This window comes from Carettochelys insculpta, chromosome 7 (genome assembly GCF_033958435.1).
Source record: "Carettochelys insculpta isolate YL-2023 chromosome 7, ASM3395843v1, whole genome shotgun sequence".
NCBI classification, from domain to species: Eukaryota; Metazoa; Chordata; order Testudines; family Carettochelyidae; genus Carettochelys; species Carettochelys insculpta.
Genome location: NC_134143.1, coordinates 51,170,174 through 52,323,606, shown reverse-complemented (window position 1 = coordinate 52,323,606; position 1,153,433 = coordinate 51,170,174). Strand labels below are relative to the sequence as shown.

Genomic DNA, 1,153,433 nt, shown 5'->3' with positions numbered 1-1,153,433 from the left:
TAACTTGGTTTTGAAGAAATTCAGCTACCTGCTGTAAATCATCCCTTCAAAAAAATGTAAGTGGCATCTCTGACTGGATTTTTAAATTAAAAAAGTGGATTCAATGAGCACTGGAACGTTACACTTTGAAACATTGCTCATTGATCAGATTTTTTTTTTTTAAATCCAGTCAGAGATGCCACTTATATTTTTTGAAGGGATGAGTTTTATAGCACGTAGCCAAATTAAAGGATGAGTTGATCCTGTGGAAAATCAAACAGCTGTCGCTAGGGTCCTTGGATATTTCAAAGATCCTGCCAGTTGTTCCATGTGCACAAATAGCTGTCTAGTCATGTTTTGAATTTTTATTTTAACTTGAAACTTTTAATTTTAGAAATTGCATCCCTTTAAATATTTCAGTGTATTTTTTTCTTCTGTGGGTGCGTCTACACTAGCCAGCTACTTCGAAGTAGCCAGCACAACGTCAAAATAGCACTAATTGCGTCTACACATGCCGTGTGCTATTTCGACATTGAAATCGATGCTAGGCGGTAAGACATCGAAATCGCTATTCCCATCCGAAGAACATCGAAGTAGGACATGTGTAGACGATCCGCGTCCCGCTACTTCAAAATAGGGGGGTCTTTCATGGTGGCCATCAGCTGAGGGGTTGAGAGGCGCTCTGTCCAGCCCCTGCTTTGTCAGGGCTTCTGGCTGCTGCTGCTGCTGCTGCTGCAGCTGGGGGTCCATGCTGCGTGCACAGGGTCTGCAACCGGTTGTTGGCTCTGTGGATCTCGTGCTGTGCAGGGCAAGTGTGTCTGGGAGGGGCCCTTTAAGGGAGCAGCTTGGGGATTTGCTGGCCCCTTATTTCGACGGGGAGAGCTTGTGTGTGTGGACGCTCCACATTTCCTTCCAGGACAGCTTGTTTTGATGTTCCCCATCGCTACTTCGATGTGGAACGTCGACGGCACCAGCCCTGGAGGACGTGCAGACGATACGCGATGTCCTTACTTCGAAATAGGCTATTTCGACATAGTGTGCTGGTGTAGACATAGCCTTTGTGATCCTTTATCAATCATGTCTTCACTCACCCAGATTTGACTCTCATCCATCCCCTACCCCTTGCAGTTTTGGCCCACATTACTTCCCACCTTCCCTTACTTGAGAGCTTCCAAAATTTTTCCTGTTTGGGACCGATGTCCTCTTCGGTGCACAGCATGTGACATTCTGTGACAGTAGCAGTTCTTCAGGAAACTGCTGCTCTTTGGCAACAGTTGGGCCTTTGCTTCTCTTGTACTGGGAGATGGAGGAGAGGAGAAGAGGCAACAGAAGGTACATGTCTGGTCTGCATGGAGTGTGGTACCATGGCTAACTTCAATTAACACAATCACTAACCCAGAACTGAATTGACAATTAAGTTTCATTTGGCACTATAGCTCAGGGAGGTTGCCCTGTCTCACTGGTATATCGGCGTGCATGGATGGAATCTCCTAGACTAGTCTGACATTCCGACCCACCTGAGCAGCACTGTGATTCAAATTTTTTAAAAAAAAACAGTGAAGAGTTAAGGGTCAAACACTACTGAGAGCTAATCATGGCTCTGCTTTAGGCAAGTCATCGCACCTTGTGACATCATTATCCACAGTACTGTATCCACAGTATCTCCACAGTCTGTAAATTGAGCAGAACACTTTTGCCATAGGATTTTGAGACAATTCATTCATTAACAGTTGTACAGTACTTCAAAAAATCCCAGTCCTGTGTAAGTGTCATTGCTTGTTGCCATTCGTTCACTGTGGCCCAGGATGAGTGCTTTGTCCCCCAGCTTCCCAACCACTTCTTACAGTATTGCATGGAAGTGACAAGTACAAGTTGAACCTCACTCGGCTGGCACCCTTGAGACCTGACTGATGCTGGATGAGAGAATTTGCCAGACCACGGGAGATCAATATTGTCTAGTACATTACCAACGCTTTCACTGCTTACTTGGCTCTTAGAAGCCATTTAGAGGTAAATTAGAACTAAATAACAGCACAGAACACTGAAAGCCAGAACTGGTGGCTGTAAACAAACTTTATGGAACCATGGGAAACTTGGCCACACCTATGGTAAGTGGTTGTCTGGCTAACCAAAATCATGCTGGATTACGGAGTTTGCTGGTGGAGAGAGTTCCAGATTACAGAAATTCAACCTGTATGATATCAAATGAAAATTGATAGAGATTTAGCATCCTCTGCTTTGGGTTAGCTTTGTTTAAGAAAAAAAGTTTCACTAAATTTGTATCTCTGAGTGCAATGTTAAACCTGGGAAAAAAAAGACTTCTTTGTAGCACTATTCCCTGTTGTTTGGCCCAGTCCTAGTTATTTATTCTTTTTCAGTTAAAAAAAAACAAAAACAAAGAAAAGAGAACTTAGAGGTACTGAATGAAAGCTTTGTCCAAGGAAGGTATGCAGCAGCCGCCCTTTGTGATTCTAAATAATACCAATTGTTGAAAATAAGGCACAGTGGAAGAATAAACAGCACATCAGCTGTAAGAGCAGGACCCTGTGAGGTTAAGAGATGCTTGTAACAGCAGTGAGTATTATAGCCAAAGCACAAGAACACTACAGTTTCATTCACAGGTGTACACAGTCCATCTGTACTTGACAGGTATGTCCAAGGGACACTTGGTCTGACAATTTTCATGTCAGCATAGGTCAGCTTTGATTACTGTAATTCAAATAAACTAAAATGCTTTGTTATGTGAAAGTTTGCATAAGTTTTTTAATAATAAATGCAACAGATTTGCATGGTTTGCAGCAAAAAGGTAGATTTGAGAATAGGCATGGTGCTAAATGTGGGGGCAGAAGTCACCCAAAGACAATCTTGGCCGAAGGAAAAGAGAGCACAAGGACAGATGCCTGAGAGACTAGAGAGGAGGAAATCAGAAAAAGAGCCATGAGCAGAAGATTACACTAACCACAGGACAAACTACTACAAGACATATGAAGGGATTATATTGAGGAGGAATCAGTGGTTGATAGCATCAAAGACAGGAGGGAAATTGTGGGCAACAAATATGGAGAAGAAGCCCTAAACTTGGTTAGAAGCGTATATAAAAGTGTTTAGTGCTGAGATACCCTTAGAGGGCAGGCACTAATATATGATTAGATTAAGCCTCACAACATCTGTGCCACAGGCAAGTGTTATGGCCATTCTACAGATGAGGAGAAAAAGGAAGAGTGATTAAAATGACTTTCCCAGAATTGCACAGAAGAACTGTTGCAGACAGTATCCAGAAATTAAAAAGAAATCTTGCAAGCTGTCACTCTCACCACAGGTTTCCCTGCGCCACTGCCAGTGCTAAATCACACCCTTCTCAACTATTCCCACCATGCCACTGCTGACATTTCTCTGGTAGGCAACAGAGAGGAACTAGTAATTTGGGGATGCTGTTTGCTTCCTTTGTAAATTGCTTTGAGATCTGCTGAGGAAAAGCACTATGTCAGAACTAGCTGTTATTATTCATTGAATCCTAGTACTTGATATCCCAACAGAATTCTATATGTTCACCCAAGGAATCCGTTCATCTCATCACAGACATATGGCAATATTTAGCACACATGTTGAGGTAGTGTCAACCATTCCTTTGAGGCTGCACCCAGAGGCTACGTCTACACGTGCACCCAACTTCGAAATAGCTTATTTCGATGGTGCGACATCGAAATAGTCTATTTCGATGAATAACGTCTACACGTCCTCCAGGGCTGGCAACGTCGATGTTCAACTTCGACGTTGCTCAGCCCAACATCGAAATAGGCACAGCGAGGGAACGTCTACACGCCAAAGTAGCACACATCGAAATAAGGGAGCCAGGCACAGCTGCAGACAGGGTCACGGGGCGGACTCAACAGCAAGTCGCTCCCTTAAAGGGCCCCTCCCAGACACACTTTCATTAAACAGTGCAAGATACACAGAGCCAACAACTAGTTGCAGACCCTGTATATGCAGCACGGACCCCCAGCTGCAGCAGCAGCAGCCAGAAGCCCTGGGCTAAGGGCTGCTGCCCACGGTGACCACAGAGCCCCGCAAGGGCTGGAGAGAGAGTATCTCTCAACCCCCCAGCTGATGGCCGCCATGGAGGACCCCGCTATTTCGATGTTGCGGGACGCGGATCGTCTACACGTCCCTACTTCGATGTTGAACGTCGAAGTAGGGCGCTATTCCCATCCGCTCATGGGGTTAGTGACTTCGACGTCTCGCCGCCTAACGTCGATTTCAACTTCGAAATAGCGCCCAACACGTGTAGACGTGACGGGTGCTATTTCGAAGTTACTGCCGCTACTTCGAAGTAGCGTGCACGTGTAGACGCAGCCAGAGAGTCATAATGGCACTAGCTCCTCATTCAGCCTCCAGAGCTCTCACCTGTGGAATCCCAGAGGAATGTATCACCCTCTCCCACATTCTGCTTCACATCTGTGCAAAGACATTAAGGGACACTATGAAACAGTCCTACAAGACATACATAGGTGGTACCCAGCCCTACATCTCCCTTAACATCAGGTGGCATTGGAACAATATTCCAGCTGTTTGAATGCCTGGCTGAGATCAGCAACTGGAAGGGCAGCTGGCCCATCTGATTCCCGGAAAGACAAGGGAGTCTAGTGGGGAGACCATAATAATGTTTAAATCTTTTATACCACTTTTCTTTCATAGATTTAAAATCATTTCACAAATGGTAGCCAGTATCCCTTATCCCCAGTTTACAGATGGGGAACAAGGACATAGGGCATAAAGGTGATTAGCCCAAGATCATACATTATCTTCCACAATGAATGCCCTCAGATCAGTAAGGATCATCCATGGACTCTGTTCTCCTGGATCCTCAGCTTCTTCTAGGTACTCATAACAGACCAAAAACATACTCCTGTCCATCCATCGCAAGAAGTCCACATCCACTCTTATATTTGACTTTCCACAGAGATTGTGTATTCATAGCCTTCGGGATTGACTACTGAGATTTTTCTATATTTTGGAATGAAATACCAATCCCTTATACACAGCTTGACTAATTTCAGAACGCACCAGTCCTTCACCCCCCGCCCCACAACAAATACAAGCAAATGAGAGATCACTTCTCCTATTCTTCACTGCTTCCTCATGGAATCAGAGTCTGTTACATTGTAGAATGTGACACTTGCAACGTAAAACATATGAGTTTGTAGTGTCTGAAGGAGAGTACTGAAAGATAGGGCATGCCCTTGTACATAAGTAGACTTGCTAAATCCTATATACCTTCTCACACAATGTTTATACATAAATTCAAAGAACTTATGTTTCCCTAAATAATGCTGACATATCTGCAAAATAGGATTTTAACCTTATGACAGATTTCAGTAGGAAACTCTCTGGGCTCACTTTTCAAAGACGTTTGGATTTTCACTAGTATAACACAAGTAGAATTGCATTTTCCAAACCTTTATTGAACCTCCATTCCAGTGCTTCATACACTTACCCCATGTTGATTGTAGCATTTCTCAGTCCTATTATAAAAGGATATCGAACTGAAAATCTTATGTCTGTATAAAAATTTTGAACTTCCTATGTTTACAATAAACAGCTGTGACTACTAGAAGTGGAGGAAGTAAATATTGTCATTGTTTACTGACTACATGTGGTATAATTTTTACTCATTCCCTTGACAGTCAGGCGTAGGTCATGCCACATTCTCTGCAGAAGCAGCCTCCTGTGCCCACTTTGATGCTCTTTAGGTTCAACAGGGTTTCATGAACACCTGCATGAAGTTCATTGAACAGAGTTGCATGAGCACCTGCGTGAAGTTCATTGAACAATTGTGGCATTATTTCTTCAATGGTGCAAACATTTATTATTAAGGTAACAACATTAACATTTTTTCAGGAATTTAAGAAAATTAGGACATTGTTTAAAGGTGTTCAATTAAAAGTTTTTTGTAGTTAAGGAATTCCAAAGCCTTGATGCTGATAAAGAATAAGCAGTCCTGTGGCACCTTAGAGACTAACATATGCATTAGGTCATGAGCTTCCGTGGGTTAAATCCACTTCCATCTGAAAGAGTAAACTCTTTTATATCTGGCAACCCTGGGATCAGAAAGTTGTTGGATGTTCAAATATGCTGGTTAATAGAGAGCAGCTGGGGGTGGCTCAGGTGGAGGACAGGGGAGAGACAGCTGGGGAGAAACAAAGCCAAGGGAACCTAGTGGAGAGGCAGGGACCCTGACAGCACCAGGGCTGGGAGCTGGCTAGGGTCGAGGCAGCTCTATCCCTGGGAATGGGGACAGGGGAACACGCACAGCTCCAGCAGCCCCAGGGAGCCAGCCTGGGTTGGGGGAACTCCAGCAGGGGCACAGAGTTCGGCTTGCAGCCTCAGGGACTAGCAGGAAAGTAGAGCCCTGCTAGCAGCTCAAGCCCTGAGACCCTACAGTTTTGGGGGAACCCAGCAGTCCCAGAGCTGGGATCCAGCAAGGGTACGGAGCCCTGCTAGTAGGGGCCTGTGCAACCTGGCAGCCCTAGGGCTGGAAGCCCCCTGGCAGCCCAGAGGGAAGCAGAGCAGCACTGAGCAGGCTGGCCCACAAGGGGTCACACACTCAGTTCTGCTGCCAGAAGGGAAAGCAGCTTGTTTGTGCCGGCTATTTGAGAGTTCCAGCTGAGCAAATGCCAGATAAAAGGGTTTACTGTACATTTGTTAGTCTCTAATTTGCCACAGGAGGACTGCTTGTTATTTGTGGAGCTTCTGAGACTTGAAGCTGTTAGCTGAAGGGACACTGACCAGAGCATTTCACTCCACTGGAAATTATGTTTCCTTTTCAGACATGTATAGGAGGAGTTTGAATTAAGTCACAAATGGAAGTCTTTTTAAGAGATATGCTGTAGGTCTAACAGGAATTAATAGTCGGGGCTCCTAAAACCAGTGTTACCCCTTGAGTCACACTGGAGTGTCTCAGTGATCCCTTCTTGTCTTATGAGCTATGAATTATGCATGTGCTTGTAGTTGATATTTTCTTCTAGTCTCTAATGAATTTATTATGTGTGACAAAGTCCCTTGTCAGCCTCTGTGGGTCCCTGCGCTTCCTGGTGGATCTGTGCTGCCTCAGAGACTCACGGAGGCCCCCCCTTTTGCGCAGGCCGTTCCAAAGGCAGGGGTCTCCGCTTAGCGAGCCATCCTCATCATAGGCAGGAGCAGTATGGGGAGAATAATACCAGTCCCCTTGCAGGCCTGCGCCTGCTCCAGTAAAGTGATCTCTCAGGGGAAGTGTGAGGGGAGTCCAGACCCACCCTCTACCCTGGACTCCGGCCCAGAGTCCCTATGAGAACAAGAGGCAACCGGCAGGACCTTTACCCTGCCCCAAAGTAGTAACCTCACCCTGGGCCACTTCGCCCACCACTTCCCCCATGGTACCTTTTCACTGTGCTCCCACTCCTGCTCCTCTGGTGCACATCCCAAAACCTTCCCCCTTGCTACCAGATGGGGAGCCTTTTATAGGGAGCACAGGGAGTATCTGGCCAATGAAGGTCTGGGCCTAGACAGGGAACAGAAACACTCTGTCCTCTAGGCTGCAGGGCTGCCGCGGGGATCCCATTTGGGGAGCCCTGTGGTTGGGAGGTGAGGTGCTGGGGGGTGGGCAGCCTTTGGCTGCTTCAGGCCCCCCGGGGCTGTCTTTTGGCCCCGCTTTCTGGGCCAGGTTCTCTTCCCTGCCCTAGGCAGCCTGCTTTCTTCTCCCGCCCCCCACCCCACCCCACCCCTCCCAGCTCGTTTTTTTCTGGAACTGCTGGGTGGGTGGTGTGTGGGGGGACTCCTGCTGCCCTGCCTTTTGGTGGGGAGGGGGTACCCCCCTTTGCATTCTTCTGGGAGGGAGTCTGCTGGCCCCTTACTGGGGCCTACTTTACCATCTACTGGCTGCTGCATCCCCGCTGCTTCAGAGGAGGTAAGGAGCTTTCTTGGGCGGCAGCTGGGCTTCCCTCCACAGCTTGCTGTGGAGTGCTTTGGGGAAGGGTGAATTTGGGGGGGCTCCTCTCTGCCGGGGCTCCAGAGGGGTGGCTGCATAGTTGGGGGTGGGGTGTTAGGGTGTGGTCCCTGCCCCACCCCTGCAGCCACCACCTCCTTTAACCCCCCTCCCCAACACCCAGCTGCCGCCAGGGCCCTCTCCAACTGAGCCCCACCCTAACCATCTGCCCCTTCCTGCATCTGCGGGGGTCTGCAGCAGCAGCTGCTGTGGGCCCTCCTTCAGGCACCTGTGGGCACACCTTTCCCCTAACACCCCCTCCCCTTCCTGGTTGGCTCTGCCACCCCTCCTTCTTACCCCTTCCTTTGTGCCCACGCCCCCCCCTTTTTGTGTTTGTTAGGTGCCTGAGTCCCTCCCCTTCTCTCACACTCACCTCCCCACGCATACATATATTGAAACCCCCCCCGCCCCCACATCCCAGTGCAGTAGTAGGAGCCGTTTACTGTCTTGTGCTGGGAGTTGTGGCCTTCTTGCACTCCCTTTCCTCCCTCTCGCCTCCTGCCCCACCCCCACCTGACCAGGTCCTCAGCCTGGCCAGTGGGGGAAGGGTAGCCACTTCCTCTCTCCCGTCCTCCTCCCCTCCCCCACTCCTTCTTAAAGTGCCCTACCTCTATAAAACTCTTTGCCCTGCGCCCCTCATCATGACCTCCACGACATCTGGTGATGCCCCCCTCCCTCATCCCTCCACTACTACCCCTTCCACTCTTGAAATGGTGGCCCACTTGTCCAGGGCTGCCGGGGATCTTGCCATTGCGTTGGTTGAGGGCACGGGCGTGGGCTCCGGGGCTCCTGCTGCCTCCGCCGTGGCACCCTCCTCCAGCAACCCCACCCTGAATCCACCCCCCCTGAAAGGGCAGGAAGGGCCAGGGGACCAAAAAGGGCAAGAGCCCTGCCCGGAAGGCCAAATCTCCCGCGGCCGGGCCCTCCACCCCAGCTGCCAAAGCACCTGCTGCAGCTTCCCCTCCTTCCCGCCCCTCTGTTCCCTCCACCGATCCTGGGAGCTCTGATCCCCCGGCCCCCAGATCATATGCCCAGGCGGTGGCGGCCGCCATGCATCCTGCTCCTTCTGCTTCCGCTCGAAGTACCATCCTCGACAGTCGTGGCCCCTTCCCCGCCCTCACCAGGAGGCACAGAGTCCACTGCCTCGTAATGTCGGCCTGGCCCCACGTTGAGACCTACGTGCGGGTGTTGGCGCGGGTGGTGGGGCCCGCGGCCGTGGTGGCAGCCTCTCGAATGTTCGGGAAGATCATCTTCTTCCTGGCGTCGGAGGCCACCATGCAGGAGGCGGTGGAGAGGGGCTTGGTGGTCGGGGCGTCCACGTGCCCCTGGAGCCGCTCGAGGACCTGGGTGTACGGGTGGTTTTCTCCTCCATCCCTCCCTTCCTCCCCAGTTCCACCCTTCTGCCTTTCCTCACCTCCCTGGGCTGGCCCTTGTAGGTCCCGAGTCCCCTTCCTCTAGGCTGCAAAGACCCCGCCCTACGGCACGTGCTCTCCTTCCGCCGGCAGGCGCGAATCCAACTGCCGCCGGCGGCAGCACAGGGCGGGGTGGCCCAGGAGGGGAGTATACTGGTGCCTCATCAAGGGGCCCAGTACCAGGTCTATTACACCTTGGGGGAGGCCCAGTGCTTTGTGTGTCGGGCGGCGGGGCATATCCAGAGGGATTGCCCCCTGGCTCGGCACAAAAGAGGGGAGCCCAGGACCTCCTCCGACCCAGGGGATGCCAGCCACATGACCGGTGATGCCCCGACCGTGGGAGGCCCTGGGACAGCCCCTCCTCCTCCCTCCCTGGAAGTAACCATTGCCACTTGGGCGTCGGAGAACACCCAGGTGCATGGCGAGTGGCAAGGAGAAGCAGGTGCCAGCGCCCGAGCGGGCATTCAAGCCGGGTCTGTGGAAGAGAGGGAGGCAGGGCCGGCGGCAGGACCCAGACAGGGCCCACCCCCAGGGCGGGCCGTCCCTTTCCCTCGCTGTCCCGTCCTCCTTCTCCTTCCCTCCCTCCTCGTTACCTCCATCCTCTGGTCCTTGCTCCTCTACCACTGAGCCCGCCTCTTTGGATGACTGGCTACTAGTAAGGGGGAAGCACCAAAAAAAGAAACGCACGTGCCCGGCACTCCACCCTGGCAGAGGATGGGGTGGATGTGCCGCGCAAGGTGTTAAAGAGAGCCGCCAGCCCTGATCCACCTGCTGAACCACCGGCTACTGACCATCTGCCGGGGGTGACTGAGGCCGCCGTGGCGGCAATGGAGGATACCACCTCTTCTGTCCCAGAGCCCGAGCCCAAAGGGGCAGAGGAGGCCTGTCCTGAGCCCATGCCTTCCTCCGACACCCCTCCGGCTGCTGCCCAGACCGCCGTCACGGAGCGCCCGGAGGAGGTGAGCCCTGGCCTCGCCCTCCTCTCGCAGGAGGTTGAGGTCCTAGGCCTAACCCCGGCTGCTCTGGACATAGGGGGCCTGCTACTAGAAGCCTGTGGGCCAACTGCCTACACTCAGCCATCCCCCTCGCTTTCCCCACCTGCCGGCTATCCCCCAACCACTACCCCTCCTTGTTCAGGGACGTTGCGGGGTGCGACCGCCCCCCTGGCTGGGGACACCCTACCAACTGCAATTCCCCAGCCCCTGGATGCTCTGGGAGGATCTGTGTTCCGCTCTTGCTCTCCCTTCCATCCTGGAGTTAAAAACCCCAATGCTGACCCTCCCACCTCATCGGTGCCTGCTGCTGAATGCACTGGTACTTTGTCCTTTACACCCTCTCCCTTCTCGCCACCCAAAAAAGCTCCCCCTCCCGAAACCCCTCTTGTTTGCGCTCCCGCCCCTGCCCCCACCCCCACCCCACCCCCTCTTCCAATCAATGCCTTGCCCCAGAACCTGTGCCCTTACCCCCTCCAGACCCTACCCCTCCCCATCTCCCCTCACTGCCTCTCCCTCCCTCCTCCTCCTCCTCCTCCTCCTCCCCCTTTTCCTCATGACCCCTCCCCCTTCCCTAAAACCTTTACCCCTCCTGCCCCCATCCCTTTTCTTCCTGCCCCCCCACCCCCCCGGACTCTGTCTGTTCATAACCACTCCCAAGGCTGCAACCCCTCGGGAGGCCCCCTTTGCTTCGCCCTCTCCCAGCACTTTCGGGGCTGCTCTCCCTCCACCACCCCTACTCCTCCCAAAACCAAGCCCCATCGCTGTTAGCTGGTGGCCGGGTAATGTGTGGTAAGGTACTCCCCTGGGTCCTAAGCAACCCAGTTTTTTTACTGTTAGAGCAGGGAGCTGCTAGCACTCCTACGGCCAGGCTGTAGTAACCAAACGGTTAAAGTTCTTTTTGTTGTGCTGGCTGTGTTGCAGTGACAAAAGTGTTAACAGCAGTCAGGCTCAGAGCTTAACTAGTTACAAGTTTATTAAGCTACAGTTATAAGCATGTGGTTACAAAAGGCTATTGTCTACTTCTTATATGCTAGCGAAGTACAGGTGTCAACAAGTTACATTACAATCCAATACAAAGATATCTGTTACCATCTAACACAATGATATCTTGATACAACGACATCCAGTTACAGAGCTCTAATTCTTTAGCTGTGCACAAAAAAGTCGGAGACCTACCATGGGTGTATCTTACCCTCTCTGCGTCTCTCGATACCAGTGTAGCCAAGCTGGATCGGTCACTCAATTCCGCAGAAAGACGAATACGAGGTTGGGCGTCCCCAGTTGTGGACCTCGGGAGGCAATCACCTGACCCGACCAGCAGGTATTTGGTGGAATGCACTCAAAGTTAGAGTTCTGCTGGACCCATCTTTTATACCCCTTTTTGGGTTACGTATTCTCTTTCTTATCTAAGGTGCCAGATCATACTGGTCTGTCTTTTGTGACGCCAGTTTGTTACAAGGGCATTTCTTACTTAATTTGCACTTGTAAGACAGGAGATAAGTAATTTGAGAGTACAGGACATTCTTTTTGCGGGGGCGGAGATTTCCCCTTCTGGAGTGGTTGTGTGTGTGCATCATATCCATCAATGCCAGCTGGGGTGATTTCCTGAGGGTCCCCCACACCTCTTGTTGACAGTTTGGCCTGTTAGCCTTCTGTCTGTACTTTCTGCTTCTCAGGGTCACGATACGCTAGCACATCTGGGCCTCAATGAGGGCATCAAAGACTGTGCTGTCAGCAGCTGTTTCCGTGCCCTGTGTGCTCCTCAGTGGGGGGGGGGGGCAGTGAGCAAGCTGGCTTGTAAGGGGGAGACTTTGTCTGGCTACAATCCCCCATCCCGACATTTTGATGGCCATCGGGCCCAAAAAGATATGAGGCCGAGGGGTACTCGGGACCCCGAGGCCTCGGCACCCCACATGCTGGCGGACGAGATGCGCGAGATGTGCCCGCCCACTCCATGGATCCCCCAATAGGACCCAGGATACTGTCCTTCTAGAAGGCTCCGGAAGTTTCCAGGTAAGGGTCTACCACCGGGTTTACCACATATGCCAAATTCACATTTACTACTAGACATTATAAGTCCTCAACATTAGAATGACTAGACTGTTAAATATTAAAAACCTGAGATTGGAATTTTTTTTTTTTTTGGAAGCAAGAACAGCATTCTCAGCTTTAGAAGGGAGCTATGCTAGGCCATAGTGTCTTATTAAAATGAAAAAGCACTGTACAATTATGGTCACATATAAATAAGAGAGACCCATCCTGAAGTTGTGTATGCATTTATAACAAAATGAGATGCAGCAATTTTAATCTTCTAGCAGCAGCCTGTCTCAAAACTAAGGCTTTATCTGAAAGAATAAACACATTTAATAAAATTGCATTTCTAAGTTCTTGCCAAGCATAATTTCAGATCAGAAAAAAACTAGGATGTGAAGTATAGTTCCTCTAAATACCTAATCCCCCGCTCCCTTAAAGAAAGAAAGAAAGAAGTTGCAGAGTTGTATAGTTCCTGACTCACCTCTGGGGTATCAGTTCAGAAAATAACTCACCTTTATTTCTGTGGCAATACAGTAAGCTTCATTTCTTAAAGCAGTTCTGATGAAGTTCTTCATATTACCTAATAAGGAGGCTATGTTAGGATTGTTGTGACACAGTGAAACAGGAACAGATTCTGAGAAGTGAAAGAAAATAGTTGCAGGAAACTACATTGTGACAAATGGAAACACACAAATACACCTCACTGGGACTTCAAAGCTATTTAAAACCAATCCCCACTCTCATCTCTTACATAATTAAAGCATAAATCCAAACTTCACGAAGTCTCTAACTGCATCCTTTTTGTGTCACATAAACTCTCACTCATGAAACCACAAACATTAATAAACTAGCACTTTAAACTGTAAAATTGCCTACCATAACTCCAAGATAGCAACTTCTTTCTCCTCTCTACTGTAGCAGAGTGTCTACACTGCAAGTTTTGGCAACAAACAATGTAAACAAGAAAAAGTGACTGAAAAGAAAGTTTCCAAATTATGTCCAGACTTTCACCCTCTGTTGACATATCATGGACATGTTTTTTGCTCCATGTCGACAGAAGAGCAAAGCCATATGGTGAGGCATATCACAGTGCCGGGCTTCAGCTTCAGTAGCTAGGCACTGTCGGAACATGGAATGTAGTGCTAGATAGGAATAGGGAAAACATCCCATCAGCCACCTTTTTGCTTCACAGCCTTCCCAGGGCTTCCGTCTTACTTTTGTGTCATTTGAAACTGCCAGTGCTTGCTGCGCAGTACAGTGTCTGCTGTGAGAAATCATGGACCGTAGGCTGTGTTCCATCTGCTGAGGACATCACACATTGCAGCAGAGCTGCTATTGCACTTAGGCTACGTCTACACTAGCGCACTACGTCAAAGTAGCCTATTTCGACGTAAGAACCTCAAAATAGGCTACTTCGACACATATCGTCTACACGTCCTCCAGGGCTGGTGCTGTCGACGTTCCACGTCGAAGTAGCAATGGAGAACATTGAAAGGAGCCTCCCTGGAAGGAAATGTGGAGCGTCCACACACACAAGTGCTCTCTGTCGAAATAAGGGGCCAGCAAAGCCCCAAGCCGCTCCCTTAAAGGGCCCCTCCCAGAGACACTCGGCCTGCACAGCACGAGATCCACAGAGCTGACAATTGGTTGCAGACCCTGTGCACACAGCATGGACCCCCAGCTGCAGCAGCAGCAGCAGCAGCCAGACGCCCTGGGCTAAGGGCTGCTGCGCGCAGTGACCATAGAGCCCCACAGGGGCTGGACAGAGCATCTCTCAACCCCCTCAGCTGATGGCCTCCATGGAGGACCCCACTATTTCGAAGTAGCAGGACGCAGATCGTCTACACGTGCCCTACTTCGACATTCAACTTCAAAGTAGGACACTATTCCCATCTTCGGATAGGAATAGCGATTTCAATGTCTAGCCACCTAACGTCAATTTCAACATCGAAATGGCACACAGCACGTGTAGACGCAACGCGTGCTATTTCGACGTTGTGCCAGCTACTTCAGCGTATCCGGCTAGTATAGACGCACCCTTAATGTCTGAGAAAGAAGACTCAGATGCAGACACCATTGACATGGAGAGCAACAACCTGTCATTGTGTTTGGCTGTTACAAAGCACCTGTGCAGTTTTAAGATTGTGGCTTTTGGGCTACAAAAACCAGCACTGAGTGGTGGGATTGCGTTGTCCTGTAGGTCTGGAATGAAGACCAGTGGCTACAGAACCTCAGGCTCCATAAAGGAGCCTTTCTGGCGCTGTGTGCTGAGCTGGCCCCTGACCTGCAGCACAAAGACACCAAAATGAGAGCTATTCTCTCAGTTGAGAAGCATACAGTGACTGCTTTGCGGAACTAGGCAACTCCCAATTGCTACTGTTCAGTTGCACCCAGTTTGTCATGGGAAAGTCTACCCTTGGAACAGCACTTATGCACATGTGCAAGGCAATAAATCACGCTTTGTGGCATAGGACTGTGACACTGGGAAATGTGGGTGACATAGCAGCTAGCTTTGCAGAAATGGGCTTTCCAAACTAAGATGCAGGAATCGATGGTACACATATCCAATTGTGGCACCACCTCACCTTGCCACAGAGTATGTCAGTCGCAAGGGGTACTTCGCGATCATGCTTCAGACAGCCGGGGAGCACTATGGCGTGCCACGGACATAAATATGATGTGGTCTGGAAAGGTGTATGACACATGCATTTTCAGGATCAATGACCCGTACAGAAAGCTGCAGGCGGGAACTTTCTCTCCAGACCACAAAATTATGGTGGAGGAGGTGGAAATACTCATAGTCATCCTTGGTGACTTGGCTCGCCCCTGACAGCCCTGACTCCTGAACCCTGGTACCAGACACCTGGAAAGCAGTAAAAAGCAGTTCAACGACAGGCGAAGTCGAAGTCGCATGGTGGTTGAATGCACCTTTGGCAGATTGAAGGAGAGATGGAGATGTCTGTGGGGAAGCTGCACCTTATGGTGGATCATGTCCTCATGGTTGTTACCACATACCGTTGCTTGCACAATTTGTATGAAGTGTTTGCGTTTGAGTGGAGCACTGAGGCAGAGCGCTTTGGTGCACAGTTTGAACAGCCAGACACTCAGGCTATCATAGGAGCCCACAGGGCAGCCATCAGTCTCAGGGGGGCTTTCAAGACCCACTTTGATAATGAAGGTTGCTGACATTGTTTGGGGGTTGTTTCCCTGCCTCATCCCACTACTCATCCTGAGTGAGGCTTTCCCATGAAATCAAGGGATGCTACAAATTTCTCCTTGGGCCAGAGCAATTGGTGTGGGTTGTATAACACAAAATAAAGTAATTGAATCCTGCATGGTTTTTTTTCCTTTATTCATTAGTGAAAATCACAGTCACACACCCAACCTAGCTCACAGAAACACAGCCATGAGTCACAACTTCTTCTGAGTTTCTTCACTTGCTTCATGCTCCACATGCAGCTGATGTTGAGACTCCACATTGGCCGCAGGACTTGTGAACAGTTCCTGGCTTCGTGGAACATTGGGTGACTCCACTGTGAACTCACCTCCTTATCCTGCTCACCTTCTTCATCAAGAACTTCCTGTGAGTTAAGTTCTGTTTCTGCTGAGTCTGAGCCTTCTGAAGTATCCACAGGGCTCTTGGCTTTGGACATGGGTCTCTGCTCAGGATTGGATCTGGTGCTTTATAAGAATGGCTTGTCTTGGGCTCAGCACTAGACTGCTGGCTTGACTCCCTCATCTTATAGAATGCTTGCCAGGGTTCCTTTATGTTGGTGCTGCATTGAAGGGTGTCTCACTAATACCCCTTCTCACATAAGGATCCAGAAATGTGACCATGTGTGTCCCAGGTCTCACAGTTGTTATGGCATCAATTCTTCACGCCCACATCAATAAGATCTAAAAGCTCCGCTCCATACAGGAGAGCATTTGGAGTGATACCGGCCCTTGAATCCTTGAGAAGATGCGAGGAAGAGCACTCTAGACTGGGACAGCAAGCTGGAAATGGATTTTAAAAGTTCTTGGGGCTTGCAGAGAAGAGGGGCACATTTCTATTTACCTGACTGCAGAGCAACAGAGTTTGAAACTGTAGCCAGAGTGGCTACTTGGACATTGTGGGAAACAACCTGGAGTTCAATAAACTTGAAGGGGGAGAAAAAAAGGCCTCCTGTGGTACACACTACATGATAGCTGACAGTAAAGGGAGAGGGAGTGACAAAAGCCCCTTGTGGAGATGGAAGTGTTTTTGTTCCTGAAACCGTGGGTTTTTTGCAACTTTTGTTGGTTTGCAATATGAATGTTCTCTGGAAAACTCAGAAGTTTTTGGAGACAAAACTTGCCAGTGTAGACATGGTGCTAGGCAATTCTGAGACTAATTAGGGTACTTCTATACTACGCAGCTTTTAGCAACCAGGCTGCCTTGACACAGACCAGTCTCTAAAAGTCAGCCTGCCTGAATGCTCTTTGCCTGCACCTTTGTTGACAAAATACTTCCAACCCCAAAGAGGGGATTTTGCTTTGTTGGCAGCAAAGTGCCCCTGCCCACAGAGAAGCATTCACACTTTCAATTGCTCCAGCAAAACTTCCTTGTTCATGGGACTGGTTTTCTAAGCACTCATGGGTGACAAATGTTTTATTGATAGAGTGCAAGTATAGACACAGTCATTTCAGCTGCACCTAATGACTTCCCTGCCAAGATTTTCTCCCTGAGGCCCCAAGTCTACACTGACACTTCAGAAAGCTATAACTTTCTGGCTCAAGGGTGAGAAGAAACATCCCTCCCCCAAGCACAGCAAATTACAGCATTATAAAGTGCTGATGTGAACCAGGATACGGTGCTAGAAGCTGTGTTAGCTGCTCCCCTCCCAGAGGTGGTTTATAGCCAATGCTGAATGCTTTCAGTTTAAAGTAGTGCTGCTGCAACTGCACTTTGTAAGTGTAGACAAAGTCTCAGAGGACTGAAAAGCCATTTGGGGAGTTGACTTCCTTCTTCCCCTGCCATGTAAAATACCACTGTTTAGTAGCAGGTCTTCCTTGGGACACTCTTGGGTGAGGGTGTATTGTAACTACCATCTTTTAGCAGAGGTATCCAGATTTGTACTCCCCATTACAAAGTCACTTTTCCCCAAGGTGTCCGGTATTTCACTGTTCTTGCAAGCTTCCTGCAGAGTAAGCCTGGAAGCTTGGAGGCATTTCTCCATCTAGTTTCTCACACTGGCTATGTCTACACTTGGAAAAGGAAGTCATCCACAGATATGCAATTGTAGCTATGACAATTGTATAGCTAAAATGGACCTATCTGTGCTCAGCTAACTTGGCTGTCTACACTGAGGAAGGTTGGTGGGAGAGTTTCTCCAATCATAGAATCCTAGGGCTTGAAGGGACCTTAGGAGATCAGCTAGTCCAGCCCCCTGCCTGTAGCCATTGATGATTAGGCTACCTTACTTCTCACGAGGCATACGGGGGTTCACTGTGACCCGAGAGCTCAATTTCACGTGCCCATACTAGACGTACATACTAGACATAGCTGCTGTCTATGTTGCCTTGTTCCTCTTGGGCATAAGAACATAAGAACAGCCATACTGGGTCAGGCCGAAGGTCCATCCAGCCCAGTAGCCTGTCTGCCGACAGTGGCCAGTGCCAGATGCCCCAGAGGAGGTGAAACGAAGACAATGATCAAGCGATTTGTCTGCTGCCATCTGTCTCCAGCCTTTGACTAAAGGCTAGGGGCATCATACTTTACTCTTGGATAATAGCCATTTATGGACCTAACCTCCAAAAATTTGTCAAGCTCTATTTTAAACTCTGTTAGAGTGCTGGCCTTCACAGCCTCCTCCAGCAAGGAGTTCCCCAGGTTGACTGAGCGCTGTGCGAAGAAAAATTTTCTTTTATTAGTTTTGAACCTACTACCCATTAATTTAATTTGGTGTCCTCTAGTTCTTATATTATGGGAACAAGTAAATAACTTTTCTGTATGCACTTTCTCCACACCATTCATGATTTTATATACCTCTATCATATTGCCCCTCAATCTCCTCTTTTCTAGACTGAAAAGTCCCAGTCTCACTAGCCTCTCCTCATATGGGACCCTTTCCAAACCCTTAATCATTTTAGTTGCCCTTTTCTGAAGTTTTTCTAATGCCAGTGTATCTTTTTTGAGGTGAGGAGACCACATCTGCACGCAGTACTCAAGGTGCGGGCATACCATAGTTTTATATAGGGGAAGTATGATATTCTTAGTCTTATTTTCTATCCCTTTTTTAATAGTTCCTAACATTCTATTTGCTTTACTGACTGCCACTGCACACTGCGTGGATGTTTTCAGAGAACTATCCACTATAATTCCAAGATCCCTTTCCTGATCTGTTGTAGCTAAATTTGCCCCCATCACACTGTGGCCGTGTGTACACGTGCCCCAAACTTCGAAATGGCCATGCAAATGGCCATTTTGAAGTTTACTAATGAAGCGCTGAAATGCATATTCAGCGCTTCATTAGCATGCGGGTGGCAGCGGCGCTTCGAAATTGATGCGCCTTGCCGCCGCGCGGCGCGTCCAGACGGGGCTCCTTTTCGAAAGGATGCCACCTTCTTCGAAGTCCCCTTATTCCCATGAGCTCATGGGAATAAGGGGACTTCGAAGTAGGCGGGGCCCTTTCGAAAAGGAGCCCCGTCTGGACGCGCCGCGCAGCTGCAAGGCGCATCAATTTCGGAGCGCCGCTGCTGCCCGCATGCTAATGAAGCGCTGAATATGCATGTCAGCGCTTCTTTAGTAAACTTCGAAATGGCCATTTGCATGGCCATTTCGAAGTTTGGGGCACGTGGAGACGTAGCCTGTGTGTGTAACTGGGGTTATTTTTCCCAATGTGCATTACCTTACACTTCGCCATATTAAATTTCATTTGCCATTTTTCTGCCCAGTCGCTCAGTTTGCTGAGATCTTTTTGAAGTTCTTCACAATCTGTTTTGGTTTTGACTGTCCTGAACAGCTTGGTATCATCTGCAAACTTTGCCACCTCACTGCTTACCCCTTTCTCTAGATCATTGATGAACAAGTTGAACAGGATTGGTCCCAGGACTGACCCTTGGGGAATACCACTAGTTACCCCCCTCCATTCTGAAAATTTACCATTTATTCCAACCCTTTGTTTCCTGTCTTTTAACCAGTTTCAAATCCATGAAAGGATCTTTCCTCCTATCCCATGACCACCTAATTTACATAAGTGCCTTTGGTGAGGGACCTTGTCAAAAGCTTTCTGGAAATCTAAGTATATTATGTACACTCGATCCCCCCGTCTGCATGTTTGTTAACCCCTTCAAAGAACTCTAATAGATTAGTAAGACATGACTTCCCTCTACAGAAACCATGCTGACTTTTGTCCAACAAAGCATCTCCAACTACTGGCCTTTAAAGCCCTAAAACACTGCTGATCTTTCAGGTATACCTGCCAGTTTCATTATTCACAGCATTAAAATCTTCTCTTCCTCTTCCAGTCTCCTGTGAAAAAGCAACAGATTGGTTTTGTTTCAAAACATTTATACTATCTTCTGTGTTAATATCTTGCTACACAGCTGTATATTTATTTCCATAAATCTTTTGTCTCTCAAAGCCTATAAACTGCTTCAATAAAATACTTGTTTGCTCCTCTAAATTCTGATTATTTTTTCTTGTATTGATATTTTCTTAATCAAATCAGTTATAATAATTGACGGACTCTTTTTTCAGCACAGCAGCCATGACGTGCTGCAGGATGCTAGCAAATTCTGTCTCATCACATTTGCCACAGTATTCTGGAAAATTGTGTTTTACTTCATATTACTGTACACTCTCTGGCCATTTCTACGCATGCCACTTTCTCCAAAAGTGGCATGCTAATAAACGCCCTGAAATATGCTAATGAGGTGTGGCTGTACATTCCCCATGTCTCATTAGCATAAGATCACATGATTTGGAGTCCGGAAGAAGCTCTTCCAGACTCTGAAATGGCGTGTAGGAGCACAGCTCTGGGGGGGGGTGTCTTCCTCTGAAAGCTGTCCTGTTCTTTTGTTGAAGGAACACTGGTTTGCAAAAGGCAAACGTTTTGGCTATGGCTACACTAGCATTCCTCTTTCAAAAGAGGCATGCAAATGAGTGAAACTGAAAATGCAAACGAAGTGCTGATTTACATATCTGACACCTCATTTGTATATTCTTTCAAAAGCGCCTCTTTCAAAAGAAGCAACGCATTGTTGATGCAGGTCTTTCGAAAGTAAACCCCATCTTCGAAAGAGCCCTGCTTCCTATTTGCTTTTTTTTGGAAGAAGGGTTCTTTTGACAATGGGGTTTACTTTTGCAAGAGCCATGTCTACGCTGCTTTTCTTCCTTCAAAATAATATGCAAATGAGGTGCCAGCTTTGTAAATTGGTACCCATTTGCATTTTTGATTTCCCTCATTTGCATGCCTCTTTTGAAAGAGGAATGCTGGTGTAGATGTAGCCTTTGTGAATGTTTTGTCCATCAACTTTATACAACACTTAAGACTAGAAATAATTCAAAGGCTATATGTTGGCCAGGAGAATCTTGGGTTTTGACCCACTTCTTGCTCCAGCTCCTTACTTTCCAAATATAAACATATCACACCCATCTGAGGAGTTGCTAGTTGTCTTCATGCAGAGAAAGGGGAGCCAGAGAATAGTTGGAGGAGATGAAACTCAGACTTGTTAGAACAAGACATTAAGGAGGATGCATTATAGAAATCACCTCATTTCTAGAGTGGCATGAATTGCAGAAGATGAGGTTATGCAGTAGTCCATCTCCTGCTGCCTTGGTCACAATCTTCAGACATGCAAGGAATCTGGCTCCTCTGTCCTGTACCAAACTCATATGGCTAAAGTGAGGAGAGACTCCCCCATATCAAGTTTCTGTGAGGCAAGAGGCTAAACCCAGCATGGATCAGGCATGTCAGCGCATATTCTGTTTTTGACTGTTTTCACACCAGGACACTAGTGTGGATATTAAAATGTGCAAGAATTGTTTCCAATTCAGATGATTAGTCCCAAACTAGGATTCCAACTTTGTTTCCTCCACCTACCCCCAAGGCTCTCTCCTTCTTCATTGCCTCCTGGCTTCCCCACCTCTCCTGCAGTGCTTTTGTCCTGGGATGGAGAAGCCCGTGAAACCTGCTTACGCTGGTCAGGAATAGACTGTACTAAGCACATAGTGTTGCTCTGAGGCAGTGGTGTCTACAGTGGATAAGCACTGGACTGTTACTCAGGAGTCCTAGATTATACTTCTGCCTCTGTCATTGAATTGCTGGGAAATCTCAGGCAAGTAACATCATTGCCTTGTTCCTCAGTTTTCCCATCTCTAAAAAGGGCATTATAAGGCTGAGCTCCTTGGTTAAAGTACTTTGAAATCTAGGGATGAAAAGGTTATAGGAACTAATTATCTACTTTTATTAGACACTGGCAGGATAACACACGTGCATTTTGAGCATACTGGAGTGTTGGGGAGAAGCACTTTACATTTTCCTATCTACTTAATGGGAGTCATTTTGCACCAGGAGCCCCCTGTTCAGACATTTCAGTTGCAAATATATATTTTGGGACCAGCAGGCAAGTCTCTTTTGACAGCATTGTAAAATGTTTTTGGATTTTCCTTTGTTTAATAAGACTTTCAAAAATTAACATTTTTAGTCCTTGTTATTTCCACTCATTTTAATATTACTGTGTCGTGGGGGATGTAAATAAAATAATTTTTAAAAAAGATTTCCAAGGATGAGAGACAATAGTATTAAACCAGGGTAAAAATATATTTAAATCAGATTTTTTTTGTACTGTGCCCATCTAACCCTTTGCAATGCACAGTCGCAAAACAATATAATAATGCATAATAGCACCAAAAACTGGGACAATGAACATTTTTTCCCCTAAAATTATTAAATCCCCTAGAGAAATTAGTCATTCTGATGAAAAAAGGACATAAAAAGCATTAGCGCATACATAATGTGAGTGTTAAGAAAATGCCTATATCTCCTGTCAGGATGAAATGAAGAGTAAGGCATTATTGTTTTTATTGTTGCTAGTATTAGTGGTTTCTTGATTATTATAATTACAATCAAAGCTTTCTCTCAGTTCTTTTAGGCAAGAGATAAAATAAGAGACAAAGCTAAGCTAAAAGTTGGTTTTTTTGGGACATCACCTGATAATATCTGATAGAACGTTTAACCCACAATTATATGTCTTCCATGCCATTTACCATATGTCATTATATAATTGAATTGAGATCAGCTAGCCCTCCAAATTATATTTTCATATGGTAACAAATACAAACATTGTTATTTGTGCGCTCAGTAGCATTACAAGTTAAGTATTTGGCAACACTTCACACTAAGTGGGTATTCATTACTAATTCCCTTGGTATGCATTACAATAACATTAGTCATGAGGAACTAATGTGGATATAATATTTAAGTACTGGTTTATTTCTTTGTAAATTGTCAGCAGAGAACACATTGGTAATTCCCTTTTGCGGACATCTTCTGAAGGCTGTAAAACCTCCCGGACATCAACTGGAGTGTGGTAAGAATACCCTGTATTGTTAATGTGCGTGGAAGGGTAATACCTTTTCAGGGGTATCAGGCACAATATATTTTTTAATTATCCAGTGCACTAAAAACTGTAAAAGGTAAGAAGAGCAAAGCCAGATTTGAAACAAAGCTATCAAATTGCAGTTTTCTTCCCGTTCTTGGCTCGTGTTTTTTTTTTCTTAAGCTTAAACATGGACTTCAGAACAAATCTTCAGAGCTTTTCGTTTAAAATGCATTATATATCATTACAACATTAGCCAGCGTAGGAAAGAATATAAGGCTAAAATTAATTCAACAGACACATTGCCATTTTGTATTAGAGCTCTCTAAAGTGCATTGTATAGCCTTGTATTAAACCCAGGTTCACTTGTTAGCTTCTCTGTAATATTCGATTGCATAGGAATTATCCTGTAATTTCACATTGATGTCCAGCTGTAAAATGCTGACCATAAGAGAATTGTAAAATATATAAAATATGCCAATTTTTTCATATATAGATTTGTCTTTTAATTGATAAACTGAAAAAGGTTTGATTTTTCTTGTTCTATCAACAAAATAGGAATATCAACAAGTAATTTATTCTGCTTCCCTACTTACCTTAGAACAATTCTGTTTAGTGTTTTATATGATGAGCACATCTGTGTATTTCCTTCTTTTCTTGTCATTCCTCATAGGATAAGCTGAGGATACACATTATCTGATTTTGTAGGACATCTAAAATGGATAATGACAATTCTACCTCCTACAGCGTTGGTAAAGAGCCAAAGAGAACTAGTGAAAAAGAAATTAAAGTGTCTTGAGCAATAGGGTTTGTTTTAACTCCAATGTGGAAACAACATAGAACAAGTGATAGTTCCAATTGGTGTACTTCTTTGAAGAGCTTTGTCATAGCCAAGCAAATGTGAGCTGAAAGCTGGAGTCATGACCTCCTAAAACATGGAACACTTCCCACAAAGTGGTGAATAAAGGATTTTCACTTAAAAGTGGAATCTAGTATTCCATTGTCAACTAGTGGTGCAGCCATGCCAGACAACCACAATTACTTTTGTTTGCAGTTGTGTAACTACTTACACATTTGCCACCCAGGAGAGATTGAAATGCTTCCTAGCTGATTAGCAGAGTGCCTACAACAGGCAACCAGCAGCAACATGTGTTTCTACTGGTGGTGCACAGCTGCCTCAGTGCATATAACAGAATTTATTCTGCAGATAGATGGGAAAAAATTAGAGGAATATTACTGTCTAGCTCAGTTTACTTAACAGAATGTCACACAACAGTTGCCAAAAGTTTTGTTGAAGGCCAAGTATATTATGCCTACTGCATTCCCCTGTGCACTAAAACAGTTATCCCATCAAATTAGGAATTCAGACTGGTTTGTCATGATTTGTTCTTAATGCAAATTTGAATTTGTTCAAATTTGTCACAAAATCTCTGACATGATTTTTACGTATCCCAATCTTCATCTCTTCCTCTTTATTGTCTAAGGTAACTTTGCAAGTCATCCTTTATATTTTTTTTTCTGAGACAACTGAAGTGAATGAGCAATTCTGCCTTTCTATCATCTTCCATTACTGGCTGTCTTTCTCCACTGACCCAGACATCTTCAGTCTTTCTTTTTGTCTGACATATGTGAAGAGCCCCTTCATTTTGTCTGTAATACTCTTTGCTGGCTGTAACTCATTCTTTGCTGTGGCTTCTTTGATCATGTCAGAAGAGACAGCCAAGGTGAGAGAAGTAATATTCTTTAATGGACCAAGAATGTCTCTCTTATGTAGACTCATAAGGGATAAGGGAGATGACATGTTGTACATTGAGATACATGTGTAACTGTTGTTGATACCTGTTGTATCAATGAACAAGTGGGTGGGCAACCATTTGAATACAGGATGATCTACCCTATCAGAACAAGTGGAAGTCAAACATCTTTATGTAAGGGGTAAGCTTGCTGATCTTCAACCTAAGAGTTTCTGTGACTGCTGATGATGAAGCATCGAATGGCTTCCTATGAACAGAGTCATCAGAAAGATTCTCCCCTTTTACCATTTAATTTTCCTTGTAAATTGGTTCCACAGCACAATGCATTAGACTAATGTAACCAAATCTCAAATATTCAGGCAAGCAACAACAGTAATAACAAGTCCTTTTATGCAGAGTCTATTGGTATATCAGACCAGCTAAGTAAGTAACAACTGTCTTGCACAGACCTATACAAGAAATTATTAATTTGAAACAGTGGTATTCAAACTGTGGGTCAGGTTGCAACACCATTTTAATAGGGTCACCAGGACTGGCTTTTACTTGCTGGGGTCCAGTCCAAAGCTGAATCCTGAGCTGCCATTGCCAAAACCTGAGGGTTTCTGCCATGGGTGATGGGGCTCAGCGTATAGGCCCTCTGGCTAAGCTGAAACCCTTGGGCTTCAGTTCCACTCTGCCTCTGCATGGGGCAGTGAGATGCAGGCTTCAGTCCCCCTACCCTGGTCCACTGGGTTCTAGCTCATGCTGTCGCCCACTCTGGAGTCATGTCATAATTTTCATTATCAGAAAGGAGCCATGATGCAATGAAATTTGAGAACCTTAGTTTAAAATTCACGCCCAGGATACCATAACCCTTGGTACCCTATGTTGTAAAGATTCTGGCCCTTTCACATAGAAGTGCTGTGTCAGCACCATACAGAGCCTTTATATCCTGGTGTAATGGAGTTGAACTTGCCTCACAAGAACCCCATGGCTGAGTGCAGGTGCCAGCACTCTCTATGTTTTTAGAGGCTCTTCAATGACTTAGACTTCTGGCCAAGTCTCGCACAGTCAATGTGCAAAATAAAACAAACCCCTTCTGTAAAGTCTCTCAGGCTGCATCCACACAATGAGCTAAAATTGATTTTATTAAAATTGATTTATTTATGCTGGGTTTTATCAATTTGATTTTGAGCATTCTCACATTCCTGAATGCTTCCCACAAAATTGACTTACTGCTGCCACTTACAAGTAGCTTAAATTGATTGCTGCAGCAGTGTATTGTGGGAACCTATCCCACAGTTCCCTGAATCTCATAGCATTCTGGTGCAGCATGGGAAAAAAATGCCCCGCAAGTGGATGTGGCTATCTGATGACACCTTCCCACATTTCATTTCCTGCATTTCACTTCTCTCATTCCCTTGCAGTGTTAAACAAATGTCCCTTTTTCAGTCAGAATCTGGCTTGCCCATATAAAAAATGTGCTTTGTATAATCAAGTGGAGAGGAGTAGTAGTAAACCCTTAGGAATGGTTAGGAAAAAAATTTTCAGTTTCCCAACCATCAGGTTTTCAAAAAGGGATGCAAAAGCACTGGATCTTTGCAGGCTTGGATCTGGATTTAGACCTCCTGGCAAAGATTCTCAGATAAATAATTTTGTCTCAAAGGCCCAAGAGTCCCTCCTGGACTGGGCAAAAGGTGCAGACCCTCCTGGACTTGTAGGGTGTAGAGGATCTACTCCAAGACCCCAAGGTGAAGTGCCATAATGCCCAAGCCTATGCCGGATGGCCACCATGCTGGTGGAACGAGGCCACCCCTTCACTACTGCATCGAGGAAGTCCAGCTGAAGGTGAAGAAGTTCCAGCAGTGCTACATCCATGCCCAGGATACTGCCTGACACTTGAGGGTAAGACCCACCAACTGCATCTGGATTTAGACCTCCTGGCAAAGAAGACACTCAGAACAAGAATTTAAGTGGACACAGGTGCTACTCTGAAACTGCAATGAAGCAAAGAAACTGTTTCAGCTTGGGGTGGCTAAAAGAAACCCAGCTACAGCTAGTCCCGAAAATCATGACCACCCAGGGAGACCCACCATCTGCTCCTATTAACACGTGCCTAGGGTTAGATCTAGGTTTGGCCTTGTCAAAGACGTAGACCCTCTGGAAAAGAAGACCCTTAGAAGAAGAATTTGTTTAAGCAGACACAGGTGCTACACTGAGACTGCAATGAATCATTGAAATAGTTATGGCTTGGGGTGGCTAAAAGACCCCAGACTATAGACAAACCCAAAAATCCTGTCCACCATGGGAGACTTCCCTAGGTGGCTAAGAGACCCCAGACTACAGCCAGGTTTGGACTTGCCAAAGAAGACCCTCAGAACAAGAATATTCCTCGCTGTAAGCCTCACTTCAGGAATTGTGGTGATTGTATAATTGTACAGCTACTACATTGCCTTCACTGAAACAGTTATGGCTGGTGGGGTGGGCGGGGGTAGAGGATCCCCAGCTACAGCCACCACCTGAAAATCATGGCAACCGAGCCAGACTTCCCCCGGGTGGCAGAAATATCCCTGACTATAACCAGCCCGTTGGCCTTTGGATAAACCCCATACAAAAATTTCATCTGAGAGGACAGCCACGCTAGTGACAATTTTTTTTCTTTTGTTGCCCAAAAATCGTGACCGCTGAGGGAGCCTTTCCCCAGGCAGCTGAAAGACCCTTTGCTACAGCCAGCACCCCAAAATCGTGTCCACCAAGGGCGACTTCCCTTGGGTGGCTAAAAGACCCCTAAATATAGCCAGCCCCTTGAACTTTGGATAAAGCCCATACAAAAATTTCCTCTGAGAGGACAGCCACGCTAGTGAGAAAGTATTTTCTTCTGTTGCCGAAAAATTGTGATTGACCAAGGAGACTTCCCCTAGCTCGCTACAGGACCCTCACTGCTTGCAAGCTGCCTGGCACTTGTGCAGCACATGTGTTTATTGGTTCGGGGTCAAGCCACATGATGCATCTGGGCATGGGAAACTTCCAGACTGTTTGGTGCCTCCGGTGGGAGGGGAGGGAAGGGAGGGACTGTGGCGGTCAGGACAAAATGTAAGTGATAGAAAGAAGTTTCTCGTTCTATCAGACAAGCACAACCCTCACCCACAGACAAGCTCTCACATGATGCAGGCAAGGGAAAGTTCCAGAATTTGTGGCACCTCTTGCGAGGGAAGAGTGGGGTTGTGGGGGAGGGCAGGACAACATGTAAATGGCTGAAAATAAGTTTCTTGTCCTATCAGACAAGCATGACCCTCACCCACAGCTTAGCTGACTCATGGTGCAGGGGGCAGCAGCTGGCGCCAGGCAGCACAGAAAAGAAAAAAAAAAGGCAGCTAGCAGGGGTATACACAGAACCACAGACCCCACAGCTGCGCTACTAGCAAAGAAAAAGAAACATTTTTCAGATGCTCATGACCCTACAGTCACAAGCGTCCAGATGCCAAATTGAAACAGTCTTTCTGTTGCCTAATTCCTCCACACCTGAGAGCAGTGGTGATGGAAGAGGGCAGAGCGGAAAACTGTGGGTCATTGTGGGGCACATACGAGACATGTCTGGAGGCTAATGAATTTGCTTTCAAGACGTGACACTTCCTCACTGTTCTTCATTTGCGATTTTAAATTTGAACTGAGTGCTACACCTGTCTGGTTACTATGATATCAATATCATGTCAATTTTAGTGCTCCATAAATCAAGCTAATGGAATTTAGAGTGAAGACAGATACTTGGAAAAATCAGGCTAAATGACTTAAAATCAATAATATCTCATAGTGTAGACATAGCTGCTGTTTGTTTCTACGCTGGAGTAGAATAGTGTTCCCAGGGCTTTCTTCCTTCAGGCAACATTTTTGCCCTCTCAGAGCCCTTCTGGTTCAATCCCTTTGGCTGGATCACTATAGTCTAATTTCCTACTCTGGGATGCCTCGGTGTACAGGCCACTTCTCCCACTTGCTAAGGAGAGGTTGGGGAGGAACCTGGTCCTGCACTCTACTCCAGGCCCCAGCCCAGGGACTCTGTAGATGCCAGCTTCGGAATGAACATAGACAGCTACACAGTCACCCTGGCTTCATTCCTTCAGTTCCACATACCAACTAACTGCTGCTCTGTTCTGGACCCTGATTAGCTCTTCCTCTGCAGCCCCTCTAGCCACTCCAGCCTGCTTGGAGGACCGCTTTCTGGCACTGGGTGTGGTAGGACCACAAGGCTTCCCGCAGGGGTTCTCATGGCCCAGTCCATCCTGTCACATCTATAAACCTAAAACACTGTGCATCCTTAATTTGGGGCCCTTTCTGAATAATGTGAAAATGAATAACCAGCGGGAAAGATGGTGGTTAGGACTGTGAACTGAGTTCTATAACCCGGCCAATACTTGACAAATTTCTGAAATGTGGCTCCTGCATTGACTAACCCAAAAGATAACTCCAAAAGTCTTGAATTAGTAATGAAGGATGATTTTTTTTTGGCTGTCAAAGGGGATTTCCACTGAGACTTTCATTAAATTCAGGGTTCTTAGGAACTTTGCCCTGCCTAAGGCATCCAGCATGTAGCTGATTCTGGACATGAGGTATGCATCAGGAACTGTGCCAGTGTTAGGGGGACCATAGCTACTGAAGAAACACAAAAACTGTTTTGATTCTGTAATTCTTTCCATGTCCAGCATTTTATCAGTTGTTTGGTATGCTTTGCTAGGTGCAAAGATTGTGCTCTGCAATGTTATTGGCCATTTTGGATCATTTTGTGAGCCTGGCATACTGGAAAATACCTTAGTGAGACTTTTCAAAGTAGTCCTAATCTCTCTCTCCAGCTAAGTTTAATATTTCATATAAGTCAATCCTCTGTAGTGGGGTATCAATGTAACACTCATCAAGTCAATAGAAGGGGCTGTCTTACAGTCCTCCTCTGCACAGCACATCATGCTTACAATGGCTCTCAGTGCATGTGATTCATCTTTAACCTGTTTATATGCACAATTTTAGATGCAAACGTCCAGGGGGTGGATGGGTTGCATATTGTAGGTAGCATTCTCTATCCTTTCTCCCACTTCAAAAAGCCCTTCCCATTTTATAACTTTTTGTATGCCTTGGTACCAAATCCCCTTTGCACAGTGATCAGATGCCAGCATTGGGATCATGTCATTCTGTCCAAGTTGCCTGGCTTTTAGCGAAGGTTTGTTGTTCCTATTGCAGAATTCAAAACCCTGATTCTTTGCATGTAATCAACCACTGGTTCTTCCTCCACTTCAGTGCTACCCTCCCAGGAGTCCTTAAGTGATCCAAGAGACCTCTAGCCTTTCTCCCACTTATGACATCAAATGAGGCAAAACCTATAGACTCTTTGGGCACTTTCCAGTGAGCAAATAGATAGGGAAACAATACATCCCAGCCACTTCCCTTCTTACTTGCATACATTCTTAGTAGAAATGTTAAGGTGTAATTGAACCACTCAATTAATCCATTTATTTCTGGGTAATAAGGGGCACATGTCCTCACATCCTCTATAATTTACTAAATAGCTGAGATGTGAAATTTGACCTGTGATCTGATGAGATCTCATTTAGAAAATGTAACTTGCTGAACAAAGAAAACAGTGCCTTATATATGTTCCCGTTTCCACATTTGACAGAGCAGCTACTTCTGGATACCTGTTGGCAAAATCTACTATCCCAAATATAAATCTTTTCCCTCTCTGGCTATGTCTACAATAGAGTTTTGTCGACAAAAATGGCAGTTTATCGACAAAACTCAGAGTGTCCATGTCACAAATGCATTCTGTTGACAGTAAATCGACAGGATGTGGCACTTTTGTCAACAGCCGGCTGCGTCTCCCCCATGAGTTAAAATGGTGACTAAGGGTCTTCTTTTCCAGAAGATCTACATCTTTGACAGGGCCAAACCTAGATCCAAGCTTAGGCACACTGTTAATAGGAGCAGGTGGTGGGGTTCCCTGGGCTGTCACAAGTTTTGGGACTAGCAGTAGCTGGGGTCTTTTAGCTGCCCCAAGCCAAAACAGTTTCAATGATTCATTGCAGTTTCAGTGTAGCACCCATGTCTACTTAAATTCTTGTTCTGAGTGTCTTCTTTGCCAGGACACTGCCCGACACTCCAGGGCAAGACCCACCAACTGCATCTGTATTTAGACCTCCTTTATTGCTGCTGCCTCAGTGCGACTACTGGTGGATAGTTGTGTAGGCAGCTGCGAGTAAGCCCTGCCTCTGGCCTCCCCTTCAGAATTCCAGATGGACAGGAAAGTCTCCTGCCTGTATTCACATATGTTGTGCAAAATAGCGCACGCTGTAATCACAGTGGGGACATTAGTTTCAGAAAGGTCCAAACATGTCAATAAACACCTGAACCTTGCTTTTAAATGGCCAAAAGCGCATCCCATCACCATTCTGCACCTGCTAAGTCTATGATTGAAGTTTTCCTTGGTGTGGTCCAGGGCTCCTGTGTAGGGCTTCATAAGGCAAAGGAGCAAAGGGTAAGCAGGGTCACCCAATATAACAATAGGCATTTCCACATTGCCAATCATGATTTTCTGATCAGGGAAAAAAGTTTGATCCAGGAGCTTTCTGGACAATCCAGACTTTTGGAAGAAGTGCACATCATGAACCCTCCCTGACCAGCCAATGTTGATGTCAGTGCAATGATCTTTGTGATCTACCAACTCCTGCAACAACTTTGAGAAGTACCCCTTTCAGTTTATCTACTCAGAGGCCAGGAGGTCCAGGGCCATGATGGGGATGTGCTTGCCATCTATTGTCCCACTGCAGTTAGGAAACCCCTAGGCAGCAAAGCTATCCACTGTACCTGTACATCTCCCAGGGTCACAGTCTTCCTGAGGAGATGCTGACAGAGTGCACGGGCCACCTCCATCACCATGGACCCAATTGTAGATCTGCCCACCCCAAACTCTTTTGCCACTGACCAGTAACTGTTGGGTGTTGCAAACTTCCACAGTGCATTTGCCTCTTGCTTCTGAACCGTTAAAGCTGGCCTCATTCTTGTATTGCTGTGCTTCAGCATGGGTGCCAGCATATCATGAAGTTCCATAAAAGTGGACTTGTGCATGCAAAAGTTCTGCCCCCACTGCTGGTCATCCCAGGACTCCAAATTGATGTGGTCCCACTAGTGTGTGCTGGCCTCAATAGTCTAAAACCGCTGCTCCACTGTCACCAATGCATCCAGGGCAGCCAGAAGCTGTGAATTCTTGGACCACGGTTGGGAGATTTTGCTCTTTCAAACCATTGTTATCATCACCAGGGCCATTATGATACTGAACCATCACTGAGCTTTGTAATTGAAGGAAAAAATGCGTGACAGCCAGTGTGGTTGCTGAAACGATGTGTGCTATGAGTTGAAGCATTTGGGGATCCATGCTTGCTCTGGAATGCCGCAGCAGGAAATGGCATGATATCCAGTTCATTTTTGTGTGTTTACTGGTGCTCTGAATTCTGGAACAGTGCTTGGAACTCTGGGATTCCAACATGAAACACCCACAAGCAACCGGTTCTAAGGCACTGTGGGATAGGTACCCACAATGCACTGCTCATGCTGTTGAACTTGCATGGGGCAGTGAGACATGAAGACTTGACATGGAAAAAAGCTGGGTCAAATTTCAAGAAGCTTTGTAGACACAATTCAAATTTATTAAAAGTTGAATTTATCTCATAGTCTAAACATAGCCTTTCTTGGGGCTGCTGTTTGGTAAATAGACTTACCAGTGAGGGGATTGGTGTTGGGGTGTTCGGCTCTTATTTCCCTCCCCTTCCTTGTTTTTCCCCCAAGAGCAGTTCAGGAAGCCCTTCTTCTGCCAAGCTTTTTCTCTTCCCTTTGGACCTGGATGCTATGAATGGTCTCACAGGTCAGTGGTATCAAGTGCCTCTTCCACAGTTGTAAGAACTTTTCCTACAATGTTGCTCTCACCTCATCAGAGCCGATATCAAAAACTGCTCCTGGAGTAGACAGACATACCAACTTGTCATAGGTTTCTGATTCTTTATATTTTTTATCCATTTTCTCAAATAATCCCCTATTTATAAATGTATTTCCTGTGACTAATCAACATTTTTTGAGGTTTCTAAACTTTAAGTGAGATGCCTCTGAAGTAATTTGAAACCTTTTAACACAGATCCCTTAAGCAGATCACATAGCATAGCACAATTTATATTGAGGTCACTAAACCCTTGTAAAGCTTTACCAGTCAGTTTGGAAGTAAGACAGACATTCTCTGGTCACCAGGGATTTTGTATATCCTGCATGGCCTTTTGAATCTGGTCAGATATGCATTGATCCAGTCCATCTCCTTTTCTTGGGCTTCTGATACCTGTTTCACTTCTGATTCCACCTTCCCTCCCACCTGCCTCAGGCTTTGCACTTTCAGTCTTCCAGCTCTAATAATCATTGGTGTGTGTTCCCTTGCACTGCTTGCTTTGCTACCCACTTTTTACTTCTCTGTTAGCATCTCCCTCTCCTGGGCTTTCTCTTTTGCTTCCTATTTTCTGACTCTCACCACCATTTCCAGATTTTGGAGCTGTACCCTGGCCAACTCTAACTGCATGGCTGCAGCACTGGGATCTACACAAGGGTAGTTTCCTGAGCTTGCATCCTGTTCAGCCTCAGATACTTTCAGTGGATTAAACAAACACTTTTCCTGCTGCTCTCATCATAGTCCATGATTAAAGTTCTGATCCTCTTTCCCATTTTCCCATAGTTTCCAAGCCAAAATCTACACAATTTTTCCAAATACAAGTTGGTATATTTAGTGCATTTCTCCAGCTTACTCATCCTGTCGTTTCCTTGTTCTATTTCTCTTACCCAGCATAAAAAGAGAATAAGAAATCCATCTTTTTCTTGACCTATTTCCAGTCTTCTCACTTTTGAATCTCCCTGTATTGATCTTATTGGGTATGTAAGTGCCTGCAGAGTGACCACTGGTTCAGATGCTACTATAATGATACTTCCTGATTATACCCATTCTTGCGAGGCACCATGTCACTACCACTTGCCCTTAGTGTGAGGCGGCAGCATCCTGTAGAGGTCTGCTGAAGGTCAACTCCCCGCTAGCTCTCGGCAACAAAAATTAGACAGGTGCTACTTCTCTCTGCAAGTTACCAAGAGACACACCAGCTCCTACACCGTCTGAGGGTCTCCCTGGTATGTCCAGTCCCTGATCAACTGGGCACTCACTGTAGTGACAGAATCACTGTTTCCAGCGAAAAGGTACACTATAGCTTACCAGTTCCACCTCAGCTCACCACTCTTCTTAACACATTGCAGTTAGATATGTTTATAATGAAATGAAATCTAGGGTTATTTAACAAAGTAGAGAGATTCAAGTAATAGAAAGTAGAAGTAATAGAAAGAGTTACACATAAAAATATAACAAACATTCTAGAGTCTAGACAATTAACAAGGTAACTCAAATCTAATCAAATAGTGCTCACCAGTGCTTTACAGCCAGGTTGGCTGTTGCCTTCTCTCATGAGATAAACATGCTGTCAGCATGCTTCCTTTGTGAAAGATAAAATCTTGTATTCCTTCTTTTTTTGTTTAAAAAGCAGTTGCATATTATTGTCTCTTGCCTCAGGAGGCTCCTTCAAAAACTTGTGGCTCCTTTATCTCTCTAACTCCTCTGGGCCACACCTGGCTCAGGCACTTCTTGGCGGTCACTAGATAATGAGTAGGACATCTTTATGTCACCCTCCTATTTGTGAGTCCCTTGATGGCTGACCAGGCCAACTCTGGAGCCGTAGGTCTTATCACAGAAGGAGCAAGTTATGTCAGCTGTTGAAAAGCCACAGGTCAATCTTTTCCACTCTTTTCTCCTTCTCCATCTCAGACAGTAAAAAATAGCCTGTCTCCAACGATGTCCATTGTTCTGAGTGCTCATTCAGCTGGTCCCAAGGCTTACGTCAATTTAGGTGGCAATCTTTATGTCAACAGTTTTGGAACCCAATATTTTACATATCTCCAACTACTTCTTGTACAAACATCTGGCAATAAGTATGATGACAGAGGAGCACTGCCTTATGACAGAAACATCACATGCCACCCTTTTGTGAACTATTATGTAGATATCAGACCCAGGGGATCCCTATAAAACCCTCTATACCACCAAGGACCCATGTACTTCTAGGTGCCAACTGGCAAAGGGCACAAAATTGTTCTGCTGAAGCTCACGTATTAGAACTAAAAAAGATGGATTAATGTATACATAAAAATCGGTCTGACCCATCCAAAACTGAGAAATTAATAGTAATATTCTTATACTCAGCAACAAAATGTGAATTTACTTAAGTTATAAGGCTTTGGGCATACAGATTTAAGCACAGGTGTAACTGAATTAATTCTGTTCAGCTGAGTGAAATAGACATGTAATTACTGACATAATCAGGCCTATGAATTTTCCATGCTGAAGAATATCAAATGAGAAAATTTCTCTTTTATGTTAAGTGTGCACAAGTTTAAAATGGAATTGTGCAAACTTTGGCTTTAATATTAAACGTTATTATTTGATTGCAAAGAATCTAAACCTGTAAGGCTTGTAGAGATGGTTTTAAACTTTATCAAGAAGTAGTCTTTCTGCCTGAAGGCCTATGACTTATTACAATAACTTGGCTACAAAACTGAAATGGGTGTCAGAACTCTGGATATAATGTAAGGCATTCTGTTATTACAAGATTAGAATGAGAAATTAGGTCTGCCAGAGAGATTATTTTTGTTGTCTTAAAGAACAGCTTCATTTTATATCAAATGTTACCAGCCAGTGACTTGCCTTAGGCATCTTATTCATTAACTGTGCTCCAGATCTCATTTCTCTGATAGAATGTTCATTGCAAACTGCTATGTATTTATCCTTTAAATTAGGAAATATCTTTCACAGAAAATAAAAACATTTGGGCATCTGGACTTTCAAAAAGTAAAAAACTGAGTGAACTTTAATTGACATTTTTAAAAATCCACTGAATTTAAGCAAGATTCATCAGACTTTCAAAATTGGCAAATATAGTTCCATTATGTGGGAAGGTAAAAAGTCAGACCAAGAAACCACAGATCAGTGTGTTTAAGACCTTCTGATCACAAAACTGAAAAATCTAGTGTGAAATTCTCATCCCATTGAGTTCATGGAAATTATGCCGTTGACTTGTGCATAGCTAGAATTTTGCCAATCGAAACTCCCTGAATGGAATAGGTCTGAAAGAACCAGGAAGGCACAGTTTGAAAGGTATTTTATGTAGAAGATCAAGCATATGGTGCATTAAAGCCAGACTTCTTTACCTGACTTGACTCACAATGATCAGCAGTTTATTTCAGTTAGTTCCATAGATTTCAATGAGATTGCTTGTGAAGTTAGGTCTGGCCTACTTTAGGAGGCAATGTCGGCATGAGGTACGCTACTCCAGCTACTTGAATAGCATAGGTGGAACTGACATAACTTAGGTAGAATTGCTGCAGTATTCCCACTACAGTAGGTTGATGGGAGAAACTCTCCTGTCAACTCTCCTTACTCTTCTCACTCCAGTGCAGTACTGGAGTCAACAGGAGCACAATCAGCAGTCAATTTAGTAGGCCTTTATTATAGGGAATATTTATTATTTATTAGACCTGCTAAGTTGACCCCTGGGAGGTCATTTACCGCATCATCGATCTCTTGGTAAGTGTAGACAAGGCCTAAGTTGCTACTGCTCCACATGAGCAAGGTGGGAAGATACCTAAATGATCTATGCAAATAAATGCTGTTGCAAAAAGGAAGGATGCTTTTAAAAAGTATATGGTTCTAAATCTCAATTTAAATGAGGAGTTTACAAGCTAGGGATGAAATTTCTGTTCTCATGAATACAAGTCAGCCGTTTACTCCACTGAGGTTAATGGCATTACTTCTGATTTATGCTGCTGTTCTTAAGATGAGAATTTTGTGTAATACATTTATAATAATCCTACTAAGTAGCATGTTTTCACAGTGGATTTACGGCAAAATGAAAATCTCTTTATTAATACTAAGCCATGAATTTGTAAATGCTTGAAATAAATTCTTCGTATTTTACCATTTAAAATTATAGCATTTGGATTATCAGATCTGTTCATTCCATTAAATATGAAAACTTGTTTACTATATTTCCAAAATGTACAAATAAAAATTAAATATTGTTGGAGAAAACATTACCGATGTTTCTAAGTAAGTAATTGTACACGCATGTATTTCTTGGTAAAAAACACTGCATTGAGTCTGCACCACTTCTTAATATGTCATTTCTATAAATACATAATGCTCACAGAAGCAAGTAGGAATATGTGCTATGGTAAATAATATGTACAAAGTATTATTATTGAGAGTCTAAATGCTGCTTTCTCCCCAGGTAACCCTGCTATTTGGGTTCACTACATAGATCAGATTGGACTTATTCAGAGCACTAAAATATTGGTCTCTTTTGGTATGCTAACCATTACTGTAAATCTGCTCCTCATCTGATTATGTAGTAATGCCATTTCAGCTAGTTTCTAAACATAATAAATAATGATATTCATTTTTCTAGTATTTTACTCTCAGGAAATCAATGAGTAGAATACTTTGGAAAAATAAGTTTCCTAGGTCTTGTAAACCTAGTTCTATTGTTAAAAAGATACATTTTTTTTAAAAAGCTGAAAATAAATACCATTGTAATCCAAATTTTGCATAAAATCACTTAAAATTATTTTCTGTGGGTAAACCAAATGCAGGATGGTAGTCCTCAAGCAGTTTGCCCATTTAGAGGATCTCTTGGTTATTTGGAAGTTTCTTTCTTATTCCTATTGTACAAATTATTTTCCTTTACATAGAAAGTTGAGAATGAGAAAAATGCCTCCTAGTAATTAAGATAATGCTAAATTTTATTTCTTATCTAATAGTCAAAAGACATTCCAGATCCAATGGTCTCCTTTGTCACTCAGTATTTCTTTGAAGAAGCTGGTCCAGTAGTTGCTAGAGGGTAAAAATAAAAACAGGTTAGGACATATAGTAGAAGTCCCAATGAAAGATGCATTAACAGCTTCCGTTCTAACCAACTGATTTCAGTCACTCAAAGATGTCTGCAATTTTCACCTTCAGCCACACGCATTCCATGCTCTGAGTCTCCTCAACAAGCATATTGTCTGTACTTGTAAAATTGTTGACATTTGAGTATGACAAAACAATACCTTCCTGTTATAAAAAATTCTTGACTCCTCGTGTTTGAAATGTTCTAGTGTAAAAATAGCTGGGCTAGAGAATAAAGATACAAAGGTGCACTTCTTCAGCAATCGCCTTCCTGGCTCAGGTTCTCCCATTTCACCATGTCCACAGCCAACAACATACAAAAACATATTAGGGCTTTTTCGTTGTTGCATCTATCCCACAATTCCTTGCACAGCTCCCAGTTTGGGATGTCTATGGCATATAACCTCTATTTGCGCCTGCTCTTTTCATTTATTCCCTTGCCCTATTGGTCTCTGTGCAGGAAAGAACCACCAACTCGAACCAAGAAGTTGAATCTTTGCTGTTTGCAAATGCATGGCAGAGTGTCACCAGTTTTCCCATAAATGGCTACAAAAGCCATTCTGGACCAGGAGGCTGGGAGTAGCGAAATCTGCCATTTTTGACTAGTGGCTTGTGAGTAAGTAAGGAGTTGTGTTTTATTATTCCACAAATGTACTTATTTTTATCATTTCTCATGTATATTGCATTGTCTTAATTTGGTTTTCTTCCTCTTTTCATTTAGCTTTGCAACTGCAGTTTTGTATTTTTTTTTCTCTTTCTTGCCTTTCCATCAGTTAGCCAGAAATTGGAACCAGATGCTCTGAACCTGGATTACCTGAGTCAATACTCCAGGGAGAAAAGGTTGTGAACAGTGGTATTGGAATACAATTAGTAAAATAGAAGGGTCCAGTGACCCAGGTTTGGTTCCATGTGTGACCTGGGGTAAGTCACTTAAACCCAGGTCTTCAGAATGGATGTAGGGTCCTAACTCCCACTGATTTCTCCTTTAAAGATTGGGCCTTAGTTTCTCGGGGTATGTCTACATTGCAATAAAACACCCATAGGTGTGCCAGGTCAGCTAACTGGGGCTTGGGCTACAGGCTTATAAAACTGCAGTGTAGGTGTTTAGGCTGAGGCTGGAGCTTGGACTCTGGGGCTCACTCATCAAAGGGTCCCTGAGCCTGAACCTTTGTGCTGCCATTTTATAAGCCTGTGGCTTGAGCCACACAAGCCCGAGACACATACTTGGGCCAGTCACGTGTGTTTTATTGCAGAGTAGACACACCAGCTGCGCTTCAGTTCCCAACCTGTGGAATGGAGATAACAGCACTTCTCTACCTCACAAAGGTGTTGGGAGGATAAATACATTAAATATTGTGAGGTGCTGACACTGTGATAATGGAGGCTATGAAAATGAACGAAATAGATAAATAAGTGGATTTATGGCATTAGAGGCATGATCTAATGCAGTTGGACACAGTTATTGCTATTCACAGTGGAATCGTTACCTTTTTGAAGACCTCAGCTCGCAGTCTGTTGCTCTGTACGATTAGCCGCTTCTGTTTTTCTTCTTGTTTCTTTTTCACTTCAGGCAAGTTATTATAAATCCTGGCATAAATTCAGAGTACGAAATTTTACATATCATTTTACAGTGTCACCACTAACTTAATTTTTCAAAGTGGAAAAACTCTTCTAGGTGCTCCTCGCTGCTTTCATTATGAATTTGTAAATATCTGAATTAGATTTTATACATAACATTGGTCTCGCAATGGAAGATTTTGAACTCAGAAACTTGAGACGTGGATTCGATTGTGAAATTATTAAATGAAAGTTGAGGGCCAAGCTATCTCAGTTACATCAATTTACTGAGCTTCGTGGAGATAATCTAGGTTTGTTGTATTGTAACTGATGCAAGAATCTGGTCCATAGGCTTCTTGCAGATCTATCACAATAGTAATTCCAAACACTAATCTTCAAAGACTGGTCAAAAATGTATAAGAACAAAATGATAATTACATTAACTGGTAAGATTTTCTGCCATGGTGACCCTTTCACCAGAAAACGAATGTGTCAGTTCTTAATGCGACTGCAGTTCTTGGTTACAATCATAAAAGTTGGGATCTGATTCTTTTCCCTCTTCAGTCAATAGCAAAATTCCCAATGACTCAAGTGAGAGCAAGATTCGGCTCTATGTAACAAATATCTTTTTATTCAACAATTCTGGTCTTTGTGTCTGTTCCGATTTAAATCCCAAGTATTCAGACTTAATTCATTTAGTGTCTTGTAAAACTTTACTTTTCCTATTTTGCTCTACAGAACCTATATAGCAACCCATTTTATTTTTAAGGACAGTGGGACATATTGACCCCTGTGACATTAGGATAAATTTAGAAAAAACTCCTTGACATCACTTTGCAATTTTTGTTGTAAATAACTGTATAAGGTACAAGGCAATGGCGGTTCAGAGTCCTAAGTATCTAATACACTGCACACTTTACTAGGATATGTGTGGTGGTCAAGATTTAAAAAAAAGCTAAGTTATTCTGCCTTCAATTTTTGGTGCGCAATTTCATATGCCTTAAGGAGGCCTGATTTTCAGAGGATGAATAAGTGAGTACTTGGTAAATATCTGGCACCTTTTAAAGTGCATCAAGTTGTATGTCCAAAATAACTAGTCCCTATTAAAAATCTTTACCTATGCTCCTCTGCAGAGAGACAATTCTTGCTACTGGAGAGAAGATTCCTTATTCATCTTGAATGCTTACTTAAAAAACTAACTCCTGCTTAACAGGAAACTGCACTGGCTAGCTTATGGTTGACGAAATAACAAGTATGGCAGAAGATGGGGAAAACAGACTGCAGAATAAGAATCCCAAAGGATTATTCAGCAGGATGTGGTACACACTTCATTGTGCTTTTGGACTTTCCACACAGGTGGGATTGTAAGAAGTGAAATGCTGTATTACAGCACTGAAATGACTAGTATATTTTGAGGGCCACAATGTATGCACCACACTACACACAAATCTCTAAAATGTGAATAAACCAAGTTGAAGAAATAACATTTATTCAATTATTAAAGACCACCTAATAAATTAGCAACAGTGGCGCATTATGGGCCCACAAAATAAAGACAGACGCCTTCCAAAATTATCCCCCTCCACAGAGACCAGCCATAATTGCACCCCCTATGCTCCCTGAGAGCAGGACCACTCACTGCAATTACCCTGAAGGCACTAGATACCCCCAAAAGAGGTGGGAGGCAGCAGAACCAAGACCTGCAGACACTGGGCCAGGTCTGCTGATGGAGAGGGACAAAACAGGCAACTGCTCAGGGGCCTGGTGATTCAAAAGGGCCTGGGGCTCTTGGCTGCCGTCACTGCTGCTACTGTGATGGCAGCCACAGCCGTGGGCACTTTAAATTGCAGCTGGAGCACTGTGCTGCACACTCTGGATTGGCCTGCGGACTGGCTAGGGAGAAAGACTGTGGCATGCCACACTCCGGGCAGCACTGAGGACTGGCTGCCTAGTCCTAACCCTCTGCCTGAGGCCCTGCTTCTTCCAGAGCCAGGAGCCACCCCCGAACCTTGTCCAGGGGCCTGGCCAGTCTGTTGACCCCCGCTACATAGGGCAGAAGAACTTGATTTCCTCCAAGGCAGTGTAAGCTGCTCTCCATAAAGGGCAGTAGTAGATGGTGTATTCTCTCCTCCTTCATGCTCAGTGCGCATGAGAGCCTCCAGAGGCAGTTACTGCCTGTACTAGGAGGCTTTCTGTTGCTTCTGCTAGGACAGTGTAACTTCACATTGTCCAATAAATAGGACTACAGCACCTATCTCCAGCAGGGCTCTAGCCGTTTTAGAGGGAAGACATGTCCACATTTGTGCATAGTGCATGTCATGATATACTACAAGTCCAAGATTATTATGCTAATGAGGCGGTGCTGAGTCTTGGCATGGGATCCCTGGGAATCACAGTATATTCAAAACTATTTTGTACCTTTTAGATCTCATGTGCATCTCCTTCTCCGAAATGATCCTTTCCTTTGGTTTGAACAAGTTATCTAATAAAGCAAAAATGTAATTAAAGGCTGAAGAATCCTTATTTAGTATGTTCAAATGAAACAATAACTGCACTGCTTTCCATAAAATTCATTCACATTGTGTTATTTCTTATTAAAGCTATCTTGCATTAAAGTCTAAGAAGAGATTCCTGATGACTTTATTTGGAATTGAATCAACCCCTTGAGATGCCCTTTAGAGGGGGAAGGATGGCTAAGACCTATTGCTGTGAGCCTCATTACATGGTTCATTTATTTTAAATGCATATAACTTTGTCCGTGTCCCAAGGAGCAGTGCAACCCTCCAATTCAAGCCATGAACTAGCTGATGATTTGTCTGGCATGCAATGACCTATTGTTTTGTCATTCTTTCCTGTCTTTGAAGAGCACAAGTGACTGAGTCTCCACTGCTTGGCATCTTCTTTGCAAAGTGGGACAGATCCTCTGCTGGAGTGAACTAATTTACATCTGCATAAACTTGGACACTGGGTACAGTTATGATCTGACAGAGATTTATACCCTTTTTGCATTGGAAAACCTGGTGAACTATTGACCAATCAGCCTCACTTCAGTCCTTGTAAAAATCATAGAGCAGGTCCTCCAGGAATCCACTTAGAAACATTTGGAGGAGAGGAAGGTGATCAAGAACAGTCACCTTGGAATCACTGAGGGCAAGTCATGCCTGACCAACTTGATTGCTATGATGAGATTTGGATATGGGGAAAGCTGTGGATGTGATATACCTTGACTGTAGCAAACCTTTTGATATGGTCTCCCACAGTATTCTTGCCAGCAAGTTAAAGTAGTATGACTTGGTTGAATGGACTTTAAGGTGGGTAGAAAAATGGCTAGACTGTCAGGCTCAATGAATAGTGATCAATGGCTCAATGTCTAGTTGGCAACCAGCATTAAGTGGAGTGAGCCAGGAGTTTGTGTTTGCTAAGGGTCTGCCAGAAGTCTGTCTGGGGCCATTTTTTCCGCAACATCTTCATTAATAATCTAGATGATGGGATGGATTGCAACCCTAGCAAGTTCATGGATGACACTAAGCTGGTGGGGAGAAGTGGATATGTTGGAAGGTAGGGATATTGCCCAGAGTGATCTGGACAGGTTGGATGATTGGGACAAAAGAAATCTGGTAAGATTTAATAAGGACAAATGCAGAATCCTGCACTTAGGACAGAAGAATACCATGAACTGCTATAGGCTGGGAACAGACTGGGTAAGCAGCAGTTATGCAGAAAGGGGCCTGGGTATTGCAGTAGATAAGCTGGACAGGAGTCAACAGTGTGCCCTTGTTGCCAAAAAGGCTAATGGCATAGTGGGATGCATTAGAAGAAGCACTGCCAGGTGTCTAAGGCCAGGCTTGACAAAGCCCTGGCTAGAAGGATTTAGTTGGGGTTGGTCCCGCTTTGGGCAGGAGAGTGGACTAGATGATCTCCTGAGGTCTCTTCCAACCCTAATCTCCTGTGATTCTAGGTGTAAATAACTGCATCAGGCGATCACAGGATATTTACTAGAAAGCTCAGAGTGATTTCAACAGTGCAAGTTTTCTGGGTCAGTTAAAGGGTCACTAGGATACTTGAGCCGTGTCTACACGTGCATGCTACTTCGAAGTAGCGGCAGTAACTTCGAAATAGCGCCTGTCATGGCTACGCGTGTTGGGCGCTATTTCGATGTTAACATCGACGTTAGGCGGCGATACGTCGAAGCCGCTAACCCCATGAGGGGATGGGAATAGCGCCCTACTTCGAAGTTGAACGTTGAAGTAGGGCACGTGTAGACGATCCGCATCCCGCAACATCGAAATAGCAGGGTCCGTCATGGTGGCCATCAGCTGAGGGGTTGAGAGACGCTCTCTCCAGCCCCTGCGGGGCTCTATGGTCACCGTGTGCAGCAGCCCTTAGCCCAGGGCTTCTGGCTGCTGCTGCTGCAGCTGGGGATCCATGCTGCATGCACAGGGTCTGCAACCAGTTGTCGGCTCTGTGGATCTTATGTTGTTTAGTGTAACTGTGTCTGGGAGGGGCCCTTTAAGGGAGCGGCTTGCTGTTGAGTCCTCCCTGTGACTCTGTCTGCAGCTGTGCCTGGCACCCTTATTTCGATGTGTGCTACTTTGGCATGTAGACGTTCCCTTGCAGCGCCTATTTCGATGTGGTGCTGCGCAACGTCGATGTTGAACATCGACGTTGCCAGCCCTGGAGGACGTATAGACGTTATTAATCGAAATAGCCTATTTCGATGTCGCTACATCGAAATAAGCTACTTCGATGTAGGCTTCACGTGTAGACGTAGCTTTAGAGTGACAGGGATCCAGGAGATATATCTTCTCAGTGATTTGTCATCAGATTTATTTATTTATTTATGATAAACAAATGTACATGATATTCATATCCTTGTATATGAAAGGAATTTAGAAGTTTTAATGTATTTCATAGTAAACAATAAATGTGCCTCTCCTGTGTCTCACTACAAATGAGAGAATATAATACTCAAGCTAAAGAAATAAAGTTTCAAAACTACTCAACACACGTCAGCTCAGAAGTGATCCTGCATCCACTGCTCTGAGTACAGACCTTCACCCTTCACATTCTATTCCTAGCTTTTTAAGACACCACATAAGTTTCACTGATATTTATGGAAGTTGCCCTGGCAACCAAAGAGCCTAGATCCACTTAACGGGGCCACACCCAGCATCTCAGCTATATTCAGTTTACCCAGGAAAAAAGCAACTTGTCTTTAAGGGCACTGTCATCACATATCTGAATTAAACCGGAAGGTACCATTCAGCAATTTCTTTCCTGAGCTGACACAATTTTCGGAATGAAAGTTATGCTCCTCTGTGCTCGAGGATTAGCCTTTTCCCCATATGCTTTGTAACTGGCATAAAAACCTATAAATCAGCCAAATAAATTTTAAGTAATTTTACTAATCATGTATGAAAAACTTTCAACAAGCAATATTCCGCTAAATATATGAGGACACATTCTCTGGTATGGCCAAGTAAAGCCTGGCAAAGAATGAGGCTGCAAAGTTAAGTGGAGGCAATTTTGGCTCCCCATGTACCTTAGAGCTGTCTCTTTGATGCTCTAAAATGCAGCCAGCTGCGCAAGGTCATGAGAAACCAGGGATCCCTGAAGCAGCCTCTCCTCCTTGCCATAAACCACATCCTCTAACCTGAAGAAGGTTACATATTAATCTTCTGGGGTCTTGTTAAGCCAGGTTTATGGCCCCTTTTCAGCAGAAGAGTGCAAAGGAACATAGTGGAACATGGCTGGTTATTTAAAAATAAAGGACAAACTCCTTCAGTCTGTGGTTGCACAGAACGAAGATGAAATGGACCCAGGACAGAGGATTCATACCCCTGCCCAGCATAGAGTCCACTTCCAGAAGTGTTCCCTCCAAATTTCTGTGCACAGCAGGAGACGGATAGGGTAGGAATGAGGGTGAGCCAGTAGCCCCAGTAGTGGCCTTGATTGTCTTATGCGGAAGCTTCCTGACCTAAATCAAACAGCTCAGGGCATGTAGTGGATTTGGCCCAATTAGAGGAATAATGTCATTTGGGGCCTACAGCATTTGCTCACATGACTTCCTGGATGTTAAGCTTAGTATTTGTGAAAACTTTATCTGGAGAGCCAGGATTTTCTTACAGCTGGGGCTGCTGGGCTAAAATGAAACTCTTAAAAAGTTTTTTTTTTTAAATCAAAAGTTATGTTAGGGATGTCTCCAGACAACAGCTTTGGGCTCCCCAGCATGGAATGCAATGAAGACATGAGCAGCAGCCTTCATCTCATCAGAAAGTAGTTAATCTCCAGGTGGGTTTCACCTAAGGAATGGCTAATTTCCCAGGTGTGGCTGGTCAGTAGCTATAAGAAGAGGAAGGAGAATTTCCTGCAGCTGGGAGAGGAGATAAGGCTGGGACCCATGTTTATGTGTCTAATCCAGCCCCATGTCTCCTGCAGCCTCCATGAGCTCTCTCTCCAATGGCTATTTACATACCATTCCCTCTGGTTATGTAATAGCAGAAGAGCTCCTGCTTGAAGATCAGGCCAGCACCAATGTGCTTCTTTGCAGGGAAGCATGGCCACCAGCAGGGAAGAGAGAGATGTGGACAGGGGTCTGTAACCTGCATCTCTTTAAGGACATCTTTTGGATCCTGACTCTATAACTACAAAGTTAAAAAAACCCCTCCTGATTATTTTCAATACATGGTGAATGTCCTGAAGTAAACATGTACAGTATTGCATTACAAATCATTGTGTGCGCTGTTCTTAAAAGAGGTGTTACAAAAATATGGTTTGACATTCTTTATTAAGAACTGTCTCATATTCATGTGCATGTGGCTCTTGAATTATTTTCCTTTTTACTGAATTAAAAAAATAGTGGCTCTTCTTGCCATTTTGATTGCTGACCCCTGGAGATGGAACATACAGCTGACTGCCCCAGCTGCTCAAAGAGTAGAGGATAAGAATTCTTCAGAGACTATTGAGGAAAGGAGCTCTTTTTGCAGAGGGGGAGGAGCAGAAGGATGGTTGAGATGCCCAGGATGAACAAACTGTTCCTCAGTGCCTCAGCATGTAAGGCTGGGAAAAGGGGGAAGGTGGCCAGGCATCCATTTTTCAACAAGAACTCTTAGTTAAAAAAGGAACCTGGTGGCTCCAGTCAGCACTGCTGACAGGGCTGTTAGAAGTCTGTGCAATGGGTTAAGGCAGGCTCCCTTCCTGGTCTGGCTCTGCACAGCTCCCGGAAGCAGTTGGCATATACCTGCAGTCACATCAGTGGAAGGCACATCCATGTGCCAATAGACAAAAACAAGCCCACAGTACATTTTGTACCTCTTTATTTCAGTAGCTCAATGATTTATTTGTACATGGGAAGCCAAGGAAACTATTCCTGCTCTTCTCATTCCTAAGCTATCTGTCCTCTGTCTAAACATTTTTAGTAGCTTCCCAGCCAGCCAATGTATTTTTCTTCTTATCCATCTTCTTGGGCTTGTTCCTGCACTACAAAACCCCATCTTGGAGCTCTCTCCTGCAACCCTAATCCTCCAACATCCCTAGCCCCACTCCTGAGCTCACCCACCTCCCACACCCCACCTCATCCCTGAGCCTGGAGAAAGTGAGTGAGGGTTGGAGAAATTGAGTGATAATGAAAGAGCGTTGGAGTGAGCGGGGCAGGGGTAGCCTTAGCGAAGGAGCAGGCAGGGGCAGGCCCTTGGAGAATGGCAGGGCAGAGGTGTTCAGTTTTGTGCAATCAGCAAGTGGGCAGCCCTAAGCGAGCACAGGGTGAAAGAGGATGTGCTCTGTATCGCAGGCTCATGACTTTTCTGTGACTTCTTAGTAATAGACTGAGCCTATTCTGTTATTTTACCGCAAGTCAAAATGGCCTCCATGTTTGAAATAGAGAACTACCACAGAGACAGCAAGAGCGTAGGACTGCAACTGTGGTGAATGCCTGCTACTGCTCTAGAGCATTAATTCACAGCTGACCTAGGAGCTATCTTGAAAGGGTACTAACACAAGCCATAGCCAGCACACTTTGGCAGGAAAGAGAGGTTGTTATGGTAGAGGTTTTTAGAGGAAGAATATATGGGGGAAATCCTGAAGACGTTTCTCTGGAAGACTAAAAAAACCCTATCTTTCTGCATAAGAGAACAGTCATAAGGTTTACAATGCAACGTCAAAGGCAAACAATGGAATACTCAGTTACAGAGCAGCTCTCAGCTAAGGCTCAGGGCAATACTTCGGAGAAAAAAAAATCACTTAAAGTATTGCTTTAGAAAAAGGTTAAACCTTGGGGGATTGCATCAGGAGAAAATCTTAAAATAATTTTAAAAGGAAATGAAAAGCCAATGCAAATTATAGAGTAAAATAATATGTGCATCGTACTTAATTATTGTTAACATCCAAGCCACAAAACGCAGTTCCAAGTGGAAGCCTGCCATGCTGGTTCTTCAAAAGGGCCGCCATGCTAAGAATTATAATAGCTGACCAAATGCATAATAAAGACTGAAATTAACATCCCTATTGAGTGAATATCAAAGTAAGGCATAAGACAGACAGTACACCAAGATGATACTAGCTGACCTTCTGAATTACATTTGTTAGATTATTACAATTCAGCATCAAACTCATAGCTTTGATTTTTAAGGTGAAAAATATTCTAAGCAAGGAAAAGTTCTAAAACTGACAGCTACTCACGGTTTTTGCTGAGAAATTTCCACTGAGAAATTGCTGAGAAAAATGTTACTACGAGATGCTTCATTTACATTTTATTCAAATCCTTTAAGACTACTGAGATTTTGGTATTTATAACAATGCCATGCCCAGCAGTGATTTATTTGTGACATTCTGCTAATGGGGCAAGGAAGCCACACCAAGGTCTTGACGTTGATAACCAAAATAAATAGCTTATCATCATCAATATATTTTAAACAAATGCTAATGCTAACCCCAGAGATGGATTAGAAGAAAAAATACGTGTCCTGGCTGGGAAGCTATTACTGTTTAGACAGAGGACAGATAACTTAGGAATGAGAAGAGTCTGAATAGGTTCCGTTGGTTTCCATGTACAAATAAATCACTGAGCCACTGAAAGGAGAGAGAAAATGTACTGTGGGCTATTTTCTGCTATTGGTACATGGATGTGCCTTCCACTCATACAAGAGAAAGCCCTAAAAATGTGTGCACAGGTAGCATGTGATCCTGGACTGTATGTTGCCAGACACCGAAAAGTGAAGGCCTGGGGTAGCACTTGCAGGTGGGATTCTCTCCCATTCAGGTAAAACAGGAATCCAGCAAAGTGCATTGATCCTCCTTGATCGACAACTTAGGCTGTTATTTGCACCAGTTCATTGGTTTGCCATTGTTTGAAACTTCAGTTGCAAACTTGTATTGCTCAATATTTCTTTTAATGTCTGGCACTGCATTATGCAGTGTGGTGCAGAGATGCCTTTGAGTACATACAGACTTCATGGTTGCTACATTTTAAAATCACTAGTCTGTGTGTCCATTTTTCAAAAGACAATTAACCTTGAACCTAAACTGAATACATGGGCTGAATTTGTCTAGTGACGCCCATGCCACCTTGCTAATCAAGGGAAAAATTTTCCACTGTGATGTTTCCAAAGAAGCCAAATTGAGATGTGCTGTATATGCCAGTCAGCTTGTGCAAAGGAGTCAAAGGGTTTAGCTTGACCAGTATTTAAAGGTGTGTTGTAAGAACATGGTAGCTGACACATGCTAACACACAAATTGTAAAGGTCCTGTGTGGACAAGACCTTGGATATATTAACATGAGCTCCTATGGAATTTCAACTCAACAAATTAACTCACACATAAATCCAAACTGTCTAGTCTATGCTACACCCTTCAAACAGTTTCTACCAACACACTTTTTATGCTAGTAAAGAGGAACTCTAAAGAAGGAGAAGAGTGTCTCAGGGCCTGTTTATTCTCTGCTTTATAGCCTGTGTAGTCATTTACCTCAGTGCAGAATGGATAGACTATGAGTAACATGCTACCATTTTGATCTGGTGACACATTATGTCTAAAAGTATATATGACTGCCCAAGGTGAGATGCACTGGAGAATCAGTCCTAAATTGGTGTAACTTATATGCTGAAAACAATGAGAAGTTCTGTTGCACCTTATAGACTAACATATTTATTGGAGCCTAAGCTTTCATGGGCAAAGACTCACTTCACCAGATGCATTCCCCCCTGCCCCATATACAAATTTGATCTCTGCCATGGATGTCAGTCAACTCTGGCCTTTCTTAACATGATAGGTTCAACAACTGGAGTCTTTGCCAGTTATTTTACAAAATGTGTCAAGTTTGTTTATGAAATCCAGATAGCGTCAATGTCATGCGAAAAATTTCTGGACTAAATTCATCCCTAGTGTAACTACAGTGAAGTCATAACAGGGATGAATTCAGTCCTTTGTCCAAATTGTCTTTTCTGTTATACAAGATCTCCTGGTGGGTTTAGTCCATAGGACAGAAGACTTTAGAGTAACAATGGTTATGTACAGCCCTATGGGGCAGTAGGACCCAAGTGTGTTACCTTGAGGAGGGAGAAACTACAGAGAGGAATGTGCCAGTGGAAACAGCTGCTGAAACTGCTGAAGCAGGAATCTTTGGACTCAGATTTTTTCTACAGTTTTGATTAGACTTTCCTGACCTGTGCTAATTGGCTACCTGCTTCAACCCTCTCCTTTCACAGCCTCTTCACCTTAGCTTCACTGAACATCTACCTCTCATACCTTCTTCTCCTCTGCCCCCTCATCACCTTCCTTCAAACCCCTCTGTACCTTCACTTGTCTTTCCATGTAGCTTCTCCCCATTCCCCTCAAATGTGGAACTAATGTGCATGTCAGCATCCCCATGTTCTCCAGGATTACATATTCCATCCCTTTCCACAAGCTGTGTCCGCATCGTCTATTCAGGTTTTTAGTTTCTGGGGATTGTGTTTGTACAATGCTTAGCACAACTGGAACCCTACTCTTGCTTGGCCCATAGGCACCTCCATAATAAACATGGTTAATAATAAAATAACAAAAACAGGTGGTTGCTGTTCTTAATTATATTTTCCCGAGCATATCCTGATCTGTATTCATCACTTTTGGCTCCAAACTACGAACAAGGTGCCAAGAGCGTGAGTGATGCTGTTGCTAGCAATGAATAATGTCTGGGGGAAAATCTTGTCTTGGCAAAAATCAGAGCAACACACAACCTGCAACGAAATTGTGGCCACAAACATTTAATCAACCATCAATGCCACCTGAAGGAAGGGTGCATTACAGTGGCTGTGTGATTGGTTTGTTGGGGGGGTGGGAGGGTTGGTCTTTATTCTCTGGTTGCCATTGTCCACATTCCTTATTAAAACTATTAAAAAAAAAAAGATAATCAGGTCTACACTGGTCATCTTAGGACAGCCCAAAGAGAAAAACCTGTTTGCTACAGTCACTTTGAAAACAGCTGAGGAGGTGCTCTGTGCATTTGCTTCCAAAATACTTTTGAAGATAGAGCAGTTGGAAATGACTGCTGGATATTAACATAAATCAGAAGAAATCAGCAAACAACTATTGAGGAGGGGGGTGTTAACTTTATGATTCTATATATTGCTGTTTCCTAAAGAGAAGGACAATAAGAAGGTATAAAATAAGATTTTGTGAATTTAAAAAAAAAAACTCTCAAAGTGCTTATGTACACTAACATCACAAGGCTGTTCATTAGGAGAATTTAAAGGCCTATAAACAGCTGGTAGTCTCGTCACTAAAGTAATTACATCATGGTTTTTGAGATTTAAATCCAGTTATTTGAACATTGTTCCCATTCAGTTCATCACAGTGGGACCTCTAATTTGTTTGACATAGTCAACAGCAGAACAGTGTTTCTTGGAATAATTAGGACTCTAGAAAGTTAACGGTACACATTAACAGTACCAGTACAAAGACTAGTGAAAGAGTTGTAGGGTAGGTTGTTAGCCTCAGAAGTGCCCTTTTGATGATAAAATTTTGTGCTGAATAAACATTTGCCTTTTTGCAACCTTACTGTGGGAATTTTGTGAAATCCTGTTCATGCATTACAACTAAAAATAATAAATTGTTTTGAAGATGAGAAGATAAAGGGAAGCTGCACAGAAGATGGTATTTATATGGAAATTATATTGGATACCAATAATCTTTCCTCCTTTAGGAGAACCAATAAAGTTATAACAATATGGGCAAAATGGTTTGAAGACTATGCGTGATCTAATAATCCTATATTCTCAGTAAACACACTTCATTCTCTTAAGGGCATGTTAAAGAGGTCTCTGAATGCCAATTTTTTTTTCACAGTAACATTAAGATAAAAAGTGTGGTTTTCACAGTGAAATAGGTATAAATCATACTCATCTAGGAGCAATTCAGTGCAACAGTACACACATTTGTTCAAGCAAGAGTACCACAGCTTCACAGTCATAGTTTTTTAAAACCCTTCTGATAAAATCATCTGTCAAATTACTAGAAGCAAATTAGGAAGAGAAAAAAGATGGGATGAAGTAGATAGGCTGGTGGGATAGAATAAAGAAATTCATAAGCTGGGTCTACATGGGAGCACCCTCCAGAAGGGCGAAAACCAAAAGAGGGCGGTCAAAAGTGCAGTTTTTGAAAGTGAGCGACCACACACTAAAAGCAGATTGATGGGACGATCCGCCCTTCCCAAGGGCCGCTGTGTTCTTTTGAAAGGGAGCATACACACAGCTCCAAGCACTCCTTCGAAAGAAGGGAGGCAGAAAATGCCATGGACAGGGTCCCATGCCTGACAAGCCCTTCTGGGGCTGCAGCCAGTCACTCCCTTAAAGGTCCTCTCCCTCCACCCCACATGAGCTGAGTGCTGTCCAGTGATCTTCATCATGGAGGCCCTCCTGGCAGTGCTCTGCCCTGTCGCTGTAGCTGCCCCAGAGCTGCTCAGGCAGTGCCCCCCCCCCGGTGCCCCAGTGCCTCTGGACGCCCCCCCCCCCCGCCCCACCACGCCAACTGGTGGGAGCACCTGGTGCTGGGGGAGTGGGATGAGAAACAGTGGCTGCGGAACTTCCGCATGTCAAGGCAGACCTTCAATGAGATCTGCTACTGGCTCGCCCCCGCACTCCAGCACCAGTATACCTGCATGTGGCCCGCCCTCACACTGGAGAATCAGGTTGTGATCACCATCTGGAAACTGGCCACTCCAGATGCCTACTGCTCCATAGGACAACAGTTTGGAGTGGGCAAGGCCACCATCAGGGCCATACCCATGGAGGTAAGGCAGGCTCAGGTCACACACCCCCATGGGCAGGTGTGGGGACACGGGCAAGGGAAACCCTCAGTTGTGGGGGATGGGCAGGGGGGGCAGGCAGAAAGGAGGCAGACCAGGGGGACAGTCTGCCACACCGTCATGGCCGCACATGTCCCCCTCCCCACATGTAGGTTGTCAGAGCCATCAATGTCATGCTGCTGCACAGGGTCATCCACCTGCGGAATCCAGATGCCACCATTGCGGGCTTTGAGGACCTGGGTTTCCCAGACTGCTTCAGTGCATTGGATGGCAAGCAAGTCCCCATTCGCGCCCCAGCACACAGCGCCAGCCATTTGTTGATACTCCCAGCCCTGGTGGATGCAAAGGGCCACTTCACGGACATATATGTGGTCTGGGCTGGCTGCACCCACAACACCTGCATGTTCAGGAGCTCTGGGCTCTGCTAGTGGAGGGGGGCTGGCACATTCATCCTTCAGCATGAGATGCCAGTGGGGGTGGGATGTTACCATGCCATTCCACATGATGGCAGAGTCGGCCTACACCTGCCAGCCATGGCTCCTGCAGCTGTACCTGGGCCACCTCAACCCCACCTGGGAGGCATTCAACCAGCACATCAACCATGCCTGTAACGCCCTGGAGTGGGCCTTCCGCTGCCTTAGGGGGCAGTAGAGGTGCCGCCATACAAAGCTGAAGGTTGGGGTCTTCCATGTGCCCCAGGTGGTGGGTGCCTGTTGCATCTTCCACAACATTGTGGAGGACTAGGCGGATACCTATGTCTGGGGAGAGGCAATGGGGCTGGCACTGGGTATGAGCAGCTGGGCACCGCCCCCATCCACCAAGCCCACCAGGACAGCCTCCACATTAGGGAAGCCCTCAGGCAGGCCTTTGTGGAGGGCCACCTGTGACTTGCACCCACCCCCATGCACAGCCGTCACCCACCATCCCCACACCAACCAGCACTGCACCTGCACATCCACCACCAACTGTCCTTCCCCACGGAGCATGGCATAAGAGGGTATGTGGAACTATGTATGGCGGGGGGAGACAGTGTGCCAGGGGGCAGGAGGGCTCCTAACCGGAGGGGGACAGGAGGCTCAGTCCAGGGCTGTGGTGGTGGGCCGTGAACCCCATCAGCCCCGGTGTCCCCATCAGGGTGGGGAGCGGGAGGAGAGCATCGGCAGGTAAGGCCACAAGGCAGCACTGGGGGCAGAAACAGGCCACATTGGCTGCATGCTGCTGGATTGTGGTCCTGATGCCTTCCAGGGTGGTCAGCAGCCTGTCCCATGCTGCCCTCCACCACTCCAGGTCAGTCTCGGAGTGGAGGAGCTCCTCAGCCACCTTGGCCTGGCAACGGCTGGCAGGGTCCTTTTCTGCCCACTGAGGGGCCCTCTGGCCACAGCCACAGTGGTGCACCATATGGGGTGGGGCCTGGCTGTGCTCAACATCCACCAGGGGCTCTCCAGGACCAGGGATGGTGCAGGGCTCTCCAGGCCCCTGATGGTGCAGCTGTATGGAGAGAGGGGAAGCATGTTGGTGATGTATTATGGCCCAGGGAGGAGTCTGACCATGGGCCAACACCCCCCCCGGGGTACCTGGCCCCCTCTCAGGGCTGGCATCCCATCCAGTGGTGTGGCAGCCGGGGGGGGCGCATCTCGGGTGGGTGGGCCTTCCCAGTCCGTGGTGAGTGGTCCCTGGGTGCTGTCCAGCTCTGACTGGCCACTGCCCTGCGTGTGGCTTGTGCTGTTTTCCACTGGGGCGAGTGCCAGCCATCACCGATGGGCTGCCAGGGAGGGCTGTGTACCATGGCAGGCCAGGAAGTGTGCGGTCCAGGGGCACTGGTCCTGTGTGTGGCTGGCTGGCTGGTGCATTGCCCCCACTCCATGGATGAGTCGTACGCCCCGCTGTGTATGTAAAGGAGGGTCCCTCAGCAACGTCTGGGGATGCCCAGCTCCTGGTCACCTGGCTGGATGAGCGGGAGGGGATGTAGATGGTAAGGTCCCTCTCCTCACTCAACCACTTGGTGGTCATGTCAGCCTCCTGGGTCCCCGGTCTGGGCTGCTTTTCCGCCTCTGGCTTATTCACTGATGTATCCAGGACCGGTGGGTGTGGGGAGATGTCCCAGACCCCAGGATGCCCTGGAGCTCCAAGAAGTAGGGGCGGGTGGCTGGGGCTGCCCCGGAGCTCTGGGTGGCCCCTTGTCAGGAGGCCCTGGGCCAGGTGGATGAATGCTGCCTCACCCTCATTTTATGGAGGACCTCCTCCTCCTTCCATAACCCAAGGAGGTCCCTTAGCTTCCGCTCAGTCCAGGAGTGGGGCTTTTTTTATTCCCCTCACCCATGGAACTCTGGGAGCCCTGCGAGGGCTTGGCGTGGGACATTCTGCAGCTCCCACAGGGGTTGGCTACTGTCTATTGTGGCCTGCTGCTGCTCCCAGGCTGTGCAGAGGGCATGCTACTGGAGCTCGTGCTGGGGCTGCTCCTAGCATGCTCTCAGATTCCTGCCACAGAGTTCCTGTATCCGTGCTGCTTTAAGGCAGCTGGACACAAGGATCATAGAACCCCATTGCTGCCGGCTGGAGCGGCCCTGAGCTCTGGATGACTGGCGCCATGGCAGACACTTCTTTTGAAAAAGCAGGCTGTGGAGCAGCTACACGTGTGCTCTTTCAATTTAGTTTTTTGAAAGTGGATGATCTTTCTGACATGGGATCAGGGTTCGGATTTCGACGTCCGCACTCCACTCTTCTGATTTTCTTGTAAAAGGAGGTGTTGCATGTGTAGATGCTCCTCCCGTTCGTTTGAAAGAGGGCTACATATTTCAACATTTCGTGCACGTGTAGACACAGCTATAGACTAAGGTCAGAGAGGACCATCATGATCATCTAATCTGACCTCCTGCACATAGCACATCAGAGAACTTCATCACCTATTCCTGTGATAGACCAATAACCTCAGACTGAGTTACTGAATTCCTCAGATCAAGGTTTAAAGTATTCATGTTACCAAGAATCCATAATTTACGCTACTTTAAGTAGTACACTAGCTTAACTGCAGGTAACCTGTGCCCTATGTTTCAGAGGAAGGTTAACTCCCCATCACCATGGTCTCTATCTGGGGGAACATTCCATCCTAACATCAATTCCTCCCCCACGTTACCACCACACACACTTTTTAAAAAAAAAGAATAGGAACCATACTCGCAATTTTCCAGATATAGGGTAGTAATCAAAGTTTACTCACTGTAACTAGCCCAGAAACATAACAGTTTCTGAACCCATCCCCAGGGTCACTTATGTCCTGGTCATATCTACTACTCGGGTTGTCCTTACAAAAACTATTGCTGGCAAATGCGTGTGGTACCTTTGATGGTACACTGAAAAGGAGCTGTGGGTCTGACATGGTTACAAAGACCCCAAGAAAGGTGGAGAGAGTATAATTAATCATTCTCAGGCTAAAGAGGTATTCAAAAGACCACATTTTGAAGCCTATGGGGCCTATTAAAAGTATAGTATATGGTTTAATCTGGTTTCCATCTCATCATTCTACCATCTAGAGCTCTTTGTTCTTCCAATGCTGTTTTTCTGTCTATTGTTTTGAAAGAACATACTACTCCCCAGACATCAAGAAACGTGTAGACAAGCTGGATTTGGCAGAGTCCCTGCAGTTTTCCCTCAGTTATTGGGAAAATACCCCCAGAAGATGCTAGGTTGGAGGTTAAGAATCAGCTGTTTAACCCTCACCAGGTTATTTTCTTTATTGCAATAGTTCTTAGTGCCTGATAATGACCTTGCCCTTGTTAAGTGTCCTAAGTAGTTCCAAGTAAATGAACACTTGCATGGATACTAATTTAACCTGCTTCACAGTTCAGGGCTACCAGGGTTTGGAATTTTTGTAGCAAGATATTCACACTCACTTCCCATGATGTGGGGAGAAGCAGCTTAAAGGCTGTAGCATTACTTTTATATCAGCAGGGAGAATAGAAGGGAGGTTACAGGGCTACTGCCTTTTTCATCTTAATGGAGCAGACAGTGCTAATATAAAAGAACTGAGCAGCAGTCCAAAGGTGGACATGTACCTTAAAAAGAAAATTCAGGGCATGTGTACAAAGAGAAAAAACAAAACACGTTATGGTCCCAGGTTTCAAACAGAATAGGTTGAATTAGACAAGAAATTTTTGTATGCAGTAAAAAATCTGAGTTAAGTGCACAAATCCTATTAACTTTTAACAATCCTTAGCCACACGGTTGTCTTTTTTTTCTTTTGAAATCTCTCCAATAGAATCAAACATTCAAAGAGCTCAGCACTTGTGCAACACAGCACCTCTGAAAATACGGCCTATAAATAACAGTTTAGCATTTATTATTATTACTTAGCAGTTATATTTTACTAGGGCATAGAGGCCTTAAAGTAAGTTCCAGTGGTGCTGGGTGACATACAATGATCTAGTAGATGACAGTCCTCGCCCCAAGGAGCTTACAATCCAAAAGTGAGTTTACAGTCTGAAACAAGCATACATACATTTTAAAACAAAATAATTGGGAAATATTTCTTCCCTTACTTAGCTGCCAAGACTTAAGTTTGTAATTACATATTCCCATTGCCAGAGTATTATTATTCTTTACGTAGGAGTAGATTTCTGCATGTGCTTTACACAGCTAAGCTGACATAATGTTATCTGAGCAGTTTGCATTTTGAGTTGACCTCAGGCTGACAAGCACACAGGGCTGGCTGGGCAAAACCAGCTTTATGTATTCATCACATGGGCCACGTCTACATGTGCCGACTACTTCAAAGTAGCCGCGCCAACTTCAAAATAGCGCCCGTCTTGGCTACACGTGGCGGGCGCTATTTCGAAGTTGACATCGATGTAAGGCGGCGAGATGTCAATGTCGCTATCCCCAACAGGAGATGGGAATAGTGCCCTACTTCAACATTCAATGTCGAAGTAGGGAACATGTAGCCATTGCGTGTCCCGCAACATCGAAATAGCGGGGTCTGCTATGGCGGCCATCAGCTGCGGAGTTGAAAGACACTCTCTCCAGCCCCTGAGCTCGATGGTCGCCGCGTGCAGTGGCCCCTTAAAGCTCCCCGCCCCCTGCCCTCCTGTGCAGGAAGCTAAGAGAGCGTGCAGGCAGCAGCACAGCCACGCGGCCAGCCTGCACGCTCCTCTGCAGCCACAAGAACCCCCCAGCGCTGCGATGGCTGCCCCCAGCCCCCTAAGTGCCCCCAGGGCACCTACCAAAAGGGGAGCCAGGGCTCCCAGACCAGCAGCCAGGCTGGGAAGCAGCAGTGGGGCCCCTCCTGGACGGAGGCCGAGCTTCGGGACCTGCTGGGGCTCTGGAGTAAGGAGGAGGTGCTCCAGGTAATGGGGAGCAAGAGGCGGAACACGGATGCGTTCGCTCGGCTGGCTGAGAGCCTGGCTGCCTGGGGTCACCCTGCCCGCACTCCTGACCATGTCAGGAGTAAGGTGAAGGAGCTGTGACAGGGTTACGCCCGGGCCAGGGATGCGGCCGGCCGATCTGGGGCCGCCCCCGTCACTTGCCCCTTTTACAGAGAGCTCAGGGCCATCCTGGGCCCCCGGCACACCTCCTCCCCTCTGGCCACTCTTGATACCTCGGCCGACGAGCCCCAGCAGGCCCCGGAGGCGGAGTCTGCCATGGAGGTAAGCCCCGCACCCCAGGGGCCCCCCAGGAGCCCACCCCTGGAGCACCGGAGGAGGAGGAGGGGGAGTCCTCCTCCAGCGATGGGGGGCTCCGGATCATGCTGCCATCACGGAGCTCCAGCAGGGCGTCCACCCACCGGGTGTCCGTGGGAGTGGACCATCAGGTATGTACCCCCCCGGTGCACACCCCCGGGGTTGAAGGGCGGGGGTAATAGATATGACCAGGGCCCTCCCCATGCCCAGATGACCATGGCCCCAAGGACAGCAGCGGCATGTCCCTCAGAAGAGTGCATCAGCCCCTGCCCCCCCAGCACGACAGTGCCATGCCCCATCCCTGGGGATGGAGGGAGCAGAACCTAGGGTCCCCCAGGAGGAGGGGGCAGGACACCCATCATCATCAGCAGCAGCATCTCCCGGGGACGGGGATGGGGAACCAGCAGCAGAGGGGTGGGGGGACAAGGGCCATGGCTCAGGGCCCATACTAACGGCTGTCTCCACTCTTCTTCCCCCCCTGTGTTCCACAGCTGCACCATCGGAAGGACCGGAGAGCCACCGGCAAGGTGTCAGTGGTCCCGGAGAGCCCACTGGGGCCATCACTGCAGGCCAGCCCCTCGGCGGAGCACCGACCGGGCCCAGGGCGGGGACGACGGTGGAGCCAGCACCACCCACGGATGGCTACGGACCCCCAGCTGCTGGCCATCCTTCGTTGGCAGCTGGAGGTCTCCGAGCAGCATCTGTGGGTGGAGGAGCGGCGCCTCCAGCTCCAAGAGTGGGCGCTGGCCTGGTGCCAGGAGGCATGGGGGGCCTTTATGCGCACTTTTGAGTGCATAGCAGACTACCTGGCCCCCCATGCCACTCCAGCCGCCGCTCTGCCCGCCCTGCCCGCTCCACCTGCCATCGCACCGCCATCCGCCACCGAGGGTCCATCCACCGAGGGGGACCTGGGGCCAGCTGACACCCGCCGGCCTTATCTCCCGGTCCGCCCAGCCCCCAGGCAGCCCCGGCGTGGGCTGCGGCCAAGGTGCAGGTCGTGGCCGCCCACCCCCAGCGCTGGACATTAGGGGGTGTGGGGCCCAGGACGTGGCCCCCCCCTTTGTATATATCCCCCTCACCTATGTTTTGTAAATTGTTTGTATTAGACCCCTGTTCTGTTATGTTATGATGATACCTGCCCCCCAATGTAAATAGTTCTCCCTTTCCTTGTCTTCCCCTTTTTTTTCTTTCATCTTATAATACGTATATATATAATATTTATTTTGGCTGTACATAGTTATAATATAGGAAGAAGAGTTCAAGATATATATTCTGGTTTGACGAAAAATATGTCTGTTTTTATTAACAAGAAAAGTGGGGGGGGGTGCTCTTGGGTGCTCTGTGGTGTGGGCGTAGGGGCAGGGAGTGTTGTGGAGGATGGGGGGGTGCAGTGGGGGGCCTGCCAGTGTTCACCCTGTGGCCTCCTCAAACTGGGCCTGCAGGGCCTCCCGGACCCGGGTCCCTTCAGGGTCCACCTGGCGACTGGGGGCAGTGGGTGCCTGCACATCGGCCCTGCTGGCCTCCACAGCCCAGCCCTGAAAGAAGGCCTCCCCCTTGCTCTCCACGAGGTAGTGGAGGGCGCTGCACGGGCCCACAATCTGGGAGATGTTGGTGGGGCCCGCATCAAAGCATGTGAGGAGACACCTCCAGCGCCCCTTGAGGCGGCCAAATGTGTGCTCCACCACCTGGCGCGCGTGGTTCAGGCACATGTTGAAGCGCTCCTGGCTGGCTGACAGGTGGCCCATGTAAGGGTGCATGAGCCAGGGCCGGAGGGGGTATGCTGCGTCTGCGATGATGCAGAGGGGCATGGTGGTGTCCCCCACAGGGATCTCCAGCTGGGGGATGTAGGTCCCCGCCTCCAGCCGGTGGCACAGGCCCGAGTTCCGGAATACCCGGGTGTCGTGGGTGCTGCCAGGCCAGCCCACATATATGTCCAAGAAGTGGCCCCGGCTGTCCACCAAGGCCTGGAGGACTACTGAGTGGTAGCCCTTCTGGTTTAGGTAGCATCTGCCACTGTGCTCCGGGGCATGGATGGGGATGTGGGTCCCATCCAGAGCCCCGGAGCAATTGGGGAAGCCCAGGGTGGCAAAGCCCACGATGGCGGCATCTGGGTCACCAAGCCTCACGAGCCTGTGGAGAAGCAGGGCGTTGATGGCGCTGATGACCTGCAGGGGAAGCACATGGGAGAGCACCTGTGAGGGGTGTGCAGGGTGTGTGTGGCCCTCCCCTGCCAGGGCTGCCTCCCCTCCCCCCGTGGGTCCTCTTACCTCCATGAGGACAGCCCCGACGGTGGCCTTGCTGACGCCAAACTGCTGGCCCACGGATTGGTAGCTGTCTGGAGTGGCCAGCTTCCAGACAGCGATGCTGACCCATTTCTCCACACTGAGGGAACGCCGCATGAAGGTGTCCTGGTGCCTCAGTGCAGGGGTGAGCCACTGGCAGAGCTCCAGGAATGTCTGCCGGCTCATGCGAAAGTTCTGGAGCCAGTGGTCGTTGTCCCACTCTCCGAGCACCAGCCGCTCCCACCAGTCGGTGCTCGTGGGGTAGCTCCACAGCCGGCGGCGTGTGAGGCGGCGGGGGGGCGGGGTGCTGCAGGGTTGGGGGTTGTGTCCTCCTCCCCTGTGGGCAGCTCCTCCTCTGTGGCAAGGATGTGCTCAGCTGCCTCCTGCATGGCATGGAGCAGGGAGAGCACTGCTCCTACAGGGGCGGCTGGGTGGACCTCTGGCTGCTGCTGCTGCTGCTGCTGCTGCTGCTGTTGGAGGTCCATGACTGCATCGCTCAAGGTGTGTGTGCCTATGGCTCTTCAGACCGCGTGCTGTGCAGGCTGCGTGTGTCTGGGAGGGGCCCTTTAAGGGAGCGGCTAGCTGTTGCCCCGGAAGTGCTACTCTGCCCTGTGACCCTGTCTGCAGCTGTTCCTGGCACCCTTATTTCGATGTGTGCTACTTTGGTGTGTAGACGTTCCCTCACAGCGCCTACTTCGATGTGGTGCTGCCCAACATTGACATTGAACGTCGATGGCACCAGCCCTGGAGGATGTGTAGATGTTATTCATCGAAATAGCCTATTTCGATGTTGCTACATCGAAATAAGCTATTTCGACGTAGCATACACGTGTAGACGTAGCCATGATGTTGTATTTCCAGGGCTGACTGACTTCCAGGCATTTTGTGGCAAAGTGACATCATTTGAGCACCCCATACAGGGAGCATGACAGGAGGACTGTGTTGGAGACTGCAACTGAGCTTTCTGAACCTCCTGGGGAATACAGATTCCATTTTCCACTAAAATGAATGTAACGGTATAGATCTCCAAAGCCGCTTGTAGATCCATTTCCATGCTATTTTAATATTGTATTAAATATCCTTTCAACAACCTAAAATTGCTTTAAAGGCAAAACTTCAAGCCTTCAAATACATCTACTCGACTCTGTAGTATTAAATAGGACAAGAACTCTTCCCCAACCATCTAAATAAGGATCCTACACTCCCACGTCACTCAAGACAAGCTGCACTGCTTTGGTGTGCTGCCCCTTTGCATACCACAGAGCATCACATCTTATTGTATCGCTGCCACGGAAGAGAAGTGTGGAATGGAACCTCCCCCCCGCCTGCTGGGATCTAGGGCCATTTGTTACCAACATTGCTTGCTTCCCACACTGGTAATGAATGGCTGCAGCGTCTCTGAGCGGCTCCGCTACTTTGCTTTGGAGAGTACAGCTGGCTTAGCCCTTCAGCACAAGTGTACTTAATTCAGAGTCGAGTTGTTCTATAATTTATCAGCAGGGATACGCACCGCAGGCTGCTCCCTCTTCGAACAATTGGCTCCCACTCATGTGCAGGGAGCAAAGAGACAGCTGTCTCTGCTCTCAGCTCTGCCCAGAACTGGACCTAGGACAGGGACTGTGGGGGTTAAGGAGATTGGAATTTGGGAGCTCTGCCAAATGTCAGTGGTGGGGAAGATTCTGAGCCAGGCTGACTCCCTTACTGTCAGCTCTGAGGAACAGTTCACCAGCACGGATTATGTTCCCATCCTCTAGTAGGTTAAGTTCAGTGAGGTCAGGATTAAGCGCTCAGATGCACTGTCTTGCCCAGCCCCTTCACATAACTCCTTGACCATTCGCCTTACCCTGAGAGGCCTATGTCTTTCCCTGCCAACCCCAGAGCTAGCCTGTTAGGTGCATGAAGATTTGCATTACCCTTGGTTTCTGGCTGCAGGGTACTGCAGGTGCCTCGCCTGCCCCAGCACACCTTTCAGTTAGCTCAGCTGTTCACCAACTCAGAATGGGGCTGAAGGCGTGCTAGGAACACTATGCCTGGTTTGCAGCATGCCTGATTCTAGAGGGTTTGAGACACTATGCAGGGCCTTTCCCTGCTGGGGAGCTGGCAAAACCAGCCATCCAGAGAGCAAGGAATGATGAAAGGGTGAGGAGCAAAGGGGTGGAGACGAAAGGATAGAGGCAGGGGAAGGAAGGAAGATAAAGGGTAGCTGCAGGGTGGAAGGGACAGGTGAGGAATCTGGAAAGGGAGCTGGGATGTCTCTTGCAACATTCAGTGCTCAGCCACTCACCAGAAATTAAAACAGTTAAATTTAAATGCAATATGCATCTATGCCCCCATCTCCTACAACACACCTGTCAAGGGAATTTGTCTTTGAATGGATTTGGTGCTACAACTTTAATTTGCTTTACACCCACATACCTCAGCATGCACAAAGTTGTGCATCTTCATTCTCTGACACATACCCCACTAACCTCCAGGCAATGAGTCTCTCCCGAGTAACCAGGGTAACCCCAGCGTCTAGATTGTTGCTTCTGCAGGCACTGGTGGGAACCTTGCTCCCTGTTATTCCCCTCCCCTAGGCCCCACTGTCCCTCCCAACCAGCGGTACGAGCACTTTGCAAACAGACAGCAAACTGTCGAATCTAAACTGAACTAAGGGGGCCAGTTAGCAGCTCTCTCCCCTCCTAACCAACAGCACCAAGAGGAGGCGCTTCTAGGACTCCCCTGCCCCCACAACCTCCAGAGACAGATTGATGCAGGAGTCCCCTCCTCCTCTATGCTCCATGTCACTCCAGCTCTGGGGGAGGGGGTATGCTTTGTCATTTCAGCCTACCAGGCTCCTCTTTTGATTAGAGTGCATCAGGATCTCTTTCTGCCCATGCCCAGATGGGTAGTAACCAATGGTCCCTCTATTTTTTTCCATCCACAGGCCAAATAAATTTTATGTGCGCCAGGGTGTGTGCAGATATGCATCACGAATGGAAACACATGCTGCCAGCTTTAGGTGCTCTGCTAATCCGCTGGGTGGTACCTGAATCTCTCCTGAGCAGCCATCCAAGAGCTCCGTTTTCAGAGCATTCTGATGGTCACTCAGCTCCAGAGAGTTGCCTGCTTTGCTGAATATTTGAGTACAGAAGAGGTCTCAGACTTGTGTCAAGGAGCAGAAAATGGAGAAGGTGTGGTGGGGGGAAGAAGCTGGGGGGAGTGAGAGGCACTGAGCCACACTAGCCACTTTGTCCTCCAGTTGCCTTGTCTGCACTGAGATCACACCATATTCTCATCCAGAGGCCTGGTTAGCTATAGGCAATTTAAGCAGCTATTTCATAAGGAGGCAGGTGCCCAGGAGCATCAGAGTTTTAGCAGAAGCAGCACAGCAGACTGGTCTGTGAGGGTATGAATTGAAGAGTGCTCTAATGCAAGGGTGAGCAAACTTTATGTTGGGAGCGATGTTTTATCCCTGCAATTAGCAGCCCCCTCCCGCACTTGTCTAATGTCATCCGAACCAATGGAAATTTTGGTTATGTTCACATGGAAAAAAAGCCCTTTCAGCACATATAAGAAAATAAGTATGTAATCGGTATATAAATGTGAATACACAGACATCAAAACAGTAACACAGTTCAATGTTTTTAGTGAGATGGATGAGCCTGAGACCGAGCAGCTGCTCATGCTGCGCCCACCCTTCTGAAATTTCATGCCCTCATGAGAGGACTCAGCCCAAACTTTGTGCACCCCTGCTCTAATGTGCAGTTCTCTAACTGGCCTACGTGGACTCTGCTGCAGTGAATTAAATGGCATCTATTATGCACTGATGCGGCCTTGTGGTCTATATCTGCAGGCACTCGGCACCTTTCAGTTAGTGCCAGCCAAATTCACACAAACCAGTTACAGATTCTGCAATTCATGCCAACCCAATCTATCTCCTTCCACAGACTAGCCTGCAGAGCTGCTTTTCCCAGAAATCTGATACCCCCAGATAGCTGCAAAAGTTTGCCTGTTGCTAAAGAGGCCTCAGCCTGCACTGTTAATATGATTAATGACAGTAGGGTCTGCAGAGTAGCCACCCTCAGTAGGAGGTTCAAAATACCCAATGTCACAACTCAGTAAACATGAAGTATACTCAGTATAGTTATATGTCTCTCAAGTTCTCCTTTTGTTGTGCTTGTGATTAACTGAATACATAAATAGGGTTGTTTTGAAAAAGTTTTACTTAGTAATTACCAATTTAGCAAACCATTTCTGAACTGTAGCCCACATATTTGTGCTTAAAGAGTCATCTAAAATTTCCTATTTATCCACAAGTTAAGTTACTATAGGACAGAGGTCAGCAACTCCTGGCACAGGTGCCAAGAGTGGCATGTGAGCTGATTGTCATCAGCACCCAAGGCAGGAGCTCAGCCCCACTCATCTTCCTCCATGCAGCTGGGAACTTGCTGAAAGCCTGTAGATTAACACAAGGCCAGCTAATGCTACCTACCACCACCTAAACAGTAAAGCTCCGTATCTTAATTTATTTATCAAGGAAGCTGTTGCAAATAGGACTCTTAGGTGGTGTCTACACTAGCTCCGCACTTCAAAGGGACCATGGTAAGTAAAGTGTCAGGAGATTATTAATGAAGTGCTGCACTGCATATGCAGCACTTTGTTAAGCTAATTCTCCCCCACAGCAACTTCGAAGCGTTAAACTTTGAAGTGTCGGCTCACATGTAGTCGCAGCTTACCCGCCAGTACTTTGAAGTGCTGGGCAACTTCGAAGTCCCTTTCCTGATCAAAAGGTGTCAAGGGAGCTGGCGGATGCTGCCCAAAGGAACTCTGCCTGGATTTGTGAGTGGATGGTGGAACAGAAGTATGCTCCACAGTCACAGTCCCCCTCCTTGGCCAGCCTCCTCTGTCTGGTCTTACAGATGGCCACCTTAGCTATGGCCAGGAGGAGGCTGACAAGGAGGTCCCACGACTTTGTGGGGCCATGGATGCGGTGTTATAGGATCAGAAGGTGCAGGGAGAAGTGCAGCCAGAACCTCAGCAGGAGGTTCTGGAGGACTCAGAAGAAGGGCTGCAACCTGGCACACTCAAGGTAGATGTGTGCTACAGTGTCCCTCATGTCAGAGAAGGAGCAGGTGTCTGGGATAGGGATGAACCCCACCAAGTACATGCCCTTGCTCACCGCTCCATGGAGGATCCTCCAACTGATGTCCCTGGCAGGCCATAGAACCAAAGGTGGAGTACAGGCTGGCCCATCAGAGCTCCCCACCCTCTGTTGGTGACAGGAGGTCCCACCACTTGTGGTCTGGGTGGGACACAAGGGTGGAGAAATGGAGCATGTGGAGCATGAGCATGTACAGATGATGTTTCAGCGTAGTTCAAAAGGGGACCAGCTGCAAAGCGTGCAGCTGGCTGGGGTGATGAGGGGGAGGAGGTTGGGAGGGCTTGCAGGCATGAACATTTTGGGTGCTAGAGGAACTCCTTTTTGTTCTCCTCTTAAGTTCCCAAGGGGTACAGTCCTGCAGGCTGGATAGACAGCCAGCAACTGCTTCCAATCAAGCACCTGCTACCAGTTAAGGCCTTCAGGGTCCCTATAAAAGGCTTTCAGCAGACAGCAGGAGGGGAGGGTGGTGCCCAGAGAGAAGGAGGCTGGAGGATTGAGAGAAGGGCGGAGAAGGACAGGCATGAGTGGAGCCAAGTGTTGCCAGCCACAAGGTATCAGAGGGGAGTGGTGGGTGCAGAGGCCCAGGGAAAGGTTGCTACCGTGGGGCAGAGGTGAAAGCCCTGCTAGCTCCCTCCATTCCTACGGTCCCTGGGCCAGAATCCAGGGCAGTGGGTGGGACTGGACTCCCCCAGTCCTTCCCCTGGAGGGGTACCCAACTCGGGCCAAACCAGGGCAGCTCAAGACCAGTGGAGCAGGTCCTACTCCTCCTTCAATCAAGACTGGCCTGTGATGAAAATTGCTTGGTAAAGGGAGACCCATGCCTTTGGGAAGCCCCAGGGCAACAAAGGGGCATCTCTGAATCTCTGAGGCACACAAGGAGCCACCTGGAAGTACAGAACCTTCAAGGAACAGACAAGAGGTCTGTCACAATGGGTAAATGAGTTTTATTCACCTTTTAGCAGTACTCTTTTTTTTTGGCTTTTGCTCTTATTGAAATGTAAAATATTATTCTACATACTGTAACAGATTTACAGTAAAGGAGAATAGACATTATTGTGCTATAGGTCAAATAGCAACAGGAATTAGGATTCCCCAAAGCAATGATCCAAAATGCATTAGCACTAACAGCGTCTCTGCTTGAGGTTGAGGATAGAACGCATGTAACCTTTAAAACTACAGAATTCCCTACATTTTGTTTGAAAGCTCTATCATTGCACGACTGAGGCATTAGGAGTCTGAACACAGGTTCAATACTCCATCTATCAACAGACATTTGGCAAGGGGAGGGAAGGGGAAGAAGCTGAGCTATGGAAGTCTACTAATTTCTGCTTGTCTTGCAAGGTGAAAAACCTCGGTGGCAGCTGTGTGCAGATGAAAGTCAAATTCTGCTAAGGCTTTTGCCAACTTGGGGTTGAAGAAATGAGTATCTTGCAAATATCTGGGATTTTCATCCCCTCTACTATTGCACCAAAACTTACTTAAACCTCCATTAAATCTATCTCTTGCCATTTCTTCCAATGCCTCTCATTCATAAATAACTGGGAGGAAACATCTAACTTCCCCCCCACACCATTTGAGTACCAAACATGTCATTCCTGGAACAAGTTTGATATTCAATAGCTGAGGACTGGAGGTTACAAACCTGAGTCTCTGCTGGCTCAGCGCAGAGCGCTGCTGCCAACATGCTGGTCCAACTTTAAAAGAGAACAGATTCCCTTTCAAAACAGTGGCATGAATACTACAGTAAGAGATCAGTCAAGCACATGGTCTACTAGCTAATTTAGCATGTAAGAAAAGCAACTCTATTTTAATGCTATGTCAGCAGAATAGTTAAAGACAAGTTTCTCATTGTGGACTTGTTTAATGAACCCTTCCATTGTTTTGTTTTTTTGGTACAAAACTGTGGTTTCAGAAGTCTGCAGTTTTAACTGAACTTAAAAAATGAAGAGGAATGCTAGCCAAGCCTATAAATTTGAAAATTAAACGCAGGGTTTTCTTTTGTGGATGGTATGATGAAGCCAAGGAAATCCAAAAGTAAGATTTTTAAGTAATGTCATGTGGTGTCCTTATCTGGATACCTCTATGATCTGAGCAGTGAGCAGGTCTTTCTGGTTTACAACCATTGCACACACGAAAACAATTCAGTGTGATAGTCAATAGAACAAACAATCTCTCTGCCACTCTTGCATATCCAAATTTATTCCCAGGAAAGTGTCCAGTTTAAGGAATATTAATTCACCAGACTGTAGCACCACTGTGTATCAATGGACCCATAACTGGTTAATTTCCAAGGTTTTCAGAAGGCCATAGGTATTTCCAGAGGGAGTTAGATGTCTAAATAACTGCGAATTTGGGTCACTCTCCCTAAAACTGGTCTCCCTCTCCCTCCCCCCTTCTGCTTTACAGCAATTTAGAACACTAGCATAGATGTTGGCATGTTGACCATTGTGTGACAACAGCAGTGGACCAGATTCTCACCAAAGTTTATACAGAAATACTACATTTGTACCAAGATTTCAAATCCACTAATAAACCTAGGATTGGTGCAAGAATCAAAATTCATCTTACCACTAAGAGGATGAGGAATAGTATATTGCTTCTTTTTGTTAGAAAGGGATGCTGAGGAAAATTTGCTAGATGGAAGAGCTCCCTCTTGCATTTCTGGAGGATCACTCTGCTGTGCTTTCCTCACTTGAACCATGTGTTCAAGTTTTTTCAAGCGTTCTTGTGAATGAGAAATAAATTGAGGTCTGTGGACTTCCAGGGCCTCCTAAATAAAAGAGTCAAAACATTTTATTTTAGAATAAGGAACACAAAACATTGAGATGCCCATCAAATCTAGTTCAGTACAGGTTTGTCCTGGAGAAAGCAAGGTTCTCAACAATTAAGGTAACCACCAGTATCCAGCCCTGTATTAGCTCCCCTCTATCTTTACCCTGGAAAACTAATTTGGCTTGAACATTGCCAGAATTATTCACAAGACAAACTGGAATAGTCCTGCCAAGTCAGATGTAACTTCATCAAACTGGTCTTGAGTTTCAGATTTTTACAAAATTATCCTGACTGAGGCTTCTGCCTTTGTGTCCAATGTTTTCCCCAAAAATAAAAACAAACAAACAAACAAAAAAGGTTTTTCTTTAGAAGCTCACAAACTTTCTTTGTATTTAAATTAGCTTGAAAATTCATCCAGATATGCGAAGAAAATAAACTGCAGTCACTGATGTGTTTGGGAAGCACCAGGGCCTAAGCAGCATTGCTCAACTAGTGAGTCATGCAGGGCTGAGGGCAGGGGGGAGGTTACTCATGTAGCTCACTGCAACAGAGGAGATAGCAGCAAATCCCTCTGTTTTCAGGGACTGGTGGGAGTCTGGGTGGGTGTCTACTCCCCGTTACACCTACTACCTAGGTGGCTGCCTCTGCCCACGTACTTAGGGGGGCTGACAGACTTGCTGGGCCCCTGGGCAAAGTGTGTGTGTCGGGCGGGAGAGCAATGCCACACTTCCAGAAAAGGTGAGGCCTCAGGCAGAGGGGGTGGGACTCGGGGGCAGTGAATCCTCAGCACTGCCCCAAGTGCACCACAGCCTCTGTCCCCACACCCAGCCCTCAATGCTGCGTGGAGCATGCTGCATGGCACTCTAGCAGCAATTTAAAGGGCCCAGGGCTCTGGCCACTGCTGCTCCTGCAGTAGCAGTTGCTGGGAATCCTGGGCCCTTCTGAGTTCCTGGGTCCCTGGACAACTCTGCCTCCGCACCCCCCTTGGATTGGCCTACACACACTGCATTTTCCTGAAAGCCAATAGGAATTCACATTATAGCCAGCTAGTACTAATAACTACTGTGAAGAGTTGTGCTTGGCTAGTGTCATTTTAGGGTCTGTATAAATTATTCCCAGGCTCATGAAGGGTTGAGGAGCAATGTATTCAATTCTAGAGCACTTTAAAACGGTCTTTCTGAATGTTGAGCTCCCTCCTCATTCATTCCCTGGGCTTCTGAAGTCGTGGAAATGGCATTTGTTCTAGATACAACAATTGCAGTGCATGTCTTTTGCAGCCAGACAGGATGGTCCTGTGAATAATTCAACAGTAGCTGCAAGTGAGAAACACTGAAGTGAAAAAGGAACACGAAACAAAATGTGAGCTTCTGCCCTTGGTGAGTTCCCACGGAAGGAATCAGCATTCAGTCCCAGAATTAACAGCAGAAGAACATTTGATATTTTACCCTTAGAGTCGGGAGGCTGCTTGGAATTTTCTCAGGCTCAGAGTAGATTTCTGTCTGTGTGAATACATCTTGTTTCTCATGAGGAACATCTGGCGAGTGAGCTGCGGAGGTTGTTACCCTGCTGGCTGCATCTTGTCTGTCACTCTTCTTACAATCCTTTATTTTGTCAACTGAACCACAGAATTTATAATCACCTTAGAGAGATTTAAAAGTTCATTAAGGGTGCCTGGTTAATTTTGACTGGGTTGTGTACATCATTAGACATGGAGGGCAATTTCTGAAATAAGAATGCCAAGGTGTTAATAAGAGGCCTCACTGAGCAGAACAGATCAGGCCTAATTATAGGCGCTAGTGATTGCCCTGTGACACAGAAGTATTTTTCACATTAAGCAAGTCTTCACAACTAAGTGTAAATATAGCATTTTGATAGTTAGCTCCATTTAGCACCTGAAAGGCAAGGTATCTCCATAACACAATAACTTTATGTAAAACAATATTACTGCACTTCACCTCATGGACTTTGAGACAGTTTAAAATTATTGCACTGATAGTGGAAAATAATACACTAGTATGAAATTTAACCATATATTACGCCACTTTGACCAAATTGAGGCTTTAGTGAGCATTAGTACTGCTTTTTAATTTGTAAGATATTGGTTTTCCTTCTTTATATTGTTCTTGGGCATTCATTAGGCCTATTTTGGTGTGATTATATGAAATGCTAATAAAGAAAAGGTAAAACACGTTACAGCAATTCACTATAACTTGTACTTAATTCAATAGGTCCTGTAATCAGACTTTTAAAAAGATTTTCCCTCATTTATCATATTCTACTGCTCTTCTAGTATCAATATTTTCTGTATAACTTAGACCCAAGAGAAGACCGGTGACCAAACTGTTCAAAATAGTTGAAAAGCTTCTTATCTAAAATGTAGAATTAGTTCCCAACAACAAATTAACTACTGAACAATCTCCATATGAAGAGCTCCAAAACAGCAACACTAACTGCATCTCTCATGCCAAATAGTATGATTTCTGGGATTTAATATCTGGGAATAAAGCCCGTTGCTGCTTGCTTCAATTGACTGGTTGAAATGAACTGAAAATATTTTCCCTCATAACATACTGTAAACATTATGCTGTATTAAAAAAAATCAAAATTTTTAAGGTATTTGACACAACTGTTTTCTAAAAAAAGTCAGCATATTTCCCCTCCCACATCACTTGTTTGCATTATTTCTTTTAGGAAACATTTTTGATACTGTGTATTTGAAGTTAAGCTCCTAAACAAAGTGGTCTTATTGTCAAAGATGCCAGTCACCCACTGCTTCAATAGACTTCAGCAGGATTTCAGAATGTTCAGCACGTCTGCAGGTCACTTTTAATCAGTGGATTAAAACAGATTTAACTTTAGGCACTGATATTTGAAAATTGTGTCTGTTGTTTAAACAGATGTTATTTACTATAGCTCTTATTTAGACATAAGGTTGTTTTTTTTAACTCTTGTCTTCAGGAAATGTAGGCTGAATTGCTACATCACAGCACAAGCAGTATATTTGTTCATAATGCCTTGGGTCAAGTCATCCCTGGAGTAATTTCTTAAAAACCAGTAAGTACTAGAGCCAAATTCACCTCTGGTATCTCTCTGGTAGTGATTTTGTCCCTACAGACATATGAATGTATGTGGAGGTAAAACCCTTGTGAGGGAACCGAACCCATAAGAAAAATATGTTTTAATGTAATAACATGGAAAGGACATGTTTCCATTTTGAAAACTATTAAGTACATAGATACATTCTCCAAGATATCAGGTTTTTAGGTGCAGCAGGACATGCTGCATATAATTAAGGTTGTCCAACACTTTCCATTACCAGTGTTCCAGACCTTTGTCAGACTTGAGCTGACATTTTCTGTGCAGTGTTTCCATACTGAACATGCACACTGAATGAAGCAGGCAGCCTGTGGGAAAGCCATATTGTGATTGTGTAATTAAAACAAGTGGGCCAAATCAGCATTGCAAGAGCAACCTGAATTTTGGCATTTCCTAACTTTTCAGTGCTTGCCTCTATAATCCTAACATTTTTAAAGGTAGCTTTGTGTGCCATCTATTTATAAAGGCATTGGCTTTTTCTTTTCTGTTTTGGTCTCTGTGGACCTTGGCAATATGTAGCTTTTATATAAATCCATTATGTGAAGTGACCTGTCACCAAATAACTCTTATACTGGACTGAAAACTAGGCAACTATGGATAGTCTTTATATTATTTCTCTTGTACCTTTAAGGTTGACCTCATTTTAACACTACATTCTTAAAAGCCCAAACAGGATTTACAGCTTACCTTTCGGGAACTGACTTTTCCTGTGGTCATCATTTTCTTTCGGTGCAGGTTTTGAGAAGACTTTTATATTGCATGCATAATCAGACACAGAGATTTTTGGTTTCAGAAAGCTTTGCACTCGAATCTCTTTGGACTTTGAAGTGACTTTGGATGGATCTCTCTCTTTCAAAGAACCAGCAAGATTGGCACTGAATTCCTTCTTGGGAGTTTGGTCCATAAGGGCAGCAGGAGCAGTTGTGTTATACCTGTCTTCAGAGTACTGCCTCCTGTGGCTTCCAGAAAAAGTTGGCATTCCTATCAAAAATAAAATAAAAGCAAGTGGAAGAAGCACTTAGCAAAAGAGCCCATTTCACACTGACAGCTACTAAAAGCAATATTTCTGCAAGGTTCTTTATAATTCCATTTGCTACTTCACATTCATTATATTAGTAATTCATTAACTAATAATATACAATTAATTAATTAATATCACTATACAGCTTTGAAACAGGGGTGATGTACCACAGCCATAAGCAGTGGGTGAGATCATTAGCTTGTTCATTTCCCTGTTCCATAAATTGCTTTTGAGTGTGTTGCCTTTATTCCTAATAAACTGCCTGCAATTACAAATTAGAAACTTGATCTGATGCAAATATTAATCCATTACTGCCAGTGGTGTACAGATTGTTTGGAGTGCAATGTTATCTGTGCCTTAAAAAAACTGCTAAGAAAAAAACTATTACAAAGGCTATTCTCCATAAAAGATAAGTTGTTGATCTGAACCCACATAAGCCCTACAAAGCTATTTTGGAAGGGGTTAATATAAAGCTACTCCAGACACATGGCAGCTATTTGATTTTCTCCTGCTTCTTTCTCTCACTACTAATCTATTTTTGGGCTGGAGGGAATCGATCAAGAGAGATGGTGCATGCATAGCAATGGTAAGACCATTGCAGCAGTGGTGATGATTGGATGTGAGATCCATGATGACTGACATAGCCTAAGTAGTTATGGGTTGAGGGCCAGAACTTTAATTGCTTCAGTATTGCCCTATATAGCTGGGTTATTTCCTTGGAAGTCCCAGAATTATAGGACTCTTGCCATGTTCCATCACCACAGCATCAGGTACCAGTAGCAAGGAGTGTAATTTGCACACAGTGCATTTTCCATTTTGATTCCCTCCAGCCCAAGATGGTAGCTGCCAGAAGCACGGCCACACCAATAGCAGAACCCTGTTGCAGCAGCAGCAGTAGAAACATGAATCACATCAAGCATCACATAAGTGACCACTGACAACGTGCTCTGTCAGTGTTCCCTGACACAAGGGTCTTACCTCTAAGCAAGCAAAGCAATGGGTCTCGAACCACACACTTTATAGAATATCAGCAAGATCTCACATGAGAAGAGTGTTTTGAGGAGGAATTTGAATGGGGGAAAGATGGGAACTCCAAGAATTAGGAGCATCATGAAAAAAAGCATCAAGGATTGGATTGTGAGAGATAAGTTAGGTGAGATTTATTTTTAGTCGCCATGAACTGATCTCCGTATTCCCTGTGAGCTGTGCATCTGCATGACCATGCACCTGTCAGCATGGCTCTGGCCTTGCACTGTTAGTGATGTGCATACAGTGCCTGCTGGAGATCCATAATAGGAAGTTGGCCTAAGACCTAAGGGTGATGAAATGACCTCAATTAATTGAAGATTTGTAGAACAAATCTGAGAGAGAAGGCAGGCTGGAGACTTTTAGATGATGTGGGGGCAGGAAAGGGAGATTAAAACCTGATCCAGGCCAAAATTAAGAGATGGGATTTTTATTGTCTACTATACGCTGCTACATATGGAAGCATATTCAACGAGCTGCTGATGTGTCATGGAAATCATTTTGAGAAACACTGGCTATGTGCCCCATCTTTCCAGCCCTAATACTACCTCTTTTCTAACAGAATCCAACTCTGTCTAAGCAGACCTATCTCTGGTTTCTTAGGACAAGGGGATGCAAGCCTAGATGTATGAGATGGCATGAAACCAAGGGATGGGCTGCCTGCTCATTTCCCACTCTACGTAAGTTACCTAGTCATTCCCTGAAGAGAGTCATCAATGACAAAAGATTAATTTTAACCCTTGGCTCCATGAGTGAGCAAAATCTGTTGCAAGATAATGGATGACTCTTCAGGGGCATGTTAATTTATTTTACATCTCCAACAGATCTTGGGTAAGTGAAGGTCTAGGTTGAGAGGGTAGTTTTATATTTTCCAAATCACTTTCCCATCTTTCATCTGTATATAAGTAGTTAAATAAGAAAATCTATTTTTTCATGTGAAAGTAGATGACCTGACTGGACCGCATTTATATAATGACCTGACTGGTCCATATTTCTCCTGTGTCATCTTACTTCTCCAGGAAAAACAAAGAAATAAATGCAAGAAAAATATCTACTCCATTCCTTTGCAAGGCGGAATTGTTCCTAGTATTTTGTTCAGTCTAGTAATTTGTTCCAAGCAATATGCTTTCTATCATTTCCCTGAGGAAACTGCCTCAACCAAATACACCTAAATTTTTAAAATGATTATCCTGGTATTCAACTTGCATTGCCTTTTTCAGTTCATCTGTATTACTCCTTGACTTTGTCTACACTACAGTATAAAGACAATTTTAAGGGACTTAACTTGATTTTATTAATATGACTATCTTCACTGCAAATACTATTAGGTTGATTTTAAGGGATGCTAAGGCTGACTTTCTTGCACTCTCCTGCCCAGGAGTAATACCAAGTTCAAATGTAAAAGGTTGAATTAATGCTAGTGTGGCAACAGCGTTAGTTTAAATCAAATTTATTCGCCTTCCGAGGTACCCCAGAAGCATCCCACAATGCCCCATGTGTCCATTTTGGCCGCTTTCACCTCTGTTGTTCTCCAGGTGCGCAGGAAGTAGGTAACAGGAAACCCAGGAATTTGAATTCATTTTCTTTCTGCCCAGCCTGGATAACATAACTCAGGAGCACACTTCAAGAGTGATCACATGTAGCCATCATGAGTTCTCAGGGTTTTAGTGCTAATCAGACTTCTCAGGGTCCCAAAAGAACCACAGCATGGAGCCACCAGGAGATCCAGGATCTCATCTGTCTGTGGGGCAATGAATCTGTGCTGAGCAAACTATGAGCCAAGAAAACAGATGTGGACATTTATGGGACGATTTCACAGGGCATGATGGAGAAAGGATACACCAGGGATGCTGGGTCAAAATCAAGGCTCTCAGGAAGAATTATCAGAAGGTGAAAGAAGCCAACAGGTGATCTGGGACATCCCACAAAACATTCTGTTTTTATGAGTAGCTGGATGCAGTTCTTCAGAAGGACCCAACCACAGCTGCCAAGAATTGCATGGACTGCTCAGGAGACCATGTTCTGATCTCTGGTGAGAGCAGCACGGGTGAGGAGGAGACAGAAAGTGATGAGGAGGAAGGTGCTGCTAGTCACCAGACACATAAGGAAGCTGATCCTGCCAGCCAGGAGCTCTTCCTCACCCTGGAGCCAGTCCCCTCATCAACATCAGATACTCCAGAGTCCACCAGTGTTGGAGAGGCTCTTCTGGTGAGTATATTTTTTAAACTGCTACTTTTAAACTGCAAAAGTGGATTGCAGATGGGTGAGGTGGATCTATGCCCATAGAATAGTTTGTTTATATTTCTGGGCATTTAGTGCTTATCCTTTTTGGAGATCTCCATAAAGGTCTTAGGCAAGTACTCTTATTTTTGGGGGAGGCCTGCTTTATTCCAGCTTCCATGATAGCACATCTTGCCACGCCAAACCACCAGTAAGTAATCTGGCATCATGGCATCATGCAGCATTCTGGCAAATTTTCCAGCCCTGTGCTCACAGGAGTGTGAAAGTGTCTTCCTTTCCACTCTCTGTTATTCTTAGAAGGCTGATGTCTCTTTTTGCAACCCAGAAGTAGCACGTGAAGTTTCATTAGAGTTTGTCCCTTTAACATTATGGCACTACTCCCTGGCCAGTTAAATTTTCCAGGACTGCCCTACCACACTATGTGGCTGGCAGGCTCTCTGTCTTCCCCCTCTGTGCGGCTGGCAGACTCTCCTGGCCCCCTCCCCTTCCACCATGCTGCTGGCAGGCTTCCTGGATCTCCCCCCAGCCCTCCCCACACACATAACACGGCTGGGAAGGATTTGCAAGGAGCAGCCAGGACATTTTTTCCCACATTTTACATTTTACAGACTGTCCCCCCAGCTTGCCATGTGGCCAGCAGGCCCAAACCCCCTCTACACACATCACTTGGTGTAGACCCTGCTTCTAGACACTGGCATGTCCAGCGCAGGCTTTCCCTGCTTTAAATGGACTTTTCTATGCACAGAATTTAGGAGAATATGATAATTTTTTTTTGTTTGGGCTTTACAATCCATGGGAGTGCCCTGCCCCCAGGCCACCATGTGGATGGCTGGCTCAACCCCTCCTTCGCACCATGCAGCTGCCAGGCTGTGTGGACCCTGCTTCCAGACACCGGCATGTCCAGCACGAGCTTTCCCTGCTTTAAATGGCCTTTTTTCTGCACAGAAAAAGGTGCCAAGAAAGACTTTTTCCTGCACTTTACATTTTATGAGGCTTTGTTTCAACCTCCCTCACCCCAGTCTACTCTTAGCTGCCAGGATCTTACCATGTCTGCAATGAAATGATCTGGAGAAGTTATAGCTTCTGTTCTGCATCCTTAAGAAGCCAAAAGTGGCCTTGGAAAACAAAGTTGCAATGATTGTTAAAAAGACCCATTTGTTGTACGGGTCAGTGCATTGTGTCACATTTAAAAATTGCATCTAAATTTTGGCTGTGACTGTCTCCAACAGGCAGCATGGGTGAGAGTGACAGGGTCACTGTGATGCACTGCAGGAAAAGAACAAAGCAAGATCTCATCATGCAGTAGCTGCTAGAGGCCCAGAGGGAGCGAGCCCAAGCCACAGCTGACAGAAAGTGGACCCAGCAATGGCAGCAAAGCATGCTCCAGTTTAGGAACCAGGACTCAGCAGAGATCCTGATGGCTGTCAAGGAGCAGACCAACATCCTGTGGTCCATGCTGGAACTGCAGAGGGCCACCCACCACAGAACTTTCAGTTATGCAGCCTTCTCACTCTGTTGCCTGATCTCCCCTCATCAGGCACCCTGAACACAGGGGGCAGAGGAGGGCAAGGACAATCTTGCAGTCCATCCCAGGACCTGTCCACACTGCAAAAGGGTCACATTCTCCCACATGTGACAGTAGGATTCCTTTTTTTCCCCCCAAACCTTAATCTTTACCTCCTAATTAAAAAATGTTTTTGTGAAAACCACAGTGTGTTTATTGATTCACAAGGCATGGGGTGCAGTTGGAGGTGCCTTCATAATGGTCAGGCACACATCATTGTGGAGGTTGGGAGTGGTATCACAATAGTTAGATGCAGCAGATTCATGCGGCTGTCTTCTCATTCATAAAGCTAATTTTTGAAGCCTCCTTGATTTCCATTGCTTCTGTCTGTGGATTGCTGATTGCCCTTGTGCTCAGCTGTTCATAAACACTGCCCAGGGCATCTGCCTCTGCCACTCAGGCTGACGTGACCTTTTCCCCCTTTGATTCATAAATATTATGGAGAATACAGCACGCTGAGACCATGGCAGGGATGTTGGCTTCACAAAGGTCCAAATGGGTCAAAAGGCACCTGAATCTGTTTTTTTAATAGCCGAAGGCACATTCCACTGCCATCCCGCACTTGCTTAGCCTGTAGCTGAAGTGGGCCTTGCTGTAGTCCAGGATGCATGTGTATGGCTTCATGAACCAAGACAGCAGAGGGTAAGCAGGGTCACCCACTAGTACTATGGGCATCTCTACATTACCAATCTGATCTTCTACTCCGGGAAGAAAGTCCAATCCTGGGTCTTTCTGTGCAGCCCACAATTTCTAAAGATGTGCACATGGTGCTCCTTTCCTGACCATCCCATGCTAATGTCGATGAAATGTCCTTTGTGATCCACCAATGCCTGCAACACCATGGAGAAGTATCTCTTGCAGTTTATGTATTCTAAGGCCAAGCGGTCCAGAGCCAGGATGGGGATATGCATTCCCTCTATCACTCCACCACAGTTAGGAAACCCCATGGCATCAAAGCCATGCACTATGTCCTGCACATTTCCCAGAGTCACAGTCTTCCACAGCAGATGGGCATTGATTGCCTTGGCTACCTGGATCATGGCAGTCCCCACTGTAGGTCTGCCCACCCCAAATTGATTTCCCACTGATTGGTAGCTGTTGGGCATTGCAAACTTCCACAGAGCTATTGCCATTGGTTTGTGATCTGTCAAAGGTGGTCTCATTTTGGTATCACAGTGCTTCAGGGTGGCGGACAGTTCTAGGTATGAGGTCATGCACATGCAGAAGTTTTGCATGCACTGCTGGTCTTCTCAGACCATCAAAATGATGCGGTCCCACCAGTGTGTGCTGGTTTCGCGTCTCCAGAACTGGCACTCCATTGCATACAATGCATCTGAGGCAGCAGCCAGCAGCTGTGCATTCCTAGCCTCCAGTCCTTCAATGTCATGCAAATCGAGGTCTGCATCCACCTCATCCTCCTACTGGCTTTGTCTAATAAAATACCACATGACACTTTGGGAAGTGGGCGTAACACAGCATGCAATAGCTCTAAACTGTTCAGGATCCATGCTAGCACTGTACAGTAGTAAGAGCCAGGGGCAGGCTTCAGGAAAATGGCCTGAAAATTGGCATGAAATTATTGGACCATTTGTTTTCCAGTGGTGGGGGAGGAGGGCATTGCACTCTGGGATGATGACATCAGACACCCACAAGCATTTGCAGCACATTTTTTCCCATGACACACTGGCACAAAAACCCAGAGTGCAATGGAGTTGCAGGCACTGTGGGATAGATACTCACAACATAGTGCTGACACAGTTGAACCTAGCTGAGCCAATGGAGAGATACTGTCGATTTTCTGGACATGTGTGAACACTTGTCTTTAACTTTATAAAATCTAGTGGTAAAAAGACAACTTCACCACATTTGACTATTTTATTGTGTAGATGTAGCCCTAGATAGGTCTATCCCTTCTCCTCATCTATCTTAATACCTCAGCAACTCATAATTTTGAATGTGCTCATCCCACAGCACCTCTGTAGGGTAAATAAGAACTGCTATCCCCATTTTATAGGTTGGTAATTGAGAGATTAAGGCTACGTCTAGAGTGCAGGCTTCTGTCTACAAAGCTTCTGTCAACAGAAATTTTGTCGACAGAGAGCATATCTCTTGGAAGGGATCTGCTGGCTGGGAGCATTCTGACAACATCCTTGTATACCTCATTCCATGAGGAAGAAAGGATGTCTTGACAGAGGGTTTTTTCCCCAACATTTGGCCCCACGTGGACAGGTCAAATCACAAAAGCCTCTCCCAACAGACCTGTCAGCCAAAGATACACAAATTACAGTGTGCAATTTGTGTATCTTTTGCTGACAGTTCCCTGCAGTCTAGACACAGCCCAAGTAATTTGCACAAAGAGAACTGAACCAAAGTCCAGACTAAGTCTTTAACTATCTAAGTCATCCTTCTTGAACAACGTATCTTCTTTAGTGAGTGGCATTTTTCTGCCACCATCGTTAGGATGCAATTAGATGTGCTGGCAGCATATGTTTATTCATGTGTGTACGTGTGTGTGCATGAACACATATACAGAGGATGAGGGGACAAACATTACAGAAGAACACATGCTACAAATCAGAAATGTTAGCAATGGTATTTTCCCTTTGAGGTCCCAGGGGTCTTCTACAAAGACAAAGCAAAGTGGAAGAGAAAGGGAGAGAATGAAGAACAGAGAAAAGTGGTTTGATATTAGAAAAAGGAGATTGCTGCTTACTAGCACCTTAAAGATCAAAAAAAGCAAAGGAGGTTTGACAATGGAGTGTCAAAAACGAAAATACCTTTTATAAAATAAGACTCCAGATAATGACCCATGTAATCTCTGCAGAAAGGATTTGTTTCTCAGTACTTATACAAGTATAAATATCTAAAGTGCAATAACTCATATGACAGACAGTAGTCATTTGTGAAAGTAAAGACCATGGACCTTAATGCACCTTATTCTTGTCTAACTTGTAAAGCAATCAGTTTCAGAATGGAGCCAGTCTGGCAAATCCTTCTCCCACCTTATGGATTAGCTAGCCTTTCAGTTCAAAAGATGCAGCCAAACCCAGCCCCTCCTTAGGGGAAAAAAGCCACAGACACAAACTCAGAAAACCAAAAAAATTTGAACCAGCTGTCAATTACTTTAGCTAATTGTACACAGATGAAACAATACATTAAAAAAGAAAAAGGCAAAGATGCTTAAAGCTGAGATCCGAGTCTCACTCTTCACATTCTGGATACATATTCCATGTACTATGTGGGGAATTAGGCATGTAACTCTCATTAAGGCTATCTGGAGTTATCTATCTAACTCCCCAAGCAACAAACTGGAGATATATATACCCCTCTGAGAACAGCTAGAATTGCCAGTGGCTGAGTAGGCAGAGATGTTTTTTCTATTATCCAGCTGAAGAAAGACTTTAAAACTAATGAACAAAGACATACAACTGTAATGCTTTGGGATACACAGGAGAACAAAGCCCACAGAAAGAGAAAGCAGAATCACTACCATTAATGAAATTTAGTAAAAATATTTATCCTAGTTGTAAAAAGTTGAACTAAAAAAGAAAAAGCAAGAGCAATTAATTAAACTGGAACAAAAAGTTATTGCTGCTTCCTGATGCAAGAAGCAGAGTACAGCAGATCATTTTTCAAATAAGCACTGGATGGACGTATCACTCCAAAACCCAACCTTGTAGCAAAAAGAGGGAAAAGGTTACAACTGTTCTGTAAAATTGTTGGGAGCTTTTCAGATGTGATTATTTTCTTGAAGGCAGTAAAATGAACATATTTTTCACAGTCATGTGCTTTTTCATTTTTAATTTTATTTGCGGAGTACTCACTTGTAGCTAAAGGAAAGTGACCTTGTCTTACACTAAAGTAGATTAAACTGTATCATCCCAGAAATATAGCCCAGTCTAGGCAAAATTATACTTCTATTGCCATCGCCTCTGAATATTCCTCCTTGCTTTATTACTTTATAATGAGGCTTTTAGGTTGCTTCCTATTATTTCATCATGGATTTTTATAGTTCATGACAAAATAACTCTCCTCAAATTGATCAAAACAGCTATATAGAACAATGAATTAGCAATGATCAGCATGCACGTTTGCCAGGGTAAGAATCAGAGTAAGGGTTGTCTATACTCAGTGGGAGATCGATCTATTCAAGGTCAATCTTCTGGAGTACAATTTCATGCCTTTCATGCACAAAATCGATCTCTCTGGAGTCTGCGGTTGACCCCCTGTACTCCTCCTCTTGAGAGAAGTAAGGGAGGTCAAAAGAAGAAATGCTTTCGTCAACCTCCTTCAGCGAGGACAGATCTTACAGTTGACTGAAGATACATCAATTCTAACTATACTATACTATACTATACTATACTATAACTATAGCCTAAGAGATGCACAGGCTATTTCTGTATGTGTCATCACTGAAATCAGACAATCACACCACAGAGAAGCTCTTCTTTCTAGGCCTCCAGCCATTTTATATAATGGCCCAATTCAGTTAGGCAATGAACACCTCTTACAAGGTGCTCAGCAGCTCAAGCCCTGATTGAACCCCAGGGATAGCAATTTATGACTTATGTTTTCAGAATCACTACTGGTTCCAATAGTTTGCCCCATTTTAAGTAGAGGAATCTCAGGCTGCCTACTCTGAGTGCTTTACTAGTGTAAGACTATCAGTATATTATAAAGGTAAATCTCTTCTGGGGCAAGTCTACACTTAAAATGGTGCAGCTGGGCTGCTGGAGCATTTCAGTGAGGATGATACTACACTGACAGGAACGCTTCTCCTGTCGGCCTCGTTAATCCTGCTTCACCATTGCTGGGAAGATTCTTGCTAGAATCTTACTCAATCACCTGCTCAGCATTGCAGAGAAAGTACTTCCAGAGTCCAGTGTGGTTTCAGACCGTCATGAGGCACCACCAGAATGATTTTTGTAGCCAGGCAGACCTAAGGTCAAAACCACCAGCAAGAGATCTATATGACCTTTATCAATCTGACCAAAGCCTTCAACGCTGGCAACCAGGAGGTTTTGTGGAAAATCATGTCAAAGTCTGGCTGCCTGAGCAAATCTGTCACCATTGTAAGACACCTCCATGACCAGATGATTGCCTCCAGTGCCGTGGCTCCGCTTTTGAAGAAAATAACCTTTCCCTGGTTGCAGAAGAACACCATAAAAGAAAAACAACAGCCACGCTGTAACTGCAGCCCAACCCTGACTTCCAACACCTTCTGCAACATCTGCCAAGGAGCCTGTGGCTCAAGGACTAAACGCCTCAGTCATCAAAGGGGCCATACAAATAAAATCTGTGGGAAAAAAATCATCCTTAATCTTGAGGGATCACTGACAAATCCACCTTTCTGAGAGGCGGTAAGTAAGTCAACGGGAGAAGTTCTGCTGCCAGCTTAGTGCTGTCTACCCCAGGCATTAGTTTGGTATCACTGTGTCACTCAAGGGGGTGGATTTTTCACATCCCTGAGCAATGCCGTTATCCCGTGCATGTTTATAATACAGGTTGAACCTCTTAAACCCGGCACTTTCTCATCTGACAACAACCGTGGTCTGGCAGGAACACGGGTGTTGCAGAACCAGACTCATGGGTCTGGGGCCAGACCCATATCAGTGGGGGTGGGGGACTGGGGCCAGCATAATGGCCAGCATCCTGGCCTGGTCCAGAGATGGAACCCCCCTCGGCCCTGCTTCAGCATGGAGTGGAGCAAGGTAGAGTCCATGCTGGAGCTCGTAGCAGCAGCACAAGGCTGGGGCTGGTGCCCCCACCTGCCAGAGCCCCTGCAGGAGTATGGAGCTGGGGCTGAAGCCTCCACCTGCTAGAGCACCGTGACAGCCCCATGAAACCTGGAGTCCTCAGGGAAACAGGAGTCCAGGGCTGCCTGGGGCAGAAACCCTGGACCTCCCTGTTCCGGTCAATTCTGTCATTTGGGATCTATTAGGTCCTGACTATGCCGGCCCAGAGAGGTGCAACCTGTATAGGCCTAACCCTAGTGTGGTATACTGGCAAAGCTGCACTGCATGTAGTCCTATAGCAAAACCACCACTGTCCCTCCCATCCAATTGAAACAAAATAGACTTGTAAAAGGATAACTTTGCTCACATAGCTGCATCTACACTAGACACTTCTGCCAGTCAGGGACTGCACCTCTCTATGACCCTTATGGACATAGCTGTGCTGAGAGAAGTCTTTAGTGTAGACATAGCCTCTTTCTCAACATCACCCAGTTTTTCAAACTGGAAAGGAATCTTTTAAGTGCAGCCACTGTATATATTAACAGTATTTTTAAAATCCCCAAGGAGTCTGGATAGTTTACATTTTATGCAGGGCTCAAATTAGGGCCATATGTGCAATTATTCTTTATCGCCTCCTCTCCCAAGCTGGCATTTTGTGCTCTAGAATCAAAGCTTTCATTTAAAACAAAAAAACATGAATCTCAGTGTCTTATGATTGCAAACACATAACCAAATTGATTACAACAGGCGAAACACTATTGTATCAGTTACATATCTAGCAGATCTAAGCACACAGGCACAAACTGTATTTACATACATATGCCCAGGGTTTCTTTCCCTTCCCAGCAAGCTGTAATGGAAGCATTCATTTATATCCTGCTTACACAGGTCACAAATAAAGGGGAATAGTTGAGGGGCATCACAGTCCAATGCATGGTGCACTGAACAGAGTTAAGAAACCTGTATTCTATCCAAAGCTTTCTAATATGCTGTGACATCTTGACAGTGGCCAAGAGAGTTTTGCCCTATGTGCCCTAGTTTCCTCTCCCACATTTTTCACTGTCTTATTTATTTAAGCTTTAACCCCTCAGGCAAGGGACTGCCTTTTACCACATGTACATATAATGCTTAGAACAATGGGATCCAGATCTCGGATGGGCCTTCTAGACATTACTATAAGACCAATAATAAATAATAGGTACAATAATAAAAGATCATTAGTGGAACGCGGTGGGAAACTTGTGGCACATCTGCCTGAGCTATTAGCATATAAATCCACTTTGTGGGTGTGGGGCAGAGAAACGAAGACAAAGGGTCTGTAGTCTTATTGTTTTTATAAGCGCCTTCTGATGCTGAAAATATTTTTTTAAAGAATACTTTAGGAGCTGAATCTACTGCATTGGGGGAGTACTATTGTAAAATTCAAAAATGTCACTGGAGCTCTAGGTAGTCACATATTTTCAATTTTTAGGACAAAAAGTGGCTTACTTTTTGTGAAAACTGACCTTAGATTGCGGAAAGCTGTATTTGTGAAATAGTAATACAAAAGTTTACATAGGCATTATTCTTTGAGGTTCCAGTCCCGAAACTGGGCCTGAGTGGTTGAATTGATTTTGGCACACAGCTCACTGAAGGTTTTGGGTTTAACCAATACCTGCTGTTTCATAGGAAGGTGAAAAAAGGAAACTCACAATGTATCCAATCAATTGGCTACAAATGGAGTAATAAACACTCCATCCAATTTAAGATCTCAAATGTACTTAATCTACAATTAATCTTGGCACTATTTTGTGAATAATAACACTGAATATCAGTGCAATAATACAGATACCATATAACAGCACTGTAGTTTAGCAGTGGTCATGATGTACTGATCTAGCCCAATGCTGTTTCATTTGAGAGATTTGATGGAATAAGAGCACAATGTGGAACTGCATCAGAATGAAGGGAAATAATTCTGCTTAACACCTGCACTTGCAGGAGATCACATTATGCTTTGAATCATTAGATTTGACCATGAGATATCTTATGTCGAACAGCTGCAGAATATTTTAGTGGCCATGAAGTAATCCAATATTATTTGATTCAGCCTCTTGCATGAATGGGTTCTGCAGATTAATTCTACACCACATAAAACAGAGTTTTATTTAATTTATATTTACTGTCGTCATAATTTTGAGTCCCCTTCCCCTTCTTCTAGTTATTTTGGGCTGGAGAAAAAGAGGGAACTATTGAAATTTTATTAGCCCCTTCATAATTCTCAATACATCAGTCAACCTCCCCATTAATTCTTACATCATAAATTCCTCCTAGAATCATACCTTGAACCATATTTCTGGCATTTCTTGTGCTATCTTTTTGGTCATGCTGTAGCAAAGCAATATCTTTTACTAAACAAACATTTCCAGGTAGCTTGTCCTTACACTGAGTGGATCTCTGTTGATATTTTTTTAAGAAAAATTACAAAAATAGTTGTTATTTAGAACATTATGAAAATTGGCTGATGCATTTGTGAGGGTCTCTCATATAACACTTTAATTTTCTCTCTAGGTTAGACATTCATATTCTCATCATGCTGTCACAGTACAAGACATTACACTATATCGTATAATAGCTGAGAAGGAATTTTGTGCTCATTTTGACACAAATATTCAGTGTGACTCAATACCATGAAGTGACTCTTGGGATTTTAGAGTGATGAGGGATAAACTGGCAACATGGTATTCTGATGAAAGCTTATTAAGGGCACCTACTTATTCACGCAACGATTTCTGGCAATTTGCCATAGCCAAACTGAGCCAAATTCTCATTTCATTTTCAATAGTGTGGCTCTGTTTGAGGAGATTTTTTACACTCCATCAAAATGCCTAAGCCAGTACTGGAATACTGATTTTCATGCTTATTGCCAAATGCATCTAAGGTAGTAGGGTTTTGTAACAGCCTTAGCAAAACTATGCAAGCCAGAGGGGAGGAGATATGAATGACCACGAGAAATGACTATGAGCCAGATGCCCTCCTAGCTAGGGTCTCTTGAAATTGCTGAAGTCTGTATCTTTGGGAAAAACAAAAAACAAAACAAAGCAAAACCAATAAACAAAACCCAGGAAGTTTAGCTGTTGTGTAGAAATACAGCTACAGGACTAAAAGCTTAAAAGTACTACTTTGATTTTTTTTTAAATTATTATTATTATTATTCACATGTTGCTAAAACTGAAGCCGTTACTAGCATAAAAGGGTTGGCCCAGAGGAGTAGCCATGTTAAGTGTATAGATTCACAAATATTAAGCAGTACTGTGGCATGTTACAGACTAATACATTTATAAGGTCATGAGCTTTCATGGGAAAAACCACAGGTCTGAGACATTTGATTGGATTTAACCTGGACGTCCCTTGGAGTTCATATGGACAGATGGATAGCTGGCCACTTGAACCTTGTCATTTGACCACCAAGACCCCTCCAGACCATAGTTAACTGTTGCTCTAACATTTTTGCATACCTGTTTGTGCCAGAAAGCTAACAAAATACAGGTTGGACCTCTGCAATCCAGAACTCTCTCATCCAGTAAACTCCATAATCCCATGATTTTAGTAGCGGGCTGACCATATATCATGAGTGTGGCCAAGTTTCTCATGGTCCCCTAAAGTTTGTTTACAGCTACCAGTCCTGGCTCTCAGTGTTCTGTGCTGTTACATAGCTGTAATTTATCCCAAAATGTCTTTCTTCTAAGAGCCCAGTAAGCAGTGGAAGTGTCGGTAATGTGCTAGAAAATATTGACCTCCCATCCTCTGGTAAATTCTCTCATCTGGCACTGATCAGGTCCCCAGGGTGCTGGACAAGAAAGGTTCACCCTTTAGTAATTTTGGATAAAGGCACCTTGAGTTTGTGCCAATCTTCAAACATATCAATAGGCCACATCACCAACAGTTTATCTCCTGATGCCTTCTCACAAAGTGTAAGCTTATTAAGAGCTTCAGGTTGAGAGAACCCCAAGTAACAGTTCTATTGACTTCAGTAAAGCTACTAATTGATTTACAATAGTGTATGTGAGAGGAGAATCAGGTTCACTGACACCGTCGGTAGAGCAATACAGTCAGGCTGCATCTACACTACCCATCCCTTTGGAAAGGGCATGTAAATGCAGTTGATCAAAAATGCAAATGAGGCACAGATTTAACTACCTCACACCGCATTTGCATACTCCCACGGGATCTTGCTTCCAAAAGGGGCTGCTTTCAAAACACAAGCAACCATCCACACTGCTGTTTGTGTTTTGAAAGCAGCCCCTTTCAGAAGTGAGATCCTGCAGGGGTATGCAAATAAGGTGTAAGACATTTAAATCCATGCCTCATTTGCATTTTTGATCAGCTGTATTTACATGCCCCTTCCGAAAGAGCATAGATGCAGCCTCAGTGGCTCCATATGGCCCACTTCAAAACATTCTTCTAATTACCTAAAAATGTTACCTTGCCCTTCACTATTTGTCCTGCAAGCATCAATGAATGCCTGAGGTCACATTAGCAGCATTCACAGCTTTGCATAGTCTTTACATTTGCACAAGGTATAGGCAGCTCAGTCCTGTGGTATTTTTCCATTCACTTTGAACAGGTGCAAGTTATTGTAAAACTAAGCAGACAGGAAACAATCAGGCCTTAGATTTTCCCATGCCAAAATGAGATCAGTCTATATTTTAACTTTTGTCCCTACCAGACAAGCTTCCCTCCTTTTCAAAAAGATCAATTAATCCTATCAGTTTCATTTATGGAAAATTAAAAGAGGCTCCTTGGAAAATTCCACGAACTTGGAATACAATCTTATATATTGGATTAATGCCTAGAATAGCATAAAAGGGACAGAAAGGAACTCCAGACACAAACGAATGTTATTTTTTTTTCATTATCAAGAGAAAATCATGGGTCCTGCCTTCTGCATTCGTTCCAGTGTATGTAAGACTGAACCTAACGTTTGTACACTTGACGGTACAAGGTACTTCCCAGTCAATTTACAATTTACTGCAGGATCTGGCCCTAAAATGAATGAGTTGAGACGGACTTCATGGTTAATGTGACGGGCTTCTTATAGTTTGACAGAATGGAGAGATTGTTCAAAAACAATTAGTTCCATGTGAAAATATGATGGCTGTGATAATAGCTAAAGTCGCAGAGGTATTTAATGACCTGCTGCTGAACTACCAGCCAGGTAATTGAAAGCAGGTCGAGGGACTAGTTTGGTTTATGCAGTTTGAAGTATATTTTCCCCTTCATATATATGTTTATCTACCATGGTCTCTAATGGGAGCTATATAGTAACATGGAGTGAATATGGGAGAAGACATCTTAGGTTTATAGCCTCATTTTTCTGTTAGACATGATAACTCTCATTCCCTCACACCAGCCCATCAAATTCTAGGATCACAGGGAAATTGACAAACATAGTTTAATACACAATCTGAGGCAAGCAAAAAATTGACTTGAGATTAAGAGACATTCTATATTGAAAACTGTACAGGGAGAGAAGAGAGAACCAAGCATGAGATTTCTTGACATTGCTGACTGCAAGTCACAGAGCTAGGCCTCTATCTTGCAAGTGCTGAGTGACTTCAGGAGTCAATGGAATTGAAGATGTTTAGTACTTACAAAATTATTTTACAGGATAAGAACATTTTCCTAAAACTGGTACATTACAGCTACCTAACATGAAATACATACACAGGCAAAACCAACAACAAAACATTCAGAGCTAGAGAAAACTGACAAGCTCCCTCTTTTTAAATGTATACCAGTGGAAGTAAAACATCAAAGTTCTCCTTTTAACAGGCTTTTAGGCGTATGATCCTCATCTCTGAACAAATCAGCACCAGCTACTACTTCTGTGAAGCCACATTATGAACATTTTGGGCCAGATCGTCAGCAAGGGTAAATCAGCAAAGATCCACTAAAGTCAAGAGACATATCCTGATTTACATTATCTGGGGATCTTACCCCTCATGTTTGGCTAGCATATAATAACATGAAATCTTCTGCATCATGTTTCACATTCAGCCCCATCTTCACTGCCTTTACCACTACACTGATACTAATACTTGAGTACAAATTTGCACCAGCAGCAGCTACTCACTGCTGTAGAGTAAATTCCATATGGTAATTCACATTTCTCATATAATTGTCTAAACACCAAATCATTTTCAGTCCTAAACTTAAATTCCAGCTCTCTGTATGATGATTTCTTCAAGAGCAGCAGATGAGGAAAAACTTCAGAAGCTCACTTTTTTCTCTAATGTAACCTTTCCAATGTATTAACTAACTGGAAATAAGTACAATACTACCACTATTTTCCACTCCTATGCCTGAGTAATAAATTAGGTTAGCAGATTATTAATACTGATATACTGTATATTCAATGTTGGTCCTGTAGGGTGACATTATGAGTCTCCGATTGTTGTATCAGTAATTTAAACTGGGTTAGTTTGAGCAGAACTGTTCAACTATTAAGCCAGCACACATCTGTCCTTCTGCAGATGTTGTAACTAACACCCAGGAGCAGCATAACATAAGGAAGCATAGCAATAGTAGGCAAAAAAAATGAGGTGTGAGAAAGAAATACAGAAATTAAGTGGTGACAAGAAATGAAAATTCAATGAGATGGGGAAACAGAGACGATATAGATTATGGGAATCTCTTGGAAAAGTCTTCCTTAGGATTTATGGGGCCCTACACAGTACTATTAAACTGGCGCCTCATGCCCAACAGCAGACAGAGCGGAGGGAGGACAGATTTTTAAAAAATATGATTATATAATCTTCAGCACACACATATTTTTAATGCAAATTTTAAACTAAGGTCCTGTAGACTAAAACAGTAAATTCACAGAACAAAAAAAGCAGTCTTGTGGCACTTTAAAGACTAACAATATAATTTATTAGGTGATGAGCTTTTCTGGGACAGACCCACTTCTTCAGATCTGGAAAAATTCTGATAAATGATAACTGAGACTAAGGGAATTTAACAGAAAGATGGAAGAAAATTAAATAAGAACCATCAAGTCATCTAGATAGGACAGAAAGAGGAGGTGGGAAGGAGGGAAGAAAAATAGCTTCTGCAAGTGTCTATTAAGTTAAGTGAGCTAACTGTGATCACTATGAATACCAAAGCTGGGGAAACTGTCCTTGTAATGAGTAAGGTAATTTATATCTTTGTTGTGGCCAAGCTGAAAAGTATCCATCTTGAGAATGAACTCCACTTTAGATGTCTCCCTTTGTAACTTGGTGTTAAAGTCTCTTTGTTTTAGAATGCAGACTTTTAAGTTTTGAATGCCATGACCTGCTAGACTGCAATGCTCACTGACAGGTTTATGTGTATTCAGATTCCTAATGTCTGATTTCTTTCCATTTTCTGGTGAAGTGATTGCCCTGTTTGTCCAATATACGTAACAGATGGACATTGCTGGCACATAATGGCATATATCACATTGATGAAAGAGAAAAGAGAAAGAACAATAGATTATCTAAACTACTTCATACTACAGGATACTACAACTGCGACAACCTCAAACCACCTGATAATATTGTTAACCTTTCCACCTACAGACTTAGCGCAGTGGAAGAGTCTGTCTTATCCTGGGGACTTCCTTCTGCATCATGACCCCCATGAACTTGATACAACTTTGTGGTGACTTCAAAGCCTTTTAGACACTTGCAGAAACAATTTTTGTTCCCATTCCCCTCCTCCTTCTGTCCCATCTAGCTGATTTGTTAGTTTTTCTTTCTTTCTTTCTTTCTAATTCTCTTCACCTCAGTTATCATATATCAGAATTTTTCCAGATCTGAGGAAGTGGGTCTGTTCCATGAAAGCTTATCACCTAGTAAATTATATTGTTAGTCTTTGAAGTGCTACAGGACTGCTTTTTGTTTTGTGAAGATATAGACTAACAGGGCTATCTCTCTATGACAGTAAATTCAGAAATTGATGAAATATACTTACTGGCTTCATTACCAATTGAATGACTCTTTCACAGGTTCATTGTTCTGCTAATAGGCCTGCTAGAAGGCTATTACATTTGTGAGTTAACAATCTCATCTCCAGAAGACGACTCACCAGGCTGCAGCAGCCACAGAACACGGATAGGATGAGGCAGACAGTTGGACATTAAGATGCAGTGGTGCCCCACACAGCCACATATTCTATATATTAGTAAGTACCATCCTGTCCTTTGGGTGTGGTATTTACATTCTAGTTCACCAGAGTATTACAAAGGGTTTCTATTAAAAGCTCGTGTCAAACTGATCATCACAACTTCTGTGAAATATGCATGCAGACAATATATAATGAGTTTTGCATATTGGAAAATATGTTCTTAAGACTTCGTCACTAAAACTGCATTGCTCAGAAGTAGCACCTTGAAAATGACTTCTCCAGACGGCAGATGGGAAACGCTTATCTCCCTGGCTGACCATTGCATATTTGTATCTCTTGCAACAGAACTCTATTTGTATAGTGAGTCAAATGCTAATTCAGAGCTCCCAGGGACTTCAGAAAGAAATTACCAGTAAAAGGTAAACAGAAATGGTAAGGGAGGAAAGATAAAGGAGAGGGAGTACCCTGTTTTAGATGTGAACACCAAAGGACTAGAGGGGTACATCTGGAGGTGCAGAAAGACAGTCTCATGAAAGAAGAATCTCAGCAATTTTGGTTGAAAAATGCTGGAAGGAGCACTTTGGGGTATGAAGTATCTTATCAGACAAAAACAAGAAGTCTTGTGGTATCTTGTAGACTAATAGCTTTTTTGGAGCATAAGCTTTCATGGTCTTTGCCCACGGAAGGTTATTCTCCAAAAAATCTGTTAGTCTAAAAGGTGCCACAGGACTTCTCGTTGTTTTTGCAGATACAGACTAACATGGCTACTCCTCTAATACTTAACAGGCAAGCATCCATCATTTTAGTTGAGTATAAATTCTACAATGCATATTAAGATTTTATTTTATGCCTAGCAAACAGAAATATTGGAAAAGAAGAGTTATCATACAAATCCCTTTGTTTTTGTTAAAATTTGATTGGTTTATAGTGAAAGCAAGTGTAAGTGCTGGGTGCTAAGTGGAGCTGCGTCCCAAGGTCTGTGGCCACACTTGGCCAAAACTTCGAAATAGCCATGCAAATGGCCAAGTGTGGCCACAGCCAAGGTGTGGCATAGCTGTGTTCCAGGGAGTAAGATGCCATGTACTGTTCCTTTGGGAACAGTGGGCCTGGAAAGTCTGACTATCTAGTGGACAAGGAGAGAGATATAGGATATTAGATATGGTGTGGACACTCAGAGGAGTGGAGGCCCCATTGCTATCCTGCAAGAGGGACAACAAAGCCCACATGGGCTGAGAGGGAAATGGTTGTGTTGCTTGTGGCAGTTAGGGAGCTGACACCTGGCAGGCATAGACAAGGCTCCCTCATATTAAGGGCATGTGGTAGTGAGATACCTTACAACTTTGTGTAAACCCAGGAAGCATCACAATTAGAGACAGACACACACTAAGTAAGCCAGAGAATGAAATTATGACTTTAAGAGATTTTCATATTCCTGTTTTGAACTGAAATAAAAAGACAGTATTTTTAAAACTTACCTCGTATTTAAGAGACATCAGATAAGCTACATGACACCACACAGCTTGTAATGAAAGTTTAAGTCAACATATACAGGTTAAGACAACAGCTCATTAAACATTATGATCAGACTCAGACTGGCAAATATTTAATTGCTAAGGTCACATATTATGACCTCAAAGGGTCCTGAAATCAACTTGGTCACCTTGAGAATGAAAGTGACAGGGTTTGTGACATCATCAGGAACCTGAGATGTGTATCTAGCATGAGTAAGGCTTACTTAGTCTCTGTTGTAGCACAGGCATGAGGATGGCTTCTACCAATTTTATTAAGATGCCTATTTAGTATTAAATGCATATTCAGGCTGAGATTTTGAAAGCTGCCTAAGAGATTCAGATGTCCAATTCTTTTCAAAAATTAATATGAATTAGGTACCTAAAGGCCTTTAGGAGGCTTCAGAAATCCCACCTCTGTTGTTCTAGCTTGTTTTTACAGGTAACACTTGGATTTTAGGCACTTACAGTACAGCTTTGATAGGTACACGAGCTGCAGCTACAGGAGTGACTAAGCCCCTTTACACGTCATTTATTTGCATTTATTTAAGTTCTACAGTGCCATTAATTAAAATACATTATTAAGTGAGGTAAAAGCACAGAAAAAAACAGGGCTTTCTAATGTCAAAACCGTGACTTTGTGTACTAGCTGATAATGAGTGTTAGTTTACCAGGGAGAATTTGCATATATAAACATTCCAGATTTTCAGCCCCAAAATATGGTATAGAAAAAATACATGCATAGTATGATACACAAAAATGTTTCAATCACTTGAGATCAGTCATTTCACATTTGCATCAAAATCAAAAAGGCCTATTGCTAGCTGACAGTTCTTTAGATGCCATCCACTATTAAACTCAGCTGCTGGAACACAAGTCAAACTCTATTTGCAACACGCACAGCTTGCTGTCAGGAAGCTTGACAATAACATTTAAATGTAAAACACTGAATGAGATGAAGTTGTGTAACTACTGGGCTAGATCCTTTTTGTTGCCCTGTACCTTCTATAGTAACCTGTGCCACTGCAAAGTGAGCATAATTTGATACCACTTCAGGATGTCAATAATTCACCCCCCTCTTTGTGCATTTTGCATGGGGGGGTAAATTTTAATATATAAGGCATGGAACGACAGAGGATCAGGCCAACTGCATCTGGAAAAGGAAAATACCTTGTCTTTCCACAAAACAGAAGTTCCTGATGCACAGTTCACTTGCCCAATCCAAACTATTGCCCAATCATGACTATTGGTGGTTCAAGGTGTCCCATCTGGTGATATGATACTGGCTTTTCTCCTGATTTACGGCTGCCAAATTGCATTAAAAGGCAGCTAAGCAGATATCAAATAATTTTCTAATTTTTTAGTATATAAGCAACAGTTGTAGGTGAACAAGTGACTGTGACGTGTGATCACAAATGGGAAGAGGCCCACCAGACATTTTATTCAAATGAGGCCCACATTAACATAAAAAAATTAATCCCCTGAATTGGATGTTTTCAGAATGACTGGTCTATGGAAGGGGTTAAGGGTTGGTATCTATTGCTTGACTGATATCCCTACTAAGGTCACATAAAAAAGGGATAGAGAATAAGACAGAGAATATCTTATTACTGATGTATAAATCTATGGTATGCCCACATCTGGAGTTGCCTCATCGCAAACAAGATATCTTGGCACTGGAAGGGGCAACAAAAATCATTTGAGGTTTGGAACTAGGTCTGACCCAGCATGGCTATTCTTATGTTCTCAGGAAAACTAAATGTGTTGTAATACTCCATCAGTTAGAATGAAAAGAAAAAGTTCACCCATTCTCTTTCCTTATTGTGGTGGGGATATTATCCACGTAATCCCTTCCTGCATTCCCCAGGAAGCTGTTGGCTAACTATTTGGTGCTCCAAACTGACATAAGTTCAAACTTTTTAAGTTACTGGGAACTCAGCTGACAAACCAACTAATGTAGCAATTCACTGGTGTCATGGGCTGTTTTCTGAATGGTATGATCGTGCAATCCTTGCACAGCTTTAACTCCCACTGAAGCCTGCGATGAAACACAGTTTGACTGAAGGAGACTTACTTAGCAATACCCAGATTCCAACATGGGTAAATCCATTTTGGGGGAAAGACACTTAGAAAGCAATAATGGTTAAAATATTTAAAGGTAACAGTAGATACTTGGTTAGTTTTACTTACAATGTGATATTGCGCCAAAAAAGGCTCTCTATGTTGGCTGCATGCACAGAGATGTCACATCATGAAGCAGGAAGGTAATAGTCCCTGTATGGCTTCATCACTTGAGATATTTAAAACTAGTCCAGACAAAAGCCTAGATAAACTCAGGAATATACTGCACTTGTGGTGAAATGGACTAGTCAACCTAATGCATCTTTTCCATCTTTTCATCATGAACTCAACAAAGCACAGTTTTTCAGTTTCTCACAGGTGACAAAAATCAAACCAATCACCTTCCATTTTAATGAGCAGTCTACGTGACTCATGAATTTTATTAGGTTTCCTAAGGTTTGTTAGAGTTAAAAGCTGATAACTATTTGAGTGCTCATTAATTTTTGGATCCTAACAAGAAAGACCATGCCCACTGGAGTCACATCAGTTGTATTTACAACACTCACATAGGAAAGTTGTAATAAGGTGACAAAACACCTTGTTATCTACTATACAGAAACATAATCATATGTGTATTACTTTGTCATGTGTACAAATAGTGTAAACCATTTAAAAAGACACCACTTCCCATATGGCTACTACAATTATTTCCTCTTAAAGCATAGGCAGATAGATTGTGGTAACCTCACACATCATTTTCTAATAACTTCTAGCTAATTCTGACTTTTTAAATGGAAACCACTGTTTCTCTTGATCCCAAGAAGTCTCAGAGTATTCTAGATAACCGCCTGTATGATAAACCTCATGCAGCATCTCAACAATGTGCAGCAGAGCTCTGCATGCATAGCACTTGCCTCTCAAAATACCAACACAACATTTGTTCTTCAAAGTACGACTGCAGATGCCACAGGCGTACAGGCAGTATGGCTGAGCAGAGAAGTGAAAGGATTAAATCGAGAGCCCTGGTGAGAAAAATGCCACTCCCTTTCTGTTCTTGCCCCTCCCCATTTCCCTTCTCCTCCTTACCATGGTTTGTCGTTTCCCTTTTGACTTCGAATGGCAAGAGGTGTGCGTCTACTGTAATAAGTATTCAAATTCAAACTGTGTTAAACACTCCATCATTGGGAACTTAGTCCCTTTGCAAAACTTTAAGTGTCTAAATATGGATTTAGAAACCAAAGCTGGTCCCCTGTTTTGAAAATAGTGGCTTCACTGCTCCATCCTGCTGAATGTCCCCATTGATAGCTTGCCCTGCAGCAGCAACTTTTCTGAATAGAATACCTGCTATTGAATCATTTTATCATAATAAATAAATAAAAATAATGATTAATATTAATAACAATAATATAGTGATTACTAAAACATTTCTGACACGACAACATACTGAGTCTAGTGGCCACAACAGAGTATGAAGAAACACGTCTATCAGAATTCTATGACTTGTTCTGCCACTGAATCAGTGCATGACTTTCAACAAATGCCCTTTTGTTTCTCATCTCCCCCCGCCCCCCCAATCCATAAAATGCAAACAAAACTCAGGCACAAATGGTCATTGTTAAATTTAATTAATTAATATTCATACAATGATCAAAGGCAAAGCACTTCAGAGGGGATGTAATCCAGGGTTCAGCCCTCCTATGCTCACTACTGCATCCCATGGTACTTTTCACAGAAGAAAAGGTACTATTTTTGGTGACTTTGCCAAAACCCAATTCATCTGCATATATTTTGCCTATTTGCATTCTTTCGCTGCATGGGCAATATTTTTCTTGCCCTCAATTGAGCCACAGTGATTGCTTGTGCTCTAACAATGAGAAGTCCTGCAGCACCTTATAGACTAACAGATATTTTGGAGCATAAGCTTTCAGGGGCAAAGACCTGCTTTGTCTGTAATCTTAGTCAATAAGGGGCCACAGGACTTCTCGTTGTTTTTGTGGATACAGACTAACACGGCGACCCCTCTGATACTTGTCACCATTCAAAGTGCTTGTGCACTGTAAAACAGCTGCCACATTCCATGCCATTGAAGGCTACGCTTCAGAGGTGACCAAAGCAACCCACTCAGCATTTATTTCCCACCTGGCTCACAGAGCTGCTGTGAGGATTAAATGTTATATTTGTCAAATGCTTTTGAGATATTTGGAAGACATATTTTGAAGCCTGGCAAAACATTGCTGGAGATGAAGCTTCAGTCTTTACACACGGGAAATTGCCATCTATCTGAGTTGCCAGAAGACTGGTCTTATTTTCTTAAATTAAAGATTGGTTCTATCTTATTTTAATCAGAAGGAGCACAAACCCTTCTGAATCCATTTATTTCTTATTTTACACAATTCAATGAAATTCTCTTTTGGACTAAGAGCTATCATGATGTGTGGAACAGATATTTATATCAGAGTTACAAATTCTTACAGATAGAGGTATATGCTGAAAACATGGGTGCCATTTCGACTTTACCCTATATTGTGGCAGGTGACATCTATCACTTGTATATTCAACAATATATCCACATCAGTTCTAGAAATGAAAATGTCTAATTTATGCTCAGACTCATCATGGATTTACTTTTGCAGAAGCAAAGATTTTTATTATCTGCTTGCATAATAACGTTATGATGGGTCCTTTTCAATCTGAATCTATGAAACAGACTCATCAATTTATGCAAATTACTCACCTGTCACATAACTCCACTTAGGAATTTGAATGGACAATTTAAAGTCATCGCCAATACACTGTTTATCAGAATTATCTTCTTTCTGCTTTGTGACAATTAAATTAGGAGTTCCTTTGAGTGTATCCACACATGCTGGACATTCAGAGGGAGATGTACCTTTGCAAAGGCATGCAGTACTCATATAGTCCTTCTGTACCATCTGTTTTTTATCTGCATTACTTTCTTTTAAATCTGCATTTGAATTTGCTCTGAGTGGAGTCTTGTTTTCTTCTGGGAGCTTTGTTTTAAGTATCTCAGCTATTGACTCTTCATTAGCTATGCCATCTGCTCCATCTGGTGTTAATGTGGGTGAACTGCAATTTATATTGAAGGACAATATTGATCTATGAATTTTTGGGCTGTTTTTCTGAGGTTGGTCAATACACACAGAAAGTGACTTGTCGAAGTAATAGATTGTATTTGGGCACTGCTGAGAAATTCTGAAGTGAACAGAGGAAGTGAAAGAAACAGGTGCTTTTTTCCTGTGATTGCTGCCTGCAGGAAACAATCTGTTTTCTTTGTTTTCAGTGTTAAAAATCCATTCTCCATGCCCTTGACATAGTTGTGAATAAGAATCAGAAACCTTCAATCTGGGAGTATATCGGTTTATAATAGATTCTTGATTATGCAAAGGTTTGCTGTGCTGAGCTTGTCTTGCATTGTTTGAAGTAGCGGTCAAGTTCCTTAGTACCTCACCTCCCCTGCATTTCAAACACAGAGAATCAGTAATAGCTACCTGCACTGGGTTGTTAAAAGGTGGAACAACCCGTCGAGCAGTAATGGTTATGGATGCAAATCCTTTTTTATGAGAGTTTGTTCTAGATATGTTGTCATTGAAAGATGCATGAATTCCTAATCTGCTGGGAAGTAACGTGAATGCTCTATTAATGTCGACTGAACTATGATTAGCCAGAGATTGCTTCATATGATAAGCCTTAGGCTGAGTGATCACAGACTGCAACGGCAATGCGGACCCATTTTCTTTTGATTTATTCTCATCAATCAACTGTGAAATGACTACGGATGAAATCATTTTTGTGTTTTGTGATGCTGCAGCCACCTGCAAATGAAAAAGATCCAAATTATTAAGATATTATATTGTGATACATGTAACTATTTCTCCTTTGGAGTCTGTAATAGCGTTGCTGAAGTTTTCTTGTTAACTTTATTTTTGTACCAGTTTGCTTCCTGTCATTTCAAAGACATGTTCCCAAAATCAATTCACAATTGTCTAGAAGAGTTCAGCAAAAATCAAATCCAACCTAAAACCATTAATTGAAATGATTAACTGATTTGGAGTATTGGTCCTATGTTTGTCTAACAATATGTATGATTGTCAATTTCAGATTATAACCTGCTTTCTCATGCTGATCTCCTGAAATATTAAAAGGGCTTACAGCACTGACTGCTTGTACAAAATGAACAATGTAGGTGTACTGTGATTGCAATTGGAGTGTTTATGGGGAAGTTGGGTCCATGCTATTGCACAAAAACTGTGGGGAAAATTTCTGTATGCTTGCTCCCACAAAAGAGGGTCACAAAATTCCTGTAGGTGCTTTGGGTATGATTTAATTCACCAGCTTAAAATTTGCTGGATGCAAAAAATAACACGGTGACAAGGCATATGTCCAAATTAATTGACAGCAGTCCAGACTCATTTTTATAACCATCTATCTTAACATAATGTACCCAATGTTCTTAGATGTGACAAAGAGTGTGCTATTATTAGAATTTATCAGACAAGTGCAAGCATGAAGTTTAACTCTACTTAAAATTATCATCAAGATACTTAGTTACATAATGCTTATTTCATGAAGCATATATGACCCAAATTCTCTGCTGCTGTAAGTGGTTATATCTCCTCTGAGGTCAATGTTAGCTGCATCAGTTTAAACCAGCAGCAAATGTGGCCCTACCGTCTGAGAATTCTCCGTCCTCTCTCAAAGTTCCCACTGAGTCACAAAGTAAATTTTGCACAATTGAGATGATGATGATTGTTATCTGAATGATGCATTTTTTTATTGTGGTGGCTTATGGGAGATATTTTATTGTTTGTAAAGTTATTCAGGTTGTTTGCCCTAGAAATTCAACTGAAGGTGATATAGAACAGTCAGTCAGCATCCAAACTTCTCTGCAACAGTTTCACCAATGCGCCTCAATCCTGTTCTTAAGGGACAATTTTTGGGACAATTAAGATTTCTTTATATCCCTTCTACCTTTAATTCTTCTGCAGTGCTTGCTGCCTAGGCAGCAAATTGAGGTGGTTGGTTATGTGATGCAAACAAATGTCTACCAGGAACTACATAGCGGTAGTAATCCATTTCAGGTATGGCATCAGCCAACTGGTCCAAAACACTGAAATTATGAACATGGCTAGACTCAGTCCTGTGATCATTAAGCCAAAGACTCATCAGCCCATTACCCAACCCCCTCGGTCAGTCATCTCCCAAAAGTGAATACTGGAATACAATAGAACCCCACAGTCAAAAACAACAGAATTTTATGAGCGAACCTGTTAACCACACACCTCATTTGGATGCCAGAGACATGCAGTCAGGCAGAAGCCAAAGCAAAATATAACGGCAAATTGAGCACCGAGCTGTGTTAAAGGTAAACTACTGAAAAAAAGAAGAAAGTTTAAGGAAAAAAGATGTGACAAAGTTTGACATAAATTTTTTTCTGTGCTTGTTTCATTTAAATTAAGATGGTTAAAGTAGCATTTTTTCTGTATAGTAAAGTTTCAAAGCTGTATTAAGTCAGTGTTCACTTTTAAGCTTTTCAAACAACCACAACATTTTGTTCAGATTTATGAAAATTTCAGTTATGAACAAGCTGCATTCCTGAGGTGTCCATAACTCTGAGGCTCTATTGTAGTTGTACATTCAGAGATATATGGCTATTATTTGAATTGAACTCCAGAGTACTCAGGATGTACATGTGCACATAGATAAATATATATTCAGATATACACACCCAAACGTTCAAATAAGATAACCACAGTTATGAATGTTTCAAGTAAAGTACAGGATGTACAGTCATTTGATTCACATTTTAGTTATGTTAAAAAACAAAACAAAACATGCATGTAGTTTGACTTCATAGTCACAAAATGCTACTCTAATTTATCTATGTTTGTGAGAACCATCCCTGCATATGTGTAATTGTACCAGGCATCAGACGACATGTTACACCTGGGGTCAGCAACCTTTCCAAGGTGAAATGCTGGAATTTGACCTTTTGAACTCTGTGTACAGTTTGAGTGCAAGTGATACTTTTTAAACTCACTAATAGTCTTACTTACAACAGCTTCATTAATAAATAAAGATGCAGATCTTTACTGTTTAGGTGGTTGTGGATAGCATTAGCCGGTCTTTTGTGAATCCACAGGCAACATGGCTTTAAGCAAGCCCCTGGTTGCAAGGGAGGCGGGGTGGGGCTGAGTTCCTGCCTCACATGCCAATGAAAATCAAGACACATGCCACTTTTTGCACCCATGCCTGGAGCTGCTGACCCATGCATTACATACATATAATGTCACAATTTTCTGGTAAATCATAAATAGGGAAGGAATGATGGCAGAATTTTCTAGCCTTCTTAAAGTCTCTGCTGAGGTTATTTTCCCTCAGCAGATAGGAGAAGTGTGGCTTGTTCATCTTCTTATAAAGGTCATCATCCCCACCCTGCCACCATCACCAAGCTGAAAGTAACAGCATGTATAGAATGGGTTGGATTCCAGTTAATTATGCAAAGCTTTGGAATTTGTTAGGTATGTAGCCTTTGTTAGCTTAATTGTAGTCTGATTTTGGTAATTGGTTAAGGCTTTGCTTTTATATATCCACATGTCAAGAAGCCATTATAGTATAATAGGCCTCCCCTGGGCCCATCTTTTCTCTCAGCAGTAATACAAGTAGCCTGCTGGTAAGACATGGCATGAGGGAGTTTTTCAGAATTTTTCTTTTCTTCTGTTTATAGCAAGAGTTAAGGTCAAACTAGTAATGTTGAGTTCTTTCTGTCAATCTTTGCTATTTGCATCACTTTCCACTATCAGCCAGTGCTCAAGCTTCCCCCACCTACTTCTGACTGGAAAGGTGTGATAGTCTTCCTCTAATTCAAGTAAAGGTCACAGAATGGCCTGACCTTTACTAGAAATTGCCCAGAAAGACTGATACACAGGGTGCGGGCAGAAGAGACAAACCCAAGTTAAGGTCACCAAGAAACTTGGGGTATTTTCAGGCATTCCAAGGAATTGGAGCTTAATTTAGCATCAGTATTTAAGCACTATGAGTAAAACGGGTATAAGAACCCCTTGCTGCAGGTGGCAGAGCATGCAGTACAAAATTTGTACCTGAGGCCTGCCTGTCGCCTTGTCAGGGCGCCACTCTCTCTCTATATTATCTCTACTATCTCTGTTACCTTTTGCTACTGCTATTCTTAGAACAGCCTTTGTTTTTCTATTCCTTGACTTTATATTCTACCCGCTGCAATAACACCTTCCTCAGCAGTCCAAGGGAGTAGGCCTCAGCTTTTGGCAGTTCAGAGGAGTCAGTGAGTATTGTACCCTGCTTGTAAGCATAAGTTTAGACCATAAGTGCAGTTACTTAAGTAACTTGTACTAGCTGTTATAACATTGTTAGTAAAAGCTCTGTCTGTAACCAGATATTAATTGTATTTGACATCTTTCAATTTGTATCTGTTAAATGCTGCTTTGATACACCATGTTGCTAAAACAAACAAACCATAAGTGCTGCTAAAAGTGTTATCTATGTAATCACTAGGATTCCCAATAACTCACCTGTAACTTGAGGCACAGACTGTCTCAGACTATAAAATTTAACCAGGGAAAGGTGAGAACCTTAATCTTTAAATTTTAAGTCAGATTGGTGAGTCTCCCCAAATTCTTAATTCCCATAAAATTCCCTGTTAATTAACAAGTAGATGAGGAGACTATTAATATAAATGTGATAATGAAAGACGGAAGAATGTTTTATTTGTGTTAGAAGGACTCTATGCTTTGCAAAAGTTTAGGTGATATTCAATGCTTTTTTTTTTCCTGATGATTCTTATATTGCACCTTTTACAATGGTATCTGAGCACCCAAGCCTTTAATAATAAAACAAATCATATAATACAAATATTGACTAATTTGGACAGCAACAGCTGTAAAATATAGCTCAAGAGGAATAAAATGTTCTCCTGGGGTTTAATATTCTGCCTGAAAGCTGACAGCAATCTATTCCATGCAAGGAAGTATTTTCACCTCAGAAATTTGTTTATTATTTCTGACCCTGGAGCCAAGTTGTACTTGCTTTACTACCCCTACTAAAATTTCCCTGTATCTTCACAGATCCCTTTTCTCTCTTCCTTTGCTCTTTTCAACCCTTGCGCTTGACATTATTATGTATTTCTACTTCAGCAGCACTTACGGGTCTCTTCTTGGTCACCTCCAGAGCCTCATACCAGAACACCAACCTGCTGTCCGTGGCATAAGATGGGAGGCCAAGAGTGGTAACTCCAAGGTCAAACTATTGCCCTATCTGATGTCTTATTGCCATAACAGGAAAAGAGAATAGAATGCTGTCTTTTAAATGATCCTCAGAATAAAGTTTAAGGAAGACAGATTTTTGGGACATAAACAGCTGAGCAAATTCAGGAATTCTCCCTATCTTCTAAACTGACTGTTTGTGATTCTGGCACTCCAGTACCTTTCCTGCCCAAGGGAATGTATTTTTTTCCTTTCCCTAATTTTTATCAGGGCTTGAGTAATATTTTTTTCATATATTGTATTGTGTTATATTTACTTCAACCTGAATTTTTAAGCCCCTTCCTTAGCTTCCAATCTTCTCAATCTCCCTTCAATTTTTATAGATCAGTGAGGATAAACATGCCTCAAAATGCATTATTTTGTATGTTGCTCATGTGCTCCAGCAATTAACATGAGAATTACTTAATTTCTTTTGTTTAGTACAAAACATATGGAAATCACATGTAATGGTCCAAATGCAAGTCAGAAATGCATCTGATTAGTTTCAGTTCATTTAGCTGTATTTTGAATTATTAAATTATAAAAAAAATGAATTGCAAATAATGTCTCCTCCCAATGTTTTGAGAAGATAATGCATCACTCTGAGCTAACCCAACGTTCTTTTGGGAGTTTGCAAGTTTCTTAGGCTGCATCTACAATACGAGATAAAATCGATTTCTTAAGGCTGGGTTTTATCCATTTGATTTAGAGCATCCTCATCTTCCCACAAAATCGACTTACTGCTGCCACACACAAATAGATTAAATCGAGCTTAAATTGAGTGCTTCAGCTGTGTATTGTGGGAACCTGTCCCACAGTTCCCTAAGCCCCATTGAATTCTGGACCCACAAGTAGATGTGGGTACATGATGCCATCTTCCCACATTTCACTCCCCTCTTTCCCCTGCCATGTTAAGTATGTTTAAGAAGACACAGTTGCTACACTGAGACAGTAGGCCTAGGCTTTACTTTGGGCTTGGATATTGATTTAGGCCTCCTGGGAAAGAGGACTCTAAGTAGACATGGGTGCTACATTGAAACTCCAATGAATTATCAGTAATGGCCCAGGGCAGCTAAAAGACACTTCTGACATCCACAAAAATCATGACGGCCCAAGGAGGCCCTTTCAGGAACTCGAATCTGGATTTAGGCCCCCTGCAAAAGATGACCCTTATGTACAAGTAGACACGGTTGCTACACTGAAACTCGAATGAATCATCAGTAATGGCTTGTGGCAGCTAAAAAACAGTAGACTTTTGACAGCCCTTAAAATCTTGACCAGCCACGGAGACCCTTTCGGGAACTTATATCTGGATTTAGGCCTCCTACCAAAGAAGACCCTTATATCTAAGTAGACACAGTTGCTAAACTGAAACTCAAAGGATTCATCAGGCTAAAAGACCCCAGACTACAGCCAGGTTTGGACCTGGAAAAGAAGACCCTACAGACAAGAATACTCCCCACTGCAAGCCTTACTTCAACAACTGTGGTAATTGTATAGCTAATACATTGCCTTCATTAAAACATGTATGGCTTGGGGCAGTTAAAAGATCCCAGCTACAGCTTGGAAAATCGTGACTCTCACCATGTGCAAGCTGCCTGGAACCTTGCACCACATGTCCTTTTATTGGTTTGGGGTCAAGCCATGTGATGCAGCTGGGTGCAGGAATGATCCAGACTATGCAGCACCACCAGGGGAGGGAAGGAAAGGGATGTGGGGGTCAGGACAACTTGTATATGGCTGAAAAGAAGTTTCTCATGCTACCAGACAAGCGCACCCAGCTGACACATGCTATGGGGGCAAGGGGCAACGGCTGGTGCCAGGCAGCACAAAAAAAAAGGCAGCAAGCAGGGGTATACACAGAACCACAGACCCCACAGCTGCACTATTAGCAAAGAAAAAGAAAGAACATTTTTCAGCCTCTCAAGACCCTATAGCCACAGGCTTGCAGGTGCCAAACTGTAACAGTCTTCCTGTTACCTAATTCCTCCGCACCTTAGAGTAATGGAGATGGAAGAGGCCAGAGCGGAGAACTGTGGGGCATATATGGGACATTTGTGGAGGCTAATGAATTTGATTTAAAGACATGCTGCATCCTCACTAATCTTCACTCAGAATTTTAAATTAAAATTGAACACTACACCAATCAGGTTACTACGATTTTAGGATTTCGATATCATGTCAATTTTAGTGGTCCATAAATTGAGCTAATGGAATTTACAGTGAGGACAGGCACTTGGAAAAATCAGGCTAAATGATTTAAAATCGATTTTATCTCATAGCGAAAATGCAGCCTTAGTCTTAGTGCAAAAGGAAAGATCATTCTGGCGAATTGCAAAGCCAAGGCTTTACTTCCCAGGGATCAGATAAGAGTATCACACACACTGCTTAGCTAATTTCTATCGCTGGTTGCATCTGCCCCGGGGTGCTTCTCAAGAATCTTCAACAAGAATATATTCAGTAAGGTGAATTACAGCTACTGCAAACAGACTCATGACCCCTTAGCCATCACTTTATTTAGCTTTTCTGCTGCCTAAGTTGAGTGTGAGTGAGCCAAAACCAGCTGTAAACACACTATATGGAGATGGGATGATCATTTTTAAACCTGACTACTATGACAGTCCAGCTGTAGGGTTTTGGTTTTTTTTGTTCTGTTTACCTTAATGGAGTAGGATTCTCTCACCACAGCGTTATTGTACTGAAGGCTTTTCAATTCTTTTGGATGGTTAGCACCACACTGTTTTCCTCTGATTCCTAGAAGGCGGAAGATAGAAATATTACTGTCAAGTACGTGATGGCATAGCTAAGACGGGGGTATAAAATAGAGTACAAAATGATACCACTGACATAAACGGATTCTTAATGGTTTGGGATCCAATTATCTGAGAGACAGCATCTTCATTTCCAGTGGCTGAACTTTACACTGCACTGTCAGGCTGTTCCCAGGACTGATTCCAGTACAGTCTCACTGTACTGAGGTCTGACCAAAAGCACGCTGAAGTCAATGTAAGACCTCCCATTTACCTCTAGTGGGATTACAGGCATTGCGAAGCTGACCATCTTTTGCAGCCTACAGAGTCTAAGGCTATATCCACATTACCAAGTTTTGTCACCAAAAACTGCCATGACCGTATTTTCTTTTGCATCAATGCACACCCTTCCCCCCACTCTTGCCATGTTTACACTGCCTGCAGAGATGTGTGTGCCTTGCATGACTCAATGGGAAAGCTGAGGCTTACGTTGCAAAAGGTGCTTTTAAGTGAAATGTTCCAATGTTAGGCTGGAATTTAACAACCTGCCTTTTGTTACATTGGCCGTGTCTACACTAGCCACAAACTTCAAAATGGCCACGCAAATGGCCATTTCGAAGTTTACTAATGAAGCGCTGAAATGCATATTCAGTGCTTCATTAGCATGCAGGCGGCCGCAGCACTTCGAAATTGACGCGGCTCGCCACCGCACGGCTCGTCCTGACGGGGCTCCTTTTCAAAAGGACCCCGCCTACTTTGAAGTCCCCTTATTCCCATGAGCTGATTTCAGTGCTTCATTAGTAAACTTCAAAATGGCCATTTGCGTGCCCATTTCGAAGTTTGGGGCTAGTGTAGACGTAGCCATTCTGTGTTAGAGATGGGACCTTAAGTCCTCTCCTGCTGACAGACTGTGCCAGATATGGAAAATATCCAAACACAACAGGGAGGAGTTAGTCAGAGAGGTCGTAAAGAAGTCCTCAATAGAAGCCAAGAAAAAGAGAGGAGTGAAGGGAGGTCTAGGTTGACATCTATGTCTCACAATATTGATTCACACTGTTGACAATGGAGATAAAATTGAGAGCACAGTGATGGGGAAATAAGTATAAACACATTTTGGTGACCTCTGTGTGTCGATATTAGTTTTCAAAAAATCTTGTGGTGTACACACAACCTGAACCTGGTGTCAGATACAACACATTATGGACCTTGTTTTTATTTGAGCAACAGAAATTAAGCATCATCTGGGCAACGTAAAGGGGCCTTAAAGTGTACTAAATTGCATTAATAAAGATCAGTGTATTTATCTGGTCTAATTTTGTTTGATTTATTTTGCTTGGCTGTTTATTTTGGTTTGGTTTTTTTAAGTTTTGTGGGCAGCATGGTGCCTGGGATCACCGTAAATGGGTTTTTTTTAGCACCACACTTTGCAAGTCATTTTACATAAATTGCGTTTGCTTCTTGCTGCTTATTAGAAACTGAATGGAATCTGTAAAGTAATAAGCAGTTAAATGGCATAAAATCCCCTCACACTTCTCCACAACCAATTCTGCAGCAAGAAGTCATAGGAACATAGGCTTTAGTTGTTTGCAACACAACACACAAGGCCACAGATTTTCCTAAATGTAATTTCATTTAACATACATTGTTGTATTCACAGAGGAATGGAAGTCAGATACTCTGACTGTAGAAACTGCTTATTAAAACTCATATTCAATAGTAAGTTGATTTCTTCCCACTGGCACAGGGACTGAGCCAGAGAGGGGAGTTAGTCTTTGACTCCATCTGCTCCAATGAGAACTGCTCTTCTGAGAGTTCCATTGTGGGAAGGCAGCTGCAAGTTGCAGATGGAACTCCGTTAGAGGTCTGCTGGCAGAAGCTACCCAGAAGGACTCACTAATACAGAATATCTCTTGGATTACACATAACCTCCTTGGGAGGGCAGTGATGAATAGTTGCAGCCATCTTCACACTGTGCCCTGTAGGCAGTTTCCACTCTGGAACTCTGCTGACATAGCTCTGTATGTGCTGCATGAAGCCCACTGTGTACAGTACCAGTCACCATATCAAAAGGTTGTTGTTGCTATGGAAAGTGCACAGGCATGAAGCAAAAAAGAAGACACCAAGGGTGAAGAATCCAGCAATGATGAGGGGCAAAAAGGGTCTGAAAGGAGCAAATCTGCAGGTAGATAACAAAAGTTCTTGCAAATGTAAAAGACAGCATTCATGGAGCCATGTTTTATACCAGGCTAAGTTCCAGGAAGCAGAGTATAAATGGGTAGAGAACAGAGAAACAGTTATAATGTTTAGAACAAGATTCTTTCAGAACTACTCTGCAACACAGAACTCCCAATGAAAAATTAACCCTGCTCAGGTGCCACATAAACATCAATAACTGCTTCATTCCACCAATTAATGCTCCTAGCTGCCACTTCTTTGGTTAAAACATCTGATACTTTTGGTACGGACGTGACTAGATGGGGTCCTCAGCTTAGAAACTCACTCCCCCACCCTTTTTCTGTCAGAGACTGAACAAATCTGCTGACCTGAAGATAAAGCTGCAGAACCTACAGATGTCTGCAATTGTTTGGGAAAGGGGTAGTACAATGTTGGTTGGTGCGTGTAGGGAGAATGGGGTACTTGCTTGCTGTCTACTAACATGCTGATAAATTAAATGTGCATATTTGGAGGAAGCACGAGTGCTGATTTACTTTTAATATTTGTGAAATGTGCATTTCAAATATGAATTTTAATAAATAAATGTGGGATAAGTGGCCACTGTAGGTCATGAAAGCAAAATGTAAGAATGAGCTCAGGAGAAAATCAGGGTTTTACCACACACAAAAGTAATTGAAAAGTCATCATTAACCTACAGTTGTCAATTGTTTCCTATTGTAAGTAAAGTGGGAAAACTGCAGTTCTTTCAGTTGTTTCTGTGAGGCAACTGTGGGTAAATGCTGAGCTTTTAATGCTAATCATAGTGTATAAGGAAAGCTGAGAGGTTGGATTAAGATAAACTATAACTGAGCAGGCATGTTGTACAGATTCTTTTTTCCTGTGAGAAAAAACATTGCAAGATCAAGAATGTGAAAGTCCACAGAGAACTATAGAAGATGTAAATTAATGCTCTTAAGGTAATCTCTCCTAGTATATATCTTTACTGCAAAAAAGTTTGCTTAATTTAATTTAGTTAGCTCAAGTTCAAACCTAAATTCATGGGTAGCTGCTAACCCAAAACACCACATCTTCACTGATATTTTAACTTGAATCAGCTAACCTGAATTAATTACACCCCTTTCTTCCCCCAGCAAAAATATCTCCGGAAGCTGCTATGGCTACAGTCCACAGATATAACCTCCAACATCCACACAGACCTCCTTGGCATAGGTAGGTTTAGCCATTTTGTAGTGGTAGAAAGTTAGAAGAGGAGGGGGGAGCAGTGGTCTGAAGAAGTGGGTCTGTCCCACGAAAGCTCATCTAATAAATTATTTTGTTAGTCTTTAAAGTGCTACTTGACTGCTTTTTTGTTCTAAATCATTCAGTTTGTTTTTTGCATAGTGTCATGATAATGACAATTGTATGCTACAATGGGAATCCCAATGTTGGCAGATACTCAGACTTTTGGCAACCAATTTAAGAGTTGCTGTAATGGATTAATAAAAGCAATGAAAACATCTCCACCAACTTCCCTGCTATTATTCAAACACACATTCTTGGAAGACTCACATTCGTTAACTCATCTGAACAGTAAAAACACAAATACTGACCTTATGAAAAGACCTTGAAGCTCCTCATTTAAAAATGAGGACACTGCATGAAATAACAGCAGCTTAGATTAGAAGTAAATGTCAGGCACAGAGCACCCTCACGAGCTGTTGTTACTGACAAAGTGCTTTATGCTATCACAATTATCATTCAACAAAATAGAAAGTTTAATATTTCCCAGACATACAGCTAAGAAAGTCATGGCATTTCAAGTATTTCCTATCAGCCTGGAGAAAAAAGAAAGTTGTTCCTGCCTGATATGAAGTCTTAAGGATTTCTGTTTTATCCCCTTCTATTGTAACTTATTTTCACAGATCCTATCTTTAAGGCTGAGGAAGATTTTCCTGGTCCCTGAGTACTGCCAACAGTATCCTCAGATTCTGTAGGTGGTTATATGTAAGTGTGAAGTCCAGTTCATGAGAAGTGAGGAGGCAGCTGCTGCTATCCTGACCATTGCTATCTATGTTATGCCTTTTAACCCTTTCATATTCTCACAGCACTGTTTGCTGCACCAAAGGATACATTCCTTGGCATCTGTACACCAGGTCCCAGCCTATGGTGTTTGCAATTCAGGAGTGCAGCTGGATCTGAATCTCCTACTCACAAGTGTTTAAATGTCTGCCTTGGGCCACCTGGCAGCACCCACGTGCAGGTGATGTCTGAAGTCAGACTGTTAAACTGCAGCAGCTATAAACGCTGGTGAGAAACGGTACGTTACGAATTGAAAGTATGCACAGCACAATTTGTATAGGCAAGAGCTCTGCAGAAAGCTTGCCAGCAATTCAACCAGACAGGCCACGATTGGAACTATTATGGTCTTCGCTGGAACTACATGTGGGTAAACAGGAATGCTAAAGAATGACAGTAGCAGAGGCACAGACTTTGTGTTTTTTATGAGGGTGCTCCACCCTCACTTTGCCCTAGGCCCCTCCCCTACACCACAGCTTCCCGCATGGCCCCTCCATTGCTCTGCTTCTGCACCATCCCCTGAGTGTTCTCCACCCTCACTCAGCCTCTGTCTACGCTCATCCAGCGCTTGCTGCTCACTGCTGAACAGCTGATAAGTGGCAAGCAGGAGGCAGTGAGAGCAGGCAGGAGAGGGGCTCATCAGCAGGAACCACCAATGGATGCTGAGCAGCCATTATTTTTTCCATACAAAAAAGCAGCCCAGGAGCACTTTAAAAAGACTAACAAAATAATTTATTAGGTGATGAGCTTTTGTGGGACAGACCCACTTCTTCAGACCATAGCCTTACCAGAACAGACTCAATATTTAAGGCACAGAGAACCAAAAATAGTAAGCAAGGTTGACAAATCAGAAAAATATTATCAAGGTGAACAAATCAGAGAGCAAGAAGGGCAAAAGGGGGCAGGGGGAGTCAAGAATTAGATAAAGCCACGTATGCAAAAGAGCCCCTATAATGAGCTAGAAAATTCCCATCCCGGTTCAAACCACATGTTAATGTGCCGAATTTGAATATAAAAGAGAGTTTAGAAGCCTCTCTTTCCAAACTGTTGTGAAAATTCCTCTTCAGTGAAACGCAAACTTTCAGGTCATTAACAGAATGGCCCACTCCATTAAAGCGCTGGCTGACAGGTTTCTCAGTCAGGAGTGTTTTTAATGTCTGTTTGATGCCCACTAATTCTTTGTTTAAGAGAGTTTGAAGTCTGTCTAATATACAAAGCATCTGAGCATTGTTGGCACATGATGGCGTATATGATGTTAGTTGAGGAACATGAGAATGTGTCTGTGATTCCCTCCTCAAGCCATATGCCGCCAACACTCCCAGCTATCTACAACTACCACTGACTTCCCGAGGAAATTACAAAACATCAGAAAAGTTTCTGCCAACACCATCCTTGCCACCATGGATGTAGAGGCTCTGTACACTAAGGCTGCGTCTACACGTGCACGCTACTTCGAAGTAGCGGCACCAACTTCGAAATAGCGCCCGTCACGTCTACACGCGTCGGTCGCTATTTCGAAGTTAACTTCGACGTTAGGCGGCGAGACGTCGAAGTCGCTAACCTCATGAGGAGATAGGAATAGCGCCCTACTTCGACGTTCAACGGACAGTGTAGACGATCCGCGTCCCGCAACGTCGAAATTGCTGGGTCCTCCATGGCGGCCATCAGCTGGGGGGTTGAGAGATGCTCTCTCTCCAGCCCCTGCGGGGCTCTATGGTCACCGTGGGCAGCAGCCCTTAGCCCAGGGCTTCTGGCTGCTTCTGCGGCAGCTGGGGATCCATGCTGCAGGCACAGGGTCTGCAACCAGTTGTCAGCTCTGTGTATCTTGTGTTGTTTAGTGCAACTGTGTCTGGGAGGGGCCCTTTAAGGGAGCGGCTTGCTGTTGAGTCCGCCCTGTGACCCTGTCTGCAGCTGTGCCTGGCACCCTTATTTCGATGTGTGCTACTTTGGCGTGTAGACGTACCCTCGCAGCGCCTATTTCGATGTGGTGCCGCGCAACGTCGAAGTTGAACATCGACGTTGCCAGCCCTGGAGGACGTGTAGACGTTACGATGTTGTTACATCGAAATAAGCTATTTTGATGTTGACTTCACGTGTAGACGTAGCCTAATATTCCACATTAAGATGGATTACAAGTGATCAGGAATACCATCCCTGATGCCACCACAGCCAATCTGGTGTCTGACCTCTGTAACTTTGTTCTCACTCACAATTATTTCCGATTTGGGGACAATTTTTAAGTCCAGATTAGTGGAACTGCTATGGGCACCTGCATGGCCCCACAATATGCTAATATGTTTATGACTGACCTGGAACAATGATTCCTCAGCTCTTGTTCCCTATTACCCTCACCAATCTGATCAGCTTCTATGATGACGTAACAAGCTCTGTGGACATGAGGAAGTCAGTGGATGTGATATACCTTGACTTCAGCAAGGCTTTTGATACGGTCTCCCACAACATTCTTGTCCATAAGTTAAGGAAATAGGGATTGGATCCCTGGACTATAAGATGGATAGAAAGCTGGCTTGATGGTCGGGCCCAACGGGTAGTGGTCAATGGCTCAATATCTGGATGGTGGTCTGTTTCAAGCAGAGTGCTGCAAGGCTCGGTTCTGGGGCCGGTGTTATTCAACATCTTTATTAATGACCTGGATGAGGGACTGGGTTGCACCCTCAGCAAGTTTGCAGATGACACAAAACTAGGGGGAGAGGTAGATACGTTGGAGGGTAGAGAGAGAATCCAGAGGGACCTGGATAAATTGGAGGACTGGGCCAAAAGAAATCTGACGCAGTTCAATAAGGAAAAGTGTAGAGTCCTGCACGTGGGGCGGAAGAATCCCAAACATTATTACAGGCTGGGGACTGACTGGCTCAGCAGCAGTATGACGGAAAGGAACCTAGGGGTTATGGTGGATGAAAGGCTGGATATGAGTAAACAGTGTGCCCTTGTAGCCAAGAAAGCTAATGGCATACTGGGGTGCATTAGGAGGAGCATTTTGAGCAGATCTAGGGAAGTAGTTATTCCTCTTTATTCGGCACTGGTGAGGCCACATCTGGAATACTGTGTCCAGTTTTGGGCCCCCCAGTATAAAAAGGAGGTGGATTTGCTGGAGCAGGTTCAGTGAAGGGCAACAAAAATGATTAAGGGTCTGGAGCACAAGACCTATGAGGATAGGCTGAGGGATTTGGGCTTGTTTAGTTTACAGAAGACTTACAGGTGATTTAATAGCAGCCTTCAACTTCCTGAAGGGGAGCTCTAAAGAGGAGGGTGAGAAATTGTTCTCAGTGGTGTCAGATGGCAGAACAAGGAGTAATGGTCAGAAGTTGAAGAGGGAAAGGTGTAGGTTAGATATTAGGAAAAACTTCTTCACCAGGTGGGTGGTGAAGCATTGGAATGCGTTGCCTAGAGAGGTGGTGGATTCTCCATCCCTTGAGGTTTCTAAGTCCCGGCTGGACAAGGTCCTGGCTGGGATGACTTAGTAGGGGTGACCCTGCTTGAAGCAGGGGGCTGGACTAGATGACCTCCTGAGATTCTGTGATTCTGTGATACCCCTCCTCTACTTACAATACATCAATGACATCTTTATGATTTGGACCCATGGTATAGAGACTCTAGAAGAATTCCACAGAGACTTTAACAATCTGCACCCCACCATCAACTCTTGCCTTGACTACTCCGCGCGAGACATACATTTCCTGGACACTACAGTACAAATCAAGGATGGCCTGATCAGTACCACACTCTACCAGAAACCCACTGATCACTGTACTTACCTACACACTTCTAGCTTCCATCCTGCACACACAACTAGATTCATTGTTTACAGTCAAGCCCTTAGGTACAATTGCATTTGCTCTGATCCTACTGACAGAGACCAAAAACTACAAGATCTTTACCAAATATTCATAAATCTGAATTACCCACCAGGAGAAATAAAAAAAACAAATCAACAGGGCCAGACAAATACCCAGAGACCAGCTACTCCAAGATAGGCCCAAAAAGGCCAAGAACGGAACATGACTGGTCATTACCTACAGCCCCCAACTCAAACCTCTGCAACGCATTATTAAAGACCTACAACCTATCCTTAACCAGGATGCCACACTCCAGAAGGCCCTAGGCGACAGGCCTGTTCTCTCCTACAGACAACCTTATGAGGATTCTCACCAAAAACCACAATCTATACCACAGGAACGCCAGTCCTGGAACCTTTCCTTGCAAAAAGGCCTGTTGCCAACTTTGTCCACATATCTGTTCTGGAGATACCATCATTGGACCGAACCAGGTTATTCACAGAATCACGGGCACATTCTCATGCTCCTCAACAAACATCATATGTGCCGTCATGTGCCAGCAATGCCCAGATGCTTTGTACGTTGGACAGACTTCAAACTCTCTTAGACAAAGAATGGGCATAAAACAGACATAAAAACACTCCTGATTCACAAACTTGTCAGTCAGCACTTTAATGGAGTGGGCCATTATGTTAATGACCTGAAAGTTTGCGTTTCACTGAAGAGGAATTTTCACAACAGTTTGGAGAGAGAGGCTGCTGAATTCTCTTTTATATTCAAATTCATACATTAACACATGGTTTGAATTGGGATGGGAATTTTCTAGCTCATTATAGGGGCTCTTTCGCACACTTGGCTTTATCTAATTCTTGACCTCCCCCAGCCCCTCACTGATTTGCTCATCTTGGTAATATTTTTCTGATTTGTCAACCTTGATTACCATTTTGGTTCTCTGTGCCTTAAATATTGAGTCTGTTCTGGTAAGGCTATGGTCTGAAGAAGTGGGTTTGTCCCATGAAAGCTCATCACCTAATAAATTATTTTGTTAGTCTTTAAAATGCTACTGGACTGCTTTTTAGTTTTGATAGTATATAGACTAGCATGGCTATTGCTCTGTTACTATATTCTCCCATAGGTGCTCCAGCCACTTACATCCACGGAGTCAGTGCCGATGCAAATTACACTTCACTCAGGGCAAGGGCAGTCAAAAAGCGGGTGAATACCTATATATCATTGGAAGAAACAATGGAGGCATCAAAAGGCAGTTAGCGTCCCACCTTTTCTAGTGCAAGTTGCACACCTTCATTCAGTTGCCATCTCTTTGCTGACAACTTTCAAATCTACTTCCCAAATATGCTATGATCTCTTCCTCCAAACTTCTATTCGTGCTGTCCTTTAATGGTGCACCCTCACTCCGTGGACATTTCTTTGTCTATGCACACCGCGTTGCATGGGTTCTTACTCTTTGGCTCCCTGCCATAGGTATTCTGCCTTTGCGTGCCACTCAGCCCTCTGGCTAAGAAGCAGCTAGTTAACAAAATGTTCAATGTAGTCCAAAGACCCAGAGAATCAACCCATCTTCAGAGCTTAGCCCCTTCCTGGGATTAATCCAGTGTCTTTTTCTGACCCTGGTACTAACCACTATTCTGTGTAGACAAATTCTTCTTGAGGTCTCTAATCTTCCACAGTCTTTGGCATCTCAGCTCTTCGCAGAGCAAGTGAATGAACTAATGAACAAGTGAGCAAACAGCCTGCTCCTATGACTCCTTCCCTGTTAACTGAACTCACAGCCTATTCGAGTCTCAAAAGGTTTGCTAAGCTTTAAGCTGATCTTTTTAGTATCACCCTGGCAGGCTGACAAGTAACTACCTAATTACTACCATGATGAAGTGAATTTGACTAACCGAACTTTTAGCCCTTCCTTGTTCATGAGGGGGGCTATTCAGCCCATCACATATCCTTTTTGCTCTGATCTGACCTATGTTGCCCTCGTTCTACCTTCCTTTAAGTCTCTCCTCAGAACAAATTTCTCAGACTTGATCAAACACAAGTCCTTTCCTAAATAAGGGTTTAGTAGAGAAATGTTGAACCGCACACTCCTTGGAACTAAAAAGAAAGCTGCTAAACATCTCTACTCAATCATATGCCTTTTGTTGATCTTCAATCCTTATCCTATTATCTCCAAAACTGTCTGTTTAAATAACAAGTTTTCAAGGACAGGGACTTTTCTTTGGCTGTCTGCAAAACCTTAGAACACTTGTAGCGATATATATGTAATATTTGAAAGAGAAAATTCACCTTCACCAATTTCACTGATCATATTTAACTAGAGACTTAGGAACTACACAAGACCTTTTATCCGCTGATAAATGCTACAGTTTAAGATCCAAAAATATCTTAGATGAAAAGTCAGGCTCCCAGCCTTTCGCTTCTGTGGCTACAGAATATCACCGAGTTCTAACTTGTACCTAAGTCCCTGGAATGTTTACAGTGCTTGTTACTAGGATAATTAGATTAGGATTCTATCTTCAAAACTTTTGTGGTAATTATGGTAGGGATGTTTTTCTTTTTGGTTTTGTTTTGTTTTGGCATTGATGTTTGAAGATGCTTGTAACTTATACAATAAAACCAAAATTACCTGAGGTGCAATTTAAAATGTTTATTTAAGACATTTTATATATAAATAAGACAACCATGAAATTCTCCCACCCCAAGATATGTGCAGATATATTATAAATACATCAGTCAAAGACACATAGGCCCTGTGTCTACATGAGCCCGCATGTTAATGAGCGGGTTCGAAAGATGATAATGAGGTGCTTCCATGAATATGCAGTGCCTCATTAGCATAATGGCAGCCATGGTGATTCAAAAGTGCGGCTTTTCGAATCATGTGCTGCCTGTGGAGACAGGGACCTTCCGAAAGGTCTGATCTGGTGTTAGGAAGAAGGGGCTTTCAAAAACTGGGAAGTCCTTTCGGAAGGTCCCCGTCTCCATGGGCAGCATGCAATTTGAAAAGCTGCACTTTCAAATCACTGCGGCTGCCATTATGCTAATGAGGCGCTGCATATTCATGCAAGCACCTCATTAGCATTTTTCAAACACACTCATTAACATGCCCCTTCCTAAAGGAAGGGGCTTGTGTAGACCTAGCCAGGGAGTTTAATTTATACATATTGATCCTCTCTAGTCTGACAGCTGTTGTTTCAAAATAACTATCCTAGCTTCTACACAACGCAACTGCTATTTCTAAATAATTTCAAAATAGCGGTTGGCTTACTTTTGAATTGATAAACCTGATTGCACAAGGAATAGTGCCTATTTCAAAAGAACTATTTTGAAATAGGGGCTGTTTAGATGGGGAATAGAGCCTATTTCGAAATAAGCCATAGTGCATCCGATGGTTCTCTTTTGAAATAAGCTCTATTGTGTGTAGACACTGTATTTTGAAATGGCTAAGTGCTATGTTAAAATACTTTTTGTGTATAGCAGTGTTATTTCAAAATGTGCTATTCTGGAATATCATCATCATCAACAACCACCACCATGGGCTCAGCGCCCATTGGTGTCTGATGCCTCCCTCATTATTTCTTTCCATCTTTCCCTGTCCACTGTGGAGTGGCTTAGTTTCTGTACACTAGCTCCACACCAATTTACTATATGGTCTTCTCATTCTCTGTGGGCTCTGCTTCTCCTATTTTGAACCATCCATTATACCAGATACCAAGGTCTTGACTTTTTGCTCATCATTCATTTTGCCGATATGCCCAAATAGCTGTAACTTCTGTCATATAACTTCTGCAGCAGGTTCTCTTTAGGCTGTATCTTCCTATATAATTCCTCACTGGTGACCTTCTGCATCCATCCTATTCTCAGGATCTTTCTACAACACCTCCTCTCAAATGCCACTGTCCTTCTCTTCGAATCTTTTGTTATCACCCATGTCTCACAGCTGTACGCTGCTGAATACATATGTTTTTAAGGCTCTCAGCTTCATTCCTAAGCTAATTGCTTTGCTTTTCCAGATGTTATCCACCGCTTTCAAACTTGCTCTTGCTTTCACTTTTCTAGTCACTATTCCCTTTCTACAATCTAGATCATACATTATGTTGATCCCCAGATACTATGTTCTCTACATAAGAATGGCCATACTGGGTCAGACCAAAGGTCCATCCAGCCCAGTATCCCATCTGCCAACAGTGGCCAATGCAAGGTGCCCCAGAGAAGGAGAACAGAAGACAATGATCAAGTGATTTATCTCCTGCCATCCATCTCCTGCCCTTGTACTGAAGGCTAGAGCACCATACTTTACCCCTGGCTAATAGCCATTTATGGACCTAACCTGCAAAAATTTATCGAGCTCTTTTTTAAACCCTAAGAGAATCCTGGCCTTCACAGCCTCCTCTGGCAAGGAGTTCCACAGGTTGACTGTGTGCTGTGTGAAGAAAAATTTCCTTTTATTAGTTTTGAACCTACTACCCATCAATTTCATTTGGTGTCCCCTAGTTCTTGTAGTATGGGAAAAGGTAAATAATTTTTCTATATTCACTTTCTCCACACCATTCATGATTGTATATACCTCTATCATATCGCCCCTCAATCGCCTCTTTTCCAGACTGAAAAGTCCCAGTCTCTCTAGCCTCTCCCCATATGGGACCCGTTCCAAACCCCTAATCATCTTAGTCGCCCTTTTCTGAACCTTTTCTAATGCCAATATATCTTTTTTGAGGTGAGGAGACCACATGTGCACGCAGTACTCAAGATGTGGGCGTACCATAGTTTTATATCGGGGAAGTAAGATATCTTTTGTCTTATTATCTATCCCTTTTTTAATAATTCCTAACATCCTATTTGCTTTACTAACTGCCGCTGCACACTGTGTGGATGTCTTAAGAGAACTATCCACTATAACTCCAAGATCCCTTTCCTGATCTGTCGTAGCTAAATTTGACCCCATCATGTTGTACGGGTAATTTGGGTTATTTTTTCCAATGTGCATTACCTTACACTTACCCACATTAAATTTCATTTGCCATTTTGCTGCCCAATCACTCAGTTTGCTGAGATCTTTTTGTAGTTCTTCACAATCCCTTTTGGTTTTGACTGTCCTGAACAACTTGGTGTCATCTTCAAACTTTGCCACCTCACTGCTTACCTCATTTTCTAGATCATTGATGAACAAGTTGAACAGGATCGGTCCCAGGACTGACCCCTGGGGAACACCACTAGTTACGCCCCTCCATTGTGAAAATTTACCATTTATTCCAACCCTTTGTTTTCTGTCTTTTAACCAATTCCCGATCCATGAAAGGATCTTTCCTCCTATCCCATGACCGCCTAATTTACATAAAAGCCTTTGGTGTGGGACCGTGTCAAAGGCTTTCTGGAAATCTAGGTATATTATGTCCACTGGGTGCCCCTTGTGTGCATGTTTATTAACCCCTTCAAAGAATTCTAAAAGATTAGTTAGACATGACTTCCCTCTGCAGAAACCATGCTGACTTTTGCCCAACAATTCGTGCTCTTCTACATGCCTTGCAATTTTATTCTTTACTATTGTTTCTACTAATTTGCCTGGTACTGATGTTAGACTTAGACTCTAGTTTGACAACTTAGACTTAGACTCTAGTTTGATTCTATTTACATTGATCTTCTTTCCTATTTCCTTATCTCCAAATACCATTGTCTTCATTTTATTGATGTTCATAATCAGTTTATACTGCTTCTTCTTCTCATTTAACACCTGCACCATTCTTGCTATCTTCTCTTCATCTTCCTTGATGATAATTATATCATCCACAAACCTCAAGTTGTTAATTCTCATCTGGTGCACCCCTTCCATCTCTTCCTTGAGCTTGCACTCTCTCTGGGTGCATGGTGAAGATACTCCGCAATATGGGATCTCCTTGTCTTGTACCTCTACTCATTCTAAACCAACTTCCAAACTCTCTGCATGTTCTCTCCAGTGCCTCTGCATTGTCGTTGATAACTGTCAACAACCATATCAGTCTGCTATCCATTCCCTATGACTCCAGCACTGCCTAAGTCACTTTTTTGATTTATACTGTCAAATGCCTTCTGAAAATTGACAAAGCAATTGTAGATGTTCGTGTTCTTTTGTCTAACTTTGTCTGGTATCAGTCTTAGTGCTAATATCTGCTGTACGGTACTTCTAACTTTCCTGAATCCCTTGCTCAACTGCTAGATTTGCTTCTATCTGTGATCTCAATCTCTCCGTCAATATCATCATCAGCACCTTTTCTAGATCACTTGTTAGGGTAATCATTCTGTACTTCTTGCACTCCAATGCGCTTCCTTTCTTGTGTATTGTCACTACCATGGATCTTGTCCAAACCTTAGGTGCCTTCCCTTCTTTCCACGCTATATTACACAGTAACAGAGAGATAGCCATGCTAGTCTATATACTATGAAAACAAAAAAGCAGTCCAGTAACACTTTAAAGACTAACAATAATTTATTAGGTGATGAGCTTTCATGGGATAGACCCACTTCTTCAGATCATAGCCATACCAGAACAGACTCAATATTTAAGGCACAGAGAACCAAAAGTAGTAATCAAGGTTGACAAATCAGAAAAATATTATCAAGGTAAGCAAATCAGAGAGCAGAGGGGCAGAAGGAAGGGAGGGAAGTCAAGAATTAGATAAAACCAAGTATGCAAAAGAGCCCCTATAATGAGCTAGAAAATTGTCATTCTGGTTCAAACCACATTAGTGTGTCAAATTTGAATATAAAAGAAAGTTCAGCAGCCTCTCTTTCCAAATGGCCCACTCCATTAAAGTGCAGACTGACAAGTTTGTGAATCAGGAGTGGTTTTTTGTCTGTTTAATGCTCATTAATTAATCATATTACACAGTTGGTGTATTTTCTGAATCATACTTTCTCCATCGTATTTGATCATTTCTCCCATGAACTTATTTCCAGGGCTTTTGTTCTTTTGTTGTTTCACTCCTCTTTCTACCTCCTCCTTCAAAAGACTAGTCTGACTCTCAATGCTTGGTAGTGATTTCTCTTTCAGTTCTTCAGTCAGTCTCTCTGAGATACTCAGGTCCAACTGTGCTCTGTAGAGATCAGTGCAAATTCTCATCCATCACTGTACAACCTTCTTCTTGTTCATGAGCACCTCATTGTTCTCATCCTTGATCACCACTTGTTTTGGCTGCCACTTCCTATTCATATTCCTAATCATTTTGTGTGCCTCCCTGGTCTTAACATGTGCTGTAACACCTCTATATATCTTCACACTGTGTCTCTAATAATTTTGGCTTATCCATTCTAACTGCTTTTCTTATCTCACTGCATTTCACTCTATATTGCTGTTCTTCCCTCTCAGAAACATCCCTTCTGATTTTCAAAGCTCTCTTCTCTTGGACCAACTTCAGCATCTCCTGCATTCTTATTGATCTCTTACACTTCTTATTGATCATCTCTTCTTCCAGAACCATCTGCTCAATTGCCTCTGGTATCATAGTATCTATCCCTTCAACTCTCTTATCCAGGTCTTTCTCTGTGCCCGCATTCCTGATCTTCTCTTCAAGAGCTTTTCTATATGCATTCCCAATTTCTTCCTTGCCACATCTCTTTGTTTTTTGAACTGTATCTTATATTTTCTCTTGAGTTTCATCTTGATGTTCACAATCACTCGACTGTGGTCCGATCCCATTTCCACTTCTTGGAAAGTTCAGCACTGCTGTGCTGATGTTGCCCATCTTCTTATCAAAATCATATATATCGTGTTTTTGGACTTTCCATCATTTGATCAACATGTCCACTTTCTACTGTCCTTTTGTTGGAATCTCATTTTACAGATCATGATCTCATGCTCTGTAGAAGACTCTAGTAGCTTCTCACCTTGTTCGTTTCCTTCTTTATATCCAAACCTTCCCAACATTTGCCCAACCTGTGTTATCTGTTCCAACCTTCACATTCCAATCTCTTCCACTGATCAACACATCTCTCTTCAGTGTCTCCACCATCATCTTTGTCAAGTCTTTCGAATAGCTTGATTTCTTCCTCCATGCTATCTGACATTGGTGCATACACCTGAATGACTGGGCTGGTGGATGTTGTTTCTTTGATCTTGCTACCATCATTCTCACACTCATTGGTTTGCATCCTAACAATGCTCCTCTAGCTCTTTTGCTGACAAGGAATCTGACTACTGCCTCATGCTTCGTTTCATTCCCTGACCAAATGACTTCACAACTGCACATCTCTCCTGATGCCATCCAATGCATCTCTGCCAGTCCAAATATATTGCATCAATATCCCTTCATCTCATTTTGAAGCAGCTCTAACTGTCCAGTCACCCCCACCATTTGGATATTCAACATTCCAATTGATAATATGTGCACTAGTTGTAATTCTCTTTCGTAGCCAACTTATCGACTCAACTCCAATGATTCAATTGGTATGTTGGACATTGTTTATCTGGGTGACATCTGACATGGCCTCTTTTCTCAATTAGTCACACTGGCATAATATTTCATTCGCAGTGTTGTTTTACAATCAGCACATCTACAGCCATCTGACCAACCCTCCTCTTTTATCCAGGCTTGGAACTTGCATGGAGCCCCTAGAGGCTTCATGGTGGAGTTTATTTTGGAATAGCTCTTCTGAAATAGCTTATTTCAAAATAAGGCTGCTGTGTAGACATATCCTATATCTGGATCTACATGAGCACTCTATTTAAAGGGTGAAAATTGATGTGTAAAGGTTGAAACAGTGGCCATCAAAAGGGAGCGACCGCACACTAATAGCTGATCAACAGGTCCACCCGCCCTTTCGAAGAGCCACTGTGGTCTTTCAAAAGGGAGAGTCCACACGGCTCCAAGTCCTCCTTCAAAAGAAGAGAGGCAGGAAAAGCTGCAGATGGGGTCCCATGGCCGACAAGTCCTTACATGACCACAGCCAGCAGCTCTCTTAAAAGGCCCCTCCCTCCAATCCCTGCATGAGCTGGCGGCTGGTGGCTTCAAAGAGATCTGCCACTGGCTCGACCCTGCACTCCAGCACCAGGACACCTGCATGTGGCCCACCCTCACCCTGCAGAAGTGGAGCGCGATTGCTATCAGGAAACTGGACACCCTGGACTCATACCACTCCATAAGACAACAGTTTGGGGTGGTCAAGGCTACTGTTGGGGCCTTACTTATGGAGGTAAGGCAGGCCCTAGTCACATGGCCTGGGTGAGGGGAACCCCCGGCTGCAGGCTGGCAGGGGCAGGCCAGGAGTGGGGAGAGGGTAGGCCAGGGGTTGTTAGGGACAGCCATGTCCTCATGGGAGCACATGTTCTCCCTCTGCCCATGCTGGTCATCAGAGCCAGCAGCGTGACCCTGCTGCACAGGGTCAGCGGCCTGGGGGATCCAGATGCCGTGGTCACAGACTTCAAGGACCTGGGCTTCCTGAACTGCTTTGGCGCATTGGCTGGCACCCACATCCCCATCGGCACCTGGTACACAGCATTGGCCAGTATGTCAACAGAAAGGACTACCATTCAGTGGTGCTCCAAGCCCTGGTGGACACTAGGGGCTGGGTCACGGACATCTACGTGGGCTGGACCAGCTGCACCCGCAATGCCCAGATATTCCAGAACTCTGGGCTCTGCCAGCACCTGGGGATCAGCACATTCATCCCCCAGAGAGAGATCCCATTGGGGGAGGACATCACCATGCCACTCTGCACGGTGGCAGATACGGCCTACCCCCTTGAGCCATGGCTCCTGTGGCCGTACATGGGACGCCTCGACCCCACCTGGGAAGTGTTCAACCAGCACCTCAACCATGCCTGCAACATTGTGGAGCAGGCCTTCGGGTGCCTTAAGGGGCGATGGAGGTGCCTCCACACAAGGTTGGAGGTCTTGGTCCTCAGCATGCCCCAGGTGATGGGCACCTGTTGTAGCCTCTACAACATCGTGGAGGACAAGGGGCACACATATGTGCCAGAGGGTCAATGCGGCTGATGCCGTCTACAAGCAGCTGGGCATTGTCCCATCCACCAAGCCCACTAGGACAGCCTCCGCATAAGCAAGGCACTCAGGCAGGTCTTTGCAGATGGGTGCCTGTGACCTGAACCCACCCCCACCACCACACACATCCACCATCCACTGTCCCTGTCACCACCCTACAACAGCCCCCACCAGCACTGCAACCACACATTCGCCACCCACCATCCCTCCATGAGGACCACAGCATGAGTGGGCATATGGAAAACAAACATTTATGAACAACTGAATGGTACATACAACTATGTACAGGTAGGGGGATGGATGGCGTGGAGGGGGTTGGGGGGCTCCTAACCGCCAGGGGGTGGGGGAGATCTGAATCTGGAGGGAGGTGGGTGGGCTCATTCCAGGGCTGTGGTGGTAGGCTGTGAGCCCCGTTGTGCCCAGGATCCCCTGCCTCCCTGGGTGTGGAGTCGCTGGTGGGGTAGGGAGCACCAGAAGGTAAGGCTGGGAGGTGGGAGCAGGCTTGATGGAGGGTAGCTGGGGGGGCTAGGAGGCGGGCAACATTGGCTGCATGCTCCTGGAGTGTCATGCTGTTGCCCTCCAGCAGCCTCTCCCATGCCACCCTCCTCCAGTCCAGCTCAGCCTCCATGAGGCACAAGAGTCGCTCAGCCAACTTGGCCTGGAGGTGGCTGGCTGGGTTGTCCTCTGTCTGGTGGGGGGCTCTCTGGCTGTGGGCCCAACAATGTGCGGTGTGGGGTGGGGTCTGGCCACCCTCAACATCTGCCCAGGGGCTCTCAGGGACCAGGAATGGTGCTGGGCTCTCCCAGGTCATGGATGGTGCAGCTATATGGAGAGAGGGACAGTGTGTTGGTAACATACTATAGTCTGGGGAGGTCTGGCCATGGGCCATCCCCGCCATGGGGCACCTGCTCCCCCATGGGTTGGGCAGCCCATCCGATTGTGCGGCAGCCGGGGGCAGGCTTCCCAGACAGGTGGGCCTCCCCAGCCTGTGGTGTGTGGTCCCCAGGTGCTGTCCAACCCCGATCAGCCACCGCCCCACGTGCAGCTCACAGTGCTGTCCACTGGGGGCGGGTGTTGGCCCTCGCCAGCGGGCTGCCACAGGTTCCCATGTACCACAGCAGGCTGGATTGTGTGTGGCCAAGGACCACTGGTCCTGTCTGCAGCTGGCTGGCCAGTGTGTCACCATCCCACCCAACAGAGAGGGTGCACACGCCACTGTGTTTATACCAAAAGGTCCCTCAGTGACACCCAGGGATGCCAGGCTCCCAGTCGCCCAGCTGGATGAGCAGGAGGGGACATAGATTGTGAGGTTCCCCCTCCTCACTCAACCAATTTGGTGGTGTCTTTGCCCTTCTGGGTCCCCAGTTGGGGCTGCTCCTCTGCCTCCGGCTGCAACTTGTCTGCCGACCTATCAAGTTCAGCCAGGGTTGGGGAGCTGTCCCATGGCCTCAGGATGCCCTGGAGCTCCCAGTAGTTGGGGCAGGTTGCTGGGTTTGCCCTGGAGCAGATAGCCTGGTCCCGGGCCCAGGCATAGCCCTGATGGAGTTTCTTTACTTTGGAGCATACTCACTTTGCTGTATGCTCCAGCTGGCCCCTCATGAGGAGGCCCTGGGCCAAGTGGGCAAATGCTGTGCTGTTCCGCTGCTTAACACCCATTTCATGGCGGACCTCCTCCTCTTTACAGAGGCCTAGGAGGTCCCTCAGCTCCTGCTCCATCCAGGAGGGTGCCTGTTTTTTTCTCTCCCCCCTAGAACCCTGGGAGCCCAGCAAGGGCTGAGTGGGGGCCTGGGGCTCATGTGGGGGCTATGTACTCACCATCATGGCCTGTTGCTGCTCCTGGGCTTCGCTCAGAGCATGCAACTGGAGCTCGTGCTGGGGCTGGTCCTAGCACACGCTCAGCTTCCTGCCACGGCGTTCCTGCGTGCATTCTGCTTTAAGGAGGCCAGACGCAGGGATCATAGAGCACCATGCTGGACCCCTCTTTCAAAAAAGTGGAATGTGGAGCATCTACACGTGCATTCATTTAATTTAGTGTTTCAAAAGGGGACGATCTTTGTGATATGAAATCAGGGTTCAGATTTTGACGTCTGTGCCCCATTCTTTCGATTTTCTTTTGAAAGAAGGTGTTGCATCTGTAGAGACTCCTCCCGTTCTTTTGAAAGAGGGCCACATATTTTGACATTTCATTCACATGTAGACACAGCTTATTACTCTAAAACAGCAAAAGAAGTTTTTGATAGTATAAGCTGTATCTCCCCTAGTAGGAGTTTGCTGGTATAGCTATCTGAGCAAATCATTTTGAGTGTAGAAAACTCCAAAGGTAAAAGCCAAACAACAATAAATAGCAGACAAATGTAGTCAACACTTTTCAGATATCTTTGTATGTCATAAAAAAGCAAATAAAATAAAATCACATTTTTCTTCAATTGCTGGTCACCTTCGTTCGAACAAAAACATACAACCAAACTGAAGTCAATATGTAAAATGGGAACAGAGGAAGACAAACATGGAAATATCTGAAAATCCCATTGTGTGTGTAAAACCTATACTCCCCACCTAAGCTTACCCCAAGCAGTGACACTGAGATAAAAGTTACCTCTGCCATATCTCTACTGGACAAAAAAAAAAAAAAAACTGTTATTTTTTGTGGTCAGTGATAGCATTAACATTAAAAGGGCTTTTCAGCTGAGTTAATGCTATCAAAAATATCCATCAAGACAGGGCCAGAGAGAGAGAGAGAAAGAGAAAGCACCATCAGTGCTACTGTATGTCTTTCAGTATCTCTGAACAGAGCAATAGACAAAATTTTGTAACGTGCGTCAGAGTGAAACACGGGTTTATTTGGGGAATGTAATGGCAGTTGACTCCTTGGATTCCTTTTTGCAAATGGACCCACTCTTTACACAAAAAATAAATTAAAAATCAAAACCATAAACCCATCCATCCCCAAAATGAAATTTTTCTAGTCTGTGCTAAAGAAGTACCAACATTTTAATGCAGCTTCAGCGGAGAAGTTTTTTCAAAACAGAGTAAGCAAAACAACCTGCAGTCAGCCTCTCCACAATAGGATTCACTGTGTAAACAAAGTAGAGAAAATATTGTCTTAAGATGTCAGGATGAATTTGCTGCTATTACAAGGAGCATCATGAGATTTGTTAACTGAATTATCTTTCACTGCTTGCGCATCTTGAAACAGTAGCTGACTGCCTGCAGAGATGACTACAGGATGTGCCATGAAATGGAGGAATAGGTTCTGGTCTGCTATCAGAAAGCCAGAAATCATAAATCTCTCATTATACGTGCCATTAGAAGCAAGACTCTCATCGGGGGAGCCAGCAAGAGTGCCAAGAGGCATAGGACCTACAGCTTGCAGTCAGCTTTCATTCTACATTGCTATTATTGTGTATCCCCACTTAGCAAAATAAAGTGCCCTCTTTATGGAATTACCTGCAGCTTATCAGCCATCCAGAATGATTTTAACAAGGCAGTCACTTTTCAAAATAATTCTATTTGTGTAGAGAAGAACCCAAGCATGTGCTTCCCTTTGCAGTACTGAGTGGTGCTAACAGCTCCCTGAAGTAGTCACAAATTCTCCTCACCTGCTGAGGCTCAGCTAGTTTCTGAGTACAATGCAGGACAAGGATTCCAACAAAGGGAGGAAAAGACGATATTATGATAAGGTTTCAAATTGTATGGTAATAAGGTCTTTAGCTCAAATAACATTGTCTGTTACAGCTTCCTCTGGGAGCTTTTCTGACAGGATTCATTTAGTATTATGAACCCTAGATAGGCTGGTAGTGGGGGCTTGCTTGAGTCCAAAAATACCTGGGAGACATGCTGGCATGGGAGGCTCCATCTGGATGGTGTTTTAGAGCTCATTCAGCATTGTTGTTTCCTCAGTGCTTGAATTGTAGGGTTGGGATAAAAGGAGATTATGTCACACACATCCATTTCTGACTGTGCTGCTCAAAGAGCTAAGATAAAGTGGCTGTGCTCCACAACTACATTCTTATTGTTTTAATTCTGTTCAAGAGTACTGATTCCAACCCACCCCTCCCCATCATCATTATCCTTCTGCCAGTTTAGCTGTACTCAGCCTACAGCAACAGCAAGGGGAAATTAGAGAATGACACGTGCTAACCTCAACCTTTCTGAAGGAAACATCACACCCACAACACTCCCTGCTGAGCCAAGGGGCTTAAAGTCCCTCTGCTTCTCCCACTCAGTAATTCACAGAACTGTGTAACATACGACTCATTTGTCTGGTCTTGTGGACTTGGAAAAACAGATTCCCTGCAATAGGTTAAGGGAAACAGATGATTCCCAAGATTAAAACAAAATGCAATCTTACAAAAATAAAGAAGAATGTTAAGTGGATTTTTGGCTTCTCTCTAGCTTCAACAAAAAATAGCTGGTAAATGCAGGGTATTTTAATCACTGAAGCTTTAAATTTAAAAGTGGAGACTGTAGAAAAGCCTGATATGGCTTAAATGTTAAGGCCTCAGATCTTCAACTTTCTATTCTTTTAGATAATACCAGTACTTAAATAAATCCAATAGATTTTAATTTAAAAGAAAAAGTCACAAATAGCAGAGGAAGTAGCAAAGAATGACATCTGAATGACCACAGACTGATATTTGATTTTGGAGCTGCAATCAGAATTAAAATGAGTAGAAAGTTCTAAATTGTTAGTTCTGCCTGTTACCTCTATCTGAGCAGGATAGTTTTATACTAGGCAAAGACTCTAGCATTTTCAAGAAGCAAAAAGCTAGTTGCCTAGCAACAAACGAAAATCTCATGCAAACCTAAAACCTCAGATCCTAAATTGCCATGTTCACCAGCATAAAAGCAGAAAAGAAGATATTTCACTTACCTTCTAAAGGATTTTCCTATTCTGCAATGTCTCATGAGCATTAAAATATATGGATTTAAGGCCAATACTGCAAGCCTTTACATATGCAAGTAACTTTACTCACAACAGTAGGCCCAAAGTCATTCCCATGCATAAGTATTTTCATGACTGGTTTCCTAAAGAATGACTGTTGTTGGGTTAAACATCATGAGCCAATTCTCTGATGGCATCAGTGCACCGAAACCAGTAGAGTTAAGCTAGAAGACAACCAGTTGCTTTGTATTTTTAAGAAAACATGATTTTTCCTTATTACTGATGTGCTTATTAAAACAAAGACTTTTACAAATCTAATTTACCATTAACACTAAATTTTCTCTGTTGGCTTTCTGCATTTCTGTCTGCTTGACCACATTTTGTCAGCTTATTCTTCACTATTTGTGTTCTGATGCAATAATAATATAATGCTTAGAGAGCAAACACTGCAGTGCATACTTTTAAAATATCTGTATCCAAAATTACTTTTAAAATTATGGAAATATTTGTATTATTGTCACATCTTGTTAAATTTTAAGAGAAGATTTTCAAAGGCACAAAGGGGACGTAGGCAGTTAAGTTTGATGCAATATCTCTTTCCTAGTTTGCCCTCAGCATTGTTTTACTGTTGTTTTGATTAATTATGCAAAGTATGTGTTATGTTTATAGTCTTTTATTAAGTGAATACTGTAGTGATCACCCTTGCCAGCCACTCTTTACAGTGTACTGGAGAATGAAATAATTTTACCTCAGATTGCATTACTGTAAGAATTTCCAATAGTAACTAGTGCACAGTTGGGATACTGTTAATCCTTTAAATGCTATCTGAGGGCTTGTCTACACTGGCAATTCCTCCCTCAGACTGAAGTAAATAAATACATAAATAAAAAACTAAAAAATCTAAAGTATTTACACAGCGAAGCAGGATAATTCGTGAAAAGAGGGCTTTCTCCTCTAAATAATTACTCCAGCTCTGCAAACGAGTTTTGCAGACCTCCTCCCACTTCAAGGTCAAAAAGAAATGGTAGGTGAACAAAGAACAATTATTATTGGCTCATGTGAAGGCTCCTTTTGCAATGCTGTGGTTGTATAAATGCGATTTTCCAACATTACCTGGTTAGCCACTGGAACGTGGAAATAAGTAACATTGGAAAAAACCTGCAGTGCAGACGTAGCGAGGCAAAAACCAGAAAGGGTGGTCATTGTCCATTTAGCCCAATAGCTCCTATTTTAAGTGTATATATTAATCAAAGTTTGGACGTTTCATTGGTTTTTATGGAGAATCTAGGGCTAAACACCCACATGGGCCAAGAATATCACAGTTTGAAAAGTGATTTGTACTCTGTCATCCCAATTTCCACTCAATGACAAATTCTGGTCTCCTAAAATCTGGTCCAGCAACATCCATGGTCCAGGGGCCAGCTGCCAGCCCAGCAGCCAGCAGCTTCACCCAGGGCCAGGCAGTGAGGACCAGGAAGCTGGCAGTGCTGCTGCAGCTGGGTAAGTAGTAGAGTCTGGGCCCTTGGGGGCCAGGAAGTTGGTGGCGGCTGGGATGCAGCTGCCCAAGACAGACTCAAGTGCCACCCAGCTGATACGCACAGTGCTCACGTCACCCACAGCGTGTGTTGCTATGGGTGGTGCATAACCACGTGTACCTTTGGTGTACAAAACAAAATTTATTCCCCCCATGGATGGAAAAAAATAGAGGAAACACTCCTGCAGTCAGAGAGCTGGTGGTTGCCAGGGTTGAGGATCCTCAGCTGAAGTTGTGAAGGCAGAAGCCTGGGAGCCTGGAGAGGAAACCCGGCCAGCAGCCTAGGAGCCACTGGGGAGTGAGCCAGTGACAGGGGCCAAGGATGGAGCTGGGAAGCCAGCAGCAGCAGCCAGGGAAGGAGCTGTGGCCAGGTCCAAGGAGCTGGTGGTGGCTGGGAAGCTGGATCTGGGAGTCCCAGCTGAAGCTGTAGCCAGGCTGGTGTCAGGGACAAAGGCTAGAAGTCCTGGACCCAAAGTGGAGCCCAGTGGCCTGGGCTGTAGGCCAACAGTTCGGAGGGGAACTGGGGAGCACTGACCTCCCTTGGTCCAGCAAAATCCATTGTTTGGGACAGCTCAGGTCCCGGGGTTGCCAGACCAGGGAGGTGTAACCTGCCCCTTCAGTGGGACTAGAATTTAACCCAGAGTCTCAAGCCATAACTTAACTTATTATGGCAACTAGTTAAACCAGGTACACTTTGCTGATTCTTCATACGAAACTTCTTCAGTAGTTATTGTGATTTTCTGAAAAGCTGGGAGCACACTCATAGATTAAGAACCATGGAGAGTCTTGCAGGACAACAAACAGTGTTTAAAAGATTACCCATGAGTATAACTATTGCAGGCTGATGACCTAGTCTTGGAAATTCTGCAAGTGAAGTATAATGCTTATATGGGACTGTAATCATTAGCAGACATACTGGAGACTCAGGCACTTGGATATCGGTGCGGAAAAATTTCTACAGCACTTAAGCTGAGCCTTAGGCTGGAAGGTTTATGTACTACTAAATCCTAATTATACCCTTTTTCCATAGCTAAAATTTTATTTTGGTACAATTTTCTGTCAGGAAAATTTGGCCACAACACTTTGGTTTGGTTTGGCTTGGCTTGGGATGGCATGAATCTCCATCTGATCTGGTGTGTTGCCTTGTGGGAGTTGTAGTTTCCGGGTGCTTCATGGCCCTATCCTGCACTATGAGCCCTGTACCCTTGATGCATCACAATCTCTCCTTGCGACTGTAATGCCACAGTGTATCTTGGGAGACACACATCATGGGAGATCAAGCAGATGCAGAGATCTTTAAACGAACCATTCCTAATGGGGAATGTCAAAACATTTGGTAATGATGCAACATGGCAGTACAACATATTGCAACATTTCCAAATAAAAATTCTCCTGAAATTTTTGTTTTGTGAAAAATACTCAATATTTTGACTTCTTGTCCCACTTCAGGATGAAAATATCTCTCAAAATATCAGACTTTTGCATGGGATATAATTCTGCTTTTGATAAGCTCCAGTGTCTTCATCATGGATTTGTCCCCACTGACACGTATCACCCCTCAGGCAGTGCACAGAGCCTCAGATCAGCTGTGACTAACTGCAAGTGCCTTTACACCGCCAGTCAGGTTATTTAGAAATCTAAACGCCATCTTTGGGCCAGCCAAGCATTTTGTTTGGGTTATTTTAAAAGCCTGAATGATTGATAGGCTTTGCTGCAGTTCATTAACATATCAGAGGAAGAATAAGTTTTAAAATGGAGAGTCTTCTAATGAGAGTGAAGTATATTTGAAAGACAAAATGATATGAATAATTTTGCAGTGACAGTATTAATTGAGTACCACATTGAAAATCTGTAACAAATGGAGAACACATAGAATGTATTTGTTTCATTTTGTTTACGTCATGTACCTATCAGCCTACTTGGCATCCTCTCCAATTTGAAGCCCACAGAGAAGATGACATATACCAAGTAACAACCAACAAAGATTGTATTTTAGGTCAAAGTAACATGCAGAGGCCTGTCTTTTAATTTTATAGCTCACAATTCTTGTTTTCTTCTCTTCATGCCGCAAGTCTGCACTTTTGCTGGAGAGGATGGTGTTTGTACATATGCAGATATTGATTCATTCCAAACTACCCTCAGCTCTCCTACCTATTGCAACACAGTGCTTTTACTGTGGTAGAATTTATTGTAAACTACAATTTTGCTAACTAAAATAATCTTTAGTGGATTAACCTAAGGTGCATACATTACTTTAACTTTAATTAATCACAAAGACTAAGTTCAAATAACATCCAGGGTCTGAGAAACTCCGAAGTACAAGAAAATTAAGAGCTTACTCTGTTGCACAATCCTTTACACGTTCTGCTGTTCTCAATCTTGACAGCACGTACTGATGTTATATAAGGTCACACACTGTTCAAAGAGAACTATAATAGTTCACATAGAGTGAATGAAGTGCTGTGGCTTAGTCATAATGGAACTGCTTGATTTCTGAAGGTTGTCACCTCTTTAAAGAGATCAAAATATAAGGTTTTTATGGGTCAGAATAATTTGAAAAGTGTTTTTAAAAACATCTATCAATTAAGTGAAAATATAAACTAAAGTGAATAAGTGTTTTAACAATTTTAAAAATCAGTACTATATATCTATCTTGTAAGGTCAAATCATTCCTAAGTACTTTGATTTTAAAAAAGTAATTGGGTGACAACCTAGTGCACAAATGCTTCTTTGAAGGAACAATATAAATCTGTAACTTGTTACCACACTCATTCAGTATCACATTATCACATTGGGAATAGTAAGCTTGGCATAGGCAATTGACCAGTATTTTTAAACCTGATCAGGCATCTCAGCACTAATTAATCCTCCTCATTTGCTGTATCCGAACAGCCCATGGTATTTTAAAACAGGTGACTGAGGATCAGCTGTGTCTGAGCCTTGGGAGTAGGTGCAGGTTTTTAGACACGGTGGACATGGGTGTGGGTTTAAGAGCTTTGCAAGGAGTACCAGCTGATTTCAGAGAAAACTGCCTTTTTAATTATGCCATTTCTTTTAAAGATAATACCCTTGATCCTCAGCCACGATAAATTAGTATAACTGTATTAACGTCAATGAAGCTGCATTGATGTCACCAGCTGAAGAGAAGACCCAGTGTGATTAAATAACAACACATAGCTCTTTTAGACTACTTCTGCTCTGTAGAGCTGAACACACTTTACACATGAGGTCAGCATTATCATCCCTATTTTACAAATAGGTAGACTGAGATCCAGAAAGAAGTGATTATCTGAGGTCACCCAATAGGCAAGCAGCAGATTGGGGAATATTGCCCCCAGGTCCCCTGAGCGTCAGGCCAATGCTCTACTTAACTAGCCATGTTTCCTTCTGAAGCGTTCTACACTTTTCCTGGGGCCCTTTTGAAGTTAATGGGAATTATTTGTATCATATTGACAGGGCTGGTTTAAGGTAGACACACTAGAGGCTAATATTTATGCCAAATAATTACTTAAGAATTTAAACAGTCATTTATTAAAAAAGAAAAAAAAAGAAGTAAGTTCATGAGCTCGTGGCTGGGGGGGAGAGGTGGGAGGGGGAGAACATCTTGAAAATGTGACCTGAGTGTAACTGGTACAGTATCATTGTAGACAGACAGAAATAAAGGCCATTAGATGTCTGAACTGCCCCAGGTATCTCAGTGGAATAATAACACCAAAACCCACTTCTCTCTAGGACCTTTTCAATAATACCATCTGAAACAGAGGTCTGTGTGTGTGACAAGAAAATACAGGGACAATAGATCCAGCACACCCCATCAGCTCCACCCTGGTGACTACAGGAAATACTGAAAGCCCACCTACTTCATCTGTGTGGGGGTTGGAGAGACAAGACCTCTGATGCTACTCTTGAAGAAAGGGGTTCCATGTTTCTGCTTTGTTCTTGCTGGGAGAGAAGGATCCCCTGGACATACCATATCCACTCTATGGGTGTGTCTATACTGCAGGCTACTGGCAGTTATGAGCTGGTTATGCATAGCTACATATTGCAATGAAAAACAGGCAGCAGCCACCACACTATGTTGTACAGTTCCATGTATTGTGGAAAGATTTGGATGAGGAACCAGAGAAAGGCTCTGTGCGAGGGAGCTGCCAGAGGCTTTCCCTGCAGCTGGGAAAGATTCAGGCAGCAGCACAGTGCATTTGGACTTGAGCATGTAGGGAGTTTTGAATAGGACTTGTCTGCTCTGGTCAGCACCATCAACTGGAACATTAAAAGTCCACTTGGCAGCGCAGTGGGGGCACAGGACTAATGCAGGCTCCATATCTGCTTTCGCTCCACATGGCCCGTGAAAGTGGCCACCAGGTGCTGTGGTCTGTAGGGGTAAACAGGCTCTGCATGCTGCCCCACCCCCATCTCCCACCACATTGGTATGGTACTGCAACGAATGGGACCTGCAGGCACAAGGCAGTGTATGAAGCTTTCCTGGCTGCAAAAGGGCCTACAGGCCACAGGGACCTGGTAGATACTTCCTGTGAGCTGCAGCAAGTGCTTCAGGGATCTTGAACCCCCTCCCACACCCAAACTCCCTGCCCCAGCCTGGAGTCCCTTCTCACACCCAAACTTCCTCCTGGATCCCACACCCTGTACCCTCCACTCCAACGTCCTGCCCCAGTGTCTCCTACAACCCAGACTCCTCATTCCTGGCCTCACCTCACAGCCTAGACCCTCAGATGGAGCACACAGCCCCTCCCTGCACCCAATCCCATGCCCCAGTCAGGTGTAAGCGAGTGTTGGGGAGACTGAGTGATGAAGAAAGGGGAGCTGGGATGAGCAAGGAGTGGGCATTAGGGAAGGGATGTTCAGTTTTATGCTATTGAAAAGTTGGCAATCCTAGCTGGAGTCAGTGAGGTGGGGGCAGGAGTAAAGGTATGGCCAACAGTCAGGGCAAAGGGTAGGGGCCAGGGATCATGGACTGGCACCAGGGCCAGGAGCAAGGGCTTTCCGCTAAGCTACAGCTGGGAGTAGGGGCAGGAGAGGATCTGGGGCTACAGCTGCAGCAAGGACTACAAGCAAAGCACAGCTGGTTCGTGCAATCTGCCTACCCTCTATGGCGGGCTGGCCTGGGCCACATAGATTGGAGACAATAGGCCTAGAGACCTGGGTTGCTTTCAATTCAGCTCTGAGTGCTGAAGAGAAGAGAAAAGGAGAAAGGAATACATGAACTTGGGCTCAGATGTCCTGTTCCAGCCCAGGAGCACGCTAGGATGGTGTACATGAGAAGATCCGAGCTATCCTTTGGAGATGTAAATGAGAGACAGCCCATGGCAAGAAACCGTGGCAAGAAAGTTCAAAACCCAGACCAAGAGAGGACAGAGGGATCATAGATTCAGCATCCAAAGCCCCAAGAGAGATAGAGAACATTCAGAAGATGAGCAGAGGCTGGACTGAGATCTTCATGGAGAGGACACTCTTCAGAGAGACGGGGGAGGTGAGAATGCCCCAGTGAGCAGTGGACCCAGATCAGACTGATGAAATCTGAAGGCAAGGAGACATCTGGGAAGCAATCGACACCTACAAAATTTCCCAGGCCAGACCTAATGTCAAGAAAAAACTTGGGAAAGTTGAAGGCCTGAAATCCAGAGAGGACCATAGGCTGGGGGACCATTGGGCCGTGATTCTGCTGATGTCTCTGTGCAAGAGCTAGTGCCATACATGTGAAAACAAATAGGGCAGAGAAGCTCCAAGCAACAAGGGCTGGAGGTGGGAGACACCATACTGTGATGCCATGAGAGTTTGAGAGACACTACGTAACTGTACTTGGTGTGATGACTGATGCAATACTCAGTGCTGTGCTGGTGAATTCTGGATTATAGTCTTTTAATTTTGTTATGATTTTCAAGCATAGCACTCTTGTAATAAATTCACCCAGCAAAGGGCTTTATATCTGGAAAGAATATGTGGCGTTCTAACAGGTCTGAAAAGGGGAAGCAGAGTGTAGCTAACAATATCATTTTAGCCTTTTTGTAGGAGTAGGAGGCAGAGGAATACAGACTTTATACCTGAAAGTTACTTACCTTAGCCAAACTGATCAGGGCCAAGGCCTGGATTTGGCTTGGCACAAGGGGCTAATGGATAGTGATCCTGCGTTGCAAAATAAAACGCTACAGTAAACAAGTAGGTTAAAGTGCTGGTGCACATTCAATCAGCAACCACAAGGCACAAGTTGTCAATATTTGAGCAATTCTAAGAAATGGGCAAAAGCCCAGTTTGTAGATATTCAGCCTCAGCAATGCAATGGCAAGTAACTGACACACATGCTAGCAAGTAAACCATAAGCGATTAAGAAGCTTACAGGAGATGGAAAAGGGGATGAACTAGCATATATCAAAGGGGAAAATCAACATAACTTACTATAAAAACTGCCACCTGGCCTTCATGCCATGTGAGACCTACTGGAACATGCCAGACTGATGTACGTGTGATGCCCACCACACCTATTCTGGGTTTCCACCATCAGAAGATACACATATTAATGCTGGATTTGTTGTTCTCTCTGTCTCTGATCTGTTATGTTCTAGGTTACATCCGCACTGAGATTAAAAAAAAAAAAACTCTGGGCATCAGGTCTCAGGATTGGTCTACACTATCTTCAGCAGCACAGCTGAACTGATGCAGCTGTCCTGCTGTAGCACTTCTAACAAAGCTACCATAAGCTGACAGGGAAGAGCTCTTGCATCAGCTTAATGACTCCTGGTTCCGCGATAGGCACTAGCTGTGTTGGCAGGAGAAACCGTGTAGACATAGCCTCAGAGCAAACAAGGCTCAGGCTTTGAGGCTAAAAATTGAGATGTGGCCACTCAGGTTGAAGTCCAGTCTCTGAGACGTGCCCCCCTCTGCCCCCATCATACAGTGTCAGAACTCAGACTCCAGCCCAACTCTGACCCCTTACTTTCAGAGCCCCATAGCCTGAAACCAAGAGCCTGAGTCAGCAGATCCAGGCTTGCCACAGGCATGTGGCAGGTAGCTCATTGCAGTGAAGACATACACATAGTATTCTTGGCAGTAGCTATTTGGAAATAAAGCTATTACCAAACTCAAGTAAAATTACTTGAAGTTGCTTCTTGTATGCTCATTAAGTGTTTTACTCTGATGATAATCAGAGTTCTTCAGCTGACAATGGCTGACCCCCCAACACCACTGCATTCTAAAAATAATCAGTAAAAAACCAATCACTCAATTAGGATATAGTAGGCAGGGTGCTCCAGAGCCACCCTGGGCAACAGGGGGTGCTTGAGTGGCAGCTTTCAACCAAAAGCCTCTATGGTAGCCTTAGTATGGCTAAGAACTGATGAGTTAGAGAAAGAAGATGGGTGTAAGGGAAAGAAACCTACATAATATAATAAGCAGTGTTATAATAAAATTGATTTCCCTGAGTGAACAACCTTCCAATAATTCAGCCAAGAGTGTTTTATGATTAAGGCCATTTCTTTGTATGTGGAAATAAAGGGAAATATACTACTGACTTCAACCATGCCCAGAACTGAAATCACAAATGTCATTACTTGGTCCTTTTTAGATATTGGCTCCTTCTCAGTTCTTTGAGAAAGCTGACTTAACAGGCGAGCTAATACTAGATTAGATTTCTGACCCTTTCATGAATTGAAGACTTCAAAATACACTTTTCTTTCTAGGAGAGGAAACTGCTGAATCATTTATTTTAGAAGACATGGAAGGCAGAATGATGGTTTAAGCCAGGGCTAAGTATAATGGAGCTAAGCTACTGTGACCACCAAACTCCCTGAGTAAAGGCTTGAGTCACTAAGAAATATTTACACTTCTGCTGTGTCAACTTGCACTCAACTCCTTTCTTCATTTATGTCATTTTTACCAGCCACACAATACTGGCTCATTTCATACAGTAATGCCAATTAATAAAGGCTCATTTGATAGAAATGTGAGCCAGACATAATATGGTTTAAAACATAAACAACTGGCTGAAAGGGCATGTTGTTTGTAAATTCAGTCCATTTTATTGTGAATTATCCTATATATATTACAGTAATGAATAATAATAATCAGCTACAAATTCAGCACTGAAACGCATAAAATACAACCTCATCAGTGAGCAAGACTGCCACATAGAGGATAATCTCTTTCCAAGCCGTCAGTTAGACAGCAGACTCCATTTGGGAACCTTTTGTAATGATGCCTCAGGGAGAGGTAGAATGGGACCTTTAACTTACATGATTTGGAAAGGACTGAGATATAGACCTACGAGGATAGCCTGCGGGATTTGGGCTTGTTTAGCTTACAGAAGAGAAGACTTAGGGGTGATTTAATAGCAGCCTTCAACTTCCTGAAGGGGACCTCTAAAGAGGAGGGTGAGAAACTGTTCTCAGTGATGTCAGATGGCAGAACAAGGAGTAATGGTCTGAAGTTGAAGCGGGAGAGGTGTAGGTAAGATATTAGGAAAAACTACTTCATCGGGGGCTGGGGGTGAAGCATTGGAATGTGTTGCCTAGAGAGGTGGTGGATTCTCCATCCCTTGAGGTTTTTAAGTCCCGGCTGGACAAGGTCCTGGCTGGGATGACTTAGTGGGGGTTGATCCTGCTTGAAGCAGGGGGCTGGACTAGATGACCTTCTGAGGTCCCTTCCAGCCCTATGATTCTGTGATTCTGTGATAATTATATTGGAAAACATACAGTAAGTATTGTAGAGGAAATCTTAAATACAGGACATATTTCTTTATTCTAAGTCAGGAGCAATACACTTCTGGAATAGTACATTAATCAAAATGCAGCAAGGAAATGGCTGCTCTGAAATTTATGGTTGCTAAGTATCAGATGATAAAATTATTGAAAAATGCTAAGTTTCTCTGGGACAAATTATTTTTCATGAATCAAATATACAAAAGACCACATCATTTTTCACCTGCTGAAAGAGCTGATATACTGCTGTCTGTGTAGATGATACAGCAGACACTAATTATCTTACAGAAAAAAATGCTAATTTTCTAGCAAAAGGCAATGTAAAATTTAGCGCCTTACTCTGCAAATAGTATTTCTTAAAAAAACAGTGTGACAGCTCTTTCAAAGTGGAACTTACAAAGGCATCACATTTTGACAATGAATTCCAGAAAGTACTTCCCATAGTTCAGCATAATTAAAAGTGTTGGGAACATTTTCCTTTACCATCGATTTCAGTATTAGAGACAACAAAACCTAAATAAATTATCAGCAGTGATATTTCTTGTTTACATTATTGCATTTTCCCATTAGATGACTTAAGAGGGAAATATGATCATATGGTCCAGTCCCTCTAATTTGTGTTTCATTTCTTAACAGGGTAACTTGACCTGAGGTTGATAGTGAAAGTCTGTAAGCCAAATAGGGCAAATTTTGAAAGTGAAACCTAATCAAAGCCATTTTCACTGACAGCAATACAAACCTCAGAGAAAAACAGTACCAAGGTGACATGTTTGAATTTACACATTTTCATCACAAAGTTTAAGAGAAGCTAATTAAACTGCATCAAACTCATATTTAGGTCAGTGTGAAATGAAATTAGTATTCATCTGAAATAGATGGTTTTTTTTCCTCTCTCTACTTGAGAAGTTAATAAGGTCTAAGACATTACCCAAACCTCATAAATATGAGAAACAAATAACTTCTGCAGTAAAGTTCATCTGCACCTGTCAGTATGACATATTAATCTACGATAAAAACACTTCTAAAATTGTGAACTAAGTAATCCTTATTTTTAGCCAGAACTCGTGAAAGGATGTCAATCACCTCTAGTCATGAATAAATCTCCACTAATATTACATACCTTGCAATATACTCGTAACCAATTGTTCACGATGTACACATTGCCAATATGGTGACCAAAGCGATGGAGACTTCTCGCTTCCTCAAGTGACAAATCAGCAAACCATCACATTGTATTAATTGCAGTATATTGATAAACCACTGTTAAAATGATGCCCCATTACTTCTCTTTCATAGATAACTGCAAAGTATTCAGCACCAGTTCTATCAGAAATGTTCACTAATATATTTCATATAATTTTAACCAGGAGGCCAGCAGACCGTGCAAGGAAGGGGGAGAAGGCCCCTCAGTCTGGCACCCTGACCTTAGGGAAACTGCTTTCACCTGAGTTCCTGCACTAGCTAAACGACAATCAAATCACAAGAGCCAACTGATCTGACTGCCAGCAGGCTTAAAAGCAGCCCAGTCTAGCAGGGAGTGGGGAGAATGAGAGATGAAGTGGAGGAGAGTTGTTGTTAAGGAGAAAGCTGAACAGTTAAGAGGCTGGGGAAGGAACACTGCCTGGGCTCCTCATCCACCAGCGAGGCTGCTAACCCTGGCTGGGGCTAGGGGAGTGAAAGAGCTGGACCAACTCACCAGAGCAACAGACATGGGTACAACCTGAGCCCTCCAGCTGGGAAGCAGATGTGTGAGACACAAGGAGGACAAGGAGGCACCTTACCACAACATGTATATAGATTTTCTTCTGCATATTAGTTCCCTATTCTTGTCTGGTCCAATACATGAGCCATTCTTGTGGACATCTGCACAAATTCCATTGATAGCTGCAACCAAATACATAGCCCATTAGAAGTTGGTGTAACCAAAATAAGTGGTTATAATTGCCCCTCCCTGTAAAGAGAGACTAATGGCTATTTCAATAATTTCAGGAATGAACCCAATATTAGTGGGCAACTAGTTGCCCAAGTATTTCAAGCCTGCAGATGACTTTTCAAAGAAAATTCAAATAGACCCTAGTTGGGAAGGATATTAAGAGGAAAAACAATGGATTTTGCCAAATGAACCTTATATCTCAGTGCCTTGCTAAAGGAGTCAATATGAAAGAGTCTTGCTAGGACAGTGGCCTGAAGATATGCAAGTACTGTAGTAAGAAAATAGCACGTTCTCTATGTAATATATACAGTGAATTTTGTGTAAATATAGTAATCTTTGAACACTGGATTCTGAGAGTAGAAAACATGAGAACATAACATGAAGTGTGCTTCTAAGGGTTTATATTTAACTGACTGAGTAGCTGCTGTCAATGTATCCACTAATACATTCCTATTCAGAAGTACATTGCAAATATTTACTGTGTAGGGACTCACAAAGCTTTGTTCCTCTTGGAAATCTCTACAATACTAAGCAATTTACACCCATTATCCCCAGAAGGGTACTTTGTAGACAAATCCTATCCAGTTTCAATATAGCTATCTAACAATTATACTGTCCAATTAAGAGTTTCATATTTTAGCTATTTTATTCTCCAACACACTGTAAAAGATATATCTGAAGTAATTTATAATAGCTATTCTCTTTTGTACTTACTATAATGTGAGCATTCAATAAATTCATATTAATTATGAAACAGATACTGGCATGGAAATCCCACTCTTTTAATATCAGTTAAATGCAGATACACTGAGCCTTACAGGAGTTCCCTGTTTCATAAATAAAAGGTTAACTGCTTACTCTAAAGCGAAGGGATACTGAACCTATTCCCAGGCCCTTGTCCACCCTCATACTTATGGGATGATGTTTTAGAAAACAGTCATAAATTATGTTTTCTGTACATTGGAGAGAAATCCTGAGAGATTTATTGTAAACCTAAAATGTGTGAATAATATCAGTGAAATTAGTTTGCACTGATACATACGAAATGACTACTTAAATACATTTATTGTGATGTGCAGATTAGAAATCTCCCTATCCAATTCTTTAGCTGGAAAATGCACATACAGCATTTACATTTGTAAATCAGCGCCAACATCCACCTTATTGGAGGTTTACTGTCATTAATTTAGATAATGTACTTCTTAATACAAGAATAACTTTCAGTTGCCTCTCTCATTTAACCTTTCTTTCAGCTGTCTTTTTTTGCTGTCACAAAACCAGCAATTCAGAGTTCACAAATGACCTTCTGTGCCCCAATCATGACAGAGGTACCAGCAGTGGAACCTTCATAGGTTAGATTAAATACTGCAGTCTTCTCTTTGAGTTTGCAGAATTCTCTGTCTTTAGTTACTGATAAGCTTAGACTTTGATTTTTAGCTTTATGCACTTTATGTGATAGAAAGAATAAGCCACCCACATGAAGATTAGTAGATTTCTCTACACCATACAGTGGAAAGAACCACATGGACAACTGTACTCAGCCATACTGGCCTTTTAAGATTCAGGAGAGGAACTGTCCTATGCTAGTGCTATCCATTAGTTCATCAGAGAAGAGTAAGCTGAATGCAGGTTAAATGGAACAAACCTGGTAGGCTGCTCTGTCCCTGGGGCTGAGCTGCTTTCAGTCTCATTCATATCACCACCAGCTCCCCAGCTCCCTTGGTGCACCACCCATAATGCTCCCTTCACGGAGAATGGGCCCTTTGACTCCAGTTCTACTGTTCACAGAATCATAGAAATTGTAGGGCTGGAAGGAAACTTAAGAAGGTATCACATCCAGTTCATTGCACCCCAGCAGGACTAAGTAAACCTAGACCAGTGATTCCCAACCTGGGGTCTGCAGACCCCTGTGGGTTCACAAGGCTATTGCAGGAGGTCCATGAAAAAAAAGATAAATAAAAATGATCATAGAAAATAAGTTTTAAGTAAATTTCAAAGTTACAATCAATAATTACTTTTAAATTAAACATCTTCCAATAATAACAGAGAGGAAGCCGTGCTAGTCTATACACTATCAAAACAAAAAGCAGTCAAGTAGCACTTTAAAGACTAGCAAAATAGTTTATTAGGTGAGCTTTCGTGGGACAGACCCACTTCTTCAGACCATTGCCAGACCAGAACAGAGTCAATATTTAAGACACAGAGAACCAAAAACAGTAAGCAAGGAGGACAAATCAGAATAAGATAATCAAGGTGAGCAAATCAGAGAGTGGAGGGGTGGGGGGAGGAAGGTCAAGAATTAGACTGAGCCAAGTATGCAGACGAGCCCCTATAGTGACTCAGAAAGTTCCCATCACGATTTAAACCATGTGTTAATGTGCTGAATTTGAATATAAAAGCCAGCTCGGCTGCTTCTCTTTCCAGAACGGTGTGATAATTCCTCTTCAGTAACACACATACCTTTAGGTCATTGACAGAATGCCCCATTCCATTAAAATGTTGACTAACTGGTTTGTGGATCTGGAGCATTTTGATGTCTGTTTTGTACCCGTTGACCCTTTGTCTAAGGGAGTTAGAAGTCTGTCCAATATACAAAGCATCGGGGCATTGTTGGCACATGATGGCATATATGATGTTCCAATAATGTTATTAATTGCTGTCTGAAAATCTATGTTGTGGTTTCCTTTTTCATTTAATGAAATGTACAGAGTGGCTAGAAATGGCTTTGATGCAGGGGCTACAAAGGGTTTGGGGGGGTGACTGGGGCAGGTCTGTGAATAATTTTAGGGGGTTATTGGGGCTCCACACTCATGAAAAGGTTGTGAACCACTGACTAGACATCCCTATTTTTTAAAAACAGGTTTGACAATCTCCAGTGATGGAGATTCCACATCCCTATTCCAGAGGTTAATTACCCTTATAATCTGAAGCTTTTTTCCTAATATCTATCCTAAAACAGCCTGGCTGCAGATTAACACCATTACATCTTATCCTATGCTCAGTGGACATAGAGATCTTTGTCCCCTTTATAACAGCCTGAACATAGTTGTTAATAGGTCATCCATGCCCACCGCAGCTGTCTCCTCTGAAGACTAAACTTGCTCAGTTCTTTTTTACCTTTCCTCAAAGGTCAGGGTTTCTAAAACTTTTATCAGTTTTGCTGCTTTTTATGGGCTCCAATTTGCCTACATCTTCCCCAATGTAAGGTGACCAGAATTGGATACAGTACTCTGGCTGAGGCCAAGTGAGTGATGAGTATAGGACAATTTCCTCCTGTGTCTCACATACACTTCCGTCATATAGGCCGTGTCTACACGGCCATGAGCTCATGGGAATAAGGAGACTTCGAAGTAGGCGGGGCCTTTTCGAAAAGGAGCCCCGTCTGGACGCGCCGCGCGGCGGCAAGGCGCGTCAATTTCGAAGCGCCGCTGCCGCCCGCATGCTAATGAAGCGCTGAATATGCATTTCAGCGCTTCATTAGTAAACTTCGAAATGGCCATTTGCATGGCCATTTCGAAGTTTGGGGCACGTGTAGACACAGCCGTAGTGCACAGGCTGTACTTGTCAAAGTGAGGTAGCAGTCTTGTGGCAACAGGCTAGCTGTTGGGAAAATCAAACTACTAACCCTGTTATATGGGATTAAGACTGATCTCCTAAGGGCAAAGTAGGTTCCCCGTTTGCCTGTCTGGTCAGAGATCAAGTAGATCCATTGTGACTCAGGACTGAACTCCTTTCCCACAGCTCCCACAGAGTAGGGCAAACTGAGAACCACAGCTCCCAGAACAGTCATTACAACTGAGAAAGGTTGTGACTCTGACCCCTCTCTCTTTTGCACCAACAAGCTGACATGGACCTGCACAAGGTGATGAACTTTCCACACTATCTTCTGCTTCCTTTGTAAATTCTGGAGGAGGCAGCTGAATTCCTACTCAGGTTCCCATTACAGTGCAGTTTTTTCTTCTTCTCCAGTTCAGGTTGTGTCTTAAAAGTAATAATCCCACCCAAAGCAAGTGAAGGTTAGGGCTGTTCCCTTTATGACAAAACAATTATAGCTGTGACAGCATACCTAACCCCCACCCTTGAACTGAAAGCGTTAAGGAGTAAGTCTGGCAAAGGAAACCCTGTCCAGACATGCCGGCAGAGCAAGCTGCAGCTGGAGGTGATGCTTAAAAGGGAGCCAAACAGTGCAGAAGAAGGCTAACAGAACTTGTCTGCTGAGCTCCTCTGGCTAAAGGTTCAATTATTACCTTTTATTTTACTATTGTGGGGCAAACTATAAGACTATGGCAAGACAGTAGATATTAGGAAGTGGCCAAGGAAGGCAGCCATAAGGCACTCCTGTGTGCTGAACATTAGTGCCTCTTATGGAGGCTTTGGACTAATGGGTGGTGGAATGGGATGGTTCTGGCTTCCCTACCAACTGCTCTTGCTAAGAGGACTATGAAAAGTCTCGTCTCTAAACTCTCCTTCCTTGCAGGAAGGAAGATAAAAAATAAGGACCTTTGGAAGCCCCCAGCTTGGACTAGACACCTGCATAGGTCAATAGGTGGACCCCACACCTTCCTTGGAACCCATCATAGTGGGGAGAGAGAAGACTGACTGGTGATCAGCCTGGAGAGCCTCGTCATCTTCCATTAAAAGGCAGACTACTACAGGGTGTAAGAGTAGCCTAAGGGAAAGATTACAGTGATGGCAAACAGAGATCTACTCCCTTAACCACTAGGCAATGCCATCAGCAAATGCCATCCATCACAATACCATGTTGTGCTTCATTGACTTTGTGTCATATTGTGCTATGCCAAACCCAAAGAGATTTGAGATCTATTTTGAGACAGAGTTTGTAGCATGTCAGATGACAATATCTTGACAACCTTTCTGCCCAGGGACAAAGTGTGGAATAAGCAGTGTGTAGACTCATTCTCCCTCTGGGAAAATAACACTGTAGAAAAAATGCTAAGATATACTGTTTAACTGTGCTTTTAGGAATAGAAAACTAATTTGTCAAACTGGAACTATATCTAAGAACATTTTTATATACAGTACAGCAAGAATATCTGAAAGCTTCAACAGTGTATGTGATATGATTAAATTCTCATTAAACTTTGCTAAACTTATCCTATGTAAATTGTGTATACATGTGCAAAACATCTGCCCAATACAATAGAATACGAACATGTTTGCAACTTGCATTCATTACTGATACAGGCTTTTAAGTTCTGTAGCTTTCTCTAAGCTTTGTAAATTTCAGTTATTGTCTGTATAACCTTTGAGCTTTTAACATTCCGTCTTGTAATGTAAAGATTTGTTAGTAGTTTGTTAAGCATTACCTTGCAAGAATTTGGTTTTGTAACAAACTCCATTTTAAAACATAACTGGAACTCCATTTTAGAAAGTTAGGTGTGTCTGCAATTTTAGTTAATAGTGTGAATGTGTATGTGTTTGTGTATGTGGGTATATGTGCACACACAATGGAATCAGTCCCCAAAGCCAGCCTGTCTGGACTACCAGCTGCACCTTGGCGGCCAGAGAATAGGAGCTGAGGCCTACAAAAGAACCCACCCAAGAAAATGAAAGAGGCCCCATCAAGAGAAGATCTAAGTCCCATTTGCTGTTAGCTGATGACTCATGGTCACACACAGTCCTGTATGGACAGTTGGGCAGGACAAGACTTATGGACTGAAACATATAAAAAGATGGGTGCAAAGACATTGTGGGGTACTTCTTGGCATCACCACTCTGCAGGATTTAGTCTTGGATGGTTGGGAAGGCAGGAGGCGGCACAAAGCCCCTTCCCCTTTTCCCAGGATAGATAGTACTGATGGATCCTGAGTACTACACTGAAAAGAGAGCACAAGCTGACAAGCGGGGTCATACAATCAGCTCTCTGCCCTGGATTTGTGACTGCAGGCAGACACTCTGGACCCACTATCCTTTCGCTTTTGTTACCTAACAGCTCCATATTCTTGGGGGAACGAGAGCATGGCCACTGTCAGCACTGTGCTCTTGGGGAGCCAGGGAATAATACTCATGAAAGACAACCACACATCCAATCTGAGGCCTTCGTTGGAAACAAAAGACAAAACAATGAAACTAGCAGGGCTAGGCACACCTAAATTCAGCCAACAAAGGTGACTGGATTAAGGAATCACCCCGAGCCTCATCTGCATTGAAGATAGAACAGAGAGATCTCTCTATTTACATATAGAATGGAGAACAGGAATGGCACTGAACTAGGGGATACCAAAAGCACAAAAGCACTGCTTGATGGGAAATCGCTGCTCCAGATGCTAGTGATCACACCCAAATTAGTCAGTATCAGACCAATTTGAGTAATGGATCCTATTGATATCCAAAATTCTGAAACTCCTAGTGGCATTGTGAGCTCTTTCAAGGAACATCACTCATAGCTGGGCATAATAAACCTCTATTGTCTCGCCTCTGTTTACCCATAAACAAACCCACTGTTCTATTTGAACCATTGTCCTATCACTACAAAAACGCCAACCCTTGCCCAAGAAACTGTTCTGATGCCTGGATGTAAATTCTGCATCAGTTTCATTGAGACTTCATCAGCTCCTGCCTGAACATGCTGGAGGCTCTGCTTGTCTCCTCCCCTGTCGCCCTCCAGCTATCATCACCATCAGGGAATCTCAGTCAGTGCAAACTCTATGGAGTGGTGAGATCTCTCTCTAGGCATAGCCTCCTGACCCTGCCTTGTGTAATCAGTTACATGGTTTGCTAGCCCTAACATTTGAAATCAGTTTAAATTTAGATTTCATATATTGTAACTGTTAAATATACATATTTACTACCCAGAAGTAAATAAACCTTCATTGTTAAGTTGGTTGCTTCTCTCTTTTTCTTTCTATCCCACTCTCTCTTCCTCAGAGTGTTGTTTTGGCTTCCCCAGTTCTCTTTGCAACAAAGCTCTTTGTACCGAAGCCAAAAGATCCCTGAAGTGCCCAGAAATCCAGTGGGGTTTGCCCATTGAGTGAGTTGCTAAGAGAACGGTTGTGCTGTGAAAGTGAGTATTTGGGACAGGATGATGAACAGTGGTGGCATATGAGGGTGGCAGCTGAAAGTACTGTTTAACCTAGTGACTGAGTCCAAGGGCACAGAAGGGCCACAGCTTAGTACTGCTGTGCAACCCAGCCCACTGAGCACAGGGACATATAAGGTGTCAGCTTGTAAGTGCTGATTAACCAGTCCTCTCAGACAAGCTCTAGCTCTGTGTGTGTGTGTTCATCTGAGTCCAGAGCGGGAAGAATCTAATCCTGTAGATGCTGCGTAGTGCAGGATAGCTCCATTGGGAGGGAACTGGCAGAAGGGAGAAGTAAAGCTCCTTCTGAACTCTAGCAATGCAAGCAGCACATTGGTAGACTTATCCCTGTCACCCCGTAACCCCAAATAAATCAGCATACCCAGAGTAACAGGCAAATCTGATAATACTTTCCCCTCTCTTTCTATGCTATGCAACTCTTCTCTTGCATGAGTTCATTCAGGAGGGCATGAATGTGTGTGCTTGAAAGCTAGCCCCTCTTTTTCCTTTAATCCAACAGTGGCATTTAATAAAATTTATATGAGAGTAACCCTTGGGTGGTCTTTAGTAGCAATAAGGTAGCATATGCTTTGATGTAATCTCAATTTTACCTGATTTCTCTTCCCAAAGAGCTCCACAGTTTTACACAGAAATATACAAACTGTTCAGAAGGGCCACATTATCCATCACCAAATGTCTCAAACATGGCAGCTGCAAATCAATCCTACACGACACAACAATTTGTAGCAGAATGTTACGCCCAGCTGAAAACACTGGGGTAATTCAGGAAAACACAGATTCTTGAAATGCACATGTTGTCAGGACCTTAGCTTTAAACGTCCTCCAGAAACGACACACAGCATTAACGAGCCATCCTAACACAACGACGACTGGGTAGGTCGGTTTTGGCTCTGAGGAAGAAGAATCAGCTGACAGCCTACAGCACCCATCAGCAAGTGCTTTTCGATGGTCTTCCACTCCTAATAGGATTCCAAACTCACCATTTTTAGCTTAGAAGAACTGAAGGAATCATAACAGAGGGTATTTGTGGCTGGAGGCCAAGCAGAAATTTTGCTCTAGGTAGGCCCTGAAGGATGAGTGATTTTGAAAATGTATAATACATGTCAGGCTACAAGTTCTCTACAGATTTGGTTCTAGACTTTTTTTTTTTTTTTTAAACTTCTTGGTAACTGCTACTCACAGGGAAGGTATCTATAATCTGATCAGTATAAGAAACCACATATAACTTGGGGAGTAAAGGAAATTTCTGTCTTTTGTAGAGTAACAACTGTATTTTAGTTTAATATGGCACATACATGATGCAGTAATGGGTGCTCTAGAAAGACAAAAATACCAGAAGCTCCCAAACAAGTGGGTTTAGAAGTCAAACTTGAAGTAGCTACTCTTGAAAATATTTAATGTACTCCTGATCACCATAGCATCTGAGCTTCTTACAGCATTTATTTATTCTCCCAAAACTATGGTGAGATAGGGAAGTTATGTTTTCTTCCGATATTGAAGAAAGGCACAGAGAGAATTAGTCATTTGCCAAAGGTCACAGAGGATGACACTGACTTCAGGTCTCTTTATGCTTGAGCTAGTACCCTAACAATTGATCATCCTTTCCTGCCTTGCCTAAGAAAAAATAGCACCCAGAACAGTCACAAGCTGTTTAATATACAATAAGTCTTTGTATGGTGAACCATTTCTTGCACTTGCAGAGGAATCAATTCACTCTTGTAACGGGTGTTTATTGTCCTTTCTGATAAATCACAGAGAAAGTATTCTGTGGCGTGTGCTAATCAGGAGATTCCCTCTGTTAGGTCAAATATTTCAAATTACTTTGTAAAAGGAACTCGTTACAGCTTATTGTTGCATATCCTTCCAAGAACACCATCCCTGTACCCCACCAACTATGGTATAAAATAAAAGTTTCCCTAAACAATTACATATGACAAATAATACTCTGATCATATTACTCAACTCTTCTCTGATGGCAAAATCACAAACCTGCAGGGTGAACAAAGCCACTGTCTCCCAGATCAATACAGACCTTGATTGTCAGTAGGCTACTTTTTTGAGTCCACAGGACTACCAGCTCCCCCAGCTAGACTAGAAGAACTCCATTACCACTGTACTACTGGCACCAGCAGATTCCTAGTCAGTTTCACTCTGCAGGTGGCACTGATGGGAGAGCACTTGTTCTTAGAAGCCCAGCACTAATAGAATTCTGTTGCAGCTGCCAGCCGGTTCAAAGACAAACTTAAAAGAAGAAACAGAGAGCGAAAAAAAAAAGAAATAAACAGAGGACAGCCATCAGAAAGTGAGTGAGGGAGAAACAAAGCAAAGGACAGACAAAGAAATGAAAGACAAACTGACACAGGAAAAACAAATACAGATGAGGAAAAAGACAAACGTGGAGAACAGTAAATACATACAAATAAGGAGAAAACAATAAATGGCCAGATGAGAGGTAGAGATAGAAGAAGAGTGCAAGAGGAGAGACTGGTATTTGACCAAGAACATTTTTTTCTTTACTTATCAGCACCCAACAAAACACTTCTTCTGAAAATGGGCTACCACAGAGATATTGAAAAGCAACTAAATTTTCACTTGTGGCAGCTGTTTGGTTCTCAAGTCCTGTCCACACTGAGATTTGATCTGTGTGTGTGGACTGAGCTGTCAGTTGAAGGATCCCATCTTCTATGATGCTATTGGTGAGCAACTAAACCAATCCTTCATTGGCAGAGCCAATTACAGATATGACATAAAAATCTACTGGCTGCAGGTGTTGTACATTCTTTTCAGATCCTATGCTTTTCCTGTAATACCTGGCTACTTTGACTCTTGATACATTTGAGAGCCTGTACAACGGTTTGCAGCCAGGAGAATCTGTCCTGAGCTAGCACTTCCAGGTTACTGGGAGATAAGATGCATTTCACATTGGCCTTTAAGATGTCTTTATCGTGCTTCCACGGACCACCAATAAAGCACTTTTCATCAGCAAGCTGATCACAGAAGATCATCCTCATAACACGACCAATCCACTAAAACTGTTTGTTCACAAGCATTTCTTCCAATCCCATAACACCACACAATTTAACAACCTCCGTATTAGGAATTCTGTCTCACCAATCCACAGAGGTGATCTGCCTCAAATAGCACATTTGGAACTGATTGAGTTTCAAAATGGCTACATCTACACATGCCCCCTTCCAACTGGAAGGGGCATGTAAATGAAGTGGGTCAAAATGCTAATGAGGTGTGGGTATGAATATTCAGCACCTCATTTTCATAATGGTAGCAACCCAGAGCGTCTGAAGTGCTGCTTTCGAATTGCAAACTAACCATGGAGATGGGGTTCCTTTGAAAGGAGACCCTGATTTCAAAAGCACCCTTCTTCCCTCTGTCTTCTTGAGGCTTACCATGAGTCCAAAATGGTAAGCAGAAGAAAAAGTGATCAAAAAGCTCCTGTGCGTCCTTGACTGAATGAACCAACAGTGAACAGTTATCACTAAACAGAAGGTCACAGATAGTTGCAGTAAACACTTTGGTAGGAGTCCGAATTCTCTGGAGGTTTAAAATACTACCATCAGTTCAGAATTAAAAGGTGTACCAAATACACTCTCCTTGAAAGCAACTAGCAGCATAATTGAAAAGTGAATGCTAAACAGGAAAGGAGCAAGGACAAATCCTTGCTTTCTATTGTTTGATAGTTCAAAAGGTGCTGATGTCTCTTCATTGTTAAGGATGCAACCTAGCATACTATCATGAAGAGACCAAACAATCTGACAAATTATTCAGGACATACAATTCACCTAAAAACTTTCTAGAGCCCATTGTTGTTCACCGTGTCAAATGCCCTGGTCAAGTCAATGAAAATCACATAGTGGTCCTGATGTTGCTCTCTAAATTTATCTTGTATCTGTCGGGCTGTAAATAGCATGTCCACAGTGCCTTCACTGGCACAAAATTTACACTGGCTTTCAGGAATGGTGCCATTTTTAAACACACGTAGTGAAAGCCTGTTGTAAAGGATGCAGGACAGGATTTCACCAGCTACAGAGAGCAGAGAGATGCCCTGGTGGTCATCACACCATGCATGGTCACTTTTTCTCTTGTATGTGTGTACAATCAGGGCATCTTTGAAGTCCTGGGGGATTAGCTCTTTCTCCCAAATGGTGATAAATAAGTGGGTGAGACTGTACATCAGCTGGCCACCAGCAGCTTTATAAATTTTTGATAGAATTCCATCACTGCCAGGTACCTTTCCAGATTTCATCAGTTTAACAGCTTTTTGTACGTCATCAAGAGTTGCTGGTATGACCAATTGTGAATCATTAGCCCACTGAGCATAGAGCTGTGCTGATAGTGCTAAAATCCTTGACCTCAGGGCTGAACATTTTCGCAAAGTATTAAACCAGTCCTCAACTTCTGACAGCAGCGTTATGGAAGAGATTCCTGAGTGAGCTGTCATATAACGCTTTAAAATCATGTCTATCAGCTGGGCTCTGAAGTTTTACTGCTTTATATTTCCACTAGTCCTCTTTCAGCTGTCTTAATTTGACTTGTGCCTCCTGTTTAGCTCTAATATATTCTGATTTCCTGGGGGCACTCTCTTTATTGTTGATCCAGGCTAGGCGTGTCACATGATTCTTATCAAGAAGAGCTTGGGCATCTTTGTCCTTGTCGCCAAAGCAGTCCTTGTGCCTGCATTTTTGGAAACCGAGGATTTTGACAACAGTTCTGTATGAACAAGCTTGAAGAAGTGTGTTCTCACTTCCAACACCATGATCCCCAAGCACCTTTGGCAAGGTGGTGCAATGCTGATCAACTCTAGCATTTAAATCACTGAGTATACACAGTTTGGATTTAAAAGGTACTGAAGAGATCACTAAATTCAGGCTAACATAGAAAGCCACCTTTACATCCTCTGCAGCAGCATATGCACTAACAAGTAGGAGGCATTTTCTCTGCCTCAGTCTAAGCTTTGTGGTCACGAGGCAAGGACTGATGGCATGTGGTTGGGATTCAAGCAGGGGGACTAGTGGTTTCCTGATGGTGTAGCAGATTCCTGCTTGCCTTGGCCACACAGTGGTATGAATAGCCTGCTGCCACCTCTGTGAACTGGCTGGTGTCAGAAATAGGTGTTTGCCTTAACGCTGCAACATCAGTGTTCTAATATGCAAGTTCTCCACCAGTGATTGCTGGCCTGTGTGCACGGCGATCATCGCTATCAAGAAATGTGTTTATGTTCCAGGCTGCAATGTAGTTTCTGTTTAGTCATTGATTTTTCCCAAGAGACTGGAAAATTGTATATCCAGTCACTCATAGTCAACTGACAGGAATCAGCTGGAACAAGCTGTGTTTAGGGATTGCTTTTTCTCCCCCTTTTCTTTTGAAGAAACCAGCACTGTCCCTAAATAGTGCTGCTTTGCCTCCTAGACAGGATATGGGAGCTGCTGCTGTTCCAGTGCAGCACAGAGATGACCATCACACCTAGGCTGCCTACATGCAGGTTTGTGGATAAATGCTACCAGTGGTACCCTCCACCTGCATCCCATGTCACTTACGCGTCACCATAGGACTTTAATCAAGAGGTAAATATTTAGCATCAAGAGATATACCTTCACCTATACATGGATTTAAGTGAGGCTGGTTTGTGAGTTCCAACCGTATTCTCTCTTCTCAAACTGACTGTGACATGATGTACCAACCCTGCACTGAGCAGGGGTGGGAGAGGGCATACCAACCCCAAACTGAGCAGGGGGTTGGGAGCCAGGCCTATTGGATGAAAAAGGCCACGCCCCCAAGGCTCTGCTGGGCATGTGCCAGCTGTAGGCCAGGTATAAAGGCTGGAGAAGCCTGGCAGTTGGGGCTGACCAGCAGGGTGGAAGGAGCTCCCGTAGAAGCCCGGAAATTACGGCCACCTGAGGAGCAGTCATAGCAACTGACCGGGTGGCAGCAGGAGCAGCAGCAACCACAACCATCACCACAACTGCCCAAGGGGCAGCAGCGAGGGTGGTGGCAGCTCCCACTGGAGCAGCAGTCCATGGCAGGAGTAGGTGGAGGGGGTGAGACCTGAGTGGAGGCAATGGGCCATGCCAAGAAGGGGGTAGGAAGCAACTGAGAAGGTAACCCAGGCACTCAGCATGTTGCAGTGGGGATCCCTGCTGAGCTGATGGCTGGGGCTTCACATCCACCACCAACAGGACCCTGGGCTGGAGCGTTGTGGAGTGGGTGGTCCCAAGATACCCTACCCCCACCTTCTGGTAAGCCTAAGGAAGGGAATTTGACGCCATTAGCCATGATCTTTCCACGATTCATGATTTAAGTCTATCTATCTTACTTGACACGTGAGTACATCATTTCAGTGTTTTGTTTTCTGAATCCTTGACAACCATCGTGACCCCAGTGAAGACAATGGAAATTTTGCCACTGATTTCAAAGGTGACAGTATTTCCCCAAAGTCTTGACAACATCCATCAGCCAAGGAACAGTTTTATTGTTTTATTCTCCATCCAGAATTTTTTCTGTACTTTTAAACAGGTGCCAGTAGACATATCCCATTCCCCAGATCTAATCTCAAACATCCATTTTGTTTGAGATCTGTTTCCTCACAGTTTCACTCTCTTTGAGCTTGCTAAAGGAAACTTCAGTTATAACAGTCATATTATATTTTATTTTAACAGAGCATAAGAGAGAACCCAGTATCTTCGTATACATAGGTTTTTTCTTCTTTTATTCTGACTCAGTATGGAAATTCTTCTAAGGTTACAAACAACAGTGCTGTATAATGTATTTGAAGAAAAGTCAACCAACTCCACATCTGAGCTTTGGGCTCTGTTCCATTTCTACTGTTATTAATCGTTTTAACCAACTTGGATTTCCCCAGATCTTTTCCCCAGCATACAACCTATTGAAAAGGAATCTAGACTCACAACATCTAGAAACAGCAATGTTACAGTTGGAAGAAGCATGAGAATTCAGGAATCGCATCACAAATAGGAGTGCAGGTGGCAGAGGTCTCACGTGAAACTGTCATTGTAAGAACTTCAGCTGAATTCTATTGACCTGTAATTGGAAGCAAGATTTGGAAGATCTGGTTGACGGTCTTTAATCATACTCGACCTCTGAGCATATTGAGATTTGCATTTCACTGCTTTTTTTATTTCTTTTTTTTTCTTTTTTGGTCTTTCCATCTCTGTTATTCTAATGAACAATAACAGGAGTGTTTTATAGCTAATGTCTCATGTCATGCTAAAATTCACCCCACAATTTACATTCAAGGTATTAAAAAGGCTTGAATTGCTTAAGCAAGTGATTCCATGGTAATGAAATTGTGAAAAGCTGAAGTTCTGGGAATTTTGCGGTCAACCGAGTATCCTGTATGTGTCAGAGAAACTTTAAGCAATTTTATTTGATTGGGGAAGAGGGATAGATTAGTGCTTACAGCATTGGCATTGTAAATGCAGCATTGTGAGTTCAATCCTTCAGGGGGTCTTTCAAGGTTCTGGGGCGGGTTAGATTTTAAAGAAAAGTCCGTCAGGGATGTTGATAGGTTTTGCTGTGGCTGCAGGAGACTGGACTCCCTGACCACTCGAGGTCCCTTCCAGCTCGATGAGATAGGTATGTATATCTTTGCTGAGTGTATACAAATTTGCAGCGCAAATTGGCCTAAAGTAAAACAAAACTCCAGGGGCCCTGATTAAAGCAAATAGCATCTATAATCTGCAGTGTTGCAGGAGTCTTGAGTCGAGTGAGTATTGTGTATGATTATGAAATGTCAAATACCAGAACAAGAAGCAACAAACAACACATTAAAGAAATAAAATGTCTCAGAAAACATTACTTTCGAATTCCAAAACAATCCAAAAGGGAATAGCCAACAGGAGGGCTGAAAGGAAGAGAAAAACAGGAAAAATTATAAAGCAGAACCCCACATGACTAGCAGGCAAGCTAGCATATTCAAAACCCAGACGGAAAACATCAGGATGAAAGCGCAATGACTTTGCAATGGTTGATAACCTGCCATGATCAACTGCAATCTCTCTGCAACAGGGCCCCCACCCACCCTTTCCTAGCACAGCACACACCTGATAAGCTTTTGTCCAAACTCACTCCTGTTCCTTAAAGACAATTCTTGAGTAGTAAAGCCCTGGGGCAGAACTGTATTTACTGACATCTTAACCTGGAGTGTTGCTTGAACTTTGTCCCAAGTTAGTTATTCCCCTTTTTTTGTTCCTGCAGGAATTCCTGTTCATCATGCTGGTGTTTTCTTACTTACTTCTCTTAGGCTACGTCCACACATGCAGCCAACATCGAAATAGCTTATTTCGATGTTGCGACATCGAAATAGTCTATTTCGATGAATAACGTCTACACGTCCGCCAGGGCCGGCAACGTCGATGTTCAACTTCGACGTTGCTCAGCCCAACATCGAAATAGGCGCAGCGAGGGAACGTCTACACGGCAAAGTAGCACACATCGAAATAGGGATGCCAGGCACAGCTGCAGACAGGGTCACAGGGCGGACTCAACAGCCAGCCGCTCCCTTAAAGGGCCCCTCCCAGACACAGTTGCACTAAACAACACAAGATACACAGAGCTGACAACTGGTTGCAAACCCTGTGCCTGCAGCATAGATCCCCAGCTGCCGCAGAAGCAGCCAGAAGCCCTGGGCTAAGGGCTGCTGCCCACGGTGACCATAGAGCCCCGCAGGGGCTGGAGAGAGAGCATCTCTCAACCCCCCAGCTGATGGCCGCCATGGAGGACCCAGCAATTTCGACGTTGCGGGACGCGGATCGTCTACACGGTCCCTACTTCGACGTTGAACGTCGAAGTAGGGCGCTATTCCTATCTCCTCATGAGGTTAGCGACTTCGACGTCTCGCCGCTTAACGTCGAAGTTAACTTCAAAATAGCGCCTGACGCGTGTAGACGCGACGGGCGCTATTTCGAAGTTGGTGCCGGTACTTCGAAGTATCGTGCACGTGTAGACGCAGCTTTCTTGAGTTGGCAATCTCCTCCTTACCTTTTTAATCTCCTTGCACTGCAGGTAACGAGAGCTACTCTGGTCTGATAGGAGAAGTCAGCAAAATCATTCTTCACTTCCACAAAGATGCCAATAGCTTGTCATTCATTGTATGCTTTCCATAGACAATTCTCTGGCTGTATAGTCTATGCACACACATTCACTGAAGAGGCGTTTCTTGTGGCACTGAGTAAATTCTATGTTATAGTCATGCTAATAAATGAAGAATCCGATAAATGCTGGAATCCCTGTCACAAAGAGCAGAGTACTCTCACAGGATCATTCCAAGCAGAAAGGATAATGTGAAGGGAAAGAACAGGGGATACGGGCTTCCTTCACTTGGAGATGAGAACGAGAATGTAACGCAGATTCACAAAAAGGGTGATGATCTTCCTGTGTGGTACCATACTGCTAGTATAGGTGTGACCATCTACAGGTAGGATGTAATTAAAGTGACACTTAAGTCAATATGAGGGATGAGTTTTGCTCTTGAAGTAAGGATTCAAACTCTTCGTTATGGATGAACAACATAGTGTCTTCTCCCCCAAATTTACACAACTTATCTTTTGAGTACAGAAACATTTTTTGAGATTTTACAGGTGAATCTCTTCCTGAGTCAAAATGAATTTTAAATGGCTTCAGTCAGAAATTTAGGACTTTTCCATGCTTTTTCTGTCCAAAATAATCTCAGTAATTGAAGTCACAGCATCCAGATGACATTACCTCTCCTGTGATGGTGCCATGGAGTAAACTGTAAATTAAACAATTTAACCTAATTTTGATCACAGAACTATTCTACTGATATAATTATTACACAGTGTTTCTAGAGGGTGTTGTTAAGTTTGAGTGCCCTGTGCATCTCCGTATCTTTAAAAAACTTAATTTGTTTCCAGTTTACCAAAAAGGCATCTTGTGGCACCTTAAAGTCTAATAGATTTATTTGGGCATAAGCTTTGGTGGGCAAAAACCCACATCTTTGCCACAAAAGCTTATGCTCAAATAAATCTATTAGTCTTTAAGGTGCCACAGGACTCCTCCTTGTTTTTGCAGACACAAACTAATATGTCTGTGCTCTGATATTTTCAGTTGAACCTTAACTTTGAATTATTTGGTTTAGAAATGTGCATAGCTGGATCAAAACATTCTTGTGGGGTTTTTAGCCTTAAATTGCTTGTATGTTCTCAATTTTAACTCCAGTCGGTTTTGTTTCTTTGCTTAGGTTTTTTTGTTTCACACATTAACATGAAATAGTAACAGAGGGAGCCGTGCTAGTCTATATACTATCAAAACAAAAAAGCAGTCAAGTAGCACTTTAGTCTTTAAAGTGCTACTTGACTGTTTTTTTATAAACATGAAAGTAACTCTGTTATGTTTATATGCCCCCCCACGACCCCACCTACATTACTAACACAGCTTTGGCCCACTATACTATGAAATTATTTCTCTGGGTATATTTTTTTCATTTTTACCCATCCTGGCACAAAGTAGCATTTTATTTAGCTAACAAACTATTACTGGTTCACCAAATCACACAAACAAACTGGCACACCAAATCTGGTTCTGATAAAATAAAACAGGGATAATATAAATATTATGCTGCGAATAACATGTAGAGCTACCTACAGGAAATGTAATGGACAGTAAGTAACATTATAAAGTGTGTACATAGCACTGGACTTTTCTCTTAAAAGTTTCAAAGTGCTTTACGAACTGTACATATGTAGCACCTCTGTAGCATATTCCCCTTTAGGGTGGCTGGAGGCAGCCACATACGTAACCCGCCCATTTCGGTATGAAAAGCACAAATGTTGGGGATATTAGTTTAGGAGAGCAAGACAAGACTGTGCACATAGGAGAACTCCTGTGGGACAGTAAGAATACATTGCTTGCAGGCAGACTGGGTTGCAAGCAGAAAACTGCTCAAGAGAATGTTTTGCTTCAGATTACTTGTTCTGTTTGGAGCCCAGCTCTGTATTTAAGGCCTCACCTGCTAGTCTAGCATCTCATAAACTTTAGAATACTTTACTGTCCTGACCTGTCTGGGGAAGATGAAGTGCTGTTTATATTGCCAGAGTCTGAACTTGTGACTCCAAGATCTCACGTAATCCAATCCTGATTCCTAGATCATTAAAGTATAATCTCCGCCTCATCCACCTATGCCTTATAGGATGAATGACCTGATCCTGTCAGGTAACACAGCATCTTCAACTCCTGCTGACTCCACTGGGAATTGCATGCATTATTTAATATTCTTAGGTCAGGGCCCTTTGTATTAGACACTGTACATATTTATAGTCAATGGCAGTTCCTGCCCCCAAATATCACAGCTGAGAGGACAAACAAAAAATAATAGCTGCACAAGACAAGGGAACAGAACAGGACACAGCACCAAAACAATAGGGGTTTAGCACACATGCGATGCGGTGCTTAACTCTTTACCAGTCAGTAGCAGTAAGCTCAGCTCACCACCTGCCTAGTTTTAATCAGACGGCAGTTTTCTTTATGTGATAATGGCAGAGTTGAGTTTTAAGGCAGGATTAGAAGGATAAAATGATGGCTGCATCAAACTTCTAATATACAGCGCCTACTGGGGTGCTCAGCACCTGATAGAATTAGCCCCAGCATAAGCTTCACACACACGAACTTACGCTGTACTTGTTAAGTACTTCCAAACACCTACATATATACAACTATCTGCAGAAAGTCAGAAAGTGGAGGCATTTCTCTACCTGGAGGAGTTTCATAAAAGAAACCATAGCAACCCTCCTAAGTCAACTAGAGAAGCAGTCAACAGTCTTATGTATCCACTCTGGCACTTTTTCACCCCTTTTTTTTCTTGCTTTTCTTCTACCACATGCTAGCCATTTGATCTCATATGGAAGCAGAACTATGAGAGAGACACCTCCATACAGGTCAGCAATACCAAATTAAATGTTATATTGCAGGTTGCATTGTGTTGATTCAACTCTGACTCAGAAGGAGAGCAAACTTCCTTGCCTACAGTTTCCCTCATTTGGACTGTAAATAATTCTGGACTCAGAAAACATGTACTTTTTGTTCCATTTTCAGTATATTATGTATTTTCAGAGCTAACTGCTTTCTGGTGCACATTTTAATTACTACATTAGGTTAATAAATAGCAGTGTAATGGGTCAGATACCATTTTCCATTAGTTAATTATTGTTTGCTTAGAAGGCGTATAGTACTAATAAGTGTTCAATTTCCTGGGTGCATCGTGCAAATAAAAATGCATCAGTAAATTTTGGCCACCATGAACAGGAGTCCACTATAGTTCTGCCTATCGTTACCTGACAACATACTAATAGCCTCATCTACAAGCCCAAATCGAGGAAATCCATTAGACATACCTATGTTCAGCCATGTCTCAGACTACTGAAATATCTCGTAAAATCAGCATAGTCATCACCAGAAGGCAACCATTGCACACAGGTCAGAATGAGATCTCTCTATTTCAGCTAAAAATAGGATGAACCTACAGCCTCAGGGCTGTGGATTTGACACATAATTCTGATCACCACCAGGGGGACAGTTGCATGATTGAACACTATAGCACTTAAGGACACATTACATATTCAGTTCCCCACACTCACAGCATCCTTCTTACTGAGTTATTGTGATAATTTAAAATGATGCATTTGTTTTGCTTTGAATTTTTAACAAATTGAACCAAATAGAAATGAGGAACAGTAGGGCTGTGTCTACACTACCACTCTCCTTTCAAGGAAGGATGGTAATTTGGGTGTTGGGAGTTTACTAATGAAGTGCTGCGCTGCATATGCAGCACCTCTTTAAGCAAATTCCTCCCTTGGGCAACTTCGAAGTTTTAAACTAGACATGGGGCGGTACTTCAAAGTTTAAAACTTCGAAGTTGCCGGAGGAGGGAATTTGCTTAATGAACTGCTGCGTATGCAGCGCAGCACTTCATTAGTAAACTCCCAACACCCTAATTACCATCCTTCCTTCGAAGGAGGGTGGTAGTGTAGACAAGCCCTAGAAGACAAGGAGGCAACAATTCTGCATATATATGGCTAAAACTAAAATAATAAAGATTAGCGCTTAAACAAGAGTGACCAGAATTATTTTCTTGTAACAGATCAAAACTTAGAAAACTAATCAAGTTGTTGTTTGCTGTCTAACGCAACCACCGTTACAAATAGCCAACGATGTTTCATACGATCTTCAAATGATACATTTTCACCCAGCACTATGGTTTTATGTTATTCACGGTATTGCTCTTCCATTTTGTTCCTGTTCTTTCTAAATACACAGGAAAACTGTGTAAACTGTGTAAACTATTGGCATGTTTACATTTCAACAGCAACAGCTCTTATCACTGCTACTGTTCAGGTTGAGGATACTCAGAGTTGTCTAGAACCGTTTGTTCTTATTGTTGCCATCAAGCAGTTTCTCAATGATGAATTTTCACAATCTCCCATTGTAATGACTGTTTTGTGCACAGAGGGTTTGTACGTTCCTCTGCCCTCTGCTATATGAAATAGCACAGCATTTCCTCAACCTTTTTTCATAAAGTACCCATTTAAAAAAAATTATGTAAAGTACCCCCAGACTTCTCTCACACATCCCTAAGTGTACGCATACCACCAGTTGAGAAACATGGTCCTAAAATAATCTGAGGTCTTAAAACAAATGCCACTCAACCTTTCCTGATAACCATACCCTTTTCAGGAGTCAGATTTGTTTTGCATGCCACTAAGTTACACCACATTTTAAAAATACTTACTTAAAAAAACATGCAAAAATATCACAGAAGACTGCCACTGAAAACTTGCTGACTTTCTACTATCTTATCAGATAAATGAATTGGAACAGAAATATTATACTTACATTTCAGCATAAGGCCTATGAAACAGTAGAAACAAGTCAGTGTCTGAATGAACTTATAAATTGTACTGACTTTACCAGCATTTGTATGCAGCCTGCTGTAAAATTAGGGAAATATCTAGACAAGTTGATGTACCCCCTGGATGACCTCTGTGTATCCCCAAGGGTACATGTATCCCTGGTCGAGAAACACTGGAATAGCACACCTCTTCAGGTGTATGCCACCACATCCACTCTAGTTACTCACTTGCAGTGTGCAAAAGCCCCAGTACCCTATGGGATAGGTTACAAGGGCACATGAAAACTGGTGTATTTTTACTTATCCAAGACTGAGAGACAAAACAATCATATCCCAGGTCTACACCTAAAACTTAGGGTGACCTAGCTATGTTGCTCAGGAGTATGAAAAATTCACACCCCTTTGAGACATAATTAAGCAAGCCCAAAGCTTTGGTGTAGACACTGCTGCATTGACAGAAGCATTCTTCCATTAACCTAGCTGCCACTTCTCAACTGGGTAGAGATTTACTGAGCGAATCTTTACAACCAATGAAGAGCCAAATTGCATAGGGTAAGAAATAAAACACATAAATAATCTGCACCGCAGAGGTGAGTTACAGCAATAACAAGCACTGACCTTGGTTAACAATTATACATTGTAACCTGTCTTGCCCCAGATACATGTGGTGGGAAGATTACATTTAAGCTAATAAATAGCCCCTGGGCAAATATCCATATAGTAGGTTCTTAGTCTGTCAACATAAGTAATATCTGAACTGCAGGAATTTGCCCCTCTTGTGGATAAGTTTTAAGGTTAAAAATAATAAAAGGGCAGCCTAGTTTAACTCAGTCCACCAGGTATGACATGGTCCCTCATTGTCTCCAGTCATGTACCTCATTGTTCATCTCACTTCCTTCTGTCTGGCTGTAATACACTGAAGTCCTGGTTACAGTCTTCTCTGTCACCTGAGAGTAAAGCAAGGTTTCAGGGGGAAAGTGGCCAGCAGGCCTGGTCATGTCCCTCTTCGATGAGAGTCCAAGTAAAAGCTTCATAAAAGCAGAGTCTAATAGTCTGTCAGGGAAAGCAGTGGGAGTGATCCCTGACCATAACCCTAGTCAGTTGTCTGTCATTGCCACAGTCACAGTCAGTCACTGTCCTGGTGATATCTCCTCTGTTACCTGAGAGGGAAGCAATTCCTTGCAGGTGGAGGGAAGTGGTTGAGCCCCTGACCATGACCCTCCTTGGTGAGAGTCTAAGTGATGCTGATGCTTTAGAAAAGCAGAGTCTGTCAGGGAGGGCACTAGTGTGGTTACTGAATGTGTATCTCAGCAATCATCTGTCTTCAGTCACGGTTGCAGTCCGTAGCTGTCCTGTTGGTCATCTACTCTGGCATCTGTTGAAGGAATCAAAGAAAAAGGGTGGGGTGGAGAGAAAAAGAAAGATATGGCCCTTGCTGAGTCCATCCGTGGTGGGTGACCAGGCAAAGTGTATTTGGGGCTGAGTCTGTAGTCCATCAGAGAGGGCCCTAGGAGTGATTTCTGGCCATGACCCTCAACAGTCTTATTCATCGTCCAGAATCCCTCACAGTCCAGCACCTGTGGGGGGGAGACAGCCTGTGGGGTGTGAAGGGTTAGAGTCCCTGGCCACGCCTCTCTTTGCTGGGCAGACCACTCAGTCCTCTCTCAGTCAATGGTTGCAGTCCATGTCCATACAGGGGGATGATCTGTGGGTCGGGAGGCTATAGCATGTGTTGTTGGGGAAGCAGGTAATTTACTTCTCCTGGTACTGGCAATCGCCTGTGATGTGCTCCATGTAATATCCTGGGACCACCTGATGACTTCAGACACCATCAGCCGATGCATGAGGTGGGCAGAATGGTGGCTGATGCCATAGGCCTCCAGCACCACCTCATTGTGGGGGTCCCAAGCACCCATGGCCCCCACCAGCAGGGTGTAGATCTCAACTGTGTAGCCCTGGGATCAGAGAGTATTGGCCAGTGGGGTGTGTTTCTTGATCTTTTTCTCCTGGGCCACTCAAAAGGCCACTGTCCAGTTCTCGAAGGGGATAGCAACATCCACCACGGTGATGTTTTTGGCTTGCTCATCGGTGATGATGATTCTGGTCTGAGCAGGCTGTTGGTATGCTGGATGGGCAAGTCCACAGTGACCGTGCCCAGTTCCTTTGATAGGGGGGCAATGAGGTGGTCCTGGATGGTGTTGTGGCAGAGCTGCTAGGACCTTGAGTAGATCTGGCAAATGCACAGGACGTGAGGCAGGGTCTCACTGATGTAACTGCATCTCCTGCATCTCTTGTCTCAGTCCCTGTGGCAGATGGCACCATTGAGTGGGACACGGTTCAGTTGGGCATGGTGGATGAAGTGCCAGTCAGTGAAGTGGGTAAAGTTGCCAGTGCAGAGGAAGTGATTAATGGCATCCCACTTGCTGGTTACCTCAAACACATTCCCCTAGTCAGGCTTTCTCTTCAGGGACTCTGCACTCTGGTGCCAAATGGTGTCTTTGAGGACCTGCTCCGAAATGATCCTGCCTGGTGGGGTGACAGTGGTGTGCTCCATGCTGGTGATGCGGAGGACCAGCATGCCCAGCTCCAAACCCAGCGGGATCTGATCTTTTTCCCCAGACAGCAGGTGACATTGCGGGCATGGGACCAGAGCAAAGATCGGTCCCCCGTCTCTACTGAACTCACCCTCGAGTGAGCCGATCAGGTAGGGTGGTGATTTCCTGAGCAAAAGGGCCCTGGTGCGCCACTTCTGCACATCTCTCTCCTGGCGTTCTCTGAAATGCGAAGCACTCTGGCATCGGGACAAGTCTGGAGATGAAAGGCATGGTTAATGACGGCCACGTCACACATATCCCCTATGTGTGCTACATTTGTGCTCCTTGCTGGTTTGAGATACAGAGGCTGTCCACACTGGCCCTTTGAGGGAATTAGAGCCACTTTCTGACAAGCTGACGAATGGCACTGTCTGCCTCGTTCAGGGGACCCTTAGCCACTGCTAAGTCCCGGAGAATGAAGGTGAAGTGGGGGATCTGAAAGGTGTTGACAGCTTCTATTTTTTTGCGTGAGCGGGGACTTGTTGATGAACTCAATACTACAGTAGCAGAAAAAACTCTTCAATTTCTATATAGGTTGCACCACCCCCCCATCCGGCCTGGTTGGGACCAGTCAGGAGAATTTGTCCAACCAGAGAAGGTCCACTGCTACCAGCACCCAAGCCTTGGTCCCATCCTCTGGGGAGCTGCCGCAGTCTCAGCCCCCTGCTCCCACAGGGCTGTAGGGGGACTCCAGGCCTGTCCCTGTGCTCTTTGGGGCTTCCACAGGGCTCCAGCTCCAGCCCTGCACTGGTGCAGGCCTGCCAGGGGATCTGGCTGTGGCCCCAATTCCAGCCCCACACTGCCAGGGGGTCCAGCCTGGGTCCTGGCCCAGCACTGCCATGGGACTCTAGCTCCAGCCCTACACTCCCTGGGACTGCCACAGGGCTCCAGCTTTGGTCATGTGCTGCCTGCAGCTGAGCTGCTGAGGATGTTTTCCCTTCCCTGGCTGACTCTCCCACTGTTAGGCTCCCAGACTATCTGGTCCAGGAGAGCCCATGGTCCTGCCAGGGGGATGTTGCTGGACCAGAGTGTGCTGCTTTTAGAGGGTGCAACCTGTAGCAGTGTCTCTACTACGAGAACACAGCTGCAGGTGTGCAGCTGTGGTGGTGTTATGCCCTCAGTCCCCACGCATCCTTGGGGGTCTTAAGCCTCCATGAGAGTAAAGCCATAGGACTCTTCTCTGCATTGTCTCATGAACAAAGAAGCATGTTTGTCTCAGAGACATGGTGCAAGGTTACCACCCCTCTGGGATTGGAGCCATCAGTGAGCAGCTGTGCTCCTGTAGTACCATTTTTGCTGAGATCCTCATGGGGCACTGTGGCTCCCCATCATCTCTCATGCAGGCCAACAGCTCCCTTCCAGAGTCTGATGTAAGCCTAGTACTGATATAGCTGACAGACCCTTTTATTTAGCCCAGGTGATTGGAACACGTGTTTCTGGCACAGAAATTTCTGAGCTCCATCTCCACTAATCACTACCCTGCATCTTAAAGTTGGGTGGGTGGTTTGGCTGGTTGGCCAGAAGAAGAGACTCATTACTGAATGTGTTTAGTGGATGTTCAGTGTAGGTACTCCATAAAAGAAGGCAAACAATAATAGATAAATGTTTCAGAGGACGAATTCAAGGAGAAGTGCTCAGTAAATGAGTAAGCTAGGAGTATCTGGATATTCCTGTGATTGGTATGGCCTAGAACCAACCCCCAACCCCCATCATTATAGTCCACTTTACCCCTCTTAAATGGGAGTGATTGGTAAGGTGCAAACAGTAGATTTGTTTGAAGGATCTGGATGGATAAGGGGGTGGGGTAGTGGAAGTTGGTTGAAGTCCCTACCCCCAGGGTTTGTAAGGTCCTGGCAAAGAATCAGTTGGAGAGACCTGGGTGGAAAAGGTGGGGATAGCAAAGGCATTCCCACCCAGTTAATTATGGAAGCAAACAAGGGAGGGTGACCTGCCCAGCACATGCTGTCTATTGGGTGGTCCCCAGGCATCTAATAATAAAGTTGTGGCCTGATTAAACCCATATTGACTGGGTCATCTCCTTTCGGCACAGACAGACAGACAAAAACTATGAAGCCTTGGCAGTTCTACCTGTGTTACTATCCAGTGCTTAAAGCTGCTTGACAGTGCGTCATGGTGTTCACTATGCTAAATGATGCATCCTCCCCAGTGTAAAGCAAAGTTTGCATGGTTTGTGTACTGAAAATTAATCTCTTTTACAAATGAAATAAATTAAGGTGAGAAGTGCTGTTCCACTGTTCGCACATCTCTGCAATAAATCATGAGCTTCCTGTACCTTGTTACCGACACATTTAATATATTGTTCTGTTTTTCTTTGCACTTTTCAAAACAAAAAAGACATTGTGTAAATGCTAATATAATTGTAACACTTTAAGACTATTCCGTAAACTCCAATTTAATCATAACGCTTTATGGCATTTAAACACATCACTAAAAACTGTACTGTTCAAATTACATTGCACAACAGGGCCTCGGATCCAAACCTTACTAATGTAATTCTGTTGAAGACAGGATGTCTACTTACGTGAAGACTTCTTAAGGGTTGCAAAACTGCACCCCATATCTGTGTGCCCCTTCAGTATACACATCCTTATTTTTATCACTTTTTTGCTTAAAAATTATCCACAATTTTAGTACATTGCCTTAATATATATAAATATTTGTTCTTTTCAACTCTTAGGCTGTGGCCACACTTGGCCAAAACTTCAAAATAGCCATTCTTCTCAGCGGAGCGGAATAAGGGGATTTCAAAAGGTGCAGGGTCCTTTCAAAAAGGGCCCCTGTGTAGCCACGCTGAGCCGCAAGTGGTCGAAAGTGGTGCTTTCAAAGCGCCCTGGCCGGAAGCGTCCTAATGAACGTCCTAATGAATATTCAATTCAGCGCCTCATTAGTAATCTTCGAAATGGCCATTTGCATGGCCATTTTGAAGTTTTGGCCGAGTTTGGCTACAGCCTTATAGGACGATTCCTCAGGCCATGAAACAGAAAGATTGTACATAAAGTACATCAAAGACAGCATATTTATGAAAAAAACAATATTTTCACATGAGAAAAATCACATTTTGTTCTCTTATATACTGGCTATTTATTTCCAATTCTTTTTCATATGAAAAATTCTGGAGTGTTCACTTGTGAGTTCTACTGCAATAATATAATTGCAGTTTTAAATATTGAGTTTTTTTCATTGCTCAATCAAAACTTTAGAAAATGACACAGTTGCAGTGGTGTTGACTAAGAAATCCAAACTTTCAGATGCTTTTCTTCCTTATTCTAATGAAAATAGAGGCCAAACACTGCTTCTCTCACTGTTACGTATTTTGTATGCACTACATCTGTCATCTCTTTCCTTAGAAAAATAACATCCATTACTAACTTTGCTTTCAATTTATTGTACATCAATGTAGTTTATGTAACCTATAGGAATGTTATGCTGTTCTCTACTTCTATTTCCAGATGAATCAAAAATGTGTTTTAGTGAGCAAAGCAGCAACAATACAAGGTGTACATAAATATGCAACTTGCAGCAGAGAACAAAAATATCTTATGCAGAATACTATTCTGATTTCTTTTGGTCCCTCCAGTGCCATGTTGTCTTACATTAATCTCTCTTTTTCTTGAAAGAAAACATATATTGGATCAAAGACTTGTTATTTATATCTTATTAGAGCTGGACTGTCAGGGAAAATTTGTTTTAATAAACACTGACAAATTCCTAGAAGAGTTGAGTGTAACTTTTAAAACAATTGTTGTTACATCTTTTTAGGGCTAAAACAATGTGTAGAATTGTAGGTTATCACTATTATAATGTTTATGGTCGTTAAAATCTATGTTGAAAATAAAAAAAGGCAAGCTTACAATATTCTTGTGCAATACAGAGAAAAACATTGTACACTGCATTTGTCATGAAATCTAAAACAGTTTCCAATGAATTTGGAAAAGCTCAACATATACAAACTTACCAAAGCAACATTCTTTCTCCAAAGATGAGTTGTTTATGGTGAAATAAATTTGTGACACAAAAGGTTTGGTTTCCTGGGTCCATTTTGCAAAAGGTTTAGCTTTGAATTCCAGCTGAATGTGTTCTGTACAGTTCAGGAACATGGGTTTCCTTTCTCCAGAAGGCATACTTGTAATCTCTGGTCTGTTTGAGTTGAAATGTTTTCTGTCCTTGTTCTGACTAGGCCAGCAGCCACTTGTTGCAATGGTAACAGGAAAAGCCAGGATCTTCCTTCCAAGTCGAAAGGCATGAATAATGAATGCATTTTCACCTCCCATCATTAGCATTCCATTCAAGCAACACAAATGAAGCGATTCATTTCTCCTTTTGTCTTCAAAGAAAAGCTCACTGGATTAATGAGGGTTATCTGGGAAGATAAAACCTGGGTCGGCTGATTTATTTAGTTTGATTAGTTAGTATTTGTGTCTCTAAATGCCCGATTTATTGACAACATATAAATTGTCAGTGGATTTCCAAGATTACTCAGGCAGGCACTGTTACTTTCAGATACAGTAACCATATCAGGCTGCAGCACATGAATGTTTAATTTTCTTGACTTTAATATTTAAGGTGGTGGTGTTTGTTTCTGAGTTCCTTTTGGAGCAAAGTTAAAACAGATCTAGAGACATAATGCTTGCATGTTTCTCTAATGAGCTCTTGGTCTGTTACATAACACTTGTTTTCAAAATCTTCTCCTTCTCGGTGGAAATGAGTGAAACCATTGCAAAGAAAAAATACCAGCTTTCAAAAAGTATATTTTGCAAGTCATTTATTCTAGCTTGACAATTTCATTTTCATCTAAAATTTCAATGGTCAAATAAAACTAACATTGGTGTGTGTCAATCATTCCAAAAAACAAGAGCCATTACCTAGCTCTGCTCTCTGGGTTCTGTTCAAGAGACTGATAGGGAAATTGCAGTGTAAAGCCATCTTTTACTTATATAAGTGAGTCAGCAGCAGCTTGGGCTTCACTGTGTTTGGAAGCTGCAGAGATGTTGAATAGTATCTGCATTAAGATATGGCCCTTACAGCCACTGTTGTGGGAATGTCACATCTGGCCCATGGCTTGCCTGGATTTGGCCCCTGAGGCTCAGGGCTCCCCTCTGCAGCACCACTGTGGGGTAAGGGGTGTGGAGCCCCCGTCCTCCTGGGATGGAGTCAGGCTAAGTTGCAGCTGGCTCTGGTCCATGGGTCCAGGCACCACACCCCACTGCTGCCACAATTGCTGCTCCCCCCTCCACCTCTCCCAGCTGAGGGAACAGTAGTGCAGCACTGCCTGGTGAGGCCCATTGTTCTGACTGGCCGGAATTCTGGGAATGGTGCCTGGGAGTGGTGGCAGGGGAGTTCTCCACCAGGCAAGCATCCCCCTATTGCGCAGACTGCACCCCGAGCCTGCTCCTGCACCACCTTCTGCCCAGACCCCCCCATTCCATTCCAGAACCTTCTCCTGCACAGAACCCCAACCCCAGCCTGCTCCTGCGCCCCACTCAACCCTCCATCACAACCTGCTCCTTCCCCTCCTGCTCAGACCTCTCCACCTTAGCCTGCTCCTGCACCTCCTCCTGCCCAGACCTTCCAATCCCACCCCATTCCTGCATCTAACTCCCACCCAGATTGCCTATCCCCAGCCTGCTCCTGCACCCTACCACACCCCCAGGTCCCCCTCAAATCACAGCCTGCTCTTGCACCTTCCTCCCACACAGACCCCATATTTCAAGCCCCTTCCTGACAGTTCCCTCCCACAATGAACTCCTCATTTTTGGCCACACCCCAAGCCTAGGTGGCTCACAAAATCTACTAGCCCTGCCCCCTCAGGCTCTGGGGGTGGTGTATGTCTCTTACATCTGTGCCCTCAATTGATTTTTGTGGGTCATTGGCCCCAATCCAAAAAAGGTTCCCCGCAGCAGTTTTCAGCACACAGGATTAACTTATAATACATTCACATGCATGGTTTTTGTCCTATCAGAAGTTCTATTAGCAAATTCAGGGAGCTGCGAGGTAAGATCGCATGGAAAGCAAGTCCTAGGGGGGCAAAAAGCAGCTCAAGAGAGAAGACAGTTTTTGAAAGAAACATTATCCGGAGCACAGGAGCAAACTACTGCCTGTGCAGGGAAGATAGCAAGTATGGCAAGAGACCAGCCTGGCTTAGCCAGGAGATCTTCAATGATCTGAAACACAAAAGGTAATCCTACAAAAAGTAGAAACTAGGTCAAATTACAAAGGATTAATATACATAAATGACACATAGTATGTATAACACAAAATTTGAAAGCCCATGGCAAAAAACGAGATTCAACTAGCTAGATACATAAAAGGTAACCAGAAAATATTCTATAATTACATTAGAAACAAGAGGAAGACAAAAGGCAGGATAGGCCTGTTAATCACTGAGAGGTCAAAAACAATAACAGACGTTGTAGAAATGGCAGAATTGCCAATGCACAATGCCTGTTTCAGTTTTCCTCAAAAAGGTGAGTAGCAATTGGACATCTAACACAGCAAATGCTAGTGAAATGAGGTGGGATTAGAGGCTAAGATAAGGAAAGAACAAATTAAAATTTAGCTGGGTAAGTTAGATGTCTTCTATTGACCCACGCCTGATGAAACACACCCTAGAACCCATTGTGTCCAATACACTTACTGTCTGTCACATGTCGTGAGCTGGACACTGGTGTGGCAAAATGAGGCTCCTTAGAGCTGCACATATGGAGTGCCCTCTGCCTACTCCACACACGCAGCCCACCACTTGGCATGGCAGCAGCGACGGAGGCTCTGGTCCAGAGCTGCTTGGCTCCTGTGGCCTCGGCTCAGTCCCAGTGGCTGTGGCCCAGCGGCTGTGGCAGCAGCAGCTCACGTGGCTCTGGTGAGTCGCTGGCAGTTTGCACAGGGCAGGGGGAGGGGGATGCTGGGTTCTGGGAGAGGAAGGACATTTATTTTGAGTGGGGGGGTGAGGGGGAGGCTGTAGCAATCCTTACTTTTCTGTTGGATCTCACTGCCCTAGAATTCTCAAGGAGCCAACTGGGGAGGTATCTGAGTCATTAGCACTTCCTTCAAAAAGTTATGGAAGACGGGATTGATTCCAGGGGCCTGGATATAGGCAAATATAGCACCTGTCTATATAAAGGGAAATGATGACAACACAGGGAATTACAGAGCAGTCAGCTTAATTTCAGAATCCAGAAAAATAATGGCGTAAATAATTAAGTGATCAATATGGAAAGAGTTGGAAGATAAGAAGATAAGTAACTGTCAGCATGGACTGGAAAAGTGGTTCGAAAACTGCTCCCTAAATGGTAGTTATCTGTGGTTCACATCATGCTGTAAGGGCATATTATGCTGGGTCTTGTAGGGATCTCTTCTAGGCCCAATTCTGTTTGATATCTTCATCAGTGACTTAGAAAATATTAGGGAGAGTACACTTACAAAGTTTGTGGATGATGCCAAGCTGGCAGGAGCTGCAAGTGCTTTTGAGGACAGGATTAAAATTCAAAATGATCTGGACAGACCGGGAAAATGGTCTGAAGAAAATAGGATGAAATTCAATCCAGACAAATGCAAAATGCTCCACTTTGGAAGGCACAATCAGCTGCACACATACAAAATGGGAAATGGCTACCTTGGAAGGAGTACTGTGGAAAGGGATTTAGGCATTATAGTTTATCATAATCTAAATAAGAGTCAGTAGTGTAACTCGGCTGCAAAGAAAGCATATATCATTCTGTGATGTATTAGCAGGAGTGTTGTAAACAAGACATGAGAAGTAATTATTTTGCCCTACTCAGCACTGACTAAGCCTCAACGGGAGTACTGTTTCCAGATCTGGGTACCACATTTCAGGAAAGATGTGGGCAAATTTGAGAAAATCCAGAGAAAAACAACATAAATGATTAAATGTTCAGGAAACATGGTCAAAAGAGAAGATTGGAAAAAAAAACCAAACTGGATTTGTTTAGTCTGGAGAAGACTGAGAGGGGACATGAAAAATCTTTCAAGTTACAGGTTAAACTTCTAGAATCTGTGACTCTCTGGTCAAGCAGCATCTGAGGTCCAGCATGACAATGGATGTTTCTGGACCAGAGAGCCCTGGAACCCTGACAGTAGGAAGACTGGGAACTCTGGCCCAGCCTGACCCCAGCCAGTGGGGGTGGCAGTGTCCAGCTGGGCCAGGAGCGGTGGCCCACAGTGGGGATAAGGAGCCACAGCGGGGGCTGGAGAGCAGCAGCCTGCAGATGGGCCTGGGGAGCTGCAGCCCATGATGGGTGGGGTTACTGCAACTGCAGTGCCACAGCTGGGACCAGAACACCATGGCCTGTAGCTGGGGCTGGGGAGTTACAGCAGGGGCCAGCGTTCAGCAGCTGGGGCTGGGGAACAGGGCCTAGGGTTGGTGGCTGCAAAGTGACCCTGGGAGCAGGGAGGGAGGCCAGCAGGAGATTGACCTACCTGATGCAGCAAAATCTCTGGTCCAGCACTGCTCAGGTCCAGAGGGTGCCAGACCAGAGTGGTGGAACTTGCACATAAAAGGTTGTTACAAGGAGGAGGATGGTGGAAAATTATTCTCCTTAACCTCTGACAATAGGACAAGAAGCAATGAGCTTAAATTTCAGCAAGACAGTATGGGTTGGACGTTAGGAAAAACTTCCTGTCAGGGTGGTTAAACACTGCAATAAATTGCCAAGGGAGGCCGTGGAATCCACATCATGGGAAATTTTTAAAAGAAGGTTAGAGGAATACCTGTTAGAGATGGCCCAAATAATACTTTGACCTTCTCTAAGTGCAGGGGATAGGACTGGATGACCTCTTGGAATCCCTTCCAGTACTTCAGTTCTGTGATTCTCTACTGGAAGGGTCACAACAATTCTATCCCCAAGAAGAATTTTGCTAAGGTGAAACAGACAGTGCTGAGTGCAAAACAAAGATATGTACTTTTACACTGTATAAATTATAGTTGTACATATGTCTCAATCACCAAAATTCACACACTTCAGTTTTAACATATTAAAATTGTAACCTGTGATTGATATATGTTAATTAGGTAGAGTATATCTAGAATATATCAAGTAATAACATATAAATTTGAAATGGTTTGTACACATTCCAGATCTCTCATAGTTAAATTTTCTCCATACAAAATATTTGCAAGAAACCATATATTAAATCAAAGACTTGTTATTTATGTCCTCTTAGGCTGTGTCTACACTGGCACAAATATTTGACATAGCCATGCTAATGGCATTTCGAACATTACTAATGAGGCACTGAATTGAATATTCAGCCCCTCATTAGCATTGGACGCTTCCGGCTGTGGTGCTTTGAAAGTGCTGCTTTCAAACACCCGTGGCTTAGCGTGGCTACATGGGGGTCCTTTTCAAAAGGACCCCACACATTTCAAAATCCCCTTTTTCCATTCAGTTGAGTGGAATAAGGGGATTTTGAAATGTGCAGGGTCCTTTCAAAAAGGACCCCTGTGTAGCCACGCTGAGCCGCGGGCATTCGAAAGCAGCACTTTTGAAGCGCCATGGCCAGAAGCATCCTAATGCTAATGAGTCCCTGAATATTCAAATCAGCACCTCATTAGTAATCTTCGATTTGGCCATTAGCATGGCCATTTTGAAGATTTGTGCCAGTGTAGATGCAGCCCTGGAGTTGGACTGTCAGGGCAAATTTATTTGTGTGTCCGTATCAAATTTTTGGGGAATGATTTCAGCCAAAATGGCTCAGCTGTTTCTAAAAATTAGTTTTGCAAAAGATATATCATTTTACCAAAGTTAAAAACTCTGGCAGCTATTTTCTTCAGCGCTATAGTGCTCCCCCCATGCTCTGGAGCAAGGTAATTGAAATTTGGTATGGGATTGCTGTTATGACAGGTATGTGCCTTTAGCTCTCCATGGAAATATTTAGGCTTGAAAAAGTCAGTTGCTGCATATTTACAGTCCTGAAGACTCTGTCCATCACACTCTTGTAATTTAAAAATTAGCAAATTAGTGTACTTCAGTTTTCACTATCCAACAGAGGAACTCCAGAATGATTGCCTTAACAAGTCATCTAGGCAAGGTGCTGATGATGATACTGACGTAGAGACGAAGACAGCAGGTAGAAGAACATCTAGTGGATGAGCAAGCAGGGTTCAGGAAAGATAGAAGTACCATACAGCAGATATTGGAACTAAGATCGATAGTGGAGAAAGCTCAACAAAAGAACAAGAACATATACACTTACTCGGTCAATTTTCAGAAGGCATTTGACAGTATATATCAGAAAGTGACTTGGGCGGTGTTCGAGTCATACGGAGTGGATAGCAGACTGATATGGTTGTTGGAGGATATTGATGACAATGCAGAGGCAGCAGTGAGAATGTGTGGGGAGTTGCGAAGTTGGTTTAGAATGAGTAGAGGTACAAAACAAGGAGATCCAATAGCACTGAGTATCTTCACCACACATCTGGACAAAGCGATGGACAAGATCAAGGAAGAGGTAGAAGGGATATCTGTTCACGGGATAAGAATTAACAAGCTGAGGTTCATGGATGATATAGTTATCATTGAGGAAAATGAGGAGAAGCTAGTGAAAACAGTGAAGGTGCTAAATGAGGAAGGGAAGTGGTATGGACTGATTATAAACACCAATAAAAGAAAAACAATTGTATTTGGAGATAAGGAAATAGGAAGGAAGATCAGTGTAGATGGGATTGAACTAGAGAACACAGAGAAGTTCACATATCTGGGGAGCAACATAACATGTGATCTAGACTGTAAGTCAGAAATAGCGATTAGAATAGCGAAAGCAAGAGCAAGTTTGAAGGCAATGGATAAGATGTGGAAAAGCAAAGCGATTAGCTTAGAAAAATACTGAGTGTTTTGAAAATGTGTATTCAGCAGCAGTTGTACGGATATGGGACATGAGTGATAATGAAAGGTTCGAAGAGAAGAATATTGGCATTCAAGAGAAGTTGTTATAGAAAGATCCTGAGAATAGGATGGATGCAGAAGGTCAGCAATGAGGAATTATATAGGAAGATACAGCCGAAAGAGAACCTACTGCAGAAGATTATAGAACGCATGTTACAGCTGTTCGGGCATATTTGCAGAATGAACAGCAAACAAAAAATCAAGACCCTCGTGTTCAGCATAATAGACAGTTTGAATAGGAGAGGCAGCCCCACAGAGAATGGGTAGATTATATAGTGGATTGCTGCAGAACTAGTACACAGAAACTAAGCCACTCTGCACTGGACAAGGAAAGATGGAAGGAATTAGTGAGAGAGGCCTCGGACACAAACGGGAGGCTTAGCCCATGGTTGTTAATGATGATGATCATAATGTTCCCCTAGATCTTGTACTATACCAGTGAATCCTGGCCCCACTGAAGTCAACGAGCATTTTGGCATTGACTTCGTTGAGGACAGGATTTCACTCCAAAGCTTTTTTGCTTTATGCTCCTATTGCACCTGGCATGTCATTTAGATTTTGAGGGGTCTGGGGCAGGGATGGCTCTCTCTATTGCATGTATTCAAAGCACTTAGCTTGTACAGTATTACGGGGCAGTGATCCCTCTTACGCTAACTTGATACAAATACAACTAACAAAGACTTCACTGGAAAAAAGTGATATAACCCCACGTACACTGCAGCATACATGGCACCATTATAACAGTGTTTGATGTTAGAAGTTTGCAATCAGATTAATTAACATAGATCCCTACGATCACGGAAAGTCCCATTGTTTCAGTTGCAGGTCAGGAACCTAAAAAGAGCCAAGATCACAATGGAAGGTTCATATCAAAGTTGCAATAAATTATGTTAAAAGAGCATCTCTTTATTCAGGCCAGGCCCAGGTGCAAAGAATATTTAAAATTTCCTAAGAACAGTATCCCTTCCTTATTTTGAGGAATTGAAAATAGATGTGGTTTGTAAATTCTTCACCTTAATTTAGCAAAAAAGAGTATGTATGAAGAGTTTGTAACACAGAGATCAGACTAAATAGAATAACTATTTTGTATAAACAGACATGCCTATTGCTTAATCATTATGTGCAAGAGTAATTCGTACAGAGGAGAAAGATTTGCATTTTGCCTCATTTTAGTTCCTGTAATAAAATGGAAAAATAAATTGAGTAAATATTTGTTGTCTTAACTGACAAAGCACTGGAAATAGCCTATATTTATTAAGATAATCCTCTCCTAAAGACCCTGCAATTTAACAAGAGATAATGGATTGCCTGGTAAATATTTGTATTAAGTTGTGCTAATAACACTTAAATAAAAATATATACATGGTAGCTGACAGCATTATCTAGCTACCAGGCCCACAGACCAGTGTGGGAGGGGAGTGTAAAAGGGGAAGTTGCCCCAGAGCCTGGTGATACAAAAGGGTTCAGAGTGCCCAGCCACCACCACCATTATTGCAGCAGAGGTGGTGACTGGAGCCCAGGGATCCAGCAAAGCTGTCAGCCGCACTGCTACCTATCATAAATCCCACCACCTCTGGATGGGAGACACAGGTTGATCTTTGCAGCCTCTCTGTGTTTCTAATATTTGTTTACCCTCAACTTAGATTTCTCAGTTTGCATTATAGTGGAAAAATGTAAACCAATAGATGTAACCATTAAAATATCTTAAACATGTAAATGAACATATGGGAATGAGTATAAATGTACAATCTCTTCAATAAATGAAGAGATTATACCACAAGCTATACCACAATAATACCAGTCCTGGAACTTTTCCTGGCAACAAGTCACATTACCAACTTTGTCCACATATCTATTCTGGCAATACCATCACTGGACCTAACCAGGTTACTCACAGAATCACGGTCACTTTCTCATGTTCCTCAGCTAACATCATGTATGCTACCATGTGCCAACAATGCCCACATACTGTGTATATAGGGCAAATGGTAAACACTCTTCAGCAAAGAGTAAATGGACACAAAACAGACATTAAAAAAACCTCCTAATTCACAAACCTATCAGCCAGCACTTTAATGGAGTGGGCCATTCTGTTAATGACCTGAAAGTCTGCGTTTCACTGAAAAGGAACTTTAACAATTGCCTACGGAGAGGGTGCAGAGCTCTCTTTTATGTTCAACATTGACACATTAACATATGGTTTGAACTGGGACAGCAATTACCTGGCCCATTATAAGGACTCTTTTACATACTTTCCTTTATCTGACTCTTGACTCCCCCGCACTGCCTCTCTGCTCTTCTGATTTGCCCACCTTAATTACTATTTTTTGATTGTCAACCCTGATAACAATTTTTTGTTCTCTGTGCCTGAAATATTGAGTCTGTTCTGGTATGGCTATGGTCTGAAGAAGTGTGTCTGTCCCACAAAAAGCTCACCTAATAAATTATTTTGTTAGTCTTTAAAGTGCTACTGGACTACCTTTTTTGTTTTGATTCAGTAAATGAGAGTATCTATTATATCGCTTGCCAAAGACGCTTGCTACCCAGTAGCAGCATGAGCAGAGTTTGTCAAAAGAGGGGCCATATTATCAGCTGGCATAGTTTGGTGTCATGCCAAAGAATTTAGTCCACATCTTTATTTTGCTGTTTCTCCCTGAGCATATCCTCTAAGAGCTAACCTTTCCTCTACATCGACACAGCTAAAACCTTCGTTAGGCCTTCATCATCCTGTGTCTTGGCTACTGCAACCTCCTCCTCTCTGACTTTGAAAAATGTCTTCTTGCCTCATTTAAATCCTTGCTCTTACAACGATTGGTTTTCTGGCTCCTCACTTCATGTAACCTCTCCAGTGGCTTCCCTGCTTTCCACAGCATCATACATAAATTATAGTTTTCCCTTTAAAGGACCTTTGTGGCCTGTTTCTGTCTTTTCTAGCATGAAGTGTTGATTCTTACAACAGTTGCAGCCTTCATTGCCCATCTGTCATATTTTCTAGCAAGTACCTTTCTTCTGTGTTCCATGCCAGGTGTCATGGTTGCCAGGAGCGTTCTATTAGGCAAAGCAACCAAGCCTTTGCCATGACTCCCAAAAACACCAATGGTTAAGCAACTTGTATCCTTTGACTGTTAGTTATCTCACTAAAATAAGAAGGTCAGAAGGAATCATTGTGTAATCAGCTAGTCTGACCTCCTTCATATTGTTAAACACTGATCATCATTGTCATCTTGTGCTCTTCTTGTCAGACAGTTGCAGTCATGTCCTTCACTTAGGTTTTATATTCTTGGTGTAGGCACCACCTTCTTTTTGTGCGTACCTAGCACAACAAAGCTTCTAAATGCTACTGCAAGGCAGAGAATAATAATCTGTCTCAGTGACTTCACAGACCCACAAGTAGCAGCATTAGCAAGCTGTCATTTGAGAATGTTTTTACACTGCTTAATTAGTTCTGAAGTACGAGGTCATCTCCTTGTCACTGTGTAACAAGGACTGTGTGTAATTCAAAGCGGAAATGTGCAGTTTCTCCATTTAAAATCCATACTCAAATGCACCTTTGACATAATTCCATTCAAAGAAGAATTGGCTATTTTGGATACCCCTATGGAATGTTGTATAACCAATACATCTACCGTATATTTCAAGGAAAACAATACATCAAAGGGAAGAAACATTCATGGCCTATTTCAAATACATGGAGTAGAGCCTCACTTAGGATCTCATCTTCATTTAGAAATATATAATTTCTTATGACATAAAGCCACAGTTAAGAATGAGAATGAGAGACACCCTCACTTTTAGAACTCACTGTTAGGCCTCTGGTCTGCCAGAGCCCATCACACCTCCTAGACATATTTAAATGCCCATCTTCCCCAACCCCATCCTTTTATAAGTATATAATTGATCTTTTTGGAATATTGTGATTTAGTTTATAGGCTAAGTGCCTAGAGCACAAGGTGGTCATCTCAGTGATATTTTAGAACTCTGAAGAAATAAATAGGGCTTGTGTTAAAGCATTCAGAAAATTAATGTGTGCAAATGGAGTAGACGACTGAAACACAATGCCACATTTTTAGGAATGGATTCAGCACTCACCTACAAACTAATATGAGTGGAATTAAACTGGTCTATTTGAGATCAGAATCAGGACCTTAAAATATTTTTAAAATTTCCCAGTTGATTCTTAGGAAACTGGCCTCCCCATAGCACTGATAAATAAATCAAACTCATTCATTCAGACAAGGGGTTGGGGGAGGGTAATAGAATTGCTAAGCCCCTTGACATGGTGGAGGGGTGACTGGCTCCACACACGCAGAGGATGTGGGGCCCCAGGCAGAAGGGGAGTGGCTAAGAGCTAGCCTCCCCTGCCGACCCTTCAGGCAGCCTGGAGTGCACTGCTGCCACTGCTGCAGCAGCGGAGGATGTGGCCAGAAGTCCTGGACCCTTTTGAATTGCCAGGGCCCAGGGCAGTTGTTCCCTTTGACCCCCTCCATTGTCAGGCCTGCATGCAGAAGTAGATGTACATACATACACACCAACACACAGATCCTCAGCCTGTGCAATCTCCCATTACTTATGACCAATTACTATATGGCAACAAGCAAGAGGAAAGTACCATGGCTCCTAATGTTTAATATTTATCACATACAATACTACCCGTATGCCCCTGAGCATGTCACATAAACTGCAGCTCTGTGCTCATCGGGCCGCAGGTTGAGGACCACTTCCTTCCTCTGTTTATCCTTCTCTGTCACATTTACCCCCATTAGTTTTGCTTGGGTTTGATTGAAAACTCTTTAAGGCCCTGGAAGAAATCCTGACCATATTGAAGCCAATGGCAAAATTCCCAGATTTCAATGGGATCAATAGCTCATCCTGTCTTTGCTTTGCCAGGTAAAGTACGGGTTGAACTTCTCTATTCCAGCACCATTGAGACCTATAAATTCCCTAAGTGCTTATTTAGATTGCTTTGTCATTTGCTGACACTGTGCTTTATGGTAAGTGAAATGTACAGGTGTGATAAGAACAACTGGCTACAGGAATAACTCCATCATGCATTGTATGAAGTTTTATAGTTTCCCTTTGGCCATGATCCCAACTCTACTAATTACTATTACCCTGATGCGAACTTATGACCACTATCCTTCACTAAAAACATATTGCCCTTTTACCTAGTCTGCTGAAAAGCCACAAACTTCTTCAAATAATTATTTGAATGATAATTCAAAGGGGAAATGCAGCTAAGGCCGTTTCTATACATGCCACTTTCTCCGAAATTGGCATGATAATAAATGGCCTGAAACATGCTAATGAGGCAAGGATGTAAATTCCCGGTGCCTCATTAGCATAGGGTCACATGATTTGGAGTCCAGAAGAAGCTCTTCTGGACTCCGAAACAGTGTGTAGAAGCGTAGCCCCCCAGGGGGTGGGGGCTCTTCCCAAAGGACACCCTCCTTCTGGAAGTCTCTTCTTCCTGAAAATTTTCGGGAAGAGCACCCCGGAGGCTGCGCTTCTACATGCTGTCTTGGAGTCTAAAAGAGCTCCTTCCGGACTGCAGATCATGTGACCCTATGCTAATGAGTTGCTGGGAATTTACATCCATACCTCATTAGAATATTTCAGGCTGTTTATTAGCATGCCACTTTCAGAGAACATGTCATGTGTAGAAACGGCCTAGGAGAGCAAGGTGCACCTCATTTTGCAAATGATGCTAGGCAGGATGTAACTTTGCAGGGAGTTCAAATGAATGACAGACCTGAGATAAATGAAGACCTAAAACAGGTCAGTTAGGTTGATGGAAAGGATTAGGTGCAAGAGTAGGAAAACAAAACAGCAATTTACAAAATAATACGAACGCTGATGACTGCTCTGTATGGCTATTTGGGATGTCCGCATGGGGCAGTGATGTCACATGCAAATATTGTGATGTCCCCACATATTTTTCAATTTCAAGGAATTTGAAGGTGCAAAGGACAGCTCAAGCAGCCTCCTTACCCAATAAATATGATAATTTCAGTAGGTGTAATCAAGAGCAGAATTTTGTCCCATGTAAGAAAATTAGAGAATAGAAGTGAATCTCTTGCATGACCAATATGGGGAGGGCGAATGGGGTATACTAGGCTCTCATCTTATGTTGGAATGATAGGTGGTTGTAGTGAAAATGGCTCGTATGTGGTAAGTGTGAGGTTATGTCTAGACTACAGGGTTTTTCTGGAATAAATTATTTCTACTTTGTTAAGCAGAAATAAGCTGTGCTGCCACACTGGTCCAGCTCCTGGCTCCCCCCAGAGGCAGGAAGCCGGACAGCAGCCATGCTGCCACTCCAGTCTGGCTCCCAGCTCCCCCAGCTGTGGGAAGTCAGGCAGCAGCCATGCTGCCATGCCGGTTTGGCTCCTGGCTACCCCAGCTGCGGGAAGCTGGGTGGCTGCCACACTGCTGTGCTTGTCTGGCTCTCAGCTCCCCCAGCTGTGGGAGAAAAGGTGGAATGTGGGGCAATTAGCTCCTTCAGCAAATTATGGGGTTGTCCTGCCCAAACTGGGATGGATAATCGCCCTATCTTTATAGCTCTTATACTGACCATGGATAGAGTGCTTTCCACAAGCAAGCTGGCCATAGAAGAACATCTTTGGTATCCATGTGTCATCCATCCTCACAACGTGACCAATTCAGTGAAACTCTTTGTTCATATAGCATATGTTCCAGGATAGTTTCGGTTTAGTCATTGATTTTTCCTTGTGACCATAAAAATTGGATATCCAGGTGGTTGCGGTTAACCAACAGGGAGCAATTGGAACAAGCTATGTTTAGGAATTGCTTTCTCTCCCATTTTTCTTTTCCAAGAAAGCAGTGCTGTGCCTAAACAGGCTGCTTTGTATCCTAGGCAGAATATGGGAACCGCTGTTGTTCCAGTTCAGCAGACAGATGACCATCATGCCTGGGCTGCCTACATGGAGGTTTGTGACTAAATGCTTCCAGTGATACTCTCCATCTTCATCCGATGTCACTTGGCCATTGTTGTAGGACTTTTATCAAGAGGTAAATCTTTAGCATCAAGAGAAATACTTTTACATATGGATGGATTTAAGTGAGCCTGGCTTGTGAGATCCAACCCCACTCTCTCGTCTGACATCAACCATTGTGCACAGGCACAAGAACTGCGACAAAAACACTGAAGGGAGAAAGCACAGGTTTGACATCAGAGTTACCTTCTCCTAGATGGTTGTGCCCAAAAAGCTTAGCGAGCTCAGTCTGCCTGGGTTTGGAATCAGTTTCCCTTCTCCTAGGTATTGTTGATCCATGGTGCCTTATTCTATATTGTTTGGCCTAAACTCTAGAGATCACTCCAAAGAGGGCTTCCTCCATGCTGTGATACCTTAGTGCGAGGTCCTGTGGGATAGAGGTGGTTTATAGAACAAACGCAGACTTAAGCAGGATGTAGGAAGGTTACAAGTTGTTCCTTGGGTGTGGTCAGAAAATCATGTATAAAAGTGGATGTATAAGTTTATTTATAGTATGAAATATTAGCATGTGGCTCAGAATTAAGCTCAGAAGACTGCTGGTTATATTAAAAAGCTTATAAGCTTTGTTACACTGCCTTGAAGGTTAACAACATCATAGCGCTGAATATAGAATTTAGGTGTTTGGTAAAGTATAATGGCTATACCTTTGCCAATAGTCATTAAACTTTACAGTAGCTAGTACAGAGATCAAAAATCCCACGCTTTCGGACCCTGAACATTCAGCAGGAATAAACAAAGAATGAATGCTCTACGGAAATACTGACTAGAATTTAAAATACTGGTGGAAAATTTAGGAATCAACAAAGGAAAAAGGAATTCCAAAAAAGAGTACGCTTAGGCACAGACACTGGTTTGCCTTGAAAATAAAAGTAAAATGTATTCAAAGTCTTTTTATTAATCTTGTCATGAGTTGTGGTGAAACACACTTGTACTCTATAGTGTTGCCAACTTTCTAATGGCACAGAAATAAACTTTTGTCCTGCCCCTTGCTCTGCCTATTGCCCAAGGCCCCATCCGTTTCACGCTATCTCCCCTCCCAATCCCTCACTGTCTCCAGGCTAGGGGATGGAGGGGATGAGGGATTCTGGATGTGAGAGTGGGCTCAGGAATGGGGCAGGGAATGGAGGGCAAGGGCAGACATGAGCACTCTGAATGGGGGTGTGGGTCGGGGTTTGAAGTGTGGGATGGAATGTGGACTCTGGAAAGGAGCTTGGGTGCAGGAGGGAGTTCAGGACTGAGGCGGAGGGTGGATGGGTAGAGCATGTGGGCTCTGGGGTGCAAGAGGTGCTCTGGTCTGGAGCCAAAGAGCGGGAGGGGCTCCACTCTAGGGCCAAGGAGTTCATGGTGCAAGAAGGGACTCAGGATAGGCTGTGGGAGGGGGTGCAGCATCTGCAAAGCACTTACCTAAGGTTGCTTCTGCAAAGCAGCCAGCAGGTCTGTGTTGCTCCCAGGTGGGTGGCCAGGGAGGCTCTGTGCAATGCCCAGGATCCAGGCAACAGCCCCCCGCCCCACAGGCACCACCCCCAAAACTCCCGTGGTTGCAGTTCTGAGCCAATGGGAGCTGTGAAACTGGTGCTCAGGATGCGGGCAGCATGCAGAACCTTGATGGCCCTCCAGATAGCGAGCAGCTGCTGTGGCTTTCTAGCCACTTCCCAGAAGCCATGCAGAGGCAGGGCAGGCAGCGGGAATTACCTGAGCCCTGTTAGGCCAACAAATGGATTTTTAACAGCACTGTCAGTAGTGCTGACCGGAGCCACTGGGATCTCTTTTCGACCAGGAGTTCTAGTTGAAAAATCAGACATCTGGCCACCCTAGCACTCAAAACCCTCATGCAGAAAGCTATCAAAATATTAAAAACTTGAGGCCTGATTGACCTAATATTACCTTCGTCCCAGTGTGACTGTGTTATGTTCAATTGTGTTTCTCTTGCCTTACACCAAAGAAAGAGAGAAGAGAATCGAGCTCCAGCAACCTGAAAACATCCTTCTTAACTAACCTGAAATTTCCCACTCTCATCATGAAACAAATATCCATTGGAACATGGCTAAGGCCCTAATCTTTTAAACAGATAAACACATATTAAGTTTGTACACATGAACAATCCCTAACAGTGTGCAAAATTAGGACTTAGAGTATGTAACTACCAAGGATGGTATTTTGCAAAATTTAAAGGTGTGGTTAAGTCTGGATAAATGAGAATTTATTTTACAACCTTAACTACTGAGGCACAAACACACTTCTGAAAGAGAAAAGCTCCTTCATTTTATCATTTTGAAAAATAATAAATGCGAATGTTACATATTTTACCATTGTCCGCTTTTATAACCCTTATTTAATTGTCTCTTTTCAGTGTGTTGTTCCAGTTGCTGTTGGCATGTGACCAGGTCCTTCAAAAGGAAGCAATCAAACTCTTAGATGGGTTTATTCAGCTGTGACATTTCTAAGCTGATTTAAGCTGTATGTCAAAATTGAGCGAAATTAATTAGTTTGCCACAGAGCTTCATAGTCGCCGATATTGAGTAAAACATAATGCAAACTAATGGGAATCAGTGCTACATCATACAATTTTTTTCAACTAAATCATCCGAAAGTTTTTAGGTTAAACTTGAAGATGCTACAGAGGAATTACTTAAAATACAGTTAAAGTATAGCTACATATTACTCTTAAGATGTTAAAAATATGTTCTAGTAGAGGCACGAAACATTTGCTGATATAAATTGTCATAGATCCATACGTCTATGCCTTAGCATATTATATTCATGCACACCTTTGTTTTGAAAGATGTACATAAATATCTAATATAGATCTATAACTAAAAACAAAAAAGAGAATATATGATTTTGCTAGCAAAAATGTACACCTGCTTAATTTGTGTGTGATTCTATTCCCACTGGAGCAAAACTCACATTGGCCTCAATGGTGTAAGAAAAGGCGCTTACACTCTAATTTCAGTTGTCTCCTAGTTAGAGCTCCCAAAAGAACTATACCGTTGATTTCAGCAGTGTTAGTAGATATCCAACCTATCATGGTTTGGAAGCCAAAATTATATGATTGTCAAGCAGTCCAAGGGATGGAAGGAATATTGGAAAGAAAGAGTAAGATACAGTACTTGGATTATGTCCACATCCACTCCTCTGAGAGTCCGGAGCAGACAATTGCCTTCTGGTTCTTAGTAAAGCTTTTTAAGGTTTAAGTGCTTCAGTGATAGTTTGGTACACAATTATACTTGGATTAGAGAAACTGGTAATAGGGGATTTTTGCTATAATCTTCTTTCAATTGTTAATATTAATTACTGTACTTTCTTCTCATCATTATGCAATAAACAGGAACCACATGTTTAAAGAAGCATTTTCTATTACTAGCTAACTTGTGCTGCCTTATTCTTTATAGGAACTATACAGAATACAGACTGATTTGTGAAAACAGGAGACAGAACACTGACACGATCTGCACTCAGACAATGGAACTCACTAAGGCCATGTCTACACGTGCACGCTACTTCGAAGTAGTGGCGCCAACTTCGAAATAGCGTCCATCACGGCTACACGTGTTGGGTGCTATTTCGAAGTTGAAATCGACGTTAGGCGGCGAGACGTCGAAGTCGCTAACCCCATGAGGGGATGGGAATAGCACCCTACTTCGAAGTTGAACATCGAAGTAGGGCACGTGTAGCCAATCCGCGTCCCGCAACATCGAAATAGCAGGGTCCGCCATGGTGGCCATCAGCTGAGGGGTTGAGAGACGCTCTCTCTCCAGCCCCTGCGGGGCTCTATGGTCACTGTGGGCAGCGGCCCTTAGCCCAGGGCTTCTGGCTGCTGCTGCGGCAGCTGGGGATCCATGCTGCACGCACAGGGTCTGCAACCAGTTGTCGGCTCTCTGGATCTTGTGTTGTTTAGTGCAACTGTGTCTGGGAGGGGCCCTTTAAGGGAGCGGCTTGCTGTTGAGTCCGCCCTGTGACCCTGTCTGCAGCTGTGCCTGGCACCCTTATTTCGATGTGTGCTACTTTGGCGTGTAGACATTCCCTCGCAGCGCCTATTTCGATGTGGTGCTGCTCAACGTCGAAGTTGAATGTCAACATTGCCAGCCCTGGAGGACGTGTAGACGTTATTCATCGAAATAGCTTATTTCGATGTCGCTACATCAAAATAAGCTACTTCGATGTAGCGTGCACGTGTAGATGTAACCTAACAGAACAGATAAAAAATGACCAATGACCTCATCATATTAATAATTTAATGCAAAGCCCATTTCTTTGACTTAGCTTTCCCTCAATAAATTTGTCAAACTTACACATGAGACACAGACAACACCCCTACACACAAAAACTGCAAACTAATCAGGCAATTTTACCCACAGGCTAGAAAGAAAGAAGTGAGAGTGAGTTATTTTTCCTTCTATTTTAAACACTTTGGGAAGGGCTCAGATACGCTATAATAAAAGCCATAAGTGCCTGGAGGAGACAAAACTAAGTATTATTGTGGTAACTGCATGTGTGGATAGAACCATTTAGCTTTCACTACCAAAATTTTCTGACAACTGTGCATTACAGCAAATCTGATTATTCTGTGAAACAAAATGTTGACTGTGCTTTCTAAGTACCCAGTGCACAATAGTATCTTTATTGAATTCTTTCAGGTGGGGGGAGGGGTTTGTGACATTTTGAATACAAAGCAAATTTTAGGCTGACATTTATTTCTCAGACATGGTTATAATATCTGAAAGTGTCTTTACTCAACAGGGATGAGAAAAACAGAGTAACTCCAGTGACAAGCAAGGAAGAATCTTTTTAGATCATGTTAGTAAAATAAAACTTTGTACTGTATTTATAAAGAAAGCACTTATCTTTATGCCTGATCCTACAAACATTTATTGGTGTACTGAGTATGAGCTTGTTACCAAAAATAATTCCAGAAGAAGCACTGGACTCTGATGTGAGAATTTGTAGGACAAGGCCCAAAGCAGTTAATTTTTAATCAAATAATCATATTTGTGGATTCTTATGTGGGGGCGGTGTCAATGTTACATCTAGCATACATAGAAAAAAGTTACATTAAAAAATAAAATACCCTTGCTGGAAGGTTACAGAGTAACTAAAAAAACAAACAAACAAGAAGTCCTGTGGCACCTTATGCACATCTGACAAAGTGGGTCTTTGCCCACAAAAGCTTATGCTCCAAAAATATCTGTTAGTCTCTGAGGTGCCACAGGACCGCTCATTGTTTTTGCGCATACAGACTAACATGGCTACCCCTCTGATACAGAGTGACTCTTCTTTATTCTTAGACTACAGAACCATAACACATAGTAATCAAAAACAGTAAACCACAAAGCAGGTTGGTTCCTAGAGCATCTTCTAGGCTGATTATTTCCTGAGCCCAAAATAACTGCTGCTCACGAACTTCACTACAGTGTTCCATGCCCTGCAAGCAGGACCAAGGACCTTCCCTTTACTCCTCCTGCAAACATGCACTGCTAAAGTGATAGCTTGCAATTCCAAGAGAGTTCTCAATACATCACAGCTGATGTGCCAGGGAATGCATAAAGGTTAACTATAGTCCCTTGTTGGGGATACAAAGCTTCTCAACCAATAAAACCACTAACAGTACGTTTGATGCATCAGTCTTCCATATTTGTTTCTTTTTCTGCTATTCAAGTACCACCAGAAATTTTTAAATCTTGCATTCTTTCACACAACTATAAATTTATGCTGTCTTTGAACAGGAAGACAGTTTGCACCCTGTTAAACCAGTATCCTCAGGGCCCAACATCCTGAGTACTAAAAGGAGCTATTGTTATAAGGGGCTTAATTATAACAGAATTGATGGAGAATTAAACTACTGTAATTAGATGAGAGAGATTATTATAACAGGAAACTTACCCTGAGAAGATGAAGCATATTTCCAATGGATTCCTGTCAGACAGTAATATTTTTTGTTAAAGTTGTGCCAAATTAACTGTGGAAGATTCATGTCCTCCCAAACATGGACTGAAGACCAGTCTTAAATTTAATGATTTAATACCTGCCCCAGGAGATATCATCTATATCTCTATATCATCTATATCTATACCCATGAAAACTGTAATTTGTGTAAAACTAGAGTCAGAGCATCCACCTAGGCGCTAGGCAATACTATCAAATCTACTTTATTTATTACTTTAACAGACAGATGCAGTCATTTTAGTGGGTAGAGCTTTTATGGAACCAAAAGAAATTAGAAATTTCCCTCTTTAGCCATCTTGTGCATATTCAGTTAATCTCTTCCTTTAAATACAATCAGTTATCTTCCTAAACAACCATGGGGAAATTTTGCTTTTTTAATAGCTGTTATTCCTATTTTTTCCAGCTATGCCCAAATAGTCTTCCCACAACACACAGGAGAAATCCCACTGATGCGAATCAGGGGTATTGCACGGTGTTATGTTCTCTGGGCCTCCTTTTCCAATATTACTGCACAAGAATTCCCGTAGAGCATGTACTGCTTGATGAAGAAGTTACAGTAAATAGTTTCCTTAATGAATTCAGTCTCTTTCTGCTTCCAGACATTCTCTGATTAGATAGGTCTTTATTCCTAGTTATTTATTATTCAAATGCATTTGATACATCAATTCATGGATATTTGTGCATGTGGAGGCAGGGGTTGTGCTTGTGTTTTTAGAACATTGCTTCTCCACCAGTAAGTGCTCAGAGGCTAGCCTTCATTAAAACAAAACACACCTGCGCCCAAGCAATTACACAACATTCTTGCCAGCTGTTTCGTTTTGGCCTGGACTGCCCAGGATTTTCAAACGCACTTCTGAATCTCTTCAGTCCCAGTCCAATTTCAGGCAATTGTCACAGCAATTAGGTGTTTTTCCTGGCCCCTATAAGGTGCTGTTCAGCCTGAACCAAAGCATTCACCTCAGACATCAGCTAGCAAAGTGGTAAGCAGATATTAGAGGCCCATTCAGCTCACCTCACAGATGATCAGTGCTGTGAAAGCACCAGGTCGCTTTTCCCTCTGCTGTAGTGAGGGGAAGGAAGGTGACACAGAAAGGGCAAAGGGACACACAGGGAGCAAAACTGGGAGAACACGAAGAATTGAAGAACTCAGAAAAGGAAACAACTGGGGGATAGTTACAAAAAGACAAATATGACCTAGGCAAAGTAAGGGGAGAGCAAGAGCACTGCCAGGAGGAAGGTCAGAGACAAATAACATGCAGGAGATAAAACAGATTTAGCCACGGAGACTGGTAAGTGGAGTGAAAATAGGATTGTCTGGTCTGAGTGTGTATGGAGAAATAAGGAAGGGAGGCACACAAGTTCTCCCCTCGAAAGCGGGAGAAAAATTAGAAAACTTCATTAGACAGAGTAAATTGAGCCCTGTAGCCCATTCCACATAGGAAGGAGAAACTGTCAAACCCAACAACTTCTAGCAGACCTAGTACAGGGGTCAGCAGCCTTACCAAGGTGGAGTGTTGAAATTTGACCTTCAGAGCTCTGTGTATGGTTCAAGTGCCTGTGATATATTTTAAAGTCACTAGTACAGTAAACCCCCAACTTACAAGAATTTGACTTGCGTGTTTCTTGCATTAATACAAGTAATAGTTGTTGCTGGGAGTCAGTAGGAACTACACCAGAAGCTCCACCTGTGGAGGATTCCAGCAGCCCTGGGACTGGGAGCTGGCCTGGAGCAGCACTCTGCAGCTGCAGCTCCAGCCCCAGGGGACTACTGGCTTGGGGAATCTTTAGCAGCAAAGGGGCTGTGCTCGGCTGGCTCTCAGCCCCTTTGCAGCCAGGGATCCCACAGCCCCAGCAGTTCCCTGAAGGCTGGAGCCAGTGTGTTTGGTTTCCCCCAGCTAGGGGAGCTGGGAGCCAGCAGGCACAGTGGTGCACCTGTTTCCCCAGCTTCCCCCAGCTGGAGGAGCCAGGCGGTGTGTGCGTGGGAGGGTGGGTGGACCAATGCAGTGGCACAGCTTTTCCCAGCTGGGGGAACCAAGGGCTAGAGCTGATGGTAGAGCACTGCGGCACCCGGCCAGCTCACACCCATTTTGCTGCCAGGGATTCCATGGGCTCCGACACCTCCCTTTGCCTGGAGCTGGCAGAGTGCTGTGCTTCACCAGGTCCCATCCCCCTCAATGCCAGGGATTCCCTGGCCCCAGCGGCTCCCTGGGAGTGGAGCTGGTGGCCCAACCCCACCTTGATTTATGAGAAATTCAAGTTACAGCTGGTTCTCCAGGAACATAATTCACACACAAGTCAGGGGTCTGCCATAGTCCTACTCACAACAGCTTCATTAATAAATAAATTAAGATGCTGAGCTTTACTATTTAGGTGGTGGTTGGTAGCATTAGCTACAGGCTTTGAGGAATCTCCCAGCTACATGGGGGGTAGGGGGTGGGCTGAGCTCCTGTCTCATGTGCCAACAAAAATGGCACCTGTGCTGGGGGTTGCTGCTGTAGTATGTGGCTATTCCCTTGCTCTTAAGGTGACGAGTAGAGACAGTCCTGAAGCACATGACCGGAATCAGAATATGGGTCCTGGATAACAAAGTTCAGATTTATTTAGTTCTTGGGTGGGTTTGGAGCAGACCCAATTACTTAAGTTATTATTAAAGCTGAATGTGAACTTTCTCAAAGTGAAAGGCATTTGGTCGTGGCATGGCTCCATTTTATGGAGCTGGGATTGGACCATGAAGTTTATGTCAAATCTTCACATTTTCCCACATTCATCCAGTGTTAGGATTTGGACTCCCTCTCCATTTAGGAAAGTCTCAAACAATTCTGGCTATTAAAAAGCTCTCCAACAAATCAGATTTTTTTTTTTAACAGAGTAACATTTATCTCCTTTTTCCTGATCCTCCTTTTCCATTCACTCATCCCCATTGACTCTGTAGTTCAACGTCAATCCTACCTTTAATTGCCGATCATTTTTCTACATCTTAATTTTTCAAAGCCCCTAACCTTGTATTTAGTTCCATCTGTCTGCAGCATGACCTCATTTCACTGCTGGCCTGCCACAAGATCATCTAATACTGCCTGTACATTGTCCAAACACCTGATGTGTGTTCCCATTCCACTAAATCTGCATTTCTTTCCCTTCTGTTATTCTCTCCCTCTCCAGCCTTGTGTGCTACCACTTTTTCTCCCTATTTTTTAAATCTCCTCTGTTTCCTTTCTGCCTTCCCCACCCACACCTTAATGAAGACACTCTGTCACTGATTACCAGGCTCAACCTCCTCATTTGTGTGTTTAGATTTTGCATTTAGTGTCCATTTGGGCATGCCAACTGCATAGTTAGATATATTACCTGAAACACATATGTTAATACTTTTTTGTATTGCAAGAGGTAGGTGTTGCAATTTCAGTTAAAAGCAGAATTATCCATTCCTGGCAGTTGTGAAGGAAAAAAGCTCTTGAGAGAACAAAGCAATTAATGAAATCGAGTCATGTGAGCCTATGCCTCACAAAAACATAGGAAAAAAAATGCAACAGTGACTGCCCAACCAAGATGCTACTTGGCTATTTTGACTTGTTCAGGTATTAGATGTAGGATTAAATGAGATGTAGTTAATAGCCTAACAAAAGGTCAGATTGTTGTCCTTAGATCCATGAATGAGTAGTACCTCAGTAGTAGTAGGCATCCTTCAGTCTGCATAGACTGTGGATCGCGCCCTTAAAAGTTCCAATTGAAGACTTCATTTACAGCGTCTATTGTGACTATAAAGACCCACACGAGAGTGACAGTCCTTGCTGCATCTCTTGCAGATGTAGTGGGTATCTGGCAAGTCCTTATTGTGCTTTCTGTGCGCTCGCTTCTCCTCTGCTAGCTGTCTGATCTTCAACTCGCCCTTCTGAAGGCCCTTGTGTAACCCCTGCCTCCATCTTCTGCAGTCGTCTGCTAGTTCTTCCCAGTTGTCCAGCTCAATGTCTACCTCTCTGAGGTCTCTCTTGCAGACATCTTTGTAACGCAACTGGGGGCGTCCGGGGGGTCTTTTGCCAGAGGCTAGCTCACCATACAGGATGTCTTTTGGAATCCTTCCATCGTTCATCCTGTGGACGTGGCCAAGCCAGCGGAGCCGACGCTGCCTGAGTAGTCCCTCACCACCTAAGAATCTCTTCCCCTGCATGGAAAGAGAACTCAGCAGTACTATACACAACCTCATTGCAAGTTCTGGTGTCAGTTCTAAGGGTGGGGTTGAAGAATGGGCAGGTGGAGTATAGCGGGGCACATATTGCCGTATTTCTAATATGACAGACTATTGGCCAGAGAGCCTTAGCCAGAGCTCTGTCACAGAAGCCCCACCCAAAGAGAGTTGTAGATTGTCAGCCGAGCAAACCCAGGTCTGATGGCTGGTATATGTGAGCCCATCAACAGAAGGGTTATATAAGGCAGCTGAAAGTGCAGGAAAGGAGAGAGAGAGGAAAGGAAGGGGAGGATCCAGGGAATGGAATCTCTGCTTTCCTGCAGCTGGGTAACCAGAGGGGTTACTTATAACTCACACCACCTTCAATGAAGAGTTGATCATGCTAACTGGTGGTGGCACTTTTACACGTAATAAAAACTCAGGTGCCTGGAACTGGAATTGTCTCTGCTTCATTACTGGACGGAACAGGGGCCTGGGTCCCAGGAGCCTGAGAGGCCCTGCTACACTAGCCACAAGGGAATGACCTCCAGATACACTGAAATTAATCAGAAAAGACAATCTTGCCAAGCACTATATTATATTTTCTGTGGATTTCCCTTCAACTGAGAGGGAATGTACTAGGAAATTTTCTCACAAGGAGCTAGGGCTGATGTTGAGGCACAGGGCATCCATGAGCTTCCCAGGATATTTGTCATGTTTGGGCCTTTGCTTCAGATACCACAAGTCTCACATCTCTGGCATGAGTGAGTGTGTCTGTCAGTCTTCCTGATGGGAAACTCCTGGAGATTCTCTTCCTTCCCCAAGCCCCTTCTAAGGAATATTTGGATACAAGACTTTGAAGGATGCAAAGTAGTCTCCCATGGGAAGCCTTATAAGCTTGAATATTTAACTTCAGACTGGCCAAAGCTCTAGAAAAAGTATTATGGTGCAATTCACACTGTGGCAGGCATTTTGACAAGAAGGCTTAATTGGTCTTTACCATATCCAGTTCTTGTGTGTCTCAAAAGATCACAGTTTGGCAATGACATGTTCATTTTCTTTAGTCCGTGGAATTACTTTCAAGTTGACTACTAGAAGGACTTTAAACATAAAAAGCTAAAAAGTTCAAATTAGATCTACAGTTACATGTTCCAGAATCCATCATCACTCAGGGTCACTGCTGAATGTCAAAACAAAGTCTAAGCTTGATAATTTCCCTAGAGTTACATTGTCCTGGAGAGACAGTTGCCTTCAGGATTTCAAATGCTTCTCAGTGAAAGGTAACGTATTTACTAACTTGCTTGCTGTGATAGTTTAAACTAAGTTCAGGATCACTGACCACTTAATTTCAGGTCAGATTTTAGGTTTAGATTTTTTTTTTTAAGATCTACAAATCAGAGTCCTACTGTACCGTGTTTATAATATATTCAAAGCCAAGGCAAAATTTTATCTTCTAACCTAAGAAAGGATTACTCCATCTCTGATATCACAATTAAAATGGATCAGGCAGGAGAAATAATGATTGATCTTGAATCATGTGCTGATCTGTTAAATGTGCTGACTTATGCCTGTGAGCAAAAACATTGAATCACAAGGATCAATAAACAGAGCTCTCGTGGTGCAACTGCTGCAGGCTGCACTGTTAGACTGCTCTGGCAATTAGAGGAAGTGGGTTGAGTTGACAACCATCTCAACAGCAGCCCTGTAACCTTGATTCTTCTTATGTGAATGTCAAACTGTCCTTGGAATTGCAAAAAAGGCTAAACTCGTCTGTAGCCATCTGCAAGGAGAGGGCAAAATGCCTTTCATGTTAAGTAACTGCTTAGATCTGTGACACATGCACCTTCACTTCAAATTAATGTATGGAAAGTAACAGCTCTTTGAATTTAACAGCCTATTTCTATCCTTTAGAGGAGGTTTTACTACCACTGGGAAATGGTTCTGCATTTTTGATATAGCATGCAAACAATTTGAACTATATACAAATCTAATGGTTCTGGTAGTTCAAAAGCCATGAGGATGCCTGTACATAATCACACAATAGATTTTGTGAGACCTTCAAAGTCCCCTCTTCTTCAGTAGCAGGTGCCCTAAGTAATGCTGATTCTTGGTCAACAAACATGGTAAATGCTTAGGTTTTTGTTTTTTAACTCAGTGTTCACTCACTTGGAATTGTTGAAGTAAATTAAACGCTTGGCTGACCTACCATAAAAGAGCAGTCATGCACACACATACACACACACACACACACACACACACAAAGCAACTGGAGAGGAGAGGAGAGGAGAGGAGCAAATGAATTTGAAAACGAGGGAATTACACATATAAAACTAGTCAAAAAAGTTAGGATGGTTAGGGGCCAGACACCAATCTTGCATGGCCAGCATTACCGAGAGGGTCAGAGTCCTCACAGGTCAGATGGTATGTTTTCAGTAACTTCCAATATAGATCAATATTTAATTGCAGGTCTAATTAACTGACTTGACAGTTTGGCTAAGCTGGATTTCCTATAAAGAAAAAAAAAATAGCTTAGACTTAACATCTCAGAACTAGTTATTTCTTTCAGTCTCAGAACTAGTTATCTGGCCAATAACCAGAATCCTCTTGAAAGATCTTTATTAAGATGACTCCATTCTTTACAAGTGAAGACAGAGGTAAAACATCTACAACTCAACGAGCTCTGACTAGACTTTTCAACTGTTACTGAGGTGAAAGATAGGCTCAAGGCTAAACAGGAGACATAGGAGTCTGGGGAAGTAGAATCTGTGGATAAATATGCCCCAGATGTACTCTGTGATGCAGAGCAAGCTGCCTAAGTTTTCTTTGATTAATTTTCCCTAGAAGTAAAATGAACACAGACATTTCTGTCAGGATTTTTGAGACCCTTGTATAGTGCTATGAAAGTGCACAGCATTTTATTGTACTGAGGATGGCCATTTGGGATAATACAGCCCATGTCTACACTCCACCACCCTTCCAGAAGGGGCACGCTAATAAGCAAGAATGAAAATTCACATGAGGCATGGATTTACATATCTCATACCTCATTTGCATACTCTCACATAATCTTGCTCCTGGAACAGCATTTTCCAGAAGCAAAAAGAACCAGGTAGATGGGGTTCCCTCAGAAGAAACGCCCCCCTTCCGGAAGAACCCTTATTCCTCAAACATTTGCAGTGGGGATCTGTTCCTTAACCTATCCCCATTGGCACCCTGGAATGCAGGGGGAAAGGGAAAGTCAAGGACAGCCTTGCATTCCACTCCCAGAGACACTTCTGAGAGCAAAAAGCTGACATTTCCCCACCTGTGATAGCAAAATGCCCTTGATTACCCACCCACAAAGCCTCTTCCATCAACTCCTTTAGTATCCCCCAAATAAAAACCAATTACACTCACAAAACCAGAGTTTTTACTGCTTGTGTTGCATGGGCAGTGGGGGGATTTACAGGCAAGCACACATCAGTCGGGGAGAGGAGGAGCCCTCCTTAAGAGCAACAGACATTACTGTCATGTTGCTGTCTGTTCATTCATAAAGCTGTTTTTCACAGCCTCCCTGATTAGCAGCATCCCTTGCTGTGCTCTCCGTATTGCCCTCACATCTGGCCGCTCATAATTACTGGCCAGGTGATCTGCCTTAGCCCTCCAGCATGGCATGAAATTGCTCCCCTTGCTCTCACATAAAATTATGAAGCACACAGCAGGCTGCCACCATAAGAGGAATGTTACCTTCACCAAGGTCTAACTGAATCAGGAGGCTCCTGAACCTAGCTTTTAAATGGCAAAATGCACATTCTACCACCATTCTGTACTTGCTCAGCCTGCAGATGAACTGCTCGTTACTGTGGTCCAGGCTGCGGGTGTATGGCTTCATGAGCCAAAGGAGCAAGTGTTCAGCTGGATCACCCAGAATCGCTACTGGCATCTCCACATCTCCAATGGTGGATTTTCTGGTCTGGGAAGAAGATTCCTTTCTGCAGCTTTCTGAACAGACCAGGGTTCCTAAAAATGCACTAGATATGCACCTTTCCCAACCATCCCACATTGTTGTTGGTGAAATGACCCCTTTGATCCATCAGTTTCTGCAACACCGTGGAGAAGTACCCCTTTTGGTTTATGTACTATGGCAATATGATTTGGTGCCAAGATAAGGATGTGTGTTCCATCCATCATCCCAACACTGTTAAGGAACCCCATCGTGGCAAATCATTCCACTATGTCCTGCACATTTCTCAGGTCACTGTCTCTCATAGCGGAAGGGAATTGATTGCCTTAGCTACCTGGATCATACCAGCCCCCACTGTACATTTGCCCACTTAGAACTGATTGCCCACTGACTGGTAGCTGTGCTGAGTTGCAAGTTTCCACAGAACTATTGCTGCACACCTCTGAACTATCAGAGTATGTCTCATTTTGGCATCACAGTGCTTCAGGGCAGGGGAAAGCAATTCATGAAGTTCCATGAAAGTGGCATTATGCATGCGGAAGTCTTGTAGCCTCCATTGATCCTCCCATACTTGGAGAACAACATGGTGCCACCAGTCTGAGCTTGCTTCACAGCACCAGAACTGGTGCGCCACTGTGCACAAAGCACTAAGTGAAGCCAGCACCTCCCTGTTCCTCCTCTCCAGTGTTCTACATTCGTATATGTCCATGTCCTCCTCGGACTCTTTGTTGCTGTCATGGCTGCTTAGGCTCTGTGCATACCACAGTACAATGAGTGAAGTGCTCATAATATTTGCCACAGCTGTTTTAAGATGTACAAGTTCCATGTTAGCCTTGCAATGACATCTGCATGGATGTGAAAAAGGCATGAAAACAGCTTTTTGCCATTGATTTCCAAAGGGAAGGGGAAAAGACTAGTGCACTATGAGATGCTGATGACACGCACCCAGAACCATCCACAGCATATTTTTGTCCCATCACACATTTGGACAGAAATCCACGATGCCACAGAATATCAGGAACTGTGGGAGAGGTACCCACACTGTATTTCTGACGAAGTTGAAGCTGGCAGCACTATTGGAGACATGCTCCATTAACTTTATGTGCCAGTGTGGACATATACCCTTGACTTTATAAAATGGGGTGCTAGAAAATAGACCTTAGCAAATTAGACTTCATTTCACAGTGTAGGCATTACTCTTAAGGGTAGATAATTCATATGCCCACATTCCTGAGACGCAGTAGCTAGGTTAAGAGATTTCTTCTGCAGCATAGCATTGTCTGCATGAGAAGAAAGACCAGTTTAACTATGTCTCCCAGGGTGTTAATTTTTCATACCCCTGGGATACGTGGCTATGCCAACGTAATTTTTCCAGTAGACCAGCCCTAACCCATTAGTTCTTTCTCATTGATACTTTTGCAACATGAGCTATTCTGCATATCAGAATTTGTTTCATTATAATACCTGAAAAAGAGTTAACAGATTAGCCTGCTGGCTGTGACACCGAGCTATGTGTTCCCAGGAAAGTGCACCAATTTCAGGGCAGAGACTCAGCTGATTCAATAATCATAGGTTCATTAAGTTCCACTGAGTTATGACAGGTTAAAGCAGGTGAGCCCATGCCCCCTTGTGCTCAATCCTACTCTTACTGCAGTCAAAGGAAATCATCTCATAGATTTCAATTAACGTTGGACTAGGCCCGTACATTTTACTATCTCATTCTCTCGACCAGCCTGGGCTCAGAATACAGCTTAAAATAAAAACTGTAGGTTGCTTCTGCTACCACGGCAATCCCATACCCGCTCAAAAGTTTCAATAAAACATGGGGCTGGCAAAAGCTGCCTTGCTTTGTAACTGGAAGAGATAGGGATGTTCTGATAAAGATGAGAGTGTGTTGGATGAAGGTCAAATACTCTGATCCATTAATAGGTGCAAGAAAGGAAACAGAACTCCTTAAGTATGGAAATTGGTGAGAACCTAGTGACTTCTCCAATCTGAGTCAATTTATTATCTCAGCTAGTAGCAAGAAACATAGCCATGTGCACCGGAACTTTGTCAGGACCAGGAGAAACTGGACCTGTTTCAATAGAAGAAAGAAAAGGAGATTCTCACTCATTGCATTTGAAAGACTAGTCCTTCAGCATTTTCAGATTTCCAGGCTCAGAAGATAGATGCCACAGTTTGCTGCCAATGACAGAAATCTTTTAGATGAATATTAAAACCACAGTTTAATCTGGGCTCAGATGGTTTTCGATTGTGATTTGAGACTTTATTAATCTGAGGCTGGAAAGTTGGGGGGTGGAGCCGCACTGGTCAAAAAAGCAGATGAGTTTGTAACAGTGATGGGTGTGGATTCCCAGTTAGCAGTAGCAGCAAGGATGTTACTAGGACTCTCCTTCCCTCTTCCAGAGGTGAACACAGTCCTGGGATCCTAGAGACTGAGTGGGCAGCATGAGTTGAGTAGGAAATGCTTCCACTTCCACTATGCCCCAAACCCCTGTGATGTGAACCATTTTCCATTTGTCCTTTGAGATTATTGTTGCAAAGCACCTATGAGTTTTAGACACTGCCACAATTTCAGGCCCACTGACAAGGGTGGGGTGGGGGGAGTTAGGGGGCACAAAGGAGGCAACTGGCCTGGGACCTGGTGTTCCAAAGGGGCCTGGAGATTGGTTGCCATCACTGCTACTTTGGCAGCAATAGTGGCTGGACCTTTAGGCCCCTTTGAATCGCTGTGGCTGCACTACTGCACCGCTGCATACAGCTGTGAGGGAGGGGAGCCTGAGCTGTGGTCCGTACAGCACTGAAGGCCAAATGCCCTTGACCCTGCGCCTTCTGGGGCATGGAGCTGGGACCCCTCTCAACTTGTTCCACAGCAGCTGTTGGCACTGCTGCATAATCTGCATAATGCATGTAAACCTTTACAGTTGTTTATTTGAAAAAGCCATTCTTCCTTCACTGAGATACATTTTCAAAAAGGGCTCCAAATGGCACATAAAATTCTACATGCTTGTGCCTTATTGAATGTTTATGCAAATTCATGGCTGTGGTTTGCACAAGCAAATTGATTTGCCCAGTATTTCTCTATTTTGCAAAAACATCTTTTATACACACAAAATTCAAGCCTACCAAAACTGTAGGTGTGAGACTGTGTCCCCAACATTACAGGCTGTTCTGAATTTTTCCTCCCTTTATAGCAATCATAAAGACTTTACATAACAGCACAAACATGATTTTAGAGAGCTTTCACATGACCATTTTTTTACAGTTTTTCATTATTATTACTGAGATATTAATTGCTAAGCAGAACCTGTTAGTACTAGGCATTAACCATTCTAAAATGGGAAAATATACAGGTCATTATAACAGAAAGGATGTTTTAATATAGTGGTTTCATCTGAGGAAAAATATTTCCAGCTGACTTAAGAGTCCATTCATTTCAGCGGTTTCTGAAATGTTACCCTTGGTGGGCCTTCCTGTTTATACTTAATAATTTAGAAGTTACTGTGTTAAGAAAAAAAAAAGCAAACAGTTTGGCTACATCTACACTACAGTGCTACTTCGAAGTAGCATCTTTCAAAGTAAAGACTAGCGTCTACACATGCACCAGGGCTGGTGTTGTTGACGTGCAATGTTGAAATAGCAACACAGCATACTGAAAGGGGCTGCCCCAGATGTGGAAAGAGAGCATCTACACATACAAGCAGCCTCTTTCAAAATAAGGGGCCAGGAAAGACTGGATGGCATCACAGCATGGACAAGCCCTTCTGGGGCCAGGGCAAGCCACACCTTTAAAGGCCCCTCACACACACACAGAATCACAGAGCTGGAAGGGACCTCAGGAGGTCATCTAGTCCAGCCCCCTGCTTCAAGCAGGATCAACCCCTACACACTTGGCCAACACAGCACGAGGCCTGCGGAGTTGCCACAAGCCCCACAGACACAGTGCCTGCAGGAATGGACACAGAGCAGCACCAGCTTGATGTCCTGCTGGCCATCACCAGTAGAGCAGGTGCCCTGCTAGCCAGAGCACAGGTGTCCACCCAGCAGCTGTTGGCAGAGAAACCCTCCCCAAGGGCAGAAGGGGATGCCCCAGACTGTTGGGCCCTCCTGCCCACCCCCGGTGCCCCACCAGCTCTGAAGCCACCCCAGCAGCTCCAAGTGGTGGGAGCAACTAGTCATGGGGGAATGGGATGACAACCGGTGCCTCCAGAATTTCAGGATGAGGAGACAGACCTTCCTGTAAATCTGCCAGTGGCTGACCCCCGCCGTGAGACACCAGGACACCCGCATGCGGTGTGCCCTCCCTGTGGAGAAGAGGTCATAATAGCTGTCTGGAAGCTGGCCACTCCAGACAGCTACCGTTCCACGGGACACCTATTCGGTGTGGGTAAAGCCACAGTTGGGGCCATCGTCATGGAGGTAAGGAGGCCCAGGCACACGCCCACTGGGGGATGGGAAGCCAGGGAGGATGCCCGGTGTGGGGGGTCAGAGATGGGGCTCAGGAAAGGTGCTGGTGTGGGCGGGGGCTGCAGTGGGTCAAGCACACCCCACACACACTCATGAGTGCCTATGTCCCCCTCCCTGAAAGTGGTCTGTGCTCTGAACTCCCTATTCCTGCAGAGGGTCATCTGCATCAGGGACCTGGACACGGCCATCATGGGCTTTACTGCACTGGATTTCCCAAACTGCTTCAGGGCCCCTCAACAAGACCCACATCCCCATCTGTGCCCCAGAGCACAGTGGGGGGCTATTCATCAACAGGAAGGTCTGCCATTCCATGGTCCTGCAGGCCATGGTGGACAGCCAGGGCCAGTTCCAGGACGTGTACATGGGCTGGCCCAGATGTACCCATGACGCATGGGTCTTCTGCAACTCAGGCCTGTGCCGTTGGCTGGAGGCGGAGACCTACACCCCCAGAGGGAGATCCTGGTGGGGGACACCACTGTGCCCTTCTGCCTGGTGGCAGACGCCGCTTACCTGCTCCAGCCCTGGCTCATGTGGCCCTGTACGGGCCACCTCACCGCCAGCCAGAAGCAGTTCAATGGCCAGCTCAGCCACGCCTGCCAGGTGATTGAGCACATCTTTGGCCACCTGAAGAGGCAGTGGCGCTACCTCCTCATCCACCTGGATGTGGGCGTCCTCAATGTCCCCCAGGTTGTGGGCACCTGCTGCATGTTCCACAATATCATGGAGAGTAAGGGGGAGGCCTTTGTACAGGGATGGGCAGTCAAGACCAGCACAAGCTACCCCCAGCCAGCCACTGCCCCTAGCCACCAGGCCCACCAGGTTGGTCTCTGCATCCAGGAGGCCCTGCAACAGTAGTTTGTTCAGGGGCCCCAGTGAGCACTGCCATGGCCACCCCAGGCAGGCCTCCTGCACACTCCCCACCCTCTGCACGCTACCCCACCCCCAATGAGCACACAACACATGGGGGTTTGGGAAAATGAAGCTGTATATATATTGAAAACTAGTGAATCTTTGAATAAAAGTTATGTTTAACAAACAACATTGATGAAAACTACTTACATGATGTGAGGTCAACTATTTATGGGGGAGTGGGGACACTTGGATGGTCTGATCATTGGCCCATCACTCCAGGGTGGAAGTAGAGGGGCGTGACCCCCCACTAGCTCCCATGGCGCCCGCCCTTGTCCAGAGTCCCAGTGAGGCTGGGTGGGGATGTGGAGCAAGGGCAAGTATGGTTGGGGCTCTGCCTCAGGCCAGTGTTCAGGCCCTGTGGGCTCCTCACCTGGGGGGGCTGTCAGCTGGGGCTACAGCAGGAGGGGTAGCAGGGGGTGGCGGGGTGGGGGACAGCCAGGCCACCAGCTCCCAATATGAGGCTGCCAGGTCAAAAGGTACGTATGAACACTCCCTAGGCTTCCCAATATCAGATGGCCTCCCCTTCCTCAAAAGTGGAGGAGCCGCTCCGTGAGTCCAACCTGGTGCCAGAGGCAGGCAGCCACAAGTGGGGCCCTGACTGTTTGTCTCTGGCTCCAGTGAGAGTGGGCCCATCCCGGTGCAGGTGGCTCCTCCCGGGGGCTGCTATCTGATGCCTCCGGGGGCGGGGGGGCTGTGTGGGACCAGGTACTGCACCATGCTCTCCTGGCCCTCAGATGGTGCAGCTGCAGAAATGAGGAAAGAGAAAAATGCCATGACTACTGAGCCCTACCCCATGGCCCCCATGGGCACTGGGTCCCCATCCCCTATCCCTCATCCATGGGTTCAATGGCCCTGTGGGCGGCCCATTTGCGTAGTCCTCCCCGCTGGGGCAGGGCATGGTGCTGTCTGCAGGAGCAGGTGCTGACGGGCACTGGTGGCTGTTCCACTGTCCTGGGGCCATGGTTTGCCTGGGCCCAGGCAGATGGGAGTCTGTTGCGGGTGTCAGGGCCTGGCAGTCATATATGGTGCCCCAACCTCATGACCCGGGGATGTGTGCCCTGTGGGGTACGTACCTGAGGGTCCACCACCATGGTCAGGGGAAGCCTGTCAGGCAGATGCCCAGCTGGAGGTGTGGGAGGGGAGGTCGATGACCAGCTGCCCCTCCTTGCTAGACCACTCCCGCTCGGTGTCTGGCTCCAGCTGCAGCTCTGGTGTGGCAGAGCTGGCCTCTGGACCTGGCTCCTGCTCCATGACCTGCTGGAGCTCCTTGGCCCTTGTGTCCAGGATGGCCAATGGGAGGTGGTGTCCCGGGGGCCCAGGATGGCCCCAAGCTCCTGGTAATAGGGGTAAGCAGCAGGGGTAGCCCCCAACCAGCTGGCTGAGTCCCAAGCCCGGGCATAGCCCTGCTGCACTTCGTTGACTTTGCTGCAGACATGGTCAGGAGTGCATTCAGGCCCTCAGCCAACCGAGCGAAGGCAGCCACATTCTGCCACTTGCTCTCCATTATGTGGGGCACCTCCTCCTCATCCCAGAGCCCCAGCAGGTCCCAGAGCTTGGCCTTGGTCCAGAAGGGGCCATGCTTCCTGACCCCTGGGTGGAGGCTTGAGAACCCTGCGATGGCTTGGAGGGGGAGCCCTGGGAGCACTTGGGTGGCTGACTGGCTGCCATCCCTCTTTGTCAGCTGCTGAGGGTCAGGCTGGGGTGTGCAGGGACAGCATGTGCGATGGCTGCTGCCTGCATGCTCTCAGCTTCCTGCAATGGGGTTTCCGGGTCTGTGGGGCTTTAAGAGCCACTGTGCGCACAGACCATAGAGCCCCGCAGGAGCTGGACAGCATGTCTCCGCATCCCAGTTGATAGCCGCCATGGTGGACCCTGCTATTTTGAAGTAGCGGAACGTGGAGCATCTACACACGTCATTTTTTGACTTTACACATTGGAGTAGTGCGCTATTTCCATTTTCTCCTTGGGATAGCGATTTCGACATCTCCGCACCCACTGTCGATTTCTACTTTAAAGTAGCCTGCAGCGTGTGTAGATGTGACTCACGCTACTTCGAAGTTGTGCCTGCTACTTTGAAGTAGCAGGCTAGTGCAGATGTAGATTTTGTGAATAAGTATCAGCTCTCATCAAGTGTTAATATATCATTTTGTTCCATAGTTATTTCAACCCATATACTTTTTATTTAAAATAAATAATAAGCTAAATTATCATTTTGGCATGTGTCACAAAAATACACAAATATTACCTCATTATCAACTCATTCCTCCCACAGCTGTATTAACATTTCACTAAGACAAGCAATCAAGCAACTAACAGCAGGATTTGGTAATGAATTACTGTAGTATAGTAATTGCCTGATTTCTTTTTTGTATGAATGAATCAGCTACTTTTCAAGCTTAGTCACCAGAAATACTGTTTTTCTGGAGCATTCTTCACAGGTATCCAGTGTTAAACCAGATGGGGTAGCCCAGGAGAATAATATTTTAAACTATAAATATCAGAATTGTTTAAAATTAAAAAACATCTTCCATCCCAGGATTTCAAGTGGCTTTACAAACCTGAATCCTTTCAATAGCCCTTGCTAAGCCATGGTAGCATCTGGAAATTCTACAGAAGGGCGAACTGAGTCACATAAAAATTGGGATACTTGGTAAATGGCAGGGCTGGGATCAGATCCCTAGAGACCAAATTCCCAGATTCTATTCTAACCAAAACAGACAAATCTGTCTCAAAGTTTATGATTAGCAAAAAAAAAAAAATACTCTGAGGATAATGGGTGGCTTTGGAAGAGTCATTCAGGAAACAGTGAATAGGGAGGTCTAGAAGAGGACGACGCATTTCAGCTTCAAAACTATTGCCCTCAGTCCTGCAAATCCACTGCCTACAGTGCTACTTTGGCTCACGGAAGTGAGAATATGCCCCTCAAAGGATCAGTCTTCCTTGTACTCACACTGTTTGGTGCACCTCTATGGACTGCAGTCTATGGGAAATATATCAAAACAAAAAAAGCAGTAAAGTAGCACTTTAAAGACTAAAAATAATTTATTAGGTGATGAGCTTTCGTGGGACAGACCCACTACTTCAGACCATAGCCTTACCAGAACAGACTCAATATTTAAGGCACAGAGAACCAAAAACACTAATCAAGGTTGACAAATCAGAAAAAAAAATTATCAAGGTGAGCAAATCAGAGAGGGGCAGGGGATGGGGGTGGGGGGAGTCAAGAATTAGATTAAGCCAAGTATGCAAAAGAACCCTATAATGACCCAGAAAATTCCCATCCCGGTTCAAACCACATGTTAATGTGTCGAATTTGAACATAAAAAAGAGTTCAGCAGCCTCTCTTTCAAGACTGTTGTGCAAATTTCCTCTTTAGGCAATATAGTGGTGTTTTTATGTAACAGAATACAGAAAGTTTGCCAACCACAGTAAGATTGGGGGAGTGATAAATGATGAAGGTAAGAGGTCATAGATACAGATGATCTGTAGTGCTTGGTAAGCTGGATGCAAGCAAACAATGTGTTTTATATAGCTAAATGTGAATATATACATTAAGAAAAAGGCAGACCATACTTATAGGATGAAGTAAACATCTTGGGAAGCCATAACTTCAAGACAGATTGTTGGGGAGGATAAACTTGAACTCCCATTGTGATGCACTGGCTAAAAAGGCTAATGCAAGTCTTGAATACATACAATGGGGACTTTTGAGTCAGAAGAAAGAGGTTATTTTACGTCTGCATTTGGCACTGGTGCCTCTGCTGCTGTCATGTCCTGGTGCCCACAAGTCAAGGAGACTGTCGAATGTAGAGAGAGGGTTTAGAGTCACGAGAATGACTAAAGGATTTGACAATTTGCCTCTTAGTGGTCGACTCCAAGAGCAAAATCTACTTAACTTAGCAAGAAGGGGTGATTTGATTACATCCTTTAAGTACCTATATAGGAATAAATGTTTAATAGTGCCCTCTGCAGTTGAGCAGAGAAAAGTATAAGAGGATCCAATGGATGGAAGTCGAAACTTGGCCATCTGAGACTGGGAATAAGGAATTTTTTAGAAAAACAAACAAAAAACAAAAAAACAAACCTCCCTTCCCCCCCACACCCATTAAAAAAAAAACAACCAACCAAAGTGTTTCAATGTATTCTCCATCAACAGCAATTTTTCAGTCAGGACTGGATGCTTCTCTAGAAGGACTCTTACTGGCAGCATGGCGGGCTGCTCACCATGGCATGGAGTGGAGCAGAGACCCTTGGAGCACAGGCCACTTGGTCTCCAGCAGGAGAAGTAAAGGATCAGAAATGGAGCTGTCTCTATGTGAAGTGGCACATGTGAGTCAGCGAGGTTCAGCTGATCAGATGGGTTGCATCCCACAAAAGCTTAAGCACAACTAAACTTGTTTTTAAAGGTGCCACAGGACTTCTTGTTATTTCTATTTTTGTCTTTCAAATGGATTTTAGGACATGGTGGACACCCCAACCATAACGTAAAACTTTTCCCTGTGGTCTTTTGACACTCTAACAAAGATATTTCATTGCCTTGCCCCTATCCTAAGGCAGTGAGGATTGGGGATGTTGTCTGTGGGTGGGAGCACAATGGGCATAGGGCTCTATGGTAGAGATCTCTGGAGAGGGGCCACTTGGTATGAGGATTGCTGGGCATAAAGAGTTGATGGTACTGAAGATGGGGGATGTCATTGTATGCTGACCATGCAGAGCTGGGGTTAGGGACCACAGGCGGGAGGGAAGTGCATGGGTCAAGGGTGAAGGCAGCACTGTGCAGAGATTGGAGCAAAAGTAGCACAATGCAGTAGTTAGTTGCAAAAGGGGTGCAGGGGTTGGGAAGCCACTGGATGCCAGGGTAACTGGGGGAGTGCCATGCCCATGGGCACCAAGAGTGCCAAAACACAAAAGTTTGCCCAGGGCATAATTTCTGCTAAGGTCAGCCTTAGTCAACAGGCAGTGCTCCACCCCTACACTCCCAACCCACCCACTCACCATGGCAGTAAAGAACCATTACACTGCCTTGACAAGTGATGAAGAATCCCTTCCCCAACAAGTGAAGGAGGAAAAGCCATGTATGCTGTAGGTTGGAAGGATTTCAGCCACCACTCCCAGCAGGAAACATAGGGTCGTGGTGTTGGTATCCCAGGATGTATGCTGCCTGCCAGGGATCCCTGTCAAAGATGTTAAAGAGGGATTGTCAAGGATCACCTTGCCCTTTGATTACTATCTCACACTACTCATCCATGTGCTCACTAATGATAATGGGGGGTAAGAATCTCAGCAGATAAGTGACTACAGGTCTCTGAGAGAAAGGGTAAAGGAGGTGGGAGTGTAGACAGTGTTCTCTTTGATGCTTCTGGTCCAGAGTAGGGGTCCAGGCAGAGGAATGCATCCTGGAGATGAATGCCTGGCTGCATGGATGGTGTTAACAGGAAGGCTTTGGCTTCTCTGATAACAGGATACTGTTCCAGGAAGGATTGCTGAACAAAGATGGGGTCTGCCTATTGAGCATGGGGAACAGAACTGAAGAGACTATCCTAATTTTACCAAGTTCAGGACCTACTGTTCTGAAGTAATTGATGACCAGGCATGGTAGAAGTGGGATAGACCTGTGCTGGCCTCTGCACCAGCCTGGGCATCCGTCTTGTGTCCAGAATGGAGGGAAGATTCACTTCCTCTCTCTGTCTCCCACACTGGGGATTCCGCAGGACTTAACTGATCACCCTGTGAGGCTCAAATAGATGGTGCCTCATGAGTTGGAGCTGGACCAAATGCACCCACTAGCTAGCACCTCACTCCACTGCTCTAGTGGGAGAGCAACCTCTGTCATCTTCTTGTGAGGTACCAGCAGTGGTAGTGGGGCTGGGCAATCACACTGGCAGAGCTCTTCTGCGTCAGGGAGTGGTCATGCCGAGGGTCTCTGGAAGCTAGATCCTCTCAGTGCCACAGCCTCTCTTACTGAGGCCAGTGTGCACCACCAGAAGTGCTGGGCTTAGCTATGGATACTGCTTGTACCGGCTGAAGACAAAGGGCTGACTCCATGAGGAGCAATTTTAGTTTAACGTCACTTTCCTTCTTAGTTCTTGGACAGAAGGCTCTGCAGATGTTACACTTGTCAGTTTGACAGGCTTCCCCAAACACTTCAAAAAGGGTGGTGCAGGTCCCTATTTGGCACACACTTCAGACAGGAGCCACACAGTTTGAACCCCTGAGAATGAGGCACACTCCAGTCCTGGGAGGGGAAAAAACATGGTGGCGATGGGAAGCCTCAGCTGAAACTTATCTAAATTGTAAGCTAATGAAAAGCTAACTCATGCTAAATTAACTTATTTACAAATACAAGGAGGGAAAGCCCACGAGGAGATCCCTTGGTGGTGAGAAGGAAGTGAATAGCTGACAGGTTGGCAGGGACCTATGTACAGAGTTGTCCCAACCATAGAATCAGTTGGGGCAGCCAATCCAGGCCCCACACTTCGAGGGTCCCATGGCAGCTGCCTCACCTGTCTTATGGATGGGATGGTCCCCCATGTTGATGTTCGCTGCAGAGCCCAGGTTGACCTGGGGAACTACTTGGTCGTGAGGAGGAGGGATGGGACTGGCAGCAAGAGTTGGAGTCCCTCTGTACTTACCATGGCAGCAGCAGCCATGGGAAGCAGCATGACCCTGCAGTCTGCTCCTCTCTGCCACCATCTTTCAGCCAGGTGACTCTACTTCACTGCAGGACTCGGGGGATTGGACTGGGGCACTCTGCATTCTACCACCACAGGGAAGAGGAGCCACCCAGCTGGGAGATGGCAGCAAAGAAGAGTAGGCTGCTGGTCCACTCTGCCTCCTGCAGTTCCCACTGCCCCAGCAAGTGCAAGGGGGCCCAATCCCTGCTGGTACTCTGCACCAAGGTTGGGTTTAATCTCCCAGGTTGGGGAAGGGGGCTTTGAAAAAGGGGTGCAAAGGGAGAAGTGGGGACAGAGCAGGGATGGCAAGATGTGGTGTGGGGATGGAGCAGTGCCAGGGCTTTGGGGTGGAGAGGGTGTTGAAAAGTGGGGGAAAGGAAAGATTGGGGGGCAGGGCCTGTTGAAATTACCCTGGGGCCTGCACCCTCCTGCCCAGGGATGGCCCTGCCTTTCTACACTGCCCTAAAGGTATAATTCCAGGGGCTTCACAGCCAACCTGATGGGTATCATCAGGAGATAAGCCTTCCAAAGACCATTCATGCGGCATGCACGTGCCTGCTTGTCATCAACATGAGCAAGTACTGAAAATAAGAAACTTCCTCAGTTCAGAATGCGGCACAAAATGTGTCATCTTAATACTGGCTTTGAGCCCACGCCCCAATTGATCATAGGTATCATTTAAATGCATGAAAGAATTTCCTTTTCTAAGAGAGGCTACCAGTCTGGTACTTAGAAGAACTGCAAATGAAACTGGGCCTGCTTTTTTAATAAATCCTACTTTCCTGCCCTACAGTATTCTTTTGTATTTATTCTTGCTGCAGTCTGTGAACTGAAACATTCCATTAACCTAATAGCAATATGTGAATACACATTAGCCTGTTCGCCCCACACCCCATGCGCACACACACAGAGCACTGATTTCATCAAAGCAATAAAGCTTATTTTGCAAACAATTTACATTAACACTTTCACTTGTATGGTTGCAATAATGTGAGACCGCATTAGTGATACCATAATTCTTTTAAACATTCTTCATAAAATGGGGGTTAAACTATATTTAAGATTCATCATGCATGAAAAAATGTGTCGTGTGTTCCATTAATCTTTCTATACGGCACACTGCAATATGGTTGGTATAAACCTACCCTAATTAGAAATCTTCTCATAATCCCCAAAAGTCACACATAGTACTGGGAGATCAAGAAGCTGTCTTTTGCATCGTTTTTCCTTACAGTAACTTTTATTCCTAAAGCTTTTGTTTTTATTTAGAATTTCAAATCCGCCTCACGTCCTGTCCTTATCACTGCTTTATATTTGGGCTAGTCTGTACTTCAAAGAGATAAATGGTAAATAAATGCGGCACAGAATATTCTTGTTACCTGGAAACAGTTTGCTTTACCTGTATAGGAAAGACTTTCATTTCTTCTCCACTGAAAATGATCTTTTTTGAGATGAGAACAGTCAGGACAGATGTATAGAAACAAAATTCTCATTCTTGCACATATTTGTGTTAACAAGAGATGCAATCTTAAAATCATTAATACCAGCACAAAAACAAGCAAAAAAACAGTATCCTAGAGCATTTTAGCATTTTCTGACTAAGGATAGGAATTTTGCTTGATTAAGGACTCCAAAGAGGCAGTTAACTGTGGAATTGTATTCATGAAATTTCTTCTTTTGCCCCTGAGCTAATTCTAACAGAAAATGAAGCTGGGATATGGATGACTTCAAAGGAACAGCAAAGACTAAATAACAAGCCATGATCAACCTACACACTTAAATACTCTCTGATGAAGACTATGCCATATCTTAGAGGAGAGAAAAATATATATTTAAAGTCTTTGGTGTTTTTCTACAGGTTTGTAATGAAGTTTGTAGTGGTCTACACATATATTAAACTGAAGACAGCATCATTGGCGAGGTGAGGTTATGTTATTCCCATTTTTTCCTGATGAAGTTACCAGCTGTTTGGAAGAAAGTTCTGTTTAATTTAGAAACAAATTCACTTTGGGTGGCAGTTGCAGGCAAATTGTCAGTGTGAACTATTAATTAAGCAGACCCCAACGGTTACCCAACTTCTGTTTATTATTTATATACAGCGCTGCCAACAGCCACTGCAGGCCCTAGAGCAAGGTGGGAGGGGGGCCTGGCCCAGCTCCATACCCTGGAATGGGTGGGGCCAGGATGGAAGGGGTGGTGCCTAGGGCAGGGCTCAGCAACCAAAATAGCAAGAGCAGCCACTTTTTTCAAATCTGGTAAAAAGCTCAACAATTCAAGAGCCGCAATGCATGTGAATTAATAAATGCATTGATAAATGCATGTGAATTAATAATGCATGAGTCCTTAATAAATAAAGTCAAACCTTACATTTTGTAACCCCTATTTTAAGAATAGTCCACACATAACAATTTGGAAGGAGAGGGATAGTTCAGTGGTTTGAGCATTAGCCTGCTAAACTCAGAGTTGTGAGCTCAATCCTTGAGAAGGCCATTTAGGGACTGGGGCAAATAGATGTCAGGTATGGTGCTTGGTCTGGCCAAGAGATGTGATGATGCCTACTGCAGGACATTCACCAACTTTTTACATATTCTATTTCCTCACCCTTTACATGTGCATGCTTGTACTATTATCTTCCTGACTTTCATTCCCAAACCCACTTTAATTATGCCAATTTTACTTCATGTTTAATTTCAGTTTTCTTTCTTAAAATATGTGTTGACCTTCACAGCAGGAATGCCACAAGCTTCCTTTTCCTTTTCAAAATCAAGACTTTATTGGCAACATGATCAAAACACAGATACAGTGTCATGTCCCACAATGCATTGCACATATTAAAGGGAGAGTTATCCAACATTTCGAGATCATACATCATTTGCTATTTCAATAGGAGTTGTTCACTGTTGGGCTTTTAGGCATTCACCATTTATTAAAAATAATCAGGAGGTTTTTTTGTTTTTCTTTTTGTTTTTGTTTTTTTTTAAACTTTGCAATTTTAGCGTTGGAAGCCACAAAGTAGTCCTTAAAGAGACACATGGCCCCAGAGCTGCAAGTTGCAGACCCCTGGCCTAGGGCATTTGGCCCTCAGTGCAGCCTGGACTGCAGAGCAGGCCCTCTCCCCACCACCACATGCACTCCATCACAGCCACACTCAGCAGTGCTGCTGTGGCAATTCAAAGGGGCCCAAAGCTCCAGCCACTGCTGCAGCTGCCCAAGAGCACTGGACCCCTTTAAAACACTAGGCCTGGGGGTAGCTGCCCCTATTAACCCATACCCTCATTGACAAGCCTGTTTGAATAACAGCAACATCTAGAGGGCCCCAACCAAGAATTGTTCTCTTATGCTAGGGCCTGTATAACACATAGGATAAGACCTTTTATCAGGCTGAATTTCCCTATGCTATTTGCATCAATTCCATAATATTTAATGAATACATTTGAAGAGGATCTATCATCTAGTCAGAAATTAAATTGAAGGATCTGATCAAAGGACAAGCTATATTTAGTGAATCTAACCATTCACTTCAAGAAATGTAACACCAGCAGATGTCTAAAACCACAGGACTCACTTGGTTAGCTGAGTGTCTATACAAATTGAATGAAACTTTGTTTTCTACTTAATAACATCTTCAAGGAAATCTTTTAAAAGAGAAACTAGGGCTTATTTGGCTGGGAATATAAAACAGAACTGTGTTTTGAGTAATACAATTGAACTGGAGAGATGAAAAACTCACTCCAGACTGCGGGTTTTCCCCCCCTCCCAGGCATTTACAAACCATGCTTCAGCAGCGGCTGAACCCTGCTATAGCCACAAAACAGTTGGTCACCATTCAGCCAGTCAGTAGTAGAATGGTGCCAAAACTCCTAAAAACAACCTTCAGACTCTCTAATCACCATTATAAACAACTCCAAACTGCTTTGGGGATTTTATGGAAGGCTTGACAGCTCATCTAGAAGAAGGGTCATGTGGATAGATGACTGTGTATCATCTCTTGATGCATCATCTAAGTGTATTACTGTGTAATGTGCCTGACAGATGTTCTGGCACTGGGGTTCTCCAACTTTTTGAGAAACAAAACAGGACCACATTGTAGTGGAGAAATTGTCTCTTGAACCATATACACTACTGTTCCCGAGAAGGCAACTGTTTGTCCTCCCATGGACCAGCTCTGGCAACTCCAACGGTTGCTCACTTGCAAAAGTAATTAGGAATGTAGTGTACTTTTAACTGTACTTTGCAAGCTACTTGAAGGAAAAAAACAACTCTGTGTTGTGAGCCATCTCTTTTTGGACAACCACTGAGCATAATTATGAGAACCTTTTGCATGCTAAACATTCAAGTCTATATATCTCGTTCAGATTAAATGAAATTCAGATTCAGAACTGTAAAATGTTATCCTCTTTAAAGTTATTGTCATTTTCATTTTATCTACTTTAAAGTTATTGTCCACATGCTGAATTAAAGTCTGGATCAATATTTGGAATTCACACAATCACAATTAGGGTGTCTTGATACAAGAATTTTCGAGCCAAATTTCTCCATGAATACATAATGTAAGCTAATGAACTAAAAACAATCTTAAATAGGCCATTACAGGACAACTTTTTAATTTTCTCCTGTTATATATACAGTGTGATATACATAATTAAGTTAATATCAAAGTATAGTAGTAACTCACATTTGACATGAGCACTTGATATACCTCTAGACACATACATCAAACATAAAATTGCCTATTTCCTCCCTCTGTGAATCACAGAATCATAGAAGAGTAGGACTGGAAGGGACCTCGACCGGCCATCAAGTCCAGCCCCCTGACCTCATGGCAGGACCAAGCACTTTCTAGACCATCCCTGAAAGCCATCTATCTAACCTCTTCTTAAATATCTCCAGTGATGGAGATTCTATCACCTCCCTTGGCAATTCGTTCCAGTGTTTGATCATCCTGACAGTTAGGAACTTTTTCCCAATGTCCAGCCTGAACCTCCCCTGCTGCAGTTTAAGTCCATTGCCTCTTGTTCTATCCTCAGAGGCAAGGAAGAACAAGTTCCCTCCCTCCGCCTTATGACACCCTTTTAGATACCTGAAAACTGCTATCATGTCCCCCCTCAATCTTCTCTTTTCCAAACTAAACAAGCCCAATTTTTTCAGCCTTTCTTCATAGGTCATGTTCTCTAGACCTTTGATCATTCTCGTTGTTCTACTCTGGACCCTCTCCAATTTCTCCACATCCTTCCTGAACTGCGGTGCCCAGAACTGGACAATACTCCAGCTGAGGCCTAACCAGCGCAGAGTAGAGCAGGAGAATGACTTCTCGTGTCTTGTTCACAACACACCTTTTAATGCAACCTAGAATCATGTTTGCTTTTTTGCAACAACATCACACTGTTGACTCATATTTAGCTTGTGGTCCACTATAACCCCTAGATCCCTTTCTGCTGTACTCATTCCTAGGCAGCCCTTTCCCATTCTGTATGTGTGACACTGATTGTTCCTTCCTAAGTGGAGCACTTTGCATTTGTCCTTATTAAATGTCATCCTGTTTACCTCAGCCCATTTCTCCAGTTTATCCAGATCCTTTTGAATTATGACCCTATCCTCCAAAGAAGTTGCAACCCCTCCCAGCTTGGTATCATCTGCAAACTTAATAAGTGTACTTTCTATGTCAATATCTAAATCGTTAATGAAGATATTGAACAGAACCGGTCCTAAAACAGACCCCTGCGGAACCCCACTAGTTATACTTTTCCAGCAGGATTGAAAACCATTAATAACTACTCTCTTGGTATGGTTATCCAGCCAGTTGTTCACCCACCTTATAGTAGCCCCATCTAAGTTGTATTTGCGTAGTTTATTGGTAAGTATATTATGTGAGAACGTGTCAAATGCTTTACTGAAGTCTAGGTATATCACATCCACCGCTTCTCCCTTATCCACAAGGCTTGTTATTCTATCAAAGAAAGCTGTTAGATTGGTTTGACATGATCTGTTTTTAACAAAACCATGCTGGCTGTTCCCTATCACCTTACCACCTTCCAAATGCTTGCAGATGATTTCTTTAATTACCTGCTCCATTATCTTTCCTGGCATAGAAGTTAAGCTGACTGGCCTGTAGTTTCCTGGGTTATTCTTGTTCCCCTTTTTATAAATGGGTACTATATTTGCTCTTTTCCAGTCTTCTGGAATCTCTCCTGTCTCCCACGATTTTCCAAAAATGATTGCTAAAGGCTCAGATACCTCTTCTATCAGCTCTTTGAGGATTCTAGGATGCATTTCATCAGGCCCTGGTGATTTGCAGACATCTAATTTTTCTAAGTAAATTTTAATTTGTTCTTTTCTTATTTCAACTTCTAAACCTACCCCTTTTTCACTAGCATTCTCTATGTCAGGCATTCCTTTAGATTTCTCAGTGAAGACCGAAACAAAGAAATCATTAAACATCTCAGCCATTTCCAAATTCCCTGTTACTGTTTCTTAGAATGAGTTGTGTTACACAAACATGAAATACAAAATATTCTAACCCCTGCATTGGATTTAAAAGATATAATTTTATATGAGAGAGAAAGTGTCCCAAGACAATGCCAGATGAGAGGAAACAACTGTTCTTTCCTCACCAACCATATGTCTAAATTTCTGACAGATAGATTGTAAATTGGTAAGCCCCACCTTTTCAACTATATACTGTCTTATCCTGGAAAAGTGTCATTTTTCTCTCAATATTGAGAAGTAAGCAATTGGGAAATCTTTAGTCTAACCTCTTGGCTAAGACAGAGAGCTGACAGACTAGGGGCAAAACAGAAACAACACACAGGCCTTATAGCATAGGGGGAGTAGGCTGCCACCCTAGGGTTCAGGTTAGCAGAAGGGAAGTAAGGAGACCCAGGTCTACACTAAGTCCCAGGGGAGAGCTCTAATGGTTGCATGGATTAATCATTCACACCATTTGAGGGTGTTGTCCTCTTTGTCCCTTGAAAGACAAATAACTAAGGAATTCTCTTCTCTTATTTTTTTAAGTAAAGTAGAACCTTTGAAATGTATCCCGCAGGTATAGTTTTTTTCTCCCTTGCTGCTTGTCTTTTTCACTGACTTCTGATCTGCCAGATGAATTATCTCTGGGATCAGCTTGCTTAATTTACACAGGAGACACAGGGAACTAGTTAAAAACCACATACATTTGTCTAGGACCCACATATACATCAGGTCTACTGCCAAAGATGTATTTTAGGAATGTATTTTGAGCACACATGTATACCTCTACCCACAAACTATACACGTATCATGCAAAAATATGGATGACGAGAGGGTCAAAAGCTTTCATAGAATCCCCTTACTAATGTACTTTTTAGTACAACAGCATTGTATAGAATCAATTGATTCAAATAACTTGATCTTTGGGTTCTGTCCTGTTCTCTCATTGGATGTATGGACCCCATTTAACAGAACTGTCCAAAAAGAAATGGCTAGTTAAGGACTGTCAGTTTCTCCTAGCTACCAAATTGCAGCTAAAAATACAGTAAGCACTTTTTGTTTGCCTCTCAATCATTTCAATAATATATTGCAAACATTCACAGATGAAGATAGAATTGGGACTTAAGCATATACTGCCTGCATTAGCAAGCTCTGGCTATGTCTAGATGAGTGTCCCGACAGAAGTCTGCCACATTGGGAGCCTTCTGCCAACATCCAGTCTTCCTTGTTCCATGAGGAAGAAGGGATGTGTTGGCAGAGGGAGTTTTCCTGACATTCAGCCCAAGGTGGATGGGCCAAATATCAGGAAAGTGTCTCCCCACAGAACTGTCAGCAGGAGATACACAAATGCGTTGAGCAATTTGTGTACCTTTTGCCGACCGTTCTTGGCAATCTAGACATAGCCTCTGTGGGTAACATTTTTACCCATTTGCCATGCTATAGGGTTGTCAAGACTCCAGGACTGTCCCAGAGTCTCCAGGAAATTAAAGATCAATATATAATGAAAGATTATGTCAGATGATATATCCAGGAACACATCCAACCAAAACTGGCAACCCTGGATACAGCCATAGATGCAAGTAAGTGGTTCTGAGGGCTCCTTGTGGACTGCCTGCACAGACCTGAAATTTTCATTCCATCACAACAATCATTCAGCAGTTATGTTGACAGCATAAAATCTTTGATGGTTAACTGAGATCAAAGTGATCTACGCCAACATACGTTGATAACTGATCTCCTACATTTTCTTCTTCTGCAGTACTTAAGAATTGGAGAATCTTAAAGATCAACTTATTTTACAAGTTTGACCTTATAAAACAAATTTATCACTCTACAGTGATTCTCTTTTCATGCTTCATCAATCCTGTTTACAGCTGGTTTAACTTTTTCTAATCTAAAATAAATCAGCATGAAAAAGCATTAGATTTTTCATTTAGATTCTCAATTGCCTTTTATTACAGAGATAATATCCCGTCTGATTTTAAATGGTAGATTATTCCCTTGTTTGGTTATGAATAAAAATGCTCTGGTTCCATAATCCAAATAAGCCTCATTTTTATTTTGTCTAAAGAAGTGTTGACCTAGACTGAGATGAATTGGTTTAGTTGTGCACAGACATCTCTGGACCTACTCCCCCATTGACACAGAATACTCATTTATGATAGGTGAGTTTTTAAATACAATAATAAATTTGCAACTCTTTGACATCTCTTATGAACAAAATTCACATGGGTGTAGATATCCTATGGTTCACATAAGCTATGTATAGAGGATTTTACTTGCATATGTGCTTGTAGAAGACCTTTACAGTGCTCTGAATTTCATGGCTCCACTCATACTTAACTTCTCCATTGGCCTAACCCCACTGACTTCCATAAAATTAGACAAGTGGAGTACCCAGACCTAAGAATTTAAAAGGTATAGTAAAAAAAATCCTTTTGGTATTACCTTAGAGCTCTGTACTTCCCCTAAATATGTGATAATATCACCAACACCTACAGCGGAGAAGACAGCTGCATTTCTGTAAACTACTTGCAACATCAACAAGACTCAATGGAGAAACACTGGGCTGGATCTAGCCAAATTAATACATGAGGCACCATTTTTCAAATAATTTGTTTTAAAAAACTTACAAATCAATGCTATTTCAGTCTACATAGATTCTGTCAATGAATTTCTACCTTAGTTTTGTGAATTTTAGAAAAGTATATATAAATTAAATTCATGTTTGGTATCATCTGGATCTGGCAACAAACTACCTCTATGGTTGTTTTTTGCTGTATGATCTTTGACAACTCACAATTGTTTTGTGGGGTTTCTGAGTGTCTCATTGCATTTATACTTTTTTCCACAGAAACTAATTTATAACGCTCATTTAAGTAGTAGGCACTCCAAAACACTTAGTCTGATGTAGCAACCTCTTTTTGGAGTCATTGTTTCCTGCTATTGCCTTCTTTTCCTCAGTTGTGTTTCTAAGCCATCTGAAATATATCCAGATCTAATACAGTTGCCATCACTTTGAGCACAGCATGGAAGTGCATTCATTCACTAGACCAGTATGACGCAGGATAGGATTCAGTCATGGAGGTCATGGGTTCTGATACTTTCTGGGACCTCTGAGACATTTTCTGGGGCCTCTAGAGTAGCTGTCATCCCTGGGGTTCAGGTCTGGGGCCATTAGAGCAGCTAGCCCATGGGTGACCAATAAATGACCCCAGGGTCAGATGAAGTTTGCCAGGGCTACTGGATGCTTCATTTACCTGTGTGTCCATAGGTATGGCTCACAGCTCCTATTGGTCATGGTTCTCTGTTTCCAGACACAGGGGGCTGCAGGAAGTCATGTCCCAGCCTGCACCACTTTGCACTGCTCCCAGTGGTCAGAAATAGTGAATTGCAAGTAACCAGAGCTGCAAGCAGCCATACCTGAGAACATTCAAATAAATAAAGTGACTGGCAACCTCCCAAGTGACTAACCCTGATGAACCATGTTCATTCAGCATGTGTGTCACTTATTTCTCACCTCTGAAATATCCAGAGGACTCGAGAGACAGTCTCTGGGCCTCTGGAGCAGCATCTGGGATTAGGCCAACCCCCACAGAACTGCAGAAGCAATGGGGCTGGAGCAGCTGCTGAAGTTCAGCCCCTCACAGCACTCTGTTAGTAAAAATATTCTTGAGGGTGGGGAGAACTAAAAGTCAGGAATAGCCAGAGGCTTCCATGAATTGTTGTTTACTGCCCATGACCTTTCCCTGGCTTTTAGTAAAAACACCTGTGTCAGAATCTTAACCTTAGCTATGACTTTTATCTAATGTGCATTTCTCAAGCCCCACTTTAAATGCTTCACAACCTACTATATTTATGCATCTATATTGTGCATATAATTATCACCTGCATATCTCAAGGGTTATACATTTGAACCTCTTTAAACCACCAATCCTGGGAAATGGGGTTTCCTAGAGTATGCAGTATTCCATACCATGGACCCTAATGGGGTGGGGATGCAGGGCCTGTCAGAAAGGGATGGTGCATGAGGGTGTTGAAGGTGTTGGGTCTGGCTGGGAGAGGGGGCATGGCTGGTTTGTTTTTGAAGGAACCCCATCTACACAGATGTTTTTGCTTCCAGAAAAGCCTCTTGCAGAAGCACAATTGCACAAAATATGCAAATGAGGTGCAAGGTATGTAAAACTGTGCTTTATTTGCATTTTCAAACTTGCTCATTTGCACTCCGCTTCTCAAAGCGGAATGCAGTGTAGATGCAGCCAGAGTGACAATAATACTCAGTTCCCTTCTCTCCTGGAGACTGGTATCAAGATTCAGATATGTATAGCATTTTGGAAAAATAAAGTGCTACATAGTGGTAAGTGCTGTTATCAAGAATATCCTACACTTTACACACTGAATACACAGATCTCAACCCGAAACATCTGCATTCCTAGTCAATACTGAAGTCGTCAAGTAAGTATAAGGACATGACCGGCACTGTCCAATGGAAACTCTCAAATTTTGCTTTTGAGTCCTTTTTGCCTTTGACCTTGTCAGAACAATCTGTAGGATTTTTTATAACCTATTCCTCCAAAACTTCATGTAGATTCTACATTGTATTGATTTTGTTCTTTGTGAAAGTAATGACTGACGAGACAGAAAAAAACTCTTCTCCCATTTGCTTTTTCTGGTGTCTGACAGGTCATAAAGGTCAGTTTAAAATGCTGACCCACACTCTTCAAGTGCATGACTGCTTTGGAGCTATGTGAATGATTTTCAGACTGGCACTAAAATGACTGTTTAAGTTGTTTCAGATTTTTAAAGGAGAGAACATGGCAGGACTAGTGGACATGGCAGGACATGTCTTGCTCTTTGATTTTACCTTATCTCGAAGAAATTTTTGTCCCAATTAACATAGCACATTCTCTGCATAAAAGTCTTCACTACTACAACCTCCTGACCTGTGCAAGCCAATTTCCAAGAGAAAACTTTTAACATGAGTGCATATGCTAGATGACACATACAGCATGCATAACCACAATCAAATCAATGAGAGTTAAGTAAGTGGAATTCTAGAAATAGGTGAGAATGTAGGGTACACTGGGAGGGACGTATTTTTGTGTACATAAATCATGATGAAACCAACATAATGTCATGATTGGAATCAAAGTTTAGGCTGTATGTTAGCTCATTCTGGGGGGCAAGCCATACTAGTGAGGTGTTGCATCTTAGCCTGCCCTGCAACATTAGGTGCCTCACAATTTTCTGTTGCTGTAGCTCTCAACCTGGACCCCTCACAAATGGCATGCAGGTCAGTGTGGCCACAGCCCGCCAGCAACACTCGAGTCAGACTCCAGCATCTACCAGCCTTGGCTGCCACACAGGCAGAACCCAACACACACCCGAGTCTTAAATTTTGCCCCCCAGAACTTGGTGTTCTGCACTGTCCAGCACTCTTCTGGAAAGGGAGAGAGAAAGAAAGAGAACCTGGGATGTTTTGCTGTTACTTTCATAGTCCAGTCATCCTGTGAAACAGCAAAACGCATTTTTCCCGTGGGTTACCCAGAGGTTAAGTTTCTTCCTGCTGTGAGGGTGGACACAGTGCTTCATGATGAAAAAAGCTCTATATTGTTGTTTATTAAAAAGCAGATTGACCTGTGCTCCTCCCGCATTCCCACCACCCTTTGTAGCCAAAGAATGGTCACCTGACTGGTAATTGCCAGTCAAGTTTGATGGCATCTGGCTAAGAAGCATCAGCTTGTCCTTTGTCTTTGAGAAACATGTTCATCCCTGCCCCAGACTCATCTGGTAAACACATTTCCATTTCAGCTTATGTTCATAATTTTACATACGATGTTGCTTCACACATTTAACCAAAGATATTATGAACTCCTAGCTTATTCATTTTCAAATGATACCTCACAAGACACATTCTGTGCAAAGATTATCACAATGATGCATAGAGTGTGAATGTGGGGAGTGGTGGGGGAGCATTTGATCACAGCTTCATTATGCAAGTTATCCTAGACAGAGGCAAAGTATTGATTGATTTCAGCACACTTTCCAGTCTCAAAAGTGGACTATTAAAATCACAAGACAGCTGAAGAGAAAGTTCGTCTGAGCTTCCTCCAGTTAAAATATCTAAGACAAGAGCCGCTTCAGTGAAGGAAGTTTTCTCAATACAGTTCTGCTGAACTCACTGTCATAGTTGTGCCATTTAGGCTCTGTCACTGGAGCTCACTTGCTCCCTATTGTGTGCAGGAACATACACACTGTATCATTCTTTCAGTGCCGCTGCATATCCAGCCAATCCCAATACACTGTAGAAAGGAAACAAGGGTCAACGGTCTTGTCACTTCTCCACATCTTGGGGGTAATCTGCTTCTCCACAGTGACCCTTTTGTTCTCACCTATGTCTGAGAACTCTTAGGTTTGTTAAACTCTAGTGCACTACTATTTAACTTTACAAAATGTTCTGACTGACATTTTTCATGGAAGAAGCAATAAAATTGTATTCTGTTTTTCATAAATGAATATGTACTGACAATTTTAGTCTGCTGGAGGCCAGGGCTAAATTTAGAGACACCTTTAAAAATTGTAGAAAACCGACAGCCCATGTTGCTTTAGTTTCGTTTATTCAATTACTGCACTACTGAATAATTTTGAATTAAGTAGGCCACACATTTACAGAGCTATGCAAGTACATGTTCTGACTTCCTTTTTTTTTCTTAACGATGTAGGTTGTTCATACTGATTTAACTTTTAAAAAAAAACACACTAATATGGCATAAGGACCACATTTGCACATTTAAAATGTTAATGTTGTGGGTAAAGTCACCTAATGCTGTTCCTGTAACTGCATGACTGATTTTCACATACTGACAGACACAGTGCCAGTGTTCATGTTCTTCAAGGTGTTTTGTTGATCAGTGTTACAGTGACAACTGCAGTGGAGGAGGCAATAAGCTCCTGTAACTCAAATTAGACTGATGACCTGCAAGAACCTGCAGCACTTCTGAATGATGCTCTGCCAGGTACGATCTTTGTGATTTCACTATGTTGATTTGTTTGAAATTATTTGAAAAACTTGATTTTGTTAAAATTAGCAGCCTCTGGCTAGTGGGAGATTTCAGAGTAGTGTGTTCTGGAGAGGAAGGATGGGACAGTGCTTAAGGAACTAGTATGGGACTCAAAGGTTTGGATTCAGTTTCCTGCTCTGCCACTGTTTCTCCATAGACAGGCACTTTATGAGATGTTAAAACTTACCTAAATACCCCTAAAAAACCTTTGCAAATCTAAGCCAAAGTCTTTCTGTGCCCCGGTTCCCCATCTCTGGAAGGATTGATTGCCCTTCCCTAAATCACAGGAGAACTACAAGCTTAAACACACTAAACCAGTGGTTCCCAACCTTTGCAGCAGTGTAGACCCCAAACCATTCATGAACTCCTCAACCACTCCCCAGGCCGTTCACAGACCCCCACCAAAGCCAGTTCTAGCCACTATGTACACTTCATTAAATGAAAAAGGAAACCACAACATAGATGTTCAGACAGCAATTAATAACATTAGTGGAAGATATTTAATTTTAAAATAATTAATTGTAACTTCACAATTTATTTACAACTTACTTTCTAAGAAACAATTATTTATCTTTCATATTTTTAATGGACCCCCCTGCAATACCCTCCCAGACCTGCAGGGGTCTGCAGACTGCAGGCGGAGAGTCACTGCACTAGACACATTATGAAGCTCTCAGACAAAAAGATAATTAGAACTGTTTAAATACCCAGGACAGAGAGTGGGCTCAGCAGCGGACACCTCCTGCAGGAAACGGGAAACACAAAGACACTTTTCCACCCCAGCTATTTCACTAATGAGCACTTTTCCATCTGACACAAGTCCTAAACTTATCAAATGAGCAGTAAAGTTAACTGAAACTATTTAGTTTTCAAATGTGTTACCAAGTTGAGGGTTTAGTAGGATGATCTAGCTAATTAGTCTAAAATTTAGTATGAAGATGCTAGAAAAATAGCAAGTCATTTAATTGTGTTTTTTCCTTCTCAGATCCCTTTTTGGCCCACCTTCTACCATGGATGGCAAAATTCTGTGAACATTTCTCAGACAGAGATTGACAGACACTAGGAATGAATCTGGCTGGCTGCAATCTTACAGCACTGATACACAGTGTTGCCACATCTCACCAGTTTATATATATTTTTAAATCCCTGGTTCCTGGAGATAAAATATTATGGATTATTTTTAAAAGTGAAAGTATCTCCTTCAGCCTCTGAGTTTGGAGAAAAGCATGAAAATGTCAACTAAATCCACCCTCCACAGTAAAAACCAGAATGCAAATGAAATTCAATATTTTCAAAATCTCACATTTAGGTCTGACAGCAGTGCCATTAGCCCGCAGACTGGACATACAGTCCAGTAACTACAATTGTACTGCAAAGTGAAGGGAGTGAAAGAACAACCTTTCATCATTAATTCAATGCTCTAGAGTGGGTGATGCCTGTCACACCCTCACAGACCATCAGGGATGCCTGAGAAGTGAGAATAAGAATTCTGTGTGGGTAGTAGCTTCCAGGCACTGAATTCTTCCTATCCTAGTTCGCACATCCAGACAATGAGCCACCTGCCTGGTGGGGATTTACCTTGCTGATGCCCTAGTTTCCCCTTTTGGGCTCCTCAGTAACTCAAAGGTTTTCATGTGTCCTTTTAGAACATCTCCTCTTGCAAGCTACTTTCTAACCCCTTTGAACTTAAAACACCACCCCTCCCTGCTGAGGCATTTCACTCAGCTCATACTTCTCTCCACCTAGGCAGGGGAGCATAGTGTCTCACGTGCTTGAGAACCATCTCCTGTGGAAGAGGCCAACAAAAAGGTAACCAGCTGGGTAGTATGCCAGAATGGTGGCAGGTAGCATTGTGCTCTCTCTTTCACAAATGATAGAGGAAACGCTCAGACCTTCTAATCTAATGCATTTGTTATTCAGACTGCTTGCTCTCTAGGGGTAGATACTCTTACTATGTGTGTACATTCCCCAGCCCAGTTGTTATAATTAAATATGCATAATTTACTGCAGATTATAGCAAAAATCCACCCAGACGATGCTGTCACACTAGGCATTTTGTGGTGAAGTTTCTAGATCTAGCTCAGTCCTGAAAATCTATTAATCTCTTGGACAGCCCCTGTCAAGGGCAATGCCAGAAAGGTCAGGATAGGCCCTGGAGGCATCAAAGAAGCATCTCAAAGCATGATATGCCAAACTGTTTTTATCCACCCAGGTGATATGCCTGAAAAGTATGCTGTGCTATCTTTAAACATAATGAGCAACAAAGAAACCCAGTGTGTGCAAGATACTATCTTCTACAAAGTAGAACCACATTTTGCTCAAGATTTGGCACTGACAGTTCATATAGAATGCTTCTAGCCATTTCAAGGCTGCTTCGAAGGGTATGTCTGTACTTACCAGAAGATCGACCTGGTCAGGGTCAATCTTCCAGGGTTCGACAGTTGACCATGGTACTCCTCATTCTCACAAGGAGTAAGGGAAGATGATTGGAGATTTTTTTCCTGTCTACCTCCCTTGGTGTGGACAGGGTGATAATCGATTGTAGATAAGTCGATTGCAGCTATGCAATTACGTATCCAAGATAGACTGTTAGGGGACGTCTACACTAGACTGGAAAGAAGCTAGGTTTCTGACTTTTATAGCAATTCAAATTCCACATAGGTTTGATAGATCTTGAGCTTTGGCTGAATAAAGATGTTTTTGTATCCCCAAACAAGATATGAACTTTATGCAAGCAGCAGCGAGACTTATTTAATTGAAGAGTATTTAGTTTGCCACAACCATTTGACCTCACTTTGCAGCCTACGTCAACAAATTTGTCAACACTGCATTACATTCAACTCCATCTGCATTGATATTTTTGGTGACACAGCTCTGGGCTTTTGGATCTTGGCCTTTTATCATAAGATATTAAACTCATCTGTGGGTGGAGTCATGACAATTTTACAAGGTATGGCAGCAATTCTCTGACTCCTCCACATGAGGCATTGTCATCAGCATTGTCTTGGTCAGCAAAAGCTTCTTGACTGACCTTGAGCCTGATATGCATAGCAGCAAGCAGATAGCCACACAATAGCTTCCATGAATATAAACAAATGTAGAATGCATTTCTGTTGTCTACCAGAGTTTCCATAGAAACACAACAAAATGATACACCAGGAACCAATGCACACTCTTGCACTGATAACAGCATGAAGAACATTTAGGATGCTGACTCCTTTCACTGAGAGCCAAAAAGTGAAAGACCTGTCAACCATATGAAAAGTTGCTTTGATGTTGATATACAGCATGTGAAGTAAGCAGTTAAATTCTGGGTGCAGCTCAGCCAAATGCTCAAGGGTAAAGATAGTACACATTGGGTAGCACCCAACAACAAGGCCTGCTTCCTATGGACCTCAACTTCTCTTAAGGAGCAGTTGCCTCCCATCAAACAGAATGGCCATATCTACACTAGCACTTACTTGCAAAATACATTTCAAAAGAACGGGCTATTTCAAAAGGCTCCGAGGAGCAGCCAAACACAGAGCATTAATGGCTAGCAGTCCCACACCATATCGGAGGGGTCCCAACAGAGCAGCCGGGGCAGAAAAACAGGGCTTCATAGAGTGAGGTTGTGATTAAAGACTTCTTGGCACTCTGTGGGGATGAAGGGCTGCTGCTCCACACAACAGGGCAGCACTGCAATGCAGCAGCCTTCGACTGGCTATCCACTGAGCTGATCTTCCAAGGCCACCCCGCCTGCGCCAGAGAACAGGTGCAGAGCAAAGTTAAGGAGATGCAGCAAGCCTATTGCCGGACTCGTGATGTGGCCAGCCACTCGGGGGCTGGGGCCACTACCTGCCCTCACTCCCAGGAGCTCCATCACCTCCTGGGGCCAAAGGAGGCAGCCCCACCCTCCTACCTGCTGGACACCACTGGTCTGGAGCCAGAGCCCAAGAGCGAGCCCCAGGAGATGCTGGTAAATGCCACAGGCAACAGCCTCCCCCATCCCTGACCCGCACAGAAACTGAGGCCCAGAGCAATGACATGTTCTCAAGTGACGGGGCCCATGTCATCATGCTTCCCTCTGAGTTGTCCAGCCAGGCACCCTCCACGTCAGCCTCTTCTGAGCTCCTGGAGGGACATGCAGGCAGGTTCTGTGTGATTTGGGTGCCCAATTACGTGTGGAGGGGCACCTCAGCTGGCAGCAGGCCATTCACACAGACAGCAGCTGTATTTGGGACTCTTCCTGGATGACTGCACTCGGAACTCAGAACTGGCCCCTGTGGATAGCACCACAGGCCATGTACCCAGTCGGAAGGCAGGGGGACTGCAGCCTGTGTGTGTCCCACCCCCCAGGGGGACCCCAGCACCCCAGATCCCACAGGCCCCCATGGCAATGGAACTCACAGAGGACTGCAATTAGCACCATAGCCAGCAGGCTGGTCATAGCCTCAAGGATTATGGCATCAGGGAGCTGCTCAGCATCTATGGTGTGCCCCAAAAGTGTCTCCTCCCCTTGCTGGAGGTCTGCAGTGCAGCGAGTGGCAAGCCAGCTCTCAGCAGGGGTTGACTGACAGGGGCACGGAGGGTCACATAGCTCTGGACAGTCACCAGTAGATGTCTGGCTCAGCACAGTTTTATGATGATGCCCTAATTTCAGATGGAGCCTCTGGGAGGTACTCTAATACAACATATATGTTGGGAAACTAATACAGCAGGGCACAGACTATCCAGCAAGTTCTTGGATTGTATTGGAGACAATTTTTTATTCCAAAAGGTTGAAAAAGCTACAAGGGGGGAAGCTGTTTTAGATCTGATTTTAACAAATAGGGAGGAATTGGTAGAGAACTTGAAGGTGGAAGAAGCTTGGGTGAAAGTGATCATGAAATCATAGCATTCACAATCCTAAGGAAGGGTAGAACAGAAAACAGCAAAATAGAGATAATGGATTTCAGGAGGGCAGATTTTGGTAAACTCAGAGAGCTGGTAGGTAAGGTCCCATGGGAAGCAAAACTGAGGGGAAAAACAGCTGAGGAGAGTTGGCAGTTTTTCAAAGGGACATTATTAAGGGCCCAAAAGCAAGCTATCCCGCTGTGTAGGAAAGATAGAAAATATGGAAAAAGACTGCCTTGGCTTAACCAGGAGATCTTGCATGATCTCAAAATAAAAAAGGAATTGTATAAAAAATGGAAACAAGGCAAAATTACAACGGATGAATATAGGCAAACAACACAAGAATGCAGGAGAAAGATTAGAAAGGCAAAGGCACAAAACGAGCTCAAACTAGCTACAGGCATAAAGGGAAACAAGAAGTCTTTTTATAAATATATTAGAAACAAGAGGAAGACCAAGGACAGGGTAGGGCCATTGCTCAGTGAGGAGGGAGAAACAGTAACTGGGAACTTGGAAACGGCAGAGATGCTTAATGACTTCTTTGTTTCAGTCTTCACTGAGAAGTCTGATGAAGGAATGCCCAATATAGTGAATGCTAGTGGGAAAAGGGTAGGGTTAGAAGTTGAAATAAAAAAAGAACAAGTTAAAAATCACTTAGGAAAATTAGATGTCTGCAAGTCACCAGGGCCTGATGAAATGCACCCTACAATACTCAAGGAGCTGATAGAGGAGTTATCTGAGCCTTTATCTATCATCTTTGGAAAATCATGGGAGACAGGAGAGATTCCAGAAGACTGGAAAAGGGCAAATATAGTGCCCATCTATAAAAAGGGGAATAAGAATAACCCAGGAAACTACAGGCCAGTGAGCTTAACTTCAGTGCCAGGAAAGATAATGGAGCAGGTAATTAAAGAAATCATCTGCAAGCATTTGAAAGGTGGTAAGGTGATAGGGAACAGCCAGCATGGTTTTGTTAAAAACAGATCATGTCAAACCAATCTAACAGCTTTCTTTGATAGAATAACAAGCCTTGTGGATAGGGGAGAAGCAGTAGATGTGGTATACCTAGACTTTTGTAAAGCATTTGATACAGTCTCTCATGATATTCTTATCAAAAAACTAGGCAAATACAATTTAGATGAGGCTACTATAAGGTGGGTGCATAACTGGGTGGATAACCGTACCCAGAGAGTAGTTCTTAATGGTTCTCAGTCCTGCTGGAAAAGTATAAAAAGTGGGGTTCCACAGGGGTCTGTGTTAGGACCGGTTCTGTTCAATGTCTCCATCAATGATTTAGATATTGGCATAGAAAGTACGCTTATTAAGGTTGTAGATGATACCAAGTTCGGAGGGGTTGCAACTTCTTTGGAGGATAGGGTCAGAATTCAAAATGATCTGGATAAATTGGAGAAATGGTCTGAGGTAAACAGGATGAAGTTTAACAAGGACAAATGCAAAGTGCTCCACTTGGGAAGGAACAATTAGTTTCACACATACAGAATGGGGAGAGACTGTCTAGGAACGACTACAGGAGAAAGGGATCTAGGGATTATAGTGGACCACAAGCTAAATATGAGTCAACAGTGTGATGCTGTTGCAAAAAAAGCAAACATGATTCTGGGATGCATTAACCGGTGCGTTGTGAACAAGACACGAGAAGTCATTCTTCCACTCTACTCTGCGCTGGTTAGGCCTCAGCTGGAGTATTGTGTCCAATTCTGGGCACCACAGTTCAAAAAAGATGTGGAGAAACTAGAGAGGGTCCAGAAAAGAGTGACAAGAATGATTAAAGGTCTAGAGAATGTGACCTATGAAAAAAGGTTGAAAGAATTGGGCTTGTTTAGTTTGGAAAAGAGAAGATTGAGGGGAGACATGATAGCAGTTTTCAGGTATCTAAAAGGGAGTCATAAGGAGGAAGGAGAGAACTTGTTCTTCTTGGCCTCTGAGGATAGAACAAGAGGCAATGGGCTTAAACTGCAGCAAGGGAGGTTTAGGATGGACATTAGGAAAAAGTTCCTAACTGTCAGGGCAGTTAAACAGTGGAATAAATTGCCAAGGGAGGCTGTGGAATCTCCATCGCTGGAGATATTTAAGAACAGGTTAGATAGATGTCTATCAGCGATGGTTTAAGATAGTACTTGGTCCTGCCATTGGGGCAGGGGGCTGGACTCGATGGCCTCTCGAGGTCCCTTCCAGTCCTAGTGTTCTATGATTCTATGAAAAGAGCAAATGAATTTCTGGTAATTTTAAATAACGTTTGCTCTGTGCAGAGGTTTCTGGTGTCTCATTGATACTTTGAATATGTTTAATATTGTAAAATATTGTGATTGAACTTCTTCTGTCTGTCACCAAAAGAGTCTTTTCTAGCCAAGAAAAAACATGAAGCTCAGACTCCTTTTTAACCACATCCTATACCCTTCAAACATTGTGGACTGGGGAAAACTTCGTAATCCCTTTTCTTTTTTGGCTTGACTCTCAATCCTCAGTCTGGTGAGTGGTCTAATGCAGTCTCCAGGCAGTTTTATTCCCAAAAGAATTATGTAGTTAGTAAACTCCCACTGCCATTGCATCCATAAACCTGCAGCTTTAAACTTTTTTCAATACGCATTAAAGGTTGATGCGACTAGGAATCAGGTGGTTTAAATAGCGGGTTTAGTCTCATCACTTATGTCAGCCATTTTCATTTCCAGTTTTACAAACACCTGGTCTTGATCTCGTAGTCATTCTTTACTGTTGACAAATTAGACTAAAAGTGGACCACAGCATCAACCACAGAAGTGATTCCATCTCCAATCTAATCCCGAGGGTCTGACTGAACTCTAACAGATCACATGACTACCCTGGTTCCTTTGCACTATGCACCTCAGCAGAGCTGGCTCAATCTTAGGTAAACCTGCAGTCACGGAGATCTGCAGCTAATACAGCCCTATCATTTGTAGTGTGACATTTACTTTAGACGCTTTAGTGGCCTCTGAGATACTGAGTGAGCTGTACATGTGTTGACCTAAACATCTGGCGTGATCACTTTAACCACACAAATAGTTACTGTGTGTTGCCTTTACTGCAGTGCTGATGGGGCATAATGGAAGTGCCCTATCTCACCCCCACTGCAATCCCAGTCTCAAACCTCCTTTGGTTACACTAGTTTTTGGATACAGTGTATAGTATCTTCTTGCCACTCACATGGCATGTGACTCAGAAGGGAAGGTTGCTACCAAACACAGAACACTCCTGTTGCAATGCCTATTCAAGTTACTTTGCAGACACACCTGGCTTTGCTTGTGTAACCTATAAACCTACGTGTGGTTAACTGTCCCATGTAGCAGTACCAAGGCCACAACACCGAGGAAGAATAAGTGCCGTCTAAAGTCTAAGTTCAGAGGCAGCGGGCATTTAGTTCAAGCTGCAGAGGACTAGGCTGCAGAGGACCCACGTTCAAGTGTATCTGTGGGCTGTTACATTTACATCAACCCTCCTATTCCTGTCCTGAATAAGGAAGGACAAATACTGTTACATTTACTACTATATCTTTTTCCTACCATAGTAAAAGGTTTAGTCCCTCTGTGGCGAAGAAGCTGTATAAGCTGCTTCTTGACCTTAAAATATGATCTCTTGCCCTTTTTCCTTAGTATTTCTCCAGAACACATTTGGAACTAACAAAAGCTGAAAAACTTATAGCTTCCCTCTTTTCATAGTGCCCTGTGATGTCTTTTCTCTTTGTAAGAAAAATAACTTTGGCAAACTTGTTTCCACAAGCAGACTTACTGTGGAAACTCTTGTCATTTATCAGCAACCTTTCCATAACCATTTCTCAAAGCATTCTAGACACAACTGCACAGATTTATAGTTCATCTACTGTATCAAGTCCATGGCTTTAAAAGAAACAACCTATTGTTACGTACACTTTTGCAGGATACATTTGTAACAATCACTTTTTCCAAGATCTTCAAGAGCGACTACTAACGCTGGTTGTTTCAGTTTTTAAGTGCCTGCCTACCTTGCAATACTTGCAGGGAACAGATTTTTCTGAGGGTGGGCCCAGCACTTTCTCAAAAGCCAAGCTCATTTAAGGTGTCTCAAATGGGGCATCCAAAAATCACTAGTCACTGTTGAAGATCTGGACCACTCTCTTCACCAGACCTGAATGAACTGTATTAACTTGCAACACCAAAGAACTATTCAGTGATTCCTGTTAATTAAGGGTAAATAAGCAGTAGCTTCCTGTCAACCACTAATTGGTTTTATTCTAACTGTCCATCTTCCTGACTGGATAATTGCAATATTGTGAACAACACTTCCCTGTGTTGCTATAATTGCAATTATTTGAGCTCCTTAAATCTTTGACATTTAGATGAAAATTCATATAACACACATGACTCTGAAGAAATGACATTTGTAGAATACTGAGCTAGTCCTTCCTGGCAGAAGACTTGCTTTCTTCCGAAGAGTGAAAGAAAGGTCTTTGACTACCTGTTAGATTGCAGAACAGCAGCATCAATAATGCAAGAAGGTTAATGTTTCACAAAGTACTGGGAATCTGCATATTACATTTATCAAAAGACGTGTAAATGAGCTACACAAGAGTCTATTATAATGTCTTGCATAATTTATTCCATGTCCAATAAATAAGCTGATCAGGTTACATGCATGTTTACTTTTTGAATGATAACTGCCTGCACATTTGATTTAGGTACAGAATACAAATGTTTCAAAGTAGTATGTTTATCTCCCTGATATGTTAATCTTTAACACTTTATCTTTGTTATTTTCACGTAGCATAAGAAAATAATATCCCCTGAACTTGAGATGACTTGTATTGTTTGAAACATTCAGTGCATATAATGACCAATTGGATGTATTACATATGCATAAATTAAACAACATATAAAAACCTAACTTTATATTTTTCCCATAAAGTTTTAGGCTAGTGCTACACTCACCGCTAGTGCCGGCAGCTTGATGGCAATGAACAGTCTCAAAAATGCAATATGGCTGCTCATTTGCATATTCATGGCAGAAAACAAGCAGTGAAGACTTGTTTCTGCCAGCAAATGCCCCCTTTGTCACCATCCCCTTATCTCTGGAAAAAAAATCAGGAATAAGGGGCTGCTGACAAAGGGGGTTTTTGCTGGCAGAACCACATCTTTGCTGCTTGTTTTCTGCCATAAATATGCAAATGAGCTGCTTGTGTATCCAAATGAGCAGTCAGTTTACATTTTTCAAGACTGCTCATTTGCATCAAGCTGCTGGCACTAGGTGTGAGTGTAGCACTAGCCTTAATGTCTAAGAAAGCAAATCGCTTTCAGCATCTCTTAAACTGATAGCATTATAGGACTGTACAATCGAGGCTTGGTCTTTTTTATAAATAAAAAAAATCATAGAATCATAGGGCTGAAAGGGACCTCAGGAGGTCATCTAGTCCCGCCCCCTGCATTAAAGCAGGATCAACCCCCACTAAGGCATCCCAGCCAGGACCTTGTCAAGCCAGGACTTGAAAACCTCAAGGGATGGAGAATCCATCACCTCTCTAGGCAATGCATTCCAATGCTTCATCACCCTCCTGGTGGAGTAGATTTTCCTAATATCCAACCTACACCTTTAACTTCAGACCATTACTCCTTGTTCTGCCATCTGACACCACTGAGAACAGTTTCTCGCCCTCCTCTTTAGAGCTCCCCTTTAAGAAGTTGAAGGCTGCTATTAAATCACCCCTAAGTCTTCTCTTCTGTAAACTAAACAAGCCTGTCCTCATAGATCTCATACCCTCAGCCTATCCTCATAGGTCTTGTTCTCCAGGCCCTTAATCATTTTTGTTGCCTGCCACTGAACCTGCTCCAGAACATCCACATCCTTTTTATATTGGGGGGCTCAAAACTAGATACTATATTCCAGATGTAGCCTCTCCAGTGCCGAATAGAAGGGAACAACCACTTCTCTAGATCTGCTCGAAATGCTCCTCCTAATGCACCTTAATATACCGTTAGCCTTCTTGGCTACAAGGGCACACTGTTTACTCGTATCCAGCCTTTCATCCACCATAACTCCTAGGTCCCTTTCCGCTGTACTGCTGCTTAGCCAGTCAGTCCCCAGCCAATAACAATGCTTGGGATTCTTCCGCCCCAAGTGCAGGACTCTACACTTCTCCTTGTTGAACCACATCCAATTTCTTTTGGCCCAATCCTCCAATTTATCCAGGTCACTCTGGAGTCTCTCTCTACCCTCTAACGTATCTACTTCTCCCCATAGTTTGGTGTCATCCACAAACATGCTGAGGGTGCAATCCAGTCCCTCATCCAGGTCATTAAGAAAGATGTTGAACAACACCGGCCCCAGAACTGAGCCTTCCAACACTCCACTTGAAACTGAACACCATCCAGAGATTGAGCCATTGACCCCTACCCATTCGGCCTGACCATCAAGCCAGCTTTCTATCTATCTTAGGGACCAAGGATCCAATACATGTTTCATCAACTTATAGGCAAGAATGTTGTGGGAGACTGTATCAAAGCTTTGCTGAAGTCAAAGTATACCACATCCACTGACTTCCCCATGTCACAGAACCTGTTACCTCATCATAGACACTAATAAGATTTGTCAGGCAGGACTTGCCCCTTGTGAATCCATGTTGGCTACTTTTGATTACTTTACCCTCTTCCAAGTGCTCCAAAATGGATTCCTTGAGGATCCCCTCCATTATTTTCCCAGGGATTGAGGTAAGGCTGACTGGTCTATAGTTCTCTGGATTGTCCTTCTTTCCTTTTTTTAAAGATGGGCACTACATTTGCCTTTTTCCAGTCATCCAGGATCTCTCACAATCTCCAAGAGTCTTCAAAGATAATGGCCAAAGGTTCACTAATGACATGTGCCAATTCCCTCAGTACCCTTGGGTGCATTAAATCCAGACCCACAGATTTGTGTACATCTAGTTTTTCTAGATAGCTCAGAACTTGTTCCTTCCCCCAGATGGCTACCCTCCACCTTCCCACACTGTATTGTTTAGGACCGTAGTGTGGGAGTTTACTTTGTCCATGAAGACTGAGGGAAAAAAAACGAATACAAAAAAAAAACCCATTGAGTACTTCAGCTTTTCTCACATCATCTGTCACTAGGTTAGCTCTCCAATCCAGTAACAGCCCCACACCTTCTGTTGTAACCTGTTTATTGTTAACATGCCTGTAGAAACCCTTCTTGTTACCCTTCACACCCTTTGCCAACTGCAGTTCCAATTGTGTTTTCACTTTCCTGATTACTCCCCGGCATTCTCCAGACGTATGTTTATACCCCTCCTTAGTCAACTGTCCACATTTCCATTTCCTGTATGAATCCTTTTTTGAGTTTAAGCTGACTGAGGATTTCCCTGTTAAGCCAAGCTGGTCGCCTACCATGTTTGAATTTCTTGCTATGAAGTAGGATGGTTTGCTCCAGCGCCTTCAGTAAGACTTTTTTAAAATACAGTCAGTTCCCTTGAACTCTTTTCCCCTTCATCTTCATTTCCCAAGGGATCCTGCTCATCGGGTGTCTCAGGGAGTCGAAGTCTGCTCTGTTGAAATCAAGGGTCTGTATGTTACCGCTCACCCTTCTTCCTTTTGTCCAGATCCTGAAATCTATGATCTCATACATAAAAGACCTGATGGTTCAGTCACTCATTCAGTCAAGTAATCCTGACTTGAACAAGTAATCCCAGTGCAAGATCAACCCCTTATTCATTAGTCTTTTCAGTGCTAAGATAATTATAGTAGCCACAATACACATTATCAGGGAATATGTATGGATATTTTTCTAAACTGAAAATCATATATGAAATGTTCATTTTAATGTATGAATCCATGCCTACAATAAGCAGATGAACATTTTCCTACTGTTAGCTAGCCTTGAATAAACCACATGTTCTTGATCTTGTTAGAAAGCACACAATAAACAAATTGGCTATGTCTACATAAGCAGTTTTTCCAGGCAAAACTGGGCTTTTGCTTGGGGGCGGTGGGGAGGATGGGAAGAGCATATGCACTGCCAATCAGCTTTGTTGATGGTTTGTCAACAAAACCCAGCACATTCACCAGCAGCGTTATACCTCTCTCTGTTCAGGTATAATGCCTCTCTCAACAGTGTTCTGTCAACAAAACAGCAACGTAGACACTCCAGTTCCTTTTGTCAACAGCCATGGTTCCAGTTCACTGGGCAGTCCTGTTTGCAGAGCTTCTGGTCAGCCATTCTGTCCAGTGAGGGCCAGGCAGATAGCTGACAGAGCAGATAGCTATTTTGATCTGCTTTTATACGTAGACACAATCTGTCGACAGAAGTTTTGCTGGGAAATCCCTTCCGATGTGACTTCTGTTGACAGAGGCTTCTCATGTAGATGTAACCACTTTAGCATTACTTTGTCCGGAAATCAGTTACTTTCTACAAAATCCATTGTTGTTGAATGCTTTGTTTTTAATTTTGTACATTTGGTTTTTATTGGAAGTTTCCTAGCCACATTTTCTATGCTCCAGGAAGAATATTTCTTGCTACAGTTTCAAGCTTATTATATCCCAAAGTCAAGAGAAGGAATTTAGAATGCAAAAGTCTCATCTGTGGCCTTACACTGTCCTAGTAAGTGCCTTCACACCATTTGATATTTTGTATTTCATCTGCTGTCTTGCTTCACTGCACCATGATTATCACTTAACTTCAAGTTGTCTGATTTCAAAGGAGCAGTTTCCTGTCAAATTACAGTAAACTTTTCCAAAGCAGGATTTTATTCACTTGTAAAGCAGGATGCTCTAATTTTCAGAGCAAACACCCAGTTCCAAATAATTTTAAGAGTCTCTAGAAGTTATACAAACCCTGCAAAAGCTTTTTTTTAACTGACTTATAATTGAATTTATACATATAACCATTGTGAAAACCTTGCTCAAGACCATCCACAGGGGAGAATGGTAATCTGTGAGGGGGTGGTGCAACTTGAGAGGTCCCACTGCAATGCAGATGAGGAGAGGCGGAGAAGAAGAAAAGGGACCAAAACTGTCCCACACCCCTACAAGAGCTACCAACACCTGCTCTTTCTGTGATAAAATCTGTGGCTCCAGAATTGGGCTGATCACCCATCAACAAACAGGAAGGGGACATGAAGACATATCCCAAAATAACAATTATAGTGTAGTCAAAGCCTGGGTGAAATCCTGCCCTATTGAAATCAATGTCAAAACCTTCTAACTTCAGTGAGGCTGGACTTTCACATACTGTCTCTTTTAGTGTGTCTGCACTTGAAGTTTTTCCCTCAGCAGAAGGAAACATACTTGCATTCTCAGGCTATGTCTACACAGCAATTTCAAAATAAGCTATTCCAGAATAGCTATTCTGAAATAACTTTTTTACTTGCAAGCCGTGTCTACACTAGCTGGCTATTTCGAAATAGCTGGGCCATCTTCGAAATAGTGCCCAGTGCATCAACACATGCCGGGCACTATTTCGAAGTTGAAATCGGTGTAAGGCGGTGAGACATCGAAATCGCTATCCCTATCAGAAGATGGGCATAGCGCCCTACTTCGATGTCCAACGTCAAAGCAGGGCATGTGTAGACAATCTGCGTCCTGCTACATTGAAATAGCGGGGTCCTCCACGGCAACCATCAGCTGAGAGGTTGAGAGACACTCTGGCTGGGTTCTCTCTGAGAGAGAGAGTGAGAGACACTGGCCCCTGGGTTCTATGGTTGCCATGTGCAGCAGCTTCTTAAAGCTCCACACCCCCTGATTTCCTGTGGAAGGAAGCTGAGAGCATGTAGACAGTAGCACAGACACATGCATAGCCTGCATGCCTTCCAGATGCCCTGATCCCACACTCAGCACCCATGGAAGCCCAGGAGACTCAGGGCTTCCAGCCATCCTGCTAGGAGGAGAAGAGGCAGCAGGGCCCCTCCTTGTCAGACGCTGAGATCTGGGACCTGCTGGGGCTTTGGGGTGAGGAGGAGGTGCTCCAGGTAACGGGGAGCAAGTGGCGTAATGCAAATGTGTTCGCCCAGATGGCCGATGGCCTGACTGCCTGGGGTCACCCTGTCTGCACTCTTGACCATATCAGGAGTAAAGTCAAGGAGCTGCAGCAGGGTTACCCTTGGGCCTGGGACATGGCCAGCCGGTCTGGGGCCATCTCTGCTGCTTGCCCCTTTTACAGGGAGCTCAGGGAGATCCTGGGCCCTGGTACACCTCCTCCCCCCTCAGCCACCCTTGACACCTCAGCCGAGGAGCCCCAGCAGGCCCCAGAGCCGGAGTCTGGCCTGGAGGCCAGCCCTGCACGCCAGGGGCACCCAGAGGAGCCCACCCCTGGCACAGCGGAGGAGAAGGACAGCTCCAGCGATGGGGGACCCCCTTCCCCCCGACTCTCCAGCACCCAGTGTGGGAAGGTCGCGACCCACGTCTGGGCTGGAGACCCCGTTGAGGCTGGGTGGCAGCCAAGAGGACTGGCAGGTATGGCTGGTCTGGCTCCTGAGCCCCATGGTCTTCCTCCTCGGCAGGCTCCAGGGCAGGTGGAGGGCGGCTGGGAGGGCTGGCAGCTGGAGCAGCAGGGGGTGTTATCCACTCAGCGATCCACTCAAAGATCTTCATGAAGGACCCCCAAGCCCCCTGGCACCAGGCCAGATCTCTCATCTGCAAGTGGAGCCAGCACTCCTCCACTTGCAGGCGGTGCTCTGACACCTCCACCTGGTGCCGGAGGATATCAAAGAGCTGGGGGTCAGCAGCCACCTGCGACTGTCTCCTGCAGTGGCGGGCTCATCCTGGGGCCGGTCCCTGTCCACAGGCTTTCCTAGCCCCATTATTCCAATTGGGACTGCTTTTGTGTGTAGACGCTCCCCTGCGGGGCCCATTTCGATTTAGTGCTTTCCTATGTCGACGTTGAACATCGACGGCACCAGCCCTGGAGGATGTGTGGACGCTGCGCATTGAAATAGCTTATTTCAATTTCATCACATCGAAATAAGCTACTTCAATGTAGCGTCCCAGTGTAGATGTAGCCACAAAAATGCATTTTGAAATAGCACTTAGCTATTTCAAAATACATTCTCTAAACACACAGAACTTATTTTTGAAATAAGCCATATTCCATCTTAACAGCACCTCTTTTGAAAGAGCTATTTTGAAATGCGCTATTCTTCCTGAAATTAGGTTTACCAATATTGAAATATTTCAACCACTATTGCGGTTGTGTCATGTAGACAGTAGGATAGTTATTTCAAAATAACAGCTGTTATTCTGAAATAACTTTACTGTTTAGACCTACCCTCATTCGGCCTGTGGGCTAAAAATAGCATACACACCCCTAAGGTCTCAGATAACCTATGTGAGCCTGGGGCAACTAGATGTAGCCACAATATCTCTTTTAGCAGGTTAGCTTGATTTAAGCATGGATCCTTTCTGCTCTGAACAACTTCAGCAATCAGGCCATGGCTTTCCTCAGCTTGGCGCACAGAGGAGAGTTCAATATCTAATGTAGACAGCTTTGCTTCAGCCATGGAAAAACAAAATAAAGATGAAAGAAAAAGCCTTAACTTTAATTATCTGGCAAGAAACACAGTCCTTTTAATGTGACTATGCTGGTCAGTTTCTCAAGTTCTTCTTGCTTTGTGGTTAGGGCTTGGTGTGCAACCTCCTGGCACAAGTACAACCCTGAACCTGGAGTAAAGAGATAGAGCATACCCATCTTCCTCAGCATGCCCCAAAGGCACTTCCTCTTCCTGTTTAGAGATTGGTGGAAAGGACTCTCCCATTATAGCTTCTCTGGAGAAAAGCAGGCACTGTTCATTCAAAACTCCAGACTGATACATAGATGCCCATCACCACAGAGTTATGTGACTGGTTCTCTCTGAAGACAGTTAACCTTCCACTCTGTGGGTTCTGTACTCCTCGAGCTTACTCACACATTGCCAAACAATGTAGTTTTGGTTAGTGGCTGAATATGCAGCTACAATTGTACCACAGTAAGTATTTCATAATATAAACAAACATGCTTATACTTGTAACTGACCAGGTCATATTTTACTTCATTAGGTAAAAATACATCAGAGTGATTGCTTGGTGAAACATTTCAGCTTTGCAATAATCAACTCAATATCTCACTTGTTATAATTAACTTTTTAACAATGGTAGAGCTTATGAGGTAGAATGCAAAGAACTTATATGACAACTGTGCAAATTGTATAAACAGAATCCTACTTCTGAAGACAAAATACTCCCTAACTGTTCCTGATTCAGACTATACCTAACTCCTTCAGGATGATAGACATCAATACAACTTTTTCCACAACGTAGTCAAAACAAGTCCAAACCCACATATATATAGAAAAGCCAATACCTGGCCTTCATGCTGAGAATTGCTGCTTGAGGATAGATTATTTTTGATCCCACCAGGCTATTCACTACTGCCTTAAAGAGGGACCAAGCCAAAACATATTCTTGGACAGGCTGATAGAGAGCACTCAACTGCAACAACAGGCAGCAGTAATAGATGACTGAACTAGTGCTATTCTATTTAATCATCAGATCAAGAGTGTCAAATAGATGGACAACCTCCATGAATATTTTTTACAGTCTCAGGACTGTCTAACACACTCAGACTATATATTCTAGGGGCACTTTTCAAGTTCAGCTAAAACAGCATATATACAGCAAATCATTCCTAGGTGAAAATTTGTGCTTTTGGAAGCATAATTTTATTCTCTGTCCACCTGAGTTTTTGTTGGCATAACTACATTGGTCATGGAATCATGCCTTTTCACCCAGTTAATGGACATAGCAAAGGTAGCAAAACTTCGTAGCACAGACAGGGTCTCAGATTAGAGACAGCAGTGGCATAATTAATTTGGAAGGAGCTCCACACAAGCAGATCTGATTTCTAGTTTGGGGCCTCAGGTTCAGATCCTCAAAGTGACCCAGGATGCTCAGCACCATACTGCCTAACTTTTAGGCACTGAAAAAAATCATAGGAGCAACTCGACAATCCATAAAGCCTAAGATAGGCACCTAGGCACCCCACATAATGAATGAGAAAAGGTAGGTGCCTTAGAATGTGATCCATAAGACAGCAAGTAAGAGGTGAGTTACCCAAACTAGCCATGGGAAACCTGGATGAGAAGGATTTGTAATAGCCTCGGTTGGCTGAGTGATATTTAGATCAGTTGGACTGATCGCTTTCGCAGATAATTGAACCAACAACTGTTGGCCACGTCTGCTACGTTCACAAGCGAGTGAACTGTAAGCACACCCCAATCAGGGTTGCATATATTTATTATAATAAGGTTCCGATGAAACCACGTTAGCACGTGACAGCAGTTTACGCACATCTGACGAGTTCCAATAAGAACAAAACCGGTCACGTGCTAACGTGGTTTCATCGGAACCTTATTCTAATAAATATATTCAGCCCTGATTGGGGTATACTTACAGTTCACTCGCTTGTGAACATAGCACCCGTGGCCAACAGTTGTTGGTCCAATTATTGGGGAAAACGATCAGTCCAACTGATCTACACATACTTCTTTCCCACAACTAATGCTGTGAACCCGTGGAGATATGGTATCATCCTTGACTATGACGAAGGTGTCCCACATTCAAATCACGCTATACACAGCAGTTTACGCACATCTGATGAGTTCCAATAAGAAAGAAACCAGTCACGTGCTAATGTGGTTTCATCAGAACCTCATTCTAATGAGAGATATTTGCCTGAGTACAGTGCTACCCTTAAAACTTAGGTTTACCTAGCTACACTGTCATTGCTATGAAATTTCATGTGGGGACAGAAACATGTCTCAGCCTTTCCTCAGTCATTTTTAATTTGGGTGGCTGCTATTATCAATGATGCTAGTGCAATGATTACACTTAGCTACAGAGTGGCTGCATACTATAAAGGCAGAGGTAGTAGGGAAGACTTGTACTGACTCCTACTCCAGCATCTGCACAAGACCAAAATTGTGCTGATCCTAAATATCTTCTAAACAGAATCCTTCACGCTACCTGTAAAAGAACAGCTGTGTTACCAATTGGTTCTCATTGGTAGCTAATCAACATAAATGAGCTCCAATGACTGTTTTAATACCCATGGAATTAATCTGCTCTTCCTTGCTTGTAATGAAATGGGATATGCAGTGTCCAATATGAATTAAAGTAATTTAAAAATGCATTCTTCAAAAAGAAAAGAAACCACAGGTATAGAGTGCCACAAATTCATAGCTATGAATTTGTAATATGTTTTTAATGAGATCAGCATCTACAAATATGAAAGAAAGATGTTCCAATGTAGTTTATGCTGCATTTTTGAAGTGATCTTCAGAGGACTGCATAGATCCAAGAAACCATTAAGTAGCAATAAAAACAGATTACCACAAATTGGTAATTTAATTTCTTTTGAGGGGATAATATGTTACTTTCTAATTCTAGGCATTTCACTGACTACTCAGAGGAGTGGATTTATGTTTCCTTCCTTCTTCATGAAACAAGAGCCCTTATTAAGAGAATCCAAAAATGCTCTCTTTATGTTAAGCCAATATACCATGGTCTCCATCATCACAGTTTGACGCTGGGTCAGGTTAAAAAAAGAAAAAAAGAAGAAGAAGAAGAAGATTGAGAAAAAATTTTCAGTCTATATAAAATAATTGGAACACAAACACCTTATGCCACATCTATTGACTATATGGTAACTGGTATGGAGAAAGAAAACATATCCAGGCAAAAGATGTGACAAGTTCCTTTCTTTACCTGATGAGACTTATGCTTGAGTAAAATCCCCATGCAGCATGTAAATCATGGGTCCTTGTCAGACAGAAGTAAGAATATCATTGTGTACAATGACTGTAAAATGAGAAACATTTCTATGTTTGTGAGTATGCACTTTCCTTTTAAGGAATCAAATCTTTCTATACCTTTGATGCCTGTGGCATTTTGAATAAAACGTGGGGATTTTATTCTCCAGAGACAAGCAGTTGTAAACATTCAAGCTACTTATCAATTTTTTTTCTTAAAATGGAATGTCACTCTTGTTTACGTATCACTAACTCAAGTGAATTCAATGAAAACAATCAGCATATTTAAGAACTTGTCTGTCTTGAATTGAAAACTTTTTTTGTAATCATGATAGATGTTTTGCCTGAAAAGCTTTGTAAAATTATTTGATTGATTTAGGTACCATCACAAAGTTTAACCTTCTCTAAAAGAAGTTACAGTACATTATTAACCTTAACATAAACAGTGACTGTGTTTGGCCTTCAGTGAACAAAGGACAGCTCTGTTGCAGTGTAAAAGAGCTATGCAGACAGAATTAGTAGAGGACTGCTGTTTACAAAAACCACTGACATCAGTTTATCTTTTTCTATTTATGATCCTTGGGGAAAACACTGGATACAGAAATTCAAATACATCTTCTCCTGCTTACATTAGCTTGTGCTGAATTAACGTGATTTCTTCTTGATTTTAAAACTAAATTTAATGCTCGTGAAATGTACCAAACTGCACAGACTTGGAGACTCCAGTCAAGTTAATTCACAGAACAAATACCAACTGGATTTAATGATCCAAATTGCCCTGCCAACATATTTCAACCTAATTCACTTAATATTTTTAAGGATGTCAAGAGTTCAAGTGTCATCACCCCTTTCAGAATTTAGCTTCTTTGCTAATAAGGATGCAAATTATTTTGATAATTTCAGTGGTGTGGGCAATTACCAAGTAGAAACTGTATTGCCTGTGCATAAATCAAGTAATTATCAGATAATAAGAAGGATACAAGGAAACAGAATAACCTCAAACCTGTAGAGGTGAAAGACTCCAAATCCAAAAAACTTGTTTTACCAGCTCGCTGACTCACATCATGTTAAATACAGATAGTTGAAGAGCATTTAAAATATTTACATGCCCAAATGTAATCATTAAAATTATGTAGAATATTGTACAATAACAGAAAATGTGCACCTCATTTAAAAATATCCAATATCTAAACCAAGAAGTTATATGAATATCCACATTTTCAACAGATGGAGTGAAGTTCACCTCAAGGCAGGGGGCTGGTGTATGTCCTGGATTCCATTTTAGTCCTACGTTAAATCTTGGAGTAGAACTCAAGTGGTGCCTTCTGCTAGCGTCTCTATGCAGATTTCTTATGTGGAAGAGGATTTATGTCTAATCATGCATTCTTAAAAGTTGAAAACATGTTTATTGAATAAAATAATAGAGAATAAATACTATATTTTTATAATAAACTAAGTATTTCAAATTTTGGGCAAGTAGTTTATTCTATTGTAAATATACCAGTAGGCATCCTTCAGTCTGCATAGACTATGGATCGCGCCCTTTAAAGTTTCAATTGAGGACTTCATTTACAGCGTCTGTTGTGACTATAAAGACCCACACAAGAGTGACAGTCCTTGCTGCATCGCTTGCAGATGTAGTGGGTATCTGGCAAGTCCTTATTGTGCTTTCTGTGTGCTCGCTTCTCCTCTGCTAGCTGTCGATCTTCAACTCGCCCTTCTGAAGGCCCTTGTGTAACCCCTGCCTCCATCTGCTGCGGTTGTCTGCTAGATCCTCCCAGTTGTCCAGCTCGATGTCTACCTCTCTGAGGTCTCTCTTGCAGACATCTTTGTAACGCAACTGGGGGCGTCCGGGAGGTCTTTTGCCAGAGGCTAGCTCACCATACAGGATGTCTTTTGGAATCCTTCCATCGTTCATCCTGTGGACGTGGCCAAGCCAGCGGAGTCGACGCTGCCTGAGGAGGGTGTGCATGGTTGGGATTCCAGCTTGCTCGAGGACGGCAGTGTTGGTCACTCTGTCCTTCCATGATATTCCAAGGATGCGCCTGAGGCAGTGCAAGTGGAAGACGTTCAGCCTCTTTTCCTGGCGGGCATACAGGGTCCAAGTCTCGCTGCCATAAAGGAGGGTGCTGAGGATGCAGGCTCTGTAGACTTGCATTTTGGTGTGACTGTACAGCTTGTTGTTATTCCACACTCTCTTGCTGAGTCTGGACAGAGTTGTGGCCGCTTTTCCGATCCTCCTATTTAGCTCAGTGTCCAACGACAGGGTGTCAGTGATGGTGGACCCGCGGTAAACGAACTCGTGGACAACCTCTAACGTATAGTTGTCAATGCTGATTGATGGGGATTCAGCAACATCCTGACCCAGTACGTTCATCTTCTTTAGGCTGATGGTAAGCCCAAAGTCCTTGCACGCTTTGGAGAACTGATCCAGCAGTTTTTGAAGCTGGTCTTCTGTGTGAGACACTACAGCAGCATTGTCTGCGAACAGCATGTCTCTGATGAGGACTTCTCGCACCTTAGACTTAGCTTTCAGCCTTGCAAGGTTAAACAGTTTCCCATCAGATCTTGTGCACAGCAAGATGCCCTCTGTTGAAGATCCAAAGGCATGCTTCAGGAGGAGTGCAAAGAACATCCCAAACAATGTCGGAGCAAGCACGCATCCTTGTTTGACGCCACTCCCGATTCTGAAAGCATCTGATAACGCGCCGTCATATTGGATGGTTCCTCTCATGTCTTCGTGGAACGACTGGATCATCTTGAGTAACCGTGGAGGACAGCCTATCTTGTGGAGCAGTTTGAACAGACCATCCCTGCTGACCAAGTCAAAAGCCTTGGTCAAGTCGATGAAGATTGCTGAGAGGGTGTACCCCGAATCGCAGTGCGGATTCCGCGCAGAGAGGTCTACCGTTGATATGGTCTTCTCTCTAAGGCAGCTGCAGAAGAAGTGCAGGGAGCAGAGAAAGCCACTCTACATAGCCTTCATCATTGTAAATAGACTATCATTGCATCATTATTTTGACAAATGTAGCACAGGACTCCAGCCTATCCTTTTAATCCTGCTCCACTCCTGTCCCCTAACACCTATTCCCTCATAGTTATCCCGTTCTTGCATGCAAAAACCTTAGATCCCACAAATCTCACAAGAGAGACAGATTCCCCCCAAACTATTAAAATGGATACACACGTACTTATTTTAAAAAATAGCATTTTCCCACAAATTATCACAGGGTTTTTCCCACAACAATCCTGCCTGCAAAGTATATTTTACCCACTCCCATTATTCCAGCAGAGGATCCTGAAGGACTTGTGGAATCCCAGTCTTGCTGTAGATCATTAATCTAGACAGCATGTCTGTGCAGAAGAAAAAGGGATGGTGCATGGGGGCAGGAAATAAGGACCTTAAATCTGGTATACAAGTCATATGTAGTCTGGGATTAAATAGGGAAATTTGGAACCAGGAGGCATCTTAACTCCAGCCCTCAGTGCACCAGACTGTGCACACTCACCACCACAGGGGTGAGTTGTAAATTGCTGCTGGCATAGACTAGTCACTACCAAAGGAAAGGAGAAAGAAAGTGGGCATGATACCTCAGGGGCATGGTGCCTTCTGAGGCTACTCTAGGAATGGCATAATTTCTTCTTCACCTCTTGGTGCAGACTGTGCATCATGATGGTATAAATTAGCTCTTAACATGTTGAAAGTAACGGAGACTCAACCAATGTGTAAAAGAAGAAGTCACAGGAGGGGCATCTTTGTGCTAGTTTAGAGGACAGGATCCTGGTATCTTTATTGAACCGGAACAATGGTCACAAGTATACATGTTGGTGTACTTGTCGCTCCCATGGGTGTCTAGTACTGCATTTTGTCACCGATAAACTTGCTCAAAACACCTTTCCTGCCAAAGCAAGCCTCTGGTCTGTCTTTACCAACAACAATGAGGTCCATTGAATCAGCCTGCCACAGCCTTTGCTCATGCAGCTAACACCAGAGAGCCACAAAAAAGCAACGCTAGCAGCATTTACAACTTAGCAGCCTTAACAACACTCTGCACAGCCAACAAGTTCCAAGAGTCTCCCCCACACTCTGCAGGTGTATGTGTGTTGTTCAGTCTTGGCAGTAAAAGTGGACTGCCTTCTCCAACCAGTTGTGGGGTGGGGGGAAGAGGGTTATGTTATTTCGCTGCCTCAGCAGCAAGAAGTAGTTATTTAAGTTAACTACTGCTGATAATGCTGTAGCTAAAACATGGAAAATGACAGCTCTCACTAAGGCTCACTGACAGGAGGGGACAAAAGGAACAATGGCTTGGCAATTCGAAAAGGCCCATCAGCTCCCATCAGCTGCTTCTGCTATTGTGGCACTAAGAGTGGCTGGAGCCCCAAGGGGTCCTTTAGATGCCACTGAAGCCTGGGGCAGCATGCTCTGGGCAGTGCTGAATGACTTAAGGGGAAAACTAGCCCTGCCCCTTCTGCCTGAAGCCCAGCCCCTTTTGGGAGGGCAGAGCCAGCTCCTCCACCTAGGAGCCTGGTAATTCTGTTGGCTCCCCTGCTCTGACTACAAAAGAAGAATAAACAATAGAGTCAGAGTTACCATTATGGAGCAGGTGCACAGGGTTATGTTTGCATATTTAGCTGCTAATTTAATGATTTGTGCATGCTAATCTGAGGACCACTGAACCACTGCATAATAAAACAGGATAGGAAGTCATGAGCAGTATTGTGTAAGAGGAAGAGGGACTGTAATCTTAATCTATTTCTTGTGTAAGAAAGCACCTGGATAAAAACTGCATTTTTCTCCTTTTAGAAATATTTTTTAGTGGGTGGACGGCTGGGATCCCCTGACTTAAGTATTCACTCCCAAAGTGACGAATATCTCAGCATGTATCATGGTAATAAAGTAGGACTTTGCAAACTGGACTGAGTTTCAGATTTGTCAAACAAACAAACAAATCTCATAACAGTTTTATCTGGATTTCATGTTCTGTTACAAACCTTATGTACATCTACCCTAAAGATCTGCATTTCACTTGCACCCTGTGCATGGTGACAAGTATCAGAGGGGTTAGCCAAATTAGTCTGTATCTTCAAAAACAACAAGAAATCCTGTGGCATCTTGTAGACTAACAGATATTTTGGAGCATAAGATTTTGTGGGCAAAGACCCTCTCTGTCACATGTGTGAATCATCTAATGAAGTGGATCTTTGCCCATGAAAGTTTGTGCTCCAACATATCTGTTAGTCTATACGATGCTACAGGACTTCTTGTTGTTCTTGTACCCTATGTTATTTGTAGTCTCATATGTCTCTAACACTGAAACACAAAATAATGTTTTGACTGAGAAAACTTCAGCTTATATAGAACCTATCATTGAACAACACCAGCCCCGTCATTTTCAACTCTGTTCAGAACAGGCTGAGAAAGTCAATGAGCTGTCATTCGTTTTTTTAGTGAAACTCTCCATTGGTCCAATGTCGTTCACTAAACAGTAAAAGGCAAACTTGTCCAGAAAAAAATAGTGTTTTTAAAAGGATTCCAAGGAAGAGTTATACACATGGATTTTTTGACCATTAAACAGAAATATACATTAAGCACTGACTATACAAAACAAACAAAAAATGGATAATACATTAAATCTTACATATGACATATTATAAATACCATATAGTCGGTGGGGGGAAGGGAAAAGAGGATAACAAAAGATAGATTACCTTAGGCTTAAATCTGCAATTACCTCCTTAAGCCATTCTCTGGCTATGTCTACACTAGCATTCCTCTTTTGAAAGAGGCATGCAAATGAGGGAAATTGAAAACAACAATGAGGTGCAGATTTACATATCTGACACCTCAGTTGCATATTATTTCAAAAGAAAATCAGTGCAGACATGGCTTTTACTAAAGTAATTCCCATCTGCAAAAGAACCCTTCTACCTTAAAAAAAAAAAAAGGGTTTTCTTGAAGATGTGGCTCTTTCAAAAGTAAACCCCATCTACACTGCTTTTCATCTTTCAAAATAATATGCAGATGAGGTACCATATATGTAATCTGCTCCTCATTTGCATGCCTCTTTTGAAAGAGGAATACTAGTGTAGGCACAGCCTCTATGCTCCTGCGGCTGTAAAGCTAGCTTAAACACCAATTAACAATTGCCCTTATATGGGGTTTGTTCCAACTCTTCATGCTAATCCCAGTATATTATTGCCATAATTATTATTTATTTTTTCTAATGTGTTTGCCTCAAGAAGGCAAGACACCAGTGTAGTGCAGGCTTAGGCACAAAATGAAAAGTCTTTCCCTGCCTCTAAGAAGTTACCGTTTTTGGCTGTGGTTAAAGGGGTTATGGCTGAGAAGCAGCTATAATCTAACTGACAAACCTGCCAGAATGGCCTGTTAGTATTGTTGGCAGGCAGGTGCAATTTAGAACCACTGTAAATGGCTCATAATTGTGGAGAGAGCTCAGCTGGCCACCAGCCAATCCCAGAGTTGAGGGAATGAGAAGGTATGAAGGCATAAAACCACCTTTACTCCTCTCTTCCTCCAGTCCTGCACCAAGCCTAGATCAATGGAATCTAAGGATTGGTCCCAGACTGTTGGAAGAGGAGAAGAAAAAAAAAAGGACATGATACCAAGAAGGTCTTAAAAACAAAATTGACTCCTGCATCTGAACAGGGAAAATGTTCTGTATTAGTGAAAAACACAGGTGTAATCTACATTTAGAGCCCTACCATATTCACAACCATGAAAACTGCATTACCGGCTGTGAAATCTGGTCTTGTGTGTGCTTTCAGGAAGGAGACCAGAGTTCCTTAAACTGGGGGTTCTGATCAAGGGAGCTGCAAGGAGGTTGCAAGGTTGTTCTAGGGGCTGGGGTTCACGGTATTGCTAGCTTTACTTCTGTGATGCCTTCAGAGTTGGGTGGCAGCAGAATGGCAGATGTTGGCTGGACACCCAGCACTGAAGGCAGTGTCCCACTAGTCAGAGCTGTCCCTGGGGGCATGGGGATTGGAACACAAAATGCTGTTTCTCCAATCTGCTGGGGAGTGTGCCCCAGACCCTGCCCTACTCCACCATTTCCCCAATGCCTCACCTCTTCTCACCCTCTACCTCTTCCCACCCAGTTCCACCCTCTCCCCCAAATGTACTACTCCATCACTCCTTCTCCCTCCCCTAACATCTCTTGGTGCCACAAAGCAGCTGATCTGTGGCAGGTGGCAGACACAGGGAGGGAGGAGGAGGTGTTGATCTGCAAGGCCTGCTGATGGACAGGGAACACTGGGGGAAGGGAGAGATGTTGATAGAAGCTGCCCAGTGGGTGCTGATTGCCCACCACTTTTTTCCATTAGTGGTCCAGCCCCAGAGCACTCAGTGTTGACACTGAGCTCAAACCCTGCGTGACACACATTGAAGCATGAAGCCCCACCACATAGCACAGGACCCAGAGCAGTCAACCGCATTCGCTATACCCCCAGGGATGACTCTGCCACCAGCTGCAGTGCAGAAGTGAACATGGCAATACTGTACCATGCCATCCTTACCTTTGCACTGCTGCTGGTGGCAGCTCTGCCTTCAGAGCTGGGATGCCAGATAGCAGCCATCACTCTACAGCTGCCCAGCTCTGAAGACAGCACTTCCACTAGCAACAGCACCGAAGTAAGGGTACTACACTAATCTTGCAACCTCCCCAACTCCTTTTTGGACCAGGAATCCTACAATTACACCACCATTATTACATTTTAGATTTAAGTATCTGAAATCATGTGAAAGTTATGATTTTTATAATCCTTGGGCATGAAATTAACCAACAGGTACTGTGAATGTGCGCTGGCTTGGCCACGTCCACAGGATGAAAGATGGAAGGATTCCAAAAGACATCCTGTATGGTGAGCTAGCCTCTGGCAAAAGACCTCCTGGACGCTCCCAGTTGTGCTACAAAGATGTCTGCAAGAGAGATCTCAGAGAGGTAGACATCGAGCTGGACAACTGGGAAGAACTAGCAGATGATTGCAGCAGATGGAGGCAGGGGTTACACAAGGGCCTTCAGAATGGCGAGATGAGGATCAGATAGCTAGCAGAGGAGAAGCAAGCGCACAGAAAGCACACTAAGGACTTGCTAGACACCAACCACATCTGCAAGAGATGCAGCAAGGACTGTCACTCTCATGTGGGTCTTCATAGTCACAGTAGATGCTGTAAATGAAGTCCTCAATTGAAACTATAAAGGGTGCAATCCATAGTCTATGCAGACTGAAGGATGCCTACTATGATCGTGAATGTGGTAGGGCCCTACCTATGTTAAATGTTAAGGAGCTGTTTGATTGTAAATTGGGTGGATTTTTAGTGGGCAGCCCTTTCTAGTTCAATATGCCAGGTCTGGTTGCAGACATTTAGTTTGCTAGATCTTGCAAGAGCAATTTAATTAAAAATTAATCTGGTATTTCTTGTAGTAACATTAATCATGACAACTTTATTTAGTATAAAGCCGGATGAGAATATTAAATCCATTTTAGTTTCATTGTCATTTAACAATGAAATAAAGCACCAACATATTTTTTTTGTATTTCTGGTTGTGCACTATGGTTGTGCATTCTGAAATTACACATGGTATATTTAAATAATGAGAAAATGAAACAGACATTAGAGCATGGACCTCGCTTTGACGTCTCCCAGGTATAATTTACTGTCTTAAGACATTATTTAAAGTTATGATTTAACCATTATCTAAGGCCCAGTCTATGCTTTTGTATATCCAGGTCACATTCAGAAGGTTTGATACAAATGCTTCTACAAAAAACTTTTGTATTCTCCACTGAAAAGATACAAAATTCTCTGTCCAACGTACTATAGGACACATAACAAAACCGCAGAAACGTTGCACTTTAAAACATGATAAAATGATTTATTTGGTGATGAGCTTTCGTGGAACATACCCAATTCATCAGGGTCTGTCCCAGGAAAGCTCATTACTAAATAAATCATTTTGTTAGTCTTTAAAGTGCTACATTTCTGCAGTTTTGTTTTGTTATAATACAGACTAACACGGCTATCTCTCTGTTACTATAGGACACATAAGCCGTGTCTACACATGCACGCTACTTCGAAGTAGCGGCACTAACTTCGAAATAGCGCCCATCACGGCTATATGCATCAGGCGCTATTTCGAAGTTAACTTTGACTTTAGGCAGCGAGACGTCGAAGTCGCTATCCTCATCAGGAGATGGGGATAGCGCCCTACTTCGACGTTCAACGTCGAAGTAGGTACCGTGTAGTCATTGCGCGTCCCGCAACTTCGAAATAGCGGGGTCCGCCATGGCGGCCATCAGCTGAGGGGTTGAGAGACGTTCTCTCTCCAGCCCCTGCGGGGCTCTATGGTCACTGTGTGCAGCAGCCCTTAGCCCAGGGCTTCTGGCTGCTGCCGCGGCAGCTGGGGATCCATGCTGCATGCACAGGGTCTGCAACCAGTTGTCGGCTCTGTGGATCTTGTGTTGTTTAGTGCAACTGTGTCTGGGAGGGGCCCTTTAAGGGAGCGGCTTGCTGTTGAGTCCGCCCTGTGACCCTGTCTGCAGCTGTGCCTGGCACCCTTATTTCGATGTGTGCTACTTTGGCGTGTAGATGTTCCCTCACAGCGCCTATTTCGATGTGGTGCTGCGCAACGTTGAAGTTGAACATCGACGTTGCCAGCCCTGGAGGACGTGTAGATGTTATTCATCAAAATAGGCTATTTCAATGTTGCTACATCGAAATAAGCTACATCGATGTAGGCTACACGTGTAGACGTAGCCATAGTTTGCCTCAGCATGCACTATGGAGCAACCGCATTTGCACACATGGAGGTAGTCAAAACACAAAGGAAGGAAGAATTGGCCCACTGCTATTACAAATGTATTTACAAAATATGCTGCTGACCCCTTGTTTGAATAATTTTTAAAATAATTGGATAGCCATATAACCTTTAAAAGAAAAGATGATGTGAAGAGGAACAGGAATGACAAATGGCAGAAGGAAATAATGTTGAGATGGGTAAAGTATTGTGTTAAGCTACCTTTCTTTAAATTACTCAACTGATAGTAGAAAAGCAGGATTTAGACAAGATAATATAAATGTCATGCTTGAACCCATTAATCAGATTAAATAACACAACAAGTGCCATAGATCCTATAAGATGAAAGAATAAAACATCACAAATGTAGCTGGAAATTGGACTGGGAATTGTATTACAACAGTGAATAGTTATAGGGCGTAAAAAACAGTGACTAAAGAACATATTGTAGAAATCGATGCTGATTACATAAGGCACTGGCCGTGAAACCTTTAGACATATGAGAGCAATGACCCTGGGGTAAACATGCTTCAGCCCTTCAGAACATATGGTACTTGTTCAAATTCAAGCAGCATTTCCCAATGGATCAACAATGAATAATCCCACTTTCTGTTCAAGTCTGTGAGGCCATGGGGAGGACAATCCATTTTGGAGCCCCACAGGTTCAAAGTGTATATCCGGATTTATATGAGCATTCTATGTGATGCAACTGGTTAGATAGAGGATGTGATTACTGTTGAGCCTGCACAGAAGCCCACTCAGTTCAGGGTAGCTTCACAAAGCAGCAGCAGGGACATCAGTGTGCCTCACTCTAGGAAAAACTTTTAGCAGCTGGGGTAAATCCTGCAGCATAATTAACTAACTGGGCTCCGAAACAGATTGGTCTATCTGAGCACAGTAATAAAGATATCCTCTGTAGAGATCAATTCAAGTCACACATTTGTCAACTAGATCTCAAATCCCCAGCTTTTGGGGGACATTACAGTAGTTCGGGTGCATGTCAAATTGTCCGGGGACTTGCACTCTTGCAAACAACATCTTTTTTAAAATTTCATTTCATTCATTCTTGGTTGCATTCTGTTATTATTAGAAGCTCACAGACAAACATGTTTATTGCATAATATATTTTTTACTATGTAATTTATATACTGCAGGCAGGTTTTATAAACCTCTAAAAACATTAAGGCTACGTCTAGACTGCAGGCTTCCGTCAACAAAACTTCTGTCGACAAAGTTGTCAACAGAGCATGCGTCCAGACTGCAGATCTGTTGGAAGAGATCTGTGGGTCGGGAACGTTCTGTCATCATTCCTGTACATCTCATTCCACAAGGAAGAAGGGATGTGTCAGAGGAAGTTTTCTGGACAAAAGTGTCTGCAAAAGATACACAAAAGTCTTGCGCAATTTGCATATCTTTTGCTGACAGTTCTTGATAATCTAAACACAGCCTTAAACTTGTATTGCGTGTGTGGTAGGCTACAACTGTGAAGTGTTGGACATGGGCTGAAAGAAAAACCAGTGGCACTCATTGCCACAGAATATCATCTTGAAGATAAAAGCTTTGTGGGTTTCTTTTAAAAATTAGATGTTTATAAGAACAAGAAGAACATCAGAAAGTACATTAGATAGGAATGATGACTTTAGGAAGGATATAAATCTGGAGGCAACCAAATACTAATTGAAGGATGGGGAACTGTGAAAAACTTCCCCTGTGGGCAAGATACTCCATAATCATGTACTCTTGGGATTCTTGTGCCACCATCAGAAGCAGCTGGTACGCTCCCTTTCAGAAAGGGTGCTGCACTGGCTATGCCATTACTATGGAATGCCAATTCCTATCCAGCTGTACTGCTTGGGGGGAAAAGTATTCCTTTGATCACTGCAGCATGTAAAAGTAAATCTCACTTAAATGAGAACTAAAATTATATGAGGAATAAAATAAAGGAAATTTATATTACTATAATTCCCTCTCTACTTATTTATTTCCCAGTTCAGCAAGGCATTTAAGCATGAGATATTCCCACTGAAATCAGCTGATATTAGCTGCATGCATAAAGTTTAACACAGAGTCTTGCAGTTCTGCAATATCTCCTTTATATCCATGAATCATGCTTGGGGATTGTGGATGAGATGCAGATACAAATTCTGTATCCATACAGAGCTTAAGAAACAAAACTTAAAACAGCAGCAGTTTACAGCATTTCAGCTTCTTCTTAGGAATCATAATGTCATGCTCACTGCCTTCATTCTCATTCATGCATCAGCCTCTTACATGCAAAATTATAAGACTAGGGAGGCTTTCTGAACATCATTAAGTATTTTATAATAATGTAGAGGGGGATTAAGTAAAATAAGTTGGGTAACTACTCTTAGCTGTAAAGGAACATAGAGAGAATAAAATTATCAATTAAATAGAATAAGGGCTATAAAATTCCTTTGGTGTAACAGTCAAAAATATGGGCCGCACTGAAGCAGGCAGAGAGTTAGGCATTAGGATCAATGCACAATTAAAGGAAGAGCAATGTTTAAGAGCATTTAAAAGGCCCATATCATATTATCACTGACAAGCAGAAATGTTGATAAACAGAGACACAGGAAACTGTGGGACTATATTCCTGTCAGAGACACAAGATAGGTGAGGCAATCTGTCTTACTGAACCAACTTCTATCAGTTAAAGAGAAAGCTTGTCTCTCTCACAATAGACACTACACCAATAAAATGTATTATCTCACCCACCTTGTGTCTTTAATGTTCTGGTATCAACACAGCTACATCACTACTGCATGTGTTCCTGCTAGCTATTCAGGTTTAACATCCTGCCTAAAGAAAGTGAGGGTCCCAGGAAGCCTGGACATTAAGCCGTTCCTTTGGATCATTAAACTAAAGGCTCAGAAAACTTGATTATTTTTCCCCTGAAAAAGGCAAGTGTAGAATCTGGCACCATATTCAATTATGGTGTGTTGGCTCAATGAGACTACTGTACTGCCTTCCCCCCCAGAACACTGTACATAGATGAACAGATGCTAAACATAGGGCCAAATCCCACAAGTGGTCAGCAGTAGGTCCAAGGACCATATTTTTCAATAGCATTCAGAATATACTGAAAATCATTTGATATACAGTAAGATGAGGCAACAAGTTGGGATGCTACAATAGATACAATTCTGCAGTCCCATTTTCTATAGACTGAAGTTAAAATTGTCAAAAAACCCCAAACCAAACGAAGTGATTTAGGAGCCTCGGTCCCATGAATTTCATCTCAGTCAGACACCTGTGCCAATCTCACATTCATGGCCTAAATAGCATCACCGAGTTTGTTGTGTGGCTTGAGGTGCTCAGTATTGTAAGGCAGACAGAGATATTATCTAAGGTCTTTGCATTTTTAATGATCCATCAAATTCTTATTTATGAATTCTATTTAGTACTATTATAGCATAAAGAACTGCTACCTGATATAGCACACAACATTTACAGTTAGTTCACACTTATCAACTTCAAATCCTTCAAACAGCTCCCTTAGTCATACTAAAAGAAAAATGGTACATCTAGACGGTAATTACAGTTGTTAAGTATTAAGTGTTGGATTGAGAGGTGAAAATAAACAAAACGATAAGATGATGCAGGAACAAGCATATCTGTTTATTGGCAACATACAGAATGAAATTTTGTAGAGAAATGTTGGCAATTTGTGAAAAATTGTAGATTTTTTTAAAATCTATATTATAGCGGACACATTGATTAGCTATATAGTAACTTATTAAGAATATAGGGGGATATTTTAATAGGGAGTTAATTTCCTATAGTGCCTTTTGATCTTTAACTAAACATAATGCAAAGGAAGCATATTGGCATGCTGTGGTAAAAATAATGGTTTACTGACTATAAACAACAATGCTGCTCTGTTTGGGTTCTAGAAGTAGGCTATGCAGAGAGCACTTGGTAGCAGACTCAACTATTTAAAGCTGTGATTCTCAGCCAGGGTACACATGCTCCGGGGTACTCAGAAGCCTTTGAAAGATTACATCTAGATATTTGCCCAGTTTTGTAATGGGCTACATAAAAAGCTCTAGCTAGTCAGTACAAAGTAAACTCAAAATTTCATACAGTCTATGGCTTGCTTATATTGCTCTATATATTGAAGTGGAAATACAATATTTATATTCCAATTGATTTATTTCATAATTATATGGTAAACATAAGAATGTAAACATTTTTCAGCAATGATGTGCTGTGACACGTGTATTTTTCTGTCTGATTTTGTAAGCAAGTAGTTTTTTAAATACAAGGAACTGTGGGGAGCAAGCAAGTAAATCAGACACCCAAAAGGGGACCAGCAGTCTGCCTCAGCTCATGTGCTAGAAACAGCAGTGCTGCTAAGGGGGGAGATTCTTGTTAGATGATGGAGTACAACCTTGCCTAGCCAGGTAGGTACTCAGGTGGATAGTCTGAGCCACAGAGGCCATACTGCTGTTTATAGTGGTTGAATAGTTAGGACGTGTCTGTACCCAAGCAGGTAATCGTCCTCATAGCTGAAGTGCCAAAGTGACCTTGAATTACTGAAAAGGTCAAAAAAAATCTACAAATGTTCTACTTTCAAAATTAGTCTCTAAATATATAACATGCTACACACCGAGCCTGAGACATGCTTTACTACGCTATACCATGCACTACAGCACCTGCCTACCACTGGCACCTAACTTTTGTTGACATAACAGTTCCTGGAGACTTTGATATCTCCTTCATATCAAAGAGATGAAATATTGTGCAGTGGTAAGGCTTCAGTTCTGCAACTGGATCCCCACAGGCAGACTTATCAACGTTCAAGGAGCCCCATTGACTGCCAGACCCACAGAATATGAGCTAAAGTTTGTATTAATTAAAATAAAAGGGAAGGTAAGTGCATGCTGGTCATTTTCATTGGCATGTTTCAGTTTCCCAACTGTTTTCTACTCTCCTGGATCCCAAGTGGATTGTTGTTATAGATATTAATTATCCCTAGATTTCATTTTGTTTCAAAACACATCCTTTTTCTACAGCTCAGCTATCTGCCTCCTGCACCACCTATCAAAACACCACTAAGTAACGAGGGCCATCCAGAGAGCTCATATAGAGGAGCGGAAGACAGGCCTGTGAGTGTGTCAGTGAGCATTTCACTCTCACAGAAATGATGCACATGTGTAAACAGCCCTGGGAGAATAGTGATCGGTTCACAAAAAGAACTGTGCTATCAATCATTTCCACTTTAGAGATGTATTTTCCATGCTCTGGAATGAATCGTAAGAGCTCATTATGAAAAAACTGACACTTAATTACATGCATTTCCAAATTAAGCTACATGCTGTCATGGAACATACGCAAACACCACACATGTTAACATTAACAGCTTTTCAGCATTGTTGTGATTCCACAACCCAAATGATCAAACAGCAATGGGATAAATATTTGCTCTCTTTTTAAGATACAAAACGCAAAACTGAACCCTAAAACAAAAACTAAGACTTAATCTGACTTATAAAACAGAAGCCCTTAAACATGCACGTCTTTAGTATAGTGAGTTCTGTCCTATTTACTTCAAGCTTGATTAGAAATATGGAAGATAAATAGAAATACTGATTGCAGTTATATGTAACTGTAACATGCTTGTTTTAATTGGAAAACTATGATTATACATTTAATTTTCTTCTATGCAACAAGCAAAGTAATTACCTCTGCCTACATAACTTCCTTCATATCCTCCGAGAAAGATTTCTGCATGTGACCTTCAAGTGCCAAAAAGGGCTTTCATCCACAATCCAGTTATTCCACTTCTCTCAACATTTTTAGAGCACTCTCATTTCTGCCTAGTGCCTCGTAAAAGTACATCTTACATAAAATGGATCTACTGTCCCCTTTGTCCAAAAAAAATTAGTCTTTTCCTTCAGAAGAAGAGAAGCTCAGGTTATTTAAATAAACTCAAAAAGGAAATTTGGTTAATCAGATAAATGCATGAAAGCCAGTCATGCATACAAAATTTTCATGAGTTGATTAATAATTAACTGGATTTTGAAAAGCTGGCTGATGTTTTCGGATCAAGAGCTTTCGCTTATTATTAGGAGTACAGTTTAATCAGTTTGTTTAGAAGTGTTTTACCAGATGGAAAGCAAACTAGGTTACAGTCTTTCACTTTTTCATTTTTGTTCTTCTCTCAAACATTTAAATAATTCATGGTCCCATAGTCCTTCACAATTAAATACAGAAATAAAGCCTCTGTGCTTGTTTGCCCATTTTCTTGTGCTTTGTGTAGTCATTTCCACCTGGATCAAGGGAGGGTAAAGTGAGTGTAAAAGTATTCTGGTTTGATGACATATTTTCTTCCACTCACACTGCACTGGTATAAACAATGATAGTACAGGTGAATGAAGACTCAGGATCAGTGGATTAAGCTTTCAAACTATAGGCACATATTACTGATTATCCAGAACAATAGTAATACTTCACCCCATCACAGTTCCCTGCCCTCACAAAAATTCCTCTTATATTACGTGTTCTTTCTCTCTCTCTCTCTGACTCACACACTCACTCTCAGCAGTAGTTTACTATAGCTCAAGGGTCACATCACACATGCCGTCATTTGAGACTGCTATTGATAATAAGGCAAGCAGCATACGGACAATGTACTTGTTTAAAAAGTTCAGTGTTACTGGTTAATCTGAAATTCTGATGTATAGGATTTATTTCCTTGAAATCTTTTTAACTTCCTGTGTGCTCCTAGCACATCCTGACTGGATACCAGTGTTCTGAGAGTGAAATTCACCTGTATGCAGAAGGCCGTTAAGTGGACTGTGTACCAGTTAAAGTAAGGCTTAAGTGGGATTTAAAAGATTAAATAATATTTATAAAGACTTATAATTACAGCTGGTTAAAAATTTTCTGCTGAAACCAGTTTAAAGGCAAATGAATTTTTCTATAAAGTAGTATCTGTTTTAGGCAAAAATCCTAAATATTTTGATTTGGAAATGATGCCATGCTGCCTCATGGGAGTTGTGGTTCAGTTGTCTCATGACCTGTATGAGTGAAAATCCTTGGATAGATCACCCTCTCTCTCACTCAAATCTCTTCTTGAAATTCTACTCTTCTACAAAGACTACCAATGCCAGTGCTTTACTTCAAGATGGTTCACTCATTTATATATTTATGCAAGTGTGTAAAAATTCCTCAATATCTAGAGGAAAAAAATCTGTAATACAACTATGGCTGTGTCTACACATGCCCCTCCCTTTTGGAAGGGGCATGTTAATGAGGCACTTCCGAACAGGTTAGTAAGGTGCTGACATGCGTATTCAGCACCTCATTAGCATAATGGCAGCCAGTTGCTCTTCAAAAGTGCTTCTTTGGAAATTCAGACCTGCTGTATAGAAGCAGACACTTCGAAATAAGCACTACACTTCGAAATTCCCTTATTCCAAATTCGTTTTGGGAATAAGGGAATTTTGAAGTACGGCACTTATTTCAAAATACCTGTGGGTGCTGAATATGCATGTCAGTGTCTCCGTAATTTGCTCCAAAGCACCTCATTAAGATGACCCTTCCGAAAGTGTAGACACAGCTTTGTGGGATAGCGTGCCTTTTAAACTTGCAGCTTTTTAATCTCATCCTTCTCCCAATTTCACTTTAGCTCTTGTGAGGTTTTCAGTGAGAGCAGAGTTAGAGTTAGGCCAAGACCGAGTGTTTCTGAAAAATCCACCCTTAAGTTTTAAATGATGGGAACAGAAGAGGTTCTTGGTTTCCGGAAAACTGCAGCCTTTTTATTATCTGCATTTTCACAGAGATTTTACATGTTTTGTGAGCATTGGACAAGGACATTTTCAGAAGCTGGGATGAATGAACATGCACTTGCCAGTTTAGCAGCATGCACACCTGTGGTGCTATTTAAAAAATTAAAAATAAATGATGAGAACAACAACATTCCATGCTCTGATGGCATTAGCCTCACACTAACAGAAGGCAGCTTGATTAAAATGGGGCAGAGTTGGCTCAAATCTCTACGCAGAACTTTACCCATCTTCCCAAATATATTTTAAATATATGAAAATACACTTCAAATTAAAAACCATATAACCAAGAACCATGATGAGCTAAGAGAATATGAACATTTTTTAAAAATCTGAACAGCTGACATGTCTTTTTTTTTAAAATTAAAAATGTCCTTAGTGAAATAATTCACTCATAAGACATAGGAAACAAAAGAAACTGAAGAAAATGCTTTGCTAACCATGCAATGAGATTTCAATCCCTTAATTCAGAGTGAATTGTATTTATGAGTAGTGTCACTCAGTAAATTTTTGAGAGGAAAGGTTTCCATCTCCTGTAAAAATATTGTTGGGGCAAAAAAAAAAGTGTGGAATGTTCATACATGATGATGCTATTTAAAGAAGTATCTGAGCACTGAGTCTTATCCTTAGAAGTCTAGTTGATTTGGGACATCAGAATGTTAATATCTGCAAAAAGGAATGGATTCACAGCCACACTGATACATTTAGGACAGCAACTATGGGTAGAAGGGCTGGATTATGACATTCAGAGGCCCTAAACTATGTCAAGTATAAGAGCTCTATGCCATAAAATTAATTTATTACAAGTTGAACCTCTCTAATCCAGCACCCTCAGAACCTGACCAGTGCCAAATGATAGAGTTTGCCCAACAACGAGAGGTCACTATTGTCTAGTAGCATGACCCACACTGCACTCTAGGCTCTTAGACATTTAAGGATAAATTAGAGCCAAATAAACAGCACAGAGCCAGAGCCAATTATTTATTGGTGACTGTAAATAATTTTTATGGGATAACAGAAAATTTGGCCACATCCATGATAAGTGGATATCTGGTATCTAAAATCATGCCAGAGGACAAGTGTTGCCAGACAAGAAAGTGACAGATTAGAGACGTTCAACATTTATTTTCACAGACATTGTTTTACACTCTGAAGAAGGAAAATGTTCCTTTTTTGTACAAATAAATGAAAATTGATTAATGGTGCTAGGGAACTAAAGTTTATTCAGACTATTTATAAAACGTATTTAGAAAAGGTTATTCTAATTTAATTTTCACTAAGAAACAATGAGTTGTTGGGATTTTTCTTTTGCCATGCTATAAAAATACAGACAAGGCCCTCAAAACTGACATCGAGAAGCCAACACAAATTTATCCTTCTCCTGATCCACTTGATGTAAAGCCCACAAACCTGCAAACTCAAGCATGTGAATCCCAGACAGCGCATGAAGCGGAAAGCAGCATGGACACAAAAATGCACAGAATTGTACAAATCAAAAGAAGACAACACGCTAATACTTATGAAAATGAAGAAAAACAGGCACAAAGGTACTATATGACTGAGCATGCTGAACTGTAAACAAAAGATGGCAGTCTTCTGGCTTTTACCAGCCAAGGGAGAATGCTATTTATGATGCCACTTCTAGGATGAGTCCTATGAAAGCATTAGCTTAGCAGGATTGCTTCCCAACACTTCTGCCTCCAAACTTAGATTCCCCTCCCCCGCACACACATTTTTATCAGCGGTTAGATCATTTATTTCAATAAGTTACAATGGCATTGTCAGGATTTTTCCATCAAAATGCTGCCTTAGGAAACTGATAGCAGACTTACTCAGAGAAATACTGATTTTACAAGTGCAATTATTTTTTTCTCAGCCCTGTCAATACTGAACAATTAGTGAAGAGTAAGTATAAAGTTGTGTTGACAGATATGTATACTTCTATCATATTTGAACAAAAATATCCATATTTAGAGAGAATATTTTCCCATATCTCCCTTATTGATCACACGATTTTGATAAAATTTAAAAGTCAGTTTTTATAAGAGGTCCTTTGTTTTTCAAGGCCCAGAACTGGAACCTACTTAGGCTACATCTACACTATGAGATAAATTCAAATATATTGAAATCAATTTTGTAATACTGGGTTTTATAAATTTGAATTTGCACATCCTCACCTCCCCACAGATGCCCCACAAAGTCAACTTATTGCTGCCACACTCTATCTCCCGACATCAGCTACCACAATGGTGCATTGTAGGGCATCACTAAAGATCACCAGATTAACTGAAATCTCTTGCTTCTATAACTGAATTTCTTTTTATAACTGAATTACCAAATATTTTACAAAAAGCAGCAGGTAACGTTGTACTCTCAACTAGCTTTCCAGTCACTGCCCTCCTTCTCTTGATTACAGAAACGTGATCCATGAAAAATATACAGGAACTAGTGCAAACTTGAAGAAAGAGCAGGCTAATAAAGGTTTAGAAAAAGAGAGATTTTGTGAGGCAGGGTTTTTGGTTTTCCAGTTCATTACACAGTGGTGCCCAACATGGGGGATGAGGCTTGCCAAATTTGCACATGCATGAATGTTTCTGTGCCCTGGGATCATCCAGGAGTCTGTCTCTTCTCAAATGGCCCTCCAGCCACTTTACCTTGTGTGAAGGGGGCCAAAGCTTGAAGGAAGAGAAGGATAGAAAAAGTTAGGAAACAGATTTTTGGCTTCTCACTTCACTACATGGAGTTGTCCAACACTGGGGATGAAGCTCACCCTTCTCATTACCATAAGGAGGCAGCGGTCCTTGGTTGTGGACCCGGATGACATGCTCTCCCCCAGAGCAACAAGCCCCTAAAATTTTTTTTGGGCAGGAGGATGTGGGTCCATGGCTAGAGGGCCAGTTGAAATGGTCCCCTGGAAGCAGCAAGCCCCCAGAAATCTTAACCCTATGGGAGACTTTCCCTAGGTGGCAGCAAGCCCCCAAAAATCTGTCCCACCTTTGGAGCCCTCATCACATTCAAGCTAAGACATGGTGCTGCCTGGCAGCATGGTCCGCACTGAATAGCAAGCATGTGTTTTTATTGGGTTGGGGGCTAGCCAGGTGATGTGGTTGGGTGCGGGAAAGATCCTGACTGCATGGTACCTGTGGGGGCCAGAAGTGGGGACCCTGAACAAATGTAAACCATAAAAAAGGCTTTTCTTGGCCTCTCATACAAACATCCCCCCTGCCACCAACAGCCTAGCTGCCATGTGGTGCGGTGGGGCAGGGGCTGGCACCAGCTCTGGGGAAAAAAAAATCCAAGTGCTCAGCTTGCAGACGTAGAGACAGTATCATGAACTCTGTGTTGCGGCTATTTTTAATGGGTAGACATGCTCACAGTGTTGATAGCACAGAAGTTTTTCAGCCTCTCATACAAGCATGACACCACAGCCAGAGGCTTCCTGTTGCCAAAGTCAAATTCATGGGCTTCCTGTTACTTCATTCCTGCACATCTGGAGAGCAGTGGATGACTGTGGGGTATTGTGGGATACATACTGGACATCTCTGGAGGCTAATAAATTCAAATAAAGACAAGGCACTTCCACATTAGCCTTTATTTGAATGTTTAAATTTGAACTTAACGCTATGCCCAACCACTTTCTATGATGCTATGACATCAATCTTAGCGCTCCCTAAAATCAGGGTAACAGAATTTATGATGTCACTGTGTTCATTGTAAGTATCAAGCTAACTGCCTTAAATTCAACTTTATCATGTAATGTAGACATAGCATTAGTTTATATGTCTTAATCCACACTGATGTTTAGGGAAAGCTGCAAGTTCTTGTAGATAGGGCACTGGACTGAGTCAGGAGACCCGCAGTGAAATACTGGTTTCACTGAAATTAATGGGGATGCCTCCACTGACTTCAGCAGAGCCAGCATTTCACCCCTACTTTCCATTCCTAGCTTTGCCACTGACCTGCCATCGCTTGATCTGTTGCTCTTGAAGTAATTGTTTCACTACTCTGTTTCTTGGACTTGCTTCCGGAAGGGGAATTTAATGACACTTTGTAAAATGCTTTGAAATGTACGGATGAAAATTATAGGAGCTTTCTTACATATTGGAGGATTTTTTTTCCCTGCAGATCAGAAGAGGACAACAAATGCTAATACTTGCAGACACAATAGACATTGGCAAAACTATGAACTGATTCTGGATTTTGATCAATTCAAAGTTTAGGGATATTCAGGTCAAGGAATGCAATTTGAACCAATTTTGATTTTAAGCTGTTCCGATAATGCTCTAGTCTGTGAATGACAAGCATTCCAGTTTGCGTCTCGGCTCCAGTCATCCAATGGGGGACTCCACCAATTGATTAACTGGTCACTAGCACTGGAAACCATGTGGCAAAAACCATCTGACTCAATCTTAGCTTAATTGGAGCTGGAAAAAGTTATACAATCACCTTATGAAATTCCTTTCCAAAACTTGGATTAAAGCTGAAAACCAAACTGAAACACTTTGCTAGTAAGTCATTCCAAGACTTCTGGGGTGATAGGACAACATCTGCTAATCCAGGACAACATGTGATCTCAGTGTTACTGTGACTTTTGCATTTGTTATGGGCTGTAATGTTTGATGTAGCTTGTTGAAGAAGGGAAGGAAATAAATTGCAATTAAACAAGTCTGGAAGCGTGTTATGTTGAAATGCACAGAGTGAAGTGTGATTTGAAAATGTCAGGGGTGATACGAAATGATAGAATGAGTGTGTTTTCCTTCAAGAGTGGGTGCCACAGGAACAGAGAGGAAAATGATGAACCTGTTGCTTGTGGATTTTTCTTTATTTTTTAAAATCACCATGGAAAGAAAACTACCACTGTATGTTTACAAAAGAATGCATGAGGAGGGAGGCAAAGACAAGTAGAATTTTTGTATTGGTGGTACCTTTAGTTTAAACAAAGAGGGAAAAGGTGTGATGTATATCCTGCAGAAATTATATAAACATTTTTTGTAATGAAAAAGATGCCTTCAAAAGCTCATAATTGAATCTCACACATAATTTCATGTTCACTGAACCTCAGATTTATGTACTGTTGAAACACAGCTGTGTGAGAATTCAATTTCTTACCCACATGTGGGAATCCACAGCAACAATGTACCCAACTCACAGACATACAAATAGAAAATCCTCGGCATAACAGCAAACAAAACTATTGCCAAATGATCTGTAGCATTACTCTGCTTCCTCACCTTGTCTCAAGGGTGCCATGGCAGCTTCTCATGCCAGCTGCGAAATCCGTTGCAGCTGTCCTGTTTTAATTTCATACTACAGTACATTGTGCACGTGAAGCACACTTCAAAAATAAACAGTTTGTGAAGAGCTATGGACTATATAAAATAAATGATGGGAATGACAGCTAATTGAATTTGGATTTTTAAAGTAATGGGAGTTTCTGAAATATTCGTCTCAGAAAAAAAGAAATAGGGTTTAGCTAAATAAATCAGATCTGGAAACAGATTTGGGCCTGGAGGTGTTCAATAATTCAGTTGAGTAATAGATGCATTTTCCTGATCCACTGAGTCACTTCTTTTCTTCTCGTCTCACCTTAAAGCCACTCTGCGCATTTTACCCCGTCAGATATTAATTGCCCTTATATTTCCCTTCTTCCAGTGGTACCTACTTCTGTTCTCCAGTCTCTGTACTTTGCCTCCAGAAGTGAGTATATTGTCACAGTTTTCAGGCTCAGTTGCACCTAATTCTAATATGCTGCACACTAAAAGTTTACCCCATTTCTAACAGTCCTTGAGTTCCCGAGTGCAAGGACTGCATGAAGCTAGTGTCACTCGTCATCTCAGGGATTAGGTAGGACAAAGGAGGAGGTAAGTTACAACACACCCTGATCGGGGCACATATTGCACTTTCATAAGCTTGGCATAGGTGCTATGTTCAGAGCAGGCCCAGCAGGTGGGCAGGTCCTAATTTGGCATGCTGACAGTGGAGCCTGGCCAGTGGGCATCAAATGCTATAATCAGTTGGAGTGCAGGGCCCTGAAGGCACAAGGGGCAAAGCAAATGACTTATTGGCCTTGCCCTAAGACCCAGCCTGGTCTGGCTATGGTCCTCCACCCACATGCCACACACACACTCTGCCCCCTGGCGCACCTGCTGGGCAACCCTTTTCTGCACCACAGCCAGCGTGCATAGCTGCCTAAGAGGCACCATACATCTCTTAAAAGTAAAGTCTTTTTCTCCCTTTTTTATACTACTGCAGCCCATCTTTTTCTGCTTGAACAGGTTATTTTATCCAAGTCTGAAAGATAATCAGCTTGATACTGTAAAACATTTTTAGTTATTTTATGCAAAGGGTTTTATATAAAAATTAAATGGTATTGCCATGTTGTGACTTTTCTTTTAAAGAAAGCACAGTTAGACAGAATCCCCATCTTCATGCTTAAGAAGAATAATTTTTAAGGTAAAGTACATGGAAGAATCCTGTAAAATTAAGTGACTGATCGTTCTCAATTTTACTTAGCAAGCTCTGTAATGAAGGCAAAAGCGTAAGTGTCTTGACACAAGTCACACAGGAACAGTATTAAAAACATACTATGTGGTGCCAATTGCCCATCAGCTTTTGTTCCATAAGATGTTAGTTCCCTCTGGTGGTAGATATTTTTCTGTATTTAGATCACGTTAGCCGTGTCTACACGTGCATGCTACTTCGAAGTAGCGGCACTAACTTCGAAATAGCGCCCGTCACAGCTACACGTGTTGGGCGCTATTTCGATGTTAACATCGACGTTAGGCGGCGATACGTCGAAGCCGCTAACCCCATGAGGGGATGGGAATAGCGCCCTACTTCGACGTTCAACGTCGAAGTAGGGACCGTGTAGCCAATCCGCGTCCCACCACATCGAAATAGCGGGGTCCGCCATGGAAGCCATCAGCTGAGGGGTTGAGAGATGCTCTCTGTCCAGCCCCTGCGGGGCTCTATGGTCACCGTGTGCAGCAGCCCTTAGCCCAGGGCTTCTGGCTGCTGCTGCCGCAGCTGGGGATCCATGCTGCGTGCACAGGGTCTGCAACTAGTTGTCGGCTCTGTGGATCTTGTGTTGTTTAGTGCAACTGTGTCTGGGAGGGGCCCTTTAAGGGAGCGGCTTGCTGTTGAGTCCGCCCTGTGACCCTGTCTGCAGCTGTGCCTGGCACCCTTATTTCGATGTGTGCTACTTTGGTGCGTAGACGCTCCCTCGCAGCGCCTATTTCAATGTGGTGCTGCCCAACGTTGAAGTTGAACGTTGGCGTTGCCAGCGCTGGAGGACATGTAGACGTTATTCATCGAAATAGCCTATTTCAATGTCACTACATCGAAATAAGCTATTTAGATGTAGTGTGCACGTGTAGACGTAGCCGTTAAGAGCAGTTGTTTTACCCCAACCAAGGTTTCTTGTAAGCTGTCAGAAAAGCTGTCTACACCAAGTGTTTGCCATGCACTCTGCAAATAGGAATAATGCTACCGACAGAAAAAAAAAAGACACAGAGCAGATTTTGAATAATGATATGTTACACCTTAATAGTAGAAAAAACAGATTCGTATCCCTATTTTCTTTTCTTCCTCTCATATCTGGGAAACTATTATAGTGTTTTACTGCAAATATCTTTTGTATCATTTTATATATGTATATAATTATGAAAAACGCCAAATTGGAAATGTTCAGCAACTTTCTTGCTACTGATTCTTTACTGTACATCTGTTGTATATCCTAATAATGTAGGGGGTCTAAACTTATATGTAGCCTGCTTTAATTAGTGATTTAGGGTTCTGAAAGAGCAAAAGCTCTACACTGTTCTTCCTCTACAGAAATTTCAGATGTGTTGGGTCCAATTGGCTGAGGGATGGATCTGACCTAGACATTTGACAAATGAAGATCTTCCTCTTCCAATAAAGTAAAGAGAGGCATTGGTCACAATGTGATACTCTGAAACATCTGCCATCTCCTGAGGGCTTGAGTAGAAATAGAGAAGAAGTTTATGAAATACAGAATCACCATGCAATACATATTAATGAACACAGTTTGTTTTCCAGTAGAGTTCACTGCGTTGCTTCACAAATACACTGCTGTTTGCTCTCCTTTGTATTTGGAAAGAGAGGAGAAGCTAAGAAAACATGGAGTAGCACAACTGCTTGTCTTTTATAAGAGTAAGTCTGTACCCAGTAACCTCTGAAATAAATATTGAGTTTCTATAGTATGGGACAGACTGACAGCCATCTAAACATCACTATGTCAATATCACAATGCAAAAATACTGAAAAAAGAGCAAAGAGGAGGAAGACCCTTGTTCTCAAATGCTTAGGCTATATCTCTCCCCTAGCAACTTTCACATCTGAAGCTTTCCAGTGTGACAGCATGGCCAATGCTTCTCAAGCTGGAGGCTCATTCCCTCATAGTGTGTGGCATCTCTGGGAGGGCTCCTAACTCTTTCAGAGGAGATGCAAGGAAGCTTAGGAGAAGTGAAAAAGCTAATACATGTTCTTCTTGTTTAATCTTTGTGCTCAAAAGAATCCACACAAATGGAGCCATCTGTCCTAGACAGAACATTCATCATTCTGCATCTCCTATGCCAAATTCTGTTCCTGGAAGTGTCTGTACAACTCTTGTAAAAATTGTACAAATGAAAAGGAGGCAAAATTTAGCCTTTGAGCCATAAGCGAAAAAAGGCTGCTGCTATTTATTCTTGTTCAAATCATGACTGAATTTAGGAACATATTTAAGGTCCAGGTGTACTTGGTGAAACTTAGGCTAGAGAAGCTGCAAAAGGTGAGCTACAGCTCAATGTTACACTCCTCCAAATCTCATCCTGTGTCACTGGTGGTCTAGGAAGAAATCAAAACAGCCTTATGTTAGCTGTCACAAGGTGAGCTGGCCATTTTAAAAGGGACCTGGACCTCACTGCATCTGTGATGGACCTGCAAGCCCCAGCAGAAGACATGCTGAAGAGTCTTGGGAGTAAATCAGGTAATAGGGTGAGGAGCACCAATGTTCTTAAAAAGCCATGAAGTGCTCAGCTGAGCAGAAGCTAGCAGTCACAGAAACCCCTGGGTTACGGGACAGGACCAAGCTTCTGGGGGGGCCAACTCAAGAACAGCTCTAAAAATTAGTGCTACATTAAAGAGTGGGAGACACAGAATAGAGCTGCTGTAATGCACATGTGCTTATTTGGCCTCTAATGCTCTTGAAGGGGTGAACTTGTGCATGGGTCCACTGGAAGAAGAAGTCACTGCAACAAAGCTGGTAATTGAATGTACTGAAAGCTCTGTGAGTTGGTGGCAAAGACTGAGTATGAGGAAATAAAGTGAGGTTGGGTGGGTTCAGTAGCATGCCCTACAACCTATGTGCTTTAGCGGCTAATCAGTGGAGTAGGAATCCACCCATATCCCCTGTCTCTCGCCAAGCCACCTATGCTACTAGCAAGCAAGGTGGTGGTGTGAGTGTGGCTATGCTGACTAAATGCCATCTGTAGCTTCCCCTATATTGAGGTCACACTGCTGCAGCTGGTTTTGTGAGTGAGGGGTGCAGAGTTGCAGCCTAGGTCCTTAGGATCTTCAGGGCCAGACTGAAGAAACACGTGGCTGACAGCCAGCTCTTGGCATCTGTACTCCAGATGAGACCCAGCTTTACATGTCTGAACCTGCCTTGTCCAGCTCAAGCAAGAATGAATTCTGGGAAGCCTTGTGGCCTGTGTGATAGGGGAGGGCAGACACACAATGATCACAACGGTCCCTTCTGGATTCATAATTCTAGACTTTAAAATGTCTCATTCAGGTGAGCTGCAGAACACATTTCATTCAGTTGGTGCAAGTCCGACTACTATTTCCCAGGCACAGAATGGCCGAAGTAGGAAATCCAGTTCCCTTCTCTGGGAGGTGTATTAACTTGAATGCTATGTCCGGGCATTCTCAGTCACTGCTCTCTACACAGTTCTATAGAGGGTTACAGATACTTTTGTCAGTAGCTCTTCTGCATATCACCACTGTATGGCTTAAGACCCTCACACTGGGCTGTGCACTATGGGAAAATCCCTCTCTAAAAGGAGCTTGGGTCCTGCCTCTAACATCAAACTTGCTTTGTTATTTTCCTCTACAAACTACTAACTATTGCTGTTAGAATGAACCACATTCCCTTATTCCACACCTCATCCCTAACTGACAAGTTTTCTATTTCCCCGGTAATAAGAGACTGGGAAAGCATATAAAAGAGACCAGTAAAAAAAAAAAATCCCTCATGGGATCCCAAATTATTTTTGTGACAGTGTGAAAACCCTGCAGTAAAATTCAACAACCGCTCTTCTTGATCCTTTCACTTAGTTTAAGTACCTAATTGACTGATGGGAGAGGTTTGGAAATGGCTCTGCTATATCTGCAGACTCAGATATAGGATATTGAAACAGCATGTTAAACTCATGGGTTCTTTCCAAAAGCAATGACTTAATGAAAAGAGTTTATCATGCAATAATGATAAATCAGACAAATAAGTATAATTTACTCATTATTGTAAAATGTAATAAGTTGACGCACCTCTCTCTTCCCTGTCTTGGGTCACAGCTGTTACATTATAAAAAGCACACAAAATAAGGTACTTAGAAACTTTGTTGTTAAGGTTACCAGCCAAAATAAGTTGCCCTTTCAGTTTAGAAAAAGAGAGAGGTAAGTTTTGAGATCAGATAAATCTAGGTCAATGGCTGGGATTTTCCAACACTTCTGTGAATTAGAAATATGTTTGGAATAATGTGGAAAACACAAACAAATTATCCAAAAATGAAGATGCTTTTGAGAATAAAGATTTTTTTTTTTGGATTGGCGAAACTAGAAGACTTAACCTGTCCTTTCCCTGCTCACCAGCATTTCCAGTTGATTTTCTGGATGTGATTCCAGTTACGATATCTTGCTAAAATGTCTTAAAATGCTTTCATGTTACTTCTTTTGGTCATTGGACTGTATCAAATGGCATTGAAGCTGCATGCTCTCTGTAAATATTGATAACGTTGGTAAAATATTTTTCAGGGATTTCCTAGCTATTTATTATTCTTATATTCAAACTGTGACAACGTATTGTTGTTCTTCCTTGTCAGAGGATTAAGTCTTGATTTGATATTTGTATGAGCTTCCTGGACGCTTATTACCTCATCATGGTCTACATTGTCCATCAGATTTTAGCCAGAAAACGAACATGTTGTAACTCCTGTAATTCATGCTTGTAAGAATGAACCTTATCACCAATCTTTTGTATTTCCCCCACATATAATTGGAAGGTTTCCTTATAAAACAAGGCTACCTATAGTTTATGAACAGTTTAAACTACAGGTTGAACCTCTCTATACAGCACCCTTGGGACCTGACTGGTGTCAGATGAAAGAATTTGCTGGATCATGGGAGGCTAATGTTGTCCAGCAGCCTTATCAACATTTCCACTGCCTAGTGGGCTCTTAGATGGCATTTACTGGTAAATTAGAGCTAAATAACAGCACAGAACATTGAGAGCCAGGACTGTGGCTGGAAACAAAGTTTATGGGATTATGAGAAACTTGGGCACGCCTATGAAATGTGGTCATCCCGCTAACTAAAATCATGACAGATTATGATGTTTCCAGACGAGAGAATACCAGATTAGAGAGGTTCAACCTGTACTTATTTAGTCATCTTGATGTTGAGGAATCTTTTGTTAGAAAGTTGCTGCCCCCAGAAAAGAATGTTAAAGATTTTTAATATTAACAGGGTGAGTTGTTAAGATCAGTCTGGCTTCACTGATTCACAAAGACTAACAATCTTTGAAAGGGGAAGAGCAATGAAATAGGAATAATTTCCTTAAGGGATGAGGCAGAGTTTAGAAAGAGTGAGTTTGAAGTGGAAGAGAAAGTAGAATTTTAGTGATTAGCCGTTCTTCTTTTTGATTGCATTGTGATGTTTAACAATTGCTTCTCCTGCTGAGCAGTAAAACCAAATTCTGCCTGGAATCACAACTGCAAAAAAAGTAATTTTTCTTCTTTTTAAAGTTGTGTGAAAATGATGTGCATTGGCTTTAGTGCTAGCATTTCTTCCACACAAGTATGATGTTAACAGCAATATCTACACTAGAGTGGCTTAGAAAATAAACCCACAAAAATGTTTTCTTTGGTTTTTAAAAATGTAAATGTACGACTTCTTAAGTGGAAGTCTTCTACTTTCAGACCAGACTCTTTTTTCTTACTTTACCTTTTAATATGAGTACCTGTTAAACACATATATATGGATTTTTTTTCAGGGTTTAAGGAATGGCAAGTTACTATTACAAATGTTACCAAATAGAATATATGATTTCATCCATGTTCAGGACTCCTTTTTGCCATACCAGTCCATCACATAAAAGTACATGACATGCAGACATTGAAGATAGAGACAGAACTTGAGTTACTCTTAAAAAAAAAAAAAAAGCACGCTATGCCACACTTTCCTGTCTGGAATTCAGCTGAAACCACAGAGGGTTGAATCAGGCACTCGGAACAAAATTCTTGTTTCAGATGGTGAAAGAAGCAACCAGAGTGGCAGATTTTAAGACTTGATTCTGAGAATCAGGGATGGATTAATGGTGTACATAAAGCAATTCCAGAAGATCTTGAATGTGTACATGCAGCCATAGAGAATAATAAGCTGATAAGTAATAGCCAACATGGATTCGTCAAGAACAATTTATACCAAACCAACCTTATTTCCTTCTCTCACAGTGTTACTGGCCTCATAGATACGGGGTAGCTGTAGACCTAATTTATCTTCATTTTGGTAAGGCTTCTGATAACACCCCACAATGGTATTCTCATCAGCAACCTAGAGAATGCAATATGAATGGCTTTAATATAAAGTGGAGGTATAACTTGTTGAAAGACTCATTCAAACAGCAGCTATCAATGGTTCACTGTCTGAGAGTAGTGTCTATCCATCTGAGGGTCACGTGTGTGCGCACACACGCATTAAATAGAAGCCCCAGGGATCTGCCCTGCATCCAGTTCACCTGAGATAGAAACTGCTCAGGACCATGTCAGAGCCCTGCTGAAAAAACGTCCTATTTCCATTTGTGGCCATCTTGATGCTACAGAGGAAAATTTACCACAGAATACATCGAGAGAAAAATAATCCCATTCTGGTGCCTGCTGGAAATATAATTGTGTTCCTATATTTGAAAATTCTATCTGGAACTGAATATTGACCCAAAAAACAGAATATGTAATTTGAAAGTATTCATGAAATTCACCAGAGAAGTTCTATTAAAACTATATTGATGAATTATTCACTTCCACTCCCCCTTACATACTTTTTGCCCTAGTTACAGGAGCTGGCTGAATATCCGGGGAACTAAAGGAATAAATTATAGGGGAAAACAACAGATCCTGGTGTGTATATGACTACTTCCCACACAGATAGTTTTACACACACACATACACTCTACAAGAGTAATATTGGACCCAATTTTTGCTTTAAAAATTTCCATATGCATAGAAAAAAGCTTCCCTCTTTACACAAGCTAAATACAGGTACAGATTAAGCAAAAAAAGAAAAAACAATTTTTCGAAGACAAGAACAACGATTTAAGGAAATACTGTGGTTTATGACCAAACTGAGACAATGACAAATTAATACAATATGACCCTAAGCAGGCAACCTAGTGGCTCATACAACATACAAGCTACAGAGTTCTCTCTTTCTTTGCTGGGTTTAACTTTGTTCATCCTATGTGTGTGTGTGTAGGGGGGTGCGTGAAGGTGTTACAAATAGTCAGCTCAGTGCACTTGCACTATTCCCAACCCTCTCAGATTAAAATCAAGATCACCACTTTCCCCCAGCTGCTCCTTTCCTACTCCTGGAGCCAGGGCTTCTAGCTTGATCATTCGGCCATTTAACTCTTACTGGTCTTGGCAGCTTCCCCCAGCATCTGCCTGGAAAACTGCTTTGCAGTTTTGGACCCTCTCTTGAAGGCCCTGAGAAGACTGTAGATCGGAGGAGGGGTTCTTAGGACCTGGATGTATTCCCATAATACATCAGTTTTAACTGTAAGAGTTCTATAACTGTTTTGCACACTGAATCAAAAGACATCAAAAATCCCTACTGAAAGCAAACTACTGCTTGCATGTATATAGAATAGTTAGTGGGCCATATGACAACAGACAAGAAAGCACAGTATTTGAGTATACTTTTCTGCAAGAGCCAAACTGAAGTCAACACCCCACAACTGAACTCTGTATGTGGGCTCATGAATGTATTGTATTAACATCCCTTTTTTTTAATATATATATATATATATATATATATATATATATATACACACATTCAGTGCAATTAGCATGATTGTACTGCCTCAATTTCTTATGCTATAATTACCTTTAACTTCTCTGTACCTTTGAGTGTTTTCAATGTACTGAAAAACTAATATTAACTTATCAAACTGTTGTATTCTGTTACTTTTATTAGTAGACTGCCAACCGTTTGCTTTGCACCACAGAACATGCACCAAGGAGTTTTCAATCCAAACAACACTTGCATGACACTGCCATGGGGCAAAATTTTCCACAGGCTCTCTATCAACTCTGAGGATAGATGTTTTAGGAGGAACAATGACACAGATCTTTAGCTGTATTGCTGAACACAGCACAAATGTATATTAAAAATAAGAGCAGAATGGGTTTCCTGCCACAAAGTTTTATATTTTCAGTCAGCATTCTTCCCTAAAATATGCTTGCATTTACACCCTGCAGGGTTTAAACAAAGAAGATAATTAAATAGATCCTTCAAAACAAACACCAACTAGTGAGAGAGAAAGATAGTTAAGCACATGCTTTTATTGGAAAATTACTACTTCCCACACAAATAGTTTTCTGGGTTTTTTTTGCCCATCCTTTATGCTGGGAAATTTATGATGGCTGCTAATTTATATTGTAATATATATCTTATTTCATGTTCAACATTCAGGGTGCTTCTACACTAGCTGGCTACTTCGAAGTAGCCTGCCCAACATCAAAATAGCCCCAGTCGTGTCTACACGCGCTGGGTGCTATTTCAACATTGAAATCGACGTTAGGCAGCGAGATGTCAAAGTCGCTATTCCCATCCAAGGATGGGAATAGCACCCTACTTCGACGTTGAAAGTTGAAGTAGGGCGTGTGTAGATGATCCGCGTCCCGCTACTTCGAAATTGCGGGGTCCTCCATGGCAGCCATCAGCTGAGGGCTTGAGAGACACTGTCTCCAGCCTCTGCGGGGCTCTATGGTTGCCGTGTGCAGCAGCCTTAAAGGCACCACTGACCCGGATTTCCTGTGGCAGGAAGCTGAGAGCATGCAGGCAGCAGCACAGGCACGTGCTAGCCCTGCACGCTTCTCACAGGCCCCGATCCCGGCTGCCTTTATCCATGGCCTCCAGCCAGCCCCCCGAGTACCCCCAGGGCTCCGCTCCTGAGGGGACCCAGGTACCCCCAGCAGCCAGGTGGGGGTCCAAAAGGACGGGGGACCCCTCCTGGTCGGAGGCCGAGCTCTGAGACCTGCTGGGGCTCTGGGGCGAAGAGGAGGTGCTCCACGTGATGGGGAGCAAGCGGCAGAACACAGAAGCGTTCGCCCGACTGGCCGAGGGCCTGGGTAAAGTGAAGGAGCTGCAGCAGGGGTACGCCCGGGCCCGGGACTCGGCCAGCCAGTCTGGGGCTGCCCCCGCCACTTGCCCCTATTACAGGGAGCTCAGGGCCATCCTGGGCCCCCGGGACACCTCCTCCCCGCCGGCCACCCTTGACATCACGGCCAACGAGCCCCAGCAGGCCTCGGAGCCAGAGTCCGGCCCGGAGGCCAGCCCCACACCCTGGGCCCCACCCAAGGATGCCCCCCTCAGGACAGCAGAGGAGGGGTCCAGCAGCAAGGAGTGGGGGCTCCTCATTGACCTCCCTTCCCAGAGTACCAGCTGGGCATCTGCCCACCGGGCTTCCCCCAACCGCAGCAATGGATGGTCACGTACGTACCCCACAGAGCACACACCCATGGGCCACAGGGTGGGGGCACCAGCCATGACCGGGAGCCTCACACACCCCCAGCGGACCCTAACCCGCGAATGCCCAGCCACAGTACAGTCCCAGGACAGTAGCACGACCATCAGCGCCCGTCAGCACCCATACCCAGGGACAGAACTCAGTCTTGACCCTGGGGGCAGGGGGTCAGTGCCATGGTGACAGCCAACAGGGACATCAAACCCACTGATGGGGACAGAGACCCAGCACCCAAAAGGGGGTGGGGAGAACGGGCCACGGGCCAGGGCACTGGACTAACAGCCTTCCCCTCCCTCTCTCCCTCTTTCCAGCCGCAGCATTGGACGCCCCAGGCAGCCAGGCTCCATCCACTGTCCCTGACAGCCCGCCAGAGGCCAGCCACCGTGAGCAGCCGGAGACACCCCCAAGGCCAGCAGGACGGTCCCGCCACTGCTGGACTCTTGGGATGGCTCCGGTGGACCCTCAGCTGCTGGCAGCTCTCCTGTGGCAGACGGAGGTGGTGGAGAAAAGACTCCACTTCGAGCAGGAGGAGTCCACCCAGCGGTGGGAGGCATGGGAGGACTTTATGGGGGTTTTCAGGGACAGACCTCGTGCTGTGCAGGCCGGGTGGGCCTGGGAGGGGCCCTTTAAAGGAGCGGCTTGCAGCTGCCCCAGCAGGGCTAGTGTGCTCTGTGACCTGGTCCGCGGTCTTTCCTGGCCCCTTATTTCGAAAGAGGTAATTGTGTGTGTAGACGCTCTGCATTTCCTTCCAGGGCGGCTCTTTTCGATGTTCCCTGTCGCTACTTGCCAGCCCTGGAGGTCGTGTAGATGATATTCGTCGAAGTAGCCTATTTCGATGTTCTTACTTCGACATAGGCTACTTCGACGTAATGTGCTAGTGTAGACGTAGCCTAAAAGACATTATTAATTATAAGACTTGCAATCTCAAAACATAAGCTACTGTAACAATACATATTTAAAAAATCCCTTCCTGATCTTGAAAGGCTATGATAAGAGGTTTTCGCTAAAATGAGAATGCAACACCCTGTAAGACTAGGGTGAAACTCAGTTTCATAAAATAATGTGTTGAAGTGATGGAAGTCAGGATGGGCCATAGACTCCCTTGGCCTTTGGGATTAGGAGATACCCCAAATAAAACCCCTCTCCTCTGAAGTCTCAAGGAATCTCCTCTACAGCCCTCACACGTGGGAGAGCTTGCAGCTCCTGGACAAGGAGCTGCATGTGAGAAGAGTCCCTCACTCTGAAGAATGATGAGCAGTAGGGTAGGGGGAAGGAAAGGTGGATGAAAACTGGTGAGTGTAACCAATAGTCACAAAGCTGAATACCCGAAAGGTCTGACATTATGTAAGACCACAGTGGGCAAAGGGACAACAGTCAGTCTAAAAAGTAAGAGGGGATGGATCCAGAGTCAAGACTATCATGCTGCCTTTGGACACACCCACACAAAGCCTGCCTGACCCTGCTGACATATCTATGTGACCCCAACTGGGAGGCGGAGGCAAAAAATAGGGACTGATAACATTTATAGCCCTTTCCCTCACAGGGCTCCTTAGTACCATAACTAGCAAATTTTGCCCCCGAGGCAAGAATATAAAATTGCATCCCCTCATGTTTATATTCATAATAGTTATTTTGTAGAAAAACTGAAGATATATAAACGATAATAATGCTTATTTTAGTTATGAGATTTGCATAAACAATACATATAATATAAGCTATATATTAATACATATAATTATAAAATATCACCATGTCGTCAGGTACTATTAGGTATTTGTTTATAATTGTATTTTGCACACTTTTAATGAGGCATGCATTAATAATTTCATTGAAATTATTATTTGCTACCTCGCATTCTATTGATAAGGTGGACCTTATTCGATCATCTCTTCTGACACTTGGATGCTCATAGCAGTTCTTAATTAGTCTACTAAAAATTATTTTGCAAGAAGCCACAGTCACTGGTAAGCAGAGAAATATTCACAGGGCAATTTACAAATTTGGATAAGATTCAGCCAGATTATATTAATGAAAATTAACAATAGAAGGTCCAAAGTAGTTGCAGATGAAACATTTGGCAACAGTGCTAAACCCAATGTTTAAAACTCAGTCTCTGAGGAAACTTCTGAGGCATTCAAATTCCTGTACTATTTAAAACTTAAAATCTACAGCTGCTATTTGAAGATTAGCAATATCCAGTTTAACAAACACACAACTGATAAGAACAACTTTCTCCTGCTTCAGTTCTTAAACTTAGATATAGTATCCTTTAATGGCTCACATTCTCAGTTGAAAGTTATCTTGAAAATTGGAAACATGTTTGAGGGATTGACACATTGAATTTACCACAGACCTCATAAAGGAAACATCTTTTTGGAAATCGAACAAAATCTTTGTTGTAAAGCTTATTAGTTTACTATACCAGTTTGAAAACAGGTGAGCCCTAAGGAGCGGTTGACCATCCTCAGCACAGGTAGGGATGCTGACGTGGCGTGAGGCACAAGCGAAGATAGCTTTTTTTTTATGCCCCCTCAGCTATGCGCCTGAGGCAAGTGCCTCACTCACCATTCCCTTGTTACAGCACTGGGGCCCTTCTCTGGGAGGTGCCAGAAATCTGGGAGGCTACTGAGGCCTAAAATGCTTCCTGGAGGCCAGGAACATGTAAAGAGGGAGCCGCACTTCACTGTGTAAGTCTTCAGGGTTGTGAAGCTTGTCATCAATCCATTCAAGGAACAGGGAGATACCAATGAAGGGAGGGTCCTGGACAGACAGAGTATTTCATGAGAAAAGATAGATGACTGGAACCACGAAGAGCACCACACAGTAATAGCTGATGCCTTTGCTCTGGATTTTGAGTCTTCCACATTCAGAGTTGTCTGTAGGGAAGTCCTGATCACTGTCTTGCCATCCTCCAGGACAACCATCAATTCATGCCTTGATTCCTGCAGCAGGAAGTCCTTAAATTTGGCCCTTGAGTCCCAGAGGTTAAAACTGTACCTTCCCCACAGAGACCACTGGTTAGAGATATGTAACTGGAGGCTGCCCATCGAATAAGCCTTCCATTCAAACAGCTCCAGTGTTAGCCTCTTTATTCTTTGGGCTAGTGCTCTACAACCCCTGTAGTGCCTGCTTGCTTTGGCTGACACAGCTTTGAATACCAGCAATGTCCAGTCTTTTTTTTTCCATCCATGGGAAGAATAAATTTTGTTCTGTGCAACAAAACATGTGCAGATGTATACTGCCAGTAGAGACACGTTGCTGACTGTGGGCAGTCTGAAAATCAATTGGGTGGCAATTGAATCTGTCTTGGGTGGCTGCCCAAGTGCTCAGCTTACAGGGAACACTGGACATCAGCTGGGGCAGATGGGACCACACAGATACATGGACACAAACCCACTAGCCAATACATCACACTTCACCCTTTCTGAGGTGGATGGTAGTACAAAGGGATCTGCCAAAGCATCCTAACAAGTCCAAATACCACCTCATTAAGTGCCAGAGCCAGTCTGGAGGGCCCCAATGCAGCCAGGGTACTAAGCTGCGCAGAAACTCCTTTCAGCTCTCTAGCATCCAGTCCCAAGTTTACTGTATTTCAAGAAAGGCCTGAAATCAACTGACTAGAGTGGGTTTCTAGGACCTGCCAGAGTCTCATCTGGGGATGACAAAACAGAGGCTAGCATCAGAGGTGGTATGTCGCTCTTGACCTGCACCACTTCTGCTGGGGCCACTATTGAAAACTTGCTACTATGGTAAGTACTGCAGGAAGGGTCCAGTTTTGTGTGGGAAGAAGCAATGGCTCATCTCTCAGACACCAAGAAGTAGGAATGATGGGAAGGGAGGGGCAGTAAAGGAGAAGCCCACGGGGGTTCCAGCATTGCAACTGCACTTGCCAGTGGCATGTTGCCAGCTGCAAGGTCAGTATCAAAGTCCAGTGCACAAGTCGGGTACTGGTATGTCTTCAGCAGGGTGAAGGATTCCCTTTTGGGCTTTAAAGAGGCTTGTTCCCTCAGAAACCAGGGCATCACAGGATCTGCTTCAGCCTCCAGATGGAGCCAGGGAACCAGTGACCTCTGAGGGGTCAGAGACATTGCAACAGGACTGAGCAGTTTTCTCCTCTAAAGAGTGCTGAGATGTAATTTTGAGGAGTAAGGGGACTTCAAAGTACCGGTGGGTGCACCACAGCTGGACATGTGCCGGTACTTTGACGTTTAAAACTTCGGAGTTGCCGCAGGGGTGGAATTTGCTTAATGACGTGCTGCCTGTGCACGCCAGCACTTCGTTAGTAAACTCCCAACACCCTAATTACCATCCTTCCTTCGAAGGAAAGTGGTAGTGTAGACAAGCCCTCTGATTTGGTGATTTATACATACTGTTGTCATCAGGATAAACTCCGATTAATGATCCAAGGAGAGGGCTGCAGCCTCAGATCTTAGTTTGTAATGAGGTTTAGGCCTAGATACTCCCTCAGAGGTGCAATAATTTTTGGGTCTCTCCAGGCCTGCTGCTGCAGGGGAGGAGGTGCTAAGGGAGCAACTGCCCTGCTTATTCAAAAGGGCTTCGGGCTCCCAGCCACTGCTCCTGCAGCAGCAGCAGTGGCTGGAGCCCCAGGACATTTAGATCGCCACAGGAGACTGCACAGTGCACTCCAGACAGCGCTAAGGGCAGGACATGGCATGCTTCCAGGGACACAGAGCTCCCTCCCACCCCCAAATCCTGTCTTGCCCGGGGGACTGATGAGTCTGTTGACCCCATCAGGCCTCTCTCAAAAAAGTACTGTCTTTAGGCTGGCTGCACTCAATTTCAATGTTGGAAGAGTTTAAAGACCCTGAGAGTGAATATTATGTCTGTATCTAACAAACAGCAAGGACAGCATTTCTTAAATAGACAGCTTAATATCTAACTGTAATTGCACTCCCAGGTTTGCATGCATAAGTACCATGATTACATATTTATACTGAGTGATTGCATGTACAAATACTGAGCAAGGTATTGTATACACTTGATTCCATATTTAAACAAAAATATTTCCTAGAAACTGTAACCCTAAAATACTTTGTGAAATATTGTATTTTGATCTTTTATAAAAAATAATTAGAGAAAATCTCTGTCAGAGAAGCAGAGACAAAAGATGAGGGAGGTAAGATTTTAGACTGGACCAACTTTTACTGGAGAGAAACACTCTTGAGGTCACAGAGAGATAGCTGTGCTAGTCTATATACTATGAAAACAATAAAGCAGTCCAGTAGCAGTTTAAAGACTAACAAAACAATTTATTAGGTGATGAGCTTTTGTTGGACAGACCCACTTCTTCAGATTATAGCCATACCAGAACAGACTCAATATTTAAGGCACAGAGAACCAAAAATAGTAATCAAGGTTGACAAATCAGAAAAATATTATCAAGGTGAGCAAATCAGAGAGTAGAGGGGCAGAAGGTTTGGGTGTGGGGGGAGTCAAGAATTAGATTAAGCCAAGTATGCAAAAGGGCCCCTCTAATGACCTAAACATTGCCATCCCAGTTCAAGCCATGTGTTAATGTGTCGAATTTGAACATAAGAGAGAGTTCAGCAGCCTCTCTTTACAAAGTGTTGTGAAAATTCCTCTTAAGTAAGACGCAAGCTTTCAGGTCATTAACAGAGTGGCCCACTCCGTTAAAGTGGTGGCTGACTGGTTTTTGGATCAGGAGTGTTTTTGTCTCTTTTATGCCTATTAGTTCTATGTCTAAGAGAGTTTTAAGTCTGTCCAATATAAAAAGTATCTGGGCATTGTTGGCACATGATGGCATATATGATGTTATAACTGATCTTAGTCAGGTCTAGGGAATGTTTTCTGAGGGTGGGGTGGCAGCGGGAAGTGAGAGAAGCCAGAGCTCAGGCTCCAGATAGCCTAAGATGTCTACACTGAAATTAAATATCTCCCTACCTTCAGTACTATGTGCCTGAGTCAGCTGGCACAGGCCAGATGCCAGTGTTTGGTTGCATTGTAAACGCACAAGGTAGAACAGATTGTTTGGCATAAATTAACTCATGTTTCAGGGGACCATTGAAGGTGAAATGACCATCTCTCCCATCACAGTGGAGGGAAAAAAGTGATGGGAGAGGTTTAGTGGGGTTACATACAGATTGGTGTATTAAGCCATAAATCCAGTCTCTCTATCCACTCCATGAATTTTAGTGTCCAGCACAGAGCAGTAGCAAATCACACCGTTCCCATCGCCACTCTTTTTTATATTCTTGTTCACTTAAAAAAAAAAAGAGCTGGTGAATTATGCACTTCACGACAGTCACAGATACTAAGTGTAGATTCATACATCTTGAAGATGACAGATAATTTTTCAGTAATGATTCCTGCAGATGATTTTTGTATTTGGGGACTCCTGACATCAGTAGAATGAAGGCCCTCATTATTCCTTTGTGAGGATTATGTGGTAAAGAGTACTACCATCTTATTCTCAAGCACTGTGTTTACTGAAATTGCTCAGAAATTACTCTTCTGATAAGATTTTACTGAGAACAAGTTCTCAAAAATAGATTTTTTTTATTTTAAATAGAAAATGGCTATTCAGTAGTTTTTAACAACTTTGAAATAGGGGACCTCACTGGTTGCTGGAGTCATGAGTATTTAAGAATCGATTCCAGTGATTCATTCAAAGCTTTCTGGATTCAGAAAAACAATACTGTACAAGAATTTGTTTCCACTGTCAAAAGCTTCCCTTTGAACTTGGACCTCAGAACTCCTGCATTTCCAAATTAATTCTAAAGTCTCTGTATTAAGCATTTTTGGAAGTACTTACTAGAAGTGAGTCTCCTCAAGGGATATGGCAAGATTTTAAGAAGTCTGAAAAAAAAATTAGAGAACTCATCAAAACATAGATTGAGTAAGGAAAGCATAAAGATGTGCAGTCCCTGAAAATTACACAAGGGGTTTCCCAAACATGCAGTTCACTGTACCATTTTGAAGATAGAGGCTAAAATGTTAATTTTTACATGGAGAAAAGATTTCATACTTTTCTCGGAGAATTATGAATTTACTTAGGTTTACAGTGGCTCTGAAACAACTGATGTGTGTCATGCACGCTCATGAAGATGTACTGAGCACCTCACTGTACGATTCAAAACACTTCCTCCAAGATGACCTATTTACTCCTATCATCACATGGTTTGACAAAAAGGCTTGGTGAGCCAGATCCAACCTGCAAGCCAGATGTTACCTGCCCCTGCTCTTACCAGTGGACTGTATTGAGGTGCACTAGCTTACTTTCACCTTTGTTGCCTACTCCAGAGTGTTAGGACTCAGCACTGGGACAAATTAAGCACTGAAAGGAGGGAACCTCTGGAAAGAGTAGAACTCCTAAAAGCTCATTCCTGAGAGAAGATGTTGTGCACTGGATTGTTGTCATAGGAATAGTTAGATCATGAGGGGGTTAGCCTAGCCCGTTTTGGTTGGTTCTAGCTTGTAGTGTGTGATGGAATAATAGATATAAATCTTGTTAAAAAAATCTTCTCGTTAATTTTCCATCACTGATCACCCCCCAGCCTTCATTCCAGACCCTATCCCTGATATTTCATAAATGAAAAAGGTACTGATAAGACAAAAAACGAGCATAATTCATTAAGTCTAGTTATAGTATAACCCTCACTTTTCTATACCTCTTCCCATTTCCTAGGCTCTCCATAAATGTATTTCTGCATTAATTAACTTAAGGTAAGTCTATGGTAGGGAAATAAGTCTATTTCAGATACGTAATTCTAGCTACGGCATTTGCATAGATAGAATCAACTTATCAGAATTGACTTATTTCCCTAGTGAAGACCTAGACTCCACAGTCTCATGTCGACCTCCCTTACTCCATGCAAATAGCATGGAGTACAGAGCTGAGCCCAGAGAGATAAATTTTGCTGCACCTTCACCAGATGCACAAAAATCAAACTCTGGAAGATCGACTGCCAGCACACTGACCTTCTGGTAAGTATAGAGAAGCCCTTAGATTGTGAATCCCACATATAGTACAATGCACATCTATGTCATTCACAGCATATTATTGTTTGCACAAATGCTTAAGGATTCAGACTCATTTATTTCTAATGATTTGTTGCATGATCAGAGATATTTAAATGCAAAATTAAGTCTATTAATACTACCTATTAGCTAAAGTGCATGTTATTAATTGTAGGCATTAACCCTGTGGATACTACAAAAGGAAAAAAACTTAATTGGACAAAGGAGATTTAATTAAAAAGAGATTAGAACAATGTAACATCTTGTTGGATTGCTCTGAATGACAGGAAACTTGGTTTAGAAGTTTTCTACAATGAATGTTTTCTTCACAGAGAAGAACGTGGGTCTTCATTTTTGTTACCCTTCTGGATGACTCTCCTCACTTTCAGCACCAATATAAATGAGGAGAATCTTTAGAAAACTCAAAAAGACACCATAACAAAGCCAGTGTTAGTAAAAGCAGAAATGGATGGACAATTAGAGACAGGAAAGACAGACTGATTGCTCTCAAACTTATATGGGGAAAATAAGTCGGAAATAATGTTTAAATTGAATGGATACAAAAGTTAAGTGCCTAACTATGCATTTTAAAACAAATCGGCATAGACAAAGAAAATACTATGCATGCACCAGACCAATATATAGTGTCAGATTCCTGTTAGTACAAGTGATTAAGTTTTAATCTACTGGATTGTTTTTAACATGCAGAAAAGCAATATATAAATGCTCCAAGGGGTCATCCACAAAACCCAATTCAGCAAGGCTAAAGATAAGTAACTAGAGAAAGGAGAAGGCTCATCAGCAGGAAGAGATGCATTCTACTCCAAATGGGCAAATAGTTATAAAACATGTCCTATCAAGGAGGGCAGTTTTCATCAAAAGCCAATGGCAATACCCTGAACAAATACAGGCTGTTTATATGCCAAACACTTTTTGTCTAGTTGAATGTGATTGCTCAGAGATATAGTCTGTTTTTCCAAGACTAAGAACTGATCTTGTCTTGAAAGAGTATCTGAAAGCTACTGCCTGAGTCCCAGTTTAAGGCCTTTTACTTTCCCTACTTTGTGACTGCAACTCTGTTCTTGTCTAACATTCTCTCTGGATGTGCTACTAGTATACCACCTATGAATGAGGATTAGGCAGTGAATATCGAAGAGTTTTGAAACTACTTAAATTGTAATTTGTATCAATGTACTTTTGTCCTACACAACATCTCATTATGCTATGATGGCTGAGTGGTTAAGACTTGAGGCTAAAAAGCCAATGGGGTTTCCATGTGCAGGTTCAAATCCTCCTCACAGTGAGGCCTGTGTTTATGGTGGGATGGATACCACTGTGGTTTGAGCATTGGCCTGCTAAACCCAGAGTTGCGAGTTCAATCTTTGAGGGGGCCATTGAGGGATCCTATGTGTCGGGGTGGTGATAGGTCCTGCTGTGAGGTCAGAGGAATGGATCCAATGACCTCTGAAGGTTCCTTCCAGTGCTATGCGATAGGTATATCTCCACATATTTAGTGAGAGAAGAATGGGATTTCTTTGAAAGAGATGCACAATCTCCATTTTTAGCAAATACTCAGACTTCCCAGACTTAATGAAACACTACCCTTGGCTGTGACAATGTATTGCTCAGTATTGGCATTCTTTCATTCAAGAATTAAGAACCCAAGATACGCATCTCTCAAGAACACTTCTACTACTTTGGTATCAGATAATGAGGCAATTACATTAGGTATTCAAAAGAGATATCATGTAAACTAATTGGTTTGGGGACCTCACTCTTTGATCTGGCTGAGTGGGTGCCTGCCATCATTAGGGCAGACAAGACCAGTTTGTACTCTGGAATAATTAACAAAAGGCACAAAGCTGCTCAAATCTGAGGAAACAGTTCATCCATTAAGTTGATCCTTCAGCCTGCAACTGCTGGTATACAGTCTGCTCTGATCATGCTCTCTCCTCTTCCTTCTTTTCTGCTATGCTCTTTACAGCATCAGGTGATGAAGGGCCAGTTTTACGCCACACAAGGGATTCCTCTACATAAGGGTTATCTCCTTAGTTCCACTAGCATACTACAAATGGCACATAGTAATGTCCATGGTCTGTCCCTACAAGTGTAAATGCTGTGAGGATGCAAGTTGAATAGTACAAGCATTCAGAAGCATGAGACTTTGAAATCTACCTGGGACACTTGACTAAGGTAAGAAAGGAAATCTGGAGTTTTCAGACGGAAAATAAGGTATGGTAAATTTAAATAGGTATAGGTATACTTAGCTAGCTACTTATAGCTGATAGACACTTCATTCAGGTTCAAACTACCTCAATGTCTGCTTTAGTAGCATCAGAAACAGACAAAGTCGAGCCCCAAAGTCTTAATCTTTCCTCCCAAGTACAGGTTACAGCTTGATTATGACACTTCAAGTCCTAGTGAGGCAAGCATTCAGACTTGTCAAACACATCTTTTGTAGGGACTACAGCCCAGGTTCCCTTTGATACTGATTACTATTTTTATTCCCGAGTCATCATTTCTGCCAAATTGAGATTTTGGTTAGAGCCCTTTATCATCTGATTGCTCCTCTCTGTGGTGGTGAACTCTGAGCAATTGGAACAGACCAACTTTGAGTGTGTTCCAATATGAAGCAGCAGACTTGGAAAATAATTGGCTAGAGTGAGAATTATTGGCTTTGTAAGAAAGCTCTGTGGCTTCTTCTGGATCATCAAGTGCATGAGTCAATGTGCTGCAGTTGAAAAAAAGGCTGCAATCATCTGGGATGTACTAATAGGAGTGTCCTGTGCAAGACATAGAAGGCTATTGTCCTACTCTGTTTGGTACAGTTGAGGCTCTACATGAAGTACTTTGTCCAGCTGTGGGCACCAAGCTTGAGAAAAGATGTAGATAAAGTGGAGAGATCCCTGAAAAGTGTCACAAAATTTTAGAAGTCTTAGAAAACCAGAACTATGGGGCAAGATTAAGAATACCAGGCACTAAGAGACCTGATACATCTTCAAATGTGTCAAGGGCTGTTATAGAGAGAGTGCCACTTAATCTGCAGCAAGGGAACTTTAGGTTAGATATAAAATTAGAAAGTTTCCCCCCAATAAGATCAACTGAAAATTGGAATAGAAAACAAAGAGCAGCTGTGGAATCCCCATCAATAAATGTTTTTAAGAAGAGGTGAGGCCAACACCTGTCAGGCGTGGGTCCTGTCTGAGAATAATGGGCTGGAAAAGATGACCTCTCAAGGTTCCTGCCAGCCTTCCACCTCTAATGATATTTAGTTAGTGTTTTCATCGAGCCAGTTGTGAGAAAACAGAGAAAAGTGCTTTTACTTCAGAAAAAGGCAAAAAAAATCTTCAAAAAAGAACAGACAGAAATCTTATTTAGGATGTACATGTGGAAGCCTGTGTCCAATCTTTTTCACACCAGTGCAACTCAAGAGTGGGATTGAGTTACACCGATGTAACAAGTACACGTAGGATCAAAATCAGGGTCATGATCTATTATGCCTACCACTGAACTGAATTAATTAGAAATACATAGCATAGTTATGAAAGGAGATAGTAATATTCAAATCAGCTTCCAAGATTATCTGTTCATTCTGAGCCCTAATCCCTGTCAAGATCACAATCAATAGATAAATGTAATTGTTTCCACTATGTCACCAACTATCTTTTTTTTAAAAAAAAAAAATTCCCTTTCTTGGGAAGTGGGACAGAGGGGCGGGGGGCCAGGGACAGACTGTTAAAGTCAGACTTGGATAAACTTTGAAGAACTGGATGTAATTCCCATGATATAAATGATGATGCAAGTTACATGTTATATGCAAGTTGCCCAGGAAATGAACAGGAACCACAAGAAGAGTGCAACGGATTAGACGCGAGGGTGTGGAAGGAAAGGCAAATAGATAGCACTAAATAAGATACAGGGACCCAACTTTCTTCTTTTTGAGTTCCGTGTCTGGGGAAATATACCGTTTTACCAGAGAGTCATGATTTTGGACCGACTATTAGTATACTTGATACAGAGCTGAAAAGACTGTTTCTGTGTGCTGAACTTAGCCCAGACAGAAGATGTAAGCAGCATGAAGAAGAGTTGTATGTAAAGCATGTCTGCATTTGGATTTTCTTCCAATACGTGAACCAAAATTAAACTAATTTGTTTTCACTTAATATATGAAGTTCTCTGTTAGGGTTGATAGTTACAGATACATGTTGAGTGTGTGGTTATTGTCCTTAACACAAAATGGTTACATTCACTGTCCAAAGGGACAACTAGGCTGCGTCTACACGTGCACGCTACTTCGAAGTAGCAGCAGTAACTTCGAAATAGCGCCCGTCACGTCTACACGTGTTGGGCGCTATTTCGAAGTTGAAATCGACGTTAGGCGGCGAGACGTCGAAGTCGCTAACCCCATGAGGGGATGGGAATAGCGCCCTACTTCGACGTTCAACATCGAAGTAGGGACGTGTAGACGATCCGCGTCCCGCAACATCGAAATAGCGGGGTCCTCCATGGCGGCCATCAGCTGGGGGGTTGAGAGATACTCTCTCTCCAGCCCTTGCGGGGCTCTGTGGTCACCGTGGGCAGCAGCCCTTAGCCCAGGGCTTCTGGCTGCTGCTGCTGCAGCTGGGGGTCCGTGCTGCATATACAGGGTCTGCAACTAGTTGTTGGCTCTGTGTATCTTGCACTGTTTAATGAAAGTGTGTCTGGGAGGGGCCCTTTAAGGGAGCGACTTGCTGTTGAGTCCGCCCCGTGACCCTGTCTGCAGCTGTGCCTGGCTCCCTTATTTCGATGTGTGCTACTTTGGCGTGTAGACGTTCCCTCGCTGTGCCTATTTCGATGTTGGGCTGAGCAACGTCGAAGTTGAACATCGACGTTGCCAGCCCTGGAGGACGTGTAGACGTTATTCATCGAAATAGCCTATTTCGAAGTTGGGTGCACGTGTAGACGTAGCCCTAGTGTGATAATGGAGCTGAACCCACTAATGCCAGTGGGGATTGTTGGCCCATGAAAATTTATTTTTCATAAAAAGCCTAACGAGTGGTGCACCTTAAAATTTGAAGCAAGGTTTTACTTTGGTACACAATAAAACAATGTTATTGAATGGAATTCCCATGCAAGATAAGTGGCATTTTGGTTCTCCAAGACTGCAGATTCAAAATATAGCATAACACTATGTTCCCACCAAAAATTACGTGTAGCCCATAAGTGAAGTATCAATGAACTAAGCTACATTTTTTTCCATACATTCATTCAGTTGGGGAAATTGCACCGAGACAACTCATGGAAAGTAGGTCTTTAGAAACACCCTAAATTTCTAGTGCTGATAAAAGATGAAAATGCATAACTAATTTTAGCTGGATTTCACTGAATCCATGAATACATTGTTTATACAGAATTATGTAGGGCAAATCTCCCAGTTGCATCTGAAACATTGCATCTGTAAAACCTTGAATTTGTAAAAGACAGATTATAAATTTTAAAAGACTGTTTCTTTGCAGATAAATGACAGCGAAGATATGCACTAAACTTACCTTTATCATGACATTTGTGAAATATATAAAAAAAAAACAATTGTATTTTAACTTGGCAAGAGGTTCATCTAATAGAAGCAAAGCTAATAATTAAAATTCTCTAGGAAATATCTGAGTTCACAAGGCTTGCAGTATACAATTGGAGTTGCAATAGCAAAACTTTCATTGCAATGCTAGCTCCAATGACCTGAAACAGAAAATAATGCTACTTATGACAACTTTGTCAGGGGTCAATAGTTTCAAATACTTACATCAGATAGTGTGGATTATCTTTAAGATCCATTAAGATGGTAAGTCATTTCTTTTTCTCTATGTGACAAGTTCAAGAAACAAGACAATTGAGAGACATGTAACTATTAAAAAGTGCATATCCCTTGAATATTCTACCCTCACCCTTTTTTGGATAAACCCCATTCAGTTTGAGGGCTGCATATGACAGTTCTGCAAAGCTAATTCTTAAATTAAATTAAGAAGGACATGTGTACCTAATGACAGGGATGTACCATTTAAGAAGGAGCCTGCAAATCACTGATGGACATCTGCTAGGAAGAATGTGTATATGACAAATAATTTTGAAGTGTAACCAACATGTGTAGTATTAATTATGTTTAATTTAGGAAAATGTTTACTCATGGAGAAATACAACTATTTTAGATCAGATACTATTTGTTGCCATAATGAGGCATAACATTAAACATTTGCACTTTACAGCCATACTAAATTAGGTTAACTGTTTTTTTAAAAAAATGTAATTAGACTCTTTTGTTCATGTCAGCTTATTTTCTCAAGTACAAAAACAAATTGCCTGATGGAGCACAAGGAAAAATATAACAGTAAAAATATTATAAAATGTTTGTTACTTGCAGGAGAAATGCAAATATAGCTATATAAGGTCATATAAACAGACAGAAATGGCCAAAAGGGTTACATCTCAAAATGTTGAATTTCAAACCTAATCCTACTAGACCAAAAAAACTTTAAACAAATTATGCAATTACCTTATGATGGGAATGGGCTTGTAGTGAGTCAATATGGCCTCCTGCAGACTCAGAGGCAGAGGAGGCGGCACAGAGGCCCTGGTGGGCGTGTCTGGGGCCAGAATACCAGAGGCCCGCCCCTCAAAGGGCGGGGCCCAGGGCTAGAAGAGCCAAGGGCAGGGCTCAGGACCCATTAAAGCCTGGGCCTCCGGGCAGGGAGGACGTGCCTGCACGAGCTCCCCGGCACCAAGGGCAGAGCCTGTTGCTGCCTGGCCAGGCCAGGCCAGAGGAGCAAGCCCCCAGCGGCTCCGAACAACCCCGGATCCAGATGCCCCAGGGGGACTACCCGGACTTCCCAGACCTGCCAGGACCTTCACGCCAGCGGAGACCACCAGCCTTGGAAGGAGCCCCAGGAGCGGTCTGCCCCAGAGTCCTGGCGGATCCCTACAGCCCTCAGGCCCAGGATTGCCTTGGGTCCCCTGTGCTACTGCCGCCCGACTATCCCAATGACATTGATATGAGTGACTGGCTGGAGCCCCCGAAGGTGGACGACCTGGAGGAGGCTGACCTAGAGGGACCCTCCGACCAGATGGACTGGGACCTTCCGCCAGCGGAGGGAGAGGTAGGAAGTGGCCCGGGGAACGACGCTCCCGAACCCATGGCAGTGTGTTGTGGCCTGGATCCCCACAGCCGTGGTCGTGAGTGAGCAACCCCCAGGGCCCCGGGCGGGGTCGCAGTGGAGCGGGAGGGCCTGTGACCCCCTACCCCCTCCTTGGCAGGGCCAGCCTGCGCTGGGCCTGTGCTCAGACCCTTGTGTTGTTGCCCCGCCCCAAACTGAGGGCTGGGCCTGTGCTCAAACCCTGGGCTGTTGCCCTGCCCCAAACTGAGGACTGGGCCTGTGGTCAGACCCCTTGTGTTGCTGCCCCGCCCTGGACTGAGGGCTGGGCTGGGATTGTACTGCTGTTGTGAACTGCTGCCCTGCCCTGGACTGAGGGCCGGGCTGGGATTGTACTGCTATTGAGAACTGCTGCCCCGCCCTAGATTGAGGGCTGGGGCCTGTATTGTATTGCACTGGGAACTGCTGACTGCCCCAACTGAGGGCGGGCCGGTGTTATAACCCTTGTGGTGGCCGCCTCGCCCTAGGCCAAGGGCAGGGTGTCCCAGGACTTCTTACAGGGCTACATGTAAAATATCTATACTTCAGTAAAGTGTTTGACATGGTGTGTCACAAAATCTTGTTTAAAAAATGACTTCAAAATGGATTGGCTACAAACACTGTTACAAGAATTAGTAAATGATTGAAATAATGTATTAAGCAGGAAGGGTGAAATCCTGTCCCCATTGAATGATTTTGCCCCAAGAAGAGAGCTGGGGTAGATTTCCAGTAAGGTACAATAATAGCAAACCTTACTTTGTTTTGATTATATGGGAAAAAGGATAAAGAGCACATGAACTCCTTTCATTGTGGGTGAAATATATCCTTATATCCCAGCCCAGAAAAAGGGCTATTCACGATGCATTTGATGTAGAGATTAATTTAAATGGTTATTCTGAGGTGTAGCAGGCAAGCTCCTACACACTGAGCCTCTCTCATCAAGCACACTGTCGTCTGGCAACATCTATAATCTGGCATGATTTTACTTAGCCGAATGTTCGCTTACTGTGGGAGTGGCTAAGCTTCCTATAGTCCCATAAAGTTTTTTTTACAGCCACCAGTTCTGGGTCTCAGTGTTCTGTGTTATTTAGCTGTAATTCACCCCTAAATTTCTTCTAAGAGCCCAGTAACCAGTGAAAGTGTTGGTAATGTGCTAGACAACATTGACCTCCTGTGGTCTGGCAAACTCTTTTGTTCAGCACGATTTGGGTCACAAGAGTGCCGAACTAGAGAAGTTCAACCTGTACTAGTTTTCCACTCATTTTCTTTTTCTAACAAGCCCCAGCACTGTATGGATCAACACTTGATGGGGAATGACAGCATGTGTTGAATTTCAGTTTTCTTTCAAAAATTATACAGCTTCCAAAGCTTCTGAGGGCTTACAGAATTTGCATCTTACGCTCCTTTTACTGTGTATGTCTTGTAATGTGTCACACAGCAAAAATAGCACCCCACAATGACATGGAGGTGTCTAAAGTGGAGTTCACTCTGGGTGGCTTGGAGGCCAGTATGAGGGTCACCTCCATAAGGAGTTCTTAAACTAAATGTCCCACTTCTTTCTGGTGTGCAGCTTGGAACTTCTGCTCCTTGTTGCTCATTTGGATTTCCCCCAAGCACTTCAGACAGCTTTGGTGGTTATCGTGGTCTGGCATTCACAAGTCTCAAAGCCCAGGGACCAGGGCATGTAACTGTTTGAAGAACAGCAGTTATGAAGGGTGAATACACAGTGACACAAAAATACACAGTCTGCAGAAACAAATAATGAAATGGTCAATTTGATGAAAAAAAATATTCATAGTAGGTCAGGCCAAAGACCCACCTCACTCAGTATCACATCTTTTGAGGGAGATATGATAGAGATCTATGAAATCATGCCTAGTGTGGAGAAAGTAAATAAGGAAACATTATTTACTTGTTCCCATAACAGAAGAACTATCAGGTCACCAAATGAAATTAATAGCAGGCTTAAAACAAACAAAAGAAAGTATTTTTTTATGAAGTACATAGTCAACCTGTGGAACTGCTTGCCAGAGAATGTTGTAAAGACCAGGACACTAACAGGGTTCAAAAAACAAAAATTAGATACATTCCTGGAGGATAGCTCCATCAAGGGTTACCAGTCAGGATGGGCAAAAATTGTGTCCCCAGCCTCCCATTGTCAGGGCTGGGAATGGAAGAAGGGGCTGGATCACTTGATGATTACCTGTTCTCACAGAATCACACAGAATCACAGGGCTGGAAGGGACCTCAGGAGGTCATCTAGTCCAGCCCCTTGCTTCAAGCAGGATCAACCCCTACTAAGTCATCCCAGCCAGGACCTTGTCCAGCCAGGACTTAAAAACCTCAAGGGATGGAGAATCCACCACCTCTCTAGGCAACGCATTCCAATGCTTCACTACCCGCTTGGTGAAGTAGTTTTTCCTAATATCTAACCTACACCTTTCCCTCTTCAACTTCTGACCATTACTCCTTGTTCTGCCATCTGACACCACTGAGAACAGTTTCCCACCCTCCTTTTTAGAGCTCCCCTTCAGGAAGTTGAAGGCTGCTATTAAATCACCTCTAAGTCTTCTCTTCTGTAAACTAAACAAGCCCAAATCCCTCAGCCTATCCTCATAGGTCTTGTGCTCCAGACCCTTAATCATTTTTGTTGCCCTTCGCTGAACCTGCTCTAGCAAATCCACATCCTTTTTATACTGGGGGGCCCAAAACTGGACACAAATATTCCAGATGTGGCCTCACCAGTGCCGAATAAAGAGGAATAACTACTTCTCTAGATCTGCTCGAAATGCTCCTCCTAATGCACCCCAGTATGCCGTTAGCTTTCTTGGCTACAAGGGCACACTGCTTACTCAGATCCAGCCTTTCATCCACCATAACCCCTAGGTCCCTTTCCATCATACTGCTGCTGAGCCAGTCGGTCCCCAGCCTGTAACAATGTTTGGGATTCTTCCGCCCCATGTGCAGGACTCTACACTTCTCCTTATTGAACCGCATCAGATTTCTTTTGGCCCAGTCCTCCAATTTATCCAGGTCCCTCTGGATTCTCTCTCTACCCTCCAACATATCTACCTCTCCCCCTAGTTTGGTGTCATCCGCAAACTTGCTGAGGGTGCAACCCAGTCCCTCATCCAGGTCATTAATAAAGATGTTGAATAACACCGGCCCCAGAACCGAGCCTTGCAGCACTTCGCTTGAAACAGACCTCCATCCAGATATTGAGCCATTGACCACTACCCATTGGGCCCGACCATCAAGCCAGCTTTCTATCCATCTTATAGTCCAAGGATCCAATCCATATTTCCTTTCCTAACAACAAGAATGTTGTGGGAGACCGTATCAAAAGCCTTGCTGAAGTCAAGGTATATCACATCCACTGACTTCCTCATGTCCACAGAGCTTGTTACGTCATCATAGAAGCTGATCAGATTGGTCAGACAGGACTTGCCCCTGGTGAATCCATGTTGGCTACTTTTGATCACTTTCCCCTCTTCCAAGTGCTTCAAAATGGATTCCTTGAGGATTCCCTCCATTATTTTCCCCAGGATTGAGATAAGGTTGACGTGTCTATAGTTCCCTGGATTGTCCTTCTTTCTTTTTTTAAACATGGGCACTACATTTGCCTTCTTCCAATCATCCGGTATCTCCCCCGATCTCCAAGAGTCTTCAAGGATAATGGCCAAAGCTTCAGCAATGACCTCTGCCAATTCCCTCAGTACACGGGGGTGCATTAAATCCAGACCCATGGACTTGTGCACATCTAGTTTTTCTAGATAGCTCATAACTTGTTCCTTCCCCACAGATGGCTGCCCTCCACCTTCCCATACCGTATCATCTAGGACCATCCTGGGGAAGTTGACTTTGTCCGTGAAGACTGAAGCAAATGAAGACTGTTCATTCCCTCTGGGGCACTTGGTATTGGCTATTGTCGGAAGACAGGATACTGGACTAGATGGACCTATGGTCTGACCCAATCAGGCATCCTTCAGTCTGCACAGACTATGGATCGCGCCCTTTAAAGTTTCAATTTAAGACTTCATTTACAGCGTCTATTGTGACTATAAAGACCCACACGAGAGTGACAGTCCTTGCTGCATCTCTTGCAGATGTAGTGGGTGTCTGGCAAGTCCTTATTGTGCTTTCTGTGCGCTCGCTTCTCCTCTGCTAGCTGTCTGATCTTCAACTCGCCCTTCTGAAGGCCCTTGTGTAACCCCTGCCTCCATCTGCCACAGTCGTCTGCTAGTTCTTCCCAGTTGTCCAGCTCGATGTCTACCTCTCTGAGGTCTCTCTTGCAGACATCTTTGTAACGCAACTGGGGGTGTCCGGGGGGTCTTTTGCCAGAGGCTAGCTCACCATACAGGATGTCTTTTGGAATCCTTCCATCGTTCATCCTGTGGACGTGGCCAAGCCAGCGGAGCCGACGCTGCCTGAGGAGGGTGTGCATGGTTGGGATTCCAGCTTCCTCGAGGACGGCTGTGTTGGTAACTCTGTCCTTCCATGATATTCCAAGGATGCGCCTGAGGCAGCGCAAGTGGAAGACGTTCAGCCTCTTTTCCTGGCGGGCATACAGGGTCCAAGTCTCGCTGCCATAAAGGAGGGTACTGAGGATGCAGGCTCTGTAGACTTGCATTTTGGTGTGACTGTACAGCTTGTTGTTGTTCCACACTCTCTTGCTGAGTCTGGACAGAGTTGTGGCCGCTTTTCCAATCCTCCTATTTAGCTCAGTGTCCAACGACAGGGTGTCAGTGATGGTGGACCCGAGGTAAACATACTCGTGGACAACTTCTAACGTATAGTTGTCAATGCTGATTGATGGGGATTCAGCAACATCTTGACCAAGTACGTTTGTCTTCTTTAGGCTGATGATAAGCCCAAAGTCCTTGCACGCTTTGGAGAACCGATCCAGCAGTTTTTGAAGCTGGTCTTCTGTGTGAGACAATACAGCAGCATCGTCTGCGAACACCATGTCTCTGAGGACTTCTCGCACCTTAGTCTTAGCTTTCAGCCTTGCAAGGTTAAACAGTTTCCCATCAGATCTTGTGTGCAGCAAGATGCCCTCTGTTGAAGATCCAAAGGCATGCTTCAGGAGGAGTGCGAAGAAGATCCCAAACAATGTCGGAGCAAGCACGCATCCTTCTTTGACGCCGCTCCTGATTCTGAAAGCATCCAATAATGCGCCGTCATATTGGATGGTTCCTCTCATGTTTTCATGGAACGACTGGATCATCTTGAGTAACCGTGGAGGACAGCCTATCTTGTGGAGCAGTTTGAACAGACCATCCCTGCTGACCAAGTCAAAAGCCTTGGTCAAGTCGATGAAGGTTATGTAGAGTGGCTTTCTCTGCTCCCTGCACTTCTCCTGCAGCTGCCTTAGAGAGAAGACCATGTCAACGGTAGACCTCTCTGCACGGAATCCGCACTGCGATTCGGGGTATGACCATACTTATAATTCAACAGTGGCCAGGGCTAGGTACCCCTGAGGGAATGAGTCACTTGATTACTTTCTGTTCTGTTCATCCCTTGTTGCCCATTCCCAGGTTCTAGTAAACAAAGGTAAAATGACATTTGAGTTCTTCAGGCTCAGCTTGGCATCCAGGCCCTGAAACATGAGGAGAAGGAAGAAGAGTCTCAGATCCTGGGCTCCAGCTTCAGTTCAAACATGTATTCTGCTGTTGTCATCCCAACAGCCCAAGCCCCATGATCCAGAGACTCTCTGCTGTACATGGGTTTTATTCTGTTTTTGCTGTAGATGTACTCTAAGATTACATTTTAAAAATATTCTTCCTATAACTTCTGTATTTATGGAGATATTTAAAACCAAAATTAATACCACACATGTTGGTTACATTTCAAAATTATTTGTCATATACACATTCTTCCTAGCAGATGTCCATCACTGATTTGTAAGACTCACCCTTAAAAGACTTCCCTGTCACTAGGTAGACATATCTTTCTTAATTTGATTTAAGAATGAGCTTTGCAGAACTGTCAGAAGCAGCCCAAAAATTGAACGGGGGATGATCCAAAAAAGGGGGATTGTAGGATATTAGAAGGATATGCACTTTTCTAGGGCAGCCTCCTGTGAGGGGGTCCTGTATCCTCCAAGCTGTCTTCAGAGAAGCTTTCCTTGGATGACCCTACCAAAGAAGGGGCAGCAGTGACCCAATTTCAGGAGTAAATTCCTGCCAGGGACATTTGTCTTCAGGGGCAAATGTGGGAACTGTTTTCACTTTCTGAGCCCATTGGTGTCAATCTCGCCCAGTAGTTTACTTTATATAGTGTCTTCCAATGGAAAAGAATCCCAAAGTGCTGCTTTAAGTTGTGATAAAACCTACTGTATACATGCAGATAACTCTGTCTACCACTGCAGTGCACATCAGTCTGGATCTGAAACAAAACTCCAGATCCAAATGTCCCTCAGCTTTGGTGACATTATAAATCCAAACCCAGATGTGTTTGTGTTACTGCTACAATGGGCCAAATCAAACTTTAGATCTTAACACTTGAGATTTTCCAGAACCAAATTTAATGTTTGCAGTCATTGGATCACCCTTCTCCATATGTTTCTTGGCCCTAGTCAAAGAATTCTAGTAGATTAAAGAAGCAGAATGTCCCTTTGCAAAACCCCTGTTTACTCTTCAGACAAATCACGTTCACCTAATTGTCTGATAAGTCTGTTCTTTACTACAGTTTCAAACAGTTTGCCTTGTACTGAAGTTGGGCTTACTGGCCTGTAATTGTCAGGATCACATCTGGAGTCTTTTTTTAAAGAAAAAAAAAACAAAAAACAAAAAACAAAACCAGCCTCCTCCAGTCATCTGATACAGAAACTGATTAAAATAGGTTACATACAAAGTTAATAATTCAGCAATTGCACATTTGAGTTCCTTGAGAACTCTTGGATGAATACCACCTGGTCCTGGTGACATACAGCTGTTTAGTTTATCATTTTTCCAAACCCACCTATCTAGGACAGATCTTCAGGTTTGTCAGCTAAAGAGAATAGCTCACGTTTGGGAATCTCCCTCATATTCTCAGCCATGAAGACCACTATAAAAATTAATTTAGGTTCTCTGCAATAGTCTTATTATCCTTCGTTGCTCCTTTAGCATCTCCATTAGCCATTGGGCCCACTGTTTCTTTAGCAAGCTTCCTGTTTCCAGATACTTTTTTTTGTTGTTGTTACTTTGTCTTTGGCTAGCTGTTTTTCGAATTCTGTTTCATTGGCCAGAGTTTATGCTCATGTTTGTTTTTTCTCAACAGCATTTAACTTTCCCTTTTTAAAGGATGCATTTTTGCCTCTCACTGCTTTTTGCTCTTAACCAACAATGACACTATATTTTTAATTTGGTGTACACATTTAAGTTGAACAGTTTTATAAAGGTTTTCACTAGAACTATAGCTCTTTGGTATTTATTTCAAACCCAAGCTAATTTTTAAAGCATTACCAGAAAGATGTTCATGCTTTAACCTTAAATGAAAGATTACTTCTTCCTCTCATGGGATACCTCAGTCTCTCAATTAAAAGAAAAGCACTGCTTTAAACTAAAATTTAAGGCTCCAATACACCAAAATTACTTAATCATGGGAGTAACTTTGAAAACATGCTTCAATCCATCCCTATCCAAATCTGATTTAAAAAAAAATTAGAAATCTTACATATTTTCCTGAGCTGGAACCAACAATGTGATGCTATTGAGGTACTAGAAGTATTACTTGATGAAAGAGATATCTGTAATGTAAAAGTCATCAGTTAACTCAATCTTAAAATAAATAAAACCCTATATCCTGAACCTTTATGTTCTTGCATTTCCAAAAAAGTAGTATTTTGGACATATAATCCCTTTATTCAAACAAATGTGAATTTAAAAGTCAGGCTTTAGGAGCATGTTAATAACCTAGACACTTCTGATCAAGTTGAGCTATGAATTTTAGGCAATAATTGGATGAAAATGCTATTTTTAGAGAGTATCAGCACTTCATAAGAATGATTTGCAGATATATGGTTATTAAGATTTGTGTACAGTGGTTTCATATGTCAGTCAGCAATTCAGCCAGAGGCTAATGGCCTGTTATAGGAGTTGGTGGATGAGCTTCTATGACTACAATGTACAGGCGGCCTTACTAGACGATCATGATGGTCCTTTCCGACACTAAATTTTATAAGCATAGTCCGGTACCTTAACCAGAAGGCCATTTTATGTCAGTTTTACCTTGGCTAAACAGATTTCTCATGCTTTCTACAGAGTAAAAGTTTTCAATGTTTTTATACTTTAAACCACAACATATCTCATGAATGTCTTCCCAACCTGTTTGCAGTCATATAATATCCTTTCAGCAGCTATGTATTGGCGTATAGGGAAGGTATTTTAATGTAGCCATAAAAAGTTAGCACCATTTACATACGTAGCTATGGACCACCACTGAATTAATAGGGCGTCTGTACATCCTGCTGATCCCTAGCCCTTGGAATAACCCCAAGGCTATAGGCAGCTGGTACAATTTAGAGCAAACTTGAAGTCTGGCTTATAGCTGACATACCATAAATTGTCAGGGCACAGTGTTTTAATGTAAAATGATAAAACACTGATTTCAGTGGGCCCAGGACTTGAATCCAAAGCTCTCATTAACCTCAATAGGGTCAAGATTTCACTGTGTATGTCTGAACCTGTGCAGAATCTACTGACATACGTGAGAGAGGAGAATTAGACTATTTTTACCCTCTGTTATACCTGTGCAATGCCACTGACTTCTCAGGGTAGAATTTGGCCACTTCAGTTTACCCTGAAAGTTAAGCATTAACAAAGGGTATGCTAGTGAAGGAATATAATGAAACTGTTTCCTAAGAATTAATTTCCTTTTAAATATTCTTTCAGAACTCATGTACCTCTATGATGCAGGAGACTATAAGCAATATTATAGAGACGCAAAAGTTCTAGTAAGTGATTTCAAACATATCAGTTCAAATTTACTTATAATTCACAGGAGCACATTCCTGCAATCAAGAGACAAGGATGCACAGCATGAAAAAACATTTAGCACAGAACAGCCTCCATGAATAATTGCCTGTCAATATGGCTTGTTAAAGAGAAACTACAATTTTACAAGACAATTCTTGTGTCTGCTTGTCTAACCCAAAGACAGATAGGTATAACACACAAATACATTACCAGCCCTTTATATATAATTTAAAAAAAAACAACCTTCCTACTGGGTTGAATTGAAATTTAAAACAGTATTAAGAGAGCCATCATACTATGATAAACTCACACACACACAAGTATAGACCTCTCAAATTTTCAAGTTTAGTTAATTGTATGTTAAAGTGACATAAACTAACATTGTGGTCAGCAGATAGAAAGAGCTGAGGAGGCAAAGGGGCTATGGTAATCCTCCTGTCCTCCATGAAATAAGAATCAGAGCTGGCAAGGCACACCCCTCTGTAATATGTAGTATTCTCCTTAAATGTGGAACACAAGGTGCATTCTATGTACCAGGCAACTCTATAAAGCCCTTCAAGGGAAGATGGTCCTTTTCAGCCATAATTGGACCTTCTCATAGTAGGTATTTTGAAGTCACTACAGATACACTACAGTCACTACACTATAGCCTTGACTTGAAAAGCCATTTTAAGAATCATCCTTCTTTCTGATCATGAGTCATACTCGACAATCTTCACCTTCTGTCACAATTCTGTCCAAGGTATTCATATTTGTTTCAATGCAGTGAGCTCAGCAACTAATCTGTGTTGCATACAGGAGAAGCGAGTTTGGATCATGAACTCAACCTTTTGTTCTTAAGTCCAGCTGGACAGGGCAGGTCTGCAGAAGTAATAAGTTCAACTGGCTGAGAGGACTGACCCAGGTTCCTTCCTATAGGTAATATTAAGTGATAGGCCCCAAAGTGAGATGAGGCCTCTACCCTCAATGACTGATGGAGAGGTTGCTAGGAAATGAGCATTGAACAGAAAGATAACAAAAGGAAATGGAACAAAGAAATCCCTCCACACAAAAAAAAAAAAAAAAAAAAAAGATGATGGCTCAGATGCACATCAGGCTAAGATGTGAAGTTCAGCTTCATGCAACTTTTTTTTTTTTTGGTCTTTGCTTTGAAGAGATTGGAAAGGTACACCCATACATTAAAAATTAAAAAAGGAAAGCGATCAATTTAGTAAAGAACAGGAATGGATAAAAATGATACAGCCATTGTAGACCAAATATTGCCTATGGCAAACACCTAGCAGTATTTGTAAAGAGTGAGTTTAGTATTTATGAAAGGTACTGACAATCTGCAATGCTTGGTTGATTTCTGCAGGGTCTCATCCAAAGCACACGAAAGTCAATGATAGTCTTTTCATTGATTTTTGTGTACTTTGGCCTTGACCCAGCGCTCACTGAACACAGGCAACAGCAGCATGAATTGCTCCACAAAAAAAAGCGACAAGCTTTTCTTAGAAGGGTCACCATGAATGTTTAAATAGCTGAGTCTTCATAGTCATCCAAGTTCTTGGCTTCTGCCCTCAGACTATCCAAAGCAATACCACCATTTCAGGGGTGAATTTCATAACGTGTGCTCTCCACCATCTGAACAGTCATCATACAGTAAAAATTTAGTCATCCTCAACAACGAATCTTAACATTGTCATTCTTTGTGCCTGAAAGAAAACAACAGATTTCTTCATGTAACCCCAGAGGCACTGAGACCACTTATTAGGAAGAGTGAGGCCTCTGCTCTACAGCCTTAGCTGAAAGCCAGGTGGCCTTTAGCTGAAGTGGTAGGGCACAGGTCTTTAGCCCCTACATTTATAAATTCAATCATTTCTGCTGACAACCTGGATCCATGGGTGTTACATACATAGTAATCCAATAGAACCTGCATGCAACATGTAAGTTTAGAAATAAAGAACCACAAATACAGCCCATACTGAGGGAACGTAGTATTCAAATACAAGACAGAAATCAACTCTGCCTGTTATTTTAGATAGCTTTCCGGTGAACTTGAGAATGCATTACAGAGACTCCTTCACACTTCACAAAGCACTTTAAAATAGACAAATGTTTTAAAAAAAAAAAAAAAAAAAAAGTTGCTCGGTGGCAAAATTTAAATGATTTGTTTATAACCCAGAGGCACTGAGACCACTTGGAAAGGCAGATTTCACTTGCTCTACAGCCTTAGCTAAAAGCCAATTGGCTTTTAGCTCACACGGTAGAGGATCATGGCTTGAGCCCCCAAGATCCCAGTTTCCAACCCACCTGCCAATGACCAGGGGTTTGTCAGCTTTACATATTGTTTAACCAAAGCTCCCACTGTTTAAACCTAGAATACCACGTAAACATCATTTTAGAAAAATGTGGGTTCCTGGACACAGCCATGATATACCACCTTTGCAATAACCCATGGCTTCATACATATAATTGTCAGCCAAAAACATGTGTCAGTTATAGGATCAGGTATTCAATTTTCCACCTTTGCTTTCCAGAGCACTTACAGCTACTTGGCAAACTAAAGGTGCAGATGTACACTCAGTAAACAAGGGAAGCTGATAATGAGCAGGCCTAATATATTTGAACAAGTGTGCAGCTACACATATATACATCAAACCTTAAGACCTTTCGCCAATGTGACAGAAGGAATACTGGGAGGGATTTTATTTTTTCAAAATCAGACAATCAGAAAAAGTGTTCCAGCCATCTAGAAGCCAGTACCTGTCCAAGACCCTTATGCTCCTCACACTGTGTGATACACGGGGGGGGGGAGCACAACAAGGAGAAAACAGGGCATAGAGACCACCACTGGGGGTAGGAGGGAAGGCAAACGCAGGAAGGCGGAAGCAGTCAGACATGGTCCTAATTCCTACTACTTTGGCCACTCACTACTTGCCTTCTCAAAGACAAACAGGCTGCATGGAGAGGGGATTATCCAGGGAGACAAAAAGCTAGGAAACAGTCACTCTGTGGGCTATGTTTCCCCCTTCCTTACTTGTCAAAACAGGGCTCTATTAAGACTGCTTTATGTGCAGCACTCACTATGACTCTGCACTGTGGGCCTGACCTAATTCTCCTTGACATCAGTGGGAGCCTTTCAATTCACTTTAATAGGGCCTGGATTGGATCTGCTGTTATTCCAGACAAAGGGGTCACAGTACACGGTGCCAGGCAGCAGCACAGATGGGAACCAGCTCTGTGCTCATTGTGGAAAACTTTCTATGCAATATGACCTGGGACATACACAACATTCTGCCATCACCCATATGGATCCGTCATTCACTTATTTCTGCGTCCATGCCTCTGTGAACCAATGTGAGAATGCAGCTGCTTGCCAAAGTGCAATAGCTTTTTGGATTATTTTATTTCCCACTGCACATTTTACACATGTGCCTTACACAGAAGTTTTTAGAAGTAGATGGCCTTCACCAAATTCAAGCAGCTCAGCATCTGTTTCTCCCACTTAGCAGACAACCTTTAACGCCAACTCTCTGAAGACATCTTCTTCCTAACAGGGTTATTACAAGCCTCACATACCAAGAGAAATGAGACACAATCAAAGTTGAAATAGTGCTGTCTCTTGTAGTTGTCTGGGTTTCTTTTATGTTAGAAAGGCTCAAAAATAAGGCATCTTTTCATATAATTTTCTCTTTTGCATGGGTCAGTTTAAAAAAAAACTTGGAGCCACTGTAAATAAGGATGATTTAAATTACTCCCATATTTGAATTTCAGCATTATTCATTAGCATGTAGAATGAAAGCATTCTCTGTATTTTAAATGACTAGGTACCTCAGTTTATCTTTCTGATATAGTGCCTTTGGCCCAAGCAGAATTAACTCAAAATATGCTCATTAAGGCAAACAAACAGAAAATGAATCAGACGAAAGACAAGGTACAGCAAACAGAATACCAAGGGTTCTTAGGGAAACAATGGGGAAGCTATCATTTTACCCAGACCCAAGCTGAGGATGAAATGGGCACTAAACAATTAGATATACCCTCCTGGAGAGAAAAGGGATGTGAATGAAAAGCATCTGCTTGGGAGCAGGCAGAAGACACGATGAGAGAAAACACAGGAGGACAGTCAGTTTCTCTCCCAGCCTAGCAATAGAGAAAGCTCGGCTAACCAGAAACAACCAAAACTTTCACAGAAAGGATACAGTTTAGATGAAATCAGATGATGAATATGGACTGTTTTAATCCTTCCATCTGCTTCCCAAGGGACATTTCTTACAGGTACTTACAAGTGCAGTTGGGGCTGTCATATTAACAACTGGAGACAAACTATCTGGTATCTAGTCTGAGAAAGGGAAAGCCACAGTGCTTTCCACAGATAAAGGAGAGGGGGACAAAAAAAATCTATCAACAGAGAGGTGCATACAAGAAGGACAACAAATATAGGGAGGAGGTTCTAGGGCCCTACTCACCCTGTAACTGTGACAGCACCATGCACAAAAGGTGTAGCAGTCTAGCAACTCAGTCTGATGAAAGGTAAACGGTAGAGTTCTACTCTGGGGACCCTCCCCAACCCACTATCCCCATCTGCTCCCATGTCCTCCCTCCTCACTGCATTGGCCCCTCTTCCCCCCAGCTGCTCTCAGTGCCCCCAGGTCCACCTTCCCCCACTGCTCTTCAGAGACTTGTTTTTTTTTTTCCTTCTTCTTCTCTCTTCCCCCCTCTCTCTTCTTCCTTCTTCTTCTTCTCTCTTTTCCTGGTAGTGCTGCCTTGCAGGGCACAGGTGGAACACCATACCCAAGCTCCTCTAGGACCTATGGTGATGGTAGCTGGGGGGAGGGGCGAAAGGTAGGGAGGAGGGTCATGGCTCCACAGGGAGCTATGGTGACTCGTGTTGACAGGGAGGTATGAAGTAGTATGATCCTTAACCACATTCTCCACAACCCACTGCCTTGTGGGTTATCCTGGGAAGGAGGAAGGCTAAGGGAGTAAACCCTGACAGAAAATCCGGAGGGGAATCCGAAGGCGGTTCGGTGTCAACTTCTGACACTGTCCCGGCAACTCCTGCATCTGGGCTGGTACCAGATGTGGAGGTTATCCTCTCCTTTGGACTATATCAGTAAAGCTGAGAGGGGGACACTGGTGTCTGGGCAGCCCAGAGTCTCCATAACAAATGCCCAGGCTCGCGCCCGGAGAGGTACTCCGGCATCGCTGAACAGCGTTGCATCAACACGGGAGGCAACAGTTACCAGTTATAAGCTCTTGCTCGATTGGCGTAGAGAATGAGCGCCAGGGGTTGCCTTCAATGGTAGGAGGGATCCTCGCATCTCACTGGACAGTCACCGCCCGCCTCAAGCTGGGCAGCCCCCAGCCAATAGGGTACTGTCCCGCCACAGTTCACCTGCCTCGCTGGGTGCGTGAGGCTTAAGGTTCCTGAACCCAACAAGTGACTGAAATTTGGGCACCAGGCAAACCAATAAGAAAATCAACAAGAAATGAGAAACATCAACAATTCAAGCTTGCTTCCTGGAATGCGCGGACCATTCTGACCGGCTTGACTGAAGATCTTCAGGCCATCAGTGACACCCGCAAGACCGCTGTCATCAACGAGGAACTGAAGAGGCTCCGAGTTGATATCGCTACACTGCAAGAGACGAGACTTGCAGATTCGGGATCTCTAAAGGAAAAGGACTACACCTTTTTCTGGCAGGGTAAAGCCCAAGAAGAACCCAGAGAGCATGGTGTTGGCTTTGCTGTCAGAAACACCCTTCTACAAATGGTGGATTTAGCCATGGGCGGATCAGAAAGACTTCTTCGGATCACGCTTCAAACTTGCGCCAGTCCTGTCCACCTGATCAGCGCTTATGCCCCAACCCTGTACGCCACACCAGAAGTAAAAGACAAGTTCTATGACATGCTTAGTGCTGCTGTAGCGCAAATACCTGCTCGTGAACAACTGTACATCTTGGGTGACTTCAATGCAAGAGTTGGAGCTGATTGGGCCTCATGGCCTTCCTGCTTAGGACACTTCGGTGTGGGAAAAATGAATGACAATGGACAGCGTCGCCTTGAACTGTGCACGTACCACAATCTGTGCATCACAAACACATTCTTCCAAACGAAGCCACAGCACAGAGTGTCGTGGAGACACCCAGGCTCGAAGCACTGGCATCAACTTGATGTGGTCATCACTAGGCGTAATAACCTCAAAAATGTCCTTCTGACACGCAGCTATCATAGTGCTGACTGTGATATAGATCACTCGCTAGTTTGCTCCAAACTCAAGCTGAGACCCAAGAAGCTGTACCGCTCTAAACCTGCTGGAAGGCCCCGCATTGACACCAGAAAGACGGCAAACTCGGAGAAAGCTGTAAAGTTCAGAGAGACCCTCTAGGAAAATCTGCGCAGCGGCCCTTGGGGCGTCGATGCGACATCCAAATGGCAACATCTGAGGGATACAGTTTACAACACGGCCTTGTCGGTGTTTGGAAGAAGAGCTAGAAACACGAACGACTGGTTTGAAGCTAACTCTGATGAGATGATTCCAGTCATTGAAAAGAAGCGTGCTGCACTCCTGGAGTACAAACGCTCACCGAGCCAGAGTACCCAGCAAGCACTTAGAGAGGCCAGAAGAACAGTACAGCAGACAGCCAGGCACTGTGCCAACAACCACTGGCTCCAGCTATGCAGCAGCATCCAGACCTGTGCCGACTTTGGTAATCTCAGAGGAATGTACGAGGGTATGAAGAAGGCATTAGGACCCACCCAGAACAAGATGGCACCTCTGAAATCCAAATCTGGTGAAGTCATCGCTGACAAAGCCAAACAGATGGAGCGCTGGGTTGAGCACTACTCCGAGCTGTACTCACGCGAGAATGGTGTGGTTGACGCCGCCCTCGATGCCGTCGAGCTCCTACCAGTAATGGATGAACTGGATCAAGAACTGACTGCGGATGAACTGAAGAGAGCCATTGACAGCATTGCAGCAGGAAAGGTCAGGATGGTATACCACCAGAGGTAATCAAATGTGCCGCGGACACACTCCTGGAACCCCTGCATGAGCTACTGTGCCTGTGCTGGAAAGAGGGTGAGGTTCCACAGGATATGCGTGATGCTAACATTGTAATGTTGTATAAGAACAAAGGAGACAGAAGGGACTGCAACAACTACCGTGGAATCTCCCCCCTAAGCGTCACTGGTAAACTGTTCGCTCGCGTCATCCTTGGCAGACTCCAGAAGATTGCTGAGAGGGTGTACCCCGAATCGCAGTGCGGATTCCGTGCAGAGAGGTCTACCGTTGACATGGTCTTCTCTCTAAGGCAGCTGCAGGAGAAGTGCAGGGAGCAGAGAAAGCCACTCTACATATCCTTCATCGACTTGACCAAGGCTTTTGACTTGGTCAGCAGGGATGGTCTGTTCAAACTGCTCCACAAGATAGGCTGTCCTCCACGGTTACTCATGATGATCCAGTCGTTCCACGAAGACATGAGAGGAACCATCCAATATGACGGCGCATTATCGGATGCTTTCAGAATCAGGAGCAGCGTCAAAGAAGGATGCGTGCTTGCTCCGACATTGTTTGGGATCTTCTTCGCACTCCTCCTGAAGCATGCCTTTGGATCTTCAACAGAGGGCATCTTGCTGCACACGAGATCTGATGGGAAACTGTTTAACCTTGCAAGGCTGAAAGCTAAGACTAAGGTGCGAGAAGTCCTCATCAGAGACATGGTGTTCGCAGACGATGCTGCTGTAGTGTCTCACACAGAAGACCAGCTTCAAAAACTGCTGGATCGGTTCTCCAAAGCGTGCAAGGACTTTGGGCTTACCATCAGCCTAAAGAAGACAAATGTACTCGGTCAGGATGTTGCTGAATCCCCATCAATCAGCATTGACAATTATACATTAGAGGTTGTCCACGAGTTCGTTTACCTCGGGTCCACCATCACTGACACCCTGTCGTTGGACACTGAACTAAATAGGAGGATTGGAAAAGCAGCCACAACTCTGTCCAGACTCAGCAAGAGAGTGTGGAATAACAACAAGCTGTACAGTCACACCAAAATGCAAGTCTACAGAGCCTGCATCCTCAGCACCCTCCTTTATGGCAGCGAGACTTGGACTCTGTATGCCCGCCAGGAAAAGAGGCTGAACGTCTTCCACTTGCGCTGCCTCAGGCGCATCCTTGGAATATCATGGAAGGACAGAGTTACCAACACAGCTGTCCTCGAGCAAGCTGGAATCCCAACCATGCACACCCTCCTCAGGCAGCGTCGGCTCCGCTGGCTTGGCCACGTCCACAGGATGAACGATGGAAGGATTCCAAAAGACATCCTGTATGGTGAGCTAGCCTCTGGCAAAAGACCCCCCGGACACCCCCAGTTGCGTTACAAAGATGTCTGCAAGAGAGACCTCAGAGAGGCAGACATCGAGCTGGACAACTGGGAAGAACTAGCAGACGACCGCAGAAGATGGAGGCAGGGGTTACACAAGGGCCTTCAGAAGGACGAGTTGAAGATCAGACAGCTAGCAGAGGAGAAGCGAGCACACAGAAAGCACAATAAGGACTTGCCAGACACCCAGTACATCTGCAACAGATGCAGCAAGGACTGTCACTCTCGTGTGAGTCTTTATAGTCACAATAGACGCTGTAAATGAAGTCTTCAATTGAAACTTTTAAGGGCACGATCCATAGTCTATGCAGACTGGAGGATGCCTACTACTACTACTACTACTACTACTCTGGGGAACAAAGCAGGTAAAGCCCACCACTTTGAAAAAGCACTCATGGTGGGGATGAAGTCACAGCTGTAACTCACCCCAGTTCATTATTCAGTTGTGCTAGATTGGGGAACACTAGCTAAAATATGGAAAGCTAATAAAATACATTTTAATTTGTCTTTTTAAACCACGTTTGTGAATCCCTACTGACACATGCATGGCTCCCATACAGCCTGTCCTCCTGCTGGAGGTACATACCACAGGGGCCACTTTCCTCAGTTTCACTTTCCCCAGGGTTTGCTCACTCTCAGGCGGTTTTATAGTTCAGGGGCTACTGACCCACAGAAATATCTAACAGAGCATAAAGAATTTAAAAAACAGATTACAGCAAGAAATTTGTGAGTTGGAGTTCATATTCAAATTCAACACATTAACACGTGGTATGAACAGTGATATCAATTACCTCACACGTTATAAGGACTGCTTCCCTTCTTTTGATACTTGTAATTATCTCAGACAGGACAGTTAACATCCCTCAACCCCTCACCCTCCTCCTTCAGTCCTATTTGATTTGTCAGTTTTTATTTCACTTTTCTTTTTTTTTTTGGTCCTCTGTACTTATGAATGTCAGTCTGTATTGGAAATGAGATTGAGCTGATGAAGTGGGTCTGTCCCACAAAAGCTCATCACTGAATAAATCATTTCTGCTGCTTTGTTTGGCTGGAGTACAGAGTAACACGGCTACCTCTCTGTTACCACAGAAATATCCGTTCAGGATCCTTCAAGAGTAGCAAGACCAAAGATTCTTTCACACACTTAGGTTTCTTTTTAACTCTCCTTCTAGGCTATCTTTGGATGTCTCTCTCATTTGGGACAAAACTCTATCTCCCAGACTGTGTTCTGGAAGTCCTCTCCCAATTTCAGTTGTTTCGGTCATTCAACCACACCTGCTTCTTCACCTTTTCTCAAACTGAGTCTCTGCCATTTGATGAGGCTTAGGTGTTTCTTAAGCTATCACCTGAACCCAGTTAGTCAGTCCTGTTAGTCTGGCAGGCATCTAATTATGCCAGAAGCAGAGCTAAATTGAACTGGGTGGACAAGACCCAGGCTCCCTGGTCTTACGGGGCAGAACATAGCATTACATCTTCATCTAGAAGTACATCAGGAGCAGAACTCTTAAGCCAGCATCCCCCAAAGGACTTAGGTGTTGTAACTCTGAACCTTGCAGTGCCTGATTTTAAATGCCTACTAAATCACCAGAACAAGGGGACTCCACAAAGCCTGAGTTAGGCACTTAGGCTCCCTCTACAATGAATGGGGAGACACAAGCACCCAAGAGAAGGATCAACAGAAGCCAGCACTTCGGAAATGGAGCTGTCTAAGCCAGCTAATGTGAGACACTAATTAGAGGGTGTCCTAAATCTGTAGGTAGCAGGTAATGGAGGCTGAGGTAGCCTAAGCCTCCTCAAATTTCATGTTGCTGGATGTGGCAGTGACAGATCTGGGGAACTCAAAAAAATCTCCCCTGACCACGTCCCTGAGGCTGGAGCAGCTGTTGGTCACTGCTGTGGCCCAGGGGTTGTGGTGGGACCACAGATTTTTTAGGATCTCAGGGCTGAAGGGGAGAGATGAAGTAAATGCTGGTGGTGGAGGAGGGTGAACCCTCAGGGGAAGTGGAAAAGGTATGGGAGTAGGGCTGTAATGGTGTGGGGCCATCGGCACAGGAGGTAAATGTGGGAGGGACTCCATGCTCAGAGCTCCAGCTAGAGCCAACAGCTCTGCCATGATCCTGGCAAGGGCCATGCCTCAGCCCTTGCCCCACACTGGGGTTGTGGGAGGAGGGGCTGAATTCTCACCTTCCCCCATCTTGGCCAGACCATGGGACAGGGTGCAGGAAAGTTCCTGTTGCTACTTCCAAGCCACAGTGGGGAACACTTTTTCTGGAGTCAATCAGTTTTGGTAGTCATCTAAGCCATTTCCTGAGAGAACGAGTTCAGTGTAGGGGTCAAAGTAACCTAAGTTGCTTGCAGGTACTGTCATATCACATTTCAGGGATGGGGGCTGCAATACAATAGTACCTGCAAAATTTAAGTGTGGTGTGGAGCAAAGGGTTCTCAGGGCAGGAGATGGGGGATGCAAGTATCAGTTTTGGAGTGTAAGGGCTGAAGACAAGGGGTAGGAGGGTGTCAGGTACAGACATCCAGGCAGGGGGCTGGAAGTGTAGGGAGCTCATTAGAGGGATTGTGGGGAATGCAGGAGTCAGGGCTGGGGGGTGAGGAGGGATTCAGGGCAGTGGGGTGAAGTGAGTGGTGGCAGGGAAAGGGGTTTTTTTTGGTGGGGGCCAGCAGCCCCATGTACCAAGATGCTGCAGCTCTTCTTTCCCTTCCCCTGTCAGGGAAGAAGGGTCGATTTCATAGCCTGTGTGAATTACACTCTGCCCCTCCCTGCAGCAGCTGGGCATGTGAGGAATGCACACAAGCTGTGCACTTTGCCCTTGCTCCCTGACAGGGAACAGGAGGAAGAGTAGCAGATCCCTGTACATGCAGCCATAGTCTCCCTGCCCTCCCAAAAGGGTGCCCGGGGGAGAGGGCAGTCCCACCAGTTCCTTTCACCTGCAGGATGCCTGCCAGTTGCTCAAGGCAGCTTGTAGGGGAACTGCGCTGGGAGCAGCCATGTCTCTACCTTCAGTCAAGCACCCTAGCTGTCTGGCTCCTTCTTTTGGGAACAGTACACCCAGGAGCACTGGCCTACTTTCACCTCTGGTTAGGTGTCTTGCTAACACCACACAAAATGGCCAGTCAGTGAAGGAAGCCCTCTGCCTGTTGCAGGGGTTAAGGTGTAGGAGCTCCTTGTTCAGTTTCCCCGCATCCTTGATTAGAAGAAGGGATTGAAACATCAGTTCTGCAGCTCACTGGTGAATATCCTAAATATTAGCCTACAGAGGGATCCTCATGCTTTCTCTGGCTCCAGTTAATGTTAATTATTCCATTAGAGGAGAACAGCTTTTATAACTGAAATGGAGAGAGCCCCATCTGAGCTACCCCTTAGTCCATTTATAGGGCACTGACCACAGAGCTGGGAGCTCCCTGTTCAAATTATTTCTTCTCATTAGATAGAACGATGCTCTGAACTGGGGCCTTTCACAGTTCCTGAATGCCCTAATCACTGGTTACAAGCCTTTTTGTGAGGTGTAAGTGAGAAGCGAAAAACAAAACAAAAAGTCACACTGTCCTGGCCCCCAGTAAGAGAGAGGGAAAAAAAAAAAGAAACACTCAGGCAACTTCTGGTGCCAGGGTTTCCCTCATGTTCCAGTCCTGGGAGGGGTGCCCAAACTCAGGGCCAGATTAACACTTCTGGGGGACTGGGGCTGGTAGATTTTGTGGGGTCTCCCCAGCAGCTGGACCTGCTGGGTACTTTCAGGCTGTTGCATGGTGCCCTGGGACAGGCAAGCACCAGGCAGCCTGCCTGAGTGCCGCTGACTAGGAGACACCCGGTTAAGCCTGAGCCTCAGTCACCTCCTGAACTCCAAGCCCCTCCTCTTCAGCCCCACCCTGAAGCTCACACCCCCAGCCCAGAACTCATACCCCCTCTAGCACCAAGTCCCTCCCCAAACCTGAAGTGCCCTCTTGCATGCCCAACCATGCATCCTCAGGCCCATCCCAGAGCCCTCACCCCTCCTGCACACCAACCCCCATCTCACCCCACAGCCCCCTCCTGTATTCCAAATCCCTTTGCCCCATGTCCTAGCCCACTGCTGCACCCCAAACATTTCATCTCCAGACCCCTTGTACCCCAAGCCTCTGCCCCAAAGCTGAGCCCCCTCCCACACTCAAAATCACTTTGCTCTACTCCTGCCACATGAATTTTGTTACGTGCAGCAAATAGGAAGATGGTGTGTTACACATCACTCCACATCAGTGCAAATAAAAACGTAATTCTGCTCAAGGTTGGGAAAAATGGAGGGAACACTGGCTGGGGTTGGGGGTGCAGGATCTAGGCAGGAAGTAGGGTATAGGAGTGGGCTGAGGGTGGGGGTTTGGGATGGAGGTAGGGAGCTGGAGCAGGCTGGAAATATGGGGTATGGGCAGGAGATAGGGTGCTGGAGGGTGGGGTGTAAGGACTGAGCAGGAGGAACTGCACCAGAACCTCAGAGCCCTTGCAGTAGTGGATGCTGAACCCGCCTCCTCATTTGGTCAGGACTATTTTTAGTGAAAGTCAGGGACAGGTCACAGGCTTCTGTGAATATTTCTTTATTTAGCCATGACCTGTCCATGACTTTTACTAAAAATATCCATGACAAAATCTTGGCCTTATTGGCTGGATTACAGCAATGCCACACACCTGGGAATGAAGCCTTTGGCATGTAAGACACTCCAGCAAGTTAGTACAGGACTCCACAGTGCATCTCCTCAGAAACACTGCCTACCCAGAACATATCAAACCCATCCTTCACATTCTACACGCTCTTCCCATAAAATATCAAACTGAGTTCAAGTTCTCGATCCTTACTTGCAAAGCACTCCCTGGCCCAGACCAAGATATCTAACACTCTGGGCTGAAGATTGGAGTCAGCAACTATGATCCTTTATCAAAACAGAACTCTCAAGAATAAGAGACAAGCTTTTTGTGCAACAGACAGAACTTTCTCCTGGACTGGACCAAGTGTGTGAAATAGGCTTCTCCGGGACTAAGAATCATCTTCAACCTCACTAATTTACATGCTAAGTACCAGGCACAATTTTTTTTACCTACCTATCTCTAATATAAACACATAGCAACCTCTGAACACGTGTACAAATAGATGCCCTGTTGCACACACTTTTCCTTGTGAGGAGCAGATGAGAGAACTAATACCATATGACACATGTATAGTCATATGACTTACTGCACTGCTGGAAGATGTTCAGATACTGCAATGATGGGTGCAATATAAAAAACAGCCTCTTTTCTCATGAAACTCTTTTAAACAGGTGTTGCTGTAGCACTGCATTACTCATTGCCAACGCATGTGACAGTAAAAGAGTAAGCGGAGCATGTTCTACAGAACTGAGGATAGAGTTAGAAGTTCTTGAAGACTAACTTTGCCTTTGTTAATGATGTATTTATTGTCTAGTCTTTTGAAAGTCATTTAGGTAAAAGTGTTCAAAAACTGGCCTTTGACTTTGGGTTCTTCAGCTTTTGGGTACCTGCCTATTTTGAAAATGTTGGCCTTAGATTTGCTGTGTCTTAGTTATGATACTTTTCTCTCTCATTAAGAAAAATTAATATTTATTTGTACAGTGCTTTGAAAATATGAAGGACTACATAGATGCAAAGTATTATAAAGGATAAGGCATGTTTTCATCTTGAGCTTATAGTCCTCTAACTTATCAGACTTGCAATGAGTAATAACTTTAATTGCACACATTTTAGTTCAAGCAGTGTCTCTTCATCTAGTCTCTAAAAATGTTTTTCATTTTTGATGCTAAAATTTGCAATTTTAATTAATTTTAAAAATGTTGAGCAAGTTGGAATTTACATAGTAAAACAGATGGATCTCTGAAAATACGGCCCCCTCTCCTTTATTTGACTGCACAGTACCTTCTGAAATTTTATAAAGATATATTTTCTGATTGTTCTTGTCTGTGAGTTCCTCTCAAACTATATACAAGGGATTTATTATTTGATGCTGAATGCTTGCAAATATGTCAGCAATAACTTAAAACAGGTAAGATGTCTCTTAAAATAAGAGAATATAAAATACTGTTGTCTCATTAATATTAGCACAAAAAGATTCAGGTTTCAAATAAAAGACTGAATTTTAAGATGCTACTTTATCTTTTCAAGTACACTAACTACAGGTTGCACTTTTGAGCTGTGTCTACACGTGCACGCTACTTCGAAGTAGCGGCACTAACTTCGAAATAGTGCCCGTCGTGGCTACACGTGTCGGGCGCTATTTCGAAGTTAACTTCGACGTTAGGCGGCGAGACGTCGAAGTCGCTAACCCCATGAGGCGATAGGAATAGCGCCCTACTTCGACGTTCAACGTCGAAGTAGGGACAGTGTAGACGATCCGCATCCCGCAACGTCGAAATTGCCAGGTCCTCCATGGTGGCCATCAGCTGGGGGGTTGAGAGACGCTCTCTCCAGCCCCTCAGCTCACTGGTGGCCGCGTGGAGCAGCCCCTTAAAGGTCCCCTCCCCCGCCCTGACTCTGCAGGAAGCTGAGGCAACGTGCAGGCTGCAGCCTGCACACGCGGCGAGCCTGCACAGCCCTCAGCCCCCCACACAGCTGCAATGGCGAGCCAGCAGCCCCCCCAGCGCCCCCAGGGGAGCCCCCCCAAGGGGAGCCAGGGCAGCCAGCCGAGCCAGAGGACCAGCCAGTCTGGGACGCGGCAGCGGGGCCCCTCCTGGACGGAGGCCGAGCTGCGGGACCTGCTGGGGCTCTGGAGCGAGGAGGAGGTGCTCCAGGTAATGGGGAGCAAGAGGCAGAACGCGGATGCGTTCGCTCGGCTGGCCGACGGCCTGGCTGCCCGGGGTCACCCTGCCCGCACTCCGGATCATGTGAGGAGTAAGGTGAAGGAGCTGCGGCAGGGTTATGCCCGGGCCCGGGATGCGGCGAGCCGATCTGGGGCCGCCCCCGTCACTTGCCCCTTTTACAGGGAGCTCAGGGACATCCTGGGCTCCCGGCACACCTCCTCCCCTCCGGCCACCTTTGACACCTCGGCTGACGAGGCCCAGCAGGCCCTGCAGCCGGAGTCCGCCCCGGAGGCAAGCCCCGCACCCCGGGGGCCCCCCCCGGAGGCCATCCCCGGGACATCGCGGCAGGAGGAGGAGGAGGAGGGGGGCTCCTCCTCCGCAGAATCCAGCCTGCAGATCCTCCTCCTGCCATCCCGGAGCAGCAGCAGGGCCTCCGACCCCCGGGGATCTCCGGACTGTGGGAGCGGACCCACAGGTAGGTACCCCTCTCTGGTGGACACCCCTGGGCTTGAGGGGCGGGGGTAACAGAGATGTGTCCAGGGCCCCCCACACGCTCACATGGCCATGGCCCCAAGGACACCAGGGCCATGGCCCTCACAGCACTGCAGCCATCAGCCCCTGCCCCCCCACCCTGCATGACAGTGCCATGCCCCATCCCCGGGCCAGGAGGGAGCGGAACCTCAAGGGGCCCCCGGGCGGAGGGGGTGGGACACCCTGCAGCAGCAGCATGTGATGGAGTGGGGGGAGTGCCAAAGGGAGACTCAGGCTACATATGAGCCACAAGAGCCGAAGAGCTCCCAGGGCCAAAGGAGGATCCTGGCGCTACAGCTGGCAGGTGACACCTCTGCCCTGAACAAACAGGAGGGAGGAGCCGAGCTGGCTTGGAATTGGGGGGCGAGGGCGGGGGCCACAGGTAGAGGCTAGGGGAAGGGAGAGCTGGTAGGCAGCCAGCCAGAGGAGGGGGAAAGCTGCATCCCAGAGGGGCCCCCCTTGGGGTCTTCTCCCCACGATGGGTTGGAAGGACTATCTCTTCCGACAGCTGGTGCTGTCACTCCTGCCAGAAACTGGCCATCTGTGGCCTAAGAAACCTCTCCTGCTCTCAGACCCTGTGGGGTGAAGTGAGAGTCGCTCCCACCAGGGGACGGGGTGCAAGGCAGGGGGACCCCTGAACCCCATCCATCATAGCAGCATCTCCCGGGGAGGGGGATGGGGAACCTGCAGCACAGGGCGGGGGGGGACAGAGGCCACGGCTCGGGGCCCACACTAACGCCTGTCTCCATTCTTCTTTCCCCACTCCTCTCCTGTGTCCTGCACCTGCACCTGCACCATCCGAAGGACCGGAAGAGAGCGCCGGTGAGGCCTCAGTTGTCCCGGAGAGCCCTCCGGGACCATCGCTTCAGGGCAGCCCCTCGGCTGAGGAACGACCGGCCCCGCGGAGGGCAAGACGGCGGACCCCGCGCCTACTACCGGCGACGGCGACGGACCCGCAGCTGCTGGCCATCCTCCGCCGGCAGCTGGAGGTCTCGGAGCAGCACCTCCAGCTGCAGGAGCGGGTGCTGGCCTGGCGCCAGGAGGCATGGGGGGCCTATATGCAGACATTTAACCGGCTGGTTGAGTACCTGGCCCCCCATGCCGCGCCGGCCGACCCATCGCCCGCCGTGCCCGCTCCTGCAGCCCCACCACCAGCTGCTCCGGCCGTCGCCGGGCCGTCCGCCATTGCCCCACCACCCACCCGCGAGGGCCAGAGCGCCGAGGGACCCCTGGAGCCACCTGAGACTCGCTGGCACCGATACCTTCCGGTCCAGCCCGCTCCCACCCAGCCACGGACCAGACTGCAGGCACGGCGGGGCTCCCGGCCGGGACGTGGCCCCCCCCTTGTTGTATATAGTTGGACTGGTTTTTTTTGGTGCTCCCGTTTGCCCCGTCCCCCCCATGTAAATAGTTCTCCCCGTTCTCCTCCCTGGTTTTCTTTTTTGTTGATGGCGCACACTTGTTTGCTTTGTTGTTGTATTGTTTTATTTGTGCACATCTTGCTTTTGTTGAACGTTTGTCCCTACTTTTTGGTTTGTGTTTCACATATTTATTTATTTACATACAAAAACCAAAAGGTTCTGAAAGACAAAAAAAAAGTTTACGTTCAGCCACAAGTTCGTACTGTCATTTGTCCAGGACAAGTGGTGGGGGGGGGGCGGTGGGGTGCTCCATGGTGTGGGCGTTGGGGCAGGAGTGTGGGGGAGGAAGGGGTGGGCAGTAGGGGGCCTGGGCAGAGTTCACCCCGCGGCCTGTTGGTCGAAGTGGGCCCGCAGGGCCTCCCGGACCCGGGTCCCCTCGGGGTCCACCTGCTGACTGGGGGTAGCAGGTGGCTGCACGTGTGCCCTGCCGGCCTCCGCGGCCCAGCCCTGCAGAAAGGTCTCCCCCTTGCACTCCACGAGGTTGTGCAGGGCACAGCAGGCACCCACAATCTGGGGGATGTTGTTGGGGCCCGCATCCAGGCGGGTCAGGAGACATCGCCAGCGTCCCTTGAGGCGGCCAAATGAGCGCTCCACCACCTGGCGCGCACGGTTCAGGCGCTCGTTGAAGCGCTCCTGGCTAGCGGAGAGGTGGCCTGTGTAGGGGTGCATGAGCCACGGCCGGAGGGGGTATGCCGCATCTGCGATGACGCAGAAGGGCATGGTGGTGTCCCCCAGAGGGATCTCCCGCTGTGGGATGTAGGTCCCCGCCTCCAGCCGGCGGCACAGGCCCGAGTTCCAAAAAACCCGGGCGTCATGGGTGCTGCCAGGCCAGCCCACGTAAATGTCCTGGAAACGTCCCCGGCTGTCCACCAAGGCCTGCAGGACGACAGAATGGTAACCCTTCCGATTGAGGTATCGTCCTCCACTGTGATGCGGGGTGCGGATGGGGATGTGAGTCCCATCCAGAGCCCCGAAGCAGTTGGGGAAGCCCAGGGTGGCAAAGGCGGCGACAGTGGCATGTGGGTCCCCCAGCCTCACGAGCCTGTGCAGGAGCATGGCGTTGATGGCATGCACGACCTGCAGAGAAAGCACATGGGACAGCCCCAATGAGGGGTGAGCAGGGTGTGCATGGCCCTGCCCTGCCCTGGCCCCCCTGCCCTGGCCTGCCCTGCCCTGGCCCCCTTGCCCTGGCCTGCCCTGCCCTGCCCTGGCCCCCCTGCTCTGGCCTGCCCTGGCGTGGCCTCCCCCTGTGGGTTCTCTTACCTCCATGAAGACAGCCCCGACGGTGGCCTTTCCGACACCAGACTGCTGCCCCACGGATCGGTAGCTGTCCGGAGTGGCCAGCTTCCAGACAGCGATGCCGACCCGTTTCTCCACAGGGAGGGCACGCCGCATGGCAGTGTCCTGGTGCCTGAGTGCGGGGGTGAGCCACTGGCACAGCTCCAGGAATGTCTGCCGGCTCATCCTGAAGTTCCTGAGCCAGTGGTCGTCGTCCCACTCCCGAAGCACCAGCCGCTCCCACCAGTCGGTGCTGGTGGGGTAGCTCCACAGCCCCCGGCGTGTGAGGCGGGGGGTGGAGCGGGGTGCTGGAGGGGTAGGGGTTGAGCCCTGCTGCCTGGGGGCATCTCCTCCCCTGGGGCAAGAAGGTACTCAGCTGCCTCCCACATGGCATGGGCCAGGGCAAGCCCTGCTCCTGCCGGGAGGGCTGGGTGGACCTCTAGCTGCTGCTGCTGCTGCTGGGGGTCCATGACTGCGGAGCCCGGGGTCTGTGTGCCTATGGCTCCTCAGACCGCGTGCTGTGCAGGCTGAGTGTATGTGGGAGGAGCCCTTTAAGGGAGCGGCTAGCTGTTGCCCCGAAAGTGCTAGTCCGCCCGTTGACCCTGTCTGCAGCTGTGCCTGGTATCCCTATTTCGATGTGTGCTACTTTGACGTGTAGACGTTCCCTCGCTGAGCCTATTTCGATGTTGGGCTGAGCAACGTCGAAGTTGAACATCGACGTTGCCGGCCCTGGAGGGCGTGTAGACGTTTTTCATCGAAATAGCCTATTTCGATGTCGGCTTCACGTGTAGACGTAGCCCTAATGTCCTGTACTCTCCAGTGTGGCAACATCAGACCATGGATATTGCTGGACCAGATAGCCCAGCGGCCCAGAGAAGGGATAGCTGGGCATCAGGCCAGACCAGGGGCTGGCTGGGAGTGGCAACCCAGCAACTGCCAGACAGTGGCTGGAGAGCTGCGGCCATGGAGTGGCAGCCCAGCCACAGTGCAGGAGCTGCTGCTGCCACCAGGGCCAAGGAGCTGCAGCCCTGCATTGGCCAGAGAGCCATCACTGGGGCTGGGGAGCAGTGGCCTGGCTCTCAGCCTGTTCCGCCTGCTCCAGTTCCCAGCCTTGCCGTGGCTACCATGGTGTCTGTGGCTACCATGGTGGCACCAGCTCCCATCTAGGCTGCACCTGGACTATGAGAAAGGGCCATGGCAGCTGCAGCAGGGCCAGGAGGGTGAGGGGGAAGGAAGGGCTAGCAGCAGGGGATGGAAAAGTTGTGGCTGGAGATTGTCTTTGGCCAAAAGATGCGAAGTATCTTGTGAAGGCTAGCAGTGTAAAAGGATGAGAGCTTGGCAAGGTCGTACTCTGTCATCCACCAGCACTCTGAGCCATATAGTAGCGTTGATATGATACAGCTCTAGTACAGCTTAAGCTTGGTGTGGACCCTGTACTGTGCAGATCTCCATGCATTGTTCATACTTCCAAGGACATTTCTGGCCTTGTTTAGTCTGCTCTGGATGTCGTTCTTCATGCCCCTAGTCTGGCAAACATCCTTTATTAGATCTGGTCTGGCCCCAAAGGTACTAGACCAGGGTGGTCCAATCTGCAGTAATTTATGGAACTGTTTTGAGCCTGACTGTAGAATCCTTACTGAAGTGAGTAGGTCCACTGATCTCAAGTAAAGGTTAAAGTCCGTTTGACATGAGTAAACAGTAAACAACTGAGTTACTTGTGGTTCAGAATCCAGAACACTTTATTTGTTTAATCATTACACATTTGTGCCTGAAATATTAAGATCATTCCCAGCATTTGGTGAACTTTATCTTGTACCCCTAAGTGTGAGAAGAGAACTTCCTAGATACTGCAGCTCCCCTAATCCTGGCCAATTCAACAGGGTTTTTTTCCACAAACTTGACATTGAAGTAAATACACCTTCCACTTAACATTACACTCTTGGATAAAATTATTAATTATTTTAAAAAGTGGCACATCATTCTGATGACGCTGCTTGACAATTAACATGATTAAGGTTACAGTTCTTTCCAAAGTCAACTTCTTTTTGTCAATACCCCAGTTATTCTACATAAAAATTTTTAAAATCTCCAATATTATCCCTTTCAGGGAGCAATAACAATCCCATATGTATCTATAATAGTGAATGGTTCTACTGCTGTCTTCTTTCGTGAAGGAATTGCACCAACTTCATCAGGTGTATAGTTAGTGACTTTCCATTTCAAGTTTAGTTAGTTAGTTAAAGCTTGTTATGCCCACTGGCATGTAGGGCAGCAACAAAGGTCCTCCACTTCTGTTTCTCCAGTGTGTACTTCATTCTCTTCAGGTCTGCCTCAACAGTACACCACCGTGGTGTCTTGAGACTCCTACTTTTCCATCGGCCTTCAGGCATCCAGTGAAGTGCCATCTTCACAATGGATTTCTGTCTCCCTTCTCATCACATATCATCTCCAGCATCTTTTCATGATGATAGTGGTCATATCCTCCTAGTGGCATTATAGGAGCAGGTTGGGGCTGGAGATTGTCTTTGGCCAAAAGATGTGAAGTATCTTGCAAAGGCTAGCAGTGTGCAAGGATGAGACCTTGGCAAGGCCGTACTCTGTCATCCACCAGCACTCTGAGCTGTATAGTAGTGTTGATATGATACAGCTCTAGTACAGCTTAAGCTTGGTGTGGACACTGTACTGTGTAGATCTCCATGCATTGTTCATACTTCCAAGGACATTTCTGCCCTTGTTTAGTTTGCTCTGGATGTTGTTCTTCATGCCTCCATCATGGTGGACAATGCTGCCTAAGTATCTAAAGCTGTGCTGGGTAAGTCTGCATCATCCATCTTGACTGCTGCTGGTGAATCTATGTGGAGAGTCATAATCTCTGTTTTTTGTTTGGTTTTTTTTTGGTTAATTCTTAGTCCAACCTGGCGTCCAAAGGTACACAGGCATTGTGTCTTTTCCTGCATGTGTTGATGTGTGTGGGAAAGCAATGCAAGATTGTCCACAAAGTCAGGGTCCTCCAATGTGGAAAAAGGTGTCTATCTGATACTCCTTGATGCATCTGCTGTTGTTTGAATCACCCAGTTGATCATCATGTTGAAGGGTAGTGCAAACATGACACACCCCGTCTGACCCCAGTCTTGACTTCAAAAGACAGATTGCAGTATCCCACGCTGCATGTGAAATTGGTGTAAAAACTCTTGATGAGCTGGACAACTTGTAGAGGGATCAATTCATGTTTACTCCACCAATAGTACTACAGTTCCTCTGCAACAGTCTGTTTATAATTTCTATAGTGCTTTTCTCCCTCTCCTCAGGACCTGTGTGATTGGGCTCAGATACCCTTGTTCAGTTCTTTTGCTTGGCATTTCCTTCTTGTGCTTCTTTATCAGTCTTGTGTTGGGAGGCTATTTTTGGCTCTTTATTCCAGCCAGTGTACCAGAATGATTAGATTACTACTTCCAATGAGCTTCTGCTGGGGAACTACTTACCATCTAAGTAACTGGAGTGCAGGCTCATCTTTCCACACCCTGAACAACTAGACCAAATGCCTCTGATTTTGGAAGGTCCTGGTGGGCCTAACTGTTACTCATATGTGTTCACTCCCTGAATTCTGTCACAATGCTGTAAAAAGGTAATGGTAGTTGTGCAGCCAAAGGGGACTTGGCAGCTGTTCATAATTTTCCACTTTACTTTCTCATACCCTGGCATGATCGAGTTCAGGAGTAGAAATGAAGAGACACTCATTGACTATCTCCTATTAAATAATACTATAAAAGTCCACTGGAATAACGTATATCGTGGAACATGTGAGAAGACACAAGAACTTTGAAATATGGGCAATGGCCCTGGTGTACACCTACTTCCAAAGATACCTCCATTTGGAAATGCTTATGCAAACCCTAATTACTAAGAGACCTTCAAATTTGTACTTGACATCAAACTCATCACATTTCTGTCCTCATTCACATCACTTCCGTATAATAATCTAAAACAAGCTAACTTCAAAAACAATACAACCCATGGAACAAAATTATTTTCATTACATACAACCAGGTTATATCTTTAAGGATAAAATATGGACAAGCTAAATAGAGAAATAATAATAGCTAGATTCATTCCCCCTCTCAATTTTAAAAAGAAACCATCCACTTTTGTATATTTATAGAATCTTCTCATAGTCAATAAATATCAAAACTCAATGGAAAAAGAAAGTAAGCATTGACTGGGAAACAAAAGAATGAAATGAGATATATTATTTTATTTAGTCCAATTCAAAAGATATTAAACACCACATTGCTCTCAGCTGACAGACAAACTTCACAGGATGAATTCTGCTCCTTTAAAAATATCATATCATTCAATTAGTTCATCCAAATATTTTTATTGCCAAATGGGAGAGCTTACTCTTTGTACATGTTATGGCAATGATCCCAAATATTATTCTGTTGGTGAAGGGAACATAAATGTATACACTGGACAGACCAAATAATTCTGTAAGGATAAAAAAGGAAGAATTTCAAATTAGAAAAATATTATTGAATATCTCTGAAATACAAACTATTCAAATGAATGTAATTTGTTGATGGCCAAGTTTTCAAAAGCCATGGACACAGCTTAGAAATGTATGAAGCATAGTCAGCCTTAGGTGCTGGTCTGTATTCTCTGCTTTGCAAAAACTTAGGCTCTATGAAGGCAAGATGGGAGGCCAACATGAAACTATTTGTGCATCATTGCTTCTTTCTGATCATCCCTGATGTAGACTAACACAGATCACAGGCTTTTCTAACTTGTCCAGTTGACAGTGGTCCTCAGCTTCTAACTTCAGCGTGACTACTCACGTGTATCACATTAAAACTAAATGCATAAATGTTGTGCAATATCATGTAAATTGATATGTGCATTTGGGTAAAGACAACAGTATTTTAAAACTAAGATACAAAATTAAAAAGTGTATTAATCAAGTATGAACATCTCTTACCATCTCTGTAGTCAAATAAAGCTGCAGAGCGAGCCATTCTTCAGAGGACAAAATAGAAAATTACTGAACATAGAGGTCATTCATTGCAAGCAGTAAAAACTGATTAATCTTATTTAGTCGGGGAACAATATAATTTCTATCACGATACCTTTATTAGAAGTAAACAATCAAAACAGTTATGCAAAGCTAGGAATCTACTTGCCTCCCATGCCACTTCCAGGGAATCATATCTTCCATGGGACTTCATTATGCAGGTAGTCATTTCATATTTAGTTTGTCCACAAGCACTGAATGAACCTATGGGCATAGGCTGTGAAATAATTGTTGACAAAAATTGTGATATTTAACTGAAGCAGAAGAAGCAACCACCTTCTGTAGCTGTACGCAGTTAAGTGCATTATGCTGGTACATTTATATCAGGAGTTGGCAACCCACAGCACTCATGCTGCTCATGGCACATGAGCTAATTTTGGGTGGCATGCCGGCCAGAGCTCAGCCTCACCTCTCCTGCCCCCCACGCAGCAGATAAGGGGACAGGAGCATGATGCTGAGGCCAAGCCCCTGTTCTAGAGCCTCTGCTGTGGCATGGGGATGGATCCCCAGCTGTGGGACCTCTGCAGCAGCTCAGGCCTGGGGCTGGAGCCTCAGTGGGGCCTCAGCCCTCGACCTGCTGTGGAAAGACCAGAATGTGAGATGCCTGAGAAGGAGGAGGAGAAGAACCCCACTGACCCCCCACCACCTCTGCCATCTTCCCTTCCTTCTTCAGGGACAGGGACTGAGCCCCTCTCCCTCCTCATGCCTGCCATCATATCCCCAGAGACAGGGATTGAGCCTCTCTGCTTCCACCTCCCCCAGGAAAGGGACTGAGCTCTTCTGCCCTCCATTCCCCTGGGGCAGGGTTTATTTAGTTCATCTGCCTCTACCTCTGCCCACTGTTTGGAATATGGAAAAGCTCTCTTGCTTTTCTTTTTCTACCCTGTCTTGCTGCCTCACTAACCACTGCCACCATCCTTCAGGCAGGCAGTTAATTCCAACGAGGTGTGTGGAGGTCCTACTTCCCAAGGGCTGCCCATTTCTTCCCCCTCAGCTTGCTTGCACCCAGCACTTGCCAGCTGCACTTCTGCATGCAATGGCTCTCCCTCCTGCCACCAGCCACAGCTAAACGGTAAAGCTCTGCACCTTAATTAATTGACTAATTGTAGCTGTTGTAAGTAGGACTATTGGTAACTTTAGAAAGCATCACTGGCACTCAGACCGTACATAGAGGTCAAAAGGTCAAATTTCAGCACTCTGCCTCAGAAAGGTTGCTGACCCCTGATTTATATGGTATCCTTATGTATTACAGATTTTTGACCCAGACTAACAGATCTGTTTCTATTCATCCTTTTCAGAAGATGTCCCCAGTCCCTCTGCCAAGAATTTCAAATACTGCTGGTGGTGAGTGCTGATGAAGATCTGTTGAAGTTAAAGTTAAAAAGGATGTTATATTACTGCTAGAGGAGTTATCTGTTAATTTATGTGGTCTATTTATAAAAAACCTGCAGATCCAAACAGCAGATGTAATGATATTATAAAAGTGGCAGATACTCTTGGAGTTAATGTTAAAAAGGATGTTATATTAGTGCTAGAGAGTTGGCCATTAGAAGAAAGGACTACTACCTCAGTAATTTTGAAAATCTGTCAGCTGCTACTTGACAATGCCTTCAGATGTCAACCTCTTCTGTAGCTTCCACTCACAAATGCAGACTTACTAGAGAAACAACCTATCTAGACTGTAGAGCATTGCAAAATTATTTATCCATAAATACTAGTGTTGTTCTACATTTCTGTTTTATGTTTTGTTTTATTTTCATTTGCATGGAAGAAAAGATAAACACTAAATGGAATAAAAGCCCTTGTTGTTTCAGTATTTCAGTTTGATATGATTCATTTTACAATGTATAAATCCCTTAAATCAAAGTTACACAATACTGCAGAATAGAGATAATGAGCCGAGACTGCTGCTAAAAAAACTTTTGATCTCCTCCCCCCCATGGAATAATGCCTAAGGGTACAGTGGTTCAACACATTGTAATAGCCTTTGAATTAAAGAGGCTTGTGTTAATTAAAAGAGCAATGATACTCAGGTTCTCAAGCCTAGTCATTGGTAGTTGTAGGTAGTTGAATCTATATTATGGTGCAGCATATGTCTGAATTTGGAAACAAAGCACCAAGATGGGGGAACGGAGGGAGTATGGAAAGAACAGGTAGGAATGGATTGCTATGCGCATCACACAAAGTCTGGACCAATGCCTGCCCCAACAGTTGTAGGCAATAAAGTTTTAGGAGATGACTCCACAAAAAATGCACTGAATGGAAAGATTCCTATCTGACCCCTGCAAGGGATTAGGGCTCATCCTAAAATACTAGGTTCAATTATCCTTAGCAGTTGGTTTGGAGAACAATATGGCAGAGGAACATTGTTTCTGGAGAGAAAAGAGATGGATCTTAATTTTAGAATAGAGAATGAGAGGCAAACAGACTGCTTACACGTAGGAAAAACACAGGCTCATTGTATAACTCGTCCACCTCCTCTCAGAAGAACAAAAAATGACACTGCAACTGGGAGCAAGCTCCCAAGCTGCACAGAGAGATTCAAGCTAGCTTGGCTCAAACTACTACACTAAAAATAAGTGTAGGTGTTGCAACTTGAACAGCAGGTCTAGATCTCAATCCATCTGACCATGTGGGTCTGAGAGGTAACTAGTTTGAGCTGCCACTTGTGCTGCAATTCTACACTATTTTTAATGTATTAGCTTGAGGTGAGCAAACAGAAGTGTGCCCTGCTTCAGTGTCAGTGTAGATGAACCTTAAAAGGAATCAGTTTCTCCACAGATAGGATAGGTGAGAGCAGCTTGATTTCCTAGTAAGGACAAATGTGGCAACTTGCTTACCAAACTCTACCATCAAAGAAATCTAGCCATTCTAATTGCGCCAAAAGAAGTTTGCATCCCAACATGATCTGCAGCATGAATGATGTGTAAAACAACAAATCCCAAAAAAGTAAAAAAGAAACACCCTGTACCCTGGAAAGCTTAAAGAGATGAAATCTAGCTATTTCAGCTCACTATAGTTTGGTCCCTGAGCAAATTGAAACCCAGGTATGTCTATACTAAGGGGAAGATCACTGAGCCGTTGTCAATCTTCCAGTGTTTGATTTTGCCACGTGGGTGAAGACAAGGCAATATCAATCTGTCTGTGCTCAGCCGTCGATTCTGGTACTCCATGCAATCACATGGAGTAAGGGATGTTGTCGTGGACCTGAAGAGCTCCTATCTACACTAAGGCAGAAAGCTGATTTCGATACATTGATTCTAGATATGTTAATAGCATAGCTAGAATTGCATATCTGGGATTGACTTTGTTCCTTAGTGTAGACCAGGCCCCAAGATCCTTCCAGTGTTCATCCTCATTACTCAACTACATGGCACCAACAGGGACCCAGTGTGAATGCTTCTACCGCAGGATACATTTCTGAATCCTGTTGTGTACTTTTGCATAAGCACAACCTGTCAATGGATCTTTGTGACATTTGTGCACAAGGATACATCAGAACCCAGAATTATTTAGTGCAGCAGAAGGGGCAATACATGTTCTCTAACCATGCCTGAGACTATGAAGGCCAAGAGCAGATCCATGTGCAGGCTCTGGATTTCATATTCTCCAAGGCCAGAAAGGACCTCTATAATCATCTAGTGTGACTTCCTTTACAAAATTGGCCATAGAAGTTATCCAAACTAATTCCTGTTTGTGGTTCTCATGCACCTGCGTTTGCCAGGGTCCATAAAGTACTTGTGCAGCAAGAGTAACTCATTCTTTATTTAGGCTTAAAATTTGCACTATTCTGACCACTATGTGTCTGGAACCAGCATTCACTTCTGGTGGGCTAATGCATTCCTCATTCTCTAGGTCAAATGGAGATTTGCTTTTGAAATGTTTGTTTGATACAGTAGCTACACTCGTTCTGTTTCTGACAGTATTAGTAGGGGGACAAAAATTGGCAACAGCCACACACATCTAACTTGTCTTTTCTGGTTTCTGTGTGACAGAGTGGTCTGGTCAGGAGCACCAACTTGATTTCTCACAGGGCTTTTTTTTCTGGGGGAACACACCAGAACCGCGTTCCAGCCCTTTCCCCACCAGCCCTGTGGCTGAAGCTGCCTCTGTGCCCAGCTGGCTTCCAGTGGCAGGGCTGGGGATCCTGCAGCTGAAGCTGCTGGCAGGACTTGAGTTTCAGCACCGTTTTTTCCCTAGTTTCTTGGCCTAGGTTCATTTGGGCTGGGGCAGGCTGGTTGTCTGAGAGCAGGGTTGTCTGGGTGGGGGGAAGCAATGGGAGGCTGGGTTCTTGGGGCAGGCAGGAGTCACTAATGGGAGGGGGGGTTCCTAAGAGCAGGTGGGATGGGGCAGATGCAGAAATATGGAGAGGCTCTTGGGCCAGGTGGGGTCTGGCTGGGGCGGGAGGCGGATGCCTTGGGGGCAGGACGGGGAGTCAGGCTCCCGAGGGGACGGGGATGGGACAGCCATGGGGGGCGGGGGCAGGAAGGGTAGGCTGATTTTTAGGGCACGAGGTTTGTGGCGACAATGGGAGGCGGGCTGGGGTCGCGGCCGCAATAAGAGTCAGGCTCCTGCCCGCAGCCGCTCCCACGGCCGGCGGTGCCGGAGGATGCCGGGCTCCTCCAGCCGGGCTCGCAGGGGGCTGGGACTCCCAGTGCTGACTCCGCCCGCACCACATGACTTCTCCATCCGCAGGAGCAAACTTTTCCCGTCCCAAGGCTGGAAAATGGCGGCTTAGGAGCCGCGTCCCCGCATCCCGTCCCGGTTCAGCGGCCGCCGGCCCGGCTCCCCCGCGCCATGACTCGCTGGGTGCCCACCAAGCGGGAGGAGAAATACGGCGTGGGTGAGGCTCTCCCCTCCCCTGCGCCCCCGGGACCCCGCTCCTTCCGCCCGCCTCAAACTTTGCCCAAGTTTGTTCCCCGCCTCGGCGCTGCCTGCGCCCCGCGCGGCCCCGGCTGCTGCAGCCGCTCCCCTTGTGCCCGCTGCCTGCGGCGGGCGCGCTCTGCCCGGGGGCTCCCTGCCCCTCCCAAGCCTGCTGCTGCAGCCCCCAGAGCTGGGCTGGGAGGAGGCGCGGGGCAAACGCGTCTGTTCCCTCCAGCAGAGGCCTCGCCGGGCGGGGGTGGGAATAGGGAGCCGCCGCCGCCGCCACTTCCCTGAAGCTCCCATTGGGACTCGCATTTCCTCGGCAGGAGGGGCTTGTCCTGCCGCGCTGCTAAGTAACGTCCCTCTCAGCCTGGGACCGGGGCTGCGAAGTTGTTGGCTGGGCTCTCACCAGCGCCTCAGACGTGTCTCAGGTCCCGACCTCCTCCGGGACGAGCCTGGCTTTGGTGTGTGTCCCTTTGCACCGAGCAGGAGCGCTCTGGAGCTGAGGCTGGCGCCCCGAGTGAGTTGGTCTTCACTCTTTGTGCCGCCTCCCTGCAGGGGCTTCCGAGTCCTGCGCGCTGCCAACAAAACTCGCTTTGTCGTCAGTGTGTGAGGGGTTTGTTGCCCCCTTTGGTTTGCAGCGCTGAATAGCTAAAGGCCTGGTTTGGGAACGATGCTGCAAACAAGGGGCTTATTGCCCACTCACGTCTGGGGGCTCCATGTTCCATGAGTATAAGGGGCTACAGTTGTTAGACGGTTTATTTCAGATTTATTGCAATCGATTTCTGCTCCTGATGGCGGAATAACATGTAAAATTCTTGAACTGATCCCACACATTTTAGAGGGTATTTACTTGCCTCAGGTTCTCTCTCTTGGGAGGTAGGAAAACCACTCATGAATGTTTGGTGTGTCAATTATAGGGCTTACCCTGCACAAATGAACGTTTTGACAACACTGAGCACTCTCACTCTATTATTCCACATTAACAGAAGCAAGATTTGGGTATAGAGAGAGAAAAGGGCACTGTCATCTGCAGAAAACACTATTTAGTTGTTTCTCATTTTCTGTCTTCACCTGTTCTGTTCCTCTGAAATGAGAGAGAGGAACTACAACTGGCTTTTAATTCGGACATCTGTATAATAAGGGCACTGTTTTGGAAGAATGTTCAGATAACCACAAACCTGAATTTCAAAAGCATTTGCTATAAGTAGATAGGAGCAGACTATATCTTACTTGCATAAGTAAGAGTGTTTCTCAGGAGGAAGGAAATATAAAACCTGAAATTCCATTTGAAAATATTAATTTGAAAGATTGTTTTGAAGACAAGTTGCAAATGCTCTTAGCAATGTTGCTTTCAAATAGGAAAATGAATTTTATTTTGACTGGTTCAGTGACTGAACCTTTTTGCATTTATTTACTTTTTTGAAGAACCTTTATATGTAATGGAGAATGAAGTTCTGAGATTGGGGAGGAACATAGTGACCTTCAGCGGTTTGTTTTGGATAGTGCACAGATCTTAAAATGTCACCTGTTTTTGTCTTTAGACCCTGGTCAAGTAGTAGACCCTTAATACCCAGATAATAATCGGAGATATGCCTTATACACACCTTCGATTATAAGGAAAGTAAAAAAAGAAATTGAAAAATTAAGGCTGTTGCTGGACTATTAACCCATCTCAAATGTATTTAAATATTTCAGATCTTATGGTATATAAATTCACGTCTGTATTGTTTGTAAGATTTTTAGGCACAATGGGATGAATTAAAGAGATGTTATAAAGTATAAAACTACTGATTTATAGTCAAGTGTGAATTTTATGTAAGGTCTTTCTCAAGTACAACAAAGTTTAATCCTGTTTTTTCTATTTCTTCTCTGGTATCACCAAGTGCATTTGTGAAGCTTAATGGTAAAGCATGGACAGTTAATTCAGTTGTTGCTAATGTGCAGTGAAGTGCAGTTAATGTAAAGTTTGGAAGACAGAATCTTGTCTGTTTAATTGGAAAAGTCATAGTTGTTGAGGATACTTAAAAGGGAGGGTTAATAGTGTTCTCTCTAATTTTCCATTCATGGGCAGAGTAAATTATAAAGGCATGTACAGATGCACACAACCACTAGAAATATATTCTGCCAGCTGTGGGCACTCTGCTGATAAACTGGGAGGTGCCTGTGTCTCTCTTGGGTGGCCACCCAAGTTCTCAGCTTACAGAAAACACTGATGGACAGTGATTTTTGATGGAGGGGGCACTCAAAGAATTTGGTAACTGGTCAAGGGCCACAGTCTTCCATGATGGGAGTCTATCAGTCTAAATGTCTCTCAGGAATGATCTAGACAGTACTTGGTCCTGCCATGAGGGCAGGGGGCTGGACTCAATGACCTCTCAAGGTCCCTTCCAGTCTTAGCATTCTATGATTCTATGATGTTAATAGAGGAGATGTGGGGTCCATGAGGGGGTGTTGGATGCTGGAGAAGATTCTGATTTGGAGGAGGGATGTGGGAAGAGGTGCAGGGTCTGGGATAGAGTTGTGCCCTGGTACAGGGGATTGGGGCACAGGGTCCAGGAGGGGGTATAGGTGCAGAGGGAATTCTGGCCTGCGTGAGGGTGTAGGTGTTTGGGTTACCTGGGGCAGGGTATTAGGGTGCAGGTTCCATGAGGGGGTATGAGTACAGGAGGGGGAGCTGAGTGTTGGTGGGAGGGAAAGGATGAGGTGCCGGGTGCGGTCTCTTGCAGGGAGGTACTTCTCTAGGTAGCTCCTGGCCAGCAGCCCAGCAGGACCTTCCGGCTGCCTCCTTGGCTGCTGTGTCCTCACACACTACTCAGTGGTCACCTGCAGGAGATGTGCTTCTGTGAGCTCCGTGCACCCCTTGGGGGGGCCCTCTGCATGCTGCCTGCACTGCAGGCATGGCCCAGGCAGTCCTTTACTGCCTCCCCCCAACCCCCTGGCCGTGCAGCACTCAGAAGCATTTAGTCTCCGTAGCCAACTACATTGAGCGGTATGTGGTGGTGCAGAAGGCAGGGATCTTCACTGAGGCTCCTGCTGGGCCATGGCATGGTTGCAGGCCATGTTTTGCATACTCTGATATAAAATCTATTAAATATGGAGTAGTTTAGTGATGTTTAATGGGCAGATTAAAGTTTGAACTACAAGCTCTATCTCTTAGTTTTTGGAATAGTGGGCCTGCTAAGAGGCTAAAAACTGGGAGAGGAATCTGGAGAGCTTGGATTCCAGGAGCCAAAGTAATGTCTTTCGGTTACTTTTGGGGATGCAGTAGAGTAGAGGGTCAGGATTAGAGATAGAAATTAAATTCTTAAAGTCTGGTATCCACTGGGGGAAACTGTCTCATTTTAGAGATCTTACTACGCTGTATTGAAACTCCAAATACTGTTTTTGGTGTTTATGAAAGACATAATTATTTTGGAACTAGCTAACCTGTTACAGGTTGAACTTCCTTGGGACCTGACTAGTTCCAGAGGACAGAATTTGCTAGATGATGGGAGGTTAATATTTCCTAGCAGCATTACCAACATTTCCACTGCTTACTGGCCTCTTAGAAGTTATTTAAGGGTAAATTACACATAACAGCACAGAATACACAGAGGCAGGCCTAGTAGCTGAAAGCAAACTTTATGGGACCATAGAGAGAAACTTGGCCACATCCGTTATAAGTGGTCATCCAGCTAACTGAAATCATGACAGATTATGGATGTTGCTGGATGAGAGAGTTCTGGATTAGAGAGGTTCAACCTGTAGTGTTAAACCTAGAGAGTTTTATCTCTTTATAAATTACTTCAGAGTCTGAAGCAGAATGGTTCAGTATCTATATATTCCTTAATATTAAAAAGTTTAGTCCATTGTCTAGTGATCTTAGAAAAACCTCATGCTTTTATTTGGTGTAACAGTTTCCTGTTTCTCTCTCCCTTCGCCTTCTCCCTGCTCCTCCTCCTCCTCCCAGGATTAGCTAGTGTTGATGATCACTAGCTACAGTTCTTCTCTAGTCAATTTCAAGGGTGTGGGAGTTGAAAATACATATATTGTTATGAAGAAAAATGAGATGATGCTAAGTGAACATAGACATTTTCATGTGCCTGCACTGTACTGTTAAAATTTGGCTCTCAAAACAGATTGCAGATTAATATCTTTTTTTCTGCATCACTGAATTTCCTTCTAAAATGATTTACTGTATTCAGTTTGGTTACATGTGTTTTTCATGTCTTTGTATATTAAACTAGGAGGCTTCTGTGTCTTGCCAGATTTTGTATGTTTGGGAAACAGTACTTCTGAAACATTTTAAAAAGTGTTTGAGCATCTTAGTTTTGTGTTAGTGAGAAGTAACCTTGATTTATGGGAGTATGCTATTAAAATGAAAATTTTCATAAAGAGAGCAAATACCTTCCCATTTAAATGCACATCTGTTCATGGATAAATCAGTGGATGAAAATGAGCATCTTATTTTTTACCAAAATTATGTGCAAGGAAAAGCTAGTTAAAAGTAATAGCATTCCCACTGAGATTTCTTTGAGGAAAGTGGCTCTACTAACTGACTTAAGTACATTAAAGATCTCAGACGGGAAAAGAATCTTGAAACATCTTTCTTCTCGTATCTTCTCTTCGTTTCTTCACCTCTTTTCCATTTCTTCTGATTCTCTCTTTTCCTTTCTAATCTTAGTTGAATGTTCTTTATTTCTACCCATGTGATGTAGCCGCTCGACATCCAGGAGACCCTGATGGAATTATTGCGGAAAATGATGGATGAAGCATAGTTGTTCTGAGTTTTCTGATTCAGTTGCCTCTTTTCCATCAAAGAAGTAAAAAATTCATTTAAACAGTCGAACTACTTGCTTGCTGTCTTGGAAAATGCTGCTAATACCATTGATTGTGGAACAGTGTGATCTGATTATTTAAGAGTAAAACAGGAACATCCATCACTTTATCAGTGAAATTGTTAATTCAGCTGCAGTTGCTTTTAGTGATGTATATTAAATTAATGTTTAACCATTTTACTTTTATTCTATGTGTGCACTCGTCAGCGAGACTAGCCATCAATAATGGTAGGATACGCTCTTTACATCTGCTTGTTGTTTATTACTTCTTTTGCAGTTATGGGAGCTCAGGAAGGTATTTTCTTTGAGTTGTATGCTTCTGTACGTGACAAGTGTTTTTAATATGTCAAGTTCCAGAAACTTACTGCCTGTGTTCATATGTTTCTCAATAATTTATTCTTTGTATGTGTACTGAAGGGTAGTGGAGTCTGTATGATACGGATATAATCCAGAAATGGGACTGCTGCTCTACTAATCTTTTGATCTGAGATTTATAAACTACGCTGAATATCCAATGTATGTACAAACTAAAACTGCTGCCTCTATGTGAAAGGCATTGCAATGCCATTTATACATATTATCACAGAATGCAGTTGTAAGTGTGACTCAGCTTCATTTCCTGCAGGAATATAGCACTTCTTACAGGAAGAGGTCAGGCCTGGAATGTGTGTTGGGGAACATATTGTCTCTTCACAGACTGTACATCATTATTGGGTTAACAGAGAGCATAATTTAAACCACTGTTATGATCAGCAATCCTACAGTTTAATGAGGTTAGCTTTCCTCATTCTCACCCCACATCTCCTATCTTAACTTTAGATTTTTCTCTCCTCTCAAATCTTTTAGCTGAGTTTCATATATAAAGCAAATACAGCTGAATTACAGTAAACTTTGTGGGGCAGGTAGGCAGCCAGCCAGGTGGATAATACAGCATTCTTCACCCCAGTAGGAGTTCACAGGGGTCTGGAGACTTCATGTCTTATCATTGGTGTTCTTCCAAATGATCTTGAAACACATCTACGCAGTTCACCACACACTAGCCTTCATTCTGGATGTAGGCACTGTAATTTTGTTTCTTTTGTCTTGATTTGAGCTTTCCCTCACATGTGCTAAGAAGAGGAACTAAGGGTGGTGAACTGTCTTGGAAGATTCAGGGTAAGTCTTCTAGTAAATCTGAGTCTGCATGATTCATGCTTGCAGATTCCTGTTTTCAAGCCTGCACTTCAGCATCCACAGTGTGCTGAAATGTAGGCCTCGCAACCATGCTGGTGTGTCCATGCTGCACTACACAGACCTTCGTTGGAACCTGCATCTTCTTTGGGTACATATTCTCATATCCCAGGGTTGCTAGTGCCCTTATCTGCTCTAGCTTCTGTACTGTTGATTCATTGGGTTTTGGGGGAGCTGCTCTGTCTGCTTCCTGCTGGAGTTGGTCCAGAAGTATTTGGAGTGGCTTTAACCAACTATCACTTCCAGCTGAGACTTTTTATGACCATGTGCTCGCAGCAGCTGGAGCCATTGACACGGATCATAACCTGGTGGAAGAATTATACCTCACACTGACAATCCTGTTCTGGGAATCAGATGGAGCAGCTGCAGGATGCTAGTGGGCATTCGAGTGGCAGTTTTTAGCTTGCTAAGGGCAACTTTTGGGAGGGCATACTAACCTGCCACCTGTAACTAAGCTGATGCTGCTCATGCTCATTGCCTTAGCTGCAGAATCCCACTATGTAGACACGTGTTCCTGGAGAAGGGCTCCAGACTGATGGGATCGTATCACCATGTGGACCTGGGATGACCAGAACTTTTCCTTGAAGAAGCAGATGTTCTTGAGGTCCATGATCAGCTTGCCCCTACCCTTCAGTGCCACAGTACCTATATGAGGGAGGCCATGCCAAGGCAGATGTGGATCGCTATAGTTATATTGAGGCAGACTACCCCCCTCTGCTGCAGGTGTGTTCCTGACCAGTTTGGAGCTGGCAGATCAACAGCGGGGCTTGTTGTGTCAGAGGTTTGTGATCAGGATTCTCTGCGCTCAAGGGCGCTGGGCATTACACTGTTCTTGAAATAATTCCTGGCTTTGAGAGAACAGGTGTTACAAACTGGACCAGGGTAATTGATAGGACTCATGCTGATAGTTTTCACGCTGCAAAGAACACGAGTACCTAAACTGCAAAAGATTCCATGATTTTGCAGGTCCTGGTTGACCCCAGGAGGATAGCTAATAGGGGATGAATTGGCAGGGAGCATGATACCAGAGTGTTCTGAGAACTAGAACTTTGCCATCATGAGTAAACAGGAATATTATTCCCACCAAAAGACACTGTTATAAGTGGACTTGCTATGTTCACGGTTGTTCTTGGGAACCCTTCTTATTCCCTGCTGCCATCCATGACTTGTGAAACTCTACCCTGATTTCAGAAGACTTGCAGAAAGAAGGTTCATGTACTCAATAGCTTTAGGAAGGTGGTAGAATGCATTTGATAGATTTAAATCCTGTTGATGCTGCCTTCCAAAGCCATTTGGAAACAGGGCAAACTGAAGAATTGTGTCCTGCTGTGTTCTTTTTGTCAGTAGTGGACTGAAAATATTGCTGTATTTCTGAATTGGTAAATACAGCAAAACAATGCATCTGGCACGAATGGTGCTGGGTCTAGAGTCCAGACCCTTAGCAGAAATAAGGGATACTTTGTGCTCATATCTGCTTAATGGGTTTGAAATGAAGGATTGAAATTATATTTGATGTTGTTTTGAGTATGAATATGGGTGTAGCTTTTGGGGTTTTTTAGCCCGTATTGGTATTGTATATTGAGAATTGTATAAACACATGCAAGAAATGTGAAGTGAGGCTATGCATTTTGTAAACATTAGCCATGTACTAAAACTCATAGCTTATGGATTATTGTGATAATAGGCTTCAAACTTTTATTATCATAGAATCACAGGGGTGGAAGAGATCTCAGGAGGTCATCTAGTCCAGCCCCCTGCTTCAAGCAGGATCAACCCCCATTAAGTCATCCCAGCCAGGACCTTGTCAAGCCGAGACTTAAAAACCTTGAGGGATGAATTATGCTTGGTTTTTAAAGTCCTTTCATATCTGTAATTATTTTGTGAGACTATAGTAGGAAAAAGTACTGTTAGTTTACTTCTTGATAGCCATATGCAGAATTCTGCAATACGTTTCAACAATTATGAATTATGAGATTTGTTGAGAGTTGGCTGATAAATGTTAAAATTTGTGCCGCTTTTAACATTATGTAGAACAGAATTTTCTTATTGTAGTCTTGCATACAAATGCAACACTTTATTTTACACATTTAAATCGTAATGTATGAACCAGCAAACCAGGTCAGCTGACATCAAAACATACAACACAATAACCAAACTCAGCGCAAGTCAGTTAAAGATGAACAAAACGAGATGGTATGGCAAATTATTTCTTAATTCCCCTTCTCCCCCTATTTTCCTTGACTTTTTTGATGTATTTTACATGTGCCATCCCTGGCTGTCAGATTGTCATGCACTATTGTGCGGCTGGTGCTTGCCGTTAGTTACAGTACTTGATTGAATTCCTCATAAAAGAGCATAAAAATGCAGAGTTCTCAGTGTTGCCATTGGAGTATTTGAATTTGCGGTAATCTTTCTTTAGCCTCTTCATTCGCTCTCCACTTAGCTCTGCTATCTGCTTGATTCCCAATGCTGTCAACCACTAAAATACAGCTTTGTAGATATTATCATTTATTCTGCTTTTGCTGAAGTCGGACTTCATGGATGGCTTGCACCGGAGTATAATCTGAATCTAGCTGTGTTCCTCTGACCATCTATCCATGTGCTTGATGCTGAATAATTTCTTCATGTTGACTTGTGTTTCCAGTTGAGCAGTTCACATAGAAATGAAGGTTTAAACATCAAGCAGCTACATTGCAACAGTTTCCTTTTGTGTCTTGGAATGTAACTGGGAAGTGTTTAAATGGAAGTATTCGGAAAAGCACTCCCAAGGGTTCATGGGATAATATTGGTGGATTGTCCACCAGATTTGGATATGATCCAGCTTGGAGAGGCATCCACAGTGCATAATACCTAGGCTTTGACCCACATCATAGTGGCACTTGGATTCTGATTCATCTTCCCAGCATGGTCCGTGGGCCTGAATCAGGCCAGTTTCTGTGTGCGTGAATGGAGTGGGGATGAGGGTGGGCGGGAGCTTAGTCAAAGCTCAGATTTAGTGTGCTGTGTAGACATATTGTGGTCCCAACTAATAATAAAAAAAATCTAGTGAAGAGACCTTTCCAAATACACTGGACCTTTGCTAATATTCTGGACTCTTTCTGTTTGGATTTTAAACTGTGATAAGGTGCAGAGACCACACCAATCATGCTGACGATTTATTTCATCTTAGCCCTCGGCAAATGTAACATTTAGAATCTTAAGGATGGTTGTATGTTCAAAGCACTGAATAGATTTTTCGAGGCTTGTGTTAGGAGCTGATGAGCAGAGATGCTGCTCTGTGTGCCTTCGTTCAGGAGTGCCAAATTCTCATGTTTAATTTTTTCTTGCCCTTTTGTGGGAGGTAAGAGAGAGAGGGAAACTGAAAACATTTTCTGCTCTGGGCTGCAAAACACCTGCATATTTAATTCTGACAACACTGAGATAAGTGGATCATTATATCCATTTGACAGAGTGGAAAACAGGTAGAGAGGTGAAGTATTTGCAGGTCCATTTACGTTTTAATCCCAGGTTCATACTTTCAGCCTGGGCTACCTTTCATGTCTCTACTTGTTCTTTGGCAGTCTGCTCTAATACCTAATAGTCTAAAGGCATGGATAGTTCTTCTGCAGTTGCATAATTTTTTATCCCTCTGATTGTGCTCTTTGAGTGAATTGGCCACTTTAATAAATTCAAGGAGAAAGAAGACGGTGAAGGAAGCTTCCCTGATGTGGCGCGTCATAATCTGAATAATGGTGTGATTGCCTAGCTAGGTGAGATTTCACCAGGGAGCATCCATTAGCTCTGTGATTGTTGGACCAATAAATGATGATAAATCATTTTCTTGGCATCGTATTTTTGATCTAATAGTCTGTGGCCAGGTGAGTACAAACACTAGTGTTGCAGTTAGCATTCCAGCTAACTGAGGTAAGGGATACTAGCTGTTAGCTTTGAGCACCATATAGTCTTCTGTATTGTACATAGGTTATTCACATAAACGATTAGGTCTCATTTTATCAAATACAAGGCATGTCTGTGCCTTACTGAAAACCTCTTAATTTGAAAATCTTTATTTAAATTGCCAGTGACTGATGACATCTTGGCATACTTACTGATGGGGCTGGTCTTAGGTTTTACAAGGCTTTGCAGGAAATAAGACAATATAGTATGGGAGTCAGCCAGATCTCAGGGTGGAATATTGTAGCAGCTAACTGAGTCAGGGATGTGTGTTATGAGAAGTATGTGGGAACATTTTAGTAACAGAGGGAATGAGCTAATTATGAGGCAGTTAATTGTATGAGTGATTAAATGGTTTAATCACATACTTTGGTCACAATACATAAGCTTTTGGCAGCTGGGGAAATGGTTGAGTGTTTGCATATTAGTTCTACAAAGTAAGTGTAGGGATATGTTGAGTGTGGGTGCTGACTAAGCAGGGCACTCTGAAAGCATGGAAACCTCAGCAGTCCAACTCCTGTCACTGAACAAAAGAGCAATCATGTAGCACTTTAAAGACTTACGAAATAATCTATTAGGTGAGGAACAGACCCACATCTTCAGATCTGTCCCATGAAAGCTCATCACCTAATAAATTATTTTGTTAGTCTTTTCAGTGCTACATGACTGCTGTTTAATTTTGTTAGCATACAGACTAACACAGCTACCTCTCTATTATTATTCTTGTCACTGAGTAACGCATTCCCATTTAAGATAGAAGGAGAAAGATTGTTGATATAAGGCTTGGGGCTTTGACTGACACCTAAGTAACTAGGTGATCAACAGGAAGGTGTTGACTGTCAGCATGTGTGGGTTTTTCTTATAGTTTTCAGTTGTAGAGCTGATGATTTTTTATTCATGGGTTCCCAGAATTATGTCACAAAGAAAAAGTTCATCACAGATGGAAAATATTATTACAGTGAACGCATCCTTCCAGAAATTCAGGTTAGTTCTCTGAGAGGTCACATAGGATAGTTAAACTTATGCTGGTGGGGTACCTCTCCAAAAGCCAAGACAGGATACACCTGAAATGTTCAGCATGAAGATGCAATATGGATACAAGCCTAGGCATCCTAAGGCTGACACTTTACTCCTTGTGCTACTGTTTGTGTGTGTGCTAGTAAAGTCTGAGGTGAGTCAAGGACATTGTGCCAGGCTTCATTTGGAGATTCTTGGTTTAAATAGCTTATTGAAATTGCAATTGCTCTCTGTGCTTTCTGTTAGATTATCTTGAGTGTTGTGTTTTTTATTGTTTGTGCTGTGCTAAAGCAACATTGCATTCCAGCAATTCTCTTGGGACTCTCACGAAAATGAGATGTGTACCTTACGAGGCGCTGTCAGGGAGAACTTCTAAAAATAATTATCATAAACAAGACTTATGATATTAGTGTTCTAAACCTATTTATCAGTGTAAATAATCACAAAGACTTGTTTTTAAAGTCCTTTCACATCTGTAATTATTTTGTGAGACTATAGTAGGAAAAAGTATTGTTAGTTTAATTCTTGATAGCCATATGCAGAAGTTTGCAATACATTTCAAGAAGTAAATAAGGTCTCTTCTAAGTCTCTGGAAGCCAGTGAGGATCTTTCCATTGATGTAAGTGTCTTATGGAGCAGGTGATCATGATTAGCTTTCAGAATTTCTCTGCTTGGGACAAGTCATGAAAGTTGCTGAGCTCTTGTAAATCACATTGAAGAAGAATGCTCAACTCCTCTCAGGATTTTGGATATGGTTGCAATATAATTCATTCTTCAGTTTAAAAAGAGAAACTATAAAAAGGCAAATGTACTTACAAATTTAACAGTCACATATTATATGAAACTCTTTTAGAGGAATCAATCTTATTTCTTCTCAGTGGTGCCTTTTGTACCTGTTCCCTTAGCCCTAAGAGAGAGGAATTTATGTTGCAATACAGTAATATATGTTTTATAAATATTAATAGCAGTAACTTTAGATTCTGCAGCACCAGGGTATCAGTTACATGTATCCTCTCCTTTGTTACAGTATAAAAACTTACCTGCGTGTCTCGTGGATAGGATTGGCCTGATACATTTGTGGGAATTTTGAAGAATGTATTAAAGTATCTGTTGAATTAGCCTCTGCATAAAATGTTTTCTTGGTGCTTGAACTGCATTGAGTGTATTTTTTGTGAGGAGGCTGTGGAAGATTCTGTTTGGTCTTGGGGTGACCATGGCAATTGATTTTTCTGAATACAAGAAATATAATGCTAAGCAGGCAACTTACAGTAATGACCACCCCCGGTCAAATCAAGACCCATTCCAGAGTATATGGTTTAGTTTCTTGGTTTAAGTTATCTGACATAAAAGCTGTGTCTACACGTGCACGCTACTTCGAAGTAGCGGCACTAACTTCGAAATAGCGCCCGTCGCGGCTACACGCGTCGGGCGCTATTTCGAAGTTAACTTCGAGGTTAGGCGGCGAGACGTCGAAGTCGCTAACCTCATCAGGGGATCGGAATAGCGCCCTACTTCGACGTTCAACGTCGAAGTAGGGACAGTGTAGACGATCCGCGTCCCGCAACGTCGAAATTGCTGGGTCCTCCATGGCGGCCATCAGCTGGGGGGTTGAGAGACGCTGTCTCTCCAGCCCATGCGGGGCTCTATGGTCACCGTGTGCAGCAGCCCTTAGCCCAGGGCTTCTGGCTGCTGCTGCTGCAGTGGGGGATTCATGCTGCATGCACAGGGTCTGCAACTCGTTGTCGGCTCTGTGTATCTTGTGCTGTTTAGTGGAAGTGTGTCTGGGAGGGGCCCTTTAAGGGAGCGGCTGGCTGTTGAGTCCGCCCTGTGACCCTGTCTGCAGCTGTTCCTGGCATCCCTATTTCGATGTGTGCTACTTTGGCGTGTAGACGTTCCCTCGCTGCGCCTATTTCGATGTTGGGCTGCGCAACGTCGAAGTTGAACATCGACGTTGCCGGCCCTGGAGGACGTGTAGACGCTATTCATCGAAATAGCCTATTTCGATGTCGCTACTTCGAAATTAGCTACTTCGATGTAGCGTGCACGTGTAGACATAGCCGTAAAGTGCTTCCTACAAAGCTGGATAAAAATAATGATTTAAGAACATCTTTTTAACTTTGTTCCCATTTATATAGTCTTAAATAGCTGAAGTGAACATTTTATACTTGTTTCTTAAGCTTCCCACTTGTTAGTAGAATTTCAGATTTTACTGAAAAACAAGAATTTTCACATTTACAGTATTCATTTTTTTCTGGAAGAAGCAAGTCCAGAATCTCATTAATAACCTTAACAAAACACACACACTTGAAAAGTAAATGATCTGTATCATATCTGTGACCAACACCATTTTCAACATTTGAATTTATACAAGTGGAAAAAGGTTAAATACTTCTGCCAAGCTATGCTCCTCCATTGGTGTTTGCAGTCAATGGGACTTGTGTTCATTTCCTGTGTGCTCATTAGGAAAAAATGTGCATATTCAACTGAGTTAGCTAACTCATGGTAAAAATCCTACAGCCAGGAAAGCAGTTTCTAAGTCTTGTGAGAATTCTCAAGTTGATTTATTTCAACATTTGTGAAAATTATAAACTCCCTTGTCTTTCTTAGGATTTACATTGAGTTAAGAGCATATTTTTTCTGTGAAGACAAGGCCTAAGCCTTTCTTAAAACAATAAAACACCATTTCAGTCACTGATGTTGTAGTGCTAGTGTAACTTCTAGCCTATGTGTACAGTAGGGTCTCAACATTTGTACGGGTTCGGTGTTGGGAACTCTCGCAAATGTTGAATTTTACGAATAACATTTTACCCTATGGGGGATGACAGGAATCTTGACAGGGGATCACCTGGCCCTGCCACTGCAGCAGCTGCTGGGGCTGAGCTGCTCCTTCACTCTGGGAGGTCCCCTCTTAAGGGGGAGGAGAGGAGCGGTTCATCTCCAGCAGCTGCTGCTGTGGTGGGCTCAGTGATCCCCCTGCTTGCAGATAACTGAATTTGTGTATGTTAAAGCTATGAATGTGGCAATCTTACTGTTACAGTTACATAGCTACTTTATTGGTTGCAGGACTAGGGCCTTAATTTTCAATGGTTTTTTTTTTTTTTGGCTTCTAGCAGTCTTGTAAAAGCTGGTACTGTATATCTCATACTAGTAGTTGCCCTTAAAATAGTATTTGTAATCTAACATTGCTTGATTTAAAATTTGGTTTAAAAGAACTCTGTGCTGCTTGATGCTGAAAAGACCGTTATCATTATCTGTATTGTCAGCTCTGGTAGTCTTTCTCTTTCGTTCCTTGCCTCAGAGGTGGAGGGGTGGGTGGGGGGAATTCTCCTGACCCTATTATTAAAAGATTGATTGCCACATATCGTTCTTGTATTACAGCTACATGAAGCTCAGTAATCTGCATCTGTGCAAGACCATCTTCTTTTCTTTTTTTTTTCCTGGGCTTTCTCTGTGCATCCTCATTTCAAGAAAGATGTTTTTGCCTCCTCTTCTCCAGCATAGTGTCAGTATTACCAGTGAGAGGGTCATTCTATAAGATTCCAAGGGAGCTAAGGACTTCTTTGCTTTAGCACTGCTGGTGATTGAATTGGGACCAGGTACTTTAATTAAAGGTCTTGCATGGCCACTGAACTCCAAACATATATATACCCTCTACCACTGAGCAATAGCAGTGATCACAGATAACTGAGGAGCTTTTTGGACAGTTTGGCAGGGCCTGATTAAGGACAGATGTCCTTACGCCTCCTCCTCCCGTTGTGTGTTTTTTTAAAATTTTCTTAACTGACAGACAGATCCTCAGAACATTAAGGCTGTATCTATACTTACCAAAAACTTCGAAATGGCCATGCTAATGGCCAGATAGAAGAATGCTAATCAGGCACTGAAATGCATATTCAGCACCTCATTAGCATGCTGCTGGCTGTGGCACTTCAAAATCAGCTGATAGGAATAAGGGGATTTCAATGTTGGTGGGGTCCTTTCGAAAAGGACACCAGTGTAGATGAGCCACGCAGGAGCAAATGCGGCAATTTTGAAGTGCTGCAACTGGAGGCATGCTATTGAGGTGCTGAATATGCATTTCAGCTCCTCATTAGTATTCTTCGATCTGGCCATTAGCATGGCCATTTCGAAGTTTTTGGTAAGTGTAGACACAGCCTAAATATACAATGTCCTTAAAACTTCTATATCTACCTCTCATCTTCTACTTTGGATGAGATACTTCATCTATTGAATCATGCTTTTCTTTACAAAGTTTGATGAGACTAGACCAATTAGTAACAAAGAAATTAACAACATTCTTGTTCAAAACAGTGCACCACAGAATTCCATCCATCATCTTGAGTGAGAATTAGTTTGGATCCTCCTGCTCTCTTCATTGAAGCTGAAACAAAATGGTTGTTGTAGAAGTATTTTGTGACTTCAGAGAGATTTTATTCCTGGAGAAGATGTACTTAATGTTTGGCTAATAGATGCATTAAATGGGCATCAGTTACATGTTATTCAGGACTATCCTTCTCTTCTTCTAAGTATCTTCTCATCTTTGCAAGGTTTGGAGCATTGTCTGTGACAAAATTGTGTATGTGACAGTTGAATTTTTATTCAGTTTATTTACAGCTTTTACTGCCACTTTAAATATTCCATTTTGTGGGCATTTCCCAGTGTATCTATTTTTTCTGAAAAATATGCAACCCATCTTCTGTTATCACACAGGCACATGTTACTGGTTCATTGTGTACATTGTGCCTTTTACCAGAGCTTAAACTGGCAAATTTCCCCTCAGTATTTCTTGCATAATGTTCATTTTTTTTTCTTGTATACTCTATCTAGCAACTTTCCACCAATGTCTGCTCTACCAGGTGGAGTATAGCCTGGTCATAAGGACTCAACCATGTCAACAGAGATATTGATTGTTTACAGTGCAAAAAAATTGTGGCTTAAACGAACTGGGCAATCTTTTCATCTGTGGTGTCTTGTTGGTATTTGATGGTCCATACTACAAACACGTGTGGTGGTGGTGGTTTTACTAGATGATTGAAATATTTTGCTTGATACTGATACTTTGTTGTCTGAAATATGTTTACTTGCAGCACTGCTGCTAAAAGTAACAACAGATGACTCTGAAGTTGTTGAATATAGACAGTCTTACGTTTAAATGGGGTCCTGAAATGAAATTTGAAAACAGTTTTGAATATGTGGTGCATAAACATCTGATTGTTGTTCAAGGTTAGGTTGTTGGGGTGGAGGTGCTCACTCACTTGTGATAGGTTCAAAACAAGAAGCAGTCAAGTAGCACTTTAAAGACTAGCAAAATAGTTTATTAGGTGAGCTTTCGTGGGACAGAGCCTCTTCTTCAGACCATAGCCAGACCAGAACAGACTCAATAATGTTTTTGGTTCTCTGTGCCTTAAATATTGAGTCTGTTCTGGTCTGGCTATGGTCTGAAGAAGTGGGTCTGTCCCACGAAAGCTCACCTAATAAACTATTTTGCTAGTCTTTAAAGTGCTACTTGACTGCTTTTTGTTTTGATAGTGTATAGACTAGCACGGCTTCCTCTCTGTTACTACAGAACCAAAAACAGTAATCAAGGAGGACAAATCAGAAAAAAAAGATCAAGGTGAGCAAATCAGAGAGTGGGGTGGGGGGGAGAAGGTCAAGAATTAGGTTAAGCCAAGTATGCAGAGAAACCCCTACAATGACTCAGAAAATTCCCATCCCGGTTCAAACCACGTCTTAATGTGCTGAATTTGAATATAAAAGCCAGCTCGTCTGCTTTCCTTTGAATAGAGGTGTGAGAGGTTTTTTTTTCAGTAACACGCATACTTTTAAGCAGGCGTGTCCAACTTGCGGCAGTGGACAGCTAGTAATGTGGCCCCACAAGATCGTAAACTTTTAACATTATTATGTGGTTTATACACATTAACTATATTATATATTTTGTACGCGGCCCAAGACTATCTTCACACAATGCGGCCCAGGCAAGCCAAAAGGTTGGACACCCTTGCTTTTAAGTCTTTAACAGAATGCCCCATTCCATTAAAATGTTGACTAACTGGTTTGTGGATCTGGAGTGTTTTGATGTTTGTTTTGTGCCCATTAACCCTTTGTCTAAGGGAGTTAGAAGTCTGTCCAATATACAAAGCATCTGGGCATTGTTGGCACATGATGTCATATATGATGTTAGTAGAGGAGCATGAGAAGGTGTCCGTGATTCTGTGGGTAACCTGGTTAGGTCCAGTGATGGTATTTCCAGAGAAGATATGTGGACAAAGCTGGCAGCGGGCTTTGTTGCAAGGAAAGGTTCCAGGACTGGTATTCCTGGGGTATAGACTGTGGCTGTTTGTGAGGATCCTCATAAGGTTCGGAGGTTGTCTGTAGGAGAGAAGAGGCGTGTCACCCAGGGCCTTCTGGATTGTGGCATCATGATTAAGGGTAGGTTGTAGGTCTTTAATAATTTGTTGCAGTGGTTTGAGTTGGGGGCTGTGCGTGATGACCAGTGGTGTTCTGTTCTTGGCTTTTTTGGGCCGATCTTGGGGTAGCTGGTCTCTGGGTATTCATCTGGCCCTGTCGATTTGTTTTTTTACTTCTTCTGGTGGGTAATTAAGGTTTATGAATATTTGGTAAAGATCTTGTAGTTTTTGGTCTCTGTCAGTAGGATCAGAACAAAATGTGATTGTATCTAAGAGCTTGACTGTAAACAATGGATCTAGTTATGTGTGCAGGATGGAAGCTAGAAGGGTGTAGGTAAGTATAGCGATCAGTAGGTTTTCGGTACAGTGTGGTACTGATCAGGCCATCCTTGATTAGTACTGTAGTGTCCAGGAAATGTATCTCTTGCATGTTGTAATCGAGGCATAAGTTGATGGTGGGGTATAGATTGTTAAAGTCTCTGTGGAATTCTTCTAAAGCCTCTGTACCATGGGTCCAAATCATAAAGATGTCATCAATGTATCTTAAGTAGAGGGGGGGTAATAGGGGACGAGAGCTGAGGAATCATTGTTCCAGGTCAGCCATAAATATATTGGCATATTATGGGGCCATGCGGGTGCCCATAGCAGTTCCACTAATCTGGAGGTATAAATTGTTCCCAAATCGAAAGTAATTGTGTGTGAAAACAAAGTGACGGAGGTCAAACACCAGATTGGCTGTGGTGACATCAGGGATGGTATTCCTGATTGCTTGTAATCCATCTGTATGTGGAATATTAGCGTACAGAGCCTCTACATCCATTGTGGCAAGGATGGCGTTATCAGGAACTTTTCTGGTGTTTTGTAATTTCCTCAGGAAGTTGGTGGTATCTTGGAGACAGCTGGGAGTGTTGGTGGCATAGGGCTTGAGGAGGGAGTCCACATAACTGGATAGTCTGGTGGTAAGGGTGCCAATGCCCAAAATGATAGGGCGTCCAGGGTTTCCAGGTTTGTGGATTTTGGAAAGTAAATAGAATAATCCAGGTTGGGGCTCAGATGGTGTGTCTGAGTTAATGAGGTCCCGAGTAGCAGCAGGGAGTTCCTTAAGTAGTAGTTGTGATTTCCTTTGAATTATAAAGTGGGGCCAGCGGAGAGAGGTCTGTAAAATGTGGTATTGGAGAGTTGTCTGGCTGCCTCCTGTTCATTGTCTGACTTATTCATGATGACAACAGCACCCCCTTTGTCAGCTGGTTTGATTATGATGTCTGGGTTATTTTTGAGACTGTGGACAGCATGACGTTCAGCATAGTTGAGATTGTGTCTCATTTGGCATTGTTTGTGTATAATGTCAGCCTGAGCACGGTTGTGGAAGCATTGTATGTAGAAATCCAGACTTTCACTACGACCCTCAGGGGGAGTCCACATAGAGTTCTTCTTTTTTTGTTGTTGGTGGGGGTTGAGAGAGTCAGACTGTTTGTGATAGGTTCTGTCTCCTAGCACAGTGACTGTGGCCCAGGTGCTTCTTGTAGCTTCTCCATGACAGTCAGTGAGTCCAAAACAACCGCAGAAGAAAAACTGGCACAAGGAGTGAATTATTGGCCATGAAGTTTGGTATTGTATTTGTATATTATTACAGAATTGTTTAGTTGTGTCATTCTGTAATTTTTTTTAAGTAACCTGTGGGGAGAAAGCAGTATATTGAAGTACACTGAAATTAAAATTGTTGGTAATAAGAAATATTCCTCCAGTGGCCTTCGAAACAAAAAATGTATCTAAATACTGGGCCAGATGGAAGTAGCTTATGATAGTTGAGCTTATAGGACTCTAACCAGACAGATGGCAAGCAACTCAACAGGCTGCATGCTTTCAAACAGCTATAGGAGAGAAAGAGAAATCTGTCATGCATGTTAATCCTGTGGACAAATATGCTAAACAAATATAAGTTTTCAACGTAATTATTTGAAATGTTTGAGAAACATTAGTCTATTGAATAAAGATTTATTAAGAGAACAGTAAGACTGTGTGGTTATTTCTAAATTAGGAAATATGTAGTATAGGTTGCAACCTTATACTGTATAGGTTGAACCTCTGTAGTCCCCTACATTCTTGTCCTAAAACATCCAGCATGATTTTAGTTAGCTGGAAGTCCACTTATGGGTTTGGCCAAGTTGCTTGTGGCCCCATAAAGTTGATTTATAGCCACCAGTCCTGGCTGTCAGAGTTCTGTACTATTACGTAACTGCAATTTACACCTAAATGTCTTCTAAGAGCCCCGTAAGCAGTGTAAATGTTGTTAATGCTGTTTGACAAAATTGACCTCTTGTGGTCCAGCAAACTCTCTCATTCAGCACCGGCCAAGTCCCGAGGGTGCTGGACTAGAGAGGTTCAACCTGTACCTCCTTGTGAATATTCATTACAATATAATTTTTAATTAGGTCATCACATTTCAAGCCAGAAACAGAGATCAGCACAGGCAAAGAGATTTTGAAACAGTGGAACAAAAGACGTTTCTTCAGTAAAGCCCTGAGAATTGGGCAGTGGTGACCTTCTAACAAAGGAGGGTGGGCCTTGAAATGGGGGCTGTTGTGTCTTGCTTAGGTTGTGACCCTGCTTCTCTGTCCTCACCTTGGCAGTATGGGCTGACTGAAGCATTGCCCTTTGGTTTTATTTTTTCAGCTTCAGAATTACACTTCGTAAGCATTTTGTTTCATGTGACTATTTTGTGTGTGCCAGAAAATCCATGCATAATAAAAATCTAAAGGAAACAGTTCTTGCATACTACAGGCCTAAGCATGCAACATAAAATAATTAGAGATGTTGGTGTGTGTGTGCGCGCGTGTGTGTGCGCGCGCGCACATGCACACATCCATGGAGTTCTCAACTAAATGATACGCTGGATTTTTCAGGCACTGTAGCATTACATAGCTAGACCAGCATATTGTGTCTGATAACCAGTGAGTGATTCTGTAATTAAAGGTGGGTTTTGTAATTAGGTTTGGAAGATTAGATTTGTGATGGTAAATGTAGATAAATGTCAGTTTCACCATACATGTACAATTCAATGGAAAAAAAAGTCTTTCAATCATAGTCAAAATGTACAGCCGGGCAGAGTAAGAAAATATTGTTTCAGAAATTATCAAAGTTTGATTTAAAGATACAGTAAAACCCCGAGTTATGCAGGGGTTTCGTTCTCTGCAACCGCTGCGTAACCCAAATTTTGAGTAAGTCGCGGGGGGGGGGGGGGGGGGGCTTCCTCCTCCTCCTCCAAGCCCCTGGGAACCTGGAGCCAGGCACAAAGCGCATGGTCGCTTTCCAGGATGCTGCTAAACTGTGGTGAGGCAGGAGCAGCAGAGCCTGGTCAGTTTCTTGGCTCCTTGCTGCTTGTGGGGCTAAGTGCATCCCTCCTTCACTCTCCCTCCTTTACCAAGCCCCTGGGAGCCAGATGCTACTATGCCTGGATCCTGGCACCCTGGGGCTGAGGGGCTTCCCCCCCTTTCCTCCCTCTTCACTCCTCTGAGCCCCCAGGAGCCAGGAACAGCAGCACCTGGCTCCCAGCTCCCTGGGGCTGAGGGGCTTGCCCTTCCCCCTCCCCATCTCCCTGCAATGGCGTCCCCCTGGCTTCTGGCTTCCCTCAGCTGGGGGAAGCTGCAGTGCTGCTGCTTTCAGCGTTCCGCCATCAGCTCCAGTGCTTGGAACTGGTAGTGGAACGCGGAAAGGGGAAGCTGGGAGAAGCCGGGGGGAAGCTGTGCCCCTTCCCGCCAGCTCCAGCTGCCCGCTTCCTCCAGCTGGTGGAAGAGGGTGGCTGGAGCCAGGGAATTCGACATTCCACCCAACCGCTTTGTGCAGCCTCAGAGGGCTGGGGGAGGGCCCAGGTTGTGCTCTGGGTGGCGCCAAGGGCTGGCTGCCCTTGGCCCCACCCCTTCTGCCTGAAGCTCTGCCCCGTCCAAGGGCGTGGAACTGGGGCCCCCCACCACACTTTACCACAAGGGACTGGGGTGGCTGTTGGCTCATCTGCTTGCAAATAGTGAAGCCTGTGGTAATTCTTTTAAAATGGGTTGAGTGAGACACAGCTAAGCACTAACATTGACTAAAACAGAAGACGACAATAATGGTCTTTAATTCAGAATGTTCAGCTCTTGGAATGTTCCAGCGAGAAAATGGAGTAGCTGCTGCTCAGATCAACAATTGCCAGCAAATGTACTGGCAACAGAGTTTGTTGAGATGCATTTGCAGCATGCTTATCTCCGTAGTACGCAAGTGAAGTAAAAAACCAACCAACCAAACAAAATCTTCTGATGGAGCCAAAGACTTTTTCCCTTTTCACTTGTTATAAACCATTCAAGTGAGTGTGTCAGTTTGTGCTTATAACAAACTGCTTACACCAAGAGTTTAGGAAGATTCAAAACAGGGTTAGAAACGTCCATGGGTAATAGGTAACTGTAGGTTTTCATTACGTAGTATTAAACACATCTAAACTAAAGGGACATACATCCTGCTTCTGAAACATTCAGTACTGTCCACTGTTGGAAACTGACATGATTTCAGTCTACATGACATGGGCAAGTCCACTGGGGGCCCTCCATTCATTGGGGGACACATAGCAATTTTGTATGTGTTCTGGGGGCCGAACACAAATTAGACCCAAACCATCCCCCCAGCCTCCAGGCTTAAACCCCCCACAGCCCCAAACCGCCCCCAGACTTAGACCCAATCCCTCCATGCACCCCTCTAGCCCAACTTCTCCATATGTCTGTCTCGATGCCCCCTCACCTCTCTGCTCAGCTTGCCCGTCTGTCCTGACAACTCCCCGCTCCCACTCCAACCCAATCAGTCTGTTTTGTCTTTCCTGACAACTCCCCAATGCCCCTCTAGCCCTGCCAGTCCATCTGTTCATCTTCTCCCCACCCCCAAACCCCAGCTCAGCCCTGTACATCTGTCTGTCCCAATGCCCTCCCGCTGCCCTTCTAGCTCAGGCAGTCCCATCAGTCTGTCTGTCTGTCTGGGAACTGCTATCTCGAGGACACCATGCATCCTGGTAAGCAGGACATGGAGCTCCTGCAGCACTGCCTCAGGGTAGGGTAGAGCTGGTCCTGCAGCAGCTCCTCAGTGATGCCTGCTTGGCTGTAGTAGGTAGCCTGTGTGATGCCTTTCACCAGTGTGCTCAGCAGCTTGACTTCCTCAGGCCAGGTTGCCCCGCTGCCATGCCAGCTGGGGAGCGAGAGTGCGCACTGGGACTATTGATAACGGGGGGCTGTGTGGGGACAACCCCCCACAAGGGATGGAGCCCTTGTTTGCCACAGTGACCCCTCTTGGCTCCCCCCATCTTACATCATGGCAGGGCTCTGAGAGCTGTCCCTGCCATGCTGTATGGGACTCAGAAGAGTCAGGCAGCTGAGACAGGAGACACAAATGGCTCCTGAAAGAGTCACGTATATATTGGAGCCACCCAGCTACCTTCTAGAGATGGTGCTGGTGCCAGCTCAGGAGGCTGGATAAAAGGGCTCTGCGGGCCGGATTCTGGCCTGTGGGCCATGTGTTGGACACCCTGGTCTAGTCCAACTGGGCATTTGCTGTTCGTTACTTTTAGGAGTAGCAGTTAATATACATGCAATTCCAAAAAGAGTGATGATGGATTATGAATGCTTGGCTGTAGTCATGGATGCAGTGTTGATAATGTAATGCAGGAGTTAATTTGTTTAGGCTACAGCCAATTGACTTGTTTGTCGGTGAATTCTGAGTATACCTGACATTCTTCTCTGTTTTAGATTAGTGGTCTATGAAGAGCCAGTATTGTTTGAATGACCTGATGTTTTAACTAGGTTTCTGTTAAGTGTGTTCAAACTTGCTTTTGCTAATTTTGCCCCAACTCACTTTTGGCATCCTCTAAACTTCATTTGTCTATGTGATAGTCTCCCAGAAACAGTGTCTGTTGAAAATAATGAAATGGAGAACTCTGGAATATTTAAAAAAAAATAATGTAATTACAAGTAGTTTATGCAATTTCTCAGTAATTTGGAGTGCATGTTGTGGGGGTTAGAATTTTTTTGTTTCACTTTTTCATGTTTTGCCACCCCATCAAAAAAAAAAAGTTGAAGTTTCCAGAACGGATGACTTTTGGCCTCAGTTAAAGCTGATGCCTTTGACTATTTTGGAAAATGTGATAGTCATGAATGTCTGGATTATTTAAGCCCATGGGAACAGTGAGTATGTAAAGTCTTGCTAGTGGTAGTGCATGAGGCTTATGACTGTACATTTCATATTTTAACCAGGCCAGGACAGATGGAGTTAAAGATTGCCTTGTGAAGAAGCTTTTTCTACTTCTGAGACCCTTGAATATCTAAAATATTACAGGGAGTTTTTGTAAGCTCTTAAGAGTCCAGATCTTGTGTGATCCAAAAAAGCATGCAATGGTTAAGAAGTGTTGACATATGAAGGTGTAAATGATTTTGGTCATGGGCTGCTTATAACAAATTTCACTGTATTTACTACAATAGGATGCTGGTTTGTAGGTGCCCTTATCATACAATTGAATGCAGAATAAGGAAACAAAATTATGAACATAACTGTGGGTAAAAATTGAAATAGCTACACCTCGGTTTGAAAGAATAAAATAGCATTTTAGTAATACAACAGCTCAGTTAATTACCAAAACATAACTTACTGAATTTTAGGGGAGCTTGTGAAGTCTTAGTTCTACCTCTTTGTGTACCTGAACATCCCATCTTGTATTCCATCTGTACATCTCATATCTTCCTGTATAATTTAAGTATTTCAATACCCAACTATACCATCCCACATTTGATACATTGATGTGCAACCTAAATCCATAACATTGAAGGTGTATACTCTGATAGTGTCTTTATGAGCCAGCTACATCAATATCCTGCTTATATGATATATCCTAACATAAGATCTGTACTTGATCCATCTGACATTCTACCTACAGAAACCATAAGAAACCCATATTACCTCTGTTATTTCCTCAGCAGCCGCTGTCAGTCTCTATGCATTGAACCTCTTCCATGCTGTCAAGTCAAAAGAACTAGAACAGACAAATGTTTCCCTTCTCTGGGCACAACAGAAAGACCACTAGAATTCTTATTCTTCGCAGTGTGCATGTGAGAAAAGTACCTATTTACAAGCAAACTTCCACACGTACCTCACCCCCTGGAGAAATAGTGGTAGCTAGCAGTACAATGCCTGGTTGTCTACAGTAAATTAGACAGGATGCAACTTACTTCTTGCCATAGACGGTAAAGAAGAGATGATGCAAAAATTCTCATCATGTTTACAATGTGCAGGGTAGCAGGGGCAGACTTAAGGTTACTGTATTTATAGCAGGTACAGATTTTTTTTAAACTTGAAGTCGCTAGCTTTTCTACACTTCTCTGAATTATCTGATTTATGTTTGCTTTTGGAACTCAAACATTTTTTTTAGTCTGGGAATCTAAATTTGGAGTGCCCAGGGTGATTGAAGGGCATTTTGTGCTAATTAGCAAATAGATAGACAGGAAGAAAATATTGGTTTGCTAAGTTTTTTAAAAACAAAACTATAAAAAAAATGTTGTTATATGTAGAGTAAACTTTCTGGAGCATAAATTCTCTCTCTTGCTATGCATACATGGAATATTTAATGTGATGAGTACCCTAGTTATATTGTCATTGACCTCTTTCTCCCTTAATACAAATTAACAACTGGTACACTCTTGTTTTCATTATAGCACAACACTCTAGAAAGAAACATAGCACTTGTAAGTCTCTTTACCCTCTCATTTTTAGCTTTATATTGGCTGGCTTCTGTGCCTCATTAAAAAGGAATCTTAAGTGTTTTGTAGATTCAGAGAATACACAGTTGCAAAACCACTGTGTCTGAAGATAAGTTATTTTATTTTTTTTTCAACACTGGATGTGAAATATAAAACCAAAGGCAGAATGAAAAAGGAAAATGAGGTCCCTGAACTTAAATAATAATTCCTCATTAATCATTACAAAAAATAAGCTTGCTGATTTATGCTTTAAAAGTAAGTTGCTTTTTCAGGACACAGAAACTCGAATTATCAACAGTAGATGTCTGTCTTATCATTGTCTTTGATTCCTTAATAGTCTTGTCCTGAGATAGAAGTTCACAGATTGAAGATGAAGAATACCTGGAGTGTTTTAAGAAACTGAGTACCTTTCCATGTCAAGCTTTATGTGTAATGCATAGAACGCAAGTGAGGCTTTCTTGCTATTTCAAAGAAAAGACTATTTGTGAAAGTTAGTAGAGCTAGTCCAGCACAAGGTTTTGTTCACTGTTCCAGTGAAAGAGCTTGACAGTCTCTTTGGAGCATGGTTTCAGTTTTGTGTGCTGGATTTGAAAATTAATGGGGGCACAGTAGGTATCTTGAAGTCAGCATTTATGAAGAGTTACCACAGGGTAGAATCAGAGACATGAAAGCAGCATTTTGAAATGCGGCCGCTGTGGCCAGCAGGGGCATTTCATGCAGCCCCAGCCTCCTGGATGGTGATGGGGCAGGGAAACTGCTCCCCCCACAGTGCTGCCATCAGAGGTTGGCCCTGCCCATTCTGGAGCCACGATTGTTGGAGGACCACGCAGGCGATGAGTTTTGGGCTACAGAGCTGAGGTGGCAGGAGGCAGGCTACAACTGTATGACATTGGTCTTCATCTCATGGTCACAGGCTTTGAGCCCTGTCTCCTGGCTCGCCTCTTCCCCACCATTTGCTGGCTTCTCTGGCCTTGGACTGCAGCAATATGGCAGCAAGCTCTGACCCCCCACCCCAACATCAGGGTTTTGGCGCTCTGTGATTCACCCCAGCCCCACCTAGTGTGTGACAGTGACTGCTGGTCTCAAGTTCACCCACCTTCACCCATTGCTCCACAACCCACTGCACCCTCTGGCCCCAGAGCTAATCTGTTTTAATAGAGATGTTTTATATCTTTAGGGTGCAGGGCTAGCATGGCTGATGGTAGCCGGTTAAGTGTGTTAAGGTATGGCTCACAGCAGAGACCAAAGTGTGGGATTCCGTTCACCAGTAATATAGCATTCCATAGATGTTTTTAGGAAAGTTATAATATTTGCATTTTTCACCATAGCCATTTATCATTTTTATAAAGCCCTGTATTAAATGGATTTTCAGTAGCTTAGAAAGGGCTGAATATGATCAATTAGAAATAATGTTGAATAAGTTAGTTTGTATTAAATTATCACATTTAAGTTCCTGGGTAACAGTGTTAAGTGTAGGTTAGCCTTGTACTTGAGTACTGGGGAAGCTGTAATTTTGGCTCATGTAATCACTCTGAAAAAGATTTTACTCTATTTCCAAAGGGTGCACAATCTTATTAATTTTTTAGTAAAATATGAAGAAAGTGAAATATGTAATGATATTTGATTAAGTTACTGAATACAGTATACCAATTAAATTTCCCTTTCCACTTTCTTCAGAATGGACATATCATTTTATATTCATTCAAAGGGTTTCCTTAAATGAGTAAGAGGTAGTACCTGAAATGGTGAAAAATTGCAACATCACCTTAGGGAAACTCCATTGCAAGGAGGGAAGAAGGAAAAAAAAACCAAAACAATTATCAGAGTGTGGGGCTTTGAAGCCTTGACCAAGGCATAGAGTAGCTCTTTGTTTGGGTTCGCTTCCAAGCCATGTCTGTTCTCTTGCTATTCTGAAAGCTACATGTCATGTGACTTCTTATTGATTCAAGTAAAACAATTTCCTCCCTGTTTTTTTGCAAAATGCTGCTTTTCTGTTTTATGCCTGCAATACTGTTCAGTGTGCTCACATATTTGAATCTTATATTAATTTCTGTTTATAAAGAACCTGAAAAACAAACCTCATAATTCATATTTATGCAGCTGGCTGACTGTAGGGTAGGAGAGAAAGTATTGGTGGGACAAGCTACAATTGTTGGCAGTAATTTTTCTCTTTGGCAATGGTTCTTAACAGAGGAAAGTAAGGTCCCAGGGGACTGTTTGACTACTGCATGTATCTGTTCTTCCTCTGCAGTCCTTACTGCAGGACCCTGGGAGCCTGAGCGACTATGGGCTGTATGTAAGGTGATAGCAAGTAAAGATAAATGTGATAAGTTTTGATCTCCGAAGAACTTAAACAAAAATAAATACACCATGGTCTCCTGAAAAAAAATCAATATAGTAATTGGTCGATTTTCTGCCTGTGGAAAAAGACTGTGAGGAAACACAAATTCCTTGTCACAACTACGTTTCCCCCCCTTTTGTTCTGGGCTTTTTGCTCTGCCCTATTGCAGAGAATAGCATCTTGCAGGAGCTTTTTTTTTCCCCCAAGTATTTCTGCAGTTGTGCAATAGCACCTTTATTATGCAGAGCTGTATTTTTATAGTCAGTTGAAATGACTACTAAAATATAGCTAGCACACTAAACTAACTGCTGCACTGCTATAGGAATATTTGACAAAAGCCATGCTTCTTGCGAAATTGTATTCACCGCAATGGAGATCTGCTGCAGTGAGGACATAAAAACTTGGATCTAAAGGAGCTAAAATTGTCTTCTTTACAAAGACCTCACATTGATGGGGCCAGATTTCCTTGGCGCTAGTTTTTGTGCAGCCAAAGAAAGGGAAGACTGCAAAGTGTACCGATGCCAGAACTATAGCTGCCTAGGTTGGGAAGCTCCTGCATCAGAGAGGAAGATTTCAATTACTTCATCTCAGGGATGGCCTGTAAAGATGGGCTAGTTGGGAACACTGAACCTAATGTGTGCGGGAGGATAGATGGGGGGAATTGATACCTGAAAGTAGTAAACAAGTTTTTGGATCCCTCTCCCTCCGAATCAGACTGCAGTCCACCATTGGAGTCTATGCAGTCTGGCTTTTGCTAGAATGTCATGAGTTGGCACCATTCTAGCCTTAAGCTCTCATATGAGTGCTTTTACTAAATTGAAATTTAAAAAATGGCCTCCACAAGTCCTGCCATCATGTACATTAAGGGGAATAATGCATCCTTACACCTTGTCTTGCCAGCCCCCATCAGGTAAATGTCAGCTGTATCTTCAGCAGAGGAGCGGAGCTACTGTTTGGGCTCTCTTCTGCCTCCATCAGGTTGTTACAGGTGGAGAAAGAGGCAGACTGCTGGCATGGGAGCTCTTGAAACCTGGTGGGTTCTTTAATGCATTAAGATAAGAGTTAGGGGAGGAGGAAGATTCTTGTAACCAAGAGGAGTAGGGCCAGATAAGTAACAAATATAGAGTATAAAAATCCTTAGAGTTAGGGTTGGGTGGGACTGGAATCTGTAGTTTGTCTTTGACATTGAGGACAATGCCTGGCCTCAGTGATTACTCTGAGGTAGGGTTTTCTCACTGCAGAACTCTGGGATTGCTCTAATGTGCAGCAGGGCACTGAGGACTTTCCCTTTGATGGCTGAGTCTTGTTCTTGGACAAGGTGGATGACTCTTTTTCATGGATCCCCAAGGTTACCTGGAGGTCTTTGAGTGTATACACAAAGATGTCACTGTTGGGAGCAGCAGAAGCAAGAATATTGCCTGCAGCATTCCTTTACTCAGTCTTTCCCCACTGAATTGATGGGGGAGCTTGCACTAGAAACAGCAGTCAAGGTTGCACTTTGGACAGTCCTCACATCTTTCCCTGGTGCAGGCCAAGTGTCCATATGGACTCTTTTGCCCAGAGCACTTTTCCAGGCATGCACCCCTGTATCCAATTTTGGATGTGCTCACCTGCTTTTATAACCTGTGGGGCTCAATGGCCTCTGACAACTGGTTCTTAGACACTGTCAGATTGGGCTATGCAGTCCAGTTCCTCTCCATGGCCCCTTTCAATCCCCCTTTCTTGCCCCTCTTCAGGGGCACTGCTTATCAAGCTGTTCAGCTCTCTGTTGAAATTGAGTGATGGAGGAGGTTCCACTGGAAGGCTAGGGGCATGGTTTTCCCCTCTGTACTTCCTGATACTGAAATCCAATGATGGGATGAAACCTTCCCTCAACCTTAGCAGCCTCAACAAATATACCAAGTACAGGAGATGCTATGTGGTCACTCTCTTGCCTATCCTCCCTGCATTGTCCCAAAACAACTGGTTTACTTCTCTGGACCTTCTGGACGCTTACTTTAATGTGTTCATTGTGCTGAGCCAGTAGAAAGTTTCTATTTTTGGGGGAAGAGAAATACCACTTTCTGTCTACACTTCTCCCATCTGGCTTCTCTTTTGCCTTACGTGTCTTCTACAGATGCATGGCAATAGTCATAGCATACCTGAATTCACATATTTCCATCTCTCATTGATTTGTTGCTGAAATATGGTTCCAAATATGAGGTTTTTGCCTATGTCAATCCTATGTTGCATTTGCTTGGCCATCTAAGACTCATGTTAAACACAGGAAAGTAACCTTGGCTGCCACTCAAAAAAAATTCATTGCAATCCTGCTAGATGTGACAAGGTTGAGAGCACTCCTACCAACTAACTGATCCCAGGCAATTCAACAGCATTGCCTCAGTCTACAATCCTAGCTGTCCATGTCAGTCCTTTTGTGTCTGAGCCATTTGGGATAAACATGTGAGTGCATGCAGGTGGTCAGCTGGCCAGGTTTTACCTTCACCCCTGCAGATGTGGCTCAGAATAGTTTTATGCCCTGCATCCTCTGGGTGGGTTGTTTCACTTCCCTTTCACCATACCTAGATTCCATATGCTGATGAAAGTCTCCCAGGTAAAGAGTGCTGTTCCCCTTCACTGGCCTTCTCTTACCAAGATAATGGTTAGCCACACTTCCCTTATGGGTTGGTGTGTGTGTGTGTGTGCGTGTGCACGCGTGCATCTTCAGGGCCTGTGGTTGGAACAGGAAGCCTCAGCTAATAACAGCGTGTGGGAACTTTGGGCTGTCAGCAATGCATATTGTGCCATCCAAGACCATATCAGAGGTGCAGTGGTTCACATAATCACTGGCAATACCACCCTGAGGTATTGTTTGGAAAAGCAAAAGGAGGCATTTTCCAGGTTACTCTGCATGCAGGCAGTCAACCTGTGGCAATTGGGATTGAAACAGGTTGACCTAATTCCAGTAGCAATCCATTTGTTGGGGTTGCAAAATTTTCTTGGGGACCACTTCAGAAGGATTTTCCTCTCTAAGCCACAGATGGTCCCTGACTGAGAGCGTTGTCTCACTTATCTTTGTGATGAGCATCTCCACAATCAGTTTTATCTGATATAAGGGGAAAAAGGAAAACTCTTAACACCTTCCAGTGTAGCTGGCAGTGAGACCTTCTGTATGCATGTTCTATCCTCCTCCACATCCCAATTCCAGTCGTTTCACAGGTCATCTTCTAGCTCAAGGCAGATTGGGCCAAACTCACCCTTGTTTGAGGCAGCGCTCGTTCCCAGACTGGTTAGCTCTGTTGGGTCAGTCTCCAATACCACTCACTCTCTAGCTTGACTACTCACTCAGCACCATAGCCTCAACCTCCCTTCTGCGATCAGCTCCTTGCAGCTTCATGGCTGAATGAAGAGGAGCAGTGCTAAGTGGCTGTCCTCCCCATCTCCCCACTGCTCCCATTGGTCAGGAACAGGAAAACGGGCCCAATGGGAGCTGACTTGAGTGGAGCTGGCTGAGGGGGTAGTGTGCAGAACTATGTGCCGTACCCCCCACCTCTAGGGTGACATGAGCTTCTTGGGCCCTTTCGGAAGCATCATATAGAGCCCTACGGGGCTTGTCTCTCGGGTGGTACAGCCTTGTTGGTGATGGGGTTGGGGTTGGTACAGATGCACAGCCGAGAGGAGATCTGGCATGGGGTGCTTGCTCATGGGAGCTCCAGCACCACATTCTTCCCCTTTGGCTGCACTGTCTCCTAGGAGCAGAACCCTGTGATCAGCAGATACTGATGTCTATCTGTGGGCTGACCACTGTATCTTCACAGGGCTCTCTTGTGGGGCTGGTTGAGGCAGGGAGCCTGGGTCTGCCTTGCTGTGCTACTGACCCAATGCTTCTTGCTTGTGGAAGGGACAGGGTCTTGGGGAGGGGACAGGGTCGATCTAGTTTTGTTCCTAAATTCCAAAAGTGATCTCAGGTGAAATGTGGTTGGGTAGCACTGGTGTACACATTGTGCTTGCTTGTGTTGTCCTAAATGGCCTCACAATAACCATCATCCCTGTTCTGGGAAGCAGTTTTCACTCTGCTGCCCTGCAGCCAGGAGCCCAGGCATGTGCCCCTTCCCCTTTAAAGCCGTGGGAGTGCTTGAAATTTTTCTTCTTGATTGCTTGGCGTGGACACCTCACATCTGATCTTTCCAGCTGACCGTGCTTGCTTTCCCACATATGAGTTGATGGATCTTTTGAGTCCATGGGAAAGGAGTCTGTGCAGCTGCAGCTTCGATTTAGACATAGGAATTTTGACACCTGCAAGCAGAGTCCTTGTGACATGGGTAAGGTGGGACATGAGAGGGACATGTTGCAGTTACATGCTAAGATAAAGGAGCTGAAATAGGTGTGCCAGAATGCATGGGAGGCCAACCATCACTCTGCTGTAGCACCAAAAACACGCTGCTTCTACAAGTACATGCATACCATCCTCAGTGGCAACCCCACCTCTGCTGCTAAGAACCCTGTGAATACTTGGGGGTAGGGGAACTGGGGGCAGTGGCCAGCAAAAAAACAAACAAAAAAAAAAAAACTCTGAGGACAAAGTGGTGCATGAGGAGGTCAAGTTGGAGGATGATGGGTACAGAAGGCAGGCTTGTTGAGCGATGTGGTGAGCCAGACCATTTTTTGACTTTGGAAGGGTATCAGTATTCAGAATGTTGCCCCTAGGTGCTTGTACCAATCCTTCTCTGCAACCACCCAAACCCTTTGCTTCATCTTGAACCCCTGCCACTGAGCCAAACTTACCCCATGTGTAGTGGTCTGGCCGTGCTGCATGCTTGCAAACGGAAAGTAAGAAGGAGGTGTATGCAGCTTTCAAGGTTGTGACTGATTGACTGACTGACTGCATTATTTCTTTGGCTTCTACAAGTGTGTCCCTGAGGACCAGCTCCTTCACACCCTCTAAGTGAGTGTGAATGGGCTGGATGCAGCTTTTTATATAATCTAGGCTGCGTCTACACGTGCACGCTACTTCGAAGTAGCGGCAGTAACTTCGAAATAGCGCCCGTCACGTCTACACGTGTTGGGCGCTATTTCGAAGTTGAAATCGACGTTAGGCGGCGAGACGTCGAAGTCGCTAACCCCATGAGCGGATGGGAATAGCGCCCTACTTCGACGTTCAACATCGAAGTAGGGACGTGTAGACGATCCGCGTCCCGCAACATCGAAATAGCGGGGTCCTCCATGGCGGCCATCAGCTGGGGGGTTAAGAGATACTCTCTCTCCAGCCCTTGCGGGGCTCTGTGGTCACCGTGGGCAGCAGCCCTTAGCCCAGGGCTTCTGGCTGCTGCTGCTGCAGCTGGGGGTCTGTGCTGCATATACAGGGTCTGCAACTAGTTGTTGGCTCTGTGTATCTTGCACTGTTTAATGAAAGTGTGTCTGGGAGGGGCCCTTTAAGGGAGCGACTTGCTGTTGAGTCCGCCCCGTGACCCTGTCTGCAGCTGTGCCTGGCTCCCTTATTTCGATGTGTGCTACTTTGGCGTGTAGACGTTCCCTCGCTGTGCCTATTTCGATGTTGGGCTGAGCAACGTCGAAGTTGAACATCGACGTTGCCAGCCCTGGAGGACGTGTAGACGTTATTCATCGAAATAGCCTATTTCGATGTCGCAACATCGAAATAAACTATTTCGAAGTTGGGTGCACGTGTAGACGTAGCCCTAGTGTTCCTGAAGACTTGTGTGTTAGTTATATACCTTACCTGACCACCAATGTCCCCTCTAATTTTTTATGTCCCGGTGTGGAATGAATTTTATTATGAAGAGGATTTAGGCAGACATTTGGGGAACTGTAGTAATCGTCAGATCACGTTGATGGTGAGCACAGTGTGTGGCAAGTGACAGTACACAAAAAGTATAAATGGATAGCCAGGATGAGGGACAGGGTCAAGAGTTAATAGAACTCATGAATAACGAAACAGAAATGTTGAGGTACCTGATTGCACTGCAGGTGAAACATGTGCATGCTTGACACTTCCTGTAGCATATACAAAACTGCTGTCCATCCTCTCCCCAAACTCCCCACAAGCATGCCTCTTGTGTTCCTAGCCCATGGCAATACACATTGCATTCCACCTCCAGGGACTATATCCATAGGACCACTGAACCTGTGCAGAACTGAGAGAGCCTCACTTCTGAGGGTACTGCTCACAGTCATCTCCCTTGTAATAAGTGGTAATCTGTGTATTACTGTTTGAATAAAAATTGAGTCTTACAAAGACAGTGATTCTTTTTATTTGTGACTTGCGGGGGTGGTTTGAAGAGACATTTGTTTGCCATTCATGGTGACAAATAAAGAGTCTCTGGCTCAGTTCATTACAGGAAGACATAGGACTTAGGCTCATTGTCCAAACGCTGCTTCAAAACCTCTCTGATTTGAATTGCCCCCTGTTGAGCTGTTCTAGTATCCATGGTGTATGCCTGCTCAAAATTAGCCACCACATAATCTACTTGAAAGCCCCTGCCCTGGGGAAACTTTTCCCCTTGGTTTCACAAATGTTTTGTAGAGCATAGCAGTCTGCTATGATCATAGAATATTTTCCTCAGTGAGGTGTAACCTGCCAAAAAAGTCAGCACCAGCAACCTTTTAAGTTGTCAAACATACATTTACTGTCATTCTGCACTTGCTGAGTGTGTTGTTGAAGTGTTCTTTGATGCTGTCAAAGTCTCCAGGTTATGGCTTCATGAGCCATGGGAACAAAGAGTAGGTTGTATCTCCCATGATCATTATGGGCATTTCCATGTCCCCAAAGGGATTCTTCTGGTCTGGAGAGAGTCCCTGCATGCAGCTTTCTGTACATGCCAGTGTTCCTGAAGAAGTGTGTATTATGTACCTTTCCTGGCCACCAGTGTTCCCTCTTAATATTTTATGTCTGTGGTGTGTGGAATGAATTTTGTTATGTAGACACATCACTTCCATATTGGTGCACATAATAAAATTCATTCACAGACTATCAGTGGTGGGGGTGTTGCCAAGTGGAGTTCAGGTTGTGGGAGAAGAAGGTTCTGCTTGGGTGTGCAGGCTTTGGGGTGGGGCTCAAGATGAGGCATTTGGAGTTCAGGGGGTGCTCTTGGCATTTTCATGAGGTTCCCAGAGCTGGTGGAAGACTTGCTGGGGCCCGGGCAGAAGCCAAAATCTGGGTGTGGGCTCAGATTTCAGTTTTATCCTTGGGCAGCAGAGCCCAGACTAAGGTCCCTCTAAGGCTTCTTGGGGCTGAAATCCTTACACTGTGGCTTTTGGCCTCCCAGGCTTTTGCTTTGGGTCTCCCTTCCTGTGGCTGTGTAGTAATTTTGTTGTCAGAAGGGAGTTATGGTGCAATGAAGTTTGAGAAACCCTGGGCAGTTTTTTTCCCCTCGCTTTTGTTTTCGAATTTCAATCTGATTTAGGTGCCTAATGCCCTTAGGCTCCTTCTGAAAATTCTAGCCTAATTCCAGCTGGAGGTATGTGTCAAACTGTCTTGACATCAGCATCGTAGCTGATGAAGTGAGTCTTTGCTCACGAAAGCTCATGCTGAAAACTTTTCTGTTTAGTCTATAAGGTTCCACAGCACCCTTCGTTGCTGTTACAGATCCAGACTAACACGGCTACCCCTCTGATATGTAGCATCTTGTGGCTCATTAAGATACCTTTGCATTGAATCACTGGGAGAAAAGCCCTTTCAATATATAGTAAGATTCCCACATTACTTTTTGGTTTTTGTACCACACATACACTTGGCTTCAATTCTTCCATGTTGCACTTATTGTTTTTCTGTTATGCAGATGGATGTGGTTTTATAGTTGATTTTTCTTTACTGACTCTGTGTGTGTGAGAGAGAGAGAGAGAGAGAGATTACAGTAGCATCCAATTCATTGGTCTTTCCTTAGTCCTGGTCTATACTAGATAGGTGAGTCAGTTGCAGATACGTTGATTTTCTATGGCTAGAATTGCCTATCTGCAATTGACTTACCTGGGTGTCCCCACAGCGGGAGCATTCACATCCCTTACTCCTTATGATAGCGAGGGGAGTACAGGGATCGACTGTTGTCCCCACATCTCTACCAAATGCAGGAAATCGGACTCCGGTAGGTTGACCCTGAACAGGTCGATCTTCCCCGTAGTACAGATAAACCTTTACTCTCCTGCCAGAGTTGAGAAGGCAGTTTCTTTATGCATTTGCCAATCTTTTGTTTCTAACACCGCAGTACTTGCTCAGTCTTGCTTTGTGGGAGTGTGGGGAGGAAAAGAGGGGATTGCTGGAAAAAAGTCACCATGTCATTATTTCTGACAACAGGCACTGATGAAGAAAAGTAAGTGTCATTATTGATGAGTTGCCTTATTATAAACAAGGATAATACATTTTATCCATTCACATGCAAATATGAAAGGTGCGTGTAGGGCATTTTCTGTCCTTATGACTGGAGTTCATTTTGTTTACTGTTCACTTACCATAGTTGCTTGGTTCATTCAATTATATAACTCAAGTTCTCAGATCCATTGGGGTAGTTTGTCATATTCACTGAATGCTCTTCAGCCCACAGGCAGATAGATCCGTATCAGCTAGGTAATGGAAAATTGTAAAATCCATCTGGAACTGTTCTTGTTGAATGCAGATCTCAAGAGCAGTAGCAATTCTTCTTATTCATCATTGTGTCCTCTAAAATTATGAAGTGCTGTTCCTATATTAATAAGGTTTGCTATCTTCAGTTTCAGCAGTGGATTACATTTAACAGTACACTGGAAATAGGCTATAGTCTATGTGCATCAAGTCAGTGTTTGTAATATGGTCATTCTAGGAAACAAAAGCCTTATTTGCAATGGTGCTGAGCACTTGCAATTACAGATGACTTAAGAACTATGGGTGCTCAGTACTTTTGAAAATGAGGCTCTATATTCCTATTTTTATAAGTGTTGTTATGTGTGCTTTGGAGGTGTACTTTTTTCATGTTAATTTTGTTTATAGATTTTCAGACTCATTTAACTTGTATAGTTATTGCTCATGCCATGGACATCAGAAAATTCTTGTCTTTTTCCATTCTTTGTTTTATATACTAAGACTAATAGTTCTCTCTGCCTGGAACCATACTGTATTCAGCTTGTGTTCCTTTGTAGAAGGCTTCCCTGCTCAGGCAAGTTGGGTATCCGGTCAATGAGAGAAGGTTGGTCAAGCAGAAACTATAAATGAACTGAATCAATCTAGTATTTGGTGCTTCATCCACTGCTAAGGACTTCCTGGGGCCAACTGCATTGGCAATTATGGTATGCGGGCAGCAAAATTCTTGGCACAACCCTACCCTACCCTGCTAGCTGTATGGCTGCTACATCTGGTGGGAAACACCGTTCTTATCAGCTTAGGAAGCTCCTCCTTGAGCTCAAGATCCTCTCTTATTACTTCTGCCTGAATTTTTAGTCTTCCTTTACCTGCTTTGTGTGTCTGCAGCTAGAAGAGGCACAATAAAATGTGATTTAAAAATAAACTACATGGCCATGTCTACACTAGCCAAAAACTTCGAAATGGCGATCCTGCGAGAGTATGCAAATTAGCTGTGTGACTATGCAAATGAGTGACCCTTTGCATTTTTGGGAGCCCTCCTTTGCATCATGCTGCTGGCAGCACGGCACCATGTAGACATAGCCATTGTGTCTGTCAGAAGAGTTGTATGTGTTTTCTTATAATAGTGATCTTAGTGTAGTGGAAGAAATATTAATGATATTAATAATAATTAATAATAAATAGAACAGCATTGTTTCACTTACTATCCGTAAAAATCTGCCCTCAGACTGTGTCTAGCCACAGTGGCTCTCAAATTTTCCAGACTACGGGAGTCAGATTTGTATTGTGTGCGTCCAAGTTTTACCTCACTTAAAAACTATAGGTTAAAACTCTCAGATCCGGTGTTCTTTCATCCAGCAACGTCTGTGGTCCAGCAAGTAGCCACAGCTAGTCTGGTGGCAAAGTGGGGGGCGGGGTAGCAGCAACCAGGGCTGGCAAACTGGCAGGCAAGGCCAGGGAGCAGCAGCTCATCACCAGGGCTGGAGGGAAAGCCATGGGCCAGGGAAGCTGCAGCCAGGGCTGTGCAGGAAGCCCCAGGCCAGGGAGTAGTAGCTTGTGGTGGCACATCGTCAGGTCTGTGCAGGAAGCCAAAGCCCCAGGAAGCTCTGGCTGTGGTTGGGCGACAAGCTGTAGCTGGGGTCTGGCAGGAAGTTGTGGCCTAGGGAAGCTCCAGCTGGGGAGGGGTGACTGGGGCTGGGAGCCAGTAGCTGGGGAGCCTGCGGGGAGGAGGGGGTTTGGGAAGCTGAGGGTGACAGCAGGAAGGGGAGCACAGGAGCGGGCACTGAGGCCAGCGGGGGTGGGGGGGTGGGCAGAGTTGACCTCCCTTGGTCTGACAATGTCCCTGTTCTGGGGGATCACTCAGGTCCTGAGGGTGCCTGCCCAGGGATGTTGAACCTCTACTTGCTTAAAAAATCAGAGATAAAAATGAAAGACTGTTTCAGCCCACTGTTAATGAAAAATTACTTATTTTATCACTTTTACCATATAATTCTGAAATGAATCCATTGGAATATTAATATTTTATTTCAGTATATAGTACCTAGAGTAGTATAAACACATCATTGTGTGAAATTTGTTTGTACTGCGTTTGCTAGTCCTTTTTATGTAGTCTTGTAAAACTAGGCAAATAGCTAGATGAGTTGATGTACTCCCTGGAAGACCTTTAATTCCCCTTAAGGATATGTGTATCCCTGGTTGCGAACTGGTGGCTTACATTATATATCTATTCTTCAGGGGAATCTTTTGACATTGGCAGCTTTTGTTATGGGTTTTAGATTCCTTATATACAGTGCTTTTTACCAAGTCTTGTTTTATAATCATAGTGCTTGGTACACTTTCTTCTCAGTTGTTTTAGATGTTTATCTTACTCTCTGTTAGCACTGCTATAAGTAGAAAATATGTATGAGTCTCATGCTGCAGTATATTTCATATGCTTTTTCAAAAGTGATTTTTAATCCCTTTTCCCACCATGCCCACGTCAGTGATCATATGACAGACAGTTAAGCTCTGTCTACACGTGCAAAAAATTTCAAAATATATGGTCCTTTTTTGAAAGAGCGGGACGAGTGTCCACACATGTAAACCTGTCTTTCTAAAGAAAATCGAAAGAAAGGGGTGCAGACTTTGAAATCCGAACCCCGATCCCATATCAGGAAGATCGCTCCCTTTCGAAATAATAAATCGAAAGAGTACACGTGTAGATGCTCCACAGTCCGCTTTTTCGGAATACAGGTCCACCATGGTGCCGATCAGCTGGAGCACAGGGACGGTCCAGCTGGCAGCAGCGGCGGCTCTATGGTCCCTACATTCGGCTGCCTTAAAGCTGCATGCATGCAGGAAACCCATGGCAGGAAGCTTGAGTGCATGCTAGGAGCAGCCTGCACATGCACTCCAGCCTGATGCTCCAGCGCCCTCATGGCAAGCAGCCAGTGCCCCCGCGAACCTCACGGCCCCACCTCCGAGCTCCCGCAAGGCTCCCAGGGCTCCCAGGGGGAGGAAAAGAAAAGGGTCCCCTCCTGGACAGAGTGGGAGCTGCAGGACCTCCTTGGCCTCTGGCAGGACGAGGAGGTGCTGCACCACATTGGCGTGAAGCGGCACAATGCTGCAGCCTTCGGCTGCCTGGCAATGGGCCTCCACACCAGGGGTCACCTGGAGTGTACTATGGTGTTGTGGTGCTGGAGTGCGGGGGCGAGCCAGTGGCAGATCTTCTTGAAGGTCTGCCTCGACATGCAGAATTTCCGCAGCCACCTTTCCTCACCCCACTCCCCTAGCACCACGCACTCCCACCAGTCGGTGCTCTTGGGGTGGGTCCAGAGGCGTTGGGGCACCTGGAGGAGTGCCCGGCGGTGCCCTGGTGGGGGGAGCCCTGTGGCCCCGGGGGACTGCGCAGCCACCCGATAAGCTCAGGTGCAGCTGCAGCGATGGTGCACAGCACTGCCAGCAGGGCGTCCATGATGAGGGCATCCTCCTGCAGGAGCTGTCACTGGGCCTCCATGGTGGGCATGAGTGGGCTCTGCTGGGCTGGGTTAGGCTGGGCAGCACTCGGCTCATGTGGAGGGGAGGACAGAGGGAGGGGCCCTTTAAAGAGGCAGCTCGCTGCGGCCCCAGAAGAGCTTGTTGGCCATGAGACCCCGTCTGCAGTGTTTCCTGGCTCTCTTCTTTCGAAAGAGGGCGTGGAGTCGTGGATGCTCTCTTTCGAAAGACCTCGACGGCACTTCGAAAGAGCAGATCAGAACACTGATCTGAAAAATGGCGGCAGGTGCTCTTTTGCTGGCCGCTTTTTCAAACGCTGAACTTCAATTTTCGCCCTTTCAAAAGGGTGCTCACATGTAGACACAGCTTAACTGTATGATGTTTCTTCAGTAAAAGTAGTTGGTCATCACAGTTGATTCCCTGTTAGATGACAGTTGACAACCAGCAGCCCTAATTAGCACTCTTGTTCTCTGTGTCGGAGAAATTAAGATCTAAATCATGAATTTAAGGTATTTAATTCCTACTCACATGTGGGTTTTGTCCTATTAATATTGTTTAGTTGGAATGACTAAGAAATGAATAGTTAAGAAGTGACCCTACTTTAGATGGGTAAAGAAAAATGTCTGATCCAGTGATTTTAGACAGAATCACGGAATCACAGAACCATAGGGCTGGAAGGGACCTCAGGAGGTCATCTAGTCCAGCCCCCTGCTTCAAGCAGGATGAACACCCACTAAGTCACCACAGCCAGGACCTTGTCCAGCCAGGACTTAAAAACCTCAAGGGATGGAGAATCCACCACCTCTCTAGGCAACGCATTCCAATGCTTCACTACCCGCTTGGTGAAGTAGTTTTTCCTAATATCTAACCTACACCTCTCCCTCTTCAACTTCTGACCATTACTCCTTGTTCTGCCATCTGACACCACTGCGAACAGTTTCTCACCCTCCTCTTTAGAGCTCCCCTTCAGGAAGTTGAAGGCTGCTATTAAATGACCCCTAAGTCTTCTCTTCTGTAAACTAAACAAGCCCAAATCCTTCAGACTATCCTCGTAGGTGTTGTGCGCCACCCCCTTAATAATTTTTGTTGCCCTCCGCTGAACCTGCTCCAGCAAATCCACATCCTTTTTATACTGGGGGGCCCAAAACTGGACACAATATTCAAGATGTGGCCTCACCAGTGCCAAATAGAGGGGAATAACTACTTCTCTAGATCTGCTCGAAATGCTCCTCCTAATGCACGCTAGTATGCCGTTAGCTTTCTTGGCTACAAGGGCACACTGTTTACTCATATCCACCTTTTCATCCACCATAACCCCAGGTCCCTTTCCATCGTACTGCTGCTGAGCCAGTCGTTCCCTAGCCTGTAACAATGGTTGGGATTCTTCCGCTCCAGGTGCAGGACTCTACACTTCTTCTTGTTGAACTGCATCAGATTTTTTTTGGCTCAGTCCTCCAATTTATCCAGGTCACTCTGGATTCTCCCTCTACCCTCAAACGTATCTACCTCTCCCCCTAGTTTTGTGTCATCCACAAACTTGCTGATGGTGCAATCCAGTCCGTCATCCAGATCATTAATAAAGATGTTGAACAACACCGGCTCCAGAACCGAGCCTGGCGTCACTCTGCTTGAAACCAGTCGCCATCCAGATATTGAGCCATTGACCACTACCCGTTGGGCCTGACCATCAAGCCAGCTTTCTATCCATCTTATAGTCCAAGGATCCAATCCATATTTCCTTAACATATTTCCCACAACATTCTTATCCATATCAAAAGCCTTGCTGAAGTCAAGGTATATCACATCCACTGACTTCCCCATGTCCACAGAGCTTGTTACCTTGTCATAGAAGCTAATCAGATTGGTCAGGCAGAACTTGCCCCCTGGTGAATCCAAGCTGGCTACTTTTGATCACTTTCCCCTCTTCCAAGTGCTCCAACATGGATTCTTGTTAGACTTGGATGTCTAAGGTTAAGCCCTTAAATCCTTGTTTAGCTTCCCAAGGGAAAAATATCAAGGTATCTTTATCTTAGGACACGTCTTCACTCGGGGGAATTGACTGATGCGGTTGATCTTCTGGAGTTCAACTTAGTCCACCTGGTAGAATTTCTGTTCTTAAAGGAAGAGGGAAAATTTTATCTAAGGGTTAATTGTCTGGTTTTGGTGTAAGTAAAACTGTACTGTTCGCTAATGTTCACAGTAAATCCTGCTGAAGTGCTTAGTTTCCAGGACAAACATGCAGTTTATTTTTGTGACAGGTCTGTTGAAACATTTTATTTTGGTACTTTAAACAAGTGAGACATGGGTGATAATGAAAGTTTCGAAAAGAAGAATATTGGCATTCAAAAGGAGTAGTTACAGAAAGATTCTGAGAATAGGATGGATGCAGAAGGTCACCAATGAGGAATTATATAGAAAGATACAGCCGAAAGAGAACCTGCTTCAGAAGGTTATAAAACGGAAGCTAAAACTATTTGGGCATATTTGCAGAATGAACGATGAATGAAAAATCAAGACCCTGGTATTTGGCACAATGGACCGTTCGAATAGGAGAGGGAGACCCCACAGACAATGGATAGACGATTCAGTAGATTGGTGCGGAGCTAGTCTACAGAAATTAAGCCACTCGACACTGGACAGGGAAAGGTGGAAGGAAATAGTGAGAGAGGCATCAGACACCAATGGGTGCTGAGCCCATGGTTATTGATGATGGTGATGATGATGACTTTAAACAAAACTCATGTATTCCTTGAAAGTCCTCTAATAGGCGTCATGTGTGCTATTACGTATTTGCTTTGGTTTGTATTTTGTTACTCATGTATATATTACTGTGTTTTGTTGAAGGGCATCTTTGTAATAATGGAGTAATGAGTAATCTAAGCATTTGGTTTTCAATAAATGTCTGTATTTTAATAGCTTCATGAAAGATTTGGCACAGATTTTCAGACATTCACTTAACAGTGTGACCTTGGCAGTGTGTAAAACAAAAGCCTGGAGGCATGAAGTTCAGTGTTTTGGATCTGTGTGGCCAGGCCTCTATTTTTACCCACCTTCGCTATGGCACATTCCATGCGATTGAATTAAATAATCCTAATACACTAAGAAATCTTTGACCCCTGAAAACATCTTGAATGAGCTTTCCCCTGTTGTGTGTCCTACCATAGCTTTACAAAATGTAGCACCTCAAAGACTAACAGATTTATTTATTAGATAATGAGCTTTCTGAAGAAGTAGGTCTTACTCATGAAAGCTCATTACCTACTAAATAAATCTGTTAGTCTTTAAGGTGCTACAGAACTGCTTGTTTTTTGTGAAGCTACAGAGTAACACAGCTACACCTCCTGAGACTCTTTACAAAATAGCAAGCATTCCTGAAGGGAGCTGTTGGCTACAGTCTCATACCTTAGACTCTGTTCTTCACCAAAGATGTAGGCTTTATCATTATTTTTAATTGCTAAGTAGGGAATTATAACATGAATTTTGAAAGCAGTTTGTCTTGAAATAGATCCTCAGTAATGATGTTACCATGTTGAGAATCAATGGTTGACAAATTCTTTATGTTCAGTTTGGACCATATATGTTGCATAAGATTCATTTTTCTACAAGATTACGCTGTTGTGGAGGAGAGACCTGATGTCTGAAAGGTATTCTTGCTGGCAGTCCTGGTTTGACCTCAGATTCTAAAGGTTAACTACTCTGTATCAAGTTTTGCTATAAAAATGGGTTATTCTTCCCTGATGATGACCTTTATTTCTGAAAATCACATCTTCAAAGACTTCGTACTTTGTCAGTTGGGACTTTGGAAAACCTACTATAGTTTCTAAATAATTGAAGTAAATTCATATGTTAATTATTTCTGAATGTTTTTTTCTTTGACTTATCATTGGAACATCATGCCACTGTCTGAGGAAAACAACCTTTCTGAAATAACTCCTTGGACAGGAGTGAGGTCCAGCAGAGAATGAGGAATCTATGCATGCAGTTGTACAAAGCTCAGGAGTTTCTTTTGGTATTAGCAATTTATAGTAGTTAACTTCCAGTGTTCATTTCAGGGATATCTTTTATCAGTGTCTGTAGATAGATTGTTTGTACTGGTTTTATATCAGATAAATCTTGGTATACACTTGAATGGGTGAGGGGTTCAAGGGTGTTTTATTGGACACAAATTTGCGCAGTCTGCAGTCCACCCATATATCTTGCAACTGTTTACAGTAAATTACTAGCTAGAATTCACAAGTTATGATAAATTGATCTTAAATGGGCACTGACACCATTACAAGTCTTTTGTATCTTTACCACTTCATATTTATGAAGTCTCTTGCTGCTGGCATTCATTAGTTTGAAGGCCAGAAGGGACCATTGTGACTCTAGTCTGACCTCCTAAATAACACAAATTATAGAACCCCCCACCCCCAATAATTCCTAGGGCATAGTTTTTAGAAGAATGCCTTGTATTACCCAGACATCACTTGTGGATCAATGAACTAGAATTCCTCTCTGCTCCCTTAAGAGTCACACTCTCCCCTGCATTTTGAGATTTGAATCTGGATAAGATTATGGGTTATATTTAGTATAATTGCTTGGATTCTTGGTTTAAAATTTTAATTAGTCCATGCAAGAGCCAGATGGACTGAAGAATCATTATGTTGAACTTACACTGTGCTAATGAATTGCACTGATGCCCTTTTGTTAATTAAATTTTAAATGCAGACAGTAAAAAAACTAAATTCATTTGAGAAACTGCTGATTTACAGTTTTGGGGAGGGGAGAGATTCACGTCTTCTCAAGATAGTTACTATACACAAGCAGGTTCAGTAACTTAAAGTATTACAAGAAGACCTACTCTGAGGTGGTGTGCACTAGCAAACCCTTTCTTTCCCCATCTCGATTTTTTTATATTACTGTCAACTGTTTATGCTGGGTATAGCATGGGCATGACTACAAATTGTTATGTCTCCAACTTTATTTTTGTGGAGACTTAGTGCCTAGTGAGCCATGGTGTGAATGTACAGCATTGTAGCTTGCTGTGCGCAGAGGTGGTTCTGTGGCCTTGCGTCTATGAAATAAAAGTTCCATAAGTGCATTGTGGAACTTCTAGAGTGTGGTAGCAGAATCCACATGTCCACTTAGTGCGTGGCAAGCTAGAACCCTGTAGATTGGCACTTTGGTTTGCTATGTACTATGTCTCCTTTCAGCCCATTCCTTAGTGCTCATGATTAAGCCTGTGGTTTTTGTCATGGAACATGTGCCTGCTTCTGAGAAGTCAGGTTGAGAACCTGCCAGCCCCACCATTCCCCTTCCTCATCCCACACTCATGGCACCCCTCCAGCGTTTGGGAAACCCTCTGGATCCATCCTCCCACCCCACTTCCCACCCACAGCACTCCCGTAGCAGCGGCACCAGCACTAGTGGTGCCCTCCAGGCTGCCACAAAGTGGTTGCCGCCAACACCCACAGTGCTCCCCTCTGACAATTATTGGTAGCACTTCCAAGATTTAGTTGGGGCATAGGGCATATCATGGACAGGTGGTGGACTGTGAATTCTTGTTTATCAATATTTGTGACTAAAACATACTCTTCGTGGTGATGCATTGTGTGGCTAAAGCCTTTGTCAGTTGTACCTTAAGAACCAATGAATACTTGGATACTGCACTTTGTTATTTACTGTCACCTGCCATTTTAGGTACCATATTTGGGACTTTTGGAAATTTCTGTGAAAACAAACACTCCTGGTAATTTTTTTTCATGTCCAAGTTGGGCTTACATGAGCAGATCAAAAAAAAAAATCAACCAACACTTCACTGTATGCAGATATGTGATTCCTTTTTATTGTTTGCCAAATCTTCTGGATTAGTGGTAATTATAGGGCAATATTAGTCTGCTGACTGACAATCTGATACTGGTGATTGTGAAGTTTAAGAACCTGGGTACAATAAAATACCATCAGAGGTATGGGTCCTCTCTCCTAAAACAAGTGAGGGTTAAAGTATTTAACTCCAAATTTATACCCTCTGTTTTTCTCAGTTAGTCCTTACTAATTATGAACATGCTCAATTTGCATGCACAGTTATTTAATCCTGTTTTTTTGTTTATAGGCTACAGTATCAATGCAGTAAAAGCACAGTTTGTTAACCTATATCTCTCAAGCCATGCACTTTCTTTTAGTGGTTTAGTAATATTAAGGTGCTTGGTTTAAAATTCATGATTCAAACTTTCTAAACATTTGGAAGTGTACCAAATAAAGCTGTTACAAATGCAACAATGAAGAACAAAATAATGTAGGTAATCACAAAAGATCATGAGGTTAATACCCAGCATTTTAACATACTGTGTTAGGTTTGTTTTCTGGGATATAAATATTTCATAAACAAAGCAAATCAGGTATTGTTATTGTAAATGCATGTATTGCTTCAAGTAAGGAATCTATGATATAATTGCAAAAATGTTTTGCCTAATTTGTGATGTTAAAAAACAAGTGAAAAGCTACAGTTTTACAAAGATATTGTGTGGTTTTTTTCTGTTATATGACTGTAAGAAGAACTGGATTAGAATAGTGTAATAGTACTGAAGATACATAAAGCTTGACTGTGGTGATAATGTGATGTTAATTCACTTTCAAATGTGTAGAAGTAAGAAATCAATAAATTGGAAGTTACGCTATTTTTCACATGCTAATAGCAGTACTCTCTCTCTCTAGCTTTCTATAATTACGATGCAAGGGGAGGAGATGAACTTTCCTTACAAATAGGTGACACCGTACATATATTAGAAACATATGAAGGTAAGACAAACACGTATTTAATTCAAAACCATTGTTCATACAGTGCCACTGGTTCTTGTGTGTGTTATTTTAACATATTCTATTTTAGGAGATGGTGATCTATGTTTTTCTCAGTGTTGGATTGAGAATGGAATTAACAAATGCTACATGTAAATGAATAGGCAGATGATAAAACACTATCATTTTCTAAATGCACTTTTTTCTGTGCAAGTTAAATGGTCTCTCACCTTTAATGTTTGTATAAACTGTAATATCTATTGGGCGGTTAGTAAGATGCTAGGTGTGCTCTCGGTACCCTCAGATGATACACAGCATGCTTTCTGTGTCTTAAAGGTGTTAACCTGAGTTTAAAAGTTCTTTACCCTCTAAATTATGCATATATCTTTGTAAAATAGACACATTTGCTACCATGATACTTATGTAGTCAACATTTAAAAAGCAGTATATTGTGGTTTATGTTGATGAGAAGTGCTAGTAATATTGTATACACACATACCTCATAGAGCTAGAAGGGACCTTGGGAGGTCATTGAGTCTAGTCTCCTGCCCTCTTGTCAGGACCAGGCACCCCCTCCCCCCCCGCTTTTTTTTTTTTTTTTTTTTTTTTTAAATAATCTATTTCCCCTGGATCCCTAAATGGCCCCCTCAAGGAGTGAACTTACAATTCTGGGTTTAGCTGGCTAATGCTCAAACCGCTGAGCTACCCCTCCTCTCTGGGTCCCATAAAATACTAATTTTATTTTCCAAAAAAAAAAAAAAAAGTTCAGTTAATGTTGCTGCTGTTCAGTGATCAAATAGGAATGATTAACTACAATCTCTTTTGTGGGGAGAGATGTTACTGTCGGTGTTAAAAGGGGGGATTGCTAACCTCTCTACCCGTTCTGGGCAGCTCCAGCTAGCGCTACTGGAGGCGAGGCTCCCAGTCACCAGTTGTCTGAATCCCAAGGGCCTAGGCCTGAGATGGTAAGGAGGGATGGCGGAAGCCCGGCGACGTAAGGCCACCCCGCCCCTCTGCAGACCGCCCCCACCCACCTCCGGCAGGGAGACCCGGGGTCGTGCATGTACCCTTATCGCTGTACGGTGGAACTTCCCCCGGCAGGCAGTGGCTGGCTACCAGGGCAAGGTTGAGGCAAAAGAGGGAGGCTTTAGGTATAGACTTGATTAAACTAAGTATTTATTAAAAGAGTTAACAACAAGCTGATGAAAAAGGCAACATTTAAACAATTTATAATAGTGATATTTTGTCTAAACACTTACAATTGCTACTAATAAATCCATGAAGTCAGACCTGTAACTTTGTTTTTATTGAACCGGAAGGCAAAAGAGTGAGGTTAAGGAAAACTTTTAGGAAAGAGGTGTAAGGAGCTTTGTTTTTTTTGGCTCCGGGGGTGGGGTGCTACTTCCCCTCTATGCACCCCGGCCGGGTTGCTAATCCGACCTATTGGGGACCTTAAGGCTGTGCCTTCTAAGGCCTCCTCCCAGCTGAGTGAGTGTCTTTGGCCTCCCCAGTTGGGGCTTGGAGAATCAGGATAGGGAAAAGGGAATAGGACAGGTACAGGGTAGACTCGGGGATGCGGGAGGCTGAGCCTCCACTGTTTCGACCCACCTGCACAATAAACTAACAAGGGTGATTAACAAGGAGATATCAATGGCTGACTACGAAAACTACACTAAACTGTAACTGATTTTAACTATAATTAATGAACCATTAATGCAAGTGTACAGCTTTTCTTTTCCCCTTTTGGGTTAGTGTTTGTATTTGGGCAATCAAGCTCGGCACTGGGGTTGAGCCCCTGGGTGTTACCCTTCCCTGGCCCTGGAAGGGCGCAGCCCGGGTTGCGACCCCGAACCCCCCTGGTAGGGGACCCAGTGCCCAGAAGTATCTGTGGTGATATGACAAATTTGAAATGTAATGCTAAAGGTCCTGGGCTGTGCCACGGGCCTATAGGTAAGTTATGTGTCCTGAAGACAGCAGCCCAATCCGGTAGGTAAGTCTTGTTTGGTTATGGTGTCCAGTCAGGTAGGCGCCGAAGGTGTCGAAGCCGCAAGATGGCAGAGGCGGAGGGAGCACAGATGCCGCTTGGCGGTGGATCCTGGGCTTTGCAGCCAGGCACGCAGTACCCCGCCTCTAGGGCGGGGCCAGTTCGCCACCTGGCCACTCCACCACAGGGCCCGCTTTCTGCTCCCTCAACGCAGGCGCTGGTGTATCAAGCGGCACTGCGGCCGCAGCAGCAGGTAGACGCCGCCGGCGTTGCCTCAGGAGCTCTTCGCAAAGGCTTCCCGGCACTGACAGGGGCCGCCGGTGTTCCCTCGGGGGCTCTTTGAAAAGGCTTCACCGCCTGAGTGGCTGGTCTGAGGGCTGGTGGACGCCACAAGTGGCCAGCACTTCCCTGTACAGGTGACAGAATCCTGTCTGTCCCAAGGGCCGCTGAGCGCTGTGCTGCGCCTGCTTTTATTCTGTGTTCTCGTGCATAATTCATTAGACAATTTAAATATTCATGATTCTACGTGTGGTTCTCAACCAGGTCCTCCGGGCGGTGGAAGTTACTAGAAACTCCCACCTGCACCCAATCAGAAGCCTGGATTTTAAGTCCTAGATTATGAATTATTCATGAGTTCAGGTTACCGGGGAAACCAACTGACACAGAGTGTCCGTTGCAGGGGGCTGCTAAATGGCAGCCTATGTAACTTTACATTCTACCTGTACCTGCATTGAAGTTAATGGCCAAAGGCTTGTTTCCCCTGGCCCACGGGGATGATAATGCCCAAGGGATAAAAATCCCTGACAGTTACATGCCCTTGATTTGCATTTAGTCAGCCAGTTGTATGAGGTGATTTAGAAGAGAAGCAGCGATCTAGATGCCTATTTGCCTGTCACACATATAGCTGTTGTCCATCATTCTTGTGTAAAATTTTTCACTTTTTGAACCCCTTGCATGCTTCAAATGAAATGGGTCAGTGCAGATGATTGGTCGTCTCTCTAGATTGAATAATGGAATGATCTCTACACACATGTAATGTTCATTAGGCAGGTAGTTGTGGCTGGGTTTATTTAGTTGGGATTGGTCCTGCTTTGAGCAGGGGGTTGGACTGGATGACCTCCTGAGGTCTCGTCCAATCTATGATTCTATAATTTAAAAAAAAAGAAATTCAAATAAAATAGTATCAGAGGGGTAGTTGAGTTGGTCTGTATCTTCAAAAACAACAGGAAGTCCTGTGACACCTTATAGACCTAACAGATATTTTGGAGCATAAACTTTCATGGGCAAAGACCCGCTTCATCAGATGTATGAATGGTGGTTCCAGAGGGGGGTCTAAATTTATAGGCTCATGAAAAGGAGGGAGTCCCAGTCAAGAGCAGGGCCAGAGTTGACAAGGTCAGTTCGGTCATGGAGGATGTGGCCCATTATCAGCAGCTAATGTGGAGTTGTGAACATCGACAGAAGAGAAATCCATTCAATTCCGTCAGAGAGGATGTGGCCCATTATCAGTAGCTAATGTGGCCTTGTGACCACCAAGAGAGGAGAAACTGCTTTTGTAATTGGCCAGCCACTCCCAGTCTCTGTTCCATCCTTGGTTGATGGTGTCAAATTTGCAAATTAATTGCAAGTCTGCAGTTTCTCTTTGGAGTCTGTTTTTGAAGTTACTTCAAATAGTGTTTCTCCAAAAGCTCATATGCTTCCTGCCATGCTTGATCATTACTCACTCTCTATATTGGGAAACAGGTGGGTATAATCACTAATTCTTTCCTTTGAAGGCCTCTCCACTACCAGGCAGTTTTCTACCACCTGTTTGATTTACTGGCCAATAGGCAGACTGAACCTTTCCAGAATTCCTCAGCTTCACCACTAATTTTGTTTCCCAGACACCCTCAACAGAAACCTATAATCAGACTGCTTCCTGTCTGTTTCTTTGCAGATGTGATGCAGTCAAATGCAATTTATGGTGCTGATAATGGGACGGGGTGTCAGAAAAATTCTTTGACCTTCTGGGCACATGTTTTGCTGAAGAGTTGAGGTTTTGCCTCCCAACTTTGTGCCCAAACATCTTAAGTAAACATATTAGCGATATATATATATATATATATATTTTTTACCTAAACTGCTGTCTAATCTCAAATTTCATTGCTGCGTTATTATGACAGTAGAAGTAAAAACTTATTTGGTGTGTGTGTTTTATGCTGTCGAGCAGAGAGAAACAAAGCCAATGTTTTGTTTTCCAAGCTTATTCCTGAGGATTATTTTTACCGTCACTACTAAGAATAATATTCTAAAAAAAGACATTGATGTCTATTGTGCAGGAGAAAGGGTATCCTATGTTGAAATGTTCTATAAATGCCTTTGTAGTTTAGCTTTTTCTGAATTCTGTGATGATCTGTATGGACCAATATTTTTAATTCCTCACTAGATGCTACCAAACGCTTTATAAATAGCATATGTAAAGGAAGAGGTCTAGTGGTTTTGCTGTCTCTGGTTTTTTTAACTAATGCTTCAAACTAAGTTAAAATATTCCATAATCCTATTGGATGTTGACAGATACTGATATCTTTTATGCTTAACCTCTTGGTGCCCCACTTGTACTCTTAAGACATGTTGAAGTTATTGCTTGATATTGCTATCTTGAATTTTGCATCCTTAATAAACGTTATTGTATGTGTCCCTTTGTATCTAACTTACACACATTCAAAAGGGCCAGCCACTTAGGTGTCTAGACCTCACTTAAGTATATGCTTAAGGGCTTTGCTAGGCTTGGGTTGTATTTTTCTGTTTTCTAACATATATATGTGCATTCCTTCTCCAGTTTTCATCTCCAGCATCTTTTTCAGTCTAGAAATACAGATGCAGAACAGGGGAGGGAAAGATAATTAAACAGATTCAGCTGCACCGTCTGGAGGGAGTCATCCATAGGAGGATCACTCTAATCCTAATATGCCTCAGTCTGTACAATATTTTTATCGTGTGTACTGGTATATGCTCTGCAGTGTGTTGGTCTGAAGCGTGTTTGGCAGTCATGCAGAGTTACCATAATGGCATATGCAAAGCAGATAGTTGTGTATGCCAAAAGGAATTGATCATTTGGATGCAAATCAGTAATTGCACACAAAGTAGTTATGGAATTGCTTATAGACCATGTTTTAAAATCATGACCAGTATTTCTGTCTTTTTTTAAATATGATGATTAAAGGTACATAGGATAGCCAAATGAAGAATTTGGATAAGGCACAAGAAATTATAATTCCGTTGGCCATAGCTATAATTAATATGCTTCATTCTGAATTGCACTGATTCCATTTTTAAACCAAATTTTGAGGTGGAGGGCCTCTGTGGCCAATTTTGCTCTTTTGGAAGCAAATCTTTCTCGTGACCAAATATATTAGGCATTTAAAGGACTGGATTTTAAGAGGAAGTCACTGTTGATTTGCTCTTTTATTGATGTGGTAAAACGGTCTCTTTCTCAGCTTAAATACAGTCTCATTGTCACTAATCACTCAGTTTTAACCATGGGACAGAAGATACTACCTCTAGATTGTCATGTAGAAAGTACAGAGAAAAAGACCCATCTAACGTTTGTTAAGTAAGTCATGAACATTGCCATCTTCCTGACTACTGTTCCTAGATTTGGAATATTTTCCTCTGTTGCTTTTCCAGACCAGGATTGACAAAATCATATTATAACTTTCCTACTGTGAAAAGTTATGTTTTATAGTAAGTAACTTGCCAGGAAGAGTTCGCTTTAAGTCATCAGCAAAGTTTTGAATTTGAAGTTTGGATAAACATCTCTACTTCAATAAGATGATCATTCATATGTTCTGGAGGTGTATCTCTGCAACTCTTTCCATTTGATACACTAGAGCAGTGGTGGTTTACCTCAGGCCTGCGAGTCCCATGTAGCCCATCAGAGTTCTTTGTTTGGTTCACAAGATGTTGTTTTTCGCTGCCCTTATGCAAGATTGCCAGATTCTGCTGGTTTCTGTCCATGTAGGCTATTTTTTTTCATACTGATATCACTAAAGTGACACGTACTTGAAGTAAAGGCACATGAAATGAATTGTCTGCTGACTGCACACAACATTGACAGTGAGAGCTTTGTGCTGTCTCTACATCCAGTCAAAGCATTGTTATGGTTCAGTCAGCATATTCTGGAAACTTTAGGTATGCAAGTGCAGTTAGCAAATCTAGTCTATCTTGGGAGATGGTTTTGGTTATAATAATCTTGTGGCCCAGTGAGATGAAGGAGGCATTTTTCCTAATACAAGAGAGAAAAGAAGGGCTGTAACCTGAAGAAATATTTCCTAAAATAAAATATCTGATAATTTGCTGATGTATATTTTTTATCTGGTTCTGTCCTATTAACCTAATGTCACTTTGGTAATGGGTATACCAAACAAATGACCAGTGGAGATTACCCATTAAATGCAATGATTGTTGGATAGAAAATCCTTTAATTTTCTTGATTTAATATTTTCCAAAGGTCATTCAAGCCTCAGACGCAATTGATTTAGGGGTGTGTGTGTATGTGTGTGGGGTGGGTGGATTAAAAATATTTTATTTCAAGGAATTGATTTTTGCCTTTTTTTTCCAGTATGTTTTAGAATACTAGAAGACAGCTCTATAAAAGAGAGATATTAGTAATACATATGGGCTGTTTCCTGGTCTCTTTATTTTAGCTTTAGAAGTATTTCCTTCAATTCCACACTGTAGTACTTGCATTTTTGTTTTCACAATTCAGTTGGAATATCATATGTTCAAAACAACGCTCTCCCAGGAAGCTTATTCTAATTAGTGGGCCTTGTCTCAAGTTCCCATCTAATGGTAATAGCTGTTTCAAGTCTTTAGAGGATGTTTATTCTGCTTGATTTAAATGAAGGTGCAACAAAAAAAGGAACTGTTCAGGGCAGAATACAATACTGTGACTGTATGTCATTTAATGTTCTGCAGAGTGAGCTAGTGAAGTGTGTGTGCGTGCTAGATTTTTCTCCCTTGGGATTATTAAATTAAATCTTAGAACACTGGTCATGGACATTCTAAAAAGTGTAGGTGTTTAGTTCACAACATGATTAAAACATTTCAAAATCCAGGTTACTTCGGGACTCATTTGAGGCTTGTGCTAGTTTTCTGATTACTGATATTTGCCTAAAACAAATGCCCAGTAAAAGAGTCCCTCAGGGGAATTTTGTGATTTCTGTAGTATGGTCTTCATTTACCCACTTAAAGGTAAATATTTTGCCATCGTTGCTTTAGACGAAAAACAAATCAGATTGCTAAATAGAGGAACGTATCCTTTTAAATCTAATTTCACACAAGTAGACTACATTAAAAGCATTATCAAGGTTGCAAAATCAAGTACTCAGAAGTGAGGAAATGCCAGAATGGATGTTGCCAAAGCAAACTTAATCGGGCTCCCTTGTGCATATACATCATTAGACTTTTTTATTACACTGTTATGCACTATTTTTTCTATAGGATCCCTGTCTCCTAGAACACACAGGATGGACAAGGATCATTTAATGAACAGCCATTCAGTATTTGTTTTTACCATCAGTCAGCCTGTGGCCTGGTGTGTTCTACTGTAATCAAGACCTTCTCTGAAGACAGAATTCTAGTTTTCCTTGTTAACTTTTCTCTTGTATTATTTTTTGTGAAGCACACTGTTACTATAGTGATGAGCACAACACCCCTGTGAAGTGAACAAGGATGGTATTATCCCCATTTTACAGAATAGGATTTGAAGAACAGAGATAGTATGGTCAAAAGCGGCCTTTTAGTTGGGATGTTCAATTGGAGATTTAGCATTTTAAAACATCCTATATGTAGCCTCTGTGCAGGCCGTATTTGTGTGTGTGTGTAAGAATGTGAGCATGCCTATATATTCAAAACACAGTTCCCTTTGACTTCAGTCACAACTGTGAGTACTAAGCAATCTGGCAAACCAGACCCCTGGGTATGAAGCTCAGAACCCAGAAAATGAGGAACATCCAGTTAGTGATCCATTTGTGAATTTTCTGTTCATGTGACTTGCCCAGCATTATGTAAGAACTATGTCGCAGAAGTAGACGTTGAATCCAGTTATATGGGGCAGTATTATCCCTGGGAATGTCCGGTCCCTTCCTACAATCATCTGCCTCATTCATTACACACCTTAAAAGTTCTTTTACAAATGAAGCAGGTGCTCTATAGACAATAGTCACCTTCATTACACAACCTGGTTTCATCCCCTAAACTGAGCAAGTCCATCATGGGCATTTGATAAGGCCAGGTCTTATGGAAAAAAACCAGCATATAATGATATTATTCAAAATTATTCTGCAGACATGTAAATGACATGATTTAAGTTTGCCTAGATAAAACTCTGACCAAGGAATTACCTCATCCACTGTCCTGTTTGTCAAGTATCAGAGGGGTAGCCGTGTTAGTCTGGATCTGTAGCAGCAACGAAGGGTCCTGTGGCACCTTATAGACTAACAGAAAAGTTTAGAGCATGAGCTTTCGTGAGTTAACTCACTTCTGAAGTGAGCATCTGAAGAAGTGAGTTAACTCACGAAAGCTCATGCTCTAAACTTTTCTGTTAGTCTATAAGGTGCCACAGGACCCTTCGTTGCTGTCCTGTTTGTATTTCAGATTACTTGAGTGTTTTACATGCTTACAGTTGCCAGTGTTGTTGGATGTATTCTAGAGGTTTCATCCCCTTCCAGTCTTTAATTAATTATTCTTTAATTCCTCAGAGTCCAGGACTGTCCTTGAAGGGCTGATAACCCCAGATCTACTTTGATTACACCCTTTGAATTATATTGCTTATTTGTACTCACCTCTGTACCATGTCATCCCTTGTTTGATCACTTCCAAACAGACTGGAAGTGATCAATAGGGGAATTTGTAGTAGACAGTTCCTGTGGTTTAGGAACAATTCTTTGCCTGGGTAAGACCTGGAAGAGTTAACAGATCAGTAAGTCCTTGTGTTTCTTTAAGCAGATTTTTCCTGGAAAAATGCCTGTGTTTCATAAAAAGTATTATTAGTTTTTCCTTATGTTATATCAGTCTAATGCATGTATAAAAATAACTTGTTTTGTTAGGAAAATACAATACATTGCATGAAACGGAGGTATTACGGTAATGCATTAAGTCAGTGTATATATGTAAACCAGCCAGTTGAAGTAAGGGTATGCATAGCTTTAGAAGATGCACATAACAAACAGGCACACATGCAAGCTATCCTGATGTGTGTGTGCATCCAAAAATACTGATTTCACACCATCTATACATTTTCACATCGTTATCAGATAATGGTTTAAAGATCTGAATACTAAAATGGGAAGAAAGTGGAAATCTGTATCAATATGTTTCAGAACTTAAGGAAGTATTTAATAGTTAAAAAACAAAAAACAACCCCTCCCACTCCCAAAATAGGAAAAAAGGAAGTCAGGAGGTGGGCAAACTTGCCAGCTCCTGGGCAAGGTATGCGTATTGAGGGAGGGGTCTGGACTTGGGTGGAAGGGGCAGCCAGCACTCAGTACCGCCTGGCATGCGCTGCACTGCTCTCCTCCCTCTCCCTACCCCCGCCAGTCCTGAGCATGCTGTGTGGCACTCAGGCAGAGTTTTATTGGGCCCATGGCTCCCAGTGCTTATGCTCCTGTGGTAGCAGCCAAGGCAGCTGGGAGTTCCAGACCCTTTTGAATACCAGGCCCCAGGATATCTTCCTCCTTCTCCCCACATTGGCAGGACTGGGGAAGGTTGTGTGCATGAGCTGCAAATGGTGTGCCCATTATTAAATATTCATAGACTAACAGTTCTAAGTCTGCAACAATAAGCCATTTATTCAAATAAGAAGTTGTATTTAGGGATCAAACATACAGTAAACCCTGATTATCCAACTTCCTGTTTTATCTGATGCGGCCTGGGATAACATGGATAACTAGGGGTCAGATATTCACTTCCCTGCCCTACGGCAACTGGGAGCCAACCCTGGCAGTGGGTATTGCCACAGAGCTGGCTCTCAGGGGTGGGCTGCCAGCTGCTTTTTTTAAACTCACAGTGGCATTGTGTTTTGAGTTCTATTTTTAATTCTGCAACAAATCACGTTGAATTACATTCATGGCAATATTAGTCTACTGAATACTTTTCCCCCGTCTTTCTGTAATAAATAAACTGAAATATATCATATTTACCAAGAAAAATTGTTTGGTTTTTTTTCAACCAATTTTCATCCCTTTTTTTTGTTGTCGTAGTAATAAACAATGATAAATTCAAAGAAAAATTAAATAGAAACTGAAAATAAAGGGCTCTATAGGTCAGTTACATATCCATACTCCCTGCAGCTGCGTGTGGATGGTTTTCTGTCACATTCCGTTCCTCCGTCACTTTAGTTCTTGTAACTGATTTTGGACTTGATACAAGTTAAACCAGCATCAGGACTTTTCAAACCTTTGGTTACTTCAGAGGGCTCTAGGAGCTGCTCCTTTGGCTCAAAACTTCCAGAGCGCAGCATGCTTCGGCCTTCTAGGAATGGGTTGCTAAGTTATCTCTGTATCGCACAAGGATTCACGGACTACTCTTGAGCTGTGTGTACATGAGCAGCTTCTGTCAACAAAACTGGGCTTTTGTTGACAAGACTCGCCAAGCACCTACAGGGTTCAAGCACTCCGTCGAGAAAACTGAGCTGTTCAGTCGGTAGCATCGGCCCTGTTCCCGATGAGGTATAACGCTTCTGTCGACAGTGTTTTGTCGAGTGAGTACCCGTATAGACACGTCTGTCAACAGAAAGGGCTTCTAGTTCCCTGGGCAGCCCTGTTTTGCAGAGCTTCTGGTTAGCCATTCTGTAGAGAGAGAGGGCAGGGCAGTGTGGCTGCTCTCTGTCAACAGAGCGGCTTGCTCTTTCAATCTGCTTTTGTGTATAGATGCTATCTGTCAACAAAGTCACTGCTGAGGTTTCTCTGTCAACAGCGACTGACTTTGTAGACATGGACTTGGTGCTTTAAGACAGTTCTCTGCCAGTGGATAGGGGATGGAATGCAGGGGTGAGGGTGGGGGCATTGTGTGTGTATGTAATATAAAAATAAAATCAATGTGATACCAGAAATGTTGCCTCAATCTTTAATATTAAGGGGATGGTCTTTCCATTGCATAAGCAAACATTTAATGTAATTATTATATGTGTTATTGCCATTATGCAGAAGACCCCTAGTAATGGACCAGAACTACAAATTATTTTAACAGTTGCATACCAAAATTGAGCAGTTATGTCCTAGTCTCTTTCTTCAAAGCCTTATAACCTGCAGTCTAAGCTTGCTAGCCTGACTGGAAAGGCACTTGTGGTACATCTGTGTTCTGCTCTCTTATATATCACAATTCTCTTCTCCTTTCTGCTCTATCCACCAGCCTTTCACAAACCTACACATATATAAGGGTAGGAAATACAGACCCCAAATAGCTAGAGTGTGACGCTTACTAGCCATAGACATTGAGGCTGTGTCTACACTAGAGAGTTTTGTTGACAAACCTGGCGTTTTGTTGACAAACCTGTAGAGTGTCCACATTACAAAGGCGTTCTGTCAACAGTAAATTGACGGAATGTGGCACTTCTGTTGACAGTGTTCTGCCGCTCCCCTATGAGGCAGAACATCTCTGACAGAGATCTGTCAACAGAAAGCCAGTCTGGACGTTTGTGGGGCAAGGGGCGCACTTCTGTGACACTGCTGTGCTTCTGGTTGACCGTTTTGACAGGAGAGTGTCCGGGCAGTCTGTCTCCTGTCAGTTGACAGAGCGGATCGCTCTTTCAGTCTGCTTTGCAGTCTGGCTGCAATCTGTTGACAGGTTTGTTGGAAGGTATCTTCTGACAGTAACTTCTGTAGGCAAATCACGCTAGTGTAGACATAGCCTCAGAGATAGGAGTAGTTGGAGGCAGTACTTGGGTGAGAAGTCAGAATCTTCTGCAAAGTGATGAGAAGGGGGACAGCAGCAAGTTTCCTTCTAGTATGTTGTTTCTGGACCATGTTTGAGAGCTTCATTTTAATTTCTTCCACAGGCTAATCTGAGTCTGAATTTTGAAGCTGCAACGTAGAAAGCATATTCTCTTTCTTTTCCTTCCCTTCATTGTGAGAAATGAGAGCCTCCTGGTTCTTTTAAAGGTGACTAGGAAGGGGGATTGACTGGTGGTGTTGATGTTCTGTTTCTCTGCCCTTTCTTCCGTTGTTGAACTGAGGCACCTATGCCTAATACTTGCTTGCACAGCTGCTTCTTCATGAGGTCTCTGACTTACTGCAGTTTGTGAGGTAGATTTGTACCAAACTCAAACAAAATCTTTGGCTTTCTTTATAAAACTGGGGACGGCAGCTCCATTTTACTGTGCGTGCTCTAAGGCAGGAATGAGAGCACGTGAGAGAACCAATGTAGACAGAAAGTGAAATGCAAATTAGTCATGAAACAGGTTAGCAAGCCAGTTTGTGCTGAAATGAGGACAGTGTCCATGAGAGATGCTCGCTGATCTGCCTGGCACAGCACCTTCTTTGGGAGTAAATGACTGTATTGTGGGATTTTTTAATTAAACAGTCACAAAGAAGCGGAATGGTTTCTGAAACAATAAAAGCTGTAATGCTGATTGCTTGCAGATGTGTAGTGAACTGGGGGCACAATAAATGAGAGATTACCTCCATATTTTCCTGGCATGCCACCTGTCTCTGTGAGTGTGAGAAATGGCTTTGCTGGACTGGAATGATTGCACTACAATAGAAATTGCCCAGGGAAAAGCTGGAATGCCAGTTCCCTTGCTGTCTGGCATTGAACTGAGGCTTCAGACCCCTTAACACTGAGAACTCTGGAGAGTCAAGATATATTTTAGTTCTGAAAGGTAAAACACAAATTTCCCAAAAGCATCTTCATTTAAATATCAGTGCAATCATTACAGAGCTGTTATTGCAGATTTTGTATTTTCTGTTTTGGACCCCTAAGCAATTATTGTTTAATGTGCTGCTCTCTAGTTTGTCATGCTGACACTATGGTTTAACTAACATTAGGTGGGACTCTTCCTTTTCACAATGCTGAACCAGTACCCCAGTATGGTGCAGAGGGGGCACCCAGTGAATAATTTAAAAAACACATGTAACCCCATTATCTGTTCATGGATAATTCTTGGACTTTGATTTTTCTAGTTGGTTGCTTGAAATTGTTCTGATGCTTTATGAAACACATTTCAGCCAGTAGTTTGCTCACAATCTATGTGCTTCATCTGGGTCTTTGTCTATTTATTGTTCCTGGTGTGTGAGTAGCATTCTAAATGGCATGATATTGTTCCCTGACGTGATAACAAAGGGCTGATCCACATCAAAGAACTAGTGTTGGTTGAGCTAAATCATTTTTAAAGTAAACACATTAAACTAGTGCAAATATGTAATGTACATGCACTTAAAATGATTTAGCTTATTTTGGGAAATACTGATGTAAGTAAAACTGCTCTAAGTGATCATGAATATTAAGCTATCAATTTTTCAATAAATTGAAATTCAGCTGCATTTAGAAAAATCTGTTTAAAAAGAGAGCTAACATATTATCCAACTCCATACAAAAATCTATTGCAATTTTATTAATAAACTATTCATAACTTTATTCTAGGCTGGTACAGAGGTTACACATTAAGAAAAAAATCTAAAAAGGTGAGTATTCAATTTCCAGAGTTACAAATTCATTTTCTCTTACAACAAATTTTTTTGATATAAACATATTCCACATTCATTTGTATATTGGAGCTTATTAAAAGTCAACTAAGAACTTTTATAAAAGTTCAAATCTAGTTGATCTGTTAAATGCTAATGCTAGCTTCATATTCTGGTAAATACTGGTAAATTACTCATAAAATGCAGTTACCTCTTGCAAAGTGATAGCATTGTGATTTTCAGCCATTCTCTGTGGAAAAATGGAATAATGTTGCTTTCTGCAGTGCAATTTTGCCTTGTTGAATTGAAGCGAGCATAAAATGTCTGTTGATAGCAGACTTCCCAAAACAAAAAAGGGAACAGCTGAACTATTGCCTATAATATTGAATTTTAATTTTTTTTGGGGGAGGGGTTGTATTTTGTAACAGTACTTAACGAGAATGGAAGACTATAGTCTTGATTTTTGCCTTTTAAAATAAAAAGGTTTAGAAATACATATTTGCATACAGAAATGAACTTGGCTCCCCTTTCATTTAACAGTGAAATGAAATGTCTAAAAGTAACAATGAATGTCTGAACGTCTAAAAGTAACAAAAGTAATTACATACTGAATTCTGTGGTAGGCCTCTCCCATTTCCTAACCAGTCTTCCTTTTAGTTTTCTGTTCCTTTTTGATATTCTTTTTTGGAGTAAGATATTAAATTGTTTTGAAGTAAAACTTCAAAATGTGCCTCCCTAAATTCTAAGTAGTGTGTATTTGTGTTGACTGTATTGAGCTGACTGCTGCTAGAGGTAACAAGTTTTAAAAAAGTTTCTTTTGTTTTAAAAGACCTTACTAATTTGAGAGAGATTTCATACATTTAAAATGGAAAATTCCTGTGAATCTTTTTTTAACTGTGTATGGTGAAGACACATTTTCTAAATGAACCTCGTGCATCTTAACTGATTTGAATTTGTATTGCTTTATGTACAAAAGCACCTGAATGCTAATCGAGTGTTCTTTCTCTTTCTCTCTTCTCATTCCATTTCCACCTTTCTGCTTTCATAAAGATTAGCATTTGGTAGTAGAGAGGGAACTTCTTCCTATTATAATCTCCTGGTATTTTTGCTACATTTCCTTTCATGGTCTGTATCTAGATTTTTTTTGGCTGAACCTTTTCTTCCTTGAATGTGCCATCCTTGACCTTCTGATACTCTCCTCTGCCCCGTGTCTCTTGGCTGTTCCTCTGGCACCTCTGGCACTTGGCATTTTCTCCTGCTTTCCTGTTTCAACTATGTTACTCACTTCTTTTTTTTTCTCTCATTCCTCTTGTGTACCTAATGTGTTATTCAAGGGATTGGGATGGAAATTAAAAAGAAAGTTAACTGCTCAAGGACTTTAACTTGGTTCCCTCAGTTAAATTAACATGTGTTGAGGTTAGGGTAAAGTGGTACCAACCTATGAAAAGTTAACGTTAAGGTGAGTGTGCATTAAGAATTTTATGGCTTTTACACAAAATTAGGTTCAGTTGTGTGTCTCTATCTTTGATAGCTAGCTTAGGTAACTGGAGAACTTGCTAAGGTAAAATAAAAGCTGTGTATCCTTAGCTTTGCCACTGAGTAATATCTGAAATGTAGCTTAGATGTTTGTGTTTTATAATCGCAAAACATCTACTTTTTTGACATATCAAGGCAAGATACTTGACCACTAGTTTTAAAAGCAGAGGTATGGGAAATGTACCACCTTATCCTGGTTTTAAATTAGCTTTTAAATAGTTGCATTCTAATTCTAGGCTTTGTAAATGGCGAGGGACTCAAAAACTCAGTTTTAAGGTGTATTTGTTTCAGGCATGCAACAGACTTCAAGCAGGAATCTTTTAAAATATCCCTCATTGAAATGTGTATGCCTTGCCTGGGTGAAATAGGTGTGTGTGTGTTTGCACATGCACGCATGTGCATGCTTCACTACTTCCTGTTTCAAGGTGGCCAAGTTAGGTCACATGCAACCCTAATGTGGTAGTTCCTATAAAGGGGAGTCTGTTCTGAGAGGCAGGGAAAACCAGGGTCATGTGAAGGACAGCAGGAGATCTCTTTAGTGAGCTAGGGTAGAAATCTCAGCTGGGAGAGGTTTAAGAATGGGACAGGCAGCGGGACTTGGGTGTGGGAAGGAACTATGACATTTGTGAGGGAAGATTTTTGTTGAGTTGAGGTGAAGTAGTTTTGTTAATAAACTGGATCGAGAAGAGAGGCTGTGTGTAGGCCTGTGAGTTCACATGCATTCTTCTGGGAGTTAAGTTGGGAAACTGAAGTAGATACCTGAGCAGAGGGGGAGTTGAATCTGCTTATAGGCCGCTGTACGGTATCTAAGGAGCTATCTGAGCTGTATAATGCAGTAGCTAGGAACATAATACAGTTTTAAAATACACATGTAAAATCAAAATCAGATCTCAGGCATTCGTAAAATTGACTTTCTCTTTGATGCTATTAAATAGAATGTGAAAAATGATGTGCAGAATAGAGGCTGTTTGTTAGATAACAGTCTGTAATCTAGATGTTTGGTTAATTTTGAAAAAAAAAAACCCACTAACTCTTTTTTTCCCTTCAAAGGGCATATTTCCTGCCTCCTATATCCAGCTTAAAGAAGCAATAGTTGAAGGAAAAGGGTGAGTTGAGACTTGCCGTTTAACAGCATAACATACTTATTTGTGCAAATTTTATTTCTGTGCTTTTATGAGACTGGTTAATACCTCATTTCCTGTTGGCTAATGAAAGGATGCGCTGAACACTTCAGAACTGATTCACAGATCTAATGGGTGATGTGTGGGGAGAATGGAGCACCCCCAACACCATGGGTCGGAGGGGCAAGGAGCCAGATGCAGGTGGCAAGACCAGAGTGCCTGGGTGTCTCGTGGCCTAGCAGGGTTGGCAGAGATGGGTGAGGGGGTTGGTGACCACATGAGGGGATTGGTCTCCCTGCACTCACCAGCAGTGGTGGGAGAAGCAGAACAACAGGGCCCCAGCTTGCTCTGCTCTCCGGGCCATTGCATTCCCTGATAATCCACTCCCATGGTTAATAATTACAGTTCCATTGTTTCTGACTTCAGTTTCCTGCCATTGGATCTTTAAGCCTTGATCTAATAGGCTATAAAGATGGCTTTAAGATCAGATACATTCTCAGTAAAGGAACTTCTAGATGATGTTCCAATCAGTATTGGCCTTTTCTTGAATAAGCTAAGTAAAAAACTTAGCTCCCCATTTTAAGGAATCAGTTGTTTGTTGCCTTGCCACAAAGCATTCCTATATAAGATTGTCTCCATTGGTAAATCCCAGTGCCAGGTTGTGCTGTATTGTATACATTCTGCTGTCCTGAGTTCGCTTACTTTGAGTGGTTTTGAGCTCTTCTCTAAAAGCAGTTTAAGCTAATGAAATGATGCTGCATTGAGTTGTTTGAATTTGAACTTTGTTACCCAATTATTATGTGTGTATGTTATAGGTTATAACACCTCACAGAAGATCATTAAAAATGTATTTGTGAAGCAAACGTAATGTTGAGTAGATATGACAACTGACTAGTTAAATCAAAAGTTGGGTGCAAAGAATTAAAATATTTCCTCCTTTTTGCCTGATCTTTTTTTAACCCTCTTAAATATGTAAATGGGGGGAAAAAAACAACTAATCATATGATTACTGCATAATGGCATCTTCCTGGCTGATTATAAAACTGCCTCTAAGTGCTACACTTTTGACATGCTAAGAAAGATAACTGTTGTTTCATCCTCAGATGCTGCACTATTTTAGAATTAGTGAACTAAAGACACCAGTGTTAAAGACCTGCAAAGCAGGTTTTCCTGTTTTAAGAACAAAATTTTGCAAAGCATCAATCATAATGCCACGGTGTGTTACATGTCATACAACTAGTTTTCCCCCAGTGAGTGCCTACAAAAGTTAGTGCACCAAGAAGAAAATAGTGTGATATACCTGGAATGTTAATATTTGTGGAAATAATACTTAACTCTTACCTAGTGCTTCTTATCAGTAGATCTCAATGTGTTCTCCACAGGAGATAAGTACTGTTATACCCATTTTACAGATGGGAAAACTTATGGACAGAGTTCAAGTGAGATTTGTGCAAGGTCACACAGAAGGCCAGTGACCGTCAAAAATGGAACTTCTGTGACTTGTAATATGTTTGTATTTCCTTTTGAGTCCTGTTGTCATAGACTTAGATTTACCATGTAGCAATAGCCAGTTGTTTCTACAAATTGGAGTATTTTAATCATTTTACTATTCTAACAAAAAATTGTTCTTTTGCAAACTTCAGACAGCATGAAACAGTCATACCCAGTGAGCTCCCACTGATTCAGGAAGTTACCACAACACTACGGGAGTGGTCCAGTATATGGCGGCAGCTGTATGTTGTAAGTACAGTGCACTTTTTTTTTCTTTATTTATAGTATTCTGGGCTTCATGGCTTAAGTGGATGGAAGGAGAAAAGACAGTTTTTTTGTTTTTGGTTTTTAAAAATAGGAGTAGTTGAATGTAAGCTCTAGAAAGTCTATTTAACTAAGATCACCCTTTCCTTACTCTTCCTCTCCTAAAGTCACTCTGCAATTTTGCAAAACTGCTTTGGGGGTTTTGTGACTAGGCAACCTGGGGATTCAGTTGTTTGGTATACCTTGCCATGCTGTGCCATGCTGTGAAAGCTGTGGGGCTGATGTGGAGGATCAGAGACTTAGGGAGCAGGCCTTGTTACAGCAGTGTTAAGTGTCTTGTGTTCTTCTGAGGCTATAGTATGCAGTATGAGATGAGGAATAATGCAACATGATTTAGTAATATTCTTCCCTCTAATTTTAGTCACCTCACCAAGGGGTAGTGATAAAAGCAGGTAACCCTGTAGGGCAAGCTTTTTATTTGTGTTGTAGATTTTTGTAGTCCAGATTAGATTTTTTTTTAATGTTTAGCTTTTAAAGTCAGAGAAATTTGGGGGCCTCCCAAAGTTTTCATTGTTTTTTTTTTCTGTAATAATATCAGCTCTTTTTCTTATATTTACTGATTAGAACTTCATTCAGCTTAAGCTCCTATTTAAATTTGCAGATGAATCAGGGTTAGGATTTGGTCGTACAGGTGGAACCTCCCTTGTCTGGCACCCTTGTGATCTGACTGGTGCCGGACAAGAGAATTTGCTAGATGACAGGAGGTCAGTATTGTCTAGCAGCATTACCAACACTTCCACTGCTTACTGGGCCCTGAGAAGACATTTGGGGTAAATTACAGCTAAATAAGAGCATAAAACTCTGAGAGCCAGGAGTGGTGATTGGAAAAAAACTTTGAGACCATGGGAAACTTGGCTGTATACATAAGTGGTTGCCCAGCTAACTAAAGAAGTGAGTCAGTCCCACAAAATCTCATCACCTAATAAATCATTTTGTTGGTCTTTAAAGAGCTACATGACTACTGTTTTTGTTTTCTTAAAATCATACAGGATTGCAGAGTTTGCTGAATGAGAGTGTTCCAGATTAAGGGGTTCAACCTGTACCATGCGATTAATTTAGAAGAAAAAAATGATTAATTACAGTTTTAATTGCACTGGTAAACAATAGAATACCAATTGAAATTCATTAAATATTTCTGGATATATTTCTTCATTTTCAAATCTATGGATTTATGTTACCACACAGAATAGAAATTGTGCAATGCTCACCTTCTATGATATAAATTGATTGACAGCCCTACTTTGCAACACTGGAGGTAATATAAAACACCACATTTTGAAACTTAATACAAGAGCTAGCTCCTGCTGGACATTGTTACCACGACACTGCAATAATGGAAAGAAAAGTACCATCTTCTATTATTTTATAGGTACAGTAGTTAAGTATCTCATAATGATTTAGCCTTGAAACATCCACTGTTTAAATTGTTTGCAGTCTTCAAACTGAAGGAATTATGGAACTCTTTGGCTGTGTCTATACTACAAAAATAATTTCAAAGCTGCTTACTTCAAAGTACAACTTTGAAGTAAGCAACTTCAAAGTTCAGCATCTATACACACCCTACTTCATAGATAAATTTCAAAGTAGGGCACAACTCCATTCCCAGAGTAGGGACTTTGAAGTTGGGCTCCCTACTTCGAAGTTAACTTTGAAGTAAGGGAAAATGTGTGTAGACTCTCTGCTGACTACTTCGAAGTAGTGCCTAGTTAGTTCCTAGTGTAGGGTCTGGCAGTTTGTTAGGCACTTGTGTGGTCATGTAGTAAAAGATCACTATTGTAATAATTATGTTAGAGAGAGAGATTTAAGGTTGTTATGGGAAATTCAGAAAACAGTAAGTTTTGTGGGGGTTAAAATATCATCATTAAAATGCATCGTTATAAGCCTTTTTGACCTGTAAAATACTAATGGACAAAATTAAATTGCTTTGCTTGGGTACCACGATTTTTAAATTCTTAGTCATGAGTATTTTTATATGATTAAATTTTAAGTGAAAAGTTAGTACTCATTAATTTAACCAAAATATTTATGTCTGTCTGACACATGCAACACTTTTTAAAATTCCATGTCTATGTTCTGTGAATGCTTGTTTTTGATTACACAGTAGCATCTTACAAATGTAGAGCAATAAGCATTAATTGTCTGTCAGACTAACTGAAAAAACTATGAGTTTGGGGTTAGTTATGGATACTTTGTGATGCTGTAGGCAGGCAGTTTTATCTAGTCCGCTTCAGGTAAAAAATATAGCTGAAATGTAAACAGTATAGTCTAATGTCCACATTACTGGAGATGCAGCATTTCAGTGCTGTTAGTTTAAGGTCACTACCAATATATGATTAGCAAACCCATCTTCTTTAAAGAAGATGGAAAATTTTCACTTCAAAGTATATTCTTTATCATTTGATGCAAAATTTCTGGATGTTATGAACAGCTCTATGAAATGTATATTATATGACTTCTGATTTTTTTGGCAAATTAAAGTGAATATCCTGCAAAAATAAGATTTTGGGAACATGGAAGAGATGAGAACATAACTTGGGAAAAGCAAGGAAATAAATTACTACCTGAGTGTGGTAATGCGTCTGTCTTACATAAGACACTTTAAAGAAGCTAGAAACTTAGAATGGTATAGGATCTGATCCAAAATCTACTACAGTCAGTGGAAAAGTTGTGTTAGACCCCTGGGCATTGGATGAGGCCCACAAAAGAAAGGTGAGGAGAGACAACAGTATATTATACTTCATATGAATTAGAGGATGAGAGGTAATATGATGCAGCTGAGGCGAGAGAAAATACCACATGCAAGTGAATATCAAGCAGAAATTTGATGCAATACTTGAGCAATAATGCTTTTCTGATGCAAGAGATATATGTGTGGGACAGGACCTGAAAGGAAAAAATGTGAAAAGGGGCAGAATTGGGAAGAATAACTAAGGAAAACAGAATGAGAAGTGACCCTAGGATCCCCTGAAGGCTGACTCCTTCATATACCTGTAACTTTCCAGTCTCTTTTCTTGAATCCTTAAAACAGGGTATGGCAACCAAAATAGCAAGAAAAGCCATTTTTTCCAATTTGGTTAAAAAAACTCAATAATTCAAGAGCTATGCTGCATGCGAATATGAGATGATCCTTAATAAATAATATCAAACCATACTTTTTGTACCCCCTGTTTTAAGAACAGGGCGCACACACACAATGATTTGTGATGCAGTACATATTTACTGCAGGATGTTCACAAAGTTTTTACCTATTCTATTTCCTCACACTTTACGTGCATTTGTACCACTGTCTTCCTGACTTTCACTCCTGAACCTTCTCTTGTGCTTGAGGACCTGAGAGGGAGTTACTCAATGTTTTGCAATCACATGTAGTTTGCTATTTAGATACGAGTTGTTCATTTTGAGGCTTTTAGATGTTCACTGTTGATCAAAAATAATCAGGAGGGTGTTTTTGTGTTTTTTTAAATTTGCAATTATAATGTCGGGAGCCGCAAATAAGTCCTTAAAGAGCTGCATGTGACTACAGAGCTGCAAGTTGCAGACCCGTGCCCTAAAACATCTCATTCCATATTCTGATTGCAGTGGCATCCCTATTTCCGCCCATGCTTCTAAATTATGTGGGGGTTAGTCTTCCCCTCCTCCCCCTCTTTCATTGCTTGGGAGCATTCAGAGAGGGAGACTGGAGATTTTTCTTAAACTGTGGCACCCATGGAGCTGCACGAAACCTAGCATAGCATGGTGGTTGTGAAGCAGAGAGCATTGGAGGGGAAACTAGGTCAGAACTCCTTCCTATTTGTATATACTTACTTAAATCTTTGAGGAAGGGCTTCTAACATAGGAAGAACTAATTCTGGTATTAAATATACAGCATCTCTTAGATATGAGCTACCACCTTGTTGAAACAAGTGTCTGAACTACAAAGCCTTATGCATGCATCTTAAATTCAGAACTCGTATTGAACAGGCAAGTTATATTGCCGTCCTTGGCAGAAATGCATTGATCCATATGCCACAGTAATTGTTATGTTTATAACTTGAATAGACAAAGTGAGTCAAATGGTACAGTCTGATCGGTTCATATTTGGCTCATGTCTTACAGAGAATGCTTGCATTACATAACAAAATTTGATTAATCAGTGAAAAGAGGGGGGCGGAAAACCCATGATTGACCTTCCCGGGGGGAACTAGGTAGCGTGAGAAGGTGGTTTATAGACTTTTGGAACTTAGTACAATATAGAACCAAAAGATCTTCTAGTCTGACCTATATAACATATCATGGGCACAACAACCATGAGCTTAGCGTTCGTTGGTGTCTGATGCCTCCCTTGCTATTTCCTTCCCTTTTTCCCTTTACACTGAGGAGTGGCTTAGTTTGTATAACATTGGCAATTACATTGTATACAGTTATGTCTTTATTGACCCCAGTAACGTTAGAAAGTTAGTTGTCAAACTATGGGGCAGTCCTCCTAAGGGAGGCACAGGTATGTGTCAAAGGCTGAGCTGGGGAGGTGAACTGTGTGTGTGCGCAGTTTTTTGTGTGCATGTGGAGTGTTTGGAAGACTGCTGACGGTCAGCCCTGAGTGGCTCATGCAGAAGGGCCGTGCATACCCAGGAGGTGAGGATAAAGATATCCAGGGAGCCAGCAGCTGTGCAGAAATAAAGATAGCAATGGGATGCTAAGTGACCTGTGGAAAATATCACATTTCACATTGTTACTCATACTTGTGTGGTGCTGCCTTCAGAAATGGGCATTCAGCTTTCAACCACTGCTCCCACTCTGCCTTGTGAATTGTGTGGTAGTATATGCACTTGGGAGTGGGTTGCAGTTTGGGACACAAATGATTACAGACACAAGGATGGCAGGGGGGCAATCAAATAAAATTTGAGACTTGCTGGAGTAAGGTATACCTTCCAGGAAGGTTTCCAGCCTTGAACCATGGGCATTAAGTGGCCTACATCTACCCTACCAGATAAATTCAATTTTATAATGCTGGATTTTATAAATTCGATTTTTGAGTATCCTCACTTCCTAGTCCGTTTCTACACTAGCCTTCATTTCAACTGTTAAATTCTAACCTGATGCTACACCGAGCCAGTTTCAACCATGTTATGATATTAATGTTAGTGCTCCCTAAATCAAGCTAATGGTTTGTACAGTGAAGACAGTCACTTGGAACAATTGAGCTAACTGTCTTAAATTTGAATTTAACTTGTAGTGTAGACATAGCTGGGATGGAGAATCTGACACAGTTTGTGATAGATTGTAATCACCCCCACTGTTAGAAAAATTGTGCTTAATTCTAATTTGAATTTGTCTGGCCTTGACTTTTAGCCAGCAGCTTTTATTATGTCTTTCTCCAATAGGTAAAAGAGCCTTTTCATACCTGGTATTTTCCCACCATGAAGGAATTTATACACTGCAATTAAGTCATCTTCTTGCTGATAAAATAAACACATTGAGTTCCTGTAATGTCCTACTGTCAGGCACTTATTTTCTCCAGCCCTGATATTTTTTTTTCCTTTTCTACAACAGTTCTTCAGCATTCTTGTTAAAATGTGAACACAAGGATCATAGTTTACTTTGGGGCACCTAGTTGTCCCTACTGGTGCTTGTGGGAGTGATAAGTAATATGTAGTCTTATTCTGGCCTGGATGGGAGACCTTAGTGAAATATCTTGAGTGCAGGAGGATGTTGACAATTCCCTTTGGATCAGTACTGAACCAGTGGCCTCGTATGATGTTGGAAGTGCTGTGCTCATATTAGATATGGTGAGGGTTATCACCCCCAAAGTACCCCCCCCCCGGAAAAAAAACCCACCCAGGACATCCCAGGTAAGTCTGAGCCCAAAAAAGTGAAATTGGAACGTGGGCAGTGTGTATTGAGCACCCTCATAGCTTTCCTGCGGCAGCTTCATCAAGAAAGAACAATCCTGAGAGAACTTGGGCTGGTGGCAAATCTAGTTCTTACCACTTCTCATCTATTTAAATATATCCTGGTTTCTTTTCTGAGATTAGGGAGGTTAATGCTGATTTCCTGCCAAATGCCAACTGTGGTAAAAGCTCTATCTGCTTAATAGTCACTCTAATTTCTCAGTTGTACAACATCCACTTGCTGTCCTAATTCTGTGTAGCATTGGTGTGCAGTGTTGGGCAACCACTGCCTCTCACACTAGAAGTGGCCCTGTTTCATGGCTTCTAAAATAATCCTATGTATTTATATAAATACTATTAGCAAAAGTACTTCTTCCCTGTCAAATATTCAATGTAGTCTCCCTGTCCCCTGCTTTCTACCTTTTATCCCTCCCCCAAAATATTACATTGATCTGTGCTGCTGGGTAGCTTATATTCAGTTCTGAGTAGAGAGGTTTAAGATCCGATCTCTTGTGAACCCAAAGAACTGTAAGCAGATTTACCATCATAGATCTAGAAATATCCTTCCTTTTAAAGACGGAACAAGTCCATCTCCCTCAGCCCAGTAAATTATCCAGTATTGCGTTGCTCTTTAAAACCATGGTGGTCTTTCCCATATTATTCCTCTAACGTCCATGCTGTCTGTCTTTTTGAATTCTGTGTAATGACCGGTCAGTGGAAAGAGACACACACAATCAAAAAAAGTCTTTAATCCTGAATCATTCACTATTGTATGAATGATGATCAGGGTTTTGAAGGAATGTAGTTAGGCTCCTAAATCAGTATTTAGGAACCTAAATAAGAGACAAGCCATTCATATAAGATGGCTAGAAAGCTGTCTCGATGGCCAGGTCCAGTGGATATTGATCAATATTGCAGTCGGTTTCAAGTGGGTTGTCCCAAGGATCAGTTCTAGGGCTGACATTTTATTTATTTATTTATTTATTTATTTATTTAAGACCTGGATGAGGGAATGCACCCTCAGCAAATTTACAGATGACACTAAGCTAGGGGGAGAGGTATGTTGGAGGGTAAGGTTAGGTTCCAAGGTGACCTAGATAAATTTGAGGATTGAGACAAAAGAAATCTGATGAAGTTCAACAAGGACAAGTCCAGAGTCTTGCACTGGGGACGGAAGAATACCAAGCACTATTCCAGGCTGGGTACTGATGGGCTAAGTAGCAGTGCAGCAGAAAAGGACCTGGGGATTATGGTGGATGAGGGGCTGGATATGAGTCAACAATGTGCCCTTGTAGCCAAGAAGGCTAATGGCATATTAGGGTGCATTAGGAGAAGCATTCCTAGCAGCTCTAGAGAAGTTATTATTCCCCTCTATTTGGCACTAGTGAGGGCTCATCTGGGGTATTGAGTCCACTTTTAGGCTCCCCAGTATAGAAAGGATGTGGATGCATTGGAGCAGCTCTAGCAGAGGACAACGAGAATGATTAGAGGGCTGGAATGCATGACCTAAGAGGAAAGGCAGAGGGACTTGGGCTTATTTAGTTTGCAGAAGAGAAGAGTGAGAGGTGTTTTGATAGCAGCCATCAACTTCCTGAAGTGGGGGCTCTAAAGAGAATAGAGAGAGGCTGTTTTCAGTAGTGACAGATGAACAAGGAACAGTGGTTTAAAGTTACGGATGGAGAGGTGTGGGTTGGGTATTAAGAAAAACTGTTTCACTAGGACAGTGGTGAAGAGCTGGAATGCTTTACCTAGAGAGGTGGTGAATCTTCATCCCTAGAGGTTTTTAAGTCCAGGCTTGACAAAGTCCTGGCTGGGATGTTTTAGTTAGGGTTGTTCCTGCTTCAGGCTGGGGGCTGGGCTAGATGACCTCTTAAGGTCCCTTCCAGCACTAGGATTCGGTTTTGTCTACAAAACTCTCTAGTGTAGATGTAGCGCTAGGTTTGAATTTCATGTCCTGTATTTTTAATTCTTCATATAAAAACTCTAAATTGTGTTTAGTTTTTTAAATTTTTAAAATAATGTTTACATTCTTGTTTCGATATTTTTTTCCAAACAGCAAGATAATAGAGACATGTTCTACAGTGTGCGACACATGATCTATGATCTTATTGAATGGAGATCCCAGATACTTTCTGGGACTCTACCTCAAGATGAGCTCAAGGAACTGAAAAAGAAAGTGACTGCCAAAATCGATTATGGAAACAGGTTTGTGAGGACTACTTCTTAGTAGTGCTTGTTGAGGACAAGGGGAGGGAATCGGTCTTGTGTGTTGATATAGAGCAGTTTGAAAGCACTGCATATATGTGAAGAAAGCATTTCTGTAAAGAATTAAGTACCTATATGTGTATTTTCTACTTAAAGTGGAAATTGTAATATAATAATAATAATATAATATAATAGCATTTTAATACACTATGACTACGTCTACACGTGAAGCCAAAATCGAAATAGCTTATTTCGATGTAGCAACATCAAAATAGGCTATTTCGATGAATAACGTCTACACATCCTCCAGGGCTGGCAATGTCGATGTTCAACTTCGACGTTGCGCGGCACCACATCGAAATAGGCGCTGCGAGGGTACGTCTACACGCCAAAGTAGCACACATCGAAATAAGGGTGCCAGGCACAGCTGCAGACAGGGTCACAGGGCGGACTCAACAGCAAGCCGCTCCCTTAAAGGGCCCCTCCCAGACACAGTTGCACTAAACAACACAAGATACACAGAGCTGACAACTGGTTGCAGACCCTGTGCATGCAGCATGGATCCCCAGCTGCCGCAGCAGCAGCCAGAAGCCCTGGGCTAAGGGCTGCTGTCCACGGTGACCATAGAGCCCCGCAGGGGCTGGAGAGAGAGCATCTCTCAACCCCCCCAGCTGATGGCCGCCATGGAGGACCCAGCAATTTCGAGGTTGCGGGACGCGGATCGTCTGCACGGTCCCTACTTCGACATTGAACGTCGAAGTAGGGCGCTATTCCGATCCCCTCATGAGGTTAGCGACTTCGACGTCTTGCCGCCTAACGTCGAAGTTAACTTCGAAATAGCGCCCGACGCGTGTAGCCACGACGGGCGCTATTTCGAAGTTAGTGCCGCTACTTCGAAGTAGCATGCACGTGTAGACACAGCTTAAGAGTTATAATTATCAGAGGGGTAGCCATGTTAGTCTGTAGCTTCGAGAACAACAAGAACTGTTGTGACGTCTTATAGACTAACGGATATTTTGGAGCATAAGCTTTCATGGGCAAAGACCCGCTTAATCAGATGCATGGGGGGGCGTGTTTCCTGCTTCCGCCTGCGTGCACAGGCAGAAATTGTAGAAAAGCGGAATCGCTTACCCCATAACCTCAGCTGTGCAGAATTCAACGCCATCAACAGCCTCAGAAACAACTCCGACATTGTCATCCAAGAGGCCTACAAGGGAGGCGCTGTTGTCATCATGAGTAGGACAGACTACTAAAAGGAGGCTGCCAGGCAACTCTCCAATACCATATTCTACAAGCCTCTGTCCGAGGATCCCACTGAGGCATACACAAAGAAACTACAGCATCTGCTCAAGACCCTCCCTACAAAAACAGAGGAACAGATTTATACAGACACACCCCTTGAACCCAAGCCAGGTTTATTCTACTTGCTACCCAAGATCCATAAACCTGAGAATCCCGGATGCCCCATCATCTCAGCCATTGGCACCCTCACCAGAGGATTGTCTGGATATGTGGACTCTCTACTTGGACCCTATGATACCAGTACCCCCCAGCTTTCTTCGAGATACCACCAACTTCCTCAGCAAACTACAATCCATTGGTGACCTTCCTGAAAACACCATCCTGGCCACCATGGATGTAGAGGCCCTTTACACCAATATCCTACATGAAGATGGACTCCAAGCTGTTAGGATCATTATCCCTGATGAGACCAAGGCACAAATGGTGGCGGAGCTTTGTGACATAGTCCTCACCCACAACTATTTCAGATTTGAGGACAAATTATACCTTCAAATCAGTGGCACTGCTATGGGCACTCTCGTGGCCCCACAGTATGCCAACATTTTTATGGCTGACCTGGAACAACGCTTTCTAAGTTCTCGTCTACTACGCCCCTCCTCTGCCTGTGCTACATTGATGACATCTTCATCATCTGGACCCATGGGAAGGAGGCTCTTGAAGAGTTCCACTGTGATTTCAACAGTTTCCACCCCACCATCAGCCTTAGCCTGGACCATGCAAGAGATTCACTTCGTGGACACTACTGTGCAGATAAGCGACAGTCACATAAATACCACCTTATACTGAAAACAACAGACTGCTATGCTTATCTACACGCCTCCAGTTTCCATCCAGGGCATACTACACGATCCATTGTTTACAGCCAGGCACTAAGGTGCAACCGTATTTGCTCTAATTCATCAGACAGAGACAAACATCTACAAGGCTTTTACCACGCTTTCCTCAAACTACAATACCCACCTAAGGAAGTGAGGAAACAGATTGATAGAGCCAGATGGGTACCCAGAAGCCACCTGCTGCAAGACAGGTCTTGCAAGGAAAACAAGAGAACACCACTGACCATCACCTACAGCCCCCACTTAAGGCCTCTCCAATGCATCATCAGTGATCTGCAACCCATCCTGAACAATGATCTTTCAGTCTCACAGACCTTGGGAGGCAGGCCTGTCCTTGCCTACACACAGCCTGCCAACCTTAAACAAATCCTCACTACAAATCACAAACCAGTGGCTCTAGGCCTGGAACGAGCCCCTGTAACAGTCCTCGCTGCCAACTCTGTCACATATCTACACCAGTGACATCATCACACCTCCTAACATCAACCATACCATCAGGGGCTCCTTTACCTGCCCATCTACTAATATAATATATGCCATCATGTGCCAGCAATGCCCCACTGCAATTTACATTGGCCAAACTGGACAGTCTCTGTGTAAAAGAATAAGTGGACATAAATCAGACATCAGGAACAGTAATGTACAGAAGCCTGTGGGGGAACACTTCAATCTCCCTGGACACTCAGTAGCAGATTTAAGTGTAGCAGTCCTGAAACAAAGAAATTTCAAAAATTAAATGGAGAGAGGAATCTCTGAGCTGCAATTTATTTGCAATTTGACGCCATTAATCAAGGATTAAGCAGAGACTGGGAGTGGCTCACCTCTTACAAAAGCAGCTTCTCAGTCCTGGGTGTTAAGATCTCCCTATGAGACTCTGACAATGGCTCATATCCCCCTGTCTGATCTGACTTGTTTTTTCCTCTTTTGATACTACTATTGATATGGGGCCATTTCCACCTTGCTGAATAGACCTTGTCAGCCCTGGCCCTCCCTTTTACTGGGACCCCATTCTTTAAATACCCCTCTGAAACCCTCCCCCCCAACTCATGCATCTGATGAAGTGGGTCTTTGCCCACAAAAGCCTGTGCTCCAAAATATCTGTTAGTCTATAAGGTGCCACAAGACTTCTTGTTCTACAAGTTATAACGTGTACCACAGTAAAATTCCTTTAATCCAGCACATCCAGGACCAGACATGTGCTGGATAACCACATTTTCCAGACTATTGGCTGTCACCATAACCCCCATGCCCTAGGTCAAACCCCGCCCAGTCATGGCTCACCACCCCCACACACAGCTGCGGCTTACAACCCCCGTGTGTCTCCAGCATCACCCCACTGCCCCATGTGTCTCCGGCTTCAGCACTGCACTCCTGCAGCTTCTTTACCCCCCACGCATCTCCAGCTTCACCTCCCTCACATGCCCTGGATCCACTCCACCACAGTCCCCTTTCCACTGCGCCAACCCACCATCCAAGACCCCCGACTTACACAAATTTCAAAGGTCAGATTAAAGGAATTTTACTATGGAATCTTTCTCTTAAGCTGTTTCAAATTTTGTAACACCATCAATTGGATGTCAGATTAAAGCTGTGATTTTTCTGAGGTCACCTGAAAGCTATAGTGATTGTGTCTCTCAAAATCCTGTGCCACTTCCACAGAAATATATCTGCTTTTCTAGCACCACCAGCTGTACGTGCTCTAAACTTGTTTGTGCTCTCATGCAGTGCTAGATGGTTTGTCTGGAAACATGGAGCATGTCGTTGTGCTGCTGCTTGTGTAGTACTCACCTCGTGCTATTGGTTATACTGTTAACAGTTGATTAGATTTCATAGCATTTGTCTTCATCCAGAAGATGAGGATGAAAACCTGAACTTGCACCCACTTAATGACAAATGTTATAGTGTGGCATGAATCAGATATGTCGGCAAGTTAGATGAGGTTAGTTCTGATTTAAGGCTAAACTACCTGAAGATTATTTGGATGGAGGGAAATTGTGTTTGAAAATTGAACTGGTTAACTGTAGATTAAATCATCCCACAGTAAGGAGGAATGCCTCTCTACTTAGTTGTGACTTTATATTTTAATTGAAAGGTAAGGAATGTTGCATTGCTTATAATCACAATTGGAAACTGGTCAAAGTAGCATTCTGAAGATTGAGATGGTAGAGTAGTGTAAGATTATTGATTTCTTGGGAATGGAACACTGATCAGCCAAACTTTCTTCATGTTACTTTTAGGGTCTGCTGTCTCCCTAACTCAAAATAATTTTATGCAATTTGCAAAACGTGAATTGCATACACTATTTCAAGATAACTTATTTCAAATTTTATGCTGTCCAGATGGCACTGAAGTTTTAAATAAGCCGCTATTTTGAGGTTTATGCTACACATCTGACGACAAGGGGTAGCAGAAATGGAATACCGTGCTTGAAATAGCCATGCTATTCTGAGCTCCACGAGTAGCTGTGGAATTGCTATTTTGGGATACGTTTGTACGTATGTTTTGGGTAACTATAGTCGAAGCTTAGCCTAGCAAGATTTAGCTCAAGAGAATTCAGCTATTTGGGTTTGCATCTTACACATTGCAGGTTCTTCAGTTTTTGTACTCATGTACTTTATCAGCAAAAATAGTGATTAAAAATCACTAAACCCATTCAGTAGTAAATTTAGCATTTATAATCCAAGATATGGTCGGTACCCCAGTAAACAATTAACCAGATGTTGTTGATATTGTTTGTTTGGCTATTGTATTTTACCATCTGGCTAAGAAGTTGGTTAAAGTTACTCTGAATAACATCCAGATGCTCAGTGCTCAACACAATAGAACATCTTGTACTGTGTTTTTTATTCATAATATTCTGATGGACTAATTAAGTGATCAAAACATTCCCTGTAGAGTAGGGGAAAGAATTGAATTTGAACTTTTGAGTAAGTATGCTCATTTCAAAGGGTGAAATATATTTTTAGCATGGCCATATATCTTGTGTTAAATGAAATAAAAAGACAAGTTTTAGTATCCAGAGGTCATTACACTTCAGTATACAATCTGGATTTCATGTACTTTCTTATTTTCCCCATTGTTTCCTGAAAGTAATTATAGGAATGGACTTTTACATAAATAAAGACAGGATATCAATTTTATTGAGCTGAGATAACAAACAACTTTCATTGTGGATTTATGGACTAGTGTTTTGTTAAATGGATGTGTTGAGTGTTTTGTTAAATGTGTTTCGTTAAATGAGACTGGATCAGTTTGTTATGTGTTGTAGCTGACAGGTTTATTTTTTTTTTACTTGATAAGCTGATTGTAAAGAAAATAAAGCACTTCTTAGTCATCAATGCTTTTATTTACAAATGTCTCTTGTAAATTGAAGAGAAATGAAAAGATAAAGTCCACATAGTTTCTGCTTCTCCTCATTTGACAATCTGTGCCAATGGGGTTCCAGTCGATTGCCCATAGTGGCAAGGTGGAATGATCAGTTACTGAGTATTTGATTATTTTTTGTCCCCTGCCTGGCTATGCTCTTCTACACACAGGATGTCTCTTGTGTTTTTCCTTAGCTCCAAGCAGAAGCATTTGCTTCCTTACAGAGCAGAACACCAGCTGGATGGGTGTGGCAGGATACCTCCAGTGAAGGGGATCTGTAGCCAGAGTTGTTCACAAAGCCTCTCATTCTGTCTCCAAGTCTAGGCCAGGAGTGTCTTTGCCCTCTCAGGGCAGCAGAAGACGGCATCACTTTTACAAATGAGGATGCTGTGTTTGTTTGCTCCTGATCTCTGACTTCAAATGGAGACTCCCAGTTCCTCATCGTGCAGCCCTCCTTAGGTGCTGAAGTCAGTCAGTGCATACTTCAGGGTTTCCTAAGCTGTCCTCTGGCAACCTCACTGCCATGGAGGGGATCAGGAGTGTTCAAGACAAACATATTTCAAGAAACCCGCTGTCACAGATCCAGTTGGTGACACTCTTGCCAGGCTCCCTCCAAACTTGGAGGGAATCCAAGCCTTTCTTTCCTTGGATGGGTGAAGCCTCTCAAGCCTGAATGGAATCTAGCAATTCTCCCAATCTGTGGGTCCCCAGGCACATATTCAGGGTGCAGACCTGTTATCTGCATCTCATTCTTAGAGTTGAACTTGCTGTCCTATTGGCTAACTCCTTTGGGCTCAGTGCTGACTTTTCAGACTCCCTCACATGTAAACACTTCTTCCAGAGCTGCACTGCAAAGGGGTGAAGCATCTGGTTTGCAGTGGAGTAACCTCTTCTTCACTTTGCACTCCTAAGCTCAGGAGAGCAGGGAGGACTTCTTGATTTTTTTCAGCCTGTGAATGTTAGTTGCTGGAGACAAGAGCACCAGGCCCATCAGCTCTTCGCTATTGATGTCTTTCAGCCCTTTCTGCTGGGTGGTATCCAGCTCCTCCCATTGGCCCAGAAAATTGTGCCAGGTGACTTAGTGATGAAAGGACGACCAAAACAAGACTCCACAGAGCAGGAAAGAATAATTCCGTGAGGATATTAGGAAGATTAATCTTTTTTCTTCCTGAAGGCCTTAGCCAAGATTATTAGAGATTTCCCTTTTTTTTTTTTCCCGGAAGAAGCATGCTTTCGAAAGCAGGGTTTCCCTCCTAAGAAACCCCAGCTGCATGGCTGTTTGTGATTTGAAAGCAGCCCCTTTGGAACCGAGATCCCTCGGGAGTATGCAAATGAGGTGCAAGATATTTAAATCCATGTCTTATTTGCATTTTTAAACTGCTGTATTTACATGTCCTTTCTGAAAGGGAGAGGTAGTGAAGCTGCAGCCATGGTGTCTGTTTCTACAGATCTGTGGGTTACTGAAGGAACTTGGAACTGCCTGCCGAGGATGATTTTTTTAAAAAGAAACTAGAGAGCATTTATCTGACAATCAATTTCTACGGGATACTACTTACTTTTTGTCCAGAATGTCAAATGTAATGGAGCAGAAAAAGTAATTTTTCTCTTTGTGTAAATCATCTATCTGTGATTATATTCAACATTCCACAATTCTTGTAGTCTGTTTATGCATAATAATAAGTTCTCATGAACTTTTTACATAGGATTCTTGATTTGGACCTGGTTGTAAGGGATGAAGATGGTAACATTTTAGATCCGGAACAGACTAGCACAATCAGCCTTTTTAGAGCTCATGAGATCGCTTCCAAGCAAGTTGAGGAAAGACTACTAGAAGAGAAGGTAAGATTAACTATCTCTAATTAAAAAAACAAAACAAAACAAAAAAAAACGAGGAGTCCTGTGGCACCTTACAGACTAACATATTTATTGTAGAATAAACTTTCGTGGGTTCCACTTTTTTAGATGGATTGCAATGAATCTAAAATTTACTCATGAAAGCTTATTCCCCAATGAATGTTAGGCTGCATCTGCACAATGAGACACATTTGAATTTATTTATATCAATTTTCTAATTTTGGAATTTATAATTTCAATTTTGACAATCTTCACACCGTGCTCCCCACAAAGTCAAGTCATTGCTGCCACAAACATATTGGCTAACATCGACTGTTGCAGTAGTGCCTTGTGGGAAGCTACCCACAGTTCCCTCATCCCCTTAGCATTCTGGGTATGCTGGCTGGTCTTGACATCATCTCCCCTCATTGCATTTTCATCATTCTCCTAGCAATCCCTGAAAATATCTCGATCCATTGGAAGTAATGCAGAAGACACTCAAAATCAGAAGAAAAAAATTTTGATTTGCCAACACGGATGCAGCAACTGTATTCTCAACTGGCCATCCATTCCACCTCTATCATTGCCGAAATGTGATCCCTGACAATAATGCTGGGGCCCTGAAGGTTAGTTTAGTTGGAGAAGAATGTAGGAAGAAACAGAGAAAATTTTTGGTTTCCCACTACATTTATATTGCCAGCACGGGTGCAGCAACTGTATTCTCAGTTGACCGTCCACTGAGTATCCCATTTCCCATCACTGCAGAAAAAGAATTGTTGGTTGTCCCTGGTGACAGCAGCAAGCCTGGGTATGGGTCGGGGGGTGGGGTTTGGCTCTGGATGACCAGTTGAGCTGTTCCTTCTTTGAAACCCCCAGTATCTTAACTGCAGGGGGAGACTTTCCCATGCCAACAGCAAAGCCCCTAGTATCTTAACCGCTGTTGGGGGGGACTTCCCCATGGCAGCAGCAAAGCCCTCTCTTTCCTGCATGACTGGCATCATTGCAAGCAATGAATAGCAGGCACATCATTTTATTGGGGTGGTCTGGGGGCTACCCACGTGATGTGTCTGAGCATGGGAAATACCTAGACTGTGTGGCACCTGTGTGGGAGGGAAGGGGGTTTGCAGACACATGTAAACCACTTAGAAGATGTTTCTCTGTGTGTTTTTAAGCACGACCCCCAACACAGCCTTGTTTACATGCAGCATGGCAGGGCAGAGGCTGGTGCCAGGCAGCACAGAAAAAAATAGCAAGCATACTGACAGTTGTGAACTCCCTGCAGGGGCTATTTGAATGGGTAGATGCATGCAGCCTGCTAACAACATAAAAAGAAAGAAGCCATTTCTCAGGCTGTCATAAAGTAACATGAGCCCACAGCTAAAAGCTTGCTGCTCTCGCTTGGAAAATCAGGCTCCTTCTGTTACTGGAGAGCAGCAGCCAGAGCGTAGCAGTGAGAGGGGCATTGTGGGTTACATGTGGGACACCTCTGGAGGCTAACAAATTTGATTTGAAGATGTGCTGCTTCCACAATGCCCTTTAATCAAACTTCTGAATTTGAGTGTGATGCTATACTGATCAGGTAACTGCAATATTAGTGCACCCAAAGTTGAGCTAATGGTCTTTACAGTGAAGAAAGTCATGTGGTAGAATCGAGTTAAGTGAATTAAATTTGAATTCATCTCATAGTGTAGATGTAGCCTGAGTCTTTTAGGTGCCACAGGACTCTTTGTTGATTTTGTAGCTACAGACTAACACAACTACTACTCTGAGACTGTCTTTGTTGTTGTTCTAAAATTTAAAATCATGTAAATTAATGTCCAAAATAATGATCAGATATCATTAAGTGGAATTCCTGGTTTAGTCTTCTGTTTTAGTCTGTGATGTAGTTTCAGGATTAATAATATCAAAAACACAATGTGTACTTCATGTTATTGGGGCTGTATAACTTATCCATGTTTTCGAAAATATGTCCTATGCTTTAGAAGCATAAATGTTGATATAATAGTCTACCAATATGTTAATTAATTGATGTATTACTATAAGAGAGAACTACAAAAATGACATTAGTATTATCCGTGTTTTCTTGGGGCTTAAGTTGGGATACAGTGCTCTAGTTCAGATCAGTTCATAAGGATATGGCATCTGTATGCTGAGTTCAAAAAAATGCACCTACTGAATCACCTATAGCAAGTAAAAAGGTTCTCTGGTAACTGTGCATGCAAAGCAAAAATTTTGCAGAATTCTTAAAAATGAATTTCTTTCTCCCGAAGAACTATCCAAATGTGAAGAGTCAAATCTACTTTTCCTGAGCATGTAAATTGCTTTGTTGTCTCTGCAGCTACTTGCTGGTTTGCCAAACCAGGAGTAGTGTGTAATTAACAGGCTCTGGGTAGGCCATGGTGCTGTTAACAGTCACCGTCTTGTTGTTGTTGGGAAAGCTAAAAGGAAAAACATTGGAGCCTGGCTCTAAAGTCATCCATGGAGAAACCCTAATTTTTATTTTTCAGTCTAAGGGCAGGTCCCATCTTTTTCCTCTTTCTTTCTTTGCAGCCCATACAAGACCAGGGAAAGAGTAGATTAGTAGAGACAAAAGGAAACCTCTTCTGTTCTAGCAAACACATTTGAAGCTCAATCCATTGCGCCACTCTGTTCTCCCTTGGTCGTTAGAGACTAATACAAAAGAGAGCTTCAAGGAAGTTCCAGATAGAGCAACTTGCCAGAAATTTCAGCACCCTTCCAATTTCCCGTAAAGAACATGGCAGGGGCCTGGGATTCTTCCCAAAGAAGGAAACACACACTTATTTCACCCTGAATAAAATTTTTTAGGTATATGTTTTGTAGCAGAAAGGTGTGATTTAAGGGTGTGATTCTACTAGTTAGTGCTGTTTAAATGTGGCTCTTTTGTCTCTCTTAAATTACAGTCTCAAAAGCAGAACATTGATATTAACAGACAAGCCAAGTTTGCTGCCACACCTTCATTTGCTTTATTTGTAAATTTAAAAAACGTAGTGTGCAAAATAGGAGAAGATGCTGAAGTCCTTATGTCTCTGTATGACCCCCTGGAATCAAAGTTTATCAGGTTAGTGTCATTTGTCCATTGCAATATGTATTCCTGTTTATCTTGTGCCTCTTGATTTTGGTGAGAAGGAGTCATTGCAGATTGGAGAGGGCTTTTGGAAGGTCAGTTTGCTGGGTAAATTGCAACAAAAGTTAGCTGTGAAGCATGGGTTGAACAGTACTTGATATGCTCTGTTTAACACAGCAACAGGTTCAGTCTTGCTTTAGTACATCAGAACTTTGTTGCATTCCTTATCACGTTGTGTCTTTATCTCCACCTGTGTAAATGGCACATGAACAAGACTGGACTCATTCACCAATCAGCTGCCTTGACAGTTATCAGTGTGTGTGTTCTGGATTCCCTGCTTCCTTACAGAGACCACATTCTACTAGGCTGAAGAATTCCTCTTGTGTTCATATTACACACACAAAGCACAATGGCAGCTGCCCACTGAATGAATGTTCTTGTGATTGTAATAGGAATAAAACACAGCGATGACATCAGGTTGAAAGAGACAAAAAGAGTGTATTACTTTTTGACACCCATAAATCTTCATCATGAGAATCCATATGGGGCTATGTGAATTAGACAGTCACTTCTGTAGACATCTTATAGAAGATACATTTTAAATTTAGGTTTTGAAATGTGGGTTTACTCTGAGAAATGACTTTAAAAATGCCATTGTGCAATTCCATATTTGTGTCTCGCTCAGTAGATTAGAGCTGGGCATCAGATGGTTTCTTTCCCCCTGCCCCCAAACTGTCTGCCTTGTAAATTTAAACTGACAACTGAAAATCATGCTGGTTTTTTTGGCTCGTGCATCATCAAACCATAACTCAGTTAATTGTTCTACTGCTTCATGAGCTGAGTACAAATCCAGCCCACTGTCTGAGAACTGCATGGTCACTCCTGTTAACAGGTGTACCCCTTCTCTCCCCTCAAAACTAAATCCACATTTTCCCCACACCAAAATAACAAACAAATCCAAAATAGAATTTAGTCAGTAAAACAATAGAAATGGCAATGTTTACATGCAAGGAACAAGCAGTTGGGTAAGGGCAGGTCTGCAAAGGATTGTCTAGATTTGCTTGGTCGTGTGTGTGTGGGGTGGGGTGGGACTTAATGATCTCTTGAGTCCTGTTTCAGCTCTACATTTCTATGAATCTGTAGCCATAAGTAGATACGCAATTCTAACAATGGCAGTTGTGTAGCTAGAATTGACTTATCTGCAATCAATTTACCTGGCTGTCTTCACAGAGGGAGGTCAACAGAAGAAACTCACCTGACAACTTCCCTTGCTACTTATGATATCGAGGAGTGCAGCAGTCGACTGCCAACATCAGATAGTTTGATTTCATGCGTCTATACCAGGTGCACGAAATCAAACCCCGGAAGGTAGACCCTGACCAGGTCGATCTTGTGCATAATGTAGACAGGTCCTAAGATGATGATAACAAAAAGCAGTCAAGTAGCACGTTAAAGACTAGCAAAATAGTTTATCAGGTGAGCTTTCGTGGGACAGACCCACTTCTTCAGACCATATCCAGACCAGAACAGACTCAATATTTAAGACACAGAGAACCAAAAACAGTAAGCAAGGAGGACAAATCAGAAAAAGATAATCAAGGTGAGCAAATCAGAGAGTGGAGGGGTCGGGGGGAAGATCAAGAATTAGATTGAGTCAAGTATGCAGACGAGCCCCTATAGTGACTCAGAAAGTTCCCATCACGATTTAAACCATGTGTTAATGTTCCGAATTTGAATATAAATGTCAGTTCGTCCACTTCTCTTTCTAAAACTGCGCGATAATGTCTCTTCAGTAACACACATACCTTGAGGTCATTGACAGAATGCCCCATTCCATTAAAATGTTGACTAACTGGTTTGTGGATCTGGAGTGTTTTGATGTCTGTTTTGTGTCCGTTGACCCTTTGTCTAAGGGAGTTAGAAGTCTGTCCAATATACAAAGCATCTGGGCATTGTTGGCACATGATGGCATATATGATGTTAGTAGAGGAGCATGAGAAAGTGCCCGTGATTCTGTGAGTAACCTGGTTAGGTCCAGTGCTGGTATTTCCAGAGAAGATATGTGGACAAAGCTGGCAGCGGGCTTTGTTGCAAAGAAAGGTTCCAGTACTGGTGTTCCTGGGGTATAGACTGTGGCTGTTAGTAAGGATCCTCATGAGGTTGGGAGGTTGTCTGTAGGAGAGAACAGGCATGTCACCCAGGGCCTTCTGGAGTATAGCATCCTGATTAAGAATAGGTTGTAGGTCTTTAATAATTCGTTGCAGTGGTTTGAGTTGGGGGCTGTAGGTGATGACCAGTGGTGTTCTGTTCTTGGCTTTTTTGGGCTGATCTTGGAGTAGCTGGTTTCTGGGTATGCATCTGGCCCTGTTGATTTGTTGTTTTACTTCTCCTGATGGGTAATTCAGGTTTATGAATATTTGGTAAAGTTCTTGTAGTTTTTGGTCTCTGTCAGTTGGATCAGAGCAAATGCAATTATACCTAAGAGCTTGACTGTAAACAATGGATCTAGTCACGTGTGCAGGATGGAAGCTAGAAGGGTGTAGATAAGTATAGCGATCAGTAGGTTTTCGGTACAGTGTGGTACTGATCAGGCCATCCTCCCCCTGAGGGTCGTAGTGAAAGTCTGGACTTCTACATACAGTGCTTCCGCAACCGTGCTCAGTCTGACATTTTACACGAACAATGCCAAATGAGACACAATCTCAACTATGCTGAACGCTATGCTGTCCAGAGTCTCAAAAATAACCAAGACATCATAATCAAACCAGCTGACAAAGGGGGTGCTATTGTCATCCTGAATAAGTCAGACTATGAACAGGAGGCAGCCAGACAACTCTCCAACACCACATTTTACAGACTCCTCTCCGCTGATCCCACTTTGGAATTCCAAAGGAAATTACAACAACTACTGAAGGAACTCCCTGCTGCTACTCGGGACCTCATTAACTCAGACACACCATCTGAGCCGCAGCCTGGATTATTCTATTTACTTCCCAAAATTCACAAACCTGGAAACCCTGGACGCCCTATCATTTCAGGTATTGGCACCCTTACCACCGGACTATCCAGTTACGTGGACTCCCTCCTCAACCCTATGCCACCAACGCTCCCAGCTATATCTGAGATATCACCGACTTCCTGAGGAAATTACAAAACATCGGAAAAGTTCCTGATAACGCCATCTTTGCCACAATGGATGTAGAGGCTCTGTCCACTAATATTCCACATAAAGACGGATTACAAGCAATCAGGAACACCATCCCTGATGCCACCACAGCCAATCTGGTGTCTGACCTCTGTAACTTTGCTCTCACACACAATCATTTCCGTTTTGGGGACAATTTATACCTCCAGATTAGTGGAACTGCTATAGGCACCCACATGGCCCCACAATATGCTAATATATTTATGGCTGACCTGGAACAACGATTCCTCAGCTCTCATCCCCTATTACCACTCCTCTACTTAAGATACATTGATGACATCTTTATGATTTGGACCCATGGTACAGAGGCTCTAGAAGAATTCCACAGAGACTTTAACAATCTACACCCCACCATCAACTTATGCCTCAATTACAACATGCAAGAGATACATTTCCTGGACACTACAGTACTAATCAAGGATGGCCTGATCAGTACCACACTGTACCGAAAACCTACTGATCGCTATACTTATCTACACCCTTCTAGTTTCCATCTTGCACACGTGACTAGATCCATTGTTTACAGTCAAGCTCTTAGGTATAATCGCATTTGCTCTGATCCAACTGACAGAGACCAAAAACTACAAGAACTTTACCAAATATTCATAAACCCGAATTACCCACCAGGAGAAGTAAAACAACAAATCAACAGGGCCAGATGCATACCCAGAAACCAGCTACTCCAAGATCAGCCCAAAAAAGCCAAGAACAGAACACCACTGGTCATCACCTACAGCCCCCAACTCAAACCACTGCAACGAATTATTAAAGACCCACAACCTATTCTTAATCAGGATGCTACACTCCAGAAGGCCCTGGGTGACATGCCTGTTCTCTCCTACAGACAACCTCCCAACCTCATGAGGATCCTTACTAACAGCCACAGTCTATACCCCAGGAACACCAGTACTGGAACCTTTCTTTGCAACAAAGCCCGCTGCCAGCTTTGTCCACATATCTTCTCTGGAAATACCAGCACTGGACCTAACCAGGTTACTCACAGAGTCACGGGCACTTTCTCATGCACCTCTACTAACATCATATATGCCATCATGTGCCAAAAATGCCCAGATGCTTTGTATATTGGACAGACTTCTAAGTCCCTTAGACAAAGGGTCAATGGGCACAAAAGAGACATCAAAACACTCCAGATCCACAAACCAGTTAGTCAACATTTTAATGGAATGGGGCATTCTGTCAATGACCTCAAGGTATGTGTGTTACTGAAGAGACATTATCGCGCAGTTTTAGGAAGAGAAGTGGACGAACTGACATTTATATTCAAATTCGGAACATTAACACATGGTTTAAATCGTGATGGGAACTTTCTGAGTCACTATAGGGGCTCGTCTGCATACTTGACTCAATCTAATTCTTGATCTTCCCCCCGACCCCTTCACTCTCTGATTTGCTCACCTTGATTATCTTTTTCTGATTTGTCTTCCTTGCTTACTGTTTTTGGTTCTCTGTGTCTTAAATATTGAGTCTGTTCTGGTCTGGATATGGTCTGAAAAAGTGGGTCTGCCCCACAAAAGCTCACGTAATAAACTATTTTGCTAGTCTTTAACGTGCTACTTGACTGCTTTTTGTTTTGATAGTGTATGGATTAGTACGGCTTACTCTCTGTTACTATTTAAGATGATGATGTTTGGGATAATCACGTCACTAAACAGAACCTCACTTATGTGGCTGAAAAATAGGTTATTTAATGGAAACATAACTTAATTTTATAATATCTGAATTCATGCATGTATCTAAAAATATTTTAAAAAATCCACCTTTTTCTTTCAGTGAAAACTATCTAGTTCGATGGTCAAGTTCTGGCCTGCCTAAAGATATAGACAGGTTACATAATCTTCGAGCTGTGTTCACTGTAAGTGCAGCTTTGTTTTCATTGTGTTTAAAGTGCTTTATTTCCTGTCTTAAAAAAGAGGTTAGTGGGTAGCAGAAAACCTTTGCAGACTTAACTTTCTCCAGGATCCCTATTTATGTCATTTCTTGTTAATTACTTTAATACAGTTTATGACAAATGTGGGTAAAGGGCAAGTTGAACCCACTGACAATTTTGTAAAAGACTTAAACTGTTAAATAATAGTTGGAATCTTGACGTCTGTGTAAATTAATGCTTAAATATTGTTATGAAAGTTCTCTTGTCATGAGAATAACTTACTCTAATGCTAAAAGCATCTGAAAAGACCACACTCTGAACAACAACTTGTCTTTCTGCTGACTAGCAAAGTAGCATCTGAAATGAATAGGATTTTTATAATGTATGGAAATTAATATTTCTAGGACCTTGGCAGCAAAGACCTGAAAAAAGAGAAAATCAGTTTTGTCTGTCAAATTGTAAGAGTAGGAAGAATGGAATTAAGAGACAACAACACAAAAAAACTAACCTCTGGGTTAAGAAGACCTTTTGGAGTAGCAGGTAATCTATTCTTAGTTGTTACACAGTTAGAATTCACTGTAAGAGCTGGTTTTAGTATTCAATAATAGTTTCATGTTTTTGTTTTTCCCTCCTTAACCAAAAGCTGGCAATCTACTAAATCTTCAATATGTATCTTAGATTTATATGTTACATTTGATGTAATTTCACTTAGGAAGGAAAAGATCAAGTGCATAAAAACAAAATGGGGAATAACTGGTTAGGTGGTATGACTATTGAAAGATATGGTAGATGACAAATTAAACATGAGTCAGCATGATGATGCATTTTTAAAAAGACTAATACTGTTCTGGGAAATATAAACAGGAATGGCATATGTGAGACAGTGGTGAGCCTCATTTGGAGCACTGTGTCCAGTTCTGGGCACCACACTTTAGGGGAAATATGGACAAGTTGGGAGAATCCACATGAGAGCTACAAACATTATAAAAGGTTTAGAAAATTGTCCTTTAAGGGAAGGATTTAAAACCTGGGCATGTCTAGTCTTGAGAAAAGAAGATTCGGGTGAAAACCTGGTAAGTCAAATAAGTTAACAGCTATCAGAAAGTGGGCGGTTATCAATTGTTATAAATGCCTACTGAAGACAGGATAACAAGTAATTTAATGTGTAGTAAGAGAGAATTTGGGTTAGATGTACAAAATTCTTTCTGACTACTAAGGTAGAAACGTTCAGGAATAAGCTGAAAAGAGAGGCTGCGGAATCCCCATCATTGGAGGTTTTTAAGAGTATGTTGGATAAACATTTGCCAAGGATTGGGGGCAGTGCCTGGGAGTGGGGGAGGGTGCAGAGCCGTATGTGTCCCCAGAATAGAGCACCAGCTAAGCACCCAGTCCCCCTCATGTCCAGACCACTCAGTGCCCTCCCTAGCCTGGCAAAATCTTTAATCCGGTGTATACTGTTTCCCAGGGTGGCTAGATTAAAGAGGTTACAGTGTAACCATTTAAAAAAATGCAGCAGGTATGAATTTCCCAGCAGAGAGCAATGGTAATAATGCACATTGAATCTGAAGACAATGACTGCTCTGTGTGTTGATGTGGAATTTCATGACTGATTGTATCTTAATGGCTCTGTTCACCAGTATTATGCCAAAGATCTCTTAGTTCCTACATAAATCAAACTATATCTTGATATAAAGGTCATGTAACTTTTGTTTGACACAACAAAGAAGGACTCTGATGGGTTATAAATGAAAGATAGTAGTACTTGTTACTAGCCAACCTAATATTAGTCTCTTCTGATAAGATTTGTGAAGCAGTGATGTGATTTTTTTTCTGTATATTCACAACTTATCTGATCATATAACAATCCAGAAGTGAATTATTTTAAAGGCTGTATATGACCTTTCTAACCTCCATTCATACTTGCCCTTGACTAAGAATATCTCATGGCTATTGAAAATTAAATATAGATTTGAAGACTAACTCTATCTCTCAAACAAAGAAATAACTTCAACAATAGTTTTCTTCATCAGACCTTCGGGGTGCATCTGCACTTGCATTCCTCTTTTGAAAGAGATATGCAAATGAGGGAAATAGAAAATGAAAGAGGTGCAGATTTGCATATTGGACACCTAATTTGCATATTCTTATTTCAAAAGAGCTTCTTTCAAAAGAAGGAAACCAGTGTAGATGCTGCTCTTTCGAAAGTAAAACCCATCTTTGAAAGAATCCTTCTTCCCTTTATTTAATGGGAAGAAGGATTCTTTTGAAGATGGGGTTTACTTTCGAACGAGCAGCATCTACACTGGTTTCCTTCTGTCGGCTTTCAAAATAAGAATATGCAAATGAGGTGTCAGATATGCAAGTTTGTACCTCATTTGCAGTTTTGATTTCCCTCATCTGCATAGCTCTGTCAAAAGAGGAATGCAAGTGTAGATACAGCCTAGGTGAATAAAGTGGTGACTATTTAGATTTGGATCCCTGAAGGCACATTCAACAACAGCAAGCTTCTTGGTTGTTCAGGCAGGGGGAAGTTTAAAGTAATGTCCATGACGGTACCGACCCACTTCTTCAGACCATAGCCATACCAGAACAGACTCAATATATAAATGACAGAGAACCAAAAATCTGTCCCACGAAAGCTCATCTAATAAATTATTTTGTTAGCCTTTAATGTGCTACTTGACTGCATTTTTGTTTTGATAGTATATAGACGAGCACAGCTTTCTCTCTGTGATGAACAACAGTTTGTATCCACTTCTAGTAGTTGCTTCAGAGGAATCTATATGAAACATGAATCTATTCTACCATTGAACTATACTGGTTTATGCTCATTTTAATTTCTTTTATTAGAGATGAAGGGACTATAAAGTACACAGTTTGTCATCTCCAACCCCATCTGTTAATCAATTTAATTCAGTAGCTTTTTTTTATTTCAGTAATGGACGTAACTGACATAATCAATGGAAAAGTTGATGATGAAGACAAACAACACTTTATACCATTTCAACCGTAAGTATAGAATAATATAAAGCATTATCAGAGTAAACTTAAGGAGAATTAAATGTAAGTCCACTGATGTTGTTATAAAGATATTTTGAAGTTTGTAAACTTGGTACAGATTCAACTTTTAACAGATGCGGTCTTAAAACCCATTTTTTCTCATTTTTTTTTTCAGTTCTTAACTTATTTATGTGGAGTGAATACTAGTGACAAAAAAAGCAGTTTCACTCTTTGCTAAGTGCTTTTTTAGCTTCAACTTTAAACACATCTTTTCCATTTTTGTGTGTGAAAGAGCCTGGAACTAACTAGATAGGCCCAGGTTTTTTTGAAATAGATATTTTAAGTTTTTCTTTCATAGGCTACTGGTTTTGGTTTACTCAGGGTTGATGTTTGATGGATGTTTAATGACCTGTATGAAAGGAGTTAGTTGTATCAGGTGACTGCCCATGGCACTAACTGGCAGACAATTAAAGACAGAGAAACCAAAGGATGAATGGGAACTAAAGCAAAACTACATATATAAGTTGATTTCCAGCTCTTTTCAGGAGATTGGTATTGCAATGAGGGGAAGATTGCATTATTTTTACTTGTGCTGTGGGTATTGTTTTATGGGTAAACAGTGGATCAAGGTATACTAGACCCTCAGGTTGAAGCAGCTTTCATTAGTACTAAATTCTCCAAAAATTAAAACTAAAACTAAATTTACTATGCCATGTGAAACTTCATCTGGTGTTATCGGATATATATAAGATTAAAATAAAACACTGAAATGTACTATCAAAGGCCAGATGTGGATTTCACTTTAAAGTCTTGATATGTTTCTGTGGGTTGAATGATTTAGATTCTGAATGTTTGCATATGTCTATAGGCTTTCTTCCTTTTTAAAATAAAAATGTCTTTTAGAAATAGTATGTGCTTATGAATAACAAAAAAAAATTAAGAAAACGAGTTAAGGGGGAGGGATTTAAAGAATACCATTTCAATATCATAACATGAGGAAGGGGTAGTGAGGACATATAAAGTCCATTCCTATTAAAATATAAATGATCAGTTTTACCATTGTTGAATGCAGCGTTGTTCTTGAGTTGGTCCCAGGATATTAGAGTCACAAGCTGTGTGAGGTGGTATCTTTCTCTGGACCGCCTGTTTGTGAGAAAGACAAGTATTGCCCAAGAAAAGTTACTACAAGTTGAACTTCTCTAATCCAGCACTCTTTAATTGGCCACATCTGACATGGTTTTGGTTTGCCAGATGACCATTTATCACAGGTGTGTACAACTTTCCTGTGGTCCCATAAAGTCTTGTCCACCAGTCTTGGGTCTCAGTTTTCTGTGCTATTATTTAGTTGTAATTTACCCCAAATGTCTTCCAAGAGGCCAGTAAATACTAGAAGTTTTTTGTAATGCTGCATTCTCTCATCTGGTACCAGTTAGGTCCTGAGGGTCCTGGACTAGAGAACCTGTACTGTATCTCTCCCATGTTGGTTCAGCTAGGCCCCAATGCTATTGTGTAACTGTTTTACCTTATGACTTCGTATACTCATAGATTTGGAAAGGTGTTTTTTTTTTAATATATTTTATTTTTATTATTTCAGTTTGGAAATGAAGCCTTTTAAAAAAAAAAGTACCAGAATCAGCAAGGTTTTTTGGGGAGCTTAAGAGAAAATTTAAGATTGCAGAATCTGTAGAAAGAAGTCTGGTGACTAGCAGACTAGTTAATAGGTGCCTACTGGCTCTGGCCTACCTGCTTCATGTTTGTATGTTTGTGATAGCAGTGAAGTTTGTGTGAAATGCATAAGTGTGTAGAACAGTAACATAATTCTTTAAAAGAACAATGCTTTTGCAAGATATATGTGTTTATTGTATTTAAACCAATGACAAGCTTTTATTTTAGCAAGTTTAGAAGTAGCCACAGAAAATTAATCTTCATGGATCAAGAAAGTGTGTGCTAATGGAATGTTTATCTTTTTGCTCCATTAAAACTGATTTATACTTGCTTTATATACATACCAGCTTTTGGAAAGATGTGCAATATGTTTTTGTTGCATTTTTTCTTCCATAAAGGAATATAGTCTTTAGATGAGGTTTACACCAGGATTATGAGTAATGTGTAAACGTGAGGAATACCTGTCATATTTCCGATGTTGATTTAAACACTATGTATATAAGAAGCATATTTTCATACTCATGTCTTACTGTGCTTGTGTTGTGCTACGTGCAGTTCTGTATTCATGTGTATGTTTGTTTGTATTCATTCACTGACCTGCAACACAACAGGTGTCAGACACACTTGGCAAGACTGGTGTGGGTATTTAAGTGACTTTTTGTAAATGTTACACTTCATTTGTAATTTTCTCTTCTTCATCTAGCATAACAGAATGATGGAATAGCAGCTCTTCTTGTGCTAAGCCATTTCAGTTAAATGTAAAAATTGTTTCTTTGTAAATTCCATCAACCTATATATACTACCTATTAATAGTCAATGGTAGAAGCTATCCTGAAGGTTGCACAGAATTAGCATACTGTAAATTTTTGCAAAATCATCCCAGTTGGATTTCAGTATTTAACATGGGTCTCTCAGGAGCTCAGTGCTCTTCTTTATTACTGTACATACTATTTATTGGAAGAGGGGTTGGGACCTGATACTTGCATGTTTCTGTTGGGAAGGGTAACAGGATTGCTTGACCTCTCTTTCATAGGCCAGCATTTTCCAGATTAATGATCTTCCTGTATCTTTCTTGTTACCTTTCCTGTCCTTTGTCTTGCGTTGACTAATAAATACTCTTCGTCACAACTATGATATGATCTTTTGTGTTCCCTTGTTACTGTGACTTCTGGTTTTCTGTGACCCTTTGTTCCTGGTGTTGGTCGTCATGTGCATCCTCCAGGCTAGCATTGGATGACGCCATTCGACACAAGCAGCTGAACATATCATCCCGTTTTTCACCCAGGGTGGCAGGGGAGAATGATTTCCTTCAGACTGTTATAAACAAAGTGATTGCTGCTAAAGAAGTTAACCACAAAGGTCAGGGTAGGTATCATTCTTTATGTAAACTGGCATACAACATACAACCTTCCTTCATGCCATCTGACTATTTTAATTTGGATCGGAGGATTCATTTGTTTGTTTGCTTGCTATTGTTTGGTACCAAAAAATACACTTGTCCTGTTTTCCCTCTCTCCCCACACCCTTTCCTTTTTTTGGGGAGTATTATTATTCTACAAATTATCTTCTGTTGTCGGTATGCAGCACTCCGCCACTTTTACATGCATCTGTATTTCTGCCTTATCCACACTTTAATGTTTGCGTATTCAAAGCAATGAGTCAAGAAATGACTTTCATGCCTTGAACTCTGGCCCTGTATATGGGGGAGGGGTGTGTTAACCTCCCCCCACCCAATTTTTCTATTTTTTTCTAATTTGCAACTACAGTCAAAGCAATTGGTCTGCTGTGAGTATAACAAGGAAATTAACTCAGCTCAGAATTGTTACCAGTTTGTGTTCTGAGTTGGCGAAGGAGGACGATGAAATAAACAACACTGCTAACTACTGTCTACAGGTTGAACAAAGCACTGTTTATAATTGTGTATCCTCTGCTGCCAAGAATATAAATATAAAATATATGTGCTAGTTAAAACATTAAGGCTGCGTCTACACGTGCACGCTACTTCGAAGTAGCGGCAGTAACTTCGAAATAGCGCCCGTCACGTCTACACGTGTTGGGCGCTATTTCGAAGTTGAAATCGACGTTAGGCGGCGAGACGTCGAAGTCGCTAACCCCATGAGGGGATGGGAATAGCGCCCTACTTCGATGTTCAACATCGAAGTAGGGACGTGTAGACGATCCGCGTCCCGCAACATCGAAATAGCGGGGTCCTCCATGGCGGCCATCAGCTGGGGGGTTAAGAGATACTCTCTCTCCAGCCCTTGCGGGGCTCTGTGGTCACCGTGGGCAGCAGCCCTTAGCCCAGGGCTTCTGGCTGCTGCTGCTGCAGCTGGGGGTCCGTGCTCCATATACAGGGTCTGCAACTAGTTGTTGGCTCTGTGTATCTTGCACTGTTTAATGAAAGTGTGTCTGGGAGGGGCCCTTTAAGGGAGCGACTTGCTGTTGAGTCCGCCCCGTGACCCTGTCTGCAGCTGTGCCTGGCTCCCTTATTTCGATGTGTGCTACTTTGCCGTGTAGACGTTCCCTCGCTGTGCCTATTTCGATGTTGGGCTGAGCAACGTCGAAGTTGAACATCGACGTTGCCAGCCCTGGAGGACGTGTAGACGTTATTCATCGAAATAGCCTATTTCGATGTCGCAACATTGAAATAAGCTATTTCGAAGTTGGGTGCACGTGTAGACGTAGCCTAAATGTGTTCCAGCCCTATTGCTCTACACTTGTTTTTTTCTTTTTCTTGGTCTTTGATTTATTTATCATTTGCGTAAGTAAATCCAGAATCTCAATGTACCAGTTCTCTCTTGGAACTACTTTTATTTATATAATGTGTCTGAGCAAAGGCTTTCATGAAAATATACTTTGCTTATTCAGCGACATTAAGTATGAGAGAAGTGTGGATAACAGAATTGCAACCTTTTTTTTTTTTTTTTTAAAAAAAACAATAGCAATAGAATGGAAAGAGGAGAATGGCTTTTGTTTAAGATGTTTTCTTCTACTTTGAACTGAGCCTGGAGCCAGTATTTATAGGGAGGTGTATAATTACAAGTTACTAAATTGCAGCTTTCTTAGATTTGCTTTCAGATTCTCATCTGTAAAAATAAAAAATGGATAGAGAGTACTTGCTGTGAGTGCACAAGTTGCTCATTGTTGCATTTTCCTGTTACAAACATTATGCATTCATTTTCCTTATAAAATTTGCCTGATTATATTATTTTATTATACTGCTCCTTTTTCTTTCACTTCTATAATTGTCTTTCTTTTATTTCACTCTTTTATACTTTCTTGCAATGACCACTATTAAGGAGTCATAGTTTACTGGTAATCACTCATTGGTATCTGAGACTCAATCTTCATCTGTGCCAATGCACAGGAAGTAATTGCATGGTGTCTTTTGGCAAATGTGATATTTTAAAGACACTTTTGAAGTTTTCAGAATGGTATGTCTTATATAAGTTGTACTGTAATAGGTTATCCCCATAGATGGAGTGCAAAAATGACCTCACATGCCACATGATGGGCTAGAGAGCCAGAGTTACCTGCAACAGCAGCAGGAAGCTCCATGCCTAGTTAGTGTGGGGACACTGATCCATCTTGCCCATCAAATGATCAGTGAGTGGGAGGAGGTGAGGCTATTTATGCCCAGATCTACAATAGAGGGGATCTTCATTTATTTATTTTTTAAAGCTGGACCAATTTGAGCAGCACCCGCTCTCCCTTTCCTGTGGGTAGTTTAAATAGCAGGTCTTGTGATCTGCTCAGGGCATTAGGGCATTTTGTCTTTTCTTGGGTGGCTGGGAACCAATATGTCCTGATGGCCAGGTTGACCAAGGTGAGGTGGGTTTTATGCCTTCTCCACATTGGGGTGGGAGCTGAATGGGGGCAAATGTATGAAAGGCAAGGTTAGGCTGTGAGGATGCAGTTCATTATGTTAGCCTGTGGAGGATGTCCAGTGCAGGTACACCTGAGGGTGTGGTCTGATCAAATGGGAAAGCTTTTTAAAGAGATATTCTTTTTGAAGGAGTGGAAATGGGTTTCCTTCTCCTGTGTCTGTTAAAGTAGAGAATCAACCCCTGTTACCAGTAGTCACCCTTAACTCTCATGTGATGGAGGGAGAGGTGTGCTGAGGTCCCAAAAGCAGGTTGCCCGGTGACCAGATTGGAGAAGTGGGTGGTCTGGCAGGAGTGGGTGGAATGGCTATGGAACTACCTGTTCTGTGCAATTTACATGCTGGGTATTTCCAGACTTTGAGGAGTTAAGTTACAGCCTGACTAAATTGCATCCAGAGTCTCCTGTCCTCCTTCGGGCATAGCTCGAACATGTGTGTTGGGGACAAATATCAGAATTGAGGGCATCTTCCGCAGTTATCTGATGCTTTCCTTTCAGATCTTTCATTCCAGCTAATGCTGTGCCTTGTATTTCTCCTATAAAAAATAAAACCCTTTATTGTCTCCTTTGGAAGATATATGAAAAATCAGAGGACAGGCATAAGCTGCAGACCAATGCTACTAATGGCCTAATAACCATTTTCTGAGCTTAAGCCTGGGGAAAAACAAAAACAAAACTAGGTCTCCAGGATAGTTCTGCTGAGTCTCTGCTGGGGTCAGCACTATTTTATCTTGTTCAGTGAAGAATTTATTTCAAAGATTCTGTAACAGTTCCAGAGTGCAAACTTCACTGTGCCCAATTAAGCACTGAAGATTCCAGTTTCTTCTGGCCAAATCAAACTCCCATTGTGCAGTGCAGCAGAAAGAGATCCTACGCTGTACTTAAACTTAGTTTTACTGAATCCCTTCCACAAATTCTGTTTTCTTAGGCCTGGTTTACACTAGGGAGCAAAGTTGATCCCAGAAATGCAATTCTAGCTATACCATTAGTATAGCTGGTATCAATGTTTCAGGATTGACTTTGTTCCCTAGAGTAGATTGGGGCTCTTCGGGCTCACGCTGATGTTCCTTACTCCACGCTATCGCGCGGAGTACCAGAGTTGGTGGCTGAGCCCAGACTGATCGATTTTTGCCATGTTTTCACACGCATGGCAAAATCAAACTCTGGAAGATTGATCACGGCATGTGGAACCCTGGGTAAGTATAGGCATACCCTTAGATGTGAAGATCCCATCCCACCTAATCTCAGCCACCATGCTGTCCAAAATATATTCTTCTCTATGAAAAGAGAAAATTTCTTTCAATCATTAACATCTATTACTATGCAATAGACAATGAACTGCTAATTGATTGCATTATTCCTCACCCCACTACTCAAGAGAAGAAATAAACTGGGGCTCTATTACTACGATGGTGGTTCTTTGCATCTGTGAGAACGGGCAGAGCTGCACCTTTTATAAAGAACCCCATTGATTTTGTGTAGGCTTAGAGATCTGCTTGCCCTTGTGCAGTCTGTTGTGGAATTTTGGCCTAAGAGGCTATCTCCTCCTTTAGGAATCTCCTACAATATATTTTTTTAGACTATATGAGCTACATCCGCTACATCTCCAACTCTCTCTCACTCTCTCTCCCTGCATTTCCAGTTTTCCTATCAGTTTTGTATTGTTTGCCTTAAAATATGTTCTGATCTGAAGTTCCCAGTGCATTTTAGATGTAGTAGTTGTAATTGAGTTTCAAAGCATTTCTTAAATATTTCTTGCATAGTATTGTAAAATGTGAGTATTATGTATGTTGTCTTTTGATATTTATAAGATGTTTTTGTTTAAAAAATTGGAAGAATGTCTAATTACATTTTCTGCTTTAGGTTTATGGGTGACGTTGAAACTTCTTCCAGGAGATATTCATCAGATTAGGAAAGAGTTTCCTCACTTGGTGGATAGGTCCACAGCTGTGGCCCGGAAAATGGGGTTTCCTGAGATTATTATGCCTGGTGGGTAACAATAAATTCATCTTGCATGTGTGTATTCCTTGTTTTGTTTTCATGATCCTTTTTCAATAAGAATATTTGTAAGGCAGGGTAGTTTAAAACACTTTCATCCATGAAAATTTAAATTAAAATACATTATGCCATGAACAGTTCTGCCTTTCTAGTCTGCACAAGTTGAATTAAAATTAGGTTTCAAAAGGGAAAACCAAGGAAATAAAAGCACTTGGAAATATTTTACAAAATGGTAATAGGCTGTTATGCCTTACATAACTACAATTATTGGATTTATTTTCTGTTCTGTTTAGTTTCTGGTACCACTGTGGTAGATTGAGGTTTTTAAAAATCTCACTATCAAAGATTTCAGCCTACACCTAATTATATGTACATGTTCTGTCATCACTACCAGTGGCCATGCTCTGTTAATATATTGTCTGTGGAATGAGTTGCAGATGAAGATATTGTTGTAAGATGCTTGTCAGTACCTCCGATAGTGTGTATCTAAATTTTAAGGGCATAGATTATTTTCCCTAACAAATATTACTGTAAAATTCCTAATTATAGTTTTATATTTCATTATACTATGCAGAACTATGTAACACGAAAATTACTATGACCATTGTGAGTTTTTAATATTTTTATTTTCTTGCCAGGTGATGTTCGCAATGATATCTATGTGACATTAGTTCAAGGAGATTTTGACAAAGGCAGCAAAACAACAGCAAAGAATGTAGAAGTTACAGTATCTGTTTATGATGAAGATGGCAAAAGATTGGAGGTATTTCTTTTGGAAAATGGAATCTTTGAAATATTTCAGTATATTTGCACCAATTTTTCCAACATCATCTTGAATATTTGTGAAAAATCAGAAGATCTGAAGGCTTTTTTGTGTGTTTTTTTTTGTTTGTAAAGAATGCCTTTCCCAAACTTCTCACACCAAAGAATAAAGACTTTAGTTTATCACGTGTGACGACGTATTGTGGCATGCAGTTTGATTAAAATTAATAAGTCATGAACCTAGTGCATAAGACCTTTTCTTCTAACCTGCATACTGGATCCTGTTTTTCTCTATTGAACAAAAATGCTGATTATTTTTTTCTATGTGAGGTGGGTGTGTGAGTATGGTTAAATGTTTGTTTGTATTTTTTTGTCTTTCAAGAATGTGATTTTTCCTGGTGCTGGTGATGAAGCCATCTCAGAGTACAAGTCAGTGATATATTACCAAGTGAAACAGCCTCGCTGGTTTGAGACTGTCAAGGTATAGATGATGATAAAACAGTTTTTCTCATATTGGTCTAATTTCAAGATAAAATGAGACAAGATTTTAATAAGAAATCTTTAAAACAAAATTAAGGGAATTAATATGGTCAGTTGTAGGAAGGATAAAAGAATCAGCTTATGCAAAAACCTTTCAAGGTTGCTAAGGAACATTGGCATTGAATAGAATGTAAATTACTCTTCCATCTTTTTGGTCAAAATAAATTTTAACATGGATATTCCATCATCTGTTTAAGATAAATATGGTAAACACGTATTACAGTGACTTAATCATTAGTATATTGGGATGCTGAGTTTACTGGTGCATCATATTAATGATGCTTAATTAACAGCACAGTAACAGCTTTCCAGACTAGGTGTCAAAGATTGAATATTAAAAATGAGGCAGTGGGTAGCCCTTTGAAAAACACACATTGGCAGTTACAGCTGGAGATAATGGTAATTGAAAGGAGACTTGGCTGATATATTTTTTTCATTCTTGATATTGTTTAAAAAAAGAAGGCTCTTCTCTCATTGCAGTTGAAGCCAGTAGTTCGCTGCTGTGGGAAGTACTAGTGCTTCTGTGCTGGACAAACAAAAAAACAAACAAACCTGCAGCATTGAGTTTCAGAGCGCAGGTGAAGTTACTTGGGCTTATGGGGCTTGGACTAAAGGATAAAGGCTAAAAATAGCAGTGTCGATGTTTGTGATGAGGAGGAAGTCAAGGCGCTGAGATGCTCCCTGCCTTGCTGGGTCTCAAAGCCTGGCCTTCAGTCTTGGTAGGAACTATTTTTCACCTTGTAGGCTGAGCCCTGCAAACCAGAGACAGTTGACCAGGTCCATGAGACACCCTGCAGCAACATTTTGTTGTTTGTTTTTTAGTTTTCAGTGGGGTATGTCTACACTGAAAAAGATCTGTTGTGGTGAGGAAGAATGAATTGCAGACTTGTAGCTCAGCAGCATGTAGTCCAAATTTAAATATTAAGAAAACAGGACTACTTTAATTAAATACTGAGGGAAGAAATACATAGACTTGTATTGTTGTTTTAAGAGGGTGTGTTAATGATAATTATAAAAAAAAGCTAGGTTAGGATACACTTGATCTTCAGGTAGTGGAAAGACAACAACATTGTGAGAGTGAAGGGGGTGGGGGAATTCAGGAAAAGAGCTACCGGTGTATGTGGTATGATGAGACCAAGGCAATTAAACTGAATTGGCAGCAGTGACAGTGGTTGACAGCAGCAATCGCAACCCCCTGGATTAGAGAGAGAGGCTGTTCTAGAGAGTTCTGTAGTTACAGTGTAAGTGTCAGGAGTCTTATTAATTGAGATGAGAGAAGCTGACAGCATCCAAAGGGCAAAGGATACTATGTCTGGAGTTGATGCTGTGAAGATGTGCTGAACTGAACTGAAGGACTCTGCAGGGGCCTTGTCAGGGCTCTGTCCTGTATAGCAGTGCAAATGAGCTACTTTGGATATTGGTGTGAGTGAGGGCTGCTGGGTTTTGGGGTGTCTTGTATAGCTTTCTTGCTAGTCCCAGAGTACCATGTGGTGGGGAACATGGTGTGCCTGTCTCCTAACCTGCTACTGGCTGAGGGAGTGGAGATGTCGTCTCAGGGAGCTACAGCCCTTAAAGACCTTGCATGAAAAATAGTGCTGCTCCTAAGTAGCTGTTTTGGAAAGAGCAAAACATATTATTAGAAATGCAAGAAAAAAATCACCTTATCTGTCTCTCTAAAAATGCGGAAAACACATGTGGAGAACCTGGGTGATAGTCTGGTATTGATAAAAAGTGTCTGAAACTGTGGTTCTTATTTTTCTCTTCTGTTGTACTTTGTGAAGGTGGCAATTCCTATTGAAGATGTGAACCGCAGTCATTTAAGGTTTACATTCCGTCACCGATCATCACAGGAGTGTGAGTAATTCAGTCTTTCTGCTGTTGCTATTGTCAGTTCTCCATGCCTGAACATGCTGTATTGATTAGTTTGTTTCTGGCCTTGAACTGGTCAAAGTCATTATTTTTAGTCTTAGGATGAATTGGCACTTCTACTATTATAATTACTTCTATTACTGTTTATTTACTTACATTGCAGCACCTTAGAGCCCCATTTGGCAAGGTGCTGTACAGTTTTTGTTTTTGCTCCTCCTGTTAGCCTTGATGGCCTCTTTCATCTTCCCTATACACCCTCCCAAGGCGCCAAATGTGACAACATAAATAAATCAAGTGCCAGCTTTGCCATAAGCAAGAGGCCCACAGGTAGATAGGTGGCTAAGAGGTGGTGATCCTTTTGACTTGTTTGGGAGATGCTGTGGTCTTGTATGTAAGGCAGTTTAGACCTCGGTTCTTATCTTGCCTCTAGTATTGACCTCTGTTTTGTTTCAGATTGTGGCTTGGATATGCAAGCAGTTTGCCTGCCTGCAGATCACTAGCAGTGGAAATACTCTGACTCCTCCAGAATGATGCCATATGACTAAGCATTTTCCATGTATTAGCAATGGCTGCTCTCGTAATATAAGGAGGATTTACTTAGACTGTGGTAGCATTCACTTGATATAGCTATTATATATGACTGTCTTGGATAGTTTGTCTAATTTTCAAAACATCCAGTAAAATATTGTGATCATATTGGTTTATGCACCAAATCCTTAATCAGATAAGTTGTACTGGATGCATCTGCCAAAGTGCTTTTTACCTACAAAAGCTTATGCTGAAATAAATCTGTTAGTCATTAAGGTGCCACAGGAATCTTCCATGTTTTTGCAGGTACAGACTAGCATGACTACTGCTCTGAGACTAATAAAAACATTACTTATTTTAATGAAATATTTCATAGTTCTGCTAATGAAAATCACATGCAGAAAATTACAGTTACATTTATTGTTATGAGCTACAAGCGAGTCTAGTATGGCATGTTTATATGACATTACTATAGTTCAGGGATCGCCAAACTGAATAAGATGCAGGTTATTCATTCCTTGTAGACTGAGCTATGTTCGTTGTTTGTCCTTCAGCTATATGCGTGTTGCCCTCTTGTTGCATTTCTCCCCTCACATCGGGATTTCTGTTTAATCTGTCTTTTACCTCTGTATTAACTCATGACAATGGATTCCTGTTACAGTAACAGACTAAATGGAAGGAGCTGATTACATGTTCATTCAGCATGCTGTGGATCAACCATCATGTCAGATGTGAAACTGGAACTTCTTTGAGTGATGGTCCATGTGTGTATTCCAAACAGAATGCACCAGTATGCCGTGCTACAGTGCAGAACATTTTTAGCAGCAGTGTCTGTTGAGCTGCAAGCATGTTGTACATTTCCTTGTGCTGCAGGTGAAGTTACAGGCGATCATGCAGGGCAGTGCACCTTCATTTCCCTCTCAGAGCTTTATTGTTGGTGTCAGAATCCTCTGTTCTGTTTCATTGTGTCTGCGACAATGACTCCTGTATACTATTCAGCGTTTCTTGGTGTAGATAATTGTGCCTCTTGACGCCTGCCTCACCCCGTTAAAGGACTGTGCCATATGTTCCAGGGTTCAAGAATAGTGACATGCACCCTTGTTCGTTTTCTGTGAGAGATGGTCACCGTCGCTGTTTGTATTGCTTGGGAGAAGCAGATCTCACCACATGCTGTGACATCTGTAATTCATTTCCCGAGACACTCCTGAAACTTGTTTACTGTGACACAGGAAGTTCCTCGTGGTGCAGGCTCTCTGACTCTATAATGGAGTCTGATTCTGGACCAGTGGTGAGCACCCCAACCACCACCTCCTACCCGAATCTGACAGCATCACTGGTTCAGGATAAGACCAAGGGAGAGTGTCACAAGAGCTTGCATGAGCATCACAGTGAGTCTACATTGTGGACTGCTGCAAAGCATTGCGTTTCCTCCCTGATCCAGGCCAGCTCAAATGGGATGTCACATGGGGTCTCTACCATGCTACCTCATAAGCTTCCCCATGCAGAGAATAACAGAAAGAAAAAGGAGGCATGGGAACAGCTGGCTACTACTCTGGCTGTCCCACAGCACAGCTCTCTGTTGCATGCAAATACACTGCAGTTGGAGTCTCTGCTCTGTGCACCACATTTCCCTCAACCCTTTCCTCCCACAACCATTCTCCAGTGCTGCACTCATCACTGCAGCCCCGTATGCTGGCAGATGCACTGCTGCTCTTGTGCTGAGACCACACCACATGATTGCGGGACCACCTGCAGTGATACCTCTGCTGCTACTGGAGGTCTTTTCAGGTACTGTTTAACCTGTACAGGCAGCCTGGCACATGTAGTGCCTAAGAGAGCAGGCAGTTTGTACCATACAAGGGCCCAAGGGGCTGATTTTCTCTTTTTTTTTTCCCCCTCACTCTTCCACCACCTTGCCGGTGGTTTGTGCAGCAATAAAACAGGACCACTAACCTGCTCCATTTCATCCAAGAGAATTGCAAAATGCCTGGCCTTCTGGGATGTGAGATTTACTCCTCTGTGACCCTATAGTTCCTCACATCTCACTACCAGGCTCTGCTAGCAAAGATGATTTTTAATAACTAACCCAAGCTTGCAGAGCTTTTGGAGGATCTACTACAGGACAATCAACAACATTTCCCAGCCCTGGTGGAGCAAGGTCACTTGGTGGCCAAGGCTAGCCTCCAAGTGACAGTGGGTATGGCAAAAGCAGCCTCCTGCTTCCTGGCCAAGGGTTTTGTCATGTGAAAAGAAACCTGGCTGTCCTCATCCAGCTTCTTACTGAGAGCTGCCTAGCTCTGTCCTCTTTGGATAATTGAAGGCTGCTATCAAATCCTCCCTCATCTCTTTTGCAGACTTAAGTAAGCCCAGTTCCCTCAGCCTTTCTCCCTAAATCATGTGCTCCAGTCCCCTAATAATTTTTGTTGTGTTCTGCTGGACTGCCTCCAATTTGTCCACATCCTTTCTGTGGTGGGGGTCCAAAAATGATGCAGTACTCCAGGTGCAGCCTCGCTAATGTTGGAAGGGTCTAATCACTTATGTCGATCTGCTGGCAATGCTCCTACTAATGCAGCCCAGTACGCAGTTAGCTTTCTTAGCAGCAAGGCACACTGCTGATTCATAACCAACATCTTGTCTACTATGATCCCCAGGTTCTTTTCTGCAGAACTGCCACTAAGCCAGTTGGTCCCCATAAGTGTTCCCTCTAATTGTTTTCATCCATGTGTAGAATAAATTTTGTCACTTAACAGAGATGGGCAGATTTGCATTACCAATCAGAACACAGGCTGTTTGCTGTGGGTGCTCTGTTAATCAACTGGGCAGCATTTGAATTTTTCCTAGGTGGCCTTCCAGGTGCTTAGCTTACAGGGGATGCTGGCCTGTAGCAGTGCGTGCAATTCTTCCATCCTAAGTGCAGGACTCAACTAGTTATGAAGTTCAACAATCAGATTTCTTTTGGCCCAATCTTTCTATTTTGTTTTGATTATGCAGACCCTATCCCTCCCCTCTCGCATGTCTGCCTCTCCAGTCCAATGTAGTGTCATCCATGAACCTGCTGAGGGTGCAGTCCTTTCCACCATCCAGATCATTAATGAAGATGGAGGGAAAAAAAACAGGTGCAGAACCAGCCCCTGGGGCCCTCTGTTTGATAAGGATGGCTGTTGATCACTACACATTGAGCCTGATGATCTAGCCTGTTTTCTCTAGTTCATTCATCCAAAGCCATACTACATTAACTTGCTGGCAAGAATACTGCTGGAGACTGTATCAGAAGCTTTGCTAAAGTCAGGGTATATCACTTTCATTGCTTTCCCCATATCAGGTGTGCGCAGTAATTTTTGATGTGTGGACTACTTGAAGTATTTGGTAAGTGGTCAAGAGTTGCATTTTTCTGATGTTAATGGAGGGGGTGCAGGGTCTGTGAAGGGAAGTTGGGTACAGAAGGAAGTGTTGGGTAGGGAATTGAGGTACAGGAGAAGGTGTTGTGGGATTTGGAAGAAGGATGTTGTGACCTGGCCCAGAGGATTGAGGTTTAGGAGGGGTGCATGGTCTTAGAGGGCCTTGGAAGCAGGAGAGGTTTTGACCCAGGGAAGGGGTATAGGAGGGAGTGCAAGGTCTGGGAGGGTGTTATGACCAGGGGCAGGGGTGCAGAGGGTTTGGGTTCTGATCTTGGGTAGGGGCTTGGAGTGTGCAAGGAATTAAGGAGTCAGGCCTTGCCATTAGCCCTGTCTGGCTCTTACTGCCTTCCTTCCAACACTGGATGGATATTTGGTGTTTCTCACCCTGCCACTGCCCAATTTCAGAAGGGCTGACAAACAGCTTTCCATCAGTCCTTAAACCTACCCTTCCCTGGGGCCTCAGTCTTGTGCTCTCTGTCCCCATCGGACCTCCATAGCAATGTGCCTCCCTAGCCATATGTCTCCTCCTTGCACTTATCCGTGAAAGTCTCTTGGCCATCATTTCTGCTGGGCAAGTCAGAGAATTGGCAGCTGTGATGGCTAATCCTCAGATATATGGTCCTCCATGAGCACAAAGTTACATTACACCCAAAGTTTCTCTCAAAAGTAGTCTTGGAGTTCTGCCTATCTTCCTTTTATCCATCTTCTGGTCTTCCATCTAAACTCATGCCAGCCCCTCTTGCAGGACTCTGTTCTCTTTGGTCATTTTGCTTTACATTGCTGTTCTACTTAGACAGAACCCTGTGCATTCCTCATTTCTCCACACCTTCTCATTGCCACTGTGGAATGGTCAAGGAGCCAGGCCTTCTTCTCACAGCACATCTCCAACTTGATCTTTACCTGCATCACAGAGTGTTATGTGCTGTCCAAAGCGATACCACTGGGCAGACTTATGGCCCACTCGACAAGGACACAAGCAGTCCCTCTCCTTCCCCGATGGATGTCCCGTGGCACAGTATCTACTGAATGGTGACCTGGGTTCTCTCTTCGTAACATCTCCACCTACTATGTCATCAACCCAGGGGCAGCCAAAGACACAACTGTGGGCCATGCTGATGATGGTACTGCTTGCATCCTTGCAAGCACCTCCAAGCTAATCACTGACAGACACTTACCTGTTTTTTGGAGTACATTTGGGTACCATCACTCAGAGAAGACAAAGTTACTTACTTGTAACTGGAGGCTCTTTGAGATGTGTGGTCTCTCTGAGTTCCATTACCTCTTCATCATCCGCTGTGCTGTGCACAGCTCTGTTCAGCAGTAAAAGTGTGACCGGAGGGTGTGTCGGCCCGCATGACATCTTATAACCTCTCCTGAAGCATAGGGCAATGTACAGAGCATATGCAAATCAACAGACATTGCTGCCGAAAATCTTCCAGCAACTTGCTTTAGGAATGCAGATATGGACCCTGTGCATTGAAGAACTTCCAGTTGCAGATAAGTAAGTTCCTCATCTCTACTGCAGTGTAATTATGTGCCAGGCTTTTATTAAGAATGTGGGCTGCTGTGGGACAAGGACCGTCTTTTTGTTCTACTTTGAAATAGAGATTAGTGTAATGAGTCCTGGGCCATGAGCAGGGCTCCTAGAAGCTATGGTAGTAGAAATAATTGGTAGCAGTAATAAACTGTCTGACAACAGTATTCCAATATCATTCCAGTTTTAAAAGATATTAACTTTGTTGCTCTGTCAAACAGCAATTTTTTTGGGTATTTGTATAAAAATGTAGGTGAAGATTTTAAAATGTGATGCCTCAATTTAGCTTTTTAAATTCATAAGCAGCACTGAGTATTCAGCTGACCCCAAATATGTCTGTTTTAGGCACCCGTTTTTGAAAATGTTTATTTTCCCACCTAACTTGTGTCTTTTATATAGAAAGAACTGCATCCTTGCTGAATTTCTTAGCCTCTTTCCTGGGTATAGGAACACTTATCACTGTTAGACCATTTCTAAGTAATCTTTCATAGAGATACTGGAGGAGTGTGACTGTCAATATCAGTTATTTAAGCTATCCTATGTGTCTTTTTTTTTAACAGCTAAAGATAAGTCTGAGAAAATATTTGCTTTAGCATTTGTGAAGCTGATGAGGTACGATGGAACAACTTTAAGGGATGGAGAACATGATCTTATAGTGTACAAGGTATAATTCTAAAGATATTCGAGTCCTTGCACAGATTTGGTTACTGTGAAAGTGCCACTTTATGGAATCTAATACACATCATTCTAGGTATAATTACGTGTGAAAAATTATTTTAAAAGAACATTATTAGAGTCAACAGTGGAAATGTAAAAAGGGCTGCAAAGTAATGGAAGTTCATTTCTGTAAGGCTCCTTCAGAATGATGCCTGGAGGGCTCAGCAGGACTCAGAAGCATGTACTGTATAATTGGGAAATTCAGAAAAGTGAGGGGCAACTTTTGAACAAGTTGTCCTGTGCATGAGCAAATGATGATTTTTGTAGGGTTTGTAGCATAGGTTCATATGGATGGATTTTCATGGGAGAGTAAAAAACATGCCTTTTGGCCATGTGAAATTTCAAATTCCTGCTTGTAATTATATTGGCACTAAACAAATTAACCTTTACTTTTCTCTGAAACTGGAACAAACATTAAGTACATTAACCTAAAATAGTTACATAGAGATTTAGGATACATATCTGTGTTTGTATTGCAGAGTACACTCTATAATTTTGTACTTTATTTTTTGCATTATTTTTCATGTTGTATTTTGATTAAAAAAACTTTTTGCAGGCAGAAGCAAAGAAGTTGGAGGATGCCTCAACATATTTAAGCTTGCCATCCACCAAAATAGAATTGGAAGAAAAGGGGCACTCCACAACTGGGAAGAGCATGCAAAATCTCGGAAGCTGCACCATCAGCAAAGATTCTTTCCAGATTTCTACTCTGGTTTGTTCAACAAAACTCACTCAGAATGGTGAGTAAATAGAAGAAATCTGTCTCCACACTTCATTTATGACTGGAGAGGAAATGTGCTGTTTTCTTTGATGAAGGAAATTTTATACTGCTGGTGATAGGTCCTGATAGACAGTCCTGGGAAATGAAGGCCATTCTATACACAGAATAACTGCAGTGTGAGAAGTGGCAGTATAGCATCCAAACCTTGCTCTGTCCATATGCTTTAATCCTGCTCTGCCTAGGGATAACAGATATTTCCATGACCATTTCAAATGGAGCACTGTAGAATTTTTGTAAAACATCACAGTTTGTAAGATGAGTGAAAACTGGTGTGTGGGAGAAGATAACACATTCCAAGCATCCCTTCAAAGTGCATGTGTGAATAGAAGAGCTGGTTAGGAGGGTGGTAGGATGGCCGTGTTTCCTGGTAGGCTGCCTTGCGTTAATTTTATTATGTGTGTGGTGGTCTCCAAGTGACAAGTTACACCCTCATTTTGTGTCTGGTACAGAGAGCAGAGCAGGGATGAGCAGAAGGGCCATGGAGGGAGGTGGAAGTTTTCAAGCCTCATGCTCTAGGTAGAATGTGCCCCATGGCTGGAGTGCACAGCATAGGCATAGAGTGGCAAGGATGTGGGGAGCATAGTATCTCTGCTATGCCCTTACCTGATCCCTAGTTTTCCTGCTCCTTCTATAGCTTCTAATACGGTCACTGGTACTGCTCACAGGGTCATTGAGGCAACTGATCTTCCTCCCCAGGCAGCTCTTCTTTTGTGTTCACTCTGTTCACAGGGAGTATGCAGGTATCTTCCTTGCATTTTGATTAGTGGTTAGGATTCCGGATATGGGGTAGAGGAGGTCGTCCCAGGGGAGTTGGAGTCATCTAGGAAAGAAGGTGATCATTAAAGAAGTCACCAGGGCAGAAGCCTAAAGCCATACTCAGAGGCTGGCTATTTTGGTGGTGTATGGTGGGAGCCAGAAGGAATCTGAGGAAGGAGTCTAGTCTAAAGAACTGAAGTCCTCTGCAGTATGTAATTTCTCTGTCCTTTCAAAAATGTGATTGTGTCTGTCCTTTGAGATAGCTCGAACATATGTAGAGTACCTCAATATTGAATTGACATAGGTTAATTAGAATTTGCAATAGATTTATCACCGTGAATGATTGTGCTGATCTGAACCTCTCTCTCATTTGTATTTTATATAAGTGGTTATAAATACACATACTGTGCAAATTATACACAATAATGAGTGACGTGTTACTGCCAGCAACCACTAAGATTGACCTGTAAACATGTTCTTTATTCAATTTCCTATCCAAGTAGAAAAAATCACAGGTCAAATATCACTTCATAGTCACCTCACAATTATACTGCAGCACTTTGTGACATCTCTGAACCACATTTCTGTTGTTTTATATTCAAAGCACATAAGATTCACTGCAGTCATCCAATTTTATGGCATACGGAGGTACTTAGCAATAATTCTGAAATAATTTTTAAATTGCAACCCAAATACATGACAACATCATAATGATAACACAGTAATTTTATAGTTTCATAAAGCATAGCTTATACAATCCAGTATATTGGGTTGCACTGCTAGCTACATTAATTCAGTTTGTGATTAATGTTACTCAATGCTTTTTTATTTAAAAAAAAAGAAAGATTAAGCTGGCTCCCACTCAGCTCCAATCTTACATTTTTTCTTATGTGTTTATTAATTAATTTTAATGGTATTCAGACATTTGTTCAGTTAGTTAATGGGATTTTAATAAGGTAAAAGTAGTAGTACAGAGACTGAGAGAACAATAATAAATGCTTATTGGGTAACTTACATGAACTTTATACTTTGGTTAATGCTGCCATTCCTTATTTTATGTTACGGATAAATATGTCCTTGCAACTTTATTGAAAAAACAAGACCTGTATAGTGCTCCAGCAGCATCAAAAAGATTCTTGTATACTCATTTGTAGACACATTGGAAAGAAAATAAAATGTATTGTCCTCAAGGAATAACATACTCTGTTAATTGAAATACGGTAGTTCTGTGTTTAGAAAGATTCAGTCAAATGAGAAGTGACGCTTAACTATTATTGCTAAAAATAATGCCTATGATTTTTCTAATTTTCTTGTTATAACAAATATTTTTCTCAATCTCTTCAATATGCTTGCTTTGTGCATATCACTGCATTTGTGTGTAGTCAGTTAAACTACTTCTATCGTTGTAGAAAAACTGTGCACAAACAGCAGTGGGAATAGAAAACCATGTAAAAGTAGATAATTGCAAAACCACAACAGTTGGTTGGGGTTTCAGGAATAGGTGTAGTTCCTGACACTGCTTGTAACATTACTACCATCCTATTTTGGGAAATACATCTCACTAGAAAGGGTTTTCTTTTGTTTGTTAGTTTGGTTTTTTTTTTTCTTTGTAAGTTTGCATTTCCCAGGCAAAAAGGTTTCTTAAAAATTTTCCCCCCCTCCTCTCCTTCTCCCTCTCTTTAATCTGTTTCATTCAAGCCAGCGACTTTCACCTTCAACTTATGAATGTATCTGTTTACATAGTGTTATGGTATTCATCTTATAGACAGTAATAGCCATTGTATATTTGATGCTCAAAAATTATGCTATTTCACATTTTGCTATAGGTTATTTAAGTATTCTGTGAACAAAACCCTCTCTAGTAAGAGCTTAACCTCATCATTTTGTCTTTTGAAGGAATACTACTTATAGGAACATTTTTTCCCCTTAAATATATTGCCATACTTCAGTATGGGTGAAAGGACTGATGTGTTTATTGTATACTTTCTTAGTTTCATACTTTATTTTTATGGGATATGCTGCATTCTCAAAATACATTTCCTGATCACCTCTTCAGGTGTTAGCCTTGAAAAAATTATTTTGTGCCACAGAAGTTTGCACTCCCTGCAGCTTCAAAGGCGTGAGATCTGTGTCTGGCTTGGTTGGAGAGGATGGTGGTAGAATGTAGCTCATTTAAGACGTTTTCTTTCCTTGGGATTATGAGAGGAGCGAGGCAATTGCTGAGTGGTGGAAGCATGGTGTAAATTGATGGTCTGGCTAAGATGATCCACTGGCCCTGATTCACAGTGGGAGAAGATAAGCACTCCACTCATTGCTGGGTTAGAATAGCACCAAGGTGTATGGCGTGTTTGTGTTTCTTTGTTTATTTATTTGTGTGTTTTTGTCTGCTGTAGACATTGCAGTAGTCACCTTTGTTGGGCCTGGGAAGGAATTCTGTCTTCAGTGCTAGACTGGCCAAAGGAGGAAGCCCTTTCACCTCCCCCACTGCAGCTCAGGGATCTGGTGGTGGACCAAAAGGTTCCATTCAGCTTGTCTTTATGTGACGGTTGACAGATATCCAATGCAGGCATTTATTAAGAGAGAATCTACTTCTCTGAACAGGAGTTGAAAATGGAGTAAGGTGTCCCATAAGGAAGCTGGAGAAATAGGATTGGGAATCTAAAAGTTTGGCACAGCAAGCAGACATCAGTCTTTCCACAGCTCCTTAATCTTTCTACAAGGCTAGGGCAGTGAGGCCCAAGCAATCTTCAAGCTGATGGAAATGTTTGCGGAAGGAAACCTGACCTGCACTCTAAGGCTACTGTCTAACTGGCATGCTGCTGCTGGCAGGGTCATGAAATGAGGGCACTTGACAATGAAAATGAGGCCCTCATTTACAAATCATGCACCTCATTTGCCTACTCTGGCATGATTGCTGTCCTGGCAGAGGCTGCTATACATAAAACAAGCCATGCAGATGGGGCTGTGTCAGCAAAAACCCCTCATCGACAGGCCCTTATCTCGGCGGGGGGGAAGAGGGATAATGGGCTGTCAACAAGTTGTGGGGGTGGTTTCTGCTGACAGAACCCCATCTACATGGCTTGTTTTGTGGTGACAGAAACCTGTGCCAGAACAGTGATTATGTGAGAGTATGCAAATGAGGTGCTTGATTCTGTAAATCTGTAAATGTGCCTCATTTGCATTGTCAAGTGCCCTCATTTCCATGGTCCTGCCAGCAGCAGCACGCCATGTATATGTAGCCTAAGCATTATTTTCTGATAGTTCCACAATGAATGCATTGATACTCAGAAACCAGCACTTCCTTAGCCTCCTTTCTAAAAGTGTCTTTTTAGCAAATATCTTTTTTTTTAAAAGTGCAATGTTTTATAATAGAAGCTATATGCATATAAGTCTGTATGCTGTAGTGCAAGGTATCATAGTTACCATTGATTTAAAAATTGTTAAGTTTTCAAAGATGACAGTCTCAGTGTAAATGCACTTGAAACTAGAAATACGGTGCTAGTAGGTTTCAGCACTGCAGATACAGAGTAGTGAAATATGTGAACAGCCCGTAAAAATGACTAACCTCGAACAGAAGTTTTTACTCACTATGATGATAGCCTTGGTATGTGAATGAGAACATAAGTCCCTACAGCATATAATAATTGACTGTTTTTCTCACTTCTAGTGGATCTCTTGGGGCTCTTGAAATGGCGATCTAACACAAACTTGCTGCAGCAGAACCTTAGACAGCTGATGAAAGTTGATGGTGGTGAAGTGGTTAAGGTAATGAAGAAGTTAAATTTTTAAAATGAATTTGATTATTTTAATTTTTGCCTCCTTCTACACCCAGTATCTGTAGTTTTAGTGCTTCACAATGATCTGTGTATTTGTCCCCATAACATGCCTGTAAGGTATCTTTTAAATACAGATGTGTAATGCACTGGCTTTTAACGTACAGATATTCTGAATATTGCAGTGAGCTTGCTTTTATATAAACGTTTGAAGGCCAAAAGGGATTTTTATTTAAACAGTACAGTCAAAACTTCTTGAAATTATTGCTAAGGGAGAGTGCCTCAATCATTGTGAGGTAATAAAATGCACAGCAAAACTTGAATTCTCTAAATAAATAGAAAGTGCATTTTACTATATTTGAATGTGGAGTGCAAATATCTCATTGCAGGAAGTGGTGCTAATATTTTCTTCCGTTATGTTTCCTGCTGTAGATGTAACTTGGCCAAGTAATTTAAATTTGCCTAGGCTGTAAGGGCATTGAGTGATTGTGAAGACCAACATAAAGATAGTTTTATTTGTGGGAAAACAGTAGGCTTAACCTTTATTGAATATGTTGTACTAAATCAAATCCAATAATGTCAGCAGAAGTAATATTTCAGGAATAGATGAACCTTAAGGGCCTTTATGCTTCAATTAACCAAATTAAAATTCAAATGAAATAAAAAAGCACTAATGAACACTTCATTTTAAGGAAATTTTGAACAGCTGAGACAACAGCCATTGTTCTTCACTAAGTAAGGATAAAATAGCCTCTTACACAGAACTTTGCAGAGTGGCTTCGTTTATTACATTTTTGGCTTATGTTACTTGATAGCCATAGCTCAGTATTTGTGCCCACTGCCAACTCATGTTATTGTGGGTAATTTTCTTTGTTCTGTAAATTATCTTGGAGACTATGCAACAGGCAAGTACTTGAGTGCTCTGTGATTACAGAAAGATAACGGAATGTGAATCAACTGCAAGTTAAAACAATATTTAAGTGACTCTCTCTTCCTCCTCCTACCACAGCTATTCCCCAAACTATCTGCACAAACTTCTGTAGACAGCACATATGAAATCTTGTCCTGACTGAAGTTCATCAAAAAGCTCTGTTTATTAATGGGGTCATACACCAGTTTAATTTGTGCTCGTAACTGAAGAGTAATTATTTGATATGCTGCTCTTTTTCTTAGTTCTTTATATAAAGACTGTTGCTTACCATCTCTAAAATGCAAGCAAAATATCTTAGTAGTTTAGTCCATATAGTATTGTGTATTATTCATTTTATAGTTTGTAACTGGTCCTATCTATTCCCCCTCATTTGGTGTCCTTTAAACTAATTCCACTTTTCCATAACACAGTGTTTAATGTCTGCTTGATCAAGAATATTCAGGTTATAATAGATAATTATAAATCTTCATCAGAATATCTTTACATATTGTACTAGAGTTCATACATTGATATTGAACACACAAGAGACTTGTCGGGTGTTGACTCTCATCCTACATTGGTGATATCAGTAGAATGAATGTTCACTTCTTTCAGTGGAAATTCTAACTGTAATGGAATTCTTCATGTACGCTTAATAGAGACAATGGTACAGAACGGTAGTTATTATTCATGGCATGCCTCCATGAGGACACTCATGCTAGTCCCCAAAGTCATGCCACAATCGGTAGCAAGCTGCTATTAGTAATTTGTTCAGGTTACTCAGTGGCCTGGACAGTCTGGACTCCTTCAACCCATTGCTAGAAGTCCTTATTTCACATGTTCAAAACTGCTGATGTAACGTAAGTATTGCAACTGTGTGTGATGCCCAAATGTGCAAAAAATATCTGGCCCTGGCACTTTTTTCAGCTCTGTATTCTTTTTACTGACTTCCCTTGAAAAGCAAGTACTAAGTGCATCTCAATGTGAATTGCCAGATTGTTGTCCCTAATGAAATGAATATAACTGCAAGACATGAATTATTCTACTAAAAATCAAAATATGAAATTAAAACCTGAATTTTGCCCCGAGCTGCGTGCCACTATGGAAATGATGTAGGACATTCTTCCTCTTCTCTGCTGTTTGTCTCCAGAGCTTATTAGCATCATAATATGGCTACAGAATCCTTGGAATGGAAATTGTTGGCCAAAAGAGGATTGTGTTGGGTTACTAAATGAAAGTTAGTTTGTGATTAACATTGAGTCTCTTATTGAGCATTGTTGAGTCTGCAAAACAGCCCAAAAAGCAAGGTTGGTGTAATCTCACAGGCTCTTACATATCTTTATTGTTGTGGCACATCTAATTCCAAAAGAGTCTACTCTACTCCTCTCACTTCAGGAAGTGCTACTCCTTCCATAGTCTCTTGATAAAACAGCTTACTCCACCCCTAAACTGGAGTCCCACCACAGGAGAAGACTGCCTACCTGTTGTAGCCTGAAGAACATGCATTTGCTACATAAAACTGCATTTCCTCCACCTCCCACTCCAATATCTTCATCTGAAGAGTTGTGTATTTGTCTGGGAGGAACTGGTGTGTTTTTCTGCCCATTTACCAATAAAAATTGCCAAACATGCTATTAATTGGACAGTAAAACTGAGTGCTACTAGCACATGGTAGGCAGGAATATTAAATTAGATGGTTATAGAGCACTTTTTTGCCATTGTGCTTAAATCAGGACCCCTTTGCTAATCTGTTTTTTACTTTCGTGTTGTGCAGATCAGGGTGTCCTGCCAACTGTCTAGTGAAGAGTCTTCTTCAGTTACAGTGATAGAAACCTGTAGGTTTATTTTGTTTTGAGTGGCAGGGAGGGGACAGAAGGTTGTGTGTGGCGTTTCCCATGCCTGCGTGTGTGCTGTTGGTTGACCATTGTAATCCTGTGAGTTCATGGAGCCATAAATAGCTATATACTATTTTTTGTTGTTGTCCAGATAATTACAAAGCACCTAAGTACTACTTGATTTATTCAGCATGGTGCTGACTTGCGTGTTTGTGTTTTGTACTGTGATACGTGATGGTTTCTTAAATTGCATGATTCTTTTTAATAACAATATGTTAATATTGAATAATGAAATTCTTTATGAGTATATTCACAATAATAAGCAAAGATTTCTGTTCGAGTATGCTGTGTATGTCCATCTGTGTATGTGGGGGGGAGGGGTAATGCATTTTCTGTCCAGCTGTGATACATAAATGTTATAAATATTCACTAAAAAATGTATTGCGAAAGAACTTTAGCTCTTTTCCAACTTTTTATTTTTGTATATAATATAATGTAAAAACAAAAATTAATGTTTAGATACATGTAAAATATCAATTTGGGAAATTAAATCTCAAATTTCTTGTAAAATATAGTGACTGAATATTTATTTGCAGTTCTTACAAGATACACTGGATGCGCTTTTTAACATAATGATGGAGAATTCAGAGAGTGAGACTTTTGACACACTGGTGTTTGATGCTCTGGTAAGTTGACTTGTTTGCATTTAGCTTTTTGGATAACATGTAAATTGTATTTACTTATAGGCTTAATCAGGGAAACCTCATGGTCTTTTTTTTCATAAACAGTTGCCATCCCATCAGCGGCAAATCACACATTTTGCAATTTGTTTCATTTGAATTGTCTTTTAAAACTTCCTTCGGCTTTAGTGTCTGACATGCTGCATTGTAGTGGTAGAGGGTTCTGACTACTACATCATAGTGACTGAAGATAAGTTTGTGTGTGTGTGTGTGGGGGTGGGTGCTCTGCTGACAGTGCCAGGGACACAAGAAATGTTAGAGTATATAGTGGACCAGCTACTATGCTGGTACACGGTGAAAATGTGAGAGTTTTGGTGGGGCAGAGAGAGAAGTGTTCCTGGTAAAGTAAAACAGGATACACTCATCCCTTGTTAAATGAGTCCTTTACTTACGAGTACTCGCTAAAATGAGGGACACATATACCTACCTTTGTTCACTAAATGAGTGAACTCCCCCAGCTAATACGAGCCTTCCTGCCCTTCCCTTCAGACCCAAACTGACGCAGCCTGAATCCCCTGCCAGCCCCGTGGACCCAACCCACTGCAGCCTGAATCCCCTGCCAGCCCCGTGGACCCAACCCCCTACCAGGTTTTAACCCTCCCTCCCACTCATAGTCCCAAACTGCCCCCAGCCTTTAACCCTTCACAACTCTCCCTCCCCCACACCCCAAGGTTCACTTACCTTCAAATGCAGTGCCACATGCTGCCACTTCTTCATTGAGTTACGAGCACTTGGAACAAATCAGAGACTTTTACATGTATTTGAATGAGGATTTAGTATCTCTTACGAGTTTTTGCCTATGAGCAGAAATTTGGGAACCAATTGTGCTTGTATAGCAAGGGGTGAGTATAGTAGCATTGTTATTTTTAACTAAAGTCAGTCTGTGACTGTGTCCAGTATGTGACTAATGTGGCTTGTTGGAAATAATTCAGCTGGGTTAGCTCAAGTGAATATAAAAATTCAAAGATTTCATAAAAATGGAATAATTATAATGATTTAACAGGTATTTATCATTGGACTGATTGCTGACAGAAAATTTCAGCATTTTAATCCTGTCTTGGAAACCTACATTAAGAAACATTTCAGTGCTACTTTAGCCTACACGTAAGTTTGCAAAAATGTTTTTCTAATAAAAAAAAATGTACAAAATGTGTCCAGATGGCATTCACATTTCATTTTGCATAATTTAAATAGGTTTTCTCCTATAAACATGAAGAAATGTAGTGGGGGTGGAGGAAATTATTTATTTATTTATTTATTTATTTATTTGAGTAGCGGGTATTCCTGCTTTCCTCTTTCAGTGTAAATTAAATAATAGTATTTTACTGTCCTGTCAGTCCTATAGTCTGAAGACCAGAGTTTCCCATTAAAAAGGAGGGTGATTTGACTATTTCCAGCATGTTTATGGAGAAAAGTATCATAAGTAAAACATGACAACTGACAATTATGTGTGTTCAAGGAATTATAAATGTTAAAAGTTTTAAAATCCATCTTGCTTATAATGTAAAGTTGGTGTTCCACATATATTCTAATATCTGTCTACCTTTGTCACCCCTAAGCAAAAACAAAACCCCATAAAATAGAAACAAACCTCTTCAGCTTTCCTTTGCTATTTGTTAATTCTGACTACTGTCGTTAGATACAATGGTTATTTTTGTTTGGCAGCTTTCTCATTCTCAGAATGGAGTTTAGCAGCCAAATTGACATGGGTTCACTTAAGTGGTAAGGACAAAATTACGTCTTTGGTTACACCCATTAGCTTTGGCTGGTTATATGCTTTTTAAAACTATCACACATTGTATGTCTAAAATAAAACTAAAGAGAGTGATTTTAAAACTGGAAATTATCTAAACTGCAGTTTAAAAAAAGTGGTTTCCAATCAGGAAAAATGAGTCTATAGAAGTGGTAATATTTGTTAGTGTACAGAAACAAAATTTTATAAATCCCAAATTTGGAGAGTGAGCCATTTTTAATGTTAGGTGCTATTATCTATAATTTTGAAAAGGTGAGTTTTACAGGGTCTGTTTTATCATTGCTCCAAAGTCAAGCCATAGGCAAGGATATTAAGTACAAGCTAGAGGGGGCTACTGCTTTAGGTAATATAATTCATTTAGAAATCTACTCACAAGTATTTATGATAATTCTTTGCACTTTCAAGACTCAAAGGACTTTGTAAATATTAAGCCTCCCAACTCTCCACAATGCTGTGCTCACACTGTAGGTAGCAAAAGTATGTAACACATGGGCTACATCTACGCTAGCCAAAAACTTCGAAATGGCCATGCAAATGGCCATTTCGAAGTTTACTAATGAAGCGCTAAAATACGTACTCAGCGCCTCATTAGAATGCGGGTGGCCGCGGTGCTTTGAAATTGATGTGGCTCGCCGCCGTGCAGCTCGTCCAGACGGGGCTCCTTTTCAGAAGGACCCCAGCTACTTCGAAGTCCCCTTATTCCTATGAGCATGGCTAGTGTAGACACGGCCATGGTTTAAGGGAATTCCCCAAAGTCACAGATAGTCACTGGAAAGGACAAGAATTGAATGAAGGCTCCTTACTCTCGAATAATAAAATGACTTAATGTTATCTGCACATTCTGTGGTTAATAATGTTTTTTTTTTAATCCTTTGGGAAGCAAAAACCGTGATTTATAAGTACAAGTAACCTGTATTATTTTTTAATAGAAAGCTGACTAAAGTTTTAAGAACTTATGTGGATAATGCTGAGAAACCTGGCATAACTGATCAACTTTTCAAAGCTATGAAAGCTCTGGAATATATCTTCAAATTTATAGTGCGGTCCAGAATACTGTTCAATCAGTAAGTATTTACAATTTTAAAAAATCCCAGAATTCATATTTTTTCTTTCCTACATATGATTTTTCTCTTTTTAAAAATTACAGTTGACATTACAGAAGTTTGTGCTGAGTTCTGGCTTTTTTCTGTTTGTTGTAAATTTTTTGCCTACTAGTATACTGTTATGATATGAAGTATTTTTCATAGCAGGGCACTAGCTGCTGAAGAGTAAGTAAATGGAATAAAGCACTTGTTTACACAAAATTGGCTTATCCATAAAGTATAAGAAAATGTAACTTAGACATTAGGCAGAAGGAATAAGATTACGAAGAGCTTGTGAATGCAAATGTTAATGAACACATTGGTACGGTTTAGTTTAGGGCCACTCTGCTACTGCTTTTATAGCTTGAAATCACCCATACCTGCTACCAAAACCTAACTACTCTAGTGACTAGTTCAGCACCTTACTCTTCACTGCCTTCTACCACGCCTTGCATGTGTAAGCTATGTGCTATAGGTGGAGATATGTTTGCATGATCTTCACAGGGAAATGTTACGTCAGGTTAGAAAGGGCACGTCATCGCTTCCATTATTGCTTATAACTTTCTGAATAGTTTGTAAGGGGCTGAAATCAGAAAGTTAGCTTGGGAAGGCAGCCTTAACTATGGCAATTACTCTTGCTGTAATTAGAGCATTTGATATTTGTAGTGAGATGTAACAACTCCATTAGCAGCATGGGTTTTGAAAGGCTAATTTACTACAAGTGGTATACTAATGATTTATGCTGGTCATCCCAAACAATTCTTAATAAATCTTAAACCTCATTACATTAGCATGAATTCTGCACGTTACAAGGCACACTATTTTAACAATGTTTAAAGTGTGTTAAAACTATTCATATTTAAATCCTTTCATTCTCATGCCTAGGGTTCCTTAAATTTTGAACAGCCTATACAAACAGAGGGTAGAGAGAAGTTATACCTTATACAGCTTGAAAACCTAACAGTCACCTCAGGCAGCACTGTGGTATGTAGTAGTGTCATGATTTTGTGATCAAGCAGCTTGAGACAAATAATATGCATACCATTGGAAATCCATGAAACTCTTTGGTATTGAGATAATAATTATTCACATATTAATGCTGTTAATGGGATGCAGCTAACCATCGCTTGTCTGGGGCTAACTTTTGCTAGTTTCTTGCCTCAGATTATCTTCCAACCAGGCAAAGAAGTATGTGACCATTGCAGAGAAACTTTTCCCTGGACCACATTGCTGAGGTTGATTAAAATCAATACATTTATAAAAATTGGATTAAAAATTCAATACATAGGTGTTTTTTTTTTTTTTTACGAAACACCTATATGAAATTACAAACCTCTCAAGCCAGGCACCCTCAGGAGCTGATCAGTGCCGAATAAGAGAATTTGCCGGATCACAGAAGATCAATATTGTGTAGCAGCATTACCAACATTTCCACTGCTTACTGGGCTCTTAGAAGACATTTGGGGTAAATTAGAGCTAAATAATAGCACAGAACACTGAGAGCCAGAACTGGTAGCTGTAAACAAACTTTATGGGACCATGGGAAACTTGGCCACACCGATAACTAGCAAGTCAGCTAACTAAAATCATACCAGACTACTGATGTTGTCAGACCGGAGTGCCAGATTAGAGAGATTTGTCTTGTAATCTTTAATTCCTCAATTTACTATAATATTTTAAAATAATTTAAATAAAATAAAGTGTTTCAAGCAGTATCTTTACTGCTGAAGTTTTAAGGAAAGTCAAACCAATGAACAGTGGGAAATCACTGGCTAAGCACCTGAAACCAGCATCTGCTGATGTTCCTCTCTGACAATGCTGGCTTTCTCTTCCAGATGCAGGGGGAACATTTTCTTCTTTTGAATTCAATGACTACATCAGTCAAAGTTGAGAAATTGATTGATTGATTGGGAGTTGAAAAAGTGGAAGAACTTGACTTTTCTCTTCCAATCCATGAATAAAAATGAGGTGTGAGTAGATGAGATATACTTTTCTAAAATCTTGAAGGAAATGTTGGCCAGAAACAATTACATCAGTTCCTTAGCACAATAATACTTGATTTGCTTAAAGAGTGAATTTGGTTTTATATTAAAAACTAATTTGATGAACTTCTCTTCTCATGCATGCGGCACATTAAAGATCATTTTATTTAATCAAAAATTTAAAAGGCATTTTAATTGAATTCCAATTTCTAACCAAATGTAGTTTGAGTAAATCATGAGTAAAACATTAAATGAATAAATAAAAAAGCACCATTTGCCATTTCTAATGTAATAAAAAGTAAAAATTAAGAATCTGAATCCATGTACTTAAAACTGTATAATTACTTGTGTGTGTGTGTGTGTGTGTGTGTGTGTGGTATATCCTCATGGCTTGCAAAAAGTTGTACCAGATGATGTCAATCAACCTTTATTTAGGAAAATAACATAAAAAGGTCAAAGAAACTGTAAAGTTAGATTCCTTGATTTCAATCAAGATTTTGTGTTTGTTGAATTCAAGTCATGATTAAAATGGATTTAAATCATGATTTTAAAACACAGTGTAAATCTCTTTGATATCTTAATGATCTCTATGCCATTTTGGTATCCCTGTAGGACTGTCCCCTTCCCTGGGATCCTGCAGATGGCTTTATGCTCCTTCCATGTCCTGCACAGAGGGGAAGGTATTGGGGTCGGGGGGAGGAAAGAGAAGGATGCAAAATGTTCTCTTTCCAGCCTAATTCAACTTTTCTGACAAAAAGTTAGCATTTTCATAGCACGCCACTGTGGATAACCATGGCCCTTCCCATGCATACTGAGGGTTATCTGTGGGTTTGAGGTGGTTTTTGTGCAGGGGGTGGCAAAATTCTCACTCTCTCTTCAGTGGAAGTAGGTGAAGCTTTTCCATGAGAAAATCCTTAGAAATTTGTTTTCCAAAACTCCTGAAGTTTAATATGAAAGGGGAGAATCTCAGTCTCTTAAGCATATTGTTTGAGTTTTTTTCAATTTTATATAGCTCTATAAATATGGAAGTTTATTATGTATTTATCTTAATTTAACCTTTAAAGTAAGTATTTTGTTATTTCTTATACGATGTAAGAAAGCTACTATAAAGGATTTATTTATGAGTTCTGAAGTTAGTCAACAAATACATATTTAAAATAAATTAGGATATGTAATTTCTTTCAGTAACATTGTTGCTACTAGACCTATAAAGTACTGACTGTCACTTACTTAGTTTCTGGTCTTACAAATCATTTTACAAGAAAAAATAATTATCTCTCACTGCAGATGAGATTTACAGGGGAAAGAATGATTCCTTGGTGTTTGTCTTTGGATTTCCTGGTGCTAAGCACTAATTCAAAGTGCATTAGCACTGGGAAATCACTACTGTGAATGATAAGAGTTTAATCAGAGAAGCTACTGAATTGGAATGATACAATTGGTTCTCTGTTGTAAAGCTAATATCCTGGCTAGTATTGGGTGATTATTTAGAAGCATTAAAACTATGACATAAAGGGCTATCCTTAAAAGAAATTATTTCAGTGTTCTAGTGTGAAACACTTAGAAGCACGTATTTTATATTGTAAATAAAGTTGTTTTTTTTAAAAGGCATTCAAATTAGAAATCAACTTTTTTAAAAATAATTTATTATTGAATATGCTGACTTTGTTTGGTACTAGATAACAAACACACAGATACCCCCTCCATATACTATGTTGGCTGCAATCTCAGATAAATATATTGACCCTGATCCAGCTGAAGTTATTAGGTGTTCGGGGCTTATTGAAACAGAAGGATTTTTTTCTTGTCTTAACCAGCTTCATGTATCTATAAAATGTCTTTGTGGATATTGATGTCAAACCTTAAATCTCCTTTTGTTAGGGGAGCATTGCAATATCTCAGTTTATTCCCAAAACATAATTTTAATAATTTGTGCTCTGTGGTCTACAATTCTAGTTGGGAAGCAAAGTTCTTATAGAAAAATGGTACAGTTCAATTACTTTTTTTTCTTTTCCCCTAGTGTTCTATTTCAGTAGATTTTTTTTTTTAATTTATGGCTCTCTAGGAATGTGCATTTTGTGCTAGAAATAATACATATTAGTTTAGGATAAAGGAGGAAGCACATCCTACTTTTTCATATGCCACTTTAAAAATACATCTATCTCTGTTCCTCATTCGGAATTTGTAATATAAATTCTCCATAGTGACTTTTAAATAAATATTATGTGATCTTTATGTGATCTTTTCAGCTATGAAGAAATCAGACTAAGGTTTAAAAAAGTAAAATGCTGAACCTGTAATGCTCCCATTGCCCGAGGAAAACAGAAGCATATGCTTCAACTAGAATTCTCTCTTCTGACTCAGTTTGATCACTGGCCAAAGTAGAGGAAAATGAAAGGGAACTAAAGAGATATTGCTAGCTATCATGCGAGGTTGTGATGACATACAACAAAGGGGCACATTAGGACCTGATGTAAATGGAATGTTGCAAGTTGGAAAAGGACTCCAAAGACTAAATGTCTCAAATAGGTTCATAACCAATCAGAAAATGCATGAACGGTGCATGGGAAACATTTCTGGTGTTTTCCATGCCCCTATATATAAATACCACAATGTAGAGTTGACAAGGATGTGACGGGTCCCTGCCATTCTGCCCTTCTGTCTCCTATATATACCATGTACCCTTAGTTACAGTTTCCTTCTGTGGCATATATTAATCCTCCCAACTCACACTTTCTTTAATTGAAGTGCAAACAGTTTTCAGAAGTCTGTTGACTGCAACCAGCAAAATGTGAGCTATCAGAACAAACTATATTTTTGTACAGGAAATTTGTTCATGGTATTGGTGCTATTCTTTTGTTAGGAATCGTCTCTTGCCCTACATTTTTGGTAAAGACCATGCTACATTTAAAATAGAAAAGAGGTTCTTGAATTATGAGTCAGGTTGTTTTTTTTTCCTCCATATTTAGAAGTTGGACCAAGTTGTCTAGTGGGGTTACATCCTCTTGCACAACTGAGTTGGTACAAAGGAATTGTGATCTAGCCTCAAGCACCAGTAGAGAGCTTCTGGCATTGGGGAAACTCCCTGCTCGTGTATGTGATCTGCAGAATGGTCCGTGTGCATTAGTTCTGTTGCAAATTCACCTTAATTACAACTCATCAATAAACTCACAAAAATCTATAACAACACATGAATAAAAAGCAAAAAATAAAAAACTCTGATTTAATTCAAACCAAGAAGCTTGCTAGTATAACTCAAAACTGTATTGAAAGCATGCTGAATAAACCCAAATGAAGTCCAAAAATGAGTAAACTAAAATCAGTGTGTCAGCTTAATTAATGTTAAGCTTAATTAATAGGCAAAATAACAAAGAGATGGAGTGTTCCCACATAACTTATGTTTTAAGTCCTAAAAAACACTCTTCATAAAAGTAGATGGGGCGGGTATTGGAGCAAGCCTTCTTGTGGCTGCATTCCCATTATTTCTTAAGATCCCAAATCTTCTTTTCCTGATCCCAAAAAATGTTCTGGCCAAACTGGCTCTAAAGATAGATAGAGAGAGAGAGAGAGAAACCCAAATAACATGTCTGTTCCTGCTGAGTCTCAAACACCACTTAAAATAAAATGACATCAAACTTCAACAGCCACAGCAGCTCCATCCCATCTGAAATAACTCCTCTTTCTGCAAAAAAAAAAAAAAATGCTGTCATTTTTAATGTTATCTAAAATGAGTGTTGACAAAGGGGTTTTCTGTCTAAAAACTCTGTCCAGCTAAAAATAAAAGCAACAAGAAATGTTGTTAAAATAAATGCATTATTTAATACTTTACATGTCAAATACTGTAACAGCTGTTCTTTATTTTGAATAAGAAGTTAAAAGGCTGTTTAATGACATGTATACTGCAATAGTAAGCAGGCTAAATTGTGTGCATACACCAAATGTTGTTTAACACTGTTTAATTTTAGACTGTAACTGAGTGATGAAATATATAGGCTAAGCTCATTGACATCTCAATATTAATACAAACTCTCCTTTTTTCCACTTAAGGCAGGGAAAAGGAGGTTCCCAAAGCATTTCTTCCACCATAACATCTATTAAGAGCCTTACAACAGTTACAGAATTTAAAGATGGCTAGCACCACTTGTAAGTTAGGCCACATCTGGTCCTAAGAATCAGGCAGCTGGAGCTGGTTCCTTGCATGCTCTTTCCACTCCCTTGCTTACTCCTGTGCAGAGTAAAGGAGTGAATCTAGTCCATTATTTTGCAACTGTATGGAGTTGGGTGATAAGGAGGGGGACTGATGGTGTCTCAGTGACTTGGGATTCAGTGTTAAATCTTCAGCCTTTGGGTGCTTTCCCAATGGAAGCTTTAACATAGTAATAATAACTTTTAGGCTTGTGACTTGAATGAATTTCCTTTTGGTTAGCTATTTGTTCTATATCATCCTTTAGAAAAACAAGCCGGCTTGCCCAATAAAGCTTGCAGAACTTAAGAACCCTTATTATTTTAAATGTCATCAGCTATACGAGGCATTGCCAATTGTTACCCCAGCAGTCGTATTTTGTTCAAATGACAACTTCCATTCTTTTATACAGTATGTCTCGGGCTGTTTTTTCCATTGTGGTTTGTCCTTATATTATACAAGCAATTATTTGTTTCTCAGACTTTATGAAAACAAAGGAGAAGCAGACTTCAAGGAATCCTTGATTCAGCTATTTAAGTCTATCAATGAGATGATGAGTAGCGTCTCTGATCAAACTGTGGCAGTGAAGGTAGGCATTTCAGAGAAGAATGTCTTGGCATTGCCTTTGTATGTGTATGATAGTGTGACTTACAGAATCCATTTTTATTGCACTGAGAAGCATCAATTATGCAGTTGATACAGCATGAATTTGTATAGTGTCCCAGTAGCATATTTTACTTCAAATATAGTTAATACTTAGTTCATTCTAATAAGAGGTTTGTCTAGCTGTGTACTTAAAAGACATCTGGTATATCACTGCAAATGTTACTTTATATTAGAAAGTACATGTATGGAAGGGTCAAATGAAGCTACTTCTTTTTATTTGCTTATTTTGTTGTTTGAACTAGACATTTTCTTTCAGGCATTGAAGATGTGACTTGTGTTACCTAATCTTACCCAAGAAATATGAACTTGCAACAGTACTGTCTTGTTGCTACAAAAGAGCATAGAACATAAGGGCTCTTTTGTAGCAACTGTCTACTACCTGAGGTCCTAGTTCATGTTTCTTGACAAGATAGATTAGTGATTCAGGCTAGAAATCTTATTCCTTCTTTTTCCTGTTGATGTAGTGCCCATACTCAGAAGACTGCCTCTTGGAACTGGGAGATTGGGAAACTTGTTTGAGTAGAGCATCAACTTGGAGGAGGCTGTAAAATATTGGAAAGTAGTGTAACTAGGGATTTAAGGATATTTGGAAGGAGTTACTAATTTAGAACAAAAAGCAGTCAAGTAGCACTTTAAAGACTAGCAAAATAGTTTATTAGGTGAGCTTTCGTGGGACAGACCCACTTCTTCAGACCATAGCCAGACCAGAACAGAGTCAATGTTCTGGTCTGGCTATGGTCTGAAGAAGTGGGTCTGTCCCACGAAAGCTGACCTAATAAACTATTTTGCTAGTCTTTAAAGTGCTACTTGACTGCTTTTTGTTTTGATAGTGTATAGACTAGCACGGCTTCCTCTCTGTTACTTACTAATTTAGGTTAGACTTGCTAATCTGACTTGAACGTTAAAGGCCCATACCTACACCCTGATCACTTGAAACACCATGGAACTAGAAATTCTCTGAGACTACTGGTAGTGCTGGGATTCTCAATGATTACAGAAGTAAATTTAACAAGACATTTCTTTATTTCTCTGTCACAGCAGGTTGATTTAAAACTAGTAGTTGACTTGATATAAAGGTACAAACTGTGTGATATTGAATAACAGAGAGAGCCAATATAGACTTGCAGACTATATACCTTTTCATGATTTTAATACAGCATACTGATTATACAGTTTGCATTGCAGTTATCACAGTTCATGTCTCAGTGAATACAATACTTCTTTCCTCCTAAGGATCTTGCTCTGCTCCATGGACAGCAAGGGGAGATAGTATGACAGTAGAACAAGGAAGTTGAGGTTAGAGAAAGTGAGAGCCGGCACCAAAGAAAAGAAATTAAAGTGAGGCAAGAATCTTAGGTCTTAGAAACCCTTTGAGGAGTCTCTTACGAGCCTCTTGAGAACCTCCTATGAGCCTACTTTTCTCGCTTGCCATGGAGTATTATAATCCCTTTTATGTCACGTTAATACCACCCTTCCAATACCAGATTAGGAATTCATGCGATACACAGATGTGATTGAGATTCATTTTAGGTATCATGCTGAATATGTATGAATGATACCTTGGCCTCGTGTGTAAGTTCTGAGGAAAGGGTAAGAGTACTCAGAAATACCACCTTGATGACCCTCGTGTTACTTTTCCACAGTAACGGGATGGGTGTCACCCATGGGCTTGATATTACTAATCTCTGATGCATGCTGTCTATGATAACCATCCATTTTTAAGTTGATATGGTTAAAAGAGTACGACTTGACAGATTTTGGGCTTAGGTCAAATATGCACTGGTAGGAATCACCTTAATACCTTTTATCTAGGGGTAAAAATATGGGGGAAAATAGAAAAAAGTCTTGCAACAAGCTGATTCTTGCAGAGCACAATACTCTGCAGACCTTTTGCGGTTACTGCAAAATGGAGTATAACAAGAAAATAGGGTAGCCATTTTCTAGATTAAGCCAACTATGCACTGAATTAACTGCACTGGATTAATATATATAGAGAAGGCTTAACTCAACTAACAGGCTTTATAAGCTGGCAGGCCGCAGCTGCGGTGGACAAGTTCCATGCTGAAAAGAGAATTTACCACTTAGGAGCCTAAGTCTCATTGAAAGTTAATAGGATGCAGTTTACTAAGTCACTTAGGTGCTTTAGAACAATTTATCTCATAAAAATGATTCCCAAGTGTAACTTCCTAGATAGAGATAGCTCATGCTGGGCATACTAAGAGATTGCTTTAACTTTAAACAATCTTTAATTCTTCCCCAATCCCCTGAACTCACCTCCAGGAAAAATATTTCTAAGAATCATTCTGTTAATCAGAGATCAGCAAAACACATTTCCACTCCTTCCTACCCTGCACCTTCTTATAGGGCTGAGCAGGGCACTGGTTGGCTGCTTGCAAGCCTCCTCTTGACTGGCTTTCTGTAAGCCCTTCCTGATTGGCTGGGGTTCTGCACAGCCTCTCTGGCCTGCTTTCACTCCTTTCATGACACAGTTCAGCTACGTCTACACGTGAAGCCTACATCAAAGTAGCTTATTTTGATGTAGCGACATCGAAATAGGCTATTTCGATGAATAACATGTACACGTCCTCCAGGGCTGGCAACGTCGATGTTCAACATCGACGTTGCGCAACACCACATCGAAATAGGCGCTGCGAGGGAACGTCTACACGCCAAAGTAGCACACATCGAAATAAGGGTGCCAGGCACAGCTGCAGACAGGGTCACAGGGCGGACTCAACAGCAAGCCACTCCCTTAAAGGGGCCCTCCCAGACACAGTTGCACTAAACAACACAAGATCCACAGAGCCGACAACTGGTTGCAGACCCTGTGCATGCAGCATGGATCCCCAGCTGCAGCAGCAGCAGCCAGAAGCCCTGGGCTAAGGGCTGCTACACACGGTGACCATAGAGCCCCGCAGGGGCTGGAGAGAGAGAGCGTCTCTCAACCCCTCAGCTGATGGCCACCATGGCGGACCCCGCTATTTCGATGTTGCGGGATGCGGATCATCTACACGTGCCCTACTTCGACGTTCAACTTCGAAGTAGGGCGCTATTCCCATCCCCTCATGGGGTTAGCGGCTTCGACGTCTCGCCGCCTAATGTCGATGTTAACATCGAAATAGCGCCCAACACGTGTAGCCGTGACGGGCGCTATTTCGAAGTTAGTGCCGCTACTTCGAAGTGGCGTGCACGTGTAGACACGGCTTTCATGTTTCTTGCAGCTTCCTTTAATATTATGGTAAATTAAACACTGTTGTTCGTCCCCAGGAAACATTCTGTTTAGTTTTAAGGGGTGTGACAAAATCTGAACACTACTTTTGAGCTACTAAAGCATGTAGGTGTCCTGGCTGATGGTCTATGTGACAGCTGAGTAGATTTGATTTTGCCTAACTTGTGGGTCTGAGGGTATCGCAGCCCAAGGTAATACTCATGTTAGCTGTATAGTATTTTCTGTTGAATACATGGAAGGTAGATGTTAACCTTGAAATCACATTATGAATAAATCTGGTAAAAAGCAGCTTTACTAGTTCATCATATAAATAGCTTTCATTATTGTACGCACTGGATGTTCAGTAACAATATACTGAGTTTCTTGACTATATGACTAGAGATGCAGATTCAAGTGAATGAGTTAGAAAACTGATTCACATAATATTGGGTGTTTTGGTTCTGTAGGATACCAAACTGGTTGCTGTTAATTTACAGAGATTGAACTATGTTTTTGCTCTTATATTCTTGCAAAATACACTTGCTTTGATGTTTCTGCAAATACCGTTTACTTGGAACAGTATTAGTAGTTGAATTAGTAGTATAAAATCTCTTTTAAAACATCTGCTTTGACAGGTATTTTGGGCTTTTGCTTCTGCTGTTCTTTGTCGATTATAAATCCAAGAATGTGTGAGAACTGGAATTTTCTTCTGTTGCAAAATTTTGTTTACATAGAATTATCTTTTTTAAAAAAAAACCAAAAAAAAAAAAACCAACTGTGGTTTCCTACAGCCTGTTATTCGTAAGCCCCATTTTTTGTATTTCTGAAAGGACAGCTCAGTCTCCACAAGATGCATTCATTATGAGCAAAAATAAAATAAATAAATAAAGTCCCCATCTTTCTTGCACTGCATTATTTAAAAGCTGGAAGTGGTTTTAAACCACTTAGCAGGACTATTCCATCTCATTTTCTGTTTGCTCTGATGTGAAAAATAAATGCTTGTACATTATAGACAATGGCTTTTCAGTTTAGTATTAGTATATTATTGAGAGGCAGAAGGCGGCAATGATATAAAATACTCTTACATTTATGTACCCTTTCAAATAGCTTCATGCTAATATGGTGGAATATTAGTTAAATTCGGGGGCTTCGATATAACATTTTCATAGCTGAATGTCCTTTGTTTCATGTGCATTCCCCATTTCTGAAAACATGAATAAGTACTTGTCAGAATCATGGAAATGAAGTGACTTGTTTGCAGACAATTCACGATCAATCTGAAGAGCAAGGTTTCACTATATTTTTCATGAAACAAAGGTAATGGTTGCTCTTATGTACATAAAAATATCCTTCAGCTATACTATACTATACTATACTATATTATACTGTTAAGGTTTTTTACTCCAAACCTTGTTACATTTGGGCTATGTCTACACTAGCATATCCCAATGTGTCTCATTAGCATTCCCCTTTTGAAAGGGAGGTGCTAATGAGGCACTGCAATGAATGTGCAGTGCCTCATTAGCATAATGGCGGCTGCGGCTCTTCAGAAGTGCTGCTTTTGATTGCGCTCAGCTCGTCTACATGGGGTCCTTTTCGAAAGGACCCTGCAGATGTTGAAATCCCCTTCTTCCTATAACTAATAACTAAATAGGAAAAAGGGGATGATGACGTCTGCATGGTCCTTTAAAAAAGGACCCCATGTAGACGATCCAAGCATGATTGAAAGTGGCACTTTCGAAGTGCTGCGACTGCCATTATGCTAATGAGGTGCTGCATATTCATTGCAGCGTCTCATTAGTATATCCCGATGTGTGTCATTAACATCCCCCTTTCGCAAGGGGGGTGCTCATGTAGACATAGCCATGGTGATCTATTATACTGAAAAGATCATTTACCAAAGTGGTCTAGGTTGCTTTGGGGACTGATGATAGACTATATACAAAGGAACAAAGCAGCAGAAATGTATCACTTTAAAGACTAACAAAATGATTCATTCGGTGATGAGCTGGATCTGATGAAGTGGTTCTGACCCGTGAAAGCTCATCACCGAATAAATCATTTTGTTAGCTTTTAAAATGCTACATTTCTGCTGCTTTATTTTGTTGGCATACAGACTAACATGGCTACCTCTCTGTTACTATATACAAAGGATTCATGCTGGTTGTGACAAAGTAAAGTCTCTCAAGGAGAAAGGAAAAAATGGAGGTCTTTCAGAAACTGACTCTACAAGGAAGCAAAATGTAGAAAGTATTCACCTCAGGATTAGAAGTACATCATGGGGCAGGTACATGGTGATAGTGGGGATAGAAGTGAATTTTAGTATAGTATGCTGTCAGTGGGAGGAGTCTGGAATCTATACAAATACAATCTCTTTCAAGCCAGTAGGTGTAAGGAGAGAGAGCAGGAGGGAAGGTATGCTGCTACAGGAATGCTAGGGGAAAATGGCATTGGAGAAGGGCATGTTGAAAGTGAGACATCCATCCAAGATATGAATGTGGTCCCTGTCACCATAGTATCTGAGGTCCTAACTATCTGAGGCTACTTATCCTCTCAACATGCCTGTGAGGTAGGGAAGTCATGCTTATCTTTGTTTTTTTAACAGAGGGGAACTGAGGTGCAGAGAGGCTAAGTGACTTGTCCAAAGTCACGCAGGAAGTCTATGGTGTAATAGGTAGGGCCATACTAAATTCATGGTCCATTATGACCAATTTCATGGTCATAGTATTTCAAATATCATAATTTTCATTATTTCAGATATTTAAATCTGAAATTTCAATGTGCTCTAATTATAGAGGTCCTGACCCAAAAAAGGAATTGTGGTAGGTAGCAAGGTTTGTGTGTGTCTGTGCACATGCGTGTGCGCACGCGCATGCATGTGGGGGAGTTGTTGCGGTATTATCAATTTTACTTCTGTGCTGCTACTTGCAGAACTGGGCCCTCAGTCCACAGCCACCATTCTGCCATCATTCAGCTCTGAAGGCAGCAGCACAGAAGTAAGAGTTGCAATACCATATCAAGATCTATTACTTCTGCACTGCTCCTGGTGGGTTGCTGCCTTCAGAGCTGGGCAGCTGCAGAGTGGTGGTCATTGGCCAAGTGCCCAGCTCTGAAAGCAGCATCTTACTAGCAGCATCTCAGAAGTAAAGGGGGTAAACCACACCAGGCCATCCTTACTTCTGGCCAGGCATCCAGCTCTGAAGGCAGTGCAGAAGTAAGGGTGTCAGTAGGGTACCCTTATAAAATAATCTTGCAACCTCATTTTGTATCAGGACCCCAAGTTTGAGAAACACTGGTCTGCTCCATAAAATCTATATAACACAGGGTAAATGGATCCAGAAGATTGGATTTCATGTGGGGTGACCAGATTTCACAGTCTGTGACAAGTTTTTCGTGAACATGAATTTGGCCCTAGTAACAGGGGATTGAACCTGGGTATCCTAAAATCTAGGCTAGTGCTGTGACAACTAGTTCATCCTGTATCCTATTTTAGGTTGCTAAATGACCATTACATGTCCTTAAATAAAAGCCAAACACTCGCAAAACTTAAAGTCAGTTTTGCAAATACCACGCTCTTCTCAGGAAAAAAAAAATCCATGCAGTAGGCCTGATTTTTAGTTATATTTATGGGAGTTGTGTATGCTCAGCTCCTTAAAGTGAAGCCAACTCTCCTTAGCCGTACAAAGAAGTGCAGAGATTGTTTTTACAATTTTAGGTTACCAATGAAAAAGTGAGTATTTCCCATGGGGAGTAAGCTAAGACTGTAGTATTGAAATACAATGTATTCAATATTTTTTTCATGTGTGCAAAGTAAGTCTAATGTCCCTGTGGATGTACAAACACCAGTTTTTGTGAACCGTATTTTGTCAGAATTTTCAAGGAGGTTTAAATACACTGTGTTTAAAGGTCTCATAATAAGTGAAATTCGTCCTCATTTGAAGTGATATATTGAAGATATAGGCCAGATGGTAATGAGTAGTGGGTATGACTTACCAGGGGACAACCGAAAATAGTGGGGGGGGGGCACGCATCGGCGTCCCTCACTTCAGCCCTGCAACACTGGGGCTGCGTCTACACGTGCACGCTACTTCGAAGTAGCGGCACCAACTTCGAAATAGCGCCCGTCGCGTCTACACGCGTCGGGCACTATTTCGAAGTTAACTTCGACGTTAGGCGGCGAGACGTCGAAGTCGCTAACCTCATGAGGAGATAGGAATAGCGCCCTACTTCGACGTTCAACGTCGAAGTAGGGAACGTGTAGACGATCCGCGTCCCGCAACGTCGAAATAGCGGGGTCCTCCATGGCGGCCATCAGCTGGGGGGTTGAGAGATGCTCTCTCTCCAGCCCCTGCGGGGCTCTATGGTCACCGTGGGCAGCAGCCCTTAGCCCAGGGCTTCTGGCTGCTTCTGCGGCAGCTGGGGATCTATGCTGCAGGCACAGGGTCTGCAACCAGTTGTCAGCTCTGTGGATCTTGTGTTGTTTAGTGCAACTGTGTCTGGGAGGGGCCCTTTAAGGGAGCGGCTGGCTGTTGAGTCCGCCCTGTGACCCTGTCTGCAGCTGTGCCTGGCATCCCTATTTCGATGTGTGCTACTTTGACGTGTAGACGTTCCCTCGCTGCGCCTATTTCGATGTTGGGCTGAGCAACGTCGAAGTTGAACATCGACGTTGCCGGCCCTGGAGGACGTGTAGACGTTATTCATCGAAATAGACTATTTCGATGTCGCAACATCGAAATAAGCTATTTCGATGTTGGCTGCACGTGTAGACGTAGCCTGGATGTACTTCACAGTGCCTGCCTTTCTGAAGTAGCTTACTACTGGACCACTCACAAATAGCCTTCCAGCACGTAAGGCACACCCTGAATGCCTGTGGAACTACAGCCAGCCAGTTACACCTCTGGCTCTCACCTGCTTGGTTAAATGGAAGGGTGACTCCACCATACTACCCCTGGATCTTACCTCAGAAATGTGTGTCCTGTACTGCCCAGACCTGTCCTGGACAGTACAAATACAAGCCCATTGTTCTTCTACAAGAATAATATGCCAATTTATTATCTTGAATAGAGTTACCCAAACACTTCACCTTAAACACACTGGATTAGGTAAAGCAGTAAAACAAATTTATTAACTACAAAGAGAGATTTTTAAGTGAGTACAGGTAATGAGGCGTATGTCAGAAATGCCTACAAGAAAAATAAAGATAAAATATTTAATAATGCCTAACTTAATGAACTGTATTAGGTTCAAGCACATTTTTTCACTGCATACTTCCAGCAAGTTTATTGACCAAACTCTTCAAGCCAAGACTACCCTGTGCCCTGAGAGTCCAATGTCTATTTGCCTTTGTCATCTCAGATGCACTATCAGTGAGTGAGAGAGAGAAAGAGACGTATATGTGTGTCCCTTTTTTTTATAGTATAGTCCCCTTTTTAAAAAATAAACAGAGTCTATGTGGAAGAGCATTCCCTGCTGGCTTTGGTCCACCTTTTTGAGCTTCCTTTGTTTCCTTTCTTGCTTGGGGACTCTGTTTCTTGCATAAGTCAAGGGTAGGGAACCTCATCTGACCTAAGGCAAGTCTTGGTGCCACGGGGCAGAAATCCTGAGCCTTGATCCACCCACAGCCACTCGCCTTCCAGATTGGAGCTGCATGCTGGCTTGTGGCAGTCAGGGACATTCCACGCTCTACTTCCATGCACTGGTGCTGTCCCTGTAGCTCCTATTGGCCAGGAACTGTGGCCAATTGGCATAGCGTGGGGTGGGAGGTAGGGTGGTGGTATCTGCAGCCAAGGGCGGTATGTGGTACCACCTGCAGGGATGTGATGGCTGTAACTGCTTCCGGGTGTGGCAGTGGTGTGGTGCCAGAGCAGGCAGGGAAGTCGGACTTCGCCCTGCTGTGTCACCAACCTGGAGCTGCCCAAAGTAAGCTCCTCATATCCCTAACCCAGCCCTGAGCCTGCTCCCACACCCACACTTCTTCTCAGAGCCTGAACCCCCAAGCCCTTCCCTAGCCTACTCCAGCTCCCTAACTCCCAGCAAGTCCCTGCACCCACAGCCTAACCTGCCCAGAGCCCTTTCTTGCACCCCAAAATCCTTATCCCCAGCCCCACTCAAATTCTTGCACCCCCCAATGGGAGCCCTCACCCCCCCTGCACCACGATCCCTTCATTTGTGGCCCAAGCCTCTGTGTTTTCTCCCTCCCACACAGCTTTGTGTGGCCCAACAGTGATTTTCTTCTGGTTTAAATGCAAATTAAGGCAAACACACATTCCTTGATTTAGGACAGACACGATTCCCAATCTCTGCTTGGGGAGGGTGATGGGGCTTGACAGGTAAGATTTTCTTTCACATATAGAGTTTCTACACACATATTAACAGGGCAATACTGACCAGCAAATTATGTTTTCAGGTGGTACCTTATAACGCATATGTTATGCAAAGATTATTACAATAGTGTATAGCGTTTGAGTATAGATACATATTTGGTCACATTAGGAAAAGAAATTCACTACTTCTAAATGGTTTTTAACAGTCAAATATGGCAGTTTTCATAAATACAGTTTTCTAAGGGAGAAAGTGCTGAAATAGCATGTCATCGTGGAAAATTAAACATTAAGAGGTTAGTGCTTGAATTGCTAAAATTGCGTATCTGAGGTTGACTTCTATGTCTAAATCTTAATAATCATATGGAAACTGTCATTTGGGTGAGAAAGGGGAAGAATTTGGTTGGTAATAGTAGATTTTGAGAGTCAAATCTTTGTGAAAAATTTCAAAAGCACCCATGTGATTTAGGAGCTAAGAATTATTGAGTGTGAAGTAGATTTACTATCCCAGAATTGTTTGTGCACTGCTGAAAGTATGTTCAGTGCCTTCAATGCTGTCACTCACTTGTTTCAGCAAACTTGCAAGATGAAACATTGCTAGTCACGTCAGGACATCAGAATCACATTGCAGACTCCCAGGGAATTATTTTTGAACTGCTGGTGATGCTAGTGGATTATAGAAGGATATGATCGTCCCTCATCCTCAATCTCAGTTGGGATTTATTACTTTATTGTTAATTTTTAAATATTATTTATTTCTAGTAGTGTAATGGATAAATCACAGTACAAATAAGAAGCACAATCCCTTCTCCGAAGAGCTTATACTAAAAAAAAAAAAAAAAAAAAGCTGAAGATCTCTACTGTTGCTGGTTAAAGGACTTAAATTGTTCTGTGGCAGATTTTTGTGGGATTAGTTTAAGAGGCAGTTGAAAGGCTTTGTATGTTGTTTAAATGGGGCAATATTAGAGGCTGACAAAATATTTAACATCTAAATAATAATCTACATGTTAATCCTGAAATGTCATGGAAAAGTCGAAATATTTACTAATTAAATTCTGTGGCTTAATTTTAAATTCTGTGTTTAAATTCATGGGAAACTAATAATGGCTAATTCTTCTATTTACAGTTTTAGTCTTGATGCTGTTTCTGTTAACAGCGATAGTGTTTTTCAGACCTTGAATGTAACACTAGGGCTGTGTCTACACTAGCCAAAAACTTCGAAATGACCATGCAAATGGCCATTTTGAAGTTTACTAATGAAGCGCTGAAATACATATTCAGTGCCTCATTAGCATGCAGGCGGCTGCGGCACTTCGAAATTGATGTGGTTCACCGCTGCGCGGCTCGTCCAGACAGGGCACCTTTTCGAAAGGACCCCGCCTACTTCAAAGTTCCCTTATTCCTATCTGCTCATAGGAATAAGGGGACTTCGAAGTAGGTGGGGTCCTTTCAAAAAGGAGCCCCGTCTGGACGAGCCGCGCGGCGGCAAGCCGCGTCAATTTCGAAGTGCTGTGGCCGTCCACATGCTAATGAGGCACTGAATATGTATTTCAGTGCTTCATTAGTAAACTTTGAAATGGCCATTTGCATGGCCTTTTCGAAGTTTTTTGGCTAGTGTAGACATAGCCCAGTATTTTTCTAGGTAGAGGGTTTATTCAGTTATCCTGTTTTATAAAGGATTGCCACCCTAAGATAGTTAAAACTAGGAAAGAGCTACCAACATTATGCATTTGTATTTACAAGTTCAAATCACTATGTTCAGAACAGACTAACAATTTCTATTTAGCAGCTAACTTGTTCAGCAGTTTCCTCTCTGTTTGGAAGCAAACAGGTTTATCAGTAAGCAATTTAGGCATTTTATCAAACTTTGTTCATTCTTTGAAATTATTTGGCAAAGTTCAGAGAATCCTAAAAATGCAGGTCTGCAAGGGACCTCAAGAAGTCATGAAGTCCTGTTCTCTAGGCTGTGGGAGGACCAAGTAAACCTGTGTTACCATTGACATGTGTTCTTAGAAACCTCCAGTGATGTGGATTCCACAGCTTCCCTTGAAATTCTATTCCAGAATTTAGCTGCCCTTATAGTTAAAGTTTTTACTCATATCTAACATAAATTGCCCTTGCTGCAGATTAAGCCCATTACTTCTTGTTCTGTCCTCATTGAACATGGATAAGAGTTGATAATCTTCGTCTGTATAGCAGTCTTAATATATTTGATATCTATCATCTCTCCTCCTCCCACCTGGTCTCCTTTTCCCTTGATTAAATATACCCAGTTTTTAAACCTTTCCTCATATCTCAGGTTTTCTAAATTGATTTTACCCTGCTTCCCCCTGCCCCCCGCCCGCTCTCTTTTGGACTCTAGTTTCTTGTGTACTGGCCAGAACTGGACTTTGTACTCCAACTGAGTCTTCAGCAGTTCCTAGTATAGCCAGACAATTATCTTGTATTCATGCCTTTCATAAAACATTCCTAATACAACAGTCCTGTTAATACAAAATACAAGTACTCCTCTCATAAGGTTTTTTTAAAACAATGTGTAGTCTGTGCAAAAGGATCATACTCCATAAGATGCACGTAGCTCTTGGATCCACATTCCTGTTACTAACGGTGGTATTTGATTTTTATAACTCACCTCCTATATCATTCGCTGAAAAACCTCGCTTTCCGTGAATGGTCTTGCAGATAAGCTCATTCGTCAAATTATGGAAAACAAACACAAAAATGACATCAATACAATGAAAGCAGATTCAATATTTTATTTTAACTTTTTCTTTTTCATTAAATAAACGTTTTGAAGTATTTACCCAGCTCTAGTTCAGTTGCTGAAACTCAGAGTTGTTTTTTTTAGAATCCCTTTCTAAGTAGTGTTAAGTATTTTTATTATTTGCTCCTTCTTCATTTGTCATATTTTAAGAAGTGTGAATGTGTTTCAGTGTGTGTATTTCAGAGTAAAACAAAATTGTACGTTTGCATTTGAGAACAGTGCATGAATTGATTATATTTTAAGATTAGCTTTTTGGGCATTCTATTTGACTTGCTTTATGCACAAAAGTTCATATCTTCTCATATTAATTGTCCTTTTTGTCAATAATGCTCCCTCTTGATTTCTGCTGATTTTACTCCTGTTAAGACCATTTCTACGCTCATTTGCAGTCATGTGTAGCTACTGGCAGTAGAGAGTTAAAGTAATTGATCATAAATTGGTCCAGCAGAGGAGAACTCTGCCAGCTCTTAGTCAGCTCAGCAGTCTGAAATTTCAGACGACAAATATTTCTCACATGAATACATTCCTACATATATTTGAAATCACTTCTAAATGTCAGTTGTCAATAAAAAACTTATTTTCAAAATCATTTTACAGTTTAGTTATGCTGGGAAGTGCTTACCTTTTGAACTTTCAGATTATTTGGCTGAGAAGCGAGCTTACTTTTTGCCTCCATTGATTTGAAAGTATCATCTGAGAAGAATTTGACAGAAATCACGGTGAAAATGTTACACCATCTAGAGGTCAGCCAGTCCTAGGTTTGCATGCAGCCTTGTGTGAAATAATACTTGGGGTCTCATCACCGGTTCTAACTTACATTGTGGAAATATGAGATACACACCTCCAATTCAAACTGGAATAAGTGCAAAGGAGGACTGTGACACTGCATGCTGTATTCATCACAGTGATATTTTTAGGCTGTGATTATGGCATAATTATGGTGCATTTTGTACAAGACAGCATGTAAGGTGTCATTGGAACAGTTATGTGCATATTTCTGTGCTTGTATCATTTTTGTGTTTGAAGTTGTGAATATCGGCTATGTAGCTATAATTCAAATGTGGTTCCACATGGGCAACACTCACTAGGCGAAATGCTTCTAATCTATGTACGGGTGTGTAGGGCCTAGGCAAGGTACTAGACCGTTGCAGAAAAGAACAGGCATTGGAAGAAGCTTGTCTCCCACCTCGTAAGCCTTCATGAGAATTGCTCCAGACAGCCTATAGAGTAATGGCTGCTATTACTTAGCAATAAATGCAGGTATGTGTGACCAGGTCACATGACTCTGGACTCCATTTGGGGATCTCTTTTTTCCACAAACTGTTCCTGGGAACCAAGTTTTAAACAAGGGGTTCCTGCCATTTGCTAAAACATATATATATATATCGGGGGGGGCGGAGTCAGGGAGTGACGACATATCTTGTTCTTCACTCTCAACACAAGATGACTCCTAAAAACACTTGAGGGATAAAACGTGAACTGTTTTTATTTTATCTAAACCAGCACCTAAATGAAGTGCTTGGAAATGTTAGCTCAAGGGACAAAAGGCTGTTGTATTTCCTCTACACATTGAGGAGGGAGTGACCTGGATAACAAATTGATACTGGTCAGGGTCTGATGAGGGCAGGATGATATATCTCTGGGGTCCTAGGTTGGGAAGCTAGTTACTTCAGCTGTTGGCTCGTGCAATGACTGGTCAGAGAGCCTGCCTGTGACTATGGCTGGCTGTGTCCCTGCCTGTGGGAATACTGGTGAACGTGCAGGACCAGGAGTGGATCTGCAGCTTGTCATAGCAACATAGTGTGATAGTGAGCTCACTCAATGGTACCCCAATTCCAGGTAGCACTCCAGGGGAGAATGCATCACAAAGACTTATGGGTGATTAGGAAAGGAGAGCTTATCTTAGCAGCATCCAAAACAAAATTTAGCAATTGCCATAGCACTCCCACACCCAGCCATGCACCATCCTCCCTGTGCAAACTGCTGGTTACTCACAGGAGCTGCGCCACCCTGACCCCTGCTGCCCCGAGTGAGCTGCAGGAGGAAATGCCTCCGCTGCGCACTTGTCCCACCAAGTGGTGGAGCGTGAGTGCAGAGGGGCAGAGGGCACTCCATATGTGCAGCTCTGACAAGCTGCTTTGTCCCAGCGTGGAGTCCAGTTTGACACATGTGAATAGACAGTATATTGGACACCACAGGCTTATCTTATCTTAGGAAAGCTGAAAAATTTGGCCTGAAAAGCTTACCAAAACAAAAGCTATGAAGGGCTATAATAGCTCTCTAAATACATCAGACAGGGAGAAAACTAAACAAGAATGTGGGCACAAGAACAGATGGGTATAAGCTGGCCATGATTAAGTTTGGGCTGGAAATTGAAAGAAAATCTCTAAACATCTGTGAAGTGAGGTTCTGGAACCATTTTTAAGTAGGAGCAGTGGGGGCAAGCAATCTAGTTAGTTGTAAGATGGAGCTTGATAAATTTATCCCGGGAATTATGTGATGGGATTTCTTGTGATGGCAGGAGACCGGATTTGCTGAACCACATGGTCCAGTGCTGTGTTCTGGTATATTTTGCTCCAGCCTGGTTTTAATTTCCATGACTCTGTGATGAACCCCAAGGAATGCTTATTTATATGGCTCTTTGTACTGGGGAGACTGGAGATGAAGGCAAAGAGAATCTTTCTGTGAATGTTATGAGACAGCAGTATGGAAGCTCAGTGGAGAAAGAAGTGAGGGTGAAAACACACCCTTTTTAGTGGTTGAATATAGGAGTCAAAGGTGGCACTGGATTTTTTTCAGTTATTTTGATCTGAAATCAATCTCATTGTCCTTTAGCGATTTAATTTCCAAGCCTGATCTTGGATTTTTTTTTTGTGTGTGTGTGTAGAAAAATCATTAAATCTTTTTTTTTTTACTTCTCCCGGTGTTAAGACAGTAACTCAGGCCTTTGTTTGAGTTGTCCTTGTGCATCTTTCATTTGTTTTCCATGGAAGAAATTAGTCTGTTTAATTAAAGCTGGAACATTGATAGTAGCTTGCTTCAGGGCAGTGACAGGTATTGAAATGTGCCAATCTGCAAGTTGGTGCTCACTATATACTCCTTTTAACATTACTGCTTTGATGGAATGTTACAAGGATGATACTTGGTCAGCTAGTATGTGGTCAGGCCAGTATTGCTGGTCTCTGCATGAACTTTCAGCTCTCCCAGTTTTCTGTTAAGGGAATCTTATGAGTTTTTTTTTCTATATTTCTATTAGTAGTTGCGGAAACCATTTGTTTTAGTGGAAATATCAATATTTAGAATAGTTAAGCTTAAGCATTCTGCTGACACATCTCCCGCTCCCCCTCAACCCCTGAAAAGAGCTTCTCTTTTTTTTTAAAGGTGAGATTTTGATTTTGTATAGGTTGTTGCTTGCTCACTAGCCAACCTCTGCCAGAGCTAGAAGTTCCAAGACAGGTAAATGTATGAGTCATAAAGGAACTTATTTTGGAGCCATTCTGGTTTGACTAATTGGTGGACTGCAAGAGAAGAAAGCTCTAACTAGCCATAAACAAGATGTATTAGGCCTAAGGGATATTGAGACTGATTTTCTTTTTTTCCTTTCCCTGCTGAAAAATTAGTGTGACATGTTATGTAACTCCTGGAATATACAAAACAATATATAGCATAGTAACCTTCTAAGTCTGTTCTAAAATTGAGCTATGTTAAGATATGACCATATTTTTAAACCTGTCTGATAATTTGGGAAGTCTGTCTATGTACATCCTTTAAGTTGTGGTTGATGTGAAATTGTGGAATCATGGAATGCCCTGTATGTGGAATCTTCCATTTGGTTACAGGAAGTGGTGTTGCATACCTGTTGGACCAGGGATGATTTTCAATTGTTAAGTCTTAATGGTTGCCTAATAAATTTAAATAGTTACTGGGACAATGCACTGGTGGAAGCTAGGACAGCCAGTTTTCTCCAGCTTCTCAGCAGGATGCTTAGTTTTGGAGGATGGAAAATTCCTAGCTGAAGAACAAAGAATTCGTCTATTGCTGGTGGGACATACACATGCAAGAGACCCAAAGAATGCTCTGGGCAAGAGAAAAGAAGTTGGTGCTCTTTCAGAGAGGTGGTGGGTCTGGAGGAAGAAGGGAGCTAGCTGACCTAGAGAGGGAGAGAGACTCCATGAGTAGGGGAAGGAGCCCTGAGCTGCAGGAGAAGGATCCTAGCCACTCAGAGAGCTCTCCAGAGTGGTGAGGAAACAGAGGCAGGGAGAAATGTATAGGTGTATTTTATGTTGTTCAGATCTGTGTGTTTCCTGTAAAGAGTAATTTCTTTTAGAATTTTGTATAAAGTCTGTTTGTTCTCAGGATCACATGCCCTGGAAGAGTTAGGTTGTGCACATGATGAGTAGCTACATGTTCTGGGGCCTTGGAATGTGAGCTACATGGCCCCATTTCTGTGAAGGGATAACAGACTGATTGTCTGTGCCCTGGAGATGTTCTGGAAAGACCCAGGAAAGAGACTGCTGGAGCCTGCTCAGGTCAAGAGAAGTTTCAAACAAGTAGATCTAGTGGATTGAGATGCTAGAGGAACCCTAGAGAGGAGCTTTACTCAGGGATGAGAATAATACTATTCTCCCTCCCTGCATGAGCACATTAGACAACTTGCTGTAAAAAGTTAAGGTACATGTTTTACCTGTACATCAGAGTTAATATGCCTGTTCTTTTATCTGGAATGATTGTTTTTTCCGCTGCAGCAAAATACTTTCCCCATTTCACAGACCTGATTAGAGACTGCTTTCTGAGAGCTGGTGAAGTTCAAGGATCAAATAGGATTGTTTTAGAGAACTCGTAATCTGAAGTTTTACTCTACCCTCCTCTCTGAGACTCTGAATCACTTACTCAGTCAAAACTTAGAGGCAAAGAAGGGTTTTGACTCTAATCTTTAAAACAGCATAAGCATTGTGACAACTTCACAAAACAGGCAGAGCCTACTAGAAAAGGTGTCCTGTTATCTCCAGAAAATCTTAACACAGAGTTCCTTGCTAATTGGCTCCTGTGGCAGAAGAAATTTTGAATCCATAGCATCAGGCCTGCTGACAGGAAGGGGGCAAAGGGGGCAGTTGCCTGGGCCCTGGCTATTCTAAGGGGCCTGGTGCTCCCAGCTGCCATTATTGTACTGCAGCAGCAGTGGCCAGAGCTCTGCCCCTCTTTGAATTGCTGCTGGACTGCCATGGTGGGCATTCTGTGGGGCGCTCAGGGCTGGGTAGGGGCAGTGCTATGCTCCAGGTGGTGCTGAACGCTGGCTGTCACTTGCATGCCCAGCCTAAACAGCTCATTATTTTGGAAAAATTCTGCCACAGCATCTCAGAAATATATAAACATTCTTTCCTATATGTAGAAACATTGCCTATTAAAATACGAAAACATTGCCCAATTCATACAACATAATAGTTGTTTCTTTATTTTCAGGATTCCATGCCACAAAACTATTCACTCACAGTCTGACCTAAAACACAGTTCACCAATAGGTGTCTTTTTTATTGGCTGATGGGGATGTGAATCAGACCACCACTAGCCAGATTATGGTCTTTTTCATAATCTAGGTCTAAGGAGCTGGTATGTTTTTGTTCTTGATGTAGTGACTTGATGCCAGATGTGACTTTAGACACCAGTGTCAGTAGTTTTTGTTGAGTGGTGGTTGAGGGAGACTAGAAGATTTTCCTAAATTGAATCCATCTTGCCATGGTTAGTCCTGTTACCAAGAGTACAAAAGTAGCTATCTTAGTGGATAGCTCTTAAGTGTTTGGAGAAAAAGAATGTCTCCTCTTTTGAAGTTGTTTTTCTCAGTTGTGTGTATTTCCGGTTCAGCCAGCTAACTGAAGGCAGTTTAATATGCGTTTTCTTATATGTAAATTAATAATTGCTTCATACATTATTCAAGAAAAGTCTTATTTTGTATCACTGATAGCTCTTCTAATTTTATATAAAGATATGCTAATGGATTTAATTAAAATAATTATATGGAATAATGTACCCTGAACTTTACCCTAAAATAGTACATATTAATCATCATCAGCAGTCATATTTCCAGCTACAAAGACAATTACAATATTTGATTGATGTTAGATGATAAGTAAAATATTTTTCCCTTTTTTGTTTAAAGATTTGGATTGAGTATTAGTAGTGTAATTTATCTGTGACATGACACTTGGCACTGGAAAGCATAGTGATCATAAATAAATATGAGGACTTCTTTGACTTGTGATTTATGGTCTATTCTGATTTGATTTTGAGAACCTGCAGCTGTTGTTTTCTTACATGGGAGATGCAGGTGCTCGTAATTTCTCAGACTGATGCCCTGATGTAGGAACCCGGTTCTTTTGGCCTTTTAAATGTGTAGGGCTAAAGTTATTCAAAGATGCACATACTTTTTCATATAAATAGTAAGACTCAGGATGATAATTCTCCTTTTCTGAATAGCTGTGGTACATCTGCACCTGCAATATTATGTTCCTTCCTGGGCATTTCTGTCAAAATGAAGAGGGATTGGAGAAAAATGAAAAAGAAGAGGAAGATGATGATGGTGATCAGGGATGATCAAAATTGACTTAAGATTTTTAAATAACTGTATTGCTTTGTTAGAAGCACATCCATAAATATTTGAATGCTGTGAAAACTAGGAAGGAAAAATAATTATGTATGTATGTGAGGGTATAACTAAGACTAATCAGCTATTAATCAACAATCCTGACTATTAGTATCATCTGGATTAATATTTCACTGGAGGTAATAAAAGCTCTTTTTACTGGGTCTCTGAAAATAAGTTTTTAATGCTGGAAAACGCATTGTGAAGTCCAGCATTGACAGAGTAGTGCACTTGGATCACTTAATTTTTTTCTGTATGAAATTACTACAATTATATGCTTATACCATGTGCTTTACTGTTACAGTATTGTTTCTGAAATAACTTGGCTGAGATCGCTTGGGTATTGCCTCAGATGAGTTATTGATAGTGTGACAATCTAGACATGAAAGTCTAGAGTAATTTATTAATTTGCAAAATTCCAATAATTTTTGAATTTTAACATCAAAATTGGATATATGTGTGCATGTGTACACATTATTAATGCGTGTGTGTATGTACACACACACAAAGACATGCATAACACTCTGCACAAACCTTTTGTAAGAGTATCAGAGAGGTAGCCATGTTAGTCTGTTACCTTCTAGAACAAGAAGTCGTCCTGTGGCACCTTATAGACTAACATATTTTGGAGTGTAAGCATCTGACGAAGCGGGCCTTTGCCCACAAAAGCTCATGCTCCAAAATATCTGTTAGTCTGTAAGGTGCCACAGGACTTCTTCTGGTTCTCTTTTGTAAGAGTGAAAGTGCCAAATTCAAGGCTTTGGTTAGGTAGTGCCACAATTAAAATAACCTGTGCAATCTCAATTCAGATCCTTTGTGCACATGCATATATTATTGTATACTATTTTTTTTTAAAGAACCCATTCAGTGCATAGGATGGATACTGATTATTGGGGTTGTTCATTTCTTCTTCTTCTCATCATTCACCATGTCTCTTTTCATTATTTACTGCACCCCATCCCAAACCCTTCACTTAATATAGAATTAATTTCCTCATTGGCTAGTGCTCTTATTGTACTATCTTAGTTCTTAATAGATTTATCTTCACAAAATCTCTGGTGTGATTTATTTTTATCAACACCTCAGCTGGTAGTATTGTCTCAGATTTTTGCAGCTGGAGAACTGAAGCTCAGGGATCAGTGCCTAAAATACACTTGAACCTCATTAATCTGGCAGCATTAATCTGGCAGCCTTGAGAAACTCAGTATGCCAGTTTTCTAGGATATGGTGGGTGGATGGGTGGGTGAAGGGTGAGGGTGGCGCACTTACCTGGTGCCCTGCTCCCCCAGGCACACATAGCTTTGTGTGTCCCCCTCCACCTCTATGGGAGTAGTGGGGAAAAGCCTCCAGTGGAGTGTGTCACATGGCTGTCATTCTCCTAGCTCGGGGAGAGCGGGAGCAGAAGAGTGCACTGCTTTCCACTGCCCTACCCCTGTCCCCTGTAAGGGGCCATACTATGCGTATTCCCAGATAAGGAACACCTGGAGATGGAGGCTCAAGTGTATCAAGTGCCAAATAATTTTAGGTGCTCAGTTTGATAAACATAGGCTGGTTTATTTTCAAAGTACCTGGGATTGTATTTCACTTCACATGTTTAGAACAGAGGTCCCATAGGTGTCAGTAGGAGTGGTGAGTGCCTTTGCAAATTGAAAATCAGATGTCTCAGGTTGAACACTTAGGCTACCTTTACATTGTGCCCTTAAACGGAAATAAGGGAGGCAATTTGCGCTATTTGGTGTTAATTTCGAAATAGGCTATTTTGGCATTTGGCGCTGTCTGCACGCACCAGTTGTCAAAATACTGCACTGTTTTGAGGCATCCCTTAATCCTCCTGCAACAAGGTGTAGAGGGATGCCGTAATAGCACGCCCGGTATTTTGAAAAGTATTTCGAAATACCAGCTAAATTTCATAGACATGGAGTAGCTATTTTGGGATACCTTGGTATCCCAAAATGGCTCTGCCATGTAAACATAGCTGTAGAAAATGAGGGTGATCCAGTGACCACTTGTGATGTTTTGGTTTAAGTGACTTGCCACACGTCATGTGAGAACTTAGGCAGAAGCAGGAATGGAATCCCATTCTCAAGGGTGCTGTTCAGTGGCCTTATTCAAGGCACACACACACATGAACTTTTGCAACAAATGAGGCAGTGGTCTATGAAATTTAGTTTTATTCCCTGTACTCTCCTGATTCATTCCCACCTCGCAGTTCATCCTGTGCACGAAATGAAACATGGGTCCTGTGGAAAAAATGTGATCATGTAATTAAAAATGGATTGACAATTAAAGCCCTTAATTTTCAATCTTTTTATTGTGTTTCTGGTAAACTTTCTGGTAATTTTCTGTGTTCATTACCAAAATTAAAAAATGTTTGGAAATTGCTTCAACAATTAACATTGCAATTTTATGGGTACATATCACTTATTTGCACGTTTCAACTTTAAAAACCTCTAATCTGAAATGTAGATGGATACAGGTTTTAATTGCAACTCATTTTACCATGACAAAAATTTCATTTCTACTGTGTTGAATGCTGATGGTATGGAGCATTATCTGTATATAATCTAATCACAGATTCATAGAAATCTAAGACTGGAAAGGACCTGGAGTGATCTTGTTCAGTCCTCTTCAGTGAGAAAGGACCAGGTGCTATCTAGACCAGTGTTTCCCAACCTTTTCACTAGTGCAGACTCTCAATCATCCCCCAAACTATTCACAGACCCCCAAATCACTTCCCACATGTGGACCCAAAACCACTGCCCCCAAAGCATTAGTGGACCCCCGTCAAAGCTAATTGTAGCTGATATGTATACTTCATTAAATGAAGAATTAAGCAACAACATAGATTTTTTGGACAGCAATTTAATAACAATATTGGAAGACATTTAATTTAAAAATAATTGGCTGTAACTTTGCAATTTACTTAAAACTTATTTTCTGTGATCATTTTTATTTATCTTTTTTTTTTCCACGGACCCCCAGAATACTTGTCCATTGACCCCAGGTTGGGAACCAGTGATCAAGACAGTGTCTAGCAGGTGTTTGTCTAAACTGTTATTAAGACTGCCCCCCAGTGACAGGGATTCAAGTTCTAGTTGAACTTGAAACCCTTCTAGTTCAAGTTTTTTCCGAATGTAAAACCTAAATCTCCCATACTGCAATTAAAGCCCATTACTGCTTCTCTGTCATCTGAGCGGACAACAATATATCACCCTTTTCTTTATAGCAACCTTTTGAATACTTGAAGCCTTGTTATCATGTCTCTGCTCAGTCTTCTTTTCTCCGGATTAAATTAAAACAATTTTTACAGTCTTGCCTTTCCTTGTCATGTTTACTAGATCTTTAATGTGAATTGTGGTGGCAGGGCCGTCCCTGTGGATAAACCCCTCCTTTCCCCCTCCCCACTTCTCACTCCTTTTGGAGAGATGGCAGCTATCTAGCTACCTGCTCTCCTTCCAGAGGGCAAAGCTGGGGCTGGCAGATCCCAGCACTTTCAAAATAAGGGTAAATGGTAAAAATCACATCATAGCTTCTGTAAAGCCTGGGAAATTTCAGGTCAGAATTGGTAAAAACTGAAAACGAAGGCCTTTATTGATAATGTATTGACATGAGGAGGCAGTAGTAAAGTTCCACAGGCAACCTGGAGATTGGAATCATCTGACTTTTGAGTGTTTGGTTTTATAATCTTCAGGTTCTTGTAATATAGTTTTCGGATCTCTCTCTCTCTTGCCTGTGCGCACATGAGAGGGAGAGAGAATGAATCTTGGAACCTGCCAACATTTTGAAATGAATGACATTTCGCTACTTGATGATAGTCAAAAATGGGCTATTCAGTCTTCTTTCAGTCTAATTGGATAAATAGTTTGTATGCTATAATGCATATATTTTCTGTCAAGTGTAATTTGGCTTGACTATTATTTTAGGGAATCATGGTAGTGAATGGGAATCAAGAATTTGCTAATGTGCTTCCTCTCTCTCCCAACCTATATTTATTCTCTTCCACCCATTCCCTTTCTTTATCTGGTAGATACCCAACTTGTTAGGCTGAACTTAAATTCTTACTCTTTCTGCTGCAAATACCACATCTATGCTTGTTTTGTGAGACATCTGTCATCTTTTTGGGCGCTTTAAAATCTGACGTCAGTAGGATGGACAGAGAATCTGTGATATCCCTGACTGTGCACTCATCTATCCTCTCTTAGTCCCTGCTGTAAGTACTTGTTATGTATCTACCTTACAAGTTAGAAGGAGATGCATGAAAATACAGGTAGCAAGAGGAAGGAAATACTGTGTCCTGTGAGAAGGAAGAGTTTTGTTTGACACAAAGTACAATTCAACTTATCTGAACCTATTTTTTCCAGTGAGCTTTGGTGTTTTCCTCATTCAGTTATGTTTAATTCTTATCTGAACAGTGAAAAAATTATTTTTTGCCATGGTGAGATTTTGCAAGGACAAGGGAACTAGCAAGTGTCACTTATCTGATGCCATCCTATGTTTAATCTGTGTGTGTGGCCAGAGAGGGTGGGGGAACAGAAGCTGCAATAACTTTAAGATTTATGTAGAATTAGTGGTTGTCAGTTTTGGTGCCATGAAAAAGATGTGAACCATAAAATAATTCATTAACGTGAGGATGTATTAGGTAATATATTGTGAGCCAGAAGGGAAAGCTCAAAGCTTCCAAAGATCAGTGACTAAAGGGGTAAGGGAAGAAAGGTCAATTTACCACCTTCTTTAAGTACTGTTTTTATAGATGTTCCACTGTAAGGGTTTTTTTTTTTCTTTTTGCATCCCTGCTCAGTCAATTGGAGAATTCCAATAACAATCTGTTCCTCTCATATAGCTCCTCTTTGAACAGGAGGCTAGCTGTACTGGGGTAGGCTATCTCTCCTCAGTTCCTTCTCAGCCGCCCTAGGCTAGAGAGGGAGCCAAGAGCTGTCCATTCACAGATTAACTCCTTTCGTTTTGCCGTTTTTTACTGGTCATTTATTCTTTCCTCTTTAGTACTTATTTGTTTTTAGTTGGACCCTGCAAAGATCCAATGGGCATGGACCAGGAAGTTATGGTATGAGGGGGTGGGGTGAGAATCACAGAAGCTCTTCACCGGAGAAGACTGGGTCACCTAGCTTGTCACCACCAATCCCAATGCTCATGGCACCAAGGCTACATCTACACTAGTCAAAAACTTCGAAATGGCCATGCACATGGCCATTTCAAAGTTTACTAATGAAGCACTGAAATACATATTCAGTGCCTCATTAGCATGCGGGCGGCCGCGGCACTTAGAAATTGATGCGGCTCGCCGCCTCATGGCTTGTTCAGACAGTGCTCCTTTTTGAAAGGACCCTGCCTACTTCGAAGTCCCCTTATTCCCATCTGCTCATAGGAATAAGGGGACTTTGAAGTAGGCGGGGTCCGTTTGAAAAGGTGCCCTGTCTGGATGAGCTGCGCGGAGGTGAGCCGTGTCAATTTCGAAGTGCTGTGGCCGTCCGCATGCTAATGAGGCACTGAATATGTATTTCAGTGCTTCATTAGTAAACTTCGAAATGGCCATTTGCATGGCCATTTCGAAGTTTTTGGCTAGTGTAGACATGGCCCAAGAGACCCAGGTCCATGTTTCTGACTCTGTTGGTATTGGCACCAGTGCAAGTACCACTCGCACCAATGGACTATAGGTGCACATTGGACTTAACCACTCTCTGGCTACGTCTACACGTGAAGCCAACATCGAAATAGGCTATTTCGATGAATAACGTCTACACGTCCTCCAGGGCTGGTAACGTTGATGTTCAACTTCGACGTTGCACGGCACCACATCGAAATAGGCGCTGCGAGGGTACATCTACACGCCAAAGTAGCACACATCGAAATAAGGGTGCGAGGCACAGCTGCAGACAGGGTCACAGGGCGGACTCAACAGCAAGCCGCTCCCTTAAAGGGCCCCTCCCAGACACAGTTGCACTAAACAACACAAGATACACAGAGCCGACAACTGGTTGCAGACCCTGTGCATGCAGCATGGATCCCCAGCTGCGGCAGCAGCAGCCAGAAGCCCTGGGCTAAGGGCTGCTGCCCACGGTGACCATAGATCCCTGCAGGGGCTGGAGAGAGAGCATCTCTCAACCCCCCAGCTGATGGCCGCCATGGAGGACCCGGCAATTTCGACGTTGCGGGACGCGGATCGTCTACACGGTCCCTACTTCGACGTTGAATGTCGAAGTAGGTCGCTATTCCGATCCCCTCATGAGGTTAGCGACTTCGACGTCTCACCGCCTAACGTCGAAGTTAACTTCGAAATAGCGCCCGACGCATGTAGCCGCAACGGGCGCTATTTCGAAGTTAGTGCCGCTACTTCGAAGTAGCGTGCACGTGTAGACACAGCTTCTGATGTACTGGACTCGCCGCTTCTTGGTACCTGGGCTCTGGCACTGAGCTTTCCAGGAGCAGTGAACACAGTGGCATCCCCATGCCCTGCACCACTTTTCTCTTCTTTGAACTCAGATTCCTATTGTGTAAACTGGTCGTCACAGTTTTACTGCCAGCTCCTTGCCTCCACTGGCCTGTGGCAAACCCAGGGCAACAAGACTCACATGTCCCTAACTTAGAGTACCAACAGGCAAGAAAGCACCTTCTTTCCCCAATGGATTCAGAGTTGTTGGACAATATTCCTTCTTTTCATCCATGTGCAGGATAATTTTTATGTGCACTGAGTTATGTGCAAATGTGCACCAGCAGTAGAAATAAAAAGCATAGTTGTGGGTGCTCTGCTACTCAGCTGGGCGGCATTTTAATCTCTCCTGAGTGGCTGCGTAAGTGTGCAGTTTACAGGTAACACTGGTATATAACCCTACTGAACCATTGGAGGGGGGGGTGGGGGAGGGAAAGGAATGTGAACAGTTTAAAAAAAAAAAAGAGATTGAAGCAGTGATGCCCCTTCTGCCATCCATGGCAGATGACTTTAAATCATTCCAGAACCTACTCCCAAAGGAATGGCTGAGGTGATGTAAGTGCAGCTGCCTGAAGTAACTGAGCACCATCACAAATTGGTGGATATTTCTATCAAAGCAAAAAAGCAGTGAAGTAGCACTTTAAAGACTAACAAAATAATTTATTAGTTGAGCTTTCGTGGGCCAGACCCACTTCTTCAGACCATAGCCATACCCGAACAGACTCAATATTTAAGGCACAGAGAACCAAAAACAGTAATCAAGGTTGACAAATCAGAAAAAAATTATCAAGGTGAGCAAGTCAGAGAGCAGAGGGGCGGGGGAGTCAAGAATTAGATTAAGCCGTGTATGCAAAAGAGCCCCTATAGTGTCCCAGAAAATTTGCATCCTGGTTCAAACCATGTGTTAATGTGTCGAATTTGAATATGAAGGAGAGTTCAGCAGTCTCTCTTTCCAAAGCAGAATGAAAATTCTTCAGTAAGAGGCAAACTCTTAAGTCATTAACAGAATGGCTCACTCCATTAAAATGTAGACTAAATGGTTTGTGAATCCGGAGTGTTTTGATGTCTGTTTTGTGCCCATTAGCTCTTTGTCTGAGAGAGTTTGAAGTCTGTCCGATATACAAAGCATCTGGGCATTATTGGCACATGATGGCTTATATGATGTTAGTTGAGAAACATGAGAATGTGCCTGTGATTCTGTGACTAACCTGGTTAGGTCCAGTAATGGTATCTTCAGAATAGATATGTGGACAAAGCTGGCAGCAGGCTTTGTTGCAAGGAAAAGTCCCAGGACTGGTATACCTGTGGTATAGATTGTGGCTGTTGGTGAGAATCCTCATAAGGTTAGGAGGTTGTCTGTAAGAGAGAACAGGCCTGTGTGGCATCCCAATTAAGGATAGGTTGTAGGTCTTTAATAATTTGTTGCAGTGGTTTGAGTTGGGGGCTGTAGGTGATGACCAGTGGTGTTCTGTTCTTGGCTTTTTTGGGCCTATCTTGGAGTAGCTGGTCTCTGGGTATTCGTCTGGCCCTGTCAATTTTTTTTTTTTTTTTTTTTTATTTCTCCTGATGGGTAATTCAGGTTTATGAATATTTGGTAAAGATCTTGTAGTTTTCGGTCTCTGTCAGTAGGATCAGAGCAAATGCGATTGTACCTAAGGGCTTGATTGTAAACAATAGATCTAGTTATTTGTGCAGGATGGAAGCTAGAAGTGTGTAGGTAAGTATAGCGATCAGTGGGTTTCCAGTAGAGTGTGGTATTGATTAGGCCATCCTTGATTTGTACTGTAGTGTCCAGGAAATGTATCTCTCGCGTGGAGTAATCGAGGCATAAGTTGATGGTGGAGTGCAGATTCTTAAAGTCCCTGTGGAATTTTTCTAGAGACTCCATACCATGGGTCCAAATCATAAAGATGTCATCAATGTATCTTCAGTAGAGGAGGGGTAATAGGGGATGAAAGCTGAGGAATTGTTGTTCCAGGTCCGCCAAAAATATATTAGCATATTGTGTGGCCACGTGGGTGCCCATAGAAGCTCCACTAATCTGGAGGTATAAATTGACCCCTAAACGGAAATAATTGTAGTTGAGAACAAAGTGACAGCGGTCAGACACCAGATTGGCTGTGGTGACATCAGGGATGGTATTCCTGATCGCTTGTAATCCATCTTCGTGTGGAATATTAGTGTACAGAGCCTCTATGTCCATGGTGGCAAGGATGGTGTTGTCAGGAACTTTTCCGATGTTTTGTAATTTCCTCAGGAAGTCAGCGGTGTCTTAGAGATAGCTGGGAGTGTTGGTGGCATAGGGTTTGAGGAGGAAGTCCACATAACTGGATAGTCCGGTGGTAAGAGCGCCAATACTCGAAATGATAGAGCGTCTGGGGTTTCCAGGTTTGTGGATTTTGGGAAGTAAATAGAATAATCCAGGCTGCGGCTCAGATGGTGTGTCTGAGTGAATGAGGTTACGAGTAGCAGCAGGGAGTTCCTTAAGTAGTAGTTGTAATTTCCTTTGGAATTCCAAAGTGGGATCAGCGGAGAGAGGTCTGTAAAATGTGGTGTTGGAGAGTTGTCTGGCTGCCTCCTGTTCATAGTCTGACTTATTTGTGATGACAACAGCACCCCCTTGGTCAGCTGGTTTGATTATAATGTCTGGGTTATTTTTGACACTCTGGACAGCATAGCGTTCAGCATAGTTGAGATTGTGTCTCATTTGGCATTGTTTGCGTATAATGAGAGTCTGAGCACGGTTGTGGAAGCATTGCACGTAGAAATCCAGACTTTCACTATGGCCATCAGGGGGAGTCCACATAGAGTTCTTTTCCTTTTGGTGTTGGTGGGGCTGGGGGGCGGGGTTGAGAGATTCAAACTGTTGTTCATAGTTGTGTTGGAAGAATTCCTTCAGATGGAGGCGGTGGAAGAAGGCTTCAAGGTCACCACAGAATTGTATTAAGTTTGTGGAAGAAATAGGGCAGAAGGAAAGACCCCGTGATAAGAGAGACTCTTCTTCTGGGCTGAGTTGGTAGCTAGGAAGGTTAACAAAATTGTTAGTGGAGCTGTCGTTGTAGTTGTAGTATCCTGAGGTGTGAAGTAATTTAGAAAATTTATTCTCTTTTCTTTTTTGTAGGAAGTGGAAATGTGTTTTATAGATTTCTTGTGTAGTACAAGTAAAGCCTTGTTCTGTGGGGGCTTGCGTGGATGCCTAAGTGTTGATTAGAATATCAAGTTCAGAGAGTTGATTTTTAATCATCTTTTGTTTATTGTAAAGAATTTTGATCAAGTGATTCTTCAGTTTCTCACAGAGCATGTGACGTAGATGCTGTCTGTAGTCGGTGTAGTACGTTGATTGTAATGGGTTTTTCACTGTCAGTCTCTTGTGTACAATGTCCATTTTCTTGCATATGGAGAAAAAGATGATGTCTGTCTGGATCTGGGTGAGTTGTTTCATGTAGTTGATGGATCTCCATTGGTGGATGTTTCTAGTCTTTCAGCTCTGCCAGAGCTGCCCTCCCAATTAACGAGGCCTTCCTAGACCCTGGTAGGGTCATATTACAGAATGCTGTTTCTATTCCACAGATACAGAATTGGACTGACAAAATGTACTGTGAGCCCACCAAGCTCATGGAATTTTTGTTTCCCATCCACCCCAAATTCCATCATCCAAGATGCAGTTAATTCTAGAGGTCACTAGTACCAATTTAAATCCAACCTATATGACTGAGACAGGAGTCTCTTGGACCTGTTCATCAGGAAAGCCTATTCTTCAACCACACTTCAGTTACTGGCAGCAAATTACCAGGTCTTGTTGGCCAAATAGTACTGTTTAAATTGATTTATTGTCCAATTCTCTGACACTTACATGATCCATGTCATGATCGTAATTAGTGAGGGTCAGCTGTCGGTGAAAGCAACTCTCCCTGTGTACACTTGCAACATCAGATAAAACTAGGGTTACCATATTTGAACGTTCAGGCACATTAATACAACATGATTTGGTAGATACTGATACAGATATGCTCCCTTTCAGGGGTGTCCTCTTTTTTGAAAGTTCAGATATGTGGTAACTCTAGACAAAACAGACAGCAGCATGCTCAGTTTCCGTGGCTGTGGTGGTGAGCAGGTCCTCTTGATACTATTTATACAGCTTCTCTGAGGAGGTTCAAATTACAGTAGAGAATCTCCCCTTTGAGGGAATGAAGTTGTTCTCCACGAATACATGTGTGTTTTGTCACATGCTGAAGAATTCTCAGGTGATTCTTTGATCCTTGGGGGTATACATATTGGTCTACCAGAGGAGATATGACTCTCAGCTGCAGCTGAAACTGTGATCACCAGAGCATGCATCTCAGTACCTGTTGCGGAGATTGTGACCTGCAGAGAGAGAAATCAAAATTCTCTAAGTATAAGCAATAATCTTCCACTCAGTCCTTAATGTCAAAGCAGACATTTTGAGGTGTTAGTTGAGGCACTGGTAGAACACACTTCTTTCCAGCACATTCTGGGCAGCCCCATTCTGCCTTTCAGAGACAACCTTACTCAATTCTTCCATCACCTGAGAATCAGAGACTTATAGAACAGTAGAACTTGAAGGGACCTCAAGAGTTCATCGAGTCCAGTTCCCTGTCCTCACGGCAGAACCAAGCACCGTCTAGGGTCTCTAGATCATCCCTGATAGGTGTCTGTCTAACCTGCTCTTAAATATCTCCAGTTATGGAGATTCCACAACCTCCTTGGGCAATTTATTCCAGATGGATAACCTCTAACAAGTGGGTACTTGAAAATGTCAAGACTAGATATGCCATTTACTTCTGTCTTCTATCCTCTTGTCAGGGAACCTTCTCAGGAGAGTCTGTTATTTCAAGAGTTGACCCATCTCCTCACCATGGGAGCTATAGAGCCTGTTCCCATACATTTCAGGAGCAAAGGCTTCTATTGTTAATTCTTGCTACCAAAGAAAGAGGGAGGCTGGAGACGCAAAATGTTTAGTAGATGAGTCAAAACATAGAAATTCAAGTTGGTCATCCTATCAGCAATCATCCTAGCCCTGGAAGAAAGAGATTGGTCTCTTGCCCTTGGCTTTTACTACACATACTTTCACATCTCGCTCATACCAAGGCACAGGCTCTGTGGCTAAGAACAGGAGGAAAAGGGGCCTGGGAGGGTGTTGATATATTGAATCCATCAAGTTTTCTCAGTAATTTTAGAATATCCTTTCTCAGAACTTCTTTTGGGTATTTGGCTTATAGTTTACCCCTTTCTTGGAAGTGTTACTGTGTAATCAAGTAACGTGGTCTCTGTAAATGCATTTCTAACTACCCCTCTGCATGAGCAGAAGAGACACACAGATCTATAAATACATAAATATGTTCCTTCTTATTACACGTTTATCTGAGGGGTAGTCCCACGTATCTAATAAAGTTAGATCCCTATGAAGTGTGTCTTGTCCTTTTCAGTATAGCTGAACAGTGTTGTCAAATGGGGACAAGGGTGATCCAATTGATACAGCTTACTTGGCTAATGATGCCTCTAGATTTCTGCAGATTTGAGGGACTTCATGTAGTTTCCCTAATTTTTTTTCATTATTTTTTCCACTGGCAAATCTCTCAATCGATTGCTACTTTTGAGAGGGAAGCATTTCAACATATGGTGGTAAGAGGAATTTGCCTTTTCTAATTCAAGTACGTTTCTGTTTAGATGGTCCATCTTGTAATGTTGTAGAACTCTTATTTTCAAGCTCTCCCCCTTTCCATGAGAGACTTTAACTTGTGGTAACTGTCAAACTGGTGTTCACACTAAACTCATTGTTTTGTCTTTAACTTTTAGGGGTCTGCACTTAAATACTTGCCAACTATTGTCAATGATGTGAAATTGGTATTTGATCCAAAAGAACTTAGGTAAGTAATATTAATAAAGTAATGTTCTGTGTACTTCCTATTGTCTAGAGCTACATTTTTGTGTTTGAATTTGGGTATAATTATTTAATTCATAATATTTTATCTGCATTTTTATTGCTAACTTGAATCTCTAGGACAGGGATGGGGTATCTATGGCCCACGAGCTGGATCTGAACCTTTGCTTAATTTCATTTGATGTGCAGCAAACCTCAGTTCTCCCCTGCAAGGCTGACACTGTGAGCACTGGCATGCTCTGTTGTAGGCATGAAGCTCTGAGTCTTGCCCCATCCATCCCCCTGGGTCAGGAGCCATATGCACCATCTCGGCTTGCCACGGGGGGGGTGGAGCTCCGAGTGTCTGCCCTCCTGTGGGGCTGAGACTTTGAGTGCTGAGTCACCCCACCATGGGGGAGGAGTCCTGAGCCTCAGTGCCTCCCTGTCTCTTGGTGCCTGAGTTGAACATGTTATCTTTCATGTTTTAAAAGAAAACAGCCCCCCTAAGTTCAGTTGCTTTTTAACCTGTGTTTGGCCCTTGATTGTTTAATTTTTTTTTCCTTTCTCCTGTGGGTCAATGGCCTGTTACAGAAAAAGGGTTTTCTGCCTCTGCCCTAAGACAAAAAAATTATACTCTGTTACTGACCTTTGAACCCAGATGGCACAAAGAATTTTGATCAGGATTATACATAAACATTTTTATTCTGAAATAAAATGTGTGGAAGAGAAGTTTATTTTTTATTGACAAATTTCCAAGCCTATCTTGTAAAGATCATCTGAGATGCCAAAAATTGTAAATCATTTGACTGATATTAGACTTACAGGTCATGATTTAGTGCATTACTGTGCACCTCAATTGATCTGAATAATGATAGCTTTGGTACAGGTAAGTGCACTCCAGTGGTTTTGTATGCAAATTTTACGAGAGCAAAGGCACTCATTTCTCTATGCAACCTTTTTACAAAAAAAAAAAAGAAAGGTAAAGGAGAAAATTTGTTCAGAAAAAACAAATAACTGGGATTTTGTAGTACTTCTGGTATGTAAAAAGAAAAAAAAGATCTGTGGTAATCAGATGTTTTGGTTGCATACATTCCTCTGCATTTTATACAATGGTATATTCTGCCATTTTATTGAGGTAGTGTAGAGAAGAACATTCAAGAGTTAGTAAAAATAAATTCAGAGTTAATTTTAACAAATAAATGCGTGGGGTCTTAGAAATTAGAAGACTATAATTCAGTAGCTAAATTTTTATTTGGAAATAATCTGTACAAAAAATCATAATTATTGCTGAAAGTTTTGATTGCACCTGCAAGCTAGAGTATGACTTTTTCATTTATGTCCTCTGCACATCTGTATATATTATTTCCCATTAGGTCCTCTAGAGCTGCGAGTATAGAGGTCGAAGACTAAATGATTTTTGACAGATGTATGATAGCAAAAAATATTGAAAAATGTTGTTCAAAAGTGAAATTGGCCAAAGCACTGAATTGGACAAAAGGGTGTTAAATTTCCATTACTTTAAGTCTTTTAATCAAGATCTTTCTAAGAGATTTGATTAGCTCAGCCACAAGTTACAGGACTTGGTGCACAAACTACTGGGTCAAGTTCACAGACCTCTGGTATGCCGATTGTAAGCCAATGATTTTAATGGTCCCTCCTGGTCCCAAAGCCTATTACTTTTTCTGCTGCAATCTCAGATCTGTCCCTACCGTGGAAATCAAAATAGCTTGTATAAGGATCCTTACTATCATGCTTCTTCTCCAACCTAAATTGGCGGCTTTTGCATTTAAAATAAATCATATTTATGTTTTAATTGTCTATGACAGTGATGGGCAACCTGTGGCTCAGGGGCTGCATGTGGCACCTTGGGGTTCCATGTGAGGCTCATGCACCTCCTCTCTGTTCCCCTCCCCCTCTCCTCTCATGCACTGGGAGCACATCACTTATTTACTCCTGCTTTCCTGAGCTGTTCAAGCTCTTACGTGCTGATAGGTGTGGGGACAGGGCATGAATCAGCCAATTCATGTCACTCCAGAAGTGCTGGGAGGGCAGCGGGAAAAGGAAAGAGGCACGGGCAGGGATTTGACACTGTAAGTGTAAATGTTTCTTTTGCTATTATTTGAAGTTGATGACAGTTCTATTAATATATGAATGATTAAAGTGTTTCTACTTGTTTTGAAATATTCAGCAAACAATGTATTAATGCATTTAATCTTATTTTGGTGGTCGTGCAGTTCACTGAGACAAATAGGGCCACTCAAGTGGCCTACTTACTAGCCTTGGTTGCCAATGGCTGGTCTATATGCATTGCCTTTGTGCCTCAATTCAGTGTTGAAATACACATATACAGCCTTGTTCTTCTGTAGTAGAGCAAGGGAAGAAAGTGAGGAGTAGAACTAAATATACAGCAAAAGACGGATTATTTGGAATTTGGATAAGCAGCACGCTCAATTAACTGGCTCCTGCTCAAGTGGAGCAGGGCTGATTGCTGCCCAGCTGTGGCCTATGACTGCAGGGCCAGCTGTCCAACTGGTATGGGGGCCTTCTGTCCACTGGTGACAGTGGGGTCCAGAGCCAGCTGCGTGGCTGGAGCCAATGGCTACGGGGCCAGCTGTCTGGCTGGTGATAGCAGCAGCAGGTCTTCCAGCCCCGCTCCAAAATTTGGAACATTTCATTATCCAGCACCCCCCAGTTCCCTGGGAGTGCCAGATAATACAGCTTCTACTTTGTTGGCTAAAGTAATTTGAACTACTGAACTCTGAATTGCTTTCTGCACGTCTTCTCTATATAGAGAAGGGCTTGGTCCTCCTCTGCCTTCCACTCCTCACCCCCAAATATTTACTGGACAAACTGGTCAATTTCCTGTCTAGCTATAGACAATTGTTTTCATATACTTTTGAGAAATTAACCTATTCCCTTTCTTAATTGCCCATTTGTGTATAGCAAGCTGTTCACAGATTTCATCCTAAATGTTCCAGTGAGCCGGCTTACAATTCAGAAGCTGTACTGTTTGATTGAAATCATTCACAGTGACCTCTTCACACAGCATGGTAAGCAGAGTTCTGGGAATCATTATATTGTCATATTATCTGTTGTCTCAAGTTCTCCACTAGTGTCAGTTTTGTTCTCACTGCAGGAGGTAGTGAATGTTGTAGCCAATTAAAACTGTTCCTCTGCAAGGACAAGCAGGTTCAGACTGTGTAAGAAAATGCTAATTGAGAGTTAATGTAGGCGATGGATCATGAGAAATAAAGGCAAAAACTTGTAATGTGTAATTTACAAGAGCATTAAATGCCTAAAGTAATTGGCTTGGATTGTAATTTTTAAAATATGAAGTTGTCACATTTTGCATTTGTGTAATGGAATTTTGTTTTGAAAAATTTGAGAGAGAAAACTCGACCTTTCTGATACTTTTTTTAAAATACCTCCTGCAAATTCCAAATGAAATACTTTCTCACTATACCACGCACCCACGTATTCATTTCACTTTGCAATTAGTGGCCCAATGAAAGACCAGTTCAAATAGTTATTTCATGGATTATCTAGGTTTTCATTTGCTGTATACCATTGCCTTTCTTTCTAAATGGCTGTATTAGGGAGAATTGTTGCTTCCTGACATAAGTTAATGTAGTGTTGCCCTCTCCTTTCTTCCCAGTAGTGTCTTCAACTTGTCCAAGCTCCTGTGGGCTGAGGAGAGTGATGAAGTCCCCTCTTCCTTTAGATGTTTTGTAGTGCCCAAGAAGTGCGAATGAATTTAACCAGGGTAGAGTAGAAGGAAACTACTAAATCATTTGGTGTCAAAATTTAGATTTGATGGGTTCCTTTTTAAAAGCTTTACAGATCTTAATAGTAATAAAAGCTGTATTCATGAAAGTGTAACTGAGCAGCAAAAATAATTTTTGCTTTTAAATGTCAATCTAAAGTGTTTGCAAGCAGACAGACTTATTTTGGTATGTGTGTATATCGACCATAAAATAAAATGGGTTATACAAATTAGGAGTCAAATTTTGCTTTTTGCTTTATATCAAACTATGACAAAATGAATGAAGAAAAAGTTATTTGCAATTTTAAAAACTATGGTCAGTCTTGATTATTTAAGGGAATTTTAGTAAACTGATCATTCATTTTTGTTTACATTCCATGACTGTATGTCTTCTAATGTATCCCTTATCTGGGTAACAAAATATTACAAATTTAATCAACATAATTCCTTCTTTGTCTGATATGCTTGTAAAAAGAAGCCATTTAGGTGAGAGAATTAACTAGTGTCAGGAATTGGAAACTTTCTAGAAGGTTTGGTCCTTTTTATCTACTGTGGATTTTACATCTAGGTAAAGGTCACACACAATAAAAATGAATGGCATCTGAATTTAGTGATTGGACCATGAAGTAATAGGAATGGCAAATAGACACACTCATTGCAAAGTGTGAAAGGCAAACCTCCAAGCCTTGCACAGAAAAAACAAAATCAACTTAAAAGTTTGTATTCTACTTAGTACAAAAGAGCATTGACAGTTTTATTTAGAATCATATTGTAGATTTCTATTCTTAACCCATAGTTCTCAGGTATTTAGTGGTTATGCTGAAAATATTTCTTTTGATGCTAAAATATTGTGGGAAAGGATCTTGGTACAAATTGCAGGGGAAATAGTTGTAAAAGTTATTCATACGATGAATATGAAACTGATTTAAAAGAGAGGGGAAAAAAAAAAAGAACCCAAGCATAGTGCATTAGTTCTTAAAACCCAACATTCTGAAAGGACTGCTGAACAGGTGCTGCTCCTTAAAATGTGCAAGTACCCTCTGCACCTGGGTGTTCTGTAGTTATCTGAATCAAATGTACTCTGTATCATCATACTATGAAAGTGTAGTTCTAAATGCATGTGGTAATGCTTTTCCAGTTTTGATTTTTTTTTAATAAACTGATTAGTTAAACCCAGTGTCTGCATGTGCGCAGATATTCTGAAGTGGTATGTTTGCTTTCACATGCAGAGTGTCTGCCTGAAAGTAATGACTCCCAGTGGTTCACAGATCATTAATGTATTAGGAGGCAAATTTAGCAGATGGCTAATAAAATAAATTACATATATCTTTCATATTAAGCTGACTGGCAAGCACATGCTGGAATGGGTATACTGGAGATAAGAAACTGTCTGGAAAATTCAAGAAGGGTCAAAATGGAACAACTTGAATGCAAAATACACTATCATATATAAATCAAAACAAAAAGCAGTCAAATAGCACTTTAAAGACTTGACTGCTTTTTGTTTTGATAGTATATAGACTAGCACAGCTCCCTCTCTGTTACATTATCATATATAAAGGAAATTAAAGGGTACAAATTATTATAAGGTTATGTAGTGAGCTAAAATAATTTTGTGAAAGCAGGGAAGCATGTGAATATATGCATAACACTTCTTACATTCACATTGTGCTTGTGTATACCTAAAATTGAAATAAGTGTGATATGCCATCTCGGACCAATGAGCTATGTTAAAGGTACTGACTTAAGCCTCACACTTCAGGAGACTCTGGACAGATAATGAGATGGATAATGTGAGTCAGAACCTACCTTACCAGCAGCTAAAAGTGCTGCACCAGCAGAGCTGCATGGAGAGGGGTTCAGTGGTGCCATCTTCTGCTTACACACGTAGGGCTATGATATTACGTGCTTCATAAGCTCAGTTGATGAGGTTGACAGAATGCTACTCTGAACAAGCCAGCAATTGCATAAGCTGAGCAATTCAGCAGGGTCTTTATGATTTCTGGGCTCCTAAGAAATAATTGTAACCTGACATTTTCCTGTTATGTTACTGATCATCTTTGATAACCTCCTCATGCTGGTGTCTAACAGCAAGAGACATAAAGCAGACTCCTTAGTCAGTTGCATAAGGGGAGGAGTAGAAGCAGCTTTCAAAGCCCTCGAGCTTTCTTATGGTCAGAAATGATGTGGAGGATTAGCAAGTTCATAGATGACATTAAGCTGGAAGAAGAGATGGATATGCTGGAAGATAGGGACAGGGTCCAGAGTGAGCTAGACAAAGTGCAAGATTGGGCCGAAAAGTATGGTTAGGTTCACAAAGGACAAGTGCACAGTCCTGTGCTTAGGACAGAAGAATCCCATGCGCTCTGGGGGAAGGGAGAGGGAACAATGACTGGCAGGGCAAGTGGAAGTTCTGAGAAAAGCATCTGTGGAATACAGTGGCGGGGAGGCTTGATATCAGTAAGCAATATGCCCTGTTTGGCAAGAAGGCTAACAGCATACTGGGCTGCATTAGTAGGCTTATTGCCAACAGATCACATGAAGCAATTATTTCCTTCCATTGGCCATTGGTGAGGCTGCATCTAGAGTACTGTGCCCACTATAGAAAGAGCCCAGTGGAGGGCAACAAAATGATTAGGGGGATATTGCATGTAACTTATGGTGAGAGGCTGAGGGATTTGGGCTTACTGAGTCTTCAGAAGAGAAGCAGTGGGGAGGGTTTTATAGCAGCCTTCAACAACGTGAAGAGGAGTTCCAAAGAGGATGGAGCAAGACTGTTCTCAGTGGTGACATAACAAAAAGCAGTGGTGGCAACTTGCAGTGGGGGAGGCCTAGGTTGGATATTAAGGAAAACTATTTCACTAGGGGGGCAGGGAAGCACTGGAATGGGTTACCTAGAGAGGTGGTAGAATCTCCATTTTTAGAAGTTTATAAGGCCCAGCTTAACTAAGCCCTCGCTGGGTTGGGGTTGGTCCTTCATTGAGCAGGGTCTTGAACTAGATGATCTCATGAGGTCTTTTCCCACCCTAATCTTCCGTGATTCTATGCGGTATGTACCATGTAACTGACTGACATTGACATTATGAGAAGTGACAATAAGAGTATTTGGGTAGAGTGGGAAGAAGGGATGTGAAATATGAGGGGATGAATGGTGGACAAAGATGAGGGTGATGGACTGAGGGAATGCTGAGGGTGGCTATGGTGATGAGAGGGGTGAGTAAGCAGTCATGTCTCATTATAAGATGATTTGAATGAGTTGGGTTCCATGTATGTTTAGCTTTAGACATGCATGAAGTCTGGCTATAAAATGTGTTTAGCTATAAATAACATAATGACTTTATTTCTGTAACTCTCATCTTCCAGTTTTCTTCTCTTTTTCCCCACTCCTCCACCCACAACATATAGTAGCCGTTACGTGTCACAGCTGCTGTTGGACTGTAGATTCTTTGGGACAGGGACTGTTTTTATATATGTATTCGGAAAAGGCCTAGCACATTTTGGATTCTAATTTAATACTAATAATAAGGTTGTTTGATGGACCTTAGCCCAATTTTGTTGACAGTGTTACCATTTGATGGTTCCAGAGGACATAGGAGAGTCTCTGATCTTAGCACAGTTTATGGAAGGTGTGTCACCATGTTGTTATGCTGTAAACGAAGCACACGAGATCTTTTCTGGGGCAAAGGCAGTATGCCGCATTTATTGAGAATATAACAGCAGCATATGCCTTTCAGTCACACATGCATACACACACCATGCGCACAGTCCTGACAAACCATGTTAGTTACCATTCCACAGACAGGATCAATCTAGTGGCCAGCTAGATTTATCACAGAGGGGGAGCAGGGCCTTGTTGGTCGCAGTCTGATGCTGTCCTGGAGTTGGTGGCAAGACAAACCCAAAGTCCCATGGCAAAGCACCCTGCTTTTATAATCCTTTCCTCTGTTGAAGTTTGCTGTGTCAGTCTGTGACTGGTGTGTTATCTTTTCGATACCAGTCATTCTCAAAACATCTCCGAAAGGCTCATCCTGCAGTCAGTTGTCCTCAAGGGTGCCTGCTCCATGCTTTAGAGTCATCAGTCTGCCAATACAATCATTTCTTGACCAGGGGTATGCACTGATGGTCCTTCTCTGATGCTATGAAGACTGTCTTCACCCATGCTTTGCCCCTCCTCTCTTGGCCATCTGGCACTGGGTATAACCTTTGCACCTTTATCTCAACACAGATGTACCACTTGCACAAGTAAACAATACTTACAAGGACTCTTAGAGAAAAGCAGAATAAAAGGTGTTGTAAATCAAAGAATTAAGGCTTTAGCCTTCAACATCACCCTGCAATCTTATTTAAAAAAATGTATAATTGGAGGTACACGTCTCCTAGAACTGGAGGGGACCTTGGGAGGTCATCTAATCCAATCCTCTGCCCTCTTGTCAGGCCCAAGCACCATCTCTGACATCTATTTGCCCCAATCCCTAAACAGCCCCTTCAAGGATTGAGCTCACAACTCTGGGTTTAAGCATACTAATACTCAGACCACTGAGCTACCCCTCCCGCCTTAAAATAGGCATAATATCAAAACTCTTGTCTTTTTACATACTAAACTCACTCAACTAAAACAAAGAGACATATTCAATTAAGGAACTTAATCAATAAAATCAATAGATATGACGTGTTAATACATTACCTTACATTGCTACATTGTTAAGCCTAAAATTCAAAGTTAAAAGAGAAGAAAACTTTCAACTCCAACAGTCATAGTTGCTGAGTTCCAAAGTCTTTGTTGTATTTCTATTTTAGTTGTTAGGTGTCCTGCTAATTTTATATCCTTGCTTAGATACTCATTTTTCTGAAGTTTAATAGCTAAATTAGATTTTCTTTGTGGGGATGAGGGAAACCAAGCTACTAATTAACTTGGTCTTTGACATGGACAAAGCTCTTGAGAAATGACTAAACTTTTCTCTCTTCTCACAGAGGAATCGTATTTAATTTGCTTCTACCTTGATTTGTCCAGTCTGATTTGACAGAACAATTACAGTAAGGACGTTGAAAAAATTTTATTTGGTCACAGTTTTGTTGTTGGAGATGTTTTAGTGTATTTGACACAACATTATTGTCTTGGAATAATATCGCAAACACGATCCAGCTGTGTTCTGTTGGATTTACAAGATTTATTCAAGATCTAGAGTCTGATAATCTCCCACTTCCTTTGTGGTATTCTAGAGGATTTCTGGTTTTGTTTTTGTAATTTTTGATATACTAATATTGTAAATAGCATGGTCAATAGGAATAAAGTGTGGGCCTGAGATTGGGGACATGTTAAGTCATTTTGAACTAGATAATTTATATCTCTTTGATTTGGTAGAGATTTTCTAGAAAAGGTAAGTAGGTTAAGGGCCTAAATCCCTTTTGAATTCAAGGGAATTAGTCACCCAACTTCTACTAATTCCTTCAAAAATCCCATCTGTCATTTCTAAAAACTGGGATGCTGCTTTCTTTCTTTGTAAGGCATTTTGAAATCTAATTTTACCCAGTACTATGTTGATATTTAGAAGTTAAAATCCTGATTCAGCCAGGTACTTGGGTACAACCCTAACTTGAGTAATACCACTGAAATAGACAAGGTGAGTGAGAGAATATATTTTATTGGGCCATCTTCTGTAGGTGGAAAGTATAAGATTTTGAGCTTCATAGAGTTCTCCCTCAGATCTGGGGAAGGTAACCAGAGGGTCCAAGATAAATCAAAGGTGGTATAGATGATTAAGCATAAGGGGTTTATACATGTTGTATGAAACCACTTAAAACAAAGTGTTACAGTTAGTACCTCTGCAGTTGTAGGAAAAAGGAGGATTAGTCAGCAGCATGATTTGTTACATATTTTTGTAATGAGCCACAAAAGCAGTGTCTGTTAAGTCCAGTATTTTTAGTGTATGGGAGAGATATGAATTTAAGTTCCCAAAACACATCTTTTGCAAATGTTGTATAGGTTTCCTTTGAAGATGAGGAATGAGAAGTCAATATGGAATGATCATTCTGAGAAAAGTGTCCGCCCACAGATGATAGGATGTTTTTGTCTTTTTATCATTTTCCTCTGGGAGTTCATTCAAGAGCATAGCACTTATTTTACCCCCTCCCCTCCCGTGATTGTTGAGGCATTTGGTACACTGTAAAATGTGCACCACATGTGATAGGACCACAGATCTTGAAAAGGTATGTTTTAGGGTACACTATTATAGTAATGGTGATAAGTCTGCAGGATTTGTAGTTATTTCATTTGGCAGGGTCTGGTGCTGCATATACACTAGGTTTTCCAATAACCTAATGGATGCTTTAAACTATAAACACATTTTATTTTTGTTATGAATGTTAATTACATAAAATATGTAAGTCAAACTCCAAGATTTGGTTTTATACTAATGATTTATTTGCCTTGTCATGGTATAACCATTTCAGGTATTTCTGTGTAAAACAAAGCCAAGTGTCAACTGAATTATGTGCATTCTGCATTCTTAGCTGAAAAATCAAGTGATTTCTCTATTAGAAAATTGTTTGCCCATAAAAGTTTAATAGAAAGCATACACCATTTACATTTAATTCTAATAAAAAATGTTAATCTTTTTCTCAGTGCGATGTAATGGGAGCAGAGTTATTTAACATCACTTTATGGATCATTTGTTTAATGGGACTAAACAAAAAATTAAAAAACCCTACTCATTATTCATAAAAATAAATGCTTTAAACTGACAAATTCATTAATGTACATGCAGTTTGCTGTCGCAAAGTCCCCATGTCGTTGTGGTGAAGCATTCGTTTGTATATTCATAAGCTGATAATGCCTGTTGAGTGTCCTCTTATAAAGATTAATGTTTTATTCTCAGTTCATATTACTCTGACATTAATCAATGTGGGTTAGACCTGTGCAGCAGGGGAAGAACAGATGTCGAATTATTTTTCTCTGTAATCATTGTGTATCATACTTATGAGCTATCTTCAGTGCTGGATTTTGAACAGGAGAGTAATGTTATAGACGATAGATTTATCCAGGTTATTCATTAATCATTGTTGGAAGGTGCATGTGATAGGCCATTTGGTAAAGATTCACTTTTGCTATTCTTTAGTTTTTGATAGTTTAAACATAGATGATAAAATATGGAGAATAAGATTCATGGAGTATTCCAGTATTCAGTAATTTCAGTATTTGTAGGAAGGATACACTGAACGAATCACCTACTTTTCTTAACATATTATAATTTTGTCTGAAATTATCTTTGGATCACTACTTATGGGTCATACTGCCTGTAATTAGGACTGGCTAGAAAACATTTGGTTTTCCGGGGAAGAACCGGTTTTGAAAATTATTTTCATTCTAATGTGGATTGAAGCCAGAGACATTTAAAAATGTTTAGTTCCATCTTGGAACTGAGAAACCTTCTTAACAAATTGGCATTTTTGGCCAGGTTGTGGGGAAAAAAAACTTTTATCACCATGTTTTCAACCAGCTCTGTGATGTATGCTATGTGCAGAATTGAATTTGTAATCCAAAGGTAATGACTTTCGCCTCACAGCACAAATATTAGGTCTGCTCCTTGAATGCTGAAAGGGGAAATGTTTGTTGATACAGAAATCACTCACAATCTAAGCACTGCATTTTCTACCATTGTCAAATGCTTTTTATGTTTATATTTCCCAATGCATCAAAACCACAATTTCCATTTTCTTACTTCATGATATTTATTACTTTCATGACTGCTGGAAAATAAGCTTCAAACTGTAGAGTTATTCCTGTGCAGCGTTTTTTCTGCTCCTCCCCTCCATAATTAGGTAGAGAGTACCTACAGGTCCTAGAAAGATCTCATGGTGATCACTGTGATTATAATGTACTTTATTTGCCTAAGAAAGCTATCATGTCTGGGTAGAAAACCTCCAAATAGCAGAACTATAATAAACTAATGTTACTATTCCATACAAGTGCAAATGTGGGAGTGAATAACATTTCTTTTCAATGACGCCTTTGAATATACAGTATGCTAAGGCCAAACGCAATAGCAGAGTCATCTTCTTTGCAAACCTTTGTGTGTGTGTGATTTGATCCTGATTGACAGTGCATCTGAAACATTCTGGACTCCTTATGTTACCTTCATGCTATATAACCTGCAAGATTTACAGACTACACAGTTCATTTACCCACAGCTTGGTTCTTAAGAAGGCAGATATTCACTGATGTGATGACTGAGAAATATTGTCAAGTCATCATTGCTGTTTGAAAGGAGCCAGCTCTCTGTATAGAAGGTTATAATTTCAAATAGGATATGACAAATCAATCAGGTGGTTTTTCCTTGTCCCTCAAAATAAGCTTGCTTACCTTCTCTATTGATCAGTCTCAGCTCCCAGCAACTCACTCAAGGGTGATATAAATGTGGGTTTTAGTTTTCCACTTGCTTTGCAGATACATCTAGTCCCTGACTTAACCAACGGGTCACATTCCGAACACCTGGTTGTAACTTGATTTGGTCATAAGTCAGAAATACCCTTTTACTGTAATCCCTTGAGGTACGCGAGGGTTGCATTCCATGTAACCCTTGCGTACCTTGAATTTCGAGTAAGTCGAGGAGGGCTTGGGTTGGGGCCCTGGGAGGGGGCAGGGGGGTTAAGTCTGGGGTGGGTTAGGGCAGCAGGGGTGGTGGGAAGGTGCAGTAGAGCTGAGGCTTGCAGGGGGTTGAGTCTGGCCAGAAGTTTGGAGCTGGGGCTGCAGGAGTGGTGGGTAGGGAGTTTGGAGCTGGAGCCCTGCGCACCAGGGGTGGGAGACCCAGGCAGAGGTTGAAGCCGGAGCTCCACGTGCCGGGGAGGATTGAGGGGGAGTTGAATGGGGTGAACTTGGGCAGGGGTGGATTGAGCCCTGGTGGACGCTGGCAGTGGCTGACAGCTGGAGCTCCAAGCACAGGGTGGTAGGGTGTGAGCTGGGGCCGTGGGAGGGAGTGGTCAAGCTGGGCAGGGGGTTGAGTGGAGGGGGGCTGGGAGCCAGAGCCCCATGCAGGGGGAGGTGAGCTGGGGCCACAGGGGGGTTGAGCCAGACAGGAGGGGGGTTGAATAGGGGTGTACTGGGGTGGGGTGCTTGAGCAGGGGGCAGGTTAGAGCCCCATTCATGCTATCTGGAGCCACACAGAGGCTGGTGGGGGGTTGGGGCCAGGTGGCAGGGGTTGAAGCCTGGGTGTGCGGGGGGGTTCGAGCCGAGCCCCAGCCATGCGGCTGGAGCCCCCCCACTGGAGGTGAGCTGGGGCTCGTGGGGGCGGTGAGCTGGAGGTTGGTTGTAAGTACAAATGGTTGTAAGTCGATGTGTGTGTAAGTCGGTGACTACCTATATAACATTGAGCTGTGACTGTTCTCTAGTAGTAGGATTTAAAAGGGGCATGAAATGTGCAAGCTCTAATTAAGGGTTTTTCTAATGGTACTAATTGATGCGCCAAGAGGCTTCACAATGAGAAGTTGGCAGAAGCAATGCTATCCTGCTGAAAACTCTTCACCACCACTGCCCCCGCTCCAAACACATATTAATTAACAGGGGGCCCCCTTGAGCTACTCCGGGCCCTAAAGCAATTGTGTGGCCTGCAGATGCCTAGTGCAGCCTCTGGAAGTTAGCACAGTTATTTCTTCATAGTGCCTGACTACAATGTGTCAGAATCCCTCCTTTACCCATTTCACTAAAAGCTGTATTACACAAACAGGTTTTTTTTAAGATGCCCTGTTTTAAGTCTGAGGTAGATGAAGTCCCACGTAACTGAGTTATTTAGGAGTACTTTACGGCAGCCAGTGTTTAAGAACCCATTTGTTTTGTTTCTTATCAGCAATTAAACATATTAGAGCATACTTAGCCAGAGCTGTGATAATGTGTCTAACCTCCTCTGTAAAGGGATTTGACTGCATCATGTGATAGATTTTTCAAATATCTGCAAAGTATTACCTCAAAATAGCCTTACAGGCAAATAGAAGTTTGAATTAATGTTCGTAAGTCTATTCCTTAGCAACATTTCTAATAATGTCTTTATTTAGCTGATGTCAAGATATTCTTCTGTGTCCCATACCCACATTTTTTTATTGCCATAATCTTCAGTGAATGTGTATCTTAAAAACTCTCAGCAGATTATTATCTTAAATACTTACAATTCATTACCTGTTGGGTAGGAGTGTTGTCAGACTTCATGTTCTATAAACCGCTTTTAGACACAATAAAAGATTGTGTCAAGATGCAATTTTTTAAATATTTGTTATACTTGTATGCATTTTCTTTTCAGTTATGTAGACTCCTTCAGGTTTTATTTGTACATCTAAAGACTGAAATGCAGTTAGGCCATGGCTATACCATGTTATCTTGTTAGGCTATGTCTGCACTTAAAACACCATGGTAGCATAGCTGCAACTCTGCCATTGTAGAGCTTCACTATAGACACTCATTACAACAATAGGAGGATTTCTCCCTTCACTTCCCTGAACAGCCTTAGCTAAGTCAACAGAAGAATTCTTTTGTAGATCTAGTGTTTGCAGTACCAGGAGCTAGGCTGGCCTAGCTGTGTAGCTTTGTTGATGAACACTTCAAGTGTAGACTGTTGTCTAATCTTCTAGTCTCTAAAAATGTGACTCTATAGATAATACTTACCTCTAAGTACATAGAACCCCATAATGACAATATTTGTCTGTGGATATACAGTTGTTAGTTAATTGTGGAATCTAGTTCTGTCTGCTGCTCAGAGTGAGGTCCTAAACAGAAGATGAATGTGTGGTGATGTGATGGGCTAATAGTTATACATACACTTCAGGTAAACACAATGCAGGGCTAATAGTTGTGCCATGAGGCAAACATTTCAACTCTGTCTGCCACTTTGCTCCCCTGACGACTTACGACAGAGGCTAAATAACCAAGGGTCAGATAGACAGAAATATTGCATTCAAGGTATTCTGTTATTAGCACTGTAAATATGAATATCATTCCTTTGTTATAAACAAAAAAGTCTGAAGCCGATTGAAAGTACTTGCTAGTAATAAATATACTATTTGTGAGATTATAGTATTAGGCCATTTCTAAACAGGCCACTTCCTTCAGAAGTTGCATGCTAATACACAGAAAGATGCTAATGAGGCACGGATGCAAATTCCCTATGCCTCATTAGCATAACATCACATGATTTGGAGTCTGGGAAGAAGGGGCCTCCGGAAGAAGAACTTCCTTCTGGAAGCCGCCCCCCCCAAGACTGCAGTTCTACACAGCATTTTGGAGTCCGGAAGAACGGTCTTCCAGACTCCAAATCACATGACATTATGCTAATGAGGCATGGGGAATTTGCATCCATGCCTCATTAGCATATTTCACTCCGTGTATTAGCATGTGTAGAAACAGCCTTAGACATGTTATGATTTTCCAGTATTAAAAGATAATCATACTACAGTTCCTTTTCCATGTGAATGTGACATTTTCAGAAAAACATATACTGCCTGTTATTTTTTTATACCTCGTTCTCCTTGCATCATGGAAGTATTGTGCTCAGCCATTCATGCTTCTAAACTTCAGGTGTATGCAGTGGGAGAGGGCTTTGGATAGAGATGGTTGGAAGGTTTGTCCATGGCTAAAGGAGACTATTTAACCTCTTTCACAGAACTATTTGGATTTACACACGTTTTAGAAGATTAATATGCCAGGTGTGGAAAAATGCCAACATTTTGTGGGGGAAGTGTTGTTTGGAAGAAAAATCCCATTAATTTCAGTACTAGGCTGCGTGCATGCATCATCACATAGTTGAATGATGTCGTGATACATTAGGACTTTGATATTGCTACGTGTTGTGGTGATACCATTCTGCATGACCAATATCATTAATCATCTTGGAAGGAAATACAGAAATAGTAACAACCAGTTCTTGCTAAGCAGCATTCTTTTTCAGGAGAGTGGTGTCCTCTTTATCTGTTTGCTCCCTCTTCCCCAGTTGAATACCTGGAGGCCCAGCTTACTCTTTCCTCTCTTCTGACAAGAAACGTCTAGATTTGCTCCTGTCCGGAAAAGAAATAATTGTTTCTCTCTCCCACCATCCCACACAAAAGTCACCGCATTGCTCCATCTCATAACTAGGCTTAAGGCTTTAAGGCTTCTTAAAGTCATAGGGGTGGAAGAGCCGGACTAATCCCCACTAAATCATTCCAGTCATGACTTTGTCAAGCTGAGACTTAATGACATCTCAGGAAGGAGATTCTACCATCTCTCCAGGTAACCCATTCCTAATCTTCACCACTCTTCTCATGAAATAGTTCTTCCTAATACCCAGCTTAGACTTCCCTCACTGCAACGTGAAACCATTTCTCCTTGCTGTGTCATCTGTCAGCACTGGGAACAGCCTCTCTCCATCCTCTTTGGAATGACCCCCCCTTTACATAGTTGAAGGATGCTATCAAATCCCCCCTCACTCTTCTCTTCTGTAGACTAAATAAACCCAATCCCTCAGCCTCTCCTCATAAGTAATGTACTCAGACCCCTAGCCATTTTCGTTACCCAGGGCTCTCTCCAGGGCATCCACATCCTTTCTCTAATGCGGGGCCCAGAATTGGACACAATACTCCAGATATGGCTTCATCAGTGCTGAATAAAGGGGAATAATCACTGTAGGTCTGCTGGCAGTGCTCCCACTAATGCACCCCTGTATGCGGCTAGCTTTCTTGTTTACAAGAGCATGCTGTTGGCTCATATCTAACTTCTCATCCACTGTAATCCCCAGGTCCTTTTCTGTAGAGGTGCTGCTTAGTCAGTTGGTTCCCAGCCTTTAGCAGTGCTTGAGATCCAACCATCCTAAGTGAAGGACTTTGTCCTCCCTGAACTTCATCAGATTATTTTTGGCCCAATCCTCCAGTTTATTTAGGCCTCCTTGGATCCTATTCCTACTCTCCAGCATATCAACCTCTGCCCCTAGTTTAGTGTCATCTGCAAATGTGCTGAGTGCGTCTTGACCTCTTTAACAAGTTAGGAGAGTTCCTGTTCTCTTAAAGCAGTAACATGATGAAACTCTTTCCCATTCTTTTTAGCCTAATTTAAAGGGCACATATTCACTGGACTGTGCCAGTGCTATTTTGATAGTGTTTCCTTCTGCTTGAGTATTATAGAGAAGTTAGTCAGTCTTGTCCATTCACAATGGAAAAGTGCTGTACCAGTACATATGCACAACTGCTTAACTTTTTTCTCAATTTTATAGTGCTCTGTGCTTAGTTGTGGGTGTGTCATTTGCAACACCTGTGCTTAAATACATGTTGTTAACATAGTAGAAGTACTCATGTTTAAAAATATGAATATGCCTAAACACCTTGTTGAATTGGAGCCTGGGAACTAACCAGTGTAGATGATCTCTTGATTGGGATGCCCAAGAGAATGTCTACAGTGCACCAAAAGACATGTGGCAGTGCGTTTCAAAACCTGAGCCAAACTCAGTTAACCTACACTCTGAGGCATGCTGCTGCAGAGGTATTTTGCTATGAAGTTGTACTCTATTTCTCATTATAAAGAGGCCAGTTTGAATTTGCTTCTCACATTAAAAAATAAAACAAACAAAAAACAAACAACAAACAAACAAAAACTTTAATCTACAGTTTGTTCTGGCTTTCTGTCTTCAGGGAAGTTAACTGTTTCCCTGAATGTTTTGCTTAAAATGTTTGATCTGTTTGCAACATGATGTGTGTGTGTGTGTGTGTGTCTTGCATAATTTCATAGTATATGCTTGTAACTCTATCTTTCTATGCAGACTGCAGGGAGATCTTGCTGCCAATGATGACAGATCAGTTGAAATATCATTTGGAAAGGCAGGAAGATTTGGAGGCTTGCTGCCAACTGCTTAGTAACATCCTGGAAGTCCTTTACAGGAAAGATGTGGTTAGTAACTAATGATCATACCAATTTGCCCTTAAGAATGCTATGTCTTGTGAATGATAGAAGTAATCACAAAGTAAAGCTGGCAATAACTTACGGTTCTCATGTATTTTAGTTCTGAGTTTTGCTTTCTTCCACGTCTCCTCTTTTGTGGTAGTTGGTGGTGAGGAGGTATTATCTGAAGTTTACTCTTTCACCCTGTTACTTTCTGGCCCCAAAATTTCTCACTTGTGACAGCCTTTAATATGGCCAAGAGGAAGTAGAATATTGCTCCCCCTGGATCTCATCAAATAGCACCACTCCAGATATTGGTCAGATGCAGGAGTTGAGCATCCTTCTTTCATAGCAGTTCCACTTCCTGCCACATAAAAAGTGTTGGATGAGCTTGGAGTTTGAAGTTTTCAACCTTTTCATTGCATTGGTGCTGATGTGGTAGGCCAGCTTTTAGTTTGTTGGTGACTGTTCATGAACTAAAGAGGATAAAAACCATTTACGCTGTTTTGAAGTATGTGGCAGAAAATTTCACTACAGGAAAAAAAATAGACTTTCTTACAAATCTCTCATTGTAAAAGATTAGCCGTAAATGAGTTTCTTAGTAACAAGACTTCTTCTTCGAGTGTCCCCGTGGGTGCTCCACCATAGGTGACGGCTTGGCCGGCGCCGCAGATCGGATCTTCCAAGCAGTTTCTGCCGGACCGCGCATGCGCCGGCACGCGCCGCTCCCTGGCGCGCTCCTGGCCATGTGTGCGATCCGGTCCCCGCCAGTTCCTCTCAACCGCCGTCGGCTGCAGACGGAATCCGACTAGGCTAAAGCCACATAGCGTATTCAACGACTTTATTTGTTTTCTCTTTAAAGTTTTTCAGTTCTTAGGATACCATAAGTAACCGGTTGTTATTTTGTAAAAAAAAAAAAACAAAAAAAAAACCAAACAACAAACAAGCTACGGAGGGACAGCTCAAGCCAGTCCCAGTAACCAGCGCCGGAGGCCGGGAGCTAGGGCCATCAGCCCTCCTGCGGAGGCAGGCCATCGGATGGGGAAACAGCACAAAGAAGTGCTAAGTACCCACAAACAAACTCAAAGACTCACCAACAATGTCCTCCTCAGGCTTTAAAAAATGTGAGTCCTGCCGAGAGGCGATGCCAGTGTCCGATGGGCACAGTCTATGCATAAGGTGCCTGGGGGAGTCCCATGTGGCACAAAAATGCGCCTTCTGTGCAAAGTTAACGACCAGAGCACGGAGAGACAGGGAGATGAGAATTAAACTGCTGCTTCTTGACAAGGCCCTCCAGCCAGACGTGCCGGAGCGGCCGCAGCAGGAGGGACCCTCCGGGGCCCTTAGAAGGAAAGCTGCCTCCCTCACTCCATCAGCGCAAAAACGGAGGAAAGTTTCTCCAACCCGATCCCTGCCGGCAGCAACAGTGAGCGGGACGGGAGGAGCGAGCAGCCCCCAGCCGCAGCAACAGCTGATCGGCGGCGGCACGGAGAGCCACGTGGAAGCGGCTCAGCCTCCGATGATCAGCCAGCCGCCCCGCACCGCAGGCAGGGCGGCGGCTAAGCAAGCGCCGGTACCAGCGGCACCGCAGGCAGCGGCACCGATCCCCGGGGAACCGGCGGTGCAGAGCGCGCAGGCACGTAGCCTGCAGGCGCAGAAGGACTCCGCACGTGTGGCACCGCCCTCGAGCGTGCCTAGCACGGTGCCGACGGGGCCGGGATCCCCCGCCCATCAGGGGGCGGAGTTACCTCCTCAAGGGAGGGGGAAGGCTGCACACAAGAGGAGGCATTGCAGCCCCTCTCCAGACAGGGCTGTGGAGCTCTTCTCTCACAGCCCTCCGCTCATGTTGCAGACTCCAACCAGAAGGCAGGGGCCCCCCCTAGCCTACCCGGAGCCCCCTTCTCCTTTCCTGCAATCAGCCTCCCCATGGCTGGCACCACCCTCGCCCTTCCTGGGATTTGAATCGCTGGACTATTATGCAAAATCGCTCTCTCCAGTGTCTCGACGATCCCCCTCTCCCAGACACACAGGGTACGTGCAAAGGGAATGGTCAAGGTCACCTTCCCAGGAACAGTGCCTATACTGCCATGGTCGTCCCTACCACGCGGGGCATGGACACCATCGGCAATCTACCAGGGAGAGATCCCCACATATTACCTCGTACCCCCGAGGGCAATCGCGATCGGGGACGGAGACTCAAGCATCCCAGGGGGGACTGGCCGTGGACCCACGAGATTTTCCCTCGCAAACCTCCAGCGAGAGGGCGCACCATCACCATCAAGAACCGGAAGGGTCCAAAGAAATGTACCCCAGCGGTTCCTCGTTTTCCTCCCCGGATGAGGCCACGGCCTTAGGGGACGTCCATCCCAAGGACGATCTCAAACAGTTTCAGGAGCTGTTTAAGAGGGTAGCTTTCACGCAAGGCATCCAGACAGCACAAGTGCAAGAGAAACATCATAAGCTCCTTAAAAATTTGAGCTCCCCGGTCTCCTCCAGAGTAGCAATCCCGCTTGATGAAGCGATCTTGGAGTCCGCCACTACCATATGGCAGACCCCGGCAACTATTCCGCCTGTCCAAAAGAGAGCGGATAAGAAATACTTCGTGCCGGCGAAGGGCATGGAGTTCTTGTTTAGCCACCCCCAGCCAAACTCCTTGGTGGTGGAGTCCTCGCAGCAAAGATTAAAAACATCTCAATTTAAAACAGGGGGAATGGACAAAGATGCCAAGAAGCTAGAGCTGTTCGGCAGAAAGGTCTACTCCTCCTCCACTTTAACCTTGCGAATGGCAAATTATGCAGCGCACTTGGCGAACCATAATTTCGACAACTATGCCAGATTAACTTCCCTCATGGACTCGCTTCCAGAGGACAAAAAGCTGGTCCTCAAGGCCATAGTGCAAGAGGGCTACGCGGCTGCGAGGATGGAAGTTCAGATTGCTTTGGACGTTGCGGACACGGCAGCACGTTCCACAGCAACTGCAGTGGTGATGCGACGGGAGTCCTGGCTCCAGACCTCGGGCATACCGAGAGATCTGCAGGCGAAGATAATCGACCTTCCCTTCGACTTGCAGAAGCTGTTTGCTGAATCAACTGACTCGGTCCTTCATTCCAGTAAAGACTCAAGAGCCACACTCAGGACCCTGGGACACCCCTCCATACTCAAAGAAAAGGTACTACCCACAGCAAAGGCGGTACCAATACCAGCAACAGCGCCCCCAGTATCACAGGGGTTACGAGCAAGGGCGGCATCAGCAGCACCAGCAGTACAGAACCCCCAGGCGACGCTCACAACAGGGCCGTACGTCCTCGGGGCGGGGCCAAAGGCCACAAGTTTGACATACAAATCCAGGGCTGCGCCATCACCACCATTGCACAAGATCATCCGAAACGACTTTTTCACCATCGCCTCCGACCATTCTACGACCAGTGGCAAAGGATCACCACAGACAAATGGGTGCTGGAGATCATAGCCACGGGGTACGCCATCCCCTTCCAGTCGCTCCCGCCGCCGCGACCCCCGCCCAAGCCCCACCCCCAGGAGGCCTCCCATGTAGCCAGGCTCAGGCAGGAGGTGGCCCACCTAGAGTTCATAGGGGCGGTGGAAAAGGTGCCGGAGCAACTGCAAGGGAAAGGGTTCTACTCTCGGTATTTCCTGACGGAGAAAAAGACAGGAGGCTGGAGGCCCATCTTAGACCTTCGTGGCCTCAACAGGTATCTGCGCAAGCAACGTTTTCGGATGATCACTATTGCCTCCATCCTTACAGCACTGGACGATGGAGACTGGTTCGCAGCCCTCGATCTACAAGACGCGTACTTCCACATAACCATTCATCCGGCTCACCGACGTTTTCTCCGGTTCATGGTGGGCAACGAACACTTCCAATACAAGGTCCTACCGTTTGGCCTTTCCTCGGCCCCCAGAGTCTTCACCAAGACCTTGGCAGTGGTGTCAGCCTACCTGCACAGACAGGGGGTGTTTATTTTCCCGTATCTGGACGACTGCCTGCTCAAAGGGACCTCGAAAAGGGAGGTTCTCCGCATGATACGCGTCACAGCAAACACGTTCTCCGCACTTGGCCTGGTTATCAATATGGCAAAATCAAAGATAGACCCCTCACAGGACATAGAGTTCATAGGGGCTCGCATAAACTCAGTCTCGGCGAGAGTATACCTTCCAGAGGCTCGCTTTCGAGCCATCGGTTCCCTCGTGCAGGTCATCACCTTCAGCCCTACGGTGCCGGTCTTGACGTGCTTGCAGCTGCTGGGCCACATGGCAGCGGCTACGTTTGTGGTACAGAACGCCAGGTTGCACATGCGCGGCATGCAACATTGGCTGGCAAGTGTATACAAGCCGGCAGTACACACCGTTCACAGGGTGGTGTCGCCCCCACCTGGGGTGCGCGAATCCCTGCAATGGTGGGTAAACCCCGGGAACTTGCTAACAGGGGTACCCTTCCATCAGCCGCAAATATCGGTTTTCCTCACTACGGATGCCTCCCTCATAGGGTGGGGAGCGCACATGGGCGAAGAGGTGGCTCAAGGACTGTGGTCACCCACGGAACAGTCTCTGCATATCAATGTTTTAGAGCTCAGAGCAGTGTTCAACGCCTGCAAACACTTTCGAGACCGTATACAAGGCAAAGTCGTCGGGATCAGTACAGACAATACCTCCACCATGTTTTACATAAACAGGCAAGGAGGAGCTCGATCCCGTACCTTATGCGCGGAAGCAGTCCGCCTATGGAACTGGTGCATCGCCCACGATATAATCCTGAGAGCCTCCTACTTGCCGGGCATGCACAACGTGAAGGCAGACCAGTTGAGCAGACGTTTTGCGCTCACCCACGAGTGGCAGATCCGTCCCGATCTACTACGGCCCATTTTCCACGCATGGGGGTTTCCCCAAATAGATCTGTTTGCCACTCAGCACAACAAACAGTGCCCACGATTCTCCTCCAGAGCAGGGCTGGGCCGGGGGTCCCTGGGGGACGCGTTCGCGATCCCGTGGGGAGGCCCCCTGCTTTACGCGTTTCCCCCCGCAGTGCTGATCCACAAGGTTCTGCAAAAAGCCAGGAGAGACAAGGCTCGGATGATCCTGATAGTCCCAACATGGGATCGCCAACCATGGTTCCCCCTACTCCTGCGCCTGTCGGACCGCCCACCGATGCCTCTTCCGGTGGCGCCGGACCTGCTCACGCAAGCCCAGGGGTCCATAGTGCATCCGCACCCCCAAAGCCTGCGACTGCAAGCGTGGCTAATCCATGGCTCAGCTCCCTAGAGAGCACATGCACAGTGGAAGTACAGCAAGTCCTAGAAAGTAGCAGGAGGACTTCCACTAGGAAAACCTACAAACAAAAATGGACTCGCTTCATGGCTTGGTGTTCTACCAAGCAGCTGGCCCCCCTTTCGGTGCCTATACCTACAATTCTAGAGTATTTACTGGACCTCAAGAGAGCAGGACTCTCGCTATCCTCGTTAAAGGTCCACCTGGCCGCCATCTCGGCGTTCAGACATGAGGAGGGAGGGCACACGGTGTTCGCCCACCCTATGGTTACCAGGTTCCTCAAAGGGTTGGTAAACCTATACCCCCCTCGGAAACCGATTCCACCTTCGTGGAGCTTGGACCTGGTGCTTACCACACTCATGGGACCACCGTTCGAGCCCTTGGCCACGGTTCCCCTTCGCCTCCTTACAGTAAAGACGACCTTTCTTCTTGCAATTACGTCAGCCCGTCGGGTGAGCGAGCTTGCGGCAGTCATGGCAACGCCACCCTGCACTGTCTTTTCCAAGGAGGCGGTAACCATACGGCTGCATCCAGCCTTTGTTCCCAAAGTTTCTTCCGAGTTTCACATCAATGAACCTATTGTTCTACCCTCGTTCTATCCAAAGCCTCATAACTCCAGCGAAGAGGCGCGCCTACACCTCCTGGATGTGAGGAGGGCGCTAGCCTTCTACGTAGACAGGACCAAGTCCTTCCGAAAAACGGATAGACTCCTGGTCTCCCTCGCTCCCAAATCTAAAGGAGAAGGTCTCTCATCGCAGAGAATCTCAAAGCACATTGTATCCTGCATAAAAATGTGCTACGAGCTCAGAAAGACTCCTTTGTCGGCCACTCCCAGGGCTCATTCCACCAGGGCGGTGGCAGCATCAACAGCCTTTTTCAAGGGCGTTGCATTGAAAGACATTTGCAGAGCGGCGACCTGGTCATCCTACGACACGTTCGCCAAACATTACGCCCTTCACAGGGTATTCCAAGAGAATACCCGTCTCTCTGCAGCGGTCCTCTCGGGGACCAGCTGCACATAATCCGATTACCCACCACCTATCTGGGTTACTGCTGGGTAGTCACCTATGGTGGAGCACCCACGGGGACACTCGAAGAAGAAAGAGAAGTTACTCACCGTAGTAACGGTGGTTCTTCGAGATGTGTCCCCGTGGGTGCTCCACTTCCCGCCCATCCTCCCCGCTTCGGATCTCTGTTAGTGTTTTGCAGGGGCAACCGAGGCGGTTGGTCGAGGAACTGGCGGGGACCGGATCGCGCACATGGCCAGGAGCGCGCCAGGGAGCGGCGCGTGCCGGCGCATGCGCGGTCCGGCAGAAACTGCTTGGAAGATCCGATCTGCGGCGCCGGCCAAGCCGTCACCTATGGTGGAGCACCCACGGGGACACATCTCGAAGAACCACCGTTACTACGGTGAGTAACTTCTCTTTGTTCAAATTATGGGAAAATTGAAAATTCTGCTGTGATGGTTGGAATGCATAATTCGTCAGGAATGTAAAATATATAAAAATATGCTTATGTGTTCTATGATATTTAAAAAATCTTCAGGAAGCAGGTGGCTCTTTAGATATCCTAGTAAAACCAAAATGTCCCCCTTTACCCAAGTCTCTCAAAACCACATCTGAAATACTTGATAATGCTTCCTTCTGCCTGAGTATTATCGGGAAGGTGAACAGTTCTATGCGTTCAGAAAGTAAAGATGCTATACAGTTAAAAATTCAGAATAAGAAAGTCACATCTTGTCACCAGCAAAGAGCTTGGATGCTGCAGAACAATAGCTGCACATGTGTGCACTGGAGAGGAAGGATACTTCTTCAAAGATGCAAGTGGGAGCTTGTGGAAGTTAAATGCAGTCTTTTGAACATTGGGTTATTTTCCTCACTCATTTAAAATAAAATTCACTAGAAGATTTGCACAACTGTCCAGCAGCAGCCTCCAAATTACTTCCTATTCAGAGAATTGTCTGGCACAACATTTCGTATGTTTTCATTTCAACCATAAGGTAGTTCCTAAAGAAGGTTGCACTAGGGCAAAGGAAGGCAAGTAACCCTTACACAGCACATTTACATTGTGTGGAGGTAGGAGGAACCAATCCCCTATGTTAGTATGATGCTTCCCTACTTCCTTCCAGTCTTTGTGGGACTCCATCCCTTTTCAAGTTTGGGATGTACCTCCCCTAACTTGGTTACATTAAACATTCAGAGTCAACACAACACACTTGATGCTTTTTAAAATATGCAGGTCACCTCTGAAACTAGAATGTGTTTGAAACAGTTGGGAATCAGTTTGAAAGGCCTTAGTTAAGTTGTTCAGTTTATCCAATAATACACTGCCATTAAATATGCTTTGTTTATCTTGGTCAGAAGCATTCAATTTCTAAAAGGGGAAAAAATGTCTATGGAAAAGTAAATTGTGAAGTAAGCAAATGAAAAAACATTGCACTTTTCCGACAAGGATTTTTGCTTTATTTAAATTACTCTAATTATGTACTTAACTTTCAGTAGCGGGTAATAAATAAAAAGTATATTTTCTTTATGCAGTCTTTGCTTTTAACATAAACTGTTTTTTTTTATCTTGTTGAGCAATAGTTGTGAGGTGTTATAATTGATTTGGTTTCAACAAGATAGATGGATTTAATAACAAGCATTAATATTTGATTTATATTGATTATCTTTTGGTGATAGTTTCCATTAAATTATCTTTTCTCTTCAGGGACCAACGCAGCGACATGTCCAGATAATCATGGAAAAGCTACTGAGGACAGTAAATAGAACAGTCATTTCCATGGGACGTGATTCAGAGCTCATTGTAAGTGTCTTTTGATATAGACTTTAAACTATTTTTATCACAACTTCTTGCACTTTGTATCATATGGGATTTAAATTCCTGGTGGTAAAAAGCAATCTGAATCTCATGTAATTTTCTTGTATGTTCAGTAAAGTTTTGATTTACATTTTTTGTGTGGCTTACAATAGGAAGAGAAAAGTCCTTTTTAAACTGACAGTGATCAAATGATGAATTTATTTGGGCATGTTTTATTTTTTGTGATTTCATGATGTTAAATGGCTAATGAAAAACTTTTTTTTTTCAGAGATTTAAATTGGAATGGAGTGTAGTTTTTGCCAACATTTACTCACATTTTGATAATTCGTTTGTGGGTGATGATTCACATAGCCATATTTTTTTAAATAAGTGAACAATTGTGGAATATGGCCCTCACAATTATAGTTTTCATACTGAAACAAAGACTTTCATGAGTGCACTTGCACATCTGAGAAATTGTAAGGTTATTCCAAAGTTATACATTTTATGAATGCACTAATTTGATATCAGAAGAGCTAAACTCTTTAAAAAGAAAAAAAAACAAAAGCAAACCCTTGTTTTGCTCGACATTATGTATGACAAAGTTTTTGTTACATTTTTGTAGTTTGTTTATTGGACTGTAAATTTTCTGCATCTGATATTTGGTTTCAGTGGAGCTACGCTGGTTTGCATCAGCTGATGATATGAGCATTAATTAACTTTTAAAATGATAACATTTGTCTTTGCAGCATTTTGCACACAATGTACCTAATTTGTGTGCAAGCTTGTATTTTAAAAAATGATTAATTTAAATTTCTGTACTCTGGAACAATTACTTTGGTGGAAACCTCGAAAGAGAGATTAGGAAATGTTTCCTACCATTGTGCACACTTGAAGAGCTTTAACTCTCTTCTTAAAACATCTTCCCTTACTTCTTCCTTTACTGTACTTTATTATATCATTTAAAAAATCAAAATTGATAACATTCTGGAATAACTCTCCTCTCTTCCTCTAACAGCATACTATTCCTTCATCACAGTCTGACTGTGATTTCTCCATTCATCCTTCTAGCTGCTCAGTCCATCATCCACTGGATACCATCCCTTTTCACCCTCTGTCCTCTATCTTTCATCACCTGTAATAGTATTTATATCCCTAAGAAAGATGAAATACCTTCTCTTACTCCTAATTGTCTGTCCAGCTATCATCTTGTCTCTTGCTTTCCACTTTGGACGTCTTCCTGTGTAATGATTTTATTCCCAACTTCCAGAACAACGATTATTAATCCTTGTGCAAGTAAAATAGCTATAATTCTTACAGAAGAAAAACTTAATACTGGGAAAGCAGAGACAAATAATTAGATTTTAATTGTGTGTGTTTATTTTATCATTTATTTATTATTTGATATATTTATCAAAACGTCTGTACATTTGTAATGATGCAAAACCAGAACAGGATATATTCTGAAGTATTAAGTTTCTAGACCCATTGTCAGTCATTTCCATCTTTAAGTGCACCAAAATGTGTTTGCAACTTTAAGTTTTGCATATATATATATATATATGCATATATATATTATAGTGTGTTCAGATGTAACGCTTTCAGGCTATGTTCATGTTCACCGGTGTGCATTTGTAATATAATTGCACTTAGTTAAAAACAGATGTAACGCTTTCAGGCTATGTTCATGTTCACCGGTGTGCATTTGTAATATAATTGCACTTAGTTAAAAACATATATATATATATATGTTTTTAACTAAGTGCAATTATATTACAAATGCACACCGGTGAACATGAACATAGCCTGAAAGCGTTACATCTGAACACACTATAATTATTTAATGAATGCTGACAGCATCAGGAATTTGTAAGAGGGCACTCACTATTTAAAATTCAGTGCATTTCTGAAAGCATCTCTCTGTAATCAACCAATAATGATTCACTTTTGTGGTGTCAATAAAGTAGTAAGATGGAAATGCAACCAGTACTTAGTATGCATAACCTTACCCTTCTCAGATCAGCATCAGATTGAGATTTATGCATTACATTTTTTTGTCTTGAAAGTTGCACTTAGAATTTAGATTAGAGACTAGATCATAGCAGAACAAATAAAAGAAACAAGAGTTCCCAGACAAAGAACCATAAAGAGGGATAGTTTAGGTGATGCATTTTAACAAAAGTAATGTATCACAAATCATATATAATTCATATCTTATGTATAATAGCTATACAAGTGTTAAGAGTGGTTGAATCTGAGTTATTTTTCAAGAGGAAAAATTATTATCTATCACTTCTTTACAATTTATTGCACTGGAATTAGCTGATTAACTATTTGCAAAAATATTGGAAGATTTGTGATAATAGATTCTTTGAAAGAAGAAAATATGTTCATTGAAATACAAATTACATCTTGATTCTGCAGATTTTCACTCCTGAGTGGTCTTGCTTGAGTAACACCAAAGAATGTTGTGGAACTATATGTCCAAACAAGGGTTTGCGGGATTGGCCCCGATAAGACAAAAGTTAATGAAATAACATTGGCTTTGAATGATGCATTATTTTCATAATTTGGTTTTCAATGGGATTTTTACTTGCTCTTCTTAAATACACTATTATGGTTGCCTTTTCTATATAAATATCCAAAACTTTTGTTTTTTTGTTGGCACTTTAATTTGCCAAATGCCTGTCATCACTGTAAATTCCATTAGCTTGATTTATGGTTCACTAAAATCGGCATAATATCGATATCATACTGTTGTAACCTGACGGGTGTAGCATTCAGTTTGAATTTAAAATTCCGAATGAAGGGTAGTGAGGAAGCTCTATGTCATTAAATCAAATTCATTAGCCTCCAAACATGTCCCGTATGTGCCCCACAGTGCCTCACAGTTCTCCGCTCTGGCCTCTTCCATCTTCACTGCTCTCAGGTGTAGAGGACTTAAGCAGCAGAAAGACCACTTCAATTGGGCAACTGGAAGCCTCTGGCTGTAGGTTCATGAGAAGCTGAAAAATCTTCTTTTTTATTGCAGTTAGTTTGGCTGTAGTTCTGTGTCTACCTCTGCTAGCTGCCTTTTTTTTTTCTTTTTCTGCACTGCCTGGTGCCAGCTGCTGCTCCTCCCCTCGCACCATGTGTCAGCTAGGCTGTGGGTGGGGGTCATACTTATATGATAGGATGAGAAACTTCTTTTCAGCTGTTTACATGTTGTTCTGCCCGCCCCCCCGCCACCCGCAGCCCCTTCCGTCCTTCCCCCTGGAGGTGCCACGCAGTCTGGAACTTGCCAGTGCCCAGTTGAATCATGTGGCTTGACCCCAAACCAATAAAAGGATGTATTGCACAAGTTGCTAGACAGCTTTCACGCAATGAGGGTCCTATAGCCAGTCGGGGGAAGTCTCCTTGGGTGATCATGATTTTTGGGCAACAGAAGAAAATACTTTGTCACTAGTGTGGCTGTCCTCTCAGAAAAAGTTGATGTATGGACTTTATCCAAAGTCCAAGGGGCTGGCTATAGTTGAGGGTCTTTTAGCCACCCGGGGGAAGTCTCCCTCGGTGGTAATGATTTTCAGGTGCTGGCCATAGCTGGGGTCTTTTAGTTGCCCAAGGGAAATCTCCCTCAGCAGTCATGATTTTCGGGTGCTGGCTGTAACTGGGGGTCTTTTAGCTGCCCTGAGCCATATCTGTTTTAATGAGGGCAATGTAGTAGCTATATAATTACAACAGTTCTCGAAGTAAGGCTTGCAGTGAGGAATATTTTTACTCTGAGGGTCTTCTTGGCAGGTCCAAACCTGGCTGTAGCCAGGGGTCTTCTAGCCACCTTGGGGAAGTCTCCCTTGGCAGTCACGATTTTTGGGGCTGGCTGTAGTCAGGGGTCTTTTAGCTACCCCGAGCCATATCTGTTTCAATGATTCATTGCAGTTTCAGTGTAGCACCCGTGTGTACTTAAATTCTTGCTCTAAGGGTCTTTGTCCAGGAGGTCTACATCTTTGCCAGGTCCAAACCTAGATCCAAACCTAGGTACACTGTTACAGGGGCAGGTGGTGCGTCTCCCTCAGTGATCATGTTTTTTGGGTGCTGGCTGAAGTCTGGGTCTTTCACCTGCTTGCGGGAGGTCTCCCTCAGTGGATATGATTTTTGGGGCTGGCTGTAATTGTGATCTTTTTACAAGGCCATTGAAGGCAATGTGGTAGCTATACAGTTACCACAGTTCTTGAAGTAAGGCTTGCAGTGAGGAATATGTTTACTCTGAGGGTCTTTGGCAGGTTCAAACTTAGATCCAAGCCTGGGCATGCTGGTAATAGGGGCATGTGGTGGGTCTGCCTGGGCAGTCATGATTTTTGGGGCTGGCTGTAGTCGGGGGTCTTTTAGCCATCCGGGGGAAGTCTCCATCGGCAGCCACAATTTTCAGGGGCTGGCTGCTGCCTGGGGAAAGTCTCCGGCTGCTGATATAGTCAGTGGTTGGGGGCAGCAGAGCATTAAGTGCCCAGAGGCAGGAGCTGGGACCAGACTTGCTCTCCAGTGGATCATCGTTAAAGGATTTAAACTGTACTCATTCCAATGTGGCAGCTGTTTGTCAGGCTTCCTCTCCATAATTAACCCCTGGTTCCCCATTTCAGTGTCACTTTCTGTGCCTAAGGGTAAGTTGATCGGGCAGACATTCAGTATAATGCCCGTGGGTACTTAGATGAATATTTCTAGATTATGGATTGGGTGCAAGGGTTTTGCAGTGGTTGCAAGGATGAAACTTCTTGTTCTGAGGGTGAAACCCCATCTGGAAGAAGGGATGTTTGTTTAACACAGCAGGGGAATGAGGGAAATGACATGTAGGAAATGAAATGTGGGAAGATGTCATCAGATACCCACATCCGCTTGCGGGGCATTTTAAAACATGCTGCACCAGTGAAAATAACCAGAATGCCATGGGTCTCAGGGAACTGTGGGAAAGGTTCGTATAATACACTGCTGCAGCACTCAGTTTGAGCTGCTTATATGTGGCAGCAATAAGTCAGTTTTGTGGGGAGCATGTGAGAATGTGAGGATGCTCTAAATTGAATTGATAAAACCCAGCGTTAATAAATCGATCTTAATAAATTTGATTTTAGCTTGTAGTGGAGATGCAGCCAGAGAATAAAGGAGTGTATAATAGATATATAATCAAATACAGTTTGTTTTCTTATCACAGAGCAAAGAGCAACAGTAGGATTGAAATCAGCAGATAAACACTAATATAAAGTTCAAAATATTCAGTGTTTCAAGAGGATATATAATTCAAGAATCTAGTTAAGAAATTATAAATAATGTAATACTAAGACTTTAAGCTTTTTTGAGAATTTGTTCAAAGCAGATTTATTTTTGCTGCCTTATAATTTATACATGTGATATAAAACCTTTATTACTGTTATGATGGTCGTTACATTAATTCCACAGAAGTATTGACAGTAGATGGTTTTCTTGTATCTAATGAGCCCTGACACTTGTGTCTGACGGGATACGCTGTCTCTTACTACAGGTTATAGACTTGTATTCCACATGTGATCACACAATATATTTTAGAGACCAGAACATTTTAATTATTTCTTTTTTGTTAAATTTAAACTTTGCAAAGATGCCTCAAAACCTCAAGACCTCCCAAACATTCCCTTCAGTGGTTGTTTTACCATTTTTATCTCAAACCCCTAAATCTGTTTTGGTCATTTAATTTTCTCTCTAGGGACCCCCACTTACCTCATTCCCCCACCCCCAAGCCTTCACCAGAGTTTGAAAACCTTCTGATACTTAGTTGTCAGAGAATTCAGATAAGGAAGCAGGCTACTTGGCTACTAGGAAGGAGAGTTTGGGCTTAAGGAAGTTCAAAGGATTCTCCCTATTCCTCGGAGCCACATGTCACCACCATTGCAAGCCTTCTAGCTAATGCCTGTAAAGAATTCCCCTTAATTAGCTAGGTTGTGGTGGGCAATATTGATGAGGAGCATGCCAAGAATTTGGTAAGTGGCCAAGGACCACACTTTTTCATGGCATTAATGGAGGAGGTTCAGAGTCTGGGATAGAGGGCAGGTGCAGAAGGGAGCTTGGGGTAAGAGATTTGGGTGTGGGGTGTCTGAGTGGGATCTAAAAAGGGAGTTTGGGAAAAGGAGGGGGTTGTGATTTGGGGCAGGGGATTGGGGTACAGGAGAAGATGCATGGTTGTGACTTATGGTAGGGGTTATGGTGCTGAGTTTGGGAGGGGGTTTGGGTGCAGGAGAGGATTCTGACCTGGAGGGGAAGGGTGCAGGAGGGCTGCAGGGTATGGGACAAGGTTGCAGCCAAGGACAGGAGTGCAGGAGCAGGTGCAGGGCTTTAGGTTGTGACCGGGGATAGGAGATTGGGGTGAAAATTCTAGGAGGGGATTGTGACCTTGAAGAGGAGATGCCGATCTGGGCAGGGTTATTGGTGCAGGAGTGGGGGTTCCAAGGGTTTGGTCTGTGTGGGGTAGGGGCAGAAATGGGGAAAGAGGATGGGGAAGGGAGATACTGAGGTGCCAGACACAGTTTCTGACTGGGCGACACTTGGGTGGCTTCTGGCCAGCAGCCCAGCAGGTTCCTTAGCCAGGCTACCTGCCTTCCATGCGGCCATACATGCTCAGAGCTGCTGCAGGGGCCATGTATGCTGCTCTGCAATGAATGCTTAGAACCTGGGAGAGAGGGGAGGGTTAGGCCACATGCTGCCTGTCTTGCAAACAGGCAGCTTCAAATGGCTGGACATCAGCCTGTGGGAGCAGCAAGATTTTTCTGGGGGCAGGAACAGCATGAGAAGTCTCCCCCTAGCATCTTGCCCCTGGCTTGCAGCATCCACAGTGCTCCACAGTCTACTTTTCTGAGTGCTGAATGGGAGTGGGGCAGGCAGAGAGTTGGCTGAGCTTTCCACATACTGGATCCAGCAGCATGACAGGCCACATCTGGTGCATCATTTTGCCCAGCCTGTACTTAAAAAATCTCTTTAGTTTATTTTTGAACATACTGGCTATGTCTACACTAGCCAAAAACTTCGAAATGGCCACGCAAATGGCCATTTCGAAGTTTACTAATGAAGTGCTGAAATATATATTCAGCGCCTTATTAGCATGTGGACGGCCGCGGCACTTCAAAATTGACGCGGTTCACCGCCGCGCGGCTCATCCAGACGGGGCTCCTTTTTTGAAAGGACCCTGCCTACTTCGAAGTCCCCTTATTCCTATGAGCAGATGGGAATAAGGGGACTTCGAAGTAGGTGGGGTCCTTTCAAAAAGGAGCCCCGTCTGGACGAGCCACGTGGCGGCGAGCCGCATCAATTTTGAAGTGCCACGGCCACCCGCATGCTAATGAGGCGCTGAATATGTATTCCAGTGCTTCATTAGTAAACTTCAAAGTGGCCATTTCAAAGTTTTTGGCTCGTGTTGACACGGCCACTGTTACTTAAAGTTAGGGACATAAATGATGTGTATGAGAAATAATTTTCATTCCTATAAGATAAAATTCTCTTCACATAAATTTGGAGTAAATTTAGCTCTAAAAAGCAACAATAAAATGAAAAAAAATAGACTAAAGTTAGGTTTACAATAGTTATTTCTGGCCAACACATTATTAATGATAGCACTATATTTTATTGTAGCATGGATGATATAAAAGTACCTCACATACGCTATGTCTACCCTAGGGCACTACATCGAAGTAGCCCATTTTGAAGTAACAACATCGAAATAGGCTACTTTGATGCGTATCGTCCACACATCCTCCAGGACTGGTGCCGTTGATGTTCAGTGTCAAAGTAGGGACGGGGAACATCAAAAGGCGCTGCCCCAGAAGGAAAAGTGGAGCGTCCACGCGCACCAGCGCTCCCCGTCAAAATAAGGAGCCAGGAAAGCCTGCAGACGGGGTCAAAGGCTGGACTAGCCCTTCCGGGGCAACAGCAAACCGCTCCTTTAAAGGGCCCCTCCCAGACACACCCAGCCTGCACAGCACGAGGTCTGCAGAGTGCTAGCTACACTCTCGCAGACCTACGCACAGCAGCTATGGACCCCCAGCAGCAGCAGCAGCAGGAGCAGCAGCAGCAGCACCTGGAAGCCTTCCAGGTTGTCACCCACGGAGCAAGCACCCTGTTAGGTGCTGCATGGGATGCTGCCCAGCAGCTTCTGCTGCCAGGGGGGCCCTACCAGGGGGCAGATGGGGATGCCTCTGACCATTGGGCTTCCTTGTTCCTCCCCCTCTGGGTGCTCCGCCACCTCTGGAGCTACCCCACCAGCTCCAAGTGGTGGGAGCAGCTGGTCATGGGGGAGTGGGACAATGACATGTGGCTGCGAACTTGTGCATGCACCAGCAGACCTTCCTGGAGCTCTGCCAGTGGCTCACCCCCACACCAAGGCACCAGGACACCCGGATGCGGCGCGCTGTCCCTGTCGAGAAGAGGGTCACAATAGCTGTCTGGAAGCTGTCCACTCCAGACAGCTACTGCTCCGTGGGACACCAGTTTGGAGTGGGAAAGGCCACAGTTGGGGCCGTCATCATGTAGGTAAGGAGGCCTGGGCCTACACCCACTGGGGGCGGGGGGGCCGGGTATGGGGCTGGGGAGGGAGTGATGTCGGGGAGGGAGGGGGGCCGGGTGTGGGGTTGGGGAGGGAGCGGCCGGGCAGGGAGGTGCCCAGGAGGAGGGGCCTGGGGCCCCCTGCACACCCTCATGGGCGCTTGTGTTCCCTTCCAACAGGTGGTCCGTGTGCTCAGTGCCATGCTGCTCTAGAGGGTTGTCTGAGTCGGGGACCTGGACGCAGCCGTCGCTGGATTTGCTGCCTTGGGGTTCACGAACTGCTTCGGTGCCCTGGTTGGGACCCACATCCCCATTTACGCCCCAGACCACAGCGGGGGAAGATACATCAACCGGAGGGGCTACCACTCCGTGGTCCTGCAGGCCATGGTGGACAGCCGGGGCTGCTTCCAGGATGTCTACGTGGGCTGGCCCGGCTGTACACACAACACCCGCGTTTTTAGGAACTTGGGCCTGTGCTGCTGGCTGGAGGCGTGGACCTACATCCCTCAGTGCTCCTCTGCATCGTGGCGGATGCGGCTTACCCCCTCCAGCTCTGGCTCATGCACCCAGACACCGGACACCTCACCGCCATCCAGGAGCGGTTCAACACCTAACTGAATCACACCCGCTAAGTGGTGGTGAAGACCTTCAGACTGCTGAAGGTCTGCTTGCGGTGCTTCCTGTCCTGCCTGGACATCGGCCTCCAGAACATTCCCCAGGTTGTGGGCACACGCAGCATGCTGCACAACATTGTTGAGAGCAAGGGGGAGGCCTTCATCCAGGGGTGGGCAGTCGATGCCGGCACAGGCCCGAGAGGGGGCCCAGTCAGCTGTCGTACCCCGTCACCAGGCCCACCACGAGGGTGTACAGGTCCGTGAGGTCCTGCGGGTCCATTTTGATCAGGGAGACCCCTGAGCACCTCCCTGGCCTTCCCCAGAGGGCCTCCCACACACCGCCCCCACACCATCCCCCCAACAAGCACATGTGTCAGGTTCTTTGGAAAATAAAACTGTGGATTATTGAATACTGCTAAAACTGTGTTATGTGCACAACAGAACTGGAACCAATGTACAAAGGGGGACACCTATATACAAATGGGGTCCATAGGATGGCTCGGCTGTCGGCCCATCAATCTGGGGTGGGGGTAGAGGGGTGTGACCCCTGGCGAGGATGGGTTGCGGCCCCCCCCCCCGCTTGTCCACAGTCCCTGGAGCGGCCGGCTGGGGTCCAGGAGGACCTGCAGGTATGGCTGGGATGCCTCCACCGGCATGTCTTCAGCCCCAGTGGGCTGCAGTCCTAGGGGTCTGGCAGGCGGGATGGCAGGCAGCACAGCAGGTGGGGTGGTGGGCGGGGCGGGGGGAGCATTGGGTGGAGCAGCAGGAAGGGTGGCAGGAGGGCAAGGTGGGGGGCAGGAGCCAGGCAACAGCCTCCCGGAGTGACCTGGCTGTGTCCCAGAACACGTCCATGAATTTTTGCCATGCCACCTGGTGCCAGTTGGACTCCTCCCTATCAAAGTGGAGCCTCTCCTCGGCCACCTCCTTTGGCCACCAGAGAACCTCCAGGAGCTGGAGGTCCACGGGGGCCATCCTCTGGGTCTGGCGGTGGCGTGCCCGTCCTGCTGACCTTGGAGGTGTCCCTGGCACTGACATTGGCACTGCCTGGCCTCCGGCAGGCTCTTGGGGACCACAGAAGGTTCCTGACTGCCTGGGGCCTCAGATGGTGCAGCTGTGGAGAGGGAGAGAGGGAGGGGAAGGCTGTTAGTACTGTGCTCTGGCTTGTGGCCCATTCCCCCTGTCCTCCCTTGGGTGCTGGGTCTCTGTCCCCCATCGGTGGGTGTGGTGTTTCTGTTGGGTGGCCCCATTGCATGGTTCCCACCCCCCAGGGTTAGGGCACGATGCTGTCCACAGGTGTGGGTGCTGCTGGGCGCGGATGGCCATCCTGGGACTGTGCTGTGGCTGGGCAGTTGAGGATCGGGATCCACTGGGGGTGTGTGGGGCTCCCAGTCATGTCTGGTGCCCCACCCCATGTACTGGGTGTGTGTGCCCTGTGGGGTACGTAACTGACCACCCACTGCCGCCGTCAGGGGAACGCCGGTGGGCGGACGCTCGGCTGGTGCTCCGGGAGGGGAGGTCTATGAGGAGCCCCCCCATCGCTGCTGGACACTTCCTCTGCTGTCCCGGGGGTGGCTCCTCGGGTGGGCCCCGGGGCGCAGGGCTGGCCTCAAGGCCGGACTCTGACTCCGAGGCCTGCCTGGGACTCCTCGGCTGCAGTGTCCAATGTGGCCTGGGGGAAAGAGTTGACCCTGGGGCCCAGGATGGCCCTGAGCTCCCTGTAATAGGGGCAAGTGGCAGGGGCGGCCCCACACTGGCTGGCCAAGTCATGGGCATACCCCTGCCACAGCTCCTTCATCGGAGTGCAGGCAGGGTGATCCCAGGAGGCCAGGCCTTCAGCCAGTCAGGCAAATTCTTCCCTGTTCCGCCACTTGCTTCCCATCATGTGGAGTACTTCCTCCTCACCCCAGAGCCCCAGCAGGTCTCTACCTCTGACCAGGAGGGGCCCCGCCACTTTTTGGTCCCCCATATGACTGCTGGGGGTGCCTTGGTCCCCTCGGGGGGGAGCCCTGGAGATGCTCTGGGGGCTGGCTGGCTGCCATGGGTGGCGAATGCATGGATTGGGGCCCTTGGAAAGTGTGAAGGGTTAGCACGTGTGTGTGCTGCTGCCTGCAAGCGCTCAGCTTCCTGCCACAGGAAATCTGGGTCCATGGTGCTTTAAGGGCTGCTGTACATGGTGATCATAGAGCCCTGCAGGGGTTGGACAGCACGTCTCAACCTCTCAGCTGATTGCTGCCATGGAGGACCCTGCTATTTCGAAGTAGTGAGACTCGTTGAATGTCAAAGTAGGGCGCTGTTTCCATCTTCAGATAGGAATAGCTATTTCGACGTCTCACAGCCTAACGTCGATTTCAACGTCGAAATAGCACACAGCGCTTGTAGATGCGATGCATGCTATTTCGACGTTGGGTCAGATACTTTGAAGTAGCCAGCTAGCGTAGACACACCCATATTGTTTAATATGCAGAACAGTATGTTGGTATGGGCTCTATGAGGTTGTATTTAAGCACAGTGGCTATGTCGAGATTAGAGCGATTTGTCAATGGAAGTTCTTGTCAGAAGATACCTTCCGACAGAGCTTTTGTCGACGGATTGCGGCCAGACTGTCAAACAGATCACAAGAGTGAATTGCTCTGTCAACAGACAGTGGCCAGATTGCCCAGCTGCTCTATTAGCAAACTGGCTAACCAGGAGCACAGCAGACAGGGTTGCTCAGTGTGCTGGAAGCCTTCTTTTGTCAACAGGAGGCCCCCTGGAACGTCCAGACCAGCATTTTGTCGTCAGGTCTCTGTCCACAGAGGCACTGCTCCTCATGGGGGTGGGGAAAGCGGTCATTAAATGTGCTGCATTCTGTGGACTTACTAGCGACAGAACGCTCTTGGGAATCTGGATGCTGTATGGATTTTGTTGGCAAAATGGCTGTTTTGTCAACAAACCCCTCTAGTCTAGCCTGTGGGCTCATTCAAGTAGCTCTTTTAAGTGAGAATTGTGACACTGTACATTTTAAGACAAGCCTAAATTCTGAGTCATCTATGCTAACTATGGTTTTTAATTTACATTTTGACATTGGTAGTTTTTGGGTATTGTCCCATTTAATTTAAATCTTTGCACATACTTTTAAAAACAAGGCATTTGCCAAGTATGTGTGCATTGAGATGGACATGTTATTTGCAGTATTAGTCAAACTAATAACAACTTGTATCAGTTTGTCTCCCTAATACTCATAACTAAAGAGAATCGTGAATAGTTACTGGACCGTGATATGAACCATGATTTTTGCAAGATAACTGTCTTTTTTGTTATCACAAGTAACTCTATACTTACAGGCAGTCTCCAGTCTTCTCACATCTGTATTCTTCAGCTTCTCTCACCTCCTTTTTTTGAGTGTTGTGCTATTCTGTAGTCTCTGTCCACATGAGATTATTTATTTTTATTTCACTCTGGAAGGCCTAATAAATGCTTCATGTATAGAGCTGCAGCAAGATTTCACTTTGACGGAACTGGGCCTTCTAGGCTTCTTTGGTGCTGAAAAATGCATTGTTTAAAAAAAAAAAAAAAAACCTGACAAATGGAACATATTGTCTCCGGTAAACATATTAGAAGTTTTGATGCACTCTTCTGTACATTTTCGATAAGTGTGATAACACTCAGTAAAATTAAATGATCCTACAACCCCTCACCCAACTAGTCAAAACTAACCAGACAGAATGAAGTTCAAAAATCTCAGATACCCTCTTTACCCCAAAGCACCAATTCAATATGTCTTCCCCACAAACAGAGCTATGAAAGTATAAAGGTCAACCAATTTTGGCAGTTTTGGATCTTTGCTTGCAAAATTTGAGAAAGTGATTTAAGACCATTGCTGATAAAATTTGCCAATGACATAAAAGATTGTTGGCGTGGTAAATAATGATGACAGCCATCTGGGCCTGTTCAAACAAAGTATATTTTTACACCATCAAAAGAGAGGTCAAACAGCTCGCAACACTGCATACAGGTCATATCTACATAATGGGATACACCATCCTGAAAATGTTTGAAAAAAAAGATTCAGTGGTCACAGGGGACAAACAGTTGAACATTGCTCTCAGGAAAGAGTTGTAGTTAAAAGGGCTAATCTGATTGTTGACTGTATAAACAGAAGAAGAATAGGGAGGTGGTTTTAGTTGTGCATATGGCACTTGAGACCAATACTGCAATATTCCATCCAGTTCTAGCATATAGTAGAGCAGGAGTCAGCTACCTTTCCATAATGGAATGCAGAAATCCAACCTTTTGACCTCTTGTACAGTCTGAGTGCCAGTGATACTTTTTAAAGTCAGCAATAGCCCCACTTACAACAGTGTCATTAATAAATTAAGATGTAGAGCTTTACAGTTTAGATGGTGATTAGTAGCGTTAACTGGTCTTTTGTTAACCCACAGTCTGCATGGCTTTGAGCAAGCTCTCAGCTGCACGGAGGAGGAGGGATGGGGCTGACCTTCCACCTGGCGTGCCATTCTTGGCACCTGACAAAAATTGGCTCGCGTGCCACTCTTGGCACCTGTGCCAGGGGTTACTGACCCCTGTAGTAGAAAAGGCCATAAAAGCGATATGAGGGTGATTTGAGGAGCCTGATCTCTTTACCAAAAGAAGAAGAGGTGATGTGATTATGGGGTAAAAGTATTTTCACAGAAAGAAAATGTCAGACATAAGAGGGCTTTTTTAATCTAGAGGAAAAAGACATAACAAGAACCGACTGATGCAAGTAAAAGCCAGACAAGTTCAAATCAGTAGTACGCGCATATTTTTAACATGAAGGCAGTTAACCGCTTGAAGAAACGAACAAGGGAAGTGGTGTATTCCAATCAAGACTGAGGTCTTTCTGGAAGGTGAAACACAAGTTACTGGATTCAGAATAGGGATTACTGAATGAAATTCAATTGCTTCCGTTATACAGGCGATCATTTTAGATAGTCTAATGGTCCTATCTGGTCTTATGCTCTGACTCATAGAGTACGAGTGCCATATTCATAGGCAAAATGTATGCAGTGCTATTTTTTTCATTGACTACTGCAAATTAAAACAAAAAAAAACCAAGTGTTTACTTGCGGCACAATGTAATTTTTTTCTTATACACACATATCAAATTACTTACTATGAATTGTTGCAAAAATTAAGATTTTGGCCTCTATCTTGCTTTTTGTGCACTGGAGTATGAACTGAATATCATGAATGGATCAAAATTGGTATGAAGTATACATGTGATATACCAATTTTTACCTTGAAACTGTGTTTAGTTAAATAAATTTGCAGCGTGTTTCCAGCTGCTAGAGTTGTACTTTACTGATACGGCAATTATGCCCAGAAGTATTTCAGGTCTTCTGTTTCATCCTGGTATAGCTGAGCTGTAAACATACTGCTGCCAAATTATTGGTTGCAATCATAGTGACCAATTTAAAATAGTAGTACTTACTGTGTACTATTAGACTAATGCAACAGCTTGTTAACTGCTTGTTTCAAAAGGCTTATGAAAAATTAATGTATTAGGTATTTTAAATGTAGTGTACAATCAAAACATTTAGTGAAAGTAAAGAATGCATAAATATATTTTGTTCATTGTGTAGGATCTTGTCTTAAGCAAGAAAAACCAAACACTTAGTACTTACAGTGGTCTTTTTTCAGTTTTAATCATGATTTTTTTTTCATTTTACCCTGATTATAAAGTATCTTACAGTGATTAATTTTAAGAAAACAGGTGGTACTTACACAAATTGTTTCCTAATAATAATTTCAAACAGAGAAATGTCACTGTTGCTTAATGGGAATTATGCAGACTTAGAAAAACATTGCCCATGTAGTATGAAATCAGTAAGTAATGCAAAATTACTGCAGTATTTATTGATTAGAAAGTAATTAAAGCATGTTATGAGAGCAGTGCATATAATAAATTTAGTGTCTGAAAATGCATGAAATTGTAATTGAATTTACTAGCATAATGTTGTTCCTGCTTTCTATAACATTTATCACATTAGGGTGGAAATAGTTCTATGTCAGTCACATATCATATGTCGCTAAAAGTTTTAAAGAATTGAATATGCCTCTCAATCTAAATTGAGCCTCTGTGATCCTCAGTGTAACACACTATGATGCATTTAACAGACTTGCAAAAAACATCTTATTACAAATTACATAGTATGGTATGGTATAACACAGGTATTTTGGAGCAAGAGTATGCAGTTATTTTTTTCTTTTAAAAATGTAAAAAATTAAAAATCTGCAACGTTTAAGAAAATATTCTAGACATGTAGACAACACTCAGTGATAACTTCCATTTTTTTAGTTCATAAACATGTCATCAAGGAATTCTTCTGTGTTATGAATATCTGTATAATATTAGCTTTGGGTGACTCAATAACCAAGTATAAAAACATTTGTAGAGTTCTGCTTCAGAGTCTGTTCACACAAGAATATTTAGAATGGATTTTTGGGAAATCTCTCTTTCTAGTTGGCATTAACGATCTGTAAAGAATTCCGATTGTGATATATTTGACTTGGTGTTTTAAAAAATATACTAGACGTGTATGATGTTTTCTTTGTATGTATGACACTGTACTCAGCAGTACAGAATTGTTATAAAATAATGTGTAAGTTTTTTCTACTTTGTCCTGTTTAATATTTTGAAATAGTTGGGAATTTTAAAACAAGGTGGGATATCTCTGTAAACAGTTTTATAACTTTAATTAAAAACAGTATAAAATACATGAAACGCATTTTTTTCCACATGAAACAATTGCACTTCCTTCATGGCACTCCTTCTCTTTTCCTTCATCTTTCACAAAAATATTTTAGAGTACTGTTTACTTATGTACAAGGATTTGTAGCCCTCTTGACATTTACTACAAAGGTGAGCATTTCATTAAAGCATCCAGTTGAAATAGTTTTGACGTGGACATAAACAGTTTCACATATACTGTATGTACTCACATTAGCTTTCTAATTACTTTCAAGACAAAGACCAAATTGTTTGGTATAGGATCCTTGTAGAATGAATAGAACTTAAAGTGGATTTGATTTTGGGGTAAGGGGAAGGAATTGAACATAAACATCTCCTCTTGCATTTAGTAGGTGCAAACGGTATCTGTTAGGGATGCACTTCTCACATTTAGCTGCATTTAAAGACCGAAGGAGTCAGATCTTAATGATGCCTTGGGGAATGAAACTGCAGAGCTGGTATCTTGTATCCCAGTTTCTGACACATGAGTGTACTCTACAAAAATAATTTAACATAAAGAAACAAGATTCCCAATCCCTATTGTTACAAGAGCTTTCCAGACGGACACCTAGATTAGAATTTTTAATGACCGTGCTTAATATGCAAGGGGAAAAGATTGCAGTATATAATTGATAGTGGGTTTAAAGTGTTTTTGTTTTTAAAAATCTAAAAAGAAATTTGGTTCACAGCTTTTTCGCCAAAGTGTGATTAGTACAGTTAATATATTATTTTAATGCAAATGATATATTACGTTAGTCTGGAAATTACAAGCTTCATTAAGTAAATAACTATTAAAGTCGCCAGGCCCTTCTGAACTCTTATAATAAAGCATAATGCATATTATGAAATTTCTAGCACCTTCTACAGTGGCGCACACTTATTCTCAAGACTGAATTACAAAAAGTTTTTAAATTGAGACAACTGCCAACAGTATCATTTTACTATTATCCATTTCAGTTTTTTTTTTTTATTATCTGTGCCAGAACATATTGGCCTTTGGGTACCAAAAGATAAAAGTGAGATCTAAGAAAGGTTGGTTTCCCATAGCTTTGACCCTGTCAATTTTTAGTGATTTAAAGGCGTGTCCTGACTTCAGGTGGTTTGTGGCTAGTCGTCCTTTGAAAATGAGCAGTAAATATGTCATAAGTCTGGTGATAAAGGTGACACTAAATCAGAGGTGTCAATAAGATGCTGAGATGTAAAAACTTGGTTTAATTCTACAGCACATGAAGGCAAATATACACATATAGTAACGTTACAGAGGTGATTCATGGTCTTGGATGATTTGAAAAATTGTGCTTTCTCCATGATATTATGTGCTAAAAATTGCACTTCTCATGACCTCCACTTCTTTGCAAAATTAAATGTAAAATCGAAGATCTTTGCAAACATAAGGCTTGCTTTCTTCCTCACTAATTTTTTAAACAGAACATAAAAAGGCTTGAAAATAGTGATTCTTAGCTGTGTACAGGATGCCATTTACCAAGTTGAAATGGGAGACTTGCAGATCAAAAGAGGTGTGGGGGAATTGTTTTAGTGGTCATCTTTGTCTATACAAATTTCAATTCAGATTTTACATCCCACATTGGTGAACTGCAAATACAAGTTGGCAAGGTATGATTTAATGCCTTGCTCATGAACATTAGTTTATAGATGCAAAGATCTTTTTGGTACATGTGGTGAGAACTGAATGCATCCCACAATAACCAGAGTAACAGTGGCTAATGACACTGATCAATTTACCAAATTCCCTTTTTAGTTGATTAATTGAATTCCAAATATGTTTCAAAGAAGGCCTTAAACTCCGTAACTAGTAGATTTAGTTAAAGAAACCAGAGTTTCCATCTTCCATGCTTTTTTGATTCAGTTTTGGATTTTTGTTTGGGAGTTGAGGAGTAACCCTCCTGAGAATAAGGCAAAGGTGCAACCTGAGTTTCCTCAATAGGGTGAAGTTTTCTCAGAACTGGCTGTAGTTTATCTTCCTGCTGTTTAAAATCCAGCTCCACGCTAAAAAACAAAACAAAACAAAAACAATTAAATGCTCAATATTAGGATATAAACATTTAATTTAAGACTTCTAAGACTGATACCCAAGTGCTAATGTATTTAAAGTATATGCAAACACCAAGTTAAACTAGATGACTGTAACAGCAACAAATGAGAATTGGAAAATAAATTTATTCCTTGTACCACAAAGAGAAAATATGAATTCTGGCCACACTGAGAAATGATTCCATAGTAACTTGCTAAGGGAAGATCATCAAATTTATTACTAGAAGGGACCTTGAGAGGTCATGTAATCCAGTACCCAGCAATCATGCTAAGACATAGGCCCAGTATACACTAGGAGGAAAAACTGATTTTTAAACACGCGAATCCAGCTACAAGAACTGCATAGCTGGAGTCAACTAATTACCTTTGAGCCTGGCTATATTTCTGACAGCATAATCTAAAGTATACTTAACCTACTGCAGATAACACTTCCAAGTCAAAAACCTGTCCAATCCTTTATTTTTTTTTTGTTTTTGAAAGATGAAGCATCAATTGTAGATCTACATTTTTAGCTAAACAATGAAAAATTGTTTCAATAGGACATAGGGGGCTTGTCTACACTAGCTCCTTGCTTCGAAGGGAGCATGGTAAGTAAGGTGTCAGGAGATTATTAATAAAGTGGTGTGCTGCAAATGCAGCACTTCATTAAGCTAATTCTCCCCTGCGGCAACTTCGAAGTTTAACACCTCGAAGTGCCAGCTCTTGTGTAGCCACGGCTAACCTGCCGGTACTCTGAAGTGCCTGGGCAACTTGGAAGTACCGGTGGGTTAGCCGTGGCTACACGCAAGCCAGCACTTCGAAGTTTAACACGTTGAAGTTTCCACGGGGGAGAATTAGCTTAATGAAGTGGTGCATATGCAGCACAGTACTTCATTAATAATCTCCTGAAACCTTACTTACCGTGCTCCCTTCGAAGTTGGGTGCTAGTGTAGACACAGCCAGGTGTACTTTGTGATAGCCCCATATATTAGGAAAATGTATATCTGTTATTTGTTCACTAATATAAAGCTAAGGCATAAAAGTAAATTTAAACTCATAAAATAGACTTCCTAATTCATAAGCAGATTGTGAAGTGGAAAACCTTGCAAGCTGCCCTGGAGTTAAGGAAAAAGACATGCAGATAAAGTTATAGCCCTAGAATCAAGATATAGCAATAATATACATTTCAAATTAGTTTCTCTTAAAAAAAAAATCAGTGTCAGGATGCAGCAAAAAGGTGAATAAAAATGGGAAGTCGGCACAGTGCTCCAAGCCAAATAAGGGCTACAAAAGCACTGAATGAAGTAGAAATGTTGTTTCAATGGATGTGGTATAGCTCAGCAGTGAGCAACCTGCGCCCCCTGTGTGACTTATCAGGGTAAGCTGCTGTTGTGCCACCAGATTTACCTTCACTCGTCCGGTATGGCAGGTATGTCTGTAGTTCCCATTGGCTGGGGTTCACCACTTCCAGCCCATGGGAGCTATGGGAAATGGCGTTCAGCAGCTCCCCACTTCCAGTGGCTTGCCAGCTGCTTACCTTGACAAACAGTGTGCAGACCACGGCCCACAGGTTCCCTACCACAGGTATAGCTGGATGTTGAGAATGCTGACAGTGGGCCTTCTTACCATGCTGTGTGTGTTAGGGAGCACAGCAGGATTTTTGGAAGGAAACTAGGCAGTAGAGCATGCTCAGGATCAGGGAGGAATTTGAAAGATAGCAAGGGGCTTACTGATTGCCTTGAACGACTCATTTGGCCCTTCCGTGCAGCTGCTCTGCTATTTGTTGCTTTATAATATTTGTTTAATATATGAAAAATAATTGTCATTGTGCATATGCTCAAGGGACAACAATAAGCCTGTCCATTGAAGCCCAACTTTTGATATTTCCTGACTTTTCAGCACTTAAGCATGCAGCATTCATTCAAAATACATAAATATTTTCCCTCTTTATTTTCTTTGTGTTTATGGAGCTTTTTTGTCCTTATATTCCCAGTGTAACCAATTCTGTGCACAGGGTTGACCTCAAAGAATTTGATATAAGTTAGGGGAAAGATTCTTTAAGAAATCACCAAAGTAACTGGCTGTATGTATTCTACAAGGGAAACCTTTGATGTCTCCTTTCCCAACCTGAACCTACAGGAGAAGTGAAGCCTCGTTGCTTCGTTTTGAAGAGTTTCATGGGAACTTAGTTCAGATAAATTGGATATTTGGGTGCCATTATGCCTCCAGTCAATGGAAGGTTTTGGTGTATTTTAGTTCCTAACTAGCACTTGGCAAATCTTGAGTGCTTCTCACTATAGTTATGTGATGTAGCCAAATGTGATCCTCATATTACAAACAGGAATGGAAAGCCAGAGAGCTTAAGTGATTTATCTAAGAGCAGCTAGTCTCAGAGCTGACAAGAATCCACCTGTGGAATGTTCTTATGAAGTAAGTAGGGCTTTACACCCATGTGAAAAGTTGCTTACGTGGATCATAAATGTAGGAGCAGGGCCTAGTTTGTTAAATTGTGGAGAATGACTAAATGTCTTTTATATATATATATATATATATATATATAATATGTAAGTATGAACATTCTTGTCAGTTTGAAATTTTTCTGATTGCTGGTAAAACAGAAAAGTAAATTCATTTGTAAGAATGGAGACATTTCAGAGTGGATATTGCCTATTCATCTAACACTATGAAAGACCTTAGAAATTGTAAGATTTTTTACTGTTACTTCAGCCTGATGATTATAATTTTTACATTAGGGCGAGTATTTGATTGTACCTGTGAATATTGAATTTCTGTTAAGCAGCTATATTGGGTATCTTGTAATCCAGTAATTAATCTCACTACAGAACCAAGTAATTACAGAGTAATCTAATCCAGCCCCTTGTTAACAAAACGGCATGCGTATATGCATGACAAATTGTTGTTTGTAGTTTAGCTGCACTGATAGCAAAAGAAAGCTAGCAAGAAAGCTGTTTGATTAAAAGATTGGGATACCATTAAAGTGTGTGCGCATGCTGTGTATATATTTCCAAAAATAAAACTGGAAAAATCAGCATGGCAATTAGAAAGTATTGTACATAGAAAAGTACAGAGTTTGCTTTACATATCTGCTCATTATTGTGAGGGGTAAGCCTGGGCAGAATTTGGCTTGCAATGTTAGCATAAGCTTGTTAACCTGAATAAATGTATAAAACATGATGCTAACAGCTGGGGAGAAAACATTTGCTTTCACCTAGTCCAATGTTTCTATTATGTTCTCTGATGTTCACAAAAGTAAAGCTATTATAAATTGGTGTCTACTTTAGATTTCAAAGATAGTTGTTAAAATCATTTACAACCTTGCTGTGCAAATTTTTATAATCAGTTTGTATTAGAAAGTGTTTGCTGACTGCAAGAGGGAAGCTTATGTGGTTTTAATTCCTGTGAGGAAAAGCATATTTGGGTTAGAAACTATTGTTATTCTGTAGTGCATAAACCCATTTGTATTGCATCTCAAGCTGTTTTTATAACTTGGAATCAAAATAACAATGTGTTACTTGGAGGAGAGTGGAAGAATGCTAACACTTATATCCTGTCACCTTTTATAACTGTATATGTTTAACAGGAGAATTGCTTGATGGCTGAGAAGATAAATGCATTAAAATTGGAATTTTCTTATATCCCTGTCCCTTCTACACAAATAATTTATTTGATGGCAACCTAATGACTTAATACATATTTATTTTTATTTCAGAACAATAAAATATGCAAAGTTTTTTCTCTTATAAAGCAGTAAAATGTAGGTGGTCATGCTGTATAGCTATGAATAGTTACAAACACAATAATCTGAACAGCAGTCAAGTGAAGGTAAGGCAACAAGTAATCAGCTTAATCAGCTTGATGGAGATTAAGGTTTTATATTAGGAATATATGAGTAACTATCAGCATAGTTGAGCTGTGGAATAGGCTCCCACTGGAGGTTGTGGAATCCTCATCATTGGAGGCTTATAGGAATAGACTGAACAAACGTTTGTCAGGATGGTATACATGGACATACCTCAGCTTTTTCCATTTATTTATAAAGTGCTGTATAGTGCTAGGTACTCTGAAAAATCACATTCTAACCTTCTTAAATTGGATGTTAGATTAGTCGGTTTTTTTTTGTTTGTTTGTTTGGCTTTAATCTGTGCTGCAACTTCTCCATCTGTAAAATGGGTATAATAATACCCATTAATTCTTTTCACAGGTGTTTTGTGAAGCTCAATTGTTGTGAAGCACAGATATTTTATAGAGATATGTGATAGTATTAATTTCCTCATGGGATTTTCTCTATCTTCAGATCAGGGTTTGAAGAGAGTACAGTCGAGAAGGGAGGGGAGCACACATTGAACAATGAGGACAAGATATGAAGCACATATTCAGTGCACTGAATGAAGCAAACATCATACTGAAAAAAACTAATTCCATGATTACACAGGACTGTCTTATAATGCATCTATTCTGGGGGCCAAATGAAGGTTCTACAAGTATAAGGATTACAAGAGGTGGTTTCTTTAATAATTTACATTATGAGTTCTTACAAATCTCTCACCCAAAATATTAAATACATTATTTAAGTTGAAAAGTCAAGCTCTCAAAAGTTAGAAAATTTTGGCATTTGCTAACTTTGAGTGATTCACTTTGCAAGCTCAACAATGTCCCTGTGCGTGTGCACAAATGTTGCATAATATAATTCATACTTTGTAAAAGCATACATCTTCCACAATGGTGTGTTGTGTAAATTAGCCTTCCTTCCTCTTGCTTGACACATCAATTTCCCTTATATCATGTCATACCAAATTTAGACTGGAAAGTCTGTAGGCAAGCAGCTTCTCCTGGCCTCTTGTAAATTTCTACCCATACCAACAGAACTACATAGAAAAGCTACATATAAAGAAACATAAGGCAGCAGTCCTTTTAATCCATAATATTTATCTTTAAGATCAGAAGTTTATATATAAAAATTCCGGTGAACAACCAGCAGGGATAACACCATGATTGTTGACTCCTCAGCATGGTTATTCTAAAAGGTGCCTCCTTTTAACCTTTCATTCAACACATCATGGTAAACTAGTTTCCCTCTTTCCTGGGCCCCTTTTTAACTCCTTTTTCTCCATTCTTGTCAATTAGGCTTTTTGCTTTGTTTCTGATGGAGTTCCAGCAACATGATGGCTACGTCTACACGTGAAGCCTACATCGAAATAGCTTATTTCGATGTAGCAACATTGAAATAGGCTATTTCGATGAGTAACGTCTACACGTCCTCCAGGGCTGGCAACGTCGATGTTCAACTTCGACGTTGCGCGGCACCACATCGAAATAGGCGCTGCGAGGGAACGTCTACATGCCAAAGTAGCACACATCGAAATAAGGGTGCCAGGCACAGCTGCAGACAGCGTCACAGGGCGGACTCAACAGCAAGCCGCTCCCTTAAAGGGCCCCTCCCAGACACAGTTGCACTAAACAACACAAAATACACAGAGCTGACAACTGGTTGCAGACCCTGTGCCTGCAGCATGGATCCCCAGCTGGGCTAAGGGCTGCTGCCCACGGTGACCATAGAGCGTCTCTCAACCCCTCAGCTGATGGTCGCCATGGTGGACCCCGCTATTTCGAAGTTGCGGGACGCGCAACGACTACACGTTGAACGTCGAAGTAGGGCGCTATTCCTATCCCCTCATGGGGTTAGTGACTTCGACGTCTCGCCGCCTAACGTCGAAGTTAACTTCGAAATAGCGCCCGGCGCGTGTAGCCGTGACGGGCGCTATTTCGAAGTTAGTGTCGCTACTTCGAAGTAGCGTGCATGTGTAGACACAGCTAATAAGTGTTTAACTTTTATGAGAAACTATGGGTGAGTGTACAAGTTCATTTTAACCCAGATCTGCAGTAGCATGAAACCAATGTATTGCCTAAAGCATAGATGAATCTTTTTTGCTTAATGATCTTTTTTCCTCGTTTTTGTTTCCTTTTACTAATTTGACTAAGCTTTTTAACATATGTTTATAGTTATCCTTTATGAAAAAACAACAAACCAGCATTCAACAGTTATAAACCCAAACATTGAAGGATAAGCTATTGTAAACGATCGTGTTTGGATTACTGTGGTAGAATACTATACTTTCTCATGAGTGAATATATTTAACAATGGTGGGAGGAGAACCAGCTTTAAAATTACTCTGTTAATATTATTTGTGGTTTTGAGCATAGAGCCTGATGAGTCATAAACACTTAGTTTCAAACATATGGTATGTAGGAGGTGACCAAGCAGAAAACTTAGAAATTCTGTTGGATTTACTCCTTTTCTAAGAATCTTACATAATTAATATACATTGCTAAGAAATAAAATAGTAACAAACTGAAACATGTTGATTGTTAAATAGATAACAATTGAGAAATCAGGTGGCATTCCATTACACCTGCGATATCCCACTGCAGTCAGTGGGGTTGCATGGGGGTAAGTGGCTCTGTAATTGGGATTATGCTGCAAGTTAGAATACAGCTTTCTCCCACATAACTACACTAGCTCCGCACCAATATTAGGTAAAATTGGCAAAAATTCTCTTCTTTCATTCAAATGAATGAATGACTTCATGCAAAAGGAACACACTGTATAAAAAAGTGCCATTTTTCATTGGTTTCTTCTCAGAAGAGATCTACACCTCGGAGGTGAGCTGCGTAACAAATTACTAAACTTCAGTAACCTCAACAATGTATTGAAATGCTCCAGTAGCCAGACTGGGAAACATCTGAAACCTTCTTTACTATGTGCTGGCCTAAGCAGTTTTTCTGATATTTTTGTTGTGCTCTCCTTTTGGTTCATGCTTCTAAGAGAATTTGGGTTTTGACATTGACTTCATTCCTGGAAGTAAGTATGGTGTATCCTAAGTTTTAGGAAGTGATAAGCCTCTGTAGCCTACCTTTCAGTTGGGAGATGAGGTGCTAAAATCTTCTGTATATCAGAATATACTGTCTGAAACATTCACATTTATCTTCGGGGGAGAGTCTATGTGTGTAAAAGAAAACCTCACAACTAAATACTAAAGTCATTTAAGGTTTTGTCTATGCTTACAATTGACTGACAAAACTTCTGTTGTTTATAGATGCTTAACCTCCCCCACCCCTGCCCCACGCACTTGTCATTACAAAATTTTTATCAGTATGTAAGTGTGAAAGTTGCTTTGTCAGCAGGCACACTTTCCTGTCAGTGAAATGAAAGCCAGTTGCGTGGCCTAGAAGTACTTTTTTGGCAAAAGCACTGACAAACAGCATTTAGCCTTTTTGCTAAAGGCTTCACAGTCTAGGTCAGCAACCCCTGGCACAGGTGACAAAAGTGCCAAAAGCAATTTTCATTGGCACGCAAGGTGGGATCTCAACCCCGCCCTTCCTCCCCCATGCAGCCAGGTGCTGTCTCAAAGCTATGCCTCCTGTGGATTAAAAAAACACCAGCTAATGCTATCAGCTACCACCTAAGCGGTAAAGCTCTGCATCTTAATTTATGTATTAACAAAGCTGTTGTAAGTAGGATTATTAGCGACTTTAAAAAGTATCACCGGCATTTTGACTGTACACAGAGGTCAAAAGGTCAAATATTGGCATTCCACCTTGGAAAGGTTACTGACCCCTGATTTAGATGTAGCTTAATATAAATAGACCAAAATAATTTAGCATTATTTCCTCTAGTGCCAATTCAAAAAAGCCCTTACGCTTGCTTAAAGTTATGTAAATATTTAACCATCCTCCTGAATTAGAAGTACTCTTCTTTCCTACTTTATCATTTAAAATAAAAATGTTTATGCACTTTCATCTGGAAAGACTAGAATACATAGCCTCAACTGTCAACATTTATCGCAAGTGTTTCTTTTTTGTTGGCTTCAGTCCAGAATAGAATTATGAGAAGGGTTAGCTCTTTTATTTATTTGACTCAAAATAAACAAATAAATAAATAAATAAATAAAACTCCAGCTTCCCCCCGATCTGGAGGACTTTAGAACTGGTAGATCATTCCAAGGATTGCCACTAGATGTCAAATATTTTTATTTGTGTGTATTGTTCAAACAATTTACAAGTGTCAGATGACAGTTTGGAAGATGACGCTTAGGAAATGTTGTATATATTAAGGAGTTGGGTATGTGTAGCATCTTACACGTAAGAAAATCGCTACAAAATGTGGCCTGTTTGACTGCAGTTGGTTTAAGAGAGGGACTACAAGGACAGCCTGGACTAGGACAGCATAGTCACAATCAAGCTGCATGGACAACACTGTTTTAGAGAATCTTTCTGTTCCTGATGCTGTGTGGTAGAAAGTACCGTTCATCTTTTTAATAAGCCATATGAATTGAAAACTGGGTAAAACAGGTAAAAACAAGGATTTGAGCACACATGAAGGAGCATGTAACGGAACACTAGGTATACTTGCAATTGCTGAAATGTTTATTGAGAATACTTCCATGTGGCTTGCTGCTAGTCAGTTCCTAATATATTTAAGGCCTAAAGTTGCTGTCTAGTCACTTTGGTACCTATGTGTGTCATAAGTAGACATTAAGGCCTGGATCTTGCAAGTGTTTACATGGCTGCTTAACTGATGAGCACAAGTACTTCCACTGGAACAGGAAGCAAATAATGTCTGAAATAGCACCATGCCTCATCTCCCCCATTCATTTCTAACTTACCAAAATATATTTGTAATTAATGGTACCACTCATGTCCTTGGAGTTTGGGGCCAGAGTCTGTTTTAAATTTACTCTTGTCAACCATAAGTATGTTTCATATATCACAAATAAGTGATGCATGTATAGTTACTTGGGTTAAATGTGCACAATTATTAGGTTTTCAGTTAATCTTTTTTCTTATTTTTTCTATCCCATATTGACATTAATTTAATATACCCTTTCATGGACTTCTGACATTGATAGGTAAGGGAAACTTAGCAGAAAATCCTCACAGATCTAATTAGCTTTCTTCTGACAAGTGTGATTTTTAACCTATGAACTTGTTTCATTTGCTGCTGTTGTACTGAGAGGATTAAATTTCATAGACTGGAATAATCTATTGTCAATTTGGTTGTCAGAACTCAACATCAGAACTGTAGTACCAAGAACAAAATACGTGGAAAAATAGCAAATAGAATTCTAAAATTTTATAGAGTAGAAAATGTCTGAATTATTGATTGATGTGGCTTTTCGTAAAATTTCTCAATAAGTACAGTTCTGTAGTCTGGTTTAATCAAGTTTTTTTTCCTCTACAGAAATTGAGTAGTAGTCTGGTTAATAAAAATACCTTTCCAGGAGCTAAAATAACATTGAATGGACTATATAGAGTACTTTTGACCAATGTGAAATCTATTGTGAATATTTTAGGACGTTCCCAGTTTCACATTATTCAAGATAAATGCCTAAGAGTAATGCACAAAATACTAAGCAAAAGGCTAATTTGCCCCACATTGATTCTTGTTCTTAAAGAATTTAAATTCAGAAGTGATAGTAATTTAAGCAGGAACAGAAAGGGCACTTCCACTAAGAGATAATCACAGAATGACACAGGCTGCAAAGATTGTATTCCAAGTGGGCATTGGATGTGATTGAATTGGCACAATTTCTGCATACCAATACAATTACCTCCCTTAACAATAAGACTTCATTGACTTTAGTATTTGAGTTGTCTTGATAGAGCACTACGTAATTTGTTCATGTTTTTATAATTTAATTCAGTGGTATACCACTGTAAAAGATAGCCAGTTCAGAAAGGATGTATCTGTGATTTCATAATTTGTGATGTTATTGCTAACGAAATAGAGTTTCTGTGTTTAAACATTTGATAAAGCAGAATAAGTGTCTGAATTGTTAAGTTTATATTGCTATTTAAAACTGGGATTTGACTGTTCTTGTTATCTATATCCAGTCTAGGATAGCATGCTGAATATTTTAGATTAACTAAATTATTAGTCTACTGCCATGTTAAGGGCTTCATACAGATTATTTAAGGGTTATAGGGATGGAGCCGTCTTAATAGAAGTTGGACTTTAAACAAAGCAAAAAGTAGGCTAGCTTCTATTGTGGGTTAGTGGTCTTCATCACAAAACCTCAGTATGAGTTAGCACAGTTGATTCATGAGAAGATAATTTTTCACTTGGATTAAAGATGATGAAGAATTGACACACACTATAAACAGGGAGATGTAGTTAAGTTTTCTTATCTTGTGACATGGGAGAAGCTAGACAGTAGAATATCAATGCTTTTAATCCCTATCTGTTCAGTTTACTTCTAATAGCAAATGTATTTGAGGTTTGGAGAAAAGGAGATTTTGATCTTAATTAAGTATTATTGTTCTAATGATTTTCACAGAGATGTAAATTTTGGACCCTCCCATTCTCCTTCTAGTAACTAGAGCAATGGTGGGCAACCTACATTCGCGAGTGGGCTGCATGAGTGGCCCTCCTGCATCTCAGCAGGCTGCAAAATTGCTTAAACAGAGACAGAATTTTCAGGATATGCTGATTGAATCATAGCAGCACTTTGATTGCCTGCAGAAGAAGCACACGGCTCCCACAGTCAAAGTAGCATGCAATCAGCGTGCATCACCCTTCACAAGCCCCTGTTTCACATGCATGTTACCTTAGTAATCCTCAAAGAAAAAAGATACACAGACAAAAACCAGTAGAATTTGGCAACACTGCGCATGGATAATGGCAAACCACATATCTCATGCGCCACACACAGAATCTTGTCGAGCCATAAGTTGCCCACCACTGAAGGGAATATATGTGCTGGTACCATACCGTATAGTCTGAGTACCCGGTGTAAACCTGTGTTTGCTGTCTATTTTTGCATGGCATTTTTGAAGGAATAGAGAGAGACCTCTGTTTCCCTTCTTATTATTATATAGTTCACTTTCAATGAGTTTGGCATAGAGAACATTAGCAAGGTATGATCTGTGTTATCCAGCTTATGCTTCCAATAAAAACATGTATGTCCAAATGACTGCATGGCTAAATGTTGTCAGATCAACTTGGCTATAAAAATTTGGTCTAACTACATATTATAATATTAGAATTTCAAAAAACTGCCTTTGCTTTTACTGAAAAGATTAAAATCACATAGAATCTGTCTTTCAAAAAGCATTTAACTTTTCAGTACCTAGAAGAGCTTTCTTTCATATGATCCTTCATTTATTTTAAAAAATGGGAAAAGTAACAAATATTTTTCATTTTTCCTTTTTTCTCTTCAAAAGTGTCAGTTATTTATTCTGATCAGTGGGAAACAATCTAAAAATTTCCAAAGCAATAGCAGAAAATTTGAACTGCATATTGGCAAATATTGCATTAGGAATGCATACTTAGAGCTTCTGCTGAAATACCCAGTATATTTTGACAAATCTACAAATTCAACAAGAAGAAACTGAATCATCTTGGCTTTTTTAATTAGACTTCAGCTATTGTGCTATATCATATCAATATTTTAAAAATGTCAACTTCAGAAAAAAGTTAATTACATTAATCATTTCTACATTCCAGTTTCGGAGTTATGCTGCACTTGACATTAGTGGATGCAGTCAGATAATCAGCAGGACACTTATCTCATTGTTATAAAGTGCTGTTCTACTTCACTTACACCAGTTTAAAAATAAAGAGAGGATCACTTATTTGAGAAACTCTGCTATTAACCTGTTGAACATGCTCTTACATTACATCCTGAAACTATGTTAAAAGAACATGAAGGTTGTCAAGTACTTGAAATTTGGGAACAACCAGATTTAAAGTTCTTTTTGCAACAACAGTTTGTCCCCTGATGCATATAGATAATGAGGTTGTCTTTAATTACACACTCATATACTATTTTTCCATTTAGCTCTAGCCTGCTTCTTTGAAGGAGGCATGGAAATGACACAGACTGGGGAATATCAGTGAGGTGCTCCTGTGCATATGCAGTGCCTCATTAGCACAATGGCTGCTGCAGAAACTTTGAAGAGGCTAACTTTGAAGCACTGACAGGCAGTGTAGCCCTGGGCACTTTGAAGTGCGCACCAAACTTAAAACATTTTGGGAATAAGGGAACTTCAAAGTTTGGCACATACTTCGAATTGACCGTGGCTACACCGCCCGTCAGCTCTTCGAAGTTTGGTGCATACTTCCAAGTTAGCAGCTTCGAAGTTCCTGCAGTGGCCATTATGCTAATGAAGTGCCGCAAATGCATCCCACCACCTCATTAGCCTCCTCCGATGTGCCTGCTTTAGCGTAGACCAGCAGTTTCCAAATTTTCAAGATGAGGACCCAATCTGACAATTCGGTAAGACCTTGTGATCCAAGGCAATTTAAAATTGGGGGAGAGGGGAAAGAAGGGGAGACTCTCCCCTGGGAAAAATGCCCCCCTCTGTTGCCCTACAGCTTAAACCCATCTTAGACCCAAAATGCCTCCTGCCCCCAGCTTAAACCCTGCTCAGACCTAGCCCCCCACCCCCATGCTTAAACCCCTCCCAGCTAGGGTGGCCAGATTTTTGGAAAACTTATATGGGACAGGCAGCCCCACCTGCAGGATCCCCAGCCAGGGCTGCCTCTTCTGCATAAGATTTCAAAAAACACAGGGCAGGGGCGGGGATCTGGCAGCCCTGCAGCTGGGAGCCACCTGGGGTGAAGAGACCTGGCCAGCAGCACCAGCTGCAAGACCCTGGCCAGGGTGTGGGGGAAACCCCCCACAGCTTGAAGCTAGGTGGGGCGCTGAGCCCTGTCTGACAGTGCCAGCTGTGGGATCCCAGGCAGGGGGGACCCCTTAGAAGCTCTGTGGGAGCCAGCTGGGGTGCAGACCCTTGACCAGCTCTCAGCGCTCTCTTCCCCTCACCTGCCGTCCACAAGCTTAAACCTGGCTTAGCTACCCCAGCCCCCCAACCTACCTCTCAGGGGAGTTCCAAGCTGCCACTGCTGACCCCCGCTGCTCCTTCATTTGGCCGCCTTCTTCACTGCCCAGATCCCCACACCCCTTATACTCCCTTCCCCCACCTGCACAGAGGCAGTTTCCTGCCCTGCAGTCTTAAATGGTACTCAGTTTAATTGGTGTCAGGGCAGGGTCCCTCATGCCAGCTGTTAAATCAATTAAATTGAGTTCCATTTCAGCATCAGAGGGAATGGACTGGGAGCCGAGGAGGAGTCAGGTGGCTGCAGATGGCTCCTTAAGAGGCTAGCTGGTGACCCTTAGAAAATCCAATCGTGACCCGTAGTTGGGTCCCAACCCATAGGTTGGGGAGTCCCTGGTGTAGGTGCGCCCTAGATGTATGGGTACTTTTTACATGACAGCTTTTTAATATTTTGTTTTATCACCATTATTCTATATGAAGCCATACATTTTACTTTTTGCACACTATGATCCTTTTCTGCAGACCAAATTACTAATAAATTCATGTTGTTTTAAGGCACTTATGATGGTAACATCTGAGTAGTTCACAAATATTAACGAATTGATTTTCACAACACCCTCTGAGGGCCTATTATCTCCAATTTACAGATGGAGGAATGGAAACGTAGGGTCAAAATTGTACATGAGTTTTGAGTGCCCACCTATGAAATGACCACCTATGAAATGTTCAGACATTTTGTTCCTGTAACACAAAGTAACTCCGCGGAGAAGCAAGAATAATCCAGTTCTCCAGTCAGTTGACTTAATCTTTTTCTTACTGCAGTCCCATTTCAGTCACTGAACTTCAAACTTGTGCAACAAATGAGATAGACGTCCCACAGGCAAGTAATGAGATAGACATCCCACAGACAAATCCCCTTTGTTACATAACCTATGCCACCATATCCTGTGCATGAGGCAAGGAAAAAAAAAAGCAGTCAAGTAGCACTTTAAAGACTAGCAAAAAAGTTTATTAGGTGAGCTTTCGTGGGGCAGACCCACTTTTTCAGACCATAGCCAGATCAGAACAGACTCAATATTTAAGGCACAGAGAACCAAAAACAGTAAGCAAGGAGGACAAATCGGAAAAAGATAATCAAGGTGATCAGAGAGTGGAGGGGTGGTGGGGGAGGTCAAGAATTAGATTAAGCCAAGTATGCAGATGAGCCCCTATAGTGACTCAGAAAGTTCCCATCACGATTTAAACCATGTGTTAATGTGCCGAATCTGAATATAAAAGCCAGCTGGGCTGCTTCCCTTTGAAGAACGGTGCAAAAATTCTTTTTCAGTAACACACATACCTTTAGGTCATTAATGGAATGCCCCATTCCATTAAAATGTGGAAGTGCCCGTGATTCTGTGAGTAACCTGGTTAGGAAATTTCTCATGCTCCTCTACTAACATCATATATGCCATCATGTGCCAACAATGCCCAGATGCTTTGTATATTGGACAGACTTCTAACTCCCTTAGAGAAAGGGTTAATGGGCACAAAACAGACATCAAAACACTCCAGATCCACAAACCAGTTAGTCAACATTTTAATGGAATGGGGCATTTCTGAGTCACTATAGGGGCTCATCTGCATACTTGGCTTAATCTAATTCTTGACCTCCCCCACCACCCCTCCACTCTCTGATTTGCTCACCTTGATTATCTTTTTCCGATTTGTCCTCCTTGCTTACTGTTTTTGGTTCTCTGTGCCTTAAATATGGAGTCTGTTCTGGTCTGGCTATGGTCTGAAAAAGTGGGTCTGCCCCACGAAAGCTCACCTAATAAACTTTTTTGCTAGTCTTTAAAGTGCTACTTGACTGCTTTTTGTTTTGATGGTGTATAGACTAGCATGGCTTCCTCTCTGTTACTATGAGGCAATAAGTGTGTGTGTTGCGGGGTGGGAAATGTGTTCCTTTAATTAAAGACTGAATCATAATGCAGATATGGAAGTAGACCAAACTGATGTTGTTATACACACCTGTAATTCTGGTAAGTTTTGTCTGAGTGCCTGGCTTTAACTTATATGCAACCTTTTAACATACCTTTTATGTACAATAGTCTAGATTTTAAAAAAACAAACAACTCATTATCTGGAATTCTGTTTGCACCTAGGAGTTTCATGAACAGGTTGGGAACTTGAGATCCATCACACAGACTCCTGCCACTAGGGCTAACTGAGTAAATGATAGCAACAGTAGGTTTTCATCCATTCTGTGGACCAGCATTAAAGGGGGATGAAACATTTTGCTAATAGATTTCACATGTATTTGGTAACAGAGGAATGGTGATACTCAGGAATACTAGTTTCCATTCCAGGTTCAGGAAAGTGAAGTGTTCTGTAGTGGTCACAGACTCTCTTGTTTCTCTAAATTCAGTCTTGTTCCCCTGTAGCCTGTCTAGATCTGTCTTCCTTATCCCTTCACCCAGCTCTTTGTCTAGGACTATGTCTATACTTACTGGGACACTGACCCCATTTGGATCGATCTTCCAGGGTTTAATTTTGTGCACCTGGTGGGTACACATGAAATCAAAGTATCAGGGCTCAGTTGACCCTGGTACTCCTCATTATCACGAGGAGTAAAGGAGGTCAAGGGGAGCGGTGACCTTTGTCTGTGAGGGTGGCCAGATGAGTCAGTTCCAGCTATGCAATTGTCATAGCTGGAATTCTGTATCTAAGATCGATTTTCAGCCGGGTCTCAAAATGGGAAGCATCAAAAGGTGGAGTTAGGAGAACCACCTGTAATGAAACATTTCACAAATAAGTTTCTGTATTAATTTCATTTAATTATAATGGATTGTAAGGGAGGGTCTGTGTAACTTAGCTACGTTCAACTGTAGAACAATTAAAGTATATTTTACAGCAGGCATATAGGGCTCTTACAATAAATTGCAAGTTCATTCTTCTACATTGTGCAATCTCCAGCTCCCTTTGAAGTTAGCGAATGACAGCTATTGATATTAATGGTAGCTAGACAAGACCTGACATGTGGAATCTACTTATAGGGTAATCAACCTGCCATTTTGTTCTTTAAACCCTTGCTCCCTAAACGTCTTAATGTAGCCTATTTCTTATATCTGAGATGACTCTCCTATAACCTTTCTGCTTGAAGGGTTGGAAGCTTAATGTTTATTCTGGTAAATATGCCCTGACTCAACTGTTGAGTGCAGTGCTATCTATTGTTATACTGCAGTACAATATTAGGTATGTGATCATGATTCTTAAGTTGCCTGTGAAATTGAAGTACGTTGTGGTAGCAGCTCTGTTGGAAATAAACATTATAACTATTCTCCTAATTTGTCTTATTTTGAAATAAGTAAAATCAGAGCTCTGAATCATTTAAGGCTAGAATATAATTTTACAATCAGCTCAGAGACAGGGGTGATGCATAGCTGCCCAGCCTCCAGAGCTGAGCTCAGAGCAAATTGTAGCTGAGTTGGTTATACTTTTTTCTCCTTTCTGCCTTGCTGAGAGGAGAAATATATAATTTACTTCATCGTATTTCATATAGGAGCTTCCTCATCTCTCGCCTATCTCCATGTTCGTGATTACAGATGGCTGCTGATCAGAGAAGGGGGCTCTTTGTCTACTCTTCATTCACTTGTTTGCAGGGAGAGAGTACTGCGTAAATTACCCTAGCCCCACCTCTCTTTTCTCCCACCACCTCCCTCCCATCACAATCTGAGCCAGATTAAATAGAGAAAGGAGGTAAGAGAGTCATTATTTCCCTGCATGGCTGACGTAGGAAGGAGTGTAAAAAGCTCGTTCATAATTAATAGACTTGTTGCACATTTTCTTGTTCCCTGAATCTCTGAAATAATTTTCATAAGCATCTCCTGAACAGGACTCAGCAAAGGAGTTCTTGATCAGATGATAATTTAATTTGTGAGTCGTGTTTTTTTTGTATTTTACTTGCAGTATGTGAAAATAGCCAATGGTTTTTTGTTGCCGTTTCTGCTGTGGAAGGACAACTGGGTTGTTAGTATGAAACATGCATGATGTAGCCCTGTCAAACTCATTGGTGTTTGGGCACTTCAATATAGACTAAGTAGACTGCCTTTAAGCCGTCACAGTGTTACTCTGTCTCTTCACAAATCAAAAAGTGCTCCTGTAGCACTTTCAAGACTAACAATTTATTACGTGATGAACTTTTGTGGGACAGACCCACTTCAGATCTGGAAAATTCTACTAGTCATCACCTAGTAAATTTTGTTAGTTTTTTGAAGTGCTACAGGACTGCTTTTTTGGCTTTAAGCAGTTAACCAAAGTGACATGATGGTCTGCAGAATCTGAGCTAAGCATAAAATAAAACCAGACTGTCTTTCTGGGGAAGCTGGCTCAGTCCCTGGCCCTGTGTAGCTGCCAGGGACATGGCCCCAGCCCCAAAGTAGTGCTGCTGGAGAAATTGGTCTCCAGCTTGCCATCCTGCTGGGGCTCTGGTCCAGGAACATCCCTGTTCCTGATAGATGAGGGATGCTGCTGGACCAGAGTATGCAACCTGTGGTATGAAATGCATGTTTACAAATTGTGCACACTGATTTCTCTCTAGCGATTAAAATTAAAATCCAGTGTTACAATACATCGGGAAACTTTCTTGCTGTTGTAGAATTTTCATCTCATGTTAAAGGTTCCAGTAAAGAAAACTGACAAATTGGGCTAAGAAATTATCACTGTCTAACAGCTGCTCTGGTGCTACAAAATCCTTCTTACTTTATTCATATAGGCTGTGATCTTGAAAACAACCAAATGGTCCACTTGAAGCCTGCGAGCAGTACTATTGTTAACCATCCGAACGTGTATGCAAAAGGCAGTGGTTCATCGTAATGAACTGAGATGTGCTATTCAAGTTAGACAAGCAATGTTCCAGATGCTTTAATCTGGACTTCCGTGTATTTCATCTATAGTACAGAATGTTTGGTGTAGAAGTATCATTTTTCTACATCTAGTACATGTCTATCTGATTTATGATCTGTGCTATAAGGTCTCTCCTGAATTACTTGCCCCATTTTAATGCATGATTGCTAGAAAAAGCTATTCTGAAATACTTTGCTACCTCACATAGTACAGAAGATGCTATAGATATCCTCAGCAATAATAAAAAGAAACCCATCTGTATTAATGATTGGTAGACGTTGGCATGAGAGGGTATACACTTTTAATCCAGTTTTACCAGTAAATCATAAACCTGAGAAATAAATGATTAATTTTATGATGGCTAAGAATGATCTTAACACTTATACAAAAGGCTCGTAAATGATGCATTAGATATAGAATTACTCATTTTAGAAGTCAATCTAAAATGGCAACTTGCTAGAAGTGCAAGATTTTTTTCTAAAAAACTTTACATAAAACATGTGTTGCAATGCAAATTTAATGGATGTTGTGCAGATACTTGTAGATTTTCATATGTCCCTCTCTGCAGAGAATTTGATTGTTAATCGTCTCCGTGGAACATTAATTGTTACCCTTTTTGGTTATGGCAATGCTGATAAATAATATATTAGCATTAATACATTAAGTCTATGTCTACATGGGCAGCCTCTGTTAACAGAAATTACTGTTGACAGAGAAACCTCAACTGTACCTCTGTCGACAGATTTTGTCTCCACATAAAAGCAGATTGAGGCTACGTCTACACGTGAAGCCTATTTCGATGAATAACGTCTACATGTCCTCCAGGGCTGGCAACGTCGATGTTCAACTTTGACATTGCGCAGCACCACATCGAAATAGGCGCAGCGAGGGAACGTCCACACGCCAAAGTAGCACACATCGAAATAAGGGTGCCAGGCACAGCTGCAGACAGGGTCACAGGGCGGACTCAACAGCAAGCCGCTCCCTTAAAGGGCCCCTCCCAGACACAGTTGCACTAAACAACACAAGATCCACAGAGCCGACAACTGGTTGCAGACCCTGTGCATGCAGCATGGATCCCCAGCTGTGGCAGCAGCAGCCAGAAGCCCTGGGCTAAGGGCTGCTGCACACGATGACCATAGAGCCCCGCAGGGGCTGGAGAGAGAGCGTCTCTCAACCCCTCAGCTGATGGCCGCCATGGCGGACCGCACAATTTCGATGTTGCGGGACGCGCAACGACTACACGGTCCCTACTTCGACGTTGAACGTCAAAGTAGGGCGCTATTCCCATCCCCTCATGGGGTTAGCGGCTTCGATGTCTCGCTGTCTAACGTCGATGTTAACTTCGAAATCGCACCCGACACGTGTAGCCGTGATGGGCGCTATTTCGAAGTTAGTGCCGCTACTTCAAAGTAGCGTGCACGTGTAGACACAGCTTGAAAGAGCAATCCACTCTGTCAACAGAGAGTAGCCACACTGCCCTGCCCTCTCTTGACAGAACAGCTGACCAGAAGCTCTGCAAACAGGGCAGCCCGGGGAACTGGAAGCCCTCTCTCTGTCAACAGAACTGTCTACATGGGCACTCTGTCAAAAAAAAAACACTGTTAACAGAGCCACTGTTCCTGATCGGTAACAGGGATGATGATGCTGACTGAACAGTTGAGTTTTGTTGACAAACCCTTGACAGAGCTCTTTAGCCAAGTGGACAGTCAGCAAGTTTTGTTGACAAAAGGAGCGTTCTGTCGACAGAAGCTGCCTGTGTAGACATGGCCAAAGGGATTTAGTTCAGGGAAAAAAAATAGTATTCAATTTATTCCTACTATGCAAAGTTTTGTTTATTTTAGGTGATGCTTAGCTTGAGGTAAGGGAGTTTGACTCTTTTTTTTGTACTGGTTTCACTGTAAGATCTGAAATATTTTTGTAGGTGGAGGATAACCTTCCTGCTTATGAAAAATAAGGGTTACAGGGCTGCTCCATAGCCATTGCTGCAGCTTTCCCTCCCTACTCCAGAGATCACTAATCTGGATAGATGCATATCCAATGGCCAGATCCCATTCTCCCTGTTGCCAAATCTCCTTCTATGGCAGCTCCAGGGAAGCCTCCCAGGAAGATCAGTTGTGTGGCACATTAGTGCCAGAAATCCTTCTGTTTCCTCTTCAAGTGAAGTGCAATTGTACCTGCTCCACTACATTCAGAGTCTTCTCTAGGATTTAGGCATACTTTTCCTGAAGAAGAGTAATGCCATAAGATTGTATAAATTTTTTTATGAGCGTAAAATATGCAAGATTAAGCTAAAACCCATCAGGTCACAGTATGTTTCTTAAAATAATTGTTTTAACTTGCAAAGCAGAGGTGAAAGAGCCTGCTTGATCATTGATTTATGTACATGCCCTGTATTTCAGTTTAATATTAAATATTTTAGTCATTGAATGTTATAGTAGAATAAAGATTAATTCCCTCATCTTTTATTTCTCCTATCTTCTCAGTGATATTCCAATTTATGACTAACATTTGATCTTGCATTGCTGCATAAAATCAGTACTTTCACTCAATAAAAAGTGGGAATATTAGAATTATTAACCTACCTATAGATAATACATGCACTGTTCCTGCATGTGTCACAATTAGCTGTGTCTTGACCAGTCCGATATGAAAGCCTACAAAGATAAGAACATGACATCATTACAAGCGGTTGTTTTTTCCATTTTTTGTCCTCAAGCATTGCTGTTCATTTTAAGCAAAGATTTAGTATTGGGTTTCTTCCATTTTAAAATAACATTGTTCAAAATTAGTTTTCTTGAACTTTTGAAGTTTGCAACATGAAGATGAGGGAATTTTGGAAATTATGAAGGTTTTATTTAATCATTAAGAAAGGGATGTAATGATTGATTTTAACTATAGTGCTATGAATATTTCTTATAGCAAACGAAATTGTGTAATAGCCAACTTTTTTGTGCACCAAAATATTGACACATCATTTTAAATTGCCTCATTACAGTCCAATTACAAGACATAGCAATAGTGTTTTTACTACTTTCTTGTACAGACCCATCTTAGAAATTTCAGTAAACCACAGAGGTTTTACTAGCAAGCATTGCACATGCATCATCTCCTATGATAACTGTGTAAGCTATCAATTTGTAGTACTTTGATGGTAGCATTTTCTTTGGGGATTTTGCCTGAAAGAGCATCGAGGATGCTGCAGGTTTATTCCAGTGATGATCTTAAAAGCAAAAGGTACCTTTCTTAATGCTTCCTTTACTCTTCTGCCCTATGTCTAACTTTCCAGTCATATGATTGTGGAATGCATGGGAAACTTCTTTGAATGTCCCTTTCATACCCAGAAGCAAGCATATTATGGGAGCATATGTTAAATTTATGGAAAAGTTAGACTATATGACAGTTTTTGTTTGTCTCTAATGTTTTATGGGAAATGTTCTTACATGCATCATGGATTTTTGAATAGGGAAGAAAAGGATTTATTAAATGCCTATTTATGTACATAGTGCTGCATAAATATTTTGTGGAAAACTTTACATTTTATTTTAGAAAATTAAAACATATTTGAAAATATTTCATTTGATAGGTCAAACTGTCAGTTAATTTTATGTTGCATTTCAAATCTTCAGTGTCTGTTGTCTTTTCACCAGAATAATCCTCTTTTGTTCCCTTTACTCAGTAATAGTAGGAATGATAAAATAGTAGTAGATAAGGAATTCATACTACAAAACTTTTTTAAAAAGAGAAGCCATAAATTATTGGTATAGTCAACCTACCATGAAAAAAATTACACAGGCTGTTTACCTGGAAGATTCCTAACTACAGGTTGAACCTCTCTAGTCTGGCACCCTCGGGAGCTGACCACAGCTGAACGAGAGAATTTGCTGGATCACAGGTCAATATTGTATAGCAAATTACCAACATTTGCTGGATCACAGGTCAATATTGTATACCAAATTACTAACATTACCAACATGCTTACTGGATGCTTAAAAGACATTGAATGGTAAATTACAGCTAAATAACAGCATAGAACTCTGAGAGCCAGGACTGGTGACTGTATACAAACCTTATGGGACCTCAGGAAACTTGGCCACGGCAATATTAAGTGGTCATCCAGCTAAATAAAATCATGCCAGATTACAGATGTTGCGAAGCGAGATCGTGCCAGACTAGAGAGGTTCAACTTGTAGTTATATTAAATAGGAAACTATTTAGTGAATGGAAGTGTTTATTTCTTTTAGGTAAATATTAGAATTACTTGGAATTTATTTAGAATAATGTTGTCATTTTAGGGTTTACAGTATTGTGCCCTCTACCCTTGCAAAAAGGATTTTTAAAGGCTGATCAATGTGAATGAAAGTAATACAATATTTTAGTGTGAGGCTTTATTCTTGTATATCCTCTTTTCACCTTGCCAAGGTTCTAATTGTGCCCTTTGTGGATATATACTTCCTTCCCTTGACTTCCCTGACAAATTACAAACACTCCTCCCACCCCTTCCCCACGAAAACGTCCCTCATTACTATATAAATTAGTTTTGGATTTCTTCGGTTAGAACTTTAATGTCCAATAAGTTATTAAAAGGAAATCCAGAGGATATTTAATACTCACCTGTTGCTATATCACTCAAGCTACCCTACAAATCTAATTCTGACATTAAGAATGCATGGTACTTTAAGAATTCACAACTCTGAATGATGCTTGGAGAATTCATGGTGCTGTACAGGAGACATTCATACAGTATGTAGTGTCAAAATGGGCATTTGCTTTCTCCTCTCGGTCTCTTAGACTGTTCCATTCCTTTGTAACTCGTTTTCAAGATAATTTATCCAATGTGTCCTACTCCCCTGCTTCTCCATATCTTCTGTGTGTGTTTACCAGATTGACTGACGTGCTTAAAAGACACATTTTCTAGTCCAAAATAAATTAACATTTATGTATAGCTAATTATTCTGTGTGACCTGAAAGGCAGAGAGAAGACTTAGAATCAGGAGACCTGTGTTCACATTATTAAAACAGGCCTATTTCAAATCTATTTTTGGGTAAAGGGATGGTCCTTTTCATTCTGTGTTCACATGGCACCTACCACAATGGGGTCATGGTCCATGAACAAGACTCCTAGGCACTATGGCAATACAAATAACACTATGGCACACTGTAACCTCTCCGTGGTTCATTTTCTTCATATGTAAATTGGGAGCTCTGGGTTTTAACACATCCTCCTTTCTGAAGGACTCGTGAAATCTGTGAATAAAAAGAACTCTCCCAAGTATTAACTAAGTATCAGTAATTCTTGCAAGAGCCTATTACAGTTAACTTTTAATCCACCAAGTTCAAAATTTAATAAGAAAAGTCACACATTTAATAAAATTCTCTTTTCTGCATGGGGAAGTTATATGTACTATGCCAGCATTACTTTCTTGAGAACCACTCTATTTTAACAATTGCTTGTTCTCTGTCTTGTTGCCTGTCATTGCAATGGTCTTGTATGTTTCTCTGATGACATGTACATTTTCCTTTCAAAGAGAATTTTAAAAGCCACTAGCTTTTAAATAGTCCCATGACATTTAAAGATGCATCAGAAAGAGGATTTTTCCAGCATTATTGAAGAATTCAGATATAATCTTCTACCCTAGGGATTACATATTTAACCTTCTTATTTTAGATGCGACATTTAAAAATATGTACTGATGAATCAATAAAGAACCTAAAGGCTACAGCACATAAGTGCCAGCTGTTGTAATCTAGTTCAGAAGGCATCTGGCATTGCCATCTGAATATGGATTTAAATGGGAGACAGAGAATTTACAATAAAATACTAACATTTTAACTGGACATGTGCATTAATTTGATGGTACACACATTCTGAATACACAAGCTACTTCTTAATATATGACGTAAATGTAAACAACAACAAGTGATCCCATCTGTGTGTAATTTGAGACAAGAATTCTAAATTAGGAAAACCAAAGCATCTATTTTATCTTGAGCTTCAGCTATTTGCACTCCATGATGGATCATGGATTAACTATGAGAATTAAAGAATAATTTTCATAGACATAGCATGCACCACTTCTGGATTAGTGAACACATATTTGCTGTGTGGCAAAGAGGATGGGGGAGAATGGTGTGAAACAGAAATCTGCTCCAAGTGGCCCAACACCTGGCCAAAATTAATTCCGTATTTTTGACACATTTTTACTTAAATTGACTGAATGACAATTAAATCACTAGTGTATCTTTTTATACTGTATTGTATTTATTGTGCAAGACAGCCCTTAATGAACTGCTATGTATTTGGGTCAGTTACTTTCCAAAATTCAGCTGCTTCTAATACCATATTTGGCAGGCAGTGTTCTCTGGCAGTAGGTAAGTCACTAAAAGCTTATGAGCATTCTCTCCATACTTCTGAAAACTTCAGAAAACCACACATGAATCAATGTTGAGAAAGCTAACAATTTAAACTACTATGTGTGCATGAAGGTGATGACTTAGTTGTCATGGGAAATGTTATATTGCAATAGTTGACACTATTGAGCAAGTAAAAATCTCACTTTTATAATTTATGTAACTTTGCATTAATTTCCTGTTTTTTTGTTTTTTTTTTAACGTAGGAGATTAATTTATGGTTATTTAATTGTGCAGTTCTTTAGAATACTAGCTAATTTCCAGGGATTGTTTAGGGACTGGCCTCTTCCTTTAAGGGTTTTGTGTAAGAAGAAGGAAAGGTTTGTGTGTACTGTTGGAAAAGCAGTGGTGATGAAGTCACTTGCCTACACAGAATCTTGACTGGTCTCCCTTTTTTGTAGACTTTGCTCTCCTGTGATGTTCCACTCTCCACTCCCCTTGGTTTGTGACTTGTTTGTGAGACTGTCAGCCATATATGAGGAATTGGTGCAGATTGTTGTTAATCATTTTCTAACTACCACTAATCGTGGCTACACAAACAATTCCCAAACTATTCATAAAATTCCATTTTCAGTTTTCATGTATTTTGTTTTGGTTTAAGTTTTCCAATCAGCTCCACCATAGTGAGGAAGCGTTGTTACCTTACCGTCTAGATGGGTTGGTTGGCCGAGATAAGGAGGGTTTTCAGCACTTGATAAGGGCCTTAGGAAGGCAGGAGGGATTTAGTTGGGGGAGAGGGAAAAGAATCATGAAGAGGATTTTTGCTTGTGTTGAAGGGAAGTAATGGAACAGAATAAATATATTTTCTGCCCTTCACAGTTTAGAACCCTGAGGACAAGTATGCAATATTAATGTGCATTCTAATGATAACACATTCAAAGAACTGTACTAGAACCAAACTTTGAAGCATTTCATGGAGAAATCATATGGGATTAAACACTGAAATCAACTTTTATTATTTGAATGTGTGCTTATTGAAGTAATGCAGATAGTCTCTCTCTCTAAACACCCAGTAGAAGGGGGATGGATCTTCAGCCAGTCTGTCCCTGAGAAGTAGTTAGCAGGAGGCTAAATTAATAATAAACATTGGCCAGAAAAATGGAAGGATCAGCCCTGAGCTAAAATTGAGACAGCGAACAAAGAATAGGAAGAGAATTTATTTAATTGCTTATATATTAATGCTGGGAGCTTCAACAACAAAGGAGGAATTAGCATTGCTCAGTTTTGGTAACTCTGATTCAAACATTCAAAATAATTTTCTCCTATGTCCTAATAGATAGAGCACAAGATGGGGTGTGTTAGTTGGTGTCTGTTACAGACCACTGAATCTCATTACGTGCACAAGGAATTAATCTTCCTGTTCCATGTCTGTAATGGGTAGAAGATCTACATGATCATGGGGACCTTCAGTCTGAACAACATATTGTGGAGGTGCCATGAGGTCTGTACTAAAATATTCTTGGAATTTCTAGCTATTATAGATGCCAATTTCCTGACTCAGCTATATTGCATCCAACCCGGGAGAATTCGATATTAAATGTCACCTTGACAGATAAGAGAAATGTATTATAGAAATAAAAATTAAGGGTAATTTAGGTACAAGTGATCATGACTTGAATCACATTTGGGATATGCAAACAGAATAAAGTCCAGATCAGTGATGTAGATACTTAAAGATTTAAAAGGGCCACTTTCACAAATCTAAAAACAATTATGAGCCAAACCACTTGAGAGGAAGAATTTAATCAGAAAAAAATATGATTGAGGAATTATTTTTTGAACATTTTACTAAAAGTACCAAAAAGCCACAGCTGACGAAGAGGACTGTATTGATGTAAAAAGCCACACTGGTTTGGAGGGGAAGTGAAGGCAACTCTTAAAACTAAATATATCTATGAAATGTAAAAGGAAGACAATGCTGATAAATATAAACTGGAAGCTAAAAATTGTAGAAAATTGATAAGGGAAGCAAAAAGACATTGGGAGTAATCTATGCCCAGATGAGTTAAGGAGAATGATTTTTAAAAGTGTCTGAGGAAGAAAAAGAATCCTAACCTGGGTATTGATTCATCACTAGGTGAACATGGTGGAAATGATCAATAATGTGGAAAAGACAGAAGTGTTAGATGGTTTATTTTCTTTTTTGTATTTGGGGGGAAAAACCCCAGATATCGCAATGTAACTCCTTCCCCTACACTGTCATTAAGGTTAAGAATTTGTAGTGGTTGTTTTTAAGTGAAAGTCATGGACATATCATAGGCAATAAACAAAAACTCATGAAAGCCTGTGACTTGTCCCTCACTTTTATGTAAAAAACCAACCAACCAAACAAAAAAAACCCTGACAAAATGGACAAGGAGGAGGGTCCAACACTTACTGTTGTTGGGACTCCGGGGTACACCCTGCTGTCCAATGTAGCTAGAACCTGCTGGGGGCTCCTCACTGGCTGACTAGTCCAGTTACAATGCCAGCCTACCTGAGCTGCAGAGTTGTTTCATTGTTATATATAGATATATGATCTGGAGCTTGAGCTCTGAAATCCTCCCACCCCACCAACTCCTAGATCTCAGGTTCCAGCCCCAAACTTGGAAGTATACACAGCAATGAAACTGTCCCATAGCCTGCGTCCTATGAGCAGGAGTCCGGCTGGCACAGGCCAGCCATAGGTTTTTCTTTTCTGTGTAGATGCTTACATGGGGACACATTTAATATTTGGCTCTTCAATGTCACACAGAAAGGTATAATGTGTTTCAGTGTCTGGAAGTTGAATCTGGACCAAGTCAGGTGGGATATAAGGTGTAAAATTTTAACAGTGAGAATTCACCAGTGGAACAACTTCCTGAGTTTGTGATGGATTCTTCATCACAGACTGTTTTTAAATAAAGATGGGATATTTTTCTAAAAAGGTGTTCTAGGAATAATTTTAGGGAAAGTTCTATGGCTTGTGTTATACAGGAGGTTGCACTAGATAATCCTAATGGTCTTTTCTTTCCTTGGAATCTATTTATTACACACTGTGCACTACGATCTATAAGGAAAACAGTAAATAGACAGTTGATTATTTTCTTCGTAACTAGTTTATTTACTAACCGATATTTCCTCTAACTTAGCAAAGCAACATTTTTAATGATGATCAAATCTGTGACAAGTTTGAACTATTAAATTAAAAATAGTTTAAGCTATGGAAAATACAGACTTAGAACAGAAGTGCCATTTGATCTGTAATTATGGCAGGATGCTAAAATCTCACATATTTATGGAACGACCTAGGCATTTCTAAGGTAGTTTGTTAGCTGGCTAAGATGGTATTTTGGAATGGTTTACACAATGTAACTCCAATTATTTCTTCCAAGTTAAATTCTTTCTGTCAAGGATTTCTATCTTGTTCACCTTGAGGACTGGGATCACACTTCCTCATTTCCATATAATCATCTACTTAACAGAATACTGCATGGAATTCATCTTGTTACTTTTCTCCTTTAGGCCGGAAAAGATGAAGATGTGCTTAACTGACTATTTCCTTGTAAAATCATATGCAGTGAGGTCCTTTAAAAATACAGAACTATTAAGAAAGAGCTATTAAAGGTGACCTTTTCTTCCTACCTAGCATACATAGAAATAAAAGTTTATGAACATGTTCTGGGTGCTGGGGCTGTGAATACAGATGATTGTTCTTTCAGTATGGAGAAAGGGAATGGTTCATTCAACTACTTACTTTTTTATTTATTTTAATGCTGGGGGGGAGCGGGGGGATGTTGTTTGATATACCAAGACCTAAATTCGAAGGATCCTGGTTATAAACCTAGTAGCATCAATCATTCACTCTTTATTAGAGCTGGTTGGGAATTTTCTGTTTGAATAATTTTCCAAAAGAAAATGCAGCTTTTCAAAATTGATGTTGCTCTGGGGAAAAGTTAGGGTTTTTTGTCAATGGAAATTAAATATTTGATTTATAATCTGTTCAACCTGAATCAGTATTGCATTTTGTCCAAAAGACATTAGACATGGGGGCATCGGGAATTAAAGTTTACCTGAAGTTCCACTCCTTAATCCTAGCTACTCCTTGGTTCCCTCTTCAGAGTTGCTTGGTCCACACTATAGAAATTTTTTTTTTCTTCCCAACTCCATTATGTCCTTTGGTAAGAAAATCAGCCACCTCATCTAGTCAGCAAGACCCACCTAGCTATTTCCAAATGGAATCAACATCTGATTAGAGGCTAGAGGTGACTGAAATGAATACTGCACTATTTTAATGATTTCTTAAGACATTTCTAAAGGTAGTTTGATTTAATCATCAGTAGTAGTAGTAGCATCCTTCAGTCTACGTAGACTATGGATCGTGCCCTTCGTAATTCCGTTTGGCATCCTCATTTGCAGCGTTGGCTGTGACTGTGAAGACCCACATGAGAGTGAAAGTCCTTGCTGCATCTGTTGCATATGTAATGGGTGTCTGGCAGGTCCTTGCTGTGCTTTCTGTGGGCTTGCTTCTCCTTTGCTAGCTGTCTGATCCTCAACACACTCTTCTGAAGGCCCTTGTATAGTTCCTGCCTCCATCTGCTGCGATCGTCTGTCAGCTCCTCCCAGCTGTCTGGCTTGATGTCTGCTTCCCTGAGGTCTCTCTTGCAAACATCTTTGTAGTGCAGCTGGGGGCGTCCGGGAGGTCTTTTGCCAGAGGCTAGCTCGCCATACAGGATGTCTTTTGGGATCCTTCCATCATTCATCCTGTGGACGTGGCCAAGCCAGCGGAGCCGCCACTGCCTGAGGAGGGTGTGCATCGTTGGGATTCCAGCTTGCTCAAGGACGTTAGTGTTGGACACTGTCCTTCCACGATATTCCAAGGATGCGCCTGAGGCAGCGCAAGTGGAAGATGTTCAGCCTCTTTTCTTGGCGGGCGTACAGGGTCCAAGTCTCGCTGGCGTAAAGGAGGGTGCTGAGGATGCAGGCTCTGTAGACTTGCATTTTGGTGTGAGTGTACAGCTTGTTGTTGTTCCACACTCTCTCGCTGAGTCTGGACAGAGTTGTGGCTGCTTTACCGATCCTCCTATTTAGCTCAGTCTCCAAGGACAGGGTGTCAGTGATGGTGGACCCGAGGTAAACGAACTCGTGGACTACCTCTAATGTATAGTTGTCAATGCTGATTGATGGAGAATCAGCAACGTCCTGAGCAAGTACATTTGTCTTCTTTAGGCTGATGGAGAGCCCAAAGTCCTTGAATGCTTTGGAGAACTGATCCAGCAGCTTCTGAAGCTGGTCTTCTGTGTGTGACACGACAGCAGCGTCATCTGCGAACAGCATATCTCTGATGAGGACTTCCCGCACCTTAGATTTAGCTTTCAGCCTTGCAAGATTAAACAGTTTCCCATCAGATCTTGTGTGCAAAAAGATGCCCTCTGTTGAAGATCCAAAGGTGTGTTTAAGGAGGAGTGCGAAGAAGATCCTGAACAATGTCGGAGCAAGAACGCATCCTTGTTTGACGCCGCTCCTGATGCTGAAAGCATCCGATAACGTGCCATCATATTGGACGGTTCCTCTCATGTCTTCGTGGAAAGACTGGATCATCTTGAGTAACTGTGGCGGACAGCCTATCTTGTGGAGCAGTGTGAACAGTCCATCCCTGCTGACCAAGTTGAAGGCCTCGGTCAGGTCGATGAAGGCAATATAGAGTGGCTTCCTCTGCTCCCTGCATTTCTCCTGCAGCTGCCTCAGAGAGAAGACCATGTCGACAGTAGATCTCTCTGCGCGGAATCCGCACTGTGATTCAGGATACACCCTCTCAGCAATCTTCTGGAGTCTGCCGAGGATGATGTGAGTGAACAGTTTACCAGTGATGCTTAGGAGGGAGATTCCACGGTAATTGTTGAAGTCGCTTCTGTCTCCTTTGTTCTTATACAAGGTTATGATGTTAGCGTCGCACATGTCCTGTGGAACCTCTCCCTCTCTCCAGCACAGGCACAGTAGCTCATGTAGGGGTTCCAGGAGAGTGTCTGTGGCACACTTGATTACCTCTGGTGGTATGCCATCCTGGCCCGGGGCCTTTCCTACTGCATTGTTGTCGATGGCTTTCTTCAGTTCATCCACAGTTGGTTCCTGATCTAGTTCGTCCATTACTGGTAGGAGTTCGACGGCATCGAGGGCTGAGTCGACCACAATGTTCTTGCGTGAGTACAGCTCGGAGTACTGCTGGACCCAGCGCGCCATCTGTTTGGCTTTGTCAGTGATGACATCACCAGATTTGGATTTCAGAGGTGCCATCTTGTTCTGGGTGGGTCCTAATGCCTTCTTGATGCTGTCGTACATTCCCCTGAGGTTACCAAAGTCAGCACTGGTCTGGATGCTGCTGCATAGCTCGCGCCAGTAGTTTTTGGCACAGCGCCTGGCTGTCTGCTGTACTGTTTTTCTGGCTGCTCTGTGTGCTTGCAGGATATTCTGGCTTGGTGAATGTTTGTACTCCAGGAGCGCAGCGCGCTTTTTTTGATGGCTGGAATCATCTCATCGGCATTAGCTTCGAACCAGTCAGTTGTGTTTGTAGCTCGTCTTCCAAACACTGACAAGGCCATGTTGTACATTGTATCCCTCAGATGCTGCCATCTGGATGTCACATTGGCACCCCCAGGGTTGCTGTGCAGATTCTCCTCGAGGGTCGCTCTGAACTTTTCAGCTCTCTCTGAGTTAGCCATCTTTCTGGCATCAATGCGGGGCCTTCCAGTTGGTTTAGAGCAGTGCAGCTTCTTGGGAATCACCTTGAGTTTGGAGCAAACTAACGAGTGATCTGTATCGCAGTCAGCACTATGATAGCTGCATGTCAGAAGGACATTTTTGAGGTTATCACGTCTAGCGATGACCAAGTCTAGTTGATGCCAGTGTTTTGAGCGTGGGTGTCTCCATGAGACTCTGTGCTGTGGTTTGGTTTGGAAAAATGTGCAAATGTCCGTGCAAAGTTCAAGAAGACGCTGACCATTGTCATTCATTTTTCCCACACCAAAGTGGCCTAAGCAGGAAGGCCACGAGTCACGATCGGCTCCAACTCTGGCATTGAAGGCACCCAGAATGTACAGTTGTTTGCGAGCAGGTATTTGCGCTATGGCAGCACTAAGCACATCATAAAACTTGTCTTTTACTTCCGGTGCGGCGTACAGGGTTGGGGCGTAAGCGCTGATCAGGACCGGCGCGAGTTTGAAGTATGACCTGAAGGAGTCTTTCTGATCTACCCTTGACTAATTCCACCATTTGTAGAAGGGTGTTTCTGATGGCGGAGTCACCACCATGCTCCCTGGGTTCTTCTTGGGCTTTTCCTTTAGAGATCCTGAATCTGTGAGACGTGTCTCTTGCGGAGCAGCAATGTCAACTTGGAGCCTCTTCAGTCCCTCATCGATCACAGCGGCCTTTCAGGTGTTGGTGATGTCCTGAAGATCTTCAGTCAGACCTGTCAGCATGGTCCACACATTCCAGCAAGCAAGCTTAAAACTGTGATGGTTTCCTTTTCTTGTTGATTTTCTTATTGGTTTGCCTGGTGCTCAGCTTTCAGGTCACTTGTCAGGTTTGGGAACCTTAAGCCTCACGCACCCAGTGAGGCAGGTGAACTGTGGCGGAACAGTACCCTATTGGCTGGGGGCTGCCCAGCTTGAGGAGGGCAGTGACTGTCCAGTGAGATGCGACGATCTCTCCAACTGTCGGAGGCAACCACTGGCGCTCGTTCTCTACGCCAATCGAGCAAGAGCTTATATTATAACTATTGAGTCTGTTCTGGTATGGCTATGATTTGATTAAGTGGGTCTGTCCCACGTAAGCTCATCACCTAATAAATTATTTTGTTAGTTTAATTACTGGACTGATTTTTTGTTTTGACAATGAAACAACTTTCTGAATGATGCCCTGGCACAATGGATCCTATGTTTGATTTCCACCACAGTTGATAAAAATAGATTTAAAAATGGATGTTTAAATTGGATCTTTTAAAATCACGAATACTAAATTTCTCATTTAAAGATAAGTTACAATTAAATCTCATCAGAAACACGGTACGAATACACTTAAGTTATGTCTACACTGGAACCATCTGTCGACAGAAGTTACTGTCGACTGGGAAGTCTCGACAGTACTCTGTCGACAGATTGTTATGTCTCAAATTTTGAGGGATAATACTGTCGAGGCAAATGCAGAGTTCTGTTGAGACTCTGTCAACAGAATGCTTTAAGGGTGTAGACGCTCCCTTCTGTTGACAAAACTCTGTAGTGTAGACACAGCCTTACAATCATAAAGATGAATTAATGACTCTAGTCTGTCCAGCATAACTATTAGATCTTACTGCTTCAATGTTCTGGGATTTCAATTTCTTTCTCAGTAGACTAAAAGGTAACATGCAAAGACAACCACAAGATAGATAGGGTTGTTTTTGTTCTATGCTTATGTGGCGAACCTTGGCCAAGCACAGCAGAGAAGTTAGTTAAGACCTCTTAAGACAGAAAGACAATATATAGAAACGAGATGGAGGCAGCACAGAAAGGAACAGTGCAGTGGACTGGAAAGGAAAAAAAAACACGTCAAGTGTAAGCAATGCCATTAGAAGATACTGGGTCTAGTTGTAAGAATGGAACATCATTAGGAAAACTGCTTATTGGGAGAAAATGATGTGGATGAAGATGTGGATGTGGCCCAGTGGATAATTCACTTTGCAATGCGTCATTCTTCAAGACTCTCTCTATGCCTTTTAGGATTAGTGTGTTTTGACAAGTTCCCAAGCTGCTTGGTGTGTTGGATGTTAGGGAAAAAGAAAAAGTTTATTTTAGATAATCCTTATGGCTTGTTTAGTTAATTAACTACGCTTAGCATCTATTATTCAAATACACAATACAGAAAGCCGCAGTAAGAGAAATCTAGAATTGCCAGTTGCCCCTGAGTGTCATTTTCTTATTTTGTTACATAACACATACCCCTTATTTTGCAACATCCTGGCCATGGACCATAATGGTGATGCTGTTAAGTCTATTCCTTTATTTTACTTCAGCATAACTAAGCTTTTCCAAGGGAACCCCATTCTGTAATTTTTTTATTAAAAAAAAATAGTGCCAGTGATTTCAAGGGGGCTTCCTCCAAAATTAAGTGTATTCAAAGCGCTGTCAGTCTTAGCTTTTCTGGTCGTTTGATTTTAAATAATTTTTTTTTTAAATTTAATTCAGTCCATCCCTAATTTCCACATCGTTTGGCTGTCTGGAACAGGTGGCTGCCAAGGTATGGGAAATTTTCAGTGTTTTCCAGACATTCATTCCCAGTGACAATTAGTGAGAGAATGGGCTCACCATGTTCTGGAGGTAAGCGGTGGAGCACCTTAGTCATCCCAATGTTGAGGAAAAGTGACAGGCTATGATAGGTGCCTAAGAAAAGATCTGAGGTATATTGCAAATCAGCCTCGCTGTACAGGAGGAATAACAATCCTGGGGACCTTATTTTTATCATGAAGATGCTACAGGTTGAAAAGCCGCTGTGCATGCAACATGCAATCCCAGTTCCAAAAGATGGTGATCACAAATAAAAATCAAGCTTATAGCACAATAGAGGAGATGGCTGGGACACTAATATACAGGTGGCAAACGAGTCCATCTCAATCCCATTACAGAGGACGACCGTCATCCCATCATGAAACAGCTTGAGAACACAAATGAACTTCTGAACTGCAATTTCAAACTTCCAGTTTGTCCTTGAGCAAGTATCTTGACCTCTTTTCCTCCTTCTGCTCCCATCCTTTATCTAGTTTACATTTTCTTTGGATGCAGGAATGGTCTCAGTGTGCTTGTAGAACACTTAGCATAATGGGACCTTGATTTTAGCTAGGAGATATAGGCACTAACATGATACAAATAATGAAAATAAATACATAAATAATAAAAGGGTTGACATGGACAGACATTTTTGTGACTTGTAGACTAGTAACGAAAAACAAGCTGTGATTTTTCTGGAGGGGAGGGGCGAGGAAGCAGCCTAAGGAACTTAAGCTACAAAATCCCACTGAAATTCATTTTCAACTGAGCTATCAATTACCTTTAGCCCTTTTTTTTTTTTTTTTTTAAATTCTAGCCTTAATGCACAAGAGACTTCCTTGCACTTGAGTTATAATTTGCTAGATCTAATTTGATTGGAAGACTCTGGGGTTAAGAAAGCTAAGCCCACATTCTCTCACTAATTTCCTCAGGTAGCTGTTTGGAAGATATGTGGCAGAGTCTAGCTCTGTGCATTCTTGTATATGCATAAAAATAATTCAAATAGCCTTCCTGTTTTTAATATGTTTGTGAAGAGATTACAGACAACTAGATCCTTCAGATTGATCCTTACTTGGTGGAGGCATGCTGCAAAGATGTGTCTCATCAGTGCAGTAAGTATTCCTGACTGGGATGACTTAGTTGGGGTTGCTCCTGCTTGAAGCAGATGGCTGGACTAGATGACCTCCTGAGGTCCCTCCCAGCCCTATGATTCTCTTTAGATAGTATGGATATAATACATGAAGTGTGATGAGCTAAATATAATCACCTGCAAAGGCAATAGTGATTTTTTCGTAATGATTTAAATAGAAAAACAAAACATGCTAAATTTGTTTTTGAGGAGGGCAATGGCATTTTTTGGGGAAAAAAAAATGAAGTGAACATTTTGGTTGCTCCTCACTAGTGAGGAAGTTTACAGAACCTAGATTTACTGTACAAACATGTAGTAAACATTTAGGTCCTGATCCTGCAAAGACTTAAATATGCACTTGCATTTCCACACTGTGGTTAGTTCCACTCACAATGGCTATGTCTACACTACAGTAACTTTTAGAAAGAGTGCATCCACACAGCCCCCATTCTTCCAAAACAACAGGCCAGGGATTGAAAAAAAGGTTGAGGACTGCTCTTTAAAAAAAAAAAAAAGCCCACAGATCATCTACACGTTTTGTTTCAAATAAAGCTTTCGAAAGAAGGTGCTCCTCCCGAAACAGGAATGGAAGAGCACTTTCAAAAGGAGTACTACATTCTTTCAATTTAATTTCGAAAGAATGCTTTTTGTGTGTAGATACTCCACGGGTTATTTCGAAAGAGCCCCTTTCAAAAAATATTTCAAAAGAATGTGCTAGTGTAGATGCAGCCAACGAGTATAGATAGTTAAGCATATGAATAAGTCTTTGAAGGCTTGGGTCTTAAAATGGAAATCCTGGTTGCAACTGGTAAGAACCAAGTTCATGCATTTTCTTGCTGCTGGAAAAGCATTAACCAGTTAGCAATCTAGTTTAGTTCAGTGTATGATTAAAGGTACTTCCTCCACTCTCCCTACTCAAGGCAAATTAAATAAATACATTTGACATATTTCTAGTATAGCTAATGCTCCTTGCGTAGGAGGAAATTTGCTTTTGGTGGCATAGTCTAAACAAGTTCCCTGAAGGAAATAAGCTATCAGCAAAACTAGTGCTGATATAAAATTGTCAAAAAATCAGATTCTAACTAACATTACTGTTCTGACAAAAGATTTGTATGAAGACCTAGCCTTAACGGTCCTGTGTGTGTGTTATAGTCATAAGTACAACCACCAGATTTTCATATCCGGCACTAATGTGCATTGCTTTGCTAGTGCAGTGATAATTGAGAACACATTGTTAACCATTTTTGTAATGCACTATAATTTTATACAAAAAGTTCTCTTGAGACATTGATGGTCAAGGTCTTCACCTGAATATAAAATTGAAATTATTTTCCTGCTTTACCACATTTGTTTGTACCTCACTTTTTTTCCCCAAGTGAAATTTTATAGGTAATTAGTCTGCAGTATTTGCTAGGCCCTTCTGATACTCATAGGGTAATTCTGTGCCAGTGTGCACTGTAGAATTTGCATGGAATTTCATTTTTCCCTGCGAATTTGGTGCTGCAGGATTGCTGGATACCACTGGTCACCACTAAACCCGCCAGAGCCTGGCTCTTCAACTCTCAAATACAGAACACTGTGGGAGTCATGAGGGAGGATTTGGAGCAGCTGCAGCTCCCATCCTGTTCTGAAAGGAGGAGGAAGTATGCAGGAAACTCCATACATGGCAGGCTGCTTCGCTTTCTGCAAGCCTGGGCTCTGGAGGATAGGGGTACAGGCACCTGGGCTGTGGGGAGTGTCAGGGGTGAGGATGTCTGAACTGGAGGTTGCCTGCTGATGGGCTCTTGGTGGAGGGGGTGCAGGTGTGTGAGTCATGGGGTGCTCTGTGGCTCACTTGTGTGCATGTGTGTGTCTGGAAGGGGAGGAGCATGGGTGTCATGAGATTTCCCCTCCTGAAATGTGCCCTGCTGGCACATAGGGTCAACCCAGACTGAGGCACCTGACAAAAGTGTATCAGGGAAATAGGAACTGGGCTGTCGTATGAGTTTCTTTTCACGCACTGCCCTGGGGGAGTCTTTTTTGTTGTCTGTATCGTTACAGACATTTTTACTGACAAGTATTTTGAAATAAAAGCACCCAAATAATTGAAACTGGTATGATTTATATTGCGTTTTTTAAGAAAATATACAGAGTTTTAGAACTGTGTGCAGAATTTTTAATATTTGGCATAGATATTCCCCAGGTATACTCTGACCATGTAACATTTAAGTTTGAGCCCAGGGAAAGTATATGTTTAAAGTTTTCGCTCATGGTCAGGATCAGCGGTTAACCTCTAGCATGACTCTTAAACACCTATGTCCAAATACTACACTGTGTCATATGAAGGTCAACTTCAAAGTCCTTACTCCACTTTTCAGAGTAGTGCCCTACTTCGAAGTTTAACTTTGAAGTAGGGTATGTGTAGACTCTCAACTTTGAAGTCTGTTACTTTGAAGTTGTACTTCAACGTAAGCAACTTCAAAGTTCTTTTTATAGTGTAGACCCAGCCTGTGTGTATGCTGTTCTTAAAACAGGAGTTAGAAAAATTATAGTTTGACAGTATTTATTAAATACAGTTTCACAGTCACATGCATTGTGGCTCCTGAATTGACTTTTTTTTTTTTTTTTAATAATTCCAAAAAGCTCTTTTTGCCATTTTGGTTGCCATAGGCTGTGGCCTAAGGTTGACTACAAATGAGGCTGAAGTGTATTGAACATCAGCTGTGTGCATGCCAAAAGAAATGTGTTACAATGATAAATGGAAGCTAATTTTAATACTAGGCCATAGTGCCCTGCTTAGACTCCAGAGTGTCCTTAGATAACTTGCATCAATAAATCCATCCAACCTGAAGCTGTTTCCCAATATATATTCCCAGACAGTCACATGTGGCTTCTGGTGCCTTCATGATGGCCAATGTCTCCATCATACTTATTTCTGAAACATCTGATGAACCTAGATCTATAATGGTTGCTAAAACTGTATCACAGAGGGCTTCCTGAACTTTGGACTGGTGCATTAACATTTCACAAATTTAACTGGAACAATTAATATGAAGATTAGTACAGTATAATGTAATGCATGCCCAGAAATAATTTCAGTCAACATAATTCTAGTGTAAAGCTGTTGAGGATTTTGGCTATAACAGCAAATACACTGAACACATGTGAAAGGTCTGTGTGCCGATGCCATGACTCTGTCTTGTATGTATGAAGCTAATAATTCTGGTTAAACCCCTTTGGTATAGCATGTAATGCAGACAAAGCCATAGAACATCTCACCTTGCCCGACTTGGAGATGACCTGACATTATTCTTTCTTTTATGGCAGTGGTTGCCCTTTAAGGATGACAGTGTGGGTTGGGGGATGATTTTTTTTCCCCTGACTCTGGTCTCTTGGATTAACAGAACTATAAATAAGGCAACTCCCTTCTTCAGGGGGACGGTGATGGCCAGAAGGTGCAAGAGGGTTGGGAGGCAGTCCTCTGCTGGTACTGGAGCAACAAATTTGGTGAGGCTGAGGATCAGAGGCAGCCCCTAGCACCATGATAGTTTTCATTTGCCAAACATTAAAAGGTGCGGGGGAAAAGATCTGAAGTAGTCACCATAGCAAATCCTGTACACAACTGGCCTGATGAATAGTAGCAGCAATCTGATAATCAGAAGTAAAAAACCAATCCTTTTGATATGTTAACCGAATGTATTTGATGTATTAAAAAACCATACACTTCCAAAACAATTAAGAAATGATGAAAATGCAGATTTTGTACTCCTACTTACTGGGACCTTCTGATGAAATGTTATACTACATTGATTTTAACCTTGAAATTACTTAACTTGGTTCATGATAATAAAGGGGCCCAAATATATTGAATAACATTGATTGCTCAGTAAGCAGCTTGTTTTCTCAAACTGTTCCCAGGACAGTTGTCTGTGGTAATGTTTAAACTTCATTTTGACAATTGTAACTGGATGACTTATCTCCTTTTCAAGATTTGTATTTGTTTGGAATAAGTACAGGGCAGCAATTTCAATTTTGTTTTTCCCTTTGTAACTATATTTTGTGTTTTACTCTGAGGTTAGTCAGCAATTTCAATTTTAATTTGTATGTGGCAGTTTTTAAACAGGCAGCATACCTAGTGATGAGAGACCAGCAGTGAGAGTCAGGGATCATGAGTTGTATCCTTGACTGAAGGGTCACAGAATTGTTAAGAAAACATGAGCTCTGTCTGCACTTGCATTTGTCTGTTGGAAGAGGTATGCAAATGATGGAAGTAAAATGCAAATGAGGTGCAGATTTACATATCTGGAACATCATTTGCATATTCTTTTAAAAGCACTTCTTTCAAAAGAAAACAAAAACAGAGTAGATGTGGCTTTTTCAAAAATAAACCCCATCTTTGAAAGAACCCTTCTTCCTGAAGTAAAATAGAAAGAATGGTTCTTTTGAAGATGGGGTTTATTTTCAAAAGAGCTGTGTCTACACTGTTTTTTTTCTTTCAAAAGAAGGGTATGCAAATGAGGTGTACCTTTATTTTCAATTTCCCTTATTTGCATGTCTCTTTTGAAAGAGCAGTGGAAGAGTAGACACAGCTATGTTGTTTAGCAACTCACTTAGGCAATGTTGACATGGCAGAGCTACTTGGGGATACCTCGGTATCCTGAAACAGCTACTCAGTGTCTTTGAAAAGTGCCCATTATTTCAAAAAATTTTTCAAAATAACAGGTATACTATTGCAGGAGGAGTAAGGGATGATAGAATCATAGTGCTGGAAGGGACCTCAGGAGGTCATCTAGTCCAGCCCCCTGCTTCAAACAGGATCAACCCCAACTAAGTCATCCCAGCCACAACTTTGTCAAGCTGGGCTGCTTTGAAATAGTGCATTATTTCAATATTTGGTGCTGTTTAGACAGCACCAAATGTGGAAATAGCCTATTCCAAGTGTAGGGTGCCATGTAGCCTGTAGCCTGTAGCCTTAGTTTTCTGGTCTGTAAATTCAAGGAAGGTAATAAAAGTGCCAGGTATTTTAATAAATATTTAAATTGTAAGTGAAGCATAATTTTTACTGGAACATGATATAATAGCTGTATCCTGCACTAAAAATTTCTGGGGCAATGCACTTACATTACTGGCGAGTGTACTCAAAGCTGTTACTTAAATCAGTGCTATCTTTTCAGTCTGTGCAGTCTGTGATAAGTCTTTCTTTCCTCTGATTTGCCACTGTACATCATCACTACTTATACTCCCAACTAATGATGGGCCTGTTAGTCCATCCCCCTCACTAATCTATTCTTCAATATATCTGTGTCCCAACACTGCTGCTCCTTGCCACTTGGGAAATATTTGTATTAGTTTTCAGAATTCTTTGCCTACTTTGTGTGGAAAATCACCTGCATCCAAGATAGTCTTTCAGAATGCTACAAATGAGCAAACATGCGAACATCCTGCAAAGTGCTGTTGACCTAGCAGAAGAGGCACTGCAGAAAACTTAGTCACCACCTGTAACTCGGATTCCTGACTCTCCTGATTCTCTTTCAGAAGCCAAGTGTATGGGCCCTGTTAGATGAGACTCTTGCCCACTCTTCAGGAGAAATTCTACCAATCTGAAGTACCTTAGTTCTACCAATACTTAACCCATTGCTCAAGGCAAATGTTCTCTTTAATACCCACTCTTATGTAATTTGCTTAGAAATAGGAAGCTCACCAAGGGTTGCCTCCATCTTGTTTGATTATTCCAATATGTGGGACTTCTCCCAATTAGTTTTTACTAGGACATGGAACAGAGACGGTGCCAGTGGCAATGAGAGATGAGCTAGTTTTGGTTATGGACAAGGTCTGTACAGCCATACTTATGTTCTCGGACTGCTTTGCCAGTTTTGATACATTTGAGCATAGGCACTGGCTCCTACACCTCTAAGGTCCTTACATGTAGGCTGTGTCTACACTAGCAAGTTCTTTCGAAGATTTTTTCGAAAGGAAGGGGCTCTTTTGAATGAGCCCATGGAGCATCTACACACCAAAAGTATTCTTTCAAAATTAAATCAAAAGAAAGTGGTGCTCCCTTCAAAATCACTCTTTCTTTCGAAAGAATGTGTAGATGCTCCACAGGGCCCTTCTTTCGAAAGAAAAGTCTTCATTTTCGATCCCTGGCCCATTCTTTCAAAAGAGCGGAATCAGTGCAGATGCTCTCTTTCGAAAGGGCAGATCGCTCTTTTGATCTGCTTTTTTGTGTTTGGACGTTCTCTTTTGAATATGGATTAGGACAGCAATTTACAAATTATACCCAGCTCTCATGTCAAAACACAGTTAGCACGATTTCCCACCTATCAAAGTGTCTGACCAAGATCAGCAACTCATTGAAGTGCAGCTGACTCCAAATCTGAATCTTGGAAAGACAGGGTGATACAGCATTAATGGTGGGGTAAAGGGGAGAGACGGATACATGCAATACACATCAGTTCCATACAGAGGGTGCCTGCTATCAGACTGCTAAAAATGTGTGAAGATACTGTGTTCAACTCATTGTTGCTTCTGGATGTTTAAGCACAGACATCTAAACACACTAGTTTGCCACACATTAATGATGCCTTCTGGACTGAGATAATAAACTGATGAAGTTAATAGTTGAATTAGAACACAGCAGCCCATTGACTGAGCAAAACAAACCACTGAGAACATCAACACTATGCTTTCCTTTCCCTATTAGACTCTTCATTAAATATCAGGTCAAAGTAAAGGTTTTGGTTTTCATCTGCAAAACGCTCCATAGAGCTGTACTGAGTTTACTTAAGAACCACTTCATCCAGTGACCTCCCACAATGGTTCACTGAAAATGTAAGACGTTTTTTTGCTGACTTGCAAAACTGGAACTTGATCCAGAATCAGTGCGGTCACGAGCCCTTGGCAGTTTCAGAGCAAAACTGATCTCTTCAGTCCACATTCTTCCACAATAGCATACCACATGCTTCAAGTCAGGCTCTTCGCTCCCCCAGCCCCAATCTGGATGAAAAAGTTGAATGTATTTCTGTGTATATCATAGTTTTTGGAGGTTCTGAGGCACAACTAACATGATTATCCTGTATGATATATCTTTCCAAGAACATTACCTGTTCAAATGTGGATTTCCTTTTACATAATTGGATAGCTATCTGGTTCTCTGTTGCCTCTTTGGCTTTTCATCACTGATAGTCAAAATGAATTTATTACAGGATTCCTTCATTCATTTAAGTGAAAACTGATAATTTACTCCCTAAATACTGTCAGTTTTATATGATTGATTAGTAGAAAAGCTGTCCTTTGAGGTATATAATTTGGATGGCTATATGAGAAATTGAGGGTTAGCATCTGGAAATGTATCACAACTAAAATGAATGGTTATTTGACAACGGCTAGTTAACATTCTACAAGCAGTACAAACAAAAGTAGGAACTTTTGAGAGCTATTAGCCTGCAAATGTTGTCACTCATGAATTGCAGAAAACCCAGGTCACTGTTAGTTCCATACTACTATTTTCCTCCTAGCTTCCAAGTGTCTTCATTTTGAAGGACCCTACTTTCTGACATTTCAGAGTCCCTGCTGAAGGATGATAAAATATGATGAAACTTTAAGTTGTCCTCACAATCAGTCACATTAAACAGCCACTAGAAGTACATGACTCTCTTCTTTTGAGTACCTCAAATGTTAGCTCACCTGGCAAGTCAGATAGAAACTTTGATTCTAATTAAATGGCCATTTTTGACAGATAATATTCTAATTGTGTTTGTGCAGTATGTACAGTCAAGCTCAGAGTGAATTAGAAAAATGAGATGTGTTTTCTGAGTTACTGTAATTTTCTGATACTAGTGTAATTTTTTTGGAAAAGTTATTAAAAATCTGAAACTCATGAAGTTATTGAAATTTTTCCCTGTTTTCTTCTGGAAGTTGGAAGTTGCTGAAGCTTCCTTTTTCAGTGGCTTTCTATGGCCTAATCACTTGAATGGACTCATTCTGTATTTTTTTTTCCAGATTACCTTTTGATTTTTCTGATTGGACACATGTCAGGGAAGTTACTGTGTTTCTGTAACACTAACTGCTTGGGTTTTCGAATAGGTGTTACAAGGAACACCCTATGAACAGAAAGGTTGTCCTCCATTTTCTCTACTCTAGACACTTAATCCAAGGGGAATTTCATCCAATTGCCATGAAACTACCTGCCCCCAAAATACAAGTCTTGCATCATGTTCTGAAAGTTATAAGATGTAGGTTCAGTGCATATTTGATGGAAATCAGTTTGAGATACAGGTCAGGCAGGGAGAAAGCTCCGCCCTCTGCTCTCCCTACGTGGATAACCCCTTACGTGTATTTTAAGTTAGGTGAAAAAATGGGTCTAGTCTGATCACAGTATAAAAGCTAGCTCCAGGTGGTATCCTCAAGTGTCTAATTGAAACAGGCAGTGTGGTTTTGGAGATACAGGCCAGAAGTTGGGGGAGGGAGAGAGTCTGTGACTGAAATTTGAATGGTTAACAGTTCAAGCACCAATCTTGAAATTATTAGCAAAATCTTCAGTTTGGGGCCCAGTGATCCCTCTTGAGCAGCATTCCCAAGCAGTATTGAGGGAAGATGTCTGACCCTCTGTTTCCACCTGGAAGCAGCAATGTTTTGAATAGGTGTCTCTGGGCCAACACAACCAGTATGGGGGGAGGAAGGGACATGGGGGGGACTTATGAGGTCTGTATCCCAAGCATGTGGTATAGCATCAGTCTGCCCATTCACCAATGTGCAGTCCTTGTGCTCTATGTCCTCTCAGTTTATATTACAGAAGTGTGGTATGCAGTGATTGAGCTTCTGTATGAGCGTTAAATGTTCATAGGACTCAGATGTCATGCTCTGGCTGGAGGTGGTAGCACGAGGGCCACTGGTGACACTGTGGAGCAGGAATAAGAAAAAAGTATCAGCCACAGAAGTGCTACAGTGTAGTAAAGCTGTGAAAGTGTCAGATATAAGGATCCTTCACTCTCACAGACCTTGGGAGGCAGGCCTGTTCTTGCCTATAGACAGCCTGCCAACCTTAAACAAATCCTCACCAGCCACTACAAATCACAAACCAGTGACTTTAGGCCTGGAACCAGCCCCTGTAACAGTCCTCGCTGCCAACTGTGCTCACATATCTACACCAGTGACATCATCACAGGATCTAACATCAACTATACCATCAGGGGCTCCTTTACCTGCACATCTACTAATATAATATATGCCATGTGCCAGCAATGCCCCACTGCAATTTACATTGGCCAAACTGGACAGTCTTTCCATAAAAGAATAGACATAAATCAGACATCAGGAACAGAAATGTACAGAAGCCTGTGGGAGAGCATTTCAACCTCCCTGGACACTCAGTGGCAGATTTAATAGTAACAGCGAGTAAGCCGTGCTAGTCTATACACTATCAAAACAAAAAGCAGCCAAGTAGCACTTTAAAGACTAGCAAAATAGTTTATTAGGTGAGCTTTCGTGGGACAGACCCACTTCTTCAGACCATCAGAAGTGGTCTGTCCCACGAAAGCTCACCTAATAAACTGTTTTGCTAGTCTTTAAAGTGCTACTTGGCTGCTTTTTGTTTTGGCAGATTTAAGGGTGACCGTTCTGAAACAAAAAAATTTCAGAAATCAAATGGTGAGAGAAATCTCTGAGCTGCAATTTATTTGCAAATTTCACTCCATTTACCATGGATTAAACAGAGACTGGGAGTGGCTCACAGTTTACAAAGACAGTTTCTCTGCTTTGCGTGTTGATAGCTCCCCATTAGACGTTGACAATGGCTCACATCCCCCTGTCTGATCTGACTTGTTTTTTCCTCTTTCGATAAGTACTGTTGATACTGGTCCATTTCCACCTTGCTGAATAGACCTTGTCAGCTCTGGCCCTCTCTCTTTACTGGGACCCCACTCTTTAAATACCCCTCTGAAACTACCCCCCCCACTCATGCATCTGATGAAGTGGGTCTTTCCCCACGAAAGCTTATGCTCCAAAGTATGTTAGTCTATAAGGTGCCATAAGACTTTTTGTTGTTCTCGAAGCTACAGACTAACACGGCTACCTCTCTGATATATATAAGGATGTGACCCCATGCAATAAGATTTGAAGTGTTTGCACCAATATTACTCCTAACTACAGTCTTCCCCCGCCTTATGAGGGTAATTCGTTCCTGAAAAACTCCTCTTAGGGTGAATTCTTGTTAGTTGAAAATGTAATTACCATTAATTTCAATGGGAAAAAAATGTATGCATTCCTGAGCCCCAAAATTTACACCCATTTACGCTAAAACAACACCAAATCCCATTAAAATGAACACAATTACTTCAATAGTTAACATTAGTTATCATAACACAAGCTAGCAAGGCATTTTCCCTTCATTAATTACTCTACAATATGTCTGTTTACCTGCAGAGACAGGGGACCGGAAATTCAAGAGCACCTGGGAGAGGGGCGCAAAGCCAGGTAGCTGCCCGTGGCTGCAGAAGCAGGGCTGGTGCAAGGGGGCGAGCAGGGCATGGGGAGGCACAGGGAGGCAGCCCGGCGTGAGCACAGCTTAGGTTAAGTGGGGAGGGGGCAGTATCAGGGGCTGGCCGCACGGGGAGTTAGGCAGGCACAGGAGGCCCCCAGTTGGCAAGGGGCAATGCCTCGCTCGTGCGGGCCTGCGCAGTGGAAAGGCCCTGACAGCAGCGGCTGAGGCGCTAAATGCAAAGGAATGCCGCAGGCAGCAAGTGGCACCCAAGGCACAGCTGTGCAGGGCAGCCAGCGGCGGCCCCCTAGCCGCCCAGGGAGCAAGCGGCAGGGGCGGGGCCGGGATGGGCTGCGCACCCAGCAGCCACATCTCCCAGGAGCATCTGGGAGCCCGCAGCCGCCGGCTGGGCTGGGGTGCGCTGCTGCTGCAGAGCTGAGGTGGAGACCCATACCAGCCACAGGTAAAGGCTGGGCCAGGGGCTCTGAGAAACTGCCACCAGATGCTGCAGAGAGATGCGCTGGCGGGATGCAGCTGCAGGCAGCTGTTGCCTGGAGCTGCAGCCTTTCTCCTGCTGCATGGTGTCCGTGTCTCGCTGAGGTGCATGAAATTGAAATCGGACCTCGTAAATTCGAGGAAATGCCTCATAAGATGAGGTAGGGGTTTTAAATCAAACTCCTTTTAAACTTGAATTCTCATAAGCCGAATGGGTGTATTTCGGGGTTTGACTGTATTAATTTTCAGAACCACAGGTGAATTAAGTTATACTGGGGACTCCCACAAGAGGTGTGTTTGTCTGGAGGGTAGGAGGAATAATGTCAGAGATGCCTTTTTTTTTTTTAGCCTCAGCAAAAGACTAACTTGGGTGGAACTATGCTTGTCTCAGCCAGGAAGACATACCAAAGCAAATTTTCTGTCTTTGCTTCAAAAGAGTGAGACATCACAGTTTCCCAAACATCTCAATATTGCTTCACTCAGGAATGAACAATGCATCCATATGGCAACCGTGTGGTCCGTGCTAGTTTGAAAATTTAGGAGACTAATAGTCTCAGTAAGTCACTAATTCTGTCAGCAAACAACCAAAAATTTAGATGCTACAGAGCAGAAAGCAAAGTACATTCAGCATTGTCTTGTCCTCCAAATAATTGTTGCCACAGAAGCTAAGATTCCTGCTCCTGTGCTTCTATGGTTGCCCTTAAAAATGAAGAACAGAAGGGAGGCAGGCAAAAGCATCTCCTTCCAGAACGAGAACAGGCCATTCTGAGCACCCCATTCCCACTGGATCTTGTTTCATACAGTATTTATCAGGGCTTTCTGAGCTTCGTGTTTTCATTTGTGAAAAAGGAGGAAATATGCTGCTTCTCAGTTGTTCAGCTTTTATCAATCTGAGGAACTTCCCAAGTATGGAGATTCTGGCTGTCTTGGAGGAATTGGGAGAGTAGAGACAATTGCTAACAGCAGTGCAGTATGTGTGAAGACAGGAAGAGGCTGTTACTACAAATAGCTCTTAGAAGTGTATGGTACAGACCACTTACCCACACTTTGTCTCTCACACACATGCTCTCTCTATACTGCTTTCCAGTAAGGTATGAAAATACGATCCCAAACAAGAGCACAAGCAAATATAAGCACCCATATTCATTTGAACTAATGTAAACCCTGATTTTCAAAACTTTCCTTAGTCAGCTCTATGAGTTTCAAACTGCAAAGTTAGCTTAGGAGCTGCTTCCAACCCATTGAGTACAAATAATACACTGTGATGCATTTTAATTTTGTTGAAAAATCTCCTGAAAGTTTTCAAAACTGACTTCACTTGTGGCTGATGCAAGGTGCTTCACAGCGAATGAACAGAAGACGTCAGTTTGAGTGATTCATTCCTTCATCCACTATCGGCTTGTAAGTCAATGGGACTTAAGCTTTTAAGTCACTTCTGAAAATTTTACCCTGAAAGATTTTTTTAAATTGACATTACTATATAATCTCATACAGCTCTGCCACGTAAATCAGAGATCCTTTCTATAGAATTTCTGTCTACTTTGCTATATAGTACAAAGGGATTAGGTTGTAACACTTAGTCATACTTGGAAATTTAAAGGACTACCCATGCATGTTTCACCATTTAACAAATCACTTAACTAAGTATGGTTCCTTACTATGTAACATACATAGTTAAATGATTTAACAAATCACTTAACTATGTATGTATGTATGCTAAAACAGTGCATGAATACATTCCATGAATAGTACTGCAGTTAAACAATTTGTAAGACAGTGATTCAAATTCTGCTTTCAGTGGCTCCTGTGCATTCTCACTCGCATAACTAAGGTTGCACAGATGAAATGGGAATTTGGCTCAGTAAATGTGTATCCATTGCATTTAAATGAGAAAAACCTGACTATATGATTACAGCTCGCTGGGAGTATTCCAGATATTTGCCCTCAGTTGCCAGCAGTGTGTGCGGAAAGGGGTAGCTGAAGCCACATTTAGTATCTTTAGTTTCAAAAAAGATTACACAGTATTAAACACTGTCAGCTCTAACTTAAGTTTAACTTAAACCCAGCACCATTACCATAGCCTAAATACATACATATTATAAAATTGTCTGTCTTTTTCCACAATGATATATCAGTTTTTCTCACATTGTTTTTGTAGTGGTTTTCTGTATGACACGGAAAGTTACAAACTTTGTTGAAATGAGTTGCTAACCAAATAGTAAACAGTGATAAAATAAAAGATATCTTACATGCCATTCAGTACAATGTAAGCTTTTTTTTTTTAAATAGGCTGCCTACTATGATTGAAACATCTCTCCCCACACTACGTCTTCTTTTTAACAACTACCTCTTTGAACTTTAATCACAATGTAGACATACCAAATTCAATTTTTTCCTGTAAAATCCAATAAAAGATCCAGATATAATCTGTTAAATCTTTCTTTAATTTATTTTAATATAAAACCTCAGATTTTCAGCATGGCCAGTAGTGGTTCTTCATGACCCAATTTTAATGCACCTGACCCCAGTCTAGAGGCAAAAGAAACATCTGATTCTATTTCTCTAAACATCAGGACTGAGGGAGGAACTGAGACCAATGTACAGTTTTTGTGTGTAAACAAGAAAGAGCCGAAGAGAGCCCTCTACTTGCTGTCAAGTATTACAGCTGCTCTCTTTCCAGCACTTGTTCAGAAAGTGTTTTTCAGCGTAGCCAAGTACTTCTGCATGTTGTTACCATATGAACAAATATGAAGAGAGAAATATGTAGAAATGACAATCTTAAAAATAAACAGGGGTACGTGTTACCCAGAGGGTGATGCCACTAGCTCTGGAGATGTTGACATAGCTATTGCTCACACAGATACATTTAGGTACAAGTGGTACATAACAGCAGTTCAAAACCTATGAAATATTAGTGAAAATGATTCCAGTGAACACTGATCCAGTGGCAATACCAGAATATTTAAGACCCCCTGACATTATTGAGTCACTGTAAGGAAAAAGAAGATAGTGCAGAAATGAACAAGTTATCGAAGAAAATGTCTTGCATTGTTCTAGGAGTTATCCTATTTACAAAAGAGTTGTCTATTTTGGGGGAAGAGTGATTCAGATACACTTGGTCTTCATGGATAGACATTTTCTAAGGGAACAGAATGCTCTTCCAGCCAATCTTATGATCAGTGGAGCATGGACATACTCTACGCAGAGGGTCAGATTTGTTTTTGTGCGTTCGTGGTGTTCAGTTGATGCAAATGGTTTGGGAAGCAGAGGGATGTGACGTTCTGAGAATTCCATTAGTATCGGGGAAACTAGGCTGGCATTGAGGTGGTGTATGCAGCGCTCTCTCTCTCTCTCTCTCTCTCTCTCTCTCTCTCTCTCACACACACACACACACACACACACACACACACTGCCATCCCCCTAACTCTGAAGTAGGCAGGGATTGTGACCCTAAAAACTACTCAATACTAACTGGCTGAGGGGTCATGGTTCTGTAACAGTACTCTGAAATACCTTATAAATGCATGAACCTCAACACATTGCTGACCTCGTATTTACAAATAAGGAGTGTCATATGGAATTTTAAATGAATCCAGGACTGTACTGATCTTCATAACCATTGAGTGACGTATGTACAGATGATATTTAAGAAGTTGTGTATATGTACTAAATAGATACCTAAATAAAGGCAGGGTTGACAAACAGGCTTTGTGTCAGACAAAGGAAGTTGTCTCACTATTGGCTATGTAAATTAAGCATTGTAAGCCAACACAATGATAGCTAAATCTGTGTGTCAAGAAAATAGGGCGTGTGGGCAGGGGGACACCACAGTATAAATCACAAGACATATTCTGACTCTGGAGACAAGGCAGTGAACTATGAGAAGGCAAAAGGGCATCTTTATCCATCACTGAGGGAGCAAAATGGACAGCACTTTTTTTTTTTTTTTTTTTTGCATTTCTAGGTGAAAGTCTGTTTTAGACTCTTAGGAAGCATGTTATACTTTGTTTTGTATGTGACCATTCATGTATCCATTATCCTGACTCAGCATCTCTTAAATACTTATCTCTGGTACTAAACTTCTGATTCTTTTCACTGTATCTCAGAGCTATAATGTTATAAAGGAGCTGATCCTGAGCTCTTTCAGGCAAGTTTGCAAACCTGGTTAACTTGTGTGAGCTTCCAGTGACAGCAGCTGGAAATCACAGGGGATATTTTCAAAGAGGCTCTGAGGCTACAGCAGCAATGGGCCATAGGCTAGAGAGAGAGCCCCATGAGTGGTGCCCCGTCACCTCAGTAGTCTGCAAGACTGTTGCAACCAAGATGGTCTCCTGGTATAGGGTCGTTTTGTTAACGGTGCTTACGTACTTAGAATATGTGAAGTGTACCAATTGACTGGATGTAGAGGGAGCGTGTGGCTCTCACAGTCGTTGTATGCAGTTAGTGTGCATCTCACCCCACGTGTACTTGCTTCACGTGCAGGCTATACCAATACAGGGTGGAAAAAAAAAACCCTACACAGATAGAAATGAGCAGAATCTTAACAACCCTGTGCATGAGCAACAGTAAACAAAGTATCTTGTGGGCCACACACAGAAACTTGATAGGTCAGAGGTGGTCCCACCACTGGGCTATAGTACACCCATTATACTTATACTGCATATTACCTATGAGACAAAGTACAGTAAACTCTTTCATATCCAGCATTCTATTATCTGGAACTCTCAAATAACCAGCATTTTAACCCTATGTAAGTTTTACTTATGTTTTCCATAAGCACAGTATAGTGATAGTAAGTACACATAAATAGAGCAAATACAGTATGGCTGTGTCTACACTAGAGTGATCTGTCGACAGAAGTTACTGTTGCAAGATATCTTCCAAAAAACTTCTGTCAATCGATTGAGGACAGACAGCAAAGCACATCAAAAAGCGATCCACTCTGTCAACAGAGAGTAGCCAGACTGCCCAGTTACTTTCTTGACAAAACAGCCAACTGGAAACACAACAGACAGGCCTGCCAGGTGACCCATAAGCCCTGTTTGTCGACAGAGTCCCCCCCACCCCAAGTGTTGACACATCTTTTTTGTCAACAGATTCTGTGAAGAAAAGCGTTCTGCCTCATGGGGGGACAGGCAGAAGGCTGTTGACAAAAGTGCTGTGTACTGTTGATTTACTGTCAACAGAGGGTATTTTTAGTGTGGACACACTGAGTTTTGTCAGCAAAACCAGTGTTTGTCCACAAAACTCTCTAGTGTAGATGTAGCTTACAAGTTTACAGTGTACAATATTACTGTTGCTGGTAAATAAAGTAATCTGCATACATTTGTTTCTTAATATCTAACCTTGTTTTTCTTTAGTGTTATGCATTGCTAGGTGTGCCTCTCTAATATCCAGAATATTTGAATATCTGGCATTCTCCTGGTCCCAGGATGTTAGATATTAACGTGTTGACTGTAAATGCTGGCAGAACCCTGAGGAGATTGGATGAGTGGCTAATAGATTGGTGGTGTTAGGGAGCTGACCAAGGTGATTTTATAAGCACAGTCCCAATATTTTGGACTTTGCCTGCAATAAGTGCCCATTACCTCCAACTCCTGTCCCAATTTTTCACCCTTGCTCTCTAATCACCTAAAGCTGATATCCAGGTGAGCACAAGCAAGTCTCTCTCTTGCTGAGGCTGTGGAGTAACGAGATGATTCACTTTTATGAGCATCCTGAGAAGCCATCACAGGGATATGTCAGGCGAGTGTATGCCTTGTGCACACAAAGGCTATTGCCAGAACGTGTAGCTTAGAGCCGTCCTACACTCCATCTTGCCATCCTAATAAAGATTACAATACGTTTTACACTAAAGACTTCACATTCTCTGATCTGTGTCCACGCAGTTTTCATACTGTAAGGGTCTGTCTTCTGACTTCTTAATATACCATTGAATTAGCATGACTATAGTAAACAATATAAACACAGTAGGGTTTTTTTTCTCAAAATTAAACTCTTTCTTTGGCTATAATGACAAACATCATTAGTCAAAAGTCCACATGTTGGATTAAGAACCCTAATCTTTAAAAATGTGGGGCTATTTTGTAAATTTAGATTTATAGTAAAATATCAACTATTGATCAATAAGAGAGAGTTCATTCAGACTGATGATGTATGCCATCTTAGATCCATATGTTGTTGCCAGCATGAAAGCAAACACCAAGGTGGTTTAAAATGCAATTGCTAATGGAACTTCCACAACAAAGTGTCAAATAGTTGAATTGTCCAGAAATATTTAACTTTTCCTTGCCTGGAAATGTATACTATTTGAACTTATTGCAGTTCACCTATTTTAAAGCAATTTGTGCGTAGATGATGGATGCTGGTAGTGGTAGAGTATGTCAGGAAAAAATTGCAGTAGAAGTTAGAGTTCTAATATCGCTGATCTTGGTGATCAGAGTGAGTAGAGGGCTTGCTTTCTGATCAGTTTGCAAGATGGGGGAAGACTGGCGTAAGAGTCAGGACTAATATTGTTTGGAGCATTATTCAGGCTTGGAGACTGGGCATGGGGAGCAGTTGCCTTGGGGCCCAACCTTTCAAGGGGGCTCGACGCTCCCACTGCCACTGGTACTTGGCAGCAGCCAGAGCTTTGGGCCACTTTGAAATTCTGATAGTGCTGCTCTGCCACTCTAGGTCCATGGTCCCAGCGGTACCTACATTGGTTGTCCTTGGCCCTGCCCCTTGTGGGGGTGCAGAGCTTGATTCCCCTCCTCCCACTTTGCTCTGGGGCCCACAGGGGCTGTTGGCCACACTCATGTTATTGATGTATTGATTCTAGAACACAAGAGAAACAGGGCAGATGAGGTCTTCTGCTGTATTCAACCATCTTTGATTGGTTGAAAGAGATAAGCTTTTGAGCTACATGGAGCTTATGTAGCTCCAAAACTTGTCTCTTTCCACCAACAGAAATTTGTTCAACAAAATATCTCCTCTATCTTGCATCTTTAGTGCTAATATTGTTAAGTTTGGGTAGTATTTTGAAGGTGGACTTTCACTGTTATCAAGGAGGGAAAATGTAGGACATGGGCTTTGTCACGTTGCAAAGCTTTAAGAGTTCATTCACTGACTAAGGTGACAATAGTGGTTTTTGGAAAGCAGTTCATCAGTACTACAGGACTGGGTACACCCTAAACACTGGGTGCACTTAAGTCATCTATTTGAGGAGGAACATGGGGCAGAATTGATGGAGGGGAGGGAACTGCCCTTTTTCTTTAAAGTGTATCTTTGAGTTGATTATATCAGCTGTTGCTTGGGAGAGTAAATTCTTCGTCCGAAAGACCAAATGCTACCAGTCTGTCCTGAATATATTATAATATAACCTGTAAACACAAATGAAAACAAAGCCAGTTTTCTCAACGCATGTCCTGACATTTAAATTATAAATAAGTATTCTATTTAGAGACATAAGGATTGAACATTGTCTAGAATGAACAAATGAAAGTGTCATAAGTCTACTGTTTTGGTGACGAGGACAAATACAATCTATTCCAAATGTGATGGAAAGGGCTAGTGTTTATTTGAGTGGGGAAAATTTAGTTTGTTTTCGTTATCAAATTTAAATCTTATATATTATACAAGTGTTTAAAAATTTGTGAGCACTTGTTAGAAAAGTATTTCTTCTGAAATGCAGCCATTGAGTAAAAACTAGCAAATTACAATAAATCCTTAGAACGTTAAATAAAGATAATGTACATGGGACACCAAAACCACACAAGGGTTGCAATTATCAGATAAAGACTAAAATTATCTGTATCTGGTTAAATAACTACCACTTGCACTATTCATATAGAAGTAATACTTCTTGTTAAAAATATTAAGCTTCTGGAAAAGTATAAATACTGTAAACACTCCATTTTACGGACCCCAATTTAGTTGACTTCAGAACAATGGACATTCCGCCCCCCGCCCTTGTTTCTGAATTCCACTGGGGCCCGTAAAATCATCCCTCCCATCCTCCCAAAAAATTGAGACTTACAATTGAGCCTGGAGGAGCCACCATCTCCTCCACTGGAGCCACCACCTACTCCTCCCATTGGGGTGGGACATATATACAGGCAGACTGGCACTTGCATATGTGCCCCATCCCTGGCGGGAGGGCCACGTGGAGGTGGCCTCCAGCCGTGTGTGGCGTGGTGGCATGTGCCGTGTGGTGCGGTCCAGCAGTTTTCCAGCAGCAGCAGCTGTGCTAAGTGGCAGGGCTTTTTTTTCCTTGTTTTTTTGTTTTTATTTTTGTTTGCGGTTTTATTTTGTTTTCTGGTTTGGGGGGTGTGGGCTAGGGCTCGGGGACTTGGTGGGGGTGGGTGGGCAGTAAACACTCACATTTAACAGACTTTCAGAAATAGTGGACACTCCTCCCCCAATTAGTCTGTTAAATTGAGGGTTTACTGTAATTACAAAATAATAGTCCCTTTAGATTTGATGAAAATTTTTGCATATTTTGGACATAATAATCATTAGGTAGAAGACTTGCTCTTCAAATATTTAATTTATCTTAAATATCTGAAATAACACAAATGTTAAAAATTCTGAAGTTTAAAGAATAAAGCAGATTTTCAGGCAGTTAAATTGTTCATATTTGCATTAATATCCCTTAATCTTAAAAGATTGCAGACTGAGATTTTTCTTCTAATTTTAGTGCCATGTGGAGAATTATTGTTCATACAAATTGTTGATATAATAAGCATACTGAATAATGCATGTCTCAAAAAGTATTTTCTTATGTGCATATTCAAAAAAGTGAAATAGCTTCAATGTCATTTCAGACATTGATCCTCACGCTAATAGAATCAGTTTCTTCACAAAAACACATATAGCAAGAAAGATGAACCAAGTAAATATTCAACCTATGGAATATAAATAAATAGGACCCATTTTTGAAGATGGCTGTGTAGTTAATCTTGGACATATTTCTAAAGCCAAACCTTTCAGTATATGTCAACAAGATGACATTGGTTCAGTACTGGAATTTACTTAGGGTTTATGCTATTTTGTAGATTAAATTAGCAAATATAAATGCCCATGCATCTTAAGAAAGGTTTTAAAAATAGCTTGGTTTATACTTACCCTTCTCTATGAGCTTCTCCTTTTTCTAATTCCTGAATGACACCCAACAGTACTTTTATGGTTTCCTGGCTTGAGCTGATCAAATTCTCCATCATCTGAAGCTGTGCTTTCAAGTCTACCACTTCTGTGTGAGGCACAATTTGTTGGCATTCTTCACTCACAGCAACTGCTGTCTGACAAGGCGGGTTTTCTTCCATAGGTGAAACATTTATCTGAAGGGTCTGTTCATTACATTCGGCTGATTGGCACTGTGCATGCATTGAGTAGGCCTGAGCATTTACTGGTGGGGATTGCAGACCATTAAGATGCACAGTTCTCCTTTTTTCCTCATCTGCTGCAGGACATAGTGACCATTCAGTCTCTGCTGCAGAATTTTGCAGGTCAGGCTGTGTGGCATGTGAACTGGATGTAGGTAAATAAATTGTAGCTACTTCCGTCTTAAACACTTTCCCATGTGCTGATTGATTAGCTTCCTCATTATCCAGTGGCCCTGTATCACGCTTTGCGTTATCACGCAGCTGGTAATCAGGCTCTTCTGAAGTAGAGTCTGCTGAGTTTTGAAGAGAAGGAGGTTCTTTAGTACAGCTGTGCAAATCAGTGCTTTTACATGCCTCTGAACAGTTGTCACTAGAAGGCTGATCTACTGCATTCATGCGTTCATTAGTATGGGAAATAAACACTCCTGACTTTAGGTCACTGACCTTGCTACAATGAGCAGCCTCCCCTGAGTTTTTACTATCTTTATCCTTAATATCTATTAAAAATCCATTGTTTTGACTCTTAAAGGTGTCAACAGCTGAGACGCTTTTAATAATACTCCCTTTTTTGCGATCCAAAGGGAATGTCTGGTAACACTTTTTAAGATCTGGTGAGGTCTGAACTCCTGTGCTCTTAGTAACATTAGGTATTGACCTTCGTGCAGGCACTGTCATATATTTACGATAAGCTGCTTTATAAGAGATGGGCTTTGTTTCTCTTTTGTCTGCATGCTGTATTGTAGATAGTTGTTTCTCCCTTTGTTCATTCTGGGCCTCGCAGATATCTTTAAATCTCACCTGAAGGGCTTTGTTTCTTTTCTTAATTTGGCGGTTGGGATCCAATGCATATTTCATCTCCAAAGCAAGTGAAGCTGCTGGTTCAACTTCACTTTCAGAGGCTGGGAGTAAGCATTTGCTGGGTTCCTTACTCACCATGATGCCTGCATATAAAAAAAACAGGTTAAGAAGTTGTTTATTAAGTATTTTATTATTTCCTTAATTCAGATATTATAAACTAGAAAATATTTTCTTTATCTTCAGGGAGTGTCCTTTAAGTCTGTGAAAACCAGGCTGTGTGGGAAAAACTAGATCCTCGTGTGAGCTTGAAAAGTTTTACTTCATGGGCTCCATACCAATGTCTCTTAAACAGTGTTCCACAAAACATTGGTGTGCCATGAAAAACTTGCAGGTGTGCTGCGAATGTCTGACACTTTTTGATATCATACACTGATGACATATATTTTCGGTTATTAAAACCAGATACAATGGTACTTCTTCATTGTTATGATACCTGATTAAATTACTTCATTTTGTTTTTTGCTGTATATGTTGCTGAGGCTTTTTTGTTTTTTTGTCTTACAGCAATTTTTTTTGAAGAAAAATTTCTTAGGTGTTGCACATAAAAATATTAGTTTGGTGTTCTGTGGTCTCAAAGTTTAAGAAACACTGTGTTGGGGAAAATGATGTATTTCTCTGTTGAATGTTTTATTATAATCAGCATTTCACCCCGTGCAAAAGTTGAAAACACTTATAGGCAGGATGACTGCCAATGAACAGTGCAGGGTTTCCATGAAACACTCCTGTCTGGCAAGAAACATGACATTTTAAATTTCTTAAAATGCTGCATAGTCTTCGCATTGTTATAATTGAGCTCATTTTTGGCTCTACTAATTTTTTGAACATTGCATAATTAATTTTGATTAGATTTAAAGAACAATTGTCTTTAAATCCCCTGACTATACAATCCAGCTTTTGTAGCTCAAGGGTAGAAATGTATGCATGTATCTAAGATCAGAACATTTGAAAGGATTTGTAATTGTGCAGTGGGTATACAGCTTAATAGGTTTTGTTTGTATGTTAGATCATAGTGACAGATTAAATATTTGGAATTTGTTGATCTGTTTGAGAAGACATCCGGATTTTTAAAACGTTGATAGCAGGCAAGTACAATGACTGTTTTGGAGGGCACTCTCGGTACTCCTTTTGTGACTAGATTCATCTGAACTTTTTTACTTAAAGACAGAAAACCAGCTAATACCACTGTGGGGAAAAAATCTTTTCTGTAGTAACATTTTACACAGTAACCCCTAGCCCTAACCCTGTTGTTTTTTAAAATATCTGACAATTAAAACAGAAAATTCTGCCTTACAGGAATAGTAAAATATGGAGCTCTGTTTTGAGCATTCAGTTTTCATCCTGTTCTTAATTATTAAGTGTAGCTAAGATACAGGTGGCTGATTATTCCACACCAGGAATGCCACAAGGGTAACACCTTAATGTATTATGCTGCTCTACAGCAGTTCTGTGTGCATGGAAAAGCTTACATGAGTGCTGAAGAAAATACTTTGGGTTAAATTTTCTGTTAGCATAAATTGGTAGAGTCAATTGAATTCAATGAGTTTGTATGTATTTGTACTAGCAGATCAGTATAGTGTTTTTCCTTGATGTGTCCCTCACATCCATCCCCACTCCTGCAGTAAGAATCTTGTTATGATGCAGTTACTGAAAATTTTTATTTTTGTAAAAAGAAAAACAAAAATTGTTTAGGTATTGCAACAAGATTTGCTCACTGTGGCAAACATGGGGAAATAGTTTTGGATGTTAAAAGCAGTTTACATTGGCTAATCCTTTTCCATTGTTTATTTCCTGCCATTTTTAAGCATTTATATTTGAATGAGATTTCTATGTCACACAATCTTTTTTGCTTGATCCTGCAATGAAGTTATAATCCTGGATATCAGTCTGTTGCCATGGAAAGATTTCTACTTATAGTGCCTTTTATCTGTATATCTCAACATGCTTTACAAACATCATTAAAGTCTCCTTATGCTCCTCGGAAGAAAATATTATTCCCATTGTACAGAAAGGGAAACACATGCACAGAGGTAGTGACTTCCCCAGGTCACAAAGCAAGCCAATGATAAAGTTGAGAAGAGAACCCAGGAGTCCTGAAGGCAGGCTGGAATAGCACCCAGAAGTCCATGTTCCCTGCTCAAACCACTAGAAATGTTGTCATTGCATGATTGTGATGGTACTAATTCAGCAGTATGAAAGCCTCTCAAATATATTAAAATTTAGGATAAAATGTAAAGAAAAGAATCAGCAGTCATTGGAGATACTTGCCTTTGTGGTATCCATAGGGATGGCTGTGTTGCTTCCTTCTGTGCAACACACCCATATTTTGGTATATTAGGCACTGCGAGCCCTAGGCTTTCTCTGTTTGTTTTTTTTTTTTTGCTAGTTAGTTGTTGTATCGCTAGACTTCACCCCTTTGAAATCATATTTGTCAGCAGCATGAAAACAGGGCAGAATACTGATTCTTCTTTCTCCTCTTAAGGCTATGTCTACCCAACAGGCTAAACTCAAAAATGAGATACACAGGTTAGCACTTTGCATATTGCGTAGCTTGTTTTGAGTCAATTTTGAAATAGGCTATTTTGGTATGTGGTGCTGTCTTAAGTGGTGCCACATGTCAAAATAAAGCACTGTTTTGAGGTATCGCTTATTCTTTCTACAATGAGGTATAGAGGGATGCCCATTATTTCTAAAAGTATTTCAAAATGACAGGCATATTACACAGACATGGGGCAGCTATTTTAGGATACTACAGTATCCCACTGTGTAGACATAGCCAAAGTGTGTGCCTTCACAGCAAATGAAGGTCTGATTGCAGCCCCAGTGGGCACACTTGCAGTACCTTTAATCTGGCTAACCCCTGTAACAATAGCAGTAAAGATTTGGTGGCATGGACTTCAGAGAGGCCTAGTCCCAGAGTCAATACCAGTGGGCTCGTACTGGAGCAGCAAACCCCTGCTGAAAATGTGTGTTGTCATGTCTTCACTACTGTTCTTACCTAGATGAAAACTAGTGCAGGTGTGTCTCCCTCGGAGCTACAATCACACCTTCATTTGTTGTTCAGACGTTTCCTAAATCAGTGGTTTTCAAACTGGGGTCTGAGGACCCTGGAGGGTCCTCGAGTCACATCTGGGGCTATCACCCCTGCTGATCAACTCCTCCTCCTCTCCCTTCCAGTGCCCCCCGCATGCTGTGGAACAGCTGTTCAATGACATGCAGGAGGTGCTGGGAGGGAGAGGGAGAGGGAGGGACGGGGACAGGGAGCACTTGGGGGATGGGGTGGAAAGAGGCAGGGATGAGGAGGGGCAGGTATGGAATGGGGGTGGGAAGAGGTAATAGGGCCTTGGAAGAAGGGGTTGGGTGGGGTGGGGTGGGGCCCAGGGTTGAGCCTGCCCCCCCCCCCCCGAAAAATTAGAACCTGGTGGAGAAATCAAAACCAGCTCTTCCGGTTGCTAAAGACTGAGAACCAGTGCCCAAAACGATACCATCACTCTGGCTCTCTCTCTGGGGACAAAGCCTGACAACTGGAAGCAGCAAAACATGACAGTCCAATGAGCTAGGTGCAATACTGGACCGTTAGTTGGATTTGAATATCATTCTCTGTTCTGACTATTTCAGAACTACTGGGGATATTTAGACAGGAGGAATTTTCAAAGGCAGCAAAGTGGTTTAGAGTGCAATGCCCATTGAAAGGGAATAATTTGTGCTTCTTAAGCACTTAGCTGATTCTGAAAATCTGTTGCACAGCTCCCATTATTTGTAACGAATTGTGTCCCTAAGTCAGTTATTAGCAAACACCACAAATAAGACCTTCTAGCAGCTAAAGCATATTCTGCCTAGTCTAATCTATATTTGTCATCTTTAGTTCCAGCTGGCTGTGGATGGAGTTACTGTAGAAAACAAAATTTTCTGTGTGAGCCTTCAAGGGAAATGTTCAAACTGAGAGTCGGGGAGAGACAGAGAAGCGGAGTCAAAGTATTTGAATAATCACAAAAGATTTTACTGCCCATGTACTAGTTTTTCAGGCTTAGTATTAAAATAATGAGGCTTTGTAATACAATTAATAAGAGGCTCATGTATTGACACACCATTTTCAAAGATGCTAAGAGCGCTGCATAAAGCTGCTGAAATTCTGCTGATTCATTGTGGAAGGTGCAGCTTCTTAACTCAACCATGAATATAAAAAGATACCAGTAGCCCTTATGCAGTGGTAACAGGGAGCTAGGGTAGAGGAAGACTTGGAAGAAAACGCTCATGGCAGCCAAGCCTAGAGAAGAAAAAGAGATGAGGTTTATGCTGTGAATCATCAGTAAAGCCATACCCTGGGAAAGGGGTAAATTAGGAGAGTTAGGGCTGTGAGTCATTACAGAAAACGTTTTCCTAGGTCTGTGTCTTCGGAGTGTTACCCCCAAGCTCAGAATCTGATTGCTGTATTTGGGTCCAGGAAATAATTCTTCCTTGGATCAGACTGGCAGAGACCTTGTGTGCTTTTGCGTTACATTGCAGCATGAGGCCTGAGTCCCTTGGGGTTCATCTACAGTGGGAAGTAACTTGGAAGATAACTTCGAAGTTAGGCACTACTTCAGAGTAGCCAGCAGAGAGTCTGCACACATTTTCCTTTACTTCCAAGTTAATTTCAGAGTAGGGAGCCCAACTTCAAAGTCCTTAGTCCATTCCTGGGAATGGAGTAGTGCCTTATTTCAAAGTTTAACTTCAAAGTACAGCGTGTGTAGATGCTCAACTTTGACGTTGCTTACTTCGAAGTTGTACTTTGAAGTAAGCAACTTTGAAGTTATTTTTGTAGTATAAACACAGCCTTGGAGATTTAAATCACTGCAAATGGTGGAGTCTCTGTAATTTGAATTCTTTAAATCATGATTTGGGGACTTCATTGGCTCACCCAGAGGTTATAGGGCTATTACTGGAGTGAATGGTGGAGGTTCTGTGGCCTAAGGTAAGCCTAGATGATTTGATGGTCTCCTCTGACTTTAAATTCAGAAGTGGAAAAAGTGCCCAAAAAGATAATACTTGATTAAAAATACAGCTGCACTGGAGGAGGATGCGGGAGTTGTGATGAAATACAAGTCACTAGTGACCCTCTGGAAAACTACTTGAGTAAAAGTACACACACACGTTAAATCTTTTCCTCAAGTAACTTTCGGGGTACTTTTTCCACCTCTGTCTAAAGTCTGGCTACATTTACACTACAGTGATCTGTTGACAAAAGTTACTATTGGAAGAGATCTTCCAGCAAAACTTCTGTTGACAGATCACATCCACACACAAAAGCAGACTGGAAGAGCAATCCACTCTGTCGCCCAAGAGGGAGCAGCCAGAGTGCCTTTCCATTCTCTCGACAGAGCTGCTGACTGGTGAACCAGAACCCTTGTCTGTTGACAGAGGGCCCTCCTCCCGCAAGTGCTTGCACAGCTTTTTTTTGTCAACAGAAACTGTTGACAAATGTGTTGTTCCTCATTGTTGAGAGGCAGAACATTGTTGGCAGAAGTGCCCAGTTTTGTCAACAGACTGTCATCAGAACACATTTTGTGCGTGGACATGCAGTGAGTTTTGTCAACAAAACTCTCTAGTGTAGATGCAGCCCACACTCAGGGATTCTGGGAAAAATCTCACCTCACTGAAGTCAATGGAAAATGCCTCTGAATCCATCTTGAGCATTCTACTGGGGACCAGGTAGGAACTCATGGCAAAATAATTTCTAATGGTTAGTCCTGTAGCAGTAAGAATATCCAAAAATGTCAGCGATGTTTGTTATTCGATAAAATATTAGTCTACTATACTTGCTATTTTCAGCTTTACTTTAATTCCTATTCATCTATAATTGCTTCATTGGATTGGTGCCTATTTCTGTTACATGGATTCTGTATACTAAATACCATCTGTTTCATAGCTACCAAAATTAAAAAAAAATTTGAGCTAAAGATTGGCTTTCAGAATGCTGGAAGTTATGTAAAAGCTTGGTAAATACAATATGGAAACTAGCCAACTTGGAGAGAAAAGAGAAACCTAAGTAGACTTCATTGAAGTAGGTCAAAAACATATAGTACAATCATTTCCATTTTTAGCTTCATATCTCTTATTCATATATTATAAAACGAAAGGGACCATTGTGATCATCTACTCTGATCACCTATATAACATAGGCCACAGAAATTCCCTGAATTAATTCCTATTTGAACTAGAGCATATCTTTTTAGAAAAAAAAAAATCAAATCTTGATTACGTAACACTTGATCATTTTTTCCAATAGTTTGCTTTCTTAACTGTTAAAAAGTTATGCCTTATTTCCACTTTAAATGTGTCTAGTTTGAACTTCCAGCCATTGGATCTTGTCACCCCTTTGTCATCTCGATTCAAGAATCCAGTATCAAAATGTTGTACTTCATGTACTTAGAAATGGTTATCAAGTCACCCATTAACTTTTTCTTTGTTAAATAAAATAGATTGATATCCCTGAGTTTATTCCTAGAGGACATGTTTGCCAATCTGTTTAATCATTGAAGAGGTTCTTCTGTGACTCCCCTCTATTTTGAATTGTGGAAACCAGAACTAGACAAAACTAGTATTCCTGTGGTGGTTACACTAGAGACACATAGAAAGACAATACAAATTCCCCAGTCCCGCTTGGGATTCCCCTGTTTATACACCCAAGTACTACATCAGCTCTTCTGGTCCCAGTGTCTCACTGGGAGCTCATATTCAATCGATCATTTATCATGATCCAACACATGCTTCTCAGAACCCGTTCTTCCCAGTGCTGCTTTATTTGTAGATGTGACTTTTTTGACTGGCTGCATTGAAATGTATATTATTTGTTTGCATCTTACCTAGTGACCCAGAAAGCCTTGTATCAATGACCTGCCCTCTTAATTATGTACCTCTCCCTGAGTTATCTGTAAACTTTCTCAGTAAAGATGATATTTTCTTTCAGTCATGGATTAAAAATGTTAAATAGTGTAGAAACACACTTGTTTGATGATTCACCATTTCTGATCACATTTTGAAACCTGTCAAGTAGCCAGTTACTGAGATGTGCAGAATTATGGGAAACTTCAAGTTTTCCACAGCAATCTGTTAAACCAATGATCCTAACAAGAAATTCAAGTGAATACACTTATGAAATAAATCCTTTATCTGTGGGTTTTCAATTCTGCAACATACTGCACCACTGGATATGAAACTTAATCAGCTGTGGAGTATGCTGCATTTATTACATTGTCAAACACTGAATGACTCTGCCTTAAAGAAGTCCATGTTTTGGATACTGGCATACAGGATAAAAACAATTTAAAAATAACAAAAATAATTTAAAAATAAAATAAAAACTTACTGTTCAATGTTTAGTCCTTAGTCTCGTAATAAAATGTTATTATAGTTACGAGGAACGTAAGTGTAAGAATAGAGTTTTTCAGTGATTTTTAGAGTCTGCTAACAACTGGTAAGTTCAAAACAATTAGAATGAGGTTTTGTTAGTACACCTCTGGACTGAAAATATCGGCTCAATTTCCAGATTAATTTAGCCACTGCTTTGTCCTATAGGTGCTAGTTATGCCAGAATATTAGGTTATTTTGGAATGAGGTAATCAGTATAATATTGTCCTTAATTCTGATGTACCCAGGAATCTGATATTCTACAGAATGGAATAATATAAATGACATAGTATAACTCTGTGATTCAGTTAATTTTAAGTGTGGCTTTACTACTCAGTAAATTGATACCTCAAAATCAGCTATTTCTCCTTCTCAATTGCATTAGCCTGAGTAATTTAACTAGAGAGACTTTTATTTCCAATAATAGCTTGAGCTAATAATTTTCTAGATTTTCTGTAATTTAGGTGTGTTTGCAACCAGAAAGAATAACTGTAAGTTCTTACCTTTCTTTGACTTCAGTTGTGTTCAGTGAGCATTACAAATGAATATCTGCTGACAAAAGGCCCAACAAAAGAGAGAGAGAGAGTGTGTGTGTGTGCGTGTGTGTATATATATAATATGAACTATTTTCAAGGGACTAGACACGTACACTCTACTTAGACATGATCTACTACTGAGAGACTAAAACCTAACGAAAAGTGAAAACAGTTCACTGGTGTGTCTAAACTAGAGGGTTCTGTTGGTCGTTTTGTTGACAAAACCCATGGAGCATCCAGATTCCCAAGGGCATTCTGTTGACAGTTAAGTTGACAGAATACAGCACTGCTGTGGACAGCTGTAACCTGCTCACCATGAAGAAGAATGCCTTTTGTTTACAGAGCTTTGTTGACAAAAAACCTGTCTGGACAGTCTGGGGGCCCTTCCGTCAACACAAAGGGCCTTCAGGACACCAGGCAACCATGTCTGCTGTGCTTCCAGTTGGCTGTTTTGCTGTCTGGCTATTCTCTGTTGACAGAGCGGATCACTCCCTCAGCCCACATTGGCAGTCTGGATGTGATCTGTTGACAAAAGTTTTGTTGCAAAATATCTTCCAACAAAAACTTCTGTTGACAAATCATTTTAATTTAGACACAGCCACCTGTATATGGAGACCTGAATGAGTAGCTTTGCAGAAGACTCCTTATTATGAGAGTGAGATCTGAGGGTATGGAGGCTCATAGGTCTGCTCTGTTCCCAAAACTTGCATTGATTTTAGTGGGAGCAGGAGTATGTCCCTTGGCACTGGACAACCGAATATGGGAAACTGTAATATTATTTATCTTCCTTCCCTTTGTTGGTTTTTGTAATTCAGCCATCACATTCTTCTAGAGCTTTGAGGGGTAAAAGACAAAGGGTGATATGAATGTGAAATTATATAAAACAAGCCTGTCATGTGGAATGAACTGAACCATCTTCCAGAAACTTACAAAATTACTGAGATGGAGTTCAACAATATGCAGAAATACTGTAAATAATCATGTTAAATTATATAAAACAAGCCTATCATGTGGAATGAACTGAACCATCTTCCAGAAACTTACAAAATTACTGAGATGGAGTTAAGCAACATGCAGAAATAGTGTAAATAATCACAGTTTGTAGATGTCCATGTTAGATACTCCATTATACTTTCTTCTGTTGTAGCTACAACATTGAAATAGATTTTTTTTTATTGAAGGTTGATTATGAGTAAAAGATTTCACTTTGATTATCTAAGTAGTTTATCATACTGTATCAAAATGTGATGTCAAAATACAGACAGTGTGTTCATGGAAAGTCACAGTTGCTTTTCAGGCATTCTGTGGCATATTTTATCAAACTGGATAATTCTCTCCCCTATAATTCTTAATCCCTGATAACAATCCAGATTTGTCACCATCCAGTTTTCAGCACGAGCATTTAAAAATCCAGCAAAGGTTCCTATCAAATATTATTTAAGCTCCAGTTCTACAAAGGTATATGCATGCTGCTGATTCCTGTTAAAGTCAATATGTAAAGTTAAATGTGTATAAATTTTTTCAGAATTAGGTTCTTGAGTTAAACCTCAATGAAGTCATCAACGTATTTGTAATATAATTACATTCCTACAGTTTATAAACTATTGAGTTGTGAATGAAGATAGAAAAAGTCTCGTAGTCTGAAAGAAACACTAAACTGTAATTTAAAATTGAGTTATATTACTTGCTGTGTAAAATAAAACTTTATTACAAAAAGTATGTCTAATAAACATATTTAAACTTCATCTTGTTTTTCCATAACAGTTTAAGATGTAAATTCATAGATGGTGTATTTTCAGACAAAATTGAAAGGCTACATGAATAACAATTTTAATGTTTTATGCACATGTCAAGGGATTCTGATTATATTTGAGAGCCTACAGTGAAAGTCATTGATGTGCACAGGACTTGCTTTCACCAAAAGAAAGCAAAAATAGAATCAGTGATGTTTGATGCTTTCAGACCAAATATACCATAGGTATAGTTGTAGCAAGGTATCTCCTGCATTGCATTTGATGCATCCAAATAATATCGCATAGTTTAATGAGAAAAGCATGGTTTACTTTAAAATGTTATGATTTTCCATGTGTCCAGTCTCCCCTCCATAGTTGAAACAAAGTCTGTAAAGTAACCACATAGATTTACTTATTAAGAACAAATCCAATATGGCAGCCAGCATCTCTCTTCATTCTAAATGCCACATGGTTAGTATACTTTTTAAAGTACTTTGAATGTCTGATTACATTGATTATAAAATACTAAACTTTTTCTCCCAATTTTATGCATTATGGCCTTCCAGTAAAAGTACTTAATGGAACTTAACTGTTTGTTACCAGTCTGCTTTACTATGAGAAAAACTTGAAAAACTAGGAGACTCATCTCCTGAATATGGAACTGAGAATTATTGACATGCAAGCAAAATTATTTTGGAGACCATTCCTTTCTGATACTAATTATCATTTTCAATTATTTGTGGAAAATCTTCCTGAGTAATACACATTTTAATTGAATTTTAACAAGCAGGCAGACCCCATCATAATCAAGTGCTTGTAATTGTTTCATTTTTTGTGGTTAAAAAGCTCAAAGTGGTATTAGTAAGAAAAGGAGTAAACTCAGCTGATGTTATACACAGTTGAAAAGAATGACCGTTTTGTAATCCAGTCTCTTAACTTTTTGTTATAGTTCCCACCTCAAATAATAGAAAGAATAATGGCACTAACTTCCAAATTAAACATTTTAAGAAATCTGTTTTGGAGACCTCATGGATTTGATATTTTATTCCTGCTTTGCATGCTGGACTTCATTATTCATCGTTATCAAAGTTATTCTATGAATCCCTCTTTTCATCAATGAAAGTACAAACTGCTCTAGCCATGTAGCTCTCCTGTCTTGGTATGTGTGTATTACAGCAAGAAATCAGAGCTATGCCACAGTGGCCACGTCTACACGTGCACGCTACTTCGAAGTAGCGGCGCCAACTTCGAAATAGCGCCCATCACAGCTACACATGTTGGGCGCTATTTCGAAGTTAACATCGACGTTAGGCGGTGAGACGTCGAAGTCGCTAACCCCATGAGGGGATGGGAATAGCGCCCTACTTCGAAGTTGAACGTCGAAGTAGGGCACGTGTAGCCAATCCGCGTCCCGCAACATCGAAATAGCGGGGTCCGCCATGGCGGCCATCAGCTGAGGGGTTGAGAGACGCTCTCTCTCCAGCCCCTGTGGGGCTCTATGGTCACCGTGTGCAGCAGCCCTTAGCCCAGGTCTTCTGGCTGCTGCTGCGGCAGCTGGGGATCCATGCTGCATGCACAGGGTCTGCAACCAGTTGTCAGCTCTGTGGATCTTGTGTTGTTTAGTGCAACTGTGTCTGGGAGGGGCCCTTTAAGGGAGCGGCTTGCTGTTGAGTCCGCCCTGTGACCCTGTCTGCAGCTGTTCCTGGCACCCTTATTGCGATGTGTGCTACTTTGGTGTGTAGACGTTCCCTCGCAGCGCCTATTTCGATATGGTGCTGCCCAGCGTTGAAGTTGAACGTCGACGTTGCCAGACCTGGAGGACGTGTAGACGTTATTCTTCGAAATAACTTATTTCGATGTAGCGTGCATGTGTAGACATAGCCAGTGAGCCCAAGGTGGTTCTTTGCTTTTAAAGTTAGTGTTGTCCTATTGCAACTGTATTATTTTGAATATGCTCTAAACTATTGTAGATTCAGCCCTATTGTGAAAATTACCACAGGTTGAACCTCTCTAGTCTGGTATCCTCAGGAAATGACTGACTGATTTTGAATTTGCTGAACCATAGGTCAGTGTTGTCTGCAGCAACACCAGCATTTCCACTGTCTACTGGGCCCTTTGAACACATTCAAGGGTAAATTTGAGCTAAACAACTGCACAGAACACTAAGAACCAAGACTGGTGGTTGTACACAAATTTATAGGACTGAATGAAACTTGGCCACATCAATGATAAGTGGACATCTGGCTAACTAAAAGTATGTCAGACTACGTATGTGCTAGATCAGAGATGGATGGACTGGAGACTACCGTAGTAAAGTCGGTAAATATGATGTATTCAAAGTTTGGACGTAGGAGTACCACACCTGTTATGATAACCTTTTACAGCTCATATGACTGCTTCTTCATTGCCTGAAAAATATTAAGGTTTCCTCATGATTAACATAAGAGTTTGTGGCTTCTGGTTGCTGTGGCTTCTTATAGGTAGAGTAGCAAAACATGCAATAATTACATCACATGCATAAAAGAACATGTGGTTTTACTCTGAGTTTTCTTATTTTTATTAAACTATGCTTTTTAGATCGTTAAGATTAGATCTAGGGATGAATGCACAAAAACAAAATTAATAAGCTGTGCATATTTCGATAGAGCAGTGCTGGAGCAGAAAGAATAATATACTGAAAAGTAAAAGTTTGCAAATACTTCTTAAAATACTCCCCTGAATAAACACTTTGTTAAACTTATCTTTTGTAAGATTAAAAAAAAGTATGCATAGTGCCACAGTCTTCAATGCCATTTCTGCTTTGTTATCTCCTCTACTCTGCATTAAATGCATACAACTATGTATAATCCTATTTATCTTGATTAAATTCTGCATAGTAGGTGGTTTATTTTCCCTTAATAGTTGTGTAACCAATGTTAACACTAGAAGTTAGGTGTTTGCATCAAGAGGTGAATAGACCTTGGAGGTCCAAATTAATAACTATTTACTTGACACTGGAACAAATGCAATGTCAAAGGAAGTTCTATGCCAATTTATATTATTCATGAAGTTTGTTATGCTGACAAACATTGCTGGAATTTAGGTTGCTGGTGGAAAAAATAATAAATTTGTTTATTTTTCTACTGTTTGATGGACCATATTGATAACATGGAAATTATCAGTAAAATTTTACCTGAATTGTCTGCAGTGTGATTTGTATAGCTATTAAGTTTGTAAAAGTTATATCTAATACTCATATTAAAAAAATTCTGATTAACATGTTCTCACCAGGAGAAATCAAATAGTTCCACTTATGTTTGAGTCAACAGAACCTCAAATTTAAATGTTTTTTTCTTCCCCATTTTTATTATTTGACTTTTTAAAAATTAAAATAATAAATTTTAAATAGAGTTATGTCAGTACTTCTCCTGTAAGCTGCACTGCTATTTAGTATGAGTTTAAAATTGTTTACAGCAGGCAGCAACTCTAACTCTTAATATCAGTACACATCATGAAAGCATCAAACTACTATCAAAAGACAATGCTTTTGTTTAGACACAACAAACACTTGTTGGTAAAATATGATTCCACACCAGGTGCTGAAGGCCAGGGAACTCCTGATTTGACAAAAAGAATGAGACGGGGACCTTCTATTAAATGAGTACATCTCAAGTCTGTCAGACAGAATGGCTCATCTTATGTTTGATCTTAGCTGGTCTGATGATTTGATCTTTGATGTTATAGGTAGGTCAGTACAATAAGCAGCTCCATAGGCAAAACCCAAAACCTTGAATTTCATCTTGGAGTTGATGGGAAGCCCCTCTAATACACAGATCACATTTTGTGCACTAAGGCCAATTTTTTCCACTAAACAATCAGATAGTCTCTTTGTACAGATGATTCAAATGATTCTTCAAGACTAGATTTCGTTAACATCCACTGAAGCTAGGAGGCCATAAAGACATTGGTGACTGTTGTGAGGTCAGTGACAGTTCTAAGGCATCCAAATAGCATCACCTAATTCTGTTTGGATAATTAGTATCACTATGTATTGCACAGTATGATTGGTTAAAAGCCGTTTGTAATAATTGACTTAGAGGATGAGATAAGAATGCATAGATGTTATGCTAAAGAACGGAGTTAGTTAATTTAGGCCCCAAATGTTGTTAATAGAATATTATTTGATGAATGACTTAAGGATTGTAGATATATCTGTCTGCACCCCAAATGTTTGTCACCAGAAAATAAAAAAAAACAATAGTCACTAAAAAAAAACACCCTTGTACATAAGCAGTTTCTGTCCTCAGTTGCTTCCTGTGCTAGCTCTGCAGTAACTGTTAACTAACGAAAAGTATTGTAAGTCCTGTGCATATTCTTGCTTAGTGATGCTACTGCCAGAAAAAGAAAAGTAAGCAAAACTGGCTTCTGCAACATTCTGCAAAGACAGTACAAAAATCAATCTTAGCTAAATGGAAAAAGAACAACATTGGCAGAGAAAATACTTTTCAACTGTTGTATCTAAGTGTATTACAAAACAATAAAATGTTATGGGATATCTCTATACTGTGAAGCACCTTTGATAAAAGCTTTTTTAGATGCTTTTAGGTAAATAAAGCACGACTCATAGGTATAGACAAGGGGAATCCCGATACTGTCAAATTAAATTTGATGGGCAACTAATGGGATGCACAGATACATGAAGATTTATTGCAGCTGACGTCTGGAAGGGGAAAGGGTTCTTGCATCAACATTGGGAAGGATTGTGTGGAGAGCAAAAGAAGTGGCCAGCATTAAACTGGCAGATAAAGTGCAGAGGTGAATAGAGTAAGAACTGCTTGCAGCATTTATGGACATGGAAGACAATTTCAAATAGAATGTTGAAATGAATGAGCTAGTGGCTGCATTAACATGTATATTGATTTAGATAACAAAAATGTATTAAAATTAATTAAAGGTCCTTAGAATGCTGAATGTCTTGCTTTTGTAGGCTTGAATTATGTAACTCTGTCACTGAAAACTTCCACATGCATTAATAGGCATGGCCTGAATAACGCCTTAGGTATCAAGGTCAGACATTAGTTAGATGGTCTGTGTTAATTTTAATGTGTCTTTTGGTACTTAAACAGTGCTGGTAGATAGGAATATAGGAATGTGACTGAGTTGTGTGGTTACAACAAGCTACATAAAGTTTACAGATTTCACTTAAAATGCCAGAAACTCATCCCTACTCAACACTCACAATGGAGCAGTGCTTACTAACCATACTAAGTGCCTGTTGAACTGTCTTACATATTTTGATTCCAAGCAATTTCAATCTTGTCTGTCCATTTGTCAGCTTCTCACAAAAACATCTTTGTACTTTTTGATGCTGGCCTTCATGCACAGAAACTTTCTTGAATGGATTCATAAGATTACTACTCTTTTCTGCACATAAAATCTTCACTTGTGTGGGAGGAAGTCAGGAAGAAAATAACCAATGGAGGTCATGCTAGTCTATTTTGCACTTTATTTATGGAAACAAAAATTGAAAATTTAGATACCGCATTTATTTGACTGTTGACCTCTCTTCTTCTTTCTTATGCCTCCCCTCTATATAACCCACTCTTTTCATGTAATTTGGCTCCTTAGATTGTTCAGCTATTTGGACAGAGCTCATGTCCAGATTTTTACAGATATTAAGTCCCATTCTCAAAAGAGCAGAGCAATTTCTATATACCTGTCAAAATTGTACACCAGCATGTTTATATCATGACTAGAACAATGGTGCTTCAATCCTGATTGGAGCCCCGGGGGGTGACTAATATAAATATTAATAATCCATTGTAGAATGAGCCAGAACATGATAAAAGATGGGGATTTTTAAGTGCTCGAGGTTAACTAAAAACCTAATTCCAAATAGCTTCCTTCTTATGCTATGTCTACACGAGAGAGACAAAACTTGTGGAGCGTCCATACTAAAAATGCGTTCTGTTGACAGTAAATTAACAGAACACATCACTTTTGTCAACAGACTTCTACCTTTCCCCCACGAGGCAAAACACCTTTCTCGATAGAATCCATTGACCAAAAAGCCATGGTTATGCTCTGGGGGGCCCTCTGACGACAGACAGACAGGGCTTCTGGATTACCAGTTAGCCTGTTTGCTGAGCTTCCAGTTGACTGTTCTGTTGAGAGAGCAGTCAGGCAATCTGGCCACTCTCTGCTGACAGAGTGGATCACTTTCGTGTGTGGCTGCAAACTTTCAACAGAAGTTTAGTTGGAAGATATCTTCCAACAGTAACTTCTGTTGAAAGAACACTCTAGATATAATTTTAATGTTATTTGGCCCTTCCAATATTGCCAAACCAAGCCATATTAGAAAGTGATTCAATTCTTCTACTCCAATGTTAACGTGGTTCTTAGTACAGACAGGGCCTAGCAGTATTGAGAACTATCTTGAATAATTTTTCATGGAATTAAGTAAAATGAGTGCATGTCTGTTTAATGGGTACATAGAGATCAAATTATGTTTGGTCATATTAATATCTGAGCATTCTAATACAAAGTGTCTGGCTTGCTTCTGCAGTTCTCTGTTTTGGAGAACTTAGAGATAAATGATGTATTAATCATTCAGTTTGCAGAATTATTTCTAGGGTATGCTGTTTAGTATAAATACATTGACTGGTCTAGATTTTTGAGAGAGAGTGCAGAACGGTAAAGTTTTGCTCCAGATTGATACTACTCCAAAGTTGGGGGTCGGTTGAGAATCTGGGGTTGTTGGTACAACCTAGTTTACAGTTAGGTATCAATCACAAGATTTGAATCTCAAATTCTAGACTGTTTTCTACATTTGGTTAGCAATAGTATAGCTTTAAAAAAAAACTAGCAAGAAGTTTTATTTAAAAATATACAATTAGGATTCTTTCAAGACAGACGTCTTGCATGATTGAGCTACTGATTAGTTGTTTTGATTGTGAAGCTTGCTGGCCTAGACTTTTAACATCAGAAGTGCCTGCCTGTTGAGTGCAGCCTGTGCAGATGTCATTACCTCTGTAATATTTCCTTTTTCCAGGAAGGAAAAAGTTTATTCTGACTTAAAATGATTAAGTTGTCATCAGACTGAAATATACTTCAGGCACACTTTGAAATTTTGAGACACGAAAGTAATGCATTGTTACATCTTTGAATATTATTTTTTATATACCCAGTTTGAAAAAAAGGTAGTATTTTATTTGCTGTGTGCTTGCTTGAAGACTTAACTGTCATCTCTAGGCAGTCTCTTGCAAATCTTTGGTCATATATATTTTTTTTTTATTTTCGGAAGTTCTGGTGGCTTCGTGAAAGGTATAAGAAAATGAAAAGGAGAGAAGGAGATAGTAGAATAAAAGCAGTCCTCTGTACATGATGTCAACTGCTTGTTCAATGATGTGTGACTTTCTGGAAGAGCTCCACAGATTGGAACACTGAACAACATAGGTGCTGAAACTAGGGATGCAATTGGTTTCCATTATATACAGGATTTACAGTTTAGTTCAGTGGCTCTCAGCACCCCCACTGTAATAATTGTTTCAGCACCCCACTTAACAATTTCCACAAATGTGGGAGGATGGGGAGGTAAAGGAATATCCATGAAATTTGTACAGCTCACATCTTCTTTTTTTTTTCTTTTGTTTTTTTTTAAGCATATTTGTCCCCCCACCCCATCTTTCAGACAGGAGAGTGGATCTCACTTAGACTTCTTTTTAAAAATCAGATTTTAGGATCTGTTTTTTTAGCTTGATCACCGATATTTCTGAGTATACTATACTGACCATGAAGAAGGCAAAAATCAAATTCCTCCTTTTCTATGCCCCCTTTCAAACAATGATAGATAATAGCACTAATAATAATAGCTAGCTCTTTTACGTCAGGACACCTCAGAAAGTTTTACCAATGGCAGTACACATTACAGTTCCCATTTTATAGATGTGGAAACTGATGTAAAACAGATAGGATGGGATCTTCCAGGTGCTACTACAATACAAATAATAAATGTTGTTCATGAATAAAAAGAAAAAAATGGATAAAGAAAACGTTAAAGAACATTGACAATTAGAGACAGAAAAGCCAGCTTGTGATGGGGTCGACGATGGCAGCAGGGATAGATGGAAAGAAGTTGTACCCACCCCATAATACTTAAGAGCAAGATTAAGCCTGAAGAAAGAGCTATGCTGATGGAAGGGAATTACAAATGGAGGAAATAGACTTCAGAGCAAGTGTGCCTCTGAGAAGAAAAATTGTGGACCTGACATAGAAAGTGGGGGTCAAGCTGAGTAGATCTGAGTTACAAACCTTAGGGAGTGCCATGCTCCTGGAGAAGGCTTGGACTGGTCTTTATGTTGTTTTGTAAATAATGTCAAACTCCAGGAAGAGGTTTTATTCTGACACACACCTTCCGGGGATTTTTTCATATCAGGTGGGAAAGTTGCTCAAACATTTTTTTGTTGGGTTCACTGTGTAAGTGCAGATCTTTAGATTTCTTAATGCAGGCTCATTTTAGGGAGACAAGCATGAAGTGGTAAACTGATTTGGTAATATCTGTGCAGAAAATCTAAGGAATTATTTGTCTGGGAGTATCACAGCCCTTACTTAGAACATTTTTTGATGACTGACTGGAATGGCAGCTCTCCTGGATCTGAAGTACAAAAGAATGCATGAACATTTTTGGTGGATGTTTGTCTTACCCATTTCATAGGCTATGTATTTTGCCAAATACATCCTTGGTCTAATGCATTTAAAATTATAGGAGGAAGTGAGTAAAGATGCTCATAATTTTTTTAATAGACATTTCCTTATAAAAATATGTCTGCATTTAGCCAAGCAAGAAAATACATTCAAAATTAATGTCCATATTATTTCAGAGAGAACATTTGAGTCTGGTTTTGTAATCCTTTACTAAGTTTCATTACCGTGACCAGGACTAAGGATTTTTGCAAGATTAGTCTTTAAATAGTAAGCTGTATGTACACGTATTCACAGCGCTGCTGAGACCTTACATAGTTTGTTGTCTCATTCAGGGTGGGTTTGGGGACCAACTGGTGTAGGATGCTACTAGAATTGGCATACACTAGAGCTTACAAATTGGTGTTGTATTTAATAGTTTAACAATATCCACTGAGAATGTACAATCCTCTCCCAATTCTCTTCTCACTCATTACGATTGTAATAAAATCTGTATTATGACTTGAACAGACCCAAGCCATGGATCTGGGATCTGAATTTCCCAAAACATGGGAATTTTCAGGTGTGAGGTTTTGGCTCTGTCCATCTTTGACTGCTTAAATGATCCTGACCTCTCCCTCCCTTTGATTTGTACTTGGTGTACATAAGGACAAATGGTACGCAAATCTGTGGGCATGTTGTAAAATTGGCATGAGACCTATTCAGGCCTAACAGCTCTCTGCAGTATACCCAAGGAAGATGAAAATGAGCTTTTAGGTCTTTATAATGTTTTTTACACCCAGTTATCTTTGCCTGTGAGAGATATCTAAAACTGAAAAGTTAGTGATTTTAAGTCAAAGCCCAGGACTTTGTGCTGTCCATATGCTGGGGGGGAATGGGGGACTGTTTTTGAAAGTAGTAAGGGATCAGTAGAGATTCTGTTCTCTTTCTGAATGTTGTAAAATGTGCACTAAATAGATGCCACAGTAGAGATGTTCCAGTCTAATAACGAATGCATCTGACCATATTGTGAAATTAATAGTGAATCTAAAGACTTCACAAAAATAGTTGTATCTGAACACCAGATTAGTTCTAGCTTTGTAGGCTCCCATGTTATCCTGTATTTTTCCAATGACAGCAAAAAAATAAAATAAAGGACCTAAATAACTGGGAGATTCAGATCTTCAACTGCCATTACATTCACCAGTTCAGGATTCCACACTAAAATAAATGTGGTATCTTATTCTCTAAAACAAATTGTAGTGCTACATTTGAAATGTGGCTGTAATAAAATGTAAAGGGCTGAGGTGCTATAAAGCAGATTTGTTGCATCCATGTTTTTGTTTAATATCTCAGTGGGATTTCAGCTGATTAACAGAATTGTGGTTATCAAAAGGCATGAAATAAATAATGCAGTCTTAACAAATAGTTAAGCAAGTTTTGTCTGGGGAGTCTTTATGCTCTAAATTTTTTTTAGATTTTCTGTGATTTGCCTCAGGTCTGTACAATTTGTATGATTATCCAAGCTAACTGGTACCTATCAAGGAATTGCCTGGAGATTTCACATCTCAGTTGCTTTGTGTGGCTCTGCTTGTGTTTTAGCATAGATTTTTTTGGCAAGTTAATCAATTTCATTGACTTTCATTACCACAATGATCACTATGGGGCGGTATCAGCTACTACTGCTTTATGATATTATTGTGTCACTTTGCTCTTACAGTCTAAGACCTTTTATGCAACAAATTGGTATCTCAATATAAAATGCATGCAGTCTGTTCCAGAATTTTGATTTTGAAGTGACACCACTATGTGTTTTGATGACCAAGAGAATTCTGTCCACTGTGGTGCATGTTAAGAGGTTAGGCGTGTATATGGTTTGTGATTAGTCACTTGTGCTCTTGGTTCTGTTGGCCACAAATAATTTCCGTGAGAATTAATCTTCTTTTCTCCAAAAGTGTTCAGTATTATACTATTCTGTCATGAAGGACACGTCTGCCAGTGAAATAGTTAAATTGCAACCCACAAAAATGATCCTGTGAAGTACTTGCTTAATGAGCAGTCCTGTGAATTGAATGTCAATTGTTGAACACTTTAAATGTTGTTGCCATTGATTATCAACTAATACTTGCTTTATCAGGTAGCTTATTTCCCACCTTACTTCTCTATGTTTTCAGAATGGGGGAAAGTGGGTCCTGTTTTATTTAAAGTTAGAATTGTTTTGTGAGTCATGTTAACATTAGAAAGCAGTGATAACAGGGCCTTCAGGAATAGATTTTTTTCCCACCAAGGACATAATGATGTCATTACTAAAATTAAAAAAATCTGTACTGTAAGTTTTTAGTTTCTGTACTGCAGTCCTGATTTCATTTCATGATCTGATAGATTTTAAATGCAGAAGTGTATTAAAACTGTATCTGGTAATTATATTTAAGAAACTGTTCAGTGTGAATAGTTGCATTATAATTGTTGCATTATAAATGTTCATAATCTGCTCTAATAGAACCAGCATTATCCATATAAGATGTAAACATCTAGATGATAAATTAGTAAAATGAAGCTAAAATTAGATGAGTGTTTCCATTATTTGAACTGTGTGTGTGTGTAAAAAATACACTAAAATAAGCACCAACTTTTAATTTCAAACTGTAATTGCCCATCTGGCCAAAGAAAAATAATGATGTAGTGAATGATGTATACCAATGATGTATAACACCAAGAGTAAGAATAAGGCTTGTAATTCTCCATGCTGAGAATTTTTACAATTTTCTGGTCTGAAATTAATGTTACATTCATTTTAATGTGTACAATACAAATTAGAATGGTCATGGCATGTGATTTAATGGTTGTGTTTTCACCAAGCATCTCAGCTGTAACCTTCATAGACACAGCACTACTGACACTGATAGTAAATATGAAAGGTAACCACAATGAAACACTTAAATACAGGAAGTAAATCTCCAGTACTGATATGTTCCTTTCTTGCTATCTCTTTTGTTGCTGCATTCTAGTTATTAGGAGTAAAATAATACAATCATTGAGATTTAAAAAAAAAATGATCTTTTCAAACTTCCAGATCCCAGAGCCTAATGAGTTAAATTTCTCTTGGGTATGTTTACGCAGAATTTAAGCTGTTTAGACATACAAGGTCGAATTAAACTGCTTCACTGCCTATTTTGGCTTCTCTGGCAGAGAGAAGAGCTGCAGTTCCACTGGGACAGACCTCTTGGGAGGCATTGACACAAGCTGAAAATTTGTTTCTTGCTTTGCAGAATGCAAAGATGTCCTATTTTATCATGGTTCTCCACTCCCTGCAAATCCAAAACTAACCACAATCAAGTTCCCCCTTATTATTGGAGCTCTGTGTAATATATTAAATAAAGGCGCTGAGGTCACAGAAGAGGATTTTTTGAGTGAGACAGATGCATGACGGAAACCCTTCTGCATAAAGCAGCAAGATGCAAGGTCCCAGGCTATCTCTTTGACTTTGGTACTTGATGTGTACTATCCTCTGTCTTGTTTGTCTACTAATTTTCATGCTGCCTCGGATTGAAATGTGTTAAGCGGTAGAGGACTGGAATATTAAATGGTGCGAGCCACTGTTTGCCAACTATAACACTAGTTACAAAAGCTAGGAGCTTCAAAGCAGGAGCAAGGTGTATGTTCCCTTGCCCCCATTACTGCAAGTTACTGAGAAGGAAATCTGCTTGGTAATAATCTCATTGCCATGTTTCCATAGGTAGGAATAATTGCAGTCTCCTTGGTGAGACTGTATTTGTGCTTTATAATAGAAAAGTTAATAAGCCATGGTAGTTGTAATCTAACCTGTAAGGCTAGAGCACCTTATGCATGGTCTGAAAATCCAGTTTTGTCCTAATCCCCTGGCCAGGTGTTTTATTAGCCAAAGCTGTGGTATTTTCCAGAACCACAAAAAAAAAAAAAAAGGTTTGGACACGCATAGTGATACTTCCTCACCCTCTTTCTCCCTTTAGCTGTCATGAAAGTTATAGGACGCAATACCGATTCCCAGGCAACCAAATCCTATTGCATAACAGTCCCTCCCCAATCATTTTTAGCTCAGCGGCTTTCCGTTTTTCACCATGAAGTTTTAATTATGAAAACCTGGAAACTCACTGTTTGCCGGGAGGTGGCAAAAGCAGACTCCTGAGATTCTGGTCCCTCCGGGTCTGTGGGTAGCATTACAGTTCAGGGTAACATGCCTAATTGCAAGGGAAAGCTTACCTTACGCTGCCTTAAAAATAACTAAAAGTCTGTGCAGTTCCTTTGTGATGCATTTCTCTCCGCTCACTTCTGCAAGCTTGCAGGGAAAGGATCCGCCGGTGTCGAGCATCTGCTGCAAGATAGACCGGCTGAAAATTCTCTTTTGCTTGCCGGAGACTTGCTCACCGCCACCCCTTTAGCTATCACACTGAGACGTTTATTCAGCTGTGACCAAGGGAGCGCGTTGGCTAGAGGCAGCGGCGGCAGCAGCCACGCACTCCTGAAATGTCCTCATTTACTGCAATTGTCTTCGCGGAGATCGCGGCTCCAGAGAGGGGGGTGGGGGGGAGGAGAAGGGGAAGCGGGGGGCGTTTCAGCAGCCACCGTTTCCAAGCGGGGTGCCGTAGCTGGGCAGGATGCAGCAAGCGCCCGTCTCGTAGGCAGAGGGTTGGCGGCAGCTGAGCGCCCCGCTACTTTGGGGAATGCCCGAGCCAGGGGGAGCTGGCGCGGCGCGGAAGCGCGCTGCGGGGGTGTGCGCGTGTGTCTCGCAAGCAGGCGGGCAGCGGCCGCCACTGGCGCTGGCTCTCCGCTAGGGAGAGTTCTCGTGTTCGCTCCCTCGGCCGTGCGCGGGCTGTGACAAGGAACTTGTTGAGTTGAACGGGCAGAGCTTAAAATAATGGTCGAGAGGCCGGGGCCGGTGACGGCGGAGGGGAGGAGCCGCGCGCTGGCGGCGAACCTGTTGGAACTGAGTGTGCATTCGCCGGGAGCCGCTCTCCGTGTGAGCGCCAAGAGCTGCCAGGCAGCACTGGGGCCGGACCTTCGGCTGCCCCGGGGCGTGGCGTGGCATTGGCCCTTTGGGCTGTGCGGGAGCAGGGAGCTGTGCAGTGCAAAGCAGGATCCCCGGGGGCTGCCCCCCCCCCACCTGCTAAAGGTTGGAGCCCCCCCCCCGCCCATCCCATCCCTGGCTCCCTGCACAGCTGGGATAAACACCACAGCGCCTTTCCCCTGCCCAGAAGAGGCCCTATGGGCTTCTGGAAGTCCTGAGCCTCCCCTGCCCCACGGGGCCGTTAGCCTCCCCCACGTCCAGCCCCACAGGGATGGATGCCCCAACCCACCCCTGAGCTCTGAGTCCTTTTGCCCCCTTAGGCTAATACCCAGTCCTGAACCTGTGAGAATTTTCAGCCCATACTCACCTGCTCCTGGGGCTAAATCTGGCGGTCTGGTGCCCAGTGGAGGCTCCAGGGTCCCTGGCCCCATGGAGCTAACCCTGGGGTGGATCATATTTGTCCCCCAAACCCTTTTAGGTTAGCCCCTAGCTGCAGAGGGGAGAAGAGTTTAAGATACTGCCGCATCAAAACCCCTGTTTCGCTTGGCTCCTTGCCAGACAATAGGAGCTGAGAGATTTTGCTGGGGGCGGGGCAGTGAGGGAAGCCCTGCCCCAGTACAGAGACCTACATTGGGCTGGCAGTGAGCAGGGAACCCTGCGTGACAGTGCTGGTGGTCAGAAGCTGCTTAGATAAGGGCCTCCTGACCACAGCCTGTCTCTGGCATCCCACCCACACCCTGCACCCCTCCTTATTCTTCTCCCCCAGGCCAGAATTCTCCTACGCCAATACCACACCCCAGGCCATAACCTCCTTCTTCAATCAAACACCCTCTTCAACCCCACACCCTCTTCTTCATCCCAGCCCCCTACCCCTCCCTCCCTTCTACAGCCAACATTCATCCCAGACTCCACATTTCCATAAAAAATTGCAGCCCTTGACCACTTACCAAAATCTTGGAGTGTCATCCCCCCGTCAAAAATTATTGCCCACACCTGGGCTAAAGCCCTGAAGCCTGAAACTTCCCCATCCTGTGGGGCAGGAGCCCTCACATTCCACAGGGTCGAATCCATGACCACCTGTGCCTCATGGCATTAAATCCCAGAGCCCTGAGCTACCCCACTCTGCAGAGCAGAAATCCCCACTTCTGGCACTCCATGGGGCTAAACCCCAAACACCTCCCCCACACCACAGGGTTAAACCTAAGAGTCTACACTTCCCTAGCCTTTGGGGCTCAGAGTCCCACCCCCTATGTTTGAAGCTGTGATCAGCCAAGCCTCTAAAGCCATGAGCCCAAGGCCTCCCCTTTCCACATCTGGAGCCCCAAGATCCCTCCCTGCTGGGCCCTGCAGTTTTTAATAGCATGTGGGGGCAGGGGTCAGAAAGAAAAAGGTTGAGAGCCACTGGTATAACATTTAACATAACAAATCTGTGAATCTGGGTGTACAAGCAAGGAAGGATATAAAATAAAAGTTAAATATAATTAAAGATAAAAAAAAACTTGTAATGTTTCTAGTGGCCAAATAAGCACAGCAAATTTAAAACAGCAGATAAATGAACTGAAAACAAACAAAATTTGGCCTGGCTATTTTGATCTTTTAAACTGATGAGAAAACAGTGACAAACACAGAAAATTTGCACTTATGTATTATTTTTTGTAGGTAGTTTATATATATATATATTATAGTATATAGTATTTATTTTAACCTGTTTTTGTTAAAGTGTGTTCATTCAGTTGTATCCATTTTATTCATGTGCAAGCACTGCAACAATATGTGAAACTACTGAGAAATTATTGAACCACTAGGATCAAATTACAGCTCCCCCCCGCCGCTTTATGTACTGCAGAGTAGGTGATGTTGGTACATTTGGGAATTCATTGGTGTGTTTGTTTCAGAGCTATTAGATGGGAAAGGATGTTCAAGATGCAGAATAAACACAGAGATATTTCACTTGCTTCTGATCCCTAAGGAGCCTGAGCCTAGGTTGAAACTGCAGGAGTTAGTCAAATCAATGTGGACTCTCCCCCACTCCCCCAACCCCCTGTGCTGCTTTGCCTAGTCACCTCCTCTCTTCTGAGCCCCCAACAGCAGTTCAGAGAAGAGGACAGAGATTTTGTGGGTTGGTGTGTCCCAGGTACGAGCATTTACTGATGTTTTAACTAAATTTGTCCGGTAGAGAGGACAGTCACAGAACTCTTGAGAAGGTATCTGATGGGAGTGTTGGCTCCTGGGAGCCCAGACTCTAGACCGAATGCCCCCATATTTAACAACTCTGCTTAAAGCAATCTGAAAATGTGTATCGGGAAGAGCAATTGGAGCTGTTCTTTATCCCCATAACGGCCTCCCCTCGCCCAGCTATTAATTCTACCCCATCCAGACCCTGATCACTTCTGCTCTCTCACCTGTTCTGCCTCCACTACTCTTCTTGAGCTCTTTGTTCTCCTCTCCCAGGCTTGGTGGTTTGAGAGGGGTCTTCTTATGTCCCTTCCCAGGTTGGGTGGTCTGGGAGGGCAGCAGCAGAACCAACCCTTACTCAGTGGAGGTAAGGGTGGATGGGGGCTTGCCTGCCCTGAGATGCTTGGGTACTTTGCTCCCCCCGACTCCTCCTGTGAGAATGGTGTTTGGGAACAAACAGGGTGGAGGAAGGTTATGGCTCTGTGTTGCAGAAGCTCTGATTGGCCACACTTCTTCAGGATGCAGACAAGTGGGGAAAGCAGTGGAAGGGGGGTTTTCCCTATGTGATACTGAAATATGCACCTCTCAGTCACCTCTCTTGCTGTTTAGAAATACTTTTCCTGGGTCTGAGACTTGTTCTGGTGAAGCACACTTTTAGCACCATTGCCTATATAATTTCCTGTTTTTGGGTATTTCTTTCTCCACAATATGATATGTGCTTACCAGCCTATCGGTCCCACAACTGGAGCCTACTTGCATGATTTCTCACTTCCTCTGTGATATTGTCATGTCTCCTTTCTTGATATTGCTGGCTCATTCCCTCATCTTCATACCTTCTGCTGAACCAAAAACAATTAAACATCATTAAAGTAAACGTAAATGGACTCTTGCTTAGAGAAGTATTTTGATAGGTTGAATTCTGCGGGAAAAGCCATAGTAGAAAACTCCCTCCTGATTGCATACATGTAAGTCTCTTGTACTAGGACAATAGCTGGAAAAGTACCTTGATGATGTTAAGGACTGGTGATAGTAAAAAAAGCTTGTGGTCTGATGGGGCTTTTTCGCTGTGCAATTTCCAAAGAAATGGATAGGAAGAATTTCCATTGTCCAAAATGTCTTCTAATTTTTCTCTTTCCCCACCAGGACCTCTTCTCATTGTGTTTTTGTGTGTACCAAAGCAAAATTGTGCCCGGCTGTGCTCAACACACTGGCACTAGCAAGATTATGTAATATGACAATCAAATCTTTATATATTAGTTAAAGCCCATGAATTAAATTATAGAACTTTGTGAGAGTGGTGGCTGTATCACCATAACAGAAGCAAATCCCTCTTTGCACATATAAGATGTGAACTACACAAATAGCATAACAATAATATGTTTGGTGCTAAAGGAAAATATGATTGCCATATAACTTCAAAACCACAGATTAAATTATAGAACCCTCTGACAAAAGCAGCAGCTGGACTAACATCCTTGTCTTCTTCTCAATTACAATTAGCGGCTGTTCCCCCAGTGCTAAGTACTCTTGAGAAGCATGAATCATAACCAGCCTGTGGAGGAAATGCCCTTTTTTTGTAAAAGTTCATGGAAATAAGAAGGGATTTCCCATTATAGATCAGGGACCAGACTCTCTATTGTCCTACACATTATGCAGTCAATAACACCAGTACATAGTGGGTATATAATGCTACTAATAAAAATAGGATCATTTTAGCCTTTCTTTGCATGAGTATAAGTGGTAACACAAATAAAAGACAATAGAATAGCTATCCTTAAAATACATGTTAACTTTAATATTTGGTCACCCCCATCATTCCATTTGCAAATAGTTTGTCCTAAGACAGATGTTAATGAGTACAGTTATGTTAAAGATGTGCAACAACAATTAAAAAATTACAATGACAGTTGAGAGAGCAATACAATAATTCTGATATTTACTTGGAAAGCACATAGAACAAAGTAACAGTAAAATTAGCTGTGAAATGATCACACAACCTTGACTGTGCCCTGAGCAGTCTCACAGTCTCCCTTTCCTTAGCTTATTTTTTCTTCATATATCTGCAAGAATGTTGAAGCATCATATATGAATATCAGTTTTTGTTAGAAGTGGGTGAAGTTTTTTTGTACAGAAGTAGGTTACTTTTCTTTTCTTTTTGGCATATTTGGACTCAGTGGTCACATTTTCTTAATTGTTTCAGTTAGGAAACCTCACCAGAAACAGTTATGATTTTTTATTTGAAATCTATGTTTTTGTTTAGAATTTTACTGCAATTTAATATTTTAAGAGGTTTTAAAATGTAAACAGAATGTTTAATTCCAATGAAACTTGCAGTTTTACTTGATTTTTTTAAATAAAAACTTCAATTCAGCCACCAAAACAAGAACAAAATCAAACAATTATTCATGCTGCTCTGGTTCCAAGGTGAGTTTGGAGTATAGAGACAAAATTGCAGCTTTTGTTAGGGATATTTAAGACACCAGGCTGTTTCCTATTTTCAGAGGGGGTAGCCATGTTAGTCTGTTTCGGCAAAAACAATGAGGAGTCCTGTGGCACCTTAAAGTCTATCAAGTTTATGTGGGCATAAGTTTTCATGGTTTGGAACCCATGTTATCAGATACATGAAACGTTATCAGATACATGAAATGGAAACTTCAGTTTTGCAGGCATATGCTCACATACAAATATGGGTAAGTTACAAGACCAGTGCTAACCAGGTCAATTCAGTCAGGGTGGATAAGGCCTGTATCCAACAGTTCATGAGGTATTGTGAATGCCAGCAAAGAGAAGATTAAATTTTATAGTGAGCTAGCCACCCTGCAACCCCAGTCTCTATTCAGACCCAGTCCAGTTGTGTCAAGTTTGCATATGAATTCCAGCTCTGCAGTTTCACACTGAAGTCTGTGCAGATTTTTTTCCCCTGAAGTATGGCAACTTTAATGTCTGTTACTGAGTGTCCTGGGAGATTGAAGTGCTCTCCTACTGGTTTTTGAATATTCCCATTCTTGGGATCTGATTTGTGTCCATTTTTTCTCTTGTGTAAAGACAGTCCAGTTTGGCCAATGTACGTAGCAGAGAGGTATTGCTGACACATGATGGCACATATCCCATTAAGAGATGTGCAGATGAATGAGCCCCTGTTGGTGTGGCTGATGGGGTTAAGTCTGATGGCGGTGTCACTTGAGCAGATATGTGGACAGAGTTTGCAATGGAGCTCGTTGCAGGGGTTGGTTCCTGGGTTAGTTTTTCTTTTTTGTGGGTTATATTTGCTAATATTCTTCCAAAAATTTTGAATCAGTATTTGTGATCTGGCAGGTTTTTTTTTTTTTGGAAATTCCTGTCCTTGATGACCTAGTAATAGGGAATACTCATGAGTGCCTGCAACCTGAACTCAAAGTTAATAGAACTTCTTCTTCAAGTGGTCCCCGTGGGTGCTCCACAATAGGTGTTGGGCTTGCCTGGCACCGCAGATCGGAATTCTTCTAGCAGTTTCTATTGGATTGCGCATGCGCCGATGCGCGCCGCTCCCTTGCGCGCCCTCGGTCATGTGCGTGATCATGTCCCCGCCAGTTCCTTCTCAACCGCCATCAGCTGCAGACGGAATCCGCTCCGGCTAAAGCCTGAGACAGATAAGATAGTTGTTTTTATGTGTTAGTTCGTTGTTTGTCACTATTATACAAAAAAAAAAAAAAAAGAAAAAGAAAGAGAAGAGGATATTAAATAGCAGAGAGAAGAGGAACGAAGGAGAAAGGGGCAGACAATAGGCTGTTAAGCCGTCCGCTGCCCTGAAGATCGTGAATGTTATTTTGGGCTAGAAAGCACTGATTAGTGGCCAAGTACCCTACTAACAGTGAAGACTCACCGCGATGGCTTCCTCGGTGTTTAAGAAGGGTGAGTCATGCCGCGAGGCTATGCCGGCCTCAGATGGGCATAGTGAATGCATTCGTTGCCTGGGGGAGTCTCATGTTACCCAGAAGTGTTCCCACTGCGCTAAGCTTACAGCCAGTGCCAGGAAGGACAGAGATATGAGGCTCAAAATGATCTTGTTTGATAAGGCCCTCCAGCCTGAGCCGCCAGAGAAGCCTCACACAGAAGGGCCCTCTGGGTCGCATAAAAGGAAGGCAGCCTCTTTGACCCCCTCTGTGCAGAAGAGGAGGAAACTCTCCCCGGCTCGATCCTTGCCGGCGGTCCCAGTGAGCAGGATGGGCGGAACGCAGAGACCCCAGCCGCGAGCTGATGAAAGCGGCAGTGCAGCAGCGCACGTGGCCGAGGCCGGGCCTCCGACTATAGAGCAGGCAGCACGGAAGACGCCGCGAGCGCCAGCGCGGCAAGCGCCGGAATCGGTGCTGCCGCCACAAGTGGCACCGGCTCCTGTGGCGCCGACGGCGGAGGGGCACCCAGCACAGGGCCTACCGGTGCTGGAGAAAGCTACCTGCGCGGCACCGCTGTTGATGGTGCCGAGCGCAGTGCCGACAACAGGGCCGAGATCCCCGGCACGGGAGGGGCAAGGCTAGAGCTAAAACCCGGCACCTTAGTCCATCTCCAGGCGGGGCTGCGATGCCCTTATCACCCAGCCCCCCTCCCCAGATATATACGCCGCACTGCCGGGCAGCAACTCCACCAGCTTATTTCGGGCCTCCCTCTCCGTTCCTCCAACCAATTTCGCCATGGCTTAGGCCACCTTCACCATTTTTGGGCATGGATCCCCTTGAGTACTATCACAAACCAGCTTCACCACTATCAATGTCGTCACGGAGATCCCGCTCTCCCAGACATCATGGGTACACTCCCCGATCGTGGTCCAGGTCTCCATCACCGGGCCCTTGCCCATGTTGCTATGGTCGTCCTCATCATGTTGAACACAGACACCACAGGTCTAGATCCAGGGGCAGGTCCTCTCCTACTACTCGTCAATACTCCCGTGTACACTCTCGCTCTGGGACGGGAACGCAGTTGTCCCAGGGGGAATTAGGTCCAGAGTCCCGAGACTTCCCTTCACAGCCCACCAGGGAGCAAGTATACCACCGAACTCGGGAGCCAGAGGATTTGGGGGAGGCTTACCCCAGCAGTTCCTCCTCATCCTCCTCAGATGAGGCCATTGTCCCCGGGGATGTCTCCCCTCTGGATGACCTTAAACAATTCCAGGAGCTATTCAAAAGAGTAGCATTCACGCAGGACATTCAAATAGCAGAGGTGCAGGAGAAGCACCATAAACTCCTGAAAAATTTGAGACCCCCGGCTTCATCTAAAATCGCTATCCCGCTGGACGAAGCCATTATGGAGTCAGCCACGAACATATGGCAGACTCTGGTCTCTATTCCGCCTACGAACAAGAGAGCGGATAAGAAGTACTTCGTCCCAGCCAAGGGCATGGAGTTCCTGTTTAGCCACCCACAACCCAATTCTTTGGTGGTCGAATCGTCCCAGCAGAGGTCGAAGACATCTCAGTACAAATCAGGGGGGTTGGATAAAGATGCTAAGAAATTAGAGCTGTTCGGCAGGAAGGTCTACTCCTCCTCTACCCTATTATTGAGAATGGCAAATTACACAGCACATCTATCAAACCATAACTTTGACAATTACTCTAGACTCACTCCTCTCATGGATTCACTTCCGGAGGACAAGAAGCCTGTGTTAAAGGCGATTGTCCAAGAGGGCTACGCGGCATCGCGGACGGGAGTCCAGATTGCCCTGGACGTGGCGGACACAGCGGCACGTTCAACAGCCGCAGCAGTGGTAATGCGTAGGGAATCCTGGCTCCAGACGTTCGGTATCCCCAGAGACCTACAGGCGAAGATCGTGGATCTTCCTTTTGACAAGCAAAAGCTGTTTGCGGACTCAGCCGACTCGGTCCTCCACTCCAGCAAAGACTCGAGGGCCACACTTAAGACCTTGCATATTTATACTCCCCCATACAAGAAAAAGAAATTCTATCCTCAGCAAAGACGCTACGATTACCAACCACAGCGCGCACAATATCAGTGAGGCTATGACCAAGGGCGCCATCAACAGCAACAGCAGTACAGGGCCCCCAGGCGACGTTCTCAACAAAGCCATACACCCTCGGGGCAAGCCCAGAAACAGCAAGTTTGACGGGTATGTCGAGGACTGCACTATCAACACCATCGCTCAATACCATTTTCATCTCATGTTCCATCATCGCCTCAAGCCATTCCTCTCCCAATGGCAAAAGATCACAACAGACAAATGGGTGCTAGAAATTATAGCCACAGGTTACACGATCCCCTTCCAGTCACTTCCACCGATGAAACCTCCCACCCGGCCTCATCTCAGGGATGCTGCCCACGAGGTGAGGCTGAAGCAGGAGGTAGATCACCTCATGTTCATAGGGGCAGTGGAAAGAGTACCGGAACAATTCCAAGGGAAAGGTTTTTACTCACGCTATTTCCTAACAGAGAAGAAAACAGGAGGCTGGAGGCCGATTTTGGATCTATGGGGCCTCACCATTACTTGCACAAGCAGCGCTTTCGGATGATTACAGTTGTCTCCATACTTACGGCACTGGACGATGGAGACTGGTTTGCAGCCCTCGACTTACAAGACGCTTACTTTCATATAACAATCACCCGGCACACAGACGCTTCCTCCGCTTCATGGTCGGCGGGGAACATTTCCAGTACAGGGTTCTTCCATTCGGGCTATCCTCGGCACCCAGAGTCTTTACCAAAACCCTGGCAGTGGTATCAGCCTACCTGCACAGACAGGGGGTGTTTATTTTTCCATATCTGGACGACTGCCTGCTGAAAGGGGCCTCAAAGGCAGAGGTCCTATGCATGATACGCATCACCGCAAACATGTTTACTTTGCTGGGCCTAGTTATCAACCTCGCAATGTCAAAGACCGAACCCATGCAAGCCATAGAGTTCATAGGGGCACGCATAAACTCTATCGCATCAAGAGTATACCTGCCTGACGCCCGCTTCCGCGCCATCAACTCCCTGCTGCAAGTCATGACGTACAGCTCCATGGTGCCGGTCCTAACGTGCCTGCAACTGTTGGGGCACATGGTGGCAGCGACGTTTGTGGTACAGAATGCCAGGTTACACATGCGAAGCCTGCAGCATTGGCTGGCGAGTGTTTACAAACCGGCATCCCACACTGTCCACAGGGTAGTGTCGCCCACGACAGAGGTGCACAGATCTCTAGCGTGGTGGGAAAATCCCAAGAACCTGCTAGTGGGGGTGCCCTTCCACCAACCACAAATTTCTATTTTCTTACAACCGACGCCTCCCACATAGGATGGGGAGCGCACATTGGCAGCAAGGTGACTCAAGGGCTATGGTCCCCTGCAGAACAGACACTGCACATAGACATACTGGAGCTCAGAGTAGTGTTCAATGCATGCAGACATTTTCGGGAATACCTGCACAACAAAGTAGTCGGGATCAATACCGACAATACCTCCACTATGTTCTACATCAATTGACAAGGTGGGGCACGATCCCATGCATTATGCGTGGAAGCAGTCCAATTGTGGAACTGGTGCATCGCCAACAACATAACGTTGAAAGCCTCATACTTGCCGGGGGCCCACAACGTGAAGGCAGATCAGCTGAGCAGGCGCTTCACACTCACGCACGAATGGCAGATCCACTCCGAACTGCTACGGCTCATATTTCGTACATGGGGGTTTCCCCAAGTCAATTTGTTTGCCACCCAGTACAACAAGAAGTGTCCCCAGTCCTGCTCCAGAGCAGGAACAGGGCGGGGGTCCCTGGGGGACGCATTCATGATTTCATGGAAGGGCCCTCTACTCTATGTGTTTCCCCCCACAACGCTTATCCACAAGGTTCTGCAGAAAGCCAGAAGGGAGAGAGCTCGCATGATACTCATAGTTCCAACTTGGGACCAGCAACAATGGTTTCCCTTGCTTCTGCGCATGTCGGATCGTCCACCACTCCCCCTACCGGTGGCGCCGGACTTACTCACGCAGGCTCAGGGGTCCATAGTGCACCTGCACCCTCAGGGACTACGCCGACAAGCATGGTTAATCCATGGCTCAGCACCTTAGAGAGCACGTGTACGGAGGGAGTACGACAAGTCTTGGAGTGTAGCCAAAGGACCTCCACCTGGAGGACTTACAAACAGAAATGGACACGCTTTACAGCCTGGTGTTCCGCCAAACAGTTAGCTCCCCTTGACGTTCCTATAACTGTAATACTAGACTACCTATTGGACTTCAAACGAGATGGGCTTTCTCTATGCTCGCTAAAGGTCCACCTCGCCGCTATATCAGCTTTTCGGCATAAAGAGGAAGGGCCCACCGTATTCGCCCACCCTATCGTCACAAGGTTCTTGAAGGGGCTGGTAAACCTGTACCCCCCTCGAAAACCGCTACCGCCGTCGTGGAGTTTGGACTTGGTGCTCAGCGCGCTATTGGGACCACCCTTCGAACCATTAGCCATGGTACCCCTCCGACTCCTTACTATGAAAACAACCTTCCTTCTTGCGATTACGTCAGCCCGCAGGGTGAGCGAACTCGCAGCAGTGATGACAACACCGCCCTGCACAGTATTCTCAAAGGAGGTGGTAATCTTACAGTTACACCCAGCCTTCGTTCCAAAAGTTTCCTCGGAGTTCCATCTTAACAAACTAATAGTTTTACCCTCGTTTTACCCGAAGCCTCACAGCTCCAGCAAGGAGGCGCGCCTACATCTCCTAGGTGTGAGAAGGGCGTTGGCCTTTTACATAGACAGAAATAAGTCCTTCCAGGCTTCTGGTGTCTCTCGCTCCCAGGTCAAAAGGGGAAGGCCTCTCTTCCCAGAGAATTTCAAAGCACATTGTGTCCTGTATAAAAATGTGCTACGAGCTTCGAAAGACCCCTTTGCTGGCCCCGCCTAGGGCTCACTCCACCAGGGCGGTGGCGGCATCAACAGCCTTCTTCAAGGGAATCCCGTTAAAAGACATCTGTAGAGCGGCGACCTGGTCATCCTACGACACCTTCACCAAATATTACGCCCTGCATCGGGTGTTCAGTGAGGATACCCGTCTGTCGACAGCAGTCCTCTCGGGAGCAAGCTGCACATGAATCGATTACCCACCTCCTTACTTGGGTTACTGCTGGGTAGTCACCTATTGTGGAGCACCCACGGGGACCACTCGAAGAAGAAAGAGAAGTTACTCACCTGTAGTAACGATGGTTCTTCGAGATGTGTCCCCGTGGGTGCTCCACCACCCGCCCATCCTCCCCGCTTCGGATCTCTGTCTGGTGTTTTTCAGGAGCATCCAAGGCGGTTGGTCAAGGAACTGGCGGGGGCAGGATTGCGCACATGACCGAGGGCGCGCAAGGGAGCAGCGCGCATCAGCGCATGCACGATCCAATAGAAACTGCTAGAAGAATTCCTATCTGTGGCGCCGGACGAGCCCAACACCTACTGTGGAGCACCCACGGGGACACATCTCGAAGAACCATCGTTACTACAGGTGAGTAACTTCTTTTTTTTTTGCATGTGAATTTTCCTTGTTCTTTGAGTTACACTGCATCCAACTGTAAATTCATCTGTTCTTTGTGCATAAGACCACAGGTTTTCAGAATAGCAGTACCCATGGGGTTATGCAGAGGTCCTGTGTCTCCTTACGATCCTATACTAAGGCACAAAGAGAAAGACAGTGGCAGTCCTCCCTAGTTTCCATCTTACACTTGCAGCAGCAAGACAAAACCCAGCAAACATTTAGCCTGCTAGTTTTTTCCACAGCTAACTTCTTTGAAACATTCAGAAGTCTTCAGAACAACTTTTGATCTATTATATTCAATCACCACAAACTGATCCAACTCATCTGGACTGAATGTGTTGATCAGACCCTCCCCATTTACTTTTCCTCTCAAGCAAGTCCTCAGATTTCCTGTATTTTGCTCCTTATCATGGGACACCTGAAGTCTGTGCATCTCACTGTCACCTGAAAGATGGACACAGGTTTCTCTTTGGGCTTGGAGAATTGTATGTTCTGAACAGATACTTGGTATACTTGTTTTTCTACACTAGAACATGCAAGTCATGAGCCACGAAATGTCATCTTTTAAAATAGTCTGTCAGTGGGGGATTCCTGTCCTACATTTGTGTGTTGCAGATGACAGCATGAAATGTTTGAATATCTGTGCTAGGAGTGGCACAAGCTTGAACTCCCTGTCATTTTGCCTTTCTCAGTTTGGTGGTTTTACAGGCTCTGTATGATTTCCCAAGATTAATAATATCCAAGATTGGCTGAGACATGACTTCTGTGATTATATGTCTAGTTTTGGGTGTTAGACTTGTTACCCATATCCTTTCGTACATGTTGTGGCTTGCCTGAATATAATATCTGAGACTGTTTCCTACAAGTTGAGGAAATTCTCTTGCAAAGCAGGAAAGCTTTTTTCCCCACAAAAACTTATTGAAATGGATTCTCTATATAGATAGCTCAAATTATATCTACCCTGTGCCAGTCTTAATGCCAAAGATGATGAACTATATGCTACTCTTGAAATGTGCAGCACTAATTTTTAACTCTAAGGTTCACCTGATACGTGTATGTCGTGCTCTAGTAGAGTTGTAGTTGGTCTTCTTAAGACCGTAGGATTTCCACATTCCTCAAGGGCCTCCTTCATATAATAGAGGTCAGATTCCCACGTGTGTCCACAAAGTTATCTTTCCAAAGGCAAACTCCTGGAGCCTCTCTTTGAACCAAAGACAGAATGCTCAATTAATGCTTTTTACATCAAGATAATCCTCTTTGTGGCTATTACATCAGCATGGCCAGTAGGTTCTCTGAAAGCCCTTATGCCTGGACTGTATTAAATGTTTTTTCTTAGGGACAAGGTAGATCACAGATCATGTTTCAAGCTGATTCCTAAGGTAGTCTTGGAATTCCACTTAAAACTTACTGGTCTTCCTAAAATCACATGAAACAGGAGAAAAAAGTTTTGTACTTTGGACACCCTCCTCCTCAGAGCTTTGCTCTATTACCTGAGTAGCACCAAGACTTTCAGACCATCTCCTTTCATCTTTGTGGTCATATCCAGCTCACTAAGAAGCCAACTGGTCTCCTTGCAGAACATCTTTTAACTGGATCACATAGGGCTCATCTACATTAGCCCCCTCCTTCGAAGGGGGTGTGCTAATCAGCCTGATTGGGGAATATCAATGAGGTGCCGTGCTGCATATGTAGCACCTCATTAGCATAATTCCCACCACGTGAACTTCAAAGTTGCTAACTTCGAAGTGGTGGCAAGCAATGTAGCCACAGGCACTTGGAAATCATTTTGGGAGTAAGGGAACTTTGGAGCAGAATGGATACTTTGAAGTGCTCGTGGCTACACTGCTTGTCACAACTTTGCAGTTCATGCAGCAGGAATTATGCTAATGAAGTGCTGCATATGCAGCGTGGCACTTCATTACTATTCTCCGATCGGGCTGATTAGCATGCCCCCCTCAAAGGAGGGGGGTAGTGTAGATGAGCCCTTTGAGTATTTCCATCTTCTATCAAATGGCTAACAAGCCTCTCACTCTGAACAGGAAGGTGCACTTCACAAGGGTACAGGCATCTTCTTCTGCCCACTTAAGGAACATACTAATTTCTGAGATCTGCCAGGTAGCTTTGTGAAGCAACTCACTCATTTTTTAAATTATTATTCTGCTTGTGACAACGACTGTAATAAATAATGGTGATATGCTATAGCAAATTAAAGCCATATAACAGAGTAAATACACCGTGTAGATTCATTAAATATTTCTGTTTATAAGATTGGATGTAGTTGTTAAAAGTCACAGAATTGTGTGGGAATTATGTTGCCAATAGCCTAAAATGATTTAATGTTTCTGGTATCAAAAGAGCTAAATGAGACTGACAAAGGTAGGTAGCTGCACACTGAATACTCAAAGTACCCCAAACCCTGACTAGAGCCTTGGAAAATTATCTGGCAGCACCTTTCAAAACTGGGACTATTCACGCATATCCTACATGCAATGATATTATACCTGTATGAAAAGAAAATTGCCTTTTAATTAATCCAGTCAAAACGTTACAATACACAGATTTTTGGGGGTGTGACGTTTGTAGCACGACCTACTTAAAGGGTCCCCAAAGAGAAAAGATTTATTTTGTTCTAATTCCTTAATCCTGGTAGCATAGATGTGTATAATTCAAAAAAAAATGGGCCCACCTCCTTTCTGGGAGAATCTAATTCTCAACAATTTGATTACATTACGTATTCATCAATCAAATATACTTTGTGACTTTGGTGATCAGTCAGAGTGGGTATAATACATAGCAAATATATAGTGTAAACTTAGATCTTGCATAATTCACATTCCTTTCAAAATTACACTGCAACCAAAATTTCAAGTTGATATAAATCTAAGTTCCTGAAGAGTTTGTGAGTAAGGAAATTTGTCAAATTCTTTCAAAATTTTATGAAGTATGTGTCAAGCTCGTCTCATAGTTCAAATTGTAGAGACATCAAAATTAATTTTACATGCGTGTGCTTGTTCAGTTTGTCAAATATGTGTTTTTGTTGTGGTTTATGCCTTAAGCATTTGTCATATTTGTCTTGTATTTTGTGATTGAAATGGCTAGGGTTGTGTTCCAATTTATCTCAGTTAAATTAAATATATCAAGTGACAACAATTTGCTGAGGACTTGTCATTTATCTTAAATGAGTTACTAAAACAGTGGTTTTTTTCTAATCTTTGAAATTTATGCTAGCATTTGGTATTGTAAATAACTTTAGTAAGCAAATTTAAGCATCTGAACTGGAGTTTATTCTCAAGTTCGACACTTTGCGGCTTGGTCTTAATAGAGATAGCAATTACCTTACAAATTACAACGACAGCTTCCCCATCTTTGATATTTGTAGTGATCTCAGGCAAGTCACTTCACTTAATAGACACTTGCAGTAATTAATCTTCTTCCCCTGCTTCCTCTGCTTGAACCCCCCTTCTGTCCTATGCAGCTGATTTGTCAGTTTTCATTTCATTTTTTCCTATCTCTTTGTTATATTTTTGTTGTGCTAGTTTACTTTCATCAGAATTTCCAGATCTAAAGAAGTGGGTCCCATGAAAGCTCATCACCTGATAAATTATTTTGTTAGTCTTTAAAGTGCTACATGATTGCTTTTTTTTAATTAATAAAATTAACTGTGCAACATAGATACTGTGACTTCTAACCCATCTAGAACTAGCCTGATTTGTTATCAGAACCTTAGCTGCTCCTTATTCAGTTGAAAACAGAGTGAGTTTTGTTTCATTTGAAACATGTAGATATGAACTGTGAGCTGCTCATTTATGTAATCATTTGGGACCAATGCTGTCATTAGATGTTCTGCTAAAAGCAATTATTTTCATATTGCTGAATCTTCATTGAAATTAAATAGGTCATTACTTTAGTTTCTGCTCTGTGATAGTTGCTTAGCTTTTCATTCTAAATTTGCTCAATTTACCTATAGGTGGAATTTAGAAAAAATGTTTTATGTGCAGTTCGTCAACTTTGTCATTATGTCTTGTGATTAGCTAAGGTGAACCTAACTACCAGTGCTTGCTTTTTGTATCAGCCATGATTCTGCAAGGTAGTTAAGAACATGCCGTGTTTCAAAAAACATGTGAAATCTAATTAACCTCAGTACAAAAAACGGATGGTCCAGTGCTTAGGTTGCTAGTCTGGTATTTGAGAAACATGGGTTCAGTCCCCCCCCTGCACCATATGCTTCTTTTGTTACCTGGGGCAAGTCATTTATTATCTCCATGCTTCAGTTCCCCATCTCTAAAATAGGGATAATGGAACTTCCTAATAGGGATATTGTGACGATAAAATCGCAAGGCACTCAGCTATGCTAATGATGGAGTTGGGGGGAGGAGGGCTGTGGCTGTGAAAGTCTAGGTGAGAAAAAGCCTTATTTATCGGGATTGTGTTTATAAAATCAATACACATGATCACAGTACCACAGATAAATATACTTCAAATTGAACACATGCTTCAGTGTCTTGCTGTACTGGGGCTATAGTCTCTGAGCTTCCACTTCTTAAGTAGATATTCTGGTGTAGATCATAACATCTGCATAGAGTTGCAGTGGCTTGATTGAAATCTGCTCTTCACATTTTATTTGCAGTCAGGACTTAGGATTGTAACATATGTCTTATTGGTAAGCATTGAAGATTAAATGGTGCAATGAGAAGTGAAAAACTCTAATAAATGTTCAGTAAAATATATCAATTAAGTAGCAGAGTTAAGTATATCAGGTTTTTAAGACCTAATTCTGCTGTGTTAATTAGTGTAAACCTGAGGTAATTCCATTCACTCCAGTAGATATTTACACTGGTGTAAACACGTAGAATTTGGTTCTTAATGTTAATTTTACTTTGCAAAGACCATTGAAAGAACAATCAAGCAACAAATCTCACCAGCTAAAACTGATCATGTTCAGCTAAATATGGTCACATTAGGAATGAAAACCACTGTAAATGTTAATGTGTTAGTTATTAATATAGACTGATCAATGCCATCTTCTTCTGAGTGTGAAGGGCAGGGACATTGTTTGTGTGTATTATCATTAGTTTTCTATGTGATACAAAGGCTATGAAAAAAACATTTAAAAGGTGCAGATATGGTTGTGAAGTAGCTAAGCCTCTTGATCGAAAGGGTTTATGCGCACATTTATTCATTTCAATTTCAAATGGCTGAGTTCCTGAAAGAATCTTCTAGTGTGTGTACAAGTTGAAGAAACACATACCTAATAAAGAGATTCATAACACATGTGAAAAACTGCACCATTTAGATTATCAGGCAGTCTCTATAGTTAGAAAATAAATGAGGGTCTGTAAGTCTGTGATATATGGTACCGTAAATGCTTGCATTTTGTTTATATATGAAAGGCAGCTTAGCTTGTCATCATTACTGATGATTTGTGCCTTTATAAAGCCTCTCTTTGCATTTCAGAAATCTTTTGTGCCTATCTGAATAATAAATCACTTTGTTCAATATTTTTTCAGCAGTAGCAAATGTAAAAGATACTTTATTAAGATATCTTGAAAAAGTGTGAGTATTACGAAATTTAGTTTTTAGGGTGATGGTATGTGAACTCTGATATTTTCTTTTGTTTGGTTTCTTTCATCATCCTTTAAGAACAATAGGAACATACTGGAAGCAATTTTAAGTGCAAAGGAAAAATGACTTCTAAGAAAATCTCTGATTATGGTTCATTCTGCACTTAGTCACATAATTTGTGATTCATGAAGTAAGTGAAATTTGGAATGAGGTTGCATTGCCATCTTAGCATTCTTGGTAACATTTCATATTTTATTTGTTAGTAATATGAATATTTTCAGCTGCTTTACCCTCTTCTTTGGCAGGGCACCGTACCTTTATAAAATATAGATTTAACTGGAGAGAGAAATTGTTGTGAGTTTTCTGTATAAGTAGGGAATTGCTGAATTTTTTAAATCAGTTCATACACTCTTCACAGCCCCAATTTAGCTTTTGTTTAATAAACTATTTGGATTATTTTAAATTCTAATATAAATATAGATGGTTATATTTTTAAATAATATATAAGAACAATGGGTTTTCACATTTTTACTTATTCTCATAGAATGGTGGAAACTCACATCTTCGTGCTAATGCAGAAAAGACTGAAAGGAAAAACAAACCAAAATGGAAGTGAATTAGAGAGGTCTAAGATGAATGCAGTAGGTAGCTGGTGTGTGAAATGAATGAAACAGTAAAAGAAAACAACATAAATAGTGGACAATCAATCAAATTTGAATGAGGTAAAAAAAGAATCATAATTGAAAATGACAATTGACCTAAATTCTCAGACCTGAGTGCCTGAGGACAGACTCTGAAACCACGTATAGACAAATAAATGGAAACTGGCCTGATTTTCAGAAGTGCCGAGCAACACCAGTTAATTTGTGGAATGTGCAGGTTGTCAGCAACGTTAAAATCAGGACAGTTTTATTTAGGAGCCTAACTTCCTCCTGCAAATAGAGTTCCTATGAGCACTCTACTGAAGGTTGCATTTCTCTTATGCGGTATGATCAGGACCTGACAGGTCCCAAACAAAAGAATTTGTCAGATGAGGGGAGGTGTAGGGCTCCTACATGCAGACAGCTCTGTGCTCCAGGGGTGCTGCCGCTCCAGCCTCTCTCCCTGGGACTCTGGCCCCAGCCCATATTCCCAGGGGCTGCCACAGGGCTCCAGGCTGCCATGGGGCTCCCACGAGTCCTTGTTCCTTCCTTCCTGGCTGCTACAGGGCAGGCAGGGGCTCTGACTCCCAGCTGTGTGCTGCTGTAGGATAGGTAGGGGCTCCAGTTCCCAGCTCTGTGGCAGCCTCCCAGCCCCTTCTGCCATGGGGCAAGCAGGGGCTCCAGCTCCCAGCCCCGCTCTACCATGGGTCTGGTGGGTGCTCTGGCTCCCAGTCCCCAATGGCAGACTATTAGCTCCCACTGCTGTGGGGCAGGCAGGTGCTCCAGCTGCTATGGGGCCTGAGGTCTCCCAGCCCCACAGCAGTCTCCCAGCCCCTTCTGCCACAGAGCAGAGTATTGATGTGGACATTGGTCTATTCCTTTGCAGATCATTGTGTGATTTCTGGGACTCTGCCTCAGATGTCATTTGGCTCCACAGTACTGTCGCCTGTGGCTATCCCAACTCCTATGTCCCAGCCCTCTAAGTGGAGTACTTACTGCTCAGGAACACCTGCAGTGGAGCATCCATTGGGACATTGCGTGAAGAATTTGTTATTCACCTTGTGTAGTAATGGTGGGGTTTTGAGACATGTCTCATTATTGGTCCTCTGTTACTTGCCTTCCTCAACTCTGTTTTGGGGTTCTTGATTATGACTCTTTGGTGGAGAGGGAACTGAGCACAGTTACCTGCACACTTTGAGTAGACTTGTGGTACAGCACAAAGAAAGACCATGCATGTGTGGGCTCAATAGACACTGCTACCAAAGTTCTCCAGTCAGTAGCGCAGAGATACAGGCACACCTACAGTGGAGTACCCACAGAAATACAACTTGAATCGCAGCAAAATTACCGTGCTGGTGTTCTAAGTACATCTCCATGAATGGGATGAGAAACACAGGTGACATAGTCCGAATGGTAGAAGGGACCTTAGCAAACATTGTCAATTTCAAATCAATACAGGGAGTCAGCGGGGAGAACTACTACATACTTGGAGAAAAACTGGATCTTTTGAGAATTCAGAGTGCTGTTTTTGTGTATGAGTTGGAGCCCTTTGGCTAGAACCCACTGGGATTTCTGCAGATACTACAGTGAATAATGAAGTGAATCTCGGAGTTGAGTACAGAAGTTTTCATTGAAGGCAAAATTTCCTAACAGCTATGAAACAGTAGTAACCACTGTTTCTCCCAATATATAACAAACGAAATAGCCAATAGTGCTGTGTGATGTCAGTGACAATTATATCTCATGGTTGTATAATATAATTTTAACATGGTAAAAGGTTACATCCGTGTCTGGTAATGTTGACCAGAAAAAAAATTGTGTACTTTCGTGTAATGTTCCTTCTAGTTTTTCCATCCATGGGCTGGATAAATTTTGGTGTGTGCAGATGTGCAGTGCCACTAGAAATACACTCTGCCAACTGTGGCACCTGAATTTCTCCTGGGTGGATGTAAGCACTTAGCTTTCAGGGAACACTGATTTAGTGTCATATTTCTAACACTTTATTTATTGTAATTATACATCAACATACAGATCAATGACAAGTCCCTTGGAAGAGCTTTTAAAATTTATCTCCAAATGTTCTAGTTATGGCGGAGAAGGGTCCTTAATTTTAAGTCTATGTGATCGAGGGTCAAGGCAGGCTCACATATCCTAATACACCCAAGAATATACTGATTTGCTGCCACAGTTGGGCCCAGGTATGCAGAGGTAGAGAAGAGAAACTTTCTTTCATATTGGCAGGGTTTGTTTTCCTTAGTCATCTGTGAATATAAAGAATTATGGGAAGTGCTTTTTTTCTGGCAATACTTGCCGGTATTGAGTACTGGCACCTCAGCAGCCCCAGTCATGGGATTGGATGGGGATGAGGGATGGGGAGCAGTTGAGTATCGGCACCTCTTCTTTTACAAAAAAGACACTGAATGATGCGTATAGAGAGGATTTTGTGATAGCTTGAATAACCCTCTGTTCTGTTAACTCCAGTATGTGCATAAAAATCATACACCCTAAAAGTCATCAAATATGGATTCAATGTGGTTTATATAATGCTATATGGAATTGCTCTCAGAAAGGATCTCTCTTTCCTGACTTTTTATCATTGTCGTTTAATTCTTTGAGGATATGTGTTCATCTCTGTCCACACCCTGTGCTAGAGTTATCTTGATGTATGTCTGTTCTATGGGAAAATTACCCTTATTGTAAGGTAGACATTTCATTTTTAGTATTTGAATTAGCCGTTATATCTTTTTATGAATGAATATATCAAGATTTACTTCTAAGACTTGAGAATTGTACTGTATTTGAAAGCTCTAGGCCTTTTTCACTTTGAGCTTCCAAAATAGAGTGTGGGGTTCCCATGCTAGCATCAGTGGGTACGGAACAGACTAACATCTTTGTAATATTGGTTTTAATTACTGAGACCAAGTTATGCAGTGTTATTTTAATTGAATTTGAGCAGTATGCCTGGAGTTTTCATAGAACCTTTTTTTTTACTTCCATAAGAGAATATCTTGCGAAGATTTCAGTAAAAAGACAACACTAGACAGAACACTAGATTTTTAGCTCAGAAACTTTTTAAGGCTTCTGTGAGAAGGAGTAGAATATTTGCCATTTTTCCAGGCTGGGGCAAGAGATTGGGGTTCAGAAGGGAACTCCAGAGTGGTGCAGTGTTGGAGTGCAGGAGAGGGTGACGAGTGTGGGCTCCACAAGGGACTTTGAGACCAGAGGGGGCTCCAGACTGGGTCAGGGGATTAGGGTGTGGGATCTAGGATGGAGTTTGTGTTCAGGAGGGAGTTCTGACCTGGGGCAGGAGATTGGAGTGTGGAAGAGAGTGCAAGTTGCAGGTGGCTGAGCAGGGCTCAGGCAGACTGCCTGTATGCTGTGGCCTTATGCTGCTCCTTGAATGTCTTTATGTGCCTCTTGGGGGCCGGGACAGTGGGTCACAGCACACTGTCCATGCCCTCAAGCACCACCCTCACAACTCCTATTGACCAGAAAGTGGCCAATGGGAGCTGTGAAGACACTGTTGAGTGTGGAGGCTGTGCATGGAGCTCCCTGTCTCCCCCACGAGGGGTGTGCAGAGCCAAGCCAGTAGCAACCTCCAATGGGGTGGAGTCATGGCAAGCAGGCAGCCAGCCTGAGTGCTCCATCCACCACAGGACTTTTCGCAGCCTGGAGGTCAAAGGGACATGATAAATAAATGGCATGTAGAGCTATCAGATCTATCCCTTGGAAGTTTGAGTGTGCGGAGAAAGCTAGTTATACTGAAAATGCTCTGTTCTGAAATCACAGTAGAGGTTGTCATTTTATATCTGGCCAAACCTGGAGTTATTTAGAAAAGCTTAGATTTGGATAATGCTAAGAATATTCTTGAAAATAATTCAGAAGTCTCTCTTGGGAGACTAACCCAGAAAGTTCAAATGGGTATAAAACAGAATTTTTATTGCTGTTTCTTTGAGCAAATTTTTAATCATATGTTTGAATTCCATAGCTTATGCATCTGGACAAAGAAAAAAAGTAGAACAGTGGAGACAATGTTTATTTTCTCAGATGTCTGATAATGTATTTAAGATTTTTTTAAGTTTGAAAAGGTTAAGACAATAAACCTCTACCCTCTTTTCCTTTAAGTCTCTCCTAAAAAAAATCAAGAGGATTTATAAAGCCTTTTCTGTGAACCAGTATCTTCTAGTTGTGAACATCTGCTTTCTTACAAACTGGGTAATTAACAGAATGTAGGTTTAATAATAATACCTAGATATTATACAGCACTTTTCATCAGTACATCTCAAAAAATTGACAATAAGAATCCATATCGTAATGGCCATCTTATGGATGGAGAAACTGAAGCATGAGGAGGTGATCTGCCTTGCCCACAGTCACTTGCAAGAACTCATGTTCTGAGTTCCAGTTTAGTACTGTCTTCACTGGGCCACATCATATATATGCTTTCACCATCCTAAATATATTAAAATGACTCATTAATATATAAAACTCTCAAAAATATCTGTGGAATAATAATACCACAGAGAAACAAAAACAACAGAATACAAATAACCACCCCTGAAAGGAGCAAGGAAGATTTTAAAAGCAGTCTTGTTCTGAGAATTACAAAGATATAGCCGAGATACTTTTTTTAAAAATCATCTGATTTTAAGAGCCTCTTATTAGTTGGAATATATTTTCCCTTGCTAGCCAGATATAGACCAAGTCACAAGTAGCCCCGTATTGGACGGAATATTTTGGAGAGGTGGCTGGGAAGAAAGGGTATACTTAGAGCAGGGGTCAGCAACCCCCGGCACATGTGCCAAGAGTGGCAAATGAGCCGATTTTCATCGGCACACAAGGCAGGAGCCCAACCCTCCTTGTCCCCATGCACTCAGGAGCTTGTTCAAAACCATGCTGCCTGTGGGTTAATGAAAGACCAGCTAATACTACCAACCACCACCTGAAGGCTAAAGCTCTGCATCTTTATTTACTAATGAAACTGTTGTAAGTAGGGACCGTTAGTGACTTTAAAAAGGATCACCGGCACTTGGACCATACATAGCAGCCAAAAGGTCAAATTTCAGCACTCCGCCTTGGAAGGTTGCTGGCTACTGGCTCAGATCCCCTCATTGCAGAATGGCCCCAGCTGTTCTTGGCTCCCAAAACTCAGCCCTTAAGATGTTTTAAATTGAACCCGGATCCAAACTGGTACTCCAGCTAAGGATCACAGGAGCATAAAACTACCTTCTCCTTTTGTTCCCCTCTCAGGAATGCCTCCAGATCCTGAATGGAGAACAGATTACCCACATCCAAAGATAGGGATCTCAGACTCAGCATACAGAAAAGCTTAAAAAAAAAGCCAAACCAAAGCAGTAAATTATTGGTTTACGTGGCAGACTCAGAGTTACCTATTGAGCAGATAAATTTAAAATGATTTTCTTAAAATAATATCCCCAAAACCACTCCTTAGGTGAAGATATAAAGTTGCTGTTAGCATTAGGGAAGCAAATAAAGCTACCACATCTTAATTATCTTTCCCTTGATAAATAATTGTCAAGTATATGGACAATTTCTGTACAAAGACAGCTCAGATATTACCCACCAAGCCATTAACTTGTCAGAGGGAATTAATACTTCTACAGTGCAAGGAAACTGATATAAATATATACAAATAATAGCAAAAAAGTTATTGCATCCACCTGAATTATTAAAACATTTCAGTCCTCAATTACATGGGAAAATTAATAGACACAATTACCCTCTTTCTTTCCCATCACTGCTAGTGCAGCTTTTCTAGCCAGCAATCCTCACCCATTATTTGCCAGACACATCCACTATTAAGACTTTTCTCCCGCACTCAATTATTTTCAATTTTAGAGAGAGGTTAGATCTCTCTGTGAAGAGGTTAGGGTCCAGCTGTCCCTTCCGGGAGGTAATAGAAGGGTAGGGGTTAAATGGGAAATATGTATGTGTAGTTCTTAACACGAAGATTAAGACAATTCTTCTGTCAGAGTGAGGCCCACAGGTCTGTCTTCGCAAAGTGAGACCTAGTCGCAACAGGAGAGACCCCCTCAGAGAGGAGCCAGGCACTTCTACACAAAGACTCTGTGGCTTCACAACAGCTCTGTGTCTGCTCCTGACTGAGTGGCTCCACTGACCACTGCTACCCCACAGGAGGGCAGCAGCAAGGTAATACAGGCTATGCTACATTTCCAGGGAGTTGCCTTTGGACACGTATCTAGCCTTACGCACACTTGACTCAGAGAGTAGGAGAGAATGAAGAATACTGCTGTGGAAGCCCATCTTCTAAGCAGGAGTTGGGGACTGATGTGAGGTTGGTTTCTGACCATCATTGATCATGGGAACATGATCAAGGCCCTGGTTATTTTTTGTTTGTTTGTTTGTTTTTAATTTGCTTGTTCTAAAAAATATTTTTACACCTATAAAAGGCCATGAGCTGACATGCTGACAGCCTTAAAAATCAAGTCCTGAGCTGATCATCAGAGCAGGTATATGGCAAAGTTTGCTGTAGCTCAAGTTTCCCTATACTTCCTAGATTATGTGCATAACTTTGCTCAAAAGCAGGTGTGGGCAAAACTCAGCCCATAGGCTGAATCCAGCTCATCTGACATTTCTGTCCAGCCTGCCATGCCTTGTTGCAATTGAGGAAACTACTAGAACAGAGGTCAGCAACTTGCAGCTCTGCAATTGCATTTGAAAGTACAACTTGCTTCCAACAGTTCACATATTGCAGCAATGAAACCCTTTAATTAACGTCCTTCTCGGAACCCTTCCATTTTGACTTTAAGTATTTTGTCCAGCGTCTCTCTTTTGCAAGAGAGAAAGTGTTTTCTTACATTTAAAACCCCAGAGATCCTCTTTAAACTTTCCATTTTAGCATCTACAAGTTGAGTGCTTTTATTCACAATTATAGGGTGTTTCTTTTTTCCTCCAGAATGTCTAATCTGTCTTCATTTCTATTTATTTTTGATACAAATGCATTAGTTTTTAGTTTTAGTTTTCACTCTGGGGACTTAATAGCTATAAACACTTGGCCTTATTCACCCCACATATATGGAAAGTGAAAGCTTTGTTATCCAGTATTCTGTTAAACAGAAAAGTTTGTTAACAGGCCTTTCCCCCAGCCACAAAAACACCATGCCCAACTCCCACCTGGTCAGCTGTTTTTTGCAGGTCTTTTGACAGCTGGCATTGCCTCAGCAGGTGCTTCCTTCCCTCCAAACCCTGCCTCAAGGTTCTGGGAGCCAGGTCTGCCAGTAGGGCAGGGGCAGAAGAATAAGCTTTATTATCCAGCACATTAAATTAGCTGGCAACTTCCATTCCCAATGAGTGCCAGATAACAAAGCTTTCATTGTATTTGTAAACTGAGACTAACTCCCTTGAAGTCCAGTTGAGTTACACAGGTTTAAGAGAGAGTGGAGAATAAATTCCACTGTTTTCAATCCAGTCTCCTGGGTATACGTGAGGAATAATCTGAGCTATAAATAATACAAATCTAAGAATAGAAGTCTCTTTCCCACCTCCACCACTTCTTTCATTCCACATGTCCTGAGAGAAATGTATTCCTCAGCTGGTGTAAATTACCATAGCTCCATTAACATGAGTTGAGCTATGAAATTGTACGCAAGTTGGAGAACTGGTGTACAAAATGAATTTAATTTTTATCTGCCCTCATCTTTGTTGTCATCTTAACAGTTTGAAAAGCTTTCATATGGGTAAATATGGGGATTAATGTAAATTTTAAATTAAATGTATGACTTGCCAAGAGGAAGCACAGCAAATATATTCCTATATGAAAACTCCTTCCAGACAAACTGTATGTTAGAATGTTTTTCTTTAAAAAAATGCAGATAGGGATACATTTTTATGTAGGGAATGTTACAATAACCCCTGTGTGTGTGATTGCTTCTACTCACTCTGGTGAGTCAACCTCCCTAGGACACTAAGTAGTGAAACCTGCAAGCCCAATTCCTTTCTCTTAACTTGAGACAGGACTACCTGATGAGAGACCTCAGTACAAAAAATTGTATTACTGTATCTGAGACTAGCAAATTACTTTAATAATGCCTTTGCGTTGATGGACACAGGACATATCCCAAAGTTACACCTGTCCTCTAAAAACATAAAATCTTCCTTACAGGTCTTATTTTATGTGTTCTTCTATCATCAGATTAAACAGGAAGATACACAGAAACAATATGTAAAATCTGCTTGTGCAGTATAAAGAGCCTCTTTCTTAACACATGGAGATACATAAAATAAACCATAGAGGCTCCTAATAGAAGGGGACAGACTTCTTTAAAATAATATCTAATAACAATGGCAATAAGCTTGCTTTTTGCATCAGTGTAAAATATGTGTATAAAGCATAGTCCTCCCTTTGTCCAGGCAAGTTATATGAATGTAGAATAGAGACAGCATGTGTGGCCTGCCAGTGGCACTGGGACCAGGGAGTTACTAGAAAGACATAACTAGATTCTGCAGCTCAGTCAACTCTTCTTATCTCCTCCCCTGCATGCTTACCAGCCAGCTTAGCTATTTTCTCCCATGCCATGCTGCCACTGACTGGCTCATTGCTTGCTATGTTTTCTTATTTTGAAGGCCATGGAAAGGGTATGAAGAAATCTTGAAGGACTGTCAGCAAGTGATCATGAGCATTCCTTCCCACAACCTCTCCTAACTAAGCTGAGCTATACTTCTTTACCTAATAGTGTAGCAACAGCACAAATGTGAGTTGCTGTTGTCTGAGCAGTACACATTTTTGGGACATTTATGTTGCCCACGCTTGCCTACATGGCATCAGCAAGGTGCAGTAGAGAGGTGTGATCTATAGGGCTCTTACATGCTGCACTCTAACCTCCTATGTAGTCCCAGTTGGCACAAACTGCAAAGGTATTGGATTCACGCTAGCAGGGTCTACATGGAGCGATTTGAGTGTTTTATGTTAGAATGCTCTACAAATCACACATCTAGTGTGCTTTGCTGAGCCCTGAAGACAAGCCCTCAGCCAGTGTTTCCAAGTCACTATTTCAAAGATGTCATTAAATTGAACGTGAGGTTCAAATTCAGTCAAAATTCCCAGCTAAACACTAAATGGTCTGAGTCAACACTACAGCAATCTGATGACAGAAGTTACTGGTGGAAGAGATCTTCTGGCAAAACTTCTGTCAATAGATCACATCCACACACAAAAGTGTATCAAGAGTGCAACCGCTCTGTCGACAGAAAGTGGCCAGGCTGCCCAGCTGCTAGTTCAACAAAACAGCCAACCAGAAGCTCAGAAAACAGGGCTGCCTGGTAACTGGAAGCCCTGCCTGTCGACAGAGGACCGCCTAGACTGTCTACACAGCTTTTTTGTTGACAGAAACTGTCAAGAAAGGTCTTATTCCTCATTGCAGAGAGGCCGCCCCTTGCCTACCATGATGTGCAGGGGTGGCTAGCCCTGAGCAGAAGCTGGCAGGCAACCTCGCCACCCTGGATCAGCCCTGAGGAAAATCCAGTAGGCGGCCTGTGTGACCTGTCTGCTCTGGCCTGGCTTCAGCCCCAGGCAACAGCAGATAAATTGTCTAGTAGGAAATAAAATTCTAATGTAGTTAATACTGTTATAGGAAAGAAGTATATTATTCTTGGAGAAACCACCAAATGTCACCACAGAACTCGTTCCATAAATTGCTACTCTCCAGGATACTTTCCTTTAGTTAAATTAGGACTCCAGTTACTTGGTCCAGTGTCATTATGAGGTATCTGTAGACAGAGAACAGTTTAAAATAAAATCAAATGTAAGTTGTTTCCAGCAGTCCTAAGGAAAACACTTAAGTAGAGACGCCAGAATGTTAATGTGCCACATGGAAATTCCACCGACATGCATCTGCAACATTTGCAAGCGCTATCTTGACCCTACATGCAGACAAGTGCTTCTCTGTAGCAAGGCTGCAGCTATAGTATATCAAAATTCAGACCTTGTGCCAAATGCAAAAAGAAATAGTAATATCTTTATTTGTCAATTCAAAATTCCCCTCCAAGAGTCAATGAGCGTTTGGTGATCTCTCTTCTCCTCTTACTGCTACAACTATCCATAGGATCTATATTTGTTGTGTGGTTGTCCATTACGTTGGTCTTGTCAGCATGACATGTAGGACACTACACTGGAGATAGCGGCTTTGGTCCCAACTGTGTAACTGATTTACTGTATTACCTTGATCAAGTTATTTTCCTTCTCTGTGCCTCTGTTTCCCTATTGCTGAAATGGAGGTTAGTGTTATCCTCTGATGTTTGCAAAGCACTTTTTTGTAATTGCAGATGAAAATTGCTACAGCAACGTTGCTGCTAATAGCCTCCTCCAATCGTTCATTTTAGATTTGTCCTGATGAACATCTGAGTATAATGGTGGCATGGGAGATGGAAGTACAGCGTGGTGCTAAGAAACTGCTGGGAAAAGGAGAACAGGAGTTGTCAGATGGGTGCCTGCCTCCTCTCAGATCCTTTGCTGAAATCTCCAAAAATCTGACACTCCTCTCTTTCTCTTGTCTTTTTGCCGTCCTTTAGTATGGAAAACCTAATTTAGATTACAAGATCATTGAGCTACGGGTCTGAAATGCTATTAGTTTCTTAAGTACCATGATCACCTGCAGCTCTGTATAAATAAAATGTATTTACTAACGTACTGTGAAAGATGATCACTGTAAATTAAAACTAAATTATCTAAGACAAAATAGACAAACAAAGTACTTTCTACAATGTCTGAATATTGTAGTGGATTATGTTTTTCTTACATATTGATTAGAGAAAATATTGATTGCATTGGGATTCCCATGTTTAATAATGACAGAGAGAACATAAGAACATAAGAATGGCCATACTGGGTCAGACCAAAGGTCCATCCAGCCCAGCATCCCATCTGCCGACGGTGGCCAATGCCAGGTGCCCCAGAGAAGGAGAACAGAAGACAATGATCAAGTGATTTATCTCCTGCCATCCATCTCCTGCCCTTGTTCTGAAGGCTAGGGCACCATACTTTATCCCTGGCTAATAGCCATTTATGGACCTAACCTGCAAAAATTTATCAAGCTCTTTTTTAAACCCTAATAGAGTCCTGGCCTTCACAGCCTCCTCGGGCAAGGAGTTCCACAGGTTGACTGTGCGCTGTGTGAAGAAAAATTTCCTTTTATTAGTTTTGAACCTACTACCCATCAATTTCATTTGGTGTCCCCTAGTTCTTGTATTATGGGAAAAGGTAAATAATTTTTCTATACTCACTTTCTCCACACCATTCATGATTTTATATACCTCTATCATATCGCCCCTCAATTGCCTCTTTTCCAGACTGAAAAGTCCCAGTCTCTCTAGCCTCTCCCCATATGGGACCCGTTCCAAGCCCCTAATCATCTTAGTCGCCCTTTTCTGAACCTTTTCTAATGCCAATACATCTTTTTTGAGGTGAGGAGACCACATCTGCACGCAGTACTCAAGATGTGGGCGTACCATAGTTTTATATAGGGGAAGTATGATATCTTTTGTCTTATTATCGATCCCTTTTCTAATAATTCCTAACATCCTATTTGCCTTACTAACTGCCGCTGCACACTGCGTGGATGTCTTCAGAGAACTATCCACTATAACTCCAAGATCCCTTTCGTGGGACAGACCCACTTCTTCAGATTTGAAGAAGTGGGTCTGTCCCACGAAAGCTCATCACCTAATAAATTATTTTGTTAGTCTTTAAAATGCTACTTGACTGCTTTTTTGTTTTAGTGGGACTCCCAGGTATTGTTCATTTTCATATCATACAGGCATATGAAATAGTTCCTTTTTTTGTGCTGTAGGAAACTTTCACAGAATTTTGAAATAGCAATTCAAGTAGCTAGCAACCAACCCTCAACAAAACTGAACCTCAGCCTACACTGAAAAAGAATATTCCCTTCCAGAGACTGACCTGCCTTACAAAATGCACCCCTTCACATTTCTCTTTTAAACTTGAAAGAATTTTTCGGAACCCCTAATAACAGTTGTATAAATGGAGCTGAAAAAGTAGACCACATATACGTAAGGATTATAATAAACAAATGCTAAACAAGGTCGTGAGATCAACATTTCGTTTAATTGCACATATTTAAAAACAAAAATCACATTTAATTTACTAAATTTAGTAGAGTGAGTACGGGGATTTATGGTGGTATACAACAGGTGATGGCATCACTGACTGACTGCTTGCTCAGTACTTAGTAGTGACATCATCGTTCCCATTCTCTGACTAAGCTGGCATTATATAGGGACACTTATCGTGGCAAACACAAATGAAGATTTTTTATAATAAAATTCGTAAATGCTTAAATATTAATCACTTTTTAAAACAACATGTTATTGTAAAGGAATTTTCTCGCAGCACCCTTATTTTTCACGGGACAACACCACTGGGAAATACTGATCTATGGAAAAAGACGCTGCTAACAGCATGCCCAGAAGGTGTGTAATCCCACACTTATTTCACCTACCAAATTTCAATTAGGGTAAAAGACATTCGTACTTTCTTCCCATGCGCATGTTCTGTGGCCTGTGTGCTCACTGGCACTAAATGGCCTACTCACAAAAATGTTCCCCTCTACTTCATGCCCTTCTGTATGCTTCTGAGGTGTGAGATCCTGGAACACCTTGGCTTTGTGGTGCAGAATGTTGTAAATGTACATAAAGCAGAAGAGTATTGCAAGTTTTTATTTTGAAATGCTATGCACATGAGTAGCTGGGAGTACTTTGTTTGATTTTCTGATAAGGCGTTGATAGTATTAAGCTACATAAAATGAGTAGATTAAACCCTGTGCGAGGTTTATTTTAGTTTTATTTTACTCTGTAGCTCACTAGCTAAAACCATTAGTGTATTTCATTCCTGAGGCTGCAGAAGTTTTCTGTATGCTCTGCACGGTATTTGTTTGTGAAACTTATTCCAATTCTACAAATGCTAAAATAAAAAGTCAACTTTTATTTTCATCCCAGATAAAAGGATTCTGCTTTACATGTCTAGTTTTCAAATAATTAATCCTCCTTGACATATTTCCTCATCTGCCAGGAGATGAACTCTGAAATAATGGCAAAATCACTTTTTAAAAGTATAAACGTAATAATCTGTGGACAGCCATGTAGACTACAACATTTGCCTTTGTAGTTGTTTATCTGATCAGCTATCTTTTGGACAGCACTTTCCTGAAAAGTAAAAACTTGCAGAGATAATTGCTTGATCTTTATTAAGAAGAATCCACACTTTTCAACTGAACATGCAGCTTTCTTTTTTTGAAAATAACAGCCCCATGACTTATTACACGTTAACATGTTAGAACATAATGGCTATGTCTACGCTATGAAAGATCTGTCCCAAAAAAACTTACTTTGAAAGAGTGTATCCACACACAAAAAAGAAGATCCAAAGATTGATCCACTCTTTTGTTAGAGAGGTTCCACACAGCCCCCACACTTTTGAAGGAACGGCCCAGGGATTGAAAGATCTGGCAATATGACGTCTGCTCTTTTGAAAAACTGCTTAGCAGCTACACATGCTTTTTCTCAAAAGAAGCTTTTGAAAGGAGGCATTCTTCCTGATCCGGGAGTGGAAGACAGCTTCTGAAAGAAGAGTCGTGTTCTTTGGATTTCAGATTGAAAGAGCACCTTCTGTTGGTGGATGCTCCGCATATTCTTTTGAAAAAGGACCTGATTTTCTGAAAGAACTTTAGAGCGGCCAATATGCTTACTACAGAAACCATTACTTGTAATGTGTGAAGGCCATCAAAAATATTACAACTACTTAAATGTTGCCCTCCTTAATACAGTTGTCACCCATCAAACCTTGCTAATTTTGTACAATGAGTACTTTTGTCTTGGTGTTTTTGGTATTTTGTAAATTTTAGGTCTAGGCAAATTCTTCATCTGATTTGAGAAGATCTTAATCACAATTAATTGACACAGCCTTCAATGCTGATGGCTAAACTGTGCGGAGGATTATGTCAGCTTACACAGATATTCACAAGTGTGTTCAGCCACAGGTGGAGTTTTGCCATGAAGAACTAGACTGCAGAGGTTTTGTTTTCACTATCTTCCTTACAGCCATTAATTGTCATTACTTAATCATGATGCCAGGTTTGTGCACATAGTTTGATAATCCATTTGTGCAGTGGAATATCTTTTTTTGAAAATTTACAGCAATTCTCAAATAAGCTTGGAGCCCCAGATTGGCATTCACTTCAAACAGCCAAAAAAATAGAATAATGGAGTTAATTAGAAATAGAAGTGCATTACTGTGCTACTGTACTTTCAGCTTTCACACCGACATTTGCATCACTGGAAAAGCTTATCTTACAGAAGAGGAAAGATCTGTTGCTGAGATCTTATCTTCTTTTTGTTTCTTTCTGTTTTATTTTTCTTTGTGAAAATCATGTTACAAATATTATACTCAAAGGAAAACTAAATTACTGCTAAATATACCTTGCTGTTTTCAGAGCTGGTGGCAAGTTTTCCGGCATCGCAGAGGTGACAGAGAGAGAGTTCAAAAAACAGAACCTACTATGCCACTTAGTTCAGATAGCCTCCCATGCTTGTTAAAGTCTCACTTAATATGGCAACAATAACAATGCATTTTTGCAGGTGTTTTAAATACTCGGTAAGAACATCCAGTACAGGTATTAGTGAAAAACAAAGTAAAGAGACGACACGTTAATATTTATGTGGGTGGTTATGCCCCCCGTTGCATTGCATATTTTGTTGTGTTTAGATCAGTTTTCGGTATCCTTATGAATTTTCTGTAATCTCTCAAGGGGCCCTATTTACTTTGTGTTTTGGAGAAAGTTCTAATTTGTTTTCTCTACAATTCATTTAACGATTGAGTGCTAAAATTGAGTTAACATTGTCACTTCAATATTGAAAGCACTTCCGATATGTGCCAATTATAATTAATCAATCCTTATAATGTGAGGTAGGTATTATCTGTATTTAGGTATTCATTTGCATATGAGGCAAGAAGATAAGAGACTTTGCCAGATCCACAATGGACATATCATGAGGTTAAAATTTATGAGTTCTTGACTCTAAGTCCTATATTCAGACCATGAGTCTGTTTCTCACTTCTCATCCTATTTATTTATTTTTACCGAAAGTGAAGTCTTTTGTTTAACTGTCATATATCTCATGTGACTGCAAATATATAACATTTATAAAATCTCCTTAACATTCATTTATGAATATCTCCATGAGTATACCGTTGGCTGCAAATTGTAGCAAATTTTTTATGCAAAGCATCCTAGAGGAAGTATCTGCATGGATAAAACTTTGTTAAAGACCATTTTAAGTCTGAGTTCACGTGAATTTTTTTACAGTTTCCTACACATTGCCAGCATTAAATGGTAACATCTAATCTAGGTTCAGATTGTCATACCTCGATGAGAACTCCACTAGATTTGTACTGCTTTAGCAGTGCACTGTAAACACAGGTTGAACCTCTCTAATCCAGAACCTTGAGGACTTGCATTACCAACACTTCCACTGTTTACTGGGCTCTTAGAAGACATTCAGGGGTAAATTGCAGCTAAACAAGGGAACAGAACACTGAGAGTCAAGACAGGGGGTTATAAACAAACTTTATAGGACTACAGAAAGCTTGGCCACACCCATAATCAATGGTCATCTGGCTAACTAAAATTATTACAGATGTTGCTGGATGAGACAGTTTCAGTTTACCTGTTGTAAATGGTCCTGAAGGGGCAGCTGAAGATTCCTTGCCAGGATGTTTCAGAGAATGTATCACTGGGAAAACTAGCTGTGCACCACCCTCTCTCCTTCTCTGTTCCACATGTGTAGGGTGTGGGAAGTAGTATGGCAGAGCAGTCATCATTTCCTTTGCCTACTCTAAATTACACCAAGGTCCAACGTTGGCCCCCCAGAATCAAAGTATACTACAGCAATCTTTCAAAAGAAGTTCTTCCAGACGGTCTCTTCTGAAAAAAATTTATTTCAAAAGAGCGCATCCACACACAACAAAGTGGATCAAAACATCCAGCTACTCTTTCGATAAAGTGTCCACGCAGCCCCCGCCCTTATGAAAGAATTGTCCGGGATGGAGAAATCTAGTGTTATGATGAATGCTCTTTTGAAAAAAGGGGCCTGTGGAGCATCTACGTAGACTTTTTTTTCCAAAAAAGCTTTCTAAAGGAGCTGCTCTTCCTGATCTGGGAGCGGAAGATAGCTTCTGGAAGAAGAGCCACATTCTTTCTATTTTGTATTGAAAGAGCACATTTTGTCTGTGGATGCTCCATGTGTTCTTTTGAAAAAGGGCCTGATTTTCTGAAAGAACTTGGTAGTGTAGACACAGTGTCAGATACAATGAATTATACTCAGATATGCTGAGTGTTTGGCCTTTTTTACATCTTTCTCTAGAGACACCGCCAGCATGTAATAGCTCTGATCTGGGCTATCCTCCATATGGATTGACTGGAATAATTTAGTTTGATAGGATTTATTTTTGGTAAGGCTATATCGTTTGGCTTTAACTATTACACACCTTTAATTTTATATTAGTTGACACCAGTACCATCTGTTCCATTATTTTACTCAACATTAGGATACCAGATTTATAATAATCCAGGTTATCCTGTCAAGTTCTTTTACATATTGTCACAACAGTAGCTTTCTTCCAGGCTTCTGGAAACTTGGGGGTGCTTCAAAAGTTATTGAAAATCAGTGTTTATGGTCCAGAGACTTATTTGTTTCGCTCTTTTAAACTTTTGGTAGAAATGATATGACATGACCACATTATCTGTTTTTCCCCAGTATGGAAAAATATTTGACACTTCCACTTTTCCTGCATTCTTATTTACAATTCTGCCATTTCTTTCTAGTAATAAACCAATAATATTTCAGGACTTCTTTTGTTCTTCTTATACTTCAATTTCTGTAGCCACCAGAGTCAAGGTCTTTAGGATTTCTCTCTGTATATTTTTACTTCCTTTATCAATTTTCTGTAATTCTGAGCTTCTGATTTTTTATTTATTATTATGAATCTCGCCTTTCTTCCTTTTTGGGGTGTGTGGGGGTGACATTTTCAGTTTTAAGTCAAAAGGAAGATAATCTCTGATAGATCTCTTTTCCTTTTTGATCCTACCTTGAAACAAAACTACAAATATTTTTCTGTCTGAAATATTTGTGCAGTTGATTAATTTTTACTTCACAACACATGGAACATTTTTATTCATATGTGTTTCAGTGCAAAATCACCCATTTCTTGTAAATTGTAGTAAAAAGTGGAATGGTTTGGAATCAAATTTTAATTGTGTATTTTAAGCATTTTTTTAAATCAATTATTATTTTTCACTACAGTGATCAGTTCAGAGTCTGCAATGTGTTCAGCACTTGCTGAGAGTCTTGCATTCTAAGCTGGGTGCACCAATCACCACTCTGGGAGCACTCAAAACTTTGCAGAGTTAGGCCCAAAATTATGAACTGTAAAGATTTGAGAAAACATGGTTGGTTTTCTGTGAGGAAAATTATTATAATAGAACTATTCTATATACTGTAAGATACAAACAATATTTTAAGAATTATACAGACTGTCTTTCTTTCTTTAGGAGGAAGTGCTATTACAATTGTTATATTTTGTAAACTGGGTACTTTAGTTTAATGGATGTGCCATCAGTAAAATAGTTTTCATATAAGCGTTCATTACAAGTTGTACTTCTCTGATATGGAACTCTCTGGTGGTATGGTAACATCTGTAATCTGGCATGATTTTAGTTACTAAGGTGACCACTTATAATTGGTATAGCCAAGTTTCCCATGGTCCCATAAAGTTTGTTTCCAGCCATCAGTTCTGGCTCTCAGTGTTCTGTGCTCTTATTTATCTGTAATTTACTGCTAAATGTGTTCTGAGAGCCCAGAGTGGAAATGTTAGTAATGCTGCTACAAGATACTTACCTCCTGTAGTCCAGCATATTCTCTTTGTCTATCACTGGCCATGTCCCGAGGGTGCCAGATTACAGGTAGAATGTTTCTACTTCTTCTGGGATTATTTGTAATTTGTATCATAAAAATCCATGCTGTTAAACTCCATGGTGTGGTGCTGAGAGTGGAATGTGTCAGTCCAATTAAGTAATCATATTTTATACTGGAAGAGTAGAGCTCACTAATGAAATTACAAGAATTGTCCACATGCTGTCGCTTGTACTGTAGTCCATATGTTTTACCCACCGCAGCTCTGACAACATTTTTCACTGTTGTAAACATAACTGTCATTCTTTTTAACCTTCATTTAAAACAACAAAAAGAAAAATCAAAAGTAGAGCAATAGCAACCCCGGAGGACAAAACTGCTCTGTCTTTTGAAAGTACCTAACACTATATTTTTATGTATAACTCATTTATTTTTATATGTAAGTTTTGTAGGCTGTGAAATGATCTTTTTTATATTTCTTTGTTTTTAATCCTGTAATAGAATGTGTAGCAGTCTACCCTCTATTTTCAAGGATTTATGTGAATTTCAGTTTGAAAGTTTGAAACTCTACTGGAAATTATTTTAATTATTTTCAATCTTTTTATTAATAGTTTCTAATGTGTATTTTTTTTCTCATTTAGCAAACAGCAATGTGAAATTATTAAATGCATTTGGTGGCAGGTTAAGGTGCTGCTCCATGATTCGATGCATATTGAACAGGTTGAGCCTCTCTGGTCTGGCACTCTTTCATCCAGCAACATCCATAATCCAGCATGATTTTAGTTAGCTGGATGGCCACTTAACATGGGTGTGTCCAAGTTCCCTGTGGTCCCATAAAGTTTATTCATAGCCACCGGCCATTGTTCAGTGCTTTTATTTACCCTTTAATTTACCCTTAAACATCTTCTAAGAGCTCAGTAAGCAGTGGAGGTATCGGTAATGCTGTTAGACAATATTGATCTCCTACGGCCTGACAAATTCTCTTGTTTTGTCCTGGTGAGATCCTGAGGGTGCTAGACTAGGGAGGTTCAACTTGTAGTGAAAAATAATATCAATGTGGTCAGAATTTTAGCAATTCAAGTACATAGAGTAGTTTTTTTTTCTATAATGCATTTCAAATTTAACTGATGATCTGAGCGCTTGATTCACTGTCACTGAAATCAGTCTAAAGACACTTGTTGATGGGCTTTGGATCAAGTGCTAGTTTGGATCCTAGTTTGACTGTAAGAGGTACAGTAAGTGTTAATTGATGTGTACGTAATACAATTTTATGAGAACAACAAGAAGTCCTGTGGCACCTTATAGGCTAACAGATATTTTGGAGCATAAGCTTTCGTGGGCAAAGACCTGCTTCATCAGATAGTCTCAAAGAATGTTTTCAGTTTGAGTGAACGCATAAACTGTAGATGATGGTTCTTTTATATACTTCTGTTTTCCTTCATTGAAAACTATTCCATGGGTGTGGTTCTCCTACTGTAATGCATTGATCAACTTGTATCAAAGGTTGCTTCTCCTGCTATATGGGTTTGTGTGAGAACCCTTTCAGTGATAGTACCTGCTGTTTTGCCACTATGACCATGTATCACTGCCTTTCCTGATATGAGACTTGAATAGTATGTGTGATGGGTTGGATTACCAAGATCCCCTTGAGACTATCTGTTGTGGGTCTGATCATACTACTGAGCCCATCTACCTACCCTCTGAGGTGCCCCACCAACCTGTCCTACTCTGCCAGAATCTCTAGTCTCTCCCAGCAAAGGCAGAGTTTTGTGATAGCCCACAGGAGAACAACACAGACAGAGGGAGCAGCTCAGGTATTGGAAGGCTCAGTGACAGGAAATTGAGACAGCACCAAGATGCACAAACCCTATCTGACCAGAATCCCATATAATCCATTTTACTCTGCATAAAAGTTTTATACACAGCAATCTCATGTATTTATTCTTTCTGTTTACATCACACACCTATCCACCTCTTCACATGGTTATGAATAAATAAAAAAAACCATCCAGGTTGTGAAATTGGAAGCATTTTTCAGTTTATGTAAAAACAGTAACCTGTTTTTTCTCTCAGATGTTGATAGGTATCATATCTATGAAATATTAAATTGCGAAAAAAGATGTTGTGTCCTTTGTCTTCCACATGGCTAACAGTGCACAGTCAGTGCTAATTTTCCTAATGTTGCACTTCAAGGTTTTAGCATCTATGTGACCCTAGAAGTTCCATGCTTTGTGTTCAGCATAACTTCAATAGAGTTGAAGAAGTAACTGTGTGTTCTTTCATTTCTTCAAGTGATAGAATGTTCACTTTCATCCAGGTGCCTGGCGAATAAACAGTAAACTCATGAATCAAGATAGGGAAGTATTCATATTTCACTCAAATCAGAGATTTATGTCACTTCAGAATAGGAAACTAAAGTTTCTTGATTGCAGTCAAAAAGGCAAAAGGGTTCCAGAAGCTTACTCTGGAAATGTGATCTCAATGGGTAAATGGGAGGGATCAGAGCCAGTGACAGATCTCTTACAGCAGTAGGCATATGAGAGTAGAGCTGGTTAAGTATCCTTCCTTTTATGTGACTTGTTGGGGAGGGATTGGAATCTGTCAGTCTTTCCACAGACAGACTAAATATGAGCAGACTGTCAGGTAAATGAGGTGGAAAGTGGTCATAGATTTTGGTTCTTGACAGCAGAAATGACCTCTGAATGATCTGTCTACTGTGAAATGCAGTAATAGCTGCAGTTTCTTTTGAGAGGCTACTTGCTTTTATTCAGATTATCAATATATTAGCAATTAATACACCTGTGTATTTTTCCATTGTAAATTACATTTTTAAAACAATTCTTTCAACGAATAACAATCAGAAATTGAGCACTATTCTGATATTATGATGATCCTGAAATACTATAAGCAGCTCCTCTGCATGTCTATGATATGCCTGATCTTATGCATGCACATTTAATACTGCAGCAGTGACAGATGGAGCCCAGGACCCTTTAAGTGAATGTCTGGCAGAAGGAGGATAGCTCTCAATCTTACCTCTGCCGCTCAAGGCCCTGCCCACTTCCAGGACCATGGATTCAGCTCCCCTACCCCACCTTGCCAGGGGCTTGGCAGTTCTGTCAGTCCCCCTGTTTCTGTCTGTTGATATCAACTGCTCCAGGAGCCCAGACTGACCTTCCTGCACTGTTATGGATGGGCACTTGCCCACTCTTGCAGCTTCCCTTTGCTTTTCATCAGAAGACATTTTCAGCAGGGAAGCACAGAAACCTGCAGAGGCCGTGAGTTCTGTGCCTTCACAGTGACACAGATTTCCCCCTGGAATGATAAGAACATATATGAGGAACACAACTTTAATTACGTGCTTTCCGTTTTTGCAGAGAGAGGTATGTCAAGCTTTGATACGTGGAAGTTGAAGCTGGTCAAACTGGGTAGACCTACACAGCCCGTGGGAGAGCATCTACCCGCTTGTGTAGATGGTTTTGCGATAAAAAATAAGAGTTTGAACAATGTGGCATGAGCAGTGATTATGGCTTATCTCTAGAGTATGGATTCAGGGTTGGGTGGCTACCCTGAGCCACTAACAATGTCTCCACATCTAAACTAGTTTTGCATGCTAGCTTGAGCAGAGCTAGTGTGTATGTGTTTATTAAGTTGGAAGGTGCACTGTCAGCTTCAGTGTAGGCATATGCATTCAGACTAGAAATAAAAGGGCAATTTTTTAACTGGGAGCATAATTAATGACTAGACCAGTTTACCAAGGTTTGTCCTGGAAACTCTATCATCAGGCCTGTGATTTGGTTTTAAAGATAAGCTGTTGTTCAAACAGGAATCCTTGGAAGCCCAATGATGGGTTGTATGGGAAGTCAGACTTGATGTCCACAGTGATGTCTGCTGGCCTTATAAACTATCACTCTGTGAATAACATTGAAACAGAACATAATTATAGCAGCTCTGATAATAGTTCGTAACAATGCCATGTTTTCATGAAGAGGCGTTTGAAAATATGTTGGCCCAGATGCACTTTAAAAGAAAACACATGGATAATCAAAATATTTCCCAAGTATGGATTCAATTTTTTTTCATAATAATAACACATAGCTCTTCTAAATCACTTTTCATTAGTGGATCTCAAAACTTTGTGCAGAAGGTAAGGACGAGTATGCCCACAACAGATATGAGGAAACTGAAAAACATATGTGATATTCCTTTGCAACTTATTTTCTTTGGGTTAAATCCATATATATTCTGTTGATATTAGTGATCTTTTAATTTACCATAAATGCTGTTTTATTATGATCCTTTCAGATTCTTTTATTCAGTTGGGGGTATCTCGTCTCCAAATGGCACATCTGGTCTGCCTGTTATAAGAGTCACTGTGAAAAGTTCCCCCCAAAAAGTACAAGTTTGAAGTATACCTCTCCATTTTAACTTTGAACAATTTTTAATTTTGTTTTTAAAATTTGTTTAAATGTGCCTCTAGGATATAAATGTCATACTAGTTTACAAAAGTAGATACTAAGACCAAAAGTATAGCCTCATTCTGCCACAGCACAAATATGTGGAAATGAAAACATATTTAGGACTTCATTAATTTATTTCTATGACAGATGATGTATTTATCTTTAAAAATCATCTGACTTTGTTTCACAAAATGTGAACTACTGCAATGATATGTACTGATCAGAGGATAGGGCTATATGTAGGATGATCAGGGTATATAAGAAATTTTCTTTCTAAACATATTTCTGCTAGCTCAGAGATCCAGCGCTCACAGGCCAAATATAGATTTGTGAGTCATGTTTGCAAAATGGCGTATATATATCACTGAATGAATTACTCATCTATAAATTCCTTCCCCACCCATCTTCAGAAACCTCACTACTTTGTATGTTTTTTTTTAGATTGAGGCAGGCAGGGTTGTTAACTCTGAACCAATGGTGAGACATCTGTTTCAGATTACTATACAACTGAAAGAGAACATATATTGTCCAGAAAATTGTAAAGCAATTGTATGCAATGTCGAACTTCGTTGGAACACGTAGCATTATTGGATCTGGATAGACAATTATGTGGGGGGAAGAAGTGTTCTCATAATTGTCTGCAGCCAGATCAGAACCAAACATTTGTCATTTAAATTGTTATACGTGCTGCTACCCTTATTTCTGAGAGAGAAACTCAAATGTTGTATTGGTTCTATTTGCTTTTAATGAGTATAGCAGGATTGGGCCATAAGAATATCAGAGTAATGTATAACCAGTAAAAGGATGACAAATATTAACAGTTTGTTCTTCCTTCAGTTATGCTGCCATTTGCCTAAAATGCTTCCTTTTCTGAACATACTATTCAGTTTACTCAGAATTTATAATTCGGGCATCACAGTCTTTTAATACTGAGCATATATGTATTTTTGACAGCAATCCCCATTTATATTATAGTATAGACTGATGTCTTGCTATTGGAAGCTGAGGGAAATTTTCAATGCTACACAGACACTAATATGACAAAATAATAGCATTGATTCTAATCTACTGTGCACTGACCAGTGGAGAGTACTTGAGCATAATGTTCTCTCAAATGCTATGAAAAGTCTGTTACCAGAAATGAGTTTTTATGCTTCTAGGGACCTGAATTACATGCATACAGAATGATTTGAATCCCTGCTTTTTGGCATATTTTGCAGTTTTGTCTTAACTTTGCAACACATTTTGATTGATGATTACAGCAATCTGTTATTATGTGAAGTGCAGACTAATGTATTTTTACCATGAGTTAGTGACAAGTAGCATATATATGTTTATTAGATTAATCAGACTATTGTGTGCTAGCCAAAGAAACTGGCATTATCTGTCTTACTATTTCTTTGTATGTGTTTTAGCACATACTTTGCACCAGTGGTTCTTAGATGGTGGTTACAGGAACCTCATCCTGAGAATCTGCAAAATGAAGCATTTTAAGGCCAAGCAGGAAAAGGCGGGAACATGAAAGGTCCTGTCTCTCAGAAAGTGTGCAAAATGCTGCAGAACCTTTGCTTTCAACCACATTAGATTACTACTTTGATTAAGTAAAATGACGTATGGACTTATTGGTCAGCAGTACATTGAATAGATCACTTGTCTCTTAGTTCAGGTTTACAAACTGGCCAGGTTTTCAAAAGTGGCTTATGATTATTGGGCACTGAATATGATACTTGAATACTGATCTAGAAAAGTCATTTGCAGTTTGCGAACTATCAGGCCCCTATCAGATATCTTGACTAGGATGCCAAAAATTGAGAGAGACAGTTTCACTATTTACTTTTGGAGAACAGAGTCATTACTTTCTGATCCTTGGATTTATTATTTAGAATCATTTGATATCTACTTTTCACTTATTTTGCGCACATGTAAGCAGGCATCAACTGGAAAACAGTATAATCATAACAGCACTATTATTGCAGTAGAAAAGACCCTTTAATTCTAGTTTCATGTTTTCATTTGTTTCTTGCTTTCTGCCCAAACGCTAACTTACAGAACGATTTGTAGTGCTTTGAGTCTGGAGGTAAATTTTTGTGAGAGTGAAAATAAAATAGCATATGCTGCTTCTCTCACTCTCTATTTAGTAGCTGATTTGGTAGCTGTTCCAGATTGATGGATAAACTTCATGTGAGAGGCCAGTTTTCAGGTGCAATACATATAATGGCCTCTTTGTTTCCCACTTTCTTTTTCCTGATAGTCTAGGCAAAGAAAACTCTTTGGCTACATTTACACTAGAGAGTGTTGTAGACAAAACTGGGGTTTTTGTAGACAAAACTTGCGGAGCATCTACACACAAAATGGCCGTGTCTACGCATGTCCCTCCCTTTTAGAAGGGGCATGTTAATGAGGCACTTTGGAACAGGTTAATGAGGCGCTGATACGCATATTCAGCCCCTCATTAACATAATGGTGGCCAGTCACACTTTGAAAGTGCTGGACTTGAACAGTAGACTGGCTGTATTGGGAATTGGGAATAAGGGAATTTTGCAGTTTGGGGTTTACTTCGAAGTGCCTGCATCTGTACAGCCAGTCTGCATTTCAAAAGTGGCATTTAAAAAAGGGAGGAGCAAGTTAGGCATGGCCAATATGTTTTGTCGACAAAAAAATTGCATAGACACCCCAGGGGCATCCTTTTGTTGACAGAGCTGATCAAAAGATTGATTCAGTTTTATGTGTAGACACAATCTGTCGATGGAAGATGTGTGTGACCATCTCTTCCTACAGCAACTCCTGTAAACAGATGCTTCTAGTGTAGACATACCCTGGGGGTATGTGTATATTATAGAATTATTCTGGAATAGTTTATTCCAGAGTTATTATTCCAACATGAGCTATTCTGGAATAATGCATCCACACTGCAGAGAAGCCTTAAAATTAGCAAAACTTATTCTGAAATAGTGTGTCCACACATAATAGAGCTTATTACTCTGGCTGTGTCTACACGTGCCCCAAACTTCGAAATGGCCATTTCGAAGTTTACTAATGAAGCGCTGAAATGCATATTCAGCGCTTCATTAGCATGCGGGCGGCAGCCGCGCTTCGAAATTGACGCTCCTTGCCGCCGCGCGGCGCGTCCAGACGGGGCTCCTTTTCGAAAGGATGCTGCCTACTTCGAAGTCCCCTTATTCCCATAATAAGGGGACTTCGAAGTAGGCAGCATCCTTTCGAAAAGGAGCCCCGTCTGGACGCGCCGCGCGGCGGCAAGGAGCGTCAATTTCGAAGCGCGGCTGCCGCCCGCATGCTAATGAAGCGCTGAATATGCATTTCAGCGCTTCATTAGTAAACTTCGAAATGGCCATTTGCATGGCCATTTCGAAGTTTGGGGCACGTGTAGACACAGCCTCTGTCTACACAGCAGTGTTATTTTGGAATAAACTATTCTGGAATAGTTTATTGTGATATGGTTAATTTCGTTCCTAGGCTCCAGGCTTCTGTTCAGTCCACTAGCCCCACGGCCAGGACACCCCACCCACTTGTCCTGGGTTCCAGCCCAGGACCCTGTGTGGCTGCTACTGGTGGGGTAGCTTTCTCCTCACCATGGACACCGCAGCACTTCTCTCTGGACCTCTTCCCCAGAGGATTCCCCCTCTGTACCTCCTCTAGGTAGTGGCAATAGCAGCAGTGCATTCCCCCTCCTGGATCAGCTCCCCCTGTACGATCTGTTCCGGCCTCCCTCCTTAGCCCATTGCTGCTGAGTACTTCTCCCCTCCTCTGCATTTCCAAAAGCTCCCCTTGCTTCTCTTCTTTAGCACTCCTATAGTCTCCTCTGTCTCTCTTATGCTGTCCTCTATCACTCTCCTCCTCCCACTGGGCCAAGGTGATTTTATAGGCAGTCTTAAGTGGGGCCAGCTGGCCCCAGTTGCCCCAAGGCAGCTTCCTCCACAGCTGCTCCCACTCTGCTTATTTGCCAGTCATGCTTTGTCCTCTTGCACTCATCCCCCACCAGCCTTACCTTGTCACATTATTTTGAAATAGTCCCTCTTCCCTTGCTACGTCTACACTACAAAAATGTTTCAAAAGATCATCTTTGGAAGGAACGCATCCACATACACAAAAAAGTGGATCGAAAGATAGTTCTGCTCTTTTGATAGAGAGTGTCCAGCGCCATGAGGAGTGCTTTTTCAAAAAAAGGGCCCACAGAGTGTCTACACATGCTTTTGTTCGAAAGAAACTTTTGAAAGGAGGCACTCTTCCTGATCTAGGAGTGGAAGAGGACATCTGGAAGAAGAGCTGAATTCTCTTTAAGATTAATATCTTCTAGGGACATCAGTAAAAGGATAAGTTTTTTAGGTTGCTTTTTTAATTAAAATGGAATTTACACTTTTAACAATAGTTTGAATATTGAGTTCTAAAGAAATGTAATCATTTGCTGCATTCAGCTGAGTCATTAATTCAACATGCAATTTCCACTTTTTTTCATTTAAAAAGTAGAATTTTAACAAATTATGAATTTAGATACTGGAACTGCAGTCTAAAAAAAAGAAGAAAATCACTTTTAAATAAAATACATAATCCAAGTAGTAAAAGACTCCTTAATCAAAATAATTCAATGTTTTTTTTTAAAAAATGGGCTGTTATTTATCCTTGATCACCGAGAGCTTGTTCAGAGGGAATTACTTTTGCTTATGCTAAAATGTTGTTGTGGAAAGAGTGTACCACACAATACTGGTTTATGAATCAAATGCCTCAGAGTATCTGGCTTATTGATAAGGAAAAAAAAAAGGATAATGTTAGCAGCTCTGCTGCCTGGTAATTTTGTGCTAGAAAGAAATTAATTATAACAGGAAACTGATACAAAAATACATGAAGTGCACTTTGCTTATATTGTATGGAGTGATTAGGTTAGTCACTTGCGAGTGTTTAGTTTATAGTATTTGTTTTTCTGCTTTGTAAATGTGGAAGTTTGTGAAGGACTTGCAATGAAATCTTGACACTGATGAATAGTTAATAATTGCAAAGGGCTCTAGTAAGTCCCATATGTTGCCCTATGCTGCACTTGATACATAAATATAGATCTGCATTTACTCTTAAATTTGAAATTGACTTTTTTAGAAAATTAGACTTTGTATTGCCTTAAGTCATCTACTACATGAGATGATAGTATTTTCTGAATCTGACTAAACATTAAAAAGTTTAACTAAAGACAAGTGTTTAATATTACTAGATATAGCTAAATAGCTAATCAGCCAAATGAAATAGGCTTAACTATTAGAAAATTATATTTGTAACAATGCTTTAGCCCTGTTGGTGCCAGGATATTATAGACACAACTTAGTCCAGTGAAAGATATTACCTTACCTACCTTATTACTCTGTTATAAAACTACAGTTGTGGACAGCTTTCTAGTTAATAGCATACTGTTCTGACTGCAAATAGAAGAAAATCTTACAATGACTAAATGTAAAGACGTGAAAATTAAAAAATAAATTTAATGATTTTTTCTTGCAAGCTCAAGCATTTTATAGGGATAGCCATTTAAATTAAAACAATGTAGAAAAATATAGTAGAACTACACGTGGTCCTTAAGTTTAAATATAAATGGAAATAGATGAAGCTTTATAGTATATTTTTAACTTTTCCATTGATTTCTTGTTTATGTATACGTTTAAGATGGTAGTAAAAGACTTAAGACGAAATCACAGAAAGCCCCTTCTCCTCCATCTCCCCACCTTCCTTACCCTCACTATTCTACTCCTTTAGAATTAGGATAAAGATTAACTCCTTTGTCTCTTTTTGACCCTGCAGGCAAGAGGAAGTGTTGTAATGGAAACCCATATTGGTTAAAATGAGCGTCCTTCAGATAATTTGATTACTGTTACTTATGTTCATTTTATGAGCATCTGGTTTTTGCTCTGTATAAGTTCTTTATAAATGAACAGATTTTTAGATGGTGAAGGGTCTCTGTGTTCCTCTTACATGCCATGCCTACATGGAGCTGCTCTCTTGGTAGCTTCATGCTAATGAGCAGCCTCACAATTGCAAATGGCTGCTTATTAGCATACTTGTGCAGCTAATTAGCATAGCTACACGAGATTTCGCTCTCGGCAGAGGGTGATGCCAGCAGTAAACGTGCCATGTGGACATGCCTCTGCTGGCTAAACCCCCCTCTGTCGCCAGTCCTTTATCCCTGACAGAGGGGGATTTAGCCAGCAAAGGCAAGTCTACAAAGCATGTTTACTGCCGGCACCACCCTCTGCCGAGAGTGAAATCTTGCAGGGCTATGTTAATTAGCCATGCAGTTATGCTAACGAGCAGCCATTTGCAATTGTGAGATTGCTCATTAGCATGGAGCTGCCAAGAGAGCAGCTCCATGTAGACGTGGCCACAGTAGCCAGTTTTGATTGGACATATTCCTGAAGATTTCATCACATGACATGATTTTTAATTAAAGATTAATCTTTTAATTCCTGAAAGACTTCACATTAATTCTGGAGGATAGGCAGCCCTATGCCTTCTGCTCGTAGAAACATAGTCCCTCCTGTCTAACATTGTCAGCTGTTACCAGACTTCCCTTTTCTTTTCTTTGTCTCTTCTTTGAGTTTTTGTGTTTTAAAATTATTTGTGTGTTGTTTTTTGTGTACAGTGAGCGAGTTACTTTAATTTCTTGAAGAAGCAATTACTTATTTCCATGGACTTATCTGTATTACTATTTCAAATGTGCTTAGTTGGATAACAGATTATACTTTATTCTTTTGGATCATTTTTGACCCAAGTGTTCTATTTGATACATTTAATTTTTTACATTTTATTATGCTGAGTAGTGGGTTTGCTCCTCTTTTTCTTTCTCTAATAATAATTAGTTTTAAAAATGGAAAAGCTTTTATAGTTCATATGGAAATGCAACATTTGAGTATAAATTACTAACATTTTGTGTCTCTTGTCTAATTTTGACTATGCTAATTAATAAGATTCTTTTTGTATAATTATATTTCTCTCCAGTGACCCATCTTCTTTTCTTGCTTATCAGCATGATCGTAGTAATTCCCACAGACAAACATTGTGCTGTTACAAAGGAAGGATTATGATATCTTGGCAAGAGCTAGAGGTATTGGAGTATGAAGGAGAGAACTTATGTTTGCAAACATTAATTTTCAATAATTAGGCATTTAATGGGGAATGGGCCACAAATATACCTAAAAGATATGTTAATTTAAGGTGAACTTCTCTTCTAAATATTGGTGCATCTGGAAAATGAATGTTTAAATTCATAAGGTTTGACCATTTTCCCAAATTAGACTTCCATTCAAATACACACTTAACATAATCTGTTCCCTTGGTACAAAATTCATCTCTCAGTTGTTGTCATAGTTCTTAATAATTTAAGTTGCAAAACAAACAAAATGAGATTAGCAAAACTATGTGATCAAAGCTATTAACCAGGTACAGAGAATATAGCATGTTTAAAAAAATACCCCATCCCTCTCCCAAAATTCAGATGTATACGAATGAATTCACCATTCAGATCTTGATTCAGCAGAGAAATAATAAATATGCTTAACTTTAATTGCATGAATAATATTAATCATGTATATAGATGTTTGATGGATTAAGACCAAAAAGATTGGAGTTTTAAAAGATTAGTTGTTTAAATGGTTATTTAAATCTGTCTAATCTCCTTTATCTTCTTCATCATCCCTGAATTTATAAGAACCAGGAATTTGTGGGGGGTAAGACCTAATGTTATCTTGAATCTAGCCCTAATTGGCTAGTCTAAAAACAACAATGACCCTGTCCCTAACCACCCCGCAGCTCTCTCCTTTGTGCCTGTGAGCACATGGTGATTGTTACGTTATATCTTTAAGTAAGACAGACTAAATATTTATTGGATTTAGCCTGTCAGCAGCAAGCCCCCTTTCTTTGCCTTTCTTTGGGTACATACTATACAGTCTGTTTTGAGCATTAATTTTTTTCCAGTGAGTGGGTCTTCTGTTTTGTAAGTTTCCTTTTAGTTAACACTGTCATTCTATAGCCCCATCTCTTGCTACTGAAAAGAGGTCGTAACCATAAAGGTCTTTGACATGGCAAACACCCAGTCATTTTGCTGCTTCCTTTTCTTATTTACATCTTTTGTACCTCTTAATATTGCTAATCTATGTTTGTGTAGTATAGACCTCAATAAGGAAAAGGCATGCCTTCCAACACAGACATGGCCACTTAAGTGGCAGAAAAAGTACCAAAACTGCTGCCCTTGAGGAAGGGTGCGTAGAACCCCAATGCAAAGAATCTGTCAGTTGCACATGTTAAGAAGTTTGGGGACAGGGTGAATGTGTGGTGGATCAACAGTTACACAGAGGTACATGCCAAACTTCTCCCATGGACTGAGATTTAACCTCAGTTCCATGAGCTTTCTGCAGCAATGCAGATTGAAGTGGTATTTACTTAAGGGCTTAAAGGCAATTAATTATCACCAGTCTGCTTAGAAGGAAACCTTGTTTGATCAAAAAGTACTTTCTCGTGCATTCTTTTACCGCTTGAATTTTTATCATGCTATGCATGAAATAGAGTAACCTTCAAGCTAGCAAAAAATAAAAAGATGAAGTTGAAACTTTGTGTAAGGCCTTATAGAATCAAAACAGCATCTATTTATTCTGTAACTTGCCTTCCAATTTTGAGAATTTTCTAAAAATTAGACTTATTTATTGCTTTATTAAGAATTATTCCAAAGGTTTATATTCTATTTGATCACAACCAGTCCACTTAACATATTTTAAATAGGGGATAGTAGAATAAGTATAGTCAACAACAGAGGTTTTGGGTGAGCCCTTGACTTGGGGAGACTAGCCCATCACCACCTCCCAACCCCAAGCCTTCCCCTTCCACCTGAGGCCCACACTTCCCTGTCCACTGGAGCCCAAACCCAGCCCAGCACACATAGGCTCCTCCGTTGTCATTGTGGCCACTGGTTCCTGCCCAGGGTAGTGACTCCAGAGAGTCAGGTGATATAGTCCTACCTTCCCTGGCTCTGGAGCACTGGGGAGATTGGTAGCACAGCCCCAGCCTCTCCTGTTTGCTAGCCCAACCCCCTGCCCACCCCTATAGCTGAGTCACAAGTCCCAGCATTATGCAGGAGGATAGGTAGTGTGGCATGTGCAGGAGGGGCCTGCAGATAAAGGATGGACAGGGCCACATCAGGTAATTTGGGAAAGCAAAACTTTTTCATATCTACAATATCTGCTGCCCATGCTAAACAAGAACAACTGTCATTAATGATTTACAAAACCTTTTACATATGTTTAGAACTATGCTGTTTCAGAGGGTATTTCTGGTGATATTAGAGTGCTTTTTCATAATTGTGGCCACTCATCATATCCATTGTAATGATTTTTAAAGAGATGTCTTCATTGCATAGTCTACTAGCTCAGGTATGGATGCTACAACTGCATTGTGTTTATTAGACTGTCAATGCAGAAAAGGTTTATAGTTCCAAATAGTTTTTGAATCAAAATATAATCCAAAATCAGGATTGAAATGCTGATAAAGTATGAAACAAATAAATTTGCATGTTCATGCACGTGTTCATTAGATGTGTCAGAATGTCTATTTAGCAGACTATGCATGGACCCTTGGATTTCCATGAATGGTAAAATTTTACTTTGTCTAGTCCATTTTATTGACATAGCAGAAGAAATTGTTGGAGCAGTTCCAGTGAGACAATGTTTTCATAGCAGGTACTGTTTAGCTCAGTCTGTTAAACCATTCTTCTTATTGTTGTTATTTTTAATAGGGGAACTTCGTTGCAAGCATGACAGCCATTTTAAGGCAAATGGAAGACTATCATTATGCTCATTTAATCAAGACTTTTGGAAAGATGAGGTCAGATGTTGTGGTAAGTTTAACTTCGGCACTTTTACCTTAAATATTAAGTCTGTTCTGGTATGGCTATGGTCTGAAGAAGTGGGTCTGTCCCACGAAAGCTCACCTAACAAATTATTTTGTTAATCTTTAAAGTGTTACTTGACTGCTTTTTTGTTTTGATAGGATATAGACTAGCATGGTTTTCTCTCTGTTATTATTACCCTACATAGTGTTTATCTCAATTTCTTTTTCTGTTAGTGTTTTATAAATGCAACTACAGATTCCAAGAAGTGGTATATGATTCATATGATCTGATATTTGTTAGTCTTGAAAGTGCTATTTTACTGCTTTTTTGTTTTGATATAAAAAAGGATCAGTGAAGCATCATTACTTGCTATCTTCTGAATTCAGAAAGGGCATGTGAAACTTTATTATACCCAATGTTGAAGTAACTGATCTTTCAAGCTATGTTTAAAATTTAAATTTGAAGAATGTGCTTCTAAAATACTGGATGTAGGCCAGGTAAAAGAAATTACATCTAAGGGTACAACACTTCCATGGTATTTCTAAAAATCTATTTTACGAAAGGACTTTTCCTTAAGAAATACCTCTTTTACACTTCTGTTTAGAAATAGTTTTATCCCCTAAATGTCCCAATTTTCTCTCTGCCTTGACTTTAAATTTAGTTAAAGAACTACCTTTTTTAACCTGTATCCAGAACATTTAAATATGTAATTATTTAATAATCAGCAATAATGATTGTAGCTCATCACTTTTTCCATAATCATTCTTTAACTCCAACTATGATGCAACTTAATTAGAAAGAGCATAACGGAAAGGAATTTATTGCTGAACAGATAACTCTAATGACCTGGAACTAGCATTACCATATGGCAGGTGCATAAGGCAAAGTAGCTACCAACCTTGTTGGCTGAGATCCATCAAGCAGCATACTAGCTGAGACCTGACCTCCTTTTGTTACCTAGGCACTGGGGGTTCCCAGGTTAGAGCATTTTAAGCAGTTTTTAGGGATGTTTTAAATTCATACTACCTACGTTTACTGTATGCCGTAGCTGCAGCAGTGTTAACAGGCCACTTTATGTTGAGTGGTCCCTTACAATTTGTGCTAACTATTTATGTTAATTAGTCTGTTCTGTCTTTATGTTGCTGTGATGATGAGATTAGCTTTCCCAGGTTTCTATGGCTGGAAACCTTGTTTCTCTCTGGTGTGTTCAGGGGCAGTCCTGATCCCTCCACAGAGCAACATGTCTGGGAGCCAGGAGAGTGGAGTAGCCTAGGGTCATGTCACTCTGCTTCCTCCCTCCACAGCTGGTGAGTGCCAGTGGGCCTGACCCTGGCTGCTAGTGCCAGAGCCCACTCTTGTCCTTCTGAGCCACCTACATGTTCTGGTCCCTTGCCAGTCCTGCACATGGTGTTTGGGTTGGCCCATGCCTCTTCATGTCTGCTTCTATGTGTTGCCCCTGAATATTCTTTCCTGTTGTTTTATTTTAGCTTGACTGTAACACGAATGGTGCTTTTTTTTGTGTCACGTATCCTTGCTGCAATATGAATCATTTTAGCATGTTTTAAATTTTTATTTTTACAAAAGAGGGAGTAAAAAAAATAGCTCAGCATAACAGCCTGCTTCTCTGAAGTTACATCTCACTGATTCTCCTTTGAGCATTTTCCCTCTGGGTGATCCATGTCAGGATGTGTGCTCACCTGTGCCCACTTGATTGGAGATATTTATCAGCAGTGTCTAGGCACCCTCATGCTGTGATAGCAGAGGTGTATAGAGACTGGTGGACATACTGCTATTCCAGTTTTTTCTCAACCACCTGCAACTTAAGAGGGAGTGTAGTGGTGTCTGTTGGTCAGCTATCACCCCATCTAGTATTGAAGGCTCAGTTTTCATTTTTGTTTTGTTTCTTATGATAATCTACTTTTGTCTGTTTGCTATCACTTATAATCACCTAAAATCTATCTTTCCACAGTTAATCTAGTTCATATTTTACCAAAAATCACTGTGTGGTGTTTGAAGTGCTAAGGGGATAAATCTCAGATCCTAAACAGAAGTTGGTGCAAGTCCATTGTTCTTTGTCAAAGTGGTAGACTGGGTAATAAATTCACATGGGATGGGGTTTGATCAGGACACCACAGCTCTGGGGTGTTAGGTTGGGGAGCTGGGAGTATTTGGGCTATAGCCTATGTACTGTGGGTTCATGAGTGGCTGGCCAGAGTAGTTGTGAACACACCTGAGTTTGGTCCCTTCTGGCTTATGGCTTTGCACCTTGTCACAACATCACAGTGCAAGAGGGAACCCAGATTAGTCAGAAGGGCAGCTCAGGTGTACATTAGTTCCAGGTGGCAACCAGGAAGAATCCGTCATGATTACCTCGATCTAGGCCTAGGGAGACCTCTTGTCTGTGCCGTTAAAAGGCACAAGGGATGCTACATCATCCCACTTCAAGGTGTCCATACAAGGATAATCCCCCTTCCAGCCACTCTCTTTTGAGGTTCACACTGAAGGCAAGACTTCTAACAGGAAGTACATCCAGCTATCCTGGAATGGACAACCTTGCTGTCCTGCCCCTTTTCCTCTTTCCCCACTATGGTGGGTTTACTGGAATCCAGTTATTTCCTATTGTGGTCCTTTCCACAGCATAACTTTTCTAAAGAGGATTCATCAGGAGCATTAACTGATGTGCATAGGCCCACTTCTACATCTACATCTCTCAGAGCAAGAACCAGTGGAAGAAACACAACCCTCCTAAAATTCCTCCTCCCTCCTATATGAGGCTGACATGCCTCACCCCACTGTCTTACCTCTGACTTTAAGGCCCTCCAGGATCTTATAACCAGGGAAATGGGCACCTTACAAATCCTGTTGGAAGAACCCCAGCATTTCTTCATAAAGCTCCTTAGTCCAACTATACAGCGTAGCAAACTCTAGTTGCTCTCTTGTCCACATGTAAATGAGCCAACAAAAATGCTACATTCCACTCAGGGATATCATGGAGCATTCTTCTTCCATCCTGTTCCCAGCTGTCTGGTTATTTTGGGTGTTAAGGAATAGAATGTGCAAGATCAGTGTCAACGCTGACCAAAGGGGTGTTAAAACAACTGGACGTATTGGGTTGCAAGAGCTGTTCTTTGGACTCCTTGCGGTTCAGAGTAGCCAATTCTCAAGTGTTAGTGGCAGAATATGCTTTCACAGTGTGTTCAAAATTCTCATCTTTCATTGAATTCATACTTCAAGAGCAGAGAAAAAATGTTAGCACTTCCTTACAGAAGTCCAGACCATTGCCAAGGCATCTTTCTAGGCTTTCCTTGATGGTGCTGATCATAGAATCATAGAAGAGTAGGACTGGAAGGGACCTCGAGAGGCCATCGAGTCCAGCCCCCTGCCCTCATGGCAGGACCAAGCACTTTCTAGACCATCCCTGAAAGCCATCTGTCTAACCTCTTCTTAAATATCTCCAGTGATGGAGATTCTACCACCTCCCTTGGCAATTCGTTCCAGTGTTTGATCACCCTGACAGTTAGGAACGTTTTCCTAATGTCCAACCTGAACCTCCCCTGCTGCAATTTCAGTCCATTGCCTCTTGTTCTATCCTCAGAGGCAAGGAAGAACAAGTTCCCTCCCTCTGCCTTATGACACCCTTTTAGATACCTGAAAACTGCTATCATGTCCCCCCTCAATCTTCTCTTTTCCAAACTAAACAAGCCCAATTTTTTCAGCCTTTCTTCATAGGTCATGTTCTCTAGACCTTTGATCATTCTCGTTGCTCTCCTCTGGACCCTCTCCAATTTCTCCACATCCTTCCTGAACTGCAGTGCCCAGAACTGGACACAATACTCCAGCTGAGGCCTAACCAGCGCAGAGTAGAGCGGGAGAATGACTTCTCATGTCTTGTTCACAACACACCTGTTAATGCATCCTAGAATCATGTTTGCCTTTTTCGCAACAGCATCGCACTGTTGACTCATATTTAGCTTGTGGTCCACTATAACCCCTAGATCCCTTTCTGCTGTACTCATTCCTAGGCAGTCCTTTCCCATTCTGTATGTATGACACTGATTGTTCCTTCCTAAGTGGAGCACTTTGCATTTGTCCTTATTAAACTTCATCCTGTTTACCTCAGCCCATTTCTCCAGTTTATCCAGATCCTTTTGACCCTATCCTCCAAAGAAGTTGCAACCCCTCCCAGCTGGGTATCATCTGCAAACTTAATAAGTGTACTTTCTATGTCAATATCTAAATCGTTAATGAATATATTGAACAGAACCGGTCCTAAAACAGACCCCTGCAGAACCCCACTAGTTATACTTTTCCAGCAGGATTGAAGACCATTAATAACTACTCTCTGGGTACGGTTATCCAGCCAGTTGTTCACCCACCTTATAGTAGCCCCATCTAAGTTGTATTTGCGTAGTTTATTGATAAGTATATTATGTGAGACCGTGTCAAATGCTTTACTGAAGTCTAGGTATACCATATCCACCGCTTCTCCCTTATCCACAAGACTCGTTATTCTATCAAATAGCTGCACCTATTACCCTCTCCTTCCAGCCTTATAGAGATCATCTGCTTTCCTACCTTCCTGGAGCACAGAGCCTCAGACAGATGGATCCGTGATTGCTATAAACTGGTCCATCCAGTTCAGAATCTTACCACTCTTCCTACCTAATTTTTCCTTCAACATCCTGTTTCTCAGCCAGCTTGGAGCCTGGATGGCTGTCAAGGTGTTTTGTTATGATTAGGTGACTCTCTGTTCATAATCTCACTTCTTTCTTAAAATTTCTTCTGAATTCCAATGTTCCTCAGGAGATTCAGTAACTGGTGTTTTACCGAAAGCCTTGCTCTCTGAGAGAAAATGCATGCAGGCCCAGATTACAGGATGTGCCTCATCTTACTATAAAACAGAGTCTTACTTTCAGGCTCTTTGATTGAGAAAAAACTGGAGAAGGGATGGGTGTTCTCCTTCCTATATATCTGCACACCAGAGAACAAGAATATGTAAGGTACAGGCATAGACTTGCAGACACTTATGTAAAAATCTCCCATCTTGAATGCATTACACATGTGCATCCTTGAGGTGAAGCACACACAGGGACAAAACATTTCAGTGAACTCCATTTACTGTACAGGTAGATAAACTCTTCTTCTCTAGTTTATACAATGGCAGTTCTTAAGTGCTTGCCAGTTTTAACTGTGGTACATAAGAACAGTTAGTCAGGATCCAACTATAAACACAAAGATCAACATCTTCAGTGAGAGCACCCATACCAGCCAAAAAAAAAAAAAGAAAGAAAAGAAAAAAGAAGAAGGAAGGAAAACCAAACACACACTTGCTGTGGGGAGCTTTGTCAAATTATCAAGGCAGTCTTGTTTTATGCAACCTAGAGATCACAACCTCTTGATCAAGCAATTATGGGAAAACATTCTAGGCTATGCCTGGTACAGGACACCAGGAGATAATCTAGGATTCAACAGGACTTCCAAATTGCAATTCTGGGCTGCAAAAAGTGGGTATCTTTGATCAGAGGAAATGAGTTTTATGTGCTTTTGATTACTATTAGTGTTTGTCAAAGTTTTATATGAATATTTGCCTATTGTCCTATATTTTTCACTTACTTGTCAGGTCTGAATATCAGTTTAGCAGACAAGTTTGATCTCCTTTTGAAGAAAAGGAGACTTTGGAGTTTTGAAGTTTGTTAAAACATCAAATTGTAATCACTAGTTAGAAGAATTTACTCAGTTGTCTGCTTTTACCACTGCTCTGTCATTCACTAACAATCCCCTTCTTTCCCACATTCTCTCATATTTTGTCCTCATATATAGTTCCTATTGAATATGATCTTGGATTTTATATCACACATTATTCTCTTCTAAATTTTTAACTTAGATTATTTTTTGCAGAGAGCATCAAGTAATTTATATAGACAGTATTTCTCTCACCTTTATAGCTTTTCAAAATTTCTTATACAGTAGCAGACATGCTGATACAAATGTTTCTGTGATCAGGTTTGACACACTTTTTTGGCTTGAACTAAAATGTTACTTCTTAAAGATGTGTTATAACTGTTGATCTGTAAATGATAATGTATGCAACTGTGGAGTATTATGTATGATAATATAGTAGCAAATGTTAAATGTGTAATATGTCAGTGGTAAATGATTATGTATTACGTTAACAGTAGTACATAAGTGGTACAGTTTGGTGTGTGGTAGTAATGGATTGTAATTCCTTGGGTGAAAAGAGAAAATAGCAAATTGATGGCATGTCAATAATAATAAATAAACTGGTTAGTATTTTAATATGCGTGGTACCTAAGAGAATTATCAGTTCAAAATACTAATATAAAATTACAATGGCTGTGTCTACACTTTGGCAAAACTTAGAAACAGCCATGCTAATGGCCAATCGGAGAATACTAATGAAGTGCTCAAATGAATATTCAGTGCCTCATTAGCATGCCACCGGCCATGGCACATCAAAAGTGCCATGTTTCGCTCGCACGCGGCTCGTCTACATGGAGGTCCTTTTCAAAAGGACCCTGCAAACATTGAAATCCCCTTATTCCTATGAGCAGTGCACAGCCAGCAGGGGTATCAGGCTGCAGCTGGTTGGGTGTGTGCAGCTGGTGGGGGGGATCAGCCTGCGGCAAGTTGGGTGTGCGGGGCCGGCGGGGGGATCAGGGTGTGGTGAGTTGTGTGTGCGGGACCAGCGGGGGGGGAGTTGAAGGCTGCGGTGGGTTGGGGCTGCAGAGCCATCATGGGGTTCACACTGATGCAGGTTGGGGCCATGGGGTTGGGGGTAAGGCTTATATTACCTGGGGGAGTTCACTTGTGTGGTGAACAAACATAAGTATATATGTCCCTTGTTTTAGCAAGTACTCATAAGTAAAGTACTCATTTTACGAGGGATGAGTGTACATGTGCCTTTCTAATAAAAGCCTGTAGAGTCCTGTACTGAGGTTCTAAGAAGTGCCTCATTAACTCCAGGCTTTGGCAGCCTTTCTGCCAGGGCCCTTAGGCTCACCCTTTGAAGTACTGGGATCACAAATGTTGAAGAGGTGATTTGATCACAATCCATAAGTTTCTATTGACAGAAATAATTTACATGGCTCTTTAATCTAATTCACTGAGGTATAACCAAACCCAGTAGCTGGAAGTTAAAGCTAGGCAAATTCAGACAGTAAATAATATACAACTCTTTAAGCTGGGGTGATTTACCATTGGAACAGTTTACTTCAGGTGATGATTGAGGGCATCATTTGAAGTTTTAAATTAAAACATGGTATCTTTCTCAAATATATATTCTATCTCAATCCATCTTGATGCTGAACATACTGAATGACATGTTATGGCTTGTGTTGTGCAAGAAGTCAGAGCTGGATGAGCATAGTGATCCCTCTTTGGCCTTAACATCTAAGAGCTGAGCTAGGAAAGGCCAAGTTCATTCATACACATGCCCAAAGGATGTACTTCATAGAAGTGCTCTTGGACTCTGCTTACTGCAAGGATCTGAGATGGATGGGGCAACATGGGCCTTTTATAATATCAGTTTTGAAATTTGGGTTTCTTGAGAAGGTGTGTTTGTGGTCTCTTCAGAACCGGGGCACACATAGGTAGAGGTACAGCTCAGTAGCCCAAAGGCCTACAGGAAAGTAACTGGAACAAAGATTAAACTGAAGTTGTAGAATGTGTGCCCTTTCAAAAGATAAGAACTCTCTGCTGATTCACACTTACCTATCATGTGTGGGGCATCAGTGGAGTATTCTGACTGCTCTATGAATTTGAACATTTTCTTAAGAAGAACTCCCCAAGGATATTTGGCCATTTACTATGTCATGTCACTTTCTTCTTCAGCATTAATGAGCTCTTCATATCATAAAATCATAGAAATATAGGGCTGGAAGAGACCTTGAGAAATCATCAAATCCATGAGCTGTATTGGGGGAAGGTAAAGTTAGGGTGACCAGAAGTCCCGATATTTGAGGCTTTGTCTTATATAGATGCCCTTTACCCACCACTCTGATCCTGGTTTTGCACCCTTGCTATCTCATCAACCTAGACCATCCCTGACAGGTGTTTCTCTAATTTCTTCTTATAAACCTCCCATGAATGGTATTCCTCAATCTCCCTTGGACCCCTGTGCCAGAGTTTAACTAACAGAGAGGTAGCCGCATTAGTCTGTTTCAGGAAAAAGAACAAGGTGTCTGGTGGCACCACAAAGACTTAGGAAGCTTATTACGGCATTGGCTTTTGTGAGATATAACTCATTTCCTCAAATACTTGAAGTGATAGAAAGGCAGTGTTATAGAGATGGGAATATAACATCAGTGCTAATGAATTCAGGGTGGATATGGCTCACCTGCAAAAGTGATGAGAAAGTGTGAATACTAAAGGAGAAATTACTTATTGTAATGAGAGAGTCCATCGCTGTTTTTCACACAAAATGCAAAAATTTAAGTCTCTGGTACAACTTTCTCCATACTTATCGGATTGAGAATAGTTCGACATTACTGCTGTTCAGAATTCTTTCATTCTGAAACAGCCTCAATTTAAGGTTATCACTCTTTGCTTGTTTAGGGAGGTTGTCATATAATTAGTTAACATTGTTCATTATTGCTGCTCAGTCTTATCTTTGTGTGTTACTCCACGCACTCCCTGATTTAGGTTGCCGACTGAATCACTTTAAAACTTGTTTTGCCTTTTCTATAGTATAGTGATCTTACTCCCAAAGATGCTTTCAAACATGCACTATAAAAATAGATGTCCTAAAGTCTGTGCAATTGACCTATATAAGTGGCAGAGTCTGTGACAGCAGAAGAATATTTAAAAATGAAATTTTAGTTCCACATGTTAGACTTCAAATGTTCTTCCTGCTTTTTATTAAGCAGCTGTGTAAAGAGGTTCTACTCAGTCTCTTCTCTGATTTAGACCTAAGCTGGTTGGTGCCATTCATCTTAATTTAGAAATCTGTATAAAAGGGGTATATTAAGAGAGGAACATGCATTCATTTTATAAAACTTGAAAATAGTAATTGTCAGTGGTATTACTCTAAATGAGGTGGGATCTCACCTGCATTTTTTGAGGCTAGTAAAAAGTATTTGGCTATGGAGATGCTGGTTTCACAATGTCCTTTCTCTTCACCCAGGAGAATTTTGTGATGCAAACTGCTGTCAGTAGGCCAAACACGCTGGCTCATGATTCTAGGTGGTCATGCATTGCTAAGTAAACAAGGGCAATGGATACATTTCCTCTACATAGTCAAATTGTGCATTCTTTGCCTGACTGATACACAGCCTGCAGTATATTATTGACTTTATAATTTATTATAGGTTTTTAAATGGTGTGTTAAATATTAATCAACTGAAGACAGTAGTTCGGTAATAAGGTGTTCACTTGATGTGATACAGACAGAGATCATATAATTTTCTGTAAAATTCTGGGTGCTTTGGAGAGAGTTTAAAAAGGAGGATTTTCTGTTGTTAATGCCATATACATTTTTCAGTGTTAAATGTTTTATGTCTAAGTGGATCAAGGAAACATATTATATTATACACATATGTGTGGTGTATATATTGAAAATTTGTTAATCCATCACCATCCAGTTTCTGCACCTTTACTCTCCCCTGCTGTCCTCTGTTTGTTAGCTTATAGCAGGGCTTCAAAGAAAACCTGCAGCAGCTGTCAACCCTGCTCTGTTCAGCTGTATGTAGGTGGTCTGTGCTTAGCTATTTATTCTTTGTATTCTTGTAACAGCCAAAGTGCTCAATGTGTATGGCCAGTAGCAGCTTCCTCTCTGAAATCTAGTTACAGCCCAGCACAAAGCAGAGAGATGGAAGAAGTACGGAGAGAGGAAGGAGCATTAGATGTTGGGGGATGAGGTGAGAGAGGGACTGTAAAGTTAGAAGAGGAAAGCAGAAAGAGTGCATGGAAAGGTACTAAATGGGGAAAGAAAGCAAGAGGAGTAGGAAAGCAAGGGACAGGACAGCAAGAGAGAAGAAAGAAGATGTCACTTTGGGTGTGTCTACACTTGCATTCCTCTTTCGAAACAGGCATGCAAATGAGGTAAATAAAATGCAAATGATGTATACATTTGCTTATTTGGTGCCTCATTTGCATATCCTGATTTTGAAAGAGCTTCTTTCGAAAGAAGAAAGCCAGTTTAGATGCTGCTCTTTCGAAAGTAAACCCCATCTTCAAAAGACTCCTTCTTCCCATTAAATAAATGGAAGAAGGATTCTTTCGAAGATGGGTTTACTTTTGAAAGAGCAGCATCTACACGTAAGCGCCCTTTCGAAAGGGCAAAAATCGAAGTTTGGCTTCGAAAAAGCAGCCATCGAAATAGAGCACCCGCCACCATTTTTCAGGTCAGCATTCCAATCCGCTCTTTCGAAGTGCCACCCTGGTCTTTCGAAAGACAGCATCCACACGGCTCCAAGCTCTCTTTCAAAAGAAGGGAGGCAGGAAACGCCGCGGACAGGGTCCCATGGCTGACAAGCCCTTCCGGGGCCACAGCCAGCTGCCTCCTTTAAAGGGCCCCTCCCTCCGCCCTCCCCTCCACACAAGCCAAGTGCTGCCCAGCCTGTTCGTGCCCGGCAGAGCCCACTCATGCCCATGGAAGCCCAGCAACAGCTCCTGCAGGTGGACGCCCTCATTATGGACGCCCCGCTGGCAGTGCTGTGCACCACCGCCGCAGCTGCACCTGAGCGCGTCGGGTGGCTGCAAGCTCCCCCCGGGGCCATGGGGCTCCCCCCCAGTGCACCGCCGGGCACCCCCGCAGGGGTCCCGATGCCTCTGGACCCACCCCAGCAGCACTGACTGGTGGGAGTGCGTGGTGCTGGAGGAGCGGGGTGAGGAAAGGTGGCTGCGGAACTTCCGCATGTTGAGGCAGACCTTTGAGGAGATCTGCCACTGGCTCGCCCCCGCACTCCGGCACCACGACACCTGCATGTGGCCAACCCTCACTGTGGAGAAACAGGTTGCAGTCGCCATCTGGAAGCTGGCCACCCCGGACTCCTATCGCTCTGTGGGACAGCAGTTCAGGGTGGGCAAGGCCACCGTCAGGGCTGTCCTTATGGAGGTAAGGGGGGGTGGGGGGGCTGGGGCAAGGGGAACCCTCCCCTGCACAGGCCAGGGGCCGAACGGGAGGGGGCAGAATGGGTCTGAGGCCATGGCCGCCACACCTGCACTAGAGTACGTGTCCCCCTTCCCCCTCTGCAGGTTGTCAGGGCCATCAACATAATGCTGCCCCATAGGGTCGTCCGCCTGGGGGATGTGGACAACACCATTGCCGGCTTCCAGGACCTGGGCTTCCTGAACTGCATCGGCGCTTTGGACGGCACACATATCCCCATCCGCGCCCTGCCACACAGTGCCAGCCAGTACATCAACAGGAAGAGCTACCATTTGGTGGTGCTGCAGGCCCTGGTGGACGCGAGGGGCCGGTTCACCGACCTCTATGTGGGTTGGGCCAGCCGCACCCACGATGCCCAGGTCTTCCGGAACTCCAGCCTCTGCCGCTGCATGCGGGCCGGCACCTTCGTCCCCCAGAGGGAGATCCCCCTGGTAGAGGATGTCACCATGCCACTCTGCATGGTGGCAGATGCGGCGTACCCACTGCAGCTGTGGCTCATGAGGCCCTACGCGGGACACCTCAACCCCACCCGGGAGTTGTTCAATGAGCGCCTCAACCACTCCCACAACGTGGTGGAGCTGGCCTTCGGGCGTCTAAAGGTGCGCTGGAGGTGTCTCCTCATCCGGCTGGAGGTCGGGGTCCCCAACGTGTTCTCCACAACATGGTGGAGGGAAAGGGGGACACCTATGTCCCGGGGGGGGCCCTCCGGCTGGTGCTGTCTATGAGCAGCCGGGCGCCGCCCCCATCCGTCAGGCCCACCGGGACGGCCACCACATCCAGGAGGCCCTCAGGCAGGCCTTTACCGATGGCCACCTCTGACCTGCATGCATGCCCACATCCCATGCACATCCATCACCCACCATTCCTGCCACCCCCATCCCCACCCCCACCAGCACTGCACCCGCACATCCACCACCCACCGAGGAGCACAGCACGGAGTGGTGAATAATAAAGAAATGTTTATATAACTTGGGTGTTTGGAATAATAAGTACAGGGGGAGACCTAACTTGGAGGGAGGAACCTAACTTGGAGGGGGCTGGGGGGAATCTAACTCGGAGGGGGGTGGGGGGAACCAACTTGGAGGGGGGTGGGGGGAACCTAACTCGGAGGGGGGTGGAGGGAACCAACTTGGAGGGGGGCGAAGTACTCATTGCGGGGCAGGGGTGGTGGGCCACAAACCACGTCGGCCCCTGGAGCCCCTGCCCCCCTGGGTGTGGGGTCCCCGGTATGGGGGGGAGGGTGCCGGTATCATCAGCAAATATTGCCGGTGTGTGGGCCTGGTGAGGGCAGAGGGGGCAGGCTCAGTGGGGGCGGCGGGGGCAGGGCCAGCAGGAGGAGTCTCCAGGGGGGCCAGGAGGTGGACCATAGTGGCTGTGTGCTCCCGCACAGCCTGGCTAACACCCTGGAGCGTGCCTAGCATCCTGTCCCAGGCCATCCTCCGCCACTCCATATCTGCCCAGGCGAGCTGGAGGTGCTCCTCAGCCACATCAGCCTGACGCTGGCTGGCCTGGTCTTCCTCGGCCCGGCGTAGGGTCCTCCGGCCATGGCCCCAACAGCGCCCTGCCTGGGGTGGCATCTGAACGGCTGCAGCTGGTGCGCTCTCTGGCATGATAGATGGTGCAGGCTCTCCCGGCCTCCGGATGGTGTGGCTGTGTGGAGAGGAGGAGAGCATGTCAGTAGTGTGCCCTGGACGGAGGGGACCCAGCTGTGGCCTACTCGCCCGAGCACACCCCATGGGACCCCCGCCCCCACAAGGGACAATGACCCCCCAGGGAGCTCCAACTCACTGCCCCCCCCAGGGACCAGGCCTCCCAGCCTGGGTGTGATTCCAGGGGTCTTGCCCGCTGGTGGCCCTTCCCAACCTGCGGTATGCGGGCCCTGGGCGCCTTCCAGCACCAACCAGCTGCCACCCCTGCGTGGCTTATGGCACTGTCCACTGAGGGCAGGTGCTGGGCATCACTGGTGCGCCACCGCGGGGTGCCGCATCCCATGTGTACTGTCTGGGACCACCGGTCCCATGTGCGGGGGCCTAGCCCTTGCATCGCCCCCACCCTTAGAGTAGGTGTGCGCCTCTCCCTGTACGTACCAGAGGGTCCCTCGGGGATGGCCGGCCCTCAGTCGCCTGGCTGGAGGAGCGGGAGGGGATGAGGACGGTCAGCTCCCCCTCTTCGCTTGACCAGTCGGTGGTCCCCTTGCCCTCCTGGGTCCCCAGTGCAGGCTGCTCCTTCACCTCCTCTGCCTGCAGTTCCTCCCTGGAGGTGTCCAGAAAGGCCATGGGGAGGGGGGAACTCTCCTGGGGCCTCAATATGCTCTGGAGCTCCCGGTAGAAGGGGCAGGTTGCTGGACCTGCCCCGGAGCATCTGGCCTGGTCCCTGGCCCGGGCATATCCCTGGCACAGCTGCTTCACCTTGGAGCGTACCAGGTCTGGGGTACGCTCTGGGTGGCCCCTGGTGCGGAGGCCTGTTGCCAGGCGGCCAAAGGCTGCGGCATTCCGCCGCTTGACCCCCATGTGGCGGAGGACCTCCAGAGACCGAGGAGGTCCCAGAGCTCCCACTCCATCCAGGAGGGGGCTCATTTTTTTTCTCCCCTTGGGAGCCCTGGAAGGCTGGAGAGGGCTTGGAGGGGGGGCCTGGAGCTCACGGGGCGGGGGTCTGGCTGCTGGCCATGGCTGGAGCATGCAGCTGGAGCTTGTGTGCACACTGCTCGTAGCACGCTTTCAGCTTCCTGCCATGGGTTTTCTGTGTGCGTGCAGCTTTAAGGCAGATGAGCACAGGGACCATAGAGTCCTGCTGCTGCCGGCTGGAGCGGCCCCGCGCTCCAGCTGATTGGTGCCATGGCAGACCTGTATGTCGAAAGAGTGGGCTGTGGAGCGTGTCTACACGTGTACTCTTTCAATTTATTATTTCAAAAGGGAGAGATCTTCCTGAAACAGGATCAGGGTTCGGATTTCGATTTCCAAGCCCCGTACTTTCGATTTTCTTTCGAAAGACAGGTTTATGCGTGTAGACGCTCCTCCCACTCTTTTGAAAAAGGGCCTCTTTTTTTGAAGTTTTTTGCACGTGTAGACGCACCTTGACTTTCTTCTTTTGAAAGAAGCTCTTTCAAAATTAGAATATGCAAACGAAGTGATTGATATGCAAAATTATATCTCATTTGCATTTTTGATTTACCTCATTTGCATACCTCTTTCAAAAGAGGAATGCAAGTGTAGACACACCCTTTGTGAGGCAAACCCCCAGCCGTACCAGGGCTGCTCACTCAGCTGCAGTGACCCAGCCTTCCCACGGAGCCTGAGTGATTCAGCCCTCAGGCATGCTGCAGCAGCCTCCCCCTGAACCTGGCCTGGGTCACTGACCCTGGCAGAGAGGCAGTTTTCGTCTATGTCGGGGCAACCATATCTCCCTGTCCCAAATACAGGACAGGGAGATATGGCAGGAGGAGTGGCTCAGGGAAATGACTCCCACCAGCAGCTGCTGTTGGATAAGATCAGCAGGAGAAGGGCCCAAATATGGGACAATTAGTCTCTTTTAAAAAATAAGTTGGGATGCCTTTCTGGCATCCCAAATACAGGATCGTCCTGCCTAATACAGGATAGATGGTCACCTTGTCTATGCAATAACACAGGAACCTTCCTGATTCCTTGCGGTGCTACAGATTCCCTAGGCTTATAACCTCTTTCTGATCCATTTCCTGTTCCTTCCCCATCCTTGCTGGACTCTTGTTCCAATGTCCTCCAGCCTTATCCATGTTCTAAGCAAGGGCGAGCAAACTTTTTAGTCTGGGCCCCACTTTTCATCCCTGCAATTAGCAGCCCCACCCCACACCTAAGCCTGTCTAATGTGCTCCAAACTGACGGAAATTTTGGTTATGTTCATATGAAAAAAAAAACCCTTTCGACACGTGTAAGAAATAAGTCTGTACAATGGAAAAGTTTTATTAATCAGTATACAAATTTCACACTCCCCAAGGGGCCTACCACCCACTTTACCCCCCCCCCCAGTGTTTCTTAAGATTTTTAACATACCCCTTTGAAAATTAAAGTTACCCCTAGACTTCTCTTGCATACCCCTAAAAGTATGTGTACCACTGGTTGAGAAACTTGGTCCTAAAGTAAGCTGAGGCCTTGAAACAAGTGCCACTCAACCTTTCCAGATTACTGTACCCTTTTCCTGAGTGAGACTTGTTTTGCATACCACCAAGTTACACCTCACTTAAAAACTACTTACTTAAAAATAATGCAAAAACATCACCAAAGACTACTGCTGAAATCTTGCTGACTTTCTACCATCTTATCAAATAAATGAATTGTACTTACATTTCCGTATAAGCAGTAAAAACAGTAGAAGCAGTAGAAACGAGTTATAGTCAGAATGATCTTTTAGAGTGTACTGACTTTACTGGTGTGTTTGTTTTTTTTTAATGTAGCCTGCTGTAAAACTAGGCTAATATCTAGATGAGTTCATGTACCTCCTGAAGACCCCAGTGTACCCCCAAGTGTACACATACCCGTGGCTGAGGGACACTGCTCTAATCTGAGTTTCCCCAATCCTGTGGACTATGCCATACCCAGTAGGAAATCTGAGCAGAGATACTTTACCCAAATAAGCCAGTAATGCTACCTAAAATTTCTTATGTGATTCTTTTAACAAAGCTGCTTCCTTTCTGAAAAAGTCTTGGAGAACTGGGGTCTTTCTTAATAGACTAACTATGTTAGAGTGGCTTGAAAGACATTAACAAAGTCTGTAACTTCTCACCAAGCTGCATACTTCAGTTTTTATATTCGTTATAATCATTTTATGGAAGTCTCTAATATTGTATTCAGAATAAATGTGTTTCAGGTGAAAGTACCATTTTACATTGTGTTTAGAATAGTACTTAAAAAAAACCCACTGCCTTTAAAAAAAACTGAAAACGTTGAATCTACTGTTTTGGGTGCTTGTTTCAGCTGTCTTGAAAGAAGAGAGAAGCCCAGTCCCGCTTGCTGTTATACAAAGATTTAATCAGTAGCTACATTTTACACCAAACCCAATGCTCACAACCTCCTATCACTGAAGTCCTCTCCTTGGTAAGCAGTTTGTCAGGCTTGTGGATCTTGATCCATCAGACATGATGCCCTTTGACATGGTCATTCAGTCCTGCCTTCTCAAAGCTCCTCAACTTCAGAGACCCTGAGCTCAAACTAACTCTCTTGATTTGTCTCCTTCTTCCTTCCATTTCCCAATGTTTGGGAACCCAGGCTGAAAGGTTTGGGAGGCCCTTCTCATGAAGCTAATTGCTTTCCACCTTTTTGCGGGAGCCTGGGGGCTCTTACATTTTGTTAAGATACATAAGGATTCTGTCCAGAGGACACATGGTAAAATTGATGGTTCCATTTCGGGAAGTTTAATTGTCTACTAAGTTATTGAAGTAGTTCATCTGAAATCAAATGTTGAACTAGCACTACTGGGAATGTGAGAGATTACTTTCATAGCTGTTTTATGGTTTAAAGCAATTGCTCTTTGGCTTTCTTTGGTTGATGCTTTGCTTGCTACTTCAGAAAAGCCAGTGTAATATGAAAATTTTACTTTCTTTTTTAAACTTGCAAACTATGTGGAAACAGCACCCTCCCTGTCCCATCCTTACAAAAGCCCTCAAACAGGGATGAGCAAACTTTTTACATCAGGACCCACTTTTCGTCTCCACAGGGTTCCCCAAACTGTCTAATGTAATCCAAATAGATGGAATTTCAGTTATGTTCATATATTAAAAAAAAAAACAAAAAACATTTTGGCACAAGAAAATATGTAGAATGTAAAAACTTTATTAATTGGCATACAACTGTGAATACACAAACATAAAAACAGTAACAGATTTCAGTGTTTAATGAGATGCATGAGCCTGACACCTACCAGCCAATTGGGCTGGCCCCCTATCCCACCTTATGAAATTTCACGTCCCCCCCAATGAGGCCCACCCCCTACTTTGCACACCCCTCCCCTAGAATGTCTGCATACTCTTAAGTGTATATGCCTGGCTGCCAATATATGTCACTAGTAAGTGGGGATCCACCTCTCACAGGAGATGTGTCAGAAAAGTTTATTGTGCTCTAAAATCCTCCCTATATTGGCTGTCGAGTGCTTTATGTGCTCAGTAGAGAGCTTGAAATGAGTTTACTAAGCCAGGGAATTTACTGGAGAATCCCTGGAAAATCACAGTTGCGTGAAACTTGGTGTGTGATGGGTTGGAGGCTGGAGGGATACAAAGGGGGATTCTGTACTCGAGTCTTCAGAGGAGAACAGCTATAAGGCTGAAGCTCAGGCTTATTGGGAAGAAGGGAGAATACATCGGGGTAACGCCAAACCCCTTCTAATGGTGTTTGCAAAAAAACCATAGTTTGCCTGATACCGGCAGTCAGGTGGGGCAGTGAAAGAGGCCATCACACGGAGGGCAGACAATGTCAGAGTTCAATTCTTTTCCCTATATCCCAGGTTCTTTCTCCGTTCAGAAACTGTCACTCCAAAATCCTATAATCCACCATTCTAGAGTTCTCTGTATATTGGGCTTGCTGGATGGTCAAGTAAACCACGAAAAATTGCTTTCTGTGTGAACAAGAAGTCCTGTGGCACGTTACAGACTAACAGATATTTTGGAGCATAAGCTTTCGTGGATAAAGACCTGCTTCATCAGATCTGATGGAGTGGGTCTTTGCCCATGAAAGCCTATGCTTATGCTCCAAAATATCTGTTAGTCTATACGGTTCCCCAGGACTTCTTGATGTTCTCAAAGATACAGACTAACATGGCTACCTCTCTGATACTTGCTTTCTATGTGTTTTTCACACCCGTGCCAGCTAAACATTGTGTTTAAAGAGTGTGGAACTAAATAGCTCTCTGTTCCCTTTCCTCTTCCAGATCTGTTTGACAGTCCTATTTCTTTGTCTACACACTGTCACCATCTCCCTTTACTAAAAATTAGAAAGATTGCAGATTGATCCATCTGGGAGGTCAGATGATTGCCCACTCTCTGTCACCAGTGTAAAGATCAGGCTTCAGACCTTTCTTGTCCCCAGTGGCATATCAAGTAGGCTTCCCAGGTGGGCAGCGGCTCTGCTGTAATGAAGAAGGGGGTGCAAAGTTGGCACCAACAATTTGCTTCTGTATCTTTACTTTACAGTTAGAGCGGTTTGTGCTGGTTCACAGTACCACTGAAAGTCTCTGAGGAAAAGTAGCGTAAGTTGATGCTTAAAAATAAAATCCAGATATTTGTACATAATGCAAATTATGCAGGTGCAAAATCTACTACTTTTCAGATAGGGAGTATAAAATCTAAACTGCCAAGAGACATCTGATATAAATGCATAATGAATAAATAAACTTCAGAGGTTATAAATTCTATTCAGTAACTGGATATACTGATGATTATACTACCTCTCTGAAAATTGGATTATTAAAGTATAAATGTCAATAGATTAAATAATGTGGCCAAATCAGTAAATTAGCACAAATCAGACATTACTCCACCTTCATGGTCAGTAAAGTATGCAAGTTGATCAGCAAAATTCATAAAAATTCATCTGCCACCACATGCAGCTTGATCATCAAAGTGTGCAAAAAGCTCCACAGCTAAAGCATCCAGTAGAGCTAATAAAGTACAAAATGCAATCTGGTATAAGAAACCAAAAAAGTATGTATCTGCATTCATAAAATATTCATAAAGATAACCTATATGGGTCCAGATTTGCCCTCATTCACATGAATACGACTCCCACTGAAGTCTAAGTTATTAAGATATGAAGCAGGATCAACAAGGAAATCAACCAATTCATGTAGTAAAAACACATAGCCTAATGAAAAAAATACTGCATGATTCCTGTCAACAAAGTATGCAATATGATCAATAAAAAAGTGTAAAATGTATTTGAAAAACAAGCAGAATGCACAGCTTGATCACTAAACTGAGAACACATTTATTGAACCAGTAAAGAATATTCCTAGAATTAATTTTGCCTTATGCAAAAGTAGCATCTTATGTTAACTATAAGCAGTTGCAAACTCTGGAAGTCTAAGAAGTCAATTATTTTAATGTCATAATGGCTTCTTTTGCTGATGTGCTATGGAGATTGATTTTACCATTATCTGTTTTACTCACCTAGGCCGTGTCTACACGTGCCCCAAACTTCGAAATGGCCACGCAAATGGCCATTTTGAAGTTTACTAATGAAGCGTTGAAATGCATATTCAGCGCTTCATTAGCATGCGGGTGGCCGCGGCACTTCGAAATTGATGCGCCTCACCGCTGCGCATCTCATCCAGACGGGGCTCCTTTTTGAAAGGACGCCACCTACTTCGAAGTCCCCTTATTCCCATCAGCTCATGGGAATAAGGGGACTTCAAAGTAGGCGGTGTCCTTTCGAAAAGGAGCCCCGTCTGGACGAGATGCGTGGCGGCGAGGCGCGTCAATTTCGAAGTGCCGCGGCCACCCGCATGCTAATGAAGCGCTGAATATGCATTTCAGCGCTTCATTAGTAAACTTCTAAATGGCCATTTGCGTGGCCATTTCGAAGTTTGGGGCACGTGTAGACATAGCCCTAGTGATGTTTCTGAAAATATATATATATTCTTTGCCATCTGATGTTTTGTGGGCCTCTTGGACAGTATAGCCACTGCACCTAATTATGATTCATCAGATTAAAAAAATGTGAAATACTTCCTTCTCTGGTTGCTCCTAAATGCTGCAGTAGACATTCTAAGCTAATAATTCTTTCTGATGAGCTGGACTCCTAAGAATTCTTTGGGTTCTTGGAGGTGAGAGATTCCCTGGCTGGTCAATGGCAGTATTCTTTAATATTCACCAGCAAGAGTAAGTACCCTGGAAATGTGCATATTTTAGTATTCTAGGGAAAGCAGTAACACATTGCAAGGGTATATATAGTGCCAGAATTCATTCCAATGTTAAAATGTTTAAAATGACATTGAGCAAGGGAGATCAGCTCAAACAATGATAACAAGAATTTCTGTGGCACCTTATGAAAACAAAAAAGCCTTATGTGTATCTGACGAAGCAGATCTTTGCCCATGATAGTTTACACTCCAAACTATCTGTTAGTCTATAAGGTGCCACAGGACTTCTTGTTGTTTTTGAAGATACAGACTAACTTGGCTACCCCTCTGATACTTATCAAACAATGACATGGATGAACAAATGAATGGGAGAACAGAGACACCCTTCTGTCTTTTCATGCAAAATATTTTTTCTACTTTGGAGAAACCTGACATTTTGAAGAGATGGCATTGAAGGTTCTGTACAAGAATCAGCGCAGGAAATAGCCCTGGGCTAGACTTTCTGAGACAATTCTATAAGGAATTAAAAGTTAAGTGGACCTAGGTGGTACATTCTGTGGGATGAGGAGCTGTTGCATAAAGCTCTTTCTGGCTGGCTAAATTCTTCCACAGCTGTTACTTTCAGTACATTCTTACATGCTAGATTCCTGGGGGAATTCTGCAATTTTACTATGGCTTTAAATGCAATGATTGCACAGTTCCCCCAAGACTAATCTTAATAATTATTTACAGCACCCCAAATTGTGCTAGGTGTTTCACAGCACATTTAAGTTTCTTTCTCTGAAGAGTTGGTTTTTTCATATCTCTGCATAAATCATCTGGCTTATGCCACCAAGCTTATGTTGTGTGGAACTAGTTTTTTTCTCTTATAGAACCAATTTGTGTCTCTTTTTTGGGGGAGCCTAAAGTGATCGTCTGGTTTTATATCCCTTATAACTCAATTTGTATAATTAATTCAGGGAAGTGCTGACTTAAATCAAACTATAACCTTTAAACCAAGTATCTGTTGGAGAAAACATTGAATACAGTTGTATAATTGGACTGTTACTTGGTTAACTTAGCTAATATTTTTAAAATCTTCTTCCTCTCCCTTTTCACATATACATATAATTTGTTTTAACATTTATATTCAAAACATGATTGACAGATCTCAATTCTATACATTTATTCTCGTTTGAATGATGTGTAGTATTGTATATACTATGGAAGTCATTGGGTTTGTCTACACTACCTCTGTACTTCGAAGGAAGGATGGTAAGTAGGGTCTTCAGAATTTATTAATGAAGTGATGCGGTGCATGTGCAGCACTTCATTAAGCAAATTCCGCCCCCCTCACTGCAGCAACTTCGAAGTGTTAAACTTTGAAGTGCCAGCTCACACGTAGCCGGTACTTCAAAGTGCTCCAGGGTACTTTGAAGTCCCATTACTCCTAAAAATTTTGAAGAGCCTTTACTCCTCAAAATGAATTGTTTGATTGCACTATATAACAACAATTTAATTTTAGAAAATCTTGCTTATTGCAGAGATCTTCTGAAAGGAAAAAATAATATACTTATGAAAGAATTAAAGTCCAGTTTACCTGAGCCTCAGGTTTTTTTTTTCATCCAACAAGGCAAGAGATACCTTTTTGAATTTAGTCATTAATCAAGTGAGTTTTCATCAGCCACACGGTATCATTTTTGATCTGAAAGAGTGGCCTTTTTCAAATGTTTTCCCTCTTATTTTAGGACTTTCTGATGGAAACATTCATCATGTTCAAGAATCTCATTGGGAAGAATGTCTATCCCTTCGACTGGGTTATAATGAACATGATGCAGAATAAGTAAGTACAGAGAAAAAGCGCTGAACCTTTACTGAGATGACTATTTCATGTCTGATCTGAAACAACAGTGTTGCTTAGGAACAGTCACACACACAATGCAGCAGACAGATTTTTTTTTTATGATGCAAATAATTATTTGAAAAATTGGCTCTAGAGATTGCAGTAGACCTGTTATTGAAACAGAAGCAGTAAAGTATTGCTCTTCAGGTCCATCACAAATTGAGGGACAATTTTAATCAACGTAAACTAATAATTCTAACATGTTGTGGAGGAGGAAAATTAAACCACCATTTCAATATTAGTGGTTCATTGAATTTCCAGTGCTATTCCAGTCAGGATAAATGTGCTTGTACATCACATATTTCAGAAATAAATGGTTACTGTGTGGGGCTGAGCCTCTGCTGTGAGAGCGTTTTTGATGATGTTAATGTGCAAATAATGCATTTTCCTACATTCTAATTAAAAGGGCAGTGATTTAAAAATTGTCCCCATCAGTTTGATAATGAAGCAACAGGCTGCAAATCTTTCAAATCATGTTTTTTGCTTTGTCATTGCTTTTCTGTTTTTTAATTATTATTTAAGAGGATTATTCAGTGAAATATTTTGCATTTGACATTTTAATAAATAGTCCACATGCATTCAAGTGTCCTTCGCTGCAATTTTTTAAAACAGTATTTTGCTTCCATATTGCTTGGAGAAATATTTTGTGCTTACTGTTAGCAGTCATGGCTATAAAGTTGTCAGTTTTTACCCTATTAACCCATAAAATGTGGGTTATATTTTTGCCATAAAACCCACTGTAACTTGAGCTTTGGCAGATGAGAACTCTTCTGAAGAATGAATTTTACTATTGGTATTCAATAAAATAAAATTCAGCCATACTTGAATTTTATGGTTAGTGTCTTAGATCAAGTACATTTATTCTTCTGTAACTCAACACTGTGTTTTGAATTAGTTGTTAATATGGATTTAAAACATACTAGATTTTTTGTGTATGTCTTAAATGTGGCCCTCTATTCATAAATTCCTGCTACTCTGAGGAGTTTACTGCAAGTTTATAATACTATGCAGATATCAGTGTGAAAGCATTTGTGGTATATCCCATATCCAAAATATTTCCACTCCCCTCCCCCTGTACTTCTTTTGCTTTACCATGTTCATCATCTTTTAAAGCAGATTGAGACAGCACTGGGAAAGATTCTATTTACAGCCTATTGGTCCCACTTATAGGTCATACATATATGTCCAATCACTTGGAGAAGTGGGTCTCACCTACAAAAGCTCATGACCCAATAAAGTGGTTACTCTCCAAGGTGCCACATTACAGCTTCTTATTTGTGAAGCTGCAGGCTAACTTATGTCATACAGCAGATACCATTAAGGATTGTGAAATGCTTCTTTCCTCAAATTAACCATGATGGGGGTGATACTGAAAATGAAATACTTGCCCTGGAATTAAACCCAAATTTCCCCAGTGACAGGACCAGATGTCATGTGAATGTTAGTTTGAAGTTTTGTTTTGTATGGTTTTTGCGAATGTGTGTTTGCTACCAATTTGAAAATATAGTAGCAAAAAAGTCACTTTTTAGGAAGGTGTGTGGACATAGAATTTGTGGTTCAGCAGATTTAGCAGTCTTTTCAAGCCTGGTGTTTTTAATCTCAGACTATGGCAATTAAGTTTGAAACAGTGTGGCTGAATAAAGTTTTCCAAAAACTTAATATAGAGGTGGAATGAATGCAGTGTCTGAATAAGAATAACTCTGAAGCCACAAATGTGCAGGGGCACACAGGTAGGTGATGTATTTTAATTCTTGCCTGATCTTCTGGTATCTACAAAGTGCGGCTTATGTGAATTTTCATATACCGGACGTTATGTCTTGAAGAAGCGGAAAACCCAGCTGCACTGTCACAGTATTAGCGTATTCTGTGCTATCACTTCTGTACTTTTCAACACAGTATTTGAAGACAGTAAAGTCTAAACAATGTAGCCACAAACTTGTTCGTAGTGACATTCTGTAATGAATTCAACTCTGTAATATCTAAAGTAGTGTGGGCTCCCAGAAAAACACATATTGAAAAGAATTTCCCCTTGTAGTTGGTTTGTTTTTAACCTTATAATGGAAAAGAGTCACCAAAACAACTGGTAATATGTAACAAATCTCTCTGGCTGAAATAGCTTCCTGCCATCACTAGAAATTGAATCTGAATACACGGTGCCATGCCACTATTTAAAAAAAAAATTGAAAGTGTGCTATTCATTTTCACTAATTTATTTCTGCAGTTTTAATACTGTTGTGCTCTGGCTATATGGGCCAACTTTTCAAAGGACATCTTTTAATTGTCCCCAGAGTATTTGGAAGCACATCTGTTTCCACGCATTAAAACTCTTATAATCAGAGATACAATTTTCCAGTTTGCACATAGGAATACACTTGTGTACAGGCAAATATTGCATATATGAACAGGAACTGTTGCAAATAGTTGGGTATTATTAGAAGAACGTCTGAAAATGTGTATCTAGAAATTTTGTAATACATGTTCAGAATAATTTTACTTGTATACTGATGTGTATAAACATATCTTTGGAATTCAAGGATTAATCTCTTGTCTTCTAGTAGCCTCTCTGGTATTAGTAGCCCCTCAGTGGCAAATTACAAATAGTCCAACCATCAAGGAATGGTTCAATTCTGGGCACCACATTTCAGGAAAGATGTGGAAAAACTGGAGAAGGTCTAGAGAAGAGCAACAGGAATGATTAAAGGTCTAGAGAACATGAGGTATGAGGGAAGACTGAAAGAATTAGGTTTGTTTAGTTTAGAAAAAGAGATGACTTAAAGTGGACATGATAATGGTTTTCAAGTACCTTGAGGAGGGAGAAGAATTATTCTCTTTGGCCTCTGAGGATAGGACAAGGAACAAATGGTCTTAAACTGCAGCAAAGAAGGTTGAGATTAGACATAAGGAAAAACTTCCTAATTGTCAGGGTGCTTAGACACTGGAATAAATTATCTAGACACGTTGTAGAATCACCGTCACTGGAGATATTTAAGAGCAGGTTAGGTAGACACGTATCAGAGATGGTCTAGACGGTGCTTGCTCCTGCCAAGAGGGCAGGGAACTGGACTCGATGACCTCTCGAGGTCCTTTCCAGTTCTAGTGTTCTATGGTTCTATGAAAAGTATGGGAGATTGTGGTTGTAGAAAAATGAACACAGTAATTACATACTTTAAAAAAAAAAACATGCCAGGAAAAAAAACCCAGTACACCTCTCCATTTTTTTTTTTTAATGTTAACATTTGATACCTGGTCTGTTAAATATCTCAATATAGAGATTTCACTCAACTTAAATAAAACCACAAAAAATGTGATGTGTTGTAATGATAGTCATTCCGTAATATGTTAATGTACTTTTAAATAGAAAAGAAGGCTGCTTTCTTGTTTGTTTTGGAGTCTTCAACCTCCCCTTTTCCTCTTCGTCTTTTGCCAAATCTTCAGGAATCAAGAAGGTGAGAAAAGAATGTGTCAGTCCTCTTCATCCAGGAGGGCCTCACATCTTCACCGGAAAGCAGAAGAGGGAGTACCTCTTTGTCAGAGTTTCCCTCAAAGATATATATATGCTAAAAGGCCTTGCAGCCTTCATAGCCCAAAGAAGGGAACTCTTCACATTGTTGAAATACTTGGTGGGGACTCTTTGTCTGACCTAATACTGAAGTTAGTTAAGTTAATCTTCTTCCTATTTGACATTCCACTGTTACATCCAAGGATGACTTGGCCCTCTTGACTTCAGCGTTGCACAGGAATTACTGGTAACACCCCATCACCACAAGTTCTTTTGAATGTCTCTACTCCTCAATCCAAATTGCTCTGTATGAGTATCTGTATCATTGATCCGTCCTCTTGTTTGTTTGCTACTTCCCTCATCTTTGTATTGTCTACCAAGATCACCAGTAATAACATACTGTCTGTAACAAAATGCTACCCATTTGGAATGGACATGTAAGTAAACATCTTTCATCTATGTGTGGGATTTCTAAAAACCTAGTTGTCCAGACTCTTCTAGCTGAAAAGCAGCATGATGCTTCCCAGGGCCATCCGTAGGGAAGGTGTGGGGCTCAGGACAACCACACTTCTCCACTCCAAGTAGATTGCCCGATGTCTGGAGAGCAGAATAAGCTGTGGCCAGGTTGCTCCACTTCTAGCTGCCATAATGAAAAGGTGTGACCCAAGTGGGAGATGGTAGAGCATAATGAGTTCAGGGGCCCCGACCATTGCTGCCAGCCCGAGATCCCCCAGGCCACCCAGGGCCTGACAGATGAATTTGAAGCTAACCTCAATAGGGAACTGCCCTGTCCATAGGATAGTTGGGGTGGCTGCTGCAGGTCCACCTAAAGTGTGCCACAAACTGTCCCATGGATGAGATGGGTCTGCAGCAGCCACCCCAACTATCCTATGGACAGGGCAGTTCCCTATTGAGGGAGCAAACTTGACTAAGAAACTGACTTGACTAGGGACACCTACAAGCAGCTGACAAAGGTTTGTGATTTTGATCTACAATCTTGGTCTAGATGGATTGGTTGCAGATAACAGAAGAGTGCAGGTTTTTAACCTACTTAGAATACAGTGCCACATAGACTTAGTTTTAGGTACTCTGGGAAGTCCCACTGAAGTCAGCAGTGCCACATGGTGTAGGTTAAACTAATGCATAAGCCTTTGCAGGATCGGGACCTCAACATTTGTTTTCCTTTGGCATATGCCTTCATTGTACTTTTATTAGCTATTTTCCAGTTCAGCACTATTTTTTTTACTCAGAATTTTAACTAAATTTACATTATTCACCTTTTCACTGAAAGACCTCTCTGTAGAAGACAGTTGCTTTATATGACAGAGTTCTGCATTTGGCAGTGAACACTTGTTACTAAATGTGTTCATTTTTAAACTGTTTAGAATATAAAAATGAATCAAAATAACTTTAAGAAAAGATCTTGGAATTCTGCCATTGTTATCAGAAGCTGTTCTAAAATTATCCTATTTAAGATACTCTAACTGCTTTTAGGTTACATTTATTTTAAGGGTTGTGCATGTGGGCGTTCTGACAGGATTTAGTAGCCATGCAAGTGAGGATCAAATATTACTACTAGTCTGAGTCTAAATATAGGCACCATGTAAGTTATAGAGCAATTGTAGTATGAGTTTCCTTCCTGTACTTTGTAAGTGAATTCTGGTGGAGACCTGCAACACTATTGCTGTTTGTGATACAATTGTTTCTGTGATATACAGCCAGGTATATTGAATAGGGCCGTCACGTTGGTTAACTCTCCTGTGATGTTCGGGAACAGGGACTAGGCGAGAAGAACATAAGAATGGTCTGTCTCTGTATAGCCAGTGGTCCCTCTGGACCAGTATCCCATCTTCTGACAAGCACCAATGTTTCGTGCTTCAGAAGGGGTGAACAGAATGGGGCAATTATCTGGTGATGCATCCCCTGTCACTCACTCACTGTTTCTGGCAGTCAGAGGCTTGGAGCACCCAGAACATGGGGTTATTATCGCTGACTGTTCTTGACTAATTGCTTATGAGAAGCGTATCCTTCATGAAATTATCTAATTCTTTCTTAACTTAGTTTTGCGTTTGGCTTCACAACATCCCCTGGTAACAAGTTTCAGGTAGGCTCTGCTTTACGGAAAAAGTGGTTCCTTCTGTTTGTTTTAAACAAGCACTTCCTGTTGATTTTCATTTTGTTTGTTGATCATTGTAATCTGTGACTGATTTTTAACTTGAATTTTTCACTCCATAAATCAGAAGCTATTGATTTAATCAACAGTGCATGTTATAAGTGCACAATTGATAGCACTTGAAATAGAAGCCCATTTTCCACAAAACAGACATTCTAATGTTATCTCTAATGCCAGTTTCCCCACAAGATTCTACACACAAGGCACAACTCAGACTTGGAAGGACCATTTCTATAGATGAAAGGGTAGTTCTGGCTCCGTGTTCATTTAATCCTTGAACTTTCTGTTGACAGTGGTAACCCCCATACCAATAGCCATGGAGGTTTTGTTTCCTCTGTTCAATAAGTTTGGTGATATGAGTCCTACATCTAGTGGGCAGATGTCCACATCATGAAAATCACCACCACACTTGAAATCCTTTGTTGGCAGGCTTACCACTGAGAAAAACGATAGGAATGGATCCGGAAGACAAGCTTCTTGTGTTTAAACATTGTTCTTGGAGATGAGGTCACGTTGGCAAGATGAAGTGCAGAATTTTTTTCCTATTAGATACTACCAGATCTTTATCTCTTCTGCTAATAAATGGAGTTGTTCATTTTTCCATTGCTGACAATCCAGCACTTTCATGAGATTTTTATTTCTGTTTAAAAAAACAAAACCCCCATAAAAACAAAAGAGAGAAGAGGTTCTGCTAAACATACAGCACTCTTGGGCTTGAGGACTTTCTGTTCATCTTTGGGAGCATGCAACCAACTGATACTCTATTCTGTTGTTAAGTGGTACTTCATTTATATGAGAAATTTAATCAAATGTCCTCTATATTTTACACACAACATCAAAAATGTATAAACATTCCACAACACTGAATACATTGTCTCTGGGGTCATTGTCAAGGTCTCCTACTCAGTCTGTATTTTGTCCAGTGTTACTCCTATATTCTTCTCCTCTCCCTCATCCAAAAGAAATCAAACTAGGAAAAGAAATACCTTGAAAGATACAGCTTAAAGATAATGTACAGTATGACCATCAGCAAATGCACACATTTCACAAATTCATTTTGTAGTAGCAGGCATAGTTTGTGCATATTGCTTTATTTTGGTTGTTTGAAACTGTCAGTGAAATGATGGGTGTGTGTTACTACACGGTTGTCAGATCAGCATCTGTCAAACTGTAATGTAATTTGAGAGAAATGTCTGCTGTATATGTATCTGTCACCATTTTGGAAACTTTGCAACACAGTGTCTCCTTCTGAAGAAAACAAGCTGGTCTTAACCTTAAAGTTAATAGTACAATACTCACTTAAATTGCTTTAGTGAATTACGCCCATTGACAACACACAGCCAAATAAAAATCCCTTTTTTAAAAAAAAATAAACATGTATTCTTTTGGTAGACATTGGCTCTGCTATGTGTTGAAAACATGTGGGTTTCTATAAAGGAATGAAAACAACTTTTTGATATTATAAAATAGCTACAAATTCTAAAAGTGTGTCAGTTACAAGTTCAGTTCAGTTACAACATGTAGGCTGTGTCTACACTACAAAAATAACTTTGAAGTTGCTTACTTTGAAGTAAGCAACTTCGAAGTTGAATGTGTACACACACCCTACTTTGAAGTTAGACTTCAAAGTAGGGCAGTACTCCATTCCCAGGAATGGAGTACGGACTTTGAAGTTGGGCTCCCTACTTTGAAGTAAGGGAAAATGTGTGTAGACTCTCTGATGGCTACTTTGAAGTAGTTCCTAGTGTAGAACACCCATAGTCTATTTACTGATGTGAAGTAGTAACTCTTTCACATTTCTAAACAAGATATTGTGATATATAAACAATTATTATATGCAATAATGTACTGGATTTAGTTTTGAGTCTGGACAGTAGAGTAGCTTTGGGCAGAAAAAGTGACATCAGTATTGATGTCTTGTTATATTTATTGCATCATACTTCTTTTATACCCTTGCTAAGGCTGCCCTGCTGTGGGGAATGGGAACATTCTGAGGTGAGAATGGGATAGGACCTATTGATATTAGGTATTCTGTGATTTTTCTGAATATTATGTTTTCCATATGCACAAAGGGGAAAACTCTAATTACAGTCCAGGATATAATTTTCAGAAGTGTATACATGAGTTGGGAGCCATGTTTCAAAAATTATGTAGGCACTTAGAATCTTAATCTTCACTTACAATACAAAGCATGGAGGAGTTATTGATAAGCTACAGTAATGTATCACTGGGCTACATTTCTGTATGTTTAAGGGAATTCTTTTCTTCTTTGAAGGTAGTTGCATAATGATTTGACCTTTTCAGTAAAGACTTTGCAGGATGTTTTTACTTAATACAGTACCTGTCAAATTAACTAGAACTTAAATTCAATTGAACATACCAGTTATGTTTTAAAATACAATTACTTTTCTTACTCTGTAGCATGTACTTATACCTCGCAGGACAGCACTTTGACAGAATGCTCTTTTCAGTTGGAGGTATTTCCACTGTAAGGGATAAACAGTACATTTTACACAGTGGGTTATTTTAGCTGAACCATTCTGGATTAGAGCTGTCTTTTGCTTGACATTGGTATCATATTGACAATGACAGTGCATGTGAGTATTTAGGGACAATTGGTTTTTTTTGGCACCCTAGAAAACCATTACATGTAATGGCTCTGTTTTCCATCTTATCTGTCTCCTTGGTATCTGATTACCTGCAGAAGTACAGAAGTTCTATAACAAGCTCTTGAATCAATGAAGTTGAGCTTGCCAGTACAGATGAGATTTTTTTAAAAGAGTACTATTGCTTTACTGATTAAGCCTGACCATCTTATTTTCTTCCTTTATTCATTGCTTCTAGTGGATAAACATAAAAGATGATAGCTAATTTTGTAGGACTTGCAGTTGTCAAATTTAATTATTGTTGTACAGTGCTAGTGCCACAGTGTATTTCGAAAGCTTTAGGGGTTTCATAATGGCAGGGGCATGGAGACACATGGAGAGAGGTTGGGACCACTGATTCCCACTTAAAATAGGAAGCGAGGTCTAAGAAATGTAGTACGTGCCTCAAAAATATCAGCACAGAGTGTCATTATTTGTTCATATGAGCTACGTCGAAATAAGCTATTTCGATGAATAATGTCTACACGTCCTCCAGGGCTGGTGCCGTCAACGTTCAACATCGACGATGGGCAGCACTACATCAAAGTAGGCGCTGCAGGGGAGCGTCTACACACCAAAGCGGCCCACATCGAAATAAGGGTGCCAGGAACAGCTGCAGACAGGGTCACAGGGCCGACTCAACAGCAAGCCACTCCCTTAAAGGGCCCCTCCCAGACACACTTGCACTAAACAGCACAAGATCCACAGAGCTGACAACTGGTTGCAGACCCTGTGCATGCAGCATGGATCCCCAGCTGCAGCAGCAGCAGCCAGAAGACCTGGGCTAAGGGCTGCTGCACACGGTGACCATAGAGCCCCGCAGGGGCTGGAGAGAGTGTCTCTCAACCCCTCAGCCGATGGCCGCCATGGCGGACCCCACTATTTCGATGTTGCAGGATGCGGATTGGCTACTCATGCCCTACTTCAACGTCGAAGTAGGGCACTATTCCCATCTCCTCATGAGGATAGCAACTTCAACGTCTTGCCGCCTTGCGTCGATGTCAACTTCAAAATAGCGCTCGCCACATGTAGACGTGGCAGGAGCTATTTCGAAGTTTGCGCAGCTACTTCGAAGTAGCCGGCACGTGTAGGCGCGGCTATGCATAGCTTCACTATTCCTTAGTAATTAATGCTCTTTGGATGTGCATGTCTTGTCTTTAGATATTTCAACCTATTGTATGCAATGGGATTACATTTAGTTGATAAATTGGATATTATTTTGAAATCAGAATTTAAAAACATTATTGGAGATTGAGATGCATGCCTCCACTTTCTGGTAGTAAAGACAAGTTTGCAGGAACAATCTGTATTGTACTGAGGGTTGATCCCATTGAACCCACTGTAATGCCTGTATATGGTGGGAATCACTTCAAGCCAATGTGCATGACAGCACCCTGATACCTTTAATTCCAGCTCCTATAAGTAAAGGCATAGAAAGAATCAAACTTGTGATCACTTATAAAAGCTTTCCACATTTTTGAAAACAAGTAAATAATACATAATAAGTAAAATCAGACTGTATTTTAATCTACACTTGCTGGTGTTTGTGCCGTCTTGCAAAACATTAACTAACAAGGGCAGTCTCAGAGATGAAGCTGAAAATATCTTTGTTATCTTCCTCCAAGAGCGATGGAAGACCTAATCTCTTCAAGACTTTTTTAATACTTAATGTATCCTGTGAAGCATGACAATTGTAAAGAGATTTATAAGATTATAGTGTTATATAGTGCAGTGAACTTCCCATGCAAACCCTTTTCTTAATTCATATGGTAGTTCTTGTGACTTCACTGCTGGGTGAGCTGCAGTGCTAACAGTTTGCGCTGCTGGTCATTATATTGAATGCATTTCACCGGCTTCTGTAATGCTTATTCCGCCAAAACACTAATGGGTAAATTAAGAGCCAGGTCACTGTTTGTAAATGGAAGGGCAAGAAGAATCTGCAAGGATATATTTTTCCTCTATCCTTAACCCATTTTGCAGTTGAGAAATTATTTCTAAGGGAAAAATAGGACATACTGTCTAAGCAGAATCAGTTTAAAAATACATACCAACTTCACTCAATACTGATCTATTCAGCAAAATAAGACAAGCTCACACTATTGTAAAAATCTGTTACTTTTACTTTCTTTTCTCCAAGGTGGCTTTTTGAATCATCATCCGAAGAGTCTAGTGATCACAGATTTTTGTTTAACAGAATCCAAAGTGGAGTAAAACTAAAAACAGGATTTTGTCTATTTCTGCCTTTATTTTTTGAAAACTTTCACATATATTTGCAGCTCCAGCTCATGCCCCCTGCGCATCCCAGTGCTGCTCCACCACTTTACTTGAAGTAGTGATAAGAAACACCAAACACGTGGTTTATATCAGCATCACTCTCACTATAAAAATTGTTCCAGCATCGCTATATTCAGTTGAGAATATAATTATTTTTTAAAAGAAATTCAAAACAGTGTCTTTCAAAGCTATAGGACAAATCTGAAATATTATTTGAGCATCCAGTAAGGTATTATGTTGCATGGATAAAACTATTCAAGTGACATCTGTATGATCAGTGAAAAATTAAAATTTATATATTTTATTGGAGATGTTGTTTTTTTCCAGTATTTAAACATTGACCTGAAACTAATATGTGACTAGTTGCACTAGAAGTAGTACAAAACTAACCAATGCATTTGTTGTTCGTTCCGCTTTATGTATTTTTTCTTTTGGTTGATGAATGGTCCAATTGAAAAAGGAAGTCCAGATAGTCTAAATTTAGTAGGAAGATTGAAATATTTTCTTCTTATTTTTATTACTCTGACTCACAGTAGAATTTATGTTATTTTAGGTGATAGGAGCACATAGCATGTAGTACTTACGTAAAAATGGATACCTCAGTGGAGGATTCATTTTCAGCTTTGTTTCCTAATACTCAGAATTCCCTCTTTCCTAGCTTCAGAACTAGATTGGCCATCATAATATTTTTTTTGATTTTACACCAACAGAATACCAGGGGATCCTAAAGCATGTGTCTCACTTCCTGTTAGTTGACTAGCTGTGAATTTGAGTGAAAATCCATCTAGTTGCATTAGCTGTGTCTGACTGATTTCAGTGTTGTTAAAACACAGATTGTTGAGGGTTTGGTCTACTGTTTCTTCTTAAATGAAAGATTTACGCTTCCTAGCTATATATAAAATTGAGACAGGGCAAAATGTAAAAATGTGAATGCACATTTTTAACAGTATATGTATGTAAGATGAAGCTAAATATGTATATTTCATTTTTTTTTCATTGCATTAAGACACTTCAGGACATGTATCTGCTATATGATGCTGCCATACCTCTTGCAGCATGAAGGCACTCATGCTCTATAATGCACCTGAGATACGGTCATATCCTGCTGTGACATGTATCCTGTTATATCTACGTCTTAATTTTACTTTGCTTGGCTCCTCATATCCACTTTTTGTGCCAGATCAGTTGCTCTGCCCACCACATTCCTTGAGCCTGCCCTAAAGGGCATTCATTCTGTTCTAGCAGCTGATGAAATGGTGAAGCAACTGTATTACACTGAAGAACAGAGAGCTCCCTAACATGCTGCCAGCAAATGAAACTGACTAATAGCACCATCGTCATAGGAATTGGCAGACTGCGCTTGCAGAGATTACTGTCTTAAGTTTTGAAGGATTCCCAAATTAGCACTATGCATGCTTGTCTGTTTACACTATACTCAATGTCAGAGTAGGCAGTAATAATGAAAGATGAATATATGTAACTTGTACAAAACCAATTTCATAAATTTAATCAGAAAAATAAATGATGCCTATAGTATTATGCACCAAACTCTTCTCCAGTGAGTATTTTAACAGGTCTTTCTTATAGTCTTGCTCCTGTTTTTCACCATCTAGCTCCAGAATACTTTTTTTTCAAACTTACTGCCTTTCTTGTATACCTGTAGAAGTATACTTGACAGTTCATTATTTCCTCTAGCTCTGGAAAGGATTTTAAATAATTACAAATGAACATGAATATTTCTTTCATATTTAGGAGGTTTTCATGCTCTTAACTCTGCTGCCGTTTAAGTCTTAGTCCAGTTAGTCTACCACTAATGAATAATGTGATTTGGAATGTACACATTCTATTTTTTTTAAAAAAATAAAATATTAAGATAAGATGAAGCACGCAGTAGTCAGGAAAAAACAGAGTTAGGATTTTGCATTGTCTTACTATTCTTATTTATATAATGGGAGTGCCTAACAACCTGGGTAGAATTCAGCGCCAATTGAGATAAATGCTGTGGAAAAAGGTCCTTGCCTGAAAAACAGACAATCTTGTTATGTGGGATAAAGTGAAGGTCATAGTTAAACAGCCATATAGTGATATAGTGTAACTATGTGCAAAATTGGATATATCCACTTTAAACACTTTTAAAATTTAATTTGAGAACTCTCTGTGCAACTATACAGCCTTCATTCTCTTGACACTTTACATTGACCTCGGGTTTCCCTGCCTGCCCCCAAAAGTGATCCTGAACTCACTTCCTATTTTCCCCTAATTCTGTTTAAAAACCTTCCTAGCAGTGATAATTCTATTGACAACAAAGAAACAATACAAAAAAAAAATCCAAAACCATTGGCTCTTCAGTGGCTCCTCTACCTTGTGGACACCTGTTCCACACAGAGATCCCAACCTTCAAGAACCCACTTGGCACATCCTTTGTTCAGATAGAGACTTAAACACCCTGATATGTCTGGGACTCCACTTGCACTCCTCTCTTTCTTCCTGCTGCCATTTGTACAGGTATTGGTAGTCCCTGAGGCTGTTCCTGTGCTCTTCACCCATATGATGCATTAGTAAAACAATGCAAAGCTTTGTTTGGAAGTTGCTAAAATAATGAGCCTTTCCTCCTTCCAGGTAAGCAAGTGTAGTCAAATGGTTTCTTGCTCAACTCTGCGGTGCTCCTAGTTTATTACACCATATCTGTAGCTCCGTCCTCTCTGCATTAATATTTTCAGATGTTTACTTGTGAAATATGTGTAGTAAAGAAAGTTGGCATTTGTGTTTGAAAGAAACACACATGATGGTGGTAGTTAACATTGTAAGTTTGCTGTAAAGTAATCGGTAGCTAAAGCGTGTTGAATAGTAACTAAAAAGGTGACGGGGTGGTGACTGTGTATTGTTATCAACTCATTACAAGTCTTAAAAGTTATGTGATTATGTGTGAATTCACTCAGCTTTCATTTTTAAAAAATAAGTTTTTAGCCCTTTGTCATTGTGGAGAAAAGCTTGAAAATGTGACCTGGGCACTCCCTAAAAGATTGAAAATGAAAAGTCAAAGAAAGAAGAGCCCCAAATTAATTACTTTTTAATATTTCATGATGGGTGGGGGCTAACTCAATATTTTTGAGTGCTTAGGGTTGGCATGTCTAGAGCAGTTGTGAGTGTGTGGAGATCACCTATTATGAGGCACTTTTCACTGTTAATTTCCTTACTCTGATGGGTATGTGCCAGAAGGCATAGGATGGAAACAAGCTTAACCTTTTTTGCCAGTGTTTTGTGTGACAGTTAAAAATCATATTTCAAATAACTTTGGACAAGCAATAGGAAAAAGTAGCATTTAAGAAAGACAAAGCTCTGCACTTTTGCATCACTTGGACCCAATAACAACTACTGTTAGAAATCTCACAATTCTCACTTGGGTGTCTGTGTTTTCCTTTAGAGCCGTGTCTACACGTGCACGCTACTTCGAAGTAGCGGCACTAACTTCGAAATAGCGCCCATCACGGCTAGACGTGTCGGGCGCTATTTCGAAGTTAACATCGATGTTAGACGGCGAGACGTCGAAGCCGCTAACCCCATGAGGGGATGGGAATAGCGCCCTACTTCGACGTTCAACGTCGAAGTAGGGACCGTGTAGTCGTTGCGCGTCCCGCAACATCGAAATTGCGGGGTCCTCCATGGCGGCCATCAGCTGAGGGGTTGAGAGACGCTCTCTCCAGCCCCTCAGCTCAATGGTGGCCGCGTGGAGCGGCCCCTTAAAGGTCCCCTCCCCCTCTCTTCCTGTGCAGGAAGCTGAGGGAACGTGCAGGCGGCAGCCCAGACACGCGGCCAGCCTGCACATCCCTCAGCCACCCAGAACAGGGCCAGCACCTGCCATGGCTGCCCGGGAGCCCCCCCAGCGCCCCCAGAGGACCCCCCCCAAGGGGAGCCAGAGCAGCCAGGCCAGCCAGGCGGGCAGCCAGGCTGGGAAGTGGCAGCAGGGCCCCTCCTGGATGGAGGCCGAGCTGCGGGACCTGCTGGGGCTCTGGAGTGAGGAGGAGGTGCTCCAGGTAATGGGGAGCAAGAGGCGGAACGCGGATGCGTTCGCTCGGCCGGCCGAGGGCCTGGCCGCCCGGGGTCACCCTGCCCGCACTCCTGACCACGTCAGGACTAAGGTTAAGGAGCTGCGGCAGGGTTACGCCTGGGCCCGGGATGCGGCCGGCCGATCTGGGGCCGCCCCTGTCACTTGCCCCTTTTACAGGGAGCTCAGGGACATCCTGGGCCCCTGGCACACCTCCTCCCCTCCGGCCACCCTTGATACCTCGGCCGACGAGCCCCAGCAGGCCCTGCAGCCGGAGTCCGCCCCGGAGGTAAGGCCCGCACCCCAGGGGCCCCCCCTGGAGCCCACCCCCGGGCCATCGCGGCAGGAGGAGGAGGAGGAGGAGGGGGGGGGCTCCTCCTCTGCAGAGTCCGGGCTGCAGATCCTCCTCCTGCCCTCCCAGAGCAGCAGCCGGGCGTCCGCCCCCCGGGGATCTCCGGACCGTGGGAGTGGACCGACAGGTATGTACCTCCCTCTGGTGTACACCCCCAGGGTTGAGGGGCGGGGGTAATAGATATGTGCCCAGGGCCCTCCACATGCCCACATGGCCATGGCCCCAAGGACAGCAGGGCCATGTCCCTCACATGAGTGCATCAGCCCCTGCCCCCCACCCCCAGCACGACAGTGCCATGCCCCATCCCCGGGGCAGGGGGGAGCGGAACCTCGAGGGTTCCCCGGGAGAAGGGGGTGGGACATCCTGCAGCAGCAGCAGCAGCAGCAGCAGCAGCATGTGATGGAGTTGGGGGAGTGCAAAAGGGAGACTCAGGCTAGATATGAGCAACAAGCTGAATAGCTCCCAGGGGCAAAGGATGATCCTGGGGCTACAGCTGGCAGGTGACACCTCTGCCCTGAACAAAGAGGAGGGAGGAGCCGAGCTGGCTTTGAATCGGGGCTGGGGGGGGCAGGGGCCACAGGTAGAGGCTAGGGGAAGGGAGAGCTGGAAGGCAGCCAGCCTGAGGAGGGGGAAAGCTACACCCCAGAGGGGCACCCCTTGGGGTCTTCTCCCCAGGACGTGTTGGAAGGACTGTCTCTGACTGCTGTGCTGTCACTCCTGGGAGAAACTGGGCATCTGTGGCCTAAGAAACCTCTCCTGTCAGACCCTGCTGAGTGAAGTGAGAGTCACTCCCGCCAGGGGACGGGGTGCAGTGCAGGGGGACCACTGAACCCCGTCCATCACAGCAGCATCTCCTGGGGACAGGGATGGGCAACCTGCAGCACAGGGGTGGGGGGACAAGGGCCACGGCTCGGGACCCACACTAACGCCTGTCTCCATTCTTCTTCCCCCCCTCCTCTCCTGTGTTCTGCAGCTGCACCATCGGAAGGACCAGAAGAGAGCGCCGGCGAGGCATCAGTGGTCCTGGAGACCCCTCCGGGGCCATCGCTCCAGGCAAGCCCCTCAACAGAGGACTGACCGGCCCCACGGCGGGCTAGACAGCGGATCCCGCAACAACACCCTACGGCGACGGACCCCCAGCTGCTGGCCATCCATCGTCGGCAGCTGGAGGTCACGGAGCAGCGCGTGCGGGTGGAGCAACGCCGCCTGGACCTGCAGGAGCGGGCGCTGGCCTGGCGCCAAGAGGCATGGGGGGCCTACATGGACACATTCAACCGCCTGGTGGACTACTTGGCCCCCCATGCCGCGCTGGCCGCCGCAGCTCCTGCCCTACCTGCTCCACCCGCCGCACCACCTGCTGCTCCGCACGTCGCCGTCCTGTCCGCCGTCGCCCCGCCACCCACCACCAAGGGCCGGACCGCCAAGGGACACCTGGGGCCAGCTGAGACTCGCCGGACATATCTTCCAGTCCGCCCAGCCCCCAGCCAGCCCCGGACAGGGCTGCGGCCGAGGCAGGGCTCCTGGCCGCTCACCCCCAGTGCTGGACTTTAGGGGTGTGGGGCCTGGGACGTGCCCCCCCCTTGTATATAGTTAATTTCCACAAAAGGACTATGATGGACAGTTTCATTTATATTTGTGCCCCCCTTTGCCCCGTCCCCACCCATGTAAATAGTTCTCCCCTTCCTTATCATCCCTGGTTTTCTTTTTATTGAACAACAGACCCATATTATTATATGCAAAACTTTTTTATTATTATTGTTTTATTTGTACAGATTACTTTTGTTAAAGACGTCTTGTGTATAGTTTGTTCTTGTTTTAATTATAATTACAAAAAAACAGTTCTAAAAGAAAAACCAGTTTAATTTTAGCCACAAGTGCGTGCTGTCATTTGTACAGGAGAAGTCGGGGGGGTGTGCTGTTGGGAGCTCTGTGGTGTGGGCGTAGGGGCAGGGAGTGTTGTGGAGGAAGGGGGAGGCGCAGTGGGGGGCCTGGCAGAGTTCACCCTGCGGCCTCCTCGAAGTGGGCCTGCAGGGCCTCCCGGACCCGGGTCCCTTCGGGGTCCACCTGGTGACTGGGGGCAGCGGGTGGCTGCACGTCGCCCCTACTGGCTTCCACAGCCCAGTCCTGAAAAAAGACCTCCCCCTTGCTCTCCACGAAATTGTGCAGGGCGCAGCAGGCACCCACAATCTGCAGGATGTTGTTGGGGCCTGCATCCAGGCGGGTCAGGAGACATCTCCAGCGCCCTTTGAGGCGGCCAAATGAGCGCTCCACCACCTGGCGCGCGTGGTTCAGGCACTGGTTGAAGCGCTCCTGGCTGGCAGAGAGATGGCCTGTGTACGGGTGCATGAGCCAGGGCCGGAGGGGGTAGGCCGCATCTGCGATGACGCAGAGGGGCATGGTGGTGTCCCCCAGAGGGATCTCCCGCTGGGGGATGTAGGTCCCCGCCTCCAGCCGGCGGCACAGGCCCAAGTTCCGGAAAACCTGGGCGTCGTGGGTGCTGCCAGGCCAGCCCACATAAACGTCCTGGAAACGGCCCCGGCTGTCCACCAAGGCCTGGAGGACCACTGAGTGGTAGCCCTTGCGGTTGATGTACCGTCCTCCACTGTGTTGCGGGGCGCGGATGGGGATGTGAGTCCCATCTAGAGCCCCGAAGCAATTGGGGAAGCCCAGCGTGGCAAAGCCCACGATGGTGGCATCTGGGTCCCCCAGCCTCACGAGCCTGTGCAGGAGCATGGCGTTGATGGCACGCACGACCTGCAGGGAAAGCACATGGGAGAGCACCAATGAGGGGTGAGCAGGGTGTGCATGGCCCAGCCCTGCCCTGCCCAGCCCTGCCCCGCCCCCCGTGGGTCCTCTTACCTCCATAAGGACAGCCCCGACGGTGGCCTTGCCGACGCCAAACTGCTGTCCCACGGATCGGTAGCTGTCTGGAGTGGCCAGCTTCCAGACAGCGATGCCGACCCGTTTCTCCACTGGGAGGGCACGCCGCATGGCGGTGTCCTGGTGCCTGAGTGCGGGGGTGAGCCACTGGCACAGCTCCGTAAATGTCTGCCGGCTCATCCTAAAGTTCCTGAGCCAGTGGTCATCGTCCCACTCCTCAAGCACCAGCCGCTCCCACCAGTCGGTGCTCGTGGGGTAGCTCCACAGGCGGCAGCGTGTGAGGCGGGGGGCGGGTCGGGGTGCTGCAGGGTTGGGGGTTGAGCCCTGCTCCCCTGGGGGCCGCTCCTCCTCAGGTGTGGCAAGGAGGTGCTCAGCTGCCTCCCGCATGGCATGGATCAGGGCGAGCCCTGCTCCTGCTGGGAGGGCTGGGTGGACCTCTGGCTGCTGCTGCTGCTGCTGGGGGTCCATGCCTGCGTCGCCCGAGGTCTGTGTGCCTATGGCTCTTCAGACCGCGTGCTGTGCAGGCTGAGTGTGTCTGGGAGGGGCCCTTTAAGGGAGCGGCTAGCTGTTGCCCCGGCAGCGCTAGTCCGCCCTGTGACCCTGTCTGCAGCTGTGCCTGGCATCCCTATTTCAATGTGTGCTACTTTGGCGTGTAGACGTTCCCTCGCTGCGCCTATTTCAATGTGGTGCTGTGCAACGTCGAAGTTGAACATCGACATTGCCAGCCCTGAAGGACATGTAGACGTTATTCATCGAAATAGACTATTTCGATGTCGCTACATCGAAATAAGCTACTTCGAAGTAGGCTTCACGTGTAGACGTAGCCTAGATGAGAAAAATCCACTTCCATGTCCTATTAAGTTACTGGGTGTTGTCATTAATCTTAAAAATAAGGGGTCTGACCCAGACCACCATTCAATTCAGAATAAAGGCCTTGGAAAGTTATCTTAACAGGACAGCTGACAGTCCTGTTGGTGTACGAATCAACTCTTCAACCTTCAGGTTAACCACTGTCAGAGAGTGTCACCTGATATGATTAAAAAACAAAAAGCCAAGAGTAGAAAGGACTTCACTGTGGAAACACTGGGGCACTCCAAATGATAGTTTTTCTTGGTTTGTATTTAATTTGAAGTGATCTTACTCTTTAAGATTATTTCTACAGATGAAATAATGATATGGTGCTGAGTGATCTAGGATCCTTGGCATAAAAATTAGCAAACATAAATGTATATCATAGGTAAAGTATGAATAGGCTAGAGAGGTGACTAGCTTAACATTCTTAGTGTTAGCATCTTTAGGAGCTGTTCCCCTAGGCTATGTCAACACTACAGCGAGCTTTCAGAAGAAGTCCTTCTCTTCCAAAAAAAACTTCTTTCAAAAGGGTGCACGCACACAGACAAGCGGATCAAAAGAGTGATCTGCTCTTTCGAAAGAGAGTGTCCACACAGCCCTGCTCTTTCGAAAGAACGGATCAGGGATCGAAAGATCAGGTGCCATGAGGACTGCTCGTCCAAAAAAAGAAGATTTTAAAAGAAGGTGCCGTTCCTGAAACAGGAATGGAAGAGTGCTTTCAATAGGAGTGACACATTCTTTTGATTTAATTTTTGAGAGAATGCTTTTGGTGCATAGACGCTCTGCTGGATATTTCAAAAGAGCCCCTTCTTCCAAAAAAAATTTCGAAAGAACTGACTACTATAGACATGGACCTACTTATTCAAAAGCTGAGGGCAGTTGAAATCCCAGTGATTGCAGGAGAGCAGGGACTGCTCCCTCTATCGCTTCTTGGAATGCAAGTCTCTCCAAATGGCTTGGATGGATCCAGCTATGTAGCCCAGTCCCTTCCTTAACAATTCACCTAGCTGGTAGTCCTCAGATAGGAGGTAGCACTGTATACCCTGTGCACTGCCCCTGCATCAGGAGGTGCTTTGCATCCTAAGGCGAAATCAGACTCAAAAATCTTTTAGGGAAGTACAGCTCAACATGTCTTAGTTCTGAGGGCAAGCTACGTACCAAAATCTAGATCCAAATAAATACTGATAGGAAATTTTTTTTTCACAAACTTTGTCTTAGAAAATATGATTGTTATACAGAGGGCTGTTCTACCCTACCACCTTCCTTGAAAGGAAGGATGGTAATTAGGGTGTTGGGAGTCTACTAATGAAGTGTTGCCGTACATAGACATAAAGCAGATTCCACCCCCCACCCCCACTCCTCAGCAACTTCGAAGTTTTAAACTTCAAAGTACCAGCACGCGTCTAGCCGTGGTGCACCTGCCGATACTTCAAAGTGCCGGGGCAACTTCGAAGTCCCCTTACTCCTTCGAAGGAAGGTGGTAGTGTAGGCACAGCCAGAAAGTTGGCATCATAACAGTGCCCAGCAACTTGTCAAATAAAGTGATGGGAGAATTTCATGAATGCTTACAATTTTGGTGCCCCATCCTGCAGGAATTCAGGTGACTTGTCCAATTTTGCTACTTGTGAGGGTAAGACTTGCAAGATTAGGCTCTTTATTTAAAGCCATCCAATGGAATGTTGTTAGCATCATATAGCAAAATACCAAGCTTCATTATTTTCTCTTTGATGCAGTGATGTGTTAGGAACAAGAATGTGTGGATATTTGTTTCTTATAAAAGCAAGAGTGTGAAATAGGTAATTAAACAAGTTGGAGGTGTTAAATTAAAAAGAATACTTTAGCAGTATTCTTTTTGTTGCTGTAAAAAGCTGTTGTATCTTATGATAGCTATTTTTGAACAGAGGATATAATTGTTAAAATATTTTTCCTTCTGCAATTTAACTTAAAATAATGCTCTTACCCACATTTCTAATTAGAGATACCTTGCTTTTTCACCTTTGTAAATACAGCCTTATTCATATCTCCTATTCTTCAGCAAGTAAAAGAATCTGACAATCCTTTTTTTCACATTCATAAACACCAAAATTTCTACAGTGTACTATGTAAGTAGTAGTTCAGACTTCATTGCAGAATACAGGCTGAGAGAGGCATTTCAGATTTCTATGAGAAGTTTTGAAACTGAATTATAGGCTTCTTTGGCTTTGGCCATCCAGGGCCTTTATTCATCCCCCTTTTTTGTATCTTTCAAACATGAAAAAGAGAAATGGTGTTTTAGGCTGTGCACTGTTTTGAGGAAAAATTTTGCTTGCTCTTTCTGCAAAATGTTGTCTGTGGGCTATATTTCTCTGTCTCTGGTTGGGAAAAAATGCTTCTAGAGCAGGAATTGCTGAATTTCAGATAGGAGGAAACTATGGTTATTTGGAAGAACTCATAAAACACTTAAATGAAAGAGCCCTAATAAAGGAGAAATGTATTTATTTAAGTTCTGCTTTGTGATGAAATATCCTAGGATAGTCTTCCTTCTTAAAACCCCGCAAAAACTCACACCAGTGAAGTCAAACAAAGAAACTTTGCACAGCCCCAAAGGTAAGATTTTTCTTTGAAGGAAAATTCTTGTGGTGTGTGGGTGAATGTTGACGGATGTGTGAAGCCTGATCAGTGATGACCCATGGGTGGAGCCCTCCAAATCTGTGATATCTGCTTTATATCTATGGGTATCCACATCCACAGCTCCGGATACATATATCCACAACTCATTTTTGCAGATGCAAATCAGATTTTGTATCTGGGACCCTGCACATTTATGGATATCCTCTTTATGTCCCCAGATATCCACAGATCATTTTTGCAGATGAAGATGTGGATGCCAATACCCATTTTGCTCTACCCATGTGCCTCAAACACAGAGCCACAAGTGCAGCCACCCTTAACACCTACACTTAACAGTCTGCTGAGAAATGAAGTCCTGCCCCAGTTTGAGGCTCCTCCCCAAGGTCCTATTGGTGAATTCCCAGAGCAGCTGATTAGCCCTGTGATTCTATGTAACCCAGCAGCAGGAACAGAAAGATATCTGAACAACTGGGAAACACTGTTCTGGACTGCGTGTCTTGTGCTTCCTGCTTCTGCTCCTCCGGCTTAACTTCCTGGCATCCTGACTTGTCTTGGAGCCTGACCCCTGATTTATTTTTCTGATTTCTGTTTTGTCTCACCCCTCTTGCCCCATGGAATCCTAACCCAGCCTTTTTCTGGTTACCACCTTGTGGTTCTGTTCTCCAGTTCTGGTCTCCTCCTCCTACTCTCCTAGTAACCTGACCCAGGTGACTCTCAATTCCTGACTGTGGACTTTGGCTCTGACCATTAGGTCTGGCTGCCTATGACTTGGCCTTGACATGGTAATGAAGAACAAAAGATAGTTCTTCGTGTTTTCCTTATGGCTGTGTGTTCCCTTATAGGAAATAATTATTTCAGTTTATATTCCTATGGCTATATCCTCCAGTGGCAAAATGACATCCCTGATCTTTCAATGCTATACTTTTGGCAAACCCATCGTACAGAGTAGTGTTTGTTGATCAGTGAATGAAAATGATATGGCAATATTTTTTTTAAAAAATCATCCTATTTTGCATACCATTACAAAAGACCCAGAACAAGGGAAGTCCAACATATGATTTAAAAAAAAAAAAGAAAAAAAAAGACACGGTGTCATATTTGGGGAAAAAGTCTCCCAAAATAACTTTCATCAGAGGTAGCAACCTTATTTAAAACACAGACAGATAATCAGACAAAGGAAGCATGGAACAGCAGAGGAACAATGGTACAAGACTGGGAAAGAAATGGGTATATTTTGTTCGCTGAAAGACCAGCTCAGGCTGAAAGAAGCTAACTTCAGGAGAGAGAGACATTCCATAGTTTGAGGGAGAATCCAGGGCTTCAGGAAATTAGGCTTCTCTGACCTAATTTCAAAGAATGCTCAAGAGTGTTTGGAATGGAATGGTGTACAGGTTTTATTATTTTACCCAGACCTACAGTTCTCTTTTATTATTTAAATTACAGAGAATTTCTTTTAGAATACCTTTAGAAAATCCTGAGTCTATTTGCTTCAACTATCAAGTGTATCTAAAGAGGCAAACTGTAAATAAGAATACCCTCAAGATTGTAAGTCTGGGAACGGGAGCCCCTAAGAGCCCTTCTCCCTTCCTTCCCCTAGCTGTTCAGCTGTCAGTCTGACAGGTTTTAGCCTCATCTCCACTTCTTGGAGCCAGGAAACTGACCAGCCCACCAAGGTTCCTGGCTGCTTTTCCCTGCCTTCCCCCAGGATTGGTCAGTTTCCTGGTTGCTTCTGCCTGCCTTCCCCAACCTTCCCCCAGCCATGCGGCTGTCAGCTGTGCAGCTGGGGGAAGGCAGGAAGAAGGAGCTCTTTGCTTGCCATGAGCTGGTCAGTTTCCTGGGTCCCACAAGCAGTGGGGAGCTGGGAAACTGGCTGCCATTTGGTTCCCATCTCCCTGCTGCTGCCAGGACCCAGGAAACTGACCAACATATGGCTGGTCCATTTCCTGAGTCTCACAAGTGGCAGGGAGATGAGAATTAGGCTGCCCCCTGGCTCCCCGCCACTGTGGGAGCCAGAAAACTGACCAGACCTGATGGGCTGCTCAGTTTTCTGACCCCTGCAAGCCCAGAGGAGCCTGGTTTCCATCTTTCCCCCTGGCTTGCATGAAAATTTGAGTTATGTGGGGGTTGCAGGAATGCAACCCCCATAACTCAAGGGTGTACTGTACTCATTTTTATGGAAGTATTCTTGCTATCGTGAACATGGGAGAGCAATGCAGATTGAGCCTGGCAGAAGGAAGAGACTGTTAATAAAGAAGGCATGGGGAAAAAAGCTTCTATTTATACAGAAATAATTGCATAATCTATAATAACAATCATGTGACCAATATAAGTCCCTTCCTACTTCAGCTTGATAGTTCCCTGTTTATACATCCAAGGATTGCATTAGTCTTTGTCACAGGATGACACTGGCCTTTTTAGATGGAAGAGGCCACTGCACCTGTGACTGGCTAGGTGATCCATAGCGGGATTTGAAAGAGGCCAGCTGGGCCCTGAAAGAGGAGAATAGGAGCCTGAGCAGGGCCAGACACAAGAAAGGCAGGTAAGAGCTGCCCAAGAAGGAAAAGACAGACATGGGTACAGCAGAGCAGCAGAGAATTGGCATGAAGTGCTTGGAAGAAAACTACAGAAGACCTGGAAGAGTTCTAGTAATAGCTGAAAAAGAATTGTTGATTGGAACTGTTCAAAGTTGGAAACGCTGCCAAGGTCTGAGAAGGCTCAAGTAGAGAAACTTAGGAAAAACGCAAAGATCCAGCTTGGTTAGGGTTGGTCAGCCCAGAAACAATAGAGTTGTTGCTGGAGGGTGGATCCACAGGTGGAGAACTCTCAGGCTGGAGGAGGCCTGGGGTTTGGGATCCTGAAGAAAGGGAAGCCCTCTGGACAAGGATGAGGGCTGCAATAGAACCAGGAACAAGGGATTGGTCCCGAAGATACATTGTTTGAGCAGGGGCTGGACTCAGGGGCAGGAAGGCCTGCATGATGGAATGCTGTTTTCAGGGAGACATGACTTGGTGACTGTTGTAGAGGAATCATAAGACTGGTCATTCTCATGTGAAGGCCTGGAGAGTGGTGTCTGGAACAGGCGATAAAGTTCTAGTGGATCTACAGTGAATGAAAAGGAAAAGCTGTCTTTGGAAAGAGAAATGGAAAACAGATGTTTCATTTGTATGTATTGCTGTGATGACTTGAGAATGCCTGTTCTACAAAATATTTGAGGAATTATTGCAATGATGTATTTGAATATAGTTTGCTTGAAGTTGAGACTTTGTATTGGACATTGAATTTGCCCTATTTAGGGAAGAGGGTGGTTACTAGGTATGCCACAGGAGGGCATTTGAGAAGGACCATCCTCCTACAGTACTTTTGGCCACTGCATCTCCCGTGAGCACTCACATTCATTTGATTGTCTACCATGAGATCAAATCTTTTCCAGAGTCAGAGCTTTCCAGGGCAGAGTACTCCATCTTGTAAGCATGGCCCAAGTTCTTTGTTCCTAAATGTATGACCTTTATGCTTGTCTATGTGAAACTCCTACCCACAGATCAATATCACCTGGTACCAGTCACCTGTTTTCTTCACCATTTATGACTTTCACAGTCTTTATATCATCTGTAAATCTTGTCAATAATGATTTTCATTTTGCCAAGTTATTAATAAAAATGCTAAATAGTGCAGGGACATGAAGTGATCCCTGTGGGACACCACTGGAATTACAGGCCCTTAACAGTCCTCCATTTGTAATTACGTTTGAGAAATGTCATTTAACCTGTTTGGAACCCATTTAATGAGTGCTATGTTGATTTCATATCATTGTAGTATTAATCAAGATGTACCAAGCCAAATACCTTACAGAAGTATAAGTATATTACATTAATACCACTACCTTTATCAACTCAACTTGAAATCTTATAAAATATCAACTTAGCATAAAAAGATATGTTGAGAAACACATATTGACTGATGTTAGTTATGTTACACACTTTTTAATCTTGATTAATAAATACCTATATCATTCATTCTATTATTTTACTCTGAATCATTATAGAATGTTATGTTTTTAAAAAGTAACTTTTAAATTCTTGTCACCACTGACATTTTTAGAATTTTCTATTTACAGTGTTACATGAACATATTTAATAACTCTAAATCAGCCATTAGAGGTAATAATAAAATCATTTTAATAATCCAGTAACTAGATAATTCAAATATGCCATGTAAATATTGGAATAGACATTTTAAAAACCCTGATTAAAATTATAGCAATGTATTTATGTTCTCATTTTAATATTATAAGGAGCCATTATTTACTGTCCTCTTATATTTTCATACAGCTCCCAGTGAAGTTGATGGATATAGGCACTTAAGGGAAGAATTGGACTTTAATTTTCTCTGGATTTTTAATTATTATTCATGTGCACCATGCTAAAATGCCATTGTTTTCCCTTCTGATAAACTTCTATATGTGTGTATTCAATTAATGTAGTAAAGTGTTCATCTGGACCTCCAGTTTCTTCTACAAATACAAATGACATGCACGAAAGGGTAAGCATCCATACTAAAATGACGCTCATTTTCACCCTGCTAGTAACACTGGCTTCCATTGTTCATTTGTCCATTTTTACCACACATTTGCGCATTCTCTCATGCAGTGCCTTATAACTAGTAAAAATGTCTCATCAAAATGTACGAAGCTTACACCATGTAAACTTTTAAATCCCTGTATGAAGGCTACCTCTTCTGTGCTATCTACAAATCTCAATTATCTGACAGTGATTAAGCTAGTGACTACTGTTCTGACAGCTCAGAGTAGTAGCCTATGGAAACAACTTTGTTGTTATTTTGTCTGACCCTGCCTGAGCTGTACATCAGTACTTTGCATTTTTTCAAAATCCCGGACTTTGCCCTGTGGAGCAGTATTAGCATACATCCTCTGTGTGTCTTATGGTTTGATCGTTCAAAGTTTCAGCAGGCTATTGTAATTAAATAAGTGATTGCTCTAAGAGGTGGGGAAACAGTGGTTAAAGTTGTGTTTCTCAAATGTGGCCACCATGGCTGCATGCAACTCTCAGTGGCTTTTCTTGGACCCATGACAGCTGTCCTGAGTGGGGGTGGGGATGGTTGGAGCAGCAGCCCCTTCCCTCCCTGTTGATCCTGGGTATGCCACATTAGTGTTGGTTGCCACAGCTAACAGCAGTTTTGTCTCTAGAAACACATAGGCACAGCTGGAGGAACAGTCCTCCAGTGATCTCCTGAGCTACCATCCTGGGGGTGAGGGGACTTGGGCTCTGCCCCCAGGCTCCAGCCATGGGGTGGTGAGGCTTTGAGATCCAACCATGGGAGGGGGAGGCTTTGGGATCTGGTTCTGAGCTGCAGCTGGGGGGATGGGAATGCTTTGGGCCTCAGTTCTGAGTTCTGGCCTTAGCTACAGGGCAACAAGGGATCAGGCTCTGGCCCCAGCAGTGAGATGTTGGGCGCCACCAAAATTTTGTCATGAGAACCCCTGTCTAAAGAACTACTATCAAGTTTTGTTTCTCCACTGCCAGAAAGCTTTAGATTCTCTAGCTCAGAAGGGTGAAGTGTTAGCATCTGAATTTGGGGGCCTCTGATCTCAGGAAGCTTATGGCAGGAATGGTCTTTCTTGTTGCCTCTCAGTCTTAGTGCTGTTACCCTAAACTGAAATATGTCTTGTAGACAATAAAAACAATGGCAATTTGAAGTAGGTGCTCACACAGTTCAATGAGGATGTTAAAGTAAGAAACAATACAGACTAGAATAGAAAGTCAAACTGAAAATCTGGACACACAACCCTTTCTTTAATGATGCACGTCAATATTATTTGCAGTAGATAGGGACACACTATTGTTCTGAGACTGCAGTACTTAAATGCATCTACCAAAGCTAAGAACCACATACCTCTGAACCATTGTAGAGAGGTACCCTGTGCATATACATACTATGAATATACACCCATACTTTCTCTGCTCAAGCTAATGCCTTGAAAATAGTGAGATAGCAGGGTAGCACCAGCAGCTGCTTGGGTTCCCTACTTGAATATGTACCATGGGGCTCTCGGTGAGTGCATACCTGTCAGCACAAATTTGTGACTTAATTTAGTTTCTTGCTGTTATGGTTCATGATCAAATCCTTAACATTGCTGGGAACCACTTTTTAAAACAATTTAAACTACTAACCAGTTTAATTCTGTTGAGAGATTTGGCTTCAAGTTTCAGTTATCGTTACAAGAGAATGTATAGGGCATTAAAAAGTATTTTACTAATGCTTGTACATTAGCATGCATTGCAGCATGCTGCAAGTTAACTTATTCTCAAAAACATTCAGAATTTAGTCCACCAGATGGTGTTATGCATAGTGATGAATGCCTATCAGACTCTTCACTTGCAAAGATGAATTAAATGTAGATTAGATGGAGTAATACTCACAAGATGAAATGTGGGAGGCTATAAGAACCTTACATACGCTCTCTTCTCTTTACTTATCTGCCCCCTTTGTTTCCATTCCTGCTTAGTTGTGTGTCTCTGTCTCTTTGCTACTGTTTTTGTAAGTATGAAAAGGCTCACAACATCATCCCTACAGCAAAACTACTTCACCTGCTGTCTCACATGACAGGCAATCCTGTTCTCACTGGGGTCATTCCAGGATAGTTCTTTGGTAATAGCAGGTGGGTCTGGTGTTAGCAAAAGAAAATAAAAACAGTTTTTGTGTGGTATTATTTATATCCTGCCAGAATCAAAAGTACCCCTCCAGCCAATCAGGTATTTTGTCAGCAGTACATCTGCTCCCTCCCTGCCTCATGTTGCAGTGATCAAAAGAATTGCAATTATTATTTTATTATTTGGATTCCCAGTGGCAGCCAGTATGTGTTAAGCATACCAGAAGTATTAATAATATTAGATGGAAGCATGATGAGGTATAAAGAAAGGTAATGAATGATGTTCTGAATCTTTGTTTAGAAAGATAATAAATTAAAAAAGAGACAGTCATTACTGTCTGTTTGATTTACACAGAGAAACAACAACTTGCTAATAGATATTCTTCTCATGGACATGTGAAAAGTGCTTCACTCTTACAAATAACCCTCCTGTCATTGCTTTTCCCACATGATCTCTGTTGGGTTTCCTTGTAGTTTGTCAGCCAGAGGCAGCACCACTGAATCAGAATCACATTTAAAGAAAAACAAAAGAAAAACTGAAGAGTACCTGAACGCCCAAAAATGTTTGACATCATTCCTCCTCGCTTATTAAACATATTCTCCCTCCTTAGTCAAATCATTCTGTACAGTATAGTTCTTCCACAATCCCCTCCAATGACACTCCTCCAAAAAAGAAGCATTTCTTATGGAAATATATATCATTTTGAGATTTGAACTCCAACTGGTCATCCAGTGCATTGCATCTGTGATTGGCAAGCAAGGGGTAAGGTATGGTGACTAGCCTTTTGTCGAAGGTGGGAGATGGATGGCAGGAGACAAATCGCTTGATCATTGTCTTCGGTTCACCTCCTCTGGGGCACCTGGCATTGGCTACTGTCGGCAGACAGGATACTGGGCTTGATGGACCTTTGGTCTGACCCAATATGGCCATTCTTATGCTCTTATGTTCCTATGAAGGTAAATTCCAGAGGACTCATTCACTCCCTTTGTTTTGTATGGAACCCAGCACATTGGTAGTTCACAACTGATGCTCCGGTCTTTTGCCACAGCTATGCATGATGGCACTTTACTTTCCCATACATAGTCAAAGGAATCACTGGTGGGAATGGCATGTTTGGACACATTGGCGAAACCACTGCCAGAAGGATTGTCTGGTCGAATTTGCCCACAGCTCCCAACGTTTTGCTTAGGAAACTTCAAAAGATTTTTATTTTTTTTGTTTTACATTTTATCCATATCTTTCTGCTACAGCAGTACTCAGAATTGAATGCCATTGTGCAGGTGCAGTCTCATCAGAGCTGTATATTGAGGAATTACTGCCTCCCAGCTCCCTGCTCACACTGAGGCTAGATTTCACGATTACTGATTTGACACCTCTGCATAGGTAGTGATGCACACAAAAATTCATAGCAGATTTTTCACCCATAAGTTGTTTTTGTTGTGTTCATCATGACAGGAAAGGAAACAGTTGGGCTGTAGTTTAAATGAGAGTTCTTATTCTCATCACTAATTTAATATCTCTCCAAGGGTTGCAAATCAGCCTTTTCTACTCAACTTAACCACAGAAGTTTAAGTTAGGTTGAAGACAGTATGAATCCTTCCAATCTTGCATGGTTTTTTGCCTGATTTTCTAGCCTTGAGAGAGCCCCAGTGTGTTATGAATGAATTTAATATAGTAGTAACTAAGTAAAAATGAAATGTTATTTCTCAAAATGGTCAGCCTCATTTTTTCGACTCCCTGCTCTGTTCAGAAGCTCTGTGTCAGTGGGAGCTCTTCACTCTATCCATCTGGAGGTGTCGTATCTCTGAGGCTGCAGCACCAGTTGGCAAACCACCTCAGTCACCGGTTCCTCACTCATGAGTGGTCACTTCATGTCTTTCTTCACTCTGTCTTCCAAAAGTGGGGCTTTTCCTGGCTGCAGTTCTTGTCTGGGAGCTTAACTTGGTATTCTGGCTACTTAAGGGTACCCTCCACTTCAAACTTTTGTCCTCATGTTCCCTCTTTTACCTCTCCTGTGCACGGTGTTCCATAAAGACAAGGTTCAGCTCTGCCCTCTCCCACTCAGGCCAAGACATTTTCTTTGTTGTGTTCTGAACTAAGCCTCACAGCTCCCTGCATTCTCTCCAAGTAAGGCAGGAGCTTGCCTTCTACATCAAAAGGACTAAGCCTTTCCACAAGACCTCACAGCTCTTTGTGGCTACTGACCATATGAAAGGATTCCTAGTTTTGTCCTGGTGCATCTCCTCCTGGATCATGTCCTGTACACGAACATGCTACAGTCTCAAAGTTACCCCACCACCTATTCCAGAACACTCTACGTGAACTCAGGCCTCTTCAACTCCCTTTCTGGCTTATGTGCCTTTCCAGGAGATATTTCAAGCTGCAACACGGTCCTTTGTACATACTTTCACATCACACTATGCTATTGTGCAACAGTCCACGTTGCTCGAGGACGGCTGTGTTGGTAACTCTGTCCTTCCATGATATTCCAAGGATGCGTCTGAGGCAGTGTAAGTGGAAGACGTTCAGCCTCTCTTTCCTGGCAGGCATACAGGGTCCAAGTCTCGCTGCCATAAAGGAGGGTGCTGAGGATGCAGGCTCTGTAGACTTGCATTTTGGTGTGAGTGTACAGCTTGTTGTTATTCCACACTCTCTTGCTGAGTCTGGACACAGTTGTGGCCACTTTTCCGATCCTCCTGTTTAGCTCAGTGTCCAACGACAGGGTGTCAGTGATGGTGGACCCGAGGTAAACGAACTCGTGGACAACCTCTAATGTATAGTTGTCAATGCTGATTGATGGGGATTCAGCAACATCCTCACTGAGTACATTCGTCTTCTTGAGGCTGATGATAAGCCCAAAGTCCTTGCACGCTTTGGAGAACTGATCCAGCAGTTTTTGAAGCTGGTCTTCTGTGTGAGACACTACAGCAGCATCGTCTGCAAACAGCATGTCTCTGATGAGGACTTCTCGCACCTTAGTCTTAGCTTTCAGCCTTGCAAGGTTAAACAGTTTCCCATCAGATCTTGTGTGCAGCAAGATGCCCTCTGTTGAAGATCCAAAGGCATGCTTCAGGAGGAGTGCGAAGAAGATCCCAAACAATGTCGGAGCAAGCACGCATCCTTGTTTGACGCCGCTCCTGATTCTGAAAGCATCCGATACTGCGCCGTCATATTGGATGGTTCCTCTCATGTCTTCGTGGAACGACTGGATCATCTTGAGTAATCGTGGAGAACAGCCTATCTTGTGGAGCAGCTTGAACAGACCATCCCTGCTGACCAAGTCAAAAGCCTTGGTCAAGTCGATGAAGGCTATGTAGAGTGGCTTTCTCTGCTCCCTGCACTTCTCCTGCAGCTGCCTTAGAGAGAAGACCATATCAACAGTAGACCTCTCTGCGCGGAATCCGCACTGCGATTCGGGGTACACCCTCTCAGCAATCTTCTGGAGTCTGCCAAGGATGACGCGAGCGAACAGTTTACCAGTGATGCTTAGGAGGGAGATTCCACCGTAGTTGTTGCAGTCGCTTCTGTCTCCTTTGTTCTTATGCAATGTTACAATGTTAGCGTCACGCATATCCTGTGGAACCTCACCCTCTTTCCAGCACAGGCACAGTAGCTCCTGCAGGGGTTCCAGGAGTGTGTCCGCGGCACATTTGATTACCTCTGGTGGTATACCATCCTGACCAGGGGCCTTTCCTGCTGCAATGCTGTCGATGGCTCTCTTCAGTTCATCCACAGTCGGTTCTTGATCCAGTTCATCCATTACTGGTAGGAGCTCAACGGCATTGAGGGCTGTGTCAACCACGCCATTCTCGCGTGAGTACAGCTCGGAGTAGTGCTCAACCCAGCGCTCCATCTGTTTGGCTTTGTCAGCGATGACTTCACCAGATTTGGATTTCAGAGGTGCCATCTTGTTCTGGGTGGGTCCTAATGCCTTCTTCATACCCTCGTACATTCCTCTGAGATTACCAAAGTCAGCACAGGTCTGGATGCTGCTGCATAGCTGGAGCCAGTGGTTGTTGGCACAGCACCTGGCTGTCTGCTGTACTGTTCTTCTGGCCTCTCTAAGTGCTTGCTGGGTACTCTGGCTCGGTGAGTGTTTGTACTCCAGGAGTGCAGCGCGCTTCTTTTCAATGACTGGAATCATCTCATCAGAGTTAGCTTCAAACCAGTCGTTCGTGTTTCTAGCTCTTCTTCCAAACACTGACAAGGCCGTGTTGTAAACTGTATCCCTCAGATGTTGCCATTTGGATGTCGCATCGACGCCCCAAGGGCCACTGCGCAGATTTTCCTGGAGGGTCTCTCTGAACTTTACAGCTTTCTCCGAGTTTGCCGTCTTTCTGGCATCAATGCGGGGCCTTCCAGCAGGTTTAGAGTGGTACAGCTTCTTGGGTCTCAGCTTGAGTTTGGAGTAAACTAGCGAGTGATCTGTATCACAGTCAACACTATGATAGCTGCGTGTCAGAAGGACATTTTTGAGGTTATTACGCCTAGTGATGACCACATCAAGTTGATGCCAGTGCTTCGAGCGTGGGTGTCTCCACGACACTCTGTGCTGTGGCTTCGTTTGGAAGAATGTGTTTGTGATGCACAGATTGTGGTACGTGCACAGTTCAAGGAGATGCTGTCCATTGTCATTCATTTTTCCCACACCGAAGTGTCCTAAGCAGGAAGGCCATGAGGCCCAATCAGCTCCAACTCTTGCATTGAAGTCACCCAAGATGTACAGTTGTTCATGAGCAGGTATTTGCGCTACAGCAGCACTAAGCACGTCATAGAACTTGTCTTTTACTTCTGGTGTGGCGTACAGGGTTGGGGCATAAGCGCTGATCAGGTGGACAGGACCGGCGCAAGTTTGAAGCGTGATCCGAAGAAGTCTTTCTGATCCGCCCATGGCTAAATCCACCATTTGTAGAAAGGTGTTTCTGACAGCAAAGCCAACACCATGCTCTCTGGGTTCTTCTTGGGCTTTACCCTGCCAGAAAAAGGTGTAGTCCTTTTCCTTTAGAGATCCCGAATCTGCAAGTCGCATCTCTTGCAGTGCAGCGATATCAACTCGGAACCTCTTCAGTTCCTCGTTGATGACAGCGGTCTTGCAGGTGTCACTGATGGCCTGAAGATCTTCAGTCAAGCCGGTCAGCATGGTCCGCACATTCCAGCAAGCAAGCTTGAATTGTTGATGTTTCTCATTTCTTGTTGATTTTCTTATTGGTTTGCCTGGTGCCCAAATTTCAGTCACTTGTCACGTGCAGGAACCTTAAGCCTCACACACCCAGCGAGGCAGGTGAACTGTGGCGGGACAGTACCCTATTGGCTGGGGGCTGCCCAGCTTGAGGCGTGCGGTGACTGTCCAGTGAGATGCGAGGATCCCTCCCACCGTCGAAGGCAACCCCTGGCGCTCATTCTCTACGCCAATCGAGCAAGAGCTTATAACCGGTAACTGTTGCCTCCCGTGTTGATGCAACGCTGTTCAGCGATGCCGGAGTACCTCTCCGGGCGCGAGCCTGGGCATTTGTTATGGAGACTCTGGGCTGCCCAGACACCAGTGTCCCCCTCTCGGCTTTACTGATATAGTCCAAAGGAGAGGATAACCTCCACGTCTGGTACCAGCTCAGCTGCAGGAGTTGCTGGACAGTGCCAGAAGTTGACACGAACCGCCTTCGGACTCCCCTCTGGATTTTCTGTCAGGGTTTACTCCCTTAGCCTTCCTCCTTCCCAGGATAACCCACAAGGCAGTGGGTTGTGGAGAATGTGGTAAAGTTGAGACCTGGTTAAACCACTGTCTTGGTACTGTGTCTGTCTTCCTGAGACAATGAATAATCTCACTGTGTCCATACATGTAACTCACCCTGTTTGTGAAAATAGGTATTGCAGCACATGCAGCATACAGTTTCATACTCTTTGGAGACTCTCTGAAACACTTTCAAGCTGTAGGGTGGGTAAACTTCGCAGATAAATTGGTGTGTTTGCAGGGGGTATTTTATTTTATTGATAGTCATACACAAGCACCATCTGGAGGTCAGATATTATTTTCTAATGCTGTTTTAGTAAATACTTTGCATTAGCTGGAAAGTTGAAGCTTTAATATTGGGAGGGAAAAAAGCCAAAAACCAAACAAAAACAAAAACAAAAAAACAAATAAACCTTTACATTAAAATTCACATCTGTAGCAGAAAAGATATAAAATTTTTCTACAAATATATACATTTCAGACAGTGTTGTAACCCACTCTTTTAATTATGATGCGTGACATCTGAAATCATTGTCTAGTTCAGTGGCTTGTAAAAGCAAACTGCACAAACTTCACCCGGCATCAAATTATTTAATAATATCTACACCTTATATATAAAATTTGCCATTAAGGCATTCTGGAATCTAGGCATAAAGAAAAAGAAATATAGGGGAACACATGCCTCTAAGTGTATCACTAATATGTGCCCTAGCTGCAGTTTAATGTTTCAACGATTATGAAAGAACTGATTTGAATATAACAGGTTAGGCCTGATCCTGATTCCTTTGTAAACTAGGCAAAGTTGACTTACTTAAAGCAGGCATTGGGCCCATTGTGAATTGTGATCTAATTTCCTTTTAATAGTTGAAAGCATTATACATTTTAAAATAAATTAGCATATTGCTAGTTATTCAGTATTCTTAGTCTTTTATGTATTCACAGAAATATCAGTAAAGTATGCAGTGATTTTCCTGGTATTGTAACATACAGAAATCTAATGTCAGGAGTTAAAAATTAATACTCTGTTTTTTTTAAATCTCTGGTAGTTGCTTGCTTGCTTAAAAATCAAATATTAATTTGTTAAGGAATCTAATCAGTATCTGTGCATCCACCTCATTGTAAAAACTCATGTATATTAAAATGCCCTTTTTTTAGATGGTACCATTTGTAATTCAATTCAGGTGAGTTTCCCTTAGTTTCTAAATGTACTGTGGTATCTTTCAGTTCTCCTTGACTACACCAAGCGATTGCTTTGAGCATTGTCAACCTTAAGCATTTTCTTAAGCATTTCCCCCTTTTTGTTACTGCAGCATAAATTGTTGGGCTGCTAAGATTTTTGTCGAGGACCAGGAAATGTAAGGGTTGATGATCTGCCTCACAGCTGAGTGTTGTTAAATTGTATGAAGAGTCATAGAAAGTGTTGCCCATTGACATAAAGAAAAAATATTGAGCATAGATATTTTTTATACTTTATTTAGGTGTGACAGATTCAGGCCAGAGGGCTACAGGAGAGTCGTAAAAGGGAAATATATTAGCCCAAGATGAAATAGGTCTCTGTTCCCATAAATTAATGGAGATTGATCTAGAACTATCAGGAGTTTGCCAAAATCAATCAGGGCAATCAAGCCAATTAAAGCACCTCGTGCCAATTAGGAGATTTCCAGAGGCAAGTGAATCAAACTAATCAGAGCAACTGGGGCCAATTAAAAACCAGTTGAAACTGGTTAAAAGGGTTCCTCTTCTGCTAGCTCAGTGTGCCCAAGGAGCTGAGGAGAGATTGTGTGATGGAGAATCAGTTCTGGGCATCGCATTTCAAGGCAGATGTGGAGAAATTGGAGCAGGTCCAGAGAAGAGCAACAAAAATGATTAAAGATGTAGAAAACATTACCGATGAGGAAAGATTGAAAGAACTGGGCTTGGACAAGAGATGATAGGCAGGAGACTTGATAGGAGTTTTCAGTGACCTACAAGGATGTTACACAGAGGAGGGAGAAAAAATATTCTCCTTAACTTCTGATGATAGGAGAGGAAACAATGGGCTTAACTTTCAGCATCAGAGGTTTAGGTTGGACATTAGGAAAAACTGCCTAACTGTCAGAGCAGTCAAACACTGCAATAAATTGCCTAGGGAGGTTGTGGAATCTCCATCACTGGAGCTGCTTAAGAGCAGGCTGCATAGACATCTATCAGGGATTATACAGATGGTGTTTGGTCCTGCCATGACTGCAGAGGGCTGGACTTGATGACCTCTTGAGGTCCCTTCCAGTTCTAGTATCTACGATTCTATGTTGTTGGAGGAGCAGGTGGAACCCAGAGATGAGTGTGGACCCAGCTTTAACCCACCACTCTCACCGTTACAGCACAGGAACAGGACTTATTTTGGTAAACGAGTTATCTGGTCCTCTGTTGCTTGGAGAGGCCACAGACACTATGGAATTTGGTTTCCCCACTTTCTTTATGCTGGCCAAAGATGAGAGTAGTTCAAAAAACAGTAAGCTGCTGCCATAGAGAAAGTGCCTAAACTGAGGGCTGCTGTGAGTTTCTGAGACAAGCAATCCATCTAAAAGCATGGGGCCCACCAAGATTGAGGAGAAGTTTTGTCACACAAGGATTGTGCATGTATTTAAAAGAACAAACCAACCAACCAACCCGTCCTCATCCCCTTCTGCTGCATCCAAGAGCCAGAATTAAGGCCTCACTTTCAAAAGTGCACAATTGCTGTGCACAGGCGCACATCACTGAGGAAAAAATTACGTTTCTGACAGTTTTTGTGATATGTCAGTGTCCTGCTATCCTTGACAGTTGACACAACAGCTTATAAGTGTCCTTTACCTTAGCTTTCCTCTCACAATGCACCCTGGTAGCGAGACAGTGACTGATAATTTGGGAGGGAAGAAAGTTACACATCGGATGGTAGAAGTCCTTCCAAATCAGAAAGTTAGCAGCATAGAGTTTTTGAAGTTTTGTGCTCTTAAAACTTTTTAGTGCATTACAGAAGATGTATGAGTTACCATCTATTTCATTCAGTGCAGATTTAGAGAATAAATTTATGGAAAATTAAAAAGGAGAGAGAGAAAGAGAGGGAGAATTTAAAATTGTTAATCTGTTTCCCCATATGGTGCACAATATTATCTCCTCTGTTACAACTAATTTTGTATGATGTATATGCAACACGTGAAAGTAGGAGAACTGCCAAAGCAGTATTTCAAAGAGAGGAAGCAAAGCTGAACCCAGTGGGATTACTCTATTTGTGTGTGTGTGTGTGTGTGTGTGTGTGTGTGTGTGAGAGAGAGAGAGAGAGAGAGAGAGACCCAGGAAACTTTGGATGCCAACTGGCAGGAGGCCCACAGATACAAAGGGGCACAAAGATCCCTTGGATTCACCAAAAGAATGCCACATAAGGGCTGCGTCTACACGTGCACGCTACTTCAAAGTAGCAGCGCCAACTTCGAAATACTGCCCATCACGGCTACACGTGTTAGGCGCTATTTCGAAGTTGAAATCAACATTTGGCAGCGAGACGTCAAAGTCGCTAACCCCATGAGGGGATGGGAATAGCGCCCTATTTCGAAGTTCAACGTCGAAGTAGGGCACATGTAGCTGATCCGCGTCCCACAACATCGAAATAGAGGGGTCCGCCATGGTGGCCATCAGCTGAGGGGTTGAGAGACGCTCTCTCTCCAGCCCCTGCGGGGCTCTATGGTCACCGTGTGCAGCAGCCCGTAGCCCAGGGCTTCTGGCTGCTGCTGCGTCAGCTGGGCATCCATGCTGCATGCACAGGGTCTGCAACCAGTTGTCGGCTCTGTGGATCTTGTGTTGTTTAGTGCAACTGTGTCTGGGAGGGGCCCTTTTTACGGGAGCGGCTTGCTGTTGAGTCCGCCCTGTGACCCTGTCTGCAGCTGTTCCTGGCACCCTTATTTCGATGTGTGCTACTTTGGCGTGTAGACGTTCCCTCACAGTGCCTATTTCGATGTGGTGCTGCCCAGCGTCGAAGTTGAACATCAACGTTGCCAGCCCTGGAGGATGTGTAGACGTTATTCATCGAAATATCTTATTTTGATGTCGCTACATCGAAATAAGCTATTTCGATGTAGCGTGCACGTGTAGACGTAGCCAAGGTGTTTAATGAGAGCCTGCGTCACACTAGTAGTCATAATAATTCCAAAACATGTACAAATGTTGTGTAATGTATTATATACTGAAAATTATGTTGACATCTACTATTAGTGGCTGGTCACCAGAAAACAAGATTTCTGTCAGGCAAGAAGTGTTTATCCATCTGTCTGTTTACATGTAAATTAAATGTTATATGGTTCTCAGTGGGCATCCATGGATAGTCTGAGCTGAATGTTAATAAAGGATTGGGAAATCTTTAAAAAGAGAACATTTGCAGGAAGAACTGACCTAATGGTCAGTAAGTTTAAGCTGCCAGGAGGCTTGATCACATGAGAAGGTATCTTAGTCAAATCCACTGAAAATACTGGGGAAAGGACTTGGGACAAAGTATCTTGCAGAAGATGGGGAAATGGCTTCTTAGATAAGTTTAGACTTTAGAAACATTATGATTTTGTTTTATTTGTAACCACCTGTTTGCAATAAGTTTCACACATACAAATAGAAAATGACTGTCTAGAAAGGAGTACTGCAGCAAAGGATCTAGCACAGGGATTGGCAACCCCTGGCACATGTGCCACTGTTGACACATGAGCCAATTTTTAATTGCATTCAGCAGGAACTCAGCCGACCCCCCCGCCCCCAGCCCCATGCAGCACAGGAGGGGGCCAGAGGGCAGGGCTAGGGCTGGGTCTGAAGCCTCCAGTGCAAAGGCTCATGTGGCAGCCTGAGGTTGGGGCTGGAACCCCTCTTGAGCTCCCTCCGCAGCATGGGACTGAGACGAGAGCCCTACCATGGTGGCCGCTGGGGCCAAAGCCCGCCAGCCCCCGCCCTCCAGGGTCTGCCGCAGTGCAGGGCTGCGGGCGGAGTGTGTAGGTACTGTGTGCTAAGTGCTGATCCTGAGCTGATTCATGAAAGTTGGATTGTGCTATTTCTTTGGGAGAAAAAAATCTGAGAGTTTTGTGAGCTGTCAGTGGAGCACGGAATGGGCATTCCAGAGGGATGGTTGGAGGACTTGGTGGTTGGTGTGTGCTTACTATTAACCTGTACAGAGAGGGTGATGCCTGCAAAGGCCTAGAAGGTAGTATGTGTGTTTCCGGAGACCAGTGATTTAAGAGAGTTGATCCACAGCAAGCACAAGCAAAATTCACGTGCAGGTAGATAGTCCACAACTCTGAGCCCTAGAAAGTGTCAGAAGGTGCACTAAGTATGTAAGGTCTATCTCTCTATTGGCATATTGGGGTTTGACTACATAGTTAAAAAAATCCACAGAAGAAGAAAGGACATTTGTATATTTCAAAGATAAGGGTGGGAACTGTTGGTGCAGAGCTTGCAGCAGTATCCACTGGCTTGAAGTCATTTCCATTGTGTACTAGGTTTACAGTTTAGTTCAATGACTCTCAGCAGTTTCCACTATACAAATTATTGCAGCATCCCAGGTTTCAATACATCAATTAAAAAAATAAAATAAAATTTGATGTTGAGCATTTTACATAAAGGGGACAGATTGCTTTTCTGAATGAAGCGCAGCTCATTTCTAGAAGCACTGAAGGCTGCAATAGCTAGAATTCAGAATTACTTGCATATATGGAAGGCTGACTGGCCTTTAGCCACTGGTGTTGGAATTGTACACTACATCAAATGGGGTCGTGTTAAGGATACTTTGAAAGGACCTGCCTACTAAGAAGACTGGAGATGTTCTTTTAACTTTTTCTTAATCACTTTACATTGTTTTTGTAGTTAAATAGCATCACAGAATTTTGTAATGTACAAAACTTTTGGTGCATTATATATTCTTTAATAAATTACCCTAAATTGTAAGTTCACAGCTGTTAAAGTTTAATTTTTAGAAAATTCTATTGGTCTTCATTTTCATTTACAGTAAGGCCATTGCACACTATTCCAAAGTTTATGCTCATGCTCACTTCAAAGTATATTTGCACTATGAAAATAGTGTGAATAGGCCTTTGTGTAAAAGAGGTCCTTTTGTTTGCAGATGTAGCATTGTTATGCACATTAAGTGTGGGGGTGATACAATTTTCCAGAACCTATCACTTTCATGTTGGGGGTAATACATCTCTTTCATGGCATCCCTAATGGCTTTGTATAAATCTAAATATAAAAATATGTCAGTGGCCTTTTCATATTTAAAATTGTGTTTGTTAATACGTTAGAAAATAATATGTTCTTAAACATTGTTTTTTGTAAAAAAAAAAATACACAAATCCAATACATTCAAAGGAGTAAAATCATTTCTCTATGGAAAGTATAATGTGGTATTTCCCTAACCTGCCTAATACAGGAAAATTATTCTCAGATACATTAAGTAGTAAAAACAGGGTATGTATTTATCTGTTAAATCATTTAGAGAATATATTCATATCTTTCGTGAATGCTTGGGTATTGGTTGCAGTAGGAAAACTGATTGGTTGACAGTTGGTGTCAGCAGCCAATGCAAGTGATCTATTGCCAAAATGCTGCCATTATTAAAAGGGCCATAACTTTATTATCTTTTTGCAAGGTAAAAATAGCCTTTAAAGGAACACGCTTATTTAATAAGAATAACAACAACAGTTTATACTTAGCCTTTCATCCACAGATCTCAGAGCACATTATAAAGATGGGTCGTCTTATTCCTTTTTACAAATAAGTAAACTGACCACATGGAGGGGAAGTAATTTTCTTGGTTCATGGAGTGAGGCAGTGATAGTTTAGGACAGAACACAGGTCTATTGCCCTCTTCCTTAATCAATGCCACTTACTAGTGTAGTGTTTGTGCAGGTGAATAGAAGGCCTTAATTATCATCAAAATGTGCACACATCTTATTTTCACTGAATAACTAGAGAAATGATTCAAGGTTATAAAGCAAAAAAAAAGGTGAAATTTTACTTTGAAATTTTATTCTACTCAGCTCAGTTTTAGAAACTTGACTATTATGAAAATTACATATATTTTATGAAAATTTTAGAATTGTGTCAAAGTTATAGATTTAGAGATTCTTAATAGCAAATGACCCTAATATGAACTAATAGCATTTTAACATCTTACAACTTTTAAAGACCGGAGTATGGGCAGGATGCGTAATGTACCAAAAGATCTTAGATGTAAAATTTATTCAGAATTCTCTTATGCCTTTCAAGTTATTAAAATTTTAATTGTGATTAATTGTATGATAAAATAATTGTGATTGCATGATTAATCAGGTTATTAAACAATAGAATAACATTAGTTTAAATATTTTGGATCTGATAATGCGCCGTCATATTCGATGGTTCCTCTCGTGTTTTTGTGGAACGACTGGATCATCTTGAGTAACCGTGGAGGACAGCCTATCTTGTGGAGCAGTTTGAAGAGACCATCCCTGCTGACCAAGTCAAAAGCCTTGGTCAAGTCGATGAAGGCTATGTAGAGTGGCTTTCTCTGCTCCCTGCACTTCTCCTGCAGCTGCCTTAGAGAGAAGACCATATCAACGGTAGACCTCTCTGCGCGGAATCCGCACTGCGATTCGGGGTACACCCTCTCAGCAATCTTCTGGAGTCTGCCAAGGATGACGTGAGCGAACAGTTTACCAGTGATGCTTAGGAGGGAGATTCCACGGTAGTTGTTGCAGTTGCTTCTGTCTCCTTTGTTCTTATACAACGTTACAATGTTAGCATCACGCATATCCTGTGGAACCTCACCCTCTTTCCAGCACAGGCACAGTAGCTCCTGCAGGGGTTCCAGGAGTGTGTCCGCGGCACATTTGATTACCTCTGGTGGTATACCATCCTGACCAGGGGCCTTTCCAGCTGCAATGCTGTCGATGGCTGTCTTCAGTTCATCCACAGTCAGCTCTTGGTCCAGTTTGTCCATTACTGGTAGGAGCTTGACGGCATCGAGGGCTGCATCAACCACGCCATTCTCGCGTGAGTACAGCTCGGAGTAGTGCTCAACCCAGCGCTCCATCTGTTTGGCTTTGTCAGCGATGACTTCACCAGATTTGGATTTCAGAGGTGCCATCTTGTTCCGGGTGGGTCCTAATGCCTTCCTCATACCCTCGTACATTCCTCTGAGATTACCAAAGTCGGCACAGGTCTGAATGCTGCTGCATAGCTGGAGCCAGTGGTTGTTGGCACAGCGCCTGGCCGTCTGCTGTACTGTTCTTCTGGCCTCTCTAAGTGCTTGCTGGGTACTCTGGCTCGGTGAGCATTTGTACTCCAGGAGTGCAGCGCGCTTCTTTTCAAAGACTGGAATGATCTCATCAGAGTTAGCTTCGAACCAGTCATTCGTGTTTCTAGCTCTTCTTCCAAACACTGACAAGGCCGTGAAAGGATGCTTTCAGAATCAGGAGCGGCGTCAAACAAGGAGGCGTGCTTGCTCCGACATTGTTTGGGATCTTCTTCGCACTCCTCCTGAAGCATGCCTTTGGATCTTCAACAGAGGGCATCTTGCTGCACACAAGATCTAATGGGAAACTGTTTAACCTTGCAAGGCTGAAAGCGAAGTCTAAGGTGCGAGAAGTCCTCATCAGAGACATGCTGTTCGCAGACGATGCTGCTGTAGTGTACCACACAGAAGACCAGCTTCAAAAACTGCTGGATCGGTTCTCCAAAGCGTGCAAGGACTTTGGGCTTACCATCAGCCTAAAGAAGACGAACGTACTCGGTCAGGATGTTGCTGAATCCCCATCAATCAGCATTGACAACTATATGTTAGAGGTTGTCCACGAGTTCGTTTACCTCGGGTCCACGATCACTGACACCTTGTCATTGGACACTGAGGTAAATAGGAGGATCGGAAAAGCGGCCACAACTCTGTCCAGACTCAGCAAGAGAGTGTGGAACAACAACAAGCTGTACACTCACACCAAAATGCAAGTCTACAGAGCCTGCATCCTCAGCACCCTCCTTTATGGCAGCGAGACTTGGACCCTGTATGCCTGCCAGGAAAAGAGGCTGAACGTCTTCCACTTGCGCTGTCTCAGGCGCATCCTTGGAATATCATGGAAGGACAGAGTGACCAACACTGCCATCCTTGAGCAAGCTGGAATCCCAACCATGCACACCCTCCTCAGGCAGCGTCGACTCCGCTGGCTTGGCCACGTCCACAGGATGAACGATGGAAGGATTCCAAAAGACATCCTGTATGGTGAGCTAGCCTCTGGCAAAAGACCTCCCGGACGCCCCCAGTTGCGTTACAAAGATGTCTGCAAGAGAGACCTGAGAGAGGTAGACATCGAGCTGGACAACTGGGATGATCTAGCAGACGACCGCAGCAGATGGAGGCAGGGATTACACGAGGGCCTTCAGAAGGGAGAGTTGAAGATCAGACAGCTAGCAGAGGAGAAGCGAGCGCACAGAAAGCACAATAAGGACTTGCCAGACACCCACTACATCTGCAAGACATGCAGCAAGGACTGTCACTCTCGTGTGGGTCTTTATAGTCACAATAGACACTGTAAATGAAGTCCTCAATTGAAACTTTAAAGGGCGCGATCCATAGTCTATGCAGACTGAAGGATGCCTACTACTACTAAATATTTTGGATGTTTTCTACATTTTCAAATGTATTGATTTCTATTACAACATAACTTTTGGATATTTGGAGTTAGCTGCTCCAGAATTTCTGTTAGGCTATGAGGTGCCACAGGACTTCTCGTTGTATTATAGCACAGGATATGATGTATACAGTGCTCACTTTATATTTATGTTTGATTACAAATACTTTCATTGTAAAAAACAAAAGAGATAGCATTTTTTCAATTCATCTCATGGAGGTACTGTAGTGCATCTCTTTCTCATGAGAACAAAAAAGCAGTCAAGTAGCACTTTAAAGACTAACAAAATAATTAATTATTGGACAGACTTCAAACTCCCTTAGACAAAGAGTTAATGAGCACAAAAAAGACATAAAAACACTAATGATCCACAAACCTGTTAGCCGGCACTCGAATGGAGTGGGCCATTCTGTCAATGACTTAAGAGTTTGCATGTTACTGAAGAAGAAGTTTCACAACACTCTTGAAAGAGAGACTGCGGAACTCTCTTTTGTATTCAAATTCGACACGTTAATTTTCTAAGTCACTATAGGGGCTCGTTTGCATACTTGGCTTAATCTAATTCTTGACTCCCCCCCGCCCCTCTACTCTCTTGATTTGCTCACCTTAATCATTTTTTTTTTCTGATTTGTCCATCTTGATTACTGTTTTTGATTCTCTGTGCCTCAAATATTGAGTCTGTTTTGGTATGGCTCACCTAATTAATTATTTTGTTAGTCTTTAAAGTGCTACTTGACTGCTTTTTTGTTTTGATAGTATATAGACTAGCCGGGCTCCCTCTCTGTTACGTTCTCATGAAAGTCCAACTGACAGATTTAGAATTAGGTACAAAAATAACTGCATTCAAAATAAAACAATGTAAAACTTTAGAGTCTACAAATCCACTCAGTCCTACTTCTTGTTCAGCCAGTCTTCAGACTTCTCTTACACGAGGCTCCATAGATAGGGATTCCCTAGAAGTTAGTCAGATAGGGAACGTGGGAAATAATATATGGGCAAGATCAGATGTGAAACAATCGCATATAAAAAAATCCAACGCGTCTGTGAAAGGCGGACATATAAATAGTGGTCGTTTTCTAACATGCTTTTACACTAATGCTAGGAGTCTGTCTAATAAGATGGGTGAACTGGAGTACCTCATATCAAAGGAGGAAGTTGACATAATAGGCATCTCAGAAACATGGTGGAATGAGGACAATCAGTGGGACACTATCATACCGGGATATAAATTATATCGGAAAGACAGAACAGGTCGTGCGGGTGGCGGAGTGGTACTATATGTGAAGGATAATATAGAATCAAATGAAGTAAAAATCCTAAAGGAATCAAAATGTTCCATAGAATCATTATGGATAACAATTCATTCCTCTAATATGAATATGGCATTAGGAATATATTACCGACCACCTAACCAGGACAGTGATAGTGATGCTGAAGTGATAAGGGAGATTAGAGAGGCTATCAAAATAAAAAACACAGTAATAATAGGAGATTTCAATTATCCCCATATTGATTGGGTGCATGTCACCTCAGGACGGGATTCAGAGATTAAATTTCTTGATGCCTTAAATGACTGCTTCTTGGAGCAGCTAGTACAGGAACCCACAAGGGGAGAGTCCATTCTCGATCTAGTCTTGACTGGAACGCAGGATCTGGTCCAAGAGGTAACTGTTACTGGACCGCTTGGAAATAGTGACCACAATATAATAACTTTTAATATTCCTGTGTTGGGAAGAACACCGCAGCGGTCAAACACTCTGGCATTTAATTTCAAAAAGGGGAATTACACTAAAATGAGGAAGCTAGTTAAACAGAAACTAAAAGGTAGAGTAATTAAACTAAAATCCCTGGAAGCTGCATGGAAACTGTTTAAAGACACCATACTAGAGGCCCAACTTAAATGTATATCCCAAATAAAAAAACACAGTAAGAGACCTAACAAAGAACCACCATGGCTAAACAGCCATGTTAAAAAAGCAGTGAGAGAGAAAAGGGCAGCTTTTAAAAAGTGGAAGTCAAATCCTAGTGAGGAAAATAGAAAGGAACATAAACACTCCCAAATTAAGTGTCATAATGTAGTAAGAAAAGCCAAAAAAGATTTTGAGGAACAGCTAGTCAAAAATTCAAAAAACGATAGTAAAATGTTTTTTAAATACATTAGAAGCAGGAAGCCCGCTAAAAAAGCAGTGGGGCCCTTGGATGATAAAGATATAAAAGGAGCGATCAAGGAAGACAGTGCCATTGCGGAGCGATTAAATGATTTCTTTGCTTCAGTCTTCACGGCTGAGGATGTTACAGAGGTTCCTAAATCTGAGCCAGCCTTTTTAGGTGACAAATCTGAGGAACTCACTCAGATTGAAGTGACATTAGAGGAGGTTTTGGAATTAATTGATAAGCTGAATAGTAACAAGTCTCCAGGACCAGACGGCATTCACCCAAGGGTTCTGAAAGAACTCAAATGTGAAATTGCGGAGTTATTAACAGTGGTTTGTAACCTATCCTTTAAATCCACTTTGGTACCAAATGACTGGAAGACGGCCAATATAACACCAATATTTAAAAAAGGCTCTAGAGGAGATCCTGGCAATTATAGACCGATAAGTTTAACATCAGTACCAGGCAAATTAGTAGAAACACTAGTAAAGAGTAAAATTGCAAGGCACATAGAAGAGCACGAATTGTTGGGCAAAAGTCAGCATGGTTTCTGCAGAGGGAAGTCGTGTCTAACTAATCTATTAGAATTCTTTGAAGGGGTTAATAAACATGCGGACAAGGGGCACCCAGTGGACATAATATACCTAGATTTCCAGAAAGCCTTTGACACGGTCCCACACCAAAGGCTTTTATGTAAATTAGGTGGTCATGGGATAGGAGGAAAGGTCCTTTAATGGATCGGGAATTGGTTAAAAGACAGAAAACAAAGGGTGGGAATAAATGGTAAATTTTCACAATGGAGGAGGGTAACTAGTGGTGTTCCCCAGGGGTCAGTCCTGGGACCGATCCTGTTCAACTTGTTCATCAATGATCTAGAAAATGAGGTAAGCAGTGAGGTGGCAAAGTTTGCAGATGACACCAAGTTGTTCAGGACAGTCAAAAGCAAAAGGGATTGTGAAGAACTACAAAAAGATCTCAGCAAACTGAGTGATTGGGCAGCAAAATGGCAAATGAAATTTAATGTGGGTAAGTGTAAGGTAATGCATGTTGGAAAAAATAACCCAAATTACACGTACTACATGATGGGGTCAAATTTAGCTACGACAGATCAGGAAAGGGATCTTGGAGTTATAGTGGATAGTTCTCTGAAGACATCCACGCAGTGTGCAGCGGCAGTTAGTAAGGCAAATAGGATGTTAGGAATTATTAAAAAAGGGATCGATAATAAGACAAAAGATATCATACTTCCCCTATATAAAACTATGGTACGCCCACATCTTGAGTACTGCGTGCAGATGTGGTCTCCTCACCTCAAAAAAGATATATTGGCATTAGAAAAGGTTCAGAAAAGGGCGACTAAGATGATTAGGGGCTTGGAAAGGGTCCCATATGGGGAGAGGCTAGAGAGACTGGGACTTTTCAGTTTGGAAAAGAGGCGATTGAGGGGCGATATGATAGAGGTATATAAAATCATGAATGGTGTGGAGAAAGTGAATATAGAAAAATTATTTACCTTTTCCCATAATACAAGAACTAGGGGACACCAAATGAAATTGATGGGTAGTAGGTTCAAAACTAATAAAAGGAAATTTTTCTTCACACAGCGCACAGTCCACCTGTGGAACTCCTTGCCTGAGGAGGCTGTGAAGGCCAGGACTCTATTAGGGTTTAAAAAAGAGCTTGATAAATTTTTGCAGGTTAGGTCCATAAATGGCTATTAACCAGGGATAAAGTATGGTGCCCTAGCCTTCAGAACAAGGGCAGGAGATGGATGGCAGGAGATAAATCACTTGATCATTGTCTTCTGTTCTCCTTCTCTGGGGCACCTGGCATTGGCCACCGTCGCCAGATGGGATGCTGGGCTCGATGGACCTTTGGTCTGACCCAGTATGGCCATTCTTATGTTCTTATGTTCTTATGTTCAGTCACTCAGACAAATAAGTTTGATTACAATTTGCAGAGATAATGCTGCTTGTTTCTTATTTACAGTGTCACCTGAAAGTGAGGACAGGTGTTTCCATGGGACTGTTGTAACCAGTGTTGCAAGATATTTATGTACCATCTGCACTGAAGAGTCATATGTCCTTTCATACTTCAACCTCCATAGTAATGATGGGTTCTGCTCAATAATGATTCAAAGCAGAGTAGATTAATATATGTTCATGTTCATCATCTAAGTCAGATAACACCGGCATAAAGGTGATTTTTCTTTTTTGTTGGTTTGGGTTCTGTAGTTTCTGCATCAGAGTGGTGTTCTTTTAAAACTACTGAAAGCATGTTCCACACCTTGTTGTCTCAGATTTTGGATGGCACTTCAAATCCTTAAACCTTGACTTGAGTGCTATAGCTATTTTTAGAAATCATACATTGGTATCTTCTTTGTGCTTTATCAGATCTGCTGTAAAAGCATTCTTCAAATGAACACGTGCTGGTCATCATCCGAGACTGCTATAGCTTGAAATATATGGAAGAATGCAAGAAAAAGAGGACATACAGTAGACATTCAATTTCCTCTGGGGAATTCAGTTATAAATTTAATTAACACTTTAAAAGAAAAAAGAGCAGCAACAGTGCCAAAGAATGAAGGGGCTTATGACTGTCTTTAACATATCTGGCATATAAAAACCTGGCTTCATCACCTAGAAAAGTGCACACAAACACCTGTTCTCACTTTCAGATTACATTGTAAATAAGAAGAAGGCAACAGGATCTTCTGTAATTTTAAAGTAACTAGTTACTCTTACCAATTGGCAGACCAGGAAATAGGTCTGAGTGGAATTGTAGGTTCCAAAGTTTTATATTATTATATTTTTAAGTGCAGTTATGAAACAAATAATCTGCATTTGTAAGTTACGCTTTTATGATAGAGACTGCACTGCAGTACCTGTATGATGTGAATTGAAAAATGCTATTTGTTCTTTTTCGTTTTTATAATGCAGGTATTTTTAACCAAAATAATATAAAGTATGCACTGTATACTTTGTATGCTGTGTTATAATAGACGTCAATATATTTGAAAATGTAAAAAAATCCAAAATATTTAATACATTTTAGTTGATATTCTATATTTAACAGTTTAGTTAATTTGCAATTAATTTTAGTTCCTCACATGCATTAACTGCAATTAATCAGCAACCTTAATAATAATAATAATAATAATAGTTACAATTGAAACATAAATACTTGGATCAGAATTGAATAATTATTTTTTATCATAGCAAGGATGTTTGTTTCACCTTTTCAATAGGAAAACATTGACTAGGAAACACAAACTGCATTAGCCAATTACAGTGAAAGATTTGAGAGAATTGCATTTAAACCTTCCTCTCTAATAACATTGCACTAAATTAGCAGGAATAAATAGATTCTGAGTAAATACTCCTGTTATGTTGTTAGTTTATAATGGATTTGATGATAGGAAACAACTTTTCTATCTGTTTACATCATGGTAATTTGATAACCCATTTGTATTACTTAAACAGCATGTTTTGTAACTGTTGTCAAAGCAATTTTTACAGAAGCACTATGCAGAAACTGCTCTCGTGAAAATGTTCTCTAAATTGCTTTGCTTGGAGCTACAGAGGTTGCCATAAAGAATGATTTCTGAGACCGGATTTTGAAAGCCACAGGATTGGCCACAGTGTAGAAGAAAAGGACAAACTTTTGATTTAAAACTATTTTATGCCACAGTTCTTGTGAAAGTGAATGAAATAAACTCTGGAGTGTTAGCAGAACATATAACTACAGTCTCCTAATGCCCAACACCAGGAAGCTGATTTATCACCTGTTAGATATTATTCAGAACAGAGGAAAATAAGTAGTATAGCTGAATAGCAGAAAATTAATTTGAAACAATACAGGCTAAGCCTTTTCTGTTCTTGTATCCAAGTCTTTTTTTTTAAAGCTTTAAAGTTTGATTTATTCTTTTGATTGGGCTTATTATGGTGAGATATACTGTACAGGTAAACTGGTATACTGGGCTTATATAAAATTATCTATTCAGGAGAGCTGGAACTCTGATGTAATTGGTGGAATCTAGAACAAATAAACACATCATTTTCTGCATCCCAATGAATGCCACTCTTTATCAGACTCTCTGTTACAAATACTGTGTTACAGAGGAGTAGTTGTCAATGAAAGATAGAGCTCTCGAGCTGTCATGTTCCATTTAGGCTATCTCATCATGTGGGTTTTTCTCTCAGGTGCATGCAGTATTGTTATTCCAGTAGATTGCATTCACATGTGCTTCTAAAAGAACATTTTAAGGAAGAAAGATGGATGCTAATCTGGTTTCTTTAAACACTGTTTAGAAACAGCAATTGTTCAACAGAATATGGATCAATATGTCTTTGTTTGAAGGAATTTCAGTATGTTATGAAATAGAATTTACATACACCAACTTACTATTATTTCACAAGCGTCATCATTCACATAACATGCTTTGCAGATAGTTCCAGTGTACAGCAAAAGTGTGAATTGTAGACCAGTTTTCCAACAGCTGCTATCCAAGTTTATTTGCAGCCAATCAGTCTGTATTTATAATATTTCTGCCAGCAAGTGTCTTGTCCTCAGCGAAGTGTCTATACTACAGGAAAAAAGAGATGCTCTGACATGGTAATAACACGAAGTAAAACCTTGTTGTGGACAAGGTAGTCTATTAGGGATTTTTACATTTGCAGGTCAAGGTAAAGACATGGGGAGAGGGTACCTTTGGGTTTACTTTCAGGTACTAACTTGTGTTAAAAATGTATGGGGAATGGCCACATTGGGATTATGGCCACAAATTCCTTAGGTAAGGGGCTATTGAATCTCTTTAATAAATAATATAAAAGGGGAAGTGGGGGTGAGAAGCACTTCTTTCATTCCCCTTTCCTCTTTGCTTCCTTTTCTCCCACACATTTTTTTTTCCATTCTGACCTTTTCTTTTTAGTAGTATCCCTTCCCATGAAAACAGAGACTTTCTTGAAAGCAAATGTAAGGGGATGTGTGTCAAGTCAAAGCAATGGAATTGCTAATAGAATCTTTGATTATTATCCAATATTTGTCTTTAAAAAAACTGACGCTGCTGTTGGCTATCTCAGCTGAGAAGCCAAGTACAGAATGTCAGCTGCCCTGCAGGACCTCTGATGGCTTTTGAATTTAGGGATTGTGAAAGTGCCAAAACGCCAGTCCTAAAAACACTATCCATCTACAAAACAGGTGGAGCATAGTTGCAGCCCACACTACCCTGCCAGAGACGTTCCCTCCTAACTGGGAGCGTGACACCTGGGGATCAGATGATTTTTTATAAATTTCTCTCTAATTTAGAGTTCATGTCTGTTGGCAAAATAGTATAGGCTGTGCTTGTTCTGTAGATGGAGGACATTGCTAGGATTGTCATTTTGTTATTTTTTCACTAGACGTAAATTCAGAAGCGATCACAAACCACCTTGAAGGCAAGTGTTGTATTCTGCATCTGTACCTGCCTTGACCCTGCTGGATTTGAGCAATCTAAATTTATTATTAAATGTCCCTAAACTCCTGTTCAAATGAAAGAAGGAAACACTGAGTTCAATTGAGGGTGAAGAAACATGGAAAGACAGCTTTGCTTAATTATTCAAACAGATCTCCATGGTTTGGGGGCAGCACTTGTTTAAATACAAATAAACCTGTGTTATTTTCAGTGGCAGTACCCCTCCCCCCCACACTCCTCTTCCTTCTCTCTGACAGCCTGCAGACTGCAGGGGGCCAGCTGGAGGACCCACTGAAGAGTGCCCCTCCCAGACAGCGTGCACAGTGTGGGAAGCTGCTGGAGAAGCACAGCCCCCAAAACCCTGGCTCCCTCTGCCCTAGACAGCCTGCAGGCTGAGGCAACTGGAGGGAGGCAGCCACTGGAACCTAGACCCTCCCCTGAGAGCCTGCAGTACATGACAGGTTGTTGGCGGGTGGAGCCTGGCTCCCCAATCAGTCGGCCTGTAGGTCACGGGTTGGGGAGGACAGTTGGAAGGAGGTCAGCCATCCCTCCCCCAAACTTGTCCCCTCCAGACAGCCTATAGGCTGTGGGGGAAGGGGAGCCTGCTGGAGGCTGGTGGCAGTTCCAGAGCCTCCCCACCATAGCCTGCAAGCTGAATGGAGGCCACTGGAGGCAAGGGGCACAGGAAGTGGGAGGCAGCTCTCAGAGCCTGACCATCCCCTGGACCAGTGCAGAACTGGGGGTGGGAGACAGCTGGAGGTGCCGGGGTCCACCTGCCGAGTGCTGCCCTGCCCCCAACAGCCTCCAGGAAACAGTGGACAATACCCCAAGAAAAGACTCCTCCACCTTGATAAGTTGTAGGCCTAGAGAGCAGTAGCAGGTCAGGGGCAGCCCCTCTCACAGGCTGCAGGCCAGGGAAGGCAGCTGGAGGCAAGGGCTAGCCTATAGAGGCCCAGCCCCCACCCAAAATGCATGCAGCCTGGGATCCCGCCCTCCCAGGAGGAGTCGCACTCGCTCCACAGAGAGTGCAGCCCCAGCCCCCTGAGGAGCAGCCACTGACTGCGTGTTGCCCTGGCATCCTGAGAGGGGCTCACCCTCTCTGCCATGGGTGGCCCCAGTATTCCCCCCACTTCCTAGCCCCTCTGTCCTGAGACCCCTGCCCTAACTTCTGCATCTCCCATCTGCCTTGAATTCTGCACCACCAGCCTTAAGCCCCTCCCACCTTGAGCGCCCACCAACCCTCTATCCTAAGCCACCTACCCCTGCCCTTCCTCACCCCTGAAACCTCTCTCTAGCCTTCATTTGTCTTCATTTTTTGAAAAATACTGTAATTGGGGAAAAACATGTAAATTTTTCATTTATTTTCAAAAAATTACTTCAGTTAAAAGAATCAAGCAATGTTGGGTATATCTGCCCATGTTTCACATATAGTTGAATGAATTTATTCCATGTTTGTTTGCCAGGCTACTGTTTCTGTTACCTGCAAGTTTCACCTACAGGCGGAATTCCTTTATCAAGTAGTCAAGCCAAACTTTTGACTCAGATAGAGTAAAATTTAATCTCTTTAAGTTGGAAAGTCATTTGATTCTCAGCTGGGTGGCTGCTGAGCAAATGATTTCTCTGATACAATGGCTTTTGTTGCAAAGAAATGCAGCATGGTATTGCTATAGCCATAAGTCACCCTTTCTCACTTACTTAAGCCTACATCCCGTGCTGCTGCACAGGATTGGGACCTAATATTTATACTGGGAAAACTTTGTTCATAACTGTTTCTGCAAACACCTGTTTTTTCAGTTTTAGTTGGCTGACAAGACTATTTATGACATGAAACTCCCAAATGTCTTCAGGTTATCATAGCAATGACGTCTATTTATAGTGCAGACTTGCAATGCAAAGGGCAAAGTATGTAAATTACTCTTCTTTAGAACATAGACTAGTTAATGTGGCTAATTTTTGAAAATATTTTCTGATTTAATATTTTTTTACAAACACACTGAACCAACCAAATAGGGTTCAAGAAACACATAATAATTATTAAGGACTTTTTTATTTATATGCATACTTGGAGCAGATGTATACTGTGTACACAGTATGATCTTGTCTCACATAACCAGCAAACCAACACATTGATGTTATTAAAGGAAAAAAGTAGTAAGGTGTTTGAAGGTGAACTCACCAATCATATTGTCATTTTTTGGTGGTGTAACTTAAGCTTTGTTAATCTTACTGGCACTCTCTCCGCATCAGTAGCAAATCTCAGTGAGGGACATTGATGTAATTTACATGAAGATGACCTGGAAGGATATATATGTCAATATCGGAGTGACCCTTAACTTGATGATGTTCCACTTCTGGCTACATTCGTTTCATTTGTACTTCTGTAGTAATTTAGATTAGTCCATGCCTTTAAAGTGGAACCTTGGATTGGGGCAATGCAGTGCTCCACTGCCTGAGAAAATTCCGAAAGGGCGTTTGTGTCTCAGAGGCCGTGTCTACACTAGCCCCAAACTTTACATGGCCATTTCGAAGTTTACTAATGAAGCGCTGAAATACATATTCAGCACCTCCTTAGCATGCGGGCGGCCGCTGCACTTCAAAATTGATGTGGCTCGCCGCCGTGCAGCTCGTCCCAACAGGGCTCCTTTTCGAAAGGACCCTGCCTACTTCGAAGTCCCCTTATTCCTGTGAGCAGATGGGAATAAGGGGACTTCGAAGTAGGCGGGGTCCTGTCGAAAAGGAGCCCAGTCGGGACGAGCCGCACGGCGGCGAGCCGTGTCAATTTCGAAGTGCCGCAGCCACCCGCATGCTAATGAGGCGCTGAATATGTATTTCAGCACTTCATTAGTAAACTTCAAAATGGCCATTTACATGGCCATTTCGAAGTTTGGGGCTAGTGTAGACATGGCCAGAGACACATAAGTCCTTCCTAAGTTCCATGGTATGCAATGAGGCTGGCCACACCTTCTAATTTGTAGGTTGGATCTGGCCATACCTCTTTTCCAGCTCTCCCTTCACCTTTGATTGAGCTATGCTCCCAGAGGCACATGGAGGGAGCAGACTTACCATGCTCTGAGCATATGGAGTGAAATTAAATGTAGCTGGTCCTCCTTGTGCAACATACATAAAAGCCACCTTAACCACTATTTCTGTCAGGAATGGGCCAAGTCTAAATCTGGCTGTTAGACTAAAACAAATTCAAAGTCTTTGTGTGAATGAAAGAGGATTGCACTTTACTGAGTCCATGTGAGTCTGAATAAGTAATGACAAATTAAGCAAACTGAAGTCCTGTCAACTGTGTGTAGTGCAATGCAGCCTTTTTTTCTTTTTTTTTTTTTGAACACGAACACACAGCTGTATTTACCACAATGGAAAACAAATTAAAATTAATACATTTATATATACAGTTGCATGATCTCCTAATAATAACTTGTCACAGAATAATCATTTTTGACTAATTTAAGAGACTTAGTTATATTGTATGTTTCATACAAATTAATAACAAAGTGTCCGTGTACAAATTAAGAACAAAGTTCTGTGTTCCTACTGGAATGCTTATTGCTCCATAGTATTTTATCAGAAAGGTGAGATGTGTAGGTTTGATTTGGACGCTTTCTGTTTTGTTCCATTAGATTACCCTTCTGTGCTATGGAAAAATAATTCAGTTCAATACAGTGACTTTGTACTGGGTTGTCACTTAATATTTTCAGTGGAATGGAAAGAGTACCCCTATAGAACTTGGACATTGTTACAGAAATACTATTTAAGTTATGCAGATATTTTGAATATGCACTTGTGGATACATACACACACACCCCCACACACATAAATACATTTTTATTTTGTGCTTTATAGGTATCACTGGTATGCAGCTCCTTGTACATCACTGTCAGATTTGTAAAAATTTGTTTATTGATTCGGCATGTAATATGTTATGCTAATATTTGTACGGGTCTTATTCTTCATATTTTGTAGGTCATGTTTCCACATCCCAACCCGCAGGTGCCATAAGTATTACTCATATTACACTTGCTTATGAAGAATGTGTAACCATTAAATGAAATACAGTGAATAGGTTAAACTCACACATGCATAGATAATTTTTAGTAAGCTGAAATGATTGGGTGATTAACTATAGTAAACAACAATGTTGTCAGACATATAGATGAACATAATTCATTGAGGAAGAGTCAATATGTTTTTGTAAAGAAAAGTCATGCAGTAATTGTGGATAACTCTCTGAAAACAACCACTCAATGAACGTTGGCAGTCAAAAACTGAATATTGGGAGTCAATAATATAGAGATCAATAAAAGGATAGATAATGTCATATTCTCTCCTATAAAATCCTGGTATGCCCACATCTTGAATAGTCTATGCAGATCTGGTTGCCTCATCAAAAAAAAAAGTATATCAGTGGGGTTTTTACAGATGCATAGAGAAATTCGTATTAATATATTATCAGAATCTATGAACTGGTAGACTGCTCAGTTCTGTCCTTTTCTGAATAGAGTCAAAAACTCTATAATAAAAAATAACTGAACTTACAATAAACTATGAAAATACACTTTTAAAAGTTGTGAATATTTTTTTCCGTGGATTATGTTTTTAATCAAGAAACTGAGCACCAAAACCACCGATCTTTTTAGCTTTGTGCGAAGACCTAATATTTCCCATGAGAGGAAAACAGGGTGTGCTATGGGAAATGTAACCAAAATTTTCCATGTAGGGGAAAATATATTTTCTGATTAGCATTAATGGCAAGAATCTTCTGTTGATCCATTCTGTTATGAAGTGTTGAGACCCTGAAGAGGCAGGATGCTGCTTGTTTCCTTTTGACTTGTGGCAGATACGAAGCTTATTATTTCCACCCAGATATAAAGGGTGGGACTAGGTCTTTGTCAGGTGGAAGTAGAGTCTGTGTCAGAGAAGTTAGTTGCTCCAACTGTCAGTCCTTCTGAAGTAAGGAATTCTCTAAGAATAGATTCAGTGAATCCTAAACAATTTCAAAGCTCTAATTACTAGAGGCCTCTGTGGGAGACTTTGTTGTCTTTTTGTGATGTTTGAGGGAGTCCTCCATACTTGAGATTTTTGTTTAATCAGACTATTATGATTTGTTTTTAATCACATATAAATCTGAAGAAATTGTGTGTTAATATAAATATACACCGATTACAGCAGTTCTGTTTAAGTGGCGTTATTGCTATTTAAGTCTTATTATTCATTCACTCAACTCATAAACTTTTAGGCTCATTGTCACTTTAACTTATTAGGTGTGGAGCATAAAAATGAATAGGTAGACTTTTGTTGTTGGCTTCACAGTTGCAATGTAGCAGATTAAGTATTAAGGTAGGTAGATTTTGTTTAAAAGTGACTCTTTCCCCTTAGCTAAAATTTAAATTAGCTGTCCTAAATAACAGTGTGGTTGGTATCTTTAAAATACAGCTAAAACCTAGAAAAAGATCCTGAAAGTGTGAAAATGTTTATTTTCAAGTTGATATTTTAGTAAAGATTGCACTGTTGTGAGTTATTGGAAAAATAATGGAAGTATAAAAACATTTAAAAACCCACACATTACTGAAGGGTTTACTGTACATGTATTCAGTTTTGTCAGTCAGTGCAGCATTTTACAGAGCATATTTTAGAAGCATGAAAACTGAAATTATTTAAATGTTTGAGTGCCAGTCTGCATGTAACTTTTTATCTGTTAATTTGTACCTAATGATATCAAAAATCATAGAATCCTAGGGTTAGAAGGGACCTCAGGAGGTCATGTAGTCCAGCCCCCTGCCTAAATCATACCAGCCACTACTTTGTCAAGCCAGGACTTAAAAACCTCTAGGGATGGAGATTCCACCACCTCTCTAGGTCATCTGGTGCTGACTTAATCTCCTACAGGCATGCCTGCTGTCACCCAGCACCAAAAAAACCCTGTGTCTCCTGCCCACCTGGCTGGAAGAGGAACCTCAAACAGTGATGTACAAAGGCACAGGAGTCCCAGGAAATGATAGGTGGGAGGAGAGCTTGCTCTGAAAACACAGTCGTGGTGCCTGGTGGGTCTGGGGTTCCAAAGCCCAGGAGACACCTGCCCTCTCTGTGGAGTATGTCCTAGCTCTGGGGACTGTCTTTGTGTCCCCAGAACTCAGTGAAGACCTGATGATATTGCTGTGGGCAGAGACAATGACTTGTGTTGAACAACCACAGCTCAGGACCACTGGACTCCCCTACCTGGTATTCCACCACTTCCCCTGCACCTCTGCTCTGTGGCTCCCCAGCACCATACTCAGGGGATCCGTTCTGGTCCTCCGGAGCACTGCAGGCAGATGTGGTACTGCTGCTGCACAAGGTCTCCTTGGAATGCTCCTCAGTGAGGGTGCCTGGATGCACATGTATCAGAGAGATAGCCAGGTTAGTTTGTATCTTGGAGAACAACAAGAAGTCCTGTGGCACCTTATAGACTAACAGATATTTTGGAGCATAAGGTTTCATGGGCAAAGACCCGCTTCCCATCCTTCTCTTCGAACACCAGAATTGTTGTCATCTAGCTTATAAAAAACCTTGGTCAACATTTGCTTTAGTAATGCTCACTGTATTTGTTTTAATCATATTTTGCATAACATCCAATGAAGATGAATTTGGGAATGCTGGCAAGTCTTGTCTATAGGAGCATAAATATCATTTCCAAGAGAAGAGTTTTCACTGTCCTTCATTAACTACTCAGCAATATCAGGAGCTCACTGTTCACCAAGAGGCTCCTACTAATCACTGTAAAATGCTCAAATTGTTTCTAGCTTATTGGTCCTGGTACTTGAGTAGGATAGTAACAGTAGCTTCAATTGCTGTGCCAGAAAAAAATCAGCTACTTTAATCTTTTCTTGATCCTCACATAATGTTTCTGTCTCTTTCCAATTGTGGACTTCCTACATGAGATGTTTGTAGTTGCTACAAGCTTGGAAAGTTCAAAAGACAAGGCTGTTAGACTTAAAATTCTGTCTACTAACCTATGGAATTGATGCCATGCAGTGGTTGGATGGAATGAATTGTTTTTGCGTTGCTTGTGCGTTCTTGATACAATTGCCTCGGGGCAACAAAATTTATATGATTTTGGTTCTCATGTGGCTAATTGTGTGTGATTGGCCTTTGTAACACTTTTGGGAATGCTTATCCCTGCTCTAGTCACACTTTTTAACTAAAAGCTCAAACCGTTGCTACTACTCAGGTTTTGTCTGTCAAAGTGAGAAGTCAATTTCCTTTCTTTCGGAACATCCCCCACACACTTCCTGTTAGCAAACACTATAATTCAAATTTAATGTATTCTAAATTAAGAACAGTTTAATATGAGGATATTAGTGACAATATAATAAAATCAAGTGAAAACTATAAGTCAGTTAGGCAGTGTCTACACTACCAAAGTAACTTTGAAGTTGCTTACTTTGAAATACAACTTTGAAGTAAGCAACTTCGAAGCAGAGCATCTACGGTCTTCGAAGTTAAATTCCAAAGTATGGCATTACTCCATTCCCAGGAATGGAGTAAGGACTTCAAAGTTGGGCTCCCTACTTCAAAGTTAACTTCAAAGTAAGGGAAAAATGTGTGTAGACTCTCTGCTGGCTACTTCAATGTAGTTCCTAACTTCAAAGTTAACTTTGAAGTTAGTTCCTAGTGTAGACGCACCCTTACAAACTAATTTAGAAACATAGCTGTATCTTGGGCAGGTGTAAAAACTCATTTTTCATTCCCTTGGAGTCTAAAAAATGCCTCCTTTTCAGTGATCCCTCATGGTGGTGTTGAGTAAGTCCATCTGGGAATAGACCTCCAAGCCCAGGTCCACAGGCTAAGACTCCTGCACTAAAAAGGGATGCGTATCTGTTGCCTCTCTCCTCTCTGCCTTCCCAGCTTGTACTGCCTGAGCTGCCACACAAGAAGTAGGCCTACATGGCTATTTTTCGCATGCTTGCATGAGCCCTGCCAACACAAGTATGCCAACCAAGTCTGGGTGGTTGATTCCCAGATGTGCTGTAGACACACCCTGTGAGTCCTAGCAAAGTGCAGCAAGAACCACCTTGGATGGCAGCCTCACTTCTCTTCTGGATCAATCACACTGTCCTTTACCCCAGAGTAAATCTCTTTTTCTGATTTTCTAGTTTGCTGCTCCAGTTTTCAATAGGCATTTGACCCTGACAAGCCCAGGGATGGTATTACTGTCATTTAAGAGACTGGTTTGCTTTCCATGTTGTGGCTGTGAGGGTTGGAACATTTCTTGCAGAATAATCCAAGTAAGTGGTGTGGATTCTTTTTCTTCCCTAACACCATATGGTTCAGACATGTGAAAATTACATAAAGGTTTATATCCTGGGTTCATAAAATCACTACAGATATTCATACAGAACCTGCCTATGGTGCAACTTGGCATTATAAACCAACTGTCTAGATGGGCGAAAATCAGGTCATATGGATCACAAATGGGACTTCAGTGGTTCATACTCTGTCAGAGCTGTACTGTTTGTCAGAGAGCATACTCCCTGCCCTTGGGCATGGCAAATTGGTGTGATTGCCACTGGGGGGCACACATAGATAAAATCATGAGGAGGCAGGTAGGGAGCTGAGGTGGGATGCAAGTGTTGGGGGGGGGTGAGCAGGCAGGTAGGGAAGCTGCTTAGTCCCAGGGTGAGCTCCTGATTACCTCGAGAATGGCCTTACTTTTTGTGCAGGCCCTTTTCCAATGCAAATGTCATCCTGAGCAAATACACTGCTCCAGTGCCATCAATTGGATGAAATATTTGGCTCTCTCACTTGTAGGAACAAAGTCTGGACACCGTGTAGAATCAAGCAAGATAGTTTATTACACACAGTGCTGGCGGAGTGCCACTTTGCTTGTTAGGCTCAGTGGACACTGTCAAGCAATAGATTACAAGTGATTATATAGGATATTAATTGGTGGTGAGAAGCAACGGGGTGAGAAGTCCCAAGCCCCTGGATAGGTGCTGGCAGTAAGACATGATGCGCACAATAAACCAATAATCTAAAAGGTTACACAATGACTCTGCCCATAATTTGCATGCAACATTGTTTTTTTTTAAATTATATACATTGATTCTAGTCCTGCTTATGTATCCACGGGAGTAATTATGCCTTTGTTCGATTCAGTCATATCTGAAGGAGTTAAAATAAAACCATGAGAGTACATTACAACATCACTTATTTGTAACACATTGTTCTTATATCCAAGCCCCTGGGACAGTGAACTAGGGAGATGTCTTGTAGAGAATACTGGAGAAAGGGAGGGGTGTATTTCATCCTTGGCAGCTCAGACTTGTCTCAAAGCCTCTGAACTTGGCCTTGGAGTACAGTTGCTGTGGTTATTATCTCACCATGGCCTTGTTTGTAAGTTTCTCCTCAGACTAGCTGTATTTGTCAATCATTATACATGTTAAGAGACAGTTAGGTCTTATACCAGACTATGAAATTTGGGCATATGCGTGGGGGGGCTCTTAACAAAAACCAAATATGCACTAGGAATTTGGGATTTTCACCCTGAATCACTTGTCCTTGCAGTGGTTTAGTACTCTGCAGAGCAGCACTGTTTCTGATACGTTTTTAGCACTTCCTCTTAATATGCCTTTCTTCTTCTGTGCCAATGCATTGTGGGATTTATGAAATCCCAAACCTGCAATTCCTAGTGCTGTTGGAGTTTTGGGGTAATTCCCAAATGCATGGTGCTCCCTGGTGGATGGTTTCAGGAGAACCACTGGAACTGACATGCTTGCTTTCTTGTGCCCACATTTAACAGAAAACACTGTAGATATTGCTGGATGAACAGGACCTAAAATACTTATTCCAAAAGGTTGCAGCCAGCTATTAGAACCATTTATAATGGTCTTGCAAGCTCAACCACCTGGAGTGTAATTTCAAACTCCAAGTGTTTCAAGAAATGGTTTCTTGCAATCATATCTACACTGCAGAAGAGAGTTAATTTCAATAGTTTCAACGGTTTTCAATTCCATTCTGAGTGGTTTTTTTTTATCAGTTTATAATATCTCTTGGTGATAGCAAAATCTTCTTTAAGCAATAAAACGACAGATTTCAAGAGCACATGAGAGACCTTACAGGACCAGGTGTCATGCTACAGAATTGAGCAGTAAAATTTATCAGTCCAATTAATTTGCTTACATAATTTGCTTATCACACCCCTTTGGAGATGGTATTTTCCCAATCTGAACAAAGAAACTCACCATCCACTAGAAAATGTCTGTATTTCCTGCTGGCAATTTGTAGCTTTGTACTTCGGAAGGCTCTGGTGAGAGATTAGAAAGCTTTCGGAATCAATCTTTTTGCAAGCAATTTTTTCTTTTGCAGAACAGTTCTTATGTGCTGTATACATTTTCAGATATGACAGTGAAAATCTAGAAGGAGAATGGAATTTAATATAGTCCAGCATATATGCATAGAAAATTAATTTAAACCTCTTAGTTAAAATGAAAGTCAGATGCGATTTCCCATAATCAACTTTCCCAACTCTAATAGGGTCACTGAATTTCTCCACTAATTATTTCCCTTTCAAAATGTATTACATCACCCCAGAGCAATAGCCTTCACTTACAACAAAAGTGTGTGGAACATTCAAGTCAGCTCGTGTGTGATAACTAACATGAGGTAAAATCTAAATGAAAACAAGGCAGCTCGTAGTTTGCACATGAGTTATCAGGTCAAGATAAAGGTTAAGCTCCCTTTCAGTCTTTAATTCAACCTATTAACACAAATTACAGCTACAAACTTCTTTGTTTTCATTAGGATTTTACATTGGGTTAGCTAACTCACCATCTTAATAGGGAAGATGTACTTTTAAATTTAAAGCCTTAGGAACATGTTTAAAACTTCAGGAATTCTATTTAAATAGATAATGTTCTCTGAAATAGCAAACAATTGTTTTCATTTATCAATTCCATTATGCTCTTCTATAACATTTTAATCTGGGACACAGTTTAGTCTTGCTAAACTTTAAAAAAAACATTGTTTGAAATGATTGCTTAAGGAATCTGCTTGTCAAAGGAATGGTAATTTATTTTCTGGGACACTCTCAAATAAAGGGAGCACTAACAGAGCTACATAAAGTATTTGAGGTGCCAGGAGAAAATGTAACAGGATGAACTTTGTGGTAGCACTTGATAATTAGTTACCTGAAACATCTAGTAGTTAACTAGCAGGAGTATTCAGTTCAAATATGACTCAGGGAAATGAAAAATCTGAAGACTCTCTTCATTTCCCCATTGGAGGAGATGATTTTTCCAGATATCAAGACCTCAGCTATCTTTACCAAATGGTATGTGGCATGAACTCAACAGGAAAACATCTGCTTGCATATGGATTTTTAATGGAAACGGCATTATTACATCAGGCAGTCTTGGGACACATCTACACTGTAATAAAAGCCAGCAGGGTATGGGTCTGCTGACTTGGGCTTGCAAGGTTTGGGCTGTTAGGCTATAATATGGCAGGTTTGGGCTCAGGCTGGAGCCCAAGCTCTGAGATCCAAAAAAAATGGAGATGACCCCAGAACATGAGCTCCAGTCAGAACCCCAACCTGTACACTACAGTTTTGTAGCCCTGCCACGCATGCCAGCCATGGATGTTTCATTGCAATGTAGGCACATCTGTAGGGTCCAAACATGCAAATACTTACTGCCAAGCCTAAAGGGTTGCTATTAAACATCAAGTATATTGGGCTACTCATGATATGAGACAAGTCCACCTGGTAGTATGTGTTTGCAGGGTAAAGCCCATGATCAAAATACAAACATGAGCTTTTTTTCCAAATAATATGTGTTTATGTTCTATTCATGGCTTCACATCTAGTTAAGACAAAGAGTAGTCACTGAACACAAGTTGAATTATGCCACTAACAAAATCATTGACAAGTGTTTCTTTTCCTTGACATTCAGTTTCATTCTGTTTACACCATTAATGTATTTTATGTGAGTATCGTTAATATGATAAAAACAAACTTTTAAAATCTGTTTTTTGTATTTCAATATTAGCAATTACTTAGCTTGTATGCACCTTACAAGTTCATTTTTGTGCATTTCAGATAGGGTATGGCTGCAGAATGTTTAGCACTTTGGACAGCTGGTACATTTGTCTTAAGTGAATGATTCTCAGTCCCCTGTATCTCCTACCCCTTGCAACTCCTTGACTCCCCCCTGCTCTCACACTTCCTTCTCCCTGTTGTTACCACAACTCCACCCTGCCAACAAAACAGATCCTTTCCTTTACCTGTCCCCTATTGTTTGCCCCCAACGATCTGTACCTGGACCTGTGCTATTCAACATATCCATAAGTGATTTTGAAAGAGGGGTAAACAGTAAAGTGGCAAAGTTTGCAGATGATATTAAATTTCTCAATGCAGTTGAGTCCAAAACTAGCTGAAGAGTTAGAAAGGGACAAAGTGTTACATAAAACTGGATTAATGCAGAAAATACAAAGCTTGATACACCTTGAATACTTCATTCAGTTCTGATTGTCCCTTCTCTACAAAAATATTTAAATTAGACAAAGTGCAGAGGAGGGCAACAAAAATGGTTACAGGTATGGAACGACTTTCACATGCGAAGAGATTAAAAAGACTCAAACTATTGAGCTTGGAAAAGATGGCTAAGGGGAGATACGATGTAGGTCTATGAAGTCATGACTGGCGTGGGGAAAGTAGATAAGGAAGTGTTATTTACTGCTTCACATCACACAAAAAGCAGAGGTCATTTGATGAAAATAATAGGCAGCAGGTTTAAAACAAGCATAAGAAAATGCTTCTTCATAGGAGAGACAGTCAGTCTGTGGAATTTATTGCCTCACGATGTTATGAAGGCTAAAAGTGTTGCTAGGTCCAAAAATGAATTAGACCTGTTCACGCAGTATATTACCCAAGATGATCAGGCATGCATCCCCTTACTGTGGATGTCTCTGACTGCCCTAGATGACAAGATGACACTTATTCTTACCAAGAAACATAGTCTCTTTGCTACAGGGTAGAACCAACAGCAGAAACTGGTGTTAGCCAAGAGTTAACAGTTCAAATTAAATCATGTACAAGTTACAACCAATGTTCTCTGAATGCTAACCAGTACTTCTTCCTCCCCCATGTCTCCTCTATGTCTCTCTAGACACACCAGTGCCTTTTAAAAATGTAATGTTTCATGTTAAAATACAACTACTAGCTACCGTATTGATGAAAACAAGCTTATCTTAAGGTGCAGTAGGGTTTTTTGCTTTACTGGCATTTGTGATTCATTTAAAGCACAAACATTTTCAGGCCAACAAAGCTGAACATTGTATCATTCTCTTCCATTACATTGGGGATTGAATTTTTATGCCTTTTGGGGAGGATTTCCTTATGTATACATGTGTCTCTCTGTCTGTTTTGCTGTTACAATTGGCCTGAACTTTTCAGTGACTATTGTCTATGTTTCTCAGACAGAGACACTGATGTACAGCTAAGGAACAGATGGGACAGGAGTTTTAATACCAGGGAGTGTTGCTCAGTGGGATGTGACCAAACTACACCCTGGTGTTCCCTGTGACTGGTTTCCACTGTGGTTAAAAATATAAAAGTAATAGTACCCAGTGGTAAAAGACCTGGGGTTTTGCTATTGAGTGTTAAACTCACGGGCTACAATGAGACCATGTGGGCCAATGTTCCTGTTTGTTCCCCTCCTCCAACCTGTGAGATAGGTTGAAAAGAACCTGCCCCCACATTATATGTTGTCTGGTAAGAGTCCTGGACTCTGTTGCTGGAACCACCTAAAAGCCTGGTGCAGGTAAATCTGGGCATGGGCATGTAGCTCTCTCGCCTGTGTTTAAGTTTAATAAACTGTCCTCATTTCCCTGCTGTTTACATCAAAGATCTGGGGCTGAGAACAGAATTCTTTTCAGCTAGCTTTCACTGTGCAACTTTTTACCCATTTGGCTTCATGATTAGCTTTGCAGTCTTGGTAACAGAGAGGGAAAGACCTTTCCAGGGAATTAAATTGCTGCTGAAGCATACCTAATTTATACCTAACAACACTGAAGAAGTGTTAAACTGACCTTTTGACGCCTTCTTCATCTGCAGATTATTCTGTTACACCTTATTAGCACTTTATGATGGACATTTGACAAGGTATTTGAATGCCTGAAAGAATAAAGGATATTTTTTTCTGGTTATATTACATGTTTTATTCAGTCATCCACAATTACCTTAACAATTGATTGTAACATTGTTGAGAAGATCAAATAATTTTGGACATGGAGAATTAACTTCATTAAATGTGTTGTTTTATCCATAATTATCTTAAGTATGCATTATATATATTCAAGCTGACATCTTGTTGGAAATTTTAAAGTTACAAAACACTGGTCTGTGGCATATAGCAACACATATATAAACTTTTTGTCAAGTGACTAGTTAGATACGCTCACACATTATTGAGAAATTTGCCTACAGTCCGTACACCACAATAAGCATGAGCCTATTCATTTTTGTTAGGTTTTAGAACGTAATGTTATTTTTTTAGAACTTAATGTTTCCTCTTCGAGCAGTGCACTGGTAAAAAGCATCTTATTCACTTGCAGACTTTGGAATAATAATAATTTCTAACAGTTGTGATAGGACACAAGCCCAGCAACTGTTGGTATCTTCTTGAGATACAGCTATGTGAATATACAGCAGACTTTTGCATTTTGATATAGATCAGCACATTCTATTCAACTTTTGCTTGCTTTTATTTTACTCTGTTGCTATGAAAGATCAGATAGCTGAACGGAATTTTCTGCATTTGATAATTTTGTGATGATAAATTTCACTAACAAGCAATAAAATATGACTCAAACAGCAGAGGCAAGAGGAGACTGGGGTTGGGATTTTTGTTTTGTGTGTCAGAGCACCACTTTGTAAAATGCTACTAATTTCTGTACCTCTGCTAAAATAAAGAGTTGGTCTACACTATGTCGTTAGGTTGACATAAGGCAGATTATGTTGATCTAATGTCAGCATCTACATGACAGTGCTGCTTCTGCCAAAGTAAAGCTATAGCTGTACTTCACTTTTGTTGGGAAGACGTTTAGGGTTTTAAGAAAACACACCTCCACTTACAAAAGTTTTACTAATGTAAAGCACTGGTATGGACAGCACTTTGTCAGCGGGAGAGAGTCTCCGGACAGCAAAGCTACCGCCCCTATTGGGAGTTGTTTTATTTTGTTGGCAGGAAAGCTCTCTCCCGCTGACAAAGAGAAGCTACATTGTGTACCGTTCAGCAGCCTGGCTGTGGCATAGCTATGCCTCTCTAAGGTGCACTGTGCAGACATAGCCTGAGTGGCCTGCTACTGAATTTTCTACTTTTGACAATTTTGTGACAATACATTTTACTAATAACCTATAAAATCTGACTCAAACGGCTGAGATAGAAGGCACTGTGGGGTGGGGTTTTAGTTTTATGTGTCAGTGCACAACTTTGTAATCACAATATTTTTACAACAGCATGATGTCTTTATGGCCTCACTCATGATTTCTAACACTTTTTCTTGGAGCTGTTATCCAGGGAAATCCACAGCTGATTTTCCACTAGCAACTGTGGAGGTTTGCACGAAGGTCAAGGACAGGATATAATCTTGATATAAAAATAGGACTCAAACTTTGCCGGAGATCATACATAAACATTTACGGATTCACAACAATATTACAACAATCTGTAACCTAGTAACAGGCCATTTCACCTTCAAGGTCTTTTACAATATGTGTACTACTTATGCTAAATAACATGTTCCACACTGTATTTAGTTGTGCCACTGAGTACCTTTCCCAGGCCTGAGAAAAAGCTCTGTGTAAACTCAAAAGCTTGTGTCTTTCACAACAGAAGTTGGTCCGATAAAAGCTATTACCTTGCCCAGTTTATTGCTCTAATAAGTAAAAAAATAAAAGAAAAATATGGAGAAGTCAAGGAGACAGCAAGGAAACACAAAGATGGGGCAGGAGCAAAGCAAAATTGTAATGGAGATAGGATTACATACTCAGAAGTATAGCAATTTATGTGAAATGTCATCACCAAACTACTAGATATTTAGGTAATGATCTTCAGAAAACAGATTGGCAATATTACAGTGGCTGATGAAACCATACCTAAGGCTATGTCTACATTACAATATTAATTCAGTTTTTTGAAATTCAAGTTTATAATGCTGGGTTTTATAAATTCGAACTTGAGTATCCTCACCTCCCCACAAAGTCAAGTTATTGCTGCCACACTGAATTGCCAAACATCAACTGTTGCAGCAATGCATTGTGGGTACCTATCCTACAGTTCCCTCTGCCCTGTAGCATTCTGGGTTTTTTCTCTGGTGCACTATGGGGAAAAACCGCCCCACAAGTGGTTGTATGTGATGACATTTTTCCACATTGCATTGTCCTCATTCCCCTCACGTGGAAAGCAAGTAGCTCTTTTTTTTTTTTTTTTCCAGAAGGAAAGAAGTAAAAGCAGGGAATCCCAGGTGAAAGAAAACCAAATAGGCTGGCTTCAGAAGGTGACTAAACCATGTGAACTGGTTGTTCAGATGCTTTTCCCCCATTGAAAGAACACCTTCACATTATTATTCCCTTTATGTACAACTTTTGCCCAATAAGCCAACTAGTGCTCAAGGCAGGAGACTGTCATATCCACATGCCAGAATGATTCTGTGCCCTGGGATCACACAGGGAAGAAGCCACCAGCCCATGTTGGGGCTATTTTTTGATAGGTAGGTGTGATCGCCGTGCTGATAATAAAGGAAGAAATTTCTTGGCCTCTCAGACAAGCATGACCCTCACAGCCTAGCTGCTAAAAAAAAATCTCTGCTTGTCTTGCTATATCCTGTGCAGGACAAAAGCCACCACCCCATCTTGGGGCTATTTTTTTCCTGGCTAGATGCGATCGTCGCACTGATAATAAAAAAATGAACTGAAAAAGGGAATTTCATTTTTTAAAATTAATACAGATAAATATGGGTGGAACTTCTGAAGATTATCACTTGCAGCCTGAAGCGCTGACAGCCACTGCAGGCCCTGGGGTAAGATGGAGAGTGTCTGGCTCTACACCGAGAAGGGGTGGGGCTGAGGGCAGTTAGTTCTCAGCACCACCCAGACCATGGAGGTGGCCCACCCTGTAGCCATGCAAAGCGAGAGCAGCCCTGCTGCAGAGTTTCAAAGGGACCTGGAGCTCTGCTGCTGCGAAGTAGTGGCAGCAGTGGCTGGAGCTCTGGACCCCTGTGAAACCTTGGTGTTGGGGTCAACTGCCCCCTTTGCCCTCCCCTTCCCCACTGTTGGCAGGCTTGCTTGCAGCTCAGAGAGTTAGTGAGTTTGGACACCCATGTCATAGACTTTAAGGTCAGAAGGGATGATCAAGGTCAACTAATCTGATCTCCTGTCCATCGCAGGACCTCACCCATTTAAAACTCTTTGTGCTTGCTTTTAGCTCATGCTCTGGCTGCTTCTGTTGACATGCCATGCTTTTCACATGAAGTGGCAGGAACCTTGTGGTCTGATACTCTTTGACTGCTACCTGAAGACCTTATTTGCCGTGAATGAAACCATTATACAGTCATATTCTGAAAATGGGTTTTAATAGAGCTTTTTTATGTGAAGTAAAAATGTTGCTCAAAATTGTGTGCTTCATAAATCCAACTAGTTATCTGCACTTTATTAAAAACAGTGAGAAGTTCTCTGGGACCTTATTGACTAACAGATTTATTGGAGCATAAGCTTTTGTGGTCTTTGTCCATGAAAGATTATGTTCCAATAAATCTGTTAGTCAATAAGGTGCCACAGGACTTCTTGTTGCTTTTGCAGCTGCAGACTAACGTGGCTGCCAGTCTGATACTTTACACTTTATTGACATTTAGACTTTCTATCCTTACTGAAAAGAAATTATTGAAATGGAAAAATAGTACTATTTACTTGTATTTATAAGTGATTGTAGCCTTTCTAGGAAAAGACCATGTTATGCTTTAGTGAGGTTCTGGTCACTCTTACTTACTTTGCTCTAGTTTCATCTGAAATGTATTGTGAAAGGAGGCATGACTGTCATCTATTCATTGAATCATCTGACTTCCAACGATGCCAAAGATCAACTGGCAAAGGTTGATGATGTATTGGAATGCTGATCAGCTGAAATAATGCATTCATTATCCTTCCATCTAGCTTAATTGGCAACTTTCTAGCAGTGCCTTTTGTAACCTGACTTTAACTCCCTTTCACTCACAGAACTTTTATGGAAACCCACGTATGGTTATTTGGATAATTGTTCTATAGTGGTTAAATCTGTCACTTTTTTTTCCCTCCGTCTAGAAGGTGTGTTGTTATTTTGGGTAATGCATTTATTGAGAGGGGTATTGAGAGCTTGAATTGTTTTAATATCAGAATTACTGCAAAGTGTTGGGCATTCCAATTTAATTATGAACGCCAAACTTTTAACAAAATAATCTTCAGGTAATAATGTCCTCTGTGAGTTAGCTTTGCCCTTTTTGTTAAATGTCTGCATGAGGACACATGATTTGCTCTCATATATCATTTCTTCACAGTTATTTGTTGATTTTTGGTGGGCTTGATGTGTGCATGCAAGAGAGGGTTGCTCTGTGAATTGGATATTTTACGTTCTTAATGCATTATGTTGCTTATGTTCTTTCCTCCTAAATTCATGTGGAACCTTGGGCAGTGTTTCCCAAAGTGTGATACTTATACAGATTCCAAGGGGGACATGGCAAAAAATAAATTACTAAAAATCAGGAGATGAGCACTGTGACAGCCCTGGGAGAATGGATACGCCATTAAGTCCCAACTCCCAAAAGGGGTATGCAAATGTTTTAAATTGGGGAAACTCTGCATGGGGCATCAAGGGATTGAGTGAAGGGAAGGCAGAGCACTAGGGATGTTTAAAACCTTGTGTCATGTCTGAGCATAGTCTATATTCCCCAGTATGCTGTCTCTGACAGTGGCCCATATAAGAGTTTCAAAGAGACTATATAGAACTTGGTACTTGTGGAGTGAGCCGTCTTCCATTCCCAGTTTCTGGTAGTCATAGATTTAGACAGGTGTCCCTGGTCACCTTATTCAGTTCTTTTCTTTAACCCAATTATACTTGTGCCTATCCCAACATCCCATTGCAATGAGTTTCACATGTGCTTTTCTTGAGAAAGTGCTTGCTCTTGTTATTAAATCTGCTGCCTATTAATTTCATTGGGTGACTCCTGGTTTTTGTGTTGTGTGAAAGGGTATATAACACTTCTCTATTCACTTGATCCACACCATTCATGATTTTATAAACCCCTATCAGATCCCTGCTTAATCATCTGTTTTCTAAGCTGAAGAAGCCATCTTTATAGTCTGTCCTGACATGGAAACTGTTACATACCCTTCTCTGAACCTTTGTCAGTTCCATTTCATCCTTTATGAGATGAGATGACCAGAACTGGACATAGTATTCAAGATATTGGTACACCATATATTTTTATAGTGACGTTTAATATTTTCTGTCTTATTTTAGCCCTTTCCTAATTGTTCCTAACATAAGTCAGTCTTTTTGAGAGCAGGAATTTTCCAAGAACTGTCCAATGTGACAACACGGTGACCCTGTGTCCCTGGGTACCAAATAGTATTCCACCTTATGCAGTAGGCCACTTGTGATGTGAACACTTCCACTTTCTGTGAGCATTTATGAAAGTAAGATATGCATGGATGATTATTTGTGGGAAGAAAATACACGTGAGTGTGCCTGAAGCAAATTCATTTTACGTTCATCCAAACAACCCCTGGAAATAAGGGATAACCATGTTAGTCTGTATTTTCCCAAATAACAAGCAGTAACTATCCTTTGCCCCAAACCAAGTTTAATAAGAAACAAAATTTACCTTTACATTTCCACTCAAAGTTAGATCTTTTCTGCCTCTTATCAGGGAATGTATCATCAAAAATGTTATGTTTTATTGGCACCAAGCAGTTTGTCACAGACATGCTAGAAACTGCCATGGGCTTGACAATAACAAATGTCATTTTAGTAACTTTAATTGTGCCAGAGGCTATAGCCGTTGAATTGGTTTCTGATTATTCCCCTTTCTAACTCCCCCTTTCCTCAATTAACTCCTAATTATTCAGTGTGTATGTTACTTTTATTGCAATGCAGGTATTGCTTTTCCTTATGCAGTACTGTATTTTGGAATAACTTTATGCTAAATATGTGCCATCATCATCCTTCATTTATGCCAGAGTAGAAGTTCTGTCAGTATTTCAGTCTTGGATCAAAAAGCTCCAGTTTCAATCCAAACAGAGACATTTTGACACAATTCCATTTAATGAATGAATGCTCTGAAAGTTTTGGTTTTGTTCCAATGTAGAACAAATACAAATTTTGAAATCTTGAAAGTTGCTTCCATCTGGAATTGTCGGTTTTTAGACATCTCTGGCCCTTAAATAGTTGCTGTGGCAGCTCTCTTCAGCAACTCCATGGCAGCTGAAGATCTAAGATCTCTGGCTTTGTCTGACCCTGAAACTAGATGCCAGTTAAATCCACTGAAGAAATCTTACTTCCCAAAAGTGTGTTTGGATAGCAGAAAATGGTAACATTTAAATAAATAAATAAACAAATAAATAAGGGGTACAGCTGAGGAGAAAAGCATTCAGCTGGTAATAGGCACAAAGGTGAAAATTATGAAGTTGAGACACGACTCCAAGATAATTAGTCAATTTTGAACCAATCAATATTTGGGATCATGGGATGGGATACAAAACCAAAGGCCAGATATACGGGCAGTCATTCTCAGTGATGTGCTGGCTTGCATGCAACTTGTTCCAGTTTAATTGCACAGACCCTTGTGCACACTTTTAGCATTTTACAAGTCATTGTCCCTCGGTCAATCTAGGCCAATATGAACCAGGTGTGAATAATCTTAAATTTATCTAAACACCAAGCTGTACTGATTTAATTAAATTGATTAAAGATGACACTGGTGTAGCACTGTAGGGAGGCCAAGTCTACTCCCTCCCTCCCTCTCTCTGCTTACTGTTTTTTTGACCAAGATGTTTTTATATATGTATAAAGTCTGTACATACCTGCATTTGATAAATATATATACTTTCACGTTATGTCTCTTTTTTAAAATTTGCTACCTTAATGGAAAAAGTAACCTTAAATGTCCCATTTTTAGTTTTAAACTTAGTATTCTTGTTTACTGCCAGCCATTTTTGTGTTTGTGTGCAAAAATGTTTGTCCACAAACCAAAGCAAGTTCAGTTGCAATTTTACACAAAAGCAAAGAATGCTATCTGAGAGACAGGCTGGAGCAAACAATGGCTGTGTGTACACTTGCCCAAAATTTCGAAAGGGCCGTGCTAATGGTCAAATCGGAGAATACTAATGAGGCATTGAAATGAATACTCAGCAACTCATTAGTGTGCTGTCAGCTGCAGCACTTAGAAAGTGCTACATTTTGACCATGCGTGGCTTGTATACACAGGGTCCTTTTCAAAAGGACCCTGCAAAGGGCAAAATTCCCTTATTCCTATCAGCTGATTAGTATTAGTATTATTGGTATTCTCCAATTATATATCTTTTTAGTATTCTCCGATTTGGCCATTAGCATGGCCCTTTTGAAATTTTGGCGAAGTGTAGACGTGGCCAATATGATTAAGGTTGCAGCTTCACTTCATTATAACCACTATTTTAATTTGCTTTTAAGTTTCTTTTTAAAAGTTTCTATTTTTTCCCAGTCCAAAGGTTGATATATTGTTGAAAAATTTGAAATAAATATGCTCTATTATTTGTGATGTGGGTGTCCTGCAGATAAAAAGTTGGAGCCAATGAGAAGAATCAGTAATTGGGAGACATGAGATGCAGTCCTAGTCCATTGAAGCTCATGGAAAAATTCCAGTTGGGGGGCCAGAAAGTGAATTAGGATCATAAAAAAAGCTCTTTTATGTGCTTTGGATTAGCTGAAATGGGAAAGGCACGAGAGTGAGGAAAGCCAGATGTGGGAGGTTTGTGTTAATCTCACATAGAGATTACCAACCTTTTTCCTTAGTGAGGATGGAGAAGGAGGGCTAATTGTTTGTTGCTTCTTTTCTAAAATGCTGCGAAAAATCTTCTCATGAAGGTAAGAGTCAAAGCAACAAAACCAATGAAATATTCAAGTTCCCATCTTGTTCTCCTTATGTCTGCTCATTAACATCCAATCACCAGTCACAAGTTGCTATACTACCATGCCATTTCATGCCATACACATGTGGACCCATTTCCATCCACAACCCTTCCCTTTGTCCAGAACACCTTATGAACTTTCCCTTTGCTTTCTCATTTCACTTGCTTCTTCTGGCCAGCTCTGTAATGTTCCTTCCTGATCCACTCTGCTATTCCAACATGGTCTTCTTCTAGTACCTCTTCAGAGGCACACTGTCTAGGATAGCTTTGCCATGTTCTGGGGAACCACAAGAAGTGTGCCCCTGTCCACGGATGAGTCACGCTGCCTTGTATTGTTCCCCCATTTGTCTACACACTGTCGTGTTCCCAGGAAGGACCCACCCTTATTTTTCTGTCTAAAACACCTAATGCATTTTAAGCTTTACACAAATTTGAAATAATAAGTTCAGAATTAAGAGCCAAGCTTGAACTCCTAGACATCATTGGGATGTCTTTGAGGCTAGAGAGCAGAATTTTGGGCCTTAGCTGTTTTTTTAACATTATCATTAGAGACAAGCCTGAATAAAGACTCCAAATCCAAACACTCCATGTTCCTGTCATGCAAGTTGTCTCACTCCTCTGATAGAATAAATTAAATTCCAAGGTAGGAACCCAACCCCACTGCACCCTTTCTCCTGAATGCAGTATTAATCACAAGCCACATCTGAATTCTGGATCTTGGGCTCATGTAATTGATGATCATGTTACTCACTAATAATGTCCAAGCCATTGATTTATGTAGCAAAGGTGTTTTAACATTTCTTTGCGATCTCATACACAGCTCTACAAAAGCTATCACTCTCAAGTGTTTTCCTTTCAAATTTTTATTTTCTGGTTTGACATCTGTTGGGAACTCAAGTGTGAAATATAATTGATAATAAAAACAGTTTTACCAAAAAGTCTGTATCTATATATGTTGCACCTTACAAACAGAAAAGTAAAACAAACAAAGAAACCTTTTTTCCTAGTAAGTTTACTGATGTGTTACATAGCTGATACCAACTGTAAGCCTATGGCTAAACTGAGCTATAGTGCCAGCAGCTTTACACAAATGAGTGAACTCAAAAAGGCAAATGACATCTCATTTGCACGACCAATTTGCATATTCACTTAAATTAGTTCTGCTGGCAGAAAACAAGCAGTGTAGACATGGTTCTGCCGGCAAAAACCCCCTTTGTTGGCAGCCCCTTATCCCTGTTTTTTTCCAGGCATAAGGGGCTGCTGACAAAGGAGTTTTTTGCCAGCTGAATCATATCTACACAGCTTGTTTTCTGCCGGTAACAACCTCTGCCAGCAGGGCAATTTCACAAATATGCAAATTACCCAGGTTAATATGCAAATAAGCACCATTAGCATTTTCAAGACTGCTAATTTTCATCAAGCTGCTGGCACTATGGCTCAGTATAGACTTAGCATAAATGTTTACTCTGATATAAATGGATTGTAGGGAATAATTTGTGCATATGATTTAGGGTGACCATCTGTCCTGTATTTGGGACACCAAAAGGGCATCCCTACTTATTTTTTAAAAGGGACCAGTTATCCTGTATTTGAGCCCTCCCCCTGCTGACCTTTTCCACCAGCAGCTGCACACAAAGCTGCTGACCAGAGAGCACGTAGGTCTCTTCTCCAACCCTTGGGGAAACGGAGGGAGTGCGGGTGGCTGCTGCATCCTTGCTACTTCCCTGGGTTCCCAGGAAAGGTCAGCAGCTGCTGCCTCCCGGGGCTCTGGGAGCTCTTGGGACTGCCGCTTCCCGGAGAGCACCAGTGGCTGCTGCTTCCATGGGGCTCAGGGAGGGCCAGCAGATGCCGCTTCCTTCCTGACTCCTCAGGGCTTGGTGGAGCTGGGAGGAGCTGCCCCTCCCCCAATACCTCCCTGTTCCGTGTATGGGACTGGGAGATATGGTCTCCCTAGTATGATTGTGCTTTACAAAAATACATGTTAGCTACATTGACTATGCTGTTCTTTTGGGCCTGGATGCTGCAAGTTGTAATGAATTCAGTGAGGCTCTGCATGAGTATATGGGTTCATTTGCACATTGTAACTTGTAGTATCTAGGCCTTGATCTGTCTTTATCACCTAATTTATTTGGTCATTCACTTGCAAATGTATAATTTTTAGACAATATTTATTATCCTTACAACTCCAATTATAATAGAAAAATTATAATACAAAAGATGATAATGCAAAATGCACAACTTTCTGATTTAAAGTTTATATATAGTAAAATAAAATGTGTAAATAATGTATTGTTTTTCAACAGTTATTCATTGTTATGTACTAGACTTAACAGAAAGTAAAATAGGAACCTTTGTTTTGTTTGTTTTTGAGAAACTATCTGTAAAGTCCAGACATTCTTCTAAAGTTGAAAGAGAGAAATCATGTTCACTCCATTATGGTGATATCCAGGAGTGTACCTATAATGGTGCAGGGGGATCAGGACAAATCAGCTTCTGTTGGCTTGGGGGACCCGTGCCACACAATGGCCACATAATCAGGGTAGCTCAGGGTTCTGTCCAAGGCAGGGGACTCACCACATCAAAAATGCAGACAGCCATACTGGGCACTGTCTCTGCTAACTGCCCACAAGATGATGGGCCCTGCAGAAGTGACAGATTCATTTTGCAGGACTACCCATGCTGGCTAGTTGCACTGTCCCTATGGTTACCACAAAGTGAGGGGCCCAGCGGCGTTGCCCTCATTCACCCTACCTAAGGGACAGCTCTGGTGATATCAAGAGACAGCATAATTAATTATATGGAAAGGTAAGGAAAGGTATTCTTTCTTCACATATATCACAGCACGGTATTGAATCTCTGTAAGATCTAAGTATATATTGGATGTGACTCCAGTTTTATTTTCGGTGTTCACTTAATTCGTCCAATTTGTAAAATCCATTAAATGAATTGAACTCAAAATGAATAAGCTAACAAAGATAACTAATGCAGATGTATGTGTTTGTGCAAATCCTCCCCTGCATGCTGCACACAGGTGATGCACATGCATACATTTGTGTGTTATTGATAAGTGTTGGTGCAAAATGTGTACACATAAAACACAGAGAAGAGTTTAGTGTAAGACCAAAGTAAAATAACATTAAGGTAATTTTGCACTTTATTCTATTGTTAAAGATTAATAAGCAAAAGGAATATCATTCTAGCTTTTAGGCATATCTGACTCTGTTACAGACTCTATAATAAGACTCCTTCCCAGGGACTATCATGCATTTCTTTTATTTCTAAGTGACAGTGTTGCAGCAGGCATCTGGTCTATCTATTGTGACAAAGTCCCTTGTCAGCCCCTGTGGGTCCCTGCGCTTCCTGGAGGTTCTCTGTTGCCTCAGAGACTCATGGAGGCCCCTTATCTGCCCGGGCCTTTCCAGAGGCAGGAGTCTCTGTTTAGCGAGCCATCCTCATCATAGGCAAGTCCAGAATGGGGAAAATAAAGCCAGTCCCCTTGCAGGCCTGTGCCTGCTCCAGTGGAGTAATCCCTCTGGGGAAGGGTGGGGGGAGTCCAGACCTGCCCTCTACCCTGGACTGTGGCCCAGGGTCCCTACGAGGGCAAGAGGCAACTGGCAGGGCCTTCACCTGTGGCCCAAAGTAGCAACCTCACCCTGGGCCACTTCACCCACCGCTTCCCCGTGGTCTCGTCTCATCTCTGCTCTGCTCCTCCAGTGCACCTTCCAAAACCTTCCCCCCTGCTACCAGATGGGGAGCCTTTTATAGGGATCACAGGGTCCAGCTGACCAATGAGGGCTTGGGCCTAGTCAGGGAACAAAAAAGCATTGGCCCACGATCCAGTATACTGTCCTTCTAGAAGGTTCCTGAAGCTTTCAGGTAGGGGTCTGCCACACTATGGTATGTCAGTATGTGTATTATGCTAATCACAATAGTATCGGAACGTCTTAAGAAAATCCAAGCAAGTATGCTATATTTAGAAATTCCTTTCTTGCTGTGTATGTGTTATTTCCCCTTAGTTGTGAAAGAGATGTGGCAAAGAGAGAGGGTCTTTCGTTCTATTCAGATAAGACTTTTAATTCCTGTGAAAGAACTTTCTAGCTGCCAATATGTCATGTGTCCTGAACTTTATTTTCTCAAATATTCTATTGCTCACTAGCGAAATGTAGAAAGAGCAATTAAGTTTATTATCTGTATCCTAATGTGGATTCTCCTTTACAGATTGATATTTTGCTAAAGGAGAGAGGCGATTAGAAAAAAGCATTATAAATGGTCTTTATTATTGCACATGTTTTGAAAAGGAATAAAATCTACAGCATGTACAGTCTGCTCAAAGGACATGTTCCTTTACCCTCACTTTAGCTTAACAGTCTAATTCCATCAATTTAAAGATGGAATACAATGCTTGTCTCAAAAATAGAGACCAAGAAGTTAATGAATACAGTAGTCTTTAATACTGTTAATCCTAACTGTGAATGTGTTAGAGACCTAGTTATTCTAATTAAACCCTTTTTATTTTTAAAGTTTCTCAAAACAAAGCCTATTACTATTTGAGAAGTCTTGTGTTTTAGAAAAGCAACATACTACTACAGGGTCCTATTTTGTCATTTTAAAGCAGAGCATGGGACTCAACAACTTGAAAATATTTTTCTCCATTACCAGATAAGTATTTTGAGTCATTGTGCCCTAAGTAAGATTGTGAATGGTTGATAATTAGTTTATTTTATCTTCTGTGAACTAATAGGTAAGATACAGTTTAATGCTAAATATATACCATTACTACAGTGGGGCTTCACAAATAAATTAATGTGTACTTTTTCATAATGAAAAGCACTTTTAATGTTCGTTTGATTATTTTGTATTCTAAAGAGAAGTGATTTTATCTAAAATGTTGCTTCTGCTTCTTTTATTCTGCATATGCTAATATATTTGATTATTTTGAGAACATCTGCATATAATTCTGTATTCTTAACAGTGGTGAGATTGCACTGCTTTTAAAATTATTGCTACATCTTTAACTTTCCAGACAGTCTCACATTTGTATCTAATTGCCATGCCAAACTTGCAAAGGTGCCAAAGTATAAGTGTGTAATTATGTAATTTTCTCTTGATCTTTCAGAGTCTTCCTGCGAGCAATTAATCAGTATGCAGATATGCTAAACAAAAAATTTCTTGACCAAGCCAACTTTGAGTTACAGGTAAGAGAAGATATAAACAGTGTATTGGCACTAATGTTTTCATAAATTTTAGGTGCAGGCCATTAGTTTCCATATACTTACTTGTTGTTTTGCATCTCTTCCTTGGAGTGTGAATATTAAATTTATACCGTATGTTCTGTGACATGTTAAACCAAACATATAACCCAAACACCCTTGAGGAAACTGTCATCCAAATCCAAATTTCATGGCCTGTTCCCCCTATCTCAGGAATTAGGTTGAAGCAAAAGCCTGGATTTAACATCAATGATTTTTTAAATTAAGAGCCGTATGAAGGCATTTCAGGCCTCCAAGACTGGAGGGAGCTGGGAGGGGCAGGGCACAAGATTCTTCTCACTCCCAGAGAAGGAGGGGTAGTGGCATATAGGGCTTTTTGCTACTGACCCCAGTAGCTGAGGTATCTCTGCTTTCACATCTGGACCAAGGCGCTGCACTCCCTTTCCTTCTGCCATGTACAGAATTCCCTGCTGGTTTTGTGTTGGTGGGATACCCCAGAACAGTCAGTTTTGGAGTTAACACTACATTAAAGTACATGAAGCAGGTCCCAGTTTTAGAGCCATTGTTTCAGGCTGTCTGCAGACTCAGACACGTGGGGAAGAACCATACTTGCAAAAGCAAAAGCTGTGATTTTGTTCTAATCATGTGATTGATTCCAGGAGCTGGGAAATTAAGCACAAGCCTGTAATGCTTGTACTGTAACCACCAGCCCAGTTTGAGAACTTTCAAATGTCCAGATGCAACCGCTGCAACTAAGGAACATCTGAAATCTAAAATTACTGCAGTATCCCTCCTGTGAGATCACAATTAAAAATAATTCATCTTTTAAGAAGATTGTAAAACTAATGAGTCAAAACTGTGAGATTAGTGTGAGACACATGGACAAGGGAAATAAACACTAGGACTGTATTTAAATTCTTCAACTAAGGATGTAAACTTTGTAGTGTATAGGTATATTCTGCACTTATAGGTGTCTGTGGGGTCTCCAAAATGTCATCTGAGAGCACCATGCATTCAGATTTAGGTCACCATCTGACTTGAGCACTAGGCTGCAACTTCCTTTCCATGTTGGATGTGTATTTGTGAAAGCAATGACTGAATTAGAAATGGCATCATACCTCATTCATAGGTTTATTGACTAAGGCCAGAAGGAATCATTATAGCCATCTAGTCCGACTATTTCTACAACATAGGGCCATAGGATTTAATTGAATTAATTGAACTGGAACAGGACTTTTAGAAAAACATCCCATCCTAATTTAAAAATTGCAAAACACTGCAGTCCTTAGTAAGTCATTCCAATGATTAATTCCTCTGACTTAAAAATTTGCTGTGTATTTCCAATCTGGATTTGTCTAGCTTCAATTTCCTGCAAGTAGATCTTGTACTTTTGTCTGCTAGGCTGAAGTGTCTATTACAAAATTGTTGTTCCCCAGGAAGGTACGGTACTTCTAAACTGTGCCTACACTTAACCTTTTCTTTGTTTAAACAAACAGCCTCAAAAGACCTCAGTCATTAAAAGAGCTGATTTCCCGTAGTTTAATTGTTCTCAGGGTTCTTCTTTGAACTATTTCCAATTTATTGACATTCTTCTTGAATCATGGACACCAGAACAGGACACAGTATTCCATTAGGGGTTTTCTCCAGTGCCAAAAACATAGGTAATTTATAACCTTTCAACTCCTTCTTGATTTTTTATGTCCAAGGATTGCATTAGCCACTTTTGGCTACAATGGTGCACTAGAAGCTCCTAGTCAGCTGTTTATCTACCGTGACCCTCACATCTGTTTCAGAGTCACTGCTTTGCAGAGTGGAATCTCTCATCCCATAAGGATGGCCTACCTTCTGGGTCCTAGATTTATGACTTTACATTTCAGCATATTAAAAACCATTTTGTTTGCTTGAGCTCAGCTTACTAAGTGATCCCCCAATCTTTGTGTCATCTACAGATTTTGACAATGATGATTACATGTTTTCTTTCACGTCACTAATAAAAACATGAAATAGCATAGCAACAAGAACTTATTCCTGTTGGACCCCACTTAGAAATATAACCACTTGAGAATAACTCTATATAAACTTACATTTTGAAATGTATTAATTAACTAGTGTCTGTATTTGTGTCATCTTTTCCAAAATATTTTACTTTGATTCTTCATTTTCTCCCCAGAATTTAGTTTCTCCTCTGCAATTTATCTTGTGCTTCCATTAGGTTCTCTGCCTCTCTCATATACATGTAGTACTCATGCACACCAGAGGTGGAAAAAGTTCCCAAAAAGTTGCTTGAGTAAAAGTACAGCTGCTTTTGGGTAAGGGTTGTACTTAAGTACCAGTCACCAGTGTCCCTGTGGAAAACTACTTGAGTAAAAGTGCACATGCACATGCACAAATCACATCTTTATTGTACTCAAGTACCCAGAAGTGAAAGCAGTGTTACTTTTACACAAGCAACATTTGGGGTACTTTTTCCACCTCTGGCGCGCGCACACACGCACACACATACACACACACCTTTGATATTTCTTTATATTTCCTTTTAATCTTTTCATAGTTTTCTTCTACTTTTGGATTGTGCATTTTTTTTCCTTGGTTTGTTAAATCTGCTAGGTCCCTTCTGAGTGTTCTGCTCATCACCACAACAATAAATGTCTCAAATGCTCAGGTACTCTTTTTTTTCCTTCTCAAAGTGAAGGGTCTCAGTATAGTTCCCCATGTCTTATTCTTGAAAATTATCACAAACCTTAAAGGCCTCTTTTCCACTCCCTTTCTTACTAGCACTCTCTGGCTATGGCCACACTTGGCCAAACCTTCGACATGGCCATGCAAATGGCCAAATCGAAGAATACTATTGAGGCTCAGAATTGAATATTCAGGGATTATTAGCATTCGCATGCTTCCAGCCACAGTGCTTCGAAAGGGCCGCTTTTGAACACTCACGGCTACATGGGGGTCCTTTTCAAAAGGACCCCGCACATTTCGAAATCCCTTTATTCCTTTTCAGCTGAGAGGAAAAAGGAGATTTCAAAATGTGCGGGGTCCTTTTGAAAAGGAACCCTGTGTAGCCGTGCTGAGCTGCGCATGTTTGAAAACGGCACTTTCGAAGCGTGGGCACTGGAAGTGTGCAAATGCTAATGAAGCACTGAGTATTCAATTCAGTATTCAATTCAGCGCCTCATTAGTATTCTTCAATTTGGACGTTTGCATGGCCATTTCGAAGGTTTGGGCAAGTGTAGCCACAGCCTCTCTGGGGAACTCACACATCAGTTCTTCCAGGTGGTCCGAGTCAGTTTCACTCTGCTGCCATTCTCTGTGCCTGAAGAATTGCTGTGTGGGCACATAAACCAGTACAATGGAAGGACAGCTTCTTCTTTTGAGTAAAAGTAAAAATGCTGTTCAGTGTAGGAAATGCCTCAGCCTGCCATTTGTGACACTCATTTTGGCTAATTTTAGTATTTCAGTAGGTTTATTTGCAATGAGATAATTCATAAATTGTCTTACATCAGGTGTAAGGAGGAGACTAAAGTGTCCATAGTGAAAATTACACTTGTATTCTGACTTACTGGGTTATATTCTTGTGCCATGGTCATAATGTAGCTTGGGGCTGGCAACCAAAATAGCAAGAAGAGCCGTATTTTTTTGAATTTGGAAAAAACTCAGTAATTCAAGAGCTGCAATGCACGTGAATATGAGATGGTCCTTAATAAATAACATCAAACCATACTTTTTGTAACCCCTGTTTTAAGAACAGCACACACAATGATTTGAAATGTGACACATTTTACTGCAGGATGTTCAGACTTTTTACATATTCTCTTTCCTCATACTTTACAAGTGTGTGTCCATAACACTATCTTCCTGACTTACACTTCCGAACCCACCTTAATTATGCCAATTTTACTATGTTTAATTTCAGTTTTCTTTCTTAAAATGCGTGTTGCCCTTCACAGAAGGAATACCACAAGCTTCCTTTTCCTTTTCAAAATTAAGACTTTATTAACAACATGATCAAAACACTGATACAGTATCATATCCCACAACGTGATATGAGTTGTTTCTTGATGGGCGTTTAGACGGTCACTGTTTATTGAAAATAATGAGTTTTGTTTTTGTTTTTAATTGCAATTATAGTGTCAGGAGCCATAAAGAAGTCCTTAAAAAGCCGCATGCTGCAGACACTTGATGTAGGTGGAAAAAAAAATCCCTCTTCTCCTCCTTAGTATGCAAAAAACATCTATGTTATTGATAAGTGTTGGTGCAAAATGTGTACACATAAAACACAGAGAAGAGTTTAGTGTAAGACCAAAGTAAAATAACATTAAGGTAATTTTGCACTTTATTCTATTGTTAAAGATTAATAAGCAAAAGGAATATCATTCTAGCTTTTAGGCATATCTGACTCTGTTACAGACTCTATAATAAGACTCCTTCCCAGGGACTATCATGCATTTCTTTTATTTCTAAGTGACAGTGTTGCAGCAGGCATCTGGTCTATCTATTGTGACAAAGTCCCTTGTCAGCCCCTGTGGGTCCCTGCGCTTCCTGGAGGTTCTCTGTTGCCTCAGAGACTCACGGAGGCCCCTTATCTGCCCAGGCCTTTCCAGAGGCAGGAGTCTCTGCTTAGCGAGCCATCCTCATCATAGGCAAGTCCAGAATGGGGAAAATAAAGCCAGTCCCCTTGCAGGCCCGTGCCTGCTCCAGTGGAGTAATCCCTCTGGGGAAGGGTGGGGGGAGTCCAGACTGTGGCCCAGGGTCCCTACGAGGGCAAGAGGCAACTGGCAGGGCCTTCACCTGTGGCCCAAAGTAGTAACCTCACCCTGGGCCACTTCACCCACCGCTTCCCTGTGGTCTCGTCTCGTCTCGCCTCGCCTCGCCTCGCCTCGCCTCGCCTCGCCTCGCCTCGCCTCGCCTCGCCTCGCCTCCTGCTCTGCTCTGCTCTGCTCTGCTCTGCTCTGCTCTGCTCTGCTCTGCTCTGCTCTGCTCTGCTCTGCTCTGCTCTGCTCTGCTCTGCTCCTCCAGTGCACCTTCCAAAACCTTCCCCCCTGCTACCAGATGGGGAGCCTTTTATAGGGATCACAGGGTCCAGCTGACCAATGAGGGCTTGGGCCTAGTCAGGGAGCAAAAAAGCATTGGCCCACGATCCAGTATACTGTCCTTCTAGAAGGTTCCTGAAGCTTCCAGGTAGGGGTCTGCCACACTATGATATGTCAGTATGTGTATTATGCTAATCACAATAGTATCAGAATGTCTTAAGAAAATCCGAGCAAGTATGCTATACTTAGAAATTCCTTTCTTGCTGTGTATGTGTTATTTCCCCTTAGTTGTGAAAGAGATGTGTCAAAGAGAGAGGGTCTTTTGTTCTATTCAGATGTTGATAAGACTGGGAAAAAAAATCCCTCTTCTCCTCCTTAGCATGTAAAACATCTGGAACAGATCTGGATGGTAAACAGCAAGCTGAATCTAGGTTGTCAGTACTTGAATTCAGAGTTAAGTGTTTCTTGCTCTGAGCAGCTTTCTACCTTGTGGTAGGGTCAGTCTTGATCCTGGGCCCCAGGTCCTACGTTCAGTTCACTGGCCCTGCCATACAAACTCTGTTACCCCTGCAGCGGTAAGGGGTTGGTCTGGGGGGAACCCAGTCCCCATCCATCCATTCTGGGTTCTGGTCCAGGGACCCTGGATGGCCTGTACTGGCAAGGGCTGACTTCCTTTGCCCTTGCCCCTGCAGTACTTCTCACTGGGCCACTTCCCCAGACGTTTCCCCTCTGGTTCCTCCTACCAGTAGTGGTAGCCATGGCAACAAGTCCCCTCCTTTGTGTGGTTCCCCACAGTCTCTGGTTGAACTTCAGTTCCCCTGGACTGGGACAGCCCAGCCCCCTGGGGTTGATGCGGCTCTTCTCTTCTTTTGCATCCTCTGGTGTTCCTCCAAGTCTCCTTCCCTCTCCTCACTCATCTTCAAACTTTCCTTAACCACCCTTCCTTTGCCCTGCCTGCAGAACGCCTTATAAAGGTAGCCCTGAGTGGCATCAGCTGACCCTAATTGATTTAGGGCAGCCTGCTCCTCAGCTGCTCCCACGCTGATTGTCAGCTCCATCTCTGCCCTGTTTTCACTCCTGTCTTTCCTCCCCTGACCACACCCTGCCACAACCTACTTTGTGGGTAATATTCATGTAGGGACCAAAATTGTTGCTTGTGTGGTTGGCAATTCTGCATGTGCTGGGGTGAGAGAAAGCAAAACTGTATTGTGGAGTTACAGGCTGCTGCTACGCTAACATTCTGTCGTAGGTGCCACGGTAACAAGGCAATTAGAAGCAGGCTAATAAGGTGCTAACTTGCATATTCAGTATCTTATTAGCATAATAGCAGCCATGCAAATGCATGCAAAAGCCATGCAAAAATGAAGCCATGCAAAAATGCTGCTTCAAATTGCAGATTGACAGTGAAAATGGGGGCAGCTTCGAAATAAGCACCCCGCTTCGACATTCCCTTATTCCCACAGAACTAGATTGGAGCAAGGGAATGTCAAAGTGGGGTGCTTATTTTGAAGCTGTCCCCATCTTCACTGTCAATCTGCAATTCAAAGTCTGTTCACATGGCCACCATTATGCCAATGAAGCACTGAATATGCACGTTAGTACCTCATTAGCCTGCTTCAAAGTGCCTCGTTACCATGGCACTTGTGACGGGAGAATGGTAGTGTAGCACCAGCCACAATCAGTATGACCTATGGAATTTCCAGAGCTATTTAAAGAACTTTAAGTGAAAACTATTCATTGGAGCATTGCCCCTTTCAGGTACTGAGAACACTGGATCTGTTTTTAGAGGGAAAAAAGCTAATAAACTCTGAGGGTAAGATTCCAGTATATCTCAAAGAAGTGACAGTGATAATCAGAAGTGATAATCTTCCTCATTACAGGCCTGCCGTTACATTTTTGATAGACAGGCATGGCTTGCCTAGGTGAGAAATGTGCACCTATTTAACTTAAGGTGTAATTTTAAACCAATTTAGTTAAACTGGTATAACAAGTTACATGAAAGCACCTATTTTGAGTTAACCCAACCTTATTTCCATTCATTTTCAATAGCTTAGAAATCAGTTTCAGGTGAACCACTGAAATCAATGTAAGTGTTCATGCACCATTTTGCTCCAGTGTAAGTAAATTAGCATAAAGTCACATCATCATCATCAATAACCGTGGGCTCAGTGCCCGTTGGTGTCTGATGCCTCTCTCACTATTTCCTTCCATCTTTCCCTGTCCAGTGCCGAGTGACTTAGTTTCTGTAGACTAGCTCCCTACCAATCTACTATATCATCTATCCATTCTCTGTGAGGTCTGCCTATCCTATTCAAACCGTCCATTATGCCGAATACCAGGGTTTTGATTTTTCATTCATTGTTCATTCTGCAAATATACCCAAATAGTTGTAGCTTCCATTTTATAACCTTCTGCAGCAGGTTTTCTTTCTGCTGTATCTTCCTATATAATTCCTCATTGGTGACCTGCATCCATCCTAGACTCAGAATCTTTCTATAACAATTGCTTTCGAATGCTTTCGAATGCCAATATTCTCCTTTTGAATCTTTCATTATCACCCAAGTCTCACATCCATACAACATGCACGTTTTCAAGATGCTAAGCTTTGTTCTTAAGCTAATCGCTTTGCTTTTCCAGATCTTATCCATCACCTTCAAACTTGCTCTTGCTTTTGCTATTCTAGTCGCTATTTCCTTCTTACAATCTAGATCATACATTATGTTGTTCCCCAGGGCTGCGTCTACACGTGCACGCTACTTCGAAGTAGCGGCAGTAACTTCGAAATAGCGCCCGTCACGTCTACACGTGTTGGGCGCTATTTCGAAGTTGAAATCGACGTTAGGCGGCGAGACGTCGAAGTCGCTAACCCCATGAGCGGATGGGAATAGCGCCCTACTTCGACGTTCAACATCGAAGTAGGGACGTGTAGACGATCCGCGTCCCGCAACATCGAAATAGCGGGGTCCTCCATGGCGGCCATCAGCTGGGGGGTTGAGAGATACTCTCTCTCCAGCCCTTGCGGGGCTCTGTGGTCACCGTGGGCAGCAGCCCTTAGCCCAGGGCTTCTGGCTGCTGCTGCTGCAGCTGGGGGTCCGTGCTGCATATACAGGGTCTGCAACTAGTTGTTGGCTCTGTGTATCTTGCACTGTTTAATGAAAGTGTGTCTGGGAGGGGCCCTTTAAGGGAGCGACTTGCTGTTGAGTCCGCCCCGTGACCCTGTCTGCAGCTGTGCCTGGCTCCCTTATTTCGATGTGTGCTACTTTGCCGTGTAGACGTTCCCTCGCTGTGCCTATTTCGATGTTGGGCTGAGCAACGTCGAAGTTGAACATCGACGTTGCCGGCCCTGGAGGACGTGTAGACGTTATTCATCGAAATAGCCTATTTCGATGTCGCAACATCGAAATAAGCTATTTCGAAGTTGGGTGCACGTGTAGACGTAGCCCAGATGTGTGAACTTCTCAACATTTTCTAGTTCAATGCCATTGACTCTGATCTTCCTTCCTATTTCCTTATCTCCAAATACCATTGTTTTTGTTTTACAATGTTCATAATCAGTCCGTACCACTTTCCATCTTCATTTAACACCTGCACCGTTTTCACTAGCTTCTCCTCATCTTCCTCAATGACAACTATATCATCCGCGAACCTCAAGTTGTTAATTCTTTTCCCGTGCACAGATACCTCTTCTACCTCTTCCTTGATCTTGTCCATCGCTCTCTCCAGATGTGCAATGAAGATACTTGGTGATATTGGATCTCCTTGTTTCGTACCTCTACTTGTTTTAAACCAACTTCCCAACTCCCTGCATGTTCTCACTGCTGTCTCTGCATTGTCATTGACATCCTTCAACAACCTTATCAGTCTGCTATCCACTCCATATGACTCCAACACCGCCCAAGTCACTTTCTGATCTTTACTGTCAAATGCCTTTTGACGAAGCAAGTGTATACGTTCTTGTTCTTTCGTCGAGCTTTTTTCGCTATCAGTCTTAGTGCCAATATCTACTGTATGGTACTTCTATCTTTTCTGAACCCCACTTGCACGTCTGCTATATGTTCTTCTATCTGCGATCTTAGTCTCTCTGTCAGTATCATCAGCAGCACCTTGCCTAGGTGACTCCTTAGGGCAATCATTCTATAGTTATTGCACTCCAATGTACTTCCTTTCTTGGGTATTTTCACTAGCACAGATCTTGTCCCTTCCTTAAGCACCTTCCCTTCTTTCCATGCTATATTACATAGTCGGTGTATTTCCTGAATCATGCTTCCTCCACCATATTTGATCATCTCTCCTGTGATCTTATCATTTGCAGGGCTCTTGTTGTTTAGTCGTTTCACTGCTTTTTCTACGTCCTCCTTCAAAATATTGGTCTCGCACTTGATGTTTGGCAGAGATATCTCTTTCAGTTCTTCAGTTAGTGTCTCTGAGACACTCGGGTCCAACTGTGCTTTGTATAGGTTGGTGCAATATCTCGTCCATCACTGCACAATCTTCTCCCTGTTCATGAGCACTTCTTCATTCTCATCTTTGATTGCCATCTGCTTTGGTTGCCATTTTCTATTAAAATTCCTAATTGTCTTATACACCTCACTTGTCGTACATTCGCTGTAATGCCTCTCTGTGTTTTCACATTGCTCCTCTAACCATTTCACCTTATCCTTTCTGGCTGCTTTCCTTACCTGATTGCATTTCACCCTATATTGCTGTTCTGCCATCTCAGAGACATCTCTTCTGATCTTCAGCACTCTCTTCTCTTGAACCGACTTCGGTGTCTCCTGGATAATCCACTTCTTATTGATCTTTTCTTCTTCTGGAACAGTCTGATCAATTGCCTCTTCTATAGCAATGGCTATCCCTGAGACTCTCTTATCTAGGTCTTCCTCTGTGGTGATATTCTTAATCTTCTCTTTGAGCATTGCTCTGTATGGATTCCTTGTTTCTTTCTCACATAGCCTCGCCACATCTCTTCTTTTCTTAAACTGTGTCTTACATTTTCTTTTGAGTTTTATCTTGATATTTGCAATCACTAGACTGTGGTCTGAGTCTGTAGACCCCACCCAAGCACTGTAGCCCCTATTCCCTGTTTATTTGACCCCATTCTGAAATATCTGTTTAGGAACAGGCACTCTTCCTCATAGACTGAGGTTTACAGAATTTGAAATAGGCTGTCTGCTGTTTTGAAGTTATTTGCAAAGTTACTTTAGAATAGCTGCCATTAGATCCCGGGTCAGATCCCAAGGGAGGCAGATGCAACCTGTAAAAAGAAAAACTGTCTGACTTAGAGGATTGGAGTAATAGAAATGGGATGATATTCAATAGTACAAAGTGCAAGTTCATGTGTTTAGAAATTAATATAAAAAAATTCAGCAATAAACTAGAGACTCGTCAGTTAGTGACAACAGAGGAAGAGAAAAGCCTTGGTGTATTTGTTGATCATGAAGCAACTATGAGTTACCAATGTCATGTAGCCATAAAAAAGGCAAATGTGATCTTAGGACTTATGAGGCATGGTATTGTCATGAGAGATACAGGCTCGATACTAGGCATTGATAAAATTTCATCTGGAATACAGTGTACTGTTTTGGTCACCCAAGTTCAAGAAAGATGGCTTCAAACTGGAACAGTGACAGAGATGGGCTATTAGGATGAACAGCTGAATGAAGAACCCATCTTTGGACAGGAACTACAAGAGTTTGGCTTGTTAACTTAGCAAAATAAATGCTGAGGGTGAGATATGATGGCTCTTTATAAGTACCTCAAGGGTGGGGGACAGTACCAGAGAGAGAGAATTCTTTTAAAAAAGAAAATGTTGGCACAAGAACAAATGAGTATAAACTAACCATGAATATGTTTAACATGTAAATTAGACTTCGAAGTAGCCGGGGTCCTTTCAAAAAGGAGCCCCGTCTGGATGAGCCGCACGGCAGCAAGCCACGTCAATTTCGAAGTGCCGCGGCTGCCCGCATGCTAATGAGGCGCTGAATAGGTATTTCAGTGCTTCATTAGTAAACTTCGAAATGGCCATTTGCATGGCCATTTCGAAGTTTTGGGATAGTGTAGACACGACCTTTCTGTCACACATGCTCTGTCTCATGCATATCTATATTTATATCTATATCTATATAGATATGAAATTATATATGTTTATATGTAAAATACATACAGACTAGTGCATTCATATTTCATTGTGTCTGAATGATAAAAATGTTTGATTTTATGCAAACAGTCCATATTTTTTCATTAAAATATGAACAATATATAAAAACATCAAGAAGTCCTGCGACAGCTAATAGACTAACAATACGTAGGTACACTAAGAGCTCTTCCAGAAGAGGCTGTCCATTTTTTTTCTACTAATACGTGCCTATATTGTTTATTTTAAAATGTTATGTAGGCGTGCAGAACACTTCCGAGATTTAATAGTATTTATTCTTTTCATCTCTCTGTTTTTCAGCTTTGGAACAACTACTTCCACCTGGCTGTTGCTTTTCTTACACAAGAATCTTTACAACTAGAGAATTTTTCAAGTGCTAAAAGGGCCAAAATACTTAACAAGTAAGTCCGATTTCCAATACAAAATGATGGGTAAGAACTTGAGAAACTAGTAACATAATTTTACTTCAGTTACTCAGATAAATTCATTACAAATTTAGACATAATTGTGATATAATGAAATGCTTGTTTTAAAACTATGAATCACATATAGTATATGTTTCTAATGATGAATCAAGATCTGAAGTGGCTTATGCTGCAATATGTTCATAGTTAAGATATTCAGAAGTACGAACATGTGCTAAAAGTAGAATTTTTTAAAAGCTTCTTTGGGTTTGTGCTTATTCTAATCTCATTTTACTTTTATTTTTTATTGCCTAATTCCTAAAGGCCTTTTACAGTGGAACTTCATAACTACAGTCAGTGTCACTGTGATATCCCACAAGAATGTTTTGTTGCATAACAGCAGATTTGCATGGTTTCCTGTTTAAAAGGGATTACCTGGCCTGTCTCTGAACATGAAATTGGAACTGTGTGAATTAAGTTTTAACTTTCACAGAAGACAAAACTTGTCAAAAGGAGAAGACATAAATATTTGGGAACCTAGAAGATTTGCCTGCCATATTTCTGCCTCCATTTAAAAGAAAATTAGGGGTAATATGCCCTTACTGCATGACTAAGCTAGAGACAATAAAAATGAATTCAGTGATTTTAAGTCACTAGAATCATAGGACTGAAAGGGATCTAGTTCAATTCCCTGCACTCATAACAGGACTAGTCGTTATCTAAATTGCACCAGTAGGTCTTTGTCTAACATGCTCTTAAAAATCTCCATTGATGGAGATTCGACAAACTCCATAGGCAATTTATTCCTGTGCTTAACTACTATGACAGTAAGTCTTTCCTGATGTCCAACCTAAACCTCCCATGCTGCAATTTAGGCCTATGCCCAGAGTTTAAAGAGAAGAATTTTTCTCCCTCTACTGAGTAATACCTTTTAGGAACTCCAGAATGGTTATCATGTCTGCTTTCTGTCTTCTCTTTTCCAGGCCAAAGAAAAGTGATTTTTTCAGATGTTCCCCATAGGTCAGATTTTCTAGATCTTTAATCATTTTTGTTGCACTTCTCTGGTCTTTCTCTAATTTGTCCACCTCTTTGAGAAGTTGGAGAAGAAAGGGAGATTCCAGATGACTAGAAAAGGACTGTTACTTGAAAAGTGGTGCCCAGAACTGGACCCAATACTCCAATTGAGGCCTAATCAGTACAGAGTAGAGCAAGAGAATGACTTCTTGTGTCTTGCTTATGACACTCCTGCTAATACCTCCCAGAATTACATTTTTTTTTTTGCAATAATGTTCCACTATTGATTCATAGCCTATGTCTACACATGCCACTTCTTCCAGAAGTGGCACAGTAATGAGCTGTCCAGAATATGCTAATGAGGCACTGATGCAAATTTTCCATGCCTCATTAACATAACAGCATGTGGTTCAGAGTCTGGAAGAAGCTCTTCCAGACTCCAAAGTACCCGTGCAGATGCCTGGCCCACAGGCATCTTCTGGAAGAAAACCCTGCTTCTGGAAGCCCCTTCTTCCTCAAAATTTTGAGGAAGAAGGGGCTTCCAGAAGAAAGTTTTCCTTACAGAAGATCCCCGTGGACTGCGCATCTGCACGTGAACTTTGGAGTCCGAAAGAGCTTCTTCCAGACTCCGCACCACATGCTGGTATGCTGATGAGGCACAGAAAACTTACATCCGTGCCTCATTAGCATCTTCCAGATAGCTCATTACTGTTGTAGACACAGCCATAGGGTATGGCTACACTGCAAAGTTATTCCAGAATAGCTTATTCTGGAGTTGTAACAGTTTGCTCACCTTGGTAATATTTTCTGATTTGTCAACCTTGATTACTATTTTTAGTTCTCTGTGCCTTAAATATTGAGTCTGTTCTGGTATAGCTATGATCTGAAGAAGTGGGTCTGTCCCACAAAAGCTCATCACCTAATGAGTTATTTTATTAGTCTTTAAAGTGCTACTGGACTGCTTTTTTTGTTTTTTTTTAATTTTGGAGTTGTTATTCCAAAATAAGATATTCCAGAATAACACGTCTACACTACAGGGAAGCTCCAGAATAAGCAAAATATATTCCAAAATAGTGTGTCTGCACACAAGAGAGCCTATCAGGGGCTCTAATCCAAAATACTATGTCTGCAGAGCAGAATTATTTTGGAATAAGCTACTCTGGAATAGTTTATTTCGAAATAGGTCCTATTCTCTGTTTACACAGCCTCTATTCCAAAATACATATTTTTGAATAGGTGCTATTCCTCATAGAAGGAGATTTACCAAATTTGAAATCAGCTGTCCACTGTTTTGGAATTATTTCAAAATCGTGGTTGCATTGTGTAAACACTCACAAAATTATTTCTGAATAGCAGCCATTTTTCTGAAATGACTTTGCTGTGTATACATGCCCATATTTACCTTGTGGTCCACTTTGTCCTCCAGATCTCTTTCTGCACAACTCCTTCCTAAACACGCATTTTCCATTTTCAGTGTGTGAAACTGATTGTTCCTTTCTAAGTGGAGTAATTTGCAATTGTCTTTTTTTGACTTTCATCCTAATTACTTCAGACCATTTCTCCAGTTTGTCCAGATCATTTTTGAATTTCAATTCTATCCTCCAATTTACTTGCAATCCCTCCCAGCTCGGTATCATCTGCAAACTTTATAAGTGTATTCTCTCTGCCATTATCTAAAACATTAATGGAGATATTGAACAGAACGAGACGCAGAACTGATACCTGTGGCACCCCACTCTATATGTCCTTCCTCTGTGACCATGAACCATTGATAACTACTCTTTGAGAGCAGCTGTCAAACCAGTTATGCGCTCATTTTGTATTAGCTCTATCTAAGTTGTATTTTCCTGGTTTGTTCATGAGAATATCATGAGAGACAGTATCAGAAGTTTTAGTGAAGTCAAGATATACCGTATCTACTGCTTCCCTCCCACCCCCATCCACTGGGCTTGTTAAAGAGAGCTATCTTGTTGGTTTGACATGCTTTGTTTTCGACAAATCCATGCTGACTCTTCCTTATAACCTTATCTTCCAGATGTTTGCAAATTGATTGCTTGTTTACTTCTCTGTTACCTTTCAGGGTACAGAAGTTAAGCTGACTGGTCTGTGATTCCCTTTGTTATCCTAATTTTCCTTTGTATATGTTGACAATATATTTGCCCTTTTTTAGTCTTCTGGAATTTCCCTGTCTTCCACAACTTTTCAAAGATAATAGCTGATTTGTCAGATATCTCCTCAATGAACTTCTTGAATATTCTAGGATGCATTTAATCAGACCTTCATGACCTGAAGATATCTAATTTGTCTAACTAATTTTTAACCCATTCTTTCCCTATTTCATCCTCTGATCCTACCTCATTTTTAACAGCATTCACTATTTTAGTTGACCAGTCACCACCAACCTATTTGGTGAAAACTGCAGCAACGAGTAATTAAGCACCTCTGCCATTTCCAAATTTTCAGGAATTATTTCCCCCACCCTTTATGAGTACTGGTCCTAACCTGTCCTATGCCTTCCTCTTGCTTCTAATGTATTTGTAGAATGTTTGTCATTCTTTATGTTTCTAACTAGATTCATTTTGTACCTTGCCCTTCTAATTTTCTTCCTCTGTATTTTGTATTATTTGTTTATATTAATCTTTTCTAATTTTACCTAGTTCTCACTTCTTGTAAGGCACACTTGTATTTTTTTTTATTTTTCATCCAAGATGTCCTGGTTAAGCCCTGGTAGTCCATTGCCATACCTTCTATCTTTTTTATGTACTGGAATTGTTTTCTCTTGTACCTGTAACAATGTTTCTTTGAAAAACTGCCAACTCTATTGAAGTGGTTTTCCCCTTACACTTGCTTCCCATGGGAACTTACCTACCTACTCTCTGCTAATGTCTGCCCTCATGAAATCCATTGTCTTTATTTTGCTATATCCTCCTACCATAATAGAATAATGGATTCTATTATTTCATGATCAGTTTCACCCAAGATTCCTTCCATCTTGAAATTCTCAACCACTTCCTTGCAATTGGTCGAAATATAATCTAGAACAACTTCTGAATAAAAAGTTTTCTCCAGTGCATTCCAAGAACTTGCTGGATGATCTGTGCCCTGCTGTATTATTTTCCCAGCAGAGATCTACACAGTTTAAGTCCTCCACCAACAGTAAGCTCTGTGCTTTGGAGGATTTTGTTAGTTGTTTAAAAAAACTAACTCATCCACCTCTTCTTCCTACTTAGGTGGTCTGTAGCATATCCATGCTATGAGTTAATTCTGGGGATTTTTACCCTTTTATATTTACTGGGAGAATTTTAGCAAGTCCCTTCCCATTTCTACCTCAACTTTAAAACAATATATACAGCACATTTTTAATACACGGGGCAACACCTATGCCACTTTTTCCTTTCCTGTCCTTCCTGAGCAGTTTGTACCTTTGCACTCAGTATTCCAGTCTGGTGCATTATCCCACCAAGTTCTGTGATGCCAACAATATCACAATTATGATTATTCACTTGTATTTCTAGTTCCTCATGTTTCTTTCCCATACTACTTTTTTAGTATACAGATGTCTAAGATACTGATTTGATTTCCTCTCTGTGTTCCCCTTTGTCTTTTTTTTTGGTCCCTGCTACAACTTATGCTATAAGTTGTGTAGCATAAACCTGGCCTTATAATGATGGTCATCTCCTGAATGTTGTAAAACATTTCCTCTTTATAAAATCATAGGTTAGCATTAGTTGAGCACATTGGCTAAATACTGAAAGCTGCATATGTGGCAATTTCTTTGTGTCATAATACAGCAAAGCCTGGCCTCTTAAATGAGGTCAATACAGCAAAGCCTGGCCTCTTAAATGAGGTCTGTTTTCTTAATTTGTCATATTATACCGTTTTGGACAGGGACATGAAAACTACATGAGCACTGAAAGAATGTAGCTGTAGTAATTAGGTATCTAAATAATGATGTTAATAATCATATTATTATCTGCCTTAGGCAGAGGCAAATAAACCCCCCATCGATCCCTCCCTCCACTCAAAAACTCTCCAGACCAACATAGTTTACAAACCACTTAACACAGTGGTATTTTATGTTGCTGCATAGGCAAGCATATCACAAGAGAGGAGTGCATAGGGGGCAGTTGTCCCTGGACATGGCATTTCAAAGGGGCCTGGGGCTCTAGCTGCTACTACTGCCAAAATAGTGGTGGTGGCGGATGGAGTTCCAGGCCCCTTTGTAACACTGCAGAGCACTGTGGTACCACTCCACGTGCAGCTATGAGGGGTTGTGCGTGGGTGGGGGTGCCATGCCTGACTGCTCTAAGCTCTGCCTCTTCCGCCCTTGGTGGGAGCTGAACCCTCCCTGCCCCTCCCGCCCCCCACTTGCCCTCAAGCCCACAGCATATGTTGGCATCACTGGCCCAGCCTCTTCTGGGATTGTGAAGCTGGGTGTTCCCCACATTGCCAAAGGGCCCAGCAATCTTTTCAGCCCTGCTGTGTTTTTAATTATGTATACACACATATAGTAGGAAAAAAATATATAATGTTTTGGCATTTTAGGGACAAGAGCAAATCATGTCAAACCAATCTGGTAGCTTTCTTTGATAGGATAATGAGCTTTGTGGATAAGGGAGAAGCAGTGGATGTGGTATACCTAGACTTTAGTAAGCCATTTGATACGCTCTCACATGATATTCTTATCAATAAACTAGGCAAATACAACTTAGATGGGGCTACTATAAGGTGAGTGCAAAACTGGCTGGATAACCATACTCAGAGAGTAGTTATTAAAGGTTCTCAATCCTGCTGGAAAGGTATAACAAGTGGGGTTCTGCAAGGGTCTGTATTGGGACCGGTTCTGTTCAATATCTTCATCAATGATTTGGCATAGACAGTATGCTTATTAAGTTTGCAGATGATACCAAGCTAGGAGGGGTTGAAGCTGCTTTGGAGGATAGGTCAAAATTCAGAATGATCTGGACAAATTGGAGAAATGGTCTGAACTAAACAGGATGAAGTTCAATAAAAGACAAATGCAAAGTGCTCCACTTAGGAAGGAACAATCAGTTTCACACATACAGAATGGGAAGTGACTGTCTAGGAAGGAGTTTGGCAGAAAGGGATCTAGGGGTTATAGTGGACCACAAGTTAAATATGAGTCAACAGGGTGATGCTGTTGCAAAAAAAGCAAACATGATTCTGGAATGCATTAACAGGTGTGTTGTGAACAAGACACGAGAAGTCATTCTTCCGCTCTATTCTGTGCTGGTTAGGCCCTAGTTGGAGTATTGTGTCCGGTTCTGGGCACCGCAGTTCAGGAAGGATGTGGAGAAATTGGAAAGGGTCCAGAAAGGGCAACAAGAATGATCAAAGTTCTAGAGAACATGACTTATGAAGAAAGGCTGAAAGAATTGGGCTTGTTTAGTTTGGAAAAGAGAAGATTGAGGGGAGACATGATAGCGGTTTTCAGGTATCTAAAAGGGTGTCATAAGGAGGAAGGAGAAAACTTGTTCTTCTTGGCCTCTGTGGATAGAACAAGAGGCAATGGGCTTAAACTGCAGCAAGGGAAGTTTAGGTTGGACATTAGGAAAAAGTTCCTAACTGTCAGGGTGGTTAAACACTGGAATAAATTGCCTAGGGAGGTTGTGGAATCTCCATCCCTGGAGATATTTAAGAACAGGTTAGATAAGTGTCCATCAGGGATGGTCTAGACAGGACTTGGTCCTGCCATGAGGGCAGGGAGCTGAACACGATGACCTCTCAAGGTCCCTTCCAGTCCCAGCATTCTATGATTCTATGATTTGGGATGCTAATATTACTTAATTAGAGGTGGAGTCACAAATGAATTATATAGTTGACCACAAACACATTAATAAACCCCTCATGCTACATTACAGTGTATTCTCTATGTGCTACATATGTTACAACTATTTTACTGTAGCAAACTCAGAGTTTTAATTTGTTTTTATAGAGGCTGTTTGTCCTCTCCCTGTGTTAAGAGAGCTAGGTTTTTAACTGAGAATAAAACCACTGAAATGTACCCAAGAGGTCTTTTTTTTGTTTGTTTTTTTGGTTTTTGGTTTTTGTTTTTTTAACCTGAAAATGTTACAGCCTTAAAATCTGTACTCTCATACCCTTACAGAGCTGTTGAAACTGTTGGACCTCACTGGGGAGGGTGGGGGGCTGGATGCCTTCCTATATCTCCCCCGCCCCCAGGCTGTAAGATGGGAAACTTCGAAATCATGACATGTTTATATCTAGAATGGTGTAAGACTGAATATTATGCATCCCAAGCTTCAGGCAAGGGTAACTTTGGGAAGGAGGAGGAGGAAATGCTACTTTGGCAGGCTGAGGATTTTGTATTTGCATTTTTGGTGTTATTTTTGTTTTGTTTTGTTTTGTTTATTTTTAATATACATGTCTATAGCCATTTGAGAGAGTGGAGATTGAATGTTAGACTAAGTCCCAGAATGCTGGATGAGTGGGTAGATAATGTAGCAAGTTAGACAATATAGTAAGTTATGTTTAATTCGCACATGCCCATGCAATTTAACATACTTTTCCAAGTTATCATATGGATATCACTTCCGCATTATATATAGGCTGCCTGTGTGTGTTTAAATTTTATGTGTGTGTGATGTGTGTGTGTAAGTGTATTATAGTTACTACATAAACGTGTGTGTATATATATACATTTATAAAGTACACATACATCATGTTTGTAAAGGTAATACATGCCTAATACATTGTGTATGTATTTAATGTTTTATAAAGTAATTATCTCTGTGTGTTTGTGCATGCATGCACGTGCACATAGGTGTGCACACCTCTTGTATACATCAGTGAGACAGAAGGAGGTTCCAGGGGTAAGTAGTAGGGAGAATTTGGAAAGTGAATGGATGAGAAATGCCTTATATTTTGATCTTGAAGGAAGAGGTTGTGAATGAGGTGGTTTACTCAGCCACGTAGACTGAGAATTTTGTAAGTGTTTCCTTTTTCCATAAAACTTTGCCAATGCAGTACATTATTTAGGAAATACAGGAGGTTAACAGAATTTCACCATATTGTTAATCTCTGATAATAAAGGTAAATAGAACCAGTCTTGGAAATGACTAGTTATTAAAATTTGTTCATTTGTGAAACTTCATGATGATGGCTTTACAAGTGATAACAGAGAGGTAGCTGTGTTAGTCTGTATTCCAACAAAACAAAACAGCAGAAGTTTAGCACTTTAAATACTAACAAATGATTTATTCAGTGATGAGCTTTCATGGGACAGAGCCACTTCATCAGATAAATCTCATTGATTTTGTTGCCTTTTTTTTTTTTTTTGGTCCTCTGTGCTTATATACGTCAGTCTGTATTGGAAATGAGATTGATCTGATGATGTGGGTCTGTCCCACAAAAGCTCATCACCGAATAAACCATTTGGTTAGTCTTTAAAGTGCTAAATTTCTGCTATTTTGTTTTGTTACAAATTATAAATTTAATAGAATTAGATGTTTGTAGGCAATAAAATAAGAAAGGAAATTGCTTGGTAACCACTTAAGTCCTGAATCGTGAATGTGATTTTATTTACTTCTGTAACAAACATCACACTACTCCGCTGGGATTTTATATGAGTATTAAATAGTATCAGATGTTTGAAAAATACAACAGACTCTCTTTAATCCACACTAATATCAGAGATACCCTTTGCCGGTTAGCTAATGTTGTGATTTTCTTAATCAAAGAAAAGTGATTTTTTTAAAGAGATTATACTCCATTAAGCAAAGATGTCCCAGGAACTCACTGAGGCCCTGAACCAACCCCAGTTGAAGTCAGGGGGAATCTGGGAGGTGGATTAACCTCCAGTCTGCATTACTGTGGAGGGGATCTACACTATTTTACTAGGTGGTGATTATTGGGGTGGAATGTGAAGCTTTAGTGCCATCTGCCCCATTTCAGGGCATCCCCGCATCCCAGCGTATACTTCAAGTTCAAAACTCCTTTTTCATTTTGGCTTTGTTCTGGCGTTTTTAGTGTATAAGATGTTGAGATGTTCCTTGGTTTATTTTTCCTAGACAATGTATATGAGTTAAGAATATAACAGTAAAAAATCCTTCAGGCTGTAAAGCTGTGCAGTATGCTTTTCTTTCATCACTAGAGACTGAAAAATGAAAATACTCTCATTAATCTACACACCCACCCCCGTGTTCCCACAGGACAGTTATATAAGATGCAGATGTGGCAGGGAGAGATTCCCACAACTGACTTGTTTGTGTACTCTCTTTTGCAGAATTTGCAACATATTTCCTTTATGGGAGAGCTAATTGTGTGGCAATTAGAACACAGGCATGGGAGCCAGAGCTCTTGACTGTGCTACCATGCATCTTTGGGGTAGATTGAACAAGTCATTAATCACAGTATAGTTTATCCATTTGCAAAAATGGATTTATTACTTGATAGGGTTCCACAAAGCTTAATAAATGTAAGGCATTTTAGAGTACTAAATGAATGGTGCTATATTCTATTAACAGTATAAATTGGTATTTTGAAACTTTAGGTAACTTTCTTAACAGTTCAAGTAGAATTGTTAAATGCTACTCAAATTGTCATATCAAATTCATTTTGCTTACTACTGAAAATAAGGGATTCTGTTCCTTTTTAGGTATGGTGACATGAGGAGGCAAATTGGTTTTGAGATCAGAGATATGTGGTATAACTTAGGTGAGTAGCCAGAGCACATCTTTTCATCACTCATTTTTTCTGTATATTCACTAAAATCTATATAGCACTTTGAAAAATAGCATTCCTAAAATAATGTGTGACAGATTTCTCATTGGTTATCTAGGGGTTCTATGCTTCCTGGTGGTTTCATATGTGCCACAGAGACTCACGGAGGCCCCTTTGCTGCCTTGGGTCTTCCCAAAGGCAAGGGTCTGTGCTTACTGAGCCAGTCTCATCACAAGCCAGTCCTAAGCAGGGGGTGGAGTAGGCCCCTTCCACAGGTCTTGGGCTTATCCAACACCCAGAATGTTTGCCCTCCATCAGGCTCTTCTGTATGTAGTCTGTGATCTGCCACACATCCTCCCCTTCTGCTCAACGCCAGGGGATTGGGCAACTTGGGATGCTATGCAGTGTATGCGGGATAGTCCATCTGCATTACCATGTTTGCTTCCAGCCCTGTGCTGTACTGGAAACTGGAATGGTTGCAGGGATATGAACCAGCAGGTTACCCTAGCATTCTTTTCCTTATTCCATTGCGTCCACTGAAGTAGAGCATGTTCGGCTACTAGGACAATCCGGTGTCCAAGCAGGTAATACCGCAATGCCTTCATGAGCCACTTTAGGGCAAGGCATTGCCTCTCAACTACTGTGTTCCCTGGGGAGCAGTTTCCTGCTGAGATATAAGACTGGATGCTCTTCATCGCCAATCATTTGTGACATAACAGCCCTCGACCCTACCTCCAACGCATCCATTTGTAGGATGAATTCCATTGTGAAATTCAGGGCCATCAACATGGGTTTACTACTGGGGTCAGTCCTTAGGTCCTGAAATGCCCTTTCCACTACCTCAAAGCATGGGACTATGTCAGGACCCCATGCTTTCACCAAGTCCGTTAAGGGGCTGGCACATGTTGCAAGTGGGGGGATGAATGGGCGATAATACCCCACAACCCCTAGAAAGGCTCAAACTTTTTTTTTTTCTATCTCACCTGGGGCCACTGTTGTATGGCTTCTAGTTTATTCAACCGGAGCTTCACCAGCCCTTTTCCCGTTACATACCCAAGGTACTTGACCTCTGTGAATCCTGCAGCACACTTGGCCGGGTTTTCCATGAGACCAGCCTGCCTGAAGGTGTCCAGGACAACTTCTGCCCTCCTCAGATGGGTTTCCCAGTTTGGGGTATGGCTGACAATGTCATCTAAGTAGGTGTCAGCATAAAGTTTGTGGAGCCATGGCAGCTTGTCCATGAGACATTGAAAGGTTGCTGGTGTCAGCTGGAGGCCAAATGGGAGAACCTGATACTGAAATAGCCTCTCTGGGGTAGAGAATGCTGTTTTCTCCTTGGTATCATCAGCCAGGGGTATCTGCCAATAGCCTTTGGCCAAGTCTAGATTGGTCAGGTATCACACGCTGCCCAGGCAGTCTACCGGTTTGTTGATGCGTGGAATGGGATAAGCATCAAACTGGAAGATCTCATTCAGTCACTGGAAGTCTTTACAAGAGGGCATGGTGCTATCAGGTTTGGGACCAGAACTATTGGGCTGGACCACTGGCTGTGAGACTCTTTGATGATGCACATTTTCATCATCTTGTTTATCTCCGCCCTTATCTCCTCCCTTTTTGCTGCTGGGACCTGGTAGAGCCTCATCATCACTTGAGCCCCAGAGCTGGTAAAAATTTGGTGGGTAGCTTCACTCGTTTGACGAGTTTTTTCCAAAAATACGACCTGGTTCCAGACAATCATTTCGAAGGCCTCTCTCCCCTTTGGACCGGTGTTAATTTGGGGCCCACTTTTACTGGTGCTGAGGGTTTGGTTGCGGGGGTCAGACTCCTTTTTCTGAGCTGCTATGCAAGCTTCTCTCTGCTGCCAGGGATTCAGGAGATTGATGTGGTATATCTGTTCTTGTTTTCAACAGCCAGGTTGACGGATCTTATAGTTTACTTCCCCAAAAATCTCGATGACCTCACAGGGTCCTGCCACTGGACCAGCAGTTTATTTTCAGTTATGGGCACAAGGACCATAATGCGATCCCCAGGCTGGAATCACCAGATCTTGGCCTGGCAATTGTAACAGGCCTGCTGGGCTGCTTGTGCTTCCTCCAAGTGCCTCCTCACGATGAGGAAGACCTGGGCTATTCGGTCCCTCTTCTGTGACATGTACTCCACAATATTTCTTCTCCTTGATTGCCTCTTTCTCCCAGCCTTCTTTGGCTATATCTAAGATGCCTCGAGGGTGGCACCCATATGGCAACTTAAAGGGGGAAAACACTGTGAATGACCGGGGCAGCTCCCAGATTGCATAATGAACATAAGATAGGGCAGTAGCATGTCCCAGTGTTTTCCATCCTGACTCATGACCTTCCTAATCTTTGATTTAAGGGTGCAATTGGACCTCTTCACGAGGTCATCGGTCTTGGGGGAGTAGACCGAGGTCCACAGGGTCTGTATGTGGAGCAGTATACATAAGTCTTTCATTAATTGGGACATAAATGGTGTGCCTTGATCTGTTAAGATTTCTTTTGGGAGGCCCACTGGGGCAAATATTTCTACCAGTGCCTTGACTATGCTTTTGGAGGCTGTATTTCGAAGGGGGACCGTTTCGGGGTATCAGGTGGCATAGTCCAGTACCACAGTATATACTGGTATCCCCAGGTTGTCTTTTCCAATGGACCCCATTCAAATGGGACTCCAATGATTGGTGACTGCACTAGGGGGCCCCCCATTGGAGACATGGGCTATGTAGTTGGCACTTGGGGCATGAAGCACAGTACTGGCAGACATCTTCATGTACCCCCGGCCAGTAGAATGTCATAGGATCCAAGCCTGGGTCTTTTCCACCCCCACATGTGCTCCAAATAGATGGCTATGGGCCAGTTCCAAAATGGTCTTTCTGGCATTTTCATAGCGGGGGTCCTGTGCTTTGTCTAATCCAAAGGTCATTCTTCTCAGGCTGGCGCATTCAAACCCTGAAGGGGATCCCTCTACCTTCTGGGTCAACCCTATAGGACTGGGTTTGGCACTGGCTTCTGTCTGTCCTGCAGCCTCTGGGCCTTCCCCCCTGTAGCAGGAGCTGATGGGGCTTTTGACAGCGCCCCTTCTTTGGCCACTTCACCCACCACTTCCAATTGGTACCTTGCCCCTTTTACCTCATTGCATTGTTCTGCTCTTCTCTGGTCAACTTAGTTCTGTTCTGCTCTCACCTCTAGCCTCTTTCCTCATTTTTATGAGAGGCGAAATGTTGGAGGTGCAGGTTGAACCTCTCTTGTCCAGCTACATCTGTAATCTGCAATCATTTTAGTTAGCTGGATATGACCACGTACCATGGGTGCAGCCAAGTTTCTTGTCATCCTATAAAGTTTGTTTTCAGCCACCTGTCCCTGTTCTCAGTGCTCTTTACTGTTATGTGGCTCTTATTTACCCCTAAATGTCTTCCAAGAGCCCAGTAAACAGTGAAAGTATTGGTAAGTCTGCTGGATAATATTGACCTCCTGTGGTCTGGCAAATTCTGTCATCTGGCACCAGTCAGGTCCCAAGGGTGTTGGATTTGAGGGGTTCAGCTTGTATGTGAGATGAATCAGGCTCCTGAAAAAGATTATAACAGTCTGAGAATGTAGAGAGCCATTGACTTAAGAGTGTTCAATCCTGTGTATTTGGGTACTGACTCCCAGTACTGGGGCATGGCTCTGTTTTTGACCCTTTACCATTGTACCAATTACAAGAAGTTGGTGCTGGTGATTGACTGTCACTCCAGGTATCTGAAGTGCCTGGGAGATGGTCACATTCTGGGACAAATTATCAGAGGGTGCCAGGCTGGAGTTTCAGACTTCTTTGGCAAATGGGATGCTAGTGGCTAGGAGCGCTCGTCAGGCTGTGTTGGAAGGCGTGGGTACAAGCAGCCAGAACCATGGCATCTGCAGTAGAGATGAGCAAATGTTCATGGCTTCAATCATCAGCTCTTACTCATGAGGTCTAACAGGCTATACAGAATCTCTCCTTTGAGGATCCAACCCTCTTATTTCAGCACTGACAAGAAATTTGACAGTCTTTGGGGATCATTCACCTCTGCCTAAAGAAATATATTTCCACCCTCACACATACCAGTAATACCAGTCATTCATGCCTAGGCACCTTGACCATTCCAGGCAGGTAAGTCATAGGAGGAGACTTCTATCTCTTCACTTTTCTTCTGACGCTGATGTTTCTTGGCAGCCCAATAACACCAAGCAGTCCGTTTGACATCCTGGTTGAAGGCAGTTTACATCACATCAGTTTCTCCCACTCCTGTGTTTTCCCAGCAAATTATCCTACTTCCTATGTGCTTGGACCCATATTATCACAGAACAATGGGTTCTAAGCATTCTGGAATTGGGGATACATCCTTCCATTTACTTTAATCTTCCCCTCCTTCCCACATATTACTTCAGCACCACTCTTGTAAGGCTATCCTCCTCCCAGAGGTTCAGTCTGTTCTCCCTGTTACAGCTGTAGAGGAGAAAAGAGTTTTATTCTGTCTACTTCCACTCTCAAAGGCAAATGAAGGCCTAAGACCCATTCAATACATTCAAAGAACTGAACAAATATATAAATAAAATAAGATTTTGTGTGGTCACCCTAGCCTCTATTATCCCCATCCTGGATCCCAGCCAAACTGCCCTCAACTGGTAAGATGTGTATTTCCATGTAGCTAGCTATCAAATCTACAGGAGAGCCTTACGATTTCTTCTAAACTACTTCTCTTATCAATTTGCAGTCCTGCCATTTGGCCTATGCACAGCCTCATGAGTATTTATGAAGTGCATAGCAGTATAGGCTGTGTTTTTAAGAAAAACAGTACACTCATCCCTTGTTAAATGAGTACTTTACTTACGAGTACTTGCTAAAATGAGGGACACATATCCTACATTTGTTCACTAGGTGAGTGAACTCCCCACAATAATATGAGCCTTACCCCACTCCCTACAGCTCCAGCCCACCACAGCCTCCCCGCCTCCACTGGCTCCACAGCCCCAATCCGCTGCAGCCTGACCCCTCCCCACACCAGCCCCACATACCCAACTTGCCTCAGTCTGAACCCCCGCCAGCCCCACACACACAACCTGCCGCAGCCTGACCCCCCCCCCCCCCCCCCGGCTGGCCCGCACACCCAACTTGCTGCAGCCTGGACCCCCCTGCCCACTCCACGGACCCAAGCCATGGCAGCCTTAATGCCCCCTATCCACCACACAGACCCAACCCACCACCAGGTTTTAACCCTTCCTCCCGCTCCTGGCACCAAACTGCCCCCAGCTTTGAACCGTCTCCAGCCTCCCCTCCAGCCCAAGGTTCACTTACTTTTCTAAAGGAGCACCACATGCTACCACTCCTTCATTGAATTAGGAGCATTTGTAACCAATCAGAGACTTGTACATGTATTTTAATGGGAATGTAGTGTCCCTCTTACGAGATTTTGCCTATGAGCAGAAAGTTGGGAACCAGTTGTGCTCATACAGCAAGGGATGAGTGTACAAGTATTTCTGTATCTGCTAGGAAGTTGATTCAAGAGCTAGGTAGAGTTCAAGGTAATCATGGTCCAGTTCTTAATAGGTCTGGACAGATTGTCTTCTGTTCCTCCCTGGTTATTTCAGTCTCATGTCTTCAAGGATGATGGTTCCACTGTTTGGATCGACAGCTACTTGCTCTTTACTTCATTTCTCCATGAAAGTGGCATTTTTGATAGTGATCACGTCTGTGAAAAGAGTTGGGGAATTGCAAGCATTGTTAGCTGACCTTCCCTACTGCCTTTTACAAGAATAAAATATATCTATGCCTGCACACAATTTTTTTGTAATAGAATAGTGCTGGATTTCTGCAGTAGATATAAAGATAGAACGTGTATGTATTTATGTGACATGGAAGAAGTGTTCCTATTCACTCTGTTGCAGGCGTTGTAGTGATGGGAAAAACAGGCCTTTTTGAGAACAGCAGAATTCTCTTTTTATTAAAGGTGTCTTTAGTGAATTAGTGCTTGGAGACCAAAATAAAGCAGAGTACAAATTAATATAGGACTTGACAGACAGATAGTAAAATCAATATTACTTTCCCTTTCGTCAGATCAGCAAAACTCAGTCTCTATCAGCTATCACTGAAATCTTCTTACCCTCTTCCAACCTTAAGGCTATTTATTTATCTGTTACTTATTTTACTAATTTCTACAGCATCTGTTGGTGGGATAATATTTAAACTGCTGCAGCTTCCCAGAAATTAGCAAAAGTAAAGGGTAGAGTATACATCTTTATAGACACACATCATCTACTGTGTGTAGTCTTTGGGTGTCCAGATTCTCCATGAAGCAGACTATTTTATCTCAGGGCAGAATTAAATGTTCCCTTTGAGAAGTACGTTTCCTCCACCACTTACACACGCTTTAAAATATTCAAATGGAAGTATGCCAATAGCTCTGCCTCTTTTCCCCCCTCCCTTTTAATTAGAGTGGGACTGTCAGTTGGGTCTCTTTGATCTGCTCCTAAATCTCTATGAGTGGACTTAACCTATAGGTATGTGCCTCCGTTTCGCCACCTGCAAAATTGGTATTGTAATACCTACCTGCCTCACAGAGGTGCTATGAGGTTCTGATTATTTATGTTTGCATTGTGCTTTATCCTTACCTGCAACATAGTGCAGATGAGCAGTTTTATTTTTAATTTGTGCTCAAGTTTCTCATGTTAGGTGTCTTGATAAGTTGCTGTTTTCCCCCACGATGAAAGGGGGAGGAGCAAGTTAACTAACAGGTAAAAAACATGATCCAAGTCCAACTACCACTTGCCACAGTCCATTGAAGAAATCCTTCCTCTTTCAACTTTCTTCTTATCACTGGTAGAAAAAATATGCTGGTAATACTTATTCCCTGGCTCTGCATCAGTTGTATATATTTCAGAACAAAGATTAAGACTAGTGAATTGCTGTTGCTAATAAATAGATTCCTATTATTTTTGACATTTTTATATCCAGCAACGTGTGTTCTGCACTGAGCAGTGAAATCACTACTCCAGATGTGTGAGAGAGCCACAACATCTTTGAACATAAACAGAGGCATCTACACCGTATTTAAGGTTGAAGGGATTACATACTTTTGTGTAGTTGTTGCTTTGAAAGAACATGTTTCTTCTAGTACTAGCAACTATGCTTTTTTGGCATAAGTGGCGGATGCCTTACAGTATGCTGAATCTGCATGCACAAGGCTCTAACTCTGGCTCTATAGCTGTGTGTTTATTTCCTTATGGTCTTTCCATTATTAACATTGAAATCATTTTCCATTTGTTATGCTCATTCTGAAACCCTGGTCATTTTTGAAAAGCATCAAGCCTTTAGAATCTTTTTCAGATTCAGTCTTGCTGACAACTAGAAAGTTTTGTTTTTTAACATTTTTTCAATAAATTAAGTGCTTTTTGAGATGTAAAGATTTTTAAAGGTACTTTTTTCAGTTTTTTGCAAAGTAATGTTTCCTTGTGCCTCTCAACCTGTTAAATGAAACCACATTACAATGTAACAGTTGAAATATATTGTTTTTACTGCTTACTATGCAGTAGTGCATGAATGTGGCAATCACAGAGGGGTTCCATAGTACAGTACAACTGAGCAGGAAGACATCTACCTCTAAGGTCTAGAAAGATAAGTGACATGCACAGTTTGAAGAAAGTGATACAGTAAAAGAGACTTGAAACATTGGGAAATTTGGACATTGATTTGTGTGTGGTGCAGTTTTCAAGGTCAAGAATATTGAAATGTTTAACAAATTGTAACTGAAAGCTAGGCTTTGTCTTGAGGGAGGACCACTAGCATACTTGTGTTCACCATTTTGATTTTTCAAAAATTTCTGTCAACCTCTCTAACACTCTGTTTGATGTTCCAAAAAGAGAGGGTCACTGTCCTGAAAAGAATGGGAAAAGGTGGCATCAAATGACCTCAGTCCGCTTAGCAACAGGAGGATTTATATTGGATGTTCAGGCTCTTCTGCCAGTCTGGGTTGCTGAAGCCACAGTTCAGTTGCAATTGCTTCAGGCAGCTGATGCAGGCTGTTGGCATACTTGGCCATCAGAGGAAGGAGCCTGGTTGTTTCCCTGCCACTGAGAGATTGGAGATCTCCAGCTAATTATGTGTCTGGTACAGTCCCTCAGTGGTGGAACAATACGTACACCTACAGCTAGTAAGCTGATGATGATGTATTGTGAACTCCATCCAGGTCAGGATAATGACATAACGGTTGAAGCTGCTGGATCCTTATATCAGACCTACACTCATCTGTCACTTACCTCACTCGATTGCCTTCTCCACTCACAGCATTGTGTCAGGAAGAGAAGACCTGAAGAAAAAATGATCACCCTCTGCTTATTTGAGCATCCGTCTTGGAGGTCCATATGGTCCACGTTAGTGTGCAGTTATCCTCAGCTCCCTCCCAGTGTCTCCAGTTCCTGTGAACCCTCTTACCTTGTCTCCTGTCATCAAGATATGGTAGCATGATTCCCTTTCTAGTGTATTCTGCCGTGAGTTTATTAGTGTTTTGGGGTTCTGGCTTTATGCCATTGTTTTTATGTTGACAACCATATCTTTTATTTATTTGTCAGGTTATACTGTCAGTTAGTGTTGGTGATATTTTAAATAAAGCTGTTCATTGGACCCAACCATCCTAGAGTAAACCCTCGAAATACACAATTTCGAATTGTGCTTAACTTGCGTTAATGCAAGTTAACCGCAACTCAAAGCCGCTCTGATGCTGTCTGCCCAACTGGCTCCCCCCAGATGGGGGAAGCCGGACTAGCAGTCACAATGCTGCAGCTTCTCTCCAGCTTCCCCCTGCTGGGAGAAACCACGCCACTGTAGCTGTCTGCCCACCCTGTTTCCCTCAGCTGAGGGAAGCCGGGGAGAAGACTCGCCTGGCTTGCAGAGTCACATGGAGTCAGGAAACTACCCAGCAGTGTGCTCCTGAGTTACGTTAAAATTCAAGAACACAACCTCTGCATAAGTCAGGGGTCTACTGTATTGTATCCATTATACTTAACTAATTGGTGATATAGAGATATAGGCAGGCAGAGAACCTTAGCGTTGTACCTTCTGACTCACGTGCCCAAACCTAGAACTGATGAGATTAAATCCTTCCTCAACTCTTGATCCGTATCTCATTAAAGATGATGGAGGGAAAATATAATGAAAATATTTCTGGTGTTGACATCTGAACAAACCAAGGCTACTTTTGAAATGTAAAACTCGCCAGGATATAGCAAAAGTACTGCTATTTCTGCACTGCCCATCAGTGAGCTAGTCACAAAGGGCCAACAGCTCACCCCTGTACTTGATGTCAGGAAAGGTATCTTGACAGAAATGTTTGCTGGAGAAAAAGTCAAGGTCAGAAGTAGTCGTGAATTATGAGTCTCACACCAACAGAAGTAATTATATTTACCATATTCTTAAGTAGTCATACTTACTCAGATCTGACTCCAAGTAAGTTATGAAATTGCTAGAATATTATTCTATGATTTTCTGACTCACATTAAAATGTAGAATAACTGTGGGAGATGAGTAAAGCTGTTTAATGTCTTCCATATCTTATTTTGTTACTATTAATTTGTTATATCTCATATGATGCGATGCTGAAAGCGCTATGAAAGAAGCAGTGCACACAACAGCAAAGGAGAAGCCAAAATAAAAAAAAAAGTGCATGCCGTTTACTAGCAAATGCTGTTTCACCTATAGTTTTAAAGCAGCTGTGCATTGTATTACCTTGCAAAGACAGAGTCTTACATTTTCTTCCAAACCTGTCACATTTTGAATTTATGCACTGGAGCACTCACATGCTGGTGGGGAGGAGGGGGAGCAGCCTGTGAATTCTTTGTTCACTTGTTTATCTTGGTTCCAGATGAAGATAGTTTCCTTCTGTATTTTGTCAGTAAGATTTTATGGCATGGCACAACACTACATTGGGCCATGCTATCATGGCAACTACACATGTGTATTTCTGTAGATGGCCGATACGCTGAAATACATCATATAGTATGTTAATTTAGTTTTGGTTAGAAGTGTGTCAGTGAGAGGCTTATACCTGCTTCCATTTGAACAGTTTGCTCACATCTTGTTGGACAAGTCAAAATATCCATTATTCCTTATGTCACATAAATTTGGGATAATGAGGAGGATTATTTCACGTTTTCATTTCCTCTACACTGATATTTTGTAGTCCTCTTCAACTCCCCTATATCTGAGAATGTACTTTGTATCTTAAATCTCAGGTGGGTACAGTAGATCTGATTCATGAGGCAATATGCTTAGCATCCAAAACAGGGAGAGTGCTGACTCCACAGTTCTTACAGATTATTTTACTTGTGTTTCCATGTGGCATAGAACTTAAATTCTGGTGGGAGCCACCTGTGTACTCTGCAGATGAGGTAAAAAAATAAATTGACTTCAAATAGCAGATGAAATTATACAAAAATTATACAAATATTTCAAATATTTTTCTAGTCATACTTCCACCCTTTTTCCCCATGTTCTTCTCTTGCATTTCACTTGCTGAAAAGCTCCTCTCGTCCTCACTGATTTAGAACTCTGATTATTACCTATGAGAGAGGATTGCTGTGACTATAACACACTCTGAATAACAAAAGGACTGAATACTTACAACGGCAATTCTTCTTTGAGTGGTCCCCGTGGGTGCTCCACAATAGGTGTCGGGCTCGCCCGGCACCGCAGATCGGAAATCTTCCAGCAGTTTCTCCTGGATCACACATGCGCCGGCGCGCGCCGCCCCGCTGCGCGCCCCCGGCCGCGTGCATGATCCAGTCCCCACCAGTTCCTTCTCAACCGCCATCGGCTGCAGATGGAATCCACTCAGGCTAAGGCCAGAGTCAGATTAAATAGTGGGTTTTTTCCACATGTGATTTGTTGTTTTTGGTTATTAAAAAAAAAAGAGAGAGAGAAAGCAAAGACAAAGAGAATATCAGCAAAAAAAAAGCGGGGGAAAGAGAGGAGCGGAGAAGAGAAGGGCGGACGTGAAGGCCATTTAGGCCGCCCGCTGCCCTGCAGGCCGGTGATCACTATTTGGAGTGGAAAGGCACGGATTAAGTGCTAAGTACCCTATTAACAATAAAGGACTCACCGCAATGGCCTCTTCAGGTTTTACAAAGCGGGAGTCATGCCGTGAAGCTATGCCGGCCTCCGTGGGGCATAGCGAAGGCATCCGATGCTTGGGGGAATTACAGGCTACCCAGACGCGTTCTCACTGTGCTAAGCTCACAGCCAGGGCCAGGAAGGACAGAGCGATGAGGCGTAAAATGCTCTTGTTGATAAGGCTCTCCAGCCGGACTTGCCGGAGAAGCCTCACCCAGAAGGGCCCTCTGGGTTGCATAGGGGGAGGGTAGTTTTTCTCTGACCCCCTCAGTGCAGAAACGGAGGAAACTCTCCCTGGCTCGATCCTTGCCGTGCGTTTGCAGCGAGCAGGACGAGCGGAGCACACAGCCCCCAGCCACATACTCAGGCAAGCGGCACTGCGGCAGTGCACATGGCAGAGGCTGAGCCTCCAGTTATACAACAGCCGGCACGCGTGGCGCCTAGAGCGTCAGCCAGGCAAGCGCCGGAACCGGCGGCATCGCCACAGGCAGCACAGACCCCCGCGGCACCAGCGGTGCAGGGGCGCCAGGCACGGAGCCTGCAGGCACCAGAGGGGGATACTTGCGCAGCACCGCAGCTGACAGTGCCGAGCGCGGCGCTGCCAGCAGGGCCGAGATCCCCAGCATGGGAGGGGGCAGTGCCCGCCCTGCAGCGGAGGGGCAAGGCAACATCAAAAACCCGGCACCGCAGTCCATCTCTGGACAGGGCTGCGCTGCTGTTAGCACCAAGCCCTCCCCCTGTGATACAGACGCCGCACCGAAGGCCTGGGTCTCCACCGGCCCATCCGGAAAAAAGAAACAAACAAAAAAAAAAACCCTCCTTCTCCGTTCCTCCAACCAATGTCACCATGGCTTGGGCCAGCTTCACCATTTCTGGGATTGGATCCCCTGGAGTACTATCACAAGCCAGTTTCACCTCTATCTGTGTCGTCGTGGAGGTCTCGCTCTCCCAGACATCGGGGGTACACACCCCATGAGTGGTCCAGGTCTCCATCCCCGGACCCTTGCCCATGCTGCCATGGTCATCCTTATCATGCTGGACACAGACAAACCACAGGCCTACACCCAGGGGCAGGTCCACCCCCGGCCGCTCAATACCCCCATGGGCACTCCCGATCGGGGACAGAAACACAGTTGTCTCAAGGGGAGTTAATTTTAGAACCCCGAGACTTTCCTTCATGATCCTCCAGCAAGCAAGTGTATCATCGACCGCAGGAACCCGAAGGTTCAAGGGAGGTTTACCTTAGTGGTTCCTCCTCATCCTCCCCAGATGAGGCCATGGCCCCCAGTGATGTCTCTCCCCTGGATGACTTTAAACAGTTGCAGGAGCTGTTTAAAAGGGTGGCTTTCATGCAAGACATTCAAACGGCAGAGGTGCAGGAGAAACATCACAAACTCCCGAAAAATTTGAGACCCCCGGCTTCATCCAAAATTGCTATTCCGCTGGATGAAGCCATTCTGGAGTCAGCCACTACTATATGGCAGACTCCAGCCTCTGTTCCGCCTACGAACAAGAGAGTGGATAAGAAATACTTCGTCCCAGCAAAGGGCATGGAGTTCCCCTTCAGTCACCCACAACCAAATTCTTTGGTGGTCGGGTCGTCCCAGCAGAGGTCAAAGGCTTCTCAGTACAAATCGGGGGATCGGACAAAGATGCTGAGAAGCTAGAGCTGTTTGGCAGGAAGGTATATTCCTCTCCTATCCTGCTATTGAGAATGGCAAATTATGGGCACACCTAGCAAACCATAATTTTGATAATTACTCCGGGCTTACTCCCCTCATGGATCCACTTCCGGAAGATAAAAAGCCGGTGTTAAAGGCGATGGTTCAAGAGGGCTACGCAGCATCGCGGACGGGAGTCTAGATCGCCCTGGATGTGGCAGACACGGCGGCACATTCAACAGCTACAGCAGTGGTCATGCGTAGAGAATCCTGGCCCCAGACGTCGGGTATCTCGAGGGACCTACAGGCGAAGATAGTGGACCTTCCCTTTCATACACAAAAGCTGTTTGCAGACTCAACCGACTCGGTCCCTCACTCCAGTAAGGACTCGAGAGCTACACTTAGAACCTTGGGCATTTATACTCCCCCATACAGGAGGGAAAAATTTTATCCTCAGCAAAGACGCTACGCTTACAACCACAGCGTGCTCAATATCAACAGGGCTACGGCCAAGGGCGCTGTCAATAGCGGCAACAGTACAGAACTCCTAGGCGATGTTCTCAACAAAGCCGTACACCCTCGGGTCAGGCCCAAAGGCAACAAGTTTGATGGGTATGTCGGGGGCTGCACTATCAATACCCTCGCTCAATGCCACTCTCATCTCATGTTCCATCATTGCCTCAGACCATTCCACTCCCAATGGCAAAAGATCACCACAGACATATGGGTGCTGGAGATCATAGCCACGGGTGACATGATCCCCTCCCAGTCACTTCCACCGACGAAGCCTCCCACGAGGCCTCACCTCAGGGATGCTGCCACGAGGCGAGGCTCAAGCAGAAGGTGACTCACCTTATGTTCATAAGGGCGGTGGAAAGAGTGCCAGAATAATTCCAGGGGAAGGTTTTTATTCACGCTACTTCCTACCAGGGAAGAAAACAGGACACTGGAGGCCCATCTTAGATCTTCGGGGCCTCAACGTTACTTGCGCAAGCAATGGTTTCGGATGATCACAGTTGCCTGGATACTCACGGCACTGCACGATGGAGACTGGGTTGCAGCACTCGACTTACGAGATGCTTACTTTCATATAACAATCCACCCGGCACACAGACACTTCCTCCGCTTCACGGTCAGCCAGGAGTGCTTCCAGCACAGGGTTCTTCCATTTGGCCTCTCCTCGGCCCCCAGAGTCTTTACCAAAACCCTGGCAGTGGTGTCAGCCTACCTGCACAGACAGGGGGTGTTTATTTTTCCTATATCTGGGTGACTGCCTGCTAAAAGGGACCTCGAAGGCAGAGGTCTCACGCATGATACGCGTCACAGCGGACACATTTCTTCACTGGGCCTAGTCATCAACCTCGCAAAGTCAAAGTCCGAACCCACACAATATATAGAGCTCATAGGGGCACGCATAAACTCTATCACAGCAAGGGTGTACCTACCCAACGCCCGCTTCCGCGCAATCAGTTCGCTGGTGCAAGTCATTACATACAGCCCCACGGTGCCGGTCTTAACGTGCCTACGGCTGCTGGGCCACATGGCGGCAGTGACGTTTGTGGTACAGAATGCCAGATTGCACATGTCAAGCCTGTAGCATTGGCTGGCAAGCGTTTACAAACCGGGATCCCACACTGTCCACAGGGTGGTGTCGCCCACAATAGAGGGGCGCAGATCCCTGGCATGGTGGGAAAACCCTGAGAATCTGATAGTGGGGGTGCCTTTTCACCAACCACAAATTTCTATTTTCTTACTACCGACGCCTCCCACATGGGATGGGGAGCGCACATCGGCGACAAGGTAACGCAAGGGCTATGGTCCCCTGCGGAACAGACACTGCACATATCCATACTGGACCTCAGAGCAGTGTTCAACGCCTGCAAACATTTTTGAGATTATCTACATGGCAAAGTAGTCAGGATTCAATACCGACAATACCTCCACTATGTTTCTACATCAATCAACAAGGAGGAGCACGATCCCGTGCCCTATGTGCGGAAGCACTCCGATTGTGGAATCGGTGCATCGCCAACAACATAACGTTGAAAGCCTTGTACTTGCCGGGCGCTCACAACGTGAATGCAGATCAGCTGAGCAGGCGCTTCGCAATCACGCATGAATGGCAGATCCGCTCCGATCTGCTACAGCGCATTTTTCGTACATGGGGGTTTTCCCCAGATCGATCTGTTTGCCACCCAGTACAACAAAAAAAAGTGTCCCCAGTACTGCTCCAGGGCAGAAGTGGGGCGGGGGGTCCCTGGGGGACGCCTTCATGTTTTCATGGAAGGGCTCCCTACTTTACGCGTTTCCCCTGCAGTGCTTATCCGCAAGGTCTTGCACAAAGCCAAAAGGGAGAGAGCTCGCATGATACTCATAGTCCCGCTTGGGATTGGCAGCAATGGTTTCCCTTGCTTCTGTGCATGTCGGACCGCCCACTGCTCCCTCTACTGGTGGCGCCGGACTTACTCACGCGGGCTCAAGGGTCCATAGTGCACCCGCACCCTCAGGGTCTGCACCTACAAGCATGGCTAATCCCTGGCTCAGCTCCTTAAAGAACACATGTACGGAGGGAGCACAACAAGTCCTGGAATGTAGCCGAAGGACCTCCACCAGGAGGACTTACAAGCAGAAATGGACTCGATTCACAGCCTGGTGTTCCGCCAAGCAGTTAGGTCCCCTTGACGTTCCTATACCCGTAATACTAGAATACTTACTGGACCTCAAGAGAGGCGGGCTTTCTCTATCCTCGCTAAAGGTCCACCTCACCGCTATATCAGCCTTTCGGCATACAGAGGAAGGGCCCACGGTATTCGCCCATCCTATCGTTACCAGGTTCTTGAAGGGGCTGGTAAACCTGTACCCCCCACTTGGAAACCGCTTCCACTATTGTGGAATTTGGACTTGGTGCTCAGCACGCTATCGGGTCCACCTTTTGAACCATTAACCACAGTTTCCATACGTCTCCTTACGATAAAAAAAAAACCAACAACCTTCCTCCTTGCAACTACGTCAGCCCGCAGGGTGAGTGAGCTCACGGCAGTGATGGCAACGCCGCAGTGCACAGTATTCTCAAAGGAGGCGGTAACCTTAAGGCTGCGCCCAGCCTTTGTTCCAAAAGTCTCTTCGGAGTCCAATCTTAACAAGCCAATAGTTTTACCCTCGTTTTACCCAAAGCCTCACAGCTCCAGCAAGGAGGCACGCCTGCATCTCCTAGATGTGAGGAGGGCGTTGGCCTTCTACACAGACAGAACTAAGTCCTTCTGGAAAACAGACAGGCTTCTAGTTTCTCTTGCTCCCGGGTCAAAAGGAGAAGGTCTCTCTTCCCGGAGAATCTCAAAGCACATTATGTCCTGTATAAAAATGTGCTTCGAACTTCGAAAGACTCCTTTGCTGGCCCCGCCCAGGGCTCACTCCACCAGGGCAGTGGCGGCGTCAACAGCCTTCTTCAAGGGCATCGCGTTAACAGACATCTGTAGAGAGGCGACCTGGTCATTCTATGACACCTTCGCCAAGCATTATGCCCTGCCTCGGGTATTCTAAGAGGATACTCGTCTGTCGACAGCAGTCCTCTCGGGGCAAGCTGCACATAAACCGATTACCCACCTCCTTACTTGGGTTACTGCTGGGTAGTCACCTATTGTGGAGCACCCACGGGGACCACTCAAAGAAGAAAGAGAAGTTACTCATCTCTAGTAACGATGGTTCTTCGAGATGTGTCCCTGTGGGTGCTCCACCACCCGCCCATCCTCCCCACTTCGGATCTCTGTCTAGTATTTTTCAGGAGCATCCGAGGCGGTTGGTCAAGGAACTGGCGGGGACCGGATCGTGCACGCGGCCGGGGGTGCGCAGGGGGGCAGCACGCGCCAGCGCATGCACGATCCAGGAGAAACTGCTGGAAGATTTCCAATCTGCGGCGCCAGGCGAGCCCAACACCTATTGTGGAGCGCCCACGGGGACACATCTCGAAGAACCATCGTTACTACAGCTGTGTAACTTCTCTTTGTCCTTGATTCTACAGATACGTATAAAGGATCTGAACATACGAGATGTTGCTCAAGTCCTGACAGGGTGCCCATATGTACTTTAAGTGTCAGCACTTTGTCAGAGATGCTCAGCATCTCATAGGATTGGTCTCACAGCTATATATGTAGCTGCCATGCAGCTGAGATGTTGTGTAGCTTTCTGTTTGGGCAGGTGTAATATATTCTGTTACAAAAAACGGAAGAGTAATCAAAGATTTTAAATGCATTATTTTGGAAATTGGCTATTTATCACATCTAGACTTCAAAAGAGATACCAGTTATTTTTTGCTATGTATCCTTAATCTTGGAGCAATGAAAAACTCATTGTGACAGATAGAGAACTTCATGACATTGATGTTGCACCTGATGAATAACTTTGTGACACTATCATTTGTTCTCTGAAATATTGGCGCTGACACTTTTCAGAGACGATGCAAGAAAACTGTCACCTGAGAGAGGCTGAAGGTAATAAGAAAAGAAAAAAAGAGAAAAAATGGAAAGCTTTACAGCTCTTGCTCATATGCTTCTCAGAAACACTTAGCTCTAGCATGGTCAAATGTTGTCACAACACTAACCAATCTCTTGCAAACATTCTAGTAAGATTTTAAGTATAGCACAGAACTGTAGTTAGAGGGGACTGCAAGAGTCAGCTACTCTAACCACCTGCCAAGATGCAGGATTTGTTGGGTCTCTTAACCATCCAAGACAGATGGCTATCCAGCCTCTTTTTCAAAACCTCAATTGAAAGAGCATGCATGACTTCCTCAGCCAGTTTGTTCAATTTTCCAACTGGTCTTACAGTCAGAAGGGTTTTGTGATGTTTAATCTGAATCTGCTGTGTCAGGGGACAGCAATCAAAAGAGCAAGAAGAGCCTTTTTTTTCAAATTTGGTAAAAAACTCAATAATTCAAGAGCTGAAATGCATGTGAATACAAAACAGTCTTTAATAAATAATGTCAAACCATACTTTTAATAACGCCTATTTTAAGAAAAGTTCATGTGCATATCCCACAATGCAATGCACATATTAAAAAGATAGTCATCCAATGTTTTGAAATCACATATCACTTGCTATTTAGGTATGAGTTGTTCATTGTTGGGATTTTAGACATTCACTGAAATATCAAAAATAATCAGATTTTTTTTAACTTTGCAATTATAGCATTGGGAGCCACAAAGAAGTCCATAAAGTGATTCATGTGGCTCCAGAGCTGGAGGTTGCAGATTCCTGTGCTATATCATAATTTGAACCCGTTGTCTCTTGTCCTGCCCACCATGGCAAGATAGAACAATTTTTCTCATCTTTTTATAGCAGTCTTTCAAGTATTTGAAGACTGCTAACATGTATCCTCTTAATTGCCTCTTTTTCAAACTAAACATACCCAGTTCCTTCAGCCTTTGTTCATTGGGCTTGCATTCCATCCTCTTTGCAGCTCATCTCTGGATCCTTTCTAGTTTCTCTACATTATTTCTATGGAGTGGTGACCTAAATTGGTCCTAATGAGGTCCTATCACCTCTTGTGATTTTCTGTTTCTTGTTAGTGAATTTATTTATTTATTTTTGCAACACCACTTTGTATTGTAGCCTCCTGTTGAGGCCGTGATCTGCCACAGCTTCCAGATCCTTCTGAACAGTGCTGCTGAGTCAATTGTTCCCCATTTTGTATTGGTACATTTGGTTTGTCTTCAAGTGCGCTCCTTACATTTGTGCTTGTTGAATTTCATGTTGTTTGTGACAGCCAGTTCTCTGATTTGTCAAGGTCTCTTTAAGTTTTGGCTCAATTGTCCAAAGTGTTTGCAGCACCCCGCACCCTCCAGCTATGTGTCATCTCCACATTTGATCAATATGCTCTCTGTTCCTACATTCAGCTCATTAATAAAGATATTAAATAATACCAGACCCAGAACAGATCCCTTCAGAATACTGTTTAAGACTTCCTTCCAATCTTATATCATTCTGTTAATGGTTCCTCTTTGTTTGCATTTGTTTAACCAAATATGCATCCACTTAATGGTAGTTCTACTGAGCCCACATTTCTTCAGCTTGCTTAAGAGAATGTCACGTAAGACTGTATCAAAGCCTTGCTAAAGTGCACGTATATTATGTTCCTCACATTTGCCATATCCACCAACCAGTTACCTTCATCCTCCAGGTATATATCTAAAGTTTTTTTCATTGCTGTTATCAATTTAAATGCACAATCAAGAAAGCAATTTGCAATTTTGTTATTTGTTGAAAGAAATAAAATGATTATTTTCTTGCTATTTTGTTAGTAAGGACTTTCTTCTTGATCACCTCATATATTAAATGATCTTATGTTAATTGCAATCACAACTAAAACGGGTAATGAATATGAATACTATCTCAGCTATTACTGCAGTAATCTTATGAGACCAAGTGCACTAAGGAATACACTGTATTACATACTGCTTCATGATTGTGTGTGAAATTTCAGATATATGTGAATTCATGCTATATTGCTCATTTTTCTCGCATATAGATATACTTAATTTAAAAATCAATATGATATGCTAATTATTTTTAGAATTCTGTGCATTGTACAGTATTATAATATACTGGATCTCTGTAGCAACGTCTGTACAGGGATTTCACAGCACTTCACAAATATTAAAATATTACATATTACAGCAGTCATCTAAATTAGTTAATCATTCTTTACCCCAATTCACAGATATGGAAACTAAGGCTTGGAGAGGATTAAGCAAATTTTGAAAAGTCACACAGGGAAATCTATTGCTGAGATTGGAATACAATAATTTTTCTAAGACTTCTAGATATTTGGCTCTATATTAGTTCCCCAAAATCTATCAGGCATTTCAGATACTGCGCACAGTATCCATTCTTTCTTCCTTAATCTTATAGAATTGATAATCCATTGAATAGATTATCTCTCCTGTTGGCCAATGCTGCTGACAGTAACTAGAAATTGTTAGTTAAGTGGTCTAATTTTGATAACTATTCAAGTTTATATTAAGAATTAACTTAATTTCTGAATCTGTGAGGGGCAGGAATTGCGGGAAGCACAATTTCCATTTGGGAAGAAAAATGTAAAATAAAATTAGCTAGTCAAACTAACTTTGGAAGAAATAAGACACAATCTAGACCTGCTTTGGTATATTTTCGTATCTTGAGGCTGTAAGTGTGCAGTTACATTTTGATAATGTCACATTTTGAAACACTGGGAAAAATATAGAATTTTAAATAATGTAAATAATCATTGTCTTTTGGAGGGTTACTGGTTTAGATAGGAAATAAATTGCTCTTAAGAAATGGAGTCCAAAATGAAGAAATGCACTCTGATGCTCTGGATATTCAAAGTTTAGTCTCTGAAGCATTTTTAAGGCAGTTTTATAGCGCTGCTAGTGGATGTTCATTAATGCTGAAGTACATTTTCCCTCCCAAAAGGTCAACATAAGATCAAATTTATCCCAGAAATGGTTGGGCCTATATTAGAAATGACACTGATTCCTGAAACTGAGCTTCGAAAGGCTACGATTCCGATATTCTTTGACATGATGCAGTGCGAGTTTCATTCTACCAGAAGCTTCCAAATGGTAAGAATTGTTTAGCTACAAATATTTATAAGTTTGTAAATGTGACCCAAGGACCTCTTGATGCCCACTTGTAAAAGGCATAGAGATAGATAAGAGGCTAGACTCAAAATCCTAACCAAATGTTTCATTTTAAAAAATTTTTATTTCACCTGATGATATTTTTTCAATTTTCTGATTCGCCAGAAAAATTTATAATACATTTTTGGCTTAATCTGATTCATCAGAACTTCCAGCAAATCAAAAAAATACTTTATTTGCCCAGCTCTAGCTCTGAAGTTCTAAGTTTGTTTTTAACAATTTGTTCATTTAAATTAGGGTTTGTGTTTCTTGAGTGAGAGTTAATTTAATTCTGTGCATAAGTTAGTACAGGTTGAACCTCTCTCACCTGGCACTCTGGGGACCTGACTGGTGTTGGATGAGAGAATTTGCTGGATTACAGGAGGTCAGTATTGTCTGACAACATTACCAACACTTTCACTGCTTACTGGGCTCTTAGAAGACATATAGGCTTAAGTTACAGCTAAATAACAGCACAGATCACTGAGAGACAGGACTGGTGGTTGGAAACAAACTTAATGGGACCATGGGATACTTGGCCACACCTATGATGAGTGGTTGTCCAGCTAACTAAAATCATTCTAGATTATGGATGTTGCTGGACAAGAGAGTTCTGGGTTAGAGACGTTCAACTTGTATTTATAACAAGCTTCTAACATATCTATAGTCAAAAGAAATGACAAGGAGTGAGTTCAACATATGAAAGATGACTGACTGTATTAATTTTCAACTGTATTGCAATGAATGAGGAACTTTTGATCAGTATTTTGATTCAATTAAATTTCAGTAATCAGTTTTTATATTTATCTCTGATGTTATTGTAATAATAAGTAGGATACAGTGCAGTACATTAACATTGTGTATAATTTTGCCGTAATGAAAATGAACAAAACAAAATCTGAAGTGTTTATTGGGATACCATTTACACATTCTCATCTCACCCGTACTTTCATTACTTTTTTTTATGTGCAACTTTGTGAATCATGAACTCTAGAAGGATGGCATTATAGTTTAATTTATGGCACTATATTTCTTTGCACAGAATGGTCTGATTATTTTAATGGATGAACAACTTAAAATTGTAATGTAAACTTTCTTTTTGAGAAGAAATGCCTTGTGATTAAATCATAGGTGGTTTGGATTTTAGCAAGAAATATTCCATATACAGGGGGTCCTCGTTATAAGTTGCCTCACTGTAAGTTGTTTTGCATGTACTTTGTTAATTAATTCATGGAAGTGAATTCATTGTAAGTCACACTGATCCTCACGTATGTCATCTGGGGGCCAAGGGACCAAAAGTTAGGATCATAGCTGGTGGCTTGGTGGCAGGTGCAAGGGCTGTGCAAGCAAGCTCTAAAGTCACAGGGGACCAGTGGGGAGCTGCGGGAAGCTGGGCGGGGGGCTGCAGGGAGCCAGGAGGAGTTGGGGAAAGCCAGCAGGTAGCCCGGGGGGGCCAGCGGGGAGCTGTGGGAAGCTGGGGAGGGACTGGTGGGGAGACACAGGGAACTGGGAGGAGTCAGTGGGGTGCCAGCAGGTATCATGGGGCAGCCAGCAGAGAGCTGCAGGAAGGCCAGGGGTCGGGGGGGGACTGGTGGGGATCTGGGGGGGAGCGTCAGGGAGCTGGGAGGAGCCATGGGAAGACAGAGGATCTGCGGGGAGCTTCAGGAGGCCACAAGAAGCCAGTGGGGAACCTCAGGAAGACATGGGAGCTGGGTGAAACTCCAGGGAGCCAGCAGAGACCTGCAGGAAGACAGGGCAGTGGGGATTCGGGGCAGAAGCTGTGAACAGCTGCAGGCTGTCTGGATCTGTGGGCAGTGGGGAGCCACAATGGACAATGGGTGCTAGAACCCAGGAGCAGCCAGAAGGTGGGACTGGGCTGCCAGGACCAGCAATCAGTCAGGAGCCAGGGCTGAGGGAAGATGACTTTCCCTTGTTCGGAAAATTCTCTTATCTGGCTCAGGTCAGGTCCCGAGGGTGCCAGATAAGAGGTACCACATGTACAGGTATAGTACTGTACTGTACCAGCGTGCAGCCCGGTGGCAGAGGGGGAGGCAGAGGAGATAGTGGAGGCAGTGGAGGCAGGGGCAGGCTGAGTGCTGGGCTGAAGGGAGGTGGAGGAACACAGAGTCCTCCCGGTGTGCAGTGGGACGACTCACAGGGGCAGGCTGTGTGCTGGGTTGAAGGGAGGTGACAGTGCATACATTCCCTGTGGGTGTGCAGGGGAAGTGTCCCACTGGGAGGGAGAATGGCTCAAGCAGGTGTCTTGCCTGCACTCTCTCCTGCAGAGCCAGCTTTTTCCCGTTAGTGACACTGCAGCTGCAGGGAGCAGGACTTTGCTGTGCCCCCGTAAAATGTTTTGTGTCCCCGCAGTGGGGGACTTTCTGCATCCCTGCTGTAGTGTGCCATGGTATCACACCACAGTCTTTTGCGTCTTGCTTACGGTTTGTAAGTTTTGAAGTGAATGCATTGCAAGTGCACATACTTTATCTTAATATACTGTACAGTACTGTATTTATGTAATCTATTTCTGTGTATTATTTTTGTGGGTTATGGGTGCATTATATGTACCACACGTGTGAACTGTACATGTTGGAAACATATCTGAAGCTAATTACATTATTCCTTGTGAATATTAATTGCCCTTTGTAAGGCATTTTGCTATAAGTTGTATTATTTTGGAACATAACCTGGACTTACAACGAGGATCCCTTGTAGCTATACCCTCATGTCATAACTGCTTGCTTCATTATGCTTACAACATTAGTATAACATATATAGAAGTACTAAACCCTTTGTAAAATAAATTTGGAATGCATATTTATATCTAACAGAAAATAGCCAATCTGTCCATTCATCCATTAACGTATAAGTGCAAAAGATCTGTATTTTGCAAGGCCCATCCCTGTGTTCATATCTGTATGCTGGTATTGAACTCCAGAATTTAAACAAGAACTTAGACTCTATTTGACATAGAAGCCGTGTCTACACGTGCACGCTACTTCGAAGTAGCGGCACTAACTTCGAAATAGCGCGCGTCACGGCTACACGCGCCGGGCGCTATTTCGAAGTTAACTTCGACGTTAGGCGGCGAGACGTCGAAGTCGCTAACCCCATGAGGGGATAGGAATAGCGCCCTACTTCGACGTTCAACATTGAAGTAGGGACCGTGTAGTCGTTGCGCGTCCCGCAACTTCGAAATAGCAGGGTCCGCCATGGCAGCCATCAGCTGAGGGGTTGAGAGACGCTCTCTCTCCAGCCCCTGTGGGGCTCTATGGTCACCGTGGGCAGCAGCCCTTAGCCCAGGGCTTCTGGCTGCTGCTGCAGCAGCTGGGGATCCATGCTGCACGCACAGGGTCTGCAACCAGTTGTCGGCTCTGTGGATCTTGTGTTGTTTAGTGCAACTGTGTCTGGGAGGGGCCCTTTAAGGGAGCGGCTTGCTGTTGAGTCCGCCCTGTGACCCTGTCTGCAGCTGTGCCTGGCACCCTTATTTCGATGTGTGCTACTTTGGCGTGTAGACGTTCCCTCGCAGCGCCTATTTTGATGTGGTGCCGCGCAACGTCGAAGTTGAACATCGACGTTGCCAGCCCTGGAGGACGTATAGACGTTACTCATCGAAATACCCTATTTCGATGTAGGCTTCACGTGTAGATGTAGCCAGAATGTGGCATAACCACAGTATTTAATTACTGAAAATGTGTTTTAAAATACCCCAGTCTAGCTTCAGCTCTCCATGTATGCGTGCCACCTTATCCCCCACCAAAACGATTTTGATATTTTTAATATCCAAATTAGTGGGTTGGCCCCTGTAATTAGATTACACCTCAAAGGGGCAGAGAGACAATTGTATATGCCCAGTAGAGAATTCCCTTGAAGTAGAGGAAGTTCTCATTGGTACAGCTGCACAGCAGCCAGACCCATAACTTCTTTTATTCTCCAGCAAGCTGTCGTGGTGTTGCAGAGCCCTACGCTGCCTTGGCAATACTCCACGATTGCAGAATGCTTCCAGAGCCTTAAGCCAGTGCTGGGGCTGACTCTGGCCTGAAGAACAAGGCAGCCAGCTTCAGCTCCCTCATGCTTTTTTATGCTGAGCAGACCAAGGCTTTCCTGTCTTGTCATGCAAGCCCTTGCTGGTTTGCAGTTTATTCTGTATGGCGAGGGGTCTGCTCCAAATAACAGAAAAAGATTTATGTAGTGTGAGAAGGGTATTCATACTTTCTTCAAAAACTATTACCAGTATCTAACCAGTACCTAGGTAGGCTTTCATATTTAATTGTTGTGTGGATGTTATTATATTGTGTACATGCAGTTGCCAGTTATTGTCCTGATTTGCTTGCAATGAGAACTTAGAACTGAACGGTTGGCTGCTGTTTAACTAATCTGCTAGAAATCCAATTATCTAACCTTATTAGTCACATCAGCAAGGGTTTAAATTGGCTCCACTTCCCCAGCAGATGTGTAAACCTATAATATATGGGAGAAAATATAGATTTTTCACAGACCTGTAATACTAGAACATATGGCCTATATGATTAACAGGCAGCCATAACCAAATCTAATTTTATTTCAGTATCTATTGTTCTTGCTTGGTGAAAACAGTCTTAAAAAACATGACTATATTTACCCTTACTGTACTTACTGTCTAGAGAAAGAACAGAAGATCAGTAAAGTTGCTCCCTATCTTTAATGAACTAAGTTGTAAGTTTCCAAATTAAGATATGTAGAGATCTGGGTAGACAAGTGAAAAACAAGGAGCATGAAATTACCGCTAGACTTCCCTACAGAAGACTCGCCTCTTTTACTCATCTGCTTCCTTCCCTTATTCCTTTCCATCAATGTACACCTCAATCTAAAAACCAGAAGGAATGTCAGAGCAAGAGGAAGATAGTGAGGGAGAATCACTTGGAGTATGAGCTTCCCAGTTCCAGTTCCAGTCAGGTAGTGGTTATAGGTCATGTGGGCAGCACTAAGACCGAAGGTAGTCCTTGAGATGACCATATTATGAAAGGTGGCCCATACCATTAAAGGTTTAGTCAGCACTGATCTACACCCTTCACTTCCCAGTAATTTTCTTGCCGCTCTGTACACAAGCACAGTTTTAGCTTGTGTACCCTGGGCTGATTCCAGTGCTTTCCTCTCTCTTCTCACTGACCTTGATCTCCAGTCGTACCTCTCCAAAGTTGAGAGCGAGAGTCATAGTGAGCATGGGGGATGAGAAATGGGAGAAGGAATGCTGGAGAGTGCATTCTGAAGGTCGCTGTGGGTTTCCATCCATGGAGGGATGAATAGGCTGATGCGATGTGAAAATCAAGAATCGCATCCAGACCTGCTGCTAGAAATCTTCTGTGAAATTATACGTAACAACCTCCCCCCCACCCACCCACTTTGTGTGACCTGCAAACAGCTAAGGAAAGAGCCAGTTAGAATTGTTTAATCATGAGGCTAGCTAGTTTCAAAGGGTTAAAGTAGTGTAATTGATGTTAGAAGAACTGGTCTGGATTAAAATAAAAACAGACTGGTAGCTTCGCTCAAAACATGAACTGACTAAAGGAAAAAATAATTTGAGGCTCTAGTTGAATTGAACTTCAGTCTTTCTGTGCTTCCTCATGTGTGCCAGAAAGAAACTTGATATGTTTATGTTTATGTTTGTGGACTTTCCATCTAGATTTACACCAAGAAGAATTCTGTAAAAAAAAAAAAAAAAAGCTTAATCGTGAGATTTCCAAGCCAGAGCTCAGCAAGCAGAATCATTGGGTACTTAGGTGAACAAGTATTCTTAATCCTGTGTGGTTCACCCATTGCTAATGATGATTATCTTTCCAGTTCCTGTACTCATGTTAAAAGTTTGACATGAAAATAATAGTGTTATAGTAAAGCTATTTTGTGTTTCCATTTTTGGATTATATACACTATTTACTACATGTTGTACAAAATCATATAAACACACAAGAAACCGTGCTAAGTGAATAGAAATAAAATCAGAATTTACGTTTATTAGTGACCTATCTGAATTTCAATTTAACAATCTGATCTTCTTAGCTAAGGAAACACAGTTGTATAAATGCAGCAGTAAAACTGTGTAGCACCTTTCATGAAGCCACATCTCAAGGCATTTTAAAAAGTCATAAGCAAAATAATAAGACTTAGATTCACTACTGGGCCTACATCAATAAATCACAAGTGCATATAAGAAGCACCTTTTCATTTAATTCACTGGGACAGTTTGATAATGCTAAGAGGTTAAAGAGTGATTTGAAAAGCAATATGTTTCAGCAAGAAATTAGTGTAAAGTTTTCAAAATAATGAAAAATATTAGAACAATATAGGGTGGGTAGGAACTTGGTAACAGAATTTTATTCGATTCTCAGAATCTAAATAACTTTAGTCAGATCCAAAAAACAGAGCATTATAATGATGTGCCCAGGAATATCATAAAAGATTCTTTGGGTCTGCGTGAGATCAGAATATCACCCAAAATGTAAATTTTTCTCTAAAATGTGGGGCCAGTTCTGCAACTCCAACTCATGTGAATAAATAATACAGCAGGAATGGAACCTGCAAAAAATCAACAAAAATGACCTGCGAATCTCGAACAGCTTTTTTGTATTGCCAAGCTAGCACCAAATATAACAAAATCAATGTTCTGAATAGTATTTGAACACTGGTTCCTCTCTTCACTTAAGCCAGGAAGAAGACACAAATTCAAATGTTATCACCACTTCCACCCTTTATTTTTAATAATTAACAGAACTTTTAGAAATTATTTTGTTCTTTTGGATGACAGCCCCACTGAGTTTTTCATTTTTATTGCAGCTACAAATGAGCTCCAACTGCATTGTTTGGATCTGCGTCTCAGCACTCTCCAGATTTAGTGGGCATTTGGATAAGACTCGTCTTTAATCCATATTGGTTCAAATGACCTTTTTTAAAATTTGAATGTGAGGTTATAATAGTATAGAAAATCATTTTAATCCTGAACTGTCATAATAGGCAGAATTAGTGAGTTCATCAAGAGAGAGAGAATCAGGAACAAAAAATGTGAGAAATTAGTCCGGAGCATCTTTTCCAAATAGTTGTCATGCCTTATGAAAGAATATGGAAAGAAGTGTTCTTATGTGCAAAATAATTCTTCACAGAACTTCCCACAGAGTCTTCACTGAGCATGCTCTATTCTATGGGCTGAGCAGGACTTTCCTGCTTGAGCTATTTCTGGCTGTTGCTGCTTGCCGTGCATTAGCATCAGTCCCCAAAACTCAGAGCCAGGGATATTAATTCTCATCTGCCCTCAGTGCTCCACCTGCTTGTTCCCTGGCAGTGCACAGAAGGAAGCCACCTGACATGAAGGCAGAGGGAACAGCACAGGGAAGTGGCAGTGAAAGGTTCAAGACACCACTCTTCCAAAGTGCTCTGTCTCTGAGCTAATAGGACTACCTCCAGCTGTGATGGGATAGTTCAGTGCCATTGGCCCGTTCAGGTCTGCCCCCTCCTGGTGTTGGTGCCTCTACCAATTGATACTAAATATGGGAGGCTGCTCATCACCAGTTTGGTAGTAACAAAGTTAGATTACTACCAACCTGGACCAGATTCAGAATGTCTTGGCAACTACTGGCAAAAGGTTCTGTACTACATAAAAAAGCCATGGAGCTAGCCAATCCATTCTTAAAATAGTAACAGAGAGGAAGCTGTGCTAGTCTATACACTATCAAAACAAAAAGCAGTCAAAAAAAAGTGCTACTTGACTGCTTTTCATTCTTAAAATAGTACACCTTTGAATGTGTACTTATTACTTCTTAAATGCATATATCAATCTTAAACCATTGAAAAGAATTATCTGTCCTTCAATGACACTGAAATTGTCTAGTAGGTGTGTTTCAGTGTGAGCCAAAATGAGGTGTTAGGATGTTAATCCAGTTAAGTGTTCCAATTGGCTGAACAATCATAGGTGTTACATCAGTAATCACTGTAAGGGACATTTTGTGTCCTGCTCACTATGTGCTTCCTCCCTGCTCCTTCCCCTGCCATCATCAGCTACTTATTTAGATTTCCCTACTGCATGTATTTAAGCTTCATTTAACAACACGGACAATGATTTCCTCAAATGAAAATCTTTATTTGGCAGCAGATCATAACGAATAGCAGAAATTGAAGAATTCTAAAGTCAACGAGGCTTAAAAACAGTGGTTAAACATCTCACAGAGATAGCCAACCAATGTATGAACCATTAATGCTACAGCAATAAAATTAAATATTTGCCATACGGATTATTTATGTTTTCTCTTTGTATTACAGTTTGAAAATGCGATCATCACAAAACTGGATCATGAAGTGGAAGGAGGCAGAGGAGATGAACAGTACAAAGTTTTATTTGAAAAAATGTAAGTGTTGATCAGCAGTGGAATTTATGTCAGAATATATTGGAACAACAATGAACTTTGTAGCCCAGAAATAATTAAAATCTGTTAATGGTGCAAAACATTTAAAATTACACCTTAGTCTAGTTTCTCTTCTTGAGTGTGATTAACAAGGAGAATATAATTATTTTTCAGTCTCTTGGAGCACTGCAGAAAACATAAATATCTTGCCAAAACTGGAGAAACTTTTGTCAAACTTGTTGTCCGTCTGATGGAAAGACTGCTGGATTATAGAACTATAATGCATGATGAAAACAAAGAAAATCGCATGAGCTGCACTGTCAATGTACTGGTGAGTGAGAAGAAATGACCTGGATACATTTAGATTGGGTACTGAGTTTTTAATTTATAAACAAGTTTTTCTTTTTTTTTACATGAATGTATGATTTTGACCCAGCTGTTAGAAATAAGGCTAATGAATCTGATTTAAAGAAGGACATTCTTGGAAAATATTGTTTATCTCATTTCGTTTTTTATTTTGAAGGGAAAATTTAGGAAGGGAGTAATGTGGTCATTCTCCACTCCATATATTACATCATTATCTGTACAGTCAGAAACCAGGATTATCATCTCCGTTGCTCTGAATCCTAATACGTTTTTTGAGTCAGTGTGAAGTGATGGAATCTACAACAATGGTTGAGAGATCTTTTGGTTCAGAATAACACAAGGTTCTGTGATGACTGGATTTCATGGTCTGTTAACTTAAAAACTGGATGTCATCAGCCATTTGGATTTTATGAGTTACACCCAAGTGGTGTAAACCTGCAGAAAGTCAGGTGTATGTGCCATGTCAAGCATACTAAACGATTGTAGCAACAGAGGTAACTCAATCGATAATCAGCCTCACTCTGCCACTAATTTGCATGCAATAATTTCATTGGTTGTATTAGGGAGACTGCACAGATGGTGGATTACTTGGCCCATTTCCCACCCTCATATGATAGCACAGCACAGCATACAGATCAGGCAATTTAGAAATGAAGATTTCCATGAGAGTTTGTTTTTCTGGTGTCTGTACAGCAGATACTCAGCACTTTATAATCTGAGGAGAGAACTCTTGAAGTTGCAACTGATCAGTGATCCAAGGAATGATTCTTAGGTTGCTTGTGGAAGAGGCAGCATGCCCTTCTGAGTATAAAGTAGAGTGACAAGAGGCTGCCTATTGGTAACTGATGAAGACATTACAAAAATAAAGAGGCATTTACGGTGGCTTATATGAAGATATGAAAACAAGTTATAGTAATTTATAAAACTGGAAAAGTCTGGTAGGAAAGATAAGTTTATTTTTTCTTCCTCTCTTCATGCCCTGTCCTTGTTGTTTTTCCTTTAATGTCAACCCTGAGAATCCTCCTAAGTAAAACTTGTCATGTCAGCTTTATGGCTATTTAAATGTGCATTCAGGTATCTCTAACCACATCTTGTCTTTCAGTTAACATACTCTTCTTTCTTCTTTCACATTTTTATGATGCCTGAGGATGCTGAGTTTTTGTTATACAGGATGTAACCTCAAAGCTACTCAAAATATTTGCATATGGTAAATTTTGTGAAGGATTTATTGTCATTGAGCCAAATTACCCTCAGATATGCTCACAAAACTCCCATTGAAGTCACTGGGAGATGCCTGCAAACATCTCAGGGCAGTACTTGGCTCATAGATTTTGAATCATAGTTGATGACATGGTTTCATTTTAAAGATGTATTCAGCCTTTGGCTTGAATGTAATCTTTTCATCCTTCTTAGTGCGCCTCGGGCGAAATTCATCCCTGCACAAAGGCCAACCTAAAGTAACTTCACCATATGGTTCTTCCTAAAACCTCAAAGTAGGGCTTAAATGGGACATAGACCATGCCACTTACACTTTGCCGCAGGGATGAATTTAATTTGCACTGACGTGAGCAAGGAACCACCTCCGACATGCCAATTACTCACTACTTTGGTGCTTTCTGAGCTCCCTGAAAGGGTAGAGGAGAGAAGCTGGCAGCAGCTAGGTTTAGTGGTTTCAGATGGCTTTCTGTGGCAACTCAGCAATTTTATATAGTTTTGAACCCAACTGAGTGTTTTGTTTGAATACAAAACTCAAAGCAAAAGATGTAGGATACATAACTGTGGAAATGGACAGTGAAAAATTTCACTCAGTAACCTGAGAACCATGGTGTTACCAATAGGTCTCAGGATTTCTTCAAACATAGTCTTTCTATGTTGCATCTGTGCAGATGCTAGTGATCATCTGTTTTGTTTTTTTTTTCCACTGTTTCTTTGTATGATTGTAATACATGTGTATGCTAAAATTTAATAGTGTTGGGTCTTTTCTTTGATAGATTTTAACATTTAATTATATAAATTTCAAATGGAATTGGTGTTGTAGGGCAGCCCCACATGGAGTGCTCTCCATTGGCAGGCTTCCGTAGAAGAGGTACACCTCTCTCCCTTTCTCTCATTCAGTCCCCAGTAATTCTATACAAAGTGTCTTTCCACAAATAATCCATAATAAAAGTCCCATATGTAGTCTGTTTCTCATACCTAGTTTTGATAGTCCTTAAAATCACACATCTGTAGCTTAATTTGTACCCCAACAGCTCTGGACTTGGCAGTTCATAACCCTGGCTCATCTGGGTTTGCTACATCATGGAAATAAAGAAAAATTGCCAGCACCTCTTTTATTAAGCACTGTTCACATCCTCTAACCTGTCAACATAGCACAAATTGAGCACTGCTCACATCCTCTAATCCAGGGTCAGGAAATACATCCCCTCCACCCCCACAGCACAGGTGTCAAGAGTGGTATTGGAGCCAATTTTCACTGGCATGTGAGATGGGAGCTCATCCACAACCCTCCTCCCCCATGCAGTCAAGAGCTTGCTCAAAGCCATGCCATGTGTGGATTAACAAAAGACCAGCTAGTGCTCCCAACCACCACCTAAATGGTAGAACGCTGCATCTTAATTTATTTATTAATGAAGCTATTATAAGTAGTACTATTGGTGACTTTAAAAAGTATCACCAGCCCTTGGACTGTACATAGAAGTCCAAAGGTCAAATTTCAGGACTCTGCCACAGAGGGGCTGCTCACCTCTTCTCTAATCTGTCAACATAGTGCATACTATGCTCAACCATCTTCCACCACACATGGGCTCTTCTTTGGTCCTCTCCTGTCCTTTGACCAAGACAACCATCCCCACCCTTCCAGCTGAAATAAACACCTCTATTTGGTATCTGTCACTGCCTAAGGCCTCTCTCTGTCCCCTGGGTCCAATATAAGTGTTAATCAGTCAGGACTGATGTTAATCAGGACTGTAGTTAGTCCTTTTTGGTGCTCAGCTTTGGCTGTCTGTCTTAAAAGTCATCAGGAATATCCCTCTGCTCCTCTCTGGCCTTCAGCTCTCTGGGCTTTATTTGCAAAGTCAGCCGACAAACCCCTTTTGCTGCTCTTTGTTTTCACCCTTCTTGGCACCACCTACATCTTCTGTTAGGGACCTTGCAGGCTCTGGCACCTTTTGCCAGTCAATTTTTCATTTCCAGGTAGCCCTTATTTTATTTACTGTGCTTTTTCTAATGACTTCTTATCTGTTTCTCCTCACTTATATGGACTGAGTGCCTTCTTTTAAGCCCAGGTAAGAGGCAGCTGATTAGTCAGAGGTGCACTAACCCTTTTTCCTCTTAAAGGACCAATGTCTCTCAGTGAGAGTTGGGAAAAAATTGGTAAATCTTAACATTTTTAATACCTTCTCTAATGTTTCATCTCATACATTGCCAATACTTGCAGTACTTTATGTCTGTCAGTCTCAAGGCCAAAATCATTTTGCCATTTCCTGCAGTAGGATGAGATGTGTTATATAAAAACAGAAAAATGGGACAATTTTAACATTCTATATTTTGAGAAAATATTAAAATTTAATAATGAATGATTTATTATTCCAGGGTGCAATTTTCCAAACCATAATTCAACAGTTACTTTAAAAATATGTTTTTGTAGATTACCAAATTTTAACAGAAAGCAGTTAATGCCATGTGACTTGCAAATGCTAGAAGTGCATTTCTAACTGTATCATGGTTCTGACTAGTAATTTTTGCAGTGGAATGTTTGCCCTAAAATGTTACTCAACAAAACATCATCTTGGTCTTATATTTTAAGTAACTTATCACCTTATTGATCATAGGCAAATTTCATTCTTCAGTTTTTGAGGTGGATCTTATGCAGTTATGAATTTTAGTTCAGTGCATATTCCATGTAGTAGACAAGAGAGAAATTAAAATCTTTAAAATACAATTATATTTTTATTTCAGAATTTCTACAAAGAAATTGAAAGAGAAGAAATGTACATAAGGTTTGTAAGCATGCCCTTAGACATATTTTTAACAGCTCACTCTTCTGTAATTGGAGAAAATTATTTGTTTATTAAGTTACTGATTTGATGGTTAAAAATGGTGGTTACAAGAGGCATCTACCTATATTTAGGCTTAAGTAGACTGAGTTTATAGAGAATAGTAATCATCATAATTAGGCTCCCAAACTCTTTTAACACTGTGTAAGTGAAGAGGGATAGCTCAGTTGTTTGAGCCTGGGCCTGTTAAACCCAGAGTTGTGAGCTCAATCCCTGAGGGGGCCCTTTAGGCACCTTGGGCAAATAGATTAAAAAAAAGTGGGGGGTGATGCTTTGTCCCGCCAAGAGGGAAGGGGACTGGACTTGATGACCTTCTGAGGTCCCTTCTAGTTCTATTAGATGTTTATATATTTATAATAGCTACAAAAACCAAAATAGACTTATTTTTAGGATATAAGCTGGGCTGGGGTTCAGGCAAATGAGGAAGTTAGAATACTTACGTTCTTTGCTGGCTCTGCCAGACGTCAGAGATGATGCTGGCCCTTTGACTTTGTTCTTTTGTGTCCATTTCCCCATCTATAAAATTAGGATAAAAACGCCTCTCCCAAAAGTGTGATATGATGTTAATTTTTTAAATATTTGCATGGTGTTTGCAGATCTTTGGAAGAAAGGCATTATGGAAATACAGCGTTATTGTTCTATATGGCCTATAATTAATCTTTTATACTTATTTGCCTATCATTCTGTCTGAATTTATCTGACAGGAGTGGTTTGAGAAAATGAACTGAGGAGTGCAAGTTGTTAGTGCTGGTCTTTAAAGAGAATTTCACTTTTATATAACAGTTTTTACTTATCTTTTTCTCTCATCTCCAGAAAACAGGACATCAAAACAAGTTACATTTTTATAGAGGTTCTAAAACATGCCAATATATTTTGTCACTGCTGATTTTCTTGGCATGCTATATCCTAAAAGTTTGTCTGAGTAGTGAAATATGAGCTGTAAAAAATCCAGATAAGTTTTACTGTTCGAACATAGAATTTAGCAGTTGTAGTCTTCAGCACAAATTATTTTTTGACATTTGAGGAACTGACTCTCTTTTATTACTGTAGGTATTTGTACAAGCTATGTGATCTGCACAAAGAATGTGATAACTACACTGAGGCTGCCTACACATTACTTCTTCATGCAAAGCTTCTTAAGGTAGAGTACTAAAAACATATTTAGCCTTTTGTAGCCCTTTAAATTGCCACTGGAGCCTCAGGCAGTGTGTTCTGGGTGGCACTGAAAGGCTGGCTGGGAGAAACTAGCCTCAAGCCGAGCCTCTTCCGCCCAAGACACTGGCCCTTCCGGATACGCAGAGATGCCCCCCACTCATCTTGCACAGGGCCTCGTTAAGTCTGTCAGCCACTCTGGTCACCGGAAGGGAGCTCAAACAATGAGAGCAGGAAAGGAGGTAGAAAAAAATAAATTTGGGGCTTGAGTTTGAATATGGGATAAGCTTCAATATGGCAGATATGTAAAGATCTTTTCTTTTTTGATCATTCTTCCCATAAAGTTCAGTAAAAATTTCGTATACTTATTGAGAACAGAGTTAGGCTTGCAGTGTGTGAGACCCTCATAAGTGAGCTTCTGTTTGTGCAAAGTATATGCAAGAACCACGTCCTACTGGACACTAGATTCCATTATGATAATTAAAGCATGTAAAAATAAGGAAGTGATTAGGTAAAACTTTTTGAACTTTTTAGAGTTACTTCTGTTTAGCAGAGTTTGAAATTACCTATTTTCATTGAAATCTTCCATAATCTTTTTATGAATATATTTACTAAAATTATTTTCATAATACTTTGTTTACTAAAAGGTTTAAGAAAGCACAATTATTGGTAAATTACATTTTCCATAACAATGTTGAAAAAACATTTCAATATTAATAAATTCTAATGAAATATTATGAAAATTTTCACAAAAATTCCAAATGTCAATAATTTTGATGGTTTTTCATGAAGAGTTTCCGTTTTGAACAGATGCTATTTTTCAACAATGAAATAAGTTTTCATGCATATTTTATTCAGCCCTGAAGATTTTTTTTTTTTTTAGAATTATTCTATTCATTTTTTTAGAATGAATTCTGCGTACATAACTGTTGGAAACCCTGAATTACACAAATGTGACTGATAGGCAAAGTCACAAAAGATCATATTTTGAAAGGTTAAAGCTTAAATTTTGCGTTCAGAATTTTTCTGTGAACTTCATTTTCAAAGTTGCACTTTCAAACAGACAACTTGGAGTACAAAGCAGTTTCATTCTTATTATTTCATTGTTGTAAGAGCAATAACTCACAATAATTCATCAATTTAGAAGGCATGCATTTATATAAACATGTAGGCTGTGTCCACACTACCACCTTCCTTCAAAGGAAGGATGATAATTAGGGTGTTGGGAGTTTACTAACAAAGTGCTGCTGTGCATCAGCAGCACTTCATTAAGCAAATCCCCACCCCCCGCCCCATGGCAACTCTGAAGTTTTAAACTTCGAAGAACCAGCACAGGAGTAAGGGAACTTCGAAGCTGCCCCGGCACTTCAAAGTACCGGTGGGTGCCGCGTGGCTTGACACATTCCGGTTCCTTGAATTTTAAAACTTCGGAGATGCCGTGGGGGGGAATTTGCTTAATGTAGCACTGCTTATGCATGGCAGCACTTCGTTAGTAAACTCCCAACACCCTAATTACCATCTTTCCTTTCAAGGAAGGTGGTAATGTAGACAAGCCCATATATATGCATATGTTCACCTTTCGAGGAGGGGAAAGACTATATTCGGACACAGACTTGCTAACCTGGTGAGGAGGGCTTTAAACTAGGTTTGCCGGGGACAGGGGAGCAAAGCCCGCAGGTAAGTGGAGAACATGGAAACCTGGGAGATGGGTTGGAAGTAGGAGGGAGCATGGGCAACAATGTCAGAGTAAAAAGAGGGCCAGGAAAAAACTGGGGGGCAAGTTCAAATCAATATCTGAGATGCCTATATACCAATGCAAGAAGTATGGGTAATAAGCAGGAAGAACTGGAAGTGCTAATAAATAAATACAACTATGATATCATTGGCATCACAGAAACTTGGTGGGATAATACACATGATTGGAATGTTGGTATTGAAGGCTACAGCCTGGTTACGAAAGATAGACAGGGAAAAAAGGGGGGAGGTGTTGCCTTATATATAAAAAATGTACACACTTGGACTGAGGTGTATCGAGGATGTGAGTGACGTAACAATACATTTGAATATTGATTAGGCTAAGTCAGTCACACCAGAGCAATGGACTGGACTAAAACTAAGTCCTTTCCAATGCTCCCAGGATTTTACCCCGCGACCCTGCTCGCCGTCTACGGTGGGTCTAGTCACAACGGGGTTTCAGGGTGTGTGAACTGCGCTGCTGCGGTGTGTTTACCCAAGGAAGAAATACGGACAAGGTGTTAGGTTCAAACAGGGAGAAAGGGTTTATTTAACAAAGTAAAAGTGTGGATTATGGTAAGTTAGGTGACACAAAATATATGGACCCTTGTTTTTCTGAAATAAGCACAGGATTTAAATACTAATTGGCTTATAGCCTTAAACAATAGGTAACTGCTATAACAGCACTGCTATCTAACCCCTTAGCTACTTATTGCGCTTCCGGGACGGGCCGTGCAGCCTTCGATGCGTGCTGTAAAATGGAAAGGATAACTTCAGAGCTGAATATTGTATTTATTTATTCCTGGATCTTCCTGAGGTTCACCAGGTCGCTTGACCCTTGGCCGACTACCGCGGGGAGCAGATCTTACTTAGAATAAGAATTTGCCTGCGCTAAGCTAGGTCAATTCTCTAGTTAAGTGGGTTGCCCTGCTGGCCAAGCAGGGGAGAGCCCAGTATATGCGGGGTTTCCTTCTGAGAGGTTATCCCCTTGGTTAAATGGTGGGGTTTTCCTAGTTAAAGGTTATCCCCTCAAAAATGGTACTGCCTATTTCGACCACCTTGTTATGGTAGCCCTTTATTGCAGACCTTCATTACCCTTAAAGGGTTACTAAGAACACCAGGGTTTTCCCTATATAGGGTTATCCCTGACCGCTCTACCCTCCTAAATAGAGGGGAGCTTATAGCTCTGGATTATAATTATAAAGCAGTTTGCCTAACTACCCTTCTGTGTGCATGTAATAGTTTTAGGCTAGACCAATAGCATTGGCCTCCTGTGCCTTTACAAAGAGACAAGGGATACAAAATTTAAGACACAGATCATGGACTTGGGGAAGTCCCAATCCACTTTCTGTTACAAAACTATATAAAAACATTAACTGCTCACCTAATTACTTATATTAGCCTTAAACCCAGACCACAAATACCTCCTTATTCCTGCTCTGTAATCCAGGCGCTGGGCCTGTAGTTCTCTTCGAGCTAGGAAGTTATGACCCTCACGGCGCGCTTGTACGGCAGCCGCGTCAGGTCAGATAGTAAAGGAGGAAGGAAGAAAAAGAGAGCCAGGAGGAAAAACCGGCTTGGTTAACAAAACCTCCTGTGTCTTTTCAGGAACGACCGTGATATTTCAGACACCGGCCCGAGCTAAGGTCGGTGACTGGAAGGGCAGGGTCGCTGCTGCGGTTTCCCCGTGCAGGGCACCGTTGTTTAGGCGGTGCAGTCTGCCAGGCAAACCCTCCGGATAAAAGAACCAGAGCCTTACTAGTGATTTTTTGCTCTTTGTAGACTGGAGCTCTTCTGGTCTTCTGGCTGGAACTCTTCTGTTCTTCGTCGGCCCACGGCGGCTAGCGAGCAATGACTGACACGCAGGTCAGCTTCGGCTCGTCCGCCAGTGATGTTCGGCTACAGGCTCAGTCCAGCTGTTAGCTCAGTCCTTCTCTGTAGTCTTCTTTCTTCTTTGTCTGTTCTCCTCCGAGGTCTGGTCCGGAATGCCCCAAGCAGGGCTGCTCTCCTGAATATATGCTGCCTGGGTGGACCTGTTTGACAACTTCTGCCTGCTAGGTCCTCCTCAGTGCCACAATGTATCAAAGGGGCATTTGACTACTACATATGTATAAGGATTCTAAATTAACCAATCAGTTTGAAACATTTCAAACCATAACTTCATACATATTCATACCCCGCCGAATATTAATTGTAACTGTCATTCTCTAACTGTCATTTTCCAGCGGCCATTTTGTGTATCTAAACACCATTTTAACAGTAAATATATTTTTCAATTTATCTAATTTTGATGTGGTTTGTGAGGGAAATATGTCACCACTGCTAGTAAAGCAGACTATAAATTTTAAATGCTTAGCTTAAGGGCTGTTTGGTCAGGATGCAGGGCAACCACACAGACACCACGGCTCATGGACTGGGACATATAAATCACCTCAGAAGAGGATTTTTCTACAAGGTGGAGATGGACATAGGAGATGGACGTGTTGAGAGTCTGTGGGTTAGTTTAAGAGGGGTAAAAAACAAGGGTGATGTCCTGTTAGGAGTCTATTACAGGCCACCTAACCAGGTGGAAGAGGTGGATGATGCTTTTTTTAAGCAACTAACAAAATCATCCAGAGCCCAGGATTTGGTGGTGATGGGGGACTTTAACTATCCAGATATATGCTGGGACACTAATACAGCGGGGCACAGACTATCCAATAAGTTCTTAGACTGCATTGGAGACAATTTTTTATTCCAAAAAGTTGAAAAAGCCACCGGGGGAGAAACTGTTCTGGATTTTATTTTGACAAATAAGGAGGACTTGGTCGAGAATTTGAAGGTGGGAGGCTGCTTGGGTGAAAGTGATCATGAAATCATAGAATTCACAATTCTAAGGACTGGTAGGAGAGAAAATAGCAAAATAGAGATGATGGATTTCAGGAAGACAGATTTTGGTAAACTCAGAGAGCTGGTAGGTAAGATCCCATGGGAGGAAAAACTGAGGGGAAAAACAACTGAGGAGAGTTGGCAGTTTTTCAAAGAGACATTATTAAGGGCCCAAAAACAAGCTATTCCCCTATGTAGGAAAGATAGTAAATATGGGCAAAGACCACCTTGGCTTAACAAGGAGATCCTGCATGATCTCAAACTAAAAAAGGAATCCTATAAAAAATGGAAACTGGGACAAATTACAAAGAATGAACACAGGCAAATAACACAGGAATGCAGGAGTAAAATTAGAAGGGCTAAGGCACAAAATGAGCTCCAACTAGCTACAGGCATAAAGGGTAACAAGAAGGCCTTTTACAAATATATTAGAAACAAGAGGAAGACCAAGGACAGGGTAGGGCCATTGCTCAGTGAGGAGGGAGAAACAGTAATGGGGAACTTGGAAATGGCAGAGATGCTTAATGACTTTTTTGTTTCGGTCTTCACAGAGAAGTCTGAAGGAATGCCTGACATAGAGAATGCTGGTGGAAAAGGGGTAGAGTTAGTATTTGAAATAAAAAAAGAAAAAGTTAAAAACCATTTGGAAAAATTAGATGTCTGCAAGTCACCAGGGCCTGATGAAATGCATCCTAGAATCCTCAAGGAGCTGATAGAAGAGGTAGTTAAGCCGTTAGCTCTCATTTTTGGAAAGTCATGGGAGACAGGAGAGGTTCCAGAAGACTGGAAGAGGGCAAATATAGTGCCCATCTACAAAAAGGGGAATAAGAACAACCCAGGAAATTACAGGCCAGTAAGCTTAACTTCTGTGCCAGGAAAGATAATGGAGCAGGTAGTTAAGGAAGTCATCTGCAAGCACTTGGAAGGTAGTAAAGTGATAGGGAACAGCCAGCATGGTTTTGTAAAAAACAAATCATGTCAAACCAACCTGATAGCTTTTTTTGACACGATAACGAGACTCGTAGATAAGGGAGAAGCAGTGGATGTGGTATACCTAGACTTTAGTAAAGCATTTGATACGGTCTCGCATAATATTCTTATCGACAAACTAGGCAAGTCCAACTTAAATCGCACTGCAATAAGGTGGGTGCATAACTGGCTGGCTAATCGCACCCAGAGAGTAGTTGTTAATGGTGCTCAATCCAGCTGGAAAAGCATAACAAGTGGGGTTCCGCAGGGGTCTGTTTTGGGACCAGTTCTGTTCAATATCTTTATTAATGATTTGGATATTGGCATAGCAAGTACGCTTATTAAGTTTGCAGATGATACCAAGCTGGGAGGGGTTGCAACTACCTTGGAGGATAGGGTTATAATTCAGAATGATCTAGATAAATTAGAGAAATGGTCTGAAGTAAACAGGATGAAGTTTAATAAAGATAAATGTAAGGTACTGCACTTAGGGAGGAATAATCTGTTTCACACATACAGAATGGGAAAAGACTGTCTAGGAAGGAGTACAGCAGAAAGGGACCTAGGGGTTCTAGTAGATCACAAGTTAAATATGAGTCAACAGTGTGATGCTGTTGCAAAAAAAGCAAACGTGATTCTGGGGTGCATTAGCAGGTTTGTTGTGAACAAGACACGAGAAATCATTCTACTGCTCTACTCTGCGCTGGTTAGACCTCAGCTGGAATATTGTGTCCAGTTCTGGGCACCCCAATTCAAGAAAGATGTGGAGAAATTAGAGAAGGTCCAGAGAAGAGCAACTAGAATGATAAAAGGTCTGGAGAACATGACTTATGAAGAAAGGCTGAAAGAATTGGGCTTGTTTAGCTTGGAAAAAAGAAGATTGAGGGGGGACATGATAGCGGTTTTCAGATATCTTAAAGGGTGTCATAAGGAGGAGGGAGAAAACTTGTTCTTCTTGGCCTCTGAGGAGAGAACAAGAGGCAATGGACTTAAACTGCAGCAAGGGAAGTTTAGGTTGGACATTAGGAAAAAGTTCCTAACTGTCAGGGTGGTCACGTACTGGAATAAGTTGCCAAGGGAGGTTGTGGAATCTCCCTCGCTGGAGATATTTAAGAACAGATTAGATAGATGTCTGTCAGGGATGGTGTAGATAGTGGTCGGTCCTGCCGTCAGGGCAGGCGACTGGACTCGATGGCCTCTTGAGGCCCCTTCCGGTCCTAGTGTTCTATGATTCTATGTGTTTGTGTGTGTTATGTCAATAGATAAAAACAATATGCAGCTCAATAGTTGTTCCTAAAGCTCTAGCAGATGTATAAATATAAAGTTTTTTAAAAATTTTATTTGTATAGTACAGTATCCTGTAGCAGAAAGCGCTACAGAGATCCCAGGTCAACAGCTTTTTACCAAAGGGCAAAACCTACCAGTCAGAGGGTGCATGAAAGATATGGTGGTCCTTCATACGATAGAAATCAGGCTTTCTAATATCAACTAATTTCTTAGGAAACAACAAGAAGTCCAGTGGCAACTTATAGACTAACCAGAACAGGTGCCACAGAACTTCTTGTTTTTGAAGATACAGACTAACTCGGCTATCTCTCTGACAGTTTCCTAAGAATCATTTTTTAATAATGTGCAGCAAAGTAGTTTTAGTGGTCTTACTCTGGGGAACACAGAGAAAAATGTTTAGAATAAAGAATAAACATATATATATTTAGAAATATACAATTGAAAAACGTTAAATGAAGCACTTTACATGCTACGCTACATGCCATCTAATTTTTACCTCAGGATTGTGAATAAATTGTGCCAAAATTGTAGTTGTACGGTTGAATGTGGGCCAAAACATTTTTTGGAACTGCGTGAAGACATTTTCAAAAGTATATACTTTAAACTTGATTAGTGATTATATGAAAATGAAAACGTCAATGGTATTCATCTGGCACTTAAAAGATAAAGCTATTGCTAAAGTGCTTTTATTAAAAAGAGTTTTTATAAGGTGTTCTTTCATAATGAAATATATTACATAGAGACATAACTTATGAAGATAAAGATTTGAGAAGATAACTTTGACACCTTCAGTCACACTGAATTTTCCAGTGGGCTTTGATTACAGATTTGAATGAATAACTAGCTGATTTTGTGAACAAGGATCTCTGCTATTCCCATCAGGGAAATTAAATGGGACTGACAGTTTGGATAATATTTTATTACTGGAGTTATTAAATAGTGTCTAGATTGTTATAACTAGCTTGATCAAATGTTCCACAACCAAAAATGATAGATCAGATATTTCCCTCAACTGACATGCTGCATCTTGCTGGAAGAGGATGGAGTTCAGGGTAGAATACATTTCATTCTAGCCTGTGCCCATTAGATTCTGCAGTTTTTAATCAATATATTTTATGTGGCTTTAATTTACAATGTGAACTATTTCAATTAACTATACTTTGGGGTTTGTTTTTGTTCTCCCTCATCAAATATTTTTGCACACCATATATTTTAATATAATGCTGCTAATTACTTGAAATGAAATATCCATCATTAAATCATTTTTCTGCTTGTGCAATAAAAATGGCAAAAATAAAAGTAGCATTTATTTTTGGTATTCAAAGAAGTCAGAACTGTTATGATTTTCCCATACCAAAGAGTATATAGAGTCTGCTTTACTTTCCATAGGAAATGCTGTACGTGATGAGACCAGTGGTCTGCCTAGTCTGCTAGCTTGCATCTAATTGTAGTCAAGACCAGATACTTCAGAAAAACGTGCAGAAAACCTATCAATAAGGCATTATGGGATAACCTGTCCTCAGAAATGTTTTCTTCTAAATCCTTCAGTGAATGGTTGGATTATGTCAACATTTCTACAGTTTATTTACTGGTTTTTCAGTTCATATTGTGTCTTTTCATTACTGTGGAGCATGTAACATTAAACTTCCAAGTGTCTGTCCCTCATCCCTCCCCACCTTCCCCCGGCCTTTGAAGATGCAATTTTCAATGGCACCAAGCACTAAAATAAATGTGATCAGATTGAAGTCAATGATACAACATAAATTGGTTTTAATGGGTGAGACTTGGGTCAGTACCAAGTGCTTTTGAAAATCCCAGCTTTAAATCTGTAAGAGCTATGCCTCTGCACAAAGAGGATAGCTATTTACTTCATAGAATTATCCCAGGCTGTATGTAGGTACACACACACACACACTACTCTGTCATGGAGACTTTACTTTTGGATTATTATTATTATTATTATTATTATTATTATTATTATTTTCATGTGGACTTAATTAGTTGTTCAAACTAATAGCACACAGTTGATCTTTGTGTATAGAAAAATGTAATTGTGTTTTAGATCCCTTTGGAATTTGTGTAGATTAGCAGTATGGCTTTTGCATGCAATAAAGTAGCTGCTTATATGTTAGTGACTTGTAGCTGAGCTGTGGAGATTTGAAAATTGAAATTATCACTGGATCTTTAGAAACACAGTTATTCTTCCCTGCAAAAGCAACGTATTTCGGATTATACTCATTCTTTTGGGTATGTACTAAAATTCACAGAGCCCAGATAAACAGATTGTCATACAGAAAGATGTGGGTCATTTGGTAATCTGGACCTATTCAAACAAAAGGGCTATGTCTACACAAGACCCCTAAACCCCCTTCAAAAGGGGGGTGCTAATGAGACACTTCAGGATATGCTAATGAGGTGCTGCAATGAATATGCGGCACCTCATTAGCATAAAGGTGGCTGCAGTGCTTCCAAAGTGCCAATTTTGATTGTGTGCGACTCGTCTACACAGGGTCCCTTTCAAAAAGGCCCCGCACACTTCAAAATCCCCTTATTCCTATAGGGAAATAAGGGGATTTTGAAGTGTGCAGGGTCCTTTCAAAAAGGACCCCATGTAGATGAGCAGCATGCGGTCAAAAGCAGCACTTCTGAAGTGCAGAAGCCGCCATTATGCTGATGAGACACAGCATGTTCATTGCAGCACCTCATTAGCATATTCTGAAGTGTCTCGTTAGCATCCTCCTTTCAAAAGGGGAAGGCTAGTGTCGACATAGCCAAGGTGTTTTAATAAAGCCCAATACAAATATACTAATTTATGAGCAGTGGCACAATTAAATAACTTAATCTGTTTGTTTATCAGAAGGAAGATTCATAGGCATGAATACCTTTACAGGGAGGAAATACTGGGTACCAAAGGCCTCTCTAACCCAGGGAAGGAAGACACAACAAGAACTGATGGGTAGAAGCTGAACCCAGACAAACTCAATATTAGAAATAAAGCACATGGTTTTTACAATGAGGGTGATTAACCATTGAAACAAATTGCCCTGGCTTCTCCCTCTATTTATTCTTTCCAATCTAGAGATTTGGTGTCTTTCTGCAACATATGTTGTAGTGAAACAAGAGTTACTGAGCTCAATTTCAATGGGTGAAATTTCATAATATAATATGCATGGGGTCTGACTAAATGACTTAACAGGGCTGTCTGGCCTCAAACTCTGTGAATGAATCTATGAACTGCAGTCTTTGAAGGGACTCCTTTTCATCCCAAAGCTATACCTATTGCTAGTGGGGACAAGAAAACAATAATTGTGTGTTCTTTAGGAGACAATGAACAGTTCTTTAAATTTTATTTTTCAGACCTACTTTAAGTCTCACCTTGTCTCTCCACCACACCACCTTCCAGGTGGATATTTTACATAAGACTATTGTTTTGTCCATGCATATTGACATATGCAAGTGTTGCAGACTAGGTCTCAATATAAGCCTACTAATAAATAATGGCTATTTATCCACACACTTACATTGATCAAGAGTGCCAGGTCACTCTAATCCCTGTTATCAAGGGCAAAAGGAAACTGCCTCCAAGACCTGTCCCTTAGCCAATGCTGAGATGTATAAACTATTCTCTAATTACTGTAGTTCAGATAAGTAACTCCACTTCCCTGGGAATCAGAATACAGCATGATAGGCGCTGCAAAATCTTTTAGATATCAGGCCAGCCCTGAGGGCACTTTTAAAAATAAACCAAGATTGAATGTTTGCATTAGCTCAATGTCATTGATACGTGATGTCACCTTTTATTGTCTTCCTTTTTTTTCACTTTTCATATTTGGTTTAGTGGTCAGAAGAGGCATGTGCAGCACATCTTACTCAGCGAGATGGATACCAGGCAACTACTCAAGGACAACTTAAAGATCAGCTGTATCAAGAAATTATCCATTACTTTGACAAGGGCAAGGTATAAAAAAATGTTGCACTGCTTCTCTCTCTTATACTCACTCTGTCTTGCTAAGGGAATGCCAAGTCATAAACTTGCATCAACTGACCTTCAAGGAGCTTTAAACTTGTTATAAATTGTAATTTGGAATATTTTATGTAAACAATCTGCCAGCTAGCACTTATAGAAAATAATACTTTCAAAAAAAATTAATGGTACTTTTATCAATGCTTTATTAAGTGTAAGTAAGAAAAAAGTAAATGGTTATACACATGCTGTGGGGTGGATGTGGGGAAAAGTGAAGCAGCTATGGTTTGTTGGCAGTTGTGGCTAATGCAGTCTGTTACCTATCTTTGTTTTATTCCCTTTGTAACCATCAAATTAATTTTCTTGAAGGATGGATGCATGTCAAGTTGATATCTTAAAGAAGTAGGGAAGGGAGAGGTCAGAAGGGAATAATATTTCATAGGAATTGCTGCTTTACCCTGGATGAATATGGATTTGACATCAGCTTGGCTTTGTGTGTGTGTGTCAGTCTAAGTTGGAGAATTTTGATTAGTGGAGGAGAGGGGTAAGAAGTGCGGAAACAGAGTTGGTGGCACACCATTGGTTAGCCCTTTCCGAGGGAAAATATTTGAAATTATGTATAATAGAAATGGAAGACTCATTATCAAATATTCCTGGTACGCATGTCTGTGTTTCAGAGTTTATTGTACAGTACATGCTTGTAACATCTGTTAAATATTTATTAAGCCTTTTTCAATGGTTAAGAGATTGAACTTTAATACACAGCCTGATTAAAATAAGTTTTTAATTTTCTTTACAGTATACATTTTTGAGCAGCAGATAGGAAGGGGTTTTTAATTGTCTTATCCTTATTCCTGAATCAATTACAATTTTTTGCTGGGCCTACATGGTGTGGCTTACCTGGCAGATCCATGCTAATGAGCAGCCTTGAATTTGCAAATGGGTGCTCATTATCATGGTCCCATGGCTCATTAGCATAGCCACACGAGAGCTCAGTCTTAGCAGAGGGGATGCTGGCAGTAAAGAAGCTGTGTGGACTTGCCCCTGCTGGCAAAAAGCCCCTCTGTCGCCAGACCCTTATGCTTGAATTGATTCATGAATAAGGATAAGACAACTAAAAACCCCTTCCTACGGGCTGCTCAAAAATGTGTACTGCAAAGAAAATTAAAAACATTTTGATCATGCTTTGTATTAGAGTTCAATCTCTTAACCGTTAAAAAAGGATTAAAGGATTAATAAACATTTAACAGAGGTTACAAGGATACAAAAATAGCATGTTTTATAGATGGCTATAAGCATAACTGGACTTTAATATAACAATTCAGAAGATTTATATTTTACTAGTTACCTAATATCATTTATTAGCTAGTTATAAGGATAATATTACTATAATGTGACTATATGTGTCTTTTTCAGTGCATAAAATATTATGGAGTTTCATCTAAATTAATATGAAGCCATTCAAAACATGCTTGCATCATACGGAGTGGGCTGAACAACAGTTCATTTTTTCAAAAACTGGCAATTATTTTTGCATTATGTCTGTACAATAAATTCTGACAACACAGACGTGTACCAGGAACATTCTGATGATGTCTTCCATTTCTATTACACACAATTTCAAACACTTTGGCTATGTCTACACTTAGAGAAAACTTCAAAATGGCTATTTCGAAGAATACTAATGAGGTGCTGAAATTCACATTCAGTGCCTCATTAGCAGACCACTGGCCGCGGCACTTCGAAATTGCCCCTTTTCACTCTTGCGCGGCTTCTCCAGCTGGGGTTCCTTTCCTGCTGATAGGAATAATGGGATTTCAAAGTTCGCAGGGTCGTTTCAAAACGGACCCCCCTGTCTGGACAAGCTGCAGCTGGCGGCATGCTAATGAGGCACTAAATATGCCTTTCAGTGCCTCATTAGTAATCTTCAAAATGGCCATTAGCAAGGCTATTTCAAAGTTTTCTCTAAGTGTAGACATGGCCTTTCTGTCGGAAAGGGCCAACCAATGGTTTGCTACCAACTCGGTTTCCGCACTTTTGACCCCTCTCCTCCATTAATCAACAATGCATTTCTTCAAAAGACTAAGCTCTTGAGCAGCTATGCTAACGATCCACGGGACCATGCTTATGAGCAGCCATCTGCAATTTCAAGGCTTCTTATTAGCATGGATCTGCCAGGAAAGCCGCACCATGTAGACCCAGCCTTTATATTTTAAGTTGCCTAGTTTCAGTGCGAGCTGTACTTCTGAAAATCGGGCCATGGATATTAACTTTAAATTAATGCAGTAGTGTCCTTTCTCCCCAGCTACACGTGAAACAGACCTACTACTTTAAAGTTGCACTTACCCATTTCTACTTTAGAACTAACAAGCTTTTTATGAACAGCAGGCAAAAATATTTGATGTTTACAAATGTTCACCCTGTGCAGCACTGCACTGTTAAGTATATAAGGCTACATCTACACTGGCCACGGAAGATCAACTGCTCAGGTTCGGTCTTCTGGGGCACCATTTCATGCATGCATGGAACGGCCCATTCCAGGGTCAACAATGACCCAGAACACCTCACAAGCCATGAACATTAAGGAAGGTCGTCAGGAGGAGCACTCCTGTCAACCTTTTGCCTTGGAGACAAACATGCAAGTCAGCAGCAGAAAAGTCGATTTTAGGTATGCAACTGGCATACCTAAACTTGCGTATCAGCCGTCAACCTTCTGGGTGAGTACAGACACAGGCTAAAGCTTTAGACAGCACTGTTGGATTGAGTAACCACACATAATTTAAACATACTGTACTGTATATTGTATAGTTCAGAAGTGAGAGAGGGAAGAAAATGTATGTTTGTTAAGAACTGCGGAACAGCCCATATTTTGCCCCTTTCACTTATTTTTGGATAGCTGAACAATATCTGTGTGCCCTAAAAAATCACTAAACTCACACAACCTCAGACAAATGGGTAAAGAAAATGCCAAAGCCAAGGCACTGCTCAGTTGTGAATGTACTGCTTTTAGATTTAGTATCCAAGTGCCTGAGAAATTCACAAATTCTCTTTATGTACTGGAGGGTTGCACTAAATGCTGCACTAGCTATGGTGCTTAGACATAGTGTAGTGGGTTAAAAAGGATGTAATCTTTAACTTGGATGTCATTGTTCGTGTAGTTTGAGACAAGATAGCATTTCTGAATTTAGTTTTTCAAGTCTCCAGTAGATTTGCCGTTTTCTTGTACTTGACCTTCTTTCTCTCTTACAAACATTTTTCTGACTGGTTGATATTCTCATTTATTCCTTATCATAATTACTGTTTTCCCTAAATAATTATAGTATTTTGATCCCTGTCTCTCCTTTCTAAGTTGTTTTTTCTTAATCATCTGATTATTCTTCCAATCTCTGTCCTTTCCAAAGTAAAACACAGTTTCCTCCAGGTTTCCTAGTAGCCTTCATATCTTTTTCTTCTTCTGCTAGATAATTACCTTTCACCTGTTTTGTACTTTTTGCTGTCATTTCTTGCCTTTTCCCTAAATGGCCTTTTGTTCAGCTTTATCATTTCAGTCTAACCTATCCATTGAATCTTCCCTAAATTGTCTGGCCTTTCAGTGTTTGACCAAGGTCTTGTAATTTTCCATAAAGTCCTCAATCCAAAGACTTTCCTGAAAATGTAGGCTACTGTGTAGCATGAGAGTAGAAAATAGAATGTCAGTAAAAAAAGAAAATGTAGTCTATGTAGTTATTGCAGCTGGTGTGCACCTTTCTCTGTGAAATTCATGTTTCTGCAGACAACCAGTGCAGCCACACTGAAGGCTCTAAATGGAGATTAAGCAGTGCCTAGGCCCTATGGGTGGGTCTACATTTGCATTCCTCTTTTGAAAGAGGTAATTCAAAAATGCAAATGAGGTATGTATTTGCATATTTAGTACCTTATTTGCATATTCTAATTTCAAAAGAGCTTCTTTCGAAGGAAGAAAGCCAGTGCAGACACTGCTCTTTCGAAAGGAAACCCCATCTTTGAAAGAATCCTTCTTCCCTTTATTTAATGCGAAGAAGGATTTTTTCGAAGATGGGTTTATTTTCGAAAGAGCAGCACCTACACTGGCTTTTCTTCTGAAGCGCTTTTGAAATTAGAATATGCAAATGAGGCACTCAATATGCAGACATAAACCTCATTTACATTTTTGACTTACTTCATTGACACACCTCTTCAAAAGAAGAATGTAAGTGTAGACGCACCCTGTATGTTGGCCCTTTACAAGGCATGAATTTTAGTCTATGACAAGATATTCAAGAAATTGAGGAACACAACTGCAGTCTGTCCCACTAATTTTATGTACTTCATACCATAAAATATGCTTACTCTGAATGATAACTAGATGGTACTGCCTTATGCACATAATTTTAAATGTCTTCAAGAGTATATCAGTACTTCTCTTATTACCTGTATGTGCCAGGCTGCTATGCTTATGTGCCAAAAGGCTATTACTAACATACAGTGTGGTATCTAATGAGCTACTTCTGTTCCAGTCAGTGGTAATTAAACTTCAGCTTCCTGCCACGTTCCAACAACTGCTCACAGTGTGGCCATTAGGGCTACGTCTACACGTGCCCCAAACTTCGAAATGGCCATGCAAATGGCCATTTCGAAGTTTACTAATGAAGCGCTGAAATGCATATTCAGCGCTTCATTAGCATGCGGGCGGCAGCGGCGCTTCGAAATTGACGAGCCTTGCCGCCGCGCGGCGCATCCAGACGGGGCTCCTTTTCGAAAGGACGCCACCTTCTTCGAAGTCCCCTTATTCCCATGAGCTCATGGGAATAAGGAGACTTCAAAGTAGGCGGGGCCCTTTCAAAAAGGAGCCCCGTCTGGACGCGTCGCGCGGCGGCAAGGCTCGTCAATTTCGAAGCGCCGCTGCCGCCCGCATGCTAATGAAGCGCTGAATATGCATTTCAGCGCTTCATTAGTAAACTTCGAAATGGCCATTTGCATGGCCATTTCGAAGTTTGGGGCACGTGTAGACACAGCCTTGGAGAATTCAGCCACCCTGTTCTAAGGGTGCACAGAAGACAGGTTTCTGTGGACAAAGGCCAGGTGGGAGGGTGGTGAGAATAATTGAGAGGAACTCGGTATACATTAGGGTGGGGTTTAATAGTGCACCATGTTACCAGCAATTGAACATGATGCAAAAGGTAAGAGTTAAACCATTGAATAAATTTAAAAAGGAAATTTGAATAGTCCAAAAAGCTGAAGGAGGAGGTTAATTTTAGCAGTAGTTTTTTGATGAAACTAAGGGAATGGAATGAAATGTGGTCAGACTAGAGGACGTTGCAAGATGGAAGGACTTCAGAGGTGGTGAAGAAGAAGAAAAAAAAACCAATATTTAGAAAGAACCTGAGATAACCTAAATTTATGGAGAAGGAAAAGAGAGCGTAAAGCTTTTGAAGGATAGTGAAGTACTGTTTCTGCTCTTTGATGTTGTCATAGTTGAAGGATAATCCAAGGGAAGAGTTTAGAAGGGCAGTCAGCTATCCAAAACTGTGCAAATATAGCATGGGTAGAAAGACAGAGATGCGCAATGTTCAAGGTAACCATAAGAGAGCTAATTAACTTCCTGTTAGGTAAAAGGAGCTGAAGATAATCTCTAATCTCTGAATAGAGCAGATTCCTGTGTACTCTACTGAGATAGCATGTATTAAATCTTTCTTTTTAATAATACAATAAATTAGACTTTTCATACTCTGCTAAATTGTAATTTTACAAAGATTGGCCATTGATACAGCATGCTCAAATTAATTTTCCTTAGGTGGGGGTACAAGAGAGTGGGATTAAGGCCAGAACCTTTAAACTAAATAGATAACTAAAGAGAGAATAGTATCGGAGGGGTAGCCGTGTTAGTCTGGATCTGTAACAGCAACAAAGGGTCCTGTGGCACCTTATAGACTAACAGAAAAGTTTTGAGCATGAGCTTTCGTGAGCACAGACTCACTTCATCAGATGCTGGTCTTGGAAATCTGCAGGGCCAGGTATAAATAAGCCAGAGCAAGGGTGGGGATAACAAGGTACAATATATCCTTGTTATCCCCACCCTTGCTCTGGCTTATTTATACCTGGCCCTGCAGATTTCCAAGACCAGCATCTGATGAAGTGAGTCTGTGCTCACGAAAGCTCATGCTCAAAACTTTTCTGTTAGTCTATAAGGTGCCACAGGACCCTTTGTTGCTGTAAAGAGAGAATGAAGAGGAAATGGTGGTTAAAGAGGTAGGAGAAGAAAGAGGTCATCAGACTCACTACAGCCCAGGGAAAGAAACCTGCGGAAGAAGAGAAGGAATGATTGATCTTGACACTTTGAGAAAGAGAATAAGAGGTGTTTTCCATATAAAATCACAACTCATTCTCATTTGTATGCTATCCAGATCAATTATTTCTTGCAATAAGGAATCATGCATCAAACAAGTACAATGTACTAGCTCTCTTTCCCATTACATTTCTCCAAAAGACTTGCCATGTCCTAGGCAAAACTGGGAAAAGTTCCAATACAAGAAGTCTGTGAGGCAGCAGATTAGGCATTACTGACCTTCAAGAATATTTATAGATTTATTGTAAAAGAATCTTTTGCCACAGTCATACTGCCTTCTTGCAATATATATTAGTATACACAAGGGAAATTTTTTTACTTATAGTGGATTTTATGTTCCTACTTCATTTGAAGATGAATGTCTAATACCCTCGCACTGTTAGAAAAATTGTAAGGATTAGTTCTGTGCATTAATTTTCTTTTCTCTGTCATAATAGTAGATCTCTCAATCCTTGCTGAGAAAGCAAAGGAGAAGAAAGAAAATGCACATGGTTAACAGCAGTCCACTGAAATTGAGGGCACTCATCAATGCACAGATTGATTTCTGTCTTAAAACCTCTTCCTCCTCCCTCACCTTAGAACAATTGCATTTCCTCATGGCATCAAAGTTGAACATGTGGGCTTTGGCTATGCTAGTCCCTGACTTTCGGAGGGGGTATGCTAATGAGCTGCTTTGGCAGCTGCTAATGAAGTGCTGCCATGACTAGGCAGTGCCTCATTAGCATAATAACAGCCACGTGCATTTCAGAAGTGCCACTTTCTAAATGCAAGCTGCCTGTGTAGGCAGGCATCTGAAGAAGTGAGTTAACTCACGAAAGCTCATGCTCTAAACTTTTCTGTTAGTCTATAAGGTGCCACAGGACCCTTCGTTGCTCTACAGATCCAGACTAACACGGCTACCCCTCTGATACTTGTGTAGGCAGGGGCCTTTCAAAAGAACACCCCAGACTTTGAAAGCCCCTTCTTCCTAAAACCAAATAGGAAGAAGAGGCTTTCGAAGTCCAGAGTGTCCTTTTGAATGGTCCCTGTGTACACAGTCAGCGTGTGTTTCGAAAGTGGCACTTTTGAAATGCACGCAGATGCCATTATGCTAATGAGGCACTGCATATTCATGGAAGCACCTCACTAGCATCTGACAAAGCAGCTCATTAGCATGCCCCTTCCGAAAGGCAGGGGCTAGTGTAGCCACGGCTGAAGAGATATAGTGGGATTTATAGAAAGATCCCAATGATCAGAAGCAAGTTTCTCCTTTCACTCAAATTAATTTCACAGAAAGATACCAGTGGAGACATAGAGTGGAATTGAAAAGAATTTTGTCCAACAGTTATACAGTTTTAACAAGCAAACTAAGCAGAACTTATTTTTTGTGTGACAAAAAATGATTAGAGAGACGAGGTGAGCATTTTTGTTGGATCAATTTCTATTAGATTTGGAGATAAGCTTTCAAGCTTCTTCAGAGCTCTTGTTCAGGTCTATGAAATGTACAAGCTGGAAAAAAATTGTTTAGCATAAGTAGTTAACATATTTTAAGGGACCATTCAAGGTGAAGTGGACCATTAATACTTCTCAGTGAGAGGAGGCAGAGAGAAAGGGGATTCAAGGATGCTATTAAATTAGTTTTAGTATTTCAGGTCAGAAAATGAGTTTGTGGCTGATTTTTCCCCCTCTGGTACAATTGTAGTTAAGTGAATTGTTTCTTCAACAGAAGGAAAGAAGGCTGAGGTTGGCTGCAGATATAAACGGGAGCCTCTGTTACACTCTATATCGTATTCGCTACGTCTACACTAGCCAAAAACGTTCAAATGGTCATGCAAATGGCCATTTCAAAGTTTACTAATGAAGCATTGAAATACATATTCAGCGCCTCATTAGCATGCAGGCGGCCGCAGCACTTCGAAATTGAGGAGGCTTGCTGCCGCGCGGCTTGTCCAGACAGGGCTCTTTTTCGAAATGACCCCGGCTACTTCGAAGTCTCCTTATTCCTATGAGCAGATGGAATGGCCATGGCCATTTCGAAGTTTTTGGCTAGTGTAGACACAGCCATTGATGTTTGGAATTCATGCTTAAACTTTCCATACTGTAACAATAATTTATTATTAATAAAAAAGTATTATGAATATGATGTATATAACAGTTGCTTCTGGAGGCCTCAACTGAGATCAGGGCCTCATTGTGCTGAATTCTGCACAAACACAGAGGAAGAGAAAGAGTCCCTGCCCTGAAGAGTTTATAGTTTCAACTGACAATCCATGGGAATGGAAACAAAAGCACAAGGAGGTGTAACTTGACCAAAGAGACACATGACTCTGTAGCAGAGTTAGGAACAGAATCTAAGTCTTCTGACTTCCAGGACTAGACCATGCTGCCTCATGTTTACTTGAAATAACATGAATAGTATAAATTACTCCACTTGTCTATATGATTCTGTGGTATCAGCACCCCTCCTTCTATGCATCTTTCATACGATAAAATTCCTGCTGTGGTGGGACCTTAATCTTGATAGGCTTTAGGCATTACAACAAAAGAAGGGTAACTAAACCTAATCTCAGAGAGGTAGCCATGTTAGTCTGTATCTTCATTAAAACAAGGAAAGCAGTCCTGTAGCACCATAAAGACTAATAATATTATTTATTATTATTATTATTTATTAGAATTCTCCAGATATGAAGAAGTGGTTCTTTCCCACAAAAGTCTTTCAAGTGCTACAGGACTGCTTTCATTGTTTTGTGATCACTAAACCTAGTATTACAAGTAAAAGAGTAATGTACTATGGAGGAGAAATTTTTTACCTACCCATTTTACACCAGGAATAATTTACCAAACTAAATCTTGAAATTTTCATAAATCTTCATTATTGCATGAAGATACATTTGCGTATTTCATTATATGACATTTTTAATTTTTAATATAAAATATGCAGGATTATGGCAAAATAACTAATTTTAATACCCTTGGGTTTAGTTTTTCTGTTTTAATTTAACTGTGTATCTCTTGATGTGTGTTTGAAAACATTTATTTTATGCACTTTTATTTATTTTATATAAGTTGCCTATTATAGCTGCATCTGGGTTAATCAAATCCTTAAAATCAAGCTTTTATAGTGAAAAGTATTCTCTAACATCAAATATACTGCTACTGTCTGGTCTTAATAGGGACATCCATCTGTCAGTGATCACTTCATAATTGCTAAGTAATTATTTTTCCAAAAGCCTGGTTAATTAACTATGCCTTTCTCTTCGCCCGAAAGGCCACCAAGACTCTAGATCTGGTGAGCTGCCAGACAAAGAGCAAATTCTCCAGGCAGTGATCCTCTGCTGAGAATGACTCATTTCCAGTCCTAGAGAGTTTTATCTCAGCAATTGAATGTAGTAGCACCACATTCAAAGGAGCTGTACCATTGTACACCAGCTGAGGGTCTCTCCCAAAGAGTTCATATGAAATGATACCCTACTTTTATACTAAAGCAACATTTTAAATTACTGAATATGGACTGGAAATACACTGTTAAAAATTGTACTGGTGGAGAATACATAAAAGAAATGAATGTGGCTGTTTACAGTATTGATGTGATTTCAAAATTATTTAGAATTAAATTTATTTTAAAGTTATTTTAAAGTTTTTTGAAAACCATTTGATACAGACCATCTGTTACTTTAGACCTGTCATTAAAATATTTTCACAAAGGAGGCTTCTGTTACTTCACTTTAGAGACTGACTAATAAAGATTAAAGCAGTTCTCCCCCCGTCTTCCCCCTCCCCCACAAAAAAAAAAAAAAAGAACCTGATGTGAATTAAAGTATGGATACTTTCTTTGGAAAACAATTGTGTAAAAATTCATGGGTAACTAAAGCTGTAAAGAAGCATTAAAAATTGAGAAAGGTTCAATGCTTTATAAAGAATTCTACACTTCCTAACTTAACAAATTGCAGCAAATATTAATTCTGATTTGCAGTACCTTTTTTGTGCCGATACTTGCTGGTACTACCGGCACCTTGGCAGCCCCAGTTGTGGGACAGGCGGGTGGGGTGGGGTGGGTGGAGTGGAGTGGGGAACCTGCTGAATACCAGTGCCTCTTTTTTCACAGAAAAGGCACTGCTGGTTTGTATAAATTTGTAGGATACTTCTGCTATGAGCCAGAAGAAATTTAGTCTAAAATATAGGCACATATTAGTTTTTTTCTAATTGTTCCTTATTATTGTAGCCATGTTACAGTTTATTTAAAATTAAGGCATTTTTCTTTCCCCAGTCTAGGTTAAAGCTTTTTTTTTCCTTTTTAAATATGTTGTTTATATTTGAAAGTAAACTTCTGCATTTCCAAACAATCAGTTTCTTACTGTAGCAATTACCATATAATTTTCATCAGGCCTTTATGCTTCATTTGAAAATAATAATTAATAATTCCATGGAACATTAAAGTTTCTAAACTGAGTCGGAGCATGGTTCATTTTGCCCAATATCCTCTCTCTAGCAGTGGCTCATATCAGGGCATTAGGGCTAGTGTATGGAACAGGTCACTGACAGAGTGATCTATCCCATCGTCCCCTCCTGGTTTCTGGTACTCAGAAGTTTAGAGTCAACCCAAGCATGGCAGGGTAGGGGACATCCTGGTCATTGATGGACTTCTTCCCCATGAACGTGCCCTGCTTTTTTTTTTAACCCAGTTATGCTTGTGGCCCTCACAGCATTCCATGGCAATGAGTTCCAGAGGTCAATTGTACATTGTTTGAAAAATACTTGCACTTCTTTGTTTTAAAACTGCTGCGTATTAATTTCATTGGGTGACCCTTCATTTTTGTATTGTGTGATGTATAAGTAATGTTTCTCTATTCACTTTTTCTGCACCATTTATGATTCTGCAGAGCTCTGTTATATCCCTCTTAGTCACCTCTTCTCTCAACAAACAGCCCTAATGTTTTAGTCTCTCCTCATACGGTTTCTGTTCCTTTGATCCCGCTTTTGGCCCTTGTCTGAACCTTTTTGAATTCCATGATATCCTCTTTGAAATAGAGCAACTGGAACTGGACACAGTATTCAAGGATTTTTACTGCACTGTCCATCTTCAAAGCACTTTAGAACATTAATTAGCTAATATTCATCCAATTCCTGTGTAATAAGTGAATATGTTGTGATCCTGTTTGCAATTTTTGAGAATTCAGAGTTACTTTTTCATCCATTCCACCCATCAAAAGATGGCAGCTTTTCTCTGGGACTTCAGGTTCGCAGTATCCTTTGCCCCTGTAACTAGATCCCGGTCTTATTAGACCTGCAGTCAGCTGTGGCTACCCCTTCCTCCACAGTAGCACAACTTTTCTCTCCAGTCTCTGGCACACTCTCTTCCCTCCTTTCCCCCAGCTGCTAGAATGGCTCTTCTTCTGGGCTTTGGGATGTTGATTTCTGTCCTCCATTACAAGGTCCAGCAGCCATTAATAGAAGCCATTAAGCCCCAGGGTTCTGGAATATGGTTGAGTGCATGATAAAGAGGAGATTGAGAGGTATTTACTCCCAGGCTTTGCAAGGGGATGAGACCTACTAGGCTGGGGCATCCATTTGTCTTGTAGAGACCTGGCTCACCACCATACCAGGTTGGGTGCCATCTTGTTTATCATGGAGCCACCCTGCCTACTTTAAATTTCCAAGCCCCACATAAATAAAGGAGCATGGTGGAGAGAAACTGAATTTGGTTTTGTGGGGAAGGGTGAAGAGAACAAAGGAATTTTTTGTACCCGGGGAGACCAAGAGTGGAAGTTGGTAAGAGGGAAGGAGTCAGTCTCTTGATGTTTACAGGAGGTGAGAAGAAATAGATTTGATGTGTGGGAAGAGAAGGAATAGATTTGGATAGACACTTGCATGCAGAGAGTGTTTGTCAAATACTTTGGTAAACTTATATAGCCTGCTTCAGCCAACCAGCATGATGCTTGTACCTGTAGACCACAAATCTCTCATTATGACCTAAACAGCTTCTGAGATAATATGTAGAAAAACTCAGTTTTGCCAGCTCTCCTGATTTTATAATAAGTCCTGTAACATTTTGGTGCTGGTCTTAAAGTTGTAGTTCCCAGGATTCTGTCGTCACCTGAATTCCTCATCTTTTATCTGGAAAAGAAAAAAAATAAATTTTGAGTCCTTGTGGTTGGGGAGGAAAGCTTGAAAATATGACCTAACTGTACCCTGGCAAACCAGAAGGCAAACAAAATGTAGCTAACATTCATTTAAAAATGAAAAAACACATTAATTTTATGCCAGTCGGATTTTTTGTGGGTGGGTTGGCTCACTTTTGAATGTGTTTTGCCATTTTCACTTAGCTCTTCCCTTTGCCTTTGTTGCAGGAAATCAATGGGCCCCTGAAGTCTTCCCATTCCCCTCAGAACCACCGCTTTTCCACTAGATCAAGCTTGTTGGCTGAATACATTTCAACAGCTTTTCTCCTGTCGCTCAGCCCTTTCCATTGCTGCTCATTGTGGGTGGAGAGGGAGGAGGAAAGAGATACTTCTGTTCCTCAGAAATGTCCTGCAAGATGGGGGAATGGCTGGCAAAATGTAGTCAGCATTATTAGAGTTGAGAATCAAGGTAAAGAGGTGTCCCTACAGGAGACATCTGTGAATCAGTTTCACAGCATGCAGCTATCCCTGGAGTGCTCATTCTTCTTAGGCCTTCTCAGACGCCATCCTTAGGAAGCTTGTGTTGCTGCATCTCAAATTCATCCTCTGCTAGGCAGATGTCTTTGGAGAGTTACAGGGAAACAAGTGCTTGCCCATTCACTTTTCCCCCCTTTTTTAATGTTGCCGCTATTTGAAGCAGCAGCCATATGTCTGTTTTTCAGCATGACAAGGAGGGGAGTTGCACTGTTTTGACAAGGAAGTTATGTGGCTCAGGGAGGGATGGAACTATAATTTCAACTTTAAGATAAAGGGCTATATGGAACAAATTGGTATCCAACTCATTCTGGTGCTTGTATTTTATTAAGTGACATATCAGACAAGTGTCAGCCATAAAGGCAACTTATAAGGCTTGATCTTGAATTTGTTGGTATGGTAGTTTAAACATGACTTCACACATTTAAGAATACACATTTAAAAATATTCTTGCTATTCCCCTTCATGATTATCTGTATTTTGAATAGATGAACAATATTGCTAGTTTTTATTAAATTATTTTGTGTCAGTTCAGATGGATCTTGAATCTCATGCCTGAGGGAGACAAAAGTGAGCCAATTGACCTATAGTGATCGTTTTACTCAAATCAAAAGAAGTAACTCCCAAATGTAGCTTGTGTTTATCTACAATAGATTTGTAGATGATAAACAATAATAGAATCTATCAGAAGCCCTAAATTCTTTAGGATTTTCAAGTAGGCAATAAAAGTTGGACACCGGTTGGTTATGTGGCTGTCTGGTAGGAAGACAGTTTATTTTTATTAAATCTTTTCTAAATAAAAAGATAAGCAGATGAACAAAGCTGCCACAAATATTTGTTTTGTCACATTTTATGCACAGTGCTTTTCAGGCATAAAAATGTATTTTGCTATGTTTTCTTGCAATTTTATAATTTAATTTCATTGTTTGGCCAAGATATATAATTCGGTTGATTTTTTTTTAAACAGATGTGGGAAGAGGCAATTGCTTTGGGCAAGGAGCTGGCAGAGCAGTATGAAAATGAAATGTTTGATTATGAACAACTCAGTGAACTGCTGGTAGGTTTCTTTTCCATTCAGTTTAAATTAACGTAGACATCATGAACCAGTCTTTTCTTGAATTTCACTTCTTTAAGTTTTTAAAACATTGTTGAAAACCCCCTTTCCTTGGTTATTCTAGCCCAGTGGGAAGAACTGTGGGTGATTACATGACCTCTTGGGGGAGATGTTGACTGGCAGAGTAATTATATTACTATCTTTGGAAGTAACAGAGAGGAAGCCATGCTATACACTATCAAAACCAAAAGCAGTCAAGTAGCACTTTAAAGACTAGCAAAATAGTTTATTAGGTGAGCTTTCGTGGGACAGACCCACTTCTTCTGAAGAAGTGGATCTGTCCCACGAAAGCTCACCTAATAAACTATTTTGCTAGTCTTTAAAGTGCTACTTGACTGCTTTTTTTTTTAATCTTTGGAAGTGTTTTAGATGGAAAATATTTGGTTTTTATCTTGGAAGGAAGATAGTATGATTACAGTTTGCTTGTGGTTAAAAGGAAATGTGGGATTAAAAAATAAATGACAGTGCCTTGGTAAGATGTACATGAAAATTTCCAGTTGTTCCTGGTGCAATTAAACTTAATGTTAGAGAGAGCCCAGACTTTGGTAGAATTATTTTAAAAATAAACTATGTAAACACAGTAATTTCAAAAGGCATCTATATAATAACATTACCAACAACTGTGGAGCTTATAGCTCATTAATAATAATGAGGTATGCTGAACGGATTATAGGAACTAGAAACTAGGAATTTCAATTCTTTTAATATCTGGGTGCGTCTATGCTAGGAACTAACTTCAAACCAGCCAGCAGAGAGTCTACACACATTTTCTCTTACTTAGAAGTTAACTTTGAAGTAGGGAGCCCAACTTCAAAGTCCTTACTCCATTCCTGAGAATGCAGTAGTGCCCAAATTCAAAGTAGGGTGTGTGTAGATGCTCAACTTCGAAGTTGCTTACTTTGAAGTTATAATTCAAAGTAAGCAACTTCGAAGTTATTTTGTGAGGTAGGCACGCCCGTCACTGAACTACTATTTAGCCTTCAGAAAGTCACTCAAAGTATTGTTTTACTTTCAAGAGTGATTATGTAATGCCAGGCATTTTAATTATTGCTTGGCACACTAAAGCATATGTCAAAAAGATACTGGTGAAGAGAAGGCAAGCACTAATCCATCACGAAAAGCTGTGAATCACTGTTGTTCTAGAAGTGTATGATGATTTCTCCATCAGCATCAGCAGTACCTAAATTCTGCTTCAGGAAACCTTGATTGCAAATGTGCACTTTACAGTTCAGCTTCTCATCAATCCCTTTTTTTTTTTAATATATATATATATAAATATATATATTCTTTGTATTTAGAGAAGCAGAGGATCTCCATTCTAAAACTGACTAGTCTTCAGGACATACAACTAAAAAGTGTTCCAGACTGTAGCCATGCTCTGAATTCTTGATCTCATTATGAAACCCAACAAAAGTTTGGGGATTGCATCAGGGGCTCTGTTTATGTACAGATCCTAGAAATAGTTCATATACATGAAAAGACTGATCTGTGTGTAAAATCAGTTGTCTAGATGTTACATCCTCTGCGTGGAAAATGCATGTTCTTTGCCTGGTTGCTTGCCTTGAGAATATCCTCTTGGCCTGCTTCTGGGTTCAGATCCATTAGATGTTCCTTCTGTGTGTCATACCCAGCCAACAACAGAGAATGGTCCGAGTGATATATAGTGTCTTGCATAGCTTTTTGTAACCATTCCAGAGATGGTTTTCTCTCGTATGGTGATCCCATGGCTCAGCGTTGGTTAAGAGAACTTGTACACCTCATGTCCATTTAACTGTTCTAACTACCCTTGTGAATCTGTCTGGTTAAAAGATGCATGTGAAGTTGGTAAGATGGCTCCAGGAAAATAGTCATGTAGGGTGTGTCTACACTAGCCAGCTACTTCGCAGTAGCCGGCACAACATCGAAATAGCACGCACCCATCTGAAGATGGGAATAGCGCCCTACTTCGACATTCAGCGTCAAAGTAGGGCATGTGTAGATGATCCTCATCCCGCTACTTCGAAATAGGGGTCCTCCATGGTGGCCATCAGCTGAGGGGTTGAGAGACGCTCTGTCCAGCCCCTGCAGGGCTCTATGGTCACGACGTGCAGCAGCCCTTAGCCCAGGGCTTCTGGCTGCTGCTGCTGCAGCTGGGGGTCCATGATGCATGCACAGAGTCTGCAACCGGTTGTCGTCTCTGTGGATCTCATGCTGTGCAGGGCAAGTGTGTCTGGGAGGGGCCCTTTAAGGGAGCGGCTTGGGGCTTTGCTGGCCCCTTATTTCAACGGGAAGTGCTTGTGTGTGTGGACACTCCACATTTCCTTCCGAGGCAGCTTCTTTCGATGTTCTCCATCGCTACTTCAACGTGGAATGTTGACAGCACCAGCCCTGGAGGAAGTGGAGACGATACGCATCGAAGTAGCCAATTTCAATGTCCTTACTTCGAAATAGACTATTTCAGCGTAGTGTGCTGGTGTAGACATAGCCATAAAGTGATAAAGTTCTATTGAAATGTTCTAGACATGTTTTGGGAGTTTTTAAAAACAATTATTTTACTCAGTCTGGGTTCCCGAGGGAAGAAATGCATCTTTTTTGCCTTACTTCCATTTCCCTGATATTTTTATAATGAAACTTCCTTTCTGTAAACTATTGCCCACAATGCCATAAAATTAGATCAACAGTTTCTTTGGTTTAGCACATTACACAGATATCTTTATGGGTTTTTTTAAATAAGTTAAACTTATCATTTAGAATACAACAGTTACCCAAAGTAACATTCTAAAAAAGACTACTTCATTTTATCATAATTTTGGAGTGCAACATTATCATTGATTTGTCGACAGACATCATCAAACATTTGCCCTTTTTTTTTCCTTAGTTCATTGTTCTTGCGATTTCTTTGCAAGCTCCTTTGTGACAGCTCTTTTAAATTCTTGTCTACCACGGGTATCGTAATAGCCACCTTTTCACTTTTTAGAATTTGATTTGCTGTTTTGTCAGTAATATTGTTTCCAGCAGTGCCTTTCTTTTAAAAAGAAGTGACGGTACTCAGCCAGCTCCCCACTCCTCCTCCTGAAACCAAACCCATGGTTGGGACTGCCAAAGTGCCAGTACTCAGTACCAGCAAGTAATGGCACAAAAAAAACACTGGTTTTCAAGTATTCTGATATGTGTCAGATTCCATGCTATTGTTATGCAGATACCTGCTTGCATTATTTCTATAGGTAGAAATATTATTTCATTTATTATGTCATTTCTGCTTTCTAAAGTTCTTGTTTTAACTGTCATACTGTCTGACAAGGAATCAGATAAAATCAGTTGTAGCCAGTCACACGTCTTTTATGCAGGTTTATGCCACCTTATGTCCCCATTAGTTTAGCTATCAGAATGATCATATATTTCAATAACCTTTTCAATTTCTGGATTCCAGGACTGGGAACGCACAAGGCTGTTCACTCTCAACCTGTGCTGTCATCTTTTGATCTGTCTATTTAGACTTGGCAAACCTGAACCATCTTTTCATGCATAAATTCAGAAATGTTATTTGTCATCATGTAGGTTTTCCCTTAGATTTTTTCGTACAATTCCAGCTCCACCACTGAGGGAATAAGTGTCCAGCTGTAACTCAGTTTCCCACAATTAAAAATTTTAGCTCTCTCAGTTTTCTTTTTGGCATCTCTCCTTTACCCATTTTTTAAGCCCGATTGTAGGAGGAAATCAGTGGCAATCTATATAATTTTGTCTACTAAACTAGAAATCCTCATCGACCTTTAGCTGCTCTCAGTTCCTGGCCAAACACTCCTATCCCAGCTCCTCCAAGAGCTGCTGGGTGTCTGAACACCCTGTCAAAAAGGGACCCTGGCAGTTCTGATCAGCACCACTGGCCAGGCCATTAAAAATCCAGTTGGTGGCACAGACAGGCTCCCTGCCCAGCTTTTATAAGTGGTGACTTCCCTCAGGCTCCTAAGCACAGGGGCAGCCAGGAGGGCTCTTCATGATACTTCTGTCCCAAGCACAGCAACCCAGGAGTGGGAGCTGTGGGGGCAGCACCTTCAGCTTGAGGCAGTATGCAGAACCCTCTGACTCCTCCTCCTAGGAGCTGGAGGGACACGTTATCTGCTTTATCTAATATACTTTAGCAAAGCTTTTGATATGGTCTGCCACAGTATTCTTGGCAGCGAGTTAAAGAAGTATGGCTTGGATGAATTAACTATAAAGTGGAAAGAAAGTTGTTGAGATCACTGAACTCAACGGGTAGCAATCAACATCTCAATGTCTAGTTGGTAGCCAGTATCAAGTGGAATATCCCAGGGGCCAGTTTTGTTTAACATCTTCATTAATGATCTGGATGATGGGATGGATTACACTCTCAGAAAGTTCACAGATGACGCTAAAATGGGGAGAAAAGTAGATACATTGGAGGGTAGAAGTTGGGTCCAGAGTGACCTTGACAAATCAGAGGATTAGGCCAAAAAATGTCCTGCACTTAAGACAGTAGAATGCATTGCCAAAGGATGGGGACTGATTAGCTAAGCAAAAAGTTCTGCAGAAAAGAACATGGAGATTACAATGGACAAGAAGCTGGATATGAGTCAGCTGTCTGTCTGTGTTGCCAAGAAGGCTAATGGCATTTGGGCTGCATTAGTGGGAGCATTGCCAGACAACTGAGGGAAGTAATTATTCCCATCTCTTCAGCATTTGTGAGGCTGCATCTTGAGTATTTCATGCAGATCCGACATCTTCACTTACTGAAAGGATGTGGACAAATTGGAGAAAGTCCAGCGCAGGACAATAAAAATAAGTGAGGACCTGGAGTGCATGACTTCTGAGAAGGCTGAGGGAACTGGTCTTACTTAGTCTTCAAAGCACAAGAGTGAGAGGAGATTTCATAGCAGCATTCAAGTACCTGAAGTGGGGTTCCATAGAGGAAGCTGTGAGGCTGTTCTCAGTGGTGACAAATTACAGAACAACGAGCAATGGTCTGAATTTTCAGTGCGAGTGTGTGACAGCGTGATTGCCCTGCACTGGTAGAGAATTAATTAAAAACAGCCCTGAGAGAGGGCTGGCTGTCCTGGCACCCAATCAGGGGATGGATTGTGGCGGCCAATAAGAGCCCCAAGAGGGCTGTATAACAGATGGCTGGCCAGGGAGAGTACTCTCATGCTCCAGTCTGGAGGGAGAGGGACCTCGCTGCTTGTCAGAGTTGGCTACCACAGACAGAGCAGTGCTGAGGAAAGGCAAGGTGAGCCAAGGGAGCTTTGACCATGCAAGCAACAGACTGCAGGGCCTGGAACAAGGCCTAAGGGAAGTAGGGTGGCAGAGAGGCAGCCAGAGCAGCAGAAAGCAGCAGATCCAACCCCTTGCCAATGATGAGTGCCGTTTCAGACTGCAGTTTGCCCCTGAACTAGGGAGCTAGATGAAGACTGGGGCACTGAAACAAGGTGGGTCTAAGGGGTGTAGGGTTCACTGGGAGAGGAGGACCCCCGCGTGTGGGACAATAGCCTGAGGTAAGGGCTCCATGGTCAGGGAGGGACGTTGGTCCAGATATAAGGTGGAGAACTACAACTAATCAGGAAACTACAACTACAATTACAACTAATCAGGAAAGAGATCTTGGGGTTATCATGGATGGTTCTCTGAAAACATCCATGCAGTGTGCAGCAGCAGTCCAACAAGCAAATAGGATGTTAGGAACTGTTAAAAAAGGTATCGAAAATAAGACAAAGAATCTTACTGCCACTATATAAAACTATGGTAAGCCCTGAATAATGCATACAGATGTGGTCTCCTCACCTCAAAAAAGATATTTTGGCATTAGAAAATATTTAGAAAAAGGGCAACTAAAATGATTAGAGGTTTGGAATGGGTCCCATATGAGGCAAGGCTCAACAGACTGGGACTTTTCAGTTTAGAAAAGAGGAGACTGAGGGGGATATGAGAGATAAAATTTTATATTGTATATAAAATTATTAGCAGTGTGGAGGAGAGGGTGAATAAAGAAAAGTTATTTACTTGTTCCCAAAATATAAGAACTAGAGGACACCAAATGAAATTAATGGGTAGCAAAAGAAAATTCTTTTTCACACAGCACACAGTCAACCTGTGGAACTCCTTGCCAGAGGAGGCTGTGAAGGCTAGGGCTATAACAGAGTTCAAAGAGCTAGATAAATTCATGGACGTTAGGTCCATAAAAGACTATTAGCCTGGGGGAAGGAATGGTGTCCCTGGCTTCTGTTTATCAGAGGCTGGGGATGGATGGCAGGACACAAGTCACTTGATCATTGTCTTTGGTCCACCCCCCTCTGGGGTACCTGGCACCAGCCACTGTCAACAGATGAGATACTGAGCTAGATGGACCTTTGGTCTGACCCAGTAATGGCCATTCTTATATTCTTATGTGAACAACAGTAAGTGAGACAATGGCCAGAAGAGGGCATTCCAGAGCTTGGACAGGCTAATTTCCATGTGATCAGCAGGAGCTGCTGTGGTGGTGAATCACACCTGGTTACAGGAAGGTCTACTATGGATATGGAGAAAAACTATTTCACTTGGAGAGTGTTAAAGAGCTGGAGTGGGAGGTGGTGGAACCTCCAGCCTTAGGAATTTTTAAGGCCAGACTAGACAAAGCCCTTATTTGAATGCTGTAGTTGGGGTTTGGTCCTACTTTCAGCAGAAGACTGGCCCAGATGATCTCCTGAGATCTCTTTCAGCCCTACTCTGTTATGATTGTATGGTTCTGTTAATTACATCTTATGGATTGAAGACAAATACAAAGTATTGTGCTTACAAACGAAAAATAATCAAATGCACTGGGCAAGCAGTAGCACTGAAGAGAAGGATCTGCAGTCATAGTAGATCACAACTTGGATATGAAACAATAAGTTGATGCAGTTGTGAAAAAGGCTAATACTATGTGATGTATTGACAGGCGTCTCAGTCTAAAACATGAGAATAGTTGTTCTGGTTTACTCCACACTGCTGAGGCCCCAGTTCAGAAAACCAGGCATGGTTTTTCTTGAGAATGTGTGACAATGGGGAACATAACCGTTTTATAAAAAAGGATGGTAATAAATTTTTTCTCCACATCGACTAAAGGGAGGACAAGAAGTAATGGGTTTAATGTATAGGAAGGAAGATTCATGTTTAGATATTGGGAAAAACTGTTTAACTGTAAGTTAAAAACACCTGAATAGGCTTCCAAGGAGGTAATGAAATCTCCATCATTGAAGGTTTTTAAGAGTAGATTGTAAGGGATGATCTACGCATACTCAGTCCTACCTCAGCAAGGAGGATAGACTAGATGACCGCTAGAGGTCTGTCCCAGCCCTCCATTCCTGTGATTATATATAATCATGGATCATACAGCTAAAAGCAGGGGAAAAAATTAAATAATAATTCAATATTTATCAGTACGGATAGGTAACAATTTTTCATGAAGAAAAACATGCATGTAACTTTGTCAGGAAAGCTTGTCACATAAGATTTTCATCTCCAATTTAAATTTCAAATAGAAACTTTGCAGAAGTTACAAAATCATTTGGCTCCATAAATCAGCTGCAAGTTGTTTGCGGTATCTCTAGATTTCAAAGCGGAATTCAGACACATCTCTTCAGCAAGAGTCATGCTGTCTCTCATTCAGTACAAGAGTGCCCATAACACTGGCTGCATACTTCTGCTCTCTAATCCTTGTATTTTTGCCCTCTTCTTGGCAAGGCAGGTTCATATTCAGTTGGACTCTTGTTTATACCAATCCAATTTTACATCTCACAATGTCTACAATTGGTTTTAGTGGTAGCTGACCATCTGTGAAAACTCATGGGGCTAAATTCTCAGACCTGCTGCATTTTTTTCTGATATGCTTTGGTAGTACAAAACAGACTTAAAGAGTGAATGATCCAGTGGTTGGAATGCTACCCTAGGACTTGAGAGTTCTGGGTTCAAGCCCCTGGTTCTCCACTGACTGCCTCATAGAATCAAGGGTTGGGTGAGACTTCAGGAGGTCATCAAATCCAACCCCCCTCCCCAAAAAAGGACCAATCCCAACTAAATCATCCCAGTCAGGGCTTTGTCAAGGTGGGATTTAAAAACCTCAAGGGATGAAGACTCTACCACTTCTCTAGGTAACACATTGCAGTGCTTCACCACCCTTCTGATGAAATAGGTTTCTTTTCCTCATATCCAACCTACACCTTTCCAGCTGCAACTTGAGATGATTACTCCTCATTCTTTCATCTTTCACTACTGAAAATAGCCTCTCTCCATCCTTTTTGTAATCCCCCTTCAGGTAGTTGAAGGCTGCTATCAAATCCCCCACCCCACCTCATTCTTCTTTTCTGTAGACTAAATAAGATTAAATCCCTCAGTCTCTTCTCGTAAGTCATTGCTCCATCCCCCTCATAATTTTTGTTGCCCTCTACTGGGCTCTCTCCAATACATCCACATCCTGTTTTGCAATGTGTCGGGGGGGAGCGCAGAACTGGACATAATATTTCAGATGTGGCTTCACCAGTGTCCAATAGAGGGGAATAATCACTTGATGGCAATGCTCCTATTAATGGAGCCCAATATGCTGTTAGCCTTCTTGGCTGCAAGGGCACATTGTTTTCTTGTGTCCAGCTTCTCATCCACTGTAATGCCCAGGTCCTTTTCTTCAAAACTGCTGCTTAGCCAGTTGGTCCCCAACCTGTAGCAGTGTTTGGGATTCTCATGTCCTAAGTGCAGGTGTCTGCACTTCTCCTTGTTAAACCTCATCAGATTTCTCTTGGTCTGATCCTCCAATTTGTCTAGGTCACTCAGGACCCTATTCCTACCCTCTAGCATATCTACCTCTCCCCTAGCTTAGTGTCTTCTGCACACTTGCTGAGGATGTAATCCATCCCCTCACTGAGGCCATTAATGAAGGTAATGAACAAAATGACCCCAGGACTAATCCTTGGGGGACTCCGCTTGATACCTATCACCGACCAGACATTGAGGTTTGGTCATAACCTCTTTAGCCAGATCATCTAACCAGTTTTCTATTCTACTTACAGTCCATTTATTCAATTCATACTCCTTTAGCTTGCTGGCAAGAATACTGTGAGAGACTCTGTTCAAATCTTTGCTAAAGTCCAGGTATATCACATCCACTGCCTTCCCCATGTCCACAGAGCCAGTTACTTCATCTTAGAAAGCAATCAAGTTGGTCAGTCATGATTTATCTTTAGTGACTCCATGTTGACAATTCCTAATCATTTTCCTCTCTTTCAAGTGCTTCAAATTCAAATCTCCTCGCTTCTCACAGCAGTCTGTGACGGTGATAAGATACCAAAGTGTAAGTAATGGGGACCACATATGTGCCTTTGATAGAGATATTAGAAAGGCATAGGGTTGCTTCAGTTCCCACTGAGGTAGCATACCCAGGCCCTCAGAGAGGAGAGTGTGCCTACTGTGCTTCAGCTATCCCCAGTTCCACATGCTCATTTTCTGTAGGCAGCACTTACTTTTAAGCAAGTTTCACCTGGTAATGCATAGAGCCCTGCGCAGATACAAAATTTATGTACACATCCACATCTGTATCTGCAAAATTGACCCATGCATATCCATGTTGACATCTGTGGATATAAAGCAGATATCCACAAATTTGCAAGGTTCTAGGTAGAAAATTTGCATCCACATCCACAGGTGTGGATACCTGTGGATATAAAGCATATATCTTCGGATTTGCAGGACTCTAGTATGGTAAAATCTGGGGAATCTGGATAATTAGATATAGACGTTATTGGAGCTGGGGCCTGCAGCAACCTGCTGTGCCTGCCAGCTGGGCAGAAGGCAGCCAGGCCCATTCTTGCCCCTTCCCACCACAGAACAGCAGGCCTATGGCCCTTTTTTGCCCCTTTTCCCCCAAATGGGCAGCAGGCAGCCAGTTCTGTGGCAGCTGTGGCAGCCAGGTAAGGCCAGTCAGCTGACCCCGTGGCAGTCATAGCAGCCAGCCCCAGTCAGGCATGCCAGTTAACTGAATGTGCTCGTTGTCCAAGTGCCAGATAACCAGGCTTTTACTGTAATACAGGTAACATATAGCCACTTTTTCCTATCTCCACACAGAGCATAGTTTGGTTGTGCACAAAGCGTAACTCAGCAGTCCTGAGGTTTAGGCTCCTAGGCTGTGTCTACACAGGAAGCCTCTGTCAAGAGATGTCACTGTCGGCAGAGATTATCCAGTAAAACATCTCTCAACAGAATGTGGCTATATGGTAAATCCTATATGGTAAATCCATGCACGCAGGCCACTCTGTTGTCAGAACTGGCCCCATACTCCCAGAAGCGTGGAGTGCATGGAGGGCAAGCCCTTCCTGGACCGCTGGCCCCATGCACCCTTAAAGCCCCCCTTCCACCCGTGACCCATGGTCCCTGCCAATGCCAAGGTTTGCATACCTCCTGGAGGGACAGCAAAGCTAGTGCAGGGCTCCATAGCTGTTGAGTGGGAACTTGTTCTTCACAGACCGCTACCATACCAGAGCATCTCCTGGGCTTGCTCTGGACTGAGATCCAGCTGCTGCTGGCCCTGCTTCTCCTGCATTTGTGGGGGAGAACCCCAAGAGGCAGCCCACAGAGTGTGCCCACAGTGCCCCAGTGCCCTGCTCACCCTCACCCTCTTGGGTCTCAGGCTGCTCTGGCAGTACCCTACCAGCTCCGATTGATGGGACCAGCTGGTCATGGGGTAGCGGGGTGAACAGCAGTGGACACAGAACTTTCAGATTAGAAGGCCACCTTCCTTAAGCTGTGCATCTGGCTTGCCCCTGCTCTCCACAGGCAGGACACCAACATGGGTACGTTCTCACCCTTGAGAAGCAGGTCACTATTTTCTCTGTGGAAGCTGGCCACCCCTGACAGTTAACAGTCCATGGGCCACCAATTCAGTGTTGGGAAGTCAACTGTTGGGGCCGTACTTATGCAGGCGAGGCACCCTCAGGCTGCACACCCTGTATGGGGGTAATGAGAGTGGGAGCGGGGAGAGTGGGATGGGGGGGTCTGGGTGGAGAAGAAGTGAGAAGGGGTGGGGTTGAAGGGGGAGAGCAGAAGGGAGGGGGCTGTCGAGCTTGCCAGATTCCAGGGCTCCCATCGCCCCCCAGTCACTCACAGGCTTCTCCAGTCTCCTCGCTTCTTAGGTGATGCGCATCATCAATGCAGTTCTGCTCCAGAGGCTTCTCAGCATCTCTGATGTGGATGCCCTTGTAGCCAGTTTTGACCACCTTAGGTTCCCCAGTTGTTTTGTGGCACTGGATGGGACCCACATTCCCATCTGTGCCCTGGAACACAGCGTTGCACGCTTTGTAAACATAAAGGACTGCCACTCTGTCCATGGATGTGCAGGCCCTGGTGAAACACTGAGGGCAATTCCTCAACGTCTACATCGGGTCGTTGGGCTGCACACATGATGCCAAGATCTTCTGGAAATCCCACCTGTTCCAGAGGATGGATGTGGGAACCTGCATCCCTTACCTGGGAGCTCATCATGGGGGACGCGCAGATGCCTCTGTGCATTGTGGGGGATGCAGCCTACCCACTCCTCCCATGGCTGATGAAGCCCTGCACCAGGCACATGGACCCTACACAGGACCATTTCAATGTTCAACTCACCTGGGCACAGAATCCCGTGAAGCTCACGTTCAGGCGCTTGAAGGGGAGGTTCCACCGCCTCGTAATGCAGCTGGACATGGGGGCCACCTGTTGCACCTGCCACAACCTGCTGGAGCAGAAGGAGGAGGATTTCCTCCAGGGCTGGGCAGTGGAGGGCAGGGGCCCATATGAACAGCCCGGTGTAGCCTCCAACCAGCAAGCGAACATGGACAGGGTGTGCATCTAGGAGGCCCTGTGGGCGAGCTTCGTCCACAGCCCCAATGACCCTCCCCAGGGCTCCCTTGGGGCCCCCTGACCCTGCACCCCTACCTCCCCAACACTCCTCCCATTCACCACCCACCCCCAGGCCCCCACCCACCAGAAGGGACACATGAGTGGTGCATCAAAATCATCTTTTACTTAACAAAACAGAATTTCTGTAAAAATAAACCATGATCAGCCAACTATTTACAAATGCTAATTTGTCTGACTATGTACTGCATGGGGGCACCTGAACAGGGAGGGGGGCCTTAATTGGGGGTGGGGGTGAAACTGCATCAGCCACAGTATCCCTTCCTGCCCTGGGCGTGGACCTCAACTTGGGGCTGGGAGCATGGGGAATTGAGGGGGTTGCCACAGGGTCCAGCCCAGCAGGGGTGGGGGGCAGGGGAACAGGGATCCCGAGGGTGTCCTAGGGGGCATGAGCACCAGCCAAGTCCATTGCCCACAGGAGGATCTGGAGGAGGATATGGGGTATGGGGTTAGGGGGATCACGGGCAAAGGGACAGGGGCAGGAGGGGGAGCACCAGCTGCGGCAAGGAGGGGAGCAGCAGGGTCCATGGGTGAGACAGTCCAGGCTAGCCAGCTGTCCATCAGATCCAGCAGCCAGTTGACCCAGGCCAGCCACTGGTTTACCATGCTTATCTACTGGGAGTCATTGTAAAGCTGTTTCCTGCAACACCTCTGAATACATTTTGTACAGAGGCTGTTATTCAAATGTTAAACATTGGACTTCAAGATATGAGCAAAATGATCTTTTTACTGCCAGCTGCAAAATTCACTTTTCCAAAGATGAACTGAGATGTAGTTGGTAGGTTGATGTCTTAGAAACCAATTGCTCTCTGCCATATGGTTGCAGTCATAAAGCTACCCCAGAATCACACAAAATCCATGTACAAAATGTTGTAGACTGAAATGAAGTTTATGAGCACATATTGCAAAGTTAGAAATTCTGTTCTTTTATCTTGCAGTTTATTCTCATAATTTGAGTTTGATTTAAAAAGAAATAAGGATCTGAGTTCAAATACAGATCAGTGGTGAGGCCTAATAGTCCCTATATCAGGGGGTTTACAAACTTTTCAATTTATGAATGGCATCTTAAAATGGAGTCATGTTTACAACCTTTACTCTCATTCACAGTTGTAAATTACATACTTCCAGTATTCAGTTTTGAAGCTTTTGGTTGATATCACTGAGTCAATATGGAATCTGGAACTTTTGGTTATGTTTACTCTAGAAATTTCCAGAGGGTAAGGTAACAGGGTTGTTGCACATCAGAATTCAAGTTCTTTGAAATGTCATTTGTAGAAGTATGAATTTATCCAGTATATGTCCTGTGTCTATCAACATGAATGTTAACCAAAGTCAGGGAGAATAAATAACTGGCATTTTCAGATATCAGTAGATATCTGGCTGAAAGAGGAATGAAAACAAAAACACTTAATAGAGAATGATTTTAATAGAAAACCCCTTACTGGAATCTCATCTCCACCTGAAATCTAGAGGGAAACTTTCAAATACTGTTTCTGTTTGCAGAAAAAACAAGCACAGTTCTACGAAAACATTGTGAAAGTAATAAGACCTAAACCAGATTACTTTGCTGTTGGATATTATGGCCAAGGATTCCCTACTTTTCTACGGGTAAATATTTTTTTTTCATAAGTTACAGGTAGATGACTTTGCAAATATTCGCATTTAATGCCGGAGAGGATTTGTAAATAGGAATATTTTTCTACTTATACAAAATATATGTCATCATATTTTTGCTTATTACATGGTAAAATTGTGGTAAAGTGAGCTATTCTTTGCAGCATATTCAGTATTTTGTAAACTCTTAATCTTAATTGAAATGGACATGTATAACCACAATGTTTTAAATCTAAACACACTGCAAATAGTGAATAGTAACAGAGAGTAAGCCGTGCTAGTCTATACACTATCAAAACAAAAAGCAGTCAAGTAGCACTTTAAAGACTAGCAAAATAGTTTATTAGGTGAGCTTTCGTGGGACAGACCCACTTCTTCAGACCATAGCCAGACCAGAAGTCTGTTCTGGTCTGGCTATGGTCTGAAGAAGTGGGTCTGTCCCACAAAAGCTCACCTAATAAACTATTTTGCTAGTCTTTAAAGTGCTACTTGACTGCTTTTTGTGCAAATAATGATTGTCAGAAAGTTTTTCATTTAACATGTTAGAAGGTTATGAATGGCTGATAAGTTTAATAACTTATGTTTGTTTAAACTATAGTTACAGTTAAAATTTAATAACAAGTCTTTTCTATTGGTAGTGACACCGATTTTTTTACATTTTATTATAGTTCATTTGCAGATTAAAGATATACTTAACAAAAGCTCTCTAGAAGATATAAGAATAGAAAGTAGCTGCTTAGTAATTATTGTACTTATAAACAGTACGTTGTAATTATTGTATTGTAGCTAACCAGGGATTAGAAGAGACAGATTTTTTTCCTGTTAATTGTTAGAATCATAAAGTTTGTAAATGAAAAGCTCCTACTGGAGCATATGATCCTTATACCCAGTAAGTGCAGGATTTGTCTTTATTGTATATTTTCTTGTAGAACTTAGTCTATGTAGTTTTGATTATTCTGTTCTTCCGAGACATCCGCTGATCTGCAATCCTAAAACTTGACTGCTTCCCTAGAAAATAGTTACAAAAACATTTTATAAAAATCCTGAAAAACAAAACACATGTAATGGTAAGACTACCACTAATCTTCAGAACTAGAAGGTATCAAAGTTGCTGGTAACTTGACAGATATGGGCTGTTTTGTTTGGTTAGTTAGTTTTTTTAATGACTATGCATCTTGCCATGTGTACATTAACATACAGCATTGTGCACGTGTCCCATTGTGGACTGTTATCTGTCAGTGATTTAGAGCTGCTAAGTACAACTTTGTAGAAATTATTCTACTGGGATCACAGGAGAGGCAGCAAGCCCCATATATATAGCATTATATTTGCACTTTCCAGCACCTAAGCCAGTTATAAATTTGCATTCTGGAAATGTTCAGAGTGTAAGGCAGTTTTCCACTTGTATATTCAAAGAGATAAAAGGGAAAGTAAGTATGGAGAGTTAACTGGGTTTACTAAGACTGGACTGATCTTTTTCTCCACAATTGAATTATTTTGTGTCGCTGCAGCAAAATGTTTATTAAACCTCAGAAATAGTTTGTCAAGGTTCAGTTTTATATACATATCTGCAATGTTTGTCTATTAAGTGCATTCCTGATAGAGAAGATCCCCAGTACATGATTTTCAGTTTTTTTTAAGTTATGTGAATGATTCACTTTAAGTGTATCTCTCTGCAGAGTTATAGTCTCAAATAGAAATAAATATTTTTCAGCTGTTCCCCGTTTCAAGGGGCAGCATTTCAGAACTAAACTTAACAGGCTGTTGTAGAAATTATTAGCATTATATTCCTTAAATCATTGTTTTTCTATTAAGTTGCCTGTAATTTAACAGTTTTATTCTGAAATGAACAGTGAGCTAAAAATCAGATTTGATTCAGACACATTAAAATGCATTTTTGTATGAAAGTAACAATCACTGTAGACTATAAACCTGCATTTCCTATTATACTTAATTCTAAAAAAGTATATTGTGTATTTGTTGAATGCATAACTCAGACAAAATTAAGTTTATCTTAATTTTTGTAAATGTCAGTGACATAGTATTAAGTAGAAATGACTTGTTCTTTTCAGAAAACTGTAAAATATGAATAGAAGCCATTCTGGGAGAACTAAAATGAACTTCACAGTATCTCACTCTTTAGAAAAGTTAAATTAGATCCTAAATTAGATCTACTGGCTTTAAATATTGTGGCAAGGCTAGCCTCACTCCTGGGCTCCAGGCTTCTGTTTAGTCCACTAACCCCACAGCCAGAATGCTGTCGCCCTCTTGAGACAGTGTTGGGGGGAAGATGGTGGTAACCCTGGCCCCACCTACTCATTCCGGGTTCCAGCCCAGGGACCCTCTGTGGCTGTTAGTGGTGGGGGAGGGCTCCCCTCGTTATGAACACTGCAGCTCTTCCCTGGACCACTTCCCTAGACGATTCCTCCTTCCCGTACCTCCTCCAGATAGTGGCAGTGGTGGCAGCAGCAGCAGCATGTTCTCCCTCATGGTTTGGCTCCTCCTGTGTGGTCAGTTCGCTTGGCCTTACACTGAATCTCAGAGCCTCCTAGGTAGGGGCCTTAGCCCCTTGCGGCTGAGCGCTCCTCTTCTCCTCTGGCATTTCTAGAAAAATGTTTGCTTCTCTCCTCTCACTCTCTAGCCTCTCCTCTATCATTCTCCTCTCCACCTGTCCTACTGGGCAAAGGGTTCTTTTAAAAGCAGGCTTAAGTGGGACCAGCTGGCCCCAATTGGCACAGGGCGGCTTCCTCCCCACTCTGCTTGTTTGCCAGCTCTGCTTTTCCCTCTTGATCTCACCCCCACTCCTCCCAGCCTTACCTTGTCACATATCCCACTCCCCTGCTCAACACCATCTGGGATGGCATACAGTGTACTCGGGACAGGTCTTCGGTATTCCCATGCTGGGTCCTGGCCCTTTGCTGCGCTCTAAAGTGGAACGGCTGCGAGGATAGGAACCACCGGGTTATTCTTGTGTTCCTATCCTTGTTTGTGTGCATCCACTGTAGGGGCACGTGGTCCGTGACAAGGGTAAACTTCCATCCGAGGAAGTAGTATCTCAAGCTTTCCACTGCCCATTTCACCGCAAGACATTCTTTTTTGATGATGGCATAATTTCGCTCTCTGAGAAGGAGCTTGCTGCTCAGGTATAGGACGGGGTGTTCTTCTTCCCCAACCATTTGGGGGAGCACGGCTCCCAAGCCCATGTCGGAAGCATCAGTCTGTAGCAAGAATTCCTTCTCTTCTAGAAATCTGGGGCAATAAGGACTAGGTTACTACACAGGGCTGTCTTTAAATCCAGAAATGCCTCCTCTGCCGCTGGGGTCCAGTTCACCATGTCAGGGCCATGGGCTCTCGTGAAGTCTGTCAGGGGGCATGCTCTAGATGCAAAGTCGGGGATGAACCTCCGGTAGTACCCCATGAGTCCCAGGAATGCCTGACTTGTTTCTTCCAGAGCGGTTGAGGCCACTTTTGTATTGCCTCTACCTTGTTTAGTTAGGGTTTCACTACACCCCTGTCCACAATGTACCCCAAATATCTTGCTTCCGTTAGCCCTATAGCACATTTTGTCGGGTTCACCTTGAGACCAGCTTCCCTCAGGGTGTTTAACACTGCCTCTACCTTCTTCAGTGGATGTCACAGTCCGGGCTATAGATAACATCATTGAGATAAGCTGCTGCATGGGCGCGATGTGGTCATAATAGCTTATCTATTAGCCATTGGAATGTTGCGGGGGCTCCATGTAGCCCAAATGGGAGGACAGTGTACTGGTATAGGCCTTCTGGGGTGGAAAAGGCTGTCTTTTCCCTGGCTTTCTGGGCCAGGGGAAGCTGCCAGTATCCCTTGGTCAGGTCAAGGGTAGACAGGAAGCGGACCTTCCCCAACCGATCCATCAGTTCATCAATATGGGGCATGGGGTATGTGTCAAATTTGGACACTTTGTTTTGTTTTCTGAAATCATTACAAAACCAGAGGCTGCCGTCTGGCTTACACACTAAGACAATCGGGCTGGACCACTGGCTATGAGACTCCTCAATAACACCCAGTTTCAGCATCCTCTGCACCTCCCTTTGGACCTCCTCCTGTTTTGCCTCTGGGAGTCTATCAGGTTTCACATGCACTCTCACCCCTGGGTCAGTGACAATGTGGTGTTCCACCTCTGCGGTTTGTCCAGGGTTTGCTGAAAACACATCTGAGTGTTGTTTCAAGATGTCAAGGACCTTCCCCCATTGATCGGTGCTTAGCTCTGGGGAGATTCCCACAAGTCCCTCCGGGTCTTCCTCCAGGATCAACATGCTCAGTGTGGCCAGCTGCCCTTCCCAGTCGTGCCAAGGTTTTAGTAAGTTAAAATGATAGATCTGCTCAGTCTTCTGGGGATCTGGTTGTTGTACCTTGTAGTTTACTTCCCCTATGGCCTCAACTACCTTGTAGATGCCCTGCCACTGGGCTAGGAGTTTGCTCTCAATAGTTGGAATGAATACCATCACCCAGTCACTTACACTGAACTTCTGGGCAGTCACCTGTTGGTTATAGTATGCCTGTTGTGCTTCTTGGACCTGTTCCAGGTGCTCCCGGATGATGGGCGTAACCTTGGCGATCCGGGTCTTCATCTGGAGCATGTGCTCAATGACATTGTGCCAATGGTTCGGCTGCTCCTCCCAGGTCTCTTTGGTGAGGTCCAGGATGCCTCGGGTGTTCTGCCCATACAATAGCTCGAATGGAGAAAACCCTCTGGAGGCCTGGGGAACCTCCTGGATGGCAAACATTAGGTATGGGAGCAAGGCATCCCAGTCTCTCCTATTGTGGCTCACTACCTAGCAGATCATGCTTTTGAGGATGGGATTGAACCGTTCAAGAGGCCATGTGTCTGTGGATGGCATACCGACGTCCTCAGGGCCCAGATGTGGAGCAATGCGCATGAATCTTTCATCAGTTTGGAGAAGAAGGGTGTACCTTGGTCCATTAATATCTCCCGGGGGGGATTCCAACTCTGACAGAAATCTGTACTAGCTCCCTTGCAATGGATTTTGAGTGAGCATTCCGCAGGGGTACCACCTCTAGGTATCGGGTGGCATAGTCCAGGACTACCAAGATGTATCAGTGTCCTTGGGCTGACATCTCCAGTGGGCCAACTAGATCCATGGCTATCGGCTCAAAAGGGACCTCAATAATAGGTAGGGGCACCAACAGGGCTCTCAGACGCTGTTGCAGTCCATGCAGCTGGCATTCAGGGCATGAGACACAGAAACGCTGGATTTCTACATATACCCCAGACCAAAAGAACCTCCGCAAGATCCGGTTTAGGATCTTCAACCCTGAGGTGACCCCCAAACAGATGGCTGTGGGCTAAGTCCATCACTGCCCTCCTATGTCTTTGGGGCACCAGAAGTTGCTCCACTGGCTGGTCTTGTACTTTCCCTATGTGATATAGTAGGTCTCCCCTGATTATATGGTATGGTCCCTGACCTTTGGCTCTTCCCTTCACATTCACCTCCACTACCTCCGGATGTGTATTTTGGTATACCGGGTCTTCAGCCTGTTCCCGTGCAAAGTTTGGCAGGGAGGAACCTAAATTCTCAAGCTCAGGGGAAGCTCTTCCTCTGGCCCTGGGGGCCCTATAGTACTGGGCCCAGCCTCAGGCTCCTTTATCCCTTGGGTCACGCTCCTCCCTGCGGGTTCAGCCTCTTCCCCCCGTCAGGGGTGATCCTACGTTCCGGCACAGGATTCAGGTACCCAGCTGTTTGGCTGCCCTCCTCTCACGCCTCAACTTCCATGGTTTCGCAGGTGCAGCAAAGAGGTCCTGGGAGAACTCATGGAAGATCCGGGGTGACACCTCTACTTTCCCTCCACGGGCAACAGATTGCCAAAGCCAGGGAAGTCCCACCCAGTCACCATCGGGTAGGGGAGCCTTGGTACTGCCCCTGCTGTCACTCTTGTGACATTTCCTTGGAACTCTATTCACACATCCCCATGCACACAGGATATTCCTGTGTGTTTGGCTCAGATAAGCTCGTCTTCACAGAATCACAGAATCATAGGGCTGGAAGGGACCTCAGGAGGTCATCTAGACCAGCCCCCTGCTTCAAGCAGGATCAACCCCTAGTAAGTCATCCCAGCCAGGACCTTGTCCAGCCGGGACTTAAAAACCTCAAGGGATGGAGAATCCACCACCTCCCTTGGCAACACATTCCAATGCTTCACCACCTGCCTGGTGAAGAAGTTTTTCCTAATATCTAACCTACACCTTTCCCTCTTCAACTTCAGACCATTACTCCTTGTTCTGCCATCTGATACCACTGAGAATAATTTCTCACCCTCCTCTCTAGAGCTCCCCTTCAGGAAGTTGAAGGCTGCTATTAAATCACCTCTAAGTCTTCTCTTTTGTAAACTAAACAAGCCCAAATCCCTCAGCCTATCCTCATAGGTCTTGTTCTCCAGCCCCTTAATCATTTTTGTTGCCCTTCGCTGAACCTGCTCTAGCAAATCCACATCCTTTTTATACTGGGGGGCCCAAAACTGGACACAGTATTCCAGATGTGGCCTCACCAGTGCTGAATAAAGAGGAATAGCTACTTCCCTAGATCTGCTTGAAATGCTCCTCCTAATGCACCCCAGTATGCCATTAGCTTTCTTGGCTACAAGGGCACACTGTTTACTCATATCCAGCCTTTCATCCACCATAACCCCTAGGTCCCTTTCCATCGTCTTGCCCCACCAGCTGCCCTGAGACTAATGTGAGGGCACTCCTCGAGTCCACCAGGGCCATAGTCTCCATGCCATTCATTTTCACTGGCTGGGTATATCGGTCGGGGGCTGTCACGATGCCCATCACATCTATCAGGCTGCAAAGACTCCCAGATCCTCACAGTTGCACTTCATGGGTTCATCCACATTTGGGCAGTGGACCGCTATATGCCCCAATACCCCACTTGGAGCATCCGCGTTCCCTTGGGGCTGATAGGTCTCACCCCCAGATCCTCCTTCTCTGGCCCCCCAAGTTCCCTGGGGACATCTGGTTGCCTGTCCCTCTTCTTTCTCCTGCCCCAACCCTGCCTAGAGGTGCCCATGGCCGGGCCCATAGAGTAGGAGGGGACTGCTTGCCCTGCCAAGCTTCCTCTGCAAGGGGCCCTGTGAGAGCTCGGGTTGTTGATTGTCTCTCCACAAGAGCCACCATTTCATTGTATGAGGACAGGTCATTCTGGCAGACCCATCCCCGAAGGTCTGGCAGTAGCCACCTCATGTACCGGTCCAACACAGTGGTCTCCAGGATCTTCTCCGGGCCATGAGTCTCGGGCTGTAGCCATCTTTGGGCCAGGTGGATTAAAGCAAACAGCTGGGCCTTCAGCACTTTTCCCTCCTGGTACTTCCATTCATGGAACCTCTGGGCTCTGACGGCCATTGTCACTCCAGTCTGGGCCAGCATCTCAGCCTTCAGCAGGGCATAATCTGCAGCCACCCCGTCCAGTAGGTCGAAGTAGTAGGTCCTCTGGGCCTCTCCACAGAGCAATGGGGCCAGGATGCTGACCCATTGGTCTCAGGGCCAGCCTTCCCATATGGCCATCCTCTCAAAGGCCAAAAGATATGCTTCGATGTCATCTTCCCCTGTCATTTTCTGGAGGTAGTTGCTAGCCCGCAGGGGGCAAGTCCCATCTAGGCCATGCACCCAGGCAGTCAGGGCTTTCAGCTGCATTACAACCTCTCTGAGGGTGGCTCAGCCCTGGGCTGCCTGGCTCATGAGCAGCTGGTTAGTCTCTTGCTGTAGCCACAGGGCCTCCTGTGGCTTAGCTACATGTGCCCAGGTGGCCTCCTGCTGCACTGCAGTGGCTTGTTTGAGGGCTTTCGCTGTGTCCTCCATCTCTCTTTTCCTTTGAGTTCCTCTAGGTGGGTGTGCTGCAGGGTCTTACAGCAGCACTCCAGTCCCATCACTGCCACCATGTGTGGCAAGGCTAGCCTTGCTCCTGGGCTCCAGGCCTCTGTTTAGTCCACTAACCCCACAGCCAGAATGCCATAGCCCTTCTTGAGATGGTGGTGGGGGAAAGATGGTGCTCTGGGGGGAACTCGTTCTGGGTTCCAGCCAAGGGACCTTCTGTGGCTGCTAGTGGTGGGGGAGGGCTCCCCTTGTTATGAACACCGCAGCTCTTCCCTGGGCCACTTTCCCAGATGATTCCTCCCCCCCCATGCCTCCTCTAGGCAGCAGTAGTGGCAGCGGTGGCAGCACGTTCTCCCTCCTGGATTGGCTCCTCCTGTGTGCTCAGTCTGCTTGACCTTACACCAAATCTCAGGGCCTCCTGGGCAGGGGTCTTAATTCCTTTTGCTTCTCTCCACTCACTCTCTAGCCTTTCCTCTATCACCTCTTCTATCACTCTGCTCTCCCCCTGTCCTACTGGGCAAAGGGTTCTTTTAAAAGCAGGCTTAAGTGGGACCAGCTGGCCCCAGTTGTCCCAGGGCAGCCTCCTCCCAAGCTGCTCACACCCTCCTGGTCTCCCGCAGGGCTGCCGTGGGACCCCCACTTGAGAACCCCGCCACAGGTGGGAGGTGTGGTGACAGGGAGTGGGCAGCCCTCGGCTGCTTGAAACCCCCATGGGGCTGTCTTCTTGCCCCCCCCACTTCTTGGGACAGCTTCCCTCCTGCCTCTGGCAGGCAGGCAGGCTGCTCCTTTCTCCCCCCACTCCACCCGTTCCAGCTAGTTTTCTCAGGAGCTGCTGGGCGGGTGGAGTGTGAGGGGACTCTTGCCCCCTGGCAGGAGGGCCCCCTTTTCCATCCTTTGTGGGGGAAACTGCTGGCCCCCTACTTAGGCCCCCCTTCATCTAGCAGCTGCTGCATCCTCACTGCTTCGGAGGAGGTAAGGGGCTTTCCTAAAGCGGTGGTTGGGCTCCCTCCACAGCCTCCTGTGGAGTGGCTTGGGGAGGTGTAAGTTTGGGTGGGGCCCCTCTCCACCGGGGCTCCAGAGGGGTGGCTGCCTAGCCAGGGGTGGGGTGTTAGGGTGTAGTCCCTGCAGCCACCGCCTCCCTTACCGCCCTCCCCACACCCAGCTGCCGCCGGGGCCGTCCCCATCTGGGCCCCTCCAACCATCTGCCCCTTCCTCCTGCTCTGTGAGGCTCTGCCGCAGCAGCTGCGGGCCCACCCCTCAGGCGCCCATGGGCACATTTCTCCCTTTAAGCACCCCCCACCCTTGGCTGGCTTTGCCACCCCTCCTTCTAGCCCCCCCTCCTCTTTTGCATGCCTGTGCCCCCCCTTTTGTTTGCTTTATTAGGCGCCTGAGCCCCCCCATTTTCTCACTCACCCCCCCCCACATGCACATATTTTGAATTCCCCCCACGTCCCAGTGCAGAAACAGGAGCCATTTCTTACCATCTTGTGCTGTGAGTTGTGGCCACTTCTGTGCTCCCCCTTCCCTGGTCTCACTTCCTTTCCCCTGCCCGTCCCCCACCTGACCGGGTCCTCAGCCCGGCCAGTGGGGGAGGGGCAACTACTTTCCTCCTTCCCCTCTCCTCTCTTCTCCCCTTTCCCCTGCTTTCTTAAAGGCCCCCACCCTCAACAAATTCCCTCCCTCTTACACCTGCCATCATGGCCTCCATGTCCACTGGGGGTTAGCCGGTGATGCCCCCTCCTCCACCCCTCCACTGGTACCTCTCCCACCCCTGAAACTGTGTTCCGCTCGTCCAGGGCTGCCGGGAACTCTGCCACCACATCGGTTGAGGGCGCGGGCACAGGCTCCAGGGCTTCTGCTGCCCCCGCCGCGGCGTCCTCCGGCGAACCTGCCCCGAATTCACGCCCCCTGAAAGGGCAGGAAGGGCCAGGGGATGAAAATAGGCAAGAGCCCCTCCCGAAATCAAAACCTCCCATGGTGGGGACTCTCACCCCAGCTGCTAAAACACCCGATGCAGCTCCCCCTTCTTCCCGCCCCCCTGTTCCTTCCACCAATACTGGGGGCTCTGACTCCTCGGCCCACAGGTCGTACGCCCAGGTGGTGGCCGCCACCTCGCGCCCTGCTCCTTCCACCTCCGCCAGGAATACCATCCCTGATGGTTGCGGACCCTTCCCTGCGCTCACCAGGATGCACAGAGTCCGCTGCCTCCTGGTGGCTGCCTCGCCCCACGTGGAAACCTACATGTGGGCGTTGGCATGGGTAGTGGGGCCCGCAGCCGTGGTGGCAGCCTCCCAGATGTTCGGGAAGATCATCTTCTTCCTGGCATCGGAGGCCGCCACCCAGCAGGCGGTGGAGAGGGGCCTGGCGATCGGGGGCGTGCACATGCCCCTGGAGCCACTCAAAGACCTGGGCGTGCAGGTGGTTTTCTCATCTGTCCCACCCTTCCTCCCCAACTCCGCCCTTCTGCCTTTTCTTACCACCCTGGGCTGGCCCTTGTCGGTCCTGAGTCCCCTCCCCCAGGCTTCAAAGACCCCACCCTACAGCACATGCTCTCCTTCCACCGGCAGGCCCACGTCCAACTGCCGCCGGTGGCAGCACAGGGCAGGGTAGCCCAGAAGGGGACTATAGTGGTGCCCTATCAAGGGGCCCAGTACCGGGTCTTTTACACTCTGGGGGAGGCCCGGTGCTTTGTGTGCCAGGCAGCGGGGCATGTCTGGAGGGATTGCCCCCTGGCCCAGCACGAAGAGGAGCCCGGGGCCTCCTCCAACCTGAGGGGCGCCAGCCACAAGACTGATGACGCCCCGACCGCGACAGACCCTGGAACTGCCCCTCCTCCTCTCGCCCCGGATGGATCCATCGCCACTCGGGCATCAGAGGACACCTGAACGCGTGGTGAGGGGCATGAAGAAGTGGGTGCCAGTGCCTACGCAGGCACTAAAGCTGGGCCTGCGGAGGAGAGGGAGGCAGGGCCGGCAGCAGGACCAGGACAGGGCCCACCCCAGGGTGGGCTGTCCCTCCCCCTTGCCGCCCTGCCCTCTCTTTCCCTCCCTCCCTCCTTGTTGTCTCTGTCCCCTGGCCCTTCCTCCTCTACCGCCCAACCCACCTCTTTGGAGGGCTGGGTGCTGGTGGGGGGAAGCGGAAAAAAAGGAGCGCGTGCGCCCGACACTCCACCGTGTCAGAGGACAGGGTGGCTGTGCCATGGAAGGCACTCAAGAGAGCCGCTAGCCCCGACCCACCCGCTGAACCCCTGGCTGCTGACCATCAGCCGGGGCAACTGAGGCCACGGCAGCGGCAACAAGAGATGCCACCCCCTCTGCCCTGGAGCCAGAGCCCAAAGAGGCAGAGACGGCCTTCTCTGTGCCCTCGCCCTCCTCCGACACCCCTCCGGCTGCTACCCAGACTGTTGCTGTGGAGCGCCCGGAGGAGGTGAGCCTTGGCCTCGCCCTCCTCTTGCAGGAGGTCGAGGCCCTGGGTCTCACCCTGCCGGCCCTGGACGCAGATGGCCTGCTATTGGAGGCCTTTAGGCCATCCATTCACTCCCCACCACTCCCCTCACTCTCCTTCTCCCTACCCACTAGTGACCTCCCAACTGCCACCCCCACTTGCTCTGGGACATCACAGGGCGTGACCCCTCCCCCTCAGCCAGGGATGACCCCCCAGCAGGGGTCAGCCAGCCCCTGGATGCCCTGGAGGAATTAGTGCTCTCCTTGTACCCATCTTCCCCTCATGGAACCCAAAATCCCAACACCAATCCCTCCACCCTGGTGCCTGTCGCCGAGTGTGCAGGTGCCTTGCCCTTAACCCCGCCTCCCTTCCCACCACCTGAGGAAGCCACCCTTCCCGAGACCCATTCTGTCCACACCCCCGCCCCCATTCCCACTTTAGCTTCCCCTTCTGCCCCTACCCTGACTCCCTCCTCCAACCAATGTCCCGCTCCAGACCCCGAAACCTCACCCCCTCCAGAACCTCCTCTTCCTCCTCTTCCCCCACTCCCTCCTCTTCCTCCCCTCCCACCTCCTCCGCCCCCTCCCCCATCTCCCCATGACCCTTCCCCTCCCCTTATAATTTCTATCCCCCCTGCCTCCACCCTTCTTCTCCCCATCCCTCCCCTCGACCCCTGCCTATTTATAACCGCCCCTGAGGCTGCGACTCCTCGGCAGGCCCCCCTTTCATCGCCCTCTCCCAGCACTTCTGGGGCTGCTCTCCCTCCACTGCCCCCGTCCCTCCCAAAATTAAACCCCAGCCCCCGTCTAGACCTTTTCTCTGGCCGCGGGGCCCAGAAGAACATGAGGCCGACGGGTATTCAGGACCCCAAGGCCTCGGCACCCCACACGCTGGTTGGCAAGATGCACCAGTTCTTGGAGGACGTTTGCGGCTCCAAGAACAAAGTAGCTCTCACCCTCCGGCATTGGGGTGATTTCCACTCCATCTTAGAGTCCATGAGGGCCCTTCTTAAGGAGGACAAGGGGACCGGGAAGAGGGATGCCACGGCCTACCAACAGGCCCGCAGCTTCCCTGACGCCCCAATTGCTTTTGGGGTTGGTCACAGTTTGCTGTGTGGCCCCACGGGGACCATTGGTGCTCCGTCTGGCAAGGATCCTCCCCAGTCCTCCAAATGGCACCAATCATCTTTGCCACACTAAATGCCAGGGGCTGCGGGTTGGGTCTCTGCAGGTGCCGAACACTCTCCTTCCTTTGGGAGGGGGGGTATTCGGTCACCTTCTTGCAGGAGACCCACACTACTCCAGCTGCCGAAGTCAGCTGGCAGCTGGAATGGGGAGGCGGTGTCCACTTTAGTCACCTCTCGGCCTACCAGGCTGGGGTAGCAACCCTGTTGTCCCCAGACCTGCAGCCCGAGGTGCTGGGGAGTGTCAAGGTCGTGCCGGGCCACCTGCTGTATCTCCAGGTGTGGGTGGAGGGGCTGCCCCTCCACCTTGTTAATGTCTATGCCCCGACACTCCCACTGGAGAGAACACCCTTCTTCCGGCAGGCGGCGGCCTTCCTCGACACTATTGATCCTCGCGAGTGCCTGGTCCTTGGCGGAGATTTCATTTGCACCCTCGAGGAACGGGATCACATGGGGACTGAGCAGTGCCAGGCTGCTGCAGACGTCCTCAGGGAGCTCATCAACCATTGCTCCCTGGTGGACGTCTGGCACAGCCACCACCTGGACAAGGACACCGTCTTCACCTACGTTCGGGTGGTGGGCCATAAATCTGTACACTCCCGGTTGGATCGCATTTACATCTCTCGGCACCATCTCTCTCGGGCCCACTCCTCCAGCGTACGGCCAGCCCCCTTCTCGGACCACCACCTGGTTGTCATAAAAGCTTCCCTTTCACCGGGGAAGCGGGGGTCGGCCTACTGGCACTTCAACAACAGCCTGCTGGAGGATGTGGGCTTCGTGGTGTCCTTCCGGGAGTTCTGTCTGGCCTGGCGTGGGCAACAGCGCGCCTTTCCCTTGCCACGGTGGTGGTGGGATCTGGGAAAGGTGCGCGCATGGTTCTTTTGCCACGACTATACCCGGGGGGCCAGCTGGCGGCGGGATGCGTTGATAGGGCAGCTGGGGCGGGAGGTTCTTGAGCTGGAGAGGTGCCTAGCCACCAGCACCAGAGATCCATCCCTCCATGGCATGTACTGGGAGAAGAGGGACGAGCTCAGGGCCCTCGACGCCCTTTGGGCACAGGGGGCCTTGGTGAGGTCACAAATCCAACTCCTTCGGGAGATGGACCGTGGCTCCCGCGTCTTTTACGCCCTAGAGAAAAAGAGGGGTGCCAAGAAACATATCCTCTGCCTTCTTGTGGAGGATGGCACCCCTCTTACGGATCTGGTGAAGATGCGCGAGAGGGCCCACGCCTTCTAGGCCACCCTTTTCTCCCCAGATCCGAGTGACGCCGACGCCTGCAGAGTGCTTTGGGACCAACTCCCCTCGGTCAGTGCGTGCAGCCGGGACTGGCTGGAGCTTCCTCTCACTCTAGCCGAGCTCTCGGAAGCCCTCCGTCTCATGCCCACCAATAAATCCCCAGGCATGGACGGGCTGACCAGGGAGTTTTGCCGCGTGTTTTGGGACGTCCTTGGCCCAGACCTGCTCAGCGTCTAGGCTGAGTCCTTGCAAAGCGGGGTCCTCCCCCTATCGTGCAGGTGAGCCGTCCTCACCCTGCTGCCCAAGAAGGGGGACCCCCGCGACATTAGGAACTTGCGTCCCATCTCGCTCCTCAGCACAGACTACAACATCATCGCTAAAGCCATCTCCCACCACTTGGGGTCCGTGCTGTAGGACGTGGCCCACCCCGACCAGACCTACACCGTCCCCGGCCATACCATCCTTCATAATCTGTACCTGGTCTGGGATCTTCTAGAGCTTGGGTGTAGGGATGGCCTGTTGTTCACCCTCCTGTCCCTAGACCAGGAGAAGGCGTTCGACAGGGTGAACCACGGGTATCTCCTGGGCACCCTGCAGGCCTTCGGCTTTGGGCCCCGCTTCGTCGGGTTTCTCCAGGTGCTGTACGCTGCCTCGGAGTGCATGGTCAAGCTCAACTGGACCCTGACCGCCCCGGTCAGCTTCTGACGGGGGTACGACAAAGCTGCCCACTCTCAGGACAGCTCTATGCCCTGGCCATCGAGCTCTTACTCTGTCTCCTTCGCTGAAAGTTGCCGGGGATGGTGCTTCGGCAGCCGAGGCTGCAGCTGGTCCTGTCATCATATGCCGATAACGTGCTTGTCGTGGTTCAGGACATGGGAGACCTGGCGCGGCTGGAGGCCTGCCAAGCTGTTTACTCGGCAACCTCCTCTGCCCGGGTCAACTGGGTCAAGAGCTCTGGCCTGGTGGTCGGGGCTGGATGACAGGCGGGCCGCCTCCCACCCACGCTTCAGGCCATCCGGTGGAGCGCGGGTCCGCTGCTCTATCTCAGCATCTTTTTGTCCGCCACGCATCCCTCTCCACCGTAAAACTGTCAAGGTTTAAGAAGCAGAGTGGTTGAGCGAATGCGGAGATGGACAGGACTGCTCCAGTGTCTCTCCCTGTGCGGGAGGGACTGGTGCTCAACCAGCTGATCCTGTCCATGCTCTGACACCGTCTCAACATTCTGGTCCCACCCCCGGAGTTCCTGGCCCAGCTCCAGAAGCTAGTTCTGGAGTTCTTCTGGCCAGGACTGCACTGGGTCTCTGCAGGGGTTCTCCATCTTCCCCCGGAGGAGCAGGGACAGGACCTGACTTGCATGCGCACTCAGGTCCATGTCTTCCGCCTCCAGGACCTGCAGGGACTTCTCAACATCAACAGTGCAGATAGTCCAGCATGGAGTGCGCTGGCTCATGCTTTCCTCCACCGTTACCGAGGGTTCCGATATGACCAGCAGCTCCTTTATCTGTCCTTGAGAGACCGTCCGCAGGGTCTCTCAGAGCTGCCGGCCTTCTACCAGGACCTCCTCTGCACCTGGCGGCTGCTTGCAGCCTCCAGGTCCTTAGGGGCCACCGTCGGGGAAGACCTCCTCGCGGAGCCCCTGCAACACAACCCCTACCTTCATGTGCAGGCAGCAGAGTCTCCCGCCGTGTGCCAGAGGTTGGTCCTAGGTGGAATTACCAGGGTCGGAGACCTCCTGAACTATAACCGGGGGGACTGGATAGGAGCCCCGGCGTTTGTCCAGCTCATGGGGCTCTCCACCCTACACTCCCCCCGGTGAGTACTCGAGGAGGTGAAGGCCACCCTGCCACCCACTGCTCATATCTACCTCGGCCGGGTCCTGCGAGAGGGTGTGCCCCACCCTCCTCTCACTCCCAGCCCTCCAGACCTCTGTGTGGGCCTCTGGCTTCGTGACCCTGCCCACCCCCCTCCCCCTCACCATCCCAGCTGGCTGCATACCTTGCAGACGGTTCCCTTCCAAACCGCGCCCAGGCATCTTCTGTACACTCTCGTGCTTCACACGCTCCACTTCCCCACCCTCGTGTCCCGCCCCGACCACAAATGGCGGGACTTCTTACCACCATCAGAGGTTGGGGAGCCCCGGTGGGCCAGCCTCTATTGCACCTTGGTTCTGTGGCCTGCCGGGGACATCAGCTGGAGGATCCTCCATGGAGCGGTGAGCATGGGCGTGTACCTGGTGCAGTTCACCCCTATCCCAGACACTTGTACATTCTGCGACATGAGGGAGAACCTGGCGCACATCTACGTTGAGTGTGTGAGGCTGCAGCCCCTCTTCCGGCTCCTCCAGAACCTCCTCTTGAGGTTCTGGCTGCACTTTTCCCCATACCTCCTCATCCTGTCACACCCCATCCATGGCCCCACAAAGTCGCGGGACCTCCTTGTCAGCCTTTTCCTGGCCATGGCCAAAGTGGCCGTCTACAAAACCAGGGAGAGGAGGCTGGCAGAGGGGGCGACCTGCGACTGTGGGACCTACTTCCGTTCCTCCCTCTGGTCACAAATCTGAGCAGAGTTCCTCTGGGCAGTGTCCATTGACTCCCTCGACACCTTTGAGGAACAGTGGGTGCTGTCCTGGGTTGTCTGCTCGGTGTCCCCCTCCGGCTCCCTTATTCTAAACCTTTGACCCTCACTCCCACCCCTGTTTTTTCTTTCGTTGTCCCCTGGACTCTTTTGGGGCCGTTTTCTTTCAGTAGGTCTCCCCTCTTCGTGAGAGGGGCCTTTTAGTCATGGGCGGGCTGCTCCCGCCCACTCCTTCAGCCTTCAATAGGTGCTCACACTCTGCTTGTTTGCCAGCCCTGCTTTTCCCTCTTATTCTCAGCCCCTCCCAGCCTTACCTTGTCACAATATATGCCAAGTGTTCTGCAGTATAGTTGAGATATGATGCAGTGAAATGTTATTTTGTAACTACGATCTATTTGGAACTATCCAGTCAGATGTAGCAGGAACTACTAATATGCCTTGTTACACTCATTTCCTCAGAATTGTTTCTATAAATGTTTAGACATATAAGCTAAATTCTGTTCTAGTATACTATGCAAACGCCTTTAACTTCAGAGGATGTCTTGTGGGGGCAACGGAGACCATAATTTGGGCCAGGTTTTTTTCTCAGCTATTCAGGAATGTAGCTTGTACACTTAAAAGTTAAGAGGCGCGCAAGAGATTTTTTGAATAGAGGCCTTAATTATTTGCCATAGGCCCTTACTTAACCACATACTAAAGTCCCATTAACGTCAGCAGGATTTAAGCCTATGCTTGAAGTTCAGTATGCACCTAATGGCTGTATTAAATATGGATTCATTTAAGCTTAAGGGATTAATTAATGCCTCAGTGCTTTGCTGAATTTTGACCATAATATCTGGAAATTGTTGTATATTATTCTGTTGTAAACCAGAGGTTTCGTATTTCTACCATTAGTAGTGGCATTGAAGAAGCCTGTAGATACTCTTTCAGAGGACTAGGATATTATTTTATTGTGAACTTACTGTGAATATTATTATATGAATTTAACTGCTTAATTTATTTCCAGAACAAAGTTTTCATATACCGGGGAAAGGAATATGAACGTCGTGAAGATTTTGAAGCAAGGTTATTAACCCAGTTTCCAAATGCTGAAAAAATGAAGACAACATCTCCACCAGGCGATGATATTAAAAACTCCACTGGTCAGTGTATCCTTGGAAATTACTGTATGCATATGCTCATGTAGTCTAATAAGACTGCTAAAACTGCATACTAGTTCATTGCCCTTTCCATGTTTTTATTGATACATTACTGTCTTTATGCCAATTTTGATAGAAATTTCAAGAGACGTTCCTCACTTGAACCATCTCTACTGTATAATTTAAACTCTGCCTCTTGTTAATTCTTAACTTGTCAATTCAGATATACAGTGTTTTACTGTAAAACCAAAACTTGACTTACCACCCAAATTTCACAAGCCTGTATCAGAGCAAATTGTGAGGTGAGTTTTCAGATCTTTCTTTCTTCTTACCAGTCTGGGTGAATGACCTGCGTAGAACACTTATATTAACATAAACCCTTGTAAAATGTAATTCTGCTTCTTGGTTATTATAGTGTTTGTTTGATTTTAAAAAGTATGTTTCTGTAAGCCATCACTGAAAATAAAACACACACACAGCACTGGAGGTGGGGAGTCCAATCATGTATAACAACAGGGTCCTGACCCATAACTGGTACTGCTAGGCAGTACTACAAAACAAAATATAGGTAATAATAAAAGTTAGAGTAGAACCTCTGAGTCATTAACACCTTGGGATTCGTGGGTGGTTCATAATGCTGAACAAAACACTGTGGTTGTTATTTCCAAAGTTTCCAGCTGAACATTGACTTAGTACAACTTTGGAAGTTTACTGTTCAGAAGAAAAATGCTGCTTTTTTTTTTTTAAACTAGTGTATGTTTAACTCAGTAATATACTGTATCTGATTTTCATTTGATTTATTTTTTCTGTCTCTGCTGCTGCCTGATAGCATATTTCTGGTTCCAAATGAGGTGTTTGGTTAACTGATCAGTTTGTAATTCTAAGGTTCTACTGCGGTTCCTTCAATCTTTTGGGCTAACTCCATGCCTCCGTAGAGGACAGTGTTAGTTGTGACTTCACAGTACAATGAATAATATTCAGGGCCATCCCAAGGGAAGGCGGAGCCTGCATAACCCTCTCCAGCACCCTGGGTGTAGGCCCCTCCCCGACCATGCACCCTTACCTCCTCTCCCCCAGGCAGTGGAACCTGGGGGATACCTGGAGCTGAGGTTCAGGCAGTGGAGGTAGCCGGGGTCACCTCCCTTTCCCTGCACTCCCCACATGGGTGGCAGTAGCCTGCTCTACCCTGCTGCGTGTTGTGCCTCCCTTTTCCACTGTGGCAGGAACCAGAGAAGCGCAGGGTAGTGAGCCAGCAGGGTGGCACAGAGCGGCTGGTCAGAGCAGGCTGCCACTCCCCCAACCCATGTGTGAGTGGTGGTGGGGGAAGAGGCAGTTACCCCTGCTGCCTCTGCCACACTGGCCCTCAGTTCCAGGTAACATCCCCCACCCCGTCACACCTGTCCTTTGGACGGGTAGGGTGGCCGCCACCAGACCTCCAAAAGCTCAGCACTGAGGGTTGCCACCCAGTTCATCCTATGGATGGGATGCCTCTGGTAACATGATCTGGTAGCCAAGCCCAAACCAAGTGGCCATTATGCTCACAGCCATGACAGGAACTAAAAGGAGAAAAGTAAAATATTAAAGTATATCATGCTCAATTTTCCATTTTTACCTGGCTACTTATGGCTCTTCAGCCTATATTTGTAAAGTTACCAGGGCCTGGTACTTAATCATTGCAGACTATCTTTAGCTCCAGAGTAGAGACCCCTCCTTGTTCCTCAGAACAAAAGGACACCTCTGTAATTATAAGTCAAAAAGGGAGGGTTAGTGGGTTATTCATTGTTGCAGTAAACAATAAATCCAGTGTTTCTGTTCAGTCCATGGTTTTTGGTGTTTAATTCCTTCCATTATGGGTTTGTGGCTTATTATAATATTCTGTAACACACTAACCTCCTCTTTTAGTCCTATTATTGCAGAGGTGTTAACTGGTTGCCCTGCTTTAAATGCTCCCTTACAATATGTGCTAATGACTTAAATGGACAGTGGTCTATCTTGCATATTGCTGTGATGCTGGGAGTTTCTTTCCCAGACCTCAAAAGAGCTTGTCTCTCTCTCACCAGCACAAGTTGGTCCAATAAAAGTGATTACCTCACGTATCTTTTCTCCTTAATATCCTGGGTCCAACCTGGCTACAGCAACATTGTATCCATACAAGCTTGCAGAGGCCTGGGGCAAATGTTGAATCTTGTTCCTTGTTAACAGAGAACTTCTACATTATCTTATTTATGTGTTCTAACCACTAAACTTGTTAATACAAAATAAGTTTGCGGTTATGCAATGTGTTTGGTTTTTTTAATTCAGTTTCTATAGGGTGAATGAGGTCCAACGATTTGAATATTCACGGCCTGTACGAAAAGGAGAGAAAAATCCTGATAATGAATTTGCGGTAATTATTTTTTCTGTTTTGTGAGTGCAGGAACCTGTTCAGTTTTAGTTTGCTGGTGATTGATTGATTGATAGATTGATTGATTGATTTTGAAACTGCAGTAAAATGGGACTCAATTTATTATGCGTGTGATAAAAACTACATGTATCATGAGCTCTGTTTTATAGTACCAAGAAAAATGATCAAAGCTATCTTTTCATTTTGAGAACACATGACCACTTTGCATGAGAAATACAACAGTGTCAGGCCTCAAAATGTAACCATCCTTCACTGAAAGCTGTCTTGCCTTAAAGATCCCAGTCAAGCATCCTTTAAAACCAGTCTTGGCTGCCACAGTAAAATTTTTATTAAGCCATATGGTTGACCATATGGTCAGTAAAGCTTTCTGTCTTCTTACAGCATGTGTCCACTAAGTTGGTTAAAAAATCGAGTGCTTTCCCCCTCCCTCCCCACACCTGACTTATTCATGGCTTAGAAGGAGGAGTAATGCTAACGGTACTTTGTACTTGTATATAATTTTTCAATCGCAGATATCAATTGTTCTTAGAATAGGATGTTCCTTGTGCCTCTGAAGAGGCAGGGATTGGTTTCCTAGAGCAGAGAACTGTGAATAGCCTCCCAGATTTCATTGTCCATTTGCCCATATGCTCTGAATAGAGAGCTGCAGTCATACACTTCCATACAAGCTAACAAAATGCAATCTGCCATGCTTTGAGGGGCTGGGTGTTTTGTAGAACTCCACGTGGTCATTGCAGGCAAAGGGTACTTACTCAGGGTTTCCTGCTACAGTAAACTCTCTCATATCCAGCAGCCCTGGGTCTGGGAGGTTGCCAGATATTCAAATATTGTGGATAGTAGAGAGGTATACCTAGCAATGCATAACATTAAAGATAAACAAGATTAGATATTAAGAAAGAAACAGAAATGTATGCAGAGTACTTTATTTACCAAGTAACAGTAGTATTGTACTCTGTAAATTTATACTGTATTTGCTGTATTTATTTGTATTTACTTTCACTGTACTGTACTTATGGAAAACTTAATTAAAATTTAATTATGGTTAAAATGCCGATTATTTGAGAGTTCTGGATGATAGAATGCCAGATATGAAAGAGTTTACTGTACCATGCCAGCCTGTCCTGATGCACTTGAAAATCCCTGTGTCATATCTGGTTGTTCTGTTACTCAAAGTAAATTTGGCTGCTAATCAAAGTGATTCCAGATGAGCTGGAAGAAAATGTTCCTTTTGTCAGTAGATGATGCTTGTGCAAAATTCAACAAAGATATTTTGATGAGATAAAGCGTTAAAATGTACAATGCATCTTGATTTCAGCTTTAAAAAACTAAAGCTACTAAACTACTGAGGAGCCATTGGCCATCTTTTTGAAGGCATGTAGACACTTAGTGATTTTCAAAAACATTTAAGGTGCCTTATTCTAGGCATCTGGTTGTGTCTGAAAATCCCTATATCCCTAGGCATCTTTAAAAATCTGGCTCTTGTGTCCTGTTGATTTTGAATGGGACTTATGCTCCTAACAGCATTAGGGGCTAAAAAAGGCCAGCCATACCAATATATTCCCCATATCAAACAGAGTCAGGGACAGATTAAAAAAAATCACAAAGGAGCATTCTTATCATGACTTTAACATTTACAGACATGAGAGAGCAATAATTAAAACAATTTCTTTTGAAACTGAAGATACAACTTTAAGATTAAGCCACTTCTCCTTGCACTTAAACTCATGACATATTTTTATGAAAGGTACCATCTGTAAGAATGCTTTTTAGGGCACCTATGTGAGAAACCTAAAAGTTACATCTGATAAACTTGTTTTCAGCTATATGTAAAATTGTCCACTCTGAGAATGGAGTTGGGGTTTCTACGCCTGTAGATTTCTGTGAAGAGCGATATTTGTTTCTGAAGTCTGTGATCCCACTTTATTTAATGTGCTTTTCACATGAGAGACAGATTATTTGGGAAATGACTCTTCTGCTACGTCTACACGTGCCCCAAACTTCGAAATGGCCATGCAAATGGCCATTTCGAAGTTTACTAATGAAGCGCTGAAATGCATATTCAGCGCTTCATTAGCATGCGGTCGGCAGCCGCGCTTCGAAATTGATGCTCTTTGCCGCCGCGCGGCGCGTCCAGACGGGGCTCCTTTTCGAAAGGGAAGCTCATGGGAATAAGGGGACTTCGAAGTAGGCAGCGTCCTTTCGAAAAGGAGCCCCGTCTGGACGCGCCGCGCGGCGGCAAAGAGCATCAATTTCGAAGCGCGGCTGCCGACCGCATGCTAATGAAGCGCTGAATATGCATTTCAGCGCTTCATTAGTAAACTTCGAAATGGCCATTTGCATGGCCATTTTGAAGTTTGGGGCACGTGTAGACACGGCCTTCAAGAGAAATAAATGGAGCTTTTACATAATGTTACCCCCTTAGTTAAAAGAGCAGTGTTTAACTATTAAATAGCACATCAGCTAGCATCCTGAGACTAATCTAGCCACAGACATACCCCTGAAACACACATACAGATTCCATTTGCAATTTTTTTTTAGCTTTGTAATTTCTGTAGTGATGCAGTTCTTTTTGATAATGAAGTTGTAAATCTTTGGTTAAGATAAAGACCATCAATCTGCTAACATGCTGTTTCTAACCTTTTTATGTTTTATTTGCAGAATATGTGGATTGAGAGAACCATCTATGTGACAGCATATAAATTACCAGGGATTTTAAGATGGTTTGAAGTCAAATCAGTTTTCATGGTAGGGACAAATCAGGATATACTTGTGTAGACTATTTAATCAGAACCCTTTTTTTTCCCAGTTACTGACTATCAGGGGAGCCAACAGAATTGCCAGCCCCTTGGGCAAGGTAGCCAGGGATGGGGGAGAAGCACCATGGTTCTGGAAAAGGTTGGAATCTCTTGTAGAAAGGAGGAGTGGGAGAGAGCCAGCCCTCAGCACCATGCAGACTGTGCCATGTCACCTCACTCCCTGCCCAGACAGTCCTCAAACCACAGTAGCAGTGGTTGTGGCCAGGAGCCCTGGACTCTTTTGAATTACTGTGCCGTGAGGAATTTATATGCAGTATGTGTAACTGTGCTTAACCTCAAAGTCTGGTCAGTGGACCTGACTAAAGGAAAGGGGACTTTCATATCCTCCTCTTCTGCTCAGTACTGATGTTTGATTAAGGTGAATGCTCAGATAGCAAAAGTAATGTTTCCCCATCACTGGTACAAAAACATGACTGGTGAATCATATAACACTGTGGGCCATCATTCAGCAAAATTCTTCAGCACTTCTTAACTTTAAGTATGAATAATTCTTTTCATTTTACTGAACTTTAAGCAGGTACTTCAGTTCATTGCTACGTAAGTAGGCTTGGAAGGATTATTTTTTTTATTAAGTATCTGTTTCACTGTAAACCCATAAGTAGGTGCAAAAATATTTCCAGCTATAATACAAGTTAAATCTGTTGAGTTCAGCAGGCGCAGGACCTAGCTAATAGTGAATGTGCAAGTCTGCCATACCATGGGAGGGCTGTATTGTGTAGCAGCATTACTAACACCTCCACTGCTTACTGAGATGGTAGAAAACACTTAAGTTACAGCTAAATAAGAGCACAGAATACTGAGAGCCAGGACTGGTGGCTGTGAACAAACTTTATGGGAGCACAGGAAACTTGGCCACATCCATGATAAGTGGTCATCTGGGTAACTGAAATCATGCCAGATTACGAATATTGCCAGATGAGAGACTGCCGGACTAGAGAGATTCAACCTGTACTAATAAAAATTTACAAATAGGCAAAGAAAGAAAAACACTACTTGAGAAATTATGTGAGTTTGATTTAAGGATGTTTATTTTGTATATTTTGATGTGAAGTTGACAGTTTAGCTGTATCCACATTAAAGGGTTCAGTTAACAGAAGTTGCTTTCGACAGATATTTCCCGGAAAAGCCTCTGTCTACAGCATATGTCCACATCTAATAGAGGCTCCCACTGTCAACACTATCTGTCAACAGAGAGCAGTCAGACTGCCCAGCCCTCTGTCAAGAGAATAGCCAACTGGAAGCTCTGTAAACAGGGTAGCCCGATAAACCGGAAGCCCTCTCTGTCAACAGAGCCCCGTCCCCAGCCCCCCGGGAGCCTCTACATTATTTTTTTGTCGACCGAATCTGTCAACAGAGGCACTATGCCTTGTACAGTCAAGACAGAATTCTGCCAGGAAGATTCTCGACAGGATGCATTTGTAGTGTGGGCGCTCCTGAGTTTCGTCAACAGAAGGCCTCTTCTGTTGACAGAACTCTGTAATGTAGACCCAGCTTTTGTGTGGTAAGAGTTATAAAGCTTTAATTTTTTGAATCTCAATATCTACTGTAATTAAATATTGTCTGATTACCCCTGCTGTGTGACCTCCCCTACAACTGTGAAAATTTAAATAAGTAAAAATTAAAAAACGCTTAAAGACAGTGAATTTGAACAATTATTAAAAGGCTAACTTATATTATCAGTGAATTTTTAAAATAGTTAAAATATTTGCTGTGATTTTTGAAGAAAAATTAACTTTGCCAAGACTGTGTATAAAGGCTCTATTTTGTAAAGACCACAAAAGTATTGCTTTTTAAAATCATTTATCTGTAATTATTTCTCTCTATATTTTTAAAGTTAGCTAAAACATGCCCTAAAAACTTCACTAAGATTTTTTAACAGATGTGTACTTCCTTTTTTCTAGTTCATAACTAAGAGCAGGTCTTATCTATGGAAACAGGGCGATGTAAGCTACGCAATTTGAGTTATGTTAGTATCATAACTCAAATTGACGTGCCTTAGGTCTGCTTACTGTAGGGTCCACACCACACTGGGTCGACAGAAAATATTCTCCCACCTACTCCCCTTATTTTCTCGTTCTGGTGGAGTACCAGAGTCAATGAGAGAGCTTTCAGCCATCTATTTATCACAGCTATACTAGACGTGATAAATCAACCCCTGCTGGATCGATTACTACTCTGTCAATGCAGCCTGTAGTGAAGGCATGCTTTAAAGATAAAATATAGCCATAAAAATGTCTTAAATGCTAAATTACTCATGCATAGCTGCAATTTTTAAGTTGTGATGAAAAACATTTCTTGTAGCAGTTTTAAAATCTCTATTATGAGCCCTTTTTTTAAGGGAAAGAACAATTTGCCTGTGATGAATTAAAAACCATTTTATTGTTCCTTTGAGAATTTGTTGGACAGTTTTATTTAGATGAATAAAAATAATGCAGAAAATGACTGTGGTATCTATAGTAACAGAATATGAATGTGATGTTTGACAGTGTTAGGCAACTGAATAAACCATTTTGATTTTTTATTATGAGCTTTGTATTGCTGAAGATAACATTTACCTTCCCTGTTGCCAGAATTGTTTTCTGTAAAACCTGACGTATCTGATGAAATCGCTTTCACCTCCTAAGTTAAGAACACTTTCTGACAACAGGCCACTTCATCCACTTTGTACATGTTCACGTTTAGTTCTGTGCACCTGGGAGAAATGTGCATGCATCTCTTTAACAGAGCTCCTTCTATAAATCTTTTGTAATAAGGATTATAGTTGAAAGAGGGAAAAAAACAAAAGTAACAATGTTTGAGGAGAGGAAAAGATGACTTTTGAACTACTATGTAAGATATATTTACCACAAAAGCAGTTATTAGCTGTTCATAAATATTCATATCAGTTAAAACTGTAGCAGCATACCAGTAATCACAAATCTTGCACCTGTAGAACACATTTAAATTCCTGATATAAATATGCTAGGTATGTTACAGAACACAATGAATTAAATGCCTTTGAACATTTTATAAGAACAAGAAAAATAGCATTTATGAGGTTTTTAAATAAAGGGTTGATGCCACATCAAATCATTGACTAGAGAGGATTTAGTAATTTAATAGGGGTAATTAATCATTTATTCTTTTGTAGATAACTAGTAATAGCTTGTGATTTCCTTTAATTTGGTTGTTTGAAATGATTTGTGTCACTTTTACTAATATATCTTAGTCCAGAGACTGTCTGCCAGCAGGTTAGTATTTGAATATTTTAAATTTGAACTCCAAAATTTTAATGGACTCACACATCATATACTGGTCTTTCTCAGTAATGAATGGATGAAGATAACTTCAAAAATCAGGTTTCTGGTTTGAATACACAGATTTACAAGTTAAGTATTCATTTTAAAAGTTTACATGCACAAATTTAGTTAGCAGACAAAGAGTCATTTGTCATGAAACCTTTCTTTCTAAAATAATGCTCAAAACACACTTTTTAAAATGATAATTAAAACACGTGATTTAATCAGATAGCTGGTAACAACTAAAGAAATTTGATTATAAGTGGCTCTCAGATGTGTGTAAAGCAACTGGCAGCTAGCTAAAAGTGCTTTATTTACATAGAATTTATGCAAATTAGAGTGTAATCAACTATGCATTTGCATTTTCCTAACATGCCCCAATTAACCCTCCCCTTTTCAATTCATGCCACAATATTTTTTTGGATAAATAAGCTAGATTTTTAACACTCTTTAATTAAGAGTCTTCCAAATTGTGGTGAGTGGATCATTTAGGGTATTCAGAGTATCTGCTGATGGTTTGCAAAAAAGCTTGTACACTTCCTAAGCCATGTTAATTCACATTAGTATGGATTTTAGCTATATTTTAAATATTTTCTATACATTACTTTTATGCATATGCAACTTCTGTAGTTGCCAAAAGGAAGCTATCTGATCCCAAATGATGGGAGGTGGCCCATATGATTTCAATGGGAGGAAGGTGCACACAATGCACTTTCTTTATTAAACACTGATTCACATTATTAAAGAATTTCAGGGCGCCTGCTATGAGCATTCCTATAGCTTTAGACCAGGGGTCAGCAACCCCTGGCAAGGGTGCCAGGAGTGGCACACCAGCTGATATTCCTCAGCACGCAAGATGGGAGTTCAGTCCTGTCTCTCCTCCCGCATGTAACTGGAGCTTGCTCGGAGTCATGCCACCCATGGATTAACAAAAAATTAGCTAAGGATACCAACTACCACCTAAATGGTAATGCTCTGCATCTTAATTTATTTATTAATGAAGCTGTTGTAAGTATGACTATTAGTGACTTTAAAAAGCATCACTGACACTCAGACCATACAGAGATCAAAAGGTCAAATTTCAGCATTCTGCCATGGAAAGGTTGCTGACCCCTGCTTTAGGCCCTGGAAGAAAGCATACTTTTTGTTCAATTATCTAATATAAGGTGAAGAGAGTGCTACCTGCTGGGTAAATGTAATGCAATAAATAGCTTTTCTACCACATACTACATCTTCCCAAGAGGCTGCCAATACAGTTACTGCAAAAGCCAGGCAGAAGTATCTTCTTGTTTTTTAACATTCCCGTTTCTCCTGAGCACACCATCAAAGCCCACCAGCAAAGAACAACCCAGTCCAAGATGCATTTACCATCATGGTACCTGGATCGCTCTTTTTGACCCCTAAGATCTGCTTGTTCATAAGTGTTCAGATGCATAATTCTCCTCAGAATCTCAAAAGCTCATATGGACCCTAAGCCAAAATTTTAGACTGGCTTGAGCTTTCTGAGAGCCTTGATCTGTGCAGTAATTATCCAGTAACGATGAAAAATACTAAACCTTTTATCTGTTTATATCATATCTGTTATTGCAGGATTGACACTATATATCTTGCCTAGTATAAATATCACCTTTATGCAGCTATTGACTAAAATTTTCTCTTTTACTGTAGTATCTATTGATTCTCATTGGGATGGTTTGATGGAGTGCAAACTATAAAACTGCGGTCTGCTACATGACTACTGAACTAGTAATTAAAACATGTTTTATTTGTTGTTCTTTTAGGTTGAAATCAGTCCACTGGAAAATGCAATAGAAACCATGCAATTAACAAATGATAAGATCAATAATATGGTTCAACAGCATTTGAATGATGCAGACCTACCTATTAACCCCCTCTCTATGCTACTTAATGGCATTGTGGATCCTGCAGTCATGGGAGGATTCACAAACTATGAAAAGGTATGTTCAAAATTAGCTGTGTTATATATTTCTGTATCTGCTTAGTCGTGGATGTGTGTGTGGCATTTATGCATAAACACATGCATGACAGGTTAATTAGGAAAACTAAAATTTTCCATGTTTTGAGTATATTAGGTAAGAGCAATATTTATAAAGGAATTCTATAGGTTGAAGAAAGAGAAACAACGATAAGGATTAACAGAGAGTATTACTAACCACTGGAGAACTTTTCTGAGGGCCTGACGGATTTCATCATTTGAAATATTTAAATGAAGATTTAATTACTTTAAAACATTTATGGTATAGTTCAGCTGAGATTTATTGGCGTTAATGGGAGCATTATGGGGTGAAATTCTTGGCCTGTGTTTCACAACTGGTTGTGCTAGATGATCATCCCATCTTAACATCTGTGAATTAAAAATAATTGGGATTTATTTGGTGGAAGTGCATATTATGATATATTTGTACAATCCATCCCATATATATTTGATTGACTACACGTGCTTATCATGGACATCGTCTGACACACACATAAAGGCGTAGTATAAAATGTGAAAATGTAAGAACTATATTAGTGCCTGTTCATTGCAAACTGCTGTACATTGGCAATAAGTTCTTGTTCAGATAATGAAGAGATCATGTGGTTTCCACTCCTTCACCTGTTACTGGAAGAGCTCTTCCAGATGCCAATATCTGTGGCCTGGTTTGCATGCATAAGACACTTAAATCACTAGGCATGGACTTTGTGAGGCCTATATCATATTGTCCATAGGACAAATTGGAGAGACTATTCCAGGCCCCATGTTTTTGGGGGCCCCATGGCAGCTATCCCAGCCCTCCTATGAACAGGAGGGGCAAGGTTATCTGAGGCAGGATGTGGTGGTGGGCAGCGGCAGCTGAAAAGGTCCTTTCTTCTTGTGACCCCTCCCCCCACACTCACCATGCAGGTGGTTTGAGCACTAGACAGTTCTGCTCCACCACACCATGTCCTCTCTGGGGCTCAGTGTGTCAGGAGGACACAGTGCAGCAGAGTGGGCTGCCACTCATACCACCCACGTAGTGAGTACAGCATGGGGGTGCTAAAGGCAACCCCTATTGCTGCCACCACCACCACACCCTGCCCAAGGTAATCCCCTGCCCAGTTCTTCGGGGAGGAGCAGTGGGGCAGGAGAAGGGCCTGGAGCACAGGGAGCTGACCCAGGCCCTGTACTTGAGGCACTGAAGGAGATGTTGCCCTAGGCCCTATCAGAGCATCAATCTTGAGTTTAAAATCTCAGATAAAGGCTAGTGTGGAAGTCCTATGTCTTTCATTCACATTTCTTAGCTTCCACAAGTGTCCCATATGTATTCCACAAAGCTGTGTGCCGCACCTGCTACTAGCGGGAGCCGGGAAACTGACCAGGGCTGCTGTGCTGTCAGTTTCCCAGGTCATAGAATCATAGGGCTGGAAGAGGAACTCAGAAGCTCATCTAGTTCAGCCCTCTGTCTAAAGCAGGATCAACCCCAATTAAATCATCCCAGCCACGAGTATGTCAAGCTGAGACTTAAAAACCTCTAAGAATGGAGATTTCACCACTTCTCTTGGTAATGTATTCCAGTGCTTCACCACCCTTGTGGTGAAATAGTTTTTCCTAATATCCAACCTATACCTGTCCCTCTGTAGCTTCAGACCATTGCTCCTTGTTCTGTCACCACTGAAAACAATCTCTCTCCATCCTCTTTAGAGTCCCATTTCAGGAAGTTGAAGGCTGCTATCAAATTGCCCCAAAGTCTAAAAAAAAAAAAGATAATTGGGCATCTCCTTGAGCTGGACGGTACCACAGGAGGTCATCTAGTCCACTCCCCTGCCCTCTTGGCAGGGCCAAGCACCATCCCTGACATCTATTTGCCCCAATTCCCAAATGGCCTCCTCAAGGTTTGAGCTCACAACTCTTGTCTTAGGAGGCTAATTCTGAAGCCTCTGAGCTACCCCCAACCAATTTAGGTTTGTTTTTCCATGAGCCCTTGTAGCTGACATCAGGCAGACAAACCTGGAACCTCTGGAATCTAGTGCAGGAGCCTCTAGAGTTTGAGCTATAAGCCAGTCTTCTTTTCTGAAAACTAAATACACCCAAATCTCTCAGTCTCTCCTCATAGGTCATATGCTCCAGCCCCTTAATCATCTTCATTTCCCTCTGCTGAACCCTCTCCAATGTGTCCATATTTTTCTATACTGGGGGGCCCAGAACTGGATGCAATACTCCAGATGTGACCTCACCAGTGCCAAATAGAGGGGATTAGTAACTTCTCTCGATCTGCTGGAAATGCTTCTCCTAATGCACCCCAATATGCCATTAGCCTTCTTGGCTACAATGGCACATGCTGACTCATATCCAGCCTCTCATCCGCTGTAATCTCCAGGCCCTTTCCTGCTGCACTGCTACTTAGCTAGTCAGTCCCCAGCCTGTAACAGTGTGTGGGATTCTTCCATCCCAAGTGCAGAACTCTGCACTTCTTCTTGTTGAATCTCATCACATTTCTTTTGGCTCAATCCTCCAAGCTTCAGGGACCCGGGAAACTGAGAGCGATGCTGCCCCTGGCTCCCAGCTCGTTGATAGTAGTGGGGGCCAGAAAACTGATGAGAGCTGCTGCCCTGTCAGTTTCCCAGGTGCCCCAAGCTGCAGCTCAGAATATGGGGCAGAGGGAACTGTGGCATAGGTTCCCACAATGCACTGCTTCAACAGTCAATGTTTGGTGAGTTCAGTGTGGGAGCAATATGTTGAATTTGTTGGGAGCCTGTAGGAAGTGAGGATATTCCAAATCGAATTTAGAAAAACTGTCATTATAAAATCGATTCTAATAAATTTGAATTTGTCTTGTACTATAGATGTAGCCTTGGGCACTATTGAATTGTTTGTCACTCTCAGCTTTTAATTATGTATTTGTAGACCTGTTATTACTGATACATTGTAGTAAAATCTTTTGGGTTGAGTCATTTTCTTTTGTCTGAACTAAAAGCCTTCCTAGACAGTAAATATTCAATCGTTTTCTGAAATAACTGGTACCTTTCTGTCTCCATTAGGCTTTTTTTACTGAAAAATACATGCATGAGCATCCAGAAGATCATGAAAAGATCGAAAAACTAAAGGACCTCATAGCATGGCAGGTAAAGAGTCAAATTCAAATAATTTTTTGGCCAAGTGGCATACAAAGGCAGCCTGCTGTCACTTTTGACAAAATTCAGACATCAGACCATTCACCCTACACTTCTGTAGCATTTAGACTTTCTTGGAACATGAGCTAAAGTTCATCTTTTCAAATCTGATATAGTTTGTCATTTGATAATCCCACAAGTGACTCACATTATTAACCCATTTTTTATTACAGTCTTGCCTGTTACCAGTTTCAAGATACAAATACACTCTCACTTTCAAATGACTCCATTTGTTAGGATTGCGTTGGTCAAGTCTGTTGTAAATTTAGTTCTATTCTTTTCCTATGTAGTGCTAAATTAATAAAGAGTTCCATTAAAAACTGAAGTGAGAATATGGCAGCTTTACAGTTTAAGCACATAGAATTTAAATGCCTAGATTACATGTTGAAATATAAATATGGCCTGTTGTGCACATGCATTGTAATGTACTCTCTTTACATGATCACTTATTGTTTTGTAAAATAATAATATATGTAAAACATACAATTTTTCTGCAGCCACAGATGTACTTTTGTGTCATCTGGTACTGTACACTGTGTATGGCAGTCAATTAGTCATGTGTACACAAAGTGCATAGTAAATGAGGCAAGGATTTCTGTGAAGCCTTTGCCTTGTTCCTATATATACATTGTATATCATGATAAATAGAGGAACAGCTATAGGTATATAGTGAACCTCCACAATGCCAATTTTACAGTCACTCATCAGAGCAGAAACATACTTTAAATAACTTGAGAGCACTCAGATATCTGTAGTGTACCAGAAACAGGATTCAAATATCCACTTCTTGTGCCTTAAACATTGTACCATCCATCCTCTGTGAGGAGCTGCATTTTCTTCTAAAGTATACATTTCAGGAAAAACAGAAAACCAAATTTTAGCTTTGTTATGCATCTACACTCTGATATTTTTCACTGATTTCAAAATAATTTTATAATAACAAATGCAGAGGTGTGACTAAAGATGTTTCACCCTGAATAAATTATATTATAATATTTTATATTCAACTCTGTCTTTATTATGAATAGAACAACTTAAATTTCAAGAGGATTTAATTTTAGATGTTGTAGAGGCCAAAGATAAAATTCAGTTTCCTTGGAAGGTCATAAAATATTGCAGAACAAACATGAGTTTGGTCTGCAAAAGATCTATTGATTTTATTTATTTATTTATTCATTCATTCATTCATTCATTTGCGGTTTTCAAGCAGATTGGATTTTAAGGATTTTAGATTCTAGAGAGGAAAGTAATTTGATCTCAGGAGAGTAACTTCATACCAACACTGTTATTGCTCCCTAATGACCACATTAAAATGAATTTTACTGTTGTATTTTACCCCAGAAGGGGATAATTGTATTGACAACACGTATACATTAAAAGAAGAGTAAGCGCTGGAAAAATGCATATTTAAAATCTGCCAGTTTTGTTTTGTCAGCATGTTCAAAAATAAACACAGCTATTTTGTTAGTCTTTAAAGTGTTACTTGACTTCTTTTTTGTTTTGATACTATATACAGCACGGCTTTCTCTCTGTTACTTTTTACTAGGTTAGATTTAAGTATGATACAAGTGAAGCAACTTAAAGATGAGTAATACAAGCAGTTATTTTTCTGAAATTGTCACCAGTTAGTGACACAATTCAAAAAGGAGTAATTTTGAAATGACCTGATAATATTAAAGTGTTCATGATATCTGAAAGATGTCTGAAAACTGTTTCAGATGGCATAGCTTAATAGAAATTGTGGCAGGCTAAAGAAAACATTTAAACACTATTTCACATAGGCTGTGTCTACACTACATTCCCTTTTCGAAAGAAGAATGCAAATGAGCGAGATCAGAAATGCAAATGAGGTGTTGAATTACATATCACATGTCGTATTTGCATATTCTCACACAATCTCGCATCTGAAAGAAGAACAGCCATATATACAGGTTTTCTTCAAAAACAAACCCCGTTTTCGAAAGAACTCATCTTCCTGAAACAAAATAGGAAAAAGGGGTCTTTCAGACACAGAGTTTGTTTTCAAAGGAACCCCATCTACACAGCTGTTTTTGTTTCGAAGCAGTCTCTTTTGGAAGCGAGATCACATGAGAATATGGAAATAATGCATGAGATACATAAATCGATGCCTCATTTGCATTTCTGATCTTACTTATTTACATTCCCCTTTCAAAAGGGGAATGTAGTGTAGATGCAGACATAAGTTCTGGGCCCCCATGTATAGGAAGGATGTGGATACACTGGAGAGGGTCCAGCGGAGGGTGACCAAAATAATTAGGGGGCTGGAGGATATGACTTATGAAGAAAGGTTGAGGGAATTGGGACTGTTTAGTCTGCAGAAGAGGAGACTGAGTGGGGATTTGATAACAGCCTTCAACTTACTGAAGGGAGGCTGCAAAGAGACTGGAGAGAGGCTGTTCACAGTGGTCACAGATGGCAGAACACAGAACACTGGTCTCAAGTTGTGGTTGGAAAGTTCTAGGTTGAACATTAGGAAAAACTTTTTCACTAGGAGCGTGGTGAAGTATTGGAATGGTCTACCCAGGGAAGTAGTGGAGTCTCCATCCCTGGAGGTGTTTAAGTTTCACCTCGACAAAGCCCTGGTGGGGCTGATCTGATGGGTTTGGTCCTGCTTAGAGCAGGGGGCTGGACTCAATGGCTTTTTTAGGTCTCTTCCAGCTCTATTGTTCTATGATTCTATGATAAGGAACAAGTTGGCACAAGGGCTGGGAGAGATTTAGGATTAGGCAGTGATGGGCAACCTAGGGTAGTGAATGGGCTTCATGAGTGGCCCTCCTTCATCTCATTGTGCCACAAGATCATTGTAACCAAGATGGTCTCCCAGGAGAGGGTAATATGCTAACTGTGCTTGCATACATAGAATTTGCAGCGTGTGATGATTAAAACCGTGACAGAGCTTTGACTGAATGCTCTAACAGTCAGTGTTGGTAATCAGCATGCACCTCACTTCAGGTAAGTCTAGCATATGCAAACAAGTGAAATCAAACTACCTGGGGTCAGCAGCCACCCCCTGTTCTCAGTATCGTGAGGAGTAAGAGAGGTCAATGAGAGAAACTCTCCCATATACCTCTCTCTGTGAAGAAGGCCAGGTAAGTCGATTGCAGATACATCAATTCGAGCTATGCAATAGCCACAGCTAAAATTCCATATCTGCATTCGACTTGTCTCCCTAGTGTTGTCCAAGCCTTCATGGGCTCTTGATTTATATGCATGTCACTTTAGTAATGGCAGTATGAAACAAACCTACACAGACAGAAATCAGTGAAATCGGGCAACCTTGAGCACGGGCATCAGTGAAGAAAATGTCTCATGTGCCACACAAAGAATGCCGATGGGCTGCATGCACCCAGTGCCTACAGTTGCCTACTACTTGCATAGAGCCTTTTGTCACTAAATCACTGCTTTGACTTGATCAGCAGGTCAGCAGTCAGTATCTGTTGGTCAATATGAAACAGTCAAGATGGCAGTTTCTATCAAATGCCTAATAAATTGGTTTCTGTGTCTCAACTGAATGTATTATAGATGCCTAGAGATTTGATATCTTGATATAAATCATAGTGTTACTAAAACATCTTAATATTGAATGCTGCCAATTACTTCCATGACCATTTTGTTTGTATTGTTGCGTCCCTTCATTGTTTCTTTGTCTCATTTGTTTTTTGGAAATCAACCTCTTCTGGTGACGGATGATACCTTCTATTTGGAAATTAAAAACTAAAATTTGTATTTTGAATAGAATAAGAATTTTACATTTTAAAAAAGGAATATACAATGAAAGTGTTGGCAGTACCTTAATTATCTTATGCAGCAACCTGTATCCAGGTGTGCCACTGGAAATAAGTAATTGACAATAATATTTAATTGATACTCTTTAGTGGAAGGGTAATTCTTAGCTGGGGTTGGGCGAGCAAAGATTAAGACCTCATTCCTAAACACCTTTTAGGTTCAGTTTCAAATTGGCACACAGACTAGCTCTACTCTTTGGAGAGAAACCTTCAGAACAGGATGGAAGTACAGAGAGCTGGAGAAATAAGTGGGGAAATTCAGTGATGCATCCCATGCTTTTCTTAAGTTGTGGATGAGAACTTCACTTTTCATTGTTTCCATTTAATCTGATGCCTTCTGTTAATGTGTACTTCAAGCTACTACAGTTTGCACCTCCCCAAACCAGAATTCTCTGGTTTGGCAAGATCTGTGTAGAGTCCTGCGTCTGGGTTGGAAGAATCCCAAGCATTGTTATAGGCTGGGGACCAACTGGCTCAGCAGCAGTACAACAGAAAGGGACCTGGGGGTTATGGTGGATGAAAGGCTGGATATGAGAAAAGTGTGCCCTTGTAGCCAAGAAGGCTAACAGCATACTAGGGTGCATTAGGAGGAACATTTCGAGCAGATCTAGAGAAGTGGTTGTTCCCCTTTTTCGGCACGGGTGAGGCCACATCTTGATTATTGTGTCCAGTTTTAGGCCCCCCAGTATAAAAAGGATGTGGATGTGCTGGAGCAGGTTCAGCGGAGGGCAACAAAAATGATCCAGGAGCTGGAGCACAATACCTATGAGGATAAGCTGAGGGATCTGGGCTTGTTTAGTTTACAGAAGAGAACACTTAGGGGTGATTTGATAGCAGCCTTCAACTTCCTGAAGGGGAGCTCTAAAGAGGAAGGCGAGAAACTGTTCTCAGTGGTGCCAGATGGCAGAACAAGCAGTAATGGTCTGAAGTTAAAGAGGGAGAGGTGTAGGTTAGATCTTAGGAAAAACTACTTCACCAGGAGGGTGGTGAAGCGTTGGAATGCGTTGCCTAGAGAGGTGGTGGATTCTCAAACCCTAGAGGTTTTTAAGTCCTGGCTTGACAAGGTCCTGGCTGGGATGACTTAGTGGGGATTGATCCTGCTTGAAGCAGGGGGCTGGTCTAGATGACCTCCTGAGGTCCCTTCCAGCCCCATGATTCTGTGTTATTTGGTCAGAGAACCCCAGCTAGGAGGCTACTAAGAGAAGGGTTGTCAGCTGGGAGGCCTGCCAGGTGGGAGCCCAATGACGGGGGCCAGCAGCCCTGTGCAGGGGAGGCAGGGGTCTTGTGTCCTTGGAACCAGCTGCCTGACTAGGGTTGGAACTGGCTTTCATGGGGCCAGCAGTTGGGGCTGCAGCCAGCAGCCTGGCTGTGGCCAAGGTTGGGGCTATCTGGTGGCATCAGAACAGCAGGGTCTGGCTGCAGGTGAGGAGGCCACTGGGGCTGGAGGGTGGGAGGGCCCAAGGCAGGGACCAGTGGTGCGCATAGCCAGTGTCAGGGAGAAGCAGCACACTAGGGTGGGTGGGGGCAGGGCGAAGGTGGGGACCTCCCTTTGTCTGGCATATTCCCTTGTTCAGGACTTATCAGGTCCCAAGGGTGCTGGATGAGGGAGGTTCAGCCTCTACCCCAAATCAGTACCAGGTGAAAGAGTCACAACAAAAAATTAAACACATCCAAACTGTAGGGGTTTGAACCATTTGTTTTCAATTCATGAAATTTCTATGAAATGCTACAGTATTTATTTCATGGGTAATGACTGCACTGCTCAACAGTTAATATTCTAGTTTTTGTGGCTATTTGTTCATTTTTATGGTTATTTTTATTTAATTTTGTGCTTTAGCACTTCCTTTAAAAAAACTGATTCTGTAGTTTTGTTGGACCCAAAATGGGTTGTTCCATCAGTACGTGATGGTAGTGAAGTTCATGTGCACTAGTCACTCAACTTTTAGCTAATATACTTAGAGTACACCAAGACCAGCACACAGGACAAAGAATTATTTTTGTACCCTTTCCAAACTGGTGATAGTGAATTGATGCATACAACATGAATAGTTAAAAAAATCCCTTTACCTGCTAAATTATTTTTTAAAAATAGAATTCTTGGTAGCTTTCCATTTAAACAAAAACCCAAATTCCCTATCTGTAGTCTATCCTGGAATGATATTAAGACGTAACAAGATCCATGATAAACTTTTAAAAGGAGAGGCTAAGGAAAAATATATTGTGGCATAAATTTTATCTGGATATGTTATTGGGTTTTTTTTGTTTTGTTGTTTCTTCCCCCAAAGCCTATTAAAAGTTCAGATGTGCACTTATTTTTTTTCATTTCTCAGATTACAATAAGTCCACTTTCTAAAGCTCAGCATTTTAAAATATGCCAATAAATAAACAAACTGATCATCACTCCAGTGTCAAATAATTTGGCAGCAACATTACACTCAATTAACCCCTGCCCCTTGTCTCCCCCCCGTCTCTCTGTTTCTCACCCCAACCCCCACACTTATCAAAATTTTACGTCACTACTAACCAGACCTACCTGTCTCCTTTTGGGGGAAGGAGAAAGATGGCCTGTGCATCAGAGGATCTGGGGCACTGCAGTAGGTCAGTTGCCTTTGGAAAAGAAACTGATGACAGACTGAAGGTGTTTTCTAGTGTACTTTACATATGCACAAAATGTACACTGGTAGCTGTACACTGTAGCTGGTTACCTTGAAAAGAAATTCCACTTTCAGAAATGCAAGCTAAGACACTGTCAAGTTCTTAAATACAGCCCTGTTCATTTAAGAAACAGCTTTGTCTTCCTTGTTTCCTTTCTCTTATGCATCTGGTCCTCTGCCCAGTCTGTGCCCTGTGAATTTTGCTTAGCAAACCCTTCAACCCAATGTCATCAAGCTGCGGGTGCATAGAGATCATGTTCTCAAAACAGCTGGGTTAGTTCAGACAGGGTTGCTTGTGTAATCTTGCTTGTGCAGCTACTCTTGAACATCAAGGAGCTTCATGCAGGTTTAACTACGTGCAGTGTCCACTAGTGCCAGCTCATCTTGTAATCATCTTAATGACCATCCAGCTGCTGTTGCTATAGCCTGTCCTAATGAGGTCCCTTGGACCAGGCTTCTGTTTTCTGTGTAGAGCTTCATAAAACACACTTATATCAAGAATTGGTAACGTGTTTCATTAACATCTTTGTCCTAAGAGGGGAGAATTTAGCCCTGCTGAGTCCTGCCACACAGAGCCAGCTGAACTTGTGCTCAGCCTGGCTCTGCAGTCATGGAAATGAATATAGGAAGGGAAATGGGCTGCTCCCATTCAGGGGCATTTGTAATCCATGTAGATTTGTACTCAAAATTAAATATTAGATTGGTCTTCCTGGTTTTCTATCTATAATAAATAAATCTCAGTTTCTGTAAGGCCAAGTTCTGACTGTGTGTAAGTGAGTAGCAAAGCATTGGCTCATTTGTTTTTCCTTGCAATAAGAGAACGAGAAAGCTTGGGCAATGTAGATGACCCTGCCCAATTCCCAAAGGGAGAAGAAACAAACAATTCTTCCAAGCCCCTAGGGAGGGCACAAGGGAGGACCTGCTGAACTTCCTCAGCTTTTTTGGGGTGGCAGCTTGTCTCTTAGGTTCTCTCTGGCTGGGGTCAAGTAAAATGTAAAGAAGCCACATATATCAAAGAGCACAAGAGGATGGTCCCATTGGTGCTAGCTACCTCCTCTCTATCTGCACAGCTGATGCAGAGGCATCATATGCCTCTGGGTCATTCTGATTGTTCTCAGGAGTGTCAAGCTGCTGCAGAGTTCTCCTTAATTTGTCCAATTAATTTTGTTATATATGTACGATCGTTAAAGGAGTGTCTGTCTCATGCTTTTGATGCTCCTGGATAATCCTTCCAAACACATCTGTGAGATAGACTGTTGCAGTAGCCTCCACGCCCACTATGAACAACAATAAGAGTGCTGCAGAAATATATTTATAACCCTTAAGCTACGTTGCCCAACCTTTCTCATTCTCTTATTGCAAGGAAAAACAAATGAGCCAATGCTCTGCTTACTCACTTACACACAGTCAGAACTTGGCCTTACAGAAACTGAGATTTATTTATTATAGATAGAAAACCAGGAAGAAGACCAATCTAATATTTAATTTTGAATACAAATCTACATGGATTATAAATAAAAGTGGATAGAAATATGTATTTTAAGTGTCAAGAGATGCAACAGCTGTGTGCAGTTAAATGACACAAAATGCATTTTATTCATGGATTCATCTTGATAAGCTTTCTTAAATTCGTTCACATCTAATTTAATTGTGTACTTCTTATCGTCCTTAGTAATAATTCTCCTCATTTAGATTGCTGATCAGTTATATTAGAAAAATCTGTTTTAATCAGGATTACAGTTTAATTATGAATTATTAAGGAGAACCTTCTTAGCTTGATTGCTGCAAAGAATATATGACTCAGAACCAGAGTACTGTGTAGGCTGGAGCTGATCTGAGAAAGAAAATATTTTTCTTGAACAGGAGAGAGAAGAATCTGATAGTAGGTCTGTGTAGCTGTGGGAATGAAAATGTCTCTCTCAAAACATTTAAAAGGTCAGCTACACCTCCACACTGTGAACTAATTATATAAGCTTGTGTCAGCATGGATATTTTGTGGCAGCAGCCTTGCGGTTGAATTATTATTTTCAGTTATAAGACAGGATCAATTTATTCTCCCCACCCTACCCTCAACTCACTCTTTACTAAAAATCCAAAATCAATTTATGCTAAAAATATATTGTAGTTTTTGATATATAGAGCTGTGTGTTTTCTTAACTAATCCGTTATGTAAAGTATCTAGGATAAAATTTTTCATGGTAACACGGGGTTTCATAAGTAGCATTTGTTAAACAGACACAGATTATAAAGGGTTTTTTTGTCTGCTGTTTATTACCATGAAACAGGGTGGGTTTGATAATAGTCTAGCTCAGTGATACTCAGTCTCTGATACATGAGCTGTAAGTGGCTCTATAATGTGTCCCATAGACCTCTTTCAAGCACATGATATGAAAACACTGTAGCTACATCTACACTAGAGTGCTCTTTCGAAAGGGCACCATTTGAAAGAGAGCAGCCAAAAGACCCCCTTTTGAAGGGGAGCATCTATACACAGGCTGGGGCTGGTGCAGTCAATTTGTGCCATCAAAAGGGCCATGTGCCCTCTCAAAAGGGGCCAGCAAGGGGGAGCTTTCGGATACTACAGAGGGTGCGAGGCTCTCCTGGTGGTCAGATGGTGCATCTGTGGAGATAGGAGGGAAGAGAGGGACAGGTCATGAGTACCAACCCTTGCCCAATGGTCCATGCTCCCCTTCCCCTGGTGGGCAGTTGGTCCCCATCCCCTGTCCGACAGCAGGGTGGCCATGGAGACCCATGGTGGTGGTGAGGGTCCCCAACCCCCTTTGGGTGGCCCCTTGAGCAGTCTGGCCCTGGCCATCCTCTGCCCCGGGAGCGGGCCATGGCCTTGTCCATGGGAGTGGGTGCTGAAGGCCACTGGCAGCCGTGCCGCTGTCCTGAGGTCCAAAGCCAGCTGGGCTGTGGCCTCAGATGGTGTCTGCTGGGGCTGTGGGGGAACCTCTGGCGAGCATGCAGCCCCCACCCTGTGATCCGGGGTGTGCCCTGTTGGGTACATACCTGATGGTCCACCGCAGAGGTTGGATGATGCCCGGCTGGCTGAGTCATGGCTGCAGGTGCAGGAGGGGAGATCTGTGACAAGGGCCCCCTCTTTGCTGGACCACCCTACCACTGCTGCAGGCTCTGGCTTTGGCTCTGGCTCTGGCCCTGCTGGGGTTGGACTGGCTGATGATCCCGGCTCATCAGGCTCCTCTGGCTGGGACTCCTCTGCGGAGGTATCAAGCATGGAGGGTGGGGAGGCAGTGTCCCGTGGGCCCAGGAGGCTTCGGAGCTCCCAGTAAAATGGGCATGAAGTGGGGGCGACCCCCGACCAGCTGACCAAGTCCCGAGCCTGCGCATCCCCTGCCGCAATGCCTTCACCTTGCTGCATACCTGGTCTGAAGTGCAGGCAGGGTGGCCACAGGTTGTCAGGCCCAGCATCCCGGAGCTCAGGCTCCGTTCAGGAGGGGGCTTGCTTTTTCCCCCATGGCTGGCCCCTTGGGAGCCCTGGATACACTTGGGGGGGGGGGCTGGGGTTTCTCTCCTCGCTGGCTGCTGGCCATGCTGTGCCAGCAGCCATGGTGTATCTGGCTGAGGCATGCAGGGGTGCCGTGTGCTGACTGTACGCTCTCAGCCTCCTGCAACAGGGTTTCTGGGTGTGTGCAGCTTTAAGCGCTGCTGGACCCATAGACCATTGAGCCCCGCAGGTGCTGGACAGCACATTTCCACCTAACAGCTGATTGCCGCCATGGTAGATCCCACTCTTTCGAAAGAGTGGGTTGCAGAACATCTACACATGCCTTCTTTCTAAATAAGCTTTTGAAACGGGCAGCTTTTCCTATTTCATGTTGGAAGAGCCATTTTAGATGCTGAAGTGTGTTCCTTCAATTTCATTTTCAAAAGAGCGCGCAACAAGTGTAGATGCCCCATGCACTCTTTCAAAAGAGGGCCCAGGCTTTCAAAAATAATTCCTAGTGTAGACGCACCTTGTGTGATTCATTTATTAACCAGCCTTAGTTATTAACCAATCAGGATGCTTTGCCCTTCATTTTGTTGTGAAACTAATACACACGCAGACAAACACGCTAATAATAAACACACACGTTCCTCTGTCTGTTCCTCTCCGTTTAAATATGAATATATACTGCAGTAAACAGAATGAATTAACACTACTGTGGCTCTTTTGAGTACTGGTGATTGCTAATTTAGATCCGGAGCCACTGAAGTCTGAGTATCTCTGATCTAGCTTTTTAGTCAAATTTAAATAATACTGTGCTCAGGCGGTGAGATTATGTGTAAAGTAAAGTGTTATTTGGTCAACATGAAAAATTTAGCTGTATGTCATAGCTGCTGGGCAGATTTATGTGTACATTAATTTTAAATTACTATGGGCAATGTTGAGTAAAAATGAAATCATATATAGTAAAAAAAATTACCTTGTTTTGCTTTAGTTGCGATTACTTTCCATAAAATCCCATACTCCAGTTAGAAGCCTCATAATATATGTTGAGTTCCCCTTTCTCTACTCTCATGAGAGAATCCCAGAAATTTCATTGTCATCTAATTTTATACTTTAGATTCCATTCCTGGCAGAAGGTATCCGAATTCATGGAGAGAAAGTAACTGAAGCACTGAGGCCATTTCATGAGAGAATGGAGGCCTGTTTTAAGCAGCTTAAAGAAAAAGTGGAAAAGCAATATGGTATCAGAACAATTGTAAGTTGCCTCCAAACCTGACGCTTGAAAAATTATCTGTTTTTAGAACTGTTGTACTTCACATTTCTGTGATACAATGAATGTACAGAAAAACAGTTTTAATAGATAGTTGATTAAAAATCTTAAGGGTATGTGTGTTTTTTCATTTTGTTTTGATGGTGGTGGTAGATTTAAACTCACTTTTAGATTGAGGCTCATTTCTTTTAATGTCCCTAAAATTGTGATTGTGTTACTCCCAATTTACACTTGTGTAACTGGGATCAAGGTCTGGTCCTGAATTTCTCTGTTATTAATGGGGAATCACACAAGTGTTTAAATTGTGTGTTTCAAGCTCACTGACTCAGAATCTTTGATGTGCCAGGGTTCCACCAGGCACAGCAGGATGGGACAACGGTGATCTGGTTATAGTTCTCTAATTCTTTGATCAATGCCAGTGTAGCTTAGAGCATCCAGGGCTAGGTGCCAATAGTTCCCCAGAAAACATGCCAGCTGAAGATAACAAGACCACAGCAGATGCTAGCCACACCACCTCTCTGTCTTTGATTAAATATCCTACTCCAGAAGTCTGAGGGAATGGTGGTGTGAGAGCTAGAACACCATCAGAATCTCCAGAAGCACAAGGGAAGCAGAATGGGCCAATGAATTAGAGTATGACCACCCTGACTTCAGAGATTCATTTTCAGACCTTTCCGTAGTGGTGATACGTTAAGGTAGTTATGACGTATTTAGAGAATATAGGATTCCTATCTGAAATGTATTGGTCTTGATAGTATCCTTCTAAATGTTTTTCCCTTTATGCTCCTTTTGATGCACTATGCGTCTAAATAGTAATGTATTCCCAAGGAGAAACGAGATATTAACATTGACTATAGTTATGTGTCACTTGCTTCAGTCATATACATTAACATTGTCAAAGAGATGACTGGAAATTCAGGCCTAGTTGGTATTATCTTGCTGTGTCACTCTGATGCACTTTTAAGAATTGATGGAATTTTGTCACTTATGTCTTTCTTGTGTAGTGCCAATTTACCCATAGCTGACAGCATGGAAAAGCTACCTGTGACTAAGCAGCATAGGATTCTTACTTGGTTGGAAAGAGTTCAGTTATTTTATGCATTTATCAGTTATTAATGACTAACAAAGCTTGTATAAATATTCAGAATGATAAAAGATCATCTGCATGAACAACAGCTTCTAAATATTTTCTTCTCAACCTCGATGTCACTCTTTAAAAGTGGCTCTGTTAACAGCAATAATCCACTCATGTTTTTTTTAAAACTTTGACTTATCACTGCTGCTGTTCAGGACTGGAGTACACAAAGGTACTGGTAGCAAGCCATGTGCACCACAACGTGGAGGAAAATACAGGTGTTTCAACAGGAAGGCCTTGTAGGTGTTAGTGCCCACTATGGGCCCCAGTAACTACTCAGACCCATGGCTAAGGGAAAGATTATGTTAGTCGGACTGGCAGGAAAGACTTCAAATAAGGCACAGAGATTGAATAATTAACAGTGCAATAACGGTAAATGTGTCAGTCTCTTTGTGGCAGTCCAAATGAGAATCGGGGTGCTTCAGGCCTAGTAGTAAATGGAGTGCCCTCTCCAATGTCGTCCCTTTTCAAAGAAAATAGGACCTTGCAGATTTCCAACCCAGGATTAGTTAGGCTATGGTTACACTACAGCAATCTGTCGACAGAAGGAGAGATTTCCCAACAAAACTTCTGTGGACAGAGTGTGCCCACACACAAAAGCCAATCGGAAGAGTGGTCTGCTCTGTCCACAGAGTGGCCGGACTGCCCAGCTGCTCTCTAAACAAAACAGGCACCCAAAAGTACAACAGCCAGGGCTGCCCGTTCTTCTGGAAGCCCTGTCTGTTGAGAGAAGGCATCCTAGAGTGTCCCCACGGATATTTTTGTTGACAAAATCAGGCAAGCAGCATTATGCTTCATGACTGAGAGGCAGAATAATGCCAGCAAAAGTGCTTAGTTTTGTCGACAAACTGTAGCACTGAAGTCCAGTAGCACTTCAAAGACTAACAAAATAATTTATTAGGTGACGAGCTTTCGTGGGACAGACCCACTTCTTCAGACCATAGCCATACCAGAACAGACTCAATATTTAAGGCACAGAGAACCAAAAATAGTAAACAAGGTTGACAAATCAGAAAAATATTATCAAGGTGAGCAAGTCAGAGAGTTGAAGGGCGGGGCGGGGGAGAGTCAAGAATTAGAGAAAGCCACGTTTGCAAAAGAGCCCCTCTAATGAGCTAGAAAATCCCCACCCCAGTTCAAACCATGTGTTAATGCATCAAATGGAGTGGGCTATTCTGTTAATGACCTGAAAGTCTGCGATTTACTGAAGAGGAATTTTCACAACAGTTTGGAAAGAGAGGCTGCTGTACTCTCTTTTATATTCAAATTTGACATATTAACACGTGGTTTGAACCGGGATGGGAATTTTCTAGCTCATTATAGGGGCTCTTTTGCATACTTGGCTTTATCTAATTCTTGACATCCCTCCCACCCCTGTACTCTCTGATTTGCTCACCTTGATAATATTTTTCTGATTTTTCAACCTTGATTACTATTTTTGGTTCTTTGTGTCTTAAATATTGAGCCTCTTCTGGTATGGCTATGATCTGAAGAAGTTGGTCTGTCCCACGAAAGTTCATCACCTAATAAATTATTTTGTTAGTCTTTAAAGTCCTACTGGACTGCTTTTTTTGTAACCATAGCCTGTGTGTCTATCATTGGGCCCTCTTTCAATGGCTCCATGCCTAGCTGTTGCTGCTCCCCCATCTGTCCCACACAAACCTGCAACCAGCAGTAATGTCTGGCACCCACAACCTGTTCCACAGGTGGCTCTCCATAACGTACCCATTTTCAGCTTCTCCCTGGCTTCCTTCTTCCATATAGCTATTGTTGGTTCTGGCATCCTGCAGTAACTACTTCCAGCTACTTCCTAGTTCAGGGCCTTTCCTCTTTTCTGACCAGAAGAAGGGAAAGTGCAATGGGAGAGGAGAGGAGGTATTAAGAGTTGCAGTTCCCTGTTCTGCAGAACAATACATGTACTTAAAATTAAGCATATGCTTAAGTACTTTATTGAATCAGGGCCTGTTTGCTTTTTCTCCATAAATATATCTAATTGAGTAACAGGATCTCTGTGTAATTATAGATGATGTGTAACCAAAAGTGCATAATATTCTAGTTAGGCAATACGTATTTAACCATTCAGCATTACATGACCATGGCTCACAAATTTGCAGTTGTGTTCTGAAAGGAGTAACATCATATTTTTCTTTATTGTAGCCCTCAAGTTTGGATGATAGACGAGGCAGTCGGCCAAGGTCCATGGTTAGATCATTCACAATGCCTTCATCTTCAAGACCTTTATCTGTTGTGTCAGTATCTTCTGTCTCATCAGACAGTACACCTTCTAGACCTGGCTCTGATGGGTAAGTAAGGCATAACAATTATGAGCTTGTAATTCTGGAGAAAAAATCAGCATGCAAATACTTATTGGGGGTTAAAAATTGCCAGCACCTAAAAATCTCTTCAATTACAAATATGTGCATGCATGTGTTATCTTAACTTCTTCATTTGTTTCTAAAGTTACCAATATGACCAAATAAAACTCAAATTTATTCTGAGCAAATTGGTGCTAAACTGAGACACATATATCCATACACGCCAGTGGAAAACTGCCTGTGTGCCACCAGAATAAAAGTGTCATTTTCTTTGTTTCTCACACCTAACATTACTTCTTCCATTTCTGCGTATTTGTTTCTGCTCTCTCCCCCTGAAAGCCTTTAACAGAGAGAGTTGCTTCTTTTTTGACTGTTTCCATTTTGCACCTCTACCCAGCTCTGCCCTCATACCTGCCATTTGGCAGGCTGTGTGTGTAGCGCAGTGCGTGCTGAGGACAATTTGACTGAGTTTCTTCCAGTGGAATCATTTTATCTTTGTACTCCACCTCCAGTCCATCTCTTTTTTAATCACTTCATAAACAGGCTGTGCAATGCAGAAGAAAGCTTGATAATGCAAGTTCTATTCCTCGTGCAAGCTTCTTATATATGGAACTGTTACAAACAACTACCGTTAGTCAGTTTGCTTTTATAGCCATATAATTTGGTCCCTCCCCTTCCTTTGAAATCAATTGGGCCTGAATAGCTGATACAGTTTACTGAGCAGCAAGGCAATTCTAATAAATACCATGACAACATACTGGATACATTTCATCACCAGAAAAAAGCTCACTGTGGAATAGGGCCTGATCCAAGGCTCATTGAAATTGATGGGAGTTCTTCAATTTATCTGAATAAATTTGAGTCAGAGTCATAGTACCCTGAAAGTTTGCATCTCACTTTCGCCAGGTTGTACATATGTCTCTGACCCCAGCAGCCTGCCTGCAGCACAACAGCCCCACCCTGGTCTTGATCAGCTTTGGTTACTAATTTCAAGTTGTTCCCAACATTCCCCAAGTCTCTGATTTCCCCAGCACCATTTGTTCTGAAGTGTCCAGCCCTGTCCTGGAACTCAGAGAATTAATAACGTCTTTTGCTCCTTTAAGGGCCGGGGCGGGGGAAGCCCAGCAACTTGTTGCTTTAAATGAAATTAGTATTCACTCCAAAGACAATTCTGCATTAGTTTAGATTAAAAGTAAAGCAAGTTTATAAACAAACAAGATTTTAAATGAAGGATACAGAAAAATTGTTACAAGCAAATAAAAGCAAAATATGTTGTCTAGTGGAAAGAGGTAACTAAACAAGCCACAGCCTTGGTTCGAGGTAGGTTTCTCACCAATCTTTCTTCTTTCCAGCCAATTAGTTAAGATCATCAACAGAAGTACTTGTTGCTTTTATTCCTTGTTTTTCTAGGTTAAAGATATTTGCCTATGCAGGTTTCTCATGTATAGTCAGTTCTCAGACACTTCAGCCCTTTGACTGTAGGACCCATCTTTCTCAAATTACAAGAGCTTTGGCACTATGTGTCTTTGTGGTGTGGGATGCCAGAATGGCTTCTTCTCCCTCATTTCTTCCCAAACTCACTGTTTTGTTTCCAGGCTCAGGATGATTTCATGATATTCCTTCCTGCCTGTGGACTTTCCAACCTGGAGCTGATTCATTTGTAGATAGGGTTTCCATTGGTTTTGGTCATACCTTGCTTAATTTCATCGGAGACAGGTAGATAGTTGTGTTCCCTCCTGTCTAGTAGAAAATCTTATTTTCCCTTGGCTGTTCACAGACTTCAAAGTGTCAATGAACCTTCATAATTCCTCCTGTAGTGTTGACACATACATTTCACAATAGCGTGAATCACCTGTATGTCTTTAGCTTTCATAAAAGACTTTACATTATACCTTTTTATTATATACTAATATTGTATGTTGTCCAATGATTCAATTAGCATTTGAGGTTCAGATCCTCATAAGAACCCGTCTCCCACACTTGCAAGTGAAGTTTATCTTTTATGTACATGTACTTACATTATCTCTGCCTGACAACAAGCAGTACATGTTTTTGTCTAGGGCAGATTGGGCTTATGCATTTTAGGATCATAATTCTAACACATACACTTTGTGTACACACCCTGTATGTACTATCAATGATCAGTGAGTAGTTCATTTTCAAGTGATAAATACAAGGGCCTTAATGGCCTTTTAGACGCAGGTTAAGACAAATGCGTTAGGTGTGATAGGTTTGTCAGGCCTCATGAGAGCTGCTGAGACAGACTATTGTAACACAAATAGGCCTTTGTGCAACAACCTTACAGTTCCTTATCTGTAAGAATAGTATGGTGGGTAAAGTTATGTAAACAACCTTCAGAGTGTAACTGCAAACACCTTATGGATTTCTGTCTGCATTTTGGTGCCACTTCTTTACCACATTTAGCTACTAAATCCCCATGTAGGTAAACTGGGAGGTCTAAAATGGTGTTTTTGTCTATTTTATTGGTTAATGAAGATTCTTATTTGTAATTAGAAGAAAAATAAGGGTGTTTTGGAAGTTGCTCATTACAACTCTAAAAAAACTATTCAATATATGTATCTTGCCAACTTCAAGTAAATGTAGAGTGGGCTGTTACCCTGCTCCATGGGGAGAACAACTGAGTATGGTTTTAATGGATCTGCAATCTTCTGATATATTGCTTGATGTTAAGCTGTAAAGCTAACAGCACTTCTTCAAATGAAGATGGGGAATATTCAGTCACCATCTATTCCAATGCAATTTAAATAAAGTCATAAAGGTGGAATAGATGTTAAAGGATTCTGCCTGTTTCCTGTTAATACCACTTGAAAGATTCCAGTGGGCTTCAATAGGAATTGGATCTCTACTTGTGTGAGAGGTGCAGAGAGGCCTACTAATTCATCAATAAATTGAGCTCTGGATGATAGACGTTTCAGGAGATGTGCTACTTCATACTGTTTTACCCTTGGTTTGAAGATCAAAGTGTTTGAAGATTCTTTAATGTAGGAGAAACTGGGTCTTTTCAGGAGTCACTAATTTTGAAAAGTGCTTTTAATTGGAACAGTATTTTGGATATTAAATGCAGCACTGATCAGAAACAAAGCCAATAGATAGTTATAAAAACCTGCTGGAAAAGAGTTTTCTCTCAAACAGTGGGGCTATGCAAAATTGACTGTCTTCTAAGGAGGAGAAAGTGGATTAAAGTGTATGGTTTCCTGTAATGTGTACACCACAGTTTGCTATTTTGGGCTCCTAAATTGTTTATAGGTATCAATATTGATACATGTAAATATCATTTCTTACCCATGGTTATACATGTGTGTATTTATAAGCTGAAAGTGAATAGGCAGTACCAGTTAATGATAGGAAGCATGGATATCAGGAGAGGAACATATTAAGTACAGGTTGAACCTCTCTCATCCAGCATCCTCAGGACTTGAGCATTGCTGGACAAGAGAATTTGCTGGGCCATGGGAGGTCAATATTGTCTATCACATTACCAACACTTTCACTGCTTACTGGGCTCTTCAAAGACATTTCGGAGTAAGTTACAGATAATAACAACACAGAACCCTGAGAGCCAGGACTGGTGGTTGTAAACAAACTTTATGGGACCACGGGAAACTTTGCCACATCTGTGGTGAGTGGTTGACTGGCTAAGTAAAATCATACCACATTCCGGATGTTGCAAGATGAGAGAGTTCTGGATTAGAGAGGTTCCACATGCACCAGGACCATACAGGGCCATGGGCACGTGGCGCAAGGTGAGGTGGAGCAGGGAGTAAGCAGGTGACAGTCTGGTCTGTTTGTGGAGGGCCACAAACGGAACAGAGCTCTGCAGAGTGATGGCAGTGTGGAGAGTATCTTTATGTGGGGGTGATTAAGTGAAATCAAGGAGGGGGCTTGGGAAATAATGAGGTTCTTAATTGTTTGAGGGTTGGAGGAATGTTGATAGCTATTCATGCTTACGAAAGCACTTGGAAATCCCACTGAACAAAAAACTTAGAATTAAGGTTGCTCAGATGCAAATCCTGACAGTTCATTTTCTTAAAAAATCAAGGAAATCACCCTTTAAGCTAACATTCTTATCCAAAGCAATTTCAAAAACATTCTAAAAAAACAATACCAAAACACACCTACATTCTATAATGAGAATATCAAACTTACTTGTAATTATAATGTACAGCCAGGTACAATACAAACATCATTGAGGGCCTCAAAATGAAACTCAAATGCAAATCCTTATCTCTGATTCCATGCTTCTTGCTCTTGGACATGTAGGCCGTGTCTACACTAGCCCCAAACTTCAAAATGGCCACGCAAATGGCCATTTCAAAGTTTACCAATGAAGCGCTGAAATGCATATTCAGCGCTTCATTAGTATGCGGGCGGCCGCGGCACTTCGAAATTGATGCGGCTCACCGCTGCGCGGCTCGTCCCGACAGGGCTCCTTTTCAAAAGGACCCTGCCAACTTCGAAGTCCCCTTATTCCCATGAGCAGAAAGGAATAAGGGGACTTCAAAGTAGGTGGGGTCCTTTTGAAAAGGAGCCCCGTTGGGACGAGCCGTGCGGTGGTGAGCCACGTCAATTTCGAAGCTCCGCGGTCGCCCACATGATAATGAAGCACTGAATATGGATTTCAGCGCTTCCCTAGTAAACTTCGAAATGGCCATTTGAATGGCCATTTCAAAGTCTGGGGCTAGTGTAGCCGTAGCCGTAATGCGTTATATAGACTTAAGATTGTGTGTATGTCTATCAATAACGTATCTGAATCTGACTGAGCAAAGTTTTTCCATTTGAGTGCTTTTAGGGAGTTGGGTATGTTTTTGCCAGGAGTTCAGGCCACTTGCATGACCCTACTCTATTGCCTTTTTGATGTGGTGGAATGTAATAGGATCGCAAAGTCTTCTGAAAGGCTTCAAAGGGTCTGGTCTGGTATACCCCATGACAGTCATCATACTGAAATGTATGCATGTACTACATAATTTATGGAAGTATAATTCCTGATTCTACACTAGGAATCCTCTGGTGCATAACCCTGAACATCTAAACCTCAGATAACAAGACTGGATTTCACGTCCAAAGCCTAAATATGCACACACTAAAGCTCAGTATATACTTTTCTCCATGATGAAGAAAGCTTTTTTATAAAGATTGACTTTGTATTACAGTTTATCTTTCTGCCATGTGATAATTTTTAATTTGTTTTTATAAACTCTTAGTCAAATATTTAACTTAGATTTTGGTTTTCTTCATCTTTTGCAAGGGCAAATACATATCAAAATAATTTTAACCTGTATTTATATTTTTGCAGCTAATTTTGTGGGAAAAATTACCTTTTACGCTATACATTATAAATAAAAAACTAGCCCAAAGGAAGTCATAGTATGTTTAGATCTTTAACTTTCTCAAATTTTAAGCCAAGGAACTCAAACCAGAAAAAATCATTCAAATATTCTTTAGAGCAACAGTTTTCAGCCAGTGTGCTGTAGCATACTGGTGTATGGTGGCAACTGTCCAAGTGTGTCATGGAATTTTGTCAGTTTCCCCTCACTGTGGCTGTTTGACAATTCCACGCCAGCTGGGGCTCAAGCTGCAAGGCTACCTGAGTCTCAGGTGGCGTGGGGTTCATCAGTCCACCCACCCTGACCTGGTGGCTCTTTGCAGAGCCACCATGAGGGGAAATGCCAGTCCTGCAACATCCCGATTGCACCCCAGAGGTGGCTGAAATGCTGCTTACTGTCCCAAAAGAACTGGTGGGGAGCCTACCTCCACACCCTGCCATGAAGAGTGGGAAGGAGGGTGGGAGCCAGATGAAGTGGGGATGCAGTTTATATGCCACATTCCGGCTCAAATGGGCTGGTGGAGAGGGAAGCCTACATTCCTCCCCAACTTATGAGTAATGGATTAGCTGCAGAAATTTTCAGTGGGTACTCATTTACTCAACATTCCTAGCATGGCACTGGACAGATTTTGAAAATGTGTCTGTACTCACTGTTCAAGATGCTGTAGTCTGTAGTGCACCTTGTTTAGCTTGTTGTATGCACTCTGGTGTTGCTAACACCGTAACCTTAGTAAGTGTAAGCAAATGTGACATTTATGAGCAATCGATTCAGTTGAAAAAGTGGGTGTGCCATTGAATTGTTTGTCTCATTGAACTGTGCCAAGTTACTGAAAAGGCTGGGAACTGCATCTTTAGAAATTTTCTTGGAGTGTTTACTTAAGAAAATTTAAAAACATGCTTAAATATTGAGCTCTTTATTATTTTCTTGTAAAAGTTCATTTAAAAAGTTCACTAAAACCCTAAAGGCTTCCCTGTGCAAAAAATTTTTGCTGCAGAGAAATAGATAGACAACTGTGAATGGTAAAATTGTATCTTTTCGAAAAGAGGTTATGATAGTAGGATACCAGCCTTGCATATATTCACACACTCAAAGCACATGTCTGTTTTCCAAATGCCTGAGGTTTGTACCGTTCCAGTTATGAAAATTCATCTACTATTCAAAAATCAACCTTGCCGTTAGTTATTGGCAATAAAAACCTAACCTAAAGACTCACTAACTTGTCATCCTTCCATTTGTTTTATAGCACAAAAACCTTAGAGTTGTTCTCTTATGTTCAAGTACAGTGTATGCACATATATCTTGATCTGTAGATATATTCACTCACAGCTAATCGCGTGTACATGTTCTGCATTATGTTGTTGTATAGGAAGTTGGCAGCACCGCTTATTATTAAGGTTGCCTCACACTTCCCATCATAAACTGTTTTCAGTTGCTTATAACTTTGTCAACCTTCAACCCATTTGGGTTGAATTTTTAATGCCAGATGTCTACCTCGGGTTGAATTTTCTTTGGAAGATTCCCACTGAAACAGTTGAGATTTCTGAGAACAAAACTAGTGGAAAATACATTGTTATGGCCATGTAAAAAAATTCTGGGGATTTTTTTTAACAATGTCTGATGCAGCTGTGCTTTGAAGCTGGGACATGAAATTTGGCAAGGAGGTGACTCTTTTGCTGTGCTTATGAAAATCCACCTACTCCAAGTTGGCCATGTTACGGACCTTTGAAAAAGTGCATTTTGTACATGCATAAGAGACATATGTTATACCTCAGCTAAATTCCCCGAAGGTTTCTTCTGTACTGGGCATCCTTAAGCAGTAATCTCCCTACAACTGCAGCAGCTCTGAGCTATTGTAAGTTGTCCTGGGTCCAGGTTTGGGCATCTGAATTAAGAACAGTCTCTTTGGAGTTCAAGGTGAGCTGACAGGGAAGTAGTTAGTCAAACCTGAAAATCATTACACTAGAAAATTTCCTATCAGCTCTAGTACTCCCTCCAAATTCTGCAAACAAATGAAGCAGGGGGCCAGCAGACAACAGCCTCCTTCTCTGCACAGCCCTGGTTCATACCCAGAGCAGGTCTGTCCTGGGTAGTGAATGAGACAGGAGTCTGGTAGAGAAAATAGTATGTAATTGTATAATTAAAGGTTCTGTGATAATGTATATATAGAAGGGTGCTGACTTAAGGTTGCAGATGCAGCATCAGTTGTGGCATTTCCTAACTTTTTAGCACTTGACTTTGCAATCTTAATAGCAATTTAATATACTTTTTTGTGTACGTGTATACACAGTACGCATATTTTATATACATATGAGCCTGTGATGCTCAGTAACAAGATGTCTCTGTAGTTGTTGCAGTCACCCTTGTTGACTTTGTTTTTATAGAGAGAGATCATGTTTGCATCTTTCATGTCATGTGGGACATCTCCTGCTCTCCAACATTTTAGGAGCAAGTCATAGAGGAAGGGGAAGAGCACAGCCTTGTTTGCTTTCAGGACTTCAGCTGGAATTCTGTCATTTCCTGGTGCTTTTCCATTGGAGAGAGCATCAAGAGCTTGAGAAAGTTCCTCCCCCATAGACTCTGCATCTAGCTCAGACATTTCTGGAAGAGTTGGGATGAGGCTGTCAAGTTCAGGTTGTATTGTACGCTCGTGGGAATAAAGACTTGAGTAGTTTTCCACCCATCTGGAAATCTGCAGCTTATTGTCTGTGATCACCTGTCCATTTAAATGCTTCAGTAGGGAGACTTTGGTAATGTTTGGTCCGAGTACTTTCTTCAGTCCATCATACATAGTCTTCAGGTCACCCAAATCAGATGTCTTCTGAATATTAGAACATAGATCAGCGCAATACTTGTTTGCACACCGTCTGTATTCTCTCTGAAGAACAGATCTTGCACGTTGAAGCTGATCTCTTGCACTTTGAGATGGGTTCTTTACATTATTCAAATGTGCCTTGTGTTTTTCTTTGAGAAGAGACCTAACAATGTCAGCATTTTCATCAATCCAGTCTTTGTTAGAGAATTTGTGTGTTCCAAAGGCAGATGTGGTGTATTTGTGTATTGCATCTCTGAGCATGGACCATGTTTCATCAACAGTTTGTTGGTCAGGTTTGTGTTCCATTTTGCGAGTAAGATCATCTGTGAAGACAGAGCATTTCAGCCCATCTCTGGTATTGAGGGTATTGATTTTTGACTTACTACATTCCTTTGTCATGTAGCGTTTCTTTGGGAAGGCTTTCACTCTGCTGATGATCAAGGAGTGATCAGTGTCACAATCTGTGCTGTGGTATGCGCATGTAAATTTGATGGTGTTGAGATGTTTCCTGCATACCAGAACAAGGTCAGATTGATGCCAGTGACAGGATCTGGGGTGGCTCCATGAAATCTTGTGACACTTTTTAAAGTTAAAGGAAGTATTATTGATGCAGAGCTGATTCTGAGGTCTGAATTCAAGAAGCCTTTGACCATTTTTTTCATTTTCCCAGTACCATTGTTCCCAAGGCATTTGACACAGTTAGTAGATCAGGACTATACACAGTATTAACCAAGACTAGCTGACCACTGACGCTACTTGAGCTGATAATATCCTTTCACAAAAACATGAAAGCAACAGTGCTTTATAATGGGTCTGCTTCAGAACCATTTGCAATGAACAGCGGGTTCAAACAAGGGTGTGTTCTTGCCCCTGCCCTCGTCAGCATATTCTTCTCAGTTGTACTAAATTGTGCGTTTCAAAACTCACACAACAATGTATTTCTCCACCCAAGATTAGATGGCTCTCTCTGCAACATGGCAAGTCTCAAGGACAAAACTAAGGTCAAGAAGGTCCTCACTGGGGAACTCCTCTTCACAGATGATCCAGCTCTCATCACTCATAAGGAAGACATGCTACAGTCACCGATGGATTCTCTGTCCAGAGCCTGCAAGTTGTTTTCCCTTGACATAAGCATGAAGAAAACTGCTGTATGCACACAAGGCATACCTCAGCTACCCAATGTCATTCTGGATAATGGCCCATTAGATGTGGTTCAACAATTCTGTTACCTTGGATCTACTGTCACCACAAACCTAACCATGGACAAAGAACTGAACATTGGAATTGGGAAGGCAGCTACTATTTTTGGCAGACTTACAAAACAAGTGTGGAACAATCCTAAGCTGACAGTGAAAACAAAGATACTAATCTACCAGGCATGTGTATTGAGTATCCTGCTATCTGGTTCTGAAGCATGGACCACCTACTCGAACCAGGATCAAAAATTGAACAACTTCCATCTTTGCTGCCTCTGCAGAATTATGAACATAAACTGTCAAGATAAAGTTTCAAATGCAGACGTCCTATCAAGATCTGGCATACCCAGCCACATAGAGATCCTCAAAAGCAGAAGACTGCAATGGCTTGGTCATGTGAGAAGAATGGGTGACAAACATCTTCCCAAAGAAATCCTCTTTGGTGAACTGTCATGTGGATTGAGAACAAGAGGAAATCCAAAGCTAAGATTCAAGAATACATGCAAAAACACCATGAAAAAATTCGAGATTGATCCAAAATCCTGGGAATCTACATCATCAGATCAGAGTATCAGACAACGATTGCTACGACAGGACACATCATCCTTTGATAGTATATGTGCAAGCCACACACAAGAACTTTGTCTTAGAAGGAAAAGCTCTCAGACTTAAGACTCAGATATGCGGTTATCTCAACCAACTGTGCAAATCCACTATTGGACAGATAAGCCATGAGAGAAGCTGCAGACTCAAACACTGCCCGTAGATCCTCAACATCACTGCTAACCACTGTCTCTTGAGACAGAAAGGGGCCATAGTAGTATGAGCCTGTAAAGTGTATGTACAAGTACTGCCTGTGATACATATGTGGTGCATACGTGTTCATCAAGTAGTACATCAATTTTTGCATTATGATCATCTGTGAATTACTAAGATTTTCAGTGGGTGAGGCAGGCTGGACATCTGTAGTGGCTTATGGTGTGATATTGAAATGTGACAATATATAAACACACAGAATGATGGCCGTGTGTCTGTCTAACAGTAAATTTAGCTGAGAACCCGGAGGCAGACAATAATGGTTCTGCATTGAATTTTAGCATGAGACAATTATACTTGTTTACTGCCTTCTTTCCCCATCATTGTAAAATGTGTTTTACTTGGTTAACAAAAAATCTTTGAACTAAAAGTATACTGCTGCTCGGAACTGGGAAAATTAATTTTTTTTGACTTTACAGTAACATTTCATTGATCTAAATAAACCAAATTTTTCTTCAGGTTTGTCCTTGAACCCCTTCTACCAAAAAAGATGCATTCTAGGTCTCAAGATAAGTTGGACAAGGATGACCTAGATAAAGAGAAGAAAGAGAAGAAGAAGGAAAAAAGGAACAGCAAACACCAAGAGATATTTGATAAAGAGTTGAAATCTACCGATATTTCTCTGCAACAGTCTGAAGCAGTGATCCTTTCAGAAACGGTAATGTTGACTGAGTTTTTTATATTTGTCAGCAATAATGCTGACATTTTTTACACTCCAGAAGGATCATTTTTACAGTTTGTTTTGTTTTTAGACTTAACATAACTCAAAGAAAAAATGCGAGTTTAAAATATTCATTGGCATACCAATAAGTAGATATGGTGTTTGGTATAGACTTCCTGAGAGATTGTTATATATTGCCTTTTGAAAAGTACAATAGGTGATATAATTAAAAAGAAATTCAATTGCACCATTCATGTCAAGATTCTGTTGGTACTTCTAAGTTGTTTCAATTGTCTTCTGTAAGATATAGTTGGTGGATACTTTGTGTAGTCATTTTATTTATGGCATTTACATACTCTTTATTCCTGGGAATGTTCTGCTCCAAAAATGAAAAATTCCATGCACAATTTTAATTTGTCAAAATAACTCTAAATACTCACCTCAGTTTCAGTTAGTTTTGATTTTTTTAAAAAATACCTATCAAAAATTCCCCCCAGGAACAGAGTTAAAGAAATCCCTACAACAATTCAGTTCCTATTCCACTGCTGCTAGATCCTAACCAGGAGACCAGGTACCCACATTCCTATCCAGACCCCAGCAGTGGGGCATCCCTCTGCAACAGCCAAGACACTCATATTCACTAACTACCTTCCTAGAGCCCATCTGAGCACCACTTCCTTCCTTCAGGGCATGATGGGTATTGTAACTGCTCAAAGACCTTCTGTGATGGGGTTCAGGGGTCCCCATGCACTGTACCCCATCCACGGGCAGGAGTGACTCTCACTCAGCAGGTAGAACAGGAAGTTTGTTTAGTGGCAGCAGCCCAGTTTCTCACAGAAGAGTCAGTGCAGCAGTCAGAGACAGTCATTCCAACCCATCCTGGGGGGAGGAGCCCGAGGGGTGCCCCTCTAGGGTGTAGCTTCCCCCCTCGCCAGGCTGGCTGCCCTCCAGCTCCCTCTCCCCCCATCATCTAACTGCTGCCTCCGATTCAAAAAACCCCACTTTGGCTCCTCCCTCCTCTTTGTTCAGGGCAGAGATGTTACCTACCAGCCTAGGTTATAGTCCCAGCGTTATCCTTAGCCGCTGGGAGCTGCTCTGATTGTCTCATACACATCCAGCCTGAGTCTCACACATGCACTCCCCCCACTCCATCACACCTTCCAAATCCATTCCTTGCCTACCAGCAGCATCTTACTTGTACAGTAAACACCCAACTTACATGTAGGTTGCGTTCCTGGGCACTGGCATGTAGGTTGAATTTCATGCAAGTCAGGGGAGCTGGGAAATTGACCAGCACTGCTGTGCTGGTCAATTTCCTGGCTCCTGGGACTAGCAGGGAGCCACAAACCAGCAGCAGCCTGGGTCCCGGCCCCCAGGACTCGCGGGGAGCCATGAACCAGGTGGCAACCTGGCTCCTGGGATTGGTGGGGAGCCGCGAAACGGGCAGCAGCCTGGCCTTTCTGGCTCCCCTCCTTGCTGGAGCTGGGAAACTGACTGGCACTGCTATGCAGGTCAGTTTCTAGCTCCCAGGAATAGTGGGGAGCCACAAACCAGGCAGCACCCTGGCTCTTGGTTCCCCACCGTTCCTGCGAGCCAGGAAACTGACCAGCAAAACAGTGCTGGTGAGTTTCCCAGCTTCTGAAGCAGAGGGGGATCCAGGAAACTGACTAGAGCAGCAGTGCTGGTCAGTTTCTCAGCTCCCACAAGTGGAGGGGAATTGGGAGCCAGGCTGCCACCTGGTTCCCAGCTCCCCGCCACTCACAATTTCAACTTGTGTTAATTCAAGTAACGTGCAAGTCGAGATCACGTAAATAGGGGTTTTAGTGCATTTGCAAAGTGGTTTCTGCTGTGTGCAGCAGCTGTGCACCCCAGTTCTGTGAGGAGGAGGAAAGAACATTCTGTATACAACATTAACTTCTATGAATATTCTCTACTGTGCAGTGGCACAGGCTTCACTCAATAGCAATTCTTAGAAAGCAATTTTTAACTGAAATCTACATAAATGTTCGTTAGTTTCACTGGTAGCTGAATGTAAAGGTATTTATTGTAGTGTATCTCTTTTTTGAACTCCCCCTTCTTGGTGAATATTCCAGTACCAGGACCCCTTGGCTACGTCTACACGTGCACCCAACATCGAAATAGCTTATTTCGATGTTGCGACATCGAAATAGGCTATTTAGATGAATAACATCTACACGTCCTCCAGGGCCGGCAACGTCGATGTTCAACTTCGACGTTGCTCAGCCCAACATCGAAACAGGCGCAGCGAGGGAACGTCTACACTTCAAAGTAGCACACATCGAAATAGGGATGCCAGGCACAGCTGCAGACAGGGTCAACGGGCGGACTAGCGCTTCCGGGGCAACAGCTAGCCGCTCCCTTAAAGGGCCCCTCCCACATACACTCAGCCTGCACAGCACGCGGTCTGAGGAGCCATAGGCACACAGACCCCGAGCGCCGCAGTCATGGACCCCCAGCAGCAGCAGCAGCAGCAGCAGCAGCTAGAGGTCCACCCAGCCCTCCCGGCAGGAGCAGGGCTTGCCCTGGCTCATGTCATGTTGGGGGCAGCTGAGCACCTTCTTGCCCCAGGGGAGGAGATGCCCCCAGGGCAGCAGGGCTCAGCCCCTACCCCTGCAGCACCCCGCTCCACCCCCCGCCTCACACGCCAGCGGCTGTGGAGCTACCCCACCAGCACCGACTGGTGGGAGCGGCTGGTGCTTGGGGAGTGGGACGACGACCACTGGCTCCGGAACTTCAGGATGACCCGCCAGACATTCCTGGAGCTGTGCCAGTGGCTCACCCCCGCACTCAGGCACCAGGACACTGCCATGCGGCGTGCCCTCCCTGTGGAGAAATGGGTCGGCATCGCTGTCTGGAAGCTGGCCACTCCGGACAGCTACCGATCCATGGGGCAGCAGTTTGGTGTCGGAAAGGCCACCGTCGGGGCTGTCTTCATGGAGGTAAGAGAACCCACAGGGGGAGGCCAGGGCAGGGGGGCCAGGGCAGGGCAGAGCAGGGCAGGGCAGGGCAGGGCAGAGCAGGGCAGGGGGGCCAGAGAGGGGCAGGGCAGGGCAGAGCAGGGCAGGGCAGGGCAGGGCAGGGCATGGCAGGGGGGCCAGGGCAGGGCAGGGCAGGGGGGCCAGGGCAGGGCAGGGCCACGCACACCCTGCTCACCCCTCATTGGGGCTGTCCCATGTGCTTTCTCTGCAGGTCGTGCGTGCCATCAACTCCATGCTCCTGCACAGGCTCGTGAGGCTGGGGGACCCACAGGCCACTGTCGCCGCCTTTGCCACCCTGGGCTTCCCCAACTGCTTCGGGGCTCTGGATGGGACTCACATCCCCATCCGCGCCCCGGACCACAGTGGCGGCCGATACCTCAATCGGAAGGGCTACCATTCAGTCGTCCTGCAGGCCTTGGTGGACAGCCGGGGACGGTTCCAGGACATTTACGTGGGCTGGCCTGGCAGCACCCACGACGCCCGGGTTTTCCGCAACTCAGGCTTGTGCCGCCGGCTGGAGGCGGGGACCTACATCCCCCAGCGGGAGATCCCTCTGGGGGACACCACCATGCCCTTCTGCATCCTCGCAGATGCGGCCTACCCCCTCCGGCCGTGGCTCATGCGCCCCTACACGGGCCACCTCTCCGCCAGCCAGGAGCGCTTCAACGAGCGCCTGAACCGTGCGCGCCAGGTGGTGGAGCGCTCATTCGGCCGCCTCAAGGGACGCTGGCAATGTCTCCTCACCCGCCTGGATGCCAGCCCCAACAACATCCCCCAGATTGTGGGTGCCTGCTGCGCCCTGCACAACCTCGTGGAGAGCAAGGGGGAGAGCTTACTTCAGGGCTGGGCCGCTGAGGCCGCCAGGGCACACGTGCAGCCACATGCTGCCCCCAGTCGGCAGGTGGACCCAGAGGGGACCCGGGTCCGGGAGGCCCTACGGGCCCACTTAGAGCAACAGGCCGCGAGGTGAACTCTGCCCAGGCCCCCTACTGCCCGCCCCTTCCTCCCCCACACTCCTGCCCCAACGCCCACACCATGGAGCACCCCACCGCCCCCCTCCACTTGTCCAGGAGAAATGACAGCACGAACTTGTGGGTGAACGTAAATGTTTTTTTTGTCTTAACGAATTTTTTTTTTTTTTAAATAAAAAAATATATATATGTGAAACAGAAACCAAAAAGGAGGGACAAACATTCAACAAAACCAAGATGGGCACAAATAAAACTATGTACAACAACAAATCAAAGCACTGTGTGCCATCAAAGAAAAACCAAAAGCAGAGAGGAGAACGGGGAGAACTATGTACGGGGGGGGACGGGGCAAACAGGGGCAACACCCACACCACCCACCCAGTCCCCAAAGTCTGTCCAACAAGGGGGGGGCCACGTCCCGGGCCCCTCGCCCCTACAGCCCAGCAGTGGGCGTGCCCGGCCGGGAGCTCCGGCGGGCCTGCAGTCTGGTGCGCGGCTGGGTGGGAGCGGGCTCCACCAGAAGGTAGCGGCGCCGGCGAGTCTCGGGTGGCTCCAGGGGTCCCTCGGCGCGGTGGCCCTCGCGGGGAGGTGGTGGGGCGACGGCGGACGGCCCGGCGACGGCTGGAGCAGCTGGTGGTGGGGCTGCAGGAGCGGGCATGGCGGGCGGTGGCGCGGCCGGCGCGGCACGGGGGGCCAGGTAATCAACCAGCCGGTTGATGGTGTCCATATAGGCCCCCCATGCCTCTCTGCGCCAGGCCAGCGCCTGCTCCTGCAGCCGGAGGTGCTGCTCCGACACCTCCAGCTGCCGGCGGAGGATGGCCAGCAGCTGGGGGTCTGTGGCCGCCGCCGGTAGCAGGCGCGGGGTCCGCCGTCTGGCCCTCCGCGGGGCCGGTGGTTCTTCGGCCGAGGGGCTGCCCTGGAGCGAGGGTCCCGGAGGGCTCTCCGGGACAACCGATGCCTCGCCGGCGCTCTCTTCCGGTCCTTCGGATGGTGCAGGTGCAGGTGCAGGACACAGGAGAGGAGGGGGGAAAGAAGAATGGAGACAGGCGTTAGTGTGGGCCCCGAGCCGTGGCCTTTGTCCCTCCCGCCCTGTGCTGCAGGTTCCCCATCCCCCTCCCCGGGAGATGCTGCTGTGATGGATGGGGTTCAGGGGTCCCCCTGCCCTGCACCCCGTCCCCTGGTGGGAGCGACTCTCACTTCACCCCGCAGGGTCTGAGAGCAGGAGAGGTTTCTTAGGCCACAGATGGCCACTTTCTGGCAGGAGTGACAGCACCAGCTGTCGGAAGAGACAGTCCTTCCAACCCGTCGTGGGGAGAAGACCCCAAGGGGGGCCCCTCTGGGATGCAGCTTTCCCTCTCCTCTGGCTGGCTGCCTACCAGCTCTCCCTTCCCCTAGCCTCTACCTGTGGCCCCCGCCCTCGCCCCCCAAGTCCAAGCCAGCTCGGCTCCTCCCTCCTGTTTGTTCAGGGCAGAGGTGTCACCTGCCAGCTGTAGCGCCAGGATCCTCCTTTGGCCCTGGGAGCAACTCGGCTCGGGTGGCTCATATGTAGCCTGAGTCTCCCTTTGGCACTCCCCCCACTCCATCGCATGCTGCTGCTGCGGGGTGTCCGACCCCCTCCGCCCGGGGGCCCCTCGAGGTTCCACTCCCCCCTGGCCCGGGGATGGGGCATGGCACTGTCATGCAGGGTGGCGGGGGGCAGGGGCTGGTGGCTGCAGTGCTGTGAGGGCCATGGCCCTGGTGTCCTTGGGGCCATGGCCATGTGAGCGTGTGGGGGGCCCTGGACACATCTCTGTTCCCCCCGCCCCTCAAGCCCCGGGGTGTCCACCAGAGAGGGGTACCTACCTGTGGGTCCGCTCCTACGGTCCGGAGATCCCCGGGGGTCGGAGGCCCTGCTGCTGCTCCGGGATGGCAGGAGGAGGATCTGCAGGCTGGAATCGGTGGAGGAGGAGCCCCCCCCCTCCTCCTCCTCCTCCTCCTGCCGCGATGTCCCGGGGATGGCCTCCGGGGGGGGCCCCCGGGGTGCGGGGCTTACCTCCGGGGCGGAGTCCGTCTGCAGGGCCTGCTGGGGCTCGTCAGCCGAGGTGTCAAGGGTGGCCGGAGGGGAGGAGGTGTGCCGGGAGCCCAGGATGTCCCTGAGCTCCCTGTAAAAGGGGCAAGTGACGGGGGCGGCCCCAGATCGGCTGGCCGCATCCCGGGCCCGGGCGTAACCCTGCCGCAGCTCCTTCACCTTACTCCGGACATGGTCCGGAGTGTGGGCAGGGTGACCCCGGGCAGCCAGGCCGTCGGCCAGCCGAGCGAACGCATCCACGTTCCGCCTCTTGCTCCCCATTACCTGGAGCACCTCCTCCTCGCTCCAGAGCCCCAGCAGGTCCCGCATCTCGGCCTCCGTCCAAGAGGGGCCCCGCTGCCACTTCCCAGACTGTGTGGTCCTCTGGCTCTGTTGGCTGCCTTGGCTCCCCTTGGGGGGGGTCCCCTGGGGGCGCTGGGGGGGCTACTGGGCAGCCATGGCTGCTGACAGGGGCTGAGGGCTGTGCAGGCTCGCCGCCGCGTGTGCAGGCAGGAGCCTGCACGTTGCCTCAGCCTCCTGCAGTCAGGGCGGGGGAGGGGACCTTTAAGGGGCCGCTCCACGCAGCCACCAGTGAGCTGAGGGGCTGGAGAGAGCGTCTCTCAACCCCCCAGCTGATGGCCGCCATGGAGGACCTGTCAATTTCGACGTTGCGGGACGCGGATCGTCTACACTGTCCCTACTTCAACGTTGAATGTCGAAGTAGGGCGCTATTCCTATCTCCTCATGAGGTTAGCGACTTCGACGTCTCGCCGCCTAACGTTGAAGTTAACTTCGAAATAGCGCCCGACGCGTGTAGACGTGATGGGCGCTATTTCGAAGTTGGTGCCGCTACTTCGAAGTAGCGTGCACGTGTAGACGCAGCCCTTCATTGGTTTATGTAAATGCTTAAATTTTATTTTGTTTTTAAATTGAAAGTGTATTCACTTTTAGCTGAGTAGTAATTGCATATACTTCTAATCATCACCTTGGAATTTCAGAAGTGGCTTCTATTTTGGTGCTGTTGGTTTAAAATTTGTCATCAAGAAATTCATGTAATGGTCTCTTCACTGTGCTAATATCAAATACAGAGCAAATGTGCCAGTTAGCACAATACCTGTCCCGTGGCTGGAGTGCACCCTGGACAGACCTCAGCAAAAACTTTTATCAGAGTGCTTGTGCTGGGCATTGGATTGACACAAAGATTAATGAAGTTAAAAGCTTCTCCACTGTCTTCAGTTGGTTTTGGGTCATGTGCTAGGTTTGTTAAAAGGGAGAGTTTGTCTCCCATTACCAGCAGGAGGAGCTTTATTGCCGCTTCTGAATGAGAAGATGCATTTCACATACATTTCCAATGTGCCTCATCTGTGTGGCACAGTGCAGTCCACTGTGTGGCTATCAAGCTCTTTTAGCATTCACGTTTTGACTGAATCTAAGCATGCAGTTGACATATCTCAGATCACTTTTGCACTGACATGACTCACTGTTGAGATCAGCAATCCATCTTGGCTGTTGCTTCTGATACCAATTTGGAATCCTTCCAGTGATTTTTTTTTCCATTTTTAAACTAATTCTTACCAAAAATCTTTCTCATATAGTTATAGATTCACAGTGGTGAACATTGTATAAATACTTAGATAAATAATATTTTGAGTATATAATAGCAATTTATTTTTACTTGCTGTTTTCTGGGTGACAGCAATGTGGGTTAGGTGATTGCTGCACATTTTGGATTATCTTTTTTCACTCTTTATGCATGATGTAAGAGTTCAGTTCACAATTGTAGGCACTCTGTCTAACATTGATGTCTTAGTCTCATCTCTTAGGAGAGGTTGTGTGTCAAAACACACCTGATATATTTGGTATGTAGAATTCATCAGCATTCAGAATCTGCTGGTCTGTACAATGAGCTCACACCTTGATAACTCAGAAAGTGTGTATGTTTGCCTCTGAATATGAGAAGCTATGCTGACAGCTGCAGAGGCAGATTCTGCTGTCCTGGTGTCAGTACCCAATGACTCAGGCACTGTGCATCCTGCTGAAAAGAGATAAGAAAAGGTTACAAGGGGAAAAGGTAAGTCTGACAGACACATGGAAACAGATATTTCAGTGATGGGTACCTTAGAAATTCCTGCAATGGAAGCATATGAAACTTCCTTAGCGCACATAAGTGAATGAGAGATGGACACAAGAATGGATTTATATGGCAGTCTGCAAATTTATTAAGTTAAAAATGAGGGGAATGGATTTTTATGTATTTCTCCCATGTCCTCTCATGCCAAGAGCATCACCAAAGACAGATCCAGGTTGGTTATACTTGCAGTGATTCTGATATATTAGTCCCCATTATCAGAGCTTCTGGTCCTTTACATATATGAAGATTCACCCTCACTGGAAATTTTGTAATCAAGATTTGATATTTTTGTAAAAGATAAGGTTTAGTTCAAAAAGATACTAGTTCAGGGAGGTCCTGTGGCCAGTGTGCACATTACAATTGGTCAGGTTAGACAAACTCAATGATTCTTTCCGGCCTTCAAGTCTATGAATATATTTCCCAGGCTGAGAACTCTAATGCCAGCAGATCACCTCCTATGGGAGCATGAGTGCTGTGCTTCTATGGCATGTCCTACATTTGTCTACAGGGTTTGAGAAACTTAGAATGGAAGCAATTATTGAGAGAGAAGGATTAGAAATGAAAATAGAATAAAAGAATAAAAGAAAGGGCCGTATGAGAAGAGGGAAGGAGAACTTCATATATGATGTCTTGCATAACAACACAGATAATCAGGCTTTTGATTAGGTACATGATCTGGGACTAGTAGTCTAGGTCTTGGCTCACCTTTGCAGAGAAATATCCAAAAGTCTCTCAAAGTGAGCACAATTTGAGCAAAATAATATTGCTGTTCACTTAGGTGTACAGTGGTACAGATACAAGTTGGTGTTGCCATTTAGGATTCCTAACAACTAAATTATTCATATTAAGATCCATCTAACTTTCTGTTTTCAACTAGCAGATCTCCATTTAGCTAATCGAATCAGCCTATCCATTTTCTAAAATGATGGGCTTAACTTCATCTTATATGCTTTTTTTTATAGTGGTTAAACGGAAATCTGTTTTCATTTAAAATGACATTAACCTGCTCTGCCTTAAAAGAAAAGGGCAATTATTTTGCAAGGACTTATTGTTTCTCCTTTGTCAAATCCTATTTTCCAGGTATATTTGGCAGTACAGGAAAACATGCTGAACCAGGGTATACAGTGAATGATATTTACAAATAAGGGAAAAAAACAAAGATAAAAGTTTGAGACAACAATTCAGGATAAGGAAGACATGGTGTGATTATTGGCAAGAAATTTTTGTACCATGATTTAAAAATGTCTGTAGCTAATCTAGAATTTATGGGTCTGTTACACGAGTGGACAAGTGAGGTTCTGTGCTCTACAGTTATGTGAGGAAGTCAGACTAGATAATCATAGTGGTGTCTTCCAACCCTAAATTCTATAGCTATGGTTGCAATACCGAGTTTTGTTGACAAAACTGGTGGAATGTCCACACACAAAATGTGTTTCATCAGCAATATGTTGACAGAAGTCAGCTCTTCCACTGACAACCTTCTGCCTCTCTCAGATGAGAGAGATCGCCTTTTGTTGTCAGCTTCTGTTGATAAAATAGCTGTGTGGAAGCTCTGCGGGGGGTGTCTTTTATCGACAGATAGGGTGTCCAAAGCAATGGGCAGCCTTATCTACTGTTTTTCCGGGTGCCTGTTTTGTTGAGAGAATGGCCCATCACTTCGGCCACTCTGTTGACAGAGCAGAGCGCTCTTCCGATTGGCTTTTGTGTGTGGCTGCACACTGTGTTGACAGAACTTTTGGTGGGAAATCTCTTCCAACAGTGATTTCTGTCAACGAACAGCGGTAGTGTAACCATAGCCTATGAGTCTAAGACAAGATAGCCCTTTGCAGCTCAGGCCTGACCTGTCTGGAGTAATTAGCACCTGAAAGGAGGCCTCACTGCTTGAAAGATCAAATTAAGAAGATATTTATGGTGTAGAACCCACCCCTCACAATCGCTCTTTTGTCTAGTATGTGCGCCTGCAGTCCAAAAATATGTGATGCAATGCAATGAGAGGTGAAAATATATGTAAAGGGAGAGCATTTCTGTGCAACTGTGGTGATTTACCCTGCAATCCTGTGTTTGAATCTAATCAACTTAGCTTCATCTTGCTAGATGACAAATAAAGGAAACCTGAATGACAAAATCTGGAGACAAGCTAAGCATTTTTAATCCTAGAGAGCTGTGCTTTCAGAACTGGACATGATGTTCTAAATAAGCAGAGTGGAAAATGTCTTGGAGGGAATTCTGGAAGACACAGGTTTTTAAGAGAGATTTGTAGCATATGGAATTGAAGGTGCTATGCCAATGTATCTGTCTGGTGCTGTTGTGTATATCTGAATATCCTTTCAATCTTGAGTGATTTTGGGGGGGTTACAGGAGGACTAGTTTAACATCTAAAACTTTGAATGGATAGAAAAATGTTTTTGCATAAAAAATTATTTGCAAGAAACAACTGAACTGTGTTTCATGATGGCTGTCTTGGTGCATTTGTTACTGGCCTTGAGGACTTTAGGCTGTATTTTTAGTGTAATTTCATTTTAAAAGTATATATTAAATAAAACAGTACATGTGGCTGCTGGAGTGGGGAAAAACCAACATGTTTAGCAAACTATTCTGTAAACAAGACTTTTGATTTAGTTGTTGCGTTTATAACAGATTTTTTGCTGTGATGGAAGTTGTTGAATATCAGAATATTGTCACAACAGACCAGGAATAACTTGAAACACTGACTAAAAAAATTAAAATTGCCAGAATATATACTCTAGTTCATAAAAACCTGTTCAGGAGAAACTAAACCCACAATATTGCTCAGTATGGCCGTGTCTACACTAGCCCCAAACTTCGAAATGGCCACGCAAATGGCCATTTCGAAGTTTACTAATGAAGTGCTGAAAGGCATATTCAGCGCTTCATTAGCGTGCGGGCGGCCGCGGCACTTCGAAATTGATGCGCCTCGCCGCCGTGCGGTTCGTCCCGACGGGGCTCCTTTTCGAAAGGACCCCACCTACTTCGAAGTCCCCTTATTCCCATCAGCTCATGGGAATAAGGGGACTTTGAAGTAGGCGGTGTCCTTTCAAAAAGGAGCCCCGTTGGGATGAGCCGCGCGGCGGCGAGCCGCATCAATTTCGAAGTGCCGCGGCCGCCCGCATGCTAATGAAGTGCTGAATATGCATTTCAGCACTTCATTAGTAAACTTCAAAATGGCCATTTGCGTGGCCATTTCGAAGTTTGAGGCTAGTGTAGACGTAGCCTATAATACTCATCATTACACTATTACATTCTAGACCTAGGAAAATGTCTTATCACAATGTCAACAGCTCAAAAAGATGTGCTTTTCTTTCCAGTGTAACCTGCTGTGCTGTGATAATGTGTGTTTCAACTCAAGCTATATGACAAATGGTGAAACCATCATGATTTTATATTTTGTCATAATGCAGATCAGTCCACTGAGACCACAAAGACCGAAGAGCCAAGTTATCAATGTCACTGCAAGTGAAAGACGTTTCTCTGTCTCTCCGTCATCACCAGCTTTTCAGTCAACACCTCCTCCAATCACTCCAAGGACCAAACTTTCTTTCAGTTTACAGTCTAGTAAGTTGTTTTTAATGAAACCTTGTTTTCTTAAAATATGTTATGCAAAATTAATTATATTTCAGCTCCATTAGTCTGAAATATTTCAGAATCAACTGACCCACTTAGATCAGCAGTGGGATAATCCAATATGTATATTCACATCATGAGGCATAAATGCATTTTTGGGAGTTAACAGAGATATGGTGGTTTACACTGTATTGTTACAGATGATTTCCGGGACCTGATCGCTTGGTCATGTACATGTTATGTATACATGTTTCAGTGTAAGAACTAACTTAAAATAATGGAAATATTGTTAACTGAGTCTCACTTGTGGGGCTGTATTTGCCACATCTCTTTAGAGGTTTGGTGTAAAAACTTCAGTGACTGGAGTTTTGGTTACTTTCATTTAATACCACCTTCTCTACCTCAGTGTACATAGGAAAAAAATACCCCCTCCTCCCCCATCCTCTCCCCAAACAAGCACACATACCCTAAGTCTGCAAAGTATTTCAGGCAATTCATAAGTATTTCAGTCAAATATGCCATCGACACTGTTCCCAGAGATTCTCACCAGCATGCCCTGAATGCTCTCTGTGAGCCTCACTGGCACTGAAGATAAGCTGTAGCTTGCAAATAAACCTTAGGCTTGTGCTGTGACACACCTCTTGTGCTTCTCAAGTGACAGGAACTATTTTTGACTTTTTACTAAAACAAGAAAAACTGCTTCAAGAAATATGTTTTCTGCTCCTTTTTACAAAGTCATTTAAAAAAAAAGTTGTTTTGTAAGTGCCTAAAGATTCATGCTGTGTTGGCTTCTGCGGAATAGAAAAATACAGTCCCCAGCTGCTATAGTACCTGAGATGGATTTTTCTTTTATGTACAGTAGCTGTGTGATAGAGAATAACTTATCTTTTCCCTGCATTGCTCAGTGAACTCTTCTATGAACTTTCATACACTGGTTTCAGTCTTCAGGAACTCCTTTTATATAGCTGAATGGAGAACAGCTTGAACCTCTCTAGTCTGGCATTCTCATGTCCAGCAACATCCATAATCCAGCATGATTTTAATTAGACCAGACAACCACTTGTTATGGGCATGACCAAGTTTTCCATGGTCTGAAAAAGTTCGTTCACGGCCATCAGTTCTGTGCTGTTATGCAGCTGTATTTTACCCCTCAATGTCTTCTAAGGGTCTAGTAACCAGTGGAAGTCTTGTAATGCTGGCAGACAATATTGACAATCCCCTGGTCCGGCAAATTCTGCAGGTCCTGACAGTGCCGGCTAGAGAGATTCAAGCTGTCTAACTCCCATTTTGTGTGCACAATTAGCTTTCACAAATTCTCTTGCAGACTTTCCAGTGGTAGACACTTAGCTAAATCTCTCACTGGACACTGAACTAGAAAAAAAATTAGGAAAGAAGTTCTTTCATATATACATGCCTAACTTCTGTTACAGTTAGGAGGTACTACGCATCTGGCAAGTCCGTGTTTCTTTCTTTCTTTTGATATTTTAAAATGCTTTATTTTTAGATAAGCAAAACTTACTCAAAAGAACATTGACACACAGCAAGTTTGACTCCTTTATTCCATGTATTTATATCAACAGAACTTACTCTTCTATGTAGCAGAAGTGTGCTATAGAATCTTAGCTCTTGTGGGGAGAGAGGAAGGGTTGCCTGTTTTCGTGGTTTGAAAGATAACCTCAAAAAGATTAATCAAGTGTACATCAATGCAGTGGGCCCTACATGAGTTTCTACACAACCTGAAACAATAATTCTGACAGCTACAAACTGAGCCATTAAGTTTAGGCTTTGAAATCCAAAAATGACAATTGAGCATATTGAAAATGAGGAAATGTACCATAATGATAATTAAATATCACAGGGGTGTTTGTGCTAATTGTGCATTCATTTTCATATTTAAAACCACCATTTAAAAATTTATCTGAAACTGTCATGTAGTTTTGAAAATTTTTCTACCAGAATGCTGCAGACTCTAGGACCTTACTGCATAGTTTTGGTCCAGCTTGCTACAGAGTACACAGAGCCTTGACCTTAATTATTTGAAGAATTCCAGCTGTAACCTTTTTTGAAGAATTCTAGGATAAGAGATAATTTTTGTGAAGCAAGCTGTCTAAATGGAGTTAAGTTAATCCTATATTGAACACTGAGAATAGTACTTGCGTCTTAGTCCAAGAGAATAGAAAGTACAATTTGATAATCTGTTCCACAGAATCAAATATGGTAGAAATGAAAAAGACTTAAGTCATCTAGTTGATCCCTGCCAGTTGAGAATTGTTCCCAATGGCATATAGTCAATAAAGTTAAGGGATATACAGAAAACATTCGATGATTGTCATCTCTGATAAGCTGCCTTGCACAATTGTAGCAAAAAGAAATGATTAGACTTACGTACACTGAAATGTTCAGAATTCAAGATGAATTCAGGCTTTTGGGTTCCAAAAGATGGTTGGCATGAATACCTTGTCTTCAGGATGTCTTAAGTAGACTCGTAATATTGGGGCAAACAGTTCCTCCCTAAATCATAGCAGTGAAATTATTTGGTTTTGTTTAAATAACATTTTTCTGCAGTAAGATGACATTTTGGACATACTAGTGACTGGCCATTCAGGCCAGGTTCTTATTTTATGTTAGGTTAATGGTCTGCTAAGTGAAGTGCTGGACTTTGTCCATAGCTACATTTGAATTTTGGTTTTCAATGATAAATAGTGTGTGTTACAAATACAGTATATATCAAAGTTCTTCACTTTTGGACGTATCCTGCTTCTTCTATGTATGGCTACGTCTACACTAGAGAGTTCTGTCGACACAACTATCAGAGCATCAACATTAACAAGGTGTTCTACTAACAGTAAATCAACAGTAAACGTGGCACGTTTGTTGACCGACTTCATCCGTTCCTCCATGAGGCAGAATGCCTCTGTCAACAGAGATCTGTCAAGAGAAAGCCAGCCTGGATGTTCTGGGTGGCTTTCTGTCAACAGAAAAGGCCTCCAGAGCACTGCACAGCTGCCCTGGGGGATGCCCTGTTCACAGCAAGCGAGCTCCATAGTCCCTGCTCCAGCCATTCTTAAAGCTGCAGAGAGCCCTGGAAACCCCATGGCAGTAAGCTGTGAGCATGGAAGCAGCCCAGCAGCACACTGCTATTCAGCACACCATCAGAGCCACTCCAGAAAACAGAGCTCACTGAGATGGCAGAGATCCAGGCTCCTCCTCACCCCCTGGCCCTTACAGGGAGCAGGCTGAGGGGTTACAGGACCCACCCTGAGGGTCTAAAGGGTGGGTCCCCTCCTGGATTCAAGATTCAGGATCTCCTGGATATGTGGGGTGAGGAACAGACCCTCTTTGAACTCAAAGCCCAGAGGAGGACCACCTACACCCAGCTGGCCACCACCCTGCCAGCAACTACAGAGAGCTGCACAAGCTCTGGCAGGGAGGAAGGAACACCACCTCTCCACTGACCTCCCCCATTGACACAGCAGAGGAGGCCCCCCTACCCTGCAGCTGGAGACTGAGGAGGAAGACCAACAGCACCCTGGGGCTCAACCCCCACCGCAGCCGGAGGCAGAGATGGGGTCCAAGGCGACTGGCAGCACCCTGGTCATCCCTCTGCACTCGGACTCCTCCAGCCAGACCACCTCCAGGGCATCCCCAAAGCTGTTGGAGGGTCACTACAGTAAGTACCCCATGGGTCACACACCACCGAGCATGGGAGGCAGACACAGACAAGGTGTGCTTGCGAGCCTCACCAGGCTGGCTTGAGCGGGACTTTGTGCTGTGGTCCCCACACATGGAACCATGTGCAAGGCAGCGTGTCCCACCCAGACCCAACAGGCAGCCCCTGGGCATGGGTACCAGCCTGCAGCCAACTTCACAGGAGACTACACAAGCACCAGGTACCAGAGGAGGGGGCCTACCAGCTCCTGCCACAGTTGGAAGCGGGCTAGCCACATGAGGACCAACCTGACCCCAGATGCACCAAGAAGTGCAGCTCCCAGCATGCGGACATTCCCCCAGGCAAGAATCAGCACCTACAGACAGTGTTGCGAGCTGCACGTGTTGTGTGTGGAGGGAGGTCAAGGATGCCCAGGGTCTGCCCAGCTCACAAACCCCTCTGTGGCTGGACACCCATCCCTGGGCCACCAGCCTGTTGAGTAGGGTGGTGGGTCCACAGTGGTCAACCTGGTCCCCAAGGCACCACAGAGTAACTGTGTGGCAGGGCCCACTGTACAGGCCACACATGGCTCTGCTCCTGGCATATCGCCATCCAGTGGCCCAAGGGATGAGGGTTCCTAGTCATGGTGGGGGGCAGGGTGTCAGGGCTTGTGTTGAATGAATGACTCGCCATTTCCCCTCCTCATCTTCCTTACAGCTGGGGCTGCACCAAGCTTGGGCCATGCCAGCTCTACCTCCCCGTGAGGGTGAGCCAGCATTCCCCCCGACTACAAGGGCAGACCCACGGCCGAAGGAGACTCTCCAGGCAGACAACAACTTCCAGAGGGTCCATGCTGCCACTCACTGGAGGCTGCCCAACCTCCTTGAGTGGTGGCTGCAGGACGACTGTGAGTGGTGTGAGCAGAATGGAGATTGGCAGTTGCAGGCCTGGGACCAGCTGATGTCCCACTTCGATGCCACCTGTGGCATCTGGTGGGACCTGTTGGACAAGTCACCCACAGCTGCTGTCCCCACTCCCTATGCCCCTGCCAGCCATCCCCGAAGCTATCCTCAAATTTTGGCAATGGGTGAGTGCCATGCCTGCCCCATATGCCATGCATGTCCCTGCCCCACTACCCCTGCCGACCCAGACCCCTCCATAGACCCACTGCCTCTGTACAGGCCCATGAACTTGGCCCCAACCCTGCCATGATGGGGACCCCAAATCTGCAGTGGGAGGGATCCCAAGGCACACGCCGCTTGGGGTCCCACTCCCCCATGGAGTTGTGGCCCCCAGCCCCCTGCATGGATTGATGTCCCCCTACCCCATCCCAAGCCCCCCATCCAAGTTCTGATGCCCTCCACCTGGATCCCAAGCCCTCCCACCATACATAGTTAACTGTTTTTGGGGAAGGGTGAGGGAATGACAGGAGGGGTAGTGGTAGGGACAGGTTAAGTGTGGTGTACCTGCGGTTCCCACTGGGGGGGGTCCTAGGGAGGGTCATCGGGGCCATGGAAGAAGCTCTCCCTTAGGACCTTGCAGATCCATAGACCATCCCTAGGGGCTTGGCAGATCGAAGCTACGTCTGGCTGCTCATAGCTGTGGCCAGCATCCACCCTGGGAGGAGGGCCTCCCCCTATCCCTCCTCAATGTTGTGGAGGGCATACCATGCTGCCACTACTTGGGGGACTTCGTGCTCCCCAACATCCAGGCGAGTGAGGAGGCATGTGAAACATACCTGAGGCAACTGAAAGTGCACTCGGCCTGCATCTGTGCCCGGTTAAGTTGGAGCATTAAAGAATTCCTGGTTTGGGTCTAGCTGGCTGGTGTAGGGCTTCATGAGCCAGAGTAGGAGGGGGTAGGCTGGGACCTCCACAATGTATGTGCACATCCCTGACGACCAGCTCACAGCGGGGGACAAAGGTGCCTGCCTCCATCCTATGGTTCCAGAGTTACGGAACACCCATGCTTTATGTGTCTGCCCAAGCATCCAACGTAAACGTTGAGGAACTCTCCACAATGGTCGACCAGCACCTACAGCAGGATGGAGAAATACCCCTTGTGGTTAACGTACTTTGCCGTGCTGTGGTCCAGGGCATAGATGGGGATGTGGGTCCTGTCGATAGTCCTGAAGCTGTTGGAGAACCTCAAGGTGGCAAATCCAACCACGACCATGTCCACATCTGCCAGATGGTTAACCCTCTGCAGCAAGATGGTGTTGATGGCCTTCATGACCTGCAAGGGGAGGGGACCAAACACACACATCAGGAAATGAGGGAGGGAGCCCCTGGGGACTCCCTGTCCCCTCCCATCCCCTCCTTCTGAGCTCTCTGAGCACCCACACTGTGAGGCCGCCCCCCTGGCAGCAGGACTGTGCGAGAGTGGGATGGTGCAGTCTCCCTGGGGACAGGGCTCCTCCCACAACCCATCTCACCCCTCACACTCCTGACTCCACTTCCCAAGGGTTCCCCTTGGGAGGAGGACACACCCCTTTGTAGGGCCTGCAGTCCAAGAGTTCCTTACCTCCATGAGGACAGCCCTGAAGGGTGGACTTCCCCATGCCAAACTGGTTCCTGACAGAGCGGTAGCTGTTGGTGGGGGCACGCTTCCACAGGGTGATGGCGATCCGCTTATCCACAGGGCTGGCAGGCTGCAGCTGAGTGTCCTGTCTCTGAAGGGTGGGGGTGAGACAGGCACAGAGCTACAAAAAGGTGTCATTCCACATGAGGAAGTTCTGGAGCCACACCTGGTCATTCCACTGCCCCATGACCAGCCGGTCCCACCAGTCGAAACTGGTGCTGTGCCCTCAGATCCCCCTGAGCACCTGTGGAGGTGCGAGCAAAAGTGGGCCCATACGGCCGTAAGGGTGTGCTCCTCAAAGGTGGTGCAAAGGTCATCCTCCCTGGGGAAGAGGGGAAGGAGGAGGACGGCCATGAGGATGTCCAGCAAATGCTGAAGCACCTCTGGATGGGACCAGGGCAAGCCAGGGGGCTGCTCTGGCAGCATGGCTAGCTGGAAAGCACTGTCTCTCTCAGAAAGCATGTGAGCCTTACTGTAGCAGCTGTGCTGTCCCTCGTGGAGATAGGCAAGCGTCAGCATGGGCAGGGAATGCATGTCTAGTGGGGCCCTTTTAAGGGTTGCTGGCCATGCAGTCCTGTCTGAGAGGGTTCCGAGGGGCCGTTCTGTCGAGAGAGCAGCCGGGTGGTCTGGCTGCTCTCTGTAGACAGAGCAGATCAAAAGAGACACTTTGGTGTCTGGCTGCAGTCCGTCAACAATTTTGTCAGAAGATATTGTCTGACAGTAACTTCTGTCAACATATTGCTCTGGTCTGGACATAGCCTCAGCTGCAAGGCTATCTGGCATCTGGGTCCAGGGTTTGGGGATCCCAGTGTGGCTGGAAGAAAATGAACTATGGTGCAGTTCCAGCCATGGCTGCAAGCCACTAGGAATTCTCAAGGTTATTCCATCTATTAAAATGAAGTAGTAGCCTCCGCAGGTTGTCATGTCTGCTGCTCCTTTGTCTGAGGAGAAGATTCTTTTTCTCCTCAGTGCCTTGCTGCAATTCGCAGGCTGAGCATGGGGAAGTAGATTTGGCCCAAAATAGAGAGAGAGAGCTAGGTCTTCTCATACTCTGAGTAAACACACTAAATCGCTTTACCAGAAATTCCTGGATCCATTCCTTTGACCAGAAATTAAAATCAAATGAATTAAGAATTTGAAATACAATTTGTACTACTAAAAATAATGTAAACATCAAAGGCATCTATATTAATTAGGGTTACAAGCACATGGTTTACACAAGAAGTTTCATTTCTAATCAAAGTAAAGTTGGTGTTTAACTGAAAAATTGATAGTTTTCTTTACCTGTAAGATTTAGCTCTTCTCTGACAGCACTGAATTTATAAACCATGCTATTTTATGGTAATCTAAGAAAAAGTGCGTGTGCTTCATTCAGCAAAGTGTGTCTTAAAGTGTATGACTATGTTATTTTTGTCTCCCGAACTCAGGGATTCTGGCTGTATACATTTACATTTTATGAGTAAACTTTTGCTGTTAGTTACAATGGTTGAGTTCTGTTATAGTCAATATAGTTTCACCGTTCTAATTGACTTGAAAATTTTGACTATTTTTTCTTGTTGGTTTCTTTTAGTAGTTTATCCATAACAGCATACAAGTGTTTTAATACTCGGTATGCGCTACACTATTATGTCATACCGGGGTATGTTGACCAGACGTCTGTTTTTAAAGGGAGTGTCTCATATTCAAGCCCTCCTGGAGTGTTCTTTTTCTTAAAAACAGAGAAATTGTCCCATATTTTTAACCTCTCTGTAACTGTGTGAGTAGGTCTGCCTGCTTGCTGGATCCCTGCAGTGGTGAGTCGGAGGGTCCAGTGCACAATGACGGGGGTGGGTTTGCAAGGCTAGTGGGAGGGCAAACTACAGCATCCAGGGCCAGCTGTTCCCCCAGTGGTATGTCAGCACATCCCTCACTGTGTGCCAGAGGTAACTGGTGCAGGGATTCTAAGGGAGGTCTAGCCACATGCTCCCACCTCACCCCTTCCCTGCTCATGCACCTCCTGCTTCACCCATGCTTCACCCCTCCTCCACCCAAATTCTCCTCCATCCATGCCCCCCTTCCCCCACCCCTGCTCTGCCCTGCCCATTGCTTTTGGTGCATGCCAGGCAGTCTCTGCCTCCCCGGAGCAGTTCAGTCTAGGAGTAGTGCAAGCTAGGAAGTTCACACTGCTCTCAGCCTGCCCTGGCCCCACACTCACTGGAAGCGGCAAGGCAGTGATGGTGAGTAAAGTGGGGACAGACAAAGCGATGCTGTTGGGGATTTGTGTGGCCCCCTATTTGCCCCCATGTGTTGCCTAGGTTGTGTGCTGGCTCTCAGCCGACAGGATTCCCTGCCCATTCTGTTTCTGAATGGCACTGGCTGCATCCTGTGAGCTGTGGTGGCTGGGGGACAGCATTCACTGTATGCTGTGATTTTGTGCAGCCGTTCAGAGGAAATTCAAATGCCACCCAGCTGACTAGCAAAGAGCCCACCACTAGGTTTTGTGTTTTGATTGGTGGTGCACATTTGCACATGCCTTGGGTTCACCTAAAAATTATTCTGCATGTGATTGGGAAAAAAATTGCACATGGATGGAGAAGATTAGAGGGAACATTGCTGATGGATGTGGGCAGGTGCCAGGCAGCAAACAATTACCTGTCACCTCTGCTGCCCATCCATCGGCCCTTCACATGCTCACTCTCTCACTGTCCCCTCTTCTGTGCCCCTTCCTGCACACCCTGTTGCTCCTGCAGGGTGCATCCCACTCCCAGGGCTGTGCAAAGAACCATCCTCTGGTCAGAATGCTAAGTTCCTTCCTTCTTTCTTTGCCTCTGGGCTGGCATCCTTCGAAAGCCCAAGACCCTACAACCCTGGGCAGCTGAGCTCTGTGTGTGGCTTGAGAAACTCTCTCTGGACTTCATCTAAGCTCTGAAGTCGTGGTGGGGAATCAAGTTCCAGCCTGCTTGTGCCTGAGCCCTGCAGGCTGTACAGCAGCCCCACTTAGCGCCCTCCTCTCCTGTCCACGGGGAGCTGCTCTGTCCCTAGCACTCTCTCCTACCCACCTTGATTTGCTGAAGCTCTTGCAAGTTCTCTGAGCCCTGTTGCACAACCACCAAGCATCCTTTGGGCTTACGCCCTTCCTTCCCACATCAGCATACAGGGTTTGTCTGCATTTTGTCAGTGGCAAGTGGCAGCCTGGAGGTGCTAGCTGCCTTTTGATTCAGTGTGGGCAGCAAGGAGCAGGTTGCTTTCAGCCACAGGGGGTGGGAAGAAAGGAGCTCTGCAAAGACTTGGGGCAGGTCTCTTTCCTTCTCTGCTCCTCCCCTGTGGCTGAAAGTAGCTCCCATCTCTTGCCTCCTGCAAAGTGCCAAAAAGCTGCTGCTGGCCAGAGTCTCGAGTAAACCCTGGCAAAAATCTGCAGAGAAGGTTATGTGACCCTGTGTGCCTTCACACATACACCCCTTCCATGTTGTCTCAGGAACACAGAGACAGGTACCAAGAGAAGTGAGTCTGTCCTGGGGGCCCAGCAAGGCATGGAAGTTGGAGAGCACCAAGCAAGAGAGTAGGGTCAGTCCAGCCTGTGTGAGGGTTATGGGTGTGTGTGTGTGACCCTGCTCCATGTGAACCCTAAAGCCTTAATGATAAGAAGATAAATAAAAATAGTCCACCTATGCAGTATTTCCTTTTAATAGGTGCAGTCAACTTGATGTTAATTTGAATGTTGGTACTGCATAGTTCTGGTTGATTGCTGTTGAACTTGCTGGAATATTAGTAATTTTACCAGGTGTTCCATATGCAGCATAAGGAAATATGGTCACACGATGCTTCGGAACTGTTCAGTGCACTTATATTTCACTATTGAAGAGGCATAAATCTCCAATTTAAGGTGTTTATTTAGACATAAAATATTATTTAACTCACTCTGGAATAACACTATTGAATGTGAAGTCTTTTAAATGTTCCTCTCACAAACTACAGCTAGGGTTAAACCAGAAAGAAACAAGTTAAAAATAGTAAGTTTAAATTAAATATGAAAGAACATCAACAAACAGACAGAAAAAAACAAACGGTTATCAAAATTGCATGTACAAACAAACCTTCTGCCAAGGTTCTCCAAAAGTTCCATTAAATCACTTGGAAATATCATTTTATTTAATATATTGCTATTTTACTGTATTAAATGTTGTTGTAAAGAGGACTACTGAAGTATGAATGCTATTAAACTTGATTTTTACCATGAAGAAACTGTCTTTCCTGTCAGAACCATAAATCTCTAAATATAAACATAAGACCAAGTACCTCAAGCAACCTGACAGGTCTGTTTGGAGTTATTTTTTTAACGAGTGACTTACTTGACTTAAACCCTTTTATTCTGAGTGGACCATAGGTCATCTACAAGTCTCCTCCACTTGATTCTGTCTCGAAACAAAACTTGTAGCTGACTCCAGGAGTACCCCAGTGTTGTCCTTCAATTTCAGTAGATCTTCTCCATGTTGTCCGAGGTTTTCCTCTTTTGTGTTTTACTTGCGGGTTCCATGTGAGAGCCTGACAGACTATGCTGGATGATGGTTTTCTGAGAGTGTGGCCTAGCCATCCCCACTTTCTTCTGTTGATTGGAATGTCAAATGGTTCATTTCCTGCTGTGTTCCAAAGCTCCTCATTTATGGTGAAGTCTTGCCATTTGTTCAAGATGTACCGCAGGCATCTGTTCTTGAGTTGAAGACGTTTTAGTATGCCAGGTCTCGCATCCATGCGAGGGCACACTTTTCACATTTGTGTTGAAGCTCTGCAGTTTCATCTTTGCAGATATTACTTTTGAACTCCATATGAGATGAAGAGTCTTGTATGCATCTGTTGCTTTCCCTATCCTGGCATTGATGTTCTTGTCTGTTCCTCCATCTATGTCCATAATACTCTCCAAGTAGCTGAACTGCTCCACATCTTCCAGGTCATCCCCTCCCAGGGTGATGGTGTTGTTGGACTGGTCGATCCTCATTGTCTTAGTCTTTCCCTGATTAATGCTCAGTCCAGTCACTGAGGTAGTTTTGCCCAGTGTTATGACCTTTTGTTCCATGCTTTTGTGTTGGTGTGATGAAAGGAGGGTGACATTGTCAGCAAAATCAATGTCCTCCAGCTGTTTGAAAAGTGTCCACTGAATGCACCATTCATGGTCATCTATTGTCTTGCTCATAATGAGGTCCATTGTGATACAGAAGAGGAAAGATGACAATAGGCACCCGTGTCGCATTCTTGACAGTATGCTGAAGGATTCTGTCAAGACACCATTGTGGACAATTTGGCACATTGAGAGTTTCTCCATTGAATGGATCAGGTTAATAATTTTGGTTGGGATGTTACCGTATTGGGAGCAGTTTCCACAAAGTGGCTCTATCAACACTGTCAAAGGCTTTTTTGGAGTCTATGAAGTTTATGTATAGTGGGGAGTTCCATGTGAGTGACTGTTCTGTGATCGCTTTGAGAGTTGATATTTGGTCTGTACAAGATCTCTTGTTTCAGAAGCCAGCCTGTTCTTCCCTGAGCTGTCTATCAATTTCTGTCTTCATTCTCTCCAAGAGAATCCTATTGAACACTTTTCCTGGAATAGACAGTAACGTGATGCCCCTCCAGTTCTTGCATTCCTTCAGGTTGTTTTTCTTTGAAAGCTTGAGAAGGTAGCCATGTTTCCAGCCTTGTGGGAACTCCTCAGTGTCCCAAATTTTCCCAAATAGATTATACGTCATGTTGACTGATGTCTCGCTACCTGCCTTGATTGCTTCTGTGTGGATGTTGCACTTTTCAGATGGGCAATGGCTTTCTTCTTTTGTAGGTCTGCTGCTGTTAATTTGCAGAGATATATTTGCACATAGTAACTCTGGAGGTTCTAAGTGGGCAGGGCGGTTCAGTAGCTCTTCCAAGTGTTCCTTCCATCTACTGAGCTGCTCACTTGGGTTCATTAGCACATGCCCCTCCTTCTTCTATACTGCCTGATCCACTGTATGCCATGACCCAGCTAGCTTCTGTGTTATCTCATACAGCTCTTTCAAGTTTCTCTCTTAAGTTTTAATGAGTGGGTAATGCTATATTCTGAAGACGTATTTATGTATGTGTGGGCTTTGTGAAAGTGGGTTTTGTGAAGTTTGCATGAAGAGTGGAAGGGATATTAGGGAACAGAATGAAAGGAAGGATGAGAATGAGAGAAGAAGAAAATAATGGGAGGCAGGGTTCACTAAGGAGAAAGTAGACAGAAATGAGAACAGCGCAGTGCTCAGGTCATTGGAAGAGATGACAGGTTTTGGTTGAGGAGGCAATTGGATTAATCTGAAAGTGATGGATGAAGGGTATTCTTTTAGCTGATGTAGTTTGAATGGACTAAATAGAGATGAAATGACAAAAAGATTTCAATGATAAATCAATGCAACTGTCTTGAAGCTAAAGTTGGACTAGTGAAGAAAATAATAAGCTAGTAGGCCATTTGGGAAAACCAGACAACACACACAATATGAGATAATGTCAAATAATCTGCATTAAAAAAGAGTGTAAACAAATCCACCACCTGTTCACAAAAAAATTAAACTCAAAGGCTATGTCTAAATTGGAGCAATTTGTCAGCAGAAGTTTTTGTCGGAAGATATCTTTTGACAAAACCTCTTTGGACAGATCACGGTCAGATCGCAAAAGCAGATTGAAAGAGCAATCTGCTCTGATGACAGAAAGTGGCCCAGCTGCTCTATTGGCAAAATGGCCACCTGGAAGCACAGCAGACAGAGTTGTGCAGTGTCCCAGAAGCCTTTTCTGTTGACAGAACACACACACACACACACACTTTAGAACATCCAGACTGGCGTTTAGTCAACAGATCTCCATTGACAGCATCGTTATTCCTCGTGGTGAGCAAGGTATGGCTGTCGACAAAAGTGCTGCATTCTGTTGAGATACTGTCGACAGAACACCAAAGGAATCTGGACACTCCGCAGGTTTTGTCAACAAGTCGGCCATTTTGCTGACAGATCGCTTTAGTCTAGACATAGCCTAAGTGAAAACCATATCACCAGCTTATAAAGGAAATGGTCTTAAGGAGGGTCTTATCAGTAGTCATTCCTCAGCAGAGCTCTCGCTTAAACCAGTGGAAGATTTATCTGTGGAAGAATGGCTAAATATTTCCTGGAGTGAAATTTAGCTTCTTGAGGAGGTCCAGCACAATGCCACTTGGGCCTTCAAAATGAGACTTAAATGGAAGTTTAATTGATGCAGAGCTCTAGTACTGGTTTCCTTCACTGGAGTAAATTTTACCCAGTTAATGTTTGTTCCCTCCTTCTCTTGGTAAATTAAAGAAAAATTTGTTGTATATTCTTTTGGTTTAGAATGTTAGTTATTTTAACAACTTGTGACTCCTTGCTGAATTTTTTTTTTATTTTTAAAATTGGAGACACACATTGCCTAGAACTGGAAGGGACCTTGGGAGGTGATCTAGTCCAGTCCTCTGCCCTCTTGGCAGGGCCAAGCACCATCCCTGACATCTATTTGCCCCAATCCCTAAATGGCCTCCTCAAGGATTGAGCTCATGACTGCATGTTTAGTAGGCTAATGCTCAAACCACTGAGCTATGCCTTCCCCCAGCAACATGCTTATAGTCAGCAATATAATTATATTGATGTGGTTTTGGAATGATTTCAATAGAGATTTGTATTTTAATTATGGATTTGTTTAGCATATTCAATTTCTTAAAGTACAAAAGTAAATAAAGCTCTGCTGTGTTAGTTTCTGTGTTTACCTTGGACAGTTGCTCTCACAGCATCACATTTTTAATCCTGTGTAGTGCGTAGATGGAGAGGTTACAGCTGAGAAATTTTTATTTGTTTGAAATGACCTGTGAATATCAGACAAGTAAAATCTGAGATAAATGACAATGTTGTACAATTTCCTTTTTTATTAAACAGTGAGAGACTTTGTCAGTTTTGATACAGCCTGCACCCTGAAAAATTGACCTACCCTGACACTATGATCCTTACTTTTGTGATCCCATCAGGTTTTGTTTTTCTTAATTAAAAAAAAAATTGTTCTATGAACAACAAATAATTACAATCTATGAACTGAAAAATGAGCAAATAGATGCATGGGTACTATCTCTGTCATAGCATTAATGCCTGATGGAGCATTCTGCTTCTGAAGATTGATTTAAATGCTTCAGAAACATAAAGATATGTTAATTTTTGCAGATCTGGAGCAGAATGGTGTGTCTAGTTTGGAAATGGCAGACATTCCTCCTCCTCTGCCTCTCAAAGGTAGCATGGCAGATTATGGAAATCTTATGGAAAATCAAGAGTTGATTAGTCCTACAACACCCCCTGCTGCACATCAAAGGGTAAGTTTTAGCGGTACAAATAATTTTCTGCTGGTTTATTTGCAACTCTGCTGGCCAAGAATGTGAAGTTCTATGTAATTCTGATAGCAGACATATACACAGATCCAAATGATCGCTACAGCTACAGAGCAATTTCTTAATCAGCATATAAAGGCATTTGATGGTTCACTCTAAATGACTTGTAAGTAAAGTTAGATTCATTCTAAGAAGATAAAATTAAATATAAAATAAAATACTTAAATTATTTTTAACAAGAGAAATTCAAGTTACTGGATGTACTTCTAGCAGCATAATGGTTTTTATGCCCTGAGAAAATAAAGCATATTTCTGACCACTTTACATTATTATTTCTGTCTCATTTCCGATATAGGCAACTACAGTTTCCCCTGATAGGAGCAGCTCACTGAAATATTTTTCATCATGAGCATATTTTTCAGATTTGGGGATGCATAGATATTTTTTCAGCTTTTTTATTTCCCCTGAGCCACACTAGATTATAGTGCAGCTACTAAAGTAACAGGATTATCAAAAAACCTTCAGCACTTTTGGAGAAGGCTACCATTTGGGCTTTGAATGTATAAGATTTTAGAAAAAATACTGCCATATACGTAGATTTATCTGAATTAACAGAATTATTGTGAAATTTATCCATCAGATAATTAGCTTAAAAATTAACAATAACTTGATCAAGTCTGGAAGAAAAGTTAGGTGGAAATTTCTCCATTTTCATGGGTGAAGAATATGATTTAAAGAGACAATGCAGGCCATATTTTCCTGGCAGGCTGGGCAACCAGAGCTGCAAATACTCACCACTTCTGAGAATCAGGCCATGAGTGACTTGCCAAATATCACACATGAAGTGTGTTATAATTCTGAAAATAGAACCCAGATTTTGTGATTCCTTGTCTTGTGCCTCAACTGCAGTCTCGTGGATTAGTATTAGGGACAGGAAAAGAAATATACCGTAATAACTAAAGCCCAGGTCTGAGAGTCAGAAGATAAGGGTTCTTTTCTGAGACTTTGCCACTGGCATGTTTAATGATCTTGGGCACTTCAGTTAACTTTTGTGCCTCAGTTTCCTCATCCTTAAATTGGGGGTCCTAATACCATTCTTAATTGGAACTCGGTGAGGTTTTGCACATTTTTATTGTCCTCCAGAATGTTTGTCTCTTTTAGTGTAGTTTACCAAAATGTCCATATCCCTAATAACCAGTTTCTGTAGGAGCCCAGGATTTGAACACAACCTTAAAAAATTAATCAAAAATAAGCTCTAAATCTTTAGATAATAAGCTCTTGAAATTTTAGAAGATGAGTGTTTGGCTCTTTATCTAGACTTCATAAACTCTTCAAGGGCAAAGACTCTGGTGAATGAATAGTGACAAAGTCTGTGAGGTAGATCAGAAAACAGATTTGATACAAAACTGGACGGATTATATGTCATAGGATTTAGGAAAGGTTTCCAATTTTATAGCAATGATTGCATTTATTTAACTTTGTACTTGGACCCCAGTGACATTAGCAAAAGCAAAATATGAAGCAGGGCATGAAAAGGAGCAGTCAGGAATGCTCTTCAGCTTTTTATGTCTGAACCCCCACAAATTATGATTACAGGTCTATGGTATTTCATAAATGCAATAAGTAGCATTCTTGATTATATGCCTAATAAAAGGGCTAGTTTTAAATTATCTATTCTTTGCATCAATAAAGACAGACCATTGAAAAGTTCTGTAGATAATCTTATCCCAATTGCTTTACAGTGATTTTACAGAATAGAAAAGCTCTCACTGTATTAGACCTGAAATACTTGGGTCAATACTATTTGCCTTGAAGTCAGGTAGGAAGAAGCTCCAGTGCACAGAGAAGGGTACATTGACAAATTTATCAAGAAATGGCCTTATCATTTTTAGTACTTACTGCTGCCAATAATTATATATGCTGCTTGAGATTTTTTTATGTTTACATTATTTTGAATCCATAGTTAACCTAATTTACTCAAGTCTTTTTATCCCAATAATCTTCCAACTATACTGTTTTCATTTTTTGTTATAATTTTTAAAATATGAACTAGTATATCCATACTAGTCTCTAGTATGGGTACACCGGCAGACTATTTCATTCTTGCATTGTGTGATTTGTTCTGCTACAAAAAGTTCTTAATATATATGAACATGAAAAAGAATACTAGGGCTCTTGCAAGAATTGTTATTACATCGAAGCATTTCTCGAGACTTTTCAGCTCCTTCACAGGCTCATGTACATCTTTGCATAGAAAACCAACTACCTACTTAGTAATCACAGTGAAATGGGAAACACAAAGGAGAACTTACCTTTGTGAATGTTGGCTATGCTACTGACTCTTCACAGGATAGTAGTTTTGATTAGAAGATTCCCATAAATCAAGCAGCAGATGCAAAACTTGATAAAGGTGTGGCAAAGAAGGAAGTGGTACAAAACCAAACTTTGTTAAAGATTATAATAACATTTTTTTTGAGATTCTGGCACATCAGTGGCATTCAGAATGGAATCTGTTTGGATATAGTGAAAATCTGTATCTAGTGAAATAATCCAATATTTGTACGTTGCATTGCAGATTATCTTTCTTCTTCACGTTAAAGTCGCTCCATGAAAGAAAATTATTTCTCAGTATGCTGTCCTCATTTAGCCATAGAAAACCAGATGAGATTCAGTTGGAGCCTGACTTCAATATTAGGAGGAGATCCCCAGTTACTACAATTTATCATTGCTCCACTGAAGTCAGTAAAACTATGACAATTTACATCAGCCAAGGGTCTGATGCTAGGAAGTCATTTTCTTGGCTTTCATTAGCCTACCTCAGAGATTCTCTTTCTCTTCAGCTATGTCTACATTAGAGCAATATTTTGAAAGATGTTCTTCTGGGAGATCTTTTCCAAACAACTTCTTTTGAAAGAACACATCCGCACAAAAAAAGCGGATCAAAACATCGATCAATCCACTCTTTCGATGTAGAACATCCACACAGCCCCTGCTCTTTCAAAAGAACAGGCCAAGGGTCGAAAAATATGGTGCCATGAAGACCGCTCTTTCAGAAGAAGGGCCCTCAGAGCATCTACACATACTTTTTTTTTTGAAAGATGCTTTCAGAAGTGCTCTTCCTTATCTGGGAGCAGAAGAGGGCTTCCAGAAGAGGAGCCATGTTCTTTCAATTTTGGATCGAAAGAGTGCGTTTTGCATGTAGACACTCTGCATCTTCTTTCAAGAAAGGGACAGATTTTCCAAAAAAATTTGCTAGTGTAGACACAGCCTCTGTGTTTCACTCTAGAGGCCCTAGTTTCACATCCCTCTCAACATACTGAGCTGCTGAAAGAGTAGTCCCCATAATTGCTCTGGAGTTCTGGAATGTGCTTCCTCCCCAGCCTGAAGTAGCTCAGAACAGCTGACTTTCAGAGAACACTACAGCATATTTGTCTCACTTGCCCTTTGAAAAGAATTAAGGGAACATAAAGAACTGCCACATATGTTCTCCTACTTTGTGTATGGCAAAGGAGTGCTTGCCTCCAATTTCAGTGCTGTCTATAGTACAGGCTTTTCTTGTAGAGAAGGACCTTCTGTTTTTCTCTCTGCCAGACTCTCTTAGAGAACATTGTCTGGCACTGACTGCATTTGACTTGACTGTATGGACACCATTTACTATCATCGACCCCTTTGTACGTCCTTCATCTTGTATGCAGCCCTCAACAGGAGCTCTTGCTTTCTGTCTTTCAATCACCTTGCCTGCTCCCACCTTTTGGGATCTCCCCAGGTATTGGAAATACCAAAACCTCCACTAACACCATGTAGAGCTGCTCTTCTGTTCAAATTTTGAAGAGTAAAGGGACTTTTAAGTTGCTCCGGCACTTTGGAGTACCGGCGGGTGAGCCGCAGCTAGATGCGAGCCAGTACTTCGAAGTTTAAAACTTCAAAGTTGCCATGGGGGCGGGGGGAGGGGGAATTTGCTTAATGAAGTGCTGCGTATGCAGTGCAGCACTTCATTAGTAAACTCCCAACACCCTAATTACCATCCTTCCTTCGAAGGAGGGTGATAGTGTAGACAAGCCCAAAAGGCTTTTAGTGTGCTATTATTCTTTATAAAAGATCTCAAAAATGGATCACTTCCTGGCACAGCTGATAAGACCTTGCACCTCCCTACTGGTTCAGTTAAAACAGCTATGGCATTGTCTGTAAGAACCTGAACCACGCAACCCCTGATGGTCAATCTCTGAGGCTCAAAGAACAGCTCAAAACTCTAGTACATGTATATAGATTTGCGGTGGGGGGGAATTTGCTTAATGAAGTGCTGCGTATGCAGCACAGCACTTCATTAGTAAACTCCCAACACCCTAATTACCATCCTTCCTTCGAAGGAGGGTGGTAATGTAGACAAGCCCTTTATCTTACAGGAGTGAGGAGCAATATTGTGGATTCTCTCTGCAGGAATGTCATAGAGCCTCTGAGTAGCCTGTAAGAAGAACGAATCTTCATCAGATCTTTCAATGATTGGGATACCTAATAACAGACCTCTTCTGCAACCATCTAAGCAATACATTAGAGACTGTGTTCCAGTTCAGGTCACAGCCTGATTTCATTGACAGATGCTTTTCCCTTCTCATGGTGAAGAAATGATGTGTGGATTCCTTCCAGTACTTTTCATTCTGAGAAAGAATAACAAGACAAGCTTAATCTTTGTAGAGCTTGCCAGGCCAAAACAGTATAGATCAATTCTCCATTTGACTACCTATTATTTTACCCTGGGATTTCCTATTTCAAGACCAAGGCATGTCTCTATGTTCCAGCTCAGTCTCTCCACCTCACAGCCATAAACCTCACCTTCCTGTATGACCAATGAAAAGACACGCTGCTCCCAAGATATCCATTTTGGTGAATAGCAGAAAGTATTCCTTGAGAGCCACATAAGCAGTTAAATGAAGAAGGCTTTGGATCTGGGTGGAATCCCACCATTTATCTCTAGGTTGTAGAGAGCTTAGACATATACTTGACTACTTAGTTGCTTCAGAGGAAATCCTCTGGTTTCGCTGACAGGTCATTGAGAATCCACTTTGCATCCTTGTGCCATACACCCTTCCTTGGATGGGGTTTTTATCATTTTGGATCTGTTGATTTCCAGATTTTGAAGGGACTTATTAACATGTGCCATCCCATGTCCAATCCATTACCTTTGTGGGACCTGATTTAGTACTGTCCTGCTTGATTGATAATACTCTTCTCCTTTTTAAACCTTTGACATCAGCTCTGATGCTGTTGTCAATGAAAACAGCATTCTTAGTAATGAATATTGCTCTGAGTAGTCTTAGAGGGGTAGCATGTTAGTCTGTAGTTTCACAAATAACAAGCAGTCCTGTGACACCTTAGAGACTAAGAAATTTATTAGGCCATGAATTTCTGTGGATAAAACCCACTTCCACTTCTTTCATTTCATTTTCATATATCGTGGTGAGGTCTCTGCTTCAACAAACATAATGGCCCACTCTACTCATGCTCTCTCCACCAGCTTTTTGAGTAACAGTCATATATTGGACATCACAGACATCTGTACATGCCTTTTGGAGACACTATGCTATCATTCAAGTTTCCCAAGATGATTCCAACTTCATCAAATCTATGTTGCAGTCTCCAGATAGTTCAAAGCCCTGCCATCTGTTAGGAGACTAATGGTGAGGCACCTGCAGTGGAATGTATATGTGCACAGTCATTCAAAGAAAAAAAGGGAAAAAACCCACAATCACCTATACAGTAACTGTTGTTCAAGATATGTTATGTGTAATCTGTGACCTTCCTACTTGCCCTGCTACTTCAAGTATTAGCTTCTGATGGTGTGAAGGAATGGAGAGGAAAGCAGTGATCATGCGCCTTTAATGTCTTGGCTTAATGCATGAGGATAGTGAAGGCTCATGCTGGCAAAAATGCCAACCTGAATAAATGATTGGGTGCATGTACACCTGCAGTGGAATGTACATGTGTATCTATGAGAACGCATCTCAAAGAATAACAATAGCTGTATAGAAATATAACCATTTTTTCTCTGTTCTTACCTAGTTGAGACAACATAACCTTCTTAATGACTACCATCACTGGCCCCTGGGCATTTTTAATTCTTACTTTCAGTGTGTACAATGTTTTGTGTTTTTTTTCTACCAAAGAGTAAGGAGAGACAGTCTTAAATTTGATTACTTTTTTTTTTGTGCAGAGGAAAACCAAACAAATCAGGACAATTTAATATTTGAAATGGAAAGAACAAAATCCTTGTATTTTCCAGATGTGCCTTTCTATAAGGTTCCCAATACCCCTGAGATACACGTATTTCAGGGAGCCTGCCTTAAATAGTTTCTAATGTGCACTGTCAGACTCTGTCTCAGAGAAGCAATCTCCAAGAACTGAAGGATGCACTACGACAACTGAAACATAAACATTAACTCTGCAGAGCACCTCTAATTAAATGTAAATGCTAGGGAAATTTGATTATTTTTATATCAAAATTGTTCTATGTGGAATTGTTTTGAGTGCTTGTGATACCAGTTTTGTTAGTTTAATGGTCATTTTCCCAATTTCATATTGAGTATGAATACCATCATTCACATAGTAGCAGAGGAACAGGATAAACTGGTAAGCTCGTAGAGTGGTGACCAAATTTGTTTTTGTACCAATTCACATTGTCTGTTAAGTTTTGACTGGCTGATTTCTCAATAGTGCTGCTTTTGCAGTGTTAAACATTCCACTAATGCATTCAGTCATTGCTATATAAATGAATGAGTGCTAAATTTAGCCCCTATTATAATGGAATTTCTAAATTCAATTGCATTAATTATCCACCTATCTCTGTTATTTCTTTTCTGGCTAATTTACTACCAGAGTGTGAGTACTTTCACATAATATACATGTTGTTTATGGCTAGTATATTTAGCCCATCCTGATTGTGTTTTCAATATATGCTCTTCCCTGTTGGCTCTTTAACTCTATTTTATGATAATTGATCATTTGATTTCTATGAATGATGATAACAACAAAAACCTCATTGGTTTGATTAAGGCCTTTGATCTGTAAAATTGCCAGTTACTGCCAGTTTGAATTTAATTTAATTTAAAATGTCTTTCTGTAAGTTATGTGATCAATAAAGTTAAAGTAGTTTTGCTTAATTATAAATATGAAGTTAAAAAGCCTGTGAGGAAAATATGATATAGAATATTAAGTCACTTTTTTGTGATGTTTCAGAAAGTTTTTCAGAAAGAGCATATAGTTTATTTTGTTAGTAGGAAATTTTAAAAAAAAGATGAGTGATTTTTTTAAATATTTTTCTAGTAATCTGCAGTTTCTGGGTCTGGAGCCATTAAATCCACTTTACATCCATAGTCAGTGGAGATGGAGCAATTTTTATAGTGGGGGTGCTGAGAGCCATAGAACCAAACTGTAAATCATGTATGGAATGAAAACCACTTCAAATCAGGGGGTGCTGCAGCACTCCAGCTGCCCCACTTCCTGCACCCATGTATAGTGTGCCCAAAATTTTCAAAACTGGATGGCTAAAGTCAGGTTCATAAATCCATATTTAAGTACTTAAATAGAACTGCTGTGTTTTTTTTAAAAGTGCTGAAATCTGCAAGTGCCAGTGAAATTTGCAAATGCTAAATCCTTCTAATAATCAAGCCACTTTTATTCAAATGTGTAGGTATGGATACAGGAGCCTAACTGTTCAAAAATGTTGTCCAGATAGGATTGGATAAATTGAAAGCTTCAGGAGAGTCAAACCCAGAAAATGAAAATTAATACTACAGCAGAAAAGAAATTCTAATTTTTTAAAAAAGTTTCACATCTAACCAAAGTAAAATTCTAATTTTAGCTGCCTATTTTTCATATTAATTAGTATGTTGACTTGATCTTCTGATTCAGAGGCCCCTAAGAACTGGATTTCAAGGAAAATCAGGAGCAAATTAGACATCATTGGTGAGACAATGTCTATGTCTACACTGGCGCAAAACTTCAAAATGGCCATGCTAGTGGCCATATGGGAGAATACTAATGAGGTGCTGAAATGAATATCAGCTGATAGGAATAAGGGGATTTTGATGTTTGCAGGGTCCTTTCAAAAAGGACCCCATTCAGATGAGCCACGTGTGAGTAAAACGCTGTACTTTTGAAGTGCCATGGCCAGAGGCATGCTAATGAGGTGCTGAATATTCATTTCAGTGCCTCATTAGTATTTTCCGATTTGACCATTAGCATGGCCATTTTGAAGTTTTGCTCCAGTGTAGACACGGCCAAAAAGTGAAAATGAATGTTGCCCCAAGCATTATTTTCATTCTTTATATATCTAATACAGCAATACTGTTTACAGAATAAAATCTTTAGTTAGTAATTTGGCTATTCCCAGGAAATATATATTCTAAATTTTAACTGGACTGTGGATATGAAATTCCTCATGATAGGACATGCTTAAGGAGGTCTTGGAAAAATAGACTCATTCCTATTGAGTTGGCACTTTCCTGTGGTAAATATGGAGTCTAAACTGTCAATCTCTCTAAGAAAATATCTGAAATTTTTATCCTTTGTGACTGCAAATACAACCTTACAAATAGGAACTCATGCAGTGTTATGCTCCCTGGTCTGCAGACACAGCTGCACTGTGATTGCTGCTGTTCATAGCTTTCCCACCCAGCAGCAGATTAAAATTACCAGTTGTGACCACTTCCCAGATGGTATCACAACTCTGTAGGGCGTAGGCGACAGCAAAACTGACAAGAAACAAGTCATATTCACAGTGCAGATGGTTGGATGAGGACCCAAAGATAGAGGCTATGGAAAAGAAGAGTAGCAAAGGCCTCCAAGCTGTAAGAGTCAGTATTTGCTTTTCATATGAGAGTGCGCAGAGGGAAGAAATGCCATCTACCACCTCCTTTTGCAGCAGCCATAAGGCTTGGGCAGAACTATAGCAATGAAGACTTTATCATCACATCTGCCGCTAAATAGCCGAGAGAGAGAGAGAGAGAGAGCTCCTCTCCTTCAACAGCCAGACATAGAAGATGAGGCTTCAAATTTGACACCTTTTAGGCAGCGAGAGTTATGAAAGATATTTCTCTTGAGTTAGGATCCAAGAACTGTGCCTCAGCATGAAACGCACTTTCTATCTTGGGTAGGGAGGTGGGTTTCATAACAGGTCATTTGTTGCTTCTGAGTCTCAGCCAGTATGTAGACCCTTCTTTATATTTTTATAGCTGCCCATGGCTTATAGAGGACTGGTAAATACTTAAAGTGTTGTGTTTAGCGCTGTTTTCTGCTGTCTTAAAATATAGCCGTGAAATGGTCCTTAAATTACCTTAGATGTACTTTTATACTTTTCCTCTACTCTTTGACATTTCTCCCAGATCTCAATAAGTAAATTGAATGTTTCAATACGAGCGAACATATCGAGCATAGCTGCAGGGCTTACCTTGTCCCAGATGAATGGAGCGAACTGTGTGAAATGTCAGGGAGTCATCCAGAACCACTATGTTTTTGTAGCACAATGTAGGATTTGTTTTCAAACAGTGTAATTTCCCATGGTCTATCCATGATGCTTTCATAACAGCATGAATGTGTAACTATGATTTAAAAATAATGGACTGCCTTCCCAGACACTAATAAAAACAAGATGTTATGGACAATTATTTCTAGTAAAGAAAACAGTCTGTAAATGGAGCCATCTGAAGAAGAAAGGAAAGATTCCTGGTACAGTATATGCAGTAAAAGGCTAAGCAGTTTCAAACATTCAAATTGTTCCCATGGCAGTGATCAGAACACTAGGCAAACTCACAGGGTGTATTGTAATTTAAAGTATTAGTGTGTGGCTAACATTTTGTTTGGAAGCATGTCTGATAGCGATCTAAAAAGTATATCAAGAGTGGGTTGAGAAAAGGGGGGCGTAAAAGGTGAGTGTACCTGGCAAAAGGGATATGAAGTTACTGGGAAACTGAAAACAGCAATTAAAGGTGGGTGTTAATCTTCACCAAGAAGAGAAGGATGTTATGAACCAAAAACAATACTTAGTGGGTGCAGTACTGCATTCGAACTTCCAATGCAGTGATTGAGAAGCTTCAGTGATTTCATAGCCAACCTACTATAGAAATCCAGCCTGTAAGCAGTGTGTGAGAAGGCCTGAAATGGCCTTGAAGTCTTTCAGCAATATGAATTTTATGAAACTAAATCATTTGAGTCTGTGGCCAATAGAGTATACTTACTTGTATTTGCCCTTCAGTTAGCTTTGTGAAGCAAGCGAGCAGCTCTGTTGCTTTGTTCTATGATTTACTATGAGGCAGGGGGATATTTTTGTAATGTTTTTCATCAAATCAGAATATTATTTTGAATAATGTAGAGGATTACCAAATATCTGATGGTAAGGTGAAAGCTATTTATAATGTTTAATCTATTCCTTTTTCTTTTTTAGCATGGTGCTCTTTTCTAAATAAATATAAAATATGAAAAGATAAGAAATATAGCTATAATTCCATGTTCTTTTTAAACCATGTGGTGTTTAGGGCCAAGAGCAATTAGTACTGGCTGATAGTCTGAAATGAAGTATGAGGATATAAAATTGTAGAAGTTCTTTCAGTAGACTTTTTCTGAAACACTGAGATAGTTAATCGATAACTCTTGAGAGACTTGTTATTGTCAGCAATGAAAATTAGGCATAAGGAAAAGCCAGAAGTAAAACTATTCTTAATGGCAAAGTTTGAGAGGAATTTTTCACGTCTTCCAATAAAGATTCACTCCTCTCTCTGCCACAGCCATATATGAAATCATATGTGAAAAACCAAGTTATCAAAATCAATTCATCAGTAACATGTTCTATTCCAAATTCATTTTTTCTTCTAGCACCTGCCACCTCCATTACCCAGCAAAACTCCACCGCCGCCTCCTCCAAAGACTACTCGGAAGCAAACATCTGTTGACTCTGGGATTGTCCAGTGAACAGGAAAGCATTTATCCAAAGAGAAAGTTGTAATATTTCATTTTCCTAAATATTTTAAGGTATATAATGGTTACCTCATTCAGGCCTGCAATGACTAACATTTAGTGCAATGATTAGAACTCTGAAAGGAACTCATTTGTAACAGTAAGTCAATTTTCTAAAAAATCATGCCACTAGAATAAAGCTGTCTCGAAATAATAGTGACCCATTGCACGGGAGGAGCCTATGATCTATTTTCCAAGCCAGGGGGGTGGTATTTGTCAACTGATAATATATTATTCCTGGGTCCAGAAAACTTCGCTTTGTCGTAGCAAACTACTTAACAGCAAATAGAAATGTATATTGGTATGTAAAAATGACGGCTGGGCACTAGGGGGCCTGATCCCAGCACCTAAGGAAGTCATGAAAATGCTCATATTGATTTCAGTAGGCATTGGACTGGGCCTAATAAACAATACTAAGAAACAGCATTATGATAGCTTCAAATAGCAGACGTGTTCAGCATATCACACATTCAGAAACCTGATTATTCCTGTAGATTTTAAACTTGCTCCATGTGACAAATAAGCAGGTTTCTGATGGGCTTTTTTTTAAAAAAAAGAAAAATACTTTCATTCATTGTTGGTGGTTCCTCCTTGTGTCTAATACAATTTTAAACGAAGATAACTTTTTAGCTACTGAACAAGCACTAATTTATACGAAAAGAAACCAAGTATACAAATGTGGGACCTGATGTGATTCTAAAGCTCAACAGTTGAACATAAGATTGAGAAGATCTTTTCTTTTTGATTTGTAATATTTTAGGAGAATTTGGACAAATTGAATATCTTTTTGTTCCTGTGTCATCATTCTGTACAGAAGTTTGTATATATGATGGTTCTTAGAATGTTTTTAATTTTTGATGCCTGCTTTCCATGTAATAACAATTTAAAGTATCTGCAAATGATTCCTTATATGTTTTAATTTTAACTGAAGAAAGTATATACATAGCTAACTTTTTTCAGAAATTGGTATCTGAAAATATTGGACAATGATAATAGAAAAGAAAAGGAAACTAACTTTTTTTTAATTCCTCAGTGTTTTTTACTGCCCTAACATTATATATTTTTACTATCTATGATCTTTATAATCTTATAGTAGATTGTTTAAATACATCACTGACTCCAAAAATAAAGGATTATTTACAGAAAAAGGTTTCTCTAAGAATATAAATACATTTATGTATTTTTCATCTTTTTATGAAAGTGTTATTGATTTCAGGAGCTGTTTTGTTAAATTCCTGTACTTTTAATTTTCAGAAAAGTAGATTTATAACAAGAATAATTTCAAGCTGCCTGTAATAAATTCCACATTATTACACTATTATTTTATAATATTTACATAACTAGTTCATGATGCATATATGTAGTGTTGAAATAAATAAGAATTTCATCACTATGAGGATGCATCTTTTATATGCCATTCAGATTGCAGTTGATAGCCTACTTCAGTTTTAATGCTATTGTTGTATAAACAGCACATAAAATAGCTTAGTTTTACATGATGTTTTAATGCTTACTTGGTGTCAACCACATAAAAATGAAAGGCAGAGGCATGACTTATGGAGGAGAAAAGCAACAACTTAATTAAATATACAGATAGTCCTTGTCACTTTTACAGTAGGACTGGTCAGATAAATATGCAAATTATTTTGCCTTTAAGCACCATGTCTCTTTGGCTCTCAGCCAAGCACCTTTGTTACCACACAGAGAAAACATGCCACTTGACCACAATTTCTCCATACAACTGATCCTTTAATATGCAAGTTACAAGTTGTCCTCAAATTCCGCTTGGAAAGGAAAAATTTAAATTGCAGTATGATTTGTAGGAGCTGGGGTGACCATCCATCCCATATTTGATGGGACGTTCCTGTATTTTGAGATGTCAGAAAGGCATCCCTATTTATTTTTTAAAAGGGACTAATTGTCCTGTATTTTTCCCCCACCCCCACCCCAGTTGACTTTTTCTGCCAGCAGCTGTGCCTGCACAGCTGCTGGTCAGAGAGCATTAGGTCACTTCCCCAAGCCTTGAGGAAGCATGGGGAGCGTGGGCAGCTGCCGCTTCTTAGGTGCTCAGGGAGTGCTGGGGGCTGCTGCTTCCCTGGGTCTCCCGGAGAGCACCAGCAGCTGCCACCTCCTTCCCAGCTCCCTGGGGCTTGGTGGAGCCAGGAGGAGCCTCCCCTCCCCTCCAAATCTCCTTGTCCCATATTTGGGACAGGGAGATATGAGTGCCATAGTAGGAGGAGAGTTTTAAATAAGAATTTTTTGTGGGGGGTGGAAGTGGGGAGGTCACTGCTCGTGTTTTAAATAACTATGTCGAAGTCTCCTAAATGTGATGGTGGGTATTAATTTGGTCATTTTATTTCTACTTAATATCAGTTAAGAGCTGGTCTCAGAGGCCCAAATTTTTATCTGGACCTTCACACAGTCTCTACTTGTGCGCACATGAAATTGCAAGCCCGTGCCTGTGCATACTTTCTGCAGGGACAAACGCTTATACATGCCTTTTGCAAATTCTAGTAGTTGTGTGAATGTTAGAATTTTGGTTGTGCAAGACTGTTTAGGGCAAGTAAAATTTGCCATTGTACATGGTTCTTGCAGCAGAAATTCTAACTGTTGCATACATACTAACATGCCTGCACTCAGTTTTGAAGACACCCATGTGGAGTCTGAAAATCAGGTTCTCAGATTCACTTTCAGTTCCTGAGTCCTCACTGTGTTCTTTATCCAACAATGTCTAGTGACTTGTACAAAATCGAGCTACCAAGAATCACTCCCCTCACCACAGCCATTGCTGGTAAGTCACATTTCACCAAATCTAGGCGTTCCCCTAACAATGATCCTCTTACCCATTGATCATGCTGGTAGGATTCACATTTTTCTAGCAGGATAAACTCTACCTTCACATTCTAGTGATGTTGCACCAGAACATCCAAATGCAATGTGAAGATACTACAATTTTAACAAAAAAATTGCACTATTTTGTAGTTTCAAGAATAAAATGACATTTCACAGGCCCTAAAATTGATTTCAGGATCTGTGAGCTTCCTTCAAGCTCTGTTTGCAAGGTACCAGCCCACCCTGATAAAACCAAGATGAGCCTAAAACTATTGTGACAGCTGACAGCCCTCTTGGCCTCCCCAACCAGACCTGCCACCGCATGTTACTACTGCTCCAAACACAACCTTTTCTCAATCTGACTGATTATGGTCCTCCCCCCAGCATTTTTGCTGTGGAGTAGAGTCAGCTCATACATGAAAGTAAGTGATACATTTAGCTGGTTCCCTATATTTGTAAATACAGTATGATATTATCAGGAGATGACTTATCACAACATATTCAAAACTTATGCAGTTTGATTGTTGTCCCTTAAAATGTAAAAATTAGAGCACCCAAGTGTAAAATGAAGGCATTTAGTTCCTCCATGAGCCCAATATTTTAGCTTTTATGTGTATATAAGCCTGAGCTGCAGGCTATTGAAACCAACAAAGAGACATTGCATCCTCCAGTACTGCAAAATCACCTGTAGGTGTACATTCAATAAAAATGAGTCATAATACAGTAATTGGTTTATTACATGAATCTGCAAAAGCAATGAAATATTCATATAGAAGTCCTTAACCTAAGCAATCAAAGAATGACCTTCATAGCTTCATTTTCAAGGATTTCATCTATCACAAGGAAATTTAAGTTATTATTTCCTTGTTGTTTATCTTGAGATATTAAAGGCAGATTTTTTGTCACATGGAACACAGTCCACCAGTCACTGTACTTAAGAGTTTGGATGTTGGTTGGTTGATGCCTTCAAGTTAAAAAAGTAGTGACCCTGCAAAAAGATTTTATATATTTGCCGGATGCCCTTTTTTATACTGTCTATAACTACATTCTGCACACGGACATGAAAGCATAAGCCCTCTCTTTCTTACTGGTCTGTGCCCATGGAATGGACCCGAATTCTATAAGCTGGGTAAATTCTTACCAACATTGACATGTCACCTTTATATTGTGGGTAAGGCAGGTGTTAGAGATTATATTTGTTGTTACAGCATTTTGTGATTTAAACTTTATCATCCCAGCTCTCCTTTTGCAATGTTACCAGTTGCTAGGTCCTTCCCATAAGCTTTCATGTTACTTCTTATCCATCAACTTGCACTACCATTTCTTGTTTCTGAGGCATAAAATAGCTAAGCTAAAATCTTGCAGGCCTCATCCTGCAGGTCCTTGCAATTCAACTTCTCTTACTCATGTCTCCATAGTTCTTCTAAATATCAACACTGATTAACATACTATGACTATATGTAGTATATTGTATTGATCAACATAGCATCACACAATAAATGAATACTGAATCAAAATCACTGGCTACCTACTGCAGCATTGTGGCCAAAAGGAATAATGCAATAATGCACGTAGAAAGGGGAAATCTCAAGGGGGAATACAGTGGGCTGACATTAGTTGTTCCACTGCTGGAATACTGGGGACAGTTCTGGTTTTCATAATTCAAAAAAGTTGTTGGTAAATGGAAGAGGGTTTCAAGAAGAGCCACAAGAATGATTAATGGATTAAAAAACATGCCTTATTTTAACAGACTCAAGGAGAGCAATCTATGTACCTTAACAATGTGAAGCTTATTGGGTGATGTGAGTCACTACATACCTACATGGGGAACAAATATTTCAATCCAGCAGAGAAAGATCTAACACAATGCTGGGAAATTGAAACTAGACAAATTCAGATTGGAAGACCATAAATTCTTAACCCAGAGGGTTAGTAACTCTTGGAACAATTTACCAAAGATCATAATGGGTGCTCCATCACTGGCAATTTTCAAATCCAGATTACATATTTTTCTAAAACATATATATTAGAGGAATTATTTGGGGAAAATTGTATGGCCTATATTATAAAGGAGGTCAGGCTAGATCACCACGATGATTCCTTATGGCCTTGGAATCTATAAGTAGTAGTCTAGAAATATTTTTAATTATATTTATTTCCAAAGAGATACTCAAAGCCAATTTTCAGCCATAATAACCAATTTTTGACCATGCATCTGAGGACGTGGGTCTTTGCCCATGAAATCTTATGCTCCAAAAAATCTGTTAGGCTATGTCTGCACTATGAAATAAATTCACATATATTAAAACTCATTTTGTAACGCTGGTTTTATAAATTCAAATTTGAGAAACCCCACCTCTCCACAGGCTCCCCACAAAGTCGACTTATTGCTGCCACACTCAATCACCAAACATCGACCATTGCAGCAGTTCATTGTGGGAACCTATCCCACAGTTTCCTCATCCCTGTAGCATTCTGGGTATTTTCTCCGGGGAAAAAATGCCCCACAAGTGGTTGTGGATATGTGATGTCATCTTCCCACATTGCATTGCCTTCATTCCCCTCCCATGGAAAGCAAATGGACATTTTTCCAGAAAGAAAAGTAGGGCACCAACAAAAATCGCCAAATTAACTGAAATCTCTTGGCTCTATAACTGAATTGCTTTTATAACTGAATGATCAAAGGTTTTACAAAAAACGGCAGGTGTCTGTGTTTTCTTAACTGGTCCTCAAGCTACTGTCTCGCCCTGCCTTGATTACAGAAACATGAGCCCTGAAAATAATACAAGAACAATGCAAAGCTTGAGGAAAGAGTAGGATAGTAAAGGATTAGAAAAAAGAAATTTTGTGAGGCAGGGTTTTTACTTCCCAATTCATGACACAGTGGTGTCCAACAAGGGAGGGGGGGTGGGGGGGCTCACCAAATTTAAACACACATTAATGCTTCTGTGCCCAAGCATCTGTGTCTTCTCATCTGTCCCTCCAGCCACTTCTCCCTGTTTTAAGGGGGACAAAGCTTGAAGAAAGAAGGATACAAAAGGATAGGAAAAAGAATTTTGGCTTCCCTCTTCACTGCACAGAGCTGTGTACTACGCTACACTACACTACATAGAGGGTGGGGCTTACCAAATTTCAGCAAATGGTGCTGCTCAGGTGGGGGGCACTGATTGACTGTGTGGGCGCTGCCCCCCCATTGCCATAGGGGGGCATGGGGTCCATGGCCACAGAGCCAGGTGATGTGGTCCCCCTGTGGCAGCAAGCCCCTGAATATCTTAGCCACCAGGGGAGATTCTGCTCCCCCCCACCACCAGCAAAGCCCCCAAAAGTCTTAGCTGCCAGGGGAGACTTCCCCTCAGCAGCAGCAAGCTCCTGAAAAGATTTGTGAGTGAGGATAGCACGGGCTGTGGTTTAGGAGCCAGTTGAGATGGTCTCCCCAGTGGCTGCAAGCCCAATGAAAATCTTACCTGCTGACGGTGACTTCCACCCAGTGGCAGCAAGCCCCCTAAAAGCTTAGCCACTGGGGAATACTTCCCCTGGGCACAAGCAAGCCCCTGAAAATCTTTCCCCCATTTGGACCCTTCACCGCATGCAAGCCAGGATATGGTGCTGCCTGGCAGCATGGCCTGCACTGAACAGCAGGCATGTCCTTTTATTGGGTTGCGGTGCAGCCACATGATGTGGTTAGGCGTGGGAAATACCCCAACTTCATGGCGCCTGTGGGGGAAGAAGAGGGCCCCTGCACAAATGTAACCCACAGTAAAGAAGTTTCTCAGCCTTTCGTGCAATCGTGACCATCCCCCACAACAGCCTAGCTGTGCATGGCGCCAGCACTGAAAAAAAATTCCAAGTGCTCAGCTTGCAGAGATAGAGACAGAACCACGACCTCCATGTTGGGCCTGTTTTGAATGGGTAAATGTGCTCACAAGACTGAGCAAAGAAAAAAGAAGTTTCTCAGCCTCTCATACAAGCATGACCCCACAGCCATGGGCTTCCTGGTGCCAAATTCAGATTCACAGGCTTCCTGTTACCTAATTCCTGCACACCTGGGCTACGTCTACACTAGCCAAAAACTTCGAAATGGCCATGCAAATGGCCATTTCAAAGTTTACTAATGAAGCACTGAAATACATATTCAGCGCCTCATTAGCATGCGGGTGGCCGCTGCACTTCGAAATTGATACGGCTCGCCACCGCGCAGCTCATCCAGATGGGGCTCCTTTTTGAAAGGACCCCAGCTACTTCGAAGTCCCCTTATTTCCATCTGCTCATAGGAATAAGGGGACTTTGAGTTGGTGGGGTCTTTTCGAAAAGGAGCCCCGTCTGGACGAGCCGCACGGCGGCAAGCCGTGTCAATTTCGAAGTGCTGTGGCCGCCCACATGCTAATGAGGCGCTGAATGTGTATTTCAGCGCTTCATTAGTAAACTTCGAAATGGCCATTTGCATGGCCATTTCGAAGTTTTTGGCTAGTGTAGACATGGCCCTGGAGAGCAGCGGAGATGGAAGCGGCCAGAGTGGAGGACTGTGGAGCATTGTGGAATACATACCAGATAACTCTGAAGGCTAAGGAATTCGATTCAAAGACATGGCTCTTCCACACTTACCTTCATTCAAACATGACATTCTTCATAATGTGAGTACACACAATGGCTCTGTTGACTATTTGTGTAGAGAGAACCAAAGGTGGAGCTTATAGTAGATGACATTAGTGAGAAGCTTCAAGATCCTGATCCTGCTCCTATTGAAGGTTATGGTTCAGCTCTGATGCCTTCAATAGGAGCAGGACTGAACCCCAAATATATGTTGAGAGCAAGTTTCTTTGGCGTTTTTCCATCTTCACCTATTTCGGAATCAGATTAAGGAAGATTCCACCATATTTTTCTTCATACAAGTTTCGTTTCCCAAGAACTTTGTGGCCTTGGTGGGATTGTACTAAGAAACTTGGTATAGTTTTGAAGGAAGCTGGCCATTACGTGATCAACTGCTTTTCACCAAAGTTCCCAACCTTAATGTAAGCATTTGAATGTGATCATATGAAAGAACTATAAATAAAGATTTTATAAAGATTACAATTCAGTATGTAAATCTTCTTGGGCAAGTTTTAATAACCATATGGTATTCTGGGAGTTGTGCTATTATGTTTCAAGTGTTATGGTGCTTAAATGACAGAGTGTTAGGTGCTATTAAACAAGACAAAACAAAACATTTTATTCCAGATGGAGATCGTGGGACATAGTTGTTTTTCCTTCTTCTACTGTATTATGTACTATGAGTGTGCTCTGTAGCGTTTCATATCGTTGTTAATCTCTTATCAAAGTTTACTTGGATTTATAAATATGGAGTAAGAGGCATTTGCTTTTTCCATGGCTTTTCTCCTCTGTTACAAATGCTGCACCTACTCTTTGTTCCTGTTGTCATTGATGAAATCCTTCTGCCCTGACTTTGTATTTTGGGCTATTTTTGATTGTATTGTAAAATTCCCTGTTCCCTGTACTTACTAGATAATAGATTCATTTTCTTTTCGTGTAGTTAATCAATTTTTATTGTTCTATTTGATACATACCTCTGATAATTTATCTGTACTCTGTTCTATATCTTTAAATTGCACGAAAGATGTTGTAACTGACTGTACATGTTAGATATGGCACACACACACATTCTGTGGATCAGTTGGGAGTGGGACTGTCCTCCGTTAGTTCTGAAGGAAAGGGTTTCTCAGGAGGCTCCATCCCACTCCTAGTTCACAGGGAGAACTGAAGTGCTTCCTAACCTAGTGGAACCCCTCTTTCAAAAACTGACCTGTCTGCAGCCCCCAGCCTGCTTCTCTTCAAGTCATCCAGAGACTTCACCTTGATATTTCTTTCCAATAGGACAAACCTATGACTTTGTAAGTTGCAGCTTTCTTGCCCCCATGCTGCTGGCTAGCTTTGTGCTAGGGCAAGACAGTGTCTGGTCCTGTATGGGGAGAATTAGAAAAATAAAGCATTTTTTCAATTTACATCCAAATCATAGTCTGCTGATCGGCACTACAAATTGTACTCCATAGAGATCACACACACACAAAGAATGCCTGCTAGATGTGTATGTGCAAGTGTGTGTGTTGAAAAGCCTATTTTAAGGTGTGTTTTTTCTTTATCTTCAAGCTTTCAGGATGAATATAGTACATTATAGCTGCAAGGTCCAGTTGCTCTGACATTTCAATTTCCTTTCATTCCACTTTTGTATTTTTCATGGATTTAAACTTAATTTCAGGCTTACAATTGCCATTTTTTTCTGGTGATACAGAAGAATGTGGTCTGGGAAATAAATAACCTCATAGTAAATGGGAACTAGCTGCAATAATGCAGTAGCTAGTTTGCAATAATCCTATTGATTGTGCTTTTAATTCTTTCCTGGTTTTGTAAGAACTCCTCCTGGACTGCAGACTTGAATAATTACTGTAAATGAGGTATGTCCATCAGAAAGGGAAATGTTTTTTGTAAACATTATGTCTTTTCTAATTTCTGAAATGGAAATGTATCTTTCTTTGTATGCTAGCATACATGCACCATAATATTTAACTCCTGAATTAATGAAAGAAGCTTGATAAAAAAACTTGCCTCAGATTTAGCCTGAGTGGGTTGTCAAGAACATAGATGAACCCATGGGTTTCTCAGGCTCCAGTCATTGAGATCACCCAGGAGGGCCCAGCATGGCCAAGGACTACATAAAACTCTGTTTTGCCAAGTTACTTCTGTTTGTTTATTCACTTATTCTGCCCTATATATAGGGCTGAGTTTGAGTAGACGGTCTAGAGCAAGAGTGAGCAAACTTTCTATGTCAGGCCCCACTTTTCATCCATGCAATTAGTAGCAACTCCCCCCCACACCCTGTCCAATGTAATCCAAACCAACAGAAATTTCAGTTATGTTCATATAAAAAAAATAAAATAAAATAAAAAATCCTTTCGGCATGTGTGAGAAAACAAGTTTGTAAAATGTAAAAACTTAATTAATCAGTACATTAATGTGAATACACATGCATTAAAACAGTACCGTATTTCAATATTTTTAATGAGATGGATGATCCAGAGACCAGAAACCCAGCAACTGATCGTGCTGCACCCCCCTTTACAAAATGTCACATCTCCCGAGGGCACCCCCCGTTTTGCATGTTCCTGGTCTAGAGTCACCTCTAAGCCCAAAGTGCCAACCCCGAGTTTTCAGAGATTGTGAGGTAGATGATGGAAGGAGAATGTGATTTCAGGGTGAATATGCCATCTTATGTTTTTTTCTGGGGAACTAGGAGGGGAATATTCTGGCCATGATGTGTAGGTGTTACACAATAAGTGATGATGCTTTGTTTCCTTGCAATATAACTTTTCTTATTATTTGCATTCTAATCTTTTTCTTTAATGGAGTGTCCTGTAGGCTGTGTCCTTCCCCACTGTGGGGCTTCAGGCAGATTTCTCAGTGCATTAACACACGCTGCTCATAAACCCCTGACAGTGCTTTCTCATTCTATATTGACTTCCATAAAACATCTGTGAGCAAAAAGGCAAACACAACAAATAAAATAATTATTCAAGCAACATTCAGAATTAGTACAAAACACACAATCTGACTATCTAAGGTCTTTTCTGTATTCCAGAGTCCTAACAGTGGCCATTGCCTTTTGTATAGCTTAAGAAAATGTTGGACTCATTCTGCTTATTTTGGTGACTTCCAGTTTCTTCTTTCTCATTACCAAAATAAGCACACACCCCCCCCCCAAAGCCTCTGCTTGTCAGTGAGTCATCATGAGTTGTATTGCGTTTTCCGAACAAAGGACAATCTTGCTATTGTATTGGGTGGTTGTGACTAACAAACACCTCCAGCTTTGTCTGGCTTTATTGCATTAGCCCCACACACTGGTTCTTGTGGTCCTGTGTTTTCTTTTTCTTACTTTCAGCATACCAAGCTCCAGTTGGGCCCCCAGTTCTTCACTGCATATACCTCATGTGCCTGGCATCTTCTTGTTTGCCAAATGACTTCTTGCAACTCCATATGTAAAACACACTTAGCTATGAGAGGTGTAACAGTGCAGCTTCTGCAAAGCTCAAGACCTGCATTGCTGCCTTTGCAATGCTAAGCTGCACGTTCATACAGTGTATTGCATATGTCCAAACTGTTCTGTGGGTAGCTGGACTAAATTAAAAACTCCTTGAAGTAGGGACCATGACCCACATTCTTATCTCCCATACTGGCTCCATTAGTCTAGTGTAGTCTAATGGGTTTCAGTGGAGTCACTCATGATTTACAACAGTGTAGGTAAGATCAGATTCAGGCACCCAAACTGGCAATATGGTTCTATAACACAGGCAAAACTGTTAGTGCTCAATACGCAAGGAGATCCTGCAGCAATTACTTTGAATAGTTCACTGATGGATGCATACAGTAGGGTTGCAACATTTGCGAGGATTCGGTGTCAAGGACCCTTGTGAATGTTGAATTTTGCGAATGATGAATATCATTTGCCCAGAGCCTCAGTGAAGGGACGGCCACCAGCACTCCTGCCCAGAGCCCTGGCAAGGGGGCGGCTGCTGGCACTCCCTGCCCCAGAGCCTTGGGGGAGTTGTGGCTGCCATCTGTCCCTGTCTTGGAGCCCCGGAGAGGTGGTGGCTGCAGACACTCCCTGCCCAGAGCCCCGGGGAAGCAGCAGGCACTGGTGCTCCCAACCCTGGAGCGGCAGCAGCTGCCAGTGCTCCCAGCCCCAGAGCCCTGGGGAAGTGGAAGCTGCTGGCGCTCCAGCCCCGGAGCCCTGGGGAAGTGGAAGCTGCTGGCACTCCAGCCCCGGAGCCCTGGGAAAGCGACAGCTGCTCACGAATAATTGAATGTGTGAATGTTAAACTCGTGAATGTTGGGACCTTACAGTACTTGCATTTGGAGCCCAGCCATGTTCACAAGTAGTCATGTGATTAGTTTATATCCAGGTGAAGGTGTGCAGTTGAAGGGGAACCCATTGTTTTTGAGATCCAGCTGTAGGTAAATAATTGGACTTCTTTCTTGGAACCGCGAGGTTTCCTGCCACCATTTTTCATAATGGGTGGTTGGTATAAACATGGGTTTTGTGTAGAAGAGCTTTGCCTCTGAAGAAAAATTACATGCTTTATGCAGTGCCTGAAATAGCACTGCTGTTCTGGGCATGCTGTTCTAGTTCCACCAACCTTTGTTGTAGGAGGGGTAGCAGAATGTTGAAAATAGCCCCTTATTCCGAACTCTGGTACCATTTAGACAGCACCAAGTTCAGAATGAGGTATTTCAAAGTACTTTACACAATATGCACAGCACAAATTGCATAAAGTATTTCAAAACAAATGTGCAGTGTAAACATTACCTAAGTGACTTTATTTTTCCTACAGATCAGAAGAGAATTACTACAGGGTTGACTTTCTGAGCTCATTTCTCTCAATCTATCTGCTTGGCCTGTCTGCAGTGTTTTTTTTATATTTTATTTTCTAATTTTACAATGATTCCAGAGTGAATTATTTTCTTTTGACTATTCCTATGTCTATTCAGAATTAAAATCTCAAACTAATTTGAGTTTTCCTCCTCCATCATTCCTGCAGACAGTGACAGATCAAAGCCTCAATGTTGTAGACCTGAGAAAACAACAGTGACGTATAGTCTAACTACAAAATTCTTAAACAAAAACATAACACCATAAAACAATTGATGGAAATTAATGGCTAGTCAAAAACCATTACAAAGCAGTATGATGCATGCTGCAATGATTCAAAAACTACCATATAAAACTAAAATAATTTATAACATTAAAAAAACAAAAGTTTCAGTTTATTGCATAAATTATGCTATTTTATTTACACTATTTTAAAATGTTTATTGACAGCTAACATGAACATGGACTGTGGAGTCTGCTGTTCTACAAAGGAAAGAAATGACTGCCGAATATGGAAGTTCATTTAAGCTGTAAATAATGTTTCTTAGAAAATTAGGTATATATAGATACACATCGTCACTTAATTTTTGATTGTATGTGCTCAAAATCAATGTGGAAAAAATCAACAAAAATCAATAATAAAATAAAATTATGAAATTTTTGGACAAAGGTCCTGCAGTAGCACTATTCTACAGCCTGGCATCAAGAAGCAGTCTGTCTTGAAGTGTATCTATAACAACATTGAGTTTTGTTTTTCATAAATGTCTTAGAATACTTCTTCATGACCTTTTCTTGCGTTTATTACATAGTGGCAGTATCCAAGTGTGCATGTGGTATAGTTTCTCTTCCTTTCAGTATCCTGTTGATGAATCCATCTTAAGGGGAAATAGCTAGAAAAAATGTAAACAGGAGATCCAAAGGTCAGATTTGTGCCTCTCATAAATAACTTCATCATCCTTGCGGAGATGAGAAGATTTGTGGAGGATTGTTGAGTGCTTTCATTTTGAGCTTCCTCGAACTAAAAGTCTTCCTCACTCGAGGAGACCTGTCCAACACACGAGGTCAAGTATAACGAGAAGTCCTGTGGCACTTTGTAGACTAACAGATTTTTTGGAACATAAGCTTTCATGAGCAAATGCCCACTTAGTCATATGCATGTGATGAAGTGGTTATTTAACCATGAAAGCTTATGCTCCAATAAATCTGTTAGTCTATAAAGTGTCACAGAACTTCTCATTGTTTTGCGGCTACAGACTGAGACGAATACCTCTCTGATAAAGGTAAAATATGTTAGCAAAAATATTAACTAGCCAACAAAGCCCATCTACTTTTGAGCCTTGTATCAAAAAGTAACATTAGAAAGAGTGTTTGGGGCAGGGAGAATCTCCATTCTTGCAGTACCTGTTCCGTGGGGATTCAGGAAATGAATAGTGGTGAAAGCTGGCTATCTTTGAAAAACTGGTTATAACACTATCCTTCCTGCTTTATTTGGTGACAAATTTAGTCTCCATCTCAAAAGCTTTGTAACTCTCAGATTTAAGCACAAGAAGAGGGAGAACACAGTGAGCTATAAATTCTTTCCTCAGTTACAGTACAACTGTGCAAAGCCATCAGAGTCACTGCTCGTAGAGATTACTAAGGGCCAAATGCAGCCTTCTGTTCCTAAGATTTACTCAACATAAATGTATCTATTAAATTATATAACAACTTCTTTTGCATAATGAAATTGAAAGGTCACTACCAAGCTTATGCCCTTAGCACTTACATACATAATATCTACAGCGCATTATTATTTTTCCTTGTTCAGATGAAACACTTTTGCTGTAGGGGATGAGATTGCTATTCTAAATGTTGGTAACATTAAGAAATAGAACATTTGCTATAAAAGCTTGTTTTGTTCCTGCTGTGTCATGTCAAAAACAGTTTTACAATATCATTTACTTTCCTTTTTTAAAAAACAAAAACAAACCATCATGCTCAATAGTTATAGAAAACATAGGGCAAATTGTGCAGCCTTTACTCAAGTCTTAGGGCTTGTCTACACCAGGGTTTTTTTTTTCCCAGTCCCCCTGCTCCCTCTGCCCATAAAGTGTTCACACGCCCAAGCAGGATAATTTGAGAAAAGAAGGCTTTTCCCTTGAAAGAATTACTCCAGCTCTATGAACATCTTTTGCCAATCTGCCTCCCATTCAAGGTCTAAAGGCATGTGTGGGAACAAAGCACATCTATCATTAGCTCACGTGAAAGCTCCTTTTGAAATGCAGTTGTTGTGAACTGTGGATGTAAATGAGAATGCTCCAGCTCACAATGTTGTGGCTGTGTGAATGCAATTTTCTGACATTGGTATTGAGACAATAGCTTTTTGAAATAAGTAACATTGAAATATACCCTGCACTATAGCCTTAGATCTGCAACATACTATTGGCTCTCTTTAGCTTTATTTTAAATAAAATGTTATTGTTTATCAAGTAAGAAAAACCTAAAGCAAATTACAAGGGGACATTAAAAATTAGTACAGACTATGTTTAAATTAAAAGTTATTAATGAATGCACAGTGGCCAAGACATGCCAAACAGGATTACTTTTTATATATGACAATCGTTGAGCTGCAAAATGTTCATATTTTCTGATGTATATTATGTTTACACTTGCTTCCAAAGGGATTTTTAGGATTGTTCAAGTTTATGTTTGACCTTTTCCAAATGCCAATACATTACAATTTGAACCCCCTTTAAAATTTGGATATATTTTCATTCTCAATCATAGTTATTTTTAAATGTAAATTAAAATGTCTCATCTTGCAGTGCTTGAAATCAGCAAGAGTTTTGTCTGCTTCCATGCTGCTGGACTGGACCCTAAATCAGCCAGAAGTACTGGATATGGATATATGTCTTTGAACTTGTTAGCTGATGGCTGGGTAATGAGTGGTCTGTGAGCCTATTTTACATCCGAGTCTTTAGCTGCTAGAATGGCCTATCCCTTCGCAGTGGGCAGCCAAGATGGCTGACGGATGCCCCTGAGATTCACCCGAGTCTTTAACTGCTAGGACAGACTGTCCCTTCACAGTGGGCAGCCAGGGAGGCTGATGGGTGCCCCAAGAGTCTGCTCTGTGGAAGCAGCACGACTCAGCGCCCAGCTTTTACTGCGCCTTACCACTGACCAGACTGAATATAGCCAAACCGGCTAAGGTTCTTTGTTTGTGTTTGGCTGAGTTACAGCAACTAGAAGGAGTCAGGCTGAAGCTTAAACATGGTTACTATTTATTACAAAGCAGAAATGAAAATCTTAATGTTTACAAATTATATAAAGTCTTAACGGTTAGAGTTGCAGGAAAAGTTATCGCTCTATTTGCTTAGCTACTCTAGTAGGATGATACAAATTACATGTCAATTAGAGAAAGTTACCCATTTGGGGACCAGATGCCTCAGACTAAAGAGCTCTTACTATTAAATGTGCACAAAAAAACATTGCAGGTATAATTCTCACCCCTGCATCCTTCGACTCCGGCATAGTCAACGTCGTTCACTGAATCCCTTGGGAAGAACAGATACGAGGAAGGGGGTCCACTGGGTCCTCAGGAGGCAATAACCTTACCTGACTGGCAGGTACAGGAAATTGGAGCTCAGTTAGAGTAGGCTGCCGGTCCCCTCTTTATACCCCTTGGGGCACGTAGGTTCTTCCTTATCTCAATGTACCAATTGCACTAGTTCATCTTTGTGACGCCAGCGCTTACAAGGCAGTTAGACTTGTAAGGACAGAGATAACTAATTTTATAGAAAAGGGGCAAACTTTCACATGGGTAGTAAAATTCCCCCTTCTGGGACAAAAGTGTGGGCGGCTCAATTATCAATACCAGCCAAGGGCAGCTTGAAGCCCTGAGGCCATCGGCTAGACCATCAGCCCTCTTATCTGTGTTCTTCAGTCCAGGGTCATGCTGACATAGCACATCTGTGTTTGTGAGGCACCGGACAGTGTTTGAGATTAGCGCATCTGTGCTCTCAAAACATTCCAAGACTGTGCTGTTTCTTTGTGCTGCGTGCTCTGAGGCGCCGAAGAGGGGCAGGCAAGATGGAGTAGAGCAGGGGGATTCTGTCTGGCTACAGAACTCCTCTTTTCTCCTCCTAGTTTCTTTGTCAGATGGGTACTCAACTTTCTCCACTCCCATTACAGTCAGGACATTCATTTCTAGTATCTCTCTCATCCCATTTGCCACAGCAGTGAACAAGATATTTGTCAGTTTGGCTGCAAGGGTCATTGTCTAAAGACAGGAGACACTTGATATGGATTTTAATCAGGCTGCAGCTTTATTATATAGATGTCTGGGATTATCAAGGAGATAAAAATGTACAGTGCAGGCCAATACCCACCACAACTAAAATGAGAAAAAAATTTCCAAGTAAGTGAGATCACATACCACCCACCCTGTTTTCTGTCCAGCCACTCGCCTTGATAAAACACCCCAAAAGAGTAACCTCTGCTGCCTTGCTGCATGGAACAAAGAGGCATTCCTTGCCCAGGGCTTGTGTCTTTATGCCCATCAGACCTCACAGTCCTGGGGTGGGGGGTGAGTGACTGTCACAACACTGACCACTATCAACTTTTTGCAGCAGTCTCTGCCTTCATTTCCCCTCTTCCCTTGACCCCGCCACCATAAAATGCAGTGTCTTCCAGTGGGAAGCCCAGCCAGTGTTTGTCCCACTCTAACTGGGGTGCAGTCATTTATATGACAGGTGAGCAAACTTCTTACATCAGGCTCCACTTTTCACCCCTGCAATTAGCAGGGTCCCCTGTCCTGTATCACATAATCCAAACTGACAGAAGTTTCAGTTATGTTCATATGAAAAGACCAAAAACTCACTTTTGGGCCCATATAAGAAAATAAGAGCATAGAATGTAAAAATGTTATTAATCAATATATAAATGCGCATACACATACATAAAAACAGTAACAGATTTCAATATGAGATGGATGAGCCTGAGACCCAGCAGCCAATCATGCTGCAGGCCTCACTTATGAAATTTCATGCCCCCTCTCTTAGGGCCCCCCCCCATTTTGCACATTCCTGATTCATGCGAATGCTTTCTCATCCTCTGAAAATAATCATCCTGCAGAATTATTTTAAACCACTTGCCATTGAGTTTCTCGTGCTTTAAAACTGCATATACAGTCATCAGAACTGCAAAAGGTAATATTGTCAGCCTGAAATGCAGGATATCTTTGTGATGCAAAAATAGCAGAGTCTTTCTACTCACTGTGCAATGGCCAATTACAAGTACTTAACACGAGTGTATCTCCTGTGTTCACTAGGCACATTATTGTAAAGGAACTACTACACAAACGTTTTGCTCCATTTTTGTACAGGAAAAGTGTATCCCCAGAGCAGCATGACCTCAAGTTGGCAGGTAATTGACAGAAGGCCACTGATCTTTAATGGGAATAAAGCAACACTGCCATGCTTTCATTGCAGTTCTGACAGGGTTAGCTAACATATAATTATGTAATGTCAGCAGAAATGTTTTCTTTTTCTGTAGGCCATTGTCAGACTGAAGAAACAGTTTCTCTGCTTCCAACTTATTTTTCTCCTTTGTTTCTGTCAGACAACAAGTATTAGCTGATGGAGCAATATAATTGGAAGTGACCAGTGACCACAAAACCTTGTGTGGGAGTTCTTCCTTTAGAAAAACTGTTTGTAATGAAGATAACTTTTTTCCATCTCTTCCCCTCTCTCCAGTCTGTGGAGGAATAGTATAGCATTGAATGCATCAAATTACAGTACAACATACAAACATTGTGTAAACATAGCAAAATAGTACAGAATCTCCATTAATTTAGCACATGGACCTTCCTTAGGCTATGTCTACACTAGAGGGTTTTGTGGACAAAACCTGGGGAGTGTCCAGATTCCCAAGGCATTCTGTCAACTGTAAATCGACAGAACACAGCTCTTCTGTCAATGGTCTTATGCCACTCCCCATGAAGCATAACGCCTATGTCAACCTACAGCTGCCAATACAAAGACGGTCTGGACATTCTGGGGGGGCCCCCCTCTGTCAACAGATGGGACGTCTGGGACACCGGGCAGCTATGCTTCCAGTTGATCATTTTGTTGAGAGAGCAGCTGGGCAGTCCGTCTGCTCTCTGTCCACAAAGTGGATTCCTCTTGTGATCTGCTTCCAACACAAACCTCTGTTGACAAATCACTGTAATCTAGACATAGCCTTTATGAGGGGGAATGCTGTAAAAATATATTTCTGGGTGAAATTTTTGTTCACACACCTGAGAATTTAAAAGCATTAACTGTGGGAAAGAACGGCTCTTGCAAAGGTTAGGGCACTAGCCTTGGACTCCAGCGATCTAGGCTTGATTCACTGTTCTGCCCAAAACTTCCGGTGTGATATTGGCAATTCACTTAGCCTTTCGGTGCCTTAGGGCTTCAACTTTAAAATATGTTATAAGGAAAAATATATTTACAGATTGTGAGTTGCACACATGGTGCAGTGATGGGGTCATAGAAGTACCTAATAGAGATGATATGCTGGGTTTATGCATGTTTTCAATCACTGCCAATAAACCATTATTGGTCTATTAAATTAAAATTGTATAATATTCTACAACACTCATCTCAAATACTAAAATTTACAGTAATGTTATAGCAATGTTCGGGCTTATGACCTTAGCATATTTTATAAGGTCTCACATACAGCCTTTCTTACAATGGTCAAATCGAAGGGATCCATTCAGCGCCAGACTGGACACCACACCAAATTTCCTAGTACTTTTTATTTCAACAACTAGCCACAAGAGGACAAAATACATAGGAACTGACAGCATCCTAGCTTCCCTCTGTATCTGCTTTATGGTGCAGTGGTGAACGGGAGATAGTGAGGAATGTTGTGAAAACTGTGAGCAATAGTATAGCAAGTAAACAAGCCTATATGACTTACTGCTGTGTATTTAAACTAAGCATTTACTCTAAGGCTCAATATTTTAGCTTCAAATCAGCTGTTCTTCCACAGCAATGGCATAGATCCACCTTCGTGAATTGCTTTGCTGCACTAAAACCCTATCTCCGTGTCTTTCATTTATCATGCCTTCTTGCAGAGTAGCAAAGCACTGATTCCACTGCTCTGGGGATGGGACAGAGTAGCCTATGCCCCCAGATGTGTGCATGGAGACCAAAGCATCCACTGATTTATAGGCAAATAAATTCAGATTTTTCTCAAGGGCACATGTCATTCAGACACACAGTGGCTGGTAGATAGGTGAATGATGTCCCAACATTTGGGTGGGCCTTTAAGTCAGAATCCTTGCATCATCCCTGTTCAGAGGCCTGCCACAGGTGTCACATGTGATGTGTCATTAGGCTATGTTAAGAGTAGGGATCATCAGTGAACAAATACTAAATTATTCCCTCTTTTCTAGCAACAAAGATCTTCAAGGGTGTCGCAAGGTGATATGCCCCATCCCAGGAACAGGGAAAACCCCCAGAAGCCTTGGTGGGCAGGCCCAGAACACCTGTGCCCCCACCCCACCGCAGAGATTGACACAGGAGGCAGAAGGTGCCCAGAGTAGGGCCCAGGGCTCATTAAAAGGGCAGCTTCTAAGATGAGCAGAGGGCCCTGTCTGGACTCCTGGGAGCAGGAGCCAAAGGCCCCACACCTGGCTGACTGACTGGCCAAGTGGGTCCACCAGCCACCCTGACAGGACCCCAGAGGCGCAGTCGAACCTCCCACCTGCCTGCTACCCAGAGGTTCTGGACCTACCTGGGCCCTCTGCCCTGCTGTGGATTCACTACTGGGATGGACCTCACCTGCCACAGCCTGTGAACCTGCTGGCTGCCAGCTAGGTGGCATTCCCAGACCTGCCAGATCCTGCAAACCTGCTGGCTGCCAGTTACCCAGGGGACCAGGACTGGTCTAAGCTTATCATCCTGACACCAGTCCACTACCCCAATGACATGGACATGCCCAAGCTTCCTGACTTTCCGGCGGATACTTACCTAGAGGACATAGAGCTGTCCAACCTCCCAGATGACCCAGAGTGGGACTCTGCGCTGAGGGACATAGAGGTAGGAAGCAGCCTGGGGGATGCTCCACCAGAGCCCATGTCAGGGAACACCATAAACCCAGCATACCATCTCTATTAGGTACTTCTATGACCCCATCACTGCACCATGTGTGCAACTCACAATCTGTAAATATATTTTTCCTTATAACATATTTTAAAGTTGAAGCCCTTTGGTAACACACACAACCTGATGATCATCTAATGTCTTATCTTGCAAGGTTTTTTGGGGGGAGGGTAAGATTCTGAGGTTCCCACAGTTCTTCAGCAGAAGGAAGAACTTCACTTTTTCATTAAAATTTATTACATTCAGATTTTGATTAATTTCAGGAACAATACAAAGTGACACTAATATTCATTTCCGTGATTTTCCCAAACACTTACCATATTTAGGCCACTGATCTTTGCTCACCAATTTGTCAAATCATGCTCAAAAACAGCCCTGGGAAATTATTTGGTGGTTTTGTAAGCCATTAGATTTATTTCCAACCTGGTCTAGACTAGAACGCCGGAAAGAAGAAACTTATCATTTAACCCCTTCAAAAATCATGGTTTTGTCTCTCATTGAGCTGTATATTGCATAGGCTTGTGATTTAAACAGCACAGCAATACCTACAATAACTATAATTAATAATTATGCTTTGAGGATGGAAAATATTATTTCATCTAATTTAACTATAATAAAGCTAATAAATCTAGTGTTTTATTTCTATGGTAAGAAAAACAGAGGAGAGGTAAGCCAAGCTCTCACCGATTTCTAGATAATTTACCTGTGTTTGAGCTAGAAAATAAATGTCTCCTGGATTACTCTCCTCTATTGTAAAATAGACTGATGAGCTGCCAAAGGCTCCTTCTGACAAGAGCAGAACTGGCTAAGAACAAAACAGAACACATGCTAACATTCTGTTTCCTGGAAAATTATGAACGCATTCTGCAACTGCCAGTAACATAGTGTGACATCTGTATATTCTAAACAGGGGGGGCTGTTAAGTAACAGTGGGTAGCAAAAAAAAAAAAAAAGAAAAAGGAAGAAGAACAACCAGACAGACTGGAAATACTATAGTCATGTCTGCTGACCACATGAATTATCTTCCGGTAGGGCAATCCCATCTGTTATGTATCTCTGGTTAAGATTTACTTATTTTGCTGCAGGTCCCCTCAAAGCCCTTCTCTCTCTTTTTATTTAATTAACTGGAGAAAGGGCATATTTACCTCACCAGAGTAATTTAATCAGCACACTGTGATACTTCAGCCCTTTGGATGTATTTTTCTGAACACAGGTCAAAAATTGCTACAAGATGAATAATGTATCAGTGCAGTAAACAGAGATGGTCCTGTACTTGCTATGTGGTATGTTTTCATGTGTTGTGCAGTATCTATGAGTGCCTCTGTTTTCTTCCCTGTTTTTTTCAGATGCCTGAATCTTGTGCATGCAAAGGAACCATCATTTCCTAAAAGAGAACAACAAGAAGTCTTGTGGCACCATACAGACTAACAGATATTTTGGAGCATAAGATTTGATGGGCAAAGAAAGCTCATGCTCCAAAATATCTGTTAGTCTACAAGGTGCCACAAGACTTTTTGTTGCTCTTAAAGCTACAGACTAACACGGCTACCTCTCTGATACAATTCCTAAAAGAGTCTTTCTTGCCAGAAGGCTCAGTATCCGCCAAGAAATAGAAAGCAATTCCCTCTGGCCGCTTCTACACAGGCCACTTCCTTTGAAAGTGGCATGCTAATACACGGAGTGAAAGACGCTTATGAGGTGCAGATGCAAATTCCCTGTGCCTCATTAGCATAATGTCACGTGATTTGGAGTTTGGAAGACTGTTCTTCTGGACTCCAAAAAGCCATGTAGAAGCATGGCCCCAGGGGGGCTTCCATCAGGAAGTCCTTCTTCCAGAGGCCCCTTCTTCCCAAAAATTTTCAGGAAGAAGGGGCCTCTGGAAGGACTTCCTTCTGGAAGCCCCCCCGGGGGCCGTGCTTCTACAAGGCATTTTGGAGTCCAGAAAAACGGTTTTGGGGACTCCAAATCATGTGACATTATGCTAATGAGGCACAGGGAATTTGCATCCGGGCCTCATTAGCATCTTCCACTCCGTGTATTAGCATGCCACTTCCAAAGGAAGTGGCCTGTGTAGAAATGGCCTCTGTGTATATTTGTGTTTGATGGGGAAATCCCGGTCTTATTGGAGTCAGTGAAAATTTACATTGACTAAATAGGGGCAAGGTTTCATCTACCTTGTTGGTTCAGATGACTGACATTTTGATTGATGATCAGTGATCTGAATTCATACATACTAGCTTCAGATAGTTGCCACCAGGAAAAGGCCAACAGAGACGTGCAGGTGGTACTTCACAGTAATATATTTGATATTAAAGTATTTCTGGAACTATTGCAACTGTGATCTTCAAAGGTACAAGTTCATTTTTAATGGTAATTATTATATGATTATGAAAAAAAGCTGTAGGATTATGGATGATTTAGGCAGGAAATCACGTTATTTCTAAAGTGTTAAGATAAAAATCATTTAAATTCCAAGGTGGCATGCTTCTGCAAGTTATTAGTGTTTCTAACAGCCTTTCTAACAGGTTTTATGTTCCTAAATCTTTATTTAGCCATCTTAATACACGGCCTGATTTTTGAAAGCACTGATCAACTAGAATAGGGGTTGGCAACCAACATAGGAAGAAAAGACTTTTTTACCAGTTCGGTAAAAAATGCAATAATTCAAGATCTGCAATGCAAATGAATACATGGTCCTTTATAAATATCAGCAAACCATACTTTTTATACTTTTTAAGAACAGCCCACACACAATGATTTGTAATGTGATATATGTTTACTGCAGGATGTTCCCCAACAGTTCATAACTGTCAGGGTGATCAAACACTGGAACGAACTGCCAAGGGAGGTGGTAGATTCTCCATTACTGGAGATATTTAAGAAGAGGTTAGATAGATGGCTTTCAGGGATGGTCTAGAAAGTGCTTGGTCCTGCCATGAGGGCAGGGGGCTGGACTCGATGGCCTCTCGAGGTCCCTTCCAGTCCTACTCTTCTATGATTCTATGATTTTTACCTGTTCCATTTTCTCACACTTTATGTGTGTGTTTGTACCACTGTCTTCCTGACTTTCACTCCTGAACCTTCTTTCTTCCTGGAGGATGCTAGAGGGAGTTATCCAACATTTCAAGCTCACATATCGCTTGCTATTTATATATGAGTGGTTCATTTTCGGGCTTTTAGATGTCTACCGTTTATCAAGAACAATTAGGAGGGTTTTGTTTTTGTTTTTATTTTGCAATTACAGAGTTGTGAGCCATAAAGTAGTCCTTAAAGAGCTGCTTGCAGTTCCAGAGCTGCAGGTTGTAGACCACTGAACTAGGAGATCCTATTGAAATCAGTGGATCTCTTGGGTTCCCTGAAACTGAAACATCAGCCAACATATTTCATTGTTTTCCTGTGCGTCTCTAAGCAATCTTCTTTGAAAAAATAATGGTAGCTTTTAGCTCATAAAATATAGACTATATGTTTTTTCTCTTTGAAGTAATTCTCACTTCCAGGCCATCTCAGATGGTCATGCACACTTTGTTGTAAGTCAGCTCTTCAGTAAATGTGTTTTATTTGAGGTACTGATCTATGCAATAAATAATAAGATTAATGTTTGGTGTGTGAATTGTAGGTGAAAATTACTATAAATATGGCTCTGTGCAAGTGAAAAAATTATATTAATTTTTAAAATTTTCTGAAATCACTTTGTAAACTAAATTTTGTGTTTTAGTTGTGTGATAGAATAATATTCCTGATTAATATACTGATACTCTTTGTATATAGCATAAATGAATCCATGCATATGAAAGTGAAATAAACAACTGCAAGTACAGAATATCTAATACGGCCATCAAGATTCCATTAGCAATACATCCGTCTTTCTCCTAGCAGAGAAAATAAAGAATGAGCCATGAGTGGTCTTCAGTGACACTACTCACATGACTAAGGGTTACATTATTAACATAAACTATTTTTGGCACTGAAATGTATCTTAAGCATGCAAACTTTTACATCTGACATGACATAATCTATTATTGTTAGGGTTGTTGTGGATGTGTAGGTTCCAAGATACCACATAATCCAGTTTCATCCACTGAGCGAATACATAAAGTTGGCCTTTGAATCTCACTTTCAACTTTGCTGGACATAACAGAACACAATTGGGCTTAAGAACCTCTGGGTCAGATCCTGGTCTCATTGAAGTCAATGAGAGTTTGCCATTGACCTCACTGGAGCTAAGATTTTACCTGTTATGCTTAAATTATGCTTTCATTAGCCATTTGTCTGCTTTCCGCTACATAATTTTCTAAAATATTTAGTTAATGCAAAGTGAGTGGCTTTACAACAAAGCATAACATTGGACCATCATATGTGTAAAGGACACATTTTTTATGCTGTATGTTAATTGGAGCTGCTGGATATTAAGCACCTTTGAGAAACAGGCATCTTTTTTAGTTACCTAAACATGAATTTAGGAGCTTACTTCAAGCACCCATTTTTGAAAATGCTGGCTTAGATTTTTCACAACAAAGGGAATAAAAATCTGATAAAAAGAGATGTCAGGACTGTGGTATATAAAACCTCAGCTGATGGCAGCTCAATACCATAAATTGACCATAACAACTCTTTAAAGGCCATTACCTGAGATAGTCATCTCAGCCAACTGTTTCTTGAAGCCCCATGTGTGCTCACATTTGTTCCTTAAAATGTACCCCTATCCTGGCCACTCGGGCAGTGTAGCTGGTAATATTGGTGGAAAATAAACATCATCAGGACTTTAAGCTCAGTTAGAGCTGCCTTTTGATGTATAGCATAAGGGCTATAAATGGGTATCTGCTGGTGCCTTGCCTGCTCTAGAGTTCCCATCAGCAGAACTGCAACAGCTAGAAACTTTAGGGTGGAAGAGTCTAGTGTACATGGCAAAAAAATCTGGCAAATGCTTGGGTTCCTTCAATACTTGGGTTCCTCATCCTTGCTATGGTCTCAGTATTATCCACCCTATGACAGACGAGATTATGTATCATAGGCAAAATTAATAACATAATTGAAAGAAGCATTTCAGTTTCCATAACATAGACATCCAGTTCTTTCATCCTGGCACAGTCTCTAGATTCTGTACAAATTCACTGTTTTTTTTTTCCTGTGCCTTTCTTGTCTTCCTTAGTCATAAAAACTCTTCGAGTTCTGCATACAGGTCTTCCTTCTGCCTCTTTGAATGGGATCAAAGGCTCACAGGAACAGCAACAAGCCTGCCAAAGGCAAGCGTATGGAAGATTTTCATGTGTTTTTTTTTTAAGTGATTACATTTTTATCATTGTAGATGACCAAACTCTTCCCCTTGCATCAAAGTCTTAGCGGCAGCATTGCAGCTGCTAATAAAAATGGGAATCAGCCATTCTAGTGGAGTTGTAGAAAAATACAGAAGTCTAGACACACCATCTCTGATCTAACCACTAGAAAACACTTCCTCCATACTTTAAACTTTGAAGACAAATAAGGTAATAATATTCCAGTACAAGTATAATGCTACCTTGATGTTAAAATTCAGAACCTGAAGTGGATCAATTTTACAATTTCCCTTTTAACTTTAGACTTGTTGGGTGCCATTATTCTCAATACGGTCTGACAGTTCTAGGTTGAAAAGACATCAATTACCTTTTGAAATCACCCTCTTTGCTATAGGATTAGCTGAATTTCTGCTGACACAAAAAGTTCATTGTGCACAGTACACTTGGAAAAGTCTTGAAGTACTGTATGTTACCCTTTAATGTGAGCTTTACTATCTGCTTTAGCTTCAGTTGTGTCACCACAACAGAAAAGTACATCCTGCTCTTGCTAGAATAAATTGTACAGGCTTTCCGTTCGTTAACAAAAATCTATTCTAGTTTGTGGCACCATTTCACTAAACTTCATCTAATATGTGCAACCTCTCCATTTTATATTTAAATAGTGGATTAATCTACTAAATATGCAAATAGCTGTTGAATCAGTATCTCAAAAGATTATGGGTATGCTATGAATCGATGCATTTTCATTAGTTAAGCAATGTGCTGTTTTTACAATTTTTACAATCACACGTACAACCCTTTTAGAGATTGTCTCTAAAATATATGCTGATATTATTTTTTCTATTTCAGCCCCATCATCTTCTTTCATTGTTAGTCAAAGCTTATGTGCTGTTTTAGGAATTGTAGACCATTTTAGCAACCATGGGTGAGTTGATAATAGAAGTGTTGTAATTTAATGTTGAATTAAAAGCCAGAGAGTATAACTAAGAGGATATGGTGACCAAGAGACTGTCCTAGATTCTCACATCTTGTTTTGAAATTCTGTGCCAGTCATAATGCCCAAGGGTGCCATATAATCAGCTTGCAGTTCACTGATACATTTCTTTTTAGCAGCTAGTAATTGATGTGTTTTTACCCTCTACTGAATGTCAGAGGTAGGTTTTTCCAGTTGCAAAAGAAAAATCTGAATCATGATATATAATGGTTAAAATACTTTACTCTATTTTTACTCTGTAAGTTAGAGAATGCAGGTTTTAAAAAAAACACTCCCAGAATTTTTCCCTTCATTATTTTTATTTGATTAGATAATTTTTTCACTTTCATAGGTCAATAGTCAGGAATAACAAATATCACAGTACCTTATTTAACTGTGTGACCTATTAAGAGGACTTCCAAATGCTTTAACCACATCCATCATGCTGAAAACTCTTACTGTTGCTATGAGTACATTAGACCTCATGGGAATTGTTTCGAGGTGTCCTCTTAAAAAAAAAAAAAAAAAGGAAAATGCTCTTTGAACAGTTTTTTTGAAGTATTTGCACCAAAAGATGTTTCTACTTTTGCTGAGGTTAAAATATTCCTGATGGGCTATGGAACCAGAGTGGAGTACAGATTGCTGTTGCGGTGGGATGCAAGTGCAATGAAGTATATGATGTGAATCAAAAGCATATACAGATGTTCTCTCTGTCTTCAGGGTGCCTGAGAGAGGAGGGGCTCAAAATGAGGGATGGGCAGGGATCACATCAGGACCTGGAAGCCTGAGTATAAAGAGAAAAGATTCTCTGATTAGTATCCCAGCTGGTACCAATCTCCAGTGCACCAAAGCAGACTCAATCACCTACACCCTAAGATAAGGATTGTCGACAGGCCAGGGGGAGCAAGGGAGTGCAGTTGTCCCACGGCCACTCACTTTGAAAGGGCCCTAGACTCCCAGCTGCCACCACAGTTCCTGCTGTAGCAATGGCAGCCAGAGCCCTGAGCCTTTTAAATCACCACTGGAGTACTGCCTGGCATACTCCAGGAAGCTTTGAGAGATGGAAGGGACCCAGTGCAGTGAGCTCTGTGAGGTGCTGACGGCAGGCTGTCCCTAGCCCCTCCCATTCTTCTGGAGGTCCTGACCCTCCCAGGAGCACAGAGACGCTCTCCCATCTTGCGCAGGGGTCCAGCAAGCCCATCAGCCGCCCTAGTTATAGACCAGGGTTCTGCTTGCAGTTCCTTCCCCTCAGGGGCCACTATGAGCATTGTCACTGAAACTAGCTACCAGGTCCTGAGGAATGCCTGGGAAAAGGCTCGCACCTCACAGAGGGCTTAGGGGAGGGTGCTTGTGTGGAGATAATCCAGTCATGTCTCAGCTCTTAGAGGCAATTGAGGACGCCATGTGTCAGCACACTCCATGACAGACTGTAGAGAAGACTCTGCAGAGCCTGTAGATATGGGAAATACAGGTTTGGGGTTGTTCCAGCCTATGCCCCTGCCACCCAGGGTGCCAGCTGCTGGCCCCACTCTCCTGCCTCCCTGGATGCCAGCCACTGGGCCTGCGGCTGCCTTTGGGCTATCTGCTTGGTCTTGTTTGGCTGCTGGTCCTGTCCCTGAGCGCTCTGCTGCCAGCCCAGGTTCCCACTTTAGCTTCTGAGTCTGGAGCTTCTGCTGCTGGTATCAGGATCCCACTTGGCCAATGCCCCAGGGTGCCAACAGCGCTGGTGTCCCAGTTGCCATTCCAAGCTCTAGGATGCAATGAGGGGTGCAGACAGGAGTCAGGATGCCTGCAGCTCAGCACCCCACTCCAAAAGCTGTTTCAGTGCCACAGCAGGGTCTTGAGGTGGAAAGCATGCACCTGGTTGAGGAAGCCTACCAGACCCTGTCTGCCTTCCCCCCAGTAGAATCAAGACACATTAAGGTCACTCCAGATCCAGTACAATCTCAACTATAAAAATTCCAGAACCTTTCTCTGGAGACTGACCAGGCTCTGTGGGGGCAGGTTCTGGGTGTTGGACTGGTGCCAGAGCATGGATGGGACTTACGGGAAGGCATGGTGGCAGAAAGGTACGTGCCCACATAGAGCAGTAGACTTGTGCCCCACTGGATGGCACAACCTGTGGATGAGAAGGAAGCTCGTCTGCCACCTATCCTTGACAAATGTGCCAGTGCTCTTGAGCCAGGCAATTTGGGAAAAGGAAACTGCCAAACAGATGGCTGCCTCTACCCATGCCAGATCTCCTAGTCCCTAGACATATGATGGTGGGATCACACACAATTCCAGCTCTCACCATCCCAACCCTTTCATCCTGTTAACAGAAGATAGAGGCAGGGCTCAATGGTAATGGTACAGAGCTGGTTGGACAAATTGTTTTCCTAGTGTACACGGGGCCTTAGAAATAAAACCCATGGCACACTTGTAGACCTAGCTCCCCCACTGCTACAGATGTGGACACACTCTGTGCATGGACTGTATGTAAAAATAGGCCTCATGGCCCAGTCAAAGCTCAATGTGCTAAGCATGCATTGACAAACACCCAAAGAATAGGAAAACAGTCCAAATCACAACTTTGCGTGCTAAGCAAACTTCTAAAAAACAGGAAGCTAGGTTAAACCACAGACTGTCAGGGCCATCTGCACCGCTTGTCTGGTCCCAAAAGAGGGACACTGGACTGCCCCAGCAACCTGACTGGCTCCCATGGTTGGCTCCATTTCCAAACCCTATGATAGCTGGCCTCCCCGCCTCCCCAGATTGAGGACCTGATGAAATTAACAAGCCCGTTGGCCAGCCCGAGTCGCTTGTCCCTCCCACTGAGATTCTGGACCCTCTCGGCCAGATATTGATGTGGGCACTGTTCACCATCAGGGGATGGGAATAGCGCCCTACTTCAACGTTGAATGTCAAAGTAGGGCACGTGTAGCCGATCCGCGTCCCGCAGCATCGAAAGAGCGGGGTCTGCCATGGCGGCCATCAGCTGAGGGGTTGAGAGACGCTCTCTCCAGCCCCTGAGCTCTATGGTCGCCGTGTGCAGCAGCCCCTTAAAGCTTCCCGCACCCTGCCTTCCTGTGCAGGAAGCTGAGAGCATGTGCAGGCAGCAGCAGTAACACACGGCTAGCCTGCATGCCTCCCTGCAGCCCCAAGACACGCCCCCCCCCCCCGCTGCGATGGCCGCCCGCCAGCCCCCCAAGCACCCTCAGGGCACCCCTCCCCCAAGGGGAGCCAGGGCTCTCAGCCTGGCAGCCAGCCTTGGGAAAAGGCAGCGGGGCCCCTCCTGGATGGAGGCTGAGATCCGGGACGTGCTGGGGCTCTGGAGCGAGGAGGAGGTGTTCCAGGTAATGGGGAGCAAGAGGCAGAACGCGGAAGCGTTCGCTCGGCTGGCAGAGGGCCTGGCTGCCCGGGGTCACCCTGCCCGCACTCCTGACCACGTCAGGAGTAAGGTTAAGGAGCTGTGGCAGGGTTACGCCCGGGCCCGGGATGCGGCCAGCTGATCTGGGGCCACCCCCGCCACTTGCCCCTTTTACAGGGAGCTCAGGGAATTCCTGGGCCCCCGGTACACCTCCTCTCCGCCGGCCACTCTTGACACCTCAGCCGACGAGCCCCAGCAGGCCCCGGAGGCGGAGTCCGCCCTGGAGGCAAGCCCCGTACCCCAGGGGCCCCCCCAGGAGCCCACCCCTGGGACGCCGGAGGAGGAGGAGGGGGAATCCTCCTCCAGCGACGGGGGGCTCCACATAATCCTGCCATCCCGGAGCTCCAGCAGGGCATCCGCCCAGAGGGTGTCCCCTGACTGTGGGAGCAGACCATCAGGTATGTACACCCCCCCCCCAGTGCACACCCCCGGGGTTGAGGGGTGGGGACATGACCAGGGCCCTCCACGTGCCCAGCTGACCATGGTGCCAAGGACAGCAGTGGCATGTCCCTCAGAAGAGTGCATCAGCCCCTGCCCCCCCCAGAAGGACAGTGCCATGCCCCATCCCTGGGGATAGGGGGAGCGGAACCTAGGGTCCCCCGGGGGGAGGGGTGGGACACCCATCAGCAGCAGCAGCATCTCCTGGGGATGGGGATGGGGAACAAGCAGCAGAGGGGTGGGGGGACAAGGGCCACGGCTCCAGTCCCACACTAACGGTTGTCTCCACTCTTCTTCCCCCCCATGCGCCGCAGCTGCACCATCGGAGGGCCCGGAGAGTGCTGACGAGGTGTCAGTGGTCCCGGACAGCCCACCAGGGCCATCACTGCAGGCCAGCCCCTCGGCGGAGCACCAACCAGCCCCAGGGCGGGGCCGACGGCGGAGCCACCACCAGCAGAGGAGGGCGACGGACCCCCAGCTGCTCGCGACCCTCCAGTGTCAGCTAGAGGTGTCGGAGCGGCGCCTGCGGGTGGACGAGCGGCGGCTGGAATTGCAGGAGCCGGCGCTGGCCTGGCACCAGGAAGCATGGGGGGCCTTTATGTGCACTTTTGAGCACATAGCGGACTACCTGCCACCGCCCCATGTCGCACCGCCCGCCGCGCCCGCCCTGCCCCCTGCTCCACCCGCTGCTCTGACTGCTGCTCCGACCGCCGTCCCACCACCATCCGCCACCCCGGGGCCGTCCGCCAAGGGGGACCTGGGGCCTGCTGACACCCACCGGCCATACCTGCCGGTTCGCCCGGCCCCCCATCCAGCCTTGGCCAGGGCTGAGGCCAAGGTGAGGGTCGCACCTGCCAACCCCAGGCATTGGACAGTAGGGGGTGTGGGGCCCAGGACGTGCCCCCCGCCTTTGTACATATCCCCCATCATATAATGTTTGTGTATATAGTTTGTGTTAAACTCCTGTTCTTTTATGTACCTGCCCCCCCATGTAAATAGTTCCCCCCTTTTGTTCTTACACTATATATATATATATATATATGTAGTTATTATTTTAATATAAGAGAATGCACAGTTTTGTTTTGGTTTCAAAAACAACAGGTCTATTTTTATTTGCAAGAAAAGTTGGAGGGGGGGTGCTCTTGGGTGTTCTGTGGTGTGGGCGTGGGGGCAGGGAGTGTTGTGGAGGATGTGGGGGGCTGTAGTGGGGGGGCCTGCCAGTGTTCACCCCATGGCCTGGTCGAAATGGGCCCCCAGGGCCTCCCGGACCCGGATCCCCTCGGGGTCCACCTGGCGACTGGGGGCAGCGGGTGGCTGCATGTCAGCCCTGACAGCCTCCACAGCCCAGCCCTGGAAGAAAGCCCCCCCGCCTTGCTCTCGACCAGGTTGTGGAGCTCTTTGCATGCGCCCACAACCCTGGGGGATGTTGGTGGGGCCTGCATCCAGGCGGGTGAGGAGACACCTCCAGCACCCTTTGAGGTGGCCAAAAGTGCACTCAACCACCTGGCACGCATGGTTCAAGCGCGTGTTGAAGCGCTCCTGGCTGGCTGAGAGATGGCCCGTGTAAGGGTGCATGAGCCAGGGCCGGAGGGGGTGCGCCGTGTCTGCGACGATGCAGAGGGGCATGGTGGTGTCCTCCACAGGGATCTCCCACTGGGGGATGTAGGTCCCTGCCTCCAGCTGGCAGCACAGGCCTGAATTCCTGAACACCTGGGCGTCGTGGGTGCTGCCAGGCCACCCAACATAAATGTCCAGAAAGCAGCCCCGGCTGTCCACCAAGGCCTGGAGGACCACAGAATAGTAGCCCTTCCTGTTCAGGAAGCATCCTCCGCTGTGCTCCGGGGCACGGATTGGGGTATGGGTCCCATCCAGAGCCCCAAAGCAATTTGGGAAGCCCAGGCTGGCAAACCCCATGATGGCAGCATCCGGGTCCCCAAGCCGCACGAGCCTGTGGAAGAGCAGGGCATTGATGGCGCGGATGACCTGCAGGGGAAGGACATGGGTGAGCACCAGTGAGGGGTGTGCAGGGTGTGTCTGGCCCTCCACCCCAGGGCTGCCCTCCACGCCAGGGCTGCCCTCCCCCGGGTCCTCTTACCTCCATGAGGACAGCCCTGACGGTGGCCTTGCCCACGCCAAACTGCTGCCCCATGGATCGGTAGCTGTCTGGAGTGGCCAGCTTCCAGACAGCGATGCCGACCCGTTTCTCTACGCTGAGGGCACGCCGCATGGCAGTGTCCTGGTGCCTCAGTGCGGGGGTGAGCCACTGGCAGAGCTCCAGGAATGTCTGCTGGCTCATGCGAAAGCTCTGGAGCCAGTGGTCGTTGTCCCACTCGCCGAGCACCAGCCGCTCCCACCAGTCGGTGCTCGTGGGGTATCTCCACAGCCGGCAGCACGTGCAGCGGGGTGGGGGGAGGTGGGGCGGAGGACAGCAAGGTCTGGGGCTGCTTCCTCCTCCCCTGGGGGCAGCTCCTCTTCTGTGACTAAAAGGTGATCAGCTGCCTCCTGCATAGCATCGAGCAGGGCAAGCACTGCTCCTGCAGGGGCAGCTGTGTGGACCTCTGGCTGCTGCTGCTGCTGGGGGTCCATACTGCTTCGCCGAGGTGTGCGTGCCTATGGCTCTGCAGACCGTGTGCTGTGCAGGCTGAGTGTGTCTGGGAGGGGCCCTTTAAGGGAGCAGCTAGCTGTTGCCCCGGAAGTGCTAGTCCGCCCTGTGACCCTGTCTGCAGCTGTTCCTGGCACCCTTATTTCGATGTGTGCCGCTTTGGCGTGTAGACGCTCCCCTGCAGCGCCTACTTCGATGTGGTGCTGTCCAACATCGACGTTGAACGTCGACGGCACCAGCCCTGGAGGACGTGTAGATGTTATTCATCGAAATAAGCTATTTCGATGTAGCATACACGTGTAGATGTAGCTTCTGTGAGCTTATTTTGCTCACCAAACAACACTCCAGAGTCAGGACTGCAAGTTCAGCCACAGAGTCTGAGGCTGATTGACAAATGTCACATCTGTGCAATTTGACAACTGACATACAGTCCGCATTTTCTTAAAATCTAGAGCAAAAGTGATAAGGCTGCAACAAATCAATTAACGTGAGGAAACTCAAAACTATACAGCATAAGCTGTCCATAGCCCTGTTCGGCAACCCTGACTCATGCTGAATAGTACTTACGCAAGTTGTTCTATTGATTTCAGTGAGACCACTAGATAAGTCCTGTTCAACCTAATGCTTGAGACTGAATTTAGCTCTTTCATTTTTGTGCTCCAGATGCTAAAAGTCATACACTCATGATATTACAGGCATAGTGTATGAGGAAGCTAATGAAGAAAAGCAAAAGGGAAAGAACACTGACGTTTGTTATAACTTACAAAAACAGCTGCATACATATCTAGAGCCAGGTAATATGCACAAATGATTGTTTTCTTCTCTATTAAATAAGCAAGTGATTTAAAACAGGTACATACATATGCCTAACCCTGTGCACAGAAAAGTGCCATTAATATATATTACAAATGACATTAAAATATATTATAAATACACAATAGACAATATAAAACAGATTAAATAAATTTGAAACTCCCATTTTGATGAAGTCATAAAATTATGCCACATAGATCAAACAGAGTAAAAAGAACCATGTTACATAAAACTACCGCTATAATTATCTAAGACAAAGGTTAAGGAAAGAGTGTATATACATCTGAGTCTAGTGCTTAAATTATCCAAACGTATAAAGTTTGTTTTAAAAGTAATAAAATACCTATTGTACATAATCTGCAACATTCCAAATTAAATTTAATAACATTAACAGTACAGTTAACGTATTAGCACCAAATATTTGGATATAGCAGTTTAAAAAAGTTATACTAAGAGTAGCTCATGCAAATAAATATAGCAATGAGTGTAGATTGAGAACTGAGAGTAGGTTGTCACTCAGTAAATTCAATCCTTCAGAGAAGCATTATTTATCTTGTTGAATTTGTGCTTTTCAAAGAACTATCTGTATGGCATTTTCAAAAGCACTTAACTTTGTATTAACTGCTCCCATTGAAGTGAAAGTACATTTTATCATTGACTTTAATGGGGGCAGAGATTGGCCAATGCTGTGCACTTTTGAAAATGTCACTCTTTGTGTACAGAGAAGATGCTGAAGAAAATAGATTTTATTGAGCATCGTGAGCACAGCTATATCGAAGAGTGAGGAGGAAAGCTCACTCATTGTCTACACAGAATCTATTCCCTTTCTCTTTAATGAGGTTTCATAGACCGTCTGGCCAGAAGGAGCCATTGTGAACATCTAGTCTGACCTACTGCATAAGATGGGCCATAGAATGTACTTGAATTATCTTGTGTTTGAACTACAGCATAGCTTTTAGAAATTATCCAATCTTAAGTTTAAACTTGCCAGTGATGGTGAATCTAGGACAACGCTTGATGAGTGTATCAATGGTTAATTACCCTCACTGCTAAACTTTTGCTCCTTTTTTACAGCCTGAATTTGTCTAGCTTCAACCTCCAGCCACTTTGTTATATCTTTGTCTGCTAGAGAGTTGAGCCTGCTATTTTCAAATCTCTGTTCTGAATGTAGGTACTTAGACACTATGACTAAGTCACCTCTTAACCTTTTCCTTAAGATAAACCTGTTGTACTCCTTAAGTGTTTTTCTAAATGGCATTTTTTCTAATCCTTCAGTCATTCTTGAGGCTCTCCCATTTATCAATATCCTTCCTGGACTATGGACAGGAGAACCAGACATGATATCCCAACAGTTGTCACATCAGTAACATTCACAGAATGATGGAACCTCTTTACTTATACTTCATATTCCCCTATTTACCCATGCCAAGATCAAATTTGCCACTTTGGCCACAGTGTCACACTTGGATCTCATTACCAGGGCTGGTGACAAAAAGGGCCAGGGCATAGGTGGAAGGCACAGAGCTTGGACAGCAAGCTGTCATTGCTATACAGATTGTGCCACACATCTCCCAGCCGGTCCTCAGCCACCTCCCAGATAGCGCCATGCAGGGCTCCAGTAGCAATTTAAAGGGTTCAGGGCTCCCACTGCCACAGCAGTAACAGCCATGGCTCAGAGCCCCAGGCCATTTTAAATCACCATACGTCAGGAAAACTGCTCCTTTTTCCCCTCAATCAGTGTCCCTGCTGATTACACACCACGACCCCTAAGTCCTTTCCACAGGCACAGCTTCCAAGCATACAGTTCCCCATTTTATAATAGGACCTACCTTCTTTATTCCTGGATACATAACTTTACAGTTGGTCATATTGAAACACTAAGGCTGCTTCTACACGTGCCACCTCCTGTCAGAGGTGGCATGGTACTGAGGCAATTCGAAGAGATAAGCACCCAGCTTTGACATTCCCTTATTATCACAAAACTAGATTGGAGTAAGGGAATATCAAAGTGGGGTGCTTATTTCGAAGCTGCCTTCATCTACACTGTCAATCTGCAATTCAAAGGCTGCACTTCGAAATTTGCATGGCCACTATGGTGCTAATGTAGCACTGAATATGTACATTAATTAGCACCTCATTAGTATGCTTTGAATCACCTCATTGCCATGCCACCTCCAATGGGAGGTGGCATGCGTAGAAGCAGCCATAGGCTGCAGCTACACTAGAAGTATCTGTTGACAGATGTCTCTGTCAGAAGAGATTTTCTGACAAAACATCTGTTGACAGAGCGTGGCCATACACTAAGGTGGATCAAAGGAGTGCTCTGCTTTGTTGACAGAGAGGCCAGACAGCCCGTCAGCTCTCTCGACAAAACAGCCAAACAGAAGCAAGGCAGACAGGGCTGTCTAGTGTTCTGGAAGCCCTGTCTGTTGAGAGAAGCCTCCCCAGAGCATCCACACAGCTTTTTTGTCAACAGAATCTGTCAACAAAGATGTTTTCCTGAATTTTGTTTGTGGACGTGCTGCGAGTTTTGTCAACAAAACTCTGTTTTTGTCAAAAAATCTCACTAGTGAAGCTGTAGCCTTACTGTTTGCCTGCTTCCAGTTTTTTAAGGAACCCAAACTGCTCTCTTCTCAGTCACCCATACTGTATCTTTGTCACACACACAAACACACACACACACAAAATCTTTTTACCATCTGAAAACCTTAGCAGTGATGTTACTGTGTTCTCTTCAAGGTCATTGATAAAAATGTTAAATGCCATAGGGCAAAGAACCAATCAATGTAGACTCCCCATTAGAAATATACCTACTCCATGATGATTTTTCTTTTACAGTTGCATTTTGAGACCCATCAGCTAGCCAGTTTTTAACCCATCCAATGACGTGTTTGTTTAGTATTATTCTACCTGCTTAATTGATGAGTTATGTGGTAGTCAAGTGTCTTATGATAGTCTACATATATCATCACCATTGTTGTTTACCAACCAAATTTCTAATCGGATAAAAAATCGAGTTTATAATCTGTTAGATCAGTTGTCTACAAATGCATTTTGATTGGTGTTAATGATATTGCTATTCATTAGTTTTTTTATTAATTGAGTCCTGAGTCAGCTGTTTAAATATTTTATCCAGGATCAATATCCAACTGATAATCCTATAATTACCTGGACCAGTGTTCCACCGAACCAAAACATTCTACGTCTGACTGCCTACCGAGCTAGCTGTCCACCACAAGGTTGATGAACTAGATGGTACAATAAAGCAACTTGGCAGGAAGACATCTTCCTTATTTGCCTCAGTCAGACCTATAGAGAGGCTGCTTCACTTTGCAGAACATATCTTTCTTTGAGTCATTATAGGTTTGCCAACATGTTATTCAAAGTCCTAACATCGCTCCAGATAATTATGCTCTGTGCTGCTCATTGTTGGACAGCTCATTATGAATCAGCTGTATGCTCTGAATCAGTTGAACTGTATGGTTGCTGAATCTATCATGCAGGAGAGAATTATGTCTCAACACATTTTCCTTATTGCTTAAGATAAAGCATATCCTTCACATTTCCATGACTAGAGGAGAATCTTCTAGTTGCTCCTGTTAGTGGTGTGATTCACTGTATAAAATCAATGAGCAAAGATAAATTATTATGGCTTGCATGCACATAAATATAGGCTTTCTTTACAGCTACTATAGATAATTTTATTCTCCTAAAACCAGAAATTGACTGAGTGGCAAAAAACAAAAACCAGGCAATAGAATACGAATTTGAAATATGAATTAATGGAATGGGATTGAAATAGGAAAGACAGCAAACATTTCTGTCCATTTCAGTGCACAAATATAGTCCGTTGTGGCTACCCATACACCATCTGGGGGGCCTAACAGGTCAGTATGTGTGAAGTTGTCCTTGAGGGTGAGCAGGAAGGCTAAGCATATGGACGTTTATGCCACATGGTATGCTACGAGGTATAGGGAGGTGCTTCCACAGAGTCCTCTAAGGATTGCAAAGGGTGACAAAGATTGGATTTTTCTGGACTTGTAGGTTAACCAGGGTCAGCAGCATTTGTGTTCACTGTATGAGAAGACCCTTTATGTCCTACTGCATCTCCCTCTCATTTTCACTCTGAGATTTTTCTTGTTTTCTCTTTCCTTCTGAATGCTGTCTGGCATGTGGACCCTCCTGACCCCTTGTCCACTGTCTGAGGCAGGATCCTGCAGAACATGACCTCCCTACTTCACTTCTTTCTCTGCCTTTTGGTGGTCAGGTGCTCTTCATGTGCAGAAGGGATTCCCATCCAGACCAGAATGGAAGCAGCTGCTGATAAAAACAGATAGCAGTAGCATTGAATTTACAGTCACAGCACAAAGGAAAATATCAATCAAAACCTCCCATTTTTCTCCTAAAAACTTTTAACAAGGAAAGCTTATTAACACTTCAGCTTTGGACTGCCCCTGAGTAGCCCCATTCTCCAGACCCAGCCATGGGGAATTGGCTTGGCAGGGGTAAACTGGGGAAAGGAGTTTCAGTTGCATAAAACAATGAAAGGGTAGAAGCACAGAATATTGGTACTACTGGTGATTTTAGCTGCTAACTTGGATGACAGATTCAGAAGCCATACCAGAAAACACATTTCAACAATATGCCAAGGGTTTTAAACAGGAAAGGAGAGAGGCTTCCAGTTTCCATAACTTCTAGGCAGTGAAGTTTATAATTGTGACCAGAATGGTCACTGTTACCTGGAATGGAGCATAGTGAGGTAGTTACAGGAGGACTGTTAGGGTCAACACAGTTCTCCCAGGGTGTGTATACACAGCATATTCCACGATTCTGAAATAACTTTGCAAGCGTCTACACAGAAAAACTCTTATTTCAAAATAATTTGAAAATAGTGAACGGCTTATTTTGATTTCTGTAAACCTCATTTTACAAGGACCTGCACCTGTTCTGAAATATGTATTTCAGAATAGGGGCTGTGTAGATAGGTAATAGTGGTTATTTCAAAATAGAGAACCTCCAGCCCCACCCAGGGTGTCCTGCTGGTCAATCAATGTGGCTGCTCTATTTCAGAATAGCTAAGCTCTGTTTTGATACTCAATTGGTGTGTAAATGCCCTAATTAGAAATAAAATATTCCAGAAAATCTCTTCCAGAATATCTTATTCTGAAATAATGTTGCTTTGCAGGTATAGCCCCAGTGTCTAAACTTGCACTGCATTGACCTCAGCAGGTCAGCCATGTCCAACACTGTTCAGAGATGTGGTTTTACTGTATCACCTTCACAGGTCACATAAGCCTGCTGTCAGCAAATGTTAGTGTAGACATATACAAAAATAGTTTGAAACAAGGTGACTTACATCATCCTAACGTTGTCACGTAGACCAGGCCTTAGCAAATGGTTGATGCAGTGTCCACTGAGTGTTATGATTTGGAGAGTGTCTATTCAACTCATGCATTGCAGCTGATGCTACAGAGTTGTTCTTATGCAATTGCTGTTTAAAAAGGACTGGAGGAAGTTTCAGAGTGACGCAAGGAGGTGTGGAGGGGTAAAGGGAACATTGGCATGTTTGGGCATATTTTTGTATGAGGGTGTGGGGACAGATTAACTCCAGGACCAACAAGGTCAAAGCAAGCTAACCTGGAGAGAGAGGATCTGCGGTGCTGCAGACAAATCATGCACTGCAGGGGAAAGGATTCTGGATGCCCTAAATGAGTCTGAGCCAAAGAAAGTTTCAGAGTTGTGAGGAAACTGAGGCAGACAAATACATACAGGCTGTGTCTACACTACACAAATGATTTTGAAGTTGCTTCTTTGAAGTACAACTTTGAAGTAGAGTGTCTACACACACCCTACTTTGAAGTTAAACTTCTAAGAGGGCACTACTTCATTCCTGGAAGTAAGGCTCCCCATTTCGAAGTTAACTTTGAAGTAAGGGAAAAATGTGTGTAGAATCTTTGCTGTCTATTTCAATGTAGCACTGTTAGCCAGTGGCCGGGTAATGTGCGGTGAGGTACTCCCCTGGGTCCTAAACAACCAAGTTTTTTTACTGTTAGAGCAGGGAGCTGCTAGCACTCCTACGGCCAGGCTGTAGTAACCAAACGGTTAAAGTTCTTTTTGTTGTGCCGGCTGTGTTGCAGTGACAAAAGGATAACAGGGTCAGGCTCAGAGCTTAACTAGTTACAAGTTTATTAAGCTACAGTTATAAGCGTGTGGTTACAAAAGGCTATTGTCTACTTCTTATATGCTAGCAAAGTACAGGTGTTAACAAGTTACGTTACAATCCAATACAAAGATATCTGTTACCATCTAACACAATGATACCTTGATACAATGACATCTAGTTACAGAGCTCTAATTCTTTAGCTGTGCACAAAAAAGTCGGAGACCTAGCTTGGGTGTATCTTACCCTCTCTGCGTCTCTCAATACCAGCGTAGCCAAGCCGGATCGGTCACTCAATTCCGCGGAAAGACGAATACGAGGTTGGGCGTCCCCAGTTGCAGACCTCGGGAGGCAATCACCTGACCCGACCAGCAGGTATTTGGTGGAATGCACTCAAAGTTAGAGTTCTGCTGGACCCATCTTTTATACCCCTTTTTGGGTTACGTATTCTCTTTCTTATCTAAGGTGCCAGATTATACTGGTCTGTCTTTTGTGACGCCAGTTTGTTACAAGGGCATTTCTTACTTAATTTGCACTTGTAAGACAGGAGATAAGCAATTTAGGAGTACAAGACATTCTTTTTGCGTGGGATGGCTATGTGGTTATCAAATTCATCAATGCCAGCTGGGGTGATTTCCTGAGGGTCCCCCCCACCTCTTATTGACAGTTTGGCCTGTTAGCCTTCTATCTGTACTTTCTGCTTCTCTGGGTCACGATAAGCTAGCACATCTGGGCCACAATGAGGGCATCAAAGACTGTGCTGTCAGCAGCCGTTTCCGTGCCCTGTGTGCTCCTCAGTGGACGGGGGGGGGCAGCGAGCAAGCTGGCTTGTAAGGGGGAGACTTTGTCTGGCTACAAGCGCCTATCTTCAAAGTTAACTTCGACGTTGGCTCCTAGTGTAAAGTTTATTTTTGTCATGGTCTGTGCATTTCTCATTTCATTAAGTAAATAACAGTGCTGTTCTAGATTTCAAATCAGTGTCCGCACCAGTGTGTATGTGTGTCCTGTTACATAGTCCATGCCTCGGAAGAATTAAACTTGTAAGCTTGTTAGGATAGAGTCCTGGGAAAGGCAGCGAATAAGCCATAGAGACAGGGGATGCTGACGAGTGAGCAACTGAAACTGCAGGTTCACAGCTGTCAGAAGGGACGCTAGACAGTGAAGCTAGACACCTGAGGGTGTTCTTAGGGTCCCCAACCCTCGGGCAATGCCAAGATCCTGTTGAGACATGAGGAGCTAAAGCACACATGACTTTAGTATGTTGATCTCTCACAGCAATCTGGTAAGCATTCCGGGGAGAGAACTTAACTAGGTCTTTGACACTGAGGCATTCAGTGATACAGCAATTCCATACTTTTAAATAGAATTTGTTTAGGAAGTCTGTCCAACTCTTCAGTGAGAGTTTTGCCTAGAAATCACTTTAGGGTTTATTCTACTTCAGTTTTCTTTATATTGTATGTCATATAATTAGCTTTAAACTCTGCTTTCACTGCACTTTGTATTTATTAATGCCATATGGGCCACTTACTCCACTTATTAATGAGATCTGAAACCTGTGGTATATCACTTGATTCACCCTTTATATTTACTGTTCCTCTGATCTGGCTATGCGGCAAGTTTCACTTAGTCCTCTACATAGATAAATAACATCTGTGTTTTTATAATGAACCAGCCCTTGATGAGTATTGAAGTTCCAAGCTGCATCCCCTAAGCTCATTTCTTACACAAAACTCTGTCATGAGGAACAGTCTATTAATGTCTTTCTGAAAATCAAAATAAATGATTATGTATGCACTGTCATTATCAATATCTTGAAACCCTCTTAAGAAATTCAAGGACATTAATTAGATTCTCCATTCTGATCATGCCTTCCTGGAGTATTAGTATACATGAACTATTCTCATTTTGCTTTCAGTGTACTCTGCATTGTTTTTAATGGCACAGCCTGGCAAGCTGCTGGTCCCGTAAATTCCTGGCATAATTTAGCACACAATTTTGAACACAGTTAGTAAATATGCATGTGTAATCTCTCATTTATATACTGAATAAATATCATTTGCATACTTTTTCCAGAGTAAAACAATTCTGCACCATTGAAATCAAAGGACATTTTGACTTTGACCTTAAAGGAGATCATGTCCCAAAATATATACATACCTTACCTGTGAGTAAAGCTGAAAAGGAGGATCTAGTAGTTAGCTGGCACTATGGACACTGGGGCTCCATTTGCTGCCCTATGGATTTTCTGTGTGATCTTGGGGAAGCTACTCAGGGTATGTCTATACTGCAATTAAACACCCACAGATGGCTTGTGCCAGTTGAGTCAGGTGTTCAGGGTTCAGACTAAGGGACTGTTTAACTGAGGTGTAGATGTTTGAGCTCAAGCGTCTAGGCTAAAGGGAAGCCCCAAAATAAGCAAATCTAATTCCAAATGAGTGTGTCCACACACAATAGAACCTATTTCACATTAGAACTCCTTGTCTTTTAGCCACTAAAGGTCTCAGTTATCCCACTGGTCCTAACATGCACCAGCTGTTCCTTATAGTAGGATTTTATTTTTTCTCTCTTCCCTTCTTCATGTATGTAGTCCACTGGCACTTCAGCAATTGTTACTAAGAAAAGTTTGCCCACACAGATATGTTTTGGATTGTGCTCTGCAATTGCTGCACCTTGCGTTCATCCTGACCTCCGTAGGTGGAGGCTTCAGTTCTGTTTACTTGTCATGTGCTCTTATTTTAAAGTGGAACATTTCTAACCATCGTTCCAATCAGTGCTATCATACTACAGGTATCCTTGGGGAGGCACCAGACACTTCCTTTTTTCCAGCCCTACAGGCCAACAGAAGTGCAGGGAATAGTCGGATTCATTTATCGCAAACTAGGCGCAGAAGCAGTGGGTCAGTAGAATCCAGCTGGGGCACCATGTCCTCTAAAACCTTCAGAGGCTCTCAGTGCGACTGATAGTAACATGACAGCCTTTTATGCTTTGAATGCCTGACTACTCACTGGAGCTTTACTCCAAATTTCTGCCACTCCACTCCCTCACAGTCACTCCACATCAGCACAGTACCACTTTTCCTGACCTTCATAGTCCTCTCCAGCTCACAATCAACTCCAGCCCTCTCTGTCTGTCTCCCATTCTTCTACCTGTATTTAGTCACTCTCAACAGACATTGGCTATCAAACAAATGGTACTAACTAACTCTCTTATTCATCCCCTCAATCAATGTGTGTGTGTTGGACCCCTCCTACCTTGTCTGGGTTTTGCAAGCTGTGCTGGACATGGTGCCCCAGATGGATTAGGTGCTTCATGAAAAGGAAGGTATGTCTTCATACCTTCCTCTTCATGCAGCACCTAATACAATTGGAGACCCATTTTGGTGTGGTGAGTCTGTTTACTAGGGTAATAAAAACACCAATAGTGATAATTGTACGAATTACTTTTAATAACACATCCTGGCAATGAATTGGTCATCACTATCTTGGACTTAAGTTTAATTTTGCAAGGCAACCTCTTGAAATGCTTTTTTTTATTGAGCTTCTCTAACAAGGAAAATCCTACAAACAAGAAATATACAGGAAAGCAGAATGTAGCATATGATGAGTTTTCAAACTTCTTTCTTGTTATTTATTTGTATATTTATATAGTATTTGTAGAGTTTATAATATGGCCCAATCTATGACTGAGTGCCATAGGCACTACTAAAATACAGATAATACCAAAATCTTGCTAAGCCTCCATCACAAAACAGAAAATATGTCATTGCTGTGCTTCATAGAGTCACCCACTGAGCATCTCCAGTCAAGAGCTAATGTTCCACTTTGATTCCTGCTGCCTGTTAACATCACACTTTTGAACTTGATATTCTCATCAACAGTCAGGCATCCATGCAAAACCCCACAGAACGAGGCTTTACTTGTACCAGACAAGAAATTTATAAAACACTTCCACTTCCTACAAAAAAGAAAAGAGAATACATTTTCTAAATTACTTCATACCTCAGCATACTACAACTACAATAATGACAGATCCACTAACAATATTGTTAACCTTTGTAGCTACCAACTCAGCCCAGAAGAAGAGTGTCTCTTATTACGGGGTCTTTCCTTGTGCCCTACTTCCTCCATGAACTTAATACAATTCTGTGGTGACCTTGAAGCCTTCTTTCGCCACCTCCATCTAAAGGAATTCTTCCAACACAACTATGAACAACAGTCTGACTCTCTCGATGCCCAAAAGAAGAAGAACTCTATGTGGACTCCCCCGATGGCCGTAGTGAAAGTCTGGATTTCTACGTACAATGCTTCCACAACCGTGCTCAGACTGACATTATACACAAACAATGCCAAATGAGACATAATCTCAACTATGCTGAACGCTATGCTGTCCAGAATGTCAAAAATAACCCAGACATTATAATCAAACCAGCTGACAAAGGGGGTAATGTTGTCATCATGAATAAGTCAGACTATGAACAGGAGACAGCCAGACAACTTTCCAACACCACATTTTACAAACCTCTCTCCTCTGATCCCACTTTGGAATTCCAAAAGAAATTACAACAACTACTTAAGGAACTCCCTGCTGCTACTTGGGCCCTATTAACGCAGACAGACCATCTAAGCCCCATCCTGGATCATTCTATTTACTTCCCAAAATCCACAAACCTGGGAACCCTGGATGACCTATCATTTCGGGTATTGGCACCCTTACCACTGGACTATCCAGTTATGGGGACTCCCTCCTCAAACCCTATGCCACCAATACTCCCAGCTATCTCCGAGATACCACTGACTTCCTGAGGAAATTACAAAACATCAGAAAAGTTCCTGACAACACCATCCTTGCCACCATGGATGTACAGGCTTTGTACACTAATATTCCACATGAAGATGGATTACAAGCAATCAGGAATACCATCCCTGATGATACCACAGCCAATCTGGTGTCTGACCTCTGTCACTTTGTTCTCACCCACAATTATTTCTGATTTGGGGACAATTTATACCTCCAGATTAGTGAAACTGCTATGGGTGTCTGCATGGCCCCACAATATGCTAATGTATTTGTGGCAGACCTGGAACAATTCCTCATACTGCAGGAACACCAGTCCTGGGACTTTTCCTGGCAACAAAGCCCGCTACCAGCTTTGTCCACATATCTATTCTGGAGATACCATTACTGGACCTAACCAGGTTAGTCACAGAATCACGGGTGCATTCTCATGTTCCTCAACTCACATCATATATGCCATCATGTGCCAATAAAGCCCAGATGCTTTGTATATTGACAGACTTCTGTCGTGTGTAAACATCAGTACAGACATTCTCGCCCCCGTGAGTCAGGAACAGCATGGTTTTGGTGGGAAGGGGCTGTGAGAGAAAAATCCCCTCAGACACATGAAGCTTCAAATTGTCACAGCTTGCCAGTTAGCAGCATTCCAACAGTCACTTTTTGACCAGTAGCTCCCCCGGCAATTTGAAATGATTCCATGAGCTCATCCATAATCATGAGCAAAGGTGTCTAGATTTGCATACAACTCTCTGATTGGGTGAGCCTGGAAGATTTCCAGAATCTTCCACCAGGAGCAGGACCTGGTTGAGAACTTCACCTGCATGCTAATAATCTCATACATATTTATGAGGATGTTCTATAAAAGGAGGGCACGCAGCCCATTCTGTGGCCCTTGATGGGAAGGTGTGGTTCCACAGAACCTTCGCCAGTCCCTAAGCTAGCCTGAAAGAGGTGAAGAGAGAAGACTCAAGACACCACTCTGCTCTCCTTGAAGTGCAAGATTTCCCATCACCTGCGCTCCTGCGGCAGCAGTGGCAGCGGCACCGGCAGTAAGCAGTGTCCGTGTGGGGAAGCTACCAGCTGTTGAACTGGCCTGCAGTTGTGCAGGTACTGCGCAGCTGGCTCAGTGAAACCCAGGGCCTGCCACCAGTTTGGTGGCACCTGTTCACAGCTCAGTACTGAATGTGACATACTGATTAAGACAAGTATCCTCACCGGCAGGCCTACGCCTTGCGTAGAGCCACAGACACAGCATCACCACTCCAGTCAGTGGCTAAGGGCCCCCCAGTGGGGGACCAGGGCTGATCCCCTTGCTGTGTCCCTGCCTGGCAGGGCAGAGGCAGTACCCAGGGGCCTGACGCAGCGCCAGGCCTTGCAGGCCTCTGGCTGGACCCTGATCTAAAAAGACATTTAACAAGATTATTTACCATTATAATTGGACACTGTTATTGTTATAATTGATTTGTATTTATAGATAGTGTTTCTTAATGTTACTTAATTAGTTGAATTGTTAGCATTGTTAGTAATAGATAGGATAAGCTTGTTCAATTATTTTAGTAGTTAATTATAGTTAATAATTAATAGAGATTAATACTTAGAGGAGAAGTGTTAGCAACTTACCAGAGAAACATATATCAAAGGTGAAGGCGTGGCCTCCCTTTTCCTTATTTTCTTACTAGGTCTGATGAAGAGGTGTATCCTCTATCAGCCTGTTATAATAGACACTTGGATCGGAGTAGCGACCCGATCCTGGTAGGGCAAGAGGACTAGCGCCCTCTCCCTCCTATTAACTCAATATACATACATACATTTATTATATTTCCTTCAAACTTACCTTCGTACCTTACTTACCTGAGACTACGTCATTCCCTAGTGTTAATATGAATTTCTTTCCCTCAATGCAAGTAAGTGGGTATAGTTGCTAGAATAATAATTTGCAATACTATCCCCGTTCCTTCCCTGAGTATTAATAAATTGATTGTTTTTGTTTCATGCCACTCCGTTGTCTGCCTCATTGTTCTCCTTAGCTCTAGTCTGCCTGGCGGGGACCAAGCGTAGGTCCATATCACCTAGGGACACACCCCGACATAGGCTGCGGAGGCGGGTCCTGGGACCTAAAAGGTGGTAGGGGGGTGCTCTATTACGCCCTTTTACCACCTGGAGGAGGCCCAGCGTTGCTGTCAAGTTTGTGGCATTGCTGGAGAGTCTCCTCAACAACTTCAAACTCTCTCAGACAAAGAGTTAATGGGCACAAAACAGACATCAAAACACTCCGGATTCACAAACCATTTAGTCTACATTTTAATGGAGTGGGCCATTCTGTTAATGACTTAAGAGTTTGTGTCTTATGGAGAAAAATTTTATTCTGCTTTGGAAAGAGAGACTGCTGAACTCTCTTTCATATTCAAATTTGACACATTAACACATGGTTTGAACAGGGATGCAAATTTTCTGGGACACTATAGGGGCTCTTTTGCATGCTTGGCTTAATTTAATTCATGACGCTCCGCCCCACCCCCCCCCCACACCTCTGCTCTCTGATTTGCTCCCCTTGATAATTTTTTTCTGATTTGTCAACCTTGATTACTATTTTTGGTTCTCTGTGCCTTAAATATTGAGTCTGTTCTGGTATGGCTATGGTCTGAAGAAGTGGGTCTGTCCCATGAAAGCTCATCACCTAATAAATTATTTTGTTAGTCTTTAAAGTGCTACTTTACTGCTTTTTTGTTTTCACACTTTCCAAGTTTTGACACTAGTTGTTTATGATTTCTCTGTTGCATCATTTTCATCTCACTGCAGTTTCACGGTCTCTGTGAAGCAGTGCTTTCTAATTTCCTAAAACTGTCTTGGTCATTAAGTGGCATAAGAGCTAGACATTATATAATCCTGTTAATGCCTCTGATACATACCTTTTTGTTGCATTCATCATATCCACTGTTGTTATACTATATGTCTCAAAACTTCTTCCATTAACATTAGAAAGATTCAAATACAGAATTGTAATTGCTGTGTGTTCTTTCTTTTCTTGTGTATGAATTAGCACAGAAGATGCCTGCAGATAGCAGTAAACCTCAGTGGTGCTTCAGGGCGGTTAGTGCTGCAGTGGAAATGGGCAGTGGTTATCTTTCCATGAAAATCTGAGTGGTAGCAGCCCACAATGCTCCTTCCAGAAATCTGCCATTATCTGCAAACCTCTGTGACATTTGACATTTCATGTGTGCGTAGATACAGAGTGACTTACTGACTATGTACCAGAGGGGTAGCTGAGTTAGTCTGTATCTTCAAAAACAACAAGAAGTCCTGTGGCACCTTAAAGACTAACAGATATTTTGGAGCATAAGCTTTCGTGGGCAAAGACCCACTTCATCAAATACATGACTGGGAGGGTTTCAGAGGAGGATTTAAAGAGGCAGTCTTGGTAAAGGGAAGGGCCAGAGCTGACAAGGTCTATTCAATCAGGGTGGATGTGGTCCATTATGGGCAGTTAATGTGGAGCTGCGAACATCAAGAAAGGAGAAATCAAGTCAGTTCAGTCAGTGGGGATGTGGCCCATTGTCAGTTGCTAATGTGGAGGTATGAACATCAAGAACGGAGAAACTGCTTTTGTAATGGGCCAACCACTCCCAGTCTCTGTTCAATCCTTGGTTGATGGAATCAAATTTGCCACAGGATTTCTTGTTGTTACTGACTATGGAATTTATCCATACCTTTGCGGAGTGAATGGTTAAACTACAAGCAAGCATTATCCAGAATGACTATGGTACACTACAGCAAGCTGCCAACAGAAGTCATTGTCGGAAGCGATTTCCTGACAAAAATTCTATCGACAGAGTGCAGCCACATACAAAAGCCAATTTGAAGAGCACTCTGCTCTGTCGACAGAGTGGCCAGACTGCACTGCTGCTCTCTCAACAAAACAGGCACCTAGAAGCACAGCAGACAGGGCTGTCCATTGTTCTGGGTACCCTGACAGTTGAGAGAAGCCCCCGCCACCCCCACATGTGTCCACACAGCTTCTTTGCCGACATACTCTGTCGACAGCAGTGTAGTGCCTCATGGTGGAGAGGCAGAACACTGCTGGCGATAGCGCTGAGTTTTGTTAACAAACTGTCAACAAAACACATTTTGTGTGTGCATGTTTCACCAGTTTTGTGAACAAGAGCAGGGTTTTGTTGACAAAACTTGCTAGTGTAACCATAGCCAAAAACTGTTACTTTTTTCCCCATTAAGTACAGGGCAGAAGAATTGAAATTGTACATAAATCTAGTTCTTTATCAATGATGGATAATTTTTCTGGGTTCTGGTAGACCTACAAACAAAGCACATTCCAGAGTTTGTCTTCATGATGCTGGCAAGTCTTTCTCTTCTGCAGCAAGCAGGCTCCCACATGAGCACCTCTGTTGACCACAACTGTGATAGTATGTGTCGTGATTTTTAACATCTTAGGGTATTATCGTCCCCATGGGCCAGGGAAAACACGTCTTTGGCTATAAAAAATCAGTACAGACACATGAAAAATCTAAAGTCTCACAGGCTGCCATTTGGCAGCATTACCAAAGGTCACTTTTTGACAGTTAGCTTCCCCGATAACCTGAACTCATGAATAATTTATGAGCAAGTGTTCAAATTCCAGGCTCCCGATTGGGTAAAGGGGAGAGTTTCTGGAACTTTCCTTCCCTCAGAGGACCTGGTTGAAAACCACACCTGCATGTAAATTTGATCATGAATATTTATACAGAATCTTGAACTATGTATGAGAACAGAGAATATAAGCAGGTGCTGCGGAGCACTCGGTGGCCCTGGGAGGCGCAGACAGGACTCTGCACTCCTACATAGGGAAGTGTGGCTGCGAGAGCGGCATCCGCTGAGTCCCTTAGGTCAGCCCTTGGGGGCGAAGCACCTGAAATCACTGAGAGCTGAACTCAAATCAATAAGAGCTAACTGGAAATCACCTCAGCGCTGCCCTCCATCTGCGGTGCTGGTCTGGGTTCGTGCGGCCTCCACCACTCTCAAGCAGCTCCTCCCACCTGCGGCACCAGCAGCAAGCGGCCTCTGAGAAGCGGCAGCCGAGTGTCAAACTGGCCCACCTTTTGGCGGATACTGCGCGCTCAGCTGCTTAACCCAGAGGCTGCCATCTTGTCACCTTTCCACCTGCGGTGCTGCATTATCCATCAGCTTTGACTACTTACCTGACGAGACATTTTCACCAGATTGGACCTTCAACTTGACCAGACACGTAACTCATCGAAATTGACACTTCATACACAGACTTACACCTGGGGCATCGGGGCCCCCAAAGGGGGAGCAGGGGTGTTGTGCACCCTCCCCGATGGGGGAGGGCCAGAACCTGAAGGCCTGACCCTCAGGGCCAGGCCTATGTGCCCAGGGTATATACATACAATATTATATTCAATTATTAATTTAATATTGATGTTCAGCACATTTAATTGATAATAATCGTTACTAGTTAGATATTGTAACTATTAGGATTAATTAGGTTTAAGGTGAAGGCAAAGCCTCCCTTTCCCCTTTATCCTCATAACCCCTAATAATACTGTGAGTCAAGGACACAAAGAGTCCTGTCTCACATCCCTGGCTTCCCCTACCTGATAGGAGGGAAGCGCCCCCAGGTATGGTTTGTACAGCCAGGCCACCGAGAGGCCACAGCAACCTTACAGAAGGGCTGTGCCTAAGGGCCTCCGGGGCCTCGGTATATTTCAGGGGCAGGTTAGCACTCCGCCCCCGGGGAGGGGTGTGATTTAGCACTCCTACCTTCCCCTTTAAAGGAGCCACATAGGGATATATAAGCCCTTTCTTACCTTCAATGGACTTTTAAACTCCCATCCCTGTTTTACTTTTACTCAATTCAGTTAACTTGTTATCTTGCTTTGCGGTACAATAAAATATTTACAAGACTTCACCTCCAGGACACAATTGTTACAATGTTGAGAGTAAGTAATCCTTAGATAGTGGTTAGAGTAGTATACTTTTAACATTATGAGTTGCCTCATGTGCCTTTTCTACACCTGTTGCTGTATTTTTGCCTGTTGTTGCTTGTGTTAAATAATAAAATAGTTTTTCATCTTATTTAACCTAATCCTTGTCTCGGTCTCGTCCTCTGTGCTTGCCACACCCCTCTAGGAGGCTTGGACAGGGTCCGTGGTGGACCGGGGTGGTGCTCTTCTGTTTGGGGTTGTAGCAGGGAGTTGACTGGGTCCTGGGATCTGTACACAGGAGGGTCAGGGCCTCCTAGGAGAGCTTCATTTAAGATAAACATCTATAATCTGTCCGTAATAAGGAGCTCAGCAGTATGGAACAAGGGGATATGTGGTTAATCTTTTAGAGCTTTGAAAATCAAAGCCAACACTTTGGATTCCATCTGGAGATTAACTGTGGTTTTGTGTCTTTAAAACCAGATGTGATGGTGAAGTGGTTAAAGTACATAGAGAATGTTGTGCATTAGCCCTCTGACTATTTGTGGTATAAGAGTTTGTTACATCTCTGTAGCTGACAATTTATGTACAAAGCTTATGTTGGGTTAGGCCTGTGAATAAGAAAAGAGCATGACTGCAAAGCAGAGGAGTGGGCCACCCTATCAAACAGCAAGGAAAGGGTCTCTTGCCATGAACATTGCCTCTCATGGATATTAATTGCTGGTTTAAGTGCAAGAAGAGTTTCATATAAGTGAAAATCAAAAGGAAAAGGCCTGGATCTGATTCCAAGACAATCTAGCCCAAGGGTCAGCAACCCCACAAGCCAATTTTCATCAGCATGCAAGGCAGGAGTTCATCCCCTCCTTTCCTCGTCCATGCAACTGGGAGCTTTCTCAAAGCCATGAAGACTGTGGATTAACAAAATACCAGCTGATGCTACCAACCATCACCTAAACAGCTAAGCTCTACATCTGAAATTATTTATTAATTAAGCTGTTGTAAGTAGAACTATTAGTGACTTCAAAAAGTATCACTGGCACTCACTTCTGCACACAGAAGTCAAAAGGTCAAATTTCAGCACGCCGCTGTGGAAAGGTTGCTGACCGCTGATCTAGCCATAGTTTTTTGCTTCTCTTAGACGAGAACTCTCTCCTGTATCATAGAGGTGTTATCATGGCAGTTGGGGTTCTGTGGGGGGATGAGTGCAGGGAGGAAAACCCAGTGGATCAGGGAAGGGCATAGGGTGGCACCCCACTTAGCCATGAAAAATGTGGGGGAGCTCAAGGGGGCAGTGAACCTCCCAAGTCCTGCCAGAAGTCACCTTTGATGGCAATTCCTGATTTAACTCTGAACTCTGAGCCCAGCTGCCTACCTCAACCTTTTCCAAAAGGGAAGCAAAGCAGGAGGTTAGTCTGCCAGAGCGCTGGGAGGGCAACTTCGCCTTATCACATTGTTATTACTATATTTTAAACTACAATTGGACATACTGTACTTTCTCTTCTGTTTCTTCCACCCAGTCCAGATACTTTGACTGTGAGTATGATGGTTAGCGCTCTTTAAATGAGGTAAAACAATATGAAATATAAAAGCCTGTGAAAATGCCACAGCGGCATTCTTGTGTCATGTTAATATCTTGGCCCTTTGTTCCTACTTAAAACAAACTTAGCAGAATAACAATCTGTTTCCAGGAATTGGTAATTGGATATTGATTGATTCACCTCCAGGTGGCTAGTTTGAAACCAACCCACGCCAATTCAAGGTTCTTTGATAGCCTCTGTGAAATAGATTTGCTGACCTACAAGAGGCATCCCCATCACAAAAACACCACCTCAATAAGCACTAATTTGACAGCCTTATTGGCAGTCTCTGCTGAAAGGCCAAAGTTGTGACTGAGCCTGGAGATTGAATTAGCCCATCAACCCCAAGAGGTCATCCTTTCAAGCCAAGATAGAGGCAGGTGGTAGAGATTGGGGCAACATCATTTGTCCGTCTGGCATCTTTTGTGAGCACTAAACTTACTAGAAATTCACGTTAAAACCAGTTTAAAAATAAAATGTAATTTACTTTTATTTATTTTTATCCTTGAAGATCTAACCTGACTGCAACTGGGACAATGGGTTTGGTCTCGCAACATCATGTCTCATACTAATGTCAGATGCCAATTGAAATAACAGAACATTCTAGTTCTTAAGTGGCTAATCTGGTAATGAATTTTCTAAGCACTTTACCTAAACCTTAGACTAATTAAAACTGCAATTAAACCAAAGCAGAGTAAAAATCGAAGATAAAATATTAAAAATCTGAGTCAACATATGGTGCCCAATGTTTTAGGAAATAGCCCTACTGATCCTTTTGAGAGGCACCATTTAAAAAGGATTCAGAAGTGCACATGATGAGAATCATAGAACCAAATTTAACACTGGCACCAATAGCCACAACTGCCATTGAATTTCACTTACCCCAAGTCTGAATTTGGCCTCCTGTGACTTAAGGGAAAAAGCACATCAGCAACATTTGAATTCTCCATACTGCAAAGTACATAAATGTTTGTCTTATTGAATGAAATGTATTTAACCTTTGTCAATAAAAGATCAGTGTTAGAAATGGACAATCATGTCTCCATTTGTTTATATTGCTTTCATAGAAAAGAATTGCTATACATTTTTGTTGTACATGAACAAATGATGCTAAATAAATAATGAAAACTAATTATGTTTTCTAACAGGTGGAATTTATAGCTTGCTGTAAAGTAATTATATTTATGTGTAGTATGAGCATAATAAACTGTGGAAATTCACACTACAATGAATGACATGATAAAAGGGTATGTATAATTTTAATGATATGCTGAACCACATCTGAAATTCTGAAAATTAATTGTAGGTTTTGTACCAGAAGCTGCAGTAGATTTTATTGGTGAAACCCTGAAACATTTACCAAAGTGTCTCATATTAAAAAAATTAGTATTCAAACTAGCTAAATAGCTATATATCCATCTTATCCTCCATTTCCATGTGAGCTCATGGCATGAGCCCAGTCATAACTTTAACAGTAATATGGAGCCCTGTTTAAAACAGGAAAAAAAGTTCTTACAACTTCGAGGTATGTGTATGCTTTTATCCTATAGTTAAGCTGCTTATAGGGTGCAAAGTAATCTCAGCTAAGGTTATCATGGATTCTTTGCTGAGAGGACTATGAAAGCAGCCCTGCCTATTAGAAGCAGCCTGCTAGAAAGCCCTAGTACCACAGCTTTCACTCCCACTGCTCTTTTTTAACTTACTTAACTTCCTGGATGATGGAGTTGGATAGTCCAGCCAAATTGATCTACTGGGATATTCAAGTACAAAATAGAATTTAGGCTTTGCTGTTCCTGTGGGAAACTTACCTTTAGGTCCCAATTAGTGACTTTGATGATAAAAGGATGTATTTCAGCTAACAAGCCCTGTATGGCACTGTTGTAACAACTAGGGCTACAATTTGCCCAAATTGTGAACTCAGTTGTAATAAGTGAGTTCTTAAAGTTTTAAAATTACATAACAACTTAAAATAAACCACAAAATTGACCAACATTACTCATGTCCCTCAGTGCAGGGGGCTGGGGGCTTGTGGAGTGCAGGAGTGAGGGTTGGGAGTGAAGAGGGGTGCAGGGTGGGGGCTGATGGTGTGGGGAAGGCACAGGAGCCAGTGGAGGCTATGGTGGCTGAGAAGCAGCTCTTTTGGGCTGGCTTCACTGGCTGGGTGGTGGATTCCTGGGACGGGCTGAGGCGGGGAGCTTGCTGCTCAGGCAGCAGTCAGGAAGTTTACTTCCAACCCTGCTTCCTGCTGGCCCAATGGGGTTACAGCTGTCCCCATCCCCATTTCCGGCCCCTTGCTGCTCCTTGTGGTCATTACACAGTATAAGTGTCCCTGCTAGCAGCCCCCTCCCTTTCCATGTTATGAAAAAAAATCACATTCCAGGCATATCCCATCATCCTGACACAACCAAACCCTTACCTGCTATACATTATGATAAGAGGAAGCTGCGGTTTTTGAACAAACTGAGTAGACAGATTTTTGCTGACTTGCTTGCTCGCTCACAGACAAATATATAGCAGATGATGGGAAAAGATGCTAAAGGCAGACAGGCTATATTAGTGTAAACAAAACAGTCAACTGGTATAATTCAGGAACAGTGTTAAGATCATGTCTGGTAAACAAGCGAAGTGTGGGACTAGACATTAATTAATCAAAATTAGTATGCCAGAAATTAGGTCTAATTGATGGACGACATAATAACAGGATGGGCTATTTCACCACTCCCTTCTTGGGGTCCTAAAATATTTTGAGGAGAAAATGAGGGAAGGAAACATAAAAATTGCTCAGTAAAAGAAAGGGAAGGAATGAGCCTTATGCTTATGACAGGCCTTTACCATCCTGACCAGACCAGAGACAAGAGAGAAACCCAGGTGACATCACCACCTTCACCTGCTTTAGCTCTGACTGAATCCCCCTCCCCATTCTCTTAATGGATTCTTCACTTTCCCATCTTCTCCTTTTTTCCTTCTGTCTAATAAGAGTTTGGTTTAGTTGGCCGAGACTGTATAGTTCTTAACAGTATTGTAAGGCTGTCACCAGGGAGGCAGGTCAAAGAGACAACTAATGCTGGTACATATTTACCAGATCTCAAAGAGGTGGTTGAGACCACGTACTGGTCCTATGTTTTTCCAGCAGTGAGTTTGGAAGGGAGAACTAACAGCTGAGATAGAAGTTGCATTTTCTATCTTCATTGTTTTGTTTTCTTTCCTCACATGTGTGTGTTTTTGTTTTCTGGGAAATGGCATCCGATTTTAACAGCAACAAAAACTGTTTCAACATAGCTCAGCTAACTTCTCCTTTTCTCCAAAGGACACTTAATCCACCCTTAATGCCATCTGAAAGACTGTCAAATGAGGTACTGGAGGAGGAGAGCAGGGTTCTTTAGAAAAACTCCTGCCAGCTAAAGGGAAATGGAAGAAGGGAAGTCATTAAAATGAAAATCTTACTTAATACTTTTAATTTAAAATGCTTCAGTAAACCCCCGCTTTCTTTTCTATACCTTTAATAAAAGGGTTAAAAGGTTTTAACAAAACAAAAAAGCAGTAAAGTAGCACTTTAAAGACTAGCAAAATAATTTATTAGGTGAGCTTTTGTGGGACAGACCCACTTCTTCATACCATAGCCAGACCAGAACAGACTCTATATTTAAGGCATAGAGAACCAAAAGTAGTAATCAAGGTTTTGTTTTGATGTTATATAGACTAGCACAGCTTTATCTCTGTTACTAATCAACATGCAAGGTTTTAACAGTGTGTTTACCATGGCATTCAGCAAGCTGAGGTCTCTGTGTAAGAAACTCCAAGCCTTGTTTAATGCTATTTTATGTATGGCAGTGACAGGGTCGTTGTTAATGCCTTTTTACTCTTTGAGTCTATTCAGTCCATTGAAATTAATACAGCATTCAGAGAAAAATTGCAAATGCGGTGTTGTCTTGTGATTTGAGAAAGCAAGCAGCAGGATTGTGGTGAATTAATTTGAGATAACTCTAGTGATATAAAGAGTTTTTCACCATGGCATTATTTTATTTCCTTCCCCTTTCTTTTTTTTTTAAACCTCCCCTCACATTCGCCTTGCACTGAGACACAGTACCCAGAGCTGACATATGCCTATGCATAAGTTTGCTCAATCCTCACTGACGTCAATTAAATATGAAAACATAGGTTCAAGGGCAGACTATGGCTCATTTTATTTTAATAAAGTCATATTGAAAGTTATTTTCTTACTTCTCAATGATTACTATCTTGCAGTTGTATCTGACCAGTAATATTATTCTCTGCCTGCCGCTCCTCTCTCTAAACTAATTAGAAGTCCTTCATTCTTGAATTGGCATGGGGATATGGGTGTGATGCCGTGATTATTGCATTGTGACACCATTGTAAAACTCAGGTGATGTGAACAAGCTGATCACGCTGCAGAGATCTACATTTTCAGTTAGGCACCAATGCTCTTGGGCTTGTTGTTATGGGAAACAATATGTAGATAAAGGACCTGACTCTTCAGTGGTATTTTCTCATTTTTCTTTCTTTTTTTTTAATGGGATCCTGATAGTAACTTGGCTCATATGAAACGTAGCTTTAAACAAAAATCCCTAATGTACAATGCTCCAACTGTCATTCATGACCAGCCAAGCTAATAAATTATCCCAATCCCCAAATAACCCTGTCTCCCTCTGATTACAGATTATCTGCCTCACCTGATACAGAGCTCACTGAACGGCTAATAATATAACAGATGGTTTAAAAACTGTTTTCTTTTTCAGCACTAGTTAAACCTGGAATGTGAAGTGCTTCACGAATAATCCACCTTTACAGCAGAAGATGAAATTTCATATTAGACGCTGGACATTTGCATTTCATTGAACATTAGGACAAAGCAGCTAACATCAGAAAAGAGTTAATCATTTCGAGCAGATTGCAATCTAAGTTTCATCCAACGTCAGGATTTTCTCCTGACGCAGCATATAGACAAGGTGATAAACTCATATCTAAAGATAAACATACAGAATATATTTTGAGTGATCTCATGTATACAGAAGGAGTGGTTTCCCCGGCAACAGTAATATCTTCACACACAGTAGGGTCCAGGAGCTTGTCTTTGCCCGTACTCCTGTCTTGCTGGGACAGAGCGCTCTTGCTGGTACAGAGCGCTCTTGCTGGGACAGAGTGCTCTTGCTGGTACAGAGCGCTTTCCCATTTTTGTTGACTTTGTGGGAGGAAGTATGGTGAAATGGCTCAGAAGTTTCGCCTCAGAGGTTTGGGTGATTTTATGGGTGAAATATAGTGAATCAGGAATACAGGATTGCTCCAGTTCAAAGGAATTAGGCAGACACCAAAAACTAAAACTCTGCTTCCATTATACTGTTTTGCTTATGCAGCTAAGATGATACTGGAAGTGGAGGGCAGCCACTTTAAACCAAATGAGACAGACAAACACACATATAACAAATTACTTACCAGTGCACCATATCCACAGGTTGGTCACACAATTATTATCCAGGTCTATAGGTTGTGTAAGTTCCCTTTTTTCTCATTAGCAGGGATGCACAACCTATATTCTGTAGTTAAGCCACATGTTGGAGACAGATGCATTGCACTTTATGATCTAATATTGATCTACTGTAAATTTTATCCAGTCTTACCAGCTGATACCTTTTTTTCTATATTCTTAGGGCATTTGATTATATCTTGGTCCTTATGTCATAATTTCTGGTCTCCAAGGCCTACAATAGCTAAGCTAAAGTCTTGCAGACCTGACCCTATAAGTTGTATTTCAGCTTGTCTTACTCTTGTCTAATACTTGGTCAGGGGTCAGCAACCGCCAGCACGGGTGCCAAGAGGGGCATGTGAGCTGATTTTCATCAGCATGCAAGACAGTAGCTCAGCCCTGTCCCTTCTCCCCCGTGCAGCCAAGAGCTTGCTCAAAGCCATGCTGCCTGTGGAGTAACAAAAGACAAGCTAATGCTACCAACCACTTCCTAAACAGTAGAGCTCTGCATCTTAGTCTATATACGAATGAAGCTGTTATAAGTAGGACCGTTAGTGACTGGCACTCGGACCGTACATAGCTGTCAAAAGGTCAAATTTCAGCACTCCAGCTCAGAAAGGTCGGTGACCCCTGCTCTAAATACTGATAAATCTTATTCTCTCTCCTGTCTTCAAAATGGTCAGTACCAGCTGTCTCTGTGGAACATAAAAGGAAACCCTTTTGTAGGCAGTTATAGGTTAGTCTGCCCACAGGGGAATTGTCTTCCTCTTACTATTGGTAATCCTTATTACTAATTAAAGAGTGGCATTAATAGGCTCTAAAATGAGCCCTCCTTGGCCAGATGAATAGGGACTTTAAAGTTAAAATGAGAATTTGGAAGGCCAAAAAGACAATGAAACAGATTAAGTACTAATATAAGTGACCAAACAATCACAGTCCCAGGGAAACACCCTAATGACATATTCTTCTGTCTGCTAAATTAGCACCATTAATTATGGAAGGATGCATAATAGCATTCATTCAGCTTAGACAACTTTTAAGTGAGAAAGCTGAAACCTCTGACGTCCCTTGGTATGTGATATTCTTGGATGAGCCATTTTCTTGAGGATGGGGGCAAAATCAGGTTCACTAGCTTATCTTCAGACAAAAGACATGTCAGGCTGGGCGCTGAATAGTACGAAAGCAACATTAGCTTTATTCTACATGAACACCTTTATGCCAGCAATGATAGTCATCAAATAATGATCTGGGGCTGACATCTGGAGTAGTAATAAAGCTCCTTGCTGTCAGTCATCCACTTAACAAAGGGTACCATCAGATAACTGATGACTAGAGCTGTGTAGGTATTGAGCTACCTGCATCACTCCCACGTATGGGCTTTCTGTCCCCTGACTGAATGCTGTTGGCAGGCAGAATAATGGTTTGATTTTATCTTTTTTTTTAAACTGGTGATAATTTTAAAATATTCACATATACACACCATGAAATTTGCTTGAGTATTAAGTGGCCACATTGAAAACATCTCCAAAGGTTTTCTGCCAGTTAATAAGACACTCATGTGAAGACTGTTTCTAGGCAAAAGTTTTGATGGTTTCCCTCAGAGCAGGGTGCAGTGCATGAGCTTATTGGCTGTGCACGCACTAGAAAGAAAGTAAAAACTAATTAAAGGGTCGGACTGGCTAGGTGTAATAGAAACTAGTTTTAATGCACACTGAGCTTTGGAGAAGGGCTTGCCCAAACTCTTGCCCGACTTACAAGTGCCTGCAGGTTGCTAGAGGCCATAGTGCCTGTCACTTATGCAGGCAGGTCTGCTCTTGTATGGGGAGTCTGATGATCAGCCTTCATTAAGTCCAACTCAATCTGTGATCTGCAGGAGGGCTGAATTACACTGCACTGCGAATAACAAATTTACAAGGCCTTGACCCTTGCCTTGAGCCCCTCCCATACTCCCCAACCTTCCCCCCGAGCTCCTTCTCACCCCCCTGCCTTGACTCATGAACTCCTCACACCCCAAATCCTGCCGTCTTCCTCCCCTACTCTCTCCAACCCCTACCTTGAAACCCCACATACCCCAGTCCTCTGTCCTGTGTCCCTCCTCACACACACCCAACCCTGACTCCTGCAGCCCCACCTCCTGCCCTGAGCGCCCCCTGCTCCAGCCCACATTTACATTTCTTACAGGGTCTATAGTTTCTCACCTCCCCTACCTTCTGCCCTGACCCCCATCCTAGGGAAGTGCAACATGACAGTAGTTGTAAGAAACTTAAATTACTTTTACCCCGGGTTCACTTCGTCAATTGAAAGCCCTCTGTTGCTGATGTAGGACGCATCTATGCTATAACAATACAGCAGCACAACTGAAGCACCATAACTGTGCAGCTGTAGTGGAGACACACCCTTCCTAATCCTCCCAGTGGCCAAAGATCTGCAGAGGATTGGTCATCTGCCAATATGGTAGTTAACTGCATGAATATTACAAAGATTGGTCTACGTCCTTATTACTAATTAAAGAGTGGCATTAATAGACTCTAAAATGAGCCCTCCTTGGCCAGATGAATAGGGACTTTAAAGTTAAAATGAGAATTTGGAAGGCCAAAAAGACAGTGAAACAGATTAAGTGCTAATGTACATGACCAAACAATCACAATCACAACCCTTTCTTTTCCTTTCCCGTCCTACCTTATGAAACACTATGTTAGCTGAAACAGCAACGAAGGGTCCTGTGGCACCTTATAGACTAACAGAAAAGTTTGTTAGCTGAGTATGTTAAAGAGAAGAGCAATTTGAGTTTGGTTGCTTTATGCTAGGTGAGTTTCCTTGGATGTGATAATGATTAAGCCAGAATATTTAACTTAGGAAATTGATCACCCCTACCCTCGCCATCTCCAAAAGCCACTCGGCCATGGATTCCCACTCACTGATTATTTCTTTGGCAAACTCCCTCAGCATGTCGCAGAACGAACAGGTTGCTGATACATGGTTCTCCAGGGGAAAATTGCCCCTGGCCACACACTGGAGGTTTGGTATATGAAGTGGCTGTAGAGAAGTGGACTGCACTGGAGGCTTCCGGGTAAAGGGAGGCTGGAGTGCAAGTCACCTGATAATTAGATCCAGATATCTAAGCTTCCTTCAGGAAGCAAAAATAAGACCTAGCACCCATGGAGAAACTATATCCAGGATGGTTGACAGCCACTGTAGGCCTGGGAGCAAGGTAGGAGGGGTCCCTGGCTCTGTGCTTCCCGGAGGGGTGGGGCCAAGGGCAGAAGGGGTAGAGCCTATGGCAGTCAGCCCTTAGTGCTGCTTGGATAGTGGGGCTGGACTTCCCCACAGCAGAGCTGCATAAAGCATCAGAGCTGTGCTGCCATGGCAGTTCAAAGAGATCTGGAGCTGCAGCCACTGCTGCTGCCAAAGTAGTGGTGGTGGCCAGAGCTCCAGACTCCTTTGAAACACTGGGTCCCGGTGCAACTGACCCCTTTGACCTCCTAGTTGGTGGGCCTGACTTTATCCCAGTAGGCAAAACAATTTCTCATCAGCTGAAGATGAGTGGTGGGTTGCTTGGTTCTAGGGCTGTGCAGCTGATGTGGAGTAAGACAAAGACATACCAGTGAGTCTCTGGGGGAAAGGTATGCAGTGTTAGGAGACAGCTTCTATATCTCACAGTTTTTGATTTTGACATCCATGGGTCACCAGGTCAAATGGGAATCAGAAGAACCAGGTTAAACCCTGACCAAATACCAATTCTTGTGCTCAGGTGATGTCAGAGTAGCAAATAGAAATGACAGGCACTATCTAGGGGCTACAGGCTGTAACCACCTGCCATGAAAACCCAACTTTGCTTACTCTCCCTGCAGAGTGGGAAATAAGCCACACATTGCAGAGGAAAGACAGCTTATCTTTGTATTGACAGACATATAAAACCCACAATGCTCACCTGTTCACCTGTTCAGGTCAGCTGCCGGGTATGAAGATTAAAGCAGTTACTTGTCTTTTATAATCTTTTACTGCCCCATAAAAGCCTCCCGAAATGTGGCTAGATGTTAAGAAAATGAAACCTATTTGCTATACTTAACAATGGATAGAGCTATATAGTGAGGATTAATTTTGAGCTGAACCACCTGCTGAAACAGTGTACATCGTCTACAGTAGGCCTAATTCTTTTCTATTACATTGGGGTAAATCTTTTGAAGTTCAAGAAATGTGTGTGTATTTGCACCAGGGCAATTGAGAGAGAGTTCAATACACATATGACTGTGTTCATAAAAAATCTTGACTCAGGCTGGGTAAAAGCTTTCCCTAACCCAAGCTATGCTCCAGCAGACCGTGGAAAATTGCTTCTGTTAGTTTCTTTAAAGTGAGATCTCTTCTTAAGGCTGACCCATGTTTCTTCAGTTTCCTTTTGTCCCTGCCACTACCCACAATGTTGGATTTTATGGTTTTACTATGCTGCATTTTCTGTTCCTTGTATGAACTCATCCTTGTTGCTGCTCCATCAGAACCTAAATGTTTATCACGTTTTCTCAGCTGGCTGCGTTTGTCCTAGCTAGTTTTTTTTGGACAAGCCAGGGCCTTTCGGAAAAGCCGCTCCTAGATCAGGAAGAGGGCCTTTTTTTGATAGATTCTTTTGAAAAAAATAAGCTTGTGTAGATGCTCCACAGGCCCTTTCTTTCGAAAGGTTAGTCCTCATGTTGTCAGATTTGTCGATCCCTGGCCTGTTTTTTCAAAATAGTGGGGGGCCGTGTGGGTGCTATCGAAAGAGCAGATCGATTTTTTTCTATCCTCTTTTTTTGTGTGGATGTGTTCTTTCGAAACAAGTTTTTTTAGAGGAGATCTTCTGGAAGAACATCTTTCAAAGGAACGTTGTAGTGTAGCCATAGCCAGCGAAGGGAGCTCTTTCACCTGAACTGAAAATAGACTTAATCTGTGACAGGTGTATTTAGCATGATGGTGACATCTTTCCTTAGATTCTAAATGAAATTGCTACTTATCTGAGAAGTTTCTGAAAGAATCATTTTTGTTGGTGAGGGCAAATATGCACAGCACAACATGCCAATCGGCTGCTTGGGAGCAATTGCTGACCCTTCTAAATTTCTTTTGCATTTTTTTCTGCCATATTTTTCTAAATAGAAGTTCTCCAATTATTTGCACATTTGAAATTTTCCATGCTCAGTTTGTCTCCAGCGATGATTAGCTTTTGTCATCAGGCACTATGTAAATTCTTTTTTTTAAATTTGCTTAGGGGTCAATTAAAAATTCAAGATTATTTATAAATATGACTTTTCCACCACGTCTTATATAAAATGGGTTATGCTTGTCATGTGTAGTAGGCTGCAGAGGCATTTATGTATTTCACAAAGGGCCTGATGATGAAAAGCACTAAACAATGAAGATGCTAGATGATGATGACATTCAGCAGGATCATGTTCAAAACCAATGTGTGGTTTGGCATAATTGGCAGTCTTTGGCCAGAAGTGTGGGGAGACACAAGTGAGGCAGATGGTGAGAGCTGTATGAGGAAACATTCACAATATGAGCCCATGCTGTTCCTATATGTTTGAACTGTAATGTGGAGGTGCGAAGAAGACAATTATAGATTATTATTTAAACTTTAAAAATACAGCACGGTAACTCTGATGCTGCTGAGGACACCTGTTGAATCAGTGAGAGAGAGGAACTGGACAATGTGAGTTTAGAGTTAATTTCTTTTTCTGCCATTGGAGGACAAATTATGGCTTGATGCCACCTTACTGTGACAGAGTGACATGTACCTGCACAAGTCTTACCACACACGAGTGCTTAGAAATAGGAGAGAAGCCAGAACTCTTGGGTTCTACTTCCAGCAGCTGATGTGTTATGAAACTTTGAACAGCTCATGTAGCCAGTCTGGATGACATTCTGTGTTGTACCCATTATGAGACTGGAGTGATTATGGCATACAGTAGTAAAAAGGATGTCATTGTTTTAAATAATGGACTCATTATTTTTTTCTGTATTAATTTCTTTCCTGTTCTTTTGACAGTCTAGCATTTGGTTAGGCTAGTTAACTACATCTGCTCACTTCCCGACTCTTAGCAATCTGTTCATTCAAAATAAACACGCACACACAAACACAAGCTACTGCAAAGTGAAAGGAAGGACTGCCATATGCAGCTTCTTTAATACCAGAGGCTTATTTCCCTGCCCCCGTTTCTTTTCTTCCTTTTGTGCATTTTGTAAGTTCAAGCTGCACATAGGGGATTGAATCAAAAAGTATTTTACATACCAATAATGCTTAAGTGGAAATAATGTGATAGAGGAATTACTGAAAAATAAGAGTCATAGCTTTAAAAAGAAGGTTCTGTGTAACATCTTAGATTAGGGACCATAAACAGTTAGAAGAAGGTTAATTATACCAAATTGGATGTTTTCCAGCTGCCCACTTGCACTGTGCAGATGGGAACATGCACACAGGCATGTGAACCAGAACACAGTAAATGAGTGGACACATCTTAAAAGAAAAAGGATTATAGCAGACACAAAACCCTTTACCCAAACCAGCAAATGCAGTTCTGAATATTGAACTGTCACAGTTTCCTGAAGACATGGCCCCTGGATACCTGTATGGAGAAAAGTCAAGCACAAGGTACTCTGGGCAGACTCTAGGAGGAGGTGCCACTTTGGGCACAGCTACACTTGCATTCCTCTTTCAAAAGAGGCATGCAAATGAGGGAGATCAAAATGCAAATGAGGTGTCAGATTTACATATCTGGCACCTCATTTTGCATATGCGTCTGTCGAAAGAGCCTCTGTCAACAGAAGAAAAGCAATGTAGATGCTGCTCTTTTGAAAGTAAACCCCCATCTTCTCTTTATTATGAGAAGAAGGATTCTTTCGAAGATTAGGTTTACTTTCGAAAGAGCAGAGTCTACACTGCTTTTCTTCTTTTGAAAGAGTAATATGCAAATGAGGTGCCTGATATGTAAATCCACACCTCATTTGCATTTTTGATTTCCCTCACTTGCATGCCTCTTTTGAAAGAGGAATGCAAGTGTAGATGCACCCTTTATGAGACTAGAGGCAGAGTCTCTGGAGTGCTGCCCCATCAAATGATGGCAGCAGAACAAGACAGGCTGGAAAAACAAGAGACAGTCTGTAGAAGTGTAAGATACGCTTTATTTTAACACAGCAGCACATGTTGTCTGTCTGGATTTGACTTTGAGGTGTGGAACTCTTTATGTCATGGGTATAATTTCCTCATATAAATTTCTCACTCTATTCTTTTGTATTCATTGAGCTTAATCCTTAGTGTTCTTAGGTTTTTGACTCACCTTCTGCCCCCACTGCAGTCCTGGGTATGGTTCAGCCCCTCCCTCCAGCACAAATTAGAACAATTACAAGGTTTGCACATATTTGTAACAGGCTTCTTACTGGCCAAGAGTGGCTGGATCACATGAGCTCTATCCCTGCAACATACCCTTCATCCTGCTCTGTGGCCTACAGAAGCATAGCAAGGAGATCCCCAATAATGTGCTGATGGCAACCTTCTAGCTCCTATACGCCACTCTGGCAAATATCTGCCCTATTGTCTGTCTGGCTCAGTTGACAGGCTTTCTAATAGAAAGAGCTGAGAAAATCTTCAAGAATCTCAGGCAGGAGGAGTATACCCACTGACGCCTCCTGATTTTTGTTTTTCTACTACCTTTGTATCTTCCCAGGCTTTCTACTGTCACTGAATCAGTATCAGAAATGCAGCCAGCAATAGTTTGATTAGTTTCCATTTTGCACTATTCTATGATCTCAAAACAAATAATGCAGTCTCTGCAGCTTCCTGATTACTGAATTCCTGAAAGCAAGCAAGCAAAATCTCAAATGCAGTTCTCTTCTGACAGCAAGAAGCCAAATAATTCCATCCTTGAGGGGGGGTGGAAATATTGTTTATCGCTTTTCCCCTACATGTGACACCAAACTGTCAAGGTTTATTGATCTGATACGTTTTCATTCAATGGACCACATGCATCGTGCTCGGTAGGTTCTTTTGACACTTTATAGCTTTATTCCTCAACACTAGAACAGGATGTTCAAAACCATTATATTAAAATAACTGAAACAATCTTAGCTTATAATTGGCATAACCCTGAGACAGCCTTATAACGTACACCAAAATCGAGCTCACAAGCCTGTAAGGACTTCAGGGCAAGTATTGACTTTTACTGAGTTTGTACAGCATTTGGCACAATGAGACCCTGGTCTCAACTGAGGCTTCCAGATGCTGCTGAAACACAAATAATAAAAACAAAAATCCCCCACATGCATCAGCATTCCCTTAATAGCCGTGTCTACACGTGCACGCTACTTCGAAGTAGCAGCACTAACTTTGAAATAGCGCCCGTCACAGCTACACCCGTCGGGCGCTATTTCGAAGTTAACTTCGACGTTAGGCGGCGAGACGTCGAAGTCGCTAACCCCATGAGGGGATAGGAATAGCGCCCTACTTCGACGTTCAACTTCAAAGTAGGGACCGTGTAGTCGTTGCGCGTCCCGCAACGTCGAAATTGCGGGGTCCTCCATGGCGGCCATCAGCTGAGGGGTTGAGAGACGCTCTCTGCAGCCCCTCAGCTCAATGGTGGCCGCGTGGAGCGGCCCCTTAAAGGTCCCCTCCCACTCCCTTCCTGTGCAGGAAGCTGAGGGAACTTGCAGGCAGCAACCCAGACACGCGGCCGGCCTGCACGTTCCTCAGCCACCCAGAACAGGGCCAGCACCTGCCATGGCTACCCGGCAGCCCCCCAGTGCCCCCAGAGGACCCCCCCAAGGGGAGCCAGGGCAGCCAGCCCAGCCAGGCGGGCAGCCAGGCTGGCAAGCGGCAGCAGGGCTCCTCCTGGACGGAGGCCGAGCTGTGGGACCTGCTGGGGCTCTGGAGCGAGGAGGAGGTGCTCCAGGTAATGGGGAGCAAGAGGCAGAACGTGGATGCGTTCGCTCGGCTGGCCAACGGCCTGGCTGCCCAGGGTCACCCTGCCCGCACTCCTGATCGTGTGAGGAGTAAGGTGAAGGAGCTGCGGCAGGGTTACTCCCGGGCCCGGGATGCGGCCGGCCGATCTGGGGCCGCCCCTGTCACTTGCCCCTTTTACAGGGAGCTCAGGCACATCCTGGGCCCCCGGCACACCTCCTCCCCTCTGGCCGCCCTTGACACTTCGGCCGACGAGCCCCAGCAGGCCCTGCAGCCGGAGTCCACCCCGGAGGTAAGCCCCGCACCCCAGGGGCCCCCCCCGGAGCCCACCCCTGGGACATCGCGGCAGGAGGAGGAGGAGGGGGCTCCAACTCCGCAGAATCTGGGCTGCAGATCCTCCTCCTGCCATCCCGGAGCAGCAGCCGGGCCTCCGCCCCCCGGGGATCTCCGGACCGTGGGAGTGGACCGACAGGTATGTACCCCACTCTGGTGTACACCCCTGGGCTTGAGGGGCAGGGGGTAATAGATATGTGTCCAGGGCCCCCCACACGCTCACATGGCCATGGCCCCAAGGACAGCAGGGCCACGGCCCTCACAGCAGTGCATCAGCCCCTGCCTCCCGCCCCACCCCGCACGACAGTGCCATGCCCCATCCCCGGGGCAGGGGGGAGCGGAACCTCGAGGGACCCCCGGGAGGAGGGGGTGGGACACCCCGCAGCAGCAGCAGCAGCCACAGCAGCAGCAGCAGCAACAGCAGCAGCAGCAGCATGTGATGGAGTGGGGGGAGTGCAAAAGGGAGACTCAGGCTAGATATGAGCAACAAGAGCCGAATAGCTCCCGGGGGCAAAGGATGATCCTGGGGCTATAGCTGGCAGGTGACACCTCTGCCCTGAACAAAGAGGAGAGAGGAGCCGAGCTGGCTTGGAATTGGGGGGGGAGGGCAGGGGCCACTGGTAGAGTCTAGGGGAAGGGAGAGCTGGAAGGCAGCCAGCCTGAGGAGGGGGAAAGCTGCATCCCAGAGGGGCACCCCTTGGGGTCTTCTCCCCAGGACGGGTTGGAAGGCCCGTCTCTTCTGACAGCTGGTGCTGTCACTCCTGGGAGAAACTGGGCATCTGTGGCCTAAGAAACCTCTCCTGTCAGACCCTGCGGAGTGAAGTGAGAGTCGCTCCCACCAGGGGACGGGGTGCAGTGCAGGGGGACCCCTGAACCGCATCCATCACAGCAGCATCTCCCGGGGATGGGGATGGGGAACCTGCAGCACAGGGCTGGGGGGACAAAGGCCACGGCTCGGGGCCCACACTAACGCCTGTCTCCATTCTTCTTCCCGCCCTCCTCTCCTGTGTCCTGCACCTGCACCATCAGAAGGACCGGAAGAGAGCGCCGGCGAGGCATCAGTGGTCCCGGAGAGCCCTCCGGGGCCATCGCTCCAGGCAAGCCCCTCGGCCGAGGACCGACCGGCCCCACGGCGGGCTAGATGGCGGACCCCGCGCCACCACCAGCCGACGGCTACGGACCCCCAGCTGCTGGCCATCCACCGTTGGCAGCTGGAGGTCGCGGAGCAGCACCTGCAGCTGCAGGAGTAGGCGCTGGCCTGGCGCCAAGAGGCATGGGGGGCCTACATGGAGACTTTCAACCGCCTGGTGGACTACCTGGCCCCCCATGCTGCGCCGGCCGCCGCAGCGCCTGACATGCCTGCTCCACCCACCGCACCACCAGCTGCTCCTCCCATCGCTGTCCCGTCCGCCGTTGCCCCGCCACCCACCTCCAAGGGCCGGAGCGCCGAGGGACCCCTGGAGCCAGCTGAGACTCGCCGGGCATATCTTCCGGTCCGCCCCGCCCCCAGCCAGCCCCGGACAGGGCTGCGGCTGCGGCAAGGCTCCCGGCCGCCCACTCCCAGTGCCGGACTTTAGGGGCGAGGGGCCCGGGACGTGGCCCCCCCCCTTGTATATAGTTGGAACTTATTATTTTGTGCCCACCGTTTGCCCCGTCCCCCCATGTAAATAGTTCTCCCCTTTATCCTCCCTGGTTTTCTTTTTATTACTGAGCACACTTTTTTATTACTATTGTTTTATTTGTACATATTACTTTGGTTCCACACGCTGCATATAGTTTGTTCTTGTTTTATATTTATAGTTAAAAAAAAAAGTTCTAAAAGAAAAAGCAGTTTAAGTTCAGCCACAAGTGCATGCTGTCATTTGTCCAGGAAAAGTGGGAGGGGAGTGCGGTTGGGTGCTCCATGATGGTGTGGGCGTTGGGGCAGGGAGTGTGGTGGAGGAAGGGGCGGGCAGCGGGGGGCCTGGCAGAGTTCACCCCGCGGCCTCATCATCAAAGTGGGCCCGCAGGGCCTCCCGGACCCGGGTCCCTTTGGGATCCACCTGCCAACTGGGGGCAGCGGGTGGCTGCACGTCGGCCCTGCCGGCCTCCACAGCCCAGCCCTGGAAAAAGGCCTCCCCCTTGCTCTCCACCAAATTGTGCAGGGCGCAGCAGGCACCCACAATCAGGGGGATGTTGTTGGGGCCCGCATCCAGGCAGGTCAGGAGAGATCTCCAGCGTCCCTTCAGGCGGCCAAATGAGCGCTCCACCACCTGGCGCACGTGGTTCAGGTGCTGGTTGAAGCGCTCCTGGCTAGCGGAGAGATGGCCCGTGTATGGGTGCATGAGCCAGCGCCGGAGGGGGTATGCCGCATCTGCGATGACACAGAGGGGCATGGTGGTATCCCCCACAGGGATCTCCCGCTGGGGGATGTAGGTCCCCGCCTCCAGCTGGCGGCACAGGCCCGAGTTCCGGAAAACCCGGGCGTCGTGGGTGCTGCCAGGCCAGCCCACATAAATGTCCGGGAAACGGCCCCGGCTGTCCACCAAGGCCTGGAGGACCACAGAATGGTAGCCCTTGCGATTCATGTAGCGTCCTCCACTGTGATGCGGGGCGCGGATGGGGATGTGAGTCCCATCCAGAGCCCCGAAGCAATTGGGGAAGCCCAGCGTGGCAAAGGCCACGATGGTGGCATCTGGGTCCCCCAGCCTCACGAACCTGTGCAGGAGCATGGCATTGATGGCACACACAACCTGCAGGAAAAGCACATGCGACAGCACCAATGAGGGGTGAGCAGGGTGTGCGTGGCCCTGCCCTGCCCTCCCCTCCCCTCCCCTGCCCTGCCCTCCTCTGCCCTGCCCTGCCCTGCCCTCCCCCGCCCTCCCCTCCCCTCCTCTGCCCAGGCCCCCCTCCCCTGCCCTGCCTTGCCCCCGTGGGTTCTCTTACCTCCATGAGGACAGCCCCGACGGTGGCCTTGCCGACACCAAACTGCTGCCCCACGGATCGGTAGCTGTCGGGAGTGGCCAGCTTCCAGACAGCGATGCCGACCCATTTCTCCACTGGGAGGGCACACCGCATGGCGGTGTCCTGGTGCCTGAGTGCGGGGGGTGAGCCACTGGCACAGCTCCATAAATGTCTGCTGGCTCATCCTGAAGTTCCTGAGCCAGCGGTCGTCGTCCCACTCCTCAAGCACCAGCTGCTCCCACCAGTCAGTGCTGGTGGGGTAGCTCCACAGCCGTTGGTGTGTGAGGCGGGGGGGGGCGGGGTGCTGAAGGGTTGGGGGTTGAGCCCTGCTGCCCTGGGGGCAGCTCCTCCTCCGGTGTAGCAAGGAGCTGCTCAGCTGCCTCCCACATGGCATGGAGCAGGGCAAGCCCTGCTCCTGCTGGGAGGGCTGGGTGGACCTCTGGCTGCTGCTGCTGGTGCTGCTGGGGGTCCATGACTGCGTCGCCCGGGGTCTGTGTGCCTATGGCTCCTCAGACCGTGTGCTGTGCAGGCTGAGTGTGTCTGGGAGGGGCCCTTTAAGGGAGCGGCTAGCTGTTGCCCCGGAAGCGCTAGTCCGCCCTGTGACCCTGTCTGCAGCTGTGCCTGGCATCCCTATTTCGATGTGTGCTACTTTGGCGTGTAGACGTTCCCTCGCTGCGCCTATTTCGATGTTGTGCTGCGCAACGTCAAAGTTGAACATCGACGTTGCCAGCCCTGGAGGACGTGTAGACGTTATTCATCGAAATAGCCTATTTCGATGTCGCTACATCAAAATAAGCTATTTCGATGTTGGCTTCACGTGTAGACGTAGCCAATGTGACTTAGGTTGGGTGAGTTTAGGCTTGTCAGACTCTGGATCATAAGTAACATTTTCAAAAGTGACTAAGTGGCATAAGAACTAAATTCCTATTTCAAAAAGCATTTTAGGATCACATTAACTTTATGCTTTTACATTTTCAAAAGTGTTCAGGGATCTACCTCCTACTGAAGTCAAGGCACATAGTACCCTAAAGTCAAAATCATTTATGTTATTGGACAATTTTATTCCCAGTCTCTTTCCAGTAGGTAGCCCAGATCAACTGGAATATATTGTCAAAATATATAATAATATAACACCCTCTTGCTTTTCTTAAAGATGGGATCCAATTTATTGATGAGGAGTCAGTGGGTCTGAGCAAATCTATGTGCATATATTTTTGTTTTCCTCTCCATTCCTAGAGGCCAGGTGATTTTTATCTCTGTTGAATTTACAAAATATAAGGAGAGGATAAGGGAAATCTAACCATATATCGAGAATATGGTAAAATATTATTATTGTGCCCAGGCCTTCATTTCTGAATTTTCAGTAGAGAAGGCTTTCTTGTGTGCTTTCTCCTGCTAGAGTCAGAAATATCACATGACCAGGTTTTCTCTATGCATTTGGAACGTTCAACTTTGGTTTTGGTCAGAAAATGGAAATGTGAATATTTGATCACATATTTTGGAACTTAAAGACTCACATAGAAGTATTTTTGTGTAGAAAAAAGTGAAGCCTTGCAAGGGGTTAGCTAAGAATTTAAATAATTTAAAATGTTAAATTCTGACCTTTTTATAGCTAATCCACTCCACAGATGTTTTAAGAACACTGAAATGAATTACATTTCAAAAAGGCTTGGAGTCAGGATTTTATTTATTTATTTACTTGACTATTTATTTTGGCTAGTTTTGAGTTTTGTGACCAGCAGTTACAAAATGATATATTTTACAAACAATTAGCGTAAGCTGCTATAACAGAGACTTTGGGGCTTGCACTTTTGGATAGAGGAGGCTTGCACAATAACATTTCAACTGCAGTGTGTTTTTGTTCATGAATAAAAACCTAGTAAGAGTTATAAAGCTAAATGTTAAGGAGCACAAAAAAAAAAGGTTATGGCATCTATTTATTAAAAAGCACCAATAAAATGAATCAGCCTCAAAACTTTTCAGAAGCCAGATACAACAGCTAAAATTAAATAACAAAGGCAAGAAAGAAAGATTTGGTGTCTGAATGCGAACTTTCATAACAGAAGCATGTTAGCCCTCTAGCTCCTACCTATAGTCTGCTTTAGTCTGAGGCCACAGAGTGCTGGTTTTCACAAACAAATTGGTTGGTTGCCTGGCTGGTTGGTTGTTAAGGCAGAAGGGTGTTCAGTTTTTGTGTTCTGGAATTTTTGTGAATCGTGCAGTAGGGTTACCATATTTGATTTTTCAGAAAAAGAGGACACCCTGAAAGGGAGTGCGTCTGTACCAGTATCTACAAACTCATTAATACTAACTAGAGTACATTTAGTCCTAACGTACTATATATACTATAACACATTAATATAACATGAGTTGGTAGATACTGTTACAGATACACTCCCTCTCAGTGGGTTCTCTTTTTCATATGGCAACCCTAATTTCAAGTCTCTATCCCTTTTCAGTTCCATTTCATGGAAGTTCTTTAGCATTATATTATTTAGCATCTCCAAGTTTAGGAAGAAATTTCTTGAACACAGATAGCTCACCCTGCAAGCTAGAACCAGCCAAAACTGTCTGGGCTAACTCCCTACTCATCTAACTCAGTTACTATGGCAACATTGGCTGTATCGCTACAATAACCCAATACACAACATTGAGTAGCCATTTTGCTTTCTGAGTGTAGAAGAAGGCAGTGACAGAGTAACAGTAACAAAATTCCAGTGTGTTCACATGCAGAAATAGATACAGGAGGCTGAGCAGTGGGATGGAAAGGAATTGAGAGTCCTAAGCAGCTTTACCTGATGACAGGGAAATATCTGCGTAGATCACTTCAGAAAACACCCTCTTTCCTAAGCCCATTGATTCTTCCCAATGGTTCTGTGGTTCTGTGACCCTTCCTAGAATCAGCAAGCTCAGGGTTCTCCATACACCCTGCCTTATTTCTTCAAAGAACAACTGAAGAGCTGCATCTATTCTTGTTGCTGGAGGAAGACTTCCTGCAGTCAGCTTCTTTCCTCTTGTACCAAGAAAGCTTTGTCTGTCCATCCTCAGTTCATGTATATATGCAGTCTCAGCTAGATGCATGTTGGCTGGGATCAGCTGTTGGCTGCTCTGCCTATATCCCTGCAGTTCCTTGTCTGATCACCACAGGATGTTCATGTCTCAGGCACGTGAGTAACCAGGCTTTGGGATTCTGAAATTCCTTCTCCCCTATAGCATTTGAAAATAGTATGGGCACACACCTGAAGATAAGAAGGGATGATGTTTCTGAGAGGGTGGAACAGCAAAATAGGGTGAAATGCAATGAGGTGAGGAAAGTGGCCAGCAAGTATAAAGCAAAATGGTTAGTGGAGCAGTGTGAAGATATAGAGAGGTATTACGGTGAATGTTAGACCAGGGAGGTATATAAGATGATCAGGAATACTAACAGGAAATGGCAGCTGAAGCAGATGGTGATCAAAGATGAGAATGAAGAGGTGCTCATGAAGAAGGAGAAGATTGTGCAGCGATGGACAAGATATTGCACCAGCCTATACAAAGCACAGTTGTACCCAAGTGTCTTAGAGAGACTGATTGAAGAACTGAAAGAGATATCTCTGCTGAGCATTGAGAGAGAGACCGATATTTTGAAGGAGAAAATAGAAAGAACAGTGAAACGACTAAAGGCCAGCAAGAGCCCTGGAAATGATAAGATCACAGAAGAAATGATTAAATATGGCAGAGAAAGTATGATTCATGAAATACACCAACAATGTAATATAGCATGGAAAGAAGGGAAGGCACCTAAGGAATGGACAAGATCCATGCTAGTGACAATACACAAGAAAGGAAGTGCATTGGAGTGCAAGAACTACAGAACGATTGCCCTAATGAGACATCTAGGCAAGGTGCTAATGATGATACTGATGGAGACACTAAGATCACAGATAGAAGAACATCTAGTGGATGAGCAAGCAGGCTTCAGGAAAGACAGAACTACCATACAGCAGATATTGGCACTAATTTGATGGCAGAGGAAGCTTGATGAAAGACCAAGAACATATACACTTGGTTTGTCAATTTTCAGATGGCATCGAAAGTATAGATCAGAAAGTGACTTGAGCAGTGTTGGAGTCATACGGAGTGGACAGCAGACTGATACAGTTGTTGAAGGATATCAATGACAATGCAGAGGCAGAGGTAAGAACATGCAGAGTTGGGAAGTTGGTTTAGAGTGAGTAGAGGTATGAGAAAAGAAGATAGAATATTGCTGAGTATCTAGATATGCATCTAGAGCGAGTGATGGACAAGATCAAGGAAGAGGTAGAAGGGATATCTGTGCACAGGTTAAGAATTAACAACTTGAGGTTCATGGATGATATCGTTATCATTGAGGAAGATGAGGAAAAGCTAGCAAAAACAGTGCAGGTGCTAAACAAGGAAGGGAAGTGGTACGGACTGCTTATGAACATCAATAAAGCAAAAACAATGGTATTTGGAGATAAGGAAATAGGAAGGAAGATCAGTGTAGATAGGTTAGAAATAAAGAACTTAGAGAAGTTCACATATCTGGGAAGCAACATAAAGTATGATCTAGGCTGTAAGAAGGAAATAGCAACTAGAATAGCGAAAGCAAGAGTGAGTTTGAAGGTGATGGATAAGATCTGGAAAAACAAAGCAATTAGCTTAAGAATGAAGCTGGGTGTCTTGAAAATGTGTGTATTCAGCAGCATGTTGTATGGATATGAGACACGGGTGATAACGAAATATTCGAAGAGACTAATATTGGCATTCGAGAGGAGTTGTTATAGAAAGATCCTGAGAATAGGATGTATGCAGAAGGTCACCAGTGAGGAATTATATAGGAAGATACAGCCAAAAGTGAACCTACTGCAGAAGGTTGTACAACGCAAGTTACAGGTATTTGGACATATTTGCAGAATGAATGATGAACAAAATATCAAGACCCTGATATTCAGCATAATGGATGGTTTGAATAAGAGAGGCAGACCCCACAGAAATAGGTAGATGATATAGTAGATTGGTGTGGAGCTAGTCTATAGAAACTAAGCCACTCTGCACTGGATAGGGAAAGATGAAAGGAAATAGTGAGGGAGACATCAGCCACCAATGGGCGCTGAGCCCATGGTTGTTGTTGATGATGATACATCTGGGAAAGCTTCTGGATGTGGGCATAGAGGTGGGAATTCTTGAACCTGGTCAGGCAAGAAGGAAGGGACCCAAGGACAAACATATTTATAAGTGAGGGAATTTGGTCACAGAGAAGTTAAGTGATTTGCTTTAGGTCACGAGGTGTGTATGTGGCAGAGCTTTTCATTGACCCTCCTGCACCAGATGTCCTGAACTTTAATAATAAGACAATTCTTCCCTCATATCCCCACACGCTATGCTGTGAAGGCTTCTGTGCATTGAAGTTGGGCTAACCAGTGTGAATACAATGAAAACAGGTGCTGCATTTCACTCAAGCAGAAAAAAATCCAAACTGATTTTGACTGTACCAGAAATGTCCAGCTAATCTAATTTTCTATTGGATTCAGGCATGCTGTACCTGTTGGAGCTTCATGTTCAATTAAAATTAAAGGCTTTTTCCCCTGAATAATACGGTAAGTTCTGAATATATAAAGTCAAATAATCACTTAACTTTTTTAGCTGAGGTACTGCTGCTGTATTTAACTCAGGATAAATTTAACTCATATTTCTGTATTTCTTATATTTCTATTGCTGCTTTAGTCCTGAAGAATCCCAAAGTACTTTGCACTATAGGATGTTATATTAGTTATGAGTTTTGTAACTAGCAATTACAAACTTATCAATTTAGACCACTGGATAGCAGCAGGGTTTGGCATAGAGGGCAGCAGTTGGCTGGGTAATTAAGTATATACTACAAAGCATGGCGGGGAAGGGGATGTGGATTTTCAGTCAAGGGCAATGGATAAACTATTACTATGATGAAAAATGCTCAGGATGTTTAATGCCCTTGCAAGTTTTCAGGCCTTGCCTGAAAGGGCCACTGCAGTAAACTTCATAACATTGCACATATCTAGCTCTGGAAGATGTAGCATTGAATCAATCTCTCCATAATTCCTAACTGTTCATTTGCCCCCCAGGCTCGCATTGAGTCATCCTCTCCAACCACTTTTTCAGTATGTGAGAAGACATAAATGGGAACCACGCAGCATTCTGGGCCACAGTGCCATTAGTGCCCATGTGACTAAACCTTGGTGAATACTAAGGGAGGGAAACCCTTCAATGTGTCATTCAAATTAAAAAAATTGAATTCAGCTTTGTCAGCTTTTACCCATCTTTGATGTTTTTCCTTCACATAATAATCCAATGAAATCAGCGCATTTGAAGTGAATTTTAGGAATGTGCAAAGCAATCGCATTTTAAATTTACAAACCTGAATATTTGCACCAGAAACCTGACTCTAGGCATTATGGTAATCCAATCAGGGAGAGAAAATAATGCCATGAGACAAAAGCATTTGCAATATCTGAAAAAGCAGATTGGGCTCTTAGTGGGAATTTCCACAGTGCCTAGGCAACTAGCTCCTCTGGCTAGGCAGGTGACATTGACACTTCATGGCTTACTGCCTTACTTTCTCCAACTGTAAAATGGGAAGGACACATATCATCTTTGTAAATTGCTTTGAGGGCTATTATTACAGTCATCAACGGAATGGTCCCTGTGAATTATTCATTCTCCTTTAAACTTCTGCATGCAGAGAGAAAGGCAATTTGGATGAAATTTGATTTGGACAAAATAGAAGCATTACTAGTGAGTAGAGAAAAACCTGTGGTGTAGAAGAAATTTTTATCGGCTGCTTCTTTTGAAAGGCCACGCTCAATTTCAAGGATGTTTGCAAATTAAGGATCCTTGTCTGCTCCTGGCTTTCCATATAGCAATGGTAGCCCAGAGGCCTTTCTCAGTTCTATGACTCCCTGAAAGGCTAAGCCCTTTTTATTTCAGATGGCATCTGTTCATGGTTTTCCATGATTTTCTCTCTGTTCCCTTTCATCACTCAGGCTGTGTATGCACTAGTTCCCTTCCTTGAAGGGGGCATGGTAATCAGCCCGAGTGAGGAACAATAATGACATGCTGCAATGCATACCATTAGGCTAATTCTCACCATAGCAACTTCAAAGGTGCACACTTCGAAGCGCCAGCATGCTGTGTAGCCACTGGCACTTAGAAGTACCTGTGCAATTTTGAAGTGCCCTTACTCCCCTGGCAAGCCAGCGCTTTGAAGTTTGCAACTTCAAAGGTACCACAGTGAGAATTAGCCTAATGAGGATTTTGATGCACCTTATTCGAAAAAGGGAACAAGTGTAGACACAGCCTCAGAGAATCTGGCTTAATTCCTCTGTTATTGTTGTTGTGCACTATGTAAACCAAATATAGGGAACTCACTTGTGCCACATAGATTCTGAGGAAGAGTTTGTTTTGTATATGCTTAAATCGTTCTTTTCCCAAATATATTGTTTATAAAGAATAATCCAAGGAAAAAAATACAGGTTTTAATTACAGGAAGCAAAAGCTCTGAAACTAGAAATGCAAAAGAAAAAGAGATGTCTGTGAATTCTCCGATGTCACAAGGTTCAGTCCTCTCTAATAAACATGGTGCCAACTGAAATAGTTAGAGAAACATAGTGCTGCATTAAATTTCAGAAACTGTGTTCTAGTAACGCTGGATGAAGGTTTGATACATTAAAGTTAATAGGAACTTCCCATCAATAAACAAGCAGCACCATCAGGTACGGCACAAACAGGCCTATGGACTGATTTAATTAATGAAGCAGGATTTGAGTAAGATAATGTCTGCAAGAGAAGAAATTATAAGAATAAAATGTGATATTGACACAGAGACTAGTGTCCAGCTGCATCTTAGTAACATGCACCTACATGAGGCTCATGGTTTCTGAATATGTGTCAAGTTCCATTTGGACCTTTTCATTCTAAAAAGTCAAGTTATTTTAGCTGGAATTGTATTAAGATAAGTTTGAGCATCATTAAAACAATGCAGATAAGGTCTAAAAAGTAATTATAGTAGTCTACAAATTGGTAGGACTTCCAGAGTGCAATGTGTGGACATTTTTAAAAAGGACCATATCATGCATCCGAGGCTATGTCTAGATTTCAGGGATTTGTCCACAAAAGTTTGTGTTGGAAGATATCTTGTGACAAAACTTCTGTCGACAGATCACGTCCAGACACTAAGCTGCATTGAAAGAGCACTCTGCTCTGTCAACAGAGAGTTGCCAGACAGCCTGGGTGCTCTCTCTCCAAAACTGCCACACACAACAATGCCAGTCAGGGTTGCAGGTCACCCCCATCCTTCTGGGAGCCAATGACAGAGTCCTGCAGAGACAGCCACTTAAAGGGACCCCTGCAGACAGCCTGGGGCCCAGGTACTCCCTCCCTCAGTTCCTATAGTGTGTGCTTGGTTGCGTCACTCTGCGGGTTGTGATGGCCATCAGTATGATCCTGCTGCAGAGAGTCATCTGTCTGGGAGACCTTGAGGAAGTTGTGGCTGGATTTGCAGTCCTGGGGTTCCCGCACTACATCAGGGCCACTGACGGGACACACATCCTGACCCATGCCTTAGATCATAGCACAGCCAAGTACATCAGCCACAAAGGATACCCCTCCGTGGTGCTGCAGGCCCTGGTTGATCACAGTGAACAGTTCACAGACATTTATGCCAGGTGGGTGGTCCACACACACAATACTCACATGTTCTACAACTCCAGCCTGCGCCAGAGGCTGGAAGTGGGCACATTCATCTCCTGCTGGGGGCTGGTGGTTGGGGATGTGCACATGCTACCCTGCATCATGGGAAACGTGGTCTACCCCCTCATGCCATGGCTGATGAAGCCCTATACTGGTCAGCAAGACCACAGCCGGGAACTATTCAATGCTCACCTGAACTGCATCAGGATGCAGGCCGAGTGCACCTTTGGCTGCCTAAGGCATGGTTCAGGTGCCTGCTTACCTGCCTTGATGTCAGGGAGGGCAACATCCTCAAGGTTGTGGGGGCTTCTTGTGTCCTGCACAACATTTTGGAGGGCAGGGGAAGGCCTTCCTCCCTGTATGTGGGGTGGCTCCTGGCCATGAGGGGCGTGTATACAAGCAGCTGTCCACAGCTGCCATCCACCTGGCCCATCAGGATGGGCTGCAGATCTGGGAGGCCCTGAAGGAGAGCTTCTCCCAAAGACTGCCTGCATAGGAGGCCTCAAGCCCACAGCCCCACCCCATCCCTGTCACAACACCGCCTGTCTCCCCTCACACCTCCCAACTCCTGCACAATGAAGTGGAAAAGTGGGTGTGGGTGTGGTGAACAAATAACTGTGTTTTACTGAACTAAAAAGAACTTGTGCAAAAGAAATGAACTGCTATGCCAAACTATATACAACAAAGACAAGTGCAAGGAACTATTTAGAATGGGGGACATCGGACAGAGGGTGGGGGGTCCTCAGAACATGGAGGGGGTGGGGAGCCACAAACCCAAAGCGGAGCAGGACCCCAATGGCTTTGGGGTACCCCCTGCCATGTTTTGGGGTCCCCATTGGGACGAAGGTGGGGAAGAGACCAGGAGGAAGTATGGATGGGGAGGGGTTGCAGTGTGGTCTCTGAATATTCTGGGGAAGCAGGTGGACTGGAGGGGAACTGCAGGCCAGAGAGAGGGGTCATGGCCATCTCCCAAGGGATCTGGCTGGGGTTCAGGCACCATGTGGGAAGGCCGGCAGGTGCAGGGCAGTGGGGGTGGCTGCAGGCAGCTGAGGCAGCATGTCCTACCAGATCCTGGTGATAGCGTCAAAGAGGGACATTAGCTGGTTCCAGGCCCATGATCAACACTCTGTGGTGTCCTGCATGAAGCCCTTGTAGACCCTCCACTGGTTTCTGCAGCTGCAGGCTCTGCCTGGTGTTGAGGTGGGGGGTGGCCCAGCCGTTGGATGGTGTAGGTCCTGCTGTAAGGAAGACAAAGAGAGGACAATGAGTCATTTGTGCAACGCAGCCCCAAGGGCCTTGCCCCCCGACACTGTGTGCAGCAACCAACATCCCCTGGGCAAAGGGATAGGGATGTCCTGGGAGCAAAGCCGTGTGTGGCCTGCAGATCAGATCCTACCACATGGGTGCTCTACGGTGCCCTTGGGACCATGCTGACTGCTGTGCACATCCACCACTTGAAGGGCTAGCAGCCAAGGGGATGTCCAGCCACAGAGGGGTCCCATCATGGGTGACAGGTGAGCTGGGAGCAGCTGAGCCCACCATGGGACCCACAAACACCTGTGGCTTGCAGTACTGCCTGGAGGAATGGGTGCTGCCTTGCACCTGTGGGCAGGCCTGTGTGCTCGGTGTCACACTCCTCAGTGTTTGTGGAATCAGGCCATTGCCCTTGCTTCCAGCTGTGGCAGGTGCTGGGAGGACCCCCCCACAGGGCTCGAGGCTCATCTGGCCTTCCCTGAGCTTGGCAGCAGGATGCCACCCATGCTCAGGGGTTGTTTGCTAGTTCCAGGTGCTGCACACTATTCCTGCATGTGGTTCCACACGCTGGGATGGCAGCACATGGTCCTGTTTGAGCTGGCCAAGTGACACTCACATCCTTATCTGTGCCCACCTCCCATGCCCTGGTGTGTGTGATACATGGGATACACTGGCTGGACCCTTGCCCAGGTGTGATGATGCCTGGAAGGTGGCCTGGCTACCGGGGACTGGGTCCAAGATGAGGATGAGGCTGCTGACCAAGTCTGGATCCAGTGGGATTTGGGGCTTGACTGCCTTCTCATCTGGGGGCTTCTGCTGTAGTGGGGGGGGCGGGGTGGACTCGTGCCTGGTGTTGAGGCTCAGGCATGGGCATGATGTGTTCAGCTCCTTTGTAGTCAGGGTATGTGGGTGGTCTGGCCCCGCCAAGCATCGGGCAGCGTCCTGAGCCTGCACGTACCCCAATGGTGCTCTTTACTTTCACCCTGACATGCTTCAGGGTGCCTTAGGGTGGCCCAGTTAGGCCAGGGCAGTGGCCATCCTGCTGTAAATTTCAGTATGGTTGGCCTTGGGGTCTTATAGGGTGTCCTTCTCGGCCCACAAGTTTAGGAAGGCCTGGATTTTTGCCCCGTTCCAGGAGAGGTCACAGCATTTGGACCTCCAGCAAGGGTTCTGGGAGCCCTAAGCCTGTACCCATGGGGGGTCCAGGGAAGTCTTGTGCTCCCTCCTGCTCTGCCATGGGGGAATGCTGGCTGCAAAGACTTGGCTGTGAGGGTGTGGCGCACATCAGCTTGTAGCTCTGTTGCTCGCACACTCTCAGCTTCCTGCCATGGGGTTCTCTGAGCTCTCTTCAGCTTTAAGAAGGGCCAGAGGCAGGAACCATAGAGAGCTGATTGTTGTGGGCAGGGTGTCCACTGGGGCACCTGTGTGGCGTCCCAGAGGTCTTTTCTGTTGACAGTCAGCCCCCGTGAATGTCTAGACCAGCATTTTGTTGACAGATCTCTCTTGACAGCGTCCTTCTTACTTGTGGATGAGTGGGGTACGACTGTTGACAAAAGCACTTCATTCTGTTGACTTACTGGGGATAGAACACACTTTGCACTCTGAACACTCTGTGGGTTTTGTCAGCAAAACGGCTGTTTTGTCACCGAAACCCTGCAGTCTGGCCATAGCTGGAGCAGGGCATTGGACTCAACAGCTTGTTCTAGTGTAAGAACATTTCAAGAATGTTACTAATATTGTCTAGCCGAGGGGTGTCCAATAGATGGCCTGTGAGCCAGAATCTGACCCATGGAGCCTTTTTATCTGGCCCAGGGTAATTTGCACACCAGCTGCCATGGTGCTGCAGAGCACTGGTGGCTGGGACGTGGAGCCACTGCCAGCCTTAGGGGCAGAGCTCCAGCTGGGGCACAGGGCTGGCAGCAGAGTGGTTTGGGGCAGTGAGGGGGGTTAAGCCTGGCAGTAGGCATGGGACAGTTTGGGGCTGCAGGGTGTTTAGGGCTTGGGGTGGGGGAGGGTCTAAACCTGAGGGCGGCAGGAGAGGTTTGGTGCTGTGAGATGCTTAAGCCTGGGGGGCGGGGGTGGTTTGTGGCTATTGTGTGATCAGCCCCCTGGCACACATGAAAAATTGCAGTGTGGTCCCCAGTGGAAAAAAGTTGGATACCCCCAGTCTAACCCTTTAGTTCGGTAATAAGAAATGAACAGGGCAAAGTATCATATAAAACAAAAATACAAGTCATGACAGATTTCTGCTTAGCTAAAAAAGTCCTTGGAAATATTTATTGTTCCTAAATCCTGTAAATTATAATCTGCTTTTGGAAAGTGGCATCTAAAAATATATTTTGACTACTTTTTGCATAGTTCTACTTTTGCATGACACTCATTGGCACTGGGCGGGGCCTAATACACCATACAGTAATTGAGAAAATACTTGTTAAGATAGTTTTCTGTGGAATCTTGAGACCTCTTACCATTTGTGCCATGACAATACAGGCTGGGTGAAAACTCACTTGAAGGACATTTAATGCCATCACTTTTAACAACGTCAATTGGTAGTTTTATAATGGCAGCTGAGTGTGTGTTCTTGCCATTTTCTCATTTAGAAAGACTAAAAGGCCAACCAAGGACCAGTCACTCACACTGAAATAGGATTTAATGACATTTTCATTCCTGAACTCTTGATATAAAATGGTCATCTAAGAAAGAACTGATAGGAAATGTGAGAATTTTGGCAATAAAACTGCATAATTGTGCATAATTGCACATCAGTGCTGAAAGAAAAATGATCAGGTAACGATATTATACTTTATATTATATCTTTGGAAAGTCTGTATTGGTATATTGGTGTGTGTACACACACACGCACACACACACACATATATATATATGTTAAGATTACCTTTAAAAATTGAACTAATTTGTTTTTTTCTTGGAGTCTGTTTAGGTTAAACATCATTTTAATTATTTGGATCACAACAATGCACATGTGGAGGTGTTATCCTACTGTCCCTTCCACGGTAAGCTATAATCCTTGAACATCATCTAGTTAGTTGGATTATTTTTAAACACAATTGGATCAAACTTTTTTATGTTAAATGTGTAGAACAAATAGGACTACCAAGTGTTCCTTGTTATGAAGAATTTTTATTTTAGTTTATGGCAAATAGGTAGCTGTCTTGCTAAAAGACTCTATGAGGAATGATGTGTTTATGCTTTTGTGCATAGTATATAGTTTATGCAGTGGTTCAGCCAGGGGACTGAGAAAGGGAGGTGATGAGCTTTTGCAGTGACCTCTGCTCTATTTCATCTTCCTATATTAGCTTACCTGTCTGTAAAATAGAAATAACAGCACTTATTTACTTCACACTGTTGTTATTAGTTATTTGTAAATGTATATGTTAGGCATTCTTAATGGATTTGTATGGAGAAGGATAACTACTAAACTGTACGGTAGTTGTCTTATTAAAAATAGCCTATGGAGGAAAAAGATCAATCTATAGGATGAATGTTATTTTCACTGTATTAAGTAGCTATATATTTTAATGAAGTTCCGTGAAGTAGAAGTAAATGCAGTATTTTACAGGTAGTGTATACTACTATCTGATGTTTGGGATGGAAGAAATTACTACAGTAGCAGTTAGACTTTATATGAAGTGCCCTAGAAAGGTTATGCAAACATATTCTGAGTTAGATGTCTTGCTTGGAATGGTAATTAGGTAGTACATTATTACAGTGTTCAATAGCTATGTTAGGATATGTTTTGGCTTACAATACTTTGCTGTATTTCTTTGTAACGTGGAAATTATTTCTTGGAGTCTTGGTTGTCATTCCCTTTTTTTCTTTTTTTTTTCTCCTTTCAGACAAGTATTTTATATCATCAGATTTTCATTTATGAAATCTACCTCCAGTCCAGATAGTATCTACTTGAATGGATGTTTTCTCCTTATATTGATATGAAGTTCTTATTCAGCTTCATTAGCCAATATTCTGATTTACATGTGTATGTTTTGGAGTAATCCTTTAATACAGTTTCATCTTTGATCATACATAGTTCAGATCTATTTTGACCTATTTGACTAACTAATGATTTCAGCTCTCATTATGGCAATAGTATAGTAAGACAAATAGTTTTTTTATTGTTTAATATATACCCAATATCTTTCACTTTCAAATTAGTTTAACAGAATGATGATGTTATCCATTAGTACAAATTCTTTTATGGTTGCAGTGATGTCTCCCAAATCTTAAGATGGTGTTTCCTTGCTTTATGCTTCTTAAAGTTTCTTTTAAATAAAAATGGAGAATTTTCATTTGTAAAAAAGCCATAAATAGATTATGTGATGCAGTGGATGGGGTGTATTACTGGGAATTTACATCAGACTCACTGGGTGATTTTGGGCAAATGATAATAATGATATACCCATTTGGAAAAATATTTAAGTCTTAATTAATGCAAATAGTATCAAGTAGTGGATGGTAGTATGACTAATTTAGTGTTATATCAATGATAACACTCCATTGGAGTTTTCCCATTGACTACAGTGGCACTAAATTTCATGGCTTTATAGTGACTTCTCAAACATTAGTAAAACATATGAAGATGTGTGGAAATAGATAATGTATGACATTCATATTGTATAATATATACCCTTATTTTCTGCTAGTGTATTGGGATGAAAGGCATCACATAACTATTATATGAGAGGATACAAAATAGTGGGTGAAGGAGTTGGCTCTTTGAGTGTGTATTCACACATTTTAAAGTTTTATAAAGTAAGACAGGGTAAAAGAGAAAGAGAAAGAAGGATCCCAGACAACTTAAATTCTTCCCTGTTCTTATTCATAAATATTTCTTCAGTATTAAGAAATATAATTATGACAATAACTGTAACAGAGAAAGAAAAAATCAAAAGCTGAGGTATATCACAGATGTTTCCATTTCTGGTGTTTTCAGTCTTTTAAAAGAAAGAAATTTCACATAAATGAAATTTGCTGTGTTATTAATAGAAAATTCTTAATTGATAACTACAACATATCCTCTGCTTTAGAGGAAAGTGACTGTCACTTGCATAGACAACATCATTAGTATAACATTGGAAATCACATGTTTCAGATCATAAATATATCTGTAGAAATACCAGGTAAAACAGGCTATAAAAACATCTGATTTGGATACTTTTACTCCAAAGCAAATAATTGTTAATCCTTGTCATTTTAAGTATAAATTACTTTTTTTGTCTTTCAGGTTTGCTTTTTTACAGTGGGCAAATACCAGCAAATGTGCAAATTCACAATTTTGGCTTTGCTGATCATTGATATATACATATTTTAATCTTCTGAGCAATAATCCTTTTTATTTGATTTGCCAGCTGTCCAGGAAATCTGATTACTGTCTCATCCTGTTGAATAGCTGCTTAGACAAGCTGGACAGGAGTGAAGAATTGACTTTTCTAAAGCCTTTCCTGGAGAAGTCTTTCATTAAAAGGTCCTTTCGCAATGGAGTTGGATCAGGAATTAAAAAAACTTCCTTTCAAAGAGCAAAGTCATAAATAATTGCTCAAGAAAGAATCCTCAACTTTAGCATCTAACATTTAACTGTGAGCTCAAAATAATTTGCAGTGAGTTTCTGTGATAAAACCAAAACAGACAAATGTATCAGCATATTCATAATGTAAACAGCTGTTTATTTCAAATAGTGCTAGCCAAGTGAAGCTGATGAAATTGTTCAATGAAGTCATTGTTTTCAAAGTTACAATATCATAAAGTTCTGTACTGATATAAATGTTTTCAGCTGTTTATTCCCCCTGTTTATAAAATTACGGATTTAATCAGATTGTGCTTGATGAACACAAAAATAGCACTGTGCTTTGAATGCATGCACACATGTAACCAATCTTTAGGATGGCTACATTGTATCTTACACGTTCATCTCTGGTCTACAAGATACCTTCATGATTAATGAAGGGCATTACTTGGCCTGATTCTCACTTAGCTGAAGACCACTTTACACAACTCTGGTAATATGAAGAGGAACTTAAAATGTGATTTAAGGGATCTTTACACTGCTCTGGAGGTGTAGATGGCTATCAGTGAAAAAAATAATGAGGCCCTATATTTCAACTCTAATTCATTTTACATATAGTTATTTAAAATGACTTTGGCAGGAAGAAATCTCTTGAGAATTGATTTCATTTTCAGGAGTGTCCAGGGAAATCATTCAAAACCACTGTAGCACTGCACTTCCATTTGCTTCAATTAATCAATTAATACAAGCAACAAACATCTGATGATATCTGCCAAATGAATGGTTTGTCCAGCTTCTGTTGTTATGGTTGTGCTGTAATGAAAAATGATCTATTTTCATTTTTTCTTTGCTATAAAATAACTGGTTGGATGTTTGATCTCAAAATACTGTAGCTTTTGTCAGTTGGAAAGGTCATCTGCTGAGTTACATTATTTGTGTGAATTTTACCTCATGGTCATTTCCTTGGAAAAGTGATGTAACAAACTCTGAACGTTAGCTTAAAAATGTAGCAAAGTGTATTTGTTCAGATGCATTTTGAATTCTCCAAAAAGCTATTAATAAATCAATGTATGGCTCATATCTCATATCTCATTTCAAACGTGAACAATGAAAGGGTATTATTAGACTAGGAAAGGTATTTGTCTGAAGTGTCACAAAAGGAACATTGTTATTAACCTTTGTTTTGTGTCCAGAAAATATTTGGCACAGGTGCTCAGCTGTGCTCATTGCCTCCTGAGTACAGGTGAGTGGAGGGTGGGGTGTGAGGGAGTTCAGAATAATTGGTTGCTGCTCTCTGATTCTGGGGACAGGTCTATATTGACCTTAGGGTACTCCTGGAGCACCTATAGGACTCCTCTAAAGCATGCTGTCTGGAGATACTCCAGAGGCCATTTGGGGTACATCCAGAGGCCTGTATCTGCTGACTTAGGTTCATAGGGCTCAGGCTGCTGTGTAGACTTCTAGGTTTGGGACAAGATCCTGCGAGGAGAGAGGGTTCCAGAGCTTGGGCTCCAGCTTGAGCTCAGAAGTCTGTACAGCAATAAATAGTCCTGAAACTGGAACCCTGCAAGCCCTGTCAGCTAGCATGGGCTAGCTGCTGTTCTTTCTTTGTTGTAAAGCCCAACTCCCATATGCACACAGAATTTTAAAGGTGCTGCCTTACTCCACATTATTAGGGTTGACAGAATTTGATTTTAATATAATTTCAATGATAATTATTGCTGTTTATTTTAAGCATTTTTTCAATTTCAGTTTTCACTGGAGCAAAATTAAGGGGTTTAATCATTTTTCTTTTTTTATGGCTTTAAATGTTTGCTTTTGTGGGAAATTATACAGGTGGATTAAACAATAAGTATTTATTGTCAGGAAACACTGGGATTCAAAAAGCTAAAGCTTTATAACCACTAAAAGAGAAATTATCAACATATCAAAATATACAAAGCAAATATTCTTCAACCATAAGAAGTTCTCAAGCATCACTTTTCTTAATTTGCCTGCCTGTAAATTTCAATTCTTATTTGGCTAGAAATATTTTTTCATTTATTTGTGTCTGGTGAAATTGATGTTTGCAACTTTTAACATAAAAAGCTGGTCTGTCCAAGCCTATTCACAAAATCTAAGTGCCTTAGTCCCACTTTCAAAAGTCACTTAAGCACTTATGCCTCAATGAAAGTCAATGAGACTTAGGCTCCAAAGTGCCTAAATCACTTTTAAGTGGCATTCTGCTTAGTATTCACCTACATCACAATATAAAACCTGAGCCATATAAAGCATGAGAAATGCAGGGTATCCAACTGAATTACACAAGTGGCTCTGCCAGCTGTTGTCTGATCTTGTATTCACTTCACACCCAAGTCTCTCATTGCTGATGCTGTCTTTTACATGAATGCTAAAATCCTTCCAATGTTTTAAAGGTAGAAATTTTTTGAAGGAAGAGAGAGTAACCATAGTGACCTCTGTCAGAAAATAAGGATATAAGCCTATAGTGGTGATATTGCCAAGCATGTTAATGTTTCTTCTATTTGCCTGTGCAGTCATAGTCCACTTGATAAAGAGATTTCTTACCTTGAAAACATGATATAGAGGGCTACGTTTTCAATGCACAAATACTCATAATGAAGGATGCAGACTTTTTGGCCTGCAGTATTATTAAACTATAACAAGAAATTACACTGCCATCAATTCTTTTTCATTACTCTGTGACAAAACATTTCATTCACTTGTACTGTTTATTAGTTGTTCTTGCAAATGTGACAGGGAGAGAGAGAGGTATGATATAGTGGTTGGAGCACCATACAGGAGCCAGGAATGCCTGAGAGCAATCCAGCTCTTAACAGTGTCTCTTTCTGTAGCGTCAGATAATTCCCTTCAATTCTGCTCAGTTTCCCCATCTGTAAAACAAGTGATTATGTTTTCCCAGCTATCTCAAAACTGCAGCTCAGGATTGATTGATTTTTACAGTACTCAGAAGATGAAAACTGATACATAGGTGCTGAACAAGAGTAAGACTAGTCTTCTTCCAAGTTACAGTGTTGGGGTGTGAGGTCTAATCTCAGCTCTCCTATAGACTTCTTAGTGTCACCTTGTACATACAGCATCACTGAATTTCTTTGTATGCCTGTTTACATGCCTTTAAATGAGGGACAATAACACTGACCTCCACCTTAGGCTAGGCTGTGGGGAAGATACATTTATTTAGTCATTCAGACTCTATGATGGAGCTAAAAAGCTTTTAAATGAATATTATTACAGGCTGTACCTCTTTCGTCCAGCACCCTTGGCAGTTGAGTGGTTCCAGACGAGGGGATTTTCCTAACATTGGGAGATCAGCCCAGCTGCCTGGAGGTGGGTATCCACTCCTGCCGAGCTTCCCCCTAAGGCTGCTGGGCTCTCCCCACCATCTGGCAAGGGTCCCTGTGTCTGAGATCTGACTGGGTTTCCCTGCCCCCGCAACTGGGGTTCCCATTTCTGGTGCTGCTGGTGGGGTCCTGCAACCCAGCTGTCTCCCAGTGACAGGGCTGCTGGGTTTCCCCACCTCAGGCAGCTGGGGCTGCCGGTGGGGGTCAGTGCCCAGCCAGCTCCCAGCTACGTGGTTGCTGGGGTTCCCGTGACTGGGGTCCTTGGGGCTGCAGGGTTGCTGGCAAGCTCCACACCCCAGCCAGCTTCCAGACATGGGGGCTGCTCTCTGATCCAGCAACATCCCTTATCCTGTTGGACAGGGGATGTTGTGGGATGAGAGAGTGCCAGACAAGGGAGTTTGAACCTTTGTTCTTTTCTCTTTACTGGGTGCCATAATTCAATCTTTTAAGAAGACAGCGTCAATTTAATTTACGCTCTTTAACTAGTGTATGCAGAATCTCAATCTGTGTGGGTGTTTAATTTACTTTGCTTCAAAATGATTTTGTGGCAGAAAACCAGCAGTATTTTTAAATTCTCATTAATCTCAATCTGCAAACATGCACATGGAATATGGCTTGTGGGAGCATTTCTCAGGTGGCACCATTATTACTACTCTTCAACAGTACTTTAAGAACCCCAACTGTATTTGGACCCATTTTACTAGGCACGAGACACATAGCTAGGAAAGAATGTTGGCCCCAAAGAGCTAGAAAATTGCAGAGATTTGATTTGAAAAAAAGAACACATCAGCTAATGATAAAAAGTACAGTCACCCACTATCTATAAGTGTCTATGAACTACAGCATATAAGGGGAATGTAGAAATTTGCACCAGTGATGAATATTACCTACCTGGTAGGTCAAAGTAATTCAAGAATTCTGGACTAATCTGTGGATTTTCAGGCTCCTATGACACATGGAAGCTAGTCTGCACATTCACAGAGAGACTTTGGGCAAACACAGTATCAATATTGTGATGTATCAATGATTTTATCATGGCTTCCCTAATAATTACAGGCCTGGGTTATTGACACATATTATTTTCCCAGGAGAACATGTACCGCTGTCCTGTGGTATGCCATAAAGGTAAGCTCCCCCTGTAAGCCCCACCACTTGTGGCCTGTGAAAGACAATCCCAGGCTTTCAAGGCCTTTCTTTTGAGAAGCTGGCCCTGAAGATATACTGGCCCTGAAGATAAACTGCAATGCTATATTTGAAAGGGAAAAGCAGCTGTGTATCATTTCTATAGAAGGAGGCTTGCAAGTGAGACGGTCACAGAGAAATTTCCCCATTCCCCACTTTCTCTTGCCTGCAGACACACATTCTTTGATGCAGATGGAGTCAGTGAGAATTGTCGTGTACCCCCGAAACATTTCTCACTAAATGCCCCCCAAAATGTGTAAGCTGGCCATATGCACTGTCCTGGTGGACAGAGAAAGCTTGTTTGTGAGGAAAAATGTTTCGAAGCCCTGTCCAAAAATACTACCAACAGCTCTGCTGGGTACTGTTTTCAGTATGCTTTGAAGGTGGGACTAAGATGGCTGCTGCTCACTCAGGCATCTGCTGAGCTGGAGGTGGCATTTGTTATTGCTTCAGCCACAGCAGCGCCACCAGTGCAGCCAAGGGAATGCAAATGTAGGAAGGACTGAAGGCAACACACAATGTAGTCTATGAATTCTGTCCTCTGGCTGCTCCAGCAGCATATGAGAAGGCATAAAAGAAAGCTATTGCAGCCTGTCTTTCTCCCAGCTGAGGTCTACCTGCTCAGCCCCAGTGCAAAATTTAAAGTGCTGGCATCACAGGCACTCCATACGCTGCATCTAGGTAAGACATTTCACCTGCCTCACTAGCTAAAAAAAACACCATAGGAGAATATCTAACCACGCCAAGCACCAAACAAGGCCTATGTCACAGCTTGCCTATGGTAGAGATTATGGTATGTATGGAGGGTGAACTTCTGTCCTGTTTTTCCCAGGACAGTCCCTCACTTAAGCTGTCTCACAGGTGTCTCGACTTTTTTAAGAAAATGGGCAAATTGTCCCATATTTTGTGGGGGGTCCTGTTCTTTGGCATCCAATGTCTCGAGATGGCAGCCCCCACTGCCAGGGAGAGCCCCTTCTGGCCAGCTGCCCCACTCCCTGGAACCCCACGGAGGCATCCCCCACTACTGGTGAGCTCTGCCAGGGGGCAGCGTCTTCATTCCCTGATGTTCCCCTGCTGGGAGGCTGTGGAGCCCTCATCCTCCACTTCACCTCCTCAGGAGGCTGTGGATCCCTCAACACTGGCGCCTCACTCAGGGGCATCTGTCCCCATCACTGAGGAGCCCTGACCTGGACCAACAGCCTTCCATCCCTAGAGGCCAGTGTCCCATATTTGCCATAGGGCAGCATTTCCTGAAGTGTGGTCCGTGTCCCAGTACCTGTCCTTGGGAAAAAAAAAAAAGGAAAAGGGTCCTTAGAAAACATAAAATTATTATTGCTCTGTACCATTATTGTTGTGAATAAATAATAAACAGTGGAAATTTATTCATTTTTTTTTCATATGCATTTATATTTTTGGGCTGCAAAAACTGGTACTCAAAAAACCAGGTCCCAACCATATACAGTTTGGGAGCCGTGCCATAGGGCAATGCGCTCACCCTATATGTATTGTGACCAGCCACCACACAGCCAGAAACCACAGGACCACTCATCTTCCACCATCACTGCCAGAAGAGACTATTGATTGCCTCCCACTCTTCCATCAGTGCTGCTGTGAGGAACAGCTGCCAGATAAGGTATATGACTAGGGAAGCTTCCTGGACACCCAGTCAAAAAGGAATTTTGGAGGCTCCAGTCAGTACAGCTGACTGGGCTGTTGAATGTCTGGTTTGCGGCACCACAGTGGGGCTGGCAGACTCCCTCCTAGCCCCTGCAAAGCCCATAGGGAAGCAGCTGAGCTGGCATGTCAGCCTTCTAGCTTTAAAGGCTGCCAAGGAAGTGTCTAGGAGCTGTCATACCCCGCCCCCCTGCCCCGCCTGAAGGCACAGTTCCCATTGGCTGGGTAGGGCAGAGGAGGAAAAGTGTTGCGCCGGGCTGGCTGGTGATTCAGCTGCTGTGAGAGCCAGTCTCTGACCACCCCCCTGCCACTTTGGACCCCCTTCCTCACAGTCACAGTTCCCCCAGTCCCACCAGCACAGTCAAGGGGCAAGGAATGGGCCTGGCCACCACTTCATGCAGCTCCCCTTAGCTGGGAATGGTGAACTGCAACCAATGGGAGCTAGAAGAAGCTGTGTCTGTAAGCACTTGGGTAAACAAAATGTTTGCTAGCCTGCTGTCAGCTAACCCTGGCCAAACAAGTCCAGCCCATGCTCTGGAGTCCAGCCTATGGAAAACCAAATCTAGCCTCAGCCTTGTGTTAGGGGGCGGTTAATAAAGTCTCTAAGCAGAGCCGTGTGCTCACTAAATAAATAGTCACTAAGCACAGCAACACTGTGGCACAAGGAGGCTGATCTGCAGTACTAGCTCTAAATGAAGAGAGTTAATCCAATAAAACATGAGCAAGTGAAATCTGCCACATGAATTAATTAATTGGTGGAATTAATTTTTTCTTCACACTTTATTGGCATCAAGGCAATTAGATAACCTGATGTAACAGCACATTAGTCATCTGCAAGAGTGAAACTTTGGCATGTTGATGACATAATGATACAGCGTTTTACGATGATCAAGCGCATATTAAAGGAGTGAGATGTTTTTTCTGTTAGGAATTCCCAATTTGTTATCATTTTCAGGTGCTCACTCAAGGACTCACTCACTATAGCCCTACAAGTAGCCTGGTACTTGCGTTTCCATCTTGGGTCCCCTCCAAGGCTATGTCTACACTACTGTGATCTATCGATAGAAGTTACTGTCAGATGAGATCTTCCAGCCTAGCTCCAGCCTCTGTGGCTGCTCTTCCTACCTTCAGCCCGGCTAAGACACTCTTTGGCTATGTCTACACGTGCCCCAAACTTCGAAATGGCCATGCAAATGGCCATTTCGAAGTTTACTAATAAAGCGCTGAAATGCATATTCAGCGCTTCATTAGCATGCGGGCGGCAGCGGCGCTTCGAAATTGACGAGCCTTGCCGCCGCGCGGCGCGTCCAGATGGGGCTCCTTTTCGAAAGGGCCCCGCCTACTTCGAAGTCCCCTTATTCCCATGAGCTCATTGGAATAAGGGGACTTCGAAGTAGGCGGCGTCCTTTCGAAAAGGAGCCCCGTCTGGACGCGCCGCGCGGCGGCAAGGAGCGTCAATTTCGAAGCGCGGCTGCCGCCAGCATGCTAATGAAGCGCTGAATATGCATTTCAGCGCTTCATTAGTAAACTTCGAAATGGCCATTTGCATGGCCATTTCGAAGTTTAGGGCACGTGTAGACACAGCCTTTCTCTGCCTTGGAGAAGCCAGCCACGCAGCAAACTCTTCTTGCTGCCCTCCTCACACTTGCTGCATCCAGCAGCTTGCATTTCCTGCCCTTCCCCTGAGTACCTAGGTCTGCTGTTGCTTTCCCAGGCAGCAGGCCTCTTATAGGCCCCAGTGCTGCCCATTCACTTCATTTGTCCACTAGAAGCACCTAGAATGGAATAGGGCACCTGACCCCAGTTGCATTTAGTGAGCCAACTACCCTATGACACGCACATGGATATTTAATTTAGTACAAGAAGATGCTGTAAGCATAATGAAAATTCTTTTGCCGCATTTAGCTCCAAATATCATTTTGACCTCAGGAAAGAACAAGACAGATGTGAGAAAGTATATTAGTTGTTGTCATTAGCATAATAAACTACAGATAAAAATCACAGTGCGGAAAGGAGCCAACACCACTCTTAGGAGCTGGAATGATCAAGTAAATCAAAATTTAACTTACTGTGGGTTCGAGCACCTAAATGATTCACTGTGAAAAATTTCTAATTGTGAAGTGTTTATAGGATGTGTCTTTGAGAAATTGTGTAATTATACACTTAAATAGTGTTGGGAGAGAAGAAAAGTTTCCGAAAGTGCACTTTTTATCGGTCTGACAAACTGCTTCACTATATTTAGCATTTATGTCTATAATATTACAGTTAGGCATTGCAATTTTTTCTGAAACAGGAGAGGTTTTTCTCCAAGTATAAGATGGAGGCCACATCTACACAAGCAGCCTCTCTTGACAGAGGGCACTGTTGACAGAGAAACCTCTGCAGTACCTCTGTTGACAGATAGCGTCTATACACAAAAGCAGATTGAAAGAGCAAGCTGCTCTGTTGACAGAGAGCAGCCAGACTGCCCTGCCTTCTCTTGCAAAATGGCTGACTGGAAACTCTGCAAAGAGGGCTTCCTGGGGAACTGGAAGTCGTCTTTGTCGAAGGAAGTGTCTACACAGGCACTCTGTCGACAAACCACGGCTGACAGAGGCATTATACCTGATCGGGAAGAGGGATCACGCTGCCAACTGAACAACTGAGGTTTTTGACAAACAAACAGACACAGCGCTTGAACTGCGTAGGTGCTCGGCGTGTTTCATCAACAAAAGCCCAGTTTTGTCAACAGTCGCTGCCCTTGTAGACGTGGCTGTTGTGTTTAAATGAGAATGAACTAAACTAAATTTTGCTGACAGAGACAATATAGTAAACTGAACAAATTACAATTCTGCTATCTCACTGGTATTTATTTTCCTATGACGCTGGGGAGCCTGTGACCTAGGAACCCCTTGATGCCAATTGGCAGAGGGCATACATTCTGCACAAGCTCTACAAGGATCCTCTTATATGTATGCTTAAGTCTGGTTAACCTCTAAGCATGTGCTTCATTACAATTCTGAATGGAAATGCTTTTCTGAATCAAGCTTTTCATGACCCAGTGAGGCACTTGATTGCTTCAAGGTTCACTTTGATGCACTTGAGTCATGTGCCACTGGCCTAGAATGTAAGTCCTGGTGTGACTTATTTCTGTGTCATCTGTATGATCCAATAATGTACACTCACCTTTCAGTTTAGAAAATTCTTAAATGTATTCATGTGTAAATGAAATAAGGGGGAAATTGTAGCAGTCACGGCATCTTTGCCAAGTGTGGATAAATGTATTGGCACATCTGGGTGTGCCAACAGCAGTGGAAGAGGGGGGTGTTGTGTGGGGCTGGGGCACTTGCACCAGGGCCTAGCACTTAAAGGGGCCCAGAGCTCTGGACACTGCAGCTGCTATTTTGGCAGTGGTGGCAGCTGGCATCCCAGGCCCCTTTGAAATGCTGTGGTAGTGCTTCTCCTCCATGCCACATGGCTCTGGGGGGGTAGCAATGCTGTGGTCTGAGAGCCTCTGGGCCCTGCCCCTTCTGGGGACATGGATCCACCCTCCCGCTCACCTTACCCTGGGACCTGGGATGGATGCTGGGCCTGATGTGTGATTGAGTCCAATGTCAAATTTTCAAGTATTCCCATTTGGAAGGTGTGGGATGTTTTGTGGGATGCTCCCTGAATTTCTGAACTCAAATAATTGTCCTGTGCCTGAAATAATTTTTTGATAGACTAGAGGCCATGACAAAATAGTCAGCCCATAAGAAATGGCTGCCCAACAAGGATCCCTCCAGTTAAACCTGTCTTCTAGGTCCCAGTACTATGACAAGTGATGTATTTCACTTTTCTGCCTTTTTTTTTTTTTAAAGCCAGGTCTGCAAATTATTCCTTTCTGTTGGCAATATGAAGCTTGTTAACTTTGTGGCTGATCAGAACAGTGGAGTCATGAGAGTATTTTCTCTTGCTTGGCGAAGACTTGCAAAGCGCACCCTGTGAAACGCCACTTCCATTTCATGTTTCACAGTTTTAAATTCATTTTCACGTTCAAAATGTGGTAAAATTATTGTTGTGCTAGACACCATGGCATGTCTCTTAGGGTGTTAAGTCATTCACACAATTAGACAGCAATTGGAACTGGCTGGAATTCATTACAACACAAAGAACCAGCATGTCAGTCAAAGAGATGAGCTATCCAATTGCTTATTATAGACTGGATTTCCTCTCTTGGCATCAAAAGATGTGACAGCTGTAGGCTATCACAATATGTTATGGCCAATGTCTGCAGAACAATACTGGATTGTGACTGCTACCCTTAAAACATACTGTAGAATTACAGGTGCTGTAGTTATCGTAGAATCACAGAAATGTGAGGCACAAAGGGACTTCCTGTAGTCATCTACTCCATCCCCTTTAGCTGAGGGAGGACCAAGGTAACCTAGCTCGTTCCTCACAGATAACAAGCAGTCCTGTAGCACCTTATAGACTAGCAATTTTATTTATTTATAAATAATATTAATAATATATTATAATAATAATAAATATTTATTTTTTATAAATTTATTTATTTATTAGCTTTTGTGGGTAAGACCCACTTCATCAGATATTTGTCTAACATGTGCTTCAAAATTTCCAGTGATTGCTAACCCCACAACCTCCCTTTGAAGTTTGTTTGAGAGCTAAGCTACCTTTACAAGGAGGAAGTTTTTTTCCTAATAACAAACCTAATTCTCCCTTGCTTCAGATTAAGCCCATTGCTTCTCGTCCCACCTGCAGAGGACATGGAGAACAGTAGATCCTCTATATGAAAGGCCGTAATATATTTGAAGCCTATTAGGTCCCTCTCAGGTTTTTTGTTTTTCAAGACTAAATACATCTAGGGTACGTCTACACTAGCCAGCTACTTCAAAGTGAGCTAGTTCGATGTTGAAATCAACGTTAGGTGTCAAGACATTGAAATCGCGATTCCTATCCGAAGATGGGAATAGTGCCCCACTTCAACGTTCAATGTCTAAGTAGGGCGTGTGTAGATGATCCTCATACCGCTACTTCGAAATAGCAGGGTCCACCATGGCGGCAATCAGCTGAGGGGTTGAGATGTGCTGTCCAGCCCCTGCGGGGCTCTATGATCACCATGTGCAGCAGCCCTTAAAGCACCACGGACCCAGATTTCCTGTGGCAGAAAGCTGTGAGCATGCAGGCAGCACCACACCCATGTGGCAGTCCTGCACGCCCTCCACAGACCCTGACCCCTCCAACCAGCGCCTTGGCATCCAGGCAGCCCTCAGAGCACCCCTAGGGTTCCCCCCCGAGGGGACCCAGGCACCCACGGCAGCCAAACGGGGGGCCAAAAATCGGCAGGACCCCTACTGGTCGGAGGACAAGCTCTGAGACCTGCTGGGGCTCTGAGGTGAGGAGGAGCTGCTCCATGTGATGGGGAGAACATAAGAACATAAGAATGGCCATACTGGGTCAGACCAAAGGTCCATCCAGTCCAGTATCCCGTCTGCTGACAGTGGCCAATGCCAGGTGCCCCAGAGAAGGAGAACAGAAGACAATGATCAAGTGATTTATCTCCTGCCATCAGTCTCCTGCCCTTGTACTGAAGGCTAGGGCACCATACTTTACCCCTGGCTAATAGCCATTTATGGACCTAACCTGCAAAAATTTATCGAGCTCTTTTTTAAATCCTAATAGAGTCCTGACCTTCACAGCCTCCTCGGGCAAGGAGTTCCACAGGTTGACTGTGCGCTGTGTGAAGAAAAATTTCCTTTTATTAGTTTTGAACCTACTACCCATCAATTTCATTTGGTGTCCCCTAGTTCTTGTATTATGGGAGAAGGTAAATAATTTTTCTATATTCACTTTCTCCACACCATTCATGATTTTATATACCTCTATCATATCGTCCCTCAATCACCTCTTTTCCAGACTGAAAAGTCCCAGTCTCTCTAGCCTCTCCCCATATGGGACCCACTCCAAACCCCTAATCATCTTAGTCGCCCTTTTCTGAACCTTTTCTAATGCCAATATATCTTTTTTGAGGTGAGGAGACCACATCTGCACGCAGTACTCAAGATGTGGGCGTACCATAGTTTTATATAGGGGAAGTATGATATCTTTTGTCTTATTATCTATCCCTTTTTTAATAATTCCTAACATCCTATTTGCTTTACTAACTGCCGCTGCACACTGCGTGGATGTCTTCAGAGAACTATCCACTATAACTCCAAGATCCCTTTCCTGATCTGTCGTAGCTAAATTTGACACCATCATGTTGTACGTGTAATTTGGGTTATTTTTTCCAATGTGCATTACCTTACACTTACCCACATTAAATTTCATTTGCCATTTTGCTGCCCAATCACTCAGTTTGCTGAGATCTTTTTGTAGTTCTTCACAATCCCTTTTGGTTTTGACTGTCCTGAACAACTTGGTGTCATCTGCAAACTTTGCCACCTCACTGCTTACCTCATTTTCTAGATCATTGATGAACAAGTTGAACAGGATCGGTCCCAGGACTGACCCCTGGGGAACACCACTAGTTACCCCCCTCCATTGTGAAAATTTACCATTTATTCCAACCCTTTGTTTTCTGTCTTTTAACCAATTCCCGATCCATGAAAGGATCTTTCCTCCTATCCCATGACCGCCTAATTTACATAAAAGCCTTTGGTGTGGGACCGTGTCAAAGGCTTTCTGGAAATCTAGGTATGTTATTTCCACTGGGTGCCCTTTGTCCGCATGTTTATTAACCCCTTCAAAGAATTCTAATAGATTAGTTAGACACGACTTCCCTCTGCAGAAACCATGCTGACTTTTGCCCAACAATTTGTGCTCTTCTACGTGCCTTGCAATTTTATTCTTTACTATTGTTTCTACTAATTTGCCTGGTACTGATGTTAGACTTATCGGTCTATAATTGCCAGGGTCTCCTCTAGAGCCTTTTTTAAATATTGGCATTATATTGGCCGTCTTCCAGTCATTGGGTACCAAAGCGGATTTAAAGGATAGGTTACAAACCACTGTTAATAACTCCGCAATTTCACATTTGAGTTCTTTCAGAACCCTTGGGTGAATACCGTCTGGTCCTGGAGACTTGTTACTATTCAGCTTATCAATTAACTCCAAAACCTCCTCTAATGTCACTTCAATCTGGGAGAGTTCCTCAGATTTGTCACCTAAAAAGGCTGGCTCAGATTTAGGTGCAAGTGGCGGATGCAGAAGTGTTCACCTGACCGGTCAAGGGCCTGGCCACTGGGGTCTCCCTGACTGCAATCTGTATCATGCCTGTAGCAAAGTGAAGGAGTTGCAGCAGGGTTATGCCTGGGCCTGGGACTTGGCCATCCAGTCTGGGGCATCTCCCACCACTTTCCGCTATTACAGGGAGCTCAGGGCCATCCTGGGCCCCTGGGACACCTCCTCCCCCAGGCCACATTGGACACTGCAGCTGGAGTCTGGCCCACCCAAGGAGCCACCCCTCGGGACAGTGGAGGAGGGGTCCAGCAGTGACGGAGGGAGGGCTACTCATAGACCTCCCCTCCTGGAGCACCAGCTGGGTGTCCACCCATCAAGGTTTCCCCGACTGTGGCAGTGGACGGGCAGGTATGTACCCCATGGGACACACACCCCCAGGCCATGGGGCAGGGGTGCCAGACACTACCGGGAGCCCCACACACCCCCAGTGGACCCAGCCACAGCACCATCCAGGACGGCGTTATGGCCATCAGCACCTGTCAGCACCCACACCCACGGACAGCACTGTGCCCTAACCCTGGGGGCGGGGGGGGGCTATGCAATGGGAACACTCAACAGGGACACCACACCCACTGACAGGGACGGAGACCCAGCACCCAAGGGGGGGACGAGGGGAATGGGCCACAGGCCAGGGCACAATACTAACAGCCTACCTGTCTCTCTCTCTCCCGCCCTGCAGCTGCCCTATGCGAGGCTCTAGGCAGCCAGGCACCCTCTGTGGTCCCCGAGAGCCCGCCAGAGGTCAGGCACCGCCAGTGCCCAGGGACACCTCCAAGTCCAGCAGGACGGGCACACCACCACCAGACCCAGGGGATGGCCCCTGTGGACTTCCAGCTCCTGGCGGCTCTCCAGTGGCAGGTGGAGGTGGCCACGGAGAGGCTCTGCTTTGACCAGGAGGAGTCTACCTGGTGCTGGGTGGCATAGCAGAAATTCATGGGCATTCTCCAGAATATAGCTGGGTCGCTCTAGGATGCTGTCGCCTGGCTCCCGCCCTCCTCTGCTCCTCCTGCCGCCCTCCCCACCACTCCACATGATGCCCCCCTGCCGCCCCACCTGCTGCACTGCCTGCCTCGCTGCCTACTGCTCCACCTGCCGTGCTGCCTGCCAGCCCCCCAGGACCAGAGCCCACTGGGCCTGAACACCTGCCAGTGGAGGCATCCTGGCTGTACCTGCCAGTCCTCCTGGCCCCCAGCCGGCTGGGCTGGAGACCACGGACAAGGGGCAGGGGACGTGACCCATACTTGCTAGGGGGTTGCGCCCCTCTACACCCACCCCAGATTGATGGGCCAATGGCCAAGCCATCCGCTGGCCCCCCATTTGTATTTATTTGTCCCCCTTGTATATAGTTGTCCCCTTTTGTATATTGGTTCCAGTTTTTGTTGTGCACATAAGACAGTTTATCAGTTTTCAGTAATCCATAGTTTTATTTTCCAAAGAACCTGAGACGTGTGCTTGTTGGTGGGACGGTGTGGAGGCAGTGGGGACAGAGTGCAGGCAGTGGGGGTGGTGTGTGGGAGGCCCTCTGGGGAAGGCCAGGGAGGTGCTCAGGGGTCTCCCTGATCAAAATAGGCCCGAAGGGCCTTGTGGACCCATACCCCCTCACAGTGGGCCTGGTGACTGGGTGCGGTGGCCGGCTGGGGGAAGCCTGTGCCAGTGTCGACTGCCCACGTCTGGACTAAGGCCTCTCCCTTGCTCTCAACAATGTTGTGGAGTGTGCAGCACACACCCACAACCTAGGGGATGTTCTGGAGGCCGACGTCCGGGGGCAAGGAGGCGCCACCAGTGGCCCTTCAGGCGGTTGAAGGTCCTCTCCACTACCTGGCTGGTGTGGTTCAGTTGGGCATTGAACTGCTTCTGGCTGGAGGTGAGGTGGCTGGTGTATGGGCACATGAGTCAAGGCTAGAAGGGGTGGGCCACGTCCTCCACGAGGCAGAGGGGCAGGGTGGTGTCCCCCAGAGGGATCTCCCTCTGCGGGATGTAGGTCCCTGCCCCCAGCCGGCAGCACAGGCCTGAGTTCCTAAAAATGCAGGCGTCCTGTGTACAGCTGGGCCAGCCCACATAGACATCCTGGAAGCCGCTCTGGCTGTCCACCATGGCCTGCAGGACCATGGAGTGTTAGGCCCTCCGGTAGATGTATCTTCCCCCACTGTGGTCCAGGGTGCGAATGGGGATGTGGGTCCAGGGCCCTGAAGCAATTCAGGAGCCCTGGCAGCAAATCCAGTGATGGCTGTGTCCAGGTCCCTGACTCAGACAATCCTCTGGAGCAGCATGGTACTGAGGGCACGGACCACCTGTGGGGAGGGAACACAAGTGCCCATGAGGGTGTGCAGGTGCCCCAGGCCCCTCCCCCCAGGTTCCCCCTCCCAGGCATCTCCCCAGACACCCCTTCACCCAGCCCCTCCCTCCCCAGAACCCCTCCCTCTCCAGCCCCACACCCGCCCCCCTCCCCAGCCTCCCGCCCCCCCCAGTGCGTGCATGCCCAGGCCTTTTTACCTCCATGATGACGGCCCCGACCGTGGCCTTTCCCACTCCAAACTGGTTACCTACAGAGCGGTAGCTGTCTGGAGTGGCCAGCTTTCAGACAGTTATTGTGACCCTCTTCTCGAGGTGGAGGACACGCAGCCTCCCGTGCAGGAACTAGCAGGGTCCTTGCTCCCTGGGTGACTACTTGGAAGGCTTCCAGATGCTGATGCTGCTACTGAGGGTCCATAGCTGCTGTGCGTCGGTCTGTGAGAGTGTGGCTAGCACTCTGCAGACCTCGTGCTGTACAGGCTGGGTGTGTCTGGGAGGGGCCCTTTAAAGAAGTAGCTTGCTGTTGCCCTGGAAGGGCTAGTCTAGCCTGTGACCCTATCTGCGGGCTTTCCCAGCCCCTTATTTCGACAGGGAGCACTTGTGTGTGTGGACACGTCGCTTTTCCTTCTAGGGCGGCTCCTTTCGATGTTCCCCATCACTACTTCGACGTTGAACGTCAATGACAGCAGCCCCAGAGGATGTGTGGACAATATGCATCAAAGTAGCCTATTTTAATGTTGTTACTTCCTAATACGCTACTTCAGTGTTGTGTCCTAGTGTAGACGTAGCCCTAGTGTTTTAATCTTTTATCCTAGATCAGTTCATCATGTTTGTTGTTCTCCTCTGAACTACCTCTGGTTTGTCCACATCTGCCCAAAGCATGACACCCAAAACTGGACAAAGGACTCCATCTGAGGTTTCATCAGTGTTGAGTGAGGTGGGACAATTACTTCCTGGGTCTTATGTATGACATTCCTGTTCATACACCTAAGAAAGATATTGGGATTTTTTTCAACTGCATGACATTGTTGACATGCATTCAGTAATGATCCACTAAAACAGTAGTGTCCAAAAGAAATTGAATGGATCGCTGCATGCACTCCCTCCAGCCAGGTGCCACGCTTCCAGTCATCCCAATACTCAAACCGCACTGGTTACATTCCAAGGCTGCCAGACTAGAGAGATTCAACCTGTAAAATCACAATGTGTCACATCTGCTCTTCACAGCACCTGTCAGGCCAGAAATCTTGTAAAAGAGGGAAAATTAGGTTGGTTTGGCAAGACTTATTCTTGACAAATCTATGCTATTACTTACAATCCTGTTGTCTTCTAGATGCTTACTAATTGATTGTTCAATAACTTCCTCCCATATCTTTCCAAATATTGAAGTTAGGCTGACTGGTCTTTAATTTCCAGGGTCTTCTTTACTCACCTATTAACAATAGATAGTATTCTAGCTCTTTTCCAGGTCCATGGATCTCACCTGTCCTCTAGGAGTTCTCAGAAATAATTGCAACAGTTCTGACATTGCTTCCGCTAGCTAGATCCGTAAGTATACTATGGTGCATTTCATCATGCCCTGACAACTTGAATGCATCTAACTTATCTAAATGTTTTTAACATTTCTTTTCATGTTTTGGCTTGTGTTTCTTCTCTCTTGTTAATACTAATTGTGTTGAGTATCTAGTAAGCATTAAACTTTTCAGTGGAAACAGAAGTAAAATAGGCATTAAAATCTGAGCTGTCTTGATGTCATCCATTATTAGCTCTCCTTTCCCACTAAGGGAACACTTCCCTTCATTTTTTGTTTCTTGCTGACCTCTTACTGTATTTAAAGAACATCTTTTTACAGCCTTTTATATACCTTACTAGTTGTAACTGGTTTTATGTCTTAGCTTTTCTGATTTTCTCACTTCATTTTCAGTGCTATTTTTTCAGTTTTCTTCTGTAGCAATTCATCCGTGTATTCCACGTTTATAAGATTCCTTTTTTCGGATCTTAAGGTAATTAACGCACTTCTAATAGAATGGTACTTAGCTTTTACTATTCTTCCTGTCTTTTCTTTACATTGGGATTGTTTTCAATTATGCCTCTACTAGCAGATGTGCCTGGCATTGCTCGGGTCTTTAACTGAAGTAAGTTTTTGAAAATAAAAGAAGACTGTACGTACTTTATTTCAACGATAGCCATTTTCAAACATGAAGAAAAATTAAGGCTTGGAGTGAGGGGTCAGGTGTGAGTATGGGCAAAGGGTGGGAGGCTAAGGGCGGAGGGTTGCAATGTGTGAGAAGACTGAAGGCAGGGGCAGGGGCTCAGAAAAAGCGATGGGAGTGCAGAGGTCAAGGCAATGGGAAGGTGCAGAACTTAGGGCAGGGGGCTGGGAGGTGGAGGGGTTTGCTTACCAGAGCCACCTGTGGCAGTGGGGGTGGCACAGCTCCGGTGGTGGCTCCTTCTAGGGAGCCGGGGCAGTGCTTCTCAGCCAGCAACTCTTCTCAGCCGGGGGGAGAGGAGAGGTGTGATCTGGAGCTGTGTATGGCTGAGGGCTGGGGTTCTGCAGGCTTATGATGGCCCCCAGCTGCCCCACAAGGCCTACAGCCTGCAGATGTTCTGGGGGAAGGGAAGGGCAGTGACTTACTTGTTTTGCCACCTGTTGTGGGGAGTGGCTCTCTGTAGGCTGGCCCCAGCCTCCAGCTGCCTCCCGCCCTGCAGCTGGTATGGGGAGTGGCACTTTGGGGGCTAGCCCTGGCCTCCAGTGGCTCCCTCAGTCCTGCTGCCTACTTGGCAAGGTGGCCCGGACTCCTGGGGCTGCCCCAGCATCTAGCATCCCTGCCCATGCCGGGAGGTTCTCTGTGAGCTGGCCCTTTCTCCAGAGACTCCTTCCCTTCATGGCCTGCAGGTTGTTGAGGTGGGGTCAAGGCTGTCAGAGCTGCCCCCAGCCTTCGGTGGCCTGTCTTTGGCCTGCAGGTTGTGGGGGTGGGTGAAGTTCTGAGGGCTTCTGCTCCCCCCAGCAACCCCTTACAGGCGGTAGTGGGGGCAGGCTTCCGGGTCTGTCCCTGCAACCTCCAGTGTGTCCCCTCAAGCCTTCAGGCTGTTGGGGGTCACTGCCCCTGCCCTCCATTGGCCCCCCATGTGGCCTGCAGGCTGTCTGGGAGGCCAGGTTCTGGGGGGCTGCCCCCCTTCTAGCTGCCCTCTGTAGCCTGGAGGCTTTCCAGGGGAGCCAGGCTCTAAGGGCTGCCCTCCTCTAGTAGCCACCCTGTGGCCTGCAGGCTTTTGTGTGGGAGGATGTTCTGGAGCCTACCCTCAGCCTCTCATGCCCCCTCCCATTGCCTGCAGGCTATCTTCAGGCTGCCCTCCGCCACAAATGCCCCTCCGTGGCCTGCTAGCTCTCTGTGGGGCAGTAAACTCCCTACTGTGATGTTACCTCCTTTTCCCACTTTTGTCTTTACCTAGAAACTTTCAATTGCTTCTCACTTTCTTCTAGACTTCAGAACAAGTATATATATTCTAATATCGTGCAACATCTTCTCCTTTTTTCCCCCTCTCTCCTTCCTGAACTTTTCGCTGCCATACTCCAGCCATAAGCTTTATTCCACCAAGTCTCAGAGCTACCAAGGTTTTTTTTTTTTTTGTGTTCACTCCTTGTATTTGTATATAGACATCTAAGAAGTTGAACAGATTTCCCTGCTGTTTCCCTTTGAGTAGCTTCTATGACTCTGCTGTACTGCAATAGCCCAAGTTTGCCCTAAAAGTTTAATAACAAGAAGTCCTGTGGCACCTTATAGACTAACAGATATTTTGGAACGTAAGGGCCGTGTCTACACGTGCCCCAAACTTCGAAATGGCCACGCAAATGGCCATTTCGAAGTTTACTAATGAAGCGCTGAAATGCATATTCAGCGCTTCATTAGCATGCGGGCGGCAGCGGCGCTTTGAAATTGATGCTCCTTGCCGCCACGCGGCGCGTCCAGACGGGGCTCCTTTTCGAAAGGACCCCGCCTACTTCGAAGTCCCCTTATTCCCATGAGCTCATAGGAATAAGGGGACTTCGAAGTAGGCGGGTCCTTTCGAAAAGGAGCCCCGTCTGGACGAGCCACGTGGTGGTGAGCCGCATCAATTTCGAAGCACCGCTGCCGCCCGCATGCTAATGAAGCGCTGAACATGCATTTCAGCGCTTCATTAGTAAACTTCAAAATGGCCATTTGCGTGGCCATTTCGAAGTTTGGGGCACGTGTAGATGTAGCCAAGGTTTCACGGGCAAAGACCCACTTAATGTAAACTTTTTCATGCTTATCTGTGGGACTTATCGTCTGTGAACATCATTTAAAGCCCTCCTCACTTCCCCATCTTGAGCTGAAGGACCCTATGTCTTTCCAGTGGACTTCCTTCCCAGAGCAGCAGCCCATGCTGCAGAAAGCCATTTGCACTGCCACACGCTCATCAACAGGATACTGTTGTCTCTGCTTGGACGTTACCCCTCAACTAGGAGGATGAATGAAAACATGACCTGTGCCCCAGCCTCTTCACACTCTCTCCCAGAGCTCTGGTCATTAATAAACCAAAATGCAACTTGAAGGACAGAATCTGTGCATAAAATACTATTTATGTGCTCTCACAAGCTTTGGCCCTCTGGGGTTATGTGACAGAGTCATGCTCATTTATTTTTTATGTGTTTGGTGCACAACAGATATTCTAATATCCACTGATGATAATATGGAAAAATTGGTTTGGAGTGATAATATGGTATAATTAGGGCCACTTCTTGTTTGTTGAACACAGCATTGTTCTAACTGCAGCAAGAAAAGCCTTTTGGGTACTCTCAGCAACCTTGAATAAGTGAACGTAAGTGTAGCTGACACATGTGGACAAAAAGGCTATAATTGGTCTATGGAAATGCTTATGGGATAAGCAAATTTTAGCCAGTCAGCCAAAGAATATTTTATTCTTTATTTATTTATTATGAGCAGATTCTTCGCCTTGTTCTGTTCCTTTTGTGTTTCTCAGGCCTGTTTTCTAATCAGGATACCAATGAATTCAGGTAAATAGGGGGAGGATTTTTTTTGTTTAAATATGGGACCAGGGTTATATCGTTGATACCACGTCGGCTTAGATGACTTCCTGGGTTCATTTCTGAATATTTTATGAATACCTGGAGATATATGATGTATGTACACTGTCCCTGAATTTGGGGGCAGCTAGTAGTATGGGCTCTTGGTGTCAGGGCTCCAGCAAATTCAGAGCCTCGGGGACCCAGATCCACTAATATTTGGGGCAAGATAACTTCCCCGTCTCACCTGCCACCCCTCTGTGCTTCCCCTGTGTCCCTACCTGCCCTTGGCAATGGACAACTGCCCCCTGTAACTTCATGCTGTGCTTCCTTGCCAGCAACTGCTGCTGCTGATTAAAAGGGAGCAGGGCAGGGGACAAGCTGAGGTAGCTGTTGCATCTCATGTGCAGAATATATGTATGGACAGTTATAGGTAGATAGAGTGTGTCTGTCTGTGATTGTATGAGTCTGTGTGTTCAAAAACTCCTCCTGAAAAGTAAGAGCTAGGACCACCAAATTAGATATGCAGCTTCCTCTTACCCAAACTGTTGGAAACAAAGTCTGGACACCATGTATGAAACAAGCAGAAGGGTTTATTAAACACAGCTGGAGGAGTGCCACATTGCCCATCAGGACTCAGTGGAGCACTGTCAATCAAATAGTTACAACTGATTATATAGGATGTCAACGGGCAGAGAGAAGAATTGGACAGGCGCTAGCAGCAAGATGAAATGAGCACAATAAATCAATAATCGAACAAGTTACACACATGAATCCACCCATAGTTCAAATAACATTTATCTAATACATAGATACTACTTCTTAACGGTTTAATTAAACAATGCATGCATGGAATTCCAATCACGAGTTCAAAGGAGTGATGGTGATTTTTTCCAGATACATATGATCTATGGTACATATGATATGTTGCATATCCAGGGATTTAAAGCAAAAACAGCAAAGGTGAATGGCAAGCATACTGAGTTTATTATACTTTGTTTATACTGTATCTCTAAGGGCTTATCTACACCACCACCTTCCTTCGAAGGAAGGATGGTAATTGGGAGTTTACTAATGAAGTGCTGTGCTGCATACGCAGCACTTCATTAAGCAAATTTCCCCCCACAGCAACTTTGAAGTTTTAAACTTTGAAGTACCGGCACGCATCTAGCTGTGGCTCACCCGCCGGTACTTTGAAGTGCCGGGGCAACCGAGGAGTATTTTGAGGAGTAAGGGGACTTCGAAGTTGTCCCCGCACTTTGAAGTACCGGTGGGTGAGCCACGGCTAGACGCATGCTGGTACTTTGAAGTTTAAAACTTCCTCCTCACCCTCTCAGCATTCCCCAGAGACCAGATGATGGTCTCCTGAAGAGTTAATGGAGCATGGTTGGGTCCCTCACAAGAATGGCACTGTTTAAAACTTCGAAGTTGCCGTGGAGGGGAATTTGCTTAATGAAGTGCTGCCTATGCACAGCAGCACTTCATTAGTAAACTCCCAAAACCCTAATTACCATCCTTCCTCTGAAGGAAGGTGGTAGTGTAGACAAGCCCTAAGAGTCCAGGCTGACAACAGTGGGAGGAGTTTGGGGAAGGAGAGAGAGACAGAAAGAGAGAGGATGTTTTTCCTCTCATCAGTGACAGCCAAAGCCTAATTCTGAGACCTTGAAATGCAGCTGCTGCTGGGGTAGTTATCTCTTTTTCAGACTTTAAGGCACCTTTTCTGTTTGTGGCCTTGTCGAGGCCTGTGATGTAAAATAAAAGGCAGAGACGGCAGATTTTCACTAACACTGATTGCCTATGAACCATGTTTAGTGAGGCCTTTTACCTCCCTTCTCCTGCCCCCTCCTTTTCCACGTTTTGGAAAACAGCCCCATTCCTGGCACTTCCCATTTTCCAGGCACAACCCAATCCCTGACCTTGGTTTATGTTTGTGTACGGTAACATTTCCAATGCCTGTTACGGTTTAAGTTAAGACCCTTTCTCACTATTCCTAAATTTCATAACAGGCATTGGAAATGTTACCATACACAAACGTAAACCAAGGTCAGGGATTGGGTTGTGCCTGGAAAATGGGAAGTGCCAGGAACGGGGCTGTTTTCCAAAACATGGAAAAGGAGGGGGCAGGAGAAGGGAGGTGAAAGGGAGGAGGGAAGAAGGAGCATTGCAGTCCCCGCTCCAGCAAACAACTGAGTTGACCCCAAAGACCTCCTGAGCAGCAACCTGTGGGGACTGGGGTGAGTGCTGTGGCAAGGGGTGGGGGAAGAGGGGTCCCCTCTGCTTGAGTTAATTGTTGCTGGAGGAAAGAGGGCTTGGGGGAGGTCCTACTGTCTGGCTTCCTCACACAGGTGTGAGACAGCCTGCGTGCAATGCCCCAAAATTCATCATCCCCTGCACAGCCCCATCTGTAACACCCCCGCCCAGCAGGCAGATGTGGGGAGGAAGGGACTTGAACCCATTGTGGACACCAGAAAAATTATACAAACCTGATGTCTCTGTCTGCATGCACACACAAATGTCACTGATCTTCGCTATATGTTTCTTACCACCTGTGGGTAGGATACCCAAAAGTGCCTTGGAGAAGTGGCAAATTAACATAACGGCAGTTGCCTCAGGGCCCCAGGTGTGAGAGGCCCCAAAACTCCATTTTGTTTAAGCAATTTGCTTTACTCATGGAACAAAAGAATCTGTCAGGCCATTCTTATTTTAAAATTACTTTGGGCATAATTTTATTATGTATCATAAGCATGAACGTATTTTAAAGCATAAGGAATGATGTTACATTAATAGTTTAATATACTGGGGGGGCTGTTGTGATTGTGTTGTCCCAGGCCCCGTCAGCTGTTAATCTACCCCTGCCAAAGGGTATCCCTATACAGCAGTTAGACCCCGCACCCACGGCCGAGCTGACTCACGCTCACAGGGCACAGGCTGTGGAACTTTAAAATGGCTCTGTAGACATTCTGCCTCAGGCTGAGGTCCCTGGAAGGTGGGAGGATTCTAAAGCAAGGTCACCTACAGATTTGCTGGGACCCAGGGCAAGGTGGCAGTGGGGCTTTGGCTCTACCCCTCCCACCTGTAGGGAGTGGGACTTTGGGAGGAAGGGATGGGGTGGGGAATAAATTTGTTATGTGCTCTCAGGCATGTGTGGCTGCACATCACTAGTAAAAAACACATGCTGCTGTTGTGGGTGTTCTGCTAATCAGCTGGGCAGTATTTTAATCTATCCTGGGTGGCCACACAAGTGCTCTGCTTACAGCCATGGGATAGATCCCACCAGCCAGACCTTCAGCACTTCCTGGCTCATGATGCATGAGGCACTGTCAACAATTTAAAGGGCCCGAGGCTCTAGCTGGTATTGCCAGCATGGTAGCAGTGGGGGAGCTGGGAGATCCAGGTACTTTTAAATCACCAGTCCCTAGGTCAGCTGCTTTCTTTGCCTCCTCCTGAGCACAAACATCTGCACAGCAGTTTTTAACCCCATAGGTTGAGTGTAAGTCAGGTGACCTGAGCCAACCTCTTTTCTACTATAGTTGCAAGTGACTTCACAGCACAATTCCAGCCGAAAGACAATGGTGTTTGGGTTCGCAAGTCACTTATGCACTTTTTAAAATTCCAGCCCAGGTCTCTGTTTCTGTAACAATCACGCACACACACTCTGTCTCTCTTTCTTTAACCTCTGCTGCAACGCTGCGCCTTTGAGCTCAGGATGCTGTGTAATGTGCTATTGCGAGATCATTGTGCACTGCATTATTCAGCTCCATGACAAGAAACACGTGGATGTACTGCAGGGTGAGTATTTCTCAGCTAAAGTTAAGGATCTCCTGTATTTTCCTCTTTTGCATGCAGTGTGCTATGCTGGTTTGTATATGTCAGTATTCAAACCCTGCAAATCATTCCCCCTGATCAGTAATTAAGGTGTTGTTTATATACTTTAGTTATGAAGTGACCTGCATTTATCTCCACCAAGTTGTCAGAATTAAATCAAGTGTATAACACAGTACAAGTTATCTCTCTCCTCACAGCACATTCTTCAAATACTGTATCTTTTTCCACCACTCACCATAGATCAATGGACAACTGCCATGTAGGATTAAACCCTGTAAAAGAGAAAACCAGGGTTTTTTTTTATCTGTGTTTACCTACCTAAAGATTTGCTCAGATAAACCCTAATTTTGACTCTTTTCTTCGGGTTTGAATACCTTGGCAATAATCCCATAAAATCCCATCCTATAAATTGCATTTATAGCTACTGCAATCTGTAATACGTGTAGGGCTGTATGACTGAGGGCTATTACACTTGACATGATTCAATGCTTCCAGAAAAATATTTATTTTCCTGGAATGCAGACTTTGTGTGTGAGTCAGTATTACCAAATATGAGGGTATGTACTGAATGGATCCCCACTTGTCTTACTGTGTTACAATTTTTTCAATGTTCTATGAGGATACGTAATATGTCATGGTTGAAATCCTGGGCCTCCCGATGTCAATGGAAGTTCTGCCATCGTCTTCAATAAGCCAGAATTTCACTTGACAGCATTAATGATATATATGCTAGTACTTTTCAGACCAGCCTTAGACATGTTGAGATGCATCTTGCTTCTTGAACAGTCAAAATGAAGTCAATGGAATCATTCCAAGAACAATGCTACTCTGTGTGAGTAAGGATATCAGAATCTGCCTCTTCAGCAATACACCTTTACTATATTTTAGAAGTTCCATTCCAACAGTCTTATTTCCTTCTGACTCACACAAGAATTATACATTATTAGGACTATACAAACTCATATATTGCTTACCATTAAAAATCAATATTTACAACAATAGCATTTCAGGAACCTGGTATATGCCGACTTTTAATGGAGGCCCCTGTGTAATTTTATGTTTTCCCTGATTCTTCACAAAAGACGAAAGTGGATAGTTGCAATGCCTCCTACAGAAGAATGCTTTAAGGAGTGATTAAGGTAAACAAAACTACTAAAGACAAATAGACTCAATTGTTGTTAGCATGTTGAGAGATGTTTTTCTGAGACTTACATTTCAAATTTCTGACCTTCAGAAAAGGGTCTGTAAGTTTGACCTCTATAATCCAGGACTCTTTGGTCTGGTAACATCCGTGGTTGGACAGGACTATGGATGCTCCTGGATAAAAGAGCAATGGAGGCTTGAGGCTGGGAGCCCTGGTGGAGCCGTGAGCCCAAATAGGCCAGCAGCCAGGCCAGCAACATGGGGGCTCGTGGCTGGGAGACTTGCTGGGCTGGCAGCTGGGGAACCGGGGTCCCTGACGTGAGTGTGCATAAGGACTGTGGCACAGGGACACACAGGCAGGATGGTGGCCAGCAGGAGAGTTCAGTGTCCAGGGGAGAGCCCAGAGGCCAGAAGCAGATAGGCAAGTGTTGCTTTCCCTGGTTAGCAAATTTTCTGGTTCAAGACTAGTTAGGTCCTGAGGAACCAGGGAGGTCCAACCTGTAGTTTAATGTAACAAATAAAAAGTGACTCTCATCCAACATGTACAACAAATTAAGTCATATACTGGAGACAAAGGGCATAAGCCTGATTATGGCTTCTGTGATAGCAGTTTTACAACATTGAGTTGCATTGGTCTAAAACTAGTTCTACAGAGCCTAGAATCAAGCTCCAAACCTATTCTATGCAAATAGAATAATGTAAAACAAGATATTGGGTCACTTTTCCTGCATGATAGCTGTAACAGCAGAGACATAAAAGGCACTATACCTCTGAAATAGAGAAGGAAGTTGCAGTTCTTAGGGTATAGTCTGAACAACTATTGAGCTGAAGGCAGCACAGGTATAAATAACTTCACCTCTCTGGACTCTAATTAATTTGGCTTACTTCATTTCTACTAAAATGACATTGAAAGTCATACAAATTATAGGACAGAATGACATCTGACAGTGACACTGAAGTGTATCTTGACCAATGAGACAACATGCCTAAAACAGTTGATGTTCTTTAATGTGGCATACAATTCCTGCAAGTATCAGAGAGGTGGACGAGTTAGTCTGTAGCTTGGAGAACAACAAGAAGTCTTGTGGCACCTTATAGACATCTGATGAAGCTAGTCTTTGCCCACAAAAGCTAATGCTCCAAAATATCTGTAGTTTATAAGGTGCCACAAGACTTCTTGTTGTTCTTGAATTCCTGCAAGTGTGATCTTGTAGTGAGCATGCTGCATTTGGACTCAGGATGGTCACTTTCAAGTTCTGTCACAATCTTCCTATATGGTCTTAGACAAACCACTTAATAACTCCCTGCTTCAGTTTCTCATTTGTAAAATGGAAATTAGCTGTTGTTTGTCTATTTGTAGGCTGTTCAGAGCTGGACCTGTTATTTAGTGGGAAGATGTGTCTACTCATGTGACAGTATGGAGTTGTATGTGCATCATTGTGCCATATCCACCTGTTGAGCACACTTTTCAAAGACAATCTCTTGTGTGAAAACTAGCATGAATGATGGATGTGAGTATGTACATGGGTTGGCTGTGACATGGTCCATAGGCCTTCTATAGGGAAGAGTGGAAAGAGGCAAGGGCCATGTACCCAGGTACCAGGTGTCAATTGTCCTGCAAGGCTATTCCCTTCTCCGTATCCAAAGGTGTAAGGTCCCTGACCATCACCCTCCTCTTTCCAGAAGTTATATCAGCCTGCTCTAAACACTTCCTTCTGTCCCAGGCTATGTGCACTTGCAGTGCCTCTGGATGAAGAACTCTAACAATCGCTCTGGAAGAAGACCTAGCATATGCCCATGCTGTGATGAGCTGGACTGAGAGCTCTCCAGGGCTGTGAATACGGTGCCTGAAATGACTGATGAACACCACTGATGAATGCCATATGATGGGATACCAATAGGGAGCAAGGAAAAGAGGTATCAGGGACATTGGAGGAAATAGTGGAGGAAGCCCTGGGAGATTGAGAGGAGGAGCATGTGATTCTGCACCTCTGCCTGCCTGTCAGAATGAGGAAGCCTCTCAGGGACCCACAGCCACTGCAGAAACCAGAATCTGATGCTGGATCCCCTCTTCCACTCCATAATACCACTGCAACATGGTCCCAGAGGAACACACATCTGTAAATCAGCGATTTTATTGAACGCCATTCTCCCAGTGATCATTCTAAATGTTTTGTACAATTCACTGTCTCTGGTGGCTATCCTCTCCCTCCACTGAGCCACTCGGCAGAAGCCAAGACTAATAGGAATGCATGAAGTATCCTGTAACCTGTAGAACTTGCTTCATATTTTTTAAATTACCGTTAATGCAAGGAATGTATGGGTCTGTATCTTGTAAGGTATTGGCTTAAGCAGACTAGCATACAAGGCCTATGAATCTTAGCCTAGATAAAATGGCCTAAGACTTATCCTAGATTTTGGGGAACTCAGAACAGCTTTTTAAGAGAAGAGTTGATATGTAATGAGATTAGGCAACCATAGTAATAATGGATAGTTTTAAAATAGCATCATAGGTTAAAGTTTAACCACAAATTTTCTTTTGCAATAGTGGATGTATTTGGTAATGAATTAAGAAACATTGATAGGTTAACCTATAGCCTAAATGCCCCTATGTTATGCGGGTGAGGAAGTTAGATATGGACAAAGGAGGTTGGGCATCTGAATAAATATTAATGATGGTTCCTATTATGGGTGAGGTCACCATGAGAACAGTTCAGCAAGTTTTCCACCATTCACCTTCAGCTCTTCATTGTCTTTATCTACCACTGACCTTCAGGCATTGGGCCTAGACCACAGTACTCATCTGCATTCCAGGTCCTTTATTTTTTACCACCAGATCCCTGCGTGTGAGTGAGAGTATATAAGTATATGAGCATGTGCACAGAATGATACCAACGATATCTGCAATTCTATACCATGAATATTTGTTCCTGCGATTTGGAGTTTTCTCTTCTTTACAGATTGTGTTAATAAAAGTGGCTAAGATTTTGCTCTCAGTGTGAGTGTCTTCGCCATACACTCCAGGGTTCCCTACAAGATATTGAACTTGTTAGTTTTAATTCTGTTGTATCTGATTCTGGGACTAGAATTCTATTTCTTTTAGCTCATTAAATTAGTATCAAATGGTGCCAATACAATTATTAGCTATTAAGGCATCAGGCTACAATTCACTGTGATGGTTGTGAACAAAATTCTGGCTTCCCACTGGTCCATGATGTTTGAGCACATAGCATGAGGAATTTTTCTTGCCTCCTGGGGACCAAGAGCTGTGTGCACATGGATGGGATCTGTTTGCCTGTACAGACTTTGAAAAATCAAATCTGGCTTGTACTTACTGACTCTGGAATAGTCCCATTTAGCCTCAAATACAAAACACATTATGCCACTACAATCCAAAGTGCATTGGGCGTGCTGGGTCCCCAGGGATCATCAGTGGGTGTTCAATGGACCCAAAGGTGCATCCCACTACCATACCGCAATCACTCAGTCTATAGTTGAATTCCCTTTTTGATTGGGTCCTTGTTGGGGTATGGCTTCATGAGCCCCAGTTGGTGTGGGTGTACAGGGTCCACCAAAATCAATGTTGTCACAGAAACACTACACATATTCATCAGAGGGGTAGTCATGTTAGTTTGTATCTGCAAAAATAATGAGGAGTCCTGTGGCACCTTATAGATTTAACAGATTTTTTGGAGCATAACCTTTTGCGGGGAAAGACCCACTTTGTCAGATGCATGTCATGTGTCTGATCAAGTGGGTCTTTGCCCACTAAAGCTTATGCTTCAAAAACTCTGTTAGTCTATAAGGTGCCACAGGACTTATTGTTGTTTTTACACATAATCATTGAATTTCAGGGCAATAAAGTCCCTCCTTCCCCTGGATGCTGCACTCAGGACCTCCTAATCACCCTGGCACCATGAACCCTTTCCGTGTGTTCAGTGTTCACACGGTCCACTAAGTGTTGGAGAACTAGTAATAGTAACTGTTTTAGTTCATATATTTACTGACCCCATTAGGTGGGTGAAGTACAGGGATATGTGTTCCACTGATGGTCTCCACACAGTTGAGGAACCTCATGCTCTGAAAGCCCAAAATAATTTTTGGGACTTTAGTTATGGCAACCACTTCTTTGGAGATTGCAGATTGATAGCTTAGGGACCCTTTACACCATTGCTCCCTGACAGCTGAAATCCTAATCCCAGACTGTTAGTAAAGGACCAGTTAGGCATTGCTAGCTTTTAAAGGGCAATAGCCCATCCATATGTGCACTGGTTTCCAAAACTGAGTGGTCTGATGCTAGAAGCTCCTTGCACAGGTCTGAGAAAGCCTCTTTCCTCATCCTGAAGTTCTGCAGCCACTGATCATAATGCCAGAGTTCCAGGGTGATGTGGTCACACTACACCATGCTGTTCCTCTGGGGCCAGAAGCAGTGATTCAGCAAGGGGCATATCACTTTGATCTTGACACTCGGCACATCAATTCCCTGGAACTCAAGTGAATTTTCATTCCCTCTTTGGGTCAGGCATCTTCATCATCTGAAGTCTCTTGGGACTGCTTCCATCCCATATTCAGTACTGCACTACAAGCAGAAGCAAGAGCAGAACCTCTTCTTCCTGGGCCCAATCCATATCTACCATGCAGTTTGGAAGAGCTGTCATTGCCTCATGGATGAAGGCAGCAAACAGTACCAGCAACTCGCAGCAAGGTTTTTCCCAAACCATCTTCTGGATTCTTGGAAGCTCTCTCTGATATGGTAGCACTATTGCCGTATACTGAAATGGGGCAATGTGGATGTGGATATATGTCTGTGCACAGCATGCACCTGTTACCTGATCAGCTTTTGTAGATACTTTGCCCGGGCATGGCATACATGATGCAGCACATGGACAAATACTCAGAGAAGTGCACCAGTGATGACATAGCCTGCATTTGTATGGTGCCTAACACAATGGAGAGCTAAACTCAGCTGGGACACCTAGGTGCTACAGTAACAAAATAATAATGGAAAGGCACCTGTCTGGAAAGTGGTGAGAGAGAAATTTATAAACAAAAAAACAGAGGACAGAGAAAAAAGCTAAAGTGGGAAGCCTGAGGCAATGTCTATGGTTTGTAACCTCTTGGCTGCTTCTACATCAGCAAGATCTTTCAAAAGATTTTTCGAAAGAAGGGGGCTCTTTTGAAAGATCCAGTGGAGCGTCTACAAACAAAGAGCATCCTTCAAAAGTAAATCAAAAGAATGCTGCACTTCTTTTGAAATCGCTCTTCCTTTCCCAATTCAGGAAGAGAGGCGCCTTTTGAAAGCTTTTTTGAAAGAAAATGCGTGTAGATGTTCCACAGCCCCTTTTTTCCAAAAAAGCAGTCCTCATGGAGCCTGATTTTTTGATCCCTGGTCTATTCTTTCAAAAGAGTGGGGACCGTGTGGACATTCTCCTTTGAAAGAGCAGATCCCTGTTTTGATCTGCTTTTTTTTGTGTGTGTGGATGAGCTCTTTCGAAAGAAGTTCTTTCAGAAGAAATCTTCCAGAGGACTTCTTTTGAAAGATCTCTGTAGTGTAGATGTAGCCCTTTTGTGCTGAATATTCGCAACTAAAATTCTGCCAGAGACTAAAAACCTGTATTGCTCACATATTTCCTCCTTTTTTATTTTCACGAACAAGAGCTTAGCTCTTTAAATTATGAAGGCCATTGCATAAGGCTGAGGTTGATGCAGGCAAGTATTCCATAATTATTTTTGACATAAAGATGAATGCCATCCTAAAAAGTTGGAATCGAATAGTACCTCAGCTTTGATATATGAATATTATCCCTTTGAATGCTGGAATGGCATTGTGGATGGTTTATGGTTTTATGACTATAAGACATTTTAGTCTCTGACTCAGGAATACATTTTCTGCACATTTTGAGGCAACTTTGTTCACTTTTGGTCTCTGTCACTTTTTCCCCCCACTTTTTTCCCTTAGATTTGAAAACATTTCTTGAAGTGGGTATTGGAAAAAATTTATCACAAAAATCATAGCTGTAGACCAGTCACCTTTAGCCACCTCTAATTTAACACCCTGCAATGTCAGAAAAGAACTGCATTACATTAACTCACTTCATTTCCTGCTGGGAAATCACACAGCCTTTAGAGTTAGCTATTCAAATGTGAATAGTTAATGCTTTACATTTTTTAAATTGTATGCCCTTCTGGCTACACAAAGATCATGCAAATGTGATATTTGAAGAATATACTTGTAGAAATGTGGTGGGTTTTATAGAAAATAAAATAGCATAATTTTATTTAGAAAGCATTTTGCTCTTCCTCAGCCTGGTGAAGTGCTCAAGGTGCTTCACAGCATAATAAAGACAAGTTAGAACGCATTTGAAAAAGCTATGGTCTGAAATACTGCCCTGATAAATCAATAAATAAACTCAGTAAAATGAGACTGGAAACAAGGGAGGAAAGGTAGTGAAAGGGTATGAAAGGCAATAAATAGGGCCAATAGTCCTCTGGCCAAAAGGCATTTTTGGGATAAAATTGTACTGAGAGACTTTTTTAAAAAAGCAGGGAGAGCCTCAGTAAGGGACCAAGTTCTACACTTTGGATTTAATGAGTGATCTTTCAGAAGCCCCTAACGGAGTTCAGGGCATAAGTCCCATTTAAAGCCAATAAGAGTTGTGCTTCTAACTGTCCTAAACATGTTTGAAAATATCTCCTAAATGAGTATTAGGCCATATCTTAATTCCCACTAAATATTGGGGGGTGGGATTCTTAAGCAGAGAGTGATCTGGATACCTTTTAGGCAGCGACTCATTGAGGAGAACTTCAGCATAGGTAGGTCCTACCCCATTAAAAGGAGTGTAAAAGAAAAATGTGGCACTGAAAAGTCAAGCTGCTATTTTATGGCCAGAATGTAGGGCAAGAGTAACATGATCATGATAGCTCTGGCTTGAGACTGAGAGTGCTGCTGCATTCTGCGCAAACGGCATGAGATGGAAAAGCTTTTCTAATGGGAAATTACAGTAATCAGGCTTCATGCTGTTTCATGGCCCCCGGGGATGAAACATTCCTGAATTCAGCACTTGGATTTCCATAGAAACAGTGAGGTCAGAATGATGCCAAAATTATTAAACTGACTTACTGTCTTTGAACGAGCACCCTCCAGTAGGTGGGATGTGAAGGAGAGAATCTTCTCATGATTATGCTGTCTGTGTAGCTACATGACTCTTCTCCTTCCCCAGGCTGGTATGCATCAAGCTGGCAATATCATCCAGATCTTTCACTAAAGACTGAACCTGAAGGAGGAGCAAAAAAATGCATCAGTGTGTCTTTTCCTATGGATAATGTGCAGCAATGATGCCATGAAATATTCTCATGTGTGTGATGAACTACATGATAGGATGCATCCTCAAGGAACGCTTCACTTCAAATCCTCAACAATGACTGAATATCTACATTTTAATAAAAGCTGACAGCCACTCCTACACAGTGAAGGTCAGCAACTGCTTTTCATAAGTCTTCAATGATGGAGTAAAACTAACTGTAGTAATGATAGTTTAAATTCACAATGAGACAGGTGTCAGATCATATATTTATTTGGATTCTTCTTATAGTAGATGCTGCAAGAGAGAAAATACAGGTGCGATTTTGTGGACTTTTGTTTGCAATTTAGATGAAAAAGCGGACACTGAACAGAAGCCACTGTATGCTGTTGTAGATGTTGAAAGTGTATGGATTAATTAAAACCTACTGTAAAAGCCAAAAAGCATACTGGGTCTGTGTTACAGCCATATAAAAATAAGCAGATTTATCAACTCTGAAATTAATATAATGCAGTGAATAATTCACAATGAATAACACATGCAGCAAATTTAATCTTGTTTCTGGCTTACCACATATTTGCAAGAAGATCACCATTACAGCAAAATGCATTTGTTTATTCAAAAGTAATTTACCAGTCATCTGAAGTTTTTAAAACTTTTACTGATTAATTGGCACACAGGTCTGTGGAAATTTCAAGCTGTGCTGGTTAGCTGTGTTTGGTTAAATAACTCACATGATTTGGTTTTGGTTCCCTGATTGCATTCATGGCCACAGAATATGCATAGAAATATTTTATGGTGAATTTGAAATTTGGTTTTGAGATGGGGTATACAAGGTCCCCTGCTGGCAAGTCTCATGACCCTGCCACACACCCTGCCTCCAAAAAGGGCAGTGAAGAAGATTCTCCAGGCTATTTAGAACATCTGCATGGGACACAATCAATCAGGGCCCAGGAGCCTATTATAAGGGGGACTACAGGGCTAAAATCAATTCAGTTCCTTGCTAGTGCTGTAGTAGTCAAGGTGGTGTGTGGCTGGCTGACAGAGCTGCAGAATCCCAGACAGGAAAGTGCTGTCAGAAGCCAAGAGTGAGATGGTTACTGGGACTCCATTTGGCTAAGGCTCTGAGGTAAGGATGAATATGATGGGTCTGAGGCGAATGGCCTAGGGAATTAGAGAAGTTATGTGACATAGTTAAAGGAACATACCAGGTGGTTGCTATCTACAGGGTCTCTGGGCTGGGACCTGCAGTAGTGGGTCCCAGGTCTCCACCCCCTTATTAGATGCTGGGGAGAAGTGGACTGTACATTATGACACCCCAAGAGGGAACTGAACTATAGTGGTCCAGTTGAAGAGCTGCAGCCAGATAACCTAAAGGTGTGAAGATTCTGTCATCATGGAAGCACACCAGGGCTCCATTCTAGGCCAAGGGGGCACACACAAGAGGTGTTACAGGTTTCCACAAATGCTCCTGCATATGACTTTGAACACATAAGCTCATCCAATTGGATTATAGCAATATAAGAGGGGAGCAGAACATAAATGGGAAATGAGGGTGGCAGAAGCAAATTTATGTATAAAGCTTCAGCATATAGTTACTAAAAACTATTTAAAGTATTTTCTTAACTTTAGAAATGATTTATGTAATAAGTTTATGACATAATTTGATTTTTCAGGAGGCATATTATTATGTGTTTATACCAGTGGTGGGCATCCTGAAGCCCATGGATTGCATGCAGCTCATTGGGGTTCTATGTGTGGCCTGTAAGCCCCTGTCTAACTGGAAGCATGCAAGTAAGTCCTCTAAAGTCAATGAAGTATTTATGGTTATTTATGTGTATTTTTATTTATCATTGCCCATGCTTGCAGAGCTCCCAGATTTGGCTAGTTAATGTCTGTGTAGTTTTTTTTTTTTTCTTACCAGTATTACTCAAGTGATACACATGTAAAACAAGGGCACCTGAAGTGAGGTGCATGCTGATTGCACACACCATTGACTGTGAAAGCCATATGTTCCTTCTACAGCCAATCAGAGCGCTGCTATGATTCAACCAGCACACCCCACAAATTCTATGTATTCAAACACAGTTAGCAAAACTACCCTATCCTGGTAGTTTGGCGCTAGTGCAGACATAGCCTAGGTGATGAGCTTTCGTGGGACAGATCCACTACTTCAGACCATAGCCATACCAGAACACCTTGGTTCTGAAATCTTGCAGTTCCCCTAGATGAAGGAGGCAGGGGCACCATTTCAGGTTTTGGTGTGAGAGGGTAGGACCTGCATATATTTTGGTAGGAACACACACTGAGAACATGGTAGGGCAGACTGAAGACAGTGGTGTCATCAGTGTTAATGAGCATGCTCAGTACAAGCCTCCATGTCCCCTCTTTCCAGGAACAACTAAGACACTTGAACACTCTTGGGTTTTGGCATAGCAGTTAGCTGACAGGAGCACTCTATCTAATCTCTATATAAAAGCTCTAATTCTGATGGGTCATGTCTACACTAGTGAGTTCTTTTGGAAAATTAGGCCATTTTTGAAAAGAACACATGGAGTGTCCACACACAAAATGCACTCTTTCAATCTGAAATTGAAAGAATGCGTCTCTTCTTCTGGAAGCCATCTTCTGCACCTGGATCAGGAAGAGTGCCTCCTTTTGAAAACTTCTTTAAAAAAAAAAAAAGAATGTGTAGATGCTCCACGGGTTCTTTTTTTCCAAAAAGCAGTCCTCATGGTACTGGATTTTTCAATCCCTGGCCCATTCTTTTGAAAGAGCAGGGGCTGTGTGGATGCTCTCTATCGAAAGAGTAGATTTATCTTTCAATCCTCTTTTTCTGTGTGTGGACACATGCTTTCAAAAGGAATTTTTCACAGGAGACCTTCCAGAAGAACTTCTTTCAAAAGATCACTCTAATGTAGTTATAGGCATATAGTCTAACACCTTGTGGTAAGAGTAACAGAGAGAAAGCCGTGCTACTCTATATACTATGAAAACAAAAAAAGCAGTCCAGTAGCACTTTAAAGACTAACAAACTAATTCATTAGGGCCGTGTCTACACTAGCCCCAAACTTCGAAATGACCATGCAAATGGCCATTTTGAAGTTTACTAAGGAAGCGCTGAAATACATATTCAGTGCCTCATTAGCATGTGGGTGGCCACGGCACTTTGAAATTGACGCGGCTCGCCGCCGCGCGGCTCGTCCAAATGGGGTTCCTTTTCGAAAGGACCCCGCCTAGTTCAAAGTCCCCTTATTCCCATCTGCTCATAGAAATAAGGGGACTTCGAAGTAGGTGGGGTCCTTTCGAAAAGCAGCCCCGTCTGGATGAGCCACACGGCGGCGAGCTGCGTCAATTTCAAAGTGCTGCGGCCGCCCGCATGCTAATGAGGCGCTGAATATGTATTTCAGCACTTCATTAGTAAACTTCGAAATGGCCATTTGTATGGCCATTTCGAAGTCTGGGGCTAGTGTAGACAGAGCCTAGGTGATGAGCTTTCGTGGGACAGACCCACTACTTCAGACCATAGCCATACCAGAACAGACTCAGTATTTAAGGCACAGAGAACCAAAAATAGTAATCAAGGTTGACAAATCAGAAAAATTATTATCAAGAAAATTATTTTCTGATTTGTCAACTTTGATTACTATTTTTGGTTCTCTGTGCCTTTAATATTGAGTCTGTTCTGGTATGGCTATGGTCTGAAGGAGTGTGTCTGTCCAACGAAAGCTCATCTCCTAATAAATTATTTTGTTAGTCTTTAAAGTGCTACTGGACTGCTTTTTTGTTATGATCTTGTAGTAAGTCACTTAAGGGACACTAGTCTCTGGAGCTAAGTTTTGTGCTTTATGTAGACCTCCAAGTGAGAAATCCAAAGTTTCTAACTTTAGGTTCTAAATTTAGCTACACACCCCTCCAGACCCCTCCCCCAAATTGTGCCCTTACGAAGCTGAGCCACTTATGTGGTCCACTCACTAGTCTTGGTTTCCCATCATTGGTTTATACGCTCACTTATCCAGCTTTGGAAATGGCCAAAAATAAACAAATAGATAAAATAGAGTGGGTGAGAAAATATCTTAATTTTTTTTCAATTAGACAACATTCCTGGTTTTCTACCATCTCCTTGGCAGCCAGCCTGGTGATCTGTAAAATATCTGGAGCCCAAAGACCAAGGAGGCACAATTCTCAAGATCCTTGACAACCTGGAAGCCCTGAATCCTCAAGCTGCCTACCTCCTTGGATGGGTAACTTGTGGAACCTCAGACAGTCTGTGGAAAGGTTGATATGAAATATTGTTTTGGTGTTCAGAACAGAGCATCAGAAATCCTATTCTGAAAAACATTTCAAAATTTCATTTTTCTGTTTCAGAACTTTTAAAAAAAAAATTCAGAATTTCCCATGGAACGCGAATTTCAATTTTTGCTGAATTCGAGAATGAAAGCCAATCAAAAGCAAAACCAGCATAGATTCTAATGACCACCCCATCATCTGAAGGAAACTTCGGTCCCCATTCCAGGTAAAGCACGAGTATAGACAAGCTCTTAAGCACCCATCTAACTGGAAGCGTGCAAGTAGGTCTTCTAAAGTCAATGAAGTATTTATGGTTATTTATTTGTATTACAGTAGAATGTAAAGGCATCAGCTGAGGTCAGGGTCCCACTGTGTTAAGTGGTGTATGTAGTAAGAGGCAGTGTCAAACCTGAATAATTTCCATCTAAACAAACAAAGTAGAAGGGAAAATGGAGTTACAGAGAGGTGAAGTTTTACTTTGAAAGTTCACAGAGCAGATCAGTGGCAGATCACAAGGCAGATGAGTGGCAGAGCAAGGCACAGAAGGCAAGTCTCCTGGATGCTGGTGCAGTAACTTACTCACTAGACAATGTTGCCTCCCCACTCTTCAAGTGCTTATATATGCACATTTAAGTACATTGCTGGATCAAATCCCAAATCGCTGAATATAATTTAATAAGGATGGTGAATATGACTTTTCTATTTATAAATTATGATGAGATGCTATGTCCAGACATAGAGGTACATGTGTCTGACATATGTAGCTATCAACGTTGGGTACATTTGTGTAGAAATCAGATGCTGTTACCAGGTGGAACTAGCCATGCTATTTGCGCTATCACATATTTGATACTTCACAGTAGGAGTATGATGATTTTCTCAAATAGAGAGATCAGCATATTGTTCTCCTATCACTTAATATTTCTCATATTTGTCAGCAGGAGTACAATGTAATTCCATGATGGAAACTCAATAAATATGGAATAGTTATCTTGGTATTATTGGTACCTTACAGCAGGGCTTGCATTTAGATTTCCAGACAGAATTGTTTGTATTTTGCATGTGATTTGCTGAGTAATTTTATAACTTTTTTAGTATATGGCATAAAGATAGCTCAGGCTTCTTCCTCTTCCCCATATCGATTGCTATGGATCTGGTTGTATTTAAATTAAGAGGCAGAACGATTATAGGAACATGCCATTGTTAAATGTATTGTGACAGGAAGGGAATGTTACAGTGCTCTCCCTTTTGAGAAACATTCTCTTTTGCTCTTTCTCAAAACACAAAGCATAGTAATAGATAGAAAGCAATATCATATCTGTTATGATTTTATCTTAACATCTCTGTACAAAATCTAATTTTATGTACATAGGAAAAGACAGTCTCCTTCTAATAAATCAGCATTCAGTCTGCATAAACAACGCCGAAGCTTCAAAAGAAATAAAGCCATGTCTTTTCTTTCCTCACATTATATAACTATTAAAAACAGACGGTTCCTCGGCAATGAATGCATATTTTTATTTTTCATAAGGATGTTCTGAGAATTTCTGTGTTAGAAACCTAGCAACTAAGATGCTTCTACTTTAATATCTGATAGAGTAGATTCTGAGAAAAATGAAAGTACCCGTAATACCTTTTATCTGTTTCTAATGAAAACACTGCCACCAGCTGGTTAACAAATGGCTTTGAATTTCACACAAGAAAGAGAACAACCAGGGTAATCTTTTAAAACTACAGCTCATCTACAAGTGATTCTTTTGTTAAACAAGTATCTTTTTGGACTACATGACACTGTAGTTTTGCCTCTATTTGTTACTTTTTAAACAAAAGACTGACAAAAATGTAATGGCTGCATTCTACGTTGCAAATGTCATTCTTAAAAAGAGCAGTTCTTGGCTAGCTCCCTAAGGCCCGCTGAGCTCCACTTGCAAAAAAATAAGAAAGGTGCTTCTATGCAGTTTTACAATCTTTCACCTACACCAGATGCTGATGCCAAATCAGCCTCCAGTGCAACTCAGAGCAGAGTCAGAGTTCATAAATAATTGAATATATTGTGAATCATATAACCAGTACCATGGTATTGTGTCATTTTTATCTACAAAATTTAACTTGTTACGCTTTTTAATGTGTCATACTATTTTCCCTGTTCTGAGTGCCTAGGTGTTGCTAAGTGAGGGATGGGGTTGATAGCGAGGTGTTCTGGCAGCCAAATAGGGTATGTTTGTGGGTTTTGGTACCAGAGGAGTCATGGGAGGCATCTGGGGACTGTGGAATACATGTTTGTTGTTCTGCTAATGTGACCAATAGTGACAAAGTTCACAGTCAGTGTTTGAACTGTGACATTGAGCTTTCAGCATTAATAATTCATTGAGGTGCATGCTTGGAATGGTTCTGTCTGCAGACTTGGGAAGACAGCAATTTTGGTGTCTAAAGTTACTGTCGTGAGCAATAAAAACATCATTAACATCACTGAGCTTAGGGCAGTGGTGTCCAAAGCAAAGTGTAACAGTCGCAACAATCTCCCCCCCCTCCCAGTCAGGTGCGCACCCCACCCCCCAGTCAGACACCTCCCCCGCTATGCAAACTGTCGGTGAGTCACCAGAGCCGCTGCTTCAAGACACCTGAGCGGCACTGAGCCACGCCACCCCGAGTGAGCTGTAAAAGGAACCGCCTCCGCTCCAGCCACCATGTGCTTGGACCACCCTGTGGTGGGTCGCGTGCGTGGAGGGGCAGTCCATGTGTGCAGCTCTAATGAGCTGCTTTGCCACCCCACGCTGTCCAGGTCACTACATGTGGCAAATGGACAGTGTATTGGACACCGCAGGCTTGGGGAGTTTTGAATCACTTGGAGTATCTTGTAGGAGTGGGTGAGGTGCCTTTCAGCAGGTCAGTTTCCACCAGTTCAAGAGGTGCCAGGGTCTCAGAAAGTTACTCATCTTCCTTGAGAGTCTTCAAAAGCACTCATGTTGACTACATAAGTGTGACTGTGCTACACGACGTGTCAGGAATGCTCATTGCACAAACCAGTATACCTCAAAAATCAGGTCATTAATCCCATGCTGCCTGAGGAACATACAGTAAACCAAGAGGTTGTCGGATATGAAAATATTATGGACAATAGAGAGGGATCCCTTCACCACCAATGTTTAGCAGTGCTACCCTCCCTGAAGCCCTTGGCACACCACCCATGCAGCCCACTCCAGACTCCCCTCTGGGGTTCAGCAGCTGAGGTCCCACAGGGAATAGAGGGGGAGAGGCTGGTTTCCTGTGCTCCAGCTACCCATCCCATTGCCCTCTCGCAGGGATTCAGCAGCCCCGCACGGCTCAGGCCCCTCTCCTCTCCCCACTCCCCCCAGCAGCAGTTGCCGAGTAGCCTTGAAGCCTCATCTCAGCTACCCAACACCAGTCCCTTCTTAAGAAGGAGAAGTGGCATCAATGGCTTGGTGTGGGATGGGATCCCTTTGCTGCCTGTGAGCAGCACAGCTGCCGAGAAGAGAGACCTAGTTGCCGGATAGTGCCTGGTGGCAGTGCCGGTTATTTGAGTACCAGTTGATTGAATACCAGTCAAAACAGAGTTTACTGTATATATATTTTCACCATCAAACCAGTTTATTTTTGTATGGACAAAATATTTCTGTATGAAAAGAGAAAATAAAAGCTACCAGGAATCTATGCCCTGGATACGAGGTCTGATCCAAGGCATTCTTGGAAAGTCACTAATGTGATGGGAGTGCACCAGCCCATTTTCATAATATATTCTCCTTTTGCTCAGGTCTACAGGTTTTTCTATTTTGAATTGGTTTGTCAAGAAGTTGCTTATTGTGCTTTATGTTAGCATCTAGTAGGCCCTGTTGTACTGGGCACTGTAGATATGCATTGCCATGTCTGTTTACATAGCAGGCTATTTAAGGCAGGGACTATGTCTGGTGTAAGGGAAACAGAGGCACAGAGAAGAAGGTGACTTGATTAAGTGACTTGCAGACCTGAAAACAGAACTCATCTTTCTGGAATCCCACCCTCGTATATCAGTCACAATTACATGTTGCTGCTCAGAAGCAGGCCTTTACCGGAGCTGGAAAATATCCTAGAAAATCTCCCCATTCTTCAGATACTCTCTCTAATTTGGTGAGAATATATTTGTGGGTCTTCCCCTAAGAGACAGCGTATTTTTAACTGCCTGGATTGAATTTTTTTTCTTTCCCATTCATGTTTCTCTTATAATTTCTAAGTTACTACCTACAATTGCATTTCCCTCCCCATCATTCTAGACTCTTACCCAGATGTACTTCCATCTTTCTCTCTTCACTTTACTACACCTTAGGACTTTAAAATATATAAGAAATATCCAGAGGCACAATTGATAAATACATTGCTTCCTTATAACCCAGTGGTCCTTAAGAGAGAATTCAGCTGAACATCTGATGAATCATCTATCCTCTTCTTCCCACTACTTCCTAAAGAGACATAGGTAGCAACTCTGTATTCAACATTATTTTAAGATTCCCACTTAAACTAGATCTAAAAACCATCTGTTTCACACTTCAGATGCTGAAGTTAGCTTCCAGATTTGGCGCACCGTATCTTCAGCGGGAAATTTAATTTTCTATATACATTTCCAAAGTAATCTTTGCTTCCCATTCCTTGGGTTCCGCTAGCTAAACTAGCACAGATATTACAATCTTCAGACTTGTAATCTTCCCTGTAAAATGAGTGCTTGGGCAACCACACAGGAGAGATTCAAATGCCACTCAGCTGGTTAGCATGGCACCCACAATGCCCACAGATGGGAACATACTTCTATTGGTGGTGCATGTCCACACATGCATCAGAGCACAAAACAAAATTTATCACACACAGATGGAAAAAATTACAGGGAACATTCCTCCTTTGTGCCTTCTTTCTCACATGTGTACCCATACAGACATTCTGATCACATCTCAGACATGGGCTGTTTGAAACCAAACACACGATTGTGCAGTGGAGAGCCCTGCTGTATGCATGCCTGACTGGGAGAGCCAACAGATTGGGAGAGCTAATATTCCTCTTTTCCCCATGTAACATAATGGTACATAGCTGAGGTGTTGAATGACCTGCTCATTTTTTCCTTGTTTTTTACAGTTCGCATTAGTGGGACAGCAGGCTGCCGACCACTGGGAGAGTACAAAGCTGCTCTATGACCTTAGCTGAGCTGAAGTAGGCTTTTAGCTCATGCAATAACAGCACATGGCTTTTGGCCCTAAGCTCCCAAGTTCAATCCCACCTGCCGACAACCGGGATCAACCAAGTGTTTTACAAGTATTGGCTCTCAGCTAAGTCTGTAATGCAGTCTTTACTCTTCCTCATCAGAGGTCTCAGTGCCTCTGGGTTACACATACTTAATTCGAAGTTAATGACTTTTGGCAAGGAATATATATTCCCCCAAAATCTCTATTTATACATTTCAAAAAGAAAATGCTTTTCTCTCCCCTCTCAATTTGATTTCTGATTACTTTTCAGCTGATTTGTATTTTAAACTGATTATATCATTAGTCACATTAGTTGTAGCAGAACTGTTTTATTCCCATATGCCATCCTGGGCACAATACAATCTAGCCCCAAACTGTTTTCGAAAGCCCATATCTGGTGTTAGGAAGAAGGGGCTTTCAAAAACTGGGGGGTCCTTTCGGAAGGTCCCTGTCTCCTCGAGCGGCACGCGATTCGAAAAGCAGCACTCTCGAATCACCGTGGCCGCCGTTATGCTAATGAGGCACTTCATATTCATTGCAGCACCTCATTAGCATTTTTGAACCCACTAATTAACATGCGCCTTTCATGTAGATACAGGGTAAGAGAAGAGCAAATCAATATGTCAGTAAATCGCATTATCGATGGAAACTATCCTGTGGATATACCCCATTGAAAGTAAAACTGAATACCATTGACATGATGGAGTCCAATGATTTGGTGTCTTGCTTGCCAAAGGAAGTATGCCTGATGTTTGGAGCAAATGCTTAAGAATGAGAACACCTGGGGGTTAATAGCTGGTTGTGCAAGTCTAGAAAAATAACCCCTTAAGGCGTAAGACTCAATTTAACAGTCTTTAAAATGGGCATAATTGTATTTACATTATCCTCCCCGTCCCTTAGGCACTGGAGGCTCAGTTAGGATCAAATTCTTCCCTCTAATGGCCATGGACAAATAGAAGGGTGCAGGCTTTATTCTTAATATTTGAGAAATATTCAGAACTCCTTGGATAAAACTTATTTAGGTCTGATCCAGTGTCCACTGCAGTCAGTAGAAGAACTTCCACAGAGTTCAGTGGGCATTAGAACAAACCCTTGTAATGGTGTAAACCAAGAGTAACCGCGTCGAAAGTAATGGTGTTACACAAGACAGAAGAATCAAGCTCAGTATCTGTGTTTAGGGAATTAGCTTTCCTTCATTTGGTACCTGAGGAGAGATTGCTGTCCTATATGGATTTCAACTTGAAAGTAATTAAAGTTTATGCCAAAAATTACTACTGAAAGACTGTGCTATGTAAACTTAACATTGTATTTTAACTAGACTCAAAGACATGTATCATATGTACCTACTAGATAAGATATCTGTGAAAATAAAACCCATCTAGTTTTTTAAATAAGGGAACTCTTACCAAGGCCAAATGGCCAAAATTTGCTTTCCCTTTCCCATGTCCCCAGGCTACAAGGTTTCTGCCAATTTTTAGCTCTTAAGCCCAAACTTGACACTCTACCATTACCAAGACTTAAAATAATGCATCTCATTGATTTTTTTACCAAGAGATAGGGATGAATTATTAAATGAACCCAACTATTCTGCAAGCTTTCTAGTTTCCAAGCAGAATCCTACAAATGCCACTTTGGGTTTTTTTTGATTTATTATTCCACACACATAGGCATGTGCTGCAACCTTCTCTTGTACTGCGATATGAGATAAAATTAATCATTCCTGTTGTTCCTTGGACCCTAGTATTTCTCAAATGATCCAATATCTTATTAAGTAATACTAAAATGCTCCCTTCCCTAAAGAGCAGTTTGCAAAAACTGGACCTCCTTGGTAGCTGATTTGTCATAAGGCAACATCATACACAATAGCTTACATCATGAGAAAATTTACAGCCATTTTTTTCACTGACCTTACCAACTCGTAGTATTTTCTGTTCTTCATATCTCTTACAGCAAAATGTTGCTGTTCAACATTCCCATTAAAAACCGACAGGTTTAACTCAGCTGTAAAATTTTTGCTTGGGGCTGCGACTTAGGATATACAAGGAGCTCTCATGTTAATGGGATTTAGAGGTACTTAACTCCACATTGTGCCAACTTTTATGAACAATTCCATTAATTTCCATATGGCTACTAGAGAAATAAGCTACTACTAAGAGAGGCAGGAAGCTGAAAGTTTCAAATATGCAATTATTGAACTTTATTGTAGTGTAAATATTCTATAGTATTTCTGACCACGCTAAAGGTTTCTAAGGTCAGTGGTAAAAAATTGCTGCACAGCTGATACAGTGGACAATGGTGAAAAACCACACTGAAAAATAAGACGTAGGGGAAAAAGAGAGCAATATCAAAGTATGCTCTACAAATGGAAAGGCAGTAACAAGGCACAGGAAATGGAAGACAAAAGACGGTGTACATTTTTACTAAAAAGCAAATTAGTGAAGATTTCATATAGCGAGCGATATACAGAATGATCTTTGTCATTTCATATGTGTACATGTATATATTTAACATTGACTGATTTGGCCTTCATAGCCCACAATATCATTTGGTTGATTTAAACGCTATGTTTACCATGCCTGTTACTAATAAGGACTAACTATTCCTTGTTATTTCAGTTCACATTTACCTCCTACCATACACATGTTGGCTGTGTCTACACTTGCATTCCTCTTTCAAAAGAGGAATGCAGATGAGGGAAATCAAAAATGCAAATGGGGCACTAATTTACATATTGTGTGCTCCATTTGCATAATCTCTTATTGGAAGAGATTCTTTAAAAAGAGAAAAAGCAGTATAGACAAAATAGGAAGAAGGGTTCTTTTGAAGATGGGGTTTCTTTTCAAAAGAGTGCTGTCTACACTGCTTTTTCTCTCTTGAAAGAATCTCTTCCAAGAAGAGATTACGTAAATGAAGCACAAAATATGTAAATCAATGACTTATTTGCATTTTCAATTTCCCTCATTTGCATTCCTCTTTCAAAAGAGCAATGCAAGTATAGACACAGCCTTTGGGTGTTACCTTGCTTTCATAGAGTCATGGAATGTTAGAAGTGGAAGGAACTTCAAGAGGTGATTGATTCCAGTCCCCTGCACTCATGGCAGGATCAAGCACCATCTACATCGTCCCTGACAGATGTTTGTCCAACCTGCCCTTAAAAAGATTCCATAACCTCCAAAGGCAATTTATTCCAGCACTTAACCACCCTAACAGTTAGGAAATTTTTGCTAATGCCCAGCTTAAACCTCTCTTGCTGCAGTTTAAGCCCATTGTTTGTTTCTTGTCCTACTCTCAGAGTTTATAGAGAATAATATATCTCCCTCTTCCTTGTAACAACCTTTTAGGTACTTGAAAGTTGTTATCATGTCCCCTCTGTCTTCTGTTTTCTAGACTAAACCAACCCATTTATATCAGTCTTCCCTCATAGGTCAAGTCTTCTAGACAATTTTTTGTTGTTCTTCTCTGGACCCTCTCCAATTTCTTCACATCTTTCCTGAAATATAATGCCCAGAACTGGACACTGTACCACAGTTGAAGCTTAATCAATGCAGAGTAGAGTAGAAGAATTACTTCTCATGTCTTGCTTACAATACTCTGGTTAACACATCCCAGAATATTTGCTTTATTTGCAACAGCATCACACTATTCACTCATATTGAGCTTGTGGTCCATTATGACCCCTAGAGACCTTTCTGCAACACTCTTTCTTGGAAAGTCATGTCCCATGTTGCATGTGTGCAACTGACTGTGCCTTCATAAGTCCTTCATTTGTCTTTACTGAATTTTATCCTATATCCCTTAGACCATTTGTCTAGGTCATTTTGATTTTAAACTACCTTCCAAAGCCCTTGCAACCCGTTCCAGTTTGGTATCATTGTGATTAGGTTCACTATTAATTTTGCTAGGGAAATCTAACATGATTTGAAGTTGGTGGTACCAAGTGCATTATTCAGATTCCCACTTTTAGACACTGGTAAAACAATCTGATATTTTTAATGTTCGGAAACAATACCTTTATATAGTATTATATTTTACATAATTAGGACTCACATTTATTGTTCTATGAATACTTATTCATGTGAGTAATTTATTCATGTAAATACCAATTTACTTACATGTAACTGTGCACATAAATTTATAGATATGCATAGCTGTTTACAAGTTCTGTCTCTTACACATCATCTGGATACATCTGGCTCTAGCTTCAGTGATCCAGTTTGGAGCATGAGCCATAAAATCACACTTAGTACAGGCTAAAGTTTCAAGTGGGTTTGAAGAAATGTACATTACATTTACGATGCAAATTGTGTAAATTATTTCGAGTTTACTTATTTAAAACTTTGTGCCATATAAAAGGCACCAAAGTTCAAAATAAGCAGCTATTTCAAGGTTTCCACTAACCCGCTCACAACAAGGGGTAGCAGAAATGAAATACGACGTAAGTGCTATTTCAAGCCTTCACGGTGAGTAGCCACAGAGTTGCTATTTTGGTTTATATTTGTATCCCAAAATAGCAACAACAGTCTATCTATAGCCTCTGAGATGTTCTTATTAACAAAAATAAAATTCATTTAACTCTACTGGAGGACATTAAAGGGCTCAGAACTACATTTAAAATGTATGTGTGTGATTAACCCATATGTGTGCACTGTGCACATATGTAAGTTGCTATACAGCAGACCCCTGTCATACAAGATTTAGATTTACATACTCCATACATCAACGCAAGTTGAAATTGTGAGTGGAGGGAAGCTCGGAACCAGGCAGCAGCCTGGTTCCAGGCTTCCCTCTACTTGCAGAGCTGGCAAACTGAGCAGCACAGCAGTGCTGGTTAGTTTCCTGGCACCAGTGAGTGGCAGGGAGTTGGGAACAGATGGGAACCTGGTTCCTGGCTCTCCTCGGCTTGCAGAGCCAGGAAACTGACCAGCACTGCACTGGTCAGTTTCCCAGGCCCAGGAGTGGTGGTGTGATGGGAATCAGGCAGTTCTCAGTTCCCCTCCGCTTTCAGAGCCAGGAAACCGACCAGCACAGCAGCACAGGTTAGTTTCCTGGCTCTGGCTAGTGGTGGGGAGCCAGGAACCACAGGGCATCCTGCTTTCCAGCTCCCATCCACGTGCAGAGCTGAGGGAGCTGGTGGGGAGCTAGTGAGCCTGCCACCTGGTTCTCAGCCCCCCACCACTTACAGAGCCGGGAGACTGGCCAGCACAACAGAGATGGTTAGTGCCTGGCTCCCCTCCATGCGCAGAGCTGTGAAACTGACCTGATATGCATGGAAATTTGAATTATACTTGGTTGCCCAGGAATACAGCCTATGCATAAGTCGGGGATCTACTGTACTAAATTGGCTGCTAGCATCCATCAAAATAAAACAGATTATTGTGAATTATAGGGTAACTACAGAAATTTTGCAGAACACTTATCTTACGTTCAGTCTTCTGACTTAAAGATTTAGTAACAAATTTTTAAAACTCTATGTTCTATGATGATACGTTATGAGCTATGTTATAATACTAATATAATTATAGTTATCACCCAATCTGAAGGAAGAAGTTCCTGGGTTTGAGTGCAATCTGTCCAGAAAAGTATCCGGCTTGACAAAGTCAGCCAGGTCCTCCATTAGAGCAGCTTTGCCCTGCTGCTGGTCTAACTAGCCAGAAGAATGGGAGCTTCTTTTGTTTTGGGGAACTTTAGGTAGAATAGCACCACCATAGTCTGCTTCTCTTCCACCCTTAGCCTCCTATGGCTAGAACAAGTGTTGTAGTTAGGAGAAGAAGTGTCTACACATCCTTGAACTCCAGTGTTTCTCAGGAGTAGTAACACAGCCCTTTCGGTGAGGTGGCAACCTTCATTTGCTAGATTAGACTAAAGGCTGCTCTTTGTTGTTCTGGTAGTCCAGCCTTTCCCGCCTTTGACCCAGTACAGGTGCACAGAGCAATTACTGGCTGCAGCTATTGTTCTGGTTCATTAAACATATCCACTATGCTCTTTGGGCCTGAACCAAAGTCCATTGAAGTAAATGGTAGTCCTTGAGCTTTGGAACAGGCCCTATAGAGGCAATACATTGTACATAATATTGTCTATATAAGGCATGCTGGTTTGCTTCCAGAACTCTCTAACTTCCTTTCAACCCAAATCTCTGTGTGTTTTTATTGTATACAGTGTCTGATCTACTTACATTGGGTGAAATGCAAACAGAAATGTGAGGGTAAGATTTAGACCAGTGCTCTGCAACTAGTGTTCCGTGGCACACTGGTATGCTGCCAAGCAGCAATTAGTGTGCCTCAGGGCCACCCACCAGGAGCCCCATCGCTTGGTGGAGAAGCATATAGTGGCAATGGGTCTAGGGCAGTGGCAGCAGCTCTGAGTCACTGGCATCAAGTTAGAATGGGGCGTAGGGCTGGGGGGTCTGGTTCTGGGGGAGGGGAGGATTGGGTTGTAGTGGGGAGCTGGGGTGCCTGTGTCTGAAAGGGGGGATTGGGTTAGAGCGGGGGTGAGGGGTCTGGTGGTACCTGGTTCTGGAGGATGGATGGGAGATTGGGTTATAGTGGGAGGTCAGGGTGTCTGGTTCTGAAGGAGGTGAGTGGGACTGGGTTAGAGTAGAGTCTGGGGGTGCCTGTCTCTGGTGAAGCTGGAGGGGATTGGGTTATATATATTGGGTGTGCTGTGAAATTATAACGAGTGCTGAAGTGTGCCATGAGGTGATAAAGGTTGCTGAGCTCCGATTTAGACCTATCATCTTATAAAGATGAAAAGTCAGTCAGACATTATATATTTCCTTGTTTTTGTCTCGTGTAATCTCTTTCAGTAGCATTACTTTTCATAAAGCACCTTAAAAAAAAAAACCCTTTTACACTAATGTATTGATCAGATTTCTCAGTCAGATTACTTTTGATTGGGATGCTTTGTTTGAGGACTTGATGTAAGTAGACTCACAGTTTCTATTCCACTTTGATAAATGAATTTATGGAATAAAAGTTGAACCATTTTCTTTAAAAAAAGTTTAGCTATAACACACAGTCATGAAGCTTTTGTGAAGCTTACTCATGTAAAAATATAACTAAGCTTGTATGTGTTAGATTTGGTAAGAATCTTTAAGCAAAACCATCAGTAGTTATCAATTATATAGTAACTTGGGTTTTTGTTGAACTCCTAGCTAATTTTTTTTTAAAAAAAAAAGAGGCAAAATTTCTCAATAGTTAGGAAATATAAATAACCAGAGACAAAAATTCAGCTAAGTGTAAGCAGTAAAAGAGGGGATCTTGTTAAGCAAGTCCTGCAGTACAAAGCCTTCTGCAACTAAAGAACAACTATTAATTTTAGAATGGATTTCTGTTGATTCCAAAACAAATATTCTTCCAGTCACTTTGTTTTTCATTGGATTGTGAGCCAAATGCCATTTACTGAAAAATGCCATTGTAAGCCGCATCTACACTAGCCGGCTATTTCGAAGTAGCAGTGCCAACTTTGAAATAGTGCCCGCCATGTCTACACGTGCTGAGCGCTATTTTGAAGTTGAAATTGACGTAAGGCGGCGAGACGTCGAAGTCGCTATCCTCATGAGGAGATGGAAATAGCGCCCTACTTCGACGTTGAACGTCGAAGTAGGGCACGTGTAGACAATCCGCGTCCCGCAACATCGAAATAGCGGGGTCCTCCATGGCGGCTATCAGCTGAGGGGTTGAAAGACGCTCTTTCCAGCCCCTGAACTCTATGGTCGCCATGTGCAGCAGCCCCTTAAAGCTCCCCGCCCCCTTATTTCCTGTGCAGGAAGCTGAGAGCTTGTGCAGGCAGCAGCACAGTCACGTGCCCAGCCTGCATGTCCCTCAGCAGCCCCAACCCACCACCCCACACCCCATGGCATCCAGCCAGCCCCCCAAGTGCCCACAGGGCACCCCCCCCAAAGGGACCCAGAGCTCCCAGCCTGCCAGCCAGTGGGGGAAGAGGCAGCGGGGCCCCTCCTGGACGGAGGCTGAGATCTGGGACCTGCTGGGGTCTGGGGCGAGGAGGAGGTGCTCCAGGTAATGGGGAGCAAGAGGCGGAATGCAGATGTGTTCACTCGGCTGGCCGAGGGCCTGGCTGCCCGGGGTCACCCTGCCCGCACTCCTGACCACGTCAGGAGTAAAGTAAAGGAGCTGTGGCAGGGTTATGCCTGGGCCTGGGACACAGCTAGCCAATCTGGGGCCACCCCTGCTGCTTGCCCCTTTTACAGGGAGCTCAGGGCCATCCTGGGCCCCCGGTACCCCTCCTTCCCCCCCTGGCCACCCTTGACACATCGGCCGACGAGCCCCAGCAGGCCCCGGAGATGGAGTCTGCCCTGGAGGCCAGCCCTGCACCCCAGGGCCCCCCCCAGGAGCCCACCCCTGGGACACTGGAGGAGGAGGAGGGGGCCTCCAGCAACGGGGGGGCTCCAAATCGACCTCCCCTCCCACAGCTCCAGCCGGGCATCTACCTGATGGGTGTCCCCCGACCATGGGAGCGGACCGTCAGGTATGTACCCCCCGGTGCACACCCCCGGGGTTAAGGGGCGGGGACAAGAGACATGACCAGGGCCCTCCACACACCCAGATGACCATGGCACCGAGGACAGCAGTGGCATGTCCCTCAGAAGAGTCCATCAGCCCCTGCCCCCCCAGCAGGACAGCGCCATGCCCTGTCCCTGGGGATGGGTGGAGTGAAACCTAGGGTCCCCCGGGGGGGAGGAGGGGTTGGACACCCATCATCATCATCATCATCATCATCTCTGGGGGACAGGGATGGGGAACCAGCAGCAGAGGGGTGGGGGGACAAGGGCCACGGGTCAGGGCCCAGACTAACGGCTGTCTCCACTCTTCTTCCCCGCCTCTGTTCCGCAGCTGCACCATCGGAGGGCCCGGAGAGCACCGGCGCGGCGTCTGGGGTCCCGGAGAGCCCACCGGGCCACCCCACCAGGCCAGCTCCTTGGCGGAGCACGGACCAGCCCCAGGACGAGCCTGACAGCAGCGGAGCCATCTGCGGGCGTCCACGGACCCCCAGCTGCTCGCCACCCTCCGGCGTCAGCTGGAGGTGTCTGAGCGGCGCCTGCAGGTGGAGGAGTGGCGGCTCCATCTCCAGGAGCAAGCGCTGGCCTGGCGCCAGGAGGCTTGGGGGGCCTTCATGCGCACCTTCGAGGCCATTGCGTGGCACTTGCCCCCCCCCACCGCTCCACCTGCCGCTCTGCCCGCTGCTCCGCCTGCCGTCCTTCCACCATCAGCCGTCCTGGGGCCTGCCACCGAGGGGGACCATGTGCCTCCGGACTCCGCCCGGCCCTATCTGCCGGTTCTCCCGGCCCCCACGCAGCCTCGACCGGGCCTCCGGCCGAGACGTGGGTCGCGCCCCCCAACACCAGGCGCAGGACAATAGGGGTGCGTGGCCAAGGGCGTTGCCCCCCCAAGGCCCCTTCCTTTGGACATATTCCCCCCTTCTTTGTAAATAGTTTTTGTTCTACCCATGTTTTGTACCTGCCCCCCCCATGTACATAGTTCCCCCCTTCTTCTTCTGTTAATAATTAATACAAGGTTGCACGGTTTTGTTTAAAAAAAAATTCCATTTATTGCACAGAAGTGTGTGGGGGGGGTCTGTGCTCTCGGGTTCTCTGTGGTGTGGGCGTGGGGGCGGGGAGTGTTGTGGAGGATGGGGGGTGCAGTGGGTGGCTCACCCGCAGCTGGCCCTGCCAGCGTTCACCCCGCAGCCTGGTCAAAATGGGCCTGCAGGGCCTCCCGGACCCAGATCCCCTCAGGGTCGACCTGGTGACTGGGGGCAGCAGGTGGCCGGACGTCAGCCCTGCCAGCCTCCACAGCCCAGCCCTGGAAGAAGGCCTCTCCCTTGATCTCCACCAGGGTGTGCAGTGTGCTGCATGCACCCACAACCTGGGGGATGTTGGTGAGGCCTGCATCCAGGCGGGTGAGGAGACACCTCCAGGGCCCTCTGAGGTGGCCGAAAGTGAGCTCAACCACCTGGCATGCCGGGTTCAAGTGCGTGTTGAACTGCTCCTGGCTGGCTGTGACATGGCCCGTGTAAGGGTGCATGAGCCAGGACCGGAGGGGGTACGCCGCATCTGCGACGAGGCAGAGGGGCAGGGTGGTGTCCCCCACAGGGATCTCCCACTGGAGGATGTAGGTCCCTGCCTCCAGCTGGCAGCACAGGCCTGAATTTCTGAAGACCCAGGCGTCATGGGTGCTGCCAGGCTAGCCAACATAAATGTCCAAGAGGTGGCCCCCGGCTGTCCACTAAGGCCTGGAGGACCACGGAATGGTATCCCTTCCTATTCAGGAAGCATCCTCCGCTGTGCTCCAGGGCACGGATGGGGATATGGGTCCCATCCAGAGCCTCAAAGCAATTTGGGAAGCCCAGGCTGGCAAACCCCGTGATGGCAGCATCCGGGTCCCCAAGCTGCAAAAGCCTGTGGAGAAGCAGGGCATTGCTAGCATGGACGACCTGCAGGGGAAGAACATGAGAGAGCACCAGTGAGGGGTGTGCAGGGTGTGTCTGGCGCTCCCCCGCAGGGCTCTCCCCCCCGGGTCCTCTTACCTCCATGATGACAGTCCCGACAGTGGCCTTGCCTATGCTGAACTGCTGCCCTATGGATTGGTAGCTGTCTGGAGTGGCCGGCTTCCAGACAGCGATGCCGACCCATTTCTCTATGATGAGGGCATGTCGCATGGGGGTGTCCTGGTGCAGTAAGGCAGGGGTGAGCCGCTGGCAGAGCTCCAGGAATGTCTGCTGCCTCATTCGGAAGTTCCGGAGCCAGCAGTCATTGTCCCACTTGCCGAGCACCAGCCGCTCCCACCAGTCTGTGCTCATGGGGTATCTTCACAGCCGGCGGCGTGTGAGGTGGGGCGGGGGTGGGGCTGGGAGGGCAGCAAGGTCTGGGGCTGCTTCATCATCCCCTGAGGACAGCTGATCTTCCTCAAATAAAAGATGGTCAGCTGCCTCCTGCATGGCACTGAGCAGGGCAACCACTGCTCCTCCAGGGGCGGGTGTGTGGGCCTATGGCTGCTGCTGCTGCTGCTGGGGGTCCATGCTGCTTACATGGGGTGTGCGTGCTTGTGGCTCTGCAGACCGCATGCTGTGCAGGCTGAGTGTATCTGGGAGGGGCCCTTTAAGGGAGTGGCTTGCTGTTGCCCCAGAAGTGCTAGTCCGCCCTGTGACCCTGTCTGCAGCTGTTCCTGGCACTCTTATTTCGATTTGGGCCGCTTTGGTGTGTAGACGCTCCCCTGCAGCGCCTACTTTGATGTAGTGCTGTCCAACGTCGACGCTGAATGTCGACGGCAACAGCCCTGGAGGATGTGTAGACGCTATTCGTCAAAATAGCTTATTTCGATTTCACTACATCGAAATAGATTTCGATGTAGCATCCCAGTGTAGACATAGCTATGCTGACTCAGTCACAAATTTTGTACATTGTTAATAAACCCATCTCTTCCGGTGTTCCCGCTAGAATCTCTTATCTGTTTTTCAGAATACTTTCTATTTTTGTTAAAGATATTTGTAAATGTAATGCATAGCCTCCTTTAATACAATTAATTGCGATACATTTTGCTAAGAGTGACATGTAGTCTATATTTCTATTTGTACCTTTTTGCTAAAGAGAGATCACTAAAATAGTGTAAAATCTATTAAATCCAAAGATTAATTTTTCTTAATACCATTCAAAAATATCTGCATTAGTCAGATCATATTTTAGAAAATATGCTAATCTAGTTAATCAAAGTCCATAGATTCTCCTTTAGCTGAAGTGGTTAAAAAAACCTGTATTTCTGGATCCAGTGACAGACCCTTACCTGCTATAAACTAGCAGTAGCTCCATTCAAGTCAATGGAATTACATCATTTTATGAGAGCTGGGGATCTGGCCCTTTTAGATTCCCAGTGTGGAACATATTATGTTTGCTGGCCCCAGGGTCTTGGGGTGCAGGGGCTGGCAATTGAGGGGTAGGGAATTGGGACACACATCTGGTCCAGTTCTGGGTGAATTTCACATCTCAGCAGCACAACTTAGCAGCATAGCTAGTCATGAATTCCCATGGTTACAGGTGAGCTCCAGCATGGAGCATGAAGGAGCTCCATGTCCACATGGCTGGAGGGGGTGGGAGGGATGGGGTTGAAAGAACTACAAAGCAGCGAAAGAAATGCAGCCATCTACGCCAACATCTCACAGGGCCTGGCAGAAAAAGGATATACCAGGGACGCCCAGCAGTGCCAAGTGAAAATAAAGGAGTCCAGACAGATATACCAGAAGACAAAGGAAGAAAACAGACATTCTGGGTCATCAGTGCAAACATGCTGCTTCTATGAGCAACTGAACTGGCTTCTCAGGGTTGGGGGTAGGACCTATTCATTGTGTCCCCCTCACCCCCAGAGGCCCTGGATACCTCCAAAGAGATTCCTCAGGCAGCCTCTGGCAACAGCGGGGAAGACATGGTGGAAGATGAAGTAAGTGGAGGAGGACAGTGTCCAGCTGGAGAATGGAGTAGCTGATCTCACCAAGAGCCAGGACCCTTCTTTCTAACTTTGAATCTCATATCTGTCTCCCAGGACATTTTGCAGCCAGACCCTGATGGCGGGGAGGGCCTCTCTGGTGAGTTCTCATTTTTAATTATGCTACAAGTGGGTTAAGGCAATTGGGTGTGCTCTGTGGTGGGAGCTGTACCTACACAGCTGGGACCCCCTGCAACAACTTGCTAACATGCTCTGGGACAGAGCACCAGTCCTCCCTGCACATGTCCAAAAAGCTCTCAGACAGGGACTCTTTAATCCTTCTCACGAGGTTTCTGGGGCTGTCTGCCTTATTCCAACCTCCGCCACAGGATACCTTTCCATCCCAAGCCAGCAGTAAGTAATTCAGTGTCACTGCAGCACAGAGCAGTGCAGCATGCAGACCAGCCTTCCGCCCACATTCAGTCAGCATCTGTTCCTTATCAATGTGTGTTATTCTAGGAAGGCTGATATCTCGCATTACAACCGAGCTGAAGCAGGGGGAAGGTATATGTAACTTAAGGGCATTTAGCTGTGACAGCACAAGCCACACTGCCATGCCTTGCCCCCCACCAACCCTGGGCTGTTAGGGCTAGGGAAACTTGCGCTTTTCCAGCAAAGTGGGGAGGGGAAGCATGTGTGAGCCATGAGAGCCACACAGCCCCAAGGAAGAGAGCACAAGCTGTACTGCCATACCTTCCCCCCTTCCTTTCTCCCTTGGGTTCCTGGGGAAAGGGAAACGTTCACTGTGCCAGCCAGTGGCAGTGAGGGGAAAGCATATGGCCACCGCAACTGCCATGGGCCCAAGAGGGATAGCCCCAGCTGCAGTTCCAGAGCTTTCTGCACACCCATTCCCCAGGTTTCTGGGAAAGGGAAACTTTCAGGCTATGTATAGACGGCACCGCAACCTCAAAATAAGCTATGCAATGTGTGCTACACAAATTGCATAGCTTATTCCAAGTAGATTTTGAAATAGGCTATTTCATCATGTGGCATAGTCTAAACGGTGCCACATTCTGAAATAAGTCCTATTTTGAGGCATCCCTGTACTCTTCACGTCATGAGGTTCACAGGGATGCCAGAATAGCACGTCCGTTATCTCAGAAACTGTTATGTGACAACAGGTGCATTGAATAGATGTGGGCAGCTATTTTGGGATGTCTTTGTATCCTGAAATAGTGCCCACCATCTAGACATAGCCTCAATGTCCCAGCAAAGATGGGAGGGGAAGCACATGGCGACCACAACTTCCACATCCCCAAAAGCCACCATGCCTCCCTCCTTGCAGTGTGCACAGCTACAGAAACTGCTTTTGGAATCCATGGTCCCGCACATGGCTTGAAAGCATGCCCCAATCTGTGCCTTACCATGGCTGGAAGCAAACTAAGTTAAGCAGCTCCCTTGAGATCTCTGTGTAATACATGCTGCACACAGGATGCATAACACATACATGTTGTTTGCCATGGAGGTTCTTTCATGAAATTACTCCGTGTGTTGTAAAACATCTCATCTATAGTAAATATATCTCCCTAATGTCTGGCCTTCACTTACGTTTTGTTGAAGACTCACAGTTGTTCATTATTCCTTGGATGTTTTATCATCTAAATGTGAGATACCATTGATGTCAAATGACAAGTGCAAGTCTAGCTCACTGTATTTTTGTTGCTTTGGTGAATGTTTAAAAAGAGGTTAAAATGTGATGTTGATGATAGCACGTTAGTACATTTTTTCATTACTGCATATAATTGCACCAATGTCACAGAGTTACGTTAGCTTAAAATCACTATAAGAAATTAAGCTGAATATTTGCAACTTGAGTGTGTGCCAAGAAAATGAAGGAGATGGCCTGATATGGCTTTTCCAGTTTTGGCTTCTGTAAGTCACTTAGCTGGAGCATTGTGAAAGTCATATACTTAGTCATCCACCAGCAGAGGGTGACCTCATATCAACTAGCTGAACAGGTCTGACATTCTATCCCAGATAGGATTCATGTACTAATTTAAGAATATATTATGTATTCCCCACTCTTCTCAGCCATTGCACTGAGATTAGTATGGCTATCAGCCCATACATGATATAGTTGCTTATTGTATGATGGACAAAACATTTGTACCTTTCTTTTATTATAAAGCTTATTATAATAGTCAATAAATGACACTGAGAAAGCAGACTCCTCTGCCATGTTTCTGTGATGCTTCAGAACAATAAGATGTGAGCCATGTCATTAGCATAGTATTTTTGTATCATTTTCTTCCTATGACTTTTAAAGCTGTGCACATAAGGTAACTAGAATCACTACCACATTTTGAAGCAGGTGACATTTGTTTTTCAGGCATGCTAGACAGTTGATGTCTCTAGTAATGCTCTAATTATGTGTGGTGAATTGTCTCTGAGTGCTGTATGAAAATGCTTACTGCGTCATTAGCTACCTTGTTGTTTGCTAAATGTCTTTTATAATACTGTAGGGGCCCAAGTGAAGGTTGTGTCATGATTGTATTCTAAAGTCCTATTTTTTAGGGCTTGATAACTCAGCCATTTATTTTCTCTTCAAGCTGAAACCTGGCACATTTTCAGCTGAGATTTAACTTATTTACCAAATATCAAAAAATACCATCGACTGTTTCATAATTTCAAAAAAATCAATAGCTTACAAGTGAGTGGGGTTTCAGGGCTTTGGCTTTCATAACTGGAAAAGAGCTACTTTTGTCAAGAGAGACTTGCAATCCAAGGTATAGTTAGAGGTCCAGGTCTCTAGCTATGCTGAAGAGATCGTGGTCCAGCTTTGGAAGGGGGATGCAAAGATGGTCTTTGCTCGATAATACTTTTGAAGACACCACATCAGTTCAGATCCCAATGCTTGGGTCCAGATAAGCTACATGGGTTCAGAATGTTGGTGAGGGGAGGCAAGCAAATGACTCTGAGTTAATATTATTTCCCTTTCCTGACCAATTTTGAGTGACTTTCAGTCGCTGATAGAACAACCTCAGGGTGACCTGTTGTGTATTGGTTTGTCGTAGTGATAGATCTGGCTGTTGTCATAGTAACAGTTAGATCATTGGGGTAGCTCAGCTTGTTTTGGTTGGTTCTCTTGTAGCATTGGATGGAATAAATGGAAAAAGCAGCCATTTGTGTTCATGTGATTTCTTTCTAAACTCAGTGACTCCAAGCAATATAACATGACCTAGCTGGTAACAGCACCTTGCTGCCAGCGACTGCCTAAATACAGTGCTGCTCCAGCCACAATCTCATTCCCCAGACCTCTGCAATGGTTTTACCATGTCCACAAAGCCTTGTGCTGGAAGGCCTGGTGTAGGGCCCATTATATCAGTAGTATACTCCCCAGGGATTCCTCAGTCCCCCAACTAAGGCAGATTTATTGCCCATTTTTATCAGAATGGGGATTCAAGGGAAAGGAACTGGACCAAACAGCCCAAACTATAGCAGAGATGGTTAATGTAACATATGGTTTATTATGCTCTTGCGTAGTATATTTAAACTTCTAAAGCCAACTGGAAATCATTTCCTTCACAGATTTCCATCTCTGACAGCCATTCTGGAACTTTGTCTCTTGTAGTCACTCCCTTGCATAGTAAAATGCTTTAGGCCATAAGGACTCAGCACGCACCTAGTTCCATCTTTGGGTGGGTAAGAGTTCACTGCCCTTCTTCTACAGTCTAAAAACAAATTCCACAGAAAGGCACATGGAGACCCAGAATTCAGTCACTGAGGATCTTCAGGAAGGATTGCACAGGGTCAACATCCCCACAATCACATTCAAAATAACAAAGGAATTAACTTAGTTCTTAAGTACCAGCCTGGAAGTGGGATCAGGCCAGAGCTCCCCAGATCTGCCTGCCATTTCCAAGTACTACGCTGTCTCAGGAAGCCTCTGCAGCTTCCCTGACAGCCCAATCCCCCCTGGTCCACAGCTGGAGCAAGAGTCCTTTCTTCCAATCTCCTAAACCGCCTATTTATACAGCCCCAGCTTGGTCCCAGCTGGCAGCCAATTGTCTCAGCTGCTGGTTTCACAGCCTCAGCCATCTTCCAGGGCTGGGTCTATCCCTTATTTCTCCAGTGTGGGTCAACCACCCCAACATCCCCTCCTTCCCACTTCTAAACAGAGCCACTTGAAGAAATATCTCAAGCACTTTTGGGTTACACAGTTTTCCTAAATAATGTACCACACATAGGCCGTGTCTACACTAGCCCCAAACTTCGAAATGGCCACGCAAATGGCCATTTCGAAGTTTACTAATGAAGCGCTGAAATGCATATTCAGCGCTTCATTAGCATGCGGGCGGCCCCGGCGCTTCAAAATTGACGCGGCTCGCCGCCGCGCAGCTCATCCCAATGGGGCTCCTTTTCGAAAGGACTCTGCCTACTTTGAAGTCCCCTTATTCCCGTCTGCTCATAGGAATAAGAGGACTTCGAAGTAGGCAGGGTCCTTTCGAAAAGGAGCCCCATCTGAATGAGCTGCATGGTGGTGAGCCGTGTCAATTTCGAAGCGCCGCGGCCGTCCGCTTGCTAATGAAGCACTGAACATGCATTTCAGTGCTTCATTAGTAAACTTCGAAATGGCCATTTGCGTGGCCATTTTGAAGTTTGGGGCTAGTGTAGATGTAGCCATAGACATCTTCTTTATAGAGCTTGTCATTGTTGACCACACTGTATCTGTTATGTCATATTGTCAGAGGATTTTTGACATGATAGAAAGGATGACTGAATAAGTCTTAATACTGATCATGCCATAGAATTTAGAAAGTAATTATACTTTTACAGTTCATTATAATAGGCTACAGAAGTGTTCTCCTGCATTTTAGAATCTTAGTAAATATGCTACATGGCTATAATACCTCTTACGTGGCCTCCATCATATTAATATTCTTGCTTTTAAAGTTCTCTTTGTAGGCTATATTCAACCCTGATGTAAGCAGACACACTAAAGTGAGGCTTTGCCCACTTACACCAAGACTGAACGTCACCCTATATGAATATCATATGTTTAGTGAATTTTAGAAGGGTATAACTTCACCCTAGATGAATATAATATATTTAGTGCTTAAAAAGAAGGCTGGAAATATGTATATGTGAAATATAGTTAGGCAATGGCAGTGTTAGCTGACATCCACAATTCCATTTTTGCACCTCAGATTCTGTTCTGGAGAAACTCATTTTGTTCCATGAGGCATTTAACTTTTGTGGATATTGAATCCTTGGAAAACTCATCTCCCAAGATAACCCAACATGAAGGTCAATTAACAAAATTATGAGATTTCTTTAAAATGTGGACACTTTTCGTCTTCTGATATACACTCAAGACCAGATTGTGAGTACTTTTATCCTGTTAATGTGTAGTAGGTCTCACTGGAGTCATAGGGCTACTCAGAAAAATAACGGCTCATCAGGAGGAGAAAAAACGTTCACCGCTGGGTCCTTTTAAAGAAAAATCTGCAAATGTGTCAAATACAATAACCTTTGTTATCCAAGCATCCTGGGAGAGGTTAAATACATTTATATGATCAAAGTTTTGGATAATGGAGTGAATTTTAAGTATAGTGAGTGCATGTTGGTGGGCATGAACTTGGTTTGGATAGCTGTTCAGATATCTGTATATTCAAGGTTGTGCTATTTTACATTCTGCCAACTCTTGTTTCTAGGGGATTATTTTCCATCTTCAAAAGACTGCCATCAAACAAATTAGCCTACAGAATTATGTTTACATAGCATTAACACTGTTCTGACACCAACAGACAAAATGGAATTCAGAATTAACTCTGACGTCTCTTTTTTTCCATAGGGTATTGACCATTTCTCTTTAGGTAAGGCAAGAATTTTCTTCATGCAGGGACAACACTTCAGGATGTATTAATTATCTACTTTTGTGAAAAGCCAAGTTTTATGAACCGTTAAATGATGTCAAAAGGGAAAAGGATGATGATCAGAAGAAGGTAATTTGACCTTGGAAGCTGGAATTAAGTAAGGAGGTAGTGGAACAATTTTTAGAGTGAGAATGTGGGTCATGGAAACTATGTATTAGGTGTTTGCTATTATTACTTCAAATCAGGGAATATGGCAGCACCCCTAGTAACAGCATCATTGGGGCTTCAAAAAATTAGAGCTAATGAAGAAATAATTGATAATGGGCCCTTGTCAATGTGCAACTTAGAATCATATTAATTTAAATACGTAATTACAAACACAAGGTATCAATGCATGCTGATATTTGACATGTGCTACAATACTTTTTCAAAATGCTGCTTACTTTTGATCATTTGCATCATAATCCTAAATTAGACAGACAGTCACAGTGAGATAGCCATGTTAGTCTGTATCTTCACAAAACCAAAAAGCAGTCATGTAGCACTTTAAAGACTAACAAAATAATTTATTAGGTGATGAGCTTTCATGGGGCAGACCCAGTTCTTCAGATCTGGAAATAGATCTGACTATTTCCAGACCTGAAGAAGTGCGTCTGCCCCATGAAAACTCATCTCCTGATATATTATTTTGTAAGTCTTTAAAGTGTTACATGACTGCTTTTTTATTTATTTTACAGTGACATAGTTTTTTGTGTGTGACTTATCTAGATCCTGCAGTATTCCTAAAAGCAGAGATTTATATTTATTGTGTGTGAGGAAAAACCAGCTGTTACTATTGTACAACAGATGTTAATTCAAATTATTTAGCTTCATTTTCTGTTTGACACGTAGAATCTTATAACTAGAGTAAATTAAGAAAGTAAAAAAATGCCATAAGTCTGAAGATCCCATTAATGGTGAGTAATGGTTCCAATATGCATTCATTATTTTTTCATAATTTCAAAGGTAATAAAGCAGAGCTTCTATGCATCCCTTGAAGTTATTTCATTTTTGATATGTTACTGTTTATTGCACTAACAATTGTTACTGTTTATTGCACAAAGTGATATTTCCCTTTACTGTCTCCCAGAAAGGTACACAAATGAAATTTCTTCACTGTAGCATTGTATTCAGGGTGGCACAGATAGCCAGTTAAATTGTAAGCCAACATTTTTTTTTCTCTAATGGAAATTTACTCAACTTTGTTAATGTTATTAGAAAACTCACCTGATACATGTGGGAGTTGATGAGAGAGAATGCAAATTGCACAATGCTAGTACTGTATTACTTGTGCAAGTGAATCTAAAATGAAATTGTGACACTATAATAGTAACACAGAATGTATTGGATTGCTGCAAATATATCTAAATGTGACCTGCTGCATAAGGGTTTGTATTGGTAATGTGGTAATTAGGTCGGCAATTTGACACAGTGTTTGATGATATTTTAATATGAGTAGTATTTAGCCTAGTGTAATAAATGATCCAGAAATAGTATGAAATGATCAGTTACTGGCTCAACCAAAATTATGTTTACTCCTTGATTTTTCATCAGTATGTGACTACAGTTAGGTAGATAACCAAAACTCTAAATTCTGAGCTGCTGAGAAAGATAAATTTAAAAAGAGCCCAACTACTGGAGACCCTAAATGAAAGAATATCAGCTATCTGCAGACACATTAAACGCTGATTGCAGAGTGACTAGAATGGCTTTTGTACTTTTCGGGAAGATCACAGGCAAACCAAGGGTGGTGTGGAAGGGTGGGGGAAGAAAGACAGTCATTATGGAAATATTGCCAGATGGACTGGTTTCCAAAGGAACCTGGAAGCTTTATAAATCTGTCACAGCTGAGAAAGATGGAAGGTGCTGGTTGACAACCTCCATATCACAGCTGTCACTTGATGACTGACAGTTGTGACTACAAAGTCCTTTTCAAAATGTTCTATAATTGACCTTCATTTCTCAGAAAGATTAATCCTTAGAAAATGGGAGAGCTCCCACTGGTATGTTGATATGCCAGACATTATTCCACATGAGTATCTTATGTGTAAGAATAAAGGCCTTTTAAAGCATCTCATTTTATGTGAGAAAAAATTGTATCTGATCTGGCAGAATTCACAGATGATCCCACATGAGCTTCACAGAGAACACAATGGGGGAGAAAATGAAATCTTGGTCATTTATAAAGTGTTCTGAGATTTACTGATGAAGTGCTATGTATTATTATTGACTCTTTGGGAATTCTATGCTACACAGCCTGCGACGTGAGGAGATGCGTTGTATGGATCTCTTATCTGAAAGGTGGAAGTGCTGTGCTGCTGATTAAATAGCTGTGAAGTGTACTAAAGTCCGCTGCACAGAAGACTTGGGTGTATTCTTGGCGTTGGTGTTGACATTCTGTGACTTTGGATCGGTCACTTTGCTTCACTTCACATTTCTCTCATATGCTCTTGCTTTCTGTAGTACGTATATGGCCCCCCATTACTGTAGTATCTGAGTATCTCACAATCTTTAACCCCTCCTGAGGCAGGTAAGTTTTTTTTCTCTTTTTCCAATTTTTCTCCAGCTCATGGTCTTGTCCAGTTACACTGTGAGATGTTTGGGGCAGGGACTTTCTTTCAAGATGTGTTTGTACAGCATTTTGCATGCTGGGTTTCTGATCTCATTTGGTGCTGCTGGAGCTATTGTAATACAACTACCAAATAGTAATAATAATGATGATGAGCAGCACAGTGCATGGAGATGAAGCTGAATTTATTTTACTTTGATCTTATTTTTCAGAGCAGAATGTGTTCGCAAGGCAGATGTCACTGTCTGTGGGATCTGAGGAGGTGGAGGGTAAAATGCTAATCATGGCCAGCAGTGGCTCCCCTTTCCCCCAAGCACAGGGAAGAGAAACTATGGAGACCCCTCAGTGGCATCTTTAAGTATAGGTGGAGAGTGAACTCCCCCCTTGGGGAAGGCTAGCCCACCCATTCACCATGTCTGCCAGAGACTTTGCCCCCCACCCTCGAGCCCTAAGCATTCCTCCTCCTCTCTCCACAGACAGAGGAGCCATGGTCCAGATAGCCCCGCCCCGAACAGCTGGTCTCTCCCCAGCACCAGGCTGAAGCACCAGCACCTTCCTGACCCATGGAGTTCCCTGGCTGTCCCCAGAATTGGCCTGGGCTTCCCCTGGCTGCTGGTGGGCCTGAGCTCAGGGCCACTGGCTGGAACTGAGTCTTTTACCAGGCTGAGATAGAGAGGGAGGGTGAAGCCTATGGGTGTAAATGAGAGTGATCAGGGCCTGGATCAGGGGAGACTTAGCCTGTCCTGGCCTATGACATCCCCACCCCATTTCTCTATTGAAGTACGTATCTGCCCTCTTTCCCCACCCACACACTTAGGAGAAAGAAGCCAGGAGAAGGAGATCAGGGGATAATATGGCGGGAGGAATAACAGTATGTATGTGGTAGGGCAGGCAGCAGGAATGAAGGGTTGTTTGTAAGGGGAGCACCAGCTAGCAATGAAAGAGCAGGAAAGGGTGATAGGTGAGCTTCGAGGAGCTAAGCTGGCTGGGGTTATGCATCACACTCATTGTGGAAGTGGTACCCTTTTGGGCAATTCTCTTGCAATCCTCTCAGAGGATCTTCTCTGCACATCGGACGCGAGAGCCAGTTCCTGGCCTGTATGTAGAGCCACTGACATGAGTTGATCAAGTGCTTAAGTGCTTTGGTGGGTTGGGACCACAGGGGGAAATTTGAAAAGAGGCACAAAGCCAAGTGTGTGAGAGAGAATAAAAGGGAGAGAGGAATATGTGTAGCTGAATCAGTTCAGATATTACTTGGGTGGGGAGAATTCTGCCCACCATCAGGGACTCTATTTTGGGCCCCACTTGTGTCCCCCCCCAACACTCCTGCTCCAGACAGAGTGGTTCTGTCCATAGGATGAGATGTGGGGCGGCAGCCTCAGGCCCCATGCTTTTAGGGGTCCCATGGCAGCTGCCTCAACCATCCTATGGATGGGGGGAGGAGGATTACCTGGAGCAGGGTACAGTGGTGGATGTGAACAGCAGCAGGGAGGGTCTCCTCCCCTTGGCTTCAATCCCCACCTGCTACTCACCACATAATCTGAGTGGCAGCCTGCTCACTCCATTGCAGCCTCCCAGCCCCCCGAGTCCTAGTTCTCTGCAGCCATGGAAAGCAGTCTCTGATCCCAGCTGCTCATGAAGAAGTGAGGTTCAGTGGGTCAGCAGGGTGTGGCGGAGTGAAGCAGGCTGCTGCTTGCACCACATGCCAAGTCCAGAGGTCAGGGGAAGGCAACACCCTGCTGCTGCTGTCTGCTGCCTACTGTCCTGCCCCAGGTAATCCCCAGCCAGGCTGGTCAGGGTGGGAGTTGGACAGGGTGGAGCTGGAATGCGGGAGGGGTAGGACCCCAGACCCTGTACTCTGCTTGGGACTGCCCTAGCTGTAGGATCCTGGGTTTCCCTGGGCTGGGGAGTGCCTCCCAACTCTTATCCACAGGTCATTGATCCCAGCCACATCTGTGTTTGGCCCGAATTTTGTTGATGTTGTGGCCCCTTGTGCCTGATGAAATTGCCACTCAATGGCCAATCAGTTTATCTAACTACACGGAGGGGCATCTGGGTCTAACTTCACCAGCCTTGCAACCATGCTGCCAGAGAGATGCTCTGGACTGCTCTTGTAGTAGCCATCCAGATTTAGTATAGGACCACTGGTTAACAGTGGTCAGGCCATAGTTCTGAAACTTATGGAAATATGAGCAAGTCACTTACCACTACTAGCTGTCAAAACAAAAAAGCAGTCAAGTAGCACTTTAAACACTAGCAAAATAATTTATTAGGTGATGAACTTTCGAAAGCTCATGAGCTAATAAATTATTTTGTTAGTCTTTAAAGCGCTACTGGACTGCTTTTATGTTTTGATAGTATGTAGACTAGCATGACTATCTCTCTGTTACTATTCACCACTAGTTGTGTAGAGCATAAATTGCATAATACTCCAGTTGCTAACCATGCAACTGGCCAAGCCCATAAAAACTGATATGATGGTCACTTCTGTAACTTCTCAAGCCAAGGAACTTTAAAGAGTTCCAAACCCATCCTAGAAAATAGATTCCTGTGAATTTCTGATATTACCACAATGGATACTTAGAGTAGCTGATTTTGGAGGAAGAAGAAATGAGTGAATACAGTCTTACTATTATAATTTATGTGTTTATAATTAAGACTCTTCAATATGCTAACTGAAGTTCATATGAATTTGTTAAATTGCTTAATTATCCATTTCAAAAGTTCCATGCAGAAGTTTCAGTCATCATAAACCAAATTTAAACAAGAAAGGAGGAAAGAAATGAATGTTTGTTTATTTTAATGATATAAGTGGTAACATAGTACAACATTTTATGACAAATCTTTTCTTAACTTCTACTCTTGTTTCCAACTCAATTTAGATTTTATATTGGTGTTTTAGATTGAGAGAGAGAGCTGGCTGCATCAAATAATTCAACTGATAATTTCAGCACGCAGTTAAATTTTAAATGCTCTGCAATTAATTACTTTATTTTAACAAATAATTTAACAAACGTTAATGGTTCACATCACAAAGTTTTTAATCTCTTTTTTAATACATTGATTAACATAATCCTATTTACTGAAATTGCAAATAGGAGATAATTTGTTTAAGGCAAAATTCAGCTATGCTTCCCCTCTCACTTCCTTACTGTAATCACTGTTAAGAAATCTTGACTACAATATTATATTTAGTCATGAATGTGTGTAACAGTGGAAAAGAATGGAAAAACACAAACCACTTAAGGTGAATGAGAGATGCACTGACTTATTAACAATTCTGCAATAGTTTGAATTCTGAATTACTGTTGCAGCTGAAAATGTATCTGTAATTATAGTAGTACCCAACTGTGATCATTATAATCAAGGCTACAAAAAAGCTCATATGCATGTGGATAGTTTTCCAGAACATTTAGAGCTGAAAATGTTTTTTGTTTGCCAAAAAGTGATTTGTGATACATATAGATTTGTTCAGTGGTTTGTCAGTGGGATTTTCAGATTTTTTTTTCAAACTTTGAGTATAACTCCCTTCCACTGATTTTAAGTTACAATGAATACCATTAAAAAGTCAACATTGACCAAAAGTGACCTTGTATACACACAGTGAAATGTGAGATAAGATGGATTTTGCCTCTCCTTAGAATAGGAGACTATTGGAGCAGCCATGGGCAACCTAGGCTAGTGAGTGGGCTGCAGGAGTGGCCATCCTTCATTTCAGTGTGCTAGAAGATTGGCATGACCACTGGTATAGGGCAGTTTTGCTAACTGCTCTCATGTACATTGAATTGGCAGATTGAACCATATAGAGTCACTTTGACTGGACACAAAGGAAACCCACAGCTCTCACAGCCAATGCTGCGTGCAATCTGCACACACTTTATTTCATGTGCCCTTGCTTTACACCCTTGCCATTTTAGTAATACCTGCAGGAAAAAAACCACACAGACAGAAACCAGTGGAATCTGGCAACCATGCATGTGGGCAAAAGTAAACAAAATGTCTTGGCTGTATTGGAGTATTGCAGATAGTTTTAGGTAGTAACCATTGCCATTTCCCAAGGTAGTGCTTTGTGAAATGATGGAAAGGATAATGTCCTCTCCCTTTTCTTTTTTACAGACCAATAAATCATAAACAGTTGGAACTTTGAATTTGGTATTTGAAATCCATAATGAATACTAATAATGCTGAAGAGATGGTTATAAAACGTGAAAATTCTGAATAATTCAAAAGACACCAAAAGAACATAAACCATAGAACATAATATTGACATAAGTTATTGTCATAATTAAGAAGTTTTGTATTTGGGTACAGGGCTATTTACCTATGTGGTGAGTTGGCAAGTCAGGTCTACTGAGTCAAACACACAAACTGTTGTCTTGGCTGGTGCTAAGCAGGACTGTCTCAACCTGTTGCCAGAGCACTGTCTTCCTGGAGAGAACAAGCACCAGAAATCTATTCGCCCCCTTACAAGTGTTCACAATGAACAAAGACATTATGCCTTAGTTTCTTCTCTTGGGCACTTGGCTCAGAACAGTTGGAATGTGGATCATAAACTATCAGTAAATGTTGTTATATGCATTATAGTAAAAGTTATTATATGCATTAGCATATTGACATAGCATAAGCATATGAACACCTCTTGAATAGAACACTGTGAATCTGTATTCTTTGCCTTTAAAGGTCAGGCTGAATCTAGAGCAAGGATACCCTCCTGTGTAGTCAAGAAGGCCAGTCTCACCCTAAAGCTGGGCTATATAAATGGGAAGAGGACACTCAGAATGTAAGAGTGGGTGTATAGGTTATGCAGGCTGTAGTGGCTGGTGGGCTCTCCCAGAATGCAGGAGACCAGACCACATTAACCAGGCTCACAAAATTGATGTCACAGATTTTAAGGTTGAAAGCTCTAAACAAGAGTTTGGGATAAGGACCTAAAGAATTGTTTACTTCTGCATGCACCACATAATTAATCTGTGGAACTAGAGATATTTTGAAGGCCAAAACTATTATGAAGTGTAAAAAAGAACTAGGTAGGTATAAGGAGCTATTTTACTACAGAATAACTGAATCGAAGAATGTAAGTTGTCTGCACTTTGAAATAATTAGCTTTATTTGCTCTGAAGACAAAATGGTAGTCCCAATAGCTAGAAAGGCAGAAATGCCCGTTGATTAGATAGGACTTGTTTTTGTTTTCCAGATATGTTGCATTGTTTTTAACACTTAGTCTTCTCAGTATGTCTATTTACTAACTAAATATAATAGTCAAAGAGACATTTCCAGAATGCAGCTGCAACATATTAACAAGCTTTGTCTTGGCTTCCTCTGGTGCTTTGCGTACACATTCAGTAATAGTGTACCACTGCCACCAGTTGTGCATAATAGCAGTATGCAGTGCTTTAAGTGCTTGCACACGAAAGCCTGGGATTTGATCAGCTCTAGTTGTCAGCACTCAAAAAGGACCCCTGCTCAGGGTGACAAAGCAAATGCCAACAATGGACCCAGCAAATGAGGGTCAAGACTATGAATGGTGGGTAAGGTGGATGAGTTATGACCATGGATTAAACAGGCATCACACTGTACGGATAGGAACATGAGCTAGATCTTAGAAACAGTCACCCAGGCCCTTAGGAACGAACAGCACCTGGCAGAAAGTTCTTGGAAATGGGAGTAGTTTGCCCTTTTAAAAGAAATTCTCTCTCTTTGCCTCCCAGGCCTCAGAAGGCACAGCAAAATGAAGGGGCAGCCAGTCATGGGGGCAAACTATGATAAAAGCACAAGGTTTAAAACCTCACTTGCTGCCAACTCCAGGAGGAGGAGCATTTTTTCTCAGGCATGTGATGCCCAGGGCCACCTGGGCTGCACTGCCACTAATTCCTTAAAAGTCCAAATCAGAACACAGAGGCATGTTCCATGTTGTTCCATGGAATATGTTAACACTGAACAATATGGGGTACAAGATAGCCCTTGGCAAAGAACTCACTCACTACAGATTCATAATCATTGGCATCACAGCCCATTGGCCACAACATGATCAAGTCATTATAGAAGGTGCAACCTTCCTACACTCCAATGGCCCACAACGTACACAAGGTGTGGTCTCGTTATTAGACAACCTCTGGCACTGACCTTAATCCTCATGCTTACGTTATGCTCAGCTGCAATATTGTCATGGACAGCTATCTGTCATCGTGGCCTATGCACCAAGAGTAGAAGCATTACCTGTGGAGAAGGACAGATTCTACCACCTCCTACCTGCAAAAATTCAGTCATCTCCATCATGTGACATATTGCTACTGCTTGACAACGACAGTGCCTTGACGGGGTATGAAATCCTGGTAGACCCCTTTGATCTGCCATCCCCAGATCACAGCACCACGCAATTTTTGACATTATGTGCTGCTGGAGGAATGTCTGTCATGGTCCTGACCACATCCTCATCAGAAATTGCTCCATAGTGATATTTCAATGGGTTGTTGAACAGAAACACAAGTAAATACAAACCATAAACTACATGTCACTTAGCTCTCATCTTCCTACTGCTCACAAGTCAGATGTCCACCACCACTAAAACATCCAGCATCATTTTGAGGATTGTGGTAAAGCTGTCAAATGCACACAGGCCATTGACGATCACATATACAATTCCTCTTGGACAACACAGAGATTGTCAGGAGTGGCAGAAGTAGTGTTATATCATGCTGCAGCAAGCAGAAACCAACCACTAGAGATGGTTGCACAAGAAACCTTGGTTTTCTAATTTTAAATTACTCTGCGTTTTAAATTACTCTGCCATTTCACTAATATATACCATTACACTAATATATCAAGTCAATAGATGTCTAAGAAAGTAAATAATTGAAAGGCATTTTCCAAGCCATGGCAAAATATGGCTGTGAGATCTATATCAATTCTCTAGGCAGTAAAGTAGATGAGACTAAAGCACAGCAATCTGCATGGTCTTCTAACATTCTGATCACAAAACTGCATGATTCTCTCTGTCGTCAACAGACAAACTCCTGGGCAAGTGGAAAGTGCATTTTGAAGGTGTGTTGAACCATGAACCTGATAATGACCATCCACAGCTCTGTGAGATAGCAGCCCACATGGCTGCAGACCCAGGGATGAATTCTGCACCTGCTAATGACCATCCAGAGCTACATGACCTACAAACTGCATGGCTCTAGACCCAGGGATGAGTTATGACTGATGCTCAAGGAGACATGAAAGGGCAGCTGAAAGCTGTGGACCTGTTGATATTCCACTTGAACTGCTCAAAGGTGTTGTGAAACCAGTGAGCACAGGCATACATCAACAGTTCTAAAAATTGCAGGAATCGGGCAGAGTACCAGTAGAATGAAAGTACTGTCATAATGTATCTGTACAATGGTAAAGGATCACATACTGATTGTGGAAACCAGCTGATCTCATTGTCATTGGTCCAAGGAATGGTCCTTCATTAATGTTCTTCTTGATAGGATGCAGATGCTCCATGAAATTGTCATCCACTGCAAATCAGGTTTCACTGACCTGCAGACAACCATGGGTACTGCTCTTACTCTCTGGATTTTAGCTGAGCTGCACTGGTAATGTAACAGATTGCTTCATATGGAGCATATTGACATAAAAGTGGCTTTTGATCTGGGTAATAAGTCAGCACTTTTGTTCACCCCGAAAGGAGCTGGCATTCAAGATGTTGTAAATAAATGCATTGGCTCTCAGTGTTCCTTGCACTTTTTGCACCAGGGGTGTGTGGCCGGGATGTATTTTCACTACACCATCAAGCTGCCTAGATATTAGGATTTATCCCTTCACATACTAGAATCCAGACTGATCAAGAAATGTTCGTTGCCCAGGACTATGCTGACTAAATTACTGCTCATGTGGAGAAGCAGAAGAATATTTTCCCTGCCCTGCAAGGTGCAAGTTTTTAATATGCTGGCTTTACTGTAAGATTGAATGTCTCATGGGCAGAATACCAAAATCCAGAACCTTGAAACTGGGCTACCAGAACACACAGTGCAGGTTGGTTCAAGCACTGTGTAAAGTATTGATGAATTCATCTACCTAATTTGAAAGCAGGCGTAAATTATCACAGCAAACTGGACATCCTCTGGGTAGGTCTTGCTGCTTCCTGAATGAACTCTGTGCCTCAGCATGGATGCAAATACATCCCTGTGATTAGTCAAGGTTAATTACCTAGCAAAGGGCTCCTCAACCAGTGTGATGTAACACACTGGTGTACCGTGAAGCGGTGCTTAGTCTGCCATCAAAGTTTGAGAAAAAAAATAAAATTAGTTGACTAAATTGGGGTAGCCAACCTGTCGCTCTCAAGCTGCATGTGGCTCTCTGAGCCATTAAATGCAGCTCCTCCTGTTCACCCCTCTGGGCACACGCCCCAGTTCTTGGCGGGAGAAGCATGTGGTGACAGCTGTGATGGCAGCGGTGGCTCTGGAGAGGTGGTGGCAGCTCTGAGGTGGCAGCAGTGGTGGCAGCAGCTCTCATGAATCACCGGCATCAAGTTGTGGGGGCTGGAGGGCCTGGCTCTGGAGGAGGGGTGGGGGATTGGGTTAGAGTAGGGGCTGGGGTGCCTGGCTCTGGAGAAGGGCTGGGGGGCCTGGCTCTGGAGGAGGGGTGGAGGATTTGGTTAGAGTAGGGGCTGGGGGTGCCTGGCTCTGGAGAAGGGGTGGGGGCTGGGGGGCCTGGCTCTGGAGGAGGGGTGGGGGATTGGGTTTTATATATGTTGGGTCTGCTGGGAAATTATAAAGAGTGCTGAAGTGTGTCACGAGGTGTTGCTGACCACCAATCTAATGGACCTGTATACTGTCTGTACTGCTGTATGGTTCGGAAAACTGGATCCTCTTACAGGCAGTGCCAAATCCTGAACATTGAGTGGTCTGTTTTCTGTGCAAAACACTATGATCTGTGGTTGCAACAGCTCTGTGTAATCTTAACAAGTCATCAGCGGAAAGTATAACTTTGAATTCCACATGCACACATTCTCGTGTCTCATCTCTGCTTTTAAACAGACTTTTATTAATGCCTCATGGAGAATTTTTCCCAGGAAGGCTGTGAGGCAGATGTACAATGGACCACTGCATAACGTGTGTATTGAGGCATTTTTAAATGAGAAAACATCCACTTATATTGGAAAACAGTGTGATAAGCAAAATTGATTGCAGAACTATTCCTACTCTCTTATCAGATCATTCTGAGACATTTGTCTTCACTGCAGACACTGGTGTGATGGTGGTAATTTCATAATTTATATCTAGCTGTCTATGACAGCAAGCACTTTCGGTTATTATCATAGACAGCGGAAATAAAGGGAGTTGCTTACTCCCCACTGAAAGGGTTTTCAAAAGGGGGTGTGTGTCAGGATCCCTCATGGGGTCGAGAGGTTCCTATATGGGGGAGTCATAAATAGTCAACCTCCACCTTAAACCCCACTTTACCTTCAGCATTATAATGGTACTAAATATAATAAAAAGTAGTTTAAATGTATATGTGTGGGGTGGAGGGATGCACGCAGAGACTTACTTTGGGAAAGGAGTCACCAGTACAAAAGTGTGAGAACTACTGCCCCAGCGGTATTTCCTTTAGCAGCATCATGCCCACAAAGGAAGTAATTGCACTAATGTGCTATACTAGGACACATAAGCCATGCTATTCAATATACGCCTTGGCTGTATCTACACTACAGAGTTTTGTTGACAGAAGTGGTCTTCTGTCGACAAAATTTAGGGAGTGTCTACGCACAAAAAGCGTTTTCTCAACAGTCTCGACAAAACCCAGCATATGCCTTGAAAGTGGTGTCCCTCTCAGCTTTGAGGAATAACACTCTGTTGACTCTGTGGATGGAAGTGCAGCGTAGACACCTCTGTCAGCAAACAGAGCTTCCAGTTCCCTGGAAAGCCCCTGTTTGCAGAGCTACCCTTCCAGTCAGCTGTGCTGTCAAAAAGGACAGGACAGTCTGGCTGCCCTCTGTCAACAGAGCAGATTGTCCTTTCGATCTTATTTTATGTGTAGATGCACTCTGTCCGTGGAGTTTTTGTCAGCATAACTCTGTTGACAGATGCTTAAAACTCCCTTTATTCATTAACAATATCATTGGCATAAGAATGGTTTTCTTTGTGAGAAAGCAGATATTGAGGGTTGAAAAAAGTGTTGCTTGAAGAATTGACTTGGAACAGGTACTGCATCTGTATATATTACCCACAGCTTAAGTTGCTCAGGAAATGTGGATAAGGTCTAATTTACGCCAGAGGGCTCCCAAATCCCCTTGTGTTTGCTTTGTGTGTGGAACTTTAATGTTAGTGCCATTCTAAAGTCACTTTATCCTTTTTCAGCCACTTTGAAAACCATTTTAACTGTGGCAGTCTTTCTAAAATGACTTCCCAAATTGTGCATGGGAGATTTTCATACAAGCAATCCAAATATAAACAGAAAAATGGGTAACTTTGGTATGTTCACTTTTGTATATGTAATGACACTCTCATACAGGCACTTATGTGTGCACCTGCATATTTGCATGTGTCAGTCTGAAATTGGCTTGCATAATGGGTGTATGTACACACTTGGCAAGGACAAATTAGATGGCAGTTTGGAAAATGTTTACTCTTCATCTTCTAGGCATATCATTGTGAAAATATATCTAAATATAAAACAGGTGCACAGGCTCTGTGGGATGCATATATTATAAACACAAAACTCTTATCACACACCTCATGGGAACATTGCTTTCACTTCCTCTTATATTCTGGCATAATGATAATACTGTTTCAGAAAAGCCAGCCTTGTGTTTTGGTGCTCCCACTTCAGTGTTAAACAATGATGAGTGCATTATAAATGTACATGAAATGTTATGGGTTCTAAAGAAGTACATCAGCAGCTTAAACAATTTAAAAATGCTATGTATCACACATATAGATGCTGCGACAAGTTGTTGTTTAAAGACAACAGGACAGGTTCCCCCGCCTCAACCCAAAGGTCTGTGTCGCACCAGGGAGGGGCCGAGCGCACCCCAGTCCCAAGGACCCAGGTGCAGACTGCCCCAAGCCCAATGAGCCGAGAGCGTGCTTCCCCCTAGGAGTACTCTTGGAGCTATGACCCCCCTGAACCCACCGGCGGGAGGGAGCCGTCAGAGAAGACTGAGACCCAAGAGTGAGTTACAAACTAACTAACTATTTATTAAACATGTAACAGGGTTAGCAAACAAATATAACAAAGTAGTAACAAGGAACACCTTATATGATATGTAACAGTATATGTATATTTAACTTACAGCTATGTTTGTTGCACCCATGGTGCTTTGTTGAAAAACTCCTCTTGAATAAATGTAGTTTTTATTTTACCGCAAGGCAAAGTGCTTGGTTAGTTAAATATGCTGGGAGAGGGAATTGAGGCAATAAAAGGGAAAAAGGGGATACCCGGTGCCCGGACCTTCCTGTCAGTGCTACCGGATGGGGAGATAAGCGCCACCGCCTGCGATCCTTGCGCAGGTCAGCCGCAGTGAGGAGACCTTGTATTAAAAGGCACCCCGATAATGGGGGATAAGCGAAGGGCCCAACAGAGGCTCCCTCTTATTAAAGGGATAAGGGAATGGGGATGAAGGGACTAGAGGACTAGGGAGGCGTTAGCCTTCAAACTGCCAAACGATATATATTTATATAGGACTTATAATAAGCTAATCTCAGGCCTGTTACTATAAAATATTAAACAATAGGAAACACTAACAATACTAAATACTAAAATACTGCCACTATAATTAAATGTGCCTATTGCCTGGGCAAAGGCCTGGCCTTGAAGGGTCAGGCCCTCGGGTCTTGCAGGGTTTCGTCAGGCCACTCCGCAGTGCAAGGGGCGTGGCCCCCTGTTCCCCCACTGGGGGCCCTGAAACCCAGACAATGGCGTTTGTTTCTATTTGGTTTAGTAGATAGGGTTTGTTACGTGTCTTGAAGTCAGAGTGTTGGCCAAGTCTGGTAAATTAAGTCGTGTTTGGTTGCGTTGTCCAGTCAGGTAAGCAGCTGCAGAGGCGGTGGAGGCGGCAATGCCGCAAGATGGTGGAGGCGGTGGGAGTGTTGGTGCTGCTAGGTGGCAGACCCTGGGCTTTGCAGGCAGGTACGCAGTACCCCGCCAAAAAGGTGGGGCCAGTTCGCCACCTGGCCGCTCCACCACAGGGTCCACTTGCTGCTCCCTCGACGCAAGCGCTGTGATGTAAAATCTTGTGCTTCAAGCCAATGGGGCTGTAGATGGTGTCAGGCGGTGCTGGCACTGCGGCAGCAGGTGGGCGCCACTGGTGACTCCTCGGGAGTTCTTTGCAAAGGTCTTCACCCTGTGGGCTAGCCTAAGGGTCCAGCGGACGCTGCCGGAGCAGCCATGCTCCCCTATGCGGTGCCACTGTTATGACAGCGAGCTCCCCAGGGCCACAGAACGCTGTGTGGGCCCTGCTTATATAGAGAAACTTCATGTATTATTCATGAGGCAAATTAAATATTCATGAGTCTATTAGCATGTCTGTACAGTTCTCAATTAGGTCCGACTGGGTGTAGAAGTTTCCAGAAGGTCTGAATTTCGCCCAATCAGGAGCCAATATGTAAATACATGATCATGAATAATTCATGGATTCAAGTTACTGGGGAATCCAACTGACCCAAAGTGACCGTTGGTGCTGCAGCCAAATGGCAGCCTATGACAATTTAGATTTCTCATGTGCCTGCACTGATTTTATGTGGCCAAAGTTTTGTATCCCCTGGCCCACAGGGATGATTATGTCTAGGGGATGGTAAAAATCCCTGACAATAGATACAAAATTTCTATAACACTCAAATATAATGTTCCTAAGATTATAACTAAGTCAGCACCTCAGAGACCCCCAGGAGAACCCTTTCTTTCAGCCTAAGGGGTCACCAGAGGCAAGCCAGGGCCAGAAGGGGAGGGCCCCCCTCGTGGACAGAAGCCGAAGTTAAAGATCTCCTTGGCCTTTGGGTAGAGGAGGACGTGCTGTTGCACAACACAGGGCAGCCCTGAAATGCAGAGGCCTTCAAATGGCTGTCACTGGGGCTGTGGAAGTGGGGCCACCCCCAGCTCACAGCTGATCAAGCGAAATTGAAGGTAAAGGAGCTGAACCCGGCCTATAGATGGGCCAGGAACGCCTGCAGGTAAGCGGGGGCAGGGGCCGCATTATTGGACATTGGACCAGCTCCTTGGCCAGAAGGACACCCCCAAGCCAGTAGCCATGGTTGACATGGCCGGCCCTGAGACAGACACTAACATGGACCTGCATGACTGGCTAGGACCACCAGGCTGGACAAGGGTGGTGGAGCCAGGGAGCAGCTCAGAGGACAAAGGCCCCCTCATCATTGCCGTCAGCTCCAGCACTTCCAGCCAGGCTCCCTCAAGACCGGTGTCTCCGGTCTGTACTTCGGAGTCCCAGGTAGGTAACAGGTGGATCAGGAAGCCCTGGGGGTGGGCACCCTGTCCTGCATTCCCGGCCATGTCCCAGACCCAGGAATGGTGGCATCCAGCACCTTCATCTTTGGACAGCACCTTGGCCCTCCCAAGTGGGAAGGGATGCAGGGGCCGGATCGCAGCCAGTAGGTGTCCCATGGCTGTGTCCCCAGTGGCCACATGGGACCCCCCCGGGGGGTTGGGCAAGCAGATACCATGTCAGGGGATGGGGACACAGGCGGAGCCACTGGGGCTGGGTGGCAGCACTGATGGGTGGCCACTCTCTCCCTTGTGTCTCCACAGCCCCATCGTCCTAGGGCCAGACCAGTCTCATCCCAGCCGCCAGCACACCAGCCCTGCCACCCAATGGGGCAGGGGAACCCCTGTCCCCGACACCCAGTCTGCTGCCCGGCCAACCCCAGAGGGCCCGCCATCACTGTCTCTTTGACAAGAGGAGGCCGCAGCAGCCCACACTGCTGACATCTTGGAGTAGACAGCTGTTCTCCAGGAGGGCCTCCTGATGGAGCAGAAGGACAGGACCTGGCACAAAGAGTTCTGGGGTGAGGTGGTTGTGGCCCTTGGGCATCTTGCCCCTCTGCCTGCCCCCACCACCACCCCGCTTGCCACTCCATCACCTGAACCCCAGTGTCCCCTGTGCGTGTGTGGGCTGTGCTCTGGGGTGGGTGCATGGGGGGCTGTGATGCGGGGTGGGTGTGGGCCAGAGGGTGCCAGGGGAAGGATCAGTGAAGCTCCCGGTCAAAGGCCTCCCGCAGGGCCTCCCAGACCCTACTCTCATCCCTGTGTGCCTGGCATCATGGAGCCACAGGAGGCCTCTTATACCCAGGGCTGCTGTCCACAGCCCACCCCTGCACAAAACACTCCTGCTTACCCTCCAGTATGTTGTGCAGAGCACAACAGACTGTGACCACCCCAAGAGACATTGGGCAGGCTGACATCCAGCTGCACGGTGAGACATCGGAAGCACCCCTTCAGGCGTCTGAAGGCCCACTCCACGGTATGGTGGGAGTGGTTGAGGAAGTGATTAAAAGCACCCTGGTTGGTGGTGGTGTGCCCTGTGTAGGGGCACATTAGCCATGGCTGCAATGGGTACGCCCTGTTGGCCTCTACACATGGTGGCATCATGGTGTCCCCCATGAGGAGCTCCTGGGCAGGGACATATGTGCCCTCCTCCCTGTGATGCCCCAGCCAGGAGTTCTGGAATACCCGGGTGTTGTGAGCTCTCCCAGACTAGCCCACGCAGATATCACTGTACTGGCCTTGGGTGTCAACAAGGGCTTGCAGCACCACCGAGTGGTAGCCCTTGTGGTTTACGTAGCAGCCAGTGCTGTGGTCCAGGGTGCGGATCACTATGTGGGTGCCATCGAGGGTGCCAAAGCAGTTGGGAAACCCAATGGCTGTGAATGCCACCATGGTGTCACCCAGGTCCTCAAAGCAGACAGCCCTCCACAGGATGATGTGGTTGATTGCCTGGACCACCTGTATGAGGGGGGGCATTGACATGTGGGCCTGCACGTCAAGAAGCCCTGTGGCCCCCCGCCCCTCCTCCCCTGCCAGGGCCCCACTCCCACCCAGGGGCCTGCTCCCCGTTTGCAGGGTGGGTGTCAGGCCCCAGCCTGGCTTACCTCCAGGAGGACAGATCCAACATTAGCCTTGCCCGCCCCAAATTGGTGTCCCACTGAACGGTGGCTGTCTGGGGTGGCCAGCTTCCACAGCATGATCCCCACATGTTTGTCAGCCAGGAGCGTGGGCTGCAGGCAGGTGTCCATGTGCTGTAGGGTGGGTGTGAGCCACTCCATGAATGTCTGCCTTGACATTTGGAAGTTCTGGAGCCACCATTCGTCATCCCATGAGCCCAGTGCCAGCCTCTCCCAACAGTCCCCACTGCTGGAGTGGCTCCAGAGGTGCTGTAGGGGATGGAGAATGGGGTACAGTGGTTGCCCTGTTGGCCAGAGTGTGCAGGACCCCAGTGGGGGGGTTCATGGACTGCAGAGCTTCTACCATGGCCAGGATGACCATGGCCATCTAGACCCTGGTGTCAGTGGCTGCATCAGCCTTGGGCAGCTGCTGCTGCTCCATACACAGCGACTTTCCCAGAGCACGGTCTCTGCAGTTCTGTCTGCTGCTCTGCAGTGCTCTGTCTGTGCACAGTGAGTGTGTTTGGGAGGGGCCCTTTAAGGGAGCTGCTGCTTGTGGGACCTGGAAGAGCTTGTTGGCCATGTGACCCCATGTGAGGTGTTTCCTGACTTGTTCTTTTGAAAGGGGTTGTGTTGCTGTGTGGGTGCTCCCTTTGAAAAGACTGGGGGGGGCCTCTTTTGAAATAGTAAACCAGTATGGCAATCCACTTTGTGTGTGTGGCCACACTATTTTGAAATCTCTTGTTTCGAGAAAGATTTTTGATGTTCCACCTTTCGAGATTTCTGTGTAGTGTAGACACAGCCTAAGTTTGATATTGAAAGAGCTCTGGCAGGATATTGGTTTAATTTTGTTTTCCCCATGAAACTGGAAATGCCAAATGGAAACAAAATGTGGCTCCATGGCCGTGTCTACACTAGCTCCAAACTTTGAAATGGCCACGCAAATGGCCATTTCAAAGTTTACTAATGAAGCGCTGAAATGCATATTCAGCGCTTCATTAGCATTCGGGTGGCCGCGGCACTTCGAAATTGATGCACCTCGCTGCTGCGCGGCTCATCCCGACAGGGCTCCTTTTCGAAAGGACCCCACCTACTTCGAAGCACCCTTATTCCCATGAGCTGATGGGAATAAGTCATCAGCTCATGGGAATAAGGGGACTTCGAAGTAGGCGGGGTCCTTTCGAAAAGGAGCCCCGTCGGGACGAGCCACACGGCAGCGAGGCGTGTCAATTTCGAAGTGCCGCGGCCGCCCGCATGCTAATGAAGCGCTGAATATGCATTTCAGCGCTTCATTAGTAAACTTCGAAATTGCCATTTGCGTGGCCATTTCGAAGTTTGGGACTAGTGTAGACATAGCCCATGTGTCCTGAGGGATAAAAGCTATGCCCATTGTGTGATATTACACTGAGCTTCTTAAAACATCCTTCATTAATTCAGAGTTGAATTTACTGAACAGCAAGCCTATTTGTAGTCCACAGAAGTGTAAGCTCCAGCATGATAGGAAAGGCCCTCGTTCCCTTTAAATGATATCCTATTGAACACTGTGTCAAGGAGAAAAAAACAGTCATGTAGCACTTTAAAGACTAACAAAATAATTTATTAGGCAATGAGCTTTCATGGGACAGACCCACTTCTTCAGATCATAGCCTTACCAGAACAGACTCAATATATAAATCTGTCCCACAAAAGTTACCTAATAAATTATTTTGTTAGTCTTTAAAGTGCTATATGACTGCTTTTTATTTTGATAGTGTACAGACTAACATAGCTATCTCTCTGCCACTGTGTCAAGAAGTCATTTCAAACAAGCCTAATGGGAGGGCAGGACTGAAGACCACCTGATTTGGTTGGAACCTCCCAGAGAAAGGAGAGAAGAATTCAGAAGCAATATGTATGACAGACAATGCAATGGGCTTTCTCTTTCTCATTGTGCAGCTTCCATGACCTCTCAGAGCCTATTTCAAGCTCTCTCAGGAGTCATTTCCTATCCCCAGAAGCATTTGTCTTTCTGGGGTAAATTCTCTGTTAAGAACTATGCAGTGTAGCAAAGGGGGGACTCAGCTTCCTCCTGTGGCTCCCATCTTTGTTCTAGGTTTAGAGCAGTCTGTGAGTTACTCTTAAGCACCTCAGCCTGTAATGGTTGCCAGATGACTTGTCAGTTGAAGATAGCTAGAGTACATATGTAAGGCCAGACCTCCCCTGCACAAAACTGAAGGAGTAGGCAGCATAGAGCCCAGAATGGTAGCTTCAGGTCAATTAGGAGATGTGGGTAATTTGTACGACTCCATAGTAGGACAACAGGTGTGAAGGAAGGCAGTGTTCTGCCTCACCCATTACAATCTTCATGCAACCTGATTTTAAAGTCCTTACATCTGACTTTTAAGTGCATTGTGCTATGTGTGCACCTGTGTGCTTTGCAGATGTGCAAAATGGATGTTATAGTCTCTTGTTGTGAGTTGGTTGCACTTTATATACATGATCCAGTCACTCTTGCACAGGTATAAATGGTGACACAAGGTGCCCAACGCTAGAGACTGGCTCCGGTTTTACAGCCAGTGTGATTCTGGGGTTGTGTGCCACCTAGCTCTTCTTTGAAGTGTCTTGGGTCTCATCCAGAGAGACAAGCTCAGTTCTTGAAAGCCTTCCATCTCTCACATTAATTTCAAAAAAATTCTGCAATGTTCTGAACTCTGATTAGCAGCTGATAAAATCAACCCTACTTCTCCCGGTGGGAAGGTATTAAAAAAAAACAAGTTTGTTTCAAAAGAGCTTATTTGCCCTGAAGCTTTTTCCCCAAGATATCCCCAAGCAATAAGAACACCTACAGGTGTTCATCAACTCAGAAAGCCACGCTGTACTGCAGTCAGAGAAATTATTCCACTGACCTTCATTTCTAACAATGTCTTTATTATCATTTTGCATTAGCAGATTACACAACCTTTTAGCCTTATGCATTCATCAGGCTTCTGCTCTTTGCAGCGTGGTGCATTTTGCTGTTGCTTTGATGAACCTCTGTACTTACAAAATTCTGCTTTTATTAATGTGACAACTGTTTACTAAGACCATGCAGTTTTTAAAACTTTGTCTTACCATTTAAAGGAATGTAAATAATTGGCCTGATCCTGCACCCTTAGGCCTTTTCTACTCATGCCACTTCTACACATGCCACTTTCTCTGACAGTGGCATGCTAATAAACAGCCCTAAATATGCTAATGAGGTATGGATGCAAATTCCCCATGCCTCATTAGCATAAGGTCACATGGAGTCCAGAAGACCCCCCAGGGGGTCTTCTGGAAGGAAGTCCTCCTTCCGGAGGCCCCTTCTTCCCAAAAATTTTCAGGAAGAAGGAGCCTCCAAAAGGAGGACTTCTTTCCGGAAGACCCCCCGGGGGCTGCGCTTCTACACATTGTTTTGGAGTCCGGAAGAGCGTCTTCTGGACTCCAAATCATATGACCTTATGCTAATGAGGTGTGGGGAATTTGCATATTTGGGCTGTTTATTAACATGCCACTTTTGGAGAAAGTGGCATGTGTAGAAATGGCCTTACTGAGTAGTCCTTTACTCTCCAACAAGAGTAATTGAGTCCAGCCAGTCTATTCCATGATATAAGAAACTATCTACCACAAGTTAAGTACAAAATTTGCCCCCAGATGATCAGGCAACACATGAATAGTTCCAAACTCTACAAAAACAAAATAGAGCAATGCCAGGTTCAGAAGCATTTCTGATTTCATTGTCAGTTGCTCACCAGTGCCTGCTCCTACATTTCACTCCTTCCTACAATAAAGAGAAAGTTGTTTCAATAGTATTTAAAATGCCTGAATATAAATGAGGGAACATCACAAGAGACATCTAAATAAATAAATTTTCACAGAGGGTTTTAAACTTACTTAAAAATCTTTAGCTTGCCAGCACGCAGTGGCTTTTGTGTTATAGCACAGCCTAGTGGCACTAGCATGAACGTTTCACACACAGCGCAAGTAAAAGCATGTCTGCCCCACTGACCCAGTGTGAATTTTCCCAATATTTCATATTTACCGAATCACCTGCACTAAAAATATGAAAATTCATAGAGGCCTAAAAATGCCTCAGTTTAGGGTGGCCTATCTGTTGTTCCATGAACTGCAATATAAATCAGAGAGAGAGAGAGAGAGAGAGAGAGAGAGAGAGAGAGAGAGAGAGATACTGCTTCACCCTGCCTTGAAAAACCTCTCTTCTTTATAGTCTTATTTTTCTGTCCTTTTTATGCCGTACTTCTATTTGACATTCACACAGAGCACATTAAGGAGAAGAAAGTGGTGAAAGATTATTCTACTTACAGGTAAAATCTCAATAGCACTTAAAAGCTGCTCTTCCATACACCTGGAAGTGCTCTTTTTAACAGCCTGCTGATAAGCGTATGTTCCAAATGCATCACTTTCTATGTGAAGAGTGATATTCTATGAATTACAGAGAGTTTAATCAGAATTCTAGATTCCATGTGGCCTTGAGAATCTACACCTTACTTCCCCCCAAATAGTTTTATGGCATATGAGCTCTTGCTGACTGTTCAAAACAATACATCCTGTAAAGAGTACAGCATAACTGTTCTGGATTATGCTCAAGATGGCTCTGTACAATATGCAAAGTTGTTGGAGACAGTACATTGACTGTTTACACACAATGGTCAGATTCTCTTGTCCATCTTAGCTACATTCTACCCAAGCAAATGGGAAGCACAAAGGTGGTACTAAGGCAATTTGAAGTTTGACCAAATTCAGGTGGCTCCCAAATGCTGGGTGGATCCCCAGAATAAATAGTACACCAGTTGCCAATGTCCCCCTGCCCCCTGAAAGTGCTCCCAGATTCAAGGAAATAGTGGCCACGCCCAGGTGCTAGCAGCTAGGAGTGAGGAAGGATGTAGTCTTAAAACACTGGAGGATTCACTTACGCTGCAAGAAGCCTCAGGGGCTGGATCTGCCAGGCTGAAGTACTACCGTAAAGCAGAATTGGGCCTAGTTATTAGTAAATATAAGATAATTGCGGTGATACAGAGTCACTCGAATACTACCACAGACTGCATATAAAAGGAAAATTAAGCAGTAAATTTGTTGTTATTTTGTGTGTACAGTTGCCTATTTTTAAAATTTAATAATTTACCTATTTATTTATTTAAATATCATATGTTCCTCATTTGCCTTTCTGTCAATAGACCACTAGATTTTATTTAACATTTGTTAAAGATTTAACATTTGTTTAACATTTAATATCTGAAGCGGAATAAAATGATCAACACTGAACCTACCACAGTTGCCCTTGGTTAATTTAAAAAAAAAAGTTAAAAATTACATTTTCTAGAGAAAATAAAATCATTTCTAGTTTCAGACTATAGTCCAAGGTTAACAATGATGTGATTTATATGAGTAAATTATAAACCCCTAAGTAGTTAAATTTGTGCTCTCCACAGTCATAACTAAAACTGCAAGAGCAATGGAGCTCCATTATAACAAGTGATTACTATACTACATCTTAGCATGGCAGGGTATGGTAGTGAATATCATTTAATATATTTCTATAGTGCTTCCCTAGAAGAACATCAGTCAGGATTTTGCTAGGTACACTTTGGAAAAAATTATTAACTGTATCGCCCAATTGTAAACTCTGCTATAGTTTGGAAAAAGACTGTAGAGCTGACTGTGTGCTTGAAGTGCTTAAATTTATTAACGGAACTAAATCCTTGAAATCAACCTTGTCACCTCCTTTCGGGAAAATCCCATTACTACTCAGATAGCAGCAGGACCACTGCTAGTAATAAGCACTACAGATAACTGAGTTTATGAAACATGCTTGTAAATTATTGTCCTGTTCCCACTCTGCCCCTAATGAGCTCAGTCCAGAAAGAAGGTGACTTCTAACTTACCTTTCTGGTGCCTGGGCTAGTTGAGGCCATAGCAAAGGGCTGTTTTCTGCAACTCATTGTACTCCAAGTTGGGAGAAGGCGAGTCAGCTACATGGACTTTGTGTCACCTGAGGAGTCCCCTGGGTTCCTCTTCTCAAGAGGAATGCAAGTGTAGATGTAGCCCTACACAGTAGCCCTATTTCAAAATAAGATCTTTCAGAATATCTATTCCAAAGTAGTTATTTTGAAATAGGGCTGCCACACACACAAAGGCTGTTTCTACACATGCCACTTGTTCCGAAAGTGGCCTGGTAATAAACAGCCTGGAAAATGCTAATGAGGTGTGGGTGTAAATTTCTGGTGCCTCGTTAGCATAAGATCACATAATTCAGAGTCCAGAAGAAGATGTTCTGGACTCCAAAACAGCATGTAGAAGTGCAGCCCCTGGGAGATCTCCCAGAAGGAAATCCTCCTTTCAGAAGCCCCTTCTTCCTGAAAATAGCTTTCTGAAAATTCCTTCTTCTGCACTCTGAATCATGTGACTGTATGCTAATGAGGCACTGGAAATTTACATCTGTGCCTCATTAGCATTTTCCAGGCTGTTTATTAGCATGCTGCTTTTTGCACAAGTGGCATGTGTACAAACGGCCAAAGGCTGCATCTACATTACGCTCCCTTTTTGAAAGGGGAATGAATGCAAATGAGGGAGATCAAAAAAGCAGATGAAGCTCTGATTTACAAATCTTATGCTTCATTTGCATAATCTCATGTGACTGCATTTTTAGAAGAGACTTTTTGAAAGCAAAAATAGCCATGTGGACGGAGTTCCTTCAAAAATAAACCCAATTTTCAAAAGAACATTTCTTTCTAGTCTGGCTCAGGAAGAAGGGCTCTTTTAAAAATGTGGTTTATTTTTGTAGGCACCCTGTCTACGTGGCTTTTGTTGCTTTCAAAAAAGTCTCTTCTGAAAATGTGATCAAGGGAGATTATGCGACTGAAGCATGAGGTTTGTAAATCAGAGCTTCATTTGCATTTTGATCTCCCTCATTTGCATTCCCCTTTCAAAAGGGGAATGTAGTACAGACACAGCCAAAAAAGATAAATAGCATTTAGCTATTTTGAAATACATAATCTGTACCAGTGCCTTTTTTGTGCGTTGGCAGCCCCAGCTTCAGATCCCCAGCTGGGTGGCCAGGGAATCCTGCCAGCCTTGCAGCTGGGAGCCAGTTGGGGCATGGAGGCCTACCAGCAGCCCCGCCATGGAAACCCTGGCTGGGGGTGTGGGGGGAAACCCTGCAGCCATAGGGTGGGCAGCCAGCTGAGTACCAAAAAAAAGTTGGTCTGCACACATAGCACTTATTTCAAATTAACTATTTTGAACTCTTTAAGACAGGAAATAGTGCTTATTTTGAAATAGCTATCCTGCACTATTCCTCCTGCAATGAGGTTTACCGATTTTGAAACAACACACCCACTATTTTGAATTGTGTAGTGTAGATGACATCAAAGATATTTTGAACTAACAGCTGTTAACTAGAAATAACCTAGCTGTGTGGCCATAGTCTAATTGAACAAACTGTACATAAATCTCTTCACAAATTAGAATGAAATGCTGCAGAAGTCATGTAATAGCTATATCGCAAACACAAAAAGTTCATAATCCAGCAATGGCCTCACACAGGACAGAAGTTCTGGTGATAGAGGGCACTGAGAGGACATTTTTGTGTCAACTGTTCTCTGAGTTATGTCAGTCTGTCACATCCAATGACCTTACCTTCAGAGTATGCAGTGAGGCTTGTTTTTCCAGGATTTTTTTTTTTGAATACCACTGGATACAATCTTAGCATATGTGCATGTACCTAAGGTAGCATATGACCAGAATTCACCACCAAATTTGTTGCATTCATGGGATCATTAGCTTCAACCAGGCTGGGTACTGATGAATAGAGCAACATCAAGGTTGATTCATGCCCTGGGTCCACTGGAATGAGTCAGGCTGGGTGAGATGGATGGGTGATGAATCAGGTATTGGCGAGATGGCAGGGAATATTCTTTTGTTGACATGTGCCTGATTGGCAAAGTCATGATGTGCCATACCAATGCAGGCCTCGCTTACTCTTGTATGCCCTCCTTCCTGCACAAAACCTAATTGCACTAGTTCTAGAATATACACTTCCTGCTGATGAAAATTTGTCCTTGTTAGATTTTCTTGTGCATTGTGCCTCCAAAAGCATCTATGCCTGGGAAAGCTGGGCTGAAATTGGCCCATTACCTCTTAAGAGGTTATTTTGTATCCATTCCATGAAAGGTGTTGTAAAGTAGTGGATTGTTTTTATTAAAAAATCCATTTTGACTTGTATTCCCTTACTCTGATTTAAACATTTACACTTCCAGTATTAGGCTGGGCATAAATGTAATTTTCAGATGTTTATCTTACTCTACAAGTGTTCACGTTCTTGTAGCTTGAGGGGGGTGTTTTCCTAGTAAGTAGATGAGAGGGGATCATTATGTTCTCCCATGATGTTTGCTTTAGTGATTGCAATCAGTAACTTAACTTGCAGCAGCGCTCGTAGACTGGCATTTGTGCTAGGGTTTGCTGTTAAGTTATTCATTTTTATAGCAATGAGAAGGTGTGAAAGAAGTTCAAAGAATATTAATGGGGTACAAAATTTACTAATAACTACAGAAGGTTAGGGAGAAAATAGGAGAATGATTATTCTAATGAACATGTAATATAGTTCAATCTTATTATTCTGCATTAGTCAAAGACATAATTTATAACTCTAATAAACTCTCAACCTCTTTTAACCAAAATATACATCCTGCTTGTTTTTATTAGCTACACAATAAGACTGATTATGCAAAATAATTACACTGTGTAAACTAAATTCTAATCACTGCTAAGAAACTATTTATAAGACTCTAATAGGGAGAAAACTGACAAAACACACTCCTGAAATTGCCTGGTTTCAGCAGGGCTAACAGCCACCATAGACCCCAGGGTAGAGTGGGAGGGAGGCCCATCTACCTGCCCCACAAGGGGCAGGGCTAAGGTTGGAAGTGGCAGGGCCAATGGTGGTAGGGACAGGGCCAAGAACAGTCACCCTTAGTGCTGACAGTACCGTAGTGCTGTGCCCCCCCCAGTTGTGCAGAGCAGCAAGGCAGCATTTTTGTTCTTTCGAAGAGGCCTGGAGCTCTGGACCTCTCTGAAAGGCCAGGCCCCAGGGAACTGCCCCTGTGCCCACCCCATTGCTGGGCCTTCATGATTTAACGCAAGAGCTTGTTGGAAACTTTGAGACAAAACATTTTATTCCAGTGAAAAATGTTCATCAAAACTGAAACGTTTTTATCAGAATACAACTATTTTGACGCAACTTTGTCAGAAAAGGTTTCTTCCATTTGGGCGTGGTTAAAATTTCTGATCACAATGAGAGAAACACAGAGAACCCATAATAGCCAGGTGGATAGGGTGCTTATGTAGCTGCTGGAAATCCTGGGGCCATTACCTTGTTTTGAATCAGTTCCACTCCCTGCTCTGCCTGATTCAGAATTGACAGATGTGATTGTATCTAAGGGCTTGACCATAAACGATGGATCATGTGGTGTGGAAGGCGTGTAGGTAAGTGTAGCAGTCAGTGGGTTTCCACTAGAGAGTGGTGTTGATGTGGCCATCACTGATTTGTACTGTGGTATCCAGGAAATGTATTTCTCATGTGGAAAAGTCAAGGCTGAGATTGATGGCAGGGTACAGGTTATTAAAGTCTCCATGGAATTCTTCTAGAGTCTCTTTACCGAGGGTCCAAATGATGAAGGTGTCTTGGATGAGGCATAAGTAAAGGAGGGATAACGGGATGAAAGCTAAGGAATCAGCCATAAAAATGTTAGCATGCTGTGGGGCCATGCGGTGCCCATAGCAGTGCCACTAATCTGAAGGTATCAGTTGTCCCCATATTGGAAATAATTGTGGGTGAGAACAAAGTTACATAGGTCAGCCACCAGATTTGCTGTGGTAACATCAGCGATGGTATTCCTGATAGCTTGTTGTCCATCTTCATGTGGAATATTAGTGTAGGGGGCCTCTGCACCCATGGTGGCAAGGATGGAATTGTCAGGAAGGTTTCCAACATTTTGTAATTTGGATAGAACAGTACTAATAACTGATGGCCACATTGACACCACCAGCCTCCACCTTCCATCCAGCTCACACCAGATGTTCCATCTTTTACAGTGAAGCAATTAGATACAATCTCATCTGCTCTGATCCTACTGACAGAGACTGAAAACTATAAGACCTCTACCAAGCATTTATAAAACTGAATTACCTACTGGGAGAAGTAAGAAGACAAATTGACAGTGCTAGATGAATACCCAGAAACCAGCTACTTCAAGATAGGCCCAAGCAGATCAACAACAGAACACCACTTGTCATCACCTATACCCTGAACTCAAACCCCTGCAATGCATTATTAAAAATCTACAACCTATTCTGGATCAGGATGTTACACTCCAGAAGACTGTAGGTGACAGGCCTGTCTAGTGCCGTAGACAGCCTCGTATACTGAGAAAGATTCTCAGCAGCAATCACAACCTACAGCACAATAATACAAGTCTTGGAATTTTTCCTTGCAACAAACTGCACTGCCAACTTTGTCCACATATTTATTCTGTGGATACCATCACTGGACCTAACCATGTTAGTTACAAGATCACTCTGGTAGTAAGGGTGCCAATATGTGAAATGATAGGGCACCCTGGGTTTCCAGGTTTGAGGATTATTAGCTAGAAGTTTGTGTAAAATCTTCCTTATAAAAACTCCTGTAGAATTTAATTGTTTTTAAAAAAATGGTGATCCTTTTGCTGGACAAATGACTTTCATTCCTAGCTCTACCAATGGCCTTGGGAAAGCCACTTCTCCATTTCCCTTCTCAAATTTCTTTTGTGTATTTAGACTACCAGTTCTTTGGAATATGGACTACCTCTTAACTATGTGTTGATACAGGGATTCACACACTGGGGCCCTGATCATGAATGAAACCTCCAGGCAACTCTGCAATACAAATATTAAATAACACATTTTTTTCTATACATTATTGGACCATTTTATAGATTTTTAATAGGAAATGATTCCTTTGGCTTATGGTGTTTATAAAATGGTAGAAAAAATAAACCCATAGAAAGGATGGCATTCTCTGTTACATCTCATGAGAGAGGTTTTTAGATACACACACATCTCATAGAACTTGGGAGGTCATTGAGTCCAGTCCCCTGCCCTCTTGGCAAGACCAAGGACCATCCCTGACAGACTTTTTTTTTAATCTATTTTCCCCAGACCCCTAAATGGCATCCTCAAGGACTGAGCTCACAACCCCAGGGTTAGCAAGCCAAGATAGTTTATCATAACCCCTATTACAGGTTTGATCCATATTAGAATCTATAAAATATTTCCATTAGGTTTATTTTCTCCATCTAGTCTGTATTTCTAATTAGTTTTGAAATGTATTGTCATTTCCAAATTGAAGCAAATTTTCATCTAGACTGAGAGTCATCCTCCCTATTTAGAGTTGCATTTTTAATGTGAAAAAAGCAAGTTAAACATTTGTGATTGTAAAAGGTCCACCTGCACTTTTTCCACCCACAGATTGAGTACATATATCTCAATAAGTATATGTTTGATTACCGAATACACTCCCTAAATCAGATAGGGTAGGTCTACACAGCAAATCCATTTTGAAGTAACATCTCTTATTTCAAAATAATTATCCTAGCATCTACATGACACAACCCTATTTTGAAATAATTTTAAAATAGTGGTTTACTTATTTTGAAATTGGCAAGCCTCATTTCAAAGGCTGTTTCTACACATGCCACTTTCTCCGAAAGTGACATGCTAATAAATGGCCTGAAATATGCTAATGAGGCACAGATGCAAATTCCCTGCGCCTCATTAGCATAAAGTCACATGATTTGGAGTCTGGAAGACGCTTTTCCAAAACAACACGTAAAAGCGCTGCTCCTGGGGGCGGGGAGGATATTCCGGAAGGAAGTCCTCCTTCCAGAGGCCCCTTCTTCCCAAAGAAGGGGCATCCGGAAGGAGGACTTCCTTCCGGAAGACCCCCCCGGGGGCCACACTTCTACATGTTGTTTTGGAGTCTGCAAGAGCATGTTCCGGACTACAAATCATGTGACCTTTGCTAATGAGGTGCGGGGAATTTGCATCCACATCTCATTAGCATATTTTGGGCTGTTTATTAGCATGCCACTTTCGGAGAAAGTGGCATGTGTAGAAACGGCCAAAAGGAATAGTGTCTATTTTGAAATAGGTACTGTTAAGACAGGGAATAGTGCCTATATCAAAATAAACTGTAGTGAGTCCAACGGCTCTATTTCTAAATAAGTTCCATGTGTTCAGATGACATATTTTGAAAAAGCTAAGTGTTATTTTGAGATGCATTTTTGTGTGTAGCAGTGTTATTTCAAAATGAGCTGTTTTGGAATAGTTATTCTGGAATAGCTTGTTTTGGAAGAAGGCTGCTGTGTAGACATACCCATACATAATGGCTACATCTATACCACAAGAATCTGTCTACTGAAGTTACTGTTGGAAGAGATGTTCCTGCTGTCAAGAAACTGAGTCTACACAGAGATTGCTCTCTGTCGACAAAAGACGCCCAGAGGGTCTACGCAGCTTTTTTGTCGACAGTTTCTGTTGACAAGACACATTTTGTGTGTAGATGCTCCATGAGTTTTGTCAACCAAACCCCATTTTTCACTACAAAACTCTCTAGTGTGGAAGTAGCCAACTACTAAGTTTTGTGTCCACAATGTAGATGAAGGCAAAGACTTGCAGGGTCATATTTTATAAGCTCAGGCTAAGCCAATAAAAAGTCTTATGAAAAGTTAGGTCTGGAAAGATTTCCACTAATGGATAATTGCTAAAGGCATGAAATAATCACTGTTTTCTGTTGCTATTACTGTCTATTTTAATAATTCATATATCTTGAATTTTTGGTATTTTGGATTATAGCGGCACTTAGGATCCCTAATCAAGAGGCTGGATGTGCTTACTTGATCTTTTGTCATTCAGACAATGTCAACTTACTCTGCGTATAGGTCTTTAACCCAACACTATATTTTGCCAGGAAGGGAGAGTCACAGAGGTTGTTTAGCCTGTAACTATTTTCCCCTTTTCAGTGTAATTCAAGTCAAATAAATTCTATCTCCTTTCTTGTGGTTCTTTTATAAAACACATAATCCTCCTTCTCTCTCTCACTTCACCCCTTTCCTGCAAGTACACTGTCCTACATGTTGATAGCTACACTATAAACTGAATGATTTTTTAAGCAGATAATCTACAACACTCCCTAGTGCCTGCAATTGCCTTTATACTCTAGGCAGCAAAGTGAATCTTGCCTTCTCTCCCTTTACCTTGGAGGTGAAGAGGCAGGTCTTTTAGTTCAGGTTGTTGTGATTGCTTTCTGCCCCAGGCAGGAAACAGCAACAGTGCCTTCTCTCTGCTCCAGTGAGAGGAATCTGGGACAGGATAGGGGACTAAGGTTATTTTAAATTCTTACAACAACAATCAACCTAGGGACTAGAGTCAATACTCAGCATGGGTTGCAGCATTGAGAACAGCATTTAATTTCGTGTCAGCCACAGGCAACAGAGCCAAACAAACAGAAGGGCAGCCACAGTGCAGAAACTACAGCTGGCCATGCCACCACTAGCAGTGAGCACAACCAGACAAACTGGAGGGTGGCTGGCAGAAAAAGGCAAGAAACAGATGAGCCAGATAAACAAAGGGCAGCAAGCCATAGCGCAAAGTAATCATGCAGGAGGGCAGAGACATAACAGTGAAACTTGGGCACTGAGCACCTTCGGTGGAGATTGCAGTATTGGTCTGTGAAGGAAAAGTAATGTAACTGAGTGTCAACTTGCCACAGCTCAAACTATTTCAGAGACAAATACCAGTCCCAGCTGTAAGGGACTTCCATTTTTAAGTACAGTTGAACCTCTCTAATCTGGCCCTCTCTATTCCAGCAACATCCATAATCTGACATAATTTTAGTTAGCCTGATGACCACTTATCATGGGTGCAGCCAAGTTTCCTGAGGTCCCACAAAGTTTGTTTACAGCCACCAGTCCTGGCTCTGTGTTCTGTGCTGTTATTGAGATGCAATTTACCCCTAAATGTCTTCTAAGAGCCCAGTAAGCAGTGGAAGTGTTGGTAACGCTGCTAGACAATATTGACCTCTCGTGGTTGGGCAAATTCTCTTGTTTGGCAAGTCCTGAGGGTGCTGGACTAGAGAGATTCAGCCTGTATCAAAAGTTGTTTCCTAGTTAGCTCACAGCCAAGACAGCCCTTTAATGGAAATATTGGCTGACTACCCTGGGCAGATTTGTAAATTTAAGCGTCACTAACAAGGCTCAGGAGAGACTATAGGAAGCAATGCAGCTTCAGACAGACACACTTTACATTCTGCCACTGAGTAGGTTCTTGGGGTGAGAGCTGCCTGAAATTTACTGTATGTGAACTACGTGTGAGAGTACCAGATATAAACAAATTTTACTATTGTGTCATAAGAGAAGGCTGGGTTTTCAGTGTGCTGTTTGTATGTTTGTGTGGCTGCGTCTACACGTGCACGCTACTTCGAAGTAGCGGCAGTAACTTCGAAATAGCGCCCGTCACGTCTACACGTGTTGGGCGCTATTTCGAAGTTGAAATCGACGTTAGGCGGCGAGACGTCGAAGTCGCTAACCCCATGAGGGGATGGGAATAGCGCCCTACTTCGACGTTCAACATCGAAGTAGGGACGTGTAGACGATCCGCGTCCCGCAACATCGAAATAGCGGGGTCCTCCATGGCGGCCATCAGCTGGGGGGTTGAGAGATACTCTCTCTCCAGCCCTTGCGGGGCTCTGTGGTCACCGTGGGCAGCAGCCCTTAGCCCAGGGCTTCTGGCTGCTGCTGCTGCAGCTGGGGGTCCGTGCTGCATATACAGGGTCTGCAACTAGTTGTTGGCTCTGTGTATCTTGCACTGTTTAATGAAAGTGTGTCTGGGAGGGGCCCTTTAAGGGAGCGACTTGCTGTTGAGTCCGCCCCGTGACCCTGTCTGCAGCTGTGCCTGGCTCCCTTATTTCGATGTGTGCTACTTTGCCGTGTAGACGTTCCCTCGCTGTGCCTATTTCGATGTTGGGCTGAGCAACGTCGAAGTTGAACATCGACGTTGCCAGCCCTGGAGGACGTGTAGACGTTATTCATCGAAATAGCCTATTTCGATGTCGCAACATCGAAATAAGCTATTTCGAAGTTGGGTGCACGTGTAGACGTAGCCTGTGTGTGATAATCACATGCACACAATAATATAAATAAATAAATAAATAAATAGACTCTTGTACGAACCCAAAATTGCCCTACAGCAGCCTCAGCCCCCAGTAGCTCCAGAAGAACCATTTCTGAGATTCTGGAGAAAAAAAAAAGTAAGAAGATCTAAAACCCACTGAAGATGAACCTATATGCAAATATTCACTATGCTGAGTTCACACTGACAGCTAATAATGGATGAAATATCTCAAAAGTAAAAATCAAGGCATTTACTACCTTGCTCTACAATTTCTGCTGAATTTTTGTGGTTTAGCTCAGACTTCCGTCAGGGCAGGTTATCTGAATTCAGGGTTCAGTTACAACTACTGACTTCTCTATGTAGATCAAGTTTCATTATATTAGTGTTTTTCACAGGAGTGTAAGTTATATTTTGATGTGGTTCCAAACATTGATTGCTAAGAAACACACCATCATTAAATCCTGGGCCTGGTCTTTGATGGGCTGCTCCACTTTCTGAGGAGCATATCAGCACAGGGGCGCCTTTAGATCCCGTACTATAATATAGCAAAGTGAGAGCATTATACATTATACTACTGAGCTGTGGTTCTCAAACTTCTCTCTTCTGTTAACGATATATTAATGTAATAATCTTAGTAAGCCATACTGGTGATATTCAACTGAAAAGATGCCATCATTTATGAAAGTAAGGTTCCAGGAAGATATTCAGCATAGTTACAGTCTGTTAGTAGTTTTAATTGGAAATAAAGTCAGCCAAGACACACAGTAGCTGTGTCTACACGTGCACGCTACTTCGAAGTAGCAGCACTAACTTCGAAATAGCGCCCGTCGCGGCTACACGCGTCGGGCGCTATTTCGAAGTTAACTTCGACGTTAGGCGGCGAGACGTCGAAGTCGCTAACCTCATGAGGGGATTGGAATAGCGCCCTACTTCGATGTTGAACGTCGAAGTAGGGACCGTGTAGACGATCCGCGTCCCGCAACGTCGAAATTGCCGGGTCCTCCATGGCGGCCATCAGCTGGGGGGTTGAGAGATGCTCTCTCTCCAGCCCCTGCGGGGCTCTATGGTCACCGTGGGCAGCAGCCCTTAGCCCAGGGCTTCTGGTTGCTGCTGTGGCAGCTGAGGATCCATGCTGCAGGCACAGGGTCTGCAACCAGTTGTAGGCTCTGTGTATCTTGTGTTGTATAGTGCAACTGTGTCTGGGAGGGGCCCTTTAAGGGAGCGGCTTGCTGTTGAGTCTGCCCTGTGACCCTGTCTGCAGCTGTGCCTGGCACCCTTATTTCGATGTGTGCTACTTTGGCGTGTAGATGTTCCCTCGCAGCGCCTATTTCGATGTGGTGCTGCGCAACGTCGAAGTTGAACATCGACATTGCCAGCCCTGGAGGATGTGTAGACGTTATTCATCGAAATAGCCTATTTCGATGTTGCTACATCGAAATAAGCTATTTCAATGTAGGCTTCACGTGTAGACGTAGCCAGTGTGATGAAAGGTGCTTTCCTAACCCTAATCAGGAATGCTAGCATTAAAGTAGGTTTTCTGCCAATAGGGCGGCAGACTTGTAACCCTGTTTAACATCAGTGGCTTGGCTGTTTTTAATCTGCCTTGGTCATTAGTTACAAAACAAAAGTTAGATGCAGAGAGGCAAATCTCATTTACATCCACCAGCATTTCTACTTCCACTACATCATATATAATGTCTCAAATTTTCCCAATTAATGTTAGCAGAATTATTAATATTATCTATAAACTATCCTATTATGTACATCAACTATAACTGAGTCATGTGATATTTTATTTTAATGTCAAAGCAATACACTGGAAAATTTCTCATGTAGTTCCATTGAATTCTGTGATGTTACACATGGGATGAATTTGGCCCTCAGTTTACAATATATTATGTTATGAGAAGATTGCTTTTCAAATATTTCATATTTAAAACAAATGCTATTTGTATATTGACAGTTTACAATGCCATGTCTGTTCTCTAGCCACACAGACAATTTTATTTTCTAGGGATATGAAATGAAGCTTATTTGTGAGCATTACATTATTTTCATCTTAGGAAGAGATGAGGAGAAGAACATTGAAAAGCAGAAATTATAAGATAAATTGTTTTATACCTCTGTAATCTGTCTTCAACTGGGTGCAAAACATGTGACATAGAAAGCTGAACTCTACTTGGTTGAAATGTTGAGATATCTGAAATGATAAAAAAGCTGGTGTAGGAGACATTTCCCTCAAAATGAAGACTGAAGAAAATGCTATAATAACTTTTGGGACATTTAAAGTTCCTTTAAGTTCCAAGGTTTGTCCCCCAAAGAAATGTATGTTGCTTAGGTTTAGGCTTAATATTATAATAAGTCTGATAATAATAACAATACCAATGATCTTCTATAATTCTTTCCATTGAAGACCTTGAAGTGATTTTAAAACAATGATTAAGCCAATTAAATCAATAAGGTAAGTTAGTATATCATCATTTTACAGATTGGGAAACTGAAGCAAAAGAAAGTTAACGTCCTAATGAAAAGCCTAATAAATTAAATGGGAGTCTACAACTTTGTGGTGGTGTAAGCATCCTTCAGTCTGCATAGACTATGGATCGCACCCTTTAAAGTTTCAACTGAGGACTTCATTTACAGCGTCTATTGTGACTATAAAGACCCACACGAGAGTGACAGTCCTTGCTGTATCTCTTACAGATGTAGTGGGTGTCTGGCAAGTCCTTATTGTGCTTTCTGTGCGCTCGCTTCTCCTCTGCTAGCTATTTGATCTTCAACTCACCCTTCTGAAGGCCCTTGTGTAACCCCTGCCTCCATCTGCTGTGGTCGTCTGCTAGATCTTCCCAGTTGTCCAGCTCGATGTCTACCTCTCTGAGGTCTCTCTTGCAGACATCTTTGTAATGCAACTGGGGGCGTCCGGGAGGTCTTTTGCCAGAGGCTAGCTCACCATACAGGATATCTTTTGGAATCCTTCCATCGTTCATCCTGTGGACGTGGCCAAGCCAGCGGAGTCGACGCTGCCTGAGGAGGGTGTGCATGGTTGGGATTCCAGCTTGCTCGAGGATGGCAGTGTTGGTAACTCTGTCCTTCCATGATATTCCAAGGATGCTCCTGAGGCAGCACAAGTGGAAGATGTTCAGCCTCTTTTCCTGGCGGGCATACAGGGTCCAAGTCTTGCTGCCATAAAGGAGGGTGCTGAGGATGCAGGCTCTGTAGACTTGCATTTTGGTGTGAGTGTACAGCTTGTTGTTATTCCACACTCTCTTGCTGAGTCTGGACAGAGTTGTGGCTGCTTTTCTGATCCTCCTATTTAGCTCAGTGTCCAACGACAGGGTGTCAGTGATCGTGGACCCGAGGTAAACGAACTCGTGGACGACCTCTAACGTATAGTTGTCAATGCTGATTGATGGGGATTCAGCAACAACCTGCCCAAGTACGTTCATCTTCTTTAGGCTGATGGTAAGCCCAAAGTCCTTGCACGCTTTGGAGAACCGATCCAGCAGTTTTTGAAGCTGGTCTTCTGTGTGAGACACTACAGCAGCATCGTCTGCAAACAGCATGTCTCTGATGAGGACTTCTCGCACCTTAGACTTAGCTTTCAGCCTTGCAAGGTTAAACAGTTTCCCATCAGATCTTGTGTGCAGCAAGATGCCCTCTGTTGAAGATTCAAAGGCATGCTTCAGGAGGAGTGCGAAGAAGATCTCAAACAATGTCGGAGCAAGCACGCATCCTTCTTTGACGCTGCTCCTGATTCTGAAAGCATCCAATAATGTGCCATCATATTGGATGGTTCCTCTCATGTTTTCGTGGAATGACTGGATCATCTTCACTAACCGTGGAGGACAGCCTATCTTGTGGAGCAGTTTGAACAGACCATCCCTGCTGACCAAGTCAAAAGCCTTGGTCAAGTCAATGAAGGCTATGTAGAGTGGCTTTCTCTGCTCCCTGCACTTCTCCTGCAGCTGCCTTAGAGAGAAGACCATGTCAACGGTAGACCTCTCTGCGCGGAATCCGCACTGCGATTCGGGGTATACCCTCTCAGCAATCTTCTGGAGTCTGCCAAGGATGACGCGAGCGAACAGTTTACCAGTGACACTTAGGAGGGAGATTCCACAGTAGTTGTTGCAATCGCTTCTGTCTCCTTTGTTATTATACAACGTTACAATGTTAGCATCACGCATACCCTGTGAAACCTCACCCTCTTTCCAGCACAGGCACAGTAGCTCATGCAGGGGTTCCAGGAGTGTGTCCGCGGCACATTTGATTACCTCTGGTGGTATACCATCCTGACCAGGGGCCTTTCCAGTTGCAATGCTGTCGATGGCTGTCTTCAGTTCATCCACAGTCGGCTCTTGGTCCAGTTTGTCCATTACTGGTAGGAGGTTGATGGCATCAAGGGCTGCATCAACCACAACATTCTCGCGTGAGTACAGCTTGGAGTAGTGCTCAACCCAGCGCTCCATCTGTTTGGCTTTGTCAGCGATGACTTCACCAGATTTGGAGCTGATTGGGCCTCATGGCCTTCCTGCTTAGGACACTTCGGTGTGGGAAAAATGAATGACAATGGACAGCGTCTCCTTGAACTGTGCACGTACCACAATCTGTGCATCACAAATACATTCTTCCAAACGAAGCCACAGCACAGAGTGTCGTGGAGACACCCATGCTCGAAGCACTGGCATCAACTAGATGTGGTCATCACTAGGCGTAGTAACCTCAGAAACGTCCTTCTGACACGCAGCTATCATAGTGCTGACTGTGATACAGATCACTCGCTAGTTTGCTCCAAGCTCAAGCTGAGACCCAAGAAGCTGTACTGCTCTAAACCTGCTGGAAGGCCCCGCATTGACTCCAGAAAGACCGCAAACTCGGAGAAAGCTGAAAAGTTCAGAGAGACCCTCCAGGAAAATCTGCACAGTGGCCCTGGGGGCGTTGATGCGACATCCAAATGGCAACATCTGAGGGATACAGTTTACAACACGGCCTTGTCGGTGTTTGGAAGAAGAGCTAGAAACACAAACGACTGGTTCGAAGCTAACTCTGATGAGATGATTCCGGTCATTGAAAAGAAGTGTGCTGCACTCCTGGAGTACAAACTCTCACCGAGCCAGAGTACCCAGCAAGCACTTAGAGAGGCCAGAAGAACAGTACAGCAGACAGCCAGGCACTGTGCCAACAACCACTGGCTCCAGCTATGCAGCAGCATTCAGACCTGTGCCGACTTTGGTAATCTCAGAGGAATGTATGAGGGTATTAAGAAGCTATTAGGACCCACCCAGAACAAGTCTACAACTTCATTGGCCTTAGAAACTGGTCCTGATGCCAGCGGAAAATGAGATAGCAACTGTGTGGCAGAACTAGGACTAGAACTTTGGGCTTTTGAACCACAGTCCTCCTCTACTTCTGTTTTAGACACCTACCACTTGCTTCTAGCAGCATAACAATTTCCTTTTATATGTACTAGCCATATGGAGTCGATGGAAATAATTTTACTTTGTCCTTAGAAGAAGAATGAAGTGATGCCCTCCTAAAACAAAAGGTCTGAAATGAGCTAGGAGCAAGAGGCAGGTTTTTTTTGTAATGTGTTCTGGTTCATGTAAAAACATTTTTTTCTGGGCTGTAATCTCCTTGACTCTTCCCCCGCTACTGCCCCACCCCCCCGAAAAATGCCTCAGCATACAATCATTCTTGGAGTTTGCTACCAGCAATAAGTCTACAATACTCTAGTGTATAGATCTACTCTTTTTCACAGTGAATGTATGTGCTCATAGCACAAATGAAGACAGTTTAAAGGTGATTTTTTTATCACAGGAATCATAGAAGGAATTCAAATTACAAAAGGCATCAAATTAAAGTGCCAATTTAGATTGGATTATATTTTCTTAGTACTGAAACATCTAATGAGATGCCTAGAGACAAAGTTAGAAATCATTTAGATTCATTTTTATTCCCATTATGGGGAAATTGGAAGTTATGAAATACTAAATGTAATGAACAGTTGAAGGACAAAATGTTAGTTGGAACAAATGTGTTACTGTGTTCAACCTAGTACAGTGCTGTTTGCAAGACCATTATCTGGCAGTAAAGTTTATAGCAAATGCAAAATATTGACCATAGGCTTTGTATTGCATTATATCAATTGTCTAAAAAAGCATTTTGTTTTGTAAAAAATTCTAAAGGTATATCCAGTATATACATATCCCCTCTGCAGTTTATTAGTTATATTTTCTGTAATCCATGACATAGTATAATTGTATGTAAATTCTTGCCCATATTGTCCTGTACAATCATGCTACGCTGGGCGCAACTTTCAGGTGTGGAACAAAGATGGCTTTATGCCACTTTTGCATTTCCTTGATCCTGATGCCAGCCAGGAAACATCTGGCTGTTGGCGCAAGGTAGAGTGGCATCAGAACTGCTCTAATCTATATCTGTCTTCAGAGAGCTCAAGTTGTTCAACAGCTAGAGATTTTAAAGTTCACAGGAATGCCAGTCCTACACTTCCTCCTCCTGGAAACAATAAAACATTATCTGAGTGGCAATACCAAAGATGATTTCCTAAGCTCTTATACACTATTCAGCACATTTCAACTTCAGGTGCCTCAAAGTATGTCTATACTGCAATTAAAACACAACAACTAGCCTACGCCAGCTGGCTTACACTCAGGGGCTATGTCTACACAAGTGGCTTTTCCTGGTAAAATTCAGCTTTTGTCAGGAAAAAAATGTGGACCGCCTACAAGCAAAATGCACTTTGTCAACAGTTTGTTGACAAAACCCGGCACATCTGCCGGTAACATTATATCTCTGCCCATTCAGGTATAACGCCTCTTTTGACAGTGGCCTGTCAACAAAAGAGCTGTGTAGATGCTCTAGGCCCTTTCGTTGACAGACAGGGCTTCCAGTTCACCAGGCAGCTCTGTTTGCAGAGCTTCCGGTCAGCTGTTCTGTCACGTGAGGGCAGGGCTGGCTGGATGCTCTCTGTCAGCAGAGCAGATTGCTCCTTTGATCCGCTTTTATGCATACACACAATCTGTCAACAGAAGTTTTGCTGGGAAATCCCTTCCGACAGTGACTTTTGTTGACAGAGACTTCTTGTGTATATATAGCCATTCAGTGCCAAGCTGGAGACTGGGCTTTAGGTTCCTGAAAAGTGGTAGGGGCGCAGGGCATGCTGTGCAGCTCAAGCCCAAAGTCTACACAGCAATTAAACAGCTCCTTCACTGAAGCCCCATAAGCTGAGTCAGTTGGCATGGGCTGGCCTCAGGTGTCTCTTTGCAGTGTAGACATACCCTGAGTCTCCATTACATTGCATAGCCATTTACACTTGTGCAAAGCAGGTTCAAAATGCTACCATATTAGCAATCTCATTTCACTGTGCTCAGGTCTAAATGGCTATATAAGTTGCAAGGCAGTGAAGTCTGCTCCCTAAGAAAGCAAATCCCACTTTCCTATCAACCTTTCACACAGAGGCAGCCGCAGCTAGAAAAGGATGACATGATATTAATACTGTGTATGTTGAGGTACTGAAGATTTTTTACTTTGTTTTTCAAAAGACGGCACATAGCCCATTTATAGTGCAGTTTCACCATTGTTATTTAACCTCATGTCACTTTGGCAAGTGAGAGAAGTATTATTACACATGGGCTGCGTCTACACGTGCACGCTACTTCGAAGTAGCGGCAGTAACTTCGAAATAGCGCCCGTCACGTCTACACGTGTTGGGCGCTATTTCGAAGTTGAAATCGACGTTAGGCGGCGAGACGTCGAAGTCGCTAACCCCATGAGGGGATGGGAATAGCGCCCTACTTCGACGTTCAACATCGAAGTAGGGACGTGTAGACGATCCGCGTCCCGCAACATCGAAATAGCGGGGTCCTCCATGGCGGCCATCAGCTGGGGGGTTGAGAGATACTCTCTCTCCAGCCCTTGCGGGGCTCTGTGGTCACCGTGGGCAGCAGCCCTTAGCCCAGGGCTTCTGGCTGCTGCTGCTGCAGCTGGGGGTCCGTGCTGCATATACAGGGTCTGCAACTAGTTGTTGGCTCTGTGTATCTTGCACTGTTTAATGAAAGTGTGTCTGGGAGGGGCCCTTTAAGGGAGCGACTTGCTGTTGAGTCCACCCCGTGACCCTGTCTGCAGCTGTGCCTGGCTCCCTTATTTCGATGTGTGCTACTTTGCCGTGTAGACGTTCCCTCGCTGTGCCTATTTCGATGTTGGGCTGAGCAACGTCGAAGTTGAACATCGACGTTGCCAGCCCTGGAGGACGTGTAGACGTTATTCGTCGAAATAGCCTATTTCGATGTCTCAACATCGAAATAAGCTATTTCGAAGTTGGGTGCACGTGTAGACGTAGCCCCATTGTTACATATGGGAAACTGAAGCACAGAAAATCTTATTGACTTGCCCAAGGTCATGCAAGATTACTCTACTGATAATGGGTTGGATGGACATGCCCTTTATACTGGGAGCTGGGAGGTAGGAATGGATTTGGCACAGAAGACACTGGACATAAGATCACCTTATGGAAGAAGAATCCTCTAATGGCCAGTTATGCTGGCTTTGTATCCCCATACCAGTGTAAAACAGCACTAGCATAAAGGAGAATCTGGCTTGAGGTGTTTGGATTCAGATGGGCTTGCATTTCTGTATATTTTAAGTTCTAAAATAGAACTGGCCATCAAAACAAAATTCCTATTTTGCAGACAAGTTCAAGCTGTTGACATTTTGTTTTGTTCTGTTCGGGGGGCCGTCTGTCTATCTATGTGCCAGGAAGGTGGCACAAGGCAATTGGACCCTCAGGATGAGAGTCTGGGGAGCTGGGCAAGCTGTTTATCCACTAGCCATCTCCCTGACAGAGTCAGCCATACTACCTACATGCCTACCAGGTTTCCACTGAAACTTGAATGGAGATGTTCTCACAGCAAGTGTCCAGGCCAGACATCCAACTGTTGGCAAAAATGTTTGTCCCATTCTGTTGTAAAAGAACTGGCACTTGAAAACCATCTCTGTCGAACCTACATTTTTAATTATCTCCCTCTAGTGGCAATTTGCAGTAATAAAACATTGAAAATAACAGAGAGAAAGCTGTGCTAGTCTATATATGATCAAAACAAAAAAGCAGTAAAGTAGCACTTTAAAGACTAACAAAATAATTTATTAGGTGAGCTTTCGTGGGACAGACCCACTTCTTCAGACCACAGCCATACCAGAAAAGTGTGACTCTTTCTTACTTAGTACAGAGTAACTTGAGGCCCTGTAGGCCTCTGCAAACCCTTCTTACAGGTTTTGCAGAGGAATTGTACTTTCCAGCATTCTTCACAGTACAAAGTGTGTCAGTTCAGTGTGCAAAGGTCCAGAACTCTGGGTACACTGAGGCCACTCCAATTTCACAAAGTTGTCTTTAAGCAACTTTCACAGCCACTAATTCCTCCAAAGTGGGAAAATACTGGTTGATGTATCACTGTTGTTTATTTGCCATCCTCATTTTATAGCTGGTGCAGGGAATGTGGCCAGGGCTCCCTTAAAAGCTTGAGCTATATAGGTTCCATACGTTTTCATGCAGTTCTTCTTGTGAGTCGTTCCAGGTATTCCTCAGCTGCAGTCCAGAATCTGGCTGAAAGTCTGTGTATTCTTATGTGGAATAATATAGAGTAGGTGATTACAGATAAACTATTCTGGGGCAGAGAACTGAAGGTTAACGGGCTGTCAAAATTAAATATCATGGGCCACAGTGCCAGTCTTACCTATATAACTATGACGAGACTTTATCTCTCTGTATATGAAAAAAGATCCTTACTTAGATTCATAGATAGGTAGGGTTGAAAGATCATCCTTTGAAAGGGCATCTAACCCAGTCCACACATGCTGTGGAAGAACTAAGTTTACCTAGATCATCTTTGACTGGTTAATCTCCACTGCTGGGGCTTCTGCAGCCTCCTTTGGAAGCCTATTTCACTTAGAAAGTTTCTCCTAATATCTAACCTATATCTCCACTGCTGAAGCTTAAGCCAATTACTACTTATTCCACCTTCAGTGGACATGGGGAAAAATTAATCATCATCCTCTTTATCACAACACTTAACATATTTGAAAATGATTATTAGTTGCCCTGCAGTCATCATTTCTCAAAACTAAATATGCCCCAGTTTTTTTTAACCTAACCATAGGTCAGGATTCCTAAACCTTTCATCATTTGTTAGTCCAGAGGTAAATATCTCCAATTTTTCCACAGCTGTCCTACCTGTGGCATGCAATACTGAACACAATTCTCCAGCTGAGACCTTACCAAAGACAAGTAGAGTTGAACAATTATCTCCAATGTCTTAAATGCAACACTCCTATTAATGCACAGTGGAATATTAGTCTTTTTTGCAACTGCATCATTTTGTTGGCTCATATTTAGCTTGTAATATACCACAACTCCTGACAGCATCAGGTTTAAAACAAACAAAAGGCAGTACTTCTTCACACAATGAATAGTCAACCTGTGAAACTTGTTATCATTGAATGCTGTGAAGGCCAAGAGTATAACTAGATTTAATAAAAATTTAGATAAGTTCATGGGGGGCAGTCCATTAATGGCTACTAGGCAAGATGGTCAGGGATGCAACTCCATGCATCTGGTGTCCCTGAACCGTCAAATGCCAGAGACAATTGCTGATGGATCACGCAAAATAGTCCTGTTCTGTTAATCCCTTCTGAACCATCTGGCACTGACAGCTGGCAGAGACAAGATACTGGGCTACATGGACCATCGGTCTGACCCAGCCATTCTTGTGGAAATGTAAGTCTAATACACTGAGTAAATTCAGGAGTTCATTGCTGCTTCTTGCCCACTTGAGCTTAGATTCTTGACCCAGCTCAGCAGGCTATTTTCCGCTATAATCATAAACCAGGCTGGCCTGCTTTCCTCCCCATGCTGTGACTGTTGCAGTAAATAAACTCATGTGGTAACGTGATTCCTAACCTGACATCTTGGTAGATATTCTGTTCCACCTAGCCTCCCTCTGTTCTCTGGTTATAGAACCTCAATATCAGGCTCTGACATCTGCACTTGGGGGGAGAGAAAGAAGATAAACAACAAAAGCTTATATGCTCTCTCCTCTACTTGAGAGTCCTAGGTCAGTCAGCATGTCAGATGGCTTGGTCCCTCTGCTTCCTGTTCCCAAGCAATGGTCAGCCATTGTGAATGTGTACCTGTAAGTGTACACATGTTCACATAATGATATGCACGCACACACACACACACACACAAAGCCATTTATATGAAAGTTTGTATACGGAATCATTTATATGAATGTCTTTGATAAATATCGGGAGTATTGTTATGAAAATAGATTATATCCATAAAAAGTTTAATAAAACATATATGTCCTGATTTTCTTAAGCAACGATTGAACTCTTAACGTTTAGAAATGTGAATGTTATTTACTGAAGCATTAACAATGCTAATTTAAGCGGATTGGTGTTTTTATGCAAGGTTCAATTTCCTACCAGCATTATTGTCCCTAATGCCTACTATAGAGTTATTTTTATATCATAACTAATTCATTGTTCTTGCAGCTAAATCTAAAGTCTACTGGCCTTAGGAATAAGATTATCTGATACATTTCACGTGTGTAGAATAAGACTTATTTAAGGAGAAGAAATGAAATCCCTGGAGGTAAGCAATGCTATGAACAGTGTGGTAACTATGTTGAAAGAATTATGAACCTGCTTCACCTACATCTTAATGAAAAATCTGAATTCTTAGCCTGTCTGTGACTCATAGGTGAAAAGCAGTGCGTCATAGTCCAAAGCAGTGGCACAAATCTATACCCCATCAATGGGTAAAAGGAACGCAGTCAGCATGGCTGAATGTTGGAGCTACACAAAGTGTTAAAAACCTCTCGGTCTCAAGTCCTAATGTTTCATCCATTATCGTGACAGCTGGAAGATAGAGTTACATTTTGTTTTAGACACTATCTGCATTACTATAGCTGCATCCCTTTGTGAAAGATGTCCTTTGCTGTTCATGTGAGTCTCCAACTGGTTAGTAAAGTGCTTGGTAAGTTGTTTCACCTGCTCCCTTGAGGCAGAAAGGTGTCAGTTCATATGCTCTCTTTCTTTGCCCTGAAGCAGCATTATCCAGGTAAGCTTTTCAAAAAGCTCTCCACCTCACTAGAGGGATTGTTTTTCTTCCTATTTCTTCCTTTGATGACACTCTAGTGTCTGAGAATTATAGCATCTTCTAGCAGTCTGTCACAGATACTTGGCAAAGCACATATTTTGCTCCTGCACAAATTATTCCCTTGTTATTTAACCTTGTAAAACAATCTTTGAGTCTGTTGACTTTAGGAGATCTTGATTTAATGATGGGACCTGATAAATTGTAAGATACCATCAATGGGCCAGAATATCTAGTTACAATCATTGCCTCATTTAAAAAACAAAACAAAGCAAAACTTCAATCACTTTCATCTGTTGAATTAATGCTCTTCATTTTGTAGATCTTTGTCATTTGTTGGCTGCTCTTAGTTAAACTTTTTAAAACTAGGAATGTTGGATTAGACCAGTTTTAATACAACCAAGAAAAAAAAAATCTCTCTCTTTTTTCATATAAACTTGATGATAATTGTGGAGCTACCATAGTATTCTGGAAAAACAGTGCATCCCCCAAATTAGGGCTATGTAATGATGTATGGAAGTTAAATAGACTCCTGTTTAAAATCCTGCAGTTAATAAATGTATATTAGTATTATGATCTCAAAAATAAATGCCTACTCTAGAATTGGGGAAGACAAAAATGGAAGGATTAAGAAACACAGAGCCAATTATTCAGTGAATTATATTGACAACTGAACTAATTGAGGAAAGATGGACCAAGTGAGAAAAATGGATTTTTAAAATAATTTTGCACACAGTAATGATAGGCCAGATTTTAATTGGCTGTACGAAAGGGAGCTGACCGCACAAGGAAATTTGTGTACCTGTCCTGTGCCTTACATGCTCCACACAAGGACTGCTCCCAGTGGGAACTTTTGGGGGTAAACTGCACCCTCTCCCAAGAGACTGGAACAGAAAGAGGCTGAACCTTCACTTTGTGTCTGGCTTCCCTCAGCCTATCACTCTACACCATTTCTAATATGAGACTGTACAGAGCCACTGTGTATAATTACTATACACACTCATTTCTACAGCCCTTGACTCAGCCTTTAGACATCTCATAGAATTGGAAGGGACCTCAGGAGGTCATTGAGTCCAGTCCCCTGCCCTCTTGGAAGGACAAAGCATCTTCCTTTTAAAAAAAAATCATTTGCCCCAGATCCGTAACCAGCCGCTCAAGGATTAAGCTCACAACCCTGGGTCTAGCAGGCTAATACTCAAACCACTGAACTATCCCTCCCCGGATGTGCTGTGAATTACTGCTTAGCAGGTTGTAAGAAAATGGATATGGTCAACAACTCAATTTAGAGTTAATAAATGATATTAATAACTAAAAGAGGTCTAAAATATTTAAAACAAATGACCCATTTTACAATCTATTATGGCTGCTTTGCATCAGCCCTACTAACTCCTTCCTGAGTTCACTCTTTGCTCAACTTCTTTCCCCATCTCCAGAATCACAGAGCTCCCTCGGTAAGATATGGGGAAAGGAGATCTGCAATTGCAAAGCCTTCTTTCGCAAAAGAAGCCTGGGTCCATGCACAGAGAATGGCATTATCATGCCTTCTCTTCATAGGTGCTGGAGTGGGGTGCTGCAGCACCCCCTGTCCTGAAGTGGTTTCCATTGTATACTGGGTTTCCAATGGAGTTAAATAACTCTCAGCACCCCCTCTCTAAACATTGCCCCAGCACTCCTGCTTCTGTTTTAAAATTATTGTTTTATTTTTCAAGTGAGGGCAGAAGAGTGGGGTTTTTTTTTCTTTTTTCTTGGTCAATATAGTCTAAAAGCCATTAGTCATTTCAACGGGGGGAAAAGCCCATCCCATGGTACCTTTGGAGTTTTGAAACAATTTAAATGGAAAAAAAATCATTATCAGATGGTTCCTTATGTACAGGTTGTACCTTCTTTGTCCAGCATGCTCAGAACTTGAGTGGTCCTGGATGAGGGGATTTGCTGGGTGAGGGGAAGTCATGCCAGTTGCCTGAAGTGGGGGCCCCATTCCTGTAGGGCTTCCCCCGAGGGCTCCACCCTCTCCCGTCCTCCCCTGTCCAGCAGGGGTGCCTGCGGCTGCTGGTCTATTGGCAGGGCACATCCCACCTGGCTTCCAGGTGCAGTGCTACTAGGGTTTCCCAGCTGGGGTCCTGCAGCTGTTCTCTGGTCCTGCAACATCCTTTGTCCTCCTGGATAAAGGATGGTGCCAGATGAGGGAGTTTGAACCTGTACAGGCAAGCAAGAAAATTGATCAACTGATTCAAATATTAAGAATCAAGTTTTGATGTAAGCTTCAAGAATCTGCATTTAAATATGAATGCAAATCACATGTACTGATAAATGGTATCACTATCCCTTGCAAATGATTTCTTGTCACATAGAATGTGATACCTGACTGATTTGTGTACAAAATTAACACGTACATCCAAATTGTACTATGTTGGGTCACAAGTGGTTGCACACCAAAATATACAAATTTCAAAGCCAAACACTTCATGCCAGAAAAGGATTGTTTGTGCCATCAAAGTCTGGTACTAAAATTAATAAAGTACTGTGTATAGGTTAAATATTGCTAAATATAATAATTTATTTTCATTACTAGCTTCTTTGAAATAAGAGAGAACCACTGGAATTACTTGCAGTAGGTAAAATTGGGGTAGAATTAAGGGCTTGAATCCTAAAAAGTTTATCTTAATCTGTAAACCTGGTTATATTAGAAGAAAAAAATGTCAGAGCAAAAATCTGTGTTTAATTTCAGAAAAATGTAAAAAGGAGTTAATAATATTCAGTTTGTATATTCGAGGAGTTAGAATATATTTTATCCCAGGGAGTCTGTGCATGAAGGAACTTGGCATTATTTTTATTTGTTTTTAACGCCTAAGGAAAATCATTTTAAGTTGAATGTTTATTTAGCTAACAAAATAAGAGTTCTGCAAGCAGTTGAGCACTCTCAATGTCCTTTAAAACAAGTGGGGATTTGAGATGCTCAGCACTGGGAATACTTGAATCTGAGCTATTCAAATTGTTTGAATTTCTAGTTAACCACCACAGACAGTTGTAAATACTAACTGGCACATTCTTGATTTGATCTGAGAAGTCCTGGATTAACAACATGGTGATTCAAAATTTGTCCTCCTAAAATAGTGGAATAGCGTTAAGTAAAACTGACCACTCTGTAATAACATTTGAATTACTATGCTTCACATCAGTTGAACTTTACTTTTAGGTTCTGATAGCTTTGATAACTAGTTGAGATTCGTTTAGTTTTTGTTATGTTTTATATAGTGCTAGTATTTTACTTTAAGTAACTTTGTTTAAAATATAATTTTATTGTGGAGAAAAAGTGCATTTACTGAAGATATCACAAATTGGTATTATTCCACTAAGGCAACACTTATTTCATATTCATAAGTGAAAAAAGTCTAGTGTGGTTAATTCAAATAAGCCATTGTGTCTTCCTCATTTATCTCTCTCGCATAATTCCACTTGAACATCAGCAACTATCTTACAAAACTTTTCCTAGCAACTGAGCTGAAATATCATTTGACCTGTAAACCTCTAAGGTGCATATTTGCAACTGCTGTGAAAGAGTCACTCTGAACAAGTCCCATTAACATTAGTGAGAGCTGTGTGGTAAAAGCCTTGTGCAGCAAGTTGAAAATATACCCTAAAGGCTGATGAAACAATAAGACCCTGTGTTTTTTAAATGTACTTGGCTGAAATGTGAAACATCTGGTCGTTGATCCACTTCTCAGGTGCAAAGCATGATGTATTACAACAGCACCTCACTATCTCTTCCCTTGGAGATGCATCTGCTACTACTGCAGCAGATGCTGTGCAATGAATGGCCCCTTTGTGGTTGTTAGGCCACCCAGCTAATTATAATATTGTAATTAGCTGAGTTCTGTATCTTTAACACAGCTCTCTACAGACTTTGGAAGATGGAGAGGTTCCAGTTTTAGATCTACTTATTAAGAGAGTTACTACTGTTTTTCCTCCACTCCTATTTTTGTTTATACTTTCCCGTATCCTATAGCCACTGAGTCAGTTGAGTGCCTAAGCAAAAAACTCCAGAGAATTTCCTCAGCATGTGCATCATCATAGAATTTAAGAGGCTGGAATGAGGGGAGAAAATTATAAGTTACTTTGTTTGAAGGATAGAATATCTAGAAATACAAGGGTGGAAATACTGTTCCGAGCCAGCAGACTGAAATCTGGCATGAGATGCTTAACACTCACCTTTGCACAGTCCTGACCCTGAGGTAGCTGGGTTGATGACTGGGGCCTCTGCCATAATTTAGAGCAGGGGTGAGCAAACTTTTTACATCAGGCCCCTCTTTCCAGCCCTGCAGTTAGCAGGGACCCCTCACAACCTGTCTAATAAAATGTAATCCAAACTGATGGAAATGTTGGTTGTGTTCATATGAAAAAAACCATTTGGCACATGTAAGAAAATGTTTGTAGAATGTAAAACCTTTATTAATTGGTATATAAATGTGAATACACATACATAAAAACAGTAGCATATTTCAACGGGATGAATGAGTCTGAGATGCAGCAGCCAATCGTGCTGCACCCTCCTTAAGAAATTTCACACCCCACAAGGTGCCTGCCCCCATTTTGCTCACCCCTGATTTAGAAGGCTGCCCAAATTTATACCAAGAGGCTGAAACTGGAGCCAGGAATTATAGTGGCATAGGAATATTCTGGTTCCAACTTCTTTTCTCCAGCATGCTGTCAGAAGGAAGAGGGATGGTATACAAGTTTTTATGTCACTAGATGATCACCCTTCCATGGAGATGGCTAAAAGAATAAATGCAAAAGTCCTGATTCTCCTGTCACTCGCTGCCAACGCTACTGAAATTGCAGAGTTGCAGTGTTGTAAAACTGATGGGAGAGGAGCAACCAGTTCACTAATTTGAACTGACAGAGGAGATAATAACTAGACTGGGATGAGAGGCAAATCAAAGAAGATTTAAAGCGCTCTTCAAGGCACTTTGGCTGGGAAACTGGTTGTCTTCAAACAAGGCTGCTCTGTTAGCAAGGCCTTTTACTTAAGGCCATGAGTACGCTTGTCCTTAGCCAAGTGACGTTGTCCTAGAGTCGAGTTGGTGTATGTCGAAAAAGCTTAAGGTTTGCATGAACTACAACTCCTGTGGCATAAACAATGTGTATGATGTGTATGAGAATAGTGGCATTCACCCAGAGATTAGGACATGGATTATGTCAGAATACCGAACAGGATTTGATATGAAACCTTGAAAAAATGCGGAACATTAATATTTTTGGGCAGTGATATGTTTGTCCTTTCAGCTGGAATATTTTGGAATTACTTTCTTTTCTCCTGCTGGTGTTTGAACATGGTTTTCTGAGTTGCAATACTGGTAGAACCAGTGGCTGTAGGACACCTACTGAATCTGTCCTATCAAGTACTTAAGAATGTCCAGGTCACTTTGGCTTTTAGGGCTGCATTTTCCATTTGTTGCTTATTAGTATTAGTTTCAGAACCACAGAAACTTCTGGTCCTCCCTTCCTCATGTTTACTTGAGATTACTACTCTAATGGTTTGGCTCTGAAATCTTACCCTTTGATACTTCTGGCTTGCCTAAAAGAGAAAGAGACTCACATGCAAAATGCAAGTTGTATGTGGAAGATACAAATGGCTCTTCAAGGCTCATCTATCTATGCTTTACTGCATTTGAAATGTTTCAGACAAATTATTCCACATCATCTTCTGTTTATTCACCTGAATTTTAAACAACAAGACTTGTAGGTGCTTTAACACAAAAAGAAATGTAATGTATTATCTACCTGCATTGATTAGTACAAAGCTGATGTCTACAGACATGCTGCTTCCCATGATGCATTATTAGTCAGGAAACAATATGAAATATGAAAGAAATGAAATGATTAGCAAAATAAATGCACCTTACCGGGTGTCTTACAGGTTGCCAAACTCACTCAGGGTTCTCTAATTGTTCCTTTTTCTATGCTGTGGTTTCATGGTGCATTTTTGTTTTGTGTACAAGCCTTATAATCCTTTATGAAATATACAAGAAAATAATTACAAACCACGTTGCTTAATGTCTTTCATATATGTGAACTCTACTAATACAGCTTCTTAAAGGAGCTATAACAAAGCATATATGTGATGCAGGAAATGGAGAAATATTGAAGGCACTGAAGAAGGTCATAGCTAAACATAAGGGCTCTGTCTACACTTGCCCCCACCTTCCAGAAGGGGCATGGTAATGAGCGGAGTGGAAGAGGCTGTAGAGGTGCAGATTAAAATATCTTGCACTTTATTGTGTATGCCCACAAGATCTCACGTCTGGAAGATCCCCTTCTGGAAGCAAAGATGCTGTGTAGACAGGGCTCCTTTGGAAGGATGTGGTGGGTCCTTCTGAAGGAAATCTGCCTTCCGGAAGACCCTTCTTCCACAAACTTTTAACAAAGCTCTGTTTCATCACATTTACAAATGTTAAGCTCAGTAACAATAGATCAGATAGGAATAGATGGTGCCATCTGGCAAAGGTTAGGGCGAATACTTCATGTTTCTATCCCATATCTCTCCCTGTCAATAGTACACCATGGCTAGGTTTACACTACAGCGATTTTTTGGAAGATGATTTTCTGGCAGATCTTCTTTCAAAAGAGCATGTCCACACACAAAGAAAGCAGATTGAAAGCTCAATCCACTCTTTCAACAGAGAGTGCCCACAAGCCCCTGCTCTTTTGAAAGAACAGTCCAGAGATCGAAAAATCTGGTGTCATGAGGACCATTTTTTCAAAACAAGGGCCTGTGGATTGTCTACACATGCTTTTTTTCAAAAGATTTTTCAAAGGGAGATGCTTTTCCTGTTCCAGGAGTGGAAGAGGGATTCCGGAAGAAGAGCTGCATTCTTCCAATTTTGGATCAAAAGAGCACATTTTGTGTGTGGATGCCCCACATGTTCTTTTGAAAAAGGCCCTGATTTTCTGAAAGACCTTGCTAGTGTAGATGTGGCTCACATATACATAACTGGGTCTTAACTATTCCTGGGTATTAAGCAATGCTGGAAAATATGTCAAACTAGCTATTTAAGTGGGCTGTTTTCAGCTGATCCAATTTCCACTAGATGGCATTGTAGTCACACAATTAAGAAAACAAAAATTCTTTTAAGTGGGAGGAGCGCATAGTCACACTATTTGAACTGAATTTGCAAACACTGATCTCTCTGTCTGAGTTCAGATTTCAGCACGTGCAGTGAAACAGCGATGCTGCAATGATAAACTACTATTAAAAAAAGTATACTTGCACTATTGGTCACTTTTAAGGTGTGAGTTTACTTGTGCCTCTACATGTCTCTATCAGCTATCTGGCATTTTATCACTAAACACATGATGTAGAGTCAGAAACTGTGCTGTTGGGTTGCCAGGGGATTTTAACCACTTTGAGCACAGAGCTGCCAAAATTACAACAGCCAGGTTAAGATTACTGTTCTTTGTGATCATATTACAGGTACATTCTTTTTCAGTTTGCGATCCCTTTATGTAAAGCATCATATAAGGAAACATGAAAATGGGGAGAATGGGCCAAGTTCCATAATTTTAACATTGAATATTTTTCTGGCAAGCTAAAGACTAATTAGAGAAGTGCAGATGAGCCAAGGCAATGGAATTTAATTACATTTAGAATAAAGCATGTGCCTGGGATTACAGGCCAATGGATGAGTTTAATGACAATGCTGAAATGTGAGTGGTTGCCTAGAGATTTGCACTCCAGATACCAGAAGAGAAGATCTACTGGTATTGTATGATTTCCATCACCTTCATATAAGACCTCATCAGATTTTAGCCTCTTCTGAACCAGAAGTTTAAAATAACTGTTGTTGGATTCAGATTCAGGGATTCATATCCAAGTATTCCCAGACACCCGTCCAATCCTACAAGACTCAGATTTGAGATTTGGTTTTGGTGCACGTGCTTGTGTGTGTGAGAGAGACATCATCTTTAAAAAAGTTACTATTAAGAACTTCTGTCTCTTTGATATTACTAGGAAAAAGACTTCAAAGAGGTCTCTGAAGATTTGAAAACTTGTTGATTTTTTTAAAAAATCATAAAATAAAAACTTTTGCTTAGCAGATTAGTTTCTGAAATGCAACCGGAAAAGACTTAAGTTCGCCACAAAAACAAATACTTCATCACTGAATGCCTCCCTTAACTTGGCAGACAACTATTCTTTTTAAGTTTTTCTTGCCCTCGTGTTTAATTGATTTCTTCCACAAACAGACCATCAACGATTCTGGGAAACTTTCACCTCTCAGAATTTATGACAGTAACTTTGTCTTAGTTTCCATATAGATAATAATACAGAAACGTTACCTAACTGAGCCACAAAACTGCTCAAGTATTTTTATTGTTACAGCCCTTACTCTTTCTCTTAGATATGTTCTTGCTGAGTTAGTATCCCCTAGTAAGATCATTCAGAGGCTTTACAATGGTAGGTAGCATCATTCACAAATCTGCAACAGTAACCACTAAATTCAAGAAGGGGCTTAAGCTCTCTGCAATTGCTAGGGCATGGCTGGGTAGTGAGTGTTTCTATTTTATCCAGATCAGTCCTTGCACTTTTTTGGGACATGAAATGACCCATGTACTTCACTGATGTTCTGCAGAACTGGCACTTATCAAGGGAAAGTTTCAGCCCATAGGCCTCCAGCCTGTCAAACTTTTTAAGTCTTTATTCATGCTTCTCCAAGGTCCTTCCAAATACAATCAGGTCATCCAAATAAACCAAGACTTATAATGAGTTCACATCTCCCACAACTTTCTCCAAAAGGCTACGTCTACATGGGAACCCTGTGCCGACAGATGGCACTGTTGGCTGTATTACATCCACAAAACATCTGCCAACAGGTGACAGCTACACATTAAAGAGGCTCCTGCTCTGTTGACAGAGAGCATCTACATGGCACCCAGATCTGTTGACAGAGGGAACCCGTTAGCCCCAGAAACATGGCATGCATGGAGGGCAAGCCCTTCCAGGAGTGCCAGCTCTACATGCCCTTAAAGGGCCCCCTGCCTGCCTGCAGTCCCTGCATGAGGTGGAGACTGGCAGAGCCCTGCTGGATGCGGCCAAGCCCTACAGGGACCACAGCCAGATCACACAGAGCCTGCCAGTGACACCGAGCAGCATGGCAGGGCAGCCTCCAGCTGGTGCCTGGGATGAGGGGCAGCTGCTTCTCCCACTGCCCTGATCCTCATGGGAGTCTTCCACCATGTCTGGGAGGATGACCCAGAGGAGGAGCCTGGAAACAATGGCCCCATTGCCCCAATACCCCGGCAGTCGTCCCCTTGTCGGGGGCCCCAACAGGTCTTGTGGGATACCACCAGCAGTGACTGCTGGGACAGTCTAGTGATAGAGCAATGGGATGACCACCACTGGCTTCGGAATTTCCAGTTGTGGAAGGCCACCTTCCTCGAGCTGTGCCAGAGGCTCACCCCCATACTGTGAAGCCAGGACACGAACGTGAGGCCCAACCTCACCCTCGAGAAGAGAGTGGTCATAGTGATGTGGAAGCTGGCCAAACCCGACAACTACTGCTCTGTGAGACATCAGTCCGGGGATGGGAAGTCCACCGTTGAGCTATCCTGATGCAGGTACAGCAGCCTTGGGCTGCATGGAGGGCAGGGGGAGAGAGGCACATGGAACAGGAGGCAGGGGGACAGGGGATAGGGGGTGGGATTCAGGGGAGAGGGGGGTGGAGGGTGGGGCAGCTGAGTGGGGGGCAGGGGGACAAGAGGGCAGGGGCCGGGGAGGGAAGGGGGGCATGGAGCTCCTTGGGTCCCAGGTGTGCCATACCCCCCCCAGTGACTCACATCTGTGTCAGGTCTCCTCTCCCCTCAGGTGGTGTGTGCCATCAACAAGACCCTGCTATGGAGGCTCATCATCATCCACGGTGTCAACACCCTTGTGGCTGGCTTCCACCACCTGGGCTTTCCCAATTGCTTTGGAGCACTGGATGGCACACACATCCCCATCCAGGCCCTGGAGAAAAGTGCGGGCAGCTTCATTAACAGCAAGGGATACCACTCGGTGGTCATGCAGGCACTAGTGGACACTGAGGCCAGTTCCTGGGCATCTATGTTGGGTGGTCAGGCCACACGCATGACATGGGGGTGCTGCACAATTCCAGCCTGTTCCACAGGATGGAGGAGGGCACCCGTGTACCCCACCTGGAGCTGGCCGTGGGAGATACACAGATGTCCCTCTGCATCACGGGGGATGAAGCATATCCACTTCTACCATGGCTCATGAGGCCTTGCACAGGCCACCTGGATCACATGCAGGAGGCCTTCAACACTTACTTCACCCATGTGATAAATGCCGTGGAGCTCGCCTTTGGATGGCTGAAGGGGAGGTTCCGGTGCTTCCTCGTGCGCCTAGACATGGGGGAGGAGGCCATCCTCGCAGTTGTGACCACGTGTTGTATGCTCCACAATATGGTGGAGGGGAAGGAGGAGGAATTTCTCCAGGCATGGGCACTGGAGGAGGGGGGCTGGTACAAACAGCCCAGGGCGGCCCCCAACCAGCAGGTGCATATGAATGACGTGCGCATTCAGGAGGCCTTGAGGGAGGTGTTTGCCTGTGGCCCCCCAGTGACCATCCCCAGGCCACCCTGTGGGGGGGGTTCACTGTCCTGCCATGTCCCTCTCCTACTGAACCCTCCCATCAGCAACCCCCACACAGGGAGGGACACAGGGGTGTGAGAAACAGAAACCTTTATCCAAAAAATATAGGTATGTGCAATAAAATATAACTGTCACATATAGCTGCCATTCTGTGTACAAATGGAGAGGGGGGCATCTGAACTGGCGGGCAGGGATCAGTCAGGGATGGGGGTTGTGGGCCACAACCCACGGCAGCCACGTGAGCCCCTCATACCCCATGGGTGACTGCCACCACAGGGCTGGGTTGGGGCTGAGACCACAGCGAGGTTCGGGGCTGCAGGGGCTACCACAGCTTTGTACCACAGGGGCTTGGTGGGTGAGGCAGTGGGGCCAGGGAGGTCCTTTGGGTGATGGATCCCCACCATGTCCATTGCCCACCACATGGCATGTGCCATGATATACAGCATGGGGTCCAGGGGAGGTGGGCAGGAAGGGGAGTCGCGCCTGGCAAGGGGGCGAGGGCAGCAGCCAGGCCACCCAGGCCTCTGTGATATCCAGGAGCCGGTCTACCTGAGCCAGCCACTGCTCTGACCTGGCCTCCTCCCTGTGTGGTCCAGGTGCTGCTCGTCCTCCCAGCACATCCGCTCCTCCGTGAGGCTGTTGTGGTGCTGGAGGGCAGCGGTTCAGGCCCAGAGGGTGTCCTCATCGTGCTGACAATGGGTCCTCCAGATGCATGGACGCGCTGGGGCCAGTGGGCTGCCATCCCTCCGGGGCGCTGGTCACACGTCCCCTGCCTTTGCCTCACCCTCTGCCTCCTCGGGACTGCCTGGGTGCATGGGGGGGCTGCACCTGCCCTTGGATGCTGCAACTGTGGGGAGAGATGGGAAGGGTGATTCCTTCCCACAGCACAAACCTGGGACCCTCCCCCGGCGGTTGCAGCCCCCCATCCATAGGCTGAGGGACAGTGCTGTCCAGGGTGCACATGTCCATGCCCTTGCAAGGTGGGCCCTGCTGCACCACGTGCCTGTGCCGTCAGGGATAAAGGCCCGACTGCATGTCCCCAACCCCTGGAGGCACATGGGGATCCCAGCAGGGGTGGCGGGGGGACTGGTGCTGCTGGGGCCTCCTTGGAGCCCTGCCACATGCATACAGCATACACCTCTGTGCAAGGACCTTGCCAAGGGTCAGCTGCCCCCCCCCAGTGACTTGGGATGTCACGGGCACCCCCTGGGGGGCTGGCAGTGGGCTGGCAGCTGCCTGCTGTGTGGGTGGTACACATCACGGGGGCCATGTGTGTAAGTGGCGAGACCTCGAGGGGCCTGCCCCCCACCCCCAAGGCCAGGGGAATGTGGTGCCAGGGAACTCACTGGGCGGTGTGGAGAACAGGTCTGGGAATACCACTGCTGAGCTGGCGACGCTGGTGGTGGTGGAGTGCAGGGCAATCACCAGCGCGGCCTGGCTCGACTCAGGATCCAATGGTGGCTCCTGCTGGGGAGGCTCTGGCGAACTGGATGGCTCCAAGGAGGCACTCTCCAGTGGGGGAGGCCATTCCCTGGTGCCAAGGGGGCAGTGCTGGGGCCCCATCTTTGTCCCCCAGGAGGTGATCACCTTTAACTCCCAGTAATAGGGGCAGGTGGCAGGCCCTGCCCCAGCGTGCTGCTGTGCATCCTGGGCCCATGCACAGCCTTGGCAGAGCTTGAGGGTGCAGGCATGGTGGCTGCACTCCGCCAGGGCTTCAGCCATCTGCGTGTAGTCCAGGGAGCTCTTGCTCTTGGCGGTGGGGTCCAGGACCACCTCCTCTTTGGCCCAGAGGGCCAGCAGTCCTTTATTACTAGGCTGGAGTAGAATGGGGCCCACCTCCTGCCACCCCTTCCAGAGCCCTGAGATCCCCTCCCCTGAGCTGCAGCAGCGCCCCAGAACAGTCCACAGCTGCATCAGCCATATCTGGGGCTTCCTGGGAGTGGCTGCTAGGGTGTGCCTGCAGCCACGTGCTGCAGGCCTATGGCCACACCCCCTGATTCCTGCCTTGCGCTGCTGGGAATGCCGGCCCCTTTAAGCGCAGCTGGAGGCAGGGGTGATAGAGTTGTGGCTGGGGGGAGGGTGCCTCGCGGTCCCAGCTCGCTGGCACCATGGAGGACTTATTCTGTTGACAGAGCATCTACGCAGGAGTTTTGTCAACAGAATACTGTCGACACCGCTGTTATGCCTGCTCCGGGAGAGGCATAACACTGCCAGCTGAAGGGCTGGGTTTTGTCAACAGAATCTCAACAAAGCACTTTAACCATGTGGACGCTCTGTGACTTTTGTGGAGAAAAAGGCTTACCCTGTCCCAGAGAGTGCCCGTGCAGACCCAGCCAGAGTCTTGAATGTGGCAGGTGCCCCTGAAATCCCTTAAGGCATGTATTCAAACTCTAAAACCCTAACAGGCAGATGAAGACTGGCTCTCCTTATCTTCTGTTCCCAGTGGGATCTGGTAATATTGGCTTTGAAGCTTCAATACTGAGAAACACTTTGAGAACCACCCCCGTTGGCTTACCAGTGGTTCTCAAAGTGTGGTCCATGAACACCTTGCAGGTGGGCCATGGCCTCGGGGCTGTTGCTCTCCCATCTTTGTTGCAGCAGGCGCTCCAGCTCCACAAACTTCCTTCCCCTGTGAGATTCACACACCAGTGTCAGCTTCCCACTGGGGAGGAGGAGCAGCAGGGGAGCTGAGTCTTGTGAGCTGGATCTGGCTGGTGGGCAGATGAAGCAGCCCCATACACTACTGCAGCTGCTGCTCCAGGGGGTCTTTACCCGCTGTTCCCATTACCTGGATTCCGGCCTATGGGAGCAGTGTAGGGCGGTGTCCGGGAGTAGCATAGGGTGCAGAGCCAAGTAAGCAACCCCCACATCCCTCTTATGCCCAGACCCTGGACCCTCATCACCCTCATGTGCCTCCCTTTCCACGGAGACCCTGAAGCCCCACTCTGCTCCTGCACCCCCTTCCTCCCTCCTAGATCCCCCCACCCCTTGCCACTTCTGCACCCCCCATCCCACCCTACCACCGCAACCCTGCTCCTGCTCTTCTGTGTGGCCCCTGACTGATTTTTTTCTATGGGTCAGAGGCCCCCAACCCAAAAGTTTCCCTACCCCTGCCATAAATAAAGACAACTTAGAACCTTTTGTTTCGGGCATAAATTAATACTTTACTTAAAACAAAGATTTCAAACATATGGCCCTTATGTTACAAAATATAAAAGTAAGATCAAACTATGCACCCTCTTATGTCATAGCTGCATATTGTATTTGTGCTTCAGTAGCCAAATACGGCTAATTTAGTATTTAACATACGGGAATGCATTTTCTCATCATGGGTGGTTGGCTGACGGTCCATGGAAAGGTTTATCTTCAGCGGGGTGGGCCTCCAGCTAAAATGTTTGAGAACCACTGGCTTAGATGGAGCTCAGCCAGCAGCAGCTGCCAGCAGCAGCCTGTTGATTCTGTTCCCTCTTGTGTGTGTCTCCCCTGTGCTGCTGCAGGAACACACGACCAAATATCCAGGTAAAAGCGGCTACTGGACCCAAAAAATCCATATATTGGGGTACCTTTGCCAGCTGCGGGTGTAAGTTAGACCACACATTCCCCCCCACAGCCCCCCACACCCCTCTCCCTCACTCCTGATTTCGCAGGGGCTCTGCTTGGAGGTCAGGGAAGGACGTGGCTCCCTTACCGTGCCTGCGTCCCTGGAGGCTGGCCAGCAGCTCCAGGATCTGCCTCCTGGGTCCTAGTGCCCATCACTGTCATCTTTTATGTGCTGGGTCTATTTCCAGGCAATTGGTGAGTGTCTGGACATGGGGGGTGGCGGAGTAGAGCAAGGGGTGTGAAGGGAAAGAGGCAGTATGTACCAGAGAGGTAGAGTGGGAAAGTTGCCCAGAATCTGAACTGTGCATCTCCAGCCAGAGCTATTGCTTCCTCCTCTCTCTCAAGTATGAGGAACAAATTTCCACCCATTAGGAAAACAAAACACCCACTACTTTATCTTTTATGGTAACTTCCATTGAGGGGTTTCATATTTATGATGCATTGTGTTCAATAAGGTATTGAACAATACTAAACATCAAAGAATTTCAGGTCTTTAATGGATTTTTGAGTACTAGGATGCACAAGGAACTGAATTCTTTCCTAGTAGTCAGCCTAGTTCTACAGATCACAGTAAATTTGTACTTTTAAGGGGCTGGCGAAGCACTGGAGGAAACTCAACAAACAGTGCCGTAAATTTCTCCCTCCCCAGGCTCCTCCTCAGGGATTTCAAATTCACTCCTTTGCAGGCTATGACAGGAAGACAGGCTGAATAGGCTAAGACAGTGGTCTGTCCATTTGCTGGTTCACTAGAGTTCAATCCATCATACAAGCACTTCACCTATGATTTATTTTGAGTTTCAGTCCAAAAACTTAGAGCTAAATAAACCTGAAGTTAGTCCTCATTTTCCTGCTCCAACTCAAGCTAACTTTTCTCCCAAGTGGAAAATGTTGGGTAAGCATAGAAAGAGTATGATTTGAGAAGCAAATGAGAACAAAGGCTAGTTCCTGGTAATAGTTACATCTTTGTAGCCTTATTGATTTCAGCCCCAGGCCAGGAAAACAGATTTTTCTGCAGGAAAATATTTTAGTCCTTTATGGTTTTTCACACCTGGATAAGCAGAATCTCATTCGCTTTTCTTCCCTAAACACTGAGCATTTTAAGGGAAATAGCTCTCTTTTGGGAACCCCGAGTTATTCAAAAACTGAATGGCTTTAGAATAAGTTTGTTTAATGTTTGTATGATGATTTTAAACAGCTGTCATAGCACAAAAA

The 1,153,433-nt window shown here is 43.0% G+C and overlaps 4 protein-coding genes and 1 long non-coding RNA gene across 9 annotated transcripts; 3 read left to right on the top strand and 2 right to left on the bottom strand.

The window, feature by feature from the left end:
• The first annotated feature begins 22,928 nt into the window (after window positions 1-22,928).
• LOC142016181 (uncharacterized) lies at window positions 22,929-45,098 on the top strand. Its single transcript, XR_012646311.1, has 3 exons — window positions 22,929-22,994; window positions 38,248-38,403; window positions 40,478-45,098. It is a non-coding gene; the product is annotated as an uncharacterized LOC142016181 (long non-coding RNA).
• Window positions 35,747-257,438, bottom strand: C7H10orf90 (chromosome 7 C10orf90 homolog). Of its 2 annotated transcripts, XM_075000468.1 has the most exons (10): window positions 257,264-257,438; window positions 105,825-105,919; window positions 100,172-100,262; window positions 97,606-98,704; window positions 72,273-72,566; window positions 69,935-70,128; window positions 68,286-68,487; window positions 41,763-41,826; window positions 39,275-39,374; window positions 35,747-37,733 (listed from the first exon to the last, which is right to left on the bottom strand). In XM_075000468.1, exons 4-10 carry the CDS (start codon window positions 98,675-98,677, stop codon window positions 37,695-37,697), a joined length of 1,965 nt encoding a protein of 654 aa, XP_074856569.1. In that variant the 5' UTR covers window positions 98,678-98,704; window positions 100,172-100,262; window positions 105,825-105,919; window positions 257,264-257,438; the 3' UTR covers window positions 35,747-37,694. The 2 variants fall into 2 exon arrangements, with proteins under 2 accessions (XP_074856569.1, XP_074856568.1); XM_075000467.1 differs by lacking the exon at window positions 100,172-100,262.
• Window positions 257,439-327,685: 70,247 nt separating this feature from the next.
• Window positions 327,686-948,303, top strand: DOCK1 (dedicator of cytokinesis 1). 4 transcript variants are annotated; one of them, XM_075000462.1, is made up of 52 exons: window positions 327,686-327,803; window positions 374,050-374,133; window positions 387,734-387,774; window positions 390,361-390,416; window positions 392,075-392,171; window positions 400,170-400,318; window positions 407,526-407,661; window positions 410,577-410,734; window positions 415,737-415,818; window positions 416,238-416,373; window positions 418,770-418,842; window positions 421,721-421,863; window positions 426,244-426,369; window positions 427,017-427,141; window positions 427,523-427,621; window positions 429,462-429,534; window positions 435,570-435,673; window positions 436,283-436,466; window positions 440,931-441,028; window positions 444,378-444,467; window positions 445,525-445,625; window positions 447,204-447,338; window positions 454,002-454,110; window positions 485,379-485,449; window positions 488,386-488,492; window positions 502,972-503,099; window positions 511,083-511,178; window positions 658,216-658,317; window positions 679,987-680,081; window positions 758,420-758,498; window positions 769,998-770,098; window positions 779,751-779,809; window positions 800,056-800,204; window positions 808,548-808,633; window positions 808,805-808,961; window positions 812,954-812,994; window positions 814,102-814,192; window positions 824,900-825,019; window positions 838,968-839,057; window positions 852,507-852,611; window positions 869,928-870,069; window positions 870,284-870,362; window positions 872,362-872,446; window positions 875,123-875,209; window positions 880,340-880,516; window positions 883,578-883,661; window positions 894,738-894,875; window positions 898,183-898,328; window positions 908,969-909,167; window positions 920,738-920,891; window positions 935,322-935,467; window positions 946,346-948,303. In XM_075000462.1, the coding sequence occupies exons 1-52, from the start codon at window positions 327,758-327,760 to the stop codon at window positions 946,439-946,441; spliced, it is 5,655 nt and encodes a 1,884-aa protein (XP_074856563.1). In that variant the 5' UTR covers window positions 327,686-327,757; the 3' UTR covers window positions 946,442-948,303. The 4 variants fall into 4 exon arrangements, with proteins under 4 accessions (XP_074856563.1, XP_074856565.1, XP_074856566.1 ...); XM_075000464.1 differs by having other exon boundaries at window positions 421,784-421,863; window positions 946,346-948,302; XM_075000465.1 differs by lacking the exon at window positions 374,050-374,133 and having other exon boundaries at window positions 327,708-327,803; window positions 946,346-948,302.
• Window positions 528,893-607,488, bottom strand: INSYN2A (inhibitory synaptic factor 2A). Its single transcript, XM_075000183.1, has 4 exons — window positions 607,360-607,488; window positions 583,693-584,890; window positions 549,428-549,499; window positions 528,893-529,076 (listed from the first exon to the last, which is right to left on the bottom strand). The coding sequence occupies exons 2-4, from the start codon at window positions 584,883-584,885 to the stop codon at window positions 528,893-528,895; spliced, it is 1,449 nt and encodes a 482-aa protein (XP_074856284.1). The 5' UTR covers window positions 584,886-584,890; window positions 607,360-607,488.
• A 76,675-nt stretch (window positions 948,304-1,024,978) lies between the features above and the next one.
• On the top strand, window positions 1,024,979-1,032,042 carry NPS (neuropeptide S). Its single transcript, XM_074999611.1, is given in 3 exon segments — window positions 1,024,979-1,025,217; window positions 1,029,321-1,029,510; window positions 1,031,863-1,032,042. Coding segments are annotated over 3 exon segments (609 nt in total).
• Window positions 1,032,043-1,153,433: the final 121,391 nt, after the last annotated feature.

Coding starts and splice junctions, on each gene's coding strand:
- INSYN2A (XM_075000183.1), bottom strand. CDS start 584,885: ATGGTGAGTAAGGAACCCAGCAAATGCTTACTCCCAGCCTCTGAAAGT. Junction 549,500..583,692: donor GGAGAAGCTCATAGAGAAGG/GTAAGTATAAAC, acceptor TTATCTTTGTAG/GCTTTCATATCGGACTGGTC. Junction 529,077..549,427: donor AGTGCATGTATTATCTATAG/GTAGGTTAATAA, acceptor TTTGTTTTTTAG/CGTGGAGCTGGATTTTAAAC.
- DOCK1 (XM_075000462.1), top strand. CDS start 327,758: ATGACTCGCTGGGTGCCCACCAAGCGGGAGGAGAAATACGGCGTGG. Junction 390,417..392,074: donor GCAATAGTTGAAGGAAAAGG/GTGAGTTGAGAC, acceptor TGCAAACTTCAG/ACAGCATGAAACAGTCATAC. Junction 415,819..416,237: donor ATCTTCGAGCTGTGTTCACT/GTAAGTGCAGCT, acceptor TAATATTTCTAG/GACCTTGGCAGCAAAGACCT.
- C7H10orf90 (XM_075000468.1), bottom strand. CDS start 98,677: ATGATTTCATCCGTAGTCATTTCACAGTTGATTGATGAGAATAAATCA. Junction 68,488..69,934: donor GCAGCCTCCCGACTCTAAGG/GTAAAATATCAA, acceptor TCTTTTATTTAG/GAGGCCCTGGAAGTCCACAG. Junction 37,734..39,274: donor GAGCTGAGGTCTTCAAAAAG/GTAACGATTCCA, acceptor TTTACCCTCTAG/CAACTACTGGACCAGCTTCT.